Genomic DNA, 1,153,433 nt, shown 5'->3' with positions numbered 1-1,153,433 from the left:
GTTTTTTTCTAGAGTTTTTATGGTTTTAGGTTTTATGTTTAAATCTTTAATCCATCTTGAGTTAATTTTTGTATAAGGTGTAAGGAAGAAATCCAGTTTCAGCTTTCTGCATATGGTTAGCCAGTTTTCCCAACACCATTTATTAAATAGGGAATCATTTCCCCATTGCTTGTTTTTGTCAGGTTTGTCAAAGATCAGATGGCTGTAGATGTGTGGCATTATTTCTGAGGCCTCTGCTCTGTTCCATTGGTCTGTATCTCTGTTTTGGTCCCAGTACCATGCTGTTTTGATTACTGTAGCCTTGTAGTATAGTTTTAAGTCAGGTAGCATGATGCCTCCAGCTTTGTTCTTTTTGCTTAGGATTGTCTTTGCTATGCAGGCTTTTTTTTGGTTCCATATGAAACGTAAGGTGGTTTTCCCCAATTCTGTGAAGAAGGTCAATGTTAGCTTGATGGAGATAGCGTTGAATCTATAAATTACTTTGGGCAGCATGGCCATTTTCACAATATTGATTCTTCCTAACCATGAGCATGGAATGTTTTTCAGTCAGTTTGTGTCCTCTCTAATTTCCTTGAGCAGTGGTTTGTAGTTCTCCTTGAAGAGGTCCTTCACATCCCTTGTAAATTGTATTCCTAGGTATTTTATTCTCTTTGTAGCAATTGTGAATGGGAATTCACTCCCGATTTGACTCTCTGTTTGTTATTAGTGTATAGGAATGCTTGTGATTTTTGCACATAGATTTTGTATTCTGAGACTTTGCTGAAGTTGCTTATTAGCTTAAGGAGATTCTAGGCTGAAAGATGAGGTCTTCTAAACATACAATCACGTCATCTGCACATAGAGACAATTTGACATCCTCTTTTCCTAACCGAATGCTCTTTGTTTCTTTCTCTTGCCTGATTGCACTGGCCAGAACTTCCAATACTATGTTGAATAGGAGTGGTGAGAGAGGGCATCCTTATCTAGTGCCAGATTTCAAAGGAATGTTTCCAGTTTTTGCCCATTCATTATGATACCGGCTGTGAGTTTGTCATAAATAGTTCTTATTATTTTGAGATATGTTTCATCAATACCTACTTTATTGAGAGTTTTTGGCATAAAGCGCTGTTGAATTTTGTCAAAGGCCTTCTCTGCATCTATTGAGAAAATCATGTGGTTTTTGTCCCTGATTCTGTTTATGTGATGGATTATGTTTATTGATTTGCATATGTTGAACCAGCCTTGCATCCCAGGGATAAAGCCAACTTGGTTATGATGGATAAGCTTTTTGATGTGCTGTTGGATTCAGTTTGCCAGTATTTTATTGAGGATTTTCGCATTGATGTTCATCATGGATATTGGCCTGAAATTTTCTTTTTTAGTTGTGTCCCTGCCAGATTTTGGTATCAGGATGATTTTGGTCTCATAAAATGAGTTATGGGGATTCCCTCTTTTTCTATTGTTTGGAATAGTTTCAAAAGGAATGGTACCTCTGGTAGAATTTGGCTGTGAACCTGTCTGGTCCTGGACTGTTTTTGGCTGGTAGGCTATTAATTGTTGCCTCAACTTCAGACCTTGTTATTGGTCTATTCAGGAATTTGACTTCTTTCTGGTTTAGTCTTAGGAGTGTGTAAGTGTCAAGGAATTTATCAATTTCTTCTACATTATCTGGTTTATTTTTGTAGAGGTGTTTCTAGTATTCTCTGATGGTAGTTTGTATATCTGTGGGATCGGCGATGATATCCCCTTTATCATTTTTTATTGTGTCTATTTGATTCTTCTCTCTCTTCTTTATTAGTCTGGCTAGCAGTCTATCTATTTTGTTGATCTTCTCAAAAAACCAGCCTGGATTCATTGATTTTTTAAAGGGTTTTTTGTGTCTCTATCTCCTTCCTTCAGTTCTTCTCTGATCTTAGTTCTTTCTTGTTTTCTGCTAGCTTTTCAATTTGCTTGTTCTTGCTCCTCTAGTTCTTTTAATCGTGACGTTAGGGTGTCGATTTTAGATCTTTCCTTCTTTCTCTTGTGAGCATTTAGTGCTATAAATTTCCTTCTACACACTACTTCAAATGTGTCCCAGAGATTCTGATACATGTGTCCCAGAGATTCTGATACATGTGTCTTCGTTCTCATTGGTTTCAAAGAACATCTTTATTTCTGCCTTCATTTCATTATTTATCCAGTAGTCATTCAGGAGCAGGTTGTTCAGTTTCCATGTAGTTGTGTGGTTTTGAGTGAGTTTCTTAATCATGAGTTCTAATTGATTGCACTGTGGTCTGAGAGACTGTTGGTTATGATTTTCTTCTTTTGAATTTGCTGAGGAGTGATTTACTTCCAATTAAAATTGGACTGTTAGACTTTGCTTACTAATTTGTATAAGTTCCATAAATAAAGAAAATAAGTGTGGTGTGGTGCTGAGAAGAATGCATATTCTGTGGATTTGGGGTGGAGAGTTCTGTAGATGTCTATTAGGTCCACTTGGTCCAGATCTGAGTTCAAGTCCTGGATATCCTTGTTAATTTTCTGTCTTGTTGATCCTAATATTGACAGTAGAGTGTTAAGGTCCTCACTATTTTTGTGTGGGAGTCTACGTGTCTTTGTAGGTCTTTAAGAACTTGCTTTATTCATATAGGTGCCCCTGTATTGGGTGCATATATATTTAGGATAGTTAGCTCTTCTTGTTGCATTGATCCCTTTATCATTATGTAACGCACTTCTTTGTCTCTTTTGATCTTTGTTTGCTTAAAGTCTGTTTTGTCAGAGACTAGGATTGCAACCCCTGCGTGTTTTTTTGCTTTCTGTTTGTTTGGTAAATCTTTCTCCATCCCTTTATTTTATAGACATTATAAGCTACATTCCAATGAGTAGTCTTGTAAATATAGTTTGATCAAGGTTTAGGACAACATTCTTGGTATAAATTTCAAGTAACTTATACCTTAAAAAAATTTTTTTTTTGAAAGTTATTATTAAATTTTGCTCCAGAAAGTTTGCACCAGTTTATACTCCCACTGATGGAGTGTCGGAACCCCCATTTTCTCACACTCTTGCTAGCACTGAGTAGCAGTTATTTTTCCTTCCTTATGGAAGAATAATGATTTGATTTCTTCATTTCATATGTTTATTGGCCATTTGTATGATTTCTTTATGAAATTCTTATTCATATTATTTGATCGTTTTAAAATTGGACTGTTAGATTTTGCTTACCAATTTGTATAAGTTCTATAAATAAAGAAAATCAACTATTTTTAAGTCATGTACTTTTAAACACTTTTCAGTGACTTTTTTTAAAAATAGAATTTTACGTTTCTGTGTGTCCGTCTTTACTTCATGACTTCTGACCTTTGGATTATGCCTAGATGACCAATTTATTTACTCGTATTTTCTTTTAGAATGTTTATGATTTTTTTCCTATTAAAATGTTTTATTTATTTGCAATTTAGTTTTGGGATAAGAAAAGAAATGGAAATTCTGTTTTATTATTTTCCAAACAGCCAATTTTTATATTATCCTTTATTCATAACTCCTCTGTTTCCTGTTGATTTGAAATGTCACTTTATGAACTAAATTTCAATAGGAATTTTTTTTTATTTATAGGTTTCTAATTTTGTTTTATTTATGTATTGCTTTTCCAGTGTAATGGGCGGACTAATGGCTTCCAAAAGAGATGCCCTTTCAGAGCCTCAGAATACGACTTCACTTAGAATAGGAGACTTTGCAGATGACTCTGGAAAGAGATCATTTTTGATCAGGGTAGGCCCTACATTCAATGACAGGTGTTCTTGTGAGAGATGGAAAAAGAAAAGATACAGGGAAGGACACAGGAAAGAAGCCAGGGGAAGATGGACACAGAGACTGGAGCGATGCAGCCATAAGCCCAGAAATGCTGGCAGCCACCAGAAGCTGGAAGGGGCAGGAAAGCTTCTGCTCTTTGGGTTTCAGAGGGAGTGTGTTGACACCTTCAGTTTATACTTCTGTGCTCTAGAGCCGTGAGAGAGTACAATGCGGTTATATTAAGCCACCAAGTTTGTGGTAATTGGTTGCAATGTACTAGAGAACTAGTACATCCAATATGAAACGTTCCTAATTATTTGAAAGTCAGGTGTTTTAACATCTGACAGTGCTAGTTGTCCCTCATCATGCTTGGCTTGCAAATGTTTTGGTACACTCAGAAGCAAACCCAAGATGAGTCTGTCTAGAGCAGCCAGTGTTGAGGACCTAGGCTGTGTCTGTGGGAGAGATCATGTGCTTAGTAGAATTCCACACCAAATGAATGAGAAGCAGACCTTTGACACTGTGTACTTAGTTTCATGATGACATGACACTCTAAAATCAGGAGTAGAGATAGATCTATCTCAGCTCTTGCTCTTAGTCTTGGGAGATATCCCTTCTCCCCAGCATCTGGCTTAAATCAACTCCTGGAAGTAATTATGAAAATCAATAGAGCACAAATAACAGGGACCCTTCTTACTGGCTGCATCTTAAACTGTTTTCTATTTAAAGGAAAGAGGGGGTGGCCTTTGCTTTTTAAATTTTTTGATAAAGAAAAGCCTTATTTACTGACACATCGAGGAAAATAATAGCCTATGAGTTAAACTTTGTCTTTCAAGTTAACAGTTGAAGCGAGCATTCTATGAGCTCAACAGAGCAGTGAGTTTACCAGGGAACGATTCTGATAGATCCCATCACCATAATTAGGTTCCTGCTCGTCAGCCTGTAGTTCTCTGTTGGAAAGGAAATAGTTAATGCTCTGGTTTCCCACCATTCTCTCACTTACCATGGACAAATCTAAAAATGCTCCCATCTTGTTCACTTTAAATGCAGCTTTGCCCTTCCAGTCAAAGCCCTCATTCACGAGATAGTGGCCAAGTGGGTAATTCCTGGCTTAGGCCTTGAACATCTGGTGGCCTTTGAATCGGATGGCATGTAATTATAGCGGGGGCAGCCAGACAATTGAGGATTAGAGGGATGTTGTTTAATCTTCCGCCATATGTTCCCATTTAACCTCTCTTCTCTCTTGCCACACTCGCACACAGGAAGCGTCTCCCAGCTGCTCCAGAGACTCAGCCTCCTGGAGGTTGGCTCCCTCCTAGCGTGGCTGGAACTTCCTGGCAAACCCGCAGGCATTCTACATTTCAATGCTTTACAGTTTAGAAATATATGACCTATTGCCTTTCAGTATTCAAATGGTTCCTATTTACCCTGCTCCTGATTGCTTGTATTTTTATGTCCATAAATCTGTTGATCTAATCAGCATGGTCATAATCCAGTTGCACTGGAACAGACAATGGTTCTGCCTTCACAAGAGTGAGTCTCACATCGTATGAAACCATGTCTTGTCCACATCCTTCATGTGTGTCCTAAAGGACATGAAGTGGGTTGATGGGGGTTAGAAGGTTTTCAGAGCTAGATGCAAGCTCTGTTTTTTTAGGCTGAGGGCATTGGAGTTACCTTGTTTCATGATGCTCCCACCAGGAGCTGTGACGAAGCACACAAACTACTAGACACAAAACGCTCTGTGATGTGTCAACATTTCATAAGCAGCTGTCTGTGTCAGTTTAGGCTGGCAGTATCTTGATATGATTGCACCTATGTTTTGAAATGTTAATAAGCATTTAATTCCTTCTTGAAGGTTAGGTTCTATTTCAGAAAACTTCACTTCTATGTCACGTCGCTTCAGTTTTTCCTTCTTTATTCTTATTAAAGTTACATGGTTGCTGATCATACCTTTGTTTCCCATCTGTCTTATTCTGTTCAGGCTGCTATTAAAAATAACACACCTGTAATCTCAGCATTTTGGGAGGCCAAGGCAGGTGGATTGTCTGAGCTCAGGAGTTCGAGACCAGCCTGGCCAACATGGCAAAACCCTGTCTCTACTAAAAATACAAAAAATTTGCCAGGCATGGTGGTGCACACCTGTAATCCCAGCTATTCAGGAGGCTGAGGCAGGAGAATCGCTTGAACCTGGGAGGCGGAGGTTGGAGTGAGCCGAGATCACGCCACTGCACTCCAGCCCTGGTGACAGAGTAAGACTCCGTCCGTCTCAAAAAACAAAGAAATAAAAAACACAGACCAGGCACGGTAGTTAATGACTGTAATCCTAGTACTTTGGAAGGCTGAGGTGGGCGGATCACTTGAAGTCAGGAACTCGATACGAGCCTGGCCAACATGGCAAAACTCCATCTCTACCAAAACGTACAAAATTTAGCCAGGAATCGTGGTGCATTCCTATAATCCCAGCTACTTGGGAGGCTGAGGCAGGAGAATCGCTTGAACCTGGGAGGCAAAGGTTGCAGTGAGTCGAGATTGCACCACTGGACTCCAGCCTGGGCAACAGAGCGAGACTCCGTCCCCCAAAAAAAAAAAAACTGGATAATGTCTAAACCATAGAAATTTATTGTTGCCAGATTTGGAGGTTGAGATGGCCAAGATCACTTGAAGAACTCATTTTTGCCTTATTTTGTTTATAGTGGTTTTTAAGCAACCAGTCTCTGATTCCTTGAGACTTGAAGTTCATCTGAGCTTAGCTAGTTGCTTAAGAGGTGGTTCATAAGGCTTTCTTTAGAGAGACACCTGCTTTTGTTGGTGAATGTTTGGAGTAAGCCTCAGGTTGGAAGCTGAATCTCTAGTTCCTGGACTTGTCTGTTACCCAGGATCGATGGGAGCAGCAGCTGCTATGCCTTGTGGGGAGAGTGGTGAGGTCTGCTGAGACTGGACACTGCTTCTTATGGGAACCATGGGAAAGAGAATCCCTGGCTGATGAGATGAAAAGGAAAAAAGACATGGATTGTTGAAGAGTTCACTGTAGTTCACCAGTCTCTTTAGAAAAATATCCTGGAGGTTCCACACTGCTCTTTAAAGTTTAGTGAAAGCACACTTAATTCATCTGTGGAAACCTAAGGAGTAGAAAGTGGGATTAACATGAACCAATCCCAAATATGAAAGTCTAAGTACCGTAAAAGTATTAGGAAATATGTCTAGGCCGGGCGCAGTGGCTCACACCTGTAATCCCAGCACTTTGGGAGGCTGAAGCAGGTGGATCACGAGGTCAGGAGTTAGAGAACAGCCTGGTCAACATGGTGAAAACCCGTCTCTACTAAAAATAAAAAAATTATCTGTGTGCGGTGGCAGGCGCCTGTAATCCCAGCTACTTAGGAGGCTGAGGCAGAGAATTGCTTGAATCTGGGAGGCGGAGGTTGCAATGAGCTGAGATCGCACCACTGGACTCCAGCCTGGGTGACAGAGTGAGACTGTCTTAAAAACAAGTACTCTGATCCACGCGGAGTACTTGCGCTCGGGAGGAGCAATGATCTTGATCTTCATCGTGCTGGGTGTCAGGGTGATGATCTCCTTCTGCATCCTTGCGGTGATGCCAGGGTACATGGTGGTACTGCCAGACAGCACGGTGTTGGTGAACAGGTCTTTGCGGATGTCCATGTCACATTTCATGATGGAGTTGAAGGTAGTTTCGTGGATGTCACAAGATCCCATGCCCAGGAAGGCTGGAAGAGCGCCTCAAGGCAGCAGGAACTCTCGTTGCCAATGGTGATGGCCTGTCTATTGGGCAGCTCATAGCTCTTCTCCAGGGAGGAGCTGGAGGCCGCCATGGCCATCTACTGCTCAAAGTCCAGGGTGACGTAGCATGGCTTCTCCTGATGTCACGCACGATTTCCCACTCAGCCGTGGTGGTGAAGCTGTAGCCGCGCTCGGTGAGGATCTTCATGAGGTTGTCAGCCAGGTCCAGATGCAGGATGGCGTGGGGGAGGGCCTACCCCTTGTAGATGGGCACAGTGTGGGTGACCCCATCACCGGAGTCCATCATGATGCCAGTGGCAGGGCCAGAGGTGTACAGGGACAGCACAGCTTGGATGGTCACGTACATGGCTGGGGTGTTGAAGGTCTCAAACATGATCTGGGTCATCTTCTCATGGTGGCCTTGGGGTTCAGGGAGGCCTCAGTAAGCAGCACGGGGTGCTCCTCAAGACCCACACATGGCTCGTTGTGGAAAGCGTGGTGCCAGATCTCCATGTCATCCCAGTTGGTGACAATGCGGTACTCAGTGGGGTACTTCAGGGTCAGGATGCCTCTCTTGCTCTGGGCCTTGTCACCCACATGGGAGTCCTTCTGACCCATACTCACCATCACGCCCTGGTGCCTGGGGCGCCCCACGATGGAGGGGAAGACGGCGCACGGGGAGCATCTTCACCAGTGACGCAGGCTTTGCACATGCCGGAGCCATTGTTGACAGTGAGTGTGGTGATATCATCATCCATGGTGAGCTGGCGGCGGGTGTGGACGGGCGGCTGAGCAGCGAGGGCGAGGCTCTGTGCTCGCGGGTGGATGTGGTCTCGGCGGTCCATATTGCTCTTATTACAATAGTTTTATCAAGTTAAGTCCGCCTTGAGCCTTATCCTTAGTCTTCATTTTCAAAATCAGTTTAGTCACTTATGGTTTTTTATATGTAATTTTAGAATTATTATGTTGAATTCATTTAGCAATCACCTGGAATATTGATTAAGCTTGCATTAAATATACAGATTAATTTAGGGATAATTGGTATATCTACAATACTAAACTGGTTAATTGGTATATCTACTATATTAGGGATCCTATATTATGCTAATTTACACAAGGATCATGGCATACATTTCCATTTATTCATATTACTAATATCTACTAATTACTTAAACATTTCCATAAAAGTATCATGCATTCCCTCTCAGGCTAATTTTTTTTTTAAACATGGGTTTTGGTCGTAACAGAATTTAATTGGGGATGCATTCTTCTGAGAGGCTTTCTGCCAGATTCCATCAAAAATGCCTGTAGAAACATGTCCCTCTTGGCCAGAGTTGGCTGGTTCTGGCTCCATCATCGATCCCATTCTCAGATGGAGCTCTTCGGAACATTTAAAAAGCTCCCATCATTTAAAATAAATTAACTGCACCCCGGGGATATGATTTAAGACATGAACTCTGCCTGAGTAGAAAAATTTCAGCCCATTTCAACCCCAACAAGCCTTCCACATCATTTACACCACAGGGAGCTCTGGGACCTTTGTTTTGCTTATGAAAATAACATGCATTAAGAAACGAGGACATTGGAAATGAGTAGTCTTTGGAAAAAGACTCTGAACTCTTTGAATCCTCCACCAGCATAGTTTTTCTTTGGCGTAGTTTTACCAAAGAACTTGTGCCACGAAGAATCCAGCTTAGGATGACTTGAGGCCAATACGGATTTTGTTTTGAAGTCTTGTGTTTGAATTGTATAATTTTATTCAAAATTTGAATTCTCCAAAACATGCGTTGACAATTTTTTTTTTTTTCCTAGGCGTAATGTGTTGGGAAGTAAAACGGAGTGTCTAGATGGTTATTGCTACATTCAATCTACAGCTTGGCATGACTCAGGCACATGCCCAGGGCGCTCTCTGAAGACAATACACTATTTTATAAATTACATTTTGCTTGGGGATTGTTAGGGGCTGAATTGTCCTCGCCCCTCCCTGGTCCCCAATTCATATGTTGAAGTCCTGACCTCCAGTACCTCTGATGTGACTGTATTTGGAGGTAGAGTCTTTTAAGAGGTAACTGAGTAAAACTGAGGCCATTAGAGTGGGCCTTAACCCAATCTACGGAATCCTTATAAGAAGAGATCAGGACACAGAGGGATGCCCCTGTGTGTCCTGATGGCCCAGGGAGAAGATGGCCATTGACAAGCCTAGGAGGGGGGCTCAGGAGAAACAACCTGCCGACCCCTTGATCTCGGACCTCCAGCCTCCAGAACGCTGAGACAGCCAGTGTCTGCTGTGTAAGCCCCCCTGCTCCGCGGTCATTTGTTACAGCAGCCGAAGCAAAATAACACAGGGATGGACCCATAGTTTGTATTGTTAAAAGGATATTTTCCTTTAGGAGGCCGAGGTGGGCAGATCATTTGAGGACAGGAGTTCAAGACCAGCTTGAGCAACATAGTGAAACCCCATCTCTACTAAAATACAAAGATTAGCCAGGTGTGGTGGTGGGTGCCTATAATCCCATCTACTCAGGAGGCTGAGGTAAGAGAATCTCACTTGAACCTGGGAGGTGGAGGTTGCAGTGAGCTGAGATAGTGCCATTGCACTACAGCCTGGGTGACAGAGCGAGACTCCCTCTCAAAAGGAAAAGAAAAGATATTTTTAAAGGATCTCTCTAGAGGAACTTGTAGTTCTCCATCTTCCTTTGGTCCTTCCACAAATTATTGGTTTCTTTTTTTTTTTTTTTTTTTTTTGAGACAGAGTCTTGCTCTGTCACCCAGGGTGGAGTGTAGTGGCATGATCTTTGCTTACTGAAACCTCCACTTCCCGAGTGCCAACAATTCTCCACCTCAGCCTCCTGAGTAGCTGGGATTGCAGGCATCTGCCACCACACCTCGCTAATTTTTTTGTTTTTAGTAAAGACAGGGTTTCACCACATTGGCCAGGCTGGTCTCGAACTCCTGACCTCGTGATCTGCCTACCTAGGTCTTCCAAAGTGCTGGGATGATTACAGGCATGAGTCACTGTGCCTGGCCTATTGGTTTCTTTCTGGGCAATAAAGACCAGAAAGAGGTCAGCATGGGCCAGAGGAAGGAAGAAGGGAGCTGAGGAGTGAGCATAGTCCAGGGTTCACTGGTGGTTCATGGAAGCAGGAATTCCACCCAGGGGTGAAGAGGTGACCTTCCAGAGAATTCTGAGGAAAAAGGAGGAATGGGTCATGCCAGGTCATGATGCTGACACAGGATCCTTTGGGTGCCGCTTCACCAGCTAGAAATTTCTGCAGCTGGTGGTGCTCCTGCCCAGGCTCGCTGGGCTCAGGGCTCACTGCTGGACTTGCTCCTCCCACACGGCCCCAGCAGGTTGCATTAGGTTCATGCCTCTGGTCCAGATCTCACACCTGCTGAGGGTGAGCCAGGCATGCCAGCTGCTGTGGCAGGGCAGGCAGCTCCAGGTGCTGGCACAGCACTGGCTCCATGTGAGGCTGTGGCTGGACCAGGCGTACCATAAGCAGCTTCCACCTTGGGTACTGGCATCTAGATGAGGGGAAGATGGTAGTGCCTGAAATCTCAGGGACACCAGCCACTGTGGAGCCCCAAGGGGGTGACACAGTGGGTCACAGCTCTGGCTCAGGGAGTCCTGAGGTCTGGGCTCCAGAAAGGTTGCAGCTTGTTTGTGTTACAATTCACTCATTCCCATCATCTGCATGCTTCACAAACGGGGGCGTGTCCCAGCTCATTGGATTCTGCCACCCTGCTGCAGCCCACAGCTCCGGGGTTGGCCTGGCCCCGCCGTGGCTGCCTCCCATCCCATGGGGCAGCTGCCCGGTATCGGTGGAGGGTGGGAGGGCTACAGCGTTACTGTCCCTTTTGCACCCACCATTTGTAGGGTCCTGGATTCTTGTCCCACGTCCAGGAAGAATGAGGTTACACAGACAACTGGAGAGTGAGCCAGGCAGAGAAGAGTTTTCTAGAGTGACAGAACAGCCCTCAGTGGAGAGGGGACCTGAAGTGGGTAGTCCGTACCTGAAGGTGGTGGGTAGTTTCCAGTCCAGGGTTTTTATGTGTTCAGAAGCGGGAGTGCATGCTGATTGGTCCATGGGCAGGCCTGGAAAAAGCACCATTTGACTGGCTAAAAGGCATCAAGGAAGTTTTCACTCTGGGTCATCCACTTCACTCAGAACTGGCAGCCCAGTTTTCAGGCCTTATGCTGTTTTTGGCTTGAAGGTTGGGTTTCACAGGGAACCCGCCTCGTTCTGCCTATGAATTCGTCTGCCTCCCATTGCTATCAATACTATGGTTAGCACACAAATGAGAAGAGCTGTTATGTCAGTGCCAGGACTCTGAGCCAAGGCATCAACTCCCAGGGAAGGGGCTAGGGCAGAACAGAGTTGAGGGCCAGAGATGCCATTCAACCCAAGATGCCTGAGAAAGGGGTGCTGTGGTTGTAGGAAAGTTCAACAGAAGGTACATTTTTCAACATGAGCAAAGCATGAATGCAAGGAAAGATGGGCTACAGGTTGCGGGGAATGTGCCCGGGGAAAGATCCATGGTGTTGCAAGTCACAGACACACCTGGAGTGTCCAAAGAACTGTGATTCTGAGGAAACTGGGTTGAGGCTGGGCTTGGTTCTAGGAACTCAATAAGGGATGACCTTTGCTTGTGCATTCATGTTGAGTCAGCAACACTCAGGAGGCCTCACCTTGGTTCAGACACCGGGAAAGGCACTAGAGAAACTGACATGGGGTCCAGGCCCATCAGATGTTGAGCTGGGACTTCCTCACTTCCCTTGTACTGGAACTAGGGTGGTTCTGGGACTCCAGATGGGACTTGGCCGGCAGGCAGGGAAAGAAACTTCAGCCTCTGGAAGCTGAGTGAAGGAATGAAGAGCGGTCAATGAAGAGCAGAAAGGAATGAACAGCAGTCAAGCGATTACAAAGAGGGACTCAGCAGCAGCGTTTGGGGGTGAGTCGAACGTTGAGGACAAGGAGCCTGAAGTTCTCTAAATGTGAACCCGTGACTTGCCATACGGTATCTGTCTGAGAGAGCGGGGACGTTGGTTGTTAGTGATATTATAAAACTCCAAACTGTAAGATTTCAAAACAAGCAATTATTTTAGCAGAAAATGAGAGACCAGCTTCAAGTTTTCTCGTTAGGACTTGTTTCTAAACAGCTGAATAATTACTGTCGTCTATTTAAGATTTCCAGATGGTTTCTATATTTTCCTGCTTTCTTCAAAATTTCTCAGCCTCTTTACACTTGTCTCAAAGATTGCGATGAAATTTCTAATTGAATCATTGCATTTTCAACAAACATTTCTTAGAGGCCCACTCAGCTAAACTCTGACTGAGATGCAGAAAATCTCCTTGTGCTACTTTAAGAAGAAATGGGGTTTTATGTAATTTGGTAATATTGGGAGTGTTTACCCATTGTATTTACAATGAAACCAATATTGACACATCAAATACTGATTTGATAAGGTGTCTGATTCTGGATAAAATGACAAATTCCATAATTTTCAATCAAATGATATTTTAAGTTGACATTAAATCACAAAATAGTAACATTTTGTGCTTTTTATTTTTTTTACATGAGGACGATAGAATTTTTTATTCTTTTGCAGGAGCGTTTAGTCCTATTGAGGCCACCGTAGTTTTTTTAAAAAATATTTTTCATTCAGAGCGTTAAGCAACCTGGGTCTGGAAGTAGCCGCCACAGTCACGTTGTCTTTTATAAATACTTGTCGTTATCTTTGTGTTTGGTGCCTACTGTGGGACAGAGGGGCCCAAGGCTGTGATTCCTCTTCTCAGTGTTACTGAGGCCCGTACTGGCATCTGGCTCTGGGTCTTCTGTGTTCCAGTACAAGGAACCGGTTCCAGTACAAGGAAAGTGAGGAAGTCCCAGCTCAACAGCTGATGCGTGAGGCCACCTGGGAGTCTTGTGTTCTCCATTCCGTCTCTACCAGCTGCCTGTTACTAGGGGTTTCCTGAGGTCCTCACTGAGTACATGCTTTCTTTCCTTTGGAAGCTTGTTGCATTTTTACTTTTTTTTTTTTTGATGGTCCACAATTTGGCTTTGCTCAATAGCCATGTGCCTGTATGGACAAGTTCCAGCACAGTTATGTTCCCGTTCCCCTCGATACATTATAATTCTTGAAGACTGGTTGTCATAGATAGATATAGACATAGGAGTGTAGATATATAGATACGCACACATAGATAAAAATACAGGTTGAGCACGCTGTTCCCCGTCTGTAATCCTAGTGCCTTAGGAGGCTGAGGCGGGTGAATCACCCAAGGTTAGGAGTTCAAGACCAGCGTGGTCAACATGGTAAAATGTCGCCTCTACAAAAAATACAACAATTAGCTGGGCATGGTGGTGGACACCTGTAACCCCAGCTACTCAGGAGACTGAGGGAAGAGAACCGCTTGAACCTGGGAGGCGGAGGTTGCAGTGATCACAGCACTGCACTCCAGCCTGGGCCACAGGGTGAGATTCCATCTCAAAATAAATAAATAAATAAATAGACTTAAATACATAGAAAGAACTAGATAGAAAAATAAGTATGGATAGATAAAGGGATGTAGATATATAGCTAAATAGAGACGAAAATAGTGTGGAGATAGAGAAGGATAGACATAGATACACACAGATCTCGGTGACAGACACACAGATTGATAAGAATATGTGCATATTAATAGAGATGTAGACACAGATATTTCCTGTGCAGTAGAATGTGATCTCCTTGAAAACAAGGGATTTTTTGTCTGTTTTCATTACTGTAGCATTCCCCGCGTCTAGAGCCCACCTGCTCTGGGTTCGATGCCTGCCTGTGGGTTCAGCCGGCACCTGGAACGCAGCCCTCATCCACTCACGCTGGGCTGCACCTGCCTGCTGTCCAGTCCTCGTCCCCGTGGCACTGCGAGCTCCGTGGGGCAGGCCTCTACGCCCCTAACCATTGTGTTCCCATACCTCTCACTCAATATGAGCTGACACATTACGCATATCTACAAAATGTTCCTGAACTAAAAGAGACACTCCTTCAAATCTTTGCACAAACGTCACCTTAAAAGGAGGTCTTCCTGGGAATGCTGTTTTAAAAATAAAACTAGTGTGCTCCCTCACCCAGAACGCTATCCCCTTTAATTGTTCTCCAAAATATTTATGACTGCTCTACACATTCGCTTGTCTGTCCCCAGTGAGATCAGGGGCTCTATCTTGTTCTTTCCCCGAAAAGTACCTGCCACATGGGTGTTCGAAAAAGGTTTGTTGAATGAATGAAAGACTGAAATAGAATATCAAAATACATCTGAGGAATCATTAGAAAGCTTTAGTGATTTTTAAAATAAATATTAATAAAGTATTTAACAATTTAAAAATAAATATTTATAAATAAATATAAAAATAATTTTTAAAAGCTTAATTAAAAAAGTTAAAGTGTAATGACAGCTGTACATTGATGCTCTCTTTATGTTGATGCACCTCTCTCTATAGATTGGATTTGGCTGGTGAAATTTTGTCAAGTTCTGTGAGGCACTCCCCGGGAATCAGCTCCCCTGTTACCTGTAGGAAGCTGCCAGTCGACGTTAACGACGCCCAGAGTCGGGAATGAGAACTGAGAGGAGGCTGGATCACAAAGGAAGAAGACGCATCTTTCTTTCTCAGGTCTGGTTTGCACTAATAGCTCTAGCAGCCTTGCACAGATGACTGATCCCGTGCCTGACACGTTCTCAATAGATGTTTCCTGAATGAAAACATCTCCATAAAAATAGAGTTTTTCAATGTGCTTCAGAAACACGGGTTTCATCAATTAAGTGCGAGGCTCATTTATAAGTATAAACCTTACCAAACCAAATGCAGGAAATATGATCACAGACGTGCTGTCACAAGAGAGGCTTTGCTGGTACCATAAAGTTTGCAGAAGGTCTGTGGGTTTAGAGGGAGGCAGGGGTAAGTGGGACGTGGAGACCACACGTTTGAGGAGGGGTCTGTCTTAGCCAATGTGGCTGGCTGTCTCACCAGCGTGGACATGTGCCACAGCTCAGGGGTGCCCTGCCGTCTCTGTCGGGTGCTGGAGACGCAGTTTGCAAGCCTGCAGCACTCTGCTGGGCGTTCTGGAAGCACTTGCTGAGTGCGTCTTTCCACACGGCCCAGAGACTCCCGTTAAGGTCTTTAGTTTAACTTTAATGAATGCTTCAGACTGTAGTGTTGACAGACAATAAATATGAGTTCCTGTGCAAGATGTCAACTTACCAGGCTTTTGCCAAATTTCTCTGTCTTTTATTTTAAAAAAAGAATAATACCATATTTGGAGGCTACATGTTTACATTTAGAGTTTAAAATACGGACTGCAGTAAAGGAATACATCGAGAGATGGTTTGGTAGTTTACTTTTTTCCATTTGATATGTAGTACATGTTAAAAACCGCAATGGCTTGCACAGTGTGCACACCGCACTCCCTGCCGGCCTGCCTGCTGGATCTGGCACATACATGTTCACCTTCTGCCTGAACTTGGGCAGAGCGGGCTCTTAGCCCTGACCATCCTTCGAGGCACAGGCACCTGTCTGCTGTGGGAAGCTGCACAGAGGCTTCCAGGCGGGAGAGCTGCCCTGTCCTCTTCCACTCCCTCCCTCATCGTACTGTCTCTTTCCTCCAGTTTTCCTTTCCTCCCAGTGAGCGTCCTTTTCCTCCAGAGAGCTTGACACAGATGGAGGGCAGAGAGAGAGCCTTGTCTTTTGCTATTTATGCCACAGGGTCAATTTTATTTTCTGGTTTGGATTTTGGACTCAAGTTTTGGCATTTTCCTGTTGGAGAGAATGTATTTGGGTGACTCTGAGCAGGGGGAGATGGCTGCCCTGTGCCCCTTCTCTCAGCTTGCTCAAGGCACCTCTCTGCTTTCAAATCTTCCCCACCACACTGAACTTAAAAAGGAGGGGATTGAACATATATGGCTCTCTTTTTCTTCTTTTTGAGACAGAATCTGGCTCTGTCATCCCTGCTGCAATGCAGTGATGCCACTGATCATGGCTCACTGCATCCTTAGACTCGCAGGCTCAAGCAATTCCCCTGCCTTGACCTCGAAAGCAGCTGGAATTACAGGTGCACCACAAGCCTGGCTAATTTTTTTTAATTTTAATTTTCTGTAGAGACAGAGCCTCACTATGTTGTGGCTAATTTCAAACTCCTGGCCTCAAGTCATCTTCCCACCATGGCTTCCCAAAGTGCTGGGATTACAGGCATGAGCCACCACACTTAGCAAATATATGGTTCTTTAAAGCTCTTTATGGCTCCATTTTTGGGGCTGCCATGAGTCTCTTTTGTACACTCTGGGGAGAGTGAGGAGGGAGGTGGAGAATAACGTGAGGAGGGGAAGGGGGCAGTTTCTGCTGTGTGACCACCACAGTCTGCCCAGGCCCTTCTGAGGCTCTGGGATACCTCTCCTGGGCCTTGTGGCCCTCCCCACCCAGGAACCAGCCCTGGGCACCGACTGTGACTTCTCCGTGGCCCAGGGCAAGGAAGAAGCCTTCAGGTAGATTGGGAGCAGCACATTAGATGTGTAAGCACAATTGCTCTTCCTTTCACATGTCCTCATCGGCATCATATTTTCTTTGTATGTGTGTATATGTGTGTGTGTGTGTGTGTGTGTGTGTGTATATATACACAATTGCGGTAAAATGTACATGACATACAATTTTCCTTTTTTTTTTTTTTTTTTTGAGATAAAATCTCAACTTGTCACCCAGGCTGGAGTGCAATGGTGCAGTCTCTTCTCACTGCAATCTTTGCCTCCTGGGTTCAAGTGATTCTCCTGCCCCAGCCTCCCTAGTAGCTGGGATTACAGGTGCTCACGACCAGGCTCAGCTAATTTTTGTATTTTTAGTAGGGATGGGGTTTGTGACTAGGCTGGTCTCGAACTCCTGACCTTAAGTGAGCCGCCTGCCTCAGCCTCCCAAAGTGTTGGGATTAGAGGCGTGGCCACCAAGCCCGGCCCTGCAATTTACCTCTTCCACCACTTTCGAGTGTACGCTCCATGGCAGTAAGGACATTCCCTTTGACGGTGCAGCACCCCCGACAATCCTGTGTACGTTATTTATCACATGCGCTTTCCAATTAATAATTTCCTGCACTTTTTCAGCCATAGGGGATAGTTCTGGGCCATGACGAGCCTTCAAAATAAACAGGAGGTGTGGGTGAAATGGCCCTGCCGGCAACAGGAGTAACTCGGGTCCAAGTGGCCGGTTCCACTAGGTCGTGACTCCTCAGTGCCAGCAGGGGGCGCGAGCGGACCGACCCTGGCGCGCGGCTGCCGTCCGCTCCCCGCGGCAGTGCTGGCCTAGGAGGAGAGCTGGTCCGGAGCAGGTGCAGCGCGCAAGTCCGCACGCACGAGCAAGAGGGCCGGGTGACGTAAGGAACCCTGCAGCCCAGCAGCATGGGAGCTGTTTAATTTTTTTGCCAATTTTCATCGGTGAAAGGAATCCTCAAGGAACAATCCTTCTCCCGTCTTTCCCAGCCCACCTTGTTCTATGCTTCAGAGCTCTTCTGGTTCCAGGGAGTAGTTAGCAGCATTTTTGGGGTATTTTAAACTGGATGGGCGGTTCTAGGATATCCAGTGCCACCCAAGGCAGGCACAGGCCCATGGTGTGCTGCCAACGTTGGTGTGAAATTTGACTGAGAGACAGTCAGGAAATGAGAAGGCATTTCCTGATTCTGGAATGGTGTGGAGCGAGTCATATCTACCCAGAGATGGGTATGGCTGGGAACGCTAAATATTTCTCCATGCCCCCTGCCGTCACTCATGACATTACTTAGAGAAGACATAGAAATCAGGGCTTCCAGTCTTCACGTGTCTGACGTGGACCTAGCTATGAAGAGCAGAACATTCCACTTGCAGGGAGGCTGGTTAGGCGGTAGCCATGCCCATTGTCCACAGGCAGCTAGGATATTTTTAGCAAACAAGAGTAAAAGGAAGAATTCTTTAGGAAATGAAACTCTGGCAATTATAGCCACAGAGAGTCAGATAAAAACAGGCAGATATTGTCAACAAAGAAATTTTTAAAAATTCTATTATTATTATTTATTTAAATTCTATTATTTTTAAACCTGATAATCTAGAATAAGTTAAAAAGAAAATTCCACTTAAAAACAAAAATGACAAAAACCAAAATCTAACCCCAAAAAAGCCCCATGATCCTTAGGAAAGCTTTACTAGAAAACAACTCATTATCTAACAGATTTTTAAAAAGCATTTTCTCTCCTCAACAATGAAAAAGCATTTTATCTCCTTGACCAGTCACTACTCCTGTCTACGAACAATTTCAGGAATTGAAAGCAAAAACCTAATAACAAACACAAATATCCTCTTCTAGCTTGCTTTTCGTCACCTTTTTTTTTTTGTACTGCACTTTATTTTCCAGGTCATCTTGCTTTGATATTAGCAAAAATACATTGAACTTGGCAGTCTCTTTCTCTCCTATCTCTAGCTAAAAAATAAAGTTCTCTTATGCAAATGAATGCCTTATGTCTGACTTTCTTGGGTCTATGTAATGGGGTTGCTGGCATTTCTTTGACCTCCTAGTAGAATAATTAGGTGCTCTAGTTACCAAGCAACAGAATGTCGGGTGACACAGGAGCAGAGAGTTCTGGGCAGACACGGGAAAGATGGCGCCTGCCTCCTGGAGAGCCTGAACCGGGCACTGTGGCTCTGTGGGGACACTGAGCCTCCTGCTATCAAGGCTGATGCTTTCAGGTAGCCAACTTGGCCCCACCACCCCCAGACCGGGTGCAGATGGGATGCCTGCCCATCCTGAATCCCTGTGGACCTGATTGCATGCAGTGACCATTTGAAGAATTCAGTCACCTCTTCACCATCAAGAACGCTCAGAGTCCTTGGTCCTGGGGAAGAGGCATCACCTGTCCAGGTCTCTGGTGTTAAAATTTCGACGTGGCTGAGGGGGACTGACTCCATGCACTCGGGGCTCTGAATGGTGAGTTTTGTGTTTCAGACTGCAAAACCCCTAAAGAGGAAAAAGTCTATATGGTAGCATGGGAAGATTTTCTCTGTCTTCAAAATTTGGTCTTGTAAAACCTAGTAAATTCTTGAAGTGGCACATCGACAAAAGAAGGACATTACGCAAAGTTGTATTGTCCCAACATGTCCATGTGTTTAGGGGAAAACTCCCAGACCCTAACGCTGTATCCTAGAATGTCCACTATGAATTTTCCTGGTGTTGAGATTATGTGATTATGAGTTGCTTCTAATTATTGTCATACATTTTAACATTTTTTCAAATTCTCTACAGCTGATATTTCCTTTACATTAGAAAATATAAACGTGCAAGACGTACCTGTGTACACACGTGTGTGTGTGTTGTATGTGTGTGTATGTGTTTTATGTGTGTATGTATGTGTGTGCGTATTAGCATAATGTCCCGGAGTTTGCTTTCCAAAATGTGATCGTCTTTATAAAAATGAGTCATTATCACCTAAAATCTGCTTATTCCTCCAGGGCAAAAGGGAAACACTCCCTTCTAAGCAGGGACCTGAGTTACTTTGATAACTGCTAGGGCCTCCCCACAGCCCTGAGGTTTGGAAGGCAGGCGTCTTCTTCTTAGCCCTGTGAGCCACCTGCTGCATTTTCGGCCCCTCCTCGGAACTCAGATTTCTCAGCTGCAATGCATCGTGGTAAGAGGCAACATTGGCTGGGCTCTTATTTCTCCACCTGCTACATATTTTCTCTCATTAGTCCTTGCACCGAGCCTGAGAGGAAGCTCTGCCACCATCTCCGTTTTTCCAAAGACAAGACAAAGGCACAGGTGTGGCCAAGACCCCTGCATCCCCCACCAGCCACCCTGCCCCTTCTAAATGGGGTGGCGGGGCACCCCCCAGGGCTGTGTAGACTTACAGAATCGGTTGTACTGAAGAGTTTCTTGGGAATTAAGTAGCATACTGAGAATAGTTATTTAAAATACATTGAACATTTTCAATGCATCAAGTAGAGTCCACATGCTTGGCCCTTTCTAGGTCTGAGTGAGAAGGCTACCTTCTTAGGGGACCTGATTGGATGCACAGCGGGTAACAGATCCTACTGAGACACAGCCTCTGGTCCAGGCTTCAGTCAATGGGTTGCCTCTTGCTGTCTGGGCACAGATCTGACCTGTGTGGATGTGAGAGGCCGATGCTGACACGTAGGCTCATGGCGGAGAGACTAGAACAGGTGCAGCCCAGACAAAGTCAGAGATGACTCTGGGAGAAACTCCAGTCATCCAATCATCTGTCTCCTCTGTGGCTGTCGGTGCAAAACCCCTGCTGTGTTGGTGTCTACCACTTGTGTCCCTAGAAGAGGGAATGTATTCATTTACATTCATACTCAAGAACACGACTGGTATAATATGTTTTCCTGGCAGTCTGTTTTGAGAAGTTTCATGGGAATCATTTTAACTAGCAACCACTCTAGAACAGTAATAGGAAAGTCACGTTAGTGTCAGTCTATCCTAGACACACACAGAACCACGAGTCTTTCTAAGGATGATGACTGCGTAGACTTTAGACACGTGGCATGTTGAGATGGAGTGATTGTAGGTGAAGCCCTAAGCAGTGTGGTGGACAGAAGTCTGGAAAGAAACATCTGGAATGCTGAATTCTCATCGCCACTAGTCACTGCATGACTTCACATGATTACAACAACTCTAAAATGCTTCTTAGCTCAGGATTCTAACTAATTGTAACAACTCTGTCCTTTTTTGATTGTCATACATTTAGAAGCAAGACAACTTTGCAGCTGTTCTTCCCTTAATAGATCACACAGTCTTCCTTTGTTTTTTTTTTGAGACGGTCTCACTGTCACCCAGGCTGGAGTGCACTGGTGCAATCTTGGCTCACTACAACCTCCACCTCCCAGGCTCAAGCGATCCTCCTGCCTTAGCCTCCTGAGTAGCTGGGACTATGCACGCCACCACGCCTGGCTAGTTTTTGTATTTTTAGTAGAGACAGGGTTTCACCATGTTGGCCAGGCTGGTCTTGAACTCCTGACCTCAGGTGATCTGCCCATCTCAGCCTCCCAAAGTGCTGGAATTACAGGTGTCAGCCACCAGGCTCAGTTGAGATCATGTAGTCTTTCTGCTCCAGGCTGTGACATTCTGTGGTGATTTCTAGTAGATCTCTGCTCAGACCCAGGCACTCATTTATTCAGTCAACAAACGTTTATTGAACTAGAAACATGAAGTGGAAGACAGTTCTCTGCCTTTAATGATTATCTCTTACCAGAGATGCCCACAGCCCTCTAGACACAATGACACTTTGTGTCTAGACACAACGACCAGCATTCCAGATGCTTCTGTGCTGAGAAACTCTGGGGACCATTAGAAACCCTGGACTTGCTTCTTCCAAAACCTTAATCCCCATGACTTAAGGACACCGGGAGAGAGACTTTCACCTTTTGGGTAAAATCACTCCTAACAGTTAGCGAGTCCCCTCCAAACACCACCACATGCTAAGGGTCCCAGATTCCTACAGCCTATTTCCCAGTTCTGTGTGCAACAGGGAGTGGGGACTTGGGTCAGGGTTTAACAGAATTATGTTTGGACTAAACACGTCTCTGTGGGTTTGGAGTTGGCCTGGCTGCGTCAGAGTGGAACGCAAATGAGGTTTAAATGATGTGCAATTAGAGATCTCCCTTTCCCCTTCATCTGGCTTTGCTCATCACTAATCTCATTTCTTGCTCTCACGCCCATCGTCTGTCCCGGCATCAGCTTAGCAGAACAATGTCTGTGAAATTAGATTCACCGCAGCCTTGGAGGTCGATTCGGAATCTAGTCCTGATGTCGTCTGGAGCCTGGGCTGCGGCCAAGGTGGAAGCCCAGCAGGAAGCAGAGTGGGAGCAGCGAGGACACTTGTAGACAGGCCTTGCGAACCCCGTCTCGCACTGGGGAGCGCGGCAGGGGGCTGAGCTCTGTGCCGAGAAACTCTGGGGACTGTTAGAAACCCTGGACTTGCTGCTTCCGGAACCTTAACCCCCATGACCTAAGGACACCAGGAGAGAGACTTCCACATTTTGGATAAAATCACTCCTGACAGTCACAAGTTGCCTCTGAGCACCAGCACATTAGCCAAGAGCCCAGGATTCCTACAGCCTTTTTCCCAGACCTTTGCAGTCTACCAAGGATCTTAGGGCATGACAATCTCCATCACCTATGAATTTTACCCACCTCCCCTTTTCATGTGCCAGCTGAATAATTTGGCTTGTGTAAAACTGGATGACAAAAGGTGACTGCTTTGAGCCTTTTGGGCACTGAGAGCATAACAGGCCTTTTAATTTCCAAGAAAATTGCATGTTCTATACAAAATATACTGTACCATTCACGTCTCAGCAGAGCCATTTCTATTCTGACATCGCTTCCTTTCAGATTCGACGTACAGTATGTAAATGTGAGCTAGTAACTAAAAGCTCCTTTCTAAAATCGAGACTGTTAATATTTCCCTTTTAGGACTGTCACCTCCTTCGGACGGGAAATTGCTGTCAACTTTCCTGCTGCCTAGCAGTGGGTAACAGAGCTTTTCCTCACATTTGTTGAAAGGAAATATTGTACCAGGGACCGTTTCTAGAAATACATCTGTATTCAAAAATCATTATCTGCGAAAGTGGGCATCAAAAGTCATTGGCCGTGCTCCGTTCACATCGAGCAGTCGGCACACAGGTTCAACGTGTTTCCATTGTGTGTGAACTTGGTAACTCTTGGTCTATTTCAGAAGGCTTTAGTTCAGTGTAATTACTACGGTTTCTAAAGGAGTTTCTGTGTAATTACCAAGTAGTTTATTTCATGGTAACTATGCAATTAACTTGTCTCACTTCTTTAAGTGGAACATGCTATAATTCCAATGCAAATGGTTCGGATGCTAGTGTTCCCAACCATACTTTAAAACATCTGTATTTTAAGTGATGTCTTCATTTCTCCTCTTACCTTTCTTCAAATAACAACCCTGGTTTAGTTATTATTATTATTATTTTCGAGCAAAGAAAGGTAAGATTGTCGAAATTTTATTGGGCAGCCTCAAATTATCAAGATACCTTTTGGGAAATTAAAAAAAAATACGATAGTTAAATGATCCACAGCGAAGAATGCTGCTCAGGGTCGGATAGAAGTCAAGAAAAGAAGCCAGGAGAAAACGGATACATATGTACTTACTTTTCATCACGTCGGAATTAGCTTTAGGAGGCAATTTGCCCGATTCGCCTTTTCTGCTGGGAAGGTGAGGGTGGCATTTGGAGAGCGTCCCAGGGATATTCCCTCTGATTGTTTAAGGCACAGGTGGGGCAGATGGGGCTAGGTTGCAATAAAAGGCTTTGAAAAGTGGAAGCTACCCCAATGCTAATTACAACCCAGAGGAAAGTGGAAAGTGTCAACTCATTGAGTTTTTTTTTAATATCGTTTTAATTGTTCCTGCCTGTATAAACAGCTGGAATGGCAATTATATGGCCACTGAAATGACTGATGAATTAACAGCAAACCAATTTACCTGTCGAACTGTGGGGCCAAGGCCAAACTTGGGCATAATCTCACTCATCTAATTTCATCAGTCCATTTCTCCATTAATCTTTCCAAAGACCCAAGACACACGAATACCTAGGTACTGGGGCAAAGAAGATAACACCCCCACCCTTGAAGATCTTACAGCCCTGTGTGGGAGGCAATTGGAGTTACAGACAATTCGATTACAGCAAGAGAGCACCACAGTGGCGTGAACAGTCATGCTATGAAAACACACTCACTCGTATTCTACAGATAGATTACATTCTACAAACAGAGCATCTCCTCTGCACTGGGGGCTATTCTAGGTCCTGGAAATGCAACAGAGAGAGACCTGTGAAATTCCCATCCTCATGGCACTTACATTCCAGTGGAAACACGGAAAATTAACAAATCCCAAATAAACATGCACACTGATTGCATGCGATGATGTGTTCTCCATTCCACAAAAGGACAGCGAAAAGGGCTTGGGGAAACAAGGAGCCATGTTGGCTGTGGGGGCCAGGGAGGGGCTCTCAAGAAAGAGGCCGAGGCAGGCACATCACAAGGTCAAGAGATCGAGACCATCCTGGCCAACATGAAGAAATCCCGTCTCTACTAATAATACAACAATCAGCCAGGCATGGTGGTGTGCACCTGTAATTCCAGCTACTTGGTAGGCTGAGGCAGAAGAATCGCCTGAACCCATGAGGTGGATGTTGCAGTGAGTGGAGATTGAGCCACTGCACTCCAGCCTGGTGACAGAGTGAGACTCTGTTTTCAAAAAAAAGAAAGAAAAAAAGAAGCATTTGATCAGAGACACCATCGTAAAGTCAGGGCTTGAGCCCTGGGAAGTTCTGAAGAAACCAGGGTCTCCGCAGTGGGCTCAGCAAGTGCACGGCACAGAGGCTGCTGTTCCAGGAATAGTGAGGCTGGATGGGAGCCTCCAGGAATAGTGAGGCTGGATGGGAGCCTCCGGGAATGAGACCGGAGAGGCTGCACTGGAGCCACGGGAGCATCACAGGGAACTGGTGGGTGACCTATTGTTTGTTTTTTCTGCATGAGATAGGAAGTCATGGGAAGATTTTGGGTGAGGGAAAGGCGATATCTGATTTTGTGTTTTAAAAGGAAAGTGTAACTCTCTGGCTGTTGTGTCGAAAGCAGAACATAGATGGGGCAAGAAGGGAAGGCGGTGAACGGTCTACGGGAGCCCCTCTTACCCCAGGCGAGGCCTTGCAAGATCCCAGGTGGATGTTTGATGCCACAGATAATACTGAACCCTGTATAGACTATGGCTTGTCCAATAGATACCTATGTAAACCTTAACTTAAAAATTAGGCACGGTAAAAGATTAACAATAACTAATAATAAAACAAAACACCTATAACCACAGACTGTAATAAAAGTAAGATCAGGGTGATTTGGACAGAAGCCCTGTGATACCCCAACAGTCCATCTGATCACTGAGACAGCTACTAAGCGACGAACAGGTGTACAGTGCAAACGGCGTGGAGACGCTGGACAAAGGGAGCGCTCACATCCCAGGCAGGCTAGAGCGAGATGGCGAGAGATTTCATCAGGCTACTCAGAATGACGCTTAATTTAAAACTGAATGGATTGTTTATTTCTGGGATATCCATATAATATTTTCAGACCACAGACGACTGTGGGTCACTGAAAGCATGGAAAGTAAAACTGCAGATAAGGGGACTGCTTGTCTAGAATATTCGAGATGAAGGATGAGGCTGGTTTAGGCTTAGGGATTTTTGATGGAGGCTGCACAGAGTGCAAAGTAACCTCTGAACAGTGTTTGAATGTAGAACCAGTGAGCTTCCCCACTAAGCTGCAGGTACAGAGTGAGGAGGCAATGATGGTCCCTAGGATTTGGGCTTGAGCAGTCAGAAAATTGGATTTGCTGGGGTAGGGATGACCTTGGGAGTAGCAGGGCTGGAGGTGATGAACCAAGGCTCATCTTTGGGGCCACTATGTCTGAGATGTGCGTCTGGTATCCATGTGGAGACACCGGGTTGGAGCCGGATACAGGAGTCTTGAGATGGGAAGGATGCTTGAGGTGCTGATATGATCTGGCTGTGTCTCCACCCAAATTTCATTTTGAATAGTAGCTCCCACAATCCCCATGTGTTGTGGGAAGGACTTGGTGGGAGGCCATTGAATCATGGGGTGGGTTTTTCCCATGTTCTTGTGATAGTGAATGAGTGTCATGAGATCTGATGGCTTTATAAAGGGCAGTTCTCTCTGCACATGTTCTCTTGCCTGCCACCATGTAAGACGTGCCTTCGTTCCTCCTTTGCCTTCTGCCGTGACTGTGAGGCCTCCCCAGCCATGTGGAACTGTGAGCCCATTAAGCCTCCTTTTCTTTATAAATCACCCAGACTCGGGTATGTCTTTATTAGTAGCATGAGAATAAACTAATACAGCTGGTAAGAGAAATTAGGGCACTTTTAGTTTGCAGCGGGTATTTAGGGTGGTGAGACTGTGTGAACTCACCAAGAGAACAGGAGTAGGAAGAGGGGAGATCTGAGGACTGAGCCAGAGGTGCCTCGGGTTGACAACCTGGCAAAGGAAGGAGGAGTGGGACTTGGCAAAGGAGACTGAGAAGATGTAGCAGGGAGGCGGGGAGAAGACTGGGGAACCTGGTGTCAAGGGAGGCAAGGAAGGAAATGCTGAAAAGGGAGGGGTGATTAACCACGTCCAAGGCACGGAGAAGTCAAGGAAGTTGGGAGGACTGCCCCAGGCTAGGCAAGGCAGTCACTGTCATTCCTGACAATATTCCAGAGGAGTGTTTGGGACCGAAACCCACATGAGGTAGGCTCAATAGACCATGGGTCAGGGGAGCTGAAGAGTCAGAGACAGCAACATAGACCACTATTTTGGGGAGTTTTACTATAAATAGGAGCAGAGAAATAAGCTGGGTGGAGGTGAGCACAAGGCCAAGGGAGATTTCTTTTTAAGAAGGGAGATTCCAGCATGTTTGTCGTTAAAGGAGTGATTTCCTGGAGAAGTAGGACTGAGGAGAAGAGTGAGGGGATGGCTTGTGAGGCACAGGTGAGAGGAGGGACACAGAGCCCCAGAGAGGGGTCGACAGGACCAGCTCGACCAGGAAGGACGGCCAAGTTCATGGGTGCAGAGCCAGAGGGGGAGGCAGTGAAGGTTGAGAAACAGAGCAGAAGAAAGCTCAGAAAGGCATGGGGCATGCATAGTCACAGAAAAGGGTGGCGCCAGGCCAGCTTGCACCCCAGGCCTGCTGACTCCAAGTCAGTGCTGCGGTTTCAAGTGCTCTCTGTCTCCAAATTCGGCAATCTCTACCTTTCTTTTCCTTTTTCTTTTCTTTCTTTTTTTTTTTTTTTCTTGAGATGAAGTCTCGCTCTTGTCACCCAGGCTGGAGTGCAATGACATGATCTCGGCTCACTGCAACCTCCACTTCCCAGGTTCAAGCAATTCTCCTGCCTCAGCCTCCTCAGTAGCTGGGATTACAGGCACCTGCCACTACACTAGGCTAATTTTTGTGTTTATAGTAGAGATGGGGTTTCACCATGTTGGCCAGGCTGGTCTTGAACTCCTGACCTCAGGTGATCCTCCTACTTCGGCCTCCCAAAGTGCTGGGATTACACATGTGAGTCACCATGCCCAGGCATCTCTGCTCCTTTTTCTTACCTCTTCCTTCACATCTTCCAGCCAGCAGGCCTTTGAATTAGTTTCCATTTCTAAGTGCCCTGTCCCCTGCCTTTGACAGGCAGTATTTCATTCTGGGTTTTACCTTTTCCTGTGTTTGTGGTGGAAGGAACAATGTGGTAGAAGGAACCATTCCTCCCCCCAAGATATCCATGTTTTAACCCTCAGAACTTGTAAATATGCTACGTTACACAGCAAAAAGGACTTTGCAGGTGTGACTAAGTTCATGATTTTGAGATGGGAGGGTGGTCTTGGATTGTCCGGGTAGGATCACAATAATCGCAAAGGTCGTTATAGGAAGAAAGCTGGAGGTTAGTCAGAAAAGAAGACGTGGCAAGTGTCAGAAAGAGAGATGGAGCGGCACACGTTGGAGGAGCTCCCAGCCAGGGAACTTGGGTAGATTCTAGAATCTGGAAAAGCCAAGGAAATACTCCCTGTGAAGTCCAGAAGGAACACAGCCCTATTTACACCTTAGTTTCAGTCCTGCAAGATTCATTTCAGACTCCCAGCTGCTGCAGCACTAGGAGAGTAAATGTGTGTGTAGAGCCAGAGGGGGATCGTTACCCACTGCATTTGTGATCAGCTGTTACAGCAGCAACAAGAAACTAATACACTTTAAGAGAATTTACCGAGTCTCAGAGCCATTGTTCTGAGCCCCATCCTGCTCACAGGGATCGCTGACCTCTGTAAAAGCATTGATGCTACCAAAGGCTACTCCTGTTTTGGAGATAGGGCGGACTGGTGAGAGAGGGATGGTGGACAGTTGGTGGCTTCAGCCTCTGCCATATCAGAGACTAGGGCTCTGATGCATGCGTGCCCCAGGCATAGCTACGTAAACCCCAGCCGTGCCTTCTGATTTGGCAATGCTGCTGGTAAAGCCAGTCATTTGAACAGCCTGGTGACTGTGACAGAGGTTGGTCATGGTCTCACCTCTGTGCTCTGCTCTTTGCTCCAGTGGCCCAGGCACAGATCCTGTCTCTCGGCCTCTTTTCACAAAGGGAAGGCCTGTAGGATCTGTGCAGCTGACTCAGGCTTCGGAGTAGGATAAGCCAAAGGCCTTCGGCTTCCTCTAATTTCAGCTTACGGCACTTTTCTCTATTTGGAAATTTGTGACTTCTCCAGGAAGCCTGTCGTGCGGTGGCTTTATGTCACTGCTGTTGATCTTGAACCAGTTTAAGCTGTTAATTGCTGTCCTTCACTAATGTTTTTGCTATGAAAATGAATGTGCTAATTTTCTTCATGTGAGCCCTTGGATAATGTTGCGACGGGTGGAATTTTAGAAATCAGAGGTACATGCATGCTTTAATGATCAAAGACAGCGTCTGAACTGTGGAGTCGGTGAACTATTTCTCGTAATACTCCAGGAGCGGGCGCCTTCGTTTTCCTTTTCATGAGCTTTCCACTTCTAATGCAGTTGCCCTTTGTGGTTAGAAAAGAGGAAAACAATAGCTTCCTCTATTCTCTCACTCATAACTCTGACACGAAGCTATCACCATGAAGTGAGAATTAAAATGTAGTCCAATCTTTGCATTTGGAAAGTCAGCCAGTGGCAAAGTCTTGCTAAATATTATAAAACAAGATACATTCACCATCTTAATTGGAGCTCGGAAGTGCTCCAATTGTGTCCATAAATTACAGCAAAGAAGGCAGTACATGAATGTGATATGGTGGAACTTGAAGGATGCCTCTGAGTTAAGCCACAAAGTAGGCAGAGAGTGGCCAGTGGCCAGCTAAATCCCTGCCCTTCACTTTGGTGGACTTGGGGCAGGGGCAGAGACAGAAGCATAGGGTAAAAGTTATTGGAGATGGGGCATTTCAGAACTGTAGTCTCTCTCTCTCTCTCTGTCTGTCTCTCACTCTCTTTTTACTACGAGCACAGGAGCCTCAGAAGAAAGAGGATGCCCTCTGGGGCCTGGCCATGGTGGGAAGCCCCAGCTGCCGGGGACACAGAGTGGGCTACCTCAAATGTGTTGAGGTGCATGGGTAGCCTCTGCAGAAACGAAGCCTCTATCCAGGTGGATAGACAACTTTAGGGCACCTGGAGCCTCTGGTGAAGGCTTTATTCAGACCGACCCTCACCTGGGGGTAGTGGGTTGGGGGCGGTCCATCATACCTCTGGGTTTCTGCCGTATCTACTCTTCTGGATCTGCTGTTTACCCATCACCCCCATTAGGCTGCAAGCTCCTTAGGAGGTGGGCCAGTGTGTTACTCATCCTGTATCCCCAGTGTGCTTCCCAACACCTGGCTCATAATTCAAGCTCAGTAATAGTTGGAAGCAGAAGCAAGTGGAAATCCTCTTAGACAGGGATAGGCAAACTATGACCCTAATTAAATCCGGCCCCTAGCCTGCTTTTGTCAATAAAGTTTTATTGGAACACAGCCACACTCATTAATTTACATATGGTCTATGGCATGCTAAAATGGCATAATGAAATAGGTATTATGTGACCCACAATACTTAAAATATTAAGTCTTTGGCCATTTACATACTATGTTTGCCAGCCTCTATTCTAAGGGGATCACATCACCACTGGTGATTGGATCTTAAAGCACATTGTAATGGTGTACTGAGAATCTTCTGGAAGTTTCCTAATTTATTGTTTGAAATAATCAGAGACAGGTTAAACCAAGTCAATTCAAGTTTGCGAATCAACACCATCTGCTCCCTTTATTCAGGACCGGACTGTCCTGGACTCTGAAGCATCGCCAGCCCCCTGAGGGGCTGGAAAGGGCTCAGCAGGGCTAGCCTCATGCAGGGAATACTGAAAATGGCTTTCTGATCTCACACTATTTCCTCGTTCATTGGTGCAGACTACCTAAAACCTCATCAGATACCCCTGTGAGAATTAAGGTTATTATTGATTTATGCCTTATTTTTGGATCAAAGTGCTTTTTCCCCTCATTTTGACCTGAGATGGGCATCGCTGCTGAAACAGCCTTGACGGGGCCTCTGCGCCTGGCCCAGTGGTGGGAGGGGCATTGTGGAAGGCAAGGAAGGCAGCAGGGTTGTTTGTTTAGCAGCTGGGGCTCTTTGGAGTGAGGAAGGCCTGTGTGGCTTTTTAGAGTGGAGACATTAGGTGAGGAGAGGGCAGCCTGGCTGGGTGCATGGAGAGGGGAGATGAGGAGGACTGAGGAACAGAGGAGGGTGTCCAGTATCTGGGCTTTCTACTTCTGAGCTGTGCCCTGGATCAATCGCTATGTACAACACCTACTTCCTCACCAACTGGGCAAATGTGTAGAATGTGGTTCCCAGTGGTAAGCCCCAAGGGCACATTTGACAGTGTCGGGGAAACATTTTTGGTTGTCACAACTGAGTGTGGTGGGTGCTATTATCATCTAGTGGGTAGACACCAGGGATGCTGCTAAATACTCTACAAAAAATGCAGAGGCTGGTGCCCACCCCTGCTGACCCTGCCAAACACACACACATACACACACACACACACACACACACACGCATACACACAGAAGCCTCTGGCTCTGAAAGTCAAGTCAGTGGCACAGAGGTCGAGAAGCCTGGATGGGATCCTTGCATGACCCACACACATCCCCTGAGCTGACCAAGGCTGCTCAGAGGGAGGCTGTGCATGGAGAGGTACCAGCTTGACTGGGGCCGAGTGAAAATTTCTTGCCTGGAAGATTGTAAAGTAATTAGAGGGGGCAACTACCTTCTGTTTTGGAAGAATAGGAAGAATTATCTTGTCATCACAGGGCAATTATCCTGTGAATATTTTGGCAGCACATTATGTTTTGCTGTGTAATTGCAATTAACATGTAAGTGATCTAGTACTTCTGGTGTGTGCCATCCCTCTGAAAAATATATGACTAATGCCTCAGTGACAGCTACACACGTGTGACATATGCCTATGGGAAGAGGTGGCACGGCCATCAGCCACATTGTCGGCTTCTCACTCAGCTTCCGAGCCTTCACACATTCGTGTTCTTAGAGGAATTTTAGGCTTGAATGTATAGAGGGGTTCGGGAAGCAACGATGGAGGATCCGCGTTGAGAGTGGCCATGTGAACATGTGATTTTTCTGTCTCTCAGAAACACCTTCAGGTGGAACACTGATCCTTTTGAGAGCACAATGTCAATGGCAGAGAATACTCTATCTCTCAAAACAGTAGTTCAAATGCAATTTCTTTTCTCATATCTTTAAATGTTCCAATATGGCTTTAAATTTTTTTTGCTAATATAGACCTCAATTTTCTACCAGAATCCGTAGGAGTGTCCGTAGTCCTTCAGTGATGAATTGGGATGTGTCTCCCATGGCTGTGTGTGTTTCAGGGTCTAACATGAAAATAACCTTTACTCTGAAATTTCAATAATGATTTGCTAAAACTTTCGGAAAATGTTTTATTTTGAATTGGAGAGCTAGTAACATAATGATTCATTCTGGTTCCTTTTCTCCCCTCTAGTTATTTCTAGTAGCAAAATTGGGTGCTATAGAGTGTGTTAGCGTGCTATGAGGCGCTTCGGCAGACCCCGGTCCACTGCTGAGGTCTAAAGAGGGGTGGCTCAGCTCGGGGCACGAGCCCCAGCTCCCTGTGGATAGCTGTTTGGACTCAGGTTAGAGGCTTGTGCTAAAACTGGTCCTCCTGTATTGCACATGGTTGAGAATCAGGCCGGCTGCGGTCTCCAGCCCTGCTTCTATCTTTGTGGATGTAGGAACTCATTTTCATCAGAGCCTGTGGGATGACCAGGTTCTTGGAAACCTACTCACACCGGCTAAACCTGTGCAAGAAGAATGTATAAGCCTCAGGCTGATGCTGATTTTCAGTGATTTGAGCACCCAAGCTCCTCCAAGGAAAGCAATCTATTGTGCACCACCGTCCTCCTGGCCGTATACCCCAGCCTGGCTTCACTCCAAAATACCCAGGTTTTTGGCGACGACAGTAACATCTCTGTCACCCAGGCTGTTCTTTGGTTGGTTCCTGACGCCTGAGGTCTTTTTCTCCTGTGTACGATCAGCCAAATTGTGTCTTTGTTTCCACTTTCCTTATCGTGCGTCTGTGCGTTTGTTCTGCTCTCCACAGGCTCATAAGCGAAGTCAGGTCTGGGCTGCTGGAACAGCCTGGCTTCTGGACCAGCTCATCCAGGATGCAGCAGCTGGATTCATTTCCTACAGCACACACGTAAAAAGCACAAAACGTGAGGAAAAGCATTTATTTTACATGAGAGTTCTTCATTTTTTAAAAAGAGATAATCAGTATTTATTTTGCTATCATTGTAATTTTAACATATTGAGTTTTTAACATCAAGTCAGAGTTATGGCCACAGATTATGGTGCAGATACATCATTAATAACTGATATTTTTGTGCTTCAAAATATTTCAAAGCAGTTGTCCACACATTATCTCCCCTGGTACATTTAAAGCATAATTTGACTTTCCAAAAGGAATTATTTGCACACAGTTTTTCAGAAATATATGAAATATACCTACTATAATTATGCAAAGTGATAGATGTGCATTGTATGTGGGTTTAAAAATACGGTCTTCATTATGCACCCTTATGGTCAAGAACAGGGTCAAAAATGAACTCTACTCTGAATTCAAACACCTGCCCTAGATTCATTTGTAAGCCTTGACTTCCCATCAGGCTTCCCGTACCCTGTCTAATTAGGCCCCAGTTCTCCTATATTCCTTCTGTACAATCATTTCATAATGGTTGCATCTAAGCTGCTAGTTTAATAATCTAGATAATAACACATTTTGTACAGAATCATCAATAATAGCTGTGTATGTATAATCCACGCTGTGAATGTTTTCATCTTTAGAAACACAATAACATATTTCTCACACCAATTTTGAGCCCCCCAATGATCTTACTTTCTTCCTAACTGCTGATTTCTTCGTGCTGCCGTGGCGTCAGCATCACGGAAGCACCATCTGGTTTATCCAGCACGCGCCTGGGGACTCGTCCGGGGCCTCTTGCTCCCATATCCTCAGATTCCATCATTGCTCACTCACCTCATTCAGCACTTATTGCATTTAGGAAACATATCCGAATGTCTCTGCTTTTATCTAGTACATTCCAATTCTTGGAATTAAAAACATTCACAGTCCACCTTCTGTTTGTCAGTAGTTACTTTTGCGAAGGTTTTTGTAGGATGCCTTCAGCTTTTCCTTGGCTCTGGGGAGGTGACATCTCTGCTCACGGGGAGGACTCCAGTGCTTGTACTGCTGCCTGAGGCTGATGCAGCCGCACTGATTGCTCTCTGCAAGCCCATCAGCATCCTCGCCCCATCCAGGGGTGCGCCGGGGACCATGGACGGACCGTTGGCTCATGGACAGGGACATAGCTGGTTTGCCCCTGTTAGCACTGGCTAAGCTCACCAGTCACATAGTGAGTCAACTATTTAAACATTAAAAAAACTACAACTGTGATTAACTATTTTGTTCTATTCAAAGCTGATGTGAAATGTTTATTAGGATAAAATTTTGCTATCAGCTTTGATCTGGCCACTATCAGCAGGAAACAGGTAAAAAGGTCTGGGTTCAGCTAAATATTCTTTCTGAAGCTAATTAGCCATTTATCAGTAAATCAAGAACTTAAATAAAGGTGGATATGGTGTGGTTTGCAAACATCCTGCAAAAGCAGTGTCCATCCTCAGGGGCTGAATGGATTCTTCCCGCACAAACCAGGGAAGGGGGACCAGGCATTCTCCTTCCACAAAAGCAGTGTCCATCCTCAGGGGCTGAATGAATTCTTCCCGCACAAACCAGCGAAGGGGGACCAGGCATTCTCCTTCCAGGTTGGCCTGACCCGTCCCAGAACACGCAAACCAGGCACCGTCTCCTCTGTTTTCCTTAAGGCATGTCCTTTTTGGTTAAATGTCATTTTTATGGTTAAATGTTATTGTTCTTTGAAATTGTGAAATGTTAATGGAAATAAACCATTAACACCAAGTCTAAGTTATAGATGGAATCCTACTTCGTGCTTTAGACGTATGAACTTAGAGCATTTACCATTGACATAGGGTCTGGAGAGGGAGTGAAGGGGCAAGATAATAGAATTTAAGCATATGCTTTACCAATATTTATCTTTCTATTGTTATAGAAATGCACACTTATTATAGAAAATTTCAAAAGTAAAAAAAGTAAGAGAAAGTAAAATAAATCACCATCAACTGGTAACCTTGGGACAACCTCTGTCAACGTTTTGTGTATTTTTCTCGTCTTTTTTTTCCTTTATGCTTTTTTTTTTTTTGAGACGGAGTTTCGCTCTTGTTACCCAGGCTGGAGTGCAATGGCGCGATCTCGGCTCACCGAAACCTCCACCTCCTGGGTTCAGGCAATTCTCCTGCCTCAGCCTCCTGAATAGCTGGGATTACAGGCACATGCCACCACGCCCAGCTAATTTTTTGTATTAGTAGAGACGGGGTTTCACCATGTTGACCAGGATGGTCTCGATCTCTTGACCTCGAGATCCACCCACCTCGGCTTCCCAAAGTGCTGGGATTACAGGCTTGAGCCACCGCGCCCGGCCCTCTAATATTTTGTTCAATAAAGGTTTTTTTTTTTTTTTTTTTTTTTTTGAGACAGAGTCTCACTGTGTCACCTAGGCCGGAGTGCAGTGGTATGTGTGATGTTGGCTCACTGCAACCTCCACCTCCCGGGTTCAAACGATTCTTCTGCCTCAGCCTCCCGAGTAGCTGGGATTACAGGTGTACATCACCACGCCCAACTAATTTTTGTATTTTTTTTAATAAAGATGGTGTTTCACCATGTTGGCCAAGATGGTCTCAATCTCTTGACCTCGTGATCCACCCGCCTTGGCCTTCCAAAGTGCTTGGATTACAGGCGTGAGCCACCGCACCTGGCCTCAATTAAGTATTTTTATAAACACACATTTAGGGAGGCCTAGCTCAACACAAGTTTAAATGAGCAATATCATGGGTTTTTAGCTGGTTGCAAACTGAATATGGGGGAAGTGCTGCCAACACAATCTTAAAAATAATTGATGAAAATACAGTGTCCTGGTCGAGGGAGGTAACCAATATGTGAAAACATTTTTGATTTTCATCTATTTCTATAGTTTATAGGTGTAACTATAAAAATGTGTCAGAAATATGGCACGTGTACTTGTCAGATATGTTACATATGTGTACGATGGTAAATGATAGTAAATAAAAGTTGCCATATTTATTTCCCATGTTTGGATAAATTTCTCATCCCTAGGTTGTCATGTTGGTAATCACTGACCTGAAACAGTGAGCTTTGTTCTGGGATGCCCAGTATGTACTTCTTCCTAGAGATTGACGCCTGGGAAGGTGAAGGGTCTGGGAATGGAGTCCCTTGGGGGCCTATGGGAGACTAGACCTGCTTAGCCAACTCTGTCAGAGACTTGAGACCCCATGAGTCACTCAAAGTCCCACTGCAGTGGTATCAAAGATTCACCTCTTCCTTCTCGGCTTTTTTTCTGTTCCCGTGACTATCCCATGTTCATGTACTGAGAAATTTACCCTCACATCCTAGCCTTGCCAGAACTTGAGGAGGGCTGTGTAGTCATTCTTGATATTAAAAGGACCAACTGGGCCAGGTGCAGTGGCTCAAATCTGTAAACCCAGCACTTTGGGAGGCCAAGGTGGGTGGATCGCAGGGTCAAGAGATCACGACCATCCTGGCCAACATGGTAAAACCTCATCTCTACTAAAAATACAAAACATTAGCTGGGCATGGTGACACGCGCCTGTAGTCCCAGCTACTCGGGAGGCTGAGGCAGGAGAATTGCTTGAACCCGGGAGGCAGAGGTTGCAGTGAGCCAAGATTGCACCACTGCCCTCCAGCCTGGTGATAGAGCAAGACTCTGTCAAAAAAAAAAAAAAAGAGAGACCAACTGGAAACATTACCTAATTTTGAAGATGATGTCAATGAGCCTCATGCTCTGTGTGAACATTACAATCCTATCACACCCTCATGATCTGGACATTTACTTTTAAAGACAACATTCTTTCTTCTGGCAAATTTAGGCCTAATAAAGGTGGGAGGGTAGATGCATGCTCTGTCCGAGGGATGCAGCATCTATACATCTCCGTCTGTAACTGCACGAGGGAGAAGAGTCCCACAGTGCTATTGCTAGCACAGGGCTTGGAGATCTAGAACATCTATTGGGGTTATAGGTTTGCAGTACCCCACAGCAATTGTTTCCTATCCAGTTCAAATATAAGATGCTCTTTTGTATTTGAGCCAAAGGACTTTCTATCAATGGCTCTTGACTTGAGTAGATACCAAAGACCTTTGATAGTCTTAAAAGATACATCTTGAGATCTTAATAAATATCAATACTTTCTTGTGCAATTACACATAGTTTTATCCACGAAAAAGTATATGGTGGGCTGGTCAGAGGACCAAGTCCTGCTGAATTGTCACCTCACTTTCTGTTGCCCAGGCTCGAGTGCAGTGGTGCGATCACAGCTCCCTGCAGCCGTGAACTCTCAGGCTCAAGCATTCCTCCCGCCTCAGCCTCCAAACTGCTGGGACCACAGGCATGAGGCACCGTGTCTGGCCCTACCTGGTTCTTCAGTACATACTGCACTTGTGCCCAGGGAAAAGAGCTATGAAAACAACGTGCAGTATTACTAATCATCAGGGAAATGCAAATTAAATCTACAGTGAGATGCCACCACCTTATTCCTGCAAGTGTGGCCATTATTAGACAGTCAAAAAATATAGATGTTGGCATGGATGTTGGGAAAAGGGAATGCTCATACACTCCTGGGAATGTAAATTAGTACAACCTTTATGGAAAACAGTATGGAGATTCCTTAAAGAGCTAAAAGTAGATCTACCATTCAATCCAGCAATCCCACTACTGGGTGTCTACTCAAAGGAAAATAAGCCGTTACATGAAAAAGACTCTTGCACACATATGTTCATCACAGCACAGTTCACAATTGTGAAGATGTGGAACCAACCCAAGTATCCACTGACTAATGAGTGAATGAAGAAAATGTGGTGTGTATATATACACACACACACCATGGAACATTACTCAGCCATTAGAAGGAAGAAAATAACATCTCTTATAGCAACTTGGATGGAACTGGAGGCCATTATTCTAAGTGAAGTGACACAGGAGTGGAAAACCAAAAACTAAGTTCTCACTTGTAAGTGGGAGCTAAGCTGTGAGTGTGCGAAGGCATGCTGAGTGATATCATGGACTTCAGAGACTCGGAAAGGGAAGGCGGGGAGAAGGATCCGGGGATGAAACACAACACATTGGGTACAATGTACACGACTTGGGTGACAGGTGCACTAAACGCTTAGAATTCACCACTATAAACCTCATCCATGTAGCAAAAAACCACCTGTACCCCAAAAGCTATTGAGATAAAAATTAATTTGTTAAAAAAGGACCATTGCTTCCTGAGGCTGCCTCTCTTTCTCTTTAGCTCAGGTCCCGGCACCAGCCGGCGGCTTGCTTTTGGGGCTATTTATTACTCTAAGAAGAGGAAGAGTTTAATCCGTTTACAAGAGCTGCTCATAAGTGTGGAGAAGGGAACCAGCTGGACTTCTGCGAATGGGGTTACGGGTTGGTCAGCAGGCTTTTCTCAGCCAAACGATTTGCTCCAAAATGCCAGCTTCCTACCTGGCACCCAGACAGGTCTCAGCAACATCACAGATCATCCTATGTCACGGACACGGGAAATTGGGAAGAACAATTAAACTAGAATCTTGAAAGAGGAGCAAATGTCACCCCTGTTATTTCTTCTTAGTTACCTGACGTTCTGGGAATGTCCCCAGTCCCCTTGAGAAGAGGTCGTGACACAGTAGCAAGGCTTCGGGTTCCTTAAAGATAATCTCGTTTTCCCATCTCATTCAGCAGAAGAGGATTCGGGGCCTCAAGACTGTCATAACAAATCAGTGCAAGCACTCTAGCTCCACAATCTACTCATCTTCTATTTCTTTAAGATTAGAGGTCATTTGTGTAACTTGCCCAGAATGAACGAGATGGTCTACGGATAAATGGTCCCTTCCAAAGCAGGACTAACACTCAGAATTCCTGAGTCCTGATGCTGGAGCTTCTTTGAAGGCACAGCTATGACAGCAGCCCATCTGTCCAAGGCTATGGGCTTGACCAGTGGCCACGGCCGCAGGAAATGCTGTTCACAACTGCTAATGACACAGTAGCGCTATCTTTCTAAAATCACCATTTTTCCACTTCATTTCTTTCTGCATGGTCATTTTTGAGAGCTCTAAATTCAGAGGGAATACTGCCATGTGTGAGTTATGCAAGCCGTGCACATAATTTCCTTGCAGTGAGATATGAACATAAAGTCTCTCTGTAATAAACAAAAGGTATTATGCATAATTTCCCACTGGTCTTTTTTGTTAATTGGGCTCTTACTGTTGAAGCCTCTAATGTAGAGAATAAATGAATAACTGGCTTTTATGCACAGCCTCCTTTCATTATGTACAAGGGCTAAAAATTTAAAGTGAACTATTTTTAGATCTTACATTATGATATAAAGGATTGTTTATTGCTGGTAACGCAGGAAGCAAATTGCATTCCTGCTTCTGCCTGGCTTCTCTGTGGCAGCTTACGCTGGCTTCCATTCTTGCTGATTCATTAATTACATTCAAAAAAGACTTGAGTAAAGTCTCATCATTTTAAGCATGGAATGTGGTTCTCAAACATTTCTAGTACAATTCAAGTTCAAATTCTGCTTTGATAAATAAGGGTAGCGGCCCTTAAATTAATCAAATTAAAATTCTCTATGTGGTCCCTGCTGGGGCGAAACACAGGAAGTGAGATCTCCTATTAGGGGAAGGAGCGAAGTTCTCATCGTGGCTTTTCTTCAAAGGTCGCTTCCCTACACCCTGTTTCTCGAATCCCTTCTCTCTCTCCAGGTTTTCCGCTCTTCTGGTCCTTCTCCTGATTCATGATCCAACATTATGAATCTTCCTTAACGTGACAAAACGTCATGGCACCTCACCTGATAGTTCTTTTTCTTTCAGTGTTTGAGGCGGTAGATACAGAAATGACAAAGAAGACAACTGAGAACTCACCAACCTCTTAAAACTCATCACGGTGATTTTTATATATCTTTAAAATATCACCATATAAATACATGAAGAGGCCGGGTGCGGTGGCTCACACCTCCCAGCACTTTGGGAGGCCGAGGTGGCAAATCATGAGGTCGAGAGATTGAGATCATCCTGGCCAACATGGTGAAACCCCGTCTCTACTAAAAATACAAAAATTAGCTGGGAGTGGTGGCTTGTGCCTATAGGCCCAGCTACTCAGGAGGCTGAGGCAGGAGCATCACTTGAATCCAGGAGGCGGAGGTTACGGTGAGCCTAGATCGTGCCATTGCACTCCAGCCTGGGTAAAAGAGCAAGACTCTGTCTCATGAAAAAAATTAAAAGAAACATATGAAGAAATTTTTTTTTAGTTTATGCAACAGTATGAACCCAAGACCACTCACAATAGTTTCATCTGCCCATAGGTTGAAAAATAATAAACACATGATACATAAGTTTTCATTCATTTATTCACTATCATTTTGCTGGCTGCCAGTGATGTTCTGGGTGCGCACACACACACACACACACATACACACACAGACACACAGACACACAGACACACAGACACACACACACACACAGACAGACAGGCAAGAAACAGTTCCTGCCCTTAGGTGGACACACATGAGCCAACAGCAGACTCATCTTGGGAGGCTGGGCAGTGCCATGACCAAATTGGGTTCCTTTTCCCAGGGATCAGTAGCTGCGTGACAACAGCATGTCAGTTTTCTCGCTGATCAAATGGAGGTAACAGTAGCAGCCTCCTTCACTGAGCGATGGCCTCTGAAGCATGTGGAAGAGGCAGGTGCGCACCTATTCCATGGGGGTTAGCGCCGGTGACTTGTACCCTGTGGCAAAGGTGTGGTCCAGGGGGCCCAGCCCTGCCAGCTTGGTGTGCATACAATAGCCTCACCTTGGGATGATGGTGGCTGTCATTCCTCCTCTCCTCATACAGGATGTGTCCCCTCTGGTCCTCTGGGAAGTGGCCAGCAAGGTGGAATGGGATGTGCAAGAGATTCATAGGGGGAAGCCCCTTTGGAGGATCAGGGAGAGCGAAGGAGGATTGGGCAGAAGCAGCTTGATACCCGGCCCGAGGATTGCCTACACAGGGGCCCTGTGGTGGGCACAGGAAGGCATGGCTCTGATCCTCCTGCAAAGATCAGTGGTAGCTGGGAGCAGCCCCAAGGGCTTGGTCTTGGGTGACTGTCATGAAGGGTCCCAAAGTTTCTTTGGCTGGAAGCTGGTGCTGACAATGCCTTTCTGCAGATTCCCTGGGGAGGGTGGTCGCAGCCGCCTGCCAGGTCCTCCGTCCTCCCTGCTACCTCCCTGGTCCTTTGTAGGAACCCCCTAGTGCATTTAGAGGGAGGAGGAATATCTGCCCGGAGCTCTTGTCCCAGCCCCATTCAGGGCTTCACTGCCACCGTGGCTGTCTCTGCCTGTGGTCAACAGCCTAGCACTAAGTCACATGGGGTCTCTGCTTTGGTTCCTGCTCTTTAAAGAGAGGTGAAGTGTCTCCTTGAGTCTCCCCAAAGAAACCTCTCACGAGGCCAGCTCTCACAGCTCCTCCTAGACCGGCCCCTGTCTTCAAGACTCAAACCTGGTCCTTCCCGTTAGCTCAGGGAGAGGCACTGGCCCATCCTTTCTCCTCCTCTTTCCCAGGCATCTGTCCCTAAGACAACTGCTCTCTCCTCTCCATTCAACCCCTGCTCTTCAGATCAACTGGGAAAATGCTGACGGGTCACCAACCTTCGGAGTCTCTGATGTGAAGACTCCTGCTGAGTGCAGGGAGTGGAGGGGCCCCCAACTATGGAGGGGCTCAGCACTCCCAGGGAAGCCTCCTCCTTCCAGAGGGAGTTTCTTCCTGACAGGGAACAGGAAATAGCAGACCAGGCAGGGTGCACCCAAGGAGATGGCCTGGCGAGGGAGGAAATGGAAGCCCTGCATGCCTTCTTCACTTGGCCCGTTTTTAGACACCTGGATGTCCCAGTCTCAGTGTCTGGAAAAGATGTAGGACATTTCTATAGTGTGGACAAGGCAGCTTGTTAGATATCTGTCCCGGACGAAGGCTTGGGGCTCACAAGACAAAGACAGCATTTTTGCAGTCTGCTTTCTCTGAGGGCAGGTGTCTGCACCGGGCCGAGGGCAAGGCCAGTAAACCCAGCAGCTAGGAGCAGGGGTTTACACCTGGCCTCGTGTGTGCGTAAGGTTCACCTGCAGGGCTTGCTGTGGGAGCAGGGGTTTACACCTGGCCTCGTGTGTGCGTAAGGTTCACCTGCAGGGCTTGCTGTGGCACAGTGGCTGCCCTGCCCCAGAGCTTCTGTTAAAGTGGGGCTGTGCCATGCCTGAGCATCTGCCTTTCAAACAAAATCCCAGGTGAGGTCACTGCTGCCGGTCCGGCGGCCACACTTTAAGAACCACTGTGGACACCGCACCCCATGTTATTGTGGGTCTCGGGGTCTTTCCGCAGAGGGGAATGTTTGGCATCCTGCATCTTTAACGCTACTACTGCCTTAGCACACCGTCATTTTACTGCCTCTGATGAGGGCTAACAGCTACTGATTTACAAAGAGCCTCTGCATTTACTGGGGATGCCTGTTTCTTACCCAACTGTTCCTCTCCTGGGTCTGTGTAGACAATTTAGTTTTCTCTTACATTACGGTATAATGATGTTGGTGGTTATTGTCTTACAATTTCCTATTCTGTCAATTTTCTTTGTCTCTTTAAGTAGTCCAGACGGAAGACGTTGTTGGCTGATGGACCCAAGCCGGTCAACCCTCGCCTCTCACGCCCGTCGGGCACCCCAGAGGCATGCATCCTCCTCAGAACAGCTAATTCCCTCTACGTATTAGTCAAGGTATAGGAAACAAAATTGGTTAAGTTAATCATTTGATCAGATACGACTCAAAGCCTAGTTGATCTGGTCGGGAGTCCAGGGGTCAGTCTGAGAAGGCGCGGGTGGCCCGTTCTTGTCTCCTTTCCACCCCCCCCCAGCCCTCCTGCCTCACGGGTATTCTACAAGGCGCAGCTGCTGCCGTGAAGGGTCAGTGTGGTGCTCTTTGCCTAACATCCCTCAAGTGAGAAGAACACCCTCGGTGTTTGAAAACAGATATTTTTGTACAAACATCAAAATATTTCCCCTGTCCAAAGAGTAGCTGGCCTCTTTCTGTTGTTTCATGAGAAAGCGTAGCTATTTCTGGACTTGGTGAAGGATCTTATTCAAAATCCTTGCAGAGCTGACATCATGAAATATTTGCCATCCATCCATTCCGTCGCTTTCTGTTCTTATATACAACCTAGAAGTACAAGTAGAGATACAGATAGAGTTTAACAAAGCAGTGACTGATGAGAACCGATTAGCCAAACCTGGAGTTGTTTCTGAGCCACACTTTGGTTTCCAAACGAGAGGTGGGAAAGTGGAATCTGGGGAATCAGCAAAGCCCTCTGAATGGCCAGGTGCACCCTGCATTTCAGGAAATCACCAGCAGGTGGCAGAGAAGTGCGGTTCCCTCCCCACGTCTGCAGCGGAGACTGGCATACAGGACATAGCAAAGCGCGCGGCCTCCACGGAGAACTGAACAGGCTGCTCTGGGATGCAGTAAGAGACTGCAGTCGATAAGCCCAGCGTGCTGATTTCAGGCAGGACCTCGGCACCCAGGCTTGCACCCTGCTTGCCGTGCACCCGAAGCCATTTTGGCCCTCTGCCTGCTGGCCCACGGCCAAAGCTAACGGAGCAGCGTCCATTCATCCACAGGCAGGGCTTCCCTGTCCTCCTCCTGTCTCCCTGGGCCTCCCCTCCTTCCAGTCCACCTGCTTATTTCAAAACAATTTCAGTTCTTCTCATCTCCCTCCTGTCCGTATTCCCTCCTAGTCCCACCTTCATTCAAATTTAAATATGGAATACCTGTAAAATAATACAGCTGCCTTTGGGAGGGAGGATGTCGTGGCTGAGTTTTTTATTTGTACCTGATTTGTGGTCAGATAGGATTGTTACGAAAGGATTCTGAACCAGACCGAAGACATCAAATAAATGCCAGCATCAGCAATTAAATTGCACCGTGTTCTAGAGGCACCCCGCGGCGCTGCCCCAGTTAGGGCTCCGTCAGCGGCTCGATTAGAACGTCCCTTTTCAAGGCGGCTGGTCATTGTCACCCACTCTGTGCTGCGCCATAATTGGCCACAGTTTTGCATCCTCGGAGTTTTTGAATTTTGTAAATGCTGTTATTTCTTGTTTAGGAACATGTGATTAAAAGTAGTTGTTCCTTTCCAGGAGCATGAGATGATTATGAATTATTTCTGAGAGGTGCACTGCGTTCCCATGCTCACACTGAGACCTGGTTTTTCCTTCCTCCCTCCCCCTTTTTTCCTCTGGCTCTTTCCAGTTGTCCCTTCGTCTCCCCACGTCTTTGAAAGCAAACCTGGAGCTAAAGCTTACGGAATTAGAATTGTTCAATGGCCTCAACACACGGGCAGAACTTTTTTAAAAAAAAAAAAAATTTTGGCCGGGCGCGGTGGCTCAAGCCTGTAATCCCAGCACTTTGGGAGGCTGAGGCGGGTGGATCACGAGGTCAAGAGATCGAGACCATCCTGGTCAACATGGTGAAACCCCGTCTCTACTAAAAATACAAAAATTAGCTGGGCATGGTGGTGCGTGCCTGTAATCCCAGCTACTCAGGAGGCTGAGGCAGGAGAATTGCCTGAACCCAGGAGGCGGAGGTTGCGGTGAGCCGAGATCGCGCCATTGCACTCCAGCCTGGGTAACAAGAGCGAAACTCCATCTCAAAAAAAAAAAAAATTTTGTGTGAAGTTCAATTTCATCACCACTTTCCTTCCTGTGGAAGTCTCATGGTAGAGATTTAAAGGGCTTTTTACTCTGTTAAATAGAGGACCGATGAGATGCAAAACCTTTCCAGTCGGTCACAAGCCCACATGTTTTGAGGATATGATTGTTTACTGCTTCCACCACACGCAATTTTTGGAGACACACAGATGGAAAATCGCTGTCTATATTCTCATCTGCTGCTCTTACATATGGGGTAGAAATGGTTAGAATTGTATTTTTGTCTCAAAATCTCTCTCTATCTCTATATGTATAGACATATACATACATATGTGGGTACATAGTATTTTATATTTATACATATATACATATACATAGTTATAAAATATTAAAAAGAGCATTGGTGGATTAAGCATTGTTTTCTCCACAGAAAGAAAATGAAACAAAAATTACACGTTAAAATTCAAAATGAGCCCCAATGGCTTGTAGTCCTAGTGTATAATACGAAGTTTACAAAAGGCTAGGCTTTGTACTGTCAGCATCTTCTTTTCGTTTCGTTTTTTAGTTTGATATTGCTACATTGAAAAATGTGTGTGTGTGTGTGTGTGTGTGTGTTTTCCTTTACAAAACTCTTTCCACAGATGCCTGGGGCCTGGAGCGGGTCACAGTCTGGGCAGCTGCTCACAGCAGCACGTGGCGCCCGAGCATTCAGGAGGCTCTAGAAGGGGCCATTTTAGAAAACAGCTGATTTCCCGTTGAATCAGGTACACCCATCTGACCACTCCTCCCTCCCTGTACCTTGTCCAGTTCAGGTGGTCCGCCAAGAGGACGAAAGAAAGAAAGGAAAAAGGGCAAGTAAACCAATGTCCCTTAGTTGGGCCGGGTTCCCCTTGGACACCTCTGGAGACGGGCTTCTTGCTGACAGCCTCCACTCTGACCCCTCCATCCTTTGATGGGTGTGTTCTCTCCCTGTGGTCCAATCTGACACCCGCTGGTGGCATGGAGTAGGGAACTTGGGCAGGTGTGGCCTCGGACAACCTGCCCTCATTGGGGATCTGGTCCCTGGGCACCTTGGAGCCACTAGCCAGGTGGGTGCCTGCCAGGTAAAGCCCTGACCTGGGCTTCCATACCTCATCATCTCCAGGAAGGGGGATGTTTTGAAAAGGAAAAGAAATCTGGGGAGACCGCACCAGCAAGGAAGCATCCCAAAGTAATAGAACAAACTGGGGGGAAAAGCCCTATAAAGCCACGTGCGTCACCGATAGAGAGCCAGTCAAATGTGAAATTAACTACAAACCTGGATCAACAGTAATAGTCCTTTCTTCTTGTCTTTACAAAATTCAGGTTAAGAGTTGGAATCACGCAGCTTCCATCAGTGCTAGTGTGAAGACAAACAGCCTCAAACTGTTAAGGCCTCTGTGAAAACCACGGGACCAAATCCCGCAGGGGAACCTGGACTGAGCCTCCAACGTCAGGCCTGGGCTGAGGCAAGGCTGCACTCTCGCCACGCCTGCTTTTTTTCTTTTTGTTCTGTGTAGAATAATAACCTTTACATTTCTTGTATGTTTTTGTCTATTTTGAATATTAAAGCTCAAACCAGTCGCATCCTTCCTGTTTGTACGGCCATGTGGCCGAGACTCCAGCCCCGGCCCCCACTGCCCTGCTCTGGATTTTGCATGCAGCCCTCTCTGTTTCACTAGGGTGGAGGCTGGGGCCGGGGAGTCACCAAATAGACCTGACCCAGCCCTGGGGGAGCATCCAGGCACTAGGATGGGGCCGAGCTGGAGCTCAGGCCAGTTGTTAATTCCATGAAACTTCCTCCATGGTCTCTGTAGCATCACCCGTGCGGACCACCTTCTGCCCGCCTCCCTCTGGGCAGAGGGAGGGTCTTAGCTTCATGACGGAGGCCCTGCCAGTGGCTCCAGAGGCCACCTTGCCTTTGGGGGCAAGGAGTTGGGGTCCCAGTGGCTCCCAGAGCCCATCCCAGATCTGTAAAGCTATCTGGTCCAGAACTTTTCTTCGCTGGAAGGTTCTTGGCTCCTGTTTTAATCTCCTTTCTCATTATTGGTGTGTTCAGATTTTCTGCTTCCTCATGACTCTGTCTTGGTCGGTTGTTGCTTCTAGGAGTTTGTCCATTTCTTCTGCGTTACCCAATTGCTTGACACATAATTATTCCTAGTAATGTACGATTCTTTGTATTTCTGTGACATAGTAGTAATGTCTCTTTCAGTTATCTTTTCATTTAATTGTAACTCTCTTGCTTCCTTGATTTGTCTAGCTAGATGTTTGCCAAGTTTGTTTATATTTAAAATAAACTCATTATCTTTTCAATAGTCTTTCTAGTCTCTATTTCATTCATTTCTGCACTAATCTTTATTATTTTCTTCTTTCTGTTAACTTTGGACTTAGTTTGTTCTTTTTCTAGTTACCTTGGGTATAAAGTTAGGTTGTTTATTAGAGATTTTTATTTTTTTCCTAATGTAGGCATTTATTGCTATAAACTTCCCTTAGGACGGCATTTGCAGCATCTTATAAGTATTGGTAAGTTGTGTTTCTGTTTTCATTTGCCTCAAAATACTTAATTTTGATTTTAATTTTTTCTTTGTTCCAGAGTGTTATTTAATTTCCACTTGTTTGTGAGTTTTTCAATTGTCTTTTTGTTACTCATTTCTAGTTTCATACCATGGTTGCTGTAAAACATACTTGAAATGATTTCAGTCTTATTAAATCTGTTAAGGCCTAACATATGGTCTTCCTGGAGAATATTCCATGTAGACTTGAGAAGAATATGCATTCTGCTGCTGCGAGATGGAACATTCTGTACACGCGTCTTAGGTTCACTTGGTGTATGGTGTTATTCAAGTCCACTGTTCCCTTATTAATTTTCTTGGAAGTAGGGTATTGAATGCCCCTACTATATCGTATTGCTCCTCATTTTCTCTTCAGCTTTATTAATATTAGCTCTATATGTTTAAGTGTTCCAACGTTGAGTGCATGTGTATTTATAAATGCTACATGCTTTGGATGAATTGACCCTTTATCATAGTATAGTGATCTTTTTTGTTTCCTACGACAGAATTTAACTAAGTTTATTTTGTTTGAGGTAAGTCTGATCACTTCTGCTCTCATTTGGCTGCTATGTGCGTGTGTCGTCTTTTCATCCCCCCACTGTCAGTCTATGCGTGCTCCTAAGATAAAGTGGATTTCTTGAAGGAAGCATATTGTTGAATCTTGCGTTTTTATTTATTCAACCGCTGTGTATTTTTTGATTGGATAATTTAATTCAATTAAAGTAACCATTGATAGGTTAAGACTTATTATTTCCACTTTGTCAAAAGTTTTCTATTTTGTGGTTTCTTTATTCTTTTCTTCTTTCGTTGTCTTCCTTTGTGATCTGTTCATTATTTTTTAGTGGTACTTTGATTCTTTTTTCATTATCTTTTGTATATCTACTATAGTTTTTAAAGTTAGTGGTTCCCATGAAGCTTACACAAAACCTCTTACAGTTATAGCAATTTTTTTCATGCTGAAAACAATTTACCTTCAATTTCATTTAAAAAATCTCTATACTTCCTCAGCACTCCAAAAAATTATGCTACCAATGTTAAATTTTACATCTCTTCCTATGTTCCTTAACAGATTATTGTAGATACTATCGTCAATATTTTTACCTTTGAACTTTTATAGTAGAGTTGAAATTTATTTACATACTGCCATTACAGCATGAGAGTATTCTGAATGTAACTATTTAGCTACCAGTGAGTTTTACACATTCTTACAATTTCATGTTTTACTCAGTGTCTTTTTGTTTCAAGTTGAGGAACTCTCTTTAGCATTTCTAGTAAGACAGGTGTAGTGGTGATGAACTCCCTCAGCTTTTGTTTTTTAGAGAATACCTATTTTTCCTTCCTTTCAGAAGGAGAGCTTTGCTGGGTATAATATTCTTTGCTAGTTGTTTTGTTTCTTTCAGCACTTTGATTATTTAATTCCTCTCCCACAGGGCCTGCAATCTTTCTGCTGAGAAATCCACTGATAGTCTTTTGATAGTTCCATTGTATGTAACGAGTTGCTTTTCTCTTGCTGCTTTCAAATTTTTTTTTGTCTTTGACTTTTGACTTGCTTGTAATATATTTTGGAATTATCTTCTTTGAATTCATCTTGCTTAAGAGTCTTTCAGCTTTATGAATCTGGATGTCTACACCTCTTCCAAGATTTAGGAAATGTTCAGTCATTATTTCTTTCTTCTCCTTTTCCTTTTTTCTCCTTCTAGAAATTTTATAATGTATATATTTGTTTATTTCATGGTATCTTACTAATCCTATATTCATTTTTGCTAATTTTTATTGTATTTTCTTTGTGTTCCTCTAATTAGTTAATTTCAAATTATCTGTCTTCAAGTTTGCTAATTCTTTCTTCTGTATGATTAAGTCTGCTGTTGGGCTCTCTATTGATTTTTTTCTGTTCTCTCATTGTGTTTTCAGCTCCTGTATTTCAGTTTAGTTCTTTTAAAATAATTTCTATTTTCTTATTTTATTCATGCATTGCCTTCCTAATTTGTGTATAGTTTTCTAACTGTGTTTTCTTGCATCTCATTGAGTTTCTTTAAGATAATTGTTTTCAATTCTTTTTCAGGCAATTCATAGCTCTTCATTTCCTTAGGGTCAGTTACTGGAGCTTTATTTTCCCTTTAATGACTGGTATGATGTTATGGTTGCCTGATTCTTCATGATTTCTATAGCATTGCAATGACGTGTGTGCATTTGAAGGAGCAAACTCCTCTTGTCTTTATAGACTGGTATTGGCAGGTAAAAACCTTCTCTTTTCTGGTCCCAGGACTGTTAAGATTGCCATTAGGATTATAGTCAAGTGGAATTAGAGCCAGTTCGTGGCTGCTGCTGGGCCTTCAGTGGAACCTGTAGTTGGTGGGACCTGTTACCAGGCACTTGGGTGGACAGGAATGCCCCCAAGACCTTGCTTAGTAGGAGTCCACACTAGGGTCTGTGGTTGGATCCACAGATGATAGACATGTTACTAGGTACACTGATGTGTGTAGCTCCCATTGAGTCACTGAGGCACCTCCTATCCAAGTCACTGGGCAGGTCCCTGCATGGACAGGAATGGCCTTTGACTGTGACTGAGAGAAGCTGGAAGCAAGTCATGGGGCTAGTTCAGGGTTCAGAGCTGGGACTGAGGTCTGCAGGCCTGCCTTTGAGGGTATGAATTGGCATGTCTTCTACCAGGTTTTGGGGAAGGCAGACTGCCACTGGACCATGGCTGGTCAGGGCTAGAGTTGAGATACAGAGCTGCTTCAGGATGTATAGCCAGACCAAGGTTGGCAGGCCTGCCTTCAGAAGCACAAAAGAGCATGTCTCCCACCAGATCCCTAGGTAGATAAGATTGATTCTGGACTGGGGTTGAGAGGTGCAGAGGCCAGGGGATAGGCTGCTTCTGTATCCATAGCCATGATGAAGGGTGGCAGGTCTGTCACCGAAGGCATGGGTAGATAGGTGTGGCTCCTCCCTGATTTATTGGCAATAGTACTGCTGCCAGGACAAAGGCCACATGGCACTGTAGCTGACTCTATGGGGGACAAGACTGTTTCTGGGTCTGTAGCGGGAGTCACTGTCAGCAAGCTTTCCTCCTGGGCATGTGCCTGCCTTCTTAAAATGGACTTCCTGGGTCTGGGGTTCTACTGGGGTTTCAAAACCTTCTACCTGGATCCCAAAACTGCAAAGGCACTTTTGTTTGTGGATGGCTGACAAATGATTGTTGTTGTCAGTGGATGTGAGCATTGTTCTCCTATTTCTTCATCTTGCTGAAATCACTCACTATTATTTTAATCTTTGTCTTTTCACAGTTTTCCTTGGGTGTAGTTGTTGATGAAATAACCTCTTCCATGTGTGATACCAAAATTCTTGCCTGCACAGTCATTAATATTTAAACTGCTTTGCTGTCAGATCTGGGACTGTTCAAAAGAAGAACATTTAGTAGGTTGAGTAAAATTCTTCAAAATAGCTTGTAATAATTTTCCCAATAGCCTGTGTACCAGGGAACAATGTTTGTGTTCAGTTTGCAATTGATTAGATCTGTTTTAACTTGGACTTCATCCTTCTGTGTGAACTCAATCTAACAAGACGTGATGTGTTCAATAGGCCTTTATTTAGCTGTGCTTGGGACATTTTATATCACTTATTAGCTGTAGTACACAATCATATTCTGGAAAAATAATAAAATGCTGTGAAAAGAATGAATATAAATTTCACCTCTTTTGTACAAATACATACAAAGATGTAAGTAATCTTGGGTGATTAAATTGTCTGGATTTATTTGGTAAATAGTCCCCTTTGGGTAGTACCATCCTTTAAAAATTTATTGCTGGCCGGGCGTGGTGGCTCACGCCTATAATCCCAGCACTTTGGGAGGCCGAGACGGGTGGATCACAAGGTCAAGAGTTCGAGACCATCCTGGTTAACATGGTGAAACCCTGCCTCTACTAAAAATACACACACAAAAAAAAATTAGCTGGGCATGGTGGCTCACGCCTGTAGTCCCAGTTACTCGGGAGGCTGAGGCAGGAGAATTGCTTGAACCTGGGAGACGGAGGTTGCGGTGAGCCGAGATCGCGCCATTGCACTCCAGCCTGGGTAACAAGAGCGAAACTCCGTCTCAAAAAAAAAAAAAAATTTATTGCTTAAAGATAAATGTGTTGAAAATTATTCAAATTTCAATTATTCAAACACAGGCTCATGATGGAATTGGGTTTGGAAACTCCACAACCTTCCTCCAGTAGCATCCATGGAATCTCACCATGTTGCTGGCAAGTGCCATTGATAAAGGGATGAAGTGACTGATTTTTCTTCTCAAATTTTCCCAATTTGGAGATAAGAATATATCAGTTCATCTTTGATACAACTTATTAAGAAAAAAAAAGGCAGAATACATATTTAAAGAATTACCTAATGAATAAAGGGTAGTTCTTATGAATATGATCTTGCTTTTCTAAGCCTTACCAAAATATAAAAACTGATTTTTTATTAAATGAATTTCTATAGTTTTATGAAAAAGCTATTTTCCACTTCACAGCTTGGATTCATTATTTAACATGTCAAACCACTTCTTGTTTTGGCAAGCCATTCTTAACTCTTTGATGAAGTATACAAATAGGTGGTTATCGGATATTTAGAACGATTCTTTGTCGCACCCTTCCTTGAGCATCAACCTACCTGAGGAGTTTTGGTTGACGGTTAGTACCTCCTGGAACAGAATGAGGATGTTTCAAGTATTAGTTATAGTTCCTTTGTAGCATGTTCATTTTAAAGGATCACTATGGAGGTCACGGTGTTTCTGCACTTGGGAAGTTGTATTTCTACCTGTGACCAGCATGTCATGGAGGAAGTTTGGGAACATTAGAGCAATAGTGTCTCTTTGCTTCAAACCAAGTTCTGAAACTTTGCAATGGTTTAAGTCCAACACACTCACACTGACTCATGTTAGATCAGATGTTTTAGTCCCAAGCTGGCCAGGGATCACATAACTCTGCTGTAGTTAGAACTTTTTCTTGATGTTTTTTCCTACATTTTATCCCCAGATATAAAAATTAGTGATGACCAGTCAGAAGCTTAAATGGAAGTGATTTGAGGATGTGGGGTGGCCACAGGCGTGCTAGGCTTTTAGGGGGAAATAAAAAGAACTATAAAGGGCTACTCCCTTAGATTCTCTGTGGAGCTTCAGGGGTGTGAGCAGGGTTCCCTGGGAACACCACTCACTAGTTTACACTCCTGTCCTGAGATTGACTAGCAATGCGAGTTTGAACAAATCACATCTTTCCGAGATTCAGCTGCCTTATCTGCAAAATAAGGAATGGGAGGCTATTACCCATCTAGGAGAATCATCACAAGGCTCAAACTAAGTCATGCAAGGAATTTCAAAGTGTATTTAAACCTGTGAGGCATCGCAGTCACGCTGGCCTCTAATACAATTATTGCACGTAGTGAGTGCTTAATAAAAGACTGCAGAATTACATCATGAATAGATAGATGAAAGAATAAACAGCCCATTCTGCACAGGATTAGGTTCCAAGGCGGCATTCCCACTGAGAAGCATGGGGATCAGATGTCAATCAAGATGTCCCCAGGTTCAAGATTTGTTGTTGAAGCCGGAAGGAAAATTGTGTAATTTATTTAATAATTTAGCAAGTATTTAAAAGGTGCTGGCTGGGTGCGGTGGCTCATGCCTATAACCCCAGCACTTTGGAAGGCCGAGGTGGGCAGATCACTTGAGGTCAGGAGTTTGAGACCAGCCTGACCAAATTCCTTTACTAAAAATACAAAAATTAGCCGGTGTGGTGGAGTGCACCTGTAATCCCAGCTACTCAGGAGGCTGAGGCAGGAGAATTGCTTGAACCCTGGAGACGGAGGTTGCCGTGAGCCAAGATCATGACACTGCACTCCAGAGGAAGACCGTGTCTCTGTGCTAGGCATGACAACGGGGAGAGGTGAGTCTCATAAGATCTGGTAGCTGTACCTGAGCCAGGAACTCCTTCACCACATCTGAAAGGAGGTGAAAATAGCACGAGTCACAAAACTTTGCCACTCAGGCGGGGATTTGTCTTGCACTGGTCATGCTGAACTTCCTTAGTAAATTTGATGGGATGGTAAATTATACAAACTTGGAAAAATGAATCTCTGAAGATTAAAACTGCTTCTTCCATAGCTGTTCCCGTAACTCCTCAGTGTCCGAATGTGCTGCTCTTTACTTTGTGCTGTATTTAGTCGTACTGTGTCTGTGTCCAGCACAAGCTTGCACATCTCAGGAGGACAGATGTTCTCTCTTCGTCATTGTCTTCTACCCATGGCACTGGACAAAGACCAGGGATACACGTAAAACAAATATGTGGGCAACGGTTGGAGAGTAAACTTGGGATCTAAAGCAAAAGAGGTGAAAAATATTTCCTTGGCTATATTTTTTGCTCAGCACTTGGCATGGTCAGGGGACAGGGAGGGAGTTTCTCATTTTAAGTTCTACCTGAGGTCTCTTTCTTTTTCCACGTCCCATATAGCCTGTCATGTGACAGTCCTATGGTTTTTAATAATTATTTTGTAAAATTTTAATAAAAAATGCATAACATAAAATATACCATCTGAAGTATTTTTAAGTCTACAGTTCAGTAGCACTAAGTTCATTCACATTGTTGGGCAGCCATCAACCCTCTATTGAACAGCTGCCTTTTCAACTTGCAAAACAAATTCTGTACCTATTAAATGATAACTCCTCATCTGCCCCAGCCCCTGGCAACCACTGGTTTTTGTAACTGAGATTAAAAAACACAAATGGCTGGGTGCACTGGCTCATGCCTGTAATCCCAGTACTTTGGGAGGCCAAGGTGGGAGGATCACTTGAGCCCAGGAGGCTGAGGCTGCAGTGAGCTGTGTTTGTGCCACTGCACTGCAGCCTGGGGAGCAGAGCGAGACCCTGTCTCAAAAACAAAACTAGACAAAACAAACAAATAATGAGGCATATCAAATGTTTACCTGGTTAAATGATACATGGTTTACAGCTGTACAAAATTTTATCCATTTTTCACTTATGATGTCATCCAGGTCATCCAGATTGAGATAAAGAATACATCCATCATTCATTCCAGAAGGCTCCAGAATAATTCTTCCTAGTTAATACTCTTTAAAGATATAATGACCCCTCAATTCAAACGCTGTCGATTGGTTTTGCCTGTTTGTGAACTTAAAAATCAACGGAATCATATGGTGATCACTCTTTTTATTAGGACTTTTTCCATTTAATATAATATCCATGGGATTTATCCATGCTGTTTTGTGTATCAGTCGTTTGGCTCTTTCTTATCAATCTACTAACATTTGTTTAATCCATTCCCCTGTTGGTGGACATTTGGGCTGTTTCCAATATGGGGCTATTCCGAATAAAGCTGCTATGTCCGTTTGTATACAGGTCTTTATGTGGACATATGTACTCATTTCTTTTGGTATAAGCCCAGGAGTAGAATGACTGGGTTGTTACAAACTAGGGGTATGTTTACCTACTATAGCCAATGCCAAGATGTTTTGTAAAGTGACAGTATATTTTATAGGCCATCAGCAAAGTCCTTGCCAATGCTTAACTTCATAGCTTCATTCTTGATGTTAGCCTTTCTGGCCAGCATGTAGTGGTAGCTCTTCGTGGTTTTACATCCTTGGGAAGTAACAATATTCAGCACACGTTCATGTGCATATTGCCAATATTATATCCCTTTTTGGGAAAGCTCTGTTAAGGGCATTTGTCCATGTGTTATTGAATACTTTGTCTTTCTTAGTTGACTTGCATTTGTCTTCAAATATCCTTGGCATGCGCCCTTTGTCAGTTAGTTATATGCTTTGCGACTATTGTTTCCTACTCGATGGCTTCTTTTTCTCACACTTTAAATACAGTGTTTTGAGGAATAGTTATTCTTAATTTAATTGAGGTAGGAAGTCAAAGTTCGTTTATCCTTCACATTGATATCTAATTACTCCAGTACCATTTTCTAAAGATCACCGTTTCTTCACCAAATTGTATGTGTGCTGGTTTATAAATCAGGAGACTGAATATATGTGGATCAATTTCTAAATTCTCTATTCCATTCCATTGGTCTATCTGTCCCTCTTTGAGCCAATTCTGAATGTCTTAACTAATGAATTTTTGTAAGAGTAAGACTTAAAATTAGGTAGAGCAAGTCCTCCAACTTCGTTCTTTCAGAGTGTCTTGACTATTATTGTCTAGAGTAGTAAAGACACTTCTATTTACATTTTAGAATCACCTTGTCAATTTACACACAGACACACACAAATTTGTTGGGAATTTTATTGGGATTGTGTTGAATCTGCAGATCTGTATGGGCAAAATAGATACCTTAACAATATTGATCTCTCCCATTTATGATCATGGTATGTCTTGCCGTTTATTTAGGTCATCTATAATTTCTTAGCAGTGTATTTTAGCTTTCCCTCTAGTGCTGTTGCATAGATTTTGGCAGGTTTATTTGTGAGTATTTGATGTGTTTTGATGCTATTGTATGTAGTATTTTTAAAAAATCGTTTTAAAATTATTTATTGCTTTAGAAGCCTAGGCTTGAGTTCAGATTCTCCCATTTACTAGCTCTGTGCCTCTGGACGCTCTCCTGTACCTGCCTCTGTTTACTCACTTGTCAAATGGAGTTAAAACAGATGCTGTGTGTATTAGTCTATTTCTACGCTGCTATAAGGAACTACCTGAAACTGTGTAATTCATAAATAAGAGAGGTTTAATTGACTCAGAGTTCCTCATGGACGGGGAAGTCTCAGGAAACTTACAATAACGGTAGAAGGTAAAAGGGAAGCAAGGCACATCTTACATGGCAGCAGGAGAGACAGAGCAAAGGGGAAGCACTACGCACTTTTGAACGACCAGATCTCATGAGGATTCCACCACAAGACTAGGGGGAAAGTATTAAACCATTAGAAACCACCCCATGATCTAATCACTTCCCACTAGGCCCCTTCTTCAGCAAGTACTGATTACAGTTTGACATGAGATTTGGGGTGGGAACATAGACAAGCCGTATCACTGTGTGAGAGTGTCATGGAGAGGTCCAACTAAGACAGCAGGGCCAGGCTGATGGGATTAGCAGATCACGTCCTGCTGATACAATACCATGAGTAAGTTGTAAGCTATTCTGAGGTCCAGGGTCCAAGAAAACTTCAAATAAATATTTCTTCCTTTCTCCACAGTTCCTTGTAAAGCCCATATTCCTTCTGCAAGAGACTCAATTTGTCAAATTTCAAGAGGGAGCAGCCCTTCAAAATTCTTGAATGAGTATATGCTATTGGCTGAAGTGTTCAAATTTTTGGAACGAGAGAGTGGTTTTCTTTATTTTATAATTTTTTTTTTTCAATTCCTAGCAAGGATGCTCTTATGGAATTCCAATAGTGGCCTTTTGGAAAAGCATTCTGCCTCATCTCTACCATTTAGGACATACTTAGTGCCCAAATGTACCGAGCACTCTGACCGATGCCCTGTCCTGCTGTGGTTGAGCTGGTATCCAAGATGCAAGACAAAGCCCTCTCCCCACTTCCCTGTCCTCTTCTCAAGTGGAAGCAAGGGGTCTCTTCTGGAGCCTTGAGCCATATAGCCTTGGGTTAGGGGAGTGGTGATGCCAGCATTCCCTTGGCTGCCCCAGCTGGAATCTCAGTAGGTTGTGTGCCCCTGCCCCAGTCCACTGTCTCTGGGTCTAGTTCAGCACTGGGACTCACCTAAGCGTTGCAGCCTGTATAGCCTAGATTGCCATTCGAGTTTACTTGGAGACACAGACCACTTCAGCCCTTGGTGGTGAGGTCTCCAGGAGCTCAAGTTGGAGCTGCTGATACTGGCAATTCCCCTCTGGCTAGGGCTGGTTTAAATGTTCTGTCTGTGGGCGGGCATCAGCTGAGTTTGGTCCTGTTTCCTTTTCTGTTCTAACAGGACAGTGCTAAGTTCAATGCCTCACGATTGTTGTTTCTCCCTCCTCCAGGGACATTCTCTGAATCTGGCTGCTGCTGTGGGTGGAGAAGAGGTGGCACTGGTGATTCAGGACTGTTTTTTATACCTCTTCAGTGCCTCTTCCAGCAATGTGGCATTAAAACCAGGCACTCTGAGGGCTTACCTGATTTTTGGTTCCTATGAAGAGGTCTTTTTTGTGTAGATAGATGTTAACTTGGTGCCATTCTGAAAGGGGACAAGTGGTGGAGCCTTCTATGCTGCCATCTTGCTCCCAAGACACCTACTAATTATTCATAAAGCCTTGAGCTGCCCAACTTCCAGGGGCTGCTCTTGACTCAGGACTCCTGTGATGCTGGCTGCTTGGGTGAAAGGGGGATTTTCCTGGTATTTCCATTTGGGAAACTAAAGGTAGTTCTCAACATGCTTTATGAGTCATTCCTGATAATTGAAATAGCTACAGATGGGCTGTAAATCACATGCAATGGCTCAACAACACACAGCACCACAGAGGGAGGGCAAATCTTTTATATGCCCAGCACCTCGTAAAACCCAATCAGATTTTACTTGTTTCAGTTACTTTGGATCCCATAACTAATCTGGTCCTTTATTGAGAAATAGTTCCAAGTTTTCCTTCCAGAGTAGGAATACTTGTGGGAAGAGGAAGAAGGCATCTCTGGCAATGTGTGTGTGTGTGTGTTTATATATATATATATATATATATATATATTTTTTTTTTTTTTTTCTGAGGAGTCTCGTTCTGTCGCCAGACTGGAGTGCAGTGGCAAAATCTAGGCTCACTGCGACCTCCGCCTCCCAGGTTCAAGCAATTCTCCTGCCTCAGCCTCCTGAGTAGCTGGGACTACAGGCGTGTGCCACCATGCCCAGCTAATTTTTGTATTTTTAGTGGAGATGGGGTCTCACCATATTGGTCAGGCTAGTCTTGAACTCTGACCTCGTGATCTGCCTGCCTGAGGTTCCCAAAGTGCTGGCATTACAGGCGTGAGCCACGGGGCCCAGCCAGAATGTGTTACGGTATAACAGAGAAGCAAGAAATTGCTTTATTCCAGTTTACCTCTAAGAAGGAGCTCTGAGCCCGAACCTTCTGTCGCAGGGTTACCATTGCACTCAGAAACTTTTATATTTCTTTGTGCCTAGAAAAGGCCTTAGAGATCTATAATTCCCAATACATTGTTGATGCTCAGTAAATGTGAAATAAATGCACATATGGTAGAGCCGAGAGGGGGTCTTTAAGGAGATCTATCTTATCCCCGTAGCTTCTAGATAAAGAATGCAAGCCCCCAGATTGGTTGCCTGGCTGCAGAGCACCTTGATGATGACAACTGGGCCTTGAGGCTTTCTGAGCTTTCTCCCCTTTCCCAGGTGGCTGTAGGATCTTAGAGTCCCAGACAGAGGAAAGTCACCCCAAAGAATGGGTCAGGATGACCAAATCTCCTGAGTGCCTTGGGTGCCCCAGACTTTGCTTGGAAAAGCAGGAAGAGAGTTGAGTCAGACTCGAACTGTGGTGGCTGGTAGCAGGGAAGCAGGTGTCTGTAGAAAGTTAAGCTGAAGAGTTTGCAGCAACGTCCACAGTATCCTGTGTGTCCACGGGCCATTTCTCAACAAATGAGGGCATTGTAGCTCTCTGATGCTCTCAAAGAGAACATTCAACCTTACTTGAGCCTCCATTTATTCATTTGTGATGGGGAGGACAGTGTCTGTCAGTCATGGGTTTTTTTTTAAGGACGTATGGCACTTTGATTAGTGGATGGCACAGAGCAAGTATTTGGTAAATATTAGCTGTGTATCTGATGATTTGCTATAGAACAACTTGGTCAGCATACACCAGGATGGTGGAAACAGGCCTTCCTCCAAAGGATTGAGTTGGGAGAGATTCTCTTTGTGAAGGGCACTTGGAGGATGTTCCATATTTAAATGCTTGCAAATAGACTAGATGATCTCTCTGGGTGCCTCTAGGCCTCTCTGTTTATTACAATCAGTAAAATGTTTTAAAGAAAAAGGAGCTCATGTTGCCCAGGGCTTTTTTCCCCCTATATTTTAATCAGTTGCAGTGGTAAATAAATGAGATGGTCTGTTCTCTAGTGTTAGAGATATTTTGCAGGCTAAAATATTTCCAACATCTGATTTTCTAAAAAAAAAAAAAAAAAAAAAAAATAGAAAGAAAAAAACTCAAAAAACCTTTCTCTCAGTTTATACCCTCCTCCTTGGTAAAGCTAAATTTTAAATCACAGAGTTAGATCATCAATGTTCGCTCAGAGTATTGTAGCAGAGTCATTAAATCTTATTACAAAGCGAAGTGCAGAAAGTAATTGCACATATTTGTAAGTAGCTTAGAATTGATTAAAAATGCATAAAGAAAAGCTGCAAAATTCTCTGCAGGCCCAAGGGTGCTACCCCCTCAGGGAAGCATTACAGCTGCTCATTCTCTGAGTAACCTTCTTCGTCTCCCTGTGAACGGGCAGAAAGGCGGCCAACCTGGCACTCCAGCCTTTCCGAGCAGAGTGTGTGGCAGCCCAGACAGGTTGCTATGGTTCAGCAAGCCCAGGAGGAGTGGAATTCATATTTCTTTTGGGACGCGTTAAGGAAAGCTCATCATCTTGAACTGACGGAGTCTTACCCAGCTCAATGTTCTTACCTCAGAGGCTGCATTTTTGCAAGGTAGCATTTGCTGCAAGGGTGGGCTGGAAGGTGAGAAATGAAGACAAGCTATTGAGGTGTTTCTGGAAGGAGATTTTCCCCACACGCATATCGCAAGCATAGCAGGTTAGCTGATGTCTTTAGTGGGATTTCAGTGTATTTCCAAGAAAACCCACTGATATTTGTCTTTCCCACTCATGATCTCTTGGAATTCACTTCCTGCAGTAATCAATCAACCACTGTGACTGGCACATCAAGGTCAGAAATTGCTTCATTTAACATACATGTAGTGAGCACCTATTATGAGCCAGTTTTAGTTGTGAAGAAATAGCTCCTACCAGTAAGGAGCTCACATTGTAAGAGAGAGAGGGAGACAGCATACAGGCACACCTCATTTGACTGTGCTTCAGTTCATTGCGCTTTACAGATAGCATGCTTTTTATAAATGGAAGCTTTGTGGCAATCTGGCATACAGCAACTCTATCAGCACCACGTTTCCAACAACTTGTGCTCACTTTTTGTGTCCGCATCATATTTTGGAATTTTTTGTAATATTTCAAACGTTTTGATTATTATAATATATGTTACGGTGATCTGTGATCAGTGGTCTTTAATGTTACTACTGTCGTTGTTTTGGGGTACCACCAATTGCACCCATAGAAGATGGCAGACTCAATCTGGACACGTGGTGTGTGTTCTGACTGCCCCACCTATCAGCCATCCCATCTCTCGCCTTCCCCTTGGGCTTCCATGTTCCTTGAGACACAGCAATAGGAGAAATGCAAATCAAAACCACATTGAGATACCATCTCACGCCAGTTAGAATGGCGATTATGAAAAAATCTGGAGACAACAGATGCTGGAGAGGATGTGGAGAGATAGGAACACTTTTATGCTGTTGGAAGGAGCGTAAAATTAGTTCAACCATTGTGGAAGACAGTGTGGCAATTCCTCAAGGATCTAGAAATAGAAATCTCATTTGACCCAGCAATCCCATTACTGGGTATATACCCAAAGGATTATAAATTGTTCTGTTTTAAAGACACATGCACACATATGTTCATTGTGGCACTGTTTACAATAGCAAAGACCTGGAACTAACCCAAATGCCCATTGACAATAGACTGGATAAAGAAAATATGGCACATATACACCATGGAATACTATGCAGGCATAAAAAAGGATGAGTTCATATCTTTTGTAGGGACATGGATGAATCTGGAAACCATCATTCTCAGCAAACCGACGCAAGAACAGAAAACTAAACACTGCATATTCTCACTCACAGGCAGGTATTGAACAATGAGAACACATGGACACAGGGAGGGGAACATCACACACTGGGCTCTGTTGGGGGGTGGGGGGCTAGGGGAGTGATAGTGGGGAGTTAAGGAGATTGGGGAGGGATAACATTGGGAGAAATACCTACTGTAGTTGACGGTGGAGACAGACGCAGCAAACCACCATGGCGTGTGTATACCTATGTAACAATCCTGCAAGATCTGCACATGTACCCCTGAACCTAAAGTATAATATATATATATATTATATATATATAAAAGAAAACCCTATCACAAGATTGCTATACAGTATACTGAAGAAAATAAAAGTTTTTCTAATCACTAAAAAAAAAAAGAAAGAAATTAAGCCAGTTAATAACCCTACAATCACCTCTAAGTGTTCAAGTGAAAGCATCTCAGGTCTCTCATATTAAATAAAAAGCTAGACATGGGCCAGGCACAGTGGCTCACGCCTGTAATCCCAGCACTTTGGGAGGCCGAGGCAAGTGGATCATAAGGTCAGGATTCAAGATCAGCCTGACCAATATGGTGAAACCCCATCTGTACTAAAACTACAAAAATTAGCCAGGCCTGGTGGCGTGGCCCCTGTAGTCCCAGCTATTTGGGAGGCTGAAGCAGGATAATTGCTTGAACCTGGGAGGCAGAGGTTGCAGTGAGCCAAGATCATGCCACTGCACTCCAGCCTGGGTGACAGAGCAAGACCCTGTCTCAAGAAAAAAAAAAAGCTAGACATGATTAAGCTTAGTGAGGAAGGCATGTCAAAAGCCAACACAGGCTGAAAGCTAGTTCTCTTGCACCAAATAGCTAAATGGTTAATATAAAGGAAATGTTCTTCAAGGAAATTAAAAGTGCTACTCCAGTGAACATACAAGTGATGATGAGAAAGCAAAACAGTTTCATTGATGATATGGAGAAATTGTTAGTGGTCTAGATAGAAGATCAAACCAGCCACAAGATTCCCTTAAGCCAAAGCCTAATCCAGAGCAAGGCCCTGACTTCTTCAGTTCTATGAAGGCTGAGAGAGGTGAGGAAGCTGCAGAAGAAAAGCTAGAAGCTAGCAGGGGTCAGTTCACGAGGTTTAAGGAAAGAAGCTATGCCTACAATAAACGTCCAAAGTGGAGCAACAATTACTGATGGAGAAGCTGAAGCAAGTTATACAGAAGATTTAACAAAGATCATTGACGAAGGGGGTGACATTAAACAACAGATTTTTCAGTGTAGATGAAACAGCCTTTTATTGGAAGAAGAGGCCATCTAGGATTTTTGTAGGTAGAGAGGAAAAGTCTATGGTGGCTTTGAAGCTTCAAAGGACAGGCTGAGTCTTCTGTTACAGGCTAACAAGAGAGGCAGCTGGTAACTTTAAGTGGAAGTCAATGCTCATTGACCATTCTGAAAAATCCTAGGGCCCTTGAGAATTATATGATATCTACTCTTCCTGTCCTCTAAAAATGGAAACACAAAGCCTGGATTACAGCACATGTGTTTATAGCATGATTTACTGAATATTTCATGGCCACTGTTAAGATCTACTGCTTAGAACAAAATATTTCTTTCAAACTATTGCTGCTTATCGACAATGCATTTGGTCATCCAAAATCTCGAATGGAGATGTACAAGAAGATAAATTTTGTTTTCATGCCTGGCTAAGACAATATCCTTTCTGGAGCCCATGGATTAAGGAGTAATTTTGACTTTCAAGCCTTATTATTTAACAACTATATCTTATAAGGCAATAGTTGAAAAAGTGATTTTGCTGATTAATCTGGGCAAAGTCAACTGAAAACCTTCTGGAAATTATTCACCCTTCTAGATGCCATTAAGAACATCTGTGATTCATGGGAGGAGATCAAAATATCAATATTAACAGGAGTTTAGAAGAAGTTGATTCCAACTCTCATGGATGACTTGGAGGGGTTCTAGACTTGAGTGAAGGAAGTAACTAAAAATATGGTAGAAGTAGCAAGAAAATGAGAATTAGAAGTGAAGCCTAAAGATGAGACTGAATTGCTTCACGCTGATGATAAAACTTGAACCAGTTGCTTTTTACGGATGAGCAAAGAAAGTGGTTTCTTGAAATGAAAATTTACACCTGGTGAAGATGCTGTGAATATTTTTGAAATGACAACAAAAGATTTCTAGTATGACATAAACTTAGTTGACAAAGCAGTAGCAAGGTTTGAGAGTATGGACTCCAAATTTGAAAGAAGTCCTATTGTGGGTCAAATATTATCAAATAGCATCTCATGGATCAGAGAAATCTTTTGTGGAAGGAAGAGTCAATATTGAGGCAAACTTCAATGTTTTCTTACTTTAAGAAACTGTCACCTCTACTCCAACATTCAGCAACCACCAACCTGATCAGTGAGCAGTCATCCACATTGACACGGGACCCTCCCCTAGGAAAAATATTAGGACTCACTGAAGGGTCAGATGATTGTTTGCATTTTTTAGCAATTTAATGAAACATTTTAAAATTAATGTATGCACATTGTTCTTCTCACCATAAGGCTATTGCACACTTAATAGATGACAGTATAGGGTAAACATAACTTTTATATGCACTGGGAAAGCAAAAAAATTGTGTGCCTTTATTGCAATATTCACTTTATTGTGGCGGTCTGAAATAAAAGCCCAAACACGTCCAAGGTATTCCTGTAGTGATGGATGCTATGATGGATGTGTTTGCACGGTACTGTGGAAGCACAGGAGAGTGTTATTAGTTAAGTTCAGCTGTTCTGTCATAACAACAGCAACAAAAGATCCAGACCTCAGTGGCTTTGAACATAAAGTTACCTTCCCTCCCTCCCTCCCTCCCTTCCTTCCTTCCCTCCCTTCCTTCCTTCCCTCCTTCCTTCCTTTTCTCCCTCCTTCCCTTCCCTTCCCCTTTCTTCCTTCTTTCTTTCTTCCCTTCCTCCCTTTCTCTTTTTCCCTTCCCCTTCCCTCCCTCCTTCCTTCCCTCCCTCCCTCCTTCCATCCTCTTTCCCTCTCTCCCTCCTTCCCTCCCTTCCCTTTCCTTCCCCTTCTCTCCCTCCCTCCTTCCCTTTTCTTCCCATTCCTTCCTCCCTCCTCCCTTCCCCTTCCTTCCCTCCCTCCCTCCTTCCCTCCTCTTTCCCTCCCTCCCTCCTTCCCTCCCTTCCCTTTCCTTCTCCTTCTCTCCCTCCCTCCTTCCCTTTTCTTCCCATTCCTTCCTTCCTCCCTCCCTCCCTTCCTGCCTTCCTTCTCTCCTCCTTTTCTTCCTTCTCTTTTTCTCTTTTCCCTCACAAACCTTTATTGACCACCTACTATGAGCCAGACATTGTATTGGGTGCTGGAAATACAACAAGGAACAGCCCCTGTTTCCAAGGAATTAATGGTCTGTACTCCAGATTTTCTCTTTTGACTACATTCTCAAGGGAAGAATATTTGGACTATCTTTTCTTCCTTTTTCATTTCTTTTTTTTTTTAAATACACGTGTTATTGAAATGAACATCACAAACCCTACAAATCCTAAACTAAACACACTTCTGTAAACAGCACCCAGATGAATAAATAAAACATTTCACACACTCAAAACCCTCATTTGTGCCCTCTCCCAATAGTTAATCCCCCTAAACAGTACTATACACTATTTAAAAAAAAGTTAGACCTTTATAAATAAAATCATACCTTTTACAAAAGAGGATTACAATGAAATACCCATAAAAATGCCTTCTTCTGCCCAACCTTGTTTGAGAGATTCATCTGTGTTGTGATAGAAGTAGTTTGTTTCTTTTTATTGCTGTGTAATATTTCATTGCATGGATGTACCCCAAGATATTTACCCATTCTACTGTTGATGTCCTATTGAGTTGTTTCTTCTTTTGACTATTACACATAGTTCTGGTATAACAATCTTATATGTGAAATTTCTAGATTAGGGGTAAGCATATGTGTAGCTTTATTAGAAATTTCCAGTTACCCAAAGGGATTGTACCAGTTCAAATTCTATCCAGGAGGCTGTTAGAGTTCCAGTTGTTCCATGGCCTTCTCAACATTTAGGAATGTCAATTTCTTTTTTATTTTAATTATTCATGTAGGTATCTCATTGTGGTTTTCACTTGCATTTCTCTGATGAGTAATAAAGTTGCTGATCTCATTTGCTTATTGGCTACTTTTACCCTTTTTTGTGAATGACTTCTCCTGCCTATTTTTCTGTTGATTTGTTCATATTCTTTTATTAACAACTGGCAAATGTATTTTCTTGCTTATAATTTCTGCTGCAGGCTTAACAGGTCCCCAGGGTAGCTCCCTTCCATGTAGAGACTCAGGGAACTAAGCTGCTTGCAGCTTATGGTTGCTCTAATGAAAACACATGGCTTCCAAGTCAGTGGGTCCAGGGAAGAAAAAGCTGGAAGGTCTTGTACCAGCATTTAATTGCATTGGCCTGGCAGTTACTCACACCATTTCTGCTCCTAACTGAATGGCCAGAAGTAGCCAGATGTCCCTACTTAATGGGAGGGGATTGGAAAGTGTGGAGGAGCAGGTGGGTAGTCAGTGATTGGCAATGACTCATCATAGGAGGAATTACTCATCTCTGCTTGAGGAGATAGAGAAGGTAAGAAAAGTGACAGTTTAGCAGGACAGATGCTGGTTTAGCTGAGTCTGGAAAAATAGGTATGCATTGCTGAAAAAAAAACAGAATGGCACAAGGACAGAAAAGAAGAGGAGGTGGCATTCCAGGGATAGAAGCCTTAAAATCTGGGCAAGCAGAAGGAATTCACAGCTTTTACATTAGTCAAGGAAAATCTGACAGAGGTGTTTGTCTCATGCTGGGTCTCAAGAGAGATGCAGGAAGCTCTGGCATTAGCCAGTATTTATTTCACAATGTCCAAAGTTCTCATTTCTATAAACATAAGAAAATTAAGAAAAAGACTGCTCCATATGGAGAGATTGTGAGACTTTTTCTTGAAATGCAAACTATCCAGTATTGTGTAACAAATACACAATACTCTTGGGTCCAAGGCTACAGTTAGTTGTGATTGTGATATTTGCAACCAAATAGAATGTTCAACTAAAAGCCATTCTTATGGGCATTCAGGTATATTTACTCATTTCTTAAAATCAGTATATAGTAAAATGGACGGTTACAGCATGTTGATAAATGTCTGTTATTTCTATCAGAAGGTAAATTCCCTGGGACAAAGCATCAAATCATACTATTTTGTAAACTTCTCAGTTAGTCAAGCACTGTACTTTGAACAAAGTGGTACCCAAGAAAGTGTCATTGGATGCAATTTTCTTATTTTAATTGAATTTTTAAATAATTAACTAAATGAAATTCTTATTTGGGCAGTTGATTCCTTCAGAAAGTGGTTTCCCGTTCAGAATGAGAGGTAGAACATGTGTGTGTGTGTGTGTGTGTGTGTGTGTGTGTCTGTGTGTTTTTCTTCCTCTTAAGATGCTATTATAAAGAAGGTAAGGGAATAAAAAATATATTCTCTTTCAACCAGAAAGAGAATCCGAGGAGCCCGCCAATGAATGACAGCTTTCTATGCATTTTCTAAAGACAAAACTGGGTGGAGTGATGGTGAATGATGAATCATGGAAAGGAAGACCCTCAACTCTGCATCTGCCTGTGTGCTCAGTAAGATTCCATGGAGGTTGTGAATTCAGAACACTTTGGAAGGCAGGAGTGGGATGTAAGGGAAATAACCAAGAGTTGAGCCCTCAGAGTAAACAGATAACCTATAAAATGGGGGAAAATAATTCCAAACTATACATCCAACAAAGGTCCAATATACAGAATCTATAAGGAACTCAAATATGTCAACAAGCAGAAAACAACCCCATTTTGTAAAATGGGCAAAGGACATGAACAGACACTTCTCAAAAGAAGACACACATCTGGACAAGAAGCATATGAAAAAATGCTCAGTATCAGTAATTATTAGGAAAATGCAAATCAAAACCACAATGAGAAACTTATCATACCAGTCAGAATGGCTCTCATTAAAAAAAAAAAAAAAAAAAAAAAGCAGATACTGGCAAGGTTGCAGAGAAAAGGGACTTATACATTGCTGGTGGGAATGTAAATTAGATCAGCCTCTGTGGAAAGCTGTCTGGAGATTTCTCAAAGAACTTATAACAGAACTACCATTCAACCCAGCAATTCCATTATTGGGTAAATATACAAAGGATTATAAATTGTTCTACCACAAAGACACATGCATGCATATATTTATAAAAGCACTATTTACAATAGCAAAGACATAACATCAATCTACATGCCCATCGATGGTAGACTGAATAATGAAAATGTGGTACCTATATACCACTGAATACTACACAGCTATAAAAAATGAGATTATGTCTTCTGTTGCAACATGAATGGAGCTGGAGGCCATAATCCTAACTGAATTAACACAGGAACAGAAAACCAAACACCACATATTTTTACTTATAAGTGGGAGCTAAATATTGAGTATACCTGGACACAAAGACGGGAACAATAGACACTGGGGCTTATTTGAGGGTGGAGGGTGAGAAAAGGTAAGGATTGAAAAACTGTTGGGTATTATATTGATTACCTGGGTGACAAAATTATCTGTACACCAAATCCCTGCAACAGGCAATTGAGCCATGTAACAAATCTGCACCATGTACCCCTTTAACCTAAAATAAAAGTTGGAAAAAAAGAAAAAAGTGTTGAGCCATGATGAACTCCTTCCTAACCTTTGAGCACAGAACAGCCAATAAACAGAATGTTTACCCTCAGGCAAAAAAGCAAAGGTTTCTCCACGAAACAAATCAATTGTCTTTGGAGTGGTTGAGCATCTAATGAGTACTGGTGTCCCCAGGCTCTGAATTCTGGGGCCCTAGGGGTACAGCTCATTTCTATCCTGTTCATGCTAGAGTGAAACCTCCCCAGAAAGTGCCTCATTTACAGACACAAAGCTGACAGCCTTGCAATTGCTGTATTTAAAATATAAATGGACAATTGGGTAATAGGCATTTGAAGAGAGTCTGAAATGTAAAGAAAAAGATCAAGGTGAACATGCAGAAGAAAACGACCCAGGAGGAAGCAAATAATTCAGGGATTAAAAATGTACTTTAAAAAATCCTACTTGATGTCCTCAGAGAGATTTGAGAAGATACAAAATTTATAATAAATAAAGTGGATGTTTAAAAAAAGACTATCAGAGAACAAGAAAGATCTCTTGGAAATAAAAAAAAAAGATATACAAACTACAGAATTCAACAGAAGGTTTAACACTGAAAGTTGGGGAGTTTCTCATCAAGTGGGACAACAAAACCAGATGAAAAGGAATAGAAATACGTGTAAGAAACAGCGACAAACATGCAACGAACAGAAATTCCAGAAAGTCAGACTGAAGCAAACACAAGGGGACCAGTTTTTGAAGGAGTATTAGAGGGTTATTTTCTGGGGCTGAAGAAAGAACAAATCTCCTGAAACTGATAAGCAACTTCAGCAAAATCTCAGGATACAAAATCAACGTGCAGAAATCATAAGCATTTCTATACACCAATAACGGACTTAAAGAGAGCCAAATCAAGAACGAAGTGCCATTCGCAATTGCTACAAAGAGATAAAATACCTAGGAATACAACTAACGAAGGATGTAAAGGACCTTTTCAAGGAGAACTACAAAACACTGCTCAAAGAAATAAGAGAGGACACAAACAGATGGAAAAAAAATTCCATGCTCATGGTTAGGAAGAATCAATGTCATGAAAATGGCCATACTGCCCAAAGTAATTTATAGATTCAATGCTATCCCCATCAAGCTACCAATGACCCTCTTCATAGAACTGGAAAAAAACACATTAAACTTCATAAGGAACCAAAAGAGAGCCCTTATAGCCAAGACAATCCTAAGCAAAAAGAACAAACCTGGAGGCATCACACTTTCAGACTTCAAACTATACTACAAGGCTACAGTAATCAAAACTGCATGGTACTGGTACCAAAACAGAGATATAGACCAATGGAACAGAACAGAAGCCCTGGAGGAAATGCCACACATCTATAACCATCTGATCTTTGACAAACCTGACAAAAACAAGCAATGGGGAAAGGATTCCTTGTTTTATAAATGGTGTTGGGAAAACTGGCTAGCCATGTGCAGAAAGCAGAAACTGGACCCCTTCCTGACACCTTACATTAAAATGAACTCCAGATGGATTAAAGACTTAAACATAAGACCTAACACCATAAAAATCCTAGAAGAAAACCTAGGCAAAACCATTCAGGACATAGGCACAGGCATGGACTTCATGACTAAAACACCAAAAGCAATGGCAACAAAAGCCAAAGCCTGGATTTAAAATACATCTATTGGCAGGGCGTGGTGGCTCACATCTGTAATCCCAGCACTTTGGGAGGCCAAGGTGGGCGGATCACGAGGTCAAGAGATCGAGACCATCCTGGCCAACACGGTGAAACCCTGTCTCTACTAAAAACACAAAAATTAGCTGGGTGTGGTGGTGTGCGCCTGTAGTCCCAGCTACCTGGGAGGCTGAGGCAGGAGAATTGCTTGATCCCATGAGGCGGAGGTTGCAGTCAGCTGAGATTGCGCCACTGCACTCCAGCCTGGCGCCTGGTGACAGAGCGAGACTCTATCTCAAAAAAAAAAAAAAAAATCTATTTTCTAGTTGTCCCTTCCTACTCCAGAGTAAGGAGATAAGTATGTTCTGACTGCTGCATTTTATTTTATTTTTTTTGGATGTCCTCATTATGGAGCAAAGGATGTTATACAATGAGGCATATACACCTGCCTTTACAAAGCTCTGCAGACATGTCCCTATGTCTTCCCAATATAGGGACATGTTCTGGTTGGTCATTATTGAATAGACTTCATCTCAAATATTTCCCTCCTTGTTTTCCTCATACTGAGTCTGAAGTGACTGTTTCTCTAGCTTTGTCCGCCTCCTTCCTTTCAACTGTTTCAGACTTTTGCAACCTTCTTGCTTGTGGCTCTATTCTCTATCAGGCCACTTTCTCTGAATACCTATACGATGATGGGCCTGTATTCCACAGTGCAGTGCTATTTCCACATGTAGAGGGGAGGCTTAGACTGAAACAAGTACCTAACCCCTACATTTGGCTTTAGCAACCAGAGCGTCACTGGTGCAATGCATAATTATCCATGTTGGCCAAGTTTCTTCTTCTAGAAATGTCACATTCAACATGGCACCCAAAGGAGGTGATTGTCCCAGGGTATTGACTAATGAATACAACTGTATTCCCATAGTGGGGTAATGGAGTGTGGTGGAGGTTGTTGGTTTTATTGCCTCCATGTTTTACTTGTATGCATTATAAAATGTTCTCCCTTGGTATTTGAGACTGGCTTTTGCTAAGCTAAATAATTATGTATGCAAATGGCATAAAATATCATGCCCATAATTTCTGTTTTCAACATGAAGTAAAAGTAGACATCTCTCAATGCATCTATCCAGACCACGTGATGCATATTTGGCTCAGATTCATCAATTTCTCACTACAGGGCATGCTCCCAGCAGGAGCATGGGAAGCATGAGGAGCCAGAGACCTTGAGAGTTAGAAGACACTTCCAGTGACCTCCAGAGAAAAAGTGGTCTTCTATTCATGGACACAGACATCACCCCTTCCTTTAAGAGCCAAAGGTATAACTGGATCCATCTGCTTAACACTCTACAAAGAGGCATGAGGAGTCTCAGAACCTGGAGAGGGGTGCTCTTTCTTCTCCCTTCCCAGCCCCAATGTGTGATGTCCACATTGCCCACTCAGAAGAGACTAGGGGGTGTATGTAGGACAGGAGATAAAGAAGGGAAGGGGCTCTGTGTGACCTCTATTAGATGGGAGGGCGGCAGGTACTATTAATATATCAGCTTCCAACATGCATTTAATATTTTTTCTATTAATTTTGAAAATGCGCATGTCACAATATGCACACATTGTAAAACATAGAAATATGTTAGCAGTACATTCAAATGCCATGCACAAAGCAAATATTCTTACTAGTTCAATGTATACCTCCTAGACATTTTTCTCATGTTCTGAAACCTCCTCTGTCTCTTTTCTTCCTGCAGCATTCTTGCCATTGACACAATGGCTAAATCTGAAGATAGCTGTTTCCCAGTGTTCTCTTTCATGCAGGCTTTAAGGTTGCATCTTTTGCCAGCAACCTCTTGGTTTTTCAGCACTGTGTTCTGTTGCTCTTAGGCTCTGGCTGGCATCCTGACAATTCACCAAGACTGAGAGTATGCAGGGCTGTGCCCGAGGGGACATATGATTATCTTACCGTGAATGGTGTACAAGCTCAGAATTAAAAACAAAAATTGCATGATCATCTAAATAGACACAGAAAAAGCATCTGACAAAATCCAGCATTCCTTTATGATTAAAACCTTCAGCAAAATTGGCATGGAAGGGACATAACCTAATGTAATAAAAGCCATCTATGACAAACCCACAGCCAACATAATACTGATCGGGAAAAGTTGAAAGCATTCCTCCTGAGAACTGGAATGAGACAAGGATGCCCACTTTCACCACTTTTATTCAACATAGTACTGGAAGTCCTAGCCAGAGCAAACAAACAAGAGAAAGAAATAATGGGCATCCGAATCGGTAATGAGGAAGTCAAACTGTCACTGTTTGCCGATGATGTGCTTGTATACCTAGAAAACCCTAACGACTCCTCTAAAAAGCTTCTAGGACTGATAAATTCAGCAAAGTTTCAGGATACAAAATTAAGTACACAAATCAGTAGTTCTGCTATACACCAACAGCGACCAAGCTGAGAATCAAATCAAGACTCATTTCCTTTTATGATAGCTGCCAAAAAAGAAATACTTAGAAATATACTTAACCAAGGAAGTGAAACAAGAAAAACTGCAAAACACTGCTGAAAGAAATCATAAATGACACAAACAAATGGTGATGGTGATGATGATGATGGTGATGGTAAAGATGATGATGTTGCTGATGGTGCTGATGGTGATGGTGATGGTGATGGTGATGAGGATGATGGTGATGAGGATGACGGTGATGGTGATGGTGGTGATGGTGATGGTGATGAGGATAACGGTGATGGTGATGATGGTACTGCTGCTGATGACGATGGTTATGGTGATGAGGGTGATGGTGAAGATGGTGATGGTGATGAGGATGATGGTACTGATAATGATGGTGATGGTGGTGATGGTGATGAGGATGATGGTGAGGATGGTGATGGTGATGATTATGATGGTGATGGTGGTGATGGTGATGATGGTGATGGTGATGATGGTGATGGTGCTGATGATGATGGTGATGGTAAGGATAATGGTGATGGTGATGGTGAGATGATGGTGATGGTGATGGTGATGAGGGTGATGGTGATGAGGGTGATGGTGCTAATGATGATGGTAATGGTGATGAAATGATGTTGGTGATGGTGATGGTAATGAAGGTGGTGGCGATGGCAATTACTCAACTGGAATTTAAAGAATTGTATTAAGGCCCACATACACCCTTCTGGACATATTTTTTCTCTTCTGGCAGTAGCCAAGAACATGTTTAGTGACTTTTCTTCTGCCTATTATTATACAAGAATAGCCAGGCTAATTATTGTAAACAGGCTTATTAGATTTAGTAAAATTTTTGAACACTAAAGAACTTAATTTTTTCTTTTTACAAAAACAATTCATCTTTTTAACAGAAAATGAAGACGAAATAATCACACTCATACCCTCCCTCATTCTTAGGCAATCTTGCATGTATAATTCTCAAAATTTACATGTCTCTCTCTGTATCACCAAATCACACACAGATCACCGGAAGTTGGCGCTTTTCCAGCGTTTCATGTGCATGTTCTACACATCGTCAGTATCTGCTATCATTTATGGGCATTCGTTATTGTTTTTAACCCATTCCCTAGCTTGCTGTTATTTGCCTATGTTTAGTTTTTCCAATGTGAGAAATGAATTAGCTATTACTGCAATGTAATGAATGATCCAGCCCCCGCATTTCCATTGACATCAAATATCTAGATGAGAAGGGAGGGAAAAAAAAGACAGTCTGGTGTGAATGTGCATGCATGTGGTGAGGAAGAGTGAGCTTTCTTAGAGAAGCACTTTTTTGCCCTTTCCTGTGTCTCCATATCTAACTGCCAGTTCTCAGGCAGCCTGTTGTTCTCTGGGACCTGGAGGTGGGGCCAGGGGGAGGCGCCTACCAGACTGTATTGTGCTGTTCACACTCCAGAAGCTCAGCAATTGGGCTTTCCTCTAAATGAGGTGCTATTAAATGAACTCTGTGCCCCTCAGCCGGGATCTGCGTGCCATTTCTCCCTAGTAATGGAGCAAACAAGGCTTAATGAAAAATCATGACCTCAGCAGAGCCTGTGAGCACTGGGCTGCTGTTGAGCCTTTATAACTGATGTGCAGCAGTTACACGTTTCACTCACTAAAACTGGGATGCTGTTGCTGGATGAGGCCAGAGGTTTCCATAGTAACAGGAGTGATGGCAAGCCCTGGGGACCAGGGGTCATATGAGGTTCATGTGGGGAAGAGGAGGGTTCACGTGGCGAGCGGGGAGGAGAGACTCCTGGCACTTTCTGCATTAGAAGGGAGGCCGGCACTGGGTGAAACTGTCAGGTTGGGAAGCTTGTCTTCCACGCCTTCCTGCCACTCTTCTGTTCTCCCTCCTCTTCCTTTCTTAATCCTGCCCTGCTTGCGCTGCTCGGGAGTCCCCACTTGCCACCTGGACCTGGACACAGACCATGGAGCAAGCCTGTCCACGCCTTTTTAGTCATCTGCCCTGCTACTTTGCAACGTCTTTACAGATTAATGGTGATGAACTGGAAGTACCACTGTGTTAAAGACCTGGAGGGCAAATATTTTCCTTCACAATTTTTATGTTGGACCAAGTGATCGCCACAGATAGGATGCTTCCCCTCAGGGCTGGCACACAGGTTACCTGGAGAATCCAGCTCTAGCCTTGATTGCTAGTGAATGTTTTGAGAATCATGGGACTGGGGCCAGGCTGGGCTAGTCGGGCACTGTGACCAGCTGGTGATGTCTGCCAGTGTGCAGGAGAGAAGCTGGTGACCGTGGGCAGGCTACCTGCTAACTTCCTTCAACCCAACTGTGAAACATCAGACAGGAGGGAAGCTGGGGGTAGAAATCAGCACACTCCAGTCGAGATCCTTCACGGTCTGCTGGCACGTGAGGCATTGTTTTGATACCACTGTAAACACTCATCTCTTACAGCACGTTCTTGTACTATCTATGTCCTGGGGAATACTGACCCATCAGATGATGAGGGAGAATAACTATGTGTCTCTACAACTCATGTCTACTCACATTTTGAGTCTGAAAATGTGGATTTTTCTTATTTCTGGTCATCTTGATCATTCCCTCAAGTCTTACCTTAAAAGAGTATGTTCTAGAACTTGGTTTTTGGGGGAAGTGCATCTCCTCTTGCTTTATCAGCCTCCAGTTAGAGAAAACCCTTAGCCCTGCAGCAATAATTTTTCACTCTTCAAGGTCCACTTCTGATTTTCATTAACATTTGGAAGACAGGGCCACATGTTTCCCCCATTAGACTTAACGAGTGACTTTCAGAATATGGTTTGTTAGAAGTTTAAACATTATCCTCAAATTTAGTTTCTATTTTTTTTATGCCTTTTCCAAAAATGGAGCATGGGCCTGACAAATGGCATTCCTATTTCAAAAATACATTGTTTGGGATGAGCTACTGAAAGGCTTGGGGTGGGGGGCAGGGGAGAGGGGAGGGGTAACCAAGCTTGCTGCTGGGTGGGGCAAGGCCATTTCCTGTATTTCTAAGTGTTAGTGACTATCAGCCAACATGAAGGAGGCAGCTGACGCCACTGAGGGTGGGCAGGACCTTTTTACCTTTCCTCTGTGTCCTCAAGTGTGTCAGTTTCCTATTGCTGTTTTGACAAATTTCCACAAACCCAGTGGCTTAAAAAATATGCATTATGGCTGGGCATGGTGGCTCACACCTGTTATCCCGCACTTTGCGAGGCTGAGGCGGACAGATCATCTGAGATCAGGAGTTTGAGACCAGCCTGACCAACATGGTGAAACCCCATCTTTACTAAAAATACAAGTATTAGCTGGATGTGGTGATGCATGCCTGTAATCCCAGCTACTTGGGAGGCTGAGGCAGGAGAATCACTTGAACCCAGGAGGTGGAGGCTGCAGTGAGCCTAAATTGTACTACTGCACTCCAGCCTGGGAGACAGAGTGAGACTTTGTTTCTCTCTCTCTCTCTCTCTCTCTCTCTGCATTTACTGTCTTAGTTTTGGAAGTCAGTAGTCCTAAAATCAAAGTGTCAGCAGAACTGCATTCCTTCTGAGGCCTCCAGAAGAAAATCTGTTTTTTTTGACCAGCTTCTAGAAGCCGCCTGCATTCCTTGGCTTGCGGCCTCTTCCTTCATCTTCAAAGGCAGCAGGGTAGCATCCTCCCATTGCTGTCTCCCTGACTCTGACCTCTGCTTCATTGTCATGTCTCCTCTCTGTGTCTCTGATCCTCCTGCCTCCCTGTTATAATGATCGTTGTGATTATATTGGTTCAACTCACGTGATCCAAGATAATTTCCCCATCTCAAGGTCCTTAATCACATGGGTGGATTCCCCTTTGCCTAGCGTGGTAACATACTCACAGGTTCTGAAGATTAGCATGTGGGCATCTTTAGGGAGGCGTGACTTTGCCCACCATAGTGAGGATCAGGAGTCGTTCCCTGTGGCCTGATCCCAGTGGGGCTGGGAAACCTGGCAGAGATGTTGCCTATTCTGAGCTATTAGTGGCTGAGCTACTGAATAAAATTCTGCTGTGAATTGAATGACCTAAGGTCACCTTGAAGAAAACAGTAACAGAAACCTTATATATTTTAGAAGAGAATACAGACAATCAATTCTGTAATTAAAAGCAGATCATTTCCATCCCCAGTACTAGCAGTGGCCCCCCATGAATTCAGGCCACCAGATCTTTACGAACGTTATCACCACTCTCACAACAGCCTCTTCAAACATGAAAGCTTTCCGAAATTACAGCTCATGTGGTATTTGCCTCAGCAGCTGTCTCTCCTGCTGCAAAGGAGGCTGCTTTTGTCTTGATGTGAGCCCAGCAATGCTAGCATTTCTGTTCTTTGTTTGTTTTTCACCCAGAATTCGTCCTCTGATATCAGGGCGTCCTCTCTGAAAGTTCAGTGAACTGGTCGCAGCAGCTGACAGATGCACCTGCTGACTTTGTGCTCTTTCCTTTCCGCTTAAGTCACTCTCAACAAAACGGTGAGAGAGGTTTGATTACCTTCGGAAGAAGCTGGCCCAGGCATGCAATCAGGGCTTAATTGGAAACCCCGAGTGCCAAGTCTGGCCCCTCAGATGAGCAGATTCCCTCCAGGGGGAAGGATAGGTATATATTTCTTTGTTAGGGCGGGGGGTCTCTTGAAGCCTCTCTGTACTTAATAACTGAAATCAAAGGCTCCCTGGATGAACCCACTTAGGCAAGAGAAAGCTTTTTCATCTGCATAACACAATTCCAAGCAACTCCCAGCGAACACAATTCATCTCTTTAAACACAATTCATCTCTTTAAAACACACTGAGACAGTCGGGCATGTGGGTGCGTGCGGTAGTCCTTGCTACTTGGGAAGCAGAGGCAGAGGATCACTTGAGCCCAGAAGGTTAAGGCTGCAGTGAGCTATGACCACGCCACTGCATTCTAGCCTGGGTAGCAGAGTAGAACCCCATTTCTTAAAAAAAAAAAGATACTGAGAGAAAGAGAGGAAACTTCATTTTGAGTATTCTACCCAGAGCTATCAGAACCAGGGCTCAGCAGGTGAGTGAGGTGGAGATTGAGCAAGCCTCTTGGTCAGGACAGGTGAGACTCATCTCAGCTCCCAGAGTTTGTAGCAAATGTGCAGGAGGCATGCATTCCAGCTGTCTTCACTCAGGGAGGACTTAAGTTCTCCTTGTCCCTGGGTTTCGTAGCTCCAGGCCTGGGCAGAGGTCTGTGTCTGCTGCCATCGTGCATTGTACCTTTTTCTTCGTTAGAACTTCCTAAGTATGGAATCATCCAGTATGTATTCTTTGAGTCTGACTATGTTTGCTTAGCAAGTGTTTATAAGATTCATTTAAGTCGTTGCTTGTATCAAAAGTTCATACCCTTTCGCCTGCCTGCCTGCCTCCTTCCTTCCTCCCTCCCTCTCTCCCTTTCTCTTTCTTTCTCTCTCTCTTTCTTTCTCTTTCTCTTTCTTTTTCTCTTTCTCTCTCTCTCTTTTCTTTTTCTCTTTCTATTTCTTTTTCTCTCTTTCTCTTTTTCCTTCCTTCCTTCCTTCCTTCTTTCTTTCTTTCTCTCTCTTTCTCTCTTTCTCTTTCCTTTCTTTCTTTCTCTTTCCTTTCTTTCTTTCTTTCTTTCTTTCTTTCTTTCTTTCTTTCTTTCTTTCTTTCTTTCTTTCTTTCTTTCTTTCTTCTTTCTTTCTTTCTTTCTGTCTCTCTCTCCCCTGCCTGCCTTCCTTCTTTCTCTCTTTCTCCCTCCCTCTCTCCCTCCCTCTCTCTCTTCCTTCTTCCTGAGTTGTATTTCCATTGCGTGCATGTGTCATTATCAGTTTATCCATTCTCGTCTTTTGTACGTTTGGTTTGTTTCAGTGCTTGGCTGTTATAAATAAAGTTGCCATGAACATCCGTGTACAAGTTTTCATGGAGTCATACCTTTTTATTTATTCCTTTTGGGTAAATTCTTAGGAATGGAATTCAGGTTGTATGATATGTTTAACTTTGTAAGAAACTGCTAAATTGTTTTCAAAAGTGTTCAAACAATTTTGTTACTTTGTCACCAGCAATGTACGAGGCCTGCAAACATTCCACAGTCTTGCCAATATTTGTTATTGTCTGTATTTTTCACTTTGGCCTTTCTCCTGGCTTCTAGATACTTTTTAGTTTCTCTTTTAAAATAGTTTTCTTCATTGCTCTAGCATTTGAAATATTCATTTTCAACCCATCCCAGTCTATTTTCAAATGATATTATGCTGTAATTTAAGAAACTCATAGCAATATATACATTTTCTCTCTCTCATCAACTGTGCTATTGTTCTTATACACATTACTTCTAAATGTCATAAACTCTAGAATATATTGCTACTACTTTTGCTTTAAACAGTTATTTTTTAAAGAAATTAAAATATAAGACAAATCTATTTTACGTTCACCCATATATTGATAATTTATGGCGCTGTTCATTCCTTTGTGTAGAGATTTCCATCTGGTCCTGTTTTTATTCTACCTCAATAACTTTCTTTAACACGTCTTCTTTTGTGGTCTGCTGGAGGTGAAATGTCTTGTTTTGCTTTTCTTTTTTTGTCTTGAGACATTTTTATTTTGCCTTACTATTGGAAAGTATCTGTGCTGAGTATAATTTTCCGAGCTGTCACTTCCGTTTTTATTTGCACTTTGATGATGTTGATTCCTTGTCCTCTGGCTCACGTGGTTCCTGCCAGTTCATCAGGTGCTTTTGCTTACCTTGCGTCTTAATAACATGCTCTTCGTTTCTTTGGCTGCTTTTCAGATTTTCTCATTATTGTCAGTTTTCGGCAATTTGCTTATGGTATACCTTGGTGTCCATTTTTTCATGTTTATACTAATGTGGATCTAAAAAATTTTTTAGAGATGGTCTCACTCTTTCACCCAAGCTGGAGTGCAGTGGGGTGATCGTAGCTTGTTGCATCCTCCTTGGCACTCCTCCTGCCTCAGCATCCCAAGTAGCTAGGACTACAGGTGTGTACCACCGTGCTCAGCTATTTGTTTTTTAAGATGGGATCTTGCTATATTGCCCAGGCTGGTCTCAAACTCCTGGGCTGAAGTGATCCTCCCACCTCAGCCTCCCAAAGTGCTGGGATTACAAGTGTGAACCACCATGGTCAACCTAATTTGGGTTTTTAGATCTTAGATCTTTGAGATGTTGTTTTCTTTGAATTTTGTAAAACTAGTCATTATTTTTTCAATTTCTTTTTTTTACTGTTTTGTGTTTCTGGGACTCCAATTATCTGTATATTCGACTGCTTGATGGGATCACATAGCTCACTGAGGTTTCCTTCATTTTTTTTCACCCCTTCTTTTAACTATATATTATATCTTAGATGGGTTCTATTTCTATGTTTTCAAGTTTACTTACCTTTTTTTCTGCAGTGTCTAATCTCTTGTTACTCCCTTTCAGTGAAATTTTTATATTAAATGCTGTATTTTTTATCTCTATAAGTTCTTTTTAACAATATCTTTCATCTTACTTATAGCATATATGTTTTTCCTTAAATCTTTGAATATATTTATAATATTAGTAATAACTGCTTTTGTGTCTTTTTCAGCTAATTTTATCATTTCTGTCTTTGCTGTCATCGATAGATCCTTTATCCTGGGTCTTGGTCACATTTCCCCGCTTGTTTACATATTTAGCGATTTATTTTTTCTTACTGGAGTTAGACATTGTATGTTATGCTCTCGAGTGCTGAATTTTCTTGCGTTACCTTAACGGATGCTGGACTTTGTTCTAGCAGGCAGTTAAGTTACTTGTAGACCTGCCTGATCCTTTCAAGTTCTTTTTTAAAAACGATGGAATTGGGTCAAGAGTAGCCTTTTCTTCTAGGGCTAGTTTATTCCTTCTACTAAGATGTAGCCTTTCTTGTGTCTGTAAGTCACTGCTTGGTGGGAACTTGAAAAGTTCCCAGGAATAAGCTGAAAAACTCCGGAAAATTTTCAGCTTATTATTACCACAAATAATTTTGCTTTATTGCAGCTGTTCTTTCTCCTAGTCTTACGGAATTTCGCCCTAGACATGTGCAGATTCACGTTCAAGGGCTCCTGCTGCAGATTTTTGTAGCCCTTTTTGTTTGTGTGTGTGTGTGTGTGTGGCCTCCTGCCCTCTGGTATCCTGCTCCACAAGCTGTAGCTGCCTCCAGCTTCCTGAACTATATGCTTCTTTCCGCGGTTGAGGGGAATGCTGGGATCTGTTTGGGTTTTCTCCACCTAGCGGGTGGTCTGGAAATTGTCTTCCCGCAGAAAGCCTTAAATGTTCACCTTGTTTGTTTTCACCTTTACTCAGGGATCACAATCCTGTAGCAGGTATTGTTCAATGTCTAAAAACATTTATTTCATATATTTTTCCAGTTTTTCTAGTTGTTTTTAATGGCAAGGGTACAGGTACTTTATCAATTGCTGTTTCACGGGCAAATGCAGGCATCTGTCTTTTAAAATTTAATTATTTTCATAACCCTAGAAGGTTAGTATTACTAATCCCATTTTACGTTTAGTAAATCTTAGGTACCAAAGGGTAGGAAAATTGATTACACCATCCTGTTAACAATTATTCAGCACTGTACCAATGATTCATTCATTCACTCACCTCACAAATATTGAATACTTGCTTTATTCCAGACAACGGGTTGAGTCTGAAATGCCGAATAGAGAATATATGGTTTTGGTACCTACTGAGCCTGCAGTTTTCTGGTGATGACAGCACAGTGCTTGGCTTAGTGTAAAAGATCAAGAAAGACTTCCTGAATCAATATCTACCGTTGATGCTATAAGAGCCTCCTACTGCGTGTGAGTAGAGGGCCTTGGTTCTGCTTTCCCATTCCACACACTTCTGCAGTGTTCCTGGTTCATGGTCATGTAGCACTGGCTTGGTTGCTTCCCATGACAGGAAGCTTGTTACCACACAAGGCAGCACATCCATTATGAAACTCTGACTACAAAGTTCCCCAGCCAGGATATAAGTGAGGACTGGGCCAATGAAAGAGTGTAGCAGTTGTTCTGCAGGGGCGAAAGGGCAGAGAGGAGGGAACTTGGGAACCAAGAAGACTGACTTCATTGATCGATTTTTCCAGTGCCTGATCAGGATCTGTGTGTCTTTTACTCTCCTAGGTCCCCGTCTTCATTCCTCAGCGGTTGGCTGACAGCTTGTCTGAGAGGCTGTGCAAAGAATTCATGTCTGCGGCGTGAGTGGTGGGCTGGGGCCGGGCTGAACTCGGTGACCACTGAGATTCTTCCTGCTTCTGAGGGCCTTCAGCTTGAACTTTCTTGCTCCGCTTCTGCTCTTCAGAAGCTTTATTTGTGGTCAGACCTAAAAAATATAAAAAGCTAACCCCTGCAAGTGCACCTTCATCGCACATTTTCTCCCCAGAGTTTACAAAGGGTTTATTTAAAGTTGCCCTAGTATTTTCCTCTGCACCATATGATCTAATTCCACCTGGCTTGTTTCCACACTTTCCTCTTCGATTTCTGAGTCCTTGCTTCCACCTTCAGATCCTACTGGGTGAAGGTGATCTGGAATCTCAGAGGCCGCAAGGCTGTCCTCTGTAGTAGGGGCCCTAGAAATCCATGTCCCAAAGTGTCGGGTTGGCCCTTGGACAGAGAGCCAGGAAATGCAGGTCTCTTGTATGTGTGCTGTGTTTGTAATCTGAGAGGCTCTTAAGAATGTTTTATTTATTTTAATAAAGCATTTTAATTTACCTTGGAACAAACAAAAAAATCTAATTTAGAATAAGGAATAAAGTTACCCGAAAAACAACATTCCTCTATCATAGTGATTTCAGGCTTTGAATAACGTTGTTAATTCAATTCAACTATGTGCCTGGGCTAGCAGAGCCGGTGCGTAATCCAAGGAGACGTAGAATAAATTGGATTGCTGGTAGCTGAAGTGCACTTCGGTCCTGCTGGCCTGTTTCTCTCAAGGGCATATGGCACAAGCAAACCCTTCAGCCTTAGCCACGAGTAGAACACCCGGTCAACTAACTAGAAATGTATTTAACTGTGAGTATGAACCTTCAGTGTAAAAAGTTATTACATATTCCTTTTCATATAAATATTTCAAATAAAATGTATAAGGCAAAAATATTGATTACTAACACTATTGCTGTTGAAAATCAAGTGAGTTTCAGCCATGCCTAAGAACAGACAGGCCTGGTTCAATCATCCTGTTGGACTGATCACTATGAAGCCAACTTGTAAGCCAATTTGAAAATCACAGGATTTGCAAGTCTATCAACAACTATAGTAGAAGGTCCAAATTTCTGGAACATATAGTCTGGCTTTTGTTTTTATTTTATTTACTTATTTTTGAGACAGAGTCGTCTTTCTCTGTTACTCAGGCTGGAGTGCAGTGGTGCAATCTTGACTCACTGCAACCTCCACCTCCTAGGTTCAAGGATTCTCATGCCTCAGCCTCCAAAGAAGCTGGGACTATGGTTGCACACCACCACACCTGAATAATTTTTGTATTTTTAGTAGAGGTGGGGTTTTCCATGTTGGCCAGGCTGGTCTTGAACTTCTGGCCTCAGGTGATCCACCTGCCTTGGCCTCCCAGAGTGCTGGGATTACAGGTGTGAGCCACTATGCCCAGACTAGTCTGACTTTTAAAATGTAGTTGTTGGGTCTGATATTTCAAGTGTATCATCCCATGTAGTTAGAAACCTCAAATCTCACTCTGTTCTTTTTGCTTAAGTTAACTGTTTTGGCTGTTAGCACCTCTCATTAACCATATATGCCTCTTAACCCTCAATATCAATGCAGTGATTCAGTAAGAAATTATCTTGACATGGCTTGACATAAACAGTGCTAATTATTTTTGCTTTTCATTCTTCCTCGAAAGTCATATCCTGACATTTTATCCTTTATTTTTTTCTTCTGAAGACTTAGCCCTGTACATAAAAACAAGTTTCCTCTTCGTAGAGGAAGGTAAGTTTAAAAATTACTGAGTTTGTTGTTATTTTTTCTTTTAAAAAACGTTTATTGTAAAATATAGAAGCTCTAGAAAAACAACACAAAGCACATGCCTAGATTACTTACTTACAACGTGAGCGCGCTTAAAACCAACACCCAGCTCAAAGATGGTGCTTTCCAGCCTTCCTAGAGCTTCTCTGTTCCCCGCATACCAAATGTCCCTGAAGTAGCCACTCCTCTGGCTTTCCTTCTTCTTTCTTTCTTTATTTAAAAGGCAAGGTCACACTCTTGCCCAGGCTGGAGTGCAGTAGCATGATCGTAGCTCACTGTAGCCTCAACCTCCCTGGCTCGAGTCATCCTTCTGCCTCCTGAGTAGCTGGGATTACAGGCACTTACCACCACTCGCAGCTGATGTTTTAATTAATTAATTATTTTTTGGTAGAGATAGGATCTTGCTATTTTGCCCAGGCTGGTCTCAAACTCCTGGCCTCAAGCAATCTCTCTGCCTTGGCCCCTCAAATGATAGGATTATAGCTATGAACCGCCATGCCTGGACTCCCCTGATTTTTATAGTAACAGTTATCTTGTATTTCTTTACAGTTTTATCCTCTTGTATGAATCCCTAGAGAGTATAGTTTAGTTTCACTGATTTATTTTTCTTATTTGACAGCTTCTTAAGACTTTCAATTCAGAGGATTTTCCTCCATCATCTCCATTTCCTTTCTCTTCCTTACAGTTAACCTGTTGAGTCACCGGAGCTGTTTGAGCTGTGGACATATCCACCGTCTGGGTTTGCTGAATGCACACTCACCAGCCAGTCCAGCACGTTGTTCTTGCTTCATAATCCTGCAGATTGGGAGCTGGATTCTGGGACTTGGTTAGACTCAGATTTGGTCATTTTGGCAAGACTAGAAGTGGTAGGTGTTCATTCATCAGGAGGCACGTGGCGTCTGGTTGTCTCTGTGACATTATGATTATATATACACACATATGTATGTAAAATCATAACCATATAACCATAATCACAACCATATAGCCATAGAGGAAAACCTATGTATATGTATGTATGTATATGTATGCATGTGTATGTGTGTGTATGTATGTGTATGTGTGTATGTATGTATGTGTATGTATGTGTATGTATGTATGTGTATGTGTGTATGTATGTGTGTGTATGTATATATATGTATATACACATGCACATAGGTTTTCACTATACCAACCTCTGCCAGCTTCCAACTTCTCTTCTGCAGCTTCTTCCCCTCTCTGAGGCTTCACAGAACTAAAGAAGGTGAGAGTCTTATTTTGGCTTCAGAGGATGTTACAGCTGGTTTGATCTACCCAGAACACTGAAACATTCTCCACAGCAGTCATAAGGCTGTTTCACTTTCTGACAATTTGTGTGTTCGCTGGAGCAGCACTTTTCTATTTTCTTCAAGAAATTTGAGCTCAGGGCAGTGGCTCACGCTTGTAATCCCAGCACTTTAGGAGGCTGAGGCAGGTGGATCACGAGATCAGGAGATCGAGACCATCCTGACCAACATGGTGAAAACCCATCTCTACTAAAATACAAAAAATTAGCCGGATGTGGTGGTGCATGCCTGTAATCCCAGCTACTCAGGAGGCTGAGGCAGGGGAATCACTTGAACCTGGGAGGCAGAAGGTGCAGAGAGCCAAGATTACACCACTGCACTCAAGCCTGGTGACAGAGCAAGACCCCATCTCAAAAAAAAAAAAAAGGAAATTTTCCTTTGGCTGTTTGATACAAGAGGTCCAGCTTTCGGCCTGTCTTGGCTTTCGACGAGCCTTCCCCACTTAGCTTTTGATTTGAAGTGAGAGATGGGCCACTCTTTCTTTCACTTCAACTCTTAGAGGTCACTGTAGGGTAATTCCTTGGCCTAATGTCAACATTTTTGTGTCTCTGAGTAGCGCTCCCCAACTCTCGAGCTGTGGACAGGTACTGGACCATGGCCTGTTACAAACCTGGCCACACAGCTGGAGGTGAGTGGGGGGTGAGCAAGCATTAGGGCCTGAGCTCTGTCTCCTGGCAGATCAGCGGCGGCGTTAGATTCTCATAGGAGCACAAACCTTACTGTGAATTGCACCTGCGAGGGATCTAGGCTGTGCTCTCCGTATGAGAGGATCTAACTAGTGCCTGATGATCTGAGGTGGAATAGTTTCTTCCCAAAACTAGCCCTCCATCCCCGTCCATAGAAAACCTGTCCTCCACGGAACCAATTCTGGGTGCCAAAAAGTTGGGGACCGCTGTCTCAGGGGATAGAGATGTCCAAGGAGAGGGAGATTGATGGGGGAATCGTTGGTCAGTGGAGCAGTCAGAATACACACATTTATTCAGTCAATTTGCTGTTTTATATGAGTGTAGCTGGTGATATCCCAAAACAATTACAATAGTTACATTCAAAGCTGTTTGAGTACCCTTTGCAGGCTCATCAGTGCAGCTCAGGTGGTAATGCGAAGATCATCATGCTGTCTTCTGTGAGTGTGGTTGGTGGTATCCCAAAACAATTGCGATCATTGCAGTAGTGATGTCTGAATGTTAACTATTGTAATAACCACTGCTAATGTAACAGCATTCCGACATTACTATTGTAACTATTGTAATTGTTTTGGGATACCACCAACTACACTCATTTCACCATCACCATAACAGATAAAATAATAAAAAAGTTTGAACTATTGTGAGAATTACCAAAATATGACACAGACGCACAAAGTGAGCACATGCTATTGGAAAAATGGCACCGATATTTCTTCAAGAACCTTTCCCTTGCATTCACAACTTGGCTGTTTGGTACAGGAGGCCCAGCTTTCGACCTGTCTCAGCTTTCAACATGCCTTCTTCACTTCGCTTTTGATTTAAAGTGAGAAACGTGAAGCTCTTCCTTCACTTGAACTCTTAGAGGTCACTGTAGGGTAATTCACTGGGTGATTGGCCACACACCTTCAGTATGTGAAAAAGTGCAGTGTCTGAGAAGTGGAGTAAAGGTGAAGCAGTGCAGGAGTTCTGCCCGTGTGCAAAGTGTTCTGAGTGCACGCTGACCCTTCGGATTCAAAATAGAACTCTAAATGCTAGGGTGTTTACCAAGCCTCTCTCCTGCTACATTTAAATCTTTCTTCTGAATAACAACCCTGGTTCTCAATAACATGGGAAGAAGGATAAAATATCCCATAATTGCTTGTTCATTCCACCTTACACACAAAAGTCTCGGAATAACAATACAAATGCTATCACTGCGAGTAACATTAATGAAAGCATTAAACTATTTTTGTGTGGATGGTGTACCCATTTTGGCCCCATTTTTCAGTAATATTGTATCTATTTTCCAGAGCACAGAAGCAACACATGCCATGCTCTCTCCCTTTTAATCCACATTATCAAGAGTTAGTTGTTCAAGTAACTGTTTAACGCTTGCAACCAGTACGTTTATCGGTGCCTCACTAGACATTTTGGTTTTCTGAAGTTAATTCCTTAGCAGGTCCCTCAAGAAGGGCTCACACATGCTGATAAGAGACTCTCGGTGCCATTTATGTGTGGAAGTCAGTTTGTTGGCTCTAAACCTTAGGCTCACATTTTCTTTCATATTTTAAATGCTGCTCCATTTTCTTTCTTTTTTTCTTTTTCTTTTTTTTTGAGACGGAGTTTCGCTCTTGTTACCCAGGCTGGAGTGCAATGGCGCGATCTCGGCTCACCGCAACCTCCGCCTCCTGGGTTCAGGCAATTCTCCTGCCTCAGCCTCCAGAGTAACTGGGATTACAGGCACGCGCCACCGTGCCCAGCTAATTTTTTGTATTAGTAGAGATGGGGTTTCACCATGTTGACCGGGATGGTATCGATCTCATGACCTCGTGATCCACCTGCCTTGGCCTCCCAAAGTGCTGGGATTACAGGCGTGAGCCACCACGCCCGGCCTTCCATTTTCTTATGACTAAATGATTGCTGTCAAAAAGCCTGATGATAATACTGTATTTCCTCTTATGAAGCTTTAAAGCACTCACTTGTTGTGTAGCTGTCCAAACATGTTTTTTAAGTCCAGTAATTTTATCAGACTATATGACTTGGCCATTCTGGGTCAGTATGGTCAGGCTCAGGGTGTCTTTTTCAATGTCTAGTGTCCATGTGTGGTGTGTATGTAACTGATTACAGAAACCATGTTCTCATGTGATAAGTGCTTACCAACATTTTAGTGGGATGGCAGTACTGGTTTCTGGAATTCCATGAACAATATTTGGGGAAGGTTCTAGAGCAAGGATCATCAAACTTCAGGCCATGGGCCAAACCTGCCTGTTTTGTTGCAGCCTGCAAGCTGAGAATGGTTCTTGCCTTTTTAAATGGTTACATTTGAAATGGCTGTTTAAGTTCCTATGCACAGTCCTCTTGCCCTGAAAGCCTAAAATGTTTACTTACCTGGCCTTTTAAGCAAAAGCACGTTGCCTCCTGTTATGAGACAATAATTGCAGGAAATGTGGGAAAGCACCAGCGGACAGGGTGGAGGCTGCCGGATCAGCAGACTGACTTGGTTTGTCCCCAGCGCTACAGACCTCCATCTCCTCATTTCTTTTTGCCTACACATCCTCTTTCAGAACTTCCCACGGGGACCCCGGGTCCTGCCTCCACCTCTCATCTCCCTTTCTATCTCTCTAGCAAGCTCCTCTCACAGTGGAGCCTGATGAAGTCATTCACATTGAGGGAATGTACACTGTCCTGGGAACTGCTGCTTATTCTGAGCACCTTGCATTTCTCTAGGGATAATGGCTTTCAGGAAAAGGAACTGGTACCTGAGTTTTGAATTCCAAGATTCAGACGTGTGTGTGTGTGTGTGTGTGTGAGTGACTGCGTGTGTGAGTTTATGTGTGTGAGTGTGGGGCTATGTGAATGTGTATGTGTGCATGTGGTTGAGTGTGCGTGGGGGTGTGACTGTGTATGTGGTATGTGTGAGTGCATTTGTGTGAATGTGGGGATTGTGTGTGTGTACAAGCATATGTGAGTGTATGGGACTGTGTGAGTATATGTATGTTTATGTTTGAGTATGAATAGGGGATGTATGTGTATGCGTGTGTGGTGGGTGTGTGCGTATGTGCAGATGTGTGTAAGTGTGCACATGTATATGTTTATATTTGTGTTTCAGTGGTAGTGGGAGAATGTGCCTGTGTAGTGTGTATGTGTGTATTTGTGTTTGAGTGTGAGTGGGGAATATGTGTAGGTATTTGTGTGTGAGTGTGTGTGGGGTATGTGTGTGAGTGCATGTGAGAGTATGAATGTGTATGGGCATATATGAGTGTGTGTGTATGTGTATGTGTGTGAGGATGTGTGTGTGTTTGTGAGTGTGTAAGAGTATATGAGGTTGTGTGAGTGAATTTGTGTGAGGGCATGTGTGAATGAGTGTACTAGGTCTGCAAGTGTGTGTGTAAGGGTATGTGTGTGAGTGTGTGAGAGTATGTGAATATGTGTGTGGGTGTGAGTGTGAGTGTATTGTGTTTGCAAATGTGTGAGGGTATGTGTGTAAGTGTATGTGTGAGTTGAGAGTATGTGTTTGAGGTTATTTGTGTGAGTGAATATGTGTGTGTGAGAGTCTGTGAGTGTATTGTGTTTGCAAATGTGTGAGGGTATGTGTGTAAGTGTATGTGTGAGTTGAGAGTATGTGTTTGAGATTATTTGTGTGAGTGAATATGTGTGTGTGAGAGTCTGTGAGTGTATGTGTGTGAGGCTGTGTGTGTGTGAGGGTATGTGAGTGAGAATGTGTGTGTGAGGGTGTGTAAGTGACTGTGTGTGTGAGGCTGTGTGTGAGCATGAGGGTGGTGGTCATGGTGAGCTGGTGGACTGAGGCGCTCCCCGCCTTCTGAGGTGCTATGTGGCTCTCTCCTGAGTCATTCCTGGGATCTGGCCCCTGGACTTGGTGAGCAATTCACTCAGTGCCTCCAATGATCCCCTCTCAGGCCAGGCAGGCTGCAGGGGTTCTGAAAGGAAGGCTGCCCCGGCTCTCCGGCTCCCCAGTGGGACTCGCTTCCCTCCCCGGGCGGGAGGGCTCCAGAGCTCTGCAAGTGCCGGCCTCAGCATTGTCAGGACTCTTATGAATGAGCCCTGAGTGGATGGGGAGACCAAGCGTGTTCTTGGGAGGGAAGGCATAACGTCGTAAAAACATCATGTGTGTCAAAATTGCAATCCCAACAGGATTTTTTTGGAATAGAATTAAATGATCACATTGCAGGGGGTAGGGGGAAGCCCGAAAATTTTCTGGAAAACAATCAGAACATTACTGAAGGAAATTTACACTACACATTGAGGGTAATCAAATCAATATTGCTTTAGTATAGGAACAGATGAATTAATTAGTAGAATAGAGGATCCAGAAATAGATTTAATACATAAGAAATTAAATTCATGATAAAAGTAGAATCGACATTTTATTTAGAAAAGTTGGCTTGTCTGAAAGCGATGCTGGCACAACTCACTGGTTGTCCATCTGGGAAAAATATCACGTTGGACCGCTATGTCAGACCGTATCCAAAAATAAATTGCAGATGGATTAAGGACATATGCTTAAAAAATCACTAAAAATTGTAAAAGCAGTTTTAAGGGTGAGGAGACATTGTTAACAAAGAAAACTGAAAAGTTATGGGGTGATAGATACGCACATCACAGTCTGTATGAACATGCACTGCAGAAAGAAACCAGGAACACAATTTAAAAATAAGTGATAGTTTTGGAAAATGCGTTTGAATGAAGAGGACAAATAAAGCTCTGATGTCTTACAAAAATAACAAGAGAAAAGAGAGACAGATGGGCTCAGGATGTGAACAAAAGGACCTGGGGATCTCCCCGGAAGCAGGACTGCGTGTGTCTAAGAAGCTCAGGGAGCCGTGGTTCGCTCAGAGGCTCCCTCCATTCCCAACCCCCCAGATCCTCCTCAGTGACCACGGGGTGGCCTCAGCTCTCCCAGTCCTGCCCTGCCGGCCCCTGCATGTCCTCGGGGAGGCCTGCCTTCCTTCATCCCTGCCAGGGGTCTGCGCTCTACTCTCCCGGCCAGCGCCCACATGTTACGGAAGCAACAACTTTCTCTGCCTCCATCGGACCAGGAACTCTGTTTAGGCGCCAGGTTCCAGCACCTGAAGCTGGAACCTCCGTGAGGAGCACAGTCAGTACCCACTGTGGAAATGGGTATGAATTGCATAAGAGTTTTGTGTGTTCCTCCCCTTTTACCAATTCAGCCAACATTTAAAAACTGATGGATTGTGAAAACCACCTTTCTTCCTTTTCCTTAAAGATGGCAAGATCTGTACTGTGGATGGAGCAATGGCCATCCCTGAGCTGCGAAGTCTTTCCCTTTCAGTTCGGAGTCAGCTCCTGGCCCTGCAGGCATTTGAGTTTGAGGCACCAGAATCTGGCTTCTCCGGTATTCTCTGTAGCTCTGGGGCCAGCCAGCCACACCCCTGTTTTGAGTCTGCTGTATAAGGGTGCTTCTCAGGTTTCTGGGACCATTCTTTACCAGATCCTCTGTGAACCTTGGCTTTGATTAAATCTAAGTTTGTTCTTGTGGTTTTGGCTTTTAGATTTAGCATACCTGGTCCTTGTATTCCCAGCTTCTGAAAATGCCAGCTTTATGGTTTATATCCACCCACCCATCCATCCATCCATCCATCCATATACACACATCCACACAGGTATGTGTACCTGCATATGCATGGTATACATGCCATATTTCATTTATAAAATGGCTTTTATGCTAGTTCTTTTCCAGATATTGAGTCATGCTTTTCCTATTCCCTGGAAGCAGGCAGAAATAATTATGGGGCAGACTTGTGTGCTGTTTCTGTAGGGATTTGGTGGATGCCTTCATCATACCCTCCACTTTCTTCCTGTTCGTGGCTCTGCCATCCAGAGCAGCACAGGCTTTCCAGCAGCAGCATCGTCTTGGGAGAGCTACACACCTGCCAGCTCTCATCAGACTCTGGTCCTACCGGCGCTAATGAAAAAACAAAAACAAACAAAAAATCAAACAAAACCGTATGAAAAACTGGGGCTCATATTTTTAAAAACTTCTTTTTCTTATAATAAGGGACATGTGGATACGTTTATTTTTTAATTAAAATTTTTAACAAAGCTTTTGGATCTCTCACAGGGCTGTCTATGACTTACCACACTGGGCTCGGCTGTCATCAGAGATCAACTAGCGTTAAGCCAGCACTTCTCCAACGTGATCTGAGGCGTCTCAGGCTACATGGCTCCCACCTGTTATTTTTTGGTGCTGGTTTGTGTTTTGAACACATCTCCAAGACACCCTTGGCTGACTCATTAATTCCTTGCCACGCTCTCAAGAGAAAAGCTTAATGGGGCTGTTTTCTATATTTTTATCCAGCATGATGAGCTTTTTCCTTGAGTTCTTCTAAACTTTCCTGTAGGTCCTGAGAATCCGTCCTCTGATCGGCTCTTGATGTACTTTCCAGGCTTGGTGTGAGGAAGGTGGTTATTTTTTTTACATTTTGCTCTTTTTAAAACACTCAGGGAGACAGTGGTTTTAATAACCCCAACCCAAGCCTGCCACTCAGCTTGGCGGCCCCGTTTGTGAGTCTGCTTGAGAGTCTCATAGCAACGTGGCACTTAGTGGCAGGTTTCTTGAGAAAAGCTGGGGATGATTTATTGGCTGGCATAGGTGAAAATCAAAAGAGCTTCGTAAACTTGGGCGGCAGCTTTGAAAGGTGGGGAGCCAGAGCCTTGGGCTGCTGAGAACTCTGAAGACTTGCCCCACTCAAGCAGAAACAGGTGCCTCTGTTACCAGCTTATGCCTCTTGTCTTGAAATAGCTCTACACGCGCCATCGAAGCCCTGACTGTGTTTGTCCTTGCTGCACTCAGAGAGAGAGCAAGAGTGATAACAAGTTTGAACATACAACTCCGGCTCTCACTTCTGGCAAGACGAGGTACCCCCGGATAGTCATTCACTAAGGGCCAGCTCTGCTAAATATTTCACTTTCGACTTTCGTAGCAATACTAGGGGGTGAATGCTACCTCGTTCCACATGTGACAGATGAGCAAACTGAGTCTCTGAGAATTTACATAACAGGCTGTGGCAGGGCCAGAGATTGCACCCAGGCCAATGCCACATGGCAGCCTGGGGCACGGAGGTGAAGAGCTCCCATCCGGAGGCCAGTCGGTGGAACCTTTCTCTCTACTTGCTTGCTGTGTGACCCTTACCTCTCAGGATCTGTTTCTTTTTGTACAGAATGTGGACAGTAAAGGGCCTCTTTATAGGGTTGGTGTGAACAGTAAGGAATTACAACACCAAAGCGCACAGAACAGTGGAGCAGATGGCATGGGCATGAGATGTCATTGCTGCCACGTCATCTCCAAAGAGCAAAGGAAATTCCTTGGTAAGAAATGGAGCTGGTATGTTTTCGAGGTCTCTTGGGTTCATGTTCACATTACACATTTTCCATTAAACTTCCTGCCCTCTTTTTGTTTTTCTTTTACTGAATTCTAGATTTCAGCCATGTCCAGTATACATGCTTCACAAACTCCCAATAAGCAGATTATAGGTGTGTGCACTGTAATACCATGTGGGCTCCTGTGTGGCATCACACCTGCAAAAATGGAAGTCTGTCACTCAGATGACAGTTACGTTACCTGTCAGAAGGACAGAGTTCTGGAAGAATGACTCTAGTTTTCAGTGAATGTGTGGTCCCCCAGTAATAAAGGTGTCTTCTCATGATCCTCGGCTCTCCTCTCTCCTAATGGGCACTCCGAAGCACACAGTCAGGGTGCCAGCCGGCATCTCCTGCTCGGTCCTTCATGGTTCATCGGGTGTTTAGGGTGATACAGGGGCCCTGGCTTCTGTGAGGCCACTTGTCCTCTCACCCAGCCCCTTCCCAGTTTCTGTGGCTCATCCACATGTAGGTGGACCCGGAAGCCCTGAGGAGCAGCTTCATACCGTCACCTCCTCTGTCTTTCCCAGCCCAGGCCCTCTCAGGAGCACGCTTCTCCCCTCTCACCTCCTGTTCCCATGCCAACGTGTCTTCCTTTTTGTTCGGCATGTTAGGGGCTACATTGTGTTCCCCAAATCCATCTGATGGAACCCTAACCCCCAAGATCTCAGAGCGTGACTGCATTCAGAGATAAGGTCTTTAAAGAGTTGATTAAGGTAAAATTAGGTCATTAGAGTAGCCCTGATCCAGTCCTGGTGTCTGTATAAAAAGAAGACACAAGGACAGAGACAGGCACAGAGGGCTGACCCTATGAGGGCACAGGGAAGATATCTGCAAGCCAAGGAGAGAGGCTCAGTCCTGCTGACACCTCCCTGCTGGACTTCCAGCCTCCAGAACTGCGAGAGAACTGTCTGCTGTTTAAGTTAATTCATCGGTGGTACCTTGTTATGGCAAACACAGAAAATGAAAAGAAAACATATGGTGAAGCATTTAACACATTGGAGATGCTCAATAAATATTACCTTTTTTTCTAAATGGTAAAAATAAATACAAAGAAAAAGAAAGAACACTCACGTGGGCATTGAGTGCAGGTTACCAAAATCAGGTCTGCTTCTGTCGCTTTGGATGAGCGGAATGGCAGAGACAGCCCACGGCCAGCAGGCGTTCCTCTACTTCTGCCTCGGGTCAGACACCATGTCCTTAGGAGGGATTGGGAGGAACGGGAAGGGCCGAACATCTACTCGGAATCTACTAAGAATGTTCTTACGTGGAGCTCTCCCTCAGTCCACGCCAAATCAAATCCATGTACTTATGTTCAAATAGATGACATGTACGTTTAGTGAGAAAACAGTACTTTCTTTGTCCATAGTTAGACATTTTCACTTTTTTTTTATTTTGCAGAAAAACCAGTGTGATATTCAGAGTTGCGGCCATAAATGAAAAGAACCCTCACTGACTTCGATAGAAATAGCCCTTTACCTGGTGTGTGTTTTCCTTATGTCCTGTCTTTTGCAGATGAATTAAGTACAGGAGAGATGTGTAGAGAAAATAGTTCAGGTAACAAGCAAAGTTGATTTGCACATGCACAGGTGTTTTAAGGAAACCATGCAACATCATGCTAATTTATTTTACATGATGAGAAAAAAATACATTTCAATAAAATATCCCACTGCGTTCTCTTGAAACATGGAACACTGCATCTCCAAGCTTCACGTTTCCAAACCTCACACGGCAGCGTTATCTCCTGAGTATTCTTTAGCTTCAGACAACGATGCACGGAGACCACACTCATCTCTGCACTCTCTCATGGCGCCAAGTAGTCCCGCACACAGCACGGGGCCTCAGCACACGTGTGCTCCCTTCTGACTGGTGACTTTCACTTTCTCGCTCTGCTGGATGTGTCAAGAAGTGAAATTGAAGCTCACATCACCCTCGACTGAAACTGTACGGTGCATATGAGGGAACGTCCTTGAATCTAGCTGTGCTTGGAAACCCGGATTCATTCATGATGCCGGCCCTTCACTTCTCTCCCTGTAAAATAGAAATCACCGAGTGAGGCTCACCTGCTTGAAACCCCCTAGAGACTTTCCTTGGCACGAAGAATAAATTCCACACTCACATCAGAGCCTGCAAGGTCCTGGGGAGCCACCTCTGTTGGCATCTTAGCCTTGACTTTGACCAAGTGTCTCAATGTATTATGGGTTGTAGGATTTTTCAAATAAGTCTTTTACTGCTTCAGAATTTTTGAGTCCTTGCACACACTGTTACCTGTGTTTGAAATACGGTTCCTTTCCAGGACAGGGATGTAGAAGCATGTGCATGCAAACACACATGTGAACACATGCACAAACATGCACAGTCCATCACACCATGCATACATGTGCACACACATGGTCATGCACGCACACATGCACAATCACACACACACAGATGCACACTTTCCCTCTCTCTACACCCAGGAAATTTCTGTTCCTCCTTTTGATCACAGCTTAAATGTCCGGTCCACAGAGATGGAGAAAACATCCCAGCCTCCCCGCTGGAATGATGGGCCTGTTGATTTGCCTCAGTGTTTTCTGCTTTCCCTTGATGGCACCGTCTTTGTTGTGAAAATACGTAAGTCTGTGTGATCATTCAGCGTCTATCTCCCCTCTATGAGGGAGTCCTATCTATTTTGTCTGCCACCGTTTACCTCCAAAGGAATATCCATTCTTCCAGTCTCACTAGCTGCTGAATATGCAGATTAATGAAGCACAGACCTATCACTTGACACCTCAATTGTTTTAATGAACGTGTATACCGATTCCCCGAGCTTTTCTTCTGCAGGGAAAGAATGTTATCATAGGATACTTCATATTTTGCTAACTGATGTTCATTAGCAGCTGAGAATGAATTTTTAAATAGTCTGAACTGGAGGACATGTTCAGCAGCAGAGAAGCGGGGAGACTCCTTCCTAGTCTAAAATGAGGTCTCCTGAGAATGATTTGATCTTAGACAGCTTCCTTGACCTTAGGTATTTGTGCATTTTTCTTACATGCAGATTAGGTAACTTAGATACCATTTTTCTGGCCCCAAAATTAACATCTGATAAGATCAGAGACAACTGTAATAGAATGCCTCATGTTTGTGTAGCGTTTGTTAGTTTGCGAAATGGCAGTTTCAATCGGCAGCATCTATTGCAAGGAAGAAGGTGAGCTCCTGAGCTTCCCTCCCATCCTTCGGTGTCTCAGACCCTCGGTACCGCGTCCTATTTAGTCTTCATCTTTTCAGGCCTTTCAGCCCTGCTGAGCGCTGCTCTCCACGTCCCCGTCTCTGGCTCCCCCGAGGTGTCTGCAGGCTGAGGGCCAAATCTAGTTCACTGCCTGTTTTGGTGCGACCTGTGAGCTGAGAATAGTTTTTACATTTTTAAATGGTTGAAAAAAACACAAAGGAATATCTTGTGACAGACGTATGAACATAATACAAAATTCAAATTTTAGGCTCTATAAATAAAGTTTTATTGGAACCCAGCCGCTCCCATGCTTTACTGATCGTCTAAGGCTTCTGCTTTAATGACAGAGTTGAGTGGTTGTGACAGATAGGGGCTGCCAAGCTGAGGACATTTTCTAGAGGGTCATTTAGAAAACGTGTTTGCCAGTGCCTTGCTGACACAGTGACCCGTCCCTGGTTTCCGTCTGGCACCCGTCGACTGAGCTGCTCTCCCATCCTCAGTGTCTCAGACCCAGATACGTTCCTTCTGGAAAGCGTTCCTGACACCAAGCATAGCCCACTCCCCATTCCCTATGTTCTCGTGACCTCCCTGTTTCACACTGTGTTTTTCACCCCTAACCCTTGCTGCAGATGGTGTTGGTGACATTAGGGGTTAGAATCTCTCCTCCTCTACAGACTGTAAGCTTTGTGAGGGAGGTCCATGTCTGTCTTGTTAACCACTGTGTCAGGAGAACTCAACACGGCACAGAAATATTTCCAGAATAAAAGAGTGAGGTTTTGAATGCCATCTCATACAGAGGAGGAGATAATTTCACATGCAAATAAAGGGGCCTCTGGGAACTCCGCCGGCCAGAACCCATGCTTCGTACCATCAACTGTCCATAGTCACAGGCCGTAGGACAACATGGCTAATTAGATCCATGGCAAGAAAGCTCCAACTGTAACCAAGGAAGTCTCTCGGGGATTGTTTCCTGAAAGGGCCTCATATGCAAAATGACCCCCAAATGCCAAAGGAGCAGAGAAACGAAAGAAGGAGGCAGACAAATCCAGTGTGTCGGTATTGGTTGATGTATTGGGGAACTGACACACGGAAGCGTGGCCCTGGGTGGCCACAGGACAGGTGGATCGCTGCACTGACTCCCCAGACCCGGGGCTTATATACCACAGGGAAAGGGTGTACATGCTTCCGCAAAACAAAGGTAACCCTCCAGGACAGCAAGAATGTCACGTTTGCCATCGCTTCTAATTTGTGTGGTAACGTTGAGGTTGACACTTTCTTACACCAGGGACAGTAGATAAAGTAGAAACCAGGAGGCATTCTCGTGACTGGGGCCGATCAGACGTCAACATGGCGGGTTACCATCCAAGAGGAAGCCACTTTTGTCTCCACAGGGATCACTAATCAGAAGTAAAACATGCAATCTTTGTGGTAGAACTTTGTAGAACCATGAAGCTGGTGGCAGTGAGCAACCCAAATGACAAGTTTGTATTGATTGGACACTCATGTTACATGCATCAGGGCTAAATTTCATGATCATTAAGACACAGTTATGGCTGGGCGTTGTGGCTCATGCCTGTAATCCCAGCACGTTGGAAGGCTGAGGTGCGTAGATTGCTTTGAGTTCAGGAGTTTGAGACCAGCCTGGGCAACATGACGAAATTCTCTCTCTACAAACCACAAAAATTGCCAGGACATTGGAAGTGCATGCCTGTAGTCCCAGCTACTCAGGAGGCTGAGGCTGGAGCCCCGAAGTGGCCTGGATTAAAATCCAGACTTATTTGTGCCATTGCCCCTTAAGTGGGCTACTAGCTCCTAATAGGGTTGGGTGTAAGTCTCCCCCGCTAAACATTCATTCCAAAAGTTTGCCAGTATCTTGGCACTGCTAGAGCTGCAGGATGTTGTCCGTAACATGGAGACAGTAAGCTTCAAACAGCAGAGCGCGTCTCAGACCCGGCAGCTGCCGAAGGCTGCAGAGGGCCTGACTTGAAGCCAAGGATATCTTGATAATACAGCACTGTTAAAATGACATATTTAGAAGGAATTTTTCTCAAGGTTTCCCTTGTGTAATTCTGAAGGGCAAAGTAATTCTGAACCCAGAAGTACGCAGTGTTTGCTGTGCCATCTTGTAATGGAAACAATGCCAGCTGAACTGCTCAGGGCCTCTGAATTCAGAAGCAAGCTGAGGCGTAACATGTAATGGACTGTTTTTCTAACACCAGGGAAGGCTTATAGGCCACAGACATTGTGTACGGCCGAATGCAACTTTTGATCATTATAACTAAAAACGTCCAATCAATTTCTTTTCTCTCACCACCATATCCAGCATGATTGGAAGCCTAATTTTTTTTTACCTTAAAAAACATATCCAGGATTTCTAGTTTCAGCTTCAAAGTGTAAAGAGCTTGAAAGTCATTATTCCCAGGCTTCCAACAAGAAAAGAAAAAGCTGAAAATCGAAAACCTCTTTTCAATTAGAGCACTAGAAAGATGTAGCCACCGAGATGTGCTCATCTGGAGCAGAAGTCACTGGCACCATCAGGTAGGAGCGGGTAACTGGGAATGTTGTTGGATAGCTGGAAGCTGTGTATGGACTGGTGTGAGAGTGGGAAATTCCTAGGACTGTAGTCTTAGCAGGATCCACAATTTTGTAGACCTTACCTCTAGGAATGCTACCAGGTTCTCACATCGAAGAGCCAAGGAAAATCTCCTTGTTGTCTTTGCAAAGGGAGAGGAAAAGTAACCATTCTGAAATATTTCCAGGGTTTTCTCCATAACAAAGGCCCCACCAGCAAGGGGAAAGGCTTTGTCAAGACCCTTACCTCAATCTGGGGGCTCCTTCTAGCCTTCTTGTATCACTTAACGGAGGAAAATCACTAAGAAACGCTTGTAAAGATCATAGCCCAAGTCTAAAGGCCAAAAGTAAACAGATAACACATAGTCACTTGTGTATATATCAGCAATAAACACTTGATATTTAAAATGTAAAAAAAAAATTTACATTAAGTTATGCATTGAATTGTGTTCTCCCCTCCAAAAAAAATAACCCCCAGTACTTCATAATGTGACCTTATTTGGAAATAGGGCCATTGAAGAAATGATGAGTTAAAATGAGGTTATAAGTGACAAGGTAGGCCCCTAATCCAATGTGACTAGTGTCCTGCTAGAAAGAACAGCATGTGTAGAGACAGAGGCAGGCACAGAGAGAAGATGTGAAAACACAGGGGGAATGTGATCTACAAGGCAGGGAACACCTGCAGCTGCCAGAAACTAGAGAAGAGGCATGAGACACAGCCTTCCCTCACAGTCCTCAGAAGAAGTCAACCCTGCTAGCGCCTGGATTTGGGGTTTCTGGCCTCCAGGACTGTAAGGCAATAACTTTCTGTTGTTTAAGCCACCAAGTTTGTGGTACCTTATCATAGCAGCCCCAGGAAACTAACACAGAATAGCACAAACGAAAAGGAAAAAAATAGAAGAGTAACAAAGACTTAAAAGAAAAAATGTTGTAATTCTGTGATATAAACCTGACAAAGTATTACAAGATCTGCGTGTGGAAAAAGACAACCTTTTAGGAAAAAATCAGATCAACTGGATTGCATGTCCTTGGATTGGAAGGCTTAATATTCTTAAAATGTTAATTCTTCCCACCTTGATCTATAAACACTTTAATTCTAGCAATAGAATGAAAGAAGACATGGGCTGGGTACAATGATTTACACCTGTAATCTCAGCACTTTGGGAGGCCGAGTTGGGTGGATCACCTGAGGTCACAAGTTCAAGACCAGCCTGGTCAACATAGTGAAACACAATCTCTACTAAAAATACAAAAAATTAGCCAGGCATGGTGATGGGCACCTGTAATCCCAACTACTCGGGAGGCTGAGGCAGAAGGATCACTTGAACCTGGGGAACAGAGGTTGCAGTGAGCTGAGATCACGCCGTTGCACTCTGGCCTGGGTGACAAGAACAAAACTCCATCTCAAAAAGAAAAGAAAAGAAAGAAGACACACACTGGGAAAAAATATTTGCAAAGCACGTATCTGCCAAAGCAGTTGAATCCAAAGTATACAAGGAACCCTTAAAATTCACTGGGAAACAAACTATTCAATTAAAAAAAAGAGCAGATCTGAAGAGACACCTCATCAAAGAAGATATACAAATGGCAAAAAGAGTTATGCGAAGAGTTTCTTAGTATTCTTCAAACAGCAGGTGTAATACCACAGGTTGTGCAATTTCTGTACCCCGCATCCCACCACTCAGTAATCCCCTCCCTCTTTTGAGCCTTATAAGTCATGTGAGGGTGATGGACAGTTGTGAATATTTAAAAGACAATAAAATGTATCTGACAGAATAGATTATCAATAGATCTTAGTTTCTGCCCTAAAAATGCTGTACAGTTGACCCTTCAGCAACCTGGATTTGAACTGTGTTAAGTCCACTTACATGCAGATTTTTTCAATGAAGTTTATACAAAGTGTGGCTGCCTCCTCTGTCTCCCCTTCCACCTCCTCCACCTCCTTCACCTCTGCTGCCTCTGAGACAGCAAGGCCAACCCCTCCTCTTCCTCCTCCTCCTCAGCCTACTCAACGTGAAGATGATGAGAACCAAGATCTTAATGATGATCACTTCCACTTAGCGAATAGTAAATATATTTCTCTTCCTTATGGTTTTCTCAGTAACATTTTTTATTATAAGAGCACAGTATATAATACATTTAACATAACGCGTTTAGCATTTAACATCTGTTAACCAACTGTGTGGATTATCGGTAAGGCTTCTGGTCAATAGCATGCTATGAGTAGTTAAGTTTTGGGGGAGCCGAAAGTTACACACAGATTTCTGACTGCATGGAGTGTTTCTGCCTCTAACTGCCATGTTGCTCAAGGGCAACTGTGTTTGGGTACTTGGCTCACTGTCAGTTTGGACATCAGTTCCGTAAAAAATTTAACCTTGTACAATTTTCTGCTCAGCAGTATAAGTCTTAGTCATATTCAAGGGAAGCTTCTTGAAATCAAGCCCCATATTTTCCTATTTGTGATGATATTGCTCTTGTCCTCTAGACTGCTACAGCATCAGCTAGAGAGGCTGCCGGGACCACATTTCCCAAAATAATGCAGAGAAAGTGTGACAAGCTAGAAGATCAGTCCCCTGAGCTGAATGCATTGCACGTTCAGATTCTCTAAACTAAACAAGCATGATCATAATATTTCTTTTGAACTGTAAAGACAATATGTTACAGAATTTGGAAAAAATAGATAAAAATATCACCCGCTGTTCTTCCACATTAACAAAATATTTGTTTGAGTTTTTTCCTTCAACCATTGCAATCTGGGTCCTGATGCATCTGTGTAAAATAACGCCAACACGAAATACAAAGGAAATGTTTCTGTTTAATGTGCGTTTCCATGGGCAGACTCTTTCTGCTGATGAAGGCCTGAAGGCAAAGAAGAAAAAACATTGTCATACCCTTGGTCATTTCCTTTAGGAAAGCAGAAATTGTAGGATTTTCCCAATCGAGTTCTTTTCAGAAGAAAATTACTTTCTTAAGGGATATCTGGAAAGGCCGCATCTCCTAATAAGCACATGCATTTTGTACAATGTTCCATAATTTGAAACTCTTAGAATTTTTTTGCTAACACACATTTTCCCCATAAAACTGCCCCCAGGGGATGTACTACATGAATATTTAGGGGATGTTGCCAGGATGGATGGTCTGTAACAAGCAGGGAAAGATGCTTTTACCTAGAAAAGGAGACCCTTGAGACCCTGACAGAGCTGGGATGGAATAACTTAAGTTCTTCCTAAAAAAAGCAACGGCGCCTTCAAAGGTGCTTCCTGCTGTCCCCTGACAGCGATCCTGCGGCCTCCTGCCGTGGCTGGCCGGACCACACCTGTGTCCTCGGAGACAGAAAGCAGAGCCGATTTCCTGACCTATTGTTCTGGCATTCAAAGGGCCAGGCAAGGTTTGGAGCAACTTTAGGTCTTCAAGCCACTGTCTTGTTACAGCTCTGGAAGGCCAGCGGTCACCTCAAGGCTTCGTCCCTCCAGCACCAACTCTTCCCCAGCTCTGTGCTTCGTTCCTGTTTGCTATTATACATGGGAAAATCCCCTCCTGTCATCTCTCATTCTTGGTGTGGTCTCTGAAACAAATGGCGCACGACCCTTTGTTGTATGGATTTGTCTCCTACAGGCCACGTCCCCACCCTCTCTCTCATTTGACCTGTGCGTCATTTCACTGGGGAAGAAGTGGAGACGTGGAAAGGACCCATTACTGTAAAGCGGCTCCAACTCCCAAGTGGTGACTCCAGAGCCAGCACCCTTTGGTGGCTAGGCACCTGTCCCAGCTTTTCTCCAGGGCTGTGGAGCAGCGGCTTCTGTCCCATCCTTCTCGGGAAGGGATCTTTTCAAGCCTGTCTCTCCCACTGTGTTGCTCAATTGGGCAAACAAAACCCCTGAATTTCCAGAGATGCTGCTGCGTGATTGCTGCAGAACTGATGACTCTCTCCTACAGGTCCTGCCACCTCAGGGTCACCCTGCAGTCTGTGTTAGGGTCGACTTCAATTTGTGAAGGAAACAATGGAAATAAAGATGCTTGAGGGGAAGCACCAAGGCATTGGGATAACTTTTCTCTTTTCATTCTAATGAGTGTGTGTGTGCATGTGTGTGTAGCGTATGTGTTTGTGTGTGTGGTGTGTGTGTATTTGTATGGTGTGTGTGTGATATGTGGTGCATGTGGTGTGGGTTTTTGTGTGTGTTTGATGTGTGTGCTTGTGTGTATGTGGTGTATGTGTGGTATGTGGTGAGTCGTGTTTGTGTAGTGTGTGCTTGTGTGTGTGGTGTGCATTTGTGTGCATGTGTGTGTGTGGTATGTGATGTTTGTGTGCGTGTGTGGTGAGTGTGTGTGGAATGTGGTGTTTGTGTGGTGTGTGTATGGTATGTGGTGTGTGTGTGCTTGTGTGTGTGGTGTGTGTTCGTGTGCATGTGTGTGTGGTATGTGATGTTTGTGTGCATGTGTGGTAAGTGTGTGTGGAATGTGGTGTCTGTGTGTGTGTATGGTGTGTGTTTGTGTGTGCTTGTGTGTGTGGTATGTGATGTTTGTGTGCATGTGTGGTGAGTGTGTGTGGAATGTGGTCTGCGTGTGTGTTTGGTGTGTGTGTGGTATGTGGTGTTTGTGTGTGCTTTTGTGTGTGTGGTGTGTGTTTGTGTGTATGTGTGTTTGAGGAGGTAGTACTTTCCCTTTCCTAAGGTGAGGACAGAGGAAGTGGAGAGGACAGCTTACAGACGTGGGGAACTGAGCTGAGTGGAGTGAGGGGCCTGGGGGAACTTAGTCTGTATCCCTTCCCCAGTCTACGTCCAGGATATTTCTCCCTCTTGCTCCAGAACTAAGGATGATCATTTAGTTTATCTTTTAATCAAAGATGGGAAAGTTTTTCTACCAAGTAACACTGATCCACATCAGTTTAATTAAGGGTCATACAAATGAAAAGCAACTTTATCTGTTAGAGAAATATGCAAAATGTTCCAGAAGACGATGAGATTCTGAAATGGAGACCTGAAGAAGGAGAAAGAAGATAAAGATAGGCCTCTCCCAGTTTGCTAAGCTCCAAGAGACAAACATCTCACTAATATACCAGTACTGGGCTTGATTTGAGGGAAAAAATACAATGAGAAAGACCGTGGGCAAAAAAATCTCAGAAAAGCAAGATCAGCATGCATTATAAAGAGAATTGTAAGGCTATAATTTGAGATCTAGAAATCAACTCTTATCCCATGTTAGCACTACAGGAAAACACAACGTTGCTACTTTAGAAAGTAGGAAGTGTCACCCTTGTATCACTTGAGGGAAATATGGATTTGAGTTTAAGAAAAGTTTTAATATTTATATTTTTCTATTTATAGAATTAAATTCCAAAATATGAAAATTCATTTTGCAACATGGGGCCCTCCTTGAGGTTTGCCTGGGATGCTGCAAGAAGTTGAGCTAAGGGCTGAGATTCATTTCGAAATTCTACGGATTTATTCCTTTCTGGAGGGTGTGCAGTGATAGCTCATCATGTTCTTAAACTCTTATTTCCCTAACCAACAATTCTATTAAGGACCTTTCAGTATGAATAATAGTCTTGGATATCCTCTTTTGAGAAATTCCCATTTGATTTTTTTGGCCCATAAAAAATGGGTTATCTCTTTTTTATTGATTTCCAGAATCTCTTTAAATATTCTGGAGTCATTTGTCTGATGTAAGTTTTACAAACATCCTCTCCCACTCTGGGTTTTCTCTTTGACTCTCTTAATGGTTAGTAGTTTTGATTGACACAGCTAAATTCTTTTGAGTCCAATAGGTGAATTTTTTTTTTTTTTAATAATCAGTGCTCTCTAGTAGGTCATGTTTAACTTTTTTCTTTTTTTGCTTATCACAAGATCACAAAGATTCATGAATATTGTAGGTCCTTTGAATTTCCATATGAGTATTAAATTTAGCTTGTTAATTACCTCACATATATCTGTTGAGAATTTCATTGGAATTCTATTGACGCTGTAGAAAATTCGGGGAAACGTAACAACAGTGAGTATCTCAATAGAGACATATATTCATTTATTTAAATCTTTTGCAGTCTCTAGTTTTCAGTGTAGTTATTGTAGGTCTTCGATCACTTATTCTCAAGTATTTAATGTTTTAAAATACTAGGTGAAATAAAGAAACATTTACATTCATTTATGTTCTCATCCTCTGTTGATGGCATATAGACAGGCGGGATGTCGGCAGGATGGCAGAACAGGACTTTTCCGTGCTTGTCCCCCTGCAGAAACATCCATGTGAACATCTATCCTCATACAATAAATACCTTGACAAGAGCTCATGAAACCAGGTGAGACATCACAGAACGTGCGGGTAGCACAGATATACTAAGAGACCATTGAAGAAGGCAAGAAAGTTTCAGGTTCCCCTCACCCAAGGGTACTCTAACCCCCAAGTAGCACAACATGGAGACAAATGCTCACTGTTTGGGGGAGGGGGAAGGAAATGATCAGTGGACTTTGCCCTGGCCCTGGGTCTGCCTTAGTAAAATCCAGCACAGGATGGCCCCCTTGGCCCCAGACTCCAAGCAGATACACCCACTGTGCCTCCAAGCCTGCCTCAAAGCCAAGGCTGCCCAGAACCAGGTGAGCTCACACAGCCCCAGGCTTCAGGCCCTCTCCAGCATCAGGTCAGCACTCCTGGACTCAGGCACTAGGTCACCATCTGCAAACACCAGTTCCAGACCTGTCCAGTGCCAGGCCAGTCCCTGCAGGCCCATGATCCAGCAGACCCAGGATGCAAGTCTGACCCGGTTGAGCCTAGTGCTGGACCTGCCCTCATGAATCCAGGCTCCAGGACCGCCCCTGTGTCTCCAGGCACCAGGTTCAGCTCAGTGCCTTGCTGGCCACTGCAGACTCAGGCTGAAGGTCTATGCCAGAGCCAGGTCAGTCTAGTGGACCCAGGCTCCAGACTGGTTCCTGCAAACAGCTCTAGGTATACCCTTGGACTCAATCAACTGGTCTACCACAGCAGATCTAGGTTCCAAGCTCGACTCCAGAGACACTGGCACCAGGCCTCCCCAACTGCTGACCCAGGTACCAGGCCTGCCTGTCTGAAGACTCCAGCAGCAGGTCTGCCCACTGATCATGGCAGATAGCCTGCCCCAAATCCCTGGATGGTCCGACTGGTGAAGGGCTTTCCCAGACAAGGCCAACTTGCAAAGACTAGAATAAATCTCCACTTCTTCAAATCTACAGACTGCCATTAATAAAAGGCAAGAAACATGAAAAATCAAGGAGAGATGACACCATCAATTTTTTTTTTCTTGAAATGCCCATGACAGTTGTTTTTAAAAATCAAAATTATAAATTGATTTGGAAAGTGTTTCCTCGTCTTCTACTTTCTGAAACTTTGGTAAAAATTGCTGTTATTTATTTCTGAAATATTCTGAAGAATTCACCAGTGAAGCAATCTTGGTCTGGGAGTTTTGGTGGAAACAATTTTAATGGAAACAACTTCTTTAGAAAATATTAAAAATCTTCAGGTTTTCCAGTGTTTCTTTTGTCGGTTGTAGTAATGTGTGTTTGTCACATCTTACCTATTTAATTTTTAAAATAATTGTCATAAAATATTAAATAATACTCTCATTCCTTTAATAATTATGACTATTATTGTTTCAAAAGTACATTAATATTTGTAATTTTTAGATCCTTTCGTTTTTCTGAAGTGCTCTTGCAAGTGGTTTAAAAATACCATTAGTGGGCCGGGCGAGGTGGCTCAAACCTGTAATTCCAGCACTTTGGGAGGCTGAGGCGGGTGGATCACAAGGTCAAGAGATCGAGACCATCCTGGTCAACATGGTGAAACCCCATCTCTACTAAAAATACAAAAAATTAGCTGGGCATGGTGGCGCATGCCTGTAATCCCAGCTACTCAGGAGGTTGAGGCAGGAGAATTGCCTGAACCCAGAAGGCAGAGGTTGTGGTGAGCCGAGATCACGCCATTGCACTCCAGCCTGGGTAACAAGAGTGAAACTCCATCTCAAAAAAAAAAAAAAAAAAAAAAAAAAACCATCAGTGTAAAGTATATACTTTTGAGTTTGTCGATTTTCTCTGCAAGTATTTGCTTTCTATTAAATTGATTCTGCTCTTTACTATTTCTAACTTTTGACTTTGTTGGGCTTAACTTATTTTTCTTTTTCTAGCTTGTTCAGATGAAAATTTTGATAATTATCAAACATCCTTCTTTTAAAACGTATTTATTCAAAGCTACAAATTTTCTCCTAAGTGCTGCATAAACTATGAGATTAAAAATGTTAAATCCTTATAATTATTCAGTTTAAAGTATTTTTTAATTTCCATCATGATTTCTTATTTGATCAGGGTTGTTTAGAAATGTGTTAACTTCCAAGTCCTTGAGAATACTCTAGTTGCTTTTCTCTTGTTAATATCCAGTTTAAATCATGGCCAAATAATTTAATCTGTGTAATTTCACTTCTTTAAAATTTGCTGAGACCTCTTTTTTTTTTTTTTAATTTTTCAGACAGAGTCTTGCTTTGTTGCCCAGGCCGGAGTGCAGTGGCGTTATCTCGTCTCACTGCAACCTCTGCCTCTGGGGTTCAAGCAATTCTCCTGCCTAAGCATCCTGAGTAGCCGGGACTACAGGTGTGTACCACTACTTCCAGCTGATTTTTAAATTTTTTATTAGAGACGGGGTTTCATCATGCTGACCAGGCTGGTCTCGAACTCCTGACCTCAGGTCATCCATCTTCCTCAGTTTCCCAAAGTGCCAGGATTACAGGCATGAGCCAGCACGCCTGGCCCTGAGACCTATTATGGCCCACCATATTGTCTATTTTGATAAATGTTCCATGTGAACTTGAAAATATATGTATTTTATATGTCAAGGTTAGCATTCTATACATGCTAATTCAATTTAATTAATCATATACTTTACAGGTTTTCTATTCTTTTTTCTGCCTTTTCTATATTTTATGTTATCAAGAGAAGTTCAATGAACCCTCCACATTTATAGATTTATTTCTCCTTTTAGTTCTGTGAATGTTTTCTTTAGCGATATTTTAGCTGTTGTTAAGTGCATACAAATTTAATATTATTACATCTTCTGGTTCACTTGATCCTTTTATCATTCTGATAGATCTCCCTGAGTCTCTAGTAACAGCTCTTGCCTTCAATGTCGGTTTTCTTATATGAACGTAGCCGCAGCCTCTTTGTTTTGGTTATGTTTGAGTGTTATATTCATTTTAATCCTTTTGCTTTTTTTTTTTTTAACCAGGTTCCAAACATGTTTTTTATTCACTATTTTTGATGACTATAAATAAGTGTTTCCACTGTGGAAAAGAAGGTTAGCATAGTACATTTTCATGACTGGGGAATGGATTTTCTGAAGTCATCTTCAATAGGGCAAAAACTTAGAAAAAAAAAAACCTGAATGTTGAATTCAGTTCTTTATATAATGTCCCTTGTGAAAATGAAACAGAATAAAAACAAACCGAAAAAGAGGGGCAGGGTAAATTTTTTTTTTTTAAAAAAAAAAAGGAAAGAGGAAAAGGAAATAAAATAAGGCGATTTATTTCTTCTCCTCCGCATCCTCCTTGGTCTCCTCCACCGAGAGAGTTTCTAGCTTCTCCGCCACTTTTTCAGCATGATCATTTTTGCCTGATCCTTTCTTTTCTCTCTCTTTGATCTCTTTCCTGAATTCTTCAAACTTTGTTTTGCATTTCTGTGCATTCTCAGCATTCAGGAAGCGGATGGCCAGCAACTCTGGCTTGGGGCACTCGTCGGCAAGGTCAGCATGGGTGTTCCAGACCCAGGCACGGTCGCTACCCGCACTGGGCCCCAGCTCCGTCATCGGCGTGATACAGTGGTTGGCACAGATCTTCAGAGTCTTGTCCCGCCGCATGAGGAGGCGGACGGTCCCCTTCTCCTTGTGCTTCAGGAGCTTGACATCGCCGGTGCCTCGCTCCTTCCATTCTGGGAGGTCGTTCTCTGAGGCAAACCGGAACAGTTTCGCCCGCATTTTAAAAAGTTCCTCTTCATCTTCTTCCAGCGTTTTAATTTCTTGCTCAGGAAGAGAAACTATTGACTCAAAATGAGGATCACGGTGGGACTCGTCTGCATTCTCGGTGGAAGCATCATGGTCCTCATGAGTGTCCTTGGCGGCCGCCATGGGGGCGCGGCGGCGGCGGCGGCAGCTCAGCTGGGTCGGTCGTCGCTCGCCCCGCGGCCTCTCCGCGGCCTCTCGGCGGCCACTCGGCGGCTCCTCGTAGCTCTTTCCCTCCGCGTCTGGCGCGGCGCCTCCCGCCTGCCCGCTCTTCCCTCCGCCCCGCGACCCGAACCTCGACCCCTGACCTCGGCGGCGGGAAACGCGCTGCGATTCAAAACCAGTACAGCTTTATTGGCTCATGCGGCGGACATTCTCATTGTCCGACCCGCCCTGTGCTTCCCGCCAAAACGCCCAATCCTTTTCCTTTTATCTTAATAGTGTACATACATTTACTGTTTGTTTCCTGGAAACACTAAATTATTTGAGCTTGTTTTTAATCAACTTTTCATCTTTCAAGTGGATTTAGTGCATTTACATGCAATGTAATTAACAATAGAGTTGAATCAAACTTCATCATCTTCATCTTCCTATTGTTCTTATTAATCCCATCTGTTTTGGTTCTTTTTTTTTTTTTTTTTGAGATGGAGTCTCACCCTGTCACCAGACTGGAGTGCAGTTGCATGATCTTGGCTCACTGCAACCTTTGCCTCATGGGTTCAAGCGATTCTCCTGCCTCAGCCTCCAAAGTAGCTGGGTCTACAGGCGCACACCACCATGCCCAGCTAATTTTTGTGTTTTTAGTAGAGACAGGGTTTCGCCATGCTGGCCAGAATGATCTCTAACTCCTGATCTCGTGATCCGCCTGCCTGGGCCTCTCAAAGTGCTGGGATAAATATTCCATTTTTTTGTCTGCTTCCATAGATTCTATTGAAAAGGTAGCATTTAATAATCAACAACGTTCATTTAAAGGTTGTATGTCTTTTTTCTTGATAGAAAGACTGTATCTTTTATCTGGGTTTCATTTTAACTAAATGTGTTTTGGTATGAATTTTTTGGTAATTATCCTGTTTATGGTTTGCTGAAGTTCCAAAGTGTATCAGTTGAGATCTTTTATCAGTTTTGAAAAATTTTTAGCCACGGTTCCTTCAAATATGTCTTCTGCCCCACCCTCTGTTGTCCCCTCTTTCTGGAACTTCAGTTACACACTTACTAGAACTTTAAACTATGTCCTGACTTGTATTTATGCTATGCTTTTTAAAAATTATTTTTCTTGACATGTTTCATCCTGGGTATTTCAATTTACCTGACTTTGGGTTTATTACTTCTGTCTTCTGCTGTATGTAGTCTTCTACTAAACTTATACAATATGTTCTTAAGTTCAGATATTATTTTTTCAATGTCTGAATGTCTACTTAATTCTGTTTTATAGTTTTCACTTATCTGTGGCTCCCCATCCCTTTATTCATTTTACTAACCTTTTCTTTATATTATTTAAGATAATATTTATGGTTATTGTAAGGTCCTTGACAGCTATTTCCAATATTTGGATCTTCTGAGTCCACCTCTACTATTTGAACATTGAGAATCTGTTTTTAAAATAAACATTTTATGTTAGAATAGTTTTAGATTTACAGAAATGTGAAGGTAATGCAGAGAGTTTCCATATAATCTGCATGCAGTTTTCCCTATTATCATCTTACATTAGCATGGTGTATTGGTTTACTTTCATGCTGCTAATAAAGACATACCCAAGGCTGGGGTAATTTATAAAGTGAAAGAGGTTTAATGAACTTACAGTTCCACATGGCTGAGGAGGCCTCACAACTATGGCAGAAGGCAAAAGGCACATCTTACATGGCGGCAGGCAAGGAAAGAATGAGAACTGCGTGAAAGGGGAAACCCCTTATAAAACCATCATATCTTGTGAGACTTAGTCACCACCATGAGAACAGTGTGGGGGAAACTGCCCCCATGATTCAATTATCTCCCACTGGGTTAGTCCTTCCCACAACATGTGGGAATTATGGGAACTACAATTCAAGATGAGATTTGGGTGGGGACACAGCCAAACCATATCGCATGGTATATTTTTCAGAATTAATGGACTGATATTGACATATTATTATTAACTAAAGTCCTCACTTTATTCAGATGTCTTTGTGTTTTCATCTGAAGTTCTTTTTCTTTTTCAATATTCCACATTACATTGATTGTCATTTCTTCTTAGGCTTCCCTGCCTGTGGCAGTTTCTCAGACTCTCCTTGTATTTCACAACCCTAAGAGTTCTGAGGAGGAGTGATCAGCTATTTTGTAAATGTCCCTCATTGGAATTTGTCTTGTGATTTTCTTGTGATTAGGCCAGGGTTACTGGTTTTTAAGGAAAAGACTGTGGATGTAGTGTGCCATTCTCACACGTGTATCTAGGATATGTATTATCAATATGACATTCCACCATTGATGGTAACCTTGATCGTGACGTGGTGTTTGTCAGTCTTCTCCATACTGTTCTTTTTTTAGAGGAAATTCCTATACACAGCCAGCATTTAAGAAGTGGGGAGTTATGTTCTATTTCTTTAAAGATAGAGTATCTACATACATTATTTACAATTCTGCGTGAGAGATTTGTCTCTTCTTCATTTATTTAGTTGTTCAATCATTCATTTATACTGGCATTGACTAGTGAATATGTAAGTCATAATCTAATATTACTTTATTTTTTGCCCAAATTACTTCAGCTTTGACCATTGGGAATTATTCATCCAGTTGACTTCAGTGTTCTTTTCTTTTCTTTCCTTTTTTCTTTTTTTTCTTCTTTAAGACAGAAAGTCTGTGCTGGGGTCACCCAGGCTGGAGTACAGTGGTACTATCATAGCACACTGCAGCCTCAAGTTCAAGGGATCCTCTTGCCTCAGCCTCCCTAGTAGCCGGGCCTACAGGCATGTGACATCACACCTGACTCCATCATTGTTTCTTTGAGCATTTCTTTACATTCTGGCAACACAAGAACTGCAGGCTCATCTTGGGCATTTTCTGTCCCACTCCTAGAATTAAACATTTATCCAAAGAATTCTGATTTCTTTTGTTAGAGATCAGCATTAGAAACCAAGATTAGGGACTATGATGTGCTGATCTCTACACATATTAATACATTTTGCCATATGTAACTGTCTGTATGTATATTAAACTAAATGTGAGTTTGTACTCATGACTCTAACTCTAATCTATTACCACATGAATCATTTTAGCCTCCTCCCTTGCTTATGTGTAATCTTCCACTCCAACAGTGAGACACCTGGCTCCCACCATCTGCCACTTTTACTTAATTGTTCAAGTCTAGTATACACGTATAATCATTTACGACGTGTTAACCTATGCTCCTGTGGGAAACAACCTTATCAACCACACGGTGCCATGTGTCATTATTTTCACTTCGAGCTTTACAGACTCCACTCATTTCCAAGGTGACTTAGGTTGGTATGTTCCCCCATTCCCTGTAGTGACATCGTTGTACACATTCAAAATGCAGTTTGATATTTTTGTTACATTCTCTGTTCTGTCATGGGATCCCTAAACTCCTAAATAATTTTAAAATTTGTGTACATTTGCTCTTTGTGCTGTAAAGTTCAATGGGTTTTGACAAACGCATAGCATCATGTATCCACTATTACAGTGTCAGGCAGAATGGTTTCACTGCCCTAGAAAGTCTCCTGTGCTTACACCCTCATCAACTCCCTGAAAATCATGGATCGGCTTACTGCCTCTATAAATTTGCCTTTTCCCAAAATCATGATTGGAACCTCAGTATGCAGTCTTTCATACATGTTTCATAAATGTTTGTTGTTTAAGACACACAAAATATGGTACATTTTTCTTCTGCTTGCTTTGTACTTAAATTGCTTCTTTTTTATCTTGTTTCTTAAGATTGAATCTTAGAATACTGATTTTAGATTTTTTTCTTTTCTAGTATGTACACTTGATGCTATAAATTTACCTTGACACACTGCTTTCACTGTGTCCCAGCACTGTCAGATAACGCAGAAAAGTCTCGTGGGGAATTGGTTTAGAGATTACAATAGTTTCCAAGCCATCATTCTACCCACAAGTGACTGCCCAAAGTCTACCAAGAGCATCCCTTAGTTTGAGAGAAGCTAATCTTTAACTGACATCCAGAATTGGCAAAGAATGCCAAGAGAAGAAAACAGCCAGCAATGACTATTACACCCAGAAGGAACACTTCTGTCTCTGGGGCTTTAGTTCTTCTAGTCTTTGCCTTTTTGATATGTCTTTTGTGCTGCTGTAGCAGAATACTTGAGACTGGATCATTTAATAAAAACAGAAATGTAATTTCCTACAATTCTGAAGGATGGTCTAAGATCAAGATCCCAGCATCTGGGAAGGGCCCTCTTGCTGTGTCCTCACATGGCAGAGGTGGAAGGGCAAGAAAGCAATAGTGGGAATTCACTCACTTGAGCACTTTTGATAATGGCATTAATCAATTGGGGATTAAGTTTTCAACAAATGAATTTTGAGATACGTAAACAAACCATAGCACCATAGCTTTCCAATCCTTTAAAAGATGGGTTGTGTAATTTATCCAGCTTAACGTAAATTGTTGCAGTGGTCTTATTGGTCTGACATGCCATAATACATTCACCTGGAAGCAGAGGACATTATTACTTTTCAATAACAAAAATTAGAATTATTTCATTTTGTCATTTGCCTGTATGTGCCATTTCCAGTAGTAGATATTAGCAGAACTGTCTAATCCTCCTTTATTGACTCATCACATTATCTGGGAATATGCAATCATCACCACATATTTAGTGTTGGATGTCAAAAAGAGTAGAAATCCAACATTTATATTTCAAACTTTGAAAGACATAATAAACATGCATACATTTATGATTCTTATGGGCATTTAAGGGAACACAGTAGAAGAGAATTCAGTATCCATGAAGAGGAGCGGAAAGCACAATAAAAAATTGCACAATATTACATGAAGCGGAAGAAAACTGAAGTGTCCTGTGGGACACTTTGATTAGAGCCCAGAAAATTGCAATTTCTTTAGAAACAACACAAAGAACAGGAAACATCCAGTGTAGATTCACAAAGGAGTACTTAGAGGTATACCCCCCAAAAATACACTGGAAATGATAAACAAGGGAGTGAAACTCAGAAATGAAAGGCAAAAGAGAAAAGTCAACTTCAAAAAAACTCAAAATGTTTCAACACGATACAATGCCAATTAAACCAATGTGCTGCAAACACAAACCACCAAAAAACTAAAAAAACAAAACCAGAAAACACGACTTTAATTCCTCAACATCCCCAGCAAGGATGTGAGTTGTTAAATATTTGAGATAATTGTGAAACAAATAATCAGTATGACTTCGAATTGGTTGTAGTGCAAGATATACAGGTGAGAGTCATGGTATGAGTCTTTGTAAACAATCTTTGTTTAGTTTTAGGATTCCCTAGGGTTGAAATATCTGCTTGTTCAAAATATGGAATGTATTACATATATGCACATGTATTTCTGAGTGTATGTGTGCACTAAAGCAAAGGCAGAATAATTGTGTGTCACTAGTTTTGTACATAGATATGGGCACTCTCTTGTTTTTTTCTTTTTTCTTTTTTGAGACTCTGTTGCCCACACTGAAGTGCAGTAGCATGATCTTAGCTCACTGCAACCTCCACCTTCTCGGTTCAAGAGATTCTCCTGCCTCAGCCTCCCGAGTAGCTAGAATTACAGGCACCCACCACCATGCTCAGCCAATTTCTAGTAGAGACGGGATCTTACTATGTTGGCCAGACTGGTCTCGAACTCCTGGTCTCAGGTGATCTGCCCGCCTCGCCCTCTGAAAGTGCTGGGATTATAGGCATAAGCCACCATGCCCTGCCAGACACTCTCTTTTCTAAACACAAATGAGAATAAATAATCTGACATATATGTATGTACACTTAGGAGTCCTAAGGGACAAGTATTTGAAATTAGCAGTGTTCCAGAAAATTCAAGGCATACTGGGTTGCTGTGTCGGGGCAGTAGAGAGAACATGGATTCTAGAGTCAGACTTGGATTCAAATCCTGGCAGCACCGCAACAAATGGATGAGCATGAGCAAGTCATTAATCTTTCTGAACTTTGTTCTCCTCATGTGTAAAGTGGGGATAATATCCATTTTCATAAGGTTTTGGTGGCAATTAAATTAGTAATAAATAAATAAGTGATGATGAATACCAAGCACAATGCTGGGCACCTGGTAGCCATTCCATAAGTGATAGATCCAATAGTCATGTGGTGCACAGGGAACAGGAATTATCAGGAGGCAGATGGTAGAGGCGTGACTAAAAGGTGGTGTTTCAAGTTGAGAAAGAGGGGCAGTAGTAGAATATGAGCCTAATGAACTCACTAGGATATTAGAGATGGGGGAGCATAGTTAGCAATGGGGGAGTCTAGCACTGGTATTGCAAGAGAACCTGGGGTCTAGGCAAAGAAGAAAGATGGTGACAAGTGCAGGATGTAGGTCAGGGGACTGTGACACAGGCGGAAGGGACTGTGATTAGGATCCAAAAGGGTCTCCCTGACTGTGAAATCTTCCAAGTTTTTCTGAGACATGACAGTGTCTTCTTACCAATCACAACAAACCTGGCAATCCAGGGTTTCTAATTTGTGACCAGGTCTGTACTGTACCCTGATCTCTATTGTACCCTCCCATGAAGCCAGCATAGTGTATAATGAATTAAGAAATTAATGTGCGATCTCATCCACTCCTGGTAAAGGTCACTATGACTCCTGATGAATGATTCAACAGCTTCCTCACCACTACCCTTAACTATAAGATGAGGGGGTTGAAATCTTCAAAGACCTTTACAAGACTTAAAGTCCATGCTGTCAAAATTGAGGAAATACGTGATGATTTTTTAGAATAAGGATCAAAGTAGGGAAAGAACCATACAACTGATATGCAACAGGAGGAAAGACAATTGCAAGTGACTGCTGTGAGAATCAGAAGAAAACAACATAGGGGTTATGGTGGGCTGTGAGCCAGACACACGTCTTCATTTGCGGCACTGCTGAGGGACAGACAGAAATTGAGGGTGAGAGATGGGAAGAAGGAGCAATTCTGACTTGCACAGTAAACTCAACCCTTTTGTGGGGATGGAGTTCAAGGAAGAAAAGGAGCTAACTTAGAATCCTTTGCTGCTGAGTAGTTAGAAATAGTGGCTCCTTCCTCCTTCTCTAAAGGATCACTGCACAGAGAGGTTTAGAATGTGATTCACTTTTGTTCCCTGACTTGTAGGACTTTTTTCTTCCTCTATTTTTAGCCTTCAATCAGAAATGATCGAGTTTGCTGAGTGACTGGCTTCTTGATTAAATTTACCTGATGAAGAAAATATTGTGTGCTTAGTCAAACAGTGGATGATAAGGATAAGGTCTGGGCGCATATCACTGAAACAGAACAAACCTACTTCTCATAAGGTCAGAACAAAATTCCAAGGAAAATCCCCCCCCAAAAAAAACAAAAATTGGTCAGAATGGATGAAGGAAAGGCATACCAGGTTTTCAGGAGGAGAAGTTTCTGTGTATTACCCTTCTTTATTAAAAAAGATGTAAGCTAAGCACAAATGTCAAGTTAAAAGCATTTGGTCCTGCCCAGGGATGTCAGAAGGTTGAGAAAACGCATTCCAGAATTTCAATCCAGGGTTTCTGAAGTGATTGGACTTCCATCCCCCTTCCTCACACCTTTTCATTAATTAGACACTGTGTTTAGGCAGTAGGTCAAAGTGTTTAATGAGATGGGTTTCTAATGCTCTCTGACCTAGAGACCTACTGCAAGGCTACCACTGCATGAAAGGGGGGAACATTTATTCTGTAAGACATTCTTTTCTCTTTGGCTTTGCCATCCAGTGGGGAAATCAGAATTGTTGCAAAGTGATGTTTGCTAAATCTCTTCTGAATAGCTTCAGAGAAGCTATGCAAGGGAGGTTTGCTGATTTTTTTAAAAAATTTATTCCCTCCCATGGTAGACAGATTTAAAATGAACCCCAGTTATCCCTGTTTCCTGCTGTCCCTGCCTTCATGCAATTCCCTCCCATTGAGTTTGAGTGGGACTTGCATCTAATCAATAGAATTTGGCAAAGGTGCTGGGATATCTCTTTTGTGATTGCATTGTGTTTTGTAAAATTCCACAGACTCACTCTTGCTCTCCTATGGGCCTTGAAAAAGCAATACACCATGCTGTAGAATCAATCTGCCTATGTAGAGAACCACATGGCCAGGAACTATTGGTGTCCTAGGATCTATGGAAGCCCTCAGCCAGGAGCTAGCAAGGGACTGGGGCCCTCATTCCTACAACCACAAGGAGAAGAATTCAGCCAACCACCTGTGTGAGCTTGGAAGTGGATCCTTCCCCAGTCCAGTTTTCCAGTGAGAACACAGCCTACTCAATGCTTGATTGCAGTCTTGTGTGACTCTAATCAGAGGACCCAGCTAAGCTGGGTTTGGACTACTGAACCACAGCAACTGAGAAAATGAATGGATGTAGTTTTAAGCCTCTAAAATTGTTGTTATTTGTTATGCAGCACAGAATATTAATATACCTCCATTAGCCATATTTTACTGTACTTGGAAATTTTAGCTCCTTCATGTTGAGAGTCTTCAAGGCCTTGGCATGATGGTGCCCAGCTCTTTCCTTCTTACAAGCTATTTGAAGAGGCAGGTGTGAACTGCTGTCCATAATGGGATGACCCTCTGAAGCACATCTTGAATCTTGAGGCATAGCCACACAGAGAAATACTATACAAGACCTAACGAACCTCAGGTTTCCTTTGGCATGGACACACTTATCTTATAGTCCCCCTGTTGTGACAGATCCTGGGCTAGGCATGTCAGCAGAAATATTAATGTTCAAGACCAGGAACTGCCCACAAAACTCTAGAATCCAGTGGAAGAGAAGAGGATTTAGATAAACCTCAATATAAGCAACATCTTGGAGCCAGGCAATGAGATATTTCTAAGGAAAATACAAGCCAGGCAAGGTGCTCTTGTATTCATTCTTCCTGGAGCATCTTCTTCCCTATGTAGCCCCACTCTCCAGACTTCCTGCCCTCTCATGCCTTCTGCTGTCAAGGGGTCTGCCTGTCCTATCCTTGCCCAAGCTCTGTGCTCACTCCCTTACAATTTAAAAAGGGGCCACAAATAGGACCAATTTCCATGTTAGTGTGGTGACTTTTATGCCATTCTCAAATACTGTGCGTTCTGTTTTTACATATTTCAATGCTCAATGGTGCTCATTCTTTGCAAAATTTTGTATTAAGTGAATCCGATCTTTGGTACCTCTGGTCTTTGCTTTCTGCATCCTTTTCCCACTGTGATCTGATGCCTTCTCCTCTATCAAATGCTGATCACAACAAAAGCATCTGCTGCCTTGATCATCTACTTTGACACTGTCTTTCAAGTGGATCTATATAACTGTGATACCTTTCCCAGGTATTCACAGAGTAGGGTGGATTAAAGGGTTTGGTCACCATTTAAATAGAGTGAACACAGGGAAGGAACTTTCTTTCTGAATGGAAATTTCTAGAAAGACCTCTTTAGACAAGTAGGCAATAATCTAATATGTCCATGTAGAAGACCAGCTCCCCCAATCTCATCCATGACGAGTATTACATCAAATGCTTAGAAATAATGGTGTCACATGTGCATTTAAGACAGTGGTTCTCACCAGAGGTGATTTTGCCCCCTGTTGTGCAATGTCTGGATACACTTTGGTTATTACAGCTTGCAGGTGTGTGTGGTTGTATTGGCATTGAGTGGGTTGAGGCCAGGGTTGCTGCTGAACCTCCTGCTCTGCACAAGACAGCCCTCTCAATGAAGCTATTGCCCACATTGTCAGTAGTGTTGAGGCTGAGAAACCCTGATTTAACAGACTCCAGTTCAATCCCATTTATTTGGAAAAAAAAAAAAAAAAGGCACCAACAGCAAAAATAAATTAAATGCAAATCCCACCCCGTCCACTTACCCTGTCATCTCTCTTCAAACCCTCCCTCTTGACTGGCCACAAGCAAAGCTGAAAGAGAAACAAACGTAGGCTAATTTTTTTCCCTTTGAATTTCTGTTGGGTTTTTAATATTCATCTTTATAATTTTATCCTGATTGTGAACATTTGGTATTCTGGATTAGAGACAGATGATCATTATTTATTTAAAAAGCAAATAATGACCACATGGTTCCCCACACCCTGATTCTTAACCCTGGGATTAAGAATGATAAAAGCTGAGCCAAATGTCCTACACATGCAAATATCGAACTCTATATCACAGTTGAGGATCAAGTTTTATCTCTTTATCTAGAGGAGGAAAAGGCAGCCGCCTTCTCAAACCTCCCAAAATGGAGGAAAAAAAATAAACAACGTTGTTCCTTGGAGTTTCAAGAGGAAGCATCCTGGATTCTCACTCTAACCTTTTGGAATGTAAATACATCTTTTCTAGGGTCAGGTAGCCCCACGTGTCCACTTTTATAAGCTAGAGGTGCCTTCAAGTTTATAGGGCTCATTTTCTCATGAAATGTAAACATATGTCCCCAGAGAAAGGTAGATCTCTCTGGAGTTCTCTCACTTTTTATGCAACTGTAAATTAACTTTGCAAGGCTTTCTGTGAGTCCAGGTTCCTGAATTTGCAGACGAATATATTCAGAAATCTTCAGAAACGCAAAAATATGTTCTTACATCCAACAATTTCCAAGGGTTCGGGGGCCTTAAGGATGACTTAAAGGATCTTGACTACCTCTACCTCTCTTTCTGTGACTACCCCAGGTGAGGTGGATTCTCCTGTCACACAGAAGATCAGCACTGCTGCTTCTCCAGAAAGCAGGAAGCGTTCCTGCATCATATCCCATTAGGGTTATGCCCACAAATGTAATCAAGAAATCCTGCTGAGTTGGTAGAGCTATCGATTAAGGTACTTCTCCCACCATTCCACTTTGTAGAGTCAATAACCCCACCAAGAGGCTATATTAGGGTGGGAAGTTGACCCTGCGGCAAACTAGGGTGGATCTACATCTCAGGTCCCCCGAAATCAGTCTCCAGGTGGTTGTCACGTGTGCATGCACTCATTGTGCATGGCAGATCTGTGTCCTCATCATGGCAGCCTGTCCTGAGGATAGAAAGGAAGGACATCTGTGTGGACCGGATTCTTCCTGCCACTGCCATGCGTAGCTCACAGTCAGCAGCTCTCTCTGCAGAGTCAGGCAAGGACAGTTGTAGCACACTCTTGGCATTGGGGAGTTATTAACGAGAATGCTAAAAATTAAGGGAAAGTCATTCTATGATTCCTTCAAATTGCACTATTTTGGGATAAATGTGTCCTGAATTATTTATGATGGAAAAACAATTGCTGCGATAAAATAGAGTAAGTAGCAGACACTAAAAAGCAGGTGTTTATAATTTATGAAATAAAGCTTGAAGGTGAAACATATTACATATATTACTTACGCTCTGTCTTGAAGGATTAAGGATTCGCTGGGGAGAAACTTATGATAAGATACCAGACGCCAAGCTTGAATCCCGTCATCCATGCGGAACATCCCAATGAGAGGGGCATTCACTCCAAGTCCGTTTGTCAGGAGGTTAGTAACAAAACACACTTTCAGACTCAGCCAGGGTGCTACGTCCCCTTTTCTCCAGAGACTGACAGAGACAATTACAGTAAATTGTAAAGACTGGCCATCAAGTACTCTATTCTGCTATTCTGTTACACAACAAAAAACTCATCCTGGAATTTTTTTTTGTGAGACAAAGTCTAGCTCTGTCGCCCAGGCTGAAGTGCAGTGTCACGACCTCAGCTCACTGTCACCTCTGCCTCACTGTAACCCGCAGACCTATAGTCCCAGCTACTCAGGAGACTGAGGCAGGGGAATCTCTTGAACCCCTGCCTCAGTCTCCTGAGTAGTTGGGACTATAGGTGTGCGCCACCACACCCGGCTAATTTGTTGTATTTTAGTAGAGATGAGGTTTCACCATGTTGGCCAGGGTGGTCTAGATCTCCTGACCTCACGATTTTATAGGACCATTTTATAGGATGCAGCGCTTTAAAATTTCCTTCCTTCCTTCCTCCCTTCTTTCCTTCCTTCCTTCTTTCCTTCCTTTCTCCTTCTTGCCTTCCTTCCTTCCTTCTTCCCTCCCTCCCTCCTTCCTATTTTCTCTTTCATTCCTTCTTTCTGTTTCTTCCCTTTCTCTCTCTGTTCTATCTTCTCTCCTTCCTTCCTTCCTTCCCTCCCTCCCTCTCTACTTCCTCCCTCCCTCCCTCTCAACTTCCTCCCTCCATCCCTCCCTCCCTCACTTCCTTCCCTCCCTCCCTCCCTCCCTCCTTCCTATTTTCTCTCCCTTTCTTTCCTTCTTTCTGTTCCTTCCCCTTCTCTCTCTGTCCTATCTTCTCTCCTTCCTTCCTCCCTCCCTCCCTCCTTCCCTCCTTCCCTTCCTTCCTTCCTTCTTTCTTTCCTTCCTTTTTCTTTCTCTCTCTGTTTCTTTCTGAAAGCCATCATCTGAACTCATTAATCCCTATGGAGACTCATCCTTCTGGCTTTTTGACATTCGCTCAGGACTGTATAGCAGCTGGAAAGCTGGCAAAAGACTGGAGTTGGGGAAGTAAGAGACTGAACATTTGACACCTGAAGATGAAGCCAGCACTCTGGTGAGAGGAGTTGATCACTATCACCAGAAATAAACTCGTCATACATTAAATTTTGTTACATTTAGTAGCTGTTCATAGACACGTTTTATTATGATTCTTGGGTATATTTGGCTCTTGCCTACTAGTGCTTGTACTTTGTCCTTATAGAGCCTGATGCCCCGTCCCTTCCTAGATCGTTAGAGACAAGCTCTGGGATGGCTGAGCGTGTGCAGGAGTCACTGTTCTGGTGCCCAGAGAAGCAACCCTCATTGTATATGGCGCCCAAACTGAAGACCAGGAGTCCATTTATCTTCCATCACATGCCCTCAGCACTGGTGTCCCAGGAAGGGAAGTCCAGCAAAATGGCTTCATTCCTCCTCCTTCTCCATGACCTTTGGTTGTTGAGAAGGAAGCTTTGCCAGCTTTAGCGCTAAATTCAACATAAAGGAGGAAAATCCTCCGATCTGTGCAGGGACAGCAGGATGGCTCTGGTGGCACTCAAACACGCAATGGGCCAGGTGACAATAGACACGACCCCATTTTGTGATGACCTGTTAAAATTAAGAGGGGAAAAATAGGTCACTTTGATACTTCAAATTATGGTGGCTTATAGTTCAAATAACACGGACATCAGAATTTTGTGCCACAAAACAATAGTTTTCATATAAGTTTGAAGTGCTGACACTGACATTTGTGGAAACATAAATGCTATAGGGGCAAAGTCTTTGAGTCCTGGGGAGTGGCTTAATGCTCCCAGCACAAGCTCGCAATAATTTTGTGTCTTTGTGTGTGTGTGAAAGGTAAATGTGGGCTATTATTTCTATAGCCACATATTAATTCGGGCACATCTTGCACAAAATCTTATTATGTTACTTATTTCAGAGTCAAAGTGCTTCTGTTATAAAGAAGCTAAAATTTCACCTGTAGGAAAATTGGCACAATTTCTTATTTTACCATCCTCAGTGCCAAGCATACAAAAATGTACTTTCTGTTTGGGTAATTTTGCACAGCAGGAACTTTAAATTATTTACAGCTTTCCTTATCTGGAACCAGAGGAAACATACCATTTTCCATGCCACAATTTATACTGAAAAATGTTTTTAGAAAAAGAATCGGGGTAAATTGCCCATGTGTGCAAGCATCAGAGAAAGAACAAAAGAGTGTCTAAAATCAAGGGTCTCTTTTTCCCGCTATAATCGGGGTGGATATAAGCAACCCTGTCTAGCACCAAGACACTAGAAATTGCATTGTTCTCAGAGGCTTCTGCAAAATGGTTCCAAAACAAGCCTCTGTGAAGGACCAAGAGTTTGAATGCAATGAAGAAAACCTGGGTGTGAAATTGGACGTAGCTCTGGACAGAGACATGAGCCTCTGATACAGTTGTGCCAGGAAGATTGGTCCACATCTTATGGGAAATGCTAGCCGAGGGCTTGTTTTGGAAACTCAGTCCTTTGAGTTTTGAGGGCATTTGCATGCCTGGAGAGACAAAGGTGGAGCCCAAAGGACTCTCCCTTCCTCTCTTCTCAGCCCTGAAGCTTTTCCCAGTCTTTTAATCACTCCCTTCCCATGTGCCTCGAGGCAGCCCCCAAATAGGGTTACTAAGCATTGCCATATGTTAACCGGTCTCAGTCCCCAGTGCTGCTTAAGAATTTTACATCCTGGTTTTGCATTGATCTCCTGTCAGTTTAATTAGTGAGAATGGGTCCATTAAGGTTAAGTTTCTGGACCTGTGTGGCTTGAGACCTTATCTTGCAATGGAGGGAGAGGTGACTAAGGACCATTCTAATTCTATTAATTGACTCAGTTCAGTTAAATATAACAGCATAACGATAACAGCCAATATTCATTGTTCAGGCCTGATGAGTATCACAGAAGGTTTGTCCATCTTGGTCCTTACCTCAGTTTCCCAATAGGCTAGTGCAATTTCTAAAGTTAAAGAAATTGAAGCTCGCATAGATAGGAAGGGGTGTTACTGGTTATAGTCAAACTAGATGCTCTGACTGCAGAAGCCACCCACAGAAATGCCTGCTCTACCGAATAGCATGTCCTCTCTTAGAAGTATTGTTTGACATAACTCGTGGAGTGCTCCTTCACTACCCACTTATCCTACTAATATCAGTTGCAATATCTGTTGTAGTATCAGTAACAGAGGGCATTTAGTAAGTACATTACAATTTGCAGAATGTTTTCTCATCTTAATTCTCTTTTTGAGACTCACAACAACCTCACGGGCAGAGGGGACACATGTTTCAGCTCTGTTTATGAGAAAGTAGCTTAATTCAGGAGGACCTGGTGACAATTATTTGCCTACTGAGAAGGAGAACTGAACAGGGCTCTCTGAACCGAAGACTGAGCCTACATCATGAGCCTAGCCCACTTCTCATGTTCTAGATTTTTGCCCCCAACAAACAGAAACATCTTTATTATATTTAGGTCATAATGAGTGCCAGGGCTCCAGGTGGGTGGAGCAAAGTGGTGGGAAGCCAGGCAGCAAAAGCTGTCAGATCATATGGCTGGTTTCTGGAGTTGATTCTCTAACTCCAGCCAGAAGGCACTTTTGGGCTCATGGCAAAGAAGGCTTGAGTTAAAAAAAAAAAGCCACTGGCAAGTCTGGGCACAGACTCCTCCGAGGAGCACCGAGCAAGGCTCTAATCAGAAAAGGAGCGATGTAGACAGCCAATTCCACTGAGCAAGCTGATGGCAGTTTGTGGACTGGCAAATGGGGAAGAGAGGCAAAGAGCAACAGAGGGACATGGGCCACTATTGGAGGCAGGGGCGACAGGAGCCTCTTTGTGACTGTCATTGTGATAAGAGAATCTTTGTCTAAATGGCAGAAGGTTAGGCTTAGGAAGCAATGAAGAAACCCAGGAGATAGTGTCGAGAGCTTGGGTTTTGCAGTCATCAGAATCCCATTGCAGCACTCACTGGCCCTATAATCACGGCTGAGGAAATTACTCCTCTTTGCTTCAAGTTGTCCATCTGAAAAATGGGTGCAATAATGATTATTCATGAAATTGTTTCCAAAATTCCATGTGATAATATACACAAAGAGCCTACCAGAGTGCCTGGCACACATGGGGTGGGGTGAATAAATATTGTTTTCTGTCTTTTTTCTTTGTTCTTCAGGACACAGATGCAACATGTGAGGGTCAGAACTTCATCGTAGACCCAAATAGGTGACTTATTCCAAACCCCATGTTTGTTACATTCGGAAACCTTCCCATCACTTTGCTCCATCCACCTGGGAGGGCCAGGGAAGGTGGGAGAAGTGCAAGCAACTGTGGGGACAGGGAAAGAGGGCACCAGAAAGAAGAACTGTCTTTTTCCTTTGATCGGTCTGTGGCTTCTGAGCACCATTGGCTGGGGAGAAGCAGAGGCTAAAATAATTAATCCACTTTCATAACCGTACATGGGAAGAAAAATCCTTCCTGGCCTGAAACACAGTCTGGACCTCTCTCTACAGAAAAATCCTACTAATAAATGGGCCAGAAAGAATTCATCTTGTTCAAGAGGGTTAATAAAAAATAAACACCATAGGATCTATCTAAAGGTATTTCAAGAATAAGTGAGAGAAGATGGCAGGTCAAGAACAGTCACCAGAAGAAAGTTTTCATGGAACTCATGGAAACTGAGGCTAAAAATATCTTCAGAAAATGTATGAAATCTTAATTATCACAACAAAAAGCAAACGTTAAAAGTATTAGGCATGCAGGAGTACAGTGTAGCAGAAGTTAAAAGTAATACAGTAAGTCCTCAATGTCATAGATAGGTTCTTGGAAATTGTAACTTTAAGCAAAATGACGAAGTCCTTAAATAATGGTGTTTTGTAATTCCTCAAGGATCTAGAACCAGAAATACCATTTGACCCAGCAATTCTGTTACTGGGTATATACCCAAAGGATTATAAATCATTCTACTATAAAGACACGTGCACACACATATGTTTATTGCAGCACTATTTACAGTAGCAAAGACTTGGAACCAACCCAAATGCCCATCAATAGCAGACTGAATAAAGAAAATGTGGCACATAAACACCATGGAATACTATGCAGCCATAAAAAAGGATGAGTTCGTGTCCTTTGCAGAGACACGGATAAAGCTGGAAGCCATCATTCTCAGCAAACTATCACAGGAACAGAAAACCAAACACCGCATGTTCTCACTCAGAAGTGGGAGCTGAACAATGAGAAATGAGACAAATGACAATCTTTCAAAAAATTTTGCAATTTTTACCATAAACGATGGGTTAATTTTGCTAACAAAACAATGAGAAAATATTTATAATAAAATAAATATATATTTACAATAAAATAGAAAACAAGGAAAGGATAGAATATATATGTGTATATATGTATATGTAATGTATATATGTGTATATATATGTGTATATATAGGTGTATGTATGTGTGTGTATATATGTGTATGTATACATATGTATATGTATGTATATATGTGTGTATGTATATATGTGTATATATATGTGTATGTATATTTGTATATATAGGTGTATGTATGTGTGTATATATATATGTGTATGTATATATACACACATACATACATATATATACACATATATACATATATACATATGCACGTATATATACACACACATATATACACACACTGTCCTTCCTCCAAGCCCAAAGAGCTCCTAGACACATGAGAAATGCTCCTTCTCACTCAAATTATGATTCCTGCGGATTTAGACCACATCGGAATACTGTTGTCCATGAGTCCGATCTGCATGAATCAAAGATGACATAGTTTGTTGGAGAAGCTGTAGGGACAGAGACGCCCTTGTGGTGTAGCTGGGATAGTGTGTTTGTTTTAATACAGTTGATGTCTTGGTGTTCACTTTTAGGCCTGGTGTGAGTCGTTTGAAATCCAGTCTTAGTGTGCAATCGCCTTTGGCCTGATTAAAACTTCCCCTCCCCACGTGGTGGTGGTGGTGGTGGTTTTATTTTTTCATTAATAAACCCTTTATAGTCATTTCATGTTGGTTGGAAATCACAGAAATTAGGCAGAAAAAAAACAAAAACCCAAGGGAACAAATATAAACACACAGCGCAGTGTTTCCCCAACATTTCTCCGCTCTGCTCTCCCGGTAGCGGGGAAGGAGTGGGGCAGCCTGCGGCGGGCTGAGCTCCGGAGGGGGCTGGACCCGGCTGCCGTGTTCAGCTCTCCCCGTCCAGGGCCTCCGAGTCCCCAGCGCCCTCTCGCGCTCCTGCCAGTTGCTCCCAGGCCTGTCCGGGTCGGGGCTGCCGTGCAGGTCTCCAGAGGAGCCGCACCTGGGCCCTCCTCGTGCTCCTTGTCCGACCCTCCTCGTGCTCTTTGCCCTCTGCGTTCTCCCCCTATTGCCACGTGGCCTCGCCGTTTCCCGGGGCTGAGAGATCGGTGCTAGGCTTGTCCTCCACATGTGGTTGTTTATGATGAACTCGAATGTTCCTCATCCCACTGACCCCAAACGCCGCTCATCCCACAGCTGGGATTTTATTGACCCATAAAATCTCATGGTCAATTTCCACATTATGCAAATGAGTCCCTCCTTTTTTTTTTCTTTAAATTAAGCAACCCACTGGCCCCTTGGGAAGGCCTAAGGAACCATGACCATAAACCTCATTAAAAACGTAGTCCCACCAGTGCCCCGCCCCTCTGCACTTGCTGGTTGAACTCCCTGCTGCCTCCACTAACCTGCTGCCCTCCCACCACCCCATTCCCCCACCCCAGGCTTCTTAACTTCTCTGGGATCTGTAAGTAATAAATGCATTCTGCTACGTGTGCATTTTGGTCTCACTTTCCCTCTGTGTCTCATCTGACTGATGCACCCAAACCTAACTTCCCTACCCCAACTGGCCAGGCTTTCCTGAAGAGCGGCTATGTTGGCTCGTGGCCCCTCTAGACAAAAAGACCTTAAGACCAAATTAGAAAGGAATAACAATAAAAATTAAAACATGGGCATGGCCAATTGGTATATTTTTAAAGATAAATTTGCTAATACTTATACATTTTAATCATACTTATTTAAATTACATGTACTTGTACTTATGGTTATAGGATTATAATGTTCAAGACAATATATCAACAATATTGTTTATCTGTAATATGTTAATATCATATTTACAACCATTATAAAATTAAAGTGTAATTCTCCTTTGACTTGGAAATTTCTTTTCTAGTCATTCATGTACAGGTATATTCACACATGTAAAATTTATGCCTGAATAAGGCCTTGCAGGATTAAAAAAAAAAAACAGTCAAAAAAGTTTCAAGGTTTAAGTACCTATATTAGGAAATGTTTAAACCCATCACGACACATTCATTTAGTAGCAGGTGTTAAGAGGGATGCGATAAGTCTTTGGCACTAACATTGAATCATCTCCAAAATAGATATTCAGAAAAAAATCAAGAGAAAGAGTGAGGTGCTCAGGAGGCTACCATGTGCGGCAATTGTCACTTCTGTGGTTTTCTCATGTAAGTATAGAATATCCATTTCTGGCAAAGCGGTGGGTAACAGTGCTCACCTCTCAGGTAAAGTTGTGAAAAGGTGATTGGAGAGAAAGTTACATCCAACTGCAGAACACTTTTATCTCAAGTTCTGTATCGTTTGCACCTATTACTTATTCAAATTATGAATGCAATTGGAAAGATAATGACATAGTAGCAAACACTCAGCACTTACCATATGCCAGGCATTAGACGTATCAATTTGAATTGTCCCCACAACATGTTATGAAGTAGGTATAATTAATAGAGATAATAAAAACAAAGCACGAGGCCTGCAACTCCAGAGTGGAGAAGCATGACAAGAATTCTTCCAGCACGTGCCTCAGAATGTCTGCTGCGTTGGGTATGTCTGTGGAGGAAGAACCAGTAGAAAAGGAGTATTTCCATGGTAGATGATACAGATGAGAAGGATCAAGAGTTGTGGGAAGGAAGCCCTAGAAGGCACGTGAGGGATGAGATCTAGGGATCAATGAGGCACATTGCTCAAAGGCTCGGACTAATTGCTCTTATCACAAAATACAGGCATATCTCAGAGATACTGCAGGTTCAGTTCAGACCACCACAATAAAGCGAATATTGCAACAAAGCAAGTCACACAGATGTTTTGGTTCCCCAGTGCATACAAAGCTTGTGTTCATCCCACACTGTAGCCTTTTAAGTGTGCAATAACATTATGTCTAAAAAGTAATGTACAAACCTCACTAAAAGCACTTTGTTGCAAAAAAATGCTGGTGACCATCTGAGCCTTCAGCATGTGATCATCTGAGCCCTCAGCATGTGACCACCTGAGCCCTCAGCAGGCAACCATCTGAGCCCTCAGCAGGCAACCATCTGAGCCTTCAGCATGCGACCACCTGAGCCTTCAGCACGCGATCACCTGAGCCTTCAGCACACGACCACCTGAGTCTTCAGTGCGTGACCACCTGAGCCTTCAGTATGCGACCACCTGAGCCTTCAGCGCGCGACCACCTGAGCCTTCAGCGCGCGACCACCTGAGCCTTCAGCGCGCGACCACCTGAGCCTTCAGCGCGCGACCACCTGAGCCTTCAGCGCGCGACCACCTGAGCCTTCAGCGCGCGACCACCTGAGCCTTCAGCGCGCGACCACCTGAGCCTTCAGCGCGCGACCACCTGAGCCTTCAGCGCGCGATCACCTGAGCCTTCAGCGCGCGATCATCTGAGCCTTCAGCGCGCGATCACCTGAGCCTTCAGCACGCGATCACCTGAGCCTTCAGCACGCGATAATCTGAGCCTTCAGCACGCGATCACCTGAGCCTTCAGCACGCGACCACCTGAGCCTTCAGCACGCGATCACCTGAGCCTTCAGCACGCGATCACCTGAGCCTTCAGCACGCGATCACCTGAGCCTTCAGCACGCGATCATCTGAGCCTTCAGCACGTGATCATCTGAGCCTTCAGCATGTGATATGGTTCGTTTCTGCGTTCCCACCGAGATCTCACCTCAGACTGTCATCCCCCTATGTCAAGGGAGGTGCTTAGATGATGTGGGCGGTTCTTCCCCATGCTGTTCTCATGACAGTGAGTGAGTTGTCTTGAGATCTGATGGTTTTATAAGTGTCAGTTTCCCCTGCACTTCTCTCTCCTGCCACTTTGTGAAGAAGGTGACTGCTTCCCCTTCCACCATGATTGTTAAGCTTCCTGAGGCTTCCCTGGTCATATAGAACTAAGTCAATTAAACCTCTTTTGTTTATAAATTACCCAGTCTCAGGTAATATTTTTATAGCAGTGTGAAAATCCACTAATACAACAAGTCTTTTTTTTTTTTTTTTTTTTTTTTTTTTGCTGGTGGAAGGTCTCGCTTTGATGGTGATGGCTGCTGACCAACTAGGGCGATGGTTGTTGACGGCTGGGCTTGCTGTGGCAATAAGACAACAATGAAGTTTGCCGCATCAGTGAACTCTTCCTTTCATGACCGATTTCTCTGTTGCATGCACTGCTGTTTGCTAGCATTGGACTCACAGTAGAACTTCTTCAAAATTTTGAGTCGATGCTCTTAAACCCTGCCACCGCTCTATCAACTACATTTGTATTCTATAATACTCTGTTATTATCATTTCACCCATGTTCACAGTGTCTTCACCAAGAGTACATCCCATCTCAAGAAACCACTTGAGTTAACAGATGAGTTATTTCTACAGATGGACAGAGAAAGTGGTTATTAATTTGCCTAATTTCAATATTCTTGTGCCTCAGGGGATGGGAAGGCCTGAGGAGAGGAAGAGAGACGGGCAGCCGGTCAGGGGAGCAGTCAGAATGTACACCACATTTATGGCTTAAATTCACTGTGGGTTTTTTTTTTTTCTTTTTTTTTTTGTATAGATGTGGTTTGTGACTCCCCAAAACAATTACAGTAGTGACATCAAAGATCACTGACCACGGATCATCATAACAGATACCATAATAATGAAAAAGTTTGAAACATTGTGAGACTTGCTAACTAAAATACATCATGGAGACATGATGTGAGCACACACTTCTGGAAAAATGATGTCAATAGATTTGCTGGGTGCAAGCTTGCAAAAAATCTTCAATTTGTAAAAAATTCAATATCTGAAAAGTGCAGTAAAGTGCAATAAAACCAGGTATGCTTAGAATAGTAAATAAAGCAGGTAGAAGGAAATTTTGGAGTTGAAGAGGTTTATCATTTACATAGTGGTGATGGTTTACAGGTGCAGGCTTATCTCCAAACTCATCAAATGGTGTACATTAAATATGTACAGATGTTTGCATGCCGTTCTTACCTCAGTAGAGTGCTTCCTCCCTGCTTGAGAACAGAAGGAACTGGTAGAGAGTAAGACAGTGGAATTAAATCAGGAGACAAGTGTGTTCCGGAAGGCAAGTCACATCGAACAGAGCTGCAAGCTGACACGTCACCCCAACTAGTAATGGCAAAGCCCAGAACACAGACAATAACAAGTGTTGGTGGAGATGCGAAGAAATCGGAGCACACACACATCGATGTGAGGAATGTGAAGTGGTGCGCTTAGCATGGTCCATTTAGTATACGGCTAAACATACAGTTATAACACAATTCCACTCCTAGGTGTATGTCCAAGAAAAAGAAAAACACATGTCTATATATGAAATCAGACAATATGTGGTTAGTCCTTCGTAACTGTCTTCTTTTACTTAGCAGAGCGTTTTCATATTGTCTGATTTAATTTATATGAAGTGTCCAGAATAGGTAAATATATAGAGATATAAAGTAGATTAGTGGTTCCCTGGGGCTGGGAATGGAGGTTAAGGGGAGAATGGAGTGTAAGTTCTTAATGGGTTCTGTCTTAGTTTCTTGGGCTTCTGTAACAAAATAGCGTAGACTGGGTGACTTAAACAACGTGAATTTATTTCTCAGTTCTGGAGGATTGGAAGTCCAATACCAAGACCAAGGTGCTGGCCAGTTTGGTTCCTGGTGAGGCCTCTTTTCCTGGCTTGTGGATAGTTGCCTTCTTACTGTGTCCTCACCTGGCAGAGAGAGAGAACAAGGGAGAGCAAGCTCTTTGGTGCCTCTTGTAATGAGGGCACTAATCCCATCATGAAGGTCCCACTCCCTGACCTCACTAACCCTAATTACCCCTCAAAGGTCCTACCTCCTAATACCAACACATTGGAGCTTAGGGTTTCAATATATGAATTTTGAAGGGCTGCAAATACTTAGTTCATAAGAGTTCCTTTTTAGGGTGATGAGAATGTTCTGAAAATGAAGTGATAGTTGCACAATTCTGCGCATATTTAAAACCATGGAATTATATGCTTGCAATGGATGAATCACATGGCATGTGGATTTTATCTCCAGAAAGCTCTTTCTGAGGTGAGGTTGTTTCCTGAGAACCTAGGGGAAGATGATGCAAGAGAGATAAGATGTTACGGGGCTGAGAAGGGCCTTTGCCCAGGGGCCTGCAGGTTAAAGGCTCAGGTGAAACTGGCATTGGAGAGCTTGTTGTCATACCAATCCTTCAGATACAGTTTCTCCAGCTGCCTTTGGCAGACAAGGTATATGAATGTCCTCCTAGTTTTAAACAGATACTCAAAGAATGCATATTTTTATTTAGCACTGTCTCTCTTTGCAGCGGACTGAGCATATTTGCAGGGTTGGCTGGGTAGAGCCGTGCCCAAGGGCCACCATTCGCTAACAACAAAGCTATCATCACCCCCACCAAGCCCCAGTGCTACCGTGCACACTGACTCAACTCCATCCGGCTACATTCATTCCCTAGAGTAGTCATCATTACAAACACTCAGTGTGCCCAGTTTTGCTTCTAGAACTGTGCTACCCCTTTTGTGTAGATTAAAAAAATTTCTTTTTTTGCAGCAAGAAGAGTGTTATTATAGCCCCCGTTATGGATAACAGACCAAGGCTCAGAGGCATTTGATGACTTACTCAAGACTACAACTTGCAGGCTTAAACTTTGGGACTGAGGGGGACCTGACATCTAGGCTGGCAGGATGTCCACCACCCCATGCCACCTCTTCACACCTTCAATCAGCACTTCCTGATCACCTCCCTATGCCAGGTACTGAGATCAGTGGTAAGAATATAGGAATGGCCTCAAGGAATTGTAAAGAGACCTGACCCTCTGTGTGGCACCAGGCATGGCACGCCAAATGCATAGAAAGCAGGATAGTTTAATGCAGCTTTTTGATTTGTGAGACATTTTGACACAGACATTTTGATGCCACCGTTTGACATTAGCTGGGTCAAGATGACTTTATCAACATGTAAAATTGCTGTTCTTTAAAATACCAAAAGCTGCTGGCAACAGGCATTCCTGAACCTGACTACATCCCTAACTATCACCTTGGCTAAAAGGTATTTCCATGTTTTTTATGAGAGCAATTTGTTCTATAATGATTCTTTATTTTTCCTGAAAAGGCATTGCTTTTGTAATCAGAAAAGTAATAAAGATTTTTCGAGAGTTTGAAGAACAGCATTCATTTCTAAGGACTGTTACTCCAGTCACCCCAAATCACATGTTTAAAGAGTTTTCATGATATTAAATATATCACAGAAAGTATGGAGAAAGCATTCAGTCATTGAATGGAACATTTCCTGGCATATCTAGACTCAGAATAAAGAAACTTCCTTTTCTTGTTATTCCTCTGGCTCAGGTCTCAGGCTAAAATTTGTATATATTCTATCAAAAGGTGAGCATAATTGTGAAGCCTACACAAGGCAGAGATTTACATCTATAGTTGATTTTTTCTTCTTTCTTTTTGTTTTTTTTTGGTTTTCAATGGCATTTTCTTTTAGATGACATATTCACAAGTCACAATGTTTACACAAATACAAAAAGGAATGTAAAATTTTCCTCCAGTTCTCTCTTCCAGCCACCACCTCCCCTCTTTAGAGGCAACCAAGGTTACCAGATTCCTAGCAGCGCTACTGTGCACATGTATTAGCAAACAGTTATATGTGCGGGTGGATATCAGTACAGACACATAATATGTGCATTCACTAACATGGATATAATGTAGGTATCTAATAGGGACTACTGACATTGCTTGACTTTTGCATGAATGATAGCAACTACACACATTGATTCATTACCATAATAAAAATCTTCTGCAAACTGATACGTAATCTAAGATGCCTTCATAATAACACACATTTTTACTTTATGTGCCACTAAAAAGGAAAAAAAATTACCAATTAAATAATGTCACACTGATTACTCATCCCAATATCCAAGACACATCTTAAGGATTGATAAAATATAGCACGTTGTCACACAAGACTGTAGGATAAATCCCCAGAAGTGGAACTGTGTATTCAAAATGTGGATACTTTGTTCTTGACTTTCGATTACAGTGCTTGGTTTATGGGTTAAGAAGGATATATGTTGCCATTTTTTAAAAAAAGTAGCTACCTAATCCTGTGTTATTGGAGATTGTTTTCTTAAGGAAGAGATGTTCATTGTTATTAATGTTTTTCTAGAATGTGTGAAGATAATCATACTTTTAAAAATTTTTGATCAATTAATGTTGTGAACTACATTTACAGATTTTCTAATTTTAAAAACCAACTTTGCATTTCTTAATAAAATTATTGTTGGTTAAAATGTGTTGCTGGCTAACATGCTTTTCAAAGGAAGAAAATATTGGTTCTATTACTAAGTAGCCAAATCTAATTAATAACTTGAAATAATTTAAGGTGATCTCCACCCTCCTCAAGTGTCTCAAAAATCTCCCTGTACATTCTCAGTAGATGATCTAGCTGTTATTTTATAGGAAAAAACATCAAATAGATACTCCATTTTATCTGTGAAATCACACATACAAACCTATCTACATCATGTCTTCTCAGCTTCTGGGTTGCAGTGACCACCTTCCTCTTATTTAAGGCCAAGTGCTTCCCTGTGCTTGGGCTCCCAAAGTCCTCCCAGGTTCTCATGACACCATCACTTATGTTCATTCTCCAGTGGATCTTGTGTCTTGCAATTGATCCTACTGAAGTGGTGTCATTTTTCTAGAGAAATACCCGAGGTTCACTGTCTTGTGCTAAGGAAATTGAAGACATGGACACACAAGGAGTGGATTTAAGAGTAGAAGTTTAGGCCAGGCGTGATGGCTCATGCTTGTAATCCCAGCACTTTGGGAGGCCGAGATGGGTGGATCACCTGAGGTCAGTAGCTCAAGACCAGTCTGGCAAACATGGAGAAATCCCGTCTCTACTAAAAATACAAAAAAATAGCTGGGCAAGCTGGTGGTCGCCTATAATCCCAGCAACTTGGGAGGCTGAGGCAGGAGAATCGCTTCATCCCAGGAGGTGTAGGTTGCGGTGAGCCAAGATCGTGCCACTGCACTCCAGCCTGGGTGATAGAGCGAGACTCTGTCTCAAATAAATAAATAAATAAATAATATAAGTTTAATAGGAGAAAGAAAGAAGTGAGAGCTTCTTTGTGCAGCTGCTTTGTGCATGGTGGTTCACGCCTGTAATCCCAGCACTTTGGGAGGTTGAGGGAGGCAGATCATGAGTTCAGGAGTTCAAGACCAGCCTGGCCAACATAGTGAAACCCTGTCTGTACTAAAAATACAAAAAATTAGCCAGGCATGGTGGTGGGCGCCTGTAATCCTGGCTGCTCCAGAAACTGACGCAAGAGAATCACTTGAACTCAGGAGGCGGAGGTTGCAGTGAGCCCAGATTGCACCACTGCACACCAACCTGGGCAACAGTGCAAGACTCCCTCTCAAAAAAAAAAAAAAAAAGAATACTATATATGTTATTATTATCCGTAAATTGTGTGCTACAGTCATTTATAAGAATAAAGTTCATGATAAACTGTATGTATAATATATGGAGACAGATGTCGCACATACACCTTTAGTTTTTGGTAGTTGGTTGTTAAAATTTTACCATGACACCATTGCTCACCAGCCCACTGTATTTATTACCAAGACCTGTTGCTGTTATGTCCTGCATATCCCTCAACCATACCCATCTCCTCTACCTTCGTCTAGTTATGACCATCTCCCAAATGCCAGACCCCTAAATGGTCCCTCAAATCTATTTTCCTCCCTCCAGTCTTTTTGAACTTCAAATGTGATCACTCATCTTTTCTTTTTAATGAATATTTCATGGAGGGCTGGCCGTATATCCTGCACTAGAGGCTGGATATAAACAGCAATGGACAAAACACACAGAAATCTCTGTCTTTGTGGTGTTTCCACTCCGGAGAATTAGAAATTAATAAGTGCTATGAAGTGAAGTGGAGCAAGGGTTGGGGCTAGCAAGGGCGGGTAACAAAGTTGTCACAATCATAAAATTTGCACAACAGTGCAGCCACATATTACTGCCCCAGGGACCGGCTTCTGGCTCTACCTCCTAGTGTCACCTTGAACCCAGCTGTTCTGTCCTGCTTGACTATGGTTGTAGATCTCCCAAGCCCTACCCCACATCAATTTCCCTCTTTTCTCATTCCAATTCCCACTGCACCACGTAGACCCCAGGCTGGGTGAAAGCCCCAGGCTTACAGTTTGCTTGGGAAAAGAATTTGAATAAAAATCTAGAGCTTTGTTCTTATTTCAAGTAAACTTTGTTACCCTAACAGTGAATGCTAGAAGCATGAACTAAAGTGTCATTGAGAGTGCATATATTTAAACGAAGGAAGTGGAGACACATTGCACTGGGTGATAACTGTATTAAAGAGTTATGACTTGTGCAAACGCGTCTTTATAAGCTACTCTTCCTATCTTGAAAGGAGGTGAGTAGATTGATATCATTGTTATAAGCAATAGTGTAAAGAGAGTCTGTATGTTTTATTTTGACCCTTAATCAGAAATTCTTTGAGACTGAAAAATATTGGAGAAGAAAATAATGGAAAGATTAATTAATAAATATGAAGCAAATAAAGGAAAAATGTGAGAAGAAATTTTGGTATTTCAACGAGCTAGTAACAATTGTGTGTGTATGCATGTATAAATTTAAATAGATATCCACATGCATATACACACAAACACACACACACACTCTCTCTCCAAAGGTTTGATTTTGTTATTCTCTAGTGCAATTCTGCTGAAATTTGCACTTGGCCACAAAATAACATTAAAAGTCCATCATTTATTTCTCGAGAGACGATAGCAAGTTGGATGTTCATTACTGCATTTCAATAATCTAGGAAGGCTTTCAAATTAGAGCCCTTAGGCCATCGCAAAGGTGTCAGTTCCTGAGATGCTGACAATCAAGTGGGCAGCGGTTCCAGCTTTTGTGACAAATGACCATGGAAAATACTGTATCAATTAGGCCTGAGTGTGAATATTTCTTGTCATCAGTATTTGAAAAGATGTTCTGAATTGCTTACTTATTGGTTTATGTAGAAAAAGTGCCAAAGACCAAGAATTTTATTTTTGCAACCTTTCCCTTCCTGTGCCTGTTAAGAAATTTCTTTTTAGCTGGCTGAGAGAGGGTCAATGGTCAAGACCGCAGATGCTGTGGGTCAATGCACAGGGGACAGGACAACGAGTTAGCTGCGGAAGTGGAGAAGAGATGGAAAACAGTGCAGGTAGTGTTGGAAGGAATTCGGGGAGTTTGCAGAGAAAAATCAGAACCATGGTACTGCTTTTCATGTGATAGAAACCAAGTATTGTGGGTTAAATGGTAGCTCCCAAAAGATCATATAAATGGAAGCTGTAAATGTGACCTTATTTGGGAAAAGGATTTTTGCAGATGTAATTAAGAATATCCAGATGAGATCATCCTGGCTTAAGGGGGGCCCTAAATGAATGATAGAAGAAGAAAAAGGGAGAAAAGAAACTGATGGGGGAGAAGATGTGAGGGTGGAGGCAGAGGTTAGAGTGAAGCATCTTCCAACCAAGGAACACCCAGGGCTTCCAGCAGCACCCGGAAGCTATGAGAGAAGCAGAGCATGGATCGTCCCTCAGAGCCTCCAGAAGAAACCAACCCTGCCAACCCTTGACTTCAGACTTCTGGCCTCCAGAACTGTGAGGACACAAATAGATCTTGTCATAAGACCAAGGTAGTGGTAAGCTGTTGGAACAGTCCAAGGAAACAAATATATCTAACAAATGTGTAGGGTAGAGAGTGGGAGGGTTAGGGGCTGGGAAGTAGAGAGAGAAGGAGAGGTCACCTTTTAAAGGAAACTTTAGTAAACACATTTTTTTCAGTGATAGACTGGATGAAGAAAATGTGGTACATATTTACCATGAGCTATATACATACATATATACACATATACACATATATGTATATCATATACATGTCTACACATAATGTATACCATATACATGCATACACATATGTATATGTGTATGTGTAGATATGTATGTCTGTATGCTACACACATATACATATATACATATGTGTATGTATGTGTATATGTGTATATCATATACACATGCATATATGCAGAGGTATAGATGTGTATATATGTATACCATATGCAATACACACTATGCAACCACAGAAAAGAACAAGATCATGTCCTTTGCAGGGACGTGGATGGAGCTGGAGGCCATTATCTTTAGCAAACAAATGCAGGAACAGAAGACCAAATACCATGTCCTCACTTATAAATGGAAGCTAAATGGTGAGAACACATGTACACACAGAGGGGAACAATGCACACTGGGGCCTAGCGGAGGGGGAAGGGTGGGAAGAGGGAGAGAATCAGGAAAAATAACTGATGGGTAATAGTCTTAATACTTGGGTGATGAAATAATTTGTACAACAAACCCCAATGAGACAAGTTCACCTATGTAAAAAAACTTCACGTGTACACCTAAAATTAAAAGAAAGTTAAAAAAATTTATATATAAAAGTTATATTAAAAAATATATTTTTATATATTATAAATGAATAAATATGTGTAGATATAGACATGCATACATATGTATTTAAAATTTCTGCTTTATGCCTGGTTGTCCCAGGGACTTGGTTCTCATGAAGCTTATATTCTACTCTGAATGTCACACTCTCCTAGGGTGAAAGTGATTCTGAGTTCAAGTACTTTCCTGCCCCGCTACCCTCAGAGTGACCATCAGCCTAGAGGCAGCATGACTGTGCTGCTGGATGGAGGAGCAGGAGCCCCAGGTGACCCAGGTTAGCCATGGAGGTTCGTGAGTCACCCAGCAGAGCTAGCAGAAAACTGCGAAAATGGGTTTGAGCGAGTCATGACAATGCCCCTGTTCAGAACTGCACACATCAGAAGGAAAACCAAAAATACAATATATTACACGAATTCCCCAAATTGAGAAAACCTGCTTACCTTGTTTGAGAAACTGCCACCTGGAATTAGTGTGGAGCTTGCCACACCATTACAAGGAGATGGTGGTGAAACGTCCTTTGCAAAAATCACAGTAGTGAGAAAAAGACAATGAAAGAGATCTGATCTAAACAATCCTCATCTTTCCTTTAACATCCAAACTGCGCTTGGTCACTTCTGAGCTTGGGCCAAGTTAGCTCTGGTAGTAATTTAATTTATAGCTTAAATGATAAAAGCCCTTCTCCAAAACTAAACCACCTTTGTAAAACTAATGCAAGACCACCAGGTTAGAAGGATGAGAGGAGCCTGAAGTATGCTAAGATGTAGGGATAAACAATTACCAGCCATTATTGTGGAGGTCACAAGATTTGCAACTTCCCCAATTACTCCTGCAGATAACAGCACTATTGTAGAATGTTTCTGAAAACCAGATGCCCCACCCAGGCCCATGGTTAAATTGCTCCTGTGGTCCCGCCCAGAAGCAGACTCAGCACATAGGAACTATTTTCCACATCCCTATGGTTGCATCCCCAACCAGTTAGCAGCACCCATTCTCTAGCCTCCTGCCTGCCAAACTATGCTTGAAAAACCCTAGCTTCTGAATTTTTAAGGAGGCTGATTTAAGTAATAATAAAAAATAATAAAATGTTGGTCTTTCATTTAGCTGACTCTATGTACATCAAACTCTTTCTCTACTGCAATTTCCCTGTCTTGACAAATTGGCTTTATTTGAACACTGGGTAAAATGAACCCACTGGGTGGTTACAGTGTGATGCAGCCCCAGCAACACCCCCATGGTGAACAAGAAGTACCTTGGCAGGAGCCAGCTCAGTGCTTCTCAGAGTACGGGGACACGCAATGTGGGTCCTTGAGTCAGGGTGGGGGAGAATGGGGAACTCAGGGTGGACATATTATTCCTTGTTTTATCACTCTGAAACTGGGTGTTTCTGGGGCACCTGGTGGTAATGACCAAAGTTCCATTCTCATGAGAGAAAGGGAATGGAGACTGCACATGAACAGAGGCCATGGTGTCCTGTTGGGGACCAGTAAGGCTTTCCCTGGAAAGCAGCCACAGAACAAAGGGTGTCAGCCCCATGTGGCCTCAGCTCTCTCCCCTCTGACTGGTTAAGAACAATTCTGGGGTGGACCACTCAGTTTTGGGTACTTTTTTCAGAATTTTTGCAATGGATGAAATGGGAATGGCAGGAGTCCAGGAGTATGGGATTGATTAAAGTTAGAAGGACAGAGGTTGTCCCCGAGAAGTGAACAGAATATATCTGGAAGGGGTGGAAATGAGACCAGGAAAGGTCATGCTGTGCTAGGTTTCAGAGTTTTGAGGTGTTTGGAGGAAAGAAAGGAGGGATTTGGCGTGCAACATAAAGAAAGAGACTCAGAGAAGGGGAATATTGAAGAAGCTGAATTTTAAAATTTGACAATTTTAAAAGACTTCCTTAAAGATTTAAATTGCATTTCAGTAATTATCTGGGAGCTAGTGGCAATTCTTTGACATTGTCATCATGTAAAGATGGTCCTTCAGGCAAGAAAGTTTTATATGGTTTTATATGAGGTATATTCAATTGCTTTCAGAGCAAACCTGAAACAACTTTTCCTCCAAGCAGGGAAATATTCAAAAAACTTTTCACTGATTTATGTGTATTTTCCTTACTGGCCAGCAAGAGTTCAAAGGAGTCAAAAAGGCCAGGTGCAGTGACTCATGCCTGTAATCCCAGCACTTTGGGATGCTGAGGTTGGTGGATCTCTTGGGATCGGGAGTTCAAGACCATGTCTCTATTAAAAATGCAAAATTAGTTAGACATGGTGGCACACACCTGTAATCCCAGCTCCCTGGAAGGCTAAGGCAGGAGAATCGCTTGAACCTGGGACGTGGAGGTTGCAGTGAGCTGAGATCCTGCCAGTGCACTCCAGCCTGGGCAACAAGAGTGAAACTCCATCTCAACAGAAACAAAAACAAAAAACAAAAAACCCAAACCAAACAAACAAAGGAGTCAAAAGGTGGAGACCAATTCCTAGAGAATTTGGATCCTAAAGTTTTAGCTGATATGATGAGACCCTGATGCTGCGTTTATCTCTGACCGTCTCAGCGCTCCTTGTCATGCTCCTCCTCTTCATTTCTCTTCATATGTAAAAACAGATTTTCCAAGGTTTCCCCCACTTCTCTGCTTTCCTCTAAAAACATGTATGTTTGGTGGTCTCCAATGCTCTTTTGGAACTGTCCTTCGATAAATCTTGTTCACGACAGATCTGAGAGCTCCTACCTGTCACCATTGACTGTGACTCACTTGGCAGAAGGAAAAGCTGAACTCAAGAGTGCTTCAGCTGCACCACAGATAATGTACTCAAATTAAAAGCAATGGAAAGATCATAACATGTCTTATGTCATATCTGGATCTGGAATGCTATCACAATTTATTGAGGATTCCTTATTTTGTTTTATTTTTTCTCTCCATAGACACAAATATTGCCAAGAAGAATATGAGCTACAATTTTTTGTCATGGATAAATTATTCCTTCCATATAACAATTAACTTTTGTTTAATTCATTTTCATTCATTAACTTATTCATTACACAAGTATTTCTTGAGTTCCTACTATGTGCAAAGCTCGACTGGGTTGGTTGATGGAAAATATTCCATTTCATGCTTTTGGCCATGGATGCTATAATTTAGAACTTTCTAGTTCTCTTCTTCTGTTTCAGAGATGGTTTCGTTTAGTTTTTTATTTATCACAAAGTGCATTGTTAAAATCTGAATTCACTTCTATGTTTCTAAAGCAATAGTAATAATAGTTACTATAATCATAAGAGGTCAAGCTGCTTTAGTATATTGAAAGATCAACTTGCTGACCAATTTCAATGCTGACATATTTGAAATCGCTAATACAAAATGGTTATAGGAGACAAGAAAAATTTAAAAAGAGTGATAGGAAACTTAGATGCACCATGCCCATCAATGACCTTGGGAATCTGCTATAAAATATTTTACATTTTGAAAGGATCAAATGAGTGGTTGGGGAGAGACATTTTAAAAAACGTATGCAAGTATAACAATACATTTAGCAAACGAATTGGGGCCTGTTTGTAGTAATGAACCAACCTGTTGTCCATCACAAACGCACCAGTCAACGTTGACAATGGTGACATTGTGTGTTCCCAGGACTCAGAAGGTTGTGATGTGAAAATTATCCTCCAGTTAGCCCTGATTCCAAATTGAACCCTTAGAGAAATATTTGGTCAGAACTGTGCTTTTGAAATAAAGTAAATGTGCTTTTTAAGAAATCAAACTAAGTTATAGACAATGGTTTTACGGAACCATGTGGATTAAGTGGATTTAACTGTAATTTTAGACAAAATAAGGTTAGTTTCAGGAGACTTTGCATTAGGATTTTTAAAAAGTTAAACAAAACACACCAATGCAATGGAATTCCGTGCTGGCTGCCTGGTGGCAAAAAGAATAAGCAGCTTCCTAGCTCAGCACAGTAATCAGTGGTCATTAGGCTAAAAGAAATCAAAAGATACAGAGTTCACCTAGAGTTTTTATCAGGGTTTAGTGTTTTTTAACTGAAATTACCTTATATTAGTTAAAAAAGAAAAGAGATCCAAATTTGCATTTAGGTCTTCTAGAGGAAAATCAAAGCAGGTGTTGGACGATCCAGGTCAGGAAGAAAAAAACCAAAAATCTACCCAATTTTTTTTTTTTTTTTTTTTTGAGACGGAGTTTCACTCTTGTTACCCAGGCTGGAGTGCAATGGCGCGATCTCGGCTCACTGCAACCTCTGCCTCCTGGGCTCAGGCAATTCTCCTGCCTCAGCCTCCTGAGTAGCTGGGATTACAGGCATGCGCCACCATGCCCAGCTAATTTTTTGTATTTTTAGTAGAGACGGGGTTTCACCATGTTGACCAGGATGGTCTCAATCTCTTGACCTCGGGATCCACCCACCTCGGTCTCCCAAAGTGCTGGGATTACAGGCGTGAGCCACCGCGCCTGGCAAATCTACCCAATATTAAAGCAAAAACAGGATCACTTTGCCCAAATAATTCAGATTAACCACATAGACCAGCATTGCTGGGCTACTACTTCATTCCAGGCACCGGCGGGTGGGATCTTCATGCATGGCCAGATTTCTACCAGCCAGTTCAGCCTCAGAGTTTAATATTTCTCTAACAGCCACGTAGAATAGACGTTCTTCAGCTAGGAATTTGAAGGCTCCCTAGTCTAGCCTCACAATTACCCACCCAATCCTTTCTACTTCTGGGATGCACATGACCAGAAGGTAAATCTCCTTCCTGCCCCTTTCCTCTCCTTCCTTTTTCCTTTCTCTTTTTTCTCTCACCTGAGCACCCACCACCTTCACCTGGATCATAAGCCCTTGGTTCATACTAAACCTGGAAACCCCTCTCTTCTCAAGACTGACTCCTCATGAAGGATGTGTGCTAACCAGTTTCTTGCTGCTGCAACAAATCACAACCAACTTGGTGGCTTAAAACAATACAAGTTTATTCTCTCATAGTTTTTGGAGATCAGAAGTCTAAAGTGAGTCTTAGGGGAATGAGGTCAAGGAGTTGGCAGGGGTAGTTCCTTCTGGAGCTCAGGGGGAACCCGCCCCCTTGCCTTTTTCAGCTCTGGAGACTGCCTGCATTCCTGGGCTTGGGGCACCTTTGCATCACTCTGAGCTCTGCTTCTCTGGCCACATCTCCTACCAACCTCTTGCATCTGCTTTATAAAGACCCTTGTGATGACATGGGTCTTCCCTGCATGCTCAGAGATCATCTCCCCAACACCAGATCCTTAATTTAGTCACATCAGCAAGTCCTTTTCACTACATAAGGTGATACATCCACAGGGGATTGGGATGACGGCATTTGTTGGGGGGCGGGGATTATTCAGCCAACTACAGGCCCTCACCAAATGCTCCTCCATGTGTCTACAGCATCCTCTTTGCTGTCTGGCTCCTACAACGGCAACTGTGTTACAGCATTTTTAGCTATTTGCTAAAAATTCACTTATTTGCCTGAGAAATTTCAGCCCTTGCCATCTGTGTGGTCCACTCACTTGCCCTCGGATCTATTTCTGGGCTGTTTTATTCTCTGCTTCTTAACACAGCGGGGCTGGCCCCATAACCAGGCCTGCAGCCCCCATCTGCTGGTTTTGGGTTGGATTGGGGAAGTCCGGGGAAAGGAAAAGCTGGGACTTTCCTCAGCTTCCCTCTGTGCTGGGTGGTGGCCCTGGGCCCCCGCTGCACTTTCTCTGTGCTTTCCCCTCCTGCTGGTGGTTCCATTCCTTCCCTCGTCCTCTCCATTTGCTCCTCCAGTCTCCCTGTGCTGCTGATCTCCAGGTTGCCTCCCTTTCCCCTGTGTGTGCTTTCAACTCTTCTAAACACTTTTGCATTGAATTCTCTCAGTTATATGTCCTCTATGAAATTATCTGATGGGGATTCTGTTTCCCTGGCTAGACTCCAACAGACCCACCATTTCAGCAGCAGTGGGGAGGTAGAGATAAAAATGGCTTAGCCTTCTTCTCAGAGGTTAACAGTGTGGCTGAGGACACATTAGAGCAGTGCTGGGCAAAGCACGATGAGGTAAGGGTGACTGACAGGTGTCCATCAGCAGGATGCCATGGGGGTGGCAGACAGGTTCTCTAGAGAGACTTTAAGCCTCACGTAGCTTTGGTTTGGAAAGACGGGAAGAATTTCAAGGCAAAAAGGTGGGGAAAGGACATCTGAGGAGGAGGGAAGAAATCAGTAGACATGGAAGCAGGACACTGAAGGGAGCCCCTGGAATGAAAAGTGCCGGGTGCGGCTTCAGGGCCAGGTTCACACACTCAGGATGGGTGCGAGAGAGTGTCCTGGGGCCACTGGAACAAACATGCATGCCTGGTGGCTTAAAACAACAGAAATCTACCCTTTTGCAGTCTCTAGAAGTCATTGAAATCCCATATTCATGTACTGTAGGGCCATGCTGTCCCTGAAAACACTTCTGGTTTCTGGGGGTGGTCAGCTAGCCTTGATGTCCCCTGGCTTGTGGAAGCGTCACCCAAATCCCCGCCTCTGTCCTCCATGGCCTTTTTCCTGTGTGTGTCTTAGTGTCCAAATTTCCCTCTTGTAAGAACGCCAATTGTTGGATTTAGGACTCCTTTGGACTCATTGGATTTAGGACTCCTTGGATATTGGACACCTTTGTCCAACAGAAAAACTCCATCCCTACATCTTCACCTAGCCAATGCTTACTTGTCTCGTGCTAAAAAAGCATTAAGTAGAGAAAGCCAGTGAAAAGTTGAGCATCGCAATTATCTTTCTTTGATTATCTATTCCCCACCCTCTAATTCTCTCCACTTAGCACAGACTCCATCCGACTCTAGCCTGACCTCATCTTGGTTACATCTCCAAAGACTCTATTTCCTGTTACATGGCCTTACGTAACCTGTGAAGCTATATTTGCAGGCACCAGGGGTTAGGACTTGAACATACGTTTTTTGGGGACATAATTCTGCCCATACCAGACTGGTTTATTTATGAAGAGGCTCAAATGCCATGCTCAGATATGTGTTTGGTGCCAGGGTGTTATGTTAGCTGGGGAATGACATGAGGGGCATCTCTTCTACTGTTACACTGTGATGAGCATTCAAACCAACCCTGATCTCCTTTATTAACGAAAACAAAAACGAAACAGCAACTTTCCCAACCCCACGTGTCCCTGTGTCTCTCTTCCTTTCAGGAGCCAACTTGTGTACACTCCCTGCCCCCACTCTATACCTTCCATCTATTCCATCACCCACTGAAATTGACATTCTGTTCCCACTACTCTCATCTGCTCCCTGTGCTGTCACTCACCATCTTTCCTTCTACCTACTGAAGGCACTGCACTCTGCCAAATAGTGTCACTTAGCTTCTGCACCCCTATCTGCAGCTCAACTTCTCCAAAACCCAATTATTCACTTCTCTCTTTTTGAGTCCTCTATGGTGGCAATGAATGGCCTTGCTACTGCCCTAGCTCCCAAACCGGAGCTCCAAAGTCACCCTCAACACCTTATTCTCACTCCTGCAATGTCCCTAAATCTGCATAATTGCACTATCTCTCACCAAAATTGCTGCAACCATCTCCAAAATGATTCCCAGACCATCAGACTAGCTACTGTGAAATGCTTATAGCAGCCACAGAGCTTTTTCATGAATGGGAATCTAGTCATATGACTCTCCTGCTTGAAACCTCTCCATGCCTCCAATTGCCTCCAGCGCAGACTGGCTTCTGGTGCTGCTGACCTGGCCCTGAAGGGCTGGGCCCAGCTAGTTTCTATTCTTATCATGCTTCGCTCAGATACTGTACTACACACATTTCTGACCCCTAACTATGCATCTTGTCCTGAGAAGCTTTCTTCTAACAGGAAAACTCCCTCTCTACCTTTTCATCTGGCCAATGCTTACTTATCTCATGCTAAGAAAGCAGGAAGCAGAGAAAGCAAGTGAAAAGCTGAATACTGCGATGATCTTTCTATGATTATCTACTCCCGCATCCTCCACTTCTCTCCACTTAGGACAGAATCCAGGTGTCCCCTCTCTTGATGCCTCAGGATGCAGGAGTGCAGGACCAGCAGCTAGCTCCCACACTGAGCACTAGGAGAGGCCAGGCAATTCCCTAAATGATGGAGACATTTCAAATACTCATCAGATCCCAAACGCACTGGGTAGAATTGGCAGTTAAAACAGCTCTTTGGTTTCTAAGCCAAGAAGATACACTTTACATAAATGACAGGAAATTTGTGCTCCTTTACATCAAAGCCCTGTGCAGTGCAGTGTGGACTTGACCATCTGCAGGGGGACTGGCTAACAGAAGCCACTTCTAAAAGCAAATCCCACTGAAATTTTCCAATTTATATTTTGGAAGATACCAAAAATGTCAATGCTGAAAAGGTCCTTAGCCATCACCTAGGTCCAACTACTTTGCTCTCTATAGGCAAGAGCAGGTGGCTTCAGAGAGATCAGATGACTCACTTAAGGTGATTTAACTCATTGAGGGATGGACAGACACAGGCACTGAGTGTCCTGAGCCCATGCCAGTGTTCCTTTTATAGACAGTTTCTATCATTTATGATGATACTTTTCATCTCCATTATAGTGAAAAGAAAAGGTCAAAAAGATTTAGAGTCTAATCCTGTTGATCTGCTCACCAGCCTTCTGATCCCAGGGAAACCACTTGTCTAAGCCCAGACTTTCCATCTCTGTTGTGGTGATACGGTTTAGCTGTGCCTCCACCCAAATCTCATCTTGAATTGTAGTTCTCATAATTCCCACACGTGGTGGAAGGGATCCAGTGGGAGGTAATTGAATGATGGGACTGGGTCTTTCCCATGCTGTTCTCATAATAGTAAATAAGTCTCACGAGATCTGATGGTTTTATAAAGAGGTGTTCCCCTGCACATGTGCTCTTGCCTGCTGCCATGTAAGAACCGTGACTTTACTCCTTCCTCCTTGCCTTCCATCATGATTGTGAGGCCTCCTCAGCCACGTGAAACTGAGTCCATTAAACCTCTTTCCTTTGTAAATTACCCAGTTTTTGATGTTTTTGGTATGTGTTTATCAGTACCATGAGAACAGGCTAACACAGTAAATTGGTACTGGGAGTGAGGTGTTGCTGTAACGATACACAAAAATGTGGAAGCAACTTTGGGACTGAGTGACAAACAGATGTTGGAACAGTTTGGAGGGCTCATAAGAAGACAGGAAAATGTGGGAAAGTTTGGAAAGTCCTAGAGAATTGTTGAATAGCTTTGACCAAAATGCTGATAGTGATATGGACAACAAAGTCCAGTCTGAGGCCAGGCGCAGTGGCTCAAGCCTGTAATCCTAGCACTCTGGAAGTCCAAGGCAGGCAGATCATGAGGTCAGGAGTTCGAGACCACTCTGACCGACATAGTGAAACACTGTTTCTACTAAAAATACAAAAAATTAGTCAGGCGTGGTGGTGTATTCCTGTAATCCCAGCTACACGGGAGGCTGAGATAAGAGAATCACATGAACCCGGGAGGCAGAGGAGGTTGCAGTGAGCCAAGAACAAGCCATTGCACTCCAGCCTTGGGACAGTGAGAGACTCTGCCTCAAAAAAAAAAAAAAAAAAAAAAAAAAAAAAAATGTCCAGTCTGAGGTGGTCTCAGATGGAGATGAAGAACTTTTTGGAAACTAGAGTAAAGGTCACTCTTGCTATTCAAAGAGACTGGTGGCATTTTGCCCCTGCCCTAGATATCTGTGTAACTTTGAACTTGAGAGAGATGACGTAGGGTATCTGGAGACGAACTTTCTAAGTGTCCAAGAATTCAACAGGAAGCAGAGCATAAAAGTTTGGAAAATTTGCAGCCTAATGATGTGATAGAAAAGCAAACCTCATTTTCTGGGGAGAAATTCAAACCGGCTGCAGAAATTTGCATAAGTAAGGAGAAGCCAAATGTTAATCACCAAGACAGTGGGGAAAATGTCTCCAGGACATGTCAGAGACCTTCAAGCAGCCCCTTCCATCACAGTCATGGAGGCCTAGGAGGGAAAAGTAGTTTCCTGGCTGGGCCCAGGGTCCCCTGTTATGTGCAGCCTAGGGGCTTGTTGCCCTGCATACCAGCTGCTCCAGCCATGGCTAAAAGGGCCAAGGTACAGCTTGGGCCATGGCTTTGGAAAGTGAAAGCCCCAACCCTCAGCAGTTTCCATGTTGTGTTCAGTTTGCAGGTGCACAGAAGTCAAGAATTGAGGTTTGGGAACGTCTACCTAGATTTTAGAGAATGTATGGAAATGCCTGGTTGTCCAGGCAAAAATTTGCTGCAGGGGTGGAGCCCTTATGGAGAACCTCTGCGAGGGCAGTTCAGAAGGGAAATGTGGGGTCAGAAGCCCCACACAGAGTCCCTACCAGAGCATTGCCTAATGGAGCTGTAAGAAGATGGCCATTGTCTTCCAGACTCCAGAATGGTAGGTCTGACCATTGACAGCTTGCACCATACACCTAGAAAAGCTGCAGACACTCAATGCCAGTCCATGAAAGCAACCATCTGGGGAGTTGTAAGCCATAAAGTCACAGGGACTGAGCTGCCCAAGACCTTGGGAGAACCCCTCTTGCATCAGCATGACCTAGACGTGAGACATGGAGTCAAAGGAGATCATTTTGGAACTTTAAGATTTGACTTCCCCACTGGATTTTGGACTTGCAATGGGGCCTGTAGCTCTTTTGTTTTGAACAATTTCTCCCATTTGGAATGGGTATATTGTATCTAAGAAGTAACTAACTTGCTTTTGATTTTACATGCTCATAGGTGGAAGGGACTTGCCTTGTCTCAGATGAGACTTTGGACTGCGGACTTTTGGGTTAATGCTGGAATGAGTTAAGACTCTGGGAGACTGTTGCAAAGGCGTGATTGGTTTTGAAATGTGATGACATGAGATTTAGGAGGGGCCAGGGGAAGAATGATATGGTTTGACTCTCTCCCCTCCCAAATCTCATCTTTGAGTTGTAACTCCCATGATTCCCATGTCATGAGAGGGACCCAGTGGGAGGTAATTGAATCATGGGACCAGGTCTTTCCCATGCTATTCTCATGATAGTAGATAAGTCTCATTAGATCTGATGGTTTATAAAGGGGTGTTCCCCTGCATGTGTACTCTTGCCTACCACCACATAAGACGTGACATTGCTCCTCCTTGCCTTCCACCATGATTGTGAGGCCTCCCCAGCCATGTGTAACTATGAGTTCATTAAACCTCTTTCCTTCATAAATTATCCAGTTTTGAGTATGTCTTTATTAGTAGCATGGGAACAGACTAATACACTTGGGTGTCATCCATCCTGTTTTTGTCCTCGTCTTTATAGCAGAATTGAATATTCTCAGATAATACAGCAAATGCACATTATGCTTTTTCTAAAGACCTCTTTAGTTAGCAGAAAATTTGCCATACAAATTAAGAAGTAGTTAGAACAACAATGAAACTCTGCTTAAGGATCTGGTGGGATGCTGCTAAAGCAGCACTTACTGGCACATTTATAGCCCTAAATGCTTTTATTTAATTTGAACAAATAAAATTATTTTTAATATTTAGTCTTAGTAAATAATAATCTTATATAAATACTTAAATATTTAAATAAGACAAATAAATGAGTTAAACATTCGATTCAAGAAGCTAGATTAAAAAGGTAAAAATAAATGAGTAGAAAGCAAAGATTCGAATTAAGAATAGTTAACAGAAAAGCTGAGGGGTTTTAATTATTGGGAAGCTCAATAGCATCAGTGGGGTGCTGACTTAAGTAGGGAAATAAATGTAATCTGAGGCTTAATATAAATAAAATGCTTTATGCCAAAGATGGTGATTGCTACAGTATATTCTGCATTACTTGGTTCAGCTGTGGGGCTTTAAATGATTGGAACAGGAAGCGTGAATTATTCAGAAATTACTATGGAAACTGAATGTCTAACCTAGAAAAAAAGAAGTCTATGGAAGGGTCTGCAAAAGGATGGGTGATACTCAGTTCATTTGATAATTTAGGGATAAACATAATGTACTTGTTTAGAAGTTATAAAAAGTCAAATTTCAAGTTGTTGTAAGTAAAAGGCATTGATCTAACAATCAGGAGTGTTCGAGCGAAATCAGGAGCAACTGTGAAGTTGCATCCTCTTGGTTCTTTCTGGAAAGAGCTCAAGAAGGTGGGATTATCTGTGAGTAATGGAGAGAAACTAAATGGGAGATTCCCTCCCTTGTGGGAGACTCAGGATCCAAAGGGTCTATTGATCAAGAATAATAATATTATGATGCTGTGGAGGCAACTCTAGTATTTAAAAGCTGCTTTCTACCAACAAAACTCTATTATTTAGGAAATTTAGACAAATGTGATCTTGTAATCATATTCCTGGGGCAGTGTGAGCCACTCCAGATTAATTTCTTCCTAACACTCGTTGTGATCAACAGCTATCTTATTTATTATTTGCTTGTCTGCTACTTATATTATTATATGCTATTTGCTTATCTGCATATTGCCCTTGTTTCCCTCCCTGAGAACAGAGACCTTTTTTTCTGAGATCTCTGTGTACTTGGTACCTAGTAATGGACTGGCCCATAGTCTATGCTTGGTACATATTTGTTTAAAGAACAAGTCTAGAGTTCTTGACTTTATAAATGGTCTATGTGTCTGGTTCAGGAGATTCATATACTCTTGAAATTTGTATATACTTTGGGTCTGTGAAGGGAGAAAGTCCATAGATTTTATCAGATGTTTAAATGGCTCCCAGATCCAAGCAGGGCTGAGACCCTGAGTTCAGTAAGAGCAGGAAGAAACAAACAGGAATTTATATTTTTTCCTCTAGAACATTGTGGAAAATTTAGATTTAGTGTAATTCCAGCTGAACTTTAATGTACTTGCTCTGTTGGATAAATCTTCATGTGACCTTTCTACAAGCTGACAATTTGTATAGGATGTACATCTGATGGTTCAGATTTAATCACAACACTTGACTCAACAAATTCTCTCTTCCCCCCATAACAGATTTTTTCTAGTTTTTTTTTCAGTTTTGAGGAATATTTGTATTTCTTAATACCATGAAAAAAAATTTAAGAGATCCCTGAAACACTTATCTCCTTTTTTTAAGCACCCACTGGTTTTTAGCACAAGTGCAGATTCCTGGGGTGGAATTACTGCTCAGAGAAGCGCTCACACAAACTCAGAAATATGCACGCTTGTGCACACACACATTAATGCACACACACAGAGACTCACTGTGTACCACAGGGGGAAAGAAAATGGGTTTGGACAGTTTAGATGGCTAATCTACATCATTTAACTGGATCAGTTTTATTCTTGTAGGAATAATTTACAATTACCTGATTATGGTAGAGATCGTGGCCAGCTCCATTCTGTTAATAGTTAAATATAAAATTAAAATTAGTCCTGCTGGCAGCTGTGATTGGAACATAAAAATAAAAGTTGATAAAAATTCATAAAATAGCCTGGACCTGGGCCTCTTTCTGACTTTAGATGAGGTACTCTTATCTCTGCAGGTCTCTCATTCTCTGTCTTCCTTCGTACCATTGTTTGCCTTGCCATAAAATCACAGAATATTACAGTTGAACCCCAGACCATGATGGCAGCCCTGAAACTCCAGCTTCTTTTTCCCGTAACCGTCTCCTTCTTACAGGGCTAATGGGCTCTTTGACAGATGACAATAAAATTGGTCAGACATGTATCACCATTCTTCCAACCCTGTCTAGCTCTCAAATCCAAGTAGAAGAAGCCCCACTTAAAAATCTTCTGCGTGACCCCACGTGTAGGAAAGAAAGAGCCAGCCCTAACTGTGAACGCAGGTGAGGGGTGGGGCAAACCATTTTATTATCCAATGTGATGCTCATTCAAGAAGGGATAAGAAAGTTTTAAATGGGAAAATACAGCTTCAAAGTATTATCTCCACTTTGCCCTTTGACCTGGAGTTAGAAAATAAGTCAGAGAGACTTTTTTTTTTCTTTATTCAGGGGGCAGAGATGAAATGGAGGTAAAACACCTAGTTACTACCTCTGACTTCCAGAGATGCTTTTCAACAGGGTAGAAGAAGAAAATCTTTTTAAACCAAGAACTGAACTAATACTATGAATTTGTAGAGTAATTGCATGTTCATAGACCTTGTCCCCTGGAGCATGTGTTAATCTCTTTATATGTGGAGCATCTGGGATTTTCAGTAATTAAAAGAAAGCTTGGAGCCAGACATTTCCTTGAGGAGCCCGGAGAGATTTAGGCTCCAGGTTCTGTGTAACCCCTGGCACTCAGTGACATTTCCAATACATTGGTTAAATTGGGCATTGTAGATGTATTTCATGGTGAATACTGTCAACTCGGAGGCAATAGGGACACATAAATGCAGGCAGGACAGAGGTACATTTGTGGGTCTCAGGCACTCACACCCTGGGCGGGAGCGTGTTTCTCGCAGTTATTTGTGCCAGCAGCCGGTGGCTGTGGAATTTGCGTGTGTCCTGCACCGTCACTTGCTCTGGGCCTGGTCACGTCCTCCTCCACAGCTGTCCTCCCCTGCCCCTGCCTGGGCCCTTCTCTGCGAGATCCACGTTGCATTCCCTGCTGCACACGGGGATGCCCACCACCCGTGCCTGAAGCTGCTCCTCCCTGACTCTGTGACCAAGCAGGCTCTGTTTCCTGTTGCCTTCCCTTTTCTCCACTTGGCCTGGCTTTTGTATTTTCCTAACACCTCTGTGAATGAAATTCGTGGAGTCGTGATTTCCCAGGGGAAACCAACATTCTTCCCCTACTCCCCAGCACCACATTTGAAAGGGAAATTTCTTTTCCCAAGCTACAATCTATAGAATTTCTGTATTTGGACTTGAGTTTTACGGCCCCGTCTCTCTGCAGCCATTCAAAGCTTCCTGGTATAAAGGGGCAGCAAGTGCTGCCCACCTGGGTACTCACTGAGCTCAGGACCATGCGTATAAAGGGCACCAATGCCGGCCAGCAAAACGGCCCATTGTGTGGGCAGGGCTGCCCTGGGGTGATCCCACCCTTGGGTGATATTCTCCCCACTTGAGGGAGCACGCAAGTTCATAGTCATCCCGAGGGCTGCTCTTCGGATTCCATACCATGCTGTGCCACGTAACTGCAGAGTTCAGGTAGATGCAAACACCCTCCAAAGCCATTGCTGCAGCCCATGTTAATTACTCTTCTTCTGCTAGGAATTCAACAAAGCCAGGCTCCAGGGGTGGGAACTCTCACCCTGCCAGCTCCAAGCTCCTGTCAGAATCACTAGACCTTTGGGTAAGGACAACAGCCCCTCCTCAGGTCTTCCTGGGGGATTTCAAGTCTTCTCAGTGAACACAAGTGAATTCCCTTCTTCATACCTAAACAAGGCAGCCAGTCGACCTGGCACTAAAAAGGTGGGCTAAGGCAAACAGGGCAAAAACGAGAACAAGAAACGTTCTTTGGAGCCCCCAAACAGGAAATATATTTACTTTTTGCATTTCTGCAGACATTCAAAACAATTCCTGAACATTAAGAATCGTGCACCCATTTGGAATAATTGAAACTGAAATGTGAACGGAATTACATTTCACTAATCCATTTACAATGGTATGAATTGCTTCTCATAGCCAACTGCCAGATGGGCTGCTTTATTTAATAACTTGAATGCTAAAGGTCCCCCAGGCAAGGAGACAGTTCTACCACCAACTGTGGAATTTCCTTTTCCTTTCTTCTTTTTCTTGAGGTGGTCTGGCTTTGGTCCAAAACTTCCCGAGGTCTCAGCCAACAGGAGTACCTGCTCGCCTCTTCCTAGTTCCATCAGCCTGTGTTGTGCCTTGAGAGGACAAAAGGGGAACAAAGAACACGTCCTGTTTTGTTCCCACCCCATGATGGCTCAATTTCTCATAATTTATAGAAATAAAATATGCATGACTGTTACACCCGAAGTGCAGGAACAGGAACTGTTAGGACTTTGTGTCAAATAGAATCATCAAAAAACCTTTGAAACAAGGGCCCTTGGGGGAAATGATGTCGGGAAGCCCATCTTGGTTGGGAAGCACAGCAAGGTTGAGGGAATTGCTTTTCCCAGGAATCAAGCACTCCGGGGCACTCCAGGGTGGTCCTGCCGTCTTCTCTGAGACTCTAAGCTCCTCTTCAATCAGGTTTGATACAGAGTCTTGGGCCCAGTCACGTATATAGACCACTCCTGTCTGAGGATGGAGTGCTGCTGTGCATGCCCAGTTTTATGGTGAGGTGGGTCAGATAACACCCAGTCCATGATGGGTAGCTCAGGTCACATGGTAACCTGGTAGCCCATGGCAAAGTGTTTAGTTTCTACCAAAGCTGAGTTGCAGGCCAAGAGCTGTCTCAAAAGGAGAGTGGTTATCTGTGGAGGATGGTGGGACCTTCCTCCAAAATCCTAGAGGTCTCCACTGTGATTCACCTATAGACTGCCTAAAGCTCCACACTGCATTCCTCTCTGCCACTGCCACCTCCAGCACCATTGGATCTGCTGGGTCATATGGTCCAGGTGGTAGGGCCGCTTAAACAGCAGCCTGGGCCTGTTGCAGAGCCTTCTTCTTTTCTGATCCCTACTGAAAACTAACAGCTTTTTGTATCACTTGATAAATCGGCTGGAGTGACACCCAAATGTATCGCCTTCAAAATCCAAATAGGTCCACTAGGAGTCATCCCTCTGTTTTGGCTGTAGGAGGCGCTGGAGGCAGCAACTTATCCTTTGTGTTAGAAGGAATGTTTCAACCGACCCCATACCACTGGACTCCTGAAAATTTCACTAAGGTATAAGGCCCCTGAATCTTGAATGGATTTCATTCTCATGCTCTGACATGTAAATATCTTACCAATAATTTCAGAGTGATTGCTGCTTCTTACTTACTAGGTCCAGTAAGCATAATGTCTCAGTGTAACACACCAGTATGACCTCTTGTGAAAGGTGATCAAGTTCCTTGCAATCAAGTTTTTTTTTTTTACATTTTATTAGCTACAGTATAGATCCTAGAGCTGCCTCATTCCCTCCTCTCCCCCTCCCCCACCCTGGGGTCAGGCCTTGCCAGGAGCCCCTGCCTTTGCTACCTGGGCCCGCTGGAACTCCTGCTGCAGCTGAGCAAGGGTCTCTCTCTGTTGCTCTGACTGCCGCTCAAGATCCGGGAACTGGGATTCGTATCGCTTAATTTCAGCTGTGATATAGTCCAGCCTCTTCCCCACTGTGGCCTGAGCCTCTCCCAGCTCCTGTTTGACCAGCACCGGACCCAGAAGTTTAAAGACCACGTTGGACCCATCCAACAGGGCCAGTTCCTCTTTCACGTATTATTTTCAGTTAGTTGTGCTTCAAGTTTCTGCCTCCCTGACATGGATTTACTCAAGTCCTTCTGTAGCTGTTGATATTTCTCCACTTCTCCTTGCAGCTTCTTTTGAAACAGCTCCGCCGTGGCGGGGATGAAAGCTTAAGGGGAGCGAGAGAAGGGCGCTGGATCTTACTCTCTGGAAGGTACCTGAGCTCCCCTTTCTGATCTGGCGTTCTCCCTTTAGTAGTAATCTGCAATCAAGTTTGTTTGCAAGGACTAGAGAGATGATAGGCCCCTGAGGTAGGACAGTGAAGGTATACTGGTGGCCCTTCCAGCTGAAAGAAAACTGCCTCCAGTGAGCCTTATGGACAGGGATGGAGACAAAGGCATTTGCCAGATCGGTAGCTGCATCCCAGGTACCAGGAGATGTGTTAATTTTCTCAAGCTGTGAGACTACATTTGGTACAGCAGCTGCAATTGGAGTCACCACCTAGTTAAACTTATGAAAATGCAGTGTCATTCTCCAAAACCCATCTGTCTTCTGCACAGGCCGAGCAGAAGAGCTGAACGGGGATTTGGTGGAAATGACCACCCCTGCATCTTTCAAGTCCTTAATGGTGGCACTAATCTCTGTAACACCTCCAGGGGTGAAATGCTCTTTTTGATTTACCATTTTCCTTGGTAGAGACAGCTCTAATAGCTTCCATATGGCCTTTCCCACCATAGCAGCCCAGATCCCACAGGTCAGGTAACCAATGTGGGGACTCTGCCACCTGCTAAGTGTGTGTTGATTCTAATTATGCATCCAGCAATGGGGAAATGACCGCATGTGGGTCTGGAGACATCCTGGACCGACTGTAAGTCAGAACTCAGTAAAAACTCCACTAATGACTTGACCTCAATAAACACTACCCTAATTGGATGGCCCCAGTGATGTTTTAGGTTCAGAGACATTGTCCAGTAGTCCTCGAAAGATCTGATTATTTCCTTTCCCACAATGCACAGTCACTGTGTCTAAATGCCAGAAGTCCCTTTTGGGAAGGCATCAGAGAAAGTTTAACAATATACATTAAAAAAAAAATATGTATATATATATATTTTTTATTGCACTTTAGGTTCTGGGGTACATGTGAAGAACATGCAGGATCGTTGCATAGGTACATACATGGCAATGTGGTTTGCTGCCTCCATCCCCATCACTTATATATGGCATTTCTCCCCATGTTATCCCCTCCCCAACTTCCTACCCCCTACTGTCCCTCCCCTAGTTGCCCCCAACAGACTTTAGTGTGTGATGCTCCCCTCCCTGTGTCCATGTGTTCTCATTGTCCAACACCTGCCTATGAGTGAGAATATGTGGTATTTGATTTTCTGTTCATGTGTCAGTTTGCTGAGAATGATGGTTTCCAGGTTCATCCATGTCCCTACAAAGGACACGAAATCATCGTTTTTTATGACTGCATAGTATTCCATGGTGTATATGTGCCACATTTTCCCTGTCCAGTCTATCATCAATGGGCATTTGGGGTGGTTCCAAGTCTTTGCTATTGTAAACCGTGCTGCAATGAACATACATGTGCATGTGTCTTTATAACAGAATGATTTATAATCCTTTGGATATATAACCTGTAATGCGATTGCTGGGTCAAATGGAATTTCTATTTCTAGGTCCTTGAGGAATCGTCACACTGTCTTCCACAATGGTTGAACTAATTTACACTCCTACCAACAGCATAAAAGTGTTCCTATTTCTCCACATCCTCTCCAGCATCTGTTGTCTCCAGATTTTTTAATGATCACCATTTTAACTGGTGTGAGATGGTATCTCAATGTAGTTTTGATTTGCATTTCTCTAATGACCAGTGATGATGAGCATTTTTTCATGTTTGTTGGCCTCATATATGTCTTCTTTTAAAAAGTGTCTGTTCATATCTGTCCACTTTTGAATGGGTTTGTTTTTTTTTTCTCTTGTGAATCTGTTTTAGTTCTTTGTAGATTCTATATATAAGTCCTTTGTCAGATAGGTAGATTGCAAAAATTTGTTCCCATTCTGTTGGTTGCCGGTTCACTCTAATGATAGTTTCTTTTGTTGTGCAGAAGCTCTGGAGTTTAATTAGATCCCATTTGTCTATTTTGGCTTTTGTTGCCAATGCTTTTGGTGTTTTGGTCATGAAGTCCTTGCCTATGCCTATGTCCTGAATGGTTTTGCCTAGGTTTTCTTCTAGGGTGTTATGGTGTTAGGTCTTATGTTTAAGTCTTCGATCCATACGTTTTCAATAGTGTGCCAGTTCCTTCCTCAGGGAGACCTGGTCTTTCCTTCATGCAAGGGGCTCTGCATTCATAAACTGGCTCAAGTCCAGCAGTTGGTTGAGGGCTCATGATTCTGTTTTTATGATTTGAGTTAGACTTTTGTTCACCTGACCTGAAAGTTTTCTGCTTGTACAGATCAAGTGAGAATGTAGTAGACTTCCCATTTATTTCATTTCTAGAAACACCACGATTAACTGGTCTATGTCACAGGTTAACATGAGTCACATTATGGTAACTGAACCCACTTTGCCTTTGGGGATTGAGTGTTGCCACTTGACCCCAGCCACCCCAGGATCCAATTATCCCCATCACATTTAAGTTTTCCAATTGAGTAATCATGGTTCCCACTGTAGGCTCTCGCATACAAGGAATCCCGATCACAGACTTCAGGGATGCCGGGGTTTCCATTCAAACCTGTTTCTCAAGGTGTTGGTGAAACATCTGTTTTCTGGATCCTCCACTGTGGGTGAACGGATTTTAAGTGACAAATCCACTCTAGTATTCCAATCTGCCTAAGCCTGTGATTCTCTGCCTCTATGTTAGCCCAAGGCAGATCAGGCGTCTCCAGTTCACTCATTTGCACAATCTTTTAGTCCATGTTTCATCCAACAACCAACCAACCAACCAACCAACCAACCAACCAACCAACCAACCAACCAACCAATTAGTGCCTGTTTAAACTCCCTGAGCTGCAACATTAAACACAGAATCCCTGCTTAGTGAGCCTCTATTAACACAATTTTCCTGACCTAACTTTATGTTCCTTCCAACATTTTCCAACATTCTTAGTATCCATTCCCACACATGTTTTCTAGATTTCTGCTTGTATAAGTTAGAAAACTCAAGTAGTGTTTTTGAAGGCACCACACCTCCTTATGTGTCACCCTGTGTATCTCAGCTTTAGGGGCCAGCTAGGACTTCAGCATAGTTACGGGTCTGGAAGCAGAGGGATGGTGGGGCTGGGTCCCAAGGAGAATCAGCACTGTCTTGCCTGGCAACTGCCTGAGGGGAGGCCATTACCATTTCCTCAGGCAATGCAGAGTTATTCCTCTCAAACAGGTGAAGAGACCTACATTACCCAGGATGCCACTGCCACTGAGGGTGGGGAGACCACTTTCATTGGAAAACAAGATTCATCAGAATTTAGGAGATCAGTGTCCCAAGCTTTATCAAGGTCTTCCCACATAGACCCACTCCAGCTTACAGGGTCCCATTCTTTCCCTATAAATGCCTGATTTTAATAGAAGACCCCTGGCAAGACTGAGAGTTCACTTTTCATTGTAAGTCAGCCAATCTCAGGACAAGGGCTTGTGTTTGATTTTCAGCAATGTTAGCCCTATGGCTACAGAAGAGGAGATTCTCCTTCAGGGCATATTTAGAAGCTTGTGGGCTATTTATGTGCATCTGGAGCAGAGAATTGGAATCCCCGAGTTCATCCTTCTTTCATCGCTTTGTCCAGTGATGTTAAAAGCAACCAACTGATGTCATTCTACTGTGTAGTTTCCCACAGATGCGCAGAAGTGTCATCTATAGAGTCAATGCGCTCTTTTCTTCATAAAGTGGTGAATTTGGAGTATCACATTTATTTATTTTGTGTATCTCCATTAACAGTTCACACCATGGACTATCAGTGCTGTCTGTACTATTAGTACAATCTTTAGCATTTTTAGGTCTAATCAGATTAGAGAGCCAAGTTGAGAAACTCCAGAACCGATTAAGGAAATTCATTCTTAAAAATTCTGTTTCTTTAGAATCACTTTTGGTACCAAAATCTGTATTAGGGATGGAATCAGTAAGATGTATGGAAGGGGATTTATCAGGGGTAATTGGCTCACAAGATCACCGAGGCAAAGTCCCACGATAGACCCACTGCAGGCTGGAGAAGCAGAGAAGCCACTCATGTGGCTCTGCCCAAGTCTAAAGTCTCAGAAACAGGAATCCCCTAGGGTAGATCTCAATCAGGCCCAAAAGTCCTGGGAGGCTGTGGTGCAAGTCTCAGAGGCCAAAAACTAAAGAACCTGGTGTCTGATGTCCAGAGGCAGGAGGAGAAAAAGCATCCTGCTCCAGAAGGGAGAGAGAAAGCAGAGAGAGCCCCCAATTCTGCTTCTTCTGCCAGCTTTATTCTGGTCAGGTCCTCACCCAATTGGATGCTGCAAACTCACATGGAGGGTGGATCTTCCTCCTCAGTTCGCTGACTCACACCCTAGTCTCCTCTGGAAACATCCCACAGATACGCCCAGGAACGATGCTTCACCAGCCATCTAAGCATCCCTCAACCCAGCGAAGTGGTCACCTAAAATTAATGATCTCACAACTCCGCTGCAACTGACTCTACCTTTTCAACCAGGCCAACTGGAATCAATGTGTACCATGCTGGGCACCTTCTCACCATGCTTCCTGCCCAGTGCCCCTTTCCTGGACTCACATTCTTTCTTCACCTTTTACCTCTTTGCAGACCACTCAATCTCCAGTTCCCAAGCGGCCTGCCCTTCAGACCTGTCCGGCCTCCACCTCTTCTTGTTAGTTTGGACACACACAAACTCGTCTCAGATTCTTTCTCATTTTCTTCTACCGGGAACATTCTTCTGACATTTGCATGACCCAGTGCCTGACTTCTTTCATTCTCCACCCACATATCATTATCCTTGGAATGCCTTTCTGAGGACCATCCTCTAGAAAGGGACACGCTGGCCATTTTCCATCCTCTTACCTTGCTTTATTTTCCTTCTTAGATGATATGGTTCAGCTGTGCCCCCACTGAAATCTCATCTTGAATTGTAGTTTCCATTATCCCAACGTGTCATGGAAGGGACCAGGTGGAGCTGATTGAATCAGGTGACCATTTCACTAGGCTGTTCTTGTGATAGTGAGTGAGTTCTCATAAGATCTGATGGTTTTAGAAGGGGCTTCCCCCTTCACTTGACACTCACTTACCTTCTTGCCACCATGTGAAGAAGGATGTGTTTGCTTTCTCTTCTGCCATAATTGTAAGTTTCCTGAGGCTTCCCCAACCATGTTAAACTATGAATCAATTACACCTCTTTCTTTTATAAGTTACCCAGTCTTAAGTATGTCTTTATTAGCAGCATGAGAATGGCCTAATAAAGTAGGTTTATCCTCATTTGCCATGATATTTCACATTTCCTTTGTATTTGTTTACTGTTTTTCTCCTCTTGTGTTTCACCACCATGGATGTGTGTCTGTTTCATTCACTATCATGGCTTTTTATTTAATACAGCACCTGGCACACAGCAGGCACTCAATGCATATTTGTTGAAGAAATGAATTTACTCCCAAAGTCTCCTTTTTCCTTTTGATGCACAAATAAGGGTCCTCAAAACTTGCCTTAAAAAAAAAAAGGAAGAAAAATCATTTCATTCCTGAAAACAAGTCTTTTTTTCCTCCTCTTTCTTCTCCAATTCCTTCTAACCAGCCATACCCCAGGACTCACTGCATTTTAAGGACAGTGTCTCTTGGTGGCATAATACACATGGGGTCAGCATTTGACTTCTTGATTCGTGAGTGGCATGGACACAGGCTCATTGGCCTGATGCAGATAAGATTTCCATCCCCACACCAGGAACTCCAAGTCATTGCCCAAAGTGGGAGTGGGAATGAGAGGAGAAAAGAAGAAATTTGTAATTCATCCAGGCTTCAACTCTGAAGATTTATTTTTAAAAAATACTTGTTTTAAAGAGACAGCGTGTATATTGCAGAAAATTTGAAAACTGTAGAAACTTTGTTTTACTGATTGATTTTGATGTGCCCATGTAGAGTGCTTACCCAGCACTGGACGCTCTTCACGACAACCCTGTAAGATAGGTACTATTATTATCTTCTTTTATAGATGAGGAAACTGAGGCACAAAGGTTAAGTATTTTACCTGAGATCACACAGCTTTCAGGGGGAGAAGAGGTTGGATTTAAACCCGAATCTGCCTCCAGAGTCTGTGCTCTTAAACACTATGAAAAAATAAAATAAAATTAAGATATGTGATTTAGAGATAACCGGTGGCTTTTTTCTCTTCTCTGTGAGATTTTTTTTCTCTCTCTTTCTCTCTCTCCCTCTTTCTCTCTCTCTCTCTCTGTGTGTGTGTGTGTGTGTGTGTGTGTGTGTCTATAGGCAAATTCTGGGTCATATTGTAGATTGCTGCTTTGTTTTTAAGTAACATACTTCATAAAATATTACATACCTTACATTTTCCCATGTCATTAAGTGCTTTTAAGGCATGATTTTAGTGGTTTCACGACCTCTCATCCTATGTATGTCTCACCGTGAATGTGACCTGCTCTAATTATTGAACGTTGAGGTCATTCTGTGTTTTCACCGTGAGGAATCATTTCCGCTTGCTGGACCCTTCTGTGAAGCCTTACTGTGACTTTACTGTGACAGCTAACCTTGCTGCTGTGGTTCCATGGGATTGGGTTAGGAGATGAGGCTTTGGCTGACAGTCACTGATGGCTTTCCTGTATTTAAATATTCGTGATATTTTTACATCTGAATCCAAGCATGGGTTTTCATCATCATACAATGACATTGTAGTCAAGAACAACCTCATTTGCTTAATATGCAGTGAACACACAGGTGTGACTCGCTCACCCCATTGCCCCATGCCGGGAGTGAATTGCCTGATGGTCCCCACCAAGTAACAGAATTATGAGGAAGTGGAGTAACTTTTGCAGGAAACAGAGAGCTTCTATTCCACCCCCGCCCCACTTCCAGACTTTCTATCTCAGCACGCCAGTATCACTGATCTGCCAGCATCTTTGAAAGGCACACACCGCTGGAGCACATTTTCCACGTAACAGAAGCCATTACCTTAGAAAACGTTAGCCATTTCTGATGGCAATAATGCTGACATTAAGCTTCTCTGGAGCAGGGATGCTCACAGCTTCTCCAGGGATCTGGCTTATGATCAGGCCCTGAACAAATGCTTGTTAATGTCCGGAGTGAATGAAGGTGGCGAGGCAAGCCCCAGACGTCTGATTCTGCAAAGTGAACCTGCCTTTTGCCTTTCTTTGGGACTCAGGATGATCCTCCCCAGCTCTCATCCTTCCCGGCATGTTCCCCCAGTGGCGAGCAGGTGGATGGCCACTCCTGCAGCGGGACGCTCTGCTGGGGTCTTAAGATTGCACCTGCTCTTAGTGGTTTCTCTCTCCCGCCACCAACTTCCGGGGTGGTACTGCCTCTAATTTGATGTGGGCCAATAATTACCAGTGAGGATTTGTGAATACCACAGTCAGCAAAGAGATGTTTCCCCATCCCGTGCAAAACAACCAACAACCAAGTTTGTTACCACATGGGTGTATTTTCTATGTCTGAGGAATGTTTCAGGCCGCTGATGGCAAGCCCGTGGCCTGTGGAGCTACCGTGAGGGGCCGGGAAGGTACAGGTGCCTGCGGATTAGCTCAGGACGTGGTTTGATGCCATTTTCACCACTATTTTTCAGATATACAAAGACACTTGTTGCAATTTATAAAGTAACAGGGACTTGATTGATTTTATTAACATTTCTAAAGAAAGACCGTTTATTAGCAGTGGAGCAGGACAGCAGCCAAAAAGGAAGAGTGTCTGGACTGGGTCCAGACGTTGCCTGGGGACAGGGCTGCCTTCTAAAAGCTCAGTTATAAATAGAGAAAAGGGGGGCCCTTTATTTTAGATGAGGAGGGGATTCTACCTGCTGGGCACTCCATGCACAAAGTTTTTGACACTGCGTGTGTGACTTGGGGTCCTCCAGGAAGCTGTGCCCAGCAGACTTAGATGTGCAGGAGACTTTCTGGGGTGCAGGTGGGCAGGGAGGGCTTCAGGACACCATGCGGGTCTGACCCCTGCAAGGGAAGGAGGAGGAGGTAGGGTTGGGTAGAAAGAGCCTCACTCTGAGCTAGAGCCCCCAGAGAATCTTGAGCAGGCTGGCAGGGAACCTAAGATTGCCTTAGAGGTGGCCTGCATTGGCAGAAATGGCCTGGTTCTTGTACCCTATCAGAGCTGCCTGGGGAGAGAGTGGCCTCAGAGTAAACACTGCAGCAGATATGGAAGATGTGGCAGCTGGGTGCTGTCCACAAATGACACTCCTGGCTGTAGCCTTTTCTCAAAGGGTGGGCTGAGATGCCCGTACCCAGAGTTGCCCCATGGCTCATGTCCGCTCATGTAGGTGGAGGGGCCCTGGGGAAGGTAGACTCTCAGGGGCGGTCCCCTTCTCCGCTCTGAGCTCATCCTGAACTATCCTCATATCCCCGGACCTGGCTGCACAAGGAATTCTCCCAGGAATGCTGGTCCAGATCAGAGAAGGGCCACCATGGTGAGAAAGTGGAAATGGCTGATGGAGAAGCGGAGTCATCAAGAGGGTGCCAGGCAGGAAAACACTTGGCCCTGACATCATTTCCCAACACCACGGTTACCAGGAAGGAAGCCACAGCCTACAGCTGGAACTCTGAGGGACCGAGTAGGGGGAGACTTTTGACATGGAAGCTAGAGCGCAGGTGGCAAAAGAAACATGGGGAGAAGGACCCCGAAGCCCTGGGTGGGTAGCACTGAGTCAGCGGAAATCTGCCACCGTATGTGCTGCTACACGAGGCTCGTGGTTTTCTTTTGTCTTCTTTTTCAAAGGGCACTGGATAAATGTATATGGTTTTGTACAGAGGAGCAATTGTCCTGAAGCTGGCCGTGGCTGGGCTGCTAGGCATGACCACTGGTTCAATGCAGTGGCTGCTCCCGAGCCATTGGCCAGCTCGGGCCTGCGCAGAGCAGAATGGCTGTTGTGATGATGTCACTTTTTAGCTCAGAAGATGCAGATGCCTGCTGAGAGCCGCTGTGGCAGCTCTATCTTTCCAGAAAAGGTGTGGGAACTCCATGCAGGTGGACCTGCCACACTCGGGTTCTGAGGGCCTTTCCTCTTCTCTTGGCTCATTCTTATATCCTGAGTACTCATGTGCTTTGGGTCTGTGGTTGTTGCTGTGAGGCTCAGCCTGGCATTGACCTTCCTACCTGCCATCCGACCCTTTCTCTCCCACCACTTACATCTGACTCAGCCCTGGGTCATGAAACACCTGGGCCCACCCTCAGCTGTAGATGTCTCTGCTTAGCAGTTTACTCAGTCAAGAGGTTTATCTGTCATTTGCTGAAGATGACTAATATTTATATATACCCCAGGATAAAAATATATATTTATATTTTAAGATAAATATATATAAATACATATATATATATCAGGATTTTAAAAATATATGTGTATGTGATCTAAAATGTGTATTTCTTTAGCTCACAATGTTTACTTTTGTTTACATTGAAAATGCATTTCCACTTTAATACATAATTACCATTGTCTAGAAACGTTTTGAACGTATCCGTTTTCCTGATGGGTCACTGAGCACTTTCTGTGATGGCTATGTTGTTTGAGTTTGGAATGGTTCTACGACTCAAATGTGCCTTGCCAAGTTTAACCACCTAATTATGGCATACGACCCTTCCCGTGTGGTAGAGGTAAAGCCGTTTATCACAGTTTGATATCATACGCATTTCTCATAGTCACATTACCAGGGTTTCACGATGAGAAGGGCCACCAGTTAAATGCCTCCACACCAAGGCTCTGTCGTGGAAAATAGATCTGACTTGTGCACATTTAAGAATAATTTTCATCCTCAAGTTGCTGACAGCCTGATTCAAGAGAAAAGACACAAAAATTTCTTACTAAGTATAGACACTAAATAGGTGCTAAGTAAGAGACAGTGACATTAAATTCCACGGAGTAGAGAGAGAGAGAGGGAGGTCTTACGGCAATGTCACATTTAGCTTGTGGCTGTCTGTATGCAATAAAAAATGCACTAATAATATTTATTCATTGTGATGGTGTCTGGCAGGAGCACTGGGGGTGAGTGTGCCCTGCCGAAAGGGGAAATGGGAAAGTGAGAAGGAGCCAAGCAGGTGCTCTGGGCAGGGAACAGCATGGAACCATGGAATGGCTCCAGGAGACTTGAGGACTGGGCTCAGACCTTCTCGATTAGAATGAATGTTCATTAGAGTGGGGGTGGTGAGAAATGAGACTGGAAATTAAGTGAGACACCTCAAAATTGTGAATTCCAAGATGAACAATAAGTATCTTCTCCCATAGAATGTGTGGATTTGAGCACAGAGCACAGATGGCCAGCCCACCTACAGCCTGTGGCTCCTCAGCTTCTCAGCCGTCATTTTATTTTAAAGGATGTAATCCAGTGTGCCCACTGACTTATTGATTCAGCGTTACAACGATGAAGGTGTCAGCCCAAACAGGCGGTTGTGCGTAAGGAGAAACAGTGCATGACTTAGGTGCGGAAACCCTGAGCCTGGGACACTGAGAATTCCCCACACTGAGCGTGGCGGGGTGTGAGTTCCCACTTTATAAGAATTCTCAAAAGACTGAGTTTACTGTTATTGCCAAAAACCTCATGTTCTTTTTTTTCTCAATTGGTAAAACTATTTAATGAAGAAATAAGAATAATGTATACTCAGATGTGAACCCGCTGGGGAGAATGAGAGAGCCCAGCTTGCTCACAGAGCTGGTTTCCTGCAGTTGAGCCTGGTGGGGTGTCTGTGCCTCTGCTGAGCCCAGAGGCTGACCTCGATAAAACATCCTGAGACCCCTTACCCTGTGGCCTCTTATGAGCTTCCCCAGTGAGGAGGGAGATTGGAGGGTGAAGGGAGAGAGGAATGATGCCACACTTGGGTCCCTGGGTACCGTGCATCCTTTCCTGTACCTGTATTTGAAGACGTGAGCCTTTCATTGAACTCTCTTCAGGAACTCTTTGCGGGTGCTGTCGGATTCTTGCCAGATCTCTGATGGCCCCATAATACCGCATCCTGTGTGTGATGTAGGCAGCACCTTCCAAGGAGGGCATGAGAAGAAGATGAAGGCATCTCTCCCTTTAATCTTGATGATGGAGGGGACGCTTCCAAGGAGAAGAGCTAATCCTCTTTAAGTGCCATGGACCAGGTACCAAGCAGTAAGCACTTGGCCATTACACGTATTGCCTTATTTCCTTCCCATCCCATTGGGCACTGAGGCCATTTTACAGAGGAGGGAAACTGAGACACAAAAATTAGATACCCATCAGCTAATGCATGCTAGAACCCGAGGTGAAACCCAAGGTCTCTGACTGGAGGGTCCGCATCCAACTATATCTATTTTCCCTCTTGATAATTATTTCATTTCCTGATTTTTCTTTGATTTCCTCAGTAAAATTTTTCAGTTTTTTGTATAGATCAATAGCTAAGTTGATATTATTTTAAAATATTGAGGTGTGATAAAGTATTTTTCCCGTTTTTAGATAATTAAAACAAACAAACAAAATTTTGTGTCACTGATCTAATTTAAACTTTTTCAATTCTATTCTTAACATTTAATAGTCCAAATGTCTTACCTTCGTTTTTTCTTGTAGCGGAACTAGAATATGATGGGCTTAGTTCAATTACATTGTCAATGAATAATGAGGTAACATTTCTCACGGAGACACTTGGTTAAAAGTAGTTATGAGATGTTAACTAAATAGAATCAAAACACAATATAAAACAAAATATAGAGGCTGGATACGGTGGTTCATGCCTGTAATCCCAGCACTTTGGGAGGCTGAGGTGGGTGGATCATGAGGTCAGGAGTTTGAGACCAGCCTGGCCAAGATGGTGAAATCCCGTCTCTACTAAAAATACAAAAATTAGCCAGGCATGATGGGGGGGCGGGGGTGTGTCTGTAATTCCAGCTACTTGGGAGGCTGAGGCAGGAGAATTGCTTAAACCTGGCAGGCAGAGGTTGCAGTGAGTCAAGATTGTACCACTGCACTCCAGGCTGGGCAACAGGGCGAGACTCCATCTCAAAAAAAATGCCATGTAAGTGATTAAACTTAGAAGCAGACTTTACCCATATGCTTTCTTAGTATAATTTATTTGTTAAAATTTTTATTTGTAGATAAATTAAACATAACTGTTTTAATATAGGGCTCTTATTTGAGTTGTTTATTTATGTTGAAATGACAGTTTGAAGTTCCCTTTTCAAGAGTTACCATCACTGAATTTCAAACGGTCTGTATACTGAAACCCACATAAGCATAAAATGGAATCTCTCTGACATAGGCTCTGAATGCATTCTTGTCTCCAAAGCCATCATGAGTGGACTAAAAACTTATCACCAAAAATTTGTCACAAGAGGTAAGACACACAATTCTTTGACTTTTAACTCCTCCTCTAAAAAATAATTTAGATATTATAAGCCTGTTTGTCTCAGCTGTAACAATCTTTTCTCCTTCACGTTTTTTTCATTGTGGTAAAATATACATAACCAAAAATTTACCATTTTTACTATTTGTAGTGAACAGTTCAGTGGCATAAGGCAAATCCACACTTTTGTTCAAATGTCTCCAGAACTATTTTATTTTCCCAAATGGAATCTTCATACACATTGTATCAATGTTTTTGAAGCCTGGTTCAGCACTCCGTACTGTCTACCTGTTACAGCTGCTGTCACATGAACAATTGATAACCCTATGGCCCCCATCCAATCGCTGATAAAATATGAATGTCAGAAGCCAACACAGAATCCATTGATCTCCATAACAACTCATTAATTAGCACTCTGGAAGCAATTGTCCAACTGGCTTACAGTTCTAATTATTCCAAGTTTTTCCTCATCAGTCTCCATTGTATTCACAGAATGTAGGAAAGTCTTTGTCAAAGGACTTGCTGAACTCTAGCCAACTTCCACCTGGGGTCTTAATCCTTAAGAAGAGATCTAACAGATCAGTAATCTTGCTGGAAAAAGAAAATGATGCTTTATCAGGATATCCTCTTAGTGACCCCATGCTCACTATTGATTGTTGCTTTTTGCTCATGAACGCATCTGCAAGGCCTACATGTGTCCAGCATGTTCAGTTGTTTTCATCGGGAGGATTAGCCAGGGTGCCTCCTGGCCCATACTACAAAATGAGAGGGACAGCAGTGCGAGCAGGAGGCACCTCTTCCATGGGCTGCTCACTGCCTGGCCTGGGCATGCCTTACCCTGGTCCCAGGTGGCACTTTGGCTACCTATCACCTCCTCCACATCCTGGCACTGCCTGGTACTCCTTGGGCTGCCTACCAGACCGTTAAGTGACCCTGAGCCCCCCCAGATGTCACCATCTCCTGCAGCTCATTTACAACAGCCTCCCTTCTGCATTTTCCAGTTAGCTCAAATCCATGTTTTCTAAACCAACTTTGTGTGTCTGATTTGTCCCGCATTCCTTCTCCTTACTATTACGGTCTTCAAGGGACCACATTCACTTTCTTCCAAGATTTCTGGAAATTTATTTTAGCAAATGTTTATTCCACACCACCTACCACTTGCCAGGCATTGTTCTAAACTCTTTTAACCCTCCTGACAATCCTTTGAGCTAAGTACTGTTTATTGCCTACATTTTCAGAGGCGAGATGGGTGTGAAAAGGTTAAGCAGCTTCCCAAGCACTGGGGCCACTTGAGGCTGTCTGGCCTCGGAGCCCATGCTCCTAGCCCTGTATTCTCTGTTGCTGTGTCTCCAGAACAAACCAGTTCTTTCTTGGCAGTTATATTAAATGTCCCCTTGTTCCTTCTTGGGATAAAATTTTTAGCATTACTGGTAAGCCAATAATGCATTAGATGTTCTCACTAAGATGAATGAGGCTTCCCCTAGATGCTCTTAGGCTGGAAACCCCCACCATTCTGGTCCCAGAAAGATGCAGATGGTGTTTTCCTAAGGCCCATTACAGGGGAGCCCCTTCTTTTCCCCTTACACACATGCTCCTCACTGTGGACTTTCACACAGTCCAGTGTCCTCTGAACACAGGGTGCCACAACTCCATCTCTTCAATTAAACATTTAATTAGAAAAGAAATAAACCAAGTCCCAAGGAAAATGTGTTCTTATCTTTGGTCTAAAATTCTAAGTGTTCTTTGTATATTGCCTAGACCATCTTCTTCTTTCTTTCTGCCTTGCTGTTCTCGTCTCTGAAATGGGGTATTATCTGTAGCTAGTTCATAAGATTGTTGTACAAGTAATCAATAAATATCAACTAGTTTGCAAAGCTCTATCAGCAGCTGAGGCATAGTTATTGCTTTCTACCCACCCCCTCAAAATTATTCAAAAGACAATTTTAGCTAAACTCATCAGGTACATTCTCTAAATAATTTATTTTCTCCTCAAATAAAATTATACAGCTGCTTAATTCAAACAGGCACTTAAATCTATTTCCTCTTTAGAAGCAATTCCAGATTAAAAAAAGGATCGAAGTCCATATTTACTGTATAAATAAAACAATCCAGGAGATTTTTAGTAAGCTCAAAGAAGTTAGTGAAGTTAAAAAAAAATCTCTTAAGTCCTACAGCTTTGGCACTGAGAAAGTGTACATTAAAACTCAAAGCTTCAGGTAACCACAAAGACACTTCTTGCATTTGTAACATGAACGATTTAAAGTTTTTATTACTCATGTTGGTGCTCCCAGAAGTTGCTGTTAAAATTATTTTAACCCTTCTGGTTTCCTTTTGCAAGATTTGTAACAATTAATCTTTCTCCAGTGACGTTTACCTGACCTTGGACCTCCCCACCCCCATCAGAGAATTCCTGGAAAAAAAAAGATTATTGTTGAACAGAGCTTTATGAATTATGAAGTTTGCTAATTCCACCATCTCACTGAATTCTCCCAGCAGCCCTGGGAGATATTATAATCATGTCCATTTCACAGATTCAGAAACTAAGGCTATAGAGTCTCCCCCGTCTTTCAGGAGTGAGATATGGGGGTTTATACAGTAAAGTTTTTTAGGAGGTTGAAGTCCTCCTAGGAAAGGGAGAGCTCTGGTTACACTTTCGATAAATCATATTATCTTACCGGACTTTTTTTTCCCCTTATGCTATTAGCAGTTTCAATCAATGATCTGTAAATTCACTCTGGGATCAATGATGTAATGATGTATGATTCCAAGCTATCGGAATGAAAAATATCCATAGATATCATGCAGCAAAACCTCTTTGTTGTCTCTGGGTTGACATGTTTAATTCGGTTTGTCTTGGAAATTTAGACTTGAGGCTTTCAAAAGCAAAGTCTCATAATTCTATTGTTTGACTCCCCAAACAGCCAACATATTTCCTTGAGACCCAGTTACAAATGCCTGGGTTGCTGTGTTTCTTTACTGGATAGAGGCTGCCTCGAGAAGCAAGAGCATGCCCATCATTTCTTCCTTCCTTGGTCCTTGCCACATGGTCAGTGATTACTAAACCTGCTTCCAATGGAGCCCCTTCCACATGGACGTCGTTAGATTAAGGGCTGTGGGGGTTACACAGCGTGTTCCGTGCAGAGCTTGCTCTAAGGACCTCCAAGCTAAGCCAAGAAAACCAAGTGCGGCTTCCTCAGCAGGAAGGCTGTCACCATGTCTGGTTGGACCTCAAGGGCTCTGAGTTTGAGAGAGGGGCAACGGTCAGGCTGCAGAGAGCAGGAAGAGCACTGGAAGGAGCTGGCACAGGGCTGGACCTGGAGGATGGTCAAGGATTGGATGGGAGTGATGAGGCTGTCACCATGGAGGATGGAGCCTACGGTCCAGCTGAGTCTGGGCCATGACCACCAAAACTGATTCCTCATGGGGAGGGGTTTTTTGAGGGGAAGAAAACAGAGTTTCAGTCTGCCACCCAGGCTGGAGTGGAGTGGTACAAACATGGCTCACTGCAGCCTTGACATCTGCAACTCAAGTGGTCCTCCCATCTCAGCCTCCCGAGTAGCTGGGACTGTAGGCACACATCACCATGTGATGTGATTTGGCTGTGTCCCCACCCAAATCTCATCTTGAATTGTAATCCCTATAATCCCCACACGTTGTGGGAGGGACTCTGTGGGAGGTAATTGAATCATGGGGGTGGGTCCTCCAGGCTGTTTCCATGGTAGTGAGTGAGTCTCATGAGATCTGATGGTTTTATAAGCGTCTGGCATGTCCGCCTTCACTCGGCACTCATTCTCTCTCCTGTCACCCTGTGAAGTGGTGCCTCCTGCCATGATTGTAAGTTTCCTGAGGCCTCCCTAGCCATGCAGATCTGTGAGTCAATTAAATCTTTTAAATAAATTACCTAGTCTCAGGTATTTCTTCATAGCAGTGTGAGAACAAACTAACACATCGTGCCCAGCTAATTTTTAATTTTTTTGTAGAGACAGGGTCTCACTATGTTTCCCAGGCTGATCTCAAACTCCTGAGCTCGAGCAATGCTCCCGCCTTGGCCTCCTAAATTGCTAGGATGACAGTTGTGAGCCGCTGTACCCGGTGTGGGGAGAGTTTTTAATAAAAGTTGTGGGAATGTTAAAGATATCAGCTCTGACCTCCCAAGGTGATGACTTTCCTCCCAGATTCCCCCTCTGAATGCTGCCTTTAGTAACTGGACTGCTGACAGGCATGAGATGCCTGCCAGCAGTGGCACTGAGCTAGCCCTGGGTGTTGCCAGCCACTCATCAGTGAAAAGCAAAGGCTGTTTCCCTTTTAGGTAGAAGAGAGAAAGCAAAAAGATGAAGACCAAGCTGGGAGACCAAACACTGTCAAGTGGCATTTTGCCAACATGCCACAGAAGCAAGCACAGAGAAAGACGGGAAAGAGTGAGCCGTTGGCTGGAGTGGAGAAAACACCAGGAAATCGAAGGCAAATGGTGAGAAATGAGGCAGAAGCCACATGGATGGAGAAATATCAAGATGACATGCACATTCTAACACCAAGCCTGCAGCCATAAGTATGGATGGGTCAGAAGTCTTTTTCCTCACCCCATCCCTCACTGTGTTGTATTTTGTTTATATCAAACACTTTCTATCTTAATCACTATTTACATCAATATGCTAGGACGCAGTAATGTATGGTCCAGGTAACATGGGCAAATTTTGAAAACTCATATTTGAGACATTCCTAGTAACCACCCAGAAGTCATGATTTTTGCACAATGTATGAGTTAGGGAGTTGTTGACTTTGCCTTCTTGTTTTTCAGATTTGGTTAATGGCGAATTGTCTGTTGCTACAGATCTTGGCAATGCTCATGTGATTTGGCAAGGTTTTCCCCTGGACCCATCGGCAGTAGGAGATAAACAAGCCATGTCCCAGTGGGGTGACGTGCAGGCTTAGTTCCAGCTTGGCACCTTTCCTCTGCTATCTTCATAAGCACTCCCTGGAAATACCACCTCCAATCTCATGATGAACTGCCTGGTGGAAAAACACTTATGTGAGTAAAACCAAAAAGCTTCCTCGTCATTATTCAGGAAGAGAACACTTCTTAGGCAGTTCAATGCAATGGACTGTGCATCTTGTGGGCAACCATGGAGTTACAACGATTCCCAAATGCCACGTGGACAGATCAGTAATATCCGAGACAAATACTTGGCAGGTGAGATTGTGGAACTCTTGGAGTTTTGGCCAACATGGTGTGAATGACTGTTTTTCCATTGTCAGCTGATAGCTTCAGGGATTTACCGCTGTCTCCGTCATTCTGTCTTAGATCAAACCCTCCCACACCTTCTGTTTGTCACCTGGTTTGACCTGGCTAGGCCTCACAGCTGTAGATTCTCATGGAAGCGAAGTCTTCCTCAGATACTGTATCACAAATTCATTTTGAATACTTGTCTGTTTATGTAATTGTCTCTTCTCCAATATCAAGAACTAACCATAAAGGCAGCAAGCACATTGCTCTTGCTGACAGCTGCCCTCCCAGGATCTAGCAGAGGCTGCATACACACTCGCTGAAAGAAATATTAGTTAGCTGGGAGGCACTGCAGTGTCCCTGAAAGAATGCAGGAGGGATCTGTTACTTCGCCAAGATTAACATGAAAATTAGAAAACAAATCATCTTAGTGTCTTCGCTCCTCTGTGTCGGGCCTGTTTCTGGTCCAGCCCTCACATTTGAAAGTATGAATTTTAGATCTTTTATGTCTGCTCAAGGCTTGATTTTCTGTCCCAGAATAAGATGTACCAAGTGTCCTCCTTCGTTGCCTGCACTTTGAATGCAGTTCGGCCACAGAGTGGAATGGAAATCCCTGGGCCAAGATACACTTCTTAAAATAAAATAACCTCTTCCTCCGTGTGTGTGTCTGCATCTACATATATATTGTGGAGACCAGAATATACCACCCCAAAATATAAATGACTGTTAAACTGAAGGCGATTAAGAAGTAGGTACAGGAAAGCTCTCTGTTCTCCCTCTATTTGCCTAAAAGTAGGACACAGCTTTACAAAGACAAAAGGAATCCTGCTCTGCATTCTTGTACCATGGGAGAACAAATGCTCACTGCGGAAGACAACCTCGGACACTGATTAGCCTGGAGATGGTACAGAGGCAGCTCCACGAGCAAGCTTCCCTAACTCGCCTCGCCTGCCCTTGTGTGTCTTCCTGCAAGTTGCTGCCCTGTCTTGTTACTTCCTTAAAAATGTGCCGTTCTTTGTTAAAAATGCTATACAAGCCAGAATTCAAAGCCCCCCTTTAGAGGACTACTCATTCCCTTGATGCATTCATGTACCTATGAAATATACACGTTAATAAACTCCCATTTGTTTTCCTCTCATTAACCTGCCTGTTGTTACAGGAGTCCATTCCACCTCTGAACTTAGGAGGGTTAGTTATCTTTCTTCCCCTAGAGTTCATATGTGTGTACATTCATATGAATACAAGTGAAACACTATTTTCCTGCATAGGAAACATTATTTTTTCTTCAACATTTTACATTTTATGTCATCTATCTTAAGCATTCAAATAGGATACCAAAAAGTAAGTTCATTTGTTTTATCATGTCATAAAAAACTACAGAGATGAAGAGAGGGGCAACGTAGAACTACTCTTAAAAACCTGCCGTGACTCGTTACCTGAATGTTTTAATTTAGGATAAACATGAGACACTTCATACACCTGTTTTAAATGACCAAGGAAGCCCTTGTTCTTAACAGTGATAATCCTAGAAAAGGAATGAAAGGTTCTGCCGCTATGAGCTCATTTCATCCACAGGGTTCAGTAGAACCGAGACTGTGATAACTTGACCCTTTTTAACACAGAAAGATCATTTGAAGGATAATAAGATTGTATGAAAATAAAAAGTTTTATTTCTATTCTGGTTTTGCAGATGAAGCAGGGTCAGCTGCCATAACAATCAATATAAACCGTTAGGGAGATTAGGCATAAATGACACATGCTTTAGGGTTTAAAAATACAGCTGTGATAGATCATTGGGACAAAGAGTTTTGAAGGTTGCTATGGTTGGCATGTGTACCCCAAAATTCATGTGTTGGAAATGTAACCCACAATGCAACAGTGTTGAAAGGTGCAGACGTTGGGGAGGTGTTGAGGTCACAGTGACTCCATTCTCATAAATAGATTAATGTTTTGTCAAAGGGCTTGATGGAGAAACTTTGGCTTCTTTTTGCCCTTCCATCCCTTCCCCCATGTGAGGAGGCAGCATTCCAGTCACTCCAGCTGTACCTTCCAACACTGTTGCATTGTGGGTTACATTTCCAACACATGAATTTTGGGGTACACATGCCAACCATAGAAACCTTCAAAACTCTTTGTCCCAATGATCTATCACAGCTGTATTTTTAAACCCTAGAGCATGTGTCATTTATGCCTAATCTCCCTAACGGTTTATATTGATTGTTATGGCAGCTGACCCTGCTTCATCTGCAAAACCAGAATAGAAATAAAACTTTTTTATTTTTTTTTTTCTATTTTATTCTCTGGAGAATGCAGCGTTCAAGGTACCATCTTGGGAGCAAAGACTAGACTCTCACCAGCATCTTGATCCTGGATTTCCCAGCTCCAGAACTCTGAGAAATAAATTTCTATTGTTTATAAATTACCCCCTCAGGCATTTTGTGACGGCAGCACAAATAGCCTTAGACAAAGATGTGTACTAGCCAAGCTTTACTGAAAAGAGCCATATCTTCATCTGCAAGCAAAAGAATCCAAGCACCATAAATGGCTTTATGTTTTATTGTTTGCTCTCCTTTATATTCTAGGCCTTTGTGTGTTTCTCCCATTAGAGGTGCAAAAAAATATATAATCACCACAATACTCAAAACTCCATCACAACTCCCTGCAGAGCTGAAGTTAATGCAGCCTTTTTTTTTTTTTTTTTTTTTTTTTTTTTTTTTTTTGCAAGGGATGCAGATTGCAAACACCCTGGAGTCATCTCTCCACTGCAGAGCTGATGCGGCTGAACCACTTAGCACGGAGTTGATGTTCACAGCAGCTCTCATAGTGTGGTTCTACTTTGCCTATAATCTAACTTAGAATTCCCTGTCTATTTTTGTTCATATAAAGTCACTTCAAATTAAATCTAAAAAGCGATTTGACAACATGCAGATGTTTTTGCTTGCCCTCCATGTGTGCTCCATTTCTATACTGAATAGTGAAGTATCTTTTAGGACGGCCCTTTGCATTTGGTAAATTAACTTCTCTGGAGCAGCTGAAGTGAGAGATCAACAAGGTACATTTCTGCTAATTCTTCTGTGGATATTATCCGTGGATATAGTTTATCTTCCTGCCATATTTCTAAACATGCTCCCCTTGGGTGAGCTCTCACAGCACCTTCTTGTTCTTGAGTAGCAGTGTGTTAGGCCTTTCTTATTTTGCTGTAAAGGAATACCCAAGACAGGTTAATTTACAAAGAAAAGAGGTTTAATTGGTTCATGTTCTTAAGGCTGTATAGGAAGTATGGCATCAGCATCTGCTATGCTTCTGGTGAAGCCTCAGGGAGCTTGCAGTCATGGCAGAAGGCAAAGTGGGAGCCAGCATATCACACGGCAAGAGTGGGAGCAAAAGAGAGGTTGGCACAGACTTTTAAACAACCGGATCTTGTGAGCACATACTCACTATCAAGGACAGCACAAGGGGATGGCATCAAACCATTCATGAGAAATCTGCCTCCACGATCCAATCACCTTTCACCAGGCCCCACTTCCAACACTGGGGTGGGAATTCAGTTCAACCTGAGATTCAGAGGGAAGAACATCTAAACCACATTATTCCACTCCTGGCCTCTCAAATCTCACGTTCATCTTACGTTGAGAAATATAATCATCCCCAGCCAATAGTTTCTTACAAGTCTGAGTTCATTTCAGCATCACTCAAAAGTCCCAAGTCCCAAGTCCCAAGTCCCATCTGGAGAGGAGTGCCTACCACCTATGAGCCTCTAAAATTAGAACAAATTATTTACTTTCAAGATACAATGGGGGTACAGGCATTGGATAAACATTCCCAGTGCAAAAGGGATAGATTAGCCAAAAGACAGGGGCTATAGCCCCCACACAAGTGCAAAACCAAGCAGGGCAGTCATTAAATCTTCAAGCTCTAAAACAATCTCCTTTGACTCCATGCCCTGCATCCAGGGCTCCTGGGTTGGGCTCCCAAGGCCATGGCAGCTCTGCTTCTGTGGCTTTGCATGGTTCAGTCTCCACAGCTGCTCTCAAGGGATGCAGTTAAGTACCTGTGGCTTTTCCAGGGTACAAGCTGCTCCTGGATCTATTCTGAGGTCTGAAGGAAAGTGACCCCCTCCCCGCAGCTCCACTAGACAATTCGCACACGGGGGATTCTGTGTGCAGGCTCACACTCCACATTTCCCTTCTTCACTGCCCTGATAGAAGTTCTCTATGAAAGTTCTGCCCCTGAGGCAGGCCTCTTTCTGGGCCCCCTGCTTTCCCATACAACGCATGAAATTTAGACAGAGGCTGCCAAGCATTACTTTTGCACTCTGTGAACCTACAAGCTTAACACTATGTGGAAGCCACTGAGGCTTATGGCTTTTACCCTCTGGAGTGGAGGCCCAAGCTATAGCTTGGCCCTCCTCCAGCTACAGCTGGAGTGACTGGAATGTGAGAAGCAAGGTTCTATGACTGTGCAGGGGAGTGTGGCCCTGGGCTTGGCCCCCAAAGCCATTATTTGCTCCTTGGCCTGTGATTGGAGGGGCTTACCTCAGAAGTCTCTGAAATGTCTTTGAGATCTTTTCACCCCTTGTTTTGGCTATCAGCACCTGGCTCCCTTTCAGTTATGCAAATCTCTCTAATAAGTGGTTGTTCCGTAGCTCACTTGGATTCTTCCTCTGAAATTGGGCTTTTCTTTTCTACTACATGGCCAAGCTGCAAATTTTCCAAACGTTTCTGATCTGCTTCCCCTTTAAATATAACTTCTAACTTTAAGTCATTCCTTCACTCCTATACATAAGAGTAGATTGTAGAAGCAGCCAGACCACATCTTGAATGCTTCACAGCTTAGAATATTTTTCTACCAGTTACCCTAAGTTATCGCTCTTTTTTTTGAGATGGAGTCTTGTTCTGTCACCCAGGCTGGGGTGCAGTGGCACAGTCTTGGCTCACTGCAACCTCCACCTCCCAGGTTCAAGTGATTCTCCTGCCTCAGCCTCCCTAGTAGCTGGGATTACAGGCACCCACTACCACGCCTGGCTAATTTTTGTATTTTTTTAGTAGAGATAGGGTTTCACCATGTTGGCCAGGCTGGTCTTGAACTCCTGACCTCGTGATTCGCCTGCCAGGACCTCCCAAAGTGCTGGGATTACAGGCACGAGCCACTGTGCCCAGCCAGTCATCACTCTTAAGTTCAAATTTCCACAGATCTCTAGGGCATAAACACAGTGGAGCCAATATCTTTGCTAAAGCATTACATGGGTGACTTTTGCTCTAGTTCCCAATAAGCTCCTCCTTTCCATCTGAGACCTCAGCAGCCTGAACTTCACTGTTCATATTACTATTAGCATTTTGGTCATTTAACAAGCCTCTAATAAGTTCTAAACATTCCCTCATCTTCCCTCCTTCTTCTGAGCCCTCCAAAATCCTTCTAACCTCTTCCTGTTACCCAGTTCCAAACTCGCTTTCACATTTTCACCTATCTTTATAGTAATACCTCACTCCTGATAACAATTTTCTGTGTTATGTAGTTCTTGCATTGCTATAAAGAAATACATAAGACTGAGTAATTTACAAAGAAAACAAGTTTAGCTGGCTCACGGTTTTTCAGGTTGTACAGGAAGCATGATACTGGCTGATACTGGCCATCTACTTGGCTTCTGGTGAGTCTTCAGGGAGCTTACAATCATGGAGGAAGATACAGAGGAAGCCATTATATCACATGGTAAGAGCAAGAGCAGGCGAGAGCGGGAAGAGGTGCCACACACTATTAAACATCCAGATCTCGTGAGAACTCACGATCACAAGAATGGCACCAAGAGGATGATGCTAAATTATTCATGAGAAACCCATTCCCATGATCCAATCACCCCTGATCAGGCCCCACGTTCAATACTGGGTATGACAATTCAACACATGATTTAGAGAGGACACACATTCAAATTATATGAATCAGTGAGTACAACAGCCTCTTTTAGGTCTGTAAAGGTTTGGCTGTGTCTACACAAATCTCATCTTGAATTGTAATTCCCATAATTTCTATGTGTTGTAGGAGGAGCCCAGCAGGGGATAAATGAATCATGGGTATGGGTCTTTCCCATGCTGTTCTCATGATAGTGAATAAGTCTTACAATATCTGATGGTTTTAAAAATGGGAGTTTCCCTGCACAAGCTCTCTCTTTGCCTGCTGCCATCCATGTAAGACGTGACTTGCTCCTTTTTGCCTTCCACCATGATTTTGAAGCCCCCCCCCCAGCCACGTGGAACTGCAAGCCCATTAAATCTCTTCCTTTTTTAAATTTCCCATTCCTGGGTATGCCTTAATCAGCAGCATGAAAATGGACTAATACAAGTTCTGTAGGGGGAGAGCTCTCTTGCCATTGCCTTCTTTTCATAATTTTGAAGCTTTGGGAAACTGATATGCATAAATGAATTCATAGTATTGAGAATAATACTGAATGATCATAGTAGCTGACATTTATTGAATGCTTATGACGTTGTTGGAGCTGTTCTGAGCACTTTTTATGTACGAACTTACTTTATTTTCTCAGCCACTCTATAAAGCCAGGTATCAGTTAGGGCTACTCAGGATAATGGGAGGTCACATGTGCTTGGAGCTCCAAAGTGCATGATTCTCAGAAGGTTGCTTAGAAATTGCTGCACATTTCCACATCTGTGGTGCTGATGCTCAAATAGCTACCTTCCACTGATCTCCAGGCCAACTCCAGAGAGCCCATGACAGCCTCTCACTGGAAGAATTTCCCTGGAACCCACAGGTACAGAAAGATAGGATGTGATCCTCCAGCCCTTGCCCTGTAGATTAGGGGAGCATTTTGAAGGCAGGTACCCCACTGAATATCAACACATGGCATCCAGCACACAGAGGAATTGCTATTATTTCCATTGTACAGAAAGAAGATTATGGTACAGAGAGGTCAACTAACCATTGGTGTGTCCAAGGTTTTACAATTAGTAAGTGGTGGATTTTAAATCCAAACCCAGGCAATCCACTTTGATCAGGTGTGGCATGGGCAGCTGCTGGTAAGTGTGCTTAGGCTGGCCCACCTCCTTTAATCCTCGAGATAGGCCAAGAGGTAGATAGCAGATGGTAAATACTGCTATCATCCCATTGTGTGCAAGTAAGAAAGGATGCTCAAAGGTGTGGAGCATCTGGCAGCTTCTCTAACAGCAAAAGGAGGAGCTGACCACATCGTTCTTCCCTCTGAGCCACTCCACAGAAGGTGGCCAGACCAGGGTTGTCAGGAAACTGTGTCTATTAGTAAAGGGACATCTGAAAGTGGGCCACAGTGCATGCCCATCATGGAAGTCTTTTGGCTGGTGGGAATGGTAGAGGGTATGAGGTAGGGTCCTGACACATCCATCAAAGAGCCTTGGGAGAAAAGGAGGTGACATCTGAGCATCTGCCGTCGCGAAGGAGCAGACAGCACCTGCCAAGTCAAGAGAGACTTTTGCATCTTCGGGTTCATGGCTCCTTCCTACTCAATACTGAAGACTGCAGCAAGGACGTAGATCAAGGAAGGATGAACTGACACCCTGGCATTATCCTTGCAGATTTTCCAGCCTAAATCATGGCTGAACTGCAGGGAAATCCAAAAGATATTGACATTTTGGAATTAGAATAAGCTGGCTTTTCTTATATTCAAAAAGGATACTGACTAGAAAAGCTAGCTTTCCTGAGACATCACCCAACACTTCAGGATAGAAAATTGAAAAGTAGGTTTGAAGATTGTGGTAGGCTAAAAGGAAAACTACTTTCGGATTACAACCTCCCAAGTTTAGCCCCTTCCATAACCTGGTTACCAAAACATCATCATCCTTGATTCTCTCCAAATAGTCTGAGGTGAGGCCACTAGCTCTATTTTACAAATGAGCACACTGAAGCTTAGAGGGTTAACTGATTTGCCTGACTTGAGAAGATAAAACTTAAGAACAAAACCAGACACACTCACTTCACTGGATTCATACAGTTAAGCTGGATGAAGACTGCCTGAGTTTGTGTGTGTTTTATGATTTCTCCACAGAGAGTTTGTTCCTGTCTAGCTGTCGAACACTTGGCTATGGTACTGTAATAAACTCTTATGGAGAGATTATATGAGCACTTAATGAGAAACTGGTGTGTGGTTAATGAATCATTAATATTCAAGTGAAACAGTCACTGATTGTGATTTTTGGTAAAGAATCCAAGTCTACAGCACTATTAATATTTGAACCTGGCATTGATTTGTACAGATTAGCATTAAAGGTAGTATTTTATTACTTGGCAGGAGAGGACAGACTGAAGTGGCAGAACTGGGACATCAATAATCCCTTGTGGATTAATGATCAGTTGGGGGAAGGAGAAATTGTGAAAAAGATAGAAGTGAAAGAACTATTGTTCCAGACTGAATTCGACCCAGGATAGTGGCCCAAGTCAGAATCCACTGCAGCTGCCATTCTGGCGCCTGGAGTTGAAGAAAGGAGATTGTAATAAATAACGGTTCTTGCAATGACTCGGAGCCAGGACACTTTGTTAGCTTTATCACAGCTGGAGGTTTACCAACTCTAGCGCCATCTTGGATCTGGTGGAGCCAGCCCCGGCAGCCAAGACAATTTAGTTCTGGTCCAACCACAGTGTTTGCCCCAGCTTTGAAGTGTTTGTTTTTATTTATTTATTTATTTATTTATTTATTTATTTATTTATTTATTTTTAAAGACAGGGTTTCACCATGTTGGTCAGGCTGGTCTTGAACTCCTGACCTCAGGTGATCCGCCCACCTTGGCCTCCAAAGTGCTTGGATTACAGGCGTGAGCCACCACGCCCGGCCCGCTTTAAAGTATTTATGCCTGCAGTGTTTTAGTTTTCTTTCACTGTATTCAGGATTAAGCCTATTTGCATAACTATTTGCTCTTAAAATTCATACCGTGTGTTATTATTATTATCATCATCACCACTATCACCACCATCATCATCACTATACTGTGGGTCCTTTTTCCTCCAGAAGGATTTGCGTACTTTCATATAATCAAGTTAAAACAACGCTGGAAGTCACAGGTTTCTGTCTCATGGAAAATGCCTACAATCCCTAAGTCCAGCAACCATGCCAAAGTTCTGAAAAGCTTACAAATTAAATGTATAAGAAAGTATAATATACTATAATATTAGGTCGCATAGATTGGAACTTTATAAAAATGAAGTATTGAAAATCGTGTAAAATAATACAGTAGAAAACTGAATACTCACGTTGAGATGCCATACTGTGTCTTTTTAAAAATCTACCTCGTGGCCGGGCGCGGTGGCTCAAGCCTGTAATCCCAGCACTTTGGGAGGCCGAGGCGGGTGGATCACGAGGTCGAGAGATCGAGACCATCCTGGTCAACATGGTGAAACCCCGTCTCTACTAATACAAAAAAAATTAGCTGGGCACGGTGGCGCGTGCCTGTAATCCCAGCTACTCAGGAGGCTGAGGCAGGAGAATTGCCTGAACCCAGGAGGCGGAGGTTGCGGTGAGCCGAGATCGTGCCATTGCACTCCAGCCTGGGTAACAAGAGCGAGACTCCGTCTCAAAAAAAAAAAAAAAAAAAAAAAAAATCTACCTCGTATACTTGCACTATGCTTACTAAAAGGATATAAAATAAAACATCGTGTCTTCGAGGAAAACTACTTAGACTGAAATTATTAAAAGTGCCCACTGCATCGAATAAAAAAGTACTAATGATTAATTATTCCATACCTCAGGCCTTAAAAAAAGTTTTAAAGAAGTGTCAAAAAAGTATCTTCCAGGACTCTAACCTACAACACCGAGGCTTGGTCATATCACACTAGGGTCGCAGCAGCCAGGAAAGAGTCATCTTTTTTTTTTTTTTTGGAAAATATTTCTTTCATTTTTTTCTTAATAATTTTCAGCTAACACCTCCATAATTAAAATACTTTTCTTTTTACAATTTCCACCAAAAAGGTTTTCTTCTTTGTGTAAGAATCCCAGCAATTTTACAGCAACTCAGTTATAAGCTTAGAAATTAAATATTATCTAAAACTTTTTATTGGACGTTTAATTCTTACATCGGGCAACCAACTTCATTGATTTTTTTTTGTTACTGTTGAAAGAAAACTGTTTGTTAAATTGACTATGTGTTTTCTGACAATGTCTCTTTTTTTAACTTTCATTTTATGTTCGGGGTACAAGTGTGGATTTGCTACACAAATAAACTTGTGTCATACAGACCACCCCATCACCCAAGTGTTAAGCCTAATACCCAATAGTTGTTTTCCCTGATCCTCCCCCTCCTTTCACCCTCCACCCTTTGAAAGACCCCGGTATATGTTGCTCCCTCTATGTGTCCATGCGTTCTCATCATTTAGCTTCCATTTATAAGTGATAACATGTAGTATTTGGTTTTCTGTTCTTATGTTAGTTTGCCTGGACCTGGATTCTTCCGAGTTCTTGGGAGTTAGGACTGTGGAAGGTGGTGCTCATGGATGACTGCCTGATTCAATTGTCTTTACCTGCGACATACAATTCCAAGCTGAAATAGCAGCTTAGAAGTCATTTTCAAAGGTAAAACACAAAGATTTGTTAGAAACTCCAGAGTACATGTGATCACTTTCAGCACAATAAAGACATTGCAGTAAAAAATACAAGGGATGGAATTGAGTAGAACAGTGTGAATTCCACACTTTGTTGATTGAACAATTATTTTGTGGCTTATGGGTTTTAGTGCACTCTGCTACTGAATCAAACAGAAGCTGTTTTCAATTCTTTACGTAACCCCTCTTCTCCTTCTTTCTAGAGACAGACCTCTTAAACACGGAGTGAGCTGCTGACCTGAATGAATGGGGTCATGAAGAAGGTGCATTACAGTGACTTCAGAGCAATAACTAGGATAATAAAAAGCCGAAGCCCACTGTTTTCAAGATCCAGTTAAGATCGTAATTACCTGGCAATGGATGAGTTGTAAGATGGTTTTCAGAATCAACTTAGGTAGAAACAGGGTGCAACATTTTGGTATTACTATTATATTTTGTTACATTATTTAAAATAAAATTGAATAATCTCAATTGCATGTCCAAATATGAATACTATGAAGTAAGTATTTTGAGGTGCGAAAATCATGAATCATGAATCCATCACCTCAAATAATCTAGATAGGGTGTTAAATCTGTGTTATAGTACACAGCATCTTCAGTCCTGATTTTATAAAGCATGGGTACGTTCTGAATACAACAAGGTTACTATTCAAGATTCTTCCGGCTATAACTCAATTGTTAGAGTAAAATAAAAAATCTTTCTACTACGAGAATTGATGATTGAATTGAATTGATGATTGAATTGCTGAACAAGCAGGGTGAAGCTGGTCACGTCTGAGTTTGAGACCCTAACCCTAACACTCTGGACATTTATCCTAGAGTGGTGTTTTCCTCTGCTGCTGCTGCTGCCTTTTTATTTTTACTTTTTGCTTCCCTCAAATTTAAAGTCTTTTTTCCTTTCCCAGTAGAGATCTGCTTCTGTATCAATCAGTGCACAAGCTTAAGGAATTGTAATGTGCAACCCCTTCCAGGGATAATGGCAATCTACCAGCAGTGAACTTCGAGCTGCAGAACTGAAATGTTCATTAAGAAATTCCAGGCACCACTGAACTGTTGGAAGTCTTTGGAGGGACATAGGAATATGGCCTTGAATCTGTGACATGTGGTTTGAATCTAACAGTAGATACTGTATTATTGTCTGCATTCTGTAGATGAGGAAACTAACACACTAAGAAGCGAAGTAATGTGGTGGTCAAAGTCTGCCACGTAGCTCATGAGTGGCAGAATGAGATTCACACCCAGCTCTCCTGACCCACACCTGGGCTCCTAACATCTTGGTGTGCAGTGCTCGTGACGTCAGATAACAAGATGGTGCACACACATTTCTTGGGAAAGGTGTGGCTGCACAGGGCTGGAGAGAGAAATGGATGGAAAATTAGGAGCAGTAGGCTCTGGCCAAGCTTTGAGCTAACTGTTCCCGGATTTTCAGCAAACCCTGGACCTCCCTGGAACTCCAGCAACCATGCTGAGCCAGAGGCTCCCTGAAATTTCTCCCAGGTGTGAATTATATGACTTTCAAAACACTCTGATGTGTGAAGTATTTTACACATTGAATAGAACTAAATAAGGTCTTCAAAAGAAGTGAAAGAAGTGACATAGTTGCATTTAAAAGAAATGAAAAAACAAAACAAAACAGAAAAGAGCATGACCTCAGAAATACTGATTTTCACCAATAATGAAACAAAAAGCTATATTGTTACTGTGTCCACACATACAAAATAATTTGACTGGACTATGAATAAAAAGTTAAATCCATGGGACTTTTTGGAGGAGTAGAGGGTGGAGGAGGGAGAAGATCAGGAAAAATAACTAGTGGGTATTAGGCTTAATACTTGAGTGATGAAAGAATCTGTGCAACAACCCCCCTGACACAAGGTTACCTGTGTAACAAACCTGCACTGTACTTTTGAACTTGAAATAAATGCTTTTTTAAAAAAGAAAAAGTTAAATTTCGTAATATTGTCATATACCCTGTTTGGTTAAATTTTTATTTTGTAACTCGATGGTACTGGTATTGAAGATACAATTGGAGAAAAGGCCCGGAGTGGCAGGCAGAGCCATCAGTCACTGGGTGAACCTGAGCCTGCACAGGTGCTGGTTACTGTGTCCAGAGAGGCCCCCAGCAGGCATGAGCCCAAGGCATGGCATGACAAACCATCCTTTTCCAAAGTAGGCAGGTCCTTCCAAGAACATATTAGGATCTGCAGTTCAAGAGGACAAGGAAAGCCCTGGAGTCTGGCCAGAGATGTCAACCCAAAAGCCTAAAATCCCAAGAGGATCCCAGAAGAAAGAACATGTGGAAGAAGACACCGGAGGAGAAGAGAGGATAAGATGTGATTTTTAACACCATCCTTCAGGCTATCGAGAGCGTTTATAGCCAACGACGCCTGTTCTAGAATTTCACTGAGTGGATGCAAATTGTAATCACAATAAGCCAGGAAGACATCAAAGGATAATTATTATTATTTTTTCTATAAGGAAAACAATTTTAAGCAGTAAATTGACCATACACACAACAAAGTCACACAATTGACATTAGGCTCCTAAAGAAATATCTTACCGACGTTTTATTAACTCATAAAATTTAGCTGACAACCACTAGAAAGTAGCAAAGAAAATTAAGAAATAGTTCATGGAAAGTGACCCTTGGAAGATCTTATCTCTTTTTCTATCCTTGCACTACAAGATCGGTGGTTAGGCTGAATTAGGTTGGCGATTCCTTTTCCTCAGCTACATGGACATTGCTCCCGGCTTATGACAGTATATCACCTCTTGTTTTATTATTTTTCAGAATTAATTCAGGTACTATAAATACTTTAAAATAAAATAAAACAGCGATGCTCCTATAATATGCAAGCAATAAAAAAGCGATTCTATAAAATTTGGGTATAACATCGTTGGTGGTCAGCTCTGATTCTCTGTCGAGGCGAGAGGAAAGACTTGGAGAGAGAGTTGTGACAAGGAGGAAAATGGCAGGAGACCCCATTTCAAACAGCGGGAAGACAAAGGGTGAGCCCTCCTGCTGCCCATTTTCTCCCAGTTCACTTTCCTCAGATCCAGTCCCACTAAACATGTTGTGCCCACTCACCAGGGGAATCCAGGTACTGCTGACACTTTTCTGGGCATCCCAGGCAGCCGCATGCCCCAGCGCATCCCTACCGAAAGGAAAGCCTGTGCGACATTGGCCAGAAGGGGATGCCCACTGGCACACAGGGCCAGCCTGGCTTTGGCCAGTGTGCCCAGCCCCCTGGAGAGGCAAGCTCGCCCTGTTCGTTCCCTAGCCTTCCAGGAACACCCACTGGTTGTCCCAGAGCTCTGTGCATGGCGATGCCCTGCTGCTGGAGGTGTGATGGTGGCTTTTACATTTATGCTCATTGAAGGGTGTCATAAAATGACCATCAACCTCCTAAGAAAGATTTCAGTCATTTGCCCTATTTTTGTGCTGCAAGCAGATAAAGTGCAAATAACTACGCCGCCTTTCAAAATCAATTCCCCGGCAAAGCCACAGTCCTGCTGTAACTTTCCATAAATGGCCTTTTTATACTCTCAGTAGTCCTCTTCCTCTATTCCCCACTACATCTGCCCATCCTCTTCTCTGGAAATTTCAGAAGACTCTCAGTTACCCACCAGGTTCCTCTTTGCGGTGGTTCAAGAGCAACAGATTCCCGGGACTGTGCTAAACAGAAGGCTCGAATGCGTGTGGTTGACAAAGCTTGGGGTAGAGTCAGGTAAGGAGCCACAGGATGATGTCTTCACTCCGCACTGGGCTTAAATCAGAGCTGACGCCTACCCAGTCGCTGCCTTAACCTACATTTCGGATTTGTTTGCTTGGTTTTGCTTATTAATTTATTACTATTATTATTAATTATTATTAGAGACAGAGTCTTGTTCTCTTGCCCAGGCTGGAGTGCAGTGGTGTGATCATAGCTCACTGCAATCTCCATGCCCAGGCTCAAGAGATTCTATCTCAGCCTCCCAAGTAGCTGGGATGACAGTCACATGCCACCACATAAATTATTTTTTTTATTTATTTTTGCAGAGACAGGCTCTCCCTAGGTTGTCCAGGCTGGTCTTGAACTACTGAGCTCAAGTGATCCTCCTGCCTTGGTCTCCCAAAGTGATGGGATTGCAGGAGTGAGTCACTGTGCCTGGCCTGGTTTTGCTTTTGAAGTTGGTTTTAGCAGTCAGTCTTTCCTGGACAGGAGACACAGAAAGTAAAATTTACACTTTCTGGTCATTTTCCCCTAAGGTTAGTCTTTTATGGAACACAGGATGTGCACAGGCTTAAGCTCCTTTATGTCTTAAGGCAATGCAAGGAAACACATCCAGATGAACCAGTTATTTCAAGTTCTGGCAGAACACTACTCTTTGCACTGCCAGGCTGGCTTGGGCTGCCATTTGCACTGCTGGGCTGGATTGGTCACCTGTGTGGACAGTTTTCCCAGTGCTCTCTATCCTAATTTGCAGGAACAAACCTGCTGAGTGACTCAACCTGTTTCCTGTGTGAGCCTAGGGCAAATAAGAAAAGCAGCTGTTTGTCCTCACACGAAACTTGTTCCTGTCTTCACTGAGCCTTTTAAGAAAGATTGCGCTGTAACCCACATGTTTCCATCACCCTTGTTTTCCTACTGACCATCAGCTATGGTGGGCCTCCAGCACTGCCTGAGCACCTGCTGTATACCCTGTGGATATCAGCTCACTCCATCCACATATGAACATTGAGAGGCTGATATGGCTTGGATCTGTGTCCCTAAGCAAATCTCATATTCAGTTATTATCCTTAATGTTGGAGGTGGGGCCTGGTGGGAGGTGATTGGATCATGGGGGCAATTTCTAATGGTTTAGTAGCATCTCCTTGAGTGCTGTTCTCATAATAGTGAGTTCTCACAAGACCTAATTGTTTAAAAGCATTTAGCACCTCCCTTCTTACTCTCTGCAGCTTGGGGTCATGTGAAGTGTAGGCTCCCCCTTTGCCTTCCGCCATGACTGTAAGTTTCCTGAGGTCTCCCCAGAAGCTGATGCCACCACGCTTCCTTTACAGCCTGTGGACCTGTGAGCCAATCAAACCTTTTTTCATCATAAATTACCCAGTCTCAGGAATTTCTTCATAACAGTGAAAGGATGAGCTAATACAGAGGCAGGTGTCATTCTCCTTAAGGTACACCTGCTCTTATTTGTAGGTAATGTACCCACGGTCACCCAAAAGTGGGATCTGAACACCAGTCATCTAAGAGGGTGGTTTAGAAATCAGTCTTGAAAAATAAGTCCTGAACTTCACACACTGATGGTGAGGAGGTAAAAGTGTGTAGCCACCTTGGAAAACAGTTTGCCAGTTTCTCAAAAAGTCAAAAATAGAGTTACCACATGACTCAGCAATTCCACTCCTAGGTACATACCCAAGAGAAATGAAAATAAATGTCCACAAAAAAACCTGTACTTGAATATTTACTGTGACACTCTTCACAATAGCAAAAAAGTGGAAAACATTCAAATGCCCATAAACTGATAAATGCATAAACAAAATGTAGAATATCAATACAACGGAATTTTATTCAGCCATAAAATTATGACGTACAAACACATGCCACGACATGACAAGCCTTGAGAACATGTTGTGCCAAAGAAGCCAATCACAAAAGACCACACTTTGTGTGATTCAATTTATATAAAATGCCCAGAATGGGCAAATCCATGAAGACAGAATGGAACGGTGCCTGCCTGGGGTTTCAGGTTGGATGGGGCAATGGGAACAGACTGTTAATGAATAGAAGGTTTCTTTGTGAGGCAAAGTGTTCTGAAATTAGACTTAGTGATGATCATTGGCTTTCACAGCTTATTTATCTATTTGTTTGTTTGTTTTTGAGACAGAGTCTCACTCTGCCACCCAGGCCAGAGTACGGTGGCACAGTTTCAACTCGCTGTAACCTCTGCCTCCTGGGTTCATGCAATTCTGCCTCAGCCTCCCAAGTAGCTGGGATTACAGATGTGCACCACCATGCCCAGCTAATTTTTTTTGTATTTTTAGTGGAGACAACGTTTCACCATTTTGGCTAGGCTGGTCTCGAACTCCTGACCTCAGGTGATCTTCCCACCTTGGCCTCCCAAAGTGCTGGGATTACAGGCTTGAGCCAACACACCTGGCTGGCTTTTATAGTTTAAATAGGCCAAGCGTAGGGTATATGAGTTATCTCTCAGCAATGCTATTTTTTTTAACCGGCTTTGTAGGTCATAATTATTTGGGTATATTGGGTGTAAGTTAGAATCAAAGAGAAAATACTTGGTCCTCAAAGCAGAAGTTTGCTGGTTAAGGGAAGAGCAAGAATAGTTTACCCTTTTGGGTGCTCAGAGCTGTTATTATTTTTTGTGATTTATTGATGCGTAGGAATAGAGATTTGAAAAATTTTAACCATTCTCTTCTGATGGAAAATAGCAATCTGTATTTGCACAACAAATACAGATGATCAAGAATCAACCCACATCAGTTCTTTTTTCATTTCATTCACTGAGGAAAAAAATAATTGCTCCCAGAGCACCATGGAATGAACAACTGCTTCATTAGAAAACACTTTAACCCTCAGAGTTTAAATGGGAATACACAAAGCATAGTTTCTTCTTCCAATTTCTTATTTCATGGTAATGAAAACAGATAATTAATAACAATAATCTGACCTTTTATAGGCTTTTACATATTCTTAATAACATATTCTTTTTTTTATTTTTTTACTTTAGCAGTATCTGTGTGAGAAGAATAGCACAAGTAATGTTATTCTCATTTTATAGGTACTTACTATCAAGGATTAGAGTGGTTAATCTTGTGCCCAATTATACAATTCACTAAAATCCAAGTCTCAAGACACTTTATTATACTGGACTGCTCCATTTTAACACAAAAAAAGTGACTTTCTTCCCCTAACCTCATGCCCAGTGAGAGACGTATACATACAGAGATTAATATATTCTTTCTCTATTCACAGTTTTCGACTTCTATTGCAGTCATGCTCCCAGAAGGGAGAGATTTTACAGAAACGTAAACATTTCCTCCTGGATACAATTACTTGCTGTGGAACTCCCTTGTCCTGCTCCAGTCAAGAGCCTGGAGAACAAACAGTATTGGAAGCACATCCCGCCTCCTTGAGGAGGAAACCCTCTTGAAAGACTAAGGAAGATGACTTTTTTTTGGGGAGCCCATTTTGTGACCTCTTTTATTTCTTTACCTGGTACTTTAAGTGATGGAAGTAGGGGATGGCATGCTGGAAAAGAGAAAGACAAAGCCAGATCATTTGACCATTACTTACTCATCTACGAAGATGAGGCCACAGGAAGAGAAGAGAGGAGATGATACCCACATCCAGAGAGAGGTGCTGCATGGAGAGACGGAGGCTTGGACTGGAATCAATTCAGGAGCCCTGCGTTCAACCTTTAGCTCCCTTATGACGTAGCAAAGTCATCTTGACTGCACACTCTGAAGTTCTGATTATTTCACCTTCAATACAAGAACTGGGTTGCTGAGCATTTTGTCTGAAGCAGCATCCATGAAGGCGGTGTGTTACCTCTAAAGTTTATGGCCATGTCTAGAGGACATTTTAGTGAATTGAGTCAAACTGGGTAGTTTTCTTGATTTTGTAATAAAGTGTACAAGCCGGGTGCCAATCAAGATGAAGTGTGTTAAAACAGAGACCGTAAGACTGACAGAACAGAGTCCTTGTGGCAGTAAGACACCAAATTATAAATAAGACTTAAAGCCATGTGAGGAAGAGTTAGGTTATACACCTCTGCACTTGAAGAGTCAACTATGATGGCCGGGTGCGGTGGCTCATGCCTGTAATCCCAGCACTTTGGGAGGTCGAGGTGAGTGGATCATGAGGTCAAGAGATCAAGACCATCCTGGCCAACATGCTGAAACCCCATCTCTACTAACAATACAAAAATTAGCTGGGCATGGTGGCACGCACCTGTAGTCCCAGCTACCTGGGAGGCTGAGGCAGGAGAATTGCTTGAAGCCGGGAGGCGAAGGTTGCAGTGAGCTGAGATCGCACCACTGCACTCCAGCCTGGCGCCTGGCAACGGAGCAAGACTCTGTCTCAAAAAAAAAAAAAAAAAAAAAAAAAAGAGTCAACTATGTTCTAACTGCTGCAAGGGTTTTCTTTTTCTCCAGCTAAATGAGCAAAACAATTGCAGCTCATTGATTGACAGATATTGACTGATCTCTTGACCCCACTCAATCCCACAAACCATACTACAGATTTGATTGGACAAGAGACTAATTTTCGTAACTTTCTTCTGATAAGAGACCACCAACCACAGACTGGTGGTGTCGCAGGTCCACAGAGGCTGCACACTGAGTACCTTAATGTCCTCTGCTTCATCTTTCTATGTATAGAGATGAATGCATTTACATGTCAGGTCTCCACCCCAAAGTGCACATGGAATGCATGTTATATGCAGGTTTGATTACCATACATGCACATACACCCCTCATAAATATTCATAACCCCTCCTATAGCTTGTTAAATATATATACTTTGCCAAACCATTCAGCATAAAATTCTTGTCTCACCCATCCTCCTTCAAAGTACCTGCTTCCAGTCTCTGCTGAAGGCTATTCTTCCCAGCCCTTCAGGGTGGCCAGAGGCTTCAACCGTTTATAAGAAATTAGGCTCTCTTCTTCAAGTGTACGGACCTTGGGATTCTTTTGTGGGCACGTGTGAGAAGTTTGTCTTTGATGTCCTCTCAATCCCTGAATCAATGTCCTGTCAGCATGCAGTGACTTTCCCAAAACTCACACATCCAACCTTCATCCTTCTAGCTCTTGGAGGAAAGAAGGCAAGGAGCCAAGCATTTGCTGAGTCAGCTGGGCTTCAGGCACTCTACCAAGAATGTTTTATATGTGACGACTCTGCTAAGATATTGATAACAGAGGTTACATCAGGTAGTCTGATAAGAGACGAAGATGGAACCCTGCCCAGAAGGTGTTATGTTTTAACAGTGAGAAGTTAAAAGCAATAACATCTTTTTGATTCACCCAAGCCTTTCTTTATTTTTTCAACAATCATTTATTAAACATCTACCAAGTGGTCATCCCGGCAGCTCCTGTGGGGTTTGAAGGTGGACTCACACTGCCAGCTTCACGAGGAGCTCGTGGCTTATTGTCAAGGCCCCCAGGGAGAGCTGGCCTGGCAGCAGCAGCGTCTTGGCTACTACATCAGTCACCAAACATGCAACTCTGGGCTGGTTTTGCAACTTTTCCAAATTTTAGGTTTCTTGTTAGTAAAACAGAGAAAGTCATCCTCTCTGCCTCATATGGTGTTGAATGAGGGAATGCTTACAAAGAGCTCCGCATGGGAGGAGGAAGTATTTCTTAGTAAAAACCTGATGTCAGTGCTCAGCAAAGACCTGATAGAGTTCCATTCAATCGTATGAGCCCTCAATGGCCACCTCGAATGTGAGATGGGTAAACAGCCTGCGAGAAATATTATGGGAAGCCAGAGAGAGGGTGCTAGACCACAACCCGGGTGAGAGGAGGTGGTATTCAAACTGGCTCCAGGTGGGTGAAGGGTGGGTTCTCCCCTGGCAGAGGGAAAGGAGGGAATTTCTGGCATGATATATTGTTTTGAGCTTGGAGTATCTGGTGGTTCTGGGACTTAGGGTGGCATGGGAAAAGAAGATGAGTTTTCAGGCTGGGATGTGTTTTGTTTCTTTTTTTTAAAGATGAAGTCTAGCTCTATCACTCAGGCTCGGTGCAGTGGTATGATCATGGTTCACTGCAGCCTCTCACTCTTGGGCTCAAGCAAACCTCCCGCCTTAGCCTCCTGAATAGCTGGGATCACAAGTGCATGCTACCACGCCCAGCTAATTTTTTAAAAATATTTTTTTCGTAGAGACAGGGTCTCACTATATTGCCCAAGCTGGACTTAAACTCCTGGGATCAGCCAATCCCTCGAACCTTGGCATTGCAAAATGCTGGGATTACAGGTGCGAGCCACCATACCAGGCCTGGGATGTGGCTTTGAAGTGCCTTCTGTGACATGGGAGAGAGGTTAATGTTTATCAATGAGAACATAGTTTAAAGCAGAGTTCCCAAAACGTCTTCCCATTCCCCCCAATTCTATTACTTTGTACCTTAAAAATGCTCAGTATCAGATTTCTGAAGACAAATTTCCTTAGTGATATGCAATTGCTGCATTGAGTGAAATGATAAAATGTATAAAATGTTAACAATCTCTCTCCTCCCCAGCTGTCTTCCAGCCTCATCCTCTGAGGTAACCAAAGGGAACGTGTCGGTTGTGTCTTTCCCCACACACTTTGGGGAATCCTGGCTTAAAGGGATAACCCTATCACAGTGAAGTGACTGGCAGCAGGGGTGCCATTCTCAGACAAAGCCTTGTCTGAAGATTCCCCAAGTCATATCACCCCTTAACTGACTTCTACTCAGATTTTGTGTCAGCCACAATGAGACAGGTTCTTGATAAATGAAATACCATAAATGTTTCCTATGTTGGGTATTTTAGTTGCTATAGAGAAAAAGCTTCTACATACATCTCCAGCTATCATGCTAATAAAAGGATCTGATGTTATATGACCTGAAGGAAGGAAATAAATGTAGGCCACCCATGGTTAAAGTAGCCATGAAAAAATAATGCAATGCGTTTCTTAACCCACAAGAGACCCACAAGATTTTATTTTATTTTATATAATTTTTAAATCAGCCCTTCGGATTTCTTATGATTATTGTGATCTGGCACAATAAGCATAAATATCCCTTACGTGTTGCCTTGCTAGTTCCGGATGAATTGTTATGCACCCTGAAGAAAGACGAACTCCATCAGTCTGGCCGTGTTAAGCACAGAGGATTCCACTGGGTCCGGCTTAGCTGGGTCTGAAAACTGCTTCCCAGACAAAGGCAGATGAGACACAGGTGGAGGCACCAATGGGGCCTGGAAACCAGGAATTCAGGTTTCCACTTCAAAATGCGTATCCAGTGAGCTGCAAATATTGTTTGGATATCACATTTGTATAACACAATTTACTTTTTTTTTTTTTGAGACAGAGTTTCGCTCTTGTTACCCAGGCTGGAGTGCAATGGTGCGATCTCGGCTCACCGCAACCTCCGCCTCCTGGGTTCAGGCAATTCTCCTGCCTCAGCCTCCCATGTAGCTGGGATTACAGGCACACGCCACCATGCCCAGCTAATTTTTGTATTTTTAGTAGAGACGGGGTTTCACCATGTTGACCAGGATGGTCTCGATCTCTTGACCTCATGATCCACCCTCCTCGGCCTCCCAAAGTGCTGGGATTATAGGCGTGAGCCACCGCGCCCAGCCTACTTTTAAGATTGTTTTTTATTCTTACTATTCTATTTGAGACATTATAAAATAGGCACACTGACCGTATTTATTGTAAGCTCATTTTTGTAGGATAAAAATTCAGCTTCTAAAGTTAAACTCTGTTGCTTGCAAGAGTATCTCTAGTGTCATAGAAAACCGGAAGCCAAAGGCCACCCAGCAGAGCATCGTTATAACATGTCCTTCGGTGCAGAAATGGATCTGCGAGGCCAAGGTAGGCAGAAGATGACATGATGAGTCTGAACAGCGGAACTAATTCTTTCTTTCGACCCTAGAGGGTTCCTGTTAGGTAAGGAATTGGTGTGCTTGCCCTGTCTCTACCAAGTTCCCAGCTGGAAACAGATGGCAGGAGCAGTGAGCAACTGTGAACCGAGGTGTGGGCACCACATGAGAGAGGATGGCACAAGTAAAGAATGGCCCCAGCACTAAGCTTCTCCACTCCTAAGAGTGAAAGGGCAAGGGGAGCGAAGGGTGTTGTAGGGCCCTCATCAGGGTCAGAAGAACTATAGGAGGGGGTTGCAGACAGGGCTGGTGATCATCAGGAATATAGCCACCCACAAAACCCCAGTAGGAGAGGGAGGGAGGAAGGCTCTGTGATCAGACCTCTCTCTTTCTGCTCTCTGGGTTCCTGTCCATGTCTCTACTGGCCAAACCAGACGGAATCAGTGTCTTAGTTCATTTGATCTGTGGTAATAAAAGTACCATAGATTAGTGGCTTATACATAACAGAAATGTATTTCTCATAGTTCTGGAGGTTGGAAGTCCAAGATCAAGGTGCCGGCATGTTCGGGTTCTGATGAGGGCCCTCTTTCAGATTGCAGACTGCTGATTTCTCATTGCATCTTCACAAGGGGGAAAGAGGGTGAAAGAATTCCTTGGAGCTTATTGGACAAGGACAGTAATACCATTCATTAGGGGTCCACCCTCATGACCCATTTAATGAGTACAATTCAATGGTTTTCAGTATATTTTTAGAGTTATACAACCATCATCAAATCCGATTTTTTTTTTTTTTTGTCACTTGTGCTTTTGGTGGTCTACTTAGGAAGACTGAATAATGCAAGGTCACAAGGACTCGCTTCCACGTTTTCTTCTAACAGTTTTATAGCCAGCTCTCACATTTACATCTATGACGTATTTTGAATTAGTTTTTGTGTGTGGTGTGAGAAAGTGGTTCAGTTTTATTCATTTGCGTGTGGATATCCAGTTGTCTCAATGTCAAAAAGTTTAGTCTTTCCCGCTTGAATTATCCTAGCGCCTTGGTGAAAATCAACTGACCATAAAATTGAAAGTTCATTTCTGGATTCTCAGTTCTGATTCTGTTCTATTGATTTATGCGTATGTCCTGATGCCAATACTCTACTGTCTTGACTACAGCAGCTCTGTTGTAAGTTTTGGAATTGGGAGTTATGAGTCCCCCAACTTGGATTTTCATTTTCAAGTTCATTTTGACTATTTCGATCAATTGCATTTCCACACGAATTTTAGGATGAACTTGCCAATTTGTGTAAAAAAGCCATCTAATATTTTAATAGGAATTGCAGTAACTAAATCAATTTGGGGAGTATTGACATTGTACTAATACTGTCTTCTGATCTATGTTCCTGATGTGTTTTATTTAGGTCTTTTTTTACTTTTCCCAATGATGTGTTATAATTTTCTGAACACATGTTTTATGTTCGTTAAATGTATTTCTAAACATTTTAGTTTTTTTAATGCTATTGTAAGTGGAATTGATTTCTATATTTGATTTTTAGGTTGTTAATTGAAAGTGTATAGTAATACAGTTGAAATTTGTACATTGATCTTGTATCCTGTAATCTTGCTCAAATTGTTAGTTCTTATAGTTTTTAGTGAATTCCTCAGTGTTTTCTATATACAAGATCATTCCATTTGCAAATAAATAGTTTTTCAATCTGAATACCTTTTATTTCTTATCCTGCTCAATTACCTGGGTAATTTTTTTCTACAATATTGACTAGAAGGGCTAAGAGCGGACATCCTTGCTGTGTTCTTGATCTTGAGGGGAAAATATTTAGTCTTTGGTCAGGTAGTTTAATTGATCCACACTTAAAGTTATTATTGATATGTTTGGATTTATCTATTGTTTTACTTTTTGTGTTTTTAAACTATGTCACATGTATTTTCTGTTCCTCTATTTCTCATTTACTACTTTATTTTATGTTAAGAGAATATTTAATAATGCAACGTTTTGAATTCTTTAGTGAATTTTTTACTATGTATTTTCCAGTTTTCTTTTCTACTGGTTTCTCCAGAATTTGCAATATACCTATTAACTTACCAGATTCTACTTTAGATTTATGCAAACTTAATTCAAGCAAAATATAGAAACATTATTCTTATATAACTCCATTCCTTCATTATCTTTTTAATACAATTATAGTATTTTTATATGTTATAATAAGAAATGTTTGCTTCTTATTTTACATTTCTGGTTCTCTTTATTTCTTCCTGGGGATTTTACTTACCAATTTGTGTCATTTTCATTCTCTAATATGATTTGCTTCCACCTGCCTCCCCTGTGCTCTCACTGCCAAATATATTACAATTTTGTAAGTTATGGGCCCAATAATATAATTCCATGCATATTATCTTATGCACTTGTCTTTTAAATCAACTGAGAGAAGAAAGGGGAAAAATATGCAATTATACTATCTTTTACAATTAACTATATAATCACCTTTATTGGTACTTTTTTGTTTCTTTGTATACATTTGAATTACTCTGCTCTCATTTGCATGCAGCATTGCTAATAAGGCAGGTCTGCATGTCACAATTTATCGACCTTTTTTGCTTTCACATTAGATTGTCTTGCTGCATATAAAAGTCTTGGTTCTCTTGTTCTCTTTTGGCATTTTTAATGTCATCCATTGCTTTAGCCTCCATTAATTCTGATGAAAAGTCAGCTGTTAAAATTATTGCAGTTTTTTTGTATGTGTCGATTTGTTTTAGTCTTACTGCTTTTAAGATTTTTCTGTCTTTGGCACTCAACATTTTGACTATAATGTGTCTGAGTTTGGTCTCTTACATTTATCTGACTTAGAATTTATTGAGATGTTTGGATCTGTAAATTAAAGATTTCTGTTAAATTTGGTCAGCTTTTAGCCATTATTTCTTTAAATGTTGTTGTGCTGTTTTCTCTCTCTGCTTCTTTGATATGCTCATTGTACTTCACTGCTTGAGGTGTGTTTGATGATTCCGCACATTGGCTGAGACTCTGAATTTTTCTTTATTCTTTTTTTCACCTTCCAATTGCATAATCTCTATCCACCTACCTTCGAGTTTGCTGATTCATTCTTCTACTTGCTCAGATCAGATAGTTACAGGTGAGTAAGCTTTCAAAATAATAAGAGCCATCTATGACAGACCTACAGCCAACCTCATACTGAATGAGCACAAGCTGAAATCATTCCCCCTGAGAACTAGAACAAGACGAGGATGCTCACTCTCACCACTCCTAATAACTTGGTAGTAGAAGTCTTAACCAGAACTGTCAGGCCAGAGACAAAAAATAAAAGGCATCCAAATAGGAAAGAAGTCAAACTATCTCTCTTCACTAACAATATGATCCCGCACCTAGAAAACCCTAAAGGCTCCACCAAAAGGCAAGGAGAACTGATAAAAACGTTTTCAGTAAGGTTTCAGGATAGAAAGTCAATGCGCAAATCCGTAGCATTTCTATACACTAATGATACATAGGGTGAGAGTCATATAAACAACACAGTCCCATTTACTGTGTGGATGGGGGAGGGGAACCCCAGACATCGTGGCCAGGCTTACTTGGAATAGAACTTCTGTAGCACAGAGCTGCAGGAAGGGTGGATGAGAAATTGTAGCTATTGTACCATGAAGGGAAATGGTGCCTCATGTTCCTGGCTGTAAGTTCCTAGAGTATGGCTTTCATCACACCGAGATGGGAGTAGAGTTGGGGGAGAGAAAATGTCGGGGGTCAGATGCCACAGACTCTTGCTGTTCTTACACAGACTTAGTCGATTTTCTTGAAATAATGTTTCTACATTTGTGGTGTGCCTCGCTGGATACTTTCCGGAGACTGTATATATATATATATATATATATATATATATATATATATATATACTTTTAACATTTTCCACCAGGTGTGGTTGTTTCGCTGAAGAGAGGGTTCATGTAGCTCCTTATGCCACCATTCCAAAAGTGTCCTTCTGTATGATTTTATGTGTTTCCTTTTGCTTATATTTTTAGACAGTTACCAGTTTTTCAGTTTTCTGACTTATCTGTGTGCTTAAGTTGAAGAATTACATAGTTTATGAGAGCAGGCCAGGCTCCCAGCCATTCCTGGTCACTGCAGCAGCCCTCCTCACCGAGGGCTCAGCATGTGCTTTTTCTCTAGCAATGCTTTCTTCTTCCATCCTTCTTCACCCAGTCTAATTATTTGCCACCTGTTAATGGCTTAAATGTGTTTCTCCAAAAGATGTTGAAGCTCTAACCCCCAGTACCTGTGAATATGACCTTATTAGAGATGATTGAGTTAAGATGCAGTCATTAGAGTGGTTTCTAACCCATATCCCCGATGTCCTTATAAAGAGGGGAAGCTTGAACACAGACAGGTGCACTGGGAGAATGCCATGTGAACCCCAAGGCAGAGGACGCCATGAGAACATGAAGCAGAAGCCAAGGAACACCCAAGACTGCCAGCGAATCACTAGACGCTGAGGGTAGTTCTGGAAAACATCCCTTTCTCAGAGCCTCAGAAAGAACCAACTCTGCTGAGAACTTGATCTTGAACTTCTGGCCTCCAGAATCATGAGAAAATGCATTTCTGTTTTTAAGCTACGCTAGCATGTGGTGCTTTGTTATGGCAGTCCCAGGAAAGTAAGACACCACCCCTGGTCCTCTGCCTGGAGCTTTCTGATCGTCCATCCTTGGTTAGGACCTCTTTGCCGTATCTTCCCACGCCTTGCACTTTTTCATCCAAGTGCTTTCCGTAGTACAATTATTTGTGATTTCTTTAATTATAAATGTTTAACTACTTGTACAATTATTGGTTTTATTTGCCCCCATTAGTCTTGTCAGCCCTCTGTGCATGCAGGGCTTGGGGTCATGTCTGTCTTATTTACCAACACACCCCGACCATTTAGCACAAGACTTGGCACGTAGTGACCTCGGATAGCACCGGTCGAAGGATTCAGTTTTCTTTCATTTCTTCCCTCTGCCTCCCCTTGAGGGTCGCATTAGTTTTAGACTTATAAAGTAGTCTGTGATCTTGGCCCTCCTACTGGAAAGGAAGCTCCAGGTCTTGCCCCCAGCTGCACTTACTGCAGGCTGGCCACTTACTGCCCTTCCTGGGCTGCCGCCAGGGAATGAGGGAACTGACCATCACTTACAGCTGTGGCCTCCACCGGGGCATTGGACTCACCTGGGGCTTATAAAATGCAGACACCTTGGCTTCACAGCAGCTCAAGCTCCCTAGGTGATCCTAATATGAGAATCGCTGAATTTGAGCCCATTTACACCTATCTTAAGTACAGTAGTAACTTATTTGGTCACTTGTATTTCTGGTTCATAGCTAATTAAAAACCAGAAGTGAATATGGAGAGTGGGTACCAGAAACAGGTCCCAAACACCAATCGAGTTCCTCCAAATCAGTAGGAACACTAAGGACTGGGACAGATGGGCCTCTGACCTGCATTATAATCTTCACAATGATGTGCTTAAGTAAATAAGGAAACTTTAGTTACGCTCCATGTGTATTCCTTAACAAGATGGAAAATGATAAATCACTAACTCTGCCACACTGAGCTTTTCTGATGTACCAGGTACAGCTCTGAGCAAAGATGATGTTTGATTTAAACCTTACAATAACCTTAGAAGGTTATGTTCTGTTGATATTCCCATTTTTCAGATGAGGAAACTGAGGTCTAAAGAGAGCCAGTGAGTTGTTCAAGATCACATTACTGGTAATTAGAGGGACAAACTCAAATCTTCATCTATCCAACTCTAAAGTTCGTAATATTAATGTTTTCTGAGTATGTTCCTTTTGTTCCCATAAAAGACAAATTTGTGGGGAAAATTCATTTATGATGGCATTACCTACCAGCACCACATTAATGACACTACCAGCGTTCATGACCTACCAGCACCATGTTAACGGTGTGTTTACTTAAAAATTGCCCACAGGAATGAATTGGGTAATGGCTGACAAATGTGAAATTTTCAAAAATTATTTAATTTTTATTCAGACCACTTTGGTAGATAAAAAGAAAGCTAGAAGTGATTCCATCGTGTTTTACTCCTTTGCACCTTCTGAAGAGAAGCAGGTGCATTCGTTGTATTTGCTGGGTTTTCGCATCTGATTAACAATGAATAGTAGAAATATGCTCTTTTACCACATCTTCCCTTTTCTGGCCTGCTTTGAGGCTCTCTTGGTAAAATGCCTGGCCTAAGACAGGATGTTCTTTGTGGGCTGGTCCAGACACCATATTTGCCTCACTTTCCTGCGTGGTGAGTTCAGATCAGGTTACCATTATAAGCTGATTCTCATAAAAGTCTGTGAATAAGAAAAAGGAGAGCTTGCAGCACTGGGAGATTTATGTTCCTCTCCTGGTAGCAAGAAAGTCATTCTGAATATCTGTTTGCAGAGAAATATGCAGGTTTGTGCTTTCTCTGAAGGTTCTAAGTTCTCTCCTCTAAGACGGATTGTTGAAGTTTCTTCAAGGAAGTCCAAAGAGAGAAATGAGAACTGGGGTGAAAGAGCATTTTGTATTCACCCACACTTCCTCCTCTACTGGTTGATTATGAAAACCCCCACCCTAACAGATGGCTTGGTGCAGGGCTCTTTGTTGAAGGTACTATTATTAACAGATGAAATACACGTGTCCTCACAGAGACGTCTCAGGAGGGCAGCTCTCGAGCCAAATGATGCTCTAATATTCTATAAGCTTGGCATGAAAAGGAGAGCGTTTTAAAATTACTTTTCACTCTGAAGGGCAAGGCTAAGAGGTAATTCTGCATTTATCCCTAATTGGAAGAAGAAGACTTCTAAGTCTAAAAGTTTACTTCATTGGCATTTGACTAAGACTCCGGTTTTGGTGACTAGAGATTTAAATTCATACTAGACTCATTAAGAAACACAAGTAAAACTCTCAGAGTACAAATGGGTGGGCAATCCCTAAATAATTCAGTGGTACTTTTTAGCTTATTGAGCCAAATATACTGATAACAACTTTTAGGCATCCATAGTTACCCGACCTCAAGTCTCAGCTGGGATTAGGCTTGTGGCTTCTCGGAGTTGGAAGGGACCTCAGAAGGCTAAATACGTTTGAGTATGAAGAATCTAAAAACGTGAGGAGGTACTAGTACTTACACGGTAATTACAAATTCAGATTAGGGTTGGCTTGTACTTATTTTTCTATTACCTTATGCTTATAAATAACACTCAATAAATAGTGATCACTTTGCTGCAGGTGAAAAGTACCTGGACATTGTAATATTTAAAATATATGCAAAATAACTTAAAGGCTTGATCCTGACACTGTAAAAAGGTTGAAGGAATCAGTTTCTAACTTTCCTGCTGGTAGAGATGAGTGTTAATTTTGAGGAAACTCTGTCTTGTTCTATAATGCACAACTCTACTGGGTAATTTTCTTTTGAGTCAACTCTGGTGTGAAGAACAAAGGCTTAGATATCTCATGAAAAATTTACTGGCTTTAGGTTCATAGAGCTTCCGGCACTGTCCAATATAAATGTCTGCAAGAATGGAAATGCTTTACATGTCAGCGCTGTTTAACATGCCAGCGCCAGCCATGTGAGGCTACTGAGCACTTGAAATACGGCGAGTGCAACTGAGGAACTCATTTTTTAAAATTTCATTTTAATTAATTTGGCTTTAAATTGAAATAGTCATGTAGCTAGCAGCTGGCATATTTGACAGTTGTAGGACTGTATATAATAACCTCTCAAAGTTCATTGGTATCTTTTCATAATTAAAAAGTAGACTTGTGTATAGCAAAATGAAACAAAATTAGTAAGAACACATCTATTTAATAAAGAAGACTATTTCATGAAATTATATATTCCTTCTATGTCCTACTCACGTCCATCTTTTGAGATGTAACTATGGATAACAGCTTCTTAGAGATCTCTCCACGAGCTCTCTATGCGTGTATAAACACAGAAATGTACACACGTTTCTTTATGTGAGTGGGAACATACAGTATCCACTAATTTCATTTCATTACTTGTTTAGCTTTGAAACATCTGGGGATCTTGTTATATGAGCCCTAAAGCTGCCTTGTCATTTTAATGACTGAATAGTATTCCATAATCTAGATGGATGATTATTTAATTGGTCCCTAATGGTGGATATTTGGGTTTTTCTCATCCAGTTGCTATGGTATAATCACAGAACTCACCATTCATCCAGTTATATTTTTGCATATGTGTGTGTGACTGGTATTTTCAATGATAGTAAATTGCATGGGAAGAGAAATCTCAAAGACAACACTAGGATGCACGTCATTTAGGATTTAATAAGTTTTTGTCCTTGAAATGTGCTCAGAAACAAACAAGAGTGAGTATAATTTCCATACAATGAGCCTAACGTTGACTGTAAGCACCATGTGAGAAACAGTCGCTATTTGTCCACTGATAATCCCATGTGTTCCCAGTGCTAGCCGGGAGCACGGGCTCAATAAACGTTTGCTTAATCAGTGGGCAGATGCCCTGGTTATGGAGCACATTCTGAGTCTCTCACTCGCTTTGGAAAGGATCTGCCACAGACTGAAGAGGTTACATTTGTCTTAAATAGCAAAGGCTATTAATAGCTCTCACAGTCACATATTGTTTAGTTTTCAATTGCTCCTCACCCATCCTTGGAGTAATATCCATTACTATTCCTAGAGAAACAATAACGAAAAAGCTAAAATACCCTACAAATATTGAGAGTTGCTTTTCAAAACTTTTCTGAAAATGTGATGAAATCGTATTGACATTGGCAGACAGATGTCATGGGCTGTGCTCTGGACTGTGGGTGATGCTTCTAGTTGCTCTTGGCGGGCCTTCCTCAGCTGAGAAGGCACTGCCCTCAGTCACCCTGGCACATGCCATGTCTCTGCAAGGCAAAGGCTAGAAACCGTGAGCAAGGTGGTCAGGGGGACTTGAATATGACCCTCTCCCTACTCTCCAATCACAAATCTCCATAAACACTCTATGCCCTTTTTTTTTTGTAAACCACTCAACATCTCTCCCATTCCCGAAAAACGTTCACTTCTGCAAGGACTTGCTCTGTATAAGTGCAGAAAACGGGTTTCTTCTCCCCTGTCACTTCCTTTACTCTCAACTGCTGCTTCTGCGGGGTTTTGTTTCTGATGCTTCCCTACCCCGTGGCCCAGCCTTCTGGAGAAGAATGAGGAAGTAAACCCTACGGGGTACTGTGTCAACTTGACTGGGCCATGGGGTGCTCAGACAGCTGGTGAAATTATTTCTGGGTGTGTCTGTGAGGGTGTTTCTGCAAGAGACTCATATTTGCATTGGTGGACTGAGTGAAGTGGATGGCCCTCGCCTCGTGGGTGAGCCTCATCCAACCTGTTGAGAGCCTGAGTAGAACAAAAAGAAGAAGGAAGGTTGAACTTATTCTCTGCCTGATCCCTTGAGCCGGGGCATACGTTTCCTGCCCCCAGAGTTCCTGGTTCTCAGGCCTTCAGACCCAGGCTGGAATGTGTACCACTGGTTCTGCAGCACTCAGGCCTTTGAACGACGCCACTGACTTTCCTGTTCTCCAGCTGCAGATGGCAAGGCATGGGACCTCTCAGTCTCTATCGTCATGTGAGCCAGTACCTTAGAGTAAATTTCTCTCTCTCTACACACACATATATAGGTATAGGCATGTATGTGAGTGTGTGTGTATATAGATGTATGTATCTATGATGTATATATACTTATATATGTATATGCACATGTATATACATACATATATATACCTCCCACACACATGTATGTGTGTGTATGTATATCCATACACACATCAAATTTCATAAATGTAGTCTACAATGTATTTATCTAATTGGTTCTGTTTTCTCTTAAGAACCCTGGCTAATATAGGCATGTTACTTCATTTAGAGATTTTTAACAATGAGAGAAGGTCAAAATGGACTGTCATCCAACACATGTCCACTGTAGTGGGGGCTGCAGAATGAAACATCCCTTCAAGGCTGCTTATGGACTCTCAGGAGGATATGAATGACGAGAGGGAGAAGTGACAAGTGACATGGGAAGAATGGGCCTGCGGACCCACAACCGTGAAGGAAAGTGGGTTCACATCCCTCCCTAAAGGTGCTGCCAGGTTTCAGCCAGTCAGGAACAGAAAGATCAGAGGAAAAGGAGACGAGAGAATTTTGACTTTTAATTTAGTTCCAGTGTGTGCCCGAGAACCCTTTCCCTGTATTGTGCTACACAAATCTTGTCAAGTGTCATAATTTACTGAATTTTGTTTCTTTATTGCCTTTTAGCATAATTTTCCATTTTTTAAGAAAATAAAAATAATCAAACAACCAGAAAAGTATAATAGGCAAAGAAAAATTCTGGTATCCCACTACTTAGATAACTACCATTGCCATTTTTATTTTGACGGTTATATTTTACATAAGTGAGACTGTATTATACGTGTTATTTTTCTAAATTAATCCTTTCTTTTCTTTTTGTTTTGTTTTTGTTTTTATTTTTATTTTTTCTTTCTCCTCCTCTCTCCACCTCAACCTAATCAGGTAGCAAATGTTAAGATTTGCTGTGCAACACTTTTTCACCCTTACAAGATCTCTCTCTCTCTCTCTCACACACACACACACACACACGCACACACGCAGACATGTGTGTTGCTTGTTTTATGAAAATGAGATTTTTATATATTCTTCTGTGTCTTGCTTTTTTTGCTTAATTAAATGTGGTGGAAATGTCTATACATCCCTGACTTTTTATGACTAAAATATTCCAGTGATTGTATATCTTAAAATTTGTTCAACGTCCCTCAGGATGGGCGTTTGGATGACTTCCTCCTTTTCTCCTTTCTTTCCTTTTCTTCTTCTCGCTCTCTCTTTTTCTCTTGTTTCAGTAAACGATTCGGCAGCAGATAGCATTTCCTGTACAGCTTTAAGTTCTGGTGAGATTTTACCTCAATGGGATAGATGCCTAAGACTAAGACTGCACAGTTGAAGGTAGACGATTTTTGTTTTGTTTGTAAATAGATATTGCCAGAATCCATTAAAATTAGAGACAGCTACAAAACCATGAAATTTCCACCAACAATGCCCACAAGTAACCTTTCCCCCGTGTCCCACCAACATTAGAGTTTTCGTGTCTTTTAGTTCCTTTCCATTTGGTGGATGAGAAGCAATATTCAGTTGTTACTTAAATGTACATTTCCCTGCCCGTTAACGTGGTTCAGCTTCTGCTCAGGTTTATTGGCTGTTTTGGTTTCGTTTCCTCTAAACAATCACATTCAAGTCCCATGCCCATTGACTGCTTTTTTTTATCAATTGTTAAATGTTCAACCCATATTGATATTAGGCTTTATCTATCTTGCAGGTGGTGTGTGCCCCTTAACCCGCCCATTACTTGTCTTCTGACTCTGTTTTGGTCAGTTTTCCATTAAAATAATATTGCAGTTGTTTGTCTTTTGTTTTATAGCTTCTGGGCTTCTGTGATGTTTAAAGATGTATCCCTGGCCCCTGGGATATACATGTATATGCTGTCTCCAGAATATTCTTCTATCTGAATTGCTTGATCTTAAATTTTGCTTACCGCTTTTTCTTGTATAGTTTTTTAAGTTAAGATTTTTAAGTGTCTATCCAAATTGCTTGGTGTTAAACTTTGCTTATTATTAAAATATTTTTCTTGTGTAGTTTTTCCTAAACTAGCATTTTTAATGTGTCTGAAATGAAGTAAGTGTCCAATTTTATCTCATTCCCAATTCCTTGCACTTCTCTCAAGCCACTAAAATTTGGTTTATGTCAATCAAAAGGAAAAGTCTGTATAGTTCTCTTCTTCACTTCCCTCCACTTCCGCTTTCTACATCGCCTTCTTTCCTGTCTTCTCATTCTTGATCTGTCTTTGACACCGTTTCCTTTCTTCTGCTCCTGCATCAAGGCATAAAACCTCACTAAAAACACAGCAAAGCTGTAGCAGCAACAACGATAGTAAATACTTGCATGTAAGGGATCGTTTGCTCTCTGAATGCTAGGCAGTGTTCTAGGCGCTTGGCAGGTTTTAAGTCATTCGATTGTCACAGCAGCCCTGTGGCATAGGTAGGGTTAACAGACCAGTTTTTGGAGGCTAGAGGCCAGAGGGAAAGCCACCTGCATGGCTCAGGCTCAGCAGCCCTGGGGGTCTAACCCCCAACCTGGGTCTTAACCACTGGGCTCCAGAAACACATCACTCCTGCGGGGACACAAGGCCAGCCCCTCGCCTTTCCCCACGTGGGTGTTTTGGGACGCCTGCCCCTCCCTGTTTAACTCCTCCCCAGCGAGCACAGAGCTCCCTTAGAGACCCTGGGCATGCCATCAAGGCTGTCTTCCCTGGTGTCTGAAAAGCCGCCCACAAAACCACAGAGCTGAGTTGTGGCTGGGGCTGTGGGGGTCATACAAGGATCCCCAAGCTGCTACTCAGTCTGCTGCCCTCGAGGCCACGCAGGATCATTCCCCAGACATTGAAAGCCCCGTGCAAAAACCAGGATTTCTCCACATGTCTCATCTGGGAGGCCCCTCCCCTAAGGAGGCCCCAGGGACAGCTGCCTGGCACTCCTGGCGCCTCCGAGAACTCTGTATGAGGGCTATTCGTTAGAGAGGGCGCCACTGCACCCCTCCATGGGAGTCCCGGGGCTGGCGGGAACTCGGGTCCCTCAGGCAGATCCAGGCCCGCACCCCCATCTGCAGCTCTCCCCCCGGCCTCTTCCCTCCACTTCATCCTTCCCCGCAGCCGAATCCCAATGGGCCGCCTTGATCAGTGCTCTCCACACAGGCGTATGTTTCGCTTTGAAGTGTTCTCCGCTTCTAAAACCTATTTGATACAAACCCCGCCTTGACCTTTCCTTATAATTCAAATCCCTAGACTCAGTACCTGTCTTCATTTAAAAAATACCTTGTTAGAGTGCCTATGAGCAAGCCACCTGCCCAGTGCAGAGTAAAGAAATATTTATTTTGATGAAATGTTTATGCAAGTTGATAAGCTGATTTGACATCGAAGAAGTTGTTTTTTTAAATTCCCTTCCATCTGTTTTTTTTTTTCTGTCACAATTCTATGTCTCCCAAGGTGCAAAGTGCAGGAGATGTCACTGAGAGTCTCTGTGCCTTGCCTCATGCAACACTTTTTAAAAAAAATCTTGTCTGTTTCCTAATTCAGCAGATATTCATTGAGCATTTACTACATGCTGTGCATTATTCTAGGTGTGATGAGTGCAGAACTGAATAGAAAGGCAAAATCTCAGCTTTCGTCTAAGAGGATAAGCTTGTAAATAAATACATACATTTATAAATCAATATAGAGAAAATAAAGCTCAGTGGATACACGTTGGGAGGACAGAGAATGCTATTTGTGTGAGGGCTTGTCAGGCAAAGGCTCTCCAAAGAGAAGGTGTTCACGTTAGCAGTGATGGCAGGGGAGGGCAGCCCCTGGGGTGTCTGAGGGAAGAGTGTGTGCTTGTGCTGAGTGTGCCCAAGCAAAATGCAGGAAGCCAGTGCTGGGTGTGTGAGCAGGAAGGTGGCAGGGCAAAGGGTCTCCCCGATAGGAGCTGGTGCTGCGGAACACAGGGCTCACGGCCATGGTGAGGACTAGCAAGGCAATGGAGAGTTTGACCAGGGCTTCCAATGATCTCGTGTGTGTGTGTGTGTGTGTGTGTGTGCATTGATTGCAGGATCAAGCTAGCTGCTTGATCCTTACAGAGACCAGGCTGTGTGTGTGAGGGTAGAAGTGGGGAGAAATGCCAAAGCCTATGGGAGATGATGGGGCTCCTGTTCTTGGTCAGAGGCTCCTCTGCCCACACATGCATCCACCATGGATCTTCAGGAGTCATTTGCCATCTTCCCTGTTTCTCCCCACATGCCCCATCTCTTCCTTCGTCAGAAGGGACTGATCATTACTGGACTGCTGTGTGTCGTGCTCCTCACTGGCTGGGTGATAGAGTGCAAAGTTCTGGACCGCTCAATACTTCTGCATCTGAAGGGCAGGGAGGAGAGTAGCAGTGCTCACCTCCCAGGAAAGAATTGATTTTGTGAGCACAGGCAGCACGTGGCATAAAACTGCACATACCATTGCTGAATGAGTGTGTCAGTGATGAGCTAAAGGCCTAGTGTATTGAGAATGATGCCACTGTCATCACTATTAAAGTGTTTCAGAATGAACCCCACAGGTCCAGCAGGAGTGAGTCTTCCCACGGTGGAGAACTTCCTGCCTAAAATGCTCTCCTCAGTCAGCCCTGACAACATTCAGCCCCCAACCCTTCCTTTAGCACAAGGCTCAAAGACCATTGCTTCGTATATGCTCTTCCTGATTCTCCAACAGAAAACAGAAGAATAGCAGATGCTATGCTTAGATGATGTAACTCCTCAAATGTGCATTGTTTCTAATTTAGCATCAGTCAAGTGGGCACGAAGGTGTCCTCTTTGGCTTCACCTTTCTTCCACTCGGATGGCTGTCCCAAAGCTATGGAAGACAGAACCAGGGAAGGGACAAGTCTGGATGGAATTGCTTCAGGTCAAAGGTTGATCTTCCAGAGGCTACACTGGTTAGGAATACAAAAGGAAGAATCGCTGTAAACCTAAGGTATTTTATAAAGTTGGCTCTTCCAGATGTCTGTATTCTCAAGACAGAATGGCCTGTCCTTGACTCAGCTTTGCATGTTGACATTTAACTGAACTTGAAAGCTCAACCGTCTTTCCATTCCCTCTGAGATTTCTGTGAGTGAAGTACAGTACTCACTTTCCCTCCTAAATTTCCGTGGCATCTTATGCGTATACATGTATGCATAACTGAGGACAGGCTCCACCTTCTACCTGCATTAGAGATCTCCATTCCAGCCCACAAACACTTACCCAGAGTGTACCAGGGTCAGGCCTTGAGAATACCTCGCTGAACAGGAAAGAGTGTCTGGTCTCACGGAACTCACAGTTTAGTGAGAAATAAGTATCTTTCTAACAGAAGTCTGTTATGTAAATACATTTGAAAACACTGGTGCATGTGTTAGGCCCATTCAAGGTCCTTAACCCATTCAGCCTGTGGCAGATGCGCTAACAGGCAACCGCAGAGAGTTGCACTCACACGGGGTCCCACTTGGTCCCAGGCGAAGAAGGGCCTGCACTTGAAGTCAAATTCTCTGTAGTTGCCCTCTTCAAATGTGTACTAATACTACCTCTGCTTTGCCCTTTCTAAATCCGATGGGACAATGGAACATGAAGAGGGCTTGGAGCTTTGGCTCCTGTACCATCCTGCCACCTGCAACCACTCCTTTGGGAGAGCTTCTCGACTGCCCACTTCCCAACCCCATGCACCCCTGCAGGTCTTGAGCAGCCTCTGCCCCTGCAATGGTTGCTGCTCCCCAACAGGATGACAAGTGCATCAGTTTGGAACAGCAAGCCTGCGTTCCGGCACCACCTGCCATCTCTGGTGGGCGTCTGGGTATATGTGCAGGACACACACTGTGTGGGGAATCAGAGCGAGGCCTGGCAGTGGCCATCCCTCAGCATGCTGGCAGTGCCAGGGCACATTCCTCAAGTGACCAGAGCCTCCTGCCCACCTCCAATCCAGGTACCCAGAGCTTCCCAGCATGGAGGTTGCAATCCCGGGGGGATCTCCTGTCCACTGTACATTGGGACAGTGGCCTATGGGAGAGAGACAGGCCACTGCCTGGTCCCAGCATGTGGGTGCAGCTGAGGGCAGGGAAGCCACTGGCAAGTGCAGGCCTCTTGTACTGCACTGTCACCTGGAAGGGCCGTGGCGTCTGTGCAGGGCTGCATTCCCACGCCGGTGAAGTAGAAGACACCATGACTGGTGGAGAGAGACTGAAAGAAAGGAGGAAGTGTTCTGCTCTAGTACTTGTCATGGTGCTTCTTTTTCGTTTTGAGAAAGGAGCTCTCCATTTTCATTTTGCAGTGGACCCCAGAAATCATGATTGCAGCCGTGCTCCCAAACTCAGTAACAGTTAACCACAGCCACCCCTGACTACAGTGACCACATGCTGCCAGCCCCATGAGTTAGGAACTGTGACGGTTTCCAGTCTGCATATGAGGAAAACGAGGCTCAGGTCACGTGCACAAGCCTCACGTTGGGGTAGCAGAGGAGCTGCAATTTGACCCAGGGTTTGCCTGACCCCAGTGCCTGGGCACCCTCGCAGGTGGCTTGTGTGCAGGTAAGAATTCATGAATAGGTCAACCAGCCAAATGCAGGGACAGAATCAGGCCCGTCCCCTGCCTTCCCGGGCTGCATTTGGGAAGGCCCAGGGACTGAGCATCCAGCATTTGCAAAGCCAGAGGACACTGGTTCTGGTGCGTGGAACTGGGGGCTGGGCCTGCGCAGCCTGAGTGGGTGGCAGCACGTGATCACCTGCAGCTGCAGAGCCGTGGTGAGCCAGGCAGCATCACCGGCTCAGCTGACCCTTCCTGGTACACAGGGCCTGGCCATCTTGTGCCCAACCCTGGTAAAGCACCATTTTGTTTCTGCCTCACCATTTGCTTCTCCTGTGTTGTTTCGCTGTCTGAGGTGCGCATCATTCTGTATGTGGAGGGGCACATAAGCCTAGTTAGAAGATACCCAGTAGGAAAAAGCCTACTCAGTTTCCCTTGAAAACGTCTCCCTCCACCCCCACCGAATGCTTTTCCTTAGTCCTTATTGTCCTGCCTCTGAGCCTTCCATCCTGGATCCCACACTTGGGTGCATTCCAGCCCTGCCGGTCATTATATTGCAAAGTGATGGATAGATGTACGCCCTCGTGAGAGCTTTAATTTGAATACTATCATGACTTCAAGAATCATACAGAACAAAAAAAAAAAAAAAAAGAATCATACAGAACATTCAGGAAATGTTAACATATTGGCTTTTCACAGAAATGTGAAAGGGGTTATATGTTTGGGATTACTCAAATTATCAACAATTTCAATCAGCTTTTTTATGCGCCATTCAGAGAGCACAATTAGAAGTGCCTGTGTTTGCATTCTACAATGTATTCAAGATAATTAAAAATTAGCCCGTGAAATCATAGAGATCTTTACAGCAGCAGCAAGGATTTGGAAGGAGCATTTCCCTCTAGGCAAATGAACTGGACTTTCCTGAGAGTAAATACGGAATCGGAATCCAGCTGCACATTTTATTAAAACTACCAGTATTTCATGGTCACATCTCCGCGGCTGGCCACTTCCGCAATAGTCACCCTGGCCATCTCTTATTAGCAGCCGGCAGGAAAATAACTAAAAATAAGCAGCTGCTAAAACGATTATTTAAGCCTCTAAGAAATTCCTCCTGATGACTGTGCGTGACTGTGCGGTGGCTGCGCTCTCCCCAGTCCTGCCTCAGTTCGGCTGCACGTCTCTGCTGCTGCTTTAAGACTGCAGAGCGCCCCAGCGGCCAGAGGCAGGGGAGGGGTCCCTGCTCGCCTCCGCGCTCTGCTTCACTCGCCCGGCTCGCAGGCAGGGAAGGCTGGCAGAGGGATCCATGTGACTGAGGCCGGAGCACGGCAAAGATGAGCCTGCCCGCCCGCCTGCTGCCTGGATGCGGAGGGTGAGGGCTGGCGCACGGGAGGCCGCTGGCTGCGCATTCTGGGCGCCGGGTGCCCGGGATGAGCTCACGCCCGCGTCTGCGGCTCTCTCCACCTGCCGACCTGCCGGGGGGCCCCTGAGCTGACGGCGCACCTGGGCTCCGGCCGCAGCGTGGGGCGCGGCTCCCGGGAGCAGGTGTGCAGGAGTGCAGCGCGCGGTGAGCGCAGCCCTCGCCCCGGAGCCCGGCCGCGCCGCGTGCCCGGGCGGCTAGGCAGCGGCAGCTGCGGCGGCGGCGGCGGCGCCGGCGGCGCGTCCTCGGCGGGCGGCGGGCGGCGGGCGGGCGGCGGCCCCCGGGCAGGTGCCGAGCGGCGAGCGGAGCCGGGCCGGGCGGAGCGCGGGGGGCGAGGCCGGCGCGTCGCTCGCGGGAGGCCGGGGAGCGGCAGGGGCATGTGGATACTGGCTCTCTCCTTGTTCCAGAGCTTCGCGAATGGTGAGCCTTTCGGTTTGTGATGAATTTTATTCCTTATCATTGACCCGGGGGGGTGGGGGGAGGTGGCATTGGTTGCATGGGTAAAGTCTTCGTTCTTTCTGCCCTTCATCTGTGTTTAAATTTTCGTGCTTTATTTTTTAAATATTACATTTATTTCTTTGGAGGAGAGGTGGCCATGGAGAGGCCGGGGAGAAATTGCTCTGTAATCACTGGAAGGCGCTTACCTAGCCAAGTGACAGCTCGGAGCCTAACTCCAGTACTAGAGAGCTGCCTCATTCAGAATAAACCAGGTTTGGTGACAGGAGGAGAGACAGGAAGATCGCCACTTTGAGTATTACAACCTGAAAAGGGATATGACATTCCAAGTGCACGCAGGTGGAGGGGTCAATGAACGTTTGCCTGCAGATTCAATGCTTTTTGAGATTTTCAAACACGTAATTTCATGCTTGTACAATGTATCTCCAGCGCCAAGGAGGGCTTTAAGAAAGGTCTGTCCTTCTGTGCACCCCGGTGCTGCTTCATGCTCCTCACAGTCGTTTATGTAAAAATATGCACTGATAAGCATTACATCATCTGAAATGTTGACAAATTAAAAAAAAAAAAACACCTGTATAGTTGTAAAAATGAAATCAGTGAATATTGTAAATAGCATTCCTTTCCTCATGCCCAGCCAATATTATATTTTGAAATGCTTTCTTCTTGGGTATTTAGATAGCTATTGCTCTTGGCTCAGTCAGACCCAATTAGTAAGTGTGACTGTACCTCCGGCTGCCTGTCACCGCGTAAATATGAACTTACATGTATGAATGGCTTCCTCTCTTGTGGGAACCAGAGGAAATTGTCATCATTTGACATTGCCTGTGAGTAGTTACAGTTTAAATTCCCATTTCAAATTTTGGAATGCACATCTGCATAAAATGTATAACGTGCTGACAGTTAAAATTAAACCATTAAGCAGAATCCCCTACCCAGAAGAGAGGAGACAGAGGAGGGAGGGAGGGAGGGAGGGAGAGAGAGAGAGACAGAGAGAGAGAGAGAGAGAGAGAGAGAGAGAGAGAGAGAGAAGGGAGAGAGGAAGAGAAGGAGGTAAAAGAACAGAAGAGAGGAAATCTGGCCCTTGTGAGAAAATATGAGAAGCAAAGGGGAAGCTCTAAGGTTTTCCTGGAAGATACACAGGGAAGCCCTGTGTGTTGGCTCTGTGCATTTTCTTTGCCTACGTAGACCGTGCCTAAAGAATCAACATACCAACAGGCCAGAAGAAGTGCATGAACATTGTCAAATTTTTAAAAAATGATGACTAAGAAAAGCTACAGTTGAAAGAAGGTACTACCAAAATTAACATGAAAATGATACTTTGCTCTCCAATATAACCTAAAGCAAAGTGTTTGAAACTTTCATTTTGAGATTTCCTAGCAGGAAAGAATTGCAACAAGTTCTGACAAAACACCCATCTTTCCCAGAGGGCACTATACCTGTCCTGTGTCCTCCTGGGAATTTCCCTTGGGGGACAGATCTGCTTAGGGAACATGTGGAGATGTGTCCGGGAAGTCAGCCCTTTCTGCTTTTCTGCTAATTCGACCTCCTAAGAAATGTACAAATGCCTATAGATGTGTTCCAAAGACACAAAGACTTGGCAGCCTGTTTCGTCTGTCAGGGAGTACATTTCTGAACTCCTTGGAAAGGCCTGTGTTATAAAATGAAACAAAATTTCCACCTCATTGGGAAGTATGTGTTTCAGCATGACGAAAGAGACTGTGCTGGTTGTCAGTCAGCCAGTATTTATTTAGAGTTTAATTTGACAAAAATGGTATGGAAGAATTGATGATACTGGTGCAGAGTATTAGCCTCTGACACAGAGATGCTATATATGTGTGTGATTTTTTTTGTGAATCAGCATTTCATAACTAAAATAAAAAATCATAGAAATAATTGTATATAGTAATACAATTATATAAAACCTCAAATATTCTAAGTACATGCAAAGATTATGTAGGTACACATATAGTGAGTTCTGTATTATTTTCAAGACTTAAAATCAACTGATAATCACCATATTGTTACTGTAATAAATATGGGTAGATTCCACAATATTAGACATAAACAGCAAACACAAATGAATACTTTACATTCTGATCCAATCTAGCAGAAGGCTATGGAACTATTTTGTATAAAAATGCCCCTCTCTTTATATGACCAAGCATGAAAAAATAAAAAGCCTGACTGTAAAGCTTTAGGATCTTTGAAGGGGGGAGGGGAAATCAGCTTTAAACAGTTTTTTAAGGCATGGAGTTCACTGCATACTGGGGAAAGGATCGCAAAATATATAGACATGTTGAAGTAAAATAAGAGTCCAGTTTGGAACTATGCCTGTTGGTAAGGCCATATTTCAAAAATATAAGAGTAAATGGTTTCTACCTATTGGAATTACACTTTAAAAAATGGAGAGGTATTTTTGCCAATGACTGGCATATTTTGTTATACCTTAATTTTGAAAAATTTCTGAATGTGTGTGATAAAAGATTAATGAATTCTAATACCTAAACTGATTATTGCTAGGCCTCAGGCATCCAAATGCCTGACATGATAACATTTTTTTTTTCATTTGCAAAATATTGTGCAGTTTAATATTTGGGGGTGTTAAAAATAAGCCCACAACACATCTGCATTCTGATAGTAGACAACAGCAGTTTTCGTGTTGATGTATGGGAAATACATTTATTTCTTAATAAAAGTACGGTTGCTAGACAGGCTGCAGACAGTATTTTTGGCAAAAAAAAAAAAAAAAAATAGAAGTCAGTGACCAAGCCCTTCATGGGTTAAACCCTTAAATGAATGACCTCACCTGATAAAGTGCAGTAATGGTGTTTTAAAGCAGTTTGTTCTGCAACGTTCTGGAAATACATGCGAGCTTCTGTTACGGTGCAAGGAGCCAAGGTGCACGTATGTGCAGACACTCACCCACACACGTCCCTCAGTGTCTTCTCAGCACAGGCTTCCTACTGCGTTGTGTTCCATCACCATTTCTCCTGGTTTTAACCCCAGCGAGCACATTCTAGTTTAGAATTCTTGCTAAAAGCAGAGCTGGGCCTTCAGACAAGAAGAATGATGAAGAAGCAGATTTATCATATATAACATATTTTTGCTAGTATCCTAGAATCTCTGTTTTTACACACACACACATACAAAAACACATACGCATGCATTCCTGACATCATTTTTTCCCGAGTGGTGAGATTTTGAGCTTTACTGCATCCACTTTCATGGGGCCTTACTGGAGATTAGAGAGGGTGGGGTGATGGGAGTAAGAATGTGCTCATTAAAGAGAAGGTGAGTATGCAGCACCTCTGAGCTTCAGCCATTCGCTTGGTAGGAAATTACAGAGCACACACTTGCTATTTTATCTCATTAGAAGCAGACATTTGTAAGTACAAATGCACCTTAAGGACGTTGAAGGTGATTTTTATTTAATTCACATAAATATATGTAAGGAAAAAAATATTATCAGGTGAACAATTTCAGGGCTTCCTCCCCTTCCCTTTCTCCCCCATCTTTATTAAGCAGCTTAAAAAATCTACCCCAAATCTCAGGGTTCACCTTAAATTCCTAGGCCTTTTAACTTCAGCTGACGGCCCTCCAAGATGCCCTCTATAGCAAAACAAAATGCCACGCAGACCTTTAATAAATGCCAGTGGATCCTTCTCCACTTTTTGACTCTCTCCTTTGTCACTTTGGTATGACCATGGTTTGCTGTCTCGGGGGATCCGTGAGTCACGGGGGCAGAACCCGTGCAATACAGCATTCTGGTAGGGGAACTAATTTTGACTAAAAAAAGTTGCCAATTTTAATCCCCAATTCCTGGACCCCCAAGTAGCTGGCAAGGTATTTTATCTTAGATGTGTCTGGGGTAAGGTGCAAGAAGTATTTCGACAAAAGACTCAATTCAATGTGTATTAAAACTTGATTGACAGAGAGAGGAAGTCATTTTATAAAGAAAGACCTGTGAACACTGTAGACTGGAAATTGATGTTTGCAAAAGTAAAAGACGGGTGCCTCAAGTGCGTGCATTTACAAAATCTGTGGCATCCAGGTTTCCTGAAATTAGCTGAATTCTACGGGTAAGATTATGAATGTGGCTCATAAATAATTCATAGGTAGTGGAAAAGAATGCATTTTGCACCAGGGAGTGCATTCAGTGGTATTTCAGAAATGGGCGCTTGGATTTCCTTGGCTTCCATGCGTGGCCCACCTCGCCAGAGCGGGGCAGGCACCCCGGGGTGCGCCCACACAAACGAGCGTGCCTGGGGATTTTCTTGGCTGCTGCGCTGAAGCGCACGCTGGGCCTCGGTGCCCGCACCCGCAGCCTGGGAGACAGGGAGGTGGTGCTACCTGCCTGCGGGCTGTGTCCCCTCCATAGGACACTAGTGGGCGGCAAACCTCACCAGACTCTTGCAGTCAGCCTTCAGCAGAGCCAGCAAACCCGGCTGCCGCCGAGGGAGGACGGCTCCGTGCAGACGGCCAGGGGCTTTCTTCTGGAGACGCCTCCCCACGATCTCTCAAGTTCACTGCGCCCAAACTCCCGTGCCGTAGAGTTCGTCTTTCGAGAACCGTGCAAAGGCGACCGCAGGTCAGGCGGGGTCCGGCAGCCTTTGTTTTCAACTGTACAGCGGAGGACTGTGTTCACAGCAATCTCTAGAAAACTAGAGGGTGCCCAGAGAGGAAACAGAGGTGTTGCAGGGGACAGGGGGCAGCGGGCCCTCAGAAGGGCGCATTGGCACCCCCTTTTCCAAACCCGCAAGGAAGCCGCGGCGTGGCGCGCGCCTCGGAGGTGGCAGCTCCGGGAGCAGCTCCGCGCCTGATTGGCTGACCTTCCAATGTCATTCCAGGAGCCGCCGCTTCTCCTGCTGATGGTGACAGGGGTGATGCTGACGTGCCCGCTCCTCCGTAGTCCATCAATCTCCGCAGGCAAGGCTCCGGGACCGGGAGCCCCCTTCCCTCTCCCCCAGGCCCCTTGGAGAACACCTGTTCCCCTGGACTGGGGAGTTAACTCTTCCTGTTCCAAAGACCTGAACACAAAAATGCTCATCTTATCGCTCTCTGCCCCTCCCCCCAACGATAGTTATGTCTTCTTTAATGTTGTGAAAATGCAAGAAAATTCAAAGTTGCATTTCCCTTGCGGAATCTCTGGGTTAAGATAAGGCAGTGGGAATGGAAGATTCCAGCGGCCCCACGGAGTATCCACTGTGCCGTTCTGAATTCAGAGGGTGGAGCACACGGATGTTTTCTGCAGGTGACGCAAGGTCTGTCAAGGTGGCAGGAGGGAAGCAGGGACAGGATTTTGGTTCAGGGGTCAGACAGCTTCTGACCAGGACGTTCAGAAGGGCTGGGTTTCAGAGAACTACGCCTGTAAATCAGATCCCTCCATATTATCCTTTTTTTCTTAAAATCTTGGCTGTTGCCTTGATGGTGTCCATGGTAATCGTTAACCCTGCATTTATGTGGTGCTGATTTGACTAGTGACTGCCTCTCTCACTAGATAGATAGGAGCCTCCACAGTCTGAGTGAGATGCGTGTGGAGCCTGAGCGTGTCCTACGCAGAGCAGAGCACATGGTATGGAGTAGTGGAAAGAGATGATGTTCCCTGTGGAGAGAAAGAATGAAGTGACAGGCAGAGCCTTTCTCCCCTCCCATCCACCTCTCTCTTCTGCCTCTGTCTGATTGGCTTCCCGTCTTAGGTTTCTTTGCCGGGCTTGTTCTTCTGTTCCCCATCTTGAATTCTGATGGCTAAACCACTGGGCTTCTTTGCCCTATCCACCTTTTTCTGATGTAGTGACTCAATCACTGAAGAAATGTTTATTTTCCAGAAATGCTTGTGGCTTGGGGCATTTTATTCTCTTTTCAGAAAGAGATTCATGTTTCGAGTATCTGATGGGACTTAATCACTGTTGCACAACAGCTATGTAATTGCTTTAGGTGCTCTTCCTGCTGTGCAGTGGGTCAGGTGTCACAGACAATAATTCCATTCATGTGCTGGACCCCTTGGTCTCAAGTGTATGCTGCTAAGTGGCATGATCTAAAATTCCTGTATGATGTTTATTGCCCTGTCACGTTCTGAAAGCCAGCCAGCAACATCAAACTGACATTTAGATTTCCTCATCAGCGCCTGGGAATTCGTTTCTTCATCAAAGAGCCACCCAGGACATGAAAACAAAGCCTAGCTTCTCAGGCCTTAATCATCTTTAAAAAGTCACACACTACTATTTTCTTAAATATCCCATGGATTTATGGGCTTCTTGTCATTATCTTCATTTCTTATTTTGCAGATTCAAATATGACAGTTGGTATCTTCATCAAAGTAACACGAAAGAATATCTTTTAATCATTGTTAAAGTGTTGATTTTTGTCCAAATATAAAAATCAAATTAAGTGTCTTATAGCTTAAGATATTTATCAACTTTTGATTTTTGGAGATCTCCATTTGTTCTATGCGATCAACACTGATTTTTTAAAAATCATCCAACTGGATTAAGTTTTGGTCTTTAAGCCCCCTGGATTATGTAAATATATATTATGGTTTAACAGAGAGGGATGAATGGGATTGAGAAGATATATGTCAAGATAAGAAGAAGGAAAGAGGCTGCTACACAGAGAGATAGAATGACAGGGATTCATGAATCTTGCCTGTATCCCTAGTTGTTATTTTTTTACTGAGAAGACAGTGAGTAAGATTTAAGAGTGAGCAAGCAGTCCTATTTATAGAAAGCTGTTTTTAAATGCAGCCGCAAAGACAGTGGAAGAAAGAATTGAAAATGCAAGAGATCGCCTCCATGCTAAATGCTAGCTTCCTCTAACGTCCTAGCTCTGCACAGCATTTTCTAGGAGAAAAAAAGCATACCAACCCTTGCAGAAATATTGTGAAATCTCTTTGGACTCTCTGCAGAATATTCTAGAAGTGCTCTCAATCTTTAAGTCTATGTTAGGCTTGGAAGATGGGGGTGGGGAAGCAATACATATAATATCTGGAAACAGCTTGAGTAGATCTGAACAAAACACTGGAGGTGAAGGGAGGACATTGAACTTGAAGCACTGCTACAAATATTTTTTCTGCAATAAGCCTTGCTTTTCTTAAAGATGTTTAACAGCAGAATAGTAGGAGGCTAAAATCAGCGTGTATGTTTAGAGTAAAGCAATTACTGAGGGAAGAGTTCAAATTTAAGATCCTGTGATTAACACAAGTCCCTCCATGCTGACCTGTTCTCAAACTCTGGCGTTTAAATTGCAATATGTGTACTTCTTATTTGTCAGTCTGTGTGGGGCAGACCATATCACCCCAGGCTTTGTGATTGACACAGATGTTATTGGACAAGGGAAAAAGAATGCCACATGCTTTTAGAAATAAAATAGTCTTTTAAAGATTCATATATAAGTGAGGTTATGGATTTTTTGTGTGTGTGTCTGGCACATATCACTTAGTTAATATTTCCCAGATTCCTTAAATATATAAAATTTAACATTGAAAAAAAGAAATGAAATAATCTTCCTTTCTAGCACTGTATTTGTTCCTTACAGCGTTCTGGTTTTACTGGTTCCAAGTGGGCTTTATGTTTTATTAATAGTAGAATCATTGAATCTGTATGTGGATACTGCTGATTTACAGGTTGGAAATCTGAACAAAATTCAGGTCCTGACCTGCCCTAGAACGTGATTCTGTGGGAAGCGTTTGCCTTCTGTCTTACAAAGAACCATCTATAAAATGGATCATTTTATAGCTAGTCTCTCCAGCCTATGAAATTGGGATTTTGATAAGGTGATGGAAAGAGATTTGAATCATTTAATTACTAATTTTGATTCATACAAGCCTTGACTCTTTTAATATTAAAATGAAGAAACAGGAAACAATTTTAAGTCTGGTTTTGCACAAAATTTACCCTTTTTCCACTGAAAATAGTACAGTAAAAGCTAGTTTATAGTTCTTTCTAAATACCCCTAACTTTCTCATTATTGGATTCTTCTGCAAAACGATAGTGTGGTGACACCACTCCCAGTGATGACCTTGATGACCTTAGGGTCCTAAAGTGACTTCACCATTATCATGGAGTTACCACAATGATCAGGTTGAAACTGGTGTTAGGACCAGTGTGAGTGGGTCAGAGGGGTTGAGGGGAGCTTTTGGGAGGTGGCCCATGCTGTGCACTGAAGAGCCATCCATGCCACTTCAGGTGGGTGAATGCAGTGGACTCTCTTACATTGATTACTCTTCTGAATATCGAGCAAAGCATTGATTCTTCTCATGAGCATGAACTGCTGGACGATGGGAACATTTCCATGATTATATCGTAAGAGAAAGATATGTAGGAAGATAATTCAAACTGCTATAATTAATTCTATGTGTATTTTAATTTTATTTCTTTTTTTAAAATACAAAAAAATGAGCTATATTTCCTATATAATAAGGAAACTTTTTAAACTTTTTACTTTGAGGAAGCACACTTTCTCACAAAAGAAACTCAAGATTCAATTCTTTTCATAGTAGCACCACTATGGTGTGATTTGATCTTGGCTTCCATAGAGATAAAGAAAACCCAAGTCCCAGTCTGCTTAATTGCCCTGTTTATTTTTTAATCTTGGCTGTGGAGCATTTTTAATAACTGGTATGTAGCTTGCAGGGTAGAAATAACAATGCTTTGGAATATTACTTGTGAGACTTTAGGAATGAGCTGAATATGCCCAACAATGCTAACAATGGCCTCTACCAGCAAAACAGGCCCCATAGGGAAGGTGCTGCAGGGGAGGCGCCCTAAGGAAGGCCCCACAGGGAAGGTACGGGGCTACTTCACCACTCCTGTCGGATCTAGTTCTTGGCGGTTCCTGCAAAGGCTAGTCATTTGTCTATTTCATTGGCTAGTGAAAAGGAAATGCACAAGAAATGTGGAATGGTGTCTAAGGGACAGAATCCTCCTTTCACAAGTTGTTTAAGTTGGCAGCCTGAGTTTGCAGCCTCTGTCTGGGGTCTTGACATGATAGCAGAATGTGGGTAGGATGGTTAATTACCAGATGTGTGTGTGCCTATTACGACTCACCCAAATCAATAGCTATTACATCCCTGTTGGCTACTGTTTTAGAATAGGCTTGATTGAATATTTGTATAGAAATCTGGGTAGAAAAATTTTGACCTCAGGGTGATCTAGGTGTTTGTTTTGGGTAAGGAATTCTCATCAGCGGTTGGTTTATTTGTGTCTTGGGGAATCTCACATCATCAGCCTTTACTATTCACAGGCATGAGAGGCCCCACATTCTCCCCCACACCTCTACCACCCCATTGCTGAGGATGGGGGTGTCAGAATATGCTGTAAGCTTCTGTAGGATGAGATGCATAGAGGCAGTGGAGGCAAATGTTTATGGGAAGACTGAATATGGAAGAGGCTGCACCAGTGCCATAGCCTCACAGCCCCTCCACCCCTACATCTGGATAAGAAGAAGGCCACAGACTGTTGACACTTCAAGCTGTATGTTAGTTAGTATCCCTCTATCTGGGCATTTCCAGGTAAGGATCAAGGACACTGGTTCTCAATACTCTGGTGTTCTGGGTCAGGGAGAACAGAGAATGAAGATACGGAAGTTTCCTGAAGTGCATTTCCTCGCATCAGCCTCCTGCTGGAAATTCTGTTGCCAGCATTCTGGGGAATGAGCCATAGTTTGAAAACCTCCCAGGTGTTTCTAATCCCATGTGCCTTTGTCATCTTTTTTCCCACCGCCACTGGGGTCTCCCGAGTTATAGTTTGCACGTTTGTTATGTAGTCTTAAGTCTGATAACCAGAGAGTCTGCTTCCGCACCCGAGAGTCTGATTCTGCACCAGAGAGTCTGATTCTGTAGCCTTGCTGGATGCACGGCCCATGAGTTTGCATTAGTAACATATGCCTTTGCCTGTTCCGATCCACATGAACCATAATCCACCTTTGCACAACACACACTTGCAAAGATGCTACCCGAACGCTAGCGAAGAAGTTGACCGAGTAAAGTCCCAAGTTCATCTCCATGCACGGTTGGAGAACTCTGTGTTGGGCAGTAATTTATTGGGAATGTGCATATACAGGTTAGAGCTTCACCGACCACCATAAGGATCTGGGCAGGTTTAGGGAGAATTGGTGCTGGGGGCTTAGTAGCAAGAAAGACTCTGAGAAGAGGAGTATGTGATCCTGCCAGGGGCACTCCCAATGTGGATGCTAACAGCTTATGAATCATCCATACGCATTAATATCTATCTCTCTGTGCCATTTTTTCTTCTTGTTTTAGCACATTTGATATTCAGGTTTATAAATGCTTGCACTGTGTTTATGGTCTTGATTCTGTTGTATTTCTCATATTGGCTTTTTCTTCGATAGCAGCTGGAGTCCTAGCAGAGAAGCCCTTTGAAACCTACATGTAACTATGAGGCTCCAAGTGAGAGATCCACAGTGGGAAGCCATCTGGGTGACTCTCTTGAGCAAGCTTCAGGGATGAGCTAGGATGCAGTGAGACAGGGCCAGAGAGCGGGTCTGTTTGCAGCTAGAGGTTTTGCTTTGATGCCGCCCTGGATTGCTGTACATGCCTTTGTCCAGGGCACAAGTTCATTCCAGAGCCACATCTAAAGGACTTTGGTTTATTTGCTCTGTTGGATTTTCTTGGCTTTCTTTTAGGTGAATAATCACAGGCTGACTGTATTTATCATACAAAGCATATGTCATTATGCTAAGTTGTCAGAAAAGGAGAGACACTGGCATGTAAGGGCATGTGTGCATTTTAGACCTTGCTACATATATGACAAAATTGAGGGCAGTTATTGGTGGCAGATTAATTTTTTCAAAACATTGTGCCCTTGATTTTTGCTCTAAAATAGACTCAAATGTGTGCTGGAGAGAGGCCTAAATTCAGAACCTTAAAAATATCTTTTTCTGTCCTGAGATCTTATTTTAGATAATATTAAAAATAACTTTCCCTCCTAGGCATCTTAAACAAGTTCGATGTTATAATACTTTGGTGATTTTATTGTGATTCACTATAGAAATTACCTTTTCAAGTGGCTGTTTTGAAATTTAGCTTTAGAAGAAAATGGTATAAAAGCCACTGTAGGCTGAATAAATGTGAATTCTGCTTACTCATCACTACAGGAATTAGGATAGACTGTTTCTTTGCAATAATAGTTTCCTATATTCATGTTCCTTTAAAAGGGGGTGGGCGCATTATATTAAGAAGTCACAAGCTCTGACAGGGGAATTGTAGAAGAAGATTTCAGTTTAAAATAGCTCACAATTCCTCTCTGATTTGGAGTTTTCACAACCTACCTGGTATAGCACAGACTGTTCTCTTTTAAATTTTGTAGTAGAGTAGGTCAATCTTTTCCCATCTCTCCCATGGAAAGGGCATAAATATTTCCATCATCAGATTTAATAACCTGCATTAGACTCATGAGTAATTGTAAATGGTGAAACACTTTATAAAAATGAGAAATAGTGTGGCTTAGTATTATTATTAGAACAAATCACCTTAACACATAGAAAATATTTCTCTCATATAGTAATAAGTGTTGAGTGTTTTTCCCTGGGATTTCTAGCGTCTTTTGAGAAGAGTGAATATTATTAGGTCCAGCCTGACTAGTGGCCAAGGCAGGTTAAGGTTGTGCAACGAATCGATTGTAGTGGACATATATTTGCAAGATACGGAGGAGCGGTCTGCATTTTGTCTTTCTCCAGCACGTTTACCTTTCTCTCTTTCTCTTTAGAAACTGGAAGCAAATATCAGAGCTTATGTGTACTCAGTGAGAGTAGAGGGAGAAAACTGTATTTCCCCGGGGGGTCTGCAGGCCTTCTTTGGATTTATTCATTTCCAAAGTAACCGGTGGTTTGCTGTCTCATGAGTAGCGGAAGACATTGCTGTGATCTCTTGCCTGCTCAGGGCACACTGAAGTCTGGAAGCGAGGGTTACTCTTCTTTCAGCCCATGAGTGTCCCCATTCAAAGGTGCTCCTGGAAGTGTCTCCCTAAGGATCTCTGAATGGAGGAGGCTGGTATTTAATTATTTTTTCTGAAGTACACAGGCATAGGCATTAAAGGTTATTATAAAGCTCTAGACAGAGCCATGAGAAATAAGGTAAATCCCTGGAACTGGGCAACTATTATTTTAAGCTCATTATTTTTTGGCAGATGGGAATGAAGAGTCCTCCCTCTATTTTTATGACTTGATTACTTTTAAGAGAAGTATGCATCGGACAAATTGTGTTCTTCAGTGGTTCTTAACCGAGGGCAATTTTGCCCCCACAGGGGACAGTGAGCAATGTCTGGAGACATTTTTGGTTGTTACACCTCTGGTTGGGGGTTGCTCCTGGCATCTGGAGGAGACACTCACTGTAAGATGCTCAATACCCTGCAATGCACAGGACAGCTCCCCATGACAAAGAATTTTTCCAGTTCTACGTATTAATTGTGCCAAGGTTGAGAACCCTGACTTAAATAGCTCAGAGCCTCGTTACGGTAACATCAGTACTATGTTTTTTCCTTGGATTTTGGAGTGGTTCTGGAGAGAGAGGAGGAAGGATAATGTCATGAATTTCAGTTGTAATTCCAAAGGTGGTGCTTGTCATCGATTAATCTTATCCGCTATTTGCTTCCTTTTTTTATGAAGAAAGGGAAGCCAAATCTGTGTTCCCTCTTTTGTCATTAAGAACAAGGATGCTAGGGGTGTTCCTGGGTTCCTCCAGCCTTTTCTCCCTCAAGCAATTATGCTAATTAGTGTTTGATCAGATGATTAAATTATAATGTGATTAATCCTGTGCGCTAACCGCTCTGAATGCATTTTCTCTCGCCTGGTTGCCCTGTGCCCGAAGCACCCTTTTCTGCGGCTGGCGGAGGCCTGTTTTTTCCGTGGATGTGGATTTCTGTTTTCAAAGCACTGCAAATTCTCTTTGTTGCCTGGTAAAAGGGAGAGGGGATATTTTTGTAACCTGTTCTCTCAGGCAAAGGCTGGACCTGGAGAGGCCTCTGGGAAATATTGAAACCCTAGTTAGAAAGCACTGATTTGAAGATATTAGATGTGGAGAAACGCTTGAAAAGGAGAGAGCGTCCGTGTGCAGAGACAGCCGCAGAGGCCCCAAAGTCCGTGCAGTCTTTTACTCTGGGAGACGTTTCACCCGTCGCCTTCCTTTCCCTTCTGAGTGTCGCCTGAAGATCTGCCTCTCATGTATGTGGTGGCCCTGCGAGGAAGGCTCTCTGTTTATTTCAAGTTTATATTTCCCAAAAAAGGTATCCCATCATTTGGTTTTGTTTTCTAATAACACAGCTTAAGTTTGCTTTTGTATGCCGTGTACCTTAGAATGGGTGATTTTGAGGTTTGGTGACTTAAAATGTTGACAAAACACTTCCTAATGTAAGAAGACTGGGAATGCATAGGAGAGAATGTGAGTAGAAAATGGTGGTGGTGGTGATGTCGTTGATGGTTTCCACTCTAAGGCTGCAGATTCCCGTGGCTCATCGTGTAGTCTGATGAGCTTAGCAATGCTTGAATTTTTCCTTGCACCTTAGCACTTTCTCTCCCTTTATATTAGCATAATAGGCGGTCTGGATACAAGAAATATGAGCATGTAGAATGTGTACAGTTTTTTTAATCAAAATGTGCATGTGTTTTCATCTGACTGGAACTCAGATCCGCTTGCATTCAAGAGCAGGCCACACGATGATACCACGTACCACCATTCTGGCTTCCCTCATCCTAAGAATCCATGGGCCACAAGAATTACTCATATCGAGAGTACATATCTGCATAGATTTCACATACCCCTTTAGTATTGTGTAATCTCCTTCATAGAAATTAAAATCTCTTCGTTTTCTTTGAAGAAAGAAATCTTCCTTGTAATTATTTCCCTAAAAAAGGATAAGGGTAAAAGGAAACTCGTATGTATGGGGCATCTAAAGTGTGTTATGCTTGAGTTACCATGTGATTTGCACTAGTTATGTTTATCAGCTACAGTAGTAATGATCATGATAACAATAGCTCAAATTTAAGATTTTTTACTACATGTGAGTATTGCTACTATCACCATTGCAGAGAAGGCAGGATTAGACCATGTGCTCACGGTCACACAATTGTTGAATGGCAGAATGAGGCCTACGCCTCTGTTCGCTCTCAGTCAAATGGGTAAGTATTTTTGATTTCAGTTTTGCAGATTGTGAAACCAGGGTTTGGAGATGCTGACTATCAGACCCTGGTCGGGTAGCAACTGTGATCTGAGAACAGCACTTCGAGCCCAGGTTGCCTCGTGTCACAGTCCTCAAATCTTCTCCCCAATAAAGCCCCATTCATACATTGGAAGTTTTCAAGCTGAAAATGATTTCGTTAAATTTTCTTTAAAGAGTTATTTTGGGAAAGTGAAAGATTGATTTTTAAAAATCGGCGTATAAATGTGGGACATTCATTTACTTTTCCGTGTCAGCCAGTCCACTTACTTAAGTTAGGTAAGTAAGAGACAGGTTAATTAACTTTTACCCACTTCAGAGGTGCAACTATTTCATGAGATTGCATTCTGTTGGCAAGAGTAAAATTGGAGACCAGATGACAGTTATATTACATTGGTATTGCAGGAGAGAACCCTCCCCCAACTCTCAGGTTTAAAGCATGCGTCTGTCTTTAAGTACACTCTATTTCATTTGTCCTGAACTGACTACCAATTTTCTCAATTCCAAAATATCAGAATCAAAAGTTTTTTTGAAATTGCTAATTGGAGGCTGAAATTGTGAGTTTTGTATCTGTTAGAGCTTTTCTGAAAAAAGACCCAAATTATGTTTGTTAATAAGAGTCTGAATCTTACTGAAGCTGAATTATTTTACTGGAAGTGTCCACAAGACATGCGTCTTGAAGAGTTTAGAAAATACTACCTAGATGTTCTCACGTATTCAGCTTGACTGAAAGCTCTTGTAATAAATAAGAACAGGATATGCCTGTGTGTGCATGTGTGTGTCACGCTATGGTGATATTCTTATTGCTCTCTCACACTGAGTGAAGGTTCAAGCCAGCTACTCATATGTGATGTATGTCCTCTGAGAAAGGAAATTTGCTTTCCATGGAGTGTGTCCATTGTCAAATGTGATGAAAAAAATAATTGGCATTTTTCCACTTTACACTTGCAGAAATTCAAGGCTTACAAAGGTGAATGCCTTTCCTAAAGAAGGCATACATCCAGCCAGGGGTGGAGGCGGGATTTGAACCTGGGCAATCTAATTCCAGAACTCCTGCACTTAGGAGCTCTCAAGCTCTCAGAGCTCACAGCTTGAACACCTGTGCTTCCCTCGGCTGCTGGCTGCAAGGTGGTGGAACTCAGTTTATTGCCTGGGTGGCCCCTCTGCAGGGTATACACTGCATGGTGCTGGAAGGCTATTCTAATGAAGTCACAGCCTGGATCCACCGATTGGACCCCTGTTGTGAAGGCTGCCTTCATCCTGTCAATCAGACACCTCACAAACCCTTGGCCAGGGGTCCCATGGAGGGTCTGACTGCAGAGAAATTTTAAGATATTTGACTTTCTGTCTGCCGGCTAAGCAACCTGAGGTTCACAGCTGTGATGATACTGATAGAATCGCCATTTTATGGAGTGGTGAAAGAACCTATTTACAATAATTGCTAATATTTATTGAGCTCTTCTGATGTGCCAGGAGCTGTGCTACACGCTTTATTTTACCATCCCTTTCATCATCAGACAAGCCTTTGAGGTGCTTATTGGTACTATTTCCACTTCACATTTGCGGAAATTCAAGGCTCACAAAGGTGACTGTCTTTCCTAGAGAAGGCATACATCCAGCCAGGGGTGGAAGCAGGATTTGAACCCGAGCAGTCTAATTCCAGAATTCTTGCACTTGACTTCCAGGCTGTCTTCCTGGATGACTGAGCCCCAGATGGGTCAGCTGGTTTCTGAGTACACATACCATGTAGAGTGGTGATATAGTTTGGATATTTTTCCCTGTCCAAATCTCATGTCGAATTGTGATCCCCAGTGCTGGAGGTGGGGCCTGGCAGGAGGTGTTTAGATCATGGCCTGGTGCCAGCCCTCCTGAGGGATCCCTCACGGTTTGGCACTGTCTTCGTTGTCTTCATGATAGGGAGTTCTCACAAGATCTGGTCATCTTAAAGTGTGTGTTGCCTCCCCCACCTACTCTCTCTCTCACGCTCCTGCTTTAACCATGTGATCTGCCTACTTCCCTCTCACCTTTCCCCATGAGTGTAAGCTTCCTGAGGCCTCCCTAGAAGCTGAGCAGATGCCAGCACCAGACTTCCTGTAAAGCCTGCAGAACCGTAAGCCAATGAAGCCTCTTTTCTTTATAAATTACCTAGTCTCTGGTATTTCTCAATAGCAATGCAAGAATGACCTAACACAAATGGCCGTGCTTATCTGGGAAACCGGAACTCTAAATTATGTGGAGAGTTAAGAGGAGCCAGATAGCAAACACGGCTTTCTTAAGTTTCTCTGAAGGAAGATGCTGGGGAAAATGTGGCAATATGGGAACAATTTGGGAGTCTCAGGGTTGGTTTGTTTTCATCCCGGCATTTCTGGAATCTCAGCTCATTCCTGAGATGAGAGAGAGGCTCAGTCACCAAAACATTGCCAAGCACTTGCGGCCTCTCCATGCGACTAAGCACCTAGTCACTGCCACTTCCCAACATGTGGCATGTGTCACCCAACTTTCCATGTCAATTTCTATGGTATTTGGATAAAAAAATTAAATGCGGAGGGAGATCCAAGATGGCCGCTTAGGAGGAACTCGGGAATGCAGCTCCGAGAGAAAGCACAGAGGGTGAGTGGACGCCGTATTTCCAGACTGATTTTTACTGCCCACAGACCAGGAGATTCAGAGGCAGAGAAGCCACACGGGTCGCCAGCGCCGCTGGTGCCGCTGGCTTGAACGGCGCAGCCGCTGGGCCGGCACCCTGAGGCAACGGCTCACTGTACAAAGTGAGAGAGTCTGAGTCCCCTATAAGCCAGCAAGGGGAGCTGAAACGGGGAGCCAGGCCAGCGCCACGAATCTCAGAGCCGCGGCTTTAGCCAACGCAGCGGCTCCGGAGGCAGATCAGATGAGACGGTGTCCCCTCTTACCCAGCAAGAAGACCTGAAACACAACTGAAACCGGGACGGTCCAGCTCTGTGGAGGAGGGGCGTTCTCCATAGGCACCCTGCTGTTCCCAGGGCAATCTACTAAGGCAATCCGCCACTACAGAGACTCCGTCACTACAGGGGCGGGCCAACATAGCGGAAGCAGTTCTAACTACACCCAGAAGTTCACACGGAAGCTGGGTGGAGCCCACAGCAGCTTAGCGAAGCCTCTGCAACCTGAGTGTGACTAGGCTGCCACCTTGTGGGCAGGGAAAACCGCAACCGCACAGGGGAACATCATAAAACCATAACTCCCTGGGACAGAACACCTGGGGGGAAGAGCAGGGGGTTTATGAGTTCTGCCACAGCAGACTTAAAATTACCAAAATCAGAAAGACAACAACTACAAAGTCAACAGGTGGATAAATCCACAAAGATGGGAAGAAACCAGCGCAAAAAGGATGAAAACACCCAAAACCAGAACACTTCTCCTCCTACAAGGGATCACAACTCCTTACCAGCAAGGGAACAAGACTGGTTGGAGAATGAGTGTGATGAAATGACAGAATCAGCTTTCAGAAAGTGGATAATAAGAAACTTCCATGAGCTAAAAGAACATGTTCTAACCCAATGCAAAGAAACTAAGAACCTTGAAAAAAGACTTGACGAAATGCTAACAAGAATGGACAACTTAGAGAGGAATATGAGTGAATTGATGGAGCTGAAAAACACAACACGAGAACTTCGTGAAGCATGCACAAGTTTCAACAGCCGAATTGACCAAGCAGAAGAAAGGATATCAGAGGTCGAAGATCAACTCAATGAAATAAAACGAGAAGGCAAGATTAGAGAAAACAGGGTAAAAAGGAATGAACAAAGTCAACAAGAAATATGGGACTATGTGAAAAGACCTAATCTACGTTTGATAGGTGTACCTGAATGTGACGAAGAGAATGAATCCAAGCTGGAAAATACTCTTCAGGATATTATCCAGGAAAACTTCCCCAACCTAACAAGGCAGGCCAAGATTCAAGTCCAGGAAATACAGAGAACACCACAAAGATACTCCTCTAGAAGAGCAACCCCAAGACACATAATCATCAGATTCACCAGGGTTGAAATGAAGGAGAAAATACTAAGGGCAGCCAGAGAGAAAGGTCAGGTTACCCACAAAGGGAAGCCCATCAGACTCACTGCAGATCTCTCAGCAGAAACCCTACAGGCCAGAAGAGAGTGGGGGCCGATATTCAACATCCTTAAGGAAAAGAACTTTCAACCCAGAATTTCGTATCCAGCCAAACTAAGCTTCATAAGTGAAGGAAAAATAAAATCCTTTGTGAACAAGCAAGAACTCAGAGAGTTCATCACCACCAGACCAGCTCTACAAGAGCTCCTGAAGGAGGCACTACACATAGAAAAGAACAACCAGTACCAGCCACTCCAAAAACACACGAAAAGGTAAAGAGCATCAACACAATGAAGAATCTGCATCAACCAAAGGACAAAACAGCCACCTAGCACCAAAATGACAGGATCGAATTCACACATAACAATATTAACCCTAAATGTAAACGGACTAAATGCCCCAATCAAAAGACACAGACTGGCAAATTGGATAAAAAGCCAAAACCCATCAGTGTGCTGTATCCAGGAAACCCATCTCGCATGCAAGGATACACAAAGGCTCAAAATAAAGGGATGGAGGAAGATTTACCAAGCAAATGGAGAGCAAAAAAAAGCAGGAGTTGCAATTCTCATCTCTGATAAAATAGACTTTAAAGCAACAAAGATCAAAAGAGACAAAGAAGGACATTACATAATGGTCAAAGGATCAATGCAGCAAGAAGAGCTAACGATCCTAAATATATATGCACCTAATACAGGAGCACCCAGATACATAAGGCAAGTTCTTAAAGACTTACAAAGAGACTTAGACTCCCACACAATAATAGTGGGAGACTTCAACACACCATTGTCAATAGTAGACAGATCAACGAGACAGAAAATTAACAAGGATATCCAGGACTTGAACTCAGACCTGGAACAAGCAAACCTAATAGACATTTACAGAACTCTCCACCCCAAATCCACAGAATATACATTCTTCTCAGCACCACATCACACCTACTCTAAAATTGACCACATAATTGGAAGTAAATCACTCCTCAGCAAATGCATAAGAACGGAAACCATAACAAACAGTCTCTCAGACCACAGTGCAATCAAGTTAGAACTCAGAATTCAGAAGCCAACCCAGAACCGCACAGCCTCATGGAAAATGAACAACTTTCTCCTGAATGTTGACTGGATAAACAATGAAATGAAGGCAGAAATAAAGACGTTCTTCGAAACCAACGAGAATGAAGACACCACATACCAGAATCTCTGGGACACATTTAAAGCAGTCTCTAGAGGAAAATATATAGCAATAAGTGCCCACATGAGAAGAAAGGAGAGATCTAAAATTGACACCCTATCATCAAAATTGAAAGAGCTAGAGGAGCAAGATCAAAAAAACTCAAAACCTAGCAGAAGACAAGAAATAACTAAGATCAAAGCAGAATTGAAGGAGATAGAGACACGAAAAACCCTACAAAAAATCAATAAATCCAGGAGCTGGTTTTTTGAAAAGATCAACAAAATAGACAGACCACTAGCCAGACTAATAAAAAAGAAAAGAGAGAATAATCAAATAGATGCAATAAAAAATGACAAAGGGGATATCACCACAGATTCCACAGAAATTCAAACCATCATCAGAGATTATTACAAACAACTCTATGCACATAAATTAGAAAACCTGGAGGAAATGGATAGATTCCTGGACAGTAGCCTCCTCCCATGCCTAAACCAGGAAGAAGTCGAAACCCTGAATAGACCAATAACAAGGTCTGAAGTCGAGGCAGCAATTAAGAGCCTACCACCCAAAAAAAGCCCAGGTCCAGATGGGTTCACAGCAGAATTCTACCAGACATACAAAGAGGAACTGATACCATTCCTACTGAAACTATTCCAAATAATCCAAAAAGAGGGAATCCTTCCCAAATCATTTTATGAGACCAACATCATCCTAATACCAAAACCTGGCAGAGACTCAACAAGAAAAGAAAACTACAGGCCAATATCCATGATGAACATAGATGCAAAAATCTTCAATAAAATAATGGCAAGCCGATTACAACAGCACATCAAAAAGCTTATCCACCATGATCAAGTAGGATTCATCCTGGGGATGCAAGGCTGGTTCAATATACGCAAGTCTATAAATGTAATTCACCACATAAACAGAACCAAAGACAAAAACCACATGATTATCTCAATCGATGCAGAGAAGGCCTTCGACAAAATTCAACAGCCCTTTATGCTAAAAACCCTCAATAAACTAGGTATCGATGGAACGTATCTCAAAATAATAAAAGCTATTTACGACAAACCGACAGCCAATATCATACTGAACGGGCAAAAACTGGAAGCATTCCCTTTGAAATCTGGCACTAGACAAGGATGCCCTCTCTCACCACTCCTATTCAATATAGTACTGGAAGTTCTAGCCAGAGCAATCAGGCAAGAAAAAGAAATAAAGGGTATTCAATTAGGAAAGGAGGAAGTCAAATTGTCTCTATTTGCAGACGACATGATTGTATATCTAGAAGACCCCCTCATCTCAGCCCAAAAGCTCCTGAAACTGATAAGCAACTTCAGCAAAGTCTCAGGATACAAAATCAATGTGCAAAAATCACAAGCATTCCTATACACCAATAACAGACTTAAAGAGAGCCAAATCAAGAACGAACTGCCATTCACAATTGCTACAAAGAGAATAAAATACCTAGGAATACAACTAACAAGGAATGTAAAGGACCTCTTCAAGGAGAGCTACAAATCACTGCTCAACGAAATAAGAGAGGACACAAACAGATGGAGAAACATTCCATGTTCATGGTTAGGAAGAATTAATATCGTGAAAATGGCCATACTGCCCAAAGTAATATACAGATTCAATGCTATCCCCATCAAGCTACCAATGACCTTCTTCACAGAACTGGAAAAAACCACCTTAAACTTCATATGGAACCAAAAGAGAGCCCGCATAGCCAAGTCAATTCTAAGCAAAAAGAACAAAGCGGGAGGCATCACACTACCAGACTTCAAACTCTACTACAAGGCTACAGTAATCAAAACAGCATGGTACTGGTACCAAAACAGAGATATAGACCAATGGAACAGAACAGAGGCGTCGGAGGCAACACAACATATCTACAACCACCCGATCTTTGACAAACCTGTTAAAAACAAGCAATGGGGAAAGGATTCCCTGTTCAATAAGAGGTGTTGGGAAAACTGGTTAGCCATATGCAGAAAGCAGAAACTCGACCCCTTCCTGACACCTTACACTAAAATTGACTCCAGATGGATTAAAGACTTAAACATAAGACCTAACACCATAAAATCACTAGAAGGAAACCTAGGCAAAACCATTCAGGACATAGGCGTAGGCAAGGACTTCATGACCAAAACACCAAAAGCATTGGCAACAAAAGCCAAAATAGACAAATGGGACCTAATCAAACTCCACAGCTTCTGCACAGCAAAAGAAACAGTCAATAGAGTGAATCGGCAACCAACAGAATGGGAAAAAATTTTTGCAGCCTACCCATCTGACAAAGGGCTGATATCCAGAATTTACAACGAGCTAAAAAAGATTTACAAGAAAAAAACAAACAAGCCCATTCAAAAGTGGGCGAAGGATATGAACAGATACTTTACAAAAGAAGACATACATGAGGCCAACAAGCATATGAAAAAATGCTCATCATCACTGGCCATTAGAGAAATGCAAATCAAAACTACACTGAGATACCATCTCACACCAGTCAGAATGGCAATCATTAAAAAATCTGGAGACAACAGATGCTGGAGAGGATGTGGAGAAATAGGAACACTTTTACACTGTTGGTGGGAGTGTAAACTAGTTCAACCATTGTGGAAAACAGTGTGGCGATTCCTCAAGGACCTAGAAATAGAAATTCCATTTGACCCAGAAATCCCATTACTGGGCATATATCCAAAGGATTATAAATCGTTCTACTATAAGGACACATGCACACGAATGTTCATAGCAGCACAGTTTACAATAGCAAAGACCTGGAACCAACCCAAATGCCCATCGATGATAGACTGGACAGGAAAAATGTGGCACATATACACCATGGAATATTATGCAGCCATTAAAAACGAGGAGTTTGCGTCCTTTGTAGGGACATGGATGAACCTGGAAACCATCATTCTCAGCAAACTGACACAAGAACACAAAATCAAACACCACATGTTCTCACTCATAGGCGGGTGTTGAACAAGGAGAGCACATGGACACAGGGAGGGGAGCACTATACATGGGGGTCTGTTGTGGGGGAGTGGGGGGGACAGCGGGGGGGTGGGGAATTGGGGAGGGATAGCACGGGGAGAAATGCCAGATATGGGTGAAGGGGAGGAAGGCAGCAAATCACACTGCCACGTATGCACCTATGCAACAACCTTGCATGTTTTTCACATGTACCCCAAAACCTAAAATGCAATAAAAAAAAAAAAAAAAAAAAAAAAAAAAAAAAAAATTAAATGCTCCAGATTCCAGCAGCCAGCACTAGGTGACCACAACCTGCTGTAGTGGTCTTGATACCATAACATATCTATATAACCTGACAGCTGACATTGTCACCTGCTTTCTCTCCGACTTGCTTTTCCTCTGACCTGTTTCACCAGGTGCTCACACCCACTCTGAATTCCTGTGTCTCAGAGACTGTAGACTGGATGATTCCCTGATCAAACCACCCAGCCTATCTGCCACTGCATCAGAGCAGCTGCGCTCAACCAAGGAGCTCTCACTGCACACACACTGTGCTCTGATTGGTCTCATTATACACGACTGCAAACCTCGAGTGGGCTCTTAGCTGTGCCCTCAACCTCACCTCACCGCCCTGGTTGCTTTCCGTGTCTGTGAGGAGACTACTTCACACCTTTCTCACCTCCCCAAACCTCAAAGTCTTCTTCCTTTCCCAGACTCTGAGTCAATAACCTCACATGATTTACCGAGAAACCAGAAGAATCAAGTGAATACTTGGACTATTCCTTGCCCTCCAACACATACGCACACACTCTTTTCATGCGATCAGTGTCCACTCCTGTTTTCATTGCCTCCCTTGTACCCTACTGATGAGGGGGGATGACCCTGGGCAGATGAAATTGACAGCAGTGTTTCATTCAAGTATTCCCACAGCCCAGAGGAGGACAGGGCAGGCCATACAGAGGGAACTAGCAGGAGCTGTGGGAAATAGGCCTTGTAGTAACAAGAGGGTAGGGTGGCCGGGCGTGGCAGGAGAAAAGAGGAAAAGGAGGGAAGTCTGTGGGTGTGGAGGGAGAGACGCTGAATTCTATTAAGCTTCTGTGCAGTCATAGTGGAAGACACATCTAAAAATGGAATAGGGGCCAGGTGAGGTGGCTCATGTCTGTTATCCCAGCACTTTGAGGGAGCCAAGGTGGGAAGATTGCTTGAGTCCAGGAGTTCAAGACCAACCTGGGTAATGTGGTGAGACCCAGTCTCTACAAAAACATTTTTTAAAAAGTTAGCTGGGCACGGTGGCATGCGCTTGTGGTCCCAGCTACTCAGGAGGCTGAGATGGGAGAATTGCTTGAGACTGGGAGGTTGAGGTTGCAGAGAACCATGATTGTGCCGCTGTATTCCATCCTGGGTGACAGAAGCGAGGTCCTATCTCAAAATAAATAAATAAAAATCATCAATAAACATGGGATAAGCAGCAGATTATGGAAGGATTTGAATTCAAATTCCAATGGAATTGAATTGAAGCTTTGTGTGTTAAAATGATCATCTCCATTTTTGCAATCAATGCAGTATTTTGGCAGCAGCACATAGGAGAGCAGAGAGCATTGGTGGAAGGGTGGCCAAGCAAAGGCTACTTCCATGGTGCTGTGCAGGAGTGAGATGACCTGCCACCAGGACAGTGGTAGTGGCTGGGTGCTGACAGAGGTGGGAGGCTGGGGGAGAGAGGGATCCCAGCGGACATGATCCAAGCATGACTGCTGGTGAAGTCAGGTCTAGATTATCCCCATGGCAGTGGCCCACGATGTGAGTTTACCGTTAAACTGAGGGTGTGGATAGGTTTTGTATCCTTATATGTTGAATTACTGCCAATACTGCCTACTTGATTTTTTTTTCTTTTAAGACTTTATGAAGGCTGCCTCTCTGCAAACTACGTGCCAGAATGGAGTCATTGACAGTGATTTTATAACACCTGATGAGAATTATTCTATAATTTTATCACAGCATAACCCAAGAGATGCCGAAACCTGACTGCATTGCACTATGTGCAGATCAGAGGGCACATCCTGACGGGGTAATCAGCTTCAGTCGACTAATAACTGACAAGTTTAATTTCTTCTGTTTTTTGCATTTCTCTTGAAATTAAAGCATACAAAAATGTAATATTGACAGCAGGAATTCGGGTGAGGTTTCACTGTAGCGATCGCCATCTATTATTTTACAGGTCACTGCGCTCACTTTGGTTCCTGTTAGTATAAAGCTATTCGGGTTCTACAGTAACCAGAAAATGAAGGGTTAAGCACAGGTGTAAATATTTATTTTTTTATGTAGTATAACTAAGTATCACCCAAATATCCATTTTTCCTCATTCACATAAAGAAAAATGTTGTTTAAAAATGTATTCCACGCTGTGAATTTCCAAAATCTTAAAGACCTTGAATTGAGATTTACAGGATTCAACTTAGTATAGCTTTAACCTCAAAATAATTTACAATTCATTTCATATTTCACATTTGTGGCCTTGCTTTTTGTTGAGAAGCTTACTGGGTTTCTTTTATGGTTAATCTTTTTTTGGACTTATGGTCCCTCTTCCTTTCTCTTCTCATCTTGCACACATACACACACACACATTGAATGTATGTGTGTTAAGATTAATCATTCTTTTTCTTTTTTTATTTGTCAGTAAACATTTCTTTGACATCATTTTGATATGTGTAGTTCTAGTTTATTCGTTTTGATTATTGTATTTTATTCCACTTTATAAATTTATCATTATTTATGCATTTTCTGTTGAAGCACATTTAAATTTTTTAAAATTATACTTTAAGTTCTGGGGTACATGTGCAGATCGTGCGGGATTGTTACATAGGAATACACGTGCCATGGTGGTTTGCTGCATCCCCCCCCCATCATCTACATTAGGTATTTCTCCTAATGTTATCCCTCCCCAATGCCCCCACCCCCAGCTGTCCCTCTCCTAACTCCCCAACCCCCAATAGGCCCTGGTGTGTGATGTTCTCCTTCCTGTGTCCATGTGTTCTCATTGTTCAACGCACACTTATGAGTGAGAACATGCAGTGTTTGGTTTTCTGTTCTTGTGTCAGTTTTTGCTGAGAATGATGGTTGAGACAGAGTCTCACTCTGTCACCCAGGCTGGAGTGCAATGGCACGATTTCAGCTCACTGCAACCTTTGCCTCCCCGGTTCAAGCGATTCTCCTGTCTCAGCCTCCCAAGTCTCTAAGATTACAAGCATGAACCACCATGCCAGGCTAATTTTTGTATTTTTAGTAGACATGGGGTTTTGCCATGTTGGCCAAGGTGGTCTCGAACTCCCAACCTCAGGTGATCTGTCTGCCTCGGCCTCCCAAAGTGCTGGGATTACAGGCGTAAACCACTGTGCCCGGCCAAAGTATTATTTCTTATGAGAAGTTTATGTTTAGATTCTTTGCTTTTGTACTTATTGATAAAGAGTTATAGTTGAAAACTGAAAATAAAGAGAAGTAAGGTCTACATACAGTATACACCCATCTCAACAAAATACAGATTGTGAGGAACTGGTGCGATCCAAGCCGGCTGATCATGATACAGAATGTTACAAATGTTATCAATGACCGAACATGAAACCAATGAAACCAATCAACTCACCAACGGGCTTTCTTAGAAGGAGAGCGTTAATTAACCTGAAAATATTTACTGTGCTTATTTTATGTCCATTGGGAATAAGGAATAAGAACAGTATAAACATGATTTCTTAGTTGTCCATTTCGTTAGGAAATCATGACATAGATAAGTACAAGGTAACAAATTCTTTAAAAAGAAACCAGAGGTAATATAAACTAATAAAATAAAGAGACAGACTGAGTAATCCAATTTAGCTATATTATAAAACGAGCTGTTGATTGTTCAAAAAAGTGTTATTTTTATATTTATTTATTGAGACAAGGTTTCACTGTGTCACCCAGGCAGTGGCCCAATCTTGGCTCACTGCAACCCCTGCCTCCCAGGTTCAAGTGATTCTCCCACCTCAGTCTCCCTAGTAGCTGGGACTACAGGCATGTACCACCATGCCTGGCTAATTTTTGTATTTTTAACAGGGATGGGTTTTCACCATGTCAGCCAGGCTGGTCTCAAACTCCTGACCTCAAGTGATCTGCCTTCCTCAGCCTCCCAAAGTGCTGGGATCACAGGTGTGAGCCACCGTGCCTGGCCTCTTTTTTTTTTAACTTTCATTTTAAGTTCAGGGATACATGTGCAGATTTGTTACATGGATAAACTTCTGCCAGGAGCTTTGTTGTACAGATTATTTCATCATCCAGGTATTAAGCCCAGTACACATTAATTATTTTTCCTGATCCTCTCCCTCCTCCCACCCTCCACCCTTCAATAAGCCCCAGTGTGTGTTGTTCCTCTCTATGTGTCCATATGTTCTCATATTTAGCTCCCATTTATAAGTGATGACGTGTCGTAGGTATTTGGTTTTCTGTTCCTGCACTAGCTTACCAAGGATAATGGCCTCCAGCTCCAAAGACATGGAACCAACCTAAATGCCCACCAATGATAGACTGGATAAAGAAAAATGTGGTACATATATACCATGGAATACTATGCAGCCAGAAAAATGAACAAGATCTTATCCTTTTCAGGGACATGGATGGAGCTAAAAATGTTAAATATAAAAATAAAGGAGGGAGGAATCTTTGTGAACTGTAGTTAAAGAGGGCTTCAAGGAAGAGAAGCTGTTACCACAGAATCCTATGGAACATGGATCAGTGCTGTCCAGCAGTTTGAGGGGTGGCCTGGGCATTGATACCACTGCTGTGGGCTCTGTGTGTGTGTGTGTGAGTGTATGCGTGAGAGAGTGTGTGTGTGAAATAGTGTGTACATGTGTGTGTGTGGGTGTATGTGAGTGAATGTGTGTGAGTGCATATGTGAGACAGTGTGTGTGACTGTGTGAGACAGTGTATGTGAGAGAGTGTGAGTGTATGTGTGTGAGTGTGTGTATATGTGAGAGTGAGTGTGTATGAGTGTGAATGAGACAGTGTATGTGAGTGTATGTGTGTGAGACAGTATGAGTGTATGTGTGAGTGTGTGTGAGAGAGTGTGAGTGTATGTGTGTGTGTATGTGAGAGTGAGTGTGTGTGTGAATGAGACAGTGTATGTGAGTGAGTGTATATGTGTGAGTGTGTGTGAGTGTACATGTGAGACAGTGAGTGTGTATGTGACAGTAAGTGTGTGTGAGTGTATGTGAGTGAGTGTGAGAGTGTGTGAGTGTATGTGTGTGTACATGTGAGTGTGTGTGAGTGTATGTGACAGTGAGTGTATGTGTGAGACTGTGTATGAGTGTGTGTGTGAGAGAGTGTGTGTGAGAGTGAATGTGTATGTGTTTTTGTGTGTGTGCACACATAAATCTGGAGACTAGATGGAACTTAAGGAGCCGGAAGAGCAAACTCCAGGCTGCAGTGAGAAGCTTTCAAGGATTCTCAGAGCAAAGTTGTGTGCAGCAGAGCCAAAAGATAAAATGAAAAGTGTCCTGACTCTTAAGTTGTGAAAAGTCAAAAAGACAATTCAACAAAATCAAAACCATGAAGATGATTCAAGAAATTGCAGAAGATATATATAAATGTATATGTATGTATATATATGTATATGTGTGTGTGTGTGTATATATATCTTGTTTGGGTGCAAAAATTTGCTGTACTAGATTATTGATAATATATTTTAAGACAATTTACTAAGTTAAAATCAGAATAAAATATAATCTATCATTGTGCTCTCCCTGTGAGGTTCCTGATGTTTAAGTGTGCATGAATCTTGAATGGAGGTAGGCTCAGGGCCACGCTGGGCAATTCCTCCAAATTCCCTCACTCTTGTTTTTGTTTTTGTTTCTTTGTCTTTTTCCGTGGTTGTGGAGTTCAATCATAAGATAATTGTTTTATAATATATATTTATAACCCTAATTTTTTAAAAATAGTTTTTATTGCACTTTAGGTTCTGGGGTACATGTGCAGAACATGCAGCATTGTTGCATAGCTACAAGCATGGCAATGTGGTTTGCTGCCTCCATCCCCGTCACCTATATCTGACATTTCTCCCCACGTTATCCCTCCCCAACTCCTAGCCCCCACTGTCCCTCCTCTAGTCTCCCCCAACAGACCCCAGTGTGAGATGCTCCCCTCTGTGTGTCCATGTGTTCTTATTGTTCAGCACTCGTCTATGAGTGAGAACATGTGGTGTTTAATTTTCTGTTCTTGTGTCAGTTTGCTGAGAAAGATGGTTTCCAGATTCATCCGTGTCCCTACAGAGGACACAAACTCATCGTTTTTTATGGTTGCATAGTATTCCATGGTGTATATGTGCCACATTTTCTTTGTCCAGTCTATCATCGATGGGCATTTGGATTGGTTCCAGGTCTTTGCCATTGTAAACAGTGCTGCAATGTTTCAGAAGGAGTGGTACCAACTCCTCTTTGTGTATCTGGTAGTATTTGGCTGTGACTCCATCTGGACTTGGCTTTTTTTTTGGTTGGTAGGCTATTAATTGCTGCCTCAACTTCAGCTCTTATTATTGGTCTACTGAGGGTTTCGACTTCATCCTGGTTTAGGCTTGGGGAGAGTGCAGGTGTCCAGGAATTTATCCATTTCTTCCAGGTTTACTGGTTTATGTGCACAGAGTTGTTTGTAGTAATCTCTGATGGTAGTTTGTATTTCTGTGGAATCTGTGGTGATATCCCCTTTATTGTTTTTTATTGTATCTATTTGATTCTTCTCTCTTTTCTTTTTTATTAATCTGGCTAGTGGTCTATTTTGTTGATATTTTCAAAAAACCAGCTCCAGGATTTATTAATTTTTTGAAGGGTTTTTTGTGTCTCTATCTCCTTCAGTTCTGCTCTGATCTTAGTTATTTCTTGTCTTCTGCTAGCTTTTGAGTATTTTGATCTTGCTCCTCTAGCACCTTCAATTTTGATGATAGGGTGTCAATTTTAGATCTTTCCTTCCTTCTCACGTGGGCATTTATTGCTATAAATTTTCTTCTAGACACTGCTTTAAATGTGTCCCAGAGATTTTGGTACATTGTGTCTTTGTTCTCATTAGTTTTGAAAAATGTCTCTATTTCTGCCTTCATTTCATTGTTTATCCAGTAAAACATTCAAGAGCCAGTTGTTCAGTTTCCATGAAGATGTGCGGTTCTGAGTTAGTTTCTTAATCCTGAGTTCTAATTTGATTGCACTGTGGTCTGAGAGACTGTTTGCTATGATTTCCATTCCTTTGCATTTGCTGAGGAGTGATTTACTTCCAATTATGTGGTCAATATTAGAGTAGGTATGATGTGGTGCTGAGAATAATGTATATTCTGTGGATTTGGGGTAGAGAGTTCTGTAAATGTCTATTAGGTTTGCTTGGTCCAGATCTGAGTTCAAGTCCTGGGTATCCTTGTTCATTTTCTGTCTTGTTGATCTGTCTAATATTAACAGTGGAGTGTTAAAGTCTCCCATCATTTTTTTTTTCTTTTTTTTCCTCTTTTTTAAGCCTTCAACAAAATTCAGTAGCCCTTCATGCTAAAAAGTCTCCCACTATTATTGTGTGGGAGTCTAAGTCTCTTTGTAGGTTGTTAAGAACTTGCCTTATGTACCTGGATGCTCCTGTATTGGGTGTATATATATTTAGGATCATTAGCTCTTCTTGATGCATTGATCCTTTTACCGTTATTTAATGCCCTTCTTTGTCTATTTTGATCTTTGTTGGTTTAAAGTCTATTTTATCAGAGACTAGGATTGCAACTCCTGCTTTTATTTGCTCTCCATTTGCTTGCTAAATCTTCCTCCATTCCTTTATTTTGAGCCTATGTGTATCCTTGCATGTGAGATGGGTTCCCTAGATACAGCACACTGAAGAGTTTTGACTTTTTATCTAATTTGCCAGTCTGTGTCTTTTGATTGGGTCATTTAGCCCATTTACATTTAAGGTTAATATTGTTATATGTGAATTTGATCCTGCCATTTTGATGCTAGCTGGTTGTTTTGCCCATTAACTGATGCATTTTTTTTCATTGTGTCGATGATCTTTACCATCTGGTACATTTTTGGAGTGGCTGGTACTGGTTGTTCCTTCCTATGTTTAGTGCTTCTTTCAGGAGCTCTTGTAAGGCAGGCCTGGTGGTGATGAAATCTCTGAGCAATTGCTTGTTTGTAAAGGATTTTATTTCTCTTTCGCTTATGAAGCTTAGTTTAACTGGATATGAAATTCTAGGTTGAAAGTTATTTTCTTTAAGGATGTTGAATATTGGCCCCCACTCTCTTCTGGCTTGTAGGGTTTCTGCCAAGAGATCCGCTGTGAGTCTGATGGGCTTCCCTTTGTGGGAATCCGACCTTTCTCTCTGGCTGCCCTTAGCATTTTCTCCTTCATTTCAACCCTGGTGAATCTGACAATTATGTGCCTTGGGGTTGCTCTTCCTGAGGACTATCTTTTGGTGTTCTCTGTATTTCCTGGACTTGATGTTGGCCTGCCTTGCTAGGTTGGGGAAGTTCTCCTGGATAATGTCCTGAAGAGTGTTTTCCAGCTTGGATTCATTCTCTCCGTCACATTCAGGCATACCTATCAAATGTAGATTAGGTCTTTTCACATAATCCCATATTTCTTGGAGGCTTTGTTCATTTCTTTTTATTCTTTTTTCCCTAATCTTGCCTTCTTATTTTATTTCATTGAGTTGATCTTCAATCTCTGATATCCTTTCTTCTGCTTGTTCGATTCAGCTGTTGAAACTTGTGTATGCTTCGCGAAGTTCTCGTGTTGTGTTTTTCAGGTCCATCAATTCATTTATATTCTTCTCCAAGCTGTTTATTCTCATTAGCGTTTCATCAAACCTTTTTTTCAAGGTTCTTAGTTTCTTTGCATTGGGTTAGAACATGTTCTTTTAAGCTCAGAGAAGTTCGTTATTATCCACTTTCTGAAGCCTCTTTCTGTCAATTCATCAGACTCATTCTCCATCCAGCCTTATTCCCTTGCTGGTGAGGAGTTGTGATCCCTTGGAGGAGGAGGGGCGTTCTGGTTTTGGGTGTTTTCATCCTTTTTGTACTGATTTCTTTCCATCTTTGTGGATTTATCTACCTGTGGTCTTTGTAGTTGGTGACTTTCAGATGGGGTCTTGGAGTGGATGTCCTTTCTGTTGATGATGAAGTTATTTCTTTCCAGTTTTTAGTTTTCCTTCTAACAGGCCCCTCTGCTGCAGGACTGCTGGAGGTCCACTCCAGACCCTGCTTGCCTGGGGATTACCTGTGGTGGCTGCAGAACAGTAAGGGTTGCTGCCAGTTTCTTCTGTTATGTTTGTCCCAGAAGGATACCCACTAGATGTCAGCCTGAGCTCTCCTTTATGAGGTGTCTCTTTGGATATATTGGGGTCAGGGACCTGCTTGAGGAGACAGTCTGTCCCTTATAGGAGCTCAAGTGCTGAGCTGTGAGCTCCATTGTTCCGTTCAGAGCTGCTGGGCAGGTACTTTTAAGTCTGCTGCAGTGGAACTCATGACCACCTTTTTTTCCCAGGTGCTCTGTCCTGGGAAGGTGGGGCTTTATTTGTAAGTTTCTGACATGCTGCTGTCTTTTTTTGGAGATGTCCTGACCAGCAAGGAGTTAACCTAGTCACAGTCTGACAGCAGAGGCGTTGCTGAGCTGCTGTGGGCTCTGCCTAGCTGCTGTGTGAACTTCCTTGTGGTTTTGTTTATAGAGGTATAGTTAGAATTGCCTCGGTAATGGCAGTCTGCCTCAGTAATGGTGGATTCTCTCCCTAATGGTGGACTGCCTTGGTAATAGCAGATTGCCTCAGTAATGGCGAACTGCCTCAGTAATTGTGGACTGCCTCGGTAATGGCAGATGCCCTTCCCCCACAGAGCTGGACTGTCCCGGGTCCATCCTGCTGTGCTTGCTGTGAAACTCTCAATCCAGAGCGTTTCAGATTGCTGGTCTTTGTACGGGTGGGACCCGCCAAGCCAGATCACCTGGCTCCCTGTTTCAGCCCCCTTTTTTTCAGTTGAATGGGCGACTGTGTCTCCCAGGCATTCCAGGGGCCAGTTGAATCGGCCACCTAGATTTGTGTGAGTTTTTGTGCTGCATCCAGCTGTGCCAGGTGAAACAGCCACGGTGGAGACTCATGATGCTTTTCTGCCTGGGAATCTCCCACTGTCTGTGGGCAATAAAAACTCATTTGGAAATGCTGTAGTCACTCACCCTCTGCGTTCTTGCTGGGAACTGCACTCCAGAGCTGTTCCTATTCGTCCATCTTCAAAAGGGTTTCTATAAGCCTAGTTTTTAAAAAAATTTTACTTTAAGTTCTAGGGTACATGTGCAGAATATGCAGGTTTGTTACATAGGTATACATGTGCCATGGTGATTTGCTGCACTTATCGACCCGTCATCTAGATTTTAAGCCCTGCGTGCATTAGGGATTTGTTCAAATGCTCTCCCTCCCCTTGCCTCCCACCCCTGACAGGTCCTGGTGTGTGATGTTCGCCTTCCTGGGTCCATGTGTTCTCATTGTTCAGCTCCCATTTATGAGCGAGAACATGTGGTGTTTGCTTTTCTGTTCCTATCTTAGTTTGCTGAGAATGATGGCTTCCAGCTTCATCCATGTCCCTGCAAAGGACATGAACTTATTCTTTTTTATGGCTGCATAGTATTCCATGGTATATATGTGCCACATTGTCTTTATCCAGTCTATCATTGATGGGCACCTGGGTTGGTTCCAAGTTTTTGCTATTGTAAATTGTGCTGTAATAAACATGTGTGTGCATATGTCTTTATAGAATGATTTATAATCCTTTGGGTAATACCCAGTAATGGGATTGCTGAGTATGACCCTAATTTTTTACCCAAGAGTTTTTTCTAGTTCTGGTCACATGCAGGGGGCCTTATTTATATATCCCTACAGACATTATTTTTCTCCACAAATTGTCAACTTCCTGCCTTATCCGATTCCTAATGATGACATCCTGCTCTTTGGGACTTAAGGTCCCAGAGTCCTAGTTAGACATAGAAGGACCTTTGGTAATTACCTGTCAAAATCTTCAATTTGAAAGATAAGAGGGGAGTGAAGATTAAAAATATACAGTGACTTCTTTAATGAGGCACAATATGATTTGGAAGGAGCTGGAACCCAAACCAAGCTGGCCTATCTCCCAGCTCTAGACAGTTTCCATTATGGCAAATGTATTAATAAGAAGAATGTTGGAAGAAATTAGAAATTCACAGATAAGCCAATGCAAATTAATATATCCATGTTGATTGAGTGATACATCCCAATAGGTTGGCCCACAGTGATCTCGTTAGTTGACTGAGAAGGGTTTCTTTTTTAATACTAGAAATTTGGGAGGATTAGTAATTACATGGTATTAACACGATGTTCCTAAGTTTATGGCTCAATGAACGCTAAGTATGACTGGAACTGGAAACATACATAACCGTTATGTATTTGGCCCTTGTTTTTTTCTCTGAGGCTCAACATCTTATAGAGTGAAAATCCAATAATGAGTTTTGATGACATAGACTGCCCCTACTGTCTGGGGAAGAGTCACGCAGGGCGGAAAAGCTCCTCTGCCAGGGTGCAGTCCAGCACAGTACCATGGTTTGAGGCAATCTGTGCTCAATTATGGTAAAATGTTAAATTAGCTGAAAGAGAATTTTTCTGGTCACTTGAGTCTGCCTTTTGGACTCCATAAATCATTAAATTATTTACATTAACCCTTTCTAACCAGTCCTAAAATAATCAGCTTTCTGTTCCGCGTTATTCCTCAGTTAGGTTTTCTTGGGCAAATAGCCCTGGGTCCCAGTGAAGAATCCAACATACCTTAGGATTCTTAGTCTGTGTTGTGCAAATGGGTGCATGAATGTTGTGCAGATGGGCTCCCTGTGTGGCTTATCAGACCTCAAATCCTGGTTTCTTTTCGTACTTCAACAGGGAATGCTACATTTGTACTTCAGATCTAAATTTTATTTTAAATTTAGATAAAGCTCTTTTTTATAAAATAATTATGTGGTTATTTTAAGGTAACAGTGTCTCATTCTGAAGACCATCTCTTTCCATTTTTGGTTCAGCTGTGTTTTAGACATTATCTAAATTTAGTTGTTCTCTTAGATTGTATCACATCTTCAAAAAATGCTATTTTAGAGTAAAGAATATTTTTAATTGTTCTCCTGTTCTTAACCTCAGCGTCCATGCAGGGTTGGAGAAGAAGGAGCATGTACAAAGCTGAAAATCGATGTCTAAACCTTCAATTAACTTTGGCTTTCCTAGACCAAATGTTAAAGCATGGGATAAATATCTTATGTGACTTTGTCTTTTTTTAAAAAAAGAACACAACACATGGCATGGGGGCGGGGTGCCTCCATCCAGGCAGTGTTGCCCGGACAGGCAGGTGTCTCTTTGCCATGTCGAGGCCCAGGGAGCTTTCACCGCCGGGAGGTTCCTGAAGTGATGAACCATGCAGTATTATATTCCTTTTACCTTCTCCCCTCTCATATAAATGATGACAAATTGCCTAGCTGTAAATTTGAAAGTCCCTAAATGGCATTTTTGTCAAAGCCTTTAGAACAAAATGCTTACTCCGAGAGATTTTTAAGTCTTGGGAGATGGGGGTGGCGGGGAGCAGGCCTAATTATTATGCATCATGACACAATGCATTATGCATCACGCTTGCTTTTCTGCTTTTTAAACACTTGTTATGGATGATGAAACTAATTTAAATGGACAAACAGGGCGCTCTCCTGCACAGTACTCCTGTGATGTCATATCCTTCCTCCAGGGGATTTCATCACTGCTTCCCTTGGAAGTCCCCCAAACATGCACATTTTAATAGGACACTTTAATAATTAGCTTAGAGATAATTGTCAGTCAAGGGAAAATAACCTTTTATCATAGGTGCCTTGAAAGTGGTGTGTTCCAGAGAAGAAACAAGTGATCTGATTGGCACTTCGGCTTGCTTCCCTTTCCCTCCTGGCATTTATGTGAAATAAAATACTACAAATGGGGGAGAGTGTAAAAAAAGGAGAAGTGTGGGTGTGGAAGGGGAAGCTGGAGCTGTCAAATTGTTAAGACAAATGGGGCTTAGAGAATCCTAATTAAACCTGAAATTGCTTAGAAACAGGAAGTATGTATTCCTAATTGTTGGCACCAAAAAAAAAAAAAAAAAAAAAAAAAAAAAAAAAATCTAATTTACTGCATATCTTTAAATAAGAATAACCCATTATTTGGCTGAATGAGATTTCAATCCTTACCTATTGAATAGGTGAATGGCGTGATTTTAAAGGCTGTGAAATTCACCTCCAGGGTTCAGCATCAGCTCTAAAGAATTTCAAAAACAAGCGAGCTTGAAGCTATGTGTAGAATTTTGTTTTGATTTTTTTTTTCTCCTAGGTGTATTCTAGCTATATTTTAGAAAAATTTTAGCTTATTGAGACCCTTAGAAATATTATTTGGGTGTCTAAAAAATAAATATGGGGATATAGTCTCGAGACTCGACAGAAAATAGATTCATTTTTAAGACAAACCAGCAACATTGCTTAATAACAAAAAAATGCATCCCCTTGGGGTATGACTTGGGTTCCTGGGAGCATGTGAAGGATCTCTGTGGCAGGTCACAGCACAGGTCTTTCCTCCTGTTATCGTCCCTTTTGATGCAGAGGATCAACCACTCCCTCTTTTCATTTGGGGGTAGGAAGGGCATCTAGCATCTTGACATCTCAAATCCATCATCACATCGTGCAGGACAGAACTCAGGACAAATCAGGACCCTTTCTGAGCCTTTGCTCAAGCTTCAAATCACACTTCTCTTTTGTACGTCACTTCGACTTTCATTTATTTAAAAAACCCATTTCACACAGTATTCCCATCTTTTAGAAACTGATTTTGCTGTTTCGATATTGTTTCTATAGCAGATGGGAAGGGGCAATAGATTGGAATCAGGAGCTGTGGATTCTGCCTGTGGTTGCATCTCTGACTTTGGGATCTCAGGGATATCAGCCACGTTGCCTCATCCATGGTGACAACCACAGGGGTGACAGGTGGAATGATGATGGCTGCAAACTATTGAGCACTTCTAAATGCCAGGCACTGTATAGGATCTTTCATCATCACATTTCATTCTCACTGTAATCCTCTTTCTTTACAGATGAGCAAACTGAGTCACAGAAAGGTTGAGAACTTTGCTGAAGGTCACTAGAGGTGTGTGTTCAGATTGAACGCACATCGCCTGACTTCAGGAACAGTATGATAACCCAAATCCCTAAACTCGTATTTCCTATCCTGTCTACCTCATGAACTTATTGTAAACAACAAAGCCAATGGCCATCACATAGGAAAAATACTCTGAAAACAAGGAAACACACCCTGGGTGCCTGTGACACTTCCATTATTATCACTTTCTCAGGATTTCATTTGGAAAACGGACGTAATCACAGTTGCCCTGGAAGACAGTGGTGTTCATTACATGGAAGAGATTTGATTAGTGGTGGAAAATTTTGTCTTTTAATTTTCCAGCAGAGTTGGTACTGGCTTTATCCTGGGAGATAAAGGGACCTACATTTGCTTATATTTGCTGAATAGATTCTTGTGTCTATGTAAGGGGCAGCCTGCCTTTGAGGAATTATCTGTGTCAGCCCAGGTTGTGGGATTAGGGATGGAGGCTACCGGTTGAAACAAATGAGCTTTGTTCAGGGGGAAAATAGCCTTATTTTGTGGCAGTCTGTCCCTTCCTATTTGTTCTGAGAAAATGACCAACTTATAGGCCCTTCATCATGTACAAACATTGTTTAGATTAGGGTTATCTTTTTTCTTTTTTTTTGGCAACTGGAAATAACAAAATGGCAATGACCTGAAGGTGGAGAATGACCTCTCCTCTCCATTCAGCCCTACGCTGTCAGTTCTCACTGCCTGCATCACTAGGCTAGAGCATTTCGGCATCTTCTTTCTAAAGCAGATCAAGTCATGCTTAGAGGATTTGATACATGGCTTTTCTCAAGGGCTTTTCTTCACTTGTTTATATCTTGAACTTGTAAATTGCCATCACATTTTCAAACACCTCGCCAATTGCTGTTTTTCATGAATAAGAATACGAGATCAATAGCCTTCTCAACATTTTCCTTTGCCATGAGGTAATCGAAGGTCAGTCCGTGCAGCTGACATTTCAGTTATCTGGTCTACCTCCTCTTAACTGGACTACCTACTTGCCTCTTGTGGTTGGTCCCAGTGTTTTAATTTCTGCCTCTACGGTTGTCAGGGCGTGGTTCCAAGTCAATCACATCTGCAGGTCAACATCTCATCTTTGTTTTCCATTGTATCCTTTTCCCGCTTTTCTTCATGATTAACTAAAATCCCTTGACATCAATGAACTATGTATCCATCAGTGTTGCCGTTAAGCCTTTAGTGTCACCACAATGGAGATGGACAGCTCCCTTCCTCATCAATCCATGTGCTTATGTGAGCATTTAAAATAGCTATTAGATGTAATGCAGACAAAGCAGTATTTCTTTCATCAGAGCATATCTTTTCAAGAGAAATTCTGCACTTCTAACTTTGGTTAGAAACCTTTCTCTACTGCTAAGGGGTGGGACTTCCATATGGATTATTCTTACATTTTTAGTGACAACAATAGTAAACAATTAAGAATTTTAGTTTGAGATTAAATATTGAAAAACGTCACTAAAAGGGTTACACAATATGCAACTGGACCTGTGCACAGCCCAGAGTCTGCACGGTCCTGTGGTTCTTCGTGCACGGGAGAATTACAGTGGGCACACCCCAGCCCATGCTGGAGGCCACAAATAAAGCTCTTGTTTAGTATGCTCCAGTTGCGTTTTGGTCACATGTGCTTATATTAATGCCTGTGCTTTCTGCTTCCTCTTGGGTATCATGTGGCTGCTCGGCCGCAGCAGGAAATTTCAGCTGCCTTGATGGCCGCCGGAAAACTGCGAGAGACCAAAAGCTTCGGGGAAGGGAGCCTGCCTCATACCCCTCGCAAAGCTGGAAAGTAACTCCAAAAGAAACGCTCAAAGGTAGACAAACATATGGAAATTAAATAATCTGCTCCTGAATGATCTTTAGGTTAACAAGGAAATCAAGATGGAAATTTAAAACTTCCTTGAACTGAATGGTAATAGTGACACGACTTATCGAAACCGCTGAGATACGGCCAGAGCGGTGCTAAGAGGGAAGTTCACCCCATGAAATGCCCACATCCCAAAGTCTGAAAGAGCACAAACAGACAGTCTAAGGTCAGACCTCAGGGAGCTAGAGAAACAAGCACAAACAAATCCTAAGTAATACCCAGTCTGCACATACCACAGTTATTTAGGTTAATGAACGTATATGTGATCTCCAAAGTTCTCTTGCCCAACCGTAGTTTTTAGGTCAAAGAGATGTGGGTTCAAATCCAATCAATTCCTCCTTTTATAGGATGAAACGGTGTTTCATTTGTGCTGTTCTCAATCATCATCTCTATTATAATCTTTAGGATATGTTAGGCTTTATTTTTTATGCAAAGGAGCTTTTTGTATTTCCCCTCACATTTCAAAGCCAGAGCTCTCTGAAGACATGTCGAAACCCAGCTACTCCTGTCCCTGCCTATACTCCCTCACACCTGGTGAGTTTCAATCTGCCATTCCTTTCACTAAAACAGTTTATTCCAGGATCACCAGTGACGTCCAGATTGTTGAATCCAGCAGACAATTTTAATCCTCACAACAGTTTCCAACTCTGGTGACCACACTCTGTTTATTGAAACAATCTCCTGCTTTAGCTTCCAACTTCCCACTCTCTTCTGCCTTTTTTATTTTTCTAGTCTCTATATCAGCCGGGTTGTGCATGACCTTTAAGTGAATTCCTTGAAGTTCAAACCAAGGCTTTCCTCTATCTTTATTCTACACCATCTTCCGGAATGGTAAATGCATGCCCATAACTTTCCATTTCCTGCTCTACTTTGAGCTTCAGACCTATATATTCAATTGTCTGGACCTATCCAGTTCGAACTCTCAAAGTTGCTTCGAAAGCTAGTGATCCTAACCAGGGTCCATCTTCTCCTTCTGTGCCCCACAAATGGCCATACCATGAGGGTGGGGTAGTCATGGTTCACATGTATCCGAAAAGACAGCACAGGTGGTGGAAGGGAATTTGGGTGTCTTGGGAGCCGTGGTGCGATCGCTTGGTGAGAGCTGTGGCTCAGGGTTCACTGTCTGCTTGTCGGGCACAGTGTGAGGGTGGAGTGCATGGACTCACAATCTGAAGATGTGTGTGTTGGGTTATCTGAGTGTGAAGACTTCCTTCATACACTCTGGTGTGATGGTGCTTCTTTGACCTGAGTGCCTGCATGGAAGGGAGAACATATTCTTGCTAAGACTGAGTACTTGAGATGTAGCAGTTTGTGAGGTCAGATGGTAACGATTTCTGGCTCTCACTTGATTTGCTATATTTCTATGATTCGATTCTGTGTCTCTGTTTATATCCATTATATTTCTACTCCTCCTTGGCTGTCTCCTCACATCTAAACAATACTTCACTTTTCACTTATTCAGTGATAATTTCCCTGTAAACCTCAAAGCTTCTTTCTGATTTATCGTTTATCTCCTTGTAAGCTGACTCTTCTACTCTCTGACACCAGGAAGACAGGATATGAGGAAGAAATATTCTCTTTTTGCTGAAGCAAGGATGCCTCAGTTGGAGAACACAGTGAGAGCGAATCACAATCTAAGGGCACTAAGAAGTGAGAAAGGCCAGGGCTGACAGCGAAGTTGACTTCCGGTGGTCCCAGGTGCCTATCCCATATGGGCCCCCATGGGTCTTCAACACAATCCACTCCTCCTGGCTCAGCCCACAGAGAGGGTCTGTGGGAAAGATTTCTCAAATAACCAAAATGAGAGAGACAGGCTTGGCCTGGAAAGTGACCCAGAGCTGAGCTAACTGCTCTCTCAGGCTCCGGTTCACCCATGAAGCTTTCTCCGTTCTGTCTGCATCGGGTTTTGTTCTCTCTCTGCACACTGCCTTTATCTGCTTCTCCGGCATGGACCACCCGGTTCTGCTGCTCCAGGACCCCCTTCCCAATTTCTGGAGGAAAGGATCTGATACCACATGAGCCCATTTATGGGTGAACCTTAAAACTCTTTATAATACACTTTCTTTTCAAGAATTCATGTTGGTGAACTTGTGAGAATACTTAAATCAATTACAATTAAGCAAACATCAAGCATTTGGTAGGTTATCATCGGGCACTTGACTGAGTCAAGTCAGGATTTAATCTCGGCAGGTATAAGCTTAAAAAGGAAGCAATCATTTGAATTAATGTTCGAAATGCAGAGTCACAGATACTAATTGGGAGGTTCTGGCTAGTAGATAATACCCTCAAAAAGTCTGTGTGTATTTGAATATCACACGGAGGCTCTGTTTCTTGTTCCTTGACTCTGCACGCTGTAGTGTGAAAGTGACTGGTACAAGCCCAGTGGAAAGGACTTGGGAAATGCTGACGAGGGACACACTGAGCCTTCCCATGTTATTTTATGACAGTCTGTGCCAGGGCCTCCATTATATTAACTGAATGAAATGTTCATCTCTGGGGTTTCAGCAGCACTTCGCTACCTCCTACACAATGTCCCCATCATGGTATAGCCTCTCATTGCAAACCTACGATGACCCCAAGTGAAAAAAATTATTATTTTTTAACTAAAACATACTTATTTATTTTTATTTTTTTAGAGACAGGGTCTTGCTCTGTTCCCCAGGCTGCAGTGCAGTGCCACAATCATGGTTCATTACAGCCTTGGACTCCCAGGCTCAAGCAATCCTCCATTCTCAGCCTCTTAAGTAGCTAGAAGTACAGGCACACACCACCATGCCTGGATAGTTTTTTAATTTTTATTTTGTAGAGATGGGATCTTGCTATGTTGCCCGGGCTGGTCTTGAACTCCTCCTGCCTTAGGCTCTTGGGTAGCTGGGACAATAGGTGTGTGCCACCGCATCAAGCTGAGAAAATTTTCATTATTATCTCAGCTGTACAAGTGAGAAAACTGAAATCCAGGGAGGTTAGCGCTGGGGCAGCTAATTATGGGTGGGGCCAAGATCCAAATGCAGATCTCTCTGACTCCAAAGCCTAACACTCTACCCAACCTTCTTGTGTTCCTGGTTTACCAAACTACCCATCAGGAACAGACTGGGGATCTCCTGGGTTAAGAACGTCTAATAAATTCATCTCTTTTTACATGACTTCTCTCCCCCTTTTCAGCAAATCTCTGGAGTAGAAACAATTTACATTCTTCTAAGATAATTCTTTTCCCCTTGACGATTACCATACCCTCCTTCCTGTGCATGGTCCTGAGGGTGCAACGTTCTAGCTCCTTAGGAACTTTTGAGAGGGTGAATGGCAGATTTGGACCAGGATGAAGGCTATGTTTGATCAATGTTGTTCCACAAGGAGATGCACAGTAACACTCAGACTACAATGAAAAGCAGCTCCAGCCCTCCCCTTTGTCTGCAAGTTCAGCCACGTGGGCTGTAATCTCACAGTTTCAGCAGAGGGGCCTGCTGCCTCTGGCCTTACTGGGCAGCAGGTGGTGGGGACGGCTGTTCTTCTGGAGCGGCACTGCCATCTCGCCTGAAATCAGGAGGCAATGGTGCAATGCGCTGCTGCTATTTTTCTCCTGAAGATTGACTTGCTGGGTCTGTAGGTAAATATCTTGTCTCTTTTTCACAGCCATGTCATCGCACTTTTCCTAGTCCTTGTGAATGAGTCACATGCAAGGGGCAATCTGGGAGGAAGGGCTCTGTTAAACCTTTCTTTAAGGCATCGTTTTGATGTCCTGGGAAATGCATCCATCCACCAGAGTTCAATTCATCAAATAATTATTAAATGATCTCCATAGGCAGGGGACTTGCTGTGACTATAACAAAGATAAAAATGCCAGTTGACAGAGGCATGACATCTCCTAGAGGACCCAGATCCAAGTGAAGCAACTTCAGTCCAAGGCAGGGCAGGGTCTAGGCTGGGAGTTTACAAGGCTCAGTTTGTTAGCCACTTACCTACTTTTGAAATGCATTCTTATATTTTTTAACATCTTTATTGAGCTGTAATTTACATAGCATAAGATTCACTTATTTTAACTGTACAATTTGCTGATTCTTAACAAGTTCAGGGTTGTACAACTATCGCCCTTTTAGAACTACCCCAAAATATCCCTCATGCCGATTTGCAGTCACTTCCCATCCCTGCTCTGAAGCTCCACCCCCAGTCAACAGCTTCTGTCTACATTCTTCATAGATTGGCTTTTCCTCAAGTTAGGATCTGCTTCTGGAGAACTCACACCAAGACAGTGCCCCTTGTCCAGTCCTATGAGCTACCAGTCTGTCCTGGGACATGGTGGCGGCTGCTGTCTCTTGCCTTTATCGTGGTGGTGGCTGTGCTTCCCTGGGGAACCCTGGAAATTCTGCTATGGATCCCAACAGGCCAGAGCTGGGTGGGTGCTCTGGTCTTATTTCATTGGATGAGACCCTTGTTCTCATCCAGTCTAACAGTTAGGACAAGGGTCTCATCCAAAGAGGAGGGGGCACCAAAGATTGTTCAAGAACAATCAGATTGACCCTGGGAGTGGGTCAGCGGCAGGCATGTCGGATAGTCTCTGGGGTAGAAGTTAGAGGCTAGACGCAGGTTGAGGAGCCTGCAACTGATGGCCCAGGAGGGTTATGTCACCTAACAAGGCAAAGAGTGTCAGCTCATCTGCAAATGGCATTTGCTTTCGGGATGATTCCAGCCCACATTGAATAGCAGTTTCTTCTGTGACCTCCAAAGTATTCTTCAACTTTAAGATGATGCGAATGAGCCTGTGCATGGTGGCACATGCCTGAAATCACAGCACTTTAGGCAGGCAAGGTAGGAGGATTACTTGAACCCAGAGTTCAAGATCTGCCTGAGCAACATGGTGAAATCCTGTCTCTACAAAAATTAAAAAAATTAGCTGAGTATGGCAGTGGTGCACCTGCAGTGTCAGCAACTGGGGAGGCTGAAGCACGAGGAACGCTTGAGCCCAGGAGATCAAGGCTGCAGTGTGCTATGATCGTGCCACTGAACTGCAGCCTGGGACACAGAGAGAGACTCTGAAAGCCAGCAAGAAAAAAGGAGGAGAGAGACAGAAAGGGAGAGAGAGAGAGAAGAAAGAAGAAAGAAAGGAAGGAAGAAAGAAAGAAGAAAGAGAGAGGAGGGAAGGAAGGGAGGGAGGGAGGGACAGAGGGAGGGACAGAGGGAGGGAGAGTATATTAACATGAGGCCTACTTAGAATCTCAAGGACCTTTCTCTTTCTTCTCCTGTCTCCTGCCAGAGCTTGACCACTTGGTGGTCCTAGCTGCACTTATTACTTCTCTGCTTCACTTGCAAGATGGATCCTTTTCACTTTGTTGTGACCTTTGGGTCTTTGTGTTATCAGCAATCTTCAGTGGGCATTTTTGGGCCTATTGGTCTTCTTGAGGTCCAGTGAGTAGAGATGTTGACTGATACAAGGAAAATGGAGTCCCCCCATTGCTTCAATACTTTTAGTAGGGAGGAATCATGTCTTAGGCTAATTCCAAGGAGACAAACACAGATTATTTGCATACAGAACATTTGGGAGAGAATGATCCCATAAACAATACTTGTGAGGAAATAAAGCAGTGAGAATTAGAAGAGAAGAGACGCTTCACTGAGAGGAAGTTGCTTCCGGGGCCTTAGCTGATCCTTTGAGGAACATTGAAGCTGGATGGTCATTCAGACTTGTCCGAAATTGAGTTGGGCTCCAGAAGCAGCCACTGACCAGTCACTGGATGAGTGATGTCTTTGGGGAGGAAGCTTCTTTGGTTGAGGTCATAGAAGGACTCAGCTCTGAACACTTCGCAAGCAACTTACTTAGCAAGTGAGGAGACGCAGACCTAGGCTCCGAAGTAGGAATCTGGGTAGCAGACCACAGTTTCTGCTACAGGCAACAAAAGCCACGCAGTGAACATGGAGCCAAAAGGCACTGAGGTTCACGAACGGTAATATTCCTCACATTAATATGCTATAATATATAACAATGCCCCTCGGACAGATGACAGAAGGTGGATAGAAATTCAGGCTTTCGTCCCTTTTCACCACTTCCTAACCCTCTTCCCTTTTTCTCTCTTCTCCTGTCTCCTGCCAGAGCTTGACTACTTTCTGGTTCTAGCTGTGCTTTTATTACTTCTCTGTCCCACTTGCAAGACGGCTTCTTTTTATTTTGTTGTGACCTTTGGGTCTTTATATTGTTAGATGTTATAAATGATAAAGGCCTTTTCTTTCTTAGCGTGTTGGTGAAGAACTAGGAGTATTGTACTCACTGATCAGGAGGAAAGAGGTCTAGAGAATGGATGGAAGCTTTCCAAGAGGAGTGGGCAGGAAGCCTGTCCTCCCCTTCGCTCCCCCTTTACCCTGCCCCATGACGTGAAGGCAGGAGGACCATGGACCTGGAATTTGGCTGATGGCAATTAAGGGGTCAACAAAAGGCCACGTATAGGAACTGGTTCCTTAGTTTCATCCAAAGCCCCAGGAGGCTGGCCTGGAAGGACACGGGTTTGAGAAGCCATGTGGGGATCAGAAGTTTAAGGACATAGATATTTTCCTTACAGAAATGGAATTTGAACACCATATGGTTAGATGGTCAGAGTTCAATAATAATAAACCCCTAATAAAATATTTATAATGTTTTATCCTTGTGTATTACCTTTCTCCTATGAGACATTAATTTCTCAGGATGATGACATAACTGGTAGAAATCCAGCCCTTGAATATATTTGTACATGTTGTAACATTCACAGTTTTTTTCAGATCTCACAACTGTTAAAATGAAGGGAGGATTTTGAATACCTCTGGGATTTGGAAATACGTTATGTCACTTTTTACCCAAAGTCATTCAAAGCTGCCTGTGTAGCAGCTCTGCATTTGTAACGCAAGAGCTAGACTGGAACTTTAAAGTATCATCAGACCTCTGCCAGGTAAGCTCACAGAAATGAGCTTGTTGTTCAACACAGTCTTTTTGTGCATCTACAGGGTGCCAGGCACTAGGAGAATCAGGACACCACAGACCTGGTTCCCGCCCTGGTGGGGCTGACAGGAAAGCAATCATGTCAATAATGGCAGCATTTCACAGCATAACAATAGCAAAGTAGAATGCACTTTGGAAGGTCATAGGGGGGACTTCATCTAGCTTGTGGGCCAGGCAGGGAAGAAGGACTAGCCTCATAGTGAGAAGGCTTCCAGGGATAGTAAGTCCTGACGTGCTGAAGGAGCTGAGAAGAGGCCAATAGGGCTGAGGTGTAGCAGGCAAGGGTATCCCAGTAAACCCCGACAGGAAACAGATGGCAGGCTCATCTTAGAAAACATCGAGCGTTTAATAAAGGGACCATTTACTAAGGTATGGACTGAGTGTCAGGACAACAGGGTAGATAGTGTAGGGCTGAGCTCTCTGATGATGGACTTGCTACCATTCTTGGGCCTGGAGGGGTCAAGCATCATGGTGTAATTCCCAGAACCTGGAAGCGGAAGGGAACTTTGGTTGACAGATGGAACAAGACAGGTAGGTTCACTGGGGAGCGAGCCAAGGAGATGAATGACCAAATTTACTCTCCAACTGCACCCCAGTCTCCTGTAGGGACTGCTCTGTCCCTGAACACACCAAAAGTCAGAGGGCATGGAATCTCACTGATGTCATGGGTGCTGGTCAGCCACATGGGCCAGAAGGCAGAGTGGAGAGGGAATGAGCGAGCAGAAGGACCCTCACAAAGAGAGAGAGGGAGAAAGAGAAAGACATACCAGAGAGCTAGGAAAGTTGAAGATGGCCAGATTTTAAAGAGATACTTGGCTCGTACTAAGGATGAAGGTTTACTTGGAAATCACTGGGCAGCCATCAAAGCATTCAAGCAGGAGAGCAGTGTAATCAGATTATTATAAGAAGAGAAGTAGACTGAAGGGTGGATTGGAGAGGAGCACGGTGGATTCTAGAAGGCTGTTTGGGAGGTCCTGACAGCTCCTTAGGAGTTGGGGGAAAGTGAGCCAATTTGAGAATAACAGAAGAGTCTAGTTCAGACAGCTGAGTGGATGTGCCTTTCACTGATTTAGGAAACATTAGCATTAGACCAATTATGGGAGTGGGAAGGAGAAAGCTTAAGTGTAGGTGTGATCATGGTCAGTTTGAAATGCCTCTGAATACAATCAGGTAGGGCACTAAGTAGCAGCCGGAAGTTAAGTCTGGAGCTCAGTATGTAGGCCTGGGTGGAGGGGAGTGTTGACTTACAGATGGGAATTTAAGCAATGGGTGTATAGAGGTCTCTAAAGAGCACATGTAGCGTGAAAAGATACCGAAGGCCTAGGACAGAATCCCTAAAAATGCCAACATTTCAGGATTGTGCAGAGACAGATGACTGAGTAAAGAAGACTAAGAAGGAACAGATAAATAATTGAAAACCAAGTGGGCAAGGTGGGAGGCAGGTTAGAGTGAGTTGCAAAGTGGCTGAGAAATGAGAAAATGGAACCCCAGGGGCTTTCGTCTTCTCGAGGAAGCTGTGATGGGAATGGGGAGGGGAGAGAGAGGCCAGCGAGCAGAAGGTGGTAGGAGCAGAGAGAGCCCTGCTGGGAAGGGAGGACTTGAGTATACCTAAATGGTGACCAGAGTCAGTGGAGAGGCAATGGCGATTGAGAAGACAGGGGTCCAGGCAGAACAGAATAATCATCAGGGAAGGTTGGAATGCAGAAGCCGAAGTCTTGGATCCTGCAGAGCATGCATTTTGGATTTCTATGAACCTCTGGAAAAACAACCTTCTGTGCTTCAATTTAAAGGAAGGTGCATGGACTCCGGGATCTCCTGATTCTGAAGCACACTCCATCAGCAGGGTCATGTCCACATTCAGAGCTCCAGGAAACCTCTCCAATCCCTGTGGACAGGACTGGAGGAGTGTCCTTGTACTGCACAGGTCACTCTCTCCATTCTAACCTAAGTGAGGGAAGAGTGGATTGGAACCTGGAGTGTTTACAGACTTGTTGGTGATGGAGGGTTGGTGATTTTTAGCTATTTTTCCCCACCCCTTTCTTTATCAAGCAGAAGGGAAGATTGGCTGCTGAGAGTAAAGAATCTGAGACTTGAGTAGGTTAGAGAAGGTGAAATGGTCATTTTGTAGAGCTGGAGAAGGGACGCTCCTTAGAGACACTGAAGGACCATTTAGGCTGATGACTGTGATTTATTGTGATGCAAATCTTCCCAGCTGTGGGATTTTCCCCAACAACACTCAACAGTCCAGATACAGGTATAAAGGAGTTTTTTTTCCCCATTCTTCCCTTCCTCTTTTCCTTCCTTTTCTAATCTATCCAAGTTGGAGTTCATTACCCACATATTCTATATAAATAGCAGTATATTCTATATATACTAAAATCTGTAGATGATTCTAGTAATTACTAACTCACCAAACAACTATGAGATTTAGCAGTAATAGAATCACAAATATGCTACCCTTCTAAGTTATTCACTTGAGAGGAGAAAGAGATGGGGAAGTCCAGGGGCCTGAGATTAATGACTAGAGGGTGTTGCAATGCTAAAACATCACACAGTTGATCAGATCTATCATGACACTTTCACATTTATGAACATTTTGTGTTTTGCTTTAACAGAATTTGAGTCACCCCCATAGATGGATTTAGTGGTCCTTCTCTGGGTGTTTTGTCAGGCTTGAGGTGGGTGATTGGGGTGGCATATGTGTGCTCACGTGGCAGAGTGGAGTTCTCATCATTTCACTGCCTTCTTGGCAAAGAGAGGCAATGAGAACGTCAGAGGCATCATTTGCATTTGTAAAGCAAAAGCCAGTGATCACATCTGTATCTACCATATGGCAGATGTTCCATAATTATTTTGAAAAACATACGCGTTTTCAGCCGTGCAGTACTTATTGGAGACTTGGGGGAAGAGCAAGAAATTTAGGAATGAGTATTATTTTCCTCTTAAAAACCGACTTCCTCACGCCTGTAATCCCAGCACTTTGGGAGGCCGAGGCAGGTGGATCACGAGGTCAAGAGATCGAGACCATCCTGGTCAACATGGTGAAACCCCGTCTCTACTAAAAATACAAAAAAATAGCTGGGCATGGTGGCGAGTGCCTGTAATCTCAGCTACTCAGGAGGCTGAGGCAGGAGAATTGCCTGAACCCAGGAGGCGGAGGTTGCAGTGAGCTGAGATCGTGCCATTGCACTCCAGCCTGGGTAACAAGAGCGAAACTCCATCTCAAAAAAAAAACCAAAAAAACAAAAAAACAAAAAACAAAAAAAACCAACTTCTATGACTTACCCTAAATTTAGCATTTCCAAAGAGAATCAGAGATTTTTCATCATTGTAAAATATCAGCAAAAACAGACCAAAGTGTTGCTGTAAGGAAAGGAATTCTGTCGGTGCTGCCTTGCCTGTCTAGTTGTGAGGTGTGGTCGGCTGTGTGATACTGTCAGTTCCCCAGGATGTCCCTGTCTGTCTTAGTCTGCTTTCTGTTGCTTGTAACAGAATTCTGAAAACTATGTGATTTATAAAGAAAAGGAATATAGTTCTTACTGTTATGGAGGCTAACAAGTCCAAGGTCAAGGGGCCACATCTGGTGAAGGTCTTGCTGGTGAGGAACCTCTGCAGAGTCCCGAGGTGGCCTAGGCCATCACATGGTGAAGGGCTGAGTGTGCTGCTGAGGTTTCTCTCTTTCTCCTGTTATAAAACCGTGAAAGTCACTGCTGTGACAACCCATGAATCCATGAATGGATTAATCCAATCAGGAGGGCTATGCCCTCATGACCAAGTCACCTTTTAAAGGCCCCACCTCTCAATACTGCCACATTGGAGATTAAATTTCAACATTAGTTTCAGAGGGAATAAACATTGACATCACAGAATTTTGCCCTGTCCCCCAAAACTCATCTTTCTCACATACAAATATATACTATTCATCCCCATAACCCCAAAGTCTTAACTTATTCCTACAACAATTCAAAAGTCTAAAGTACAGAGTCTCATTTGTGAGTCTGTGAAATCAAAAAGGTTATTTACTTTCAAGGTACCGAGAAAGTCTCACAGATTTCTATTTTCAAAGTGATAAATGGGCAAAAAGAAAAGAGTAACTAGTCCCAAGGAAGTCTGAAACCCAGAAGGGCAGACATTAATTGTAAAGCTTGAGAGTAATCTCTTTTGACTCCACATTAGCCTCCGAGACACTGGGGTGGGAGTTGAGTCCCCAAGGCCTCAAGTAGTCCTGTCCCTGTGGCTTTGTGGGGTGTAGCCCATGCAGCTCATTCTTTATGCTGGACTCTGGTGCCTGAAGCCATCCAAGGTGGGCATTACATGCTGCTGGTGACTCTACAGTTCTGGGATGGATCCTGGTGGAGGTCCTGCCTCTGTGGTTCCATTAGACATTACCATGGTAAGGACTCTCTGCAGCAGCTGTGATCCTACCTTTACACACAGCATTGCTCTAGTGGAAGCTCTTTGTGGTGGCAAACCCCTGTGACAAGTCTCTGCCTGGGCCCCCAAGCTTTTGATGACATCCTTGGAAATCTGGGTGGAGGCTGCCAATCCTCTACAACTCTTGCTTTCTGCAAGTCTTCAGAATTAGCACCACATGTATACTACCACATGTATACCTTCCAAAGCTGTGGCACAAGCCATATTTAGGGCCTCTTGAGCCTGACTAGGGCTGCTGTGGAGCACTGTTCCGGAGTGCAGGAAACAGAGACCTGCAGTGTCCCTGGGCACTGAGCCTATGGAGGGTACCCTTGGTCTAGCTCCTGAAACCATTCTGCCCTCTTAGGCCTCTGGGCCTGTGATGACAGAGGCAGCCTCAAGAGGTTTAAAATGTCTTCAAATCTTTTTTTTTTTTTCCTTCTGCTGTCTTAAGGAAAAGCACCTGGCTCCCTTTTATTATACTAATATGTTTAGTAAATGATCTCGGAGCTACACGCTTGGTTTTCTCTCCTGAACACACATTCACTTTTCACTTGGCCAGGATGAAAGCTTTTCAAATCTTTCTGTTCTGTTTCTTTTTAAATTATAAATTATCTTTTAAAATTATTCCTTTGCTCCCAAATATCAGCGTAAGCAGCCAAAAGTAACCATGAAGCTCCTTTTATATTTTGCTTAGAAATGCCTTGTGTCAGGCCAAGGCAGGCAGATCATGAGGTCAAGAGTTCGAGATCAGCCTGGCCAACGTGTTGAAACCCCATCTCTACTAAAAATACAAAAATTATCCAGGCATGGTGGTGGGCACTTGTAATCCCAGTTACTTAGGAGCCTGAGGCAGGAGAATTGCTTGAAACCAGAAGGTGAAGGTTGCAGTGAGCTGAGATCATATCACTGCACTCCAGCCTGGGCAAAAGAGTGAAACTCTGTCTAAAAAGTAAAAAAGAAATGCCTTATGTCAAGTATCCTAGTTCATCATTCTTAAGTTTGGCCTTTCATAAAGCCTTTGGGCAGGGACATGCTTCAACCAAATTATTTGCCAGTTTATAGGAAGAATGGGCTTTACTTAAAGTTCCACTACCTTGTTTTTCAGTTCTATCTGAGATTACATCAGAATGGCCTTTACTGGCCATATGTCTGTTAGCGTTCTGTTCACCACCATTTAACCAATTTCTAAGGAGTTGAAAAAAATAATTCCCTTATTTTTCTTGTCTTCTAAACCCTCATCAGAATCCAGGCTTTTTCTAGCCTGCTCCTTAACTTCTTCCATCCTCTGCCCATTACCCAGTTCCAAAGCAACTTCTACATTTTCAGGTGTTCATTAGCATCAACACTCCACTCCTGGTACCAGTTTTCTGTCTTAGTTCATATTGCTTATAACAGAATGCCTGAAACTGGGTAATTTATAAAGAAAAAGAATTTATTTATCACAGTTATGGAGGCTGGGAAGTCCAAGGTCAAGGCGCCACATTTTGGTGAAGGTCTTTTTGCTAGGAGACTCTGTAAAGTCCTGAGGTGCTTCAGGGCATCACATGGTGAGGAAGCTGAGTTATTGTTAAAGTCTCATTTTTTCCTTTTATAAAGCCATTAATATCACTCCTGTGATAATCTACTGATCCATTCACTGATTAATCCATTAATCCAGAAATGGATTACCCCTTAAAGGTCCACATTTCAATATTGCCACATTGGAGATTAAATTTTAACATGAGTTTCAGAGGAAACAAACATTCAAACCAAAACAGTGTACTATCTCCAAAACCGGTGAATATGGAGGAATTCCATATGGCAATACGAATTCCTCTTATATGGCAAGAGGAATTTTGCGGATGTGTTTACATTTAGGCTCTTGAGATTGGAAGATTACTTTGGATTAACTATTAATCCTCATGGAATCACAGGAATATTTGAAAGAGAAAGGCAGGAGATCAGAAAGATAGTAGAAGATGTGATGAGGGAATAAGAGATTGGAATGATGAGTCACAAGCCAAGGAATTAAGGAGGTCTGTACAAGCTGAAAAAGACTTTACAAGCTGGAAAAGGGAAATCAGATATTCCTCATGTTCCGTCAAAGGGAGTACACCCCTATTGATGTCTTAAGTTTAGTTGGGCGAAATTGAACTTGGATTTCCGGCCTCCGGAATTATAAGAGAATAAATTTGCATTGTTTTAAGCCACCAAATTTGGGGTAATTTGTTATAGTGGCAATAAGAATCTGATACTATAAAATAATTTATTTTGTTTTTTTCCCTGAGCTTCACCAATCAGCCATTCTAATAAATTTTTATTATTAATTTTCCTTCATAGGGAAAGTGATGTGAGCAATAGACTTGAGTTAATGTGTTAGCTCTCAATTTACCTATTGGCAATATAGATTCAAAATAGAGAGAACACAGCATCTACCCCAAAATCCCAGCAATCTGTTTTGTTTTGTTTGTTTGTTTTTTAACTCATTTCACTCCCAGAGTACAACAGATATTTTGGTAAGAGAATCACTAATGTTATAAATACAGGCTCTCAACTTAATAACTAAAATTTTCATTTTGGTCTGAGCTTTCTCTTTACATGCCTCAACACTGTCCTTTTCCTATAAACTTAACTATTGATATCTAAAAATGTCATTGTAGGGTAACAACATTTTTTCAAAAGTCAGTAGCTTAATTTTAGAAGTAAAACATTTTAATGGGTTAGGCTATAATTTTATAGCATTGAGTTTGAACGTTTCCTGTTTTTATAGTAAATTTACTTATCTAAATTGCTTTAATTTTAAACTTTTTAAAATTTTGTATGATCTTTATTTTATTTTTAATTAAAGAGCAATATATACTGAATGGGCAAAGTTTGTAAAACACTTGAAACACACACAGAAAAACAACTCTTGTAGTTCTGCAATGTAGAGAGAGACTGTTAACAGTCTGGTTTGTCTTTTATCAAACATTTACGATTAGGTGATTGTTTTATTCTTTTTTCAGCTTCGTGAACATTTTCTTTACAATAGTAAATGTTCTTCTATATTACACTTATAATGACAACATCCTAGTTTATCATATGTATCTGCTATTAGCTGATTCTCAACTGTAGATTCAGGTTGTTCCTGAAATATTATTGCCTATTCATGTGCTTTGCCCATTTCTTTTGGTGTGTTATTTGAAAAATAGGTTTGCAAGCTTTTATAAATGTTAGACATTAATTTTTTAAAAGATAGGTATAATCTTCAAAGGTCATTATTTGCCTTTTAATTTTGTTCATGCTAAGCTTTATTGATATATAAGCATTACTAAATTTCATGTAATCTAAACTATTTGGCATTTTCATTTTGGGTGTGTCTGTGGTGACTTTTATACTCTATTTTTTACAGACAGATTTTCTTTCATCTCGTTGGTATACTGGATTTCAACTCTTTTCTTCTTTTAGATCACATGCATATTTCTTCTTCATAGGGGAGCAGTGGTGTTTACTTTATTCTGTATTAAGAATATTTTTTCCCACTTAGCATATTTTTGACCTTAAATCTGCTGGCTAATTTGATAGTCTGATTCATCTTAAAGCAGCTCTATGCCAAATTCAATTATAAAATAAGGATAGCATTACTATGTGATTCTGTAAATATGCACATGCTTACTTTGTGAGTTAAATACCTAAAAAATGTAATTTGCATCTAATGAAAGATTGTTTTTTTTTTTTTTTTTTGCCCCAGATGACAAGAGAAAATTTCTAGTATGTGATTTCCATTTTTTATATTTTGGTAATGTCCCCACTATTAACAACATAAACTGATAAATTAGAAAACACCAGATCCTTCCAATTATATTAAATTTGAAAAGAAAATGATTTTTTTCTATCAAGGTAGAGAAAAAAGAAGTTGAATAAGCTCTGGGCTTCTGGAATGTCTCCATTCAGCTCTTTCTCTGCTTATGTTCCAAACGATTGCATAAAAGCAATCCCAAACACATGTTTATAGTGGCTGCACTCCGAAATACTGATAATGAATTCTACATAACAAGTACACTCTTTCCCCTGTCTGTTTGCAGTTAAAGTGTACGTTTTGCAGTAATTTTGATGACTTCATTTTGAAGCAGTTCTTAACAGACATTTTGGAAATGTCTCATGTCATGAATTTATTCATAAACCATCCTGTCAAAAACCTTAGTGTTCACTGGGGAAAATGTGTCTCAAATGCACGAGTGGTTGTTCTACCTACATCATCTGCCATCTTGAAATATTACTATTCGTTTCCATTACTTCTGGGATGTTCTGGCTCACTGCTACTGGGTGTTAGGACAGTGTAGAGAAGAGACCATAACATTGACTTACCAGCTAAGCAGCATTCCTAAGTGCTATATTCCTCCTCTAATTATGATGAGAACTTGTCTTTAGAAAGCTGTGATGCTTACCGTTATGGTTAATGGTCATTGTCACTCATCAAAAGAGTGACAATCCAATAATGGGATCTTGGAACAGGAGAGTCAAGATAAGCACAATGTGTCATTTTTTTCCCCTACATGCTTACAGTCCTTAATGAGGACTAATAGGCCCTAATGTTTATTTGTTCAATGAACAAGTCATTGGATTGGGAACAAGAGGTCAGCATGTCTAGCAATGAGGTGTAAGCTGCTCTATCAAAGGGTGATAGTTAGTGACTAGAGCAAGTCCTAGAATGTTTTATAGTAATACTATTGTAGTTACAACACATTGTTTCTACCTCTCTGATCTCCAAGAGATGAGGAAAATAAGTGGATACTCTTGCCTTGCCAATCTGGAAATTAGAATTGGAAGTAGATGCTTTTTCTATTTCTAATTCATAGGTCTTTGATCTTGATTATTCATGAAACATATGCGTCCATGACCATGTGTTAAATCAGCACTTATCATCCCTTATTGTGACATTCATTTCTGGGAATTTTATTAAAATGAAGATTCTTGGGTGGGAGCTGAGATTCTGCATTTCTAACCAGCTGCCAAGTGTTGCTCATGCTGTTTCTGGTCCATGGACCCACTTTGAGTAGCTGACTGATTTCAACTCGTGGGATAGAGACAGCAGAACCCACGTACATAGACTTAGAGCCTTGTCTCATAATAGTACATGTGTGCTTACTGAGGCAGGAGATTGCCATGGAAAAAAGTGCAGGCTCTGGGTGTGAATTCTGCCTCTACTTCTTCTAAGCCTTGTGTGGTACCAGTCAACCTGACAGTCTCTGCAATCAATGACAACAACGATTTCTTTTGTGCTCACATTGCATGTTGGACTTACTGTTGGCCGCAAGTCTGCAAATTCTGGGAGCCACTTTACAAACAGCCTTCTCTGGGACATGCCATTTTCCCCTCATCTGTTGGGAACCTACAATGACTAAAACTTCTGCTCAGATTTGCCTGTGTCATGTCCACTCACACGCTATTGGCCTGAGTCAAGAACATGGCCAAGGCTGATGTCAGTGAGGCAGGGAAGTAGACCCCTTCCATATGCAGCATGTCTAGACATACGGCCTCCTGCAGGAAAGGGAGTGAAAGTTGGGACAAGAGCACACTTTACCATTGTGGCTTAGTAGCTGTGTACTCTTGTTACTGTCACAGGATTGTTTTGAGGATTGAATAAGCTAAAACGGATAGTACGTTGTACCTACATGACACGTAGGGGAAGCTCAAGAAATGTCTGTAATCGTAATTTCTTTTGTTCTTGTTCTCATACTTCACCCTAGGCCTCACTGCACAGTTGCTGTACCTTTGAGGGTGAGAAAAGTTCCTCTCCCTGCCTTTCATAAGACATGAAACATACCGAGGCCCACTAAATAGCAAATAATCAGATCACTGGAGGCCACTTGATCAATTAGATGCTCACTTGCAGTCGAAGAAAACTGGATTACCACACAATCAGTTATTTCCAAATAATTTTCTGGCAGTGACTTCTTCCTGGCCATCATATTTGCTGAGTTTTTGACTTGAGTTTCAGATTACTTGATTTCCCCTGATTGTTCTCTGAATTTGTTTTATGGCCTGTTCTTGGGTTGTTTATTCTATAGATGTATGTTGAGCATCCAGTGAAAGCCAGCTGTTGTGTGAGGAGCGAAGATTCATAGAAAGTGTGGTTACTACTGAATGAAAGCTTGTGAGTACGTGCTACGTAGAAGCAAACCCCCATTCACTATTATCTAATTGCCAGGCAGTGGTGGATGAGAGTGCAAAAGTGAAATTCAGCCTAAATAAATAGGCATCTGGGAAGCTTGAGCATATTTAATGAGCCAAGGGGAATCACAGCTTGTGAACAGTGCAGGAATATGACCTTGGATTTAGAAAAAAGTAAATGTGGGTATTATGTGTAAGTTGTAGGAGCGGCTGTCATAGGGCACGTAGTGGAGTGCCATCATAGGGCTGTGAGCCAGAGCATGCTGTAGCGAGTGGGGTGTGGATATGTGTGTTTATGGGAGAGGAAAATCACCAGTGGCTGCATAGCTCTGAAGATGATCAGTCCAAGCAATGGTGGACAGGCAATGAGGTAATGCGTTCAACTGGGGCCAAGAGTTTGTGTGGCAAATGGTGTAACAAGACAGAGATGTTGGAAAAAGGGGTTCAAATAATTTGCAGACCAGCTGTCTAAGTCAACTAGTTGACGATCCATGACACAGTGCATGTTAAAGGCATATCAATCTTATTATGTAAAAGGAGTGTAGACCAAGGGATACGTAGCCATTAAATGCTGAAGGTTGAGATTCTTGTTAATGCAATGGCTCACTTTACTAAGAGGTAATTATTTTTTTTCAGTTTGACTAAGAACAGGCATGCTCTACTCATGACACACTTGTTTGGTACAGTGTGTCACAGAACAAAGTTATTGTGTTAAATTTAACTGTGATTTAAACTGATGTTGCTTGGGTCCCCAAAGACCAATAAAATACAAGTGGGATGGAAAAAGCAGCCACTTCCGTTGTTAACAAAAGATAGAAAAGACTTGAAAAATCAAATGCATCGGGTTAGCTTCACTGTGCAGCAAGGAAAAAAATGAATTAATTATAAATAAGATGAATAAATAATTTAAATATATCACTTATTGCTTCTTTATTGCTTAACACTTGAAAAATTGTTTCAATTAGAAACTTAAACTCAATTTGAAAGACGACGAAGAGTGTGCAGCTCAAGATAAATGTAAATTCCTTTGTGATATAAAAATTTGATTTTGCAGTATGAGCTCTATTAAAAAGAAATTAATAATCTCTAGATAAAGGAGGCAGTGCCAAGAAAGGTTGGCCTTTTCCCACAGAATGTTGCTTTTTAAGAGCAAAAATCAATAAGCTTATTATAGAGATAATTTAAAAAAAAAAATCAAAAATGCAAAATACTAACCACAACCCCACAAACAACACAACTAATAAGCATTTGTTTCTCTGGATTTCATATTAAAAGCATGAAGTAGGTTTGTGTGCTTTTTATATTTCACGATTTTAATTTTTGTCTATGCCCAGCAAAATGCTTCATTCTCTCTTTGAGTTTGTTGGGCTCATAAAAAATAGCAGAACAGGCCAGGCACAGTGGCTCATGCCTGTAATTCCAGCATTTTGGGAGGCTGAAGCGGGTGGATCACCTGAGGTCGGGAGATCAAGACCAGCATGGCTGACGTGGTAGAACCCCAACTCTACTAAAAATAAAAAATTAGCCAGGCGTACTGGTGCATGCCTGTAATCCCAGCTACCTGGGAGGCTGAGGCAGGAGAATTGCTGGAACCTAGGAGGCAGAGGCTACAGTGAGCCAAGATCGTGCCACTGCACTCTAGCCTGGGGGACAGAGCGAGACTGGGTATCAAAAAAAAAAAAAATAGCAGAGCAATTTCATATTTGTTGTACCTAAAAAGCAAGGGATTTATGTATCTGAAGTCACGCTGGACCTTATCTGAGACAAGAGTGCCCTGGAAAGTTGGTTTGATTCCTATGCCGTCATGTTCTGACGCTGGAAAACCCTCCCTCCCCATTCTGGAAAGTTGGTTTGATTCCTATGCCATCATGTTCTGACGCTGGAAAACCCTCCCTCTTCATTCTTGGCAGATATGGGTAATTAATGAGATCATGATCTTTTGTATGTCCAGTCTAGACCCCAGAATCCGTCCCGTTACAGGCCTCCAGCCAGCCACTTCTAGGCACGTGCTATGAAACCTACTGCCCATCTGTCCCAGCAGCTGAAGGACTAAGAGTTCGATAACATCTTATCTGGCACATGAACAATTTGATTTCTTAACTACATGCAAATATCTATCGCCTTATGTTTTAGTTCAGTCTGCAGAAATGAGTTCATTCTATTATGTGTCGAAAAAAAGAAAATGTTTCAAGAAATTATGTGGCCCATGCATTTTACCTTTTGGACCTAAAAATATATCTAAGAACTAAATAGGATCTGAGAATCAGCTTCTCTCCCCCCAAATCCCATAACAAATTGAACACTCATCATCCATCAAAAAGCAAACACAAAATAAGAAAACACCAGCTGGGCCACAAATGTCAGTCCAGGCAGCTTTCAATTAACATTCAGAGCTGTCAGAAACTCTACAGCAGGGGTAGAAAACGGATGGTCTCATCCCACAGATGTCTTGCTTGGCCAGAAGGGGTTTTATCCCTTTAATGTGCCCTTTGTGGGTCCCCTCCTCTCCAGGTATCATGGGCTGCTGTACTGCTCCATTCTCTTTAACCCAGTGACATCTCAAGACCCCCGATGCTGTGATTCCTAATGGCAGAATTCTGTCTTTCCTCATTCTTAGTCACATATCTGTTCATCTTTGTTTTATGGACGGAACCATGCTCCTCCAGAGTTCATATGTCGAAGCTGTAACTCCTAATGTGACTGTATTGGAGATAGGGTATATACAGAGGTATCTAAGTTAAAATGAGGTCATTGGGGTGGCCGTAATGTTGATTGGTACTTAAGAAAAGGAGATAGCCGAGTGTGGTGGCTCATGCCTGTAATTCCAGCACTACGGGAGGCTGAGGTTGGTAGAACACTAGAGATTAGGAGTTCAAGACCAGCCTGGCCAACATGGCGAAACCCCGTCTCTACTGAAAAAAAAAAAAAAAGAAAATAGCCATGCATGGTGGCTCATGCATATAGTCCCACCTACTCGGGAGGCTGAGGCAGGAGAATCACTTGAACCCATGAGGCAGAGGTTGCAGTGAGCAGATCGTGCCACTGCACTCCAGCCTTGGAGACAGTGTGAGACTGTTGTTTTTAAAGAAAAGAAGAAGAAGAGGAGATTAGCTAGGACACCAGCACACAAAGAGGGATTGCTATGTGAAGATGTGGGGAGGAAAATGACCGTATATAAACCTCAGGAAAAACCTACGCTGCCAACACTGTGATCTCAAACTTCTAGCCTCCAGAACTGTGAGAAGCAAATTTCTGTTGTTTAAGATCCAGAGGGGTCAGGCGCAGTAGCTCACGCCTGTAATTGTGGCACTTTGGAAGGCTGAGGCAGGTGGATCACGAGTTCAGGAGTTAAAGACCAGCCTGACAAACATGGTAAAATCCCATGTCTACTAAAAATACAAAAAATTTTGCCGGGCATGGTGGCGCATGCCTGTAATCACAGCCATTCAGAAGGCTGAGGCAGGAGGATCGCTTGAACCTGGGAGGTGAAGGTTGCAGTGAGTCGAGATCATGCCACTGCACTCCAGCCTGGGCAATACAGCGAGACCCTCATCTCAAAAAAGAGAAAAAAAAAAAAGGACCAGAGTCTATTGTCTTTCAGTATGGCAGCCCAAGCCAACTAAGACACCATCTCTAGTCCTCAAACCATGAGTGAGCGGCACTCCCCATGCCAATCTACATTCAGAGAGCTGTGGGGAAATGGACCGCAGTGCTGGACTTTGTGATCTGGGTCCCTAAGGTTGGGATTTAGGCAATGTGAGGAGAGTCACCTTGATTTATAGCTCCAACAATTATGAAGCCTCTTGGTAATAGGCAAGAAAGCATTTGCCTGTATCTTGACTCCAACAACTATAATAATATCTTTGAAATTTCATTATTCTATTTATAATATAAATAACTAGCAATACTAAGGCAACTTAACAGGATATTGTCAGTGTTGCACACTTTATTAGAGCTTCTTGGAAGATAGACATAGCTCATGCTGCCATCCAGCCATGTCCACATGAGGACTTGGAAAGGCTTTTGCTTCAGCAGTCAGTCAGTGTTGAGTGTATTTCTAGGAAGACATTTTCCCTGTTCCATAAAGAATCAACTGTGCATTCTGGATGGAATAACAAATCTGAGTGGAATACTTACTATTTACTTGTTACATGGTTCCCAGAACATGTTACAAATTCTTATTTATTTGTTGTGCTGTTTGCTATAGCATTCTAAACATCCGTGATGCTGTGTTACACTAGAGGCAACATTCTCACGCTTGCATGCACACTCACATACACATGTGCAGGTACACGCTCAAACACACAATTACTCCCTCCAAAAGTCAATCAACCCATCATTTAAATAACTTTATCCCATAGAGTGTTCTTTAAATTTTAATTACATGGAAGGAGGATAAATTCTCAAAGCAATTCCCTTGCAGAGGGCAAAACAGTCAGAACCAGTATAGGTTTCATTAAGTGCAACATAAAATGAACAGTAATCAGGGCCCATAAGAAAAAGCTAACTATGAGAAGTCTGAGAAAGATAAACGTTTGCCTGGCCAACATGGCGAAACCCTATCTCTACTGAAAATAAAAAATTAGCTGGGTGTAATGGTGTGCGCCTGTAATCCCAACTATACGGGAGGCTGAGGTAGGAGAACTGCTTGAACCCAGGAGGTGGAGGTTGCAGTGAGCCAAGATCGTGCCACTGCACTCCAGCCTGGGCTACAGAGCGAGACTCTGTCTCAACAACGAAACAAAAACAACGACAACAAAAGGAAGAAAAGAAAGATAAATGTTTGCATCCTAGGGGGCTATTTAAGAAAAAGGTCTATGGCTCCTGAGTTCCCGGTAGTGGCTTGTGAACCTCTGATATTAGAGAGGATAAGAAACCATCCATTTCTGTACTGAGCCTTATAAAAGAAGACTCAACCCCAGTTAGGAAATACAAACAAGACCTACTTCTGCTGAATTGGCAAAGTCACCAATCAGAGCCATGTAGACTGTATGTGGTCAGGCTTCCCAGCACTGATTTCATGACTCCTAATGGTGGAATTCTGTCCTGAGAGGCTGAGAATGAACCTCTAACTTTAAGAAATATAGCAGAAAAATCAATCATCTACTCCCTGCATCATGTGTGACATTTTAATTACCTAGGCAGCTTATTAGGACTTAATGAAGCAGTTGCTATGATTATAGAATTTTGTTCCAATTATTTACAAAACTGCTTAGCTACTTAAATATCTCGTTCTATCTAGCACGCTTAGGTTCTAGAGCAGGTGTTAAGCCTGATTTACTGGCTAACTCAGAAAATTATTCCATGGCTGTCACTTTTTCTTTGGAGCCAAAAGATTAAAATTTAAGATATTCTGTAGCACTGATTTTTTTTTTAAATCTTGGTTGTCTTCTTCTGGCTATCGGCTGTCTTTCCTCGTTGTTTTGAAGGTCTCAATGCTTCTCTGGTTTCATTCTCTGTCTTCTTGGTGTTATCAAACTTGTCTGCTCTACCAGCACACTTCCAACAGGTCAGTGTGCAATATTATTTGATTCTCCCAAAGGATAAGATGAAGCATTTGTAGTAAAATTCTTTTCACAGGCCCTTAGTAATACTTTTTTCCAGGCATAATGAGTACCAACTATGTGCCAGCCAATGAGATAAAAGTATTCCTTTTTTTTTTCTAGTAGAAATTCTGATTGCTTAAGTAGGAAGCCATTCTTTTAAAGGTTACCTCTTAAATTGTGGTGTTATATGATTGCTGAAATCCATAAAACAGTGTAAAAAAGGTCAATTGTTAAACTAATCTTTGTGATTGATTATTGCTGTCCTAGTAATAATCTGGTTTAAGTTAGAAGTTGCATTGTGGCTTTAGTTTTAAATCATTATAGAATCCCTTCCATATGCTTTTACAGACAAGAGATTGTGATATTTTAAAAGAAATTCACATGGAGCATTCTCTAGGGAAATAGACATATTGTGTGGGCCTAAATGGATGAATCTATAGGATGCTAGAACTTGGAGAAGGTGGTCAAAAAAAGCTATCACTGCAAGTTACCTAACGTTACTACCTTGAAGCTGGGGAAGTTGGAGATAAGAGTGATTCCAAATCAAAAGCAGATGGAAGAAAGGGACCTCATGGATAAGAGATGCATGAGGTTCTACTGAGGAGGCCGTGCTTACGTTCCCATTGTGACTGGGACTGCCGAGATACGGCATTTCCTCTTGTGAAGCTATAAAACAAAAGTTATTTGTCTCACTAACCAAAGTTACACTTTAACTCAAAGGGGGACCAAATTTACTTAAAAACAAAACAAATGAGGATAGACAGGGTCACATCCCCATGGCCTGCATTTGTATAATATTGTCCTAGATTAAAAAGAAATGTGTGCTGATGCAATGTTCATTTTTATTCAGATCACAGAAGTTTAGTTTCAGAAAAGAAGTGTAGATCTGATTGAGTAATAATGTTTCCTTATTGAATAACAAGCATTCATTTCAGAACTAAATGCAGTTAGTTTATTGGGAATATTGAAGTGATTCTTGGAAGGGGGTGAGGAAAGTAGACAACATTTTTTATTCCAGGGTCTATTTGCTTGGATGTTACACAGACAGTCAAAGCTTTTTGAAGGCCAGAGGAACATCCTTCACCTGGGGCCAACTTTGACAACCAGCAGATACCTTTAATCCTCTTTAACATAGTGTGTTTTTCTGCAGTCTCTTTTTCTGCTTCAGGTTTGCTCTTAATGATCATTTTAAACTCCTTTCCTCAGTATTCAACTGGGGGAGGAGTGGAGAAGATCAATGTTATAGTCTCATTGTTTCCCTGTATCTTGTGGGTCTGACCTTGAAATCTGATCCTTATACTCCCTTAAGTTTATACATGGATAGAATGTAGTAACAGAATGTACTTACAATGGCTGCCATTATTGAGTGTATACCAATTATGGATTGAGTTTATAATTAATCGATCTCATGATTGTAAATATGAAGGGCCTCGTATTACACCGAACTGCTTCTTGACACAAAGTAGAACTCAATAAATATGAGTGGACTGGATGAATAAAAGTGAGTTTGAATAAACCGTGACTGCCAAGATGAGCCACTGTTCAATTGTAAACGATGCCAGATAACCCAAGCGTTTTGAGGTTATGAGGAAGGCTCATCTTTACTTGAGAAATGGTTTGAGACATTAAGTCAGGGGCCTGATATGAGGAAGCGGCAGATTCATTTGTACCAGCTGATTAGTGACGATGAGGAGAGATTACAGAAGTCCAGTGTGTCTAGACTAGGCCACATGTAATTTTTATGTTAAATCTGATAGTGGCATGCCAATGAGGACACATCATTTGGCAAGATGTAACCGATATCTCAGGTCTGGAAAAAACCCTTAAATTGTTTTGTGCTCTTCTGAGTGGCTAGTATGCAAGGCACACATTTAAAATTGACATCATGTTTGAGGGTGTTTCTGCCCCTGAGTAGGGGCCTGACACATTGTGGCAAATGTGGTGTATTTCATGGACTAGTCCTAGGTGATCTTTGCAAAATAGAGAAAAGCTGTGTTCATGTTCAATGATTCAGTGTATTCAGAAAATTTCCATAAGTTTCAATTGAGCCCTTGGGCTTTGGAATCAGGGAGGGCTGGGTTCCCAGTTGGCAAATTTGCAAACTATGTCATCTTGGGAAAGTAACTTAGCCTCTCTGAGTTTCAGATTCCTAATATGAAAAATAAGAATAATACCTAATTTGGGGATTTGACTAATGATTAAACAGGATTCCATGTCCACATTCATATTTAAACAATTTTAGTGTGTAGCCTATAGTAACTATACTACAAAAATTAGTGTTTACTATAGTCATTATAATTAGTATTGATTTCTTTCTCTTGGGTATTTAAAACAGACATTAGAAACTGTGAAGAATCCCATGGTGAAGAAGTCACTGACTTGCTTTAACCAGCAGTTTCTCACTCTATTTGACCAAAGGTCTTGCTTTTCCACTTAGCATGAAGACACATATCCCCGCAGCACACTTTGAGAAAGCATCTAAGTGCACTACTTCCCAAAATTCAACATCCATGCTAGACTCTTGGGTGTCTCGTTAAACTGAAGATTCTGATTGATTAGGTCCAGGTGGGCTCAAGAGTGTTTCTAAAAAGCTCCCACGTGCTGCTGATGCTGGTGGTCCATGGACCTCATTATAGGTAACAAGGGCTGGGTACACATCAGTATGGTATCCGCATGCTTGAAGTTTATATGTGGACGATTTCTTTTAGATGAGATAATTGTATTTCAGCAGTATGGACAATACCATCTTAATGGAAGATGATGGTAGGAATATGTGGAGAGGAAAGAAACTATGAATCCGCTGTCTTAGGTGGGTCCGTCTCTACCCCTCTGGACTGTAAATTCTCTGAGGAGGCAGATATGTTGGTTTGCTCACTATTCTATCCCAATGCTCATGGCTCTTCTTGGCATTGCACAGACAGATCAATACATATTTAATGACTGAATGAACGAATAAATGAATGAATGACAGGACACTGAATCTTTTCATCCTGGGAGTCTCATTACATGCCACATCCCAGAGGTTGGCGGGAAGCCATACTGTGGTAACTGAAAGATATGTACACGATTAGGATTTAGGCAGCATGTGAAAGCATTGCTTTTGTCTTTTATTTACTGACAGCATTCTCTATTTTTTGTTAAATGTCTTTACTACTATTCTCCTGATAAGTGTACTGGCCAGCGAGGCCTTCCTGCCCTTATTTTAGGAAACTTTAGGAGCACCTGTTACATGGCAGGACCACAAAGGCAGTTTTCCATCAGAGTAATTCCACGGTAAGCTTCGGAAAGGATGCGTGGATGGATTCAGTAACTTCTCTTGCAACCCCTGAAGCTCCTTACAAAGGAGTATTTTCTTATTAGTGTTATCACAGTTCCTGGAGGACAACAGACAATCAGTTGAGTCGACTCTCAAAAGAGATTTCTCACAGATTTGTCCATTAGTGTAGTGCAGGATCATAGCTTTGAATCTCACCAAAAATAGTTTATGTTTGTGGCTCAATGAAAATTGCTTTGCCCAAACCTAAATTTATGTCCATTTTATTTGTATTGGGCTTTACTTCTAAAAAGTGTTTAGTGCAGAATCATCTAGTTGACTTGGAAGTTATCTTTCTGTGCCTTTAGACTTTATGAATTAGAAGACTAAATGGTATATTTTAAATGGATATAAAACATCAAATTGATAAAATAGGCCACGATTTGGCTTTGTGTAGAATGAATATTGTCTTAGCTCATTTGGGCTACTATAATCGAATATCAGACCTGAGTGGTTTTAAAAAACCAACATTTTTCCCCCAGAGTGCTGGAGGCTGAAAGTCTAACATTAAAGCACCAGAAGGTTCATCATCTGGTTAGGGCCGCTTCCTGGTTTGTAGATGGTCATCCTCTCCCTGTATCTTCTCATCGTGGAAAGAAAACAAGAGAGCTCTCTGGAGTCAGTTCTATCAGGGTACTAATCCCATTCCTGAGGGCTTCCATGAATTAATCACCTCCCAAAAGCTCCACCTCTGAATAACATCACATTGAGGGTTAGGATATCAACAATGAACTTTGGGGAGACACAGATATTCAGCCTATAACACACATTTGTGCAAAGGTGATTCTAGTAAATGTTGATTTGTTTCTATACATTAATCCAAAGCATGTTATATTAGTTCATTTTCATGCTGCTGATAAAGATATACTTGAGACTAGGTAATTTATAAAGAAAAAAAGGTTTAATAGACTCACACTTCCATGTGGCTGGGAAGGCCTCACAATCATGGTGGAAGGTGAAAGGCACATCTTACATGGCAGCAGGCAAGATAGAATGAGAGCCAAGCAAAAGAGGAGACCCCTTAGAAAACCATCAGATCTTGTGAGACTTATTCACTACCATGAGAACAGTATGGGGGAAACTGGTCTCATGATTCAATTACCCCCCACTGGGTTTCTCCCGTAACACATGGGGATTACTACAATTCAGGGTGAAATTTGGGTGGGGACACAGAGCAGAACCTTATCACATGTTTTTGTATATTCTCTAATAAAATGAATAATAAATACAAATATATAAAGTACTTTTATATATTTTAATATATAATTTTTGAAAGGTGTGTATGTGAAGAAAGAGAAGAATGCAATTCTTCAGGCTACTTTGGGATATGCTCTCCAGAGTTCTTTGGGAAACAATGGATTCTTCAATTTGGGCATCCTTAAAGCTTTTGCCTTCAATAATGCAGTGCTCTTGGACATATGAAAGACATTTCCATGCAGTTTTACATGTGACAAGTTAAAAGTGTCTTCCAAGAGTTTCACCACACTGGTGCTGTCCACTCCACTGCTCAGAGTTCTGTGCAGCAATTTGAGAGGTGTGGGCCCTTAGCTCTTTGTGTCACGTGACTCCACAGATGCCTTTCCTGTGTCACCCATGGCAGATATTACTTAATATCTAATAAGACCAATTAAAGTCCAATTGATAAGATAATACCAATTAAATTCCTTTTAAAGAATGACTCTTCTCCAAAAGCATAACCGAGGTCTTTTAGTGCTTATTGTTATTTTTGACACACATACATGTGTGCATGCACACACACACATACACGCAGATAGTAGTAGGTTTAAAGCTACCCGTTCCATGGCAATTTCTCCCCACCTCTGGTTTCCAAGTGCACAGTTTGGTATTGCTGCATGTGTTACTGCAGGTGATTGCTGCAATCCCATGTGCAGTGCCCATGCCTCATCTATTGTAAATCAGTGCCGGCTTTAGGATAAATTGTCTCCCTGGAGTTAGAACTGCAACCTGCTAATGTTGCTACGTAACAGTCTCAGCAATGTCTGACTCCTTCTTTAGGATGATGTTATTGAATTAAGTGTTATCCAATGTCCACTTTTACACCATCCCCTCTCTCTCTTTTATGAAGAATTTGGTTTCATCGTTTGTCTCAAGGATGAAAAAAAAATCAATAAATAAAATGCCACCAGCAACCTCCCTGGCTGGTTCAAGGCACGAACACCACAATCTGAATTTCCCTCCTATGTTTCATGAAGTTAGATGATGTAATCCCTGTGTGATCAACCTCAGGGCAGTCATGTTAAAGTGTGCCCTACCTGAATTCTCAACTAAAATTCACCATACAAAAGTAAGTGGAAGGTCACTTGCATTATGGAGAAGCAATTCTTAATATGGCACCTATTTATTTAATAAGTATATACTGAATCCCAGCTATGCACAAAGCAGAAAGTGATTTTATTTTATTATTTATTTTATTTTATTTATTTTTGAGACAGGGTCTCACTCTGTGGATCAGGCTGGAGTGCAGTGGTGTGATCATGCCTCACTGCAACCTCCACCTCCTGTACTCAAGCAATCCTTCCACTTCAGCCTCCCAAGTAGCTGAGACTACAGGCACATGCCACCATGCCCTGGCTAATTTTTTATATTCTTTGTAGAGATGGGATTTAACCACATTGCCCAGGCTAGTCTCAAATTTCTGGGCCCAAGCAATCCTCACGCCTCAGCCTCCCAAAGTGCTGGAATTTTAGGTGTGAGCCACTGTGTCCAACCAGGAAGTAATTTTAAAACTTGCAAGTCACACTTCCTTTCTCTTAGAAGTTTATAATTTAGGATGAAAACTAAGATGCTTGGGCCAATAATTAAAATGAAAGCCCGTTATTGATTCAAAGTAAAATAGAAGTTAAGAAAGGCAGAGACCATTTATGGTCAGTTGGTTAGGAAATAGTTGTTGGATGTGGTACCACTGGAGATGGGCTTAATTTCCGGCAGGACTGCAAGAGAATGTATTTCAAGTAGAGTTAAAATGGGAAAAGGATGCAGTGGCTTGACCGTTTAATGATGAAACCTAGTGCAGTTTGGCTACAGAATATAAGTAGGACATAGCTGAAGTCTGTTGAGAAGCAATAATGGTCTGGGCTAGGGTGGTTTCTATGGAAATGCAAAGAAAAATTAGCTAGCTCACAGTGTGAGCTTAGTACATTCATCTCGCTGTTGGGGATTGGTATCAGGACCTCCAAGTACATAAAAATCCAGGCATCCTCAAGTTCAGAAGTCAGTCATATAGAACCTACATATCCAAAACGTTGTATACTTCAGTTTTCCATCCCTCAAATACAGCATTTTCAAGCTGCATTTGGTTAAAAAAAAAAAATCTGTGTGTAAGTGGGCTTGTGCAGTTCAAATCTATGTTGTTCAGGGAGTCAGTTGCATGTACATCGGAAGAGTGATTGCAGTAATAACTGCTATCTACTAATCTGATGATCTGCCATTCCATATGTTGAAAAGTATACACACAGTAAAATTAAAAATGTACTAAATGTGCCAGGCACAGTAGCTCACGCCTGTAATCCCAGCACTTTTGGAGGCCCAGGCAGGTGGATATCACTTGAGGCCAGGAGTTCGAGACCAGTCTGGCCCATATGGTGAAACCCCGACTCCACTAAAAATACAAAAATTAGCTGGGCATGGTGGCACACTCCTAATCCCAGCTACTCGAGAGGCTGAGGTGGGAGAATTGCTTGAACCCAGGAGGCGGAGGTCGCAGTGAGCTGAGATTGTGCCACTGTACTCCAGCCCAGGCAACAGAGTGAGACTCCATGTTCAAAAAAAATGTGTAAAATGGTACTATTGCATTATTTTTAAAACACTGATAATAGTTCAAGCGATACATGTTAAACATCTTGTTCTGATTTTGTAGAATTTAACTAAATCAATCGCCTGAACTATGGCCACAGAAATATTCCAGTATTATATGCCATGTTTAGTGTACATAAACAATTCATGTACTAGTCTGCTAGGGTGCCATCACAAAGTACTACAGACTAGGTGCCTTCAACAACAGAAATTTATTTTCTTACAAATCTGGAAGCTGGATTTCTGCGATCAAGGTGTCAGCAGAGCTGGTTTCTACTGACAGGCCTCTCTGTGTGTCTTTATAAGCCCATCCCTCTGCGTGTTTCTGCATCCTCATCTCCTGTCTTTATAAGGACACCAGTCAAATGGGATCAGGACCCATCTGTGTGACTTCATTTTACCTTAAATACCTCTTTAAAGACCCTATCTCCAAACACAGTCACATTCTGAGCTACTGGGGATTAGAAATTCAACACGTGAATTTTGTAGGGACATATTTCAGCCAGTAACACTCCACACACTTGACTTTTCCTTGCCTGAAATGTTAAGAGAGAAAAATGAATCATTGCTATAAGGAAGCAACTGGACTAGTAGATCTTAAATATTATGACTTTGAACTGTGTGTGTCAAGTTCAAAATAATCATTTTGGGGTAAAATATTCTCTGTGGAAGTCATAGTCTGAATATGAGTATCTGGAATTTAGTCTCTACTTTAAGGGTTCACATTTGCTCCCTTTTTTGGAATCATGGAAGGTATCCCTTTAGTTGTCAATAACTATTTTCTCATCTGATGGAACTCTTAAAGGGCCACATGCTGTAAGGAACAGGTCAGTCTGCTTGTGGTTCCCATCAGAGCTCCTGGCCTGGTTTTCCATCACCAACCTGCTTTGGGTTGACTATTTGGTAGTGACTAATTGCTACCAACTCTTTCCTTGTGATTACTCCCAGGAAGCCAGTTCCTTACTGAAGAGTCTTTTGTGAATACTGTACATAGTCAAACAGAGTTGTTGTAAACTCAGGTCATGCATTTGGATTTTTCTTCCTTCTCTGTTTTTCGAGTCCTCTCTGCTCTTTAATTTTCCTTCAAAGATAGATAGATAGAGAGAGAGAGAGAGAGAGAGAGAGAGAGAATCTACTGTGCATCTCTTGTTTACCCCTGCACATTAATGTTTGAAGGTGCAAGCCAGTGTTTTGCTTTTTGCAAGGGTAAAAGAGCATTTTCTGAGCTCAGTGTTTTCCAGGAAGGAAAGTCATCCCCCAAAGGATTGTTAAATAGAACATTCTACTCCTTGTTACAGTTTTTATTAGTCCATTCTCATGCTGCTATAAGGGAATACCCAAGAATGGATAATTTATAAAGGCCTGTTACCCAATTCCAAAGGCACTTCCACATTTCCAGGTATCTTTATAGCAGGAGCCCACTCTACCGATACCAATTTACTGTATTAGTGTATTTCATACTGCCATGAAGAAATACCTGAGACTGAGTAATTTATAAAGAAAAAGAGGCTTAATGGACTCACAGTTCCACATGGCTGGGGAGCCCTCACCATCATGGCAGAAGGTGAAGGAGGAGCAAAGACATGTCTTACATGGCAGCAGACAGGAGAGAGTGTGCAGGGGAACTGTCCTTATAAAACCATCCGCTCTTGTGAGACTACCACAAGAACAGCATGGGAAAAACCCACCCCCATGATTACCTCCCACTGGGTCCCTCCCATGACACATGGAAATTATGGGAGCTACAATTCAAGATGAGATTTAGGTAAGGACACAGCTAAACCATATCACCTTTTTTCCTCCAAGCAACCCAAATGGTGACAGAGGGAAGTTAAATCACTTGCCCATATTCACATAGGAAGTTGGTAGAAAATCTGGCCATTTGATCTATTTCTACAACTCTATTGGGTGAATATGTATATTTAATATAAATGATGCATAATGCAAATATGAACCAAGGCCTCTGACTTCTTACATACTAAATGCAGGTGGATAATGGAAGACATTTGGATGTTCTCCCAGGCCTGACTCTGTGGAGAATTAAACAGTATTCCATAATTATGCAATGAATGGGCCCAAGCTGGACAGGTAGCAGCTGTGACCAGAATATGCTTAGGTCAGTCTGTGTACAAATATAAGAGTCCCGGAAATAATGACCATCCAAAATTCCTCAGGAGACATTGAAGCATGATGACAGAGAGCAGAGACTGTGCAGCCAACATGTCTGTGTGCAAATCCTGGTGCTACTGCTGAGGAGCTGGGTGACTTTGGAGGCGTTTCTGGATCTCTCTGCATCAGGTCCTCCATCTGTAAAATGAAGTTATTAATGAGAATACTCTGTTATAGGGCTGTCATGATGATTAAATGAGTAAATACATAAAATGCTTAAAGCAGGACTTGGCACACTGTAAGAGCGACGTAAATGTTGGCTGTTATTACAGATCTCTTTTGGTAGAATGCCTCACCTTGATGCTTCACACCTTCCAGAACCTTTCAGGGTTCGCATGTGTAGCATGGACTAGGTCGATTCTATCAATGCTTCTTGACCTGTGAGGAGCACCTTTTGAGATTTTTATGCCCAACTGCTAATGCCTCTTTGTCACCGGTCTACTCAACTGAGTGTGTACACTTTGGAGATTGGCATCTTTAGCCTTTGTTGAAATAAACATGGCGGGCAGATTTTTAAAATATTAAAATAATGCAATCAGAGCTCAGTTCTCTCTTTGTGTGAATATTCACATGCTTATTAAGTTTAGCTAACATTTCAGAGTAATTAACTTGAAGATGACAGCTAGGGTACAATGGCTGGGTCATGAGTGAGGCTGGGTCACAGAACACCCTGTCCCTACATATTAATGTATGAAGAAAAACACACTGAAATGTACATGGGCAGAAACTAACAACAGGGCAGGAGGTAATGGTCCTAAAAAAGTGGGTCTTCAGTAGAACTCCAAGGAGAAGAGGCAATCTTAGGAAATAACTCCTGACCCCAATCTTCACTCCTGCCCCAAGCAGCAGGGCCGGGTAATTTGAATGGACAAAGTTTTTAAAAGCCTTAGGAACTGCCCCCACCTTGCCAAATTTAGAGAGATGCAGACTGATGGAGGAAGGGATACCAGATACAGCAAATAAAAACACAGAATGACACAATAAATTTGAATTTCAGATAAACAATGAATCCTTCCTTTCTCTTTAAAAGTATTTTTGAAATATTACATGAGACGTTGTATTACATTGCTGTGCCGCTATGACAAAGTGCCACAGATGTGTGGCTTAATCAGTATTTATTATCTTACAGTTACACGGGCTTAAAGTCCAAGGTCAAGGTGTCAGGGATTTTGTTTCTCCTGAGACCTCTCTCCTTGGCTTGTAAATGGCATCTCCTCCCTTTGTCCTCACAAGTTCATCCCTGTGTGTGGGTCTGTGTCCTCATGCCTTTTTCTTATAAGTACAGCAGTCAGATTGAATTAGGGCCCATCCATATGTGACCTCACTTTACTTTAATTGAAGGTTCTGTCTCCAAACACAGTAACAGTCTGAAGTACTGCGGGATTAGGACTTAGCATATGAATACTGAGAATGGGGTCAAGTTCAGCTCTTGACAGACGGTAAAATCCAGCCAACCAAGATATAATTCAAAGGAACTCAGGAATGGAGCAGTAAGGGTAAAACAACAGAAACCAAGTGTTGGTGAGCTTTCAAAGCCACACACGTGCAGAGTTACGATTACAAAACTTAGCTGCTATTAAACACAAAAACATGGAATAATATGTATTAAACTGGGGATGAGGAGGAATGAAGAAAGGTAGATATCAGAGTGAAGAAATACTGCTGGAAATCACTAAACAAAGCAATGAAATTTTAATATTATATACAATTACAAATGTACTACCAGAAAAACTAAATCTAAACAAAAACTTCAAAATTCCTAAAATGAAAGTAGAACAACATTATTCTATCCATATCAGTGTTTTATGTGAGGTGAAGAAAGGTTAAGTAACTTATACTTAATTGGAAGCATCCAGTAGGTGGAAGAGTTGGAATCTGAGCCATAATCCCGTCCATTTGGGAGAAGGCAGGAGAATTTTATTTAAAAAAAATGAAGTGGGGATTAGGCTGATTCATGCTTATCATTCAAAGTATCTTAGATGCAGAACCAGTTAAATAGCATAGAAGAAAGTCTAGAAATAAATCCAGATATATGTAGGGATTTATTACATGATGAAGGTGGGTCAATTAGGTGAAGGAGAGGTGAATCTTCCAGAAGCACAGCTGGGGCATTATTCGTTATTATTATTAGTTATTATTATTACTAGTTATTTTTTAGGAAAAAAATGAAGCTAAATCTGTACCTTTCTTCCTACTGTAAAATGAACTATGAAGATTTATATTTAAAATGTGGACCAAAAAAAGTAAAAAAAGTTTAAATTAAAAAAAATTCTTATAGTAGGGAAGGTCTTTTAAGACCTGACAAAAATCTCAAAGACTACCCATAATTTAATAAATACGTGTTGAAGATTTTGTTTGGATTTAGTTTTCTGGTAGTCACATTTATGATTGTATATAATATAAATATAAAATCAAAAATGCAGAATTATGGATGGTTTTAATAATATATAATTACATATACTGAATAACTAGTTTTCTTGTCTTTTAAAGAACACTTAAAGTGAGTAAGATAACAGTGAATAACTCAATCATAAAATGAGGGAAACGTATAAACAGGTGGATACTTAAAATGAAATGTCCAGTTACTATTTGGAAATGTGCTCAATCTGTCTCATGGTTAAAGAATTGCAAATCAAAAGAACAATGCCATGCCATGTTTTATGTACCAAACCGGCAAGAATGGAAAATTGGAACTGTATTTGTGTGAATATAGGAACAGGCCTCTCACTTCCCACTGTTGATGGCAATGTTGATTGGAGCAATCTTGAAAGAGGCAGCACCAGTCAAAATTCAAAATGGAAAGACCCCACACATTCTCTGCTTGGAACTTCCTCTGTGATATTCTCATACAAGATATATTGTAGCAATATTGCTAATGATAAAAAGAGGAATTAACTGTATGATAACTCCCGTAAAAGATAACGTCACACTACCATAGGAATGAGTGACTAGAAGTATGCACATCGACATGAAACAATAGATTATCAAATGGCAAAAATGAGAGGCATAGCATCCTACATATTTTAATCTTATTTGTGCACCTCTAAGGTATATAATAAACATTATAGATGTTTATGTAGATATATATTTTTGATCTGGAAGAATTCATATTAAACTGTTACCTCTGATTTTTTGTTTGTACTTGAAGTTGAGAGTGTAAAGATAACATTTTTACTTTTTACTTTATCCCTTTCTGTACTTCTAAAAGCATTTAACTAGGAACCATCATAGTGATGCATGCCTGCAGTCCTAGGCACCCAGGAGGCTGAGATGGAATTGCTTGAGTCCAGGAGTTCAAGACCTGCCTGGGCAACATAACAAGACCCTGTCTCTAAATAATAATAATAATAAACACAAATTCTAAAAATATTTAGAAATTGAGTAAATCAATTGTAACGGCTGCTAATAAGAAGTTTGGGATTCATCCATGCATGTTTAGGACGATACTACCCTAGAGTAAATTCTGGGAGGAAGACATTCCTAGGTGTCTGGGACGCCTGGGTAAAGAAGCGTGTGCCTCTCAAAGGCTCTGTTCCTTTGTTAATTCTCTTTAGAATTCTCCCCAGTAGTGATTCAGTGATCCTGTGGAGTCTAAAAGTTACGTCCCTCTCCTATAGCTGAAGACAAGGACTCGGAGATTTCATTTTACTAGGATTCTCTAAGTCTTCTTGTGAATGATGGGCCCACGTCTTTGCTGAACTTCCCCCCACTTGATTCTGCAGACATTATCCCTTCAGTATTACCTTAACATATAGTCAACCCTGTGTCTGAATGGAAGCTCTTGAGTTTCCTGATGCCATGGAGTCGTAAGTTTGAAGGAATTTCTTTCAAAGATTTTCTCAACTTTCCACCTCATTGAAGCTCTGGCTTGGATGAAGACCCTCCAGATTTCTGTGCACCAGTGGTCACCCTTGGCCTCTTCCATCCCACTTGACAATGTCTGAAAGCCACTGCAGCCATTCAGGATTGGCTTACATATCCCAGACTCTGAAGTGCTGGACGAGAGACTGAGGCAAGTTTTAGAGCAGGAGTGAAAGTTCATTATAAAGCTTTAGTGCAATAATGAAAGGAAGTAAAGTATTCTTGAAAGAGAGTCAAGAGGGCAACTTAAGAGATTCAAATGCCCTATTTGTATAACTACAATTTTCCTTTTAAAAAATTACTATGAGCTCTCCAGGCGTGGTGGCTCACACTTGTAATCCCAGCACTTTGGTAGTCCAAGGTGGGCTAATTACTTGAGGTCAGGAGTTTGAGACCAACCTGGCCAACATGGCAAAACGCCATCTCTACTAAAATTACAAAAATTAGCTGGGCATGGTGGTACATTCCTGTAATCCCAGCTACTCGGGAGGCTGAGGCAGGAGAATCACTTGAACCCGGGAGGCAGAGGTTGCAGTGAGCCGAGATTGTGCCACTGCAATCCAGCCTGGGCAACAAATCCAGACTCTGTCTCAAAAAAAAAAAAAAAAAAAAAAAATACTGTGAGCTAGTCACTACCAGTATTATTATTACCAAATTAAGAATGAGTTGGTAATTAGTAGAGTCAAAATTTAGTATTATATAAGGTAGAAATTCTATCAGATGACAATTTTTAGTTCGAGCAGTTGTGGCAAGGATTAATTAGAACAAAATTAATTCCTGTTGTAATGATTGATTCATCCTAGGTTGCCACTGCCATGCTTATTTTTCTTTACTCCCTAGTTTCTTATAATATTTTTAGTTCATAAATAAAACAGATAGTAGGTTATATATATGGATGTGTATATATATGTGTATATGTACATATATATGTATATATAAAATTTTGGAAATAGGTGAGGCACAAAATTATAAATGGTAAGTAAAATTCTGAAACCCGAATCACCTTCATGAAGTTTACATGGCCAAAAGGCTTCATGTCAGTTTCTACAGCCTCATCATGCCAGTATGCAGGTGGGTGGTCCCTTAGCTTATGATAGAAAGAACATGAGCTCTGGAACCTTGTTTGGAAAGAACACGAGTTTCAGCACAACTTGCGTTTAAAACCAGATTCTGCTACTTACAAGCTGTGTGACTTGTCTGGCTCTGCTTAACACTCAAATGGAGATGATGACATCTTCATCTGCAGTTGTTATAATGGAGAAGATGCATGTAGAAAGCCCCAGGCTGCTAACTCTGCTTATAAAGGTGAGATCCCTACAGTGTGTGAATGAGGACACAAGTCTGAATTTGATCTGTACGTCAGGTGTCTATTTTTCCCTTCCCATGGGTATGGGTATATAAGTCTTCCCTTCCCACGGATATATAAATCTTAGTTACCTTTTTTAAAGAAAACCCAAACTCCTTACCATCTGGTTTCTGCACACCTTCCTTACCCACCCAGCCCTCTGCTCACTATGCAGTGGCCACATGGGCATTTTTCTATTCCTTGGTGATACCCAGGTAATTCCACTTCAGAGTCTTTACACTGCCATCCCCTTGCCAGGGAGGCTGTCCCTCCAGGTCATTCAAGTCCTGGCTAAGTGTCCTTCACTGACATATTCTGAAGTCACTTCCCATCAACTCACCTATATTATTTTCCTCTTAACTTTTTAGCCTATACAATTATTTATTGATTTGCTTTTTATACCGTTAGTCTTCCTCCCCTTCCCCCATTGAAACGGCAGACCCATGAGAGTAGCAGCTTTCGCCTGTCTTGTTCCCTATGGTAAACTGGAATGGTGCCTGAATTTGGTATGCGTGCAATGAGTACTTTTACAAGAGAATGTTATAAATAGTGTAGCAGCGTTGAAGGGTATAAACTTCCTGCAGAGAAATTTGATAATACGTATTAAAAATTATTAATACTGACATCTGAACACAAAATTTCTCTTCCTCAGAATCCATTCCATGAATATGATTGAGGAAGTTTTTAAAAAGTTTAAGTGTGTTTATCATCACACTTAATAATGTCAGGCTATGGTAATAAAACTCCAATAGCCTGTCTTACCTTTCTCGACTCTCCTTGTTTCATATTTCAACCCCAAATACCTTTTATTCCCCATTTTAAAACTATTCACACCAAAATGATCAGGGTTCAAAAGTCAAAAGTCTAGTATAGTAGCAAACAGTAGTTAGCTGTTCCATTGCTCCTGCGCCCTTCCACAACAGTCTTACACAAACTCTAGTCTATTCACATGCTCATGATTGTTGATATATTGAATGCTTGTCACACCTTACTTTTAACATCTATCTGTCACACTTTATGGTCCTTATACATCCTTCTTTCTTTGTTTAATGAGTTGTCTTTTTTCTGTTTTTACTCTGCTTATTTAGAATGTTTATATTCTATTTCCATTTATTTAAATGTTACCTTGGAAATGTATCATGTACATTTAAATTAGCAAAAGTCTGCAATTAAGCAATAAGCTAAGCACCTTCTACCATGAGAAACAAACAAAAAACAAAAGAGGGTTTTGCAGCATTTTGATTCTGATCACTCATCTCAAAACCTACATGCTCCTGGGCTGGGCACAGTGGCTTACGCCTGTAATCCCAGCATTTTGGGAGGCCAATTTGGGTGGATCATGGGAGGTCAGAAGTTCTAGACCAGCCTGGCCAACATGGCAAAACCTCCATCTCTACTAAAAATACAAAATTAGCCAGGTGTGGTAGCACATGCCTGTGATCCCAGCTACTTGGGAGGCTGAGACAGGAGAATCATTTGAACCTGGGAGGCAGAAGTTGCAGTGAGCTGAGATTGCACCACTGCACTCCAGCCTGGGCAGCAGAGCAAGACTTCATCTCAAAAACAAACAAAACCTACATGCTCCTACTGTTTTTTGTACTTCTGTATTTTTATTTTTTAACCCAGAAAGTAGGTATTATTTTATTAATACCTTATTCAGATGTTATTTCTTTGGATTTCCTTGCAGCTTTGTGATTTCATTTGTTCATTCTTACTTGGATCCCAAACCATCTTCTAAGGTCATGTTCCTTTTTCTTGAAGTATATCCTTTAGAATTTTCTTTATTTCAGGTTTCTTTGTGGTATACTCTGTTTTTGTTATCTTTGGCAGTCCTTGTTTTATCTTTTTCATAAAAGAGTATTTGGCTGGGCACTCAATTCTGTACCGACTGTATATTTTCCCTTTGTACTTTGAAGGCAAAATATCATTATCTTCTAGTTTTCATTAGTGCTGTTGCAAAGTCTGAAGTCATTTAAATTATTTCCTTTTCTGTAGGCTGTTTGTTCTTTCTCTATGGCTTCATTTAAGATCTCCTCTTTGTTTCTGATGTTTTGTAATTTTATAAAAGTGTGTTTACACACAAATTTCTTTTTACATATCCTAATTTTATTTATCTTAGTATATTGTACTTTTGAGATTTTTAATACACACTTTCTGATAGTTCTAAAAATTATATCATTATTTTTCTTATGATTTTCTTTGATGTTCCTGAGATTCTAGTTAGTTATATTTAGTCTTTTCATTCTATTTTTTTATTTATCTTAATGTTTCTTTCACATTCTTCATCACTATTCTATTTTTGTCTTACAAATAGATTATCTCCTGGAGTTCTTAATGTGGATGATGATGATGATTTTGGTTTGCTCCCATTTTCCCAATTGTGTTTCATCCAAAGTTTGTAGATTTATGTTCGTTGCCTTGGTCTTCCTCCTCTGTGATGCAAGCGTTCCTTGAATGTCTGATGGCTGCATTGAGCAGATAGGAAGGGAACTTACCTAAGTAGCCAGGGCTTATGGAATAGTCTTTGTTGCTTTATGATGTGCTGTGGTCTGAATGTTTGTAGCTCACACCAAATTTATATGTTGAAACCTAGTCCCCAATGTGATGGTAGTAAGAGGTGCAGTCTTTGAGAGGTGATTAGGTAACAAGTGTGGAGCTCTCATCAGTGGGATTGAGACCTTGTGAAAGAAGCCCAAGGAAGCTCACTGACCCCTTCCATTATCTAGGGACACAGCTTGAAGGCACCATTTATGAGCAATGAGCCCTTACCAGACACTGAACCTGCCAGCGCCTTTATCTTAGACTTCTTGGCCTCCAGTACTGTGAGAAATGCGTGTTGTTTATAAGTTATCTTTGTGATAGCCGCCCAGCAGACTAAGAGATGGTGAGAGAAGTCTGTGCTTCAGAATCTGTTGACATCTTTTGGTTGCTAACAGCTCTTTCTATTTTCTTTTTGCCATATTGATTTTTCCTCTTAGCCCATGTCTCTTGTTTTAAGGAAGCTTAAAGGGAATATCAATAGCTCATTCTACCATTTTGAATTAAAAGCCACATGTAATTTTTTTTCTTTTTTTCTTTTTCTTCTTCTCATTTTATTAATCTCTTGATTGAAATATGCTCATTGCTGCCCACTGCTCATAGAACAAAGACCAGGATCCTTACCTTGGTCCCCAAGGCCCTGAACAGCTGTCTGCCCGGAGAATTTCCAGCCTCACCTTAAATCCTGCTCCATCTGGCTGTCTCTGCTCTTTCCTCTTCCTCTAGTGCACACTGATTCCTCCTGTCTAAGGGATATGCACACATCATATGCTCTCTGTCTGCAGGCCCTCTCTCCTTCTTCTGGCCCCCTCAACCCCTTTTCTACAACTCCAACCTCATAAGAGATCAAATTACCCTCCTGTATTGTCTTATAGTGTCATGGATCTTCTTCGTAGTATTTATGAAAATTGTGATTTTTCTTTCACTTGTATAACTATTTGATTAAATCTGTCTCATCTACAAATATAAGTGGGCAACTGATTATAATCCTGAAAGGTACAATTGTTATTATATAATTTGGGACACATTTGGGATTGTGTCTTTTGGAATTATGATCCAAACCCAACAAGGGCTCAGATTGGATTTGAAAATGAGCAACATTATTATGTAATAATAATTATATATCATAGAATTCTATGATCATTATAGTAATCGTTACATAATAATGTTGCTCATTTTCATTCCTTAGTCTTTATGTAGTGAATGAATGTATAACTGAATGAGAGATGAATAATGGCAATAAAGGATCTTGGATGGTCTATCTCAAGCTGTTTTTTGAGGATATTCAGGAGATCTTTGTTGAATCTGTTCAGGATTATGAGTAGAGGTTTAAGCTGAATCTCAGACTCACCTGAGATAGAAGTAAGACTAAGTGATGATGAATGTGGCTTCCAGTATGAACATGACTTATTTATGTCTAATAATGTTTTACATTTATACACAACTTTAGGGTTTTTAATATAGTTTCATATATTCATATTAATATTATCTTCATATTTTTATGGGACTTTTTTGGTTAATTTTGATGAATTGGAATAAGACTGACTCATGTCTCTGTAGGTTATGAGACACATTTATTTTTATTTTTATTATTTATTTTGAGGCAAAGTATGAGACACATTTATTTTAATTTAATTAATTTATTTATTTACTCTGAGATGGAGTCTCGGTCTGTTGCTCAGGCTGGAGTTCAGTGGCAGGATCTCAGCTCACTGCAACCTCTGCCTCCCGGGTTCAAGTGATTCTTCTGCCTCAGCCTCCCGAATAGCTGGGATTACAGGCATGTGCCACCATGTCTGCTAATTTTTTGTATTTTTAGTAGAGAAGGGATTTCACCATGTTAGCCAGGATAGTCTCAATCTCCTGACCTCATGATCTACCCTCCTCAGCCTCCCAAAGTGCTGGGATTGCAGGTGTGAGCCACCATGCCTGGCCATGAGACACATTTAGAAATGAAGACGCTAGGCTCATCAGCCACATGACCAGGCATCAAAGAAGGAAAGGAACCATCACCCATGTGTACCTTTTGGAAATTGGAGCATGGAAGGCTGTCGAGGCTCCCAGGCAGTCTGGAGCCCACGCTGTCCCATTGCCCCATCATGTGCAATCCACGGAGCTTCATGCATCACCTGACCATTAACTTCCCTCAGTTAGATTCCCAGCACACCGGCTTCTGTCTGTGTCTCTCACTTCACTTTCCACTGTGGGAATTATGTCTGTTCTTCCCCTCTATCACTTCTATGCTGTTTCACGCTACATCTTTTATTAAAATCTCAGAGAGAAAGGAAAGATTGGTCTTATGGCAAAGCTCTCATGGTAACCAAGTCTCAGCCCACCTGCCCTGTACAATGTGGTGTGCAAATCACTGTTGTCTGAAAGTGCTCTGGAAGCTCCCTTCTGATTGCTGGGCAGCATCTCAGCTGGCACCTCCCCTTGTTCCCTGTGGGGAAGCCTCAACCCAATTTCAGCTTCCCATGGGACCAATATCTTCCTTCTTCAGGGTGGGGGGATGCATCTGAACCCAGCTTCTACTGTTTCTTCAAGGCTTGCATATGCTGGGCATCTGGACTTTCCAAACAGCTGCTGCAAACAGCTGACATCTAAACCCTTGCTGCCTCGTGCCCCGGTAGCTGGATTATTCCCTTGCTTGCAAGATTGCTCTCAGGCAGCCCAGTAGAGGGGAACTTCCCCTAGAATTCACAGCCACGCTGCCGGCCCGCCACAGTGTCTTGGCCCAAATGCCTTTCTATGGCGTCAGAGGGAAAATGAGGAACTCGTGCCTTCTTTTGCTTACCTCGGCTTGTAGGCACTTTGCTGAAATGTGTTAGGTTGGTGTAGTGAGTTAAACAGTGTTTCCCAGATACACATGTTCTCCTGGTAACTCGGAATCTGACCTTATTTTGAAATAGGGTGTTTGCAAATGTGATTAAGTAAGGACCTGGAGATGAGATCAGCCTGGACTTAGGATAAGCCCTAAATCCAAGGACTGGTGTCCTTATGAGAGAAAGGAGATGGAAATTTAGAACATGAAGACACAGGGAGAAGAAGCTCATGTGAAGACGGAGATAGAAATTAGAGTTGTGTGTCTAAGAGCCAAAGTATGCCAAAGGTTGCTGGCACCAGAAGCTAAGAGAGGCATGGGAATTAACACTGCCTACATCTCAAGTTTGGGCCAAGTTTCTGTTGTTTAAAGCAACCACAGGTGTGGAAGCTTGTCATGGCAGCCCTCAGAAACATAAACAGCTGGGTTCCCAGAAGTAGAACCTGAGAGGGGGGTTCTCGTGCAAGGGACTGATGAAGGATTGGTTAAACAAGGGTTGGGTAGGGAGCTGCATAAGTCAGGAATGTGGCTTCAGCTGGGGACTGGCCTTTGTTTGACCTCACACGTGGTTTCTGGCGCACGGAGCACCCTGCAGGATGTGATGCACCTGTGGCAATAGGGCCAACGCTTTGACCCCTAGGTCAGCCAGTTACTGACTGTGGGCTGCGGGAGTGAACAGTGCCTCCAGCACGAGCTGCTTTTTATTGGACAGAAGACGGCTCTCTGCGAGCCAGGGTCCACCGCCGCCACGATCCTGGCAGTTGTTATTTCTTAATGCAAGTCCTGTGAAGTTATGGAATTTGTTACGGGCCCTGCTCCCTGACTGCTGGCAGCCACGAGAGGATGTGCTTTGCGTAAGTGACACCCCCAAAGGGAACCGCGTTGCACGGGACCGCAGATGCCCACCACTCTGACAGGTGTCTGTGTTTGGGAAGGGGGAGGCTGTCTGATACAGAGAGGAGCAGGGAATTTGGCTGGGGAGGCCACCGAACCGAGAGAGGCGGTTGGACACGGGCGGGGCTCCTGCCGAGGGGACTAAGGTAGTTCCTAAAACTGCCTGAGCTCCATGCAGAGCACCCACAGCAGGAGATATGGGACACAGGTCTGAGATGCCTGTAACTGAGAGGAAAGAGATAGGCAATAACCGTTAAATCAGGCTGGGTACGGTGGCTCATACCTGTGATCCCAGCACTTTGGGAGGCCAAAGCGGGTGGATCACCTAAGGTCAGGAGTTCGAGACCAGCCTGGCCAACGTGGTGAAGCCTCCCACCACTACTAAAAATGCAAAAATTAGCCAGTCATGGTGGTGAGTGCCTGTAATCCCAGCTACTCAGGAGGCTGAGGCAGAAGAATCACTTGAACCCGGGAAGTGGAGGATGCAGTGAGCCTAGATTGCACCACTGCACTCCAGTCTGGGGGAAAAGAGTGAAACTCTGTCTCAAAAAGAAAAAAACAAGTCACTTGTTTTAACCTATTACTAGCAGAACATTTAAAACCAGAAGATAGAAATATAATTTGTGTTGACACAATAGCACCTTTTCTCAGTCCTTATTATGAAAGTTCTGTGTCAATTCCCATCCACCTGACTTGGAAGTTATCAGCATGTGTAGCAAAAGTGAATATGTTTCACGGCTTCTTTCCCATGAACATAGTCACATTTTATGAAATAATAAAATTCACATAAAGATGACATCATAAACTCGTCTCCATTTCCCCTCTCCATTGCGTGAGACATATGCACATTCCCTGAAAATAAAACATGCATGTAAAATTAAATTAACTGGCTATTTTAGGTTGAGTTCCCAGTGTACCTATTTGGAATGCCTTTCTAAGTCAGAAACAGGTTTTGAGGCAGTAACAGTAGAATCACAAATAAAACAAATTGGTTTCAGAGTTTTACCTAAAGTAATTGGGAAAAAAATATTGTTCAAGGTTCCCCATTATATCTTCATATTTCCTTTCGCTGGCACTTGATTTACTTAGAGTTGCAGTTAAGATGGAAATGAGCCGTGCACGGGGGGATGGAGAAGGCAGAGTAAGTGAGTTCTGGTGTTTCTTTCATGAACCAAGCAAGTACTCCTTGCAGAAACCTGGTCTTGCAGAAGCCTTTACCCATGTAGGTGCAGAGAGGAGAAATTGCTCGGCCGGGTGCAATGGTTCACACCTGTAATCCCAGCACTTTGGGAGGCTGAGGTGGGTAAATCACGAAGTTAGGAGTTCAAGAACAGCCTGGCCAACATGGTGAAACCCTGTCTCTACTAAAAATACAACAAATTAGCTGGATGTGGTGGTGGGTGCCTGTAATCTCAGCTACTCAGGAGGCTGAGGCAGGAGAATCACTTGAACCCAGGAGGCAGAGGTTGCAGTGAGCTGAGATTTTGCCACTGCACTTCGGCCCGGGTGGCAGTGCAAGGCTCTGTCTCAAAAAAAAAAAAAAAAAGAAATTGCTCACAGTCTGAAGGAACAGCATGCACAGGAACACATTTTCAAGGGGTTCTGCTTTTAAAACTGCACGTTTCAGGAAACACGTAAAAGGTGCTTTGAGATGACCTTCACTCCTGTTTATTCCCAACACTCCCTTCTCCATCTATGTCACTCATCACAGCTTAGGACTGCATTATGACGGCAGCCAGAAGAGGAACCCAGGCCCTTCCTTGTAGGACACCCAGCCCACAGCCTGGTCAACAAAAATTTCTGGTAAAATGGGTGACATGGTTCTATGCTAATGAAAGCTCACGCCCTTGAGTGGGTTTCTTTCAAGTGGGCTGGGTGGACTGTCTCCTACTGCATGAAGCTAACACCTCTCTACACTGCCCGGCCCTGTTTCTTGTCTTAGTCTGACTGCAGTACTCTTGGGCATGCCCTGGAGTCTGCCAGCCTGGGGGTGCCATGCCAATTCCATGCCCATTCCACCCATGCCCATGCTGCGTCATGTCTGCCAGCCTGGGGGCGCCGTGCCACGTCCATGCCCATTCCACCCATGCCCATGCTGCCTCATGTTTACCATGGTTCTCTTGGCTGCTTTCTTCCTTTTATTCTAAATCCCCTGGGATTTTCTAGAAGAAAAGATGGCCTCACTTCTCGCTTTGGCGCCCTTTTTACCTCTTCTGTTTTTACATTTTACTTTTACTGTCAACATGCCTCTGCATCTGTTTAGTAACAAGAAGTTTTGCTAGTTAGGTAATGACTATCTCAGAGTTTGAAGCTCTGTTCTTCTTACAGACACATGGTTACTCAGGCTGCCTAACCTTTGTGCCTCAGTTTTTTCATCTGGAGGACGGAGATCCCTTAACAATGTTCACCTGCTGCAGGGTTGTTGTAAGAATTAAGTGAATTTTTGCACACAAAGGTTTAGAGCTGAATCTGACCATCTGCAGGTGCTCCGTGTTAGCTGTAATTTCTTTTTCTGCACCACACCTGTGCTGAAAAGACGGCAACGCTGTGAGTCCTGACTTGGCCGCACCAGCAATTTTGACAACATTGCATTCCAATTCTGTGGGAAAAAACTCAAATAACCCTTACAGATGAGTTGATCGCCGCTGTATTCCACAGTTTGAGACTTGGATGGAGTATTGGTGCCTAAGATGGCCAATTTCCCGGTCAGTGGAGGTGTGAGTCTCAGGGCACTGCCTTAACACTTTGATCCTAAGATGCCAATAGACAAAGAAAATATTGAAAAGAGTTAAGAAACTGATCTGAATTTGGTTTTCATATTTTGATAAAAATGAAGAGAAACTAAAAGAATGTAAGGAGACCAGTCTTTTAAGAAATGTTAAGGTCAACTTCTTGTTTTATCTAGGGAAGAAATGGAGACCAGTTATACAGCAACTCCCTTTTGCTTTTAGGAAGATCATTGGATATAATTTTGAGAATGTTCCTTGGTTTTACCTTAGGGAAGAGTTCAATGTTATTATTTTTAAAAAATCAATGACCTTTGATAAGGCAGACTTGATTCAGAGCCATGGGGACCTGCAATGGCATTTTGAAGTGGGCGAGAAAGATTGGACTCAATTCCAAATACAACAAGAACTAATGGGAATTTATAGCCAAGTGGTGAGGTGGGGATCAGTGGATGGAATATTATTTACAGGAGACATCAAGGGTAAGGGCATTCTGGCTACATCATCTGAACAGGACTCTTGCTGAACACAGGCTAAGGTGATCAGGCATTAACCACCTGGGAGATGGTGGAGGAGGAGAAACCTGATCAGATACCCAGGATGGCCAAACTAAGCAGGATTCTTGCTAAAACTGGACAATGCAGAGACAAGAAAAAGATGCTCCAAAGTCAGGGCTGAGTTGAGAAGAGCTTAGAGAGGGGTCTGCCTAAAGTCTGATCTGGGAAAGAGTCTGTCAGGATGCACGGTTGAGCACAAGACTCTCAGGCGATGCTATGAGATCCACCTGCCCAGAGATGATTACAGGAGGGGTGGTTTGGATTTGGGGCTCTCTGAAAGGGCTCTCACTATGAAGACAGCAGGATGCTGACAACACCCACCTGTGTCACCAGAGCGTGCAGGCCTCAGCTGGCCAGTTTTGAGGTTGAGGTCATCTGTGAGCCTCTGGCTAGAGCTCCCACCTTCCCTAAATGGAAATTGAAGTCTGAGAATTTTCTGTGCTGAACCACCTTTGCTAGAATACTTGGCTCAGGACCAACTATTAAGAAAACATTGAGGGAACAAGTAGTATGTCACAGAGATGTAAGTGTCAATCCTTGTTCTGGAATGTTCCCTGCAGTGGGGATTCAGCTCAGATCATGGCCACTTAGAGCCCTGGAGGTGAGAGCAGAGGGCTGGGGAAGGGCCTGGTGAAGCTTTCAGGTCTAGACACCAGTGGATTAACAGGAGCAGACATCCCCAGCTGCCCTCTAGAGACAGATCTAATATTTTAGTCCCAAAACTACTTCACCCTGACATCAAAGGAGGTCTTCAATACGCATCTCTTTGATAACCTCCCCTCTTGGGTGAGCTTCAGCCTGTCTCAAGTGGGCCGCCTTCTTCCTTTTCAAAGAAAGTAGTTCGTTTTTTCCCTCTTCTTCTATAAGATCTTCCATGCCCCTATGCTATACCCAAGGTTTAGTGCTCAGCTTCTGTTCCCAGTAACTGCTGGCTTTTGTTTGTAACTTTCACTCCAGTTGCAATCAATACAAGTTTTGGGAAGCTTGCTTTTACCTCGAAGCACTTCCACATCAGGAGGTCCGAGTGCAGAGGTGCTCCTTACAAAAGATGGATTGCTACACTCACCAGGGAAAAGCCATCCTGTGATGTCCACCAAAACTGACACCCTGGAAATGGAAGCTTTGTTTAATGAGAATAAACTGAAGCTGTGTTTATTCATTATACCCAAAATATTAGCCATCTCTAGTCTCTCCCTCACAGCTTATGCCCTGCAGGATTTACTGGGAGGGATAGAGAAGAATGCTTTTCATTAGTGAGGGACCAGCTGTAATTGTGGGGAGCGTTGGTTGAGAAAATGCACATAAAATCACTTGGAAACTTGCATTAGCATGCAGGACAGATAGGTTATGATGCTTTTCCCAGAATGATCACACCACGTCCCTGCAAGGGGGTGTCAGTGTAAGGTAATGAGACAGGTGGGCAGGCCACCTGTCTTGGCTCAGAGCCACTGGGGTGCCATCTGGGTGCAATTCAGACAGGGGGTGACTGGCCACCTGTCCTGACCGAGAGCCACTGGGGTGCCATCTGGGTGCAATTCAGATGGGGTGACTGGCCACCTGTCCTGACTGAGAGCCACTGAGGTGCAATCTAGGTGCAATTCAGACAGGGGGTGACTGGCCACCTGTCCTGACCGAGAGCCACTGGGGTGCCATCTGGGTGCAATTCAGATGGGGTGACTGGCCACCTGTCCTGACTGAGAGCCACTGAGGTGCAATCTAGGTGCAATTCAGGCAGGGGGTGACTGGCCACCTGTCCTGACCGAGAGCCACTGGGGTGCCATCTGGGTGCAATTCAGACAGGGGGTGACTGGCCACCTGTCCTGACTGAGAGCCACTGAGGTGCAATCTAGGTGCAATTCAGGCAGGGGGTGACTGGCCACCTGTCCTGACTGAGAGCCACTGAGGTGCAATCTAGGTGCAATTCAGGCAGGGGGTGACTGGCCACCTGTCTTGGCTCAGAGCCACTGGGTGCAATCTGGGTGCAGTTCAGGCAGGGAATGACCATGTTTCCTTTAGGGAAGTTATAGCCTATGCTATGTTAAAAGACTAGATGGTACCCTAAAATTGACTTTAAATTGTTTGCCTATATTAGTCAACTTTAGAGTGTTTTATAAGTAGTTTTCCACTTAATCACATTCATTATTCTTGATTTTTTTCTTACTGTCCCTGTCGCCACACTTCTGCAAATGTAGGCAAAATAAAATGCTGTATATCTCATAGTGAAACCATGCAACATGCACACGCTCACAGGAAAGAGAGAATGCTGAGCCATGTAGCAAAGATCATAACTGGCTCACCTGGAATGTCAGACTACTGTGGGTTCTACCTCTCAAAGATGCTGAATGTCACAGGGGACACCATCCGTGGAAATGGCAATTCGTCCCGTCAATTAGCTGTGATGCCCAGGACCAAATGTTAGCAAGGCTGGGATTAATAGCAAGTGATTATTTGCATCTGGCATTCGATTGGGAGCTGCTGTGAGATGCTCCCACCCTGGGGTCGCTGTTCTAAATATAAGACAGGCTGATGCTTTGCAGGGGGGTTCATTCTCAAACATAAATAGCCCACATGGCCTTTGCATTTTGCGTCCCATTCTAGCTGGAGAAGCTTACTTGGTATGTCGTCCTAAAGGTCAACCTCCTCACGCTAAAAAGGAAAATGGGCATCAGGCAGAGCGGCAGCAGCTGGAGGTTGTCCTGTATCTGTTCCGTGCTTGGCTGTGCGTTTTGCTCAAAGGGATCTGGGCCCAAAGTTTCTGCCAGGATCTGTCTGTGCCCTAGTTTTGCCCAATTCTACTCACGTCACCAATTCTACGATCCTTATTTCAGGATGAATAGTTTTTCATGTGAGACCCACTACAGGAAGAAGGCAACTGTGCTTACTTACTCTAGTAGGAAAAGGAATGTTGCTTTTCTCAGAGTGAAACTATTTAAAACCTTTTATTTTTTCAAACCCATCCCTCCCACAGTGCTCCTAACATGTTTTAGTTGACAACTAAACATCTTTGTGAATTAGTTTTTTTGTTCCCTGTTCCACATTTCCCCTACCCATAAGGCTTGCATATTTTCTGTAGAGCTAGTATCTTTCTTTTAAAACAAAGAATCATGAAATTAAGAAAGGTTTTTTTGGTTGGGCACAGTGGCTCACACCTGTAATCCTACCACTTTGGGAGGCTGAGGCGGGTGGATCACCTGACATCAGGAGTTCAAGATCAGCCTTGCCAACATGGTGAAACCCTGTCTCTACTAAAAACACAAAAATTAGACGGGCATGGTGGTGCATGCCTATAATCCCAGCTACTTGGGAGGCTGAGGCAGGAGTCACTTGAACCTGGGAGGTGAAGGTTGCAGTGAGCCAAGATTGCACCACTGCAATCCAGCCTGGGCAACAGAGAGAGACCCTGCCTCAGAAAAAAAATAAAAAGTTTTGTTTTTTAATAGTTATTTTTTCTTTTTAAATACATTAGTTATGGTGATAATTTGGAAATTGTCAATTGGGTGAGGCTCTCCAGGCTGTTTTCTCCATCTGATGCTCTCTCAGCAATCATTTTCTTTTGGTAAAAATCACGAGGGAAAAGAATTTGCAATGAATACTTTGTAAATTATACCAAGTCTTAAAGTGAATATTCAGTATTGTTATTGAATGTCTCTCAGCATTTTAGTTATGTGTCACCTTCCCTTAGGTTTAAGAATGTCATATATAAGCTGTCCTGCTAAGGATATGTATTTAATTCTTTGAACACACACACATATATACCAAATACATACAAAATTAAAAGGCTCTGTTTTGTATTTTCATATATAGGGAAAAGGGGGAGAATGCCAACTTACTTGGCAATCGGGTCCTGACAGTTATTTTTAATAAGTAGCAATCTTACCAATAGTACTTTCCCACCATCGACTTAATTAGTCTTTCTCTCCCAACCCCCACCCTTTTGCTAGTTGATGGAGCTGAGAGGAGGGAAACGGTCGCAATTTGAAACCTTGTTAGAAATTTATGAAGTGCTAAAATGTTTTATTCCCAGAGGCTGGCTTGCCAGCTGTCACGAGCTCCCCGCCTGCCTCCGTGGCTGTGATAGCAGGGGTAGGAGGAAGGCCACCAGAGCTGCACAGGGTAGGGAAATGCCACTCCCATCAGCGGCACTGGTGGAAGGGAGCTCCTCCTTCCCCTGCAGCTGACCAGCCACGTGTGAGATGATGTTCCAGGGGATCTGGAGCAGGGATCGGAGCCCTAGAGTAAGCCCTTTGTGGCTGTTAATAACAGGCACTTATCACTGATGGTGCAATGCGAGGTCAGCTTTGGGTATGGACATTCAAACAAACAAACACCCATTCTATTGGTGGCCTGAAACAGCTAATTGGCCTCTTTCTAGCAAAATGTCCCTGAACTAATTTCTTCTGGGAAAACACCTTCTCACAAACGTTACCAGGTGTAAAGGATGTTCTTTCCGGGCTCATAGCCTAGCTGCTATCACTGGCTGCACCCCCATCCTGCCCCCGTTGCGTCTTTGATGCCTGGAATGTGTCTCGGGAAACAAAGGTTTTTTTTGTTTGTTTGTTTTTTAATTTTGGGCCCTTGAATGAGGCTATCACTTGCACACTGTGGTCATAGATACCCCGCAGAATAAACAATTCATAATAAATGTGCAAATCACCCATGTTAGACGCTGGGCTGAAGGAAGAGCTAAGTCTGGCATAACGGAAAACAAGAGTCACCACAGAAACAGGAGCAGAAGGAGGAGGAGGAAGTGCACAAGGCCAGGGCCAGGGGCTGGGCCAGGCAAGTACCTTCAATCCGCCTCCAAGTTGGCTCTACTGGCTCTGTGCAAGAGACTGGCATGGGAGAAGGAGCCTGAGATCCCAGAAATCTCCATTGCAATGACATTGGGTAGGATAGTGTGCCCCCAGCAACTTCTACCTCCTCTACCCTTCCAAACCAATAATTATAGCAAGTACTTTTGGTTGCACAGAATTTTCTGACAAGTTGTTTTTTTTTTTTGTTTTTTTTTTTTTGTTTTACTTCTGGGATACATGTGCTGAACATGCAGGTTTGTTACATAGGTCTACATGTGCCATGGTGTTTTGCTGCATCTATCAACCCATCATCTAGGTTTTAAGCCCCACTGCATTAGGTATTTTTTCTAATGCTCTCTCTCCCCTTGCCCCCCATGCCCCAACAGGCCCTGTGTGTGATGTTCCCCTCCCTGTGTTTGTGTGTTCTCGTTGTTCAACTCCCACTTATGAATGAGAACATGCTGTGTTTGGTTTTCTGTTCCTGTGTTAGTTTGCTGAGGATGATGGTTTCCAGCTTCATCCATGTCCCTGCAAAGGACATAAACTCATTCTTTTTTATGGCTGCATAGTATTCCATGGTGTATATGTGCCACGTTTTCTTTATCTAGTCTATCACTGATGGGCATTTGGGTTGGTTCCAGGTCTTTGCTATTGTAAATAGTGCTGCAATAAACATATGTGTCCATGTGTCTTTAGGGTAGAATGATTCATAATCCTCTGGGTATATAACCAGTAATAGGATTGTTGGGTCAAATGGTATTTCTGGTTCTAGATCCTTGAGGAATCACCACAGTGTCTTCTGCAATGGTTGAACTAATATACCCTCCTACCAACAGTGTAAAAGCATTCCTATTTCTCTGCATCCTCTCCAGCATCTGTTGTTTCCTGGCTTTTTAATTATTGCCATTCTAACTGGCTTGAGATGGTATCTCATTGTGGTTCTGATTTGCATTTCTCTAATGACCAGTGATGAGCTTTTTTTCATATTTTTTTGGTCGCACAAATGTCTTCTTTGGAGAAGTATCTGTTCATGTCCTTCACCCACTTTTTGATAGGGTTTTTTTTTCCTTGCAAATTTGTTTAAGTTCCTTGTAGATTCTGGATATTAGCCCTTTATCAGATGGATAGATTGCAAAAATTTCCTCCCATTCTGTAGGTTTTCTGTTCACTCTGATGACAGTTTCTTTTGCTGAGCAGAAGCTCTTTAGTTTAGATTCTGTTTGTCTATTTTGGCTTTTGTTGCAATTGCTTCTGGTGTTTTAGTCATGAAGTCTTTCCCATGACTATGTCCTGAGTGGTATTGCCTAGGTTTTCGTCTAGGTTTTTTATGGTTTTAGGTCCTACGTGTAAGTCTATAATCCATCTTGAGTTAAATTTTGTATAAGGTGTAAGGAAGGGGTCCAGTTTCAGTTTTCTATATATGGTCAGGCTGGTCTCAAATTCTTGACCTTGTGATCCACCCACCTTGACCTTGTGATCTACCCACCTTGACCTTGTGATCCACCCACCTTGGCCTCCCTCCCTTCCTCTTTTGTGTTGTAGGAACTCTGTCCTGAGCCATATTCTAAGTCTTCTCCACACCACGTCTTGTGGCAAACTCCATCATCAGACCCCTAAGCTTTGCTCTCTCTTAATACAGAAGGAGGCTGTGAGAATCCAGAAAACCCTTTTCCCTCCCAATTGTCTTATACATCCAGACTTTCAAATTGACTGCTTACCACAGGCTGGAGAACCAAATCAGAAACTCAGAGCAAAACCGTGACTCTATTTTAGGCTGTGTCTGTCTTTGCACAGGCTGCCACCAACTCAGTGTGTGAAGGAGACACAGGACAATTCAATAAGGTGTGGTGTTGTCGCAGGTGCTGTTGGTGCCTGCCTGGATCATCTGGCCTCCTTACCACTTCCTGGCCGCACTTCCGGAAGTCCAATAGCAACACTTCACCTAAGGACTCTCTTTGGCAGGTGAAAGTGCCTGAGGTTGACTCCTGAGAGCAGCCTTGGCCAGTGACAGCCAGGAGTTGGTGATGTAAACCTCAGCTAGCTAGGCTTTCAGGAAGAGTAACTGAGGCAGGGTCCTGCTCTGGCTCTCAGTGTCTCCAAGAGATGAGGCTGCCATTGCTTGTAGTGGCGAGTTGCTATAATTCCTCTTCATTGGCCGTCTTCCTTTTATTGTTCACTTGCCTCCTTTCCTGCCTGTTTATTGAAACCAGCTACTTCAAATAAACCACTTTCGCTTGAATCCTGCCTCAGAGTCGTCTTCTGGGGGATTCTGAAGGTAGACACATTTAATATGTCAAAAGTATTGCACCGGTTGTGTGTTTTAGGGAAATAATGTTTAGCAGAAAATAGAAAGGAGACTGTCGTAGGGGTCCTGGGCCTGGGTGAACAAGAGCAGGGGCTGGTAAAATCAGGAGGACTCAAAAGTGGCAGAGCAGGCAGAAACACCGAGGACGGGTTCGAGCGTCTGGTGTGCTGTTGCTCCCACCAGCGGAATCCGAACGTGAGACGGGGAACTGGTCTGAGGACAAAAAGAGCTCATCACCGTTTCTTGCCATTGTTGTCACTGTCATATTCATAGATTCACTGCCCATAGCAACGGAAAAGAGATGTCAAACACTTGCACAACCCCCTTCAATTTGTAGATGAAAACTGGAAGTGTGGACAGGTTAAGTGGAAGCTCAAGATCATAAAGCCAGCCAGCTGCAGAACCTTGCACTGTGACGGTAACAAGGGCCAGCTCTCCTCCACCTACAGTTGAGATTTTTGTCTTCATTCATTCTATAAAACGTCATTTTTGGCTTTTTAATTCTTGACTTTTAATTGTCCCCTGTTTGCCTATAAGGTGTGGCTCCTCCATTAGTCTGATCTATAGCACAATTTCTACAATAGGAAAGGGAGCTAAAGAGGACATTTAAGATGACTGTACTCATCTAAAGGTTGTTTAAAAGCAATTATTATCACTAATTTGAAGTGCTACATCTGGCTACTCTAATAGAAATGTGCACCCAGGCCGGGCGCGGTGGCTCAAGCCTGTAATCCCAGCACTTTGGGAGGCCGAGACGGGTGGATCACGAGGTCAAGAGATCGAGACCGTTCTGGTCAACATGGTGAAACCCCGTCTCTACTAATACAAAAAATTAGCTGGGCATGGTGGCGCGTGCCTGTAATCCCAGCTACTCAGGAGGCTGAGGCAGGAGAATTGCCTGAACCCAGGAGGCGGAGGTTGCGGTGAGCCGTGATCGCGCCATTGCACTCCAGCCTGGGTAACGAGCGAAACTTCGCCTCAAAAAAAAAAAAAAAAAAAGAAATGTGCACCCAACAATTCAATTAGTCTGGAAATGGATTAGAGTATTTCTTACCAGTGTATATGGTTTAAATTCAGTATAATATAGGTCTAAAGATGTGTTCATTTTATGTCAATCCTTTGCAAAAATGTGTTGCTTCATCTTTCTGTAGAGAATTTACTCCCTCTCCCATACTAAATGTTTCTTCATTACAAATTCATTTCCTAATCCGTGATTCATGATGTTTTAGTTTCATTGTCTTTATTAAAAGATTGCAATGCTTTCTTTAGTTTTAAGGATTTCCATTTTGTGTCACCACATTAGACTAACCATGGACAACAAGATTTTCCATGGAATGAGGTCATATTCTGGGAACTAACAGACCAAGGAATACCTCCTGATATACTAAATTGTATGAATCCTTGCAGATGAATCCTCCCCAAACATGTATTAAATTTTAAAAAAACAAACAACAGTATGTTCATCAAGCACCTCTAGGGTGCCAGGAGCATAGATAAGCTGGTGTCCAATATGGAACAAGTCTGGCATTGAGGTGATAGAAGAAAGAGCCTGGGCTCCCTGAGCTCTGTCACATGGTGGAGGCTGAGGGGCCTGTTGTGTACATTCAGGTGCAGGCTACGTGACAGGGTGTTAGAGATCTAAGTCCACATTTTCTCCCATTGCTTCATATCTATTTCATCTATTACTTCATTCATTCGTTCATTCACAAATGCTTGTTGAGTGTCTATTACGTAAACATTGCTGGGGGTATACTAGTGAACATTTCACTCTCCTTTCCTCCTTGCTTTCCTCTTTCCTTCTCCCCCTCTCTCCTCCTTTCCTTCCTTTTGTGCCTCCTTACTTCCTGCTTTCTAAAATTGAGCTTTATTTTCAGGGCTTCCTTTGAACATCTGCATTCTTACCCAGTTCTAGAACAGTATTTGTGTTGTCACTGTTATTGCTGAACAGGGCCTTGCTCTGATGTCCAGGCTGGAGTACAGTAATGCAGTCATGGCTCACTGTGACCTCAGACTCCCGGGCTCAAGTACTCCTGCCTCAGCCTTCCCAGTATCTAAGATTATAAGCATGAGTCCCTGCACCAAAAGTATTTTTTAAATAACTGCACATTTTGTCACATATAGCCTCAAATCTTGGTGGTCCTCTTGCCAAACTGTCAGATAGTGGTGGAGACACAAGTCAGTCTATTAAGGAAAAATATTTAACATGTTCCCTGCCTCTTGATGCAGTGTTCGGCAGCAGGAATATTTAAGGAGTCCATGCCAGAGGGAGAGCCCCATCTCATTAAGCCGACCTAGGAGAGGGCCCCAGCTGTACTCAGTCGGGAGGAAGAGCTGAGCTGGCTTTTGAGAAAAGGAGAGGTTACAGCAGAAAAGAAGCACCCACTCTTGACAGAGTCTTCAGGACCCTTTTCTCCTTTCTGGATACAAACCTTTACAGTATAATAAAACCATGTGGTTTATGTAGTTAGTTGGTAGATTATTATTTTTTTTATTATTACTGTGTACAAAGTGCTGTCAGGGGTGCAAAATAAGAGACGACCTGCATTTTATTCTTGTTTCGATTCTTCTTGGAGGTTTGTCTGTTGGGATGAGTTTTGCCATCCAGCTGGGCAGCTAACGACAAATGGTGTGAATTTCCTGCACAGTGAGTTGGTAATGCAGCAAACAGAACAGAAGCATCAGATCAGTGTCAGAGGAGATGAGGATGGGGTCATTTCTATTAAGAATGTTGGATCACAAGGAGGTGATGCAATCTGCATTGCTTATTTTTTTTAAATGTAACTTTGTCTTTTAAAAATGTAACTTAAATTTTTTTTTTACACAAAATATAACATGAATAGAACTCCACTTAAGAAATAGAAGAGTGTCCCTGAAAAGTCCCCTGTGTGCTCTTCTCCAGTTACATTCCCACCCCACCGCGCAGAAGGAACCCTTCTCCTTTGTTAACTAATCCTCGATGTTCTTTGCAGTTGTACCACATATGTTTGTAGCCTTAAGTAATGTTTTGCTAAGATGTGCATGCTCTTGAACTTTATGTAATTAGAATCACAGAGGAAGAGTTCTTCTGGGACTAGCTTTGTTCTCAACATTATTGCTTTGAGATTTATCCATGATGATGTGTGTAGTTTGTTCATTTATTCAACAAATAAATTTTCGAGGCAAATACTGAGTGACACACATGGGTTCTGGCTGCTGGGGATACAGAGTGAACAAAACAGGCAGAAGCCTTCATCTTAAGGTAGCTTTATTCTAGTGAGTGGGGGAGAGCAATAAATCACATAAATGAATATGTAGACTAGTAGAGTGTAATTCATGCAAAGAAAAAAAACTGAAGCAGTTAAGAATCATTTTAAGGGAGATGTGGAGTTTCAGGTAGAAAGGCTAGAGTGGGCCTCGCAGTGAAGGGACACTTGAGTGAAAACCTAAACGAGGTGATAGAGTCCTGGGGATGTCAGCGGGGGTGGAAGGGGAATTTTCAGGCAGAGCAAACAGCAAACACCAAGAACCTGCAGCAGCTTGTGTGACAAGAGCAGGGTTAGCAAGGGAGGGACAGGAAGGGGAGATGGGGACAGAGAGGATGTTGGAGATTTTTGAACAGGGTGGCATTATACGACTTACACTTTAACAAGATTTATCTGGCTATTGTGTTGAGCGTAGACCTGAAGGGGAAGGGAGACTCCTCCACCAGGTAGGAGTCATTGCAGTCATGCTAATGAGAGATGGCGTGAAAATGGGGAAAGGGACAGTGTGCTGGGTGCATCATAAAGGCTGAGTGTATGATTTTCTGATGGGTCGAATTTGCAGTGACAGAAAAAGTGAGGAATCAAGGACTCTAGCCTGAGCAGTTAGAATGGCAGAGGTACTGCTCATTGAGATGGTGAAACAGAGAGGGCGAGAAGATCAGGGGCTGAGTAAGAAGAGTGTTCAGTTTCTGATGCAAATTCAACATCCTGGTGCAGATGTGAGCAGGCAGTTTGATGTAGAAGTTCAGAATTTAGATAAGAGGTCTGGGTGAGAAATGGAAATGTTGGAGCTGACAGCCTGGAGATCATGCTAAAAACCTTCAGAATGGGCGAGATCAAAGGGAGAGAGGGAGTGAGTACAAAGGGAGTGGGGGAGAAAGAAGGTCCAGGGACCATGTACAGGGTTACCTTAAAACCTAGAAATCAGGAAGTAGGAACCAGCAAAGGAGACTGATATATATCCTTATATATTCTGGATACTGACTCCTTGTCAGATGCATAGTGTGCAAATAGTATTTTTCCCATTCTATAAGTTGTCTCTTCAATCTGTTGTTTCCTTTGCTGTGCAGAAGATTTTTAATTTCATGTAATTCCATTTGTCTATTTTTTCTCTTCTGGCATGTGCTTTTGAGGTTTTATTTAAAAAAAAAAAAAAAAAAAAAAATCCTTCCCCCACTCCATGAAGCATTTCCTTTGTTTTCTTCTAGTAGTTTCATAGTTACAGTCCTAACACTTAAGCATCTATCTTTTTTGAGTTGATTTTTGAATGTGGAGATAGTGATCTAGTTACATTATTCTGCATGTGGATATCCAGGTTCCCAGGATCATTTATTGTGGATACTGTCCTTTCCCCAGTGAGTACTTCTGGCACCTTTGTTGAAAATCATTTGGATGTAAATACATAGATTTATTTCTAGGTTCTCTATTTTGTTGCATTCATCCATGTGTCTGTTTTTATGCTGGTATCATTCTGTTTGGATACTATAGCTATGCAGTATATTTTAATCAGATAGAGTGATGCTTCCAGCTTTGTTCTTTTTGCTGAAGATTGCTTTAGATATCCAGGATCTTTTGCATTTCCATATGAATTTTAGGATTGTTATTTCTATTTCAGTGAAGAATGTCATTGAGATTTTGATAGAGATTGTATTAAATCTGTAGATCACTTTGAGTAATATGGATATTTTTACATTAATTATTTCAATCCATGAACATGGAATATCTTTCTAATTTTTTGTGTCCTTTTCAATTTCTTTCATCAGTGTTTTATAGTTTTCATTGTAGGGATTTTTCACCTCCTTGGTTAAGTTTATTTATAGGTATTTTATTTATATCTTGTAACTATTGTACATGAAATTGCTTTTTCAATTTCAATTTCAAATAGTTTGCTATTGGTATATAGCAAACACTACTGATTTTTATATGTTAATTTTGTATCCTGCAACTGAAATTCATTTATTTCTAATATATATATTAGAACTAATAATATATACATTATTTCTAAGATGTAGACATTTTATGCCTTATATACATAAATGTCTTATATATACCTTTTTTTTTGCTGGAGTCTTTAGGCTTTTCTCTATGATTATGTTGTCTGCAAACAGTGGCAATTTGACTCCCTCTTTTCTTAACTTGGATGCCTTTTCTTTCTTTCCCTTGCCTAATTACTCTGGACAGAATCTTCAATGCTATGTTGAATAAAAGTGTTGAAAGTGGGTATTTTTGTCTTGTTCTACATCTTAGAAATAAAGTTTTCAACTTTTTCCTGCTCAGTATGGTGTTCTCTGTGGATTTGCCATATACAGCCCTTATTGAATTGAGGTATGTTCTTTTTATACCCAATTTCTGAAGGATTTTTATCATGAAGAAATTGAATTTTATCAAATGTTTTTCAGCATCTATTGAAATTATCATATGGATCTGGCCTTGATTCTGTTAATGTGGTAACATCATGTTTATTGATTTGTGTATGTTGAATCATTTTTGCATCTCTGTGATGAATCCCACTTGATCATGGTGAATTATCTTTTTAATGCATTGTTGAATTCCGTTTGCTAGCATTTTCTTGAGGATTTTTGCATCTGTGTTCAACAGGAATATTGGCCTATAGTTGTATAGTTGGTGACACCATTAAGTCCTGGGATTTTTCTGAATGGGAGACTTTTTACTGCTGCTTGAATCTGGTTATTCATTATTGGTCTATTATGGTTTTCTATTTTTCCATGATTTACTCTTGGTAGGTTGTGTGTGTTCAAAATTTATTCATTTCTTCTAGGTTTTCCAATTTCTTGGCATATAGACATTTATGATAGTCTCTTATGGTCCTTTACATTTCCGTAGTATCAGTTGTAATGTTTCCTTTTTCTTCTCTGATTTTGAGTCCTCTCTCTTTTTCCTTAGTAAGTGTAGCTTAGGTTTACTGATTTTATTTAAACAAAAATACCTCCTTGTTTTCTTGATCTTTTGTATTGTTTTAAAAATCTCTGTTTTGTTTATTTCTGCTCTGATTTTCTTATTTTTTCCCTTCTAACTTGGGGGTCAGTTTGTCCTTGTTTTCCTAGTTTCTTGAGGTGTGACACTGGATGGTTTATTTGAGATCTTTCTACATTTTTGATGTAGGAATTTATCACATAAAATTCCTTCTTAGAACTGCTTTTGCTATATCCCATAGGTTTTGGTATGTTGTATGCACATTTTCATTTGCATTGAGAATTTTTTTAATTTTATTTTTAATTTCTTCACAGACCCATTTGTTGCTCAGGAGCATGTTGCTTAATTTCCATGAACTTTACAGTTTCTAACATTTCTTCTGTTACTGATTTTTAGTTTTATTCCATGGTGGTCAGAAAAGACACTTGATATGATTTTGATTTTTAAAAAAGGCTTGTTTTGTGACTTTCGTAATCTATCCTGGAGAAAATACCATGTTTTGTTGAGAAAAACATGTATTCTGAATCTATTGGGTGGAAGGTTCTGTAAATGTCTGTTAGATTCATTTGATCTAGAGGGCTGTTTAACTCCAATATTTCTTTACTGGTTTTCTGTCTGGAAAACTTTTGATTGCTGGAAGTGGGGGTATTAAAGTTTTCTACACTTATTATATTATAGTCAATCTATAGACCTCTTAGGTCTATTAATGTTTTCCTTACATATTTGAGAGTCCCAGTGTTGAGTGCATACATATCTACAGTTGTAATATTCTCTTTCTGTACTGATCCCCTTGTTATATAGCGGTCTTTTTGTTTATTTCACCATTCTTTACCTAAAGTCCATTTTATCTGATATAAACATAGCTATTCCTGCTTTTTTTTCTTCCATTTGTTTGGACTATCTTATTCCATCTCTTTTAGTTTTTCTCCTCTGATTGTGTAATTGTATATGTTCTGTCTTTGAGGTTGCAGATTCTTTACTCTTTCTGATTAAATCTGCTATTGAAGATTTCTAATAAGCTTTTCATAAATTTCAATAAGTTCAGTTATTGTATTCTTTATTCCTAGGATTTCCATTTGGATTTAAAAAATCATTTCTATTGTCAAATTTCTCAATTTTTTTCCCTAAATTACAGTGCATTTTCTAGTGAGTTCCTGAAATTAAAGAGGATTATTTTGAATTCTTTGTCAGACATTTGATAGATACTCAATTCTTCTGGGTCCATTACTGGAGTTCTGTTGGTTTCTTTTGGTGGCATTGTATTTCCCTGGGCTTTTTTGTTTGTTTGTTCATTTACAATTCTTGCATCTTTTATGATGATGCCTGTACATTTGAGGAAACAGCCATTCTTCCAACTTTTGCTGGTGGTGGTATTAGTGTTAGACCTGTACTACTTAATATTGGAACCTAATCACTCCCTTGCCATTGTTTCCCAGTCCAGGGAACACTTACAGCAAGCAGCAAGCACTGGAACTTAAACACTGGGCTAGAACTAAATAGTTGCCCTATTATTGTTTCCTGGTCTAGGAAGGACTTAAATAAGTACTAAAACTTAATTTCCAAACTCAGTTGTTTCTAGATCAGGGGAAGACTTCACATGAGCACCTGAGCTTTGTGGGAAGTCTGGCCAGGGATTCAGACCTTCCTGCAGATCATGCTTCCTGCAACACTATAGTGCTGGCCAATCTCCTCAGCATGGCATCTGCATCCCTGCTTATTGGAGCTCCAAGGTTCCAGCACCAAGTGATAGCTCCCCAACTTTTTGTCCCCAGTTCACTTTAGATGGTTCAGCCCTTCTAGCTCTCCCAGTGGTTTCTGTGGGATGAGACTTGAGTGGGCTTCCAATGAAGATTCTCAGACTAGTAGAGGAATCAAACATCTACCTCCAATTCTATCTTCCCACCTGAGTCTGTGGCAATTCTCGGTGAGTGGCATTATACAAGCCTGGGGAAGAGAGTGGCACAGTCTGAAATGACCATTTTTCTTAGTTATTATGGCCTAGTGGGTTTTTCCACTTATCCCCAAGTTCTGGTGAATTCACGGTAGTATTCTTGTCTTTTAATAGTTTCCAATTGTGTGTTTGTGAAGGAAATAATACCAGGTGTCTTCTATTCTGCAATCTTGCTCAAGTCACTCCTTCATAATTACTGTGACTTTTTATAGAATTTTATTTAGATCTATTGGTGAGTAGATTTGATTATAAGAAACATTGACCTATTTACATCATGAGAACAAAGAAAATTTTTGAGAAGTAATAGGGATAACTCCTCAGATAAAGGCTTGTGAAAGATCCTGAGAACTTTTGACCAGATAGAAACATGGTAGCTGAATAACCCTCTTGTATCACAAAAACTTTTTAAAAAATACATTTTCTTTATTTCAAATTTTAATTTTTTAAAATATACATTTGATTGTTTTCCCTTCTAGTATAAGCAGATCCTTACTGCATGTTTTGGGGTGTGAAATTCAACATCTCTAGCAGGTTAACTTCTTGTATTATGTCAGAGTGGGGAATAAGCACAGAAAAAAATATAATTTATGGAGAACATTTTCTCATTTTTTGGGACCTTGTAAAGACCTTATTTGTTCCAGGTGACAGGCCCCAAGTGGGATAAAAGGCCATTATTGTGAGAAATGACAACTCAGATATAGCAAAGTTGTTGCCAGGAGTTGATGATGCAGAAACAATTTATTTTGGGCAAGGTGGTATTGAATGGGGAGTCTATTAGTGATATTTTCCCATGCGAATTTCTATATGAACCGTGTCTGTAGGAGCACTGCTGCATTCATTTGTGGGATAGACTGCTTTTTTGCTAGTTGCCATCAACAAAATCTGTTCTGTAGCTCTTCAAAGTGGTTGCTTTAACCACTCTGGTTTTCGGGCCATAAAGATCATGAAATGAAAGCCTTCTGAACTCCAATTAGAGTTGAATGTTACAGTTCAATGCAGAAGCCTTCTTCAGCAAAGTAAGTGTAAGTGTAAATTTGTTTAGTGAAAAGTATCTTTTGGAAATTGTACTTTTGAGACAGAGGTGTTCAAACTCTGACTACTGGTGGCCAGGTGGTTGATTTAGAGGATACTGCTCAACTTTTTTTTTTGGTAATTTTATTTCCTCGTCTTTAAAATAAAAGTAATGATGAAAATGTCGATTAAAAGGATGATGATGATATTGACAATAATGGCAATGATCACGACAATGCTGATGGCAATAGCAGTGACAATGAATCTGGTGATGATGACAATGACGTCACGTTTCTCACACAACTGTTGTAAGGATAGGACCTGATACATGTGAATTAACCAGCACAGACCCTGGCCCACCCACTAAAGGGAGATCATGAAATTTCAGCTGCCCTTATCTGCTTTCCCAAACCTCTGTTTTCTGGATTTTCTTAATTTGTGTATACTTAAGTGTATTAGTTTTATGTTACTACTGTGATAAACTATCACAAATGTGGTTTAAAACAGCATACATTTATTCTCTTATGCCTCTGAAGGTCAGCAGTGCAAAATCAGTTTCACTGGATCAAAGTCAGTGTGTCAGAACTATGTCCTTTCAAAGTCTGTAGAAGAGAACCCATTCTCTTGGATTCTCCAGCTCTAAAGTGGTGCTCCTCATATTCGTTGGTTCCTGGCCCCTTTCTCCATCTTAAACAAATTCGGTAAAGTTGCAGGATACAAAAATCAACATACAAAAATTAGTTGCATTTCTATGAGCTACACCAATAATGAACTACCAGAAAAAGAAATTAGGAAATGAGCTACATTCCTACGAGTTCCACCAATAATGAGCAGCCTGAAAAGGAAATTAGAAAAACAATGCCATTTACAATAGCATCAAAAAGAATAAAATGCTTTAGGACTAACCTTAACTAGAAGGTGACAGACTTGTGTACTGAAAACTACAAAATATTGATGACAAAAATTAAAGAAGATACAATTATAAAGACATTTTGTGTTCATGGATTGAAAAACTTAACATTGTTCAAAGGTCCATACAATCTGGGATGATATACATATTCAGTGCAATCCCTATTGCTATGGTGTCCCCTCCAAACTTCAGGTGTCCAAACCTAATGGTCAATGTGATGGTATTAAGATGTAGGGCCTTTAAGGGCTGATTAGGTCATAAGGGCTCCTCCCCTTGTGAGTGGGATTAAGTTTCTTATAAAGGAGATTTCAGGCTGGGTGCAGTGGCTCTTGCCTTTAATCTCAGCATTTTGGGAGGCCAAGACAGGAGGATTGCTTGATGAGTCTAGGAGTTCGAGACCAGTCTAGGCAACATAGCGAGGCCTCATTTCCATAAAAAAATTAAAAATTAGCCAGGTATGGTGGTGCATACCTATAGTTCACGCTGCTAGGGAGGCTGAGGTAGGAGGATGGCTTGAGCCCAGGAGGTCAAGGCTGCAGTGAGCTGAGATCATGCCACTGTACTCGAGTCTAGAATTCTGGGTGACAGAAAGAGATCCTGTTTCAAAAAAAATAAAATAAAATGAAAGAGACTTTAAGCAGCATTCAGCTCATTCTCACTTCAACCTTCTGCCAGGTGAGGATGCATTTCTCCCTTCCAGCAGATGTAGCAACAAGCTGCCGTCATGGAAAGAGACAGCAGCTCTCACCAGACAACCAAACCTGCTGACACCTTGATGTTGCACTTCCCAGATCTAGACCTGTGAGAAAATAAATTTCTCTTTTTATAAATTATTCAGTCTATAGTATTGTGTTATAGCAGCAAAAATTTGCTAATATATCTATCAAAATTCCAGTGATGTTTCCCCCAGAAATAAAAAAATAATAATTCTAAGATTCATATAGAACCACAAAGGACACTGAGTAGCCAAATCAGTCTTGGAAAAGGAGAAAAAAGTAGGGGTCATCACACTTACTGATTTAAAAATATATTACAGAGCTACAGTAATGAAAGCAGTATGCTACTGGCATAAAGACAGATGTATAGACCAATGGAGCAGAATAGAGAGCTCAGAAACAAACCCATGCTGATATGGTCAACTGATCTTTGGCAAGGATGCCAAGAATGCACGCTGGAGAAAGCACAATCTCTTCAACAAATGATTCTGAGGAAAATTGGTTATCCACATTGCAAAATAATGAAATGAGACCCTTGTATTTAAGTCCATTTTGTGCTGCTATAAAGGAATACCTGAGACTCAATAACTTATAAAGAAAAGAGGTTTATTTAGCTCATGGTCCTGCAAGCTGAGAAGTTCAAGAACATGGCTGTGGCTTCTGGTGAGGGTATTTGTGTCTCATCACGGCATGGCAGAGAAGGTCAAATGGCAAGTGGAGACGTATGAAGAAGAGGAAACCGAGGAGCATCCTAGTTTTATAACAACTCACTCTTATGGGAACTAATCCAGTCTTGTGAGAATTAATTCAGTCTCATGAGAACTAATTTAATTTCAGAAGAGTGAGAACTCAGTACTGCAAGAACAGCACCGAGCCATTCATGAGAGCTCTGCCCCCGTAACCCAAAGCCCTGAGATCACCACTAGGGGCCCTCCCAGCACCAGCACACTGAGGATTACATTTGACCGTGAGCTTTGGTGGGGACAAACCAGAGCCGAACAACAGCACCTTGTCTTACATCACACTCAAAAATAAACACAAGATGGATTAGACTTAAATGTAAGATCTGAAACTGTAAAACTCCTAGAAGAATATACAGACGAAAAGCTTCGTGATACCGTTCTTGGCAATAACTTCACAGGTATGACCCCAAAAGCACAAACAACAAAATCAAAATAGACAAATGGGACTCCATTAAAATGCAAATGCATTATACTGGTAACAGTTCGTTACAAAAAAACATGACACAGGCTCAGGAAGGTCGTATTCCAGATGCTATCCCTCATTAATTAATGTATGTAGTGGTTACACATAGGGAAGTGATCAGAAATCAATTTGCTGTCCTTACTTCTGCTGGGACCCCTGTTAAGGCTTTGGCAGTGCCAGTGATAGAGGCTAAAGCTGCTTGGAATTATATATTCTCCATCTTAAAATGTCAAGATTACCTTGGACTTCAACTTCAGATGTCGCATGTGACTGTCCAGGTTGTACATAAAGATAGGAAGGGTGCCCACTGAAGTTGGCCAGTGCACAACCTGTGTGGCTGTACATGGGCTTTTTCTGATGTCCACCAGACTAAAAACTCTAGAAATGCGTGGTCCGTATCTATCTTGTATCCTCAGCACCTACTCCAGTCCTTGGCGTGCAGTAGACATTCTCATTTAAGGAAACGAAGGAATGAATGCATGGGGATAGTCAATACAGGAACCGCTAAGGAACTCCTCATCTGGCGGTACTCACAATAGTATACCCAGCTGCACGTTAGAATCACCTGATGGAGAGTTTGGAAACAAAGCTCTGGGCCTGGACCCTATTGACGGAGAGTCTGATTTATTTGGTCTAGATGGGGCTATAGTGTTATGACTCTTTTAAGAAGTATCCAGGTGAATCTACCGTGCAGCCAGGTAGCTAGAACCTGCTGGTCTGGAAGAGTGGTTCTCAAATTTCATGCATTAAAATTACCCAGTAGGCTTGTTAAACACACAGGTGTGTTTTCTAACTGTCACTCTGAGGTTGGGGGCTGAGATATTGCATTTCTTTCTTTTTTTTTTTAAGGTTGTGGAGTACATGCACAGATCATGCAGGATTGTTGCATAGGTACATAAAAGGCAAGGTGGTTTGCTGCCTCCATCCCCCCATCACCTATATCTGGCATTTCTCCCCATGTTATCCCTCCCCAACCTCCTCACCCCCTGAGATATTGCATTTCTTGTAATTACCCAGGTGAGGTTGATGCTGTTGGTATGGGGAATCATGTTTTGAGAACTGCAGTTCTGGAAGAGAGCAGAGAAGATAAGCTCCCTCAGTGTTCATAGCTGAAAAACAGCGGGTGGAGTGACTCTGGAAGAGTGCATGCATGTACATTCACATGTTTTATTAACACGTGGATATGAAAGATATGAAGCACCCCTTTGTATATTTTAAATATGTAGTTTTATTCCTTCTGTCCAACAGCACTTCACTGTAGGCATTTTTAATTGTCAGTTTTTAGCTGAAAAACTAGAAAACCAAGGAGGCAAATCATTGCCCAAGTCAGACTTGATCTTTTCAGCATGTCAGAGTCTCATGCTTCAGTAAGAGACCACTTTCACTATTTTGTGTTCATCCTCTTTCTCCATTTCTAGTCACTGTTTCTGCCCTGACTTTAGGTGAATCTTTCATAGGAGGGCCTTGGAGTTCTCAGAGTTCTCATCTTATTCCTATGACCCCACTAAACTCTGTGTAACAGCCTTGGCCCTTTTTCATGCCACACAGTAGTTACCTAGCTAAGATACCGTCAATCAACTTGAGTGATTGTAAGCTGCCTAACCTAGACTTGGAGGATAACACCAGTCTGAGACCTTCTGAGCTTAGCATCACTATCAACTTCCAGTACTTCCACTAAAACCTTTGTAAATCACAGCATATATATTTTGGGACTGTGCCACTTATCTGAATGCCTGCAGACAACATTTCAAACTAGTCACTTCACACTTGCCATCCTCCCTGTCCTTCTGAGTCCTCCTCTCAACCCCAGTGTCCCTACCACCTCAAAGACGATGGTCATTAGCCTGCCTAGCTCGGGTCAAAGACCTTGATTTCACCCAGATGGATCCTAAACTTCCCTTCCACCCACTTTTTCCAAACTGAAATTGTACATTCTTGAAATACACAGCAGCACTCAACGAATGCAGAAAATTATATGATTAAAGTAATTTGCACTCAAATGTAAATGAGGCCTGATGTTCCATGGAAGATTTGAATTTTAATGAGAAGCTTTTTATTCCCAATGGTTCTAACGTGTGGGAAATACACTGGGGGAGGGGCCCCCGGGGTCAGCAAATGCTGTGGACAATTCTCTGCCCTCTTTACCTGGGCTGCCCTTAGTTTCTCTGGCAGGAACTGAATATGTGGCTTAAGATTCTGGCCAAAGCATCTCCTCATCATCCCTTAGCTTTGCAAAGTGGCTGCAGTAAAACCTGCCATACTTGGATTGGCACAGCTCAAAGCTAACTGTATTTGAAACTTCACATTTCAAAACTCAAAGAAGACTTCTGTATTAAATTTAGAGTTTTTTATCCTCAAAAGAGTTGTATAGTTTGTGTCAAAATTTGCAGAGCACTGTTTTAGGCGCATTCTAGCAGTTGCTTTAAAGGGTTGTCAGCTCCAGGCATTGCCCACATACAGGTGTTGTCGTGTGTTCCCAGGGGAGGAGTTAGTAAGGGTTTGCTGTAGCTCTTGGTTTAAATGTTGGCAAAAAACAATTGCACCTACGTCACCTAGAGGTGGCTTTTTCTAAGGGACATTTCCACTTGTGATGATGGACTGAATGTTCAAAATCATTTTGGAAAACTGTAAAGCGAAATAAGCCACTGACACTAAACTGCCTGCCAGAATCAGGAGATTTTATTTGCTGGAGGTTGTGGGCGGGGGGACTAATTCTGTAGGTTTTAACTGATTTGAGGAAGTTAATACTACATTTTATCCCCCAGGGTTATGGACTGAACTGAATTCTTAGAAAAAAAAAAAAAATTACATGTTGAACTCCTAATCCCCAGTACCTCAGGATGTGACTAGATTTGGAGATAGAGTCTTTAACGGGGTTAGGACGTTAAAATAATGTCATTAAGCCTGGCTCTAATCCATTCTGACTGGCGTCCTTATAAGAAGAGGAGATTAGGACAAAGACACACACACAGAAACAGCCCTGTGAAGACACAGGAAGGAGAGAGGCCTCAGGAAGAGCCAATCTTACAGATACCTAGAGACTTTCAGTCTCTAGGGTGGCAAGAAATAAATTTCAGTTGTTTAAGCCACTCAGCTGTGGTTCTTTGTCATGGCAAGCCCAGCAAATGAACACACTCAGATTAAATTCTTAACAACAAAGAGTGGTTGTCAAAGAACACATCCTTTTCCTGTACCAGGTTCTCTTGAACTGCCCCTTCCCTGAGCAGGTGGATTTCTCTGTCCAAGTCCTCAAGGGCACCCCCCACCTCCGCCCTCCCAGCATTGCTGCAGACAGCGCTCCTGCCAGCGTCCTCTTGTCGCTTGTCTAGGTTTGATTGCCCCCACTCTTTCCTCTTTGCCTGTGGCTGAAATTCAGAATGCTGACAAGAGAGAGGAGGACCACAATCCTCCCCTTTAGCCTCAGAGTGAAAATGACAACATTAAAATCTGGAGAAAAGGAACATGTCCATGAAGATGCATAGGAAGGACAGCCAGCTCTGTAAAAGCATCACTGGATGCTAGCGGAAACGGTACACTCCCCACCAGAACTCATGCTCCCGCAGCTTCCCAGACACAGGCTGTGGTTTCCATCCCCTCATCCCTTGTGGGGGATTGTTCTTATGACTGGCCCCTGCTGAGGGGCGGTGAGTGAAAATGATGTCCCTTCCAGGCCTTGGTAGTGAAGCAGGAAGGAAATTTGAGAACCACTCTTCTAGACCAGCAGGTTCTAGCTACCTGGCTGCACAGTAGATTGACCCAGATACTTCTCAAAAGTGTCGTTACCCTATAGCCCCATCCAGATCAAATAAATCAGAATCTCTGTCAATAGGATCCTGGCCCAGAGTTTTATTTTTCACTCTCCATCAGGTGGTTCTAATGTGCAGCTGGGTATACTATTGTGAATACCGCCAAATTCTCTGTGTTTTCTTCTCTGCTGTCTGGTTCTAAGACTTTGGTTCTCCAAGTGTGGTCCCCTGATTTGCAGCATCAGCACCACTTGGCGGTTTGTGAGATGTGCACAACCTGAGGCCCATTCCTGACCTTCTGAATCAGATTCTCTGGGGTGGGGCCCTGATATCTGTCTTTGAACAATCGCTCCAGATGATTCCAATTGAACTCCAGTTTGCGAGACACTGGGAGAGAGGACATGAGAGGTCTCCAAAAGGCAAGAACCAAGGTTCCCGAATCGCTGTGTAGAGGACACTACCAGGGTCACCTTCATGTGACTCCTAAGCAAGACATAAATGCCTGTTAGCTTTGACCATGGAAATTCTGGGGTTTATTCATTACAACAGTCAGGATTGACCTTAATGAAGGGCAGAAGAAGATGAGATTACACTTACGTGGTTACAGAACCGGCTCCGGGTCCCTGCTGCAGCTCCTTCCCACTGTTTGCTTTAGGAAAAGAGCCAAGAGGTGGAACTTCATGCGTTGGCATGGTTTACCTACAAATTGTTGTGCATTTTAATTTAACTTAGTTGCTTGGTAAAATTTTTAAAGCCTTATTCGGGAACTTCTCAAATGCAAGAAACTTTTTTGTTTATGTAAAATATCAAGCAAATACAATCAACCATTGCTACTTAGAAGGAGGGGGTACATATCAGAGCAGACCCTTCTCTGTGCCATGACCGTGTTATGAAATTCATTTAACATGAATGAAACCTCCAGTAGGAGCCATAGCATCCCTTGACGGCTGTCACTCCCCTGGGAATGAGAGCTACCTCTCAGACTAAAGTGCAGTCAGAAAGGGAGACATGGCTGGGAGGATCGTTTTATTGACTGTGCCTTCAGAAAAGGAAGGTAGTTTCTACATGACAGGAGATCAGGCTGTACCTCACCTTGAAATGGGCTGGAAGACTGGGAGCCCAGAACCCACTCAAGAGCCCCTTCTGAGGTCAGCCAGATGCCGGATGTGGCCAGGCTCTGTTAAGTCAGCAGAGAATGAGATGCTCTTGCTGCCTGCGGAGATTGTGTCCCTCTCCCTTGTGGCTTAGTGCCATCAGCCCTCTAATTGCTTGGCAGTCATGACACATGAACCCAGAGAGGTTGCTGAGTTTTTGTTTGTTTTTGTTTTGTTTTTTTGAGATGGAGCTTAACTCTTTCGCCCAGGCTGGAGTTAAGTGGCATGATCTTGGCTCACTGCAACCTCTGCCCTCCAAGTTCAAGTGATTCTCCTGCCTCAGCTTCCCGAGTAGCTGAGAATATAGGTGTGCACCACTAAGCCCAGTTAATTTTTGTATATATATATATTTTTTTTTTGTAGAGACAGGGTTTCACCATGTTGGTCAGGCTGATCTCGAACTCCTGACCTTAGGTAATCCACCCACTTTGGCCTCCCAGAGTGCTGGTATTACAGGCGTGAGCCACCACCTGGCCGGTCACTGAGTTTTTAAAAGCAAACTTCTCCAGTAGCTGGGTAAAATGTTGATATATTTCCTTATAAAGCTGTGTGTCTCTACTTATTTTTTTTTAACAAGCTTGTGATCCTATAATGTACATCACTTCTGGCTTTTCTGAAGGCACAGTGAAATCAAAGCCTGCCTTATACTTTATAACTAAGAGTCAGAATTCAAGAAATTCACTAGTAAAGCAATCTATTAATAAAAAGAAATTAGAATAAAGGAAAATATTGTTTATTGTCCTAGCTCCCATAATTCTAGAATCTTCCTTACAGTATTTGTTCCATAGTATAAAATTGCTTTCTGATTGAAATCACAATGTAGCTGTAATTTTACCTTCTGCTTACCATTTTATCTTATTTTCTATAGTATTTCAGAGTCTTTTTAAATATAATTTTTGATCTGCAATATTCCATAAAACTTTTCTGCAATAAATTATTTTCTTCTTGTAGAGTAGTTAATTTTCAACTTTATAAAGAGTTTTTAAGTAAGATTAAAAAGAATAACTTGGTGCAAAAATAACCTACACTATTTAAGATTGTAATTTCAGTATATGTTATAGAAGAAAGAAGCTTGGGCTTGAAAATCTGTGACATCGTAGAAAGATGTTTGGTCTTTGTCCCTGGTTCTCGGCACAGAAGCACCTAAAACCCTTGAGATAACCTGAATGCTAAGTGTGAACGAAGCCTCTTTTGTTCTAATGAGGTGGTTGGAGGCCCTAGATAGCTTCAGGATGGGGGCTGCTCACCAAAAAGTCCAAGCCACAATTAGAGGGTTGGTCACAATTGGAGAAGCCTCAGCAGAAACCAACCCTGTGGACACTGTGATCTTGAACTTCTAACCGCCAAACCATGACAAAATACATTTCTATTGTTTAAGCTGCCCAACCTGTGATATTTTGTTACAGCAGTCCTAGCAAACTAATATACCCACTGCCCCCATGAGCTCAGCTCCTGACTTTTGGAGAGGGAAGAGGGTCAGGAGATTGAGTTCAATTACCAGTGGCCAACGATGTAATCAATCATGCTTATGTAATGGAACCAACATAAAGCCCCCTAAATGACAGGCTTCAGAGGAAAGCTTCCTGGTAGGTAAACATCACTGAGTGAAGAGAGGGTGATGGGTCCAGGGAGGGAATGGGGGCTCTGTGTCCCTCCCCAGTACCTTGCCCTACGTATCTCTCCCATTTGGCTATTTCTGAGTTGCATTCTTTATTTGAAAGTGATAATGGTAAGTAAAGTACTTTACTGAGTTTTGTGAGCAGTTCTAGCAAATTATCCAAATTGAAGGGAGAGGTTCATAGGATCCCCTTGACTTTGTATCCAAGTTGGACTGATGTGTGGGTAGCCTGGGGACCAGATACCTGCACCTGGCATCAGAAATGAGGGCAATCTTGGAGGATGGAGCTCTTAAGCCAGGGGTGGGGGGTCTGCACTCCCTCTGGGTAGTGAGTATCAGAATTGTTCTGAAATGTATGATATGTATTCGCTTTTCCAGAGATAATTGGTTGGTGAGAGGAAAAAAGTCTGCCCATTTGGTATCAGAAGTGCTGTAAATAAAAAATAGCTCAGAATGCCACAGACTTGGGTTTGAGTCATGACTCCGTGACTTTCTAGCCATGTGGCCTTTGTGGTCTTGGATACTTTGCTTAATGTCTGTTTTCCTTCTTAAAACGAGACTAATCTCTACCCTGTAAGGTGCTTGGTGGTTGCTGATTGAGGGTTAAAGGATGCAGTGACATTTCCAGTCTCTTAGCCAATGTGTCTGGGATGTGGTTAGATACTGCACAAATGGTAAATATTCATATTACAAAACAGGCCCCCAGAGTGGAAATGCTAGGCAAGAGTTTACAGCCTTTTGGGGATCTTGATAGCTATGGCCAACTTGCTTTCTAAAACATGCACACACTCATTTCAAATGAAAGCAAGTGGGTTTAGAACACTGCGGCAGTTTGTAACAGTTCCTTAATTGCTGTACATTTTATACGCTCCTTAACTAGTTGTATTTCCTCCTTGCTACTTGTCTGCTCATGTGTCTTTCGAATGGAATTTAGTTCCGTAAACACAAATAGCCATCTAGTTTGTGTCGGCGCTGTACTAGGTGGTAGAAATGCAAAGATAATAGGATGCAGTAGGTGTTTGGAACTTTAAATCGGCTGGGAAGAAAAACACATGGCTCGGTGTACTTCAGTGTGATACATGCAGATGATACATACGTACAGGGAAAGACAGGAGAGAGTAACGAATTCCTTTGCTAATTTCTCTCTCGATGCGTTAGCAATTTTCTTTAATTCATTTGTGAATAGTTGACCAGTTTAAATGTCAAACCGACCAATATTTCTGTTTGTGACAATAACAAGTCAAAATCCAAGATTCTCTTCTTTGTCTACTCTCTTCTCTTCAAAAAGCACATTCCTATTTGCATAAATACAGAACATTCAGAACCCAAGAAGGTGGAGTTGACAAAGTGGAGGGATAGTAGACACTGCACATATGAAGTAAGCAGGAAAGCAACCCTCTGAGTCTACATTTTCATACAACATTAGTAAGAAAAAAGGATATGAACTGAAAAGAAGGGTGTGGAAATCAGGTGTGAACCAGCCATGTTGAAACTCTGCCTGGAATGGTGGGATGGCGGTCCCAGTTGAATTTTTCCGAAAAGGCTGCTTGGTAAACGTTTGGATTTGCATTCAAAGAGGCAGATTGAGGTCCACTCTGTGAGAAGAAAGTGCAGTGATTTACATATGTTGGATAAGAGGCCTTTGTGTCCTGTTTGTATGCATGGCTTGACTCCAAGCTCTGGCCAGTTATCTCTTAAAGAGGCCTTTCCCAAGGTGGCTCTTTGATTATTTTCAAAAGTATTCTTCATTGCTTCCTGCATCTTGCATGGCGCCCACAGGCTGTGGGTCCTTCTTGCCCTCTGGCCCACAAGCAACTTACCTGAGAGGTGAGTTTGGGAAGAGAAAGTAGCGTGCCCCTTTCCTCCTCCTCCTCCAGCTCTCCTCTTGTAGAGTGGTCCTACAGCCTGATCTCTACAGATGCTGTTAAAGCGGAGAGCTTAGGGTGAGGATTTCCTTGGATTGGGGATCCTCGGTGTCATCTTTAGACAACAGTTACCATTTCTTGGGGTGACTTGGATTTCCAGATGACCCACGTCACATCTAATGCACATCTAATTTAATCCTCACAGGGCTTACTCTGCTCATCATTTATTAAGGATTGACATTTGTATAATTGAGTTAGGGCCCATCATCACTTTAAGATTCATGAGTAACTGATATTATGGTTTTTGGGATGCCAAGACACCCCAGTTCCCTGCCTGTATCTGGAATCAACAGAAAGAGAAAGATACAGAGAGGGGTCAGGTGGAGATAAAATACCATCTCTTTATGACAAAGTCTGAGCTTGAGAATGTGGGGCTGATGGGTGGCAGCAATGGCCTCGCTAATCCTAAACCCCAGAAGCAAATGGAGCCAGGCCCCTGGAGCCCTTCCCCCAACCACAGACAGGGTCTTACTGCAATTTACCACTGGGAGAGTGGAGCAGAGCAGAGCAGTGGGCATGGTGCCTGTGGTCAGGGAGGCAAGAGAGGAGAATAAAAGGGGGTGCCCCACTTTCTCTTCCCAAACTCACCTCTCAGGTAAGTCACTTATGGGCCAGAGGGAGAGAAGGACCCACAGTCTATGGGTACCATGCTTGGATGCAAGGTTTCTCAGCAGCAGCGCTATTGGCATTTTGGGTTGGATGGTTCTTTGCTGGGAGGGACTGTGATGCACACTGTACGACGTTTGGCCGCATCCCTGGTCTCAACTCATTAGATGACATAGCACTCTCCAAACCCTCCCTCCTGACAATCAACAATAGCTCAAAGGTTGCCAATGTTCCCTAAAAAGGCAAAATTACCCCCGGTGGAGTAATTCCACTTCTCCAGTGTAAGGTCTCTCCAAAACGTAAAGACTGGGAGTAGGGAATTGAAACCACAAAAGAAACTGCAGGCAGCGCCCTCCTCAGTCACATCAGTCAGCATCCAGCAGGCTCCTACGTTCTTCCCGAGCTCCCGCGTCATACCTCCCTGTCCCTTGCCTCCAGCCTCTGTTCCTGTAAGTGCCTCTCCGGTGGGTTATTTGAGTGCAGTAAATACCTGGCCTTTTGCCCCTCCTGTGCCTGCATGCATGTCTGCCCCCTCCCAGTGCCTGGCACATTTTGCTGTACCTGGAGCCTCTTTTGTATAGGTCAGAAAGGTATTGATTCTAGATAAAGTTTCCCAGATATTGGAAGAAAAAAATAGAGGAGAGTATTTCCCCATATTAATCTTTAACTGTCACTGTAATTGCCTCAAATCACTTTATGCATCGTCTGACCTGCCAATCACATAGATCTCACCCAGCACAGAAAAGCAGAGACTCTGAAATAGTAGAAAGAATAGCAAGTGATCATCATATCCACCGTGCTGGCTCCAAGCCCAGGACTCGCACAAAGTACCATTAAATGGTGATAATAGTCACATATATTGCTTTCTTCACATTTTGAGTCCTCTCAAAAAATGTTCCATATTCATCATTTGTATGCATTTGTCTTGGATTCAGGCTATACTTTGCTAGTTTTATGATACATGTAGCTAATTAGGTCGAGTATAGGGGCAAAAGTAACTTATTTTGCAAAGCATGCTCACTTGAAATTGCCTCAATAATTGTATGAGCTATTTTAGGAATCAGAGCTAACATAAGATTAATTAGAGGACCCTTGTCCACATCAGTCAGACAAGGAGCCTCCAAGGAGATGAGTCATTGAATCTGTGTATCTACTCTAAGGCAGAGAAATACACATTCTTCTCATGATTTCATGATTCTTAATAGGAATGCATAAGAGACTAGACGTTGCTGAGTCAACCTTCAATGTTCTTGGCATCTTCAATAATACACCATTCTCCTCGAAAACATTTCAATAAGTTCAATGCTGGGCAGTTCTAATTGTTAAAATGTTCTACCTTACATGGTGGCAATGTCTGCTTCTCTTTAACTTCATTCTTTTTTTTTTTTTTTTTTTTTTTTTTTTTGAGACGGAGTTTCACTCTTGTTACCCAGGCTGGAGTGCAATGGCGCGATTTCGGCTCACTGCAACCTCCGCCTCCTGGGTTCAGGCAATTCTCCTGCCTCAGCCTCCCGAGTAGCTGGGATTACAGGCACGCGCCACCATGCCCAGCTAATTTTTTGTATTAGTAGAGACGGGGTTTCACCATGTTGACCAGGATGGTCTCGATCTCTTGACCTCGTGATCCACCCGCCTCGGCCTCCCAAAGTGCTGGGATTACAGGCGTGAGCCACCGCGCCTGGCCCTTTAACTTCATTCTTAAAGGAAGGGAGGGTCCCAGGGACATATAATAGATTTTTGCCTTCTGCCCACTGCAGTCATTGCAGAATCTTCAGAACTCTATCACATTTGTCCCATATGATGGCCCCTTGTTCCTCCGCCATCCTTGTTTCCCTCTGTTAGGGGTTGAATGGTGTCCCCCCAAAACTCTTATGTTGAAGCCTTAACCCCCATCCCCAGAAGCTGACTGTATGTGGAGATGGGCCTTTAAAGGGGTAATTAAGTTAAAATGTGGCCTATAGAATGGGCTTTGATTAAATATGACCAATATCCTGATAAGAAGAGGAAATTAGGACTCACACAAAAAGGGGATGTGAACATACGTCGAGAAGTCACTTTCTATAAGCCAAGGACAGAAGCCCCAGGACAAACCGACCCGGTGGATACTGCAAACTTGAACTTCTAACCTCCAGAACCATGAAAATGTAGCTTTCTGTTGTTTAAGCCGTCTGGCCTATGGCATTTCGTTACAGCAGCCCTAGCAAACGAATACACCCACTGCCCCTGTGAGCTACAACCTCGACTTCTTCCTCCTCATCGTGAGGACTATGATGGCACCTGCTTCGTGGGTTGATGGGGAATTCCGTGAGATCATGCAGTATCTGTCATGGTATTTAGTGAAAGTGTCTTCTTGTTAACATTATTCTCATTATCACTCCTATTACTGTATTACCTGTGTTTAAGCAACTAACAAAAACATTTAATACAACAAAATTAATACTAGCCTAACTTCATATTACTTCAGAATCTGTAAGGTTGACTTTGACCCATTCCTAAATACTTCTTCAGAACAGTCACGCTTATTTATGGCTCACATCCTCATTACCAAACCTTCCTTACTGAAGCTAAGATTTGTTGCGTCTGATATTCTTCTAGTTTACTGGCCTCATACTTTAAAGAAACAATTAACAAATATTTAAATTATTTTGTTTTTAAATGCATAGAGTTGGTCCAAATATGCAAACATAAAAACAGTTCTTCTGGTAGTGACTTGGGGTCATAAGTTTACTTTCTATGGGCTGAACGTTTTTCTGATGGTAACAGAATCACTCCATAATATTTTGTAACATTTTCTTTTTTGAGCTTTGGTAATCACTGAGTTGCATGTGCTAGATATATTGTTAATATTGTACTGTAGTTGCCACCAGATATGCAAGTATTCTAAGTGCACTGATTTGAAATCTGGAGTATTGTGAGTCCGGGATCTTGCTCCTGCCCCTTCCTCTCTTGCAGTTCGTGTTGTCTTGGCAACAGTCTTACGAGCACATCACGTTGAGTGGCCTCACGTGGAGACAGCATCATGGGCTGGACAGCATGCCGGGCTCGTGGTCCTGGGGCATCCTTGATAGACTGTATGGGAATTATTTCCTGCTTATAAAATCTTGTAATCATATCAGATTAGAACAGTTATGTCTTTACAGATAAGATTTGATTTTTTTCCAACAGTGGGAATGCTGTGACTGGCACCGTCTTCACACCCTCTCTTGGAAATTTGTGATCCTCGGTCGGTTTAATTTAAAACATTCCAGTAGTAACTTTCAGACGTTACAACTCAATTTTATTTTCAGAAGTCATGAAGGAAATATTTAACAAGTCTTATTCCTTTAAGTTTAAAAATGTTCTGCAGAATTCATTTGCAACAGCCGGCCACCCACCCCAACCCCAACCTTCCAGAAAAAATATGCCTCCAGGACGTTTCTCCAAATGAAGTGTCAAGTCTAAATCAAGTCAAATTTCCAATGTGGAATAATGGACTTTATGTTGTGACCTTCTGTGCCCCAGGGGATGTTCGGGCCCATTACACAGTCGGCTGGTGCATATTAGGTATATGAGGAAAGGGACCTGAGCAGCTAGGGGGTTCTGCTCAGTGAAGCCCAAGCCACGTTTCATAGGTTCTGGGATTATTAATGGTGTGTCTAGTTGCCTTGAGAATGTTCAACTCCAGTCTGTTATGAATACTTAATAGCAAAGAGAATGTGATTCTTCTCTTTTCAGATAAGTTTCTGTGACTCGGTGAATTCATTCTAGTGTGATAGGCAAACTGTCAAAATTAATGAATTCCACCTGAGATTTGGTTGTAGTGCAATTGTAAATTAGCATTAATATCACAGTGTATATTGGACATGGTACATTTTCACCACAGATCTGGCCTAGAGCATGCCTTTGGGGGAATCCACTCTAAAAATCATATTTTCTGGTTTGTTTCAATTTTTGTTCATAGTTTTAATTCTGGAAGAAGTATATGAAAGTAGGTCATTAAGATTTTCTAGAACACACACGCAAAAAAGAAACAGGAAATAAATGTCATAACCAAAGACATATTAGCAGAGATGGTTTTGTTTTTGTGTGGCTCTGACTGAAGGATCTCGTCACTGAACCTCAGTCTATCTAAATGCAAGTGATTAAGGGACAAGATTCAGTTTATAAGGCTTTAGAGTGAGCCCCAAGAACTAACAGCGTACCGAGCCAAAGCACATCTTATTAAGAGAATTTTAAATAATTATTCTGCAGCAGTGTTTAGATCAATGGTGTTTTAAGTGGGGATCTGCACCTTTAAGGAGCTGGAAACAGAACTGTGTGTGACTGCTTTTTTTTTTTTTTTTTTCATAAGAAAGTACAAAACTTTTTTCTCATTCTCAAAGGGGTCTGAGCCCAAACACAGTCCCCGCTTAACTGGCAACCTAGCACCATATCCCAGCTCTGTTCCTCACAACAGAGTTCAAGGTTCATGTGGTTTCTCATCTCTAACATAAAAATAGTAGTAATAGCCTGTGAGGGGTATTTTGAGGATTAAAATAAGGTTTTGTATTTAGAGTACTTAGCATAATCCTAGCACATAATGTATATTCCATAAAAGCTAATTATTCAGTCATACCAAAAACAAAAGCAATAGTTACAGCTTTAAATTAAATAGAAAGCTTGAATGCACTTGGTGATATTTTCTTGGCAGAAATGGGGCTAGCGACTCATGTCAATGGAGACTGAAATATTGTCGTGTGTAAATGTGCCACCACTAAGTGAAGGCGCACACTCGGGCATCTTAGTGCTTTGCTGACACGCGATATGGAATCTTGGATAACTAATTCCTTCTCTTCTCTAGAGCTGTGGCTTCTCACGTAGTGTAGTCTGTAAAAATAAACATTTATAGGATTAAATGTGACAACGATGAGTGAAAATGCTTGGGAAGGGCTAATATGCTGTGCAAATGAACAGGTGGCATTAAGAACCATGGATAGTGGGCCAGTCATGGTGGCTCATGCCTGTAATTCCAGCACTTTTGGAGGCTGAGGTGGGTGGATCACCTGAGGTCAGAAGTTTGAGACCAGCCTGGTCAACATGGCAAAACCTCATCTCTACTAAAAATACAAAAAATTAGCCAGGCATGGTGGTGGGTGCTTGTAATCCCAGCTACTCGGGAGGCTGAGGCAGGAGAATCGCTTGAACCCAGGAGACAGAGGTTGCAGTGAGCCGAGATTGCACCATTGCACTCCAGCCTGGGCATCAAGAGTGAAACTTCATTTCAAAAGAAAAAAAAATCATTTATAGTGAAAACTTAATTTTAAAATACTATATATCACTAAGATTTATTTATTGATATTTAATTGAATTTAGCCCAACAGTCTTGTATTCAAGAAGTATTAAATATTTGTTGAGACTTTGCCACATGCTAGAAACTGTTGTAGGAATTGGGGATACATCAGAGAATAAAATCAACTGAAATATTTACTTTTTAGGAACCAAAATTTTAGAATAGGTTTAGAGGCAGACAGTCCAAGCAAATATAACAAGTAAATGATCCAGTGCACTAAAGATGCTGGGCGCCATGGAGAGCAAGCGCAGGCGTGGGTCGGAGGGGGAGCCCCAGCAGCGCAGCTGCGCCTTTATCAGGCAGGCAGAGCAAGCATCCCTGAGTGGCAGATGGCACAGCCAAGACTGGAAAAGGTGAGGGAACGAGCCAGGGAGTTTCCATGAGAAGAGCATCCCAGGTGCAGGGAGAGCAGGTACAGAGTGCCAGACGTGGGAGCCTGCAGGGGCGGTCTGGAGATGGCAAGGAGGCCAGTGTGGCTGGGGTGGGATACCCTGGGGAGGGTGGTAGGAGGTGACATCAGAGAAGGAGCAGTGAGGATGGGTCCTGTAGGAAGACAGGTTTTTACCTGGAGAATGGGGACCTTTTCTAAAGCTCAGAGCAGAGGCCAAAGATGGCCTGAGCTGTCTTAACTGGATCACGCTCACTGATGGGAGCTGATGGATGAGTGTGTGTATAAGGGACCAGGGTAGAAGCAGAGAGACCCATTGGGCACTGGGAAGAGATGATGGTAGATGGGACCAGGGAGGCAGCAGAGGAGATGACACAAGGCAGATGCAGGTTTATTTTGAGGGTACAGCTAAGGGACTTCTTGATGCTGTGAATGTAAGATATGAGGAAAACAGGGACCTCAAGGGCATCCACGTGCTTGGTTTGAGCAGCTGTTGAGAATGATACCCTTTACTACTTTGATTAAAACTCTCATGTTTTAAGGATAGAGTAGCTTTGAGTGTACCTTGTGTGGCTCTTACTAAAAAATGTGCGGAAGACTCACATTCATGAGCAGGAAGACAAGATAACTTCTGAAGTTTTAAGAACGCTGGATCCCAGAATGGCTCTATCTAAGTGGACAAGGAAATTAGGACCACAATTTAACCAGGGTTCCAATCAACAGGTTTTCTAGTCTTGTGTGTTTGAAACTCCTAATAAGCTCTGTAGGTGAGATTTCTGCTCGTGTGTTCTCCATCGTTGAGAGCCTGTGAGGTGTCAGTAAGCCTCCATGTTGACTGACGTAGGTGAGAAGGTCTTTTGTTTTTCATTGTTTATAACAGGATACCTGACACTGGAATTATAGAGAAATATAATATTTATTTCCTATAATTATGGAGGCTAAGAAGTCCAAAGTTGAAGGGCTACATCTGGTGAGGGTCCTTTTGCTGAAGAGGACTCAGAGAAGAGGGGGCTGGGTATGCCAACTCAGCTCTCTCCTCCTCTTATTATGAAGCCACCAGACCTACTTCTGTGGCAACCCACCCACTAATCAGCTAACCCATTACTCCATCAATCTGTTCATGGATTGATCTATTCATGAGGGCAAAGCCCACACGACTCAATAACCTCTTAAAGGCCCTACCTCTCAATACTGCCACATTGGGGATTAAATTGCAACATGAGTTTTAGTAGAGGCAAGTATTCAAACCATAGCAGAGAACCAGACACATTGCGGAGCGTCCACTTGGACGGCGCTATTCTCCATAAGGGTTGGTTCGGGTTCCTTCTGATCATGATTGGAATTAGACAGACTCTCTAGAAACACACTAATTTATAGACTTGGCTTTCTATGAGTACTTTGTTTTCCTGTTAAAGCTGTCTCTTCTGGTGTTCAGACCCACATTTTTAAGTTATCTTTTATGCTGAAATTCTTAATCTTTCAAGTGTAGATATGGATTTACCTTAGTTTTATGGACTGTGAATGCCCTCTTCTCTTATCTACATAACGATACTACCATTTGGGTTAGATCAATATTTATGATTTACATTATTATGACCATGTAAATATTAGCTGCAGCTGAGCCACATAGTATATTATGAACATTTTTCCCTTTCTATTATAGCTTTGTGTTTTCCCTAGGATTAATAATCACTTGCTTCTCTGTTTACTTTGTTTTCCCTGCATGTGTTACTAATTCATTCCCCAAATTCTCCAACAAGACTAAATATTCATCTTAATACATTCAGATGCATTAGCACGTTTGAATGTTTATTTTTTTCTTGGAAACGTCTCTCCAGGAGCCTTCTTTCTGCTTCAATCTGGACTGATTTCTGCTATAGGTTTGTCGTCCTGTTATCTTTCAGTCATTCTGGAAATTCCTTTTATTTCTCACCTATGTTGTACCCTCTGTTTTTTGTGTATCGTATATTCTTTCTTTATTTGCAACCTTTTAATTCATTTTTAGTTGCTTTTTGAAGAAGAGTACATGAGAGGGAAAAATTTTGACTTTGCATTATCTAAAATTGTCTTCATTTACTTGTTGGATACTTTGAGTGTGGAATTCTAGGTCAGTCTCATACCTTGCTTTATAAATGGGTGCACTGAGGTCCAGAAAAGGCAGGCCCTTGGTCTCTACACTCCTAGGTCAGAACCTGACAGCAGATGCCAACTACAGAGAACCCCAGCAATGATGGCATCTTTTCTCACAAATAAATGCTTTCCCACCTCCACAGACGTCTGCCTTAAGTTACATTTAAGTGTAGATTCATTGTCCATGCACTCAGTGCTCTGTGAGCAGCTGGTGTAGAAGGATGACAATACCTTTGCTGCATTCAAGGTACCAATGTTTTAGCGATGAATAAAGTCACATACACGAACAATCTCTTGATATGCAAGGGTGAAAATATAGCAATGGATCAGGTGGCATCAGTACAGGTGATGATAAAGTCAGGTCCATCCCTGCTTTGGAGACAGTAGGCATTGCTGACAAGAAAAGGCAACTGGAAGCATCTACACTTTGTCACTGTCCCCCATCCTGCCATGGAAGCTTCATTGAAATGGAAATAAAGGAATTTACACACACTCTAAGGACACAGGAGAAGAGAGATGGGATGCTCGAAGTCATGAAATGTCAGTGGCAATGGATTTAACATAGTGGAGAAAGCCACAAGAAGTCATGCTAGAGGAAGCAGTGAGCAGGTATCCCATTCAGAACAAGCCCTGGAAAGGCTGGTGAATTCGAGGGACCAGATTAGACTGGAGTCAATCCTCCAAGAGTGTCTTTCAAATTTAAAAAACTGTCATCACTTATGACTTAGGGTTTGTTTGCATTTATGAGAATGGTCATTTGTTTCTAAAACATAAAGTAAAACCTGTACTGTGCAGCCATAAAAAAGGATGAGTTCATGTCCTTTGCAGGGACATGGATAAAGCTGGAAAACCATTCTCAGCAAACTGATCCAAGAACAGAAAACCAAACACCGCATGTTCTCACTCATAAGTGAGTGTTGAACAATGAGGACACAGGGACACAGGGAGGGGAACATCACACACCGGGGCCTGCTGGGGGTGGGGAGGCTAGGGGAGAGATATCAGGCGGTCGGGGGTTGGCAAGGGCTAACATTAGGAGAAATACCTAATGTAGATGATGGGGGGATGGATGCAGCAAACCACCATGGCACTTGTGTACCTATGTAACAAATGTGCATGTTCTGCACACGCACCCCAGAACTTAAAGCATAATAAAAAAAAACTTGTGCATTACATGAAGAAGGAAATTACTTAAAACATTAGATTTCTCTAAGTCCTTAGGCCAGAGCAAAGTGAAAAATGGAATATTTCTTTACATAGTGAAGTTCTAGCAAAATAAAATAATGCTCAGCAGTATCTTAGTCAATGAGACTAAGAAGAACTTACATCTTTTTATCATTTCACTTAATGCTGGAGTGAAAGATTTAATTACTGGACTTGAATTTTACATTTTTATGCTAAGGCACCATTGCAGTCTGGTTATAATTCATTTTGCTCTTTAATCATAGAAGAAATAGTTCAGTTGGCTTTGATTGACGTCCTCTTCCCCTTCCCTTTGATAATCTTATTGTTGCTTCACTGCTTTGGTGGTTACCGTTTCATGTTGCCATGTTCCTGGACATTCAATTTTGTGATTGTCTTTCCTCTCTCTCTCCAAGTCTTTGCCTTTTAATCTGCAGAAAGCAATCCTGTTAACGTTACTGTGATGTTATCTTTATTTCTCTCTGTTCTTTCTGCTGATGCTCTTCATTTGTAATTCTTTACATAAATCTGCACTCATCTCTCTTTCTTCATTAATTTGCTCTATTCTTGTTCCCCACTTTTTATGCTTCCAAATCCTAAGGAGCCATTTACATCATTTTGGTTTATTCACGTGCTTTACTCCCTGTGATCATAATTCTCGCTGTGTCTTCTGCTTCTTCCAAATTGCTAGCCACTTTCATGCCTTTTGAAACTTTTGAGCTTAAAATGTAAATGCTGGAACATAGCAAACCACATACATATTATTCATTACAGAATCTGTATTCCTGTCTGAAAATGTACATTTAACCCCCAGCAATGTTAATGAGAGTGACTTTCATCCATCCAAAAGGATGGAGAGACTTTTATCTCTAAAATGAATTCCCTGTACACATATGGAAATAATTCTCTAGAAGGGGATTGCAAACAATATTCAGACATTTTCTGGGTGAAACACTAAATATATATATATATATATATATATATATATATATTTTTTTTTACTTTTTTTCTCCAGAGCTTTGTAAAACCCATAGCAAAAATCAGGATTTTTCCTTCTTGTTGCAAAATCAGTACAAATATTGGATAAAAAGAACATTCTTAAAGTAGCTAAAAGCTCAGAAGTGTATTCTTATGGCACCTCAGAAATTCTTTTTGTCAGCCACTCATCCTTGTGGTCCCTTGATAGCTATATAATGGAATTTAGATTATAGTAGGTGATGTATATAAAATACAGATCAAGTGTTACTTCTTAAAAGGAATCTCTTTAGTTATATATAGAATGAAAACCATAATATTTTTCTTTTAAACATTTATTTATTCATTCAATAAAAACGTGAGGGCTTCTATTATGTATCAGCAAGCACACCAGCTGCCTCTAAGAATAAGATTGCATCATCTCATATGAAGTGTGCTTGCCCTCTTCTAGATTACAGTGTAGTGAAGTGCATATGCCAAATAGCTATGAAAACAGTGATGAAAATATGATGCAGGAAGAAGGTAGGAAGTGGGGTCTATTATGAAAGATAGAAGACCAGGAATAAATTATAAGGAATTGGTGTTTAGCTGAGATTCAGAGAATGTGTAGGAGCTAACTGGATAAAGAAGGGTGAAGCGTTTCAGCAAAGAGCCTAGTACCAGTGCAGGCCTGGTTGGAAAGGGGGTTGGGACCTAGGACACTAAAGAGAACAGTGTGGCCAGACCCTAGTGAATGACAGGTGTGAGATGACATTGAATTTTTTTCTACTCACAGTTTATTAACCTCCATCATGCAAGAATGCAACCTAAATCTCAATAAAAAACGCTGACATGTTACTCTATTGGTAGTTACCACATTAAAAAAAAAAAAAAAAAAAAAAGAGATCCGTCTCTCAGTTCTCCTTTTAGATTTGATGTTTTTTACTTTAATTCCAGCAGATTTGTTTCATGTCCTTTGAAACTCTTTTATGAGGTACATAGACATTTAGGATTGTTATGTCCTCTTGATAAATTGACCACTTTATCATTTGGGAATAACCATCTGTCCCTAGTAAGATTTCTTATTCTAAAATCTATTTTGATATTAATATAATCACTCCAACTTTCTTTTTTTTTTTTTTTTTTTTTTTTTTTTGAAGATAACAAACAAACAGCCAACCAATATTTAATTTAAACCTATGAAATGCTATGCGATTACTGAGGAGTGATTTACTTCCAATTATATAGTCACCTTTGGAATAGGTGTGAGGTGGTAATGTATGTTTTGTGTATTTGAAGTGGAGAGTACTATAAATGTTTATTAAGTTTACTTGTTCCGGGTCTGAGTTCAAGTTCTGAATATCCTTGTTAATTTTCTATCTCGTTGATCTATAGAATCGTTAGCTCTTCTTGTTGCATTGATCCTTTTGCCATTATGTAATGTCATTCCTCGCCTCTTTTGATCTTTGTTGCTTTAAAGTCTACTTTATCAGAGGTGAGAATTGCATCGCCTGCTTTTTGTTTATTAGTTTATTTTTACTCTCTGTTCAATTGGTAAATCTTCCTCCTTCTCTCTGAGTCTTTGTGTATTGTTTCATGTAAGATGGGCCCGGATGCAGCATACCGATGGGTTTTGGCTTTTTATCCAATTAAAATATATGTAAGTTTAATATCAGCATTTGATGCTAGCTGGCTGTTTTGCCCATTAGTTGATGTGAATTTTTTATTGTGTTAAAGTTCTTTGCTTTTTGATATATTTTTGGAAAGGCTGATATTGGTTGTTCCTTTATATGTATAGTGCTTCTTTCAGAAGCTCTTGTAAAGCAGGCCTGGTGGTGGTGAACTCTCTAAGTACTTGTTTGTTCTCAAAAGATTTAATTTTTCCTTCGCACATAAAGCTTAGTTTGGCTGGATAGGAAATTCTGGGTTGAAAGTTCTTTTCTTTAAGGATGTTAAATATTGGTCCCCACTCTTTTCTGGCTTGTAGGGTTTCTGCTGAGAGATCTGCTGTAAGTCTGATAGGTTTCCCTTTATGGGTAACCTGAACTTTCTCTCTAGCTGCCCTTAGTATTTTCTCCTTCATTTCAACCCTAATAAATCTGGCGATTATGTGCCTTGGGGTTGGTCTTCTTGAAGAATATCTTTGTGGTGTTCTCTGTATTACCTGGAGTTGAATATTACCCTGCCTTGCCAGGTTGGGAAAATTTTCCTGAATGATATCCTGAAGAGTATTTTCCAACTTGGATTCATTCTCTTCATCACATTCAGGTACACCTATCAAACGTAAATTAGGTCTTTTCACATAGTCCCATATTTCCTGGAGACTTTGCTCATTCCTTTTCATCCTTTTTTCTGCATTCTTGTCTTCTCGTTTCATTTCACTGAGCTGGTCCTCGACTTCTGATATCCTTCCTTCTGCTTGATCAATTCGACTGTTTAAACTTGTGCATGCTTCGCGAAGTTCTCGTGTTGTGTTTTTCAGCTCCATCAATTCACTTATATTCTTCTCTAAATTGTCCATTCTCATTAACATTTCGTCAAACCTTTTTTCAAGGTTCTTAGTTTCTTTGCATTGGGTTAGAATAAGTTCTTTTAATTCACAGAAGTTTCTTATCACCCACGTTTGGAAACCTGCTTCTGTTATTGGAACACCCGTGTAATCTATTAAGCCTTGTTCCGTTACTGATGAGGAATTGCAATCCCCTGTAGAGGGAGAGGCATTCTGATTTTGAGTATTCTCTACCTTTTTACGCTGGTTTCTTCCCTTCATTATATATTTGTCCGTCTGTCGTCTTTATAATTACCGACTTTCTAACTGGGTCTCTGACGTCCAACTTGTTGATTCCCTGCGCCGAAATCTGAGCAATCCACTGAGCCGGCCAAAACAGCGGTGTTAAGATTGATGGTGCTTTTCTGCCCGGGAATATCCGGACTCTGCACCAAGAACTGGCGTGCTAAGGCACCAGCAAAACCGCCACGCCGGCCACAAGAGTCGCCCTGGCGACCCGTGGAGCTCCTCCACTGGGAATCTCGAGGTCCGTGAGCAACTAATATTCGTCTGAAAGTGTGGCGTCCTCTCGTTCTTTGCGCTTTCACTGGGAGGTACGTGCCCGAGCTGCTAATCATCAGCCATCTTGCCAACTTTCTTTAGAGTAGTGTTAGCTTATATTTTTTCTATTTTTTCTTTTAATCTGTCAGTTTCTTTATATCTCTAATAGAATTTCTCCTGGATAGCATATAGTTAGGTCTTGATTTTTTATCTGATCTGACAATGTTTTACTTTTAATTAGAGTGTTTAGGCAATATATATTTAATGAGATCATCAATTTGGTTTAATTTAAATCTATCATTTTGCTAATTGCTTCCTATTTTTCCTATCTGTCCTCGGTTACTTTATTTTTCTCTTTCTTGCCTTTTTTTGGATTAATGGGATTTTTTTAAATGATCAATTTTACCTGCATTAAAGGATTAACATGTAAGTTTTGTTTTTATTTTGCGTCGTAAGTACTTGCTTTTAGAGTTTACCGCATCCATCTTCCAAGTAACATGGCTTACTTTCAAATAATATTAGACCACTAATTTACAGTAGGACCTTACAACAATAATTTTTTATTTCCTCCTTCCTCCTGCCTTTGTGCTACTACTGTTGTTCATTTTATCTATATGTTACAAACCTCACAATGCATTATTATTACTTTAACAGTAATATATCTTGACAATTTTTTTAAAGTTGGAAAATATGACCTTATATTCACCCAAATGTTTAACATATTTGTCACTCTTCATTTCTTTATGAAGTTACAAATTTCCATCTGATATTATTTCTTTTCCTCCTGAAAGACTTTGTTTAACTTTTTTTTGTGTTGCTAGTCTACTGACAATGAATTCTCAGCTTTTGACTGTCTAGAAAGTAATTTTGTCTATATGAAATTTTTTCTGCACATAGAACTTTAGGTTTACAGATTTTTCTTTCCTTTCTCTTTAAAAAAATGCTTCAAATTTCTCTCTCCTTGTCTTCTATTTTGCATTGCTTCTGATGAGAATTCTGTTGTCATTCTTATCTTTGTTTCTCTAAATGTAACATGTATTTATTTTTTTAATCTGGCTGCCTTTAAGATTTTTTCTTTATACTGGATTTGAAAAATTTAATCATGTGTCATGTTATGGTTTTCTACATGCTTCTTCTGTTTGGTGTTTGTTGTATTTGATGGATATTTGAGATTCTAGTGCTCATTGAAGTTTGAAACATCTGTACATTGTTCGACTTTTTTTCTGTATCTCATTTTCCTCCTAGAACTCCAAGTATATGTATATTAGGCCAAATGATATTGACCCATATCTCAGAAGTTTTGTGTTTATTGTTTTTAAGCCTTTTTAAAACTTGTTTTTTAAGTTGGGTAGTTTTAATTGCTCTGTTTTCTGGTTCATTGACAGTTTCTTCTGAAGAGTATAATCTGCTGTTAACCCTATTTGTCTAATTTTCATTGCATGTATTATATTTTGCAACTCTAGAAGTTTCATTTGACTGTTTTATTCCTCGCTTGGCTGTCTGTATTTTCTCCATTTCTCTCATCAGTGAGCTCTTCCTTTTTCCTACTGTCTTACACATATTGCAGAATATTTATAAGAGCTATGTTAATATGCCACAAACTGTATCGTCTCTCATTCTGTGTCTTTCTATGAAATAGTTTACTCCTAATACTAGGCCATATTTGCCCTATTGTATCCAATTTTTTGCTGAATGCCAGATGTTGTAAATTTTATATTATTGATTGATAGAGTTTGTTGTTCTCTATTAATTATTGTCAAAGTTTTTTGGTGTGCAGTTAAATTACTTGAACTCAGTTTGTTCCCTTCTAGGATCACTTTTAAATTTTGTTATGACTAATTTGGGCCCTGCAGCTGTGTGATACGCTTCTGAGTACTCAATCTGATGTTCCATTTATTAGAAGTTCTTACCTCTTTTTTCTAGTTGAAACATGAGCTATTTTCTCCCGTGTGAGGTTCACAGGTTTTCACCTGATTCTTTCTGGTGTTCCTTATCCAACCTCGGTAGTTTTCTTACACACATGGAAATGCCAGCACACAGTTAAGGACTCATCAAAGGGAAGCTTCTTCAGCTCTCTGGAGCTCTCTTTCTATATAACTTCCTTCTCTCTGCTTTGTAAATTCTAGCAGCCTTCATCCCCTCAAGTGTCATACTTGGTCTCCCTAATTCTACAATTCCCCCAAGTTTTATTTAAATTTCCTCCTTTTGGAATTATCTTAGAAACCCAGGAAGTAAGCTGAAGCACTCACGTGGCCCACTTTGTTTCCTTCTTTCATGTTTTTTTGTTATTGCTGTTGTGTACTGCCTGGAGGTTTAGTTAAGACATAGGATCAATTCCGTTCTCGTTCTGTGTTTTTGTTTGTTTGTTTTATGATGGACAGAGACAGAATTTCCTATTTCTAAGTGATGACAGTTGCACATCATTTCAGTGCTTGGGAGAAGATAGAATGACTGAAATGTATTAAAGTTAAAGGCACAATTTCTATAACATATGAGCAGATTTTTATAACCTGACTTGGAATCACTTCATAGAAGCTTGGAATGCTTTCCAAGTCATTATGAGCCAACTGATTTGTGATTGTCTGATCCAGATGACACTGAATTTCTAAGTATTTATTCAAATATAAAAACAGTTTGGAGTCTCAGAATCAGCCAAATATTATGCTTTGTAGATATGTTTACCTAAGGCTGAGTTATATTCCCTTTCATTTTGAAGACCTTTACACAAGCAGTTCATTTTAGTAAGCATACACACTCACATATTCCCATGAAATCAATAAAGGTAATTTGAACCCAAATGACATTTCCATTTAAAATGAAGGTACCCAATTTGCAAATTTGATAGCCTGTTTTAGTTCTCATGTTTTCTGACCTCTCTGAAGCAATTGACACTGTTGAAAACTGTTGGTTAACTTTCCAAAACGTCTTTTTGCTTCTAAAACAATACTCCCTAGGGTTTGAGCTACTGATGTCATATTTCCTATCTATCTCCTTCATGATTCTTTTCCAGTTTCTTTAAACCCTTTTAATTTTTTAATTGGAATGTCAAATATACACAAATCACTATGTACACATGCAGTGCGCCCAGCACCTAGATTGAGAAAAAGAACATAGCCTGCACCTTGGATGCCACCTTATGTCCTTTTCCATTCTCCACACCTGACCCCACCCCCGTGGGCAAACTTTATTCTCACTCTCAACATCATAGATTAGTTTTTCCTATTTTAACGTTTGATATAAATGGAACAATACCGTGTAAATTCCTCTGGTGTCTTTTTGCTTTTCTTCACCATTATAGTTGTGTGAGTTATGATATTTTATGTGCAGATTATTCATTGTTATTGGTATGTAGTAATGCAAGGTGCAAATATATCACACTATATCAATTTTATTATTGGTTGATATTGGGAAGTTTTCAGTTTGTGACTCTTATGACTAGTTGCTGCTGTAGATATTCCAGCATGTATTTTTTTGGTGAACATATGCCTGTGGTTTTGTTGTATAAATACTTAGGAGTGAAATTGTTGAGTCACAGTGCATGCATGTGTTCAGCTTTAGTAGATAGTGGTAACTTTCCACAGTAACTTTACTGATTTACATTCCTACCTGCAGTGTTCGAGGGTCTTGTGGCTCCACATTCTTAAGACCCTCAATATATTCTTTCTTTTCCACTGTAGTTATCCTGGTGGATGTGCAGTAGTACCTCATTGCACTTTTAATATGCCTTTTCTTGATGAACAATGGCATTGAAGCACTTTTTTATGTACCTATTGGCCATTTATATATTGGCCTTTGTGAAGTGACTGTTCACATCTTTTGTCTTTTTTTTTTTTTTTTTCTTTTTGGAGACAAGGTTTCACAGGTGCTGCTCAACATGGATTGCAATGGTACGAACTCGGCTCACTGCAACTTCTGCTTCCTGGGCTCAAGCGATCCTCCCACCCCTGCTTCCTGAGTAGCTGGGACTACAAGAGCATGCCACCATGCCCAACTAACTCTTTGTAGAGAGAGGTCTTGCTATGTTGCTCAGGCTGGTCTTGAACTCCTGGGCTCAAGCAGTCCGCCCACCTCAGCCTCCAAAAGTGCTGAGATCACAGGCGTGAGCTACTGCGCCCAGTGCTTTGGTCCATTTTTGTTGGACTATCTTTTTATATTGTTTTTTTGAAGTTCACTATGTATGTGGGGTACAAATCTTTTATCAAATATTATTTTCCTACCTTATAAAATACTACCTATCCCTGAGGATTTACTTCTGGTTTTTGTCTCTTCTTGTTCTTTACACTTGGTATGGATTGGCTGTGTCCCCACCCAGATCTCATCTTAAATTCCCACATGTTGTGGGAGGGACCCAGTGGGAGATAATTGAATCATGGGGGCAGGTCATCCTGGTGCTGTTCTCATAATAGTGAGTCTCATGAGATCTGATGGTTATTATAAGGGGAAGTTTTCTTGCACAACTTCTCTCTCTTTGCTTCCTGCCAGTCATGTAAGACGTGACTTGCTACTCTTTGCCTTCTGCCAGTATTGCGAGGCTTCCCCAGCCATGTGGAACTGTAAGTTCAATTATATCTCTTTCTCTCATAAATTGGCCAGTCTTGGGTATGTCTTTATTAGCAGTATGAAAACAAACTAATACAACACTTTCCTTGGAATATCTCACCCAGTGATAGGTTCTATTTCCCTGGCTGCCAAATCTGCCTCTAGGGTCTTGAACTCCTATTTCCAATTTGCTACTGGTGGCCCAAGGGCAGTGCCCTGTTTACCTTAGTGAAACTGGCATGTTTCTTTTACCAACCAGCTCTGTCTCGTAGGCTCCCTTTGTAATAGTGTAACTATGCAATTGGTCATGCAAGCAATTGAACTTGCCTCATGTTGACTTTTTATTTTCTTTACTCTTATTACTCCCACATCCCCGCCCACCAGTGTAGGTAGGATCGTATCAGACATATCCATAATTAGACCTTTTTTCTCCCTTCACACCACCAATGCCCAGCTGGCCTAGACCCCCAGCAGCGCAGTCTAACCAGGCTTTCTATCTACAGTCTTCTCTCTCTGACTAGTCAGCGTTTACTTTCTCAAACTTCACTCTGGGAAATTGATGTTCTCTGTCAAAACTTTCAATGACTCCCTACTTTTTAAAACAACTTTATTAAAATATAATTTATATACCATAAAAGAACCCACTTAAAGTATACAGTCTAATGGTTCTTTAGTGTATTCACAGATAAGGTGCCTTCACCACAGTCCACTTAAGCAGCTTTTCATCACTTCAAAAGAAACCCTGTATCTTTGAGCTATCACCCTCTTATCCTGCCCCCTTGCCTCTATCCTAACCATAAGTAAACGACTGATTGACTTTCTGTCTCTACAGATGTCCCTCTTCTGGACAGTTCATGTGAATGGAGTCATACAGTATGTGGCCTTTGGTGGGTGTAATCGAGGGTCATCCCCACTGTAGCGTTGCTAGTGCTCCATTCCATTTTATTGTGGAGTAATATCCCGTTGTAAGGCTAAGCCACATCTTGCTTACCTATTCTTCAGGTGATAGACACGTAGGCTGTTTCCACCATTGGCTATTATACATAATGCTGCTTTAAACTGCTTTAAACACTTGTACAGAGTTCTGTGTGGACATGTTTTTATTTCTCTTGGGTATGTGCCTAGGAGAAGAACTCCATACTTTCTGCAGGGCTAAGCACGTGCTTCTTAGCTTGGCATCTGACACTCTTTACAATCTCGACTTTATAATCAGCGCCTGGAATGTAACCTCCTGCCGGTCAGCGCCCTTCCAAGATTTGGTTATTAGTTTGGCTGCTGGTCGTGGCACAGTGCCAGGTATGTGGTAGTTGCTGAAGAGGTGTTTCCAGGATAAATGAATCTGAGGAATCTGTAGCTCTCTCAAAATCACACAACACTTAGCTGTGCACTGCCTTTCCTGCTTCCCAGTACCTTTTTATTACTCTCTTGACTGGGACAGCTCAATGTCCTAATATTTTTTAAGACTTCTGCCTAGAATGTGCTTTTCTTTCCTCCTCTGGAAAGTTGTTTCCATTTTTCCTAGTTCAGGTTACTTTATCACTTATGATCCTGTAGCATTTTGTGAATGTTTCTGTCACAACACTCAGCAAATAGGATTATAACTGACCTCTCTACATGAACAATAGTACCTTCCAGACTAAAATGTCCTCGATGGTAGTATACTAGGACTTGTTCTACCTTGCATTACTGTGCCCTTACACAAGACCCGGTGCCTAGTAGGTGCTCAATAAACATTACTGCATCAGCGAACGCTTGTCACTGCCTACTGCAAAATTCCTCCCACACCTCTTCTTTTCACCCTGCCCTGTTTGAATTTTAAGAAAAGCTAAAATATTGACTTATTTTCTTTCTGGTGTAACATTCTTCTTTATGTTTGTCACTGGAGTCTTGGTTACACCATCTGTTACAGCAATATAAAATATTGAGAAGTCTGCCACTGAGGAAACCATTCTCCAAGGCCCCTCCCGTTAGCTCCCTTAGTGTTGGTACCCCAGGGTTTTAAGCCCTCAATTTCACAAGATTGTGCTGAATGTTTTATTCAGCTTTCTGTTATGAATCCACAATTATTTTTTAGAAACTTTCACACGTGCGCGTGTGTGCGCACACACAGACACACACACACACACAACTCACATTAAGGTTGCCTCAGCCCTTACTGGAGGGAGCAAATGTTATTGTATTAAAGAGCAGGAGGCACTCTATAAAAAGAAGTGCTATTATTTAGGCAGATGGATGGTCCCTTAGATGGAAGAAACAAAAGCTGTTGGAATATAGTTTGGGTTTTCTTTTGCCTGTGGCCATGTGATGTGTCTCTTAGAGAATGAGTTTATGTTACATTATTAAACCCAGTGGCATGAAGGAGAAAGACTAATGTAAAATGCTTTAAAAATATAAGGAGAAGTGACAGTAATCCCCCGTAGGTCACTTATCTCTTTAACTACTAGGACTAAATGTTTGTTTATCATTTTTTTTCCTGCAGTCATTTAAATAATTTCACAAGCTGGCTTGTGGAATGTGGTTTTCAATAAGAAACTATACATTTAATTAAGCAATGTTTCTTGTATACATTTACATTTTTAAAGACTTGCTGTTCTTTACAAGACTACTTTTAGGATACAAGAGGAAAAATTCAAATGTGACCAAATTTTGCTTAGTTCAAAGTACCCACACTCAGGTTGATAGAAGAATAATGTAGTGGAAAAAAAGAATCCTGGTGGAATTAATTAGCCCTGAAGAGTGACAGTTACCTCATTCCTAACAATATGTTTGGGGTAATGTCAGTTTCTTAGAAAGCTCAAATGTGAAATCACAGTGCTACTATCAGCATTTTTATTTGAGTTGAAAACTGCCGTATTGAACTATTAACTGTGCTTCTGATCTGAACCGATTTCTTAGTTAGCAATAATTTTCATATTCTGACTTATGAAGCATTGCTAAAGACTTTTGTTATGGTTGGGAGAGAAAACTATAAAACACTTATGACTTGATGAACACCCCTGCCTCTCTTCTCTGTGGGTAAGATCTATCACTTATACAAAATGTATTTTTCTCTGCCACATTTTGATAAATGGTGTTCACTGTGCTTCGCAGCTTAGCCACATAGTCCCTACTGGCCCTGGAGGGCAAACTCGGTTTCTGCCAGTGATGGAGACCAAGAGAAAAAAGATGAATATTTCAAGTAAGATACCTGAAGGATGCTAAATCTCATGGACATAGATTCCTGTAGACACATGTCTCATGTAATGAAACTAATATAGCGATGTGAAAAGGCCTCACCTATTATGTATGAGTGTAAATGGGGAAACTTTCATAAATTGCTGTCTTGGTTCATTTTCTGCTACTATAACAGAATACACAGACTGGGTAGATTATAAACAATAGAAGTTTAGTTGGCTCACGGCTCTGGAGGCTGAGAAGTCCAAGGCCATCAGGTGAGAGTCATCCTAGGTGGAAGGATGGAAGACAGAAGCAAGTGCTCAAGACAGAAGGAAAATGGGGGAAGAGGGTATTATGTTATAAGGAGCTCACTCCCGTGATAATGGCATTAATCCATTTATGAGGGCTCTGCTTCTTATGAGTCACCTTTTAAAGGTCCTGCCTCCCAATGTCATTACCCTGGCAATTAAATTTCAACATGAGTTTTGGTGGGAACATTCAAATCATGGTATTCTGTCCTGGCCTTCCAAAACTTTTAACATACAAATTGAATTTATTTCATCCCAGGACCCCCAAAATCGTAACTAGTTGCAGCATCAATTTAAAAGTCCACAGTCTCATCTGAATCAGATATCAGTGAGACTCAGGCATAATTCATCCAGAGGCAAATCCCCTCCAGCCATGAGCTATGAGTCAAAGCAAGTTATCTGTTTCCAAAACTCAGTGGTGAGACAAGCACAGGGTGGGCATTCCCATTCCAAAAAGGAGAAGGAGGCAGGAAGAAAGAGGTAACAGGCTCCAAGTAAATCTAATCCCAACAGAGAAAACAATCTGAAGTTTAAAGCTGGATAATAATCCCCTTTAATTCCATGTCCCTCGCCCAGAGCACACTGGGGTGGGGATTGGGTCCTCATGGCCTCAGGAAAAACTGCCTTGATGGCTTTGTTGGGCTCTTGGGCTCAGTTCCCCCAGCAGCTCTCATGAGTTGGAGTCTTGTGCCTGCAGCTCTCCCAGGCTGATGTTACATGCTGATAGCTCTCCAGTTTTGAGGTCTTAGGGCCAGCCCCACTTCCATGGCACCACTAGGCATTACTCCAGTGGACAGTCTCTGCAGGAGCTCTGGCCCATTAGTTCTGCTCAGCACTGCCCTAATGGGGACTGTTTGTGCCGGCTCCACCTCTAAAACAAGTCTCTGTCCAGGGCCCCAGGCTTTCTGGGAGGTCTTTGAAGTTTAGGTGGAGGACATCATGCCCCACAGCTGTTGCATTCTGTGCACCTGCAGAATTAACACGGATGCCACCAAAGTTCATGACTTCCAGAGCAGCAGGTTAAGCCAGACCTGGGACCACTTGAGCCATGGCTGTGGCAGCTGAAGAAGACTTTGTCACAATGCTGGGGACAGATCCTGAGACAGCTTGAGCAGCAAGCGATGGAGGGTGGCCCAGGCCTAGTTATTAGATCATCTAGTTATTCGATTAATGTCTCCTCTGCCTCCCCTTACTTCTTTCTTCATTGGGACAATCTGACACTGGTGCTTAGTGTTTAAACGACTGGTTGCGTGACATTTAGTTGCTTTACAAGACATAGTGCCAAAATGTCTGAGCTCATTCCCCCATGCCAATTCTTGACCACCATGTGCCATCCTCAGAAGTTTCTAACAGTTTTTCCTAATGAAGTTTTCTTTCTAGGCTCTGATAGACCAGGAATCTCATTACGCTTGCCCCACCTCATCCTCACACCAACATACTTATTGATATATTTACTAAACTTAGAGAATAAAGTCGCACGATGTGCAGCGCGAGGTATATTTGTGCAAAAAGTGAGAGCAATCCCTTCCCTCTCTTTTTAGTGAGGTTAGGGGTTAACCATCTTAGTTTTACTAAATAGAAGTCTACATTCCATATAGGCACATGAGGGCAAGTGTCCTAATGTAACTGTGACTCAACACATCTCAATGCCCTGCAGGATTCTGTGTCATTGACCACTGTGTTTACACTGATAAATTTTACTACAATTGAAGCCTTTGGCACTGGTAACATTTCCATCCTATATGACGCCAGTGAAAAGGAAGAGTTTTCATTGGTGCCATATATGGCCTAACAGCCAGAGTGACCCTCAGATCTCACCCCAGTGGCGGACCTGTCAGGTAGATGCCATCTGCCAGCATCCCCAAGAAGGTGCAGGTCTTCAAGTGTGAGATTGTCCACATTGTTACTTCAAGCATTGTTGAACAAGACACTTCTTGAGACTCACAGATTGACAATAGCTTTTGATGCTTTCCCTGATCAAGGAGAAAGAGGGTCTTTTCAGGGGCCCCTGTACTCTGGGGACATCTACACGGTGTGGCTCTCACAGGGGAGGAGAATTCTCACCAGTATGTAGGCTTTCCTGTTGATAGTGGAAGGGGGCTGTGGTGTGTAAGCATCTCTCTACATCAGGATCTCTGCTAAAGGCTCTCGTCCGTACCCCCCACCTTCTCTCTCTCTCTGTCTCACCTTCAATACAGTCGGTTCCTAAACTGCGAGAGGTAACTCCAATCTACAAATCTACTTAAAAGAGACGCAATTTTTTAAAAGAGAAATTCCAAAAATACTTCAAAAGTTTACATTATATTATCAATGGAAGTTCGACATATCACATTAATTATGAGAGGGAAAAATGAAAACTAGGGACAGTGAATGGACCAACTGTCATTTACAAAGCACAGCATGCCAGGCATTAGGCTTGTGCGTACTAGCTCATCGAATACGTGAAGTTTAGCTAAAAAATCAAAATGTTTATATAGTAGATAAATGTTAGATTCTCACATGAATATGTTTTCATAAAACAAACTACACATTGTCACTGTCCAGATTCAATGGGCTCCCAAAAACATATCAGCCTGAGAGTCTTTCTTGTGTCATTGCCTTTTTCAGTGTAATAATTATTGCTTTAATCCAGTGATAATCCAGACTTAGTGCTTTCTTCCATCTCGACGTATTTTATTTATTGCTCATACTCTATTGGGGAGTTCACATGGGAATGTTAGTTGGCGCTTTCTGATTATTTTATTTAAAATAGAGAAAAATTTCAGAACTATATGGTTGTGGACGGTAACTAGCAAAGCCTCAGTTCATGTCCCGTGTTGAGTTACCTGAAAGGAGATGCTCAGAGGAAGAGCTTCAGGCAAAAGGCCTCCTGGGAGTGTATTTTCAAAAGGCACGTCAGCAAGGATGTGAGGAAGCCAGAATGAGTGGAGGGAGAATCTTCTCTGCAAAGCTGTGGCAATAGCGGTCTCAGGTGGGATGCACCTGCAGCATTGTTGCAACTTAACATGAGGGGGCCGGACCTGTGGAGCCACCTTTGACCAGTCATTCCCTGCAGGCCTCAGACAAGGCAGTTCCCTGTAACTGGGGCTGGTTCCCAGTGTGGGACTCAGCAGAGGACCTTTCCAGTTGCTTTGAGGCAGGGTGCATTGGCCTGAGAAAGGAAATCTGAAAAAGAGCCACACAGTGTCCACTTCAAGTGGCAACAGGGAAGAACGTGCCTTGCATCTTGCTATGAGTAGAGTCAACCACATCTATTCAGCCTTGTGTCAATGCTTGGATGCTGTGTTTCCTCAAATAATTATAAGCAATAATTATTACATTGAATAAGGCAATGACACAACAAAGACTCTCAGGCTGTTATGTTTTTGGGAACCAATAAACAAAAAGATGAAGAAATTAACATTATTTACAAAGAGGGAACCACCCGCTACCCTCACATTTAGTAAGCAGCTTAAATCTTGTTATTATGAATCCGATCGTCTTTGTAAATAATGTTAATTTTTTCATCTTTTTCTTACCAAATCATGCCAGTTAACTACAGACAAAGCGAGGGGCACATGTATTTTATCACACAGGCTTAGTAGCAACCCCAGCATGTGGCAGGAGCCTGTAACCCTTCAGCCCCACACCAAGGAGAAAGACTAAATCAGGAAGCACAGGCCACAGACCCAGTCTATAGAGAGCTGCCTCTAATCCCCACCCAAATGAGGGAGACTGTTATGCCACATTTGGTTCTAAGATGAGAAAACACAAATCACCAAAACCTTCATCAGAAAGACAATCTGGTTCTGCCACTTCCTAGCCCCGAGTCCTTGGTCCAGTGACAGCCCTGTGAATCTCCATGTCATCGTCTGCAAAGTGGAGCCTTTATTTACCTAGCAGAGCTGTTGTTGATTGCAAATATTATAAGATTGTCTGGTACAGAGTACTATGAAGCATCCAGTAAATGTTATTCTCACCTCTGTCCAGTGAAGTTCATTCAAAATATCTGGGGTCTCTTACAAATATGTATCTAGGTATGCACCTGCTTTAGAAAGTCACAGAGGGGATATCCCCTCTGAATTCCCCTCCCACAGCAATGTGGGAGCTTGCCTCCTCTCTCTCTCTCTCTCTCTCTGCCTAATAAATCGCTCTCTGATTAAAAAAAAGTCACAGAGAAGCTCAGATGTGTGACAAGTAGGATTTCATTATATTTATAAATCTTTTAACTTATAAACAAGTTAAGTTTTATTTTTTCTGGAAGTTAAGTTTTATTTTTTCACATAACCAACACTCCATAAACACTTGTTACAGGCCCTTAAATGAATTAAAAAGCCAAAAGTGTATGAACATATTTGCTGATATTTACTTGTAGAAGTAAAAGAGAAACAATTTAAATGAGAAGAGCAGGAAAAGAGTTCATAAGAATATGTATAAATTGTGCATTCACTGATATTTACTTATGAAGTCGGTATAGAACAATGGAATTATGTAGATGATGTATGAGAGGATGAAACAGTTATAAAAATGGTACATTTTATGTATGCACACTTTAGCACAATATAATTATATAGATAAGGCATGGAGGCAGGTGGACCAGAAGGGAAATGTAAAAATCAAAACAGACACCGTGTGCTGGTGGACTTGAGTCATGCTTTTGTCAAAATTCTCTTTATTGTTTCATCATACTTTCAATAAAAAGTGCGTTGTTGATTTGGCATTCTATTTTCTGGCAACCAGTGGTGCTTTTAAAATGTTTTACATGTGATTTTCAATTTTAATTAAAAGTGTGGTAATTTTATTCAATAATAATTCTGAGTGTAACGAGAGCAATCTGATCCAAGCAACAGGATCTAGGCATTCACACATTCAGCTCCTCTTTACGGAGAGCCCATTGACAGCTGGGCTCTATGCTCCAAGTAATAGTGGGAGTAAATCAAGACCTTGTCCTCATGAGGCTTATCTCTAGCGACAGAACATAGACAATAAGTGCATTAAAAATATATAATATGCAGTCCAATAGTGGTCAGTGTGGGGACAGAACAGGACTTGAGGCATGAGGCAAAAAACTAATCTATTAAAAATAAGCATCCAGGATAACTTAACAGTTTGTGTACAAAATGTGAGATTAGGATGGCACCTTAGATTTTAATATCAGCCTCTCTGCTCATAGCATTTAGAGAAAATTTGAATGGTTTGGTTTTATTTGAGCCTGAGCCTCATGATTAATTTTCAAGATAACGTTCTGAGGCCAGACTGATTGAACTGCAAATGTCAAAGGCCTGTTTTACTTACCAGTGGATCCCCGTGTTGTCTTCTCGCAGTTTTCAGTGAAGACCTACACTCCAGCCTCTACTTTGTCAATGCATCTCTGCAAGAGGTAGTGTTTGCCAGCACCACGGGGACTCTGGTGCCCTGCCCCGCAGCAGGCATCCCTCCTGTGACTCTCAGATGGTACCTAGCCACGGGCGAGGAGATCTACGATGTTCCCGGGATCCGCCACGTCCACCCCAACGGCACTCTCCAAATTTTCCCCTTCCCTCCTTCAAGCTTCAGTACCTTAATCCATGATAATACTTATTATTGCACAGCTGAAAATCCTTCAGGGAAAATTAGAAGTCAGGATGTCCACATCAAGGCTGGTGAGTACAGCTCTGGGCTTAGTTTTTTTTTTCCTGTGCCTGCTTGGGGTGGGAGGACAATGACAATGACAAATAGCAAAATGCCGTCGCAGCAGAGAACCAGTAAAACCCTGTCATCCGTTCATTCAGACCTTGCTGATGACTTCTTTAGGATCTCTTTGTTTAGATTCCAGAGTGCTGTACATTATTGGAACTAAACCTTGAAAGAAGGCAGTCATTAGCAAGTTGGCAAGTTCTGACATCCCAGCCTCCTTATATTTGGTCTAAGTTGATACTCTGATTCAAACTTTCAGTGTCTCAAATCCAATATGTTTACTTCCACCCCTCTTTTTCCCCACCTCACCCGTCCCCTACCCCATCCTAGGGGAGGAGAAAGAGAAAAAAATGACAAATGGTTGAGCTGGAATAAAACCACAGCATCAAGATGTGCTGTTATGGAAACAGAATCAATCTAATATCCTTGCTTCTCTTGTGAAATAGAAAGGCTATTTTAACATTTTTGACTGTATCACATGTTGCTGAAATGTTGTCGGTGCATAAATCCTGAATGGGCTATGTTCCTTTTAACAACATATTGTGTCTTTTTTTAATCACCATTGCTACAAGTCAACCCAGGAAAGAATACTGCCTGAGATACACAGACATCAAAGGCTATATATACAGGACAGATTGTGTGGTTCTATAGATTTAACAAAGTCCTACAAAACAAACTCACAGCTAGACTCCTGTTAGCAAACAGCATTTTAATTTTTTTAAGTCTAGCTCTGAAATACTTGTGTAGACTGACATATAATAGCAGGGCAAAGAGAATATGACTTTGATTTTTTTTTTTCTTATACACCAAGTAGCTGCAATAATTTCTTCAGTAAGTGAGTAGGTGCTGGTAGAAGACATCACAACATGGGAAAAATATGAGGTGTTTCAGAATTCGTGCATATGATCTCTTTGATGTAAGCCATCAAACATTAGACTGTGACTCATGCTGCTAGCTAGTCATTTTCCCAACTATATTTTGATCTCAGTGACATGCTCATGAATTCCAAGACCTGCACGAGAATTCACATAAGAAAGGGGGAAAAAAAGATTGTCTTTAATCAAAATATATGGAAATGTGATGTGTCAAATAATTACAATAAAGCAAATGTAATTTGTATAGGGACCTCTAAACCTGACAAACAGGGAGATTTAGTGAATGCCTTTTACTGGGAAGACTGCACATTTTAATGACGTGTTATAAAAGCATATTTGTAATCTACAAAACACCACTTATAGAGAAACCTAGAATTTCAAACAGCTATACCTGTATGTATTAATCCATTATATCTGCCTTGGGCTTTCTGTCAGGTAAAGGAATGAAATGCTTACTCCTGTTTTAACTGCCATCTTCTAAATCAGTCATAGAATTGATTGTTTTTGCGTGACACTGAAAGTTTCGGAGCATGGAAACTGCATCATCTCGTCTGGCGTCTGGGCCACCTGCCTCTTCCTACCCAGCTGTGCTTTTACCATCTATGTGCTGGCATTCTTGGCATCTAAAACCCTATGGACTATGAATCCAGCAAATAGATAACTACTGTATCAGTTTGAACATATAAGATGGGCATTCATATTGCCCAAATCAAATTTCTCTTCTAATTTAATTTTGCTTTTTGTTATGAACACCTAATGGTTATAACAATCTTCTAGATTGTTCATTGGATACTTGAAAATCTGGTTTTACCCTTTTTGTGTAAATGCGAGTACAGAACTAGAAGCTTGTTCCAAAAGGCAGGTGAAGGGCATAAGTGTTACCCTTTGACAGCTGAAGTGTAGGATTGAGGCCAATGACTATTCACTCATAGGGTATCCTCTTCTGTATCAGGTCATCCTAAATGTGTAAATATCCCAGGAGATTGGTGTTTAGATTGTCCTGGCATAAGCTATTAGGTAGAATGACTTCATAATCTGTCTTTTGGCAGTGCAAGGGATTCTCGTTCTTAATTTTCAGAAATTTTGATCTAGGTCTGGGTACTAGCAATTAAAGGACGGTCCACTCATCATGTCTCATTAATCATCAATCCTAGTTCTCACAGGAGATTTTTGTTTCTGTCCTATTCTAAGGGCTGGAATGCGGGTGGGCCACTTGAGACCGTGTTGCTCCTTACCCAGGCTGCCTTTACTACATAGCAAGTAACAATCAGCCATATGATTTTGGGGAAGTCAGAAGATTTCTCATGATTGTTTTCTCCTAGCAAACTGTGCTTTCTAACATTTGACTAGGACTTTTGACTGGCCAAGATGGAGGTGCAGGAGCCAAATTTACCCTTTCATCTGAAACAGCCAAAAACCAGGGTCCTGAGAATGATACGGCTGGGCTCTGTGTCTGCACCCAAATCCCATCTAGGATGATAATCCCCATAATCCCCACATGTCCTGGGAGGGGCCTAGCGGAAAGTAACTGAATCATGGGGACATTGTTCCCCATGCTGTTCTAGTGATAGTGAGTGAGTCGCATAAGATCTGATGGTTTTAAAAGCATCTGGTACTTTCCTTGCTGACACTCATTCTCTCTCCTGCCACCCTGAAGAGGTGCCTTATGCCATGCTTGTACATTTCCTAAGGCCTCCCAAGCCATTCAGAACTATGAGTTAAATAAATCTCTTTTCTTTGTAAATTACCCAGTCTTGTGAGAACGAACTAATACAACCAGCCAAAAAAAACAGACAAAATATCTGAAGCAACCATATGTTTCCTTCCTTCCTTCCCTCCTTCCTTCCTTCCCTCCCTCCCTCCTTCCTTCCTTCCCTCCTTCCTTCCTTCCTTCCCTCCTTCCTTCCTTTCCTCTTTCCCTCCCTCCTTCCTTCCCTCCCTCCTTTCTCTTTCTCTTTCTCTTTCTGATGGAGTTTCACTTTTGTTGCCCAGGCTGGAGTGCAATGGCCTGGTCTTGGATCACTGTAACCTCCACCTCCAGGGTTCAAGCAATTCTCTTGCTTCAGCCTCCCAAGTAGCTGGGATTTCAGGCATGCACCACCATGCCCAGCTAATTTTGTATTTTTAGTAGAGATGGACTTTCTCCATGTTGGTCAGGCTGGTCTTGAACTCCCGACCTCAGGTGATCTGCCTCCCTCAGCCTTCCAAAGCTCTGGGATTGCAGGTGTGAGCCACTGCATCTGGCAGAAGCAACTGTTTTCAAGACTGGACCTCAGGCAGTGGAGTAAAGTGATCCACCTCGGAAATAAGATGTGTCCTATGATTGACTTATATTTCTGGATAAAGGACACCAAAATCTGCACATAAATTTGTATAGCAACTTTATTCATAATTACCAAAGTAATGGAAGCAAAAAAGATGTTCTTCAATATGTGGATGGATGGTGATAAAGACTCTCTCCTTGACTAACTTTGGAAAGGCTCCCCTGGGCATCCCTCTCAACTAGTCCTTGACCGTAGCTTTTCATGTCTGGTCTCTGGTTCCCAGCCTTTGCAAGAATCCCTTTACTATTGATATTGATCATTCTTTTTTTTTTTTTTTTTTGAGACAGAGTTTCACTCTTGTTACCCAGGCTGGAGTGCAATGGCGCAATCTTGGCTCACCGCAACCTCCACCTCGTGGGTTCAGGCAATTCTTCCTGCCTCAGCCTCCTGAGTAGCTGGAATTACAGGCACGCACCACCGTGCCCAGCTAATTTTTTGTATTTTTAGTAGAGACGGGGTTTCACCATGTTGACCAGGATGGTCTCGATCTCTTGACGTCGTGATCCGCCTGCCTTGGCCTCCCAAAGTGCTGGGATTACAGGCATGAGCCACCTCACCCAACCATGTGATGTTAAGGGAGTGAATGTTTTCTTAAGTCAGGCAATGAAAGACATGAAATGAAGGCATCTTAACTGTTTTCCAGAAAGATACGTTATGCAATGGATGCGTGTGTGCTGCAATGCGTATATGACATTGAGATACTCTCAGAACGAGCCTGTTGACTGTGTGCCTTACTGAGGTCTATTTCTGCCTTCCAGTTTTACGGGAGCCCTATACAGTCCGTGTGGAGGACCAGAAAACCATGAGAGGCAATGTCGCGGTCTTCAAGTGCATTATCCCCTCCTCGGTGGAGGCGTACATCACTGTCGTCTCATGGGAGAAAGACACTGTTTCACTTGTCTCAGGTAGGCTTTGCATCTCCAGAGTGCAAGATGCCATGCTCACCTTCTGAAAGGTTATTTCAGAGATGGAATCGGGTCTCCATGTATGTGTTCATTATTATTCAGAATTAGTATTCTTAAGATTGATGCTATTTTATAAGTAAACGAAATAAGTGTTTTGTGTTGGCTTATAATGGCTTGATTCGGATATTCTTTGGTGAGTTGACTGGTGAAGAGAAATTAGTGACTGGCGTTGTAACTATTGCCATTATGTTTACTTCTTTGAGAAAATTGTGGTTTTATGTCTGCTTCTGAAAACAAGGTAACAGTATTGTGCATCTGTGAGAGACCTCAGCGTTGCACAGATAGCTGATATTCTGAAACTAAAATCTGGAAGATGGAAGCCCAGTTCTCATGCACTTTGTGTGCCTTCCAGTGTCTTGAGAGTTATGTTGTATCTCTGACCTATTTCTTGAAGATTCTACTAAGAATACATATGCAGAACTGCAATGTGTATTTGCATATGAGTAATTTCTTGGCTTATATTTGATGTCTAGAAAAGATGAAATTTAAATTTAGCCTCCAGGAAACTGCAGCTCTTCCTGTCTAACGGTGTTGAAGTAGATTTCTTGCTCTGTGCTGTTTACCTGGGAAGGCTGCTGTTAGGGTGATGCGTGGTGCTCCTGTTCTGTGCATCCTCGGACAATGACTGTTGGCCTATCTCAAAATGCGTTGGCTGCTTTTGGAAAAGAATTGTGATGAGCCTAGTCTGTGTTCCAATGTGGATTATAAATAGTTGCTTTTTAAAAACATGTCTTTATGCCCTCGCATGAAGATGCATACATACACACACAACACGCATTTTAACATAATTCTTGAATAAGCAACATTTTATCAATTTGTAGAGAGGAGGATCTAGGACTGAACCCTCGTGGTGACACACCGTTTTTGTTTTTCAGCTTATTGATTAGCTGGAGAGTGTTGATTACTATACACCAATGACCAGAAGGCATTTAAAAGATCCAAATCAAAATTGAAATATGTTGTCATCATAGCCTATTACAGGAATCTAGGATATAATGGAATTCTTAGTTTTTATAAAAAACATTGTCTTTACAGTGAATTGAAAACCCCTCACACTTCAATGAACAATACAATCCTTGTTGTTATGTTGAGTAATCATCATCACTTAACTTAGGGTGTTAAAAAATGCTAAGCTTAAGAACTGAAATGTGATTGTAACAATCAGAATAGAGACTCACTTACACAGTTTTATTTGCTAATTTTCAGTGTTGAAACATCTTCATCTTCTCTCCTTAGGGGTCATGTTAGTTTTCTTAATGGCAGATGGAAGGATTTGATTATAGTCATCTGGCTAAGCTCGGAGTCAGAGGGGAGAGACCCCCAAATTTATATGGCAAGGGAGTATAGATTCAGGGAGGGGAAGAATTGGGGGCTGACTTTTCAGTTTTCCAGACTCAGGGAACTAGGACGGGGACTTCACCATCTTTTAACTCAGTCATCCAAATTTGCAGCCTCAGAGTATGCTCTGGCAGAGGAAGAAGGCATGGGAGCATTCCAAACGCCTTCTTAGTGCCTCCATGTGGAGGTGACACGTTATCTCTGTTCATATTTAATTGGCTAAAGCAAGTCTCATGGCCATGCCTGACTTCAGTGGGCCATATGCCTGAAAGAAGAAAAGAACTGGAAATCTGGGTGAGAAACTGAAATATCTACCAGGAGGACTTTTGTATCAAGACGGTTTGTATAGTATGTTTGTTCTTTTGTGTCCTAGACGTCTTGAATTAGTTGTATCCTCATATTCGTGTTTCACCTTTTTGCAATCTCTGTCAACAGACTTCATTTTCCTTCAAATGTGAACCTAATTAGATAAAAAAAAAGGAAATTTAGTGAGGGGATGATGCTGGCAGGCAGAGTATACAGTTGGTGTCTCACTGATAGGAACTGTTAAATCTCAGGTCCTCTCCTGAGTCATACACTGGGGCTTCATCCTTTCATAAAATTTTAAAAGCAAAAGTTTTGGGTAAGCACCTGGCTTTTACTTCACAGCAGCATCTAGAAAATAAATACAACACAAGTGTTTATCTTATTGAGGAATACATCAATAAGAAACTTTTGTTGTTTGTAAGTAAGACATTGAAAGAAAGAAAAAAGAGAGACTTCATACCAGGTTGTTCAACTTGAGCCTAATAGACTTGTCACTAAAAGTGACCTTGTAAATGACAACAAGACCTCAAAGCATTGGCATGATCGGTTTGCAGGAAGTCTCGAAATCGTGCATTTTTACCTGACTTCTATCACTCACTGCTACAATCAGGCCCTGTTCCCAGTGGCTAAGCTCCACCCATCAACAGTGCCCAGAAAAGGAGGTCATGAAGTCACTGGAGGTGACACATGGTTTAAAACATTGGAGATTTTGATAAATAAACCATGCTCAGGTGGTCTAGGTGGAGAAGGGTTATATTTCTGTCTGGTTACCAGGACAAGGCACAGATAAGGACAGAGGACAGCCTCCCCCCACCATCACCCAGGCTGTGCTGTGGGGGAGGGCACTAAAAGGAACCTCCCTCCTCCACACTGGCTGGGGCTGAGCCACTCTGGGAAGCACCAGGATTCTTAGCTTCAGGGGATGACCTAGCACAGCACAGAAGTCCCAGGAACAGAGGGACTTTTTCTAAATTAGCCCTAACCTTCAGAGAAGCTGTCCCGAATGCCATATGCACAGCAGATGATCTGTAAAAGGTTAATTTGCATCTGCTTTGTAAATAAACTGTAACTCCTGCTGAACTAGTTTGTATTTATTCTTTGGCATGGCCATCTCCCGGATTATCAGTCATCCCAGCCTGCTGGGATCTGGCTGGGAAGTTTGTCCCAGGAAGCATTCCTACTCTGCACAGATCACTTCCTTTAGTGGTGACTTCTCCCTGTGGAGAAAACCAATTAACTAAATCAGCCATGGAAATAAGACTGTGTAAGTATTGGACTGAGTGAGTGAGTTAGGAGCGAGTATGGGAGTGCCAGAGAGTTGACCTAGGAAAGCTGGGGGCTGGTGGCAGTCAAGAGAGGGCCCAAAAGGAAGATTCACAGGCCATTGCCCATGATGCCCTGTTGGGCTTAGGGCAGAACGTGGCCTCTTGGCCTGGGGGATGCTTAGGTGCTCAGCCTTGACTATTGGGAGATCCCCTGGGAAGGTCAGAGCAGCAAAGTCCTGCTTCTAACAGACGAGCATTTATGTGAATCTCTAGGCCAGGGAACCTTTGGAAATCCTGGTTAAGATAAATGTGTATTTGTCTTCTACAAATTCTTTTTAATGAAAAGCAAAATTAAAAACGTTGGTATATTTCCCTAAAAAGAAACAAATGGTTTCTATCAGTATGTCTCACTAGGTTTTGCCCTTTATTTTGGTTAAGAAAACAAATGAGTAGGTTATTTTCTTGAGAAGCGCAAACCCAGTGTTCGTCAGGGTTTGAATGAGCATGGTCCATTCTTATGGTGGCTTTCGGGAGCTTACTGCACATTAGGGCATGCACTGATTTCTTTCCAGGGCAGGCTTCAGTTTGGCCTGAAGGTAGACTCAAAAATTAAGTTAGGCCTTTTCATCATATGAGGTCGTGAGGCTACCAATATCAAGGACATTCATGAGTTCATTGATTCTGAGGGATCTTTGGAAAGATCCGCCACAAAGTAGAAATCCCATAATTTTACCAAATGGGGGCAAGAGTCGTAATATCTGATGCTGCTTTTCTGCCTGCCTGGGATCTTCCTGGGCCCCGGGGCCCCGTCTGGTGACCCTTCCCTCTGGTATGATGGCTGGGAGCAGGGTCATAAATGTGCAGAGGAAAAACATTTAAGGGACAGGCACACACGATGCCATCAGACAACCTTAGTTGATATGACAGATCCTGACCGATAGTCTTCTTACCTCCCTAAAATGAGCCAGGAAAGACAAGGGTCCTGGTGTCTATGAGCATTTTTTTTTTAAACATCCTCATCGCTTACCCCAAGCGGCAATGATATCCTTTTAAATGCCATAATATTAATGTAGCCCAGTAAAAATATAGTAGCTTGAATAGCAATGTGCTTTTGGAGGTATTGCTGATGTGGAGATGCATAAGACACCATCCTGGAGAAAAACAGTAACATAGGCTTTATATCTGGGTTTCCCTTGACTAGCCTGTTGTGAATTTCCTCCCGATTAGGGAGGCCGGCAATAAGAGAGCCCAGCCTTCCGTTTCTGTTTCTTCTGATAAAATTGTGAGAATCTCACCAGGGGCTTAGCTACATTAACATCAAAGACACAGCCCAAGGGTAACCGGATTTGGAAAATGGAAAAAGCAAACATTTCACTATTCCCAGAGAAACTGCCTCCCTCCTTAGCAGTGGCCCAATTTTCCACTGTAATATTTCCTATCTGAATACCTCTGTTAGTGATGATTCAAGGAGAATTTTATCTCTTAGGATCAATGAGTTCAAGTCCAAGGGTGATTATCTTCTTCCTGCGTTTTGGGTAAACGTGAACAATTTTCTTCCCACATTAAATATCAAAGGACATAAACCAAGCACTTTACATGAAACATTTGCTGTAATTCTTCACTGCCACAGTTGGGTCTGGGCATCACAGATAACGCAAAACTTCGGCTCTAAGAAGCACTCCCTCCCCAGACCCCTGCAGAGATGGTTTCTGCTGTTGAGATGCTGGGGGAGGTTCCCGCACTGTCACTCTGGGGGTGTTAGCGCTGCGGGATAGGCACTCGGGCTAAGGCTGCAGGTGCACACATGGTTTTGCCTGGGGAAGTAGAGAAGGTTTCAGAAAGGAGGTTGTGATTTAAGAAAACCTTTGCATTTTAGAGAGGGGAAAACAAATTATAGATACAGTCAACCAAATTAGACAAGGCTATCCTTAAGCACGTTTCAGCAAACCAGAACTAAGAGCAGACTGGATGCCATGTATTCTCATGTGGGAAGGGAGCGAGAGCAACACAGCTGTAGCGGCACGTGGGCCACGCTGTGGGGGCCTCCGCTTCTGTGCACTCTTGACCATGGACATTAACCTTCCCTTTTCTGAGGCACTTGTATTGTGATTTTACTGCTCCTCACTGAGCATTTTCCAGACGTCTGCTACTTAGCTGCTGTGGCTGCTACCTTGTGGAGACCTGAGTCTGCCCTCATAGAGCTTGTGAGTAAAAGGAATGAGATCAACATTAAAATGATGTAAAATTTTTTTAAAAAAACAAAAAACCAAGAGTCACCTGACAGCCTCATCTTTGATTTTAAAAGTGCCAGAGAGTTGCAGAATTGAAGAAGCATTTCTTTAACATTGACTGAAAAGGAATCCGTGGGGCCAAATGGAAAGTCTAAAAGAACATTTCTCTCTTACCTACCTAGCTGTCTGTCTTTGCATGTTTCATCCAATCTTTTGTTTATCTTGCTCTTTGTAAATAAGAACCTCATTTTAGACACTGGAAAGTATCCTTAGCTCAGAAAATGTACACCAGACTGGAATTAGAAAGGCAGAGAGATGTCATATTTTCACCATGCTATATTTTTGGAGTGAAGTAACTGAGCAATTGGAAGACAGAACTCTGGTCTCTTTCTTTTTTAAAATAATTAATTATGCTATACTTTTGCCATTTAAGTCGATCGCTCACTAGATTACTTTTTGCATGTTACCCCCGCTGCCACCTGAAGGTAATTAAAAACTGGTTGTTTACAGCTCTGGAAAGCCCCTGCATGGCACCGAGAATGGGTGTCATGTGGGGTGAGGGGCATGGCTTGGGGCTCCAAACAGCCGATTGGGAGGCTCCAAAGCAGCCGCAGTAGCAGCTGGTCTGCAGGGGCTCTGCCTGCGGGGAGGACATGCGCGCCCATTTTGAAGGCTGCAAACTGTACCACCCAACACAGAGAAATGCACTTTCGGACAAACAGGTAGCTAGACACAGAGAGAGGCATGTTAATATTTTTTCTTTAAAAAAGGAAACAAGAAAGCATTGGAGCCAATTTAGCCCAGAGGATCTGAGGAGGGGTGTGTGTACATGTGTGTGTTGTGTGTCCACAAATGTGTGTGGTGTTGGGGTGCTGTGTGCATATGTGTGTGGTGCCTTATGTGTGTTTGTATAATGTGTGTGTAGCATGTGTAGTGTGTGTAGCATGTGTAGTGTGTGTGGCATGTGTGTGTGCGGTGTGTGTGTGGAGTGTGTGCTGTGTGTGGTGTGTGAGCTCTGTATGTGGGGGGGTGTGTGTGGAGTGTGTGCTGTGTGTGAGCTCTGTATGTGTTGGGTGTGTGTGTGTGGAGTGTGGTGTGTGGTGTGTGAGCTCTGTACGTGTGTGTGGTGTGTGAGCTCTGTATGTGTGGGGGTGTGTGTGGAGTGTGTGCTCTGTATGTGTGGGGGTGTGTGTGGAGTGTGTGCTGTGTGTGGTGTGTGAGCGCTGTATGTGTGTGGGATGTGTGTGTGGAGTGTGTGGGGTGCGTGAGCTCTGTGTGTGTGTGTGTGTGGAGTGTGTGCTGTGTGTGGTGTGTGAGCTCTGTATGTATGTGGAGGGAGTGTGTGTGTGGAGTGTGTTATGTGTGGTGTGTGCGTTCTGTATGCATGTGTGGTGTGTGTGTGTAGTATCTGCATGGAGTGTGTGTGATGTGTATGCTTTGTATCTGTGTGTTATATGTGTGTGTGTGTGTGTGTGTGTAAAACTTCATCTGTTGGCCCACTAAGTCACATGAAAATGCCCCTTGATTTCCTATTTTAAGTGTCTGGAATATGACTTGATTGCAGCTCTGACTCAGCTTAGCTGGGTGAACTAGGGAAAGGACTTTTCTATCTCTCTCTGCTTTTTTTTCCCTCAGCTTCCTCCCATGGATAGACAGTGATTTTTCTGGTCCTCTTTCACAATACAATGTCAGGATATTAAAATTCCAAATTGAATATTCCACTTCTTAAGCCAACAGCTGTCTACGTTATTTTTTCACTTTCTTAGATTTAATCTTGCAGGATGTTTTATGCATGTGGCTTAATACAGAAGAAGGAGCAAAAGCAGCAAAGGGAAAAGGCACGCGAGGTGATGTTCCGAGGAAAGCGGGCCCCAGCTCTCAGGTCTTCTCCCTATGGAATCACTCAGGATGCACTGAATTTCCCCAGCAGTGAGTGGCAATAAGAGATGCAATCTTGTTTACCGGGGGAGCTCCTGGAGACTCGGTGCCCAGGGCTTTCTTTGGGGGCAGATCACCTATGCACCCTGCTACGTTTGGCACGTACCACAGTTCCAGACTCCCAGAAGGAAGGCAGGCGCTCATGGTGAACTGTACTGCTCATGTGGTGCGGGCAGCGAGCCACTCAGGGTGGTGGGAACCCTTCCAATGTCCCAGTTCCGAGATACCAGTCAAGGGTCAGTCTTGCAAGCAGCCCTTCATGAGGGTGATGGTCTCAGACCTACCGTGTTAACTCTTCTCTGAGCAGTGCAACTTTTTGAATGATGTTGGCTCATCTTAATTTTCACACATTCAACAACCGCTTTGCATGTGCTCATCATGAAATGCCGGAGAAAGGAAATGAAGAATCTGCACTTTGTGTGCTTTATTGCCTTGTATCCAAGTATTTCCGGCCTTGAGAAAGGTCTCATCTCAAATTATTTTAAGCTCCCCAAACACATTGACTCATCCTCTTCCCTTGCTCCACCCATGTAAATGTAGTTCATTTTACATTCTGCCATTAAGGACCTTCTGCCTTCTCTCTCTCTCTCCCCACGTGATGTTTGGTTCTTTCTAGACATAGGAAACAGATGGCCAGCTAAGTCAGTCACATGAACTTTGGACACAAGCATATTCTCTGGTCTGTTGTTCATCTAGGAGTTTTCATTTCAGGAAAGTTCAAGAGAGTAACAGGAGCATTTAGAAGACAGTATCGTGCAGCGATAACCATAATGTGGTTCAGAGTATTATTATCAACAAGCTAAATCAATGTCAGAAATCTAGATTTGCTTTGACAGTGTGCCACAGTATGAGAAAACAGGATTCGAGAATGAGAAATATAATATTTGACTCAGAATAACTTACTAGCTACTCAAGAAGTCAGTGTGAATTCAAGGTATTGTCAAGAGCAGAGAAAAAAGTAGGTTGAATGAGGCTCGTGGTGCTGTGTCCTTTTGAAGGAAAGACTCCTCAGCAGGTGGTTGGTGGCGGGGCCTCCAGAAATTCATCAGGTGGAGCCACCATGGCTGTCAGCCCTTTGTGGCTCTCCTTCTGAGCAGACGTGACAGGACAGTAAACCGTCTAGCAGCCCAGACTTCCTCTCTCCTCGGCCACCGCATCACCTGTGGCCTCCCCAGTCTGGTACCACTTCCCTTCCCTTGTCCACCGTCAGCCTGCAGAGCGTTCCTGGAGACGGGGCACATTGACAGTGTATGCCGCTCGGTTGTAACCGGCACCTCACTGCTTGTCCGGATGGTCAGGTGTTTTCTGCTGCCCACATCTGTGTTGCTGAAGGGGCCTTTCCCAGGCTCTGTCTCGGTGTCCCAGAGCATCCCATTCTCAACCCTGCTGCACCTACTCTTCAGTGTTCAAAGGATCGTAGCTTTTCACTCTGCAAGGACTGAGGAGAGCTCTCTCAAATGACCCTTTCTACCTCTGACATGGCTCAGCCCCGTGTCCTCTCCCACAGGAAGAGCTGTCCTCTTTCCTTCCAGCTTAACCGCCCACCGTGCTGCCAGCCTGGTCCCCTTCCCTGACCGAGCTTTCTGGAATGTCTTCATCACCTGTCCCCTCTGTTGCCTCAGACAACTTCTCTTTAGTAATTACTGTATTTCTTGTGACGCAAGAGCTCAGGTCCCCAGTTTTAAAGACACCTTTCCCTTTGTCGACTTTCATGCTTCTTTCTTTCTCTACTTTATTCCTTCCTTCCTCCTTTTCTCTTTCTCTCTCACTTACTCTTTTTTTCATTCTTTTTCTCTTTCTTCTGGCAAACTTTTTGAGAGAATAGTTTATAGTAGTGAGTATTCTGGGCTCTGCCTGTCACAGTCTACTGAAATTCACGACTTCAAGATCACCCAGGACTTCTGAATGTTAAATCCCAAGGCTGTGTCTTGGTCCAGTTTCTCTCTGACCCCCTGTTAGATGCACACAGTTGACCTGCTTCCTCTGTTGGTTACTGTATTTGGCAACTCTGGCTGCCAAAGCAAAGTGTCACACACTGGGTGGCTTAAACAACGGCAGTGTATTTCCTTATAGTCCTGGAGGCCGGAAGTTTGAGATCAGGCTGCCAGCATGGTCAGGCTGTGATGGGGGCCTCTTCCTGGTGTGCAGATCGACACCTTCCTGCTGTGTCCTTACATGACTGGCTCTCGCAAAGACACTAATTCTATCCAATTAGGGCCCCACCTTTATGACCCCATTTAACCTTAATTACATCCTTACTCCAAATTACTTCTCTTAGTAATTCCTAGCTTTCTTGTGACACAGGTGCTCAGGCCCCCAATTTTAAAGAAACAACCTTCCCTTTTGTCAACTAACCTTCTCCCTCCCTCCCTCCCTCTTTTCTTCCTATCTTCCTTTCTCTCTTTCTTTCCTTACCTTTACTTTCTTCCTTCCTTTCTTTTTCTGTCTTTAAGTAACAAAGTTTATGACTTACATATTAATATAACAAATACTAATTGAGTACCTACCATGCACCCAGCCACTAATCTGGGCTTTGTGGATACAGCTGAGAACAACCCAATGTCTTTGCTTCACAGAATGTACATTTTAGTGGGGAGGGAGACAATGGATAAATGAAATAAATGAGTGCAATGCTGTGTTATGTAGCAGGAATTGAGGGATCTGGGAAAAGTTTTCTCTCAAGTGAGAGCAATAAGGAGAAATATTTTATCTTTTCCTCTGGAAGAATAGGAGCCAGAAACTTCTGTGTCCATCTATTACCTTCTGTCTTTTTTCTTTCTTTCTTTCATTTATCTTTTTTCTTTATATTATATATATATATATATATTTAATTGTACTTTGCGCTCTGGGGTCCATGTGCACATCCTGCATCCTGCAGGATTGTTACATAGGTATATATATGCCATGGTGGTTTGCTATCTCCATCCCCCACCCCACCCCCATCTCCGACATCAGGCATTTCTCCCAGTGTTTTCCCTTCCCATCCTCCCCGTCCCCCCAAATGTCCCTCCCCTCCCCCTCAACCTAACCCATTGACTGTTGTTCTCTTCCCTGTGCCCAAGTGTTCTCATTGTTCATCACCCACCTATGAGTGAAAACATGCAGTGTTTGGTTTTCTGTTCTTGTGTCAGTTTGCTGAGAATGATGTCTCTAGATTCATCCATGTCTCTACAAAGGACACAAACTTGTCATTTTTGATGGCTGCATAGTACTCCATGGTGTATATGTGCCACATTTTCTTTGTATACTCTATCATTGATGGTCATTTGGGTTGGTTCCAGGACCTTGCTATTGTACACAGTGCCGCAATGAACATATGTGTGCATGTGTCTTTATAATAGACCAGTTTGTAATCCTTTGGATATATACCCAGAAATGGGATTGCCGGGTCAAATGGAATTTCTCTTTCTAGATCCTTGAAGAATCGCCACACTGTCTTCCACAATGGTTGAACTAATTTACACTCCCACCAACAGCGTAAAAGTGTTTATTTCTCCACATCCTCTCCAGCATCTGTTGTCTTACTTTTTTCTTTTTCTTTCTCTTTCTCCCTCTCTCCCCTCCCCCCTCCTCTCCCCTCCCCTCTCCTCCTCCCTCCCTCCCTCTCTCTCTCTCTCTCTCTCTCTCTCTCTCTCATTCTTTCTCTCTTTGGGGCTAGGGCTTCAACATCTGCATTTTCAGGCCACACAAGGCAGTTCATAGCACGTGCTCTCCTTTGGTTTGTACCAAGCTACACTGCCTGGTTGATCTTCTCTCCAGTGATTTCTGTGCTGTCTCTTTCCTTGAGTTTACATCTTCCCCGCTCAGAAATGTACGTCAAGCTAAAAACCCAGCCGTTTTCTGTATTGGTTATTTCATCATCTCCCAGGGCTTCCTATGACTTGTACCTGTGTGACCCTAACTTCAAACCTGCCTTTTCTCCTGGTCCTGCTTATTCACTCCCTCTGCACCCTTCTGGCCACCTTCAACAGAGGAAATTTTCCCCATGATCACAAAGGAATCTCCCTTTGCTTTACTCATTTATTTTTTAGTATAATGACTGTATCAGTCTTCTAGGACTACAAAAACAAAATACAATGAACTGGGTGGTTTCAAACAATAGAAACTTATTTCCTCACAGCTCTGAAGTCCAGAAGTCCAGAGTCACAGCATCAGCAGGGCTATGCTGACTCTGAGGGCTGCAGGGAGGGTCTGTGTCAGGGCTCCGGGGAAGGCCCATGTGAAGGCTCTGGGGAGGGTCTGTGCCAGGCCTCCCGGCACCTGCTGTTGCGTGTGGTCCTTGGCTCCTCGGCATCCTTGACATGCAGAAGCCTCGCTCCATCCAGTCCCTCCCTCCCCTGCCACGTGGCTTTCTCCCTGTGTGTGTCTTTGCATTTCTTCTCCTCCTCTTATAAAGACAACAGTCATATTGGATGAAGGGCCCACCTTATTTCACTATGGCCTCGTGGTAACTTAACTGATTGCATCTACTGCAACCCCGTTTCCAAATAAGATCACATTCTGAGGCTCCAGAAAGGACCTTTTAGGGGGAAGCTATCTAACCTGCTATGATAACAAATCCTTCCAATTCATTTTTGACCCTCTCTCATGCATATTTTGTATTTTTTCATCTCCTGCTTGACACGCAGTAGACAACTGATAAATGTATACCTAATGAGATTCTTTTTAAAAAGCATTTGTAAAGGAAGGAAACGAAAAGCAGACAGCCCCATCAGTGTAGCCAGGAGTGCCAGCACCCAGGTCCCTGTGCCGTCCCTGCAGCCGTGTCCCCAGCAACTCCACCTGTACCGCTGGCAGCCACACCACCAGCTGCTGCTGTCCCAACTGCAGGTAGTGTGGCCTGTGTCAGACCGGGCTGGGGGCCAGGAGGGGACAGGATCGAGGCAGTCTTGGACCGAGCACAGGGGTGGCAGGCAAGCTGCTTCACCTGCATTTCAGATCCTCACTTTCGGGTGCCGTGGCTTCCTGGGCATCTTCAAGTTCTGTGTTTCTTTCCTGAAAAGGAAACGGGAAATTTGTTGATGGACAAACAACTCATAAATTTCCCAAATGATTAGTAGTCTGAAAACATATGCATGAAAAATTTTCTCAAAAATTATCCTCGATTCTAAAATTAATTCCAAACTAACTGATTTTTTATTGGCTAAACTGTCACCGGTGGCTGAAACTTCAACAACTAGATTCTATTCGCAAAGTTGCATTGACTCTCCAAGGCTCATGGGTGGGGGAAGTAATGAGAGTATTTACAGAACATCTCAGTGTGTGTAGTTCCTGACCATACAGTGATTCCAAAATTAATTCCAAATTAACTGTAATTTCATTGGACAAACTGGCACCTATGGTTGAAACTTCAACAACTAGATTCTATTTGCAAAGTTGCATTGACTGTCCAAGGCTCGTGTATGAGGGAAGTAATGAGAGTATTTACAGAACATTTCAGTGTGTGTAGTTCCTGAAAATACAGTGATGATGCCGAAAATATTGGCTGTCTGGAATTGGGCTTTATAAAAAAATAGAAAATCCCCAGCACACACTGCTCTGCAGTAGAGCAGAGTCAAAATGTTCTTTGAAAGGAAGCTATAAACAGATACAGTAAATAAGCCAAAATGCATGGATCCTGTGTGCTTCGAGGGGTGGTTTCAGGCTTCTGAATGTCTTTCATTTTGCCAGCAGTGCACAGCAGGCCTTGGGTTTGCACTCAGAGCAACCTGGCTTTGGGTCCCTGCTGCACAGTTGTGAGACCGTCCACAGTTGAAATACCTCTCTGTGGACTTGGATACTGTGTTTTTATAAAGATGAAGAATTCCATAACTGTAGTTCCAGGCCAAGTGAGGTGCTCCATGAATTTGAACATAGCTAAGCAATTCTGGACCTCCAGGTGTGCATTTCTCTATAGACCTGTAGATACTATGGAGCCTGAAGCCAGTGTCTAGGTCCATACCCCATATTCAACATGGACCAAGTCATGTAACCTTGAGTTAGTCATATCACCTTGCTATGTCTCAGTTTCCTCAACTGCAAAATGGAGGTAGGAATAAAAATAACACTGTAATAGGATTGTTATGAGAATTAAATGAATTAATACAGGTAAATGTCTTAGCACAGTGCTTGACATTATTGTTTGCCATTACTATTATTATCATTATCTTCTGTCTAAAGTGTTCGTATCCCAGAAACCAGACTGTCAGGATACCATGGTTTCAAAACAAATAGGCAGTTGTTTGTGTGATGCTTGTTAGGAAGTAAAAGCAAAAGTAATTCTATTTAAGAATTGCAAAAATGCAATCTATGCTGAAGAAGTCATGGGTAAATCATCCAAAATCCTTCAATTTCAACATAAAAGCATTAAGATGCTATTGAAGTAATAGGCTGTAGGATTTTAAAATAAGCAAGTCTTGACTTATTTTATTAAAATGTTTATTTTTCTTAAATAGCAGTTGTATGATACAAAATGACAATAAAGAATGAAAGGATCTTCTTTTTTGCCTTAACCATTACAGTTAAATCTGGATATGTATTTGCGGTAAAGGTTAGCATTTACATTAAAATACTTAGAGCACATCTTGATTATTGAGTAGCTAGCAATTATACAGCTTGCACGTGTCAGGTTGTCCTAAAAACTTCTCAGCAACCCCATTAAGTAATTACTTTCATCAGCCCCACCTTACCGACGAGAACCCTGAGGCAAAGCTTCAGTACGCTACCCAAGGTCCTCTCTCGAAACTCTCTCTCTAGAAGATAGAGATTTTGCCTTTTCTTAAACTTTCCATTTCGCATAGTACTTACATGCATAAGAGCCAACAAATATGCCGACCAAATGATGCACCGCTTACAAATCAGAACCCTTGAAACTAGGGATTTATTTATGCAGGAAAAACGTTTCCAAATAATATGATCCAAGACTTAACTTACCGAATATTTGACATATTTGGGGCATTTTGTTGTTATTTGAGTGCAATATGTTTGTTTGTTTTTTTGACAATATTGTATAACGAGAGAAAAATCAAAATAGATGAAATTGTCTAAGACAAAAATAATTTCTTATTTTAATTTTACTTAAAATAGTCCCTTCCCAACGACCTCCAAGATGATATTACCATTCCAGACACATAGTAGAAGCTTAATGCATGTTTATGGAGTGAATCTTGAATAAGCAACTTTTCCATCAGAACGGTGGTGTCATTTCCTTTGAAATCATTCTTTATGCTTTAATAAGAGCTTTTGCTTTTCTATATTTTTTTCCACTACTCTGAAATACAATTTCACATCACTCTCTCCTCCCAATGCAGAGAGTGCCTGCGTTGACCAATCAGGGGCTGCCTGGGATTTCACAGCTGAGGTCTCCTACGTGATGCTGTTCTGAGGGAAATAGAAATTTCAAATTTCCAGTGTTTACTATTCCCCAAACAGAAGCTGTCTTATTTTCATTAAATTAGTTTATTGTTGCAACCACGTACAGCTTTACACTGCAGCATTTGTTAAAATGCAGCCCTGAAAAGCAGGACTGTACAAGTCATGGCGATCCTGACGTACCGAGGCCTTCAGAGGCGCGTTACAGCATTTCCTGACGCGCGGAATCCATAGCCACGCCACGAGCCTCAGATTTTACTTCCCTTTTTTTTTTATTCTGTCTAAAGGGATATACGCATTTGGTGAGCACAGAGTTCCGCTTGCCATGGATGGCCTTTGTGTGTGAGGACATGTTGTTTGAAATAGTAATCAATACGCTTCACCAATGTATGATGATGGATCTAAAAATGGTAGTTTTCTGTGTGGTAAAGCATCAGGGTGTCTTTTGAGCTGGAGGCCGGAGGCCCAGAAAGCTTACATTATTTTATAGATGAAGAAAGCATTCAGATATGAAAAGTCACTCGAGCAGTGAATGGTGGAGCAGGGACTCAAACCTGGGATTTTGTGGTGGTGGTTTCTGCACTAGTCCTGTGCTCAGTTGAAAATTTCCCTATTACTGTCATTTAAGCACTTATTCTGGATAAGGCAATGCTTTTAAAGTTGCCATTTTAAAAATTACATGACCTGTTTAAAAAAGGCACAGATGAGATAGAAACACACCAGATGCAACTTAATTATAGTCAGTCGGCTTATTACACTAAAGGAATTACAAAGATTAATGAGATACTTTTCATTATTTATCAGAAAGAAGTTCATTGAAAACTGTACTTCCCAAAATGACTGATTTTGAAATAAACTTATAACTGAGATTTACTTCAGTATCAAATATTTAAAATATACTTTGGTGCAAACAATATGTTGTATGTGTGGAAATGTTTGCTTGTAGTTTCTGAAAAAAATGTGTTTGTCTATAAATATTGTCTTAGGCTACTTGGGCTGTGTTAACAAGTTACCATGGACTGGGTGGCTTTTAAACAACATAAATGTATTTCTCATAGCTCTGGAGGCTGGGAAGTCTACAATCAAAGAGACGGGTAGATTTGGTGCCTAGTGAGGGTTCTTTTCCTAGTTCATAGATGGCTGTCTTGTCATTTTCTCACATGGCAGAAGAGGTGATTGGTGTCTCTGGGGTCTCTTTTTATAAGGGACATGACCTCATCCATGAGGGCTCCACCCTCATGAGCTAATCATCACCTTCCAAAGGGTCCTCCACCCCATAGCTTCACATTGGGATTCAGGTTTCAACATATGAATATTGGGAGGTGGGGAAACAGATCTTCAGTCTATAGACATATTTTTTTATAGATGGAAATATCCTTAGCTCAATGTTTATTGACTTTTAGGGAGATCATAGACGTGTTGAGTAGGTAATAAAAGCTGTGGGACAGTGGATCTGAAGAACACACCGATATCGAAAGCTTTAAGGGTCCAGGCCTTTCTTGCTTCCCTTCAATCCAGTGACCGTGCATTCCCTCACCCTGCCTCCCACTCGTCCTAACCCGGATTAGCCCAGGATTCATGCCCCATGAGAACACCTGACATGGACATGAGAACAGCTGACATGGACGTGAGAACACCTGACATGGACGTGAGAACAATAACTGACATGGACGTGAGAACACCTGACATGGACGTGAGAACACCTGACATGGACGTGAGAACAGCTGACATGGATGTGAGAACAACACCTGACATGGACGTGAGAACAACACCTGACATGGACGTGAGAACAACACCTGACATGGACGTGAGAACACCTGACATGGACGTGAGAACACCTGACGTGGACATGAGAACACCTGACATGGACGTGAGAACAACACCTGACATGGACGTGAGAACACCTGACATGAACTTGAGAACAGCTGACATGGACGTGAGAACACCTGACATGGACGTGAGAACAATAACTGACATGGACGTGAGAACACCTGACATGGACGTGAGAACACCTGACATGGACGTGAGAACAGCTGACATGGATGTGAGAACAACACCTGACATGGACGTGAGAACAACACCTGACATGGACGTGAGAACAACACCTGACATGGACGTGAGAACAACACCTGACATGGACGTGAGAACACCTGACATGGACGTGAGAACACCTGACGTGGACGTGAGAACACCTGACATGGACGTGAGAACAACACCTGACATGGACGTGAGAACACCTGACATGAACTTGAGAACAGCTGACATGGACGTGAGAACACCTGACATGGACGTGAGAACAGCTGACATGGACGTGAGAACAGCTGACATGGACGTGAGAACACCTGACATGGACGTGAGAACAGCTGACATGGACGTGAGAACAACACCTGACATGGACGTGAGAACACCTGACATGGACGTGAGAACAGCTGACATGGACGTGAGAACACCTGACATGGACGTGAGAACAGCTGACATGGACGTGAGAACACCTGACATGGACGTGAGAACACCTGACATGGACGTGAGAACAGCTGACATGGACGTGAGAACACCTGACATGGACGTGAGAACACCTGACATGGACGTGAGAACACCTGACATGGACGTGAGAACAGCTGACATGGACGTGAGAACACCTGACATGGACGTGAGAACAGCTGACATGGACGTGAGAACACCTGACATGGACGTGAGAACACCTGACATGGACGTGAGAACACCTGACATGGACGTGAGAACACCTGACATGGACGTGAGAACACCTGACATGGACGTGAGAACAGCTGACATGGACGTGAGAACACCTGACATGGACGTGAGAACAGCTGATATGGACGTGAGAACACTTGACATGGACGTGAGAACAGCTGACATGGACGTGAGAACACCTGACATGGACGTGAGAACACCTGACATGGACGTGAGAACACTTGACATGGACGTGAGAACACCTGATATGGATGTTGGATAGCATCTTTTTTTAAAAAACCTAAATTGCATTTTGAAATCTCCAGCCACACTCTTTTCTCTGATCTCTTATTTGTCCTGGTTTCCTCTGCTGCTTTTTATGCACACTTTCCCCCCCTCCCATGCCCATTGCATTGTACCAGTATCTTCCACTACAATTATTCTTGTACCAGGAAAAGTAAAGGGTTTTTGTAAAAAGCCTTCATCAAGGCATTTTCAAACTGCAGATGATATTCAGAAAGAAAGGCCATACTGAGACTTTCCCCCTAATTAGATGGTGAAATTTTTAGTTCTCAGCATTGTTATCTGTTTGAATTGAAACCCTATTATTGAAAAAGCCAAATGAACTTGAAATTGAGGAGGGTGATCTCCCAAAAGGGAATGCAGCCAGGCTGAATCCCTCGGTGGAGAGCCAGGGTGCACGAGGCCTGGATGCACGTGACTCGTTTCCACAGTTCTGATTTCCAAGCGAAGTAATTTGTTCTTTAAAAAAATTATTCTAGGATTCAAGACTTAAAAAAAAATTTTGTACTACCAAATGCTTACAATGCATGAGGAAATATTGAAGAAAAGTGTATCTCAGCCCTGTGGGTAATTTTTAAATGATCCACAGGGATTTATTCAAGGTCAGTAAATTCTGTGTTGGCACTTTCTATGTCAGTCTATGTCCCATACCGTGTCCCATCAAGTCAGTTCCTCTGATGCTAAGTTTACTCTATTCCTTGTCACTAAGTAAAAACTTTTTAAAAAACATTTTAAAAAACAAGCAAACTAAAGAACAATAAGGCAACCGAGGTCTCCCTCATTTCTTCTTTTGCTGAATTTGACACCATTCCATCTCGAAGTGAAGAGAACCTGAATATCCTATTGCTGGCCATGCCTCCCAGGATGCCTTTTCCATGAAAGCCTGAAGTCCATTTTAGATGCAAAGCATGCAGAACCTCTGGGCTCTGCGAGGCCTGATGAATAACTCTGACAGGACTCGGCATATGCCTAGTTCGTGGTCCCGACCATGTGTATTTTCCTGAATTTCTTGTTCTTTGTTTACTGGCTTTGACTTGTTGACATAAGATGAATCTACATATGTTTCTCTCTTGTTTTATCAAAATATTTAAGTGTCTTTAGTTTTAGATTGGGATTTTAAAAAACAAAACTTTCTTGCTACTAAGGATATGGACAATTACTGTCTTTTCAAGAAAAATGGTGACACTGGAAAACTAATTTCATGTATTTAAAATATACATTTGTTGCACACTTATTGTGTGCAGTTTGATCAGTTTATAAATTTTACATCTTTTTGGTGGTGGGAAAATACATATTCATAGTTACTTCTATTTAAATTCTGGATCTAAGATGAAGCTGCTTTTTGTTAATAGTGGCTATAGATTATATGTACCATTGTAAAATGGTTATGCAGAAGGAGAATAGGAAGGACTACAGATAAGTGATTTAAGATACTTCTGTTTTGAAGGGTTAGTTAAATTGAGGAGGCAGCATGAGGGTCAAACATTGTAAACTCTGTGTGTAACAGCAAGGAATTCAAGGTGACAAGGATCAGAACCTATGTGAAGTTTCAGTAAAATTATTTGTGCCAATCAGGTTATTATATAGGCAGTTTTATGGCAAGATTTATTTGTTCGTAGATATCATATATGACCCAAATTTAAAAACTAGAGGAAACACTCACAGCAGTTTAGAATGGACATTTTTCTTGTGATTTAAATTTGACTTATTTTTCTATATTCTCCAACCCTTTCTGAAGAATTATGGTGGGGCAGGAACTATAAATTAGGGACAGTTATTTCAGCCAAGGCACAGAAACAAAGATACTGGCGTGGGGATTCTGTAGGAGGGACTATACCTTGGATGGAAATGAAGGAATAACTAGAAGAAAGGAGAAGCAAATAGGGCCCAGTATACATTTCACTGTGTGAACCCGTCATTCTCTCTGATGGCTGCATGATTAATTCAAAGATTTATTGATTTTTTTCCTTCTCTACTGCAGCCTGCTGACCTGGTTTCGTTGACAGGTCTGTGTGGATCAAGCCAATCTGACAGATGAAAGTGTGCTACCATATCAGTCCCCATAGTCTGGAACAAATATTTTATACCATGTCCTTATCAATAGTAACCGAACACATGTGAGGCATCCGTCAATGCTCCTTCCCATGAAATGCCATGAAATAGACTCAGAGATGCCAGCCCAACAGCAGAAGCAATTTGGATTATTCATTTTAATGAATGTGCATGTGTGTTTGTGTGTGTGTGTGTGTGTGTGCGCACGCGTGTGCGTGTGCGTATGTGTTTATGGTGAGGTGGAAGTTACGGCATTTTTACTCTTAGTAACAAATATTAACTGACAGCTTTTAAAAATACCATTATATTTCTTTTCTTTTTTTTTTCTGTTTTTCTTCACATGTCCTTGAATTAAAAAATACCATTATAATACCTGAGATTTGCTTCAAAACAATCTATTGCTGGGGGTAAGTGTGTAGCCTGAGTTGATAATTGCTGAAGCTTGGTGATGGTACATGGAGGTTTATTATACTCATTGAATCTTCCATGTGTGTTTAGCATATTCTATAACAAAGTATTGAGGAAAAACACCTATATGACAAATCATATTTTTTATTTGAAACTTCAGATTACATGTTTAAATGTAAGCAATTGGCACATCACCAAGCCAGGAATAGGCAGGTTATAAATGTCATATTTTTTTAAATTAAAGCTACAATAACTGAAGCATTGTTTTCTTGTTTGTTATGAGCTCTAAATTCTGGCCAAAGACTAGAACCATAAATAAAATGGTCCTTTAAGATTAGTGAATCATCTTCAAGTGGAGTGTATTCCTTCTCAGCTAATAAAATCAGATATTTTTGACCAGCATTTCTCAAATTGTGTCCACGGAAGGGACTCTATTATTTACTGTTATCAATCAGAAATTGAATAGATTAGGAGATAGGGAAAAGACCATGTGGATTCTGATTCAAAAAATGTGAGGAAATAATACATTAAACAATAGCAACACAGTTCCACGCACCACGAATGTCAAAGTGATGGTGGCATTTTTTAAAACCAATTAAATTTTTTAAAACCAATTAAATTGTTTTATTTTTATTTTCTCTTTTCAAATGTATTAGTCCATTCTCACGTCACTGTAAAGAAATACCTGAGACTGGGTAATTTATAAGGAAATGAGATTTAATCGGCTCACAGCTTTTTATACAGGAAGCATGGTGCCAGCATCTGCTTCTGGGGAGGCCTCAGGGAGCTTTTACTCGTGGTGGAAGTCAAAGCGGGAGCAGAAAGTTCACATGGTAAAAACAGGAGCAAGAGAGCGTGAGGGAGGAGGTACACACTTTTAAACAACCAGGTCTCACAAGAACTTACCATCCACAAAAATATCGTGGATAATGCTAAGCCATTCGTGAGAAATCCACCCCCATGATTCAATCACCTCCCCTGGCCTGACCCCCAACATTAGGGATTACAATTCCACATGACATTTGGGCAGTGACACATTTGGCCAAACCATATCACCAAACCACCCGTGATATTCTATAGATCATAATTTAGAAAAAACGACTTTCTCATGTAAGGCCACTAGAGGTGATTTACATAAGATTGGGGTTGTTTTAAGCCTTGGTTCAACAGTCCAGGGGTAAATATTAGATGTTTTCACAGGACCAAACACCATTTATAGGTCTTGAATAAATCTGAAATTTCTATTTTTATAAAATCTAATATGTAGATACACTGGGTTACATTGGATTCTAATTCTTTTGTGTTTTTAGGGGTATGATTTTTAACTTTACTACCATAAAACAAGACACCTTCACAGCCATCTCCAAATGGCCAGGTGTGAAGTGGAAGGAAAAATGGAACAAGAGTGAACCAGCCATGTGTGGGTGCTCAGGTGGAGGGAACTGTGGTTAGTGGAAGAACCCGAAGTGGAGTAAGCTTGGACAGGAGGCCAGGACGGGAGGTGGCCAGGGAAGGAATGGGGCAGGGCCAGCCTGCATATGTGGGGCCTTCTTGGATCAGGCAAGGCTGTTGGATTTTTATGCAGGGATAATGGCAAACTGTTGAATTCTGGGCTGGGGATTGATGTGACCACTGTTGCTGTGTGGAGAACAGCGTGGGATGGAGAGCAAACATACCATTGGATGAATAGTAGGAGGCTGGTGGAGACTGACTGGAGTGGTAGACATGGGGACAGAGAAAAACAGGACAGATGTGAGTTGTTTGGGGAAGCTTTGATGTATTGGCTGACAGATTAGGTGTGGGGGCCAGTCACACCTAATGAGAAAGACAGTCATTAAGGATGACACAGGTTTTTAAAGGAATTTAGTGCATGTTGGTACCATCAATAGGTGTAGAAACTCTGTTATCTATCAGAAATTGAATAGCATTAATAAGCAAAGCCCTTTAGGCACTCCGTTCTTGGTGTACGTGTGTGTGCGGGGGGTGTCCTATTAGCCACTTAAGCTCACTACAAGTGTCTTTCTGAAGCCTGTCTTGAATATACTATTCTGGCCTTTGCTGAAGCTGTTTTCTTGTTCCCGTTTCATCTCCAGCTTTATCCTACTCATGCTCAGTCAGACTCATCACTGACTTCACTACATTCTTGTTGGCTGACTTACAGTTAGTCAAAGAAAGTGAATAGTTTTGGCCTTTGAAGCAAAAAGAATCACAAGAACCTCTCTTCCCAGCTTCCTGACTTTATAAACTCTGGATATAGCAGTTGATGGTCAACATCTCACAGTAATTATTGGGCACTATAATTTTGCTAAATTTACTTAAGCTAAACTAAAAAAACATCAAGAGCACCTTCTATGAACTCATATTGTATCCCTCTTTAAAAGTTATATATGTTGAAGCCCTAACCTCCCAATGTGACTGTATTTGGAAGCGAGGCACTTAAGGAAGTAATGAAGATTAAATGAGGGCATCAGGGTAGTCCCTAACCCAACAGGACTGGTGCCCTTATAAGAAGAAGGAGAGAAACCAGGGAGCTTGCTCTTTCTCTCTCTGCCGTGTGAGGACATGGTGAGAAGGCGGCTGTCTGCAAGTTTGGAAGAGAGCCCTCACCAGAAACACAATTGCTGGAAACTTGATCTTGGTCTCTGGCCTCCAGAACTGTGAACAAATAACTTTCTGTTGCCTAAGTCATCTGCCTGTGGTATTTTGTTGCAGCAGCCTCAGATGACTAATACAGCACCTTTCCGCTCTTTCGTCTGACTGTGGTTTCTTGGAGAACTGCTGTCTTATATTCTTCTTACTCCCAGTGGTCATTCAGTTTCTCTACAGTTTCCAAGTAGTTTAATGTTAATTAATCTTTATAAATTTAAACTGTCTTTCCATTTTTCCCATAGTCATCCTTTTTTTTTTGTTTTTTTTTTTTTTTTTTTTTGGAGATGGAGTCTAGTCTCACTCTGTTGCCTTGGCTGGAGTGCAGTGGTGCAGTCTCAGCTCACAGCAACCTCTGCCGCCAGGTTCAAGCGATTCTCCTTCCTCAGCCTCCTGAGTAGCTGGGACTACAGGTACCCACCACCATGTCTGGCTAATTTTGGTATTTTTAGAAGAGAGGGGGTTTCACTGTGTTGGACAGGCTGGTCTCAAACTCCTGACCTCATGATCTGCCCACCTCAGCCTTCCAAAGTGCTAGGATTACAGGCGTGAGCCACAGCACCTGGCCTTTTCATTTCTGTTAGTGTATAAGACTTTTTAAAATTTTTTCAGGCTACTCTGTTAGTCTTTGCTTCCTTAGAAGAAATTTGCTTAACGTCTCCTTATAAGTTTTACAGTGTTCAAACTTTGGATCATGTCTTTGGCTCTCTTTGATCTCTCTCTAAATATCCCTTTATTTAAAACTGTGCATAAATTTTCTCCTAAAAATCATTCAGTGAGGAAAATGCACCTTTACATTTCCTCAGGAAGGTAAACCTAGTCCAACACTACAATTTGGAGAAACTTTAGACACTCATGTATGTGACTCAAATGTGGATGTGATTGGTGTCTTTTTAAGTTGTCTCAGGCTTTCATAAGGCAAAGTGGCATTTTTAAGTTCTTCTTAGGTATCCTATCTTTACCTTAGCCTGCATTTTCTCATAATCTGATAGCAATATTTTAAACGAAGACTGTTTTCTCTTGTACGAGTTACATGACAAATACACATTTGGCTTGTCTTCTGTTTGCTTGATTTGGTTGTGTTCTGATTAGGAATGCTAAGTCACCTATGCAAAAGCAACTGAGAACTAACCTAAAAACATTAACTAATGGGGAAACATTTGTACACCCATGTTCATAGCAGCATTGTTCACAATCGCAAAGAGAAAGGAACAGCCCAAATATCCATCACCCAATGAATGAATAATGTGAATGTGGTACATACATTCCCTGGTGGATTTGTCAGTCTTGAAAAGAAAGAGAATTCTGACATATGCCACAACATGAACAAATCTTGAGGATATTATGCTAAGTGAAACAACTGTGTCATAAAAAGACGAACATTGTATGATTCAACTTGTATGAGGTATCTAAACTAATCCAATTTATAGATGCAGAAAGTTAGAATGGTGGTTGCCTGGGGCTGGAGGGAAAGCGAAATTGAGAAGTTTAGTAAGTACCGAGTTAGCACTACTGAACTGTCCTCTAAAAATGGGTAAGATAGTAAGCTTTATGTTAGGTGTGCTTTGCCATGAATAACTTAAAAAATATATGACACCTCTTCTTTTAAAGTAGCTGCGAGGGAAAATTGATTTTATTTGTAAGTAAAGACCTAGGTAAGTTAACTTGAAATAGTACTATATTGTGACATTGTATTTTATAAACAGCTTTCAATATCATAATTATAATCATTTTGTCCTGGCATTTTTTAAAAGAATGTATTTGATGGTATTGAATTGGCCATATATTGAAAAAAGTCAAGCCTTAGAAAATGAAAAACAAGTACATTGTAGGCTTAAAAATTATTAAAGCATTTGGTAAAATAGAATGATAGTAATTTTATCAGCCTTCATATTCTTTAACACTTTGGTGCCTGAATGATAGACAACTAGTATATAAGCTACAGGAAAGCAGAGATTTTGGTCTATTCTGTTAATTTTTAGAATAGTAGTTATCACATAGCAGGTACTCCATGACTATTTGTTTAATGAGTGCATGTTGAGGGCATCCACGTACTAATAACTACTGGGCATATGGATTGTGGAAGTGTAGAGAGCAATCCACATTTCTCCTAGATATAAGGAGTTTTTCCTTTGTCTGTTGATCACATAATTATTCATCAGTGATCTCTTAGTTGCTAAGTATTTTGTATCTCAGGGTAGATAATTTAAACAGATCATATAGACAAGACACTGAAAATAAACGAGTAGTGTCTGGAAATAAATGACTAAATGATACAAGAAATATTTAGTGACCACCTACTCTGTGCAGACCGTGAGCTTGGCTTTGTGAATATAGCTACGAGTAAGAGAAATACAGTCCCTGCACTCAAGAAATTTATAATCTGGTGTATGTGTTTGGCAGGGAGGTAAGTGCTTCCTGAACTCAATACAATCTTTTCACTACAGAGCTTCATTTTAGCCCCAGTTTCTGTATCTTTTCTCTATTTTTCCCCAGTCATTATCTTTCAACTAGATTATACTCCAGAAAGGGAGTGGAGTCCTTTGGCATCTCTGGGTGGTCTGGAGTGATGTCATCTTCCAAGAAAGCTGTTACACAGTCGTTAGTTTTTGAAAATGATATGACATGCAGCTCACTGTAATACAATCTATTAATTCAATCGATAAAGTTTTATCTTCTAATCTCCCAGAATAGTACTTAAACAGTTTAGTGCGCATGAATCACATGGGAATCCTGTTAAATAAAGCAGATTCTGATTCAGTAGCTTGCTGTGGAGCCTAGGATTCTGCATTTCTAATGAGCTCCCAGGTGTTGCTGGATCTGCTGTTCCAAGGGTGGTATTGTCAGTGAGGAGGCTGCAGGTTCTTAGCCCTGGTTGTTCATTACAACCCCCTGGGTGGATTTTTACTAATAGCAATGCCCTTAGAGATTTGCTTTAATTGGTCTTGGCTTGGGCTCCAGCATTCATATTTTGAAAAGCTTTCCAGGGGTGATCAGGTGACCAGGATAAGTCAGGATGGGGCCAGGGGGAGGGGAAACAGATGTGAACTACTGATTAGAACAAATAAGTTAAACTTTAAAATAGAGAATTAAATAAGAGCGCTGAATATACTGACATACTGATTCTTGGATGAGAAACTTGGGGTTCACTATAACAGTCACCTGTAACTGTCCTTCCTGCCAAAACACCCACCCTGCCACTCCAGCTCGAACCCCCTGCTCTTTTTAAAATAGCCAGTTGGGATTGGTCTCGCTTGTGTGGTCTAAGCCTAGCCAATTGGGGACAACAGAGCACTAGGGATGACCCCCGTCAGACATAAGTGCCCCTTTCCCCCTTGTCCAAGTGTGCGGCAGCCATCATTGCTCCATCCGTGTGCTGCACCCTTCTATAGAAGTAAACTGCCTTACTGGGGGGGAAAAAAAAAAGAAAAAGCTTTCCAAGCTGAGTTTTCTATTCTACTAGCGCTGAAGGTCACTTTCCTGGACAAACACCACTGGCGCTGCCTGGTCACTGTGTGTCACTGAATCCACTGGTGTGATTTGGTGCATATCAGTATCTTTTATAAGTGCAAGGAAGGCTGGAGGCTGGGGAAATTGTCATAAGACAGCATTCAGTGCAGGGACTAGTGTACAGCAGTGTGTTTGCTGGATGAGTGAAGCAACCAGTCGCTTTCAGACATGGTAGATGATGGCTGGTGACTGGACCCCTGTGCTGTGGCCTGTAGCTCTAGCAGCTGTATTTTTTATTTCTAAACATGCTGGCCATGGGCTGGCAGAGTTAACAGAAGGAGAATGGGGACTTCTACTTCCAGATAAAAATTTAAAAAGGTGTTATAAAGAAGGTACTGGGAAATAAGTTTTGATCTGTGATAGATCACATAGTCAAAAACCAAACCAAATAAATTCAATTCAGAGTGAGAGGTCCGTTCTCACACTGCTATGAAGAAATGCCTGAGACTGGGTAATTTATAAAGAAAAGAGGTTTAATTGACTCACAGTTTCACATGGCTGGGGAGACCTCAGGAAACTTAGAATCATGGCAGAAAGGAAAGCAAACACATCCTTCTTCACATGACGGCAGGAGAGAGAAGTGTTGAGCAGAGGAGGAAAAGCCCCTTGTAAGACCATTAGGTCTCGTGAGAACTCACTATCACAAGAACAGCATGGGGGTAACTGCCCCCATGATTCAATTACCTCCCATCTGGTTCCTCCCACAATGTGTGGGGATTATGGGAACTACAACTCAAGATGAGATTTTGGTAGCAACACAGCCAAACCATATCAAGGGGCACAAATCAAAGGTAGCCTTCCAGGGACTGAAGTCAGAGTTGTCACAGGATGGACACTTTGGGCACATATTTCCAACAAACGTTCCACAAAATATGCAAGCATTTATTTTTTGGTAGAATGTTTAAATACAAATGGAAATCAAGCCTTAACAATGACTTACTGATGAAACGACATTTCTCCTGCTCAGGACTGCATTTCAGATACTGTCCATCTGCATCTGGGCCCATGATGTGCTATTGAAATAACATGACCTCAGCTTGTAGGTGAAGGTGGGGAGGAAAACATGCATTTTCCATCTGAACAGAAAGCGTGTTCTGGCTTTTTTCTGAGATATTATTTTTATTGAATTTTAAGACCCACATAGGAAGTGGCTTTCTTGTGGTTTCATCTTCCTGATCACATTTCTGTTTCTGATGTGCATGTTGAGGACAAAAAAGAGAGGAAGGCGTTATCCTGGATAGGACTCCTGCTTCTTCAGGAGACTGGGGCATCCCCCCAACCTGCTGCCCATGTCTCTTCGTGGGGATACATGAACAGCCTCTAGAAAGTCTTCTCGAGGAGCTTGGTAAGGCTGTGCAATACCGTTTTTGCAAAACACCTGCTGTTCACTAATGGAGCAGATGAAATAATAAAGCCAACCAAAGAAGCAACTTAATAGGGAACTAACCAGCCACAGTGGCTTTTGGAACTCTTGCCCTTGCTGTACATCACTTTGAAGTAGTCTGTGGATTCCCTGCTTCTGATACTTAGAACGTTTGGTTCATTTTCGTGTCATTGTTGTCTAGCGCTAAACGCAACTGGTCCTATAGACCTGAAGTAGCCCAGACGCAGGGGCAGAGCAGTGGCCAGGTGTGAGTGCTGACAGCCTAAATGTTTCAAGTACAAAAGGGCCAGGAAAACAACCACCGGGGGCTTTACCATACTTATAAAAAGGAATCCTTCCCTCCGGAAGCCTCCAGCCTGACTGTAAGAAGCAGCAGCCATTGCCCATGCAAGGAGAGGAAGAACAGGTGTCAGTGAATGGAGTGGGCTCAGGTCATCATTGATGAGGCAAAAAATCAGGCATGAAAGTAGCCATGATTAGCAACAGGACCACCTGGAACCCAAGCTCTGCCACTTTCTTGCTGTGTGATCTTGGGTAAGTTAGTTAGCCCTTCTGTACCTTAGTTTTCTCCTCTGGAAAATGACGAGGATGATACCACTCTGCTCATAGGGTTGTTTCAAGGATTAAATGAGGTACTGCATGGAAAATATTCATCTCGGGGCTGGGCATGCACAGTGCATGGGCGTAGCTATCATCGTCCCTGTCATACTTGGAACACTTTGCAGTGGCCATCCATGTCAGCATGTGCATATCTTCAAGAGAAGTGAAGAAGACTAAAGCTTCTTTCTCCTTTTCCAGCATCCTCGAGATGTGTCATCTCCTCAGGTTACCAGTAAATCACTGGCAATCCCCACCGAGAGGAGGGAGGCAGCCCACTAGCAGGTGTGAGCCAGGAGAGGCATTTGCCAGACTGATACTGGGGGAAAGCTTGAGCTGATTCCACACTCTAAGTCACCTTAGGGCTCAAAGAACAGGTGGCATGAGATACTCAGGGAATGTTGTGGCAGCGTGCCCAACCACGGTTCTGCAGTCTTTACACCCAAGGTCATGGCAGCCAACATTTTTTGTCTTCTGGATGAGATGGGGCTGCATCTGTCAGTGGGCATTCACTGATTCATTCAAAGGGGAGGGATTGGGCATTGCCATGGAGCAGACCCGGTGCAGAGGGGGTGCTCAGGGTGGAATAGTGAGCAGTAGTGCCAGCATGTCTGTGCTCATGGGGCTGTGGTCTTAGGGAAGAGCTCAAGTAATCATGTAAATAATAGTCTGGTCATAATTGTGAGACCCACTGGAAACGAACAACGGGAGTGGCGGCTGTACAGGGAATTTCAGGGGACCTGGCCTGTCACAGTTCAGGGAACTGATCCCCTGGAAAGTGACAAGTTGTCCTTTAGATTGGTAAAAAATGGAAGTGGGGAGAAGACATACCAGGCAAAGGGAACAGGTGCAGTAGGCACTCACGGAAGGTCAAAGGAACAGCCCTGTTCCCAACAGCCTGCTCAGAGTCCAGTCTGCTCCTTGCTCCCGATGGGAGATTTTTTACATACTCTCTCCCAGCAGAGTATTCTGTCCACAGGTATCCACAGGGCCTGGCTGGTCTTTTGTCATTCAAGTTGTGGTTCAGGAAGGATGTGCCCAGAAGGCAGCTTCTGACCACTCACTCTGAGTTAGCCCCTCCCCACACCCAGCCCCTCGCTCTGTTTTCTCTGAAACTCTGCTGTTCCTTTGTTCTCTTGCTGTTTGTAAAGAAGAGGTTTGATTGGCTCACAGCTCTGCCTGCTGTACAAGCATGCACCACCATCTGCTCAGCTTCTGGTGAGGGTCTCAGGAAGCTTGCAATCGTGGTGGAAGGTGAAGCAGGAGCACGCATACTACACGGGGAAAGCGGAACGAGAGAGAGAGAGAAGAGGAGGTTCCGGACTCTTTTAAACAACCAGATCTCCCGTGAACTGAGTGAGAACTCACTTACCACCAAGGGGATGGGAAGTCCACCTCCAGGACTTAGTCACCTCCCCCCAGACCCTACCTCCAACACTAGGAATCACGTTTCCACATGACATGTGGAGGGAACAAACAGCCCAGCCCTATCACTTGCGTACCATTTGTTGCTCCTCCTCGGAACAAAAGTCCTCAAAATAGGTTCTTCGTCACTTCCAGCGTTGTCCCTCATTTTCAGGACAATGCCTGACAAGTAGTAGGCATTCCATATCTGCGGAGCAACGGACAGTGGTTCCCAGTCTGGCCAAATTTCCATGACATAAAAACATGAAACTCCTCCTCTCACAGGTCAAATACGTGAACCGAATCTGCAGTGCAGTTCTCGGCGCAGTTCTTTCCTTGGGGTGCTGTGCTGTCGGGAGCAGGGGCCTCCTCTTTTCTCTCCTCTCTGTTCTCTCCAAGTGATCCGCAACTTCATCCCTGGGGGAAACAGGGCAGGGACCTTCTTCCTCAGTTTCTGATATTGCAAGGTAGCGAACTCACACAGGCCTTGGTAATAACAAATGAAGAGTGACCCGATCTTTATGAATATGATGAGAAAACATGACGGGACCCAGTGGAGAGTCCCCAGTGACTCTTTCCATGCAATACAGACCTCCCTACAGGCTTTACCACTGGTTCTCTATATAGGCAATGCCAGTGGCAAGGTATTTCTCAGCCATTAGAACAATCCACTTTCTTTATCCCAGGCTATGGATAAGGGGACATTTACAGGAGAGGAGAGACACTTAGGAAGGAAAGACTGGCGTTGTGAACAGAAATATGTTATTTGTGCATATTTGTAGCTTGACTAGACTTTGAGCCGAATGACATCTGAATATATATTAACAGGCATGTTATAAATATGTAATTCAAAAATACTGTATTTTATTTATTTTGCATCGATAAACTGAGTTTTGAGTTTGTGCAATAATTTGTATTATTCAGAACTCTCGATTGCAAGTGACAAGCAGGAACCAAAAAAAAAGAAAAAGTGTTATTGGCTCACAGAACTGAGAACTCCAGGAGTGACTGCCTTCAGGCCCGGCAGCATCAAGGTGTCCAAAAGCTGACAGGAGCACCTCTCACTCTTGCTGTCGGTCTTACTGCACTTGGAGTACTCTGGTTAGATTGGCTCCATGGCATACCTAGCATATCACATCACACACCACCCCAGTGACAGTAGCTTAGTACCCTAGAGGGGAAGAGTTCTCCTTCTCCAAAATCCCTGAGAGGGGTCAGGTAACATGCCCATCTGCGAACGAGTCACCATGTCTAGGGACACAGAGGTTGTGACCTTGGTCCCATGCCCATGATGGATGGCTCCTCGGAGGAAAACCCAAGTGCTCTTATTCTGACAGAGAATTGGATTCCCAGACACAAATGCTACAGATGTACATGAGCCAGTGTTGAAGGGGTGGGAGGAGAGTGTCGGCAACACGTGCAGTTCCATGTTGTGTGTGACTTGCCTGTGTATGTGGAGGTATTCAGTGGCCTGGCCCTAGACACTCCTAACAGGACACACATATACCTGTACACACACACCACACACACCACACACATACAAACTGACATACACTCACATGCTCATATGCCTCCCACACCATGCACACACACTCACATGTACACATGCCACACACATACCACACACTGATATACATGCATACCACACACATACACCATACACAACACATGACACACTCATACACAACACATGACATACACTCACACACATACACATACACTACACATACTGGCATGCACACACACCACACAAACATGTACGCTTACATGAATACATACCACACACACCACATGACATACAGCCACACACATACATGCCACACACATACATACTGACATGTACATATGCACACATGCCACTCATACACTCGCTGACATACACTTACATGTAGGCATACCACACACACCACATGGCATGCACTCACACCACACACATACACACTACACATACTGGCATACACACACATGCACACACACGCACACATGTCACACACCACACGCACACATACGTGAATACATACCACACATATCACATGACATACACTCACACACATGCACCCACACACATACACACTACACATACTGCCATACGCCCACTCACATTCACACATGCCACACACACATCATTGACAACCATGAAAAACCCCTGCCTATCCCAGAGCCCCTCAAGCTGGGCTTCTGGTGACACCTCAGACACTCTCCCCTTTTGATTTTGTTTCCCATTTACTTCCCGCCTTACTCTGTCCAGGCTGCTGTAATAACGTTCCACAGACTGCGTGACTTAAACTACAGCAACTCATTTCTCACGGCTCTGGAGGCTGGAAGTCTGAGATCAGAGTGCCCGCGGGGTGCTGGCAAGGACCCTCTTCCTGGTGGCAGAAGCTGACTTCTCGTTCCATCCTTGCCTGGCAGGATGCAAGGAAGGAAGTGAGTGCTCTCGTGGCTCTCTGAGAGCACTGATTCCGTTCTGCCCAGCTGCCCGTAGCCTCACACTGGGGAGCAGGGTTCCAGCATATGAACTTAGGGGACACCAGCATTCAGCCTGTAACACGTCCATTCTCATTAATTGCCTTCAAAGAGAGCTAAGCTAATCCTAACTTTGGATAAAGCGAAACTTTGAGGAAGACTACATCTGATATTTGCTGTTCAGTGCATGCTTGTCAGGAGAAGAGTGTTAAGATTTGGACTTCGCATCACTTACAGCCAAAATAGGACACCCCTGTGTGTCTACTCTCAAAGTTAAACATGCCACTCTCAATACAAAGGATGAAACTCATGCTGTTTAAGAAAGAGCACACATTAAGACTGACATATGTGTCATGACCATGATTTTGATGGAGGAATAAAAAAAGGAAAAAAATTTACAGAACCTAAGAGTAAAAGATAGCCAAGATTAGACCTTCGAGTATTAACAGTGAACTTTCTTCAGGTATTTTTTATATAATCATCATCAACGCTTATAAATTCTAGTGCTTTTGTCTTTCCACAGTTTTTTTTTTTTAAAACAACCTAATGTGCTTATTCCTCAGGGTTCAGGGCTTCAGGGCTTCAGGGTATCTCCGTAACACTCACCCAGCACTGACGCCCACAGGCCGACACGAGGCAGGGCATGTTACTTTATGCTCTAATCCTATGTGTTCAGTAAGTACTTTGAAAAACATAAGAATATCTTGGTAGGCATAGTTTAATAAAAATCTCAATTTTATAGTTTTCTTCCCTCAAATATTAATTTACTATGTTGTTTACACTTACTTGCCAAGCAGGGAACTTTTGCTCAAAGAAACAGGAGCAGTTTTGGAAGCTGGAGTTAAACGCCTCTCTTTTCCTATTGCCTGTTGTCCCTTTGGGCACACCCCCAAGCAGGCATTCTGCTTACAAAAGAGAGCTTAATGGCCTCCCTCCTCCTCTCCCAGCCTGAAGTCTTTCTAGAATTTGGAAATATGTTCATTTTGTTAGGGCAATCTGTTCGTATTAATGATTTTATCAATCTAAACTCCACTAAAAACAAAGAAGCAAATCAACACAATGCTAATGAAGGTCTGTTTGCTTTCTCATCCTAAGAAGACACAGTAAATTAACATACATTTTTTATTTGAATTATAACAGCTTTCAAATAGGGATGTTGTCTCTCTTATCCTCACTCTCCTTCTTGTGCCTGGTACAGAGCAGATATTTTGCGAGGGTTATTTTTGTCCTTGAATAAATGTATTTCAAATACACAGAAAAGGACAGAGAATTACAAAAACAAAAAAACAAAACAAAAACCAGGTACTTAAGCCCCACATAAAGACCTATGTTTATGCTTTGCCACATTTCATTCGTTCATTTTTGTCATAAATACTAGTGTTAGATAGAACTGACGTCCCACTCACATTTTCTCCGCACATCTTGGAACCTTTGCAACATATTTGTGAATCTATAAACCACAGAAGCTATCACAGTGTGTTTTTAAATGTATATAAATGATACCATGCATGCTAAGATTTTTCTCAGATTTCCTATAAATCATTTCAATCAAACTCTCCCTAATTTTCTGTGGAAACTATGTAACAAAATGCTCTACTTCCAGAAGCCTCGAGGCCAAAAGTTAGTGAGCTTGGGGTGTTCAAATGTAATCAAGTCCAAAACAGGCTCTTGCTTGGGCTTAAACTAAACCGAGTTAAGAAGTTACGAAGTTAGCCTGGAGGGGAGAGAAGGTGATGTCAGATCTTAATAGGATGGCAACATTGCCATGTGTTCGCCTTGCAATACGGGAGACTGCTTGTCTTCAGCAGTTATTGAGATGTATGTTTCTTTTTTCATTGAGTTTCTGTTATTATTAGTTGATTTTGACCGCAAGTTGTTTTCTGGTTGCCTTGATTGCCAAGTACATATAATGGCAGAGGGATTCTTAGGTCAACAGACAGTACATGCCCTCAGCTTAGGCAAGTCTCAGGGGCTGTATGTGTTTCAGAATTTCTCACATTTTAGGTAGCTATATAAAATTAAGTATTGGCATACTAGGCCTGTTTTCTACACCCTCCTGGTGGAATGTGGGGTGGTAATGCTTCAAGATTTCTGCAGCAGAACTGTGGAACTTTTATTCTGAGTGGAATAAATAAGGCTTAAATAGAACCTCATGTCCATTTGGGCCATGTTTTGGCAGCAGGTAAGTCATGAAAATACTTCCTCATTTTTGAGGTATTTTTGGATTTGGGGATTGCAGATAAGGGACTGTAGATGCGTATTATTGTTGTTGTTGTTACAATATAAATTTCTACAACTTTTGGCAAGTTGATAGAATTATCTCTTGTTTTTCAGCATTGACTCATATCCCTCCCCACCTCTCTCCCTCCTCCTTTGCTTTCTTCTTTCCTGCTTTCCTTCCTTCCTTCCTTTCTCTGTTTGGTCATTTCTTTAGGATTTGAAGAGAGGGCATGGTATATGATTTTCAAGGACTCAGATTTTCAAGTTAAGCATATCTGTAGCCAAATTATCTTTCTGCTGCTGCTGCTCATGAAGTGTGTGACCGCTGTTCTTTGTAACTTCAGGAGTTTCAGTTTCCTAAGATAATCCTATCTACCTCCTGTGGTTTTGGGAAGATGTAATAAGGCGATGGATGTAAACACATTTAATACAGTCCTTAGCATAGAACCAGCATTCGATAGATGACCTGCTATTATTATTGCTGCTGTTATTGTATCATACAGCACGTGGCATTTGCTGTTCTCTTTTGAGGAATGAATTGATTCACATTCAGTTTCTTTAGCGTTTTTGAAATGCATCTTGTCTTTGCTTACACGTATGTTATTTGGCAGCCTGTCTGAAAATATCCATTATGGTTGCTCTCATCGGCTTTAGCTTTAAATGTTGCTTGAAGGCCCATGGCACACAGCCATGCTTGACCATGTGCAGAGCATAATGCTGCCCCCTTCAGGTACAGCCTAATGGGGTGGATGGATGGATTGATAGACAGATAGATAGATAATAGATAGATGGATAAATAGGAAGATAAGTAGACAGATAGATTACAAATAGATACATAGATACATAGACATATACATAGATAATTGAATAGATACACAAAAAACAAATAGATGATAGATAGATAGACAGACAATAGAAAGACAGGCACAGAGATAGCTAGATACATACACACATAGACAGATAATTGATAGAAAACAGATAGATGATAGATTGGTAGATAGGCAGATAATAGATAAACAGAAGACAGGCAGATAGATAATAGAGATGATAGATAAATAGAGCAATAGGGAGATAGATGAGAGAGGGAGGTAGATAGATACTCATCTGATCACCAAGTGGTTGTAAACAGAGGATGCTATGAAATGTGGGATTCTGCATTTGCTATGAAGAGGAGTTCACCAAACAATCCTTCTAGAGGAGGAAGGGAAGAATGCATGGGGCCAAGGTTATTTTTTTGCTAATAAATCATAGCCTTGACAGAGTTTAATTGCCTCCATTTTTATCAAATAGTTAGAAACATGACTATTTTTTGACCCTTGGAGGCACACTGGTGACCTCCGCAGGGGAGCGTTACTGGTGATTGTCCATCTGTATGTTGCTGAGCCTTGCAATCGTGGTTATCCCAAGATACCTCCCCTCTTCCAAAGAAGCACTTAGGAGCTCAAGTTGATTACTGCAGGGGCTTAAAGACGAAGCCTCATTTGCCCTATTATCAGAACAAATGAGGTGTGTGCACAGCCTTTGCAACTTTCCATTCATCGCAGGAACTAAAATGTGTATTTTTTTAAGACTAATGTCTTAAATTTATGATTTTATTTGATTCTTTATTCAGCAATTTGAATATTATGGTTGATTACGAGTACATAATAAGACCCTTTCTGTGATTGGCATTTTCATTTTTCTAGGTAAATAAAGTGCCTCTTGATCTGTTTTTATTTTTCTTCCCACCCCTATCCCCTCAATTTTCTCTTACTTGTGCTTCTCAGCACATACCGTGGGCATCCCAAGGGGACCATAGTCGTCTTGTTCATGTTTCAGACTTGAAAGTCGTATTCAAATGCAGCCATATTTTACAGATTGGCAATTTTGCTATAATTAAGCTTCATGAATATGAAGATTCTTGTAGAATTCCCAGGTTGCCCGGTGGTGAGGATTTGCAATGAAATTTCTTCTCCGCTTACTGTGACCTATTAGAGTGTCAATTTGGCTCAGTTTCAACATGGTGTTTACTCTTATGAAGTGCAAACCACATATTAGCTAATTTTTAAGCCATGGCAGAAGCAGCCTGAGAGGCACATTTGTCTAGAGGGCTTGACAAAAAGCTAGAAGGTCAGTGCCTTCACAGATCCATTGAGGTTCAGAAATTAAATGATAATGTTGTGAGCCAGGCAGGAAGTGACATTTGTGCAATTGCCTTTGATATGTTTTCTTCTGCTGCGTTTGGCTTCTTCGTCCTGGCAGAATCTCAGAATGAGCCAGCCTCTCTCTAACTGAAACGGGGCTGCTTCCCCTTACAATCTCTTTGTGACAGCTTATCGCAGAAGATCCCTTGGAAACCTTGTTCTCAGTAGGACCTTTCCTGGACTCCTGTCTGCAATACGAATGTTAATTCTCAGCTGTATTAATACCTTGATACCACTTAAAAGATACCCAAGGGAAATTTTCCTGGCCAGTTTCTTTCCACAAAGTAGCATTTTCTGAATTAGAGATTGCTGGTTGACTCATTTCATTTACTTTTGTGAATAGGTTACCATTTATAATTCAAAATTGAAAAAGCATATAGAAAAAATTCGAGTCTCACTCCTGTCCCTTACTCTCCATTCCCTGGTGTGCCTGCCCCACCCTCACGTACTGATAGGTATTCATCAGTATCCATCCTTCCAGAAATTCTTTGCTATATACAAACAAATAAAAATGTATCCCTTTGTACCACCAGTACTTGAAAAATCAGTTCAACGTGGGTACTCCTGCTGGGTGCTCCCTAATCAAATTGCCACATTGTAGAAGATATCTTTCCGCCTGTCAATTTTATTTTCAGAAAATAGTGGTGATGTTGCTTTAGGGTAACTCGCCAAAGGGTGCAGCTGTGCCTGCCTCCTTGCAGCCCTCTGGTATCCTGTTCTCAGATGAAAATAAAGCCCTGGACTTGCTCCATTTCACTTTTTCTTTTTCTTGCAGTTTGAAAGGCACTTGAACTAGCCCTCTAATGTTGCTTTTTACTCCTGGTACATTTTAAAAGGAGTTGTACCCTGGTTTATTTGCTTCTATTGCCTGTGAAAATGGCCTGGGTAATTAGACCAACAGAGAATGGCATCTTAAGGGCTAATAATTGATGTATTCCTTGTGTCAGCTCAAAAGTAACCTCTGGGGATAGAAGATTAGGCAGAGTACCCCTGTCCATGGACATACACTGTTCATGCCTCTCTAGGCTTCAACACACACAAGGTCATGTAAGGCAACCTTACCTACTCCATCGGGGTCCAGGAAGACATCCACCCACCCAGGAGCAGAGTGTAAATATCACGTCCATCAACTTACCCTTATGCCCAGCCTTTCAAACATGCAAAACTTTCAAACATGCAAAACTTTCTATAATGGAAGATCTGAAATACTTTTAACAAGTTTAAAAATCTTTATTGAGCACAGATTTTGATTTTGTAAAAGATTTTTGATAGACATATTGGGGTTTGAGTCTCCATACTTGCATTAAGGGGTTAAGATACAACATTGTTTTTGCACAGTTGGCATTTCATGTTTTTTGTCCAGTGAAGAAAAGAAAACATTCTCAACTTTGACCTCCTTTAGTTTAAAACGAGATAAAATTAGATACATTCCAGCATCACACCTTTACATAAACTGAGCTGATTCTTTTGATTTCTGGTTCTTGCTTTCCTCACCATTGGCCTGAAGTGAGTAGGCATGACCGTTTCTGTCCATATGTCAGATGTAATTAAACTCCAGCCTTTACATTGCCACCATCAAAGACAGCGAGGAAGAAACACTTTATTACTGCAATTCATTGTCTTGAGGTGGAAGCTTCTGCAACGGTGACACAGAAATGTGACAGTGATGCCACAAAAATGATCTATCTTGCTCTTTTAAGAGAGGAGAACATACCGGACTTATGCAGACAGAACACTGTTTTTTTTTTTTTTTTTTTTTTCATATTGAAGCATCTTCTAGTGCATTTCAGCTTTTTTCTTGTCAGCTTGAGGCTGGAATGAAGAAATGACGCACACAGCTTGTTTGACAGTGCAGCTGTTAACGGAGCAAGCGACAATAGCTTTCACTCATGCACAACAGGGCTTGGCTGTGTGGTTTGCAAAAAGGGATGAACATTTTCACATTAGAATTTTGAAGGGGCTAATGAGGAACGTAAAGATCATCAGCATTTGCGTGTGAAAATAAAGTGGAAACTCTAAGAAAGATTGAATGTAATCTTCAAAGGATGTAGGAAGAACAAAATGAAATGAGGGTTGCCATGGTTTGAATGTATGTGTCCCCCCAGAATTCATGTAGTGGAACCTAAAACCCACTGTGATAGGATTGAGCAGTGGGGCCATTGAGGAAATGATTACGTCATGGGCACTCTGCCCCCATGGAAGGGATTCGTGCTTTTATTGTTTGTTTCGAGACAGGGTCTCGCTCTGTCATTCAGGCTGGAGTACAGTGGCGCAATCATGGCTCACCGCAACCTCCACCTCCTGGGCTCAGGCAATCCTCCTGCCTCAGCCTCTGAAGTAGCTGTGACTACAGGTATGCATTACCACCCCTGGGTAATTTTTGTATTTTTTTGTAGAGTTGGGGCCTTGCTATGCTGCCCAGGCTGGCCTGAAGCTCCTGGGCTGACCCTAGCCTCCCAAAGTGCTAGGATTATAGGCATGACCTACCATGCCAGGTTGAATAGTGATTTATCCCAATAATCATAGCATTTTGGGAAGCCAAAGAAGGAGGATCACTTGTGCCCAGGAGTTCATGACCAGTATGGGCAACATAGCAAAATCCCGTCTCTACAAAAAAAAAAAAAAAAAATTAGTAGGGTGTGGTGGCCTGCACCTATAGCCCTAGCTGCTTGAGACGCTGAGGTGGCAGGATGGCTTGACCCTAGGAGGTTGAGGCTGTAATGAGCCATGATTGTGCCACTGTGCTCCAACCTGGGTGACAAAGTGAGACCCTGTCTCAAAAAAAAAAAAAAAAAGAGAGAGAGAGAGAAAGATTGAAGGGAGCACAATAATGCCTTTAACCTTCTCCAATGTGAGGGTCCAGCTATAGGATGAAATTTTGGAAGCAGAGAGGAAGCCTTCTCTAGACACCAGATCTGCCTGTGCCTTCATCTTGGGCTTCCCAGCCTTGAGAACTGAGATAAGTAATTTTCTGTTATTTGTAAATTACCTGGTCTCAGGTATTTCGTTATAGCAGCACATGTGGACTAAGACAAGCATGATATTTTAGGTTCGTTAAGCAGGAAAGAGAAGAGAGTCTGAATTCCTAATACATCTAGTTGCTGGCAAAATGTGTGCGTGAGCGTGGCATGCTGTGGACTGTGCACTGTAAGAAAGCAGGCTCCATTTTCCCTCTCCTTCTCTGGCTGCTTCGGAACCTCCCTAAGCTAGTGATGACCTACTACGAACACCCATTTCCAGGTATATCTCCGTGTCTAGACTGAGAGCATCTCCGCAGCAGAGGGGATATCCTTAACCCCTGGTGGAGAGTCTGGTACTTAGTAAGTGTGGCAGGCAGAGTAATGGCCCCCGAAGATGTGCATGTCCTAATTTCTGGAATGTGAATATTGACCTTACATGGCAAGAGGATTTTGTAGCTGTGATTAAGTATCTGGAGATGTGATTACCATGAATCACCTGGATGGGCCCAGTGTAGTTCAAGGGTCATTATAAGTGAAAGTCAGAGTCAGGAGGGTCAAGTTCAGCATGTTGAGATGTGAGGAAAACTCCACCAGGCACTGCTGACTTTCAGGATGGAGGAAGCGGCCGCAAGCCAAGGAATAGGGATGGCCTCCAGGAGCTGGAAAAGGCAAAAGACACTTACCCACGGTGCCTTCAGAGGGAGCACAGTCCTGCCAACACCTTGATTTTAGTCCAGTGAGACCCATTTAGGATTTTGATCTCTAAACCACGAGGTAACAAATTTGTGTTATTTTATGCCACTGGGTTTGCAGTGATTTGTTACTGCAGCCGTAAAATCCTAATACAACGAGCAAGCAACATGGAACGGCCTCTTGCTTCACATGTGCCATGTGCTAAGATCAAAGAGGGGCCCAGAAAGTGCAATCAACATGGAACGGCCTCTTGCTTCACATGTGCCGTGTGCTAAGATCAAAGAGGGGCCCAGAAAGTGCAATCAACATGGAACGGCCTCTTGCTTCACATGTGCCGTGTGCTAAGATCAAAGAGGGGCCCAGAAAGTGCAATCAACATGGAACGGCCTCTTGCTTCACATGTGCCGTGTGCTAAGATCAAAGAGGGGCCCAGAAAGTGCAATCAACATGGAACGGCCTCTTGCTTCACATGTGCCGTGTGCTAAGATCAAAGAGGGGCCCAGAAAGTGCAATCAACATGGAACGGCCTCTTGCTTCACATGTGCCGTGTGCTAAGATCAAAGAGGGGCCCAGAAAGTGCAATCAACATGGAACGGCCTCTTGCTTCACATGTGCCGTGTGCTAAGATCAAAGAGGGGCCCAGAAAGTGCAATCAACATGGAACGGCCTCTTGCTTCACATGTGCCGTGTGCTAAGATCAAAGAGGGGCCCAGAAAGTGCAATCAACATGGAACGGCCTCTTGCTTCACATGTGCCGTGTGCTAAGATCAAAGAGGGGCCCAGAAAGTGCGGCTGTTGATTTTGCAGCAGCACTAGAAAGCAGACAGCAGCTTCTAAGGCTCAGCCTAGAAATCCGTTTCTGTGCTCTTGATAAATAAGACTTCCATGCGCATACTTGGCATTTGTGTCCATTTCCCTGAGAGTCAATATGATTTGTGAAGAAAAACAAAAATGTTTTTACCAAACACGAATATTGTATTGGTGGCTGGGTTAAAATGATAAGATTTTCGTGTAGTAATGGGTATGAGTTTTAATCCACAAAGATGGCATGGTTAGCACTGGAATTTTATTTTTGTATAGCTCAACTTGATTTGTAACATATGCTGCATGATGCCAAGTGGTAGAATCTTAATTTCATTCAATTCATGATGATCATGGTCAATTCAGGGTCTTCTCCATTCTGTGTCTGGGTGCCTTCCTCTATGTTCAGGAGTCTAACCTAGGGCTAAAGGATCTCAGCAGCCCAAGTAGAGAGGACGTGGTCTTTCCATCACTGATACTGACTCACGGTCAGCATCCACATCCACCATGATTGAGTCAGAATGCCTCTGGCCTCCCGTGGTCTTAACTATTAATACAAAACCTCTCCACAAAAGGCTCTTTCGAGAACGTCTGCGGCCTTGTGAGATACCCTGAACATGCCTGGCTATTTAACACACCTCCCCAAAGGTGGAGGTATTCTCTGAGGCTGTTGTAGGACCATCTGTCTGGACCCACCACTGTCTGCCTGGGGATATGTCTGCCTCCTGTCCCTGTCAACAGCTCAGCCAGGGACATCTGCTCAAACAAGAGATCACTCTGGCAATTCCTAAGGTCAGAAGTATGGGGCAATTGGGTAAACAATTGGTGCTATTGCTTCAGAAACTTGCTGAGCTGTGTGTGTGTGGGGGTGTGTGTGTGGGTGTGTGTCTGTGTACAGGGATATATATGAAGTTAGAGGCAAGTTTGTTTGTTTGTTTGTTTTTTGAGACAGAGTCCCTCTCTGTCGCCCAGGCTGGAGTGCAGTGGCACAATCTCGGCTCACTTGCAACCTCTGCCTCCTGGGCTCAAGCAATTCCCTCCCTCAGCCTCACAAGTAGCTGAGATTACAGGTGCCTGCCACCATACCCAGCTAATATTTGTACTTTTATTAGAGACGGGATTTAACCATGTTGGCCAGGCTGGTCTTGAACTCCTGATGTCGTGATTCACCCGCCTCGGCCTCCCAAAGTGTTGGGATTACAGGCGTGAGCCATCATGCCCAGCTGAAACTTTTTGATTTAATTACTAATGTATGTATGTGTGCAGGTTGTTGAATTATTTCAGTATCACGCCTGGGAATATGTGCAGAACAGTGGTTATTGAATCTTTTCCGCTACTGATTCTTTCACTTTCTAAAAATGTTGTTGCAAGCATGTGTGAACTACGGCTGCTTCTTTCCCTGTTTACGTATTTGTTTTCTCGTCAGTCGGTGCATGTGCTGTTGCATGCACCAAGTTAATTCATTTTATTTCTCTAACAAATGTGAATATCTCTCCCTCCCCTACACAGCACATCATTGCCCACTCAGTGTCACTGTTTGGCACATTCAATATGGAAGACACATGGGTGAGTCGTTCCCAGCATCTGGACATTTAGAGACAGCTGGATGCTGTTGGGTGTTTTATTTTTCATGCAGATGTGTGGCATTATATAAACCAGCCACATTTTTCTTAATGTTGAAAGGCCTAGGGTTTCTGCATTATGAAATGAAAAATAGCCATCAGTGAGTATTAGCTGATGAGTTTTGAAGGCATGTAGCTCTAGAAGGAATATTTTAGGTGGACATAATATCCCAAATAATAAATAGTTTTTATCTCAACTATACCTAAGGTTTTGTCTTACAACTGTGCTAGCACTATTAAATTTTTGTCCTATCACTAGAAATTTTGCTATCTTAGACAAGAGAATCTGACTTTGGACTATGGTTTATGTAATGGAATTTCTGAGAGGTCCATTAAACTTACTTAATAATCATAAAATGAGCCATAATCCATCAAATTTTACTTTATATTTTTAATCTGGAATTGATGTTTAATCAGATTTTTGTATTGTTAACTTTGTAACATTTAATAGGCTATTTATAGTTACTTTCTCAACTACATCTGATGGAAAACTATATTACAGAAGGTTTTTTAAAATTGCAGAAACTAGGGTATAAATATGCAAACAGTGCTCACCCACACAGGAACTAAGGCAAAGATTGCTGCTGTTATAATTTAGGAGCAAACTGATTGGCCTTTGTAAGCTATGATTAGTGTAGGCGTCTTTATAAAAGCACGTGGCGAATGCCAGTCTTCTGAACTTCAACAACTCCTCCAATTCAGCCACCAATAAAATGATGATAGCAGGATAGAAACACTTGTTCTTACAATGATGAATTAGTATAGGCCCATGCATATTTGTGGCTTGACCTTTTCCTTCTTCAAAATCCCAGAGCAAAATTTGAACAACTTTGTATCTTTATGATGTTATGAATTCTTGGCAAGAATGTATAGAGTGATAGCAGAGAGCAAAGCGAAACTTTAAAAGAGAATATTGGCATTCGTGCACGTGGGGCGTGGAGGCTGTCAGCTCTGATGGGATCCAAGAGATGATCCAGATCCCTTGGAGGGCCTGGAAGAGACTGGAAAGAAGAGCCAAGAGTGTTGTGTTTCCCTGTCACCTGAGCAAGGTCAGTGGGCCCCGCTGAAATTCAACTGCACACCAGCTTTCTACTTAATATGTCCATTTCGCGGTCCATTTCGCGTTCCATTTTCTCCTGCCATCCTTTCTGCCAGCCACTCTTTGCTTTTACAGACTTCATGTTAGAAGTCATTATTTCCGTCATCTCTAAATATTTTATCCAAGGAAGAAAAGCTAGAATATGCCTAGTGAACAGAAATCAAGTTTGTAGGGAGTTTGATGGGCAGTACAATGGGCTCCAGGTTGGTCAATGCCAGGTGAGTTCTCTTTGCTAACAAGAAATCAGCACTCAGGGTCTCAGGTGAACAGCCACTTCTTTCAGTGATTTTCGGGATTAAGTTCTAATCCTCGTGTTCCACCCTATGTCTTTCTTTTCAATCCTAGTTTCTCTGGCCCACCCGCTTCATCAGCTCAAACAGCACAGGGACACTTTATCCCCAGCACCCTTCCCAAGAACGGTATCTTTTCAGTTAATGCAGTTAATTTTATGGGGCTGAAGCCTAAAGAGTTCTAATATTTGTGTGTTGTTTTTTTCACTCTGCACCCATTATATTTTATAGAGGAAATATTTTTTAATATCCCAAGACAGTTTAAATAATTTATTGTTTTGGAATATTCTCTGGACACAACAAAATATTTTTTGCTCAATTTTTCCATTTTGCTAAATTGAAGTGAATTTAGAAGTGAATATGGTAAAATAATTGTATCATAGGCTGGGTGCGGTGGCACATGCCTGTAATCCCAGCATTTTGGGAGGCCAAGGCGGGCCAGTCACCTGAGGTTGGGAGTTTGAAATCGGCCTGACCAACAAGGAGAAACCACATCTCTACTAAAATACAAAATTAGCGGGGTGTGGTGGCACATGCCTGTAATCCCAGCTAATCAGGAGCCTGCAGCAGGAGAATCACTTGAACCTGGGAGGTGGAGGTTGCAGTGAACCAAGATAGCACCATTGCACTCCTGTCTGGCCAACAAGAGCAAAACTCCATCTCAAAAAAAAAAAAAGAAAGAAAAAAGTAATAATTGTATCATAACCACCTGATTTTTTTAGACCCATGACCCAATACCATCAAATGTCACAGTGTTTTGCCAATTACAGGAGTATTTACCTCAGATAGAGAACTGGATCATGTATTTCTAACATAAAACATGAAGGAGGAAGCTGGGCATGGTGGCTCACACCTGTAATCCCAGCACTTTGGGAGGCCGAGGAGGAAAGATCACTTGAGGTCAGGAGTTTGAGACCAACCTGGCCAACATGGTGAAACCTTGTCTCTACTAAAAATACAAAAATTAGCCAGGCATGGTGGCGGGCACATGTAATCCCAACTACTCAGGAGGCTGAGGCAGGAGAATCTCTTGAACACACGAGGCAGAGGTTGCACTGAGCTGAGATTGCACCACTGCAGTCCAGCCTGAGGGACAAAAGTGAAACTTCATCTCAAAAATCACAAAAAACACAAGCAAACAAACAAAAAAACATGAAGAAGGGCACCTTGTCTACCTGCCTGATTTCTGTGAGAGTTAGGAATTTTCCTACCTGTTTTTCTCATGTTACTGATAGATATAAGTCTTTGCAAAATAGTGAATGCCTTTAAAAAAACTGTATTAAAGCATCACATGATTCCACAAATATGGATCAGTTCCAATGTTCACTACTTTACCCTAATTCAATTAACAGCCTTCTACACTTCAGCTGAATTTCATCTTTGTGTATCATCATCAAATGTAAAAAGTTTTTACTCTTGGTTCATGATTTACAGTGTTTTTTATCAGAGACTTTATATTCAGTTATTGCATCTCTGTGGTTTTGAACGCCTGTGTAGCATATTCAGTCATCAAAACTGTAAGAAACTGGGCTGATTGTTATTTCTATGCCGAAGTACATTTTTTAAAATTGCTGTAGCTTTCAGGAGGACATCAAACAGCCACTAAGAAGGAAGGGAGAGGAATATTAAGGAGAAAGGACGCAAGGAGAGAGTGCGTAAATTATTCTTCAAAGAACCCATCGTGCAGCTATGCTAGGAGAGCGTCCGCAACTGGCAGCCCTGGTATGTGTAGCTGCTGCCGTGATGTAAATTTCAACATCTATCACACAGACCACACCCATGGGGCCACCAGCATTCTAGAGAGGCTTGCTCTGTGCATCTTATCCACACTGCAGTGCACTCTTTATCTCTTTAGAAAAACACTTGCACATTTACTAAAGGCAAGAGGGAAAATAAACACCGAGCTACACGTGTAAAATTTCATGCAGCGTCATTCTCCTACGCATTACTAGGTTTGGGTATTTTACACGAAGACAGAGTTTCTTCTTACACAGACAGCAGGGCTTTTATGCAGTTGTTCTCTTTCAACATGAACACAATAGACTAGGTGATGTTGTCTGTTTGTATTTCTTTCTGAAATTAGGAATGCTTTCCTAAATTGCTTTCACATACTGTGTAAAACATTGTAGATATTCTGAGGCTTATCAGACATCTCATTCTCTCCTGCTGTGTGTGTGTGTGTGGTTTGTGTGTGTGGAGTGTGAGTGTGGCAGAGAGGATAGTGGAGCTGTTTGATTCTGTTGTTCCTTTTCTGCCTTCTTCCTTTCTCTGTAAACTTTGGATATTTATACAAATGACTAATGGCAGATTGAGCCCTGTGCAGATAAAATGTGCCTATGACAACCTCCCCTACCCACATCTCCTGGACCTGTTTTCCTGTGCTCCCAGAGCCTTCACCAGCATCCTAGAATCTCCATCCCCATCTCTCACTTATACACCCATCAGTCACTGGTTATCCATTTGCTAAAATGCCTTTCTGAATAGCTTTGCACTGTTTGCTTTCTCTAGAACATCTTTTAGTTAAAATTGTATAATGCAGTTGCACACAAATGAAGACACAGATGGCTGCATCCTCCGTCTCTTCCCCTCATTTACAGGGAGCTGCAGATCAGGGAGGGGTGTTGGGGTTACCCACATGTTAAGGGCAGAGACAAGACCCTAGTTTTCCATGCTGCACATGGTCACTTCTGGGGCCTGAGGTTTGCACATCACCCTGCCCTGTTCTTCCTCCACTGGGGAGAAAGTCAGGGATGGAGCAAACTGCAGCATCTTCTGAAAAAGAAAAGGTGGCCTTGTCTCCAGCTCTCCCCTCAAGTTCCACCTTCCCAGATTTTTCTGCCACTTCTCTTGACTTCCCTCTCTGCAGCTGCTTTGAGGTGGGTTTTCTCTAGCTGCACACTTGCCCCTGCTTTGCATCCTCTTTCTGGTGGAAGCACAATCTAAAGCCCATTAAGGGAACTAATCAATTCTGTTCATGGCGCTAGCTCAGCAGATCACCACACAGGCAGCGCTATTAGCAAGTCGGTGCTTAACACATGGCACTTCCATGAATCAATATGGAGCCCGTGTAGAACAAGGCATTTTTTCCCTCCCATTAAGAAAAACTGATGCCAAAAGCAACTTCTCAGATGTTTTCAAGTATGATTTTTATGAAGGGAAAAAGCATTTTGTTTGCAAAATCATGCTTCAGTATGGGGCAATTGTGAACTGTGATGGCTTTTATTTCTCCTGGGGCTGTAACTTTAAGTGTTTAGAATTTGGAAATATAGCCTAATTAATCATGACAGACACACACACAAACACACATACAAAGCATCACAAAGCGCTAATCATGGCAGACACACACACACATACAAAGCATCACAAAGCACTAATCATGGCAGACACACACACAAAGCATCACAAAGCGCTAATCATGGCAGACACACACACACATACAAAGCATCACAAAGCGCTAATCATGGCAGACACACACACAAAGCATCACAAAGCCCTAATCATGGCAGACACACACACACATACAAAGCATCACAAAGCGCTAATCATGGCAGACACACACACACATACAAAGCATCACAAAGCCCTAATCATGACAGACACACACACAAAGCATCACAAAGCGCTAATCATGGCAGACACACACATACAAAGCATCACAAAGCGCTAATCATGACAGACACACATACAAAGCATCACAAAGCCCTAATCATGACAGACAGACACACACACACACAAAGCATCACAAAGCGCTAATCATGACAGACACACACACACACACAAAGCATCACAAAGCGCTAATCATGACAGACACACACACACATACAAAGCATCACAAAGCCCTAATCATGACAGACACACACACAAAGCATCACAAAGCGCTAATCATGGCAGACACACACAAAGCATCACAAAGCGCTAATCATGGCACACACACACACACAAAGCATCACAAAGCCCTAATCATGACAGACAGACACACACACACACACAAAGCATCACAAAGCGCTAATCATGACAGACACACACACACACACAAAGCATCACAAAGCGCTAATCATGACAGACACACACACACAAAGCATCACAAAGCACTAATCATGACAGACACACACACACACAAAGCATCATAAAACGCTAATGACAGATACACACATACACACACATACACAAAGCACCATACAAATAGCACGTTATTTTACACATGGGGATCACTCTAAAATAACGTTTTTAATATTAGCTAAAACCTGTGCTCATTATATGATCATTCTATGTGTACTGATTTGTCACTCACATTTCTTTCAAAATCCTTCAAATTTCTAGCCCACATCAATTAAATATTAATAATACTATCTACAAACACGATTGCACAAAATAAATGCAAGTCTCTTTTTCCCACTGGTATTATCACTACTGCTCATACTTTGTCAGTGACTAAAATTAAGTATCACGTGATCTTGAAACTAATGCCACATACTAAAAAGCTTCCGAGGAAAACTGTAATAAGAACTCTCAACACCATTGTTCTACTGGACAACGTACATAAAGTTATTTTACTGTGGTGGGAGAGAAATTGACTCCTAGTTCTAAAAGCCACGAAGGCAGCAGCAATGCCGTGTTTTGCCGTTATTCTCCTGTTGATCCCAGGGGCAGGTGGATTTCTGCTGCGCTTTATCACCAGACACAAAATACACCAAAATGGACGAGTGTGAGGGACACAGAGGCTGCTGTAAAAAAATGCAGGATATTTATGGGTCTATGACGACCCAAATAATGAGCAAACACGGGAATCCCCTGCTGAAAACCTGTTACAGAACTGAAGGCTGCCTGGAAATATCTTGAGAATGCGGATATCATTTTAATAGGATCTAAAATGAGAATTCTATCAATATAAAACGGGGAGAAGGGCCTCCTTCTATTTTTAAAAAATACCCAGCATTCATGTTTTTCATATTTTCCTAGCCTATAATTACTCTTAATCAAAGCACAACAAATAGTAAACAGTAAAAATGAAATAAATGTGGTGACAGTTTGCCAATAACGAGGAGAAAATGTCCCATCTGTCTAGCCGCGAGTAAAATGGGTGTAATTACTGCTCATTTTTCTCGTAATTGCTGAGTTATTAGTTTAAAGCTTACACACAACTGGTGAACAGTGAGTACTACCCATTCCGTAATTACAGCCCCAGCGTCGCTGTGCTTGAAATCAGGGAACGCAAGAGCCGACGAAGCGATTTGAATTAACCCTGACTGCTCGCAAAGAACTGTGACTGTCTATTTAATCTGAATTTTATAAACTCTGAGTTCCTTTGCTATCCAAACGTTAAACCAGAATGTTTATAACTTCAGTCTGAATTATAATTTGTTTTCAAGTTATAGTCTTGCACCTGCTTCTACTGGTGAATGCATAAGGTCATTTTTGATAGAAATAATCCCTGTAGACCATCACCCTTTGCATTGTATTTGTTAAAGTTATACATGGTTCATTGATATGCAGGGGTCTTTTAGCAGTTATGTTAACATCTCGTTACCAGGGACGTTCCATTTGAAAATTCAGGGTTACACGTGGGTAATCAACACCTAATGTATGTAGCAGAGAAAATATAGAAAAAAAAAAATCCCTTGATTGTTTCTGTTTATTACAAGTCAAAGATTAAGGGAAATAGAGCTGTGCTTTATTTCTTCTTCCAGTATGTTATTTTCTGATATTCACCTAAGAAAGACTTAAGTTCTATGATGTTCTCACCAGGAAAATAGAGTCTACAGATACATTTGCCTAAAATGCTGATATCATTTTAATAGGATCTAAAATGAGAATTCTATCAATATAAAATAGGGGCCGGGTGTGGTGGCTCACGCTTGTAATCCCAGCACTTTGGGAAGTCGAGATGGGTGGATCACCTGATGTCAGGAGTTTGAGACCAGCCTGACCAATATGGTGAAACCCCGTCTCTATTAGAAATACAAAAATTAGCCAGGTGTGGTGGTATGCGCCTGTGGTCACAGCTACTTGGGACGCTGAGACAGGAGAATTGCTTGAACATGGGAGGCAAATGTTGCAGTGAGCCGAGATTATGCCACTGTACTCTAGCCTGGACGATAGAGAGAGACTCTATCTAAAAAAAAAAAAAAAGAGAGAGAGAGATAAAGATATATAAAATGCAGAGAAGGGCCTCCTTCTAGTTTTGAAAAATATCCAACCTTTATGTTTTTGAAATTTTCACCTTCTAGCAAGGGTAGATTTTCTGGGTTCCTTCTCTTTGGAGTCCTGTCTTTGGTCTATACAGAGAACAGTTACTCACCACAGACAGAGATAGTGCTCAGATGACAAAGGTGGGCTTGATTCTGCATGGATCCCTGGGTTCTGAGCCATTCCTAATGAACCCTTGAATTGCTACCTGTCTCTGACCCAGGGACACTGATGACAGGTACATTTATTTCGAGGTGCATATTCTCAAGCTATGGAGTGGTTGTTGAATGAGATGTTGTGAAAAAGAAGTCATGAGACCCCTGGTCAAACTACTCAGACTGGCGTGGTATTTTTTTTTTTCATAGCAAGTTATGTCATTCGAGTTACAGATATAGAAGTGAAGACAATGAAAATGTAGCATATTATGTTCATTTTCTTCCTCTGAGCCTAGGTGATGCCAAGGCATATTTTTCTATGTTAGAGGGACTACCCTGGAAAAAGGAACAGTTACAGTAAAATTTGATATGGAATCTTCACCGATATGAATCTCACACTTTCAGAAAGAGAGGAGATGAGGAAAGGCCTTAGTGATTATTAAATATAACCTAAGAATCAAAGTCATTTCCATTCCTAGCTGCAGAAGCGGCAAACCACCCCCCTTCCTTCCTCCCTCTTTCTTTCCCTCTCTCTCTCTCTCTCTCTCTCTCTCTCTCTCTAATATTTAACCTCTTGGTTGAGATAAGCTGGTGAAAATCATGGAAATGTATTTTTGAAAATCTTCATTCTAAGCCCCCGAGAACCACAGTATCCTAGATTCTTTTGAGCTCCGCATAAATATCTTTGCTCCACGAACCACGTGCGTATTATGCATAATCCTTCGGTTGTGCGCGCCAGCTGGGCAGCAGAGATAGGGAGTGCTGGGGGCTTGCAGCTTGAAAACTGTGCCCAGGCCTCACTCAGAAGCAGGGAAATGAAATGAGCATTTGCATAATCTTTCTCTAGTTACCCAGGTTTCTTTCAATCTTCTTATCATGTTTTTAAAAATCTATTAGGAGAATATTAGAACAAAATGCATTTTTCTCTACGGAGAATTCACTTTGCCTGTGTCTTTGGGTCCTATAGGACTTTTCATTTGTTTTAGTTTTTTAAAATGTCTTTTTAAAAAAAAATTTTTTTTAGAAGTTTACTTTGTTCCTACTGTTCTCTGAATCAGCAGCGCATATTCAGATCAGTTCTTTTGACTTGGAAGTGCAGTTCTGAGCAATTATAAAATTTTTATCTAAAAAGGCCCTAAATGAATTGAAGTTGTGAAAATTGTGATAATTTATTTCCTGGAATTGAAATACAGAGAGAAACTAAAATACATACTGCATTTTAATTCAGTGTTAATTTCTTCCATTTGCTTATAAAAGAAAACATGGTGCCGTTTTCTTTTCTTGTGTACTTGAAATAACTGTCCACACTTTCTCAATCAGCACTCACGAATCAGACACACACACTCATGCACACACACGTGCGCGCGCACGCACACACACACACACACACACACCAGCATACACTGCTAAAGGAACAAGCCTTCTCTCCAGGTCTGTGCTGCTAATGCTGGCTGGCCAGCCTGCCTGTCTCCCTCTCTCTTTCTTAACTAGATTATTTTCATTAACTCTACTTTCTAAATCTTTCTTTACCTTGGTAGCAATTTGCAGCTGCATCGTGTACTGACACTTGTTTCTTGAAGTTTCCCAGCAGGCACTGTGTTTTGAAGTCTGGTCATCTTCACGTGTCTGGCCCGCACACCAGCATTTGGTGCTGCTACCCTGTTGACATCCCTCCCTCCTGGCTCTCTTCAGTGTCTCTTCCTTTTCTCTTCTTTATCTTCCGCTTTCTCTCCTGTTGATGGAATTTCCCTTGTTTCTTCTTTCTTACCTGCCCCCTCTCTGGGTCCCTCCTTCCTTGAATGGTGACCTCTCTACATGCTGTTCCCAGATGCAGTCATTCTTTCATTCAACACAGAAGTATGAAGAACTCCTCTGTACCCGGTGCTATTCCAGGGGCTGGAAATTTTAAAATTAGAAAACTTTAAAAAGACAAAATTCCTGTCCTTGTACCTTCCTGTAGGAGCAAGCAGACAACTACTGAAATAAACATGTAACATACTATGTTTGATGAAAAGTGCTGTAGAGAAAAATAACTCAAGGAAGGGTGATAGGAGGTTGAGGCTGTTTAATGCTTTAAACAGGATGGTTGGTGAAGGTTTCTGAGAGGTGGACATGGGTGCAAAGACACCCTTTCTTCTCACTCAGTTATTACCAAAACAGAAAAATCACCAAGTGTACCTGCTGAAGACAAAGCTGTAGATGCACAGGCTTCAAATTAATACACGGAAGTTAACACATTTCTTTAACTTGGGATGTCCTAAATATTTCTTTTTAGATTTGTACATATTTTGTTTTACTGATAGCTCATTTGACTTATTAAGATGCTATTTGCTGAGAACAGGAATTTCTAGGACCTATTGGGAAGGAAGAGTATGGCCATCCTGTTGCATCTGAGCTGTGGGTCCCCGCGCTCTCAGAGTGAAGAGATGAGGGAAAAAGATAAATGTTTGGAGGAAGAGTTTTGTAGGCAAACAGAACCATAAGTGCATAAGTAGAAGCATAGTGCCACTGAATGCCAATAGAAGCCGTGGTGGTAAAGACCTGAGGAGAGAAACACGGTTCCATCACAAAGTCCCTGTGTGTGGACAGAGGCTGATGTCGGCTCTATGCCTGCTGCCGACCTCTGCCACCTCCAATCATGGACAGACCAAGAGGAACGAAGGCCACAGTGCTGGTGTGAATCTCAGTCCCCAAACATCTTTCCTCTTATGTTTTCAAATTTTCTGTGTTTTGAAAGTTCTTAAACGTAACTCTTTTGCTTTTACTCCTCTGTTAACCCTTCATGAAGTCATTCTTCAATAGAGATACTTCAGTTTTGTGTCTTTGAGATTCCTTTATATTGGGATATCAGGGAGCATATCCCACTATGCTTAAGAATAAAGAACTGCTAGGTTTTCTTTTGCTTTCTATTTATTAGGCTATGTTCCTGGGTCAAGAAAAAGAAATAGCAAATCCTTTGTGTTCTTCCTTTGGGAGAAGACGACCTTATGCAGCAACAGCATGTGATCTCTGTGGGGACGTCACTTCCTGTGAGGCATTCCAGTCTAACAGGAGACTCCCTCCCCTCGGGAGAAGACAACCTTGTGTTTTCCATGTACAGTTCCTTCCAAGTTACACACATCTAAGCATCTTATGCCATTGAACACGCTCCCACAATTCACTGCGGGCATTTGTGTTTTGGCTCCATGCATCCCCATCAAACAGTTCTTAGCCTGCAGTCCTGATGGAGACTCATCTGAGCAGCATCTTATTCTCAGTGTCTAGCTAAACCCCCCTTTCTTCTCACTCGGTTATTGCCAAAATAGAAAAATCGCCATGTGCACGTACATGGCTGTAGATGCACAGGCTTCAAATGAATATACTGAAGTTAACACATTTCTTTAACGCGGGATGTCCCAAATATTTCTTTTTAGATTTGTACATATTTTGTTTTACTGATAGCTTATTCAATTTATTACGATGCCATTTGCTGAGAACAGGAAATTCTAGGACACGCTGGGAATGAAGAGTATGGCCATCCTGTTTTATCTGAGCTGTGGTTCTCTGCACCTGCAGAGAGAGGAGAAAGTGAAGTCTTGCTGTGAGGTCTTGTGATGTCACCACCTTCCTCCCAGGACCATCACCATTTGATTATACAGTGTGTGTATTCCCTCACATGGCCACGTGCCAGATGCCATAGAAAAAGTCATTTCAGACTGCCACCCTCTGCTTCCAAAACCCAAGTATTGCATTCAGAGTTGGAACTGTCACCCAGCATTTGTGTTCTCTGGTGATGATGTATTAAATAGGGAAGAACCACAGGCTGGAAAGACATCGGTAAACGACTTAAAGGGGCTTTTAGATAGCAAATCAGTATGGAACAATGCATGTAGAAAATTACCAGGAAATAGATAATTAAGTTCCTTTCATGCTCTTTTGCAAAATCTCAGAGAATAAATTCTCTTAGGACAAATAAAGAGGAGAAGTGATACCAATGAAAACCTTAAGGAAATGATGGAGTGTTGGTGCTGAAAGTAATGGAGTATTTGTAGTATCACAGTGTGTGAATGGGACCCGCAGCCTCTTGAAGGGATTCACACACGGTCATGTCCATCTCTCCATTCCAGAGGTGCTGGGCTTCCTGTGGATGCAACACAGTTTTGTGCAGTGTTCTTTCTAAAAGCACCTTACAGATACTTTCCACTCAAGGTGGAATGAAAGCTACCAGCTTAGGAATGAAGAGTGAGTGAGACCTCTTACATTTTCCAACTCAGCAATTTCAGTGCTATAATATGTTCTTGTCATCCCAATTAGCAAAATGTGTTATTTTATTTTGGACTCAGTGTTGGATATACTGAAAACAATTATAATAACCAGCATTTACTATGAAGCACATAGCGTTTACTATGGAGCACTTTATTACGTGCACAGAACAACTCTCCAGTATATGTGTGATATTTGTGCGCCTTTTAATACATTTGTGTATGTATATATATAAAACAACTATTCTCCGTCCAGGTCCAGCACTTTGGGAGACTTAGGTGGGCAGATCACAAGGTCAGGAGTTTGAGACCAGCTTGGCCAACATGGTGAAACCCTGTCTCTACTAAAAAAATACAAAAATTAGTCAGGCATGGTGGCGTGCGCTGTAGTCCCACCTACTTGAGAGGCTGAGGCAGAAGAATTGCTTGAACCCAGGAGGCGGAGGTTGCAGTGAGCCACTGCACTCTAGCCTGGGTGACAGAGCAAGACTCTGTCTCAAAAAAAAAAAAAAAAAAAAAAAAAAACAAATAAAAAACTGTTCTCTTACCCTCCCCTGGCACCCAACTTCCTTTTATTCTTGTAAACTACTTTCTCTACCTCTTCATTTATTTACAGAATGACAGATATTCATAAAGCCAGGTATAGGCGAATTCTATCTGTTGGCCACAATAACTGGATTAGTCTTGGGGGTAGTTTTGTTTATTATTTTGCCCTCCTGTTTCTGACAGGCTCGTGAAGCCCCGAGCACCGGGGTCAGCATAGGTGTCAGCAGCCTTGGAAGCCAGCACAGGTCTCTGGAGGCCCCACATTCAGCTGAGGCACTACCCTTGCAAACCCAAACCTGTGAAGGGATGCCCTCTTCAGCTGCATGAATGCGTGCAGTTCAAATGCACCTTCTCATAGAAGCAGCACAGGGAGGCAGACTTTGTCAGAACTGTACCCACATTTTACCGGGAAAGCACTGGGATGCAGAGTGTGAAGAACTTGCCCGAGGCTGCAGGAATAGTGTCAAAGCTGTGGCCTCTGTCGCCGTCACGCTTTGTTTTTCTTTCTGTGCCACGTCTCCTGTCATGACTGGAAAGCCTCACAGGGAGTGGGGTACCCCACAGAGATTACTTGTATTGCTGTATAACTTCCTAGTTTGGGACAGAGATATAATTGATGATTATGTGGCCCTCCCAGTCATGAGATTCTATCATCCAGATTCATTTCAGTAAACGTGGAACACCACCTAAATGTGCTGGAGTGAAGACAGTGATTGTTTCCACGATTGATTTCAGTGTCTTAACTCCTTCTCAGCAATCCCGTGACTGTGGGGCCTGAGGGACAGGGCAAAAGAGTAGACCCAATGTTAGAAAGTCATATTGGGTTGCAGTGGTGCTCTGAGTCAGCAGGAGGAAAATGGTGAATCACCCATAGGAGCCCAGAATCTCACCCAAAACCATGCCCAGAAATCAGACACATTTTATTTTAAAGAAATAACCAAAGTGGTTGCATGAGGTAAGGTGTGGGAGTGAATGACTAGACCTGATGGTGAAGGCTCGGGAGGAGAATCTGAGCTGGTAGGGCAGGCAGTTCAGTAGCCGGCTTAATTATCAAGTGGTGTGATTTGCTGGCAAGAGTCAAATAAGGAAGAAGAAGACAAATGACATGGGACAGAGAGCTCCGCTGTGGCCAAGCTGACCTGCAGGCTGACAGAGCAGAGGAGGGGAGCCTCTGAGCCATGTGGAGAGGCCACATAATTCGAAGTGACTTGGCAGAAATGTGTAAGCACAGAAGGTTCATCGCTGGCATACAAAATTTCTGCTACATAGCATGGTGTTCTTAATGGCCATAACTGCTGGAAAGCACGGGAAAAAGTCGAAGATACCTAATTTGGAAAATGATAATACTTTTATTCTCCAGATCGACTGCATAGATGCCCCAACTCCCAGGGCCGTCTTCTCCTTGGCCCCTTGACCTAAGTTCTTCAAGCAGGGACTTTGCTTCATAGCCAGCCTCTGAGCCTATTCTTTTTCCCCCGACTCCCTCAAAAATCAAATTAAATTGTAATGATCTGTCCACCTTTGGGCGATATTGTACCATGTTCATCTGAGGCTCTCTCCAGTATTTCTGTTTGTGTTTAGGCTTCCAGGAAAGCTGATGGGGTCCAGATGCACTTTTTCTGTATCCCCCACAATGGCAAGTGTAGTGAAGGCCGAATGCTCAGTGAACAGTAACTTTCTGCCCTAGATCAAGGTGAGTGACAGGTCAACACTGAACTTTTATTTTTTTTAGAATATATTACTTTGGCCAGGCACAGTGGCCCACATTTATAATCCCATCACATTTGGAGGCCAAGGAGGGAGAATCACTTGAGGTCAGGAGACCAGCATGGTCAACATGGTGAAACCCTGTCTTTAATGAAAACACAAAAAAGTAGCCGGGCATGGTGGCATGCACCTGTAATCCTAGCTACTCTGGAGACTGAGGCACAAGAATCACTTGAACCCAGGAGGCAGAGGTTGCAGTGAGCCAAGATCACACCACTGTACTCCAGCCTGGGCAACAGAGTGAGACTCCATATCCAAAAAAAAAAAAAAAAAGTAGAATATATTACTTTGTTGTGGTAAAATCTGCATAACATAAAATCCACAATTTGACCCATCTTTAAGTATTCAGTATACACAATTTAAACCAACAAAAACATTTGCAAATGTGGGTTTTATCCAATAATGCAAGCAATTCATGTAGATTTTATTCTCACCCCACCTCTGTATGAACCCTCTGTCTCTGCTTTTGATAAATGTTTCTGTTCCCTAATTTCAGACACACTTTGTGCTTTCCTGCTTGGTCAATTGTTTATATAGCCCTTCTCTTTCCTCTTCACTTCCTCTCTCCTGGCCACCACACCTCCTTCCTGTTGGGCTTCATGGTAGGCACCTGTTAGCATTTACTCTTTGCCTCCCAGGGGATGTAGGTTATAAAGGGCATCCTCTTTGTTGATAGCACTTAATAGTAATTGTAACATGTCTATGTTGTTTATACTGTCATTTATCTCTTCTGTTAACTATTCACATACTACCAGATAACTTCTTTTATTAATTTCTAGGTATATGTCAGGTTCTATAGTAGATGCTAGGTCTCCAATAGTAAGTATGAGTATGATTATTAATATTAAATATTTGTCTCCTTTTCTCATGAGAGTTTTGTACTCTAAGGGCAGATACTGAAAATCACTGTATCAATCGGAATAGGCTAGCTCGTGCTAGGCTAACAACCTTTAGCACCTTTAAACAACAAAGTTTAATTAATTTCTTGCTCACTCCATTTGCCCTGGTGGCTCAGCTGGGACTTTCATGGTCCATCCTTATGGTCCCTCCACACTGAGGGAGCAGGCTGCATCTGGGGAATTTCAGATCTCAGGAGCACTGAGACAAAGAGAACACAGTAAGTCCCAAGCTAGCTCTTAGAAATTACTTACTTCTCCTCTTGTTTCATTGGCAAAAACAGGTGACATGGCCAGTTCTTACTTCAATAGTTGATGGCTGTGTTACTTTCTTCTAAGGAGTTTGGGTATCATTTAACTGGACATACAGCCTATACACACAAATGCACGATTACACATTTTTATAAGATTCAAAACCATTCCAAAGTAAATTCTATTACTCCTATTTGAATTTGGTTTTTGAATTTTCTAGAATTGAAGGCTTCAAAGACATGTATAAGGATAATCTTGTCCAGTCGCAAAATTGTTTGACCCATGACTCTCAATCTCTGGACCTCTGTATAAGAGTTGAGAATAAATTATTTTACAGGGTAAGAAGTAGAATAAACATCATAAGTATTTGCCATAGACTAGTATCATATAGGCACACACACAACACACACAAAGATAGATATGGATATATAGGGCTGGGTGTGATGGCCAGGGAGGCTGAGGCGGGTGCATCGCTTTAGGCCAGGATTTTGAGACCAACCTGGGCAACATGTCTAAACCCTGTCTCTACAAAAAAATGCACAAATTAGCCATGTGGTGGTGCGTGCCTGTAGTTTCAGCTACTCAGTAGGCTGAGTTGACAAGGTCACTTGAGTCCAGGAGGCAGGGGTTGCGGTGAGTCGAGATCGCACCACTGCACTCCAGCCTGGGTGACAGATCGAGCCCCTGTCTCAAAAAACAAAGATAAATAATATTAGAAAATGTATCTTTTAATCTATCAGAAAAGATAGATAAAAAGATAGATGTTAAGTTCTTATACCATGGACCCTTCTAAATGATTTTCATATATTAACTCAAGAGTCAAGCAACTTTTTCTCTAAAGGAACAGATACTAGATATTTTAGGTTTTGTGGACCATGAGATCTATGTTATTACTATGTAACTCTACCACTGCAGTGAGAAAGTAGCCACAGACAATACGTAAAAAATGGATCTTGGCCGTGTTCCAATACAGATGTATCTACAAAAACAGGCAGTGAGCTGGTTTGACCTGTGTTTAAACTTAATTTATTCTGATGACAACCCTACTGTTATCCCAATTTTACAGATGCAGAGGCAGGCCTGTAGAAGTGCATTAATTTGTAGAAGTGCAGTTGAGGCTTGTAGAGGTACAATCATTTGTAAAAGTTCCCTCATCTGGTAAGTGGGGAAGCCAGGCTTTGACAAAGGCAAGTTGGCTCCAGGGTTTATGATCCCAACTGTTAGGATTCATTACTTCTCTACTAATGCTACTGTGCTGAATTTAGTTAAGCCATCAAAGTATGGATCAGGAAAAGAGGGTTGGGCCTCCAAGGTATTTGGTCATTTTATGGATGATCTTTTCTGTCTAAACAAAGACACAAATTATTTGTGGTTTCATTGTGCTGGGGTTGTGCGACTTACTGAACCACGCTGAAGACACAACAGGATGGTATACAAAGTGGTAAAATGTACCATCTGATTCATTGTTGGCGTACACTGACACACAACTTTGGGGGCCTTCAAGTTTGCTTCTGGAGCCTCCCCACCAGCGTAGAGGAGAAGATGAAAGCACAGCAGCAAAACTCTCTCCAAGAATGTGGAGGAGTAGTTATGGCACGCTTAGGAGGTGGGAAACAGTGATTTAAAGTTAGTAAATGTGAATCCCAATAATGCTTCAATTTCTCTATGTAACCATGCATATATACCCATGCTTCTCCAAATCTGAGCTTTCACGTCTAAATCATGGAGATAGTATATCTACTTACAAATGCACTGTGAATGATAAAGGAGTTGTAAGTCCAAGTGTTGGCTAAATTACAGCACCTTGTGGACATACGTAAAGTCATTGCTGTTGCTGCTGTCCTTACAGGTTTTGCTTTTGTCGTAGTTCAAGTCACTTAAGTATGGTTGACTGCATACAAAAAAGGAAGAATCCAAACCTATGCTGGCTGTAATTGAGTCTTTTAATTGCAAGTTGTTCATATTTAAAGAAAATGACTAGCTCTTAAAATCCTAAGCGATTTTAGAGAAGACTCACAGAATTGTTGAGGATTTCCACAACATTCACTCATATAGTGGTGGTGGAAGGAGCTGGATTTGTACTTGTGGTTTTTCATCAGGTGAGCAGTTTTTCTTGCCTATTTCGCATGTTCTAATGCTACATAAGTTTTAAGATTTGGCTCACTCAGCTCTCATTATGATCTCCCAACCTACATCTGTTATTGATTTTTCTGTCCTTTCCTAGTTCTTTGCATTCACTTCTATTTGCCACAGGTTATTAGAGTTATTTGTCCATTTGTTCAACTGATGTGTGGCTGTCTATTGTGGAGAGGCAATGTGTTAGATGTTAGGGACACAAAGCTCATGAAGTAGATATGGTTTGTGTCCTCAGTGGGTGTATCTCTCAGTTAGAATCAGTGTTACTTGGGGGGCTACTGGAGCTCTTTCTCCCTTCCTACTAGGCTGAGAATATAGAGGCCAGATTCCCAGTTAATTTTTAGTTGTTGTTTTCCTGATGTGTAAAGAAAAGATCCATAAACTCAAAGTGCTTTCTTTGAATCAAGTTTTCAAGTTTTATAGCATTGGTTTTGCACCACCTATTTTGACCCCATTGAGAAGTTTTATTTCTTTGGTTCTTCTGATTCTTCATCAATTTAGCAGCAAATATATACTAAGCATCCACTATGCAATTGATGCTCTGGCAATACAGTGAAAAACTTGGTAGCAATGAACCTCCTGCCTTTAAGGAGCTTATATTCCATTTTAGATTAGGGAAGCAGGAAGGTCTCCCTGTGTTCAATAGAATGGCACATGAGTGGTGTCAAAGAGGGATGCAAAAAGACAGCATGGCCAGAGCCAGGTGGGACTAAAAAGAAGATGAGGTTGACAAGAGACATGATCCAGACCACCAGAGGCTGTGAGGCAGTGGAAAGCATTGTGATTTTATTCTAAGTTCAATGGAAAGTCATTGAAGTATTCTGAGAAGGAGTATTACATAGGGTTTGACAGTGAGTGAAGAAGATCACACTTGCTAATAGAGATGAGGAGTACATTGCAGAGGAGAAAACAGGTGCAGACAGACCAGATAGGGGGTTATTTCAGATGTCTACATGAGGGATGATGGCGACCTCAACTGGAAGTAGAAGTGGAGAGATGTGAGATATGTTTTCGGATGGCAGGAATAGGACCTGCTGATGGTTGTGTTGACATGGGCTGAGGGCAAGGATGAGGCAGGAAGATGGTAAAATCAGGAACATTCCTGGGTTGAGCAGCACTCCACTGCCTACGCCCTGAGATGCAATTTGGCATTTCTCAGCTCTGCCTTCCCTCCTAAAAATCAGGTTATCAGTCTTACATTAATTTTATTTTGGATTCTGTATTTGTTGAATTCCATAAACATGTCTCATTTTTTTTTCTGGTTACTCATTCATCTATCAGAAATTATGTAAAGTCCATATATTTCTCAAATTTGGACCCCTAAATAAAGATTTAAACTGTTAATAAACACGTACTTAATTTCAAAAGGAGACTGCTAGACATAGGTGAATAGGGTCTCCCATATCCTGAGAGGAGGAACAGGTGGGGGAGATTGTATGGGAAAAATTGAGACGAAAATGGGGCAGCCGTAAAGGAGAATGCCAGCTAAAGGGAATTTGAGTTTGTTGTTATTTGTTTATGTGCTTTTTGTAAAGATGAGATATAGTAGAGCACATTTGCACACTGAGGACAGTGATCCAATAGAGAATATAATATCGTGGTGCAGATACAAGAAAGATAACAGAACGGAAGGAATGAAGTCCTTGAGAAGGCCCGGGGGGAGGGGGCTTCCCAGCTCCTGCAGCACGATCTGCCTTGAGTAGGTGAGTGGGGTGGTTGCAGGGCAGAGAGAGATTCTAACTGAGCAAGTGTAGGATGAGGGCTTGCACTCCAAGAAAGGCTGGAGAGGGCACTGATGGAGCTGTTGGGAGGGAAGCCAGGACTGAGAAACAGAATCTCATCTCAGGGAGTGAAAAAGGAGCCTGCCAGACACAGGGTGGTGGGCCTTTGTTGAGTGACTCTTCCCTGTGGGGAAAGTGCCTGGATAGCTGGTTTCTGGAGAATCTAAGTGTTACTGTATTATACATTATAATGCATCTTTATATAAAGTTTTTCTCTTATTCCCCAAGACCTTTCATTTTCTTTTGGAAAATGTGGACAGTTAGTCTCCATGTGTATCTCTGTGGTTTCTCACTCTTATATTAATTTTATTTTGGGTTGTGTATTAATTGAACTTCATAAACATCTCTCATTTTTTCAGTTTACTCATTTCCATTTCAGAAATTGTATAAATGTTCGTTATTTTCACATTTGGACACCTAAATAATAATGATTTAAACTAAATATTTACTTCAAAATGGATTTACTATTTGCCTCTTTTATGGTGAGAATATATTTGTATAATATCTATATCAACACAGCAACTAACATAAATATATTCTTAGATTATAAGAGCTCGCTTTAATTTATATAATCAGAGTATTTTCTTTATGTTGTTTGTAAAATAACTGGTTTGAATAAGCTATTTGGAATATCATTCAATTACTTATGCTTCATTTCTTTCAAAATGTATTGGAGAGATTTCCCAATTCGCAGGTACCTGGAAGGTTGGAGTAACTGCGTGTGTGTTTGTGTGGACGTGTGTTTGGATGTGTGGATCTGTATGCATACAAATGTTTCTTCTTCCCTAATCTAACATTTCTTTTCTCTTCTTTTTTTTTTTTTTTTCTTTTTTTGGCCTGACTTCTATACATAATTTCCTTAACTCTTCTGGTAGGTTATTTAGGAACTCAAAAGTGCTGGGTATTGGCTTTCATCTCCTGCCAGGCTTCCTTCTTTTCTATTGGGGAATCGTCTGCATTCCAGGAGACCGTATTCCCAAGCATCATTCACAGGGTCATGCTGTCCAGGCGCGCCTTGCCCCAAACTGAAGAGGAGGCTGTTCTGTTTTCCTACTTCGGTGATCCCTGCCTCTGTTCTAAGGGCCTGGCCAAAACGTGGAAAGTCTTATGCTTTTTTCCATCTGATCTTATAGCAGTGCTGGTGACATTTTATTCTAGGTAGATTTTTGCATAAGGTAGTTCTTAAAAAAAAAAAAAAAGATTTTTCTGTCTCTGAGCTTTTTTTCATCGATTTCCTCTTTCTACCATATTGCCAGAAGCTAATTGAGAGTCAGTTATGTTTTATTTTAACCCAGTGATACAGGCAATGAGTTTTCATGTTAGTAAAATGGAAAAATGAGACGTGGAGAGGCTGAGGGACAAAATGAGAACTGACACACAAAACTGATTGATACAGCATTTTGTGAGAGGCAAGAATGTCGCTGTTAGGCAGGAAGCCCTGGGTAAGATACCCTGGAAAGGGTGTATACGATCAGAACATGGGGCCAAAAAACCATCCTCAAGGCTTATCACCACCTGAATACTGGAAGACAGACAAAGCTTCAGAGTGAACTCATTGAAAGAAATCTTGTGCGCCTGGAAACATTGTGAAAGGAGCCCCTCCCTTGGGCTGTAAGATCAATGGTGAACATCATTGTCAAATCAGTTATGGGTAAGCTTTTGCAGCATCCAGTTCCAGTGACTGTACCTTAAAAAACAAAACAAAACAAAAATACCACTATCCGTAGGCAAGTATTTTCTCTTGACCACATATTTACATATTAAAGTCTATTCTGGGGAAGGAGAGTGAGAAAGATAGAAAAATCATTGAAAACCTCCCCCTTTGAATTTGTAGAGGCGTCTCTCTTTCAAAGCTGAGCCCCTCCGTACCGTTTTTTTTTTTTTTTTTTTGCCGAGACCCACGCAGGCTCCATATTTATTTAGTTCCTATTTGAAAAGAAGCTTTGCTCCTGCCGTAGAAGAAGCTCATTACAGATAGACTTCACCTTTCTGTTCCAAAAGACATTTCCTTGAAATGAAAATGTAATGAGTGTTAGATCAGCAGCATGTAGCTGCCAGGCTATCTCTTTGATCCAGTTCGAAATGCATTTGTTAAAAAGCCGCTTTATTGATTTTTTTAGCTGCTTTTTGCTGTATTTGGATCATTTGTACATATGCACATCACAATTTTTGCTACATCAAAGTGCTTAATAAGTTCACTGCACTCAGGAAATGGCATACAAAACAAAGGAACTTTGCTCTATAAAGGTTTCTACCACTTAACCTCCAGTATGAAAGTTGTTTTTAATGTGTGGGTTTTTTTTTTTTTTCTGAATAGCTTCAAAATAGTTTATGCAGTCTTCAATGAAAGAGTCAGCCAGGGCCCCGCTTCAGATCTCCTCTGAAAATGATGGATTCTGGAGAAGGAAGGGTCTGACAGACCGAGTAAATGCATTTCACATCCATTCTGCTCGACAGGAGTCATTTTACTTCAATTAATTATTTAATTGGTTCAATTTGTGGGTGGCAGTAGCTTCCAGGAGAGTGTGGACAATATTTGATATATGTGAGGATAGCTATTAACTTAGTAATAAGTTGAAATTTAGTAAGTAACTAATGTGATGTTTCTTTATTAGGTCCAATTAGATGACAAAGAATAGCACGTTATAACCTTTAATGCTATTTTTTTGTGTATCATGTACATACAAATCAGTGTTAAATGCTTTTAATTCTAAACAGATATTTCCTGGGGGCAGACTGAGCCCACTCAGTGGAAAGCATGACTGGGAAGACAGAGCTGGGTTTGCTCCACTTTTGGTCTCGGGCCAAAAGGACCGACTGTGGTCAAGTGTGGGTTGCGCAGGGGAGCCGACCAATCCAGCCTTCCGACTTCACCTCTTGTGTAGGGCCTCACCTCGTGCAGGTGTACAAATGAACATGCATTAAAGATTTTATGTAACTCATTCAGCGAGGGAGCTAAGAAAATGTTATGACCAGTTGAAAGGGGGATCAAAACCAACATACATTCGTAATCGTGAAATGAATATGCAAATGAAATCAAAACTGGTTTTTCCATGGGAATGGTGTCGGTGGGGAGGAAAACCAGTTAAACTCCTATGACATGGGTGGCATTTATGTTGTTTACCAGTTACCTACAACCTAGAGGCTTGTAAAATAGCTTAAAGACAATGAAAACTTAGAATGTGATGACCTCTAGAGTCTAGACATTGTGGAGTTTCCCATTGAAGCACCTTTTTTTGTACACCTCCAACAGTGGGGCGGATACTCAAATCCTTTTCTTTTTGCCTTTAAAGTTAGGAAAGTAAACTGACTTCAGGGGTCAGATGAAGGTAAAGGGGTGAGAAAATAGAAAGAAGGTGATAATTGTGGGCTTCCAGTAATATTCTGGGAAGTGCAAAGGAAACAGGACCTAAAGTAGCCATGCATCAATTGAGTATTTAAAAGTCTTTTGTCTTTTTAAGAAATTTTGTCATTGTGGTGATAATTGATATAAAAAGTGGTTTTTCCCATTCCTGAGTCTTTTATTCTTTCTTTCTTTTTCTGGTGTGTGTGTGTGTGTGTGTGTGTGTGTGTGTGTGTTAGTTAAATGACCTCATTCCGTGCCAGTCCACATTTTCTGCTTTGATCTGTCCCTTTGTACATTGGGCTATCCAAAAAAGCAATTCCTAATTATTCAATTGGATTTGGCGTTTGGGGCCATCTCTGCCCATGGCCTCTAAATAAACTTACCAAGTTCCACTGTTGCTAAATTGAGATACAGATGAATGGGTGCTCCCTAAGAGATGAATGGGGACACCTGGGTCTGGTGGAACACTATCCTGAAAGCACTACGCGGCTTTGGCAAACACCTCTCCTCTCTGGGGGCTGTTCCATCTGGTCACCAAGCAGAAGGCAGAGGGTGCTTAGTAGCTGTGGCTTTGCCCTGCTGCAAAGGGCACCCAGTCAGCATAGCGTCATACACTGAAGCTTTGAACCAGTGATCCTCAAGCCTCTCCAGTCAGGTCACTGGGAATTTATACTTTCCTAAAATGTCCATTTTCTTGCTGTTTGCCTCAGTCACCAGAATAAAATCTTGACTCGTGATAGTAGTCATGAACCCCAAAGGTACAATGTGGAGAGGAGTTCACGAGAATGTCTGGTATGAAGAGAGAACCCCAAATCTTTCTTTATGAGCTCACCTCAAAATCTTATGCTGCCCTAGTTTTTGTTTTTCTACATATAAAGATATAATTTACATGCAATAAAATTTATATTTTAAGTGTGTATTTCTTCTTTTGAACATATGCATAGAGTCATACCACAATCAGATAGATAAGGTTTCTATGGGACTCCCAAATTTTCCTGGTGTCTCTTCTCATTTTTATCCTTTGACTCCTAAATTTAGTAACCACTGTTGTGATTTCTATCTCTGTATTTTACTTTTTCTAGGATGTCATATAAATGGACTCCTAGAAATGCAACCTTTTGAGTCTGACTTGTTTCACTTACAACGCATCTGAGATCCATCAATATCATCGCATGCATCAGTGCGTGCTGAGTTACATTCGCTTGTATAGATGCACCACGGTGTATTGTCTCACCTGCTGACGGTGAGGTTGTTGGGTTGTTTTTAGTTATGGGAGATCATGAATACAGCCAGTAGAAACATTCATTTACAGATTTTGATGTGAACAGTGTAGTATTTCTGAGTTGGAAGGTAAATAAGTGTTTAATTTTTTTTTAAAGCTGTCAAATTGTTTTCCAAAATAGCTAATTCATCCTGAATTCCCACTAGCAGTGTATGAGAGTCCCAGTGTTGCATCGTATTTTTACCATGGGTACTGCCTGCCTGCCTGCCTCCCTTCCCTCCCTCCTGCCCTTGCTCTTTCTTCTATTTTTCTTTTCTTTTCTTCCATCATATTCTCATCATTATTTAGTATTGCCTGCCTACCTGCCTTCTTCCTCTCCTTCCTCCCTCTCTCTCTTCCCTTTCCTTCTCTTCCCTTTTTCCTTCCATTTCTTTTTCTTTCTTTCCTTTTCTCTTTCTCTCCTTCCTCCTCCTTTCCCTTCCCTCTTCTCCCCTTCCCTCCCCTTCCCTCCTTCTCTTCTTCCTTTCTTGCTTGCTTGATTTCTCTCTCCTTTTTTCCTTCCATCTCTTTCTTTTTCTTTCTTTCTTCCTTCTTTCTTTCTTTTTATTTCCTCTTTTCTTGCCATTCTACTAGATTTCATAGTGTTATCTCACATGGTTTAAATGGTATTACTTTAATTACTAATATGTCGAGCTTTTTTACATATTTAGTATCTTCTCTCTATAAGTATCTGTTTAAATCTTTTGACTGGGCTCTCTTTCAAAAGCTTTCCAATTCAAATTCCATCTTTCCAAAAATATGAATGCATTAAATCTAGGAAGTATCAACTGGCATATTTACAATGCCTGTGGATGCAATGGCAAGACAAATTTCTAGAATAAATTATTTTGTAGATCCTTAATAAATAGATATTAAAGAAAGCAGTAATCAACTCAAGCCATGGTAGATTCACTAAGAATAAATAGTGTTGAAGTTACCCCATTTCCTTTCTTTTTCATGAATTAACTTCATTTTATATTAGAATAGTAATAGATATAATATTTAATTTATATATAATATATTTAATTAGAAAATAAATATATAATTTTACTTATAGAATAAATATGAACTATGTAACAGTGGTTAGAGTAAATTATATTTTGTTGAAAAAAAATATTACCCCAACATATTAATCTTTTGGAGTCTGTCAAGCTGGAGGGATGTTCCTTAGTAACTAAATTCCAATTAAATCATCAACAATTGTTTTATAAACATTATTAAATGTGTATATTTTATTCTTATTTTGGAATCGTTACATATTGTAATCTGTTATAGTTTCATGGAAGATCCTCTGACATTCATCTCATAATGTTATACTTTACTTAAAATTTACCTTCTTTTGTTATATTAACCCCACTTCATGAGATGCTATTTATTCTACTTTTTTCTGTGTGTGTTTCATTTTAATGCTGTTGCTTTTGTTCTTTTAAAAATTTTTTATCTTTGTATTTGAGATTTCCTTTTACCCTGTGGGTTTAAGTGGCATACTGCTTGCTTCAGCCTATTTTGAGTAATTATGAGGTAGAGGCAGGACAGATTGTGAGGCCTGACATCCCAGTGGCTGCTAAGCCTCTCTTCTTTCTCTTGGGTCTTGGTAGACACTTGGGTTTCTGCCATGTCGTCCCTTCCACCTCCAGGCACCACTCCTGCCTGTGTTCTGCAGCCCAGTGCCCTGTGATTGCTACAAGAAGGAGGAATGAGGACTCGGGGGCAAGGATGCAGCAAACTAACCAGTTGCCACCTCTGTGGTCTCCCAGTCAATCTCTGTGATGATTGTCCCTGCACTAGCTCACCATCCGGAAGCTTGGAGAAACTCCTTTGCTTCTCCCCTTTTTTTCCTTTTTTTTTTTTTTTTTTTTGCAGAGTTCTCTGTAAAAAGATCTCTTCTTTCAGTTAATTTATACCTATCCTCTGTCTTTCAGGAACTTACTATATTATTTGACAAAGCACAAATGTGCAGAAAAATCCTAGGCCTAATAAACTCAGATGTTATAGATGAAGATTTGTGGTTCTCTCTGATGAAAATCCCCCTCTCAGGGCATCAGGGAGAAAGCAGGGTGGCAGCTGCTGTGAGGACAGCATTGTTGTGGGGCACTAGGGTCCATTCCGCACACCACACCTGCTGCCACAGCAACAAGTACCCCTCCTGCCCTCATCCCCTCCCCCTTTAGACGATGTCACGTGGAGGTTTCATAAAGGCAAAGACCACGGAGAGTTCATCAGTGGATTTTACCTGGTAACCTTTTGAAATGTATTTATTCACTCTTCATTTGGATTTTCTGAAAATGGAGCACACATTTTGAGAGGCATCAAGCAGCCTGTTGATTTCATGTGCACTAACTAGCAATTTTCTTCTTATCAGAGATGCTTATTGAAACATGAGGCTTTCATTTCTTAATGCAATGCCACATTTTTAATCAATCCTGCACAGCTAACAATTCAGGAGCCAGAGTGTCAGTAAACAAAGTTCTCCTTAGAAAGAAGACCTGACAGTTCCTATTGTTCTCGAGGCTTCGCCTTCACTAAGGCAGCCATACTGACAAAAGGCCTAACTGTGTTGCAAAGTCGATGGGTGCCGGTTTTTTGCCTGCTTCACATTGGAACACCCATCGTCTGTCTGGGATTGCTCTGCAATAGGAGTTTTGGTGTGAAGGAAGAAGTTGCAGAATCTGAGTCAGCAGAGTCTCTATTTCTAGATGTGCTTGTAGCTACTCTGTGGACACCTGACCTAGCTTCTTCTAAGTCAATGCTCCTCAACCAGGCATACATTTGACCCCAGAAGTTATATGGCAATGTCAGCAGACAGTTTCAACCATAACGACTGGGAGGGAGCTGCTGACATCTAGTGTGTAAGGACCAGGGGTGCTGCTAAACATACTATGGTGCATAAAATGTTGCCATGAGAAGCAGTTGTCTGGCCCTGAATGTCTACAGCACCAAGCTTGAGAAATCCTGCTCTCAGTTTCAGCACCCGGGAGCCAGTGGATCTCCAGTGTCCTGCGTGGGTCTTAGAAGGAACTGGGAGGGGGCAGGCTGTGGCCTCTGGTGTATGATGACAGTGGCGACATCCACTCAAGACTGGTCTGTGCCTGGCCTTTGTTCTGGGTGTTGGCTTCTGCCTGGCCATCTTGGAATCTATTTCTGTTGTCCCATGACCACTCTTGAGTTATATGACTCACTAGAAGGGCTCAAGGGCTCACAGTGACTCAGGACTGTGATTCATTACAGTAAAAAAACATGCAGTGGCATCAGCAAGGAAAACAGATGCACCAGCCAGTGTCTGGAGGAGACCCAGCAGCGGACTCTTCAAGTCTTCCTTTAGAATTTCCGTAAGACACACTCAATCTCCAGCAATGAACTGCAGTGATGTAAGCCAAAGTCCAGGGAGGGGCAGCTCTAGTCTCAGAGGCTAGAGCTTTTATTGGGGGCTGGTCACATAGGCACCTGTTTCCAGAAGGAAAGCTGGTGACCACCGTAAATCATGCCGTTGACTTGGTATGAACCTCCTAGATAAGCTTGTGCAGCGTGTGTCAGGACCCCGGGTGTACAAAACAGCCTCATTCATTAGCAGCACAGGGAATACTGCAGGGCGAGTTTTCAGGAGCTGGCCAAGGGTCAGTTAGGCCGTCCTGAAGAGGTGTGAAGCTCTGGCACTGTCAGGGAGCTAGCTCTTCCCTGCACACTACAGTTGTCAAAACCTTCCCCGTCGTTCTGTGCTTTCTTCAGTAGCCTTTCAGTGAAGCCCTTTCTGCTAAAGTCCAATTCAGCTATTTCCGCCTCCAACCAAAAATAGGAGCTGACTCATACACAATGTAATTCAAAAATAATAACCGAGGCCACTTGTGTTGTTTGCATTGATCTTGTATGCGTGTGTGTGTGTGTGCATGCGTGCACATGCATTTGATTTGATTTTAAAACATTTTTATCAGAAAGTGAGCTTTCTTGAAGACTTCATGGTAGCCATGCATGAGTCAGTGGGCAGGTGTGGTAGGGAAGCACATTATCTCCCTGTGGCCTTTAATGATATGCATTTAAAATATTTCTTCTTTTATTAACAGAGCCATAGACCCAGGACATGTGCAAAGACTGCCCATATCATATTTTTGACCTTTGTTGATACATAGCTCTCTGCCTAGGAAAGATTTTAGCTCCATCTGTCTGCATGTTATTACACATCCCAGGCCACTTAATACATCCAGCTTAGCTGTGGTCTGAAGTATCCTGCTTTTCTTAGGTTTGAAGTGAATGCAGCTCATGCATGTAAGATGTGTCATAATCTCTTAGGAAGCAATATCACCACTCAAAACAATGAAAGATTTCGGAGAGACACGATGGGAATTTGCTGCGGAATGTTTAGCCATGTTGTCTGACTTTCTTACCCACCACATTTTGTTCTTTTTCAAAGCAGTGAAGATAATGATGTCTCTTAAAGTCCTTTTTCTTTCTTTTCAGATTTTAATAGTAATGCAGAATTATTTTTTTGAAAAGAAAATTATAAAGTCGATAACAATTATTCATAGATTCATTACTTAGAGAAAATAGCTGCTAACATTTTGGTGTATAATATTCCCACCTAGTTTTCTTCATTCGCTTGTTTGTTTATTCGTCTGTTTGTTTTGAGACCAAGTCTCTGTCTGTTGCCCAGGCTGCAGCACAATGGCTCTATCTCAGCTCATTGCAACCTTCACCTCCCAGCTTCAAGTGATTCCCCTGCTTCAGCCTCCCGAGTAGTTGGGATTACAGGCGCCCACCATTATGCCTGGCTAATTTTTGTATTTTCAGTAGAGACAGAGTTTCACCATGTTGATCAGGCTGGTCTCTAACTCCTGACCTCAGGTGATCTACCCGCCTCAGCCTCCCAAGGTGCTGGCATTACAGGCATGAGCCACAGTGCCTGGTCCCCATCTAAGATGTGCATGTGTATGTTCACACACAAACATATATACATAATGTATATAAATAAAGACACATATGCATATATATGTGCAGAAGCATGTGTGTATATGGAAATGCATGCACAGGTTGTCATAATTTGTCCAGCAATTTATGCATAACATACATCATTTAATCCTGTCAGTGTTCTTCTGAAACATGTGTTTGTTTCATTGACACCACATCCACTGCAATAGTCTTCTGCATCATGGAAGAATGTAGAATGGCCACATGGTACTCCATCTCATCTTACCATGCATAGCCCTTCTGTTATTGGACATACAACTGTTTCCATTTTTTTTTTATAGTCACATGTCAGGCTGTGATTAACATCTTTAATCAAATATATGTGAACATACAATTTTCCATCCAGATTATATCTCGGTGGTGAAATTTCTGAACCAAAGACTGAGCATATTTTTCAAACAATTGAAATTCATAGACAGTTATCCTCCATAAAAATTATTCCAAATTTCACACAGCGGGTCTTTTTCCTCACAAACACGCTGATCTTAGTGATTCTAATTTTTTTTAAAAAATATCAACAGTTTGGTGTTTGTAAAGAGGTTTTCATTATAGTTAAAATAACCTTTATTTATAAGGAGTAGCCAGAAACTCTTTACATAAAACCTCACTGTGTTTTTTTTTTCTTTTTTTAAATCAGAGGTCAGCCTGTTTAAACTTACCAAGTACATGAGAAGGAAAACAAAACACAATTATTTCTTGACTCTAAAAAACGCAAAACCCTTAGGTGATCTACAGCCTGCATCTCCCAGACTTCCATGCCTGAGGCTGGGGGCCTCCCTCAGCAGGACAGGCCACCTTAGGGTGGGCCGGCAGGGGCCGTGCCAGGATTGGGACTGTGCTGGGGCTGGTTCTGCGAATCTCACAGGGGAATATATGTGGGTGTGCTTTTTTCCTTCAGCAGAATGGATTAGGAGGACTCAGAGAGATTTTCTTCTTGTGCAAGGATAACAATTCGGTCCCCAAATTTTGATTATCTCATGCTTATTCCTTTTGTAATTATCCCATATTTGTTAAATACGAGATAATAGATTCTGACAAACAATCAGCAAATGGGCACAGAGTGATGTGCTTCATTTTAATTGGCTTGCCTTTTTCTTTCCTTCTCTGCTAAATTATAGCCCATCAGCATGAGATTCCCTGTGGTGAGCAGCTAATAATGTGCCCAGGTGCAGCCAATTTTACTTCCTAAAGAAGAAATAGTAGCTACAGATCCCCCGAATGTGAAGTGGGAAAGTGGGCTGTAATAGCTCTTCTCAGCAGTGCTGCATGCTAGGGCAAGTTTTACATCCGGATCTCTATTCTAACAGTTTTTTCTTAAAAAATGCAATGGCAATTAATTTGCATTATATTGATGAATTAATGAGGCATGGAACAGAAGGTTTTCTTAGAGACTTCTGAAAAATCTGTTTAATTTAGCCTTTGATCTTACAATTAAAAATATATATTTTTTCAGATTTAGGAATATAAAACCAGTGTAGATAAACACAAATGAAAATATCACTGTTAAATGACCCAATGAAGCAAAATTCCAGGACATGTATTTTTCAAAGTGGTGCTAGAATGTGGCTTTGCTTTGGAGCACAAGCCCTAGAAAAATGTACCCAATGTCATTTAGGTTATTGGGAACACTTTTCTGTATCGCCATTTTGCCATTAATAATATGTGTTCCTGCTTAAAAACATTTTAGTGACTTTTAATTAGCTATAATGAGGTGAGAGTGCATGTTTTAATTTTTGTCTAACTTTATTTTTAAGCCACTGGACTATGATGTGCAGTTTTCAAATAAACCCAAATACTCTTTCTGAGTCTGAATCAAGAGATTTTCACCATCACATATTACACACAATCCATCACAGCCATCTATCTGTTATTCTCTCGGTCAAGTGGCCACCAATACTCCTGAACCATCTTGAAAACATATGGGAAAGACAGTAAAGGAACAAGGATTAAAGATTCCTGTCTTAATTCTTGAGCATGGAAAGGAAAAATGAAACAGGAGAAAACAGAATTGGAGAAAACAACAATCTTCCCTCCCTACCAAGGCAGGAAGGGTTTTCAGTGTGACCTCTCAGTGTGTCTTCACTCAGCCACTGTCTTCCATGTTACTGCCACATTCTGGTTCAGGTACTATTGTCCCCACATGTCCTTCTTCCCTTGTAGTTCATCTCCACACTTCAGCCAAAGGGATTATCAAAACCCTTTGATAATATGTAACAGACATCTGCATGCTGTGTAGCAAACATCCCCTTGAAACTACTGCCATTGGCTATGTTCATAAACATGAGATTTCAGCAGGACTCAGTGGAGCAACTCCCCTCTGCTCCAGATGCCTAGGACCTCCGCTGGGATGACACCAATGGCCAGTAGACAGAAGTCTCTTTCTTCTTTAGGCAAATCTGACTTGGGGATTTGTAGATGTCATTATCATTTATCAGCTGATATCTGCTGCTCTTTAGCTCATCACCAAGTATCCTGGCCGCACACTGTCTTTAACATGGTGATTTCTGGGTAGTCAGATTTCAGGGCTTCATGAGAATGTCTTCCCAAAGACTAAGGTGGACCCAAAGCTTCCAATGACCTGAGCTTGGAGATCTCAGGACCTCACATCCACCAGATTCTCTTGGTCAAGAAAGTCACTAGGACCAGTCGGAATTCAAAGAGAGAGAGGAATTAGATTCCAACTCTCAATGAGCAGAGCAGCAAAGAACTTGAAGAAATATTTCATTTTTATAAAAACATGTTGGATCATGTCACCCTCTAAGCATACAACCTTCCAAGGCTTCCCTCTGCTTTTCAGATAGAATCCAGCACTCACCCCAAACAGCCTGCATATTCCTGCTGACCAGACTCATCTCACGGTGTGCTCTGTGAGCTCTGCTCCATGAATTTCAAATCCACTGATCCTTTATTTCCCTAACTATGGTGGCTGTCCCACCTCATGTTCCTCTCTTTTGTGCGTTGTTTAGCTAAAGCCAAGCTATCTCCCAAGTCTCTGTTTAAATGTCACTTAGTAGGGGCAACCTTCACTGACCCATGGGTGCAGTCAAACTGCCCTGTCATGTCCTTTCTTAGCATCCAGAATCATCAAATAATTGGTTGTGATTTAGTACATGCTTCACTGAAGTCCCATGAAGCCAAGGGCATAGCGTGTTGTTCAGAGCTATTTGCATAGCACCTAGAAAACTGTCCTGCACACAGTTGGCACTTAATAAATATTTACTAATGAGTCAACATTACATTAGCCAACCTTAGGAAAGAGTGTTTATCTGTGCATCTCAAATGACGCTGACTCTGTGAGATAATAGTCTCCCAAGACATGCTGGATCTGTACCATCCAGTAGGGTATCCCTGGCTGTGTGTAAGTGTTGGACAAAGTATGGCTCGTCTGAATTCAGGGTGCCATAAAATACATACATACCCTTTTCCAAAGACATGGTGTAGCAACACAGGGTATCAATTGTCTCATTGATATTTCATGTGAATGACATGTGGAAATGATAATCATTTTCATACATTGAGTTACCTAACAATATTATTAAAATTGAAAACAAATTTCACCTCTTTCTTTTTACCTGTTTATGTGACGTTTTAAAAATCTGAAACCACATATGCAGCTTGCATTTGTGGCTCATGATATATTTTGTGAGATAAACCTGCTCTAAAGAGAAGGTTCTAGGGTGAAATGTACTTGGAGAAAATCTGCACGCACTCTCACTCTTTAGAAGGTTTGCGGTAAACATGTCAAAGGCCCTGAGAAGTCCTGCAGCAAAACTGCTGTCAACTTTAAGCCAGTGTTTTTCAAAGCTGATTGGAGCATGCATAGGTCTAATCTTTTTAAGACCTTGGATATTTTTCTCCCATGAGCCACACTCAGGGAAACATGATTAGGTGACTGCCACCCTGCTGCATGGCCCTGAGGTCATGGACATGGTTCATGTAACACTGAATCTTATTATGGAGATTAGAAGCAGAGCCTATTGAAGGACATTTTTATTTGGGGAGGGGAGGGGATGGAATCAGAAAGACACAGGGGAAATGCCAAATTCAAAGTCTTTGGCAGAGTCACACAGCCCCACACATAAAGTCATATAAACACACACGTTCCCACTGGAAGCTGGAAGCTGCATCTACTTTGATGGAGTGGACAGGGCCTCACCAGGCCCAGGGTCGTGGGCAGCCCACACTGGGCTCCTTACAGACAGCTGGAGCTGTTCCTTGGTTTGCCTTATTTCTCTAGTTTGCTCAGTTTGCTGAAAGGGCAAACCAAAGGTAGCACAAAACTTCAGGTCCATAACACGGGTGGGTGCAGTGTCCGAGATGGAGGGGAGAGGTGTAAACCATGTGGTCACCAAGGCACCAGGTTGTCTGCGATTTCCTCCCAGAAATGTGGGCACTTCTTTCTTTCTATAGTGAAGAGTGGATACTTTCTCATGGGGCTTTCTGAATTTTATTTTTAATGGGCAAGATGAGAGATTTAAATGTGCCACTTCGCAGCACAGAATCCTCAAGATGTTCCTGTGGACTATGTCCCAAGCCCAGTGCTTGTTTTAAAGGTGCTTGGTCCTCAAGAAAGGTATTCTGTGAACCTGAGAAATAGTCCATCTCCCTAGGAGGCAGGATTGTAGCCTCTTTTAAATTAATCCCACATGAACTGTGACCTCTTTGCTGGACTGTCACCAGAGTCATCTTGATATAAGAGCACTGAGTAATAGGAATCTAACCAGAGCTTGAGGCGGTTTTGATAGTCTCACCACCATCTGCTCATCCTGGGGCTAGACTTTCCCAGACAAGGCTGCCTGTCCTCTGTCAAAGCAAATGCTGGCCTCCCATGAGTTCCTAATTCTAATAAGCATTTCTATTTTATCCCTTTACCTCTCCTCCAGTAGGTATTTCCCAACATCTTTTATACCCTCTTCCCCAACAATTCAACCCTAACAATGCTCTCCCCTTCCTGAGTCATTTCTCTTTTTTCTCTCTGAAGTTCATCCCTTCCACACTGTGGGATTAGAAAGAACACTGCCTTGCATTATTCTCACGGAGCAGAGATGCCAAGCATTTCCCCACAAGCATAAATCTTAATTGCCATCCCTGCTACAAATCGTAAATTAACCCTAGCCCAGGTATTATTAAAAAGAAGGAGACAGAAAGTCAGGCAAAACATAATGAAAAGGTATTAATTGATAACTAAACAGATGTTCTATCTTCCTCCCGTATAAATTTTATGGCAACAATTTTGTTGAATTGCTTCTGCTGGCATTGACAATTTCATATGATGTGCATATTTTCACTCTTTCTAAGCCCATTTGGGGAAAAAAACAACAACAAAATAGTGATTTAAAAATCTAAAGCAGGCCGGGCACAGTGGCTCATTCCTGTAGTCCCAGCACTTTGGGAGGCCAAGGTGGGCAGATGGCTTCAGTCCAGGAGTTCAAGACCAGCCTGGGTAACATGGCAAAACCCCATCTTTACTAAAAATACAAAAAAATAGCTGGTCACACATCTGTAGTCCAAGCTACTCAGGGAGCTGAGGAGGAAGGATAACTTGAGCTCAGGAACTCAAGGCTGCAGTGAGCCATGATCACACCACTGCACTCCAGCCTGGGTGACAGAGTGAGAGCCTGTCTCTAAATAAATAAATAAATAATCTGCAGCAATTCAATTTATTCAAAACACTTTACCCAGAAATAACTTGCAAATTACCCAAGGTAAAAACCAGTGGTAGCTTCTAGAACTAATAACCTTAATTTTTAAGAAGAGAAAAGATTCCTGGCTGGTACACTTCAAACCAAAGTTGTATCATTTAAGACTATTGTAAACTTAACTTTCTAAATAGCTGAATTTATTTAAATTTCCCAACAAATAAAATGAACCAATGTTTCCCAAATTGTGTTCCATTAAATATTTCAAAGAGAGAGTTTGAAAGTTCTGCATCTGAATATGGGCTTTGGTGGTCAACAGATTTGAAAAGTACCTCAGAGTAGAGATCTACCAGGAATATGATGTACACAAGCACAGTAAAAGCGCTGAGATATTCTGTTGTCAACACACCCGTCTCACTTCAGTTAACCTTCTTTTCCAAAGCTTATTTGGGCACAAAACAGTTTATTTTGAGCTGCATCTCTTATTTTTTCTTAGAACACCAGTTTAGGAAGTGTGAAAATATACAATGATTCCTGGTATACAGTGGCATAGTTTCTTTTATGTTACTCCACTCAGCACACCTAACCATTTCTCCCTCGTTTTAATTTTGCATTTGATCACAGCATATTGTACTATTCTTTCCTGTTTCAAATATATTTTCAAAATATATATATCATAGACGTCATATAAAATATGGTCTTGATTATAATGAAATTAAACTTCAGTGGAATTAAATTTAATAACATATAGACAGCTGCAAATCTGTAAATATTTGGAGAATAAAAATACACTTCCAAATAACACATAAGTCAAAGCAGAAATCTCAAGGGAAATTTAAGTTATTTGTAACTAAATGAAAATACAACTTATCAAAATGTGGGATGCAATTAGATCACTGCTTCACAGAAACTTACAACATTGAATGCATAGATTAGAAAACAAGAAAGATTTGAAATCAGTAATCTAAGCTTCTACCTTAGAAATGTGGAGGAAAAAAGTACAATATGAGCCTAAAACAAGCAGAAGAAAAAAAAATAGAACTTAAAGCAGAAATCAATTACATTGAGACCAGAAAACCAATAGAGAAAATCAGCAAAACTAAAATCTGGTTCTTCAAAAAGATCAATAAAATTGGTAAACTGACCTGGCTATCTAGCAAAAAGAGAGAAGACATGAATTATTAATATTGGAAATAAAAGAGCTCATCAGGAATGCTTTCATAGATGTTAAAAGGATAATAATTAAAAGGATAATAGGTTTATGAAAACCCCTATGTCCATAAATTTGAATACCTGAATGAAATAAACTAATTTCTTGAAGGATGCAAACTATCAAGAGATTTATAAGGATAAATAGATATTCTCAATGGGCCTATATCAATGAAAGAAATTGATTCAATAATTAATAACCTTCCAAAAAGACAGCGGCAGGCCCCAGTGTTTGCACTAGTGAAATCTACCAACTCTTAAAGAAAAAAATAATACCAACTCTTTACAATCTCTTCTTAAAAATAAAAGCTGGCCTGACATTATGGCTCATGCCTGTAGTCTCAGCACTTTGAGAAGGGGCAACAGGTGGATTCCTTGAGTTAAGGATTTCCAGACTAGCCTGGACAATATGACAAAACCCTGTAAATACAAATAATCATCTGGGTGTGGTGGCACATGCCTATATCCCAGCTACTTGGGAGGCTGAGGTGGAGGGATCACTTCAGCCGGGAAGACAGAGGTTATAGTGAGCAGAGATCTAGCCACTGCACTCCAAAATTACTTCCACCATGTGACACAGTAAGACCTTATCTCAAAAAAAAAAAAAAGGTAGAAGCAGAAACTCATTTGATGAGGCCAGTATTATCCAAAACCAAAACAAACAGATAAAGACATCACAAGAAAGGAAAACTACAGATTAATAGCTCTCACGACCTTAGATACAAAGTTACTCAGTGAAATACTGGCAGATTAAATACAACAATGTATAAAAAGAATGATGCACCATGATGTAGTTGGATTTATTCCAGGTATTGTAGGATGCTTTAACATTAGAAAATTAGGGAGTGCAACCTATCACACTATAGTAGGCTGAAGAATGAAAATCATATGATCATAACAACAGATGCGGAAAAGCATTTGGTAAAGCCCAATTATTAGTGACAAAAAATGTCTCAGCAAACTAGAAATATTGGGGAACTTCCTCAACTTGGTTAAAAAAAAAACTACATAAAATCTATTTAAAAAATCATACTTAATGGTGAGAAACTATGTTTCTTCCCTCTAAGATTAGAACAAGGCAAAGATTTTCCCTTTCATCACTCCTTTCCAACATTGTACTGGAATTCTGAGCTAATGCAGCAGGGCAAGAAAAGGAAATAATATATACACAGATTGGGAAGAAATAAAATTGTCTTTGTTCACAGATGACATGGTAGTCTATATTGAAAATCTGAAAGAATCAAAAAACATTTCTGGAATTAATAAGTAGTCATAGAGGGTTGCAGAATATAGGACTAATATATAAAAGTCAATTGCAGCTGGGTGTGGTGGCTCGTGCCTATAATCCCAGCACTTTGGGAAGCTGAGGTGGGTGGATCACGAGGTCAGGAGTTCAAGACTAGCCTGGCCAAATAGTGAAACCCCATCTCTACTAAATATACAAAAATTAGCTGGGCATGGTGGCGGGCGCCTGTAATCCCAGCTTCTCAGGAGGCTGAGGCAGAGAATTGCTTGAACCTAGGAGGTGGAGGTTGTAGTGAGCTGAGATCGCACCACTACACTCCAGATTGGATGACAGAGCAAGATTCCGTTTCACAAAAAAAGAAAGTCAGTCAGTCAATTGCTTTCCAATGTACCAGCAATAAACAATTGGAATTTGAAATGGAAAACCAATATAATTTCTGTTAGCACCAAAAAACCCCACTTAGATATCAATCTACTATGTATGTACAGGATTTACATGAACAAAAACTACTAAACTCTAATGAAATAAATAAGATCTATAGAAATGGAGAGATATTCTGTTTTCATGGATAGGAAGACTCAATTTTGTTATGATCAGTTTTTCCCAACTTGATTTATAGATTCAGTATAATCCCAATCAGAATCTCAGCAAGTCCATTTTTACATACCAACAAACTTATTCTAAAGCTTACATGGAAAGTTAAAAGACCTAGAATAGGCAAGGAGATACTGTAGAATAAAAAGTCAGTTCTCTACTGTAAAGTAGTTTCTCTACTGACTTTACCTGACTTCCAGACTTTCAGCGATCACTATCTTCCGGTGTTGGTGAAAGAACAGGCAAGTAGGTCAATGGAATAGAATGAGGGCTCAGAAGCAGATGCATGCAAATGTATTAAACTGATTATTGACAAAGGAACAAAGACAATTCAACAGGGAAAGGATAGTCTTTTCAACAAATAATGCTGGAACACCTGAAAATCCACGTGTAAAAGAATCTAGACACATGATTTAGCAAACATTTTACAACACGTGCTTTAACAAAAAAAATTAAAATGAATTAGAGACCTACATATAAGGTGCAAAACTATACAACTACTAAAAGACAACATAGGAGAAAGTCTAGGTAACCTTGGGTTCGGTTTTGACTTTTTAGATACAACCCCAAAAGTATGATCAATGAAAGGATAAATTAATAAGACAGTGCTATGGTCTGGATGCATGTGTCTCCCCAAAATTCATGTGTTGAAATCAGTGTGATAGTCTTAGGAGGTGGGGCTTTTGGGAGATGATTAAATCATGAGGTCTCTGCCCTTGTGAATGAGATTAGTGCCCTTATGATAAGGACCCCAGAAAGCTGCCTTGTCCCTTCCACCATGTGAGGACACAGCAAGAAGCATCATCTATGAATCAGAAGGTGGCTCCACACAAGACAGCAAATCTGCTAGTGCCCTGATCTGGGATTTTCCAGTCTCCAGAACTGTGAGAAATAAATGTCCGTTGTTCATAAATTACCCAGTTTATGATCTTTTGTTATAGCAGCCCAAGCTCACCAAGACAGTTGGACTTCCTTCAATTTAAAAACTTCTGCTCCTTTTACTGTTGTCTCTGCCAGGTTTGATAGCAGGATGATGCTGGCCTCATAAAATGAGTTAGGGAGGAGTCTCTCCCTTTCAATTGTCTAGAACAGTTTCAGAAGGAATGGTACCAGCTTCTCTTTGTATCTCTGGTAGAATTCGGCTGTTAATCTGTCTGGTCCTGCACTTTTTTTTTTTGATTGGTAGGCTATTAATTACTGCCTCAATTTCAGAACTTGTTATTGGTCTATCCAGAGACTTGACTTCTTCCTGGTTTAGTCTTGGGACAGTGTGTCCAGGAATTTATCCATTTCTTCTAGATTTTCTACTTTATTTGCATAGTGATGTTTACAGTATTCGCTGATGGTAGTTTGTATTCCTGTGGGGTCAGTGGTGATATCCCCTTTATCATTTTTTATTGTGTCTATTTGATTCTTCTCTCCTTCTTCTTTATTAGTCTAGCTAGCAGTCTATTTTGTTAACTTTTTCAAAAAAAACAGCTCCTGGATTCATTGATTTCTTTGAAGGATTTTTCATGTCTCATCTCTATCTCCTTCAGTTCTGCTCTGATGTTAGTTATTTCTTGTCTTCTAGCTTTTGGATTTGTTTGCTCTTGCTTCTCTAGCTCTTTTAATTGTGATGTTAGAGTGTCAACTTCAGATATTTCTAGCTTTCAGATGTGGGCATTTAGGGCTATAAATTTCCCTCTTAACACTGCTTTAGCTGTGTCCCAGAACAGTGAGAACATGTGGACACAGGGAGGGAAACAACACACACAGGGGCCAGCCGGGGGTTGGGGGTCGGGGAAGGGAGAGCATTAGGACAAATAGCTAATGCATGTGAGGCTGAAAGCCTAGATGACAGATTGATAGGTGTAGCAAACCACCAGTGCACATGTACACCTGTGTTAACAAACCTACATGTTCTGCACTTGTATCCCAGAACTTAAAGTAAAATAATAACAATTTTAAAAAAGCTTCTACTCGGCCGGGCGCGGTGGCTCATGCCTGTAATCCCAGCACTTTGGGAGGCCGAGGCGGACAGATCACGAGGTCAAGAGATCGAGACCATCCTGGCCAACATGGTGAAACCTCGTCTCTACTAAAAATACAAAAAATAGCCGGGCATGGTGGCACGTGCCTGTGGTCCCAGCTACTTGGGAGGCTGAAGCGGAAGAATCACTTGAATCCAGGGGGCGGAGGTTGCAGTGAGCCAAGATTGCATCATTGCACTCCAGCCTGGCGATAGAGCAAGACTCTGTCTCAAAAAAAAAAAAAAAAAAAAAAAAAAAAGCTTCTGCTCAGTAAAAGACATAACTGACCAATTGAGAACATCGAAAGACAAGCCACAGATGGAGAGAAAATCTTTGTGAAACACTTATGGAAGAAAGACTTGTATCCAAATATATAAAGCAGCCTTAAAGCTCAACAATATGAAAACAGGTGATCCAATGTTAAAAAAGAATAAAAGATCTGGTTAAAGCACCTCACCAAAGAAGACATACAAGTGGAAGATAAAACATATGAAAAGATGATCAACATTATATATTGTTAAATAGTTTTTAATTAAAACAATAATGAGATGTTACTCTATAGCTACTAAAATGGCTAAAATTAAAAAAACTTACAATACCAAGTGCTGATGAGATTTGGAGTAACAGAGATGGTAGAGTCACTTTAAAAGACAGTTTGGCAGTTTCTTACAAACTAAACATAGTCTAACTATAGGACCCAGCAATCATACTTCTTGACATTCATGCAAATAATTTGAAAACTTATTTTCCCATAAAAATATGCACAGGAATGTTTACTAAAAGCAACTGAACTAAAATCAACCAAGGTGTTCTTCAGCAATTCAGTGAATAAGCGAACTGTGTACATCTGTAGGATGGAATTTTACTCCGTGGTGAAAAGAATGATCCATCAAGCCACAAAAAGACAAGGAAGCACCTTACGTGCATACAGCCACACGAGCAAAGCCAGTCTGAACGAGCCACATAGTGAATGGGTCCAACCACATGACATTCTGGAAAAGGCAAATATTGAGATAATAAAAATGTCGGTGATGGCCAGAGATGTAAAGGTAGGAGGCGGGAAGGATGCGCAGGACGAACAGCAGGGATCTGTGGGGCAGTGAAACTGTTCTGCGTGGCGCTAGCATGGTGAACACATGACATTACACATTTGTCAGAATGCACAGAACGTACCACACACAGTGCAGCTTAATGTAAATCGTGGCCTTTAGTTAATAGCAAATTTACCACACTGTTGCAAGATGTTCATAATATAGGAAATTGGATATAGAGGGAGTGGCAGGGGACAGCTGGGTGTAGGGGGAGTAGCAGGGGAGACAGTACATGGGACCTCTCTCTACTGTGGCCTCAATTTTTCTATACACCCACAACTGTTCTAAGAAATAGGCCAGGCACAGTGGCTCATGCCTGTAATCTCAGCACTTTGGGAGGCTGAGGTGGGTGAATTACCTGAGGTCAAGAGTTTGGACCAGCTTTGTCATCATGGCAAAACCCCATCTCCATTAAAAACAAAAAATTCGCTGGGCATGGTGGTGGGTGCCTGTAGTCCCAGTACTTGGGAGACTGAGGTGGAAGAATCGCTAGAATCCAGGAGGTGGAGGCTGCAGTGAGCCAAGATGGTACCACTGCATTCCAGGCTGGGAGGCAGAGTGAAACTCTAACTCAAAGAAAGAAAGAAAGAAAGAAAGAGAGGGAGAGAGAAAGAGAGAATGAAGTAAAGCCTTTTACTGTAAAAAAGATAGGTCAAAAAAAAAAAAAACAGATTGTAAACTTTGATCTAGAACCATGAACCTAAAACTCTATGAAATGCTTGGTACCCTATTTCTGTAATTAAACCAAAAAAGAAAACATTTTATTTGTTTGAAGAAGATATTTTTCCAAGAAATAAAACATAAATATGAAACATACCAGGTCACATAGGGAGACTATTTTTCTTTACCCTGTGAACTATGGGACACAGGCTCTCAGCATGTAGCAATGCCCTCCAATCAGGCAAAAGCTAGCTTAACCCAGTAACAGCCAATCTGGCTTAGAAATGACGGCTCAGCATATGCGTTATGTAGTGAGTGCTTACTATTTATTGAGAGCATGTTTTATTAGATTTGAGTTTCTGAATATGTAATAAATTAATTGGGTTGGTAAAATTAACTAGCAAAAATATTTGTAAAAAGCTATAATCTTAATTGCAAATGAGTTTATAAACTGTTTCATTTTAAGGGAAAAGACAAGTACAGAAGATGATCCTGCTTTATTTTTAATATAACATCACGTTGCCTTACCTGCTATCTTGTGATGAATTCTGGAATACTGAGGAACATGAACATATGTAGATATACAGATTTATATATATGATATATTTATAAAATGAGGAACCTGGGAGCTATTTTATTTTTCCCCAAGAGTGATTTTCAGCTATAAAACTGTAATGTGAGCCAGGTCTTAGATCACATAAAAAGCATTCTATATTTCCCTTAACATTATCTAAATAGAGTTCAATAGCATTTCTTAATGTGCACATTTAGTATCACCCAGTATGGTCAGGGGTGCAGGGAGTAGGTTATCTTCAAGGTATTTTCATGTTGCAAGAAATTACCACAATTCTGTCTTCTGTTGTTGTTTTATTTTTAAGATACTTACCTGCCAAGCATACACCCTAATTATACTTTCCAACCTCTCCAATTAAGAAAATTTTGGATCTTTGTGCTGTAGAACTCTGAATAGATAAGGGGTTTCTTCTTTTAACTGAACTGAATAACCTAATATCCACAAAATTCAATAAACTTTGACAAAAATGGCCATCAACAGCCTCTGAGTCACCTTATGTTCATCAGCTCCCACTCATCAATGAATATCAGAATGTGGGTTCTAATATGCTTTAAAATTAGTCCTTCCTTAAAAAGGTGTCATTCAGGGGAAGCACTCTTTTATTTGAAAGCGAGTATAAGAAAGTTGAAGTGTTGCCAATCCTGCAGATATGAAAATATCTTGAGTGTTTTCCTAAAACATCTACTTTTCTAGGTAGTAGCTGACTATTATTATGGGACGAGGGAGTCAGCTGTGTTCATGTGACAGTATCAGGGTATTTCTTGCTACACACTCACATGCCCTTTTAAGGCTTACCCCCAGAGCATGGGCTCAGCAAACCACTGCAGAGAAAACAGGCTGGTCCTAGTGCTCTGCCTTGCGCTAGTCCTTGTGCAAAGGGCCAGCAGGGACTAAGAATAAGGCTGGACGCACACATCCATTCACACAGAGCCCGGAGGCCACAGTTTGTCACACATGGCTCCCAGTAGCAACAGGGATGACGTTAGGTGCCAGGATGCTCCATCTCATTCAAGTCAAAAATTTCACTTTGCCTAAAGCATTTCTCATTCACGATGTTTGGATCCAAAGACTGTAGTAATGTTACAACTTGCTTCTTTGCTATTTTCCTTTCTTTTAAAAATGTCATGTCGTCAGAACATCCCTTTCAATATAATATTAAACTATATTTGGGTCTGATCTTCTTATAAATTGGAACCAGAGTATGTGGTTGAGTTGTGCCTCATCTTTTCTGTTGATGTGTTTTACTTGAGGAGGTTCAGAAGAGCTGACTTTCAGCTACAATGGTTGTGTTCCTATTGCTGAGGCAAACAGCACCCTGGCCTGTGGGACAGAGCTTGGCTGTGCAGTTAAGCGGTGAGAGTCTTTCACATACTTTGAATGGAGGTGGCTTATAGAAGCCCAGTATGTGCCTTTCCCTAGCAACTTTTCTTCTCTTTTCACTTTTCATTTTTTTCTTTTCCTTCCTTCCTTCATACTTCCTTTCTTCCTTCCTTTTTCTTTCTGCTTTTTTTTGAGACATGCTCTCACTTTGTCACCCAGGCTGAAGTGCAGTGGCATGATTATGGTTCAGTGTAGCCTTGACCTCCTGATCCTAAGTGATCCTCCCACCTCTGCCTCCTGAGTAGCTGGGACTGCAGGTGTGCACCACCATGCCTGGCTAATTTTTTTTTTTTTTTTTTTTTTTTTTGAGAAATCATGTTTCACTATGTTGCCTAGACTGGTCTCAAACTCCTGGGCTCAAGAAATTCACCTGCCTCGGCCTTCCAAACTCATGGGATTATAGGCATGGATATGGATATAATGCATAGCCGGTGGTAAAATAAGAGGGAAACACAATGGCACTTGGTGACACCAAAGAAGGCCTGATCTGTGCTGCCTGGGCTGGGAGGATTTCAGAAGGTGTCCTATTTGAGGGTGTACCCAGTAAGTGTTAGTCGCTCACCTCACCCAATTCCTACCTGTCCTTCTGTCGGAGAGCACACAGAATTGGGCTCCAGAGCATGAGACATTCTCAAGTGAAATCTCTTTAGTGCCTGGGGTCCCCTCTATAAAGACTGAGATTGCTGTGTTGGTATCAGCCTCCCCTCCCCCGAGCAACACCAACAACACAATCAGTCATTCCCATTGTTCAACCCAGTTGAGAGCCCACATCTGCTACTGTAGACAATCAAGTTATGTGGTAGCATGCAGCACTCTGTTCACACCTAACTCTGCTCCAGCATCCTCTGTAGGTCATCATCCCAACACTATCTCACTGGCTACTCTTTATCACCCCCTACCCTGTGCCAAATATTGTGCTAACTAATGGGCTGGCAGATGTCATTTTATTTAATACTCATAGCAATCTTGAGACAGTCTTTAGTGTTTTTATTTTTCAGATGATAAGAGTGAGATTCAAAGAATACAAGTATCTTGCCCAAGGTCATACTCCTGACAGGACAGGCCAGGATTACTGCCCAAGCGAGTCCACTTTAATCCAAAACTCCTGTCTGCTATTGTGATACAATGTCACACTGTAAAATTAGTATGCTGGTTGCCTGCCAGGGACTCATGGCTTTGCAGAATCTCCACCCACAAGCCACACATTTCCAGACTCTATTGCACAGTGTATTACTGTCCCAAGTATAGTATTGATTAATATTTTCCTGTTTTTACCTTTAAGAGAGTGGCCATCTTTTGTCTTTATCCCAGTAAGTTTTGAGGCAAGGGCATCTTCCTATAGGCCTTACGTATGAAAATAATTCTCTACAATTTTAAGTATCATAGCCCCGAGATCAGCTAAAAAGGGACTTGTGAGAAAGCACAATTTTGTATCAAATATAGTAGGATAAATGAATGGACCCAAGTAACTTTCTGAAAAAGCAAAAGCACAAACAGAAAAATATCATGCTGTTTAACCTAGGAGCAGATTAAAGTTTCTATTTTGGAACACGAGGTTCAGTGGAAAAGATTTGTAGATAGGTAGCAAATATTAGGAGCTATTTAAGATGCAATCTGACTTACTGATGAACATCAGAAATGGATACTTGGTCACTTGGAAATTCAACCTACATTTCCTGTGTGTAAAGTACGCCGATCTGGCTCAGATTATCCGAGCATTCTAGCTCTGAATAGTAAAATAACAGTGAGGAACTCATGACCATGGTACATGATGCTTTCAGATAATTTTAAATAGTTTTATAATATTGAATCATTGTGGCCTTGTGCAGTGGCTCATGCCTGTAATCCCAGCACTTTGGGAGGCCAAGGTGGGTGGATCACTTGAGATCAGGAGCTCACGACCAGCTTGGCCAACATGGTGAAACCCCATCTCTACTAAACATACAAAAAATTAGCCAGTTGTGGTGGCATGTGCCTGTAGTTCCAACTACTCAGTAGGCTGAGGTGTGAGAATCTCTTGAATCCAGGAGGCAGAGGTTGCAGTGAGCCAAGACCATGCCACTGCATGCCAGCTTGTGTGACAGAGCAAGACTCCATCTCAAAAAAGGCAAAAAAAAAAAAAAAGAAAAAACACCATGAAAAGGTGAGGGATTTGAATGCTAATAGGTGAGCCTACAGAAGCATGACATAAGTTTAGGAGTTTGGCCTTTATTCTAAGGACCAGTGATTTCAAGAATTATTAATAGCACAGACTTAACAAAATAACAAAATCCTTTTTTTGTGAAGTTTCAATATATAAAACATATGTCTTGACTGATACATGGCATGGTTTAAGTTAACAGGTTTCTAAGGCAGTACCACACTTCAGTTTAAGGCAGAAAATATTTTCAGTACTAATTTTGAACTCTAATCCAGAAATTATTTTGGCTCTCCAAGCATTTAACTTAGTCAAAGGTATTTTGTTTTGCATGTTTTAAAACTTTGTTTCCATGTGATTACTGATACAATATCTGCAGTTCATTTGCTCAACAAATATTTGCATGCTTGTGGGTCCTTCTGAACTCTTTTAAGGACCGGGGAAAGCAATAGTTAGAATTTAATCTAACTGTGTCTTCCTGGGGCTTATATTCTGTGAGAGGGAAAGACAATACACGTACAATCCATGGTGGTCCACGTGCAGTGAATAAAATAACCCAGGATGATGCTGTAGAGATGACATGGGGTGGAGGTGATGGATGTGATTGTCAGGAATGGTTCTCCAAGGTCTCCCTTGGCAAGTGACGTTTATGTCAAGACTTGAATGCAAAGGAAGAAGCCAGGCAGAAGGAAGAGCGTTGGCAAACACACAGAGGCAAGAAGGAGTTTGGTGTTTTGAAAGAACAGGAAGGAGGGGTGTTTCGGAGTGGACGGTTAAGGAGATGGATGGTGAAGTGAAACGGACGGGCAGGGGTGAAACCACTACACCTTAAAAACCATAGTGAGGTCTTTGCAGTTTATTTTAATTGGAACAGGAAGCCACTGTCCAAAACCAAATAATAACTTGAACTTTTTGCTGCCTATTTGAGTCTCTTTAACTTATTAAAAATGTTATTAAGTTACACAAGCCCACGCGACTGTGATATTTGATATTTAGTTAATGTAGTTTATCAGATATTTCAAGTCTTTGAAATATCCTTACTGATACATTGCCTTAAGATAGCTACCTAAACTTCTTAGAGAGTAATTGCATTGTCAAGGCAATTTCTCACTTGAAAAATATAACATTTTATGTATGCAAAAAAACAGATTATAAAAGAAAACAAGAATGTATTTTGCTCTAAAACTTGAATAGGGTATTACTGCCTTCCCGACTGTTGTAGACCACCTTCTTAAATGTGACATATTTAGCAATTCTGAATGCCAGCAGGCAGTGGGGTCATGGGGGAGAGTCCTGGCTAAGGTGGAAGTAAGACTCTGTCCCTTACTTGTTGTGTAATTTTCGGGCAGATAATGTGGTTTCTATAACATGCAATTCCTTCATTTGTAAAATGGGTCCAACAAGCTAATTCATTAAAAAATTATTGGTAAGCTGTTGGATATCTAATGCATTTTCTCCAAATAGCTTGGGCCATTTGTAGTGCCAACATATACTTGGCATATGGTTAAGGGATTGAAGTGAAAAATATTAAATTAGAATTCAGTGTGTTCCTATTATAACTATAACCACTTCTTGGGAACAACCCCAGAGTTTGTGTATATTTACACCCTGTTACCTCACTTGGTTCTTTCCAAACTCATTTTGAGTAGAATTATTCCAAGAAATTTAACCCTAGTAGACACTTTCTATTCCTCACAATATAATATACACTCACAAGTACACTCCTTTCATCTCTTTCAAATGTCTGTCATACTGGGATAGAAAACAAGTTAACATACTATTTTTCAGCCTTGCTCATATGGAATGGTAAGGAGGCTTTTAACAAATGACTTTATATAACAACTACTATTATGTGTTTAGGTACCAGGTGGGTGCTCAGTTCTTCACTGGCTAAGGTGGTGAGGGCATTTTGATCTTGGAATTCCCAGCCTCCTGAACCATGAGGGGGAAAAAAAAAATCTGTTGTTTATAAGTGTATTATTCTGTTTCCATACTGCTGTAAGGAACTGCCCAAGACTGAGTAATTAATAAAAAAAAAAAAAAAAAAAAAAAAAAAAAAACAAAACAAAAACGCTTAGTTGATAGTTTCACATGGCTAGGGAAGCCTCAGGAAACTTACAATCATGATAGAAGGCAAAGGGGAATTAAGGCACCTTCTTCACAAGGTGGCAGGAAGGAGAATGAATGCAGGAAGTTCTACCAAACAGTTAAAAAAAAACCCAATCTCGTGAGAACTCCCTCACTATCACGAGAACAGCATGGGGGAACCGTCCCCGTGACTCCATTATCTCCATCTGATCTCTCCCTTGACACATGGGGATTATGGAGATAACGGGTTTACAAGTCAAGATGAGATATGGGTTGCAGAACACAGATAAACCGTATCAATAAGTGATGACATTTTGTTATAGCAGCCTGAATAAACTAAGGCAGTTGGTTAGAATACATGTTTTTAAGGCAAAGATGAGGAAAGAGAAGAATCCGGGACCTCACCCTGATAACTACATAGTTTAGAAAGGCATTTAACCCTCCAAGATGCTGCTTCACCTTAGAAATGAGGAGGATGATATTGGTACAGGACTTTCGGAAGTGAGGTAATGTTCAAAAGTTACAAAAGGAAGACCCAAGTGTAGTCTCTTGTTAGTTTCTTGGTAGTTTTGACTTTGAGGTTTATTTTTTAAAGTAATAGTAAGTGTCATTATTATTGCTATTACTAGCTATAACACCTATTGGTTGGTCACTGTCACCAACACTATACAAAATCCTTTAAATATGTTACCTCGTTTACTCCCCACAGTGACACCATTAAGTCAGGGCTATTTCCCCACATTTTACACAAGGAATCTGAAATCAGAGAGTTTAATCAACTTTCCATGTTCACATTGTAAACAAAGTGGTGGAGCCAGGATTGAATTCCAATTCTATATGCATGGAGCAGAACCCCTGCAAAGGCTCCATGAATGGTTACGTGCCCCTCTGGTCCAAGCATGTATTAAGAAAGCGGACCTAATGATAGAGCACTAAATAGGGGATATTAGAATCTTGCATTTATCAAAGTGCCATTGACCATATCATGTTGATATTTTATATTTGCATACTCTTGTGTAAGTTGCAGACTCAGGATATGAATCTAGGCCTTTGAGCCTTGGCTTGCTCTTTCCTGTGGGTAAAAATCCTGTCTCACTTTGGGTCGATTTCTTAGTTACATTGGGAATTCATATTCAGTGTTTGGAATTTCTGACAAAATGACAGAAACTGCCTACTAGTTCCCATCCACTGAAGACATAACATCTACCAATTCAGTTCTCAGGAAGAAGAGTTATTATGTTTAGATTTATTTTTACCTCTTAAAAGAAACTGGTGAGTGAGAGGAGAGGAGAGTGTTGACTTGGAATGGTGGATTAAAAAACCATGAGCCAGTTCATTTGTACATAATTTTTGGATACATTATCCAGACATAAGCTACCAGAGGACAAAACAGTGTAATAAATCTAGTATTTTCAAATAGCAGGGCTGGGATGTATATAGAAGTTTAGCAGTGAGGATGGTTTTGTAATGACTGCACATGCTAGATTGCAAACTCCATTCTTCACTATTCACGTACATTTGATAATGTCGTATACATTGCCAAAGACAATTTCAAAAACGGCAAGCTTCTATTCTCACTTTCTTTAGCTCTAATACCTTATATCTTAAAAGGGTGGTAATTTATTAGTGGTTTGTTTGTGTGTGTGTGTGTGTGTGTGTGTGTTTTGGAGATGGAGCCTTGTTCTGTGGCCCAGGCTGAAGTGCAGTGGTGTGATCTCGGCTCACTGCAACTTCTGCCTCCCAGGTTCAAGCAATTCTTCTGCCTCAGCCTCGTGAGTAGCTGGGATTACAGGCAGATGCCACTACATCTGGCTAATTTTTGTATTTTTAGTAGGGACGGGGTTTCACCATGTTGGCCAATTCATTTGTATATAGTTTTTGGCTACATTTTTGGCTGGTCTCAAATTCCTAACCTCATGATCTGCCCGCCTCGACCTCCCAAAGTGCTGGGATTACAGGCATGAGCCACCGTGCCTGGCCTAACTTATTAGTTTTTATTGTTTCATTTTGTTTAAGGAGAAAGCATGAGGTTAAACATTAATTGTACTGCATTGGCTGCCAAAGCGTAGATACTGTATTTTGGAGGTGAGAGCTGCAGGGTAAATTGCTGTTTCTTCATTGATTATTCCCAGGGGAAAAAAGTGACTTGTTGATAGATTGCAATTTTTTTGTGAATTATAGTTATTTTGACTGTCTTTGAAAAACAAGACGGAGAAGTAGAGAGGGATACGGTAGCAGGGCCGGGGTGTGTCACAGGAGATCACTTGCCCCAGTCTACCTTGTTTTCATACAAATGTAGTTTTGGGTTCCTAATTATAAAGTTTAAAAATCCAGCTCCTGAAAATGTGACTGCAGAATACTGATCGTGGATTGTGATTTATTTTTCTTCATATAGATGTTTTCTTTTATTTTTCTATGAAAATAAAGCTTTTCTTTTTTTTCCCTCGTTCAACATAATTTCCTTTGTTCTTATTCAGTTATCTTGTTAAATGTCTTCTCACATGTAGTGTGTATTATTCAATTATTACTATTGAATAATACAGAAAAACACTGTCTTTTTTTTTTCTTTCATCTAGGTCATGGGAGAATGAAAAACTAGAATCTTCATGAGCATCCCATACTATAAATATTTGTATGAAATTATTATTTATTACTTTGCTAAACAACCATTTTTACCCATCACTTTTTACAAATCTATAGTAAAACAAAAATAAAGAAACAGTCTCCATGAGTTCAACAAGGAGAGTCTATAGCTGTAAAAATGTCCATTTCACCACAGTTTTTCCTCATCACCACTTGCCAAAACTTACTGCATTCATTGATGTTTATTATAAAGGCTCTTACCATCCTGTTCAGTATTTAAGATTAATTACAAGGGAATTCCCTGTTTAAAGATATTGCAACCAATGTGGATTTTAAGTACATGACATTCACAAAGTAATTTTTTCCTGAACATATGACAGTATGTATTAGGTTGGTGCATAAGTAATTGCGATGTTTGCCATTACTTTTAATGCTGAAACCCACAATTTTGCACCAACCTAATAATATCAGAGGGATATTTGATACAATTATAAGTGAGTATGCTTTGGGGTCAGGTAGATCCTGCCTCTTTCCAGAGCAGCTGAGGGGCCCATCAAGGTCTGTGGCTGTAATCCTGAGTCGTGTGCATTAGGAACGCCGTGATGTCCATGCCTGGAAGCTGAAGGCTTCCCTCTGCAGTTTAGATTCTCCTTGTACCAATTTTGGGAATATCTGCAATATTGGGAAGCCATGCATCCAGTTGAATGGAAGCAGGTGAAAACAAGGCCACGTAGTCATAGCTCTGTGGGCAGCAATGCACCAGGAGTAGCTCATTGTGTTCAAGAATCAAATGATGACGGTTGGCAGGGATTAAAACCAGGGCTGACTGCGTGCTGGTGCTTTGGTCTTAGCCAAATCCACTGAGAAAGCTGAAATTTCATGGAAAGGTGACAGGGATTTCCTAAACCAAATGCAAATTGATGTTTAACTTTCAACTCCAGCTCACACCCAAAGGGTTTACAAGTGCGTGAAAAGAGAGTATCTGGCTTGTACATCAGAAAATAAATTTTACAAAATATTTCATTTGAATTGGGCTAAAACTTTAACTGCAGTGTCATTGAAAAAAATTACTCTTGTTATTTAAATAATAATTATTTTCATAAGATTTCAATGACAGATATGCTAAGTAGAGATGATAAGACATTCTCAGAATTTGGGAAAGATTTATCAAATGATAAACTTAATATTTTGTGATAAAGACCATACATTCTCACTCATTGGGTAATGCAGCTAGTTATGGGGTACACATCATCTTTTTTCTTTAATTAACTGATGTGATAAAACATTGTATAAAACTTAATAAACGTTTTCCAATGTGGATGGATGCTGTAATTAACCTGTACTCACTAAAATTAGTGTGTAGATTGGCATTGTATTGGGAAAAATATGTGGTTATGTGAGTTATAACCTAGATTTTGTCATGGAAATTAGATGCTTCAAGCTAACACATGACCCTAGTGTTCTCATTAGAAATATGGGTAGATACAAATTAGATGATTTCAAGGTAATTTTCAGCTAAAAGTCTCTGATACGTATCCTTTTTCATATCCTCTCCAATGGATCCTTGTTTCATTGATGAGATTACTACAAGTAAGTAGTATTAATTTGCTCCCAAGTCTTTTTTGTATGTTTGTTGATAGCAAGACATTTTTAAGTAAAATAATTTTACTAGATTAAAAAAAAATATTGGAAAAGATTATGTCTTCTAATGTACCCCTTGAATCACTCATCTGCTCTTCTTTATTTTTGTGTAATGGAATTAGTATCTTGTCTTCCTTTTCAAATGCTAAGTGATGTGGTCATTACTGCCCCAAATGCCATATTTGCTACCACATAAAGTTCAGCCTTCTTCTGTAGTCTAATTATATGATACTAAGATTGCCATATTGTGTTATTAACTTCAGAAATTTGCTCTAAAAACAAACTGAGGGTTGCATAAGTATTGACATGGAAGGGTAGTGTTGAGTGGGTTTCTTAGGAAAGTTGGGTTTCAAGCATGAATCTGTCCAAATCTCTCCCACCTTCTTCGAAATACACACACCTATGTTGCCAGAAATATCTTGCATCTTAAGGCTATCTGAAGCTGTCAGCATCACTTGGAAGCTGGTCAGAAATGCAAAATCTCAGGCCCTGCCCCAGACCTCCTGAATCAGAATCGAACTTTAACAAATCCTCCAGTGATTATTATGCAATTGAAGTTGGAGCAGCGCTGGGTTGAAACATCTTTCTCCTTCATAACGGCATTGGGCCAGGTGCTTCCAAACACTCTTTCCCAAGATGCAGGGTTGTCATTCTCCTTAATCAACACTGTCTCTGGGACACAGAACAATCAAACAAGATCTTCTGTCTTAATCTACTTTTATGTTGCTGTAAAGGATTACATGAGACTGGGTAATTTATAAAGAAATAGGTTCATTTGGCTCATGGTTCTGCAGGTCGTACAAGAAGCATGGCGCCAGCATCTGCTTTTGGTGAGGGCTTCAGGCTCCTTCTGCTTATAGTGGAAGGCAAAGGGGAGCCACTGCACAGAGATCCCATGGCAAGAACAGAAACAAAAGAGCTCGGGCCGGGTGTGATGACTCACGCCTGTAATCCCAGAAATTTGAGAGGCCGAGGTGGATGGATCACCTCAGGTCAGGAGTTCGAGACCAGCCTGACTAGCATGATGAAACCCTGTCTCTAATAAAAATACAAAAATTAGCTCAGTGTGGTGGCAGGCACCTGTAATCCCAGCTACTCAGGAAGCTGAGGCAGGCAAATTGCTTGAACGTGGGAGGCAAAGGTTGCAGTGAGCGGAGATTGTGTCATTGCACTCCAGCCTGGGAGACAAGAAAGAAAGAGAGAGAGAGAGAGGGAGGGAGGGAGGAGAAAGGAAGAAGAAAAGCACAGGTAAGGTGCCAGGCTGTTTTTAACAACCAGCTCTTAGGGGCACTCTCGTGGGAACTAGTAGAGAAATAATTCATTCTTTACTGCAAAGATGCCACCAAGCCATTCATGAGGGATCCACTCCCATGACCAAAACACCTCCCACCAGGCCCCACCTCCAACACTGGGAATCAAATCACCTAAGACTTGGTGAGGCCAAACTATATCCAAACCACAACACCTCTTATTTGATCAGTCACTACTGCTGAGAGGTTGGTGGAATAATTTTTCATTTAGCATTAAACAAGAAAAAACAGATCCTCTCTGAAATTGCCCACATATTTTGCTATGCTGTAAAAAAACTTGTAGATCTATGACCACTTAGAAGCTTTTGAATATATGTTCTTTTAATCATTTTTGTTTAACATTCAATAGAGTATCTTCATGGATCTAATGAGTTCCAATATTTCCCATCTCTCCAACCCTTTTTGTGTTTGTGTTAGTGGATTTTGCATTGCCATAAAGAAATACCTGACACTGGGTAAATTAAAAAAAAAAAAAAAGTTGACTTGGCTCACAGTTCTGCAGGCTGCACAGGAACCATTGCCCCAGCATCGGCCTGGGTGAGCCCTCAGGAATCTTCTACCTGTGGTGAAAGGCAAGGGGACGCAGGGACGTGGCCAGAGAGGGAGCAAGGGCGAGAAGAGAGTGGTGCCAGGCTCTTTTTAACAATCAGCTCTTGGGAGTACTATCTCTGGAACTAATAGAGCTGAAACTCACTCATTACTGTGAGGAAGGCACCAAGCCATTTATAAGGATCCGCCCTCATGACCCAGACACCTCCCACTAGGCCCCCCTTTCAACACTGAGGATCAGATTTCAACATGAGATTTGGAGAGGACAGACATCCAAACTCTGTCAGCGTTCTTATATCTTGGATCATCAGAATCACCGAGATGGATGTTTGACAATTTCAGGTTCATAGCTCCCACCTCCAGTGCTTCCAGGGCCGAGAGACTCCCCAGGACCTGGTAACTGTGCAGAGCTCACCAGGGCTTCCAGTGAGCTTGGGCCCTGCTGACCTGACTTTGCAGAGTCCTTGTTTCTTCTTTGAGAGAGGGAGGTGTAATGAGAGCAGATACGTTGATGAATGGAAAAGCACTTCACAGACTGCGGCACCCTGTACATCTCCGTGGGCATCCTCTGCTTTGATTCTTCCATTCTGCAATTCTTTCTAATTTCTATGCTTTTCCCAGCACCTCACTGCCCTGCTGCCAACACTTCTGAGATGAGAGTTGATCTCAATCCTTGTCATTCTGATAACACTCCAGCTTCACATTTTGAGCTAATTCCAAGGTTTCTTTTATCTGATTTGCAGATGGATTTGCAAAATATACGTAATTCATTTATTGCCCAGGCTTGACCTGGTTACTTCTAATGTAACTGGGGCTATGAAGCTGGAGTTACCTGTGCTTCAGGTGAGCTATGCCAGTGCCCCTGTGTAACACCAAGGAGTGGAACCTGACCCCAACAGGCAAGTTCATGGGAGGAATATCAGATTCTCTGTGCTTCTTTTCTTATGGATTTTTCCATGGCACATGTGGGAAGTGGGGATCAAATGAGGTCTTTTCTGACTGATACAGAATTACTTTGCCCTATAGCTTTTTGGGGGGGCATAGTTCCAAGCACACTGGCAATTTTGTCTCATTCCTTAATGCAGCGGCATCATGCTTTTCAAAATACAGAAAAACGCCACTGAATTTTACTCACTTTGATCCTTTACTGTCTGGGGTTCTTTTTTTCTAAGATAGACTTTATTTTTTTAAAGCGGGTTTAGGTTCACAGCAAAATTGAGTGGAAGGTACAGAGATTTCCTGTATACCTCTAATCCCACACATGCACAACCTTCCTTCTTATCAGCACCCCACCCCACCCCACAGTGGTAATTTGTTATCGATAAACTCACCTTGGAAGATCATTATTCCCCAGTAGATAGAGTGTAAAGTAAGCTTCCCTCTGGGTGTTTATTAGTTTCCTTGAAAAGTTTAAAAGACTCAAGGAATTTCCTTCTGAACCAGTTTGGCAGCCAAAAGAAAACAGGTGTTTTTTAAAACTAGGACATTCTCTCCCTTTGTCCTCTTCTCTTTTTTCCTGCCCACTCCCCTGATAGGTCTGAGGTCCCTTAAAGTTGAGGTGAGGGTGGGAAGAGACGTGTGGTGGAAGAAGGGAGGGCGGAGGACCAGCTCACGTTCTATGCACCAGGCCAAGAGGCCATATTCGTGTCTGTGGATTCGTTTGTGGCTTATAGTTCCAAAAGTTGATATACCACAAATATGACTCTGGGAATTGGATGGCCACATATAAAATCAATGGAAATTTACTATTCATTTTACAGTTAGTAAAAACCACATGCTTGCTAACCAGAGTTCATTTTCTCCAGGTCTTTATGCACATAGTATATTTACAGAATTCCAATGACTGCAAATTCCTGGAGAATTTATTATGTGTGTTTATGTCTCTAATTTGCTATATTTCTTGTATGCTTAATGTTTAACTTTAAAAACACTTTTTGGGAATTGTTACCCAGAGAAAGTAGTGAGCGCCTCAGACGGTACAGTGTGTTCTGACCCCTGGTAACCTTTGCGTTGCTGGCTGTGCCCGGGATGTTTTTGCTTTTGCCTTAGGTTTATAAAATGAATCTCTTGGAAACTTCAGTACTGGTTTTCTAAACATCCGTTTATGATTCTACTTTGTACTTGCCTGAATTCTGAAGTGGTCTTATTTCAATAGTTTACTCATAGTCAGTCATCCTTGATCTATGTATCTATATATATTTTTTCCTGATTCCTAAAATTTTGTGCTAAGTCTAATTCATCTCTCATCTAGTAACAACTTTAATAGTCTGTTGCAAATATGAGATGGCTTTTCCATTGCTCAAATATCAGCGTGCAGTACATAGAAAGGCAATCCATTTGTTTACCAAAGGACAGTCCCACTAGGTTAAACCTATTGCTCCATCTGGCCCAGGGGATGGGTTCTACTCAGTTCATGTTTCCAAATACAGGACACTCTTTCGCTTCTAGTAAGGCAATGTTCAAAATACCATCTCAACTTCTAGTAAGTACTTATTAGTAAAAACCACATGCTCGCTAAATAGAGGTCATTTTCTCCAGGCCTTATCCGTATGTATATAGCGTATTTACAGAATTCCAGGGACTGCAAATTCCTGGAATATTTGTTATGTGTGTTTCTGTCTCTAATTTGCCATGTTTCTTGCATGCTTAATGTTTAACTTTAAAAACACTTTTTGGGGATTGTTGCAAAAGCTGTGTTTACTACATACGGTGCGTATTTATATACAAGATGTAAGAATGTGTTGCTCCCGTTCCTTTTGGCTGGACTGTTAGTAATCTTGGTTTCCGTGTTTGTGACTATGTGTTTATTTGTATATTTTGCCCCATTTTGGGACTCACAGATAATTACTGCAAACCAGAACTCACAGTGAAAGTATTTGATACAGGCGTTTTGTGGTGGATTTCTAAAATCATAAGTATTCTCATTATTTAAACACTATTTTAACAGTTAGCCTCTCTTCTTGCTGATACCTTACATGAAGATTCGGGTTTAGACATGAAGTCAACCACTGGAATATATGCAGAAGAACTGATTTGTGGATGAGTTACTTCATAGAGTTTTATTATATACAGACCCCAGGACTATATAGCCAGTCCCAGTAGGGCTTAATCAGGTACCGTTAAATACTGGGCTTTAGGACCATAATCCTAAACTGCAGAATGACATTTATCTAAAGTAATTACCTTGTGACTTAACCACATTTCACTAGTATTTGCTAATCTCCCTAGCATATGGGATCCGGGAATTAAAAATAAGAAGCAGATCAAATAAATTACATTTTATGGTATCCTTAGAGGATATTATTTGACTTTGGAATTGAAAATACATTTGATTGAGTTACTTTGTTATTTTTTTTACAAGGAAAAATTAAAAGAAATATGTTCTTCTAATATGAAAATGTTACTGTATAGCTTCAAAAGCAGTAAGAATAAATTCATAGTAGCCATGAATTACACAATTCAATGCCTTTCCGTCTGTTTCCAGCTAAGACCTGTGTCCCCCGGAAGCTTGGCTACCAAATGTGTCCACCTAACAGTGGGAAAATAGCTTGTGCTGGGCTGGCAAAAGCATGAAGTCATATTTTGGAAAGAGTGAAGAAAAACTTAAATGCTGACCTCACACTTTCTCCCAGTTTCTGTCCCCATCCCCACTTCCTTCCTCTCACACCTGGGAGGAACGGAGAAAGTTGTTGCAATTTTAGGATACGAGCTTTGGAATAAGACAAACCTGGATTTGAAACCTGGCTTGCCCACTGCCTGGATGAAACCCTGCTTGCCCAAACCTGGCTCTGCTGTTTGACATTCCTGAGCCCCTATTTCCTCGCCTGTAAAACAGATTGAGAGTATATACCTCACTGGTTTCAGAGAAAGATGTATAAAAGGTCCTAGGTGAACACTTCTGGCTCAGAGATTGACACAAAGTGCCATAACACAGCTGCTCAGCCCATGGAACTAGCGGAAGGTGGTCTCAGTCCTGAGGGTGAGGACTAAAACTAGGCTTCCTACCACCTCCTTGAGGCTGCAGCACATTCCCCAGCTACTGCCAGATCACACATGCTTCCTTCTTCCTTTAAAGGATTCTTTTATGATTTAAAAAGACCCACGTTGACTGGATGCAGTGGCTCACTCTTGTAATCCCAGCACTTTGGGAGGCTGAGGCAGGCGGATCACAAGGTCAGGCGTTCAAGACCAGCCTGACCAACATGGTGAAACCCTGTCTCTACTAAAAATACAAAATTAGCTGGGCGTGATGGTGCACACCTGTAATCCCAGCTACTCAGGAGGCTGAGGCAGGAGAATTGCTTGAACCCGGGAGGCAGAGGTTGCAGTGAGCTGAGATCGTGCCACTGCACTCTAGCCTGGGTGACAGAGCAAGACTCCGTCTCAAAAAAAATAAATAAAGCAGGTCGTTTTATTTTTTATTTATTTTATCTGGAGTCCTGTCTTCTTTTTCATTCCTATTGATCATTTGTGTGTTGCTGAGCTTTTTTCTATACTGATTGTATTATTCATCTTTCTAAAAACACAACTTTCATTTCCGATTCCTTGTTGTTTTGTATTTTATCATCTTCTAAATCCTTTGAGTTTACTTCATTCTTCTCGTTTATTAAATTGAATATTGAGCAAATTTGTTTCCAGTCTTTCTCTGCTTGAAAAAGAAATGCATTTAAAGCTACACACTTCTTTCTAATAAACACTGCAGCTATACTCCACAAGATACTGTTCAAAATCTATTGTTGTTTATCTCTAGTTAGTCATCTAAGTACATCTATTTTTTCCTTGGACTTCTGGTACGTTGGATGTTTTCCACTTAGCGCATCTGGTCTTTGATTATCTTCCAACCCACCCATCTTTCTTCTTCCCATTAGATGGTTCTCTATTTCCTTTATTTCTTCTACTGGTGTGGAAGTTTATATAAATTCTATTTATTTTTTTTCTACTTTTCATGCCCTTTTGACTACAATGTTAATCTACCTTCTTTTTAACACCCTCATTAGTGTTCCTTTTTTTTTTTTTTTTTTTTTGAGACAGAGTCTCATGCTGTCACCCAGGCTGTAGTGAAGTGGTGTAATCTCAGCTCACTACAACCTCCACCTCCCAAGTTCGGTCGATTCTCCTGCCTCAGCCTCCCAAGTGACTGGTATTATAGGCACGTGCCACTGCACCTAGCTAATTCTTGTATTTTTAGTAGAGATGAGGTTTCACCGTGTTGGACAGGCTGGTCTCAAATTCCTGACCTCAGGTGGTTCACCCACCTCAGCCTCCCAAAGTGCTTGGATTACAGGCATGAGCCACCGTGCCCGAGCCTCAGTAGTCTTTTTAAAAGTTAATTTAAAGAGGGTTGGATTCTCCAAGTTATACATAGAGTCTGTTATTCACCATTGCTGCTGGTGGATGATCTGAAGTGAAGATCCGTGTAGCATGGACCCTAGCCAATCAGAAGAGAGACCTGACCATCAAGTAGGCTTGGCTGAGTACACTGGGCCACCATGTGGCTCTCATTGGCTGAGTGTCCACCTTCCACGTGGCATCCTGCATGTGACTGTAACATTCTCTTCCTTAGTACCAAAGAAGGATCTTCACTCTTTTTCCGTGAAGGTCTGATGGTAGTATGTTCTTCCATTCCTTTTATGTCTGAAAATATATGTGTCTGAAGAAATTTTGCTTAATTTTTGACTAATAACATAAATGGAGATAGAATCCTACATTGACATTTATTTTCCTTCAGAATTTTTGTAAAGATTTTTTTGTGATGATCTTAACTTTGCCAGTAATCTGTCTTTTCCTCTCTGATAGGTTTGAATATACTTCACTAGCTCTGTGATAGTCTTTAGTTTCATATAGGCAAGACATGGATTTATTTTTTTCTGCTTGGCTTGTAATATTTCTAGAATCTAAGGATTCTGGCTGTTTGTCAGTTCTAGAATTTCCTTCAGGTTTTATCTCTTCAAATATTGTCTTCTTCCAGGTCTCCAATCAAAGCGACATTGGAATTTATGATTCTTTTTTCCGTATCTCCTAATGTTTCTTTCATATTACCCACCTCTACCCTTCCGTGTTATACACTGGGTGGTTTCATCAAATCAGCTTTTTTTCCTCACTGCTCCTTTTTCTTCTGTGTCTACTCTGAAGTTTTGTTGAGGTTTTCTTCTTTGGATCTGCTTTCAGAATCCAAATTTGTTTGGTATAATTTAATTATAATATTTCTGAAATCCATATGTGTTGTCGCTTTCAGATTATTTAAAAAAAAAAAAAAAAAAAAAAAAAAACACCACAAACCCATGAGGTCCTTTGCTTCCTTTCCGTGGTGTGCTATGGTCTGTGTGGGAATCCTGCCTTTTATTCCCATAGCCCACTCCGTCTACCTCCCTCCATCTTTATAAATGTGCTAATGTGCATCTTTCTGTGTTTTTGTACAATGTGTATTGTTGTTTTGTTTGCATGTGGATTTCAATTTACATAATCACATTGTGTTATACGTCTTTTAATCTTCATCCACACTGTGTTTCTGAAACTCTTCCATGTTGCTTCCTGGAAATTAAGTTCCCGACACCTAACCGCTGCACTGTACTCTGTGGTCTCTATGCAGCACGTTTTCTCTCTCCCCTTTCCCGGAGATGGATCCTCAAATTGGCCTTCAAGCCCCACTACCACACATCTTGCTACAGTGAACATGCTTGGACTTGTCCCTTTCTGAACCTGGATCAGAGTTTCTCTGGGAGATTCATAGGAGGGTTTGACTAGATACTACCAGATAGTTCTACGCCGTGGCTGTGTCAGCCTGCACTCTCTTTTCCTCAGTGCATGAGGGTTCCTCTGTTCCTATATTCTCACCAACCCTTGCAAACACCTGGTTTTCTAATTTTTGATAGATGCAAAGCTATCAAACAATATCTCATTATCTTAGCCTTTTATGATTATTAATTCTAGGATTTTTGAAATAGTTTATTTGAACCTCATGTAAAATTTGCCCATTTATATCTTTTGACTGTGTTTCTGTTGGGTTTCCTGTCTTCTTCTGTTTGATTTTCAGGAGTTCTACATGTATTTTAAGTATTAAATTTGTTGATTTTAGATGTTGCAGATATCTTCTCCCATTCTGTCACTCTCCTAACTTTGTCTCTCTTCTCCTGTGTTGAACGGAAGCCCATGGTTTTTCTTAAATGAACATGGGTGGAGCTGGAGGACATCTTTAGGTTATCCTTAGCAAACTAATGCAGGAACAGAAAACTCAATACCACATGAACGCACTTATAAGTGGGAGCTAACTGATGAGAACACATGGACACCCAGAGAGGGCCACCACACCAGGGTCTATCAGAGGGTAGATCCTGGGAGGAGGGAGAGGATCAGGAAAAATAAGTAATTGGTAGTGGCCTTACTACCTGAGTGACAAAATAATCTGTACAACAAACCCCATGACATGAGTTTATCTATATTAAAAACCTGCACATGCACCCCTGAACCTAAAATCAGAATGAAAACTCACAAAAAAATGATTTTTGAGTTATAATTTATATACAATAAACGGCACTGATAATTTTTTAGCTTAATGTGCTTTGTCATCTGAACATACTCATGTTAACACCACCTAAAACAAGATGTAGAACATTCAATTAACTGTCCCCACCTGAAACAAGGTGTAGAACATTCAGCTAACTGTCCCCAAAGAAGGTTCCCTTGCTCCCATAATTATCATTGTCCCAGCCTGCCCCCACCCAGATGCAATCCTTTCTGATTTCAACGCAAATTGGTTTTACCTGTTATATAAATAGAAGCAAGTGGTATGTATTCTTTGATATCTGGTTTCTTCTTTTAAATTGTAATGCTTCTAAAAATCACACATGTTGTTGCTGGTTTCAGAAATTTGTTTCTTTTCTAAATATTTTTTTCCCTATTCTGTTGCCAGACTTTTGGGCTGTTTCCAGGGTTTGACTAATAGGAGAAAGACTGGTATGAATATTTTTGTAGAAGCCTTTTTGTGAACATATGTTAGTATTTCTCTTGGGTAAATACTAGGAGTGGGATGGCATGTTTAACTTTGTAAAACTTCTAAAAGGTATCATTTAAACTCTTGCCAGAAATCTATGATAGTTTTTATTGCTGCATATTCTCTCCAACTTTGCATCCTAACAGTATTTTTCATTTTAACTAATATAGTGTATGTGAAATGGTATTGTATTATTGTTTAAATCTGTATTTATCTAATTACTAATGATGCTGTTATATGTGCTCATTGGACGTGATATATCTTCTTCTGTGAAGTGACAATTCAAGTCATTCGCCTCATTTTTCTTGGGTTGCTTTCTTACTACGGAGTCGCAAGAGTTCTTTACATATTTTGGATATGAATCTTTTGTCAGGTATGATATTTTGTTTTCAGGTTGTGGCCTGCCTACCTATTTTATTGATGATGCCTTTCAATTAGCAAATAAAAATGATGAAGCCTTATTATTTTAATATTTTATTATCAGTGTCTTTTTATCTGTCTGCAGAATTTTCACTTATCCCAAGGTCTCAAAGATATTCTCCTAGACTTTCTTTTAGAGAATGTATGGTTGCAGGTTTTGCATTCAGGTCTTAAGATCCACCTCCAGTTAATTTTAACGTAAGGAGCGGGGTAGGACTCAGGGTTGATTTTCCTCCATCTATTTATCTGATTCTTACAGTGTTATTTATTAAAAAGACTTTCATCTCCCCTCATTTAATTGACTCTGCACCTTGGTTTTTAAAAATAGCCATATATGTGTAGATCTCTATTTCAATGATCTAATTCTCTGTCTTATGCCAAAACTACACTGTCTTAGTTATATATAGTTGTTCTAGAAATCAAATTGCACAATTGTTTTGAGATGGTAGTGATTACGAATGTTTTATTGCAGTCTTGAAAATCAGGCACCATATGTGATTCCCTTTTTTGACATTCTCTGGCTTTGGAAATGTGTGCTCTTGCTGTGCTGCACTACCTAAGACTTCTCGTACAATGTTGAATATTGATTAGAAGTGACTAAAAGTGATGAGTGAATACCTTTGCCTGCCCCTAATCCTAAGAGGAATGTTTTCAATAATTCAGTGTTAGATACCATGTTATTTGTGTATCTTCTGTAAATGCCCTTTATTGGATTGTGGAAGTTCTCTTTTATACTTAGTTTTCTGAGCATGTCTCACAAATGGAGCTGAATGTTGTCAAATGCTTTTTCTGCATTTATTGAGATAATTATATAATTTTCTTCTTTATTCTATTAACAAAATGAATTATTTTGACTGATTTTTAATGTTAAACCAATTTTGTATTCTAAAATAAACTCGACGTGGTCATGAGCTTTTACTCTTTTTAAGTTTATAGCATCCAATTGCTAACATTTTAATAGATCTTTGTATATTAGACCATAATGGATTTTTTTTTCTTAAGCTTATGATGTCTTTTGTAGATTTAATATCTGGATTGTGCAGTCTCGGAAAATCATTTGGGAAGTGTTCCCTTCTCCTCTATTTAAAAAAAATTGTGAAGGATTGGTAATTGTTATTATGCCTTCCCTAGATATTTCACATCTCATTCTGGAGTTTTTTCTTTTGTGTTTTTGTTTTATTTTATGGGAAGGCTTCTGATTACAAATTCCATTTCTGTAACAGGTATTAGGCTATTCAGATATTCTGTTTTTTCTTGCATCAGTTGTGATAAGATGTGCTTTTCAAGGAATCCATCTGTTTTATATAAGTGGTTATACCTTCATTGGCACAAAGTTGTTTATGATATTCCCTTATTATCATTTTAACATCTGTAGAATCTGGAGAGGTGCTACTACTTTTATTACTGATATGAATAATTTCTATTTTTTTCTTGTACAATTTTTCTAGAGATATACCAGTTTTATTAAACTTTCTTAAAAAATCCACTTCTCACATTGTTAATTTTCTATGTGTTTTCATTTTATTAATTTCTGCTATTTTATTTTTTATTATCTTTCTTATATTTTAGTTGTTTTCCTTAGCTTATTAAGATAAAAGCTAAGATTTTCCTTTTACAACTTGTTTTTTTTCAATTCAAATAGGGAATTAAAGCTATAAATCTCCCCCTGTGCACTACCTTTCACATTTTGATATGTTGTGTTTTCATTTTCATTCAACTCAAACTATATTTTATTTTTTCCTGTGCAGTGGTGAGATTCGGCTCATTGCAACCTCCACCTCCCAGGTTCAAGCGATTCTCCTGCCTCAGCCCCCTGAGTAGCTGGGACTATAGGCATGCGCCACCACACCTGGCTCATTTTTGTACTTTTAGTAGAGACAGGGTTTCACCATGTTGGTCAGGCTGGTCTTGAACTCCTGACCTAGTGATCCACTCTCCCTGGACTCCCAAAGTGCTGGGATTACAGGGGTGAGCCACCGCCCCCAGTCACTTTGTATGAATTTTATAATTATGATTTGCTGAGGAATTTTTAATGTTTCAGAATGCAGTTCATCTTAGCAAGTGTTTCATGTGATCTTGACAAGAAATTGTAGTATATAGTTGTTGAGTGGAGTAGTCTATTACAGTTAATTATGTAAATTTTATTGACAGCATTAAAATCTCTTGTGTTCTTTGATTTTTGGTCTACTTGTTTTATCAGTTATAATGAGAGGCATGTTAAAATCTTCCATGGCGAATGTGAGCTTTTAAAAAGCAACATTTTTTCTTTAGTGCTGTCAAGTTTTGTATCATGCATTTTGAATCTCTTTATTAGGTTAATACACATTTAAGATCATTACTTATTCTTGATGGAGTGGCTCTTAGCATTATAAAATACTGCTTTTTCTTTCTGGTTACCATTTGTCTTGAATTGTTCTTGGTCAGATATAAACATAACCATCCGGATTTATGATGCATAGAGGTTGGATAGTATGTCAGTTTTTGACATTTATTTTCAAATATCTGTCTCTTTATACTCTAAGTGTTTCTTATAAAAGTCATATATTTGAATCTTATTTTTTAATCTAGTGTGTGTTGTTTAGTTCATTTATATTTAATGTAATTATCAATACAATTGTATTTAAGCATTTCACCAGTATTTGTTTCTCTTTCTGATTTCTTGCCTTATTTTGCATAATCCAGTAATTAACTTTTAAAATTTGTATTATTTTTAGTAGTTCGCTAGAAATTACAGTATGTATACTTAACTATCAGTCTAATTTTCAATTATACTAAACTTAAAAAAACTAAGAATATTATATAATTATATGTCATATAATTATATAATTACATTCTCCCTTTTTTTTGTATTCTCCATTTCACTGTATTCTATAAACTTCATAACACATTTCTAGTTTTGCTGAAATGTATATATATGTAAACACACACACACACACACACAAATACATATATACACATACACATGCATATAGGTGGAGTACCCCTTATCCCAAATGCTTGTTAGTAGAAGTGTTTTAGATTTCAGATTTTTTAGGATTTTGAAATGTTTGCATTATACACTTACTAGTTGAGCCTCCCTAATCCAGAAATGTGAAATTCTCCAATGAGAATTTCTTTTGAGTGCCATATTAGATCTCAGAAAGCTTTGGATTTTGGGATATTTCAGATTTTGGATATTTGGACTGGGGACGTTCAACCTTTAGTACATGTTTAATATATTATGCAAACGTGTATGTCTGTATACACACACACACACACATATACACACATACATTAAATATAATAAATAGCTCCTTTAGTTTTACCCATATGTTACACTTCCTGTGGTTTTCATTCTTTCCTGCAGACTTGAGCTTCTGTCTTGCACCATATTCTTTCAGCCTGCATTTCTTTAAGCACTTCATGGAGCACAGGTTTTTTTGGCTAAAAAATCTCTGAGTACTTCTCTAGCTGAAAATGTCTTTACTCAGCTTTCATTTTTTTAAATTCATACATATTAGATGTACATATCTTCAGGATACGTGTGATTTTTTGAATCATTCATGTCAAGTGTAAAGATCAAATCAAGGTAATTGGGATATCTATCACCTTGAATATTCATATTTTATTTATGAGAAGAACATTTGAATTACTCTCTTCAATAGTTTTTATTTTTTATTTCTACTTTGACTAAATATAGAATTCAATATAGAATTCTATATTGACAGCTTTTTGTTTCAGCATTTTTATTTTTTTTTCCATTGTGAGAAACTCAGTCATCATTCTTTTCATACTGCCCCTAAATACAACATGGGCTATTTTTTTTTTGGCTACTTTTAAGATTTCTTTTCTATTTTTTGTTTTCAGTGGTTTACCTCTGATATACCTAGGTGTGATTTTTAAATAACTTTTTAAAAACTTATCATATTGCGGTTTCCTAAGCTTCTTGGGTATGTATTTTGTTGTATTTCATTAACTCAAAAAATATTGGCTATTGTCTCTTAAAATATATTTTCTCCTATATCTCTCTCTTCTTCTTTTGTGATTCCAATTGTTTATATTGCTTGATATTTTTACACAGGTCTTGGATGCTTTGCTTTATTTTTTTCATATTTTATTTCTTTGTGTTTCATTTTAGATATTGTCTAGTGGCCTGCCTTTGATTCTTTTCTATGTCCAGTCTGCTGTTAAGCCCATCAAATGAATTCTTCCTGCCTAGTATCATACAATTACATCTTGATATTTCCCTTTGAGTTTTGCTTTTACTGTTTCCATCCCCTGCTACAGTTCTTCATCAGTTCACACATGTCAGTATTTTCCTCTAGAGCCTTCATTAAAGTTAGAAGTTTCCTGAGTGATAATTTAAACATCTGGACCATTTCCATATTTGTTTCTGATTTATCTTTCAAACATGGGCTTGTCTTCTTGTTTCTTTGTATGTCTTGTGACTTTCTGTTGTATGCTAAACAATGTGTCCAGACTGAAGTAAGGAATATTTACTTTGCCCTTGTGGGAAGGACATGCTCCTTCTGTTGGGCTGATGATGTGGGGCTTACTCAGCCTAACATGTGGTTGGGCTGTGCTGGGCTCTGTAGCAGAGTTAGAATCCTTAGCAAGATTCTCTTTGCCTTGGGTTCTCATGTTGTGAAGGTGGGGTCAGAACTTTGCCTTCAGAAGGGCTTGGGATCTGAGCACCAGCCAGACTCTTTGGATCTTTGTGCTTTACTGACCAGCAACCAGCTTTCCAAACTGTGGGATATCTTTTTCTGCTTTACAGCTTGCCTGTCAGCTCTTTGAGTTTCTGGGGCATTCTCTTTGCTCTCTAGACCTGTTCTTGACTTTCTGTACCTGGGGAGATATTTTTTTGCATCAGTGCACTGCCCTCAGCCTTTGAAGGCCACTGCAGGGTACTTGGGGAATGCGGAGATCCATCTCAGTTCTCCTGCCCTTATCCCAGCTTTTGGCATTCATTTTGTTCACTACATTTGTTCTTGCCTCCTTACGTTCATACCATAAACTTTCTTTTGCTATTTGCTAATTATATGTTCTATGTATTATTTTTATATTTTAAATTTATGTCTTGCTCTCTTGACATCTGAAATCCAGTGTGAACACAGAAAAAAAATAAGTAGGAAAAACCCCCAAGTTTCATAAACTTTACCTAAAGCAGTCATTTCTATTTTATACATAATTGAAGCTTATGAAAGGTCTGATACTGCTCTGGTACAAGGAAGGTATGTCAGGCACGGTCCACCATAGACACAGAACCCGTAAGTTATATAGAGATCTGAAGAGGAAGTGTGAGAAGTGTTTTAAGGAATCGGCAATTGTTGTAGCAACTGTGGGACCGGGCTAAGAGCGTCCACAATCCGAAAGGCAGCCTGTCAGAAGGAACTGGCTAGAACTCCCAGGCAGGAGCTGATGCTGAAGTCCACGGGAGCAAATTCTTCTTTCTCAGAGAAGCTTCAGTTTTGCTCTTAAATCTTTTCTGCTGATTGAATGAGAGCCACACAAATTATCAAAGACCGTCTCCTTTACTTAAAGTAACTTGATTACAGCTGTTAACCACACCTACAAAATAACCTTCGCACCAGCACCTAGATTATGGTTTCACTGAGTAACTGAAAATATAGCCTGGCCCAGTTGATACATAGAACTGATTATTGGACCAGGCGCAGTGGTCACACCTGTAATCCCAGCACTTTGGGAGACCGAGGTGGGCAGATCACGAGGTCAATAGATGGAGACCATCCTGGCCAACATGGTGAAACCCCGTCTCTACTAAAAATACAAAAATTAGCTGAGTGTGGTGGCGGGTGCCTGTAGTCTCAGCTGCTCAGGAGGCTGAGGCAGGAGAATCGCTTGAACCCAGGAAGCAGAGGTTGCAGTGAGCCGAGATCACGCCACTGCACTCCAGCCTGGCAACAAAGCGAGATTCCGTCTCAAGGAAAAAAAAAACCAAAACAACAAAAAACCCCAGAACAACAACAATGAAAAAAAACATGATTATCACAATGAGTAAGGGTCCATTCCACAATGTGGCACAGTATGTGTTAAAGAATAAACTCTAAGGAAGAAAATAAATGGAAGCAAGAAAATATAAGGGCTCTAAATCCTGAGGCACACAAGGGTGAGGTACACTGGGGCCGGCTCTTCTGCACATTGGGTGGGTCTGTGTCCAGTGGAGGGACCCTCCTGCACCCTGTGACTCTCCCTTCTTGTGAGCCCAGAAGAAATGCTACCAGGCAGAGGGATAAACAGCCTATCTGTGTTTAGTCATCAGCTGTTACTGGAGTTGTCTGGGACAGCCAGCTGCCCAGCACCTGGAGCTCTGAGGTCCATGGGGACATGCAGGCCCCGCCGCAAAGGGAAGAGGCCTTGTGCTGCAGCCATCACCGTAGCAGAAAGGAGGACCCCTTTTTCCAGTTGGCTCACCGTCTTGCCTGCCTGGAGTGAGCTCTCAGGCCCAGTCTGGCATCATTCTGCCCATTGACAAAATTGTCTGCTTACAGGGCAGTCATCAAAATGCTGGTATTTTATTCTCAAAGTATAAGATTATGATTTATTTTTATTTTGCTTTCTACCCATCTGTATTTACTAAAACTTTTACAATGTGAATATATTGATTCTATAATAAAAATCAATATAACTACCAGCATTTTAAATAAAATGGAGATGAGTTCATATTCCCTAAGGAAGAAAATATTATTTTTAGTATTTTGTATTTTCCGTAGCCTCCACATATCAATGCCTTAAGCATCTCCTTGAATGTACAGCCTGCAGTGTTTCTGTGGCTGCAGTGGTCTCTGGGAAGGACAAAGAATACTCTAAGACCTGGGAGAGCTCCTTCTTGTAGGCAATGGGATAGCTTGCATAATCAGGATATTGGAAATAATTCATCAAAATTAATTGTCTTTTTCCAACTAGACCTGCAGTCTTAAAGAAAAACATATATACATTTGAACCATATCCGAAAACATTGTGCTTTAATAAGGATAGTGTATTTGCTAATATGATCTCATTCGTTTTGCTTTTTGGGAAACTGTCAGAATGGTATAACATTCAGATAAGACGTTCTGACTTATGAAAGAATTTGAGAAGGGGAAGGAGGGGGCTGGTACACAAACATTCCCCATCCATTGCTGAATGCTTCAGTCAAACATAGCTTACATATCAGAAATGGAAAGAGGAAGAGACGGGAAAACATACTTATTAATCTACACTACCAAGAGCACTAGAAGCGGAAGTTGCATTGAGCAGAGATCGCACCACTGCACTCCTGCCTGGGCGATAGAGCAAGACTCAGTCTCAAAACAAAACACACACACACACACACACACACACACACGATCAAGAGTGGCAGTTTTGTAGAGAATAAATTCTTGTAAAAAGGAACAAAATATTCTAAAGGCTGAATTTTAATGTTTTTTCAAACTGGTGTTTCCAGTAATTTTCAAATCCATTCAGTTTAACGAATAATGGTCACTGAGTGCTTATGTTATGCCTGACACTCATCTAAATTTGGGAATGTAACACATCAGCAAACAAAACATCCCAACCCTTGTGGAGCTGATGTTCCATGAAGGCAGACAGATGATGGGCCGAATGAGTAAGTCAGTCGTAGAATATGTTCAGAGTGATAAGTAGGGGAATGAGATGAGGAGGGGAGTTTGGTGTGTTCGGAGAATTACAGAGACTGAGATGTTTATCTGTGTTCCTTGAAGTGGGGCTTGTTTGGTTTTGTGCACTTACTAGTGGATAAGTAATATGAATGGCTGCAGTCCCGTTAGCCTTATTTCACCTGGATGTCCTTTGTCTTCAAGAGCAAATTGGTATTATTTGGTGCAGAGAGGAGATGCAGAAACACAGCTCTGGTTGTGTCCCAAGCACTAAACCAGGTGCTTTCATTTCCATTTCCCCCATCTTAGCAAGGAAGTCAAGGAGGCATTAAGAAACTAGCCACCTTGCACCAACGCTGTTCGATTAATGGGTGGTGGAAGGCGGGGACACCCCAAAGCCAGGGCCAACTGTTCACTACGTACAGTAAGTTCAGTGTCTGAAAGCAGAATATGTTCAGGAGCCCAGGAAAATGTTTTATTATTTATTTATTTATTTATTTATTTATTTATTTATTTATTTATTTATTTATTTTTTGAGACAGAGTCTGGCTCTCTTGCCCAGGCTGGAGTGCAGTGGTGTGATCTTGGCTCACTGCAACCTCCACCTCCCAGGTTCAAGTGATTCTCCTGCCTCAGCCTCCCAGTAGCTGGGACTACAGGCATGTGCCACCACGCCCAGCTAATTTTTGCATTTTTAGTAGAGACGGGGTTTTGCCATATTGGCCAGGCTGGTTTCAAAATCCTGACCTCATGATCCACTTGCCTCAGCCTCCCAAAGTGCTGGGATTATAGGCATGAGCCACCACACACAGCCTGGAAAATGTTTTAATTTCTTTTAAAATCAGAAGGAAAAATATATGTAATCCAGTCTGATTGTATTTGTCTTTATACTTACAGAGTCATAAAATGTAATCCTCACTAATTTTAATGGAGAAAGGACCCCTGAACATCTAAACGCGTCCCTGCTTGTGTGTCTTTCATACTTCTATTGCATGCATCCCTTCTGCTTCTTATTTCTTGACATTTCTCCTTCACGCTGAAGAAAGGATGCTTCTGCGTATGGACTTGGGTCCTCTTCAACCCCTGTCCATCCCCACTCTCCTGTCTCGCAGAGGGTCAATGAAGTCAAGGATGCTGTCACCAAGTATGATACTCAGCATTTGGCAGGGTGCAACGTGTATTTGTTCAATGAGTGAACAAATGAACAAATACATGAATACATGAGCAGAGGAACCTGGCAATACCAGTATTGGTGGTGGGGGGGATATTTACTTCTCTTCCTAGCAGACATTTTTTCAAAGAAGTGTGGCATCAACCCACTGAATGCTCCAGGCAATGAAGTTATTTTCAAAGTATTCTATGCCACGTAGCCCATACTGCTCTGAACTAAAGGGAGAATTAGAAATAATCTGGAACTCAGTTAAAGATAATTTTGCTAAATCCTATGCATGATAAGTTCAAATTACTTTTGCATAGTGAATAATGTGTTGGATGGTGAGCAGCAGTGTGGAAAGCTAAATTGTCACAAACCCAAGCTTGCAAGAGTCAACGAGCGTCTGGAGAGTCTTAAACTACTTAGGTGCAGTTGAAGGTCAAAATTTCAGCGATGTCTGCCTTTTAAGGCAGAGTAGATCACATGGGATTCTCTTGATTATGTTATTAAGATGTTATGATATTACTTTCAATGTCTTACCTTCTCTGGATGATGGCTGGTAAGCATATTTCAGGCCGTGCATCCTTATTGGCATCTCAGTGACTCCCCAGCATCACTGGCCATCTAGGGTGGCCGTTTCTGAGCGTCAACAGTGCCAAGCGTTCTGTCCTGTCTCCCAAAGCACGTGTTTACAGCAGGCTAAGGAGAAAACCCTAAAACATGAAATTTAGAACAATAATAACATATGTGAAAGGGGGAAAAGGATGACATCTTAATGATTGATTTAGTGGAGAGGGTGGATAGAGCTTGACTTAAATCTGGACTTAAACGTCTACCCTTTTGGTTTGAGAATTCATGTTTTAATTATCTTGATGTGTCCTTTCTCAAGAAGCTTCTATTGGCTGGGGTATAAAGTCTATGTAAAAGGACACATGTTGTAGCTTCATGTGTCAGTGTCAGGGGACATGCATGTGTGGACATGACAGGAGTGACAACAGTCCAATTTTACAAAATAAAGTGGGACCATGAGGTTTTGGAGGCAGACATTAGTGGTTCCCTCTGTGTAGTTGAAAGTGACTCATCTGGCGGTATTTTCCTTCTCTTGAAGTTAAATCCCCCTTTCCATATGATGTTAAGGATGCATGTGGACAGGCAACATGGTCCTCCCTCAGATAAGACACTCTGGGCTTCTGGCTGCTGTTCTGGACATCTTGAAGCCCCCGAGGCACTGAGTGTGAATATTTTGGTGCTGATGATAATTCAAAAGCTATTTAGAAGGCAGAGATAGCAATTGAGTTCTGCATAAATTAATTCCAGTGTAAGTGTGATATGTCACTTACCCAAGGGTATTCCTTATGTGTGATCTGTTTCTATGACATCAGTGGCATGAGGCTTCTCCATGAACACATTAATATCTTGGCATTCTTTGGTTGAGCATCAACCAGAAGCCCTGGATAGGCTAGAGTCAGCTAAAAGACCCCTGATCACTTCCCCTGACCCTTGAGAGTTTATTACGTAGTCACAGATGGGTTCTGTGTTCTGTAAGACTAGAACCTCCTCTTGATGGTCATCTTTGAGCTACAGTGTCTCTGTCTAATTTCCCTAACTAGGGGCTCAACTGCCAAGAGATGTAAGCCCTGTTGGCCACATTGGCCGTTCAGCCATGGACACCCAGTAGCCATGGTGGGCAGCAGAGCAGGTCTGGCTGGAGAGAAGAAGCTGGTACGCCGGCTAGTGGAAGACAGTCGGTGTACAGAGGCTGCACTTCTTGGCTCCTGTCTTATGTCTTTACTTTGTTGTCTTCACAGCAGGACCTCAAAGTATTTTGGAAATGGCACCATGTGGGGTCATGTGTGTCGGGGAAGCAGCATCCTCCCCTCCACCTCTGCCCATCCTATCTGGGCCTCTTCCCCTCCATTCCCCAGGTGCCCACCTTGGAGGCACAGGAACAGCTAGGTCCATGCAGCACACCTTGCTGGTACATCGATTCTCCTAATTGCCAAGCAACTTCTCACCCTAATTAGATATTAAAATAAACTTGCCTATGTTATGGATGGAACGTGGCTTTGTGCATTTTTAAGGCAAGACACAGAACTTTAGGAAATCTGGTTTCTTGGCTGACAGGATAGGACACGGGAGGCGCTGGCCTTGGCAGGTTCCTGTTTCGCGTGCTCCTTCTGTTTAGTCCTGAAAACAATCCCATGCGCAGAGGCAGAGTTAGAGAGAGGAACAGAATAGCTCAAAGTGACCTTCCTGTAGGAGGCAGAGTTGGCAGGACGCAGGAGAGATACTTGGTGCCATCCTCAGGCCTAAGTCCATGCCTCAAAGCAGGACAAGGGAAAGCCAGCAGTATTGATAGAAAAGTGGAGGGAGGAGGAGGCTGGTGGGAGCACAGTGCTGAGTAAATCAAGCATCACTGCCTCTTCACTCCAGAATAGTTTCTCCAGATTTACTCTGAAGATTAATCACCTGCATCTGCGAAGAACTTGGAAAAGACAAATGTACCATTGATTCAGTTTTGTTCCTCACAGGAAAATTCCTACTCTGAAATTGTTGTTTTTTCCCCTGCAGATGGTCTGTTTTGAAGAGTTCCCTAAGCATGTCGTTTCCAGTAGTAACTGTGTACTTCCCTCTAACACAAGCTTTTAAGAGAGAAACTACCAAAGATGTTTTATGGTGATTTCTTTTTCCATATTTAGAACTGCTGACCAACCACATTTATTGTGGTTATCATTAAATGTTTGACATTTACAAACAGCAGGGCATAGAGTAGGCATCTTTCAGACGGACAGGAAGCCTGAGAACCAGGGGGTTTCAGCCGCGTGCCTTCTGCATGGCTGGCCTTGATCACAGCTCTGCTCTCACTCTGCCTGCCTTCTCCCCTTCTCCCCTGAAATGTACTTTTCATGGGAGGCTCTTTCTGTTTTGGCTTTCCTGTCTTTAGGGCTCTGCTTATAAACATGCAATTGAAACCTACAAGTTACCAAATCAGCTAGAGCTCTTAATTCACCAAAAAATTTTGTTTTTATATATATATATATATATATATACATACACACACACACATATACAAATATATATAACTATATGTATATATGTATATATAAGCAAATAAATATATATAAACATGTTTTATACATATATAAACAAATATATATATATATTACTATATAATATAGATAGTATTATTGATCTGGTGGAACTCTGAGAATTTCAATCCAGAAGTTCTCAGAATCTAACCAAATCAATGATAATACAACCTGTATTTTGAAATATAGGTAGTATTTCTGCTTCTTCTCTATGATGTGTTAGTAGATCTCTTGATCTCAAGCGACTTCAAGCTGAGGGACAAACTGTCTTTGCTTAGCAGGGACAGAGGAGTTAACCAGGTTGCATGTCTTTCAGTGAAAAAAATGAGAGTCCTGGGCAAACCAAGACAGTTGGTCGACCTGTGAGTGGTTTCAGTTTGCAAGAACACACCGGCAGTTTTGACATTTTGAGATGTGGTAGCTCTCCTAGATGATAAACTCTCTTCCACTTCCTTTCCACTTCCTTCTTACACAAGAAAAGTGTAAGCTTTTCTTGGGGAGAACTCAGCCCGCTTCAGCAAACCTGAGCCATTGTCTCTATAAGCCAAATTCTGCACAGGTACCCTCTGAACCGAAAATAAAAGTTGAAATTAAAGAAAGATGCTTTGCTTTTGCATCTTTCTCTCCAAGCTGTTGACTTCTAATGCATGTTATGTAGGCAACAGACGTCTCACCGCTCTCTCTGCCTCTAGTCCTTTTTCTAGGGCAGGATCCAAGTAGGTTTTATGAGTATTGCAGCCAGGGATCATTTCCTCTTTCCCTTTTAGGGGTACGATAGTGACTTCCAGCAGCACTGGGTACTGAAATACAAGGCTTTGGCTTTTCCAGGCTCATACACGTAGCAGAGTGTCTGGTTTAAGATCTCTATAATTTTGTGTAATTATATTCAATTGCTCACTCAATCTCTGATCACTTTCTAATGAGCTGTTATTTTCAGAGGTAGTAGAAAAATCAGTTCAGGAAGAGATGATGATGTGAGAGAAATAAATAGCAAATGACTAGTGAGGAGGAATTACACAGTAAACGTGATGCTGAGCTTTCTCTGAGTGAGTGCTGTGTCTAGTGAGGTGTATTAGTCCATTTTCGCACTGCTATAAAGAACTGCCTGAGACTAGGTAATTCATAAAGAAAAGAGGTTTAATTAGCTCACAGTTCCAGATGGCTGGGGAGGCCTCAGGGAACTTACAGTCATGGCAGAAGGGGAAGCAGGCTCATCTTACATGGCCTGAGAGAGCAGGTCAGAAAGCATGTGTGAGGACGGGAATAACTACCATTTATAAAACCATCAGTATCATGAGAATTCACTCACTATCATGAGAACACGAGGGAACCATCCCCATGGTCCATTCACCTCCCACCAGCTCTATTCCTCAACACCTGGGGATTACAATCAAGATGAGATTTGGTGAGGACACAAGGCCTTACTGTATCAGGAGGGGGTGTTAGTCGAGCAGACCCAGAAAAGTAGAAAATTACAGCATGAGAGTGGAACACATCCCTTATAAGGAGAGGCCACGGTGTGGGCAAAGTCAGTGAAATGGACAGATGGCTAGGTTTGTTTAATGGTTGCAAATGTCACTGAAGTCACTTTTTAATACTGAAAAATATGTGAATTGAAGAGTTTAAAAGAGAAGTATGCCCAGATGTTATTTTAAAATTTTGAATGTACACAGAAGGCTCCCAAATCTAGGCTCTTAGTATTTTTGCTTCTAGCTTTGTTTTCTCTTAAGTGATGTCAGAAACTGCCAATGTTGCCTCTGCATCTCCAAAACTGAAGACAGCTTGGTTCACTCGGTCTTGTCATTATTATTTCATGAAAGCATGTCATTGGGAGATCTGGGATCAGACCTAAGATTGAAACAAAAAAGGAAAGAGAAAGATAAGAAAACCATCTCGTTTTCAGAAATGTTCGCAACCGCCGTGTTTTATTGAAATATAAACTATTTGAAGAAAAGCCAGGGGAAAATAGAGGAAATGAGGTATCATTAAATGAAGCAGAAGCTAAAGGGTGGCCATATAAATTATCTCAAATAGCAGATCAGAAAGCAGTGGCCTCCCACCGTGAAAACAAAGTTAGGGGAAATAGACAAATGAAAACAAATGAGTTTAAATTATTGCTAAGAACTTTCTGCCAGTCAGAAAATAATGGAACAACATGTAGTCAGCATACGCACAGGAATCTATACTTTGTAGGTTATATTTCAAGGGATTCATGTACCCTGAAAAGAACTGTTGTCTGTAGGGTATGTGAACACCAGGGGGCGCTGGGTAGAGGCACATTGAATCTGAACTACTGGGTTTCCATTTTAGACTCTTAACCGCCGTCATCACTGTTAGCACACCAATTAGGTATGTGTGGAAATGAAGCCTATTTCCTTATCAGTCCAAACGCTACGCCCTTACCAAATACACTATACTATTTAATTTAATGTTGGCAATATTAGTCAAATTTCAGAGTTTTCCTTCTTTACCCAAAGCAGCATTTATCAATGTTTGTTAACATATGACACTTAGTGTAATCCCCATAAACAAAGTGGACATCCTCAAGCTCTGCTTTCTGGGATTTTTACTTAAATATACGGTGCCTGAGCAATGATGGTCTGACTTACAATATTTGACTTTACTGTGGTGTGAAAGTGATACGCATTCAGTAGAAACCATACTTCAGATTTTGAACTTAGATCTTTCCCTGGGCTAGCAATATGTGGTTCCATATTCTCTTTTGATTCTGGGCAGAGGCAGTGAGCCGCAATTCCCGGTCAGCTACACTGTCATGGGGGCAAACAGCCCATGCTCTGCAATGCACTGTGTTGCCAGGTTTTTTTGGAGATAGGCTAATGTGAGTGTTCTGAGCACATTTAAAGCAGGCTAGGCTAAGCTGCGATGTTCAGTATTTTAGGTGTATTAAATGCCTTTTTGACTTAAGATATTTTCAACTTAGAATGAGTTTCCCGTTGTAAGTTGAGGAGTATCTGTATTAACAATGGGGAGACTGAAAACACCCAGGTGCACACCTGGTTCGTTACGGGTGGGGTGGACGTCGGTGTCAGGGTTCTTAAGCATATTCCCTGGGAACGTGGGGAATGTGGCGTTGTCAAATCTGGAGCTGGCCAGGAATTTTGAGATCATTCCCTCCAACTTTCCACCCCACAGAGGGGGTCCTCCTGGAACCACGTGCCTACCTGATTGCTTATCTTCCAGCCTCTATCTGAGCTTCTCTAGGTAACTCTTACATCCAGGGCAACTAATTTCCCGGAGCAACAGAAAAGCCTTCCTTGTATTGAAACAACATGCATGGCCTCCTCTGCAAATGCTGCCTCATCTTCACATCTTAGTGTTCTAAGAGCAATTGTGGGTGAGAATTTGGGCACAAGTGTTGAGTTCAAAAGACAGAAAATTTTAAAAGCACCAAAATAACTTACAGAGAGTGAAAAAAAGTGCTTAAGTATCTTAGAACTGCTTTGTTTCAGTGGATATTGCAATAAGCTGACTTTTAGATGACTTTTAGATGAATCATCGATATTTATGTTTGCAAATTTGTGTCTTGTGTGTAAATGAGATCCCAGAACTACAACACACACTCTCTGGAATTAATTCCCAAGAGAAAGAGAATGCGCACCTGACGGGGGGCATTAATCTATTCGTGAGGGATTTTACCCCATACCAGAAGAACTTTCACTTGGCCTCACCTCCAACACTGCCACATTGGGGATTAAATTTCAGTATGAGTTTTGCTGGGACAAACCACACTCAAACCATAGCAGTACAAATTGATACACAGTTGACCTTTCAACGACATGGGTTTGAACTGTGCAGGTCCACCTATATGTGGATTTTATTTTCAGTAAAACTTACAGTGAGTGTGCCTGCCTCTCTTGCCTCCCCTTCCACTTTCTCCACTTCTTCCACCTCTGCCACCCCTGAGACAGCAAGGCCAAACCCTCCTCTTTCTCTTCATCTTCCTCAGCCTACTCAATGGAAAGATGATGAGGATGAAGACCTTTGTGATGATCCACGTCCATTTAATGAATAGTGCTATGATGAGGATATTTGTTCCCTCCAAACCTCATGTTCAGGTGTGACCCCTGATGTTGGAGGTGTGGCCTAGTAGGAGGTATTTGGGTCATGAGGCTGGATCCCTCATAAATAGGTTAATGCCATCCCTCAGAGGTGAGCGAGTTCTCACTCTGTTAGCTCCCTCCAGAGCTGATATTTAAAAAGAGTCTGGCACCTCCCCTCTTTCTCTCTTTGACTTCCTCTGTCTCCATGTAATCTTCACACAGTGCATTCCCCTTTGCCTTCCTCCGTGAGTGGAAGCTGTCTGACGCCCTCACTAGATGCTTCGTCCTGAACCTTCCAGCTCTCAGAATTGCAAGCCAAACGAATCTTTTTTCTTTATGAATTATTACCCAGAGTCCCGTATGCTGTCATAGCAACACAAAATGGACTAAGACACACAGTAGTTTATTTTTTCTTCCTTACAATTTTCTTAATAATATTTTTTCTCTAGCTTACTTAATTGTAAGAACACTGTGTATAATACACATAACATACAAAATGTGTGTTAATTGACTGTTTTTGTTATCAGTAAGGCTTCTAGTCAACAGCAAACTATTAGTAGTTAAGTTTTGAGGGAGTCAAACGTTATACATATATTTTTAATGATGTGAGGAGTAGGCACCCTGGCTTTGTTCAAGAGTAAAGTGAGTACATGGAATCTCATCTTCTGAATATTAGATCATAAATATTATTAGACATGTATCTTTCCTCAAAGGTGATTATTCTATATAATGATTTGGCTTGGAGTGGAAAAAGTTCAGAGAAAATTTAAGCAAATATTATACATCACTTTTTCTTCTATACATTCTATTTTTCTTACTGACAGAATTTTTCTGGAACATTTAACAGTATCTTCTAACAGGTACCTCTCTCACCCAACTTGCCTTCAAGTAATCCCCCTACCTCAGTTCAACTGGGTGTGGTGGTTCACACACCTGTAATCCCAGCACTTTGGGAGGCTGAGGTAGGGGGATTACTTGGGGACAAGACTTCAAGGCCAGTCAAGACAACATAGCAAGACCCCATCGCTCTAAAAAGTTTAAAAAGTATTAGCCAAGCATGGTAGTGTGCATCTGTAGTGCCAGCTACTCAGAAGGCCTAGGCAAGATGATCACTTGGGAGCAGAAATTTGAGGTTATAGTGGCCTATGACTGCACCAATGAACTCCAGCCTGGGTGACAAAGTCAGATGCTGTGCCTTAAAAAACAACAACAACAATAAAAAGTTGGTTTGAAATTTGACAAAGTGTTCTGCATTCACATTTAGAATAAATATTTTATATGAGGAAGTTAAATTAATATGTCATTTTCTATAATTAAATACAGTGTAATGTGGGTTTAAAATTTCATCCTGATTCTTACTTTGGCATCATTAAAACATACCACTCAGTCTTGATTTTTAGAAGGTTTCAGAAGCCAATAACTCAGAACTGTGGAAATGACATATCATTGGGTTCTGGTAGTGAGGAATGACTATTTTTCTTCGGAAGTTACCAACAAAACATTTTTATAGGTATCTATAAAATGTCTGCCTGATTAAAGCGCTGCGTTTTAAACACTCAAGATCACATTTGCTTTTTTTTTTCTGGTGTTCCCCAAACTCCCATGGAGTGATGGAATGATGGAATGCCATCTGGATTCTAGTTGGCTTTCTATGTAGTGGCCCGTAAGAACCTGGGGTAGTTACTTACCCTCATCAAGGCTTTCTGGAAAGTGAGGACAGGACTGCCTGAATATTGAATTTAAAATATTCAAGTTAATAGTGTATAAACTATAAAAATTTTTGGAATATAAGATATTCATCATTTCACTCACACACTCATTCTTTCAGTCGTTCATTCATCCACCATTTACTGAATGCTTTCTATGCGCTAGGTACTGGGCTTGGTGCAAGGTACTGGAAAATTAATAAAACATTGTTTTTAAGGGGCTCACAGTGTAATGGGGGAAATCACCAAGAAAATATGAAATTTCAATACAATGTGTGAAGTGTTAAATTCTAGTACCACATGTTAATGGTTACAAAAACACCAAAAACAAAAACAAAAATGAAATACTATGGAAACAGAGATACACTTAGTATTCTCCAGAATGTTACCAAAATCCATTTTATATTTTGTAGATAGTCTGTTCTGCCATCTTCTAAGAACATCTAAAAATAGGAATAACTTCTATAATTTTTTAAAACAATTTAGTGCAGCACAGCATAGGAGACTATCTCTGCCTCTATGTGAGTGGCTAACCATCTCTGTAATACAGAATTTCCTGGGAGTTGCTACTCATATACTTTACTCAATACTATATTCAGTACACAATGGAATGCTTGTTACTGTTGACTAGATGACTGTAGAAATTGGCTCATTTCCCCAGAATTGTCCACAAGGTGAAAGACTTGAGGGATCCCCGAAAGGCTAGGTCCACAAAAGAACATCCCCCATGGAACTGGCCAGGGGAAAAAATTCCTAGTCAGAGACAGGTATTTCCAAGATTTTAACTGTCTTCTCACTTTTGTAAGAATGATAGCTACCCTTTCCTCTGGATCTTGTACCTAAGTAAGACTTACTAGAAAGTCTAGTTTTATTGTTTGCAATTACGTTCTAAAATGTTTTTAATTAGTTTAATCCAACAATTTGTAGCATTTTTTTAAAACTAACAGTCAAAACGAACAGCCAAGCATGGTGATGCATGTCTGTAGTCCCAGCTACTAGCTACTAGGGACACTGAGGCAGGAGGGTTGTTTAAGTCCTGGAGTTTGAGGTTGTAGTGAGCATGATGACATCTGTAAATAGCCATTGCAGTCCAGCGTGGATATCACAGCACAACCTTGTCTTTAACAAACAAACAATGCCTCTACAAATGACAACAATGACAAGCACCCTGATTCAATATCTGCGATTGTTTTATTTCCTCCTCTGCTTGCCTTTGCTCTGAAGGGGATGAGTCAGGTAACGTGTTGGGCCTCAGTTTTGTCATATGATAAATAAAAATAATGGAACTCGGTGATCTTTCAGGAACCTTTCATTTCTACGAGTCTTGTTTTAGTGGTACCATGACTCTGTCTCAGAATGTTAAAAAAATTTCAGAAGAAAAATTATAGGTTGAAATGGATTTGAGAATTGAAGCATGAATTGCTGGCAGGTGTTTGCAATATACTTTTGGGTGCAAACTGATGTGTTATGTTGAGAATGAAGAGTGAGAAGCATTTAGATATCACGGTTCTTGGCTAGAAGAGGAAGGATTGGTAAAAAAGTGTTAAATTTGTATCTGGTTACTGATATATATCTAAAAATCTTATTTGTTTGCCAAGAGTTAAGACATATCTGAATTTTCTTACATTATACATTGTAATGCAGGGCCTCAGAATGAGTCTTTTACACAGAATAACTGATATCTCCTGAAGCCTTGGTTCAGGGGAATCCTGCTGGATTTCCACATTATCACCATGGGTCCTTCTATATAAAATGCTGATTTGAATGATACACTGTTATTGAGTTGGTCTCTAAAAGTTGCTGGAAATTCTCAGAAGAAAGAACTTGATTCTCAGATACTGCATATGACCTTACCGAGATGTAAAAGGTAAGTCAGGCAGCACTTTCATAAAAGCAGCACTCAAATATATAAACAAAAACACTCTGGGGGGGGTTCTACAATCTAGAAAAAAATGTGACGTGCTGTTTTTCTTTTATTTTTAAAATTCACCAATAGAACTGTCTCTAAGAGGCTTTGTCCTTTAATCCTAGCTGATTGTTAAATGATTTGTTATTAATATCTTACAATTCAGTGCAGATGGTTTTGAGCACTGATCAGATGAACAAAGATGCTTAGTGACAGTTCAATTTCCGGGTTGGATTTGCATCCTAATCTTAGTCTAAAAAAATTGGAAAGCTGTTTCCAGATGAGCTGTATAATGTTTTACTTTCTTACTAAGTTGCTGTAATACTTCAGTCCTTAAGCATAGAAAATAATGCCCTTTATTATACTGGATGAAAAGAGAGCTTTTTAAGAGTAAAACGTGTAATAGTAGTCTCAAAACTATTTATGTGGCATAAGTTGTGGTGAAATCAGTTCATGAAGGTAGGTGAAAATACATAAATATGTGTATATGCCAGTTTATCTAGATAAGAATTCTCCTGTAGATTTGGTCAGCTGTATTAGATTTAAATGTAGTTTGAGATCTGATTCAGATGGAAAGTAGATGAAGTGGCAACTTGTGGCAGCAGCACAGAGGTGGAATAGCTGAGATAGAACACGTGGTTGCTGAAGAAGACAGAAATATTTCTAATGCGTAGAAGATTTCCGTCTAGTGAGTGTGATAGGTTCTAGATGTTTTCCACACTGGAACAATAAGAAATATACAGATCTTCCTCGGTAAACCCCTATTTCTAGACTATGTGAACTTCCAGTTGAATCGGAATTGAGAAATGCAATGTGCTAAAGGCAGCTCTTCCCAACTCTGTGAACCTGAAGAATCTGTCATTCATTGGATGGCTCTAGGAAGAAAGAAGAACTTTTTCTTTTTACAGTTTTTCTGAGTTTCTCTCTTTATATCAGCCACCTCCTTATTGTAAGCCAAATATAAAAGTCTGAGTCCCCCAGCTGACTGAATGGACCCACCCTCTTGGTCAAAGGGACCCAAAGAAACTGGAAAAACTAGTTCTGGCCATAAGAGGAAGAGGAGCATCAGACTGTCTCATTATACCCTCTCCCTTTTGGAGTTTAGACACAACTGAGCAGCATTAACATTAAAATAGAGATCCTAAGATGGACAGAAAGATTCCTTGTAGCAATAAGACACCAAATTCCAACCTAACTTTAGTATAATATCATATGACAGATAAAAAAGGAAATAAAAATATTTAACCCCAAAGTATCTTTCTTTGCTATACTTTGAAATGATTCTGCAAAGCTGTCTTTTGTGGAGGAAAATTTGCATTTGTAAGGAATCTCTATTTACGCAACTAGATCTTTCATATTCCAGGCCCTCCCAATCCTAAAGAGATTAACAGAGAGTCTAGCACCTTTTAAAACTCTGAATAGGAAACATTTACTATCTATTGTATCTAAGGGCAGCCAGCTATGAGACTTCATCCACATGATAAGAACCTCCCAACTCCTTATCTTAATTCAGACACTTGCTTTCTATTGATTCCAGGTCTTTAGATAATAATTTAACTCCTTCAACCAATTACCGATCAGAAAATCTTTGAATCCTCGGACAACCTATAAGCAACACCCCTACCCACTTCAATTTCTCCTGCCTTTCTAGACTGAACCAACGTATACCTTGCATGTATTAATTAATGTCTTACGTCTCACTACAATGTGTAACACCAAGCTGCAACCCAGCCACCTGCAGCAGTATGTACTCGGGACTATTTGAGACTATGCCTCAGGCCACCGTCACTGGTATTTGACTGAGAATAAACCTCTTTAAATATTTCACAGTTTGGCTTTTTTCATTAACACTATATTTTTTAAGTTTGGTCTAAAGACTTGTCTGCACATAGTGAGCTGTCATCTAACTGGATGTGTAAAGGGACTGTAATCTACTCTTGTAACAAGTAGCTGAGTCTCAGCCAATCACAGCATCCGAGTTTCAGCCAATCCTTCACATCCAACTATGCAAACTCAGCTCACATAAGCCTGTAAGCAGCCCAACTGCTTCTGTGTCTCTTTTCCCTTTTCTCTACCTCACTTTCATTTTTCTCTCCATAAATGTTATCCCAACCATGTGACAGTCTTGCAGTTACTCTGAACATACTATGGTTCTGGAGGCTGCCCAATTCTCAAATCATTCTTTGCTCAATTAAACTTTGTCAAATTTGACTAAAGTATTTCTTTTAATAGCGACTACTACTCTAGAGAAATATCCACAAAGAGTATAATGTGTTTGTTTCGAACACCTTGCTGAATGGGAAGGAGGGTGTATCCTAAGGGACAATTGCAAGGATTGAGACACTTGGTGACAACTTTGAAGAAAAAGCAATTTTTTTTAAGATGGAGTCTTACTCTGTCACCCAGGTTGGAGTGCAGTGGCACCATCACGGTTCATTGCAGCCTCCACCTCCCAAGTTCCAGCAATTCTCCTGCCTCAGCCTCCCAAGTAGCTGGGATTGCAGGCACGCACCAACATGCCCGGCTAAATTTTTTATTTTTAGTAGAGATGGGGTTTCACCATGTTGGCCAGGCTGGTCTGAACTTCTGATCTCAGGTGATCTGCCTGCCTCAGCCTCCCACAGTGCTGGGATTATAGGCATGAGCCACTGTGCCTGGCTAGTAAAATACTTTTTAGTAGGTGGCTGAACAGTAGAAAGCCCTGGGAGGCAGGCAGGGCAGCCCAGAGAAAGGACTTTGGTTGAGTTGAGTGTCAAGCCTGGGGCTCAGTGTTGGTTTGGATGTGGGATCCAGATGACCGTTGACTAACTGGATGATATCAGACATTTCCTATATATAGGACTAATATTTTGCTAGGGTTCTTTTCATTTGTAAATAAGATCAAGAACTTAAAAGGCCAAGCATAGAGCTTGATACTTCCTGGATCCTCAATAAAGCTAGTCTCTTTGCTTAACTTTTCATTATTTCATTCATTTCAGCATTTATGTCAGTGTGTAAAGGATACAGCAAAATGTTGACTTAGCCAGCACATTTCGTCAGCTTAGAGATTGGTAGTTATCAGTATTATTTATCTCGTCTTACATGAGTTACCTTCAGGAGGTTTGTTAATCACTGCCATTTCACACAGCCCTTCTCCTTATTAGCTTAGCTGGGGTTTCCAAAAGTCAATATAACAGATTAAATTTCTTTGTTAATTATGAAGGTGAGTGAGCTGAAGTTTGACTTGTCCCAAAATGAAATACCTTATGAGACAGGCCTAGAACCTAGGTCTTCTTCTACACCATTTCATGCTGCCTCAGTACTCAGTGTGGTTGACATCCCATTAAAACACAGACTGGCTGGGCGCAGTGGCTCACACCTGTAATCCCAGCACTTTGGGAGGCCGAAGTGGGTGGATCATGAGGTCAGGAGTTCAAGACCAGCCTGGCCAACATGGTGAAACCCCATCTCTACTAAAAATACAAAAATTAGCCAGGCATGGTGGTGCAGGCCTGTAGTCCCAGCTACTCGGGAGGCTGAGGCAGGAGAATTGCTTGAACCTGGGAGGCAGAGGTTGCAGTGAGGCAAGATCCCACCCCAGCACTCCAGCCTGGGTAACTGAGTGAGAATTTGCCTAAAAAAAAAATTGATTAATTAAAAAGAAACAAAAAAACACAGACATAACTGATTCGATTCAGGGTCACAGATGCGCACGTCAGGGAACTTTGTTTTATTTGCTTGGGTTAGATGAACGCTGAGAGAAGGTAGCATAATGACCACCGCTTGCCCTTCTCAGGTGTTCTCTTCCTCAGGACAAGTAGTAGGACCCTCACAGCCCTGGGTACATTTTTTTTTTAAATCTCAAAATAAATGACTGAAGAATTGGCAGGAGTTTTCCAGAATGAAAATGTAATAACTTGGTCTGTTTGGTGTTCAGTCAACACCTTAGGAATATTCTGCCAAGCTTGTTTATGTTACATATTGAATATATGCATCTTTATTTTTTTGTTATTGATGTTTTCTCAAAACAAGAAGATCAATAGCATTTTTAATGTTTTACCTCCTTTTTTTTTTTAAACAGAGTCTCACTGTGTTGCCCAGGCTGAAGTGCTGTGGTGCAGTCTCAGCTCCCAAGCTCATGTGATCCTTCTACCTCAGCCTCCTGAGTAGCTGTGACCTCAGGTGCACACCACCACACCCAGTTAATTTTTTGTATTTTCGGTAGAGATGGGGTTTCACCATGTTGCTGAGGCTGGTCTCGAACTCCTGAGCTTAAATGGTTGCCCATCTTGGTCTCCCAAAGTGGTGGGATTACAGGCATGAGCCATCATGCTCAGCCTTGTTTTACCCTATTTTAATTCTTCCATGGCTTTTGGAAAATGCACTAGATTTTTAATTATTTGGGCGACTCTCAGATAAAATATCAATGTGTACTACCATTGACATGTTAATTTGTCTTCTAAAGGACAGTTATATATCCCAAAGTCATGCCTACCTAATGGTACTTTAGAAGGGCTAATTTGATGATCACTGTTTAGGAGTAGAAAGACTGTGACCTTGGCCTTTCAAAAACACTTTATTCAGTTTTGCAAATTGAGAAGGAAAGTAAGAGGAGGAAGAAAAAAATACTACTTTAATAAAATTGGAAATTGTTTCAGGAAATTGTACATGCTATTGAGATCTTTCTCTGGTAATTTAGAAAAGGAAATACTAATTCTAATGTATTCATATACATTTTATAATATATATTCATGTATGTGTGTGTGTGTGTGTGTGTGTGTATATATATATATATTTTTTTTTTTTACTGGTTTACTTTCAATTGAAAATTAATTACACCCAGGATGATTCTAAATTGCTCATGGCCCATTACCAGTCACCCACTGTCTTGCAGCAGAGCAGGAAATCAGATGTGGGCGCTTTAAGATGAGCTGGTTTAGCATTTACTTACTTAGTTAAAGATCATCACCAAGCAGAACCCCCTTGGGAGGAGTCCATGGCTCATTGGGCCCCATGGGGCGGGCGGTAATTAAACTCTGAAGGCAGCCCTGATGTTCAGCTAAAAGCTGGTCTTTAAATAGTAATACACTTGCCTTGTAAAGTGCTAGGCCCTCGGGTGGCTGTTGACACAGTGCGAGGAGCCGGCGCTTTTTTTCTATAAAAGCCAAATTGAAGAAACTGTTATGAACTCATCTACATAAAGCAATATGATTTTGCCTGAGGGTGCAGGCAGTGGGGAGTGATTAGCCAACCGGCTCTCTCCCCGCTCCTCCACAGCTCTGCTAACATGCCACTTGTCACTAAGAAATTGGAGACAGCATATGCCAGGCTGAGCGCCCCTTACTGATGACAAGCGAGGAATCCCTCCCCACCCTGGGGACTGCGGGACACTGCGCAGTGTCTGCCTGCAGAGGAAATGCTGCCTGCCTGCCCGCGCCTTCCTCCCTGCCTTTCCCAGCAAGGACATCCCATCGTTCCAGGGAACGTGGCAGAGACATTCTGAGTTTGCTTGAACAATTTGAGGCACATCTGAAGGACAGTGGAAGCATTGCTCTGGAAACCGAGTGGCCAGACACCTTGTTTCCTCTCCTTGCTGTGCCAAAGGCTGGGAGAGGGTCCCCTATGACTGGTTCTCATGATCTGCCTTTTGATTCCACTGGTGTCTCTGGACTTGTGCAGGGTAACTCAGAAGGGCATGCCTTCCTCCTGCAAGGCTTTTACTTCTAAAATCTACTTTGTGTTCTGTACCTTGATTTTCTGTGCTCCATTAATTATGTACACCTCTTTTGCTTCAACGTGTAAACAGTGCATTGTTTTACCCTTGAGGAGAATGGTTTTCACGAGGCCTGAGAGCTGAATCCCAAGGCTTGGAAAAGGAGATGACTGTGTTTGGCCTTTGAAGATTTAGCTTTCAGGTCCGTCTGAGTGATAGGTTGGGTGCAGGATGGCTTCTGGGCTGATTTGATTATAAGCCACCATTTCGTGTTTCCCTCAGTCACCAGAACTAAGACCTTTCTAACAGCAGGAGCATAAGAAGCAAGAAAGGAAGGCTGCGGTGTGGGAGTGTGGAGGAAAACAGATTCTAGAAAGGGAAGCAGGCTGTCTTCCTTGCTGCTGTTAGGTCTACACCTGGGGACAGTGGGGTCATGTCTGCCTCTGGGCTGTCCTCCCCAGGACAGGCAGGGTTGGGGACAGAAAGGACTGTGAAAATTCCCCATGACCAAGGTTGGGTTGCTCTTGGCTCTCTTAGTGGCTCTGCTTGATGTTATGGGGGAATTTGGATAGGGTTGACTTGGGCTTCAGGAAGAAATGCTTTTCAGTCCTCCTCCCACCAATAACTGAGTGACGTCAGCCTTTAGAAAGGACCCTCCAGGCCCTCGCCCCAGCCTCAGCCCTGGGAGCAAAACCACATTCTCACTGGGCCTCTCCTGAAAAGGGGAAGGGTAACATATAACTTCCCTTAGAAAGACCTGAGCTTCTCTTTTTTCTGTGGGTTCTGTGGTGAGGGCAGCAGTGACTTGATCCCAATAAATAGTAAATGAGACGTAAATCCAACTTTAGCAAATGTCATCTACATTTTTACTAAATCAATCAAAGTTATTTTATTTTTAAAATGGATGAACTGCATCTCAAAGGAACGTAGAGAACCTACAAACCAAAGGCCATTGAGGACGATGCGTGGACTAGAGAGGAAAACCCCATGTATCTGCTGCCAGATTTGTGCCAGGAGCTGTGCTTGGGGGAAGCTACAGCTGGTGGCATAGGTGTTATTACCCCATACTCCTCATATGGAAACTGAGGCGGCTCAGAGAAGTCTACGTGATTTGCATAAGGTAAAACGGCAGGGCAGTGGCTGTTATTTGAATCCAGATCTGTCAGATCCAAAGCCAATGATCCGTTGGCTGCTTTGCCTTTTGGTTTGGGTCAGAGTCTGCCCGAGGCCCTGGCAGAGATGTCACTGACTGGGCACAGCCCTTTTCCAGATACACATCCCCCTGGCCCAAGGAAGTGCTGCCCACAGCTACCCTGAGTATGCAGACTCCAGCTCTCCTGCATGGCTTTCTACTGAAAATATCTCCTCATAGGTGCCTTGTGAAACATTTTCCCAAGGAAAGGACTTCTCTACACCTTGGCCCTCTTTAAAAATGCTTGTGTCCTAGGAGGGGAGAATGTACCTGCTGAGTGTCATACAGGGATCTTGTCAGGGAAGACGGAATGAGCACCTATCCACAGCCAGGCCCTGGTATCGGTTCACATCATTTAAGTATTATGACCAGGTTACTAGGGATTATTTGGATCTTCTTTTGTGGAGGAGGGAACAAAAGCTCAGCAAGGCTGGGAAACCCACCAGGGTTTCCCACTGGCAATGGAAGCCCAGATTGGACCTGACTCTCTGTTCCAAAGTCCTTGACATGTGGCCACTCCAGCCACTGTTTTTCTCAGGGATATACTGGCTGGGCTGCACACAAGGGGGCTAGGGGCTGAGGCCACTTTCTGGGGTGCCTCTTCATTCTCCCTCTCATTCAGTAAGTGTTGGAGGCTGGTGCTTGGAGCCATAGCTGGACCATTGCTGGTGCCAGCTCAACGCTTGCAGTGTGCTGGGGTGGTGTGCATATTTCATGCATCATCTCACACAATCCTTACCCCTGCTAAGTGTCCCAGGTCACCTGTTTTATGGCTGAGGGAACTAAGGTTCCCAGAGAATCATGGGCAGGTGCAAAGTCATGCCTTTTATGACTCCTCTGTGGTCCGTCTGGCTTCCCACGACTTCTCTGGCTTTTATAAAATATTAAAGCAAAGACTGAAAGAACAAGTGAGACTTTGCAGGTGGGGCTGTTTAACTTGCTGGGGGAATGAATCACAGAAAATTTCAGATATTACGGGGCCGCCTATCCCCAGTGCATGTTGTCTGGGCAGAAATGATTTCCCTGATTTGTGAAGATTAACAAACATTTTGTAGGTCTCTTGGTCAACTCCGGCTGTTGTCACAGAATACCATAGTCTGAGTGGCTTAAACAACAGACATTTATTTCTCAATTTTAAGGGCTAGACATCCACATTCAAGGCACCAGCAGATGCTGTGTCTGCTGATATCCATGTGGCTTTCAGATGGTGGCCTTCTGACTGTGTCCTTGTATCCCCACATGGCAGAGAGAGAAAGAACACAAGCTTTCATGTCTTTCGTAAGGACACTAATCTCATTCTTGAGGGCTTCATCCTCATGACCTAATCACCCCTCAAAAGTACCATCACCTACTGGGGGTTATAATTTCAACAAACGAATTTTGGAAAAACACAAACAATAGCTTCTTAAATTTTGGATTCTGCCTTTTTTTTTTTTTTTGGCAAGCTTTTAATTAAATAAAAGTGAATACATGATCCAGTTTTCTTATTTGGAAAGAAAGTGACACAAGTTCAATTTGACTATCAAATGCAAATCGAAAGATAATTTTCATTTGGAAAGATTCAAGTGATAAATACATAACAATAAAAATGGCTACAGTAAGTTTCCTAGGGTTGTCATAACATATTATCATAAACTGTGCAGCTTAAAACAACAAAAGTGTATTCTCTCACAGTTCTAGAGGTGAGAAGTTAACCATCAAGGTGTCAGCAAGGCTGAGCTCTTTCTGAAAGCTCTAGAGGAGGATTATTTCTTGCCTCTTCTGGTTTCTGGTGGCTCCAGGCATTCCTCAGCATTCCTTGGTTTGTGGCCTTATCACTCGAATCTGTGCCTTCATCTTCCCCTGGGGTTCTTCTCTGTGCCTCTGTGTGGCCTCTCTTCTTCTTACAAAGATGCTAATTATTGGATTTAGGGCTCACTCTAAATCCAGAATTATTTCATCTGAAGGTCCTTAACTAATTACATCTGCAAATACCTGATTTTTAACTAAGGTCACGTTCTGAAGTTCCAGTGGACTTCATTAATTTTGGGGTGACACCATTCAACTTAGTACAGCTGCTATTCCTGTGAAGATTCCACTGTGACAGACTCTTCCAAGTGATTTGCATATACTTTGCATAGAGTACCTCCCATAGTTCCTGGTGCACTCCATGACCAAGGCTTATTCCTCCATTTCTGGAACCCTGTGAGGTGAGTTATTTTCAGACCACCTGCCTGCATTATGAAGCTTCTCCCCTCCCCTCGTGGTTCCAGGTACACCTGACTCCTGCAGATGCTGCAGGAGGTTTTCCCAGTACGATGGCTCACCCCTCACTTGCAGGTATACTCTTTCTTAAACCCAACTCACACTCGCTGAGTTCAACTAGGCACTTACTGTTTATGGAACAGGCATTTTCAAAGATAAAATGTTAGTTTTTGAAAAAAGAAACAGGTGTTCTCCTTGGGTGGGTGGATGAGACAAAGTGATGAACACAACCGAGGGTAGCAATATTTTATTTACAAAGATTTTTGATTATGTAAATTGATATGAAATAAAGCTTTTAAACAGGAGATCATGAAGAATAATGGAAGTTGTCATTTAATACTTTGATTGCCTGGGGACAGTCCTAAAATTGCTAAAGTAATGCTTGGTGACTAAGTGACAAGAGACTCATGAGAAGTACTAATTTGATATCCCTTTAGAAGTAGAGGTGGATGAATGATACCAAGTAGACAGGGTTGAGAGGCTTCCTCAAGCTGCACTTAGTTTCCCAGGAGATTTGGGGAACCTGCCCCCCAACCACCATTCCTGTGGCTTCCCCTTCTTGTGAGATCTGAATAAAGATATGAGAAGGGATGTGTAATATCCACTCAACCTGACATTCTGCTTAATGCATTTCCTTAGAAGGTCACTTGTGATAGGACATGACCTACCCCAGATTCTGGTTCTGGGTCATGAGGCCAATGCTCTGCGACCTGGCTGCCCATGTCCCCTTCATCACTTAGCTAAAGGCCAACTGGATGCCAAATGCTGGATCCCTGTGACTATCATCACGTTTCTTGTTCCCATCCTTATAATTCATTGCTGGAATTAGGGAAATGGCAGGATTCTTTAGGACTACAATGCTTAGGCCTTTGAGGTGTTGGAGGTGAATACATCAGGTTTTAAAAGTTATGGCATTTAGACACATACTCTCAGAAGGAAGAAGAATCTGACTTGTCTAACCTTTCCAGCCTATCAAATATTTTAAATACTTAAAACGTATTTTGTATGCAAGAAATATGTATTCTGTATTTTTTTAAATGAGCCAGATACATTTTATTTAATGCATTGATTGTTTCCCTTTAAAAATGAATCATAAGTATTTCAAGGAGCATATAGTGTCTTAAGGGAATTACCGCAGTGTGATCAGCAGCACCCCAGAGGCACGGGCAAGGGGCCAGGATTCAGAAAAGGACACCTACTTGAGGTTCTCTCCTGGGGCCGTTTCTGGGTAAAGCTTTAGCCTCATAATTTTGTGACATGATGCTGGGCTGGGAAGACCTGGAATTTGCTTAATGATGCAAATATTTAATAAGTAGGATTTTAAGCAACCTGCTTCAAGCCTTTGTTTTCATACTGACCAAATGAGCACCTTAGCCCATTTTGGGTTGCAATGATAAAGTACTAAAGACTGGGTGGCTTAGAAACAGAAGACAATAGAATCTCACTGTTTCCAGGGCTGCAAGTCTGAGATCAGGTTGTCAGCAGATTTGTCATCTGGGAAGCCTTACTTCCTGGTTTACAGTCCCTTCTCTTTGACTCCTCAGATGTCAGAGAGCAAAGAAGTGTGTACCTATGCAACAGTTCCTGCATGATCTGCACATATACCCCAGAACCTAAAGTACAATTAAAAAAAAAAGAAGAAGAAGAAGAAGTAGTTAACTCTTGGGTCTTTTATAAGGGCACTAACCCGATTCTTGAAGGTCCCACTTTCACGACCTCACCACCTTCCAAAGGCCCCACCTCCTAATACAATCACGGTGGGAGTTAAGGTTTCGACATATGAATTTTTGGGGGGCACAAACGTTCAGTCCATAGTAATGAACAATTAGAACAGTTTGAAAACCATTGATCTGACTTCCACAACATTTGAGAGTAGATACTGCGCATCCAAATGTGTTTCTTGTAACACTTTAGGGGCAAGAGCCCCTAAAAATGTTCTCTTATTACAGTTTCAAATTCATGTTGAATAGGTCATTTCCAATGATATGTATAGATAGCATTGAACATTCGTTTTTTGAGATTGAATATTTACTTTTTGACACATTCTGTATATTTTGAATAATCCTGAAATCAGTCAATTAGAGAACATGTAGGCAGATAGTCTAAATGAAGAAAGGGTGCAAAAATGCCATGTGTTTTCAGAAAAAAAGGTTTCTTTTGTTAAAACTTTGAATTCCCTTTTTATTTTTTCTCCACGCTCTTTTGTGTATTCTGCTTGGTTCTTTCTTTGCTTTCAGCCACTGATCTATACAAGTAACATTCTTTTTGAGCATCAGGGCTGCAAAGTTATCCCAAAAGAATGCCTTTTGTTTTCAGAGGCATTGCCATATCTACCAGGTCCAAAACAAATATAAATTTAAATTTATTCCAAGCACCTGCTTTCTACTACTTTCATTGCAGTAAATGTTGCTGAATTTAGATATATATATATATATATATATTTTTTTTTTTTTTTGTTTTTCCCCCGAGACGGAGTTTCGCTCTTGTTACCAGGCTGAAGTGCAATGGCGCGATCTCGGCTCACTGCAACCTCCGCCTCCTGGGTTCAGGCAATTCTCCTGCCTCAGCCTCCTGGAATTTAGATATATTTCTTCCAAGTCTTCCTGAACATCAATATTCTGAAAAATGATTCTTCCTTAAGTATAATATTATTTCTTTATTTAATTAAAGTTCATTTTAATATATGTGATAACATCACAACTTGTAAAATGTTGGACTTCAGTCTTACATATACTTATGCACTTATATGCATTTGTGTATGTGTATACACATGCACACTCACACAAATATACACATATATGTGAGATATTAAGCATTTTTAAATTCTTGGTTCTGAGAAAGGCCTCTATTCTTTTAATTAACAAGAAAACAACTTTCAATTTGAAGTAAAGTAATTCAGAATAAATGATACAGACAACAATTTATACAGAGAGTTATGTTTAGGATTCTTCTCTCAAAATACTTGAATTTAAGCTTTGCAGTTTATTCTTGTGTATTTCAAATGTGTCATCTGATGCTTATTAGCATGTACATTATTTTATTTGTAAAGTAACTTTCCACATAGGTCTTGTTTCAAACAAGTATTTCAATGTAGTCTGTTATTAAAGGCTGCCATAAAATAAGTACTGAAATAGGGTCAATTGCAGAAACTTCTGGACTACAATAATGTGAATTGCTTTTTTTCATTGAAAATTTTTACGTTTGTTATCTAATATGCAGAAAACAAATGAACAAAAATAAAGATAAAAATGACATGTAAAATGATGACACTCATTAATATTTTACAGTATAAAAAACCTCCCATATATCAAGATTATATTGATATGCAACTGGATTATAACATTTAGTTTTTGTAATATGCACCTGTAGTCGCAGCTACTCAGGAGGATGAAGCAGGAGAATCACTTGAACTCACTAAGTTCGAGACAAGCCTGAGCCACACAGCGAAACCCCGCCTCTTAAAGAAAAAGTACACCAAACCAAAAACCTTTAAAAATAATACGTATGGGATTCCTTTTAATAAAATATTTTCTCTCAGTTAGTTGGTTGGGTCAATATTTGTTGGTGGAGTAATGGTACTAAAAACTGAGAGAGGTTGATTTCAAAGGGAACAGGGTCACACAGAAAGGCAGGGTGAGATGGCGAGCCCTTAGGGCATTTTGGCAGAAAGCAAACAAGACGCAGAACCCAGTAGCCTGAGCGGCAGACCCTTTCTTTGTTAATGTTTGTTTATTGCCAATCATTTTTCTGATTTATATTTTTAAACCTCTTTTATCCCAGGAAATTTTATTTATTGCTTTCTTCACTAAGCTTCCTACAGTGTGGAAGAATTAAGGCCATATTTAGTGACATGAGAACACACAAAGCAAATAAAACTGGTTCTCATCCTCCAGAGAGTCACAGTTCAGTCTGGAGAGAGGCATGGAGGGACGCAGTCGTGGGTAATTAACGTCGACAGAGAGAAGATTATGCTGTGCATGAAAATAGAATCTCTGAGTCCTGTGGGAGTAGAGGGGAGAGAAGAATTGGTTCTATCTGGGAAATCAATGGAGGCTTCTTAGAGGAATCATTGTTTGATATGTATTTTTGCCTTCTTCAGAATCTGGATGGACTTTAATTAATGTTTAGTGAATTAATTAATGGAGTGTTTTTTGCTTTCTGCTTTTGGCTTGCGCGTACGAAGGGGAGGTGAGCAGGCGTCAAATGCGGGAGGAAGGGCCCAAAAGTGTGACAGCTGACAGTTAGTCAATGTTTGTTAAGAGCTCATTAATTCTAATAAGGATATTGGAGATGGATTATACATGAAAATAAAGCACCTCTGAATGCATAATGCAACTCAATAAAACAAACTGCTAAAGGTTATTCACAGTAAAATTAGAGTGTATGCAGGTAAGGACAGGTTTTTTGGCCATATTTTTCCGTGGCATCTAGGAAAAAAATAGAAACATGAACATATTTGTGAATACATGGGAAAATGATTTTATTTTAATAAAGCCATTAGGTAAAATGAGTCACACCAGGAATGCCCTGGGTCTCATCTGCATTTAGAGACTATACCTTAATCTTAATGTAGCTATCTGGTCCTTATTTTCCTTTTTCAAAAAACTCAGGAATTGTCTGTTTTTCAATTAACAACATATCATAATATCCGTTCTCTTCTTATGCAAAGCAGAGATACGCAGGAAAAACCACCGAAATCCTTGCTCCTGGTCTGCCCCAATTGTAAGTCATTTTAGCTGTCTTTCGTTTCACTGATTCTATTTATTTGCAAATAGGCTTTCATACTTGTTTTTAAGAAATAAACTCCTTTTCTCAAAATGTCATTGCAAATCCCAATTTTTCTAACATATCTCAGGGATGCTCTGGTGGACCCGGTGTGGACATCTGGGGTCTGAGCCTTCTCGGCCTCCCCAGCCACAAGCTTGTCCCATGGAGACCCCTAAGACTTCTCTGTAAAACATGGGACTCCCTTAAGCAATAACTGGGCTGTGGTCAGCGAGGTTCCATCCTAGTCCTAAATTTTGATCTATAAAAGTCTCTGAGTTTTTTTGCATCCTCTAAACGACACATTTTTCTCTTCATTTTACCATTTGATTTTATTTTGTGCTGTTTCATCCTCTGCTACTTGACCTTGTGAAAGAAGGATGGAACCCAGAGAACCAGGTCTCCTCCTTCATTGTATATGAGTCCCGAAGAGTATCATTGTCTTTTTCTCTCCTCCTTCCCCTCCCCTGTGCTCCATGTTCCCCAGGCTCATTGAACAATTCTACCTGAGAGGCCTTGAGATCTTATTTGAACACCACAGCCCTGAGGACTTTATTAGCAGGTGGTCCAAGGATCACACTTGTAGGAAAAACACAAAACACAACAGAAGATTAAAATAAAATAACACCATTGCTCCAGAATTCGTAGTATGGCAAACACAGAAAGTAAGCACAGTATCAAGGCAAATTTTGATTTCATACTTAAAAGTTGCTCGCTTTTAGTTTTGGGCCAAATTCTGCTTAGCATCAAAATGGGGAAATCAGAATTGTTTTCAAAAGATGAAATATTTTCCAAGAATAACGTAAAACTTGGACATTTTGCAGTTTTGTGGTGGTTATAGGAAAGTACTTGGGGGCGTGGCACATTTTGGTTGAAGCCAGTAGCTCCGGGTTCAACTGGACAGCATGATGGGTCCACCTAGCTCCCTGCTGTGTTTAGTGTCTTGCTGTGCACCATTCCTTGTGCTTCGCTTTGGATTAATACAGACGCTGTCGTCTATCTCAACTGGAAATGAAGGCACGCTAACACCCCATCTCTTTGTCAAACACGTGACCTCTGAGTGGAGAAGGCAGAAGGGCTCTCAGGAGTAAGTGACCAATGGGGGAGAGGCTATCCCCAAATTCTTTGGCTGTCAAGCATACCTTTACCCAACTAGGTGACCCCTGGGTGGCCTCTGTGTCAGACAAACCCTACATCTATCCCTTCACTCATTCACTTGCTCCACTGCTCACTCACCACCTACCATTTAGAATTTATTGAGCACGCTGAGATCCCAGGGATGAATTCCACCTGGGTCCCACTTCAAGGCCCTCCAAAACCACATGGAAGAAGGAGGACTACTTCATATAAAGCAAAATGTGCTTGGGAAGTGTTGGTTTGTTGGGGCTGCTGTAAGAAAGTACAACCAATGACAGAAATGTATTGTCACGCAGCTCGGAAGGCTGTGATTCTGAGATCAAGGAGTAAGCAGAGCTGCTTCCTGCGGAGGCTGTGACAGAGTCTGTTCCAGGTCTCTCTCAGTTTCTGGGGGTCTTTGGTGTTTGTTGATTTGATCTCTGCCTTCATCGTCTTGGGGCATTCTCCCTGTGTCTGTGTCAGAATTTTCCCTATTTATAAAGACACTAGGCATATAGGATTAAGGACCCATCCACACTATGATTTTGTTTTGTTTAATTACATCTGTGGCAACCCTGTTTCCAAATATGAACACAGGGAGGGGGATTAGGACTGAAGCATGTGAGTATTTTGGTGGGGTTGGGGGATATAATTCCTATAAAAGGTAGCATTCTCTCCCAGTAATTTCTTCTTGAGGAATTAGATGTCACAAATAAACAAACAACTTTAGTTTGCTCAGAATTTAGTTTCTCAAGAGTGCTGTCCATGTGTGGACATGTTTGCAAGAGGAGAAGACAGCAATGATTTATGTCACAAATCAGCCTGCTGTCTGTCTGTCTGTCTCTCTCTCTCTCTCAACCTACCTCCCTTTCTCAACACAGATTGAATAAATTATACTGAGTGATATGATGTTTCAGTAGGCCTCCAGGAATTTTGTTCAATGGAAAGAGGATTTGATAAGTTGTTAAATAACAAATTAATCAAAGTGTTCAACGCTAAGAGACTTTCATGGGTGTCTCTGTGGCCCATGGGAATGTTCTGAAAAGCCAGGGAGAGGAAAAGATGTTTCTCAAGTCATGAGCTGGAGCCTAAGACCTAAAATGAGAGTAGAAATTACTCTGCCCTTTCATCCAAAATGTTTGGACTAAGTTAGGTGTTTTGCAATTCTAGGAGCATTTTTTTTTTTTATTTTTTTCAGTTCTTTTTTTTTTTTAATTATACTTTAATTCTAGGTTATATGTGCAGAATGTGCAGGTTTGTTACATAGGTATACACATGCCATGGTGGTTTGCCGAACCTATCAACCCATCATCTACATTAGGTATTTCTCCTAATGCTATCCCTCCCCTAGACCCCCACCCACAACGGGCCCTGGTGTGTGATGTTCCCTTCCCTGTGTCCATGTGTTTTCATTGTTCAACTCCTACTTATGAGTGAGAACATGCGGTGTTTGGTTTTCTGTTCCTGTGTTAGTTTGCTGAGGATGATGGTTTCCAACTTCATCCACGTCCCTGCAAAGAATGTGAACTCATCCCTTTTTATGGCTACATAGTATTCCATGGTGTATATGTGCCATATTTTCTTTATCCAATCTATCATTAATGGGCATTTGGGTTGGTTCCAGGTCTTTGTTATTGTGATCAATGCTGCAATAAACATATGTGTGCATGTATCTTTATAGTAGAATGATTTATAATCCTTTGGGTATATACCCAGTAATGGGATTGCTGGGTCAAATGGTATTTCTAGTTCTAGATCCTTGAGGAATCGCCACACTGTCTTCCACAATGATTGAACTAATTTACACTCCCACCAACAGTGTAAAAGCATTCCTATTTCTCCACATCCTCTCCAGCATCTGTTGTCTCCTGACTTTTTAATGATCATCATTCTAACTAGCATGAGATGGTATCTCAATGTGGTTTTGATTTGCATTTCTCTAATGACCAGTGATGATGAGCTTTTTTTATATATATGTTTGTTGGCTACATACATGTCTTCTTTTGAGAAGTGCCTGTCACACATCTACAACCATCTGATCTTTGACAAACCTGGCAAAAACAAGCAATGGGGAAGGGATTCCCTACTCAACAAATGGCATTGGGAAACTGGCTAGCCACATGCAGAAAGCTGAAACTGGACCCCTTCCTTATGCCTTATACAAAAATTAACTCAAGATGGATTAAAGACTTAACCGTAAGACCTAAAACCATAAAAACCCTAGTGGAAAACCTAAGCAGTACCATTCAGGATGTACTCATGGGCAAAGACTTCATGTCTAGGAGCATTTATTAAGGGGCATATCCTGAGGGAGGCAGCACGCCTCTGACCTTCAGAGCTGTCACTGCTGGATCTGTTTTTAAAATCTGAGAGCTTTAAATCAAGTTCAGAAATCATTGCCAAAATTTTCTATGCCTTCTTTACTCGTCCCCAAACTGTGTATTTTTGTGACAGCCATTATATTATGTTCTTACAAAAATTAGTAAGATCAAATCTTTGCTTTTACTTAGATTAGAATATGACAGTCAGCTTTGGTTTTTAAAATCCATTGGTATAGTATTGGAAAAGCTTTGAATCTTAGATGGTTTCACATCACCCCTATAAAGACCTGATCTCTAAATATAAGGTCATATTCTGAGGTTCTTGAGGTTAGGACTTCAACACAGGAGAAGTCACAATTCAACCCTTCAGGGGTCACAATTCAACCCTTAACAGTGTCCCAGTCAGCATCACAGGAAATCTGTTTCTGCTTCTTCTCCATTAATAAAATAGAAACTCTGAATGTGCATTTTCATTGTTTTTCCTTCATTTGCTGGTTAAATGTTGGCCACTTATGTTTATAAATGGCATGAGGTTCCACTTAGAGAAGATGTGATATAAAGTAACATCTCAGGCTCTCCACTGCACTGCAGGGGATGTCCTGGTAGGTGCTTCTTTATTTGCCTTGAGAATTGGCCACAGCACTTAACCTCCAGCTTCTTGCCAATAAATACTTCTCAACCATGTAGGTAATTTTTCTCCCAAACGATGATGCATGTTCACCTTGCAAGGAGACAAGGTCCTGCTTTAAATACTTTCAGGTGTGGCTGGACCTGTACATCCCTCACTGTCTTAGAACAGTTGCTCACCTTGCTTCATTTAGGTTCTCCTGGGTGCTGCATCTCTCTCTACAGTCTCACACCCACCAAGCTTTAGCATGTTATGTATTTATCTGCCCATCATTCCCACCAGACTTTGAGGTTCTCAAGGGCAAGGATTGGCTCTTATCCATCCTCTCTCCTCTGCACCTAGCACAGTGCCTGCTACATAGTCGACGCTTAACTAATGTACAGTAAGAAATGAGATGACTATATCTTTGAAAAATGTTTACATATCTAAAGTTAGTTGAGTCTCTGTGAATAATGCTGATAATTTATTTTTTAACGTCACCGAACATCATGACTCTCACATGCTGATTGGTAAATACTGAATGAAAGTTAAGGAAACTAAGGCTTATTGAGGTACAGTGTGGCAGGCATTTACCAGGATATACCATCACATTTAAAGCACACGCTAATGTTATTTGCATTTTTGTCCGAATATATGCATGAGGACATAAGTCTAGGGAAATTATGTGCTCAAGTTACAATAAGGAGAAAATGGACATTTTGTTTTCAGTGCTTAGTCATGTGAAGTACTGTTCCAACACTTTAAATACGTATTATCTTATTTAATTATCCCCTAAATGTTTAAGAGAGAGAGTGTCATTCTATCCATTTTAGGAATGAGGATACTTAGACACAGACAATGTTAAGTAAATTGTAAGTAAATATGAAGATCAGATAGGGAGCAGGTGGCCAGCCAACATGAAAACCTAGTGACTTGGTATCAAAAGTTACAGTCTTAACCGTGACCACCTCTTGGGGAAGCAAATCAAACCCAGGTATGGCTCTCGGAAAAGTCCATCCTCTTGCCCCAAGCTGGAACCCCCTATTTTTCTTATTCACTGCTAGATGACACCACATAAGTTTAGAGATTCCAGAGGTAACATTAGGAGAAATCATTACAACCACCTATGGTTTGATGTCACTCTGTACTTTATTTCTAAATCAGAGAACAATTGATAATAGATTAAGTAATACAGAAAGTTATTTGGGGATAATTACCTTACATAAAAGTATTGAGTATCTTAATAGATAACTTTTTAAAACTATATCACTCTATATCATTCCCCTAAATAGCAAGCAGGATACCTGCTCTTCAAATGTAAAAAATGTTCAAGGCAGAGCTCATGAAATATGTTCATAAAAATGAACACTCGGTGATAAATACCATCATCCTGCAGATTGAAACCAGAGTCCTGGGTACATGCCTGTGCAGGTTCCAGGTCTGCATCAAGGTTGGGTGCACACACAGATCACCCCAAGTTCACACTTTGTGCAGGAAGATTCCCTTCAGCTACCCTGGAGATGTTCACGTTTTCTAGTCAAATTTCCTATTTTTCCCTTTCTTACATACAAGAGGAAGTAAAACCTTGACTTGCTTCTGAACTGTCACAAATGACATTTACTTTTTTCCCTGTGGAAACGACTTGAAATAATTAATATCCAAGAATATAATCTTTATGCAACTACTTTACTCCTAGAGAAATTCCAAGGTTAGAAAATGTCAAAAGGAATCGGAATTGATTTTGCCACCTGGGGTCAAATTTTCTATTCTAGTTATGAAAGTCAATTTTCATAAAAAAAAATCACATACTATAACCTGGGAATATCCTAATTTCAATGAATAGAAAACATACAGTTGCCTGTTTAAATTTTGACTTTCAGTGCAGAACATTGGTATTTAGCTTTTACCTTCTATTTTATAAAATTCTGATATTCCATAGGAATAAAGTAGATGTGAATTTACTCAAGTAAATTTTTAAAAATGTACCCATTTTAAAGTGAGATCATACTTGCAGTGCATCAGGTATTAGTAACAGAAGATTTAATTTAAAAAAATTGAATAGATTCCTTTCAGGGAAAACACTTGAAGTTAACTTCTAAGAAGCTAGAATATTGACAGTGATGACACACTATAATCACCCAAATAGGTTTTGAAGCTTCATTTTCAAACCTAGGTGGAGGGGGGAAGATACGGAAAAATGGATGGATGGATGGATGGATGGATAGATGATAGATGGATGGTTGGATGGATAGAGGGAGGGAGGGTAGCTGGATGGTTGGATGGATGGATGGAGGGAGGGAGGGAGGGTAGCTGGATGGTTGGATGGATGGATGGAGGGAGGGAGGGAGGGTAGATGGATGGTTGGATGGATGGATGGATGGATGGAGGTTAGATGGATGGATGGATGGAGGGAGGGAGGGTAGATGGATGGATGGATGGATGGAGGGTAGATGGATGGTTGGATGGATGGATGGATGGATGCTTGGATGGATAGTTGGATGGATGGGTGGATGGATGGGGAAATAGAGAGATAGGTGGATTCATTTTCTTTAACAATGCTTATATATTGATTTTGTGCATCAGATCTTAGGAAATCAGAGAAGGAACCAATTTTCAAATATATCCTGGAATATGCAAAATATTTTACATCTGTCCATATACAGATCAATGAAAAGGAAATTATTCTTACATGCATTCACACACGCCTGGATCCAGCCACACACATTGACAGGAGGTGAGGGTAGTTTTGATGATTATTAAGCCAAGACCGTGAGGTAGCATTTATTTTCTTTACAATACCCTGAAACAATCTTAGAACCTACAGAATCTTTTCTCACTCAGATTCCCTGCTCTTGCTGACCAAGAAGTGAGACATTTTTCCACTGAACTTGTAAAGTGAATCCAATTAAGTGATTTTCTTTTAATACACGTTTGTCCAGGCTTCGGATGACTGTGCCATCCCTCACTGAGACTCTCATGGTGGTCCCTGGGGCCCTGTGAAATGCCCCCAAGCACACACATGCACACGTGCATACACACACACACACACACATACACACACACACAAAGCAGTCTGGCTGTTTTCCAACACCACCCCTGCCAATGTCCTACATAGGGCCATTCCATTTGCAGGTATCTCTAACCCCAGGGTCTCTCTCCCCAGGTCACCCCAGGCTCTCTTGCTCTTTCATTTGAGTCTCTGTACTTATGTCCCCTCATCAGGATGCCCTTGGCCATCTTATGTCAGCAGCACACCCCCATCACCCATGATCTTTCCCTGCTTTCTTTCTCGGTCCAGAGCACTGAGCTAAAGTCCTCAACAAGACCTGTCTGAACACTGTATCTAAAATCACGACCTGCATGAGACATTGCTGACCACCTTTCCTTTAAGTTTCTCTATAGCTTTCATTACCGCTGCACACACTACACACTTATTTATGTGTCATTTGTTGCCTGTCTCCCATATATCTAGGACATGCATGTTGCCTGCTCATTCAGTGAGGCATCTCAGACACCTAGACTTGAAGTGATTCTGTCACAAAATAGTTCAGGGAAATCAGTTTGCAAGGAGGAAAGAGATGAATCTTTTATTTATTTTTTAACTCGACGTCAGCAGCTGTCTCATCTGATATTTATTAGTATTTCAGATTCATTGTTCATTTTTGGTTTTCCCCACTGGTTTGAATGTTAAAGGAATTTCTTTGTGTAAAGTATTTTAAACACCCTCTTTTATATAAAGTATTAAATCACAACATTGACTTAGAGCCATTTAATTTATATGACCTCTTAAGCAGCCATGAGAGCATAAAAGAACTCTGTATCAAAGAAAAAGTAAGAACTCTCGAGTCTTTTGAAAATATTTACTTTGAACAGATTGCAGCTCCTTAAATGAACGAGGCTTTGGAATCTGAGAGGTGGTCAGACCCCAGCTCTGCCTCCTCGAGGCCACCCACATGTGTTCCTGGACCCACTCTGTGTCCTCCCCAAGCCCAGCACCTCATCTTCAAAGTGACACTCACATTAGACAGCTGTGCAGAGCATCGAATGGGATGCTGGGTGCAGAAGCTGCCAAACATCACTAGTTACTGATTTATCCGTTTAATTGAATTTCTGCTGGTGAGGAAGGAAAGGAATGAGGGCAAGATTTGCATTTTCCATGACAAGATTTGTGTTCTGATGGCAGGAAACGTGCTGGTTGCCACCTACCTGTGATGCAACCACTCAGGAATGGGGACCAAACCTTTTTGCCCATCTCTCCTCCTTCCCTAAGGCTGACCTGAGAGCTCTGGGTTGGAATTCTCTGGTAAAATCTGCTCTGTTGTTCCTTCACCCTTGCCCTGAGCAAGCTTACTGAGCAGCTGCCTCTCTGAGCTGGGAGCTGGGCCAGGCACAGGGGCCCAGTGGTGAAAGCACTCATGTGATCCCTGCCCATCAGTCTGCAGTGCAGCAGGGACACACACAAGGCCACCATGGCACCATGAGGTGTGCTGGTCACTGGAGAAGGACAGTGCAGGAGCTTGGGCATGTGACTGTAAGAAAGGACAGGTAAACCGAGACTGGGGTGAATGAAGAATGAGACAGGTGTGGTGGCTGGGACAGTGTTACCTGGCAGAGGAAACCTGAGCCCAGAGGGTGCATAGCGCGCCTGAGATGGGCAACAGCCTTGGAGAGGAGGCAGATTCCAGGCAACACACAAGCCGCAGGTGCCAGCAGGAACCATAAACTGCTGTGTCCTGCAAGCTTCAGTGGTTTTGGCTCTGCTGGTGTTGAGTTGTTGAGGAGACATGAAGAGGGAGATTGTAGCTGGAGAAAGACAATCACATATTCAATGCAAACTGTTGTTCTGCCTGAGGTGTAGCAAATAGTTGTGGGAATGAGGTTGACCAACACCAGATGCGGGGTGCTCCTTGTCCATAGTTCAGTCTGAGGAGAGTCTGGGGAAGCCTGAATGGATGGTGCAATGATGGATAAATGGTTGAATGGATGGACAGGCAGGGCTGAGAGATATTGTGGCAAGAGCCATGCAGCTTTGGTGACACTGCAGATGTGGAGAGTGAAGGAAACAGGGAGGATGTGGTGACTCCCTTATCAGGTGATGGGGGTAGATGGTGGAAACTTTGACTCTAGGAGAAACCTGAGGAATTGTGGGTATAGGGTGGAGGAAGGGTGGTTTGGTATTCCATGGGTGGATTCTGAAGTGTCCTTGAGATTTCCAAGTGAGAGGAAAACTGTCTCTATAGATGAGAAAAAAATATTTTCTTAGAGAATTTTAATGTCAAATAGAAATTATTTTAGGTTGTCATTTCAAATTAGCCAAACACTTGAGTCTTTTTATAGGGTGCATATGGAATGGCTCAGAATTTTCTTATCATGACATAGAATGGGATAGAGCATTTAATTTCGGTACAAACTCAATTCAAGGCACCACCTAGAATCAGAGCTCCCAAAAGACAACTTGTACACAACCAGTCAAATAAAGGGCTGAAAATTATTTTTGTGAACATTTAAAAACATTTTTTAACCTATATCTTTGTCAACAAAAGTCAAATTGAGAAAAGAGAGCTCATCAAGTCTGTATGTGACTTGAACAATAAATGGAGTTTTAGTTCCAAGTTAGGAAAATTATCCTAAAAAAACAAATCGGGAAAAGTCAATGGTGCTTTCTTTGCACTGAGTCTGTGTCTTGTACAGTGACCATGGGATGGTGCATTTGGTTTGGACAAGTCACCTGTGGGGGCAGTGTGGAGCTAGACCAGAGAGCAATGGAGATGTGAGCCCAAGTCAGTTGTATAAAGGTGTTCAGTTCTTATTATTTCATCATGTTAAAGCAGCTCTTGAAATAAACAGTACCCTTAGAGTTAAAGCAATATATCTGTGATATAGAAATTGTTTTTCCAAAGTATTGCTGGAGTCACTGAAAAATAAACAATGGCAAGCCCGTTCCCATAAACTTTATTGCCTCCTGTAATGGACTTTCTAAGTCAATAAAGATTCTTAGTTTTGCTTTTCTTGAAGAAAGGGAAGAAAGAGGCGTACCAGAGGGATATCCAAGAGTTATGCTGATCCTCTGATATTTTATAATAAAAGAGCTTTCATTTAAGAAGAACAGGAGGTTCTGAAGGTGGTTATGAACATTCTTCCAAACTCAAAGTAACATCTGGAACATTCTTATGGCTCTTTTTATATGGAAAAAGCTAGAAATAGTTAAAATTGTACCTTGAAAATTTCTCATTCAATATCATATTATAGTCTAGGCAGGAGTTGATATGAGGGTCATGATGGCACAATATCTTTTGACAAGCAGAAGGGACTGTGAGTCTCGAGGATGGGATGCAGACCTTTGATCTGCTCTTACCAAGTATTAAGGAGGTCCATGTGCTTTTGAAACACATTGTAAGGACCCAAGACTTTGCAGTTAAGGCTGCTCCTAATAAACACAAGCTCATAGTGCAAATACAATTCCTATGCAAAGGTAAGACTATATTTTACAACCACCAAGAAACATCACCATGTTTTGTAATAGAAACAGGCAAAACCAATGGCGGATGCATGCCACTGATGCCAGCTCTTAGCCCTGGAAGGCACGGCGATCACTTCCTTACTGGAGAACCTTCCTGGAGGTGAGCACCATGGAATGCTTTGAGGAAGAAGAGGGACTAAAAATTGAAAGCCTAGACATTGCCAAGGACAAAATGTGTTTTTCGTCCTGTCCATGAGGAGTCTCTGACTGCTGCTCACCTTCACTGGTTGCTACTCCGCCCTTTATCCTCCAGGATTCTGAAACCAGAGACACTGACTTAGCAGGTGAGTTATTGAGGCCAGCTGTGCAAAGGCAAAGGACAAATGGAGTACTTGGAAGCAGTAGGAGTAGAAATGTACAAGGTAACCCATGAAGGCTTGTGACCTTAAGCAATAGACCAGTTAGTTAGAAAGACAAGATTCATGCATGCAAAATTTACCAACAGTATGAGACAATGGTGCCAGCAGTGTCACAGACATGACGATTGATGTAGAAGCAATTCTTCGTTCAAGGAAGAGCAATATCCAGTATTTACTGGAAGGAATATTTTAAATCAGTGCTGTTCTAGAAAATTCAGCGCAATGGCTGTGCATATTCTATTTATAAAACATTTCTACACACTCTAAATATGTATAATAATGTATAACATTATGTGCTTATGTCATGGAGATCTTTGTGAAATTAAATCAATGATAATTTATAAAGTCATCATCAGAACATTGCAGAAATACTATGGTTTTGAGCACAGAAGCACCCTAGTATTAAGAGGTTTGCTTTTTGACTTTGAGGTTTAAAAAGGGGCTGTGATATTTTGAGACACAGAGCTGATGGTGGCCAGACCATGTTACCTTACACAGCAGAACTAGAGATGACTAGAGGCATGATTAGAGCATGAGCCCCTATTTCCACAGCTATGAGGAGGGTGGTCTTCAGGAAAAAAGGAGAGACACATACAGGGCTTCTGTCTCAGGATTTTACCCATGGTTCCTCCTTCAAAGGCAAGGGTGAGCTTCCTGTTTCCTTTGCACCAGTAGCAAAGACAGCAGAAAGAGGCACTGCAAGACAATTATACTGGATTTATTCCAGGGTGTATCTGTTATTTATTACTGCATAAAAAGCTACCTTAAAACTAGAACAATAGCTATTTGTCTAGTTCATGATTGTGTGAGTTGGCAATTTAGGCTGAGCTCAATTGGGTGGTTCTTCTGCTCTCAGCTGGGTTCAGTCATGAGTTTGTGAGCAGCTGCCTGTCAGGGAGGCAGATCTTCTCCTGGGATTGGTTGCCAGCTATGTGTTAGGGAGATGAAGGGAACTGGAACATTATTTCTTGTTATCCAGCAGGCAGTCCTGGGCTGGCCCACATGGTAGCTCTGCAAGTTTCAGAGGGAGAGAGTGCAGAAGCTAAGACTCAATGCTGATGCATAGCAGCTTCTTCCACATTTTATGGGCCAATGTGAAATACAGAGATGCCCCATGTGGCTACAGTGAAGAAAAAGTCTGCAGGCCTTGATAGGAGGAGCTATGAAGATCATTGTAACAGGTATGGCACTTAGAGACATGGAGGATTACGGCCATTTTTGGCACCTACCATACATGGAGTAGTTTGTGTCTGAAGGCAGTACGTCTGGAAGCATTTAGGAAGTGAGAGCTTCACCTGTATGTTCATGTAGAGACACTACCAAGAACAGGAAGGTCAGAGAAAAATGAAGCTCAACAGAGAAAATGCCTAAAGGGACACAGAGACCAGAGCCACCTGCTTGGAAAGATCAGAGGGATGGGGCAGGGACTGCTATACGCCACACCAGGTGGTGCAGAGGATGTCAACTTCACAGGGGCTCAGGAACACAGGCCAGGGAAGCGCCTTGACCTCCTGGCTCTGAAGCTCTGAGCATCATTCTTAGAAATCTCTCTCCTGCCAGCATATTTTGTACCACTGAGAAAATGACTCAGGATAAAATCCCGAGTTCTGTTTTTTTCTTAATTAACTAATTGATTTGACAAATAAAGGTGGTCTGTATTTAAATTATACAATGTGATGTTTTGATATATGTATGTACTATGAAATGATTGCCACAATCAAGCTAACTGATGTATCCAGGTTTCTGTTGAAGTGCACTAATGGTTCTCTTCACACTGTTGCAAAAATCTGATAAGCGAAGTTCTGGCCAGCCAGAAGGTACCCTGAGGGCTCTCGTTGTCTCCCTGAATCCCACCCACCAGCCACACAACCATGCAGCCACATGGGGCCACATGTCCCATGCTATCTCTTACCCCCTCCTCTCTTGGCAAATGTCCTTGTCTTCTACACACCTGAAAAGGGGAGGGCAGTGGAACCAGCCAGTTTCACATTCTCACTGCAGGTCCAGTGTCAGTAAAGGCTGAGATGGATACCTCTGAGTAGCCTCCACCCCTGCCTCCCTGAGTAAGCCAAATAAAAGTAGGTGTAGTTTGAGGCAGTGACACGTTCCTGAAAGGCTTGGCCTTGTGGTAAGTCACAAACAAGGCATGAACAATATTCTCACCTTCTCTTCTACGCTAAGTACTTGACCTGAAAGAAAACTAAGTTCTGCAAAGTGCTCAGAGGATTTGGATATGAGCCACCCAGCTGGAGGCAGAGTTACAGCTCCATCTGGGAGGTCGATGGGAGCCCCTGAGGCTGGGCTACCCCAGAAGCAAGATCCAAGACAAGAATTTGAATGTAAGGAACTTCGTTCAGAGACAGGCCCAGAAAGTAGCCTAGGAAACTGGGGAAGGGACATGGGAAAGAAAAAAGTCAGTAGAGCGGGTTTTGTCCAGCAGCTTACTGATGCGCGAAATTGGGTTCAGTCCCACCTGGGACCCCCGAGATACTTGGTGCAGCACACTTCAAATGATCATAACTGAGGTACCAGGAGCCCACCATATCTATGGCTGAGGTCTGTTCATGCCCTGAACTTGTTTGCTGGCCAAGAGAAGGCTCTCAGATGGAAGGACACAGGAGTTTTCAGTAGGAACCCTCTTGACTGAAACCGGAATGAGGGTACCTCAAACCATTAAGTGAATTTTCTGAGACCATATAGCCAGGATCTGAGTCTGCCTGATTTTAAAGTCCTTGTTCTTTAAAAGGAGAAAAGAGGAAATGGTGACAAATAAGTAGTTCCTTGGATCCAAGACATTGAGGGTGGATATTTCCTCCTTGCACAGAAGGCTTCTTGATGGAAACCAAATTCACTCTGAAAAGTTATTGTTTTAATGTGTTAGCAAATTATTGGATACATTCAGGGAAGTGTTTCTCAGCAACGTGTAATTGTTCTTCTCAAAAAATGTCTGTTTCATGACTTTGGAGATCTATAACCCAAAGACCCACTTTGTATGATGAACCCCCGTGGTGTAGCTGCTTATAAGGCCTTCATACACTCTTTCGGTCCCTGACCACATCTGTTTGGATCTGGTTCTAACTGTGCCCCCATCCATTGCTAGACAGAAAAGAGGAAGACATGTCTCATTCTCCAAAAACTGGAGGAATGGCATCATTTTCGTTTTCAAGTTTAGTTTTTGTTGTTGTTGTTTCCAAGTAAATTTTTTTTTTTTTTTTTTTGAGACAGAGTTTCACTCTTGTTACCCAGGCTGGAGTGCAATGGCGTGATCTCGGCTCACCGCAACCTCCGCCTCCTGGGTTCAGGCAATTCTCCTGCCTCAACCTCCTGAGTAGCTGGGACTACAGGCACGCGCCACCATGCCCAGCTAATTTTGTGTATTTTTAGTAGAGACGGGGTTTCACCATGTTGACCAGGATGGTCTCAATCTCTTGACCTCGTGATCCACCCGCCTCGGCCTCCCAAAGTGCTGGGATTACAGGCTTGAGCCACCGCGCCCGGCCTCCAGGTAAATTTATGTAATGCTGTATTATATGTATATACTTGCCATGAATTAAATCCATCACAAATAAAACCCACATTTGGGACTCAGCAGTATATAAAAACATAAGTAGTATGAACAGATTTATTTATAAAGTTAGGAGCTTTTCTGAGATCCTTCTAGCATATCACTGATGTAAATGTCATGGGAATTGAAAATAATGTACTTGAATTTCACAGTCTTCTGTGATTTTTTTTTTTTTTTTTTTTTTTTTTTTTGAGACAGAGTCTCACTCTGTTGTCCAGGCTGGAATGCAGAGTGATGTAATCTTGGCTCACTGCAACCTCCACCTCCCAGGTTCCAGTGATTCTCCTGCCTCAGCCTCCTGAGTAGCTGGGATTATAGACATGTACCACCACGCCTAGGTAATTTTTATATTTTTAGTAGAGACAGGGTTTCACCATGTTGGTCAGCTTGGTCTCGAACTCTTGACCTCATGATCCGCCTGCCTCTGCCTCCCAAAGTACTGAGATTACAAGTGTGAGCCACCATGCCCAGCCCTGTGAATTTTTTAATACTGCATTTCCCAAAAAGAATTTGTCTTTCTCTCATTTTTATAAAAAGCTTTCCCTGAGTCTATTATTAAGTCATTCTTGACCACAAAACTCAAGCAAAAAAATGAATGAATTAGCTAACGTTCAGATTCTATGTTTAGCCGACATGTGTACCAAGAGTTTGTATTGATCATTAATACATGGTAACATGAAGTGCTGAAAAATCTTAACTCTATGTAAAATGTTTATATGCATATATAAGCACTTAAGATTTTATGTAATACAACTGTTTCTATTATTCAACCTTTTAGGGAATATCTAATGTTTTAAATTACTTAAGCAATGAAACAAAATTGACAACTTTAAAAATAAAGACATAGAAAAATAAAAAAAGAAAGAGAATTATCCTGTGGTGTTCTCTCATTAACTAAAAATAAAGGTTTCGGAAAAGCTGTTACTTAGATGTTTATGTGCTATTATATTGGAAAATGACAGATTAAAACTTTGAAAAAGTTGTTCATGAAAATTCTGACTTCAAGTTGCTCATGATCTAAATTTTCTTAGCTCTCATGAAATCTGGTTGTTTAAAATAAATAAATAAATTTTCTTAGGGACCCAACTGCTACTAAGATTTTTTAAATGGTAGCTACTGGCATTTTTTGTTATAGGGCAAATTTCTTTCATCAAATGAAGCTCACACATTCACTCAAGAAGTTCTTAAGAAACTGTTGAAATGAGAAAAGTTCCCTTGTCCCCCTTGCAGGGCATGCGATGGGGGTGTGGCTCACTTCTTAGGTGACCCACTGCTCAAACTTCTAGAGGAGAGCATACAGATGGGCAGGCTGTGGGGTTCTGACCCCATGGCAGCGTCTTGAGGCCTCAGTGGGTATGTGTTATCATGTACTCTATTAGTTTAGCATCTGCAGGTGGCTTGTATATATCAGATCAATTAGACCCCCTGCCTTATCACAAGGACAGAGGGCTTTTCTGTATCCCAGGGTTTCTTGCCTTGGTATACCAGAAGAATTGAATCACATGTGGGCTTGGAGAATGAGTGCAAGCTTTTGTTGAGTGGAAAAAGCTCTCAGGAAATGGGGGAGCCAGAAAGGAAATGAAGCAGGAACGTGGTTTTCCCCTGGAGTTGGGCTGTTCAGCTGCCAGGGGTCTCCTCCCACTGCCCCGGCCAAACTCTGCAGAATTCACTGATCAATGGCCTGCTGGCCTGCTGGCTTCTGTCAGTGTGCCTTTACGCAGGTGCATTCCTATCGAAGTCCAGCCACTTGTGTCTTTTTCCACTTGTGTGCTTCTCTCAACATCCAGCTGCTTATATGCATGCACGCTAGAGTCTCAGGCTTTTTATAGGCAAGGGATGGGGGTGTGGTGGGCCAGGGTGGTCTTGGGAATTGCAACATGTGGACACAAAACAGAAATGTCTGTCCTCACCTAGGTCCATGGGGACAGGCCTGGGAGTAGAGCCCTAGTCAGGGACCACGCCCTCCTCTACCTAATACTTCCCTGCCCCCTCCCATATCACTATTCCTCAATTAATTAGGAAGTATGCATTTTTTAAAGTTATAAAATATCTATGTGTCTTCCAGCATTACTCGATAGGAAATTCCAATAGAGAAGTAAAGTTACTTCTCCAAGGTCAACACAGTTAGTAAGTACAAAGCCTTCATCACCAGAGTTGTGGTGGAGAGCTCTTTGCACTATGTATAATCTAAACACAAAACCGACAATTTACTTTTCAGTGTACATTGTTCATTGAATGTCACTATGTTGTCAATTACTGACTTCCTACCACATGTGACAATTACAAGTGCTTCTGCCCTCTCTGCCCTGAGTACCAGGTTGCTCTCATCTCTGGGCACCAAGGTGGGGCAAGACAGAGTTGACAGAGTCGCGAATGGAAACAGGAAGATTTGGCATCTGAATCTCAAAAACTCTTGATTAAAACCTCTTTAGATACAGAGATTTGATAACTTCTTAAAGTGAAGTTTGTTTTGCTCATGGCAACCATACCTACCAGCTGATCAATTCTGTTTCCTTTTCAAGGAAAAATATGTGTCCTGCATCAGCCAGGATTCATGAACTAAAGGACTCACCAAGTAGAACTCTCTACTTTTAAAACTGAGGAACCAAAGCCAAAAAAGAGGATGTAACCTAGATTTAGTTATCATTACTTATTGTTTTAAAGGAGGGACAATCAAATTAATGAAGGCACTTAAAAATACGTTGCATTCTTATTAAATACATTTTGTAGGACTTATGCCTGATGATCATGAACATCAAATCTGACTTCCCTGTTGAGCAAAATGAGCTATAATCAAGTAGAATGAATTGCACTGCTATTATCCCTTCTTGTTGATTTGCATTAGCACATGGTAACTGAGCTGAAATGGGCTTTGTTTGCTTAGCTCTTCTCCTAAGGAGAACACCGTGCCATTTACTCTGAGTTTGTACTGGGTTTCTGTCTACTAACTGCTTATATTGACCTTACTTTAATAAAGAGTTCTATCTCATTCCTTAATACAGCACGTGCCAATGGGAAACACATACCATATGCTTAGCTTTGTTCTATAGCAGAGTTTCTTAACCTCAGCTCACTGGCATTTTGGGCAAGATAAGTCTTCTTCCCATGGAGGGAGGGGTGCGCTGTCCTGTGCATTTTTAAATATAGTTTTTGAAAGTTTTAATTGACATCCAATTATTATATATATTTATGGGGCACAATGTAGTGTTTTGAAATAAGTATACATTGTTTAATGATCCAATCAGGATAATTAGCATATCCATCACCTCAAATATTTATCATTTACTTGTGGGGAACATACAGAAGCCTCTGTGGCAGCTACTTTGAGATGTACGATGCCTTACTGTTGACTGTAGTTGCCATACTGTGCAACGGGACGCCAGCACTTCCTCCTTCCTCATCGTAAGTTTGTACCCATCGACCCTCCACTCCCCATCTCCCTATTCCTATAACTTACCTTGTTCTATTCCCTTCTTTTACAAGATTAACTTTAGATTTCATGTATGAAAACATGACATTTGAGGGGTTAATATTCATAGTACATAAGGAACTCAAATCAACAGCAAAACAAATAAAAAAAAAACTTTAAAAAAGACATACAAATGGACCGCAGGTATATGAAAACATTCTCAGCATCACTAATCATCAGAGAGATGCAAACCCAAACCACAACGAGGTATCACCTACTTCAATTAGAATGGCTATTATCAGAAAGACCTAAGATAATGAGTGTTGCTGAGGATGTGGAGAAAGGGAACCCTTACACACTGTGGGTGGGAATATAAATTAGTACAGCCGTTATGGAAAAAAGTGTAGAGGTTCCTCAAAAAACCAAAAGTGGACCTATCATTGATCCAGTACTTTCACTACTGAGTACGTGTGCAAAGGAGTTGCCCTGTGTGTTTTAAGGTATTTAGCAGTATCCCTGGCCTCTACCCACCAGATGTCAGTACCATCCACCCTCTCACTCCCAGTTATGACAACCAAGAATGTCTCCAGGTATTACCAAATGTCCCCACAAGGTCAAAAATGGCCCCAGTTGAGAACCACTGTTCTACATAGAGCAGGGATTCTTGAATTATTGTAAAACCACAGAAAGAGTGCTTTTAAGTTGTTTGAAATCTTATGTTATTAGAATCTATGACAGCCTTTTAAAATTTAGTGATACATAATATTTGTACATACTTATGGAGGGCATGTGATGTTTTTAAGCAAGGCAAACAAAGGCCATTTAGGCTCAGTTCTCATGTGCTAACTCAAATACGATTATCTGCAGTTCCTTATATACACACCATGTATCTTTTCATCCACTATCATGTTAGTGTTTGTGTTTTATTTCCTCCTCAAGAACCTATAAAATATTTAATGCATTTAAATGGTTGACAGCAATCTTTGATTTTGAAATACTTTCATGAAAAGGATATTTTCTGCTGATAATGGCATTGCATTTACTCCTGCTCCTCTTAATCGACTTGCTGTAATTATTATGGAGAATTATTTTCTCTTGAAGAAAGATGGTATTTAAAGTAAAGTAGAGCTACTGACCTCGGTGCCTCTAGAATGGGGGCAAGTAAGTGTACCACCAAATTCAACTGGAAGTTTGTAGTTTTATGGCTCTGAGAATTTATTCCAGGAGAAATTTATTCCACCATTGCAAGCTAATCTACTTCACATATAATTTATGGCAAATGAATAATGTCATTATGGAAACGTATTCATTTAGAGTAGTTAAATGCCTTCTAATAGATGCAAGATCTGAAATAATATAAATATATGCTTATATTAGGAGGCAGGGGCTACAAATTTTAAAGTCTAGAATGACACAAGAAGGAAGGTCATGTGTTTTATGATCTGATTTAAACTCCCTAGTGATTCAGGTCAACCTAGAACCAATAATCAACAGGGTATTTTATATGTATATAAAATATACATACATCTTGTATGTATATGTACAGATTAAGAGAGAGAGAGAGACTTACTTTAAGGAATTGGCCCACATAATTGTAAGGCTGGCCCATCCGTGATCTACAGGGCAGAGCAAGAGGCTGGAAGCTCAAGAAGGATTTCTATTTTTATATTACAGTCTTGAGTCAGAATTTCTCCTCTGGGTGTCTTAGTCTATTTGGGCTGTCCTAGCAAAAACTGTAAACCTGGTGACTTGTAAACAACAGAAATCTCTTTCTCACAGTACTAGAGTCTGAGAAGTCCAAGAACAAGGCACCAGCAGATCCAGTATCTGACGAGGACCCACTGCCCGGGTTCATAGACAGCGCCTTCTTGCTTTATCCTCAGATGACCAAAGAGGCAGGGGATCTGTCTCAGCTGTCTTTTAAGAGGGCACAATACCATTCATGAGGGCTCTCAAATCCCCACCTCCTAATACCATCACCTTGTGGGTAAGAATTTCAACACACAAATTTTGGGCAGATACAATCATTCAGACCATAGCACCAATATTTTTTTTTCATAAGGTTCTCAACTGACTGGATTAGATGTTAACTGTATCTACGATAACATCAACGTCGTAGATGTTAACCATATCTACAAAATACCTTCATAGCAATACCTCGATTAGGGTTTGAGGAAATAACTGGGTATTAAAGCCAAACTCACACATAACACTCACCATCATGTATTTACACGTACCTAGGAGAAGTCAAATAAAGGGCTATCTGGACTTTTTCTTAAATTACCAGATTCATAAATACAGTCACGTACCATATAATGACATTTCAGTCAACACTGGACTACATATATGGCAACAGTCATGTAAGATTACTATATTTTATTGAACCACTTTTATGCTTGGGTATGTTTAGATATGAAGTACTTAACATTGTGATCCAGTTGCCTACAATATTTATGCAGTAACATGCTGTGTGGTCTAGTAGCCTAGGAGCAGTAGGCTACACAACAAAGCCTAGGTGTGTAGTAGGTTATGCCATCAAGGTTTGTATAAGCACACTCTACGATGTTTGCACGATGATGAAATTGCCTAATGACATACTTATCAGAACATATCCCGTTGTTAAGCCATGCACAGTTGTATCCTATAATTCAACAAAGTAGAAGTTTAAGGTTTTAGGTGATCAGTATATGTATATAAAGGCAAACTGCACTGAAAATACGTGCAGATGGCCTGCCAGGGCCTTTGACGGACTGGCTGCCACATGTCAGCAGATGACTGGGCTTGTGCCTCACACAGCAAGACAGGACATATCTCAAACCTTCACGGTCTCTTGCAAATGGTCAGGACTCCAGGGTCTGTTAGAATGCACACACAGATTCCTATTGAATTGGAATATCAGCTCTTCACTCTGTGTTTAGGAATACACAGCATCGAGGTTCTGTGTACCCTCCTTGGTCCCCTGTGTCCCTGGACCCAAGGTGTGCCCATCCTCTGCATTAAGCACCCATGTTTTTGTGAACCAAGAGTCTGCAGAGGCCAGAAAAGCATGGGACCCAGAGGTTGGCACTTGGGCTGAAACTCACATGCAGAGCCATGCACAGGGCCAAACAGGTGATTAAAAATGAGAGCACTGGGCCAGACCCAGGCTGAACCCTGGAACAGGCAGAAGCAAATTTCCAGCAATGAGAGTTTGCCAGGGACAGAGAGCTGTCACTTTCCTCCTGCCACCTCAAGAGTCAAGCCCAGGGAGAGCTAAGATCTCAATGCCCACAGCAGCACTCCAGAACTACATCCCAAAGAGGGGTGCAGAGAGGAAGCACTTTGCTTTTCATAGGTCCTGTTTGTGTGTTCTTATTACATTCACTGTCCTGTTTTCATGATTTTATTGCAGTTCCAGGTAGAATGGGCTAATGCATATTAAGACCAAAAACAGAATGTTAAATGGCATCATAGAAATATGACAATAGGAGAGCTTAGATGTTATCTGAATCAACTTTGTGTGAAAACTGAGAAAATGAGACCCTAACAGTGTTACATGGCAGCCTCCAAAGGCAAGCTTTGGGTTTCAGAAGAAAATTGTGTGTGTGTGTGTGTGTGTGTGTGTGTGTGTGTGTCTACAGAGAGAGTATATAAGGTGAATATGTACATTTGCATTTATATATAAACATATAAATACATATATAGAAATATATAAGGTATATATATACACACCTATAAAGTGTATGTGTGTGTATATGTGTGTGCATATGTATGTATATACATATATATGTATATATATGTACATTCGTATTTATATGTAAATATATAAGGTACATATATACACACATAAGATGTATGGTGTATATATGTGTGTGCGTGTTTATGTAAATACGTATATATACACACACAGAGTAAGGTGTATATATACATATGTGAATAAGGCATATATGTGTATGTGTATATATAATATATGTATATATTCAGAGAGAGCATATAAGGTGAATATATATGTATATATATAAACATAAGGTATATATGTGTGTGTATATTTATATATAAGGAGTGTGTGTGTATCTGGATTTGTTACTGTCTGAAGGTAAAACAAGATCTGGATTTGAAACACAATAGTGTATATGAACATTAGCAGAAAAAGCCTACTGAATTTCTCCCACACCGGGGCACTACAGAGTCCTTCCCTTCTGGAATGTTCTCCCTGGCACTTGTGCTTCTTTCCTTTCTGACCTCTGCCTAGTCGCAGATAGAGATAGATTTTGACAGAACTGGAAGAGTTGTTCTATTTCCATGGCAACGTCAATTCACATTCTGCAGGTACGCTGGCTGCCACTGCCTAAATGAAGGCTCCTGAAGGCTCTGTGTGTTGCTGTGCCTGGCCAAAAATAACTTGGCATGCCACCGTTCCTCACAGCCCCATGGAGAGAGGCATTAAACTGACTGGATGCCAACTGTCAACTCTGTTCCCGTCTTCCTGCTAAAGAGGAAGAAACAGGAACTGCCAATGTTTGGGGGAGGGAGACCAGCGAGGCGGCCACATTGTTTCCATGGTCTGAGAAATACCGCCTTTCCTCTGTTGAGTGGAACATGAAATACATTCTAACTTGTTCACCCCAGGGGCACCCGATAATTTGTATTTCAGCAGAAGTATTATAATTACATAGTTTAGAGTTAGAATTAATTAGCATTTGGGGAAGTAGTGATAAAACCAAGCAGTTATTAAAAAATTAATTTTAATAGAGGTCAGTTTGGAGAGAGTACTTGGTTTTCTTTTGAAAGACTTGTGTGTGTGTATGGTGGGGGAGATAAAAGAATACAATTATTAAATGATCCTTTAATCAACTAAAATGTGAACCACCTTATCATTAGATGCTACCACTGAATGCTAAAATCCAAATCAGTGGCACAGATGCAGAGGATATTTCAAAAGAAGTCAAGAGTTAGGTGAATCTTTGAGGGTTATCTATGAAGAAGAGCCTTTAAAAAGTATATCATGTTCCTAAAACCATGGGTCATAGCAACCTTCTTGATATTAAATATCATCAAGAATGGTTTTATATATTATACTAGATACATGAGATACTTTTTAATAATTAAATATTGCTTGAAGAATAATTTTTGAAATCAGGAAACACTGCCTATGAGCGTGGTGAGTGTCAAGCTCTCCTGGGAGGGCTCGCGCACCTGGGAATAAAGTCGAATCTTTGCCCTCATGAAGCTTTTACTTTGTTTTGAGTGAGGAGTTAGAAAAGACTGTTTGTAATTTTAAAAAGTATTTTCACCTTCAATTGGAGTTATACAACACTCCTCTAAGTTCTTAAAATGAAAGACTGTCAAAGTTAAATTTTAATTTTTTTCTGAAACTGATCATGGTTCTCTAGTTATACAAGAGACTGTCATGTTCTCAGAAAGTAATGTTGAAACATTTGGGGAGAAAGAGACATCGAGTATGCAACATACTCTCCAGTTGTTCAGCAACAACGATAACTGTTTTCATTAGAGTGAGAAAAAGGGAAAGCAATGGAGAAAATGAGGTAACTAGTTACCAAGTGGTGAGTGGAAGTGGAAGGTCGGCTGCAGGTTATTGTACTATTCTTGTAACTGTTCCTTGGTTTGTTTATGTTTATCTCAAAACAAGTTAAAGTAGTCTATAGCTTTAGGCGAAAACTCTTTTTTTAAGAAAAAGGGGCAGTGTGAATACTTATTTTTACTTTTTCTTAAAGATATGAATTCCCGGTCTTTTTGAAAATCTAGAACATCAACACTTATAAGTTTATACTTCTTTAGTTTCCAGATTATAGTAGAAAGTATCCTAGTACTTTTTTGAAACAAGAAGTAGCCTTCACCGACGTACAAATATTTTTAAGCAGTGCTATCTTCTAAGCAATATTTTCTTAACTTTGCTTCTAAAAATCTGAAAAATGTCCTTTTGTCAAAGTCTATAGACTGCATTAGTTAAATTTTTCCTTTTCCTTTGAAGACAACAGCCTTGCTGCAGTTTGGGGACAGAATGATCAGCTGACCCACTCCACATCAAAGTTGTTCCCTTTTAAGAGCTCATTGGAGAAGAATATGTGGGATTTGATAAGCTCTGCTGATAGTTTAATAATTATGAATATTTAACACACATTATACATTTACCCCACATTTACTAGTACAAGAGCAAAAATAAGGAATGAAAGGAAATTGTTCTGCAGAGTCCATTGGTGTATACCATTATCATAACCCATAAAGAAAAAAAAATATTTCATAAAGGAGCATTAGTTTTTTCATCTTATTGACACCATTAGATGCTACTGCAGAACATCAGAATATGCAGTGGTGCCACCTGAGTTGTCTGTCTGCCGTTTATGGGAATCTCTCTCCATTTTATGCAGTATCAAAAAGGAAAACAAAGAATCAAAAATGCCAGGGTTTATTTTAAATTAGGAGATACGCTCTGATTTTCTGGTGTGTTAAGTTGAAGCCTGGAGCATTTTTCTTGTTAATCCACTGTGAGTTTCTAACAATGAGCCCTGTTTTAAGAGGAAAAAGGGTGCTGTAGTCCAATTAGTAAGACGGCCTTGTTCATTTTCCTCGGGCTGATGAAGCATTGCATGGCTCCCTGGCTCAGCAAAAACAGGGTGGGAAAAAGCTGATCCAGGAATGGTAAATTGAGCATGCAGGGCTCTGCAACCACTTTCCTGTATTTCTTTGGGGACAAGAAGTAGGGTTCCCCATACTTGTCCAGTTTTCTTTGCACTTGCCACTCTTTCTCTTGAATTATTTTGGGAGGCTACTTTCATTTTGGCACATTTTTGAAGAAAAATGTGTGCCTCCAAGTTCATACCCAGGTCGTCTGTCCTTGATTACACAAATGGCCTTGGAGTTTTCTTATGAATTCTGTATGCAGTCTCTCACTGCATGGCTTACCTAGCAGTTTTGAGAGCAAAGCCTTGAAAATGAATGAAGTGCCTTTGTATTTTCTGTTCCAATCTGTGATCTGGCGCGTGGAGGCTGTTTTGATTATTCTTGACTGCACTTACATTTTGTTGTTGCTGTTACAGTTTCTTATTTTTAAATTCTATCTCTGATAGGTTATTTTTCTTTTATTCTGTGCATCTGTTCAACACCCATATTGACATATTTCGGATATTTGTCCTCCAAATCTCATGTTGAAATTTGGCCCCTAATGTTAAAGGTGGGACCTAGTGGAAGGTGTTTGGGTCATGGGGACAGATCCCTCATGAATAGCTTGGTGCTGTCTCTGTGATAATGAGTGAGTTCTTCTTCTATTAGTTTATGCAAGAGCTGGCTGTTTAAGACAGCCTGCCACTTTCCCCCAGTCACTCTCGATCCTTCTCTCATCAGATGACTCACCTGCTCCCCCTTCACCTTCCACCAAGATTCCAAGCTCCCTGAGGCCCTCGCCAGAAGCCAGTGTTGGCACCATGCTTCTTGTACAAACTGCAGAACCAAAAGCCAAATTCATCTTTTCTTTATAAATTGCCCAGCCTCATGTCTTCCCTTATAGCAGCACAAAACAGACTAAGACATATATGTGTAGTTTTGTTCTTAGATCTTTTTGTTGTTGGTCTCAAGAGAGACTTTCCTTTCTTTTTTTCTTTTCTCAATGTCTCCTCGTTTACAATACAGATCAGGCACAGGACCTGGGCCGAGGTATGTACGGGGTAGGTAGGTTAATTTCTCTCCTCTTTCTATGCAGTCAGTGTAAGAACACAGCCTGTGGTAAGCACCAGGAGGCCTGGATTTTGTTCTCTAAACCACTGTGGTTTCTGCCTGCTGATGAAAACACTTTGCACTTATTTTTGGGTGGTAATTACTTTCCTATCTTAACATAAGATACTCAAAGCACCCAGATTTGTGTCCAGGGCAAATGACCACATGTGACCTGAGGGGAGAGCCATCCTTGTCTCCTGCTTTGGTCCGTGTCATGTGTTCTAAATTGTGCTTCTCCGCACAGGATGAAATTCAGTAGTATTCCCAGCAGAGAGAAGACAAAAGGGGAAGGCGAGCTGAGTTCCTAGGTAACAGCAAAGGACAGAAGGATTCCTGGAAGACAAACAGCAGGAATGAGAAGGAAAATGGAAGGGATCCTCAGAAAAAGGCAGAAAATTGGAGCCCCAAGAATGCACCCATCAAGCCTTGTTACAAACAGTGGAGGGAAGTGGCAAGCATTGAAGCTGAGAATTTTCCATGGTCCCTTCCCTTCCCTACAGTTCTGGGAGTGGCCACTAAGGATGCAGTTGTGCTGTTAATGGGTCTAAGAAGAGGCCTTGCCTAGGTGACAACAGGGAGATTAGAGCACCGTTACTTTTATGGCATACAGTAGTATAAATTCACTACGATAACTTCACTGAGCAAAGGTACAAATCAGCATAAGGACGACGATTTCTATTTATTGACTAATCAAATAGTCAGAAATCAATACTTTCCTAAGAATATTCTGACCTCTACTGGCCCTTGGCAATAGATGGAGACAGAAGAAATGTGAAGATGGCCTCCCCCTCCTTCTCCTCTCCCACTTCTCCTACAGGCTTTGAGGATCACTAAGTTTCACTCCTTCATTAACACATCTCTGACATTTTAGAGTCCAGAACATCACAAGATACCCATAATTTCTAGCTGGGCGTGGTGGCTCATGCCTGTAATCCCAGCAGTTTGGGAGGCCAAGGCGGACAGATCACCTGAGGTCAGGAGTTTGAGGTCAGCCTTCCAACCTGGAGAAACTCCATCTCTACTAAAAACACAAAAATTAGCCAGGCGTGGTGGTGGGCTCCTGTGATCCCAGCTACTCAGGAGGCTGAGGCAGGAGAATCACTTGAACCTAAAAGGTGGAGGTTGCAGTGAGCCGAGATGGCACCACTGCACTTCTTCCTGGGTAAAACTCCATCTCAAAAAAGAAAAAAAGCTACTCATAATTTTCAATGATGTGAAATAATGGAGATAAGATTTAGCAGGAGAACAACAAACCTACCTGTCTCCTTGCTATTGTATCCCCAGTGTGCGGTGGCGTGACTTCCCAGAGGAGGTGTGAAGTCAGTGTTTGTGGAGTAACAGATATGAAAGAAAATAGACTCAGTTACTTTTGTGAGTAAGAAAGAACAGGGTTCACTCAGGATATAATGGACAAGGGAATTTCTTCTTATGTGTAATCACTGAATCATGTATAATTGGAAGGGGAAGATCACTGCTATGTCAATTTCCCCCTGCAAACACACAAACTCTTCTTGCAAAACCGTGTAACCTATCTCCCCTACCTTCTCACTAGAGAAAGCTTTTTGCATGCGAGTGTTTTCCTCAGAAGCAAAACCTCAAATCGGATACTTTTTGCAGGTTGCTGAAAGAGTGATTTATGTATAGGCAGAGGTGCAAAGGGATTATTTTATTGGACATGAAGGATTCTAATTTTATTCTATAAAGAATTGTAAAATTTGTAGACTCATGTGATATTAGAACCCAAAACAACATTAGTGATTCTAGTCTCATCTTTTCCGTGTTTTTAGTTGAGGAAACCTTTACTTTGGAGAAATGGTGGTTACTCAACCACAATCAAATTCATTTTGAATATTTTTGTCATTGAGTAACACACATTAAATTTATAACTTTTTTTTCAATAGGAGCTGTGATATTGTTACTCTAATCAAGAAATTAGTGCAATAACTTACATTAAGCTGAATGTCTTATATTTTAAATTTTATCTATATGTGAATATATTTTTAATGTAACTTTTTTTTATCAGCCCTGTTAACTTGAGGGCTGTGGGAAAATTCCTATTTCTTTATCTATAAAATAATGACAGTATCATATCTGTTCTGCTCTCCTCTTTCTTCAAGAGTATCTGAGAAAATGTGAAAGCACTTTATGAACTATAAAGCAATATACCATGAATACCATGAAGAGAATTAAACAAATGATTGTAATGTTGTTATTCTCCCAAATAAATCCAGCCTTAACTATTAACACATATGTGAACAATCCAAAAACAAGTCTGATACATTTTTAAAGGTCAAGAATTTTATGGAATTTTTAAACTATAAAACAAACATGACATGATTTTCTCAAACATAAATTTCTTGCTTTTATCCTTATATATAAATAAGCACAATAATGATAACCTATGGGCCAGCTCTGGCAGACTTCCAAATTAACCCATCTGGCAGAGGTCTTGTGTTTCATGACAACATCCAGTCCCTGGGTAGAGTCTTATCAGGAGTTCCTCAAATTGTTGACATATTGCTTAATATGTAACTTACAGGCTCTGAAAAGGATGCTGATTTGTTTCAGAATCAGGAAGTCTGCCTAATTGTCTAACACACAGACACTTTAACCTGTATGTTGCAATCTGTAGGCAATGATTATAACTTCTGTAATGTACCCTCCAATGAAAAAGGGCAGCTCTGGTGTGAGGAGTCCCCTTCCTTCTAAACTTTCTTATAAAGGCCTTCCAATTAGTAGCTGACGATGGAACACACCCAACTTTTGTTGACTTCGTGGGTCAATCCTCACATTTAGTTTCCAAAAAACATTTGTCAGTCGTCACATTTGATTTCCGATAAATGTTTATCAAACCTCAACAGTCTTAATTTTGGTCAACAATACTAACATTTTTAGCAACTTGTTATTTAAAAATTGATATATATTCCTAAAGGAGGACTTATTACAAGGTAACAACCAGTCATACCTAAAATACCACTAGAATATTCCTTATAAAAATACTATCTCTGTTGAATTAATTCTCCGTTCAATTTGACAGTCTTCTTTGGGAAGCATAGCCTATATAAAGTTTATTTCTATATTGGACCTGGCTATACTCATTAGTGATTTCATAGTGCTTTCTTTGCTATTTATTTTAGAGTGCTTTAAGGTGGGAATTTTAGATTCTTTTAGAGAAAAATTGAGGTATTTCTTATAAAGTCTGCTTTCTGTTCTAGCTTTGTTTGGCTTCAGAATGCATGTATAAAATTTTTATAACTTCACAGAGTATGATGGCATTGTGCTTGGGACTCATTCCTGTTTTTTAATGTGATTCCACATGAGTTCTTTCGTAGATATTGTACGACATTTTGCTAGCTAGTGGCCACTGTGTGTGAAATGCTGCTTATCGACTGAGCCCATGTCTGTGTCTGGTTTTCCTCCTCATTCTGAACCCACTGCTTATTGGCATTTACCGTTGGGGTGAATGTACACAGGCCTTTTGGGAAACCAGGCTCAGGCCCCAGGCACTGAGTGAAAGGAACAAAGGGGAGATGCCATCCTCTCACCCACCTACCCCCAGTGAAAAATAGAAAACCAAATCTCCTTAGGCTGCTTGTCAAGGGTCTACCAGTTATTCCTTCAGAGTAAAAGAGAAGAGTCTTCTTCCAAGACCCTTTGCTAATCAATATATGACTGGGAAAGGGTAGAGGGGTTTGACATCTTGGGTTTTAGGGTTCACTGCCAGGACTCCTTTTGAATTCTACTCTGCGTTTTATTTTCTTGGAATCTATGGCTGCCAATGACTGTGCTTCTGGAAACTGAGGGCCTGATGAAAGTTCTCTCTTTTCCTATGTAACAAGTGACATTCAGGACTGACATCAACTTCCAAAAATATGCAGAATTTTAGAGAAAAATAAATAACTCTTCAATGAGGACAAGTTGCAATCTTATGCAAAGACGAAGTAACGACGACTTTGTGTTTTAGGTATTAGAGAGCTCACCCGTGTTCAGGCCATTTTACCACATTTTAAATTTTTTAATTTACCATAGAAATGTAGCGTTTTGCCATTATTCTTTCTATCAAAATGTTGTTTTTCTGGCTGGACACAATGGCTCATGCATGTAATGCCAGAATTCTGGGAGGCTGAGGCAGGAGGATTACCTGAGGCCAGAAGTTTGAGATCAACATGGGCAACATAAAGAGACTTTGTCTCTACAAAAAAGCTAAAAAAAGAAAAAAATTAGCCAGTTGTGGTGGTTTGTACCTGTGGTCTGAGCCACTCATGAGGCTGCGGCACGTGGTTCCCTTGAGCCCAGGAGTTTGAGGCTACTGTGAGCTATGACTGCACCACTGCATTCTAGTCTGGTTGACATGGCAAGACTCTGTCTTTGAATAATAATAATAATGATAATGACAACAATAATAATTTTAAAATGTTGTTTTTCTGCATGTTTAAATGCCAAACTACTTAGTTAACTTTTTAATTTCATTTAAATTAACCTATGCTTGGGATCTTTTTACCATTGCCAATTTGCATTTGAAATACATAATTGAGTTATTCTAATAATCCAAAACAGACTTTTGAGATCTTTTACCTTCTCTTTTTGATTTATAAATAGCATATTAATTCCCGTGTAAAGTGCGGATGCAGTATGGCTGTCAGCATGTTCCATTTTAGCAATTTCATTATTGATTTATTTCTTTTCTAAAAGTTACAAAAGCAATGGTTATTTGCTTTCACAAATAGAAGTGACTCAGACTGGTAAATACTCATAGTTCATGGTTTCTTCCCTGCCTGACAGTGTGAGTCAGAAATTAAATAAATCAATGATGACATTCCTAGAATTGAATCTGCTGGGACCTCCACTGCATCCACACTCTATACCCTCTCTACAACCAGATTAAGCAGACTCTCTCCATGTAGGGTCGTTCTACTTTAGGAAAATAGAAGTGACTCAACTCTATCCATTTTTCCACAGGTACATTTAGCAAATACCAGTGATTTTGGTTACAAAGGTCCAGGGATTGGTGCTCTTGGAGAGCAGTTCAGGAAAAGGGCCTGTGTGCAGGAGTGGAGGGGCAACAGAGAAAACTGTTCTGTAATAGTCCGTCCGGAGGGTAGTTCCAACAGTCTCCTGTGAATGCAAGTTATTTTTATTTATTCATTTTTATTTGAGTTCTTGCTCTGCTCTGTCACCCAGGCTATAGTGCAGTGGCACCATCACTGCAGCCTCCACCTTCCAGGCTCAAGAGATCCTCCTGCCCAGTCTCCTGAGTAGCTGGGACTACAGGTGCACAACACCATGCCCAGCTAACTTGTATTTTCTGTAGAGAGGAGGTTTCACAATGTTGCCCAGGCTGGTCTCAAACTGCTGAGCTCAAGTGATCTGCCCCACTCAGTCTTCCAAAGTGCTGAGATTACAGGGTGAGTCACCACATCCAGCTGTAAATGCAAGTTATATTCACAAATGTAAGACGGACATTAAAGTAGGTAATTTGCCTGCTATAGAAATACAGCAGTGTATATGTAAAGATGTGAATGCTGTTTTTTACTCATAAGACAAATGGAAGAACTATATACTTTAATGATGCATAGGACTATTTTCTGAAATCTGCTACTGATGTTGAATAGTCGAGGCTGTTATTTTAACATAGGAAGTCAGTCTATTTCCAATCAAAGTGTAACTTCTCTGATAATATGTTTTGGATTTGTGATTAATGTTTCAGTAATAATAGGGCAAAATACTTTTTCCTCTTTTGATTACTACTAGACTAATATTTTTTATATTATATTTAGAGTTGATATTTTGGTAACACAACAAGACAAAATATATCTTTTTCCCTTTATAACAACCAATCTGATATTTCCCATGTAACAGTTTTAAAAACGCTTCTCTCTGGATATACCGAGTAATTCCTGAATTCTCCTACCGTAACTTAACCACTGTTACTAGCTCTTTGCTTTAAATAATCTTGACACATAGTTCTCATTCTAGATCCACGTTTTCTTTGGCCATTTATACAAACTTAACGGCGTGGTGTCATGAACGTGAAAGAGCTGCTAACTCTCCTGAATCTGCTGTCATTGGTTATCAAATGCCATTTAAGCACTTTATATTTGAATGAAGCCGATTTTGTTTGAGCCACTTGCTTTATCCAATGAAGCAAGAAGGAGCAAATGAGTGGTAAAAATAAACTTGGCTTGTTTTATTTTTCCTCCGTGAAGTCGGTAGGGCTGGGGCTCCCATTGGTATTTTTCATGTTTATCACAGATGTCCCAGTCAGTAGCAGGTTCTGAGAAATGGCATCTAACCATCAAATTGGAGATTTTATTTGCTAGAATATTCACTCTATATTGCTTATCTCAAAATCAGCTGGGATGAGTGTCGTTACCATCCCCTCACCATGAGTTTGAGATCAGTTGGTAGCTAAGCCTTGCCAATGCTCATTTGTCTTTGAAATTAACAAAGTAGCTTATAAAATGTGTTACATATTTTTGAAATGCAAGCATGAAGTGCATTAGTAACAAAGCTCCTTCAGTAAATCTTTAAGAATCTGGAAAAACGCACAAGTCTGTTCAACAGTATTAGATCCATGTTTCGCTTTGCAGCAGTGACTTTATATCTTGTTTTTTTGTGAATGTGTGGTTCTTTGCATTGCTTCAAACATCTTCTTGAATGAAAATGAGTCAGATAGAGCTACTTTGCTCCTCTCCTGTAGACACACACTTTGATTAATAGAGTTGTTGGTGAAGTGTTAAAAGTCAAGAATGTTGTTATCACCACACGCAGAGGGACTGGATATGGGGAGTGTAGAGGGATTTTAAATGAGAAGCTCTGCATATCACAATCATAGAGCAACTCCCCGAGTGATTTTACATGATGAGCCAAGCTTCCCCAAAGAGCAATTTAATTGGCATATTTGAAGCTAGAAGTTTCTGACAGCTACCCCATACCTTAGCAACAGCTTGTTCTCTTAGTAAGAGTCCCTGTAAACAGGTGGGAAAATTAAGGCACTCTGAATATTTATCAAGTGTACAGTATTCATTATAGTATTTCCTTTTAGAAGTATTCTCTGAAATTCCATAAGGCAGTTTAAGCAAGCCAGCAGCTGTTGTAAAGAGACCGAGAAAGCTCTGACTAATAGACTTCTTCTTAAAATTTACCAGACTTTTTTTTGAATGCTATGAATAAATCATAAGACTTTCACTAGACTTTCCTATTCTTATCAAAAAGCAAATAAACTGGCTAAAAATAACTGGAAGAAATCTTTTAGCATGTAAGAGAATACTCATCTACATGGAATAGCTCTATCCTGTTCTCCTTTGTAAAACTGCAAAAAAAAAAAAAATGTCATTTTCAACTGTGCTGAATCTCTGGCAGTTTTTGAACCCAGCTGCCTATCATGGTTTGGATTTCTCTGTCCTGTGTGAGTGATGGTAGGCTAAATCCACTTCCATTTGTTTTTCTAGCTCATTCTTCTCAAAGTTGTCTCAAGGCTTTCCTATTATTTCCAATTACCTGTGAAATGGACAACCAGGAGGTGGGACACAGTACCACAAGACCAAGTCATTAATAGGATCTTACCTTCCACCTAGTGGGGACCTCTGTCTTCCTTTGAATTTTCTGAGTAACATAGCACCAGAGAACCATACAAACAGCCCTGATTCTAGTCTCAGAGGCAGGAATAACAGTTGGTATGATAGTCAACTTTCACTGTGTCTTATCTGTATCCGATACAAATAAGGGAATAAATACAAATAATAAGATTTTTTTTTCTGATAATAAAATAATGCATGTTTCCACTGGATAGTTTTAAAACTACAAATAGTCACTAAGAAAAAAATAAAATCCTCTTATGGTTTCACCCCCGGAGATAGATAATCAGGGTCTCCATATTGAACAGTTAAAGGGGGTTTACAGGCTCAATTGGAACACAGTGTGGATGGTGGCCCCAGGAGTCAAACAGCTCAGTTCTTAAACATCTGTTAACATCTTGTGTCGTGCGTTGAGTCTTTCACATAGCCTATGTAGTTTTTTGTTGTTGTTCTTTTTTTATTTTGCTTTCTAAAATTAGTTTCATGCCATGCTGATGATTTAAAGCTTGTTTTATCCTGTATATCTGAATGTAATGCCTACTAACCACAATGCTCCACGAGAATTCTGTTCTCAGTGAAAGGTGGACTGCTCTTCCGAGGAAGGGCTGAGGCAGGAAGAAGTGCTCAGACTTAGAGAAGGAGTGGAGAACAGGGAAGGTGGGGCCCGCTCTGCGCCCCCGTGGCCATCACTATTGTTATGACAGGATTCTTGATGCCCACATGGCTGAAGACTCAGCCAACATCCCTTGTACAGACTTGGTGTTATTGAGTGATAAACAAATCCTCTTCCTCCCCTCTCCTCACCCTCCCTCTCCTTCCTCTTTTCTCCTCCCCTCTTCTTTCCTCTTCTCTTTTCTTTCCTTTCCTTCATTGTTCTAAGCCTCAGACTGTTCATTTCTAGAGCTGGCCAGATAGAACACTAAGTCACAGTGCGATATTGTGTCCCATGGGTTTGTTCTACCTGAAATGTTTATGAGCCACTGCTGGGGAGCTCTGGTGCTCTTTTGAAATATCCAATAGTGCCTTCCCTTTGAAAGCCTGGAACAGAGGTTCCACTAGTCAGTGAACCAGCAGCAATGATAAACTACAATGATAACCCATGACCATCAATCCACAATGACAGGAAATCAATGCTCAATTCAGAACTGAATTTTACCACGTCAAATACGGTTCCAAGTTGCACAATGAAGGTACTACTATCCAACTAAAACTAAAACCAAAATCAAATCCAACAAATAAATGAAAATCAAAGCCAGATCTTAATCTTTGTGGTTTGAGAAATCCGGAGAAAATAGGACCCTGGGTAAGCCCCTCAGTGAAAGAGACTCATGTCAATGACTTAAAGATTTGTGTTCCAGATCTTCAGTGTACTTTCGTTTGAGAGTTCTTGTAGCTAACTGAGGTAGGTAACACACTGAAAGTCAGCAGACGTGCAGAGTGAAGTCGGTTTGATAGCTCCTTGAGAGCACTGGCATCTGCTCACTTGCTCATTCTAGCCACAACAGTCGGTGGGAGAAACACGTGCTAGTCTTATTGTAAGTGCATGTTAATAACATTTTCTCTGATAATGCAGGAAAGCTGAAGACAGAAGTGACTAGAGTTTATTTTTCAAAGATAACTTTTCTAGTCTGGTCAGATGCATCCGTAAGAGAGGAGATAAACGGTGTAGGCTGATACTAATCCAGTACTGATTTCCTCTTGGTCAAGCATATTAGGCGGTGAGAGAATGCAGGGCAACGCTGGAAGACTTGAAATATGGGAGCCTCAGCTCCGAGGTGGGTGGAGTGCTCTTTGAATTTAACTCTGCGACCCATCAGCAGTGTGGCCTTTGGCAAATCACTCTCTGAAACATGGTTTCTTCTTCCGTAAAAATAGCATAAAAGATCTTCCTGTTGTGTAACGTTGTTGGGAAGTAGGACTTAAAGAGAATATTTGCAAGTGACTTTGTGGCAGATGTTTCCTAAAGGAATGCTCTGGTTCTGGTTGTCAGCATCACTGTCGCAAATCAGAGGTTCTTAACCTGCTGTGTGCCTTTGAGGTCTTTGGCGAACTCATGGAGCCCATGGAACTGTCCTCAGGATAGTTTTTTGTTAAATGAAAAAAATTATAAATGACATTAAAAAGGAAATCATTTAGCAAATTATTATTAACATATATGTTAGGCAGAATTATGACTCCTAATAAATGCCCATGTCCTGGTTGCCTAGTCACAGAACTACCAGAAGCTGGGAGAAAAGTTTGGGTTAGATCTTTCTCTAGCATCTATAAAGAAAGCAAGTCCTGGCAGATGCCTTGGTCTCAGAATCCTAGCCCCAGACCTGTTGTTCAAACCACCGTTTCCAGTGTCTTGTTATGGCATCCCTGGTAACTAATGCCACCCTTTCACATGCTCCAACCAATTCACCCCCAGGCACTTATCCAGTTCAGACACTGGGCATGTTATCTTATGTAAAGCATGTGAGACATGGCTGCCTGGTTCTACAGATCATTCTAACATCTTTATGAGTCATTTAACTTGTCTGGGCCCTAAGCTTTATTCACCTGCTAATTGAAGAGATGGAGTTTTTCTCAAATCTTTTCATTTATCTGCCCCTAAGCAGAACATAACATAAAACCCTAGAGGGTTTGGGATTTGCCTAACATGACCCATTGCCAGTTTAAACTATCTCTTAAACTTGTGTTGTCTTGAAAAGTCACGTGGATATTTTATCCTTTGACACATTATGTATGTTTAGTTTAATATGAAATAATATTTTAAATGGCCCATTGTTACATGATCTTGAAGTGTTCGTAATATGAACTATATTTACCGGATGAATTCTTAGTCTCTGACACATCATCCCACACCCCAAATACTTGGAACCCGTTTGGGTTCCTGCCAACCTTGTGGTTCCTGCTAGCCCTAACACTGCCCATTCCTAGGACTGCTTGTAGGTAGGTTATATCACAAAGACCACACTGCGTCTCAGTGCACGAGTTCCCCGGAAAACATTGTCCTTGTGGATACCGCAGTGTCCACTTCTGGAATGAGTTAGCATAACATTAAAATACACATGGAAAGAGTTTTGCTGGACTGTATGGAAAATAGAATGTGTCATGAGGGGTACATGTGTCTGTGGGGCATGTCCCAAGCAGGACACTTTGATCTTGGAAAATGTACTTAAGGTATTCTTTCATTTTGTGTAAAAGAACTGATGGCAGTAGGAAAAATGACTTAGATTCTGGATCCTGTGCCACTGCCTTCCCCACTGGAGTAATTCATGATCAAATCACTTAAAACCAGGGACATCATGCACAGCCTCCCAATAGCTGGGAGGAAACAGCTGTCCCTGGAGTTGGGCAGTGCCCTCAGCTTTGCCTAAATCCCTATCAACCCGAGAAGTTTCCTCATCTGTAAAACTGGGAAAATGATCTGTCATAGGTCTACTGTGAAGACTAAATAATATGTAGCAAATATTTCTTATAAATTATAAAATGCCGCAGGGGCATTAGAAATTATTATTTGGTACACTTCTAAGTAGGTCCAAAAGGCGTTGATGGAGCCACTGATGGGACTGATCTACCTTGTGCTTGAGGCCAGTTTGTGTGTGTGTGTGTGTGTTTGTGTGCGTGTGTGCGTGTGTGTGTGTGTTTTACAAGGTCTTGCTCTGCAGCCCAGGCTAGAGTGCAGTGGCATGATCATAGCTTACTCCAGCTTCTGCCTCCCAGGCTTAAGCCTCCCAAGCTCAAGCCATCTTCCTACCTCAGCCTCCTGAGTAGCTGAGACTACAGATACACACCAACCATGCCTGGCTAATTTTTCTGTTTTTTGTAGAGCCAGGATCTCACTATGTTGCCCAGGCTAGTCTTGAACTCCTGGGTTCATGTGATCCTCCTGCCTTGGCCTCCAAAAGTTCTGACATTACAGACACGAGCCACCGCATCCAGCTCAGTTTGGTTTATGATGAACATAAACTATGAGGATGAGACATTGAGAACAAGATACTAAAGGCTTCAATTAATGCAAACATTTTTGTAAAAATAAGAGTAGAAACCATATGACAAGACTGTGGAAGTAGAGTAGCAGGTAGATAAAAGGGTCAACAGATGTCAAATACCCTTTTCAGTGTAGGGAGCAAAGACTAATCGATCGCTTTCAAAAATGCAGTGAGTTTGAATTGTTGGAGAACCAGCAAGACCTCGGTAAAACTCCAAAGGCGCATTATATATTAAGGGTGAAATCAAATGAGCAAAAAGATTGGATGGACTGGCTCCCATCAATGTGGCAGGATACTAGAATTGGATGGTGACGGCACCCAGCTTCAACACAAGTAGATTTTAGCTGTTTTTATTTTTTAAGGAAGGAAAGGAAAGGTCTAGTTTTCTCAATAATATGGAAGTGAACTCCTCAAGTACTAGCCATTTGCAAACCTGGCTGGTGAATACACCATATATATCTGTAGAATAAATCCATAGTGTGACATCACAGGAGGATGAATACACTTATTTTTGGGGCGTCTACTACCCCACATAGCTGGGGACTGTACTGTAAGCACTAGCTATACAACAATAGGCAAAAACCAAAAAGACAAAAGTCGCTGTTCTCATGAAACTTACATTCTATAGCAAGGAAGACAAACAAATAGCTCTGTATTCAAGAGGCAATGATCAATGCCCAGAAGGAAATAAAGCAGGTTAAAGGTCAGAGGATGATGAGGGTGGTGCCAGGTATAGAAGACCGTAGGCTACAAGGGAGTGAGTGGCTAAGGCTGGTGGAAATGGGAGAGAGAAGGAAGAGTTGGTACACAAGCTCTGCCATGGTTCAGTGCTTAGAAAAATTGGGACCAGTGAGAAGGTCAGGGTTGCTGGAAGAAAGCAGATAAGAAGGGGAGGAGAGGAAAGATCTGAGACACCAGGCCATGAAAAGTCCTGTGAGGATTCTGGGCTTTCTTTTGAGTGAGATAGGAATCAATTGAGGCGCTGCAAGAAAGTAAACAGGGAGAAGCAGCGAGCATCTCTGCATCTGTACATCCTCCCAGCTCCTCTCTGCTCCACCCAGCCCTGGCTATGGGGACGCCTGCTTCCCTCTCAGCAGCCCCACTCTGCACAAGGTGAGGAATGGTGCTGGCATTTTAAATGCTCGTGTTAACCCATCTGAGATTATCTTTCCCTCATTAAACCCTTAGCATCCTTTGAAGCAGTAGAGCCGCAGTCTTATTTGTTCTTGTATTGGTTTCTACAGATTCATATGCTTATTATCCTTAGAAATATGCTGAAGATTCATAAATCAAGATTCATTTGAGAAATCCATTCTTCCCATTTGCAGACAGAAGGCACATAAGAAAACTTCACAGCCTTGCAACTGAATACTAAGCTTAATGCCTTTAAAAAAATGTATTCTCATGAGAAAAGAGGCAGCTCATGGAGGACCTCAGTGAAATCAGTACATTCTTTGTGGAGACAGTCTTTATGTATCACAATGAATAAAAATAGGGAGCATAACTTTTAAAAGTGGAGGACCCAAGACATAGATTGAAAAGGGGAGCACAGATATGAAACTCACAGGAATAATACCAAATATAACACACCTGAGAAGAAACTCATCATTTCCTCTAGTCCTTTGGGACAAGAGGAATATGTATTTGAAGAATGTATATTTTAATATACAAAGAGTTGGAGTTGTCACATAAAATACAGGATGCCCAGTTCAATTTGAATTCCTGATAAACAATATATAATATTTAGTGTAAGTATATCCCAAATATTGTTTGGGGCATACTTACACTACAAATTATGTATTGTGTAACTAAAATTTAGATTTAAGTGGTGTACTGCATTAGATAAATATGGTAATCCTACTGAGAAGACACTACTAATTCTACCTTTAGCCTGTGTGAAGTAATATTTGCAGTAATGGATATTGTGTGAAATATCTCTGCAAATAACATTCTCTTTGATCTTGCTCTCTTTAAGAAGAGAAACCTTGTGCTACACACCTACCGTATGCCTCTCCAAGCCCACTCTTCCCCTATCTTCACCCTGTTCTGAGCCCCAGGAGCCTGACTTCCTCAATGGGCTCTTGGGTCATGGGCTTCCTACTGGGTTCCACAATGGGAGGCATCATCAGGAGACTACAGGGCAGGAGGGCAGTATTGTTGGAGAGTTGATTTTGTTTCACCTGCTCCTTCCCATTCAGATTGCTCCGAAACTACTCCTGCCTATTAACCCTCCATGCCTAGGGAAGGTAACAGTTTTGAGCTGCCGTTAGCCCCTGGGTACTGCACTGACTTCATAAACTGCCCCTTTATTAGGTTCTTCTCCAATGATTGAGCTTGAAGCTGCCATCTCTTCCCTTTTGGGGCTCTGATATGCTAAAGAATATGATGTAGATATACAAGGTCAAGAGTATAATCTGCACCCACGAAGGGATGAATTAGAAAAAGAAAAGTAAGATTTGGAAAGAAACTGGTTAAGTTGACATTTTGCTGTGCCACTCAATAGTGAGGTCTTGCTGGTAACTTAGTCTCCCTTTTAAAACAGATATTCATTCCTGGAAGGTTTTTGGAAAAATTAATAGAAACAGGAGTCTTAATCCATTTAAAGACATAAAGAAAGAGACTGTAGAAATGAGCAGTTTATTACTAGAATGCCCATATTCCTCATAAAAGAAGACACAAATCCTGTGTTTATAAAATAGATGTATTTAAAGCCCTTTCTTCAGAAAACTTAAAAAACAAAATATTCAGGAAGTATTGGCCAGGCGCAGTGGCTCACACCTATAATCCCAGCACTTTGGGAGGCTAAGGTGGGAGGATCACAAAGTCAGGAGATCGAGACCATCCTGGCTAACAAAGTGAAACCCCATCTCTAGTAAATATGCGAAAACAAACAAACAATTAGCTGGGTATGGTGTCGCATGCCTGTAGTCCCAGCTACTCAGGAGGCTGAGGCAGGAGAATCGCTTGAACCTGGGAGGCGGAGGTTGCATTAAGCCAAGATCGTGCCACTGCACTCCAGCCCAGGCGTTAGAGCGAGATTCCATCTCAAACAAAGAAAAAGAAAGTATTTCATAAATATTTAGGAAAAAGGCAAAAACAAGCGAGTCATGTGTTGTCCTGAGACTATTTTCCTGCAATCTCCCTTCTCCTCCTCTCTCCCAGTGCTGCTGGAGTTTTCTTCCTAAGGAGGGATGCTCAGATCTTCAGCTCCAGCATAGACACTTGAATGACTTCTTTCCATGCATCTAAAACAGTTTCAAAAAATATTTTCTAAATTTAATTGCATTTCTGCTTCTTATATATGGTTTTGAAAAGGGCAAGAGAAAAGTAAAGTTAAATCCCCGAATTATTTTTTAAATTGTCCCCAGAAAACTAATGTGCATGTAGGGTCATGGGTTGCCCCACATAGTAAATGAGACACATGCATTGCTGGTGAGCCCCTTCTTACGTAAGAAGGGCATCTTTCATCTAGAGGCTGGCACAGATTGGAAGGTTCTGGCTGCTGTCATCCTACATGTAGTAGAGTTTTGGTTTGTTGTTTGGTTTTATCTGAGTGTCTGATTAAGGTATTCAAAGAGCAAGAGAGAAACCTGTGAAGAGATGGACTATGCGTCAAAACTGTTCAATCTTGTGGCTAGGATCACTTGTATTGATTGTTGAGCTAGACTCCTCAGTAACTGTCTAGATATTTGACATATTGTGTTTTATTCGATTGTGGTATACAACCACATAAACAGATAGAATAGTAATCTTCTCAATCTTTTATAGTCCGTAAGTATTCATGCACTTATTTCAAAGTAGTCTGTTTCTAGCTTAGGTAAATTTAGATGATTTCATTTAATACTGTGTTAATAATCTGCTTCATTTCCAGTTAATTTTTTCAGGAATTATTACTCATACTACAAGGCATTATTTATAGCTCCAACTCTCTTATATGATAAAGAATGAACTGTGTATTACATTGCTATAATAAGAAATTCTCTTGTGTTTAAATTAATCTCCTCTCTTAGTCAGCATTGGGAAATTCTGTGGATTCTAAAATTCTATTTGAGAATTGTAAGGTTTTATTACTCTCCTTTTATTATGTGCTACATTTTTTCTCTCATATATCTGTCAGTGGTGGGTGTATATATATTTATGTGTACATACACATATATGTATATATTCATGTTTATATAGATGTATGTAAAATAGATGTGCTCATAAATCCTGAACAATGCCAGGCGGCTGTTTTTATAATCTTGCTGGTTTATTTAGAAGTCAGTTTCTACCACATTTCTTCCAGTCCTAGGGAAGTTGTGTCCAAAATGCCCATCTACAGCAGAAAGGGAAGCCCATGTGCCAGCCACTGTTTGGTTCTTTATATGCATTTGTTTAATCCTCACAGCAGTCTTTGCAGAGCAGGTGGGGAGTGTTCCCATTTTTAGATAACCAAACTGAGGCCCACTGAAATACAGTGAGCTCTTTAAGGTTACTCAGCTAGTAACAGTGGGTCATTTTTGCCTTCATGTACAGTAGTAATTCCTCTTGGTAATGAAATGAGGTGTTTCCTGAACTCTCATTTTGAAGCAGGCACTATGCCAAACATTTTAAGCAGCCCAGTGACATGGAGTTATAATTCCCATTTTATAAATGAGGAAAACTGAGACAAAGCGAGCTTATGACCTGTGCAGAATTTGAAACCCAGATCTGTCTAATCTTACTACAAAATCCATGCTCTTAACACTTTACAATGCAACCTACCATGTGCTAGACTTTGAGGAGTGTGTTGGATTACATGGCAAGCATACTCTTCTTTGGAAATCCAGAACTTAGTATTTCACAATTTTAGTGGTTTGAAAGTCCATGTTATCTTGACTGATCCCAACAGAGCTGTTCTCATAGCTGGAAATACAAGTTAGAAATCTGCTTCCATTTAGTGATGCAAAATTCTACAAAGGCAAATGTATGCAGCTGATCTTTATGAAAAGCAATCCCAATTAACTTTATGTTTTAAACTAATTTATTTGTATACTGACAAATAAAGGCATATATATATTTATTGTGTACAACAGGATGTTTTGTTATATGTATACATTGAGGAATGGCTAAATTGAGCTAATCTATATGTTACTAAATATGCTTATTTTTATACTTAGAACATTTCAAATTTACTCTCACGAATTTTGGGGAATACGATATATTGTTATTAATTGCAGTCTCCATGTTGTAGGATAGATCTCTTGATCTAACTGAAATTTTGTCTCCTTTGACCAACAACTCCCCAACTCCCCACCCCTACCCCCAACCCCTGGAAACCACCATTCTGCTCACGACTTCTATAAATTTAATTCTTTTAGAGTTTACATATGAGATGAGACAGTATTTATCATTCTGTGTCTGGCTTATTTTACTTAACATAATGTTCCCCAGGCTTTGCCATGTTTCAAATTACAGGATTTCCTTTTTTCAGAAAATCTGAATAGTATTTTCTTGTGTGTGTGTGTGTGTGTGTGTGTGTGTATTTTTCTTTATTCTTCTGTTGACGAGTTGATTCTGTATTTTGTGTATTGTGAATAATGCTACAACGGACATGGGAGTGGAGGTATCTCTTCGACATATTGATTTAATTCATAGCCTTTGGATATATATCCAGTAGTGGAATTACTGTATTCTATGGTAGTTCTATTTTTGATTTTTTTGAGGAACCTCTATATTGTTTTCCGAAATGGCTATACCAATGTAAATTCCCACCAATAGAGTGCTAGGGTTCCCCTTTATCCACATCCTCACCAATACTTATCATATTTGTCTTTTTTGATACCAGTCATCCTAATAAGTGTGAGGTTATATCTCATTGTGGTTTTAAATTCCATTTTCCTGATGATTAATATGTGGAGCATTTTTTTCATGTATCTATTGGCCTTTTGAATGTCCTATTTTGAGAAATGTCTATTCAGATCTTTGCCCCATTTTTAAATTAGGCTATTTGTTTCCTTGCTATTGAGCTGTTTGTATTACTTATATATTGTGGATATTAATCTCTTATCAGATATATGGCTTGAAAATATATTCTCTTTTTCTGTAGATTCTCTTTGCTGATTGTCTTCATTGCTGTGCAGAAGCTTTTTACGTTGATGTAATCCTAGTTGTGGACGTTTGTTGCCTGTGCTTTTAGGGTCATATCCAAAATTCATTGCCGAGATCAATATTATGGAAACTTTCCTCTGTATTTACTTCAAGTCTTATGTTTAAGTGTTTAATCCATTTTGAGTTGGTTTTTGTATATGGTGTGAGATAAGGGTCTAATTTCATTCTTCTGCATGTGGATATTGTTTTCCCAGAACCATTTATTTAAGATTGTTTTTTCCTCAGTGTGTGTTCTCGGCACCTTTGTTGAAAATCTATTGACTGTAAATGTGTGGATTTGTTTCTGGGCTCTCTATTCTATATTCTGTTCAACTGGTCTGTGTGTCTGTTTCTATGCCGATACCATCTGTTTTGGTTACTGTAGCTTTGTATCTATTTGGAGGCAAGTAGTGTGATGCTTCCAGCTTGTTCTTTTTACTCAAGATTGCTTTGGCTATTTGAGGGTATTACGGATTTCCACATACATTTTACAATTTTTTTTTCTATTTCTGAGAAACATGCCATTTGACAGGGATTGCATTGAATCTGTAGATTGCTTTGTGTAATATGGACATCTTAACAACTTTAATTATCCCAATCCATGAATATAGAATATTTTTCCATTTATTTGTATTTGCTTAAATTTCTTTTATCAGTGTCTTATAATTTGTAGTGTACAGATTTTTCACCTCCTTGGTTAAACTTATTCTTGGATATTTTATTATTTTTTGTTAGCAGTAAAAAATGGGACTATTTTCTTGATAACTTTTTTGGATAGTTCATGGTTAATGTGTAAATATGTCACTAATTTTTATATGTTGATTTTATATGCTGTAATTTTATTGTATTTGTTTATTCTAATAGTTTTATGGTGGAGTCTTTAGAATTTTCTACACAAAAGATTATGTAATGATCATCATGCTTGAGAGGATGTAAAGAAATAGGAATGCTTTTACACTGTTGGTGGGAGTGTAAATTAGTTCAACCATTGTGAAACTGTGGTGATTCCTCAAGGATCTAGAAATAGAAATAACCATTTGACCCAGTAATCCCATTACTGGGTATATACCCAAAGGATTGTAAATCATTCTAGTATAAAGACACATTCACATGTATGTTTACTGTGGCACTGTTCACAATAGCAAAGACTTGGAACCAATGCAAATGCCCAACAATGATAGACTGGATAAAGAAATTATGGCACATATACACCATGGAATATTTATTATGCAGCCGTAAAAAAAGATGAGTTCATGTTCTTTGCAGGGACATGGATAAAACTGGAAACTATCATTCTCAGCAAGCTGACACAAGAACAGAAAACCAAACACCGCATGTTCTCACTCATTAGTGGGTATTGAACAAGGAGAACACATGGACACAGGGAGGGGAACATCACACACTGGGGCCTGTCAGGGGTTAGAAGGCTAGGGGAGGGGTAGCAGGGGGTGGGAGGCTAGGAGAGGGATAGCATTAGGAGAATACCTAATGTAGATGATAAGGTGATGCATGCAGCAAACCACCATGGCAGGTGTATTCCTATGTAACAAACCTGCACGTTCTGCACATGTACCCCAGAACTTAAAGTATAATAATAATAATAAAAATTATGTAGTCTGCAAACAGGGTCAATTTAACTTCTTTTTTTCCAATTTGGATGTTTTTAATTTCTTTCTTTTTCCTGATTTCTCTGGTTAGGACTTCAGGAGAAGTTGAACAGAAGGGACAAGAGTAGGCATAGTTATTTTGTTCCTGATATTAGAGGAAAACTTACCACTTTTCATCATCGTGTATGATGTTAGCTTTGGGTTTGTTCCTGATATTAGAGGAAAACTTACCACTTTTCATCATTTTCATATTAGCTTTGGGTTTGTCACACATGACCTTTATTGTATTGAGCTACATTCTTTCTATACCTAATTTGCTGAGAAATTTTATCATGAAAGAATTTTGAATTTTGTCGAAAGCCCTTTCTGCATCTATTGAGATGCACGTGAGTTTTTCCTTCATTCTGGTAATGTGGTATAGCACATGTATTGATTTGCATATATGGAACCATTCTTCCATCTTAGGGACCAATTCTCCTGATCATGGTGAACAGTCTTTCTAATGTGCCGTTGAACTTGTGTTACTGGATATGGGCCTGCAATTTTCTTTTCTTAGAGTGTTCTTGTCTGGCTTTGGTTTCAGGGTAATGCTGGCCTTGCGAAATGAGTTGGAAGTTTTCCCTCTTAAACTTTTTGAAAGATTTTGGGAAAGATTAGTATTAGTTCCTTAATGCTTTGTAGAATTTAATCAGTGAAGTCATTAGGTTCTGGGTTTTTCCTTGATTAGAGTCTTTTTATTATTGATTCAATCTTGTTATACATCTCTGATCTGTTCAGATTATTATTATTATTTTTTTTTTTCGAGATGGAGTCTCGCTCTATACCCCAGGCTGGAGTGCAGTGGCACCATATCTGCTCACTGCAACCTCCACCTCCCAGTTCAAGCAATTCTCCTACCTCAGCCTCCAAAGTAGCTGAGATTACAGGCATGAGCCACCATGCCCAGCTAATTTTTGTATTTTTTAGTAGAGGTGGGTTTCATCCTGTTTGCCAGTCTGGTCTTGAACTCCTGACCTTGTGATCCACCTGCTTTGGCCTCCCAAAGTGCTGGGATTACAGGCGTGAGCCATTGCACCTGGCCCAGATTGTTTTATTTCTTCATGATTCAGTCTTGGTAAGTTGTATATGTCTAAAAATGTATCTGTCTCTTTTCTATTATCCAATTTGTCTTTGTATAACTGTTCATATTAGCTTTTCATAATCCTTTGTATTTCTGTTCAGGTGTAATGGCTCTCCTTTTATTTCTGATTTTATTTACTTGTCTTCTTTTTTTCTTGGTCTAGCTAATAGTTTGTCAATTCTATGTTTGGGAAAAAAAAAAAACCCAACTTTAGTTTTGTTGATCTTTTCTATTATTTTTCTAGTTTCTATTTCATTTGTGTTTGTTCTGACCTTTATTATTGCCTCCCTTTGACCAATTTTGGGACTAGTTTGTTCTCCTTTCTCTTGTTCCTTGAAGTGTAACATTAGGTTATTTGAAATCATCTTTTCTTTTTTTAATTTAAAAGTTTTTTGCTAAAAACTTTTTCTTATAACTACTTTTGGTATATCCTATAAGTTTTGGTACACTGTGAGTCTGTTTTCATTAGTCTCAATATCTTAGTACTTAAATTAAAATTTAGACTTTTTAAAAGTTCTATTAATTTCTTCTTTGACCCGTTGATCATTCAGGAGCATGTTGTTTGATTTCCATGTATGTATGAATTTTCCAAAATTTCTCCTAATATTGATTTCTAGTTTCATACCATTGTGGTTGGAAAAGATACCTGATGTAATTTCAATCTCCCTATATTTGTTAAGACTTATGACTTTTCAGTCTATGCATGTCCTTAAATGTGAAGTGAGTGTTTCTTTTTAAATCCATTTAGCCACTCTGTCTTTTTATTATAAAATTTAATCCATTTACATTCAAGGTAATTGTGAATAGGTAGGGACTTACTAGTGCCACTTCATTACTGGTTTTCTGGTTGCTTTGTACATCCTTTGTTTCCTTCTTCCTCTCTTGCTGTCTTCCGCTGTGATTAGGTGATTTTCTTTGATCCTGTACTTTTTGTCTTATGTGTCTCCTATAGGTTTTTCCTTTATGATTACCCTGAGGATTACATAGACAGCTTTAGTTATAACAGGCTATTTTAAGCTACTAATGATATAACTTTAATTGCATATAAAAACTGCAATTTTACTTCCCCCAACAGTCTGTGTGTGTGTGTGTGTGTGTGTGTAGAGAGAGAGAGGATGAGAGAGACTGGGTTTTGCTCTTGTTGCCAAGTGCTGGAGTGCAATGGCACAATTTCTGCTTACTGAAACCTCTGCCTCCTAGGTTTAAGCAATTCTCCATCCTCAGCCTCCAAAGTAGCTGGGATTATAGGCATGTGCCACCACGCCTGGCTAATTTTTTGTATTTTTAGTAGAAATGTATTTTTAGTTTCACCATGTTAGCCAGGCTAGTCTTGAACTCCTGACCTCAGGTGATCCACCTGCCTCGGCATCCCAAAGTACTAGGATTACAGATGTGAGCCACCATGCCTGGCCAGTTTTCTATTTTTAATGTCACAATTTACATCTTTTAATAGGCATATTTCTTCACAAACTGTTGTAGCTAATATTATTTTTAATGGCTTGTCTTTTAAACTTTATACTAAAGATACAAGCAATTTACATACTACCATTACAGTATTAGAGTATGCTTAATTTGGCCATTTATTTATACTGAGTTTTAACTTTCATATGTTTTTGTGTTGTTCATTAGTGTTCCTGTCCTTCAGCCTGTAGAACTCCATTTAGTGTTTTTTTGTAAAAAGGGGTCTGGTGGTGATAAACTACTTCAGCTTAATATTTTCCCAGGAAAATCTTTATTCTTCCTTTATTTCTCCTAATAATAAGCCAATATTAAAAAATGTAAAATTTTAACATTAAAAATATAAAAGCGTTGGCAAGAGTAAAAGTGTAAAGTTTTTATATACAATTAAACTTCTGTTCCTTTCTGAAGAACAGCTTTGTTGGGTTGGCAGTTTTTTTGTTTCAGCATTCTTCATATATCATCCCACTTCCTCCTGGTTTGTAAGGGTTCTGCTGAGTAATCTGCTGCTAGCTTTATTGGGACTCCCTTAAATCTGATTCTCTTATTTTCTCTTGATGTCTTCAGGATCATCTGTCTTTGATTTTTGATAGTTTGATTATAGTATATCTTGGTGAAGTCTTGCTTGCATTGAATCTTATTGGAAACTTTTGATGTTTCTGTATCTGGATATTTATATCCATCTCTAGATTTGGAAAGTTTTCTAGTATTAGTTTTTTAAGTAACTATTCTACCTCTTAGTCTTCCTTTTCTTCTCCTCAAACTCCTATAATGCAAATATTTGCTTTCTTGAATTGGTTGTATAATACCATGTATACTTGCTTCAATTTTTCTCATTCTTTCTTTTTTCTGCTCTAATTATATAATTTCTGTCTTTAAGTTCACAGATTGTTTATTCTGCTTTATCAGTTCTACTGTTGATGACCTCTATTGCATTTTTCTCCTCAGCCATTGTATTTTCCCGCTCCAGAATTTGCATTTTTATAAACAATAATTTCAATCTCACTGCTAGATTTCTAATATTGGTCATTGTTTCCTGATTTCACTGAATTGTTTCTCTGTATTTTTTCAAGTGTTCTGAGGTTTCTGAAAAGTTTTTGGATTATTTATGAAAAAGATCATAAATTTCCAGTTGCTTTAGAGTTTTATTTTATTTCTTTGGTGGTGGAATCTGCCCTGGGAGTGTGGTGGGAAGTCAGCCTGTGCTCAATTACTTCCTTTTTCTTATTTTTATATAACTTTGGTCATCACTGACCTATATTCAAATACAAAGCAAGCCAATTTCTTAATTTAAGTGGAACTTATCTTCATTAGCTGTAATCTATAACTAATAATACAAGCACTATAAAGTAGAAGTTATCAAAAGCTCTGAAGCACTAAGACAGGATTTTTTTTTTCTAAAGCAATGGGAAAAATCACTTGATTTATTTGAAAGATATTTATTGGTTACTTATTATACTCTGGTCATTATTCTAGGTGTCTTAGATATCTGAGTGAATAAAATCAGACAAAAGTTTTTCCTTATGGGATTTCTGTTGTGGGGAGAAGAAAACTACATCAAATCTAAAAAATATGTAAATTATATAGTATGATCAAAGGTTATGTGTAGCATGGGTGAAAGAAATGAGACCCCAGGAAGAGGGGTTGGGAGTGATGGCATAGGGTGTGTGAGTAGTCAGTGGGGGCAAAGTGCCCAAAATAGGGCTTGTTGAAAATGCTTAAAGGAAGAGAAATTGCTGGTGAAATGTTTTTAGAGGAAGAGCTTTACAGGCAGAGAGAGACGCTAGGCAAAGGTCTTAGGGCAGAGAGTGACTAGCATATTGCAGAAACAGCACAAAGGTCAGCATGCCTGGGTTGAATGAATTGGGGGTGGGTATAGGAAGTGTGTAGGTAGGTCAGAGAGGAAGTGGGAGCCGGGTCACATGGGGTTTTTGCAGCCTTTGGAATATCATTGAATAAGGTTTGGGATACTTTTGCAGGAATTTGAGCAGAGAATCTAATTTCTGTTTTAGGAACTGCAGTAGTTGCTGAACTGAGAAAAGACAGAGGTGACTGGGTGAGGGAAACACTAGAAAGTGGGAGACCTGCAAGGGAAAATTGCCAGAGTCCCAGCAATAATTGACAATAAGAGAATCATGGCAAAAATGTTAGGCAGAAGCAACCACTGTCTGGTCATATTTTGCAGGAAGAATGAATAGGATTTGTTGACAATGTGAATAGGAGATATGAGGAAAAAAAAAAGAGAGAGTAATTACCAATATCTTCCCAGCATTTTGCCTTATTACCTGTCAAAGAGAAAAATAAATTTTTCACTAGAAAGCATTTTTTAAAAAACAGAATAAAAGAACACATTTGAAGTGTTCATAATTAAATTAATTTTAGACTCTAAAATTACACTTTCTTTTATGGTATCATAAGACAAAATACTTTGAAATTTTGCAAACATCTTAAAAAAAATAGGGGCAGAGACTCACAGATTTTATAAGCTGGCAAACTTTTATGTTTGACTTGATTTCCCCAAGTCACATAAAAGAAAAACGGAGCTCATCTATGTCATCCATAGTTTAAAAAGTGACCTTAAATCTGTTTTAATTAATTCTTTTGCCAAAGTTTGGCAATTTTACAGAAAGTTAAAGAATGATTTTTACAGTAATAGAAGGCAGTCAGCAAAATTTCCAGTGACAAGGAATCCTTGTGTGAACTGAAGATGCTGGTGTTTATGCTGGCACGTTTTCATGTCTATGAGACAGAAACCTTGCAGGACAATGAAAGAGAGTGTGGGGATAAAAGCTAAGCAAAGAAAGCACATTAACAATTGGACCTTATCCTACTGAGTGTCAGAAGCTCCCACCAGTACTGATAAATGGCTCTAGACAACCTCTGTGTGACGTCAAGGTGGGATACTCCAGTCAGACCTCTCCTAAATCTTTTCTCAAGAATGAGGTGGAAGTGAAACAAAGACTTCCTACCCCTAACCTCCTTTCTCTCACACACCCTTACCTGATTTCTGCATGGGGAGGAGGATGGTGTGTGATCCATCAGCCACACAGTGAGAAAGTAATATTTCAACATCCATGTAATGAAAATATACTATGTGAACCTACATAGTAAGTAAAAGAAATGAAAATGTCTCAACTCCAATTATAGATTCAACTTTTTAAAAAAAATAAACTGCATTTATTGTGGATAACACTGTCCTTAGCAAATCACATAGACTTACTGATATGATTTGGCTGTGTCCCCACCCAAATCTCATTTTTAATTGTGGCTCTCATAATTCCCACGTATCATGGGAGGGACCCAGCCGGAGGTAATTAAATAATGGGGCGGGTCTTTCTCATGCTGTACTCATGATTATGAATAAGTCTCAGAAGATGTGATGGTTTTATAAAGGGGAGTTCCCCTGCACACGCTCTCTTGCCTGCCACCATGTAAGACATGACTCTGCTCCTCATCCATCTTCTGCCCTGATTGTGAGGCCTCCCCAGCCATGTGGAACAGTGAGCCAATTAAACAGCTTTCCTTTATAAATTATCCAGTCTCAGGAATATCTTTATTAGCAGCATAAGAACAGATTAATACAGCCAGGCGTGGTAGCTCATGCCTGTAATCCCAGCACTTTGGGAGGCCGAGGCAGGCGGATCATGAGGTCAGGAGAGGAAGACCATCCTGGCCAACATGGTGAAACTCCATCTCTATTAAAAATTTTAAAAAATTAGCCATGAGTGGTGACACATGCCTGTAGTCCCAGCTACTCAGGAGGCTGAGGCAGAAGAATTGTTTGAACCCAGGAGGCGGAGGTTGCAGTAAGCCAAGATCAAGACCGTGCCACCGCACTACAGCCTGGGCAAAAAAAAAAAAAAAAAGACTCTAATACACCTACAAAATCTCACATTGTATCTTGACTGAATAATATACCTTTCATTTTTATTTTCATTTCCAAAATTTAGGGGATGGAAAATGTCTTAGGAGTCCCTGGAGAAACAGAAACAATAGTACTTGTTTATATATAGATGCTATTTATTTTAAGGAATTGGCCAATGGGATTATGGAGGCTGATAAATCCAAAATCTTCAGGGTGGGCCAAAAAGTTGGAGACCCTGAGAAAAGCAGATGTTGCTGTTTAAGTTCAAAATCAGCAGGGGACCCAGGAAGAAACTGATATTCCAGTTTGAAGGCCATAAGCAGAAGAATTCTTTACTAGTCTCTCATTCCATTCAGGCCTTTAACTGATTGGATGAGGTCACCCACATTAGGGAGGGCAGTCTGCTTTGCTCAAAGTCCACTGACTTAAGAATTAATCTCATCCAAAAACACCCTCACAGAAACACCCAGAATAATGCTTGACTAAATATCTGGGCCCCCTGTGGTCTAGCTGATTTGACATATAAAATTAACCATCACAAGATTTTTTTTCTTTATGCAAATTTTATGGCATTACTTTTGTGTGGTGGTTTTTTTAAAAGCATAGATCTAGAGAATGGTACCCTTAGCCTCTGAATATCCTATTATACTGAGGATTGCATAGTGTGGTAGAATTTCCTATAATATTATTCTTTCCACATGGTTGCAGAATCTCTGTGACTTCTCTTTGAAATCTCTGTGAACTCTCTTGAACTCATTTTTATTGCCTTTTGGTGGGGAAGTAACTAGAATTTACATTGTGTCTGGTAAAGATGATTCTGGAAACGAAACCAAGAAAAAAATAAACCATTTGATTAATCTTTCAAGGGGCACAGAATTGGAACAGACAATAATGAAATAAAGCTTTTCCTTTTCACTGTTTGAGCTATAATATCCCTCCCAGGTGAGAGGTATTCTGGCTGTAATTCCCAAGGGAACTCTTGTCACAGTGGCGTCTTCAGTGGGATGATTTGATTTTTACTCTTTTTTCCTTTGGGTGGATGCCTTTCTCCTCTTCTTGACTGTGCATGTGTCACTCTGTGCCCATGGAGACAGAAAAGGATAAAAAGCTTACGTCTCCCCTGAAATGCAGCCGAGTCAAACTTCAGAGTTCAGTAGTTTCTCATTGAAACTATCAGACAATCTGATGCAGAAAGACAACCTCAGACATGACTGAGCCTTCAAATAGGAGTTTCCAGAGACCAAAAGTCTGTTTCCCTGGATCTCCAGCCTGGAGAGAAGCCGTGATCTCCATGGAGACTTCCAGGCTGTCTGGCATCACTTCAGCAGAGCAGCCCTCACTGTGGAAGCAGTAGCTCGGAGAGGGAGGACTTTGCTGCAGGGGCTGAACAGGTATGTCCATCTCCAGCCAGACACTGTTCCAGGAGCAGAGGACAGAAGGGGCAACTCTCATGGAGTTAATAAGTTCATTGAGAATGGGTGCATAACAGGAAAGGTTTTGATTAATGTGGAGCCTTAATTCAAAACATCGTCCCTGGCCAGCAACATCAGCATCACCTGTTAGAAAGGCAGAAACATCAACCCCACCCTGGACCTACTGAACCAGAGCCTGTGTTTTCATAAGATGCCCCAGGGATTTGAATGTGCCTTTGTGAAGTGCTGTTTAGAGTGTACAAGGACTAGAACGTACATGAATTTGGCTCTAACTTACTGGCAATGGACTCTTCATTATGCTGGCTACAGCTCTCTTCTCTCTCCTGTGCTCCTTATCTCAGTGAACAGCAGAACTATCTATTGAGACTCATGCCAGAAACCTGTATGTCTCCCTGGAAACAGCTCCACTTCACCCTCAAGTAGCTTCATAGATTCTCTCTAGAATATTTCTAGAAGCTGCCTATCCTCACTCTCTGTCCCCTGGTTCCATCTCTGAGATTACTAACTTTCTCATGGGCTTCACTGCCTTCACCCTCAGCCCTTCCAGTGGATTCCTCACCCTGCAGTCATGCTGATTTTGCTAAAAGTAAAATCTTCTCATATGATTCCTCTGCTGGAAATGGTTGGGTAGCTCTGATTACTCTCGGCGTGAACCCACATGGCTTGGTGTGACGTCTCCACCCCTAAGGATGTGGCTCCAGCAGCCCCTTCCAGCATCACCTCATGTGACACCCAAGGCTGCCTGAGAAACAATGGCAGTATGCTTCACTGGCGAAATGTTTTACAGCTACCTGGCATGCTTACCCTCCACCTTGAGTAGGCAGTCTCTCTCTCCCTCTCTCTCTCTCACATGCACACACAGGGTGTGGGGGGGGGGGGCGAGGGAGGGAGGTAGGGAGGGAGGGAGTTATAGGTTATAGAGACGGGGTGAGAGTGCTTTCTCACCCTGAGATTATTCCACTAACCCATAGATAAATCAGAATCAGAAATTAAATAAAAGGCCCATGAAAGGTTAAATTTAAAGGATCAAACTTTTGTGCTAAAGACCCTGCTTCAAACGTGGAGTTCCTCATGGTCTTACTCTCTGAGTCTGTATGTGGTTGTTACCACCTCGAAAGGCAGGCACTGATGCCCCCACACCAGCGGGACAGGCACCCAGGAAGGAGCAGAAGTACTCTAGGCAGCCAAGTGGGAGCTCAGCGGAGCTCAGGGCAGGTGCGGGTGCCCCGCATGTCAACGCTGATGGTAGCTCATTTAAAGCTCTGTTTGATGACAGATGTTGATCCCAGAGATTTCAGGCTTGAGCCATTCACGGGACGTGAGAAGCTAGAAAGGAAATATTGCATAGCTTCCTTGAATATCAGTTGAGTCCATGAAAATTCAAGCATTAGTCCTAATGCTAAAACACTGCTGTATTAAGGTCCGTGTGCACTTCAAGGCTAAAACCTGAACTGTAAAATATCATTTTGTACAGTTATGAGACCTTTTATGCTATAACCACAGACCCCCGAGGGCCTTCCCGTTCCTTCCTTCTCCCTCCCGTGCTGTCCCCTCCCCTCTTCTGTTTTCCATTTTCTATCAGTTAACTTCCATCTCTACAGAGTTGTAAACAGTCAAGTGAAAGATAAGCTAAGATATAGACAGGATGGATAGATTGGATAGAACATTTAATGCCCACTTACTCAATTTCTGCCCACTTCAACCTTTCACAATTCTGCCGGACAATATACTTGAGATGATGAAATATTCAGGAAGCCTCTGGATAGAACCATAAATCATGGTCTTTGGATCTGGACTTTGTTTACAGGTAGGGAAACTGCTGAAGGTTAGATGAGTTGGGGTGGGTTGGGACAGTCTCAAAAGCAAGAACCTTGTCTAACATCTTTTATTGCCTACAACCTACGTCCTGCCCCATAGAATTAACAGTTCGTAAGTATAGGCAAAATATCAAGATTAAAATTGCTTACCTTTCAGAAAAATTAAAAGTACTTGCTCAGCCTTGATAAGGAAAAAAAAAATGATTAAATATCTAAAGTTGCAACTTCCTATTCAAAAGAACCACAGTCATAGAAAGCATTTACAGTAAACTTTAGGAACACACAAAAGATATCTGTGTACCAGGACCGCCCAGGCATGTCTGGGCGCTATTGTTAAAATAGGAACTAGGCATACTAATCTATTCCAGGGATAGGACACTTGATATGAACAAATAGTCATTCAGGCTTATTAATGGATATTCATAGTTGTTAAAGGAATTATATAGAAATAATTTCTAAGGAATTATATAGAAATAATTTCTAATAAATAGCTTAAGAAATTTTAACTTATGTTTAATTATAACATGCCTCTGTTATACAGAAAAATAGAGAAAAATTTATTATGTAATCAGGCAAAACATCATGGCTTGTTGATCCTCACAATAATATTGTTAGGAAAAATAGCTACTAAAGATATAATTTGCATGGTAATTTCTTGTTATAGTGTTTGGGCAGTGACACTAAAACCAAGCCAACTTAAATAAATGTATTGCTCATTTAACTTGATTTCACTTAAAATTAACCCACGATAATATTATAAATGCCTAAAACCATATTTATTCATAATAGGTAGCTGTTTTTTTCCTCCTTACTATTCAAATAGAGTCAACATTAAATGAAAGTCAAATCTCACCATGGTGAAACACTATTCGAAACTTTAAAATAGATACTTGCTAATTCATAAGTCATGCAAGATCATGAGGAATTTGTGCTTTTCTACAGATGCACCTGCATGCTTACTTTTCCATTAAACAACAGAGATTCAGAAGAATCGTGGGACATTTAAAAAAATTAGTCACAACTAATTTGTCACCAAATTTTGGGAGATCTTTCACGGACACAGTTGGTCAGTATATAAAAGGCAATTCAAATATATTTTTAAAATAATTACATCCGCAGCACCACAACTCTACCTTAATTAAATTTTCACAATTAGGCGGGTTGTGTGTCATTAGTCTTCCTGATAGGATTCTGTGTATCATCACCTCGTTTTCAAGCATATATCTGTTGGAAGCAAGCCACTCTGGCACCTCATTACACCTTCTCTGTTTCACACTTCTAAAAGTGTGGAGGCAGTGTGCTAAGAGTTGTAAATAGTCTTGCTGAAATTCTAGGGAAAAACATAGGAGCCTCCCATATAAAATAAACAAGAAGACTCAAAAATTCTAGAATCAAGGCATTTATTGGCCTTTCCTGTCAGGATCTACCTCTTGGGAATACGTGTTACCTTTTGCTCTAATTCTTTTTGAAATGTCTCCAGAGAGTGTGCAAATGTAGTGATTTCTCTGGTTTTTATTCTCAAAACCAGTAAGGTTTTTCCTTTAGTCCAGTTTTTAAAACATGAAATGTTTTCAAAGGATACCCATGTTGTAGTGAGTAAAAGTTATGAAAAATTCTCTTTATTAAAAAATAAAAATAAAAATGTTGAGCCTAGAAGGGACAGAAGAGGGAAGAACAGTGTGCAGTATCTACAGGTGACAGTCATTAGCTTTATTATTTTGGGTGCTAAGCATGTGTTTTAAATTTGTCCAAAGAAAACATACCCAATTTAATGATACTCTTGCACAGCTATAAGGGCATAAAGTTACACATCTGTTAGAAAAAGTGCTTCTGACAGTACATAAGTGTATAGTAGCTATGTTTAAAATACGATTCAGTGTGGTCATATTTTAAAATTATGAAATGTAGGGAAGAAATCCAATTATGTGAATAAAGAGCCTGGAAATGGTCTTCATTTCTATGCAAGGATGACCACGGAAAAGGTGACATGGAGCCATTTTCGTGTACAAACAAATGAGAAGTAAGCTCGCAAGGAGGTGAGAGGCTGCTTGTGCTCTTCCCTCTGGAGTGGTGTTGCCATGGTGATTATAGTGACTTCAGCCGCTTCTAAGATTCCAGGTTTCACACTCAACTGGGAACGGTGAATTGCCTCATGGGTGACAGGATCCACTTTGGATCAGTAAGCAGTGCATGTGCGTTCCAGGTCTTGCTCTGCCATTCATTTGCTGTGACTTCATAAATTGCTCTGTTCCTCACTCAACTGTGACACGGGTCCTGTCTGCCTCTCCGGGTTCTTATGGATGGAGAGCCAAAACCCAGCTGCTCAGGAAGTAACCAGGCAGTGCCTGTGGGTTGGGATAGTAAGTTTTATTCTCATAATTTATTGTTTCCACAATTGCATGTAGTTCTGGCTTTAAAATTCAGAGGAAGAAAATCACACTTCTGTAGCATTGTTGGATTCTTTTTTGTCATTTCCACTCATACTGAAAAATGCTGGGTATTTGAGTCCATTTCATTGTTCCTGAGCAAGGCTTTCCTTTGTTCTTGTGAGCTTTCTACACAAAGTGACTTCTGCAGGGAGCTCCTGTTAGGGGGAGAATGAATTTAATAGTTTTTAAATGGTGGGTTTTAAAAAATTTATACACAAGTTTGTTTGGCTCACAGTTTTGGAGGCTGGGAAGGCCAAGGTCAAGGGGTAGCATCTGGTACAGGCCTTCTAGCTGCATCATGTCAGGATGGAGGGCATCCTGGCCCAGAGGGCAGAAGTGTGGCCTGAAAGACTTGGGTTTTTTTCCCCTAGATTAGAATAAATTGTTAATTCTTTCCCAAATCAGTAATTTTGGCAGGTTGACTGAAATGTTTTCTGATTGCATCTGAGAAAAGCTATATAAATATTGATATTTAGAGTGCCTTTTTGCCCTTGAACCGGTATCATCTTTAAGGTCCAGTTATGCGAAATCTAAAGTGTCAGTGATAATGGCCTTCCTAATGTACATACTTCAATACACTGTCACTTAAACTTTCTGCACTCAAAACCATGTGGCACATCACTGTTCAGTACCATAGTCCAGCACGAGGTCTTACGTTCACAAACGTCAGGAACAACATTGTCAAATTTCTATAATCAAAACTGCAGCATGTAAACGTCTCACATGAAGATAGGTTTCAATACAGAATATATGTGAGAGATAAGTAATGCCTACAAAGATTAAAAATTCCCCTTGACTATGTTTCAGGTATTTAGAAAATGAAGTATGGCCAGGCGCAGTGGCTCACACCTATAATTTCAGCACTTTGAGAGGCTGAGGCGGGTGGATCACGAGGTCAGGAGATCGAGACCATCTTGGCCAATATGGTGAAACCCCGTCTCTACTAAAAATACAACATTAGCTGGGCATGGTGGCGCACCTGTAGTCCCAGCTACTCAGGAGGCTGAGGCAGGGGAATCGCTTGAACCAAGGAATTGAAGGTTGAAGTGAGCCAAGATTGCACCACTGCACTCCAGCCTGGCGACAGAGTAAGACTCCATAACAAAAAGAAAAAAAAAAAGAAAGGTCTGTCGGGGGAAAATAGGGGAGGGACAGCAGAGGGTGGGGAGTTGGGGAGAGATAGCATGGGGAGAAATGCCAGATATAGGTGATGGGGAGGAAGGCAGCAAATCACACTGCCATGTGTGTACCTATGCAACAATCTTGCATGTTCTTCACATGTACCCCAAAACCTTAAAATGCAATAAAAAATGAAGTATGATATTTCTAAAAATATAGCTTTAATGTGTTGTGCATAGAACTTGACTTAATGTGTGTGAGGCTATAAATAAGACTGTATCAGTCTCTGACATGTTATTTGTTCACACTGACTTGGATTTTTAAAGGGAGGAATACCAGGACAGAATGAGTGATACTCTCTACTCCCTAAAAGGATTTGGAAAATGCTTTATCTCCTATGTTAGTGATTCTTTAACTTTTGTGGCTAGAGCCACATCTAGAAAGAGACAATTTCCTTTTCTAACAGGAACCTAGGTTGGGGCACAAGGAACTGCCTCTGGATTGCGAGGCTAGTGCAGCCTTTGAACAGGACTTCCAGAGAAATGGCATTTGACCGTCATCTGCCTCATTTCTGGTGTTCTTACTTCTTAATGTTGGGTGCAGGCAGTTTCTGATGCAGCTGATTGAGTTTGGGGTAAAACACTGTTGCACAACATTTAGTTTTGTTTAGTTAAATAAACGACATGGTAAACAAATATCATACATGTTGCTATCATTCACCTGGCACAAAAGACCATTAGTTCTGTGTGTATGTGAGTGTGTGTGTGTGTGAGCATGCATGCACAAATATGTCGGAAAATAAGATTCAAAGTATTTACAACTTATTTCTCTTCACTGTTAGGATATATATTTTTACTGCTGAGAGAGGTTAAAATATCATGACAGTCCATGTGGAGAATCCAATGTGATATGGTCTGGCTGTGTCCCCACCCAAATCTCATTTGAATTGTAGCTCCTATAATCCCCCCATGTTATGTGAGGGAACAAGTGAGAGGCAATTAAATCATAGGGGTGGGTTTTCCCATGCTGTTCTCGTGATAGTGAGTAAGTCTCACGAGATCTCATGGCTTTATAAAGGGCAGTTCCTCTGCACAGGTTCTCTTGCCTGTCACCAGGTGAGACTTGCCTTGGCTCTTCCTTTGCCTTCTGCCGTGATTGTGAGGCTTCCCCAGCCATGTGAATCTGAGTCAATTAAAACTCTTTCCTTTATAAATTAACCAGTCTTGGGCATTTCTTCATAGTGGTATGAAAATGGACTAATACGTATGTGAGATGTTTCTAAGAGGACTGAGGAATTAAGCGTGTCAGAAAACACAGATGAGCAGATATTATCCTTGCACTGTTAATGATGATGATGAATGATCGTGTACATCTCTGAGCAGATAGGAGCATCGGGCTGTATAGGGTAGTAAGAGCTGGGTTTCATTTCCAATAGACCTGAGTGGTGAGTGGCTTTTTGATCTTAGTTAAATTACTCATGGCCAGGTCTCTGGTTTCATCACATTTAATTGAAGACAATAATAGAATTTACAGGATTACTTAGAGTATGAAATGCCTCATTGCAGTGAAGCATTTAGCAGAACAACTGGCACGTAAGAGGACTTCCGTTCTTATAGCATTCTTCCCACGTAAGAGGACTTCCGTTCTTATAGCATTCTTCCCACGTAAGAGGGCTTCCGTTCTTATAGCATTCTTCCCACTTATCTGCAGCTCCACTTTCTGCAGTTTGTTTTCCTTGATCGTGGTCTGAAAATAGATGAGAACAGTACAATAAGATGTTTAAAGAGAGACCACATTCATGTAACTTCTAATACAGTTTATTGTTCTAATTCTTCTATGTTATTAATCTTACTATGTCTAATATATAAATTAAACTTTGTCATAGGTGTGCATGGATAGGAAACAACAGAGTATATAAAGGACTGGGTACTATCTGAAGTTTCAGGAGTCCAGTGGGGGTCTTGGCAGGTGTCTCCTGTGGGTAAGGCGGGGCTACTGGATTTGTTATTTTGCTGCAGTCGTTGTAGGTAGTCGTAGTTGTGGTAGTAGCAGTAATAATAGTAGTAATCATTGTTAGATTTATAGTTCTTTGCTCAAAAGCTTAGTTCAACACCTGAAATTAAAAATCTTCCCTATTGCCTAAGAACGGACTTTTTAGGATGTTCCATGTATTTTGAAGATTATATGTAACAAAAAGTGGCTATAATTTTAGTACAATGTAACATTTTTACAATTTGCTATTTTATTTGGTGCATAGAAAGTAAGGCAAATACAATCACTTTGGAAAATGATTAATCTTTTTAAAAGCTGGTTCTATGCCTACCCTATGGCAAAGCCATTCTACTCCCAGCTATGTCCCCTAAAGAAAAAAATATTTACCCATGTCCATAGGTACTACGGGTTCACAGGGGCACACAGGTATATGCAGTGTTCTCGGCAGCACTTTTCATAAAATTTAATAAAATTTCCCATCAAGAAACTATGCAGATTCCCCCAAACAGCTAAACAGATAAATGGAGTTATGTTCATTCAATATAATATCACTAAGAAATGAGAGTAAACAGCCAAAAACTACACACAAGCATGTGGATAAATCTCGCAAAGCTAATGTTGAAGGAAGAGAGACAGGCACAAGAGACTATCTGCTGTGTGGTTCTGTGTATATGAAGTTCCAAAACAGGCAAAATGAAGCTATCCTGTTAGAAATAAAGATACTGGCTGGCTTTGGAAGAATAGTAATGTCTACAAAGAAGCATGGGGGCAGGGGCTCAGGGGTGCTGGTAATTCTTTTTCTCTACCTAAATGTGGGCTACATGGGTGGGATCAGTTGATGATAATTCAACTGGGCTATTCACTTAAAGGTACTCGTCTCTCAGTATATTACACTTTACTGACGAGTCTTTTTTTAAAGTAAAGCAGAAAAAATGTCAATGGAGAAAATGTCAGTATTTTATCTTTCAAAATAGTGAATAAGATGTTAGCAATTTAAATGAAAATGCACGCTTGGATTTTAAATATATAATTTAAAAAATATTCTAAAATAATTACAAATTTGTGTTCAGATGAAAAGCAGACCTCTGAGTGTTGATAAACACTGTGTGTGATTCAGTACCTCAAGTGGAATGGGTTTTATTGGTTTCTTCCAAAAGATAAAAAAGTGAAACTTACCAAGTTTTTTATGCTATTTTAATGGGTAGGTTCTCTGGAGAGGGTGTAAGTACGTACACATATGGCGGAAATAATTATAGGCGACTCATGGTCATCAATGGAAATTTGCACATCCTTTTGAACTTCAGTACTGAACATCTGAGAAACTGCAGATTTCTACTACAGAAAAGACTTTAAAAATATGGTTTATTTTTGTCATTATCATTGTTTTAACTTTCTCTTTTTTTCTGTTAAGCATGGAATCTCCTTGTTCCCACTCCTTGTTCCCACTTCTACCAAAAGGTAAGAACTTTTTCCTGGTTCTTACCTTTTGTTAGATCAATTTCTGATTTTCTATGGCAATCAGAGAGCTGGTTTTATTTTTTAGACTATTTAGTGAAAAATAATTCGTAGTCCTCTTTATTTTTGAATATCGTGTGAATGAGGTTTGAACATACATAGTTTGAATTTTTTTAAATAAACTAAAACGCATTTTATAGTTTTCCACATTGAGATCCTAAATGCATGTGGGCTGACTGCAGTCTGCCTTAAATACTTTTTAGGAAGTATATAACTTTTGTTGGCTTCTTTGAGCTCTTCCAAATATTCCAAATGTCATGCAATAAAATATACTTATTTGTACCTTAAATTTTAAAATAAACATTATTTTTATCAGGTCTTTGCTTGCAAAATTATGGTCACAGGACGAAGGTGAAAAAGTAAACATTTTTCCTACTCCCTCTGAATTTGCACTCAAGTTTTTTTGGCAGTTCATGATTAATTGGATTGATCATATTGATGTACTGACCTTAAGCACCAAAAGCTCATTGTTTAGTTAAGATCACAAACATTTTCGCTGCTAAGATTACGAGCAAACTCTATTTTAAATGTACCTCTTATTAAATGTTTGTGATTGTCACTATCATCATCAATATTATGATAAATTGATTACTATGTGCCAGGCACTTAGCTGTGCATTTTGCATGCAGTATGTGCATATTAATATTATCTAAAAATTAAAGCCTCATAATAACTCAACAGGTAATATTAGCCTCTAAACGGAGGCTCAGAAAAGTTAAGAAATGGTCCAAGTTCACATCTGTGATGAATGGCTGAGTTGTAGTTCAAATTCAGAGTTGACTGCCCTTTCTCATACCATGTTATCTCCCTAAAGTTATCGACATACCTTCACCAAGGGCTTCCAAATGGGGACCCTCCGATAGAAATACAAGGAGGTTTCTGTCATAGCCCCTTTCTGGATGAGGTCCTCAGTACAGCATGGGAGCAAGGCACCCACCCAAACATGAAACACATGTGGACGAAAAAAGCCTAATAGGATTGGATAACCTGATCAATACTGTGAATACCCTACAAAAGCAAAAATGAATGAAATACCAACTTACACACAAAAGAAACTTGAAACTATATTCAAATGAAACAGGTTGACTGTTTTTTTGGGTTTTGGTTTTATTGTTTTGTTGTTGTTGTTGTTGAGATGGAGTCTCACTCTGTCGCCCAGGCTGGAGTGCAATGGCACGATCTCAGCTCACTGCAACCTCTGTCTCCCGGGTTCAAGCAGTTCTCCTGCCTCAGCCTCCTGAGTAGCTGGGATTACATGTATGGGCCACGTCCAGCTAATTTTTGTATTTTTAGTAGAGACGGGGTTTCACCATGTTGGTCAGGCCAGTCGTGAACTCCTGACCTCCTGATCCGCCCACCTTGGCGTCCCAATGTGCTGGGATTACAGGTGTGAGCCACCGTTCCTGGCCAGGCTGACCGTTTTGTATGCAAAAGTCAGCACTTTCATGAAAAAACACATTGATCATGTCACTGAGGAAAACATGATTGAAATCATAAGAAGGCCAGGACAAAAGTCACACAAAGAGCCCCTGACTCTAATCTACAATCATGACGAAGGGAGCCCCAGACCAGTTCTAGGAGGAGCCTCCCTGCCACATCTAATGACAAGTTTCACACCAGCAGGGATCTTGCTGGGCCAGTCAGGCGGGTGGAGTCCAGCCCTGGAAGATGTGCCACCCTCATGTCCTTCTGAAGGGCACTGGTCTGAATGCCAAGACTAAAGGAAAGCAGATTTTGAAGGCTGAAACGTGGACTAAACTCAGGAGTGACCCAGAGGAGCCGGCCGAAGTGCTAACGCACCTTCAGAATCAAAGAAATGAAAGCTTGTCGTTAACTGTACACGACAGACTGAAGGAGGAGCATGGAGCACCTTGCTGGCTGGAGAAACTTCTGAAAACCTTAAGTCCTCTTCAGCTTCAGCATCCGGGGGGGTGAGGCAACAGCAGGTCTACTGACTGGGGTGATGGACTTTTTTTTCTCTGGAGAGATGCCTATCTTTGGAAGTCATGAGAGCCTGCAGAGCTTTGTGGAAAGTTGCTGGCCTGGGTGCCCAGGTGTGGGTCCACCTGCGCTGGGCCTCTGAGCGAGCAGGGCTTCCTGGGGGATCTCATAGTGGAAACCCTCAGAGGACGAGTCAAGAGCAACGTTCCCCTCTGTCTCTAATGGACACGGAGTGCCCTTCCCAGGCAGAACACACCCACTCGCCTGCACAAACTTTGAGGTCACCATTATTTATTATGTCTGGGGGATGCTGCCATTCCCTGTGACGCCTGTGATTAATGATAATGTGCAAACCTGAGGTAATTTGCTGACATATTAGATCTTTGTGAGGCACCAGAATGGAAGCGGCATTTTTCAAACTCTACTTTACCGGAGCCCCAGGGGCTGTTCTGGCTCAGGGTGGAAGGGGAGGGCAGCAGCTCCCACGGCTGCTGCTCCATTTTTAGCTATTTTATGGGTTTATTTGTTTACAATTCTTGTTAAGATTCTGGATGGACAAAGAAAAGTGTTCCCTACAATAAAAGAAAAAAAGAAAACAATTAGATTATGTGCTGTAAAGGAGCATGCTGAGGGATCCTTGGACCATTTTCTGGAATCTTCCAGGACTGTATGTGCCTTTGGTGGTTGTTTTTTTTTTTTTTTTTTTTGAGATGGAGTCTCTCTCTATCCCCCAGGCTGGAGTGCAGTGGTGTGATCTTGGCTCACTGCAACCTCCATCTACCAGGTTCAAGTGATTCTCCTGCCTCAGCCCCCTAGAGTAGCTGGGATTACAGGTGCCTGCCACCACGCTGGGCTGACTTTTGTATTTTTAGTAGAGACGCGGTTTCACCATGTTGGCCAGGCTGGTTATGAACTCCCAACCTCAGGTGATCTGCCTACCTTGGCCTCCCAAAGTGCTGGGATTACAGGCGTGAGCCACTACACCCAGCCTGTGCCTTTGTTTTGATAATCATCTGCACTCGTGTATTAGTGCTGCCACAACAAACCAGGAGAAAACAAATGGCCATGGGCCACCCGCTGGGGGTTTGAACAGCAATCATTTGTTTTCTCATAGTTTTGGGGGCTCTACGTCCAAGATGAAGCTGTCAGCAGGGTGATTCCTTCCAAGGCTGTAGATGGCGCCTCCTCTCTGTGTCCTAACATGATTGTCCTCCGTGTGTGTCTGTGTTCTCACTTCTGCTTCCTCCAGTGACACCAGCCGTACTGGATTAGCGTTCATTTTGATGACCTTATTTTGCCTTAATCACCCCTTTGAAGGCCCTATCTCCAAATACAGCTGCAACCCGAGGTACCGGGGGTTGGGACTTCAACATGAATTTTTAAGGGACATGATGTAGCCCATAACAAAATCTGAAAAGAGTTGTGTATGTACATTCAGTAACACATAGAACCTATGTGATCTACCTGATAGGTGCCCACTGCCCAATTTCAGAGCCCTCAGTTGTCATATTTGTACTGGTGTTAGCAGGCCATTACCTAAGGGGTTGGCATCCACCATCTATCATATTGGAAAGCATGGCAGCCATTAGGTTGGCCATCATCGTCAGACGGCTTCTCAGCCCTTCTTGATTTAGTGACTGCCCGTTTCACGGATGGATTCCCAGTAAGCTTCATAATGAATTCCAGTGTTTGTCTTAGTCTATTCAAACTGTAGGTGTAACGTAAGCTTAACCACCTCTAGGTCCAAAATGAATGTGCCCCTCTCTGTGCCTGTAGGGCATTCTGCTTTTGTAATGTATTCTGCTTTTTTTTTGTTTTTAAAAAGTTCAGAGCCATTACCTAGTTGGAGCTGGCAATCCTTGCTGGCAGGTAAACCGAGTTGCCATGGCTGCTTTTTAGAAAGGTCTCCGCCTGGTTGGTGAACAGCCCCTTTATTCCCCCAGAACAACATGGATACTTCTGCTCAAATAAATCCATGCCCCATATGGACCGTTTGCTTTGCCAGGGAAATGGGTTTGTAGCCCACTGAGTGGGCAGACCCATATGACCTTAGCGACAAAAATAGCAAGTGCACAGCTGTATTTGCGCTCATTGGCACGGAGAAACACACTTTCTCTTCCTGTTTCTCTCCACACAGTGATGGGCATTAACTGGCACCCAGTTTCTGCATCACACACACACATATCAGGAGAGTTATTCTAGAAGGGAACAGAGTGGGAGACACCTCCGATAATTGCTCTGAGAAATGAGTACAAGGTCTTTTTTTAAAAAAAAAAAAATAGACGTTTAAACACACAAACGTTTGAAAGAAACCACTCCTGCAAAACAGAAACACGAGGGAAACAAACCGAATCAACTGTCCATGCATTTAATTTTGAACTATCTGCAATATCGCCTTAAAACTCTGAGCTCCTACAGTGATTTTGGTCATTACAAATCCAAAATAACATTATCTGAAAATGAAGTTTTCTTATTTTTTTCCCCATTTAGGGAACAGTATGTCCAATACAACAAGATACATATAGCTCTCCATTTAAATTTTTAAAATTAGAAAAATTAGAATTTAAATATAATAGATTAAAATGTTATTTCCTAAAAGTGTGTTCTTTAGTTTTAAAGATTTACTTCAGAATTGCTTTAAATAATTCTTAGTGAATTTAAAATTTGATTCAATATGAAGATAATTTACAGCCATCTTCTCCAGAACACGTATATTAAAATGTGATGTCATCTGTTCTGAATCTAAGCACTGAAGAGTGAAGTGTCCACATTCACCATATTTATGGACAGACACATGCTCATTTCATTGACACATTCAAGTGATGTAATAGAACTAAAACTGCCACAAAGAGAGGAGGGTTAGTTAGCTGAGCTCTGGACAGCTCTGTCACTGGGCAGGTAACATGGTGTTTAGAAAATCTGTGCTCCTGTTTGCTCTCTCCACTGCTAACATGGTGGTGCAGACCACTCCTAAGTCAGAGCATGTGTAATAGCTGTCTAGGAGTGTGAAGCCAGGCTACTTGGGAGCACGTGCTGGCTCCAGAACTTCCCAGCTGCATGTCCTTGGGCAGGTGGTTTACACTCTGTTGCCTCAGTTTCTCCAGCAATAAAATAAGAAAAAGAAATTAGCCAGCTGATCAGGTTGTTGTAGAGGATTACATTATTAAATCCTGACTAAGCCCTTGGAGCAGACTCCAGCCCTGGTCCTGTTTCACGCATAGTCAGTTGCTGTTGTTTTAAAATGCGAGGGGTTAAAAATCACTACACCTAAGATCTCTTGCCTGCCCTGCCACTACCTAGCTGTAGTAGCTGGAGGCAGAGATCCCGTTAGTTGTGAAATAAAGGAGTGGCCCCAAAGACCTCTACCTGGAAGTCTACCTTCCCTGCTTGCTTCCCTAATGTGGTTTCTTAGAGTTGACATAAGCACATTTCTCTGACACACGAACAGAGTTTTTCTGCATGTTTGGTCCGAACTTTAGAAGGAAAGCGCTCAAGTTGATGAGATAATTTGCGGCTAATTGCTTGAAGTTCATGTCGGTTATGCTAAACCTCAGAGAAAGAAAGTTACCATTTTAACCACTTATGTTTTATCCCCTCTGATACATTAAAGGGAGAAAATGCCAGTAAAGAAATGGCTAGAGAAAATTGAATATGACAGCCAGAGTCTAGGGAGGAAAAACCACGAAAAACCGTGAAAATGTCTGTAATGAAAAGAAAGTTGTTAGGCAAAACAAAAATAATTTATAATACTGTCTTGTATATGTGGCATTCCAAGACAACTGAATCGAGATTCGAAGTTCTTTGTTAGCCTTAATAACAGAATTTTTTAAAAAAAATGGCCAGGTGACTCACACTTGTAATCCCAGCACTATGGAAGGTCCAGGCAGGAGGATCCCTTGAGCCCAGGAGTTCAAGACCAGCCTAGGCAACATGGCGAAATGCTCTCTCTACAAAAAATGCAAAGATTAGCTAGACGTGATGGTGCAAACCTACAGTCCAAGCTTCTTAGGAGGCAAAGGTAGGAGGATCTTTTGAGCTGCGCAGGTCAAGGCTGCAGTGAGCCGTCAATCACGCCACTTTGCCCTTCAGGTGGATGATAGAACAGACCTTGTTTCAAAAAACAAACAAGCAAAAACTTCAGGCGCATGACTAAAAGTAAGTGTAGGGTTGATCTCAAAACGCCCTTCAGTTGAAGGCACTGGAGAGGAGGGCACAGAAAGCTCCTGGGCTCTCAGACAGCCTCGCATAAGCAAACCTTGCTCCAATGAGGGAGGCAGCAAACGGCACAGGTGGCTTTGGCGTGACATCATCATAAGCCTGCCGTGTTTCTGTGGCATACATTTCAGGATCCAAAGTTTTTTCCTATCAGGCAGACACATAACATTAATGACCTCATAGAATTCTTGGTTTTAGTCAGTTACTGAATCCTCATTGGTTGAAAAGCTTTGTGTATTATACTAAGTGATTTTTTTTTTCTTTTGCATCCAAACTTGAAATAAATAAAACAGACTAATTTGATTATTTTATATTAATTATAACATAAATTATATCATTGTGGTTTGTTGAGGTTAAAAAGTGTTAGATCTGCTATATTCAGAAAATAGAAATGATTAAGATGTAAGAAGCCCTGTAATTCTATGCTCAGAGATGAACATTTTAAACATGTTGGAATAGATTTCTCCTATTATTTTTCTGTGATAATATATGGAATTACATTATTCTAAAACCCTTTTTTTCCACTGAACCTATTACACTTTTCCATGGAGTACACGTGCCTCATTGTTTTTTTAGTCAAAAACTACATGCAAATAACTTCGATGTCATATGGTTATAAAGAAATTATAACAATAAAAAAGTGAGAATGCATTCCCCATTTCCCTCCCTAGAAGCGATCACTCTCATTATTATTATTATTATTTTGAGACAGTCTCACCCTGTCACCCAGGCTGGAGTGCAGTGGTGCAGTCTCGGCTCACTACAACCTCTGCCTCCTGGGTTCAAGCAATTTTCCTGCCTCAGCCTCCTGAGTAGCTAGGATTACAGAAATTGTAAAAATACAATTTTTGTATTTTTAGTATGGATGGGGTTTCACCATATTGGCCAGGCTGATCTCGAACTCCTAACCTCCTTATCCACCCACCTTGTGATCTACCTGTCTTGGCGTTCCAAAGCGCTGGGATTATAGAGGTGAGCCACCACATCAGGTTCATTATTTTTTAACTATAGTTTTGGTATCTAATTGTTTTCAATCTTATTCATGTATCTATCAACTTCATTTTGCGATGGTTCAGAAATTTTAAATATGAAGTGTCAAGCCAAGGTTTTTTGTGTGCTATTGTTACATTTTTCCTTTTTGCTTTAAACATCTAAGATTTCCACACTTCAAAGCACAGAATGATTTTCCACATGTTCAACTTTCTGGGAGAATTTATTAGTTCTATGTTGTTTTTCCAGCAGAAAAAGCTCAAGGACCCCCCTCAACCAGTCTCCAATCTGAAGGGGCTGCCACCTTAAGTATTCTTTTCACCTCTCCCCTCTGCTGGATTCCCTATTTCCTGAATCCTCTGCGTTCCTGTATCTTCTTCCTCTTTCAGTGCGAGATACCCTACATCATTTCTGAGAAAGAATTCCTGAGAAGTACATTTTTAATCACTTACGTTTGCAAAAAATAATATAAGTTTGGAAAGAATTTTTACCTTAAAAATTTTAAAATTGCAAAGGAAATAATTTCTCCATTGTCTTTCAGCAGCCAGGGTTGCTGTAGCTCTGATTGCTTATCTTTGGGTGTGAGTTCACTTTCTCCTTTAGGCTGGGTAATGTTGAGGCCATTCTCTTTATTCCTGAAGTCCCATAACGTTATGAAGATGTGTCTGCCTGTATGTGCTGGTCACTGAGTGGGATCTTGGAGTGCAAACATTCCTGCCCCAGCAAGGCAGGGTGATTTCCCTGTATTTCATTGTGGATAATTCCATTCCCACTCTTTCCACCCTTCTCTCTCACTGGAACTCCTACTGTTCAAATGGGACCTCCTGGATGGAGATAATTAAAAAAAAATTCTTTATTATTTTTATTGTACAAATCTTGTCCTTTTTGACATTCCAGAAATTTTTGATGTTTGGTTCTTATCATTATATTAACCTTTAGAAAATATCTACACTCTATCTTAAATACCCAATACTCTGTTTCAGTTTAGCCAGAGAATAAACCCCTTAGGCTCTTGAGATGTTTCTAGAGGAGGCATAATGAACTGAATGTCCAGGCAGGGCATGGGGACCCAGGATTTCAGGAAACCCCTCCTTGCTCAGCCCTGCCTCTCTCCAAACCTCAAAGCCTTTGGGGCCTCCTCCTCCCCAATCCTGTGTGCATACTTGCTGCTTTTTCATCCACTCCCTAACTTCAGATTGTCGAGCTTGAGTTCATGGACATTTCATAGTAACCCTGAAATACTACAAGTCTCTGAAATAGTATATTTCTCTTCCCTTCTCTTCTCCCTCCTCCTCTTCCTTCTCTCTCTCTCTCTTTCTCTCTCTCTCTCTCTCTCTCGTTCTCTCTGCTATAAAATTAACTAGTTTCTTATTGCAAACCAAAAAGTATCTCAGACAGGTCTCAATTGAATTAGGATGTGCACTCAGGTGATAGGCCTGTGCCATTCTCCAAAGATGATTTTGAGGGCTTCAGGATTTAAAGGAGAAAGGGCAGATACTGGGGAAAGAGAAAGAAAAATTTAAATTTCAGTGAATCTGCACTTTTACATAAGATAAAATAAACATAGGGCAGAGGAAGCAAATCAGATATGCATTTGTCTCGGCTGAACAGAGGAATGATTGAGTTCTGTCCTTTGTCCCGGACCTGTGAAGACAAGCTATCAATTTATATTGTCAGGGTGAAATGCAACAGAACTATGTTAGGGTAAAGATCTTGGGGTCCACAAGGAATTTCCTAGTGGACAAATTGTGAGGGAGCTATGTAGGTTTTTTTGTTTGTTTTTTGTTTTTAAATCTTTGTAGCTATCTTATTTTGGAATAAAATAGAAGGCAGGTTTGCCTGATATAGTTCCCAGCTTGATTTGTCCTTTTGGCTTAGTGATTTGGGGTCCCAAGATTTATTTTCCCTTCACCTGATTGATGACATTTTAGTCCTTATTCCTTTACTTTTACTGTTTTTTTAAATTGCTGATAAAATTCCAACATTTGTGTATTTTTCTTTAATCAATTCTTAGAGAAGTTACTGCTTATTTTAAATTAATGTACATTTTACAGTATTTCATATTTTAAGAAATTACCCTCCAAAAATATCAAATTAATTTTCATTTCTGGAAAGTACGTGTAAAAGTGCTGATTTTCTCTTACACTTTCTGACATTAAGCTTTTTTTTAATCAATTTTTTTTTTTTTTTTTGAGTCTGAGTCTTGCTCTGCAGCCAAGCTGGAGTGCAGTGTTGCAATCTTGGTTCACTGCAACCTCTGTCTCCCAGGTTCAAGTGATTTGCCTGCCTCAGCTTCCTGAGTAGCTGGACGATGCCATGCCCAGCTAAATTTGCATTTTAGTAGAGACAGAGTTTCACTATGGTCAGGATGATCTGGATCTCCTGACCTCATGATCTGCCTGCCTCAGTGTCCCAAAGTACTGGGATTACAGGCATAAGCCACCACGCCTGGCCTTTTAATCAATTTTATATACAAATTAATTTTATGCCATCATTCATACTTCTAAATATATACTTCTAGAAAGCTATATATTTCTGAAAATAGAGCACTTACTCTTTCACACAAAATAGTTATTTGAAAACTTCTGCAGATATAGACAAGTCATAAAACATTTAAATGTGTTTACAAAGATCAAGACAAATTATTTTGTAGATTAAATCGTGTGTGTATGTGTGTGTGTGCATAGCACGTATTTAAGAAGAGTATGTAGGGACTAAATCATTGTGTGTGTATGTGCATAGTGTTTAAGAAGATAGTGTGTTGGAATTAAGAGGAAAGGCAAATACAATTGTTTCTAAAAATTTGGTGATATATGTTTGTGTCACACAGCTTATATTTAAATTTGATTATTGTTTCTATAAATCCACTTAATTGTCTTGATTGTTTAAATACAGTTAAAGTAATCATGATCAAAATCTGGGAGCCCTCTGGTGGCCAAAATATCTTTGGATACAGACGTATATTTTTGGCTTATATTCTAGATTCTCAAGATCTAGCGATTTTAAACTTCTTGAAAATATAGACTTCGAAAAATAATCAACAGATGAACAAAGTGAAATAAACAAGACAAACAAATGTGATTGCACTAGGAAAACAATGTAAATTTTGAAAGTGATAGCTAAGTTCAACTCAGTAACTGTTTTTGGAAACCAGCAAAAATCAAATTCATATGTTTGGTCTAGAAGAAGCCACAGTATCCTTGGAACCTTGTTGTCCACTCTCAGCGATGCAAAAGCCCTTGGAGGTAGTCCCATAGAAATGTAGAACATGTCACCCTAAATGAAGTGAGGGCCTTTAAATTGGAGAAAAACATAAGAGGTGTGTTAGCTCTATCTTCAGCGGTCAGAAGGGAATCTTTGTCATAAGATCACATTCCTTAACGTGCAGGCAGACACAGAAGCTGAAAAAAAAATAAAACAGTGTTAAGTCCGTATAAGAAATAAATCATTATTAAAAACTATTTTTAAAAGTTGCCCAGATAGGTAGTGAGTTGCCCATCACTGTGAGTACTCAAGCAGGGAGATGGAAACCCACTTGTCAGAATTGCCATGGAAGGGATTCAGACTTTCAAGCTTGGGTCTAAAGTACATGGTCTCTTCCCATGCTGTAACCTTGGGGCTCTGTGAATCAACAGTCAATCACCACGTAGGAACTGCTGATGGCCTTAGAGCCTGTTTCTTTAAATCAGAGTTTCAGGAATGAAAAGTGGGATTGGCATGAGAAGTCTTGGGTCTAGACAGGAGTGAATGTCATTTGTCTCAAGTTCCAGGAGGGGTAGATGTATCCAGGCTGCATATTGCCTTACTTCTGAAAGGATAAAAGAAGAGATGGCTTCTGATCTCCAGCAACTCCTTAGTTGTTCATAAGCAATGAATTTAGAATCACAGATGGGCCTACACATATGTCTGTGGGATGCTGGCATTTCTTTCTGAACAACAATTCCATTTATATTGCACTCCTTGTGACCACATCTGCATGTTTCACAGTCTTTCTGAGATTTTTGCAAGCATGATTGTGTCACCCAAAACAGCAAGGATATGATCCTCTTATATCTGTGCCTTAAAAAACAAACAGATCTGAAGATTTGACAACCTTGCTGAAAATATTTTTTTTACCAAATGTGTTTATAATCAAACAAGTTGTCAGAACAAGGGGTCATTGTTGCTTTCTCAAGTATCTCAAGAGTTAGCCGTAATGGCGTCTGGAGAGAGAACGTAATTTTATTCTCTAGAACAGGAGTGTCCAATATTTTGGCTTCCCTGGGGAACATTAGAAGAAGAAGAATTGTCTTGGGCCACACATAAGATACGCTAATAATAGCTGATGAACTAAAAAAAAATTGCAAAAATGTCTCATTTTAAGAAAGTTTACACATTAGTGTTGGGCCACATTCAAAGCCATCCTGGGCCATGTGTGGCCTGCCTGACATGGGTTGGACAAGTGTGCTCTAGAGGAAATGAGATGAATGGCTCATCTCATTATTTTTAATGGAACATAGTTTCTATAGTTGATCTGGATCCATTTGAACAGGTGATTTAACCCACTTGCGTGCCTCAGTTTACTCATCATTGAAGGTACCTTTTCTCATGCAGTTCTATAACAAATGTTTAGAAAAGGGCTTTTGGGAGACATTTAAGCTCAGATCTGAAGGAAGAGAAAGAGCTGCCATGAGAAGAACTGGAATAAGAGCATTGTGGGGAGAGAGAAAAGCAGGTGCAAAGGAGGCTGAGAAGCATTGAAAAAACAACACATCCCAAGCCAAGCAGTGATGGACAGATTGGAGTGAAAGGTATTGAAGAGGCACACTGATGCCCGATCTTGTAAGACCTTATATGTACATGAAGGGAGTTGGGATCTTACGTTAGCGCAGAGGAGCCACTTTAAAGCATTTTAAGCAGAGGAAAGCAATTTTATTTACATGGCTGAAAGATGGTTCTGGAAAGAATGAATTAGTGAAGGAACAGGAACAGATGTAGGGAACCCAGATGAACTTGGGACTGAACAGGGTGGCTCTTTCGAAGATGGAGAAAAGTGGGTAGAAATTGGATATATTTTGGAAGTGGGATGGACAGGAGTACCCTGATGTGAGTGAGGAAAACTGAAGAATCACAAGGACTCCTGTTTTCTTTTTGCTTGGGCAGTGCTTGTAGACAGAATGAGAAGCAGTGTCTTTGTGTGCATGGGGATTCTAGAGTGAAAGAGTCATGAACCAAGGCTCACCTTTGGGAATCTTACATTTAAGATTCTGAACAGTTTCTGCCTTCCTCTGAGCCTGCTCTCTCTTTTCCTCATTGTGCTCATCACTTTCTAGCGTGCTGCCTAGTTTATTTATCTTGTTTATTGTTTTTTCTTCTTTTTTTTTTTTTGTCAATCTCCCTGCTCCACTGCTCCGTGCTCCTCCCTTGAAAGGAAGATCCACATGGGAAGGGACTTACTTATTTACTTTTATTGATGTGGCCAGAAGAGTCCTGAAGCCTCAAAGGCATTCAGAGAAACTTCATAGAGATGTGAAGGAAGCAGTCAGCTTTGGAGTTCAAAAGAGGGAGTTGGAAGGTAGAAATGTGGGAGAAATTCATATGTATATGGTAAAATCATGAAAATTGACATGGTTACCTCAGGAAAGAGTGTGCAGATGGTCCAGGAAGAAGCCTGAGAATCTCTAGTCATTGTTTGGTGGGGGAAGGATGAGGTGGCACAGCAGAGTGAGCAGTGGGCATTGTGTCAGGTGAGAGGTCAGGGGGAGGGTTGTCCTGGAAGCCAAGAAAAGAGAGGAATTCCAGAAAAGGAGGTGCTCACCTTCAGAGGTGCTTTATAGTGAAGTATGAGATGAGGTCAACAGTTGCAGGATGGGTGTCTAGGGACGAGAAGACAAAAAATGGAGCTCAGGGAACTAGAAGGGATGCCACAGAGGCTGGAAACAGATGTTAACGATGGTGCAACCTCTGGCACCAGCCTCCAAGGAGCAAGAGTCTGGAACTGCACGTGGATGGGTGGTGCCAATCTGTGATTTGAAAGCCAGCATGGGGACCAAGGATGGACCTTCTGATTATCTGGTCCTGATGAAGGTCAGGAAGAGCAGCAGCAAAGGATGGGGTGAGATTGACTCTATAGAGGATGCCCAAGTTTCAGTTAAGACCTGGAGAAAATGGAGTCTTTGCTGCTGATCTTGGAGGGGAATTTCAGAGAACACGCTGGAAGAACTGAGAAAGGAATTGGTGATTGGACAAATGAGCAGATATTCAGTGCAATACGGGGTGGTCTCTGCATGAGCAGTGAGGCTTGCATTTCTGATGCTGATTGAGATGGACAGAAGAATGTCAGAGCACTGGGCATAATTGTTAGCGGATGTTCAGCTATGTCCAGATCACCACATGTGATTTAAACTAGGCATTTGGGTTTTTTTTTTTAAGTACATTTTAGAAATTCCAGAAAACTCCCTGCTTGCAAGCCATTATCTAGTAGGTGTGTAATAATAATGAGCTCCTCAATGTCATCATTATGCTATCCTAAGGAAGTATATTACAATGCTCATTATTAGGCTGAATAATATGAAATTGCTGTTTTATATGTCAAATGTGGACCAATGAAGCAACTTCAGATGGTTCAACTTAGCACTCTATAGCAGAAAGTATGTCAAAGAGGAAATAGTAGCAACAGTTGTAGTGATACAATACAAGAACTCGTGAAAATTCTTGGAACTATATGGAATAAAAATGAGTGCAACATTTCTGCTTTGCAAAGTTGAGTATCAGTTGACTTTTCAGAAATGAGTGGAGTTTGGGAATGACTCTTCTCCTGGTCCCCATCTACCACATGGCACCTAATCCTGATGAAGGGCTACAAGTGGGAATTCCGCTCTGGCTTTCACCTTAGGGGTGCATTAGAATCACCTAGGGATTATTAAGACGCCTGATGCTCAGGCTGTAAATAATTAGATCACCTAGGGGTGGAACCCAGGTAGCTGTACATTTTAATCAGCCCTGAGTGGTTTCAATGTATCAAGACTGAGAACTATTGTTCTAAAACAGTGCTTTCAGACTATTATGCCTACGATTCACTTGGGGATCTTTATTGCCACCTCCCCTGCCTAAGCATTCTAATTCCATGGGTCTTGGGTGCAACCAAGATGTGAGGATTCTTAAAAGATCCCCAAGTGAATCCAATGTGCAGTAACATTTTAGATGCCCTGCTCAGTCTAATTCAAGAGCTCCATTAAGTCAGTGGTTCTCAGGCGTGCATCACATCAGACTTACTTGGAGGGCTCATCGCACCAGAGTGTCAGCCATGGCTCTGTGTTTTAGATTCCAGGTGTCAGAAGATGGGTCCAAGAATTTGATTTGCTAACCCATTCTCAGGTGGCATTTCTGCTACTGCTGTTGGTGCCACGTCATGAAAGCCACTGTGCCAGGCTCTGATAGAAGTATTCTTGGGTTCCTGTTTGTAGGGGGTATGGCTGGGATCTCCTGTAGTCCCTGCATGAAATTCTCTTATCTGAACTTGCAGGAAGGAGTTCCAAGAGGAGAGATGTGGGTTTAAAAGCCCATCTGCTCCCTACTGCCTCTTATCTTCTGTGGTAATTCTTCTCTTCGTTTCTGCCATATTTATTTCCTGCTGCTGCTGCCGCTCTAACAAATTAGCACACACCTAACTGACTTAAGACAAAGTTATCGTCTTACTATAGTGATTTCAGAAGTCCAGTGGGTTAAATGGTCTCAATGGTCTAAAATCAAGGTATTGGCAAGGCTAGGTTCCTTTCTGGGGGCTCTAGAGCAATTCTGCTTGGGTCTCCCAGCTTTTTGAGACAGCCTGCAACTCTTGGCTCACAAGCCCTCATTCCCTTCTCTCTGCAAAGCCAGCAATGGCTGTTCAAGTCTTTCTCACATCACCCACTCTGACGCTTGCTTCCACTTTTAAGAACTCATGATTACCTTGGACCCACCTGGACAATCCAGGCTAATCTCCCTGCATTAAGGTCAGCTGATGAGCAACATTAATTTCCCTTTGCCATGAAACCTAACATATTCACAGGTTCTGCAGATTGGGATGCAAACATATTTGTGGGGGGATTGGGACATTATTCTACCTGTCACACCTGCCTCCCTCCAGACCCCAGAGCTGAAATGCTTGGGTGTGAAACCAACTCTACCTCTCAGAGCTGGGTTACCTGCAGCAGGTTATTTAACTTCTCTAAACTGCTAGAACCCAGGGAAGTAAAGTACCTACCTCACAGTATTTGTGGTAGGGTTACGTAATGTGAGTATTAATCATGTATGTGTGTACCAGGTCCTGGCAAAGGGATTTTAGAAAATGTTATAATGTTCATTATTTGCAGTTGTATTAAGAGTTTCTGCCTGTAGTCACACAGTTCCTCATTTCATAGGCAAACACTGTTACCAGCTTCTTGGGTATTTTTTCAGAGCTACTCTATGCATGTATAAGCATATGCAAATATATAATTTATTTGCAGAAGTTGTAAAGTATTACGCCTATCTGAATAATACTTTAATTCATGTTAGCTTTTTTTTCTCTTTTAAACAGCTGCATTGTTTCTATTTTATGAATATACTTCATTTACTTAGCTAGTCCTTTATTGGTGAATATTTTGTGTTTAATTCTTTTGCAACTATGAACAGGGCTGTAACTGATAATTGTATAAAACAATAAGTTTGCATGTGCACCTGTGTATCTGTTGTATAAATTCCTAGAAATGAGCCTTCTGAATCAAAGGTTATATACATTTTAAATGTTTGATAGATATTGCCAAATTTGTCTCTATCTATCTTTTATCCATTTTCATTTCCATCAGTACTATGAGAGTGTGTATTTCCATATATCTTTGGCTGATTCGTGTCATCCAGCATTCTCATTTTTGCCATTCTGACAGCTGAGAACAGCATTTCATGTTTTTGATTTGCACCTCTCTTTTGAAGGAATCCAGTGTCTTTTCATACATTTCTTAGCAATCATATTTCCTTTTCAATTAACTAGCCATTCATGTCCCTCATCCATAATTCTTTTGGGTGGTTGATTTTTTCTTTAATGAATAATTAATAGGATTTACTCACAATTCAAGGAAATATCTATTTTCTGTGATCTAAATTACAAAGCGTTTCCCACTTTGTTTACTTTTTGATTTTACTGTAAAGAATTATTTTATGTGGTTAAATTTCTAATTGTTTATGGAATTATAATTTTGTATCATACTGAGATCTTTTCTGTTGTAGACTGTATAAAACAAAATTTCCCGTATTTTTGTCTAATAATAACATTCTTTTACATTTGTTATTTAAATCTCTGGAACTTGTTTTTATTTTATTTTTTTCTTCCAACTTAAAAAAATTAATTATATTCTATTTTAAGTTCTGTGGTACATGTGCTGGTGTGCAGGTGTGTTACATAGGTGAACACGTGTCATGGTGGTTTGTTGCGCCTATCAGCCCATCACCTAGGTATTAAGCCACACATGAATTAGCTGTTTATCCTGATGCTTTCCTTTCTTCAACGCCACCAACAGGCCCCAGTGTGTGTTGTTCCCTCCCTGTGTCCATGTGCTTTCATTGTTCAGCTCCCACTCATAAATGAAAACATGCAGTGTTTGGTTTTCTGTTCCTGTGTTAGTTTGCTGAAGATAATGGCCTCCAGCTCCATCTATGTCCCTGCAAAGGACATGATCTCATGGAACCTGTTTTTATTCGATGAATTAGGTAGAAATGCAATTTCAGGTTTTTTCCACAAGTTCCAGTTGCCCCAATACTATTTATTACATAATTGATTCTGTTTTTCCTGCTGATTACTACCTTATTTATTCTTTTTTTTTTTTTTTTTGGCAGATTTTCTTTAAAATCTGGCTGTTTTTGCATATTTACTTCAAAATTGGATTCCTTTGCTAGAGAAAAAATCTCTTTTGCTAGAGTTATCTGAAATGTGTAGATTAATTCATGCATTGCCTTCTTTAGGATATTGTGTTCCCATCTTAAGTAGAGTCTGGGTTCCACTTATTCAACTGTCATTTTGTGTAGTAAAGAAGCATTTCAACATGCTGTTCACATGGTTCATATACATTTCTTATATTTTTTTCTTTTATTTCTATTATACATGGATCTTGGCTCCAAAAGGGTGCTTGGTTGTACATACTTAGACAACCAATTTTTACCTTTTATTTTTTGCTCGGTCACTTAACTGAATTATCTTTACCGTGTCTAATAGTTTTCTAATTGGGTCTTATGAACTTTTTATTTATGCAATTATATTTTATATTTTGTGCAAATAATGGTAATTTTCTTTCTTTTTTAATACACATTTTAATTTCCTTCTCCTCTCGAAGTGTATGCTATAGCATTTAATTTCATCACTATCTGTGATTCGTTTCCTGTTCTCATTTCTAATTTTGTGTTTTGTTCTTCTTTTCTTGCTTAGTTTAATCAACAGTCTATCTAATTTTTTATTTTAAAACTTTAGATTTATTTAATAGCTCTAACATCTTTGTTTTCAAATGCATTAATTCTTGTAATTATGTTTTCATTAACTTGTTCCTTTTACTTTCCTTGTGTATATTTTACTGACTTTTCTCTAGTTCTTTCAGTTGGATGCTTCTGTCATTTATTTTCATCTTTCTTGTTATTTATATACATATGTATACGAGCATTGCTTTTAGAAGATGACCTGGGTTCTACTCTCATATACAACTTTTGAAGATGTTCTCTAATCTCTGTCTTGGTTTCTTTTGTGATTCAAGAGTAAATTCTTGGTCATAAATCCTGATAAGTTACAGCTTTGTAGGGAAGTATTTAATGAACTTTTCTTTGTGACCTAACATGTCTTTAAGATTGACAATTCTTTCCTTGGTTGCTGGGAAGGAAGATGAATTATCTGTCCTTAGGTTATAGAATTAGGTAAAGTACAAATAGATCTAACTATGTGGTTTAAATCTTCATTATTTTTGCTTTTGATGTATACTTGGTCAGTCATGGACTGAGAGAAGTGAATTAAAGTCCCCCACTATTAACATACTTCTGCCTATTAAGAAATTCTTGTAGGTTTCACTTTATTAAATTTGATGTGATATTTTTATCATGTGCAGATATTCATACCTCCTACATATTTATTGCTGAGTATATGCTTAGTCATCATAAAGGGCCATTTTGTCACATGCTCTCCTCCCTGTTTTAACTGTCTGCTGCTTAAGAACATGGCCATGACTTTCCAATTTGCCTGATTTGCCTTTCCACATTATTAATATTTGCTATTTTTAATCACTTTAAAATTCACCGAAACAATGTATAGTTAAGTTTGTGATCCAAAAGGGGCACATTTAGCACATTCACATTGTGAACAACATAAATAACACATGGTATGTTATTCTTTTCTTTATATCTTTATTTGCATTTTTCCCCTTTTGTTTTACGTGTTGTGCAATATTTCTTTTTGTAATATGAAAGTTGTGGGCTGTTTTTAGTTTTTATAATGGCTAATTCTGTAATTACAAATTGGTGTGATTCTTTTTTTTTTTTTTTTTTTTTTTTTTTTTTGAGACAGGGTCTTACTCTGTCCCTCAGGCTGGGGTACAGTGGTCAGTGGTGCAATTGTGGCTCACTGCAGCCTCAAACTCCTGGGCTCCAGCAATCCTCCTGCTTCAGACTTCTGAGTAGCTGGGACCACAATGGGCATATGCCATCACACCTGACTAACTTAATGTTGCTTATTTTGATAGAGATGAAGTTTCGCCATGTTGCCCAGGCTGGTCTCAAACTCCTAGGCTCAAGTGATCCTCCTGCCTTGGCTCTCCAAAGCGCTGAGATTACAGGCGTGAGCCATCATGCCCCACCAACTTTCTTCTCTTTCTAAAGACAGTATCAACTTCCCACCCTTACCAGAGATTAAATTATAAAATATTCTAAGTATGCCACTCCCCAAATTTACTTGGTTATATTTTTATTGTTTTTTTCCAGTATTCATATTTAGATCTTGATTGATTTATCACCATTAAAGAATCTGTATTTGTTCATGGTTATAAACATCCTTCTATCCCTTATCTCTTATCTTCTTTATCCTATGAATTTTTTTACCATTGATTTCTGAACTGTAATTTCCACAGTTGTTTTACCCCAATCCTATAGTTAAATAGAATAAATGCGGAGAGACAATACTTTGCTATGATTTTGGGATTCATTTTCTATCATTTTATTATGAAAATATTTAATTATATAGAAATATAAAAATAATTGTATTATGAGCACCCATTAACCATTACCTAGATTCTACAATCAATATTTGCTGTATTTGCTCTACACATTAGCTATCCATTTATTGATACTCATCATTCCATTGCATTTCTGGATGCATTTTACAATAATTTTTAGATAGCAATCAACGTTACTCTTGAACACGTTAGCATACATATCATTAGCTAGAGTTCAATATTAGCGGTCTTCATTCGTTTTCTCATTAGCTATTTTTTTTTCTAATTACAAGGAAGGTTTCATAGAACCTGTAATTACTGCCTGTTTTCCCATTTGAAAATGTGACTTGTAATCATATAGTTAAATGTTATTCCGCCTGGGTATAACATTTTATTTATTTTGAGAATTTCATAGATGTTATCTTACTGTTTTCACAAGTAGACTGTTACTGTGAGAAAATGTGAGATTGGTGTAATTTTAATTTACTTTTCTTTAATAATCTTTTTAAAAAATTCTAATTATACGTTTTTTTAAATTTATCTACAAGAGTCCAATTAAAGAAATACTAATTTAGATAAAGTTCTTGCTAAGATTTTAATATCAACTGTTCTTAAGACATTGTGATTATCTTCATCTGTATATTCAAGCCTTCCTGTGATACCTCTCTATTACTTAAAAAATAATATATTTAATACTTTTTAGCTCATTCATATGCTTCTCTTCCCCAAGCACACCAGTTATGCAGATTTTGAATCTCCTTGTTTTCTTCCCTCTCTTCCTTGAATATTTTTTCTATCTATCATCTATCAATCAATCAATCCATCATCTATCTCATTATTTTTCTTTTTTTAAAAATGGAGTCTCACTTTGTTGCTCAAGCTGGAATGCAGTAGAGCTATCTGGGCTCACTGCAACCTCCGCCTCCTGGATTCAGCCAATTCTCCTGCCTCAGCCTCCCCAGTAGCTGGGATTACAGACGCACGTCACTATGCCCGGCTGATTTTTGTGTATTTTTAGTAGAGACAGGGTTTTGCCATATTGGCCAGGCGGGTCTTGAACTCCTGACCTCAAGCAGTTCACCCACCTCAACCTCCCAAAGTGCTGGGATTACAGCTGTGAGCCACTGCGCTCAGCCTGGTTTATTTTTCTAAGTCAATTCTTCCTCTTCTGTCATGGGCAGTTTGTAATTCTGAGGATCTCTGCCTCGCCCATTTCCCGTGGACATCAAGACAGAATGTATCTGGCCCTGCTTCTCCTGCTATTTTATGTGCTACACAATCTCTGGAGAGGTACCCATCACCACAGTCATCACCAAAGTCTGTGATTAAGCCATTGGTAGTGTTTCCTCTCTGTGTTTTTCCCCTACTTTGAGGAGAATGCTTCTGCTTGAATTACCATAGAGATCTTCTCATGGTGACTTCTACATTTGCATTTGGTTTCCTCTGATTTGGGAAGGTGATTTGCATGTATGGAAATCGCTTAGTTTTTTCCAAAGATGAATTGTATAAACTCTACGGCTATTGAACACTTCCCTGTGTGAACACTGTTCTTCATGTGAGAACTGTTTGCCCATCTTCCTCTTTATTCCAGAAGGGTTTCTTTCTGTTCTAAATAATGCCTTTAAGTTGTTATATTGCTTTTTCTGCTTTATTCATACATTTTTTTAAAGTGGGCAAATTGGGTAATTGAAAATCAAGTGTTTCAGAGGAGTCTTCGCAGAAAACTTTCAAAGATACAGTTTCATTTCATCCTTTTGACAATCCTTCAGTTTAGGCATTGTAATCTTCATTTCACGGGAGAACAAAAGAAACTCAGAGCACAGGACATGGCTAAAGTCACATGCCAACATGTGACTGGGCTGTTTCTGACACCTTCATCGTTTCATTATGCTGCCTTTCATAACTGGGAATGAAACCTGAACAGTCCTGTGGACACGGTGAGAGTTTAGACATTTGATATAGATTAGAGAAAAGAGAAAATTGCCCTGATTTATCATGAGCAGACTTTGCCATGGTGACAGACTGTCTAATTGGCTTACATATATCTTTCAGTTTCAGTCTATAATTTTGCTCATTAGGATGTGATTTTCTTTATCCACCTAGGCAGGGATTTGGGGTGTACCCATGAACCTTGCTCCCATGTTGGGGTGCTGGTGGAGAGTAGAATAGTTTCATGTGCCAGGCATAGTCCCAGCCAAGGACATGTTCCTTCTTCAGTACTCAGTCGATCCCTTCGCTGATTCAAGGGCCAACACCCTCCCTCTTTAGTCTTGTTAGTGAGTTTTTAGTTCATCTCTTGATCTTTTCAGTTAGAATAATTTTACAGCAGGGCAAGGACTGTCTGTGCTTTATGTAACCTCAGTGCCTCAAGCATTTCAAGTTGCTGTATAAATGTTTCTTAATTGAATATTATCTCTTCAATTGTAAAAGTTGTAGCACTTTTGACATTCTACTTTTGTTTGTCTCTTGTCATCATCAACAGCAGCAAATCTTGATTGGCATTAGTACCAAGCAATTCTCAGATGGATGGTGGAGTCGTCCTCCTAAGGTGCTAGATGAAGACATGGGCAGTGGTCCCCAAGGATGGCTGGAAAATGGTTGAGGGCAATGGAAGCTTTCTAGGGTGTTTTTGAAAATGCAAAGGAAAACATACATTTTGTGGTTGCAGGCATTTTGTGCATTGAGGACATAAAGTCATTTGCCAGTCCTAGTGCAGAATCTGTCAGGATTGCAGCTGTCAGCTTGTCAGTGTGACCTTTCCTAGTGTGACATACCATGGAATTTTATGTCACGCTAAGACAATATGACAGGACTGTGCATGGCTTTTTCAGTAGATCTCTCCATCCTTATCTTCTCAAGAGAGAATACATTCTGAAAGAGATAAGGGAGTGTACTTATCACATATTAATCCTATAAGGTCAGAAAGCAGATAAAAAGGTTACACATTAAGCTTGATTTTATGCAATAATTCATATAAGTGTGTGATATTACTTATATGTGTTTGCATGTATGTATAGACATACACAGATATCACATGCATATGCATGCACGCACACGCACACACACACACACACACACACACACACACCCAGTCTTTAAAATTCAGGAACCAGAGAGGCAGCCATGTTTCTGTCTAGCTGCAGGAAAAGAAAGACTGGAAATATCCAAACTCATTTAAAATGTCGTTCTGAACTTAATATAGAATTACCTAATTATGTCTAATTCAACAACTGAAGCATAAACTACTAATTTCAGCCCCAGCCAGAATTTTACAGATTTCCCTATTTTCCTGTATAGAATATAACACTTGGCACAAATCCTAGATCAGATCTTCTTTGCAGCTATGTTCCCAAGTATGAGCCTTGATAGAGAATGGTTTGCATCATGCACTAAAAAAAGAGAAAGAAACAAAATTCTGACATTTTGAGTTTCTTTTTTTCTACTGGTAGGGAATGCTCACACACATTGATATCCCATAATCTAGTATCATCCTGCTTGCTGGAGCATGAGTGCTATATTTATGCTTTATGAAAATAGAACATAAAATTTTGCTCAATACTAATAAGCAGGTAATATATTTTATACTTTGTATAATGTTAATAAGTTATTAGAGTAACTATTGGAACTAAACTTTCAATATAAAAATGTTTACAAGTGAAACAAGAATTGCATATGTGATATCACTCTTTAATTTTTAAACTTCACTAAATATCATAAACTTCTTTGTGTCCATATGCACACATTTCCTGAACCAGCTTGTAAAAGGTGTAATTGTTCAGAAATCAGATTTCAATACTCAGTTTTTTATTTCACAAGTTAGAGTATTTTTCAGGATACCTCCAGGATATGTGTGTGTGTGTGTGTGTAAGTGTAATATAGTGCATACATAGTATGTATATAGTATTATAAATATTATATTATGCTCTGTATCTATATATACTATCTATAGTGTGTATCTATACAGTGTTCTGTATTTTTCATTGGAAGTATTTTTCTCCATATTTAATCATCTTGATTTTTAAATATGGATAAAAAAATTTAAAAAAAATTTTTTTTAATTTACCTGGTTGAGGGGCCTATCGGTACCTCATAGTACTAGGTAGGTAATCAGCTGGAATCTTTCAGCAGCAGTACTCACTGTTGAGGGGCCTTACTGTCCATCATGAATTTTTGCATGACTGAAAAATCAGATTTTGGCAATGTCCTTGAGCAATAGGATATAAATAACTCCCACATGCTTAGCGTTCCAATAATGGAACACTTAAGTATTGCATTTATGTTAATAATCCAGATAGTTTCTGGGACGCACACATCCTGCAGCTACTCTGAAATTCTAACCCTAGTTATGTGATTTATTCGTACACTTTTGTGCAGTCCACCATGTGTTCTGGAAACGGTTGTGGCTAAATTACTATCCTTGCTGTGCTTTGCCACATGGATGTTTGATACAATTGAGAAAACAATTTTAATTTAATTTATTCTGACAGCTATATATACCTAGTGCAGACTTAATATGACATGATACAAGCCTCACGCACATACTTACATAGGATTCTTATGAATACATCACATGGATACAAAACCAAGAAACACGCAATTATCTCATGAGTTTGATGTGGAAATTCCTCTACTACCCCAAGTCTGTTACCTTTCATGATTATTAAAGCAGCCCCACTAATCTTTTTATAAAGATTTATGTTTCATTCAAAGAGAAGGGATGTCTAAGCCTGTAGAAACTGCCATGGGGAGCTGGCTATAATAGTAAGTGCTCTCCTTTTATTAAAATTCCACCTGCTCTTTTTTATAAATGCTGGAGACTGACCTTCTCTTACACTGTGGCCCTTTGGAGTCCGAACAACTTAACCTCAGCCATCAACAGGAGATCCAAATTTCAATGGGACAGAACCTCTGGAGGATGGGGCTGAATGCCCAGAGATGACTTGCTAAACATCTCAGAAATTTTTGGCCTTTCTGTCCCCAGCTCCAAGGAGCTGTGGGGAGCACATACATGCTTATTTGTAGACCTGGTCTTGAGGGAAAAGGCATGTGGACTTTCATCCATCCCAGAATGGTCCAGCCAACTGACCAGAATGCCCACTAATAGAACACATCTTGAGCAGGAGGGTAGATGACCTCCAGAGATTCACACATTTATAAAATAATATTGAGATCCTAAGATCCAAAAAAGAAACAGATAGTACTGTTCAATCATTACTGGAAATTTTACATGTGAATTCCTTAGTAAGACGCTTTCTAAACATTTCCTTTCAGAGATAGAGTGATGTCTGTCATTCAAAAGCAGCAACAACAGAACTTACCTTTGGTAAAGTCTCAGTATATTCAATAACAATCGTAAATAGCATAGACCGTGTGAGCCCTGATGGCTTGGATAAACTTAATACCTATGAGAGAGAAAATCTCAAACATTTGCAAGCAAATTGTATTTCTGAATATGGGCAAACGTTTTGAAGTCATTGTCCATGAATCCTAAATCAAGGGCTTTATCCCTGTAAATATTTTTTTCCAAGGCCATCAAGCTTGCATTTCTGGATAAATAATATTTTTTTTTCATTACCAAAAGCAAAGTCCTGAGTTTCATGTAGTTGTGAATGAATTAATAAGATTGTAGCCAGAACTTGAAGGGAAACAGTGGTACATCAAAAACATTTGGGATCCATTTTCAAGTGTCAGGACTAAAACATTTAAAAATTCTGTACTTGACAGCCTTTTCAGCAAACTAAAAGTGGTTTGTCCTGCGGGTTTACCCGGTATCAAAGCAAGCATGAATCTTCAGATATATTATTTTATGTTCTGTTGTTTGGTTTGTTTTATAAATGTGCTATAGTACCATTATGTGAAAAAAAAATTAAAAAAAGAAGAGTACCAGAGTAACTTAACCATTTCCTGTAGAGCCGTCTAAGACTTTTCACTGCATATTGATATCTGTGTTGACGTATATGAAGAAATGTCACTGAACATTTCATTGAGGTTTTCTCCAGTGTATCCCAAGGCAGAACTTAAAAGAAACACAAAAATCAAGCTTAATATATCTAATTTCTGCCTTGGAAGAAATATTTTAATTGGCTTACATATTATGGATTTGGCCATCAAGTATTATAATGTACAGAATTAATTAAAACTAGGCTTAAATCAAATATATTAATATAATTGTGAAAAGTCCTATGAGATAAGATATGCCTAATCTTTATTAAGAAATTTAAGACTGTTTCATCAAAGGAACTTTGAAGAAGTTTAGATAGGAAAAAATATAGATAGATGTTAGCTCTGCTGATGACCTTGGCTCAAAGTTTTCATGCCTTTGTGTCTTCAACAAAAACCCGAAAACTGTCACCAGAAGAACATAGGCATAAGTCATATGATGCAGCAAAACTAGATTTTAAAATATTTGCTTGATTACTGTTTAGAATATAGCATTAGACAATGCATCATAGATGACTTCTGAAATCACTTTTTTTTTTTTTTTGAGATGGAGTCTTGCTCTGTTACCCAGGCTGCAGTGCAGTGGTGTGACTTTGGCTGACTGCAACCTCCACCTCCTGGGTTGAAGTGATTCTCCTGCCTCAACCTCCTGAGTAGCTGGGATTACAGGCACCCGCCACCATGCCAGGCTAATTTTTGTATTTTTAGTAGAGATGGGGTTTCAGCATGTTGGTCAGGCTGGTCTCGAATTCCTGACCTTGTGATCCACCCGCCTTGGCGTCCCAAAGTACTGGGATTACAGGTGTAAGCCCGGCCTGCAATCGCTTTTTTCGTCACACGTGAACATCTGTGGCAGATGCAAGCTTATTTTGATTTCTAAAAAGTGAATGTAATAATTTAATATTTTATTTTTCATCTTTTATTTCCAAAAATAAGAGGTTACAGATTAGTGTAATGCATTTACAATTTCACACTGTGGGATGTACAGTTCTTGTAGGTGAGGAGTCTTCTTGGGAGATAGTCGTGTATATAAAAATATTGTGATAGATAGAATGATGCTTCCCCACCAAAGATGCCTACATCCTAATTCCCAAAACTCTTGAAATGTTATATTCCAAGGCAAAAGCGAAGTAAGGGTGCAGTTGCAATTAAATGATCTTGAGGTAGAGAGTTTATCCTCTATTATCCAGGTGTACCCTAAAGAGCAGAAGCCCTTTCTCAGATGTAGTCAGAGGGAGGCAGGACTACGGGAGGCAGGACTACAGGAGGTGGCCAGGTCAGAGGGAGGCAGGACTACAGAAGGTGGCCAGAGAGATTCCGTGGTGCTGAACTTGAACACGGAGAAAAGGGCCACAAGCCAAGAAATTCTGACAGCCTCTGAAAGCTGGAAAAGGAATAATAATAATAATTTTCTTTTCAGAGGCTTCTGAATAAACGCAGTCCTGCCCACCTTCATTTAGTTCAATGAGACTCAAGTTCAGCCTTTACCACCGAAAGTATAAGGTATAAATGTGTGTTGTTTTAAACCACTAAGTTTGTGGTAGCTTGTTATAGCAGCGATAGGAAAACAAAACATATATAAACAAGATTTAGCATTCTGCACCTCCATTCTGAGACAAAACTGTCATAATTATATTTTTGAGTTGATTTTGTGAGAATATACTCCTAAGAACAAAAGAAACAGATTTTATGTTCGCAGGGTATATTAGTCAAAGTTCTCCAGAAAAATCAGAGAGCCAGTAGAAGATTAGATAAAGTAAGTAAGTAGGTAGGTAGGTAGGTAAGTAGATAGCTCACTCGCTCAATAAATAGATTTATTATGCATATTGACTCACATGATTATGGAGGTCAAGCAGTCCCGTGATCTTTTTCCTGCTGGCTGAACCAGGAAAGCTGTTGGTGTAATTTACCCTGAGTCTCAAGATTTGAGAACCAGGAGACTCAGTGGTGTAATTCCCAGTCCAAGATTAAACGCTTGAAAGCTGGGGTGCCACCGGTGTAAGTCCTGGAATCCAAAGGTCGTAGAACCAGGTGCTCTGATGTCCAAGGCAGGAGAAGATAAATGTTCCAGTTCAAGAAGAGAAAGTGAATTTGCCCTTCCCCTGTTTTTTTGTTCTATTTGGGCCTTCAATGGATTAAATGGTGTATGCCTACTGAGGGCTATCTTGTTTACTCAGCCTACTGATTTAAATGCTGATTTCTTCCAGAAACACTCTCAGTTCACAGACACACCCAGAAATAATGTTTCACCAGCTATCTGGGCATCCCTTAGCCAGTCAAGTTGACATATAGAATTAATCATCATACAGAATAAACAGATTAGAAAACATAATTGATTTCCATGTTGACCTATTAAAGGAAATGGCCTTCATATTGAATTTTATTCAAGATATGCAAGAAATGCTTAATTTTATTAGGCTAATAATCGAACAACTGTAGGAATAAAAATCTAATTGATCAAAAATGCCCTTTAGCAGGCCAGGCATGGTGGCTCATGCCTGTAAGTCCAGAACTTTGGGAGGCCAAGGCAGGCAAATCACAAGGTCAGGAGTTCGAGACCAGTCTCACCAACATGGTGAAACCCCATCTCTACTAAAAATACAAAAATTAGCTGGGTATGGTGGCAGGCACCTGTAGTCCCAGCTACTCAGGAAGCTGAGGCAGGAGAATCAGTTGAACCCGGGAGGTGGAGATTGCATGGAGCCGAGATCACTCCATGCACTCCATTGTGGGCAACAGAGTGAGACTCTGTCTCAAAAAATTTTTTAAAAAGTGCAGGGAACAGTATTGGTACTCAGTGAAGAATAAATACTTCAGAGGTCTGTGAAAAATAAAACAAATATATTTGGTTTGTTCACTGTCTTTACTTACCCTAGATCTTTTACAACCAAAATGAGTAATAGGGCTTTTGGAAGGAAATTGTCAGTGTTAGGTTTTGTGATGCTCACGAAGCAATCTCCACCTTCCATGATGCAGCCCCTGCTTGAGTTTGAGACTGCAAGGACTAGCATTTCATTCACCTACATGCCCAGTGTGAGCCTGGTGAGTAAATCCTCCACCCTGAGGAATACATGTTCATTAGTGAGTTCCCCACAGTGACTCCTGTGCTGCTAGGGAATGGATCTTATCTGCATTCCACACTCTCTCTGCCAGAGGATGACAGAATAAGCACAACACAGGAAAATAAGGAAGTGAGCGAGCAGGAGGGCACCCGGCAGACCCCTCAGTAGTATTAATGTTCCCTGTTCTCCACAGCAGTATTAATACCTCATGTCCCCAGTAGTATTAATACCTCACCAGCAGTAGTAATGTTCCCTGTTCTCCACAGCAGTATTAATACCTCATGTCCCCAGCAGTATTAATACCTCACCAGCAGTAGTAATGTTCCCTGTTCTCCACAGCAGTATTAATACCTCACCAGTAGTAGTAATGTTCCCTGTTCTCCACAGTATTAATACCTCATGTCCCCAGTATTATTAATACCTCACCAGTAGTAGTAATGTTCCCCGTTCTCCACAGTATTAATACCTCACCAGTAGTATTAATGTTCCCTGTTCTCCACAGCAGTATTAATACCTCATGTCCCCAGTATTATTAATACCTCACCAGTAGTAGTAATGTTCCCTGTTCTCCACAGTATTAATACCTCATGTCCCCAGTATTATTAATACCTCACCAGTAGTAGTAATGTTCCCTGTTCTCCACAGTATTAATACCTCACCAGTAGTATTAATGTTCCCTGTTCTCCACAGCAGTATTAATACCTCATGTCCCCAGTATTATTAATACCTCACCAGTAGTAGTAATGTTCCCTGTTCTCCACAGTATTAATACCTCACCAGTAGTAGTAATGTTCCCTGTTCTCCACAGTATTAATACCTCACCAGTAGTAGTAATGTTCCCTGTTCTCCACAGTATTAATACCTCACCAGTAGTAGTAATGTTCCCTGTTCTCCACAGTAGTATTAATACCTCACCAGTAGTAGTAATGTTCCCTGTTCTCCACAGTATTAATACCTCACCAGTAGTATTAATGTTCCCTGTTCTCCACAGTAGTATTAATACCTCACCAGTAGTAGTAATGTTCCCTGTTCTCCACAGTAGTATTAATACCTCACCAGTAGTAGTAATGTTCCCTGTTCTCCACAGTATTAATACCTCACCAGTAGTATTAATGTTCCCTGTTCTCCACAGTAGTATTAATACCTCACCAGTAGTAGTAATGTTCCCTGTTCTCCACAGTATTATTAATACCTCACCAGCAGTAGTAATGTTCCCTGTTCTCCACAGTAGTATTAATACCTCACCAGTAGTAGTAATGTTCCCTGTTCTCCACAGCCTTGCCAGCATTTGCTGTTTTTTGACGTTTTAATAATAGCCATTCTGACTGGTATGAGACAATATGTCATTTGGTTTTTATTTGCATTTCTCTAATGATTAGTGATGTTGAGCATTTTTTCATATGCTTCTTGACCACATGTATGTCTACTTTTGAAAAGTGTTCATGTCCTTTGCCTACTTTTTAGTGTGATTGTTTTTTGCTTGCTAAGTTCCTTATAGATTTTGAATATTAGCTCTTTATCGAATGCAGTTTCCAAATGTGTTCTCTTTCCTAGTCTGTAGGTTTCCTGTTTACTCTGTTGATAGTTTCTTTTGCTCTTTAGTTTAATTAGGTCCCATTTGTCAATGTTTGTTTTTATTACAATTGCTTTTGGTGTCTTTATCATAAAATCTTTGCTTTTACTAGGCAAAGATTTACTAGGGTTTCTTCAAGTGTTTTTATAATTTTCAGATTAACATTTAAGTCTTTAACCCATTGTTAGTGAGAGGTAGGGGTCCAATTTCAATCTTCTGCCTACAGCTAGCCAGTTATCCCAGCACCATTTGTTGAATAGAGAGTTCATTACCCATTGGTTGTTTTTGTCAAATTTGTCATAGATCAGGTGGTTGCGGGTGTGTGACTTTATTTCTGGGCTCTCTATTCTGTTCCATTGGTGTATGTATCTGTGTTTGTATCAGAACCATGCTGTTTTGGTTTCTGTAGCCTTGGAGTATGATCAAGAGCAAATTATACTAGGCACCTCCTCTGTTTCAGGATAAACCAGGATTCCTCACTGAAACCTCACATCTCCATGGTTTGTCCTGGCTGCTTTTGAAGCCCCCTTCCCCAGAACCTCACATCTTGCTCTCTCAGTGCCAGCCACCCAGGCTAAATTCAGGTCCCCAAACTCTTCAGCTTCTTCCTTCAGATTCTTTGTCAGTGGCTCTGTCTCTTCCCCTCCCCCTCCCTTGTCTAACCAACCCCTCCATTCACCCATTTGGTCTCTTAGAGAATTGCCTCTCTGACAACTCTAACCCATCATCCTCCCTGGCTAGTATCCTGATCTTTAGTTATATAATAACTTATGGGATTGCATGTTTATATACAGTGTCCCTGAGTAGATACTAAGCTCCATGAGGGCGGATAGCCTGACTGCTTCATTCACCAACAGTCCAGCTTGTCCCTGAATAAAGATGCTGATCATGTCTGTCTGAGACCCTACCCTGTGTCTCACTCCCTCTGGTCTCCCATAATGTCCTTCAAATCTTATCTCCAGCCCGCCAGACTGGGCCTGACCAACCAACAACTTCTTATACCCACCTGAGCTAGGATCATCAAACACTCAGAGGAGGGGCATGCTGAGATGTGCTCTTGGTGAAAATAAGATTTGTGTGACTTCTTGGACATAGGCATTTTCCAGACTCTGGAATCATAGGCACTTAGATTTGGGATGTACAGTGAAGGTCACATGGTCCAGTCATGCTCTGAGAACAACAGATAAGCATGCATGTGGCTTCCACGGCTGAGTAGTGTGTTCATGTTCACTTTGTCCAGTGCCTTCCCTTGTGACCTTCTGGGCAGTGTCTGATGAGCTGTGCCCACCCTCCCCCACCTACCTTCTGTATCTAGATGCCACTGTCTCTAGAACAACCCCTGAGTTTACCCACACTCCTGCCAGAACACAATTTTCCCTGCTTTGACAGATAGAAATGGGGAGAAAGGCCAGCAGCCCCAGGAAAGGGGTTGTTAATTTCCCGCCTAGCCATCCAGCAAGTGCTCATTCACCTGAGCATGTTCACACACCCACATCAACAGGGGATCATGGATATGTGAGCAGCCCTGCCTTCCTCCTGCCCCCTCCAAGAGTTGGCACCTAGATGGGGAGACATACAAGGGAACACACAGTGGCACATTGAAGGAAAAAGTGTTCTGGTTGGAGGAAGGTTCATGGTGCAGGGGCCGGGGAGGGCTCCATCCAGCAGGCACCAGCCCACTCAGGCTCCTCTGCCATAACAATTTTAGAAGATAACATTGGAAAAAGTCTTCTAGACATGGTATTTATTTTTCAATATCAAGATCCATTATCTGGACTATGGAATAATCTTTCAGGAGCACTGTAAACAGTGGTATTAGGCCTAAATAACTAGGTTTTAATAAACCTAAATTACCATTTAAACTTTAATAGTGTTTAGGTATTCTTGGCACCACTTCTCAGTGTCTGTCAGGCAATGAGTTCCCACATAAGAATATAAAGCTAAAGTATCCTCTTTAACCTTTGTTTCCAAAGCCAAGAGCATTTTACTAAAGCTCTAATGTACAGGCAAGTTGATCCCTCATTAAGCGATTTGTTCATCTTAACAGATATGTATGCATTTTTCCAATACAGAAAGCAATTTCCTAGACTAATTAAAGGTCCTTGCATTGAAGGTAATAGAGTCTTATTATTTGCATTCGATGTGAACTGGAAAATCCAAGTCATTAGAGAAAACAAGAATATGCTTCTCTTTCAAAGAAGATCAAGAATGTTATATAGTCTTACTTGCAAATTTCCATAGTTACTGTGTAGTGAAGGTTTTCTGAAGTAGATGAAGATTTTTCAGAGCAAGGGTTCAGTTAACTGGCATCTGGAAAGAACCAATCTTAATTCTAAATTCTAACTGGATTTTCAGAGGCCATTCTGAGGGTAGCAGATTTTATCTATGACCTTGTGTGCCAGATATTTCATTTTATGTTTTCCCTTATTTCCTGAAAGTGAGTTGATGAGCAAAAGGAGGCATAAGAAGGGACTTTTACACTAAATTGTAAATTCTATTCGAATATGAAATTAGCTAACTAATGATAACACGTGATCAACTACAGGCTTCATAGCTGAGATACCCTAAAGCGTTTAATTAGGATTTCCTGGGCTGGGCGCGGTGGCTCACGCCTGTAATCCCAGCACTTTGGGAGGCCGAGGCGGGTGGATCACGAGGTCAAGAGATCGAGACCATCCTGGTCAACATGGTGAAACCCCGTCTCTACTAAAAATACAAAAAATTAGCTGGGCATGGCGGGGCGTGCCTGTAATCCCAGCTACTCAGGAGGCTGAGGCAGGAGAATTGCCTGAACCCAGGAGGCAGAGGTTGCGGTGAGCCAAGATCGCGCCATTGCACTCCAGCCTGGGTAACAAGAGCGAAACTCCATCTCAAAAAAAAAAAAAAAAAAAAATTAGGATTTCCTGCCAATGTGAGATTTGGAAAGTGATTTGGGATAATAAAACAAACAAATAGAAACAGAATGTGATTTAAAGAGACCACTCACTTAAGTCACCAGTCTCCAACAGAACATCACCAGCGTTGCATTATCCCAGAGTGAACTGAGTCACCTCACAGCCCAGAGGCCAGCATGCAGTTTAAGCTTCTGAGGTGCTGTGATCTGAATGCTGGTGTCACCCCAGAATTTGTATGTTGGAACCTAATACCCAAAGTGATAATATTAAGAGATAGAGCCTTTGGGAAGCGATTAAATCATGATAACTCCACTCTCATGAATAGGATTAGTGCCATTATAACAAATGTTGAAGGGATTGCCTTGTCTCTTCCACCATGTGAGGATACAGGGAGAAAGTACCATCATGGAAGCAGAAAATATGCCCTCACCAGACACAGAATCTCCTGGGGTCTTTTTCTTAGACTCCCCAGCCTCCAGAACCATATTTCATTATAGCAGCCCAAATGGACTAAACAGAAAACACAGACAATATAGGGCAAACATAGGTCAGTGACAGAGAAGCTTTGAGGTAGGAAGGAAGAACATGGGATGGACAGTGAGTGAGGCACGTGTAGGGAAAGGAGGTAGATGGCATCATCCAGCGTACATCACAAATCCCACCATGATAGGTAGTCTGCCATTGTTGAATGTGAACAGTCACTGAGCATCAGAAGACCTTGATCCTATCTCCTCTACTTTGGAGCAAGTTACAACATCATGGGCCTCAGTGTTCTCATCTACCAAATAAAAGGATAAGGCCCAGATGATTGTGTCAGTTCTTATTCATTCTGTAAGTATTTTATGCTATGCCCCAGTTTTTAAAAAGAGAATATGTATTAGTCAGCCATTACTGCAATAATGCAGTGTAACAAATAGCCCCTAAATGCGAAAGCATCTATCTCTCTTGCTCATGGATTTGCCAGGTGGCTGGATATTGGCTGAGCTCAGCTGGGTTAGGCTGGGCTTGTCTCCAGGTACCAGATGGGCTCCACTTGATTCTCTTCTCCCTTATACTAGTAAGTATGTGGGGGGTTCTCTTCTTAGGCAGATTACAGTAGTGTTGGCATCAAGCGAAGCCACACAAGAACATGTAAAACCTCTGTTCCAGACATTCCGCTATCATGATCTTGGCTTCCAGTTACATGTTGAAGTCTAAAATCAACACCTCACGCCCTCAGTGGGTGGCAAAGTGTAGCTAAAATGATAGATTGACCACAATCTAGTATCCTAAGTCTCCAGTTTTAGTTATGAATCCTCCCTTGAACATGTTTTAGAATATTTCAAAGACAAGAAAGCAAAGGGCAGCCCCTATTAATACTGAAAAGAAAAGCAAAAGCAGCAGTTTTTCTCTATTATTATACATCATTCCTTGTCTTAAGAAAATCCCCATTTTGCATAAGATTAGGGTACTTAAGGGTTTCTTCTTCACCTGCTTTCTTCTAAATTCTCGGTGAAAATACTAGGTTCACGGCCAGAACGCTTGACATAAATGCCTGTTTGTCAGCTTTATAAAGTGGATAGGAATGCAAGCTTGATGTAGAGCTGCTGTAATTCTGACAGAATAATTAAAACTTTAAAATATTTCATATTCGTGTCACTCGTAATCACTACAACTGCAGGAATGATGTAAAGCAGAGAACATAGGACCCATCTTGCATCTCCTAGTATTTGTTATGAGGACATTACATTTCCTTTTTTAAAATGTCACCAGTGAAATTATGTTGACCCAAATGAAAACTCATGGATTGCTAATGTGAATTTACTATTTAAAAATAATGTTGAACTCACATTGGACATAACAAGTAATGATATAAACCTAGATTTTATTTTGATCATGAAATAACTCAGTCATCAGGAGTGGAACTGTGGAAACCTGGCTTCCCCAGCAGGAACACAGACGGGAACACAGACCACCATGAATGGAATCCTGTAATCCATCTGTAGTTTCAACTCTTTAACTCACAATGAAGCCATATGAACATTCTCTTTAATTAGGAGATGTTACAGTTCTGTGAGATACAAAATACTGCCGAAATAAAGAAGGATTTCGACGTCTTTATTGACACTCTACTGCAGCATAAATGCATCTACCAAGTAGGGTACATTATGTAGAACATGCTCATAGCAATACAAATGTTAATTAAAACCTTGTTTAAGATTTTTATTTTAGAATGTGTTAGTATTTCATGCTGGTACAAGAAGTTGATTAAGTGAATTACATGAATTAGCCAATACTCAGAAGTGCCACATAGCCCTCCTGTCACTAATACCGATTTCTACCAACATGATATGACCCACAGGTGTCAAACATGATATGACCCACAGGTGTGACAGCAAACATAGCAAAGGAAATTAGTAAGAAATCTACAGTGGTGATTTCTGCATCTTGGTAATTTATCATCTGACAGTTTATAACAGGAAGAATTATACTCTCTCTTCTGCTATTTTGTATGCTTTTGTTTCATGTCTACCCACACATGCACACATATGAACACATGTACCAGGGGAAGAGGGATGGGGTTCACAGATGTATCCTGTATAATGTCCTTCATTAAAGGGTACATATTCCAGTTGGAGAGTCTAGACATTAATAAAAAATTAACTCGGGGGTCTTAATTTGTATCATATTCTTTTTGTAAAATATTAAATACATTAGTAGTACATGTTTAAAATTAAAAGTAGCAGGGACAGATTAGTAAATTTAATAAAATCACTCTGATGCCACTGCACTAAGATGGGTACTGTGACCATTTTGATCTCAACATCCAGACTTTTCTCTACACATATGTATATAAATGTATATATAATTTCTATAACAGATATCTGACATGTATATACTGAAAAAGGATTGTACAGTACCTAACATTTTATAATGTACTCTTTTATTCAACGATATATGATGAATCACTTTCTATACCAAGCAACATATTTTTATGGCAACTCATTCTTTGAGCAAATATTTTTGGTTTCTTTGAATACACCCTCTCTGATGGAGTTGTAATTGTTTGGTTGTCTTCATAACCTCTGCCCTCTGGATCTACAATCTAGAAGAGAAAATGAAGATTAGTTAAGTAAACAAACAAGTGCATTTCTTACAGATTGTAAGAAATGTTTTGAAAGCAAAATAAACATTGCAATGAAAGAGGGCAATGGAAGGATAGAAGCATGAGGAGGGAATGGAGATGAGTTGCCAACACACTCAGAAATGATTCCGTCATGGATCCCACAGTGCAAGGGTCCTGAGAAGACGGCGTTGGTCAGTGAGTAGATGGGAAAACATGCATGCACAGAAACCCAGTGAGCTAAGGAAGAACCAGAGAAATAGGTCTGGGCTTCACCCAGGGCTTGGCAGGGCAGGTCAAGGAGTTTAGATTTTATCCTAAAGTTCATTAATATCTTTTAGGCAAGGGAAGGAAATGATCTATGTTTGGAACCAGAAGTTCATTGATGATTCTGGCAAAAAGATGCTCAGGAGAAGTAGGAGAAGATGGCCAATTTGAAGGATAAATGGTTTCATGAATTTATGGTGAGGGATTTGCTATTATTTACTTAACCCTTCCCATATTATGGAATATTTAGCATCTGTTGTCTTTGGTACCAAAACAAAACTGAAAAAAAAAATAGGCAAATGCCTATATCTTGGATAATTAAGTGACAATGAATAATCCTGCTTGTTAGAGGCACATGACAACTCTCGCATAGTTAAGGCTCTAAGCTCATTCGGCCTCCTGGGAGCTAGACCAAGGGAAAGGCTGGCAAGAAGACTACAGGATGGGGTTGAGGGGTGACTTTCAGGGGAGTAAATAAACAATGAGGCTCTGTCTTCTTGGGTCAGGTCCTCCTTGGTCAGCTCTCAAGAAAGATGGCCCTGGCACTTCCTCCTTCTTGGAACATCTGGTCTACCTGGTACTCAGAGACTAACACTCCTATGTCCTTTATATTCCTATGTGCTTGCCTCAGGATTTACCATTTCTTGCCCACACACTGGTAGAAACTGAAGATCCAACTGAGTAAGCCTGGGGTTGAGGGAAAGAAGGGCTGAATAGGTCCCACAGCCTGCATCCAATGCAGACCCCAGTCTAAAGTCCATCAGGAGAGGGTCCTCAAAGCTCCAGGTGGTCCATTCTAATAACACGGATGGTAACTCTATTAATAATAGGAATAGCTGACACATTCTCTAAGTGCTGTTCAGTTTGCACATGTCAACTCATTCCATCCACTCAGCCACCTCATGTGGTAGGTTCTGCCATATGGGGTAGCACTGAGGCTACATTGCTTAGTTTCACACACAACCAAGACTCAGACTTGGGCCTTTGGACTTCGGAGCTTTAACATTTGCGATTACCCTCCCCTCTATACTGCCTCCTTCCATGTGTCTCCCTGGAGAACTGCCACTAGGTTGAACAATGAGTCAAAGGTTCAAAGGCTGCTTTACCCAAATGCTATCTCACCATGGCCACTGACATCATTACTGATATCACTAACGTACAGATAGATGTCCTTATAACTTATATTATTCAGAAGACCCCAGGTTGCTTTACAGTCACAAAATACTTTTTTCTCCATATTTAATAGAGTTTTCCTTAAACAAAACATCTATTGTATTAATGCTTATCCCACCTGTATTTCCTAAGGTATAAGCTTGGGAATGAGGTGGCAGTTGCTGGGGACCCACAATGTCACAGAGAGCAAGTGTAAATATCGAAGTCCCTTCCTAGACAATACTGGGCAGGCCTCCTTCCCAGTGCCAGCTTCAGGGCCTCTCTCCTCTTGGCTTCTGTTACTAGCTTATCAGAGAAGACCCTGAAGAATTTGTAAATAAGAGCCCTTCTGTAAGGACTCAGCCACAAGGGAGAGATAAGTGTTGAGGACATTGATCCTCCCTGATTTGGACTGAGGCACAGAGCATTGGGATGGGGTACAGAGCGTGATAAGGTTTGACTGTGTCCCCACCCAAATCTCATTTGAATTCCCATGTGTTGTGGAAGGGACCTGGTGGGAGATAATTGAATCATGGGGGCAGGTCTTTCCCATGCTGTTCTTGTGATAGTGAATAAGTCTCATGAGATCTGATGGTTTCATAAGGGGGAGTTTCCCTGCACAAGCTCTCTTTGCTTGCTGCCATCTATGTAAGTCATGACTTGCTCCTCCTTGCCTTCCACCATAATTGTGAGGCCTCCCCAGCCATGTGGAACTGTGAGTAAATTAAACCTCTTTTTTCCCCAGTCTTGAGTATGTCTTTATCAGGAGCATAAAAACAGACTAATACAGAAGGAAAGGTTGGGCTTTAGCATGGCTAGGCAGCTCCAATGTATGCAGAGACTCAGATCTCAGCCACTTCTGTCTGAGGTCCCAAAACATGCTGCCTAAGTATTCAGTGCTGAATTCTTTCTGTTTAAACATCTGAAGTATTGCAAGTCTTGCCTTTAAAGAACTCTGTTTCTTAAATCTGTTCTACCTTTAACTTGACTTTCTGACTTTACTCTACTTCCTCTGTATTAATAACTGAGCAGTGGGGGGCTCCACGCCTGATCTGCCCTGGAATAACATTTTTGCAGAGGTATCTTTTAAAAGTGATCTAAGTTCTGTTTTGCCTGTGTATATGTTGTGGAACTAATAATAACTAATTTATTGAGTACTATTTTCAGGAACTATCATAGCTGCTTTATGTCGAGTTTCTCCTTTAATCCTTACAACGGCTCCATGGTACAGAAGGTAATATTAATGTTCCCATTTTGGAAATGAGTAAACTAGGACCAGAGAGGTTCAGCAATTTGCCTAAATATGCACAGTTGATGGGTGATAGATGGGGATGTTGCTTGTATGTATGACAATGGTGCAATAGAAAAGGGTATTTCTACTTCATGATACCTCACTTTCACCTGCTGAAAAATTATTGAAATATACTGTTTTTTTAAGAACATCCACTCTATGGCCACCTTCCAGGAAAAAAAATCATAAAATATATAAATCTAAGATGTCGATGTTGGCAGTATGCTTGGCACCCCCTGGAGTGTGCAGGGGTGAAAACAGTGAATCCAACTCCAGCAACCATGCTCTCAGCATGTATGTTACAGTGCCTCGTGAGAGATGAGAGGTCTGGCATTTTTCAAAAGGTGCCAGAAGACACACTCATTTAGGAGACCAAAAATAAGTCACCTCAATCAATCCTCATTCCTTATGTTGCTAGCATCAAAAGAAACCTTTTTCTCAGGCCAACATGACAGCTTTCACTCAGACACTGTGTGGAAGTTGCTCATGAGTGCCTATTACAAGCAGTGATAGGTCCAACAATAAAATGTTGATTAGATCTTGGACCTTGAGATTGGCCAAGGCCATGCTATGGTTGCAAGATTCAATCTGGTGCCATGGTTTACGAGGTTTACAAAAGTGTATGATGTTCATGTGCTGTATGTCGGATTATTACACTTTCTCATTTATTTAACTCCTTCACCCACCACTCACTCATTCCTTCATCAACCCAGTAATTACTTGAGAGCCTGCTGTATATCAGGAACTGTTCTAGCCCTCCAAGACAGCAAGATTAGCATAACACATGATCTTTGCATCTATGGAGTTTATATTCTAGACTGATTTGGTTTGGACAATATCATAAACTCTATTTTATTGAGTTCGATCGTTAAATTAGGATGGTGGATCTTAGTGTTGAAAAGAGTCTCAAAAATTTTCTCATCCCCTTCACTTTAAGCTCAATGACAAGTGGCATCCTCAAGGTCACACAGTCTATGGCAGAACACAGACTCGATGCTGTGTCCCCAGACTCCTCATCCTGGGCCTGCTGCTACTACCAGAAACTTCGTTTTAATCAGATGCTGGTGTTACCATAGAGATAGGGGAGCAAGAAGGCAGCTTCAAGGTCAGTACAGGGCAGGACATCGGATCAGACTGAGACCTGTGAGGCTATGAGATGAACATTGCTGCAGGCCAAGTCTGAGAGCTTGGCCTCAAGGGCCGACTGCGAGGGCTCCAGTTCTAGCTCTTCTTCCTCTTTTCCTTTCTTTCTTTCTTTCTTTTTTGAAATAGAGTTGAGTTTTCACTCTTGTCACCCATGCTGGAGTGCAGTGGCACAATCATGGCTCACTGCAACCTCCGCCTCCTAGGTTCAAGTGATCAGTGATTCTCCTGCCTCAGCCTCCCAAGTAGCTAGGATTATAGGTGCCCACCACCATGCCTGGCTAATTTTTCTATTTTTAGTAGAGACGGCATTTCATCATGTTGGTCAGGCTGGCCTCGAACTCCTGATCTCAGGTCATCTGCCCGCCTTGGCCTCCCAAAGTCCTGGGATTACAAGCGTGAGCCAGCATACCCGGCCAGCTCTTTTTTTTCAGGTATGTGAACTTAAGTAAGTTATTTAACCTCTCTGTTCCTCAGTGCCTCCCTTGCAAAATGGAGATAATCATAAAGCTGGCCTCACAGGGTTTTCACTAAGATTATGTGATTGCTCGTGGGAATCTTCATGCTTGCCCCATGGTAGGTGCTTGGCAAAGCTTGGCTGTTGTTATTACTATTGTTAGTAGTACTATTTCCTCTGTGACTCTGTGGACACCTTGGTGCAGCCCCCAGCTTAGGTTCTTGAATCCCCCTTGTGATTCTTAGAGTGGAAGTTCCCACCACAGGTCTCCCCTTGCTTGAAAATAGACCTGAACGTGACCAAAACAATGAACATGCCGTGGAGCCTGTCCACACCCCTTCTGAAGAAAGCTGCCTATGGATTATCCATCAAAATAATCATTTAATTTTACATTTCTGATTTTGATCCTTTTCAGGAATCCTGAAAGTAAATTCCTGCCGTTGTAGCCAAATGTGGTCTACTTCCTGTGTTTTCAGCAACCACATCTTATTATAGGTGCATGGCATATCTGTAAAATTGTAACATGCTCTTTCTCAAAATGCCGCCATAACTCACACACAGAACCAAATCCTTTTGGAAAACAGTATAGGCCCTTCCCAGAAACCCCAAATTTACAGTAACTTATTAAACACCCTGGTGGGTACTGAGGTAATAAAATCTGAATTCTCCTAATTGTTTCAGCAAGAAACAGACTTCAAAGCCGGCTTCACGCATGCAGGAGCTGTCAGCACAAAGGACTGTGCTCTTAAAGGACCCAGTGCTTGGCTTAGGGTGCTGCCGTTTCAGGACCCAGTGCCCGGCTTGGGGTGCTGCCATTTCGGGACCCAGTGCCCGGCTTGGGGCGCTGCCGTTTCGGGACCCAGTGCCCGGCTTGGGGTGCTGCCGTTTCGGGACCCAGTGCCCGGCTTGGGGCGCTGCCGTTTCGGGACCCAGTGCCCGGCTTGGGGTGCTGCTGTTTTCCTCTTGAAATTCTTAACCACTTTTTAACGAGGAATGCCCAGTTTCACTTTGCACTGGGTCCTGCAAGTTCTGTAGTTGTTCCTGACAACCCTCATTCTATCCCATACAACACTGGTGTTCTGCCAAACAGTCTGGGGTGAGACCCTGTCTTCTGTCATCTGGGTCAGTAAGAGACAAACTCGGTGGAAAGTTAAGAATCTACCTTGATTGTTAAAAGTATGTACCAGATTTCCTAATCTAAATGTATATGCACACACCACTAGATGCCAGCATGAACCAGAGCTGCTGAATGCCTGGTCAGAGAGAATTCAGCTCAGCCTCGTTTTGAGAAGTTCTAAGTTCTTCCCACAAAGGACTATGATGGGGCACTTACACTAGAAAATACTGTTGAAGTGTAATTTGTGTAAACTAAGCATCTCAAAAGAAACTTTTTCCAAATTAATCTTTGTGTAAGTTCTGAGTTATAAAACTATTTTTTAGATGAAGAAATACATCATTACAATTGATTCAGAGGCACTTTAAGTTGGCACAAAAGTGTGTTAAAAATATTCCACAGTACAGATGCTCCCTGACGTATGATAAGGTTATGTCCTGATAAACACATCCTAAATTGAAAGTATCTTAAGTCGAAAATGTATTTAACACACCTAACCTGCTGAGCATCATACTTAGCTTACCTCAAACCCTCAGAATGCTTACATTAGCCTACAGCTGGGCAAAATCATCTAACACGAGTCAATCTTGTAATAATGTGTTGAATATCTCATGGTGGTTTTTCTTGATTTCATGGCTGACTGGGAGCTGTGGCACCCTGCTGCTGTTCACCATCATGAGAGTATCATACCATGTATTGCTAGCCTGGGAAAAGATCAAAATTCAATGTCTGGTTTCTATTGAATGGGTATCACTTTTGCACCATTGTAAAGTGCAAAACTCATAAGTCAAACCATTGGACGGGAACCATCTGTATAGGTAAAAGGATAGACATAGAGATCATTGAAACAGAATAGAGAACCCAGAAATAGACCCACACAAATATGCTCAACTGATTTTTGACAAAGGTTCAAAAGCAAGTGAAGGAAGGGATGATAGTCTTGTTTCCATCAAACAGTGCAAGAGCGAAAGGATATGCATAGGCAAAGAAATGGACCTTAACCTAAATTGCATACCTTTTTTTGACAGATATGCTTTTAAAATTTGTATTTATTATTCATTAATTTATTAATTTTTAAACTTTTAGGTTCACAGGTGCATGCTCAGATTTGTTATACAAGTAAACTTGTGTCACCAGGGTTTGATGTAAAGATTATACAAAATTTCACTCAGAATGGATCCCAGACTTAAATCTAAACTGTAAAACTATGAAATTTGTTGTTTAGTTTGATGCATAATACCAACTAAATCAAAAGAACATTAGAGAATTTGAAAGAATGCAAGGATTTAATAAATCGTCTAGCAACGAGGCTGCACTTCGAGCAGCTGCAGGCTCATGGGATTTTCCTCTTAGCCAAGGGGATTCAGCTTGGCAGCTACAGAGCAAGGCCACTGGTGTGCCACACCACTTAACCCTGCAGCCATCAGACTTCAGAACCAGAAAAGAATAATTCCGGGGTAATCTCACCCACCTCCTGCCTAAGAAGAGATCTTGTTTGTGTCCTGTCATTTGTCTATCACTGATTGATTCCATTATTGGAAAACTTTCTAGAGCACTTGTGGGGGAAAATGTCCATCTTTCAAGATAGGATGGTCTGTCTCAAAAGGGCATCCTAGAGCCAAATTATTTCTCCATTCCCTACTTGTCCCACTAAACAAATAAGGCTAATTGTAGCTACCTGGCAAGGCTGAGAGGAAATAACCTAATCATTGATCACTGAAGTAGGAATTGTAGACATCCGTGATTGTACACTCTCCTCAGTATCTGGATCTAGTGTCTAATCGGGTATTTCTTGTAACACAGTGTATTAATAATGATCAATATAGGTTTATTGAGAATAACAAATAATTATACAAACTCAAAAATTACTTTCCTTCATCATACACTGGGCATATCAGCACTGCTTTTTGCAATCATAATTGAGGTGCTGCTGCATTATTTTGTTTAATTATTTCCACCTGATGGCCTGATTAGGAAAATTGCTCATAATGCATCATTATGAGAAGCAATTACTGCAGTCTGTATCCCCAGCCCCCAAGCTGAGCTACCATCCCATAGTGAGCATGGCCTTGCCAGCGTCCAGATAGAGTTTGAGTTCAGTCATTTGATTCTAAGCATAAATTCAAATAATCTGTATTTCAAGAAAGGATTTTGTTTAACTCTGAGACACGGAAAGTTGATGTGTGATTTCCCATTTGCTGATGTTTTGCGGTCGTTGGCATCTCCATGTTGGGCATGTGCCCACCCCTGTCTGTCTCTGTGTGGTGTGTTCACACCTGCTCCGACTGTACAAACTGAAAGGGTGGATATTTCCTCCTGCACCCTTCAATCAGTGTGACTGTAAACATATCCTCTCTTGGTGGACTTTGCATGGCATACATGTTTGAGAACAAGTGTGCTCTGCCACCATATGATTGTGTGTGTGTAAACGTGATCGAAAGGAAAATGGTGATGACAAGGCTGGTAAGGAAAGTTGTGGAATTGCATTAGGACAGGCAGCCATGCAAGGGCCAGAAAGAATGACCCAGTTTGGAAGAAGAAAGGAGGTCCAGATACCCCCTGGAAGTCAGTGGCCCCTCCCAGGTGAAACCATGTGGCATGAACTCCAGCTGCTTCAGGTGACATCACCCGACGCAAGCGATATTGCCCACTTCAGGTGATATTGTCCACTTCAGATGATATCGTCCACTTCAGGTGAAATCATTTACCTCATGTTACATCATCTACCTCAGGTGGCATCAACCACCTCCGGTGATATCGTCTACCTCAGATGATGTCATCATCTCAGGTGGCCTGACCCAACTCAGGTGACATCATCTACCTCAGGTGACATCATCTACCTCAGGTGACATCATCGACTTCAGGTGACATTATCCACCTCAGATGATGCCATCTACTTCAAGCGACATCATCCACTTCAGGTGACGTTACCCAGTCTCTTGCTAAGCATTTCCCTAAACTGGAGAAGGGGGAGAAAAAATAAATCCTGCCTCTGCCATCAGCCAACGGTGTGAACAAATCCAACTTTCTCCAAGCTTTGTTTTCGTTCTTCAATAATTGGAATGTAGGAAAATCTTTTTTTTTTCCAAAGAAAAATGCAGTCCCATGCAGGGGCTGGAGATGGGGCCAGTCAAAGCAGAAGGAGCCCATATGAACAGCAGATGTTGTGCTTTCTCTGTTGGTCCCATGCATTCCTGGTGTAGCTGGTGCCTGCCTGCTGTAGAGGCTCATTTTTTTAAATTTTGAGATGGAGTCTCACTCTGTCACCTTGGCTAGAGTGCAGTGGCATAATCTCAGCTCACTGCAACCTCCTGCCTCCCAGGTTCAAGCAGTTCTCCTGCCTCAGTCTCCCAAGTAGCTGGACTACAGGCATGTGCCGCCACGCCCAGCTAATTTTTTGTATTCGTAGTAGAGACCATGTTAGCCAAGGTGGTCTCGATCTCCTGACCTTGTGACACACAGGCATGAGCCACTGCGCCCACCCTCATTTTATTTTTGACAGGTACATTAATGAAAAAGATATGTGACTGATTTTTGTTGTACCTGTAAATTGCTTATAACTTGAAACAAATAAAAAATGTGTAGCAGTTACAGCAGGAATGTTGGCTTTCACAGCCAGGAAAGAACAAACGAGGGGTGATGGGTCACCCCGCTTAAGAGAGTAGGTTTCAGGCTCAGACTTCCCCGGGTGCAAACCCAGCTCAGCTGCCGTGGAGGCTGAGCATGCGACTTCACCCTCTGGACCTCCGTTTCCTCACCTGTATGGCAGAGATGATCTCACCTAAGCCATATAACTGCTTTGAGATTTAATAAGTTGATGCATGTCAAAACGAAAGGCACTACTATTTTCCTTTACTGTATCTATTCATAACTCATCTTCTGGCTTCGTTGAGGAAAAGGGGCATCTATTTTAGGGCAAGATAATTAGCTGTGTCCTATATGATAGGCTGAATAATGCCCCCCATTCCCCAAAGATGTTGAATCCTAAGCACTCGGAACCTGTGAATGTTGCTTCATGTGGGAACAAAAGGACTTTACAGAGGTGATTAAGTTGAGAATCTTGAGAAATGGGGAGGTTGTCCTAGATTGTTTGAGTGGCATCTAAAGGTAATCCCAAGGGTCCTCATAAGACAGAGGCTGGAGGGCCAACATGGGAAGAGGTGGTGTGAGGAAGGAAATGGAGATCTGAGAGATGGCCAGGAGGTGAGAAACACCACAGCCTCTGCAAGGTGGAAGAGGCAAGGAACAGATTTATTGGAGCCTCGGGAAAAAAACAGCCTTGCCAACACTTTGATTTTAGCCTTTTGACTATCAGAAGAAGAATACATTTATAAGAGAATCAGTTTGTATTGCTTTAAGCCACTACTTTGTGGCAATGCGTAACAACAGCCACAGGAAACACGGACGGTTGACTCTTGAAAAAGTCAGGAGTTAGGGGTGCTGACTGCTCAGGCAGTCAGAAATCTGTACATAACTTTTTACTCCCCAAAGCTTCAATACAGTAGCCTACTGCTGACTGGAAGTCTTACCGATAAACAGTTGATTGACACATATTTTTTGCATTATATATTTTAGATACTGTATTCTTACAATAACCTTGAGAAAAGAAAATGTTATTAAGAAAATCATAAGGAAGAAAGAAATATGCTTACTATTCATTCAGTGGAAACGGATCATCATAAAAGTCTTCATCCTCTTCGTCTTCACATTGAGTAGGCTGAGAAGGAGGAAGGAGAGGAGGGGTTCACTCAGAGGGGCAGGGGCAGAAGAATTTTGCGTATTAGTGAAACCGTGCAGTTCATACTTGGGTTGTTCAGGGGCCAGTTGTACACCCCATTACATGAGATTTCAACTAGTTTAAATGGCAGTTTTACTGAAAATTATTGCATAAGATCAGCCCTTTTCTACAAAAGATAAAGAAGATGTGGCAGGATAACTATTTTTGTTTTATTTATCTTTGCACAGATTCTGTATAACATGGAGATGCTCCATATTCTCGGATTGCTTTGCTTTTCGAGTTGTTGGTTTTCATTTGTAAGATTTTGCTGTTGTTTTTCCTCTTTCCAGCTGTTCCAATACAAGCTTCTCTCTCACTGCTGCCTCCACACTTATCAGCTTCTAGTTGTATAGCTGGAGAAGAAGAATGTCAGTCAAGATGTGTTAAGCACCAGCTGTGTGTTCAGCCTCAGCTGTGTTGCACACAGTGTCTCATTTGACTTTCCCGAAACCCCTGTTTACCGATTGTGACAATGAGCCCCGCAGTGAAGCTACAAAGAAGGAAGATAGAGAGGAGTCTAGTGGTAGAGCCAAGACCCTGAAAACCACTCTTCGCTGTTGTATTAGTTGTGGTTCTCTAGAGGGACAGAACTAATAGGACAGAAACGTATAAACATAAAGGGGAGTTTATTACATATTAACTTACATGATCACAGGGTCCCACAGTAGGCCATCTGCAAGCTGAGGAGAAAGGAGTGCCAGTTCAAGTCCTGTAACTGAAGAACTTCGAGTCTAATGTTTGAGAACAGGAAGCATCCAGCACAGGAGAAAGATGTAGGCTGGGAGGCTAGACCTGTCTCTCCTTCTCAAGTTTTTCTGCCTACTTTATATTCCCTGGCAGCTGATTAGATTGTGCCCACCAGATTAAGGGTGGGTCTGCCTTCCCCAGTCCACTGACTCAAATGTTAATCTCTTTTGGCAACACCCTCACAGACACACCCAGGATCAATACTTTGTATCCTTCCATCCAATCAAATTGACACTCAGTATTAACCATCACAGCTGTCTCTATATCAACTTTTAGAAAACATTGTTTTGCTAAAACCGTACCTAAAATAGCACTGTGCTAGACTGGGAGCGAAGGTATGAAGATTAATTCTCCATCAAATGCATATGCAGAGAGCCGGATTTTAGTAAGAAGTGGCAAGCAGCAACCAGCCCACTCCATGTGTGTGAAAGTATTCTTGAGATTACTGGACATTAGGAAAAATTATTTTTTGTTCATTTGTATTTTACCCAAAGTCTTAATAACTTTTGTTAGAGTTGTTCTAAAGGCTCTTTTCTTGGTCATTTTTAATGAGATACTAGTAACTTTAATTCCTATGGCCTGAAATTGCGTTAAGGACAGAGGTCATGTTTTATTATATTTTGCATCTCACCATCTGGAACAGTGCCCAGAATTGAAAAAAATCCAGAAATTGTTTACCAAATAAGTAATATTCTGGAGTACTTAATAATAGCTAGTATTTACTGAGCACTTACTGTGTGCCAGGCAGTAAGCCAGGTACTGGGTTTTTATTGTATTAACTCACTTAATTCTCTCATTGACATTATAAAGACCCGATACAAGAGCCTTGAACAACTTCCTAAACTGCACTTTCTAAATTGCAAGTGCTAACCCTGAGATGGGAGTCCAGGCCATCTGGGTCCACAGTTCACACTTTAAAACTTGATGCAACACTGCCTCTCTAAAGTCCATAAATGTAACATTTAAAATTACATTTTACAAAAGACATTTTTCAAAAAATTGCGAATCTGCAGTTGTGTTTACAATGAAGAACATAGTTTTATTATATTTCATTGGTGCCATGTAATAGCATCGAAAATTTGGATACAATTTTAAGCACCAGGTGAGAGCAAACATTCTGTCTTGTTGCCAGTTGATCTCCCCTGCCTAGCAAGCCCAGAGCCTCCCACACAGTATGCACTCAGTAGCCATGTGGGGGCTGTCAAAAGTACCATGCCGCGAGAGGTTAACAGTGATGCTGGAAAAAGTACCTAAAATGCAAAGTTTTCATACACTAACGCAACTTTTATTATATTTTATTTTTCCTACATGAAAGGAGTCACATGTAATGGGGTGTGTGTGTGTGTGCGTGTGTGTGTGTGTGTATGTATTAGTTCACTGTATGATAAAGGAAGTGGCACGATATCATGTCAGCAGTCAGCTGGGACACATAATGCCCAGGGCAGCGGTCAGCTGAAACATACAGCCCCACAACACTAAATATGGATATTTGCTCTAGAGGGAATTTGTAAATTTGCAAATCCTGTTTGGAGATATTTTTGCCTTGCCATTTAGTTTTTACTTGTCTTAGACTCTATAAATGACTCATAACTGCAGCTCAACAATTGATAATAAAATGGTATCTGCACTCATGCTCATATATCTGAAGACCAGCACCTTTGTTGGGAGAATGGAGAGTAAGCAAATCTCAGGTAAAATATTGAGATTGAGACAGATGAGCTTTGATGCTGAACATGCCAAACCTAAATTTCAGAAGCTTAAAGGCAGATTCCCCTTAATAGTAGATCAGATTGGACCTGGACTGTGAGGACAGACGAGAAAAATGGAGCTGCCTTGGAGCAAAGATGAGACAATGTGCCACAAAGTATAATGGGTCAAGGGCTGGAAGAATTTAGAATCAAAATTCAGCAAGATAATCAATATCATTTGGGGAATTTCCTTTAAAAATTGGAGCTTTCTGCCTCAGTGTTGATATGCACCCAGAACACAATACTTAACTAACCTTAATTGGATGACACTTCCAATCAAAGCTCACCGGAAGAAATAGCAGCACCAGGCAACCTGCAGCAGGCAGCCATGAGTGGAGCCTCCCTAGCTTGTGTCTGGTTTGGTTTGATGTATCAGGATGAGAATCTGCAGCATTTTCCCAATGACAAAGCAGATGAGGCCGTTTATCCCCTCCCTAACTCTTTCCCTGTGTTTACTGTGCTGTAGAGATTTTGCATAGAGTGCTGCTAGGTAGGCAGCAATATTGGAGCTGAGGTTTCATTCACAGAGGGAGGTCCAAGGATTCTGACTGTTGACTGCAAGTGGGCGTTATATTTGGCAAATCTCTTCTACTTGAGGTCTGACCTTAGCCTTCTAGACTCAGAAAAATGATCCTAATACTGACCCAGATTGGAAGAGGTTTGGTAGTTCTGGTTCATGGTAACAAAGCTCCCATAATTGAGCTTGTCAGTATATGAATGGCCCATGCCCAGGGCAGTGGTCAGCTGGGACACATGGATTCATGCCTAGGACAGCGATCAGCTGGGACAGACAGCCCAATTCCAATGACAGTGGTCTGGTCAGCTGGGACAGACAGGCCCATGACCATGCCCCTGTCAGCTGGGCCACATGGGCCCTCTCCTGTGTGCCCTGCTTGCTATCTTCAAGTCTCATCACAGAGAGCCCTGTGGCCAGCAGGTTCTTAGTGGACCTGGAATCAGAACAGTCAGCCTTCTCATATCGAAGATGGTTAACAGCGTCAGGTCCCAGGGCTGACACCTAGGGACCGGCTTGTTATACCTCCTGGCATAAGTATTCCTACAAATAGGGATAGTACCCTTGTACACTAGGCTTTTTTTTTTTTTCCAAAGTGTTAGCCAAGTACTAATGAAGAAAGAGCAAATGTGAGCCAAGATGACAATTTGCGTTTGACTGAGCAGAATGACTGTGGACATTGTCCTGTGCATGGGGCTCCAAACCCCCTAGCCCAAATGACACCATTCCCATTGTCACGTTTGTTGTGGTCACTAGCTGGTGCTCCTAGGAAACACACAGCAAAGCTTGTTGGGCATCTTCCTTGGGCCCCAGCACTTGGAGTTATGCCTCTGGGCACACAGCTGACACTTTTCTTCATCTCTCATGTCACAATACTCTCTGGAACACTTATCTTTTATGACACTGACATTTAAAAACAAAATAAATAGTGAAATGTGGCCTTTGACAACTTTAATATTGCTATTTACATTATGAATCTTTAAAGATTTTAAATGTATAACAAGATGACAAATTTCCTATTTCTGAAAGTAGTCACAGAGATATAGACGCAGAGATGCCACGATCTGTTCCCATGGCAGGCAATGTCCACTCGTGAAAATGCACAGACTACCTCGCCAAATTACTGAGGGGTCAATGAAAGGATGAATGGAGAGAAAAGGAAGCAGCAGTTTTCCAACAAACTGTCCATGGATCCTGTAAAGTGACATTCGTGACTGTTGTAGGTAGACCTGTCTATGTAGCTTCTGGTAACTGTGATTGCACTCTGGCTATTTTAGGAAGTCTGCCTCCTGCTCAGCTAGTCCCAGGGCGTAAGCCCCTGACAGTTGCACCTGGCTTTGCAGGATACAGTCCACAGTTGGTCTTTCCTTCCAGTGCTACCAATGGAGTAGTATTGGGCCAGCCACACCCTCTGACCTCAATCCATGTGTGTTCACAGGTGCAAATTTAAAAATCAAACATGAGATTTGGAGAAGCTCTTAATTGACCAGCAAGCAAAGTGAAATTTATTGAAAAGTTTAGCTTCATTGTCCTTTATTTTGCCCCTCTATAGAAGGATGTTAAACACAGATAGATAGATATCCATTTATACATAGTTTATTCATATTTACATATATAACGTATATATTTAACATGTATATGTTTATACATATGCACGTGTTTGTACATGTTTGTGTGTATATCTGTGGAAGGTTGATTAGAAACTAAGATTGGAAGTAAATATATTCTTTAGAATTAAAACAAAAAATGCTATAATTTTATTTTTAAGTTTATGAAATGAATAAGAAATTCATGGGAAGAGATTTTTTTTTTTTGAGACGGAGTTTTGCTCTTTGTTGCCTAGGCCGGAGTGCAGTGACGTGATCTTGGGTCACTGCAACCTCCGCCTCCTGGGTTCAAGAGAGTCTCCTGTCTCAGCCTGCTGAGTACCTGGGATCACAGGCACCTTCCATCGCACCTGGCTAATTTTTGTATTTTTAGTAGAGAGGGGGTTTCACCATGTTGGCAGGCTGGTCTTGAACTCCTGACCTCAGGTGATCCACCCGCCTCGGCTTCCCAAAGGGCTGGGACTACAGGTGTGAGCCACTGTGCCCTGGTGGGAAGAGAATTTTAATTGCAGCTACATCATCAACTTTTCTGACCCCAGCATTACTTTAAGTAACTCAAACCTTGGTTCTGTTTTTGAGTTGCAGCCTCCATAACTGTAAGAGATTAAACTTCTGTTGTGATAATTTTTTGTTTGTTTTTTGAGATGGAATGTCTTGTCTCCCAGGCTGGAGCGCAATGGTGCAATCTTAGTTCACTGCAGCCTCTGCCTCCTGAGTTCAAGGGATTCTTGTGCCTCAGCTTCCAGTGTAGCTGGGATTACAGGCACCTGCCACCACACCTGGCTCATTTTTTTTATTATTAGTAAAGATGGAGGGTTTCTCCATGTTGGCCAGGCTGGTCTCAAACTCCTGATCTCAAGTGATCTGCCCACTTTGGCCTCCCAAAATGCTGGGATTACAGGTGTGAGTCACCGTGCCCAGCCTGTTGTGATAATTTGTTATGGAACCCCCAGGAAACTCACACAACTAATTTAAATTAAAGATAAGAAAGCTATTCCCAGAATATAATGTATTCGAGAATGTCATGCCCACAGGCATATCATTGCTGGATCTTTGACTATATTCTGGAAATAGATTTTTTATCTTTAATCTGGAGTAAATTCTGTGAGCTTCCTGGGGGTTCCGTGACAAATTACCACAACAGAAGTTGATTCTCTCACAGTTCTGGAGCTTACACCTCCAAAATCCAGGTCTGCAGGGCCATGTTCTCCCTGACAGTTCTGGAAAGGTCCTTGCTCACCTCCGTGCTGGCTGGCATTTCTTGCTGTTCCTTGGTTTGTGTTCTAGACATCACACCAGTCACATGGCCGGCTTCTGTCAGTGTTTTTGCCTCATTTTCCCTCTATGGACATCAATGTCTGTCTCCATGTTTCCCCTTTTTATAAGGACACCACTCATATTGGATTGGAACCCATCCTAATGGCCTCATTTACATTTGATTGCCACTATAAAGACCTTATTTGCAAGTAAAGCCATGTTTTGAGATACTTCAGGTTAGGACTCTGCCATGAATTTTAGGGGAACGCAATTCATCGAATGAGTTCTAAATTAGAAAAGAAAAATCTATTTTAAAAGATATTTCATGCTGCTAGGGCATCTGCAAATTAACAGTGTTCCAAATCTGGATGTTCATATGCAAAATTTAAAAATCGGACAATTCCATGTTTACCTTCCCGTTTTTAGAAATAAGCCACATTTTTATATTAGCTTATTTATTAAAGTGGAAAACTGCTATTAGCTGTGTATCTATAAAAGGACAATAGGAAAGTGGGGAAATATAAATTTTTTTTTGTAATATTTCTCTAAATGTTTATCAGCATCTCCCTCTTCCCCACACCCCCCACAGCCTCCACTCTTGGATTTCTGCCCATTAAGACTGATAGCAGGAACATCTGTGAAATGCCATTAATAATTAATTTTATTACATCACTGATCATGGCCCACATGTGGAAGGTATCTGAGCTACTGGCAGCCGCAAATCCATATGAGTCTGTGGCAACACCAATTCTTCCCTCTTCAGAAGAAAGAATTCGACCGAGGGGTATAAGGCAGAAAAAGAGACTAAGGCAAGTTTCAGAGCAGGAGAGGAAGTTTATTTTAGACAGCTTTAGAACAGGAAAGAAAGGAAAGTATGCTTGGAAGAGACCCAAGCAGACAACTTGAAGGACAAGTGCGATGTTTAACCTTGATTCTAGGACTTGATAGGCTGGCCCACTTCCGGTGGCTTGCCCCGGATTCCCATGACTCTTCCCTTAGGGCTGTCCGCATGCGCAGTGCCTGCCTTACCCTTGGGAGGTGAGCATGCGCAGTATGTTTACATATATGTAAATAGTGTCTCAATTTCTCAATCTCTCTCTCTCTCTCTTCTTTTGGATAATGAATCAGTTAAAAATTAGTAACTGTCTTTGTTAATGAAAACCTATATACAATAATACAATATTTCTGTTCAAAATGTTCAGCAAGACTCAAAATTTTGGGAGTAAACATCTATTTGCTGTTAAAATGCTTCTAGATGCTCACATATGCCACTGCCTGGCAAAGTCAGGAAAGGGTAAATAAATTACCCAGGCAATACCTTCTATGCCCTCTGGACTTTTATGCCTTGTTAGTGTCTAAGGTTACAGAAAAAAGAAATGGAACACTCGGGTTGCCAGGGAGACATCAAGCCTGTCAACCCCTCTAGCTCTAATAGTGACAAATGGTACTTATTACATCAGGACTAATTTCATCGGATTCTGCTCAGATAAAGATACTTAACCTTTACTGATAAAATTGTGTCGTTATAATTACTTAGTAAAAGACCTTATTAGACAACAGTATTCTGTGTGGATAGATGAACATTTTATTGAGGCTTATTATATATTACATTGATGACATATTTGAATGTATGATTTTCTGTGAGACCTTTATTTATGGGGAAAACCTGCAGCAAAGAGATTTCGGTTTTGTGGCTGCCTCATTTTGAAAAATTTAAAAAATCTGGTTTCTGCAAGTTGTTACTGAAAATCCTGAAAAACAACATATAAATTTCTTTAAAAGTAGACTTTACTTTTTTTAAAATTTGAGACAGAGTCTCAGCTTTTTTTTTAAATGCCAACTTTTTTTTTTTTTTTTTTAAATTTGAGATAGAGTCTCACTGTCACCCAGGCTGGAGGGCAGTGGTGTGATCTCAGCTCACAGCAACCTCCACCTTTCAAGTTCAAGCGATTCTCCTGCCTCAACCTCCCAAGTAGCTGTGATTACAGGCATGTATCAGCACACCTGGCAAATTTTTGTAATTTTTTTTTTTTTAGTAGAGACAGGGTTTCACCATGTTGGCCAATTTGGTCTCAAACTCCTGACCTCAAGTGATCCACTCACTTCAGCCTCCCACAGTGCTGGAATTATAGGCGTGAGCCACTGCGCCTAGCCACCAACTTTTAAAATAAAGCTTTCTGTCCATGCATATGACATTAAAGTATCCAAATATGTCAACAAACCTTGTAGACTTACAGGGTATATGGCCTTGAAGGCCAAGACTGAAAATAAATTACGTTTGAATGTCAGTTCCATCTGACTGGTAGTGACTGCCTAGAATGCAGAACTGAGAAGGAATCTGAAGTCTTATCTGTGCTCACTAGAAAGGAGTGTAGTAATTGATTAGCGATGTCTGCTATGGGCATGAGCAGGACATGCATCAGTGGACATGCTCATAATTGCCATACCTTGTCTAAGTTTATAGAAAGATGGTAGTGGTGTCAATGAGGCCTTCAGTGTGTTTAGAAGAGCCTGTTCTCTCTCCTCCATGTACATTGCATGCTCAGAGCCTTCTCATCCTCAGTTTTTCTTAGGCAGGGAAACCACAACCCTATAGGACATTTCTCAAGGTTGGCTCTGCAGACCTCTTATAAGCACCATCCCTTGCAGACAACCTGAGAAGACAAATGTCCTCTCCCAAGGAGCTGTTTGTCTCAACACCATTAGAAGGAAAGTCATGGAGACACTTATCTTTAGAATCCACAAAAAGGAAACTTTTTGTTTCCTTTTTTCATTTTTGTTTCCCTCTCTCAGGTGTTAATTCAGCTAAAACAGTGATTGATAATAGTGTTAAGTTTATCACTCCTGAGAGCCAAAGATACGCCCCTTGATGGCAGAAATTCAAAGACTGAGAGACAGTGGAAGAAAGGTTCTGGAACAGGGTTATTTTTCAATGTACACCTCAAATCATACAGTGTTGGCATCTCCTTTGAGAGCAGATGTGTTTGATATCCAAATTTTTCTAGCCTGGTGTCCCACATCAATGCCATAAGCACAAATGTATTTCTGCATAAGAGGAACACACTAAGAAATGCCCAAAGTTTGCAGAATGAACTCATGCAGCACTTTCTAAGCAGGCTGGGTTCCCCTTGCCTTTGACTAAGCTTACCAAAGGCCAGGCTTCCCTTTGACAAGAGAGGACAGGTACTACAGGCCTAGTTCTCTCCTTTGTCTCACCAGTTTCCGAGGGGTGTTCGGGTTCTAACGTCAGGGGTGAGGTGAATTCAGGTGAGGAATGGTGGAGGGAAGGATGCAGTGATGGGCCTGAGCTGCAGGCTCACAAGGTTTCTGGTGAGACCTCGAATCTGGATGAATCTCTTTCTTTGCCCTCATATATGAAAGATAAGATGGCTGGATATAGAAGTTTGCTCGGAGAGGTGCATGTTCTGTTTCATTGTCCATGGATGATGAAACCAAGTTTTTTCATTTATAGATTACCTGTTTTATCAGCCAGTCAGAAGACTTTCTTTATCCCTATATTTCAGAATGTCTTTGAAATATGTTTCAGAATTATTTCTCTTACAAATAATTTTTCTGATACTTCATGAATTTTTCTATCTGAAAATACAGCATTCTTGAATACATTAAAAAAAATTTTTTTAATTTTATTTCCTTTTCTGTGTCCTGAATTCCTGGAATTTTTGGAAAAAGTAGGTTAGATATTCAAGTCCAGTTCATAGGGTTTTTAATTATTTTTAAATTATTACATCAGTGCTTTATGTTTTTTACTCTGAATGATTGTGAAATATTTAGGTTTTGTATTTTACCCTACTAATGAATTCAATTTTATACATTATTTTATCTTCTATTTTTGATCCTCAATTCAATGATCATGTTTTTTCATACCTACCCAGTTTGTTCACGCCCTAGCCTATCCCTTCGTTTTAGCAGATTGTTCCAGTTTCACATACAGAATTCCTTTTTGGTTTATGTTGTGATAATTAGATGTTTCTAAAACCCTAATTTGTACTGTTTGCTAAACAATCTTAACTTTTGCCCTTCAGTACTGGCCGTGCTGAGCAGAAGGAGGCTTGCTTTCATTGCCAATAAAACCCATGTTCTTGTGGAGATAATTCTCACTTCAGCTAACCTAAACACTTTCCCTGGAATATTACAAAATTCTCCTATTCCCAGCTGCAGAACTACATGAATTGGATTTGCAGATATTATAGTTTGTTTCAGCATCCTCATCTTTAACTTGAGTTTCAGTTAAAACTTACTGATTGGTTAAAACATAATCTCTTGCAGGATTTTTTGCTCAGATACCATGTTAAAGTTTAGAGGACTTTTACTGAATCCTTTCCTCTGGCCAACCTTACTTCTCTGTCTTCCCACCCAGACAATTTTCCAGAATCTGAGGTGGATAGTATTGAAATCTCCTGCCCAACACAATTGATACTCTGGTTTAATTTGACCACTTCATGTTCATGAAGGTTCTTTACTCCCCTCTAATCCCCCTATAGTACTTCAATAGTTAATTCCAAGAAAATTCTCCAATTTGCCTTTTATTGAGGAATTTTTTGCATAGAAGAAAGGGCAGGTGTATTCAAGCACTAGGTCTAGGTTTGACACTGCCTTAAAGTTACTCAGTAACTCTGGGCAAGGGGCTTCATAATTTGGAGTCTCACTTTCCTCATTTATACATGAGGATCATGGTAGTGAACTGGCATTTTTCTTAGGAATAAATGGGATCATTTGTATAAACAATTTTTTTTTATATTTTGTTGTTGTGATCCTTCATGTCTATTATTTCAAGTGATTTACTTATGTGGAAGGAATTTTACTTGAAAAAGTCTTTTTATTTTTCTTCTGATTAATATTAACTATGCACAATGATTATAATTTGCTAAGTTAAACTGAATTAAATTGCCTTATATACCTAGAACCATACCAGAAATAAATGGATGGTTATCATAGCTAAATCCATTCTATAGCAAAAGATAAAATATGAATTATTTACTGACTAATATGAGCATATATGTGGCTCTATATATCTCTATTTTTCTTGTCTTCATCAAATATCAAATCCAATATTACACGTTAGACATAATAATTGTGTTCATGTTTCTGAAATTGATTCTAATGTATTTTCTGTTATAGTCAGAAATTTACTATTTGCAAAATCTTTATAATGATCATTAAAGATTACCTCATTTCTCCAGTTTTATTATCTTGAAAAATGGCTTCTAATTAAAAAGAATTAAATCTGTATGAAATATTATATATTGTCAATGAAAATGAGATAAAAATAGATGTTTACATAACTTTCACAACTTTACAATACTATTAAAAGAAAATTTTAGGAAATTTCCTATTCACTTGAGAGTTGTCATATTGGAAATAAAAATATGGACATCAGAGTTATGGATATAGTCAGATGCCTCAACCAAAACAGACCAATGTCACCTTTCCAGATGACAGAATTTGAAGGAGCATTGCACATTCCAGAGTCCCTTGATTTGCACCCGCAATAATAGCTAGTTACATGAGATGTTCTTGAATTTTGAAATTATAAAGCATGGGGGGGGGCATGATATGTTCATTAAAGAATGAGATCTTAAATTTTATTTACATTTCTGTGTTTCTCTTTCCACAATATCCTAAATTAATTCTGAAATTATCTTGCTCTGTATTCCAACCACTAGAGAGTAGTATAATACCTCTCCTAGACACAGTCATCCATGAAATATTATTAAGGTTTTTATTATAGTATCCTTATTTTGTTTTAGTTTACTAATTCTATCAAGTCAATTGAGTTCGTATCAATCCCCACAAGTTTCCTTTGCAAATATCTCACTTTTTCCCCAAACTGCTGAAACTACAGACCTGTCATTTTTCATTTTGTTCTTGTTTTGTCTTGAAATAGAATGAGTATGCTTGTCTCCAAACTCTTCATCTGCTTATTTTGGCAAGATGACCACACTTAGGCAAAGAATGGCAAGAGAAGTGTCCATTTTCTTTATTAGATGCATTCAACAAGCATCTGTTAAGCACCAAGAACTTGCCAGGCACAGAGTGCAACCAAGGGTATTTCTACAAAGAATTATGAGGCTTTTCCTTCTTTGTTGATAAAACACGCAGACAGATGAAGACATAACCTGCGAGCATAATGGACCAAGCAATCAGTACAAATAAGGGAAATGAAGGAGTTCAGAAAAGAGAGAAACCAGTACAGGGGATGGGCTGTCAGAAAGACGTCACAAAGAAATAGAGGAGTGGGCAGGAGCAGAGCCTTGAAGGACAGGTTTGAAGCAAAGTGGTATATCAAATGTGCTCAATCCAGAGAAAGGGAATGCTCCTCATGTCCAGCCAAGACAGGACTTCTCACATCATGTGCAAGTGTGCAGGTCATTTTGTTGAAAATATGTGTTTGCACAGAGAAACTGATGAGGTTTTGATTGCAAATGGCCATTTCTGCCTGTTTTAGAAGTTTGAAGTAATCCTGTGTGCCAGTAGTTCTCAACCTTTTTTCTACTAGAAATAGAACATCTGGACTATAAAACATATATGTCATCAATAAAAATGGATAGTGATGACAGCGATGCATGACATGACTGTGCCATCCTGAGAGTTGGGGAAAGGTGTGTACAGGGATAGCGGCAGGGGTTGGGAGAGTTTAGAGAGGGGAAGCAGTGTATAAGGATGAGAAGGACTCCCAAGTGGGTCCCACCTGTTCCCTGGGGAGCTTGTGCAAAGGGTGCCTCACAGTGATTACCTTGCCAGGGTATGAGATCTCCCTAATAGGGATGGAGGCATTTGTGCAGTTCTGTAGATCAGATTTCTCCAGGGTCTGGGCAACTTCCCTGTCCAGGCCTAGGCCAATTCTCTTGTCCTTCCAGAATTCTAGATTGCTCTTACAGTATTATCACAATGTCTCCTAAGTGAAGCACCCAATGACCCTGTGCTCCTTGAAAACATTTGGTCTCATTCCTCAGCAGCTTGCACAGTGACCATCCAGACCTGGGCCATTCTTGAGTTTGTCTACCACTTATTCATTTCTCTTTGAAATATATCTATAAGTCAGTATATTAGCTCTATTTGTTGTTTGGACAGTCTAATGGGGTGCCACCCCCTTTTGGAGAGCTCTATTAAAGAGACCATAGATGACGACACCCTTCTATATTTAGCCACGTTGCACTGCTATTTTGTCTTAGAACTTGAGCCAGTTAAATTCCACCTGTCTTTTCTTTTAACTATATAAAATCATGACTCCCCCATTTAATTACAAATAGAGTTTTGTTGGAAAAAAAATCAGTCTCATTTGCTGATAATCTTTACTTTTATTTATATTTATTTATTTATTTATTTAAGACAGGGTTTCACCATGTTGGTCAGGCTGGTCTTGAACTCCCGACCTCAGGTGATCCACCTGCCTTGGCCTCCAAAGTGCTTGGATTACAGGCGTGAGCCACCACGCCCAGCTAATCTTTACTTTTAATATCAAGAAATACATTCGATTGAGTACCTAACATGTGAAAACGGTCCAAATCAAATTCTAGGTCTTTTTCCCTTGGGCTTTTTCTTCTTTTGTTTCCATGGAATCACACCTTCTTTCTGTAACTTTGATCCTGGAAAAAGTTGTAGGTATATATTATAAATCCTGCTATATGTAACTATGGATATATTTTATTGAGGATAAGAACATTTTCTCTTGGTTACTTGTGAATATCTATATGGTGAATAAACTGAGATGAATAAATAGCTCTTCCTCCCTTTGTCCCAAGTCTTGATAAATTATCTTTTTAGCTTTTAGACTTGATGACTTACCTTGCACTTTATCAGAACATTTTGTTGCCTTAGGTAGGTTCATGTCGGCTGGTGAATGACTCGCTCAAGATCTTCTCTGCACTTTGATAATAATAATCTGTGATTTTCAAGATATTCCTACATAGCTAACTGGATCAGTGTATTTCAGACTGCTGGTTGCAACTCGTTAGGTTCTGAAATAAATTTAATATTGTAAGGCCAACATTAAAGAAAAAGATAGAGAAAAATATGGATTAAGCAATATCAGAATGTATCTCATGTAAATAGTGTAAATTGTGAACATTTTGCATTACCACAGTAATATATGAAAAATAGAGTCATCTCACTTCTTCACAATACATTTTAATTTTAGCTATTCTAGGAGGTATGTATTGGTATCTAATTGTTGTTTTACTTTACATTTCCCTGAAAATGATATTAAGCATTTAAAATATGCTAACTGGCTATTCATATAGCTCCTTTGATTAAGTATCTGTTCAAATATTTTGCACATTGTAACTGGCAAAGAAGACTTTTTGTTTTCTTATAGTTGAGTTCTAAGAATCCTTATATATTCTAACTACTAGCCCCTTATAAATATGTTTCGTAAACATTTTCTCTTGATCTGCAGTTGCACTTTTTATTTTCGTAAACATATTTTTGGACAAGCAGTGGTTTTCAGCTGTGATGAAACTTGTTTTATAATTATTTTTTCTTTTGTAGCTCAAATTATTTTTGTCTCATATAAGACATCTTCACTTAGCCTAAGGTTATTACAGTTTTCTTCAGTGTTTTCTTCCAGAAGTGTTACAATTTCAGCTCTTACATTTAGGTCTATGAGCTACTTCAAGTTAAGTTCTGTATGTGGTTTGAAGTAATAATTGAGGTCCATTTTGGCCACAGATGTCTTAGTTTTTTTCCCCTATGTATATTCACATGTTCCAGTACTACTTTTTGAATTTTTTTCTTTCTTCATTGAATTACCTATGCACATTAGTTGAAAATCAATTAACTATATATGTATAGTTCTACTTTCAGAATCTAATCAGTTCCTTAGGTCCATATGTTTATGTGATTAACATACTGTCTTGATTATGTAACTCTGTAATGAGTCATAAAACCAGGTAGTCTAAGTCCCTTCACTTGGTTCTTATTCAAAGTTGTTTCAGTCATCCCCTAGCTTTTGAATTTCCTTACAGACTTTATAATTACTTTGTCAGTATCCTGCTGGGATGATGATTGGGACTGCATTGAATCTAGAGATAAATTTCGGAAGACTTAACCCCTTAATAATATTGGGTTTTCTAATCCATAATCATGACTTATTCCTCCATTTGTTTGAGTCTTCCTTCATTTTTCTTTATAACATATTATAGATGTTAGTCTATAGTCTTGTGCATTAAAATTTGTTTACCTAAGTATGTAGTATTTGTCCAATTATAAATGGTCTTGTTTTTAACTGTTACCTTCCAATTGTTTGTTGCTAATATATAGAAATACATTTTTTTTTTTGATATATTCTATAAGCTTGCTAGTTTCTCTTGTTTGTTCTGGTATTTTCTCTGGTAAAGTATTTAAGGTTTTTTTATGTATTCAAGCACATTACCTATAAATATAGTTTTATTCTCGCTTTTTAATCTGTATGTATTTGAATTACTTTATCTTCCCTTCTTGTACTGGCCTGGACCTCTAGTTCAGTGTTGGATAAAGTGCTGAGAGCAGACATCTTTGCCTTCCTCATGACCTTAGGAGAAAAGCATTCAGTCTTTCAGAATTAAGGATGATATTAGCTGTGAGATTTTCATGAATGGTCTTTCTCACGTTGAGGAAGTTACCTTTTATTCCTCGTTTGTATCATTAATCATCGAATTTTATCAAATACTTTCTCTTTTGCACACATTAAGATGGTAATACTAGTTTTTTTCTTTAGACTATGAACCATTTAGAGTCTTCTGAGAAAGCTGCCAAGATAGAAGAGATGTGCAACAAGTTTATTTGGGAAAATATTTATTAAAGTTAAAGAGCAACAGAAACAGGCATAGGTGGGGAAAATCTTCAGACCACAGTGCAAGCCTGACAACTGTGAAAAGGTGGAGGGAAGGACAGACCCAGCAGAAAAGCCTCAGACTGCAGCGTATGTCTGCGAAATTCTCAGCTAGGTGAGGGGAAGCCCAGCACAAGTGTGGCTGGCTTGTGAGAAGTGTCCTGTATCTGGCAGTAATGGCCCATTCTAGTACCATTCTAATGCTGAGTGATGCTCAGTCATGCACTGAGAGCAGCCTGGGTACAGTGTGTGGCAGCATCAATGTTGTAGTGAGCCTGGAGTGTGTCAGCTGGTGGCAGTGAGCCAATCACATACCCTCAGGAGGTACTCCTGAAGGGTGATCTGATTGGCACACCTCTATGGGGGCCGGAGATTGCCAGTCTAACAAATGGCACTGTTTGGTTTTCAGATGTTAAACACATCTCGTGGTTATTTTATATATATATAAAAGTGTATAAAAACACTCATATGTGTGTGTGTCCGTGTGTGTAATCACTAGATTTACTTTGCTAATATTTTGTTCAAGATTTTGTTTCCTGTAATGACTGATTTTGGAACAAAGTTAATAGCGATCTCATAAAATGAGTTAGTGTTTCCTCCCCTTTTATTTACTGAAGACAGGATATGGAATTGTGCTGTTTTTTTTCTTAAATGCTTGGTAGAAGGTTTTTAACTGTAAGTTCAAATTACTTTAATAGTTATAGGACTATTCAAGTAATCTGTTTTGTGTTGAATGAGTGTATTAGTCCATTTTCACATCGCTGATAAAGACATACCTGAGACTGTGCAGTTTCCAAAAGAAAGAGGTTTAATTGGATTTACATTTCGCATGGCTGGGAAAGCCTCACAATCATGGCAGAAGGCAGGGAAGAGCAAATCATGTCTTACATGGATGGCAGGAGGCAGAGAGAATAAATGTGAAGAGAAACGGGTTTCCCCTTATCAAACAGTTAGATCCCATGAGACTTCTTCACTACCACGAGGACACTAAGAGAAAAACCCGCCCCCATAATTCAAACATCTCCACCAGGCCCCTCCCATAACACCTGGGAATTATGGGAGCTACAAGATGAGATTTAAGTGGGGACAGACTGCCAAAGCCCATCATTCTGCCCCTGGCCCCTCCCAAATCTCATGTCTTCACATGTCAAAACCAGTTGTGCCTTCCCAGTGACCGTCCCCCAGTGTCTTAACTCACGTCAAAACCAGTTGTGTCTTCCCAACGACTGTCCCCCAGGGTCTTAACTCACATCAAAACCAGTTGTGCCTTCCCAGCGACCGTCCCCCAGTGTCTTAACTCACATCAAAACCAGTTGTGCCTTCCCAGCGACCGTCCCCCAGTGTCTTAACTCACGTCAAAACCAGTTGTGCCTTCCCAACAATAGTCCCCCAGTGTCTTAACTCATTTCAGCATTAACTCAAAAGTCCACAGTCAAAGGTCTCATCCAAGACAAGGCAAGTCCGTTCTGAGTATGATCCTGTAAAATCAAAAGAAAGTTAGTTACTTCCTAGACATAGTGAGGGTATAGGCATTGGGTAAATATGGCCATTCCAAATGGGAGAAATTGGCAAAAACAAAGGGGCTACAGGCCCCACACAAGTCTGAAATCCAGTAAGGCAGTCAAACCTTAAGTCTCCAAAATTATCTCCTTTGACCCCATGTCTTGAATCAGGGTCATGCTGATGCAAGAAAAGGGGGGTTCCCATGGTCCTGGGTAGCTCTGCCTCTGTGGCTTTGCAGGGTACAGCCCCCTTCCTGTCTACTTTCATGGGTTGGTGTTGAGTGTCTGCAGCTTTTCCAGATGCATGGTGCAAGTTGTCAGTGGATCTCCCATTCTGGGGGGCTGGAGGATGATGGTCCCCTTCTCACAGCTCCACTAGGAGGTGCTCCCATAGGAACTCTGTGTGGGGGTTCTGACAAATGGATTGTTGACATGGAGAGGACTAATTTATTGAAGACCTTCTCTTTTTAAATTTATTTTTACTGGACAAATAAAAAGTGTATATACTTATGGTACACAACATGCTGTCCTGAAATATGTACACATTGTGAAAATGTATACAGTTCATTCTAATCAAGCCACATTAAATAAAGTGAATTAAAATATGTATATTACTGCAGACTCATCACTTTTTGTGGTGTGAACATTTAAAAACTATTCTTATAATGATTTTCAAGTATATGATACATTGCTTTTAGCTGTAGTTGCTATGTTGTACAGTATACTTGAATTTATTCCACCTGTTTAACTGAAAGTTTATATTCCTTGGCTCATATCTCACCAATCCCCCTACTGCTCAGCCCCAATAACCACCATTCTACTCTCTGCTTTTTATGAGTTCAATTTTTTAGATTCTACATATGAGGCCAGATATGGTGGCTTACACCTGTAATCCCAGCATTCTGGGAGGTCAGGGCGGGTGGATCACTTGAGGTCAGGAGTTCCTGGCCAACATGGTGAAACCCCATCTCTACTAAAATAATAATTACAAAACCCACAAAAATTGGCCATGTGTGATGACACATACCAGTAGTCCTAGCTACCTGAGCGGTTGAGGTGGGAGAATCACCTGAACCTGGAAGGTGGAGGTTGCAGTGAGCCAAGATTGTGCCACTGCCCTCCAACCTGGGTGACACAGTGAGACCTTGTATCAAAAAAAAGATTTGCATATGAGTGAGATGTGGTATTTGTCTTTCCGTGTCTGGCTTGTTTCATTTAGCATAACGTCCTTCAGATTTATCCTGATTGTTTCAAATGACAGGATTTCCTTGCTTTTTAAAGGCTGAATTGTATTTCATTGTTTATATACATTTTCTTTATCCATTACTGCATTGGTGGACACAGGTTGATTCTATGACTTGGCTATTGTGAATAACGCTGCAGTGAACATGAGAGTGTAGCTATCTCTTCAAATACTGATCTCATTTCCTTTGGATATATGCCAACTAGCAGGACTGCTGGATCATATGGTAGTTCTATTTTTCGTTTTTTAAGGAGCTTCCGTACCATTTTCCAGAGTGACTGTCCTAGCTTATATTCTCCACCAACAGTGTACAAGGGTTCCCTTTTCTCCACATTCTCATCAACTCTTGTTATCTTTCATCTTAATTGATAATAGACATTATAACAGGTGTGAGGTGCTATCTCATTGTGGTTTTAAATTGCGTTTCCCTGATGATCAGCAGTGTTAAGCATTTTATCATATACCCCTTGGCCATTTATATATCATCTTTTTGTTGTTGTTGAGACAGTCTCACTCTGTTGCACAGGCTGGAATGCAGTGGTGCAATTTTGGCTCACTGCAACTGCTGCCTCCCAGGTTCAAGCAATTCTCTTGCCTCAGCCTCCTGAGTAACTGGGATTACAAGTGCATACCACTACACCCAACTAAATTTTGTATTCTCGGTAGAGACAGGGTTTTGCTGTGTTGGCCAGGCTGATCTCGAACTCCTGACCTCAAGTGATCCACCACCTTGGCCTCCCAAAGTGCTGGAATTACAGACATGAACCACTGTGCCCGGCTATATATCATCTTTTATAGAACAATTATTCAAGTCTAGTCCCCATTTTTAATTAGGTTATTTGCTTTCTTGTTATTGCATTGAATCTCTTATGTACTTTGTATATAATCAGATACATGATTTGCAAATATTTCCTTTGATTTTGTAGGTTGTCTCTTCATGCTGTTGGTTATTCCCTTTGCTATGCAGAAGCTTTTTAGTCTGATATAATCCCATTTGACTATGTTTGCTTTATTGCTTGTGCTTTTAGTGTCAAATTTGCAAAAATTATTTGCCCAGACCAATGTCATGTAACTTTTCTACTGGGAACCACTTTTAGCATATGTCACTAATGCTTACCCCCAAAATCGCACCAGTGGATATAATTCTAGGTCTTGATAAATTGCTCAACTTCTAAGTGCATACATAGATATTATGTACACAAGGTCTCAGAGGGATAATATGGTAAGATGGCTGCTCTGATCCCAGTTTAATGCATAAAAGGCCCCTGTCACATTTTCCTAGAAACTTATCTATTTTTTTTTTTTTTTTTTTTTTTTTTTGAGATGGAGTCTTGCTCTGTTGCCCAGGCTGGAGTGCAATGATGTGGTCTCGGCTCACTGGAACCTCTGCCTCCCGGGTTCAAGAGATTCTCCTGGCTCAACCTCCTGAGTAGCTGGGATTACAGGCACCTGACACCATGCCCAGCCATTTTGTGTTTTTAGTAGAGATGGGGTTTCGCCATGTTGGCCAGGCTGGTCTTGAACTCCTGACCTAATGATCTGCCCACGCTGGCCTCGCAGAGTGCAGATGTGAGCCACAGATGTGAGTGACCATGCCTCACCTAAAATTATCTTTTTACTTAACAATGTCCTCCACTAGATTCTTAGTTCCTGGGGGCCATGGGCTATGTCCTGTTCCCCTTGGTATCTCCCACACATCATGGCTTCTGTTATATGGGAGCCAGCTACCCACTGAACAGAACTAAATAGCTCAACTTGAATAATACGTATTTTGTACTGAACCAAATTAAAAGCCTTGCTGTAACTGCACTAAATTATTTCATATGTCTCTGAGATCCTAGATCTTCTAGGTCTATTACCCTAGTGTATATGCCTGAAAATATAGCTTTCCAAGTGCAGCTAAGATTTTGTTCTATTTCTCCCTTAGAAATTAGGCCACTATTGCATTGCGCTAAAGAAATACCTGAAACTGGGTAATTTATAAAGAAAAGAGGTTTAATTGGCTCACACTTCTGTAGGTTGTACAGGAAGCATGGCACTGGGAAACTGCTTAGCTTCCGATGAAGCCTCAGAAAGCTTACAATCATGGTGGAAGGCAAAGGGGGAGCTGGCATGTCACATGGCAAAAGCAGGAGCAAGAGACAGAGAGGTGCCACACACTTAAACAGCCAGGGCTCGTGAGGACTCACTGACCACCTTGGGGAAAGCACCAAGGGGATGGTGCTAAACCATTCATGAGGGATCCGCCCCCATGATCCAATCATCTCCCATGAGGCTCTCCCTCCAATTCTGGGGATTATAACTCAACAGGATGGCCAGACATGGTGGTTCATGCCTGTAATCCCAGCACTTTGGAATGCTGGGGCAGGCGGATCACTTGGGGTCAGGAGTTTGAGACCAGCCTGACCAACATGGTGAAACCCCATCTCTACTAAAAATACAAAAACTTACCTGGGTGTGGTGGTGCATGCCTGTAATTCAGCTACTTGGGAAGCTGAGGCAGGATAATTGCTTGAACTGGGGAGATGGAGGTTGCAGTGAGCCGAGATCATGCCATTGCACTCCAGCCTGGGCAACAAGAGCAAAACTCCGTCTCAAAATAAATAAATAACTCAGCAGGAGACTTGGGCAGGGACAAATATCCAAACAATATCATGTATTTCAGTCTCTGTGAAGGAGGAATGTGGCCGCTCTCCTTCCATGACTCTGCAAGTTCAAGGCAAGATATGATGCAAGGGTCCTCTTGATCCTATGATGGGCGGAGCAGAAATAGCATTCCATCCAGTGACTTCATTCTGCCACATAAAAGAAGCATGATTGGGAGCACTGAGCGTGCCTGCTAGCTCATGAATATCAGTCATTCTAGGAAAGATGATCCATTCATGGAATGAAATTGGAAATGAATTCAAAGCAAACAATTCCAGGAGTGCAAACTAAGGAGACTTTCCTAGACAATGACAGCACAGTGAGCTCCAGTCAAGAAGGGACCACGCCTTCCTCTACTCGCTATTCTATATCTAACCCCTGGCCTGGAGCCTGGTGTATGACAAGCCCTATGTGTTAAATGGAATGTAAGCAATGGCAGAACTTTCTGGAGAGGATATCTAAAAGTGGAATTATTCCCTGTGTTAATTTAAGTGCAATTCATAGAGCAGGTTTTCAGAGACACAAAGAAGGAGCCTGGAAAATCTGTGACATGTTAAGGGACTTGTGCTGTATTGAAGACGCACCAGGTTTCCTAGGAAACCCTTTCAGCCTTGTGCTTAATGTTTGATCTTCTGTCCTCTAGAGGCCCAGTGAGCACACAATTGTTTATAACTAGTCAAGAGACTGGATCTTAGCAAATCATTTGCAAAATTGAACTCCGATGTCCCAAACTTCCTCTAAAATCTTTGATCTAAGAGATCTCCAACCTCCTCTTGGTTCAAAGAATCTGAAAAAGGTATCTTAACCTTTCATTTTGCTATTTATGTATATTTCCAGAACATTTTGCAAGTATAAAGTGTCTTGCAGCAGCATTTTGTTTGTGCTGTAGATTAATCCCTTTGAAGTTAACCTTTATTGAGGCAATTGTTAAATGCTGTATCATGAGCTTGTGTTCACAGAAGATGGGAAAAGTGTAAGCTATCAATCTGAAATAAGAGAGTCAGCAAGAGATACAGCAGCTCATCTCAGAGCTTTCTCACTTATAAGGGAATTAAAGTAGATAGTCTATGTCAGTTTCTTGGCACAATGCTGATCAAATAGTTCAAATCTTCTATAGCTATGGTGATGATGATGATGATCATGATGAGTGTTATGGAAACAGACATGCCTGACTTTTATACTTCCTTCATCAAATGCTCTGAACACTTAAAACTTAACTGATGTATGCTTGAAAAATGTTCACAGGCACATTCAATATTCAAGCTTTGTTAATGAGTGTAGTGTCCTCATCAGCCATTCAAGTCTAGGACCTTCTATCACATTTTAGGCTCAACTGGCTTCTTTTGTGGTTTTGTCATTGGTAGCTTGAAAGTAAAATTTATGGCTTGAGAGAGAGAAGGACATGTTTAGTGTGTGCGTGTGTGTGCACGCACGTGTGTGCGCGTGCACGTGCGTGCACTTGCATACATGTGTGTAAGCATATGTGTGGATGACAATGATCAGCCTGCCAAACCACCCATGTTAAGAACTTGGTTGTATAAGGCATAGTTTGTTAAACTACAAGTCTGATTTTAAGGTTGCCAAAGAAAATTCCATTGGGTATTGTCTTTAATTTATTCTTTGTAAAATAGACTTACTCTGTAGTCCTATGAGAGCTATATGAGAGGCTAAGGTAGGAGGATCACTTGAGCCCAGGAGGCAGAGGTTGCAATGAACTGAGATTATATCACTGCACTCCAGACTGGGTGACAGAGACCTTGTCTCAAAAAAAAAAAAAAAAATAGATTTACTAATCACTTATTCTTTTTTAATGTACATTCTCTATTAAAGTATGCTAGTTCATTGGTACCTTTTCCTTTTTAATGTTTTAAGGGACAATTGGAAATATATAATGTTGCTTTTAATATTTATGTTCATTCTGATCATTCCACATCATTGAGCATGTCAGGCACACATGATGTCAGGTGTGGTGCTTGATAGAAATGATGCCAGGTTGGCATGCTGTTGGAAGTGCCCACTTTCAATGTCTAGTGGAGGATATGGGGAAATAGTTAAATGAGCCAGGATAGGGAATTACTATGAGTTATTAGAAGGGGGGTTTAATCTGGGCTTCCAAATTTTCTCAAATGTGTTAATTCATTTTTCCTGTACATGTCTCTCTTAAGTAATATAAAGAGATAATTTATTTATAACTGTTACCTTACTCTGAGTTTTCACATTTCATTAAAATTAAGCCTTAAAACTTTGTGTTTTGAAAGGTCAAAAAACGGTTAGTATAATGAAGACCTAACTTTCTAAAATTAAAGTTAAAATGTATATCAGAATCAATTGAAGTTTTCCTTCAAGAAATTGTTGTTAAACCTTCCTTTCAATAAATTGTTTTAAAAAAACAAATAACAAAAGACAATGTCAATTTTGAGCTAAGCTCCTTTTTTTTTTTCCTGTTTACCTACAAGGAACCATAGTCTGCCTAACTTTAGGTAATGAAAAACAGTATCATTTGGAAATATATAGATATTTTATACTTCCCCAGAAAAAAATCATTGTTTTCTCCATTTAAAAATAATTTTACATTTAAGATCTCTAGAAGTTTACTTTTTCCCTAGGCATATACTTTTTATAATAATCTTTGGTAGGCCGTGGCAGGTGGATCACGAGGTCAAGAGATCGAGACCATCCTGGTCAACATGGTGAAACCCCGTCTCTACTAAAAATACAAAAAATTAGCTGGGCATGGTGGCACATGCCTGTAATCCCAGCTACTCAGGAGGCTGAGGCAGAAGAATTGCCTGAACCCAGGAGGTGGAGATTGTGGTGAGCCGAGATCGCACCATTGCACTCCAGCCTGGGTAACAAGAGTGAAACTCCATCTCAAAAAATAAAAATAAAAATAAAAATAATCTGAGATAGGTAAAAACTCTTAGCTGCCTCTTAGGAATCAAGAACCATTTGTCTTTAAAAGAATATATTTTACATGACCATTTAGAAATCATAAAAGTTCCCTTTCAACCACACTGGGGACTTAAAAGGGCAAACATTTGATTATTTTCCAGTGTTGCTCTGCTCTGTTGGGTGTGAAATATAGCTAGTAAGCCTGGGCAGGCTGCTGGAGAAAGAGGAAGGAGAGCTGGCAAGACAGTCCCAGTGCGGGTCTCCAGGTCAGCAGCCTCCAGAAGCGGGTATGGGTCCCATCTGGAAGGCACGGCCCTGGCATGTGCTGGGCTTTGCTCTGTTCTCTTGACCCTGGTGGGAACATAGTTGTAAGAATACCCTCCTGTCTACTCTCCTTATATCCTTTGTAAACATATAATTATCCCATCTATAGTACATTTTAAACAACAATGTCAAAGAGCAACAGTTCTCATGGAGGGATCCCTGCACGCCTGATGGTCTCCAAGACCCTTTAGGGATTTGCAAGGTCAAAACTACTTTCAAGATAATATTGAGATATCATTCACCTTCTTTGGTGTTTTGACATCTGCAGTGGTGGACAAAATTGCTGGTGCTTCAGCAGGAGTCAAGACTGCAGGACCCAATTGTACTTGTATTGTGTAAATAGTGTACTATATTCTTCACTGCTACACACTAATAGAAAAAAAATCCAGTTTTATTGAGAATATCCTTTATGCAGCCATATAATTATAAGTTTTATGAAATCTCAACCCTTGAGTGCATGACTTTTTAATAGTCCATGTGAGGAAACAGGACATTTATTTCCATAAGTGTGGTTATTTTGAGGAAGAGCTTTTGTGTGGTTGAGCTGCAAGCTGAAATAATCCTTTTTTAAACAGAACTTTTAAAAAGTTACTTTTACTGTTACTGTTACCTTTACTTAACAATGGACAGAAAACTATGGTAATTTGGACTATAGATATTTAACAGATATTTTCTCAAAATACGAACCAAGGTGATCCTGTTACTTCAAGGAAAATAACCAACAGTATTTGATTCAATGGTAAAATTTTAACTTTCAAGCAAAAATTCAAATTTTGGAAAAACTGTATCCATCATTGTATGCTTGACAGCCTCCCAATCTTTAAAGAACTTTTGTGATGAGATCAGTGATGATATTAACAAATATGATTTTTAATATTACATATTGAAATCTGTCAACATTTGAAAGATCTGCATAACTCAGTGAACTATATTTTATAAATGACTAATGCATGATGTTACAAAAGTCATGCATTAGTAAAAGATCCATTTAAAGTTCAAGATAGGGCAATCAATTTTAATATAACAGAGTATGAAAATACCATTGCAAGTAACCTTTAAGAAATTACTGCAGCAGGCCAGGCACAGTGGCTCGTGCCTGTAATCCTAATGCTTTGGGAGGCCAAGGGAGAAGGATTGCTTGAGGCTAGGAGTTCAAGATCAGCCTAGGCAACATAGCAAGACCTTGCCTCGGCAAAAAAAATTTTTTAATTAGCTAGGTGCTCATACCATTGCCTTCCAGCCTAGGCAACAGACCCAGACTCTGTCTAAAAAGAAAGAAAAAACTTACCTCAGTAGACTATCCACAATTGCTTACAAAGATTATTAAAACACTTCTTTATTTTTATTTATTTACTTTTTTAATTTTACTTTAGGTGTATACTATATCCAGCATCTCTCCCCATGTTATCCCTCCCCACCTTCCCCACCCTTTCCACCCCCTGCTGTCCCTTCCCTACCGCCCCAACTGCCCCCAGTGTGTGATGCTCCTCTCCCTGAGTCCACGTGTCCTAATTGTTCAACACCCACCTATGAGTGAGAACATGCGGTGTTTGGTTTTCTGTTCTTGTGTCAGTTTGCTAAGAATGATGGCTTCCAGTTTCATCCAAGTCCCTACAAAGGACATGAACTCATCATTTTTTATGGCTGCGTAGTAGTCCATGGTGTATATGTACCACATTTTCTTTGTCCAGTCTATCATTGATGGGCATTTGGGTTGGTTCTTTATTTTTTAATTACCCATCTGTGTAAAGCCTGGAGATGCAGATATGAGAATTGAGCATTCTATTAGAGTAGTCATTAAAAAGATTCATGAAAGCATAAACAATCAACAGACCTCAGTGTGTGATGTTCCCCTCCCTGTGTTCATGTGTTCTCATTGTTCAACTCTCACTTATGAGTGAGAACATGCTGTGTTTGGTTTTCTGTTCTTGTGTCAGTTTGCTGAGAATGATGATTTCCAGCTTCATCCATGTCCCTGCAAAGGACATGAACTCATCCTTTCTTATGGCTGCATAGTATTCTATGGTGTATGTGTGCCACATTTCCTTGTCCAGTCTATCATTGATGGGCATTTGGATTGGTTCCAAGTGTTTGCTATTGTAAACAGTGCCTCAATGAACATATGTGTGCATGTGTCTTTATAATTGGATGATTTAAAATCCTTTGGGTATATATCCAGTAATAGGATTGCTGGGTCAAATGATATTTCTATTTCTAGATCCTTGAGGAATCATCACAGTGTCTTTCACAATGATTGAACTAATTTACACTCCCACTAAATATTTTTAATAAATTGTAATGGGGTTGCTATTTCATTTTTAAAATAAGTACAAATTTTAAAAATTTTAAGATTTCTCCCACACTAAATATAAATAGCTACAAATCACATAATGAAATCTCTTTATGATCTCCAATAATTTGGAAAAGTGTAGAGGGGTCCTGAAACCTGCTGCATGGGAGGAAGGTGCTCCTGGAACAGGGATAAAGGGTGAATCTGGGGAAATGCTGGACACTACACCTGCTTCAGGCACAGTGGCTGTTTTCCCTCTAGGTTTCTGTTAAAAATCCCGTTGAAGAATCCTTTCCACATATGGGTAAAATTAAGAAATCAGTTCCCTGGAACTGGGAAATCCAGAGACAGGAGAAAAAAGCAGCAACACTGCTTTGTTACTTTGTTTCACTTGCCACATCAGACAAAAACAAACAAAAAGAATGGGTACAATTATTTTACATACCTCTTAAGGGCAGTGTCAGATTTATGTGAATCAAAGTTTATAATGCACTTACAGCGTACCTGTCACTACTCAGTTTATATAAATGTTTGTTAAATAAAAATGAATGAATGAATGAATGAATGAATGAAAAGCAGCTTCTAACAGCAACAGCGGCAGCATTTTTGCAGAGCACATTGCTAGGCAGTAATTAAATTACTATGACTCTTGACCTCGGAGATTTAGGAAGTTGGTCCAGTCTAGGCACATGCAGAGAAGATAGCTTTAGATTTCTGAGTCTCAATGGATATTATCTCTAAGTATCTTTCTGACACACAGTGAAATATAAAGACTTTTATAAAATCAGATAGCTTGCACACAGGAATTGACAATCCTGACTCTCCAGTTTAAGTAGGTGGATTTCCTAAGGAACTCTAAAGCTATTTAGGAACTAGAAGTGACTCAGCTTCCAATATAGAAACCCCTTTCCACCCATACTCCCAAAATCAATGTGAAACAGCTGTTTTTAGATGAAATCTTTGGACTTCTCTCTGGTGGTTTTGTTTTACGAGACAGGGTCTTCCTCTGTCACCCAGGCTGAAGTGCAGCGGCACGGTCATAGCTCACTGCAGCCTTGAGCTCCCAGGTTCGAGCAGTCTTCCTGCCTCAGCTTCCCAAGTAGCTGAGACCACAGGTATGTGCCATCACACCCAGCTAAATTTTCTATTTTTTATAGGGACAAGGTCTGCCTATGTTGCTCAGGCTGGTCTCGAACTCCTGGGCTCAAGCTACCTGCCTGCCTTAGCCTCCTAAAATGCTGGGTTTACAGGTGTGAGTCACTGCACCTGGCCTGGACCCCTATTTGGCTGAATCATTCATTTCTCAGTCAACCAGTACTTACATGAGAGATACAAAGGAAACAACATTCTTAGAAAGAAACTCCTAGGCCAGGCACAGTGGCTCATGCCTATAATTCCAACACTTTGGGAGGCTGAGGTGGGCGGATCATGAGGTCAAGAGATTGAGACCATCCTGGCCCACATGGTGAAACCCCATCTCTACTAAAAATTCAAAAATTAGCTGGGCATGGTTGTACGTGCCTGTGTCCACAGCTACTTGGGAGGCTGAGGCAGGAGAATCGCTTGAGCCCAGGAGGCAGAGGTTACAGTGAGCTGAGATCGTGCCACTGCACTGAAACCTGGTGACAGAGCAAGACTCTGTCTCAAAAAAAAAGAGAAAAAAAAGAAACTCCTAATCTCACAGTGGAGATTTCAGTGTGTATGCATAATTCCAAAGTCAGCATAGAAGACAGTTCAAGGGTGTTGGGACTCAGGAGCCCTAGAGGCTAATTTTAAGTCAAGCTCCAATCATTTTGTAGTTGTGTGACAGTAAGCAAGTTATTTATTATTTTAAACATGGGATGAGGAATTGGGGGTATTTTGACATTTTAGGAAGAGGAAATGAATGGTGTCAGTGAGCACAGGGGAAAAATGTGCAAGGGGTGCTGGGAACCATTTGGAGTCAACTGCAAAGAAGATCCGGGCTGTAGGCTCAGATGTGGGACGAGGCATGTTTAAGGAGACCTTAAATTTCAGGATACTCAGAATCACTGAGGAGCCATTAATATTGGGTCACTTTTTAAAATGTTTGAATCAAAGTGACATGTCACCTAAGAGTGTATAAATGCCCAGAGCGTGAAGATTCTGCAGTTTGCAGATAGTCCCAGGACAGGGAAATTTAGGTAAGTTTTTTCAGCAATAGCCAGCAGAATCCAAACATCCTCCATGAGGCATTGGGTGAAACACAGCCTCATAAACTACATCTTAACTCTCAAAATTATAAGTTGACAAGTAGTCATGCTCCAGCACTCTCAGAGTAGTGGTAGAACTAGTGGCAGTAATAGTGGAGATGGTAATAGTTGCAGTAGTAGTGGTGGTGGTATTAATGGCAGTAGCAATAATAGAGTCAGTAGTAGTAGCGGTAGTGGTAATGGTGGTGGCAGTAGCAGTGGTAGTGGCAGTAGCATTGTAGTGGTGGTAGTAATAGTAATAGCAGTAATGGTAATAGTGGTGGTAGTAGTGGTAATATTAGTATTGGTAAGGTTGCCAAAACACTAGGGGTTCAGTCTAGGTCCTGCTGCTCACCACATGAATGCCATTCCCTGAGTGTTTTAGGCTATAAAGAAATATCTGAGACTGGTTAATTTATAAAGAAAAGAGTTTTAATTGACTCACAGGTCTGCAGGCTGTACAGGAAGCATGGCCTTGGGCATCTGCTCAGCTTCTGGGAGGCTTCAGGAAGCTTCTAATCATGGTGGAAGGTTAAGGGGGAACAGGCATGTCACATGGTGAAAGCAGGAGTGAGGGAGAGAGGGAGGAGGGAGGTGCCACACAATTTTAATTGACCAGATCTTGTGTGAACTCAGAGCAAGATCTCACTCATCATCAAGGAGATGGCCCAAGCCATTCACAGAGGAGCTGCCCTATTGGGGATCATATCTCAATATGCGATTTGGCAGGGACACAAATCCAAACTATGTCACTGAGACAATGATTATTGCCAGCGAAGAAGACTATTCTGGTGCTGCAGCCAAGGAGTTAGATCAGTCTCAAATCCATCTCAGACTGATTAAACTTGGTGTTTTTAATAGGATGGAAGCAATGTAACCATGTGTGGGAAAACTGGAATTAGGGAGGGGTAAGGTAAAGGAGTGTGTCAATAGAAAGCAGGTGGTCAGTTAGGCAATCATGATAGGTGAGGGTTGCCACCTCATTGTCTAGATGTGGTGATCTGGAAAGTTTCAGTTCTTTGATGCTATCTGGGAGGACTCGTGGTTAGTTTCCTAAGAAAGGAACTCAGATGAGACAAATGTAACTTTGTCAAGTTTTAAGACAGGGAGGGTCAATTTCTGTTCATTCAAAAGAAACTATTAACCTTAATCTTGTAGGACAGTTGGACCAGCTACAGTTGTAGTAGTTGTGGTAGATGGTGGTAGTGGTAGTAGATGTAGCGGTAGTTGTAGTAGATGCGTTAGTAGTGGTAGTGGTAGTATTGGTAGCAGTGGCAGTAGTAGATGTATTAATACTAGTAGCCATGATATTAGTAGTGGTAATAGTGGTGGTGGTAGTGGTGGTAGTGATCATAGTGGTAGTAGTAGTAGTAGTGGTAATAGTGGTAGTAGTAGTGGCAAAGGTAATAGTAGTAGTGGTAATACTAACAATAGTGGCCATAGTAGTGGTAGTGATCATAGTCCTAGGAGGAGGAGTAGTGGCAATAGTGGTAGTAGTGACAGTAGTGGTAGTAGTAGTGATAGTGATAAATAGTTGTAGTGGTTATAGTGGTAGTGATAATGGTAATAGTGGTAGTAGTGACAGTAGTGGTAGTAGTAGTGATAGTGATAAATAGTAGTAGTGGTAATAGTGGTAGTGATAATGGTAATAGTGGTAGTAGTGACAGTAGTGGTAGTAGTAGTGATAGTGATAAATAGTTGTAGTGGTAATATTAGCAATAGTGGTAGTAGCAGTGGTAGCAGTGGCAGAGTAATCATCCTAGTAGTAATGGTAGTGGCAATAGTAGTAGTAATAGTGGTAGTAGTCACAATAGTGGCAGTAGTAGTAGAAGTGATAAAAGTAGTAGTGGTAATATTAGCAATAGTGGTAGGAGTAGGGGTAGCAGTGGTAGTAACAAATCATGGTAGTAATGGTAGTGATAGTAGTAGTGGCAGTAGTGGTAATAGTGTCAGTCATATGGGTAATAGTGGTAGTGGTAATGGTATTAGTAGTAGTGGTGGTGAGGTGGTAGTAGTAGAGGTGGTGTAGTGGTAGTAGTAGGGGTAATCATGGTAGTATTAGTGGTAGTAGTGGTGGTAGCAGTGGTAGTAGTGGTAGTAATAGTAGCAGTGGTAATATTAGCAATAGTGGTAGTGGTAGTGGTAGCAGTGAAGTAGTAGTGGTAGTAGTAGGGGCAATCATGGTAGTAGTAATGGTAGTGTCAGTAGTAGTAGCGGTAATAGTGGCAGTTGTAGGGTAATACTGGTAGTAATGGTACTAGTATTAGTGATAGTAGTAGTGGTGGTGTGATAGTAGTAGAGGTGGTGTAGTGGTAGTAGTTGGGGTAGTCATGGTAGTGGTAATGGTAATAGTAGTGGTAGGGTTAATAGGAGGGGTATAGTGACAGTCATAGGGGTAATAGTGGTAGTAGTAACAGTTCTAGTAGTACTGATATTAGTAGTGGTAGCAGGAGGGGTAATAACAGTAGTAGTAGTGGTCGCAGTATTTTAGGGGACTGCATTCTCCAGTATTTTCCTCACAGACCAGGGGTCACAACCATTTCAAGTTAAGTGTTCTGTTCCTGGTCGTCACCCAGCTCGGGAACATTGCACACGGGTGGACTGTGAGCTGCTCCCATCCGGAATATTCTTCACCCGCTCACCCCCCATTACTCAGCTGAAACTTCCATGACAAACCAACAGCCTCCTTGTTTTGGGAAACTGTTCCCATTACAGTGGATATTAGCGAGCCCTAATCCAATCTAACTGAATCTGGCTAATTCCCAAGGTTAGTATTTCCTGGGAAGTCGGCATGATTGTGAAGAATCCCTTCCCTCTGGTACCCGTTATGGTTGATAATCAGAGAAGTTTTTTGTGCAATTGCTTGCCATTTAAACATTCTTTTAGCATGTTTTTGTGAACTAAATATACAATTGGAATTTGAATTTATCTTTTGGTGAGACATAGTAGCAAGGAAGAGGAAGTAAACAAAATCTCTCTAATGAATTAAAATGTGAAACTGTGAATATCATCTCCATTTAGGAACTCTGTCGGCGGTTCAGAAGCAAAATGAGCTGCCCTGAGTTGGAACCTCTGCGGGGCCCACTTCTGTAGGCACAGGCATAAAGTCAGCTTCTCTCTTGCTGAAGGCTTGGAAGAGGCTGCAGGAGAGCCCTGTAATCAGACTTGACATTCCAAACTGATGGCTGATGGGCTGTGAGGGCTGTGGCACGCAGTGATTTCAGGGGCTTTAATAAGGCTTGGCAAATAAATGATCAGATCACACAGTCACAGTGTGAATGCCAATGTCCTCCTACCCTATCCACTCCTTGAGAGGACGCCAAGGCCAAATATAAAATAAAATAAATTAAAAATAAACTGCAAACACAAAAAATATTTGGTAGACTTTGTCCAGGGCAAGTGATTCTTTTACAGAATTGCTGGAATGCCCGTTTTCTTTGTGTTCTGTACATAAAGGGAAAACAAGACTAACAGCAAGGTCTCAGCATTTCTGATTTTTAAAAAAGGTTTTGTGATTTAAGAAAAAAGATCAAAGATATATTCCTTGTGAAGGCAACTACGGAATCTACACACAAATCTCCAAATTGTATTCTTAAGCCAATTGTAACTAATTTTAGTGTTCCTAAAAGAATGAATTTATGAATTGCTCTCAACCCTTTTAGCCTAAAATAGAAGAAAATGTTACAATCGCCAGGTAGGAAAAGAATGCATCATTTTAAAGCTGGATACCAAAGAGACTCAAATTTTTGATTAAGAAAAAAAAAAAAAAAAGAAGAAGGAAAGTAAAAATAGATCTGACCTTTGAAGGTAGTAATTTCTTGTCTTTAAATTTGACTTTCATTAAAATAAAAATAAAATTAAAATGTCCCATAATAGTCTCTTTCCAAGTTAAAAATACTGCACCACATCAAATTATTTTTGGAATCAGCCAAGAGAGGAAAGGGAGGAGGAAGTTTAAATACAATGCTATCATTTCTTATTGAAGTTAGAATTTTCATAACTATCTTGCAGATGTTTTTATCAATTACACTAACTGAATACAGTATATTTGTATCAAATGACATTGTTTGATCACTCAAATTAACCATGTAAAAATTATCTAATTCTACCTTTACTTACTGATAAATTTTCTTTAGAGTCCCCTTGGGAAATATGTAGCATACATTAAAAATCCTGGGATTAAGTAAGTTTTAAACCCCTCTGCCATCTAAGATTGTCTATATTTCTATCCTTATTCCTCCTAGTGCTCCCCAATTACACACAAAGAATCCAAGTCTGAACTAGTATGCCTTCGGTCCTACAGTTCTCGGTGTTGAAAATCCTCCTCTCTTCTGTCCTCCAGGTGAAGTTCACCTATTTTCCAAAAATGTCAACTCAGGATCGAGGCTCCTCCATCGTCTCCTCCTCTAGGGTAAAGATAGCTTGGCACTGCCAGGAAGAGTTTTTTCACTCCTCTGCAAATACTTCTGAGTGCAGGGTTTGTGTGACCCAATATTGCGTTTCCACTTCTTTCTCGTTTACCTGCCTTGGTTGAAGACTCAGGGAAGCAAGCAGCTACGTTCCCAAACATAGCTACCAGGGATCTGGAAGTGATTACGACGCAGTCAGATGCATTGTGCATATATAGAGACTTGAGAGCCTCTGAGAGCCTGTTGAGTGCGGTTCAAGTTCGATTATTTATCATCTTGGCTGTATAAAAGCCATCTGGTCTGATGTGAAGAAAAGAGTGTGGTATTGGGAGTCAGACAAGCCTAGGTTGTATGACCTTGCTCATCAAAATATGTAATCTTGCTGAAACTCAGACCTCTCATTAACTCATAAAAAGAGTTCGGGAAGTAAAATGAAGTAATCTGCAAAATGCCTGTACTGTAGTAAGCAATGAAGATCATTGTTCTTTATCTCCCCTCATATTCGTAAATATTCTAGGTGAAGTAGGTAAGTGTGAATTCACTGCTGTATTTAGATCCCAAACAGATTGTCATTGCATTGAACCACTCAACAACTGCAGTGTAGAATTTATGCCTTGACTATTCCAAGAATTCATCCGTTTGATGTCTTTCTTTAAAAAGAGAAGTATAGGTTTGACCACAGAAACTTTAGGAAACTATATTAAGGAAAATTTAGAAATGTAGAAAAACATCTATTTGGAGACTCTTATTTTAATTATAATGGTGAAATATTAGAAACACTCAAGGACAGATAGGCTAATCCAATTATATACCCATTCAATGGATTATTATACAATATTAAAATGATGTATTAAAGCACTCAAATGACAGCTACTCATAATTTAGCAACATTCAAACATTATCTATTGAGGACACGAATCTTGTAAAAGGATCAAGTAAAATAAGCTGAATGCAAATCTATTTAAATAACAATGAGATCTCAATGATCTAAACGCACACATGTACCAGAAGCATAGAAGGAAATATGCAAACATGCCAAAAATGTTCAGCTCTAGTGTTCAGCTTTTCATCTTTGGTAATGGAATTATGTGGGATTTATATTTGTATTCTTTATAATTTTTTTGTTTAATTTTCAGATTTTTCACTATGCCTATACTTGTGGTCAGTAAAAATGTAAGTTAAAATTTTATAAAACGATAATGTGGATTTTCTATTACCTTGATTTTTAAAAAATATGCCTATAACAACATATAAATTTAGTAAAGTGACTTTCTATAATTTTCTTTGTATTTTCTCCTCCAAAATATAAGCTCCCCAAAGGGCTGGGAACATGTCTTTTCATGCTGAAATCTTGATGAGGACTCATGCATGCATTCCCTGTTCGTGGAGCAGGTATGGCTTTATACTGCCCAGGATCAGAGGCCATGCACCTGGGTTCAGAGATTCCTGGATGATAAAGGCGAAGGTGCCAGATTCTTTGGGTGTGGCTTTGAAGTGTGAGAGACGGAGAAATCATTACCTTTCTTTGGCAGTATACCTTTAAGTTTGCACTTTTTAGATTTGAGGGCATTCCAAATCTTTCATGCCAGAAGACTTTGTGGTCTCAGTCTGGAGTCAGTATTAGGGAACCTGCCTTTGCAGCTGTGTGCATTAAATGTGGTCTTGCACCTGATGTTAAGGAAGCAAAATTTGAGTGATCTCCAACATGTGCCAATAATCAATTCTGTACATGTGCATCAGCTCATTGCTCTTTTTAGCGCTTGGTTTGAGAGTTGAATTGTAAACTTTATTGTATCTTCTGAATGTGTTAACATTTTTTTTTTTTTTTCATGGTTAACAATTGACCTGGTGGCCTCCTGAGCAGCTCTGGCCATGCTTACTGTGAATGTGCTGTGTCACGCTTTTAGAAATTTCACTGAGTTGTGAATATTGCTTCTAAGGTTATATTCACTGTGCTGCTGCTCTTTGGTCCTTTATGGGAAGCATCTCTTCAATAGCATCTCATAGAGCTTGGCAGGACCAGGGGGAGAAGTGCATGTGTAGGAGTAGACACTGAGGCTTCACTGTCCTGTACCTAGTGGTGTTCTTTTCCTTCCACATCCTAGATTCATAACGGATTCTCCAACTTGGAATTCCTATTCCAGTGTTACAAGAACTTGTGTTCTATCCTTTGTGACCTTGAGGAATACTTATAATGAATTCATGTGGTCATTACTTTCTAAGTTGTATTAGTTGGTTTTTTAGGAAATCATGGAAAGTTTATGCTTTAAAGAAGCACCATTTCCTAATACGCTCATCTTATAACTACTTTTAAAATACATTTTATTTTAGGAAGGGTGTGACCTACAGATGAGCCTCTGATCTGACCATCTAAGGGTTGTTTTATTGCTGTTTGATTTTTTCCAAATATTTATCAAACGCTGTTTGCCTTTAACCCACGCTAGAATAAAACATGATTATTAGTCTTAATACCTGTACATAAAGATCACATGTAGGCATTAATTTTTTATGGTATTAACAAGCTTGAATGCTCAGAAAGTACTGAGAATTAAAATTAAGGAATTTCTCTCATTTACCCAATATTTGAATATGAGATTTAAGATGTGTGTTGGATGTCAGACAAGGATATGTAGAATAACCATGGAGATAATGAAGGAAATAAAAAATGACTTTTGAAAAGACTAATCAAAGCAACTACCTCATGGAGACTCAACCTCAGGTGGGTATTTCACAGGTGTGGTTCCCATAGCTCAAACTCCATGCTCCTTTGCACATCTGTCCCCTGTGAGAGAGGAGCTTTTTCTCTGGGAAGAATGAAGGGACTAGCCAAACTTCCTTGCATGTGAGATGACCCAAGTCACATGCTAATTCCTAGTATATGCAAATTGTGTCAACATACCATACTGAAAATGAGATTTTTGTAGTTAGCACTCTTCAAATTTTTGCAACAAGAAATTTCTGATAACAGCAATGGAGTAATACACTTCTCTAAATATTTGCAGTGAGCAAGTATGTGTTGAGTAAACAAGTGTGTGTTCAGTGAACATGCCTGATGCTATGTGGAACACTGTAGGAGAAATCAACATGCACCGGTGAGGAGCCATCCTGTCACTGGCACTGCTCAAGCTTACGCTAACCTGTAGAAAAACTCCATGGTATGAACGAACACTGGAGAGAAGGATAAATCATAGTGTGAAACTGACAAAATTAAAAACATCCCCTTCCAAAGAAAGAAACACTGAAATGCTTTATGGTTGTATTTGTGAATTACTTTCAAGCACGTTGTATCATTTGATCAAACAAAGTTGATGGTTCTCAAATCTTCTCATTGATCTGCATTATTTGCTCGTAATTTACCTTAAGAACTATGGCACTCTTATTTCAAACAGGAGGTGGGTAGACTGTGTAAAATTTAGCCTTCCTAAAGATTTTTGTATGTTTGTGTTTATGCACTCAGAGATTTTTAAACAGTATTGGCTTCTTATTCAAAGCCATGTGAGTGAACAAAATATTCACTGCTGCTTGTTCTAACAGCCGAGAGTCCAGCCCCTGCTAAGGCAATAGCTCTCACCTGTGTTTGTGAATATTATTTATATGGTAGTGGTTGCTGATATGGTTGGAGCTTCAGGGACTGTTTAAGGAGCACAGTGATTGCATGAAGTCTGCATTATGCAATATGAAATGCTATATACCTTGCAATATTTTTCCATAATGAGAAAGTCTCCCTCCACTCCCCATACTTGCAAAGAACCATAGATACAGTTTTCTTGCTTTTATTTTAAGCTTGTTGCTACCTGAGGTAGACAAGGAATGAGCTGCTCTGAGACGTTATGATAGATTAAATTGTGTCCTCCAAAATGATATGTTGAAGCTCTAATGCTCCAGTAGCTCAGAATGTGACCTTATTTGGAAACAGGGTCATTGCAGATACAATTAGTTAAGATGAAGTTGTAGTGGAGTAGGATGAGCCCTTAATCCAACATGACTGGTGTTTTTGTAAGAAGGGGGGAAACTGCAACACAGAGGGAACATGGCCATGTGAAGACAGGCGTAGAGATTGGAATTATGCTGCCACAATCCAGGACCACTGAGGCCTACCAGGAGCTGCAAGAGAAAAGGGAGGATCTTCCCTTGAGGCTTTGGAATAGATATGGACCAGTCAATGATACTTCTGGCCTCCAGAAATGGAAAAGAATACATTTCTGTCATTTAAACCACCCAGTTTACAGTACTGTGTTCCAGTAGCCCTGGGAAAATAATGCAGATGCCACCTTGAAAGGTGACGCCCAGAGCACAGCACAAAACAAGGCGCACCAGCAGTCAGCTAACCCAAGGCCGTCCACCTTCTCTCCTTGAATTATTCAGATCTTCTTTTGGTACTTGTCAGGCTGTAAAGGGAGATTGTCATCTCTTGGTTGACTATTCCAGATCCATCTAAAATGGTTGCTGCCTAACAGCTGCACTGATAGACTCCACACTTTTTACCCCTGTGCAGTGACAAAGAGTGAAAAGAACAAAAATGTAGCTTTTGATTGAAGATTAAGATCAGACTCATCCACCTGCTGAGCAGGTCTGAATACCACTGCACACGCACTGTGCAAGAGCAGTCAAAGGAGTCTTGATTAAGCAAAACGAAGCTGAGGCAGCCCCAGCCTCTCCCTTGCCCCACCCTGTCCAATGCATGCAGCTCCTTCTCCAGGAGATTTGAAAGGGCCGGGGTGGGGTTGGGGGAATGTGTAGTCACAGGATGAGCAGGTGACCAAGGAGGCTTATTCTCAACGATGCCTGATAATGATCCCCAAGAGAATAAACACCCAGACTTCTAGCTCTGGACACAAAATACACCCTCCTCTTAGGATATATTCATTCTCATTTATTCCCTGTGTTCTCATGTCCACAGCTGTTCTCCCACTTTTGCATCCTCCCCAAATCTCTGTTCTTAAGTTTTCTGTTACAGGATGCATGAACATGTGCCATGGCCACTGAGTAGGAAACAGTGCAGGCAAACAAGTCGGCCAATGAACACGATGAAGGTTTCTTGGGAGTGCTTATCCATTCTGTGATGGTAACAGGTTATACCTTCTTTCAAAAACAAGAGTTTAGGCTGTATTGTATCACTCTTTTCACTAATCTGAGTCTGATAAATCCAGATTCTGATGTGCTTTATGGTTTAGATGGTAAGCTCTTCGTCAGCTTGGTTCATATGGTTAAAATCATTCGGAGAACTTAACAAATAATTTAGTCAATACAGCTGGACAGTATTAATGATAGAAATCCTGTGATGGTAATTCAGCATACATTTTCTATAACCTATTGTGGTATTTGTTAAATACAGTGCATATCTTTGGAATGTACCTGAAAGAAGTGGTGCCCACTAATCAGATGTCTTTTTTAGAACATTAGCTTTTTTTTTTTTTTAATGGTCGTCATTTTTGTTATTTCTCTTCAGAAAATATTGGCTACTAAAAAGAATATTCTCAAATTAAAATTTAATATTACGAAATGAAAGCTGGTTTCAATGCTAGACATTTATAATGACTTTATGATACTCTTGCTCAAATGACAAGTGAAGTTTTCTCAGAATGACATGAGAATAATTTATCAGATGGTATCAAAATGAGTAAAATGTACATTGGAAAACCCTTTTGTATTCTCAAGAAGAGAAAAAATTATCTTAAAACACTGGGGATTTCTATTCATCTTTTATGCAGGAATATCTTACTTTTATTAAATATATGTTGAATTAGGAAAGAGTAAACTTAGTATCCTGTATCCCACCCATTTCTAAATGAAACAGGGTGCTTACACTGTAAACTATATTTACCTTAAGAAGTGCTAAGAAAAGCCAACATAAAATGAGCATGTTCTTCTACATGGAATTTGTAAACAATGACTACATGGGAAAACGTGGAGAAAATATACGGAATGAATTGAAAAAGCAAGACTGGCTTACCTCAAGTGGTGAATTTATTTTATTTTATTTTTATTTATTTTTATTTATTTATTCATTTTGTGATGGAGTTTTGCTCTTGTTGCCCAGGCTGGAGTGCAATGGTGCGATCTCAGCTCATTGCAACCTCTGCCTCCTGGGTTTAAGCGATTCTCCTGCCTCAGCCTCCCGAGTAGCTGGGATTACAGGCACCCATCACCACGCCCCGTTAATTTTTGTATTTTTAGTAGAAACAGGGTTTCACCACATTGGCCAGACTGACTCCTGACCTCAGATAATCCACTCACCTTGGCCTCCCAAAGTGCTGGGATTACAGGCATGAGCCACCGCACCCGGCCTGCACCTCATTCTTGGGTACAATTTCCTTTCTGGAAGCACATCCTTTAGTTCTGGACATGAGCCTGCTATTGGCAAACTTCTCGGTTCTTATCAATCCTAGGAAATTTTCAACTTGTTTTCCCAAATATTGCTTTTCTGCCACTTTTTTCTACTTTCTCCTTCTTGAACTGTAATTAGCTATGTGAATTTCCTCCATCTCTCCTTCAAGTCTCTTAACCTTTCTTTCATATGTATCTTTCTTTCTTTCATAGGTATCTTTCTTATGTTTCTTTCATATGTATTTTTCTTTCTTTCTAATATATCTTTCTTTCATGTGTATCTTTCTTTCATATGTATCTTATGTTTCTTTTATATGTATCTTTCACATCTTTCTTATGTTTCTTTTTCTCTCTGGGACATGTTCTGGGTAATTTCTTTAGATTTATTTTCTTGTTCACTAATTTTTTTCCCAACTCCGTCTAATCTAAATATTTATGTCAAGGGTTATATGTTTTATTTTTGCCCATTCTACACATATTGTTTGATATTTTCATCTTTATGATATAATCTTGTTCATTTATCTTATTTTTAATTTTATTTTATAGTTTTGCAAACATTTAAAATACTTATTGTGTAAGCAATATCTAGTTATTCCATATCTGAGGCCTCTGTTGCTTCTTCTGACTCTTTTTTATGATAAGTTCTCTAATGTGTTCAGGTTTGGTATTGGGAGCTCAAGATTGGAAGGGAGGAGTCGAGCTTCATCTGTACACATTTCTCAGTGCTCCTTCCTCCAGGGAAGATTTATTTGTCTTTGCTTCTGCCAGATGTTCTTAGAAGCGGAGTCACCATATGTTACTTTCTAGAGTGAGGTTTACTAGACCCTGCAAGACGGTAAGAATACAAATCCCAAACCAGAGCAAGGCCAGTACTATGGTTAGACACATTCCCTACACAAAACTTAGGCTAGGAAGGCAAGGGTATTTTGAAAGGCTATTTTTTCCAGGACCAATCTTTTAGTGAAATTGTAGCTTTCTGGAGACTTCTCTTACGTAGGACTTGTGTAGGACTAACAGCCTTCCATTTCCTCATTGCTATTAAAACTAATTTTTTCCCCTAAATGTGCAAATGTCCCAGGGAATGTATAGCATCAACTTGATCTTTGCTGTTAGGTATTCACCTACCTCTTCCTTTATGGAGCCCAGAGGACTTTCCTTACTTGAGAAATCTGCTGTTCACTTAAGTAAATGTTTGCTATATGTATGCAGCATGTCTACATTTCTTATACCTAGAGAGTTTTCAAAATAATTAGTTTTTTACATAGTCAGAAATGGAAATTGCTACAACTCACTTCAGATTCACTGACTATATTAAACCAGTGAAGGTTTAATACAGGGAACAAAGAGAAAAATATAACGTTTTCTGTAAAGTTTTATTTCTTTCATTATAAATAAATGAAAAAAAGGAAAACTAAGATGCCAAATAATGTACTTTGACATACATTTCGACAGAAGTGACCAAAACTTAATCCTAAGGGAATTTTATCTTAATAGTCTAAAAGAAAATTCACTCAGATGGTTGTAAAGCAAAATGAAATTTAAAAATAATATAAATAAATGTGGAATTCAAGACAGACGTCACTGTTTCCACTTTAAGTGGAGAAGTAATTTGACACGTTTTCATTGAAAGAATTTTGCTGGTAACAAGTTTCTATCAAAGCCCAAGAAGTGTAAACATAGGAAGTGTTTATAGGTTAACAAAGCAAAAATCATGCGTTATTAACGAGGAAGTGTTAAGGTGGTGCCAGATTCACAGGCATTCACTATGTCATTTCTGGGAGCGTTTTTCAGCCCGCGGTTCCCATGTCACGTGTGTCTTAGAACGCTCTGTGCCACGCTGCAGGGCCTCGATCTGAACAGCAGGGGGCGCCGAGTGTTCCTCCCGCAGCGGCCAGGGGTCGGGGACTGCTCCCTGGCCAATTCCTCAGCACCAGGCAGGTGCCTTTGCAGCAAAGGGCATTCATTCAGATTCACAAAAGTCTCATGAACAGCCTTATACGGTCTTCAACTGCCTTCAACTAAAGCTTCAGAATCTGAAAATCTGGGAAGAGACTTAAGTGTCCTGCCTGTATTTTCCTTTTAATCTTGCAAAGATTACAAAATCCGTTAAGAATTGATTTGCAATGAAAAAATACACATTTTTATACCTTTTTTTTGAAATGCTTTATTCTATTTATATTTAATGGTGAAGTGGGCCTAGGCAAAAATGAAATAAAAGCACAGTGTTGAGATCCACAAGACCATTAAATTGCTGTGCATGTAATAAATGGACCACAATATTGCTTGAACACAGAAATGTACATTAACGTTGATCCAGTAGCACTAGCGATTTGTTGGCACAGGGCTAGATCCACCTAGAGCTTGTGGTGAACACTTACAACTTTGCACAGAAAGTGACTGTGCTTTAAAGCACGAAGGCAAAAATCCCATTGGCCCAAAAGTACCTTGTGTTCCTAGCTGTGAATCTGTTTATCCTCTTTATTTTATATTTTGCAATATTTAATTAGTTGGAAGAATTCACCCACTTTTTTCTGACAAAACCTTTTCAGTTGTTTTAAATATATATATATAATATATAAATATATATATTATATATATATAATATATATAATTTAATATATATATTTATATAATATATATAAGTTTTGAAGAAAAGACAAAGCATTGCAAAGAGCTATCGGAGGGGGATGAGGAGTTTATGAAGTGAGCAAGGCAGACCACAGCCTCTCTGCAGTGGTCATGTGAGAACCAACCCCTCAGCCACATCAACAGCCCACAGCATGTGCCAAGACCTTAAGAAGTCAAACAGCATTTCAGAGAGTCCCACAAAATCATAAACACAAAAGCTGTCAGTGCAGTAAATACATTTCTAGGTAGACGTATTAGCATGACTCTAATGTGGGTGCCGAGGAATCTTGTAAAAGTTTGTGCCAAATTGACATCAGTTTTACTGCCTGTCAGCAGCAGAATGAGTGGATTCATTGATTCATTCATTTGACAAACATTTAACGAGCAACTATTCTGTATGTGTTCTAGGGGCTGGGAATCTAGCATTGAAAAAAAGTAACCAAATACGTGTTTAATGGAGCTTTTATTGGTTAGCATGAATTACATTCATAAAATAATACTATATTTTCTTTAAAAAGAATGAACTAGATATGTAGATTTCTTTATATCAACATAGAGAGAAGTTAAGAAAACATAATGTTGGATGGGAAAAGTGAGTTTTTCCATAAGAAATAGTAAAATACTTCTGTAAGTTTAAAAACAGAGAAAACACAGAACCATACTATGTGAAGTTCATTGTCACATCTACGTGTGCGTGAGAAAATAAAAAATCAAAACTGGGAATATGTACTTATATTTCTGATGATAGGGATTTTTGGGAGGAAAAGATAGGATGGGGAGAAACAAAGAGAAAAATACAACATTTTCTGTAAAAAGTTTTATTTCTTTCATTAGAAGTAAAGCAAATTACACAACATGTTAACAATGATCAATTTTGAGAAATGGGTACATGGATGAGTATTTTATGCAAGAGTGGGTGATTGGCACTTTTTCAGTTAAATAAACGGCAGTGGGAGGAGGGACAGAGGAAGGACATGGGGAGTGAGACAACAGAAGCATCATGATGAGGCCAGAGCTTCCTTAGAGGACTGGCCCATCATTACCCTGAGAGAGCCCCCATAGCAAAACTGAGCAGACCTCCCCTGTGCCTCCTTTTGTCCCAGCCTCATGCTGCCTGGCTGGCTTTCCTCATCCGTCGTCCATCTCTGCTGTCCAGTTTTAGTAACAGCTTCAGCAACTGCCTTTCTCTGCTCTCAGTATTCCCTGTGTAACCATCCTGATTTCACCTCTGCCTCCCTTAGGTCTACCTGTTACCTCACAGCCTGAAAATGAAAATCATCTACCACTATCCTGGCACCAACCCCTGGGCCTCCCAGAGCTCCCGCTTGCCCTGAGCCACGTCAGCCCTGCAGCACATGGAGCTCCTCCAGGGGCAGCCTCCCTTGTACTTCCTTGGCTGTGATCCCCAAGCAGAGGACAGGCCATTTGCCTGCTCCTCATCCTCCTGAGTAGCTTCATCTGTCCCTCCTAGCAGTAGACCACTATCCCTTTCTTCAGGAAACATTGTATAACCCACCTCTTTCAGGAAGTGTCGTGAACACAGTGGTTCTCAAATCTTGATCATTCATGAACTATCTTTTTGGTGTCTGCAATCACTGAATACCATCTGCGCCAGTATTTTTGTCTTTTGAATAATTCTTGTTTACTTAAAACAATGTAATTGTAAAAAAAAATGCATTACTACCTTTAAATGGATAATCATTTTAACTAGCCATAAAGATAAATGCAATACAATGAAAGCGAAACGATAATATTAAATTCTAGTCAGATAAACTTGACTTCCAGAGACTCTAAGCCAATAGTTTCCTTTGTCTAAAAAAAAAGAAAGAAAAAGAAAAAGAAGATTAAGAAGCATTAGAGCGGTAGTGGAGATATCTTTCTTCTGCAGAAACATGCTAAGAATTCTAGTGGAGGCACCTAAGTAGGTGGGTGGATAACTGGTACTTTCTGTGGCTTTCCTTTCAAAAGAATCAGAAGAATTGAGGAGATTTACAGAGAAAAACATTCTCACCATGTATTCTGATATCATTTCTCTATAGCATCTTATCAGCTGCACACCGACAGTGGTTCCGCCCCACCTTAATTCATCATAGATAGATCATTTTCAATCTCTTTTTACATCAGCACTTATGTATATCTAACCGTCGCTGCTTGCCTGTTTTGCAATTGTTTGCATTTTTACCTTAGGATATGTTTCCTTTCCGTATAATTAGAAATTAGCCTTTTAGGTACCTTTGATTCCATTGCTAGGTCTGCATATGGTGGGCAGTTGTTATATGATTTTATTAATACTGTCGTGTTACAATGGACATTAAAAGGCAATGGAGTTTGTGATAAGCTAGATCTGGGGAAGTCATTTAGGGGATTGAGTTACTCTCACAGTGCAAGGCTCTGTGACATGCACGCCAATCTCAAAGATTCTCATGGGGTCAGACTACTTAAAAGCAAAAGGCCGTGGAGTGGGAGTGACTCACGAGACTGCATCTGACATGGTTTCTACCCTTGTGTGTTTTTGTGAGTGTGCGTATTTGCGTGTATAGTTGTATGGATGTCTCAGTAAACTCATCATTGTTTCCCTTGATGTCATCATGTGCCATCACGAAACAAATGTAATCCAAGACCTTCAAATGATGTTGCATTTAAAAAAAATAAACTGCTTTCTCTGTCACTGCCATTATAAATGCAACCAAGCCTGTGGCCTTATAGACTTGCCAGTCTGCATGTTTAAAGAGACAACTTCAGGAATCCCAGGTATACCAGCTGATGCTTAAAGACGATTAGCCTTGCCTTGAAACGGAAGCCTAGTCAGAAAAATAACAATTTCATCTCTAAGATGTTGAGCAAGGCTCTTTAAATATTTTTTGCTCTGACTCATAGTAAGAAATACATAGAAAAAGTACATTTTATCTCAGAACCTAGTAATTTACACACATAAACACACACATAAATATACAAATACACACACGATCTTATGTGTGCACAGGTGAACTGAAGCAAAACTGTAGAATGTTGATCACTACTATTTGATACATGCTGATACATTCTATGCTCTTCTATTTCATTAAAAAAATTAAGTTACAACCCATGAAACTGGTTTCGCAACCCGTTAATAGGTGAACCCGCAGTGTGAAAAACCATTGCCCCATAATATTAAGTGGCCACAACATAGTGTCTATTTTCATTCTTTCTCATTCCTGTTTTTCCAGATTCTTTTTCATAATCCTACGTCATTCATATCAGGTAGACAAACTTCGCAGTTAATTTTCAATGTGTTTCGCCAATAAGCTTATTGTCTTAAGTTCCTTTTGGGTTGTTAACACAGACCAGGTAAGCACAGTCATTGTGGGTTGAAGTCCTGTGCTCTGATCTTCCTTCACTTATTTTTTCCTTTTTGCACATGTTGCTTTTTAATCAGCATCATATTGCACAGTCACAACCAGAACAGACAATCAACTTGAAATGCACATTCCCTTCCAGCCCCAAAATGCAGAAATCTTGTGGACAGGAAATAATGCTGATGTACCTCTTCTCAATATGAGTCCACCTGATACAGTGAGCACAGCCAATAGCATTCTTTTCCTTTCCTTTTCCATTTCTCTATAAGAGGCTACTTTTAATTCCCCAAAGTCCAAAATAGGTCAGGCATGGACAGCCAGTGCCACATCCCCTAGTTCTTATTCCTGGCAGGGGGCCTCTTCACATGTTCAGGGCTCCTAACCAAGACCTAGCAGCCACCTTGGCCCTGGTCACCTTTGCCTCATCCTGGCATTCAGGCCAATTCGACGTCCTATCAATTCGATTTTCAAAATATATCTTGTGTCAGTTTCTTGGATATGCCACGGTTTTTCCCACCTCAAACGCATGCTTTTCCTTTAATTTTGTTCTTTGCTCTATTTATTCATGAATAACACTTCCTCATCTTCCTACCCTCTGTGACTCTGCTGAAAAGCAACCTCCTCAGAAATCCTTACATTCATAGCCCACCCCAAACCCTGACCATCTAAACAGCTCTTCTCTTTACTAGGGTCAACTTCCGTTTTTCAATTCACGTAAATGCGCTTGTTAGAGTGAATGTTTTTCTTTGTCAATGTGCTCTTTTTGTCTCTGTTCCCAAATGAAATATTTGCATTGAAATGTCAGTGGCCAGAACCATCTTGTTTGTCATATAAATAAATAAATACAGTTTATAAGTTTTATAAGCTTTTTTGGTTCTTTAATAAAAAAATCCTTGAAGTAATTCCTTTAAAAGCAAAGGCATTATAAAATTATATTCTTTATAAGGATTCATTCTTTTAAACAACTACAAATCTAACTAGAGCAAAGATTAATGACAGACTCAAATATCTGCCCAAAGATCTGATCATTCACAAACTAAACAGGGTAATTAGGTATACAGTTGGAATGCAGTGTGCAGGCTTAAATTAGTAGTGTATAATGAGACTCATTTAACTGCAGGAGAATTTCACTGAGAGAATTTTATTTACATAAGAGAAATGTCTTAGTGAAATTGCTTTGAGAGAATTTAACATATATATACCAAATCTCTCCTTACTTATTGGATCCAGCCGAGTTGGAAGCTTATTTCTCATGCCCTGTGTGATGACGTTATTTCTGGCCAAATGATTTTTTCCAGGCAGCTCAAGATCCACACTGGGGCTTCATTATTTCTTGGATAGCTTGATGATATTTCCATAAACATAATAGGCTCCTACAAAGATTAAATAAAATGACATGATGAGAGCTCTGCCCCCTCAATATGATGCCTTATTTTACTGATCCTACTTTTAGAAAAAACTCAAAGTATGTATCTGTTCTAAACAATCACTCAAGTTAGCACTGTGCAAGTCTTTGGGTACAGCAGGTAAGTGGGGTAAACAAGAGGATTCCTTTGTCTTCAGAGTGGCAACTGCCATTCTGGGGAGGCAGCGCCAACAGGCAAGCCAACTGGACTGAATGCAGTTATGTGTGAAATGGAGAATTCTCAAAGTAGTTCAGGAAGATACAGAGATCGGCTACATGGCAGATTCCACTTTTGTGTGAGGTATTTGGAGGGGAGGGATTACAAAGACCAGGAGGAATGCTGAAAGTCTCCCCTTGTGCTTTCAGGCATGCATGAGTAGTGACCAGCTTGAAGAGCAAGCATAATAAAAGCCCTCTTTGATACATCTACTCCGGACAGCAGTATCAGCCTAGATTTATCTCCTCCCGTGTTGTGCGTTACATCGGTTCAGTTTACATCTACTGTGTCCATATGCTCATCACCCACTGACACCTTTGTCCAAAATAAATTTTAACTACACAAGAAGCACATTAATGGAGTCTTCCTTTGGTCAGGCTCAGTGGCTCACGCCTGTAATCCCAACACTTTGAGTGGCTGAGGTGGGTGGATCATGAGGTCAGGAGTTCAAGACCAGCCTGGCCAACATGGTGAAACCCCATCTCTACTAAAAATACAAAAATTAGCCAGGCATGGTGGCGCATGCCTATCATCCCAGATACTTGAGAGGCGGAGGCAGGAGAATTGCTTGAATCAGGACCCAGGAGGCAGAGGTTGCAGTGAGCCGAGATCTCACCACTGCACTCCCGCCTGGGATACAGAGTGACACAAAAAGAAGAAAAAAAAAAGAATAAGTCTTTTAGGATACTCAAATGCATGACAATGCATGACAGTGTGAAATAAAACATAATTTCTCCTCCCCTTCCCCTAATCCACTCATTTCAGAGGCAACAACAGTGAACATTTTGGCAGCTGTCTGCCGATCCGGCCTCTCTGTTCATTTGCGTACACACAGTTTTTCATCTGCCATTGCCTTTGGTACACAACATTGTAGATCGTTCACTAACCACTTTAGACTATCTAGTAGAGATTTTTCTGCAGGGTATATGTACATACACCTCCTTTTAAATAATTGCAGAGTATAGATGTACCCTGATTTATTTATTTATTCTTTGATTGGCAGTCAGGTTGCTGTATCACTTTTCATTGTTAAATTATGCTTCATTGCATTTTGGGGTGAACATCAAAGTGTGCGCTTCTGAGTTTTTCCATAGGATAGTCTTTGAAGTTGCAAGATGGATTGAAAGGTGTGCAAGTCTCACACTTGAAATATATGGGGAAGTTGCCCTTCAAAAATCAAAAGCCTTCACCACTTTATATGCCCACCCTTAGAGGTTTATTTCCCACACCCTTTGTCAAGACCACTTACTTTCAAATGTTTTATTTTTTGTTCTAATCTCCTGGATGAAAATAATCTCTTGTTTTAATTTACATGGATTTGGTCAAGTTCTAAATAAATTTTGTTCAACAATTAATTAAAATGTAATTCATTTCACTTGTGAAAAGCTGACATTTTTGCAATCTCTAGTTGTCTACTCCTAGAATTTGATATGCCTTTTCATTTATCCAGGTCTTCTATTATGTCCTTTGAAATGATGTAGAGTGTTCTTTAACTCATTTTGGTGCATTTCTAGCTCTTAGATATTTCATATTTTTATTGGTTCAGCAAGGATATTTTATCATATTTTATTACAGATTGGTGCTATTCTAAAGTGCTTGTCTCTGCCAGGAACTTACACGGATGTTCTTATTTAATATCATGATGTTCCCAAAAAGTCAGTATTGCCCCATCGTACAGGTTCCGTATGTACTCAAGGCTATGGCAGTAGGAAGGCACAGAGCTGAGGCCATTTGCCCCCTCCTGTAGAAGTCCTCTTCTCTGGCTCTCTTAGCACCATGCTGTCTTGGGTCCTTTATGCCTCCTCTCACTCCTTCCCTGGGTCCTTTCGTGGCCTTCTGCCTTCACTCTGCTTCCTGGGATGTTACTCAACTGCAGTTCTCATGAAGGGCTCCTCTTCAACAAGCACAATTTAGTCTCCAAAGCCTTGTCTCCAGCTTGACTTTAGCCACTGATATTTTGTTTTGTTTTGTTTGATACAGAATCTCACTCTGTCGCCAGGTGCCAGGCTGGAGTGCTGTGGCACAATCTCGGCTCCCTGCGACCTCTGCTTCATGGGTTCAAGCAGTTCTCCTTCCTCAGCCTCCCGAGAACCCGGGACTATAGGCACGCACCACCACACCCAGCTAATTTTTTCTATTTTTTAGTAACAACGGGGTTTCACCATGTTGGCCAGGATGGTCTCAATCTCTTGACCTCGTGATCCACCCGCCTTGGCCTCCCAAAGTGCTGGGATTACAGGCATGAGCCACCGCGCCCAGCCCTGGTCACTGATTTTAAGTGACTCAGCATGCTCACAGCTGAGCTCTTATCTTTTCTGAAACAGAACCTCCTCTACCCCAACTCCTTTGCTCTACCAATGCCAGCCCAACCCCATAGGTCCCTTAGACTCAATACCTGGCATCTTCTCCTCACCCCAGCTCTGTTGAATCTTTAGGTTAAATTCTTTCTGCTTCACTCTGGTTGCACCTTGACTTGCCCATGTCTTACCGTCTCACACTTGCACCACGACCCAGAGCCAGGGGAGCAAAGTGTGTGTGAGCATGAGCCAGTGTGCCAGGGCACCATCCTGGAATAGATACTTCTAGTTGTATAAATGGGAGCAAGTCCCTGAACTTCTCTGTTCCTTTATTTTCTCATATGAAAAATGGGAATGATAGTATCTTCCTCTTGGGGTCATTGTAAGAACTCAATGTGCTGTGACACAAATGATGCTGAAGCAGTGGTGGCCCCTACTGTGCACCTAGACTCTGTTAGCTCTGATTAGGATTCGTGTTAATATCCATGTCTCTATCAAATGTCCCCTTTTTATAAGGACACCAGTCACATTGGATTAGGGGCATACGCCATCCAAGTATGAGTTCATACTAACATATTACATCTGCAGTGACCGAACCTGTTTCCAAATAAAGTCACATCCCAAGGTACTGAAGGTTAGGACATTAACACACATTTTGAGGAAGGGGGAAATTCAGCTCATAATATCAGGTAAGATGTCTTATCTTAAGGGGCCTCTTCTTTTTTCTTATATGTAGCTTTTAACATGTACATGCTTTTATCAGGCAACTCAACCTGATAAAAGGAAGTATTTGTGTCTCGTTCATGCCCACATCAAATCCTGTCTTTGCACCCACCCCTCATATCACAGAATAGGACACACTGTAGACACTTCAGAATCAACTCATAAGCTAAATTGCTTTCTAATCTACATTTGAATTAAGAGACATTGATAAGTTTAGAGTGTGTGTGTAGATATATATACACACACATACATACACACATATATATACACACGTATATACATATCTTCTATTTCCACTTCTCTTTTAGTTAATGCTAAGCGTCTCGTGTCATTTCTAATGCTATATACTTAGAACTTAGATTTAATTCTTATGTTCCTCTAATGTTTCAGAAACTGTTATTGAAACTGCTTTGGAGAGAGCTCAGTTCTGCGGCACAGGGTGGCCATCAGTTGGAACGGAGGGCACAGCTGATAAAAGTTGCATCGTGGTTGTGCTACCATTTGGCATCTTATTAGCAGAACCATCTGTTCTTTTAATTGCTATTAACTCAATTCAGATAGATTGCAATAGGAAAGACAAAACAAACAAGTGCTCTAGGATATATTTCTCTAAGTGAAAGATGATATATGCTTTTAAAATCTTCCCCCAAATAGTATTGCCTTTTTTGAAGATCTAACAGCTTAGTCACACAGTAAAAAGCCAGGGAGCATAATGAAAGAATAATTCATCACAATCTTAAAATACATTCATTTTCATATAAGAATATATTCATTTCTGGAGGGGAACAAACTCCTTTTATGTATTCTACAAGAGGAAATGTGCTGAAATCTAAAAAAAGGTACTTTTTACTGAGACCTAGGAAAGGATGTTTTGAATACAAGCAATAATAGACTGTTTCATCAACCCATGCATTTAACAAATATTTTAGGATACCATAGCCAAGTACTGCTCTATGTAATGGAGATGAAATGTTGGACAAGACAAACTAGTTCCTGCTATTCTAGTTGAAGGAGAGAAATGTTAAACCAATCTCATGCACATGCACAAGATAACGTCACATACAGATATAGCCAACCAAGTCTCTGATCATGAGTGACCATGATAATGTGGACTGACATTGCTGGAAATTTGACTTAAAAACAGGCCAGGATGACAAGAAGGACCCAGTCAGGGAGCGATCTGGGCTCAGAGCCTCCAGTTAGAGCAATTAAAAGAAGGGCGGTGTGGCCTGGACAAGGTGGAAGAGCAAGAAAGTGGAGGGGGATCTTTTAGCGATATGGTCAAAGCCAAAACCATTACAGACCATCATACGTGGTTAGGTCTAGTGGGGTTCCATCAAGGCACTAAATGACTTATATTGTTAAATCCTTATGGATGTTGAGTAGAGATTAAATTGTAGAGAAGCAGAGGTGGACACAGAAAGTTTGAAAGCTACAGTCCTTAGGTGTGTGTGGTACAGTGTTGGGGGAGGGAAGTGGTTAGATTCAGGATATATTTTGGAAGCAGAAGCAGAGGGCCTTCCTGTTAGATAAAATATGATGGACTATAAATGATTAATTTTGAGAACTTCAGGATATGTTTTTTTATATTCAGATACTAACAGATTTGCCAGGGAGTATTGTTGTTCAAGTAACATGATAATGATCTGGGGGAAAGTCCCTGAGTTTCTGTGAATATCCATTTCTACTGTGGAAAAGACTTCTGAAGACAATATCTTGGTCAGCGTGGGCTTGTCAGCACCATGACAATGGGAATTGTCAACAAAATATAGACTGGGTGGCTTAAACCACAAAAATTTCTCTCTCACAGATTTGGAGGCTGGGAAGTCCAAGATCAAGGTATTGGCAGATTTGGTGCCTGATGAGGGCTCCCTTCCTGGATTGCAGACAGCTGCCTTCTCACTGTGATCCCACAGGGCAGAGAAAGTGAGGTGTGGTCCCACCCTTATGATCACATATATACCTAATTACCTCCCACAAGCTTTGTCTCCAAATACTTTCATATTGGGGATTAAGGGTTCATCACATGAATTTTGTGCAGAGGCAAACGTTCAGTTCACAGCAGATGTCTGTGATCCTCCTTTCCCCAAGCCTTTCACTGGGATATTCAAAAATGCTCCATGGACTCAGTACATCTTTCTACGTTTCCCAATGCTCTGTCATGTGACACTGGCTCGGAGGCTCAGTAACTATCTTGCCTGCAGTGACATAGCTCCAAATGGCAGAATTATGATGTAAAATTCATCTGTGCCATTTCCACTCAGATGCTTTCTTTAATATATGCGATTGCCTTTCATAAGTAAGCAAATAAGCAATTGAAAGGGAGTCCCACTATATTTGTGTCAGTGGGTTCTTCCCTCTCTAGCTAACACAGGCTACATTTTATACACCTGTGGGTTAGCCAGAACAGCAGAATAACAAACATGGCATTTACTAGGGTAGATACCATCTTAATTTTTAATTATTTTTTATTAATATTTTCAATTGAAAAGTTATATACATTTATGGGGTACAATGTGTTGACTTTGTATGTGTCTATATATGCACACACACACATATATATACACACACAATATGAAATGATTACATCAAGATGATGAATGTACCTACCACCTCACTTCCCCCTTTTTGTGATGAGATATTTCAAATTTACTCTGAGCTATTTTGAAATATAGAATACATTATTATTGAGCTTAGTCACCCTGCTGTGCAATAGATGCATGTCTATCTGCTAGATGACATAGATGCATTTTAATTTGATCTTTAACAGCAGAACACAAAGGAGATTACTCATCACCTCTCTTTTTCCTAGTTGAAGAAGGTGAAGTTTAGAGTTGAATGACTAGATGGAGGCCACACAGCTGGAAAGGGACAATGACCATTTTGCAATTCAGGTCCACCGGCTTCCAAAGCCCAGGTGTTTTCTTCCACACTGAGAAATCTTACAAAGTGGATGAGCTTATTGCAATGGAAACCAGGGGAAGATCTTTTAATTTGATTCTTTATAAGAACAAAGAAAAGGTTTGCTGAGCAGCTCAAACAAGCAAATTAATGATTAGGACTTTAACCCCAAAGCAGATGGGGGGATAAATGCCGGTTTTCTTCCCTGGGTATCAGTAGTCCCTTTATCCTGGGGAGATAAGGACAGTAGCTCTTCCGTGATTGCTCTCCAAGTTCTTCCCTTCTATCCTTTCTCCTCAACTTGTTGGGATGTTCCTAAACCCAAAGGTTCAAACCTGTTTAGATTACAAGCTCCCTAGAGATAAGGGTTGTCTCTCTCCTTTCTGCATTCCTGGAGCCCTGGACAGTGCTGGCCCAATGAATGGGTGCATCAATTGCCCACCTGTAACACATGCTAGTTTCTAGAATCAACTCTGATACACCTTTTTCGGGAGGTCATGCATGCCTGCTTTTTACAGCTCAGATCTTAAAGATCCGGCTTTCTGCTTTAATGACCCATAGTTCAGCAAAATAGATTTCTAGAGCAATTGCTATTTTAATATCTGCCTTTGAAGCAATCGTATAGAAAACCCAAAATGGTATCATGCCTGGGCTTCAGAACCCACCGTTCTCTGGGTGTTTTTTTGCTGCTCAGCCCCATGACAATGGGAAGAATGTGGCCATAAAACTCCAACCCTGAGGGTTCCTGCAACATTTTCCCATTGGACTAATGCCCCATTTTCTTTGGTAGTTTTGTCTCCCTCCATAGAAATATTCCACTGGCCCCTATGCTAAGCTGAGCCAGGCAGACTGAACTGACACCAAGTGGTGGATTTATTTTAGTGGCATTTATTTTAGTTAACATGCAAGCCCATGTTAACTGACATTGGAAAACCACTCTATTACTTGCTCCTAACCTATTTACTCTTAGGTTATACAAAGTCCTAACAGCTTTGGTATGTCTATTTTCTAACTCTCAGCATACTGAATGCATCACATTGTATGTTGACAAAGATATTTTAATTTGATTCTTTATAAGAACAAAGAGAAGTAACATCTAACTCCCAGATAGTAAAGGAGGAAGCAGAAAAGCTGTTAAAGACAAGCTCAAAGACTTGAACATGGTAGTCTGGGACCATTCCATGCATCTTGAGAAGCCAGATAGCTTCTGAGACATCCCTCTAGTAACTGAGCATCATAGCTCAATAATCAATGTCCAAAATGATGACTCAAAATCCAAAAATTATTCACTGTTCAGTTGACTCTGAATTGCGGTGTATTTAACATGACAAAAAATATGAACTATGGTTTAGAAATGTGTCTGGTTAAAATGCTAGTAGTTTCCCAAGGAAAATAAATTTAGTCACAAAATTTTTGCTTTGCATAGTTGTATGTCACCAGACAGTTGTGAGTAGTCAAGGGTGTGTGTGTGCTTGCATGTATGTGATAGAGAAAGACACATAGAGCATGAGGCAGAACTATGTGTTTGTAAGTTTTTATACTAATAAATTGTATTTGCCTATTTTAACAGAAGCCCATTCATTATCCCGTTGAAGGACATAAACAAACCATTTATTCCATATGACATGGAAACCTTTGGTGGCATAAGGTAGCAGGTGGCATGCAGTGGCACATTAGGGAGCAGTTAAAATGATTCCTTGTCACCGTGGGGCCAACACATTTGGTGTTCTAATGACTTATCTGTGCCCTTGCTGTCCCTTGATAGTTCCACAGGACTCCCGAGTTGAGACTATACCCAAGGACCTTGGACTTACCTGTTCATCTCATAATTAAAAGATTCTTCTCTTCAACCTTACTTTATGTTTTAAAATGTTGATCAGTTTCAAGATGGGTTACACTGAAAAATGAAGGGCTAACTCAAATTAGACTTAGAGATAAGTCAGATTAACCCCTTTATGTCTGAGGTTGGAACTTTTTGAATTTTTGCAGTAATTCCCACATGCTTAGTGTTCCAATAATGGAACAGTAGGCATAAATGGGTTTAAGTACAGAAACTCGGTCAGCGTCCACTCCTTCATTCTGGTAAACATCTCAGAAAATGCTTAAGACAATAAAAGCTTTAAGTTCTGAAATGACATGCTCTAAAGCCTTATTTAATATGCTAAGTGAGTAAACAAAAAAATGTTAGATATTACAAAAACAAAATGTTCCTAGAGAATAGAGCCCCCTCTGGAATCAGCATGTAATAATGCAGGCTGCTGCTATCTGCGGGCATTTCTCAGCCTTTCTGGAAAATGGCACACGTAATCCTTTCCACTTATATTTTGCCACCACTGATGGCCTGTCAATTCTAATGAAAATATTCCATGCTAAGAAGGTGACAGGAATTACATACATCATCTCTTTTTGGCATTCCTTTCTGTCTGTCAAACTGTACTTTAAAGAAACTGATTATTAAAGCATTATATAAGTATGCAAAATATATTGAAAGAGAAATAATGTTTCCATTATGCACAATGTATACAGTAAGAAAGGCTGAAGTGTGATGACACATGACAAGTGGTAAAAGGTGTTTTTAGTTGCTTTCATTTTAGTGAATAATAAAGCAAAATTATTTGGAATATGCAGCATTAGGAGATTTTTCAGCTTCTCTAATATCTAGCATTGTTTATGGCATATTTTAAACTAAATAACTAGAATTGTTTTGAAAGTTAATGTAGATATTATTTTGAAGATATTTTATACTAGCTTTAATAATTAATTTGTGCTCTTTTGAAAAGCTTATACAAGGTCAATATTTGCTCTGTTATTTTATTATCTTTTTCACATCTCTATTCTTTGGAATTACTCCTAACTCATGAGAATTCATAAATTATTTTTAGGCTAGGCATGGTGGCTCATGCCTGTAATTCCACTTTTGGAGGGATTACACTCTGTAGCACTCTGGGAGGCTGAGATGGGCAGATCGCTTGAGCTCACGAGTTCAAGACGAGCCTGGGCAACATGGTGAGACCCTGTCTCTAAAAAACATATAAAAATTAGCCAGATGTGATGGTGCACTCCTGTAGTTCCAGCTACTCAGGAGGCTGAGATGAAAGGATGGCTTGAGCTCAGACGGTAAAGTTTGCAGTGAGCTGAAATGACACCACTGCACTCCAGCCTAGAAGAAGATACAGCCAGAACTTGTCTCAAAACAAAAAAAATCATAAACCATTTTTAATTTATCTGAACAACTGACTTATGCATGATGTATAGTTATTGCAGAAAATGACCAAGAAATTATGTTTACAACTTAAATATGTAAAACTCAAAAGCATTAAAGCTAAGACTCCTGGAAATTCTGACTGAAATAAACTAAAGGAAGATTGAACTGAACCTGAGAAAAATAAGCAATAAAAGTTGATTCTTTGGCATTTTAGTCTTTTTCAAGAGAAAAATCGCATTCTTTCCAGTGGAATCACATCACATGAGAAGTAGTCCATAGAAGAGTCTAAGAGTGGCAAGAGGTGTGCTGAGTCACCTGCCATGAAGGTGCACGCTCAGCTCTACCTTTGTGCTCCAACTTGTTTTATCATACGATTAAAATTGAGCCGTGAAAAATATCTTTAAAAGTTACATTTTCAAAGGGGAAAAAAAATCTTTGCCCTTCTTAAACTGACACTGATATTTTATCTCAATGTTGGCCCTTTCTGTACAACTGAAGGTTTACAGGTAAAAATCACAGGTTACGGATAGGACACTGTTTTGTGCTGACAAAATGGGGAATGACTGATCATAAATTTTTTTGCTTAAGGTGAAAATTGTTATCAATGATTTCAGTAGTCCCTTTAAAAATTAGTAATTAAGAAATAACAGAGTTCTAAAACACTGAATCTGGGAAGAATTGGTGTGTGTCATAGAATATAGTGATAAATATTGGTTATTATTATGAGAAAGTAAGATAGCCTTTTTTGGGAAGTTTGTGGAATATCTTATTGCTTTGTAGTCTAATATTTTTGTGCTTTTATTGAAATATTTTAAACTGAGACAAAAGTTTATACTTTCATAAGCTAGATATGTGCAAGTTAAGACTCCCTTAATTTGTCACATTCTAAGATAAATGCAATAATCCAAAAAAATCTTCTATGTTAGCTATATACCACTTATATGACAACTCTGCTGCTATAAGATAAATGCATGACCTAAAAAAAGTTTGAGGTTAGATTTGCTAAGTATATATTTATTGTATAACATAAGTACTAAAAACTCTTAATGTAGGCTAGTTGAAAAGTTAAAACAGCTTGGACCTTTAAGTCACACACACACACACACACACACACACAAACGCAGACACACACCTCCATTTTTAGCCTTTTCATGAAGTTTCTTCAGATGGAAAAAAAAAAACTGTTTAAAGACTTTGTCTATGTGGTTGAGTTGCTTTCATTGTGTTTTAACCAAGCCATTGTTTTCCTCTGTTTCAGGATCTAGATTTCTCATCACATCCACGGGAGCCTTGTATATTAAAGATGTACAGAATGAAGATGGATTGTATAACTATCGCTGCATCACGCGGCACCGATACACTGGAGAGACGAGGCAGAGCAACAGCGCGAGACTTTTCGTATCAGGTTAGAACTCATCAAGACTGTCTGCTATGTCTGCTATTTCTTTGTTAGTGTCTTGAGACAACTCAATCAAAATTGTGGAATGTTGCCACTAAAACGAAGCCTTCAATTCCCTTTCCAAAATGTTTTAGCAATTTTAAAAGTCTTTTAAATCCATATGAATACAATTTCATAGAAATACAGATATTCCAAATGCAGTCACTTCACATTTGTCAAACCAGTAATAGACACATTCACATCATGATGCATTAGCACTTCAGGGAACACCTTGGGAGTGAAAGATCCATCTCAGTATTAGAAAATCAAATGCAAAATACCAGACCTTTGCCTTTGTAGCTGGAGAATATAAAATTGCTCCCCATGGTAAATATTCTATAAGGTTGTAATAGTGAGATGGAAGTGACCAAAGGTTGAAGTACCTTATTTGTAGTAATGTTTTATGGGAAGAAGTAATGGCGACCTGTTGAACATTGGGATAATTTAAAACATTACTGCCTGAACACCCAGGTTTTTTTGTTTTTTTTGTTTGTTTGTTTGTTTGTTTTTTTGAGACAGAGTCTTGTTCTATCACCAGGCCGGAGTGCAGTGATGCGATCCCTGCTCACTGCAACTTCCGTTTTCCAGTTTCAAGCTATTCTCCTGCCTCAGCCTCCCGAGTAACTGGGACTACAGGCACGCACCACTACGCCCAGCTAATTTTTTGTACTTTTTAGTAGAGACGGGGTTTCACCATGTTGGCCAGGATGGTCTCAATCTCTTGACCTCGTGATGCACCCACCTCAGCCTCCCAAAGTGCTGGGATTACAGGCGTGAGCCGCCGCGCCCGGCCGAACACCCGCTTTTTGTACTTGATAATATACTGTCAGGATTTTTCTCTTCATCATTTACATCTTCAAAATAGCCAAGAGGCTTTCAAGGTCCAGCAGAAATACAAGGCAGAATTAAGTTAGTTTTCCTTTGAACTTGCAAGTATTTTTTTTTACCTGTTCTTTTTCAAATCGACTGTCACTTTCTCCCTTGCTTTCATAGTTCTTATGTCTTTTAGGGGAAAATAAATAAGAAAATGAATAATAACCATCATCTTAGTCCATGGTAGCTTTAAGGAGAGGACAATATTCTACTTAGTCAGAAAACTCTAGAAAAAGTCCTGTTTGCATTAAAGAGAAACTTTCTAATGGCATATTCAGAAAAGAAGGGGGAAGGATTTGAGGTAGGAGGGGAATCCTGGTATGCAATTAATTTGGGATTAGCAAAATAAGTAAGCATTTCTCCCTCCAGGAGATGACGTAATTGGTGATGATCTAAGAGCCCATCTTCTGTTTCAGGTGACGTTTTTTATCTCCATGCTGAATCATAAAGTGTTGATTTTTAAATTTATATCTCAGGTTTGCAAAAGCGAGTTGACTTTTCTTAATCCCAAGATATTTGTTCATTCTTTTGTTTTGGAGTGATTCACTGATGTTTCAAAAATGGACAGAAATAGTCATGAGCATTTGGTCACCATGAAGGTCATGGGAGTCCCAGGATTGCCTAGTGAGCACTGGAAAAGAGAGAAGTGAGAGCATCAGTGTATAATCTAGCCAGGGAATATCATACACTAAGACACCTGCAGAAGAATAACCAAAGAATAAGACTGAACATTCAGGGCTAATGGTGTAGGTGAAGACAGGGAGGTGATAGGTGCCAGGAGAGGGGAGGGGTCCACAGAGTCACAGGCCACCAAAAGGCTCATATGAGTCTACCATATATGGAAAATAACTCAATATTTTTGTCATTAAAATTTTAATAAAGCAATTGAGGGAGAACTTGTTAATGCTAAAAGATGAGAATGTAGACACTGAATGCAGAATGCTATTCTAACATGCCAAGCTTTGAAGGAAAAGAGAAATGAATCTCATTTTAACTTAGATTTAAATATATTTAAAAATGTACATCTGGAGTTTGGATCATGGTGGAAAGATGTTGGTGTTTGACCCCAAACTCCTCCTGAAACCAACACAGATAAAATAGGATAACAAAGAAAAAAGTACACAGATGGCACCTTCAACACAGCTGGATTACTGCCAACAACAGGACCAGCAGCAGAAGTGGAAGACGGTGGAAGCGGACCGCCCACTGGGGCTATGGTAGTGCCAGAAAACCGCAAATAACCAACAGGCATCCATTTTCAAAGGCAGAGGAGCATTATTTGAGTGGAAGCCTAGGAAAATATGTCTTAGAGTCCTCACCACACTGGGATAGAACTGTGTGAGGTCTGGGTTGGAGATGAGTTTAAAGACCATGAAAGTAGCCGGTAATGATTGCACAGGCCCGTGGTGGTCTGTGTCCTTGAAGACAGCAGAAGTACTCAGCAAGTACTCCTCTTAGAAGAACAGAGCTCACCCTGAGGGGAACAGCTGGATTTAGAAATCAAATTGAGCCAGTGTGTAATACTAACAGTAACAGAGAGAGAAGGAACAGGAACCAGAGGAGGCCCTAGAGAATTCTGTCCTGTGAAACACTGCACAAGAAAATACAACACGCACAGCCTTAGAATGCAAAAAACAGTGTTCTGGGAAATGCACGGCTAAACGTGGAAACCCATACAGCTCTGAGAGATGGGCTAAATGTTGAGTCTTTAAGGTAAATCAAGGGAGAAGGCTGGAAAAACATAGTCATTTCATCCTCTCCTGCAGGAACCTTCTCCTAATTAACTAAGAATCTCTGTTGTATTGCAAAATGAAACAAAAAGGGAAAAGATTTAACCCAACTTTATCACAGGAAAAAGGATGAAAATTAACCAAGAAAAAGTTTTGATTAGAAGTAACTACAAAAAATACTGATAGAAATCATATGAAAATTATATTTTTTGTTTGAAATGATTAAAGCTTTGAAAGAGAAGTATAAATCAGAAATAAAATATCTCAAAAAAATGATAAAACAACACAAATCTGTGAAACAGTAAGTGGTATATTTTAGGAAAAAGTTAGAAAAGTGAAGAGTTATAAAATTAAAATTAAATTGGAACACATCAGAGGGTAGACAAAACAGAAAGCTTAATATGGGAAATTAAAAATGGTAAGAAATAAGGCAAATAGAGATAAAAATGTATAGCTATCTGATAGAGATGATGAAACACATGTATAACTAATTTCTCTTAAAAAGAAAGCCAGGCAACTGATCAGAATAAATAATAATAATGAAACCTAATTCAATAAAAGACCTGTCATAAAAAAGAATACATATAAAATACATATTAAAATGGCACAACTGTACCTGGAAGAATGGACCCAGAATGGTCAACATGCAATGTAGGCTAATAAAATTTGTGATCTGTAATTTTGAAGAAGTTTAATTTGTTAATTTTTTTCTGTTGTTGCTTGTGTTCTTGGTGTTATGCCTAAGAACTCTTCAAGGTCATGAAGATATTTTCCCTATGTTTTCTTCCAAAAGCTTTTATAGTTTTAGCTGTTATATTTAAGCCAATAATCCATCTTGAGTTAATTTTTGCAGGTAGTGTGAGGCAAGGTTCTAAATTATTTTTCATGTGGATATCCAATTATCTCAGCCATTTTTTTTTAATGTAGTTAGAATTATATAGCACTATCTTATTTGAAAAATTTCTGCCAATAGTTTCAATTAGAATAAAACTTTTTGAGTGCAATCATTGGGTATTGATTTTTTATGAATAGCATTAGAAGTGGGTACATTTTGTTTCAGAGATTGGGGGATTGTTTTGCAAAGAAAATCAGAGGTGCACACTGTCGTGTGTTTTGTCAGCCACCCCTGCCAAAGGGTGACATCTCTGTGCTACCTCCTCCGACTCTACTTCTACTTCCTACTCTAAGCAAAACGACAGATTTCACAACTATTTTTTCATACTACTTTATAATATCTTCATTATTCCACTCTAGTGTAACTAAAATCTGCATTACTGAAGAACAAGAGCTATCATTATATTCTCACATTTCTTAAATAAATGAAGACAGAGTTCAGAATAATATTAGAGAAGCTTACTCCAAGTAATACATATTATCTTGGATATGATTTCTACTTACTAAACACTATTCCAATGACATTTATATGGTCTGCAAGTTAGTGTACTACAAGGTAATGAATCACATGCAGTTGAGGATGTCCAAGACCATTTCTGGAGTTGGCTTTGGCACATTTTTATCACCTGAACCCATAGGGTGTGCAGGTGATGATACTTCCAGGAACAGGGATGCAGACAGCTAACCATTTTTCTGGATTCTCAGTTGATGCTAGAGGATGTCAGAGATCAGTGAGGCATCATTTGTTAGGCCTGTCTCCACTTAATTATTCAGTCTATATGAACATAACTTGATCTTCAAACCAATACTTTCCGAAGTCCGTTTGTAATTTCCTTTAGAAGCAGGTAAATAAAGCGATGAAGTTTCTGCTGGCACAGGCTCTGTACCTGGGTATGGTCCAACTTTTATATCTCTCTCACCTTCTGGAGCCCCATAGACACACATGTGAATGAGTATAATTCTAGAATATAGAATTCTTCAGTTAATGAAGAATTAGAGGAGTCCTGGAAGCTCATCAGGTGTTCTTTAAAAGAGTATTTAGGTTCCCTCATCATATCACTGTCACATTGTTCTCTTAAGACACCAGTGAAATAAAAAGAGCAGCAAGTTCATAATGAAGTTTTATTTCCGATGCTCAAAAAAGAAATAGAAAGGCAAGACATTTCAGCTAAAGGTTTCTGTTGTTTTCAATAGTGCCTGCTGACTACCCCCAGTGGCTGACTATGGAATCACAGCCTCTTAAAGGCGTCTTTTATTGATAAACAGTTTTTTTATGTTACCGTTTCTTAAAACAGAAATTTACTTCTCTTGCATGTAAGTCCCGAAGCTGATTTGGCAGCTCCAGTGTCACCAGGGACCAGACTTTTATCTTTCTGATCCATTATCTTCATGTGAAATTCCATTCTCAAGATGATTTCAAAGTCCAAATGATTGCTGCAGCGCCTGCCTTTATATGCACATTCCAGGTGGTGTAAAGAAGCAAAGGAAAAATACATAAGAACATCCCTCCAAACTAAGTCACCTTTACGCAGAATTTCCTACAAACTCACACATTTTCTCCTCTTACATCACCTTGGCTAGAGCTTGTTGTTCCTCCAGGTTAACTGAGGTACTGACAAATGAAAATTGCATATATTTAAGGTGTACAATGTGTTGTATGATATGCATATATATATATATACATATTTATATACATATCACTATCAAGCAAAATAACATATCCATTGCCTCACAGTTACCAATTGTATGTATATGTATGTATGTGTGTGTATGTATGCATGTGTGTGTATGTGATGACAACATTTAAGATCTACTGTCTTTGCAAATTTCAAGCATAGAAGATAGTATTATTAACTATAGTCACTATGCTGCATATTAAACCTCCAGAACTTATTCATCTGGCATAACTGAAACTTTGTACCCTTTTACCTACCATTGATCTAGCAATCCCACTCTTGGTATATATCCAAAGGAAATGAAATCAGATATCTGTACTTCCATGTTTATTGCAGAATCATTCACAACAGCCAGAATATGGAAAAAATCTAAGTGTTCACATACACATACATGTACATATAGGAATTTTATTCCTATACATACAAAGGAATATTATTCAGCCTTAAAGAAGAAAATCTTTCCATTTGCAATGACATGGATGAACCTGAAGGGCATTATGCTAAGTGAAATAAACCTAGTCACAGAAAGACAAACACTGTCTTGTCTCACATACCTGTGAAATCTAAAAAAGTCAAACCCAGAGAACCAGGAAATAGAATGGGGGTTGCCAGAGACTAGGGGATGGGACAAATAGGGAGATGTTGGTCAAAATGTACGAAGTTCCAGATGGCTCTCATTTAATAGGAAAATGGATATCCAGTCCTTTGCCATCAGATTTATTGCAGGTAGATCAAAAGAATCATGGCATTTTTCTGACTGAGGCAAACACAATAAAATTTCAGGAGTCAGGAGCCCGTAACTCTCCTGGAATATCTATGCAGAATGCAAGGGTATTGTTTCATGCAAGTTTGAAATAGGATGAATTAGCAGAGAGAGCAGGGAGAGGCCACTGAGTTTTACATTTAGCATCCAATCAGATGCTATATTTTATATTCTTCATAGTAATACAAAGATTATGCCCTTGAGAACATCACTTCATTCAAACAAACCTGAAAGACGTTGAGCTGCATGGTTTCCACAGACCGAGTTCTTGGAAATATTTTATCGATTTCCTCGTCTGGCTCAAGTTTATGTCATAGAACAGGCAAACGATACAAGGCCATGTCAAGGCAATCATTTGCAAGTTGCTGCTTTTTATCCATTGTCTCGCTACACCACATCTTGTTGATAGTGCTCATTCACCTGACCTCAAATACCATCTGCTCGAGAGTCTGTCCCTGAGGACCATACCTTATGGCCTCCTGGCTGCCTCCACACCCACAGCACGTGGACTTCACTCTCTATAATGCCCTCTTTTTCTTTCCTTCACTTCATTACAAACTAAATTATCTTTATTTGCTTGCTAATGTGTTGCCTGCTCTCCAACACCCACCACCCAACAGAACATCAGCTCCAGGAAGACACCTGTCTGTCCCACCACTCTCTCTTTAGTGCCTAACTCTGTGCTGGTCTGCACTAGGGGATCAAAACATATTTGTGAAATGAATAAATAAAAGCTTAAAAATTTAATAGCTATGTGTAGAACTCTTTTCCTTGTGCAACAAATTTTACTAAACAGCTATTTATGCTGGTGTTGCTCTTTTTTTCCTGTTTAAATTTGTTTAGGCCAGGTGTGGTAGTGCGCGCCTGTAATCCCAGCACATTGGGAGGCTGAGGCAGGAGGATCACTTGAGCCCAGGAGTTTGAGTCTGTGCTGGGCAATCATTGCACCACTGCACTCCAGCCTGAGCCACAGAGTGAGCCATTACCTAAAAAAAAATATTTATTTTATTAATTTTTCATTGATGCATAATAGATACACATAGTTTGGAGTACATGTGATAATTTAATGCATTCATATAATTTGTTAAAATCAAATCAGTGTACTTGGGATATCCATCACATTATACATTTGGCTTTTCTTTAAGCTATAATTATTTCAATTCTTCCAGCCATTTTGAAAAATACAATAGATTATTGCAAACCATAGTCATCCCACTGATCTGTCTACCACTAGGTCTTATTTCTTCTCTCAAACTGCATATTTCTACCCGTTAATGATCTTTTAAAGAGAATTCTGGCATTCCCAGTTATGAAAAGACAATCTGATTCTTGGCCTGAGCTGACAGCTCTTGTTGAAGCATGCTCGTTCTGAATCTTTTATTCATTTATTGGTGAATGACCCACAGAGGCTCTGACCAGCGTTCAGTGTACCTTTTGTAAATTCTGAGCAGAAAATAAATCGTATGAATAGGGCATTTCTTTTTCTGTTCACTTATAAAATCTTTTCTTTTTTATTGTACTTTAGGTTCTGGGGTACATGTGCAGATCATGCAGGATTGTTGCATAGGTACAAGATCTGTATCAGTAGTTGGTATGATACACGGAATTTAAATTATACATGAAGTCCTACAATTCTAAATGACCACTTCCACTCCTCATTCACTGCCTTTAAGAGTTTTTCTTTCTTCTACAGACCCAGCGAACTCAGCCCCATCCATCCTGGATGGGTTTGACCATCGCAAAGCCATGGCTGGGCAGCTTGTGGAGCTGCCTTGCAAAGCGCTTGGGCACCCTGAGCCAGATTACCGCTGGCTGAAGGACAACATGCCCCTGGAACTTTCAGGAAGGTTCCAGAAGACCGTGACGGGGCTGCTCATTGAGAACACTCGCCCCTCGGATTCAGGCAGCTATGTGTGTGAAGTGTCCAACAGATATGGAACTGCTAAGGTGATAGGCCGCCTGTACGTGAAACGTAAGTTGGACGGTAACTTGCAAAGGTGGTGTTGGCTTCTGTCGATGGAGCTCCTGTTATAAGCGAATCTCCATGCTGTCTCTGTAGCTTTCCATGGACTCCCAAAACAGTCCAGCTGAGATCAACAGAAACCCCATTTTGCAGATGTGAAAAATTAATGCTCAAATGAGTTGCCCAAGGTTACACCACTGGAGAGTTTGGGGTGTCTGATTTGATTTGAAGTCTGTGATTTACATTAGGCCACAGACTATTACATTTCCAAGATACAATTTCAAGATAACACTACCTAGCTGATGAATTCAGGCCAGTCTCTCTAAAAATGGACAAAGGAAGGGGACAGGATTGCTCTTTCAGCACGGGTGATGGTAGCCAATCAGCACAGTTGTCTTTTGTCTGTTTCCAGACCATTTCTGCTTTACATTTCTAAATGAGATTATCATCAGCAAAAGCATCAAACATAGCAAACTATTAGACTTGTGCCTAGTATTATAGATCATCTACTCCAAATATGATGGGTGTATTTGATCTTCCACTGATTGCCTTGGCTGTCTTGAGGAATGTGTTGAGAAGGATACTGAAGGCAGATTTGGAGGAAGGGGGGATGTGATTGCAGGGGTACAATCTAATCTACTCAAACACCCTCAATTTTATTGATGCAGAAGCCAAATTAAAGTGATTACCCAAGATCACATGGCCAGAAAAGGGAGGCAGAGCCTTAGTCAGAGGGGTCTTAGTTGCCAATGTAATGCTCCTTTTAAAACATATATTTATATTTGATGAGATAAATTGAACAAGTTTAACCACAAGAATCTCACACTGAAAATCGGAGGGTTTTTAAAATCTTTTGCCCCCAGGCCCATTCCTGTTTATGGAACTTTCTCTTCAGTGTCAACCTGAGTGTAGGCTGCCTTCGCACAATACTAGCCTAAGAGAATACATTTACATTGGCTATCCAAATGACTATCTGGAACAGGCTGTCCAGCCTGAGTCCTGCAAATATTTGAACATGTGTAGGCTGGGATTAGAAAGAAATGGATGATAAAATCCACAGTTACACTTCTATAGCTGAAGAGTCATGTGGATAAAATATTGCAGTATTGGACAATCAGTAAGACTTATTCTCACAGGCTCAAAGTCTCTTCTATGTTAAAAGACCTCTCCTAGCTGCCTGTTCTCTGTTGAATAAAGTTTATATCTTACGATAGTACTGAAGGCATCTCAAGCAAATCTGTTTGGTCATATCTCCCATTGTTTTGCATTAAAATTCATTTATGCCTAGTGTTCCATTATTGGAACACTAAGCACGTGGGAGTTATTTACATCCTACTGCTCAAGGTCGTAGCCAAGGTCTGATTACAAAAATTCAAAATCTTGCAACCTCAGGCATAAGTGGATTAATAAAAAACTATTCCTGCTAAATCTAACTTCTTCCGAATCCCTCTACAAACCCATTCCTTTCTTAATTGCAAGTCATATTACTCATGTTGCTTCCTCCACATGGAAGATTATTTCCTAATACTTGGATATCTAGCACTTTCCATCTCTCTTAGCCTCCATCTGCAAAGACATGTTGTTGCCCATTCTCCTCCTGTCTCCCACTCAACTCAGAGTGTGTTACTGCTCTCTCTCTAAAGGCACTTATCACCATCTATATTTTAAAAGTCTCAATTCTAAATGCGCTTGTTTTTATCACTGTTCTCTTCTTTCCACATTTGGCTGATTCTCAGATGCTTCTGGAATGTTCTCTGTCTCCCTTCTGACCGCTTCTTCTAACTGCAGAAGAAAACAGCTTCTTCATTCCTGTCTCTCTTCTCTAATGGAAAGCTCCAAATTCTTGGGCTCCAAATTCAGAACTGTCTTCTTGTCAAGCTCCTCTTTTCCTTAGGCTGTTTCATTTGTAGAGCTTCGGATTCCTCGCCTCTGAAAATAAGCTCTGAATCTGTGCTTGTAGCCTTGGCTTCCTTCCTGAGTGTCAGACAAGTGTGTCAACCAGCGTTCTTTCAGAAATTTAGCTGGCACTTCAAAACACGTGTTGGATACCATACTGAACCCTCCACCAGCTCTTTCTTCCAAATAGCTCTTATTATTATTACCAATATTTTCCTCCCTCTCATCCCTCAAATGCAAACTTGAAATCTTGCATGCTCTTTAAGCCTTTCCTTTCTACCAAGTCCTGCCAAGTCCTACAAACTGAATCTCACAGAGTTATTCAGGTCTGTTCTCAACCTCTGTCCTGCCCTAGATTGGATCTTAATTGTATCTACACTAGACGTGTGTAATATCTTCAGTGACCAATTTTCCTTACTGTAATTTTTCAAAAGCCCTACGATTTGATTAAAAGTATGTTTGAGCTGGGTGTGATGGCTTGTGTCTGTAGTCCCAGCTACTCAGGAGGCTGAGATAGAAAGGAGGAGTTTCAGGCTACAGAGAGCTATGCTGCATCCCTGCACTCCAGCCTAGGTGACAGAGCAAGGCCCCATTTCTGGAAAAAAAAGAAACAAAGACTTATTTGCTAAACATTCTTGAATGCTTTCTTTAGTTATCTTCGTTTGATCCCAAAATCTCAGGGACTCTCTGTTGCATCCAAACTGAATCAGAAACTATTTCTGAGACATCCCCCTGCTCCCTGCCTTAATTCATGTGGTTCCCAATCTCTGTGATTCCCTCTTTCCATTCTGGCTGGTCTCAGTTCTATTTATTTTTGGTATCTGTAGATTTCCTGCTTTTCCCACGGACCCTCCTCCACATGTGTTATGTCTCTCGTGGCCCCTGCATCACTCTGCTTGGTTATTACAGCCGTTTATTGACTTTGTCTTATCACCTAGAAGACTGAGCTCATTGAAAACAAAGATTTTACAGTGTGCTGAGATGAAAAGTTAGGAACAATTGGTGTCAAAAACTTTTTTCCACCTGCTTTTTGATGGGGTGGTTTTTTGCCTGTACATTTGTTTAAGTTCCTTGTAGATTCTAGATATTAGGCCTTAGTTAGATGGATAGATTTTTTCCCCTTTCTGTAGGTTGCCTGTTCACTCTGATGATAATTTCTTTTGCTGAGCAAAAGTTCTTTAGTTTAATTAGATCCCATTTGTCAATTTTGGCTTCTGTTGCAATTGCTTTTGCTGTTTTAGTCATGAAGTCTTTGCCCATGTGTATGTGCTGAGTGGCATTGCCTGGGTTTCCTTCTAGGGTTTTTATGGTTGTAGGTTTTATGTTTAAGTCTTTAATCCATCTTGAGTTCATTTTTGTATAAAGTGTGAAGAAACCTGTATATTCAGCACATGTATCCCAGAACTTAAAGTGAAATAAAATAATAATAATAATAATGAAAGTAGGAGATTATCAGAATTGATACAAAGCAAATCTTAGCCATCTACAAGAGATGTTTGTTAAAGATGTATTTAAATGCCTTCTGGCCTCCATTTGCTTCTGATAAGCAATCAGAGATCATTCAGATCTTCACTTACCTTTATATTTCCCTATATGTCATTTGCCATTTTTGCTGTTTGCTTTAATTTCCTTTATTTTCAGTTTTCTGTAATTTGTGATATGACTAGACAGGATTTTTATCAGATTTTTCCTGCTCAGCACTTTCTGACCTTTAACAATCTATAAATATATGCCTTTCACAAAAAAATTGTTTTCTGTCATTTACCTGTTGATTGGATTTGGCTGAGTTACTTAATCTCTCTGAGTAACCATTTTCTGTTTTGTACAGTGGAGATAACACAAAATTTGTGGGATTAGGAGAAGACTGACTTAAATGATGCATGAAAGATAGTCAGTAATTTTGTAGCACATACAAGTTGCACCACATATATTATTCCATTTTGTCTTGCCTGTGAGTTTAACACCATCCTTGGCACATAACAGATGCTCAGTAAACGCTTTCTACATTGGATTAGGGTTGTTGAATTGAAAGCAGAGGAAGACAAGAATGAGAGTTTCATCTTTGTCTAAATCCCTCAGCCTCATTTTAAAGAAAAACTCTGTTTCATGGTCACAAATTATAATACCAACCTGTTTTCTTTTTTTCACAATTGTGTGTTATTGGCCCTGGGTAAACCACAATGGCATATGAGTGAGTATACATGTGTGTGTGAATGGCCCAGGGCAAACCCACCTGTGCTGCCTTGGGACAAGACAAAACAGGATTTATATGGTCAATACTTATGTCACTAATGGGAGCCAGCACATTGCATTTCTTATTGTCAGTGGATTTATATCGACATCCTCACATAGACTCAGTGAAAAGGCAGTTTGACCAACATTATTCCACTTGTTGCACAGAGAAATAAAGCCAGAAATAAAAAAAAAAAATAGCAAAGAGGTTGTCCCCAAGCAAAATGTTACTCTGTGAAATAATATTGCTTATAGGACCTGAAAGGAGTGTGGTTGCAGTAATGCACTTGCTTTGTTGAAAGTCCAGCATGTTGTTGAAATGATACCTAGTGATGTTTTTACCTTTCTCTTTCTCTCTCTCTCACCAAAATCTCCAGAGCCACTGAAAGCTACCATCAGTCCCCGGAAGGTTAAAAGCAGCGTGGGTAGCCAAGTTTCCTTGTCCTGCAGCGTGACAGGAACTGAGGACCAGGAACTCTCCTGGTACCGCAATGGTGAAATCCTCAACCCTGGAAAAAATGTGAGGATCACAGGGATCAACCACGAAAACCTTATAATGGATCACATGGTCAAAAGTGACGGGGGCGCATACCAGTGCTTTGTGCGCAAGGACAAGCTGTCCGCTCAAGACTATGTGCAGGTGGTCCTTGAAGGTCAGTGGGCCTCGTTATAGGGTACAGCTGAAAAAGAACCCAAACCCAGAGCACTCAGAAAAGAAGAAGACAGGGTGAAGCAGTGCTGATCACTCAGTCTAGGCTCTCTGTCTGTCTCACCAGCTAGTACCCTACCCTGAGTTTTCAAGCTAAATCAGGCAAATGGGAGAGAATGTTCTGATGAGAATGAAATTGTTTCATATTAGAAGTAATGTAAAATAAATACATGTTGCCCACTCATGTCTTAGAAGTTATTTCCCAAGATTTAATTCTTAGAAACTTGACACTTAACAGTTTTGTTGACCATTCATATTTAGACCAGGGTCTTTCAAGAATGCCTTGCTTGGGGAACTTTCCTATGCGGTGTGGATATTTCGCAGCATCTCTGGCCTCTTTCCACTGGATGCATGCTAATAGCAACTTCCTCCAAGTTATTACAACCAAAATGTCTCCAGATATTGCCAGGTGCTCGCTGGGTGGGGTGGGGGCAATGGCCTCCAGTGGAGAAGTACAATTTCAGAGTCAAAATGCAGAACCAAATGTCAACACAGCGGTTGTTGGAGTGAAAAAATGGCATCTGGTTGGTGCAGTTGTCCCTAGTTCCATCCAAATGTTTACAGATTTAAGTAAATGAAATTTGTGAGGAATTAATTTGTGGTATAATAGCAGGTTTTAGATATGTGATACTGTTTGCTCTTTTTAACTGATTACTGCATACTAAATCTTATCAGGCAGCCAGAGAAGGAAGCTATCACAGGCAATATATATTTATCACTACATGATTGAACTAGCTTCTATCTATGTATTTGTGTGTGTTGTTGGAAATTATGTCTTTATATGTAATTTAAAATTTATCTGTTATCAATTGATTAAAATAATACAATGATTTTGATATAGCCTAAAGGGAGAACAAATAAAACACATTAATATATGAAAATAAGTTTAAATATATCTTCAATCTAAGACCATATTTCTGTTATTCTTCTTTGACCATAGCCATTTTTTTAAGAAGTAGCAGGCTTAGCAATGAGATTCCTATTCTGATTGCAGACCGTGTGATTTTTAAAGCAGAGGTGAAATTAGCTGCAGGCATGGTATTTACATTAAATGCCTGACACTGTTCCATACAATAATTAAGTGCAGAAAGTAGTCAATTTGTGCAGAACCAGTTTGCAAATGATGATGCACTCTAGTCCTTACATAGTTAGATTTTTAGATTCTTTGCAGAAAAAAAAGGGATATTACCTGTCTAGGCCCAGTTACCTCGGCAACCATTTTGTGTGACTAAGAAACCCTAAAGACCATATCGATAATCCATAATGATGTCAAAAGAGTTCAGGTTATCAGAGTGACAGCAAGAAAGACTTCAAGGACACTCAAGTCTCCCTGGAAAAATAATGTCTGCTTTCATCTCCAAAAGAGCCTGTCACTTGAACTAAAAAGGGCGCTGAGGAGCACAGCCAGCACACTCACGGATTTATTTGTCGCATGTCAGCTTCCATTCAGGACAAGAAGCTTCACTTTATTTTTTTCTCTTCTGAGAGATGACAGTGCTAATGTAGCAAAAGAAAGCAGAAATGGAATTGCAAATACATATCTAGTACCTGGTTTAAAAGGGTATCCAGCTAGTTTCCTCTGGAAAATAAAAATACTCCCATTATTCTCACTGAAATAGTGATGGATTAAAGTAAAATTATAAAAAATTACAATACTGTGAACTAGGACTGACCGTTAGTATAATGGAAAATCTGGGAGTATTTCCTATGAGTGATTCCTATAAAATTGAATTTAATATTTATAGATTCAGAATAAAACCTTAGTACCTGGTAAATGGAATGATTTTTAAAAAAAGAATAAGAAGAGTTTTCAGTTTCGGGAATGGTGAAATAGCATGTATCAGACTAACTCCAAAGCTGATAAAAATGGGAAACTTTGGGAGAAGCAAAAGTATATGTAAACACTTGAGAGACATTGAAAGCAAATTGTGGAGTGTCCTCTTCCACTGAGGATACATGTGAACTGCAAAAATGTGGGAGAGAATACAAGTGTGCAATAAAAAATGATTAGACATGCAAAAAACGGAGCTCTGCGACCAAAGGACAAAAGGCAAGCGATAGAAACACACCATGAGAGGACCCAGACATTAGAACTGGCAGACAAGGACTTTGCAGTGATTTAACTTAAAGGGAAATACGGACTGAAGGACGGAACGTATGGGAAAGATCAACAGAGATACGGACACTATAGAAAAGAATCAATAGAAATGAAAAAAAATCGGCCGGGCGTGGTGGCTCAAGCCTGTAATCCCAGCACTTTAGGAGGCCGAGGCGGGTGGATCACGAGGTCAAGAGATCGAGACCATCCCAGTCAACATGGTGAAACCCCATCTCTACTAAAAATACAAAAAAAATTAGCTGGGCATGGTGGCGCGTGCCTGTAATCCCAGCCACTCAGGAGGCTGAGGCAGGAGAATTGCCTGAACCCAGGAGGCGGAGGTTGCAGTGAGCCGAGATTGTGCCATTGCACTCCAGCCTGGGTAACAAGAGCGAAACTCCGTCTCAAAAAAAAAAAAAAAAATGAAATGAAAAAAAATCACCGTACTCACTTTAATATAAGATTAAAGAAGGAAGAAGATAGTATCAGTGAACTTGAAGATCAATCTTAGAAAATTATCCAATCTGAAGCCTGGAGAGAAAGAAGACCACAAAGAAAATGGTTGGAGCTTTGGCGACAAGTGGGACATCATCAGATGGCCTGACATACACGTATGACTAGAGGCCCAGAAAAATAGGAGATAGGGAATGCGGAAGAAAAAAGTATTTAAAGAGATGATAGCCTTAGTTTTAGCAACTTTGGTGTAAAAGTAAGGCTGCAGATCTAAGAAACTCAGCAAACACCAAAAATAAACACGAAGAACATTCTATGTCGGTACATCAGAGTTAAGCTGCTGAGAACCAAAAATAAAGAGAAAGACCTAAAAATCTGAGGGAGAAAAAATATTACATAAAGGAGGCATCAATAACATGGCGGATGATTCATCAGATATTTTGGAGGACAGGAGACAATGAAGCAACATCTTTAAAATGTTGAAAAGAAAACGAAAAACAAAGATACAAGCCCTGCCAATGTAGACTTTTTTTTTTTTTTTTTTTCCAGAGTCTGGCTCTGTCGCCAGGCTGGAGTGCAGTGATATGATCTTGGCTCACTGCAACTTCCACCTCCCAGGTTCAAGTGATTTTCCTGCCTCAGCCTCCCAAGTAGCTGGGACTACAGGTGTGTGCCACCACGCCCAGCTAATTTTTGTATTTTTAGTAGAGAAGAGGTTTTCCCATGTTGGCCAGAATGGTACTGACCTCTTGACCTCGTGATCCACCCGCCTTGGCCTCCCAAAGTGCTGGCATTACAGGCGTGAGCCACAGCACCTGACTGCCAACATAGACTTCTATAGCAAAAAAAGCCAGCAACAGAAGGCTTTAAAAATTAAGGCAAAGTAAAGATATTTTCAGTAATAAAAAGGTGAAAGAATATGATGTCAGCAGATTTGCACATTAATAAATGATAAATGAAGTCATGCAGGATGTAGAAAATGGACACACATCTGTAGGATATAGGTAAAATGGAACAGAAATGAAACATAAAATGAAAACATATCCATAGAAATAAATACCATGAGAAATGGTAAATATATTAGTAAATATTTAGCAAAATTGTGTTTTCCTTTTTAATTTCTTTAAACAATTCTTTAAACAATTGACAGTTATTACATTGTAAAATTACAACACGTGGCCATGTATGGTGGCTTATGCCTGTAATCCCAGCATTGTAGGAAGCTAAGACGGGCGGCTCACTTAAGATCAGGAGTTTGAGACCAGTCTGGCCAATATGGCAAAATCCCATCTCTACTAAAAATACAAAATTAGCCAGGTGTGGTGGCATGTGTCTGTAATTTCAGCTATAAGCAGAGACAGAAAAATAGCTTGAACCCAAGAAGCGAAGGTTGCAGTGAGCTCAGATCATTCCACTGCACTCCAGCCTCAGCGACAGAGTGAGACTCCATCTCTAAAAATAAAATAAAAATAATAAAATTACAACACTTTATTATAGAGTTAATAAAATAAATAGATATAATAAACAAAGTGCAGAATTATTTGTTGCAAGGTTCTTACACTTCACATAAAGGACTGCAATTTTAACTTTTAGTAGACATAATTTAAAACCTATACACACACATAGATATACTTATAGATCTGTGTGTGTGTGTGTGTGTGTGTCTGTGTGTGTATGTATGTAATCAATTGGAGCTTATCTTGTAAATGCAAGATTGGAAGAACATTAAAAATCTAATCCATGTAAGTCACTTTATTAATGGAATAAGAGAGTAGATCCAATTGATTATCTCAACATATACAAAAAAGATCATTTGATGAAATTCAACATCCATTCAGCATAAAGAATCTCTAGCAAATTAGAGACTCTGGGGATCTTCCTTGACCTGATAAGTGGCATGTATGAACAGTCTACTGCTAAAATTATACTTACTGGTTAAACGCTAAATGTTTTTCATTTAAGATTGAGACCAAGGCAAGGACGCCGACATCCAACACTTCTATTTAACATTATGCTAGCAGCCCTACTTAGGCTTGAGTAGAAATAAAATGCGTGGAGTTTGGAAAGGAAAAATTTCAGCTGTCTTAGTTACAGATGTTGTTGTTTACAAAGAATATCCCAAGAAAACGATAAAGTAATTTCTGTAAGTGAGTTTAAAAAGTTATTGGCAATAAGAATAATATACAAAATGCAATTTTATTTCTACATACTCAGAACAAACAATTGGAAACTAATATCTTGAAATTTTCATTTTCAATAACACAAAACATAGGAATATGCTTTAAACAAATGTAAAAGATTTCAACATATAAAAATACAGAACTCTGCTAATATAAAATTGAAATAACCTAAAAAATTGAAAAGATATACCATATTCAAGAATTAGAAAACTAATTCTTAGGTTAATAATTCTCTCTGAAATGATTAATTTCAAGCAAAACCAGGGCATGGTGGCTTGTGCCTGTAATCCTAGTACTTTTGGAGGCTGAGGCAGGGGGATCCCTGTAGTCCAGGAGTTTGAGACCAGCCTGGGAATCATGGCAAAACTTTGTAAAAAAAAATTAGGTGTACTGGTGTGCACCTGCAGTCCCAGCTACTTGGGAGATTGTGCCACACCAAGGATAACAGAGGGAGACACTGTCTCAAAAAAATAAAAGAAAAGAAAACACACATACATGTGTATGTACCTTTTCAACAAATTAACACTAAAACAACCCAATAAATGTATGGCAAAAAAATAAGTAATAATTCCTACATCACACTTCATATCCACACAAAATCAATCTGATATACATACAGAGTTGAATGTAAAATATAAAGCAGTAAAGTCTCTAAAAGAAAACATGGAAGAATTCTTCATGATTTGCGAATAGGTAATGATTTCTTAGGACAAAACAAGCATTAAATGTCAACACAAACACAAACACATTAAGAAAAGAAAAAGGCAACCAGGGACTGGGAGAAAATATGCACGCACAAATATATGTGCTATATATATGTTGATAGATATTATGTATAATCTCTATAGGATATCTGACATACATATATATATATATATATATAATATATATATATATTTCCTTGAATTTCACTTGCATAAATATTTCCATTTGTTGTCTTCCACAACAAATCAAGAACAAAAAGGCAGACAGTCTGATATAACAAGGGGCAGACACTCACTAAAGGAAACACACGGATGACCAATAGGCATGTAAAACACGTGGCTTCCGTGGCATTTCTGGGAAAAACATACGGCCTGCATTTAATCATGAAGAAATATGAGACAAGCCCAATTTCAGCAACTGGCTACAAAATTACTCTTCGAAAATATAATATCAAGAAACACAAAAGAGACTCAAGAATGTTCCAGATGAAAAGAGACTGAAATGACATGAGACATAAGTAATGGGTGATACTGACTGTACTGGAAAAATAGTGATGAGGGATATTAGCGGTCATCAACAGAATTCTGCTGGGCTGTGTGTTAGATAATAGTACTGTTCCAAAGTTACATCTTCTAATTATATTCTAAGCGTACTCTGGTTATGATGGAATATATGCACATATAAAGAGTGCATACTCTATTATTGTGTTTCTTCAAAGCTCAAGCACAGACAAAACCAGCAATTGTAATAGGAATCAGAGCAGTGATATATATTGGATGGGGATTTATTGAAAGCAACCCTTAGGGAATTTTGGTGATGGAAATGTTTTATGTCTTGATCGTTTTGGTGGTTACTCAGGTGTGTATATATTTAGCAAAACTAAGCTGTACACCTAAGATCTGTATATTTCACCATATGTAAAATTTGCCTACAAAAAAAGAAGTATAACTGAAGAACACTTTCCTAAACACTTGAGTTTTCAGAGCTTAATGTAAAAACCAGTGAAAAGAAATTTACAGCTAAACCCATTTTACAAAAAGCATGGCATTATAAAGGACATATGAAATAACTCCAGTACTCCTAAGCATTAATGACTGACCGTGGACAATGAATAGCAGTCATGACGACATCTAACTTCTCTGTAAAATTAAACACAGGACATGATGAGGTAATGTCTGCAGTGCATAAAAGACAAAAGCACAGATATTTCATTTTAATATTTTCAAGTTTTCTTTTTCATCTCTGATAGTAAGAGACAAAATGCTTACAACCCGGGGATGCTGCAATATGCTACTTAGGAGCACATCTGGGAGAAAACACACTCCAGGGCCTTCTCCAGCCACCTGAAACATGAGCTGTAAGGAAGAAGCGAGGTTCAGGAATTTGAGAGGGAATAGAGGGTGGAGGGGTGGAGGGAAGAGCTGCAGCACAGCCCCACCACCGTGAAGACCCTACATAACTGGCCTCCCCAGCCAAAAACTAGGCCCCAAGGTTCTGGGGGAATGAGTGACACTTTCCTCAAAGGTGTTTGAAACTACTGACCGTTAACTGTCCTCTTTCCCTGATGGAGCTGCAAGCTATCCTAAATTTGGCTCGCCTCCTTTCTTTTTGTCTGTACTTTCCAATTTTTAACAAGAAAGATAAGAATGACGATATATTATTTTTATAATAAAAATTAAAAACAAGAAAACAATAGTAATTCTTTCATTATGGGACAACCCTTTAATTGAACATAAAAATTCTTTTAAAAAATGAAAAATGTCCCCTCCAGCAAGGTCTCTTACTAGACGCAGAAATCCTGTGGCATGTGATTGCAATTATGTCAAAATGACCCACTTATGCCTAGAAAAAATGTGTCACAATGTTGATTTGTGTGCCTGAGGCTGGCTGACCTATTGGTAACTTTTCTTCTGATTCTCATATATTTCCTTTAATATGCATGTATTTCTTTTTATAAATGAAAAAGCATATAAAAAAGAAACATGCATTTGTAATTATTACTGTATAATAAGAAATAAATCCATATGCATGAGAGAAAGATATTGGATTTTGAAAATTTGATGTATGTAAACATACTGAATATTTCTATGGATACTTCTCTAAAACTAAGATCCTAGTTTGCCTGCGACAGTTCTGGGTCATGTCTGTTCTCTTGGCATAATTATTAGTCATATCCATTTCAGTCTCAAAAGTCTCCCAGGTTGGATGATAAATTATATGGCCAGCCTACTTAAGATACTTTGAGAGACATTTAAAACACGCTTGAGTACCCTACTTAAGATATCTTTAGAGGTTTTTAATATATGGCATTTAATACAAACTTTATTTAGCTTCTACCCATTCTCAGAGACTTCCTGGAAGTTTGCATGTAATTACCATCAGTAATTAAAGCTATAAAAGAGGACTTCTTATGAGGAAATGATGAGGATGAGATCATCAGTCTCTTGCTAGTTTCCTTTATTCCTGTAAACACAATTCTGTAGTGAGAAAACTCCAAACAACTTGAGGGAAATATTAGGTTGATGCAAAAGTAATTGCTGTTTTTGCCATTACTGTTTGCAATCACTCTTGTACCAACCGAATAGATTAAGTGACTGTTTGTGGGAGTAAGAGGGTGTGGCTTTTCCCTCTGTTTATAACTTCGTGTGGGGAAACACCCCTTTTGAATTAGGGACTTCCTGGGAGCTGTCATTGTTTAACCTGAACATCTGAGCTGTATTACCATTCCTCTTAAGTCAATCAGAAAATGTAGAAGCAGTTTATTAAATCTTGCTAATGCTGTGCTTACCTGTTTTGAAGATAGTGAACTGTAGTTCCGATTGAAGTTTTTGCTTTATCTATAAAACCAGACCCTTTTGGTAGTGTTTAACAACTATTACATCTACCTCCTAGACAGTAAATAAATGTACTTGGAAGTTGTTTAATTATTTGTATGTGCCACTTTCTTCCATAATTTGTTTTCCTGCAGATGGAACTCCCAAAATTATTTCTGCCTTTAGTGAAAAGGTGGTGAGTCCAGCAGAGCCGGTTTCCCTCATGTGCAACGTGAAGGGAACACCTTTGCCCACGATCACGTGGACGCTGGACGACGACCCGATTCTCAAGGGTGGCAGTCACCGCATCAGCCAGATGATCACATCGGAGGGGAACGTGGTCAGCTACCTGAACATCTCCAGCTCCCAGGTCCGGGACGGGGGAGTCTACCGCTGCACTGCCAACAACTCGGCGGGAGTCGTCCTGTACCAGGCTCGAATAAACGTAAGAGGTGCTTGTCAAATCAGCTCCTCAAAAAAACACACATAACTCATTATAGTGGAGAAGAAGGTTTCTGCATGCACCGAGCTGGGTCTTGGAATGCCAGAGCGGATTAACTGCTGCTTCCCATTTCCTGCCCTCTTCTTCCTACTCAGGAATGGCACTGACTGGGTTCATGTTGGAAATGGCATTTTGGTTTCTGTAGTCAGCTTGTTCTTTTTTACTCTAGATCTGTTCACCAGATGTTTCCTTTCCTGGTTTATGCTCTGCATGCCCTTTCCTTTCTCCCTCTCTACGGTTCTTCCACATTCATGGTAAACCTTCATGTACATGGTATTAAACTTACATTCATGCTGCAACGTGGTGTAACCTCCATCGTCATCCTAGATTTTATAGAGAGAGTTAAACAATTGATCAGATGCTGCCAGTGTTTTCACCAAAAGTGCATGATTGTCCAGCGTAGACTAGTTACTTTCCATTAATTAAATTGCCTTTTAGTTTGTGATTCAAAACATTTTCATAGAAATAGCTGATAAAGTAACACTTATTCAATTCATTTGAATTTAAGAAAAGGAAAGAAAAACCTTCTTTGTAGAAAATGCCACATGCAAAAATATTTGTTTAACTGAAAAAGATGTGCTTCCATGAATATAATCTGCATTTTAACTAAAGGAAAAGTGTACCCATTTCCCCACGTGAAATGTACCCTTAAATTATTTTCAAGAGTGTCTCTGTGTCTCTCCAGGGCCTGCAAGCATTCGACCAATGAAAAACATCACAGCAATAGCTGGACGGGACACATACATTCACTGTCGTGTGATTGGCTATCCGTATTACTCCATTAAGTGGTACAAGAACTCTAACCTGCTTCCTTTTAACCACCGCCAAGTGGCGTTTGAGAACAATGGAACTCTTAAACTTTCGGATGTGCAAAAGGAAGTGGACGAGGGGGAGTACACGTGCAACGTGTTGGTTCAACCACAGCTCTCCACCAGCCAGAGCGTCCACGTGACCGTGAAAGGTAAGCCCTGTTCTCCCGGTTCCCACACGACCCACTCCACAGCCCGACTACTTCCCAGACCAACGAGTGGGTGTCAGGTAATCTAAGATCTGCTTATTTCGAGCAGGACAGTTGTACGGGCTGGAGAATGACAGGGAACTTGAGATGTCCTCTTTACTGACAGAACCTTCACAGGACCTGTAGTTGCTCTAATTTTCTCTCCAGGTGGAATTTTGGCTTGGTTTTCCAAATGACATGTGTTGTTAACATTACAACCGAAGAAAAGGAGCACATCATTGGCTTGGTTATTTAGTTATGTGTGAGATAATTTTAAAATAGATAATTTTCTTTTCCTAAAACCTCCTAAAAGCAAGTTCTCTTAGAACTTAGCTGGAAGGGATTTTCTGTATTGGATGAGGATTTCAAACAAACGTCTTATGTTCAGTAGATGAGCAGGTCAAAGCAACAACATAGAAATTGTATGTTTAAAGGATGCCACAGAAAATTTTCCTTATTAAATTATTCTTAACATCATGACATGGACTCTCATGGAATCTACCTGTCAGGATGATTTCTAGAGATCTTGCAATTCAACTGCAATCTCCTTACCAGAAAAAACAGTAAGGTGATCAGACTCATCCAGGGATACAGCTTTGTAGTGGTAGACCCTTAGAAAAACTTATTTCTTCTATTCTCCAAGTCAGTTTCCTGAGCTGAATATGAAATAAAATTGTTTTAATTATGTAAAGACTCTACATGAGGTAGGTCCTAAGAATAGAACTAATATGTTATAAAATTACTTCCACAACCTGTGGATGTTGCTTCTAGCCACACTGAGCCACCTGCCTCAGCTGCCCAAGCTATCTCCTCAGGCACCAATAATTGTCTTTTAGTTGCCCTTGTTACAAAGTTGCATAGGTTTCCTGTGATCTTCCCCAACCTTCTTTTCCCACCAACCCTGTGAGTTTTACTTTTTTGAGAACTCCTACAAACACACATACACATGAAAATAATAATATAGATATTATGGGGCATATATTGCATTACATTATATATTATAGAATATGTATTGTGTATTGTATATCAGATATGCCTGCACATAATTATAAATCCATTTTTAGTAACTACATATCTTGAGCATTTCCTCAAATCACTAGACATTCTTGGTAAATCAGACTGGTGATAGCTGCATAAAGGTTCATTTTGTGATTGTGTTTATTTCTTTAATCCTCATTTACAGAACATCTGCTTCATGCCAGGCACAGCTCTAGGCACCAAGAAATACAATAATGAGAAAGTTCTGCAAAGTCTTTCCCCTCATTGACTCTCTTCTCAGTCAGGAGAGACAAACAATGAATAAAACAAGTGAATAAACCAGAAAACACCTGATGGTACTCCATACTGTGCAGATAATTAAAATATGGCGGTATCTTTTTTTTTTTTTTTTTTTTTGAGCCGGAGTCTTGCTCTGTCGCCCAGGCTGGAGTGCAATGGCGTGATCTCGGCTCACTGCAACCACCATCTCCTGGGTGCAGGCAATTCTCCTGCCTCAGCCTCCTGAGTAGCTGGGATTACAGGCACACGCCACCACGTCTGGCTAATTTTTTGTATTTTTAATAGAGTTGGGGTTTCACCATGTTAGCCAGGATGGTCTTGATCTCCTGACCTCGTGATCAGCCCACCTTGGCCTCCCAAAATGCTAGGATTACAGGCATGAGCCACCATGCCCAGCAGACAGTATCTTAATGGTTCATTCCAATAGTCAGATGACATATCAATACATTTTCTGTACTCTGCCATCTTAAAATTCATTGGTCTATGATACCCTTGGAAGGAATGTTTTACCCACATGATTTTGTAACATAAAAAGTTGATCATTTGGAAATGATTGGTTCACTGTGTTATGCAGATCTTCCAAATGTTGACACAATTTGTTATATCAAAATATCAAAACTACTAACATTACCATGATCTCATCAGAAAGTCTTCAGGTATTGGTAAACTGTCAAATTCATAGTGATGGATACAAGTTTTCTAAAATTCCATTTTTTCTTGAGACTTTGAATTTTATTATTTGTAATAAACACCATCAGTTGTAATCATAGGAGTGATAGGCTCCTTTCTCTCTAAGAAATTGTCTGACAAATAGAAAAAGCTGCATAACCATCATTTTTTTAGGTAGCTATGCTTTTAAGAAAGAAATGGCATTTCATGAAAAAAAAAGCAGCTGGCTGAACTTGCAACTCAAGCAAGCGTAGGCATCCTCTGCTTGAAGACAGCCATGCTGCTCAGGAGGCAGACGAACACTGTGCCTTCTTCTCATTTTATTATACAGGACATAGAACATTAAAAATAACACGAGCTTCAGGGCAAAGATGTAATAAAACTGTGATTTTTGTTGCTTCATCAAGTGTCTGCAGATGAATCTGGCATTTTTTAAGAAGAAACTTAGAGTATGCATTGGTAAACAGTACAGTGAGCACCCGTCATGTTACTGTCACTGCTGGGATTCGTGCTAAGGCCCAGCAGTCTCACTCACCATTGCTTTTGCTCTGACAGTGCAAATATCAACAGCATGAGAAAGGCAAACAGCATCTTAGCATTGTCAGAAAAATGATTTTCTTCTTACAAATCACCTAAAATGGTCTCAGGGATCCCTAGAGGTCTGTGAGCTACATTTTGAAAATATCTAATATGGTGCTAAAAATGTAGTTTATTTCTAATGTTTGACCATTACAAATGATGCATCAAATGAGCTTCTTTATACACTGGACTTTGTCTGATTTTAAGATTTTTTTTTCAAGAAAAATTTCCAAAAGTATGACCATCGGATAAATAGATATAATATTTTAATGTAATTTTCAGGAGACTTTAATTTAAACAAAGGCCATTTGAATCATTAACTTTTATTCTTTAAATTTGCCAGACCGATATAAATCAGTGTATTCATCTTGATCCTTTTGAAGTGACAGAAACCAACTCAAACTAGCTTATGCCTAAAAGAATAATTTATTGTCTCTTGTAAACAATACACCTATGATTTTAGAAAATAGTTCAATCGAATAATTTTGCCTGCAGGAGCTTCTTTTCTTCTAAATACCTATCATACAGTGTAAAACTTGTCATCTCTTTTGTAACTACTCGCAAACAAAAGAAGGAAAATATTATTCTATGTGGTATTTCATCGTAATTGTCTGGAGAGAAATAGCAGTTGTTGGGATTTGGGGCTTGCAAAATTTATTAGAGTGGTCAGGAAAGGCTGCCTTGAAAACGTGAGATTCTAAGCAAAGAGGTGGAGAGGTTCAAGACAGCTCATGGCTATCTGGGGGAGGAACTTCCTAAGCAAAGAGAAAAAATAGAGCCACAGTATCTACAGTATGCCTGGCAAGTTCGAGGAATAATAGAGAGGCTGGTGTGGCGGGGACGAAGTGAACGAGAAAAAACTCAGAGGCCTCTGGTCAAAAGACGCAGAGCCTTTTCATGGGGGACTTACTAGATCAGGACTTGGGTTTTCAGGACATGGGATTTTCTGAGATGGGGGCTTTATTGGATGACTTTAAATAGAAAAGTCACATGGCCAGACTGAGGTTTTAAAAGGTTTTAAAAGGTTTTAGCCAGGCATGGTGGGACAAGCCTATAGTTCAGCTGCTCCAGAGGCTGAGATAGGAGAATACTTTGAGTCCAGTAGTTTGAGATTGTGGTGCACTATATTTCCACCTGTGAATAGCCACTGCACTCCAGTCTGGGCAACATAACGAGACCCCATCTTTAAAAAAAGAATAATAAGGATGCATCTGATTCCTGTGCTAAGAATGGTCTATGTGGGGAAAGGGGCAAGTAGAATGACCTGACGGAAAGTGAATCCAGGTGAGAGATGATGGCAGCTTGGACCAGGGGGAGAGCAAAGGAGTTGGTGGGTGGAAGACAGATTCTAGATCTATTTTGAAGGTCTATTCATTTGGTTTACCTGCTGGTTGGATACAAGTGTGAGAAAAATAAAGACATCAAGGACCAAGTCAGGCTTCTGGCCTGAGTAGCAGGAAGAATGACATTGCTTTCTCCTGAGTCAGCAGAAGATGCAGTGGAGAGGTTTGAGGAAGGCAATTAAGAGTCTAGTTATCGATGTGTTGAGGTTGAAATACACACTAAACAAATAAGTGGATGCTCTCAGGAGGAAATTAGATATGAGAGAGTAGAGTTCAGGAATCCGGGCTGCAGATCTGGTGACATCAGTGAATAGATGATGCTCAACACCACAGCCTGGATGGGACCCACAGGGGACTCTGTGTGCCACATTGCAGATTTTAACTTCGTGTGGACAGGCTTCTCCAGCCCTCAGTCAGGCTCACATTACAACCTTTCACCAAATATCTGAAGGTAAAGTCTGACAAAAATTCAAACAAGGACTGTGTGAAATGTAAGTTTTTCCCCTTTTTAGATTTCCCAGATTGGCACAGATCCATGTATTGACTATGACTCTATTGGTTGCAAGGTGTAAGAACCCAAATTACCCCTGCTTAAACAGCCAAGTGCAGAGGCGCACAACTGTAATCCCAGTTATTGGGAGGCCTAGGTGTGATGTGGTACACAGCTGTAGTTCCAGCTACTCCAGAGACTGAGACAAGAGGATGGCTTGAGGCCAGGAGTACGAGGCTGCGGTGAACTACTTCCAATACAGAGTAGTAATTATACACCATTCACAGTCTTAGCCTTTACTCAGATCTTAGAAGGTCTTAAACTAATTGACTTCTGAACATTTAAATTTACATTTTAAAATGTTTTAATCTCAACACTTTGGTAAACCGAGGCAGGAGGATGACTTGAGGCCAAGAGTTTGAGATCAACCTGGCCAACATGGCGAAACCCGGTCTCTACTAAAAATACAAAAATTAACCAAGCATGGTGGCACACATCTGTAATCCTAGCTACTCGGTTGGCTGAGGAGGGAGGATGGCTTGAACCCAGGAGGCAGAGGTTGCAGTGAGCCAATATAGCACCGCTGCATTCCAGCCTGGGTGACAGGGCAAGACTCTGTCTCAATCAATAAATAAAATGTTTTTAAATGAAATATTAATTTATTAATTAAATTATACTCCAATGGTCAGGATTGTGGTTCATCAAGGCTTTTTAAAAATTAACAACCTTTACCACTTTCAATTATGGGGCATTAGGGGTGGAAGATAATAAATCAGCAAATTTTAGGAAAAGACTTAGAATTTTGGCTTTTCCTGTGGATTAGAATTGAAAGAAGCTTTCTTATTTTGTTCATATAAATGCAGCTCCACTACCTTTCCTTGGAGATCACACAGTGAATATTTCACCCAGCTAATTTTAGAAGAACAAACCTGAAGCCTCAGAAATTGGCTTCCTTGGGAAGTGAAAGTGGCCCACTTGATCCCAGCAATAACACTGCCAACAGTGAAACCAAATTATTGTATCTTATCTCCAGGAGGTTTGGTTTTTTAAAAAACAAAATACTGGGTATAGCAGAAAGTGTGTGCATATAGGTTTAGATGATATTTGGAAACAGCGCTATTTCTTCATCATGTATTTTTTTGGTAATAGAACCCTTCTGCTTATTTTCGGCATATGCCTGGAATAATTGTTTTTTTAATTTCAAAGATTGATATAAATAATATGCTTATTATTGATGGTGGTTAAGGCTCAAGCAGTTCTGAAATGCATGTAACTATGCAGAAGTGCAAGTTTGCTGCCTTCAAGCATACAGGCACAAGTAAAAGTCAGAGTTCCTTCTTTCACTTGGTTTCAATTTAACAAGCAGTTTTATATTTAACACATTTTCAAGCTTTGTCTTTCCCATTTTAGGTGCCACATTGAGCTTAAACGGTGCCTAATTGAGTGTTCTAATTGCTGGGGATCAACACTGCCAGGAAAGTTAATTGGCTGCTGGATAAAAATGTCACCTTCTATTTATATTTATATAAAACTTTATAGTTTACAGAACACTTTCATCTGTGTACCTTAAAACTCACAGTGACTCTGTCATGTAGACAAAGCGTAATCAGGGAGGTAACAAGAGAGATGACACTGCGCACAGTCGTCCAGTAATGCATTCAAGACTCAGGCTCAGATGCTCTGATTCCAACACAACCCCATGGTGATGCTCAGAGGAGTAATTTGTATTGCAGTGGAAAGCCAGGGTAGGCGTGGGGAGAAATGACTACAAAGAACCCAGCAATAAAGTTATTTAAAAAGTCAAGAAAGACAACGTGTTAAAATATAGGGCAAAAGATATTGAGGGACTAATTTAAGAGAGAGAGAATTTGTTAAATTGGAGAGAGAAAAAGGAGAGAAAGGATTTGGTGAAAGAGGGCAGGTCAGAATGAGCGATGACTCCAGAAGGTCTTGCTTGGGTGATGGAGAGGCTGAGATGAGTGATGTGGCACCTCAGTGGCCTGGCGAAAGCCTTAGGATGGCAGGGTTGGTCTAAAGTGCCTGTGGGTCACCATTCTGCCTTCAGACCATGTAGATTAAAAAAAAAAAAAAGACTAAAATTTGTAGAGAAAGATAGTTAAAATTACAGATAAATAAATGTTGAAGAATCACCAAGCTCTGAGTTATATTTTATGAGGATTTTTAGACGTTAATGTTTGCCAATAATGAGATGAAATGGCCATGCTAGGAATGCAGAGAACAACCAGAAACATTCGCTTTTACATGCTTCATTCCTTTTCTGTATTTGTGACAATTTCCCATTTTAATTTACCACTTTTTTTTTTTTCTCACCATGTCCTCCTTCAGATTGAAGGGAGAATGAGATGTCACTGCCAGGGTTTCCAGCACCTGTGTTGGTGGGACTTTGCATACTGTAGCCCAACAGGGACACCATTCTGCGCATTTTGACATTAAAATCCTGCTTCCACTGCAACTTTTTGTCCTATGCTACGTCTCATCTGTCACCTTAACGTCTTGCTGTATTGCTGTTGGTGCAAGTGGGGAAATGAACGCTGAGTTAAAAATAGTGCTGCGAGTTTGTCTGCTCGCCTCCTACGCAAGGAGAGCGAGCGGCTGGGGAGGCCGGCTTCTAATGACATCATTCTTCAAGGGCTGACAACAAATGTCATCTGGCCCGGGTGGAGGGACAGCTTTGTGCACAGAAGCACTCTTGGCAGTGTCCCCAGTCCCGCTTTCAGACCTTTGCTCATTTGCTGTTCCAACCAGGGCACCGTTAACTTCCACCGAATTCCAAACCCGACTCTGTCGCAAGGAAGCATCTTTCATTCTTTATCTGTCACCTTCTTCCACTTTCTCCTGCTATCGCTCTAGATACTGGAGTCATTTACAGTATTGTTTTTGGAAATGACAGCATTTGGAGGTTACTTTTCTATTTTAGTTCCTCATTAAAATTGAGCAATGGTTAACTTAGGGTCCGGTTTGCTGGGGTCTTTTGTGTGTGGCCATACGTTGCAGTCATCCACAACTTTTTCGTATTTATTTTTCAACAACTATGAATAATACAGAAGAAATATGGACCTGGGAAAAAATAGAAAGGTGATGTATTAAATGTATAAATCTTTTATGTTAATTTATTATTTTGAAGTGGGAACTTTCACCGTCCTCCCTTTTTAAATGATGCAAGAAAGCACTCGTGCTTAAAAGTACTTAAATGGATGCATTTATTCAGCTAAACCGGGGATTTTTGCTCTCAAGTGTCTGTCGAAGAGAGGTCGGATAAGAAAATCGAGCGCAGACTCAGCCTCTATACTTTCCTTTATACAGGTTTGTCCTGGAGATAGAATGACTTAAAATTCCTCTATTCTAGAAATTGAAGCAGGTATCTTTCTTCAAAATATATAGCATTTTATTAAGTGTTTTATAAGCAATATCTCAAATTACTTTACCCTAATTAAAGAGAAAAAAAGAATAATATGTAAGATTGGTTTCAATAGCAGAGAATGCTATCTACCTATATATGTACAATACATATTTATTATACGTAAGTATATGCATACAATAAATATATTTCATATATTGCATATATTATATAGTGATTTTAAATATATATGATATTTTACATTTTAAATAAAATATGCATTTACATTTTAAATAAAATGATATGTATTTACTATGTACAGTATAATGTTTTGAAATATATATCCATTGTGGAATGACTAAATCTGATTAACATATACGTGGTCTCACATAGTTATCATGTTTGTGGTGAGAACACTTTGCATTCACTGTCAGCATTTTTCAAGCATACAATGGGTTATTAACTACAGTCACCGTGTCGTACAATAGATCTCTTGGACATTCTCCTCCTGAAACTTTGTGTCCTTTGACACATCTCCCCAATGACTCCAGCCCTTGGGAACCACCATTCTCCTTTCTACTTCTATAAAATCAACCTTCTTAGATTGCTCATATGAGTGAGATGATGTGGTATTTACCTCTGTGTGCTTGACTTACTTCACTTAATATAATGTCCTCCAGGTCCATCCATATTGTCGCAAATGCCTACGGTTCACTCTTTCTTAAGGCTGAATAGCCTTAAGGCTGAAGGTCTTTAGTTTGTCTTATTTTACCTTGTCTCTCTTTTTGGTAATCATTGTGTATGTATACCACATATTTTTTAATCCATTCATCTTCTGGTGACCACTTAGGCACTTGATTCCATGTCTTGGCTATTGTAAACAATGCCACAGTGAACATGTGGAAAAAAGAGAAGCTTTGTACTGTATTGGTAGGAATGCAAGTTATTATACTCACCATGGAAAACAGTATGGCGGTTCCTCAAAACATTAAAAATAGAACCACCATATTATGTAGCAATCCCATTACTGGGTACATATGGAAAGAATATAAAATCAGTTCTTTGAAGCGATTTCTACACTCCCATGTTCACTGTGGCATTTCAAATCTATGTCTAGAGAAAAATAGATACTTGAAACATTTTTCACTTTTGTATGATTTGGGCCATTACAAATATGTCCAAGACACAGCTGTTTAAGGAAACCTTAATGATAGATCCTAAAAGTCATCTCTACCACACTGCAAGGACAATGCCTTGTCCTTCCCTGTCCTTCCCACCCAGAAGGCAGAGCCAAAGAATTCCCTGCTGGCTCACTCTTGCCTTTACCCCCTAGGTCAATGTCAGTTATTATCAGTTCATACTGAACCCCACAGGGAGCTTGGAATGAGAGGCTAAGAAGGGAAACTAACGGAATCTAAGTTGATGTGACCTGTGCAGCCTCTGGTTTCTTTTAGTACCCACCAGCTCCAGCAATATTCTTATTAGTCCCTCATCATATGTCTCTGCATCTTGGCCTCATCTTCTTCCTCCTAAAGCAGGTGCAGGTCCCAGGACCAGCAGCCTAAGTCACGGTGATCTAGATGCAGCTCTGGCTGCTGCTGGTTGGAAGTCCCTGATCTCAGAGAGAAAAACTCACATAGCAACTCAGAGTTGACAAGAGGGTCATATCTGAATAAGCAAGGCCAGATGCTGGCTCAAGGTCCCCAACTGGCCCTGCCAGCAGAGGGGAGAGTTGGCATGGTAGTGAGAAGTCCTGAGCCCCTTGGCTAATAAGACTATGAAGAGGAGATTCACTCTTGTTCCTCCCATGTGGTCATTATTAAGTCCTGGAAGTGTCTGCCTGATCCTCTTTTCTAAGTCATTAAGTTCAGGGTTGTCTGAAGTTGAGTGTGAACACATGTTCATCATCACCTCTGAAAGTTGTTTTTTCTGAGAAACATTATTTAATCAAAATGAACAAGGTGGCCGGGAGTGGTGGCTCATGACTGTAATCCCAGCATTTTGGGAGGCCCAGGCGGGTGGATCACCTGAGATCAGGAGTTCGAGACCAGTTTGGCCAACATAGTGAAACCCCCATCTCCACTAAAAATACAAAAAAAGTTAGTTGGGCATGGGATTACACCTGTAATCCCAGCTACTTGGAAGGCTGAGGCAGGAGAATTGCTTGAACCCGAGAGGTGGAGTTTGCAGTGAGTTGAGTTCATGCCACTGCACTCCAGCCTGGGCAACAAGAGCAAAAACTTTGTCTGGGAAAAAAAAAAAAAAAAGAACAAGGCACTATTTATCCCACTAGTTGTGAGAAATAAAAAAGATAAACTTGATACATCTCCTGCCCTCCTGGGTCACTCTACTTAAGAAAATGGACATGTCCATAAATCACTATACTCACTTGAGTCATAAATGTGATAAATTCCATACTCTTTTGAACAAGAGTAGAGCAACTATTTACTTGTGTTGTATGTACATTGTGGAGACCTATCTCAGACTGGGTAAGTAATCTAAAATTTAGGAAAGCTAAACAATGTTGTAAAGTAACAGAATTGCCCACATAACCGGTCTTATGGGTGAGGAGATCATGAAGGCATACCCTGAACTAGAAAATCCCACAGACTCAGAGCCTCATCATTTTGGAGTCATAGCTTACACTGAAATGAACAGTAAATAGCCCTTTGGCTGTATGGAAGAGCTACTTTCTGTCCATTTCAATGCAAGCTGATAATGAACTGTATTTCATTATCACCTTGTTACACATGAACAGATAGAATCACAGAGTTAAAGATAACACTGGATCAAGATAACACTGCTAATCACCCAAATTGATGAGCACCCCACCCATGATTTTATCAACATAGTATACTCTTCTTCTCTAGGAGAAATCAAAATATTTCCCTCCATGAAGAAGAATATACAATTAATTTTTAAGAGACAAGGTACAGAAATATATTAGTCTGATCTAATATTCTTGTTAAGGGTTTAGAGAGAATAAGAGTCAAAATTGACATTTGTCAGTATTCAACGGCTCTGAGCTGCCTGGACAAAGGACCCTGCCGTTAAATAGAGTGAAATACACAAACCTGGTAATAAATGACCTTTATCAGATATTTACATATTTCTTATAGAAAGGGTATGTCAAAAATGGGGCATGTCATATTCAAGATTTCTGCTCCTATGGTAAACAAGCTTTTACTGTCAACAAGATTGAGAGAATTTACCTTATTTAGGCGATATCATGAATCGGGTAAAGTAATTAGTGTGTCTCAAACAGGAGGCTCAGCTTTCCCAAAATCATGAGAAGAGTTTTCTAATCACTGGGGTTACTTTGTGCCATCGATTTTATGTCTTAGGAATGTAAAATATAAGACTTCAGACACTTTAAAAATTTTTAAACATTTGTATGCAGCAGACTTGCAATTCACAGCTGATGCAAGCAAGGCAACTTAAGCAGGGAAGAAAGAATCGACGTGGTTGACAAATAGGTCCTGTGATTTAATTTATATTAACAATGATGTAATGAGCATACATACCAACGTACTGTGTCCTTACAAAATGTGGCAAGCAAAAAAAACACATAGCAAACCTAATTTCGACATTCTTCTAGGTAAAGGGCTTTTCCCTCTAACTAAACTTTTTTTTATTTTTATTTTAACCATTTTGCAAAGGCTTTTTCTTTTGTAGACATGTTTTAAAATATTTTAAATGTATCTTTTTTATGTCATATGTTAGCCATGACTTATAATTCAGAATTCTAATTACGTATGATGATTTTGTATTAAATTACAAAAAAGCTGACTCCTAAGGCCAATGTGCTCCCAAACGAGATGTCATCCAGCTACTGTGTGTGTCGCGTTTCTGTGTCTGTTCTCTATAGTTGACTTTTAGTTTCTCATCCATCTTCTTTTGCTTGCCAACTGCGGCTTCTTACTAAGCCCTCTTCGATATGCCTGAACTCCCAGAATCTGATTTAGGCCAAGAAATGAGATAACTGGGAGTACTGTAATGATTTAAAATAAAATGTTCAAAGCAAAGGATTATCCTCGGAGTGATATGTGTGAGATTTACTGCATTAGCTTTCTGACACTGGTTTTTCAGTGCTTTGGAAGTGTACTTCCTGATTTTCAGCCCTGTTGCTTTGTACTAAAGTAACAATAAAATTATTCTTTAAATACTATAAATAGATGAATTGCAAATATTTTGGAATTATGGAAAACATAGGGTTTTGGTTTTGGTTTTAATGCTGATTCTTCTATAGCTAATTCCTACCTCTGTTCTTGAAAAATTTGTATGTGCATGCGTTTCCTGTGTCCTTTAACTCTCTGATGCTCTAAAAGGACATTCTAATACTTCAAAATTATTTACAACCTACACTGTATATTATTTTCTTTTCTTTCTTTTTTTGAGACAGAATCTTGCTGTGTCACCCATGCTGGAGTGCAGTGGCATGACCTCAGCTCACTGCAACCTCTGCCTCCCGGGTTCAAGCAATTCTCCTGCTTCAGCCTCAGGTTCCTGCCACCAAGCTTGGCTAATTTTTTTGTATTTTTAGTAGAGATGTTGTTTCGCCATTTTGGCCAGGCTGCTCACGAACTCCTGACCTCAGGTGCTACATCTGCCTTGGCCTCCCAAAGTGCTGGGATTACAGGTGTGAGTCACCATGCCCGGCCTTATTATTAAATAGCTAGGTTAAAAAATATGCTATGTCTTACCTTTCTTTCTTGGAGAATGGAAAGTTAGTCCTTATGTATTCCTTCTCCCTGTTGTAACTGATAGAGAAAATTAGCTCAGTAATTTTTCAACTTGTTTTTCCTCATCTTAAAGGCTTGTGAAATAGAACAAATGCTAAGAAACTTATTCAGGTGCATGACTAAGTTTGTTAATTGCTGTTAACTTATTCAGAATTCAAGGCAGCACTCTATTTTATAAATAAGGAAACTGAGACCCTGAGAGGGCTTAAGTAACTGTAGTAAGTAGCATAGCTGAACTTAAACCAAAGTAGTCTGGCTCCAAATTTCTTATCTTAGAAAAATTGTCTGTAATTCAGATGGCAAAGCACCAAGCCAGGCTTTGTCTGAGTATGCTGACAACCAGGTTTTTGTGTCCAAGAAATCAAAGGAGAAGAAGTGTCATTATTTTCTTTAATGAAGCATGGCAATTTAGTATTAATAATATTTACATGTATAGTGAACATTTATGCCACTTGGGGGCAAGATTCAAAGAAATACAAGCACCTTTGGTACAACATGATATTTTTTCTAGCACATTCCAACTGAGAACATTCACACCTTAATCTGACCCGATTCTCTCAACCAGCACCAGGTAGAACCTCATCCTGAGACCTTTTTCTGTTAGCATCAGTTCAGCTCATTTCAGTCTCAAAGCTCTAACTTTACGTGGAGAATCTACAGCAGTTTTGACATTGAGTGTGCTTGTCGGTACCTTTGGCCATTTTAAAAAATTAATTGCCCTGGTAAGAGCTAACTTGAGCTACCTACTCTTCTAACTCTGGCTGTATTTGCAGTTCTGAGTTCTAACTCTCAACTGCTTTTGAAAGCAGACAACAGTCATAGTGATCATGTGAAATGAGAAGCACCATTGCTGTACTTCCTTGCTGTCTGCTGCCTATGCGTGAAAGCTCTGCTGGCAGAGGCTGATGGGTTATCCTTATTACTGTGTGCCCAGCACATTCAGTGCCGCCACACACATCCCACGTGCTCAATAAACATGACTTGATTGAATGAACAAATAAATAAAAGAATGGTTTTCTATTAACATTTCTCAGCCGGATCCCTTACCTTTCCCTGAAGCTGATAGTTGAAATGGACTTAAAATTGATGAATAAACTGCAGACATGTTTAATAACTTCATTAGGAAAAACCCCTAATATAACAATTGGTTTATATTAGATTATCACATGATTACTCATCTTAGTTTGTACTCTTAGTCATTGCCAAGCTCCTGCATAAAACTAAACATTTTTTCTTTAAAAGAATGTATGCAAAACACACAAAAAGGCTTACATTGCAGGCTCTGATATTAGCCATATTGACATGCTTTAAGGCCTCCTAGAACAGTTAACTAGTTCTAAGACCAAAAGGGCAAGGTAACATCTTTGAGTATCACTTTTCCCAGCTGCAAAGTAAGGCAATAAGTAACTAATCCATAAGGCTGACGAAAGAGCATATCACCTTGCTCATGATCTGTAACTAACACGTAACCAGGTAGGATTCAAATGTGGTTCCTCTGACTCCATTTTTACTATTTCAGGATGCTACTACCCTATGAAATTATCTAGGAGGGCACTGAGGAAGAGTGCTCCTGAGGCAAGATGGACAAATAGGCATCACTCAGAGAAACTGAATCAGGAAAGAGCTTTCCAGGCTGAGTTTGCTTGCAATGTCCATGGTGGGCCAGGCTGAAGACTATAACTGGACCTCCTTAGCAACCCATCAACAACTCCAATAACTTGCCATGGACCAGTTCATAATTAAAAGTTACACACATAAAATGTGGAAAACTAAGCGAGGCAAAGTAAAGACGTAGTTATTCTAATATGAAATAAGTATTTATAGCTAATGGTTGTTATTAGTTGGACATAAAAAAGAACTTCAGTAAAATTGGAATATTTATTTTACTTTTATTTATTTATTTATTTATTTAGACACAGGGTCTTACTCTGTCACCCAGGTTGGAGTGCAGTGGCACCATCATAACGCACTTCAGCCTCGAACTCTTGGGCTCAAGGGATCTTCCCACCTTGACCTCCTCAGTAGCAGGGACCAGAGGTGCACACCACCGTACCTGGCTAACTTAAAAAAAAAATTAGTAGAGGTGGGGGTCTCATTAATTTGCTTATGCTTAGGCAGGTTTAAACTCCTGGCCTCAGGTGATCCTCCCACCTCAGCCTCCCAAATTGCTGGGATTACAGGTGTGAGTCACTATATCCAGCCAAAATTGGAGTCTCTGCTTCTTCAGTGGATTTAGAATATGCCTATTTACAAGGCATGGAACAATTAGAAGGGGCAACAGTAATCTTAGTGCCATAGTAGCAAAGAAGGAAAGAAACCTCCTTGTGTATACATCATTTAAAAAAGCTTTGAAGGAAAACCAAGCCTAAATCCCTCTTTCACACTGTTTACACTACAGGATACAGTCTGAAATGTTTTCATTCAAAAATAGTTATTAAATTTAAAAAGTTTGTTGAACAAAATTAGGTTTAGTAACTTGAAGTACAAATTGAACCATGCTCTTTATTTAAAATGATGAGAAAATTCAAATAATAGAAGCATAATTTCAAATTTGCTACTGTTCCTGTATTTCTATGCTATTATCTACGATCGTCTCTACTACTCTTTCAGTGTCACGTACAGGGTTAAAGGAAAAGCAAATGTAAAATAAGCACGGTTTGTTATTATCTTTCCTCTTTTATTTATTTTTTCTTTCAGTTCCACCTTTCATACAACCCTTTGAGTTCCCAAGATTCTCCATTGGGCAGCGGGTCTTCATCCCATGTGTTGTGGTCTCAGGGGACTTACCCATCACGATCACCTGGCAGAAGGACGGCCGGCCAATCCCTGGGAGCCTTGGGGTAACCATTGACAACATTGACTTCACAAGCTCCTTGAGGATTTCCAATCTCTCCCTGATGCACAATGGGAATTACACCTGCATAGCCCGAAATGAGGCTGCAGCTGTGGAGCACCAAAGCCAGCTGATTGTGAGAGGTGAGCAGAGGAACATGAGCCATGTGGCAGCTGTAGAGCTGATTTAACAATGTTTTAAGATGATGGGGCTTGAACTACTGTGAAAATAACTAGAACTCAGAAATTCGGTCTTATCCCACTAAAAAAATACAACTCTAGAACCTAACCATGAATTCCCCTGAACTCCAAGATAAGGTTTTATTTACCTAAAATATGTTTTAAATAATTAACAGCTATGAAGGTGGGAGCCCTAAGAGTTACTTCATGAAATGAGGCTTCTGTATGCTAACTCAGTGAGTTTTGAGGACTAAAGTCCAGGAGCTTTTGCTTTATTGAATTCATGTAATACTTTTTATAATATCGCTTATCATTTCCATAAACGGCTTTTAAAAAAATATGTGTCAAAGCTATATATCAAAGTTTTTCTAAAGAGCCATGAAATCTCTTTTCATAACGTTTGTTTTAGTTTTAGAAATGTGGTTTTCTTTGCGCATCTATTCTATTTAGCATTAAATCTATCATTTTGGAAAGCCATAGCAACATTTTTAAATTAAGCAGAGTATGGGAGTATTTATTCAAAAAAACTAAAATAGGGTAGGCTAACTCGCAGAAAGCATTGGCAGTAATCTTACTGCATCTAAAATGTAAGCATCAGTCTCATTTTGAACTTCTATTCCAGTCACCAAATTCCCGTTAAGGCTCACACTCTTCATCTATGAAATAAGCTGCTAGTGTTCTCTGATGTCTATCAAACACAGACATTCTGTGATTTTTATGATTCTTCGAGAGTAGTGTACATTAATCTACCATTACAATATCCATCGACATTGCAAAAGTAACTGTATGAAGTTGAAGATTTATACTGTTGTGATTATTTACATTTTAAAATTCGCCAAATTGTGGTCTCAGAGAAGTTCTTAGGAGGGGAAGGTTTCTGTAATTTTTCAGGTAGTGGAGATGGCTCTTTCTTGAGCAGGAGATTCTCATGTCCTTCTTCAGTCCTTAATCCTTGTCTCCTTGATACCTCTTCTTCCTTTCTGACTGGGAAGAAATGCATTTTTTTTAATCTACTTGCCAGCAAAAGGAAGTGACACAGACTTGGAAGTCATAGGAGGAAACTAACTTTGTATTTCTAAAAGAAAAAATTCCCAGGTGAATAATTTGGAAAATATATATTCAGTTAGACACAAACTAAACACACTCATGACATTTTTCTCATTTCTGCCTTGCACTTTAGAGTGGAAGAATTGGGATACTTGATTTATTTCCCAAATGTTGACAGATGAATAGAAAAGGGGGGCAACCTAGCATCTGTTTCCCAAGCAGTTTCTTATAAACAGAGTTGACTCTTACCATGGTTGTGAAGGGCAAAGTGGTACATCAGCCTGCTTTCTCTGTAGTCTGCTCTGAAGGATCCAGGTCAGGAATCTGAAGTGTCAGATAAAAATGTACTGGCATGCTTTCTGTACACTTGCCCTTGCAGAAAAGGCAACCACAAGTTTTTAACCAAGGCAAAGGTCAGATGAGCTGAAACTGAGCCTCTATTTGGAATAACGTAGCTGATCATAATATGATTAATGTCTCCATGTGATTGTTCTTCAAATATGTTAAATAAGCTTTAGTGAAATTAATATTAAATCACCAGTGAGATAGTGCAGCCCAGAGGAAGAGAATGTGCTTCACAAACAGGTCAGTGTGATTGGAGGAACAGGCAGGGACAAAGTGCTGTGGGGCTGAGGTTCTCAATCCAGATGCTTCTGTAGAATCTCCTGGGAGGTTTAAGAAAATACTGAGGTGAATTTTTTGGTCCCAGCCTACACCAATTAAATCATAATCTTTGGGGGCTAAATCCATCTTCCAGCTCTGTGGAGAATTGTTCTTTCTTCCTCCTCCCCCAAAAAATCACTAGTTATTAATTCTCAAACTTTGTTATACATTCAGTTGCAAAGGGAGCTCTACAAAGGTCCTGATGTTCAGGCTGAAGTTTCTACTAATTAAATAACCATCTTTAGAGGTGGGACCCAGTCATCAATAATTTGTGAAATCCACAAGTTTGTTCTAATATGCAGCCAAGTCTCAGTCCCAGCCCCCTGAGTAATTAGAAAATGCAACCATTTTAGAAGTATGGATGATTTTTTTCCTAAATGTAAAGAGTTGGCGCTGTTGACTTTAACCACTGCAACACCATGGCCTGATTTATCTTTCTAGTTATCACACCAGTAGCTCTCTGAAGAATGGACTGAGCTAAAAAGCAAGAAGAGTAGTTAACAGGCTATCTCAGAAATTCAGGCAAAACAAAAATGCCTTGGATGAAGGTGATAATGTTAAGGTCATGAGAAGCAGTGGAATTTACAATCTATTTTGGTGGTAAAGCAAATAAAACATGCTTATGGAGTGAATGTTGCACATGAGATAAAGAGGAACCCTTAGTGGAATCATACTTTGCCTAATAACAAGGTGAATGAAAGTGTCTCCAGCAGAAGCAGAGAAGAAATGAGAAGAACAGTTTTGACAAGGGGAACAGTGGTCAATGACATGGGAGAAGTGACTGCCCCAGCAGTCACTAGGGGACACCAACATTTAAGGTACTAGAATAAGAGGAGGAGGAATCAGCAGACGAGACAAAGAGGGAGAAGGAGCAGCGTGTAAAGGAGGAGAATATCCAGTGGACTGTAGCACTCTAGAAGCAAAATTGGAAATAAATTGAGAAAGAGGGGTAATAAAGGGTATTGAATCCTGCTTAAAGTAGGAAAAGAGGAAAACCAAGCGTTGGTCACTGGTTTAGGAAGATAGATATTGTTTATGACCTTGATGGATATTTTTTATGACCTGGTGTCATTGCAGCGAGGGCCTGATTAGATGAGCTTCAGAAAAGAAAGAAGGTGAATGTGCAGGAGCTCAGAAAACACAACTATTTTTATATTTTTAGGAATTGTGCTATCATAGGAGGCAGTGAAATGGAGACAAAGTTGGAAGCGAACATGAGGCAAGGGCAGGTATTATTTTTAAGACTGGATGCTTTACAGTACACTTATCTGCTTATGAGAATGAGCCAGTAGAGAGGAAAAAATATTTGGCAACACCAAGAGGAGGTTATTACAGGATCAAAGTCCTTGAGTTAGTGAATGCAAAGTTCTTTTTACCAGTGCAGTAGTATGTTCAAAGTAGTATAATAAGAACCATGCTGTGAAGCTCCAGTAGGTAGCACCTACAGAAAGGATTGAAAATTATAGAAAGGTGGATGTTTTGGGTCAAAGAAGTGGAAAAGCAAAAATTATCTAATGGAACCATCACAGAGTAATAGGTGACACATTTATCTTCCACTACAAATCAACTATAAAATGGGAGTAATATATGTAAAGAACTGCTTTCAGGAACAAAAAGAAGTTCATGAAGTGAACTCCAAATTCAGCACAGATATGTGCTTGGAGTACTTTCTGCACATGACAGACAGTGCTCTAGAGCCCAGGTAAATCACAGTGATCTTGGCAGGTAGAGAAAACAGAGAGAGAAATTTTAAAATACTGAAATGATTACTGGGGTATTAAAGGACAAACTACTGGAGATTTGAGAGATGTTCAAAGAAAGATCTCTAGAAATCTGTACAGGGCTCCTTTGCAATTTCAGCTGAATACTGTTTAACATGTGCAGAATGCTAGCAGAAGTCACACGTTGCTTGGGAATGCTGGAGTTCTAACTAGCCAGAATAGGGGAATTCAGCTGCTGTCTCAGAAAGGCCACATACTAGGAATAGAGCTAATCGCACCCCAGAATAAGGGGTAGTGTAGGCCAGCCCTAACAAACCTGAGAAGATTTTTGACAAGATAAAACTGCTCCACTAGTAAGTTAATTGTGTGCAAGAACAACATTTGACATTAAACAGGAAGACAACAAAATCCAGACCCCCAACAGCACAGTGTACCCACGATGTACTGCATGCAATAAACGCAGGCACACCTCATTTTATCGCACTTTTCTTTTTTTTTGAGACAGAATCTCGCTCTGTTGCCCAGGCTGCAGTGCAATGGCCAGATCTCTGCTCACTGCAACTTCTGCCTCCTTGTTCAAGTGATTCTCCTGCCTCAGCTTCCTGAGTGGCTGGGATTACAGGCATGTGCCACCATTCCCAGCTAATTTTTATATTTTCAGTAGAGATGAGGTTTCATCATGTTGGCCAGGCTAGTCTTGAACTCCTGGCTTCAAGTGATCCACCCACCTTGGCCTTCCAAACTCCCAAAGATTACAGGAGTGAGCCACCATGCCTGACCACACTTTGCTTTATTGTGCTTCCCAGATATTGCATTCTTTTATGCAAATTGAAGGTTTGTGGCAATCTTGCATTGAGCAAGTCTATGGGGACCATTATTTTCCAACAGTATGTGTTCACTTTGTGTCTGTATGTCACGTTTTGGTAATTCTTGTAACACTTCAAACTTTTATTATCATTATTATTATGTCTGCTAGGGTGATTGGTAATCAGTAATCTCTGATGTTACTATAATAATGTTACTATTATAATTGTTTAGTAGCCATATGAGATGGCAAACTTACTTGATAAATGTTGTGTTTGTTCTGACCACTACCACTCAACCATTTTCTAGTCTCCATTTCTCAGCTTCCCTATTTCCTGAGACACAACAATATTAAAATTAGGCCAGTGAATAGCCCCATAACGGTCTCCAGTGTTCGAGTGAAAGGAAGAGTTTCACATCTCTCACTTTAAATCGAAAGATAGAAATAATTATATTCAGTGAAGAAGACATGGTGAAAGCCAAGATAGGCTGAAAGCTGGGCTGCTTATGCCAAATGGTCAGCCAAATTGTAAACGGAAAGGAAAAGTTCTTGAAGGAAATGAAAAATGTCACTCCAGTGAACACACAAATGGTAAAGTGAAACAGCCTCATTGCTAATATGGAGAATATTTAAGTGGTGTAGATAAAAAAAAGAAAAAGAAGAAACAAACAGTCACAACATTCCCTTAAGTTAAAGCTTGATCCAGGGCAAGGCCCAAACTCTTCTGTTCTATGAAGGTTGAGTGATGTGAGGAAGCTGGAGAAGAAAAGTTTCACATAGGTTCATTGTGAAACTTAGCACACTGTTTGGTAGCCTGGGTCACTGGAAGATTTGTAAATACTTGATCTGAGATAAATTAGCTGTTGTCATGAGGAAAATATAAGAAAACAAAAGCAAAACCTCAAAAGCAAAAATCTCTTAGCTGTTATGTATAAGCCAATAAGAGCCAAATCTCATAGCACTTATGACAGTGAATAGATTATTTCCCTGATAGCCTGCTCAGTGGAGTGACCTTGGCATTGATGAAGTCATTAGAAATAAAGCATTAGGCTTAATGACAGAGCACTCCTGCCCTTTGCTCCCTGTTGTGGTCTGTGCATCTCTCACAGGAAAGCACCATCACAACAGGTTCTATCTGTGATTCTAAAGGAGAGCTATTTTCTCACACTTTTTCATATCCTGTGATGGGTCTGTCGTTTCTGGCTTAACGGTGAACTGCCACATAGAGAAACAAACACATGCCTAAAAGGCCTACCATTGACAGGAGAAATGAAAACTATAAAAGGTTGCTATTTCATTGCTGTCTATTGATCCAATTTTTGATATCATTCTCATGCTGTGATGTTACTTCATTCTTACACAAAATATTTGTTAAACATCTATTTTATCACATGCGTTGTTCTGAGTGCCGAAGATAACATGGTGGTCAAAATAAAGACACTAAGTCTCTGCCCCATAAGGCTCAAATTCTAGTGGCGGGAAGAGATAATGAACAAACAGTGTCGGATATCCACAAGTACTATGAAAAGTAAACGTGTGGTGCATGGATTGAGACAGAAGGGGATGAAAATAGTGTTTTAGGTAGGCTGGGCAGGAGAAGGCTTTCTGGAGAGATCTTTGGGCAGAGACTTGACTAAAGTGAAGGCGTATATCCCAGGGAATTGTAGGAAGTGAGTTCCAAGCAGAGAGACCAGCAAGTCTGAAGACTGAGTCTGGAATGAGTTTTTTGTGTTCACAGCACAGCAAGAGGCCCAAGGTGCCTCCTGTTCAGTAAGAAAGGACCGAAAGTGCAAGGCAGAGAGATAAGCAGGTGTCAGACCGTCTATTTTCAGAGTGATGGGAAACCAATAGATTTAATTTTCAGTGTTGTAAATTAAATCTGACCTAGACTTAGGCCAAGTCCTATTTCAACTAAATGCCATCAAGTAGAGAATGGTGGTATTTATCCATGCACCCCCTTCCACCTCTACCAAATGGCTTTCAGTTCCCTTACCTTCATTAAAACTGGATTTCTGCCCAGGTTTACAGCTAGGGAAAACTAAATCCATTCTTTGGAAATATACAGCAACTTAGAAGCCATGACTTCCAAACATAAAATACTGGACTATGTTGAAACTAGAGAAATGCCTGTCTTATTATAACTATAGTATTCTTTCTTTAAAAATAAAACAACAGGAATAATCCCCCATACACACACATACAAAATAAACAGATCAAGCCAAAGACCACTGTATTTTAAACAATCCTCATTTTAGGCAATACCAGGAATAAACTTCCTCAAAGAAACCCATTTGAAACTTCAGATACCCTGAGCCTACGGGGATCTCATGACAAGATTTTGTTGTTTTAGAATATATATCAAATTGCTCTTTTGAAGGAGACAGGAGTGCTGGTTATGAGTACATAATCATGATTCAGAGAAATGTTTGGCAAGATTAGCCATATTGCCTCTTGGAGATGTGATATAATTATGTAGTTGAACCTATTCATCTCTTTAATCATTCCTCCTCCCCACTGGAAAAACCACTCTGTATTAGTCCATTTTCATGTTGCTGATAAAGACATAGCCAAGACTGGCAAATTTATAAGAAAAAGGGGATTATTGGACTCATAGTTCCACGTGGCTGAGAGGTGAAAGCCATGTCTTACATGGTGGCAGGCAAGAGAGAGCTTGTGCAGGGGAACTCCCCTTTATAAAACCATCAGATCTCATGAGACTTATTTACTGTCATGAGAACAGCACAGGAAACATCCACCCTCATGATTAAATTACATCCCACTGGATCTCTCCCACAACACATGGGAATTGTGGGAGCTACAATTTAAGATGAGATTTTGGTGCGGAGACTGCCAAACCATATTATGCTCTATTGGAAAACCAACTATATTTGCAAGCAGGCTCACCACAATATAGCAAATAATGGTTATACTAATAAAAGGAAATCAAAATATCATCTTTATAAAAGGAAACCAACAACTTTGGGGAATTACACACCCAGACAATATAGAATATTGGTGGTCTTTATGTTCTATAATAAGTTTTGGCCCAAAGGGCAACATTCCCAAAAGCTTCACATCCTTCCATCTCAGGTTCTGTTTCTTGTTGGACAGAATCCTCCTATGGAGCTGTCTTCTGCTGTCCCTCAGATGTCACTTCCATTGGGTCCATTCTAGTAGAAGACCTTGGGCTTTGGGGTCACCCTGATTTGAGTTATTAACTTAGTCATGCTCCATTTTGCTAGTCTATAAAACTGAAATAACAACATTCATTTATTCATGTGTGCTTGCAACAAATAGTTGCAGAGTGCTTTCTGTACTCCAGGTCTGTGCTATGGGCTGGGATACAATGGTCTGTGAGAAAGGAATGGTTCTTGTTGTCATAGCATCTACCGCCTAGTATGGGAGACAGGCAATAAAGCAGCAATCCAAACGAGTGTAATAAAGGTGTAAGTAATTAAGGTTCAGTACTTAATCTTATCCACAGCATCAGAAAAAAGGTACCTGTCTAAGTGAGTTCTAAGCTAGGATGCAAATAGTGAGTGGAAATTTATTAAACAAAGATATGAAGAAGTCTGTGTGAAGACCCAGCAGCAAGAACAGTCTTGGGGACTGGATAACAGACAGCGTTTTAGAATGGTTGAGGCAAAGCCTACAAGAAGAGAATGTCACGAAATGTAACTGGAAACCAGGGGCTCAAGTCATAAAAATCCTTTAAAATATCCCAAGAGTCTGGATTATACCAAAGGGCAATGGGAATATTGGATGCTTTTAAACAAGGAAGTCACATCGTCCAATTTGTGTCTTAGATCCTTTAGGTCACTATGTGAAGAATGAATTCAAGTGGGACAGTTGGTGGCAGGTAGACCAGTTGGGAGCTAAGAAATTCAAATAAGAGACAATATGGTCCTTGTCCTAGGTTGGGTTCCCTTGAAAGTAGAGTGTGAGGTACAGAATTGGCTGGCAGGTTATTTATTAGGGATGTCATTCCTGGATCCCAGAATGGAAAGAATAAAATCAGAAAGGGAGAAAAAAAAATCAATAAAAGTTGCTTTAATGAGCTGGTTGCTGCTATGGGCAACTGGAGCTCATTCCTACTGGGAGCCCTCTAAGGAATCACGTAGAACAGTGGTTCTTGAAGTGTGGTCTCTGTACCAGCAGCCTCAGCATCGCCCGGGAGCTCATTAGAAAGGCAGAATCTTGGATTCCACCCCAGACCTACTGAGTCAGAATCACTGGAGACAAGGTTCAGCAATGTGTGGTTTAATCAGCTCTTCAGAATCAGTGATTCTGATGCCCTCTAATGTTTGAGAAGTGTGGGCATAGAGCAGACCTCATAATTGCCCCACTGGATTGGAGGAAAGAGAGGCAGAGGCAGAGAATTTATACCCTGACTCCTGTCGCTCGGTAATGGACAATTGTTTTTCACATGTCAGGCTTGCACCAGTTAGGTGGCTAAAGGATCATGGCTTCAGAGAAGGCCTGAGACAGCAAAGAAAGGGACCCATGCCCTTAGTGCAGCATCCTGGCAAAGTGTGCGGAGGTGGAGCTGTCCGCCACAGAGGTGCTGAAGTCGAGTGGACAGAGGAGCTGTGGCCCTTTCCCACATAACCAGACTACTTACTGTGACTGGGGTGTGGTAGTAGAGATGAAAGAATCTGAGGTTACATTTTCAAGAAATAATCACCAGTGCCCGATAAAAAGAGATAAAAGAAGAGGATATGAAAGGAAATTCCGTTTATCTTTTTTTGAGGACCTTAATGGATGGTGGACAGGAACAGGTACCATTTTGGAAGCTTGAGTTAGAGGTACCTGTGATATAAGCTAGTGATAAGGGGATATGGTGCTCTAAACACCAAAGGATAAAGGCAATCATTGTGAAGGGAATGGGTGAAATAGCTCAGGAGATGTCTTGAGTAAGATGTGGAGAAGATTGAAGACAGCTCCCTGAGAAGCAGGAGAGGGGAGCACTGGGAGATCCTCTCTTTAATAAACAAGGAAAATAAGAATTGTCTTGAGGGAAATTTTGAAAGGGGCCAAAGGAGGGAACTGGGAGTATCTGAAACACATGAGTACTCAGGAAATGCTCACTTTTATTACTAAGTGACTCATCATGAGGGGCTCCTGCTTCTTTTAGGACAATTTCTTAGGCTGCCATTTTGTAGAGAAAAATATATCTAGGTCAAGTATTAATAATAGTTTCTTTAAAAAATATCTCCACTTTTTAAAACAAACTACTGCTTACTTTAAAAAAAAAATTGGGAACTATGTTGTCCCTAGGGATAACGGTCATTCCCAGTGCTTAGAGCATGTGAGAATGATGTCATTGTTACATGTTAAACACTGGGACTTCATTCAGACACTCCTCTGCCCTGAAATTTTAATCTTAGCTGGTGCTGCAGCTGTCTCAAAGTGACATCAACCCCCAAGGGACCATATGCCTGTTGTCTTCACATGAGGCTCTGGGCCAGCAAAGAAATTTGTTTAGAGACTTATTACAACTTTTCCCAGGAATCCATCACTTCTAATTTTGCAAAAGTCAACCCAAGCACATCCTTAAGGTGTCGGATCTGAAGGGTGTGACCTCAGGTCTTCTTGGTGTTGTAAGTATATGGATGTTTTCAGTTTTATAATTCTTACTGTAACTCACAAGTTCACTTTTATGAAAGGGACCTACATATTCACTGGTACATGATAAGAAATCACTTAGGGACTGAATATTTAAATTCATGACAGTCTTCTGTGAAAATTAAAGGAAATATATATGATTTGGCTTATTCATGCACTTGGTAAAATACAGCATTTTTCTCAAGGTGGTCTCAAGTTGCATGGTATATCAGTCAAAGGTCAAATATCTGAGCTGTTAATTATTTTCTTTGCTATAAAAATTAAGAAGTTCACTTACTGCTGAAGCTTCTTTCTTAGGTCTTCACATCACTGTAGATCATTGGGATATCTGAAGAGAGAGTTACAGTCTATGAACAAAGAGGTGTACATGAGAAATCTCCTGGTTACTTTTACCCGGATCAGAAACAGTTTTTAAAGATATAGGATAATTATTCTAATTTAGGGACCATTTTCATCTGTAACTACCTTATACTTACAATGTATCAATGGTTGTTTCTTATATAAACTTCTTTGATGAGATTTTGAGGAACATTTTGTTGGATTAGAACCAAATTGAGGGAAGGGGTCATGGAGCAATTATAATCAGACATGCTTCCAGAGGAAATGCAAGAGATTTTCTACCCTGTCCATTTGATGAGCAATTTCTTGCCTTTGGCAGAACTTGAGCCAAATAGAGCACAGAATGGGGATGGCTACAGATTTCCCTTTCACCCCAGAGAGAATGACTTTGGCATGTTTTCAACTTTGTCACCTATTCTTGAGGTTGATTGGTAACTTTTACTAGAAAAATTTCTCTATATAATCGCTACCATATTTCTTAGAGATAATTTTCTCACCTGGAAATAGTCATTCCTTATTATCTTATTTTAAATATATTTATGTTTTCTTAACTACATTTGTCTCTGAAAACTATCTACATGAGGTAACATTGCTTCTTAGTTAAACAATATCTCAGAGACCCATTGACTGTGTAAATTATTTCATTTGCAAGTTGGGAACTTTTCTCATTAAGAATATGTCAAAGCTAAACATACCTGCATTTGCTAAATTAACCAACACTCCTATAGCACTTAATATCTCCACCGTTTTGAAAACTTTTCTAATCTTAATTTATTTGATCTTTATAACAATCCTTAAAAATGAGTTCCATAATTATCTCCAATATTCAGATAAGAAAATTAAGACCAAGAGCCATTTTATAGTTTGCACAAAATTGCCCAACAGGAAATAGCAGAGCTGGACATCAGGCCTATGTGTTTAACATTTGGTTTTATGCTAGTAGCCATTATTTTCTGGTGCTTTTTCATTTGTAAATCTTTCTACAGAAAGCAAGACTAGAAAATTAAAAGCAATGTTTTCTCCAGAAACACTGCAGTGAATTGCATCTTTAGCTGCTTCTTGTATCTTGACATTTTCCCTTCCGCCTTTGTTATTTTATGGCCAAAGTGACCTCCACCTTGGCTCAGATCATTTTAACATGCTTCTAAGCCCCTTGCTAACATAGGCCCTAACCATCTTCTTAGCCCGTCATATGTGGTGGCTGGAGTGGAGTTCCTATCTACCTCAAGTGCATATGTGGAGTTCCTATCTACCCCTAGTGCATGGACCCACATTTATGTCTTAAAATTAGGAATTCTGGTTCTTGCAAGGCTGACAAGATTAGCCTTACCAGGAATTTCCAAGTATTTACTATATGATGTAGATAATTCCTCACCTCTCACATGGTTTATGACTGCCTCATTGAAAGTCTACCCTGTAATGAATCACTCATCTGCTGGGAAATATTTGGGGATTCGAATACTTTCAGATGCTACCTTTCCTAGGAGAATGCGTGTCTTCTTTCTAAGAGATGTGATGCACATTAAAATCCTAATGGCTTATCTCAAATAATATGCTTATGCACCAAATATATTTGGTGCATAAGCATATTATTTGAGAGATATATATAAATATATATACATATTTCTAAATATATATATATATAGAGAGAGAGAGAGAGAGAGAGATGGAGTCTCACTCTGTCACCTATGCTGGAGTGCAGTGGCACGATCTCGGCTCACCACAACCTTCGTCTTCTGGGTTCAAGGAATTCTCCTGCCTCACCCTTCTGAGTAGCTGGGACTACAGGTGTCCACCACCACACCTGGCTAATTTTTTTATATTTTTAGTACAGATGGGGTTTCATCATATTGGCCAGGCTGGTCTCAAACTCCTGACCTTGTGATCCATACACCTCGGCCTCCCAAAGTGCTGGGATTACAGGCATGAGCCACCGCACCTGGCTGGCAGATATGTTTTAAGTTAAGTCATGCTTATGTTTTAGGTAGGGATGAGTCTTTTCAGCATCTCACAACATTCACCAGATAAGCAGTCACTTAAAATCTTATTTATTATAGGCACACTAGAAAACCTTTATGGTACCTCACTACGACGGTTCTCCATAGTCCCCCTTGGGTCTGCCATGGCGCTGACATCAGGCATAACTGTTTATGTGTCCTCACCAGAATTTTGGGAAAAGTTCAGTCCCACATTGTATTCTTTATTGCCTTTAGGGGGCGACTATTATTTCTCCCTTTGTCTCCTCTCAGAGGAAAAATCAACATCGAATGCTTTGACCAGTTCACACCCAAAATGAATACTTATCTTTGATAATTACTATTTGAGGCACAAATATATATTTTATCTGTTCTTTAAATGGTGATTCTGATTCAATTTTACATTAAGTAAATTCCTGTATATTTTTGATAACACAATCAAAAGCAACATGTTCCCTTCCTTTGGTTTAGTCAAACTTCCTCCCTGGAGGCCAGTTTTTCCTAGTGCAAAGGGCTTTTACCTGCGACAAAAGCTCATTGATATGAATCAGAAAATGTTTCAGCAGTGAGATTACTGCCTTAATTTGTCCCAAACTGCAAATAGTGTTTTTATTGTCCCATGTACGTAGAACAGTATTCATATTTTAATGTTCATTAAAATGATTCAGTTTCTTAAAATTGCACCTTTAATCAGTTTTTGGTCTAGTCTTAATTACTGGTGATATTTCTCTCTTTTCAGTTCCTCCCAAATTTGTGGTTCAGCCACGGGACCAGGATGGGATTTACGGCAAAGCTGTCATCCTCAATTGTTCTGCTGAGGGTTACCCTGTACCTACTATCGTGTGGAAATTCTCTAAAGGTATGAAGTTACTTGATCTGCTTGTTACCTGCCGAACAAATGCTATGTTCTAAATGATTAGATGAGCATTTCTAGATTTCCAGAGAAGTTTCTTGCAAGTAGATATGTATCTGTTTCCACCAAGCCTATCATTGTCTCACAGGCATTTCTAGTCATCTGCCTAGGTGTTTTTATTCAGACCGACACTGTGTCTGTTCCACATAATGTGCCCTTGGAAAGACCTCAAAGGGATGGAAGGTTATTCATGTAGTTTGTTTCAGCACTTAGGAAGTCCTACCTTGCCCACCTGTATTACATAACCATGGTCTGACCACTGTACACTCGCACGTGAAGAGATGTGTCTTTAAATTGTGAAAACTACTGATAGCTGGGAAATTATTTACCCAGTATTTAGATATATGAATGGGCTTAGAAAGTTAAAGATAATATCATTGATTGTTTTATTCCCTTGATTACCTTAGAATATACACATTACACATCATCCCCTTGGTATGCTCTTTTTAAAAACAAACACGCCCAACCAATGTCCTATTGTGAGGGTCTCATGTTCCCTGCTTCTACTCCTAATCATGTTTCCTCTTCTAATGCAGAGCAGTAGCTCCTGGGTTTTAGGTAACATTGTAAACATTCCACAAGTAGAAATGTATAACATGGAAATGAAGAGTGGAATCATTTTAGACTTTGGAAAAATAATTTCTGTTCATTTGATTAGCTTCTTCAGAGAGCTTTCTTAACAGTACTTGCAAACATAATGGAAGTTGTCTTTCTTTTCTCATTTAGACACTTGAATTCAGTACTGTATTCATTAATATAAAAAAGTTGAGGGCCAAATATGTATTGGTGAGATCAAATAATCAGTCAATCACGATCTTTTTTTCCAACAGTCTAAAACATAGCATCTAAGTTTAATTATTGTGAGGTATTTGTTTTTGCATTGACTTAATCATGGTTTATACTCTAGATGTTTCTTTTTAAAATAGCATGCTGAGGCCAGGCCTGGTGGCTTATGCCTATAATCCTAGCACTTTGGGAGGCCAAGGCAGGTGGATCACCTGAGGTCAGGAGTTCTAGACCAGTCTGGCCAACTGAGGAGAAGCCTTGTCTCTACTAAAGATACAAAATTAGCCCGGCATGATGCTGCATGCTTGTAATCCCAGCTACTTGGAAGGTTGAGGCAGGAGAATTCCTTGAACCCAGGAGGTGGCAGTTGCAGTGAGCTGAAATCCCACCATTGCAACAAGAGCAAAACTCCATCTCTAAAATAAAATAAAATAAAATAAATAGCATGCTGCTTTTTCTCACTATGGAAACAACAATGACCAAAGGAAAAACAAGCGGTAACTTTGTTGCAACCCTCCTGCTGTCTGTCTTTTGAGAAGGAAGGTAAAGAGGCAGGGAAGTGGGTGCTAGACACTGAGTGGGAGAACAACTACATTTTTTAAAATCCCTGAGGCAACTCCCCTGTCCCACACCACATTCACTGTCCATGTGAAAAGGACTTCTTCAAAAATAAAAGCCTGTTATTCGGAGCGTCTGCCCCCATGACTTTTTATTTCCTGCCATATTTGAAGCTCCATCGTACATTATTACGTGGAAACAGATAAACAGCATAAATTTAATTTAGTTTCTATCAAGATGTGTATTTGATATTATGGACATTTTCCATGACATTTGCCTTCTTCGACATTATTTTTAATGCTTGTCACTATACAGGTGTTCTCTCTCTCCCTGAGGGTGTTTAAAGTTTTTACTCCCATAAATACTGCAGCAAATGAACACTCCTATATGTTAATTCAGCATGCATAAGTGTAAGTGAAGTGAAATGGCACCAACCATATAGAAGGCTCTTACTCTGTACTGCCCAGGGGCACTTAGGCCACCAACAGTGTGGGTGGGTGTATGTGGCCCAGCATCCTCACCAACTAAATAAGATCTTTAAAAAAAAAAATAGTCTTTACAACCTGATGGTTGAAAATGCCTTCTCACTTTAATTTGCATACTTAGACTGTAAAAGTTGTGTTTTTATCTTATGTTAATTGACCACTTCTACTTCTCCTTTGGGAAATTTCTTATTCATGTTACTTACCCACTTATCTCTATTTCTTTTTATTTGGAAGTATTTCTGCATAGATTAAATAATGCTTTCTCTGTCTTGGATATTACTGACGTTTACTCCTTCTTACCACTAATTTAAAAATTAAGTTGTAGTAGTAGCTTTTTTGTCTTTAAATTTCATATGCAATATCAAGCCATCAAAGGAAAAAAATTAGAAATTGCAATTTTTGAAAAAGTTAAATACCCCCAAAATAACATCACTCAAACATAACCAAAGATAATTGCTGCAAACATTTTTTGTCTCTAGCCTCTCAGTCCTGTCCCCAAGCAATTGTATACCCATAGATACACATACATGTTTAAAATTTTCAATCATATGATTGTTGCTGGCTTATAATCGTCTTTCTTCAGTTAACAATACGCTATGTATGTCTTGCCATAACAACAAATATGGTGGTTAGTATGACATTTTAATGTCTGTGTGATGTTTATCGTAGCACATCAATAATTACATCTATCTAATTACTTTAGTTAAGATTGAGTTCAGCCGCTTAAATTTAGAAGAGTTTATTTTTCTCCTAAGAGGACTCTGGATGTGGACAGCTCAGGGCTAGTTTGCTGGCTTGGCTAAGTCATCAGGCACCCGAACTCCTTATGTGTTAGGAAGAGTTCCGCCTCTCCTAGCAGCGTTCCTCATTCTCAAATGATGGCCACCAAGCTGTAGTGTCATCTTCGTTTCACATTTCCCTGGAGGAGGAAGAGCAAAGAGAGATGGCTGCCCCTCCCACATGAATCACTTCCCTTTAAGGTCCATTCCAGAATGTGCATCACAGAAGAATTTTGCCAGCACCTCCCTGGATCACTGGCCAGGTCGCCCCTGGCTATAAAGGGTCTGTAAGCCATCATGGACATAATGTGTGTTATTTTCCTAAGTCAGAGGGCGAGTTGGATACTTGCCAACTAGATATCTTCAACACTATGGTTGAATGCCATATTTTTGGGTTTCGTCAGTTTTTCTCTTAGAAAAATATCATCATAACTTCTATCACATTTATCTTTGTATACGTGTTCATTTTTCCCTGGGGATAAATTTCTATAAGTAGAGGTGCTGGCTCAAAATTAAATAATTTTTATAACTTTCAATATGTATTGATGATTTGCCGGCATTTTATTCATTTACATATTCCACCTCAGTTTGCAGTAGTATCTGTCACAACCAAAATAATATGAATATTAGGCTTTTTTTATTACATTTTCCAACCTGATAGAGAAGCAATGTATATTGTTATTTTAATTATGCAAGTAATAAATCTATTACTTAAGATAAATTTAGCCTTGCTTATGGAGCATGTTTTCTTTCATTGAAATGATCACTAAGAGCTGAAGTGCAGCTCCCTTATAAATGACAAAACTGTATAAACAAAATGGATTCAGCTTGTTTCCTTGAAAGATGCAACAATTTAATTCAGGGAAGGCAGAATTCCAGGGTAAATCACTGCAGTTTAAAGGTAGTTATTGCAGAAATGAAACAATCTTTGCTAAAAAAAAAATGTCATTACATTTTTGACCTTGGGTCTAGCTACCCAAAGTCTAAGACATTCAATTCTCTTTCTCAATTTTGTTTTTCACATGAACAAATGAGGCCTCTTGTCTAAAAGAGATAAAAAAAAAAAAAAAAAACAGGGCTTCATTCTGAGGTAGATCTTACCTGTACTCCCAGAGGTCCACAGCTTAATGCCATTCTCCCACCTGTATGTCACTTATAGTGGAGGGAAAATAGTTCTAGTCGTTGTCCTGAGGACCAGGGCCATCTCCTTGTTACCTGCTGCGGAGCAAAGAGGGACTGCAAATGCAAGAGAATAGATGACACACCAGCCTGGGACCTGGCCTGGGCCTCCTTTGCTCTCTCTGGCTGCCCTTTGACCTCCAGAGATACTTGGTCATGGGAATGTCCAACAACAAGAATCAGAGCATGCCTGAGGGTGACACCGGGAAAAATGGGGAGTAGTTTGCATTTAAAATAGCATCATCAGCATACCCCAGGAGTAAGTAAAGTCTGAGGAAAGACTTGAAAGACAGATGAGTGCCGTCCTCCAGTCCTCAGAGGGACAGCTGAAGCTGAGGGGCCAGCTAGTGCTCAAGTTGGGGGTGGGAAGTGGGGGGTGGGGAGGGTGTTGCTTGAAATGATCCAGGAACACCAAGGAGGATGCTGCAGCTGTGGCAGAGTTAGTGAAAGGAGGTCCCGGGAGAGGAGACTCCTGCCCTGGGTCCCCATCAATCACTGCAAGGACCTGCCTCTGCCCAGGTGGGATGTGGGCATGGTGAGCATGAGAGTTGTGATAGTGAGGCTGGTGATGCGCTCTCCTCAGCTGCTGCCGTGCTGAAGCCAGAAGCTAGGAGGCTAGCTGGGTAATTGGAGAGAGATGGTGTGATCTGCCTCATGCTTTAAAAGGATCACACTGGCATTGTTTTGAAAGAGGACTGTGTGGAGGACAGGAATTTCAGCTGGAGAGCTGTTCAGAGGCTTTGGCTAGGATGTGTCTGGGACCAGGGTGACAGCAGTGGAGGAGGGACAACTAGTTGGATTCTGAATGTCTTTGAGTGACGGACTTACTATGGGTGTGACAGAAAGGGGGGAAACCCCAGGCAATGAGGAGGATGGAAGTGCCAATGACAGATAGGACGCCTCCAGGAGGGCAGATCCGGGGCTGGGATAAGATCAGGGTTTTAGGCTCGTCTCTTGCAGACACAGCTGTCAATTTCTAGTATAAGCAATGATAATTTTCTAAATATTCTACTTTTTTGATGAACATTTTTTACATTGTCAGGGCTTAGACCCTCTATGTTCTATGCTGCATCTGTGTGCCCAACTTTTCCAATCATCACAGTTCGATGTTAGATTGATTGTGTGCTCAGTACGAGTTATTTGGCCATAGTGAGGAACATTTCATCCTCTTTCTGGTTTGCAATGGTTTGTTCCTCACCTTTTTATACCCAAAGGACAGAGTATCTGGTAGGATATTGGTGGCTCACACTATCTCCTTGGAGGGAGCACAGGCTTCCTGATTTCCCTGTAGAAGAAACTTAATTTTTTGCTTGTCTGCACCAAAGAGCTGACTTTGAAGTCTAGTTAATTTTTTTTTTTTTTTTTTTTGAGATGGAGTCTCGCTCTGTCACCCAGGCTGGAATGCAGTGGCTTGATCTCGGCTCACTGCAACCTCTGCTTCCCAGGTTCAAGCGATTCTTCTGCCTCAGCCTCCTGAGCAGCTGGGACTACAGGTGTGCACCACCATGCCCAGCTAATTTTTGTATTTTTAGTAGAGACGGGATTTTACCATGTTGGCCAAGCTGGTCTTGAACTCCTGAACTTGTAATCTGCTGGCCTCAGCCTCCCAAAGTGCTAGGATTACAGGCGTGAGCCACCGCGCCTGGCCCAAAGTCTGGTAAATTTACAGCCTGTATTTTGATGTTTTCTATTTGGGGTCAATTTTCCCATAGATGTGGTGCATCTATTTAATATGTAGATTCAGGTTATCTTTAAAAAAATTTTTTTCTCCCATGAATTGTATCTCTAAGTATTTGTTCTCTTCCCTGCTTTCATTTTCTTCTTCAGGGTCACCAACTGTGGTTCCATCAGATCATCACCTATCCGCTGTAACTGTCATTTTCTCTCTGGTTTTTTTAACTCATTTATTTCCATTTTAACTTGTTGGATTTTTTTTATTTCTATCCTCCATGTCTTTTTCCCAGCAGGGTCTGTTCTTCTTTGTGCCCACTCCAGTTCTGCCTTCACTGGTCTGAGTTTATATTTTTTCTCCTCCTTTCTCCAGCTCTGCCAGCTCACAGTTCACCCTCTTTAGCCATGGCTTTGTAGACAAGTGACTGTTTTATTCACAATCTTCATCTAAGTCATGATACCTGGTTTCTTGTTCTGTTTCTTCCATTTTTCTTATTGTATCTTTGCTAGATACAATACAGTATTAAATACAGTAGTCTCAAGACCCCCAGTGGATGACTGAACCATTGAGAGCACCAGACCCTACATATACTATGCTCTTTCCTATAAATGTATACCTATGAAGTTAATTTTAAAAGTTTAATTTTAAGTCAGGCACAGTAAGAGATTAACACAAATTATTTCTACTGGAATAAAATTATTATTACAATGTACTGTAATAAAAGCTATGTGAATGTGCTCGCTCTCGCTCTCAAAATACCTTATGAGGTTATCCTCACCTATTTTCAGACCGTAGTTGACCTCAGGTAGCTTAAACCATGGAAAGTGAAACCATGCATTGGGGGAACTACTGTACTTACATTTGAAGAAAATCCGTGTCCCCAGAAAAAAAGATTATTTTGTGCAAATGCCTGATTCCTCAGTTAACCCTGCTTCTAAGATTCTAATCCACATCAGGCCTGGGGAAGCACCCACCTGCACCTGGCCCGTGCACACTGTTTCCGCTGATGGAGGCTTTGCCCTCACCTGTGACCCACTCTGCTGGGGCTTGCCGAAGTTCACAGCGGTGGCCCTGATTCCCTCATCTTCCTGCATGCTCTTCTGCTCAATTACCCTGTGGGTTTCCCATTTACCCACTCTGTAGCTGGAAGTTTAGCTATTTTCTAATTTCATAGGAAATAGAGGTTGTATTTTTCTAGGCTTCTCTCTCTCATTTGCTTTCATGTTGTTCCCAGGAAGAGAAGAAGAAATGCTAGTTTATGCCTCCATCTTTAAATATGAAATTCTATTGTTTATATACAAAGCTTCATTAAAGTTGGACTTGATTTTAGAAAAATACATGGAGTAGGAATCTAGGAGGAGGAGTAGAGATCAGCGGGAGACTGGACTCTGAGCTCAAACCCCAGCCACAGCACAACACTATCTGGCTGCATGACTGTATGTCAGTTACCTACCCCACATGAACCACAGCATCCTTGCATCTGAAACAGAGAAAATAAGGGGATAAATAAATGTGAAGATTTCTAGATGACTCCTAGAAAGTACTTATTATGGCTCCTGGCACATAGCAACTAGTCAGTACATATTAGCTGATTTAAAAAAAAAAAAAGGATTCTTTCATATTAGTTACATAATTACCTATTAGTTACAGAATTAGACATTGCAGTACTAGTGGACTAGCAAGTTTTAACAAATCCTGACTAGGCGGTGATCTAGACCAAGAAATTTCCATTGTTTTCATTGCATAGCCTTCTTCAACATAGAAATGAAGGAGTTAAGGAAAGATAACTGGACTGCACAGTGAACACAATTATGTGCAAATTTACAAAAGAAGTAACCTGGATACTGTCTCAGTTAGGGTTTGGTGTATTATCAAGAAGGGATTTAAAAAAGGGAATCAGAGGGCATGCAAAATCTTTTGAAGCAATGGGCAAACTGAGCGGCCCTTTAAGTGCTTGAGAAATGTAGGAACCATGAGATGCTCCTCCCATCACTGCTAACAGCTGCCTCTAGTGCTCAACCAGTGATTTGCAGAAGTTCTCCCACAGCCAGCCATACACCTGATGTTTGGGGTTGACCCATCTATCAATTTGCTGCTTCTAAAGCAAAATATTGGCTTTTCCACCCTTGCACCTTCCAAATTGTTTTTAAGTGCCTCTCACTGGTAAAATGTAAACCAGAATCTAGTAACAGAGGAGCAAGGGAATGTAGTTTTCAGGCTTTCAAACCCTACAATTTAGGGCAGAGTTTAGAGGGAAAGTGGTGGTGCTAAAGATCGAAATGCAGCATCTGACATGCACTTTCTTTGTTTCCTTATTTGTTTTATTTGAGATGGAATGTTGCTCTGTCACCCAGGCTGGAGTGCAGTGGTACAATCTCGGCTCACTACAACCTCTGCCTTCCAGGTTCAAGTGATTCTCCTGCCTCAACCTACCAAGTAGCTAGTATTGCAGGCATCCGCCATCACACCTGGCTATTTTTTTGTATTTTTGTAAAGATGGGGTTTCACCAAGTTGGACAGGCTGGTCTTGAACTCCTGACCTCGGGTGATCTGCCTGCCTCGGCCTCCCAATGTGCTAGGATTATAGGCATGAGGCACCATGGCTGGCCAGTACAAACTTTCAATGGCATAAATATTACCTGCGCAGCAGTGGAAGTTTCTTTCTCAGGGAATGGAAATAGCTCTCCAGCCTGGAACCAAGCCAGTAGTGTCTCAAGGCTGTACCTCTGTCCACTTCTGTATTCTTCTTTGTAACGGAACCCTTTAGCACTCCTCCACTGAATAAGCGTTATATTTCAGCTGCTAAACCTTATTTAGGTGTAACTGCTGTTGCTATCATTGCTTTCTCTCTTCTCTTTCCATTGCCACCTCTCTTTTTACCTAGTGACTTCCTGCAATCCCCCAACTATTCTCAGAGATGAGAACCCCCCTTCCTAAAGAAAAGCAAATTCATTCTTGAGGAAAACACCACTCTCTCCACAAGGATAAAAGGGATTGTTTTTTGCTTTCTTGGTGAGAAGAAAGAACAGCTTACAGGCTGACTACTGGTGTGCAAACCAGAGAGCCTAAAGAGACCTCCTTCCCATGGTCCTGTGACTCTTCAGTTTTATTCCACCCTACTAGGGAACTTCTCTGGATGAGCTCATTGACCAAGCGCTCATGGTCCTTGCATGCAGGCATTTATACCCACATTCATATAATCTTGTTTCACTTTATGTGCACAACAATGCTACATCATATGTAAATGGATTTTTCTCCTCATTCATATATGATGAAATTAAGGAAGCAGAGAAAGTAAGCCACTTGCTCTAAGGCACAGGCAGTTTCAGAGAGCATGAGAACCCAATCCTTTTGACTCTTAGCCAAGTGTCCTCTCTACAGATCAGCAAAGACTTAACAGTGGAAGAAAAAAAAATGAAACAATTTTCTTATTTGCTGCTGCCATCAAAGTGGGCTCACTTGGTGACAATCAGCCATTCTTTTCCCACTGTCCCCATACCCTCAGTCCCTGGGAACATAGCTAGGCATATCTTTGCAATAAATAAGAAAGGTGACCCAGCATTAATATAACTAGCAGTTCAGTGTGTGCCTTACAGAATGCTTTAACATATTATTTTCATGTAACAGAGCATTGAAATTGTCCCCACTTGACCCCTGCAAGCCACAGAAAATTGACAGTATTTTAATTAATGACTGCTGGTTGCTACATTGTATCTTCTAGCTAATTACCTAAAGTGCTTGCTTTCTGCTAAGAAAATTACAGGATTTTACATATTGATGCAGTGGGTGAAATTTTACTCTTTAGAACAAAGATGAATCTAAAGTAGATGACCAACAGATAATTCTATCAAACCCTGGCAAAGTCCACTTCCCTTAAACAAATGCTAAGTCTTGGAAATTGTAGTCCTCATAGTAGATGAATCAGTTGGCAGTGTGTTCACTATTATTCTGTTTAGTAAGCATGATTAGATCTTTAGATGCAGTAACCCTTCAACTTAGGTTCATTTTTCTGATGAAGAAAAGATTTAGTATTTTCTTAAATGCATTTGAAACTTTATTTCTATCTTCATTAGAACCTTTTAGTAATAAAGAGGCTTATTTCAGTCCAGATAGGAGTTAACAGGTCATCCTCTTCTGCTATTTAATTGAGAAAACTTAGCAATGTAGTTAAATTTTATGTTGTGATTCTTTAATATAAATGTTTAAATTATTACAAGCGTTTTTCTGGTGAAAATTATTTAAGGAAAGGAAAAAGAATTGTGTTGTTGACATGGACATTCATGTAACTTGTTCAAACCATACCAGCATTTTATTTGATTTTCAGTTTCTTTTACAGTTTTATATAATTTGAAATTTTTAGATTACCTATCTTATGGTTACATTTTTTCAGTCCTATATTTGATTGGGTTTTCAGGTTGTGTGTATTAGACTGAATCTACTCTCAATTTATAGTCAACTTTGAGAAAGACATCAATAGCCTTTACAGATTTTCAGAGTCTGTAACAAATTTAAGCACTTAAATAAAAGTTGACATTCGCTGCAACATGATCTGTATTCTTGTGGAATGGGAAAGACAGAGAGCCACATAATCTTAAAAGTATTAAATAATTAAAAACAGAATGTTAAAAAGCATAACAGTGTTTTCTTACTTTAAGCCATACCATAGTTCAAGAACTTTAATGCTTTTATCATCCTATGATGAAGGTTCTATTATTATTTCCATTTTACAAGTTAAGAAGCTGAAAAATTATGTAATTTGCCTAATTTTTCACATATGTTAGGAATCTATTGCTGTGTAACAAATTACCCCAATTTTGTGGCTTAAGATAATATACACCTAACAGTTTCCCATTTCTGTAGATCTGGAGTGCACATGTGGCTTAGCTGAGACCTCTGTTTCATGGTCTTCCTAACACTGCAGCTGGGACACAGTCATTTCAAAGCTTAGCTGTGGGAGGGTCTAGTCCCAAGCTCACTCCTGTGATGGTTGATAAGCTTTGTTTTCTCAGACTGTTGACTGGAGACCACCCCCAGTTTCTTCCCATAGGAACCCCTCCACAGAGAAGTTCATGACATGGCAGCTGGAATTCCCCAGAGTTTGGACTGAGGGGGAGGGAGAGAGGGAAGGAGAAAAAGAACTGAGAGTCATGATCTTTTCAGCCATAGCTCCTCACCCAGTATTTGTCACAGTGCAGGTGCTCAATAATTAAACATTAAAGTCCATTTGCATAAAAACAAAGGATACATTATTTTATGTTTAGAAAATATTAAAGGCCATAATCCCTCAGAAGGCGTTTACTTTTACTGTTTACAATTTTGACAAAAAATTCAGATTCCCTAATCCAAAATTCTCATGCTTTAAATCCCAAAAAGTAAACTAGTAAATAGCTTTCATTAATTATTTTTCAAAATCAACACTCCAATACTGATGTATTTATTTTTTCTCAAGCATTTGAAGCCAAACATAATATGCTCATGCCTGTAATCCCAACACTTAGGGAGGCTAAGGTAACTGAACCTAAGGGAGGATCAGTTGAAGCCAAGAGTGCCAGACCAGTCTGGAAAACATAGTGAGAACACATCTTTACCAAAAAATTTTAAAGACTTATCAGGGTATGGTGGTATGTGCCTGTATTGTAGTGCCAGCTATTTGGGAGGCTGAGGTGGGAGGACTGCTTGAAACTAGGAGTTTGAAGCCACAGTGAGCTATGACGGTGCCCCTGCCCTCCAACATGGGCAATAGAGCAAGACCCTGTCTCAAAAAAAAGGTGCCAAAATCTGCTGTGAACTTTCATATGAATTAAGGGTTTTTTTTTCCTTTTTTTTAAATACTTTAAGTTCTGAGATACATGTGCAGAATGTGCAGGTTCATTACATAAGTATACATGTGCCACGGTGGTTTGCTGCACCCATCAAAAAAACATCTAGGTTTTAAGCTCTGCATGCATTAACTATTTGTCCTAATGCTCTCCCTCCCCTTGTCCCCGACTCCCTGATAGGTCCCAGTATGTGATGTTCCCCTCCTTGTGTCCATGTGTTCTCATTGTTCAACTCCCACTTACGAGTGAGAACATGCAGTATTTGGTTTTCTATTCCTGTGTTAGTTTGCTGAAAATGATGGTTTCAAGCTTCATCCATGTCCTTGCAAAGAACATGAACTCATCCTTTTTATGGCTGTATAATATTCCATGTTGTAGATTTGCCACATTTTCTTTATCCAGTCTATCATTGATGGGCATTTACATTGGTTCCAAGTCTGTTCTTGTGATAGTGCTGCAATAAACATACGTGTGTATGTGTCTTCATAACAGAATGATTTCTAATCCTTTGGGTATATACCTAGTAATGGGATTCCTGGGTCAAATGGTACTTCTGGTTCTAGATCCTTGGAGAATCTCCACACTGTCTTCCACAATGGTTGAACTAATTTACACTCCACCAACAGTGTAAAAGTGTTCCTATTTCTCCACATCCTCTCCAGCATCTGTTGTTTCCTGACTTTTTAATGATCGCCATTCTAACTGGTGTGAGATGATATTTCACTGTGGTTTTGATTTTCATTTCTCTAATGACCAGTGATGATGAGCTTTTTTCATATGTTTTTTGGCCGTATAAATTTCTCATATAAATTAAGTTTTAAATTCTCTACATTATACAAGTTGCTGGTATAATTCTGAATTTTGTACATTTTGATAATTTATTATTTCCAAGGAGGGAGAAGGTTTAGGGATAAAAATGGTTGTCCTTTTAGTCTCACTTTATAAAATATTCATTAGCTGATAGTGAGGAAAGCAACATATTGAAGGAATAATAAAATACTGTTGTGTTTGTATCCCTGACTTTATAAAGAGATAATAAAATACTGTTATGTTCATGATTCAGTGGCAGAGATGAGTATTTGTGACAGAGACTGTATCATCTGCTGAGTTTAAAATATTTACTATCTGGCCTTTACAGAAAAAGATTAACAACTTCTTCCTGAAAATTTTAAGCATTTTTAATTCATGAACGTGGTATAACTCTCTAATTTAGGTCTTATTTAGTTCTCACAACTTTTACAGGTTTCAATGGTCTGGTCTTACACATATTTTGTTAAATCTATTCTAAATATTTTGTGGTTTTGTACAAATATATTTTCTTCTTAATTTTTATTCCCAGTTGCTTGTTACTGCTATACATAAATAAAATTGACATTAATTTTTGTATATTGATGTCATATCTTATGACTTTGCTAAACTCATTTTATAGTTATAGCAACTTTTTGTTTATTCTTTTTGATTATGTAGAAAATCATGTTATCTGTCAGTAAAGACAGTTACACTCTTCTTTATCAATCTATATTCACTGAATTTCATTTTCTTATTTCATTGTTCTTATTAAAGTCTCCAAAACAATGTTAAATAAAAAGAGTGAGACCATAAATCTTTGTCTTTTTCTTGATCTTTAGTGGAAAATAACTCAGTCTTTCACAATTAAGTATGATGTTAACTGTAAGTTAGTCACAGACAACTTTTATCTTGTTATTTCACTCTAGTCCTAGTGTTCTATAAAATTGTATCAAGAATAGACGTAAAATTCTATAAAGAGTCTTTTCTTCTGTCATGTCAATTGAAATGATCATATCATGTTCCTTTTTGACTTGTTGATATGGTGAATTTCATTGACTAAATTTTGACCAACTTGGCATTACTGGAGTAAACTTCACTTGGTCATGATGTATTATTCTTTCACGTGTTGAAAAGTCTCATTTAGTAATATTTGGTTAAGGATTTTCTATGGTCATTATGGATTAGGCCTGTAGTTCTGCTTTTTGGTAAGATGTTTGTCTGATTTTGGTATCAGAATAATGCTAGCCTCATAACATCATTTGTAAAGTTTCCCTCCTCTTGTATTTTCCAAAAGAGTTTGTGTAAAACTGGTATTATTTCTTTTTTAAATGTTGAATAGAATTCACTAATGAAGTAATTTGAGCTTTGAATGTTCTTTGCAGGTTTTTAACCACAAACTTAATTTATTTAATAGATATAGGACTGCTGAGGTTATCTATTTTTTCTCAATTAATCTTTGCTAGTTTTTAAAAGACAATTTATCTCTTTAATCCAAGTTGTCAAATCTATTGGCACAAAGTTATTCTTAATATTTTTCTATTATCCTTTTAACGTAAGTAAGAGCTATAGTAACGTCATGTTTTATTGTAGCTTATGTATGTCTCCTCTCTTTTTTTCTTGATCAATCCAGCTAGAGGTCTATTTATTATAAGCTTCTTTTCAAAGAACCAGCTTTAGGTCTTACTGATTTTCTCTATTGTTCATCCATTTTGTATTTCAGTAATTTCAATTTTTCCCTTTATTGTCACCTTCCTTCTCTACACTTTAGATTGTATTTCCTCTTTTAGTAATAGCTCCTTAAGATGGACTTAAAGATAATTGACTTATGATTTTTGTTTTCTAGTGCTGGCATTTAATGGTACAAACTTTTGCCTAAGCATTTCCTTTAGCTCCATCTCACAAATTTAATATGCTGCTCTTTCAATTTTATTCAACTCAAAATATTTGTTTCTAATATCTTTGGTGATTTCTTCTTTACCTATAAGTTATTCAAATGTGTATTGTTCAATTTTCAAATATTTGGATTTTTTTTCAGATGTATTCTGATTATTGATTTCAATTTTAATTTTGCTGTGGAAATAGAACCTACGTTGTGATTTTTCTTCATATTGCATTTGTTGAAATTTGCATTATGACCCACAATCACAATGTTGTCTCTTTTAATCACTGTCTTAGAATGTTTAGGCTGTTATATAACAAATTACTGTAGTCTTAGTGACTTACACAACAATTTATTTCTCATCGTTCTGGAGGCTGAAGGTGTGAGATTGGGGTGCCAGTGTGGCCAGGTTCTGGTGAGAGCCCTCTTCCAGGTTACAGACTATAGTTTTCTCTTTGAATCCTCACGTGGTGGAATGAGAATGAGGATTCCTTTTATAAGGGCACTAATCCCATTCATGAGGCCCCACCCTCATGACTTAATCAGCCCCCAAAGACTCCATCTCCTAATGCCATTCCATTGGACATTAAGATTTCAACGTGCAAATTTAGGGGATTCATAAACACTCGATCCAGTGTAATGATTGTTTCCTGGGCACTCAAATCTAATATGTACTCTGCTATTGTTGGATGTAAAATTCTATAAATATCAATTAAGTCAAATTGATAGTAGTATTAAAGTCTTCTATGTTTTAAATGTTTTTTCTTCTGCTTTTTCTATTCTCCTGAGACTATAATTACTAAATGTTAGAATATTTAATATTGTTCCAAAGCTCTGGGATAATCTATTCTGTATCTTTTACAATTTTGTTTCTTTCATTTCAAGTTGGATAATATCTATTGATCCAATTGTTTTTCTCTGCTGTGTCCAGTCTCTGATAAGCCCCTTTAGAAATTATTCATATCTAATAATGTGTTTGTTGTTTCTATCATTTTATTTGCCTGTCTCTTTCTTATAGCTTTAATATTTCATCTGAGTTTCTCTATCTGTTCATGCATACTTATACTTACTGTAAAATCTCTGTCCAATTGTTTCAGCTTCTCTTGATATGGTTCTGTTGACTGTTTTTCTGACTATTTTCCTTTTATTGCTTTTTTGGTGTGTGTCTCATAACTTCTTATTCAATTCTAGCCATTGTATTTAAAAAGAAAAGTAGAGGCTGAGATAATTTATAGTTATTTCCAGTTCTTCTCATCTGATTTTATGCACATAACCTCTTCCTTCCTTACTGTGCCAAACGTGAATTAGTTTATGTAGCCCATCTCTCTTCAGGGCTCTTCTTTGCATCTGAGTTTACCTATTTGCTTATGACTTTAATTTTCTGATTCGTTCAAATGAAAGGAGATTTTGTAGATTAATGTTCCTTTTCTGTTGTTAGAATGAAAGTGAAATTCTTTTGTGCTTTCTACGTTCTTATCAAAAGTGGAATTTGTTTTTCAAAAAATTCAAGTTGTTGGGCAGGTGAGGTGGCTCACGCCTGTAATCACAGCACTTTAGGAGGCTGAGGCAGGCGAATCACCTGAGGTCAAGAGTTCGAGACCAACTGGTCAACGTGGTGAAACCCCATCTCTACTAAAAATACAAAAATTAACCAAGTGTGGTGGCGGGCACCTGTAATCCCAGCTACTCAGGAGGGTGAGGCAGGAGCATCATTTGAACCCAGGAGGCAAAGGTTGCAGTGAGCTGAGATCCAGCCTGGGTGACAGAGTGAGACTCCATATCAAAAAAAAAAAAAAAAAATCAAGCTGTAAAATGTCCCCACTAGTAATTCTATTGTGATGGGAACCCCCTGTTGTAGGGATTCTACTTGATCTCTTTATTCAGTGTGAAAGGTTCCCTTAGGTACATTATCAGTTTCTCTCATCTCTTTGATGGGGCTAAAGGCCAGCTGCTGAGAAATCTAAATCAGAAACACGGGAAAAGAAAGCACAGCCACAGTCTTTGCCATTGTCAGCTCTAGTGAGACCAATATGCAAGCTGTCATTAGGGTGGGGAGACAGTGGGAGGAAGTGTCTCCCCTTCTCCTGTCTCAGATGCAAAGTCTGAAGTTTCCTGCCTGAGGCCTGTGGAGACGGCCGATGTGTTCAGCTCCCATGCAGGTTCATGGACCAGGGAGCTAGCAACTTCTCCCTAGGGCACGTCCTTGGTCCAAACTCTGAGCTTCCTCCAGGAAGTCCCCAGACACTTAGGCCAGAGAAGAAAAATGCCCTGGGAGAATCTTTCAAGGCCTGAATCACATTTTCCTAGCCCACCCAACTCCCACAGGCCAGAAGCAGGCAGCATGGCAGGTCCATCAAATCACCATCTTCCCAGAACTCTTCTAGGACCTTAATAGTCTGTTTCATTATTTCTAAAATCCTTTTTTTTTTTTTTAAACACAGTTGTGTATCAATCCTTCCTATGAATCACATCGCATTCATTATAATAGTATATCATATCCATGCCATTCCCTCCTTGCATGTAAGCACTCTGAGGAGAGTGGTGTTTCAATTCTGTGCTGTCTTTCTGCAATAATCTGATATACTTATTTAAATAACATTAAATGATATTAACAGTGTATTGTGTTTCTAGACTGGAATATAACCACACTTAGAGAGAAACCTGCAATATTCCTATTCTCTTTGTAGCATCAGACATGTGCAGTGAGCAAAGACTTCAAATGCCATGTCCCTGGAGCACTCCTTGTTTACATTCATATTAAGTCCCTGGGAACACAAGGAATTTATTTAGCACCGTGAGAGTTGTCTGCTTCTGTGGTTGTTCTACTGTGATTTCTTTGAATAATTTATCAGCTACTTAACACTCATCAAATTTGGCTTTTTATGTAGAAACTATCTGTAAGCTCTGTTAGTTTTTATCTCAGAGTCTGAAATACTGTCATTTTAAATAAATGCTTTCTCTCTAAAAAAGAATTTTAATGTTGAAGGAAAGAAAGTAAATCCTGGTATATCCTGTGACTGCCTTATGTGATCAGTGTGAAGTATCTGGTGCTTCTCCTTTTGAGTCTGGGTGTCCTTGAACTCATTGTCTCCCCATACTTACTCAGGTTCACATCATTGCTCCTCTTTTTCTGTCTCAGGTGCTGGGGTTCCCCAGTTCCAGCCAATTGCCCTAAATGGTCGAATCCAAGTTCTCAGCAATGGGTCATTGCTGATCAAGCATGTTGTGGAAGAAGACAGTGGCTACTACCTCTGCAAGGTCAGCAACGATGTGGGCGCAGACGTCAGCAAGTCCATGTACCTCACAGTTAAAAGTAAGAGAGAAGAAATGCTTCATTTTACCTAGTTTAAATACATAGGTCTTTGGGGGCTTCCATTTTCAACTGTCTCCATACATACCTGTTTAAAATCAAAACAAAAGAGGACCATTGGTGTGATATAGCTGGGTTTAACGTTTTGCTATTATGGTAACATGGTTGAAGAGGATGATAAAAGTCCAGCCAATTGTTGACAGCATGCCCAGGGCCCCTTGTGTTGGGGCATGAGCCACATTCTTCTCTGCACATCCTTCTCTCACATCCGTTGGTATGGGCTCTGGGTAAGCTAGCAGATGAGTAGGTGTCTGCCTTTAGCACCCACCTTACCACCCTGTTGATTTTCCTGTGGAAAACCCCAATACATGGTCTCAGATGTGTTCTTTACAAAGCCTTTGGTCATGCATTTTGTAATTTGCAAGCTGGCTTGTCCATGGATTTCCTTTTAAAAATCATTATAAAATCAAGTGGCTAGAAACGTCATTACCAAAACCAAACAACTACAAGACAGAAATGTGTTGCGCTAGGCTTGATGTTGGCACTGCTGGCCCAATTTATAGGAAAAGGTGCCTTATAATGAAATTATTTTCATACAATTGGTAACTGGCAACCAAGGAAAGGATGTAAAGTGAACCAACTTTTACTGAGTCATGCTTATTAATGAATTACGGTGCATCTAGTTTACAGCGAATGGCTTATACCCATTTGTATAATTTTCTATTGAATGAATTGTGATTTCTTCTTGATTACAAGGCTTTATTCGGACTCCTCTCTCACTTTTCTTTTTCACATAAGGAAGCATTTATTTGAAGTTTAACATGAAATCATACAAATAAAATACATATAAACAAATCCACATGAGTCATAACACAGATAGCAAAGGACAAAGTAAAAACAAAGAAAACTAATTGGCTGCTATATATAGTTGGACACAATTGTGTCTTGTACACTAGAAAGTCTTTCACAAAATAATCATCTTAGATCAACAGAAGACCAGTCTTCAATGTCGTCCTGCAAGATGGATGACTTTAACATCTCCTCCTCTTTTGTCCAGTGTTCTCCTTTAGTATGGCTGGTAATTGTTTTGGTGATCGCCACCCCTCGAGATGCCTTGCCGTTAGTGCTCTGTTGGCCACTGTATCCCTGTCCATGTCCGTGGTTCCCATAGTTATACTCAGGGTAATCATATCCACCACAGCCACTATAGTTTTGATCACCACCATAGGCACTATTGTATTTTCCATATCCTTGATCATGATAGTTATTAAATACCTGGTTCGGTGACCTCGGCCACCACCCCTCGTACCACCTCGTCCACCAGCTGCAGCACCACTGCCACCTTCTTGTTGTTGCGTTGCTGCTTGTATCCTCTTTGGGTTGTGCAACTTTGATTTCACACTTCCCAGAACCAATTTGATGGTATCTGCTTTCTAACAATGTTTTGGCTGGCTCTTCATAGGTATATGTGGTAAAACAAAATCCCCTTCTTTCATTTGTTTTTGTATCCATGGGAAGTTCAATGTTTTCAATCTCTCCAAAGGCTCCAAAATATTCTTTAATTTGTTCTTCAGAAGTCTCCTGGCTCAATCCACCCACACAAACCTTTTTGGGGGGTTCTTTCCCTTATAAAGCTTTGGCCCTTTGGGGATCTATCGATTTGCCATCCAGTTTGTGTTCTTTCAGTTCCAAAACCTTATCAACACTAGCAGCATCTTTGAAAAGCACAAAGCCAAATCCTTCACATTTTTTTTTTTTTTTTTTTTTTTTTTTTTTTGAGGCAGAGGCTCACTCTGTTGCCCAGGCTGGAGTGCAGTCGTGCCTTCAAAGCTCACTGCACCCTCGAACTCCTGAGCTCAAGGGATTCTCCACCTCTGCTTTCCTAGTAGCTAAGACTGCCAGTGTCTGCCACTGAGCCCAACTATTTTTTTTTAATTTTTTGTAAACATGAGTGTCTCACTTTATTGCCCAGGCTGGTCTCAAACTCCTTTCCTCAAGTGATCAGCCCCTCTTGGCCTCCCAAAGCACTGGGATTACAGGCATGAGCCACCATGCCTGGCCGTTGAATTTCCTCTTTTTTCTTTTTTAACTTTAATTCTGCTATGGATAGTTTGGAAAAGTGTCTACCGTAAGATTTATTAGAAGGATAGGATTTAAAAGTAACATTCACTGGGCTGTATATATTTGTGTGTGTATGATATTGAAAGGCTAGCTAAACAGACAAATATCCATTGTAACTCACTAAGAGTTTATTTTAGTTATTCCACTATTTCCAACAGAATAACAAAACATCTAAGTGTTTATTTATTAAACTTTTATATTGTGAAATGGATTATAATTCTGAAATGGGGTTGTTTTGAAATGTATTTTGCATATACTCAATACCAAGTTTTCAACTTTTAAATCATATACTCTGGAGGAACTGATTTGTAAGAATTTGATAACAAATTGTTGTATCCTTTTAAGAGCTGAAATGGTAATTTTTAAAAGTTATAAATTGATGAAATAGCATGGAAACCCAAAATCTGAGGAGCAATGTTGACCAGAATTGTTCCATCTCTCTCCAATGGAAAAAGTGTATTTTGCAGTTATTTTAATAGGTTTTAAATGTATAAGACAATTTTCTAGTCCATAAACACGTATCTTGGATCTAATATATATGAGACCCTATGAAGGCTGAAAGTACAATCAACTACAGATCTTACCCTCACGAATGACAGGCCTCATGTTTTGGAAGGGGAGATAAAAGGAAAAAGATAGAGGCCACTGATTATAATACAGGGTGAAGAGTCACATGGATCACGTCTGTGACTTTCAGAAGAGGATGGAAATGTTGGCTTGAGGGAATTAAGGAAAGCTTCATGGAAAATAGGCTTAAAGAGTAGAAGGTGCCCCCATGTGTCCTCTCTCCAGATCTCTGTAGTCTGTGGTAATTGTGCAGCATCGGGAAGGACTAAGGGGATGAGCTGGCCCCTGCCCTCTGGGAGTTTTTGCTCTCTGGGGATAATTGGGTGTGTATATGTCCAATTGCAGAATACACAACTGGTGGAACAGAGCCCAGAACACCAGGGTGCATGGAAGAGGGTGTGATTTGCTTCTGTTTGTAGAATCAGTGGCCATGTGCAAGGAACTGAATGTCTGTGTCCCTTCAAAGTCCATATGTTGAAAACTTACCCCCAATGTGATGATATTAGAAGCTGAGGCCTTTGAGAAGTGATTGTGTCACAAGCAGGGAGCCCTCAGGGATGGAATTAGTGTCCTTACAGAAGGGACCCTAGAGAGCTCTCCTGCTCTCTCTTTCTGCCTCGCGCGGATATACAAGCAGGTGGCAACCTGGAAGAGAATACTAGAACCTGCCCCTGTTGGCAACCCAATCTCAGACTTCCAGCCTTAGAACAGTGAGAAATACATTTCTGTTGTTGATAAGCCCCAGTTTGTGTGGCACTTTGTTACAGAAGCCCCAGTTGACTAAGAAACTACAGAATGAAAAGATACAGCATCTGAGTTCAGTCTTAAAGACACACAAGCCTTCAAAGGGCAGGACTGTTGAGGCTAGAAAGGGTGTTCCGGGAGAGGAGGCAGAGAAAGCAGACACAAGAAACTGAAAGGCACCAGGCAAGAGTAACTCTCTGTTTGAATGTTCTGAAGTACATGGAGGACATGGGAGAGGAGAACATTTAAAGTGAGCACACTTGAAAGAGAGATGATGGAGTTGGCCAAATTTTAGATTCTTAAACTAATAGAAACTAGCCATGGAGAGCTGCATTTAAATAAGGTAAATGCACCTCTCCATAACTGTTTGTCTGAGCCTATGCAATATAAGAACTATGCCATCTTCATAGAGTTAGCATGAAAATTAAACAAGAAAATGCATGTGAAAACATGTTGTAAGATATAAGATACTTTAAATAAGTGTTCTAATACATACATAGAGTGAGTGATTCTTTGGATGGAAAGAAAGAGAAAACATATATTGATGTCGCTGTGCATAGGCACATTTCCAGAAAGTGATTCTGAAAAAAACAAAATTAAAAGGCCAGAGCCTGGGAAACAGGGGAAAAAAAACAAGGACTTCCATGGCCCATGGGGGGTGTTTTCATTCTTGTGTAATACTTACCCAAAGCTCAGGCCTGGAGTAGTGTCTTTAGAAACTCTAATGGCCAATGTCTTTTTCCTAACCCTGGTTGTTTAAGAAAAGTCAGTAAAATGTTTGAGGATCTCAAACTGAAAAAAATAAATATAAAGGAGAGTTTAGTGGTCTAAATAAACACATTAAGTACTCTTCCCTTTCTATAACTCATTAAAAAAAATGGGCTGCAAATATTTCTAAATTCAATAGGGGAGGCCTCATTGTCTAATCAGATGACGTCAGGAAAGTAAGACAGCTGCTCCTGCAGGAAGTCTGGACTCCCAGGATGGCTGGTGCTGGCTATAAACATAATTTAAAGACCCCAACTCTCCTGATGGGACCTGCTTCTCGGGGCTCACTGTGGGATCCTGGGAACCTGCATGGATGAGTCTCCTATATGGGAAGTTTTCTTACTGCTTTCAAGAAACATGACTCCAAAAATAAAGCCTTTTAACAATAAACACCCACCACATGCACACACATAAACACACACACACACACACAAACATACTTCTTTTTGTTGTTGTTAACTCAAGCATAAGGAGGCCACAAGCAAAGAGGAAAGCAGGCAAGCATGTATGGAATTGCCATGGAAAGCAATCCATGGGACAGAAGGTTACTGCACGAGAATCTTTCCAGCTCCGTTGGGCTTCCTGCCTCTGAGTCTACACTGTCATGGCAATTCTGGTTTATGTTTTACTCGAAATCATTATCATGTGAGGTAACAATTAGGAGCCTTGGCACAAAAGGCAGAGGGAGTAGGCTCTGCTTGCAATCAAATTTGGCCTCTTATGATGACATCCTACCCTATGCTCCAGGCGGATCAGGGCTGCAGAAACTATGCCACACATGTGCCTCTTCCCCCAACCAGAGACTGCTTGGCACCCAGGGAATGCCTTTATGCAAAAAAAAAAAAAAGAAAGAAAAAGAAAAGAAAAGCTCTGTCAATCGAGGAAAATAATGAGACAAGGAGACAAGTCTCAATCATTTTAGGATATTTATTTGCCAAAGTTAAGGACTCACCCTGGAGATAGGTCTATTCTTTTCTCAGAGTATGATTTTGAGGGCTCCAAATTTGAAGGGGAAAGGGCGGGATATTGAGAAGTACACAGTTTTCACATAAACAAAAGGGGTAGAGGAAAAATGTGGGAAATGTGCATTTCACATAAGATAACACAGACAAAATGAGGTAGGGGAACAATCAGTTACACATTTATGTCTGGTGGGCAAGGTGACTGCACCTGTAAAGATAAGCTATCAATTTGCATTGCCATAGTGAAGTTTTAACAACTCACCAGGAATTTCCTTGTGAGCAAATATTAGGGAGGCATGTAGCTTTTCTTCTTGCAGTAGCCATCTTACTTAGGAACTAAAAGATGGAGGCAAGCTTGCGTGACCCAGTTCCCATCTTGACTTTTCTCTTTGGCTAAACGAGTTTGGAGGGGTCCCAAAATTTAATTTCCTTTCACAGCTCTAAAAAACCACTGAATATCTTAAATGATAGCCATCCCTAAGGTTTGCCTCAGGTGCCCAAATTATATCCTCCCCGCTCCCAACTTTCTCCCACTGGCTGATCCGAAGCCTCGTGTTTCCAGGAACACTGGTTTCAGTGTGAACCTGTGGCCCATGGTGAACCAGCAGCTCTTCTTTTGTGGGCTGCTCTGCATCGGTCCTTTCTGATCCCCGCATGCGGCACAACAGACCACTGCTTATCAATCAGGGGCAGGCGCTTCCCTGGAGAGTCAGTTACTCTTGGAATCTAATGAACAGCTCCCATAGTCAACCCGTGGGGCTCCAGTCCAGCCTAGGTAATGTGGTCTCCCTCCTCCATGCTGAATCCAGGCAGGTCTGTGGGTTATGATGCCCAGCAGATCTCTGACTGTCAGAATGCAAGTGCATGTGCCAACTCACTCAGCTCTGACGGTCCGCAGGGTCTTGGCTATTTCTGGGCAGATCTCCATGTTGTGATTTGACCTCAAGCCACTCTCAAGCCCTGTCATTGCCAGGGTGGATATGTTGGGTTTGACATATAATAACCGATCTCCTTTCCTGTCAAAAGAATCCGTATCTATGCCTGGATAATCCAGTCAACCTCTTTTACTTTCTGCCCTCACCCACTGCCATAAGGACCCACAAATCTTTAACCCCTAGTTAGCTAAATAGAAATCTCCAGTCCCTGTAGCATTGCTCTGAGATACTTCTTGGAGGAGGAAGCACCACAAGCCCAAGCTGCCCCGCAAGGTGAAGCTTTGGCCACCTTCAATCAACCCTGTATGTTTTCCAGGCTTCTTATGATCACTCAGACAGGCCATTGATCCAATCACCTCCCACCAGGCCCCTCCTCCCACACTGGATTTACAATCAAACATGAGATTTGCGTAGGAACACAGATCCAAACCGTATCAATCATCATTTCTGAATGATAGTGTAAGGCCTTCCCAGACATGACAAATTAGTGCCTGAAATAGAATATGAGGTGTCCCAGATTTAAAATCTCCCAGCTTATGCATTTTACTAAATTCACAGTCACCAGCCCTCCAGCACCACCCCCAACAATTCATCCTGCACATATGCAACGCTCAGATGCCTCCTGCCTCCCTCTCAAGTCCAGTTGCCAGATATGTCTGCAACTTGGCTGGGAGTTTTCCAAGGAAGGGGTCTCCCGCAGGAGCTTGAGAGGGACTGCAGCTGTACCAGTGCTTCGATTTTGCACTACTGCCCCTCAGAACTGTTTGAGAATAAATTTCTGGAGGCAGAAGCAGAAAATGGGAGGAATCTGCGAAAAGTAAGTGTGGTGGACGGGATGTCACTCAGTGAAGGAAGCCCCTCAGCAGCTGCCACGCCCTTTGTAGGGTGTCCTGAGCTCCACGCAAACATACACATTTCACTTCCCAAGTCAGTCTGAAATTCCACCAGCTAAAGATTCTCTGGGGTAAACAAGGAATTTGTAAAGCAGGAGGGTTAATATAGCAGATGCAATTTGTTCCCTGCTCCAATTTCAATTTCCCTCCTTTCTCTGTGTTAAAAGTTGAATTATTTCCCATCCACACCCTAGATTTATAGGTTGAATACCTAACCTCTAGTACCTTAGAATGTGACCATATTTGGAAATAGTGTCCTTAAACCTTGCAGATATAATCAGTTAAGATGAGGTTCTACTGAAGTAGGCCGAATCCCTCATCCAATATGACTGGTGTCCTTATAAAAAGAAGAGAATCTGGATGCAGACACAGATGGTGAAAACGTGGGTGGGCAGAGACAGAGACAGAGATTGGAGTTATGCTGCCACAGGCTAAGAGACACTGGGCAAGGTAAGGAAGAGGTCTCCCATAGAAGCTTCAGAGGGACTCCAGCCCTGCCTGAACTTTCATGCTGAACGTCTGGCTCCCAGAAAGGTGTGAGAATCAATTGCTGTTGTTTAAGTGCCCAAGTTTGTGGAACTTCATTACAGCAGGCCCAGGACACTGTACACTCAGTGACATCAGAACTCTTTTGTGGTCTTGTGTTGGAGGGAAGCCTTCCATAAGCCAGATCACCTGCCTAAGCAGGAGAGTCCAAATCCATCAAAGCCACCGGGTATGAGCCCTGGCCAGAACCCATCAAAGGCAGCAGCTCCCTTTGATTTAAGGATGGGCAGCAACCAGGATTTGAGCAATGAAATGTAAAAACAGATCTTCCTAGGAGTTTCTGGAAAAGATGTCCGTATTCTTAATATGGCACTCTGCAAGAGAGGTTTGTCTCATTTAATTCTTGACCCCATAATGCCTGGCAGTACATGAGATGACCTGGGACTTTATTGCTTTTGCTGTCTAGGCCAAAAAGGGTCAGGGTTTTCACATTTGCAGTTGGAGGCATCCAGACTAATCAGGTAAGGAGACAGCAGCATCGCCAATTCATGGAGTGCAACTCAGCCACAGTGCTCCCCTCGGTAATCATGCTGAAATAAACAGCTCTGAAAGAATAAGGAATTTGATCTGGATTGAGAAGCTGTAGGAATCTGCAGTTCATGCCTCGGGCTGGGACAGAGCAGCTCCATGGGAGGACAGTTAAGGTGGATGGCAGTACTCGGACCTGGGCACATCTGGTGGCTCAGAGCAGGGAGGTCATTACCTGGTGAGGGAGAAGGATAAGCCTTTTAAAAAATTACTGGAGACAGCAAAAATCTCATTTTTCCCTTTTATTGTTCTCCTCCTCCTCCTCCTGCCTCTCCTCCTCTTCATTTTTGAGGCGCCCTTCTACCAGGCAACTAAAACTTATTTTTTCTACTTTGGGGTAATTGCAGCTATCTCAATGTTTTTCCGTTGATTTAAGGTCCTCCCTGTACCTTGGCCTTCCCCTGTGGCCAGAGGCATCAATGCTCCACGCTCTCAGTCAGCCATTATCCTCCACGCTGGCATCTGCCGAGACGGCTGCCCTCCCATTTGGTCCTTGGCTGTGGGGTCACTGCTTAGCTCCCTTGGAGTCTCCTCCTGTCTTTTGGCTGCCCCTGGCCAGAGCCACCCACTTGCCCATCAGCAGAGTTCACTGAGCACCCCCTATTGTCAAGAATTGCTCTACACCCTGCACACTCTGACCAAGACCAAGTATTAGTTCACCGTCACGCAGCACATATTCCCTTGAGAAGAAAGACATGCAGATGGGTGTATAACATAATGCCTGGCAAAGGATAGAGTGACATAAGAAATCAAGGTGTGCATACATCTTGGAGAAAGCATTGCAGGCAAATGGAATAGCATGGGCAAAGGCTGAAGGGAGAAATCTGTTATGTCTGTGGAGGAGAAAGAACCCCATTTGCTTGGAATGTATATATATGTGTGTGTGTGTATTTGTGTGTATTTGTGTATATTTGTGCATGTGCGTGTGCATATGTTTGTATGTATACACATACAGTATACATAGACACATATAATCCAGATTTTTTTTTTTTTTTTAAGAAGGAGTTTCTTGTTGCCTAGGCTGGAGTGCAATGGCGCAATCTCAGCTCACTGCAACATCTGCCTCCCAGGTTCAAGCGATTCTCCTGCCTCAGCCTCCCAAGTAGCTGGGATTACAGATGCCCACCACCAGACCCAGCTAATTTCTGTATTTTTAGTAGAGATGAGGTTTCACCATGTTGGCCAGGCTGGTCTCGAATGCCTGACATCAAGTGATCTGCTCGCCTCGGCCTCCCAAAGTGTTGGGATTACAGGCGTAAGCTTACCTTTGTGTTACAGGTGTTCATCTTTGTGTTACAATTGCCCTACAGTATTTGGTACGGTAGATGCTATACAGGCTTGTAGCCTAGGAACTATAGGCTGTACCATAGAGCCTCAGTGTGTAGCAAGCTATCCCATGTTTGTGTAAGTACCCGCTATAATGTTCACACAAGGACGAAATTGCCTAACACCACTTCTTAGAATGCATTCCTGTCGTTGAGGCTTAACCGTATGTGGAAAGATTAGTCTATCCAAACTGTCTGCCATTACAGCAAGTATGAAACATTTCATTCTACTTTATAGTGTTTGATCTACAGGTTAAAAATTGTTATGTACCTAAACATAACAGCTTTTTCATAACATGCATACAAAATAATTATGTCTCCCAAGAGTACAAATGTTCTATATTTGTCATTTAACTCCTTAATGCTTATGGAATTTATTGTGATGGAAATTATGAGTAGGAACTAGTATCTTTGCCAAATTATGAGCAGGAGCTAATATCTTTAAATGGTTAATCTGTTGTTCTAACATAATTTGTTGAACAGCCCATCCAGTCTTTATTTTTTGAAAGGTCAATTTTGTTTTAGGGTGAGATATTTTAGAAGATGGGTGCTAAAGTAAAACTTGGTTAGTTCTGCCAAATATTAGCTGTGTACCATGAGCAATTCATCTCTCTGTGCCTTTGATTTTTAATTCTCAAATTACCTCAGAGTACTGTTACAGGGCTTAAATGAATAAATGTAGAAATACAAATTTCCTGGGATGAAGGAATGAAGTTGGGTCCCTCCTCACACCATTTACAAATATTAACCAAAAACAAATTGTATACCTAAATTTGAGCTAAAACTATATAACCTTTAGAAGAAGTTATTAGAGGAAATCTTTGTGTCCGTGAGTTAGGCATGGTTTCCTTGCTATGGCACCAAAGGCATATGCTACAAAGGGGAAAATGCATGATTTGGACTTAGTAAATATTAAAGCATTCTGTGGATCAAGAAAATGAAAGGACAATCTGGAGAATGGGAGAAAATATTTGTAAATCACATATCTGATAGGGAACATATATCCAGAACTCTTACAACCCACCAGTGAAAAAACAAGCAGCACAGTTTAAAAAATGGACAAAGGATTTGGAAAGACATTTATCTAAAGAAGGTATCCCAGTGGTGAAAGATGCACAACATCATTAGTCATAAGGAAACTACAAATCAAAACCACAATGAGATACCACTTCACACTCACTAGGATGGCTAAAATAGCTTTAAAAACACAGCCATTATTGAAAAGGTTGTGGAGAAATTGGGACCCTCATACCTTGCAGATGGGAATAGAAAATGGGGCAGCCACTTGAACAGCAATTTGACCATTTCTCAAAAACTTAAACATAGAGTTGCCATATGACCCGGAAATTCTGCTCTTAGGTACATACCTAAGAGAAATTTGTCCACACACAAACGTGTACATGAATATTTATAGGTACATTATCCATAATTGCTAAAAAGTGGAAATGACCCAAGTGCCCATCAACTAGTGAATGGATAACAGAATGTCGTATGTCCTTTAATGGAATATTATTCAGTCATTCAAATAAATGCAGTAGTGATACGTGCTACAACATAGATGAACCTTGAAAACATTCTGCTAAGTGAAAAAAGCTGTGTACAAATGACCATGTATTATTTGATTCAATTTATATGAAATGCTCCAAATAGGAAAATTCATAGAAAGTAGATTAGTGTTTGCCAGGAACTGGGAGGAGGGGCAATGATAGCCATTGCCAATGAACATTGAGATATCTTCTTTAGATAAATCTCTTTCCAAATCCTTTGTCCATTTTTTAAACAGTTTATTTATTTTTTCATTGTTGAATTGTAAGAGTTTTGGATGTAAGTTCCCTATCAGATATGTGATTTACAAATATTTTCTCCCATTCTCCAGACTGGCCTTTCATTTTCTGACACACAGAATGCTTTAATATTTACAAAGCCCAATGAGTATAAGGTTCCATTTGGGGTGATCAAAATGTTCTGGAGTTAGATATTGGTAATAGTCGTACAACTCTGTGAATATACTGAAAACCACTGAGCTCTAGTAAGCATAAGAACACAAATTTTCTCTTGTAAATTTGTTTAAGTTCTTTGTAGATCCTGGATTAGCCCTTTGTCAGATGGATTGCAAATATTTTCTCCCATTCTGTAGGTTGCCAGCTCACTCTGATGATAGTTTCTCTTGCTGTGCAGACGCTCTTTAGTTTACTTAGGTCCCATTTGTCCATTCTGGCTTTCGTTGCCATTGCTTTTGGTGTTCTAGTCATGAAGTCTTTGCCCGTGCCTGTGTCCTGAATGGTATTGCCTAGGTTTTCTTATAGGGTTTTTATGGTTTTAGGTCTTACGTTTAAGTCTTTAATCCATCTTGACCCAAACACCACATGTTCTTACTCATAAGTGGGAGTTGAACAATGAGAACACATGGACACAAGTAGGGGAACATCACACACTGGGGTCTGTCAGCGGTGGAGGGGCTAGGGGAGGGACAGCATTAGGAGAAATACCTAATGTAGATGATGGGTTGATGGGTGCAGCAAACCATCTTAGTACATGTATGTAACCTGCATGTTCTCCACATGTATACCAGAACTTGAAGTATAATTTTAAAAAACACAAATTTTATGCTATGTGAATTATACTTAGATAAAGCTATAACAAAAAAATAATTCCAGAATGTTTAGCAACTTCTAATGGGATTGTGTGACCATTGTTAACAGTTTTAACTTTGAAGTCAGATAATCTGGTTTCAAATCCCAGGTCCACTTCTTAGTTATGTAAACTTGGGCAACGTTTTTGAGCTCTTCCGAGTTTCATGTTCCTCAACTGCAAAATGGAGTTATGAGGGTTAAATGATAGGATATTTTGACAGCAGAGTGCCTTGCCAAAGAATAAATTAAAGGTTTGATTCAGTAGATGCTTCATATCCCAAATGCTCGTGTATACATTCGCATTGATTTTTTTAATGTCCACACAAGCATCAGGTGATTTAAATAAATCGTATCTTCATAATATGTTAAGGTTATGAAAAGGAAAGATCTGCCTCTCCCTCCAACCCTCCACCTGTAACCTTTCCCCTTACCTGTTACTTGTTTTTTTATTTTTTAATTTTTTCTATTTCAACAGCTTTAGGAATACAAGTGGCTTTGGTGACATAGATGAATTGTATAGTGGTAAAGTCCAGGATTTTAATGGACCCATCATCTGAGTAGTGTGCATTGTACTCAATATGTAGTTTTCTATTCCCACACCTCCCTCCCACTCTTCCCACTTCTGAGTCTCCTGTGTCCATTATAGCGCTCTGTATGCCTTTGTGTGCCCAAAGCTTAGCTCCCACTTATAAATGAGAACATGCATTATTTGATTTGTCAATTCCTGAATTACTTCAGGAATTATGAAATAAGTTAGAATAATGTTGCTTAGAATAATGTTGCTGCCAAAGACATTATTTCATTATTTTTATGGCTCAGTAGTACTCCATGGTGTGTGTGTGTATGCATATATATATATATATAGTCTTCATCATCTGATGGACACTTAGGTTGATTCCATATCCTTGCAATTGTGAATTGTGCTGTGATAAACATAGACATGCGGGTATCTTTTTGATATAATGACTTCCTTTCTTTTGGATAGATACCCAGTAGTGGAATTGCTGGATTAAAAGTAGATCTACTTTTAGTTATTTGAGAAACCTCCATACTGTTTTCCACAGAGATTGTGCTAATTTGCATTCCCATAAGCAGTGTATAAGTGTTCCTTTTTCAATACATCCATGCCAACATCTATTGCTTTTTAACTTTTTATTAATGGTCATTCTGGCTAGGGTAAGGTCATATCTCATCGTGGTTTTAATTGGCATTTCCCTAATGATTAGTGATGTTGAGCAGTTTTTCACATGTTTCTTGGCCATTTGTGTATCTTCTTTTGAAAATTATCCATTCAGATTCTTTGCCAACATTTAATGGGATTATTTGGGATTTTTTTGCTGATTTGTTTGAGTTTGTAGATTCCAAATAGTGGTACGTTGTTGGATGCAAAATTTTCAAATATTTACTTCTATTCTGTAGATTGTCTTTTTACTTTGATGATTATTTATTTTGCTGTGCAGAAGCTTTTTAATTAGGTCCCATGTATTTACTTTGTTTTTGTTGCATTTCCTTCTGAGGTCCTAGACCTAATTCTTTGCTCCAAAAGAGTTTTTCCTAGGTTTCCTTCTAGAATTTTTATGGTTTCAGGTTTTAGATTTAAGTCTGTAATCCACCTTGAGTTAATTTTTTTATATGGTAAGAGATAGGAATCCAGTTTCATTCTTCTATATCTGGCTATTCAATTTTCCCAGCACCATTTATTGAGTAAGTTGTACTTTCCCTAATTTATGTTTTTGTATGCTTTGTCAAAGATCAGTCGGTCGTAAATATTTGGCTTTATTTCTGGGTTCTCCATTCTGTTCCATTGGTCTATGCATCTACTTTTATGTCATTACAATGTTGTTTTAGTTACTATAATCTTGTAGTATTATTTGAAGTTGGATAATGTGATTCTAAGAATAAATCTTTTTGCTTAGGATTCCTTTGGCTATTCTAGCTCTTTTTTGGTTCCCTATGAATTTTATGTTTCTTTTTAATTTTGTGAAAAATGATGTTGGTGTTTTGATAGGAATTGTATTGAATCTACAGATTGCTGGACATTATGGTCATTTCCACAATACTGATTCTTTCAATCTATGAACATGGGATGTATTTCCATTTGTTTGTGTCATCTACAATTTCTTTCAGCAGTGTTTTGTAGTTCTACTTATAGAGATCTTTCACCTACTTGGTAAAGTATATTTACCAAGTGTTTTAAAAATAAAGTATTAGATGGCAATCATTAAAAAATCTGGAGACAAGAGATGCTGGAGAGGATGTGGAGAAATAGGAACACTTTTACGCTGTTGGTGGGAGTGTAAATTAGTTCAACCATTGTGGAAGACAGTGTGGCGATTCCTCAAAGACCTAGAAATAGAAATTCCATTTGACCCAGAAATCCGATTACTGGGTATATATTGAAAGGATTACAGATCATTCTATTAAAAAGACACATGCACATGTACGTTCATTGCGGCACTGTTTACAATAGCAAAGACCTGGAACCAACCCAAATACCCATCGATGATAGACTGGACAAGGAAAATGTGGCACATATACACCATAGAATACTATCCAGCCATAAAAAACAATGAGTTCGTGTCCTTTGTAGGGACATGGATGAACTTGGAAACCATCATTCTCAGCAAACGAACACAAAAGCAGAAAATCAACCACCGCATGTTCTCACTTATAGGCAGGTATTGCACAATGAGAACACATGGACACAGGGAGGGGAGCGTCACACACTGGGGTCTATTGAGGGGGATTGGGGAGGGACAGTGGGGAGTAGGGAGTTGGGGAGGGATAACATGGGGAAAAATGCCAGATATAGATGACGGGGATGGAGGCAGCAAACCACGTTGCCATGTATGTACCTGTGCAACAAACCTGCATGATCTGCACATGGACCCCAGAACCTAAAGTGCAATAAAATATAAATAAATAAATATATAAATAAAAATATTTTATTTTCTTTGTAGCTATTATAAAGGGAATTGAGTTCTTTTTTTTCCCTTTTCCTTTTTTTTTTTTTTTTTTTTTTTTGAGATGGAGTTTTGCTCTGTTACCCAGGCTGGAGTGAATGGAGTGAACTGGCTTAATCTCAGCTCACTGCAAACTCTGCCTCCTACCCCTGGGGTTCAGATGATTCTCCTGCCTCAGCCTACTGAGTGGCTGGGATTATAGACGCCCACCACTACACCTAGTTAATTTTTATATATTTTTAGTATAGATGGGGTTTCACCATAATGGTTAGACTGGTCTCGAACTCCTGACCTCAGGTGATCTGCCTGCCTCGGCCTCCCGAATTTCTGGGATTACAGGTGTGAGCCACCGCACCCAGCCTGGGATTGAGTTCTTTATTTGATTCTCAGGTTGGTCATTGTTGATGTATAGCAGTGCTACTCATTTGTGTACATTGATGTTGTAACCTAAGACTTTACTGAATTCATTTATCAGATGTATGAGTCTTTTGGAGGAGTTTTTCGGGATTTCTAACAGAGAGAGTTTTACTTCCTCTTTTCTAATTTGGATGTCCTTGATTTCCTTCTCTTTCATGATTTCAATGGCTAGGACTTTCAGAATTATGATGAATAGAAGTGGTGAAAGTGAGCATCACTGTCTTGCTTCAACTTTTCCCCATTCAATTCAGTATGATGTGGACGGGGTTTATTACATATGGCTTTTCTTATTTTGAGGTATGTTTCTTCTATGACTAGTTTGTTGAGGGTATTTATCATAAAAAAATACTAGATTTTATCAAATGTTTTATTCTGTCTCTATTGAGATGATCATATGGTTTTTGTTTTTAATTATGTTTATGTGATGAATCACATTTATTGACTTGCATATGTGGGACCATCCCTGCATCCCTAGAATGAAACCCACTTATGGTGAATTATTTTTTGAATATGCTATTGGATTAGATTTGCTATTGGATTTGGTTTGCTAGTAATGTGTTGAGAATTTTTGCATAGATATTCATCAGGAATATTGGTCTGTAGTTTTCTTATTTGGTTATATCCTTTCCTGGCTTTGGTATCAGGATGATACTGGCTTCGCAGAATAAGTTAGGCAGGATTCCCTCCTTCTCAGTCTTTTGGAATAGTTTTGGTAGGATTGGTACCAATTCTGTTTTGAGTATCTGGTAGAATTTATCTGTGAATCCAACTGGCCCAGGGCTTTGTTTGGTTGGCATTTTTTCTTATTGCTGATTCAGTCTCACTGCTTGTTATTAGTCTCGTCAGGATTTCTGTTTCTTCCTGATTTGAGCTATGGGGTTGTACATTTCCAGGTATTTATTTATTTCCTCTAGATTTTCTAGTTTGTGTGCATAGTGGTGTTCATAATCGTCTCAAATGATCTTTTGCCTTTCTGTGGTGTCAGTTGTGATGTCTCCATTTTCGTTTCCAATTGAACTTATCTGAATCTTCTTTCTTCTTTTCTTGGTTAATCTAGCTAATGGTCTATCAATTTTGTTTATCTTTCCAAATAACCCCATTGTTGTTTCATTGATCCTTTATAGCATTTTTGTTTCAATTTGATTTAGTTCTGCTCTGATCTTTGTTATTTCTATTCTGCTAGCTTTGGGTTTGGTTTGTTCTTGTTTCATTTCTTGAAATGTGATATTAGGTTCTCAACTTGTGGTCTTTCAGACTTTTAATAAGACATTTAGCACTATAAACTTTCCTCTTAGCAATGCTTTTGCTGTATCCCAGGGATATGGATAACTCATGTCACAGTTATTCATTTTGAAAAATTTTTAAATTTCCATCTTGATTTGATGGTTAACCCCAAAATCATTCAGGGTTAGATTGCTTAATTTCCATATATTTGTATAGTTTTGAGGGTTTCTTTTGGAATTGATTTCTGGTTTTATTCCACTGTGGTCTGAGAAGATACTTGATATGATTGAAATTTTCTTTGCTCTACTCATATGTTTATTCATCCAGATTAACCTAAACATGATTTTGTCTATTTCAAAAATAACCATTGAGTGATTAAAGCTTTAGTTAATTTATAGAATAATTTGATGTGAGGGACCCACCTTTTTACCATTTGGAGTCATCGTATCCAGAAATGAAAACTCTTCATTTTCTTTAGTTTTCTGGTAGGTTCCTTAATGAAGAGGTACAGTTTTCTCCATTTTGGAGTTAGATATATTTTATGAATTTTTACCAAAGAATTTTGAATTTTTATGGCATTTTAAAAAGACATCTTGCCTTTCTCTTTTATTTGTGTAGCCTAAGCACGAGTTCTTATTAATTTAATACTATTGGACTCTTAATTATGTTTGAATAGTTTTGTAAAATTAACAGCCTCATGGTGAGATGACCATTGACGAGAAGGCACTGCCTGATTCTTTTCATTGATTCAAGAAACATTTGCTGAGTTTTTACCATGTGCCAAGCACCATACTAGGCACAGCCAGCCAAGCCTCTGAGCTGGGATTCCCAAACTGCTGTCCTTGTACCTCATTTCTACCAGTGCCCTCCAGCCAAAGCCCATCAGCCACATACTTGTAGGGTAACAAGTTGGGTCTATTCTTGTCATGAGGTAGAGCATACAACATGGGGAGCAATGAGATGCCTTCATGAGATGGTGTTGGGAAGGATGGATAATGTACTTGGGCCTGTGTTAGGTGATTGCAGGAAGGTTCCAGTAGGTAGCACTGAGCTCTGGAGTGATGCTGCCAGAAAGTGGAAGTAATTCTATAATTGGGTATTCTCTTGATTTGTTTTCTGTTGCTATAACTGATCACTTGAGACTGGGTACTTTATAAGGAAAATAGGCTTATTTCTTACAGTTCTGGAGGCTGGGTAGTTCAAGGTCAAGAGGCTGTATCTGGTAAGGGCCTTCTTGTTGGTGGGAACTCTCTGCAGAGTCTTTTTGCTGCACAACACATGACATGGTGAGGACGCTGACCTCATCTAGTTCTAATTATCTGCTAAATGCCCTGCTTCTCAAATACCATGGTTAGATTTCCCACCCTCTTTTGCAGGGTGGGCTTAAACAACAGAAACTTAGTTCTCACAGTTATCGAAGCTGAAAAATCCAGGATCAAGAGTCTAGCAAGGAAAGTTTTATTCTGAGGTCTCTCTTCTTGGCTTGTGGGCAGCTGCCATCTCACTGTGCACTCACATTACTTCTTCTTTATGTACACATGGACAGAGAGAAAGAGAGGGAGAAAGAGAGAGAAAGAGAGGAGAGAGAGAAAACACTCAAGTTAACTCTCAGGTGCCTTTTCTTAAAAGGATACTGATCTCAGACTAGAGCCTCTCATGACTTAACATAACTCTGTCTCTCAAAGTAATTACCTCTCCATCTCCAGATACCATCACATTGATTATGGCTTCAACATACGAATTTTGGAGAGGGACAACCATTCAATCCATAACATTAAATTGCTATTTGTCAGAGTTCTCCAGAGTAACAAAGCCAATAAGATACATAGAGATAGATCTATGTATTAGCATGCATATTTATTTATCTTTATATTGGTATATATGTATATACTTACATAAGAGTGTATGTGTGTGTGTTTGTGAGTGTGTGTGTGTGTACAGAGAGAGAGAGAGCGAGAGAAAGAGAGAATGAGATCAATTTATTATAAGGAATTGGCTCACATGATTATGGAGGCTAAGAACTCCCAGGAAAGCCAATGTGTAATTCCAATCTGAAAATCATCAAGCTCTAGACCCGAGAAGAGCCAATGTTTCAGTCCAAGTCCAAAGACAGGAAAAGACCAAGGTCCTAGCTCAGCCATCAGGAAGGCAGAGTTCCTTCACACTCAATCTTTTTGTTCTTTTCAAGTCTTAAGCTGATTGGAAGAGGCCCATGTGCGTTAGAGAAGGCAGTCTGTTTGACCCAGCCTACCAATTCAGCTGTTAATCTTGTCCAGAAACAACCTCACAGACACTTAAAGAACAATGTTTAATCAAATATCTGGGCAAGATTTCTCACCCCCTTAGTACTGTTATAATTGTGATTAAGTTTCAGTGTGAGTTTCAGAGGGGACAAACATTCAAACCATAACAGATATTTTAATAAATCTTGTTCATAAGATGAGAGAAATGAAGCCAGGCTAGAGCTGTCATGGATAAAGAAGCAGTAGTCAGTCATGTTAGCCAGGAGAACAGATGTTTGGTCATTGTTGTGGTTTCTCTGGAGAATGTTCATGCTGTGGTCTGTGTTCAGACATGAGAATGGAGGGGTCTTCTTTTTGTCTTGATCTGTCTTGGCTGTAGAGCTGTTTGGTCTGATTATGTTAATGTTTTGTGAAATTGTTTATCTTCAGTAAGAGAACACCAAGACCCAAGTGGGAGTTCCAAGCCAGCTCTTGGATTTTGGGGGCTTTTTTCCAGTCTCTAGTTTCATTATTATCATGTAATCATTTTTAACATAATTCATATTGAAAAGGATGCAGAAGACAATGCATGGTTTTGTTTAGACTTAATTAAGAAGAAAAGCTACACATAAGTACTTTCCTCAAGGGCCACTAGACCGGTCTCATTGCAAACTCAGCTGAAACAAACTCCCGCCTCACCTTTTCTGCCGTGGGCCCTGTGAATGGGTGCATGGGAATAAGCTGATGGACAGGCAAGGCTCAGAGATGTTCCTCTGATGATTTATTCTTTGTAGCATGCAAGTGCCTGGTTGTGATGCTCACGTTTCTCTTGAGGACTCCCAGGTGTGACCCTCTGCAGGGATGATCCTCACTCCTCATGTTAGGACATATCCAAAGACAACGGCTCTAGAGCAGAGTCAGATGCAGGTTTGTCATGCAGTGGCAGGTCGTGGCAAGTGCCACAGGGCAGTGACTCACCATCTGCTCTTTGCAGTTCAGCTGTGGCTGAGGTGAGAAGGCAGAGACAGAGCTGGAGGTGGTAGACTTTTGAATATACTGCATTCCAACCTATTTATTTCAATTTCCACACACTTAAGCCAATTGATTGCAGAACCTCAAGTTAGATATCCACATTTTTGTGTCTATCTGTTTGGCTACTGATTGTATGGTGCGTTACAGAGGTATACAGCCCATGTACACACAGGCAAATAAGAACCTTCTCATTCCAAAGATGCTTGAGCAGAAAAGAGCACCTGATTTTCAGCTCATTCTGAATCCTGGAACTGTGTCTTTGCTCCTCGGTGCGTTATATAATAAAACCTGAAGGACTACACAGCATTTTATAAGTATTGTTAGTTGAGAATGGCTGACTCGAAACTCTCATTCTCTCTAAGGAGAACTATTTAATAACCAGTATTCAACTGATTCCAGTTGTAGCCTTCTCTCTAAGAAAATGAAGATAGCCTTCAACTTCTGGGCCCAGAGGCATCGCCTCCTTACAGGTGTGGCCAGATTCTCATCTCTAGTCGGTGCCGTGGGATCTGCTTCATACTGAGAGGTCCCTTTCTAGCTCTCTGCTCCTTATTACTTGGCTTCTGTATTTGCACAGAGTGGAGTCTTTATTCTTAATGGGAAAGAGGGAAGTCATATGCATTCCAGTGAGATGGCGCAACCAGAGGAAAGGCCCTGTGGCAAGAGGAAGCTTGGTGTGTTTCCTCCATGATGCCGCTGGAATAAAAAAGAGGAGTTTATTAAAGAGGAGATCAAATCCTTCGAGGCTGGTGAGGACTTTGCATTGCACTCTGGGTGGGTGGCCAGCCTCTTCATTTTTCCTTTTTCCTAGTGGGCATAACCGTATGTGTAAGCTTTTACTCTTTTTTTAAAAAATGAAACCACACAGCACATGTTAGTATGCATTTGCTTTTTTGGTTGACAGTACATCATAGTTTTCTTTCCAGATAAATACACATAGCTCCCTTGTTTTGCTTTTCAGGAGCAGATCATGCTTCCCTTTATGGGTTGGCATCGGTTCGTAACGGTTATCTTACTTGGACATTCAGCCTGGAAACAATTTCCTGTGTTTCTGTCCTTTGAGACATTTCTAGGCCTTGCAAGTAGTAGGTTCCCAACCAGTGTTTGCAGCAGGAAGAAATGCAAGAGGGAAAAAGCAAGAGAGCTGATGCCAGACAGAGAAGAAGATGCCCAGGAGGGAGTTTTGGGAGACGTGTTTCTAGGTTTTCATCACTTCTCCTCCTTGTATACTGTACTGCTGAATGCTGCTAGGAACAATACTTTCTCCCCAGAGATGCAGGTCGAATGCCATGTCTTCTGTGGCTCATTTAGATTGATACAGAATGGGCCATTGCTAGAAAATGGAAACAGAACAGTCAGAAAACACTTCACAATTCTGAGTCTGTAGCCATTGATTGTAAATGTGTAAGAGGAGAAAAGAGCCCCTTTGCTTAAAACCCTGTTGATAATGCAGCAAGGGGAAGGCACATTCCTCTGTGAAAAGAATAAAGAGCAAGGGGCTTCCTGTAGCCATAACTGCATTAATAGGCACAAAATACCATGAGTGTTGTCATTATCAGCACACCACGCAGCCACCTCTGTGCTACCTTGGCCGTGTACTGCAGGCAGGAGAAAAAACAAGGGTAAGTGCATAAGCATTAAAAAAAAAACGAATGTTTGGAAGTCCTGAGTTGTCTTTTACCTTCTGAGACCTCTAAGGTGCTTCTCTTTCTCATGTGTCACTGTAAAATTATTTCCACAACTGCAAAAACTGGGATTGCAGTAATTCTAAATGAATCTATTCTGCTCATTCAATCCTGTCCTCCAAGGTGATCACCGTAAAAGGCCGAGGAGGATGCATTATGTGAGAATAGCATAGCCACAGGGACAGGCAGTGCCAGGGAGTGAGTTTGGCATTGCGTGTGTGTGTGTGTTCAGCAAATACAGTCAGCCCTTTGAATCTGCAGCTTCCACATCCATAGATTCAACCATCCTCAAATCAAAAATATTCAGGGAAAAAAAACCCACAAAAATAACAATACAATAATAAACATAAATACAAATATAAAATGGTGCAATACAACAACTATTTGCATAGCACTTACATTTTATTAGGTTTCATAAGTAGCCTAGAAGGCACCTAACGTACAGGAGGATGTGTGTAGGTTAGATGCAAGTACTAGGCCATTGCATATAAAAAGTATTGAGCTTTTCAGATTTTTGTATCCTGTGAGAGGGGTTCCTAGAACCAATTTCCCCAAAGAGACCAAGGAACAACTGCATCTTTGTTTTCGTTCCTCTCATATCCCCTTATCATATAACATACGATACATTGATTTGATATCCTAGTATTTAAGTATTGTCAACTTTACATCATAGCAGTGGAGTTACACGACATTAAGGAGAGGCAAGAACATTACTAAAGAACTGTGTTTCTTTCAGGGTCAGGGTCTGTGTGCTTTCAGCTGTGCTCAGGGTAGCAGTATCACGTGAAGTGAAAATATGACCTTGTTATTGTCTTTATTTGAAGATTAAGTATGGTTTAAGAAGATATGCATGGATGTCAAGTTGACAAGGGGTGGATTTGTGATGGTTAGTTTTATTTGTCAATTTTGCTAGGCATGGTACTCAGATGCTTGGTCAAAAGCCAGCCTAGACGTCGCCGTGAAGGTATTTCTTAGATGTGATTAACATTTAAATCTGTAGACTTTGAGTACAGTAGATTATCCTTCATAATGCCAGTGGGCTTCATCAATTAAAGGTCCTTAGAAAAACAGACTGAAGTCCCTGGAAGAAGAGGAGATTCTGCTCCTTTCGACCCAAGCTGCAACATCAGTTCTTTCTTGGGTCCAGCCTGCTGGCTGGCCCTGCAAATTTTAGACTCTCTTTCTCTCTGTATGTCTGTCTGTCTGTCTCTCTGTGTGTGTGTGTGTGTCTCTCTCACTCTCACTCTCACTCTCTCGCTCTCTCTCTCTTGCTCTCTCGCTCTCTCTGCCTCTCACTCTCTCCTGTTGCTTCTGTTTCTCTGCAAAGCCCTGACTAATGCAGATTTTGATATTAGTGGCCTAAAAGTTCAGGAAGGATTATATTCCCACACACATGCCTTTCAGCATCCACAACCTAAATACCTCCCTCAGCAAAATGACACATGTTAACGAGTACACATTTTAACATGTCATGAACTTCCATGCTGTTTACAAAATGTTGAAACTGCAAATTCACTCTATGAATGCTTCATGGTATGCTGCATTTTAATATGAGAATACAGAGTTTTAAAGACTCAAGTCCAAAACGTGTATCGGATACCTACCATATTAGTTTTTTCAAGTTGCTATTACAAATTACTACAAACTTAGCCACTTAAGGAAAACACACTTTTATTAACTCAGAGTTTTGCAGGTTGTGCATCCAGCGGCCTGGCTGGTTTCTCTGCTTCACGTATCACAAAGCCGAAGTCGGAGTGTCCACAGTGCTGTGCCCCTCTTACTGGAGGACCCAGGAGAGAATTTGCTTCCTAGCTCTTTCTGACTGTGGGCAGAATCTGCTGCAGGTGGCTGTGAGACAGACATTCTTGCTTTCCTGCCAGCTGTCAGCTAGGGGTCGCCCTGAGCTCCTGTAAGTCTATTTCTGTTCCTTGCATATATCACTTATATCTCAGAATTAGCCAGGTGCAGGGTGAGTCCTTCTGCCACTTCAGATCTCTGACTCTGCTTCCGTTTTGTTTCTTTTGCCTCTGTTTCTGCCACATTGCATGGGCCGACACTTCTGCTTTCTTATTCTGCATTTAAAGTCCCATGTGATATCTCTGGACCCACCCAGAGAATTTAGGATCTTCTCCATATTTTAAGGTCAGTTAATTAGCAACCTTCATTCCATCAGCAGAATACCTTTCACTGTGTACCGTAACATATTCATGTTCCCTAGATTAGACCTTGGATGTCTTTGAAGCACTATTATTCAGCCTACTGTATTGCTATGAGCAAGGACTGTAAATGTCCGTGCCGTTAAGTCTTTTATGGATCCACTGGGGAAAAGAGCCACATGCATGTAGTAGATCATTTATGACATTATCACAAACCACAGCAAGGGGTTGCAGAGTGGAACCCGGCTTCATGAATCACACAGCAATAACGGAGCAGGAGCTGTCTGAGTCACTGTTATCTGGCACAGAACACCCAGCACACGGTGACATACACAGCAGGTACTCGGTGGTTAAAGAGATGAATGGATACAGAGGAAAACTGAGTCGGACACTAAAAAAAAATGGAGTCATCTCCTCAATGGGATTTAACATCCTTTATTTACCTGTTTATTCCATAATTATCTATTGGAAGTCTAATCTATACAACTGCCGGTGCTGGGCCTTAGAGATGCAATTGTGATTAGACCGGGGGCCTTTCCCCACATGGAGCTTATAGTCTGACATTAATTGTGCCAGCAGATGAATAATTGTGTAATTAAAACATGCACTAAATATTATGAAGGCTCTTACTAGATGGCATGTGAGAGATAAGGGAAAGCCACTCTGGGGAGGCTGATTTTTGAGTGGAAAGCTGAGGAAAAGAGGCTCGTCTTAGGCTGCCTTCTGGGAAAATAGACTGTTGGGTGGGGATCTGTGTGCTGGAAGCCTGCTGGAAAGTGCTTGGGATCAGTGTCATTGTGGAAGCACAGGAAGTCGGAGAGGCAGAGAAAAAAGCTGGGATGCAGATGCAAGCAGGGCCTGGCTGATGCTTCAGAGAGCCCTGAAGCTGGGTGGCCCTTCAGAGGTGGCTGGGGCTGGGGGCCTGGGCTTTATACCCACCCCCATGAACCAGTCCCTTTGATTCTGTGTGTTAAGTCATGATGTACCTCAATATTCTGGATGTGAGACCTCTGTTTTGAATGGTTGGAAAAGCTCATGACTACAAGCATCAAATACATTTAATATTGGCAACTGTACCATTTTGTATGCATCAGAAAAACCTGGTCTTGCTTAGAGGAATGAGGGAGCATAATGAATCAGTTTAAATTTGCTCCCGTCACCACCTTCCACTGGGTTCTGAGCTTTTTACTTATTACCTCATACAGTCATAGTTAGTCCAGCTTGAACTGTGATATTCCACCCTCTCCCCTGCCCAGAGGGTCTGGTCTTTTCATTCTGGGTCCCTTGCTTCTGTAGTGGGGTGATATGATATGAGGAGATCATGAAGAACAAAGGCACTCTCATTTATCTTGGCTGTGACTATTTCTCTAATATTTACTGACCATCAAAGCACTCACTCTGTATAGAAAACAGCCTGCATTCCTTCACTACTCTCTGACACCAACTGCGTGTCCTACAATTTAATTTGATTCAGGCACTAATTACCTGGAGTTAGTGTCAGGTCCCATGAGTTAAAGAGCAAGATCCCCAGGAGGGCTGCTCTTACATCCGACACCAGCAGTGATTGGGGTCCCAGGCTGCCCATACTTCTGCCTGGATAGCCGCAAATTCAAGAAGGCACAGCCTCCTTGGGTTTGATAATCTGCTAGAACCTTGTACAGCATTCAGGAAAATGCTACACTTAACGATTACCATTTTACTAAAAACGAAATGAATGAACAGCCAGATGCACAGGTGTGTGTGGCAAGATCTGGAAGGATCCTGAGCACAGGAACTTCCAGCCTTGTGGATCTGGGTTGTGTCACCCTCCTGGAATACCCATATGTTCACTAACCAGGGAACTCTCTGAGTTGCATTGTTCGGAGTTTTTATCTAAGTTTTATTACTGAGGCGTGATTGTTTAAATCATTGGCCACATGACTGAGATCTATCTATAGCCCCTCTTCCTTGCCCAGAGGTCAGGGAGCAGGGCTGAATGTCCCCCTCCTCTCATCACATGGATGGTCTTTCTAGAAGGCCAGCCCCTCCTTGATAATCATCTGAGGGCCCACCATGAGTCACCTCATTAGCATAAACTCAAGTACTGCAGAGGCAGAAGGGCCTGTTATGAGTAACCAAAGACACTCCAATCGCTCTGAAAACTCCAAGATGTTTTGAAGCTCTGTCCAGGAACCAGGAACAAAGACCAGATATATTCTGCATTGTATCACGTAATCAAATAACATGCAATTTATTCGGCAGGGAATTTCCAGGTTCCCTGCTATATAATCCCTGAGTTAGAACAATGATAAAGAGGCAAATAACATCCTCCCTCCCACAATGCTCCCCAGTGCCTTACAGAGTCTTTTGCTGCAGAATTCCCTCACTGCGGACCAACCATCCTGAGCCAGATAGTTTCTGTAGTGTCCATGGAAACTCATGCATTACTGTCCTGTGCTCATACTTTACCTGGCATCTCTCTCCTTCTGCTTTATGTCTTCCTGCTCAGGTATGTGTAAGGAAGATAAACATGTCACCTCCTAAAGAAGAGCAAACAGAAGAATATAAATTCCATGTTACCACTTTTACAGGCACTCTAACCTCTGTGAGTGATTCTTTTTCAGCCCGTCTCACTTGGGTCTGGGGGGACAGACAGCTCAAGCCTTAGCACTCTCTACTAACCTAGGACAATTTTCTCTTTCTTCCTACTTCCCTCAATTTTGTTTTATACATTGGGAGGTTGTAGGGACTGGAGTAATGATTGAAAGTAGCAGAATATAAGCCTTTAATGAGAATCTCACCCCCACCATCTTGAAAAAAGTTTAAGGATGTGACACTCAATCCTCAGTCTTGAATCATAGAAACAAAACCTAGGGCAATAGTAAAAGTCCTATCAAAACTCACTTGTGTGCACTTGGCTTGCCCTTCTTAGCATTTTTTTTTCTGATTATAACAATTTCACAGGTTCCCATATATTTTAAAAATAAAATTTTAAGTTGAAAGGTAGAAAAATCTCTCCTTATCACAATATTCAAAAACGGTGTTTTAAGAGAGAACTGATGGATGTATTTCTCTTTTACCTGCTCAAGATCTGAAATTTATGAGGGAAACAAAGGAGGAAAACAATAGAATCTCATTTGTCACAGATAAAATTCATGTGAGACGATTCTTTTTATATTTATAGACAAATGATCCTCATAACTTAAGCTAAGAATCCAATAGGGTTACCCAGACAGTCCTAGGCATCACAGGATCCCCATACCACCTCTGTACCCTACCAAAGCTTAGGTCCACCCATGCATACTTTATGGCATAAAGGTGTGATTTTATTATCTATGTCTTTATAACCAATTATCACATACTTGGCAGCTTAAAACAACACACACTTATGTTCTCACAGTTTTTGTGGGTCAGAAGTCCAGACACAGCTTACCTAGGTCCTGTGCTTCAACCTTCTCACACAAACAGCCTTCTCAATGTCTTCCTCAAGGCTGCAAGCAAAGTGTTAGCCATGGCTTAGATCTCATCTGAAGGCTCACATGGGGATCTGCTTCCAAGTTCATGTAATTGTTGTCAGGAGTCAACCTGTGGCCTAAGTTACTCGTTGGCTGTTGGCCAAGTAAAGCCTACCCTTGGTGCCTTGCCATGAGGATGTCTGCAACATGGCTGCTTGCTTGCAAGTGTTTAAAAAAAAAAAAACAGAAATAAAGAAAACATGCAAGTGGAGAAGGCAACAGAGAGATTTGAAAGATGGAAGTTATAATATCATGTGAGCTACTCGTGGAAATGATATCCCATTATCTTTGCCATATTTAAATGGTTAGAAGAAAGTCACAGAAACTACCCACACTCAAGAAGAGGAGACGCCACAGAGTGTGAATATCAGGGGACAAGATCATTGGGAGCTATCTTGGAATCTGCCCAATACAGGGTGTTTCTTTGGGACTGTCAGCTCCCAACAAAAAATAGAGGAAAGTAGTGCTGTGTATGACTAGTTCCCTCTTCGAAACTCATTATCAAGTGTAAGTCATTCTTTCTACCCTGAATTAAAACAAGGAAGGAGTAGGGAAATACGAGAAGTGTTACATCGATAGGGCTGATCTATGTGGAAGGAAACATCAGGACTGGTGAGAAAAACCCTCCCTCACACAAAAAAATATTAATATAGTGATAAATCTCCCTGTGGTCTTTTTTTTCTCTCTCTGCCAATATGTGTTGAAGTATTTTTCTATAACTAGAAGCATCTGAATATACTGTTCAATCACCTAGCCTTTGGCCAGGCATGGTGGCTCATGCCTGTAATCCCAGCACTTTGGAAGGCTGAGGTGGGCAAATCACCTGAGGTCAGGAGTTTGAGACCAGCCTGGTCAACATGGAAAAACTCCGTCTCTACTAAAAATACAAAATTAGCCAGATGTGGTGGCGCATGCCTATAATCCCAGCTACTTGGGAAGCTGAGGCAGGAGAATCACTTGAACCCAGAAGGCAGAGGTTGTGGTGAGCCCAGATCATGCCATTGTACTTCAGCCTAGGCAACAGCAGCAAAACTCCATCTCAAAAAAAAAAATAATGAAAAATAACCTAGCCTTTATTCTGATCCATATGTATTGATTTTTTCTGTCATTCGGTATTCTTCTGCTATGTGATTGTTAGTGGTCTCTATGCTCTCTCCCACATGGCCAGCCCAGCAACATAGCTACCTGCACCATATTTCATTGACAACAGAAGAGAGGGCAGGCAGCATGCTGCAGAACAAGGGCTGTGGGAGCCCAGAAGTCTGTAAAAAGGCCTCCACTCCCTTTCAGGACATCAGATGACAGAGATTGAGCAAATGCTCTGAGGTCTTATCAGTGCCCACAACTGGTCTGATAAGCAGGGAGAGACACTGAGAAGGGCAGGGTCTTGGAGATGCACATAACATGTGCACACAGCCCAACCATCACCCTTTTCCTATTCAAATCTTGAACGTGCCAAGGTAGCCCTTTATTAAAGCAGCACTTAATTACTTCCGGCCACCTCCACGGACACGAACATGTCAGTAATCTCTCAGATGTTCTCATTAGCAGTGAGGTTGGGAACGTCAGCTCCGACCTAGTGCAGCACAGCAGCCCTCACTGAGCTGTCGCCACCACTGCAAGAAAGTGTCTTCATGTGAGGGCTGCCCTTTCACAGATTAGCAACGGGGATGAAAGGAGGTGACAGCAAAGCCATTGGGGGATTCAGAAATTCTGGGTTCATTCTTTGTGAGAAAAATGTAAAATGGCCACATTTTGCACCATATTAGCAGGCCATCTATCATAAGTGTTTACTATAAGTGTGGAATTTTAAAACAATTATAAAAGAACCACAGAAGCTGCATCAAGCTAAATTGAATTTTTTATCTGCAGCTTACCACGTAGTGCCATATATTCACCCTTACTTTATGTCTTTCTGCCCTGACACATCCTTACAGAAAGTAGCCTTCATCTCCCTTTATTCATGTTTCTAATCCAGGCCCTTGACTTTTTTAAAAAACACCAAAATTGCTTACCACATAGAAGTTTTTCAGCGATGTCACAGACCACAGGAAGAGTGTTAGGGTCCCCACATGCTGCATGAATTGAGCTTACCACAGAGTCTGTGAATCCCCAAACCTTCATAGATCATTCTACCGGCCTGAACCCTGCAATTGCCAAACCCAGGCAAGGATACAACACTGTCACAGGTTTAAATTCCAAGGTCATGGATTCAAGGTCAATGTGAGCAGAACCTGCAAAAACAGTACAAAGTGACCATGTTCTGAAGGTTGAAAGTCAACAGAAGGACCTCAGCTTCCTTTAAAACAGCTCTACCCAGGTCTCAGATCAGCTTAGAGCTTCCTTCCACTTGGAACAGCGCCTGGAGGCGTTGGTGTCAGACTGAGCACCTTGAGGCCTCTTCCTGGTTATGGGCTGGGGCCACACACCTACCTCCTTCATCCACCTTCGGAGCTTGGAGGTTTTTCTCTTCTGGCTGCATGGAGCCCCTGCATTTTCCCCATGAAGCCATGATTACCTCAACTCTGTGTTTCCTGAAGCTTAACTACCAGGTTGCAGAGAGCTCATTTCTGACTCTGAGACCTGCCACATCACACACTCCAGGGGGACAGCTGCCTTCACAAACAGCTTTCTCAAACCTCCTGAAACGTTGCTTCTGTACTCGTGTTTGTTCACCCTTCACAATTCCCCTGATTTGAATATTTTTCTATGCTAGTGTATTGGTCTATTTTTGTGCTGCTGATCAAGACATACCTGAGACTGGGAAGAAAGAGATTTAATTGGACTTACAGTTCCACATGGCCTGGAAGGCCTCAGAATCGTGATTGGAGGTGAAAGACACTTCTTACATGGCAGCGGCAAGAGAAAATGAGAAGAGTGCAAAAGCAGAAACCCCGTATAAGACCATTAGATCTCGTGAGACATCTCCACTACCACAAGAACAATATGGGGGAACCACCCTCATGATTCAGATTATCTGTCACCAGGTTCCTCCCACAACATGTGGGAATTATAGGAGTACAATTCAAGATGAGATTTGGGTGGGGACACAGCCAAACCATGTCAGCTAATATCCAACAATACTGCAATTTGGATAACTCTATCTGCCCTGCTTCAGGTGACAAACTGATAGATGTTCATTGATATAGTTTTGCTGTGCCCCCTTCCAAATCTCAATTTGAATTGTTACTCCCAGAATTCCTGTGTGTTGTGGGAGGGATCCAGGGTGAGATCATTGAATCACGGGGGTTGGTCTTTCCTGTGCTTTCTTGTGATGGTGAATAAGTATCACAAGATCTAATGGGGTTTATCAGAGGTTTCTGCTTTTGCATCTTCCTCATTTTTCTCTTGCTGCCACGATGTAAGAAGTGTCTTTCACCTCCTGCCATGATTCTGAGGCCTCCCCAGCCATGTGAAACTGTAAATACAATTCAACTTCTTTTTCTTCCCAGTCTCAGGTATGTCTTTATCAGCAGCATGAAAACAGGTGAATACAGTATGAATACAGTAAATTGGTATCAGCAGAGTGGTGCATTGCTGGAAAGACACCCAAAAACCTGGAAGCAACTTTGGAACTGGGTCACAGTCAGAGGTTGGAACACTTTGGAGGGCTCAGAAGAAGACAGGAAAATGCTGGAAAGTTTGAAACTCCCTAGAGACTTGTTGAATGGCTTTCCCAAAACTCTGATAGTGATATAGACAATAATGTCCAGACTGAGGTGGTTTCAGATGGAAATGAGGAATTTGTTGGGAACTGGAGTAAAGATGACACTTGTTATGTTTTAATGAAGAGACTGGTGGCATTTTGCCCCTACCCTAGAGAGTTGTGGAACTTTGCACTTAAGAGAGGTGATTTAGGGTATCTGGTGGAAAAAATTTCTAATCAGCAAAGCATTCAAGATGTGACTTGGGTGCTGTTAAAGGCATTTCATTTTATAAGGGAAGCAGAGCATAAAAATTTGGAAAATTTTTATCACATTGCAGCCTGACAATGTGATAGAAAAGAAAATCCCATTTTCTGAGGAGAGATTGAACCCAGCTGCAGAAATTTGCATAAATAATGAGGAGCCAAATGTTAATTCCAAAGACAATGGGAAAAATGTCTCCAGGGCATGTCAGAGGTCTTCACAGCAGCCCTTCTCAACACAGGCTTGGGGTTGTAGGAGGAAAAAATGGTTCTGTGGGCCAGGCCCAGTGTCCCCATGCTGTCTGCAAGCCTAGGACTTGGTGCCCTATTTCCCAGCCACTCCAGCCATGACTAAAAGGGGTCAAGGTATAGCTCAGGCCATGGCTTCAGAGGGTGCAAGCCCCAAGCTTTGGCAACTTCCACGTATTGAGTCTACAGGTGCAAAGAAGTCAAAAATTAAGGTTTGGGAACCTCCACCTAGATTTCAGAAGACATACAGAAACGCGTGGAGGCCCAGGCAAAAATTTTGCTGCAGGGGCGGGGCCCTCATGGAGAACCTCTGCTAGGGTAGTGCAGAAGGGAAATGTGGGATCAAAGCTCCCACACAGCCCCACTGGGGCACTGCGTAGTGGAGCTGTGAGAAGAGGTCCACTGTCCTCCAGACCCTAGAATGGTAGATCCATTGACAGTTTGCACCATGTGCCTGGAAAAGCCACTGGCACTCAACACCAACTGGTGAAAGCAGCTGGAAGGGAGGCTGTACCCTGCAAAGCCACAGGAGCAGAACTTCCCAAGACCATGGGAACTCACCTCTGGCATCAAATGCAAGATGTGGAGTCAAAGGAGATCATTTTGGAACTTTAAGATTTGACTGCCCTGCTGGTTTTGGACTCTCATGGGGCCTGTAGTCCCTTTGTTTTAGCTAATTTCTCTCATTTGGAATGGCTGTATTTACCCAATGCATGTACCCCCATTGTATCTAGGAAGTAACTAGCTTGCTTTTGATTTTACAGGCTCATAGGCAAAAGGGACTTGCCTTGTCTCAGATGAGACTTTGGACTGTGGACTTTTGGGTTAATGCTGAGATGAGTTAAGACTTTGGGGGACTGTTGGGAAGGCGTGATTGGTTTTGAAATGTGAAGTCATGAGATTTGGGAGGGACCAAGGGTAGAATGATATGGTTTGGCTGTGTCCCCACCCAAATCTCAACTTGAGTCTTATCTCCCAGAATTCCCATATGCTATGGAAGGGACTTAGTGGGAGGTAATTAAATCATGGGGTAAGTCTTTCCTGTACTATTCTCATGATAGTGAATATGTCTTATGAGATCTGATGGGTTTATCAGGGGTTTCTGCATTTGCTTTCTCTTCATTTTTCTCTTGCTACCACCATGTAAGAGGTGCCTTTCACCACCCCCCATGATTCTGAGACCCCCTAGCCATGTGGAACTGTAAGTTCAATTTAACCTCTTTTTCTTCCCAGTCTCAGGTATGTCTTTATCAGCAGTGTGAAAACAGACTAATACATTCATCAAGGTTAAAGATTGGCACAAGGCCACATATAGGTGACCGCTGTCCCAGTTTGCCTCGAGCTCTCTATCTCCACATTGAAAGTCCTGCATCCTGGGGACTCCTCACACAGCAGGAAATTAAAAAGCTGAGATTTAAACTTGGGATCTCTCCAGGCTACCCACCGTGGGCTTCTGCCTGTTTTACTAGCACTGTGTTTTAGAGCAGTATGGAGTTCATCTTGATCACTGTTGTGTACTTCTTCACCATATTAGTCAGGAGTAGTGTACATCTACCCACACCAAGATCTTGCTCCCCCATGGCCTCTTTTCTTTTCTTTCTTTTCCTTCTTTTCTTTTCTTTTTTTATTTGAGATGGAGTCTCTCCCTGTCACCCAGGCTGCAGTTCAGTGGTGTGATTTTGGCTCACTGCAACTTCCACCTCCCAGGTTCAAGCGATTCTACTACCTCAACCTCCTGAGTAGCTGAGACTATAGGCATGAACCACCACACATAGCTATTTTTTTTTTTTTTTTTTTTTTGGTAGAGACACGGTTTCACCATGTTGGCCAGGCTGGTCTTAAACTTTTGACCTCTGGTGATTCACCCACCTTGGCCTCCCAAAGTGCTGGGATTACAAGAGTGAGCCACCGTGCCAAAGCCTCTTTTCTGCTTCTATCTGAAAGTGTAGGAAGTGGGTATGGGATTCTTGCCTGTGTTTACTCAAACTCTCTGAACAGGCTTCTTGAGGATGTTTCTAAAAATCTTCGGCTTTTATTTGAGAGTCTAGATTCAGGTGACACCTCATTCAATGCCATAGAATGAGTGCTCCGATGAGCTGAGCAGAGGAGGTGGGGTTTATAAAGCGAAATGGTTGAGGAAAGCAGATGCAGAGAACAAAAATCTGGTGGGTGATTTCAAAGTGACTGTCCTTAAAGGGTTAAAACAGAGGGGACTTCCTTATACTACCAACTTAGGTAAGCTGGGCCTCTTCTGATTCATTGCTGTGGAGCTCCTACTTTTTAATGAACAGAAGAAACCTAGATCTTACCAGAACTCAAAGGCTGTTCTTTATCTACCATCCCCAATCCTCCTCCAGGCTAGGTAAGTTTGAAAGCTTCATTGATTTGTCCAGTTTTAGAATAATGAAGCATAATAACTCTTGACATACTGAAGATTGTTACTTCCATGACTCAGGGAGGCTCACATACAATCTCTTCCTCATTTGTTAATTCCTGGCACCAAGGGAAAAGAGAGATTATGAGCTCCACCCACCCGTGTGTGCCTCCCTGCCAGCACCAATCCTGAAAGGGTGAAAAGCAGAGATACTGGTAATCAAGACACTTGGAAAATTCCCCTGACTTGTTTCATGATAGGCCTCCCTTCAGGGAGAGGTGCAGGTGGAGGCATCTTCAGAGGCCATCCCAGCCCTGGGAGCCTCATGCGAATTGCCCAGCAAGCTATGATGGATTGGGCTACCCTCTCAGCTTTCCTTTGTTCTCATGTGTCAGAGAGGAGCTAGGGTAAATCCTGAAAACATGAAACAGTTCCCAGATACAAGGACTTGCCCTTGTTAGGATAACAGGCCCCTTTTTGTCCTAATGAGGTCCTCCCACTCGGAGGGATGAGCAAACTCTGAGGGCTGCTGGCTGCCTCTCCAGACCATCCGCACAGCTTTAATTTAAGGACTTGCACTTTAATCACCCATCATGTGTCATTACTCCAACAGGCGGCAGCAGCCGCAAGACACAAGTGCCAATAAATTGCGCTGAAAGTTGCCAGAGCGAGTCTTTGCTTATTTTCTCTCATGGCTATTCCGTGACACTTGGGCTGGCATTGGAACAACATGGTGGCCACATGTAAGGAAGGGGTTCAAGGTGACTGGGTGAAGCAGGAGCATCCCTCCCTCCCTCCATCCATTCTCTTCCCGTAGATTCCCAGTGCCTCGCCCAGCGCTCTGGGAAGTCAAGTCCTTGGCAGTCGGTGGAAATGAGCACTGTCTCATTAGCTAATTGCCAGTACAGAATTTCAAGCACTTCTGCATGCAAATCGTAACAGCACTGAGCTGTCTTGCTTTTTAAAAACTTGTCTTTCATCCATCCCACCCTCTGGCTTCTGGAGAAAAATGAGGTCTGTTACAAACTGCACTTCAGATTACTTCTGGGGCTTTTCTGGCTCACCTTTCCCCCCCTCGCCACTCCAACCTGAGCAGGGCTCCTAACTACCTAACTACCAGTGCGTGAGGGACCAGGAAGCAGTAGGTGCTACTGAGCCTTGGTACAGAACACCTTCAGCAGCTTTCCTTGTGCCCCCCGTTTCTTTGGGACTCATCTCAGACCTCTTAAATCTGCATCGTAGAAAACAAAATGCAAACCAGGCACAGGGACTTAAGAAAATGATTGATTACACAAAGAATAAGCTACAACTGCACAATTGTGATTTTTTTTCTTTTGTTTTGGAGACAGAGTCTTGTTCTGTCACCCAGGTTGGAGTGCAGTGGTGCAATCTCTGCTCATTGCAACCTCTGCTTCATGTGTTCAAGCGATTCTCCTGCCTCAGCCTCCTGAGTAGCTGGGATTACAGGCATCTGCCACCACTCCCAGCTAATTTTTGCATTTTTAGGAGAGACAGGATTTCACCATGTTGGCCAGGCTGATCTCAAACTCCTGACCTCAAGTGATCTACCCACCTCAGCCTCCCAAAGTGCTGGGATTATAGGCGTGAGCTATTGCTCCCAGCCACAATTGTGAATTTTAATAACACTTTGGCTGCAGTCGGCATAATAAAAGACGTAAGATATTAATTCGCCAAAAGAGAATGGTCCGTTTCCACATGGCAGTAGACTAGTTTAGAAATGATCTCCTCCCTGTGTTGTCTAAATGTAGCAGGAACAACCCATTTGGGCATCAAGGTTCATTGATTTCCCACTGGTCTTTAGCTGTGCCCTCTGGGGTTGACAGGACTGAAATAAACATCACAGATGGGAAATGCAAGGTAGACCCCTCCCCTACAAGGTCCCTCCCTCTGATGCCAGTGTGGATCACTGTCCTGGTAGACCGTCTCCATGACACTGGGGGAAATCAATGTGATGACAAGCCATGGTGGCTGCTGGCAAGGGTGCTCCGTTCCTCTCTTTCTTTGCCTTATCCTTTTCTCCTCCAGAAATGCTCACCAAATTCAGCGATCACAGCACTGCATTCTCTGAAGTCATGGAATACAGTGCTGAAATAATGTGTGTAGAAGCAAAAAACCTTCTAGGATTTGCTGCCATGTTACAGGCAGGGCTGACTTTATGGGGGAGCAAACTGTGTGGTCATACAGGGCCCTACACTCAGAAAAAAAAAATGCGTGTATGTATGTACTCCTGTCACCATCTTGCAAATATTAACAGTTTTTGAACAAGGGGCCTCCTGTTTCTGTTTTGCACCAATTATGTCTCCTGTATAGGTAATATGTGTGAAACTATTCTTGATAAAAGTGCTCATTTCTTTCCTTCTTCACTACCCTTCACTATTAAAAAAGAAAAAGAAATGCATTTAAGAAGAGATTCTGTGCTTTTTTACCGAAACAAAACAGTCCAACCAAGGAAATGCTCAATCCATCTCCTCCGCTCAAAGACTAAAATTTTATTCTGGAAAAAAAAAAAAATCACTTTTTTTTTCTTTTTCTTTATGATTGTTCATTTGCTTTAATTCTAAATTGTGAAATATAACAAGAGTTTTGTGGGAAGACCTCTTCTCCTGAACTTTTGTGTTTCAAAGTCAGTGTTAACGCAAAAGAACATTCACTGTAACAGAAGCCCAGGGTGGTCCCAAAGCTCAGACCAGATTACTCAGCTATGAGGTGGGAGACTCAGAGATCATTAGCCATAAATAGAAAATGGGATGCAAAGTCCCAGACGCAGGGGAGTCTTAACATGTTACTAGAGTAAAATGGGTAAGAAGGGGTCACCTTCAAGGACAGAAGTTGTTGAGAGAAGGACCTGGTCATGGCTGGAAGAGCTGTGCGTGAGGTGGAAATGAGTGGTGGGAAAGGCCTATGCCAGTGAGGATAGAGGGTTCTGCTCAGTACTCAGCAACCCTACTTCTTAGCTGCTTAAACAAAGAGTTATTTATTTATCACTTACACAATTCGCCCATTGTAGGGTTGGGGCAGGGGGATCTGTTTATTATGGCCTCAGGATCCCAGACTGATAGACACCATCTCAAAGTTGCCTGTCACCACATCAATAAGAGTGTCCTGGATGGTGCCATCGTAACAAGGCTTCTAGCCTGGAAGGCACATATGGCATTTCTGCTCACAGCTCATTCACTGGAGGCTACACATGGTGCTTATTCTCACAGCTCATTCCCTAGAAGCTGCATATAGTACCTCTGCTCACAGCTAATTGACTAGAAGACACACATGGTACTGCATTATACTTCTGCTCATATTTCATTGGTTAGAAGATACATACGACACTTCTGCTCACAGCTTATTGACTAGAGCCAGTTATATGGCCCCATCCAACCACAGGGATCAGGCGAACAAGTTTCCCAGGTGCTCAGAAGGTGGAGGGCCAGAAACATGTGAGAAAGAGCACTCATGATCACCACAGAGCCTAAAACGTTACTTTATTTACTTGATTATTTTGACCATTCATCCACTTGTTCATTCATTCCTTCAGGACTCCATCTAACAAAGTCATTTTCTTTTCTGTTTTTTTTTGTTGTTGTTGTTGTTGTTGTTGTTTTTACTTTTAGGTTCAGGGCTACATGTGAAGGTTTGTTACATAGGTAAACAAGTGTCACAGGGGTTTGTTGTACAGATTATTTCATCACCCAGTTATTAATCTCAGTACTCAGTAGTTGTCTTTTCTGCTCCTCTCCCCCCTGGACAAGGAGACCCCAGTGTCTGTTGCTTCCTTCTTGTGTTTGTAAGTCCTCATCATTTAGCTCCTACTTATAAGTGAGAACATGTGGTATTTGGTTTTCTGTTCGTGCATTAGTTTGCTAAGGATAACGGCCTCCATTCATGTTCCATCCATGTTCCCACAAAAGACATGATCTCTTTTTTTATGGCTGCATAGTATTCCATGGTGTATATGTACCACAGTTTCTTTATTCAATCTGTCATTGATGGGCATTTAGGTTGATTCCATATCTTTTCTATTGTTAATAGTGCTTCAGTGAACATTTTTGCATGTGTCTTTATGGTAGAATGATTTGTATTCCTCTGGATATATACCCAGTAATGGGATTGCTGGATTAAATGGTAGATCTGCTTTTAGCTTTTTCAGCTTTCCACAATGATTGAACTAATTTACACTCCCACCAACAGTGTATGTGTGTTCACTTTTCTCTGCAACCTCACCGGCATGGGTTATTTTTTTGACTTTTTAATAACAACTATTCTGACTGGTATGAGATGGTATTTCGTTGTGGTTTTGATTTGCATTTCTCTAGTAATAGGTGATATTGAGCTTTTTTCATATACTTGTTAGTTACATGTTTGTCTTCTTTTGAACAGCATCTGTTCATGCCTTTTGCCCACTTCTTAATAAGGTTGTTTGTTTTTCTCTTATAAATTTGTTAACATTCCTTGTAAATGTAGAATATTAGACCTTTGTCAGATGCATAGTTTGCGAATATTTTCTCCCATTCTGTAGGTTGTCTGTTTACTCTGTTGATATTTTCTTTTGCTGTGCAGAAGCTCTTCAGTTTAATTAGATCCTACTTGTCCATTTTTGCTTTTGTTGTGATTGCTTTTAGTGTCTTTGTCATGAAATATTTGCTGTTCCTAGGTCCAGGATGATATTGCCTAGGTTGTCTTCCAGGGTTTTTACAGTTTTGGGTTTTACAATTAAGTCTTGAATCCATCTGGAGTTGATTTTTGTATATAATGTGATGAAGGGGTCCAGCTTCAATCTTCTGCGTCTGGTTAGCCAGTTCTCCCAGCACCATTACCAATAGTCATTTGCTGTGGGTAAGAAGTGATAGCTCTGATAGAGTCATCAGGATCTCTGCACCCAAGAAGCTCAGATGTGTTGGGAAAGCTATAAATACCTGTTACAAGGGGATCAGTGGCACTTGTCACAGATGGCACTCATGCCTGTCAGGCAATTTGTTATTGGAATGTAGAGAAGAAATCCAATATTTTCACACAGGGCAATCAATGGATACTGCACAAAGGAGAAGACGTTGGAGCTATGTAGTAAGAACTATGCAGTTTCAGTAAGCAGAGGAAAGGAGGGGACTGAGGAAGAAATTTCTAACATTGGAAACAGTCTGAAAAGAAACCTAGAGGTTGGAAAATAGAAAGTAATTTAGATAGAAAAGGCTCACACGTAACTCACTGTCAACTTGTGGAAGACACGGAATGCTATTAAAGGCAGAGAAAGTATAATCCAAGATGTATTTGTGGAAAAGTGATGAACATCTATCTAAATGCAAGACGGATTAGAATGGGTAGAGTGAGAATAGAAAAGAAGACCGAAAAAACAGTGAGGAGGCTATTGCAGTTGCTAGATAAGAAAGGGAATGAAAGCCTACTGAACAGAGGTAAAACGGGAATAGAAAGGAAAAGTGGAGGTCCCTGTGGGACAGGCAGGTAGGCATGGCCAGCCTTCACCTGCCTGGCTTGAGCGTTAATCGTGAGGGCTGCCTCATGTGGTTGTGTAGGTGGGGTCTGGGGACCCACAGCACCTGCTTTGCAGGGGGCAGAGGGGCAGATCTTGTTAGAAATGCAAATTCCCCTGGGTTGTAACCTGACAATTGTGTTCTAACAAGATCTCTGGGTGTTTTGTGTGCACAGGAAGGACTGAGCAGCTGTGGTAGAGGCGATGTGCAGTGGCTCTAGCCTCCCTGTCCAGTGTTCCTGCCCAGACCTGATGGAAGTGTAACTGAGATGCTCTCCTAGAGAGGCCCCTGAATATATAACCCCCCGGAATGAACAAGTGTTAGACAAACACAGAATACGTTAAAAAGTAACCATCCTAGCATTCAGGGTTACTATATAAAATATCTCCAGTCTGGTTTTCTGAGTCTTCCTCATTTGTAGTTACAGCTTTTGAGTGCTTTGGGGACTCTATCTGAGGCTGGATTAAGTTACTACTGCTGTAACCTATGCCACTTCCGAGGGAAGAAGCTATATTAAGCCTCATCTGTCCTTCTAAATCAAGTGACTTTGGAAGTTTCCTATAAAATTCTAGGCACTTATGCTCAATTACTTCATCACATCTTCCCAGCATAGAAAAACTTCCCAACCCAGATGATCTAATTCACCTTTTGCTGGAAAAAGCATTACATTTTATTTCTTCTCTTACAGAATGACTTCCTTTATCTCTTGAAAATGTAGAAGGTACCTCTCTCATCATTGTTTTTTGTTGATTTCGTCTTGCACGGTAAAGTGATTAACTCAAATTTAAGAAGGCACGTATCCAAAAATAGAACATATGAAACGCCCACTTCTCTATTTTGTGATATATTATTTTCTCTTCCTAAGAAATTTGCGATATCAAAATTATATTTCCAGCATGTACTGTCATTATTTCTTCTCATTTTGAAAAAAGGGAAAAACTAATTTTCCTCTTCTTTACTAGGGCTCAATTCATCTTTAAGTATCAGGGCATTTAAGGTTTTGACATCCTGAAACGTTGTGCATTCTTCTCTGCATAAAAGACCTTTAAAGCCGACTTTCTAGAGATGGGGAGAAATGATGGTAATCCATCATAATGGCCTGATTCCACTCTGGACACATAACTGTTCTCAATCTCTGAAGGCATTCCCAGGGAGAATTTAAAGATTGTAAGTTAGACGGTGAATGATACACATGCTGCTCAAATTAGAATCTACTTTTTTTCAGAGCAGCATTGTCGCTGCCTCTCAAGCAAAGGGAAGCAGGAATATCACCTTATATGGACACTTAGAGCACTGTCAGATTCAGGTGAGAAGGGCACAGTCAGTCTCACCTGAAAGTGGTAGGATTCTAGAAAATCACAGAAAGTCTTTTAATTCCTCCCAAGTACTGCACTGTCACCTCTGGGAGCTGTCACCGAAAAGAATAGTCGCATGTCACTTAAGGTCACGTAAAGCCGGTACTTAAACATAGTGTAAGCATGGAAAGGAAGGAGGTGCTTCTGGATGCTGTTGCTTATTTAAACAACACACAAATTGGTCATTTTCTTTTCCCCCAGCTGCCATGGCACAGGTGAGAGAAGACACAAAGCTTTCCACTCATAGCCCCTGGTTGTCTCTGTCTTCCTCCTTCCTAGGGGACACCTACCTATGCCACCTGCTAGGTGGAGTTTAGGGGTGAACACATCCATCCTCTACCCTACTTGCTCTTAGACCCAGATGTCCCCAAAAGCTATCCGGCTCTCTCACCTCCCTGGTTCTAAAATACAGAGCCCATGGTTGTGGATTATTGCATAAAGATGAGATTGTCATGAACCAAGGTCTGGCCCATTATAAGTTCCTCCATCTGGACTGCCACATCCTCAGCATGCTTGTCCAAATGTGTCCAAGGGTCATTTTCACTGGGGATGAGAGAGCTAACTAAGAATGCAGATTCTCATTCTGCTTTCCAGACCACAGATTCAGATTTGGGGGCTGGAGTTTTATATTTTCTACTCTTGGAGGTACCCGGTTGATTCTTTGGAGTATTATGGTTTAAAAAATCCTCAGAAAGATTCTACCCTAGGGAGGGTCATCTTTCCTTCATTTCCTCCAACATATCCCCATATCTAATTCAATTTTTCTCCCAAACTTCCAAAAGCTCTTTGGTAGACAGAAAAACATATATCCCCTCACCAGGATGTCTGTAACCCAATCCATGGAACCGTGAATGTGTTACTTTGCATGGCAAAATGGCTTTGCAGATGTGATTAAGGAAGGATCTTGAGACGGAGACATGACCCTGGATTAGACAGGCGGGCCCAGTGTCGTCACCAGGATCTTCAGAGTAGAAAGGCAGGGAGCCATGAACCAAGGAATCTAGGCAGCCCTTAAGAGACTCCTAGTGCCTTCAGAAGGAACACAGCCCTGCTGACACCCTGAGTTCACATTTCTCCTGTTCAAAACTGAGAGAGAATAAATGTGCACTGTTTTAAGGCACTACCTTTGTGAGAACTTATTCCAGCAGCCACAGGAAATGTCTACAACCTCCTAGCTTTGTTGCAGTGTTTGTTCAGCAAACCTGGACTGAACAGTCCCCACAGAACGGTTGAAGAGCTAGCACTGGGACGCGTGATGGGCACTAGACACCTCCGTCACGGGAGTTGACAGGAGAGTTGGAAGACAGTTGTTCTGTTGTTGTCAGAAGTAATAAAGCTTCCCATGGTTCCCACACTGTTCTCATATGCCTTACCTGGTGACATTGGCAGCCTTCTCTCAGACACTCCTAAGATGGAACATCTTTGGTTCAGTTATCTGAGTGTAATTAAGTAGACACTGCTTCACTGTCGGTCGGTCATGGTCCCAAACTGTTTATCCATATTAACTTGTTTAATAATTATTCCTCCACAATGACTTGGGTGCTATTATTAACCTCATTTTAAAGATGAGGAAACTGAGGCCTAGGGAACTCACCCAAGACCCCGAGCTTCTATGAAGCAGAGCCAGGATGTGAGTCTGGGCAGCCTGGCCCCTGGTGTCACTCAAAGCCCACCCTGTGCTGTGTGTCTGGGGGGCTGGGCATTAATTTCCTCTGACCACAACGCCGGAGAGCTAGCTCCTTACCCTACTTATTTGTACCATGGAAGTAACACCCTACAGAACTGGAAGTTCTGTACAAATTTTGGAAGGCTAAACTAGCCCACATCCATGGAGACCCAGCAGGTAGAGAAGAGCCAGAAGCCCTGGGCTATGGTGACCCTACAACGTGGTGAGAGTGTGCCAGAGCTCTGACGCTCTTCAGAGTGGGCCCCTTGAGAGGCACATTTTGACTTATTCATTCATCAGACATTGATTAAGTTTCCACTTTGGACCACACCCTTCGCTCAGTGCTTGGAATATCCTGCAAAACAAGAGAGGCTGCCTACTCACAGGAAGCAGCTTCTAGAATGCAGGCAAGAAACATGGGCAGCCAAGTTCATGGTTTAGAATTCTTTAATATATGCAGATGCATGGGCAGAAACAAGTTGTTTGTATATTTAAGTGTGCAGATGGAAGCAAGTGCACAGGGGAGATTTATTTCCAACCACAGTGTTTCCACCCTCGATATGGTGCTTGATAACACAGCCACCTTGTACTTCATCAAATGGGGCTTTGGTGACTTTTAGCAAAACCACCTTACTTTTGAATAATAGAAAATTATTCATGCAACAATGAGCTTTCTTTTTTAGTCTCATTGATGATACAAACATATGTTTATTGTATCTAATGTGACAGAGCTCTCTCAGTAATGATAATGGCTTTTGGTGCAGTGTAAAGGGATCTGGTTTTTTTTTTCTAAAAAGAAATGCAAGCCTGGTGATGCATCATCATTAACTTCCTAGTTGCAGTGTCCTTGGGGGTGAGGCTAAATTTGCTTGCAGATGAATACAGTTGAAGAAGTGTGGAATCAGGTGATCCTAAGGGGTGGATGTGTTTTGAATGGAAGGCAGCGTTTGGCCCTCGTGGATGTGTTGCCATTTTCTTTCTTCCAAATGATCCTTGGGAACCAAACTCTATTTTCCATTTTTTTCAGCTGAGCTTTCTTGCTGAAGAGGGTCAGGGTCATTATAAAGAGCTCAGAAAGAGCCCTACACAGACCAAAGTAGCAGCTCTTTTGGTCTTAATTATTGGCCTTTATGTAATGTTCTTCAAATGAAATATACAGTAAAGGAAAATTAATGCCTCCATAGTTTGAAAACCCAGCAGCTTCCTCTCTTGTGTTTTCCTACTTCATAAGAGCAAAATGTATGTCTTTGGAGGCTGGTACAGCTGGTTACTGTGGACCAGATGGTTAACTGATGTGAAACCACTGCCTGTTTTGAGTTTCATCTTGGTATTTTATGGTCACCATCTGGCCCCCTGACCATATCCCAATGCCTCAGTAGGGCTGAAGGTGGATAACTCCATTGTAATGTATCACCATTGCCATAGAATAATAGAAACATTTACTATGCTAATTTTGTTTTCTTTCATGTAATGTAGTAGATTATTTAATTACACAGGCAAATAAATCATTCCTAATACTATTACATTTCTGAAGAAGCTAGTTTCACACAAATGAGGAAGAGCTGATAGTGATAGTCATTTTATTAACAAGGTTGACTATCATTGCAGACATAGAGCAACTAAATCATAACATCTGGATACACTTACGAAGGTCTGGAGCTAGATGGAGACCAATAAGCCTCTTGTTTGAAAGTGAAAGAGACCAGCACTCAGGTTGTGACCTGCCTCTACCCTGGGCTTGAGGGCTACATATTTTACTCACATTATATTTTAGGAAAAACAACCCGGGGGATCATTCAGGGTACATGAATTTCTACCTGCAAAAAAAAAAAAAAAAAAAAAAGAAATATATATCCACCCAAAGAATTGCCAACTGGATGCATTTAAATGTACCAGGAAGGAATGACAGAGACCATATGACTGCAGAAAAGTGACAGAAGAGAGAACTGGATCAAGAACATCACAGAATAGCCAAAGACAGAGAGGAGGAGCAGGAGACAGCATGATGAGGCTGCAATAGACAGGAGTTAAAATGGTCACAGCATTTTTCATCTGCCCTGTTTCCCAAAAGTTCAAGAACCACATCTTTCCTTAACGTTACCTAGTATGGAAAAGCACCTGATAGCTTATGTTTATCCTTTTCTTACAAGAGCCAGGTCCAGTGGGGACTGCTTTCTTATGTAATCTCACTTATCCTTGCGTCAGCCTCTGAGGTGGGCATGACCATGATTTCCATTTTATAGGCAAAGCAACTGTGGCCCAGAGATGTTGAGCAACTTGTCCAAACTCATAGAACTGTTCTGTACAAGAGACTGGAGTGGCGTTCTGCACTGTGTAGGTCTTCACAACTTGGATGGTCTTAGTAGAATGACTCAAATTTGCCTTGACCCAGACACCATGCTATCCAAAAAATAACTCCATGCCTCAACAGGAAAGTGAAAACCAAATGACTGTTTTAGGACCAATATAATATTCTGAGAACACAGCCATGTTCTTGCCAGCCAGCTCTGCAGGTTGACTTTGTGACAAGAGCTATTGTACATTCTCAGCATGAGCCTTCTGGTTGAGAAGGACTGCAGGCAATATTAGCCTGGAAACTGGGATTTACACAGACTGGCTGAATGAAGGGAGTCACACAGCAGCCAACGAGAGGCAGGGAGGAGTGTGCAGACCTTACCCGAGGCTGTCAGATGTTGACACAGCCTGGAGCCAACTTAACGTGCAAGAATCATTACTGAGCCATGAAAGAATAAGTGAATTGGAGTGATACCAGGTCATGTGGAATTGCTATGAGTTATTGCTCCTTGTGAAAGCAGTATGAAGAGATGTATATAGTAGATACTCTTCTGTCAAAGGAACTATGACCAAAAAGATTGCTTATGTGTGTATGTGTGTACGTGTGTGTATGATTGCAGAGAAAAATATGAAAGGGCATACTCCAGGTTATTAATAAAGACTGTCTGGAGAGCAGGGATGAGTATGAGGGAGTGTGTCCATGTGGAGTGGAAGGACAGAGAAATGGACATGAGACAAAAATATCTCTAATTACATAAACAACATATGTAATGTGCTTCCAGGTGTGCAAAATTATGTGTTCATGTGTGTGTGTGTGTGTATTACACAGAAGCATGGTCAGTAGAAATTTGACCATAATTGCCTCAGACTGGTTGGTTGAATTTTAGGTGACCTTTATTTTCTTCATCAAATTTAAGTATATTTGTTTAGGTGAGTGTTTTTGAGCCTGCAGATAATTTTGAGTGAAGAAAAAAATTTAAATATTACTTTGATTTAAATTAATATGGTCATTTATTTATTAAAGTTTTAAATGCAAAAATCCTCTTTCTTTTTCAGTTCAACTTATAAATTTTATTATTCTATATATGTATCTAGGAAATTTAAACAAGTGTTTTTAAGGGATTTAAAAAAAAATCTTTTAGATTCAGGGGTACCTGTGCAGGTTTGTTATATAGGTAAACTGTGTGTCATGGGGGGTTGGTGCACAGATTATTCCATCACCCAGATAATAAGCATAGTACCCAACAGGTATTTTTTCTGATCCTCTGCCTCTTCCCATGTTAAGAGATTTTTTTATTAATATTTAGACCCATTTATAAACTTAGTTCATTTTTCATCTTTGTACATTAAACTATATTTATAAGTTACACATATTTAATTTCCTTTTTAAGTACTCCAATTATCTAACAAAGCTTTTCTGGGCATCTTAATAACTTATAAATAAATAAACTGAACATAAATAACTTAGTATTATTATAACTTCTTAAATATCACATTACTATGTTTAACCTCAGTAAAAGTCCTGCTTAATATCACCTATCTAAATCAATTACTGAATTATACATTTAAATTAGAATTACAAATCTGATGAGTAATACTAATATATCTCATAAAAATAACAGTTAAACTGCACAGATGTCTTACCATAAAAATAGTAATAATTTGGTTTTCTTCTCTAAAACATTTCTGTATGGAATTCTAACTCTTTCTGGAGCTAGAAGACACTTATCTACTGGAGAAACATGAAATGCCAAACAGTTTGGGCAGTAGCTTCCTGGGCACCTTTAGGGGTATTTTCCTAGTGGACTGAGGTTCCTTAATAACCAGGGAAGTCCCCTGTAGAGATACTGACTGGCATCTTGTTTGTAAAATTCAATCCCAGTCTGTTCTATGGTATATCAAAGAACTGTATCAAAGCTTTTCCCATGGGTCTATCATGCCCCATGCTCCCTGGATTCATACATTCATTTTTGTCTCTTGTGGCATCTCACAAAAGCCAGCCACCCCTTAACAGGTGGCTAAACCTCTTGAATTGACTCAACCAGTCCAATTTTGGCTTCGTCATGTTTGAATTTATTCCATGTTTTTCCTGTCTTCAGGGCTGCAACTGGAAATAGAATTCCATCTAGTGCATAAAGCATGACATCATCAGCCTCATAGTTACAGGTTTAGGTCTGCCAATGCAGAAGTAGTGGAATTCTATTCTGCAGATATGCATTGTTCATAAAATCCAAAAAAATTACTATATTCATTGTAGGGTTAAAAAAATGATATTTTTCAAGTAGATGCATGGGAACATTTAGATGAATCCTAGAATGTAAGATAAATTTTAATCACCTAAAATGCCAAGGGTGGCATCCAGACCAGTTTCTCATTGTACTATGCAAGTATACATCAGATTGGTAAATATAAATATTTGATCACAAATGAGGAGGCAACAACTTTCAGTTTCGGCTCTGACACATGAAGAGCTTGTAGGGCATTGTTCTCATCTTTACAACAAGAAAATGCTCGAGGTCAGGCTCGGTGGTTCACACCTGTAATCCCAGCACTTTGGGAAGCCAAGGAGGAGGATAACTTGAGCCCAGGAATTCCAGACCAGCCTGGGCAAGATGGCAAGGCTTTGTCTCTACAAAAAATACAGAAATCAGCCAGGCATGGTAGTGTGCACCTGTAGCCCCAGCTACTTGGGAGGCTGAAGTGGGAAGATCACTTGAGTGCAGGAGGTCAAGGCTGTAGTGAGCCGTGATCATGCCACTATACTCCAGCCTGGGAGGCAAAGCAAGACCCCGTCTCAAAAAAAGAAAAAGAAAAAAAGAAAAGAGAAAAGAAAAATCTGGAAAAACTGAAAATCAACAACTTTTCTTACAGAGAACTGAATAGATAGAGATAAACTAGAAATCTAGAGAGACAGGTGACACAGTGAGATGTAATAACAGATTGACTTATCTGGAGCAGGAGCTGCTGGGCCAGTGAAGTAGCAAGAACAAGTCAATGGTAATTTTAGGACATTGCTGGTGGCTGAGTGTGGAATGGAGTGAGAGTGAGGAGCTCCCAAGGGCCACAGTCTTGGGGTTGTCCTCACACTTTCACAGACTTTCCCTCTAACAACCCTTGCCAGATTCTCACGGTGATGATCAAAGCTTCTCCATAACAAAGGTCTACTCTCCATGGAAAATTAAAAAAAAAAAAAAAACTTTTCCAGAACTACATTCTGAAATTTTGTCTCACCTGCAAGGAATAAGTTCCTAACCACTACAGTCCTCTCCAGCCTACATGTCTGATCTAAGGGTGAAAAAAGAGCATAGTCAGGAGCAGGCTTCAGAGAAATGGATTAGAAATGGATTGAGAAAGCTGCAGCCAGAGAATGGAGCAGGGATGTCGGGTGGTCGTTGTGGGGACATCTGTGTACCTGGAGGAGAGAATGACACTTGGAAGGACACAGCCCTGAAATACAGGCCCAGAAAAACACTGAGATTTAATCATGAGGATGGAACACTCCCCAGCCCTCACACCTATGACCACAAGCAAATCAAACTGTCAGACAACAGCAGAAAGCTGCAAAATTCCCCAATATTTGGAAATTCAACAACACAGCACATTCCTAAATTATCCCATGGATCAACACAGAAGTCTCAAGAAAAACAATATTTTTAAGTAAAAATAAAGATACTTATTAAAACATGTAAGATGCAGCAAAAGCAGTATTTAGAGTAAAATTTATAGCAATAAATTCATATATTCAAAAAGAAGAAAGATCTCAGATCAAAAACCTAAGTCTATGTCTTGGAAAACTAGAGAAAGAAATGAAAGGGGTCACTGTGACTGATCCCATCGACTTTAAAAGATCAGTGCTGTGGACTGCTCATTGCTTATAGATTTGATTATTCAGATAAAATTGGCCAATTCCAAAGTTAAACAAAGAGAAACATAAACTACATAGTCCTACATCTATTAAAAGAATTGAATAAATAATTTTAAACCTTTCAAAAACAAAACAAAACACAATGTTCAGATTGTTTCACTGGTAATTCTACTAAGCATTTAAAGGAAAACTGATTCCAATGCTCCACAGTCTTACAGGAAGCAAAAGCAGATAGAATGCTTTCTAACTCATTCCCTTACTCTAGCATTATTCTGATATGAAAAATAAAAACATTGCCAGAAAAGAAAACTATGTACCATTATATCTCATGAACATATGATGACAAATAGGTGTAGAAAAAGATTCTCACTATTATTTATCATTAGGGACATGCAAGTTAAAATGACCTTGATATAGCACTATGCATCTATTAGAATAGTTACAGTTGGAAGATCAGATAATATCAATTGCTGGCGAGGATATTAAGTAACAGCAACTCTCATTCATTGCTGGTGGGCATGCAAAAGCATACAGCCAGCTTGACAGTTTCTTACAAAGCTAAATATAGTGTTGTCTTAGGATCCAGCAATTGTGCACCTGGGTGTTTGCCCAACTGATTTGAAAATTTATGTCCACATAAATATCTGCATATCAATGTTTATAACAGCTTTATTCATAATTGCTAAAAATTTGGGACCAATCAAGCTGTCCTTCAACTGATGAATAAATGCACAAACTTTTGTTCGGTACATCTCTCGACAATAGAATATTATTCAGCTATAAAATAGAATGATGAGTCATATCACTAAAATTACATTAAGTGCATATTAAGGGAAAGAAGCCAGTCTAAAAAGGCTAGATACTCTATGACTTCATTTTTATGACATGCTGAAAAAGACAAAAGAATAGAGTCAGAAAACAGATCAGTGGTTGGTAGGGATTTGGGGAAAGGAGAGAACTGAACAGGTGAAGCATGCTTGACAGTTTTAGGGAGTTGAGGATATTATGTATGATAATGCAACCATGAATATATAACGCTATGTATTTGTCAAAATTACAGAGCCTTCCAGCAAAAAGAATGAATCTTAATGTAGGTGAATTAAAATGTAATTAAAAATTGTCAAAAACGCATTTAAGAGTTCATGGGATCCCAGGATGCAATGCAGAGTGTGCAAATCATTCTAACTGTATTACAAACGAGTTAAATAACTTTACTAATGGGGTGCTGACCTGAGTAACTTTGGAGATGAATGCAAGCTGTAAGACTAAAGGCAAAAGGAACTCCACGTAAACACTGCACTCTGGTTGATAAAGTTGTTTCCAACAGGGACTTTTTTCTGAAACTACTATACATCTATACTGTAATTAAACACGTAGGGCCCTGGGTGGCAGATCATGGGAGTTGGGTTTCTCACTGTGAAGTAGAAGTTTACAAACAAGCTAGGGAAGAGACTGGAATGAGCTGTGTGGTACTTGATTAGACTTAGAAACATCAGTATGAACTCATGTTTAGTTGAATAGAGGTACAATGGGTATGTATAGAAATATTTATAGGCATGTGTATATACATGTGTTAGTATACACACATTTTTAAAATAAATACACAGTAAGTATATCTATCAGTGTAAAATAAGTGATAAGTCTAAAATAAGCCCACACTGATATAAATAAATGATTGAATAAATAAATGGCAACAATAACCAAATTTTCCTGACAAAAGAATTCCAAGTAATTTATGAAAGATACACCACCTCAAGTGATGAAGCATAACTCTCACTCCTTAAGCATGGGCTTTGCAGAGTGACTTCCTTCCAAAAAAGACAACATGGAAAGAGAAACTTTCCAGTGGAGAAACCTGACAAGCACCACCTTAGCCAGGTGGCCAAGATCAGCAGCAACGGTGGTGAGCCCTGTTGATAGCACTCACCCTCGATATGATGTGGTGAGAATGGCACTCTACCTCCATGGTTTGCCCCTTCAAAACTCTCATAACCTCAGCCTAAAATGGGAAAAACAACAGATAAGTCCCAAGTGAGAGATATTCTACCTGATGAGCATTCCTCAAGACTGTCAGTTATCAAGAATAAAGGAAGTCTGAGAAACTGCCACAGAGGAGCTTAAGAAGACATAATGACAAAATGTAGTATGGGATCCTGGATGGGACCTTGAAACAAAACAAGGACATTTGGTAGAAGGTAGGGATATCTGAACAAAGTATGCACCTTAGTTAATGCATTAATAGTCATTCAGTAATTGTAACAAACATGCCACACTAACACCTTAATGCATTAATAGTCATTCAGTAATTGTAACAAACATGTCACACTAATGTAAAATGTAAATAATGAAGGCACTGGATGTGGAGATGTAAAGTATAGTGGACTTTCTGTGTTATTATCACAACTTTTCTATCAATCTGAATGTGTTCTAAAATGTTGTTTATTACTTTGAAAAACAGAAGAGGAGGTATCCTTCGAGGTGTACCAGTGAGGGTGGCCGTGGGGGAAAAGGGTGGTACTCTGTAGCTACAGACCTTAAAATACCTATATGATCTTAAGACAGAATCATCACATTTCAAATTCTAAGAAATACTATAGGAAGAACTGGAGACAGCTGCTAGGCATTTAGAAAACAATTTACCCCAAATGTTGTCTAGTATTGGTAAAATAGCATTTCCTACAAGCCTCAGTCTTGTGATAGGCCACAAAAATGGCCATTTTCCAAAGAGTTGATTAACTTGCCATAAGCTGCCTTCCTCTATCTTCAGGAAGGTGGGAGCTGGGAGGCTGAGTCATTTTGCTGTGATTCTCACATGCCGCATCAGTCTTCTGGAAAAGCTCAAAGCCTTCCAAATGCTTTAATGCTGAATTCTCAAGGATGTAGCCTCGGAATGGAACAGAGTCAACCATGACACATTTTACCCCAGCATCAGCCTTTGATCCTTAAGTTATTTTTTTCCTCCCAGAGCCTAAGAAACTGCTAAAGAAAATGTGGTACATTTATCATGAAATACTATGCAGCCACAAAAGAGAATGACATCATGTTCTTTACAGGGATGTGGAAGGAGCAGGAGGCCATTATCCTTAGCAAACTAACAGAGGAACAGAAAACAAATACTACAGGTTCTCACTTATAAGTGGGAACTAAATGATGAGAACACATGGACACAGAGAGTAACAGCACACCCTGGAGACTTTTGGAGGGTGGATGGTGGGAGGAGGGAGCGAATCAGGAAAAGTAACTAATGGGTATTAGGCTTAATACCTGGATGGTGAAATAATCTACGACCAACTCCCATGGCACAAGTTTACCTGCATAATAAGCCTGCGCTTGTACCCCTGAACTTAAAATAAAAATTTTAAAAATTAAATAATTGCTGGAATATAAACAACATAAATGGCAAATTAACTTTTGGATAGGTTAAAGCATCTGTATTGCTCTGCTTGAAAGAGGTGTCTAAACATTAGAGTATGACTCTGGGTTCATTTGTTACAGCTTGGTACAATGAGGTCTTTGTGGATGGCTGCATGGGTTTGGGACATTTTGTTGCCTCCAGGCCTCCTCACTCAGCTCTTTTTTTTTTTTTTAGAAAGAGTCTCGCTGTGTCACCAGGCGCCAGGCTGGAGTGCAGTGGTGCTATCTCGGCTCACTGCAACCTCCTCCTCCTGGGTTCAAGCGATTCTCCTGCCTCAGCCTCGCGAGTAGCTGGAACTACAGGCACGCGCCACCACGCCCAGCTAATTTTTGTATTTTTTAGTAGAGACAGAGTTTCAACATGGTCTCAATCTCTTGACCTTGTGATCCGCCTGCCTCGGCCTCCCAGAGTGCTGGGATTACAGGCGTGAGCCACCACGCCCGGCCCACTCAGCTCTTATCTGTATCTATCTTTCTTTCATTTCATAACCAAGTAGAAAATATCATTTCAACATAGAATCTTTTCTGCTGCTTGATATCTCTCAGCAGCAAAATAAGACCCCTAAAGAAATGCAAGGAAGTGAACTGAGCTATTATCAACTCAGTTGTTGATAGTAGTGTTCAAGGGCAAAATTTCTGTTTCAACCCAAGAAAATCTGAGAACTTACAGAATTACAACGAATTAGCTACCAAGTAATAAATAAAATGATGTATTCCACATTTACATCTGCACTTTGTCCCCAGATTCCCTGTGCATCTTACCTAGGTTCCTTATTGCAGAGGTCACTACCGTGTAAAGAGAAGGTCAAGAGCACAGGTTCTGAGGTTCTGACTGTCTGCCTTTGTATCCCAGCTCTGCCATGTACTAGCTTCACCTCTTCCAGCCTCCGTTTCTCCAACTGTACAACAGGGATAATAAGAGAACCCATCTCATTGGATAGATAAGTGGATGTGCAAGAGTTAATGCATATAAAACAATTAGTAAATAAGTGCTATTTACATGTAGAAAGTTTTTGTCAAGCCCATATGGAAATGGATATTTTCATGTTAGAATCATTGTCTTTCAGTGTGAAAATGAATCAATGAAGTGATGGTTCTGAGATCTTTGTGAATAGTGCAGCAGCACCAACACACTTGTCTCTGATTCCAAGGTGTTGGAGGACAGGGGGACTTGCTCTGCCCTCTACTTTCTTCTCCCCTTAGTTCACACAAATTGAGTCTCAGAGGACTGGGGAAAAGTATTGTCGTCTTTGTCTTCTCTCCATGGTCCCAACAAAGACTGTGTGGACCCCAGGGGTGATAGGTAGGTATACGGAATGAAGAAGCAACTGACCTCCTGGAATGTAGAGACTTTTATCAACAAGGTCTGCACTATTTTGGGATGGATGGCAGGGTCGGTTAACTGAGGAATCCAGGAAGGTGTTGTTGAGTCCACACACAAAGAAAGGTGAAAGAGAAGATTCCATGATTTCTTTCATATCTGGTAGGATTTTAGGCATTTTGAAGAAAGAGAGGCTTAAGGGTTGAGGGTGGGAAAATTACAAGTTGTAGAGTATTTGAGAGTGGGAATGAATGTGGCTGAGGGGTTAAAGAGGCTGTGCTTGAGATCACAAGGGGAACAGGCTGGGATGGCAATGTCTTGGGCTTGTTCCAAAGGGCAATGTGCAGACGCGAAATGATGGTCAAGGTCAAGTTGTTGGGGCAGGTCTTGCAAACAGAAATGAAGGCAGTAAAGAGGAGGGAGATACAAGTATGTATATGTGCACACTCATCAATCATCCACAGGCTTACATTGTTGGCAGGGGGATCTGAATCTGAGAACGGGCAGTGTCTTTCATGCGTTTGGCCTGGCCAAACTCTTGTGAACTGAAGAGGAGGTATATTTACCAGTGTTTCAGTGTTTACCAGTACACAACCTGAGTGTATGGTGTGTGTGCCTTGTGTGTGTGTCATGCGCTTCACCTTGTAGCACACAACCTATGGTGTGTGTGCCTTGTGTGTGTGTCATGCGCTTCACCTTGTAGCACACAACCTATGGTGTGTGTGCCTTGTGTGTGTGTCACGCGCTTCACCTTGTAGCACACAACCTATGGTGTGTGTGCCTTGTGTGTGTGTCACGCGGTTCACCTTGTAGCACACAACCTATGGTGTGTGTGCCTTGTGTGTGTGTCACGCGCTTCACCTTGTAGCACACAACCTATGGTGTGTGTGCCTTGTGTGTGTGTCATGAGCTTCACCTTGTAGCGTTCACAGTACCTCTTTAAAAAGGTAGTTTCTAATTCAAACCAATTTATACTTGTCTCAAGAGTCCATAGAGCCAATTACTTTTGGAATTGAATATTTGGGTGACTGATAATTCAATTTAGGACAAAACATGGACTTGTAATCTTTTGTGAAGTGTCCTTTTTAATTTGAAAATTCACCAGCATATAAATATGAAACCCAAGATGTAGCCTTAGCTATGGTTGTCCTAATAGCTATCATTTGAGAGGATGCAATATCTCTGATACCAATTTTAGAAAATATAAAAGCAAATTTTTATGTTTATTTTTGACTATTGTAAAATCTTCAAATGCAGATTTAAGATGTCATGTATTGCCAATTATTGCTCTTTGCTCATTTGTGCATGAATATTAGTTTATGGAATGAAATTCTTTTTTGGCAATGTTATTGATAATCTTAGTGTGTATAGTAGAAGGCTGCATTTCCCAAGCAATCTTTCCCCATCATAGAGCTCTTCCCATCAGTGCCATTGCCTCTTCTTATGTTTCTGATGAAATGTGAAAGATAAGCGTATTCCTACAAGGAAATTGTAATTGTTTTCAGAGAAGAGCAAATTCTTTCTTTCATTTCTTCTCAACATTCACTTAAACTGTTGGCTAAATAAAAAACTACCAGAGATGTTTAAATACCAGAGATATTTAAATATTAAATATGGTATCTGTATATCAACAGATTTATTCTCATTTGCAATTTAACCAGATCTTGTTTGAAATGGTGTTCAATGGTACATCAGTGATAATCAACTAGTTAATGAAAGATTATACTGCTTTGATTTCTTGAGGGAGAAAAATGGCTGTATCATAGGATATTAAAAGAGTTCAAATATTCTTTTTCAGTTAAAAAAAAAATCCCCACCATTTTTATACTTAGCCAAAGGTTCTCTTCATTCTCTAGTACAAATATTGTTATGACCCTGTAGGTTATTTTTAGAAATTCATTTTGCTTCATCCTGATTTCATTCATTCTTCACTTCTCTGAAATCTAGGACATGCCAGTGCATTCCCCAAGGACCCTCAGCATGTGGGGTGGGGTGGGGGTATCCAGAAGCTCTCCCTCCTTCCTGATGGAGGCAACCATCATATGGGCCTGTCTGAGCAGGTGGGAAGTATGAGACAGCATTTTTGAGCACCACCTGTTTTAGAGAGGCCCTTAAATGTGTTCAATAGATGTTGTCATTCTCATACTCAGAAACCATTCTAGTCTTCCTAAGTGAATGAGAGTCACTTTCTATTAATGTTGTAACTTTTAACGATTTCACATTGAAATATTGCCTAGGCCTTTTGTTAGATCATGCTAACTAACAATCATTCTTGATGACCTAAAAGACAAAAAAAAAAATCAATTTAGATAGATACATGGATGTGTCTGAGCACGTGTTTCTAATTATAACAGAAACATGAATATATGATAGGACTGCCAAAAAAAAGGTAACTTGGAGTTTGGTTAAAGATGTTTAAAAATACTCTTCTGGTTCTGAGAAAAGCTGTCCTATTGGAGCTATTTTTTTTTACTTGTGTTTAGGAAGCCCATATGTCATGTTGCGAGAAACTAATGTGTCTAAAAGCTGAAAATGGCATTTCCCTTAGGACAGTAGCAGCTGGAATGAAAGCGGTGATGATGGCAAGTTCAATGTGGTTCAGAAATGACTTGAATAGGGACTCTCAGGCTCAGGTGATGGACTAGGCTCTGGGTCCCAGGGCTAAAGAAAATGCTCAGGTGTTACCTGAGATTCAGGGCCCTGCAGCCCAGGGTCCTCATGAAGGCTGCTCTGAGGGTGAATCTCAGGAGGTAACTCCAATTCTGAACCTTCCTTCTGGCCCCAAATCGGGAGTAGGAATTGAGGGCAGGCCTCCAGGCAGTTTTCCTGGTGTCAGGAGAGGAAAGAGAGGCCACACCAGACATACAAGAGAAGAGAATAAAGGCCAGTGGGGATGCTGGAAAGGAGAGTGGTCATGGGTAAAAGAATATTGAGCAAGGAATATTCCCAGGGATTAGAGTTTATTATATTTGTGGATTTGGCTCTTATTCTAAGAAACTTCCATTAGACTTTAGATCTTTAATGCAGATCAGTATAGATTTCAAACTTTAAAATTGTCTCAATTATATAGAAGGGCACTCTTTAAGATTTTTGACCTTAGGACAGCTTTATACTCTTAAAAATTCTTGAAGATTCCAAAGGGCTTTTATTTCTGTGGGCTGGATCTATCAAGATTTGCTGTACTAGAGATTACTTTTTTAATGACAACCATGACATACTATCATAAATACACTTCTTAATAAAAGAATAACTACTTTTGAAAATTGGTGAGAAGAGGATGCATTATTTTACATTTTTTGCAAATCTCCAATGTCTGGCTTGTAGCTGCTTCTGCATTGAATCTACTGTGATGTGTTGTTTTCATTGAAGCATATGAAGAAAATGCAATTCACACAGAGATGTAGTTAAACAGGGAGACTTAATAGCCTTTTCAGATCATTGTGGCTATTGCTCTTTGATACTACACCAAAATTTGGAAGTGGTAGTTTTTAAAGATTAATTCCCATGGAGAGCCAAAACCATATAAACAGCTTTTTCCTACCCTATTGCATTAAAATATATCAGTGTTTCTGGATCTTTTACACATGTATGATTTTATAACACCATGCATTTGTTTTTGAAAAATATTTTATTCACTTAGTAATGTAGACATTACAAATGTTGATGCACTCCATGATACAATACTTTTGAAAATCACATTTTTAATATCACTACTAATGTCATGCAAAATTGTCTCTAAATATTGATAAGGTATGTTAAGCATATGGTGAAGAATCCATTTTCTAAAATCTAATTAGGACTTGAAAGCTCAAATTTTACCACTGGCAACAAACGCGTTATTTTCCCTGAAGTGACAGGCTCACTTCATTCCTTCTGAGAAAATGTTTGTCAAATATCCAGACAAAAGTAGTTTATTGGTTTTTCTTTGAAGTAGAAATGTGTTCCATGAAAATCACAGCTGATCAGTTCACATTCAGTCCCATACTGGGGCTTTTTCTTTTAGCACCAAACACATGGGAGCTTTGTATGTTTCTGCCGTTCTGTCACACAGAATGCAACATCTCTAATGTCTGGCTTGTACCTGCTTCTGCATTGAATCTACTGTGATGTGTTGTTTTCAATGAAGCATATGAAGAAAATAAAAAGAGTGTTAAAAAGACACATCCTCAATGGTTGAGATGGAATAAAATGAAACAATTTTCACTGCTTTGTCAAGGACACGCTGAAGTGAAGCTGCCACGTCTGTTTTTGTTGCAAGTGTTGACAGACCATTGTGTAGACCACAGTGGCCATCAGGAAAGTTTGGTGCCACTGCCTTGAATCATATTAAGGCCCCAGCAGATGTGCCCATATTGCTTTGGTACTGTTGGCTAAAAAAGGCAAATAATTTTTTAGTGTTATTCTGAAAATAGCTCTGATCTTACAGATCCTTTGAAAAATTATCAGGGACCCTAGGTGTTGGTGGACCATACCTGAGAACAGTTGATATAGAACAATCTTATTATTATTATTTATATGTATACTATATATATAATATTTATTATTTTTACAATAATCCTATGATTATTATATATGTGTATTGTATATAATACATCTATATGTGTGTGTGTGTGGTGTGTGTGTGTGTGTATATATATATATATAAATAATATCTGTAGCCCGGTGAGCACAGAAGGATGAATGACCACCTTCTGGCTGGGTGCTAGGGTGAACCTGTGGGTGCAGACTGCTCCATTTCCTGCCGCTTTTCACACACGCACAATACCTCTATCCACTTTAGGATGTGAGGAAAGAAATCAGGTCCTGCATCTGTTTCTTCGGTCACAGTTAAGCAGTGAACTCTCATGGGCAGTCTCATATTGCTATTCTAATATATCCTCATCACTGTGTGGCATCAAAATTGTGGAGACTTTTTATTAAAGATTATGAAATATTAGAGTTTATCATAGCAGAGTCAGCATAGCATCAAATTTCTTTATAATCTATTTATGTATCATGAAAGAAAACAATTTTAATGAAAAGGCAGGATAAACTAATTTATTTCTTGAATACCAAATGTCTTAACCTCAAAACCCAGGCTCAGGTTATCCTTACAAATACAGAATGTTTTCAGAGGATACAAAATAGTGAATTCAGTGAATATTTTATTGTACAGTCCAGTCTGCATTTTTCTTCTACATTTTATTTATTAACTCAGACATGTATATTCACTTTAAATGAAACTCTTCTGATGCTTGACTTGGTTATATTTGGAAATAGCTACCTGGGGTTGGTTCATGGAGAAAGAGGTAGCTGGCCACACACAATCAATGACTCTCCCTCAGATGTGCACAAGATGCTCACATCTTTCCAAAGCCTGCTTCCAGGACCCCAGGCCGCAGTGGATATGAGGGAGACAGGATGTCATGTTGAGAGGCAGATTTATATTGCTAAGGCTCCCATAGCACAGTTAAAACAAAAGATCAAATCTAACCTGGCAAAATGTTTAAAACAGTTTACAGCTGTTTGTTAGAAAAAGTTAAGCCATTAACTCCTTAGAGAGCAATGATTCTGTTTTCTATTTGTCCACAGCAATTTAACATCTTTTATGGAAGTAAAAAATATTTATGTTTGAACTGTATCAAACATATTCAAAAAATGGTATTTAGTGTATATATATGAAAATATGAAAGTGAAACATACATAAGATTTTGACCTGTTGGCATTAGTATTAATTTACAAACATATGATATTATATATGAAGTAGAACACTGTCTCAAAAAAATCCATTTAACTTCACTTGTTGAGTATTGGTTTTATTAGTAAACATATAGAGAAACAAAAGAAATGATAATATGGAATATTGGCAGAGATGCAAAAATATTTACATTCTGATATACAATTTGGTGGGAAAATTTTTTTAAAGCAATTTGACAAAATACATCAAAAGCCATAAACAATTAATGTCTTTTGACTCATTAATTTCACCCTTAATTAGCTATACCAAATAAATAGAAGGTATAGACAAATATTTATGTAAAAAGAGTCAAGATAGAACTTTATAATAATAAAAAATTGTTTCTCTCTAAATAGCCTTATTATGTGACCGCTTCTGTGAATAGGGTGCATCAGCCTAATTCAATATTATGTAGTAACTTTAAATGATGGGTTTAAGTAAGTTTCTTAATATAGGAGGCAGTCATATGATATGGCTAAATTTTTTAAAAGCAGGATTTGACCACCATGATCAAGTAGGCTTTATCCTCAGGATGCAAGTTTGATTCAACATACACAAATTGATAAATGTGATTTATCACATAAACATAACTAAAGACAAAAACTACAGGATTATCTCAATAGATGCAGAAAAGACTTCTGATAAAATTAAACACTCCTTCCAGTTAAAAACTCTCAATAAAATAATAGAAGCCGTAAAATAATAGAAGCCGTATATGACAAATCCATAGCCAATATCATATTGAATGGGCAAAAGCTGGAAGCACTACCCTTAAAAATTGGCACAAGATGAGGATGCCCTCTCTCATCACTCCTGTTCAACATAGTATTGGAAGTCTTAGCCAGAGCAATCAGGAAAGAGAAGGAAATAAAGGACATCCAAATAGAAAGAAGAAGTCAAACAACCTCTGTTTGCAGATGACATGATTCTATATGTACAGAACTTCATAGTCTCAACCCAAATATTCTTCAGCTGATAACCAACTTCAGCCAAGTTTCAGGATACAAAATCAGTGTACAAAAATCACTAGCATTCCTATACACCAACAACAGCCAAACCAACAGCCAAATCAGATAGGCAGTCCTATTCACAGCCACAAAAAGAATAACATTCCTAGTAATACAGCTAACCGGGGAGTTGAAAGATCTCAACAACAAGAATTGCGGAATGCTGCTCAAAGAAATCGGGGAAGACACAAACAAATGGAAAAACATCCCATGCTCATGTATAGGAAGAATCAATATCATTAAAAGGACCGTACTGCCCAAATCAATTTGCAGATTCAGTGCCATACCTGTCAAACTGCAAATGACATTCTTCACAGAACTAGAGAAAATTCTTTTGAAATTTGTATGGAACCAAAAAAAGAGCCTGAATTCAAAGCAATCTTAAGCAAAAAGAACAAAGCTGGAAGCATTGCGTTACCCAACTTCAATCTATACTACAGGGCTTCAGTAACCACAGTACCATGATATGGGTACAGAAACAGGCTCATTGACCAATGGAACACAACAGAGAGCCCAGAAATAAGGTCACACATCAACACTCATCTGATCTTCAATAAAGCTGACAAAAACAAACAGTGGGGAAAAGACTCCCTATTCAAGAAATGGTGCTGGGATAACTGGCTAACCATATGCAGAATATTGAAGCTGGACCCCTTTCTTACAACATATACAAAAATCAACCCAAGAGATATTAAAAATGTAAATGTAAAATCCAAAACTATAAAACCCTGAAAGACAACCTAGGCAATACCATCCTCAACGGAGGAACAGGCAAAGATTTCATTAAAAAAAAAAAAAAAAAAAAAACACCGAAAGCAATCACAACAAAAGCAAAATTTGACAAGTGAAATCTAATTAAACTTAAGAGCTTCTGCATACCAAAAGAAATAAGCAACAGAGTAAACAAACAACCTATAGAATGGGAGGAAATATTTGAAAACTGTACATCTGACACAGGTCTAGTATTCAGGAACTTAAGCAAATTTACAAGAAAGAAACAAACACCCCATAAAAAGTGGGCAAATGACATGAACAGACACTTCTCAAAAGAAGTATATGAGGAAAGCTCAGTATCGCCAATCATTAGAGAAATGCAAATTAAAACCACAATGAGAAACCATTTTACACCAATCAGAATCACTATTATTAAAAAGTCAAAAAATAAAAGATTCTGGAGAGGTTGTGGAGAGATAGGAATGCTTATACACTGTTGGCGGAAGTGTAAATTAGTTCAGCCACTGTGGAAGACAAGTGGAATCTAATTAAAGTTAAGAGCTTCTGCATAACAAAAGAAATAATCAACAGAGTAAACAACCTACAGATTTGGAGAAAACATTTGAAAACTATGCATCTGATAAAGGTCTAGTATTCAGGAACTTAAGCAAACTTACATGAAAAAAACAAACATCCCATTAAAAAGTGGGCAAAGGACTTGGTGATTCCTCAAAGACCTAAAGACAGAAATACCATTTGTCCTGGCAACCCTATTACTGAGTATATACCCAAAGGAATATAAATTAGTGCATTGTAAAGATACATCCACACATATGTTCACTGGAGCACTATTCACACTAGCAAAGACATGGACTCAACCTAAGTGTCCATCAATGATAGACTACATAAAGAAAATGTGTTTGTTAAAAATGGTTGCTTCTCTCCAGATTACACTTAGGAGTGACATAGTTCTGTGCTTTTTTATACTTTTCCGCATTTTTCAAAGCTTCTGCATTAAGCTTCTATTCATTTGCAATCAGAAAAACATAATCGAGAAATGTAATACAATAGTAAGACATATACATAGTCTTCTGAGATGTCACATATGAAATAATCTTGAAATGATGGAAGTCTTTGTCATGGCATTTTTGAGAAAGGGATAACAGATGTCCTCTTTTAGAAAGTCAGGTTGTGTTTTAGAGTTAGAGGAGAGAAATCTGTCCAGTGGGCCCTTTTCTGGCCTAGGAGTGGAATCATTATTTGTGCTCAGTTTTTCGGATCCAGTGGTCTTTGTTTTCCACTTAGGGTAACCAACTTTGAAAAATAATGCAAATAACATCAAATTCTCAGCTAGGAAAAGACATTGGTCGCTTAGCCCTGCCAAGGTGTCCTGTCTGTCCCATCATGTTCTGACAGGGCAGCAGTTCCAGGTGGGAGGTGGGGCAGTGGCTGCCTTCTCATGAGGGCACTGGTCGGCTGTCAAAGTGGCCTCCTGGCCTCACTGCTGGGTGTTACCTGTGCTGCTGTGAGCACAGTCCCATCTGCCAGGTGCGAAATCTGCTCTATGATGAACTATTCAAGTAACTTTCCTTGTGTTTGCATAAATCTATTTTAAACTGTGTATTGACATTTTTCTATACTCACAGTTCTCACTTTGGTTTTGTAACTGATGATAAATTAATAAGTGTTGATTGCAGATATCCAAGTACATACGTCTATTATTTCAATCAAGATTCTAAACCAGGCAGACTTTGCCTCTAGATGCTTTTAAAAACTTTTTCTTAGAAAGCAACTGGTTTAATATAAATTTCATTAAAAAAATGGATCATTGGCTAGGTGTAGTTGTTCATGCCTGAAATCCCGGAGCTTTGAGAGGCCAAGATAGGAGGATCACTTGAGGCCATAAGTTCAAGACCAGCCTGGGCAACGCAGTGAAACTCTATTTAAAAAAAAAAAAAAATTTTTTTTTTAAAAATTAAGCAGGCATGCTGGCACATGCCGGTAGTCTTAGCTACTTGGGCAAGAGGCTGAGGCAGGAGGATCACTTGAACCCAGGAGTTTGAGGTTGCAGTGAGCTATGACCTTGCAATTGCACACCAACCTGGGTGACAGAGAGAGATCCTGTCTCTGAAACAAAAACAAAATAAAAAAGGCTGTTTTTTTCATAGGAGGCCAAAAGAAATCATTGCATGTCTTAGCTTGCTTAGCACTTGTTCTAAAGAAGAAATATTGGCATGAAATTCATGTTTATAACTGGTTCCTTCCCATAGTAGTCTTGAGCACAAATATCAAAGTTGTTTTTAAAAATGGAGAAGAAAAGGAGCAGTTTCACCCTTTTTAAACAGCGTGTAGGCAAAATGGCAGTCACTTATGATTGATTTGTTCTACGTGTTTAGCATGCAGGGACTCCCCAGCGTGGTTTTTAAATTAATTAATTTATTTTTTTCTTTCATTAGTTTTAATAGTATGAGTGGTTTTTGGTTACATGGATGAATCGTGTAGTGGCGAAGTCTAGGATTTTAGTGTGCCTGTCACCCAAGTAGTGCACATTTACCCAACTGGTAGCTTTTCATTCCTCACCTCCCTCCCACCCTCCCCCTTCTGAGTCTCCAATGTCCATTACACTACTCTGAATGCCTTTGCATACCTATAGCCTAGCTCCTGCTTATAAGTGAGAGCATTTTATATATATACATATATATATCACGGTTTCTTTTTGTTTGTTTTCTGGAGTCTTGCTTTTATGGTTTTTTTCCTTTCCAACTGTTATGTTAGGTTCAGAGGGTACATGTACAGGGCTTTTACATGGGTAGGTTGTGTATAGACCACATTTTCTTCATCCGCTCATTGGTCAAGAGCACTCAGGTTGATTCCATATCTTTACACTTGTGAATTGTGCTGTGATAAACATGTGTGCAGGTGTCTTTTTGATACAGTGATTGCTTCATGAACTTGGGAACTCCAGAGTTTGATGCATATGTATTTAGAATTGCTATATCTTTTTGTTTAATTTGTCCTTTTATCATTATATAGTGAATTTTTTTTTTTTTTTTTTTTTTTTTTTTTTTTTGCTGTTGTTGCTTTGAAGTCTGTTTTATATGATATCAGAATAGCTACTCCTCCTTTTTGGCTTCCATTCGCAGGAAATGTCTATTTCCACCCTTTACCTGGAGTCTATAAGAATCCTTGCATGTTCAGTGGTGTTTCCCGAAGACAGCAGTGTAGGCTGCTGCTCATGGCATCTTTCAAAGGGTCTGTGGTTTCCTTCCACGTTTCCATTACCTTCCTGTGTTACTCCTCAGAAAAACGTTCACAGTGTGAATCTCTACACACTGTCTTGTCTTTCCAAGTGGAAAAGGCATCTAACAATGCCTGTTTACCATCATCTTGGAAAGACAAAATAACAAGAAAATCCCACTTTAAATATTATCAGCCAGCACAGAATCTTTTTTATAGGCTCCAAAATATACCAGATGCACACTTCATGTTTTATCTTGATTACATATACCACTCTTTAGAGTCTCACCTAACTAATACTGAGTAAGAATGTCTTAGAACACAGGCTCCCATGTCCATGAGTGCATTAAATATTCTTATTTCCAAAGTGGCTGGCTGATAGCTATGACTAGCTGGAGAGAAAGCAGCATTTATAGCCTAAGTGGGCTGGGCAGCAAACTACCTGAAATCCTTAGGAGCAAGGACAGAAGGGATGCCTTGTTCTCCATGCCCAGGTGTCACTCACTGCATGATGTCTTGTTTTGTGTGTTTGCTGGGTTTTCATCTGTCTAGGAAAGGAAGCTCTGTGGGGACAATGACTCCAATGAGTGTATCTTCCTTTATTCCTCACCCTGCACATCTGGATTTGAGTGGACTCCAAATGGCTGGACCAAGGGCCTTGGGTACCAAATAGAATAGAAGATGTGGAAAGGATGAGGGACCCAGTGGCTTTGTCTTTGGGGGAAGAGCCCTGTTCCTGACCCTGGACCTTATCTCCTTATATCCCTGTGCTGGAATATCATAAAATTCCCCAAGTCAAAACCCATGATCCTGCATGTCTAGGAGAGGCTGCCTCAAGGAATCCTCCTTGACTTATTTTCATGGAGAAGGACTTATTTTCATGTTAAGGATGTCATCCTTAACATCCTTCTAGCTTCTCCCCAACTCCATCTCTAAGCCAGGTGCCCCTTTGTTTCTAGAAATAATCTGCAGTGGCTGCCTAAGATGTCTTCTGCGTGGAATCCAAACAAAAAGTGTAATAAGTTAAATTGGATTTTTCTGCAATCACGTATTGCGCATGTCTGCATTATAGATACCCAGGTGTACACATGAAGGTAAGCAATTAGCAATGATAGTGGAAACAAGACTTCCTAACAGGTTTTTTGGTGGAAACTTGAAAGCTTTTCCTAAAGATGTTTATTCATGCAAACCTCATCACACTCCTGACAGCAAACCTGTGTGTGCAAGGGGGTGGGCAGGAGGCCACGAGGCAGCAGCAGGGTTCTTCACCCTGTGGCTCACTCACAGTCCACTCTTTAACCAGGTCTTATTATGTCCGTGCTTCTGTGGTGACTAAAATGCACCCTAGAAGCCTTGATACAAAATAAAGCAAACATGGAATATGAAGTTTAAAAACATGAAATCATAAGTAAATGTTTTATGAAATAAATATTTCTAAACTGTTCAAATGATCTTGAAGACGGCATTTGTTTCTTAGGCCTGCCCTACAAAGTGACCACGACTGAGTGGCTTAAAACAGTGGAAGGCCGGGTGTGGTGGCTCATGCCTGTCACCCCAGCACTTTGGGAGGCCAAGGCAGGTGGATCATGAGGTCAGAAGATCGAGACCATCTTGGCTGACATGGTGAAATGCTGCCTCTACTAAAAATACAAAAACTAGCTGGGCGTGGTGTTATATCCATGTAATCCCAGCTACTCGGGAGGCTGAGGCAGGAGAATCGCTTGAACCCAGGAGACGGAGGTTGCAGTGAGCCAAGATTGCACCAATGCACTCCAGCCTGGTGACAGAGCAAGACTCCGTCCCAAAAAAATAAAAATAATTTTTTAAAAAACAACAATAGAAGTTCCTTCTCTCACAGACATCTGAAATCAAGAAGTCAGCAGGGCTGTTGCCTTCTGGAACCTCTGAGGGCGCATCAGTTCCTCACCTCTCCCAGCCTCCGAAGGCTCCCTCAGCACTTCACACTTCCGAGCCTGTGGCTGCCTCACTCCAGTCTCAGCCTCTGCCTTCGCGTGGCTTCTTCCTTGTGTCTGTGTGCCTTCTCCCTTTCTGTCTCTTATAGGACACTCTTCTTCGGTGGATTTAGGACCCATGCTAATGAAGGATGGCCTTATCTAGAGGTTCTTACTTTAAATTAAATCTGTGAAGTTTCTATTTCCAAAGAAGTTCCTATTCTGAGGTTCCAGGAGTTAGGATGTTGATATATCTTTGAAGGACCACAATTCAACTTACTAAAGGGATGAAAATTAAAGTCAAAAATATCAACCCCTAAAAAAACCTACTTTATTGCCAACCACGTAAATTGCTCCTTGTTACAATATACAACAGAGACCTCACAAACCTTGGTGTTCTGGTGTGAGAATGGTGAAAAAACAGAAAGCAGCCTAAAATAAGCACAGGGGTGTGTCATTGTGTTACTGGGGAAGGATGTACTGTCTGAGTGATTGGTTCATGATGAAGTGCAAAGCAGCTTTCCTAAGACCATTTTCCAGGAAGGATAGCATCCTAAAAACTCAGCACAAGATGCTGTCATGGGTAGGGCTTTTTCAAGCCTTGTTTTGTAGCTGTCTCCTCTCTCTGGTACTGTGTTGATTACCTGAGCAATTTAACTTCATTAGATTCTTTGGGAAAATGAATGGGATTGATTCGTCTTTAGGATACTGTCAGAGAGCGTGACAAATGGGCTTGTGGTACCTTAGAAATGTCATCCTTGCTTAATCTCCTGAAGGTCCATTATTTATTATGAGATCCATGTGAATATGGGGTCTGTGAACAGCAATAGAGGACCATCACTATGCAGCTCCCCTTATGTGGCCACACCATCATGGAACTTTCCAGGAAAGGGCTTACTCCACAGCAATGCCAAGGGTCGTTGCTGTCACCTCCTCCCTCACGATCATTCAGTGCTCTGCCAAAATCGCCACAGCCTTGCTCCTCAGCTAAGAAACTGCACTTCACATCAACCAAATATGTAAGACAAATTACTTAATGGGAATTGTAGCCTTTCCTCCTCTCAGTAGACAGACCCACAGGAGAAGCCAAAAGACCACTGCTAGAAGGCTGGGTGTGGCTAGAACCAGAGCAGAGGGCAGTGAAAGCCATTGCAGCATTGAATGGCACTGCCCAAGCGGATGGTAGAGAGGTGGCGATTCTGACCTTGCCTTCCATTTCCCACCCTAATACTTGACATTGATTGGCCAGGATTGCCTCTGTTCCAGAAGAAATATGGACAGGCCTTCTCTTGCATCTGTTTGCCTCTTTTTTTTTTTTTTTTGCTTTCACAGCTTCGACTCCTTTGAGACTGGCACCTTCCTTTTCCAGATTCCTTGCTGTGCTCAGTCAAGTCACAGACAAATCTTGCTGCTCTGGGATGAGTCTATACCCCTAAAGTGAAGGTTGGGAAAACTGAGAGTCATGAAGCATCAAAAGATAGCTATGGTTCTTGCCACAGAAAATCACCTATATACATATGCCTCAAAGCAATCACCTGAGCTGCTTCTGTGGTCATCTGAGAACACGTGGAGCCTTGGCTAGGAATTCCTGTATAAGGTGAACACCTCTGCTCTAAGCCAGGGCACAGATAAATAATGTAATCAGTAAAGTTAAAATAAGACTGGAATACCAAAAGCTAAAGCAAAATTCCATTTTGAACTAAAGAAATAAAATGCATCCGACAGGCTATGCAATTTGACTAGTGTGTGAAGAATGGGATGTTGACTTCTGCTTAGAATTCTTAAGTATCAAAACCAACTTCATGTTCAGTCTAAACACTATAGCTCTCCTGGTCTCAGTCTTACCTCTGCAGTCTAGTTGCTGGGAGTCACCTTCAGCAGCTCCCATGTGCCACTCAAGGTTAGGCCTCTGTGTTGTTCTCTATGCTTTGAGCACCCTTCCTCCTTTGCAAAAAAAAAAGTCGCAGAATTGGCCAGATGTGGTGACTCACACCTGTAATCCCAACACTTTGGGAGGCCAAGGCAGGCATATCATGAGGTCAGGAATTCAGGACTAGCCTGGCCAACGTGGTGAAACCCCATCTCTACAAAAAATACAAAAATTAGGTGGGCATGGTGGCACATGCCTGTAATCCCAGCTACTCTGGAGGCTGAGGCGGAGAATTGCTTGTACCTGGGAGGCAGAGGTTGCAGTGAGCAGAGATTGGGTCACTGCACTCCAGCCTGGGCAACAGAGCAAGACTCCTTCCCCCACCCCTACCCCCAAAATAAGCTGCAGAATTTCAGTTTTCCACAACGAAACACACACACATTTGTGTAGCAGCTACTGTGTGCCAACAATTGGGATCTACACAATTAAGACATCATCTTCAACCTCAAGCAATTTACAGTCTGGAGGGCAATGATAGAGGAGAAGAATGAGGTGTGGATAAAAATGCCTATTGGCAGAGTATGCAGTGGAAAGTGTAGTGCTTCTAGATAGAATGCAGTTGGTCCATAGTTATTTGGTGATAATCTGCATGTCTTACGCATCATGGTCTGTACCAAGGACAAGTCACTGCCTTTGGAAATGTTCGACTCATGCCCTGATGGATAGGCAGATAGGTCTACACATCAAAAATGCACGCCTTACTGCACATTTATGAAAACAACAAAAATTTAAAAAAAAATTATAACGCCACATGCAGCCAAAGCTGAGGAGAAACTGAGTCCCTTATGCATCGCTGGTGGAGATGTAATATCGTGCAGTCATTCTGGAAAATTATTTGGCAGTTTCACACAAAACTAAACGTGCACTTACCATGTGGTCCAGCAAGTGTTCTCTTGAACATTTATCCCAAAGAAATATGAATTTATGTTCACAAAATAAGTTTTATAGAAATGCCCATAGGAGCTTTATAGTAGCCAAATTCTGGAAAAATAAAACAATGACGAAATAAATGCTTCTCACAGATGAAGGGTTGAAAAAATCTATGGTCCATCCATAGTTTGGAATACTATTCAGCAATCAAAAGAAATGAACTGTTGACACACACAATAACCTAGATAGTCTGAAGGGCATTATGCTTAGTAAAAAAAGCAGTCAACGTAATAGGTTATGTTTATAAAACAACCTTAAAATGATAAAACGGCAGAGGGGGAAAATACCTTAGTGGCTTCTAGGGGACAGGGACAATGGGTAGGATGGGGCCAGGTAGAAACACAAAGAAATAGGGACAAGGAGTTCTTCTGTGGTGTGGAACAGTTCCACATTTGTTGTTGGGGGTGGGCGCGTGGACCTCTAATGGGATAAAGTTAAACAGAAGTGTACACCTACACATATACACAAGCACATACACACAGATGAATGTGCGTTTAAAAATGATGAAGGTGGCCAGGCGCAGTGGCTCACACCTGTAATCCCAGCACTTTGGGAGGCGGAGGAGGGTGGATCACCTGAGGTCAGGAGTTTGAGACCAGCCTGGCCAACATGGTGAAACCCCATCTCTACTAAAAATACTTAAAAAATTCGTCGGGCGTGGTGGCACACACCTGTAATCCCAGCTGCTGGTGAGGCTGAGGCAGGAGAATCACTTGAACTCAGGAGGCAGAGGTTGCAGTGAGCTGAGATCGTGCCACTGCACTCCATCCTGGGTGACAGAACAAGACTCCATCTCTAAATAAATAAATGAATGAATGATGACAGTATCTACTCTAGTGACTAATGTTAACTGGGAATGTTCCCGTGTAGGTTTCCTGGCTCTGATATTGCACCACAGCTATGGAAAATCTCAACAAAACCAGAAGTCGAAGGACACACAGGACTCTGTACTATTTTTGCAACTTCCTAGAAGTCTGTATTGCAAAATTTTAGCTTTGTAAAAGAAATGCCAAAAGACAAAAGGTGCATATGTACAATAAATGTGATGTATACGTTAAAACGTTGTGGGAGTTCAGAGAAGGGAGAGCCCCTTGCAGAGGTAAGGTCAGGGAGGGCTCCACAGAGGAGCTAGGACATGACTTTAATATGGAAGGACAAGTAAAATCCAGCTTGAGGAACTGGAGGTAATTTTCAGGATGGCAAAATAGTGCTGGCGAGTCATACCTGGAAAAGGAAAACTATGTTCCCAGACCACAAAATCGGGGATGGGGGAGGTAGAGAAACATGCCAGTTATGTTCAAGTGCTGAGGTGGAATGCCTGGGTAACGAAGGAGTTAGTGGGCAACTGGAAACATAGCTTGCAGCAAGATTATAAAATGTCTTAACTTTTAAGCTGTGAAAATTGAGCTTAATCTGCAAATAGCAGGAGACATTGTAAATTGCAAGTGAGAGGACATCATACTGGAAGTCGTATGTTAGGAAGCTGGGTCTGGCAGAGCCCCAGGATAGCCTGGAATGGGGACATAGAGGAAGGCAAATGACCGATGAGTTATAACGCCGTTTCACAGCCCAGCACAGGCATCCTGATTATGGCTTGCACTAAGCTGATGTCACGGAACTAGAAGGGACAAGTCTAATTTAAAAGATGCTATGAACACTGACCAAAAAGGACCCAGCCACTGATTGCCTTGGGGACCTGGAATCCATCCAAGGAGGAGCTTGGGACAGGAATAGGGACAGAGAAAGCTTAGAAGAAAAGGTGCCACATTTCCTCTGGCTCATGCTGATTGTAAGGGGATGGTGTGCCTTCCAAATGGAAGTACCTGGCTGACATCCAGAAATGGGAGATGGCAGCTCAGGAAAGGGTGGGCAGGGCTTTATAAGAAATAGAGACAGCCCAAGCAGGTCAGATCATCAAGGGTAAGAGCGGAAAAGAGAGCAGAAGAGGAAGAACAGAAATGTAGGTGCCCTTTGTATGCAGGCACTGCCATGCAGTGTCTATGAAATAAGTAGTTTCTCACTTCATCCAGTCTTCTTGGCATTTTGTTCAAAGCCTGGCATTATCCTGGACAGGTCCAGGGTTGACCACATACCCTGCATTACCTTCTCACTCATCCTCCCCCACTGCTTCCTTAACAACCTCCCACTACTCACTGTTGTCAAGGCGGAAGCATGTGCAATTCACTTCACCAACCATGGCAACCAGCTCTGAGAGGCCCAGGTAGGAGAAGATGAGGGGAGAATCACTCATTGTCCAAGTGGCTATAGGCAGCCTCTCTGAGCTCACAGAACCTCACCCCTACAATTAATCCGGAATACCAGTTCTCAAAATAGTGCCCCTCATTTAGCTGTCAGCTGTCTTGCTCTTATCTTGCTCTTAGAGTTTCTGAAAAGAAATCACAATAGCTCAGAGCTTATCTTTAGGGGCTGTTTGCTTTGAGGGCTTTTTCCTTAGTTGCATGCTTCTTATCGCCAGCAAATGTTTCTTAATCTCCCTAGAGGATCAGGTTGGCCTGTTTTAGATTTCTTATATGAGAGGTTGAGAGAAAGGAGGCGAGGGGCAGTGAAAGCTGCAGCTGCCTTTCCATATTTCTGCCTCGCAACCCAGGGGGATTTTGTGTAGGACTAAATGGAACCCCCTACAGAAAACAGTTATGTTAGGAGATCTTTCTGCACGTTCTCATCGTACTCAATATGTTCCTTCACACATACATTGGAGAGGAAATGTTACTTCTTTCCCCAGCTGTTCCCTGCTGAGTAAGAATTCCTGACCATGTGAGAATATGAGGGCATGCAGCACTCCAAGATCCTTGGGGAAAACAATGAAAGCAACGGCTCAGTGGACCATTCTCCATGCCCAACCGAAGAGCCTTTGGGATTCACTGTCATTTTCTGTGACAACAGAACTGTGGCCTGATTTAGCCCAGAAATGTAGCCTCTGGAAGAATCTTCAGTCTACACTGAAAGACATTTCAATGAGTGTTTTTCAGGTGGACAGACACTGCTACTCAATTTTTCTTTTGAGACAGAGTTTTGCTCTTGTTGCCCAGGCTGGAGTGGAGTGCAGTGGCGCAATCTTGGCTCACTGCAACATCTGTCTCCCGGGGTTCGAGCTATTCTCATGCCTCAGCCTCCCAAGTAGCTGGGATTACAGGCAACTGCCACCACCACGCCCAGCTAATTTTTTTTTTTTTTTGTATTTTTAGTAGAGTCAGAGTTTCACCATGTTGGTCAGGCTGGTCTCAAACTCCTGACCTCAGGTGATCCACCTACCTTGGCCTCCCAAAGTGCTGGGATTCCAGGCATGAGCCACCACACTTGGCCAATGCTGCTCGAATTTGAACCAGGAATATTTGTTGATGAGAACATACACTAAATCCATTACTCCATTGATTCCATTTTTATTCCATTGATAATGTATTATAGGTATTTTTAGGAACTAAATTGAGTCTCCCCCTAAAATTTATATGTTGGAGCCCCAACTCCTGATGTGACTGTATTTGAAGATAGAGCCTTAAAGAGGTGATTAAGGTAAAATTAGGTCATAAGGGTAATTCTCACCTAATCTGACTGGTGTCCTTCTAAGAAGAGATTAGCTGCAGCCACACACACAGAGGAGTGACCATGTGAGGGCACAGGGTGAAGATGGTTATCTGCCAGCCAAGGGGAGAGGTCTCAGGAGAAACCAACCCTACCAACAACTTGATCTTGGACTTCCAGGCTCCAGGACTATGAGATAATACAGTCCTATTATTGAGACCAGCCAATCTGTGGAAATTTATTATGGCAGCCCTAACCAGAAAAACACAGGTATCTTTCTGAGACTTTACATAGAGTTTTCAGTGTTTTCAGGGCTGAATAATATTCCATTTGTAGATGTGTACTTACTTTTTAAGTAACTGTGAATATTTATGTTGTGCCTAAAGGCTCCTCTACTCATTAAGGTTGCAAGGAACATCCTAATACATAAACCATGCACATTTATCTAATTAACTTCCTAGGATAAAATCCAAGAAAAGGAATTACGGGGTCAAAAGATGTGCTCATGCCACGTAGTTTTGTACCTGGCCAAGCTGGCTTCCCGAAAGGCTGTAGCACCTGACATTTCCATTTGCGAGATTGGAGTGCCAGCACCCCAGTCCCCACCTACCAGACTGGATATTTGCAGTCATCTGCTCTGCAATGGCAGGAAAATGATCCTTTAATTTCACAGAAATTAAAGAAAGAAGTTGAATATCTTGGTATTTTAATATTGAAATTTCCATTTGTTTAATGAAGTCTCTATCCTTTTTCACTTTTTCTGGGATTGTTTTTAATATTTATAAATTTGTGTTTTTACGTAATACTATTTTTTTCCTGCAGTTACAATTTTTTTGTTTGACATTTAGAAAAAAATTTTTTACTTGTATATTTGTTTGCATGTTTATTGCCATATAGAATCTTTAACAGGATGTGTTGTCAAAACTGCTAAGCATTATATTTATGGTTGCCGTCCTGGGGTATCATGCATGCAATTTCTTTCTTTTCTTGAAATAGAAAAGAAATCACCTAAATTTTCTTTAGATTGTTTTTGTTTCATTTTGAAACAAAGCCTTGCTCTGCTGCCCAGGCTGGATTTCAGTGGCATGAACAGAGTTCATTGCAGCCTTGACCTGTTGGGCTTAAATGGTGCTCCCACCTCAGTCCCCTAGCTAGCTGGGACTACTGTCATGTGCTACCATGCCCAGCTATTTTTTTTAAAGAGATGGTATCTTACTGTGTTGCCCAGGCTTCTTTTTAACATTTTCTGTAAGTCTCAGGGGAAAAGCAAGGGTTAGAGATGTTTGCTACCACATTATTGGGATTTTTTTAAAAATAGCAGCAGAGGTTTTTTTGTTGTTGTTTTGTTTTGTTTTGTTTTGTTTTGTTTTTGAGACAGAGTCTTCCTCTGTCACCCGGGCTGGAGTGCAGTGATGTAATCTCAGCTCACTGCAAACTCCGCCTCTGGGATTCAAGCAATTCTTCTGCCTCAGCCTCCTGAGTAGCTGGGATTACAGGCGCCCATCACCACACCCAGCTAATTTTTGTATTTTTAGTAGAGATGGGTTTCACCGTGTTGGCCAGGCTAATCTCGAACTCCTGACCTAGTGATCCACCCACCTCAGCCTCCCAAAGTGCTGGGATTACAGGCGTGAGCCACCGCACCTGGCCAAAAGCAGAGTTTTAACTTACTTGATATAACACATCCAAATAGTTATGTGGAAATAGTCCAGAAAATATGGTTGATGCTGGAGGCACCCATTCCTCTCACTGGGTCTCAATGTGTGCCCTCCTCCACACCCCTAGCTGCACCATTGTCCCTCAGGAACATGTGCAATGGGCAACCTCTGGAGTCTTCCCTCGACCTGAGTCAGCCCCACAGGTCGGGCCTCACCCCGTGTGCTAACATGCCCTCCAGAGGACACTCACAGCCTCTGCTCTGCTATCCAGAGCTGCCTCCCTGAATCCTGGCCTCACGTGCTTTTCCCCAGCAGTTTCCAGTGGATTCATCCTGACATCCCATTCCTGTCATTAGGGACACACCTACTGGGATGAAGGTGTTCTGGTGACAGTTCATTTGCTATTCACACAGGCACACACAGCCTCACGTGGGTGTTCAAAGCTCTCTTTACCTATATGCACGGACATTGCTATCCTTAGAACTGTGTGGAGTTCAGAGAGATACAGTCATAGCACAGGTTACACGTTGTGTCAGATTTCACAATTCCCTCTGCTTTGGGCATCCCAGGCTCTCTGAGAGGAAGCAGTGGCTGCCGCCAGTGCCAAAAAGCCTCTATGGGTGAGACAGTTCTATTTCAAATATAAAAGGCCAAATGCGGTAAAAACTCCAAGGCCTATTGCATAAATCCTCCCTAAATGAGATGGAGAGGACAATGAAGCAATCTTTCTCCAGGAGAAACTATAGGTGATGTTTTTAAACATTATTAACTATGCTGTGATGTTTCGAAACATATTTAAATATCTTATATGCCTGTTTTATATGTGCATACAGGGAAATATGCAATATAATATTCACCCAGGCAAAGAATTGGGGACATCATCAAGGAGATATTTATCATACTTCAACAGATCATGTTTTGTGGCTCTTTAGCCTGGGACCTTGTGCTGTGAGAGGTGCAAGTTTCTGTGTTCAAGAATACACCTTTATTGTTGTTGAGACAGCCTTGCTCTATCACCCAGGCTGGAGTGCAGTGGCACGATCTCAGCTCACTACAACCTCCACCTCCTGGTTCAAGTGATTCTCCTGTCTCAGCCTCCTGAGTCGCTGGGATTACAGGTGTTCACCACCACAGCCAGCTAATTATTCTTGTGTTTTTAGTAAAGACGGGGTTTTGCTTTGTTGACCAGGCTGGTCTCAAACTCCTGACCTCAGGTGATCTGCCTGCCTCTGCCTCCCAAAGTGCTGGGATTATAGGTGTGAGCCACCATACCATGCCCAGGAATATACTTACTTGCATGAAGGAGCAATGAATGAAAACTGCTAAGGCCCAGCATGCACTGCTTGTCAGCACTCATCTTCCTTGGAGCTGAATCTTCCTAGCAGGTTTCTGCTTCATTGAGAGCCGTCAATACCTCAATTAGTGCCTGTTCGTCTCCCTTGGGAGGGACCGTTACACATGTCGCTTCACGAGCCTCTGAACTCTAAAAACCCCCTGAGAGCTGCTAGGTCGTAAAATACCTCCTGGTTAACAGTGCTGTTTTCCAACAGTTCTTTGCTCCTTCCATTTCCCCCTTTGTAAAGCTGTATCAACTGACGTACACAGAAGGCACAGAGTGATGCAGCCTGCCAACAGTGACATGGAACATATTCCTGCAAATGTGCCAGCATCTGTCTACCAATTTCACTCCTGGACACAGGGCCCATAAGCCCACATCACAAAGCAGGAAAAAGCGCTGGTTCTAGTTGCATGTGTGGTGCGTGTGTGCATGTGCACACACACTTGCTTTTGTGGGCATTTACCTGAAAGCTAGGACCTCTGTCTCTTAGTATCATTAATGCTACAATTCAGTTACATGAGAAGGACTTCACCCCACCCCTTTGATTATGAAAGTGAAGGCATTGCTTCTGGCTCCCACAGGCTGGGTGTGTTCCTTGTTCTTTTAGAAGAGGTGCTTTTCTGTCTGCAAAACCAATGGTGTTATTTTTTATCTCCATAGACTCTCTAAGCCAGTTGTCCCCTCAACAAACCTATGAAATAGGCTAAAGTTATAGAGGCCATCGGAGAACTTCAAGGTTTTCCTTTATGAGAAAGTTCTTAAATAAGAAAGAAATGTATGTTGTATGTTTATCTTCTAATAAATGCCGTAAAAAATGCATCATCTTGGCTTTCACACAAAATTTGGAAGAAATATTTTAAGATAATTAAAAGGCTTTAGGGGCCACTGCCCGTTATCCCTCCAGCAAACACCCAGACAGGTATGAACATAAACTTGCATCCACCATTCACACAAACATGTGCACACATGCACACATGAAAGAACACATGTACATGCATACAATTGCACATGTGCTCATGTAGGCACATTTGTGGGTACATGTGTGTACAGACATGAACACAAATATGGGCCCTATAATTAACCGATAGCAACGATCTCTTTGAAAACACAACTGGAAACCCTGTTCTTGGAAAGTAAGCAGATCGTCTCCCCATTCTCTTCATAACAAGTTAACAAAAGTTAGCACTTAAAACACCCCTGTTTTCCTTTTTTCTTTTACCTATTTTGTTAGTATTCCAGGGGGTATGGTGGGCACAACCATTATATTATTTATCAAATTCATTAATATTTCATTTAAAACCTACATAAGTGAAATTTACTTTTAAACATATTTTATTTATTGCTCAACCTTTATAAAAATCACACTAAATATTTAAAATTTTTAAATCTGTATGATCCCATCATCGTAACACTTATTTTTCTTACAATCCTTGCCTATACATATATGTGAAAAGCTCTTTAGCCTTAGAGGAATGTACAATGTAATTGGAAAACCAAGTCATGAATACAAATGTTAGCTAGAAATAAAGACTAACCTTATAAGTACTTTATGGTCTAAAAAGGTCTTTGCATGTATATAATTGTGTTGCTTCTCTCTACTAAGGTGGGCATCACCATTGCACCCATTTGACAGATGATTCAGAGCACAAATGCCCACCTAATTTTATAGCTTATCAATTGGCAGAGCCAAAAAACCTCAAAGTCAGTTCTGCTGATTCCAAACTCTGAGCTGCTTCTGCAATATGCACGCAGGGTGCTAGAAAACAAGGCTCTGGGTGACGGGTAGGGGCGGGATGACACAAAGAACAAGTGCAAAGCGGTCCCCAGCTGGAGGCTGCTTCAGCTATATATTGGGGCCCCAGAATTTGCATTTCTACCTAGTTTCCAGGTGATGCTGGTTCAGGGCTGTATGATAAATCTGTGTATAAAACAAAAGAAACAGGAGGCACTATATATACATGGTAGGTATCACGCAAACATAAGATGGAAGGAAAGAAGCAAGACACAAATGAATGCAGAAAGGTTGATGCTATTTTACAAACAGTTCAAAAGCAGCCAAGGATGTACCACGTTGTTCATGCATCTGTACACAGATGGGAAACAGATGGGCTGCATGGGTTAAAATTCTGGCTCCACTACTCACTACCTGCATGACCTTGAACAAGCCATTCAGCCTCTCTGTGCCTCAATTTTTGTATTCATAATTACAACACCTCCATCCTAAGGTTTTCGTAGACATTAAAAGCTAATACATTTCTCAGCATAGAGCTTAATGCATATTAGCTGTAATTATCATCATCATTATTACACCAGATGTTTTTAAAAGGGCATTTATATCCTTGATACTAGCATAGTCAAATGAACAAGGAATGCAAAAAATGATACAATCCAGATAACCAAATAAAAAAAACACAGGCGTCATATGAAAGCCAATGGAAACATGCCACTAAAGGTCGAATGGAGAGGGCACAGTGGAAAATGAATATTGACACAGATGAAGGTCACACGGTCAGACTGGCTTCAAGGAAAAGGTGAAACTTTAGAAATTAGAAGCATGGTGGAAATTATAAAGCTGAAGGAAGGATCAAAATCCTGAGTATTGGACCATTTTGGACAAGAATCTTCAGGTGGAGGAGATCCCTGGGATACCCTAAAGAGCTATTAGCTTTTAATTTCTAAAGCAACCCTGGGAGGGGAGTTTGTTGGTACAGAAATTGAGGCACAGAGAGGCTGAAGGATTCATTCAAAAAGATAACCAGCCCAGCTTCCAGGAGACACAGCACACTAAACTGCTAGGAGCCACAGGCAGTGTGCTGTGCAGTGGGTGATGTCGACAAAATATGGTAGAATTCACCACTCCACTGAGTGTTAATGGGGATGATAATTTATCTTTTCTGTTTCTCCATGAAAAACAGCTGTACATAAAGCAGCTGCTCAAAAGTTAGAACATGGCTTCAGACCTGATGACTCTGTGTCTGTTTCCAAGCCACTTGGAAACTGCTGGTTCTGTTCCTATGGAAACTGCTTGCCTTCCGGGAAATGCATCTGAATATAAGAGTAAAGTGTGGCGGGGGTGGAATCCACCCCCAAGCTCCCACACAGGGTGGTTGGCAGGCTGTTGGCCCAAGACTTGTCTTTCTCGTGGTCCTCTCCATGGGCCTCATGGATATCCCAGTGACATGATGGCAGGCTTCCCTATAGCAAATGATCAGACAGAGAGAGAGAGAATTGGTGCACTCAAGTAGAAAGTAGCAGCCACAGTCCTTTTATAACCTGGTCTCGGTGACAAAATGTGAAGCTATACAAGAGTTTGAATTCCAGGAGGTGAGATTGCCACAGATCATCTTAGAAACTGGCTAGCCCATGGCTCATAATATATTTTTCCTACAGTTAATATCCTGGACAGCACTTACCCAATTTTTCAGAATGACATGATCTATTTTCTTCCTTGTTTCATTTATTTTTTTTGCTATCAGTGATGACAGGACATCAAAGTCTATTTACTGTTTTCTTTTTTTCTACATAATTATTAAGAAGTTTTCTTATTGGGCAAAATACAGCACCTATGTACATAACCAGACAGAAGGAAAAAAAAAAAACAGGAAGAAATGGCCTGCCTGCCTCCATGCAAGTTGGAGGAAAATACTGTTTTTAATATCTTTTGGTTAATATTCATAGTTGTCTTAAAAAATAAATCAACTTTCTTCCAATAATGTGACTTGAAATAACTACAGAGTGAATATAATATGAACCCTAAATGTTCTTGGTCTTTCCCCTGACACATTTAATCATGTCATAAGGCCCTGGAAAAGCTGCCAGGAAGTGGAGATGTTGTCATTCTTGTTAAAACTTAACATCAAATATGGCCCACTCCAGCTCGGAAACATGAATTTGATTAATGGTTATAATCAAAGTAACTTCATTACGTAAGCATACTAACCCAGCCGAGGAGATATTTTAGTATGTACTAGGAATTTATTAATTCCTGGCTGGAGAAATCATTTTCTTTATAAGGATTAGAGGTGCCCAGTGGGGAGCAGCACTTGCTAAAACTTTTATGAACAATAAGGATTTGGATAGGAGAAATTTTTGATTCTGCAGCAGTGATAATTGCACTCAGTGTTTCTGTGGGGCCTTTCTTCCAACACCCTCAGTGGGTTCCACTAACATAATCTCATTAATCCTCATTACAGCCTTAGGAGGCTGCAGGCCTCATTGTTCTTATAGATGAGGAAACGGAGATGAAACTGAGAGGCACAGGCCACAAACAGGGAAAATACTGCTTGGCCTTTGAATGGCTTGAGAAGAAACAGGCACAAGTCTTAAGTCATTTTCTCTAACAAAGTTCTGCAGACTTTCAAAAAATAATGTTTGCTACACCTGTGTTCACAATAACCGAAAGGTGAAAGCAACACAAGTGTCCATTGACAAATGACTGGATTAAAAAAACGGTGTATGCACGTAGCTTGAAATAGAATTCAGGTTTAAAAAGAAGGAAATTCAGACGCAGGCTAGAATGTGGCTGAACCTTGAGGACATTATGCTCAGTAAAATAAGCCAGATACAGAAAGACAAACACTGTATGATTCTTCTTATAGGAGGTCCCCAGAGAAGTCACATTCATAGAGATAGAAAGTAGAATGGTGGCTGCCAGGGCCGGGCGGTGGGAGTGGAGACGGGAAAACGAGAGAATGAGAATTGTTTAAGAGGTGCCCAGTTTCAGTTTGGGAGGATGAAAAAGTTTGAGGGAGATGAACTTTAGTGAAGGCTGCACAGCAATGTGAATGTATTTAGGCCACTGAAAGTGATTAAAATGGCAGATTTTATGTTCTGTATATTTTACCAAACAAAGAAGAAGAATCCTGAGGAGAGCAAGTATTCACTGTGGCTGGGAAAATACTACTGTGGGTGTTGGTTTTTTTTTTTTTTTTAATTATTATTGTTTTACTTTAAGTTCTGGGATACATGTGCAGAATGTGCAGGTTTGTTACATAGGTATACATGTGCCGTGGTGGTTTGCTGCACTTATCAACCTGTCATTTATTTTGGTTTTAAGCCTTGCATGCATTAGGTATTTGTCCTAATACTCTCCCTCCCCTTGTCCCCCACCCCCTGACAGGCCCCAGTGTGTGTTTTTTCCCTCCCTGTGTCCACGTGTTCTCATTTTTCAACTCCCACTTATAAGTGAGAATAGACAGAGTGGCTGTTATTAAAAAGTCAGGAAACAACAGATGCTGGTGAGGCTGTGGAGAAATAGGAACGCTTTTACACTGTTGGTGGAAATGTTCATTAGTTTGACCATTGAGGAAGACAGCGTGGTGATTACTCAAGAGTCTAAAACCAGAAATACCATTTGACACAGCAATCCCATTACTGGGTATATACCCAAAGGAGTATAAACCATTCTATTATAAAGACACATGCACACTTATGTTTATTCAAGCACTATTTACAATAGCAGACTTGGAGACAACCCAAATGCCCATCAATGACAGACTGGATAAAGCAAATGTGGCACATATACACCATGGAATACTATGCAGCCATAAAATAGAATGAGATTATATCCTTTGCAGGGACATGGATGAAGCTGGAAGTCATCATTCTCAGCACACTGTGGGTGTTTTTATGGCTCCCAGGTGATGTAAGGAATAGGAACCACAGGTTTAATGAAAGATAATGGTGATGGGTTGAGTGGCTTGGGAAGATGTTGACTGCAAGGGGATTAGCCACTTCCCTTATGAAGTCGTGCCTCTGTACCCATTGCCTTCATGATGGGAATAGCGGCTCCCTACTTCAGATTCCAGATTGTGGTTAGTCATGTCTAAGTCTTACCCAAGAGGCTGCCCTCTCCTCAGCTCTTCTTATTCCCCTCTACCTCAGGGCTGTTTCTCTCTACTGGAAGCATTAGAAGCTGCCCAGGAAGTGGAGTAATGCCCTGACATTCAGGGACAGCTGCTGAGTCTGACCCGCAAACTCTGGACAAGCAACTGATGAAAGGAGTTCGCAGACACAGGTGTTTTGCCTATGAGAGCATGGCTAGGGAACCCCACAGCTTACAGACACTGAAGAGGGAGTCCAGCCATTCAGTCCACATATGCCAGAGACCCTCGTATTTATTTTAGGACAGACTTAATGACAAAGGTCTTGAGCAAAAATCATCTGTGAGTAATGAACATTGCCAACCCAAGTAGAGAACATGTGTACAGATGTTCAAAGGTTGGTTTTAGGACAACGTGAGTAAAGAAGCTATTTAGATAAACTCCTCTACATTCCCTTGTTATCTGCTCTTTGCTGTTAGCTCAAGGTAAGAGGATTAGTCTGCCTTCAGCCATAATACTTTACCAAAGCTTTTGCAAAGCCTCCCAGCCTTCCAAGAAGGTTTGCATCTTTCCTATAATTTTTCCCACCAACCTGACTGATCTACAGACAGCATCATGGGTACACAACCAGTGCAGTCCTACAAACCAAAGATTGTCTGCAGTCACCATCTTGAATTCTTGACAATTTTGTCTTTGAAATTGTGATTTGCAAGTGAAGTCCAGTATGACAATGGAACATGAACAGGATACGCGGAGCCACAGGTGCCATGTCATCTCACCTCTCACTGCCTCTCCAGAATAGATTTTCAGCTGTCCACTCTCTTGCCCCCTGGAGCCCCTGGCTCCCCTTTCCTGCAACTGCCCAGCAATGGCTGTGGTCATCCAGTTCATGGGGATCTGGGTAGGTATGCGTAGAAGGTCAGAGACAGCTCCCTGCAACATTTTTGGGTGTAGCAGCCCTCCCTGACTCTAGCTGGCAGTACTATAGAGCTCACAGAGGATGACAGGGCAGGGTGGGTCTCCAGGTCACTGAGGGTTACCCATTTGACTGAGAGAGGCCTGGCTACATGTCCGTACCCTGGCATGGGTATGATGATGGCAGGGATCCAGGCAGGTAGTGGGGCACATGAGTGTGCATGCCAATTCACAGGGCTGTTACTGGGAGTCAGGGAGGGTCGCACTTGCCCAGCCAGTACCACCATCCCAGAAGTGGGATATTAAATTAAAAATAAAAGCCATTACAACAGAGAGAGAGAGAGGGAGACCACAGAAGGAAGGAAAAACCTTTATATTTTAGAACTTTAATGGTTTTTCCCGCTTTTCGAGCAAAGGGCTCCATATTTTCATTTGCTCTGGGTCCTGTAAATTATGTAGTCAGTCCTGTCTGCATAATCCTACAAGTATGCAATAGGCTTCTGGGAGATGTTTGGGTTCTGCCTTGCAGCTGAGAAATGGAGATTTCAAGGACTTTATGGGGAGTCACCTGTAAATGGACTTAGGCACCAGACTGAGGGGCGTCCAAGGGTGTTCTGGCTTGAAGACAGTCAGGCTGTCAGACACCCCTGTGGTCAGACACTGTGCACCCTGTGGGCCAGCCTTGGCCTCCTCTGTACTGTAAGGCAAAGATGCTTTGCACTTGTAATCAGAAGACTTGGATTCTTCTAGATCTTCCATTTACTAGTTGTATGACTTTAGGCTACTTACTTACTTTCCCCATCCTATGTAATTATAGGTAAATGGAATTAAGAATTATTTCTCCACTGAGAACAGGTATGTTGCTGTAAGCTCATGATGTGAAAGTGATCTGAGACGTGAAAGGACAGAGGACAGATGCATTATTTACTAACTACGCTGCTACTACCATTTGGCTTTCCAGACCCTGGAGGAAGGAAGGACAAAGAAGGGAAGAAAGGGGACGGGAGAGATTCATCCCTTTAGGGATTAGTGAAGATCATTTTACTGTATTACTTTTATGGTAATATTGATTGTTTTAAATAACCTTATTAAATAAAATGGAACTTTGCATTAGAGATAGGAGAGAGGCAAGGGGAATAGGTCTAGTCTTCTCCAGTCTTAAACCCCCTAACTCTCTGTTTCCTTACTTACAAATTAAGAAGAAAAGGGAGAAGATGTCAAGTAGAAATTGATTCCAAAATTCTCCTATATTCTAATCTTTATTTTTGCCCATTTAAAGCAGGTGTTTGGTGTCTGGTTTCTATTTAACCATCTGTGTAGATGTTTGTTAATATAGATACAAATCCAATGAATCTGCTGGAAATGTTTTTTCTACATCTCTTACTTCTATTCATAGCATAATTTAGAATCAATTTAAAATAGCTCTTATATGCCTTGGGTCATTTCCATGGCTAGTGCTTTTATTCCATCATGTCATTGTATGGCTTAAATACTTATGCAGTATTTGGAAAAGTTCTTAGCACATAGTCAACATTCATAAAAAGTAGCTATTATTGTTATTATGGCACTGTGAAAGAGAAAAGAGAAAAAGGCAGGAGACAGAAATAGGAGGAGGATGAAACAAGATGAAAGAGAGAAGAGGCTGGGCGCGGTGGCTCAAGCCTGTAATCCCAACACTTTGGGAGGCCGAGGCGGGTGAATCACGAGGTCAAGAAATCGAGACCATCCTGGTCAACATGGTGAAACCCCGTCTCTACTAAAAATACAAAAAAATTAGCTGGGCATGGTGGCGCGTGCCTGTAATCCCAGCTACTCAGGAAGCTGAGGCAGGAGAATTGCCTGAACCCAGGAGGCGGAGGTTGCAGAGAGCCGAGATCGCGCCATTGCACTCCAGCCTGGGTAACAAGAGCGAAACTCCGTTTCAAAAAAAAAAAAAAAAAGAAAGAGAGAAGAAAGTGAAGGAAGGAAGGAAGGGAAGAATGAAGAAAAAATTAATTGGGAGGGAGGGAGGAACAGAAGGATAGAGGGAAAGAAAGAAAAAAGAGGAGAGAGAATGGCAATTAGAGCGGGAAAAGCCCTTGGGGATCATCTGGTTGAGTTGTTTCAGTCCAAGCTGTATATTTTAGGATCATCTGGGAAACTTAAATAGATTCATGCATAAGCCCAGCCCGTGACTCTGAGCCAGTCTGCAGTGAGGCCTGAACACTAGCCTATTTTAAAAGCTCCTAGGTGATTCCGAGATACAGGCCAGGTTGAAAACTCCTGATCCCATTCAGCTTTCCTATGACTCAGGTGAGAAAGCCAAAACCCAGGACAGCCAAGAGATCCTGTCTGCTCCACGCGGCAGGAGGTCAGAGTCAGATTCTCTGCTCACAGGCCCCTTTCTCACCTTTCCTTTTGGTAAGACATATGTGAGAAGCACCACTCTACCCCAAGGGGTACCTAACCCCACATCACTTAGGCCAGGGTGCAGTGATTCCTTTTCCTGGGACATGATGAGGCCAATGCATCTCCACTCTGAGCTGCAGAATCCAGGCAGGTGGCTGCCATCTTACAGCTCGACCTTTGAGACCCACGCTGATATATGTGTTTACCTAAGGTAGTTTTAAAATAGAATAGTAAAAAAATGTATTCAGTAAATTTTGCTAACAAAGAAAACACATTTTGATTCAACACCATGCATTAAAACATGAACTGTGGAATCCAGGCAGTAGATACATGGCTGATTGGCTTTCTATATGTTTGAAATTTTTTCATAATAAAAATTTGGGAGGAATGTTTTAAAAGCGGCTTGAAGAGATAGCTTTAAAATGTATTTGTGTCTCAGAGCATCTCCCTCTTTTGACCTCCCACCCAGAAGCCCTGTAATTCCTGCCTCAGTTTCCCATCTTGGGCATTGGGGCCAGGTTTATGCTGCCTCATTCTTGGCTCCACACCCTCTTTTGCCATATCTGCTCTGAATGTCTAGAGGAACTGAGAAACTTCCCAGGATACAGATTTCCTGTGCTAAAACACGGGAAGTCCTGGACACTCTGGGACAGCTGGCCATCTCCTTTGTTGAGGGTGATGACGATGATGATGATGATGATGGTTTTTGAATAGGACCAATCAAAGTCAGATCCTGATAGACTCCTGTATTTGGGCTTTTGACAACCATTCTTCTCTGTAAAATGAAAGTATTGAACCAGATGCTTGTGACAGGTATCTTGTCTCATTCGGATTATCCAGGCTGTTCAGTACTTTCTCTTGTTCAAAATGTGTTTTCAGCAGAACCAGGTAGGAACAAAAATCATAAAAATGTATAAGGATTAATTTTGCATTATTGGTAGAGTCATTAAAAGGCTTGAGAGTAATTAGCTGGGTGTGGTGGCAGGCGCCTATGATCCCAGCTACTCCGGAGGCTGAGGCAGGAGAATCACTTGAACCTGGGAGGTGGAGGTTGTAGTGAGCTGAGATTGTGCCACTGCACTCCAGCCTGGGCAACAGTGCAAGACTCCATCTCAAAGAAAAAAAAAAAAAAATTTGAGAGTAAGGTTTGGAACCAATCGTTAATATCAGTGATTTATTGATAGAATTTTTCATTCTCTATCCTTGGGTTAAAAAATTAATATATGCATCAATTTATCACTGAATTACTTGTCAAAACGTACAGTGACATACTATTCATATTTTGATTATCTAATTACATTATTTACTGTTCAGATTTTAATTATTTTAATAAATAATGGGGGTTTACTTTTATTGATAAGATTAATTATTGCTCTTAGCTTAATCTCACCATCTTCTCAGTATCTTTTGCATGATGGGAACACCCTTTAAAATTATTAATATAGTGAAACACTCTCCTAAGTAATGTTCTGGTCAATGTTTGACAATTAGCTATTGATGGGGAGAGAAAGGAGAAAGCCCTGATTTCTAGCACTTGCCAATTTCAGTGGTATAAATACTACCATCATTGCCAATTTTAAGCTAAATGGGAAAGAGACATCACTGTACTGCCGAGCTGAGCAGAGATGTGCACAGTCAGATCTCCCTGGCCAATGGCAGCAATTCCACTACACCACTGCATCTTTATGCTGCAAAAAAGTAGGTCAGAGGATGATCCCTTATATCATAACATTGCAGATTTGTTGAGCATTAAGGGTGCTGTTAGATAATATTATAGTTCATGAAGCAGGCTTATAAGTTGATATGATGTAAAACAGCACCTTCCTCAATGGTAATTTTGCAGGAGAGGCACACAGAGCACAATCTTTGGACAAAGCTTTCTTGGGTCTGGATCTCCCTCGGCCCTGCTAGCAGCGTTTGCCCACAGCCTCTCCTTGGTACCAATCCCCGTTACATTGCCCCATCCATTTGTTATGCTTCAGAAATCCTTGCAGAAAGGGCTGCTGTATAGACATGTTGTCATCTCTAGACATCCATAACTGTGACAAGTGAAAAGGTCATGCCTTCAAACATTAGCATTGCAAAGAAGCCATGATAATGATTCATTTTTAAAAATCCTTTTGACCATTTCTTTAAAGGGCTGAAAATGTTTGAGCTGGACATGAGAACATGGGCTAGTCACAGCATTTCTGTCTAAGTGCTGAATTTAATAACCAGAACAAAAATACCCATTTTGGTAGGACACTCTTTCAAAGTAGAAATCTAAGTAAAACTGAGAAGTAGTTTTTTGCAGAGTAAGAAGGACAAATTATAAACAAACCAGAGGCCTATAGTTTGGCCAAGGTACTTCTCTCATCAAATGCAATAAAGCTTGTGATTATTATTTTTAAAAAAAAAAAAAAAAGGAAAGGGAAGAAAACAAATAAGTCCTCAAAACAGTGCTGCAGTTTTTGGAGAACAGTTCTTCCAGTTGGTTGTTTTAAAGTACCAGCCTTTGCAATGCATTGCTCCCCTGCATAGAGCTCCTAGAATAGGACAGAGGCATTTACTTCAGAATTGGCTTGCTCTCATTAGAATATAAGCAGTGAGTGTTTGAATACCCTGGACTTGGAAGTTGATGATGGTGACTTACCGTGTTCTCACAGGAAAGCTGTGTTTTTTTTATGTCTTACCATTTTACAGATTTCCTTTTTACAAACACACTGCACAATAGGAAATCCTGCCCATAGCCTTGAGATGCCCAGGAGACTGTGAGGCATTAAACATGGATTGATTTTCACAGTTTTGCCACCAGCGTTTCTATATTTTGTTCTAGGCATGAGGGTGTTGCAGGAATCAGGACGCTCATCAGGAACTGAGGGGTTGGGGGTGATGGTGGTGGACAGGGGTCACCTTTCAAAGTTAAATTGTATGTGGGTGTCACAGTTTCTGATTCACATATCCCAGCTGTGAGAGAAAGAATAAGGAGTAAATATTTAATTCTTCATAGGCCTGTAATACATTTATTCACAGTTTTGCAATTTGAGTTATTTATGTTGGCTTTGAAATTTCTAATTATCATGCATTAGCCCTTTTCTCTTATGAGAACAAAATCTTGATTTGTGGGTTTGAGGCCAAATAGAAGGTGCCACCACCCTTAGTTCCTCTGTGGCAGCAGATCCATGGTGAGCTTGGGGTGTCTACAGCCAGTAGCAGCTGTTGAGAAACATGCCAGTTCACCTTTTTGTAGGTGCACCCAGTCTCTACTCTTTGAGTTCCCCCATTGAATTCAAATGGTTGAACTCAAATGGTTGAAAGGGAATGTTCTTATTCTCTCACCGTAAATGCTGAATCTTAACAGCTCCTCTCATTCCCTCTTCTCTCTCTAATCTCTTGCCAGGAGAGTCCAAAATGGTGCTACCACTTGGTCGAAGAGTGTGGCAGTTTCTCACAGTGTTAAACATGAAATTTCCATACAACCCCAGTAGTTCCACTTCTAGGAATTTCTCCAGGAAAAATGAAACATTTGTCCACACAACAGCTTATACAGGAAGGTTTATAGTATAATCACTCATAGTCACCCAAAAGTAGAAACAACCCCCGTGTGCATCAATGGGTGAGTGGATTTAAAAAATGCTGTATATCCATGTAGTGGAATATTAATTGGAAATAAAAAGGAACAAAGTACTGATACATGCTATGACATGAGTGAACCTTGACATTATGCTTAGTGAAAAAAGTCCAGAAAGCTCGTTACCAAATAATACATGCCATATGATTCCATTTATAGGAAAAGGCAATGGGACTGTGTTAGTCTGTTATTTCCAAGACTGGGTAATTTATAAAAGAAAGAGGCTTAACTGACTCACAGTCCCACATGACTGGGGAAACCTCAGGAAACTTAAAATCATGGTGGAAGCAGAAGCAAGCATGTACTGCTTCACATGGCGGCATGAAGGAGAAGTGCAGAGTGAATGGGGAGAAGGCCCCTTATAAAATCATTAGATCTTGTGAGAACTCACTCACTAGCATGAGAACAGCATGGAAGTAACCGCCCCTATGATTCACTTACCTCCCACCAGACTCCTCCCATGACACATGAGGATTATGGGAACTACAATTTAAGATGAGATTTGGGTGGGGACATAGCCAAACTTACTCAGGGAGAGAAAGTAGATTAGTGATTGCTTAGAACTTGAGGGGGGGAAGAGAAATGATTGTAAATGGGTAAAGAAATCTTTTGGGGTAATGTAAATGCTCTAAGATTTGATTCAGTGATGATTATACAACTGTGTATATTTGTATTTGGGTTATAATGGTATGTATGTATATGTACTGGATAATATAAATATATTTGTAATGGGTTGAATAGTATCCCCAAAAACTAATGTTCCCCCTAGAACCTTTGAATATGACCTTATATGGAAATAGAGTCTTTGCAATTATAATTCATTAAGAAGAGATCATACTGCATTAGGGTAGGTCCTAAATCCAGTGACTGGTATCCTCATAAGAAGTCCATGTGAAGACACAGAAACATTCAAAGAAGAATGTAAAGCATGTGAAGATAAAAGCAGAGGCTGAAGTTTTGCTGCCACAAGCCGAGGAATGCCTGGGGCCACCAGAAGCTGTAAGAAGCGAGGAAAGGTTTTCCAATAGAGGTTTTAGAGGGAGCATGGCTCTGCTGTCACCTTGATTTGGACTTCCACCCTCCAGAACTGTGAGAGAAGAAATTTCCGTTAGTATAAGCCACATCAATTCTAGTAATTTATTACAGACACTCTAGGAAGCTAATGCAATATTAAGTTTACAACTGAATTGCACACTTAAAACAGGTGAATTTTATCGTATGAATATTATACGACAATAAAGCTGTTAATAAAAATAAAAATTTTTCTTTTATAGGCTAGGGGAAGGGAGGGATCAGAACCAAAGGCTGGGGACAGTACGGCCAGCTTTGCTGCATCTCAGAAATGCTGGAAGAGGACTTTCACAACAGTTGTGAGCAACTCTCTTTGATATCCAGGACTCTTGGTGCCTCTCCAATTTGCCTACTTCCCATATTATCACAGGGTCAGTGCTGTGGGGCACATCTCTGCCACATGGCTGCTGACTCTGGAGAAACTCCCAAATGTAGGTTCTTTTGTGGGTGTCCAGGCTACAGAACTGGTAGTATTTTGACATTTCATTATACGTCTCAAATCTCTCTGGCAAGCCACGGGAAAAGACATGACCTGGTATGTGCCAGTCTTAGAAGATGCCACAGTGTTTATGGTCAAGTACCTTGGAAGGCTTATGAGGCAAGCAATCAAGAACATAGTCTGAGCTTGAGCTTAGAAATGGGGGAAGGGAACTTATTCTTGTAATTGGGGCAGTGAGATAAAAAGCAGGTAAAAATATAGTTATGTTTTGATGAATTTTCAAAACTTTCTAGTCCTTTTCGATAGCATCTTGTTCCTTTATCATATTTAAAAAGTATCTTTAAACATTCATACATAGTTATTTTTGCAGTCTATATCTGATGACTCTATCATCTGAAGTCCTGATGTTAGTTTTCTCATGTGTTCTTTAGTTTTGGTTTGTGAGCTCATGGCCAGCACAGCTTTCTCTGGGTGTATTTCAGTGGGCCTGGAGAAAGGACACATTCTTGTAGAGTACATTAGTTTTGGCTAGGCTCCTTGGGCCATCATCAAACTACAATAACCTGCATGTTAATTCTTTAGCATGAATCTGACTCCAGACCTATGTAGAGCCAGGTCAGTTTTACAAATTCTCAGGGAAGAGATTGTGTTTCTACATCTATAACTCAAGCTAAGGCAGTTTCCTTCTCTCTTTGCCTTTGTGGATTTTTATTTTTTATTTTATTTTTTGGTTACATGTTTTCTATCAAGATAGAACCGTTTGAGGAGCCTGGCTTTGGAGGTCTCACATTTAATGTCATACCTCTCAGGTTGTCAAAGTAGCACCATTATATTACCTCTGGCTTTTCACTATCAGCTTTTGTTTTTGGTCTCTGGTTTTTCTCTCACTTTCTGATAATCTTAGTATATATTTTAAAAAGGTATTCATTATATGCTGTCCAGAATTTCTAGGTGACTTGTGGAATTGGGGTGGGATCTTGTGTCATCCATTGCCAAGAAAAGAAGTCAACATATTAATTTTGATGTGGAAAAAAGAAACTGAGAAGTTTCACAAATAAAGGTTTTCTTTTTCTCAGTAAATTGGAGGTGAGATTCTCTGCTGTAAGTTATGGAAGAGGGACAGGTTTGAGGTCTCCAGTGACTAATAAAGGTTTGCAAGGTTTATAACAACTGTGGGAGATGGGCATGGTAAAGAGTGGTTACAAGGTCTGTAGCAGCAATAAGGGATTCACCTAAAGTTGACTAAAAGTGGAGGTTTCATCCCCATTGTTGAAAATGATAGTTAGAAACATAGTTAATCCCAGAAAAAGGAGGATAACCCTTCATGTGAAGTCTTTTTTATAGACAGAGCAACCAGTAACATTGTATTAGTCCATTTTCATGCTGCTAATAAAGACATACCTGAGACTGGGCTATTTACAAAAGAAAGAGCTTTAATGAACTCGCAGTTCCATGTAGCTGGAGAGGTCTCATGACCGTGGAGGAAGGCAAGGAGGAGCAAGTCACATCTTACATGGATGGCAGCAGGTAAAGAGAGAGTATTTGTGCAGTGAAACTCCCATTTCTAAAACCATCAGATCTCATAAGACTTATTCACTATCATGATAACAGATGGAAAAAATCCACCTCCAAGATTCAGTTACTTCCCATCGGGTTCCTCCCATGAAACATGGGAATTATGGGAGTACAGATCAAGATGAGATTTGGGTGGGGACACAGCCAAACAATATCAATCATTCTGTGTGTGCTAAGGGACATAGGCCATGGCCCTCAACGGGGTTGGAAGAGAGCAACGTGCCGTGGGTATGAAACTGCATGACAATTTCTACCTGGGGCTCACTTACTCAAGTTTCATTTTTCTGCCGCCTTTCCTTCATTTTCTCATGATTTTCGCAGCAGTTTCTTGAATAAATTGTATTTCAAAGAAAGGTCTCTTGAAGTGTGAGTTACCTGAGTGTTTTGCCAGGGAAAATAAAGAACCTGCTTTGCTGAACACTTTGTGTCCCTCTTGGTTTTTCAGTTCCTGCGATGATAACATCCTATCCAAATACTACCTTGGCCACACAGGGGCAAAAAAAAGAGATGAGCTGCACAGCACATGGTGAGAAGCCCATTATAGTCCGCTGGGAGAAGGAGGACCGAATCATTAACCCCGAGATGGCCCGTTATCTTGTGTCCACCAAGGAGGTGGGAGAAGAGGTGATTTCTACTCTGCAGGTAAAAGCATGGCAAATACAACACAAGGGAACGAACTTTATTGGAAGAATAAGTCTTTCCTTTCACACAAGTGGGTGCGGATAAGTAGCAGATAATCTTTTGGAATTTATTTATGAAGCACCGTTTTTCTTCCCTTTCACACAGTGAGATTACTGAATGGCCTTCAAAAATAGTGCTTCAGCCTAAGTGTTATTAAGAATAGGATTATTATGAACGCAGCAGGAAACACAAGTGTAATAAAAAAAAAAGTAAGAAATATGGTTTTTAAATGACAGTTAATCCTTGAGGACTGACAGCCTATGCTGTGCACATGTTTTAACTTTCTGCAAAAAGAAAAATGAGATGGGCTTTGGACAAAAACATTATCATAAAAAATATCTTGCTTCTTTGGAAAAAACCAAAGTAAAAATATTCTGTCATGAAGAGAGGATCACAAAAGCTAGAGAAAAGCACTGTGAGTCATGAACTGGGTTGTGCTGTTATCATGGAGATGGAGGATGACGCTGTAGCACACACAGGGAGGGTAGGTAGAGAAGCCCTGTGTTTGTAATGCTTACATTGGCTCTCAAACAAGGGCCAATTCCTGGAATCCTGCTAGAACAGGAATCTGACAAGAGTCATGCTGACCCCCAGCCCTGGCTGCAGTATATAATCTGTTTCTTTGGACATGGTTGCTTTGGATGCTCTAAAGGTATACCATGAAACAAATGTATATGTAGGATTTATGTCAAGCTGACCACGACATCCTGTATAAATTACACATCCAATTTAATGAGCTACAGCTGACATGGATAATGTCCATGAATTCTATTCATCTACACACTTACAATTATACTGAAATAATTTGTCCTCAGAGGGGTATGTGCATGTGTGTGATTTAGTGTGTGAGAATGTGGAGGAATGGGAGTTGTGTGAGTGTGTGTGTGTGTGTGTGTGTGTGTTAGGCATGGCAGGAGAACTGAAAGAGTGGAGAGAGAGCTTTACAGCCAGAAGTCATTTTGCCTACTGTGAAAGATGAATTTCTTTCTGCTTTACACATAGATTTTGCCAACTGTGAGAGAAGATTCTGGTTTCTTCTCCTGCCATGCTATTAATTCTTATGGGGAGGACCGTGGAATAATTCAGCTCACAGTGCAAGGTAGGAAGATGATAGCATAAGAGAATAAACACAGCTGTTTCAGGACAGGAGCTGTGTGCTCAGCCTCGGGCATCTGTGTGGCTTCAGCTTGTCATGTAACACTTCCTAATTCCCAGGAAATTTTGAATATGTATCAAGTCAGTCCTAAAGCAGAATTTTGCAGTGCCGGTGATTATGTCAAAGTAAAGCCCCAAAACAGGGAACAAAGCCCTTCAAGGAACCAGTCAGGATGACAAGCCCATGATAGTCAAGCCCATGCACATGCACACAAGTATAGCAGTGGAATTTCTTTACTCAATTTTAGGAATCCATGTACTAGACGATCAGAATGAAAGGGAAATTCAACATTTGAGGCCAAAGTATGTTTTGAGTTAGAGATCCAAGCTAGAATAGTGACATTTTATATCCTCCAGGTTTGGTCCAGTTCTTAAGTGCTTGGAAGTCTTAGGAAAGTGGATTTTCTCCTCCCTAAAATGTGATTCAGAAAAAAAAAAAATGCTTCCAAATAAAAAATGTCTGTTCTTGTCTAATGCAGACAAATCATTTGTGAGCCACGCTCAGCATTTCCTCTAGTGTTTCATGCCAGAGGTCTGTGTGAACTAACTCTGAGTCTTTCTGTTGATGGCGCAGAGCCCCCGGACCCTCCCGAAATTGAGATCAAAGATGTCAAAGCACGCACAATTACGCTCAGGTGGACCATGGGGTTTGATGGAAACAGCCCCATCACAGGCTACGATATTGAATGCAAAAACAAATCAGGTAAGTTCTTTATTTCCTCCAGCTTCATTTCCACCTCAGAAAGTTCTTTTGTTTTTCTCCTTATTAATGTAATTTACCTGTAAGTGCACAGCTCAGCTCACAGGAGCTCAGAGGACACCATTTCCACCGGTCAGTCTCCCTCCTTGCTGGAAGCACATCCTGGCTTTCTGCTGTGGGAGTGGAGTTTCATGTTGAGGCTCAGCTCTGCTTCTTTCTTTTTGAGTCAGCCCAGACTTCAGTCTTGCTTCCGGCTGGCCTCCTTAACGTTGCAGCCACCTGTCAGCATGTCGGCAGTGGCTGATGGAACCAGGCCTCCGCCATGACCTTTTCTATCTCACCTGCTCCCTTCACTTCCTGTTTCCCCAGTTGGCGTGACTTTTGTAGAGCCTGATCCCATGTCCTGCACCTGGAGTGCTGAGCTCTAGCGGTGTTTGGTGTCTGTCAGATAAACTGTGCAGTGGTGTTTGGTGCAGGAAAGGGAAAATTCATTCCTGGAAATGCCCAGGGACCATCAGTGACATTGGCTGCTGCACCTGGGACCACTCAGTCCAGAGCCCATAAATAAAACTGACCCCACTGCCAGGGCCGCTGCAGGTGTGCCCCTTCATTTTCTTCAAGGATCAATGTCGGGGTCATTTTGAACTTCATGATGCATCAGGCGAGGGTAGAGTACCACCACTGTGGCCTCTAGTCAGAATTTTCACTGTGTCTCATGAAAGATATGAGGAATTCGAGCACCACCAGCATGGAAAGGGTTAACAAAACCCTTACTGACCACAAAAGTGGCTTTAGTTTTCATTACCTGGGCACTGCACGTTATTTCAGATTACCCGGTTATGACCCATTTAGGATCTTTGGCACTAAAGCCGTAGTAAACAATCAAGCTCAAGGCAGCTGGGAACCACAGGTCAGGAGTGAGGAAATGTTTCAGCAAGAGCAAGCCAGGAACAGGGCCAGGAAATGGCGACTGCGAAGGAAAGCAGAGGGGCGGCTCTTTAGAAACTCAGGAGAGCAGAATTTGAAGATTGAGAAGACAGTGGATCAAAGCAAACATAGTGTTTGAAAAGTAGTATCTGTGACGTGCAGGGTCGGAAATGCACATAAGAAAAGATAGAGTGGCTCAGGCCGTCAGCCTCTGAATTGCAAAACTGGGGACCTAGAAGTGAGGTGTCACATACACAAAGCCCAAGGAAGGGCTTCCAGGGGCTGATTGGACTACAAGTCTCACTGTAGCTGAGAAACGCTGTAGAACCAGGGTCCTGGGCTCAGGGGTGAGGCACAGTGACTTGGGGGCCTCGCCCAAGACAGTGCTGAGCTAAATGAGTATTTTGGGGGGATGAGGATGGACAAGATTCCCAGGGGCCCAGGGAGGAGAGGCTGACCTTGCCTTTATTCTAAAGAAGTAGAATTACAAGTTCACAGACGCAGGTCTTGAAGTGAAGCAGGTGCTTCTTAGGTGAGGCAATTACATTTGAGCAGAAACTGGCCTGGAACCTGGTAACTGATGAGAGCTCAGACAGACGCAATGAGTACCCTGGGGACGGGGACAGCCCTTTATCTCACTGGCTGTGGTGCTGCAAGCTGTGTGGTGCTGCCACACAGGTGGCCTCCCCTAGTGGAGCAGCTCAGGACCACCCCTGTCCTCAGGAAGGATCGGGCATTGCCGGATGCTGGTGGCAGGCCCCAGGCTCAGTGGTTTGGGACCCAGCCTGTGTGGGATTTGCTGCTAGGCCTGTGTCACACCAGCTCTGCGCTTTCACCTGCTCCTCTCATCTGTGAAGTGGTTTTCACTGCATCCACCTCAAAGGACTGGCAAGGAGACCACAAAAGGCCACCAGCTGCCTTCTGCCTCAAGTCCTCCCTTCCCTGGGCCACCCAGTTACTACCCCCTCCTTAGATCCCACATCTCAGCTGCTCACTCAGCTCCATCTCCCTTTCAATCTGGGCCTGTGGCATTACGTGTCATCATATATGTACCTCTGTGATTACTGACAAACATACTGATTAATGCATTTCACCTCCACCATGCTAGAGGCTCCTTGGGGGACCCCTCCACCTAGTAGGTCTATTTTCACCCAACTCATTTCTCCAACACCCAGCACTGCACCTAACATGTGGAGGCACTCGGTGGATGTTGGTGAACTCTGAGAAGGGAAGACATTGTAAACGCTGTCCTCATTGTCCAGAGCATACTCAACATCTAATAGGTGGTAGTTTGTAGATTGCTCCAGTGTGCAGGAAAATGCTTATGAGTAAAATACCTCTAAAATCCTCTATGTTAGTTAAACTACTTGCTCAGCATCTAGGAGTCCTGACTATCTCCCCCCTCCCCAGGGGGCTCCCAAAGGCAGGGACTCTGGTTCTCTGTGTCCTGGAATCCCCAGCACCCAGGACAAGGTCTGTCAAGTGAAGAGTGTACTGTAAATGTTTATTGCATTTAATTTACATGCAGTTGAAATCTAAAAATCATTATTATCCACAGCATCTTTAAATGTATAAAATGATCATGGTTTATATAACCAAAGCAGGAAAGCTCCTTATCTATAAAGCCAAGTACAGGAGGGATTGAGGGAGAGTCTTCCCATCCTTCACACTCTACTTCACCCAGAGACAGGGCCAGCGGTATGGCTAAGATGTTTACGCAGCCCTGGAGCAAGTCATTTTAAGGGTCAGCATGGGTCCAGGAGAATCCCTGGGGAAAAGCCCACAGGACAAGCAGATCCAACTCCATGACTAAGGTCTCCACCAGGAACCTACGGAACTTCCATTACTTTCAGTTTGGAAGCCCTGGGAGGAAGGAGCTATGCTGAGAGTAAATAGCACCTGTACTCACTGCTGTACGAGGTGTGTTCATCAGATTTTTCACGTATTAGTTGCTTCCTCAATATACTTTTGGTGTGTAAAAATTACAAGCACAATTTAAGTGAGTGCAGTTTTAGACTGAGTACATAGAAAACAAATCCTTCAAGTATTAATAACAGCCTAAATGTCACTTCTTCCAGAAAGCCTTCCCTGACTACCTATTCCCCTTCACTATTCATAGCATGCATTGAACACTTGGTGGGCTCATGACTATTAATTTACTGTCTGCACCCCATGGGACAGTTGTTCACCTATGGGCCATAGTGAGCCCTGAGGGCTGGGATTGTGTCTGACAAACCCTATGCTATGTCCCTGCACCCCTCATAGTGCCTGGCACGTATCCTAGACTCATAATAACCATTAGTCAAATTGTTGACGCACAACCCCTGTTTTAGGCAATGGTGAAATTATACCCTCAAAAGTTTTCCTTTACTTTTCATTAATTTTCAAAAAAAGCAGCATATTACCAATGTATTAAAATAGTTCACATTCTTAACCAAAAGAACTTCTACAAGTGACCATTCACTCTGTACTCATGCAGTCCTAGAAATAGAGACTCACTAACCCAGGAAGGACAGCTCTGCCTTTGACCAACTGTGACTGCTACAAGTTCTTACATTTATTGCACCAAAATGGACCTTCCAGGATCCAGCGGCTTTCTTTCCATCTCTAAACCATTTGGCCAAATGACAGTCCTCTCAGGATTTGACAAAAGATGATTTTCCTCGGTTTACTGTTTTCCAGGAAACACTGAACATCCCAAGTCCTTGTTCTTGTGTCTCCTGTCATCATCTCCTGCCACCCCCCTGACTCCGGTCATGCCCAGTGACAGCACCAGAGGCACAGTCAGGCACAGGTACAGTGAAGCTGTGCCTTCCTCATCTGGAATCTTCTTCTTCTACTCTGCAGCCTTCCTCATCTGGAATCTTCTTCTTCTTCTCTGCAGCCTTCCTCATCTGGAATCTTCTTCTTCTCTGCAGCCTTCCTCATCTGGAATCTTCTTCTTCTACTCTGCAGCCTTCCTCATCTGGAATCTTCTTCTTCTTCTCTGCAGCCTTCCTCATCTGGAATCTTCTTCTTCTTCTCTGCAGCCTTCCTCATCTGGAATCTTCTTCTTCTCTGCAGCCTTCCTCATCTGGAATCTTCTTCTTCTTCTCTGCAGCTGGCAATTACACAGGCTGCTTTGTTTGCCACATTTTCTGATTCCCAGGGACTGCTGCTTCTCCTCTACGTGGACCCAAGCCACCTTTAGCATCCTTTACATCATCTTGTCTGGGGACCTCCAGCAGATCTGTCTGCAGTTTGCTGCCTCCCCTTATTCTCTTCCTTGGAAGGCAGGCTGCCCTTCAGAGTCTGTTTCTCTGGTGGCCCCTCCTGCCCACGGTTTCTCTGGTGGCCCCTCCTGCCCACGGTTTCTCTGGTGGCCCCTCCTGTCCCTGGTTTCTCTGGTGGCCCCTCCTGTCCATGTTTTCTCTGATGACCCCTTCTGTCCCCAGTTTCTCTGGTAGCCCCTCCTGTCCACAGTTCCTCTGGTGTTCCCTTCTGTCTATGATTTCTCTGGTGGCCCCTCCTGTCCCTGGTTTCTCTCGTGGCCCCTCCTGTCCCCGGTTTCTCTGGTGCCTCCCTCCTGTCCATGGTACCTCTGGTGCCTCCCTCATATCCCTGGTTCCTCTGGTGACCCCTCCTGTCCACGGTTCCTCTAGTGGCCCTTCCTGTCCCCAGTTTCTCTGGTGGCCCCTTCTGTCCCTGGTTTCTCTGGTGCCTCTCTCCTGTCCACAATTTCTCTTGTCCCTCCCTCCTGTCCAGGGTGCCTCACAGGTCTCTGACCGGGCTTCAGAAGCATGGCAAGCTCCGTCACACCCTGGAAAGTAACCAGGAAACACAGGCTCTGACACAGAAGGTGCATTCCCCAGCCCTTCTCTTCTCTTGGGCTTCCTACCCCCAGTTCACCCCGAGTACTGTTATCCTTGAGAAGAAGACAGAGGGAAAGGAGTTTTCCTGTGTCCCCACATCTCCTCCTATTCCTCAACGTGGAGGGCCTGCTCCTTCTCCCGGCTACCTCTCCATTGTTAAGCCTTTTATGTAATTCACCTCTAGAACTTTCAGTCACCCTCACTCGTTCTGGTCTTTAGCCTCTAACAGCACTTCTTCATATCAAGTCCACTCTCTTATATTAGTCCTTGTTGCTCTTGCATCCACTGGATTTGGGGTATCTGACCCCCAAGGTGAGCTCCCCAGCGAGCACCCAATGCAGCCTCACTGGTGCCTGTCAGCTCCTCATTCCTTCCTCACAGCACTTGCTTGGAATTGCAGAGGCTGCAGTGGGACTCTGAACTTCCCCATCCTCCTACACCACCAGTTTCCCTGGGGCAAGCCATGACATCCTCCCCACTCTTTCAATGAATGCTTCTGATAAGTTCATCCTAAACCAGGCTGCAACGCTGAGCCTACACAGCCCTCTCAGTCTTCCTGCAAACCCACAGATGGTACAATCATATTTGGCCAAAATTTTCTTCTCTTGCCATTGACCAAGCGATTTCTCTGCCTTGTCAAGTCAATAACTTGTCAGAAGGTCTTCAAAGCAACTGAGACTTTCAGCAGGTGCCTGGAAATGTTGAAATCCTGTCCTATTAGGTGTTTTCAGAGACTATGTGGTCATGCATTATGGAAAAATGACCTTGAGCTTGGAGATAACACAGGTGAGGCCAAATCCCAGCCTTTCTTCTTACTAGCTATGTAACAGGACTTCGGTTTCTTGACTGTCACTAAAGAAATAAAGGCCTTACCTTGGTAGGATGTTGTAAAATTTTAATCAAATAAAACAGTCTGTTCAAACTGTACATCAGAATGACCCAGATAGGGAGCCTTTTTAAAAGCACAGGTTTCTGGGCGCCATTCCTCAGAGACTCTGGTTTAATATGTCTGAAAGCAGAACTGTCAAAAAGCCCCAAGGCGTTTCCAGTGTGCCCACAGATTTGGGAGCCACAGAAGTCATGTTTTAAAATGCCCAGCACATTGCCTTGATGGATGATGAAGCTGAAAATTGAGACGTAGATATAATTAGGAAGAATGCACCGCTGACCAAATAAAGAAATTCTTAGGAGTAAATCACACACAGAAATGTATGCGTGGACACCCAAGATGTGCAGAGGCGAGTGTGAATGGGGAGAGTCTGGGAAGGCCACGGACAGGAAGGGTGAGGATGGGTTTTGTAATGGGTCCCCAGCCCATTGGACGGAGTGGGTGGTGGTTTCTACAGACACAGAGCAAATGCAGCATCAGAGAGGGCTTATAAGTCACACTGGGAGATTATTGTACAAGGCAATGTCACAAGGTATGGGCTGAGCTAAAGAAACCTACAGGGCATGGATGTGGAAGTGCCCAGTGACCACCAAAAGGGGACTGTCCCCTCCCTACCCAGGTCTACCATATGCCTTGGATTGGTGTAAGGGAACTGCAGTCATGGACATGCCTCTCCAGGCTGTGTGCCAACTCCCACACAAAAACCTCCAGTGAAGATAGCTGTATCTTCATTGGCCCCGTCAGTTCCGGAAAATTCCATGTTGCCTGGGCAGAGGCATCCACCACCACAACTGTCTACCTCCTCCTGGGGCTACTTAGCAAATGTCTCTGTGTCTTGCAGCACCTGGCATTCCTCTTCATCCTCCTAAACATCTCTGCAGAAGGCCTGGCTTTCTCTCTGTGGAGCAAGCCTCATTGGTGCATGTCATTGCATTGATACAAAATTTCCTTTCCTCATTTGTCTTCTATGGAATCACATTATTCTCATAAATTTTTTCCAACTCTTCTCTTTTTATTTCATGTTCTTCTACCTCTAATCTTCTTGATTCAAAATACGCTTTTTCCTTGTAATTGCAATATTGTCAGCTTCTATTAGGCTCCATTCTCTGAGAATGTAAAGCATCAAAAAGCAGTCTTTAAGCCACATATTTTTTCTTCAGTTCCAGAAAGTCTCTTGCATTTATGTTTACATCTGGACAGAGAAGTCTCCCAAACTGCCATACTCACCCTTAGTGTGACAAAGTGATTGGCCCCATTCCCAAGACTCAGAGGTCCATGTATTTGTGGTTTATTTATCTATTAAACATTAATATACTATTTATCCACTGTGAGCCAGGCACTGTGCTAGCAATAGGGATAGAAGACTGGGTATGGCCAGCATGGCCTCTGCCCGCCTGGAGCTTAAAGTCCAGCAGGGAATACAGATTATCCATGGCAGACTTACTTGTGTGGTGAGCACCACCAAGGCAGACCCTGAGGAGGATGGGAATATGTAGGCATCATCTCTGTCTACTGTCTTGGAGCCTCCTTTGTTCATCCCCAGCCAACGCCAGCTGTTGACCACCCACCCACAATCAACACTGCCCAAACTCTTTTGATATAAGAACCATGTATTGACATTCTCATCCTTGCGTGAAGCCCTAAAATCAGCAGATACAAAATGTCGCAGAGTCAATGATAACATTTCGCACGAAACAGGTGCTGCTGTTGTAATTAGCTATGGTTGAAAAATAATTCCTGCAACCAAGGATTTGGCACTAAATGATTTCAAAAACATAGAATTGCAAAATATGTTTGGTAATCAGGATTTATCCTGGAATGAGATTGATTTGTATTGGATCATCTTATTTTTACCACACTCTATTTGAGGAGGGAAGGATCTGGTATAGCTTGAAGTTTTGCTGGTTTTCAAAACCTTTTAGAACTGGGGATTTTGGGGGGGCCCAGGGCTACCATCCAAACCATAGTTCATCGTACTGTCCCATACAGTGAGTGCTCACAGTGGCCGTTGTCCACTGTTCTGACCTGAGCTTCCACCACTGGAATTTCCCTTCTGTGATCTCCCCAGTCCGCTGAGCTATGCTTCCTCCACCGCCCCTCCCTGAACTCTCCTGGCTTGTTGCCCCACGTCCCTCGCAGCGTGGATAATGAGTGTGGGATGCCAAATCCCCTCTGATAGCCAACTCTGCCAGAAAGCTGGGAATATTGTATTGAGAAATCACTTGGAGTGTAATTTTTCTTTCTTTCCTTTTTTTTTTTTTTTTTTTTTTTTTTTGGTTTATAATTCCTACTTGTGAACTTTCAAAGGCAGAGGAAAAAAACTCACATCTCTATCTCTTCTTTTTTGAAAAACAAAACCCAAAAGACTCCTGGGATTCTGCTCAGAGAACCAAAGATGTTTCCCCTCAGCTGAACTCGGCCACCATCATTGATATCCACCCTTCCTCCACCTACAGCATCCGCATGTACGCCAAGAACCGGATTGGCAAGAGCGAGCCCAGCAACGAGCTCACCATCACGGCGGACGAGGCAGGTACGTGGGACCGGGCAGCATCTTGCTCTGGAGGAGCTCGGGAGCTAACTCTTTAGGGCTCAGATGCTTAAATGCAGAAGCAGACCTTTGCCCGTGCTAGGTGGAGGTCTTTGATGCGTGCTCTCCATAGTTCTGTGCCCTATAAAAAACGCAGACGGCGCTCTGCATCTTACTTTAAAGGCACTGCTCTTCAAATAGGATTTAGTTCAAGTTTCCCATATCCAAGACTTAAAAGAAAGACATATGAGGCTAACAATCTGGTGAGATTCAAAGAATCATGCCGTTTTACAATTCCTTTGTTTGGACGCATGGAATCCAGGTTGACAGGAGAACCGTGAGTGTATTTCTTGCCTGAGACCCTGTGAAGTCCACTGTGGGAGGAAGGAGTAACGCTTAACTAAGAATCTGTGTGGGAGATGTGGGAAGGGGAACAGATTATTGAATTGACTGAAAACATCAACATTTAAAAATAATTTTTTTGCTCTTTTTACCATTACAAATAACACTGTATTTAGTGTTGCAAATTCAGCAGAAAGAGATAAGCATTGTGAAGAAAGCAAAATGGCTTCCATTATTTTCCCACCTAGAGGTAACCCAGGAACAGGCAGATATAACAAGTTAAATAATTTAATCACCCATACATGCTCATGCGCACAGGCACTCACCATGTATCCACACCCCTTAACACACAGTGGACCACTCATGGTTCCTGGGGGTGAAATTAACAGGTGTACAGAGAACTGAGCAATGAGGCAATGGTCCATGAATGCTAATTGTCAACCCGCCTCCTGGCAAGAGGAGAGGAAGCCCCCGTGCTTGGGTTTCTCCCAGGATAAAAAATAAAGAGTGCATGCCTAGCTCATTTCTTGGAAGGAAAGGGTGTCCAGCTCCCAAACCTACCTCTTCTTTTCCTGTCCACCATCAGTGCAATCAGCTACTCCCTACTGCAGGAAACCTGGCACCTTAGTCTCAGATCCCTGTTTCTCCATCACCAAGATTAAGGTGATTGCCACACCCAGATGGCTAACAGAAGACCGGAGGTTTGTTCCAACTTTCAGTAGAGGTTGTTCTTGGCTTCCTTCCCACCACCTTATCTCTGCTACCGTCAGTAACAGCATCCCAAATAGAAATCGAGGTTACTGTATCTCTTAAGTACTTTTCTATAATTCGTAATGATATCTCTTACCGTATATTTAACAAATCTCATATTGCCAAACAGGTCAATTATTTTCAAGTTTTCATTAGTATAAACACCACTACAGTGGACATCCTAGTGGTATGTCTTTTACCATTTCCGAGATCATTTTCTTAAATTAAATCCTAAGAAGTCAATGGCTGGATCAACCAAATGCAACATTTTCACACTTCTGATATTCATCATCAATGTTGTCTTCAAGAGAATGAGTTAAAATGTATAATTCTTCCTCAACTGCAGAGGAGTGCCCATTTCTCAATGCTGGAAGACATCAGTTCTTGAAAATTGTTTTCAAGAGTGAGTGACAGAAGACCTTTATGCTGAAGTGCCTGAGAATGAGCCATTTCTGAGACTTGGATTCTCTGTATGATTTCTCATCTGCAAAATGGACATTACGATGCCTTGCTCCTTACACAGACATATCTGATCATTGAAAAAAATCTCAAGCTCTAAAAGTACTTTGCATGTCTCAGAAAGAAGTGGGAAATAAGTGTTAATCTGCTCCTGCAAAAATAGAATTGTATTTAATTATGTATGTAAACAACCCACCAGCTTCCTCAGATCCCTGGGCTTTCATTATGCTGGATACTTAGAGAGAATAAGCTGTCCCCATCCTTCAGCCCAAAATGTCATCTCTGACTTCCTGCTCAATCTTCTCCTTCCCTCTCAATGCCTTTTCTAACCCCACCCCATCCCAGCCACCTCCTCAGGAAAACAGCATTTTTCGGGTGGTGCATTTTGCACCTGCTTTTCTGATTGCCATTATTAATGCTGCTGTTGTTGCTTTTTCTTCATTTCCTCTGTGACCTCCGCTGCGGCTGGCAGTTGCCATGGCAGCAGCTCTCTCCCTGCCAGAAGGCCAGGTGAACAGCCTCCGGGGTGTTGGTCTGCAGGGCAGCTGCCTGGCATGTCTGCAGACAGATGCAGACGCCGCCTCTTTGGCTCCCCGGCTGGCCTTTTGTATTGTATCTGGGTGCTGGCTGTGGCAGCCCCACACAGCCTCTCTCCTTTAGTATTCAGAGGAGCTAAGGGGAAATGAAAGGAAAGGAGCAGCCTCCAGAAATGGAAAGCTGCAGCAGAGAACTTGTCTTTGTCTTGGTGCATAGGTTTGCATGACTGAAATTAAAAAGTCAGTTTCCCATGTGTGACTCACCTCCAATGGAATGCAACTACTCTGGCCAAAGGATCCTTATTAGAGTGTTTAGCAGGGGCTGGAGACACTGCCTCCACTCCCCAGCAGGCGAACCCAAAGGCACATCTTTTTAGGAGCTGTAGCTATCTTGAGGTGACCTTGTCCCACTCTTCCCTTACTCCTCACATGGGAGCCTCTGGAAGCTGTTGGCCCCTTCACTTTTGCTGTAATATAGTACCCAAGTCTTGGGCACGTGAGGGCGCCTCCCCCAATGCTACTACTTTGCAATGACTCAGTGACTCCCCAGAGCCCAACGCCCAGCACCAACCTACCTTTTCATGCTCCCAAACCCTATTGTTGTGCTTCTTCCCTTGTCTGGAAGGCACTACAAGTTCCACATCCCCTTTTCTGTGCTCTTCCTTGAAAAGCCACGTTCAAAGATGCCTTCCCCCCTAGTGCAATGTCTTTGTCCATCTCCTGGGTACAGTTAGTGACTCCTCAGCTCAGCACAGAGGAGAGATTTTACTGACAGTAACCTTTGAGGCATATCATCATGTCTCCATGGACCCTGTTGTTCATGATGACATGGCGGGGGGGACACTATGAGCCCCACCACATCAGGAGTCGTGTGCACTCACACTTCTGTCCCTTGTGTGTGTCTGGCATAAGGGAGATGAATATGTGAGATGAACAGTTATAAACATTACTCACAGTATTGCTTTTAGAATGGGTACCACAATGAGCAGAGTATGTACGTGTGCACATATTTGTTGAGAAAATATATCCTGAATTAAACCCACACTGAAATTCTGAAGGGTGCTCTGGTCTGAATGTTGATGCCTCCCCTTTCAAATTAATATCTGGAAACCTAATTCCTAATGCAATAATATTAAGAAGTGGGGCCTTTAGGAGGTGTGGTGGACCCCTCATGAATAGAATCAATGCCCTTATAAAATAGGCCCAAGGCCCAGTAAGACCACTTACCCCTTCTGCCACAAGAGGGCGCAGGGAGAATGCACCATCTATGAACCGGAAGAATGAGCCCTCACCAGACACCAAATCTGGCCTCTTAATCTTAAAATTCTCAGCCTCTAGAAATAAATTTCTGTAAGAAATAAACTTCTGGGCCAGGAACAGTGGCTCAAGCCTGTAATCCCAGCACTTTGGGAGGCTGAGGCAGGGGGATCACTTGAGGTCAGGAGTTCGAGACCAGCCTGGTTAACATGGCGAAACCCTGTCTCTACTAAAAGTAGAAAATTAGCCAGGTGTGGTGGCGCATACCTGTAATTCCAGTTACTCAAGAGGCTGAAGCAGGAGAATGGCTTGAACCCTGGAGGTGGAGGTTGCAGTGAGCCGAGATTGCGCCATTGCACTTCAGCCTGGACAACTAGAGCAAAACGCCATCTCAAAAACAAAACAAAACAAAAAAGATGTACAAACTATGCTTAGTTCAAGGTCTGTAGGTGAAATTTGGCTCGCCGACTGTAGTTTGCTGACCCTTCAATGAATGGAGGATGGGAGCTGTGGCTCAGTGAGGGTGGACAGTCAGACTCTCCATGCTTCCCTCCAGCTCATTGCTGCCAAGCAGGAACTCAAGAGTAACTCAAAATTTAGATTTTGAGCTGAAATTTCCAGATTTTAAAAATTAACACTGAATTTCGAAGTTTGGCACAACACTAAGCAGAGCTCACATCCGCAGGCCTGGTCTGCTGTGGGCTGCGGTTTATGGCCTGGGAAGTGCCCTGTTCCATCAGGATGGGGGAGGGCATCTCCAGCTCCAGAGGCAGCCATTTCATGGTTGGTCACTGGAGCTGTGATGGGGGCTGTATTCTTTCCCCATCTTCTTTCCCCTCGGCCTTCCTGTCCTATCCTTTCACCTTTCTCTACTTTTCTTTATGAAGTCTTTGTCTTCTTTATGAAGTCCATGTTGGTCAGGCTGGTCTCCAACTCCTGACCTCAGGTGATCTGCCCAGCTCTGCCTCCCAAAATGCTGGGATTATAGGCATGAGCCACCAAGCCCAGCCTATATATCTTTTTTTGTTGTTTTTTTTTAAAGAAAGAATAACATGGGTGCATAAAGCTCAAAATTTGTACTGTCTGAGTCTTTACAGAAAAGTTTATGGATCTCTGATGAAGTCTGGCCACCAGGGAATTTGAGTTTTAGACTTCTGCTGTATCCACTGCAAAGGTTAGTGAGGAAGGAATGGCTGCCATTGACATAGTGTCCCTGCCTAATGTTGGGAAATCACATTGCTCCAATCCCAAGATGCTGAGTTTATTTGCATGTGAAAGTGCACAAAGCATTATCATACCCCTTTAATACACTTGACCTCGGAGAACAGCCATGAAGCCAAGACCGCACCATTCAGCACAGGCTACTCGGCTTCCCCAACGAGCCGTAGCACCAGCAGCCCCTGCAACAAAGGAGCAGTGAAGAGAGTAAGTGGAGACACGGTCGGAGTTAACGAGATCAGCTGTTAATGGACTCGAAATGTGTCTCTTTGACACGAATCAGCCACGTGACACGTGACATTCACAGCTGGCCCTTGCTGCAGACCAGCTTCCCCATTAGCAGCTGCCCCTTGCAGGTCGTGAGTCACTTAGTACCTTGTGACCGGGTTCGATGTGGCTACTCCCTTCTTTATTTTCACTGTAAATCTGTGTATAGAACGTGTAGCTTCCATTAGTGGGTGCTCACTCGTTGAAACACCACTGAATTTCACAGACCATCAGAGAATGGAAGGTGTGGATTATGGGAGGGTCACGATGCAGAGTCGCTGGGTTTCCAATGAATCTGGCACTGAGTTAAGTCCTTGCCTCATCTGTCCTCCCATTCGGGGGCAGCAGCTGTGATCTGGAAGAAAAGTTTTCTATGTGCTGAGGTGGGACAATGGATGAGAGGATGGAATGAGGACAGAAGGAATAAAAGCCAGGAGCATGTGAAACAAACATAGGGATAGCTGTGCTATTAGGGCAGAGGGTGGCATCAATGTGTTCTTCGGTAGGAGTCAAATGCACAGCGTGCGCTTAGCAAGAAGAGCTGAGCACGCCCCACACCCAAACAGGCCTTCAGTGATCGGCTTCTGTAGATTTTTGTCATTCTCCTCCATCCTGGGTTTGAAGAAACTTTGGAAAATAAACCTGACAAAAGTTATTAGCCTTCTTGCTGTCTCTCATGCACACTGTATAGTCCTGTCTGCTATCCTGAGATGTTCTGGAATAGTTTCGGAATGTTCTGAAATGTTCTTCCTCTCTTCCCTTGCTTTCAAATATTATCCTCCAAGAATCTGATCCTGACCACCCTGTTAAAATTCAACCCACTGCTCACTCCAGTGGGTCCCCTCCCTCCCTCACCACTCTCTTTCTAACAATCATATATATCACCACCCAGGGTACTGTATAAGTTGCTGATTCATTTTCCTTATGGTCTGTTTTGACCAGGGGAGGTGGGATTGCCTGCTCTGCTCTCTCACTGCTGTATCCCAGGCACCTAGAATGGTGTTTAGCATGGTGTTTAGTGCTAATTCAATAAGAAGATTAAATAAATGAGCCGTTTATTTAATAAATAGTCCATGACTTCAGCCTTTCCCCATCTGGGCAACAGTTACTCTTTGTTCTATTTTGATTTTTACTCAACACTGTCTTGGTCCCTTTGTCCAACACAGAGCATGCCTCTCACCCACCCAACTCCTGTAGAAGACAAACGTGTGTTTGTAGAATCATGCAACTGCTTCTCACTTTAAAAAAAAAGTTTTATTTTTCTTTTTACTTTTGTATCCCAGTCTTTGCCTAGTGTAGGATGTGGCTCATAGAAGGCAAATCTCCCTATCAGAACCAGAGGCAAAAACGTGGGAGTGGTTCCCATGGGGGCAGTTGAGCCCAAATCAATTAATGATGAGGCCCCAAGACACTGGTTGAAGCCAAGACATTGAAACAGGAAGGAGAGTATTTTAAGAGCAGAATGGAGCACCGAGGCTTGAGTCCCAGCTCTCAGAGGGACACAGGAGCTGCTGGGCAGTGGGAGGCTGTCCAGCTGAGGAGGGACAGAGGCAGAGCCACTGCAGCCAGGAAGGACCAGTACAGAGAAGCAAAGCAGAGATCCATGCATTTTGCAATCAGGAGGTGCCTGTCATTCCTCTGTTTTCAGCCAAACAGAATTAATTCCCCTGCTTTTTACCTTTGTAAATATAATAGAAATTATAAAGATAGTCTTTGCTTATTACAGTTTTGCAGTTTAAACAGTTTTGACTTCTGTAGAAATGCAGAGTTTATTTTGGAAAATCACTTTCTTTTATTTATATATTTATTTTTTTGAGACAGAGTCTTGCTCTGTTGCCCAGACGGGAGTGCAGTGGTGGGATCTCAGCTCACTGTGACCTCTGCCTCCTGGGTTCAAGCAATTCTCCTGTCTCAGCCTCCCCAGTAGTTGGGATTATGGGCATGCACAACCATACCCAGCTAATTTTTGTATTTTTAGTAGAGACCAGGTTTCACCATGTTAGCCAGGCTGGTCTCAAACTCCTGACCTCAGGTGATCTGCCTGCCTTGACCTCCCAAAGTGCTGGGATTACAGGTGTAAGCCACTGTGCCCAGCCTTGGAAAATAACTTTCATTGTTAATCTTTTACCTCTAGCCTTCTCCTTCCCCAGGAAATAAGCTAAATATGCAGGGTTGGGGGTGTGGGGTAAGGAAGCCAATTCTGCTTTTTCTGTATATTACATTTGAAACCATGTAAGTAAATTCTTAAATGTCCAATGTCAACACAATTTTCAAATTTAGTTAAGTAAATGGATATACCCAGTGATTTATCCTTCATACATTTTGCATTAGGAACTCAATCTGCTTTGGATTGTAATTTTTTTGGCATCATTGGCAATGAGATGAGAACCTATGAAAAAAAATTACAGCTCAGGAGTTATACAGAAAGCAATAAAATTAAAGAAAGCAAATTTTTTATAATTTAAAACTTTTGAAAGTAACATTTTAGTAATGTAGCAGAAAATTTAGTGCCCTTTGTAAAACACAAGCAAACAAATAACCTTCCCAATGATACCGTGCACAGCCCTAATGTGTGGGTGTGTAAGTTAGATTTTTTTGGTTTGTCTGGACTTTTTTCACCACTTTTTTTTAAGAGGAGAGGTCCAAATGCTTTCACTTCAGGGAACAGGCGGAATAATAAATCCATTACTGACAAATCACTGCAGCATTGGTAGGCTAAGTAACAAAGCTGTTACATGCTTAAAAATGGTCAAGTCTGTCCCGGAGACAAGAACCGTGCCCCCTCTTTTCAGTGGAGACCTTCATAAAATGCCAGACCTGGGCCTGGCGAGGTGGCTCACACCTGTAATCCCCGCACTTTGGGAGCCTGAGTGGGGCGGATCACTTGAAGCCAGGAGTTTGAGACTAGCCTGGGCAACATGGTGAAACCCCATCTCTACTGAAAATACAAAAAATCAGCCAGGCGTGGTGGCACATGCCTGTAATCCCAGCTACTTGGGAGATTGAAGCAGGAGAATCGCTTGAACCCAGCTGGTAGAGATTGCAGTGAGTGAGATCGTGCCATTGCACTCCAGCCTGGGTGATGGGTGACAGAGTGAGACCCTGTCTCAAGAAAAAGAAAATACAATAAAATACCAGACCAGATTGAAAAAGCAAGTTATTCCGAAATCATGATTACATTATAGAATTTATGCTCTCTGACAGAATTGAGGACATTCTTGTAAACACTATGCTAGCACCTTTAATTATGAATACCTCTCAGCTGGAAAATCTAGGCTGCAACTCTTGCCTGCCACTCTGGAGAGGACCACACCAAAGGCCACACCCCAGGCAGCCCAAAGGGTTCAGGATGGGGCAGTGTCCCTGACATTGCCTCCAATGCCTAACAAACTGGCTTCTTGTTAACTTACGTGTAACTAAATTAAAGTAACCCAGCATCAGTATAGATGTCAGACTCGAAAATCATTTTTCAAGAAGGATTTTTACGGAAAACCGTGTGCTTTTCAGTGAGCACAGAATTATCAGTGTGTGAGGGAAATCCAACCCATGAGTTTGTATTCAGTTTGATTTTCAAAGTTTCCTGCCTAAGAGCTTGATCCTGTGAGCAAGAAATTGGGCACAGAGCCTTAGCAATAATTATCACCATTAGCTGGATGCCATCCTCTCCCCTCAGCCCCTGTTCTGGACATTAACTTCAGTTCTCGCAGAGCCTTTGCACTTTTGGAATAGATCTGAGAGGCTGCAGCCCTCCAGGCTTCCAGCTGTCCCCGGACCTGCTGAGGAAGGGATGCACGCTCAGCATTTCAGCATCTACAAATTGCTTTACCCCTTCAAAGCAAGGACTCACTCTGGGCTCAGGTCTTGATGCCATATAGAGTACGCTGGGTGACCAGAGACATACAAAGACAGACATGCACAAGTATGCGCACACTACAGGGATAGGTCCCCAGGCCCAGGCAGGGATAAACTGCAGCAGGAGGCCCACGGGCACGGGCGGGAAAGCCTGATGGAGGGAGAAGAAAGCGCCAGGGCAAAGGCTCTGATCTGCCCAGGGGTCCGGTGTGTTGTGGACATGGCTGGGACACAGGACGCATGGTATGCAGAACAAAAGCATGAGGAGGATGGCGAGGTGCCATCTGGAAGCAGAACATTACTAGGGCGGGTGAACAGTGTGAAGTGCGCACTGGGGCCATGTCCCTTTTAAAGAGTACAATAGAGAACAGAATTAATGTTTAGGAACTAAATAGAAACTGTCACCAGGCATAGAGGTGGAGTAGGAGTGGGGCATCAGAGTGAGGGACTCGGAGATCCCCAAGAGGGCAGTGGTGGAGAAAGCAGAGGACAGGGGCCATTTGGAACAGATGTCAGGGACAGCATCAGCAAGTGTGTGAATGAGGGGTGCAGGGAACATGCAGCCCAGAGACCTAACTCCCACCTCCTCTCTCTCCACAGTTCCTGTATTTTAACACCTTTGTTTTAATTATGAATATATCTTATCGAGAAAATCAAGGCTGCAATATCCCCATTTCCCTTCAAACTCATATTTCTAAACTACAAGGTAATGAACTATATAATCTGGAGAATCAGCTTTGTTTCTTGGCATTTGTTTTTAGATGGAGTCTCGAACTGTTGCCCAGGCTGGAGTACAATGGCACAATCTCCACTCACTGCAACCTCAGCCTCCTGGGTTCAGGTGATTCTCCTGCCTCAGCCTCCCAAGTAGCTGAGATTACAGGCGCCTGCCACCACACCCAGCTAATTTTTTGTATTTTTAATAGATGGGGTTTCACTGTGTTGGCCAGGCTGGTCTTGAACTCCTGACCTCGTGATCCACCCATCTCAGCCTCCCAAAGTGCTGGGATTACAGGAATGAGCCACCACTCCCGGCCTCTTGGCATTCTTAGAGCTTCATTCTCTCCCAGTCCCACCAGTCCCCGATCTGCAGAATCAGCTTCCTGCTTCATCCTCAGTGCGTGGGAGGAACTGTGGATTCCCATTACTCTCTTGCAGTAGCAATCCTTGCATCTTAGAGCACTGACCCCCAGGGCGGGGCCCCTTGATAGAGTGCCTTAGTGCTCCAAGACACAGGGCATTCATTTCCTATAGACCATAGCTGTTTTCCAAGCCTTTGTTCTGTTGCTAAAGCCCGTAACTCTCTCCTTCAAGTTCCCATTCTGATTTCCTGCTTGGCTTATTGTCATAATGTTGAGAAAACCAACAATCAGGTTTCGACCTGCTTCTTTCAGTCAGTAAATTTACCCGTGTCTGCCCTCACCTGGCTTCCCTCAACCAATAAACCTCACTCTGCCCTCCTCCCATCCCAGGGGCATTTGTTCCTTTCTATGCCCCACTCACCCTGCAGCCTATATCTTCTGCCCTCTTCAGTTTCTGCCAGGATATGCACTGTTCATTCAAGTTTACCTTTTGTTATCGTTAAATGTCTCCCATTTGCTTCCCCCTATTTGAAAACACTTAATGGTAATTATATTATGATTATAATTTCTTCTATTTACTGAGCACATTGTTTTCATAACAACCCTATGATACATATTCTATTGTCCCATTATATATATAAAGAGAAATGGAGTCACAGACAAGTAACACACACACACACACACACACACACACACACACACACAGCTAACAAGTGACAGAACCAGAATGTGAACTTGGACAGAAAAAACTCAAATATCCATCAACTTAGCAACTACATCATGGTACTACTCAGAACTTTCTCTTCCTTTATAAAAAAGGAAGCCAGCTTCCCCTGGGTCATGCTCTTCCCCAGTCTACCCTTTATCTTTAAGGTATCTTTACTCTTCCTATTTCTTCCAAACTCCCCAAAATGAGTTCATATTCACTACTGCTGTTTTCTTATTGCGTGTGTGGCAGGCAGACTTTTGCAAACGTCCACAGAACTGGCTTTCGTAGTTCTACCGTGATCTCAAAATTGTCAATCCAAAAACATTTTTTAATCTAAAGGAGCTTTCCCTCTGACCCCTGTGTCGCTCTTTGCCTCTGCTTCTCAGAAGACACCTGCTTACCTGCCGCCTTGCCTCGCAAGCTTCCTTCAGTGTGTGTATCTGATAGCTGATTATATTCTGAACTCTTGGGTGGCAAAATGTTTTACATCTCTTAGTTCTACACCATGCACCTAGTCTGTAGCACATTTCCAACACATGCCCATCAGCTCTAACTGGGATGTACTTGAAATTGTCTCTCAGTGGCTCCCTGACTTATTACACACTCAGCGGAAACAGATTGCTTTAAACTACACATTTTATTTTTCTTTTCAACGCTGCTTCAGTCCTCTGTGGCTAGAGCCCCTGGTTCACAAGGGTTTTTAATTGGAATGTGTGAAGAGCTGAAGCCATGAAAGACACCCAAAGGCAGAAGAATCTTGATTATTTTTGTCCCAAGTCATTCTAAGCAAGTGAGAAACCCCAATGCCACATCACTAAGCAAATCTTCCAGAGGAAAGGGAAGGACCTTCAGCACACACCATGGACAGTGCTTTACGAGGGAAATTTTGTTTTGCAACTTTCTGTCGTACCCTTAATTTGTTCAAAATTGGGATTCATTCACGAAGGTGTCAAAGACATGGTGAGCAGGAATACAATGGTAGGTCCCAGGATTCATTTTTCCAAGGAGCAAATAAACACTGGCCAAGAGTTATACATGGTAACTCTACAAAATTGAAATTTCCCATGACCAGTAAAAACTTCTTTCTCTGGGCGGGCGCGGTGGCTCACACCTGTAATCCCAGCACTTTGGGAGGCCAAGGCGGGTGGATCACGAGGTCAAGAGATCAACACCATCCTGGCCAACTTGGTGAAACCCCATCTCTACTAAAAATACAAAAATTAGCTGGGCATGGTGTGCGCCCCTATAGTCCCAGCTACTCGGGAAGCTGAGGCAGAAGAATCGCTTGAGCCCGGGAGGTAGAGGCTGCAGTGAGCTGAGATAGAACCACTGCACTCCAGCCTGGCAACAGAGCAAGATTCCATTTCAAAAAAAAAAAAAAAAAAAATTCTTTCTCTGTGCCAAATGTGGGGATGGGATGTCTTCAGGGATTGCCTTTGGCTGTGTAGGTTTCAGTCTGCTCCGGAGCACATCTCTAACCTACCTGTGGGTTTTTGGTCCTTACAGCTCCTGACGGTCCACCTCAGGAAGTTCACCTGGAGCCTATATCATCTCAGAGCATCAGGGTCACATGGAAGGTAAACCCAGCAAACACTCGTATTCCCGGTGCTTTTCCCATGGGGTGAGCCCTTCACTCATGCTCAGTGTTATGACACCAAGACTCAAATTTTACGAAACTTTTTTCAAAATTAAATTGAAAGCCCTTTTCTTAAAATGCAGTATTTGTATCCACATTTTGAATACTTTTACAGCAAATTCTGTATCTCAGAGAGATAAAGTGGTTGTCTCTTTTTTTTTTCCTTGACTCTTGATCAAAGTCCTGAGAGTGGTCTCTACAGAAATAGTGGAACAGATGTCCCTGACCGCGTGCTCTCATTTCATCCTAGCAAAAATGTTTTCAAGCTGCTTTTTTTTCATAGCAAAGCATGAGGTGGCAGACAGTCCTCTGAGGTGGCAGAAATAAGTCCATGTCCTCTCTGTCCCACTAACCAGATGTGTTCTCAAGAAAGCTCCTTAATTTCCTTGCCAGAAAAGTGAGCTGTTCAATCAACTGACTCCCAGGCCAGTGCTACCCCAGGTGTGGCCCCTAGCAGCAGACTGGCTGCTGGTTACTTTCGTGTTGGTTGTCAGTGGCTGGGAGAGAAAGAAAACTTGAGCCACACTGTAAATGACTATGTCACGGAGCACATTGTTTCATTCAATTGCCATGGTTTCCATAGCAAACTTTCTCAAGGAAGAAAGCAGCGTTGATTCTGGCACAAGCTCCTCACCAACCACCCCTGTCCCGTGACCTTCGAGTCGGTAGCATGGCCCTGACCTAGTGACCCACGGCGCTAGTCATCCTCCCAGATGTGCTCTTGGAGATGACTGCGTTAGGACAAATTCCATTTCATCCAGAATGTTATCGAATCAAAAGTCCCGTAAGATTGCATTAACCATCCCAGCTCTGAATTTCTCATTGCATGTCATTTTTTGTCTTATCTCTTTCCTCATCCTTTTTTCCTGGTGTCACTTGGAGAAGAGGGAAACCAGCAAGCACAGTGAGGTCTTCACATCACACACTTCTTCTAACCACTCTGTCTGTTTGTTTGCTTGTGTGTTGTTTGTTTTCATTCTAGTATAAATTCTTTCGTAAAATGACCAGCCTCTGTAACAAAAATGGATTTTTATTGTCGGGGTGGTTACCTCCTTTGGTATTACACGCGTTAATACAGCGAGCCCCTTTGTGTCAGCTTTTCTCAGCCGCAGCCAATGAGTTGTGTTTCCAGCGGGCAGCGTGATATGACTGTTTAGCTGCAGAGACAGTGCAGGCCGAGGAGTGTGGGAGGCGGTGTCATTGGTCTTTGTGAGCACATCCACCACCTGCGAGCATCACACACATTGTGGAATAAAGACACTCAGCAAGCCGTAACCCCACACGCATTCCCGCCGTTCTACAGATGGAATGCTGACTCACTCTGTCTTGAATGGAAGACTGTGAAGTTTCACCCACTAGCTTTACACATTCTCTTGCATTTTGCCCTGAAAAAGACCAGGTATTACTGTGGCCTCAAAAGCTTTTTGGGTCTTTTGGGTCCTGCATGAGAGAGGTGTCTGTCCACAGAGGCTCTAGCTCTTATAACTAAAAATGGAAACTTCTGAGGCTTTAAAAGGCATTGTATCCTTTCTCTCCCTGTAGAAAGCAGCCACAAAAGTCAGTGCATTGCAGTTAAATTTCTTTTTAGTGCCTAAGGATGAACGTGTTGTGGGACTAGTAAAAGGAAGCCTGGCTTTCATTAGATTGTGAATCGACTGTAATATATTGTTCACAGAGGAGTGCGATCTATCTCTGTAGAAGGCCTTTGTGGCATGGCCTGTCAGCAGGCGGACTTGCTGGTGATCTAACTGACTAATGAGGTAGGGGCTGCCCTGTCACCGGCTTACCATTTCACGTTGGCCTGTTTATGTAATGAGCTTTTAAAGCACATCACTGATTCAACTGAATTGGACGCTATTAGACGAAATCTAAAGTGTGTGTAAAGGACAATATGTTGCCTACAACATGCCTTTATTTATGGTATAAAATTCAGAATATATGTTTTGTGTAAGGAGAAGGAAAGGAGAAATAGCATTAGCCCCCAAGAGGCAGCCCTGCATGTGACAGCCAGGGTGGACATATGCAGTCGTGGGCAGCCTAAGGCGAAAGCTCATTCATGGTCAGGGATGCTGATCAGAAGTAACAGATGCATTCAGCAGAGAGACACAGGGTCAAGGAGAAAATAGCTCTGGGGCTTTGGTGGGAAAATAGCCATTTCGACTCTCAGCCTTTTAAAGGTGTGGGGCGCTTTGGTGCTCTTTTTCTAACTCTGGAGATACATATTGTGTTTATTTAATTATCATTGAACCAGCCTGCTTCTGTAACAACATCCTCTATTGATCAAAATCAGCAACTTTCCCTTTCTATTTTATTTTATTTACTTATTTTATTTATTTATTTTGAGAGAGAGTCTCCCTCCATCGCCCAGGCTGGAGTACAGTGGCATGATCTTCGCTCACTGCAACCTCCATCTCCTGGGTTTAAGCAATTCTCCTGCCTCAGCCTCCCAAGTAGCTGGGATTACAGACATATGCCACCACGCCCAGCTAAGTTTTTTGTATTTTTAGTAGAGATGGATGTTTCACCATGTTGGCCAGGCTGGTCTCGAACTCCTAACCTCAAGTGATCCACCCACCTCCCAAAGTGCTGGGATTACAGGCGTGAGCCACAGCACCCGGCACCCTTTTTATTTTTGTTATTTCTTTCACCAAAGAAGGGCTTCTGATTTTAAAATCTTTCACGTCCAGCAAAGGTTGCTCAGGACCTAGTGAATGCAGCCGCCCACAGCAGCTGCAGCACCCGGATTCAGGCCCCTTGCCTTGCCCCACCTTCCCCGGGATACTTGCCCATGCAGCAGTCCACAGGTGTCATCGTCCTTCCTGTCAGTGTTTACGTGGTTTGTGGCATGCCCACCTCTCCTGCCCAGTCCTGCTCATTTGAGGCCCAGGTCATGCATGACTGCCCCCATGAAGATGGGAGTCTCCAAAGTGCAATTACAGTTTCACCCTCTATGTTACCCGTTGCTCTTGGTGATAGCTCAGGGAGGTTCCCACCCCGTGGCTTCTGCAGTCTGTTTCATGTGCATCCCCTCCACTGTTCTGGGGGCTCCTTGGCGGCAGGGAGAGAGGCTTACACAGCTCGGATCCCCCCTGGCTGGCATGTGTTCCATGAATGAATGAATGGGTGAGTGAAGGAGAGGTGAGTGTATATGTGAGTTGGGAATGAGGAGGCCTAGAGGACAAGTGTTCCATATCACAATTGCCTGTAAGCATTACGTGTTTCAGAGACTGCCACGGAGAAGGCACCCCAGCTGTTAGGATCTCCAGACAGCAAACATGCTAAGCCCAGGTCTAACTCACGATACAGTGAAATGTCCCAGCCTGTGCAATGGTAGGCGCCCAAAGATGTGAACCACACTCAGAACACCAGACAGACCGAGCACTTTTCATATGACTTTCTACTGTAGTAATTTTCAATCTAGTTTACTGAAAAGTAAAGGGCAGCAGTAGCCCAATTTGTAATAAGTTTCATGGGAAGTGGACATCTTCACATCTTTGCATCCCAAATGTAAGTCCATAGAAAGAGGTTCAAGAACCAGGAGCATTTTTGATGTCTATATTACGCAAGATAAAGGCCTGGAAAGGCTCTTAAATACTTTTACAAATGTTAATTAAAGCGCTAACTGATGCCTTGACAGAAATTCAACAGACAATGTAAGTGGTTCTGAATAAAATAAAAGTAAATGGCAATAAAGTTTCATTTGACATTCTTGAAAAAACAAAAGGGTCTGTGTAAGCAAACACAATTTAATTTAGGGCATGTTTTGTTTCTGATTCAAAATTTGAAAGAATATTTAAAGCTATAGATAATTGATAGCGAATTTGATAAAGTACCTGAAAATTGTACAACTAAGGAATTCTTTGGTTTTTCAGAAAATTCCAATTTTTAATGTATCTCCTAAAGTGTCTCTTTTAGCAGGGCCTGTCACCTTCTCTCCTAATCAGTCTTGGAATCAGTTGACCCTCCTTTTATGCAAATTAGGGACAATTAGATTGCCAGCTACTGTGTTCATGCTTGCATGTGTGTGTATGTGTGTGTGCACATGTGTGTGTATGTGTGTGTGTGTGTGTGTGTTTGCCATGGTCACTCATAAAGTAAAACATATTTAGAATATTTAATTTCTACATACATCTCAAAACATTTATCCAGAGAATGCAATTTAAGACAGAGACTTTTTCCTATTGATATAAAATTTGTGTTGTTTTATTTTTGCATTAAATGAGAAATCTTTGCAGAACCACAAGCTGTCCCCAAAATTTGAAATTATCAGTTTCTTAAATATTCCTGTGCTGAGAACAATTATCAAAGCGATGACTTGCAATAAAAATCCTGAGAATGATGTCACCACTTTCTTGGCCCTCAGTATCGTACCATCTGGCTGAAAATTTTACTTAGAATGAGCGAAATTCTCATTTAGAATTAAGAAAGAGAGGTATGATTTCTGTAAAATATTAAAGTTGAACATTTAGAGACAATTAAATTTCAGTAATCCGAAGAGTATTTTTTTAACTAGAATATCACATCTCTGCTATCCCCAGTAATTCCACTAATTGAGTCATCATTACAACCTATTAAGTTTCAGAGTTGAGCTCTTACAACAGGAAAATGGCTCAATCTGTCATCTAAAAACAAAAGTGCCGTATGTCCAGTGACCTCCATAGTAACAGCTGAACAAACTGCAGGCTGCACTTGCTTTCTGCACTTAAATCCCTCCACCTTCAGGAAGTAGCAAGGCACCTTGAAAAAAGCAGCCTAGAGGCACCTTCTAGCACTAGGATTTCTTGGCCAGGGGTTCCTGGGACAGCTGTCCTTCCAAGTATTTGCTCCCTGCCAGGCCCTATGCTAAACTTTTACATGTATTATCTCATTTGATCTGTGAGCTGGGAACACCCAGTTTTGTGCAGAGGGAGATCCTGAAGACAAAGGAACTTGGCTGAATTCTGAAGGCTGGAGACTAAGAGATTAAGGACTTCTACCCAGGCTATCTGGTTCTGCCTCCTGTGTTTCTGAGCGACCAACAAGTTAATGATAGTTCATGCGTAATAATGCTCAATAAATATTAATTCCTCTTACTATTCCTTCCAAAGTCATGTTATAAATTACACCCAACCCCATAAAAATTAGAGGAGATATATGAAATTTATATCCTTACCTACTGTCTTTTTCTTTCCAAATTGTAAACTTAACCTTAGAGTAACTTCAGTAGTGAGTAGTTGCCCTTTTTTCCTATATCAATTGAAATTCAAAAAGGTTGCCTTGAAATAAACTCTAATGCGATACATTAGAAGGCAAGAATTGTATTTTGCCTTGATTTAAAGAGTAGAAAGTTGCAACTAAAGGGGTATTTTACACATCAACTGATACCCATCCTTAGGCCTTTTTTTAGCACATCAACATTATGTTTTACAACTGGACCAGGTCCTGAAGTTGGGACACTAGGTCAAAATTGCATATGGTCAGAATTATATTTAAAAACACTTAAATTGTCTAATAAGCACACTATGCATAATATTCCCTATAAAGTGTTACAGTAACCTATATGTACAAACACGTAATATTCACAGTGAAAACTGAAGAGTATATGTAAAACTATAAGTTGATATTATTTCCTCACATTATATGTAAATTAGCATTAGCATAAATTAAATCCATTTCCAACAACTAAATTATATATATATAATTAGAATACAGTATAAAAAGTACTAGATTAAATTTCAGAAAATTAGATACTATGCCCGTCTCTACACCTAACAAAAATGACCTTAAGCCAGTCACTCGACTTGTCATTATTGGAACTTGAACCCTTTTCTCTAGTTCTGAGTTGAGGGTTTTATTCATCATGTCATAACCAAGAAAGTAGCAGTGCATTTTAATGATGCATTCTCCCGCCTCACCTCACAGCACTGACTCGATAGAGGAAAATGGATATGGGCCCACTCTGGAATCCATAAGGTGGTCCCCTGAATAGCAACCCCAATTTCAATCCCTACCCTAGGTGCTGATTCCCCCCACCCCACCAATGGCTCTGGACAGCACTGCCATTTCTCATGAAAAATATCTCCCAATAAATGTAAATATTGTGAAATTTGCCCAACAAAATAATAAAAGTTTATTTCAAATAACCTAATACTAGATGGATAGGGTCGGGCACAGTGGTTCATGCCTGTAATCCCACAACTTTGGGAAGCCGAAGGGGGAGCAGATCACTTGAGATCAGGAGTTCGAGACCAGCCTAGCCAACAAGGTAAAACCCTATCTCTATTAAAAACTATAAAATTTAGTCAGGCATGATGGTCCATGCCTGTAGTCCCAGCTATTCAGGAGGGTGAGGCAGGAGAATTGCTTGAGAGGCTGCAATGAGCCAAGATTGCACAACTGCACTACAGCCTGGGTGACAGAGCGAAACTCGTCTCAAAAAATGAATTAATTTTTAAAAATAGATGGATAGGTAGTAATTTAATAAAAGTATTCAGAAGACCATCTTAAGACAGTTTTATCGGTTCTCGTATAATCCTAACTCTGCTTTTCACAGAGAACAAATCGGAAAATCAAGCTAAAGTGAATATGGCATTGAGCATTATGAATGAGACGGATGGCATCCATATGGGGAGTACCTAGGTGGCTATACACTATTTAATGTGCCGAATTTCCTCATACAACCATCCTTAAGCCATCTCACTGATGACAGGGCCCATCTTTTCAGAAAAATCAAATTAGGCAGATAAGTTAATAAACAGAGCACAGATGTTAGAATGAAAAATCAAAGGAAAACGTATATCCAATCAAGAATTACACAGAGGCTGTGCGTGGTGGCTCAAGCCTGTCATCTCAGCACTTAGGGAGGCCGAGGCCGGCGGATCACCTGAGATCAAGAGTTTGAGATCAGCCTGCCCAACATGGTGAAACCTCGTCTCTACTAAAAATACAAAAAAATTAGTTAGGCATGGTGGTGCGCGTCTGTAGTCCTACCTACTCAGGGAGGCTAAGGCAGATGAATCACTTGAACTCAGGAGGCAGAAGTTGCAGCGAGCCAAGATCACACTACTGCACTCCAGCCTGGGCTACAGAGGGAGACTCCATCTCAAAAAAAGAAAAAGAAAGAAAAGAATTACATAGACATCATCAAATGGCATCAGCTATGTCATGGTCCCCTCTCCTAAGGCAAGGAAGAAATATGACATTAGTTTTATTGTTTACAACTCGGCCAGATGAAGTTGGTTATCATAGGAAGAACCCCAGCCAGGAGAGCATGAATTAGCTACCCCAGCACAGCTGTCTAACTTCCAGACTATTTTCAAGGTAACAGAAAGCAAGACGGAAAAAACAATGTGTGCCTTCAAACGTATTTCACTAGTTCAAATACATTTAAGTTCATACACTAAGATGTAACTAACTCTATTTCAAAATAACCCATAACATTTTTTTTTTTTTTTTTTTGAGACGGAGTTTTGCTCGTTACCCAGGCTGGAGTGCAATGGCGCGATCTCGGCTCACCGCAACCTCTGCCTCCTGGGTCCAGGCAATTCTCCTGCCTCAGCCTCCCGAGTAGCTGGAATTACAGGCATGCGCCACCATGCCCAGCTAATTTTTTGTACTTTTAGTAGAAACGGGGTTTCACCATGTTGACCAGGATGGTCTCGATCTCTTGACCTTGTGATCCACCCGCCTCAGCCTCCCAAAGTGCTAGAATTACAGGTGTGAGCTACCGCTCCCGGCCCCCATAACATTTTTAAAGCCAAACTATTCATTGTATTAAAAACTTTGAAAGCTATTTTAAATTCTTTCAATTCATGTAATCAACTCTCCCTATTCTTTTGAAAAATTTGAGACACAAGATAAAAGTACTTTGTGCTTTGAGTAATTATAGATGTATAAGAAATAAAACCATTTTATCTCCATGTCTTCCCTGCCAGTAACAAAGTTGGAAACAAGGTTTGCTTTTCTGTAAATAACAGAAGAGTTTAGGTGGCAGATCCATAGTGATGTTAAGAAGCAAGGCTTCCTGGGGAAGGAGAGTGTGATTCACAGAGTGGCTGCGTTGCTCCCGTGGGCCCACGTGGAATCTGTGGCACGCGTGGCAACTGAATGTGTGGAGTGTTTCTCCCCAACATAAGCCAGAGTGTTCACAGGGGCCCTTAGTCTGAATGCTTCTAGGATATTCCTAACAGGAAACATGGGACATACTGGACAACTGTTTCTTTTTCTTTTCTTTTCTTTTGCTTTTTTGTTTTGTTTCGTTTTTGTTTTCAGACAGGGTCTCATTCTACCACCCAAGCCAGTGGAGTGCAGTGGCACCATCTCGGCTCTCTGCAATCTTGACCTCCCAGGCTCAAGCGATCCTCCTACCTCAGCCTCCTGAGTAGCTGGGACTGCAAGTGCGCACCACCATGCCCAGTTAACTTTTTTATTTTTTTTGCAGCAACAGGGCCTCACTATGTCGCCCAGGCTGGTCTCAAATTCCTGGCCTACAGCAGTCCTCCTGCCTCGGCCTCCTAAAGTGTTGTGATTACAGGCATGGGCCATCGGGCCTGGAGTAGACAACTTATTCAGTATTTCAATATTCTCCCCCCAAATACCTATTCATGCATGTTGATGTCTAAAATTCCTTTTAGTCAAGGCTAAAGCCTCTCCTTACCCAAAATTAGATAAGAGGCTAGGCATGGTGGCTCACACCTATAATCCTAGCACTTTGAAAGGCCAAGTTAGGAGGATTGCTTGAGTCCACAAGTTTAAGACCAGCCTGGGCAACATAATGAGATCTAATCTCTACCAAAAAAAAATAATAATAGATGGATGTGGTGGTGTATGCCTGTGGTTCCAGCTGCTCAGGAGGCTGAAGTGGGAGGATCACTGGAGCCCAGGAGGTGGAGGCTGCAGTGAGCTGAGATGGCACCACTGCACTCCAGCCTGGGTGACAAGGTGAGACTCTGTAAGGAAAGGAAAGGGAAAAGGGAAGAAAAGGGAAGAAAGGAAAGAAGGAAGGAAAGGAAGGAAGGGAGGGAGGGAGGGAGGAAGGGAGGGAGGGTGGGGAAGACAGAAGGAAGAAGGAAAGAAAGAAGAAAACAAACCATTCTTAGCTAAAAGCCACATAAAAACAAGTAGCCAGCAGATCTGGAGCAGGGACCAGTTTGTGAACCCTTATTTCCTGGATTGAGATGATCTCTTGAGAGGGAGCCACAGCCAACCAAAAAAGTCTCATCTGAGACAAGGCTAGCCCCTCCCGCCAGATATGCTAAATCATCATTATCAAGTTCAAAGATCCGCAGCTCTTTGCACAACCTCTCTCCTAATGCATAACCAAAGTGACCTTTGCCCCAGTTCTCAACAGGTTCCTCATCTCATCTTAGAAAGCCTCAGCCTGGACTTCACTGCCCTTATCGCTATCACCATGTGATCATAAGAATTTAACAAGTCTCTGGGAAGTTCCAAACTTTCCCTCATCTTCCTGTCTTCTTCCAAGCCCTCAACACTCTTCCAACCTTGGCCCGTTACCCAGTTCCAAAGACGCTTCCATATTTTCAGGTATCTTTACAGCAGTGCCCCATTCACAAATGGCTTCCGGTTCATTGGTTCTTTTGGCATGGATCTAAAGCACTCGGGAATTCCTTCCCGTTGTAAAATTAAAGCTCACCTTTCATTGGGCAGGCTCAGTCTAAGACCTAGGTCTCCTTTGGTTCTTCTGGACAGATACTTAGCGCAAATGGCAAAGGCTGCAACAGCCCTGCATGTGATTGATGCGTCTCACTCCTTTGCAAGCCTCTCTCTCCCCCCTCCACCACTGGCCGCCTCGGTTTGACTGTCACATCTTCCACCTGCCTCCTGGCAGTGTCATTCCCATCTGTATGTCCCTTCCAGCCCAGGGTCACTCTCACCAGCTACCTGCTCTCAGCCTCATCCCTGTGGATTCCAGGACTCAGTTTATCTCCACACTTACCCTCTCCTCCTACATCACTTAAGGGTTTTCTAGCTTATTTTTGAACTTATATTATTAACAAACATGGAAGAGTGGGAGGGAAATGGAGGCAGTTCCAGTTTGAAGACCTACAAGGTAGACAGAGGCTGCCCTGGGGTGCATGTCAGAGCACTGGCCAGGGCGACTCCTGGCTTGGCTTCACACCCCAGCCTCCATCTTCCCACACCCTGCCTTCCCCAGTGGAAAGGGCCTGTTTGGTCCTGAGGAAGATTCTGTTTCACTCTCCTTTCCTCTCTTCTCATCAAGACATCCAGGATGCCTCCAGAGCATGCAGACCTGGTAGCTTGATGGGGTGAGGTAGATGCGGATGTGGCTTCATGTCACTCAGCTCCATCCCTGCTGGACTGACCTGTTTACCCAGGGATGTTGGATCATCCTCCACTGGCGCCGTCTGACGAAGTGTCCAGAATGAGACATTGTCTTCTCCCACCCCGCAAAACTACTTCTGAGTATTGTCCGTGGCCCCACACCATGCCTTTGAAATCCTGCTTGTTCATCAGATTGCAGTCAGGGTGCCCCTCCCTCCCTTATCTCTGTGCCCTGCCCTCCCTGGCCACACTGCCATCACGGGGCCACCACTGGGGCTACTCCGTGTTGAGTCTTCCAGGCGTGTGTGGTGGGACGGAGCCCTTTGGAATCACTCAGCCACCACCAAATAGTTGGGGTCCAGCCTTAGGCTCACAGACTAGCATACCCCCTCTTTGGCATCAGAGCGTACCCTCTAAGTCCTCATTGTCCGAAGTGGGAGCTAGGTGGGGGCATTCCCAGAGGCCGATTCATAGGAAGCAAAGCCCTAATTCCCTTGTTTGGTCCTGTGGCTGGTAGAAAGTGCCAACTGTGGTGAGCAGGTGGTGTGATGTATGAAGAGCAACAGAATTCAAAAGGGGAGTGTCCCAGCAAGTGTGGCTATTTCGCAGGTGTTTGTTGGCTGGATGAATACAGTGGAAGCCGTCCTACACTACGGAAATGGAATAAACAGAGTTTTGCTTTGCAGTAGTTAACCTCAATTTCATATCACAAAATTATCAGTCTATTTCTAGAATTCTGCATTTATGTCTCCAGGCAGAGTTCACACATACCCTTGGCCACCATTTCCTCCTCAGCTGCCAAGTCTGACTGGAACGTGGGAACTGCAGTCTACGAATCGACACTCTTGGCTGTCAAGACAGCACCTATTTCAAATAATCTGTCATTTATCATTTATTTCTCAAACCGGAATTGCATAGTCCCTTTGTTCTAAGCACTGTCTCATTATCAGGTCATGTGCCCCTTTTCTACTTCATGAAATGTGGACACCTCATCCTTTCCTAGCTCCTCTTTGGGGGATAATGACTTTAGGGGAGCCAGTTGTGTGGCCATGTATCTCCCTGTTGTAAGACCTAGGACACAGGTACTGTATTTAATACAATGCAATTCTAAGGAGAGATATATGAATGAAAATACCATTTGAGCCAGAAGCAGTGGCTCACACCTGTAATCCCAGCACTTTCGGAGGATGAATTGGGCAGATTATTTACACTCAGGAGTTGGAGACCAGCCTGGGCAACATGGCAAAACCCCATCTCTACAAAAAATACAAAAATTAGCTGGATATGGTGGTGTGCCTGTGGTCCCAGGTACTCAGGAGGCTGAGGTGGAAGGGTTATTTGAGCCTGGGAAGGTTGAGGCTGCAGTGAGCCATGATCCCACCACTGCACTCCAACCTGGGTGACAGTGAGACCCTGTGAAAAGAAAGAAAGCGAAGGAAGGAAGGAGAGGAAGGAAAGAAGGAAAGGAAGGAGGGAGGGAAGAAGGAGGGAGGGAGAGAGAGGAGAAGGGAGGGGAGGGGAGGAGAGGAGATTATTTGAGGCAATAATATACAAAATCTCCTCTCCCTGACATAGCTCCCTCAAAACCCATTGTCCATGCATCAAAATAGCCAGCTATCTCACACCACCCACATGCCTATTGTAAAGCAGAATCCCTTTAGTGCTGGGTAAGGTAGATCTTCAAATTACTCCCAAGGCCCAGAAGGTCTAACAGTTTTATGTACGTTTATTCCCTCTTGTTCTGCAAAGAACCAGGAAAATGGGCTACTGGCTGACCTGAAAATGGAGGAATGCACAGGTGCTGTGTTTTAGCTAAATAGTCTCTCCCACCAAAGCCAAATCTAAATCATTGGGTGACTCTTCAGGGGTAACAACAGTGATTCTCAGACTTGAGGGACCACCAGTATCCCCTGGAGGGCTTTTTAAAACACAGCTCACCAGGCTCCATCACCAGGGTTTATTCCTGATTCAGGAGTCTGAGTGGGTCCCCAGTTCTTGCAGCTCTAACAGATTTCCAGGTAATGTGGATGTTGCTGGTAGGGAACCATGCCACTACCTACCGGCTCCGAGGGTTCTGTCCCTTAGGTATGTCCCTGGCTTCATCTGTGCTTGTACCGTCTCCCACCCCATGATCAGCAGGGTTGCCTCATCCCAGGGTCACTCTGAGCCACTCTTCACCCTGGGTGTCTTCTGTTCTTGCATCTGGGGACAGCTGTGAATGCCAATTGCTTTGCCGACAGCATGGCATCCTCTAAGGCAATGTCCAGTCACCCTTTAGCTCAGACGAAGTGTGCCCTTCTCTGGCAATGCTTCTGCCCCGTTTGCCCCTCCATAGTACCCTGGGCAAACCTTCAGCATTGCAAGCATCACACAGTATTCCGAACACTGGTTCACTCATATGCGTCCCTCCCAGTTAATGTTTGTTCAATGTGATGCGCCCGTTCACTAAGCAAGCCTATGGAGTGGCTACTTTTTATGTTGGAAAGCAGGCAAGGGGGGCTGCAGGGAATACACAAAGATGAAAATGGGTGTCCACCCAACTTGTCACATGAGGGAAATGAGGACAGATTACATTTTAAGTGGATTTGGAGGAATCTAAAAAGAAAATGTTCAATTCATTTGCCAACTAAATTATTCAACATGCCTGAGAAAGGCAGTGTTCTTCAAACACAGAATTCTGCAGTGAGCCTTTTAGCTGACTCCGGTCAACAGGTGAATTCTGCACATCCACCAAAGGCCATTTCCTTTCAACGAGAAGGGGGCGGGGGGGCGGCGCACGGGAAACAGAACATGGCTGGTGGTCCTCTGCATAAGAGATGCCTCTTCTAATCATTCCCATCCAGGAAGGCGCTGTGCACATTTGCACATCTACTGTTTTACTGTCCCTTTAAAGGACGAGGAATCTGCCACAGGCGGCTTGCAGCAGACTGATTGGGAAGGACATATAAAACGCAGTCACTTGCACACCGTGCAAATACATTGACACTGTGTGACTGTTGTCATGGAGATCAAAAGAGAAGGTTTCCTCAAGGAAGTGGGGGTTGGGAGGGATTTGGAAGCTGGAGAAGGGGCATCTGGGAGGATGAAAGGAGGCTGTTTAGGAGGACTACAGGAGAAAAAACCAGCCAGAGCTGGAAAGGGGAGAGTGTGTTCCACAGATGGCAGATCAATGAAAGGAATGAGAAGAAATCAGGATCATTACTGGATGCAAAGGCAAACGCATGGGAGAGTAAAGTTCAACATGGGAAAAACAGTCGCTGCGTGAGAAACCTGACAATGAAAGGCATGACCTTCTCTGAGCATTGCGCTGCATGCAGAGGGATTTGAGAGGAGGCGAACAGAAAGCTCTCACCCGGGAAAGCAGTCTGTTGTTTGTAAATACGTTCTCAAGGATTTCTTTAATTTAAACACATTTCCAAATTTCCACATTTTCCCCTGTGGGAAGGGCCTCATTTTATTGAGTTCTTAAATAAGAGTAGAAGGGAGGCCTTAGGTGATGGTGGTGTTGTTTTTCAACATATTTACTTTTCAAAGGACTCCTTTAATTTGTCCTGAGATGACTGGTGGCCAGGTGAGATTTGCTGTAAATCTGCAGGTCCATCATTATAAAAACATGCAACCCACCAGCTGGCTGAATAAGTGAGCAAATTCTCTTTCTGGAATCCTTCTTTTAAGAAGGAAATAAATGAATGACAGTGTCCAAATAAATTGGCTCATCAGAAGCTATTTTCATCCCTGGTGGGGCCTGGGCAATGAAGCTGGATGCTTCCAAATCCTGCCTCAACCTGTCATCCTTCTGTGTAGGCCAGCAGGCTAAGTCCCGGCACAGAAGCCAACTCTCAGCTTGAATCCGCACTTCCCGGCTGTCACACTGGACTGCTGAGTTCTCCTCTTCTGTAGTCGCTAAGCCAGGCCTCTCTTCAACAGCTAAGCCATGTATCTGCAGTCGAGGAATTTCTTCTGACTTCATACCCTTGCCATCAATCCTGGGTTTGTAACCCAGTTAGATTACAAACCTGCACCTGCGATGGTTTTATCCACCTCTTTCCTTGCACCTCATGTGTGTTCAAAACCATTCTCTTCTCCATGTGCAAGAACATCTTCTGCGAACATCCACATTGTTACTATTTAGACAGGGGGAAAGAGTAAATGAGATTCCATTCTGTAAGGTTCCTTGCATCCTAGAGCCTGAAATGGCATTCTTTGAAACCACATGTTTCATTGAGAATGGTGGCTGCCAGAGGAGGTGGAAGTGATCGGCGAATGCCAATGGAGACCAGGGAGGGAGAGGGCTTCTTGGTGGGAGTGATCTAGGGAAGACCCCTGGTAAGCTGGAAGCTGAGCTGGCTTGCAGAGAAGGAGTAGAGGAGGTATTAGTTGAAAGAAGAAAACAGAAAACTTTTTTACAACAGTTTTTATAAGGTGGGAATATGTAAGAGACTGGAGATCTCCACTCTCTTTCAGGCAGTCAGAGAGGAACCCAAGTGAGCAAGCAGCACCCAGGAGGCATTAGTCTTGAAAGATGAGGCAGAGGTCAGATCTCACAACAGGGTCTCAACAGGTACTACTGAGACTGGGAGAGAGAGATCAGAGGCGTGGTCAAAGTGGTTTCCTAGGAAATGTGTCTTCTCCAATATTATGCAACTCAGATTCAAAATATGTTTCCAGATCCCTACCTGATTTATTCTTTTCCTTTTCTTCTTATCTCACTATTAACCTCATTCACTGAGTTTCATGAATGTGAATCATTATTTCCACTCATTTATCAATTGTTCTATAGTGCTAATTAACAACCTTAATACAGTGTTCTAAAGATCTTTTCCCTATGAGGATGTGTTCTCTGTGCCCCAGAAAACCATCTCCCTTTGTTCCAAGTAGACACTTCTCCAAGCAAAAATGTCTAAAGCATCATTCAAAATTATTTTCCAGTACAGGATCTCATTCACTAACTTGCTTTGGAAGTATGAAGCCCACTGCCAGACAAACGTGTGAAAGTGTCTCCACTAAGCACATGGAGGGATGGTCGTGGGGATAGTGATGTCACCTCCTGCTCCTACTGACTTGTCCATAATTCAGAGTGAGCCTCTAGGGTCATTTTCAAAAACATGAACCACAGACCCTAAAATTTCCTACATTTAATAAACAAAATTCCTGCATTTATGGATTATTTTCAGAGGTTTGAAAATACTTCCACAGGATTTCTTTAAATACATTTCTAAATTTTATTCTGATTATCTACAAATTAATAAAGCAACTTAAACTTTATCTGATACAGTAAGAATTTTTGCTTGCTTTTATGCATAAAGGTATGCAATTTTCTCTTCATGTGATCTATTAAATTTTCCTCTGATTAGAAATGCTGTGTATACTATAACTTTACCAAACAAGCAAACTTTGCAAAAGGGTAAAAAGTTACCTGAGGCTCTATGAGTGGTTAATACTAAACACAACTTTGGAGAATTCCTACTCTGTACTTGCCTTGAGAAAGTTGTTTTAATGTGTTTGACCTTTTTTTCTTCATCTGTAAAGAAGCATATTTATACTGCATAGGATTTTTTGTGGGAAAGAAAATGAAATAATATATATAAAGCATAATTTACAATGGAAAAACATGTTCAGTAAGTGGAAATGGAGGTGGTGGAGGTGGTGGTAGTGTTCATGTTGGTGTTGGATTAGTGGTGGAGTAATGAATGGTTGTGGTGATGGTGATGTTGGTGTTGGGATAGTAATAGAGTGATGGATGGTTTCAGTGGTAGTGATGGTGGTATTGGGACAGTCAGTAATGGAGTGATAGATGGTTGTGGTGAGAGTGATATTGGTATTGGGATAGTGATGGATGGTGGTGGTGACAGTGATGTTGGTGTTGGGATAGTCATGGAATCATGGATGGTTGTGGTGATAGTGATGGTGGCGTTGGGATAGTGTTGGAGTGATGGATGTTGTGGTGATAGTGATGTTGGTGTTGGGAGAGCAATAGAGTGATTGATTCTTGTGGTGATAGCGATGTTGGTGTTGGGAGAGTGATGGGGAGATGGATGGTTGTGGTGATGGCAATGTTGGTCTTGGGACAGTAATAGAGTGATTAATGGTTGTGGTGACAGTGATGTTGGTGTTGGGAGAGTGAAGCAATGATGGATGGTTGTGGTGATAGGGATGTTGGTGTTGGGATGGTGATGGAATGATGGATGGTTGTGGTGACAGTGATGTTGGTGTTGGGACAGTGTTGAAGTGAAGGATGGTTGTGGTGATAGTGATGTTGGTGTTGGGAGAGCGATAGAGTGATTGATTCTTGTGGTGATAGTGATGTTGGTGTTGGGAGAGTGAAGCAATGATGGATGGTTGTGGTGATAGGGATGTTGGTGTTGGGATGGTGATGGAATGATGGATGGTTGTGGTGACAGTGATGTTGGTGTTGGGAGAGCGATAGAGTGATTGATTCTTGTGGTGATAGTGATGTTGGTGTTGGGAGAATGATGGGGAGATGGATGGTTTTGGAGATAGTGATGTTGGTGTTGGGACAGTGATGAAGTGAAGCATGTTTTTATTGAAAGTGATGGTATTGGTAACATCAAGGATGATGATGGAAGTAGTAGAGGTTGAAGTGTGGTTTGTTGGTGAAGTTCGTGATAAATGTGGAGGTAAGGTTGGAAGAAGTAATAGAGGTGCTTCTAACATTAGGTAATTGTTATGGCAGTAATGGTGATGCTGGTGGTGGTAACGTTGGTGATGTCAGTGGTAGAGATGCTATCGGTGGTGGTGGTGTTCACAGCATTGTTGGCAGAGATGAAGCTGGTGGTGACGAATGTGGTGGTGATGGTGGTGGCTTTGGCTGTGTGGGGGACCTGAGGGCATGGCATTGGTGGTGGCAGTGGTGACAGTGACCTGCAGAGGTGGTAGGCGTTGATTGGTGATGGAAGTCATCATGATGGGGTGGCAGCTAGTGTTGTAATAGAAATAGAAAGACAACCCAGAGATGATTTAGCACACAATCTCTTTAAAAAACAGCTTATTGAGATACAGTTAGCATGCCACAGCATTCCCTATTTTAAGTATATGATTCAGTGGTATTTCATATGTTTACAGAGATGTGCAACCATCACCATAATCATAAACATTTTCATCACCCCACAGAGAAAGCTCACAACCACTGGCAACTGCTCCCATCCTCCCCCACTACCTTTTAAGTCTGTATTTAAATGTTACGGTTTGGGGGCCTGCAAGCTATGAAACTTAAAGTGTATATTCCTTTCATAAGAAACACATCTCACTTCTTCCTCAGGCACAACAATTTATTCTGCATGATAACTATAGATCATATTAGCAACCTGAAAAAAAAAAAGATGTAAAAACACTACTACCATGGAATAACTCATAACTCTACTCAATATGTTTCATTTCAAAATTGGAATATTAAGAAAGATAGAGGAGAGCTCTGTTGTTTGTTCCTTGTGATAAATATAGGTCCTTAACTTATTATATTACACATCTGGAAGAATAATAACCAAAAAAGTTCTATCTCATTAACAGCCAATTGAAACATAGACTTTAAATAAGATAGTCATCTACTTCTGGGACTTGAGTTCAATCCATAAACTTAGAAACAGAGAAACTACATAGTGAAGGTATTTTACGTAGCATTCGTGGTAGTAAATAAATCCAGAAACAACAATATCCCAACAATAAAAAAAGGTTAAATAAAAGTAAAACATCAATATGACAGAATATGATATTTAAAGACTGTGAAGTAAAGATGGGAATATAATTATAATAGCATATTAAATGAAAAAGAAAAACTCAGACACCAAATTGTACAGGACACAATCACAGCTATGTGGGGCAAAACACTTCACTTTAGATAAATAGACTTAAATGCATCAAAATGTAAATAGAGTTGCATTACATAGAAATGGTAGCTGTTTAGTTTTATTATAAAACAAAATGAGATAGTTTTTCCACACAATATTTTGCAGAAGTATTAGCTAAGAAAAAATAAGCTTTATTTTAGAACTCACAGGACTAAAATGTAGTTCTCCTAAGAAAAATTTAAAGAATGTTCTTTTTCTATTGAAATGGAACAGAATTTTAAAAAACGACCTGTGTTGTCTATTATACTTAAGCTGGTTAGAATGTGTTTTCACCCATGGAAAGGAGAAAAGGAAAGATTTCTCCGTCCTACCTGTGAAGACAGATCGCAGGCAGGATTAATCCCGCCAAAATGGAGGCACTACACGTCAGCAAGCAGGTGCCTTCATTCCTGTAGAGGATTTAACTAAATTGGTTGCTCTATGAAAACATTCTCTCAAGGCATTTGACTCCACTGTCTATACTTCTTGATCTGACAACGCAGCCCCCGCCCTGCGAATCCAACTTTCTGTCTTAGGGAGACTTAAAGCCTCAAGGGGAGCCGGGTGAACAATTAGAATATTTAATGGATGCAAACCTAATTTTTAAAAAATACTATTTAATTTGAGTCACTATATCTAGCATTAAAACGCTATGTAAAATAGAGGAAATCTTTTTGTGGGTAAATTTGACTTATAGGTGACTTTTGCAGGGACATTGATTTTATTAATTAATTAGGTTACATCAATTCAATGGTTGCAGCAAAACGATTTTCATGTACAGTAATTGAATTTTCAAAACATAGAATCTTGATATCTATTTCTAGGTAGTGTAAAAAGTTATAGCCCATCAGTGCAAAAGCCAGCACATCTGTGGATTCAGAGGTGCATAGACATTTGTTTATAATAAAAAAGGTATGAGGTCTTACACCAGGATCTAACTCCGAGCCAACAGATACAAACAAATAAATGGTTTATGGGACTGTTTCACTGACACCTGCTGGCACCATGAATATACTAAATTAGATTGGCAACTGGAATCCAAGAAAACCATAAATGGAGAAATTGCTGTGAAAAATAAAAATGATTTTACTATCCTCGGAGAAGTCAGACTTACTACTAATGACAGCCTGAGGCATGGAATCCCCTGGGAAGTAATTATTAGGCAATCCGTAAGTGTTTGCTGAACCCATCAATGCTACTCATCAGCTCAAAACCTTCTCCCGACTTCTCACCGTCTGCCCTCCCCGGGTCACATTTGGCAGGCTTTCAAGGTCTCACTCCACCCTGTCTGTTCCCTCCTGTCTCGCCGCTGGGCAGGTGCGTACCCTCTGCAAGCTCCACCCACCCCATCCTCCTTCCAATTCTCTGAGCCATTCACACCACCCCCTCCACCAAGCCCACCGGGGCTCTGTCTCTTTTCACCACTTCAGAGTACCCACACTCACATTTTCTGGATACCTGCTGGCCTTCACCTTCCTACCGTGCATTTCCATACTTCATAATTCTCTACAGGTTCCTAAGTGCTTATTTCCTCTTTCCAGGTAGATTACAAGCACTTTCAGGATGGAGAAAGCTTTCAGAGCCCTGAGAGGTCTAGATCCATATTTTGTACTTAAATGTATGTGTATGTATGTATGTATATATGTATACATATGTACATGTATACATATATACATATACGTGTGTGTGTACCTATATGTACACACACAAACACACATATCTGTTGACTGCCTGAAAGTCTACAAACCTTTATTCCCTAGAGCCTCATCTTGGTGGCATTTGTATGCCACTTTTTAAGACAAATTCTTGTTCTGTCACCCAGGCTAGAGTGCAGTGGAGCAACCTCAGCCCACTGCAACCTCTGCCTCATTGGTACAGGTGATTCTCCCGTTTCAACTTCCCAGGTAGCTGGGACTACAGACACCCGCCACCACACCTGACTAATTTTTGTATTTTTAGTAGAGATGGGATTTAACCATGTTGGCCAGGCTGGTCTTGACGTCAAGTAATCCACCCACCTCAGCCTCCCAAAGTGCTGGGATTACAGGCATGAGCCACCGTGCCCAGCCTTATACCATTCTTGAAAAGACTTTGGTCTCTAAATAAGTCCTACACATCAGCCCAAATCCTACTTTGACCCATTTTCACATCAGCAGAGTGGAGTTAGCATCAGTCTCTCTCCCACCCCCTATGATTTAATGACACCCAAATGATTCCAGAATGACTCAGGGCTTCATGAAAGATTACTTTCCTATAGGTGTGCACTCACCTTCACACACCAATTTTCACCCTGGAAACACCGTTATTCTGGGACATTTCCTTAGAATGTAAGCTTCATGTGGACAGGGGTCTTTTCTTTTGTTTTCTTACATTCCCAAACTCAATTTTGTTCCCTGGTGCCTGGAACAAGTCCTGGCACAGAGCAGCGAGCTCAAGAGGTCTTGCTGGTTGAAGGCCTGAGGGTCCCGGAAATGCCACAAACATGATCTGTATGTTGACATTTTCTCGCCAGTTAGACTAGTCACCCAGGAAGCATGAAGGACAGGATGAGAGCGCAAGCTCCTGGGCCAGACACCCGGGTTCAGATTCCCCTCCTGCCAGGTGACCTCCTGTGTCTGGTGACAGTTGTAGTAACCCTGGCTCAGAGGGGCTGGGAGGGCTGACTGCGTTCACTGGTAAAGGAAGAGTGCCTGGCACAGACCAAACCTTGCACGTGGGTTTGCGGCTGCTACAGGACTACCGCCCAGCATGGTGACAATGTCTACCTTCATAGTCTTTAATAGTGGTTAAATACGCCCTTGTTTTTGCTTAATACTGATTTTTTATGAAGATGCGTGTTTTGGTCAATATTTTGCACCCCTCCTAGCTCCAGCATTTAAGGTTTACATAGATAGACTCAGTACTCAAAATACTTTATTCTTCTGATCTGTCTCCTCATCTATGATCTCTGCTTTCCTATGTGGGTGTGGGCGTCAATTAGCTCTTGTCCTACCTCAAGACTTCTTCAGTGAGTTCTGTTCTCTCCTGTTCAGGCTCCCAAGAAACATTTACAAAACGGGATTATCCGCGGCTACCAAATAGGTTACCGAGAGTACAGCACTGGGGGTAACTTCCAGTTCAACATTATCAGCGTCGACACCAGCGGGGACAGCGAGGTTTACACCCTGGACAACCTGAATAAGTTCACCCAGTACGGCCTGGTGGTGCAGGCCTGCAACCGGGCCGGCACGGGGCCTTCTTCTCAGGAAATCATCACCACCACTCTCGAGGATGGTAGGTTCGGCCAGGCCCTGGTCCCTCGTGGTTTTCCCTCTGCAAACGTTCCCTCGTGGGCTCCCCCGGGGTTCCCCCAACCTTACCCCCGAGGCCCCCCGCTGACTTTGCAGTGACCTGCAGCGCCTGGGGTCTCGGTGGGAAAGCCTTCCCTCATGACCTCGCCCACCCTGGGCAGGGCTGATTGCAAAGCCACCAAGTGCCTCCCTTTTCAGAATCTTCCTCATTCATTCCAGGTACAAGGATTGGGCTTTTCTTGAGTGAAACCAAGGCTCTCCCTATGACTGCAGAAGTCTGACGAGAATGCAGAAATACTATTTGCTAAAAAATTTCTCCCAAATGTTAAGAAGGTTTTTTTTCTGTTTTGATTTTTTTTTTTTTTTTAATGAGTGCTTTCTATTTTCAAGCGTTCTGAGCACAGAGAAAAGAAATTTTCAGATCGCACAGTGATCGATCGCCCCCTAGCGGCCCTGATGAATTAATTCGCCCTCCCACCATAACACTGAGAGCGAGAAGCTCAAATTTCTAGTAGTGCTTGAAAATAAAGACAGAATCCTGGTGTCCAGAGAACAGTGTTTTAGGCAGAAAGATAAGATATGGGGTTATTTGTAGCAATAGTGGTAGCTTTGAAGGCAGCAAGCTGGCACTGCATTTACCTCTTGTGCAGTTAGCTATTTGATCACAGATTTGAGGAGGCAAATATGACTTGCTCCTGTAATAGCCGACAATTTTTGCAAGGAGAGGAGTCTTTAATGAATTGCAACTTGAACGCAGGAATTGTCTATCTTCATAGTCTTTAATAGTCGTTAAATATGCCCTTGTTTTTGCTTAATACTCATTTTTTATGAAAATGAGTGTTTGAGTCAATATTTTGCACCCCCCTAGCTCCAGTATTTAAGGTTTACATAGATAGACTCAGTACTCAAAATACTTTAAATATTCTTCTGACCTGTCTCCTCGCCTATGATCCCTCTTCCCTCTGAGGAAAGGGAAGAGGATGAAGCAGAGGAAATCTGTGATTATATTTCTGCTTTTTAGTACTTTACAATAGTCGAGTTTCAAATGTATATGCCAGATATTACACAGAGGTATTGTACTCTATAAAGTAAATACAACTTGAAGAAGTAACTTGCAAGGGTAAAGGGAAGATAAATCAGACAAACAATAATCTTCTCAGGCATTAAAATTAAGAAGTGTACACAACTCAAGTCCTAACAACTGCCCTAAAAGTAAAGAAGCTAAGTTGGAAAGAGAGACTATGGAACCATGAGAACCTATGCATTGACTCATTGTATTTTATGGAGTTATCATAATATTTATACAGAGAAGTGATCTTTGTTATTTTTTTTTTTCATTCGGGGGTTGAGTGCAACTTTTCTTGCTTGCACAGTGAAATATTAAAATCTATTGCTTTTTCAGTATTGCTTTGCTAATAAACCATCCACAGTTACTACAGATTCTAATTATTTGATTTCAGTGCCCAGTTACCCCCCCGAAAATGTCCAAGCCATAGCAACATCACCAGAAAGCATCTCAATATCCTGGTCCACACTTTCCAAGGAAGCCTTGAATGGAATTCTCCAGGGGTTCAGAGTCATTTACTGGGCCAACCTCATGGACGGAGGTAAGAGGATTAAACTGGAACTTTGAGTTTGCCTCCAGAGAATGCGTGATGGAATTTGCAGACCCGTCCTAACAAGGGGCTGAGAACATGGCAAGCACCTCTTTATCAATGGACACTCTCCCCCTTTCTGTCATCTCTCGTCCGACATTTGAACAGGTCTCTCTGTTTAAAACATCACACACCTTCTACACCCAAGTTGAAGCCTATGGGGGGTGGGGGACACTTGGGAAATTTTGACATGGATGTATTTTCCTAATTATGAATGTCTATGTCAAGGTTCTGCAGGCAGCAGCACCAAGACCTCTGTCTCTATCTAGAACATTCTGTGTGATATGTATCCTAAAATGTTGGCCTCTTCCTATTTCCCAGATAAAACTGGGCGGGGAAGCGTTAACATTCCTGTAGTTGTGCTGTAAGTGGATGAAGAGTCCCCAGGCACACGAGGGGAGCTCTCAGGAGGGGCCAGGAAGTGCACAGCCCTCCCCTTTTGGTTTTGCCGCCTTTCTCCTCTTTCTTCCTCTTTCTTCCCCTTCTCCTCCTCCCTCTTTTCCTTGTTCTTTATCGTGTGTGTGTGTGTGTGTGTGTGTGTGTGTGTGTGTTGCAGGTTGTAGGACAGAATTTTCCTGTTCTTTTAGGACAAGACTTTGAATAAGTGACTTTCTCAAGTGGCCATAAGATTGGCGCCACAAGTTTCTGGAAGCAACACCTCAGTATCTTTGCCTTCAGGCTGCTAGTGGTGCCCACCAGGCTGGGCCGGGCTGCATGAGTGTGCTGGGGGCAGAGCAAGGTCGCAGCCCCAGCAGGAAAGGCCTCCAGAAGTCTGCTCACTGTCTGTCCCAAGCCTAGGAGGCCCACACCTGCCTCCTCCCCTGCCCTCCTTTTCCAGCCCCCTCCTGTGCCTTCTGCCCCTGGACAGTGCCTCCCCTTGTGGTTGGGGCTTCTTATCTTTATTTGAGACAAAGTTTCCCTCTTTTTGCCCAGGCTGGAGTGCAGTGGCATGATCTCAGCTCACTGCAACCTCCGCCTCGGGGCTCAAGCAATTCTCCTGCCTCAGCCTCCCAAGTAGCTGAGATTATAGGTGTGCACCACCACACCTGGCTAATTTTCAGTATTTTTAGTAAAGATGGGGTTTCCCCATGTTGGCCAGGATGGTCTTGAACTCCTGGCCTCAAGTGATCCGCCTGACTCAACACAAAGTACCAGAATTACAGGTGTGAACCACCTCGCCCAACCTGGGGCTTCTTTTAACCCCTCCAACTTGATGTGATCCCTGATGAGCGCTCACCTCCAATTTTGGGCAAATGCAGTCAAGGGCCCATCCCTCCCTGCTCAGGACCACCTGGATCTGTTCTACCAAGCAGGCTCCTGTCCCCATGCAGGTAAACACAGGGTACCCCAGGTGGCAGGAGCCTCCACAGTTTGTACAACAGTAAAAGCAAGAAGACACGTGAGCAGAAGCATTGCTTAGTAAGCGGGTGTAAGCCTTTGAGCCTTGGCTCTGCATGTCCCTAACCGGATGTGTTTCTCAGGACTGAGGCCAGACCTGATGCCTTCAATGTCGCATGTGGTACCTGGAGCAGTACCCAGCCGTGGGAGGCAATCTAGAAAGACCCCCTTGGTCCTGCAGCAGACACATTCACTGAACACCTGCTTGGCACTGTGAGCTCATGGAAAACACCAAGCTTGCTGGGTCTGTCCCTGTCAAGGTTCTAGACCAGGGACTGAGGGAGATGTTAATGAATTCGGAACCACAGACCCAAGAAGGGACAGCCCCACAGAAGGGCAGAGCTCAGTAGATGATTCTGTCACACCTTCCCCCTCATACCCAAAGACAAGCTTTTAAAACACCGCAGAAATTTAACACCACAAAACAACAAAAATTTGCGAAACTTATCTAATTTTATTGACAAAATACCGTAGGATATCATTACATATTTTTGTTCTGATTTCTGCTTCTCATATTGAGTGGTTGAAATTAAACGCCCTAAACATTCTTCTTCGATAGTTAGTGTTATGCTGAGATTGTCTCTTCTGTTGGTTGGAAGTATTTCCAGAATCCAGTGGTGACTTCACATGACCACATCACCCATGTTTTCTAAGATCACTCACGTTTGCTGACATTGTCTGCTGGCATCTTCTGTCTAAAATGAGAGTCCTTCATACCTTTAAAGCTTTGAAAACTTGGATATTCAAAAACACAGTTCTTTAAATAAAGAAATGCTTGGGCGTGCATACAGCTTTCTAAAGATACCTTCACTCGTGGCATTAAAATCAAAGTGATGAGATTACAGTGTAGAAGTTCCGCACTTAATTTCCAAAAGATAAGCAAGAAACCTTCAGAAACACGGCCCTGCCTGTGAAAGGTCACTCTTCCTGCCACCCGAGAGATATCCTCTACGAAGCAGGTCCGTTCACGGGGGTACTGGACACTCTTCTGCAAACTCCTCAGACTGTGGCCTCCAGGGCTGTCTGGATTCCCACAGGCATTGAGCAGGGAGTGACTGTGTAAAACCACACCCGGAGCAAACATCACAGTCACACTCCACGTGCACATAACACTCATCACAACATACAACACATAACCTGCACCATGCAACACATATGACACATACCCCTCCCACACCACACCACACACACCACACGCACACTACACGTGCATACACCACAAACATACATCACACACACCACACACCACACATGCACATACCACAAACACACATCACATACCACACATGTACACACCACACATACAGCACACGCCACAGCACACACGCACCCCACACATACACACACCCATATACACCACATACCACACCCCCAGACACATCACACATACACCACACCACACACCCCACATACACATGCAGACACACACCACACATGCACACCCCACATATAGCACACACCACACAACACATACCACACATACCACATACATATCATACCACGCCTACAGACACATCCCACATACACCACACACCACACCACACACACCACACATATACTGCACACACGCCACACTATACATATCACACATGCCACACTATACATACCACACACACCCCACATACACCACATACCACACCCCACATACACCACGTACCACACCACACACACCACACATACACCGCACACGCACCGCACACCACACCACACATACACACCCACAGCCCACATACACCACACACACCACACACACACACCACACACACCACATATACACTGCATATCGCACCACACACACACATCCCACATACACCACACACCCCACATACACATGTACACACCCCACACATACACCCCGCATACACCACACACCTTAACACACATACACACCACACACTCACCACACACTCATTACACACACACCTCACACCCCATACCACACCACACGTACATACACAAACCCCACATACACCACACACCACACCACATACACATGCACACACACACCACACCACTCACCACACCACACACCACACACACACCACATGTATACCACTCCACACACATAACACACATTCACAAAGACTGAGAGAGGCAAATATTGTTACTACTGCTGTAATTAGCAATGACCCCAATACTTTCCAAAATATGTCCAAGAAAGAATTCTCTTGTTAATGTGATCAGATGAAATAAAATATTTTGGTGAATTTTCTGATCTTTTTTTTCATGATCAGAAAGTTAAATGATTAAGGCCTGACAGAAACAGTTTATTTGAGACTGCTAGCAAAATTGTATCCTTTGAAAAGTTACTTTTTTCCTCTGAATTGTTTCTACCTTCCATCTCATCCGTCTTTCTTCACTACAAAAATGGTAAATTCTGAAAGGAAGCAACAGTTAGGTCCCAACTGGAGTGTGTGGGCAGCTGGGGGTTGCTTCAGAAGCTATTCCCACACCTATTTTATTTTCTGCCTTAAAACCCTTTGATAATGAGGCAGGATATAAATAAATACACAAAACTATTTTGTTTAAAACAAAGTTTGTGATAGAAAAAAATCTGATATCTAAATTTATTTTATATATCTTTTAAATTGTGCTTCACTCATGACCTCAACTGAACAATACACTTTAGTTAACGTGTGTGTGTGTGTGTGTGTGTGTGTGTGTATTAAACAGCCCTATAGGGACATAAAAGTTAGACTATAGAAATTCATGTTTAAAAAGAAAAAGAGCTAAAAAGAATGGCAAACTAAACACTCAGTTTTGTATCTGGCTTTCTTTTATTTTCATCCTTTTCTTTTTATTTCTTCCATATCTGCTAGTCATCAGTATCTGTAGTCAGAAAAATACCCTTCCATCAGCGTCTATAAATGTTCTGGCAGAAAGAATCAACTCGGGCTCAGGTAGTTTTAGAAATCTTTGGGAACAATTTGAAATTGGGGTTTTGACTGCCATCGTGTTCACGGTTCATGATAAATAAGTTAATCAAAATGACTTGAACTTCCAAATGAGTAAACATCCAAATGCTAATTCTAATCAGCATATTAACCATTAGCATTTTTAATCATTTTTAAGTGTTTGCTCTTTTAAGATCAGAGAGGCCAGGTTGCCCTTCTCCCTCTTCACCAGGCTCCTCCTCCTCATTCTGTCTGATTCAAGAGTAGCATGGCTGGAGGGCTACTTTCTCCCACACTGTGACACGATCCTACTTTCTCTGGGAGGCAGACACTCTGTACTCTTGGGAAAAACAGACCTTCATCAGAGTTTCATACCCAGTTCCCAGCACCCTGCCCTGACCAGCCCCTCCCCTCAGCTGTCTTTTTATTAATTTTGTTCGTATATATCTATAGGGGTGTGTGTGTGTGTTTGACACAGTGAAGTTTCTAAACCTGAAAAGATCTTAATGAGTTCTACATTTAAAGTTTGTCCATTAGCATTTGGACTTTTAATTAATTTGTTTAAAGACAGAGTTTGGCTCTGTCATTGAGGCTAGAGTACAGTGGCGCAATCAGGGCTCACTGCAGCCTCCAGCTCCTGGGCACCTATGATCCTCCCACCTTGGCCTCCCAAGTAGCTGGACCACAGGCATGAGCCACCATGTCTGGTTATATTTGGGTTTTTTATCCTAATCTAAAAGACTTACATTAAATATATTCAGGAAAAGGAAAATAATTGAATGTGGAAAGACCTCTCCTTCAGAGATGAGAATTTCCAATCCATCTGGAGCAACCAAATATTGATATTTTGACTGCATGGTGACCACACACATGAGCAGACACTTTTCTTATTTTCGTAAGCCCTCTGTTGAGATTCCCAAATTGTAACCTCTAACAGCTGGCACTCTGCTGGCCTTTTTAGAAGACAGGAGTCCAAAAGCATGTCTTTGGGCCATCCTTCTCACCCTGCTCCCTCCTCAGCAAAGCCCCAGCCTACAGAACTGTCTGCTTCTGGTGGCCCCAGGCCTTCGGCTCCCACTGGGACCTGGACTGTGGGTGCCAGCCACATGGAGCCTCTTTACCCCTCTTCTTGCAACTCCCAGAAGGCACAGGGGCTCTGTGGCATGTGAAGGACAGGCTCAGCCATCCCATGCTGTATTTGCCATTCTTCTTTAATGCTGTATCCATTCCACATTGATCCTTTGGTAACAAAAAAATTCAATTGAACAAAAGACATTCCACAGTCATCATAATCACAAAATACGTGGCTATGCATTTGTGAATTCTGTGCAATATCCTGGACACACAAGAGAAAATAAAAACAACAAACAGGAAGGAAAAACCAGGCAGGCAAAAAGCAAAAGCCCATTTAATCCGACCAACCCGACAGCTCGTGGGTGCCTCCATTTTCAGCCCACTTTCTGCTTTTTCTCAGAGCGACTGAGGAGAGCAGCTGAGATCCACAGCCCGTGCCCTCAGCCACTGTGCTGAGCTCCTTGATCCTCTCTGTCCCTTGACTTCCTTGTCTGTAAAATGAATGGGTTGCAAAAGTCATTGAAGGACACTACTGGTTGCATAAGTTACTATCTGTACTTAGAATAGCATAGCACAGCACGAAGGCAGGCATCCACGCCACGTCCACTCCCTGTACGGAGGCAAGGGACAGTGAGAAGGACTGACAAGCAGCTAGGATTGCTCTCCAAACATAGCCAAAGCAGATCTGTTCAACAAGGAACTCCCGGACCTGCTGGTCTCTTGGGGTAACCGGCCTGCACTGGGTACCGACGGGCCACTGACAGCCCCTTCCCCTAGGGGAACAGTTCTCAGGCCCTTCTCACGCTCTGAAGGTGACTCATTTCAAAAGCCATCAGCCGAACACCATGGAAGTACTTAGCACATCACTTGTAAGTTTTCTCAAATTGCCGCATATAATAAGCCAGAGATGACAGTGCATAGTGTTCCATCTGTGAATATTATTAGTGGATCCCACTCCTGAAAGTGAAGCATTTTTAGCTGACACCAAGTTTCTGACGCATGGGCATGTCACTTTAGGATCGAAGCTGAGAGGAGTTCACTCCAGGTAAAAAGATGGGTTTGCTGAGCCACTCAGTTTAGCTCAGGTGTATTTTTTTTTTTTTCAATTTAAATATGTTGTCTTTTCAGCTTTATTAAGGTATAATCGACAAATAAAAATTGTGTATATTTCAGGCATGCAGCTTATTTGGGCGTTTGTATCCAGTGTGAAATGCTCGCCACAATCAATCTAATTCACAGCATGTCCACCTTCCCACATAGTTGCCATTTTCTTCCCCTACCCCCAAATGATACGGAGTTTCAGTTATGCAAGATGAGTAAGTTCTGGAGATCTAACGTATAAAGCGGTGGCTGTACTTAAAAATACTGTCTTATAAACTTGAAACTTGCTAAAGAGGGTAGATCGGATATTTGAGATGAAGTTAGGTGCTTAAAAATACATGTATGTTAAAGTAGAGTTTGTTTAAAATAAAAATAAAACCCCTCAGGCTGCAGAAGCTTCCTAGTGAATAGTTAGCAGTGGAGCTGTAGAGTGCGTGGTGTGGTGTCTGTGTGTGGTCCTAAGTGTGCTGCTGTGAGGTGCAGGGGACATTGCTCATTGGCACCTGCTGAAGGCTGAGTGGCAGCCCTGGTGCTGGCCTTGGGTTGATAACACTTAATTTGGAGCGAATTGCTTCGTTTTCCAGACCAATGTTCTGCCTCGTGTTCTGGAACAGTTTGGTGTGAATGATCTTTTCCGAAGGGCCACATGACACCATGAGCTCAAAGGATGACTGTGCACAGTCCCTTTGAGGAATTCCGGCGTCCAGATGATGGCTGGATGGGTGATGGCATGGCACAGGGACCGTCGTGGGGACGGTGCGGAAAAACACACAGAAATGGGCTCAGTGGTGGAATTTTGTTTTCTTTTTCTTGTCGTCCAGAGTTGGGTGAGATTAAAAACATCACCACCACACAGCCTTCCCTGGAGCTGGACGGGCTGGAAAAATACACCAACTACAGCATCCAGGTGTTGGCCTTCACCCGCGCAGGAGACGGGGTCAGGAGCGAGCAGATCTTCACCCGGACCAAAGAGGATGGTGAGAAACGGGTGGGCGGTGGGTCCCAGCAATTGCTGGAAGGGCTGGGTCAGGGACGGCTCACTTGCCTTAACCTACAGTTCATCAGGCTGTTCTCAGTGCAAACCTTCGCCATCCTCCCAAAACATCCCAGTGCAATTCAGAGCGTTAATTTTCTCTCTTGCCTTTGCTTGATGTATCTAATCTATTGCTTCTTCTTCCTCCATATTTTTTCTTCTTTCTTTGTTTTTTGTTTTATTGTTCGGCCAAGTGTTATTGTAAATAGAAATTCATTTTATCCCGGAGCTGTAATAATTGCCATACCTGTTTTGTATCTTGTTAGAATAATTTTAGTGGCTCTTCAGCTATTAGTGTAAGCTCTGATTAAATCTGTCCTTCCACTTCTTGAAAATTATGTACAGGCTGAAGTTCTATTATTCTTTGCCAGCTGAATCACTTTAGAATAAGTCCTTAATTTGAGAACTTCATGTCAATTTTTTAAAATTCTTACAAGAATTCATGGTGATTTAGTAAAAGTTTAAATTACTGCTCATTTTGTTCTACAATGATAATTCTTGCTGTTCTTTAAAGTTTCTATTTGGTTGTGTGACTATTACCCAAATCTACAAAAACCATACAACAAATATTCTGCATTATTTTAAGGGAAACTCTGAGGGGCCTTATCCATGCCTGTTTGAGGAACAGATAAGTTCTGATGAATACTACAGTGGTCGTGAGAAAAGTAGCCTCCACCTTAATAAAGGAAGGAACAACTGATGTCAAATTGACACTCATATAGAACCTTCCCAAAATATTCCAGCACAGAAGTATATGTTGAGAAGAGACATTGGTAGACCTAAATGCTCTGCTGGATTGGCTCTGTAACTTCTGTCTTCTTGCCAGGACTCTGTCCCCCAGCCAGAATAGGGATGATAGAGCTGTTAGCGATTGCTGATCGCCTCCCGTGTATGGGCAGGTTTGAGGTCTATGCCATCTCCCCCACTACTAGAGTATCAAAAATGCTGTTATTCCATCCCATATCTGTTCTGATAGAAGCAAGGAAGACCTGCTCAGAGGCCACAGTGGCCTAGCAATTCTTCTCTTCAGCCTTTCTGCCCTGACCACGACTCCCTGCTATTCTGAGCCTGCCATCTTCCACCTCACTCTCTGCTCTCACCTTGACAAGCCGGCCTTGCTCCCCCGAGCAGCCCCAGGCATCCACCCCCACCACGTGCTTTTGCTGCCTCTGCAGCCCTGCTCATATTATAACGTCTACACCCAAACTAATCCTCATTTGCTTTAGTTTTTTCTAAAATGCACAAGTAGTTCTTCTGGGGAATGTGCAGGAGTCAGTCAGTTCTGCTCTAAGAAATTGGATTATTTAGGGAAACCTAAGATTCAAATGTAATGCCATTAGGAAGTCACACATCAATAGAGATATCTAGAAAGCTAAGTCCTGAGTGAAGACAGCCATAATTTAATTTTTTAAAAATGTAATAGACAAAGAGCTGTGCCAGTGCTGGCTCTGTCACCTGCTGCCTGTGGGACTTTGGGCACCTCACCTACACTTCTCTGAACTGGATTGTCCTCATGAACAATCTGCTGTAGCAATCAGACTGCGCAGAACCAATGTATGAGGACTGAAGTGATATCTGAAAACACCTGCTTGCCACAGAGTGGGATGCTTTCTGACACTCAATATTTGATTATTTGCTCTCTACTCCTTCAGAGCAGGGATGAAATATTCTTTTTACATTGCTAGGCAATAATGCAAATGTCACTGGAATAATTATTTAAAGAGCAAACTGATCAGCCACAAAATGTTTTACATCTGCATTTTTTAGAAGAATGTACAGAATTCCAATAAGAAGGGAAGGCACTTGACAGATCCTTATTAACACAAGTTTAGGTCAATTTTTAATTAATCATCTAGTTTTAAGAATCGTAGAGTTCTCTCTCGAAACTTGACCCCAAAGCTCAAGGTCTACTTTGTCTATCAGTTATGCTTTGCTTTTGTCTCCAGTGCTGATAGTATATAGATCTGGGACTGACTGTGGAAAACCCTGCCTTGGGGGCCCCAGTTATTCCAAGGAGGACACCATGGATCACACTTTGCTGGTGGTATGGGACAGGGACTGTGCAGAATGGAGTGTCAATGTTTCTTTAGAGTAAGTCTGCATTTTCAAAAAGTGGCATGGTGGATCACTTGAGGCCAGAAGTTCGAGACCAGTCTGGCCAACATGGTGAAACTGTCTCTACTAAAAATGCCAAATTAGCCAGGTGTGGTGATGGGCACCTCTAATTCCAGCTACTCCGGAGGCTGAAGCAGGAGAATCACTTGAACCCAAGAGGCAGAGGCTGCAGTGAGCTGAGATCGTACCACTGTACTCCAGCCTGGGTGACAGGGAAAGACTCTGTCTCTGGGGAAAAAAAAAGGTGGAGTGGAGATTGGGCAGAAGAAGAGGAAAAACTAGCATAATATCAGTTTATCTCCCAGATTCACATGAAAAATTCTATAGTTTAGAAATGGTGAAGAATTGTGCCAACCACTTTTGTAGACTCAATACCTAATATAATTAGACATTTCATCAGCTTACAGAATTAAATATAATTGCGTCTGTCTGATTGGAAGAAGGAACAAAGGCCAATTGTCAGAGAACAAATGCCCAGTCGAATTGACTACAGATCCTATTTACATGTCAATGAGAAAGATTCGTAATTTTGAAGTTTGGATTACACTTGCAATTTCAATTAAATTGCGTAAAATACAGCTAGATAGATTTCCAGTAAAATAATAATTTCCAACATTTATTCAGTTCTTTCTCAATGAGACACTAGTGTAGGCACAGGTTGAAGTTTTAGTGTTTATCAAGGTTCTTAGTGTATCAATGTATCAATACATTAACAGCGAGCACCCGATTCAGTTGGTCTCTGCCAGACACACGTCCTGCACCAGTCTTCCTAGTCTAAGGAGGCTGGAGGCTTAAATTGTGTCGTCAGGTCATACTAAAAAGAGAAACTTAACCACTCATAAAGGCAAAAATTTACTTTTGCAAGGGATTACTTGCAATAGAAATGTTTGTTTAGAGAATAAGTCTGTGCTTTAAGTAGATTCCCAGCCTCTATCTAAAGATTCTTGGGCTCACAGACATATTCACAGGTCCATGGACATGTCCTCCTGTCTGCGGTCATAATCTCAAGGCCACAGACATAGTCTCTTATCCGTAACTATAGTCTCAAGTGCATGGACACATTCTCATGTCTGTGGTCAGAGTCTCAAGGCCATGGATATCGTGTTTTATCCATAAACATAATCTCAGGTGCATGGACATATTTTTGGGGTCTGTGACAGCTGCTCACAGTTCACATTCTCTTTCCAGGGCTGCTCAGTCAGTGAGAACTTGTACCGCTATTATTGCTGCAGAAACACAAGGATGACTTGGTGATCTGGCTTTCTGTTTTTGAGCACAAGAACAGCTAATTCTGACTTCTAAAACAGTTGTGAAATCCTAATGCCATTTTATTTTCCAATACTATAATCTGAGCAAAGCCGTAAGAAAAGAGAACACAAACAAAATGCAATCTATTAATCTTCCAATTGCTGTTTTCACTCTGCAGGCAAAAGCTACTTTCAGCCTTGATCCCTTTACACAAGAGTAAACTTTGCATATGTATAAATAGAGATAGTTAAGTTCAAATATTTACTGAACACATCACTAATGCACATAACCCCGAAGGCACATGTGAGAGGGCCAGCAGCAGGTGTCATATGTAATCTCTGCTCCCTCCCCACCGTCAGTTAGCAATCTCACTGGGAGGAGAACTGAAAGTAGAGCTAAGGGGATCCAAAAAAGCAAGCTGACATTTGGACCCTTCCAAATCCTCTGACCACCCATACCTGAAGCGGTACATACTTTTGAGGGCATGGATAGTGTGTGCCTGTGCACGTGTGCTGGGGTGATTATGCTACCACACCTCGGTACACCTGAGAGGGGGTAGATTGCATGTTGTATTTGCATAGCCACCAGTAGTGCTGCCCCTCAGTGGACACTGGGAAGTGCTGCCAATCAACGCTGCGTAGGATTCCGGGGCTCTACAGCCTATGACAGTGTGCCCTGTGCAGTAGCAGATATACCAGCAACACAACAGACAAGATGTCCTAGAAGAGATTCTACCAAGTGGCTTTCCAAACTCCTTCTGCTGCAGTGGTTCTCAGAGTAGGTTCTTATACAACCCAAGCGTTCTTGGGTGGGTCTCAGAGGTACCCATTGGTAAGCAAGAGGCCCAGTGGGAGATCCATTCTCCTTCTGATCCCTGCATCAAGAGCCACCCCACTCCCGCTTGTGTTATGTGCTGGGTTTCTACATGATGCTTAGGTTAAAGGATCAGTGAAATATTTAAAGAATGTTTGAAAGCTCCTGCTCTATTAAGAGGAAGGGCTAAAAATACCAGCGTCTTGTGGACATAGGAAGAGAAAGGGGACATATGTGCATTGCTTGGTGAGATGACAACTGTGAACGTGACATGTTCCTCCAGGAACATAGCATCTGCACTGCACAGAGAAGCCACTGAAGAGTTGTGGGGGGCTCAGAAGGATCTGCCTACCATGGAGTACCACATATGTACCTGCATGTGTGTGCGTCCACGTGTGCATGTGTACACACACACACACACACACACACCCCTGCCTGTGGCTGTTTACTAAGACCAGAAAAATGATGGTGAAAAAAAATGAAACTGACTGCAGTGTCTATGTGGGTGTTTAGTCAGATTTTTGTCTGATATTCATACTTCAAACCAAGGCAATACTGTTTCAGAAAAATGATTTTGATACTCTACATTAAGATATGTTACTGGAGGGCTTACCCAGGTGTATTTATTTTCTGTGCTGTGGAACAGGTTGCTATGACCTTGCTACCTTAAAACAACACCAATATATTATCTCATGATTTCCAAGGGTCAGGCATCCAGGGTTGAGCTGAGTCTTCTGCTCAGGGTCCCACAGGCGAATCAAGGTATGGGCTGGAGCTGTGCCCTCATCTGAGGTCAGAGCCTCCCAAGCTCACAGGTTATGGGTGGAATCGTTTTTCCTGGTTGTGGACTTGAGTCATCAGCTTCCAGAGGCTGCCTGTTACTCCCTTTCACACCCCTGTGAAATGGCAGCTTCCTCCATCGAGGCCAGTAGGAAAGCCTCACACGGCTTCCAATTCCTCTGATGTCTTCTGTCTCTGACCTCCATCTCCTCTTCGAAGGGACACATCTGATTAAACCTAGCCCACCCGGGAAACTTTCCTTTTCATTAACAGAAAGTCAAGTGATTGGGACCTCAATGATACCTGCACAAGCCCTTCACCTTTGCCACATTACACAACCTGCCCATGGGAAGGATCTGTCCATCATAGTAACAGGTGCCACCCCCATTCAAGGGGAAGAAATCACCCAGGCACATACACTAGATGGCAAGGATCTTAGGGACCATTGTAGAATCCTGCCTACCACACAGACACAAATGAAGTTATTTTTCAACTCTTGGAAAATCTGTATTGAGGATCTGGTATGTTCCAGACACTGGCCTAGGAACTAAAGATGCAGAGAAACAGGATGGCCATGCCAGGGTTTGCAAGCTAGTGGGGCAGACAGATGTTGATAGATCATTCCTGAGTGGATTGTGTCAAGTGCAATGATGAAGGAGAGTCTTGAGAGAGACATGGAAGCCCTGACCTGACCTAGGCTGGTGATCGGGGAAGGCTTCCTGGAGGAAATGACACATACTAGAACGTCAGAGATGAGTAAGAGTTGCCAGGAAGAAGGCGGAGAGTGGGGGAAAAGTCCAGACAGGGACATCCCAAGGCCTGGATCATCACACCCCAAGGGCCCAGGGTGGGAGAAGCAGACCACGTTCAGGTGCCCAGCACTGCGGAGCACCATCAAGTCAGGCGGAGAGCCCAACCACTGACCAGTCATGTCCATGTGGACCTCCAAAGGGCTTGTCGAGTGACTGTGGGAAGAGAACTCCAGTTTCTGGTTCTTGCCACCGAGAAGATGGCAGGGCCCTTTCCTGAGATGGGGCAGGAAGAGCGCAGGTTTGGATAGAAGACGCTGAGCCCTGCTGTGACTACGTCGGCCTGAGGTGCCTGTGTGACACCTGGTAGAGACATCTCAGGCAACTGGACACATGAGACACAGAAGCATCTGCAGCTCAGAAGGGAGGTCCAGGCAAATTGGAGGAATGTAGAAGAGAATCCTCTGAAGGCCACATTCTTTACTGCAATCAGTTAAACCTGAATGCAGAATTTCTGTCTACAGAGCCCAGGAATTCATGAAAACTTCCCAAGCTTGTCTTGATCTCTATAAGAAAAACTCTTTACCAAAATGGAATGTGATAACTCAGAATGTTTCAAGAAAATACGTCCCAGATAGACGTAGGCCGTCTTTTACTACATCCTATGCATGTCTGTCTGCTGCAACGCTCCATGTCTGGTGTTTGTCATTCACCATTGAATCACAGAGTACAGCTAGTATCATTTAGTGACATATGATCTAAGGACATAAGGATGGTTATTAGACATGATAGCTAGAATTTGTTTTGTGCTTACTGTATATAGAACCATAAACAAATCATTAACATGAATTATCTCTTATAATTCAACAGTAAAAACAGAAGCCAGGCTGGGCGCGGTGGCTCATGCCTGTAATCCCAGCACTTTGAGAGGCCAAGCTGGGTGAATCACAAGGTCAGGAGTTTGAGACCAGCCTGACCAACTTGGTGAAACCCCTTCTCTACTAAAAATACAAAAAAAATAGCTTGGCGTCATGGTGGGTGCTTGTAATCCCAGCTACTAGGTAGGCTGAGGCAGAAGAATCCCTTGAACCTGGGAGGCGGAGGTTGCAGTGAGCCGAGATCAAGGCACTGGACTGCAGCTCGGGCGACAGAGCAAGACTCCGTCTCAAAAAAAAAGAAAAAAAAAACAAAAGCCAGCACAATTATTGTTCTAGATTTAAATGAGGGAACTAAAGATTATTAGAGAAGTTAATCAACTTGCCCAGGACATGGAACTAAGTGGCAAAGCCACATGAAACCAGCAGGCTCCAGGGCCCACCCTTTAAGCTTTATGATATTGTCCAAACCAGAACTAAAATTTCAAGTTCTAGCTCTGAAAGGATTATCTCAGTCATCCAGAAAACTTTTCCAAAATGCCTTGTTCATCACATTTTCTATGTTGTTATTTTATTGTACAAAATTCTAATAACCATACATGGAAAGATGATGTAAGATAGATCACAAACCCATGTAGGAAGAGCCAACTGTGAGTTTACATAGTGCAGTAAAAGCCCCTTGATCGGCTGGGTGTGGTGCCTCGCGCCTGTAATCCCAGCACTCTGGGAGTCCAAGGCGGGCGGATTACCTAAGGTCAGGAGTTCGAGATCAGCCTGACAAACATGGAGAAATCCCGTGTCTACTAAAAATATAAAATTAGCCGGGCATGGTGGCACATGCCTGTAATCCCAACTACTCAGGAGGCTGAGGCAGGAGGATCGCTTTAACCTGGGAGGCAGAGGTTGCGGTGAGCTAAGATCATGCCATTCCACTCCAGCCTGGACAACAAGAGCAAAACTCTGATTCAAAAAAAAAAAAAAAACGCCTTGATTGGGCTATGACACAGGCATGCTATGCTCATGGAAATAATGAATTAAAGCAAGGAATCACCAAATTTTACAGCAGCCAAGAAATATCTTAAATGTTGCATTTTAACTTAAAACATGTATAATATGTATTTATCCCCTAATCACTTTCTAATCACATGACTTAGGATCACTTCTTTAAGTTTTGGGGTGAAAAGATTGGCGTTCTGTGCCATCTTTTACTCCATGAACTGTATTTATCATGTAGCATCTGCATTTTTCAACTGGTGTCTCTAGTAAGACAAGTAAGACAGCATGTGACCGTTTACCAACAATCTGTTTGCAAACTGGGACATAGCCACATGCCGCATTCTTCTCAGTGGTCCTGACTTTTATGCATTCTGAAAAGAATGTATAAAATATTCTAATTTTCCATAGTCAGGAAGGGATATTGCAAGTGATTTTATTGTTGTTGCCACTGTGGATTCTTATTGTTGCTTTCTGCAATTAAGCCAAAGTGTTGATAAAGAAAAACTTGCTGTGTGTGGGGGGTTGGGGAACATTGTATCTTTTCAACAACCACTTGAGTCCTGGCTGCCATATCTATAACAAAAAGACAGATTAACAAGAGAAAAGCATAACAAATGTGCTTATCAAGCATAGGTGACCCTTCCTTCCTTCCTTCCTTTTTTCTTCCCTTCTCCGTTCCCTCCTTCTTTCCTTTCTTCATTTTTTCTTCCCTCTTTCCTTTCTTCCTTGCTTCCCTCCTTCCTTCCTTTTGTTCTTCCCTCACTCATTTCTTTCTCTTTTAATTTCTTTGTAACTTACCTCTAAGGAAGCCTTTCTAAAGCAGTCCCTTTAATCATCACAAAAGCAGCTTTCTCTTACACTTGAATTTCATTCATGTAAACATAATGAATTAACTTACAATATTACCCGTGACAAGTACAACTGTCACAAACAGGTTGGAAACAAACACAACCGACTCCTCTTCAGCAGTCACTCAACCGGTTGGTGCTGAACTACTTGGCCTCCTCAAGAAGCTGGCCAGCGGGAGTGTTCAGTGTGGTGAACACCAACCAGGGGCTTTGCTTTATGGAAGAGAATGAGAGTGTTGGCTAAGCGGGGGCGTCTGCTAGGATTAAACTCCCGAGGAAAGGTTCACTGTGCCCTTGGTTGGTGTTCAGGAGAAGCCCTCATGGCCCTGAACCAGGTTGTAGATTTCTTAGACATTGCCCTCACCTGATAGAAGTTTGTTCTCAAGGGATTTCTTAATCCAGGGTCTATCCCTTATGTGTGTTACCTTTTCTAGACCTTCCCCTGGCAGCAAGACTTGCCAAAAATAGATTACCAAGATTTTTAATTTTCAGATGGTGACTCTGTCCAACCCAAGTTTGTTCTCACCAGTTCTTGGTTTCGTTATGGACTTAGGAGAGTCAAGGCGGCAATTATGAGATGCACATTCAACTCCAAAACTATGTACTGAGTAGGTGCATTGCCATCAAAGCAGTAAAGACTCGTGGATGGCTCCAGGAGCTCACAAGGGACTTAGATTGGTTTGAATTTCAATTCCTCCATCAGTGTGGTTGCCATCCATGTGGACACTGAGACCAGTGAGGAACAAAGCAAGAGCTCTGATGCCTTCCTCACTGGCACCTTTGACATCATGGCATCTTCTGTGTCTTGGCCATCTCACCCCCCTTCACCTCTCCAACCTGCAAAATAAAAGAACAAGAGGAGTGGAACATGCCTTCAGTCTCACTCCCATATCATGCTTAATATTGCCGCCATCATGTTCTGCTTTCTTAGCTGGTTTACAGAGGAGAGTTTGTCTTACATGGATATTGTGAATCTTTAACACAATAATCCCTATTCATCAACAATATTTCCTTACCTCTCCTGAGCCCAAAGTACTGCCATTACAAAGTGCCTGGGGTGAGGGAGAATGGGGTCTCTGATGGCTGAGGTAGTTCATCCTCATGCTTCTCAAATTCAGGATCCAAAAGGTTCATCCCCAGTACGTTCAAAGCCAAAAACTGCAGTAGAAATAGGACTGATCCAGAAGTTAATTTTCCAGCTATCCAGAGGCAGGAAGTCGCCCGAGGCTGAAATGCATTGGGAAGGCTCCCCAGGAAAACAGGGACTAGAACTGGCTGTATTATGCCTAGAGCTACACAGAACCACAGACTCCGATGTTAAGAATTCATGTACTGTCTCTGAGTTCCAGAGGCCAGAAGTCCAAAATCAAGGTGTCTGCAGGGCTGCTTCTCTCTGAGAGCTTTGAGACAAGCGTCTTTTCTCCTTGGCTTATAGACCCTCTTCTCCCTGTGTCTTCACATCGTCTTCCCTCTGTACATGTCTGTCTCTGTGTCCAAATTGGCCCTTTTTATAAGGACACTGTAGTACTGGGTTAGGGACCACCCTAACAAACTCATTTCAACTGGATCTGTAATGACCCTACCTCCAATTACAGTGTCATTCTGAGGTCCTGGGGCTTAGGACTTCAAGTATGCATTTGGGGGGACACAGTGGAACCCACAATACTGATCCTCGAAGAGCTGAACAGCGAGCGTGGAGTGGGGTCGTGTCGGGAAGCGTGGGCCCGCGTGCCCGAGTCGAGGCCCCACCTTGTGACTAAACGAACGGCTCTTCCAGTTCCAGGTCCTCCCGCGGGCGTGAAGGCAGCGGCGGCCTCAGCCTCCATGGTCTTTGTGTCCTGGCTTCCCCCTCTCAAGCTGAACGGCATCATCCGAAAGTACACTGTATTCTGCTCCCACCCCTATCCCACAGTAAGTTGGTAAATAACCAAGTGCCTTTCAAGCGTCTGCCAGGGACGAGCTGCAGGGGCTTGCATTGGACAGTTTCGTTCCTTTGTTTCCCACCTACTTGGGTCTTTCCAGTGGTTTTGTTTTGCCCCTGCTGTCTCCACATACAAAGCAAAGTCCTCATTTACACCTCATTTGAAAATACGCTCCTGAATCCTTACAAGGGGGACAATTGTCTGGAATTATTGTTTATTTGGTGAGTTCCCACTAAACTGCCAGCAGCCTGATCAAAATCAAAACCCAGAGGCCTTAATTGTCCCTTAATTGATAGTCGGCCAACAACACCTATTAATTTTACTGTTGGACTCATCATGACATGCATTTCATGCCTTCCCTCCCTCCCTCCCTCCTGCCTTCCCTCCCTCCCTCCCTCCTGCCTTCCCTCCCTCCCTCCCTCCTGCCTTCCCTCCCACTCCATCCCTCCCTTCTTTCCCTCCTCCATCTCACACTGGGGGAAAAATAGCAGGCAAAACCCTATTGTGTTAGAAATGAGGCACTTTAATGGAGATCTATTACCCTTACAGTTACAGCAATCAGCCTGGTTCGTTGTGAAGGAACTAAAAGTTATTTACTATTTCAAAGTTTGGTTTTTGTTATCGTTCATCTTATTATTGATGAACAATCATTATAAAATCAGACTGCTTCTGAGACAACACCAAAACATATCAAAGAGGGAAATTGTTTTAAAAAGGAAACATTAACATGACCCACCAAAATTGATGGTGTCTTCGTAGAAACATTACAGCATTTCTGTGGCAGGTGCTGTGTCTCTTCCATCCTCGTATCTCCAGCTCCCAGCATAGGACAAACACATGCAGCCATTTGCTAAGTGTTTGTGGAGTGAATACACAAACGGGTTTTGTTTCTTTCGTGGTAAAATCCACATACCATACAACATACCATCTTAACCACTTTGACGATCCAGTTCAGCAGTGTTAAATACCTTCACGTTGCTGTGAAACCATCCATCGACAGAACTCTACAAAGCCGAAACTCTGCCCCATTAAACACTAACTCCCCATCCTCCCTCCCGCCAACCCCTGGCGCCCACCATTCTGCTTTCTGTCTCTGGTTCTGACACCTCTAGAGACGTCACATACATGGAATGATACAGCATTTGTCCTTTAGTGACCGGCTCATTCCACTTGAATGGTATCCTCAAGGTTCATCCACGTTGTCGCATGCGATGGAATCTCCTTCCTTTTTAGGCTGAAAAATATTCCCAAACAAATTTATGAATTAATCTTTTAATCGAAGTGATATGTTTCCCAAGCCCAGAGTTCACAGGGGCCCCTGAGACCTGGTGTGCTCCGACAGTGAGTGTGAGCCAGAGGGTGCGTGGGCTTGCCTGGCTCATGCAGGTCCGTCTGACTGCTGAAAAATCAAGGTGTGTGCTCTGCTGCTCATGCATTGATAGCAATACCTCTGCCTTTGAAGTCAATATGTAAATGTAAAATGGTTGAGAGTTGGCCAGGTGCGGTGGCTCATGCCTGTAATCCCAGGACTTTGGGAGGCCGAGGCGGGCAGATCACGAGGTCAGGAGTTCAAGACCACACTGGTCAACATGATAAAACCCCATCTCTACTAAAGATACAAAAAAAAATAGCTGGGCATGGTGGTATGCTCCTGTAATCCCAGCTACTCAGAAGGCTGAGGCAGGAGAATCGCTTGAATGTGGAAGGTGGAGGTTGCAGTGAGCCAAGATCACACCATTGCACTCCACCCCGGGCAATAGGGCAAGACTCCGTCTCAAAAAGAAAAAGGGTGAGTGTTAAGCTCCAGAATGTTTTTATGGGCACCTTATATGGTTTTAAATATCCTGTTAATTCTCACTTGCCGAACCCGACCATCAAAGCCCTGAGATGTAGAGCAGCGTAGACACTGAAAAAAAAAGCTAAGCCCTTGTGCCCTCTACTCAGAGTGGAAATTCTTCGAGGAACTCCCTGCCCAGTGTGGCTTCTGATTTTCTCCTTAGCACTGACACGTCCCCATATTCACCAAAGAGAGACAAAAATTATTGCCAAGGTAAAGCGCGCTCATTTTCCACTAGAACTTGAATGTCATCTTTATTTGTATTCACTCATTCATCCATTGATCTCTTTGCTATAGGGTTCATGTTTGCTGTTTTGACTGTAACAGGCTAGAAAGCACTGAGCAAGGTGCAGAGAACACCAGCAGCTTCCTCTCGTTTTGTCTTCTCAATCGAATCTTTATCTCTAAACTAAAAATCCCTACCTGGCTTATTTGAAATGAGTCCTTAGTGACTGGTGCTTACTGAGAAAGCCCCCATGTGGATGGTACAGGCCGCATCTGGCTCTGTCCTCCCACCCTAAGAATTACATACAATAAAAAAGAAAGAAAAAACATCCTGTCCTGAAAACAAAGTCAGACAGGTGTTAGATGAGGTAGAAACACGTTTCTCAGCGATTTCTCCTGTTTCTTCACACACAGAACAGTGGGATTTCACCTGCCCGGGACCATAACGACACACTATCAAAAGGGACAGTAATGAGGGCCAGGCACAGTGGCTCATGCCTGTAATCCCAGCACTTTGGGAAGCCAAGGCTGGAGGATCACTTGAGGCCGGGAGTTGGAGACCAGCCTGGCCAACATGGTGAAACTCCATCTCTACAAAAACTACAAATATTAGCCAGGCATGGTGGCACACACCTGTAATCCCAGGTACTTGGGAGGAGGCTGCAGCAGGAGAATCTCTTGAACCCATTAGGCAGAGGTGGCAGTGAGTCAAGATGGCACCACTGCACTCCAGCCTGGGCAACAGAGCAAGACTCTGACTCCAAAAAAAGGGACAGTAATGAGAGCAAATGAACCAGGAAAGGTGGGAAATAACAGCTGAGACACTTTATCAGGGTATCTATGTGTTGCCTTTTGACCACATTATAAAGCCTAGAGACCTAGAAATATGATAGTTGCAGATGCCTGTGTTCTTCCAGCAATAATACCTACAAGTGTTATGACGAGGTCCCAGAACCCCAGAGCATCCTCAACAAGGTGAAGGTAACTCAGAGCACTCCTTTTCCATCTCCATAGCCTCATTCCTGCCTCTCTATCTCAACCATCGTTTAAGACCACGGAGCCTATCTTTTACATCAAAAAATACCATTGAGAGTCAAGGACAGAGACAATTATTTCTCTTCAGAGGCGAATACTTGTAAATGTTATCTGTTATTCTGTTTTTAATACGAAATTATCAAAAGCTTTAAATTACAGGAAAGATGGTGGGTGGTTTTTTTTTTTTATCATTAGTTTTTGCAATTTAATTTTAAATCCATAAACTGGATGCTGTCAAGTTTTCTGAGGCTTTCTCATTTCTGGCTATGTGTCAGAATGAACACCAGAGGGCAGTATGAGTTCTAGATATTTTCCTTGTTCATAAATCTGAATTTTTTTTCTTTGAAATGATTTCATAGTTGAATATAGAACATGGGGGGATAAATCAGGACACAGTATGCCCTGTATTTTAATCCTTTTTATAAGAGTCCCTCGGCTAACCTCCTCGCTGATGTCAATTTCCTCTCCAGATCCCAAATTCGTCTCCCTTTCTTGGGAAAGGATCTTGTTAAAATAGGCTTTTTTTCTCTAATATGTGACACATAATGTCTAATCATAGGCATTTATTTCATGGTACTCTCTCTCTCTCTCTCTGTTTATCTTAGAAAAAGACATTAGAATTTGAAACATTGCATGTGGTCAGATTACAAGTTAGAGTAACTGAGAATGATCTACAAACAGATTGTCTAAAGATGGTGCTGACTGAGCATGAACCTTGCCACAGGGGTCCAGCAGTGCAATGAGATATTAAACTCCTCAGTCAGAGATTCAAACCACAAAATCTCAAAAGGCATTTGATTCAGAGCCTCATCCACACAATTTACGGATTCTGGCTATTAATTTTAATATATAATGGTTTGAATGATCCAACCATCTATTGTAAGCAATGAAAATCCAAAGCCATGAGATAACCCTTTTAAGGTCCCAGGAAGAAAACGGCTAAGCTTCATTTCCTCCCTGATGTTTCTGTCTACATAAAAGCAGTCTGAAAAATTTTACATACAGACTGCTTTTACTACATACACATTAAATAAGCATTATGATATAGACGTTGTCTATTTCACAATGCTAATCTCATTTACAGAGCTCTTAGAAATGTAAAATGAGGAAGCACAGACTTCACATGAAAGAAAACTAAAACTCAGAAGGAATAAAATATCGTATCTGTGAGCTGTGATTCACAGTGGTTATGCCAGCTTCAGCTGATAATGCTACTCAGATCCTGTACATAATAGGTGCTCAATAAATGTTGCTGAGTGAACCAATGAGAATACACAGTACTCTTCTTATCTAGAAGACTTGGGCAGTTAAACTCCCCACAGTGTAGCCCACAACTTAGAATTAAACAAGTCTTCTGGGAGGCAAAGTAACTCACCAGGTCCAGACAGCTTTCCACCCCAGGCAACAGGTGTGCGTTTGCCTCCCAAACAGCCACAGACTTCATCGAATAAAGCCACAGTCAGGCTGAGGGTGAAAGGGGACTTCTGAGGACCAGAACTGTGCAGGAATCTCAAGGAGTGGAAAAGTGGCATAACATGGAATCTGGAAAGCAGCATGTAACGTGCTCATCTGTATTTACAATGATACTCATTGCAGTGTTCATTTTTCCTCTCTCAGACGGAACGTGGACCTCCTGGCTGTATTAAAATATCATTACCTCTTCCCGGTGCCCTCCCTATTTTGTGTCACTGCAGCATATAGTGACACTACTATACAGCTATTTGCTTTTAAAATCCTCCTTTTCCTAGCTTCCATTATCTTCTTGTTTTTGATTCTTCATTGATTCTTGTCCCTGTGCTTCCCACCCTTAAATGTAGGCATTTTCCAATATTCTTCCTTTATCTCTTTTCATATTCTTCACTATCTTCATGGATCATTGAATCTGCTCTTACAATTTAACTATCATTGAAATTAAAGAGTTCACATTTTTTGTCTCTGATTCTGACAATGTTAGGGAACCATCAGTCCTATATTTCCAACTTACCACCGTCTGCACACTCAGGAAGACCTCTCCAGTACTTCACATTCAGTGTGCCCACAAACAAATTTATACTTGCCTCTCCCTCTCTTCCTGTGTTCTAGTTTAGCCGATGATCTAACAAAGTCTGCTGTCTTCCGACCAGAAGCCTTCGAGCTACCTATGGTTCCTCTCCTAATCATTTATTCATTTATACCACAAATAGACATAGAGCGCTACTCTGCACCAAGCTCTGAGCCAGGTTCTGAATCACATCCATCAAGAGACGCTGAGTTATGGGGCATCACCAACAGGCCTAAAACCTCAGTGATTTGCGACAACCAATGGTTTTATTTTTCTTTCGCGATCATGCTCATTGTGAGTCCGTGGTAGTCTGTGCCACGTTATCTTCCCTGCAGGGAAGACCCAGGCAGGTTTCATGACAAAGACAAATCTCTGAGGCTCTGACATAGGCATAAAAGTGCTCCAGCACAAATCATGGACCAGAATCTGTCCTAAGACCTCACTCAACCACAAGGGAACCACGAGGTACATTCCAAACCCACATCCAGAAGCTCTAGAGAGGGCAGGAAACTCTAGACAATGTCACCCTCTGTGTGATGTGGCAGAGGACACAGCAGTGATGTGCACAGCCCAGTGCAGGAGCGCAGGCTGGGGGTCACTCAAACACAGGGCCGGAGATGGTTGCTTGGAACACATAGCCCTGGCTTGCAGGAAAGGAAGAATTTTACCTGATGAATCAGAGGCAGGAAGGGATAATCTGGTCAGAGGAAATAAATGAGCAAAGTGATATCATGTCACAAGAGCTTTCTGCAATGCCTTCCTTTTTTTTTTTTTTTTTTCTTTTTCTGAGATGGAGTTTCACTCTGTCCCCTAGGCTGGAGTGCAGTGTGGCACAATCTCAGCTCATTGCAACCTCCGCTCCCCGGGTTCAAGTGATTCTCCCGCCCCAGCCTCCCGAATAGTGGGATTACAGACGACCGCCACCACGTATGGCTAATTTTTTATGTTTTTAGTGGAGACAGGGTTTCACCATTTTGGCTGGGCTGGTCTCGAACTCCTGACCTCAGGTGATCTGCCCACCTGGGCTTCCCAATGCTTTCCTTTCACACTCACTGCCATTGCCTTGCTTCAGGTCCTCACGTGTGGAGCCTTCCCACTGCCAGGCTCAGCTTCTAGGCTGTTGCCCACATCCCTGTCACAACTCCATTTTCTGAATCTGAGCATGCTATTCCCTTGTGCAAATTTCTTGGATGACTTCTCACTTTTTACTTAAAGACATTCAAAATTCTCAATATGACCTAGATGGATTTCTACAATCCAGCTGCAACTCCTGTCTAGTTTCATATTCTACTAACCTTCTTCCATCCAATATCCAAGTCATACCACGTCTCATACGTGTCTGCATTTGTGTGTGTGTGTGTGTGTGTGTGTACTGGGTTCTCCTTGCCTTTTCCATCTCAACCTTTTTGTTAAAAATGTTTATTTAAAGCTTAACTTAAACACTGTATTTTTATTTCACTATTTTTTATCACTGTTCCACTTGATTTTTCTTCCTATTCTATTTCATTTTGTTTTTAAAATGATTGTCGTGTTCCACTAAATTCCTCCTATGACTCACGTTTTTAAAAATACTGTTTCGCATCACTTAATTCTGACGACTACCTTACGCAGGAAGTGTTATGATTGTCATCTTCATTTAGCGATACCAAAATGAAGACTGCATATCTGGCCAGGGACATGCAGGTTAGCAAAGGAAGATGGGGTCTGCAACCCACAGGGGGCTGAGCTCAGAGTCTCAGCTCTTTGTCCTGATGCTTACCTGCCTTCCCTGGGATGCCAGCTCCATCCTGCCTCAGTGTTCCCAGAATTGATTTTCAACCTCACTTTGACATAAACACAGTCTCTCGCCTTATTGTTAGACGTGGGCATAGGTTGGCAAACGTAGTGTTGTGCTCATATAGTGGCTGTTCCTCAAATGTGTGTTGAGTTAAATTTTATAGATTATAACTGCGAGCCATCTAAAAGAGGTTAAATTGTGTAATGAAGCTGTAGCTTAATAAGGCAAGAAATTGTGTTATGTACTTTGGGATTGGGATGCTTTGTGTCCCAAAGGATTTGGATCAAGTGCCTGTGCTTTTAAATCACTTACATAGATTTATTCTTCCATTATTTTATTTAAATGACCTAAGGCTGAATCTCTTTTTTTAATAGAAAATCTGAAAATTATGGAGATACCACAAGTTGGCTCTAAGAATAGGAAATCGTGTTCCATTTACACACGTGTAATGAATCATGCTCACGAGACCTTTGTGGAGTGCTTCTCCATGGCAGGCAGGTGCTAGACTCTGTATGTCCTTTGATCAACCCAGCATTATTGTAGCCCCAGCAGCCTGTCATGGAAGCACACGGCTGAAAGAAACCTAGAAGGGTTTGCAAGGTTACATCTAAATATCCCAGACATATGAAAATCAATTCTGGTTTTATAAAACCTCTTGGGAAGTCTATTTACTGAAGCTTTCTTGGACATGTCTTTGTATTTTATGGCTAGTTCTAATAGAATGCAGTTCTTTATTTTTTAACTTTTATTTTAAATTCAGGGGTAACATGCAGATTTGTTATATGGGTAAACTTGTGTTGTGGGAGTTTGTTTTATGGATTATTTCATCACTCAGTTATTAATCCTAATACCCATTCATTGTTTTTCATGATTCCCCTCTTCCTTTCACCCTCCACCCTCCAAAAGGCCCCAGTGTGTGTTGTTCACCTGTGTGTCTATCTCATAATTTAGTAACATATGCAAGTGAGAACATGCGGTGTTTGGTTTTCTATTCCTGTGTTAGTCTGCTAAGAATAATGACATCCAACTGCATCTATCTCTGCAAAGAACATGACTTTGTTTTTATGACTGAATAGTATTGTATGGCATATACGTATCACGTTTTCTTTATCTAGTCTATCATTGATGGGCATTTAGGTTGATCTCACATCTTTGCTACTGTGAATCATGCTGCAATGAACATATGTGTGCATGTGTCTTAATAATATGAAGATTTATATTCCTTTGGGTATATACCCAATAATGGGATTGCCAGGTCAAGTGGTATTTCTACTTTTAGGTCTTTGAGGAGTCACCACACTGTCTTCCACAATGGCTGAACTAATTTATACTTCCACCAACAGTGTATAAGCATTCCTTTTTCTCCACAACCTCACCGTCATCTATTATTTTTCAACTTTTTAGTAATAGCCATTCTAACTGGTGTAAGATGGTATCTCATCATGGTTTCGATTTGCATTTCTCTAATGATCAGTGATGTTGAGCTTTTCATATTCTTGTTAGCTACATGTATGCCTTCTTTTGAAAAGTGTCTGTTCATGTAGTTTTATGAGATTGTTTTTTTTCTTGTAAATTTATTTCAGTTCCTTATAGATGCTGAATATTAGACCTTTGTCAGATGCATAGTTTGTAAAAATTTTCTCCCATTCTGTTAACTGTCTGTTTACTCTGCTGATAGTTTCTTTTCCTGTGCAGAAATTCTTTCATTTAATTGATCCCATTTGTCTATTTTTGTTGTTGTTGCAAATTGCCTTTGGTGTCTTAATCGTGAAATCTTTGCCCATGCCTATGTCCTGAATGATATTGCCTAGGCTGTCTTCCAGAGTTTTTATAGTTTTAGGTTTTACATTTATGTTTTTAATCCACCTTGAGTTTATTTTTGTATATGGCATAAGGAAGGGGGCCAGCTTCAATCTTCTGCATATGTCTAGCTAGTTATCCCAGCACCATTTATTGCTTAGGGAATCCTTTCAAATTTTGGGTTCTTTATTCTCTTCCTTTGGTCTAGGTGTCTGTTCTTGTACCAGCACCATACTGTTTTAGTTACTGTAGCCCTGTAGTATATTTTGAAGTTGGGTAGCATGATGCCTCTAGCTTTGTTCTTTTTGCTTAGGATTGTCTTGGCTATTTGGGCTCTTTATGGTTCCAAATTAATTTAAAAATAGTCTTTTTTAGTTCTGTGAAGAATGTCAATGATAGTTTAATGGAAATAGCATTGAATCTATAAATTGCTTTGGGTAGTATGACCATTTTAAGAATCTTGATTCTTCCTATTCATGAGCATGGAATGTTTTTCCATTTGTTTGTGTCATCTCTGATTTCTCTGAGCAGTAGGTTGTAGTGATCCTTGTGGAGATCTCTCACCATCCTGGTTAGCTACATTCCTAGGTATTTTATTCTTTTTGTGGCAATTGTGAATGGAAGTTTATTCCCGATTTGATCCTCAGCTTGACTGTTGTTAGTATATAGAAATACAGGCTGGGCACGGTGGCTCATGCCTATAATCCCAGCACTTTGGGAGGCCAAGGCAGGTGGATCACAAGGTCGAGATCGAGACCATCCTGGTCAACATGGTGAAACCCCGTCTCTACTAAAAATACAAAAAAAATTAGCTGGACATGGTGGTGCACACCTGTAGTCCCAGCTAGTCGGGGGACTGAGGCAGGAGAATTGCTTGAACCCAGGAGGCAGAGAATGCGGTGAGCCGAGATCGTGCCATTGCACTCCAGCCTGGGTAACAAGAGCAAAACTCCGTCTCAAAAAAAAAAAAGAAAGAAATACTAGTGATCTTTGCACATTGTTTTTGTAACCTGAGACTGTACTGAAGTTGTTTATCAGCTTAAGAAGTTTTTGGGCTGAGACGATAGGGTTTTCTAGATATAGAATCATGTCATCTACAAATAGGGATAGTTTGACTTCCTCTCTTCCTGTTTGTATGCCCTTTATTTTTTTCTCTTGCCTGATTGCCCTGGCCAGAACTTCTAATACTATGTTGAGTAGGAGTGGTGAGAGAGGGCATCCTTGTCTTCTGCCAGTTTTCAAGGGGCATGCTTCCAGCTTTTGCCCATTCAGTATGATGTTGGCTGTGGATTTGTCATATATGGGTCATATTATTTTGAGGTATATTCCTTCAATATCTAGTTTATTGAGAGTTTTTAACATGAATGGATTTTGGACTTTATCAAAAACCTTTTCTGCATCTATTGAGATAATCACATTAGCTCAAAATAAAGGGATAGAGAAGAAACCAATAAGCAAATTGAAAACAGGAAAAAGCAGGAGTTGCAATTCTAGTATCTGACAAAACAGACTTTAAACCAACAAAGATTAAAAAAAGACAAAGATGTAACTATCCTAAATTTACATAATCCTGTATTTTACATAATGGTACGAGGGTTCAATTCAATGATATCTAACTATCCTAAATATATATGCACCCAACACAGGGGCACCCAGATTCATAAAGCAAATTCTTAGAGACCATCAAAGAGACTTACACTCCCACATGATAACAGTGGGAGACTTTAATACCCCACTGGCAATATTAGACAGAAAATTAACAAAGAGCTCAGGTCTTGAATTAGATGGATCTGATAAATATCTACGGAACTCAAATTGATCTGAAAGATATCTACAGAACTCTTCACCCTAAAACAACATAATATACATTCTTCTCATTGCCACATGGCACTTACTCTAAAATTGATCATATGAATCAGAAGTAAAACACTCCTCAGCAAATGCAAAAGAACTGAAGTCACAACAATCTCTCAGATGACAGTGCAATCAAAATTGAAATCAAGACTAAGAAATTCACTTAAAACTATAAAAATTACATGGAAATTGAAAACCTGCTCCTGAATTGCTTTGGGGGTAAATAATGAAATTAAGGCAGAAATCAAGAAGTTCTTTAAAACTAATAAGAACATAGATACAATGTACCAGAATCTCTGAGACACAACTAAGGCAGTGTTAAGAGAAAAATTTATAGCACTAAATGCCCATGTCAAAAAGTTAGAAAGGTCTCAAGTTAACAACCTAACATCACAATGAAAAGAACTAGAGAACCAAGAACAAACAAATCTCAAAGCTAGCAAAAGACAAGAAATAACCAAAATCAGAGCTGAACTAAAGGACATAGAGACATGAAAAACCATTCAATAAATCAACAAATTCAGGAGCTTGTTTTTTGAAAAGATTAATAATATACATAGACTACTAGCTAGACTAATAAAGAAGAAAAGTGAGAAGATTTAAACAAACACAATCAGAATAAATAAGGAGAATATTACCGTTGACCCCACAGAAATACGAACAACCATCAGAGAATATTATGAGCACCTCTATGCACATAAACTAAAAAATCTAGAAGAAATAGATAAGTTCCTGGACACATACACTCTCCCAAGACTGAACTAGGAAGAAACTGAATCCCTGAACAGACCAATAATGAGTTATTTGAGGCAGTACTAAGTAGCCTACCAACCAAAAAAAGCCCAGGACCAGATGAATTCATGGCTGAATTCCACCAGATGTACAAAGAAGAGCTGGTATCATTCCTACTGAAACAATTCCAAAAAATTGAGGAACAGGGACTCCTCCTTAACTCATTCTATGAGGCCAGCATTATCCTGATACCCAAATCTGGCAGAGTTACAAAAAAAGAAAACTTCAGGCAAATATCCTTGATGAACGTAAATGCAAAAATCCTCAACAAAATACTGAAAAACTGCGTCCAGCAGTGCATCGGAAAGCTTATTGATATGGTTTGGCTATGTCCCCACCCAAATCTCTTCTTGAATTGTAGCTCCCATTTTCTCCATGTATCATGGGAGAGACCCAATGGGAGGTAATTGAATCATGGGGGTGGGTTTTCTGGTGCTATTCTCACTATAGCAAATAAGTCTCATGAGATCTGATGGTTTTATAAAGGGAAGATCCCCTGCACATGCTCTCTTGTCTGCCACCATGTAAGACATGCCTTTGTTCCTCCTTCACATTCTGTCATGATTGTGAAGCCTCCCCAACCATGTGGAACTGTGAGTCCATTAAACCCCTTTTTCTTTATAAATTAACCTAGTCTCCAGTATTTCTTCATAACAGTAAGAAAATAGACTAATACACTTATCCACCATGATCAAGTAGGCTTTATTCCCACGATGCAAGGTTAGTTCAACATACACAGTCAATAAATGTGGTTCATCACATAAACAGAACTAAAGACAAGAACCACATGATTATCTCAATTGATATGGAACGTGGTTCTAAATCTTCTCTAAGTTTCTTTTGTAGCAATTTTTGCCTTTTTATTTGACTTCTATTCTTTAAGAAAGTGAAAGGAAAGTCTATGTTGTTTTTTATAAGTTTGTCCTTTAATAGTGGTCTTTTTTTTCTGTTATCCTATTCACAGTGTATTAGTCTGTTCTCACACTGCTAATAAAGACATACCCAAGATTGAGTGATTTATAAATGAAAGCGGTTTAATTGACTCACAGTTCAGCATGGCTGGGGAGGCCTCAGGAAACTTACAATCATAGTAGAAGGGGAAGCAAACATGCCCTTCTTCACATGGTGGCAGCAAAAGGAAGTCCAGAGCGAAGGGGGGAAATACCCCTTATAAAGCCAGGTCTCATGAGAACTCACTCACTATCACAAGAACAGCATGAAGGTAACCACCCCCCACGACTCAATTACCTCCCACTGGGTCCCTACCACAGCACATGGGATTTATGGGAACTACAATTCAAGATGAGATTTGGGTGGGGACACAGCCAACCCATATCACACAGTGAACCAGCCAATAACTACTCAATCTTTCTATTGAATCTATATTTCAGTTTTCTCTTCATATTGTTCTCAGTGGTCGTTAGTCCACTAGGCATTATGTGAAGCCATTCAATTGCTATAACTGGTAAAATGCAGATGGTCTATACTCAGGGTGGGAGAAATCTTGGCCTTTAAAATCCTGAGCCCAATCATGTAATTTATAGAGAAAAGGAAAACAAAAGCATATATTCCACTAAATTTTCACACAGAAAGAGGCCCTGGAAATCTCTTTTGAAGCTCATTCTCACAAGACTGCCTGCTCAATTTGTCAGATAACCTGTCACTAAGCATTCTGGCTTTGAGGTGGCATTCATTCAGACTGGGTAACCTAGTGTATGCCACCCTGAATGAACTTCTCCATTGCTGTGTAGAGCTTTCTGATTATCCAAAGGCTAAAATGCCCTTAAAAAAAACTTAATTTTATTTTTTTAAGCAGTTCTAGGTTCACAGCAAAATTGAGAAGAAGGTGCAGAGATTTTCCAAATACCCCTGTTCCTACTGCACAGCCTCCCCCACTATCAACATCCCCCAGCAGAGTGGTGCATTTGTAACAATGGCAGAACCTACACTGACATTTGCCAGTGTTCGTAGTTTATATAGGACTTACTCTAGGGGTTGTACACTCTAGGGGTTTGGACAAATGTACCATGACATGGATCCACCATTGCAGCATCATGTAGAAGTTTCACGACCCTAAAAACCCCTCTGTGCTGCACCTATTCATCCCACTCTCTTAACCACTGATATTTTTACTGTCTCCAAAGTTTTACGAAAATGCCCTTTTTACCAATTAGTGTTTGGAGCTTTTAGAAGACTCCAGCTTTGAGAACATCTTATCTTTTTGGCACAGCCTGACACAGATGTATTGTACTATTTAAGAAAATAATTTGGCTTTGAATCATTTATCAATTAAAACTAGTGGAAAGAGCTATGTTTTTTCAAAATTGTAAATTCTGCATATATTATTTTTATTACTAAGAGTTGTGTTTCTCATTCATTTCCTTCTTGTATGTGAGAAGCTATATGAAGCCAACTAGTTATTTGGTACAGAATTTGTTGAATAGGTGACAGCAATCAAGTTAAATTAATGCACCTTTGACAGACAGGTAATTTTTGTGTCAGGTGGCATGACAGCAAAGAAGGGATGAGGCAAAATTGTAGTAAGGGGAGATTATATTGGTTGGAAAGAGCCTGTTAACATAAGGACCTGTAATGCCAGCCTGTCTGATTGGATAGTGTTTCTGCTTCTAAACAATTACATCAAGAAACTAGTTTTTCTCATGCCTTTTCTGGATATCAGCTTTAATATAGTAGCAAAACATTATAGCAATAACTTTTATATTTAGAATGCCAAAAAATAAAATATTTTATATTTGAAAGGCTTTTTCAAAGTAGTCAGTAGTCTATGTATATAGTTATATATATAGTCATATATATAATGGTATCTACAGTAATCTCAGTAAAAGGCAGAGGAAACTACCAGAATTGTCTGGCTATTGTCACTTTTCTACCAATGTTGGCCCCTCAACCTATGCCCGTAGGAAGATCTTTCTGCTATGACATCTTCTTTCATAGATGGGAACAGTGAAATAAAATGGAAATTAGATCAAAATAAGCTTATACATAAGAATTTTTAAAAATCTTAAATTGATCCAGTGAACTGCTTATTCTTAATGGAATCCAGGCCATTTCTCTGCCACTAAACAGAAAGATGTTAAGCATTCTGAAAGTGCCCTTACCCTATAATTAAAAGAGCTATCAATTTTGTTTATTGCTTTGGGGGAATTTTTTTTTCACTGCTGTGAACATTCTATCTATGAAATCACAGCCTTCAAGTTTTTTTAATTGCATGTTAATAATTAGCTATCAGAGCTTTTTAAAACATTACATTTCCTTGATAGAATTAGTTTTTCATTAAAAAGTTAATTGAAATTTTTTAAAGTAGAATTCTTTTTATATCAGACAGGCTGAATAATTTGACACGAACAGCCTATGACTTTGTAGTCATTTTCTACTCATTATTTTCTATTGTAATCAAATCACTTCTAGGTCATTACTAAACTCACCTAATACAACAAGAATTTCTTCAGTCCATTCCAGTTACTTGTCATTGAGTCCCAGCTCTAAGCAATGCTCTGACCCAGGCTCCCTGCAGAGTGAGTAGAGGGATGGGTGAGTAGAAGGATGGGTCAGGGAGCCTGACCCCCAGGAAGATGTGGTAAGCACGTGAAAGACCATAACCCACAATGGAATAAAAGCAAAGGCTATAAAAGACAAAGGCCAGACTTAGCCCCTGATTGAGAGGACTAGAGAAGGCTCTGCAAGGTCTTACAAGAGCAAAATAATGTGAGGGATTTGGAAATGAATGTAGCAATTATTGGGTAAACATCTGATTTTATAGACACGACCAAAGAGTGTTTAAAGTGCCTCACGGTGGCTAATTGTGTCTTATTTACTGGTCAATAGTATCTTACACATGAAAAGAAAAATATTACATTGACACCACAAGGCAAAAATAACTGTGGAATGAAGGTAGGTCTAGAAGATGCTGTTCCCGGACTTTCCGTGGGTTGACACTGAAGCACTAGGAGAAAACTAACCTTCTTGCAACCCTTATGCTCTTTTGGCTGGAAGGGTAAACTACACTGTTTAGTTCCTTAGGAACCCATGACTCTACCCAGCAGACCTAAAGCAATAACACACAAAGAGAAAATACTCGAAATGTGAACGGTCTGGCTTGGGTGTCACAAGATTTATCACATTAACTGTATTTTCCACTCTGGATACAGCTTTGGGGAGGTAGACATGTCAGAAGTCTTGTAAAACCTTGCTATAAATATTTTTTAAAACAAATATATGAAGTTTCCATTTTTTTAGGCATCTTGTAAATATTCATCCATGTCTTCAACTATGACAGGGTTGGTTTTAGAAAAAGATTCAAATGAGTTTATATCTAAATTTTAGTAGGAATTCATCAGACTTCTATGGTGCCTCATTTTAAATTAATCTTCTGTTTGCCAAGCTGTAACCATTTCTTGCTCCTTGGGGGCAGGAACTTACCTTATAATCTACATACAGCAACTAAACTCAATAAATGACCCTGAATTGAAACTCAGCAATTATTTACAAGCCCTTCCTATTATGAGGCATGAGCTAAGAACTTTTGCCTAGATTTTCTTCCCACAGCCAAAAGACAGAACTGTAGTCCAGCAAGCTTCTATGGCTGGCCCATGGGGTCCCATAACTCTACCCTCATCCCTCTTCCACAGAACTCCATATTTTCAATGCCACAGTGTCTGCCTAACCCGCCCCTCACCACCTCCCACAGTAAAAACCATGACCAGTCCACTCTAAGAACAGTATTTGTGACATTTCATTACATAAGCAACATGCATATTTTATGTTTTAAGTGCACATCCTCAAACCAAATATCCAAATCTTCTCCTAAGGACACTCTGGATTGTCCCTGTTACATGACATCAGTAGAGCAGGAGTCCCCAACTCCCAGACCACAGACTAGTGTTAGGGATCTATCTATATTGCATGCTCTTCGTGGGAATCCAACTAATGCCTGATGACCTGAGGTGGAACAATTTCATACCGAGACCATCCCATCCTACCATGTCCCTCCGTCTGTGAAAAAAACTGTCCTCCATGAAACCTGTCCCTATGCCAAAAAGGCTGGGGACAGCTGAGCTACAGAGAGCCCCGTTCTTCTCATGCCACATGTTATCTGGTGGACCAAGAAATTAGTAACTTGGAAGCCACTTAGAGCCATTTCAGTTGAGAAGTGATTAATTAATAATAAATGCTGGGTTACTTCTCAATTTGGATTGAGCCAACATGTTTAAACACATTTTAGATGAGAAAAAACAGGCTTTTTTTCACAGCTGGCCAACAGGAATTTATGACAGATACAGAATAATTGGCAACCCCAGTCCACAAATGTCCCATCCACTTCCTCAAGCTAGGCGTAGACAGAGCAGGGATTAAAAATAAGCCATGGAGCACAATTCCTGGCATTCTGGTTCAGGGACGTGGGGGATGAAATCCCTCAAGTCCATGCCTGGTTGAACTTTCGCAATGTTGACTGTTTCTGTATTTCCTCAGGTCACAAAGGAACTCTTACGTCTTCCCTTAAAACAAATAGTAGAATTATTGTAGTCCACTCAAAATTAATTCACACTCTAGGCATAACAAAATCTAGGATGACTGATACCTCTGTCCTAACTCTAAAGAAGATGAGATTGGAGAGCTCAAAGTCTACCTGAAGAAAATGAAATTAAATATTAAGAAAAGGGTTTTTGTTGCCTCCCCCCAGATTTCTCCTTTTGCCATATTTGGTTTATTAATCCCTGAGAAGCTCCATTGTGAGTATGCCCCTCTTTACACCTCAGCGTTGATCTGTCATCCCTGATAGTGAAGCTTCGCTTTATTCCTTTAATAAAAAATGATTCAGACTCTCTGAAGTAGCAATCTAGCTGATATATCAGGAGAAATCTGGAAATCAAATTGACCCCTTCTCATTGAACATTCCCTGCATTTGGAGGACAGTACTATGTAATAAAATATGCATATAGAAATTAGCAAGTCGATTTATACACTATTGGATTGTTGTGTTGGAAAATCTGGTACCCAATAAAAAGAAAGTTAATGAAATGTAAATATAGTCCATGCTATTCTAACTTACTAAAATATGGAGGAAAATGTTTCGTAAGGAGATGATATTGATCATCCCTTCTTCTCAGAGCAAGCATTTTGGCTGAGCATTAAGGAAAAGGATTTAATCAACTGGATTGCCTATACAACACTGAGAGAGCTTCTGATTATTTTCTTCCCATTTTGCTCTTCTTTTTCTTTTTTTCTCCTACTGCTTCTTAAAATGGTTAACAAAGGTTAAGTTACACCTAAGGATTCTGTTTACAACAAATACAATATAATTCGCACTGCATCCCTCTGTCGGAGGTGTCTCATGCCTGTGGGTCTCCTTTCCAAGATAACCAGGCTTGCTCTCTCATACAGGGTCCGCCTGTAGGCGTCCACCCCACTTCACTTTGGAAGGGGTGGCCAGTCCAGCCCAGCCTCCTCTCCTGTTGTGAGCTGGGCTAGCCTCTGTCACGGTGGCTCGCCATTAGCCTTCTCAGATTTGACTCACTTACCAAGCTCTGTGTCCTTCAGACTCCAAGGTCTCCAGTTGTTTCCCTAGAGCTCAAAGCCTTCTTCCACCCATAAGAGGGAATGCACACAGACCTTTTTCAATAGAAAATCCTTATTCCTGCCCCAGCTTCTCTTGGAGCCCGGAAATGGACAATTGGCAAAACATCAGAACCAGCAAGCCCTCCCCAGGTGGCCTCACAGCTCTTGTCAGGAAAGGAAAGAAGGTATAGGCATCTTTAGGCGCATTCTCACACGTTAAGATCATTGCTATTCACTTCTAGAGAACAGGAAGAGTCAATTTTAATATCCAGTTACATATACTCCAAAGAAAATGAATCAACTCTGATGGCTTAAATTGTTTAGTTGTTAACTTTCTGCTTGTCCTTCTACTGAGACCAGGAAAATGGTGCCTGATAGTGGCAGTCATCAGGGGAATACACAGTGGCATCAGAGGGTGGTGACATCAGTGCAACTGACTTGGCCCAAATAACCAGTAGGAGCCACTAACAGTTTAACGTTATTATTTTCGTCCTAACCTATAGAGAAATGAAGGAAGTTTCTATGAATATACCTTTTTTACTTCAATTCTTGATTAGTTTTCTATACAAATGAAGAAACAAATCTTGTTGCATGAGAAATCACATTTTATTGTCGATTTTAGCCATGCATCATGTTACAGGCAAAACTTAAATAAAATGTGTATTTTGGAGGTAATCAAGAACCAATTTTATCTTGTCAACAGGATAAGTATGGAGTTTTAACTAAAAGCTATGTTGTCTAAACAGAAAAAAAAGATCTTTATTTTATAAATATATCTTAATGCTTTTCTGATGTTTAATGTTCAATAAGAGCAATTGTTGTAATTTGCACATCATTAAGCTTTGCAAAATTAATTTGGCAGTGATATAGCCTTGGAGAATTACACAGTGCAAGTGCATGCAGTCTCAGGATTGTCCTCTGGATTATCAGGAAACAGGCCAAATTCCCTCTGAACTCCTAGAGGGATTAGTTTTCCCGTAGTACTCTAAGATATGACTGTAGTGTTGTAGTGGGAGCGGGTAGAGGTGGGGTGTAAGTGCGTGCATATGCATGCACATGCATGCTAGATTATAGACAGGCATGTAAGGAATCCGTGCAAGAATCTCTCCAAATCATCTGACACTGTGTACCCATAAATTAAATATTTGACAATAAGTAATTCTCTGACATTATTTTTTGTTGAGGAAGCATGAGATTGTATGACAAGAGATATAGTGAAGATTTAAATTGCCTATTTAATTGCATGACTGGTATTGTAACTTACGCAGCCTGCTGAGGCATGTGAGGCTTATTGAAAGCTAGCAAGAGTAAAGTAAGTCCTTGTTGTTTTGGTCATTTATAATTGACAGCATGGAGTGTGAGGAAACAGCACCAGACTTGGGACAGGAAGCCCTCAGCTTGAGCCATTGTTCTGCACTTGCTTGGCATCGTGACGTCAGTGAATCACTTACTTCCTCTGAACCTCAGTTTCCTGATTATAAAATGGATCTAATCCCAGCTCCACCTACTCCACATGGCTTTTTGAGGAACATTTCTGACCTATCTAGGTCTATGTCTCCTTGAAGTTCTGTTAGTTTTGTTTCATGTAGTAATAAATCCTATACATTTATTCACCTAATAACCAAGTTTCATATCTTGAATAGTAGGTGAACATTAGGTGAATAAATGTTTAGAATTGTTATGTTCCCTTGATGAACTGACCCCTATTATCATTATGAAATTTCTCTCTTTATTACTGGTAATATCCTTTGCTCTCAAACCGATTTTGTCTGACATTACTATAGCCACTCCATGTTCCTTTTGATTAGTGTTATCATAGGATATCTCTTCTGTTCCTTTATTTTTAACCTATTTGTGTTTTTATATTTCAAGTAAATTTCTTGTAAGCAGTATATAGTTGGATATTGCTTTTATATCAGGTCTGACAACCTTTGCCTTTAATATATTTAGATCATTTTTACTTAAAATTATTATTAATGTGTTTGTGGTTAAATCTGTGGTGGTGCCATTTGAGTTCTGTTACTGTGCTTCTTGTTGCCTTTGCAACTCTTTTTCTGCCTTCTTTGGATTTTTTTTTTAATTCCATTTTATTTTGTTACTTCATTAGCTTTATTTTATGCTATATTTTTTAATTTCAGCAGTTTCTTTAGGATTCACAGCATATGCTTTTTTTTTGAGACAGAATTTCACTCTTGTTACCCAGGCTGGAGTGCAATGGCGCGATCTCGGCTCACCGCAACCTCAGTCTCCTGGGTTCAGGCAATTCTCCTGCCTCAGCCTCCTGAGTAGCTGGATTACAGGCACGCGCCACCATGCCCAGCTAATTTTTTTTTTTTTTTTTTGTATTAGTAGAGATGGGGAGCGTATGCTTTTAACATCATGAGTACTTTCAAGTATATGCAGATACATATGCTTTTAGATAAATATTACAAACTTTGCAGATAGTATAAGACACTTGCAATCATCTACTTCCATTTTTTCCTCCCAAACTTTGTGCTATTGTTAAATGTTTTACTTTAATGTGTATGATATGCCCACATTACATTGTTATTGTTTTTAACTATCAACCATATTTTAATAATATTTATATAAGAAAGACCACATATATTTACCTATGTAATTACCTCCTTTTCTCACTTCTTTGTGTGCATTTATGTCTCTATCTATCTGATATTATTTTCCTTCTGCTGATAGAATTTTTTTTTAACACTTTTTGTAATGTGGACCTACTGGTGATTAATTCTTCCAGCTTTTTGTTTATCTGAAAAAGTCTTTATTCAATTTCATTTTGAAATATATTTGTTGAACATAGAATTCTACGTTGATTTTTTTCTTTTAGTACTTGAAAGAAATCGTTCCACTGTCTTTATACTTTGATTGTTTTTCAAATGAAATTGGCTGCCATACCTTTATTCCCCCTTGTATAACATGTACTTTCTCTGGCTACTTTTAATATTATTTCTCTAGCACTGAAACAAAAACTCTTGAGTAGTTTGATTATGGTGTTCCTTGGTATAGTTTTTTTAATATTCTTGTGGCTAGAATTCACCGAGTATCTTGGCTTTATGGGATACAGTTTTCATCAAATTTGGAAATTTTTCGACCACTGTTTTTACAACCTCTTTTTGGTCCTGTCTCTGTCCCTTCCTTTAGTGACTTCACTATATGTATGTTAGGCAGCTTAATATTTTTCCATAGCTCACTAATGCCCTGTTAACTTTTATATCCTCTTTTCTATGTATAATTTTTTAATATGTCTTTGTGAACCTCAAATATCTGAGACAGGTCTCAGTCAATTTAGGAAGTTTATTTTGCCAAAGTAAGGACCTGTGCCCATGACACTGCCTTAGGAGGTCCTGACAATATGTGCCCAAGGTGGTCCAAGCACTGCTTAATTTTGTACATTTTAGTGAGACTTGAGACATCATCAATTTTTGAACATTGGTTCTGTGTGAAAAGGCAGGACAACCTGAAGCAAAGGCAGGACGACTCCAAGTGGGGAGGGGGCTTCCAGATCATAGGTAGATAAGAGACAAATGGTTGCATTCTTTTGAGTTTCTGATTAGCCTTCCAAAGAAGGCAATCAAATATGCATTTATCTCAGTGAACAGAGGGATGACTTTGAATAAAAAGGAAGGCAGGTTTGCCATAAGCAGTTCCCAGCTTGACTTTTCCCTTTAGCTTAGTGATTTGAGGGCCTCAAGATTTATTTTTCTTTCACATCTTTAAGTTCACTAACCATTTTTTCTGCAATGTCTATTCTGCTGCTAATCAAGTTTAGTGTCTTTTTTATCTTGTGCATTATAGTTTTATTTCAAGTTTGACTTAGGTCTTTTTGTATTGTATCTACTTAAATTTTTGAATATGTACAGTTATAATAGAGCTATAATACAATTACAACTGCTTCATTGCCCTTGTTTGCATAAATCTAATGTCTGTCCCAATTATGGGTCAATTTTGATGGATTTATTTCTTTTCTATGAATTGTGTTTTCCTGGAAATTTTTATGACAGCTTTATAGAGATGTCATTCACTTTTAAATTCAACAATTTGGTGGCTCTTAGTATATTCACAGAGTTATGCAACGCTTACCACTATCTAATTTTAGAATGTTTTCATCACCCTGAAAAGAAACTCCACACCCATTAGCAGTCATTCCCAATTTTCCTCTTCTCCTACCCTGCCCTTGACAACCACCCGTCTAATTTGTGTTGCTATCAGTCTGCCTATTCTGGACATTTTATACAAAGGGAATCATCAATGTGTGGTTTCTTGTAATTGGGTCCTTTTACTTAGCATAATGTTTTCAAGATTTATCCAGGTTATAGCATTTATCAGTACTTCATTTCTTTCTATTATCTCATAATACTCTGATATGGCTTGGCTCCATGTCCTCACACAAATCTCATCTTTAATTATAGCTCCCATAATTCCCATGTGTTGTGGGAGAGATCTGGTGGGAGATAGTTGAATCATGAGACCAGTTTCCTCTATACTGTTCTCATAGTAGTGAATAAGTCTCATGAGATCTGATGATGATCTCATGATGATCTTTTGCTTGACCTCATTCTTTCTTGCTTAAATCCATGTAAGACATGGCTTTCCCCTTCTGCCATGATTGTGAGGCCTCCCCAGCCACATGGAACTGTGAGTCCATTGAACTTCTTTTTCTTCATAAATTACCCAGTCTCAGGTATGTCTTTATCAGCAGTGAGAAAACAGACTAATACACACGCCATGGTATGGCTATGACATATTCTGTTTATTCAGTCATCAGTTGACAGATATGTGGGTTATTTGTATGTGGAAATATTGTATTAGGTGTTAAACTTTGTGAACTTTACCTTTTGGAGTACTAGATGTTTCAATTTCTATAAATTCTATAAATATTGTTGACCTTCATTTTTGAATACATTTAAGTTACATAGGAATAATTTGTTCCTTTTAAGTCTTTCTTTTAAGGAAAGACTAGAGTGGTGTTCAGTCTGGGGCTAATTATTTTCCACCTTTGTGATAAGACCCTTATGCACTCTATCCAATGCTCCGTGAATCTTGATGTTTTCCAGTCCAACTGGTGGTAACAGCCACTCCTCCCAGCCCTGTGTGAATGTTAGGCACCATGACCTCCAGTTCTTTCAGGTGGTTCTTTCCCTGACCTCGGGTAGTTTTCTCACATGCATCTATGGATCTGCTCAGCTGAATACCCAAGTAGGACCCTCTTCAATTTCCAGAGCTTGCCCTCTGTGTGAAGCTCTCTTTCTCGTGCTCTTCCTTGTGAACTCTAGCTTCCTTCAGGCTCTCAGCTCTGCCTCCTCAGCTTGGAAAGGATGCCAGGCTCCCAAGTTGAGGACGCAGAGCTCTCTATTTTATCTGAAATACAACTTACACTACACTAAAAAATGCAAAACACTGCGATTGTAGGGTTTTCTTCATTTGTTTCTGTTCTCTCAGAGGGGATCTGTCATTTATTACCTGATGTAAAATGCTTTCAGAACCATTGTTTTATATACAGTGTGTGTTCCTCAGCTGTTTCAGGTGGGAGAGTAAATCTGGTTCTTGTTACTCTGTCTCAGCCAAATACAGAAGTGCTGTGGCCTGTAATGTAAAGGGGTAAATTACTTACTGGTGGCCATCAAAGCTGCTGCAGAGAAAAATGTAAATAGTGGGTCACTTAAACATACCTGTTACATTTTGTACTGCAGAGCCAACCTTTTAGAGGGAGTGAGTTGTGTGTTTTGTTTGTTATGATATTTAGTATGTTCATGACTATTCCTTTGGGAAATCCACTTTTGCCACATGCTTCTTTGAATGTGGGAACATTTATGTCTCCTTTCGCAGGTTATCAGCGAGTTTGAGGCCTCCCCTGACTCATTTTCCTACAGAATTCCCAACCTGAGTAGGAATCGTCAGTACAGCGTCTGGGTAGTGGCCGTGACTTCAGCTGGAAGAGGCAACAGCAGTGAAATCATCACAGTCGAGCCATTAGCAAAAGGTAGGCAGTGGCGGTACGGACTTCATTTTATGTTGTAATGTTTTTAAGTCTCCATTTTATCTGAAATAAAACTTACACTGCCCTAAAAATCAAATAAACCAGAACATCACATTTTAGCTCAAGAAACAGGGTTGTGGCTAGCAAGCTCTGAGCTTCTGTACCATGGGAAAGGAATCCCCTGGAGGTAAACACAGAACTGAGAATGAGTGGACTTACAATTGAAGTGTCTATGAAAATGAGGAAAGGAGCCCCCCCCCTTGGAGTAGCTGAAGATTATTACATGGCATTTTCACAAGGATGTGCTACTTTCATCAAAATCAGATATCACACTTCTTAATGAGAAATGTCTATTTTATAGTCTATGAAGTTTGCAAGCTTAAAAACATATGAAAATCATTATCTGTTGATAGAATGCTGTAAGCAAAGACTTTAACAGCAGGAAGTAGGAGTCAGCAAAGAATAAAAAGTTCCTTAAAGTAAATATAATATAGTCACATTTATATGTTAGGTCCTTAAAAAGCACATGCAGACACATTCTTGCTCTTCTGGTAATCACTGCCATCTGGTGTTTCAAGGAACCCCCTAAATTGGCACTCATAATAAGTCAATTCCCTTACAACACAATTCCAGGCCAGCAGGAGATGCCCCTGATTTGGGGCTATGGAACAGTGGCAACTTATTACTAATATGTCCTCTGAGAGCCTGAAAAAGAAGAATAAACACTCCAGGATTCCAATTTTAACTCCAAGAATTCTCTTGATAATGTGCTTTTTAATGAGATAGTTAAGAAAAAGGCAGAATAAAACAGTGTGGGGGGAAAAAGAGGGCTATCATGTTTTGAGCTCAAATACAGATAGAAAATAAATAAGTTGGTAAGGAAAATAAACTGGGGGACTTATTTTATGTATTGTACTCTTTGGTCACAATATCCAGCCACTCCCCAAGACTGAGAAAATGATGATTACCAAGGAAAATGTTGGACATAAAGACTGAGCTATGGGATTTACAAAAAAAAAAAAAAAGAAAAAAAACCTACAACAAAACATGTAGGATCAGCAATCATATTTCTTCATGTCCTTTGTGCTTTCAAAGGTCTATCTCTAGACACAGCCAGAAAGGCCTGGCTAGGGCAGGAGGGTATGACTTCCTCAGTGGGGGAACAATTGAAAACTCCCATAGAAGCAGGCCTTGTCTGGGGAAATTCAATGTCCTTCAGTCATTTAGTAAGTCATTTTGAGCGTCTGTTGTATGTAAGGGACTATGCTGGGGACACAGAGGCTTTGGTCAAGGGAGGCTGACTGCTGAAACAAATGTCCCCTAAATCTCAGTGGCTCCACATAATAACATGGTCTAACTAGGATATTTTTGGTCAGGGCTCTCTTGGGTGGCCTGTTCCACATGGTAATTCAGGGATCCAGGTCTCTTCCACCTTTTAATCTACAACCCTTGGTTTCCTCATTTGCAGCTACATAGATGAGGGAAGAAGGGAGTATGGAGGGTTTGATGAGAGATTTTCATGAGCCAGATATGGAAGTGTATACATGATTTTACTAATATCCTATTGTCTAGAATAAAGGCATGGACCCACTAGGGAAAAGAAAGAAGGGTTTGGAGAGCCCAGAGAAGTCTCTAAAGATGATCTAAGAGATGTGTTCATACCTGACCTGTTGGAGCTTACAGTTTTGTGGGGAACCAGTCAATGAGATGGTTTGGCTGTCTCCTCACCCAAATCTCATCTTGGATTGTAGCTCCCATAATTCCCCCATGTCATGGGAGGTACCCAATGGAAGGTAATTGAGTCATGGGGGTGGGTCTTTCCCACACTGTTCTCATGATAGTAAGTCTCATGAGATCTGATGGTTTTGTAAAGGGGAGTTCCCCTGCACATGCTCTCTTGCCAGCCACCATGTAAGACGTGCCCCATGTTCCTCACTTTCTTTCCATCATGATTATGAGGCCTCCCCAGCTATGTGGAACTGTGAATCCATTAAACCTTTTTTCTTTATAAATTTCCCAGTCTCAGGCATGTCTTTATTAGCAGCATAAGAACAGACTAACACAGTCAGTAAACAAAGCATCACAAAAGTATATGCATAATGGCAAATTGCAGTAAGTGCTATAAAGAAATAGCATGAAAGGACCTCACCTGCAGTGTCAGATGGAGGACGCACTTGGACCCTGCGAACAAGCTAAGGCAGTTATGTGAAGAGGGAAGGAGGGAGAAGTCAGAAGCTCCTGCAAGGAAAGATTTAGGTGGGAGGTCCAGGATACTGGACCCTGCTGGGGCTGGGGAAGGAACAGTAGTCTCAGAGATGCTGGGAAGGAAGGGAGGGGCCTGACCATGCTGGGTTTTCAACACTGTGCTAGGGATTTCAGATTTTCCCGGGAGTGAAATAAGGAGACAGTGTAGGGTTTGAAGCAAAGGAGGCACATGACCTTAGAGAGTGTGTGTGTGTGTGTGTGTGTGTGTGTGTGAGATAAACCTTACTTTTTAGAAGTTTTAGATTTACAGAAAAATTGTGATGACAGTGCAGAGAGTTCCCATTTACTTCACACCTAGTTTCCCTTTTAATAGACATCCTAATTAAATGGTACCTGTCTTACAATTAATGGCAGGTGTGCTTTTTAAGACCACCCTGGTCTCTCTGTCCTGAATAGACTGCAGAGAAGGAAGGGCAAGAAGAGCAGGCACCCAGCCAGGAGACCGAGGGGTCACCCAGTGAGGCTTGAACTAGCAGAATAGTGAAGAGGATTGAGAGGAGAAGCCGAGGGGCCTGGACTGTAGGGGCCCCTTTGCTATTGTAGACACATAGCAAAGGGGACTCGGTAGCAGAAACTGAGGAGGGCGGAGAAGGAGACAGCAAGAATGAGTGCCCAAATTCTCACATGAGTTAGCATAAGTGGAGGCATGATTTCTAGATGAAGAAAACCATGGAAGAAGTGGATTTTGAAGCCAGTGAGAGGAGATGTGGGCATTTGGGTGGGTTCAATCCAGAACTTTCCTCGGGGAGCCTTCTCCCCACCTTCCCAGAAATGGTGCAGGGGTCTTACATGGGTCCCATTGTTATGGGCTCCAAACAGATCAATACCGCCTTCCACCTATGGTTTTCATGTCTGTGCATCTATTGAGGGTGAACTCCCATAAGGGCACCTGTTTCCTCTATGTCCCCAGCTCTATGACAGTGTCTGAGGTATGCTGGCTAAAACAAAGGACAGGAGAAGCCCCTGGATCCTGTTCACACCCCAGAAAGTAGTGTCCCAATGTATGGCAAAGACTGAGCAGATTGTTTTTCTCTGGAAGACTTGTGTTTCGTGTACCTGTCAGCTTTTATGACTCACTGACGGAGGTAGCACTAGAACCTCTCACTGTTGACCACACTGGTCTTCAAGGCAAGTTTACTCTGGGCTTTTTTCTCTCTGTCTCCTGGGACTTCCTGCTACCTTGGGGCCACCAGCACCAAATGCCCCTGGCAGATGCTACTGTTTGGGCATCTGAATCACCGTCCCAAGCAAATGATTGTTCTTCAAGAGAGGCCACTCTGAAAATGTCCATTCTCCTTAATGTGTGTCCTGAAGATCAAGTTGTTATAATACAGTTGGGAAATTGATAAGTAGAACTTGTTCCAGTTTTACTCCCTCCCGTCTTTGGGGCCTTGGCGTTTTGTATTGTCTACTTTCTCTGATATTAAAGTATATTTTAATGAGCAGTTTTTGTGTTGAGATAAATTGCTTCATAAAGTGCTCTGAGAAATAATTGGGCTCATAGAAAACACAGCTTGGAGCTGCTTGGCTTATGAAGCCCAAAATATTTAATTTGGACTCCTCATGTTTAGTCAACAGAAGAAAGAAAAATGCTACAATGGAAATTTTCTGCTAGTTGTGTGTTCTTAACGATGAAAATTCTTCATAACCCAGGTACCAGAGATTAGCATTGACAATTGTAATGTGAATTGGCTTTGCATCAATTTTTGGGTATTACCCTATTTGAGCAGGTCATGTTGGCCTCTGTGTAGACACATCTGTGGAGTAATCAGGCTTCAACTCTGTTTGCTTCCTCAGCTCCTGCACGAATCCTGACCTTCAGTGGGACAGTGACTACTCCATGGATGAAAGACATTGTCTTGCCTTGTAAGGCTGTCGGGGACCCTTCTCCTGCGGTCAAATGGATGAAAGACAGGTAACCAGTAACCCAATGTATGCCTTCAGTGAAACTCTAAGAGATTACATCTGACATACTCCGGTTGGGTCTAGTGGTCTTTTGTTTATTTATTTATTTTTATTGGTGAAAACTCTGGGAAACCTACCGGTTCTTCTGAGATGAAGGCAGGGAAGGAATCTCAGCCTTAGCACTGAAAGGGTCTGATTTATTGTATCAACCCTCTGTTAATTCAGAGCCTTTTAATTCATGAGAGAATGCTTGCAAGGAAAACAGTTGAACCAACTCAATAATTATTGTGGAAGTTTGCTCTACCCTATCAAGTAAATTGTCTATATAACTGAGATGATTGTACCCAAGTTGTCGTGTGACTTAACACCTATCTCTTCTTCTTTAAAGACAGTGAACTGTCCCTAACTCAAATACCCTGAGAAATAACTTTAAGAAATGGAATACATTAGTACTTTGCTCATTTAAAATCTGGTTCTCCATGCTCTATAGTAATTATTAAAATAATAGGAGCCAAGAAAGAGGGAGAGAGTGTGTGAGATGTAGTCTATCCACATATCTTTTTAAAGTGCTTTATTTCAATTCAGGAGAAGAAATTGGGATATAAGTAAAGGGTTGAACATTTATTTATGGGCATAGAAATGTGATATAATGGATTCAGAAAAATGCCTATTTTCAAGCAAAAGCACTTAAAAGGCATAAACTGTAGAAGTAATGGCATGCTGTAGTGACCAAACTGTAGAAATAGTGGCTTAGTTTAGTGACCACTCTTCTCATACATTTAAAGTTGGCTCATCCAAATGAAATATGTAGCTCCCAAGGTCAGGTTGGCGTTCTGCCTGTTGTGGGGATGACCCCAGAGGACTGGACAATCTGCCACCGGAACAGTGGTTATGATGGCCACACAGTTCTTTTTATACTGAGGTAAACTCATCACCCTCTTGAGATATCACATGTTGTTTTTCATGTCAAAATCGTGAATAATTGTGACTTTAAGTGAATCTAAAAATGATCCCAAGATTTAGTTTCCCCTATATGATTTGTTCAAACTGGCACTTCTGCCTACAGAAGAAATTCCCAGAATTGCCAAAATGAGGACATCTCCAGTGCCCACAGAATGGAGTAGGGAGAAACCCATCGGTCCCTGGCATGGATTAGGAGCCCACTGACTTGAGCCAGAATCTGGCCCTTGACACAGATTTAGTCTTCAACATAACATTTTTGCAAAGGAAAACTTCAGCTATTGATCGTTTTCATTATGTAATACACCTTAGGTCTTTCATAATGCAAGAAATATGAAACTTCCAAATGTGTTCTTTGCTTCACAGAGTCTTTATGCTTTTCCCCAACCTCAGCTAATTTGGATTGTAATTTCTTTAATCTGTGCATTTTTCTTCCTGTGAGGCAGTAACGGGACACCCAGTCTAGTAACGATTGATGGGCGGAGGAGCATCTTTAGCAACGGAAGCTTCATTATTCGCACGGTGAAAGCAGAAGACTCTGGCTATTACAGCTGCATCGCCAATAACAACTGGGGATCTGATGAAATTATTTTGAACTTACAAGTACAAGGTACAAAATTTGGGGACTCTTTTTAATGCTATCTTTTACATGTATGCTTTGTATGCAAAGAGTAACACTGAACAAATTTTAAAAGCAGCCCTTATAAAGAGCTAACTTCTGTTTTATATTACAGAAAAAAACATGTTTATTTTGCAAAATATAATTAAACAAATCAAAGAAAATAAAACATTCACAACCTCAGAAATAATATCAAGATACAAAACATCTTTGCATACAAAATGCTTAGTCTCTTTTTTCTTTATGTGTGCATGTCTGAAAAAGTCCTTCTTCATAACTTTCATTAACTGTACTGTTTACTCTACATATGTGTAAGTGTATGCCAGAAAACACAAACAAAAAACAGGACTGAATTGTGGTCTTTTATGTATGCTAATTAACTCAATTTTTATATGCAATATATGTAAAAAATGACAGTAACTGGAGCTCTAAGTAGGTTGCTATAATATTTAGCTATGTATTTAATGCTAAGTATTTTTCTTGAGATCATACACAAAAATGTGTGCAATTTTAAAAGATTGTCATATTAAAACTGTGTGTAAATCCCAATCAATAACTGATTGAGTTCAGGTTTGTATGCACAGCGATATTTTATTAGTAGAAAAAATCGAAGTGTGTGCCTCTGGATTTACGTGTTGTCACGTTAATAGATTACAGCAAGTAAAAATGAAATCAATACTGTTCTCAGTGGGATGAAAGGAAAGGAGAAGAGCTATATTTCTTAAAATACTGCAAAATTGATCTTGAATTTCAAGTTAATTGAAGTCAGGAGAATTCCGGGGCATTTTGGAAGACAGGCACTATATTATGACTCTAAAGAGATAGGTCAATATATCAGGCTTCTCTCAGAGGAAAAGAGAAGGGAATTTTAGACAAAGCTTTCTATATAATTTGGATAACCTGATTCTGAATTTCTTTAGTGTTTCTGTCACAGAACCCATCCAGATTTATTTAGCAGTATGTACTCTGCAATTGTTGGATGAGGGGCCAGTTCATGTTCTGCAGTTCAATGGCCTGCTTTTGATTTTCAGAGGGGGGAGAGAGAGAGAGAGAGAGAGAGAGAGAGAGAGAGAGAGAGAGAGAGAGAGAGAGAGAGAGAGAGAGAGAGTGTGTGTGTGTGTGTGTGTGTGTGTGTGTGCGCGCGCGCTGCATCTTGGAGGAATAGCTTAGAAAGTGAAGATTTTTGCAATTCTTTTTCCCACTAGCTGCTTCTCCTTCTCCTCCTTCCCCTTTTCCATCCTGAGAAAACAGAACTGCTAAGTGGATGCCATTTATCTTTTTCATTTAAATTTCATGGCTGAAATTCATAGTGAAATGATCCATGTATCCTTAGTAAGTTTAAAGAAGATTGCAATTAGTGATGAATAACTCAGTCAGTCAAGGAACTGTGAGGAAATTAGTGAGATATGAATCCAAGTAGCAATGTGGCTGAATTTTTTTGAAATAATAGATTCACTCCGTTCTATCTCTTTTGCCCAGGATATCAACTAAATAGACATTTTGACAGAAGTGAATTGCATATTTTGGCAATCTAAAACACTTCTTTAATAAATGGCTGTTAAAAATGAGTTGGTAAATGACTGTTCAGGAAAATTAAAGATGTGAAAAACTAATTCTTGTTTTCTATAACCTGTTTCCTCTCTAGTTCCACCAGATCAGCCTCGCCTTACAGTCTCCAAGACCACGTCTTCCTCTATCACCCTTTCTTGGCTCCCTGGAGACAACGGGGGCAGCTCTATCAGAGGTAAGAAGATATAAACTGTCCACAATAGTTTATTAGTCATATGATCCACATGCCAATAAGTGACATGTCTTCAGCAAATGACTGTTATGTGTTAGTTTATTCTCCCCCCAAAAAAATATATCACATAAACAATCCCTCCATTACCTGAGAAATAAACTGTACTTCGATTTTTAGCATATTTGCTGAAATTCAATCATTCATCCAAGGATGCTCATTCAAAAAGTGAAATATCAACAAATGCAAGAAAGTAAGAAAGAAAATTGAGTATCTCCTGTTTTGAGATTCTACACACTGTTTCTTTTCTGTTTTGTCAACACGATGTCATTCATTTGCATAACCATGGGTACTGTTCTGACTTAGAAAGTAATAAAAGACAGAGGACCTAAAGTGTAGATGTAAAGCCATCTATTTGCACAAAGCCTTTGCAATTAGTTTATAGTTGAGGTGTATGAACAAGGTTTTTTGGTTTTGTTTTGTTTTTTTTGAAATGGAGTCTGGCTTTGTCACCTAGGCTAAAGTGCAATGGTGCAATCTTGGCCACTGCAACCTCCACCTCCCAGGTTCAAGCGATTCTTCTGACTCAACCTCCCCGGTAGCTGGTATTATAGATGCACACCACTGCGCCTGGCTAATTTTTATATTTTTAGTAGAGACAGGGTCTCACCATGTTGGCCAAGCTGGTCTCAAACTCCTGACCTCAGGTCATCCGCCCACCCCAGCCTCCCAAAGTGCTGGGATTACAGGCATGAATCACCGCACGCAGCCTAAATGAGGTTTATATGGCAGGAGTGAGCATGGTCGTTCTAGTGTAAGTGGAGTTAAGCTAGAGACAGAAGATACTCAGGAAAGAGGGCCTGAGCCATAAAGGAGGTCCCAGGGCTGGGGAGAGAGAATAAGGGCTTAGACTTCCTAAGGCAGAGAACATCCTTTCTTCTGAGAGAGAAGGAAGGCTGAGAAGGAAACTGGAAGTCAGGAGCATTTCACAGTGACATCAGTGGTGTGCTGGAGCAGCTCTTTCAGCTCCCTGGAGCGAGGCACCGATCCCTTCCCAGCTTTGCACTGAGTGGCCGCTAAGAACATTCTCTCACCATGGAAATCAGAAATTCTACAAATCAGGACCATTTCTCTCCTCTCCAAGGAACCAGTTGTTAAACATTTTTCAGCACTCCAGTGGGTGAAGGGAAGATCTTTCTTTTTTTTTTCTTTTTTTTTTAGGAAAGAGAAAGTGAGGTGTTTTTTTTAAATAGTGGGATGATTGGGGTTGAGCACGTGCCTGTGGATTTGAGGAGCATGGGATAGATTTGTAACAGCTGCCTTGTGAAATCCACAGGGAGTCATTAATAGATGAACAAAGTCATTGCCAAGACGCTGCAAGGACCCAGCTGCAGATGCACAGCACAGATTGTAGGAGTCACAATTAACACAGTTTAATGACTTTCTTAAATGATGCTGGACAGCTGGGAAGAAAAGTGGATCACAGATTACCAGTAACATAAGCATGGCCAGAAGTCTGAAGAGTGGGAGAAACTGGACTCCTTGTTGAAATGCCCTACCAAATGTTCCAGGCTGACTAGAGAACCTTCGTACAGGAAAAAAATGGGAGGCACATAGGGAAGGACTCAAGGGACCCTAGGCTTTAGGCTCAAATGAAGTGAGGCTTGGATTCCACATATGTGAGAGCGTGGGAGAAGTAGAACAGTGTCAGAGCACTGGGTCTTTGGGATGAAGCCAGTTTTAGTGAGGGAGAGTTTCCAAGACAAAGATAACCCAGCATCCCTGAAACACAGTAGTGGCCAGAGCCATTGCCATCATCAGGAGGTGTTGTAAGTTGTGTGCCCACGCTGATGGACACTGATATCACTGAGGATGGTAGCAGGAGACAGGGAACTATGTAGACCTATCACCCAGGATTAGAGGAGTTTTTTGAGGTGGCTTCGAGGGTGGAAAGGGGAGGAAGGTGAATTCCTACAATGTGCAGGGTGGCTAGAATACAGGCTGGGATGTGGCTGGGAGCAGGTGCACAGGTATCACCTGTCAGGTACTGAAGGAGCTTTGCCGAGCTCAGATGAGGAACACAAAGGCTCAGGAAGGAGAAGGGACACTCTGGCCAGTGAGGAGGGAAGGCTGAAAGGAGTTGGAAAGATACTGACCATGACCTCAGAAGGAGGCATCAGAGATGAGTGATCGCCATGTGAGGGGTGTGGAAATCATCAGACCTGCCTGTTTGAGGTTAAGAGACACTTCAGTGCAGAGGACAAGAAATGCTTTATTTTTATTAAAATGGAGCTCCACAGGGCAGGAATAGAAGGTACCAACTCATTGGTGCAAAGACACTATGTTCCAGGCTGGCTAGTCAGAGCAGAGAAGGAACGTGGCTGCAGACAACAGGAATGAAGGAGCTAATGGGAAGAATATTTCGGCATTCACAGGGGTGAACAGCATGGGCTTCAGGCTGACCGTGGGGTCTGAGTCCTCCTTTCAGCACTCGGGACTCACCACTTGGCTGCTCTGGACCTCAGTGTCGTCACGTGTTCTGTGGGAGAGTCATCGCTGTTCATAGGGTTGCAGAAATAATGTAAGCAAAGGGCTTAGGACAGGACTTGGCATGGAATGAGTGCTCAAGAGTGGACAGTCATCATTAGTAGTTGTGAAAGTAGAGGTCGTGGTCCTGTGGGGGAATGAACTGTTGGAGAAATTCTTCAAACTAAAGAGAAGCCAGGTTACTGTCAGATATTGGGATGGCTGCAAGACTTCGAGCCGGTTCTCCTAGTGTCTGTGGATGTGAGACCAGGAGTACACGAGGAGTGGGGCAGCTGAGGAAATCTCTACTCCTCTTTCCCAGAGATTCAGATCTCACAAAAATAACTCAGCTTCAGCCTATGTCTGCACGCAAGGATTCAGGCACGTATGATCTGAGGGGCAGCTATTTAGCAACTTAGTATTCCCTGCTGCCCTATGGCTATTAGAAGAGAATGAGCAGAAAAGTGGTTTAATTTTGACCACACTATCCGGAAATACTTCGCAGTGATAACGTCTGGTGTGGCCCAAATGACTCACTAATCAATACATCATGGTGCTTCTCCCAGGCTGGGTTAAATTTCCTGGAATCAGAAGGAGTGAAAATGTTCCCTCTGAAGATTCTTCAGTTCTGAGAATGCTCATTCTGTGACCCATACAAAATGCAAACGTCAGTCCACCTCCCGTGGAAAGCAAACAGTGCTCGTGTGAATCTTTCTCATTCTCTGCAGGGTACATACTGCAGTATTCTGAAGACAACAGTGAGCAATGGGGGAGCTTTCCGATCAGCCCCAGCGAGCGCTCCTACCGCTTGGAAAATCTGAAATGTGGGACTTGGTATAAGTTCACACTTACAGCCCAAAATGGAGTGGGTCCAGGGCGCATAAGTGAAATCATAGAAGCAAAGACCTTAGGAAAAGGTAAGTATGCCTTCTCGTCACTTCTAAATATCCTGTATTCCCAGCCAGCAGGGGAGATTGGAATCGTAAAAGATCCGTGATGTTTTATGTTTATGTGTCTGAACTTTGTCATTCCTCAGATGGCTTCAGCAGTGTCACAGCATAATGAGAGGGATGACTGGACATTACAGAGTGTTCCAGTCCTCTCTTTTGTTTCATTTGCAGTTAAAAAGAAGAACGCCATTTAAAAATCAAGGGCAGGTGCCAAGGCTGGGCACCCATGAAGCATGACCCTTGCCTTCTCAGACGTTTTGAGGCGCCCTTCTCCCTTAGCCAGCCCAGACGCCCATCTTCCTATGATTTTCACATTGCCACATAGCCCCCTCTTTTCAAAGGGAAAATGATGGGGTAAATTGTTAACATTTCAACGTGAGTTGCATTTTCTTATCTAAAATGTGGACTTTCAAGGAGATGAACCCAAACAAATAATATTTAGATAAAAAGGTTTTGTCCCAGAAACTCCAGAAAGAAAGAGGGATGATGCAGCTCTGTATGAGCATAGGAAGGTAAGGAGATGTCTCTGAAAGTTTCCCTGCCGTGGGCTTCCCGTGAGGTGGGCTGGGGTCAGATGGCAGGAGAGCGAGTGATGAGATGGTACAGGTATTATTTGTGCTCAGTGCCTGAGTTTCGGGTAACAAGTGGTAAGAGGTCAAATGTACCGGGATTGATTTATGCAGAAATATTAGGTCCCTGGGCTCCAAGACCAAGTGTCTGGATATGGAGGAAAGTCTGCTGGTGCTTCCCAAACCCAACTCTGTCTTCTCTGGAGTCACGTTCGCCACACAGTGGAAAAAGGTCAACCCAGCACACTGCAGTGCAAACCACAGAAGGAAACCATACGTGGACATCACGTTGTTCTTTAGGAAACTCTAAGATATCCCAAAATAACCCATACCCATGCAATTTCCCCTCACACACTCGGGTAATTACAGTTAGAGAAAGCCAGTTGGTTCATAAAGTCTCTTTTAATAGGGGACAAGTTGCCAGTGGCCTGTGAGCCAGACTTGGACTGAGCACCTGACCTCACTGGAGGAAGCAGTCCGAGGGAAATGCATGAAGATGCTGATGGCCTCCCCATGTGTCCTGTGAGCTGACCTCCATGTGCCTTCTCCCGCAGAGCCCCAGTTCTCAAAGGAGCAGGAGCTGTTCGCCAGCATCAACACCACGCGCGTGAGGCTGAACCTCGTCGGCTGGAATGACGGTGGCTGCCCCATCACCTCCTTCACACTGGAGTACAGACCCTTTGGGACCACGGTGTGGACCACAGCTCAGAGGACCTCTCTCTCCAAGTCCTACATCCTATATGACCTGCAGGAAGCCACGTGGTATGAGCTGCAGATGCGGGTGTGCAACAGCGCCGGCTGTGCGGAGAAGCAGGCCAACTTCGCCACGCTGAACTACGACGGCAGTAAGCTGGCTGGCTTCGTGGCTCTCCCGTTTGTGTCTTGGGGGATGTGCATGTGTGCCCTGCCCCTCTCCCATCGAACCTCATCTGCCATAGTGTGACCAGTGCCCATGGAGCCTATTAGGCTTTGGAGATCCAGTGGACACTGTCTGGGCCTCCCTAGTACATTATATCCAGATGACTATTACTGTGTGTCCAGAAAAAAGAGACTCAGGGCCATAGGGAGTCCTGGGGCAGGAGTGACTTCTCTTAGGGCTGAAGGGCTCTTGACCACGTGGTTCTGTGCCTGTGTTGATGTCTGTGAGCCAACATCACTGGGAAGTCCTGGGGCAGGAGTGACTTCTCTCAGGGCTGAAGGGCTCTTGACCACGTGGTTCTGTGCCTGTGTTGATGTCTGTGAGCTAACATCACTGGGAAGTCCTGGGGCAGGAGTGACTTCTCTCAGGGCTGAGGGACTCTTGACCACATGGTTCTGTGCTTGTGTTGATGTCTGTGAGCTAACATCACTGGGAAGTCCTGGGGCAGGAGTGACTTCTCTCAGGGCTGAGGGACTCTTGACCACGTGGTTCTGTGCCTGTGTTGATGTCTGTGAGCTAACATTGCTTTTGTTGTCTCCCACCCCTTTCCCCACCTCATCCCAATCCATATAACAAGTTTCTTTTTTGCACTCATTACACCCTCAAACTGCATATGCTTAAACAATTTTCCATGGTAAAGGAGCTTATGTTAGTCTCTGGGCAGGAGCAGGGCCGCTGACAGAAACAGGATAGTAATAGAAATCCGTGAACACGTGCACACACACGTACTCACACACACTTGCAGCTGGCACTCACTTTCCAAAAACTAGGTAAAGTGTCTCTTGACATTAGTCAACCAAAAATAAATGGTTGAAAATCTTACTCATTTTTCTGGGCTCAAGGGCCATGTATTGCTAACTGATCAAATGCTAAGCCCAGCAAAGCTGAAAGGGAGGGAGTGTGTCCTTGACTACGGCGTAGGAGGGAAATTTAGATAGTCCCAATAGCAGCACATTGATGCTGATTTCTCACTAGAGGAACAGCAAGGATTGAGTTAGGTGCTCTAATTGCATGATAAAAACAGCAGCAATTCATCAGGATGGATTGGAGCTCCAGTGTAACTCTCCTGGGAGCCTTCTGTTTGCTTCCTGTTAGTCAGGCTAGACCACAGTATTTAATGAGTTAACCAAGAAACACCCAAACCCTTTATCACAGTGAGCCGAGTCAAGACCAAGTTGGAAGTGCTCCTCCACCTGTGGGTGATGCTTTGTGAGGGGACACCTTTCAGTGAAGGTCACTCATAACTGAGGGCTGTAAAATTACACAGAGGCAGCCCATGAAAAGCATCAGCCCTTGAAAAAAAAAGGTTGCTCTCCGGGAGAGTGATTCTTCCTCTACTTTGTGCATTTGGGAGGCCGCTTTATTAAAGCTCCTGCAGGCACCTCCTTGGAGCACAGTTTATGCCATGCTAAGAGGAATGGCCGTGAACCTAGGGACCCACAGAAATGACCACAAGGAGCTAATGAGGTGAAGTTGCCTGGGGTTTTCATCTGGCCAATTTCTCTTATAATATCCAAATAACTGACAACTAACTCTTCCCACCTTGAGGCACACAGAGTAGACCTACCCCAAATCTCCTGTCCAAGGTCATTTTTCCATGACATCCTCCTCTGCCAGAGCCCAGGCTCTTCCTGGCACTTCTGGCCTGGGTCCCTGGGCTGTAGGAGGACCCTGAGCAGAAAGCTCTTCCAGCGTTGGTTACACCAGCTGGGGTCCCTGGCTTCTGCTGGGGCTCTGTCCTGTGGCCCTAGAAGAGCCTGTGCCCTCCCAGACAACAACTTTTCTCTTCAAGGGCCGATGCTTTTCATGGGCTGCCTCTCTCTAATTTTATAGCGCTCACTCTTGAGTGACTTCTTCAAAGGTGTCCCCGTCACCAAGCATCACCCACAGGCAGAGGAGCGCTTCCAAGTCGGCCTCTCCCTGTAATGTGGTTGAATTATTTGATCTTTCAAAGAAAAGAACTTTGATACTTACCCGACACTTTACTTAGCATTGAAGAGTGCAACAAAATCGTGTCAACCTGCATATATTTGAGTAGTAAGTATCTTTCTTACTTTACATCATTGCCTTGCAGTGTCACACTCTGGTCCCCAGCTTCTCTATAATATGTGCACATGCCCAGGCACTCAGCTTAAATGTGCACAGGGATGATATGCTCACAGCTAATGATTTAATTAGAAACTACTCATGTATAGAATTGGAAACTGTGATTCTAATTCACAGAGTGCTCTGCGGATTTTAAATGTTTGCCTTATAAGAAAACATAATTTTTCTCACTTTATCCAAGGTCCCAAGTTTTGAAAAATCCTGTAAGCTGCCTTTACATTTTGGAAGTATGAAATGACTATTACACTAAGAAATAAGAATTCATATTTATATATTCCTTGAAAGAAATTACAGATTTCTTTGGACCAATCTCATGAATAGATAGCTTTAATATCTCTATTGTCACATCTGCCTGAAGAACTTTTTTATCTTGGGAAAACCAAGCGTTGACAGCCTACATTCATAACACTCGGGTTTCAGAGTCCTCCGTGTCTTGATCTCTCTTTCTTCCGCAGTTTCCTCAGCCAAATGTTTCTGCTTGTCCTTGTGTTGTCTTGGCTTTGCAGACCCATCTTCATGGGCATCCCGTAAGTGCCTCCTCCCTGGATTTCGGAGCATTTGGAGGCTTTGGTTTCCACAAAAACGCTTTAAAGTGGGAAGAACATTCTTCTTAGCTTTAGCAGAGATCACAGAGGAACGGGGATTCTGTTATCCCCGCTCTACTTACTAAATGCGGGATAAAGACCATTTTGCTTAGGGGAAAATTAAATTAGTTTTGCATTCTTTTTTCCTAAAGAGCTGACTTTCTGGCCCTTGTTGTACATGGAAAGTGCAGTAGGGTGGAGCATCTTCTATAATGGAGGGTAGCAAAATACACGCCCCATCAAAAGTGGATGCCTGCATTTAGATCTCTGTACCCATTGTACTCAGCATCTGGATAGAAGGCAGCTTAAGACAGCTCAGATTTCATTTCCTTCAGTGTTTCCTTTTAACTCGAAATAATCTGAATTTTGTAGCACTATTTAACAATGCCTGGTGAAAAGTCGGCTCCTTTAGAAATCTAGATGGGTCCCTTTTGAAAAATTGTCTGTAGCTCTTGTACCCTCAAATGGGAGCTGTTGAAGTAGATCTGGTCCTACACCTGTGACTAAAGTAAGCAATTAACCTAATAACAAGGGATTTGAGCTTCCTCATGCCGGTGTATGTAGTACCCTCTCCCTGCACATGCTCTTCTGTCCATTTGCCCAACATTTTGATGTGTAGTTTTTTCAAATTGCTTCTATCAATCGTCCTGTGGGTGACAGTCAAGGGAACATTTAATTCTGGGTAAATGCATGTGGCCTTTGTCAGCCCTGAACCTGGCCTCATGCTTTCAAGTGCCTGCGCTCAGCAGTGAGTCACAAAATGAAGTCCCTTTCAAATGTGTGCTATACAGTAAGTTGGAAGTTCAGGCAGAGGGAGGGAAATAAACAAGAAAATAAGTTAGCCGGGACCTAGAGAAAGAGTTCTTTTCATTTCTCATCACCTCCAACACCCTTGGATCACACAGCGCGATATTTATAACCTGTCATCCCTAAAAGCTCCGCCATGCCGTCTTCATTAATAGCCATCTAACACCGTGGCCCTGCTTTCAGGTACAATTCCTCCACTCATTAAGTCAGTTGTCCAAAGTGAAGAAGGGCTGACGACCAACGAGGGGCTCAAGATGCTGGTGACCATCTCCTGTATCCTGGTGGGAGTTTTGCTGCTGTTCGTGCTCCTGCTGGTTGTGCGGAGGAGGCGGCGGGAGCAGAGGCTGAAGAGGCTGCGAGGTAGGTCCAGGCCCGGCTGTCCACCCCTGTGTGTCCCCTGCTGCTCTGCAGCCACCTGGAGAGAGGCCAGCTGGAGAACAAACCCCAAGCGGGAGTGATTCTTCCCTCTCTGACCCAGGTTCCCCCACTTCCTGGTTCTCTGATATTCCTGCAGCGAGACTGCAGAGCCTCAGGGAAGAGCAATAAGAATGTTCCTATCTCGGTCAGAAATCAGGTGAGAGCCAACCTCCTGCTTGTCCCCTAAATCCCAGCTGTCGGTAGGCAAGGAAAATTAATTTTTTAACTCTAGTCTCTTTAATTTTCAGTGGGTCCAGTAAAGCCACCAATTAGAGCTTTCTATGAAAAGATCTATCAGATTTGCTCTGGGAATGAGAATTATTTGACTGATTGGAAGTGGAAATTGAGGGCTTTGGGTACTGGTAAAGCGTTATGAGGCAGACAACACATGCCATCCCAAATTAGAAATGGGAACTGAAGCCCGGTACAAGAGTTTCACTCTAATGAAGCAAAAACATAATGAAGGCTGGGGAAGCCAGGCCAGATGAGCACCATTGTGAACAGACACCATGATTATCATGTCCGGCTCCGTGTCATTCTGTGCGATGAGGCTGTTCTCAGCTTCTGGCCAAGAGCCCTTACTTGCCCTTGCTCTGCAATGTGAGGACGAGGAGTTATTTCAAATGCGAAACTGTGCAGAAGTGTTCTGAGGTCCTTTGCCCTTTACCAGTGAGGGTGTTCAACCAAGCCACCTTTTCAGTAAAGTGTATTACAAGGTCTTTTCATTTTAGTATCAGTGCAGTGTGGGCTACTGCTATGCAGCATCCTACGTATGCTTCAAAGTTACGTTCATAAAACAAATCTAGAAGCGCTGTCTCCCCAAAACATATCCCAAACTTTGCTAATATATTTAGGAAACATTGACCTCTTCTGTAAATACTTAATTTAACCATAATCCAGTTAAAGCAGAGAACACGGTAATATTTTCACCTGTCTTCACTTATCCAAAGCACCCCTTTTTATGGAATTCTAGTACCTTTTACTATCAATTGGCTTTTGCTCTGCCAACAAATTACAATTCTGAAGTACATTGTACTTCATCTGTACAATTAAAAATCCTTCCATGAAAATCTCCTGCAGCCCAATAATTCAGGTAAACCATCAGTCTCCTTGAAATGTTCTTTCTCATTCGTGCTAACCAATTACCTTTTAATTTTGCAACCATTACTTGAGTAAATGCTAGGTGCTTAATATACAAAGATGGAAAGAAAGAGCTTTCCGAACTCCAGGTTTAGGGTAGGAGGTGGGCCCATAAGCCGCTAGCAGTAAAAGAACAAAACATGTCATGAATGCAGAAATAGGGCTTCAAAGAAAGCCTACATAATTGAAAACGAAGGACGGATTAATCCCAAGTGGAGAGGAAAAGGGAGGTTACTTCAGTGCTAAGTAAAATAGAACTACCAGCGTAGAACACAGCCTATTATGGTGAGAAGTTCCATATAATGTGGACCGTGTTGAATTCCATTCAACTCATGAGTGTTCATCACTAAAATACAAAAAGGATATTTTCATAACCCTTGTTCACAGTGGCCTGGACTTTAGGACAGGGTGTCTGTCCTTGTTACCATTAGACAACTATGTCTAACTACTTGCATTTAGAAGGCTACATGTTGTCTCTATGATGTTTCTTAAAACCAACAGCAAATGTTTCTTATTAATGATTTCCATTTAATCACAAGAGTTCAGTATCTAGGCAATGCTTCTCATCAGTCTACACCCTCCGCTAAATTCTCTTTTTCCTGGCTCCTATTGCTATCCATACTTCCCAGCTCTTGTTTTATTTTTCCTATTCACCTTTGAATCTGAGCACCCCAATGTGCTTTTCCTTGTCACTGAGAGCACTTCCAGTTAAACGTGCTGTGGACTCTTACCGAGGCCTTTGGGTTGAAATGATGACCCATACATCCTATATTTGTATTCTTAGTCGTTCCTTGTAACTTAATTATTGCTGCACAAGCGCTATCTCCAGAAAACATCCTGGGGCTGGCATTTTTATTGTTGGCGTCTCGACTTCTAGACACTAGTGTTTTGCAGTTGGGCTTGGTAAAGAAAGCAGTACATCACCTCAGGGGGATGGCCTTCTATTCCCCAGAAACAGTTTTGTTTTCTTTGTTCTGGGGAAATGATAAATCCAAAGCAAAAGTTCCAATAGGAAGAAAATAAGGGCCGGGGCAAAGAGGAAGTATTCCTCAGAGATGTCAAGGAGCAAAGGATTTCAGAAAAGTAGCTTGCAGTAGCACAAAGTTATCTGCAGTTCTGCATTTTGTACATGGTTAATAATGGCTTCTAAAATCTGACAAGAAGGCAGTCAGGATGCCAAGAATTGGGTACTCAATTCCATGCCACTTTGGAATGGCAAGTTTTAATGTGGACATACTGCGATAAATTCAATTCGACAAACCACTGTAGATTATCTGCCAGGTGCAAGATGGAACCATTTTTTAAACTAGTGGTAACATTTGCTTGGTGACCATTTCTGTTTGATCACAAGAGTTTGCTAGGTCCTAGAAAAAGAAAAGATTTCTAAGACTCTGAGAACTATAAAAGGTGACATTGTAGTGGCAGTGGGTCAAGGCTTGCCAGGGGCAGACCCATCTCCATAACTGTACAAAGCACTGCCATAAAAGGACAGACTCAGAGGTGAGGGTCGTAAAGGGGAATCCATGAAACGTCCTTGCCCCAGAAAGATCTTTGTTTTTTAGCCCTGCAGGGTCCTGACATGTTCAGTAATGATACAAAGTATTTTCAACTCACTCATGAAGGGAAAATGCAGCCACAGAGTTTAAAGGAATAGGTGCCTATCTATTGAATATCCAAAGTGCATTGTGAAATCACCCAATTACGAGCGAACCCACATAAGGTACAGACTCAGGTACCTGTGGGAAAATAAGTTTAAATATATTTACAGATGCTACAGAATATTTTAATTGTCCAAAGTAAGGACAACCTTTCTAGTAACATGTCAACATTTTGCCTGAGTAATCATCTATCAGGATTAAAAATGGAAATAAGGAGATTTGAGTTATAGAGAAATATTACAGGGATCCCCAATGGATGTTTTTAGAGTGATTATGTGAGATCAATTTCATATGGTTGAAATTGATCACATTTTTCAATTGCTAGAAACTATAAAAATGTTTATAAGCTGAGTATGTTTCACTGTATAGACAAGTAACCTAGTTAGATGAATATAATATGTTACTTGACGTAAAATTTTAGAAAGAAAAAAGAAAATGGGACTCTAGCAGTGTAGCCAACCTATATTCTCTCTTCCTGAGTGCTTTACTAATTTTAGAGCTTAGCGACCTCCTAAACTCTAAATTGCCTGCAAGTGCCCACATTTTTTTTAAAATCTATAACCCTACCCAGGAGTTCAGAAGCTGCATTTTGCTTTTAATGGTGCCCTGGTTTTTCTTCAACTTCCAGATCCTTTGGAGTGGAAGGGTATAGAGTGAGCCACTGGTTGGGCCTGATATCCCAGCAGCCTCAGCTGGGATCCCATGTCAAGTAATCAACTACAGGATTTCTAAAAGCCTCCTCCTTTGGCATGCATTTATGCAAGAAGGCACAAGCTTCTGTTGGCACCAGTTAGCGTGGGTCAGCCTGCAGGACTTCAAATAAGCTAAATCAGTGATGTCCCACTGATTTTTATCTTTAGCTTATTTGAAGTCCTGCAGGTTGGACCATGAACATTTGACCATGCTTCTGTGGCAAAATGTCTTGCTTCGTTTCAATGGAAATGTGTTGATTATTTTAAGCATGCTTTGAAATGGATTGTTACAAAACTGATCAATTTCAGAAGCCCGTTCCCAGAGAGGATCTGGGTTCATGGTGCTATGCAGGCAGATTAAGGGGTAGGTTATGGGGATTCATTGTTATTTTCTGAGTTCTAACAGGACATTTATCTGGTCTGCAAATGAGCCTGAAGCCTGAAGTTCAAAAGGTAATTTGAACTTTACTAATGTAAAGCAGGAGTGTGCATCTAGGAGCCCAGTGACACTTAGACTTGAGATAGACTCAAAGTAAATTAAGATGCCCCCGCACTAATGCATAAAGCCCCCCCAAATATGGGAAGCCCACATTGTTAATGAATAAGTAGCACACATGCACCCTTTCATTGCCAAGCTAGTAAGTGCCCAAACTGTGGTTCAGATGGCATTAGAAGCCTGTACTCTGAAACCTTTAGTTCTGTGCCTTGTCTTTTCTTCTTTCTCTTTCCTTCTTTCTTTCTTTCCTTTTCTTTTTCTTCCTTCTTTTCTTCCTTTCTTCCTCTCTCTCTTTCTCTTTCTGTCTTTCTTTCTTTCTTCTTCCCCTTCCCTTCCCCTCCCTCCCTCCCTTCTTCCTTCCTCCCTTTCCCTTTCTTTCTCCTTTTTCTCTCTCCTTATCTCTCCTCCTCTCTCTCTTTCCTTCTTTCTTTCTTTTTTCTTTCTTTCTTTCTTCTTCTCTTTCTTCCTTCCTCTTTCTTTCTCTTTCTCTTTCTCTTTCTGTCTTCTTTCTTTCTTCTTCTTTCTTTCCTCTTCCCCTTCCCCTCCCTCCCTCCTTCCCTCCTCTCTTCCTTCCTTCCTTCCTTTCCCTTTCTCCTTTTTTCTCTCTCTCCTTATCTCTCCCCCACCCCCTCTCTCTCTTTCTTTCTGCCTTGGTTTCCTAATGAAATTATTATTCTAAAACATCAAACTTGTTATGGCAAAACTAAATAGAAAAAGCTCTCTTGCATCTGAGAGTGGGAAGCAGAAGAGCATTGGGGTGAGGGCGAGTCAAGTACTGCCAGTGGAGGGGGGCCAGGGAGTGGGCAGTCAGGAGGGGCTTGTGGGTCTTAGCCGGGCCCTGGAGCTCTGCTTTGCCTGGGTGTTCTATTTTGTCTATGTCTGTGCATGAAGTTTTCTCAGATTACCAGTATATATGGCCTTCTTTTTTAAATATATGTCTGCCACAGTTTTCAAATTAGCTTTCATCTGAGCATGCTGATGACTGGAAGTCCTATTTGGGATCTTGTAAAAACATAAATGCAGATTTATAGCCCTTGCAAAAATAGCTACTTTATGAGACTATTTCAATTCCACAGAAAGGCAGGGACTGTTGAGGGAGAGGCTGCAAATAAAAGCTTTTGATGGATGGTAACATAAGGTCAAATCTGCCACCCTTGAAATGTTTTTTTGTGCATCTGCAAGTGACTGTCCAGTGGAGGTATTAACCAAACCATTTTCCATTTTACATAACTAGAACTTCAGACAGGAAAACATAGCAACATGGCTATAAATGAGATTTCTCTGTTTTAAAGAAGCATTTGGGTGTGCAAAATATGAGGCAATTCAGCCTCTCAAGCTTTGCACAGCTGCAGTGCCTAGGGCCGTGGTGTGCACTCTCCCCTGCCATGTTGTGGCATGCTCTGCCTCCTTGACATGCACCTTCATGCCAGGCACATCCCCAGGATGCAAGCAGTGGTCCACAAACAGAACACAGGAGCTGGGCAAGACCAAGCTGGGAGGCTCCTCATCCAACTGGAGGTGCCATTTCCCAAAACTCGATCTAACCATGTACTCATCCACGGACTACTAATGTTTCCCATTGTTTCGCTCCTCTTTCTTTTCTATGTCACTTCACTTGCACCATCTGCCTTAGCCTCTCAATAGCCCTGAAAAACGGTTGAGTGTGAACTGCCCACTATGATGCCCCATTTTCTGACAGGAAAATTGAAGGCCAGCTATAGAATCATCCAGAATCACATATGAGTCCAGGCAGAGCTAGAAGGGAGTTCAGATCACTCTCCCTACCCCACTCCTCTTGCCATGAAACTTCTGTAGTATTTTGAATATTCAAGTAAGAAACAGGCTGTCTCATCAATATTAAGGAAGCACTAAAGGTTTATCAATTATACGTGAACTCAGAAGATGTATTAACACAGTATCAATAGCTACTATATAATTTTATGTTTGCCTATCAAAATTACTTGGTCTATTGATTTTTTGCCTCAATATTCACTATCATTCAGCCTTCCCCTAATTATATTTTAAATATACACATTATATATAGAGAGAGAGACACACACATATTCTTTCTAGCTTGCATATCTTCAACCTACGGCCTCTCTAATTCTTTTCGGCACTGGATACTTGCGCGTATTCTGTCCTTAGCCACACTAACTACCACTTACTCCCAAATTCTCACAGTCCCCTTCCACTCAACACTCAAATGTAATTGTTCTCCTGAAGACAAATGACCAACTCTTCTCTGATCTCCAGATTATGCTTTCAGCCATAATTTTTTAGCCCTTTTTGCAGCATTCACAGTGTTAGCAAATGTTGTCTCTTGAAATTCCTTCCTTCCACATTTTAATATCACTAAACTATCCTGGTATCAGTTCTCCATTAATTCCCAACCCAACAGATAAGGGAGGAGCCCAGAGCCAAGGATGGATGCGTGGGAGTAGCAAGGGCCTTTAGAAAAGATGTCGCAAAGTCTAAATCTCAGATTGATCTGAAATGTGTGGGGAAAAAATGTGACAGGCAATGCAAGGGCTGTTTAACTGTGTTTGGGCAAGAAGAACACGGCTATGAACGATGTTCTCATATTAACAGATGGCAGGTAGACAGGAGAGCAGCTCAGCATCTGCTTTGCTTGATGTGTACCAGGAGAAGTGCTATTTGAATCAGAAAATGTGGACCAGTAATTATAAGAAGGAAGGAAGGAAGGAAGGGAGGGGAAGGGGAAAAAAAGAAAGAAAGAAAGAGAGGGAGAGAGACAGGGAGAGAGGGAAAGAAAGAAGGGAAGGGGGAAGGTGGGAGGGAGTGAAGGAAGGAAGAAAAGGAAGAAGGAAAGAAAAGGGAGGAAGGGAGGAAGGAATTAAGGAAGGAAGGGAGGGAGGGAGGAGGGAGGGAAAAGAGAGAGAAAGAAAAAGAAGAGAGAGATAAAACTCAGGATGCTGATGAAAATAATCAAAGTCCTGAGAGTTTAAAATGATTTATTTTTTTCAAAACATACTCTGTATTCGCCATTATGTGGAGGTGGGGATGTTGCTTTTTGCAGACAATGTTTGCAAAGAACTATTACACAAGTTCCAAAGTGCAAGCAGCCTAATGCAGACACAAGAAATCCTTGCTGTTTCACTAGAGGGAAGTGTCTCCACCACCACTGAAAAAGTTAGGGAAGATGCCATGGGGTTCCAGTCCCATGATTCTGAAGGATAACATTTTAGGGTTCTGAATGAAATTTTTCCAGCATGACTCCAAGATTTTTCTGGAAAACCTTTGAACAATCAAGTGCAAATTAGAGGTATTAGAAAATGATTGTGCAGATGGTCCCTGACTTACTATAGTTCAACTTAGGAGTTTTTGACTTTGCAATGGTACAAAAGTGATATGCATTCAGTAGAAACTGTATTTTGAATTTTGATCTTTTCCTGGGTTGGTGATATGTGATTCAATACTTTTACATGAGATACTCAACACCTTATTATAAAATAAGCTTTGTGTTAGGTAGTTTTGCCCAACGTAGGCTAGGGTGAGCGTTCGGAGCATGTTGAAGATAGGCTGGGCTAAGCCCTGACGTTTGGTAGGTCAGGCATATTGAGTGCATTTTTGACTTAATTATATTTTCAGTTCATGATGAGTTCACTAGGAGGTGATAGTAAGTCAAAAAGCATCTATAACCTGGACCCATTTTCAAAAACAATAGATTAATTCTGGACATCACTGACTGAAATAAGTTAGTTGAGGTTACAGAAAGGACTTTTTGTGAGCAATCAGGGAATGGCATGGACCACCAGGGGTCTGGGCAAACTCCGTTTGTGCTTTGACAGGGCTGATTGATAAGGGAACACCAGGCTGTAGCTGAAAGCATGGGCAGGCTGATCCAATCCTGGAGGTCACACACATCCTGGTGGGGAAGCTAATGGATGAGAGGGACGAATCCACATCTGAAGAGCTTTTGAAAGGCTGGAACCAAGAAGAGAACAGTTTAATAGGCATAACTGTGAAGTCTTCTATAGAAGTTGTAAAAAATCCAATTGCAACACCACCTATGATGAGCACTGGGCTCTCCCTATGTGCTAGAAGATCAAGAATTACCTGCATCTTGCTCGGCCCCATTTAATAAAGAAATAAAAAAATCACAGGTCTTTCAAAGAAGAGAGTCCCAAGTAGGGAATTACCTAGAAATCATTCCGTAGGAGGAGTGGTTGAGAAAATTAGAGAATGTAACCCAGAAACGAGAAAGCTGAGGCCAAGCAAGGGATATGCAGCTACGTGGAAATATCTGAATGGCTTCAGGTTGAACTTACATTAGGGAATTTCTACACAAGAAAAGGAAGATGTTTCTCACAATTAAATGTCTCCCCAGGAAATCTTTGTGTAGCTTCACTGTGGATCAGGGACAGGACTGTACCCAAAGGGGCTAAGAGAAAGACAACCTGAAAACAGGTAGGCACAGTATAAGCTGGGAAGGGCTGTGTCAGATGGAAGGCAGAGGTCCAGGGATGCCAGAGGAACCAAAGCTTCAACCCTGCCTACTGGGCCTGGGAGGGTGCACAGAGCAAGTCGCATCTACATGGGGTGGTGGGGACCACAGAGGGCTTTGCACCGGCAAAGTCTCGGGCTCTCTGCAGAAAGTGGCAAGTGCGGGAAACTCAGAGAGAGGTTGGAGGTCACAAGGGAGAGGCAGCAGAGCCGTAAGACAACTTGGACCAGCACAGAAGGTGGTTCTCTGTGCTGATAAGGGCTATTGCAGAGAGGTCCCTTTGAAGGTTTCAAAGCACAGGTGTGACATGGTAAGATGGATTCCAGGGCTTCACCCTTCCTGCAGTGTGGGTTTCAGTGCTGGGCACACCAGCAATAAGGATGCTGACTGTAAGTGAGGTTAGGACTGAGAAGAGGAAAAAACAAAGGTCCCCTGGGGACATGCTGGGTGGGAGAGCCCTGCAGACCTGAATGGCAGGAGAGTACTGGGAGGAAGGGAAGGGCACTCGGTGTGCAGTGGGAGCACTGACCCCAGCTCTGGAGTGGTAGTGGCTCCAGCTCTGGGTCCATGCAGACAGAGAATATGTGCACGTGTGTGTAAGACATTGTGGAAGGGATTCCAACCTTCATTAGGAGGCTGAATCTGAAAAGTCTTTATTGCTCTTAAGGTTCTGTGATTCTGGAACTTTAAAATTTTTTCTTGGCTTGTCTCAGACTCTCTTCTCACCCCTAAAAAGTGGGTCCCAGATGAGATTTTGCTATCTTCTTTTTGCACTCCTGCTATGGGAGTATGAAAAACACCCAGACCCTCATCTCAGCCCCAGCATCTTTCCCAAACTTGATTCCACATTTGCCTCTGGACAGCCTCACCTACTGTCCGCCAACTTTGAAACTAGACAAGTTCCTCCCCAAATTGTTGCTTTCGTGTTGTTGCAAACCATTCCTGTTACTCATGTTACTATATCCAGCTCTGCATATCCCAAATCCTGCCCTCTTCCTGGACTCCCTGCAACTCCTCCCCACCCCGCTGTACACCTGGTAGGACTCTGATTCTTACAGGTTTCCTCTGTCTTGACGTTATGTTACCTACTCAACCCCTGCTCTCTTCTCCAATGCTCAGAGCCTCTCACTTGGACTAAGGACTAAGAAGCTTTCAACAAGTCCCAGGTCCCCGCCTCCCCATTCAGAGCTTTCTGGATTGCCTGGTGGATGCTAGTTCACAGCACCCACACCCATCCACCACTCACCCCCTTTTTCCTCTCTCCCCTTAAACCAGATAGAAGCTTTCAGGTCAGTAATACTAAGTCACATCTCCTTAGCTCCTTAATGTCTAGGCTAGCCCCCATGCACCAGGCCACCGCCCTGGCAGCATCTCTGTCCCGTTAAACTGGCCTACTCATTACTTCCTGAATGGGCTCATAATTCCAATGCATGTGAATTCTCTGCATGGAGCACACTGCCCGTTCATGTCAAAGCGCCCCACATCCCACATCAGCATCCTTATTGCTGGTGTGCCCAACACTGATATCCATACTGCAGGAAGGGTGAAGACCTGGAATCCATCTTACTGTGTCACACCTGTGCTTTGAAACCTTCAAAGGGACCTCTCTGCAATTGCCCTCATCAGCACAGAGAACCACCTTCCGTGCTGCTCCTTTAAGGTGGGTCAGTGTTAGGTTTAGGGAAGAGTTGACCCAAATAGCTTTGGGCATCTAGACCTGTGGAAGAGCTTAGAACTCCCGGCGGATGCCTGCGCGTGGCAGCCGAGGGAGGTCTGCTTTCAGCATGGCAGTCATTGCAGGGAGCTCTGTTCTCCCTGCTGGACTCTGCAATTCCTTAGTACATTACCATGAACAGCTCGTAGGAGAGAGCTGTGGTGACTGACCGGGAATAGAAAAGGAGAAATTATTGTGGTGGGCAGAGTGAGGGAAGCAGTTCGTTCTGAAGACAATTGCGTCTGAGAACTCTTCCAAGTGTGAACTGAAGTGGGATGTTTACTCCTTGAATTTGTTTCCCTCTTTTTAGAGTATTGTACCAGCCACTGCCTGGTAGTTACATGGAGCTGATTAATTCCAAGCTTCTGGCATCATACATATGTGTGTGTGTGTGTATACATATATATGTGTGTGTGTGTGTGTGTGCACGCGCACGCGTGTATATATATACACACATGAAGTATATATAAGCACATTATATATAGAGATAGATAGAAAGATAGAAAGACATACTTTGTAAGTGTTAAATCATTCAGGAAAAGAGGAAATTCATTATTTTTACTGTGTCTTTGGAGATAAATATAAAGACATGAACTGGGAAATCCAGTGCTATTTTGCTTTCTTTTCTTGGCTGTGTGGGTGGAGTAGATGGGCCGTGTTTCGTTTTCTAGACTGAACCCATCTGTGCACAAAACCAGGCCCCATCTTGGGGTTACCATTGGGACTGGCCGACTTAAGGAACTAAGCTTGGCTCATGGCGGGGGCAGCCTCTACGTGGTCATTCTGTGACTGTCCATGTCTTTCAGAAATAGCACGCTGCCCCCCATGCCAAAACTGACTATATTTAAATGTCAGCCCCCAAAGGCATGAGATGGCAATGTTCCCACATACATATTCTTTCACTGCAGAGCTGGTTGCACAGTCAGCTGAGTCCATTTCCGGAAAGTTCTGTTCATTGAACAGTATACTTAGCATCAAGACTTTTTAGAGAGCAGTGAAATAAAAACAAAAAGAAGGTTTTTGTGCTCTAAGTAAGGAAACATTCATTTTCGCCAAGACAAAACGTGTTAAAAGAATAAATTATATTTTAAGGGAAATGTGAATTTCAAAATAACACCACCAAAAAAAGGGATTTTATTTTTCTACACTTTTAGTCAGGATTCCTTCTGTCAGGAATGGTAACCAGGTCTTGGTAAACAATGTCCTCAGAGAAAAAAAAAGTTGTTGTTGTTTTTTTTTAATTTCTGAATTTGAAATAAACACCTACATTTCCAGAAACATTGATATTTCATTTATACAATTCTTTGGTCAACCCGAGAAACTCAGAGCTCTATAATAATGCCACTTACTTCTGATATTTTGATAACAAAAAGCATGGGTTTGTATAACATAAATGATATACTCTCAAAATGTTAATTTTCTGGCTACTGAAAATAAAATTGGATTTCCTAGAAGTGACTATAGGTTGGAATTAAACATTTAGTAGATGTCTGAGAATGTTATAATCATAGGATAGTTATAATGATCTTTTTGTAATTAAAATATGTTTTTAAAGTCCCACTTAGAAGGAATAGGACGCCATAAAACTCTAGGTCATTAGTAGTGATCTGGGTGTATGATTGCATTTAAAAATGACTGTTGTCATCTGACTGTAGAGTATTTGTCATAAATGCCTAAGTGAATGTTAATGAGTTATTTACTATGTACTAATATTAACTTTCTTTCCCCAGATGCAAAGAGTTTAGCTGAAATGCTCATGAGGTAAGAACAAGACCCAGCACCCCAGATACCATGTTTGAAAGAACAATTTCCAACTTGCCTTGATTTCTTTTTTTTTAATAATGGCAGTCTGAAATTGATAATATTGATAATGTCTTTTCTTTTTAGAAAAGAATATAATTTCCTATACATTCCAAAATATCCATGTAACACCTAGCTGGAGATGTAGCTGAAAATGATGGATCTGTAAACACGCCACAGGGCATTGTCTTGTTGGCTGGACACAACCATCATTAGCCTGGGAACAGAAGCACAGAAAAAGGAAGTAGCTTTAGTTTTGCCTTCAGCTAAATTTACTACTCATGAGGTCAAGCCTTCTTTCTAACAGAGTCATCCAACTTAAAAGCACAAAAGGAATGTGCTGTGCCCCACGCTCTTTGAAGGCTCTGGGTCTCTATCAGTGCCCTCCACCAGAGCACCCATCAGCTCCTCTTACCACTGTCTATTCTGGCCCTGGACGTCACAGCCTTCGTAGTTCATCCTCGTGTTAGGAGTAGCCAGCACGGTAGTTGCCCCACTGATAACTGTGGAGGGGAGGAATAAAGAGTGGTTACTGAGTAACTAAGAGAACATTCACGACTGTGGAAGACAGAAATGCATCCTTCCCAGCTTTCCTTTCACACGTCCACAGGCTTGTGATAGGCAAAGCTGTGACAAGTGTGTTGCTTCCATGTCCCCAAACTCTATTTTCCACCCAGACCCCCTCTTCAAATGTACAGTTTTCTTACGCTGTCCAACCTTTTTACTCTGTAAAAACCAGAACGCTCTGACATGAAGTATTTACACATATGGATTAATTGCCTGATGTGTTACCTCACCCTGATATTTGCATTTTAGGCCTTTCATACTGCAATGATTAAATGAAAAGTGAAAAAGGAAAATCAGAGTCTAGGAAATAAGTAAGAAAAATGTCAAGGACTCCGATGGTGAACTCAGGATTGCCAGTTTAGGATGATTTACGTGGGAGAGAAAGAGGGTGGGTCTAGTACCTCTTCCCTCTCCCATCACCAACACAGTTGGCTGTGACTTCCTCCTCCATCTATACATATAAAATTAGTACCTTTTTGTTATTTAAAAACTTCCCATGTCCCATATCACCAGTGTCTTTGAAGACTGAAGGCAGAAGTAGAATGTCATTGGCACACAGATTCCATCCTACAGACATTTTGTTTGGCCATACTGTATTTTAAAACAATGTGAATCATAGATAAAACAATAATATGAAGGATAACTTTTTTTTTTGAGATGGAGTTTTGTTCTTGTCACCCAGGTTGGAGTGCAATGGTGCAGTCTCAGCTCACTGCAACCTCTGCCTCCTGGGTTCTAGCGATTCTCTTGCCTCAGCCTCCTAGGAGCTGGGATTACAGGTGCCCGCCACCATGCCCAGCTAATTTTTATATTTTTAATAGAAACAGGGTTTCACCATGTTGGCCAGGCTAGTGTCAAACTCCTGACCTCAGGTGATTCACCCGCCTCAGTTCCCAAAGTGCTGGGATTACAGGCATGAGCCACCGTGGAAGGATAACTCTAAAATACATTTGGTGTGAGTGATCTGAAGAATGCTGGTGCCATCTGCCAAGATTAGGAAGATAGAGGCAGGGTATGAACTTTTGATTTTTTTGGAAGGTAGGTTGGGAAGAGGTGCTGATGGGAATGAAAAGACCTATTTGGGTCATGTTGAACTTGGGATTATTTTTAGGCATCCAGAGAAAGTGTCAAGCAGACAACTGGTAGCAGAAATCTGGAGCTCAGAGGAAAAGCAAAGATGCAAATGGCCTGTACAGTATCTCCTTCATAAAGGGTACCTACTTACATGTCCATGAGAAGACTACAGAAATTGCACGAGATGCCTTCAGTCCGTACTCTGTGTTTGTGTGACCTTTATGGGTCACAGGGAACACATCCAGACACACATGCACTTGTGTTGAACAGATCTGATAAAACATATGGAAAACAAAGAAGTCAGAGTCACTTGTAAGCACTGATCTACCTAATAAAAGAAACTGTCAAAGGTAGACTTTAAAAATATGAATTAGTTGATGGCATTTAAAATGAGGAGATTTCACATAAAATTTGACTTTCTGATTTTTCTTGAAAATGCTCTGGCCATACTGGGCACCGCTGAAGTGATAATGGTGCCAGAGGTAGGCACAGTGTCCCTTTAGAATGGCGCAACTTTTGCTCACCACAGCAGCCCCAACCCCCACCCCACACCTGGCCTGCTGCACCAGTCTGTACACTGAGCAGGGCTCTTGCAGCCCCACAGAGAGCTTCTCCTCTTAACTGTGCTCTGCACCACCTTGCCTGGCCCCCTATCTACTTGCAAACTGTAAATCATACTTTTCCCAGAGGCTGTGAAACTGAGGGCTGAATAAGTGAAACTGACATGTTCAACATTTGTTCGATTAGAATGATTTGCTTTTTTCACTTCTCCTGACAGTCTAGGGTACATTCCTACTCCTTCTCACTAGCCTCTGAGCAAGACGTTAGCAAGCATCCTTTATCAACAGGGCAGTTGCTGTGGTTCAAGACCACCTGTTGAGAAGAGGAGGAATTAATTATGTTCTGCCCATTGCCAGTTGCCAGCATGAATTAGGAACAGTAAAACCCGTAATCACAACCACTAATGATAGTTATAGTGGTTTTCCTTCAAAGGGTCAAAGTGATTAAAAAGGAAGAGAATTTTCAAACTCCTCAAATAGGTGGATTTGTATGGGATTAATTTAGAATTAAAGCAAAGCTTTAACCATGAAAGGTTGGTTCAATCTAAGTTTGGCAGGTGAGTGGGCCAAGCAAAGATCTTGTTACCTAACTGGTCAATTTAGGATCAACCATATTTGGCTGTGGCCCAGGAGGTCCAGAACAATCATGTCCATTGGCAGAGAGAAGGATACTGAACAGCTGCACCTGGTCTGTACTGCTGATTTCTCTGGAAATCGGAGGAGCTGGCAGCCTGGTGCAGTGAGAATCAGAGAGAATATGAACCACAAGTCTATGTTCTAGGCCTCCTGTGGCCATAGGCTGTTTTTCAGATCTTAGCAGGTCATTTTACCACTTTATGACTTGATTTCCTTACCTAAAAAAATAGAATAAAATTTAAAAAAATCAACATTGTTTCTAGCTTTATCACTCCATGTTCTGTGTTCGAGGTGGATGTAACATTTATTTTTCAACCATTTTCTACCAAGAAGTATCTGTGTATTTCAGGGAGATTATCTGAAGGCCAGGCCAGGAAGGCAGATTAGACAGCTGAACCTACCTACTCAGCCTGGGTTCCCAGGGATCCCTGTCATGGCAGCATCACTCATCACTGGGCTTCATGCTCCTAGATATCCACCTTTTTCACCTGCACACATCACCCTGGGGAAGAGAGACTGCATCCCTCACACCCAGATAGAAAGATTGTCCTTTTATATGTTTATGCAAGATTATTTTTGTTAAAAAAAAAAAAAAGCCTTCTAAGAGATGTTTGCTCTAAAGAGCTAATCTGTATACTGTAGAGAGCTAACATATATAATGTTTAAGGTCCAGAAATCAGTATTTGTGGGTGAGTGGGTGTAAGCAGAAAAAGGTTCCAATGGAATGGTCAAATTAGGTTGGCTTTTTTGATGTTCATATTTTTGTGCACATAATAAACAAACCTCTACCTTAGTGTTATAATGAGCTATGCTCCTAACAGTCACATAGTCATTGTACATTTAAGGAATGTCATATTTGGGAGGATGACAGGCTATTAAGACTTTGGAGGGTGTCAGTGACTGCAAATAATTGATTGGCTAAGCTGGGATATTCTCTGCTCTGTGAACCCCACTCTGCTCTCCTCCTCTCCTCGTTTTAATCAACCAGATGGCAAATAAATGGATGGTTGAAGATGATAGCTCAATAATAACTAATATATTTAGCATGATCCTGTGCCGTACAAAAAAAGATGCAATTTTTGCATCCACAGTGAAAACATTTGGACTCTTTTCCCAGGTTGCAAATGAAGTTTGTTCAAATCATTTTAAGGTTTGCTGCCATTCTAATGACCAATCATTATCATTTTTGAGGCTCACAAAACACAGAGTAATAAATATAAATATCACAATAGATTGTCGAAATGACTGCAAATATTAAGTAATAAAATAACTTAGTTGGAATCCAGTAACTCTTTTAGAATGAGAAGGATATTATTGCCTCAAAACAAAGTCTTGGGGGACATCTCATTCAGCTCACATTGCGTCCCCAGAATAAATCAATGTGAAGATTTACTTAACAGACATTTATTGAACACCTACTTTGGTCATACACTGTTCTAAGTTCTAGGAAGACACAGGAAACAGAACAGATGAAGAAACCCCCGGTGGTGCATATTTTCCAGTGGAAGAGGCAGAAAATGGATAAGATAAATCCACTAAATATATGCTAGAGTGTCATAAATGCCAAGGAGACGAAATTAAACAGAGAATGGGGAGAGGACCCGTGAGGCATCCCCATCGCAGGGCCAGCCTGGCTCCTCTGGAAAGATGGCATCTGAGTCCAGCCTTGCAAGAAGGGAGGGAGCCAGCCATGCAGATTTGTGGGTTAGCAGGGAAAGTGTGTTTTAAACAAAGGGAACATCCAAGTGCAAAGAGAAAGAACCATGAGTCAGGTCAGGCGCAGCGGCTCACACCTGTAATTCCAGCACTTTGGGAGGCTGAGGGGCCGATTGTCTTGAGGCCAGAAGTTAGAGCAAGAAGTAACTGCAGTGAGCCGTGATTGCACCATTGCACTCCAGCCTGGGCGACAGAGCAAAACCCTGTCTCCAAAAAAAAAAAAAAATAACAACAAAATAATTAGCTTCTGAATCTCCAGTCTTGTTGGGCCATTTTCTTATAGTCTTCCGAGGAGGAAGAATTTACTTCCAGCCTTGGTTGTCCTGGTTCGCAGGGTTTAATCGTGTTCTAAATCTTGGTGCCAGCCAGTGGCGGTGGTTCACAGCCGTTGTTTAGCCTGCTTCCTGTGTCAGTCTGATAGCAGACCCTTTATTGTTGTTTAAGTATAGCCTGCACTTGGTGTTCATCGCTATTTAATAGCGCAGCCGCTGACTGCCTCATAACTATTCATCATGAGCAGAAGGAACTAGCTCACACTTCTATTTTTGGTGCAAGGACAAGCTCAAGTCCCTAGTGAGGTTTCTAACCAGATCTTTTGGATATTCACAGAGGAGTAGTTCCCCGTATGCTTTTGTGGAAATACAGCTTATCAAAGCATGCCATAAATGCAGCCCCCTAAGTAACCAAGATGCTCTTCATTTTATAGGATTATTTAAATTTTTACATTCCTCTCTTTTAAAAACAAAAAACACATTAAAACATGAGAAGTTAGCTAAGTAAGTAATTTGAAAGAACATAGAGACCATGTGAAAAATCAGGACAAAACGTTTGAATTTGGGCTCTGCGTAATTAGCATGATGCAGATACGTAACCCAGTTCCTCATCCGCAGAGCAAAAATCTGGTTCAAGATCAAGTCCTAAGTAGGAATGTTGCATCTTTCAGAAGCTGTCTTTTTCATGTGGTAATTTTGTTTTTACTCACATGAGGCGTATACATGGATCTCATCAGGCAAACATCTAAGGGGGTACTTGAGTGAACTTTGCTTTGGGATTATTAAGGTTCTGTCCACAACTGGGTTCAAGAGTGGATGGGTCCTCATTGACAAGGAAGGATCTGTGGAGGCAGAGCCCTGGGACTGGGGGTGAATGGCTCTGATAGAGGGGAAGGCATTTAAAATGTAGCATGAGTACCCCTCTTTTGGTCTCCATTAAAAGTAACACAGAGGCACACCATCATCGAGTGAACTAGGCTCCAAAAATCGTTCTCAAAACCAGTGTTAACAACGATTGAACTGAATTGATGAATCCCATAGATTATGCCACTGACTGGATCATCCGAGTGACCTCTGCTGCTTAGAGGATGCTTCAGTAAATGCTATTTGAACATCTAGTAAAATGATTATTCTGTAAAGACTGAACAACCACCCTTCTAATGTGGATTGCTAATTAAGGCCTTTATCGACTTTTTTAGATGTTTGTGCGATGTGGAGATTTTTTTTAACTACAGTCTATAACGGAATACAATTCTACCATGCAGTTTTACTACTTATTTTCATTTACTTTTAGAGAACAGCTCACTCTAAGAGTAATTTTCTGGTACACAAATTTTGAGATAAAATTATTGTAGTAACTACTTTTTTTCTATTCTAACGTACTATCAGTTAGGAAAACTAATGTCAGAGAAGCTAACAAGGCTCGTGATTTGCTTCTAGAACAAAAATAAAATGACACCAGATATAAATACAAATGCATTAGTACAACCCCCATCCAACAAACAGCTGGACACGTGCTTTTTCCTTCACCATCTTTGGAGTATCTGGTGCTTTCTTCCTCACCACCACTGGAATATCTCACATCTGAAAAATGAAAATGCTGTTGCTTTTTAATTTTTTTTGTTTATTTCAGTTAGCATTTACATAAGAAATGAGAACTTTCTAAAGATTCTATTGATAGATGTAGAGACAATCTCTATTGACAATTTGTATTTTTTGAAACTCCCCAGTCAGATTAAATTTAATATTAACAAATAGCGTTTGAATGAAGGACACATTTTTATAGTATGCACTTTTCCTGCTCCCCTCCCCACAAGGCATTTGTATATTTAGACAATAAACTAAGTTGGAATAGGTGCATGTTGGTAGAATGTTAATACTGAACTGGATTTGTTAATGCATTCCCACATTTTATTCCCAGTAAGAATACCCGGACTTCAGATACCTTAAGCAAGCAACAGCAGACCCTGCGAATGCATATCGACATACCCAGGGCTCAACTTTTGATTGAAGAGAGAGACACGATGGAGACCATCGGTAAGGTGCCCTATTTGCCACTTTACACAAAGTGGCTGCCACAGCCATGCCTTTTCAATCGAAACCCCAGGGTGTGGGAAATATTAGACAGGAGAGTGTCTTGAATGCTATGTGAGTACAAAAGTTAGAAGGCAGAGAATTTCTATTGTGAAGAAGAATAAGTACCAGCAAATGTGCAGGAAATTTGACATACCACCCTAGGTGCCAATATGCCAGTCATTTCCAGGGCAGAAGTCCCCCAGCTCTGATCCATTTGGGATCTTTCCAGGGGAGGCTACTGATGCCTCTCCAAGGAATAAACATCTGTAATTGAATATACATCAATGGAGAGGCCTGCACTCTGAAGCCCCACGTTGAAAATCCACTCTGTTCTCCCCTCATCAACTCTGATAAGGCAAGCCTTCATTAAAGAAAATGTTAAACTATACTGAACACTTAAACAAACACATGTCTCTGTACAAAGTATTGTCCCCCACACCAGCGCCCCAGAAACATCCTGCAGCTGTTTGCCCAGCAGCACTTTGAGAAACACCAGGGCCCTAGTTTTAGGGTTTCAGAACAGCCACCTGGAGGTTCTCTGTTTTTTTCACCCAGAACCCAGGTGTCTTCACTCTTTCCAGCTTCTTTCCAGCTAAATTCCAGTACCCCACCCTGCCTGCCTCAATTACTCTATTTATTCCGGAGTCAAAGGCCTTCTATTTCCTTTCCAATAATAATGAGAATAGCTAACACATATTGAGAGTTCTGTAAACGTCACATACTTTTTATAAGTACTTCATGTGCATTATTTAATTTAACCAACATATGAAAGAAGTCGTGCTTTTGTAACCAAGATGTAGAGAGGTCTGTGTAGCTTTCCAAGGTCACCAAGATAGGAGCAGAACCAGGTTCCCCAGCTGGCCACACTCACCACTGTGCTATCTGTCTGCAGTGACAAGCAGCTAGGACAGCAGCAGGCCACCTGCTTCCACTCCAATGGGCTGCTTCCAAGAAACCCTCAACCAGAAGTTACCCAAGCTTTTGAGTGCCCATGGAAACACTCTGGAGCAGGCTCCGAGGCTGCCTCTTTTCAAACCTGGCTATGTTTGTTTTGGAAGGTGTTTGCTGGCCTGGGTCCCAGGGCAACCCTTTCTTGCGGTCTGAATAAAACTATCTGACTCACAGCACACAGCCCAGCTGCCTCCTGCTGGGAAGGCAGTGGTAAGAGGCCAGGTGGACAGAACACCTCCTCTGTCACCCCTCCCCCTTCTGCTGCCCCACCCACCACTGGAGACATCTTGACCTAATAGTTCCTAAATTCTAAGGCCCGGGCTCTCCTGGCTGGAGTCACATTTGGTCCAGGCATAGCAGCACTTAAAGAAAGACTGGTCAAGTCCACAGTGTCTCTTGATCAGCTAATTTCAGTTAAACACTTCAGTTAAACCATGTATATAAGGAGGCACTACCTCGCCTAAATTATGCAAGATTTTACCAGCTTGCTTATATCAGGATAAGGAATGAGCTACTGTGTTTTCCTTTTGATTATCTTTTTTTTTGGGAAAGGGGAAGGTATCTCTGGAATCTCCTTTGTTTAACCATAGATTGGACGTTAAAACTAAAATTTCCTTTGAAAAAATTTCAAAAATCAGAATGTAATTCCTTTGACCATGTAATTTTATAAGCCCTTTATATGCATTATTTAATTTAACCTTTCCAGCCAACATAGGACAAGGTTCTTTTATAACTGAGATATAGAGAGGTTGCCTAGCTTGTGGCGGTCACAGTGGTTGTGTAGCATGGTTACAATATTTGCTAAATGTGCATCACTAGACTTAATAATCGTACATGTGGCTATGAAAACAGATAGCTGGGCAGATGCCATGAGTGGGCTGTGGGCTTCCAGGAGCTGGCCACTGGGGGCTTAACCCCAGAGAAAGCCTGCCAGTCATTTCCATATGTAATAATGACTCTTAGCTAGAGATCCATCCCAGCCCACGCAGGATTATCTATCAGCAAGAGCCCTTGACCTCCTTGTCATGCCTGACAATTGGTCGATGGCATTTTCTAATTACTGGGGAAGTAGAAGTGTGGTATTTCAAAATGCCCCAGGCTCTGACAGGAATCCAATATTACAGTGACACTAATTTCTGTCTAGAATGAATGGTTAACCTCATGATCAGACAGGCACCCAAAATTTTCCATGAAAAGTGTGTAACCTAGCCCCACAGATCATCTGCTGTGCTCTAAAAGGGCCCGCATGCTAGAAATTGCAACACATCCTGTCATTAAAGAAAAACAAATGTAGACACGGAGCCTCTGGTGCTGGGTCCAGATGTAGGAAACCGTCTCTGTAGAATAGCCATCCTCTTTGAGGAGTCAAGTGATCACCACGGGGCCGGACCTCCAAGCCAAGCCCTGGCACCTGCTGTGGTGCCAACCCCACCGCACCACGCGCTGGGATACTCACAGGCATCTTGGCAGCCTTTCCTCTATTTCTCTGCCAAGAAATTTTATTCTAACTTCAAGAGGCTTTCCTTTCCTGCCAGAGCCTGAGTAATTGGATTTGGTAAGGTTCATTCTGTTCAGAACCTTTTTTGGGCACAGAAGTCGAGCGGTGTTGTTTACAACTTTCGCATCCCTGTTGCAGTATCAGGGCAGGCTGCGGTGTGGTCCCTGCTGACTGATAAACTCCTAGCAACAGCATCGTGGGCTGCAGCCTTTGAACATTTATGAAAAATCACATATCCTAGCCAAAGTCTCCCTTGGAGTAAAAATGCTCTTTAAAAAGTGTGGAAAGTATCACAAGGTAGTAACGAGAATCCTGGACCACCAAATAATGACCCAGCTCAAACAGCTGCTCCTGCTGCGAGCACTGAGATGCCCAGAACTCATCCAAACCCAGGCTCCTGCCTCACTCACCTTCAAGTGTCTATGTTGGTAGGACTTGGAAATTCTGACAAGTGAATCATTCAGGAGAAGTCAATTAATGGATGTTCTAGAGTGATTAAAGCTTACGGAGGTGGAAACGAAACGAACATACCTTGAGTCCTTTAAAATAGAGGAATTAAGAAGCTCTGAAGACTGGCATGTTTTCTTCTCTTTTATTTCCCCTCCAAACATTTGCCAAGTTCAGAATAAGGGCAAACCTCAGTAGAGAGCTGCAATGGCGACTTTCTAGTCCTGCAAACAGAGCTTCCCAGCGACCAAAGGGACCCATCTTCATCGACAGCCTCATCACTGGTGAGGGGGCTGGCATTGCAGATGACGTCTCAAAGGAACTTTTGACAAACACATAAATCCAGAGCTCAAATCAATGTTAGCTTAATGAAAAACCAAGCCCAAAGAGAAAGGAGAGCTCCTTCTCTGCATAGTCACCGTTCTTCTTAGCTCATTGCTCCCAAAGCCAACCCCCAGGAAGAAGCTTCTATTCCTAGCACTCTACAGTAACGCTAATTCAGTGTTTGAATTTGCAATCATTTTTGTCTCTTTAGATGAGGCTATTACTGTGTCATTAACAATAACACAAGTGCCTTGGGAGAGAAAAGGCCAGGGCATGGTTGGAAGGGAGATAAATGTGTTTGGCTTTCTGTGTTCCTGCCGTCTTGTAGATGATCGCTCCACGGTTCTGTTGACGGATGCTGACTTTGGAGAGGCAGCTAAGCAGAAGTCCCTGACGGTCACTCACACGGTCCATTACCAATCGGTGTCTCAGGCCACTGGGCCCTTAGTGGATGTTTCAGACGCTCGGCCGGGAACGAGTGAGTGGTCAACAACACTTAAAATGTGTGGGTGTTAACAATGCTGAAAACACAGTCACGCTCTTTCTCTCTCAAATGAAAATGGGGATGGGGGCTTTCAGACCTAGGCCTGAGAAACGAATAGGTATAATGACATCTTTAATTTGGGATAATGAGTTGTTAGTGATGAATCTTGGCTATTATGATGTCAGTTGAAGCCAATTACTGTTAATACTGGTTTACTATAAAAAGTGCTAGAAATTTCAGGTACATGTATTTGTTAATCTAGGCAACACAGGAGGAGGTAAGGTAATCCACATTGGTGTGTATCTGCTGTAGACCAGTATTGGGATAGAAAGATGATGTCATGTGCTTTATCTTTGCAACAGTCCTATAAAATACCTATCGTGAAGCAGGTATCATAGCCTCTATTCTGCAGATAAGAAAACTGAAGCCTCAGATAAATTATGCAAACAGCATAAATTTGCATAAGTAGTAAAACCAAGATTCAGCAATAGACCTGTCTGTTTTCAAAGCTTATGCTTTTCCTCCAACACTGAGAAAAATTATAGTTAATGTGAAGATTATGTTGGATTTCGTAATTAATAGTTGCATCCATAATATATGGAAATTAATTGCTGCAATGATGGTGAATCCCCCAATATGTATCCAGAGCTTATTAATTAGATACTCTTATTTCTTCATAATTGGAATCATTCCTAAATCTCTTTAAAGACTGAGAAATTGATGTCCTGATTATTATCGTTTTGGAAGCTTTGAGGTCTAGCTTTCAAATCTCTAATCAATTTCTTTGCAAAAATTTACATTCTTACAGTATTGTGTTATTATTAGAAAAATAAATATTATAATGTTAAAAGCTATTCTTCATAAATCCCAGCTTGGGAAGCATTTGCAAAATGCAGTGAACTTTATGAAGTAAACCCGTTGCCTATGAAATAACCTTGTAATATACAGAAAATGGTTTCAGCAGGCATTGACATTCCTTTAAAAAAATGTTTTCAAGGACATTCTAAAGAAGTCTTTTACCTCTTCCTTTTGTCTAATCTTCTTCTCCCCTTTCTTCTTTGATGACATTAGTACCTTCTGAAGACATTAGTACCTTCTGAACGGGATGTGAGTGTGAATAAGCTTTACCAAAGGGTGTGTGCCAGAGCCTTGCTCTTAAAAAATGATTCGGGGGCTTTGGCTTCTCCACTGTGAACTGCCTGGTGTGGCTTCCTGCTACTTCAAGACATTCCTCCAATGGGTTTCTCAGCCATTTTTTGCTGCTAAATCAGAAAAAGGTTATAGACATTGAAAGGAGTAGATTTTTAGAGCAATGCAGGCTTGGCTTCGGCACTCTGTTGGAAAGGGTAGCAAAAGAGCAGGGAAAAGAGACAACAGAGCAGGTGCCCTGGGTCGCGTTCTCCACGTTTTCCGTGCATCTGAATCACCTGGTGCCTATTTAAAACTATCAATTCCAGGGCTCCACCCAGAGATTCTGGCCTAGAAATCTGCATGGTAACAAACACCCTGGGTGATTCTAATGCTGGCCGTTTGGACCCCACATTAAGAAACACTGCCCCAAGGGTTAGAAATGTGTCCTGTATGTAATGCAGCAGGGCAGGACCCTCCAGCACATCAGTTCTTCTGCCAGGTGAAAAGCAACATGCATTTCTACTTCCCCTTCAGCGGTCAGCTAGCAGCCGAGAATGCACAGAAGCTAGTCATAAATAGTTAAGACAGGAGAAGCAGCAGCCCGAAACAAAAGCTCTGGCAACTTCCAGCTGCATGGCCAGCCCCAGAATAACGGGGAAGTTGATTTGATGGCATGTAAAATATCAAAGAGACACGAATGTGAGTCACAGCAGATACTGTAAACCAGTGGTCAGTGAGTGGCAGGCAGGACGCACGTGGGAGGGATGTGTGTTTATCTCATGGCTATAAAGTTGGAAGCAGGACTGAGAACGTTAATGCATTCATTCAGCCCTCAAATATACTTATTAAGGTTTCACTTTACATATATGGCTCCGTGCTCTGTGATGGAGATACACCATGAGTAAGATGCAGAAAGACATTCGTTTCATTGTAGTCAGGGGGCAGGCATTGAACGTGGAACTAAAGGATTTTTCATTTCTCAGTAAGTACTAGACAGAAAGAGAACGAAGCCATGGTGAGTCAGCAGGCATGTGGAACAGTGGGAGGGGCTGTCTTGGGTCCAAGTCATTTGGGAAGACCTCCAGTGAGGAGAAGACATGAAACAAGGTCAGAGCCACAGCAGGAGCAGACGGGGATGAAGGGAAAATCTCCCAAGATTCCCCGCATGATGGGGATGGAAGTGACACTGGAGCGCAGTGAGAGGCAGGGAAAAGGTGAGACAGAGAAACAGCGGTCCTCCCCTTGCAGGGTCCCCTAAGCAAGCACCTTGCAGGTGCATTTCATTCTGAAAGTGCAGAGATGCTGTCCCAGGGGCTTAGCCTGATGATCACAGGGAAACACTGCAGCTTATAGAGCAAAGTTTCTTTCTTTTGTGATGAATTTCACTAAATGATGTTTACCAACATCAGGTAAATCTACTCAAATGCGTACATCAGTCCCTGGTTCCCCGCTCTCTCTCCAAAATGAGCGTATTCATTTAGCACTTGCATATCTGTATTAGTAAAATATCTTCTGGATCATCTTTTCATTCAGGGTTCCTCAAAAACCACAGTGCGAGGTACTGACAGCCCTCTATTTTTTATTTAGAATTAGAAATGATGGGTGACTGGCCCCACAGTGGGTTCAAGAATCTGAAGCCCATGAACTTTCTGAAGGACAGTCTCCTGCTAGCTTCTTGTACCAGAGTGTCTCACCTCTTCCCAGGTGTTATACCTCTGTAAATCCCATGGAGCAAGTTCTTCTTACTATAGTTTGGCATTTTTGCAGAGATTCATTTGTATTCTCTATTTTCTCGGCTACAGGAGACATCATGATTCTATTTTATATGTCAGGTCTGTGTTGTCATTGCAGGAATTCTTTATTTTTAAGAAGAGCATCTAAAACATGTTGCTTGCATACCAGAATGACTGCACTGTAGAAGTTATGTTCCTAAGCATTTTATTAGTTTGCCAGAGGGTTGCAACAGACTCTTATGAGGATGGTGAAATCATAACAATTTGCTATTTATCTCTGTGCGTTCATGAAAACACATCCCTTGGCTGATTCTGCTGCACTGAATACTTGTCTCTCTCTCTCCCGTGGATTGTAATACACTGGAAAACTAGGACCCTATTCATGTCTTCATCCCCATACTAGCCAGTGTCTGACATAGGCATGTAGTGGATAAATACCAACCAGCCATCAAATTCTGAGATCAGAACAATGGGAATGGAAAAGAAAAGACATTGCGTCATGTTTGCTGCACAGGAATCATGGGTAGGGCCAGCTGAGCCTGCCCCATGTGCTCAGAGCACTTGGGCACATTAATCTCATTCAGACTTCAGGACAGCATTAATGTGGGTGATGACGTCACCTAGTCTCAGAGACTAGGGGATTAGGCAGATCTGACATGGTCACTCGGCCAGTGATACAGCCAGGCAGTAGTGACTATGAACTTTCAGCCCATGTAACCTAATTCCAAAGCTCTCACTCTCAGTCATTCTGCATTGCCTTTAGGTAGAGATGCCACATATAGGATATGTAATAGACTTCACACACATGCACATTCAATAACAAGAGCTTACAACATGGACTCGAATCTTTATTGTTGAGACTGAAAAAAATTCCCTCTGTCACCCAGGATGGGACTAGCGATGGCCCTGAGGGAAATACCTGGGATGGGTGAGGTGCGTCCAGTAGTCCAGGGTATAAAAAGTGCTTGATAAACACTTGTTAGTTACATGAGGGAGTGTTCAGATCTGCCAGTTTCATTCTCTCTATAAGACAGCTTGTAAACTCCTCATGTGAAGCTGGACGTCCACAACTACAAGACATGGGAACCAATGGCACAGAAAAGCAGATTAATACCACAATTGCAGCACACAGGACATGTTCTTAACCCTATTATCCAAAAAATCCTCTCTTATCCCAAATTCGGGATAACTAAAATAAATCTGATTCATTAGGCAAAAGCGTAATTGAGGTTCAGACCCCATGTTGAAAGGCCATGAGCTATTTATATCCTGTGCCCTCTAACTCATGGGCTGCTGAGCAGGCATGATGCTTAATCACCGAGTTTTATTTATATTAGAATGCTGGGAACCTAACAAAATACTTTCCATGAAGGGGCAGTAAATCCCAGCATTTATTTGCTTAGTAGATGAGTTTGTAAGTTACATAGAAAAAGGCTGCCTGTGGAATCCAAGTAAAAATTGTATTTTAGCTGCTATCTTAGGCATTATCATACAGCAGAGTTCAGTTCAGGTACAAAACAATGGCTCCAAAAACCCAATTATTAAAAAGCAAATGTGTCAAAAACCCCAGTATTCTACATATTGAGACCATTTGACCCTAGGATGCCTGCCTAGCGCAGAACAGGACTGCGGGCTGTGGTTTAAGGAAACTAATATCATGACCTATATTTTCAGCATTATCAGGCCACCAGTACAACTGTCCTCATCTAGAAAAAAAGAGATTATGAACAAAATTAACTTGAAAGGAGTCCTGGCTTTGAATCAAGGCTGACATGTGCGACTTTCCCATGGAATTTTCCAAATAGGGTGATCTCGATGAGGAAAGGAGCTATGACAGTGAAGATCTTTGCCCCACCACTGGGGAGTGAGATCACGGGGAAGAAACGGGGGCCAAGGTTTGGGGGATTGGAGGAAATAATTGTATCCTTGCAGTGGGACTAGCAAACTCTGTCCCCCAAACACCCCCCAACTTCTACGCCAGGAGTAAAACCTGCTCAGAATGAGCTGCAACAGTTAAAAATGAGAATTTTCCAAACTTATGTAAAGGACTGGGTAATTTTCTGGAAAAGACTCATTAGCATTTAAATAACAAGCTCCACTTATTTAAGCTCCACTTATCAAGTCGATAGTTCCTGGAAGACATTTAGCATCCTACCCAGCATAATGTTTTTCTGTCTTTTTGAGGACCTCTTTCCTAGTATTTCGGTGAAAAAACCCAATTATCATTCATACCTGGTTGTGTAGAGCGCTCCAGCATAACTCATTTACATTTTCATCAAGGCCAAGAAAATCTTCTAATGAAGTCTTCCATGGAATCGTGCAAGTAAGGGATGAAATGTGTCTTAAAATCAATGCCCCAGAGAATATTCACCAAGACTGAGTATTTTGATGATTTAGGAAATCTTAAAATCTATCTCTTTGGCTTCCATCTTAACACACCTCTCCAGCAACATAGGAACATAGATGAGGTTCAAAGTACGATTAACTAGACACTTGCAATGAGGAAATCTTCCATTTAAAAACAGTCATTTCACCTTCCCAGTGTTAGCCTTTCACATTCCAACATGGAATTATATGCAAGCCAGGGTCATGCAGACACTGTACTAGGAAACTTAGACACCCAGGATTTGGCCATATGTGGTCAAGTAATAGGCATTAGCTGAACTGAAAAGCCAGAAGGTTTGGGTTATATTTTTATCATTTAACAGCTGCATCGTTTCTCTCTGAGTTTCCATGGCCTTCATAAAGTGACACGAGGTGTATGAATTTCTTCAGAAAATTCTGTATGTCAGGGATTATTGTAGGCTCTATGGATGGATCCAAGGAGGGATACCATAGCCCCTATCCTGGAGACACTGCCAGACCCATGGAAGCACATAAATAAATCAATGCAATAACATTACCGGCTGGCCCTGTCAGTTTTGCTCCTTTGAAACTTCATGAGAGCCCAACAGTGAATATAGTCTGCTGGGTTTAGAAGTGGCCAGACCATACTGAAATATAACTATATCAAACTCCTCTTTGAGAAGCAGAGAATTCAAAGGTAGAAAAGACCCATCTAGGACCTAGCTGCCTCTAAGCTAGAGCCCCAGAAAAATCATTCCAGGTAACTGAATTTCTCTCATTTTCCACAGAATTCCAGAAAAGGCAACGTTATAACCCGCTCTGGTACCTGACAGTCTCTGCTGGTGGAATATCCTTTCTCTTAGCTCACCAAAGGGTTGAGCTAAGAACTGCATCCAACCCATCGACATGCTGCCTTTGGTTCCAGATTTAGAAAAAATGAAACCCATCTGGCACCAGCTTAACCCTTTGCTCTCCATATTAAGCAACCCAAGATGTCTTTGTTCAAGTTAGGACAGTTCTATTGAAGAGACGTGCTATCACATGCAAAGGGCTTACGGAGAGTTGGGACATAAAAGTATGGTCCCTCTGCACTGGGAGCTTTCAATTTAATGAATAAAACAGTCATAATTAAAACAATGAGTAACATGAGAAACAAAATTACAGGCAACCTCTGTATTAATTTCCTAGAGCTGTTGTATCGTAGTACCACCAACTGGGTGGCTTCGCAACACAGAAAGGCATTTGCTTGCGGCTGTAGCACTCCAGTCTCTGCCTCCGTCACCCCATGGCCCTCTCCCCTCCTGTGTCTGTTCCTCTTCTTATAAGGACACCATTCATAGTAGATTAAGGGTCCTCCCTATTCCAATATGACCTCGTCTTAGCCAATTTCATCTGTAATGACCCTATTTCCAAATCAGATCCCACATTCTGAGCTCCTGGGGGTTGGGACGTGAACATATCTTTTGAGGGGATATGATTCACTCATAACAACAACTAAAGTAGAAGAACTGTGGAAAGGAGGTCATGTTCTAACATAGTGGGCTGAGCTTCCTTGTTTTACAGAAGATGATGATGCCCAGGAAGTTTAAATGATGTACATCAGGTCATAACATTATTAAAGGCCAAGAGTGAGACTCAAATATGTAACTTCTGAATCCAAGTAGGGTGTTCCTTTCCCTGCAGGGCTAATTAACTGTGTAAGTATCAGATGAGTGTTTCAAGCCATAAAGGAAAGGGAAAGAATCCTCTGCACAGGAGAAGTCAATGAAGTTTTTCTGGAGGGCATGGGTGAGGGCAGGGGTGGGTGGGTGGCACTGCCCTCTGCTCTTGCTCTCAGTTGATCACACTCCTCTGCAGACAAAGATGAACACAATTCTTGGCTCCTCACAGATCCCACCACCAGGAGGAACGCGAAGGCTGGGCCCACATCGAGAAACCGCTACGCCAGCCAGTGGACCCTCAACCGACCCCACCCCACCATCTCAGCACACACCCTCACCACAGACTGGAGGCTGCCAACACCCAGGGCTGCAGGATCGGTAGACAAAGAGAGTGACAGTTACAGTGTCAGCCCCTCGCAAGATACAGGTAGGCCCTGACGCTGCCTCCTCCGTCCCTGGGGACCAGCACGGCCCACGCACCTTGAGCTTCATGAGTTCCTTGGGAAGGGGAGAGAGGGCTTTCTCCCTCCTACTTGTGTTCTTGTGAAGGTCACTTTCAAATTGTTAAGCTGCTTATCTAACAGTTACCTATACAACTGCACAGTCTTTGCTGCACATAAGGCGAAACAGAGCCACGCTGCCTCTGTTCTGCAGGTGTCCTGAATCTCAGACTCATGCTTCTCTCTCCTTTTAGTTCCTACCCCACTGGGAGAAATAGAGACCGGTTTAAATTTTCACCCCCGTGATTGCAATAATTGCTGATTACACTCTGAGGGCGTCTGACCCACTACCATCTCCAGGATTAAGACACTGCACTTGAAGTTACATGATGAGGCCATAGCACCCTCTATAGGGAACCTAGGCTGATCTGTTAGACAATTAAACAGGGGTTGATTATAAGGTAAGTCATCCAGTCTATGCCATCAACCACCAAGTTTTCACTTCAGAGAGAAGACAGGGCCTAAGAATAGCACTGGGTTGCCCACCACTCCCCCTTAAATTTTGAAAAGAAATTACATATGAATCTAATAGCTGTAGGAAATTTTAATACTCATTTTTCTTTTGTTCTTAATGATCTACTTCAAAAACAGTGTTCCAGAGGTAGATCGTCGCCATGTGAATATATTTTTATGGCTGTGATTTATCTTAGAAGAGTCTCATAGTTCCACAGAGGTGACCTCAAAACTTTTTAGTGCATTTGAAATGCAGAGATCTCGCTGACTAACCTGACGTGGCCCAGCTCAAAGGCACGTGGGCACCAGTTTTTGTCCCAATGGTTTTCTAGACCCCATAGAGGGTGATAACAACAGAAGATGTGTCCCAGGGGTTGGGGACCGTTCTGGCTAGTGGCCAATTTCTGTGTAACATCACATCTTCATTTCTAAATATCATTACATCTTTCTTCCTGAGCTGAGGCCCCAGAAGCTGAGCTGCAGCTCAAATCATTCATGCCAGTTAAAGAGTCTCTAGGGCACAGATCCATTTGCAGGTTGGAGCAGAGAGGGGGATGCTGCCACTCCTACTGTTTTCACTAAAAGCAGGATTTTCAAAGGGAATGCATTACTTATTTATGGAAATGTCCCAAGCTGGGACATCTGACTACAGCAATTTGCTTGCAACAAAGCTTCCCTGAGCCGGATCTGCTGAGGCTTGTGAAGCTGGCCTCAGAATGCCTAAGGCAGGATCCTCTGACAAGGAGCCAGACCTCCTGCCAAGTCCTACTGTGATCAGCACCAAGCCAGGAAGGGCCATGCCATTGGTGCAGACTTCTGATGGTGAGTTTTTCTCACCATCAGATCTTGTTTTTCTCTTTCACCATGTAGATCGAGCAAGAAGCAGCATGGTCTCCACAGAAAGTGCCTCCTCCACTTACGAAGAACTGGCCAGGGCCTACGAACATGCCAAGATGGAAGAGCAACTGAGGCACGCCAAGTTCACCATCACGGAGTGCTTCATATCAGACACGTCATCCGAACAGTTGACGGCAGGGACAAATGAGTACACGGACAGTCTGACCTCCAGCACCCCTTCCGAATCGGGAATCTGCAGGTTCACTGCATCTCCCCCCAAACCTCAGGATGGAGGACGAGTGATGAATATGGCAGTTCCAAAGGCACATCGGCCAGGTGAGCAAGGCCACTTGGGGGCCATCGCATAGGGAAGTGCATCTTCCTGGTTCTCCCTCATCTGCTGTGAAAGCCCTTCTTAGTGTTCAGATGGAATGGGTGCTCTATTTACTGATGGTCGCATAACAAACCATCCCAAAGTTCATTGGATTAAAACTACAGCAGTCACTTATTTTGTTGATGAATCTGAAATGTGGGCGGGGCCTAGTGAGGATAGCATGCTGCAGAGGCTCTCCTAGGGCGGGGGATCCACTTCCAAAGTGGCTCACTGACCTGGCTGTGTTCTCCCTGTGTAAGGCTGTCCACAAGGCACTTTAGCTTCCTCACAGCATGGTGGCTAGGTTCTAGCAGCAAATGGCCCAAGACACAGTCTGTGGAAATAGCCAGTTTCCTTAGCTTGGCCCTGAAAACTGACACAGCATCATTTCTGCCATATTCTATTGTGCAAGCAGTCACAGAGCCCAAGAAGCCCAGATTCCAGAGAAAGAGCCCCCCACCGCTTGATGAGAAAACTGTCAAAAATGTGAGGGCTGTATTTTAAAACTGCTACACTGAGGGCTTCTGAAAAGAGAGAGGTCTTACCGTAGCCACTGTTTGGGAGTTGGCCTCACTGAATTACACAAGGTGATGGTAACTGGCTAACATTAGGTCAGCGAGTAGTTTGGTCTTCAAGTTGAACACCTGTGAATTGTCTTGGTTGTGAAAGAGCTGCAGATTCTGAGGTTTGCAGGACCTGGCAGATAAAGAGTGCAGAGGTTAGAGAACAGGGTCAAAAAGAACATGGGCCATTTCAGAGTTCACTACTGTCTAAAGGAAAAGACTCTAGCAAGCCCCTGACGACTGATCTCAAGCAGAAATGGGGGCCTTAGTATGGGCTTCTGTTGTAAGAGAAGCCAGACATCTTGGTTTTATATGGAAATTCACAGTTTTTTAATGTTGGCTTGGATATTTGTAAACCGTTGTTCAGGGCAAATAAAACACGTCTTCAGATGGAATCCAATCTATGGCAGCCAATTGTAGTTCTCTTCTGAAGAATCGCTTTTTCTTTTTCACCCTGAAATAGCTGCCTGTAGACTTTCCTTCACAAACTGACCTGTCCAATCTTATTGAATCCAGTTTTGTTTCTCATTTTACCCATTTTCTGCGCCACTGTTCTGGTTCCATTTCAAAAATGTATCTTCACTTTTGAATTACTGCAATTCCCTTGGGCTTTATGGCATAAGGCCTAGCTGAAATGAGCTTTATAAATGCATAAAAATATATAAAATTAGAATTGTCTATCCAGCAAATAATCTTCCAAACCAACTCAAGATTCATGCCAGCATTCAATAAAGAATGATGGCTTCATTTATTTTCCTTCTGTCTACCTCCTCAGGGAAAAAGACGAGCTGTTATTTGTGGGTGTTTTTATTTTAGCTATTTTTTTTTTTTTTTTTGGTGGTGTTGGCATTTATTTGCAAGGCAAATGGAGAAAAATGCAGGATAAATGCCACTGCTCTCTGCAGCTATTCAGCCTGAACGTGAGGATGACCCAAGAGAAGACCATGAGCCTGTGGGCATGTTGCATACACGTTCTCAGCATCGGTTCCTGCATCTGTAAAATGGGAATGGCATTGATAACTATGTATTGGGCTTCTGTTAGATGGATGTAGCATAATACAGGTGAAGACGTCAGCAGAGGAGGCACTCAGCCATATTAGCCATTGTTTCTGGCGCTGTCTCGTGGCTGTGGTTGTTCGAATCCCCACAGCGACTCCAGTTGTACTGCTGGCCTCCTCTTCCTTCTTGCTTTTATTTTTCCCCAGTGACCACTGAAGCCGTAGCAGGCACCACCTCAACTGTGTGTCACCCAGTTAAGTACTTTACACTTCCATTTGGGATAACATGCTGCCATTTTCCCTTTGTGTGTGATTTAAGGCACAGAATGAGCTTCTAGGTTAAATGACTGCCCTGTTTGTGCAGATTTTTATGTAATGACAGGGTTGAAGCTTCTTTTTGATGGCATGCTGATCATATTGTTGGATTTTTTTTCAAAGTTTGACCTTTGCTCATGACATTGTTGCCTGAATCCATTAGAGCAGTGGAAGATCAGTTACTATTGTCTTAATATACTATTCAGAGTAAAATGCTTGTATAAATGTAGGTTTAAATAGTCTTTTAAATCAATGCAAGTTTGAATGTCTACAAACTTTGTTTTGTCTACCCTAGATGTCTGTGTTATTACTGAACATCTGATATGCTTTAGAAAGTGTTTCAGCCTTTGGAAGCCTTTCTATCTCTCCTTAATAACTCAACTACATTCAACATTGGGCATAAAACACAAGGTTGCAATTTACTATTCTGCTATCTAGAGGCTGTGGCACAATTAGCAGCTCCTTGAGCTGTGCTCTTAAATCACATTCTTTTCCTATGTACCCTCTTTTTTTTAATCTTGGAATTTGTTTTTATTTTATTATACTTTAAGTTCTGGGGTGCATGTGCAGAACGTTCAGGTTTGTTACATAGATATACATGTGCCATAGTGCACGCTAGACAGTATCAGTCTTTGTCTGTTTCCGTTCATAGTCTTCCACATCCCTGGATATCTTTCTTCTCACCATTAGATCTTTTTCTTTTTGGATGCTCCTTTTCTTCTCTTTCCCTTTTTATTTTTTCTGTCTTCAGTACAAATAGTTATGTTCCCAACCTTTTAAGTTCTCTGCAAATTGGGATCATGGATCTGGCCAGATTGTGGCTTCAGAAAAGTGGGAAACATGTTAGTTATCCTCATACTTCCTTCTCAGGGTCTAGCAGGTACCTGATAGGCAAGTAGTCATCATTCGAGAAATATTGTTAAATGAATTAATAGTATTGAATATTCTATATTATTAAATCATTTTTAAAATTATATATATAAAATCTCCCCTGTGTGTGTGTGTGTATAAATATACCTGGCACTGTGTCTGGCACATAGTAAGTGCTTCATAAATGTTATTTTATGGATGGATATATCATGGTTGTGACAATAAAACCAATTCGTTAAAAATTTCAATGACTAGAAACTATAGTCCAATATAAAAGGACATTTAAGTCTACTCCATCTGGCAGCAACTTTAATCAAAGTGACTTATTTTCCGTTCTTGTCCTTAGCAAATAAAAAAGACATCTCTTCAACAGATAAAGGGTTGCTCTTCCATGAAATGAGGATGGCTATCCACAAAGCGGGCAGCAGAATCTAGCTATAATTTTAATGATACCTGAATTTTGAATTTGCTCATACAAGTCCTAAAAATGCAGCAAATTATTGACTTCTTCAATAAGGGATGACTATTCCCATCTCTTGAAACAGAAAGCAAACCAAACTCTCCATTCCTCTGAGAAATAGCTACAAAGTGTAACATTTCTTTTCCTCTGGGTCAAGGTGGTTTCCAATTCTTTGATTACAGTACCCATTCTTGGTTTCAGGTAGTATTTCAAGTCAGTTTCAAACATTCTTGGATTACTGCTTCTTCTTTATTCATGATGTTTATCCTATGCCATCCAGAGAAGCCACTGCATGAAGCTACTTAATTCTATTTCAAGCTTCGGACATGCACCCTAACAGAGTCTGGTCTACTACTGGTAGGGAAAGGGTCAACCTCTTTGGATCTCTGTGCTCATGCTCTCCGGGCCCCAGACTCAAAGTTTTGCATTTCAGTGCCTTCCTGTTGACTGCATTTGAGGTTTTTCAGTGGGAAAGGGCCACTGTCTGGTGCCAACTGGTAAATTCACTGTATTGCCAGTAATTCGAAACAGTTACTGGATATTTTTAGGATCCATTCATCTTGCATCACTCTATCCTGAGGGTGTAAGGGTAGAGAGTAAGAGGCGGGGCCCCAGGCATGCAGAGAAGCCTGGAGCTCTTACCTGGAGGAGCCCTTACCTGGAGGAGCCCTTAGAAGATAGAGCTGACCTCTGCACAGTCAGCACTACTCTGACCAAGGCTGGCCATCTTATTCTCAGTTGCCATTTTGACCTGCTGTTTTCCCTCTCTGAAGTCTGTGTGGCTCTCATGTTGTTTCTTAAATCAAAACAGGATATCAGCAATCCACTCTACAGAGCTAAATAACCCCCACGCCCAGCTTCACTTACCTGCATCTCCCTCACTGCCTGAGGACTGGGCTCAGGCAGCTGGGGCACCAAGCCTTGGGCTTGAATCTTACTCCTCTGTTTTGCACATCACTAAAACTCAGTTTTGAAATTTTTATCATAAATATTATACTATGAGTCTCCTTTCAAATGCAAGTCTCCTTTGATGCTTACACATGTGTGCATGGGCACACACACGCATCTGCACATACGCTATTCTTATTCACACACAAGCTCACATGCATGGCATGCACACATGCATGGACACACATATGTTCACACACATGCACATATGCATGGGCATGTAAGCACATGCACCTTTGCACAGATACACACAGGAACACACACATTGTCACTGAACTGCTCTGGGCTCCACCTTTCTAGAGGAAGCCTTGCTCCCTCCCTCTCAGCCTCCCTGCTTCCCTGTCTTTCTTTGCCATGCATGTGTTGAGTGCCACTAAATGACTGGCCCTGTTTTGGGATCTGAGGATGCACTTAGAGACAAGACCCACAGAGATCCACATTGAAGGAGCTTCTGTTCCTAGGAGGCAGGCAGACACTGATCAAATAAACAAATGGTACCATTTCTGACCATGGTGAATGCTGGGCGGAGAAGCAAATCCAGGAAGGGGATAAAACCTGGGAGGAGAGTATTTTGGAAAGAATGGCCCAGAAAGGCCTCTCAGGGAATGAGATGTAAATGACGGGATGGAAAGAGCCCTTCTAAGATCCTTCTGGTGGTCCAGAGAGCTGAGCAAAGATAAAAGCCAGGAGAAAGGAATAAGCTTGGCGTTCACAACAGGGAACAAGCATTCCCTCTGAACTGCCAAACATATATGACCTTTCAAACACTCCTAAAACACATAGAATTTTAGGTTAAAAGAACCTTTGGGGACATTCAGCAAAACCTCCACATACTGCTATTCATGTCCACTCGATGTAGACCTAAATATTGCCATGTGCTAATCCTGATTTCTGCTGGAAAACCAGGTCTCTCTGATGAGTATTTGCAATTTTAGCTTCTTAAAGGCTCTGGTAGAATTTCAGTGTCTTCTTAGTAGCTCTCCCTTGGACTCAGAAAGTGACAGTAGGACCTGTTCTGAGGGGTTATCAAGCTTGGGACTCTAAACCCATTGCCTGAAATAAAAGCTTAACACACATGTCCATGGGGCCAAGAGGTCTTTTGCAGCCACCACACTGCACCCAGCCTCCTGCCACTGTGTTCAAGAAGCCACCTCTGTACCTCTGACCTTGTCTGGTGGTCTGGCTGGTTCATTTAGTTACCGCAGTTGCTGGGCTGGTGTCTGTGTCCTCTTTTTCCAGAACATGCATTCTGTGTGTTCTGTCTTTTCTCTGACTTCTGAGCCCCTTAAGCAGCTCACTGTTTTTCTTGGGTAGCTTATTGGGGTTCATTTCTAATCATTGGGAAGTCCTGGGCTGTGCCAGTTCCTCGAAAGGTGGAAAGTGATGGGGGAGGCGTGTACCTGATAGAACAGTGATGTGGGGATAGAGGCCGCATTGGCCCTGCTGAATGACCGGAAGGCAGCTCCCAGATTCCAGTGCTGCAGGCGACAAGAGAGAAGGATGCCCAGGCTAACGGAATGTTCACTGTATCTCAGACAGACCCGGTTAAAACACAAATATATGACATTTATGTATTGAACCCCTACTGATTGAATATCTCCTGAGTAAAAAGACACTGGGTAGTACCCTAAGACGTAAAAGTGTTAGTATCTTAAATTAACACTCCTTGCAGTCTCATTCATTTACCAGAATAGTGTGTATCAAAGGCTGCAGGCAATGGGTTCTGAAGATATAAGACAGGAACATCTTGAGAGGGTCAGGAAATAATACAAAGTCCAGCTCACAGAAGACAGTTGCCCCCTACACACACTAACACATACACACACACACACACACACACACACACACACACACACACTGAGCCCAGTGAGGTGTCATGAGAAGCTAAAGCCACAGGAAGGCACAGGGAGCATACAGAAAGGGAAGAAGCAGAAGACATCAAAGGCCATCATCTTCCAGTGTGGCCTCCTGTACACTCTACTGGCACCAAGGCCTATGGCATCCTGTATCCCAAACCAGAAAGGGGAAATGAGCCATCATCTCCAGTAAGAGCCAACCCTCTCTTGTTTCATCCCCTTCTATGGCTTCCTGCTGCTCTCAGGGTAGAAACCTACAAGCTTCTGTGGGGTCGGCCATGTCTTCCTTGCCTTGACCCCTGGTCCCTGGTCTCTAGCCTTGAATCTTGACCCCTGGTCTCCAGCCTTCAACCTTGACCCCTAATCTCCAGCCTTCACCATTGGCCCCTGGTCTCCAGCCTTCAATCTTGACCCCTGGTCTCCAGCCTTCAGCCTTGACCCCTGGTCTCCCACCTTCAACTTTGACCCCTGATCTCCAGCCTTCAACATTGGCCTCTGGTCTCCAGCCTTCAATCTTGACCCCTGGTCTCCAGCCTTCAATCTTGACCCCTGGTCTCCCGCCTTCAACCTTGACCCCAATCTCCAGCCTTCAACATTGGCCTCTGGTCTCCAGCCTTCAATCTTGACCCCTGGTCTCCCGCCTTCAACTTTGACCCCTGATCTCCAGCCTTTAACCTTGACCCCTGGTCTCTAGCCTCTAACCTTGACCCCTGGTCTTCAGCCTTCAATCTTGACCCCTGGTCTCCAGCCTTCAACCTTGATCCCTAATCTCCAGCCTTCAACATTAGCCCCTGGTCTCCAGCCTTCAATCTTGACCCCTGATCAGCTTTTAACCTTGACCCCTGGTCTCTAGCCTCTAACCTTGACCCCTGGTCTTCAGCCTTCAATCTTGACCCCTTGTCTCCAGCCTTCAACCTTGACCCCTAATCTCTAGACTTCAACATTAACCCCTGGTCTCCAGCCTCCAACCTTGACCCCTGATCTCCAGCCTTCAACCTTGACCCCTGGTCTCCAGCCTTCAACCTGGACCCCTGGTCTCCAGCTCCAACCTTGACCCCTAGTCTCCAGCCTTTAACTTTCTGGCATCCTACAACTCTACAAACATACATTCCCTCTGTCTGGAATTCTCTCCTGTCCAGCCTAACTCAACACCTTCTATGGGATGATTCAAGATGCACATTGTTATAGAAACAGCTCTGTCAGCGTCATGGCAGAACAAAGGCAGCCCCCAGCCAGCATTCTGCTTCAGGTGGTCCCCAGTGTGTGGGTCCTCATGGCTCTGATGTGGGAACTGTATCCATCTTTGAATCTCACGGATCGTTCCACAGTGGGCACTCCAAAACAATTGCTAGGTTCTGTGCTTGCCTAAAGCCCAGGGAAGATTTTCCAATCCCACTTTTATTCAGAGCAACTTTGAGAAGAATCGTGAGCCTCCACAAAGTCAAAGCCCTACTTTTATACCTCAGTGGAGTTTTTAAAGTTCACCAGCAAGCAGAAGGATCACCATATCGATGAGCTCTTTAAAAATGCATGAGGCCTTCTGTGTCCAAGCCAAGAATCGTAATTGAATGCCTGTACATGGGCCTCTGATATCAATCTCACATTATTTATTTAGGGTTTTTTCTGGTTGCCATTTGGGAGTGAAGATTCATTTACCAAGAGAGATTCTTTTACTAGTTTTCATTACCATGCTACAACATTAATATTTTAAAAAGCGTTAGATCTCATCTGTCTCTGGTATGGGAGGACTCTGTGCTCCCCTTTGGGAACCCACTCTTTGACACTGTAGTGTTGCTGCAAGTCTCATCTCTGTGTTTTTTATTGAAATTGCTGGAACTCAAGGAAAGCATCCTTTGTTTCTTACTTTTGCATCAATATCCAGACATAGATCTCAAACCTTGTTAGAAATTGATGACAGTTCCTTTTTGTGTGTACCCAGAGGAGATTGAAGTCCTAAAAACTGTGATTCATGTTCATTCCCATGAATCTGGGAAAGCATCTGCATGTTCACAGCCTCTGACTAACAAAGTATTGCAGAGGAGGAGGAAGGGGGTTATCACAAAGTACCTTGGAATATCTGGCCCCCAGAAATGCATTTCATTTGTTTTACACCTATCCCTAAATTCCCAATACAGACACATAACCAGTTTTCAGAGGTGAGATAGCTCAGAGCATAAGAAGGGCTCTTTCAGGCTTCAAGGTGCCTTTAGAAAGTATCGTGCCTCATTCATTTGACTAAAGGCAAGAACACTGAGGTTCAAAAGGGACACAAAACTACCCAGAGACAGAGACAGAGGCACAGACAGGATTTCAACACCAAGCGCTGCACTCTGTAACCAGTGTTCTTTCCACTGGACTCAGCACCTGCCTCAGCAGGTGCATTGGAGGAAGACTTGGGGGTTTTGCCTTCTGACTACAGTTCCATTGGACCATCTCTTATTTTCTTCCATGAAGAACCGAGGTTGTAACTCCTTGTGGACTAGTATTCTGAGGCTGAGGGGTACAGTTCCTTATCCTGGTTGAATTCAATGCTTTATAAGTAGAATTGAGAAATAAGGATGACTTGGCATTATGAATTCTGATTATCTAAACTAGAGTTTCTCAACAGCAGCACCATTACTGTTTGAAGCCAGGTCATTCTTCATGGTGGGGGGCTGTTCTGTGCATTGTAGGATATGAGCACCACCCCTGGCCTCTGACCAATAGGTACCAATGGTGGCACCCCCCACCCCTGCACTGTGACAACCGAAATGTCTCCAAATGTTGCTACATGACCCCAGGGGTGAAATCGCCCTCAGTGCAGAGCCTGTGATCTAGTGTTCAGATGTTTTCCCCTAGCGTGGTGCGTGGGAGATGGCAAGAACCATTGTTTGACGATGAATTAATGGAATGCACATCCATTATAGATTTCTGAATCAATTCATTCCTGCTGTTTGAGTATTGATTTTGCCATCCTTCTTCCAAGAACTGAAATACATTCAAACTTTGCGTGTGTCTGAATAGATGGAGAAAGTTCAGGAAGTTTTGTTTTCCTGATTTTCAGCTAAAAGGAGGCAGGTTTAGCTCAGCAGTTTTCACACGGGCCAACCATGGCTCAAATGCACCCTTTGTGGAGGGGGACAAGCTCTGAGTGCATATCTGCTGATGGATGTGGGTCCTGCAGGAGGAATCTGTACGTTTCAGGACCAGAGGCGAGGAGGTGCTCCTGATGCTAGTGTGCAAAGTGGTTAGGGAAAGAGGGATAAATCAATGCTGACTTATTTAATCAGAACTTTTGGAGACATTAATGGCACTGAAGGTCCCCAGAGAGCAGCAACAGGAAGATGAGAAATGAAGCATGATGTCAAATAATAAAGCATAACATGGCAATAATGCCTAAAGCATCTCATTCTCAAGGTGGGAGTCAAAGTGGCTACCTGGGCTCCCTCCAAAAAGGCAGCGATGGCTGCAGCCTGTGATCTGCACTGGGCTTTGGCAAGGCTGATGAGGAAAGAATGAGAAATGGGTGCCACAGTGATGGATGGGCCAGTGGTCATTGTATGTTACATACGTCTTTAAAGCTCCATGAGGGCCATTCACGGTGGATAATACACGTGTATTCTCATCACACACACCTTCTGGCGCCCTCTTCCTCCACGACTCCTTACCACCGTCCCAGTCGGTTACCATGTCCCCTTTTCCCTTCTCTATTTGTGACTCTGTCTCTAATTTTTATCTCTCTATGGATCTATGTGGCTACATTTCTTTCCTTCTGCAACCCTCTATGTGTGTGTTTCCATCTCTCTGATTCCTCTCTCTCTGTCTCTTCCCCTCTCTCTCATCCATCCTCCCTCACACCCACCCAGGCTCATTGATCTCAGCCTCCTCTGACCCCAGTCTGTTCCTGCATCTCAGTCCCTGAACTCAGTTTCCCAGAGCCCTACCCTGTCCTTGGCCATCATCTCCACCTTCTTCATCCCTCACCCTCAGTTTGAATCTCTGATGGGAAGGGCATTGGCCTCAGGGCAGAGCACAGTGGGTTCATTATAGTCCATGGAAGTCAGCAGGAGGACCCTGTCCCAAAGGCTCAGACAGGACTCTGTTAGCCTTTGTATTCATGCTAGGGTTGGGCAGGAGACACTAACTGGATTTAGCTCACTGGGGAGGAACTGGCAGTGCAGGCAGGTAGGTGAGCAGGGCAGGAGGAGGGCATTGAAATGAGTTCCAGCTCAGTCCCTCCTGTCTTCAGACCATGAGCTGGGTCCTCCTGCCAACACCAGTCCTTTCGTTCTCCATGCCTCAACTTCCCTTTCAGTATGCTGCTCTGCCAGTCCGATTTTCCCTTCCATATCTCCCTCTCTCTCTCCACTCTCACACATACACACACACACACACACACACACACACACACACACTCTCTTTTCTTGATATTTATGCCCAGCTTGCCGTATTAAGTACACTCAGCTACCTCCTTGTCCCTCTCCTGCCTCATGTTTTACCCCTTCTCTATGCCTTTGATTTCATGGATGAAAGTTTTAGCACAAGGGAAACAAAACAAGAAAAGGAAGGAAGGAAGGAAAGAAAGAGGGAGGGAGGGAAGGAAGGAAAGAAGTTTTCATGCTGCTAATAAAGACGTATCTGAGTCTGCGTAATTTATAAAGAAAAAAGATTTAATGGACTTACAGTTCCACGTGGCTGGGGAAGCCTCACAATCATAATGGAAGGTGAAAGACACACTTTACATGGTGGCAGGCAAGAGAGAAATGAGAGCCAAGTGAAAGGGGAAACCCCTTATAAAGCCATCAGATCTTGTGAGACTCATCCACTACCATAAGAACAGTATGGGGGAAACCACCCCACGATTAATAACCTTCCGCTGGGTTCCTCCCACAACACATAGGAATTATTGGAACTATAATTCAAGATGAGATTTGGGTGGGGACACAGCCAAACCATATTAGAAGAAAAATAAAGGAAGGAATGGAGGGCAGGGGATGCTGTGCCAATGTCTCCACGGTCACCACAGTCTCCCACATCACATCTCTCTTTCTGGATCACTAACTGCTTGGATTTTCTTGGTATGTGTAGGTATCTGAAGCACACAGGAGGACAGTTAGAGAATCCAGGTTTTCAGAGGGTTTGTTGATGAGCACATGTGCTGGGATTTTAATGGACATAAGTGCCTGTAATAACAGAGCTTACCGCCGACTACTCTGGTGCTGTCTTCTCTGTAAGTGCATGAATTATTGAGAGAACTCATTTGCAGCATGCACACAGTTGAAAGGGCTACTTTGGGAGCTAATCAGAAAATACACATTGTTGAAAGGAGCTAATTAGAGAATCATACAACGTCATAGAGCTTTGCCTGAAGAACTGGATCAATCAGAGGTATTGGATATTCAGAGATACTTGTCAGACCTGCCATAAACAAACACAAGCAGGCATTGCATGTAAAGATGTAGTGCTGAGCTGTTTCTGTTATGAAGGATTTTTATTTCTCACCTGTCCATTTCAGCGACTGGACCCTCTTGATCACTACATCTGAAGTGGGAGCCTCTGCAGGCAGGATGCAGATATTATGAGTCCTATCTTTTGATTTCAAACACGTTTCTTCCTTCCAATCTAAGACCTGAGCATTCTGCAATCCAGTGGGGACCACGATGCTATTACTTTGTAGGAGTTTAATAAGCCCTGTGCATTCAATGGGGAGTCACTAGAATAGAGATTTATCCCCAAATCTGTGCAACACATCACAAATATGTCAAGTGTTCATGATTGAGTTGGGTCTCAGAAAGAGCATGAGGCATTCTTGACCCATATTTTTAAAGAACCCTGGAGGTAAATGTCTGTAGCATTTCCTCAAATATATGAACAACATGATAAAAATGATATTAGTTGTATAAATAAATAAAGAAAATTAACATAATTTGTTTATCAGATTCTTAGGAATAAAGACAATCACTTTCAGGAGGTTGAATTTCTAAAACTACAGATTGCAAGACTGGTCAATTAAGGTGTATTGATTCACATACAAAATGATGTTCACATTACAAAAGAATTTTTCAATTTATTTCTTCATGACAACTGTTAATGCTTTCATCACTTTTTTTTTTTTTTTTTTTTTTTTTTTTTTGCAAATAATTAACCCCTGGTTAGAGAAGACTGAAGAATGTATTAACCACCTTAAACAAACATAAGTAATTTTCAATGTCATCAAGTTTCATAAAATTTTAAAAAATCAAATTCTTTCATCTTTCAGGAACAAAGCTATCCTATATGGCAAGATATTCCTGAACCTTCCACTTTAGTGTCTATAATAGATATGCCCCATGCCATTATATTTTTCTAAGCCAAAGTTCAGAGGCATCAAGTTACTAAAACCCTTTTTACAAGATTGCCAAATTATGTAATTTCTTCCTATAAGAATGTTTGGCTCATTCACTGTCTAGGTATCTATTACTGGGTTTCCCTTGGATCCAGCTGACGAAAGGAAGCCAATGTTGAATCACAGTGCGTTTAGTTTCCGTGAGCCCAGTCCAGTGTCGCTGGGGTCATTTAGTGAATTACATGCTGCCATTCCCAACACAATCATATAATTACTCATCATCACTTAATAGAATAAAGTTCTATTTAGTGAAAAAGATAAGTGGAAAAAGCTAAGTGGAATCCTGAAAAAGCTAAGTGGAATTTTGAATCATAACTACCAAGTGGTGCAATAATGTAATAACACAAGGACAGGAAATCATTCGGTAGATTTCCCAAGAATAAGGTCATTGCTCCTCTTGTTTGGGGAAAAAAGAAATTTCAAGAAGGATAATAGCATTTTGAAAATTTGTATGCTCATTTAAATTGTATAAAATGCATTTTTGGGGCTTGTCTTGGTCATATTTATTTTTAGTTCTCTTATGCTCTTTTTTATTTTATTTTTGAGATGGAGTTTCACTCTTGTTTCCCAGGCTGGAGTGCAGTGGTGCAGCAACCTCCAACTCCCGGGTTCAAGAGATTCTCCTGCCTCAGCCTCCCAAGTAGCTGGGATTATGGGCGCACACCACCACATCCAGCTAATTTTTGTAGAGACTGGGTTTTGTTGGCCTGGCTGGTCTCAAACTCCTGACTCAGGTGATCTGCCCACCCCAGCCTCCCAAAGTGCTAGGATTACAGGCCAGTTCCCTTATAGTCTTGAGTAGTCCTTTTGTTCTGTTATGCTGGTTATTCTTTTTCCATGGGTAAACTTGAAAGCATTTCCTAATGTTCAGGCTTTAAACACTGTCTAAACACGCATCACTTCCATTGTCCCATGAGTATGCAGCTGGCTGATGGCAGCCCTTGTTTGGCTCAGGTGGTCTCAGATCCCCTTAGCCTGCCCCTTCGGAGCCCACAGGCCCAAAGGGGCTGGATGAGGAAGGTTCAATTAACTACTGTTAGCATACAGTAAAACAAGGAAAGCAGGGAATATTTTGAAGCAAAAGAAACAAGAATGTTCAGTTACTTTAGATTCAGAAAGTGATCAGTGAGTCATCCCAGAGCTACATTTCTATGATAAGCATAACTACTAGACATCTTGTCTTGAATATCCCCAGCGGCATCAAACCCAACGGGTCTGAAACTAAACCCTTCATTTTTTTTCACCAAAGTAAGATCTTTTCCCTATACACCCTTTCACAGTTAGTGGTTTCCTGAGCTTAGAGTCTGGGAAGGAGTCACCCCAACCCCTCCTCCTCTCTCACCACTCCCACTTGTCATTGACTCTGAAGCTGTCTTCCTTGGGCCCCATTTATATCTCACAATTTCCTTCCCTCTCTTACATCCTCCAGCTGCTCCTGAGCTGAGATCATCATCATATCTTTCTCCCTGCACATCTTCTTCCCTGGGCCCTTGCTCCAGGACCACATACCACCAACCCATTCTCTAGCCAGAGTTTTGCACCTGGTATGTCATAGGTTATATGTGTGCAAGACAGTGAGTCCTTCAGACCTCAAGCTGGCCAGAAACAGCTTCTTGGGCTCATCCCAGTGTGCTGCACAAATGCCCCTTGTCTGCCTGTACCTCAGAGAGAGACAGGTGGGAAGCCATGGGCTGGAGAATGCACACTGCCTGTACCAAAACAGCCGAAACTCAGAGCCAGGGTCAGTCCAGCTCACGCCACACAGTGTTGGTCGCAAAGTGGACCTGGTGGCTGAGCCCTAATTGTGCTCATGCATTGTAAGGTGATAATGGGATGTATTAAAGCCTTGAAACAGGGGCCTGAAGATGGGAATGAGAAGGAGTCAAGGCCAGGTGGCTCATGCCTGTAATCCCAGAGCTTTGAGAAGCTGAGGCAGGAGCATCGCTTGAGGCCAAGACTTTGAGACCAACCTGGGCAACCAAACAAGACCCTGTCTCTCCAAAACATTTTTTAAATAATAATAATTAGCCAGGCATGGTGATGTGTGCCTGTAGCTCTAGCTACTCTGGAGGCTGAGATGGGAGGATTGCTTGAGCCCAGGAGTTTGAGGCTGCAGTGAGCCATGAATGCACCATTGCACTCCAGCCTGGGCAACAGAGCAAGACTCTATCTCTCTTTAAAAAAAAAATAAAAAAGAAAGGAATCAACAGATATTTTGCAAGTAGAATTAACCTGGAGAGAAAGGTGTCAGTGAAGCCTCTGAGGTTTCAAGGATGGAGAGATGGTGATAGCATTACACAAGATGGAGCACAAAGGAGAGAAGCAGCAGTTGGGATTGGGAGGGGATGGGGTTGGCCTTCATGAACTGAACTGGTAGACTTGGCATTCAGAATTCCAGATGGACATTTGTGTGGAAATGCCTAGTAAAGCACCTGAAATTCACATCCAGGGCTCAGGAGAAAGCAAAATGGAAAGGATAGATGGGAAAGCTCTTTATAAAGAGATGAGGAAAGCAGCCAAGTCTTTCAAGAAAGGGCTGAGAGCAGGCAACTGGGAACACAGTATTTAGAGGAAAGACAGAGAAAAGGATCCAGTCAAGGAAAGTGAGAAGGGGTGTCCAGAGATGTAGGAAGAGATCTGGGAGACCACAGTGCCATGGCAGCTGAGAGGGCCAACAGCACCAAATATTACCGTAATGCAGGTCTGGGACCAAAGGAATACCAGAGAATTTGGCAATGAGAGGTCAGAGTTGACCTTTCAGTAGGTGATGATGAAAGAAGCTGTGTCAGTTCAGGTTTTCTGAGAAGCACCTATCAAGACAGATTAGACATGCAAGGAATTTATTGGGGAAATTCTTGTGAAGAAGGAAGCAAGAGGAAGCAGGAGGTGGTGGAGAGAGTCCGGGGACCGTAACAGAGGTCTGACACCTGTGAAAGGAGAAGGGGAAGGAGGGATTGGGTAGGAGGCACCTCAGGCTGCAGTGTACCTCTGAGAAGGCTGCAGTGAGGCCGATGGGGCATCCCTGAGCAAAGGATCCCTGTTGGGGAGATCCTGCACTGGGCAGGGAGGGCCCTGAGGAAAGCCCTGTCACACACATCATTGGCTCGCAGCATCTCAGAGAAAAGGTACCTCCCTGCAGCAGATGCTCTTGGATTTTTTGGTTTGGTGCAGTTTGGTTTGTTTTTTGTTTTTGTTTTTTTGTTTTTTGTTTTTGTTTTGAGTCTTACTCTGTCACCCAGGTTGGAGTGCAGTGGCATAATCTGGGCTCACTGCAACCTCTGCATCCCAGGTTCAAGCAATTCTCTTCCCTCACCCTCCCCAGTAGCTGAGACTATGGGCACCCACCACCACAGCTGGCTATTTTTTGTTTTTAGTAGAGACAGGGTTTCACCATGTTGGCCTGGCTGTTCTTGAACTCTTGACCTCAGGTGATCCTCCCACCTCGGCCTCCCAAAGTGCTGGCATTACAGGCGTGCACCACCACACCCGGCCAGCAAGTGCTCTTGAAGGAGACCTGAGGTTATGTTTCCACGGCACCACTGAAGACAGTGACCTTGAGAAGGGAGTAGAAACACTAGTACTCTGGTCTAAGCTGTTGTCATCTCTATACAGAGAACGGCTGAAACAGAATAGCCACACGGAGGAGGTTAGCAGGTAGGCAGGGCCTGGTAAGGCCATAAGCTGTGGCACTTTCATGCAAAGCCATCATAGAGACCCATAACTCAGCAGCCGGCCAAGGTCACAAGGTTTTTTAGACTTGCCAAGACGAGAGCCAGCTGTCCATCCTTCTTCCCTTCGTGTCCCTGGCTCTCTCCTCAAACCCTGTGCTTTCCCTGTACTTCCAATCGCATGCGGGATTTGGTCTATCACAGTTCATTCGCAGTGGACACTGTCGCCTTTGATGTACGTTTTGCTTTCAATGATAGTGTTTTGAAGGATTCTGTTACCTACCTCCCTCCATTTATGTACAAGTAAGTTAATGTACTGTAGGAAAATGAGCTCTTCCCGTGCCCAGCGAAGAGGTATGAGGAGATTCCACCTGCCTTTGTGGTGAGCACCGATGGAGTATCTTGAGAAAGGAGCCCAAGTGCAGCGGCATTCTCGTCTCTAAACCCCACGTGGCCTCCCACATGCACACAGGGCATTGTGCCCCTGTTTGCCAAATGAAGACACCCACTAACTGCCCTGTCTTTCTTTCTAGGTGACCTCATACATTTGCCTCCATACCTTAGAATGGACTTTTTGTTAAACCGAGGTGGTCCAGGCACCAGCAGGGACCTGAGCTTAGGACAAGCGTGCTTGGAACCTCAGAAAAGCCGGACCCTGAAGCGCCCCACGGTCCTGGAGCCCATCCCGATGGAAGCCGCCTCCTCCGCCTCCTCCACGAGAGAAGGACAGTCGTGGCAGGCGGGGGCTGTGGCCACATTACCTCAGCGGGAGGGGGCAGAGCTGGGACAGGCAGCTAAAATGAGCAGCTCCCAAGAATCACTGCTCGACTCCCGGGGCCATTTGAAAGGAAACAATCCTTACGCAAAATCTTACACCCTGGTATAACAGACAGCATGACTGGACCGCGGTTGTAAATACAATTCAAACAATTCAATCAAAGCTACCTTTTTTTTACGGAATTCCAATATTTATAATTAAAGAAAATTGCCAAAATATATTAAAAAAAAAAAAAAAGAAAAAAGAAAAAGAAAATACTGAAAGCACAGACAGTGCAAAGACTCTCCTGCTTTTTTTCTGTCTGAGTGTGAGCTCCATCCGCCTGGGCATCTGATTTTTTGGGAAAGAAGTCCAGTTTTATGATCTTCACAGGCTACTGCATTTTTACTGATTTTCTACAAAAGTGCATGGGGGGATTAATTAAACCTTCTGACTGGAAGTTCTATCACACAAGAGGCAAGAAAGAAAACAGGGTGGGGGGAAATTAGCCTATTTGTGAATTTAAAAGGAACACCGATTTGTGGGCAGGGGAAAACCTCAGTCACCTTTGCACACCTTTCTTTCCCATTAGAAACTGGGTTCTCAGTTTGGTCTTCTTTTGTTGTTAATTAGGATGAGTGCCGTCAGTGAAGGGGTGGGGGGAATCGATTTGGTTTTCTTTTTTGTTTCTTTTTTAATTTAATGAGACACTCTTTGCATTTTGTCTAAGCGAAATAAAAAAGAAAAGGTCGTCTGCCTTTATTTCCATGTCTACTTCTCTCGTCTTCTTCTCCCAATGGCCTGGTCCTGCTTCCCATTGGTACTTCTGTTTGGAATACCAGGCCTGAACCCAGAGCCCAGTTCGGTAAACCAGAGTCGATACTAACACCCTGAACTCCTCAGGAGTCTCCGGGAAGCACAAAGAAGGTGCAGCTCCTGCTCTCAAGCTGGAGAGGACAAAATGCAGGCGGGTCTCCACCACAACCAGGGCAGTCCAAGTATTCGAAGCCCCTTGCAAAGCTCCGCCCTTTGCCTGCCTACAGCAAGGGTTCAACTGCCTGTGGCCTATGGGCCAAATCCAGCCTCCTGCTGTTTTTTTAAATAAAGTTTTATTGAAACAAGGCCATATGCACTATTTGCTATTGTCTATGGCTACTTTCATGGCACAATGGTAGAGCTGAATACTTGCAACAGACATGGCATAGCCCATGAAGCCTAAAATATTTATTTCCTGGCGCGTTACAGGAAACGTTTGCCAAACCCTGCTCTGGAGCCTGACAGGCAGCCCCAGCGTGTGTGAGAAGGAGCAAGATCATGCATCCTACCCTCCATGACTTTTCCTATCTCCACTATGCCTGACATCCAAATTTGTGATAGATCATCTCAATATACATTGCCACCAATGCACTACTCTGTAACCAGAGGAAAGTGATGTTCCTCTAAAATCTAAGTTTTTAGTTTCCTTCCTCTCAGCTTATTTCCCATGTGGCTCATCCTGAGAAAGAATTTACTCATAAATAGTCTGAACTGCATTCTCTATCCCATAACCTTCACACGGTGTGCTTTTGAAAGAGTGTGTAATCCTCCCCTGGCTCCAGCACTCCATTGCAGGCTCACTTCCATCAAAGGGAAAGATAACCAGGTCTTCATGTCAGAGATGTGTCATTAACCAGAAATCCTGATCACACCTTCATAGCCGCTCAGTCTCCCAGGCCGAAGATTCTCTACAGGCTTCCATTAAGGTCACCAACACAGCCTGGTGTCTGTTATCACCATCTTGGGAACATATTCAGAAACGTCTTTCCTTCTCTCCCTCCTACCCTCCTTCTTCCCCATCCTTTCTTCCTTCTATTTATTTTCCAGGCAGGCCCATTTGCCTGCTTAGATTCAGTGACACAGAGTGGGTCCAGGACCATGTCAAAACCACCCGCTGGCACTAGTGTTAGATGACTCCGTGAATGTGAGATGTGCATTCATGGTTTCAGGATTTAATCGGTGTTGATGTGTACTGTTTATATACTCACAGACTGGTTTTTTTTTTCTTACGCAAAAGAAATGAAATGCTACTTTCTGGGGGAAAACAAGTCTATCTTTCATCAACCTAAAACTTCTACATTCCCCAAACCTAGAAGTTTATCTTTTTCACATTTTTCTCTCAAGCTGTACAAAAATAAAAAAATTCTCCATTATGTGTGCTTCTAGAATGGATTGCTTTCAAGACTCCTGCCTTAAAAATACTCATTAAAATTAGTTTAACATAAGAACAATTGTCGCAAAAGATCACCTCCTTCCCTCTCAGATAGGGGTCTATTATTACCATCTTCCAAGGGGTGCAGATTAAAGTGTAATGTGGACTAAAAAGACTGTTATTGACAGTAATAATAATTATCCTCTGGACCTCTACCTGTCTGATTTGTTTTGTGGAAATAATCGTATTAGCCCAAGTCTGCACACAGATTATTCTATGTTAAAACGATGAAACTCAAATAAATTCTCTATCCTCTGGTCACTATCTATAGGGTACATGGACAATAGCTACTGGGTCAGTGGACTGGGTTTCTTCCTCAGCATCCATCCAGCTGGCAACCTGAAAATGCCCACCCTCCTGAACTGAGCAAGGCCTTCTCTTAATATGCAGCCAGTAAGCCACGCAGCACTCAGCACTCATCACATCTCCAGGAGCCCAGCGTTTCCATGTCATTCACATCTGCCTGATGACTGCCGTCTAGCATCCATGTCCACCACGTCTACCCATGAAGAGAAGAGGATGGAAAAGTTGAGATGGGAAAAGATGGACAGTGCCATAACATGAAACTGGTCACCAGCTAAACCAGGTAAGCTTTTATTCCACCCATTGTCTTCAGGCCCTTGCCGCAGAGACCCTTGATACTATCTTTAGACACAGAAAACACTGTTTCTTAAGCTGCTCTTTAAACAAGCAGGAGATCACCACTCAATTAAGGTCCCTCTGGCCTGGTGTCATGATCCCTGAATCACTCAAATGCCAAAAGTTTTATGCGACTTTTAAGGACATGGGTGAGGCCTTCTAGAGAAGCTCTGGAACTCTGCAAATCAATTTCTAGCGATAACACCCAGCCTTCTGGAACTGGCGTAAGACTGGGAACCAAAGGACTACTGTGTTATAGGCCACCTACCCACCAAAGGTTCAGAAGAACCTAACAGTATGTCCATAAAAGTCCTCTTTCAACTTTCTTTTTTTTTTTTTTTTTTGAGACAGAGTTTCACTGTTGTTTTCCAGGCTGGAGGGGGGCAGTGGCATGATCTCGGCTCACTGCAAATTCCGCCTCTCTAGTTCAAGTTATTCTCCCGCTCAGCCTCCCAAGTAGCTGGGATTACAGGTGCGCACCACCTTGCCCAGCTAATTTTTGTACTTTTAGTAAAGACAGGGTTTCACCATGTTGGCCACGCTGGCCTCGAACTGCTGACCTCAGGTGATCTACCCACCTCAGCCTCCCAAAGTGCTGGGATTACAGGCGTGAGCCACCACGACCGGCCCCTCTTTCAACTTTCCCAAGAATGTGGCTTAGAGAGTATGTCAGCTCTCTGAAGAGCACCTGGAAAAGCTAAAATATCCTCAGTTTAATATCCAGGGCACCCAAGGCCCATGTTGCTTCTCCAGTCATTATTCCAAAATGGCCCATCAGAGGCAGCAGAGTGTGGCTAGAGTGAAGGAAAGATTTTCTGCAGATCTTAGAAACCAAGCTGTTGTAATCCCTAACAAGAGTTTAAGCCAGGAAGGAATCTTCAGGCCTGCATGAAAGCTGTGTCTGTTTGCTGTGAGATGTTTGTTCGCTTGAGGGGAAGACTCACGATGGGAGGGTCATTGAGTAGCCTAAAGAGTATGTGGCACTGACAAACCAGAGCGACAGCAGGGTCAGGTGGCAACTGTGGACAGGATCCTCGCTGATTCCCTCCCCCCAACCCCAGCAAGCAGGGGCTGCAGACTGGATGGGCCTCGTGCTAACTTGGGTCACCTGAGTGCCACCAAGCATGGGAGTGGGTGGACCTGTTGGGAGACCGTCCCCTGTGGGTCCCTTGCATTTGTGCATGTCTCCTAAGCAGAGCCCTTGATGGCTTCTGTTCTATTTTTTCAAGAGTGCTTGCATAGCAGATAGCCTTGGAAGATAGAGATAGTGTCTCCTTCTTGGGCAGAAGGCAAATTTGTTGGCTGACCTAGACAATAAAAATAATGTTTCCATCTGAGGCAAAATTTGGGCAAGTGTACCAGCAGGCCCCTTCCAAAGTTTTGTAGGCATTAGACACAGCCAGTCAGAAGCCACAGCCTTGCTGATCTCTGACTAGAATCTGGATCGTCTGGGGCAGCCTCCCTCAGCTCTTTCATCTTCGGTCCAAGTTCATCTTTTCAATGAGGGCCTCTGTGAGCGTCCTATTTAATGCCACAACTCCCCCAGGATTCCTGCCCCCATATCTGCTTTAGCTCTTGTCCATACCTTTATCAACTAACTTACTCTAGAATTTATTTATTCATAATGGTTATTCTTCATTATCTGTCTTTCCTCTCTATAATGTCAGCTTCACGAGAACAGAATTCTTTGTTTTGTTTACTTGTTTTTAGAAAAATCCCTGGCACACAATAGGCATCTTGTAAGTATTTGTTGACTTGGAAAAAAAAAAGTTTGGGGTTTCCTAAGCTTAGAGCTCCTCAGCTACTACACAAGCATCTGCCTGGACTGCTCTGCATCACCCCACAAGCCCTGCAAGGGTGGGGAGCTGGTGGGAATACGGCTCTCACACTCATTGCTGTACCTTGAGTAAGAATTTCCTCAATCTCTGACCCAAGAGTCTCATGCCTTCTGCCAGCATCTATGAAACTGAGACAGGCCGACTTGGTAACTCACAAGAAAGATAAAAATGCCAGGCTTTCTACAATCCTTAACAAGCACAAAACAGACATGGGCAGCACCAGCTCCCTCCCCAACTCCCCAGAAGGACAAGTCGCAGCTTAGACTCACAAACTTTTTGCAATTTGACGGGAATGGTATTTCTTTTATTTCTCTCTCTTTTCAATCTCTCACTATCAAAAAGAAAAATGGAAAACTTGGGAAAAGTGACTTTGAGCACTTGGCAAGGCGAGCCTGTTCCATCTCTCAAGAGTAGCTTGACAAAGCCAGAAAGCCCTTTGTGTCCCAGAAACTTCAACCCCACTGTAAGAAGAAAAGATAATGTTTATCATCTTTAGCACTGGATCTCCCAGAGAGCACTGCACTCTGCCTCTAGGAGATCATCTTTCCATGGAGAAGAAAATCCTGCCACGTACATTCATAGGTGTGGTGGCACCAGGGGCAAGGGGTGCTCCAAGGGTCCTTGGGGACAGCAGTCCTGAACCTAGGTGGGTCACCATGCCCACCTGGGCATGAGAGGGCATCCCAGCCAAAGGAGCAGTGGCATTCCCGATCATGCTGTGTGTGAATGCAAGGGTTTTACTCTCAAGCAATTAATTCAATGTTTGCCTCAATCTTTCATCCTCTGAAGTTTCCCTAAGGGTGAGTACCTCCCTAATAGAAGGGACGTCCTCTTGCAAATCTAGGAAGAAATGTTTTAGCAGGCTGTTAAAAAGATGCTTCCTGTTTCTAGAGTTGGAAGTATAAGTGTTTTATAAAGGTGTAACTTCCTAGATGGTATAATGATGGTGTGGTGTCCTGATTCGACACCCAGGTACAGAAAACCAGGCCCCTCACCCTGAGTGGAAGCGTAGTCCTCCACGCAACCACTGCTCACACTTGGTAAGACACAAATCCACTACACCCCTGCAGCATGCCAACAACCCCTCCACATCTGTTTCCCCGTCCAGGGTGAGAGTTGGTTCTGTCACAACCTGGGAAGGTGACTGATGACAGTTCTAAGAGATGCACCCTGCACATTGCCAAATAAAGCAAGTCAGAGAAAGATGCAGCTGTTGGAGCTGATTTTACTTCAATCTAGTATCAGCCCAATCCTGTGTCTATTCCTCTGTTTAGTCATGTGATGAGAGAACATTCCTGTCTCGTTGAAACGTCTACTTATCTTCTCCAGCTGATTCTCTTTGAAAGGGCTCTCATCATCCTCAAATTAGCGGGTGGCATTCTGTCCACTTCTGTAGCAAAAGTTAACCCTCAACTCCAAGATGCTAACGTTTCCAGGAAAAAGGACTGGGAGTTCTTCACATGGAGCCAAGAATAATTAAGATGCTTCCAAAGGGAGTTGCACCTGGGAAGGAGCATTCTTGTTTCTGTGGAAGTAACTGGAAAAGCTTCTGGTGTCCATGTTGGTCAAGGTCCATTCTTCTATGTGTCTGTGCACCTGCCTTGCATGTCCATTCTGCAGCATGTGAAAATTGGGCTTATTCAATGACCTAGGATCACAGGAAAATTTGAGGTGAGCAAGGCACATGGCCTAATAAATAGGAAGAACACGGCACTGACAGGCTTAGCCCAAGCACCAACTCCTCGGTAACTCCCCAGGAGGTCTCAAGAAAGGCCCTATGGTTGGACATCGGCAAACAGACCTGAGTGGACCAGGAGGTCTCAAAGACCCTGCTGGCCCAACAAGGAGGTGACTTTCTCAGCACCAACCTCCCTGGGCAAATATTCAAGCTCCTTAAAAGTGGGTGGTGGGGGGAGTTGAGGCTGCCTTTCATTTATTTTTTTTGTACTCCTAACACCCTGCACAGTTAGCCACTCAAACTGGTGACTTGGTAAATGTTTAAAAAGGATGTGACATGAATGTCACTATCAAAAAGAAAGAAAAATGAAAAAGTTGGAAAAAGTGACTTTTCCAAGTGTGCAGATGTGTCGTGGAATGTGAAAAGGGAGATTCTCCATGTCTATGAGCTCAGTGTATAAGGCAGACTTTCATCCTTTTAATAAACGCCTAAACGCACCTAATTATTGTTGTGTTTGCTTTTTATCCTGGGGGAAAAGGAAGTTAAAAGACCAACCTGATTATTTACAGGTTTCAGATACTGGAGGCTTTCACGCGTGTGGCACAAACTCTCACACGCTGCTGTTGAAAAGATGGACCTTCCTCAGGGGTCCTTCATTTATTTATTTATTTATTTATTTATTTATTTATTTATTTATTTATTATACTTAAGTTCTAGGGTACATGTGCAGATCGTGCAGGTTTGTTACACAGGTATACACATGCCTTGGTGGTGCTTTGCTGCATCCATCACCCTGTCATCTACATTAGGTATTTCTCCTAATGCTATCCCTCCCCAATCCCCCCACCCCCTGCTATTCTTCCCTTAGTCCCCCACCCCCCAGACCCCAGTGTGTAATGTTCCCCTTCCTGTGTCTATGTGTTCTTATTGTTCACCCACTTATGAGTAAGAACTTGTGGTGCTTGGTTTTCTGTTCCTGTGTCAGTTTGCTGAGAATGATGGTTTCCAGCTTCAACCCTGTCTCTGCAAAGGACATGAACTCATCCTTTTTATGGCTTCGTAGTATTCCATGATGTATATGTGCCACATTTTCTTTATCCAGTCTATCATTGATGGGCGTTTGGGTTGGTTTCAAGTCTTTGCTCTTGTGAACAGTGCCGCAATAAATATACGTGTGCATGAGTCTTTATAATAGAACGATTTATAACCCTTTGGGTGTACACCCAGTAATGGGATTGCTGGGTCAAACAGTATTTCTATTTCTAGATCCTTGAGGAATCGCCACACTGTCTTCCACAATGGTTGAATTAATTTACACTCCCACCAACAGTGTAAAAGTGTTCCTATTTCTCCACATCCTCTCCAGCATCTGTTGTCTCCTGATTTTTTAATGATCGCCATTGTAACTGGCATGAGATGGTATCTCAATGTGGTTTTGATTTGCATTTCTTTAATGACCAGTGATGATGAACTTTTTTTCATATGTTTGTTGGCTGCATAAATGTCTTCTTTTGAAAAATGTCAATTTATATCCTTTGCCCACTTTTTGATGGGGTTGTTTGTTTGTTTCTTGTAAATTTGTTTAAGTTCTCCATAAATTCTGGATATTAGTCCTTTGTCTGATGGGTAGATTGCAAATTTTTTTCCCATTCTGTTGGTTGCCGGTTCACTCTATTGATAGTTTCTTTTGCTCTGCAGAAGCTCTTAAGTTTAATTAGATCCCATTTGTCTATTTTGGCTTTTGTTGCCATTGCTTTTGGTGTTTTAGTCATGAAGTCCTTGCCTGTGCCCTGAATGGTATTGCCTAAGTTTTCTTCTAGAGTTTTTATGATGTTAGGCCTCATGTTTAAATCTTTAATCCATCAGTTCCTTCTAAATAAAAACCTCTCTTTAGGCAAAGCTCTGCCTGAACATCCTCTCGAATAGATTTCTAAATTCGTGCTGGTAGCTCCTGCATGAGTCAGTCGAAAACTGCTTTCTGTTGTTGCCATCATTGCTAAAAAGTCTGAGGGTCTCTCTGTGCGGGGTGTGGGCCCAGCCCCTCACGCTCCCCAGGCCCTGTTCCTGCCATAGTATACTGGGCAGTAGGTACCTCACATGTCTCATCCTTGGAAACGTGAACCAGGTGACCACAGCTGAACCAGCTGAGGCTCCTGGGGAGCCAGCACATTTGAACCCAAGCAAACCCTTAGAGACCTTCCCAAATGCCCAGCCCATCTCCTTCCCTCAATCTCAGCAGACAGACATGCCTGACATCAAAGGCCGTGGTGTATCTTCCCTATTCTGCCTCCACCACCAAACTCCTCAAAGTCACCTCCTTCCTGATCCTGCCTCTTCCCATCCATAACTCCTCTCTCCATCCATACTCTGGATCCCAGCCATTCCCAACTTTACAAAACTCTCACCCTCCCTTCTCCGCTTGGATCCCATCTCATAACCATGTGTGAAGACATTCAAGTCTCCCCCATCAATAAAAAAAGTCTCCTACTTTCCCTGCACTCAGTGTAGACACAGTCCTGTCTCCCCTTCTGCCTTGGTTTATTTTCTGTTGCTCATAACAGAATACCTAAAACTGGTTTATGAAGAAAAGGAATTTATTTCTCACAGTTATAGAGTCTGAGAAGTCCAAGATCAAGGGGCCATATCGAGAGCCTTGTTGCTGGTGGGGACTCTCTGAAGGGTCTTGAGTTAGAACAGAGCATCACCTCAGATTTTGTTTTTCTTTGAAATGGAGTCTCGCTGTTGTCACCCAGGCTGGAGTGTAATGGCATGATCTCAGCTCACTGCAACCTCCATCTCCTGGGTTCAAGTTATTCTCCTGCCTCAGTCTCCCAAGTAGGTGGGATTGCAGGCACCCGCCACCATGCCCAGCTAATTTTTGTATTTTTAGTAGTGATGGGATTTTGCCATGTTGGCCAGGCTGGTCTCAAACTCCCAACCTCAAGTGATCCACCCGCTTCAGCCTCCCAAAGTGCTGGAATAACAGGCAAGAGCCACCTCTCCCGGCATTTCTTTCTCTTCTTTTAAGCCACCAGTTCGACTCCCATTAATCCATTAACTCATTAAACCATTAATTCATGAACCCTCATGACCTAATCATCTCTTAAATGGCCCCTTTCTCAATACTTCCACATTGGTAATAAAGTTGCAACTTGACTTTTGGAGGGGAAAATATTCAAACCACAGCATCTTCCTTTGTAGTGCAGCATCCCGAAGAAAGGCATCTGATGGTCACATTTCCTCAACACCTGTTTTTCCCAGTCTCCTCCCTCCCCTGAAGCCGCTATCCTCTGTGCCACAGGTGACCGCCTTGTGCAGGATCCCAAGGCCCCTTGGCAACTGTCATCTTGGGTAGCCTCTTCTACAGCACTGGAGAAATTGTCTTCCCGGTTGCTGGTTCTTTTATCTTTTGGCTAATTCTTCTTAATTTTATTAGCAAGGTCCTCTTTCTCCAAAGTACCTTCAAATGTCTATGTTTCCGGAGTTCCACCCTCAGTCCTGTGCATTTCTCACCCTGGGCAACGTTAGCATCTCGTCTTCAATCACAGCTTTAGTTACCATCCATATTCTAATGATTCCTAAATTTAAATCTTCAGCCTGAACTTCTCTGAGCTTCCAGTTCATATCCAACAGCCTCAAGATACCTCCACTCGGCCATCCCATGTAAAGCTCAAACTCAACCTAAGCAACACTCATAACTGCATATGACCCCACTGCTCCTGGATTGCCTCTTCCTGAATCCACATTGCAATAGATGACATTACCATACCACTTAGACTGACTAACAATACCAGGTATATGGAATACCAAGTATATGGAAACCCAGCGCCCTGGCCTTAAGACAGAACAAAGTCTGAAGTTTTCCAACCTTTCCTCTTCCATCCTTTTTCTGATTTCTGCTGGTAATGCTTTTGTAAATCATTGCATATAAATTCATATCTCAAGTTATGTTTCTAGGGCACTCTACCTAATGCAAGTTATTATCGTTTATTCTACCCCTGTACCTATCCTAGTGCCTAGTATACATTTGATGTTCAATAAATATTTGACAATAAATAAATAGGTAGATGAATGAATGAATAAGAGTAGATGACATTTGGTGAAACCCCGTCTCTACTAAAAATACAAAAAATTAGCTGGGCGTGGTGGTAGGTGCCTGTAATCCCAGCTACTCAGGAGGTTGAGAAGGAGAATCCTTTGAACCCAGGAGGCAGAGGTTGCAGTGAGCTGAGATCATGCAATTGCATTCCAGCCTAGGTGACAGGGTGATGCTCTGTCTCAATAAAAAAAAAAAAAAAAATAGATGACATTGTAAATGTGAATATCTCCTTCCTTATACTCCCCAGTTAAGATTTTTCTAGGAGCCAGATACGATGGCTCATGCCTGTAGTCCCATCACTTTGGGAGGCCAAGGAGGGCGAATCACTTCAGGTCAGGAGTTCAAGACCAGCCTGGCCAAAAGAGATCTCTACTAAAAATACAAAAATTAGCTAGGAGTGGTGGCGGGTGCTTGTAGTCCCATCTACTCAGAAGGCTGAGGCAGGAGACTTGCTTGAACCTGGGAGGCAGAGGTTGCAGTGAACCAAGATTGTGCCATTGCACCCCAGCCTTGCCAACAAGAGCGTAACTCCGTCTCAAAAAAAGAAAAAAAGATTTATCTAGGAAGATGCTTATTGAATACTATCTGAGCTTCTCAATGTATAATGCAAATAAATAAATAAATCTTGGCCAAAAGTAAAGGAGAAAGTATAAGATCAAATCTTCTTGAAATGCAAAAGTCTCTGCTGTGCTTTCAAGGGGACATGAGCCAGCCCCAGGAATCTGCTCTGCAGCTGCCCAGGAGCCAAGGGGAAGGAAGTGGGAAGCAGCATGGTAGCCACCTCTGCATCCCACAGCAGGCAGAATGGGCTTGCTCTAGGGTTCAAATCTTCCCTTGTGAGCCCTCCTGCAGAAGACAACCTGAGAGGACACTGATACCCAGGTACTCAGCAAAGGACTTTTTCAACTGGATTGACAGGCTGGAGGGAGAGGTGAAGCCATCATGGCTTTGAATTCACAGAGGGGGAAGTAATTTGGCTTCTTCAAGCAAGCAGGATTGGCTCAGCCAGGAAGCATCTAATTTTAGCACTATCTTTCGTGACAAAATCCTTTTGGGGTTTATAACCTAATGAGGATTTACATTTGGACTAGCAGTAAGGGCTTTCAAAGATAGGAGACAAGATATTTATAGATCTCAGAATACATGTGGAACCTTTAACACCTTTCCAGAAATTTGAGTTTGGCCTCCTTTTAAGGTTCTTTTGTGATGCCCTTCTTTGTGGCTGATTCACACTCCCAGCTTCCTGCCAGGGGTGGCCAATGTTTCTAGCACCTGAGGCAAGAGCTTGTTGACTTGAGCTGAGCACAATATTTCAAAGGAGGGCCAAAAATAAATGGCATTGCACACAAAGTTAATACAAGCTTGTCTTTGAACTAAAAATAATAAATATGGGAGAATGAGCTTCACTGGAGCCTTCCTATCATACATATGGAAACCACTCTGAGACCCTGAACACACATCACACCAGGATCTTTTCATCAAGCAGTTAATCCTGACACTTCACAGAACAGCCCAAAGAGGGCTTATGTACTTTTCTCAAAGACTTTTTCACTGACTTCCCCATGTGCGCCAACCCTGAAGGAAACTTAAAACACAGTGCTTAAGAGTGTGGGATCTGGAGCTGGAAGCTGAGTTCAGAACTGGGCTGCACCGTAAGATAAGCTTCTAACCGTGGGTGAGGTACTCACCGTGGCTCAGCATTCTTATCTATAAAGCATGAGAAATAACAGTAACTCACTCTCTTTAGGGATGTTTTGAGTTATGAAATGAGTTAAGATATTTAAAGGGCTTAGAATAGTGCCTGGCACATAACAAGTTCTCCAAGAAACATTAACGAGTATCATTAGCCATTCTTTTAATCTACTTACATAAGACCATGCATGCTTGGTAACACCTGCCCATGGAGGTTGTCTCAACAAACATCCCACTTAGTCATCCCAAGCAGTGCATCCACATTTGGGCTGAAAAGGGTCATTCTGTTATATTTATACGTATCACCATAAGGCACACTCCCACGGCACTTTTGACTGGGCCACTGCCCGTGGATTCTGAAATCAATTCCTAGCCCAACAGCATGTATGTGTGTATTTAATCGTGTTCAAATGTTTAATTGTGCAGTTCCCTGCCCATCTGATACCATATCTTCAGCTCATTGCAACCGGTTTCGTCAATCAAGTTAATTATATTGACATCTATTTAATAATGAGGAGGCAGAGAAAAGAAGGGAAGAAGAGCAGCTAATTAAAGCCACCTTCTACAGGATTTCTACAAATATGTATAAATGACAGCATTTACAGCTTAGGCGTCAAATGAAACTGTTCTGTTATCAGCCTAAAAGAAACAGGTTTAAAGTTTTAAATAGTCATTATTGCTGTTGAAACATGCTCTCATTTATTTCTTATGAATTAGACTTAATAAATGTAATAAAAGCAAGATTGAGTTTCTCAAATGTTCTATCTTTTGTAATAGCCAAATTATTATTACTTTTTTTTTGAGACAGAATCTAGCTCTGTCGACCAAGCTGGAGTGCAGTGGCATGATCTCAGCTCACTGCAACCTCCACCTCCCAGTTCAAGCAAGTCTCTTGCCTCAGCCTCCCAAGTAGCTGGGACTACAGGAGTGCACCACCAAACCCAGCTAATTTTTGTATTTTTAGTAGAGACAGGGTTTCGCCATGTTGGCCAAGCTGGTCTTGAACTTCTGACCTCAAGTGATTCGCCTGCCTTGGCCTCCCAAAATACTGGAATTACAGGAGTGAACCACCATGCTTGGCCACAACCATATTAGATTAACACTTCATTAAAAAAAGGAAACAATTGCGCTGGACTCTAGTGGCATATGAAAGTGTAAAATATAGTACACCACATGGGAGCAATCTTTTCTAGCAATCGCTGCAGAGTCCTGCTTGTCCAGGTTTTTCCAAATGCTGCACTTCCTCCTGCCCTTTCTCTTCTCCTTGTCTTTTCAGCAATCTACGTTCTGGTAGAAGCAAGGGAGAGAAGGACTTACAGGCAGTTCAGGACAGGGTGCCTGGGACAAGGGTGGCCTCTTGCAGTTACCTCTGCCTCAGTGAAGCCACCCCTCATGGTCCTTGGGAATTCCTGGCTGACAGTTTTTCCTGAAGTCCGTGGTCCCTGTTGTGGCCCCTGAATTCCAGTCTGACCTTCCAGGCACAAAGAAAACTTTGGAGGCCTGTGCTCCTCCCTAGGATGTGCAGGACCCCATGGATCTCCGGCTGGTTGCTTCCCCCTGCTGTGGTTTTGGCCACCCCAGGGCCGTGAGCCCTGGCCTCTTCCTGAGGGGTTTGCAGTGCTCACAGGCTTCATTATGGATCTCTTCAAACCTCTCTTCATGACTCCTCCTCATTAAAGTCTTCACTCTAGGAGGAGGCATAGAGCACGGTCGGTGAAAGAGGTCTTCTCAGACCCCTCCCAGCAGCTCAGTTCTAGCCTCATTGCCTCCTGAGCCCCTTGCCCATTGAACTCCCTTTTTCTTCGCAAGTAAATAGCTGCCTGTATTAGTCCTCTTTCACGCTGCTGATAAAGACGTGTCTGAGACTTGGCCATTTACAAAAGAAATAGGTTTAATGGACTTACAGTTTCATGTGGCTGAGGAGGCTTCACAATCATGGTGGAAGGTGAAAGGCCCATCTCACGTGGCGGCAGACAAGAGAAGCGAGCTTGTGCAGGGAAACTTCCCTTTATAAAACCATCAGATCTCGTGAGACTTATTCACTATTACAAAAACAGCATGGGAAAGACCCACCACCACGACTCAGTTATCTCCCACTGAGTCCCTCCCACGACATGTGGGAATTATGGGTGCTACAATTCAAGATGAAACTTGGGTGTGACACAGCCAAACCGTATCACTGAGTTTGCATCTTACTGTGTGCCCCCAACTTTCTGGCTTATTTTATGCTCTCCATGCTCAGGCCTCTGAGCTTTCTTGCTGAAACCCACAAATCCTTTTGTCTCTCAACAAACTCCAGCACTTGTCCATCAGTATCCTTTAGTTTTTAGACTGTAATCTCTAATTTCAAGAGCCTGTTTTGGAACTCAAAAATAAAAAATCTGGCCTTTGTCCTGAACTTATCATTCCTTCCCTTGAAAGCTGGGAGATAGAAAACTGCCCGAATGCCAGTGGAAGGTAGAAGGAACAAGAGGAAAACAGCAAAATGATTCTCTGCCACACACGGCTGTGTACAACAGACATGTGAGCCTCCCAAAAAGACATGTTGAAGCCCTAACTCCAGTACCCATGAATGGGACCTGAAAATAGGCTCTTTGCAGATGCAATCAAATAAAGATGAAGTCATTTTCAACTATGGTAGGCCCTAATTCAATAAAACTGGTGTCCTTATAAGAAGAAGGAAAACACAAACAGACACACAGGGAAGATGGCAATGCATCTGCAAGCCAAGGAGCACCAAAGATTGATGGCAACGTGGGAAGTCAGGAAGAGGCAAGGAGTTCTTCTCACCTACTGCCTTCAGAGAGAGTGTGGCTCTGCTGACCTGACACCTTGATTTCAGTTCTTCTGGCCTCCACAACTATAAGAGAATAAATGTCTGTTGATTTAAGCCACACAGTTGGTGTCACCTGCCATGGCCGCCCTGGGAAACTAATACAGGGAGGTAGCCAGAGACTGGTACCACCGTGAACTGATGGCCTACGCCACCTCTCTTCTCCACTATGAGACTTCAAAATAAATGAGCATATTTGTGACTCATCTTTCAGATGCAAGTGAGTGGACACCCAGCCCTTCACGGTTTCAGCAAGAGAGGAAATTTGTTGGCTTAACCAAAGGTGTGAAGGTAGATTTTATCAGCTTCAGGAGCAGCTGGACCCAGGGGCTCAAATGGCAGCATTGCTGTTACCCAGCACCTCCATATTTTCCCCTGGGCTTGTTCTTTGCTCTTTGCAGGTCAACCCTTTCACTTGGTCTGTTAATCCACACTTTCGTTTCTTCTTTGTGGTTGTTTACCACCAATTTTCTTCATCTTTCTCTGCTCAGCCAATTTTCAATCAATAATCAATTTTTATCCTGAAACCTCATTCGGCATGAGGCAGCATTGTACAGTGGTTAAGAGCATAGGTTATCAAGGCCATTTCCCTGTCAACTGCCAGCTCTGTGTTCTTGGGAGTGTTATTTAACCTCTCTGTGTCTCAGTTGCCTCATTTGTAAGACAGGGATAATTTAAAAATTGGGCTCATAGTGTTGCTTTGAGAATTGAGTTAGTGGATATTAACTGCATTCAATTCAGTGAGTTCATATGCATTAAATGTGGAGAGCAAGGACTGACACATAGTAAGCACCATATTGTGTTCCATATTTATAGAAGTACTGGCACACTATGCATTCTTTTGTTATATTGATGGTATTACGTTTCAAAACAAGCCTTTGTCTTAGACTTGCCATCTCTAAAAGTTACATATATTAAGAATATGAGGATCAGAGAGATTTATTATCTTTTCCAGGATCACCAAGCTAGGAGTGTAGCCAAGATTCCATAAGAGGTTTCCCAATTCCAAGCATTGAGCATTTTCACTATACATGCTTGCTCTCTCCTATATCCTCACTCATCCTCTTCTGTCAGCCGTGATACCCAAGCCTCCTTCATCCTAAAAACATCCTTCCCTCCACCCTGCTTGGACCTGAATGTTCCCCATAGGCCCTAAAGTTTCCATCATCTGTCTCCCCCTTTATTTACTAGGATCCCATAGTAAGTGGCTGACACTGAGCTTTTCCATATTTCCTGTCCTTACTGATCTTTTTACTCTTTACAAGCTTATTTTCTTTCCAGTATTCTCCCAAAAATATGCTCTTGAAGGTCACCAAGCATCTCTCAAATATCCAATTAGATGGCTTTTCCTAAGGCTGTCTTTCCCCAGCTCTGTGTAAAAGCTGTTCCCTTTATTTATGGCCTCTTCCCTCAAGCCCTCTCCCAGCTTTGGCTCCCTTTCACCTCCCACTGGCCCATGGCTTTCTCCACTGGAACCCCAAGGCCCCACTGCTACAAAGCAGAGTCATCAGGTCAGCAAGAAAGAAAGAAAGATGTAGAGTTCTTCATCATCTGAATTTTGTCTTTTGTTAAGCTCTAGGCCAAAGAAAAGAAGAAAATATTTTTTAACAACTTGATTTTTCTAAGGAAAAATACCTCTTTAGGCCAAAAGAGAGAGCATGGGACATGAAAAGAGTGAAATCCACATGGGTTTTCTCAGAAGGAACCATGAACCCACTCAATGACTGGCCGCAAGGGGGTTGTGGTTGTTTGACAATCCTAGAGTTGAGGGCTACTCAGCTCCTAGAGTTGGGCACCAGGACAAGTAGAAACAAGTGTCTGCTCAGGAGGCTGAGGCCAAGGGTATGAGGAAGGCTCACAGTGGGCCCTCGCCCCTGCTGGCCCCTGATAGAGCAGAGAGGAATGAAATATGGCATTAGACAATGGAGGAGGGGACGCTGTCCTTGGGTAGAGTGGACTGGCCAGTGGAATCAAGAAACGCCAATGGGACAGCACACATTGCAGAGGAGGCCAATGACTACTGAGGCCAAAGAAGACCCATCTCTGCCCTGCTAAGACTGAGACGCTACCATGTCAGTCCCTGGAAGGAATGTGTCCCCTCTGAAGTGAAGGATATAGGAAAGGGATCTAAATAATCACTGTGCTTCCTGTGACTTAGGGAGATTCTATTTCTGCTCCTTGCAAGAAAGGGGCCTCCAGAGAGAAAGTCAGTCACATTTTTAGCACACCCAAGGTGGTGGATTGAGAAATTCCCACCTGTCACAGAAGCAGCCTTTTTCTTTGCCATATTTAGATTTTTCAGATTCTGTTAGTCCTTCGGCCTGATTGACCAGTTAGAGTCTGTAAAAATCAGAGTTAGATCTGAGAAACAAAGCCAACAGAATGTTAGCGACAGAGAGAGACTATTTGTTTAGCCAGCTTCTATCCCTGCATGGGGCCACATTCCTATAATAAATCCCTTATGATATGGGATATGATCCCTTATATGATTATAGTGATTTGATGCCACATAATGATGCTAGATAGTTAAATGGTCTCTGCAAGGCTGTCGTCTTCGTGTCTGGTGCAGGCATTTAAAGTCCACAGGGGAGGCAGTGAGGAAGAGGGGAGAGACTTGAAATGGGAAAGAGTGAGGATGAGCAAAACCCACAGGCCAGAGCTGGAATCCGGGAGAACAAGCTGGAAACTGGGGAGGCTGTGTTTTGAACATTGCCTCTTTACCTTGTAGGTAAAAGAGGAATTCCCTGCCTAGGATTTTGAGCCTGGTCAAACACAGGACATCCTGGCACTGAACAGGTGAAATTGACAGCTTGGGAGGAGGACACCATATACCAGGTAGGGCCACACAGGGGTTACAACCAGGAGCTGAGTGAACAAGCAGGGGCTTAGGGAGGTAGGCTCTGTGGTATCAAGACAATGGGATGCCCCTTGGCTTCTGCAGAAGGCTGTGGTTCCTGCAGAGAACAGAAGCCCCTACCAGCAACAGCAGACACTGTGCTTGGCCCTGGTGTTAGGGAGAGGGGCTTAGCTGGGACGCCTTCTCTGCAGGAGCACCACAGCAGGCACTGTGCCTGGCCCTGGTGTTAGGGAGAGGGGCTTAGCTGGGACACCTTCTCTGTAGGAGCACCACAGGATGGGGAATGTGTTGTTAGGCCATTCAAGGCCCTCCTGGGTTCCCCAGATGGGAAGGCACACACATAATACTGAACTGTAGCTTTAGGCCTTATATCCTAGTCTCTTACACTTCTAGGCTTGGATCTCAGTGACAGGGCTGGGGGTTCTGCAGGAGAAGCTGGCTTTCTTTGTCATGAGGCTCAGTCTGCCCATGGCCCAGGAATTGGAGAACAGAGTGGGCATTCATCAGGAGCTGGAGGCTGCGTGCAAAGCAAAGGACCCGTTTTTATGGCAGCCACAGCTACAATTGATTAAACTTCAAATCACCATGCATTCAGCAGGAGCTGGAGGTGAGCCACAGGTGAGGACAAAGTGCACAGGCAGTTTCAGAGCCCAGCACTGTGCATTAGCCCCAAGGGATGAAGGAATACAGCTGTTGCGTCTCCTTTACCTACAAAACTTCCTGCAAATGCCCTGTGGCCCACCTCCAACCCACCCTCCAAGGGGAGCGGAATTCTGGGAAATCTAACTCCAGTGTAGCCAAGTCAACCTGTGAAGCCACTGCAATCCCTGCCCTTCTTCCAGGCCCAGCGGAAGTTCCATTTCCTGATTATCTCAGTGGAAAATGACCCCTTTGTCCTGTGAACTTCCAGACTACCTGATCCTTCTCTAATGGCACGTTTCACTTTGTGCTAGATAGTAACCGTTTGTGATTACATTTCATTTCCCCTACTAATGATAATTAAACCACTATGTGCCAGGTTTTGCCCTGTATCACCTCAAATTCTCCCAAGAGTCAGAAAGCAAGCATAATAATTCCCTTCTTCCAGGTGGAGAACACCACTCAGGGAACGTGGGAAACTCGCCTGAGATGGTGGCAGTAGAAGGGGCAGTGAAGTGAGCCTGAAACCCAGACCTCTCTGCTGACACCCAGTCTGCTCACTGGCTCTCAACTTCCCATGGGAAAGGGACTGTGCCTTATCTATGTGACTTGCATCCTGACTATTTCTGTATCTTATGCAGCATAGTAACCCACTTGGGACTCATTCAAATCCTTTTCCTATGTGCAAAGCAAAGGATTCACTTTTATGAGACCACAACTGCCATTGATTAAACCTCAAATCACCCTGCAGTTGATATTGACCAGCCCCCTCACAATGTTAGTGTCCTCAAACGATTATGATGACACTTCCAATGACATGCATTCGACCTGGGCCCCCTGACCATGCCTCAGGCTCCAGGCTCTATGTTCAGTGCAAACAATTTGATGCACACCACAGCCCCCAAGGAAGGTGTTACTATCCCCATTTCACAAGTGAGGAATCTGAGACTCACAAATAATAATCAGTTGCCCAAACTCCTGGACTTATGAAGTATAAAAGCTGGAATCTGAAGCACCCAGAACTCCTTATCTCTGTCTCAGGGACTGCCCTTCCTCCTAATCCCCATCACAGATGAGAGCAGGATTCACCTTGTGCCACCTGCCAGATCCTAACATATGCCTCAATGCCCTTCTCCCCTCCAGATGCCTCAGCACCCACCATCCGTACTTGCCAATGCTGTCTACTCTGTGTCTTGAACTCCGCTTGTTTCTGTGTTTTCCTGCCCATCTCTGCAGCCATTGCTGAGGCCAGGTGCTCCTTCTCTCTTGCAATGTTCTCCCAACCAGCCCCTTGGACTCCAGTCCTTCTCCCTCCATCCCCTCCTTCATATTCCTGGAAAATCCATTCTCCTGAAATGAGAATCTGATCACATAACTCCTCCACTGACATTTTTGTTGACTTCCTATCGCCCCAGGACATGACACTCAGGGTCCCCTGGTCTGGCTCTACCTACTACACAGACTCGACTTCCCAGCGTCTTGCAGCAGTAACTCCAGAACTCTCCATGGCTCCCCATGCCTCTGAGCTTTTGCTCAAGTGCATCTCTTTATTGGGAACATTTTGCCATGCCTAACTCCCACCCAGTCTTCACGATGTCCCTTAAGGTGTCACCCCCTGAGCCCACATCTGGGACAGATGCTCCTGAGTACCCTGGAAAACCTCTATCAAAGCCAGGGTCACCCTGAACTATTTGTCTCTCTTACCAGATGGAGCTACTGGGACCAAGGGGTTCATCTATTCATCGTGGTACTCTCACTGGTCTAGCCCAGTACCTGGTAAACAGTAGGGACTCAGCATAGGTTTGTGGGATGAAAAGAGTGATAAAACAGCAACTGCACACTGATTGAGTCCTTATCACGTGCCAGGAACCTAGAAAGCCCTTCCCAGGCATTATCGCATGTGATCCTCCTAATACCCTTATGAAACAACGATCTTCATTTTACAGATGCTGAAACAGTGAGCTGGAGAGCTGTAGTAACCTCCCCCATGCTACTCATGAGTGGCTGAGCCAGGCATGGGGGCTCCGTGACTTGAATTCCACCACCACACATTTCCCAGAGCTTGCCACACAAGACTTTGAGCACCCAGCCTGCACCTCCAGTGGATGAGAAGCTGTGCTCTGGGACCCATGGAAAAGCAAGGTTAACTTACCTAAAATACACTGGGCTGCTATAGACACCCCTTAGGAGACAGCAGGGTTGTTTAATGAGGGAGCACTCCCAGTTGTGGATTGTAGGAATTAACAAGCCGGGGTCAGGTCTAGTTACAAACTCATGAGAACCTCCTCAGCCTCAAAGAGAATCAACACTTTAATAAAGAAAAAAAGACACGTGCTTAGCAGAGAGCCCCAGGGTTAATAGAAAGGACATTCATACCAACAAAAATTTCATGGAATTAAGACTGATGGACATTGGAAATGCTTCCCCTCTCTTCATTTCAGGAGGATCTGTTCCTTTTCCGGGGTGATCAGTTGCTCCTTGCAGAAGAGGCTGTTCATGGACACAAGCCCTGTGAGGTCATTAAGTCTTTTTCAGTTATTTTTCTGAATGTTTTTGAGTTTTCTCATTAGGATGAAAGCAAATTTTATGCTGTAAACAATTTAAACCCCCTCTACACTGTCCCCATTAAGCAGGAAGTCCCCTCACATGGTAAGCAATGGCTATTTTTAATTAAAGTTTCACTGCTGTTATTTCATGATTTTTAAGTAACTATTCAAGTTGATATTTTCAGCCAAAGGATGTTCTTGGGTTTAGGCCCAAATGAGTAATTTGTGAAAGACTTAGACTTACTCGACCCAAATGCCTTCAGTTTAATGAGAATTTTTTAAAAGGTTTTTACTTTTTTTTTTTTCATCTTGGGTCTTAGATTGATTAATCTCTTACAAAACTGGCAGGCTTTCTGCTTCCTCTTCCAACCACTCCTCTTTGCCTTCTGCATTCAAGATGCTACCTTTGCACCCCACACTAGGTTCACCAGAGGCAGAGGTCCTGGCCTCTTGAATTTAAGGAGGGCTCGCCAGGATCCCACATCCTTGTTCCTTCCTCAAACTCAAGTGAGGGGTGAGTATAAGTTCTAGATGTCAACCAGAATGCCTTCATGGAAACCTTATGAAATTCTCTCATGAAAAAAAAAAAACAGTAATAATAAAAAACAACGCAGTTTGCAGTAGATGTAATAATACTGTGTGAACAGATGTCAGGCTTCCTCATTATTGGCATCAGTATTTGGATGTTTGCATAAGAAACAACATGACTTTTGGTGTGTGGTTCAAATGTAAGCCACCATAAATGGACACAAAGCTCTTCGGCAGCAACAGATGTCCATGTCCCCAACCCCATTCATGGGCTGCTGCGGGCTTGGGACCTTTCATAGTTCAACATCCATATTCTGCTCTCTACAGATGAAAAAGATCAGAGGCAGTCATCACAAAGATACTGTGAGTGCAGATGAGTCGGTCAAAGTCACACACCTCCAATGGGCAGCCACCCATGTCTCACTGACTCTCGTTTCTCCTTTTGTCCACTCAAAACCAGAGTGGATTCTAGAACCAATGCATGTGCCGCGTCTTGCCCTGTATCACCTCTAATTCTCCCAACACCTAGAAAGCAAGCATGATGATCCCCCGCTTCCAGGAGGAGAACACTACTCAGAGAACATGTGAAACTCGCCTGAGATGATGGCAGCAGAAATGAGCAGTGATGTGAGCCTGAAACACGGACCTCTCTGCTGACACCCAGCCTGCTCACTGGCTCTTTCCCCAAGGGAAAGGGGCTGTGCCTTATCTGTAGACTTGCATGCTATTTTGGTAGCTTGCACAGAATAGTAACCCACTTGGGATTTATTCAAATCCTTTTCCTGTGTGCAAAGTCACTGAAATACCCAGGAAGAAACAAGAGCTGTTCCTGGAGAGGAGAGGTCAGGAGTGGCCATGAGACTTATGCGGAACTCACATTGGAAGCACCTCTGAGTTACTTTAAGGGACCTCTGCCTTAGCACAAATGAAACTAAGAGAACCGTTCATAAATAGCTCTCTATATTTCAGAGTCAGCACTTTGAGAAATAATTGCTGGAGACTGACCTCCATGTTTTTTTAATTATACTTTAAGTTCTGGGGTACGTGTGCAGGTCGTGCAGGTTTGTTACATAGGTATACACATGCCATGGTGGTTTGCTGCATCCATCCCCCCATCATCTATATTAGGCATTTCTCCTAATGTTATCCGTCCCCAATCCCACACCCCCTGATATCCCTCCCCTAGCTTCCCCCCCACAACAACAGGCCCCACTGTGTAATGTTCCCCTCCCCGCAACCACATGTTCTCATTATTCAACACCCACTTATGAGTGAGAACATGCGGTGTTTGGTTTTCTCTTCTTGTGTCAGTTTGCTGTAAATGATGGTTTCCAGCTTCATCCATGTCTCTGCAGAAGACATGAACTCATCCTTTTGTATGGCTGCATAGCATTCCATGGTGTATATGTGCCACATTTTCTTTTTAAATCAGCCAGAATGCAAGTGGTTGTCCATCCAATGCAGTCGGCGAAGGGCCAGAAAGAAAAGGACATCGCAGAACCACACCAGTGGAAAGAAGACGGCAGAAAGAGGGTCCCTCCAGTGGCCCCAACTCTTAGGGGGAAATGAATTTGCACTCAGTACCAGAATGAGGCTATTCTTAGGGTACGTAGGAATATTGGTTTCTTATGCACCTATTATAGCCAAAGTTTCCTGCCTTGCAAGCTAAGTATACATCTTCCCTAGCATGATTTTGGTCCTTCCCAAACTTTTCCATGGTTACCTCTGTAAGGCACTGTGGAGAGGCCAGTTTGAGGGAGACTGGGACGGAGGCTGAACAGAAGAGGTCACACACACTCCACTCTTAAGGTTCTGGATTTCAGAATAGGTGGAACCAGGATGTCTCCCCCATCAGTGCCTGTGAATGGGGCCCCCACTTGGATGGGTCTGCCCAAGGTCATACTTTTGTACATAAAATTAAATAAGGGAAAAGGGGAGCATCTATGAATTATGGATCTTTTCAAGCACATCACAGTTTCCCAAAAAAGAAGGACTCGGAGAAAGACCAGAATAAGCGAACTTCTACCACTAGTTTGAGCTGCCCTTTCCAATCGATCAGGAAATGTTTTTAAGTACCTATCAAATGTTCAGCATTTTCTACTCAATAAAGAGGCGACTATAAGTTCTGGAAAATATGATTCCCACTTTTAAAATGGTATCATCTGGTTAGAGAAGTGAGGTGAATAGACTTCACATACATAATAAGACAAGTTTAAATTTAGTGAATTATGCATTCAGGAAGAACGATAAGGCCAGGGTAATCATAGGAGCCTTCGAGGAAACACTTATCTCATTATTAAAAAGAGGACTGATTTGGATGATGGAGAAAAGACCTAGATGCTCAAGGACCACGTGTGTGAGGGAGAAACGTGAAATGGAGGGACGACATAGACTGGAGTGTTTTCTCATCTGTGAAAGGAGAAATCATCAGACCTTTCACCTTCATGGGATTTCTCTGGGCAGGAAACTTAGGTAGCTGGTGTATTTCAATTCAAGCCTGATGAGGAAGTTAGAAGCCATGAGGTCCTTGGAAGAATGATCCCCTGTAGCCAATCAGAAGATTCCCCCATAAGCGTCTCTCCCTCATGAGGAACCACTGGCTCCACCCTACTGCTCTGTCTGCTGCTCCCCATGGCTCTCCTCAGAGGAGAGAAGTAGAGTAGGGTAGAGCAGCACCCCTCCTCCACGAAGACCAGGGAGGGGTCTTCAAGACTGGGCACGCCAAAGCAGCCCGAACCTCCTCCATGAGACGTTGCAAGAATCCAGGAGCTCCCTGTGGATTGAGTGAATACCAAATGTTCTCCTGGCATGTGGATACCCAGTCAAGAGGAGTCTTTTAGGCATGAAGCAAGAAGCTGAGGGCATGACTTCTTATAGTGGGAGCTAAGGAGATGGAGATCTCCATACAGTCTCCAAAGAACCATACAGGTGTCCACCCATGATGAACACTTGGATTTCCAGCTTAGGAAGAGCACCAAAGGCCAGCTATCAGCCACTAAGGCCACAGGACACAACCAAACAGACTGTCATCTCACCCAGTCACTCGGGGGTACTTGCACTTTCTTGCCAACTTCCTGACCTTATCCTCAAAAAATCCTAGAAGAAAGATGGGGAGGAAGAGAAGAAGAAAGAGGAGGAGGACAAGAATGAGGGGGATGACGGGGAGGCAGCTGAGGTGTACTTGCACCGTAGGCAGGAGACGAGAGATCTGAACCCCTCAAGAGTGACGTTTGCAGGGGAAGAGCACTGAATCCTTAGTACCAAAATGAAGCAGCTCTGAAAATCAGTGGGGCTGAGAAAGGGCAGGCTCCAGCAGGAAGTCACTGAGGATGCCTGGAGAAGGGAGGGTTCACCCTAGCAGAGTTGGAAGGGGCAAATACTGGAAAAAATAAAACTACGGAGTTTCCTGTTGATCCTGCCAATAAACCAACACTTCACAAGAAGCCAGTGTCCATTTGTATTTGTGAGAAACGAATATGTTCACGTTTCTAAAAGTTAGCATTTCGGGCTTGTACGTAAACTTATGGCTCAAGCTTAGTCAATGTCTTTGCAGGTGCTTCTTACCAAGGAATGAGAAAGAGTAAGTAGGAATCAATAGCTTCACAATAGAAGTATGAGACATATAATTCACAATGCTATTTTTTTTCTTTTTTGCCCTGTGGCATTCCAAAGTGACAATGAAAACTGTTTCTCCTAATTCACAACAACCTCAATTTCAGTTGACAGAAAATTCCAAGACTGTGATTGTTTTAGTGAGCACTACATTTACCCTACAAAAAAATATATATATATGCAAAAGGCCATATTTACATAAAGAAGCATCCTATAAAACCATTTGGTACAAAGCAGATTTCGGGACCTAAGCATTTCAGTTACTTTGACCATAGGAAAATTCCTTGAGTGGCGGGGGGGATCATTGTGTCCCAAGTATTCAAAAAATTCCAGTGATCTAGTTTTTTAAGTTTATGTAAAATTGTCATGATTTTTAGAGTTATTCTTCAGTCATATTTTGTTTTTTATGTCTAAAGTTGCAATTTACTCAATAATGCCCTGGTACCCTGAAAACATTCACGAGCATCTTTGAAGGCTAGTTTTGGGTACCAATAGCATCATTCACAGGAAGCCTCAAAAACCTGCCTTAATTGTCCCGTTTATTTATTTTTGGAATGGGCCTTCCTGGTGTGAGCTTCCTTTTCATGATCTTCACAAATAAAGAAGCAAAACCAAAATAGTCGAATGGCTGTGCCCAGGGTCATGAAGCAAGTGCCTCAAAAATGGAAATGAACATTCTCTTTGTCTTTTTGCCAGTCTGATGACCACACAGATGGCTTCTTAACATGGTGGCAAAGTGATGACGCATCTCCTTTATTCCTCCAATATCAAAAACATAGAGAAGCCACATGGAGAGGGTCATTGGAGAGATGGGCTCTCCTTAGGCTGTGACTCTGGACAACAGACAATCCCTCCCTAGGAGTGGCAGACACAAGCCAACCACCCAAGTTAGTCAATTATTTTCTTTCTGAGATTTGCCAATTCCCAGTGAAAGCCATGGAACGTTATTATGAAATGTCAGTGTTTTTTGCTGCACTGTTTAATTCCGGCGTTGATTCCAACCATACTCCCTCACCACACGCAGAAGCACAGGATAATCTTTTACCACACTGATGTGAAGCAGGGCTGTGGTTCTGGATGGATCTGGACTGGAGGAACCTGGTGTTTATGGGTTCTGATGGCAACCTGCTGGGGATCAACCCTGTGCTGCTACCTGTCGGGCAATTCACCTGATTGCTAGAAAACAAAACCCATTCCAATTTTTACTTCTTTGTCCCTGTCAACAAAAACATCTGAGGACTACAGACCCAACCTCAAACTCCAAGGTCAGATAACTTTCAGTATTTCCTAGGACTTTACATTCTTTTTTTTATGGAATGGTAGTTCTTTTTTTTTTAAATTGTATTTTAGGTTTTGGGGTACATGTGAAGAACATGTAAGATTGTTGCATAGGTACACACGTGGCAGCGTGATTTGCTGCCTTCCTCCCCTTCACCTATATCTGGCATTTCTCCCCATGGTGTCTCTCCCCTACTCCCCACCCCCCGCTGTCCCTCCCCTATTTCCCCCCAACAGACCCCAGTGTGTAGTGCTCCCCTCCCTGTGTCCATGTGTTCTCATTGTTCAACACCCGCCTATGAGTGAGAACATGCAGTGTTTGATTTTCTGTTCTTGTGTCAGTTTGCTGAGAATGATGGTTTCCAGGTTCATCCATGTCCCTATAAAGGACACGAACTCATCGTTTTTTATGGCTGCATAATATTCCATGGTGTATATGTGTCACATTTTCCCTGTCCAGTCTATCATTGATGGGCATTTGGGTTGGTTTCAGGTCTTTGCTATTGTAAACTGTGCTGCAATGAACATTCATGTGCATGTGTCCTTATAGTAGAACGATTTATAATCCTTTGGATATATACCCAGTAATGGGATTGCTGGGTCAAATGGAATTTCTATTTGTAGGTCCTTGAGGAATCGCCACACTGTCTTCCACAATGGTTGAACTAATTTACACTCCCACCAACACTGTAAAAGTGTTCCTATTTCTCCACATCCTCTCCAGCATCTGTTGTCCCCAGATTTTTTAATGATCGCCATTCTAACTGGCGTGAGATGGTATCTCAATGTAGTTTTGATTTGCATTTCTCTAATGACCAGTGATGATGAGCATTTTTTCATAAGTTTGTTGGCCTCATGTATGTCTTCTTTTGTAAAGTGTCTGTTCATATCCTTCGCCCACTTTTGAATGGGCTTGTTTATTTTTTTTCTTGTAAATCTGCTTTAGTTCTTTGTAAATTCTGGATATCAGCCCTTTGTCAGATGGGTAAACTGCAAAAATTTTTTCCCATTCTGTTGGTTGCCAATTCACTCTAATGACTGTTTCTTTTGCCGTGCAGAAGCTGTGGAGTTTGATTAGGTCCCATTTGTCTATTTTGGCTTTTGTTGTCAATGATTTTGGTGTTTTGGTCATGAAGTCCTTGCCTATGCCTATGTCCTGAATGGTTTTGCCTAGATTTTCTTCTAGGGTTTTTATGGTGTTAGGTCTTATATTTAAGTCTTTAATCCATCTGGAGTTAATTTTAGTGTAAGGTGTCAGGAAGGGGTCCAGTTTCTGCTTTCTGCACATGGCTAGCCAGTTTTCCCAACACCATTTATTAAACAGGACTTTACATTCTTGTAATGGAGCTCCTGAAAGCCAAGCAGACAAATGCATCCCTGTGAGGATAATGGAGGATGCTCTGGGTTGAACTGTGTCCCCTAGAAAGATATGTTGAGGTCCTTAACCCCTGTACCTGTGAATGGGACTTTTTTGACAATAGGATTTTTGCAGATGTAAGCAAATTAAGATGTAGTCATGTTGGATTGGGGTAGGTCCTAAATCCAATGACTGGTGTCCTTATTAAAAAAGGGAAATTTGAGTACATAGACACACATAAGGAGTACATTATGTGAACACAGAAACAAAGATGAGAGTGACACAGCTGTGATCAGAAACACCATGCATCAATGGCCACCACCAGACGTGAGGAGGAGGCAGGGAAGGATTCGCTCCAGAGTCTCAGAGGGAGCATCTCCCTCTTGATACCTTGACTTCTTTTTTAGTTTTATGTTTTGTTGTTGTTGTTGTTTCTTTTAGGAAAAGATAACAACCACCTTCAGACTCACTCCAATTAAGATGTTATGTTTATCATCTTTATAGCTACCTCCCCCCATTACAGTGTAAATCGTTCACTTGTGTAGAGCAGTGTCAGGCATAGGATACATCTGTCAAGTTAAGCAAATGTTTTAAAGACTACCAAAGACTGTCATGAGGAAAAGACTAGTTTATTTCCTGGAACCAGGATAAATCACTGATGAAGTGAGAGGCAGGGCCAAGACTAAAATTCAAGTCACATAACAGCACTCTATGGAATATCTACGTACACTTCTAGAATAAGGTTTCTCGAATAGCCACAACTTATCATCCACTAGTGTGTTGGTAAGTGAATGTGAAGCATGTCTCAACTGATACCTTGACTTCTGACTTCTACCTTCTGGAGCTGTGAGAGAATAAAGCTCTACCATTTTAAGCTACACAGTATGTGGTATGCAGAAACAAATTCAAGGTTGCATAGATTCTACTTTTTTCTGTTTGTTTGTTTTTAATTCTTTTCCTTAGAACGCATGTATTTTAGAGGTGGCAACCCTCACTGACATTTCCATTTCTCCTTTGCTAAAGCTCATAAGTGGTAGTAAAAATGTAAGCTTATGAGCCCCTCCCTGCACCCCTTGTTTCATCTTCTTCAGCTTGAGGCTGTGACAGGACTCATCTGGAAAGATGAAGGGCAGCTAGACCCATGGAGCCCATCACATACCTGGATCCTGTCCACAGGGCATCCCTGACATCTGCTTGGCCAACAGCAGAGTTATCCAAAAATGTCAGAGTTTTGCACTCAGTGTGTGCTTCAGGATGCAATAGATAATAAAAAGCACATCCAGCAAAATGACTCAAAGCCTTTGCAGAAGATGTGCATCCGAGCACATACCCTGAAATTGCAATGACAGGTGCTTCAAAGTTGGTCAATGTAGGTAGAATATGGTTAGAAGTTGGAAGCCAAGAGGAGATATGTTGGCCCCATTTCTTTCTCCTTGCTGAGCTGTGCTGCATCTATCAGTAAATCATCTTTGCCTGTCTGAATTCCAGGAACCCTTGTACATCTACAGCTATAACTACATCCAATTCCCCAAGGCATTAAATTACCACCTTATCATGAAGTGCCTATGAAAAGCAAAGGAATCATGTTAGATCTCACAACAAAGTGATCTGAGCTCCTCAGAAGTAGAGGAGAAGAAAGGCGTATTCTGAATATTTGGTTCTTTAAAAATCGTACGCCTGTATTTGAAGGGAGCAGATGCTGAGGTGAAACATGATTATGCAGATGACACTGACTCTGAGCAGTCGCCCTGTGATAATTGTTATTAATAGTCATGCTTCATCTCTAACCCTAAGACCCTTTGCATGGCCAAATTCTGGCCTGCTGTGTACATCTGAGCATCCCAAAACCTCTTCCAGAAACCCAAGCACCTGCAGCAGCTTGTCTGGAAAGAAAAATATGAATTAATTAAAACAAAACTACCCTGCAATGACCTCAAAACTGGAAATACAGCTCTCCTGTAAAAATCTGTGTAAAGACATTGATTAGATTCAGGGGGTATCCTGGTGGGTCTCCCAGAACTTCCTTTCAGGACAGAGGCCTGGGGGTGCTGGCAGCTGATGGTATCAGATGAGCCCAGCCCTTAAGGGCTCCCTTGCTCAGGGGCATCTAGTGTCTATGTGTGTGGTGTGGGGCGTGGTATGTGTGTGTGCTGTGTGTGGTGTGTGATGTGTTTTGTGTGAACATTGTGTGTGTGTGTGTAGTAAGGAGAGTGTCTCGTGTGTATTTGGTATGTGTTATGTGTGTGTGTGCTGTGAAGAGTATCTGGTATCTATGTATGTGTTTGTTGTGTTCTGTGGTAAGTGAGTGTGTGCATGGTGTATGGTGTGTGAGTGTGTTTGTGTGGTGTGTGTGATGTTTTGTGAGTGTGCATATGTGTGCAGTATAGAAAGTGGTGTGTGTGTATTTTATGTGCGTGTGTGTGTGTAATGTAGGGGTGCGTGTGTGTGTGTGTAATGTAGGGGTGCCTGTGTTTTGGGGGTGTGTGTGATGTGTTTTGTGTGCATGGTGTGTATATTTGCGTGTAGTGTGAAGAGTGGTGGTGTACATGTGTGAGTGAATGTGTGTGTAGTGTGGGGGTGTCTGATGTACTTGGCTTGTGTGTGTGTGTGTGTGTGTGTGTCGTGTCTCTCCTGAGGAGCCCTTCAGAACTGTGTCTGGAAAGGTCAGAGTGACCCTGGCCGCGGAGTAACATGACATCCTGCTGACAGGCTGGACTGTAGGTTGTGAGCCCACAGATGCTTTAGAGACCCTGTGGGCAGCAGGTGATACAGGGATGGAAGGAGAGGGGAAGGGGCGGGGATGACAGGGTGACAATCATCCAGTCTGAAGATGGGTGAGCCCCCACAGAGCAACTAACATCATATTTGTGGTTTGAATTAAAGGAGAGGCTGTGAGAATGTCTGGGAGACAGAGTTTTACACCAAAATCAATGACAGAGCAGGGAGAGAGGTAAGTCCCAGTGATGTAATGTTGGTGAAGAACTTGCATTAGGAGCCAGGATCTTGCCTTGGGGGAGGGGCAGGATTTGAACCTTCCCTCCAGTATCTATTAGTTATGACCTTGGAATTTACCAATCTCACTATGCTTTGTATTTTCTCAAATGATAAATATGAACAGATCATAACTCACAAGATGACTGAAATTATTAAATGCCAATAAAGCACTTGGTATGATGCCCGGCACAAGATAAGCATTCACAGAACATTAGCTACTGTGGAGAAAGAGAAGCACCAAAGACCACTTTGAAAATCTGATAAAAATCTGTGTACTCTCTTCCCAGAAAAATGCACCCTCCCCACACCCCCACACCCGTAGATGTGCACATCACATGGACACACACACACACACACACACACACAATTTTGCATAAAACTTCCTTGGAACTGTGGGCTCTCAGTAGCCATGTGGATTTTGCTAAGTGCCCATGGATCCAGGCTAAATCCTTCCAATCTCCACAGAGATGTCCTGCAGACATTTGGAAATGTAGCTGGATTTCCAGAGACTAGTCAAAGGCAGAGACACGAACTTGGAAGTCTCCAGCACATGTTTGTCCAAGATCATGAACCCTGAAGACATTCCCCAGGAAGTGGGAATACTGAGGAGGGAACTCGGAAGGCCTCATGCAGTCCACAGACCGATGGGAAGGGGTCAGAAAACTAAAGAAGCCCCCCCGCACCAGAAGAACTGCAAACAACTCTGTGAACCACAGAAATTTTTTAATTCCAGCTAAGTAATGTCTTAGGAACAGAAACCAACATAAGAAAAGCCCATAGGCAATTATTTTAAGTTTCATTGAACATTTCACCATCAAATCCTTCTGTCTTACTTGGACGCTGACATTTTTTCAAGCTTGTTTCTCCAGCTGTTCAATTTAAATTTATCCCTTTGCATAAAACTGTATTTTCCAAACCAAAACCATGATACACATTTAGAAATAAGAGTATTTTGGGGGCTTATGAATTTATTTATGAGAAGTTTTACAAGCATACAAAAAGTAACAGTTATGTAAGTTCAACAAATTAAATTTATTGAAAATAACAAAATTAGATGAAACCACAGGGCTTCTGGAAAATCCCATTCTCAGATTTGAGATATTCCAGTGGATACCACTGGTGGGCAGAGAGCAGTGGCCCAATACATGTTAGTTTCTTTCTCCTACTCCCTTTTAGCCTCAGCTTCAGAGAACAATGGGGAATGAAGGAAAGAAGGAGGGAGGGAGTGAAGGAAATGTTAGTATAAGAGATGGGGAGGATGTGGTGCAGATGGGAGAAGGAAGGGAGGCAGGGAGGAAGGAAGGACAGAAAGAAGGAAGGAAGGAAGGAAGGAAGGACAGAAAGAAGGAAGGCAGGAAGAAAGATTGGTCAGCAGGCATGTACGAAAAAACATGTAGATGGGGCTGGGCTCAGACCAGTCCCTCCTCTGGCTCAGTTGGTGTATGTGGGCTTTTCATTTTGTTGCTCTGGTGTTTTTCTGGGGAATGTAGGGAGTTTCCAAAGCCATGCCACCGTCCACTTCTTTCTCTTGGGTGTTTTCATCAGCAAACTTGCTAAGCATCATTTAGTGATGGAAACCAGTACCACAGTGAATGAGAAATTTTCCCTTGACCCATCTTGTAAGCACCAAACTGAAACTTTCAGAAAATCCAGGGGCAGTTGTTCTTTGCAGAACTACTGCATTAGCAAAGGCACAGAGGGAGACATGGTGCCGATGATCACAAACATGGACAGCTAAGTACAGCGTGGTTTAGGCGCTGAATCTGAATCTGAGTTTTGGGATAAATTCCCCTAACGCAGTCCGTGCACCTGTGTCATGACACCTCAACCTATGGTGAGCAATGACGGGTCTTCCTTCCTCGAGAACAGGAATCCTATCTTAAGCATGGTTTAGTCCCCAGCATAAAACAGAGTCCCTAGCCCATAGACACATTTTTTAAAAATCTATTAATTAAGAGAAGTAATAATGCTTTAAGTTCTAGGTCTCGTCAACTGAATCCTATGAAATGCTTTTCTTTGTTGCATAAAATCCAGGCTGCTTATTTTACCAAACTTGGAAAGGTGTGAAAACAAAGCTCTCTAAAGAAATGGGCTCTGACCACCAACACCCTGGTGTTGGTGGTAATGGAGCGGTCCTTTAAACACCCTGTGGTTAAAAGAGATACTGCTAGGACGTAAGATGAAAATGGACATGATCCTCCGTTGCAATCGGAAATCATCCTCGCTCCCTCTCCAGTAACAGCAGATCGAGGCATCACTGTTGAATATTTTATGCTCTTTTATGCTCAACAGCATGTGGCCTACATAAAGATCATATTCATTTACTTACTTACACATTTAATAAGTATTTATTTATCACCTGCCATAGACAGGCCACCAGAGTGAAACAGTGAGCAATGGTTATACACACCACAGGAATATGACGAAGAAGATAAATTCATGACATAGACTCTAAATATGACAAATTATGTCCTAATCATGATCTATATGAAGAGATCTTCTCATAAAAAAGTATGAGAGCATTTTGGAGAAGTTTGTCTGTACTGATTCCAAAGCTGTGCACTTGCAGACAAGCTATCTAGAGGTTGATCTACATAATAGCTGAATTTTACATAGGAAAAGTAGCTGGAGGAAAGTTACTGTGCTGGAGTATATGAAACATTTGGAGCCTGGTAGTAGTAGGTGGTCTACCACGGGTGGTCTTACTGAAGATCATAACTCTCGGTTAGAAAGCGGGGAGAAAAAGCAGAGCTCTCGGTGAATGACTCTCAAAAAACTTATTCTTTTCAGCCGTGCTCTGTAAGCAGAGACTTGACAACTAACACGCTGATTTTGAGGGAAGGCCGGTTTCTTATGATCACAAGTTTCTTATGATCTTGGTTGAAGACTGGAAAATAAATGAGTCATTCTTTTCTTTCTTGAGAATCCTTTATTTTTGCCTTGTCCAAGTGTGCAAAAAGAAAGGCTAGCCTCCTCACTCAATCAGCTTTGACGTCTACAATACTGACTTTAGGATCACTCATTCTGATCTGTGCAACAGGGACCAACAAGATTTCCTGTGCCTTCTGCAAGGTCTCATTCTGATATAAAGGACCTAGTTAAATGGATTTCTGCAAGGCTTCATTCTTTTTTTTTGAGACGGAGTTTCGCTCTTGTTACCCAGGCTGGAGTGCAATGGCGCAATCTCAGCTCACCACAACCTCCGCCTCCTGGGTTCAGACAATTCTCCTACCTCAGCCTCCTGAGTAGCTGGGATTACAGGCATGCGCCACCATGCCCAGCTAATTTTTTGTATTTTTAGTAGAGACGGGGTTTCACCATGTTGACCAGGATGGTCTCGATCTCTTGACCTCGTGATCCACCCACCTCGGCCTCCCAAAGTGCTGGGATTACAGGCATGAGCCACCGCGCCCAGCCCAAGGCCTCATTCTTGTATAAAGGATCTAGTTAAACGGATTGTAAGTATTCAGCTCTTGACACTTAATCTAAGTGTTCCATATTGGGTTCCTTTCTTGTTAACTGAATAACATCAAATAGAAAACAGGGCACTTACTGGTTGAAATAAAACTGGTAAACACATTTAGAAGACATTTGGATGCTCAGCAAATATGGGGGGAGGGTGCCTGTGGGCTGGTGCAGGTGAAGGAGAAAAGATAGCTTCCTTTAATTTCCTTAATGGATGTGGAAATCTGCTTTTTCTAGTCACGAATCAACATAAATTAGTTGCCTATAACAATGGCCAGCCATTAGAATCAAGTCTTGGTTACTATGTAGTTAATATCCTAAATGGAAAATACCTATTAGCATGAATATTCATATAGCACCACAGGTCATTAAAACTCCATTTATTCCACAAACAGAGTACTTGATGATTTTGGAGTCAGCTTCTTTTAAGTAGCATCAGTAATGGAAACTTAGATCTTCAAAGTCTGTCTTTCAAGCTCAAAATAAGAGGCAGGATTGTGTCCATTTACTGAAAGAATTATGCTGTTGAGCTGGGAATTTCGTCTCTATCTCTTCTTGATTTCCCAGAATCGTTACACTTCTGAACTGTATAATAAATTTCAACTTTACGATAGCAGTCGATGAAGGATTTGTTTCCTGGATTTAATGGAGTGGTCACTTGGAGATGGTCTGGGACCACCAGGATGTTTCTCAAACTCCGCCAAGATTTTTATAGCCCTAAAAAATTATTTCTGCCAGCAGAAGCTACATGGTGCAGCAGTCTTAAAAGAAATTCACTGCCTGCCAGTGGGTTCAAACTGTAAAAAGATTGAATAAGAAAAATTAAACTTAGAAACCCCTGGAGAAAGGTCACAGATTTCCCAAGTGAGCTATAAGGCTGTAACCACTAATTTCTTTATCTTTCCTCTGACTAATGTGATCTTGCTACCCTAGGAGAAAAAAGAAAGAAAAGGGGCTGAGGCAACCAGAGAGGGAACACAGGTTAACCACAAGGAACACCACTCCTGGGACCCAGTGAGTAGGACTTCCACCATCCTGATGTCCAACATGTGAACTAATAAAATGTATGGGACATTCGTCTTACCCTCAAGCAATCATGCAGGCATGCATGAACACACAGGAGGGAGCCATGCCTGGAACTTCCTTTTGAAAGGAGCACAGTATTAAAATTTAGAATGTGGCCGTGTCTCCACCTTCCCCAACTCCAGTGGCCTTTCTTCTAATCCACATGCAAATCAACTAGCAGTTTTTCAGAAAGAGCCTTATAGATGGTTTATGTGAAGGTAATTCAAAAGAACCAGACACATGATCATGATGATGATCATTACTACTGTGGAATGTCTGGTATGCCCCAGACACCGTGCTAGGAGATTGTGCATGTTACTTCCTTACATTTAATCTGTGTCACAGGTGTGACTCTCCACACACAAGAAATGAGGAATTGAAGCTAAGCAAAGGTAAGCAACTTTCCCAGGTCAAGAAAATGACCCAGTCTCATTCCAAAAGACAGGGATCTCTTTTCTCGGCAAATATATGCAACTGTCCTAAAGAAAAAAGAAAATTATAGTGATAGTGGTATCAGTGTATTGCTGTTTGGCTGTTTCCCACCAGGGAAGGTGGCACCCATGTGAGTGCACATCTAACACATGAACCAGGTGGATTCTGCGAACTGAAAGGATTTGCTGGGAAAGCTCCACCTGCTGACTACATGCTTTCAGCCCAAAGTCACCTGACTCTGCCGATCCCACAGGGAGCCCTGTAAGTCCCCCACCACCCCTCATGTAGCTGCCTCCCTGTGCCCAGTCGTGACTCCTGCTCCAGCCACCTCCAGCCCACGCTCCACCAAGTACCTCACTAAGTTCTGGGGATCCTGACCCTTAAATACTGCTGGAGGGTTAGACCCATGGGTCACAGAATTTGATTGTAGAATCTGACATTAAGGAATTTAAGAACTTACAAAGGACAGTAAGCTTGAAAGCCAATGTAAATACATTTATAGGCACTAACATAAAAGAACAAAACTTCACATCATTGATGGCATGGGCACATTCTTAATTAGCAATGTTGTTTGCAGGGAGATTTATTTCCACATATTTTTCTCCCTCTCTAGGGAATTCTCTAGTGCTGCACCTTCCCCAGGCTCAATGAGCTGCTCTGACCCTCATTTTGCTGGACTGCAGCTCTGCTTCCTGCATTTCATCCCTGCATCTGATGTCCTGCGTGGACTTTCTGACCGTAGGCCTCAGTTGCTAACCTCTACATAGCTCCATGGCCCCAGCGACACTATATGCCATGAGTATTTGAGATACCTTGGAAGATCCATTTCCTTGAAGACTGCAGAACAGGCATTTCTCAAGCCCTCCATGTTTTCCGGCTGCAGCCCCTGCCTCCAGCTCCCTGCACCTGTACCTCCATACCCTCTCCTCTCGGGATCTGAGGTTTGAGATCCTTTCCCTCTCCCAAGGCTTTCGGTGCAAAAATATGTACTCTTTATTCTGCCTTGTTTTCAAAAAATTACTCACAGGAGCAACTCCTATTTTACAGGTACCAGAAGTGAAATTCTTCCAGACTGAGAAGCAAAGGTATCTGCCTGGTATGATGCCCTTGGCTGGGAAGAGAGCCCCATGGTCACAAGGTTTTCTCATCCTCTCCTTGGCCACCCTGCTCATGCTGTCTCTCCCACACATGGGCACACCATCCTTGCATGCGCTCTCTCTCTCTCAATCTCTCTCTCTCTCTCTCTCATCCTTTTCAGCTGCAGTCTGTCCTCTGCAGGGCAGCCTGAATGCTCACTCCACCCACACCCTGCCGTATCCTCCCCAGCTCACACCCTCCTGAGACTCCATGTCCCTCCATTGCTGCAGCCCTCCACACTGTCTCTGTCCCAGCGTGCCTGAGGGACACACCCACAGCAGCCAGTCTCATCGAGCCAAGGCCAGTGCATGTGGAGGGCAGGAAGGATGTGTAGGTTTCCCAATGGAAGGAGTGGCCAGATCTCTAGGGGTCACGTGAACTTTGAAATGCCCCCTTCTCAACAATTTCTACACTATTTTCCCGTCTCATAACTCCAGACAGCAGGATGACAACCACATGCTCCAAATTCTTCACCATGGTCTACAACATTCTTCCTGCTCTGACCCCTCCCGTCCCTCACCCTGGAGCCTACATTCTCCCAGGATCTTAGACCCCCTGAGCCAGTGCCTGGGCCAGCACCCAGCATAGAGTAGGCATTCTGTAAGTGGAAGCTATTTCTATAATATCATGAATAGAATAACCCTAGTGTATATGAGCGGATGGCTATTCAGGGGCCAGGTGCCATGCTCCGTGTTTTCTATTCATTATCTGCCAATAGCCTTGTGTAGGTCTGATTACTTCCATTTGACAAATGAAGAAACTGATGTTAGAGAAGTGAAATCTACTTCATGGCAGAGACAGCTTCAAACGTGAGTCTGTCTGCTTCCACATGCACGCTCCTTCCATTGAGCATGCCAAGCCACATTGGTTGGGAGCTGTGTTAATTCCAGGCAAGGTGCAAGTGTCTTTTATGCATCAACTTATTTTTGACAGCAGCTTATGAAGTATTATTATCATTCCTCATTAACAGGTTGAGACAGGCAGAGAAAGCCTACCTAATTTCGGGACACACAACTTAGTAGATGATTTGACCTCATAAGTACTGACTCTGTGGCCTGTTCTTGTAAGTAGGTATAGTCTAAGGTTTAAATTAAAGCTAAATATTATTTGTTTCCTTATATCTGGCGAAATCAGGAGGGCCTCAGATGGCCTAACCACAAGCTCCCCTCCCCACTCTGCTCCTGCAGAGAAAGTCCCCAAGCCAAGCAACCCTCTTTATCAAGGGTCCAGGCCGTTCTTGCTTATCCTTAAGTAGTGACTTTTGTTCCCTGCCAGCCTGTGGAATTACTCAAAGGAGCCAGTCGCATCCTCCCACGTGAACCGGGAGACACTGCCATCTCTTGTTACTACAAAGCCTGCCTCCCACAGCCCCCGGTTGTTCACTCCGTCCTTAAATGGCCTGCGTGGCGCAGTGTCCTCCTCCCCTGGCTGTAAGTATATATTAGGAATAGGCTGCTGTCAGTCGCATCTGTCCACTGTCAGGTGTGTGTTTAGCCACATTTATAACCCTAGAGAGGGAATCCCTCCCTCACCAATGGGGTAAACAAGAGGCAATTAAAGCTCTAAGGAGGCCAAGGTGGGGGGAATCACTTGAGCTCAGGAGTTTGAGACCAGCCTGGGCAACATGGTAAAACCCCATCTCTACAAAAAATACAAATATTAGCCAGGCATGGTGCTGCACACCTATAGTCCCAGCTTCTTGTGGGGCTGAGGCAAAAATAAAAAAAATAAAAATAAAGCTCTGGGGAAGACCAGACCAGAGAGTGAAAGTCAAAAAAACTCAGAGATTTAAATTTGAACAAAATACACATAAATAGAGCCTCACGCCCTCATGCTCACTATTCATTCCTTCACATGTCACATGTTTATTGAGCACCTGCTATGTGTCAAACACTGGGAATAGGGTCTGGGATCCAACAATGAACATGATAGACAAGTAACCTGACCTCAAGGAGCCTCCATTCTGGTGAGCGGGGTGGCAAACAGGAAAACGAATAAATAGAAACCTTGATTGCAGGTTTTGCTGGATCTTCGCAGGCCCTTCCCTCTGCCAAGTCCAAGTTCTAACTGAAGATTCCCAGTTAGAGTTATAGAACCACAGAAGTCTAGTATGACTTCCAGTTGGGGCGCCATCTTTACTGACTTCAACGAATAGAAAAATTCTGAACGGCAGTACTGACAAGGGCAAGTTTGTGTCCTTCCCTGTGTTTTGTTTCAGAGCCTCCATCTATGTCCTAGCTTCTATTTTCCCCCTTGCTTGGGCCCATTCCCCACCTTGGCTGGGCCCATTCCCTGTGTTCTGCCATATTGGGGTTCTTTCTTTTCTATTTCTCCCAATCTCATCTTGCCCTGTAGCCATTGCCGCCCTCTACCTGCCCCAGGTCTCCTCATCCGTTCCCTGCTGATCCTCTCATCAGGGGAGAGTGTTTGTGTGAGCACAGGCTGCCCTGGGAGCCCCTCTTAGAAGGGGCCCTCCTGCCCCGAATCCACGGCAGGGTTGCCACTAGTCTGCAGTGGGAGTTCATGCACTGTGATTTGAGGAATGGAGAGAAGTCATTTCTGACCACAGAGATCTTCCCCCATCAACTCTTTAGAGAGCCTAAATGCCATTATTTTGGAGGAATTCTTTTGGATTTTTACTTACAAAATTCCATATTTTAAGTGAAAAAGTGTCTGAGTAGTACTACCTAATTCAACGATTTACCCTCAAATTCCAATTTTTATTTGCAAATACAGAGAATTTCAGAGCTTTGTGGAGAGCCACCCTCTAGCCCCAGTGGAAGCAACTTTAAAGCATTATATTGAGGGAAAGAAAATGGTTCAGGTCAACACAGAGTGAAACTCCTGCTGTCAAAGGCTTTTGTTTTCTAACAAATATCTCCCGAAAATTGAGTTACAACACCTTAGTGGCCTTTCTGTGTTGTGTATCGTGGTCTGATGGGAGCAACCCCAAAGAGATATGTCCACTTGGAACCTGTGAGTGTGACCTTATTTGGAGAAAGGGCCTTTGCAGGTGTAATGAAGATAAACATCTTGAGATAATACCATCCCAGATTATCCCGGTGGGCTCTAGATCCAGTGATACCTTTCCTTATAAGAGAAGGGTGGAGGGCAAGTTCAGACACAGACATGGCGGAGACGGCAATGGGAAAAGGAGGCCAACACTATAAAGATATGTCCACAAACCAAGGAATGCCAGGGCCGCCAGACACACCAGAAGCAAGGGGCAGGCCTGGTACCCCTCCTCCTTTGGAACCTCCAGAGGACGTGCGGCTCTGCCAAGAACTTAATTTTGAACTTCTGGCCTCCAGAACTGTAAAAATAAATGTGTGTTGCTTTAAGACCACTGTATATGGAAACTTGTTATGGCAGCCCAGGACACTCACACGTGGGTGGAGGAGAAAACACCCCTGACCACTACTACCTTCCAATCAACTCTCTAGAAAGCCTACATGCTGCCATTTGACATGAATTTTTGCAAATTGTGAACGTTTTTCAGTTTTTAGAAGTTGCATATTAAAAGGTAGCATCCTAAGCTGTTGAGAAATTTGGTGGTTATTAATGTTCTAAACCCGGCAGTGAGCAAAATACCAAGTCATGAGATTTCATTTAGGTGCCTGCAGGGAAGTGAGTCCAAGGTGGAGGTGAGGGCTCTAAAGAGGCAGCAACAAAGATCAACAAAGGTCACCAACTGGACATTTTTGTATCACACACACACACACACACACACACACACACACACACACATACACACACACACTCTCTCTCTCTCTCTCACTTTCTCTCTCTCTCAATAAAGCAAATTATTTTAAAGCCAAAACTGTGCTTTTCATTTTCCCCAAGAGCCAAACATGCCTTGATGATAGTTACGTGGTTTTTAATGACTCATACAAACTATGAATTTTTAATATGCAGCTGACGTACTGAGCGCAGATGCAGGCTCCCTGGGAGACAGTTACGGCGACCGCCGTTAGGTTTTCCTAATTAGATGTTCCAGAGTGCAGATCTCCTGCTTACAGCATGCCTGTTTTCTGTGAAAGCACCCCATGAACTCAGTTCAGCAGACACTTTTGTTTATCCACAGACCATCAACAGAAGTTAGCTGAAATAATTTAAAGAGGCAGCTATATGCTTCTGGCAAAAAGTAAAAAATCTAAAAATCAGCATTTCATGGTTCTTAGCTAGCTTGAGCCAAAAATATGTTGGGCTGCAGTCTGAAGTCTGATTTCCTTCCATCTGAAGTTGACTGGGCATGCTTTTGAGCAGCAGCAGGACCGCAGGGAAGGCCTCACAGGTCAGGAGAACTTTGGGTGTATGGGGGGGGCAAGTACCAAGAGCAGTTTCTGTACCTACCTCCGTAGGCCACCCCAGGGGAGATAGACACAGGGCTGAGGAGAAGCTGACCTTCTCCTGGGAGAGATGGTACATGTGTCTCGGATGGCTCCAGGCTGGAGGTGGCCATTAACAGGGGACATTCCATAGTCCATGCCTTTTGCCAGACATGGGATTGCAGGGGAAACCTCAGGCCATCTGCACTTGCGTATTCCTGGTGTATTTAAGACAAACTAGGACTCCCGGAAATCAAACGTGGGTAACAGACCCATCAGCAAATGGAACATTCTAGAAGCCCCATACAGCCAAACGTGCTATTGGATAAAAGTGGACACACTGAACAAAAACAAGTCTGAATATTTGCATAGATATTGGTGACTGAAAGGAACAGAAAACCTCCCATCCAAAGAGATGCTCAGAAATAAGCTTACAGACATGGCTGCTGCTGATTAGCTGCGACGTCCAGGAAAGTGGGGAACTGGATGGGTGGCTGCAACATGAAAGGCTTTCGGGCAGATGAGGTCTATTTAGAGTACAAGGAAACACCTGCTGCCCCACACCTCCTCAATGAGTCTTCTGTTCTTCTTGGCAAGACCAAAGGGCAAGCGTTCTCTTGCATTTACCTTTGACTTCCATGACGACTCAGCACGGAGACTCCAGCATCAAGACTCAACAGCAAAATGGATTTTCCTTGACTGGCAACTTAGGACCCAACGTTTCAGGATTATCCTTCTGCATCTCTGGGAACTCTTCGTAAGCCTTTGTGCTTCCTGAAGGCTAATCTGTCTCCCAGGGCAAAGGCCTTGACCTACAGAGAATTAACTTCTATGTCAAAGCCTCAGAGATGCTGGGTGTTGTAGAGATGTTAAAAGACGGGGCAAATACTTTGCTAAAAAAAAAAAAAAGGAAAACTGAAAATCCCTCTGTCATGTTAGAGGGAAAGAAATCACAGCTTCCAACTCTTTACGTGGAGATTTGTTTGACAAACTAACTTTGAACTTGATTTTTCAGAGGAGTTTGGTGCAACATCAATTAAGAAGGTCGTCAGCCCTGATTGTGCCAGTCTGCAGCAAAGGTCTCCACTTGAAAGGCTTTCTCAGCATTTCGAATATTTTGTTTGTACCAGATAAAAGCTGCTTTAGAACACAAAGGTCAGAGTTTCAGTGATTTATCTTTTAAAAGGAGGCATGCTGGGTGTCTTTTAAATGAAGTCATCCTGGATAAACTGCACACACGTACACAAAATTTAAGTGGCTAATTGATGATGGTGATTTGGGGAGGACCCTTTCCCTAAATCACTTTGGGACACAATTGATATAAAGCTGCCATCTCTGATCATGGCCAGGAAAATCTATTTCAGCTTCCTCATCGTATGACAGCAATCATTCTTTTGTGTGTACTCTCTAGTTTTCACAGCAAACCTAGGAAATAGACATTGCTTTCTCCCATTGTACAAAGAAAACAATGAGACTTGGAGATATTTATTTACTTAATTCATTGCAGATGCAAGAATTGAAACCAGACTCGAAACCAGACTCTTCTAGCTCTGCTCTGGGCATTTTAGGCACATAATTCCTCATTAAAACCACTAGAATTGTCCCCATGTGCTGAAGCTAGGTTTAGTGCAGTCATTAGACTCAGCATAACTAGCTGTTCATTAGCAAATAACAAAAAAAGAAAGAATTAAGAATAAAAATCAGTCTTTGGTCTCCAGGAGTTCAAAGTACTTCATCTTTAAAATTTTGTATTTTTATTTATTTATTTTAGAGACAAGATCTTGCTCTGTCTCCCAGACTGGAGTACAGTGGCACATTCATAGCTCACTGCAGCCTCAAACTCTTGGGCTCAAATGACCCTCCTGCCTCAGCCTCCCAAGTAGCTAGTACTACAGGTGCATACCACCATGTCCAACTAACATTTTTATTTTGTTTTCTGTAGATGGGGTCTTGCTATGTTGTCCACGCTGGTCTCAAACTCCTAGTCTCAAGTGATCTTCCAGTCTCAGTCTCCCAAACTGTTGGGATTACAGGTATGAACCATTGTGCTTGCCCTCAAAGAACCTTAGACGATTGGGGTTCCTCAATGCTCCTTAAATTATCTTCTTTATCATTCGAGTAGATGATGGTGTCAGAAACCAGTGCTAAGCTAAAGATGAGGTAGGTAGTTCACAGTATCTAGTTTGAGCTGTGGAGCCAGTCAGAGCTGGGTTCAAGCCTAAATTCCAAGCCTCAATTTTCCCATTTGAAAATTGATATGATAATAACAGTCACTATTTCAAAGAGTTGTGAGGATTAAAAGTGTTAATGCCTGGGATGTAATGCATTTAAGGCACTTAGCTCAGCGTCCAACTCGTATGTGTGTATTTAACGAATTCTCATTATTCCTACTGTGGTTAACTGTCACCATGAAAGGGTCATTCATTTGGCCTTGCAAACCTTAAGATCTCTGAGTGTCTGTGGTACAAATTCAAACAGCTCTGCAGAGCTGGCGTTTAAAACACTCTCAGCCTTGACTACGTTAGTGAACATTAGTTGATCACCAGCAAAAAGTAACACCCTGTGGCACTGGGAGAGAGAGTAGGCAGCACAGGGAAAGGGAGCGGTGATGGGAAGGAGGCAGGTAAACAGGGTGCAGGGACTCCCCTGTGGCACTGGGAGAGAGAAGTAGGCAGCACAGGGAAAGAGAGCGGTGATGGGAAGGAGGCAGGTAAACAAGGTGCAGGGACTCCCCTGTGGCACTGGAAGAGAGGGTAGGCAGCACAGGGAAAGGGAGCGGTGATGGAAAGGAGGCAGGTAAACAGGGTGCAGGGACCCCCCCACTGTGGCACTGGGAGAGAGGGTAGGTAGCACAGGGAAAGGGAGCGGTGATGGGAAGGAGGCAGGTAAACAAGGTGCAGGGACTCCCCTGTGGCACTGGGAGAGAGAAGTAGGCAGCACAGGGAAAGAGAGCGGTGATGGGAAGGAGGCAGGTAAACAAGGTGCAGGGACTCCCCTGTGGCACTGGGAGAGAGGGTAGGCAGCACAGGGAAAGGGAGCGGTGATGGGAAGGAGGCAGGTAAACAGGGTGCAGGGACCCCCCCACTGTGGCACTGGGAGAGAGGGTAGGTAGCACAGGGAAAGGGAGCGGTGATGGGAAGGAGGCAGGTAAACAGGGTGCAGGGACTCCCCTGTGGCACTGGGAGAGAGAAGTAGGCAGCACAGGGAAAGAGAGCGGTGATGGGAAGGAGGCAGGTAAACAAGGTGCAGGGACTCCCCTGTGGCACTGGAAGAGAGGGTAGGCAGCACAGGGAAAGGGAGCGGTGATGGAAAGGAGGCAGGTAAACAGGGTGCAGGGACCCCCCCACTGTGGCACTGGGAGAGAGGGTAGGTAGCACAGGGAAAGGGAGCGGTGATGGGAAGGAGGCAGGTAAACAAGGTGCAGGGACTCCCCTGTGGCACTGGGAGAGAGAAGTAGGCAGCACAGGGAAAGAGAGCGGTGATGGGAAGGAGGCAGGTAAACAAGGTGCAGGGACTCCCCTGTGGCACTGGGAGAGAGGGTAGGCAGCACAGGGAAAGGGAGCGGTGATGGGAAGGAGGCAGGTAAACAGGGTGCAGGGACTCCCCTGTGGCACTGGGAGAGAGAAGTAGGCAGCACAGGGAAAGAGAGCGGTGATGGGAAGGAGGCAGGTAAACAGGGTGCAGGGACTCCCCTGTGGCACTGGAAGAGAGGGTAGGCAGCACAGGGAAAGGGAGCGGTGATGGAAAGGAGGCAGGTAAACAGGGTGCAGGGACCCCCCTGTGGCACTGGGAGAGAGGGTAGGTAGCACAGGGAAAGGGAGCGGTGATGGGAAGGAGGCAGGTAAACAGGGTGCAGGGACTCCCCTGTGGCACTGGGAGAGAGAAGTAGGCAGCACAGGGAAAGAGAGCGGTGATGGGAAGGAGGCAGGTAAACAGGGTGCAGGGACTCCCCTGTGGCACTGGAAGAGAGGGTAGGCAGCACAGGGAAAGGGAGCGGTGATGGAAAGGAGGCAGGTAAACAGGGTGCAGGGACCCCCCCACTGTGGCACTGGGAGAGAGGGTAGGCAGCACAGGGGAAGGGAGCAGTGATGGGAAGGAGGCAGGTAAACAGGGTGCAGGGACTCCCCTGTGGCACTGGGAGAGAGGGTAGGTAGCACAGGGAAAGGGAGCGGTGATGGGAAGGAGGCAGGTAAACAAGGTGCAGGGACTCTGATGTCAGGCTAAACCCCCTGCTTCAAAATTTTACCAAGAACCAGCCCGTGGGCAGTTTGTCTTTACTTACAATTTTTTAAATCTGGCCAATTTCATACTATTAATAATGATACTAAAATAATATTAATGAAAATAATAACCATTGTTTGTCCAGTGCTTATTACAAGCTCAACTCTGAGCTCAGAGAATTTGATGTTCACATAATTGTTACCAAACGCCAGGGGTTCAGCCCAGGTCTGGTTGCTCACCACACGGAAAGCCACACTGAGACAAGTATTGCCAGGGAAGAAAGGGTTTATTGCAGGTGACGTCAGCCAGAAGATGGGAGACAAGTCTCAAAAACCATCTCTATAACCAACTAAAATTAGGAGTTTGTATAGCCGAGAATTAGGGAGGGGTAAGGAAGAGGAGTTGTTCAAGAGGCAGCAGGTGTGTCTGATTGTCAGGATGTGGTGATCTGGGAAGTTTCGGTTCCTTGATGTGATCTGGGAGGCCTGATGTTAGTTTCCTGAGATGATAACCCCAGTGAAACAAATGCAAGTCGCTCAAGCTTCAGTTCTGTGGGAAAATTGGGCCGGTTTTGTGATTCTGCTTGCCTTGGTGTAACGCTCCTTTCTTTTCAGTCAAACTGCATTTGTTCATGACTCTGTTGCACACAGCAGGGAAAATCAGTGGGAGTTTTGCTCACTGCAATTCAGAACATGGTTCCCACTCCAAGGAAGTCACCCCCTTGTGTGACTTGTGGTGGAGGTGCAGCGGCAGTGCCACCCTGACTGCTATTCCATGGGCCTGGGACTGCCATTCCACCAACGAGAAGCTCCCGCCCCAGGCTTCACATTCAGGAGGGTGACCCAGAGATGCTGGGATAGTGTGATGGCTGCCACATGGAGGCATATGTCCAGGGGCCTCTGCCCCCAGGGTGTGCAAGTGTGGGCATTAGGCAGCCAGTGGTAGCCACAGTGCCAACGAGGCCCAGGCTGGCAGGTTCTGGGCTTCATCCCTGTGCTGCACCTGCCTTGGACACTGCCCTTCCTCTACACCACGTTCTCCAGCCTTCCCTTCGATTCTAGAAATTTCCAGTGCATTCCTCCCTGCCTCAGTTGGCAGAGAAGGTTTTGCATTCACTCTATACCCTCTAACAAGGTGCTTGCCTACAAAACAGTCCCCAAAGTCAGGAATATCAGATAGACATGGTAATATCCGGGCCACCAATACATGAACAAGTGTCCCCTGTGGCTCAGCCACTATTTTACGTTTTATATGAGCATCTGTATTCTTACCTTGTATTCATTCATTCAACAAATAGTATTGAGAGCAGCCTCTACACTAGTTATTTAAGATCTTATGTCTTTGAACAAAGAGATAGGGTCTGAGATTTTTGTAGGCCTTAATCAGCAATTAAAGGATATACCATATTTGACAGAACCAGCTTTTTCTGAGACAAATTGAAAACTCATTCAAGGGCACACAGGACTAACTATAATTATGATGTAGCTAGATCCTCATTGTAAGTCTGGGCTTCAAAGTTTTATTTTTCAAACCATAATTATAGTAATTGATCTAAGTGACAGAATGATGGTTTTGGCTTTCTAATCAAACCACAGAAAAGGGCTTACGAAAAGAAAGGTGCAAACGCATTAAGCCCTTGCCTTAGTAGACGTGAAAACGTTCAACTAGAATAGTGCCAGCTAGAGATCACCAAGAATTTCTGCTCCTATTTGAAGAAACTAATACTTGTGGTATTCCTTATCTTGTCCCAGTCATCAGGTTTGAGGAAAATTTGAAAATTTCTTTCAGTTTCATTCAACTTTCTTTCTTTTTTTTTTTTTTTTAGTAAAAGTGAACCATATGGTGGACACTGATCCACCAGCTGAAATGAATCAAACGTTTACATCCCCTCCCCAACCGGATTAAAATGTCAGAATTCTAACTCCCAAGGTGATGGTATTGGAGGTGGGACCACTGGAGGTGATTAGGTCATGGGGATGGCGCCCTCATGAATGGGATTAGTGCCCTTATAAAATAGGTCCAAAGAGACCCCTTACCCTTCCATCATGTGAGGACACGAAAAGAAGATACCATCTATGAACCAGAAATGGGGCCTCACCAGACACCAAACTGGGACTTTCCAGCCTCCAGAACCACGTGAGAAATGAATTTCCATTGCTTGCAAGCCACCCTGTGTATGGTATTTTGTTATAGAAGCCCAAATGGGTTAAGACACCAGTGAAAGCAAGATGACTAAGATGCAGAGACAATGATGGAGGAAGTTCTGGTCCCAGTGAACAGAACACACAGGCAATCTCATCAGTGCACAGAACACACAGGCAACCGCATCAGTGCACAGAACACACAGGCAACCTCATCAGTGCACAGAACACACAGGCAACCGCATCAGTGCACAGAACACACAGGCAACCACATCAGTGCACAGAACACACAGGCAATCTCATCAGTGCACAGAACACACAGGCAACCGCATCAGTGCACAGAACACACAGGCAACTGCATCAGTGCACGGAACACACAGGCAACCGCATCAGTGCACGGAACACACAGGCAATCTCATCAGTGCACGGAACACACAGGCAACCGCATCAGTGCACGGAACACACAGGCAATCTCATCAGTGCACGGAACACACAGGCAATCGCATCAGTGCACGGAACACACAGGCAACCTCATCAGTGCACGGAACACAAAGGCAATCGCATCAGTGCACGGAACACACAGGCAATCTCGTCAGTGCACAGCACACACAGGCAATCTCGTCAGTGCACAGAACACACAGGCAACCGCATCAGTGCACAGAACACACAGACAACCGCATCAGTGCACAGAACACACAGGCAACCGCATCAGTGCACAGAACACACAGGCAACCGCATCAGTGCACAGAACACACAGGCAACTGCATCAGTGCACAGAACACACAGGCAACCGCATCAGTGCACAGAACACACAGGCAACTGCATCAGTGCACAGAACACAAAGGCAATCGCATCAGTGCACAGCACACACAGGCAACCGCATCAGTGCACGGAACACACAGGCAACCGCATCAGTGCACGGAACACACAGGCAACCGCATCAGTGCACGGAACACACAGGCAATCTCATCAGTGCACGGAACACACAGGCAATCTCATCAGTGCACGGAACACACAGGCAATCTCATCAGTGCACAGAACACACAGGCAACTGCATCAGTGCACAGAACACACAGGCAATCGCATCAGTGCACAGCACACACAGGCAATCGCATCAGTGCACAGCACACACAGGCAACCGCATCAGTGCACAGAACACACAGGCAATCGCATCAGTGCACAGCTATAATTGTTTGCTATCGTAGACACGCAGCCATTAACAAACTGACCTCGGCGTTTCATACCCAGTGACTCTTTGTGCCTGTGGTGCACCCCATGTGTCAGGTGGCAGCTAGAGCATTGCAGCGTACCCTCCTGGAGAAAAGATGACCTGCAGAACCAGGGCAGCAAGGCTCAGCTTTTGAGCTTATAAACAACCTTTGAAACTCACTGGAGAAACCGTAGTTTACAAGAAAAGCTATTCGAGTCACAGAAACTGTGATTTGGAAGGGCCAGGGAAAATACATTTTACACCCTAAAGGATAGATTTAGAAGAACGTAGGATAAAGGGAGAGCCAGGTTTTCTGCCCCATCACAGAACTTTTAGATGTCGATGGCCTGGGGTGAAGGAGTACAAGAAAGGAAGTCTGACAGTTGGGGGTCAGTGAGTGTGCTGAGAAGGAGCCCTGTGCCCAGGCTTGTTTCTGTCCTCTGGAGGCAAGCCATGCAGGAATGATAGGTTTCCCCGCTCCCCTCCTGGAGGATTTTGAGGATCTAAGAGCAGAGGTGACCTGTGCCTTACTTCCCAGCTGGGGACCCATTCCTCAGCTTTCCATCCACCCTGTGATGGTTAATGTTACGTGTCAACTTGTCTGGGCCATGGTGCCAGTAGTGTGGTCAAATACCAGCCTGGAAGTTGCTGTGAAGGTATTTTAAAGATATGGTCAACATTTAAATCGGTAGATTTCGAGTAAAGCAGATGGCCCTCCATGCTTTGGGAAGGCCTCCTCTAACCAGTTAACAGCCTTAAGAGAAAAGACTGAAGTTTCCCAAATAGGAAGGTATTCTCCTCAAGACCGTAACACAAAAGTCCGGCCTGAGCTTCCAGACTACTGCTCTGTGGGACTCTATCCTAAGACTGTGACATCAGCACTCACCTGTATATCTGGCCTGCAGCCTGCACTGCAGATTTCAGACTTCCCGGCCCCAAAATCGTGTGAACCAATTCCTTAAAAATAAATTTATCTGTATATGTCTACATGTGCCTACAGATAGAGAGAGAGAGATACAGACGTAGACATTGATATAGACCAATGTATGTACCCTACTGGCCCTGTTTCTCTGAAGAGTTCTGACTAATAATATGTGCGAGGAATGATAAGTTTCCCCCTCCCTTCTTGGAGGAGTTTGAGGATGCAAAAGAAGAAGTGACCTGTGCCTTACTCCCCAACTGGGGATCGACTCCCCGACTTTCCACCCACCCTGGTGGTGTGATGCAGGAGAGCAGAAGTGACAGCTGGGAAAGCCCCACACAGTTCTCCAAAGCCTAGAATAGCGTCCTTCCTCACTGAGAATTGCACAGTGGGTGCTGAAGGGGAGGACAAGAAGATGTGCTGAGGGCTCAAGCTCAGGACAAAGCTGATATGGAGAGCTCCGAGTAGACCAACAATCCCTGACCAAGTAGGAATGTGGGAATCTCAGAGTCTGCAGGAATGGACCGTGACCTCCAGGGACGTGATGCCCGATCCCACCCAGGATGTGGCACTTTCTGAACCCACCACCCTTGAATTTAGACACCACCAGAGGGAGAAGAGACCCTGAAGTGCCAGAGGAAACTCTGACTTGGTTCTGCTTATGTTTAATTAATTAACCCCACCGTCAAGTAAGGGTTAGAATATAAAAATGAAAACAAGGTTGAGTTTTTGGTTCCTTGGGTTTGAGGACTGAGGTCCATCCTCTCTACAGAATCAGGAACACAAAGATGATAAATTATCCATTGATAATGGTTTGGCTGTGTCTCCGCCAAAATCTCATCTCAAACTGTAGCTCCCATAATTCCCATGTGTAATGGAGGAACCCAGTGGGAGGTGGTTGAATTATGAGGGCGGGTCTTTCTTGAGCTGTTCTCGTGATAGTAAAATGAGTCTCACAAGATCTGATGACTTTTAAAATGGGAGTTTTTCTGCACAAGCTCTGTATTTTTACCTGCTGCTGTCCACATAACATGTGACTTGCTCCTCCTTGCCTTCCACTATGATTGTGAAGCCTCCCCAGCCATGTGGAACTGTAACTCCAATAAACCTCTTTCTTCTTCAAATTTCCCAGTCTCAGGTATGTCTTTATCAGCAGCCTGAAAACAGACTAATACATCCATCTTCACTCAGAAAAGTTATAAAATACTCTGTCATAAGTCATTGTGTTTTTCAATCTGGAGTCCATAAATTTGCGGGGATCCTTCAAATGCTATGATAACATGTATATTCTATAACGTGTTTTTGCCTTGATGTTAACCCTTTAAAGGCCAAGCTTATTCTGAATAGCTGGATACTCATGTTCACCTTGGGATTTTTTATATTATGAGACTAGCTGATAGCCAAAAATGGCAGCATTTAACTCTAGTGTTTCCCTTGGGGATCCATAAGAAGGTTTTTCCTCTTTCAAAGGAGTTTCTACAATACTTGAGTTTGAGAAACACTCTTGTAATAAAGAGGGTAGAGGACCTGGGTCTAAAAACGTGATCAAGTCCTGGCTCCATCACTCTCCTCTGGTGGATTATTTTACCTCTAGTGATTATTTTGGATATTAAATAAATTAAAATATAAAATATAATGTGTGCTGAAAATTATGAGGTTAGGTAGAACTCTAATATCCCCTGTAATCCATTCCCAGCACATAGAATGAGATGTTCTGGAGCTCTTAATTGCAATTTGCTGTGTGTGTGTGTGTGCATGTGTGTGCTTGTGTGTGTGAGTGCAGATTTTTTAAAGGCAAGGGAAACTCAGTGTCTAATAAAATCATAACCATAGAAGTTCATTCCTTCCCTTTGACAAAGCAAACAAGCACCACCTATTTTGTGCATGGAGGACGAATCCTTTTGTATAAACTGGGATTACTATTTTGGAAAAGACAATTCATTAATTTTGGAATCCAAATGAAAATGAGTTCAAGGAGCTGGTGGGGGTGGAGGGTGTGGAGTGGGGAATTGATTGTCTCTCTCTATTCTTACAGGATCTTGATTCTGGCTCCTGGCCTAGGGCACTGAGCGTGTCAGAACCACTGGGGAACAAGACGATTACTCTCTTAAATTGAGTGCAAAGTCAATCAATCAACAATATATCATTAAAATAAAAATGCAGCTTCTAAATGTAATTTAGCTCCCCAATGATGAGCTTGTGTTGGAAGCACAGAAAATCTAATCTAAAATGCCTGGAAGTTTCCTAGCCAGAGGCAGAGAAGAGACCATCATTAAGAGCAATAGAAATCTTTACAAAGTCATGCAAGAAGGATGTTGAATGTGTTTTTCCCCCATCTTGTGAATATTCTAGTCTTTGCTATTAGAGGAGGAACCATTGCCTTCTTCATAAGGTATTTAAGCATACTAGTTTCAAAACAAGGTATGAATGAGAGACAATGAGACTATGACAGAATTTAGATCTCAAAATGGGTTTTATGTTGGAAGTAATGTTTCAGTGATGCTGAAACACATAAAGGCATTTTGAAATGGCTTTCTGGGCTTTTTTACAAGTAATACAAAAATACAGGCTTAATTTTTTTTTAAACTCTAACTAGCAGAAAAGGTCTAGGACTAACCCTCTTTGCTCAACTCTGAGAATTTTGCCAAATAACTGGTTTATAAATAACCAAGTGGACCTCTAGAATTGAAACAGTAATAATATCTAAAGATGAAATAATAGTGGATAAGTTTAACAGCATATCAGAAACAGCAAAATACAGTATTAGTGAACTGGAAGAAAAACCAATAGCACCCATATTTCAGAGAGAAAAAAAATTGTGAGAAAAATGGTTAAGAGCATAAATAACATATGGGATACTCACCAAAAGTCCAACATACATATATTTAGTGTCCCAAAAGGAGAAGAAAGAGGGAAAATTGGACAGAAGTCATATTTAAAGAGGTAACGGCTGAGAATTTTCCAGTGACGAAAAAGGAAAAGAGATATTTCATCCTCTCAAATATTCGTAAAAGAGAAGAGAACAAGGAATGTAGAAAATTCTGATACTGGTGGGGTGAAACAGTCTGAGAGAGAGAGAGAATTTAAATAGTCATGTCTTCTCAGTGAAGTAGAACACAAGTTGATTTTCAGAGAGTGACGAGGCTTAAGAAAGTAAGTTTGAGGCCAGGTGCGGTGGCTCACGCCTGTAATCCCAGCACTTTGGGAGGCCGAGGCGGGTGGATCATGAGATCAAGAGATCGAGACCATCCTGGGCAACATGGTGAAACCCCGTCTCTACTAAAAATACAAAAAATTAGCTGGGCACAGTGGTGCGTGCCTGTAATCCCAGCTACTCAGGAGGCTGAGGCAGGAGAATTGCTTGAACCCGGGAGGCGGAGGTTGCAGTGAGCCAAGATCGCACCATTGCACTCCAGCCTGGGTAACAAGAGCAAAACTCCGTTTCAAAAAAAAAAAAGAAAGTAAGTTTGAAAGTTGGAGATACCAGAAAAGGGACAGATTAGCTACTGTGAGCAACTCACTAGGGAATTAACTAGGATAAATGAGAAATGTCACATAGGAAGAAGGCCTCAAATGAGACTATTTGAAATAATTTTGTAGTGAGAATAATAAACATTATTGAGTATTGTTAGCCAGGCATGATAGCTCAGGTCTGTAATCCCAGCACTTTGGAAGGCTGAGGCAGGTGGATCACTGGAGGTCAGGAGTTCAAAACCAGCCTGGCCAACATGGTAAAATTACCTGGGCATGGTGGTGCACGTCTGTAGTCCCAGCTACTCAGGAGGCTGAGGTGGGAGAATCGCCTGAACCCAAAAGGCGGAGGCTGCAGTGAGCCAAGATGACACCACTGCACTCCAGCCTGTGAGACAGACAAAGACCCTGTCTCAAAAACAAACAAGCAAACAAAAAAAAAAAACCATTATTGAGTATCTTTTGCTAGCAGCATCTAGAAGCTCCACATCGAGACTAGAAAAAAAAAAGTGCACATGCTCATGGACACACACGGTGGTGAATTTAATAAATGAAAATAAAAGCAGCGAGAGTGAGGGAGTGGAAGAGACTGAAGGTGATGGCCAAGGTGAGGAATTTGCCCTCCTTGTAAGCAGAGTAGCTCTGAGTGGTTATAAGACCGAGAAAACGGCCATGAATGACAGTTTCTGAACTGAAATGTACGTGACGATTATTGATGCCAAAAGGATTGAAAAACCATTCTCAGCAATCTGACATAAGAACAGAAAACCAAACACCTTACGTTATCACTCATAGGCGGGTGCTGAACAATTAGAACACGTGGACACAGAGAGGGGAGCATCACACACTGTGGTCAGTAGGGGGTGCTGGGGAGGGACAGCAGGGGTGGGGAGGGTGGGGAGGGATAATGAGAGAAGAAATACCAGATATAGGTGATTGGAGGGATGAAGGCAGCAAGCCACCTTGCCATGTAGGTACCTATACAACAATCCTGCATGATCTGCACATGTACCCCAGAACCTGAAGTACAAAAAAAAAAGAAAGAAAAACAGTTCCCATGTTTCCCTACATCTGAGGTAGAACCCAAGTCAGACCTGTTCTCTCATCCCTCTATTTCCTCTCTTCTCCTTGGGTTCCTGACTTAAGCTAAAATGCAGTGTTTTCTGGGGTTGTTAAATTCTGTTTTTTAAAATGTATTATTATACTTTAAGTTCTGGGGTACAGGTGCAGACAGTGCAGGTTCGTTACATATGTATACACGTGCCATGGTAGTGGTTTGCTGCATCCATCACCCTGTCATCTACATTACAGGAGGAGAGGAGTAAGAACATTGCTGTCTGTGCAGAAAGAAAGGATGACAAGATTCAGATACATGTCACTCGGCAGAGGTCCTAGGCCTGAAAGAAGACTAATAAACACTGAGCTTAAGAGAGTTCAGATTGAATCAAGAAGAGGACTATTCAAATGTCCCTGCAGTTTCTGCGTGTCTAACGGATGGGATCCTTCTGAGAATGCTAGAATAGGAAATTATGACACCAAGCCACTTCAGCCATAAACCTTATTCTTGCACTTTTTTTCTTGCTGGTAATTTTATATAGCAGCTCGAGAAAGCTACTACTCTATGCTAGAATAGACTGTACACCAATAATTTTGAAATGAGTTCTAGGATGCATTTTTCTTCTTGTATCTTTTTCTTCCGACTATGATACCAGCAATTTATAAGGGAGCTGTGTAGTTTGAATGTATTTGAAAAACTTCAGCTCTACTGTTTGATTTGATCCAAAGAAGCCAAGAGGATGTAAGTATTCCAATGTGTTTTAGAAGCCCAAAGTCAATGAGATGAAACTCAACATCAAGAAATTGAAGCAAAGTTACTTGTGGATAAAGAAACCATTAGGTAGTTTGGCTAGAGCATAATAATTAGATTTTCTGGCTTTCAAAAATTTGGGTTGCAGTAAGAGCGAACTTTACGCTATTTTTACAGTTTTCAGTACAAAAAGGTGTATATATAGAAATAGTAAAGTTGACATTTGAATACCTTTTAAAAAAAAAGAATACGTCACAGAATATGCTGGACACTAAGTACAGGCAACCTGAAGAAGACCGTTCACACAGTGGGACATCAGCAAATAGTCCAGAAGACAAGCATCAAGAGAAAATCATGACCCAAACCTCAGCACAGGTGTAGGAGCCTGAAACCCCTCAGAGGCAGCAGCTGAACAGCCAGAAGAGATGGGGAAAGCAGACCACCCCAGTCAGGGGCCCCAAATAGATTCACACCTGGTTTTCCAGAGTGGAGCCAGCCCAGGGTAAGAGGCCAATCTGCTGCTTCTGGAGCTTTCCATGTGTTTCTGGCTTTTCCTCTTCCAAGCATTTTGGCCACAGGCCTTGGGGTGACCTGGAGTTGACAGGGTGAGCCCTGTTCATGGCCCGGCCTTTCCAGCTCTGGGGAGTTGCCAGCGCCTTCGCAGGACACGGAAAGCCATCCACACTGGGCTTGAGCATTGGCATCCTTCCTCAGCAAAGCCTTTCCAGGTCTCTCCACCGGGTCTTTCTCTGCACCCACAGCACAGTTGCTCCAGAGCATTTCCCACAGGCCGCTGGTGATCGTCCACCTGCTGCATCCTGCAAAACCAAGTGGCACATTTAATATTAATAGAGTTTTTATTTACATCATTGGCTGCTTAATGACCTACTGTAGATAGTCTTCCATACTTGTAATAGATCAGATTAGCCATGCTTCATTGGTTTCTAGCCTGTTCTTTCTGGGAGTGTTTTTATAGACTCATTAGTCAATCTGCTAGTCTTTGAGAAGGCTACACGTTTTCAGAACATTGCACGTTTGATAGGCAGGAGAGATGAAAACCACCCCCAATATCCCTCTAGAATAGTAGTGGTTAGAGGGATGGTATTAGTTACCTAGAGCGGCTATATCAGATTACCACAAACCTGATGGCTTAAAATAGCAGACATGCATTCTCTCACGGTTCTGCAGAAGAGACCCAAAATTAAGATACCAGCAAGACCACACTCTCTCCAAAGGATCTAGGGGAGAATCGGTTCCTTGTCTCTTCCAGCCACTGGTGGCCACCTGCATTCCTGTGGCAGGCCAGCTCTCACTACCAGCTGAACAGGCAGGCCTCTATGACAATGGTTGCAGCACTCAGCACTGACTGAGTGTCTAAGTTAAATATTAAAAGCTGAAATAGACCGGACTGAGTGGCTCACGCCTGTAATCCCAGAACTTTGGGAGGACGAGGCAGGCAGATCACCTGTGGTCAGGAGTTAGAGACCAGTCTGACCAATATGGTGAAACCCAGTCTCTACTAAAAATACAAAAATTAGCCCGGCGTGGTGGCAGGTGCCTATAGTCCCAGCTACTGGGGAGGCTTGGACAGCAGAATTGCTTGAACCTGGGAGGCAGAGGTTACAGTGAGCCAAGATCGTGCCTCTGCACTCCAGCCTAGGTGACAGAGCAAGACTCCATCTCAAAAAACTAAAATAAAATAAAAAGCTGACAGAGCCAGTGTCCTTATACAAAGGCTGGAATGTAACAAAAGCCCACCAAGAGTTTTGCCCAGGCCTTTCCTGGGCCATGAAGCATGACAAGATAATGAAGGAATTCTTAATAGGACCTGTTTAGGATTAAACAAGTTTTACTGGGGGTCTGAAGAATCTCCCCAGACCTTCACAAATAAGTTTTATTGGGAGATTAAAGGAACTCCCCAAACCTTCATGATTTAGCCAGAGACAAGATAAGGGTAATCGCCCCTGGCACCTGGACCCATCTACATTAAGTAAATTTACTGAGGTTCCGGAGGAAGGATTTCAGGACTCAGACCTTAGTTATAGATTAGAAAAAGTTAATCACTTACGTCTTTAGATGAATGCACACTTACAGGTAGACATGGAGCTTAGAAGGTATATAAGCTCTGGAAAACTTTTTTGAGTTGACCTGGCGATATTTTCCTGGCCTTCTCCCTGTACCTGGGTTACAGAAATAAACCTTCTTCTTTCCCAGTTCATCTACTTCTCATTACTGGGCTGTGAGAATAAGCCCTCCATTTGATCTGGGAACATTCCTTGGTTGGGACTGTCCCTCCTCACTCTCTGCCTCTGTGGTCACAGGGTCACCTCTGCTTCTGTCTGTGTAACCTTCTTTTGTGTTGTTCTTATAAGAACACTTGCCACTGGATTTAGGGCCTACCCAGAAAACCCAGGATAATCTCATCTCAAGATTCCTAACTTCATTACATATGCAGACACCTTTTCCCAATTAAGATCCCATTGACAGGTTCTGGGAATTAGGATACAGGCATATCTTTTTGGGAACAAACTATCCCAGTTTTCCAGGGACTGAGGAGTTTCCCAGCACATGGAACTTTTACTGCCAAAATGGAGACTGATTGAATACCCTGACTCTGAGAAACAGATCCCAGAAGAGGAACACCCTTAGGCAGAGTTAGGCAGTGGTTCTCAAAGTGTGGCCCCTGGACCAGCAATATCAGCATCCACTGGGTACTTGTTAGAAATGCACATTCTTAGGCCCCACCCCAGACCTACTGAATCAATAACACAGAGGGTGAGCCCTTAGCAAGTTCTCCAGGCGATTCCAATATACACCGCAGTCTGAGAACCTCTGGAGTAAGAGTTTACGTCCTGGCCAAAAAAAGCACAAAAAAGCAGAGAACAAAACCCAACTGGAACGTTAGTTCTCAGCACTGGCAACGCGTTTGAATCCCATGAAAAGCTCTGTAAGAATCCTGATGCCCAAGCCCTGTAATTGGTCTGAGGAGGAGCCCAAACAATGGTGCTTTTGCAGAGCTCTGCAGGTGATTATTATGTGTGGCAGGACCCAGCACCTGAGCCACGAGACTCCATCCAGGAGCAGCTTAATGAGCACGTGAGCAAGTGTGGGGCTCCAAAGAGGTTGCTTGCTCCTTTGTGCTCTAAATCACAGAATAAACACTAGGCTTTTATTCTGAACTTAAAAAGAATGAAAGACCATATTTCTTTGGTCTACATCTACATATGGACAACAGAATATAATTTCAGAGTAATTTGACAAGCAGGAGTATGTGAATAGTTTAGGAAGAAAAAAAAAAAAGAAAGAAAAGAAAAGTTCCCAAATTAAGATAGAACAAGGTGAAGGTATGATGTGGAAGAAGGGCAGAAATGCCGAATCTTTTTGCTGAGGTGAGAGGCTGTTTTCCACTCCTGGCAATGTGAGCCCACCAGGAAACCACGGCAGGTTGACAGGGGATGCCGTGCTCTGCCCTTATGGATGTAGCCATTGCAGCAATATTTTGACTTCTGTCTTTTTTTCTCCCGCTGCTTTAGCTGTGGCCAGGATTTACTAGCAGTTCCCAAGAGAAGGGAGTTCACCATGCCATGCAGGGCCAGTTGGAAGGCTGGGGAAATCCTGGCCCAGAGCCCTCATGATGGTTTCCATGGTGAAGCAGAGTAAGTTCGAGCAAGTTCAGGATTGGATAGTTTGAACAATTGCAGCGGGCTCTGAGCTAGAGAGGTGGTCTCTAGTCATCCAGTACCTGACCTTGGGAGCAATTTAGGGCAGAGAAAATATTGGCTTGGTATATGAGAGTTTGATAAAAAGGTGGCTGGTGATTTGGGCTTTGGTTTCATTGTTTTTCACATGGAAAGCGTGTTTGCAGGGAAAGTGTTTGCTGTGTCAGGAATTCACTAGCCCTGGAAGGGGTCTTCTCTCCAGGTCCCAGAATAGCAAAGCATCATGAAATGAAAAAAAATACACACATATGATTGATATACCCACATAATCTGAAATCACAGAGCTCTTTCCCTCAGGTATGCATCATAGGGAACCCGAGCATGTCAAACCGGGAAGCTGGCGACAGAGATCTGGGAACCAACTGAGTAGAAGCCATGGTTCTGCCTATATTATCCCTCAAAGAAGGAATAAGGGAGTGTGGTGGCCAGAGTGACTCTTTCATTTATTAGTGAACGGAAGGAAAGGAACACCCAATAACAGGGAAAGAAGAAATCAGCAGAGAAGGAAACATAGTGACGAGAGGGTAGGGAACTCTGGGATTGTCCCCCAGAGGGTCAGCCAGGATTACCACCAGTGACATTTGGAGGGAAGGAAGGGCGGGTCAGCCCACAAATGCCAGGTGGGTAAGAGCTTTCCAGAAACGCAGACAACTTTTTTAAAGAAAACTGGCTGTGAGGAGCAGGACACGAGTCTTAGGAAATACTGGAGTCATGGGATGATTTTTTTTTAAAGCCATTGTAGACCTGACCACATTTTTACAGGGAGAACAGGGACTACAATGTAGAAGAAACTGAATGTTCAAGAAAAGGAGGAGAATTATGGAGCAGGTTTTCAGGACAGCTGGAAGGGGAGTGATCTGGCACACAGGGCAACGGGGCACCTTTATAAGGGAACAGACATTTCTTCATAAACAGAAGCAAGAAGAGAGATGAGGCTAAGCTGCACTGTCCATAAGAGGAGTGAAGTTAGGATTTATGTTGGAATGGCTTCAGTCTGCTCAGTAACACTGGAGGTGAGATCATCTGCTAAGACTTCAGGGAGCAGCTGGCAGTGGGATGAGTGTTTAAAGAGAATTTAAAGGATATGTGGCAGCTACAGCTGAAACAACTCCAAAAGAAAGAATGACCTGCAGAGAGGATGGAGAGAGGCTAGAACTCAGGGGGACACTGGGGAGCAGGTATTCCCAAAAACAGGAGCATTGATGGAAAGTCTGTGTAAGAGCTGTTACCTCTCAAGGTGTCTACCTTCACCGGCATGAGTCTGAAGTTCATTCTCTAGAGAGACTGAAACAGTGGCACCACTGAAGTGAAAAGAATTCAGTAGAAATTTACCCATGAAATGGTATGACCCCTGAGCCCCTTCAGTTCAGAGCACACGCACGGCCAGACTTATACTCTTCCCACTACACACTCATGCTAGGACTTTGAGGATTTCTGCAAAGCTCTAGCAATGATCCAAACATAGCAATGGAAAGACCCAGCCAAACCTCCCTATCTTGAAGCCACCAGTCAGCAAGCCTTGCCCACAGGTACTTTGGCATGACCTGCACTTTAAATATGAACTATCAGTAGACATATCACAAAAACATCTCTAAGCAGAGGGTTTCTCAACCTCAGCACTACCGTGATTTGGGGCTGGAAAATTCTTTGCTGAGGCAAGGTGTATTAGAGTTCTCTAGAGGGACAGGATGTATATATGAGAGGGAGTTTATTAAGGAGCATTAAGACACATGATCACAAGATGAAGTCCCACAAGGGGCCATCTGTAAGCTGAAGAGCAAAGAAGCCACACCGAGTCCCAATACCTTAAAAGTAGGGAAACTGATGGTGCAGCCTTTAGTCTGTGGCTGAAGGCCTGACAGCCCCTGGCAAACCACTGGTATAGGTCCAAGAATCCAAAATCTGAAGAGCCTGGGATCCAGTGTTCGAGGGCAGGAAGCATCCAGCACGGGAGAAAGATGAAGCCCAGAAGGCTCAGCTAGTCTAGTCCTTCCATATTCTTCTGCCTGCTTTATTCCAGCTCTACTGGCAACTAATTAGATTATGCCCACCCAGATTGAGGGTCGGTGTGCCTCTCCCAGTCCACTGACTCAAATGTTAATCTCCTTTGGCAGCACCCCTACGGACACACCCTGGAAAAATACTTTGCATCCGTCAATCCAATCAGGTTGACACTCAGTATTAACCATCATGGGAGGCTATTCTGTGCGTTGTAAAATGCTTAGCAACATCCCTGGCCTCCACCCACTAGATGCTAGCAGCACCCACACCAGTTATGACAACTCAAACTATTCCCAGCTATTGACAAATATCTATTGAAGATGAAATATCTGCCTACCCCCAACCCAGTTGAGAGTCACTTATCTAACATGAAAGGAAAGACAAACTCTAAAAAATAAAAAACAGAAAAAAAAGAGATGATGCAGAGAGAATAATATATCTTTTGGGGAAAAAAACTGCAATTAATATCCTAAGAGCTATGAGTAGATACTTTTTTAATAAAATAAGAATAAAATATGATTACAAATAAATTATATTCAAGCAACTAAAATAGACATAGGAAACTAAAAATATCAGGTCAAAATGAAATATTTTGGAAGGCAAAATTGGGAAAAGAAATCTTCTAGCTAGCAAGACAAAGTGACAGAGAGATGAAAAATGGGAGAGAAAAATAAACAAAATGAAAGGATCATTCCAGGAAGCCAACATCCAAATAACAGATGTTCTAGAAAGTAACTTCAGAGAAAAATAGAGGGGAATAAATTACCAAATAAATAATTTAGGAATATTTCCAGAAACTGAAGGATGCAAGAAAGACTGCAGTTGGAAAGTTACCTTTAAATATCCAGTACAAATGGATGAAAGACATGATGCAATCCATGTAAATTTTCAGAAAACTGGGGCTAAAGAGAAGAACCTGAAAACTGTTAGAGCAAAAACTAAGGCACAAAGGATTGGAAATTAGAATGGTGTTGGATTTCTCTTCAGCAATAATGGAAGTTACACAATAAGGAAGAACACTTCAAAGTCTTAAGAAACAGTGCCAAGTATTGACAAGGATAGGCAACTACTAAAAATCTCATGTGTTGTTGGCACAAATACAAAATGGTACAGCCACTTTGGAAAACAGTTTGGCCATTTCTTACAAACTTAAGTACGAACTTACCATATGACCTAGCAATATCACTCATAGAAAAAGAAATTAAATCAAAACATATATGCACACAAAGACTTGTATCCTATATTTGTTATGGAATGATTAATAAAATCCCAAAATGAATGTAAATAAATTATCTATCAGTTGCTGAAGGGATGTTGCAGTATATCCATACTAGGGCATACTACTTAGCCACAAAAAGAAATGAAATATTAGCATATGCAACATGGATGAATTACAAAACCTACTGAATAAGAAGATAAACACAAAAGTCTATGTACTCTATGATTCCTTTTACATGAAATTCTGAAAAAGGCAAAACTATAATGACACAAAGCAGAGCACTGGCTGCCTGAGGTTCAAATATGGAGGGTCATGAGGAATTGTTTTAGGTTGATAGGACTGTTCCATATCTTGATAGTATTAGTTGTTACATAGCTGTATACAGTTACTGAAATCATAAAACTGTATACTTTTTCATGAGTGATCATTATTGCCTGTAAATTATGTATCAGTAAAGCTAATGAAAAAGACTATTAAAAATCAAAAAATAATTTTTCATCCCCCAAAATTTTATACCTAGCCAAACTACCATTCAATTAAATAGTTAAGAAAAATGCATCTTCAAAAATGCAGAAATTCAATACCTTCTAGGTCCCCTTTCTTAACAGGATCCTAAAGATATATTTCATCTACATGAGAAAGATAACCAAGAAAGAGGAACATATGATAACCTAGGACAGGACAAATGTTAAACAACTCCCTGAGGGATAATGAATAGATACTCCAGGATGGAATCTGTGCCACAGCCCTATTGGAGCATGAAGATGGAGGAATAGTCTCTGGATTTAAAAAAAAAAAAATTTTTTTTTTTAAATACAGGTTACTCTTGAGACATTTGAATATATTAAGGAAAAATATATTTTTGGTGGAAAGTCCAGCATTGAAATACTGGTAAATATATAAAAACTAAGCAAAAAATATATATATATATAGAAAATTATTAACTCCAGGAAAGAAAATGCAATGACAGTATGTTAAATAACTCAGCTGTGGATTACATAAATAAAGACATAATAATGAAAATACCAAAACATCAATTATATTGAGAAAATAAGAGAAAGGAAAGATCAGGAGGAGAGGCAAATCCTCATGTTTCATGTAGGAAGTCATCACACAGTGTCTGAAACTGAAAAATTAGGAAAGAGCTATATAAGCATGTTTTAGAAATATGGAAATAAGTGCACAAAGAAGCAGCTAAAAAAGCTGAAGGCTATTTTGGCGGGGAAACAGGACGTGGAAATGGAAAGTTTGGGGCAGAGAATGCTGTGTTTTTCTTATAAGCTTTGTAGAATCATGTAACATTTTCAAAAGTAAGAAACAAAACCAGGCAATGGGCCAAGATGGGAGGGAAATGTGCATGCTAATAAAATTAAGCTGAGTTAGAGGCAGAAGCTAAAAAGAAAGTGAAGGTTAAATGGGAGTGGTTGGAAGAAATTAATGGGAAGGGCAGAGACACAGTCATAGTGGAGATGTGGAGCAAGGTCAGTAAATGGCTGTGGTTGCGGATATTCAGAGGGAATTCAGTAGGAGGGTAGGGGTGGAATTCAACAATCAGATTAGAACAATGTGTTTTGAAAACCATCTTCATCAATTTTCTGTTGATCTGCAGGTCAGGTCTTCAAGCACTTCATTTTATTTCTCAAACAAAATGTCCCTTTTGTTCTATTATAAATAATCATATCAATAAAGTAAGAGTTGTAATAATGAAGAACAGTTAACAAGACAGTACTGTCTCTGCCCAAGTTTTCAAGGGACACATGCACTAAACATTTACTTGCTGTAACACTTTGCTGGAAATTCTGCTTTTGGCAGATGAATGTGCTTCTCTTCACATACCTGGTCTACCAGATTAACTAAATGTCTATAGGACTCATAATGAACATGATTAAGAAAACAAAGCCTAAACCATTTCATGAATATCATGCTTTTAAAAATTGGCTCCAAAGAACTTTAAAAGCATAGACAGGCTAAAGCCCCTAAACTCAGAATACAACCAATGGCGTTAGATACACCTTCAAAATGGAGATAATAGTTCCCATTCCATAGGGTCAGTGTCAGGGTTAAATGAAAAAAAAAAAAATGTGAGAGCACTTAGAATGACATCTGGCACAGTGTGTGGGCTGGATACCTGTTCATAGTAACAGCCATGGTGGTGGTGGTGTTGTGGTGGCAGCTGGCATGGTAGCATGTGTACCATGGTAGCATGGTAGCATGGTAGCATGGTACCACCTTGCAAGCTCACCTTCCCCCTGCACATAGAGTCTGCTCCTCTTTTGGGGCAAGTTTATACCCTGCTTTGTAGTGCACTTTAGTTCGATCCTGACTTTTCTTCTTTGTTAGGCTGAAATGTCTCAAAAATCAAGAACTCTATCTCATATATCATTGATTTTTCAACATGCTGGAGTAGAGGGACTTGAAAATAATAGGCAATCAACACCTACAGTGAAATAAGAAACTTTTTAAATAATGAGCATAACCCACCATTCAAGGATGTTTGTCCACTCTAAAGGGTGACAGATAATTTGTTGTCTGAGGCACCACAGTAAGGAGCTTATGGACTTTCCCTTTATTTCATCCATGGGACTTGGCTGACAACAGCTCTATCTCAGATGTGCTCCCTGATAGATGAAAGATACAGACCCTCTGGCTCCTCACTGCCTGTTAATAAAACATAAGTGCCTCACTTTTCATTTATAACTCTATGAGTTAGAGTGGTGATAGCTGCTACATCAGGTAAATCTCCAAATCTCTAGGATGGACACAATATTAGTCCATTTATTGCTCAAGTTAAATCCAAAAGAAGTGTTCCTGAACATCAGGTGGCCTTCTATATGACCATTTAGGGACTTGAATGCTTTCCATCCTGTGGGGCTCTGCTATTGTCTCTGTCTGTTAAGACTGCTAAAACGCAACTGCCATCAAATGGGTGGCTTCTATACAGGAATTTATTTCTCACAGCTCTGGGGGCTGGGAAGTCCAAGGACTAGGCACAGATTCTTTATACAGTGAGGGTCTGTCTCCTGGTTCATAGAGGGCACCCTTTTGCTATGTTCTCATGTGGTGGAAGAGGCATGGAACTCTCTCAGGCCTCATTTATAAGGGCATAAATTCCATTCATAATGGCTTCCTCCTCATGACCCCCACACCCCCATCCAAGACCCCACCTCTTAACACTGTCACACTGAAATTAGATTTTGACATAGGATTCCTGGGGGAACACAAGCATTCAAATACTAACAGCCCTCTTAAACCAGTTTCAAAGCTACCCTAATGGGCATGAACATACAAGTGCTATGTGTGATCCTCCATTCTCTTTCCCCGTCACAGAAACAAGGAGAAAGAGAATGAAGGATGACACATAGCACTGCTATTTTCTATGCTACTATCTTGAAAGTGGCTCATGGGGCTTCTGCCCTGTGGTTTCACTGGCCAGGACTCAGGCACATGGCCACATTTCACTGCCAGGAAGGCTGGCCAGTGTTGACAGGCTGTTCCCAAGATGAAGAGAAGACAGGCTGGTGAGCTGTTAGCCAGCTCGGCCACAGTGGCCATCTGTCATCAGCCTGGCCTTCACCTACCTCTCCAGACTTAGATTCCACTGCACCCCTCCAAGCTCCCTATGCACTTCTCAGCCTGGAAGAGTTGCTATTCCTCAAAAGAAGTGTTTTCTTGCCTCTGTGTGTGCCCTTCCTAAAGTGTCCTTTTCCCGATCTCCATCTGTTCAACTTCTATGCTTTCTTTGAGACCCATATTTCTGTGTCAAGTATTCCCCTAGGCAAGATTGATCTGCCCCCTTCCCATTCTTCATCTGTTTGTCTCTCAAAGGACTTGTCACTTTTACCTTATTGGTCAACATGTCTGTCACTTCCATGACAAAGCAAACTCCTTGAAGACAGATGGCCGTGTCTTTCCATTGTGCCTCACTGAAGAAAACCTACAAGAACTACCTGTGCCCGACTGCACCCTTCACTCTGTTTCCGTGAAACTGGTACTATGCCTCAGACATGGTAGATGCAGAGTGAACCCTAAAGCCCAACTCATGCTCTCTGGTGTCACCTACCCCAATCACAAACTGACCCTGGCTATCCAACTCCTAGAATGAAATCTGTTGCATCTGCAGACACAGAATGTGGACTTGCCAGAATTCGAGGCAGACAGATTTTTCCACTAACTATGTACTTGTTAATGGCTTGGTAGAAAATGTTTTCTCTTAACTCAAAACAGGGAAGTTATTTTTTTCCCACCTAGTGACTTTGTTTCTCTCTTCCCTTCAAGTCTCTCTTTCTTCCTTTAATTCTTTTCTTCTTTTGGCCCTTCCTCCAGCTTCATTATTCTCTTGGTCTTTATTTCTTTCAAAACATTATTTACTTTCTTATCTGCTATGTGTACAAGATAGATCTGGATCAATAATAAGTAATTAGGTACTAAATTACATAAGCTTGTTTTTCCCTCTTTGATCTTCTGCAAGCCAGCAGAAAATTTTCCAGAACAGAAGGGGTAGAGTAGAATGGGAAAGTGACCCTCACTCCTTGTCCCCACCTGCCAAGAACCTACAGCCTTCTTACTTACAAATACGCTGTGTGGCTCTATTCAGACAAGGTAGCCTAGATCTGCTTCAAACAGGCTGCCAACTGATGCTTTGCAGCTTGATGTAGATTATCCTGGAGCTGCTGAAATGCAGTTCTGAGAGCAGCCAAAGTAGAAATAAATTTTCTGTATCCTCTCTCTCAAACTTGATAGCTGTGTTTGAAGACTAAAACATCAGGCTCCTCCTAGCCGGCTTCTCTTCTTTGGCAGATGAACTTGTCAACATTTGCTTCCATCAGCTTGAGACAACTGCATTGTCACTCCTGTCAATTGGTGTCATCCAGTTTCTGAACTAGAAACTGAGAATTTTGGCCGTGTTTTCAGTCTTTGATGTGTCCTTGAACAAGTCACTTTAGGGACAAGAATGCTGAGACAGTTTCTAGAGTGAAAGAAAGAACTTTTCCAAGGAAAGGCAGCTCCTTGTGAGCACTTAGCTCTAAGCACTTAGCTCCAGCCAGCTCAGCCCCCAGGGATAAGTAAACGAAGTCTGGGGCTAGGCATGAGGGCAGTGACAACTGTCCCAAAAGGATAAAAGACCAGGAGTCAGTGCAGTTAGAAGCAGCATCCTATGAAGCAAAAGGCACAGGCTCTGAAAAAATCTGCTCAGATGGAATCAGTGGTTCCACCATTTATGAATGACCTGGGAAATTTGTCAAGGGACTCTGTGCCTCTGTTTACCTAACTTAAAATTGGATAATCAAGAGTGTCCACCTCAGAGGCTTCTTGTGAGGATTAAAAGGAGATAATCCTTGCAAATTCCTCAGCATGGCATCGGGCACAGAAGTGCTCTCTGAACACTGGCCACGTGCCTGAGACTGGCTAGGTGCTCACCACCTCCATCTCCTTATCTGGGAAAACAGGAGGATGATCTTCCCAGCCTCCCTTGCAACCAGGACTGTGCTATGTGATTTGAGCTGACTGATGGAATTCAAGTGGGCGCCACTTCTAGGCATTACAATAAAACAAATGTGTGCTGTGGGTTGAATAGCACTCCTCTAAATAATCTATCCAGGAACTTGTGAAGGAGTTCTTATCTGAAAAGCATATTTTTGTAGAGATAAGTTAGTTAAAGATCAAAATATGAGATCATTCTGGATTTAGGGTGACCCTAAATTCAATGACTGCTGTCCTTACAAGAGGTAAAAAGAAAAAAAAGAAGAAGAAGAATATTCACACAGACACAAAGGGCCATGTGAGGATGAAGGCAGAGACTGGAGTTCTGTGTCTACACACCAAGGAATGCCAAGGACTGCTGGCAGCCACCAGAAGCTAAGAGAGCCATGGAACAGATTCTCCCTCTGTCTCCAGAAGAAACCACCCCTGCCAACACCTTGGTTTCAGACTTCTGGCCTCCTGAACTGTAAGACAATAAACTTTTGCTGTTTAAACTATCCAGTGTAGAAATTGGTTATGGCAGCCCTAGAAACTAACACATTTTGTGATCAACCAAGCTCTTTTTCTCAGAAGCAAATGACCCAAAGACACAGTCAAGCAAGGGACAGAGCCTGGATCTCTGAGTCACTGCCTGGATAGAGAGCTGCCTAGATAGCCGCACAAAGCTCATCAGGCTTCACAGGAGTGAGAATGATACTTCCTGTGTATTCAATCGCTGAATGATAAGGTTGTTTGTTACAGCGTCTAGCACTGATTATCCCAAGCAATACGACTATTATTATTCTTAAGGGATCTACAGTAGGGAATCTAGATAGAGAGGAAAAGAAGCCTGGATATGAGGAAAGGTGGTGAAGAACTAACTATAGTGAGTGTGTAACTGTAGTTAGGCAGTTCCAGCCCCTCACCTTCAGCAGCATATCAAGTTCCAGACCTTTCTAGTGGATATGGGTTCAGGATAGAGTGATCCACACCGTCCTGCTAAGCCCCACGTTATCCGCACAACCTACTGAACTAACTGTTGTCTCAGAGACTAAGTCAGACTTCTTATTACAAACAGAATGGTAGAATCTATGAACCCTATGGAAAGCCACTGGGGAGACCTCAGATTGGGAATGAGTATGATTCCAGACCAAAGGAAGCCAAGAGAAACACCCCAAAACTGATTCAATCCAGATTGGGCATTCCGTTCAAAGCAAGTTAAAGATGATGTACTCCATCTAGAAGATATCTCGGTTTGCTACATTGCCCGTAAAGGAAACTACAAAATCATGGGAAAAGAGGAAAATCAGGACCCTGGAAAATGTTGAGGGGCTACAGTGGGATCAGTTCCACCCCAGCTGAATTGATTTTAGCTGGAATAGCTTTTCACAGTCCTAGACTAGCACAGGTGCTGGGAGGTGGGCTCTGCTATTTGCAGGCTATAGAGTCATGCCTCTCTGCCGCCTGGGTGGCTGAGAGCTTGTGTCCACCAGAAAACATTGGCACAAGACATCAGGGAGCCTCCTGAGAAGCAGCTATCCCGAGGACAGAGAGTTTCAAGGTGACTAAGATGGCCAAACACAGAGTTGTTCTTGGGGAGTGAGGACCATTCCAAGAATGGTCTGAGGGTAAGGGGCATCCCATTGGGATGAAGCTTCCAGGGAAAATAGAGACCATGTCTCTGTCATCTTCGTACCTTCAGGACTTAGATGGATCCCCACATAGATCAGTTGGGTCACACCCTCCTACTCCACCTTCCTTCCCTTGCAGGGAAGATTTTCCTTCAAGGAAAGGAAATAACTCTTGACAGACACAAACTAAGTTAATGTCTGCCCATTTTTATCTTAAGACACCGATTTCTTAATTAAAAAAAAAAAGGTTGTGAAAAATAAGATGTAAACAAACCATGGTATGTATGGTCCAGAATTCTTGGAATGTGGAGTTTTTCAACAGAGAACAAATAGGCAAGCATCAGGAAGACAGAGTGGGGCCAGGCCATGGGTGCCACGCCGTGGGGAATGGAGGGGATGGATGAACATGTGCACAGAGCACATCCCTGTTTTAACCTGAGATGCAGAAGCAGATTCAAGATGTTAGCGTATCCCAGAGTATGGAGCACCAAGTCACACACGCAAAACGGTAAAGAAAGCAGCGTCCTGAAGCCACCGAAATGCATGTTCCACCAGCCTAGAAAAGCAGAGGGAGGGTTTATATACAATTTCCAAGGAAACTGAAGGGAGGGATTCATGGCTGAACTACCTGAGATCAGGTAGGTGAGGCTGACGCAGCAGCATGGGATCTTATGATGGACATAGAGTCCCTCACTCTTGGGCTGAGCATCCTTTCTCCTCCTCCCACCTCTCTGGTCCTCTTCTAGAAGCTTCTGACTTCTGTTCTATCCATGGAGTCCTCTCCCTTTCTCAAGGACACATTTGCTTTTTCATAAATGTGAGCTTCACTGCGACACATCTTCATTTCTCTTGCATGCTCTTAGTTGACCTCTCATATGTGTGTCTCTTAAATTTCCCATTTGAATGAAGCCTCTGGGGAAAGTAGAGACCATGTCTCTCTCATCCTCATACTTCCAGGACTTAGATAGATCCCAACACAGAGCAGATGGGTCCTCCTACTCCACCTTCCTTCCCTTGTAGGGAAACTTTCCTTCAAGGAAAGGAAACAACTCCTGATGGACAAAACTAAGCTAATTTCTGCCCATTTATATCTTAAGAGGCTGATTTCCTAATTTAGAAAAAAAGAGGTTGTGAAAAATAAGATGTAAACAAAACATATGGTGCATATGGTCCAGAATTCTTGGAACCTGGAGTTTAGCTAAAAATGCCTACACGTCTCCTTTGCCATATGTCTGGGGCTGAGTTCTCCTAGAAGCAAACCTTGAGACAAGCATTGAAATACAAGTGGTTTGTTTGGGAGGTTATCTGGGGAGTGTCAGGAAGGAAGTGAGGATGTGATATGGGGAGCGAAGTGCATACAAAGTGCTCCCTCCAGCAGTTTACTGCGTGTGACCTGGGGCTCACCCCTACAAGGGAACCCTGGGAGGCAGAACAGTGCAGTCTCCAGTGATTTCACCTAGAGAGCAAGTTAGCTGGGATATTTATCCTCCAAGTCCCACCAGGCATTGGCCAGGAACTGTGCCGAGCAGCAGGAATGCCGATCATTTCCAGCTGCCCTGTGTGCTGGCCAGAAGATGCATCAGCATTAACTGGAAGGACAAGTGCTGGGAAGATGCATGCATGGACGGAGACCATCTGCTGCCATACCAATCCATGTCTCTAGGCTGCACCGCACCAGGAGAATTGGACAAGTGTCAACCGTCTGGGGAACTCAAGCCACATGCGTGACCATCTACCTAGGTTAAGCCACCAAAGATGGCCCGTGAGGCAGAGACTACACTCTTCTATGTCCATCCTCCAAGTCATCCACCACCTTGTCCCCTTCCTGTGGCTGGACGTGAACACAGTGATGATCCATCTCAGACCACGAGAGAAAGGGCAGGACACTAAGGATGGCCAGACAAGGTAGACGCTCTGGTCCTGACGCCAGGAAGCTGCTGTTCATCCAGACTCTTACAGATGAGACACATGAGCCCTCTCATTGAAGCCACTGTTATTGGGGGTGTCAGACAAAGTGCAAAGCTTCCATCCTGATGGCAACCTCCCTTCCCTCTACTCTTCTGAAATTTGGACTGAAAAAGCAATGGAGTGGGCCACTGTTTGTTTGCGTCTGCTTTCTTCCATGTCTATTCCCAGGGAATTCAAGCAAGTGATTGGGCAACCTGGCCAGCAGATGGTCTCCTGGGGCCTGGATGGGCCAAACGCAGCCTCCCGTCTGTAGCAGAGAGTTGCGGATGGTTGGCGGCAGACTAGCTGGGGGTTCAGCTGCATCAGGATATACACTGGCCCTGAAGGATGCTATGCCTGGGCCTGGCCTGTGGTTGCAGGCAAGTGCTCCGTTCCTCAGAGCTTTGCTTCACTTGTTTATAAAATGCCTGGCTGGATGAGGTCCCTAAGGTGGCTAGCGGCACTCACACTCTTTGATTTATAAACACAGAGACACGTAAGGGAGGCGGTAGATGAGGGTGAGAGATGCTGAGTAAACGAGAGCTGGACTGAGAGCCAGGCATTCAGAAGGGGGCTGCAGAATGCCTTTGTTCATTGAGACTCAGACAATCAAAATGGGGAGCCTAACAACTCCAACCACTGCCCCATGGAGTTCTATCACCTTCATATACCCACAAGGAGGTTATCAAAGTCATAAAACACCCACTGCCCGCTTTACCACCCCACCAGTGTTTACACTGGGTGGATAGGCAGAGACACTCATCCTCCTCCCCTGGGAGCTTGACAGCATTGGGGCCAGGGAATTCAGGAATGGCATGGTGTCTCAGGCAGGAATACAAACGGTGCAGAGTATGCATGGCTCCCTCTCAGCCCACGGCTCTGCAGTGGCAGAGCCATTTGCATGGTAGCCATATTTACTGGCTTGGCTCTGTGCCTGGGGTTGCAGAGGCTGCTGGCTTGGTTGCAAACAAATCACACAAAAGAGCCTGAGTGACACCTGAATAAGGAGAAAATCTGTGGTGACAGCCAGTGCTGGCCACAGGCCAGTCTCCAAAGCTCACCCACCGTTGTCAGGCCACAGCAGCTGATGAGCCACGATGCTGCTGGCTTGCCCCAGCCCTCAGCACCTCCCTGTCCAAGGGGGCCCTACGGAGACTTTATGATCATGTTGCTGCAGATCCCACCCGTCCCCAGAGACCAGGGCTGGGGACAGTGTGATCTGCCAGTCATCTCAGTAGCCTCACCACCGGACCACAGTTTTAAAGCCCAGAAAACATTTCCTTGGCTCTTCTGTATCTGCAGTGTCTTCATAGAGAGGGATGTACTGGGTGACCCTCTCGAGGGTTGCTGTGTAAGCCGGGGTGATAATAATTAGTGCAGGCATAACAGCTGAGCTGTGAGAGCACACCAAGAGTTTAGGTACAAGAGACACGGCAAAGAAAATACCATTGCATTATAATTTCCAAATTGCCACAAACCTAGTACCTTCAAACAACAAAAATTTACCATGCCATAGTTCTGAAGCCCAGAAGTCCAAAATGAGTCTATTATAATAAGGTAAAAATCAGTTTTGGCAGGGCTGTGTTCCTTCTGGAGGCTCCTAGGGAGAATCTGTTCCTTGCCTTTCTAGAGGCCACCTGCATTCCTTGGCTCATAGCCCCTTTCCTCCATCCTCAAAGCACATTCCTCCCACCTTCTTTTTCCAATGCTGGTCCTCTCTTTCTACCTTCTTAGAAATACGCTTGTGATTACATTGAACCCACTCAGGTAATCCAGTACAATCTCCCTATCTCAAAATTTTTAACTTAATCACATCCGTGAAGTCTTTCTGGGCATATTCTGGGGTTTTAGACATGGACATCTTTGGAGGGCTTATTCTGTCTACAGTCATCACTAGTGGAACGCAGAGGCAGGAGGATCCCCAAAGGACTTGAATCATTGAGAGAGGGATCATGGGGGCACTGGAGATTATAGAACCCAAATGGTGCCCCATATGGATAGGAAGCACTGTAAGTTACAAAATAGATTGGTGTTCAATGCCTCCTACTGGATGAGGTGGGTGTCAAAGACTTCAAGCTCTCAAGTTAAACCCAGATGCAGAATTCAACCTCATCCCCCAATAGCTGCATGACCCTCGGCCTCTCTGAGCCAGTTTCCTCATCTATAAAATAGGGATAAAGTACATCCTCTTTGAGACTATTGAGACTCAATGAAATAACATGTACCACAACCCCAAACATAAGAAGAGCTCCACACAGGCTGCTTTTAATCCCTCCCTATCATCCTGGGAGTTATGTCCATTTTATAGAGGGGTGGGTTGCAGCCAGAGGAAGTTGTGCTTCTTTCCAGGAAGCACAGCCCCAGTACTAGGCTGGCTGATCACAAGCCCAGGGAAGCCCACCACCCACAGTGAGGGTAGACTAACAGCAGGCCTTTGTTCTATACAGAAAGAATGACATGGCCAGGCACGGTGGCTCATACCTATAACCCCAGTACTTTGGGAAGCTGAGGTGGGCAGATTGCTTTAGGTCAGGAGTTCTAGAGCAGCCTGGCCAACATGGTGAAGACTCATCTATACTAAAAATAAAAAAAATTAGCCAGGCGTCATGGTGGGCACCTGTAATCCCAGCTACTCTGGAGGCTGAGGCAGGAGAACCACTTGAACCCGAGAGGTGGAGGTTGCCGGCTGCATGAGCCTGTAAAAGAAAGAATGACATGGAATAAAGTAGGATCCTGGGCTTGCAGTTTTCAGATGCCTGTTGACCTTAAGACCACCATAGGCTTGGGGATTTGCTCAGCTTTGGGGGGAAATAAACAGAGGCCTAGAAATGTACCTGTGTCTTGGTGCCTGTCTGTTCTGAATTCCACTCTATGTCTAGCCATTGCAAACTAGGATGACAAGAAAATCTACAGCACAGTGGCTTTCTAACACCCTCCTTAGAGAGGAAAATGAAAAGCTGAAGCATACCAGTTGACTTTGGATTCTGACCAAATCAAGGTCTTCCTTGACTGTTCCCTGAATGAAAACATGAGGGTTCTAATTGTGTACCTCTACCCTCAAATACACTGGGAAAGATGATTTCTGTAGAGTGCATACCACAAATGTGAGCATGGATGTATTCATTCATTCTTGCTGCAAGTACTTACAGAGCGCCTGACCTGCTGGTAAAACGTGTGGCCCTGACCTCATGGAGTAGCCTGGAAGAGACGAGTATAGATCAAAGAATCACAGTGATGCCTGTGAATTACATTTGTAGTAAGTGCCATCAGGAACAGGACCTTAGGTGAGGGGGGTGGGTAGGTGTGCAGGACGGGATGGGGTGTGAGGGGAGGGGGCTATGGCAGAAGCTGCAGTGATCCCTCAAACCTGCTTCCTCCACTTCCTGAGCACACAGGTGCACTGCATTTCCCAGCTTCCCCTGCACATAGGCAAGAACAGGTGTTTTCCCCCAGCCAGTGGAATCAATGTCAATCAGTTACTTCTGGGTCTAACCAATCAGAAACTTTTGACACAGCCTTCCACGTGGAGAATAGAGTTGACTGTGGAGCTCCAGTCTTGGATTCTGCTGTAAGCAAGAAATAAAGTTCTACTGGGTGCAGGCACTGGGATTTGGGGGTTTATCTTTCCAGCAGTTAGTTCTCCCTCAACTACTCCAGAAAGTAACATGTCAACTCAGAACTAAGATGATGGGAAGTACCAGATGCAGAGAAAGAGGTGTAGGGTGAAACTGAGAAGCAGACTCAAGTATCCCGATGTTGGAACAAGGAGGAGAGCACATCCCAGGAATATCAGAGGCCACCAGAATGAGAGGAGAGATGGCAGTGCAGGTCCTCGCAGGTCACGTGGAGGAAATTGGCTTTATCCTAAGAGCACAGTTAAGCCACTGAAGGATGTTGAGGGTTGAGGGCAGGGAAGCATGGAAAAGATGATAGGACCAGGTTTGCATTTTTTAAAACTTACTCTGGCTGCTATACTAGAAAGAGGAAATGATGTGGTGAAATTAAAGGGATGGTCACTGAAATTATCCAGGTATGGAACAGTGTTAGCTCTGTCCGGATTAGCACTGTCTGAGCCTCTGCACTTGTCAAGAGTTAGAGAGTCAGCCACAAGCTATTTTGTCTAGGGCCAGACATGCCACATGTGTGGCTCTTAAACCACAGTGCTTGGTTAGAAAGCCTGGGTAAGGTGGCCTGGCTGCAGCAGAGGGAGGAAAGCAGCCAGCCTAATATTTTTGGCCCCAGTAAGATTCACATAAGAATACAGCAGGAAGGCGTGGAATCCTCCCAGTTTCATCAAATACCACGTGATTTTGCCCAGGTCTAGGTATTTCTGTGCAGAATCCATCTCACTAAATCAAAGACAGCCTGGCTTTGAACAAGACAATCATCTAACAAGGTAGTTCATGCCGTCGGTAGCCTCGAAAACTATTCCTTAGCTTGGGTCTGTAAGAAAGACCCCCACTAGAAGCCCCAGGAGCACTAACAGAGAAGTACTTCTCTCTCCTTTGTGAGCTGTCGTGGTCCATGTGCTGGTAGCTCTTTAAACCCTCAGGTGCCAGAGAAAGCCTGAAGCACAGGCATATAGAAATAATGAGTGGTTACCTTTTTTTAGGGGGGAGGGTCAAAAATTTCATATTCAAATCAGCTTTACAGGGCATAGAGCAAAAACAGTGGCGCTAACAATCCTCTGTGGTTTTATTCATAAAACCTGATAAAGCCTACCCTCCAGCACGTGCCCTCCAACACATGCCTCAGTCCAAACCCATCATCATCCCTTCTCTGCAGACTCCTGACTCCCATGGAGGGCACATAAAGTGTAGCAGCATTCTGCTTTCGCTTAATTCTTATTCAATTAAGCAACTGTTAACAAAAGAGCAAAAGACTTTCTAAAGTGCAATAGGGCACAGAACCGAGTGTATTGTCACAGCTGTAGGGAAAATGGAGCCAGCCTTAAAGCAGCAACTGGCAGGGAAAAGTGACAGGAGGTGAGTATAAATCCACATCGTGCAGTAAATCGATAGGCAGTAAATAAAGTCCAATCTACTGTTCAGTCTGATCAAATTACGGAAAATGAAGCCCAAGGTTGAGCTAGATGTTATGGACTGAATGTTTATGTCCCTTTAAATTCACATGGTGAATTCCTAATCCCCAAGATGATAATACTGAAGTGGGACCTTTGGGAGTTAATTAGGCTTAGATGAAATCAAGAGGGTTGGGCCCCAGGATAGGATTAGTCCCTTATGAGAAAAGAAAGAGCCAAGAGCGGTGGCTCACACTTGTAATCCCAGCACTTTGGGAGGCTGAGGCAGGTGGATCACCTGAGGTCAGAAGTTTGAGACCAGCATGGCCAACATAGTGAAACCCCATCTCCACTAAAGGTACAAAAATTAGCCAGGCATGGTGGTGCACACCTATAATCACAGCTACTCAGGAGGTTGAGGCAGGAGAATCGCTTGAACCCAGGAGGCAGAGGTTGCAGTAAGCCAAGATCGCACCACTGCACTCCCACCTGTGTGACAGAGCGAGACTCCATCTCAAAAAAAAAAAAGAGAGAGAGAGAAAGAAACATCAGAGCAAGCTCACTCGCTACCATGTTACCATATGAGGACACAGCAAGAAGGTGGCCATCTGAAAGCCAGAAAGAGAGACCTCACCAGGAACCAAGTCTGGCGGCAGCTTTATCCTAGCCTCCAGAACTGTGAAAAATAAACCTCTGTTATTCATGCCACCCTTGTATTTTGTTATAGCATCCCTAGCTAAAAGAGTGGCCATCCCTAGCTAAAATCCACCTTGATTGTCCACAATTTGAGCTGGAATCAAGTGAAATCTCCTAAATGTGACATTTATGTGAATCCTCACCTTAAATGCAAATTCTAAATAAGCTCTAACCCTAAACTCTTTCTGTCCAGTCTCACCTTACAATTATACTAATTTGCTTAGGTTAGTCTCCACAGTCTATAAAATGTGTGCATTCAAAGGTACAATAAGAGACTCATGAAACTTGAGAAAGGATGATCCTATGAATCTAAAATCCATCAACCCAAAATAGGTGACCTCTGCAAATGACCACCCCATGATATGGTCTGTCACTATAACTGTTGAAACTGAAAGCATGCACAAGGCTCCCTCAACACATAAGAATTAATTATAAGGAAGATGAGACAGGACAAAAGAAAGGAATTAAAAGTAGTGGGAAAGAAGAGACAAAATTATTGTTATTTGCAAGTGATAGGACCTGTAAATCCAAAAAATATTCACTGGAAAATGATCAGGAATGTAGTTCAGTAAGATGAATAGTTACAGAGCTAAATATACAGAAATCAGTAGTTCTCTGAGATAACAGCAAAACCTACTAGAGAATGCTTTGGGAAAAGATCCTGCTCACAAGGACAACAAAAACTATGAAATACTTAGAAATAGAACAAAAAGAAATGTGCAAAACCTATATGAAGAAAACTATAAAACCAGCAAACGTCATAAAATCCTATAAAAATAATAATATAAAGACGTCAATTCTTCCCCACTGTGCCCCAGTTTATTTATAAATCTAATATAATCCTGCCTGCCCATGGTGTTCTGTTCTTTCCTTGGGTGTCTTCGATGTTCTATTCTTGGATGTCTGTGAGACCTGAATAATTCTCTCTTTTTTTAGCTAGTATGAGTGGGTTTCTATTCATTGCTCCCAAATGACTAACCCAACCCAGGCTACCTCTTCATCTCTCATGGGCTCATACACCTTGAGTCTCAAATCCTCTCCTTCTTCCTACATCTGTCTTCATATGGGCTTTTGAAGCTTCTTGCAAAAAAAAAAAGTTTTTAAAGCCTTTTTTGCAGCTTTTACCTGTCACAACACCACCCTTGCCACAACTTAACAGCTCCCTCACCTCAACTGGCTCAGCTCCCATGATGATTAACTCAGGTTCACTAAAGAAATATTCAGACAGGCTGAGCCCACCCCTTGAGTCAGGTGCCCATCACTGGTCCAACCGGCTGTAGCCAAGGGAAACTGAGTCCCATGGCTTGAGTTGAGTGAGGTGCTGGGCGCTGGGTGTTGATAGGGGAAGCCATCGTTTACTCTTTACCACACTGGTTTATCAATAATAATAGCTTCCATTTATTAGACACCTACACCGAGCCAGACACTCATGCATGTTGCCTCATTCTAAATTCCTAATATTTTGCCAACCACCTTGCCACAAAGATTTTATCAATGCTTTCCTGTTAAAGAAACTGGCTGCTTGAGGTAGATAACCTCTCTGTAGTCACTTGACTGACATGTAAGTCAAAGATGGATCCAGTCTCAAGTCTCAAATACTTGGGGTCTTGCCTCCTGGCCTCCCCAAGTTCAGAGAGCAGTCACATCCCCCAGGCTGAAGTGCACTGATAAGTTCAGCCTCTGGGATGCCAAAGCTGGGCACCTCTTTCTCAAGGACTTTGCCCAGACACTTCTCCACCAACCACCGCCCTTATTTACCCAGGAACTCCTGTCATCCTTCCATGCACTGCCGAGCGTGGCCGTGCCTGGAGAAGACTTGAGTGATTGATTCTCCATGCTTTGCCATGCTGTGCCCCTCCTTCCATTCCAGCATCTGCTTATCTTCATCCCTTCCCCACCAGCCTGACAGCACCTTGACAAGGACTGTCCTGTTTTGCAGCCACTGTAGCAAGTCCACGTCCACAGCAGGAGTTGAGTACACATGGCTGATGGGACATTGAATTAGTGCTGCTCCAAATTGCTGGCACCCTGTAGCACCTCAGGAGTTTCCTTCGTTTACTCTGAATAAATACTGCAGCCCATGGTAAGGAAAATGTGCTCCCAAGCCTGCAGCCGCAATCCCTTGTCCTTCTTCCGGTTTTGTGAGGCCATAGACTCAACATACCCAGTTCCTGTGCTGAAGGGGGGTGCATTTGGAATCTTCCCCATGCTGTTAGCTGGAGCACTAGACCCTCATGAATCTATCTGGGAAGTGAACAGCTAAATTCCTCCCTAAGGCTCAAGGGAAAGCAGTTACACCCCTGTCCTGTGACTGGAACAAGAGAGGCACATCACAATCTTTGAGGGACCTCTCCAAATTTCACATCTCTCACCCTACTCTCATCCTTCTTCCCCCAATGGGAAAGAATATTCCCAGTCCCTTGGGGACATAGGGAAGAACCACTCCATTGGGATTTTCTGCTCTGCATGAAGAGTCCCCTCTAAAGAGAGCATCCTCTTATAAACCAGATTATCTTCCAGAGGGGTCAGTGTTGGGGAATCCCTGGCCAGAGTGCAGCCAGTACAGGGAGCACCTCTCCTCCCTTTATGTGAAATATTCAGAGGATGGGGTCCTTGAATTATGAGATGTAGCAGAATTGATCTGAAATATGTAAATGTTTGCTTTCTTCCTGGTTTACTTTACATTGGTAGCTTAAGGGAACGCCAAAGAAAAGTACATTAAGACCCATCTGATTTCTTTGGCATCCATATCCCCTGTCTCATGAGGCTTTTCCTGGAGTGTCCCCTCAGCCTGCGGTCCTCTTTTCAGTAGGGACCACAGCATTGGGAGCCCTTCAGAGCCCTCTCTGGTTGTCAGGGCCGAAGTGATCCTATTTAGCTCTCCGATGACTGGAAATTGATCAGAGTCTATGAGTTTTCCCTGTCCCTAACAACTGCAGGGAATTGTCTGGCAGGAGAGATTTCCTTACACAAGAAAATACGCACATTTTCAGAGGGATTTTTGAGACAGTAAATCACCCAAGCATGCCAGTCTTCCTCGATCTGTGCCCTGGTGACAATAAAAGGAGCCCTGCGGAAGGAACAGTGGCACCTCCACCTGCAGTCATTGCCCTGCCTGCGCCTCACTCCCACCGTCCCCTACATCCACACATCCATGCACACACATGTGCACATGCACACACACGGCATCATCCCTCACCCCTTTTCCCATTATTCTTCATGCTCCACCTTGACCCTTTGTTAAGGAGCTGGCAAAGGAAAGACATGGGGTGTCCCACAGTGTACGCGAGCAGTCGTGGAGCATCCCAGGAGGCTGAAGATGAGACGTGACTTACACATCACAATATTGTGTGGAAAAGTTCAAACAAAAGCCACAGGAGCCTCCCAAGGCCACTCAACCAACTGGCTCATGAATCAGCTGCGAGGTCCTCTCCATGCAACGGACCTCTCCCCACTGCCTATGAAACCACTTTGGGATTTGCAGAACAGTTTACCTGCAAGATTTGCAGGGAAAAAGATGGAGTAGAATAGAAGCCTGATAGCTTCTCTAAATTGCAGGTTGTAATAAATAACCCTAACAGGTGACAAATCACAGCATAGAGGAAGTTGGGGAGTCTGGAGCCACACAAGTGCAGAGCACTGCAGGTAAGCCGCAGAACGGCCTGTAACAGCTAGCGCATCCCCTTTGGAGACCTGAAATGGGTCTGCTGAGTAAATCTGGGGACTCTCCAAGCACAGATGCATCCCCTTCTCCCTTTTCGTTCTCGAATTCACACAGTGACAGGATATAGAGCCAGGGGGATCAAAGGCTTGAGCACTCTGTGCTGTGTACCTCGATCAGTCATAATTCCCCAGGGAACAGTCTGAGTCTTCGGCACCCCAGGATGCAGGGCTCTATTCCCATGGTAAGAAGAAAATATATTGCCATCGCCAGCCAGCAGTTAAATCTCTCCAAATTAGAGTCTCCAGGCATGGCTCAAAATGGATCTCTCACTCTCAGCAAAAAAATGCTCCTAACAGAAGACAACGTGTTACATCTCTGACTCCTAAGAGAAGAAGGAAACAGACACCTGGCTCACAGTCACCTCTAACGTCGGGTAAAATAAAGATAGAAAGAAAGGCAGACACTTGAATTCACTCATCTTAACTTCATTTTATTACAACATCGAGGAAAATAGTTGCAGGAGGAATGAAAATGGAGAGAAACAGAGATTAGGCTACTCACAATTCCATTGTCTATACCTTCCTACAGGGGTATAAATATCACAGGTTTCTGTACATGCATTGGAGGTTTGCTGTGCGTGTGTGGATTGTGTGTGGATGATTTCTCTCTAGGGTGTTGTTCTTTTAATTTCTTGACAGATGATGGTTGAGTTTGGTGTTGTCAGGTGGACTAGGACGGGGCTCTCCCGCTAGGACTGAGACCCAGCCTTTTTCTTCTGGAATTTTCTGAACTGAGACTGAATGGCCACCGCTGCACGTTCTGTCTCTGGGGCATCCATGTCAATGTCAAATTCCTCTTGGACTTTCTTCTGTCCATCTGTGGCAAGAGAAACACAAAGAGAAGGCAATCACTGAGCTGAAAATAGGAAAGCAGTGATTTAGTGAAAATAGTTAAGTGAAGCCAGGCAGTCCACCTTGGGGCACACACAGGGGCTTGACTTACGCCCCAGGACAAGAGATCATTTGCAAAGTAAAATCCAGTGGAGTGTTTCAACAGAGCTCAGAGTCTACACTGAGCAGGATGATGAATCTCAAGGACACAGTCTCACCACTTCATGTATTTTCTGCACGTGCTTTTCATTCTCAATGACCGTCTTGACATATGGTTTTAATATTGGCTGTGCTGTGACTTTCTCCTGCTATCCCACATAGGTACCATTTGAATGTTGCTAAGATATTGGTCCAATGGTAGCTAATATTCACAACAACTGAGTTAGCAAAGTATACATTGAGTTTCTGTGAGTAATTCTGTGTGTCATTCTCAGGTAAGATTTGCTTATTGCAATCAGGGCTTCCTTTTTATCGTCGTCAAGACAGGATGACACCATTTGACCTTCGCGGTTTGGCTGAACTTCCACAAAGCTTATGTCCTTGTTCCTGTGAGGCAGGCCTGGCAGTTGGCTTGCTAAGGTGGAAGGATTTCACCAATTCACACGCTGACAGGATATAAAGCGGGGGAAGCAAAGGCTTGGGCCCCTACACTGTGTACCTCACTACAGCCCGGGGCCAGTGCGGCCAAGAAGGGAAAACAAATAAATCAATAAAATTATTCAGTCGTGGAAGGTAAACGTCTTTCAAAAGCCTCTAGTCTGATGAGACCCGGCACGCTCAGGGTGTATGGCCGTCGAGTGTATAGCTCATACTGCTTGGGTGACAGGTGCGGCAAAATCTTACAAATCACCACTGAAGAACTTACTCGTGTAACCGAACACCACCTGTCCCCCAAAAACCTATGGAAATATAAAACTAAAATAAAATAATGAAAGCCTCTGGTCTGATGAGACCCGGTGCATACAGGGTGCTGTGGCCGTAGAGTGTATAGGGTACACTGCTCAGGTAATGGGTGCATCACAATCTTACAAATCACTACTGAAGAACTTACTCGTGTAACCAAACACCACCTGCTCCACAGAAACCTATGAAAATAAAAAACTAAAATAAAATAACAAAACCCCCTAGTCTGATGAAGACTAAACATCAGATTCATCAAAGGCATCTTTTTTCTTTCTCTTTCTTTTTTTTTTAATACAGACATGGGGGCCCCACTTCAGACTCAGGGCTTCGTCCTGGCACAGCCGCAGTGGGAAGGGTGCTCCTGAGAGCAAGATTGGTGTTGAGAAATCCGTGTCCCTGGGGGGAGGCCAGACATCTACACTTTTAAAAAAGACTCTCAGGTGTGGCCAGAATTGAGATCCAAGGACAAAGAGGCCTTGGAGTTAGCTCAAGCCAGAACTGGGGACAGAACTCACCTCTCCTGGGACCTGGGCCAAGAGCCTCGCTGCCACCCTGGGCTTGCACCTAGAGCAGGGGAGGCTAGCCCTGTGAGGGGCACAGCCAGCCTGGAGGTGGGAGAACTGGGGGCATTCTGAGGCAGAGGAAAAGTCCTAGGCAGGGAGCAGAGTGCAGGCTCTATTCCTGACTGTCACCAGGCAGCCTGAGTTCATCTACTACCTTGTTCAGGGACTTCGCATAATAATCCTCAGGCACCAACTCTATCGGAGAGGGTGGAGGAAGCTGGGGGTCCTTGAGGACTTAAGGTAAGGCCTGCCTGTTCTCTCCTGCTTGCTCTAGATAGATAGATAGATAGATAGATAGATAGATAGATAGATAGATAGATAGAAAATAGATAGATAGATAGATAAGGCCTGCCTGTTCTCTCCTGCTTGCTCTAGATAGATAGATAGATAGATAGATAGATAGATAGATAGATAGATAGATAGATAGAAAATAGATAGATAGATAGATAAGGCCTGCCTGTTCTCTCCTGCTTGCTCTAGATAGATAGATAGATAGATAGATAATAGATAGATATATAGACAAGAGATAGAGATAGAAGATAGATGATTGATAGATAAAGATAGAGATGGATAGATGGACAGACATAGATAGATAATAGATAGACAGATACATATATAATACATATATACATACATATGTAGATGATAGACAGGTACAGACAGACAGGTAATAGATAGATGAGAATCAGCACTTATTTCAGATGTATCTGGTTGGGTGACATTTCCTCTGTAGATCCATAAGCAGCCTCCTCTCCATTTTCCTAGAGCCTAAGCAGCTTCCACCTGGAGCCCTTCAATCTCACCCTCACCTAGGAGGAGGGAATGTCAGCTCTGGCTTTGCAAGCCTTGTAGGACTGAAGGAGCCATGACCCAAATCAGAGAACTGTTTTCTTCTGTTTCAAACTTGCTGCCCATGCTCATGAAAAAAGAGATTTTGAGTGTGCCCATGTTCAGGAATATTCCAGAGGGAGCGGAGGGGGCTGCTTCCTTTCTAATCCATGCAGCCCAAATGATGGACGACAAGTGGAACTGTTCTCACACTCCAGGGAGCTATTCACATTTTCTTCGACATTGCCAGGGCCCTTTCTTTGGAGAATAATAAGGGGTAGGATCACTGGGAGAAGTAAAAGTTTCCTGTGGCCCAAGTGGATGATGTAAAAGTGGTTAATTAATGTTATCACATGAGCCTGGAACTGGAGGGCAAGTGTCTAGCAAACCCAAAATGCAAATGGCTCCAGTGTTTGTGCTGATGGCAATAAACCCTTTAGTACCAACAGCATGCTTGGTTAGGTAGCATCTACAGCACTAGGAATTGTCAGTTTTCATGAGGTGTTTATAGCCCAGATCCGTTTACTCCCAGAGGAATCCTTGCATCGACTGTACAGTGAGTGCAAAGGGGAAAAATTCACTCCGATTCCAAGTAGGAGGAGAAATTTCTCTTTTAAATTTAAAATGTTGCTGCAGCCTGAAGTGTTTAAGGGTCTGATTCACCTTTCTCCTTTTTTAATAATGGAAGAAAGCAGCAACATTATTGTTTGGACAAATGACAAATGAAGATGCAGAAAATTATGTATATTTAGGAAATGTATAAGGAAAGAGTGAGGACAGGTTATAAAAATTAATTTCACATTTATATCCTAAACTAACATCTCAGGCAAAAGTGATCGATTGATTCCTCATTTGAGCAATATTACATTGTCTAAAAAAGAAACACTAACATTTAAGGAATCACTACTTTCTGTGCACTTCGGAGGGTCCAGCATTCCCAGGGGAGGGTCAGATGCTATTAGAGGAGCGACAGGAGCTCCTTCCACTAAGCCAGCCAGGAGTGTGTAAGGTAGAGAATGGGGACCCGACTGCAGTGGAGAAGGGACAAACAATTAGACTCGGTGGCACAGGTTCAATACAAATGATCTGCGGTCCTGGAAGTCAGGAAAGCGCAGTTCCAAATACCCCAGATTCCGCAGGCACGAGGGTGGGGGAAGAGAGTGATGGAAGGGACCACAGCCAGGCCTCCACTCCCAGAACCACTCTTCAGGGCCTTGGAGCCTTCCAAGGTTCCCCAAGAATGACCCCAGTGATAGCGACAAGGGCACAGGGGCCGGGTGCTCGTATGAGGAGCCTCCCCAGCCCCATCACTCCCAGGCAGAAGCAGGGACGCACTGGCAGCACAGGGGGCTCTTTCTATGGCTGACACCCGCAGGGAAGACCTCAGCTATGCCTGCGGGGGAAGCTGAAGAGCCCTAGGAGATGACATTCCCCGAATATGGCCCCTGGGGCCACGCCACACACCCAGTTGCAGTTGACGGCGCAATCACTACCCATTACTTTACTTCTTTCTTTCCTCCCTCCTTTGTCCTCCGTCTCTCACACTAGAGTGTGAGCTCTGTGACAGTAGAGACTTTGTCTGCCTTGTTCCTGCAGCTTACATAGGACTCAGCACACAGTAGGTGTTCAATTAAAACTGTTGATTGCAAGTGAGCCCATTTATTAATATGCTAGGCAGATATCAAATGCATACTTCTATCTGGAGAACGAAACAAGCAAGTTACCCTCCTTAGCAACCATTTAACTTCAGTTTGTGAGGCGGGTCCTTGACCTCACTCCCTGCAGCATTGTCATGGAGGAGGGTCTCAATGGGCCTCTAAGAAGGGCATGTGGCTGGGAGCTGTCCTGGCAAAGCCACTGTCCGGCCAGCCAGAGGAGCACAGCCCACAGGTGGCACTGCAAGGAAGATGGAAAACCTGGCACCTGAGAATGGCGTCAGGAAGCACTGCTGCTTCATGGGGAAAAGCCTCAGGAAATGCTCAAGGCCAGATGGAGAGAAGAGGGGCACAGGCATCCAGGAGCAGATGTCCAGACCTCAACAGGCACACAGGGAAGAGGAAGGCACACGGGTGCCCTCATGCCACTGGGCCAGGACCTGTGGTCCCAGAGGAGCCTATGGGGACCCAGCAGAGCCAGAGAAGTTCCAGGCAGGTTTTTGAGCCTCTCTTTGCCTAGAACAGAGCCTGGCACCAACACCTGGCCGGGGAATAAACGAAACGTGTGGCCAGGCACAGTGGCTCATGCCGGCAATCCCAGCACATGACGTGAGAGTTCAAGACCAGCCTGGGCAGCATATGGAGACATCATTTCTACAAAAAGTTAAAAATTAGCCAAGAGCGGTGGCAGCTAATTTTTACACAGGGCTGAGCATAGTCCCAGCACCTCGGGAGGCTGAGGTGGGGGGAAATCACTGGAGCCTGGGAGGTCAAGGCTGCATTGAGTTATGATTACACCACTGCACTCCAGCCTGGGCAACAGAGTGAGACCCATCTCAGACAAAAACAAAAAGCACAGGCCTCATGTCCCAGCAGCCAAAGCCCTCAGTCTCCTTGGGGATGGGAGGCTGCCTCTCTCATCACACTTAGATACTCCCTGCACTGAGTGAGGCGCCCTGCAGAAGGGGCTGTGGAGTCCAGGGGAAACCTGAATTTGGGGATTGCCTCTGACTGCTCTGCGACTCTGGAAAAGGTTCTTAGCCTCTCTGGTGCTGAGCTTTCTCATCTAGAAAACAAAAGCCTGCTCTACCTGACTCCCAGCACTATGTTTAGGTTCAGATCAACACTCTGTTGTACCTTACAGCACAGGTCACCCTGTACTAGGCATGGTGTGGCCAGAGCTGCAAAGGCCAGTGAAGGGGACTTGGGCAGTAAGGTGACTTCAGCCTCAGGGTGCCTGTGTCTGCTCAGTGGTGAGGTTCATGGATCACTCGGGCCTTAATTCAGGGAGACAGGGGGTGCCTTCCATCATGGCCGCCTGCATGGCCAGCGTGGTCAGCTGTGTTTGCTGGGCTTGCTGCAGGATGTCCCCAGCTGAGAAATACAAGGCACAAAGAATATACCTATGTGTTCAAAAGAGAGACCCACTGCCGACCGATACAGTCCACAACTCACAAGTCATGCCACTGTAAAGCTTAGACAACGCAGAAGGACATTCTCCTTAGCCAGGAGGGTACAAACCAGGCCTTCCGAGTGGCCTAGAGGCCTTTGCTGAGCTTCTGTGTCCAGAAGGGAGTGGGGCGTCAGACGAAACGAATGCCACTGTCATGTCCAGACTGCAGTACGATTCTTCCCTAATTTCCACTTGCTTCTTCACAAAGATGTCTGAGGCTTAGGTCTGGACTGGGTGTGGCCTCAACCAGACATTTGTATGTAGGATTCTGCTGCCTGTATTGGAAAATCACTTTGGCCACTCGGTCTCAACGGAGGCTTTTCAGTCTGAGCGAGCAGCAGGTTAGGCTGAACTACATTTGGCCTGAGGATGCCCCCGTACTCCAGTCCTCAAATTAAAACTACAATCTTATTTAGTGCAAAAACTAACTAGAAGCCTAACTCAGGAGTGCTGTACAGGCATGCTCTGGTTAACAAATAGCAGGATCCCGGTCAATAACAGCAGCCCATCTTCAGTCAATTACAGGTGGGCAACTTACTCAAACAGGGCAAAATGCTGCACAGTAACCAGTTAAGCTGCCTCGCTGCCTCAAGTCTGCTTTCTTCCTGTAAAGGCTGCCTAACCACATGGCAGGCCGCAGTTCCGAGAACCTGTTCTGGTTCAGAGAGATGCCTAATTCTGGAATCAATCTTTGTTCAACTCCACTAAATTTGACTTACCTACAGCTTTTCCTTTTTTTTTTTTTTTTTTTTTTTGAGATGGAGTCTCACGCTGTCACTCCAGGCAGGAGTGCAGTGGCATGATCTCGGCTCACTGCAACCTCCACTTCCCAGGTTCACGCGATTCTCCTGCCTCAGCCTCCTGAGCAGCTGGAACTATAGGCACACACCACCACACCCAGCTAATTTTTTGTATTTTTAGTAGAGATGGGGTTTCCCTGTGTTGGCCAGATTGGTCTCGATCTCCTGAACTTGTGATCCACCCACCTCTGCCTCCCAAAGTGCTGGGATTATAGGTGTGAGCCATCGCACCTGGCCAGCTTTTCCTTTTAACAAGTATTTCACCAAATCACCTTGCAAACCATCCAGGACTTCACAGTTGTTATTACTTGCATTTGCCCCAGGTCCCGGAATTCCACCTTTTCCCGCTCTGCATAGACATGCTGAAATTCTCAAGCTGACTACAGAACACTCAAGAGGATATTCATGCCAATTAGCAGATTTGATGTAAGACGATGGCAATTCCAACTCCATTAGAGGGCAAAGGAAAACCCGACTTATTGATCATTACAGCTCAAAAAAACGGCCCCATGACTTCAACATCCTGTGTGCCTGGGGGGCCATTATCCCTCACAAGCCCTTCAGACTTCACCCAACTCCGCCAAGTCTATCATCTGTAAGATCTCACCTCAAAGGAAGTGACAATCAAAATCTATCAGGCTGGGCAGTTACGTGAACTGCTACATTATCTAGCTACCTGTCCATTACCTGTCTACTTGTCACATTGCCCTTTCTCAACAAAGAGTATAGCTGCAAAATGGCTCCAAGCAAGGAGGCTTTTCCCTCTGAACAGAAACCTCATTAAACCACCAGGACCTGACACAGAGCTCTGCCAATGGCCCTAGAATAATGAAGAAACGATGCTCCCTGAGGCTTGAAACGTCCCCTGATTCAATTCTACCACGAACTCCACTGGGAAGCAAAACAGTCCTATTCAAGTTTAAACTTTGCACTAGTATAGACATTTCTTATGCTACTTTCCTGAAATACTGCCTTTTCCCCACAGAAACTGAGAGAGAAAGTGGCCTCTGCAATTATGTGTTTTATTATGTCATCAGAGAAAGCTCAGGTAGCCCTTCTTAAAGATGGAATGGTAATAAAAACCACTCTTTATTGAGCATTAAATGGATCCTCCCTCATATACTCAAGTGGATTTTCTTTTACAGATCATTTGATGGGCAAATGTAAAATAGAGAATCATAAATATAAAAGTAAGGAACTACTACGCTACCACTTGAAGACAATCCCAAATGAATATTACAAGTCTCTGGGACAGGCATGGTGGCTCACATCTGTAATGCCAGCACTTTGGGAGGCTGAGGCAGGAGGGTCATTTGAGCCTAGGAGTTTGAGACCAACCTGGGCAACATAGTGAATTCCCATCTCTATTTTCTTTTTAAGTCTCTGGTATTGTCATAAAAATCCAAAGAACAGAAGAATGCTTTGGTAAACTAAAATTCCACTTGCATTTATTTATCTATGCGGATAAAACAGAGTTTGGTGCTAGAGCAGAGGTTCTCACATCAGTCCCGTAGTCCATCGGCAGATTCTTGTTGAGTAGAGTGTTAGTTTTCTCAGGCTGCTGTAACAAAATACCACAGACTAGGTGGCTTCACAGACAGGAATTGATTTTCTCACAGTTCTGGAGGCCAGAAGTTGGAGATCAAGGTGCTGGCAGGTGTGGTTTCTCCTGAGGCCTCTCTCCATGGCTTCCAGATGGCCGCCTTCTTGCTGTGTCCTCACCACGTGAGGACATTAATTTAACATGAATCAATTAACCACCTCTTTAAGCATCTCCAGATGCAGTGACACTCTGGGGTACTGGAGGTTAGAGCTTCCACATATTAATTTGGGTGGGGAGAAAACACGATTCAGCCTGTAACAGCACCTGACCTAATTCGGGGCCTTCCTAGGTTTTAAAGTAGCTTTGCATTATAGAGAATCTCTATTTATGATTCTCTATTTTATCTAGAGAATGGGGCTTCTGTCATCTGTAGTTGGGACTTAGTAGCCGTTTATGAGAGCTGCAGGAAACATTCGTCATCCCCATTCTAGAAGGGCCTCGCCTAAGATCACCTCGTGAAGACTGGCCAAGCCCGACTTGGGATCCAGATCTTGCTCCAAATCTTGTTCTCATTCTGTGGTGGTGTGCTGCTTCATGTCCTTAGATGTAGACCAAATGGACAGACTTCTTTATGGACCAGTTAATACAGCTCTGGGGGAAAAGCATCTCTTGGATGATCCAAGTCTAAGTTTTGATTAACGTAATACAGTCAACCAGCTTGCAAAATCTGCTGGTTTACCAGGCAGTCTGGAGGAACTATACCAAATTCACGCATTCGGCAAGTGGTCTGGGAGAGTCATCCCTGTCCTGGGGGCTGGGAGAGAGCAGAGAACAAACCTAGTCCCATCCCTCCCCTGGAAAACAAATGGAAAGGTAAATACACAAATAAGTAACAGAATTTCAGAGATTCAAAGAGCAAAGCAAGCCGCTGGAGAGAGTGAGGCAAGGTTGTCAGGTGGGGCCTCTGCCGAGGAGCCATCCTGGGAGGGGCACAGCCCCACAGTGAGGCCAACCAGGACGGGGGCAGCAGCCAGGGCTCTTCACAGATGGTGGGAAATAGCACTTCCAGAAAAAATGGTCTTTATCTGTGCATTCACAATCTAAGTGGCAGGCCTCAAATAATTAACAGATATTCCTTGGAAATTAACAGACATGAAAAGTCACCTAGGGCATGACAGAGCTATATTCATGGATCCCGCAACAGTCCCAGCAAGAATAAAAAGTTTGAAACACAGCATAATTCAAAAATATATTAACCCCTAAACTTGGGAAAGGAACCTCTCAAATCTGTGTTTCCCAGTTGATGAAGATGAGATGTCATTGCTCACATCATCCTGGTAAGGTCATTAGAGGACCCAGCAATAAGTCACAAACAGCAGCTTTTAGTTTTAACACACTGACACACACACACACACACACATGCAACATGCCACACACATGCCACAGACCCACACACCCACACCCATCACACAGTCACACACCACACACTCACATAAACACACCACACACACCACATCAAACACATGTATCATACCACATGCACAAACATACCACACACTGCACACACACACCACACACACTCACACCAAACACACATATCCCACAAACACAACGCACCAAACACACATATCATATCACACACATAACACATCATATACACACACCACACACAAACACATATCACACACATCACACTACATCACACATCAAACACATGCAAACACACACTACACCACAGACAGCACACACACACACAAACATCCCACACAGAGACCACAAACATCACACACCACACACACACAAATACACCCTACACACACACACCATACACATACCACCCACAAACACACATCACACACCAAACACACAAACATCACACACACATCACACCACACACACTTACACCACACCAAACACACATATATCACACACACAAACATACCACACACATCACACCACATCATACATGAAACACATGCAAACACATACTACACCACACACAGCACACACATACAAACATCCCACACACAGACCACAAACATCACACACACCACACACACAAATACACCCTACACACACACCACACACATCACACATCAAATACACCCCACACACAAAACACACACACTGCACATTATACCTACATACACCTCACTCCACACACACACACAAACACACCCCACCACACACACTCATGCACAAACACAACCCTCACCACACACACTCATATGCACCACACAAACATACCACACTACACACACGACACATACAAACATATCACACACATAATATATCACACTATACACACAAACACATGCCACACATACACACAAATACACATTACACACATCACACTACACACACATACACACCACACACACACAAACCATGCACACCACACACATTAGACCACACACATCACACCACACACACACTCATACACACCACACAAACGGGTAAATGCTTTAATATACATATTTATCACTCTCCATATTTTAAGACTGATTTGATAGAAATGAATGACCTCCTAACGCCTAATCCTGTAGATCAGAAATTTGTGCCCAAGCAGTAAATTGGGATATAATAGTCCTGAGTAGGAGTTTGCCTTCATTAGGAGTCATAGCACATAGCATACTATAAAAGGACCTAAATTTTAGCTCACTATAAAGAAATAACAGTCATTTAACTTAAGTATGCCTTGCAATTGGGGTATTTTAATGTCAAGGTTCTTAGAATGTCCTACCTTCTTTCAAAGTACGATATTAACTTTGGAAGAATTAGTATCTGTCAGCTGTGTTGCCCTTGATATAATTAAGCTAATTGATGTGGGTCCCTGTGCTGCTGGGGCCCTCTTAGCTGGGACCCCCTCCCTCACACTACTTGGCCAAGAAGAGGGAGTGGCAGTTTCTTTCTAATGACCTAAACCCTTGCCCTTGAGGCAGGGAAAGCCAAAGAGACAGGTAACAAAGCAAGTAAGGATTGGAATTTTATCCTTTACACCTCACATCAGATCAAGATATACTCAGAGAATAAGGCGTCTAGTGTTGGCGAAAAGGTCAATTCCACCAGAGGAAAAAAATTATAAAACTAAATTTATACCCGTAGTACTTAATAATGCTGGCATACAGCAGTCACACTTTATGAAATGCCAATTTATAAAAAGACAATAAGCTCTTTAAAAAGCTGGGAACAAAGCATGCAGAGAGCCACTGTGTCCTTCTGCCTGAGTTCCTGAGTCGCAGTCCTTCCACAGCTTGGGGAGTGTGGGATTCCAACAAGCCAGCCCCGCAGCCCAGAGCCACTTCTCGCTCCTGCCCTCTGGCTCCATATTTATCTAACGGGGGCTGCTGGTGCGGAGAATTGCAATTTTCCAGGTCTGTGCTAAGAGGCAGAGATTAATGAGCAAGTTCAGGCATTAGCAGTGCCAGGCAAGGGGACTTTCTACATCTATTGTATTCCCCAGACCAAATAAAAACACAATTCCCATTTCTTCTAGCTTTCCGTTTACCAAGTTAGTGCCTGCTTTGGTCCTTAAAGCTTTTTCCAAGAGCAAGTAATTCTCTTTTGTCCTAAAATAGAAGTATTCTGAAACCCACAGTCATCGATTGTTCAAATCAAGTTCTCATTAATGCAACGCCTAATTCGGTAGCCAAAAGTAAGAGTTTATTCTGAGCTCCTCTCGGTCATCTATTTCCAATTATTCTGTTTCTCGGGCTTCCATCCAGAGTCACCCTGGCTTATATAAAATGCCCGACTGTGGCACTGGATAATCAAGTGAGCACAAATCCATGGGTATCGATTGCAAAGAATGAGCGTTAATGAGATGAGATCTTCCTCCAAATTCATTAAGTGAGGAAGGGCACAAAAAAAGAAGGCACAGCCATCACTGAAGAAATATTCATTTTTCTGTTGGAAAGGCAAAATTCATTCCTATTTGTGTCAGTTGCTTAGGTTGTCATGACAAAGTATCACACAGGGGGTCACTTAAGCAACAGAAATTTATGTTCTCACATCCAGGAGACTGGAGTCTGAGATTAAGGTGTTGGCACAGCAGGTCCCTCCTAAGACCTCTCTCCTGGCTTGCAGACAGCTTCTCCCTGTGTCCTCACATGAATATCCCTTTGTGTGTGTCTGTATCCTCATCTCTTCTTCTTATAAGGACAACAACCAGACTGGATGAGGGCCCATCCTAATGACCTCGTTTCAATTTAATTACCTGGATAAAGACCCTATCTCTAAATAAGGTCACATTCTGACGTCATGGAGATTAGGGCTTCAACACTTGAATTGGATAGGGAGGGAGTACACAATTCAACCCAGAACCACTAGCGAAATGCCTACATTTTCAAGAAAAAAATTAAGACCATCAGTGAGGTATGATGAGAAACAGCTTGGCTAGGGACAGCTTGAATTCAAGTCGTGACTCTTGACCGTGGTCAGATTTGCCTTCCTGAGGTTCAAATCCTTGCCCAGGCTTGATTTTGTCTGGAGAGTCACGTAGGGACACCGTTTGTGAGGAGTAGAGGCCATCCCAACTCAGGGATGCCTTGCCCAAGATGGCAGCTGGCAGCCTGGCTTGCCCAGTGGGCCTTCCTTCCGGTTTCTCTGTCTACCTACCAAGAGGCTGAGAAGCTGAAGAAAATCATTTTCAGATGTCTCAGGGGTGGAAGTCTGCCACCGTGCAGGTTAGGGCTGGCCAGGCAGGTGCACTGGAAGGACCTGAGAAGCAGAAGTGAGCACCAGGGGGCAGCCAACCACAGGAAGATTCCACCTTCCGGCAAGCCCTGAGGCGGAGGCACTGGGTTTCTCTGCGCAGCTGTGGGGACATCCCATTGTCCATTGCCAGGCAATCTTAGGAGCAGTCAGGCATCTGCTAGAAACATCGATCGTGTCGCTAAATATCTTCCACATGAATTGTTCCTGCCTGGACGTCATCTAGGCTGAGCTCTCTGCCTTCCAGAAATCTTTTTTTCTTCCACTTTTATTTTAAGTTCTGGGGTACATGGGCAGGATGTGCAGGTTTGTTACGTAGGTAAACGTGTGCCAAGGTGATTTGCTTCACAGACCAACCCATCACCTAGGTATTAAGCCCAGCAACTGTTAGCTATTCTTCCTGATGCTCTCCCTCCCAACAAGCCCCAGTGTGTGTTGTTCTCCCCATGCGTTCATGTGTTCTCATGATTCAGCTCCCACTTATAAGTGAGAACAGGCAGTGTTTCATTTCCTGTGCCTGTGTTAGTTTGCTGAGGATAACAGCTTCCAGCTCCATCCATGTCCCTGCAAAGGATACCTCGTTCCTTTTTAGAGCTGCATAGTATTTCATGGTGTATATGTACCACATTTTCTTTATCCAGTCTATCACTGATGGGCATTTGGGTTGATTCCATGTCTTTGCTATTGTGAATAGCGTTCCAATGAACATATGCACACATGTGTCTTTATAATAGAATGATTCATATCCCTTTGGGTATATACCCAATAATGGGATTGCTGGGTCAAATGGTACTTCTGCTTCTAGATTTTTGAGGAATCACCACACTGTCTTCCACAATGGTTGAATGAAGGCATACATAGGTTCAAAATAAAGGGATGGAGGAAAATTTACCAAGCCAGAAATTCTTAAAGGTGCTGACACCCTGTAATAAAAGCCCTTTCTTCCAAATCCAGCAAGAGTAGATTCTGCTGTCTGCACCACCACCCCCTACGGCCATAACCAGTTACACCGAGGCCAGAGGAGAGAAATATTCCATAAAGAAAAGGGTTAATCTTGTGCTTTTAGAGATCAGACTGTAAGATTTTAGTTTATTTGCACAGAAAGTACTTTAATATTTACTGGAGAATAACTTGAAGGAAAGTGGGCAAATGCTTTTGGGGTGAGAATAGCGTACCAAATGCTTCCTTCCTCTCTGAGCACATGGGGAGCATTGAAATTCCTTCCCAGGAATCAGCCGCCCTAACAGCAAACCACAGAAAAGCCACGGTTTGCCCTTCTTCACATTCTGACCAGGAAAAATAGAAAAAAAATCTCTTCAGACTAATTGAAGAGATAGAGGACAAATTAGTCATCCGACAATTCAGATGACCCCTCTGCGCTAGCTAACCAGCTTGCAAGTACCCAAGAAACTCCAGGAGCAGAAAGGTGTTGTGACTGAGTCTGTTCATTGCCTTGTTTATCACCTTTTTCTTAGTTATAAAACCCCTGATCTGGGGCTGAGCCCATGGTTATCCAGAAAACAGTTGCCGGCCTCCTTACTGTTGGCTGTGTCCCTGCAACCAGGATTTGGTCAATGTGATGTAAGTGGGAAAAACGAAATCTTAAAGTTAACGGAGACCCCTTGCCCATTTTTTCCCCTCTGTTCATATCTGTTTTCTGTTGGCTGAAATGGCTGCATAGGGGTGCAACGGCTGGTGCTCACGCAGCCATATTCAACCATCAGTTGAAGTCTAATGCCAAGTAAGGCCAAAGAGTAACATAGATGCTTGATGCTCCTTGAAACTACATGAACTGCCCTTGACCATCTACCTCCAGATTCCTTCTACATGAGAGAGAAATAACCTTCTCTATGGTTTAAGCAGTTGTTATCTTGGGGTTTCAGCTTCTTTTAAACGAACCTCGTCTTCTACACATATGTTATAATCAGTGTATAATTCATCCGGAAACATTTCAAGTTGATCATGGAAATTCACCTATGTTTTGCTGTGCATTGACTGGGTAAATTTCTTTCCCTGAACCGCACGCTTTGTCTTTTGCTTGCACACATCCATTCCGTTTCTGAAATGGACGGTCTTTTCTTCATAGCATTTAATGCTTTAAAAACCTCAGAGATTTTTTTTTTTTTACAAATATACTTCCATTATATTCAGTTACCTTTGGCAACATTCCCTCTGAGGCTTCCCTGCTTCATGTTATTTTTTTCTCCTAGTGGGACACTGGCTTCTCCCTCCAAACCCTTCCCTTTGCAGTCGCTGAAACTGCAGGTTTTCAAGTGCCTGGAAACACAGGAAATTGATGGGAGCAGGTCCGACTCCAGGGAAGGTGACCTCCCTAGTCAGGTTTCAGGCCACTCCCTCCATTCTGCACAAGGTCCATTTGTTTCTTCCTTTCACAGCTTTGGAATAAATGGAGTTTTCTCCTTTCTTTTATATTCCCTGGTTTTACCAGGTATCAACTGACTCTCCCGAGGGTGCTCACTGCCTTCTAGGACTCACGTGTGCCCCAGCTTCTAAAATTTCAAATACCAGTTTTAAAGCATTAAACGCTAAAAATTTCACCACCGTAGAGAATTTCATACAGTTCCCCAGTTTTTAAATAGAAAAGTCAAATGCAATCATAATTACAGGACATTTTTAAGTAGTCCCAAAGGAACAGCAATTAGCCTAATTAATTTAAGAACCTCACTTGAACCCAAGTGAGGAAGGAGTTTCTTCTAATACTCCTTGCCCCATAATTCTACGAAGAATTTGACTTTTTTGTTGTTGTTGTTGTTGTTGTTGAGACGGAGTCTCCTTCTGTCGCCCAGGTTGGAGTACAGTGGTGTGATCTAAGCTTACTGCAAACTCCGCCTCCCAGGTTCAAGCGATTGTCCTGCCTCAGCCTCCCGAGTACCTGGGATTACAGGCACATGCCACTATGCCCCACTAATATGTGTGTGTGTGTGTGTGTGTGTGTGTGTGTGTGTGTGTGTGTGTGTCTGTTTTAGTAGAGATGGGGGTTTCACCACATTGGCCAGGCTAATATTGAACTCCTGACCTCAGGTCATCCACTTGCCTCGGCCTCCTAAAGTGCTAAAATTACAGGTGTGAGCCATTGCACCCAGCCAAAGAATTTGACTTTAGGAAGGAAAGGCAGACGCCAAGGCAAATGGAGTGTGTTACAGGATTTGGTGCAGAAGGAAGAGAAAGGCTGGTAAGAGCCCTTGAGAACTTCATGAATGATGGGGAAAGCTTTTGCAGCATGGATTGAAAAATCATCCCATGTACATCAGAAAGGGACCAAAGCTGCTTTCAAAAGGGGTATTCTGGGCCTTTTCTCCAACCCTTTATTCTCTTTGGTGCTGTCTGATTTAAACACTGTCTCCCACAGTGAGTGTGGGCATCTGGCGTCCTTCCTGATGCACATTGCTGCGTCTTTCTTGGCCCTGGCTGTCAACTCAGCTGCTGGGTCATGCTATCTCATGGGGAACTTCCCACCCTGGCTCTTCACCCTGAGCTTCTAATCCCTGCAGACAGGTATTTTCCTTTGCATATTTGCAGGGATTACAAGCTTTCTTAAATGCACAAGACTATTTGGTAGATGGGTCTGCTGTATATGGAATTTCACGTGGGGTACAACTCTCTGATTGGCGCCTCAAAAGGAGGTCTGTGAAGCAAAGCCAGGGTCAAGTCCATCCCGGGTCCAACCGTGCAGCTGAGCTGATGCACGCCCATCACTGCTCAAATCTCAACACTGAGGCTGCCACCAACCTGGAATCTCCATTCAGTCGTGTGTCCTGTGTTTCGTTTCATGCTCTACATTTTTCATGCACGGCAAGAAAACAGCAGAGCGGAAACAGACACCACTGTCTATGACTCTGACATCAGGTGCTTTAAAATATCCTTCAAACATGCTGAACATGCCTGTATTTGTAAATGCGTATTTATGTCTAAACAAAGATGTGTGCTGATTTTTACGAACTGCTGGCCCCGTGGCTGTTAAACTTCACAATCTCTGGTTTCGTAATCCACAGTCACAGTCCCCCACGTCCCTTTCCTTCGTATGTTGGAGCAAAGACATAGCACTTCTATTTGCTTTTTTTTAAATGGCACTGTCTTAAGAGCTCATGGCCAGGCACTTGCTGATTTCCTGGAAAAAGCTTTTTAAAGATGGGTGATTTTAAGCTTTGGACCTTTTTCTACTTATCAGGAAGATGGGTTCTCATATTTATAAAAAGATAATAAAATTAAATACCCCAGAAGGAGTAAAGTTATGTGGCATTCTAGACTAAGTAGCTGAACTACATATAGTAACCTGGGCTCAAAAAGATTAACTAAGAGTAGAGTTTGGGTGATAGTTTTAAGCAACAAGTAATAACGTCCTACTTTGGGAGGCCTAGGTGGGAGGATGACTTGAGGCCAGAAGTTCGAGACCAGCCTGAGCAACATAGTGAGACCTCGTCTGGTGGCCTGTACCTGTAGTCCCAGCTACTCTGAAGGCTGAAATGGGAGGATTGCTTGAGCTGGGAGTTCAGGGTTATAGTGAGCTGAGATTGCACTACTGCACTCCAGCCTGGGAGACAGAGCAAGACCTTGTCTCTAAAAAACATAAAAATATTAAATTAAAATAATAATGTTCTGACCCCTAATCACCCTGAAAAACAGCACGTGAAGTACTTCTCAGGGTTGTGAAAGTTCTGAAGCTCCAGACATTTTTTATACTGGTTCAGGTAGATGAACACCTAGGCAGAATTCAGATGTGATCTGGTTAAATGTGACCATTTTACCAAGGCCTGCTTTACGTGGCACCTTGGCAGGAAAGTAAGGCCCCTGCCCTTTGTGAGTGCCATCGGAGCACCCCCAATCAAAAAGCTTCCACAGACCAAAAATAAAGTGGATCACTTTTATTCCCTTCAAGAAATTTCAAAGACAGAAAGAAATTTTCCAGGATCAAGGCAATAGGATCAAAAATTAACAAATCTGGAAATAGTTTAAACAGAAAAACCTTTCAAAGGACCAACCATGAAATAGCATTCCTTGACGCATTCTAATTATCAGCAGAGATAGTAGAAGCATTTCTATCTAAACCAAAAATTTAAGCAATGATAAAATACGCATTTTTGCCTACCGCGGCTCAAGGGAGCATTAACAGAGGCTGATGTCAAGAAAGCGATGGGGAAACCAATTTAGATAGAATGTTAGAAAAAAATGTCTAACATCAGTCTATTAGAGATTGAAAACATCTCCCAGGAGCAGTAGCATCTGACCTTTTGCTAAAGTCACTTTAAGCTGAGCTGAGGAAGTATACAACAGGGAGTTATATTTCACCAGCTGTGAATGGCCGGAGTGACCTAATCGGCCGTTTCTAGCCCAGATAGGTAATTGGTAAGATTTTATAGCTTTGTTCAACTTTGAGATGTGTGAATAGAATAAGAGTGAACATTTTATCTGCAGGTAGCCCATCTTGTCTTCTAAAACCTGATCTCCTTCTTCTGCAAATAAGTCTGGATTGTAATTTCAAAATTACAATTCAACTCTTCCACACAGCCATCAGTTAAGGTGACAATAGGCTGGATTTATAGAAAAGACAAGTGAGGACTTGTCAAGAAACAGCTATAACTCAGCGTTCCATTGCCATGGGGCTCAGGAGCATCTATCTCGGCAGCCTCTGGCATGAGTTTCCCCGTAGTGCTTGGTTGGCACCAGGAGACATTGACGAGGCCCACAAGTGAAAAGGTTATAAAAGTTCTAAAGAACGTTGGCTACCTTCTGCCTGAAAGATCGCAGTCACACTTTAATTTCATGTGTGCCAGTTGCTGCCAGAGGGAGGCACCCCCTTCTTTCATGTTTCTGTGTCGCGTGGAACACCGTTGTCTACACCTGTGCTCACCTGGGGGCCAGTCACTTGGGCACCAGCCTCCTTGCAAAACTAGACACACGCTACAGAAAGTTCCAGGAAAATAAACCCTGTTTTCCCCTTTTACAGTCAGATAGTTGGAAATGCAGTTTTTCTAGAGAAAAGGTTAAATTTTCCCATTTTCACCCTTTTTACTGAAATAGTTATTTCAACAAAAGTAACTACTCCTTATCCTGTGTTCACAGCCGGTGAGAATCCTATTCAGATTCCATCCATTGCCCTTACTTTCTCCTCCACTGCCTCCACCAAGAAGAATCATCGTATTTCTCCTGTGGACTCATCGGCAATATCCCCTTGATGCTTATAGAAAATAAAATCAAAAGAAGTCAAATGTCCTACATTGTCCAGGAAAAAGACAGCCACAGAATCATAAAGAGTCAGAATTTGGCAAGAGCCCGAAGACAATATCATCGTACAGAGCTGCAACCCAAAGAGATAAAATGACTCACTGCGGGTGAACCAGGAACAAATGGGTAAAGCACAGAATGGCAGGGACAGAACAAACTGGGAATTCACCCAAGCCCCACCCTCCGTGAGCAAACCAAGAGTCAGGTGTGGCTTATTGGCCAGGCCTTCGGGCCAAGCAGCTCAGGGCACTGCATCCAGGGAAATGGCTAAAGGGTGAGGAAAACCCTAAAAGCAGCCAGCAAACATGCCCAGCTCCTGGCGAGGAGGCAGCCTGGTGCCAGCTAATCCATGGAGAACCCCAGAAAAAACTGGATGCTAAACATTATCTTCTTCTGAAAGTTCTACAAAACAATTACTGAGCTCAGAGCTACCTGGGAAGAATGTTCAAAGCACTTTCCCCAACCAGCAAATGCATTATAATCTACAACCAAGCATCTGCATGGACCATTTCTCATTGCCTGGCCCATTTTCAGAGCTCACTATAAAAATACTTTTTTTTTAATGGACTGATGGGAAATTGGATTTTGGTAAGTGCACATCCATCCAAACCACCAAAAGGTTTATGTTTGCATTGAAACAGTGAAAGGTTGGGGGCAAGGAAGACCGTGGCCCCATGGTGACTAGCACATTCATGATGCTGCTGCGGGAAGCGAGGTCTGCCCTCCTACACAGAGCCAGGTCTGTTGCACTTGGATTTGGTGAACTGGTTACAGCCAGAGTCTGAAGTGAGAATTGCTTCACTCACATCAGTGCCTGGCCACTGAAGCATCTCTCTGACACCCGAGGACACTTGCTTTCTAAATGAACGCCAGAGCAAGATTTAATTTCCAATTGTTTTCAGGGTCTGGAATGGTAGAATAGTAGAGAGAGAAGAACACCCCTTAGATATTGAAGAAGTCACTTGCCAAGCACGAAAACAGCAGCAAGCATCCCCTTGGTGTAACCAAACCTTCCTGAAGGGAGAGTTTTCATAAACATTGTGATGGAGGCCATGTTATGACCTCCCAGTTCCTCCTCCCCACACCCCCAGCCGTATCTGGGTCTATCCAATCGATACATATTTCCTCTGATCACTGTTCTACACCAGTCCACATCCCAAGAGAAAAAAGGAAGTAGCAGCTGGAACAGAAAGACCATGACCAGAACACGAGGAGATCCCAGCAGGTGAATAAGAAGCATCTCCTTCTTAGTGAATAAGAGCAGGGGGTAACTTTCAAAGGAAATATAACTTTAAAATTAAACCTAGTGATGTGCAAATAATTTGCCTTCTTGCTCATGATGAGAATGAGGGAAATAACATGACAGAAAAACAGAATAGCCACAACAGTCTATAAGAAAAGAGTGTGCTCAGCCTGAGCAGATACAGGATCTGCCCAAGGAAAACGCAACAGTGAAAGAACAGATCGATACACCACAACATCTGCAAAAAATCATCATTATCATAACTATAATAAGTACTTTTTCAAATTAATGCTGGAAGTAGTAAAGTCTCCAAATCGTTGCATTTTAAATTCAGTGATCCCACAGGACTTACTATTCTTCTTCCCTCTTGAACATTCAGAATGTACTTGATATTCAAGGGGCCCTGATCCTCGTTTCTTCACCATGGTGCAGAAAAGAGCAATTCCCCTGGTTGTGTCGGGAAGGAGAGGGAGAAACTTAAAAGGAAATATGTTTAGTTTGAATAAGGAAATGGTCATTTCTCAAATTTTTAAGCAGCTGATCCTGCAGTCACGAATCTGAAGTTTAATTCAAGGTTATGAAGCCAAGAAACCCAAGAGGGACATAAATGAAAGAAGATTGGCTCCTTGATGCCTCTCCGTGGGGGTGGAGGCAAAGTTTAGCTGCTCCTCTGAGAACTCAGTACTGCCTCCCATCCCAGACTCACACCTACAGCCCCAGGCACAGCAGCAGCTACTCGAGCCTCCCATAGAGCACCTGGAGGAGTGGACCCGCCCACTCTTCTCCCCACCTTTCCTGTGGGCCAAAGCAGCTGGGAAGTCATCCAGAGACTCCACTCAGTGGGAGCAGAGCCTGGGACGCCCACTGAGCTTTCGAGAAAGCAGTTTTCTGGAAGCCCGCAGGCTGTGGGTGTGTGGCTTGAAGCTACTCTCCTCCTCCCTCCTGCTCTGACAAACCCCAGCTTACTGGGGAGAACCGTGCCTACTCAGTCCCCCCCCATTTCCCAGTTGGCCTGGCATCTGGCGGGGCCTTCCGTTAGGACTGGGTGGAGGTGTGCATGGTTCTGTATCTGCCCTCATCCCCCTTCCTCTTGTGTCTCCTCTTTGGCCACCTCCTTGTCCCCTTAATGACACCTGTGGAGGTATGAGGGGCTTACACTGAAGGTGGAGAACAGACATTAACCTTCACAGGGACAGCCTCATCGCTCCAGGAATGTCAAATATGTCCTCCTTAAAAAAGAGATCTGGCCGGGCGCGGTGGCTCACGCCTGTAATCCCAGCACTTTGGGAGGCCGAGGAAGGTGGATCACGAGGTCAAGAGAACGAGACCATCCTGGTCAACATGGTGAAACCCCGTCTCTACTAAAAATACAAAAAATTAGCTGGGCATGGTGGCGCGTGCCTGTAATCCCAGCTACTCAGGAGGCTGAGGCAGGAGAATTGCCTGAACCCCAGAGGTGGAGGCTGCGGTGAGCCGAGATCGCGCCATTGCACTCCAGCCTGGGTAACAAGAGCGAAACTCCGTCTCAAAAAAAAAAAAAAAAAAAAAAAAAAGAGATCTGACCGTTTTCCTTCCTTCAGAAACAGAAAGGCAGCCAATGACACTACACTGTTAAAATGAAAGCATGGTTTCAACAAAACACTCTTCTTGCTTTTCTCTTTTTTTCTGAAGTCAATCCAGAATTTGTATACAAAAATCATTCCCACTTTGTCTTTGGGAAGCTGCAATCACTCATCGTATAATAAGCTACTTTTTTTTTTTTTTTTTTTTGAGACGGAGTTTCGCTCTTGTTACCCAGGCTGGAGTGCAATGGCGCGATCTCGGCTCACCGCAACCTCCGCCTCCTGGGTTCAGGCAATTCTCCTGCCTCAGCCTCCTGAGTAGCTGGGATTACAGGCACGCGCCACCATGCCCAGCTAATTTTTTGCATTTTTAGTAGAGACGGGGTTTCACCATCTTGACCAAGATGGTCTCGATCTCTTGACCTCGTAATCCACCCGCCTCGGCCTCCCAAAGTGCTGGGATTACAGGCGTGAGCCACCGCGCCCGGCTACTTGTTTTTAATTAACGGGGACCGAGAAGGAAACAGGGTGACCTGGCACGAAGGCCAGGGAGGAAATTGCATTGGCAAGAACTGGAAAAAGGCACTTGATACAATGGAACGCTGCGTTTCCTGCTCCTCAGATTCACTCTCCACTCTTTTCCTGCTCTACTGAACCGTTGCTCTGTAGTTTTGGTTGGGAAAGTCCAACGAGTAGTTTTTTTTTGAGACAGTCTCATCTGTTCCCCAGGCTGGAGTGCAGTGGTGCGATCTCCGCCCACCTCAATCTCCGCCTCCCAGGTTCAAGTGATTCTCCTGCCTCAGATTCCCAAGTAGCTGGGATTACAGGTGCCCGCCACCACGCCCAGATAACTTTTGAGTTTTTTAGTAGAGATGGGGTTTCACCATCTTGGCCAGGCTGGCCTCACACTCCTGAATTCGGGTGATCCGCCCACCTCAGCCTCCCAAAGTGCTGGGATTACAAGCATGAAGCATTGCCCCGGGCACTTAGTTTTTAATTCTAGCAATCCTACTAGTCTCTGGGAAGTTGTTACAGCTTAGCTGTGCCTTTCAACAGAAGGCTGAAGCCCCTGTGTGGCTGCTCCTCCAGATAGCTCTCCCTGGAATTCTGGTTTCTCCTCTTCAGGGCCTGCATCTCCCCCTAGCTATGTTCCAGTTTGGCTGCTAGAGAGCTTTCTTGTGTGACCCAAGGGACTTCTGCCCCGGGGTTGGAAGCATGTTCTGTGTTTGCTCTGAGGATATCCTGGAGACACATCCAGGGCTGTTAGACTTGCTCTTCCCTGCCTAATGTGGAGGGGAGAACAGATCTATCCCGAAAGGGAGATAGACTCTCTGAGGACAATTCGGCCCACTCTGTCTACTGACAGCATTCTTTTCCAAGGAGGAATATTAGCATTTCTCCATGCTTTTGTAATCCCAGATGTACCTAACTAATATGAAACCTACAAATTTAAACTATCTTATCATTTGGCCCAGCCTAAAATTTAGGTTGGGTTTTGCTTCTGAAAAACTGCCTGCTGTGCAAATTAATTCTATAAATAAGATTATGAGTGTTTCATCTACTTAAAAGAGCGAAAATGTTTTCAAGCGTGTGAGAAATATTATTTCCATACAAGTAATTGACAAGCAGAACCTGAAACCTGGAATGTCTCCTGTTTGGGGCAGGATTCCAAAGGCTAGAAAGATCGACATTTTTCCAGTTCAAGCTATGTCATGGGCAAGATCTTGAAGAAGATCTTTAAGGGCAATTCATTTAGAATAATTTATGCCTTCACTTTTTCACCAAGGTATAAGGCTTTCTCTGTATGATGTGGAATAAAATTCTATTTCAGCTGGTCTAAAGCTATCCAATGCACCATCTCAAAAAGAAAAAATAAGAAAAGGATGAAAGGTAGGAAGAAAGGATGGAGGGAGGGAAGGAAGGGGAGAAAACGGGGAAGGAATGGGAAGAAGGAGGAGGGGAAGGAATGGGATGAAGGAGGAGAGGAAGGAAGGAGGGAGGGAGGGAAGGAAAAGAAAGAAGGACAGGAAGGGAAGGAAAAGAGAGAGAAAGAGAAAGGGTGAGGAGGGGGGAGTGAAGTATGAAAAGACTATAAATGAGCACATTGCTTCGATGTTTTAATTTTGAAAATTATCACAACTATCCCTGTTATTGAGATCACCCTGATTTGCCAGATGCTAGTTAAATAAATTAACGAGATCATGGTACTAGGGAGACAATAGTTTCTGGCTTGGCTGAGATGTAAGCCCGTTAAACTCTTTCTGTTCCAGGGCCTTAGAACACAGCCCACCCAAGTTGCCCATTTACAAACAAGACGCTGGTCAAGAGGGAAGCCAGGAGAAAGTGTGAATGGAGACAACCTGGTGTGTTAGGACTGTGCGTTAGATGACTAAAATTTTCCTCCTATTTATGTGACCTTGGGAAAAATCCCCAGTTCACCAGGAACTTTTCCTGAGATCCTCTCCCACCCCACCTGCAAGGTCGTGGTAAAATCAAAGAGAAGACAGCATGGAGGAGCATTTTTTTAACTATGCAAATCTATACAGATGTAAGGAATTGCAACTAGGGGTAGGAGGAATCTCCACTTCTGTCCACAATGCTTCGAGCACTTTCCCACCCGAGACTGATCAGAAGCACTGTATTTACCCAAGGTGTTCCCTGCTCAATGAGGTTATTATAATGCTCACTCAGAAGGGCAAAACAAACAAAAGTCACTCTTCTAACCGAGATAGATGTTAATAAATTCCCTCTCAGCCCTAATCCCTAAAGTAACCTTCAGGCAGAATCAGCTCACTGTTAATATCACCAATGGACTGGTTTGTCTGGAGACTCTGACGGCTTCAATCCCTGGCTTATTAAGCAATTCCAATGTCTGTCTTTCCCCATCTGGATCAATATCAGAAGTAGCTTTGTGTGTCCATTTCTTCCTCATGGAATAGAGACTCTTTAGAGTATTTGGAGCCAAAAGTACAAAGGACCCCCTCTCTTGAGCATCAGCCACTTTTGTTTTGATTTTTTTCCCCGTATTTGAAGAAATATGGAAAAAGGAGACAAAGGGCCAAGAAACCCCAGATGGAAACTAAGCTGTTGGATGTTCTACCCTGAAGGTGCCACCACCCATGTGCCTCTGGTATTCATAGCAGCACTCACTATCTCTAAGTGTGGTGGATTCAAAGCTTTAGGCAGCTCAGGGTTTCCTTGGCCTAGCAGGAAACAGATCGAGAACTTTCTGGCCTGGGACAAGTTACACACCTTGGAGACTGATGACTTTAGGGAGGTGCTTTCTTCACACCCAGTGCTGCCTGTGAAAGTTGTAAACAGCACATTTCTGACACACATTGCAGCTGGATGCTCAAAGTTGTCTCTCTTCCTTTTCAAAGAGGCTCATTTTGGCTTGCTAAGTTTCTGTTAGACTATTGAGATTTGTGCAGAATTGGCCTATTACACCCTTAGTGTGGATTCAAGCTTTACCTCCCCCTGGATTCCAGACACTTGCATCCACTGGTCCACAGGAACAGCAAAACTCCAAATTACAGGATGCTCTGTCTTCCATGTACCCAGATCCATCCTCAAACTCTGATCTGACCACAACCCGTATCTGAAGCAGAGCAGAGCTGCATCATTGCCATAGGCAGAGGCAGGGCGTGTTCCCTCTGTAGCCTTTCTAGAATAGATTTCTTCCTCTTGCCTTCCATCCCAGGAGCAAGTTCAGCCAGGCAGCATCCTATGATAATGATCGCTCAATCATCTTTGCTTCCTGTACTCAACATCAGTTTCTTCTTACTCCAAGCTGATGCTCACCCTTGCATATGAAGCCTCACTCCACATGCTTCCACATGCCAAGGAGAGGTGATCAATTAAATGTATTCTAAGCAAAATCTGCCTAAGTCAGCACATAGGTCTTGAAAGATAATCTTGCACCAAGAACACAGACACACATGGGAGGGGGATGAATGTCTACTGGGAGATATGGAGCCACAAAGGGCCAGGGGTAGGTGATGGTGAAATTACTTTGTAAGTAAATATTTGAATTGTATTTTTTTATTTGAAAAATCACACTCCATTTAATGGTAGCATGTACATCTGTCTGCCTATAAATGCAAGTCGTTCTTGGGACCTCTCTCTCTACCTATTTAAGAGCAGAAAAATAAGAAAGTGACCCTGTGTGTACATGTGTGTGTATTTCCTCAAAATCCGAAGGTGAGATAAACTTGAACTCTTAGGGTTTGGGATTTATTTAAAACAGGGAGAGGAAAGTACTCAGTATATTAACATTTCATTTTGTTTATTCTTGGCAATCATATCATATCAAATCAAAGTTAAGTCTTAAGTACTCCTAGAATATCCCCACACCTACTAGAAACTTCTCAGGCCACAATGTCTCTCCCAAAGAAGGGGCTCACATATTCAGGCATGGAACCTGAGCTTGTGCAAGGATACTCACACTCAACTGCAGTGAGTCCCACAGGCGGTTCAGAATAATGCTTTCCTTTATAGCATTTACCTACAGCCTGGATGTGAGGAGATTCTTCTCTTAAAATCAGGTGTGTTCATACACCTTCTGCCGCAGAAACAGAGCCTTTTGGAAACAAATGCATCACAGCTCACTAAGTCAAGAGAAATCCATTCCCGTTTTAGAAATTCAATTTAGCTTGGGTAAGCCTCCAAGCTCTAAAAGTAAGCCCCATCACGAGGTTTATTATTCATAAATCTCTTTTTCAGGTTGGAAGGCTCCCAGCAGCCACTCTCCTTCCAGTATTTTTCTGCTTTTGTGTGTCAATAAAAAAATTAACTCTTGGAGTCTCTCTGGACAACCAATATCAAGGTGTTTATCAAGAAATCCAGCAATGTTATAGCTGCCCCAAAAAACCTTTTGGTTGTGTTCAAATTACTAATTTGTGGTGAATAATCTAGATTCAGATCATTGTGTCTGTATTTATAAACATGCTTGAATTTAATTTATCCATTTAAATGAGACAAAAAGATTTATAACTGAAGCTATGAGCTGTTGTTTCTTTCAAGTAGAAAGTTATTTCCAGAAACACATGAAATCTGTGGCTTGACCAATCAAATGATGAAGGCACTTTGCTCACACAGGAATGAAAAATCTCTGAACCTCCAAGCCCTGAAATATTTATTTTCTGCATTAAAAGAAATTATAACCCTAATATTTCTGAAAAACCTGTTTTCCTACTGCAGTTAATATCACAAAATCTAGTTCTAGAAGAAACATCAGGTTTGCTGGAGTGTGTGTAAGAGGTTAACATCCTGGGAAAATGAGGAGGATTTTGGAACATTCTGGAGAGTATGCAGTAGGTCATATTTCACATCAATAAATACCATGATGACAACAACAACAAAAATAAATCTTGAAATTACGATAAATCTGATTCCCAGCAAACGGTGCTCTCTAGATAATATTCCATGTAACGAAATTGCAGGAAAGCCCAGGAATCTAAATACCTTCTGAAGTTTTAATGTACCTGACTTGGGTCTTTTGTGATCCAAATAATTTCAAGGCACCCGTAGTTCACTCCCACAGTCTTCATTGCTTTATATGTTAAATGGAGACATCAACTACATTTACAATATTTGGATTAAGAACACCCTGACTTGTATGGACAACTAATAGCATTTCAGAATGTTCCTTTTATTATTGTTACTATCCAAATCTCATAACATTTTGATAGGTTTTTTTATACTTCATATTTTAATTCTCAAGGGTCCTTGCTCCTTCAAGACATGTAGACAGCTTCATTTGATATTAATAGGAAATATACATTAACATAATAGAGCTCCCTAGATACCTGTAATGACAGAGGAAAATCATTTGAATTTCAGTGGAATGTAATATTAGGTTAAAACAGAAATTCCAAGATGATCTTCTCATATCAGGAATTTAAGAATAAAAAAATTAAATAACTTCAGTTCTTTAGGGAAATGTTTTTTCGGTTACTTCTAGAAGTTTTTACCCTCATCTTTCTTGGGCCGTTCCAGCTTTTGTCTTTGCTCCTTTTTAGAGGCAAAAGCACAGACTTTATAGTGTAATGAAGTATCATGTACAAATATCATATATAAGCAGTTTTAGCTGAAATTAAAGTATAGCATGTTAATAATAACTTAGACTTACACATTGCCATTATCCCATAACTGTAAAATAATCTCAAATTCCCTTTTCTACCCAAAAGTGACTATCATTTAATATCTAGAATTGTCTAATGAAAAGCCTTTTTCATCGCACCTGGAATTTTTCCAATTAAATTAATTTTTATACGTCCATAAAAAACTCATTCAGTTTCCACTGGTGTGGACCAGTTTTCGGCTAAAAGAAATTCCATGTCTTTGAATGGCAGAAAGTGGCATCACTTGTAATAGCTGGTAACTCCCTTTGGTGCAAAGCACTGAGCATGTCAGCATGCTTTGAAGGACCAATACGACACCAACATAAAGCCAAGGGGCAGAGACACCGAGCACGTAAGACCTCGTCCTGACTTCGTCACCACGTGCCTGGTCTTCAGGTTTCTCAAGGCATGACATGAGACTCACACTGAGCAGTAGTTCCTGAAGAGTGAACCAGGAACCCTGGGGAGGGCCTACATCCTTTAAGGGAGCCCCAAAGATCAAAAACGTTTTTGGTCTTATAAAAGATATTATTACTACAAAAGGTAGAGTTTGATCTTAAAGGATACTATTTGCTTTTTTAAATCTCATACTCTCACAAGTGAACAGTAGAATTTTCCATATGCTACACATCACATGACATAACAGATTGAACGCAGAAAGCCAACATGAAAATCCAGCTGTCCTCTGTCAAGCCAGACTTTAAAGACATTTGCAGAAATGTAAAACTGCCACTTCTTACTAAATGTCCTTTTCCATTTTGGAAAATATAATTGCTTTTCATTTTTTTAAATGTTACTTACATTAACATGTAGATTTGTTACTTTATTTTTAATAAATTAATAAGAAATTTATTTAATTTAAAATTTTCTCCATTTTAATTTCTAATGTAGCAGACAGTGTACAGCAGGTACAGCTGACATCAATAGCCTAACTTAAGCATACCCTGAGAATGACCCTATGGTCTAAGAAAAATGCGTGCTTAGAGTTCAAGTTCCGAGCTAGGGAATCTGGGAGTGGCCAACCCAGAGATTCATTCCTTATCTACAAGGGACATCTGAATTCCCAGCCCATCCCATGGAATGCAGGCCACACAGGGGATAGGAGACCTTTGTTTTGGAATGAATGTAGGTTGCCAAGTGCAAGTTGCTAGAGGGGGGTTGCTAAGTGAGAACGCTGTGTAAACTGCGTGCTTGTTACAGGCAGCTGTGGTTCTTTTATCCAGCCCACCAGCCTGCCCTATAGGTAACTCCCCTCACTAAATCGACCCTATGTCTCATTTGCTAGCTCCAGGTCTTGTCTTCAGTGCCATCCCTAGGGAAGTCAGCAGCGTTCCTGCATGACAAACATCAATAGATATCACCAACATAAACACAAGTTCTTTCGGATCCTCAAGAGTTCTTTAAAATGAAAAGGAGTTGTGAGAACAAAAATGTTGAGAATCACTACAATAGAGAATCTCTGAGACGTCTTTTGACTGTGAAGCTCTGTACTTTTAAAGTTGTGAGGTTCACTGGAAAGGAACTTGCATGAATAGACGGCTATGAACGTATGAACCAGGAAAACCAGTGGAGGCTCACAGCGCCCTATGCTCCCCATGGCAGACAGTGGGTCCTTCCTCACGTAGGCAGCTACAATGTTGCTCCTCCCTTTTAAGTCCCATCCTGTGCTCCCTCCTCTGCTTTCTGCCTTCCTTGCTAGTACCCCGCACACCCACCGCAACTCGCACACAGGAGACAGGAAAAGCCCTGGGCAGCAACGGAAGAGCCATCAGCCTCATGGAAAACCTTGTTTCCTTCTTCTCCCAGCCACGTAGCTCCAATCAGGACATTGTGGAGCACCCACCTCTCTACTTACTGATATGACGACCCCATAAGCCAGGGGACGCTGCACTCACCCTGCCCTCTAGGACAGCCCTAAATGGTTGGGCACGTTGGCAGGCTGCAGACACAGAGCAGCATTCTTATGTTAGAGTCTTTCTCAGCTCAGACTCACCACAGAAGCTCCAAAGGGGTTGTCAGGCCCCAGGGAATTACGACAGGTGGTATTTGGGATTGGCATTATCCACAATTTGATTGGTAGACACTAGCATCCATTTCATCCAGTTGGAAGTAAGAGTCATTTTCCATAAAAGGAGAGTTCGTTTTGAGTTACCAGAAAGAAGGAACACCCAGATTCTCACTTCGCCGGAACTATACTGTGGCCCTACATGCATACCACTGGGCATTTTTCATTGTTATGCTTGTTCTTATGTTAACCGCTAAAGTTAGGGACCTAGGGTTCCACCTGGCTCTATTTCCTACAGATCCATGGACTTCCCATTTCTAGCTACATCTCACGCACCCCAATGCCAAGCCTCAGTTTCCTGATCTGTAAAAATATGATGATCATTCCTACAATTTAGGGTCATGGTTGAGACGGCCATGGAGAGGCGGGATGCAATGTGTCTGTCACTGCTATCATTCTTATTTGCCAGTGAATCCCCACAGTGACACTGACTCAGCACCTTCTGTTGGACTGGCACTGCGTTCTGTGTGCTTCAGAGGGCTGACGCAAGTTTTAAAACATCGTTTAAGAGGTTGAGTACTTCACAGTTTTCAAATCACTTATCTCATTTGATCTCATTTTATCCTCACAACAACTCGGATGATTCTCACCCACACTAATAAAGAAAGCAGAGAACTATATTTGCATTGTAATTATCATGTTGCCCAAAATGGGAGTCCTCCGATGGGAGGGAAACTTCTTGTGATGGCATTTAGCTAGCTCAGTTTTTCTTGTAAGACCAGACCTCAGTGCTCACTGTGAATTGCTAAAATCCGCTGTACGCTGACGCACAGACACATATAGTAAGCTGATTGGGATGGAAAGCATGGTCCGCACCTGCTGCATACCCAGGGCTGCAGATGGCAAAAGAGAAAGAAGTGGACTATTCATGTCCTCTTACCATTTTCACCAGATGTCTTTTCTTTTCCATTGGTTGCCCCAGCACCTTGTCGCTAAAGGCATAAAAAGAAAAGAAAAAGGAAATTGTTATCAGATATACTCAGGATTACTTTTGTCTCTTTTATCATTGCAAACATTATATCAAATTCTATGTTACTTTAGCTCAGTTGGCTAAAGCATGGTGCTAGTGAGACCAGGAATGGATCCACCAAGCAAGGATGTACTGAAGATGCGCAGACTGACCCCCTCATCCACATCCACTGCTCTGGGAGTGCAGTTCACCAGTAACAAGAGAAACCAGGAGGGAGATCAAGGATAACTTTACTGAAAATGTGAAGGTAACAGCCAAGAGTCTGTATCAGCTACAAGATCAGCATTGTCACTTTTGTTAATGACGGTCATGAGGCTGCTGTATTTTCATTCCAGTCACCATGTCCAATGTCTTCTTTTTAAATAAATTTTAATCAGCTAAGAAACTCTTACATTTTCTCCTACTTGTAAACTATTTTTTTCTGCCATTGTTTATGCCTGTCCTGTGCATTTTCATTTTACCAGGCTAACTAGAAGTATGAAGTCTTTTAAGGTTAGACTTAACTCTTTGGGCAAGATTCTCTGGGTGTGAGGTCTGGGGAGCTGTGTGAAATGCACCACATGTGTAAACAGAAGGGGTGTTTCCTCAAAGCTTAACATGATTCCAGTTGATGGAGAGAGGAACATTTTGTCAATCTCATTTTTTGGTTGTTATCAAAAAATATGCTTTGAGTTGAAAGGGACTGAAAAGCTTATAAAGTCTCTAACTTTCAGGTGAAGAAAACGAGGGAGGTAGGGAGCATGACTTGGCCCAGATCATGCAGCTAATGAGTGGTAGAGTTAAGACTGGAGCCTGGACTTCCTTGCCCTCAGGAATTGCTACTGTGACACCACTGTCTAAATAGCAGAGCACTGAACACGGGGAAAAACCACCACAGGTGACTAAAGGATAAGGGTACCCTCAAAATGAATATTTGGGTCAGGTCTTCAGCCTAAAAACAATATCATTAAAATAACAATTAGTTCCCCTTGGCATTCAACATTGTCATGAGAAATTCTCAGATCATTCATTAACCCTTAACTAATGATAAATGGATCATCTGGGAAGCCTTTGCTTTCAGAGTCTGAGAAGTGTAAATTAATAAGGTAAATAATCAAGATTGATATTAACAAAGTGAACCATCCTCACGTATGCTTGTTGCCTTATGCAGACGATAATCCAAGAAAAAAGCAAAGCAAAGCTTCCCATTTATTACGAATACCATTTGCCCTCTATCTGAGTCAATGCGAAATGATTTAAACCAGGTAAACTATTTCTTAAATATAGTAGATCGGCAAGTAAAAATGCCTGCTTCTTTTTGTCTGTCCTTATGTTGATGACTCCTCTTTTTAAACACACGGCTGGTACGTTTGCTGCACTGGGTGGAAATCTGACTACTATTGATTTGGACCAAATCCGAGATGCAACAGCCACCTCAGGTGATTAAACTCTGGCATTCAAATCCAGTATCTTTCCCTGCATAATTCATAGATGCCTCACATAAAAGAAAAATGCACAGTATAAAAGAACAGTGTTTTAGAGTAGAATAAAGTCAAATTAAATGGAAGGCAAGTGCAAAATAGGGACACACTCAACCCCACTGTCTTTAAATGCCTTAAACATGGATGCCTTTCAAATGTCATGAATAACATGTTCCATAAAAGATCACTTTTTAGAAACCAGAGGAGAGCCAAAATGAAATGTGCACAGAGAGGAAAAGGAGTCATTTTTTTCGGGATTTTAAGACACGGTTTTTTGTGTGTGTCAGGTTGTATTTAATGGAGGCACAATGAAGCTGATTTATGTCATAAAAGAAGATGTCTCGCATCAGAAAATGATTCCAACAAAAAAGAACTTGTTATTGAAAGTATCTCATTTCAAAATCCTTTGAGATCTTTTGATATTTTCAATGAAGGCCGAGGGCAGAGGGGGAATTCTCCAAGAGCTACCCTATTCCCAGGATCTGGTCTTTACAATGCCAGGCAGGTGCAGTTTCACTGAACTTATAGTAGAGAGAGTATGCCAGGCTGTGTGTCGGGTAATCGTGGCTCATGCTGCTGGGGCCAGGCTTCAAGGGCCCTCAAGTATCATCGACTCACTGAGTTCTGACAGCGTCCCTGATGGATTATATGCCCTCAGTGTCCTCATCAGCCTTACTTTACCAATCATATCCTGAGGCATAGAGAAGAACTTGCTCAAGTTCACACCATGGGGAAGAGGCAGAGCCAGAATTCAGCCCCCGAGATGCTGGCTCTGGAGCCCTCTCCCTTTTAGCCACTATACATAAGCATCTCTCAGTGCTGTGTGCAGCATCTCTCCTGAGGGCCCCCATCAGCAGGTGGGGAGTTAGGAGGCAGGGAGACTTGCGTTTGAAAGTGAATGTGACTTAATTAGCACCACAGGCTGGTGTTTTGAGAACACTTGGCTTATAGGAAGAAGCAGAGTCAAACAACAGCCAAGGGCTCAGTTTCAGAAATGCTATCAGATCTTTGTTAATGTTTAAATAACATAAGCATCCAGAGCTAGGCTCTAGTAAAATAAAGAGCAGATGGACGGATGGATGGATGGATGGATGGATGGATGGACAAGTAGATGAATGGGTGGATGGATGGATGGATGGATGGACAAGTGGATGAATGGGTAGATGGATGAATAGATGGATGGATGGATGGATGGATGGATGGATGGATGGACAAGTGGATGAATGGGTGGACAGATGGATGGACAAGTGGATGAATGGGTGGATGAATGGGTGGGTAGATGGATGGATGGATGGACAAGTGGATGAATGGGTGGATGGATGGATGGATGGATGAATGGACAAGTGGATGAATGGGTGGATGGATGGATGGGTGGATGGGCAAATGAATTATGGGGATCACTCCACCAGCGTAGAGACCCCTCCGTGTCTCCGCCATTATGGAGTTAGAGCCTGGACATATTCTCCCCCTGCTGAGGGCAGTCGAGCTGAGGAAAAAAGAAGGAAGTGATGAGGCCTGAGTTTGCAGAAGCCTATTCTTGATCCACTGAGCTAATGGCATGTCTGGGTGAGGCCTGCGTGACTATCTATGAGACTATTGTCTCTTGAAGTTCCCGTTCTGGGCTGGTTTTATGACTCTGTTTACCTGCATTCACTAAATCCTGTGATCGCTCACATGTTACTAGAAAAATGCTACCCCTCAAATTATCGCTTGCCTTGATGTTATTTACTGTAACTGTAGTCATTGATAAGAGGATAAGAATCTTTATAGGATAAGAATCTTTTGTCTGTTTTGGGTTCAGCGACCTTTAGATAAACCTGTATGCTACCCCCTCCCATTCTTACTTTGTAATTTTCTGTTCCCTCCTGATAAAACTTTCGTAATGGGACCTACGTCTGTCACTGTATGAAAAAATATACATAAGCTCCTGTGCACCAGAAATAAACAGCTGTCTTGGGCCTGGCCTGATTCAGCCCTCCAGATTTCTTTCTTTCTGTCATTCTTTTCTTCCGCGCACTCTCTCTTCCAGGTATTGGGACCCTCTTGCTGGTCAAGAGACCCCCGGCAGACGTGCCGATCTCATGGACCCCAACAATGAATGAGTAGATAAATGGGCAGATGGATGGGTAGATGGGTGGATGATCAAATGAACAGACAGATGAAGGCAGGTCATTTTCTAAGCAACCACTAGGGAAAAGATTCTTTTTCATGAGGTGATAGAAGTTAACATCCTGGGGAAGAGGCTTCCTTTTCTCTCCACCCGACTCTCATCCCCAAACAGGAGAAGACATAATCACTTCTCTCTGTTCTAAATCAGCTCCAACTACAAGTTCATCATCCTAAGAACATATGTTGCCCACTGAACAGAAGTAGTCACAGTTCAAAATTATCACTTACTATCATTGAACTAATAAATAAAATCAAGTGTTCAAGAAAAAGGGCACAATAAATTGGCTTCAGAGCAAACCCTGATGTGAGATTCTTGAGTTCTGAGCTCTTCCTTAGGAATTTCAGAAATGATTTTATGGCATTATGAATACCATCACTGTGTCATTCAGTTTAGATATCAGTACAATTTAATATGTTAGGGTGTGCAGAAGGCAGGACAAGTTCTCCCTAACCAATTATGCATAGCTGCTATGACCAATTTAATGCTGGTGTAGAAAACATGCTATCAGAATTACCTAGAGAACTAAGCACTAGAGTATTTGAGAACTTCATGAGTGTGGCATTGCGATATCTGAAGAATTTGTCAGCAGATATCTTCTTTGATGTTTTCCAAGAGATCTAGAGAGTGAGTCAAGTATGACTGCTAAGAACATCAGGGGTTGACACGTGTGGGATTTCGCTTATCGTTTCTTCTGGGGAAGGAGATGGTAGTAGAAGAAAAAGTCAGCATCAACTTCAACCACAGCAAAAGCAGAGCCATTAGGTCTCCTAATAATTCCACTCCCAGGAGAATGCCGCCATGAGTCTTGCAGACTATATCACAATACTCAACTCAGATTTTCTCGTTCTTCTCCTGATCATCTCCAGCCTGACACCCACCCTAATGACATCTCTTTCATAAAGTGCTCCTGTTTCAAACCCTCCTCAACATCTTGTCCTCATGCAGACATGGCATCTTCCTGGATGCTCACCCAAAAGTCTAGAAGAAGAACAGCCCCTTCTTCCTTCAACTGCCTGAAATCAGCATCCCTGGTGCTTAAGTCAGCTCTGTGTCTAACCATATCAGGGACCTTGGCCCTCCCTCTTTAAACATGTTAGAGCAGTGTCCCTATTGTTATCCCAGAGACCTCCACAAAAGACAGGTGGCCCTCTGTGGGACAGTGTAGTCCACTCAGATTGACCTTCATGATCACAAATAGTAACACCACTTGGCTCTTTCAAACACAAAACACATTTTCCTCACAATGACTTCCTTCAATATTGTCCTTATTTCACCATTGCCACATATTTATTTGTGTATATTGTTTATATATATATATATAGCTATGTGTGTGTCTGTGTGTGTGTGTGTATTTCACCATGCTATATAACCCATCTAAGCCTCAATACAATAATTCAAAATCACAGACTTCATCCTTGGCCCTGCACCAGGCAGGTGATACATGTACTGGGACTCTGCAGAGGAGTCACAGGAGGACCCAGGGAGGCAGGTGAGATGCTCTGGGTTCTTAAACACATGCCAAGCAACTCACGTGGCCTCAGAAAGCAAGGTTTCCATTCTTGGCAGTGTTCATGAATAAAAGTAGAGCATTTCAGAATTTAATAAAACCCCAATTAAAGGGAATCTAAATAACAAATGGGTATATGAAGATCCTTGTGCCTCTTTAAATGTTTCCTCTGATAATCTCATACACGCCCAATACCCATAAAAAGGCAGGAGAGGTGTTTAACGGTGTAATTTTTGAAGTACATTTTTCTGACAGTCCTGTTGCACCAAGGTCTGCAAGAAAGTAGTGAAGGCAATATATAACAGAGTATGAGGCAGATGCTTGTTATGCTATGACTTTATCAAAGAGGGCAGTGCCAGAAGTGAAAGAGAGAGGATGGGAAGGTGGGAAGTGCAGAGGGAGCTGCTACCAGGATTCTTCATCAGACTGGCCGTTGAGCGGTATAACCAAACGCTGATCCTCCCAGCCTCGGAGAGTAACCATCCCTATACTCCCTATGTCCACAAGTTCAATTGTTTTGATTTTTAGACCCGACAAGTAAGTAAGAATATGCAATGTTTGTCTTTCTGTACGTGGCTTATTTCACTTAACATAATAATCTCCAGTTCCATCCACGTTGTTGCAAATGACAAGATCTCATTCTTTTTATGGCTGAATAGGGGAGGTGGGGATGGTTAATAGGTACAAAAAATAGTTAAAGAATAAATAAGACCTAATATTTGATAGCACAACAGGGTGACTATAGTCAGTAATAACTTAACTGTATGTTTTTAAACAATTTAAAGAGTGTAATTGAATTGTTTGTAACTCAAAGAATACATGCCTGAGAGAAAGGATACCCCATTCTTCATGATGTATTTATTTCACGTTGTGTGCCCGTATCAAAATGTCTCGTGTACCCTATAAATATATACACCTACTATGTACCCACAAAAATTTAAAAAAGGTCTTAAAACACAAAACCCTAAGTGCTGATCTGGCCGTGTGGCCCTGAGAGCTGTGTGAACTGTATCTGAAGACAGAACCTCTAGGGAGAAGGCTAACGAGTTATCCACAAGCCGCCGTCTCTCACTGATCCATGGTGCTCCACAGAGCACCACTTTTCAATGCATCTGGACCTTGCAAGGTCTTGCAATTGACATCTGCCTGGGTTGATGAGGTAGCCCCAAGGCAAGAGGTGGAGGTGAAGGTGAAGGTGGAGGTGGAGGTGATTGATGTGGGCAGGAGTTGACATGCTGCTACTGTGCACCTGCCTGAAGTCTGCAGAACCCACGCTGAGCCAGCCACCCACGCGGGTCCTCCGAGAAAGCCTAAAGTGACACATGACAGGTGTCTGACTCAGCACATAGACACGGCTGGGTGACTTTTTTTCCCACTAAGTTGCAAAACCACAAACAATCCCTTCATATTCAATACCCTGCTAGTTGGATGGACCACACCAAGTTCCAGGTGAATAGCTGGCCTTGGATCCATTTCTCTCTGTATTTTGAGCTTAGAATGGACATAAAGATATGTCTGACCATAACTATGCTAAAGTTAGGAGCTGTGCAACACCATTAATACATAGGTCTTCAGTTCAGGGCTTAAATAGAGAACGTGCTGGCATCCTGAATGTCACTAACAGTCCCACAAACCATTTCCTTTGAAAACAAAAAACTCAATTACTTCTCTGTCTACTATTCTTCCTCATGAAATCTATTACAAAATCACAGTGTTCTTGAAATAGCCACCACTGGGTAAGGCAAGCAAGGCATTTCCCTTGGGCACAAAATTTAAGAGGACTCCAAGAAACTCAGTAATCAAAATAAATCATACGTTAATGCAATATTTTTTTAAATAAGAAAGTACTGCAAAAAGCCATGATGAACAAAATATTAAAATTTTGGCTGGTCATGGTGGCTCACACCTGTGGGTGGGTGGGTGAATCACCTGAGGTCAGGAGTTTGAGACCAGCCTGGCCAAAATGATGAAACCCCATCTCTACTAAAAATACAAAAAATTAGCCAGGCACAGTGGCTAGCACCTGTAATCCCAGCGACTCTGGAGGTTGAGGCAGGAGAATCACTTGAACCTTGGAGGCAGAGGTTGCAGTGAGCCGAGATCGTGCCATTGTGCTCCAGCCTGGGCAACAAGAGAGAGACTGTCTCAAAATAAACAAATATTAAAATTTTAAATAGACAGGACTGGAATTACTGATATTTCCTTCTGCCTGGGTCTTCAGTGTGGCTCAACCCAGCACTAGTCACCATGTTTCCCTGAAGTAAGGAAAAGAGTAGAGAAACTAGGTCATTCCCAGCTTTCAGAAAATTATTCTAATATAGTCATTGAAACCTTTTCACTCCATCATGTGCCATGCCTGGGTCTGAAGGACTTCTGTCCTTGTTTTGAGAGTGTTTATGACATGACTTCCATATTTTGTCATCCTTACCCATAAAATCCATGTGCCATTTATATGCCAGTAAGAAGCCAGCTCACCAAAACCTGTGTCATCATTCATCATAACCCAGAACAGGGGACAGATCCTGCCTGTGTGGGAAATCATTCATCCCCGTTCAGTGTGTCCCATCTTTAGGATAAAATACAAGTTCACATTAAAAGACACTTAATTTTCATTCCAGAGGGTGAAGAATATGAAATGTGAAATAAATTCCAGCCGGTTAAATTTGGGGTCCAAATTGCAGTCTAATATTTTTTTCTGAATTTATGTCTCTACCATTTAAGTGGGTAAATTTATATTCTCTAAGAACTTGTTTTGATATTTAATTTGGTGAGATATGGTTTGACTGGGGGTCATCACTTTTGAAGACTCCTAAGGGTTAAGGAACAAGGAGGCTTCTGAAACCACCAGGGCCTGGGACATCCCCAAATTTCTCAGGGTGCCACACACCCCACACTTTCTTTCCCATCTCCCCAGTAGACTTGCCTATGTGGCCACCAAATATTGGAAAGAGCTTTCTATATGAATTTAGCTTTGGCAACACTAGAAAGAGGAAGAGAGTCCTCATGCAGCGAGGTCCACAGGGGACAAGGGAAAACTGGGCCCACAGAGGCCCTTGGCTCACAGAGGCATTCCTTCTCAGCCCCATTATCAAGCCACACAGGGATGGAAGTGAAATGGGCTCCTCCTATTCCTCCTGTCAGCCGCTCACGGCTGCTGTGCAGGAAAACTTCTCTAGTTAAAGGACTGTCATGTCTCCCTAGGCTAAGAAGTAAAGATTATTCTTTAAAGTGAATCATGCAAAGTAGGTACATTTATCAATGTGCAAAGCCATCAGCAGTAAAAGTCACGGGTACAGGATCAGACAGGTACCCAGACTCAGCCAGGGGAAGGGACCAATTCCCAGACTATTTGTTTTGCCTTTACTGAGCCAGGCCCTGGACTAGGTCTGAGGGTCCCAAGCAGAAGGGACCCACTGCTCCCACTTCGGTGGCTCATAGGCTGGAGAGCCAGGCAGAGAATAAAGCAGCCATCTCGGTGTGCAGGGGAGGAGCTGAGACCCAAGAATGATTGACATCAGGGACAGTGGGGGAGTACCCTAACTCACAACGCTGTCTGGTCTTGAGGGAGGCGTGCTAGCCACGGACTGTCCCCGCCAGCTGCATATCACTGGAGAAATTCCTCATTGAAGTCTCAGTCCCCTCCCTGCCTAACAAAAATGATAATCCATGCCTCCTACTGGCATATCTAAAGGACCTGGACCCAGCAGTCATGCTTTCCCCTCCTGTCCATCAAGGACAGAGTTTTCCACAAGAGCCATTGTTGAATGATATGAAATGGGTAGTTTCTCTCTCTGAAGAGAGAGGAAGTATTTGTTCCAAAGTTCTCTTTAGAATTTTGCCCCCTGTTCCCAACATCTGACCTCTGTTGTCCCCTGTTTAAAAGGAGCTGCTGAGATTCTGCAAAGGAAGGAAAGTAAATCTATCTCGTTCTCATGGTGGCTTGAATTCTCTCGTTAGTAAGTGCTACTTAACACCGTCTATCCCCCGGTGATGTGTCTACTTCTAAGTTATTTTTCTCCACAGTGCTGTCTTCTCTTTGTGCTGTAGCATCCTGATATCAACACTTCTAATGCTTTCAGGGTTTTTAATCTCCCCTGGAATGGCAGCATCTCAACAAGCAGGTCTTTAGATGGGTCATAAATAAGGGGGAAAATACAAATCTGCGTATCTTTGGCCTATATTGCAGATGGGGACCATGGAGTTTCAGATATTGCATATTCCTCACAAAATCAACACCCCACACAGGAGAGACACAAAAGGCAGGACTGCCCCCAGTGACCCCAGTGAGCCTTTCTAAGGGTTTCCTGTCTGCTTTCTCTGAATCATCATGTTTGTAAAGAAACAAAAAGGCCTGTTACTATGGTATTAAATTTAATGTTATCTTGACAAAGTCTAATCAGGCTCTTAGATGATCAGTCTTTAAATGAACAGAGGAGCAAAGCCACAGAGATTGCACAGTGAAATGGCATCAACAGCCCGGCAGGTCAGCAGGTAGCTGATGACTGCTTGGGGCCACCTCGATCATTAAGCAAATGGATTCTCAGGAACATCAAAGGCATATCATTAAAGGTACCTTTGAAATCAAAGGTGCTGTATTTGTCTGAAGAGCAGAAGAGACTTTTATGCCTACATTTTGTGATAGAGATAGAAAAGATTTCATTTCTTGCCAGTGATATTTTTAAGTCGTCTATAATTCTCCTAATAACATTCCAAAAATTGAGCATTAATTTAATCCCTAAAGGTGTAGAAATTAATGTCAAAAGAAAACTTCAGCTAGAAGGTTTAAAAAAAAAAAAGCTGGTTAAAAAAAGTGATGAGATCTTCAATGACAAATGCATTAACCTTTCTAATTCTTCTACTGGTCTTTCACTCTCACCTCTGGAAGACCCAAAGGCTGGAATTCTGCCTCAAATACTATGTGCTATTCCTAGCACTTTTTATCCTGGCCTTTACGGGAAGAGAATTAATTAGCATCACTGCAGTTTAGGCAAACCATTTATAAAGGTACCATCATTTTCAGGTATCCATGATTTATTTTATTGGAATGAATTTTACAATTTTTTTCACAGTCACATTTTTAAAATTAGCATTTTCTACTCTAAAAAATCTTTTTTGTGCCAATTTTCATGTAGAAGAACACCGTTTTCTATTTGCAAAAATAGGATCTGGCCATTATGAAATTTTTGGAACACAGATACACAAGGAAAAAAGCCACCTACAATTCAACTCATCGGAGTTAATCCATGTTAATACTTCAGAATATTTTCTTTCAGTCTTCTTAAAAATGGACATATATAAATATAGTCTCGGTTTTATAAAACCAACCACATGCCATATATCATTTCATAAAGGTGTATGTTACAACTTAAAGAACGGTTGCTATGTAATGACTTCTCTGTGGACTCTTCTAATTTCCCAGATTTCACAGTGGAGTGTCCAGCCCACACTATTGAGTTCACTTGGAATTCCTCCTGACTTTTCAAATCTTACATATTTCATGCCTGCCAATAAAGCCACTTGCTTATTCAGTATGGCTCAACAAAGATTCATGGTGACAACCTGTGTGTTGCTGTCAGTTTCCTGAAAATTAATATCCTAGAAGGTTCTTCCAAATGGTCCTTGAAGATGGGCAGAGCCACTACAACTTTTGCAGTGTGGTGGGCTGAATTGAGACCTCCACCCACAATTCACATGAGAAAGTCCTAAACCCCATTACCTCACAGTGTCATCCTATTGGAAGATAACAACTTTGCAATCAAGTTAAGAAGGGCTCATTGGAACGGGTGCTAATCAAATATAACTGTGTCCTTATTAAAAGGGTCAATCTGAACTCAGACATGCAGAGGGAAGACAGTGTAGACACACAGGGAGAAGATGGCATCTACAAGGGCAGGAGAGGGGCCTGGAGCAGACCCTCCCTCACAGTCCTCAGAAGGAACCAACTCAGCAGACATCATGATTGTAAACTTCTGGTCTCCAGAACTGTGAGAACACATTTCTGTTGTTTATTGCCCATGGACTAATTAGTACATGCAGACAGCAACATAGGAAAAGGCAGACTCATGCACAGGGGCTGATAGAACAACGCTCAGAAAAGAAAGCTGGGCACAGGCCTGGCTCTGCAGATCCTGACGCCTGCCCTGGCATCCTGTCCCAGGGGATGGAGAGGGCGCCCGGCTTTGCGGGAAGCCAAGGGCCCGGGGAGGACTTCTCCTTCAGTGCAGCTTGGGTGCGTGCCCTCTGAAGGGAGTGGGTGGGCTGCATTCTCTCCTGAACCTGAAACCACATGGAGGTAGGACACTGTCCCTAGGTTAGAAAGACATATGTCTTCCCTAGACCACATGCCCAGATCTGTTTCTCTAGCCCCAAGCCAGAAGTTTCCCCAGCTGCCAGTGTGACGTCCTTCTCAGCCGCCTTGTGAGGGCAGCGCCTTGCAGGTCGAGGAGCTGTGGTCGGAGCAGAGGGAGGGAGCTGGGAGCTCCATTAGGCCTCAGGCTTGTGGCTTCTTAGCAAAGAATGCCTCCCATGGTCCTGGCTCCCCTGGGATTATGTGGTTGAATAGCCCCCTGGAGCAGGAGCAGGTGGCCCTTGCTGAGTGTCACTTTGAGAAGGAGCAGGACAGAAACCCATTTAAAGGCTCTGACTGAGGCTGCTGTTCAGAATCAAAAGCGCTCCCACTCATTGAATGCCCTCCCTGAGGTCGCAGACCCTGCCATGATTTACAAGGACCAGGAACATGGGTCACTCTGGGGTCATTTTGTTACTTTTCTATACTTCAGGTATTCATTATAAAGTAACATTTAGAAACTGTTGCACTATGTGATTTAATTTACTTAAAAGCCGGTATGACCATGCTATTCTCAAAACGGTGCAAATACCTTGCATGGTAATCAGGCTTATTTTTATTTAAGGTGTGCTGGTAAGAATGTGGGCTCTGGGGCCAAGGGTAGAAAGAAGGGACTGACTATAGGCACACAAAGGAAATTTCCAGGTGATAGAATAGTCTATCTCTCTCTCTCTTTTTTTCTTTAGACGGAGTCTCACTCTGTCGCCCAGCCTGGAATGTAGTGGCACGATCTCAGCTCACTGCAGTCTCTGCCTTCTGAGTTCAAGTGGTTGTCCTGCCTCAGCCTCCTGAGTAGCTGGAATTACAAGCACATACCACCATGCCTGTTCACTATATTGGCCAAGCTGATATCGAACTCCTGACCTCAGGCGATCCGCCTGCCTCTCAGCCTTCCAAAGTGATGGGATTACAGGTATGAGCCACCACACCCGGCCAGAATAGTCTATATCTCAATTATAAGACTGCATATGTGTCAAAACTCATCGAGCATACAACTAAAAGGGGTAGATTTTACTACATGCAAATTACACAATAATAAACTTAATCTCAAAAATAAATGTGCTGGAATCCAAGTGCCCAGGTTATCCCAGCCCTGGCCCCCAGCAGCTGTGTGGCCCAGTTCAGGTCACTTAACTTCTCTGAGCCTCAGTGTCTATTTTTATTAAATAAGAATAACAACATACCCACCTCATTAACATGTGAGAATTAAATGAGAGAAAAATGCTCATATTGCATGGATCTGGTCGCTAAGAAAAATCAGACAACACAATAATGGTAAAAAACAGGCTTAAAAAAGAGGTTTCTCCTTTTGTCTGTCGTATTCAACTTGCAGCATAATAAAGGTAACGAAAAACGTGTACTGAGCTGACAGTTGGAAGACCAGGAGTAAATTCGGCTGAATTACCACAAATAAATGATTCTACTCCTCAAAGCCTCAGCTTCTTTATCTGACTGGTTTCTTTTCATGGTGAATTAACATAACCTATGTACCTCACATCAATGTTAAGAGGCTTCAAACAAAGAATATTTCGTGATCATTTTTTCTCACGAAGGATGCAGGCTTTACCTATGTTATTAAGTTGTTAATTTCAGCTGAAGTTTCCTGGACCTCTGATTCTGACAGATAGAGTTTGTGTGTTTCATACAAATCACACCTCCCATTTTTTCTAGAAAGGGAAGATACAGAAGGAGGGTATGCTGATGACAAAGAAATGTGGATGGAAGACCATATTTCTTAATGTGGTCTTCACATAACGGGAACGCAGTGGCCTTGTTACAAGGTTTGTGCATCTGGTCCCCAATCAGCAGCCTCTCCTGAAGCCAGAATTTGGATCAAAGGGCACAGGAATCAACAAACAAGCACCTCCATTTATCCCAGCTACAGCCACATTCACCTGCCCGCTCCCCCACAAGCCACCCTTGGAAGCCCCATGAATCTGTAGCGTGCTAGGATAATGCATAAACACGGGTGTTTACCACCTTCTGCCTCTGAACTGTGCCCAAAGAAATGCTTCTCCATCCACCACACTTCTCTTATTGCCTTCCTGAATTTGTGTTGAATCCTTAGATTAGTCTCAGAATAAAGACTGCTGGTGGATAAGCCAGATGCTAGCGAGGGCAGCTGCTGTGATTAGAAAAAAAAATAACAGTGAGCTCTCAGACAAAAGCAAAGAGACCCAAGTGTTTATTACAAGGTTATATTCTCACAGTGTATGCAGAAGGTGCCAGATTGAAGCAGGACAGAGAAGAATAGATGAGATTCAATTTCTCTCCCCATCCCTAGAAGTTATGGCTGACCAGCCAGATGCAAGAGTAACAGAGGGTGGAAAATTGTCAATAAAAGATCAGTGTAACGACAGAAACTGAGCTGTGCCTGTAACTCACCCATTTAAGGGCAAGTCTTTCTTATACAGATGATTAGGGAAAAAATCAACAGGCAGGGCCAGTCTTCTAGAACTAAATGAAACTGACGATGTAATCATTTCAAGAACACCAAGAACGCCTGCCTGTCCCTCTGAGGATGATGTGGTTCTTCTAGTAATTTTATACTTCAAAGGCTAGGGAAGCTGATGTGAGTTCCACAGACCCGCATGTAGTCTTCCTGGATCACAGAAACTGGACACAGAGAAAGAGGCATCTTTTCTTTGCTTTCAGCAGTAACACCAGCTAACCATTCCCCCAGTCCTCCCCAATGCAGCTGGTAAAACGCCATGCCAGGTGTGCACAGATAAAACCCAAAGAATGACCAAAGACCACAGCATGAAACGTCCCAATACCTGGGAGACTCTTGCCCTGCCAGTCCCTCAGCAGCCATCCATCCTGAATGATCTCTCACCACAGCCACACCGGCTCTGCCACGGTTGAACCAAGCATAATCTCCTGCTGCATTCAGCATCCTCATTAAGTGAACAAAAAGGTGTGAGAAAGAAAGGACACAGGCCAAACCCACTGCTACAAAGAGAAGCCCATATTTAGAGCTGAGTGAATAGATGACACCTCCAAGTTCGGCAAAGATGTTTCTCTTCCTTTGCGCTAAGGCACAAGGCTCTGCTGCAAATGCAAGCAGCTCCACTTTTTCAGTCACAGTAACAACAGCTAAACACTTTCATGGAAACAAGCCTACTATGAGATGGATGCTACCTTTATCCTGACTTGATGGAGATAAAACTTGAGACACAGAGAGGTTTAGAAATATGCCCAGGCATGTTACAGCTACGTGAGGGGGTCAAATCGAATTTGAGTCTGGGCAGATCGACTTGGTAGTCTGAGCACTTGCCATTTAATCTTTCCTGTCTAGTGGGGGAAACATTGGCTTGGAAGATGGAAAACCTGATTGGATGACCCTTTCTGCCATCAACAATGCGGACACGTCATGCCTCAGTCCTTCTGGTTGCAGAGGTGGGATCAGGTTTCCTGCCCTTTCTTACTTTAAAGCAACATTGTGGAAATGTATGACATCACACAAGACTCTCCATTTGAATATATGTGGGCCATTTTAGGAAAAAGGACAAATGCATTTCACAAGATTGTCAGAGAACTCAGTAACGCATCACTCAGGGACCTGAGTCCGCTGTGATGGCAAAACTGCAGACGTGTTTCATGCATCTGTGAGGACAGGACCCCAGGACCATGAAAACAGCTCTTGTTTCATAATTCACTCTGTCCAGGTCTCAATGTGTTTAACTGGCTTCCTAGACGCCCATGCAAAACCTCTTCCTAAGGAGGCTAATGCAACTGTTCTGCAATGACTTCTTGTGATGAAATCCAGATGTGTGGTTTATTTGGCAATATGCCTCTCCAGCAGTGAGTGTCCCAAGCTTCAGAAGCTGGAGCCTTTCTTTTTTGGTATAATAACAAACAAACATCCAGGTTTTTCCCCCAACATTCAACTAAAACAAAAATAGCTTCAGAAAACAGTAGAAGCCCGAGGTTGTATACTTTTGGAAGAATGGGAATGTTTTGTCCTAAATCAGCTGTCACAGTCCAAGAAGTGAATTGAGACTCAGATTAGAAAGCAGGTAGAAGTTACATGGGCCATTTGATCAGCTGCTCCCTGCGGAAGTAAAAATTCTACCCTCCCCATATAAAAATGCACACACAATCATCACTACCAACAACCAACTCATTCCAGCAGCTGTGCCTCCTTCATAATAGATATTTGTCCCATATTTCATTTCAAATTCCTCTGAAATCCAGAAAGATTTAATTGACTGGAAAATAAACCCAGTTCCAATTTAGTTACACGTTGTCTTCCAGGGACAAGGCACCTACAAATGGCCAGAGCTCACGCCGCCAAATTACTTCCTACCTGCACATATTGCTCCTGGCATTACTAAGGTAGGCCTCTTTATTTCCAAAGCCCAGTGTGTAAAAACGTTTCTTTAATTGTAAAAGCCTAGTACATCTGCATTCTGTGTCCCTCTGAACATAAGAAGAGGAAGTGAGGACCGAAGACTCAATGGAAAAAGACTTGGGACAAAACTGGCCAGTGGCTGCTTTCACCTGCATAAACACTCCAACGCTCAGTAAAGACAGTTGGAATCAGAATTTGAGGACAATTTGCACATGGAGTTTAGCATTTATATGGCCTTTAAATACACACACACACACACACACACACACACACACGTGCATGTACACATTCCAAGTGATTTTGAATCCATTTTATTACTCATCAAAAGAGCCCTCAGCATCAGCCAAGCTGATCCTTGAACACAATAGTTTCTTATTCAAGCACACTGCTACGTAGGCTTCCTCCAAGCTAACTTGAAAGCTCCCTTGGATTTGGGGGAAAGACCCTCCACCCACTGACCTCCATGGTCAGGCTTGGGCCATTTTGAGAGCTTCCACTTGGACAGGGAAATTATATATACATATAAGGCTCCAGACATTGCAAAGATAATGGAATGATGTTTCATTGGCTCTGCCTCTTTTTTTTTTTTTTTTTTTTTCATTAAAAAGCAATTGGGGTGCTTCCCATTTTGACCCAGGGCTGGCTTCATGGGAGAGTGACCCATGTGGTCCCTGAGGGCCTACTCTCAGAAGGGCTTAGTCTGATATGTTGCTGTCCTCATCTTAAAATTCTAATCAATGCTTAACAAGGGGCATCATATTGATTTTTCATTGGGCCCGCAAATTATGTCACTGGTCCTGCTCTACTCCCTGCCACAGTCTCTTACGGATGTCCCAACTCTGAGCTAAGTTACCTCAAAAGAGGTTGAAGGCAGAGGGGTCCGGGAGGGAGGACTGCAGAACTCCGGTGTGCTTTAAATGGTCTCACTTCTGCCTGGACCTGCCTGACTCTTCCGCCGTGTCTCTTTTCCTTGTGATACTGATGGGACGTGAAAGAGCCAGGGTAAGGGCCCCCAAAGCCACTTCTTATACCTCCGGAGTTATATTTGGCAGCGTTTATATTTTGTCATGTGAAAATTCGAAATACTAATCCAATATGCAACTGTGGGGGAACTCTCATAGGAATTTCAGCCAAATCTGGCTCCCAGCAAGAACTCAGCAAAAAAGTGATGACACAGAAATTCATAGAATAGTGCCTGAAAAATGAAACAAATCATCTTTAAAGACAGCAGAGCTAGAACCTGGATGAAAAATAACTATGAACTTGAAGAAAGTATTTGGTGGAGGTGCTTGACAAATTGCTACATCTATTTTAAGAAATTTTCTTGGCCCGGCAAGGTGGCTCATGCCTGTAATCCCAGATCTTTGGGAAGCCAAGGCAGGCAGGAGTTTGAGACCAGCCTGGACAACATGGCCCATCTCTACTAGTTCACATGGTAGCAGGTGCCTGTAATTCCAGCTACTCGGGAGGCTGAGACAGGAGAATCCTTTGAACCCAGGAGGCGGAGGTTGCAATGAGCCGAGATTGCACCATTGCACTCCAGCCTGGGCAAAAAGACCAAACCTCCATCTCACAAAAATAAAAAAGAAAGAAAAGAAATTTTCTTCAAGAAGAGGTAAAATATCCCACATTTCTGAGGTCTAGAACATTTCCAGAAATAAGGATTATAAATCATTCTATTATAAAGACACACGCACGTGTATGTTCATTGCAGCTCTGTTCACGATAGCAAAGACCTGGAACCAACCCAAATGCCCATCAATGATAGACTGGATAAAGAAAATGTGGCACATATACACCATGGAATACTATGCAGCCATAAAAAAGGAGGAGTTCATGTCCTTGGCAGGGACATGGATGAATCTGAAAACCATCATTCTCAGCAAACTGGCACAAGAACAGAAAACCAAACACTGCATATTCTCACTCATAGGTGGGTGCTGAACAGTGAGAACACACGGATGGACACAGAGAAGGGAACATCACACACTGGGGTCTGTGGGGGGGATGGGGGACTAGGGGAGGGATAGTGGGGGTGGGGAGATTGAGAAGGGATAACATTGGGAGAAATACCTAATATAGGTGACGGGGGGATGGAGGCAGCAAACCACCATGGCATGTGTATATCTATGTAACAATCCTGCAAGATCTGCACATGTACCCCAGAAATTAAAGTATAAACAAAAGAAACCACTAGAAGCTCTGAGATAGAGAGTGCCATGATACTCTACCACGAGCAAGCACGGATACTCTCACAAAGGGAAATTACAGACATACCTAAATTTGTGTACACAGTTCTCACAACTGGAACATGTAAATTTTAAAACCAAATAATATGTGCACTTTTAAAAATGTAATTCACTGTCCTCCTGTAATCTCTCTCCAATACACAGAAGACTTTTCACTTTTAGAGAAAGATATAACAAGGCCATAGAGCCCCAATATTGACTGATTTGGATGAGAAAATGTCCAACATGTTTAAAGCAACTTTTATTACCAGGCAGGAGTTCAGAATTAACGATGGTATCATAATGGACATGTTTCTATACAATGAGCTTGAAGATTGCCAAATTCTGAAATGGCTCTAAAATGTATGACTTTTAAGATTAACAGAGCACTATCATAGTGCTATTCCTCAATCAGTATGTGCTGAGCCCCGACTTTTATAAGCTCCAGCTGCTTTGGGAAGATTACCCATGGAATCTCCTTTCCTCTCCTTCCCAGCCCTGAGCAATGGCAAATTAACCCATGCATCCTGGCACTTGCTTTATACAGAGAATAGACCTGAAGCTCTACATGGACACCATAGTACAGTTAATTTTATGTGATTCTGTCTCCCCCTATATGTTTAAGGGGTAAGGACCATGTCTTATTGATTCTCCACCAATGTGAGTTCAATGGTATAGTGCTGGGAAGATGAAAAGGTGTAGAAGAAGATGTAGTCTCTCTCTCTCTCTCTCCCTCTCTCTCTCTCTCTCTCTCTGCATAATCTAGAAGAAAAAAACAAATGTGACTAACAAAATGTGTGATGACTGATTATATATGCAATGGTCTTGGCCATAAAAAGGGCCACCATTTTCTGGAAAAAATGTTTTATAAAAATTGTATGTGTTGGGGTTCAGAATGCTCTTTCTTATGCAAACAGAGCCCTAGAGAGTAAGCAAGGCATAAAGGTGATCGGTGTAACTTCAGAGTCAAGAACATTACCAGGCAAAACAGAAGAAAACTTTGCCAACAAGGATCTTGTTTCTTTGATTGTTTTGTTTTGTTTTGTGTTTGTTTTTGTTTTGAGGCAGAATCTGGCTCTGTTGTTTAGGCTGGAGGGCAGTGGCATGATCATGGCTCACAGCAACCTCCACCTCCCAGGCGCAAACCAGCCTCCTATCTCAAGGCCTCCTGAGTAGCTGGGAATAGAGGTATGCACCACCATGCCCAGCTAATTTTTTTTTTTAATTTTTGGTAAAGATGGGATTTTGCCATGTTGCCCAGGATGGTCTCTAACTCCTGGGCTTAATCAGTCCTCCTGCCTGGGCCTCCCAAAATACTGGGATTACAGGAGCAAGCCACTGTGCCCAACAGGGTCTTAATGAAACATTCCGCAGGGTAGCAATATTAACATTTCTCAGCTTCTCCATGTGTGACTGAATGGGAGCCTGGGAGTGTCAGAGTGGAAGCTGGAATTCCTAGAAATAGAGCTGAAGACCTGATGAAGAAAAAACTGACTTTGTCAAGATTTCTGCAGCTATTCTTTTTTCACTCAAGACTAAAAAAATAGGACAATTTTAATTTAATAAATTACTTGTGCAAACTCTAAGTGGAATTTGGACAGGGTTAAAATAAATTGGGTTGTATCCAGAAAATGGAGGATTTAATAGGATAGAAAATGTGGAAGTGAAACTTAGGCTGGCTTTTTCTCAAGAAGCTCTGCGATTTTGCCCAAGATTAATTGTTGGACACTCAGTCCCCTATTTTAAAATGACCACTTTGAATGAAATGACAAAAGATGTCCTTCTCTGATTCCCTGAATTCTAAGTGGAACTATAAAAATGACAGTCTTTCTCAAGGTCAATAGTCCTTAAGCAGGCTGACGTCACCCCAAGGAAGAGCAGAGTCACCATGCTCAGTGGCATAGATTGTTCACAGCACAACTTCAGGGGGTGCTGTTGGCACAGACCACAGCGTCAATGGCATCTCTGGGGTTGTAAGCTGCTTCACTGTCACAAACACTCATGGTAAAGAAGACTCTGGAATTTGTATATATATTTGTGTAGGATCTAAGATCTATTTAAAAATTAGGTTTCATCAACAGATGGTAGAGAGGATATGGAGAAATAGGAACACTTTTACACTGTTGGTAAGAGTGTAAATTAATTCAACCATTGTGGAAGACAGTGTGGCAATTCTTCAAGGATCTAGACCCAGAAATACCATTTGACCCAGCAATCCCATCCCAAAGGATTATAACTCATTCTACTACAAAGATACATGCACATGTATATTTATTGCAGCACTATTCACAATAGCAAAGACTTGGAACCAACCCAAATGCCCATCAGTGATAGACTGGATAAAGAAAATGTGGCACATATATACCATGGAATACCATGCAGCCATAAAAAAGGATGAACTCATATCCTTTGTAAGGACATGGATGAAGCTGGAAACCATCATTCTCCACCAACTAACACAAGAAAAGAAAACCACATACCACATGTTCTCACTCATGAGTGGGAGTTGCAATGAGAATACATGGACACAGGGAGGGGAGCATCACACACCAGGACCTGTCAGGGGGTGGGGGCCTGGAGGAGACATACTATTAGGAGAAATACCTAATATCGATGACGAGTCAATGGTTGCAGCAAACCACCATGGCACGTGTATGCCTATGTAACAAACCTGAACGTTCTGCACATGTATCTCAGAATTTAAAGTATAATAACAATAAAAACATTAGGTTTTGTCAATAGCTAATATCTGGATTGATGCTGACATCATCACCTGGTGGGTAGGAAAGGGTAGGAGTTTCACGATTGGAGATTGTCCCAGACACACTGCCTGCTGCCTTGCTGTCAGAATATCATCATGTGATGCATTGTAGTTCTTTGTGTTCCATTAAGAGGATTTATAGATTATACGATTTACCTTTAACTAAACCAATCTTCCCACAGTAGGTAAGTGGCTTTTAAAATCTCCTATGCAGTCACAGGACACAACATAGATGAACCCTTGAAGACATTATGCTAAGTAAAATAAGCCGGTCACAAAAAGACAATTACTGTATGATTCCATGCATATGAGGTACCTAAATTAGTCAAATTGATAGAGGTAAGAAATAGAATGGGTTTGCCAGGAGATAGGGGAGGGGAAATGGACAGTAGTTATTGAATGGATCCAGAGTCTCAGCTTTGAAAGATGAAAAAGTTCCATAGACCTGTTTCACAACAGTGTAAATACACTTAATATTGCTGAACTGTACACTTAAAAATGGTCAAAATAGTAAATTTTATGTCTTTTATATAGTTTTAAAATCCTGCATAAAATCATAGACTGAAAATAATGCTAACACCACCAGCACAAATGCCAAGGAAACAATGAAAGCACTAACTAAACCTTCTATTCTTAGGATGTCTTCATGGGCAGCAATACAAGCTGAAAAACCTCAGCCATTGGCTGAGCGCAGTGACTCACACCTGTAATCCCAGCACTTTGGGAGGCCGAGGCGGGTAGATCACAAGGTAAGGAGTTCAAGAGCAGCCTGACCAACATGGTAAAACCCTGCCTCTACTAAAAATACAAAAATTAGCTAGGCATGGTGGCATGTGCTTGTGATCCAAGCTACTCAGGAGGCTGAGGCAGGAGGATCACTTGAACCCAGGAGACGGAGGTTTCAGTGAGCCAAGATCACACCACTGCACTCCAACCTGAGCAACAGAGCGCGGCTCTGAAAAAAAAAAAAAAAACCTCAGCCATCAAATTAGACTCAAAAAGAAGTACAGTTACCAAAAAAACTTATTGGAATGATAGATTTCCACACCCTTCCTTTAACGATTAACTCTTAGTATATTAGCATATCTGTATATATACATAATTGTAAAATAAATAACAATGTGTTGTGTATACAGGGTCAAATTTTTTTCTTATCAGGGTACACTATCAAAACTCCCGCATAGCCAAGGCAATCCTAAGCAAAAAGAACAAAGCTGGAGGCATCACGCTACCTGACTTCAAACTATACTACAAGGCTACAGTAATCAAAACAGTATAGTACTGGTACCAAAACAGAGATATAGACCAATGGAACAGAACAGAGGCCTCGGAAGCAATGCCACACATCTACAACCATCTGATCTTTGACAAACCTGACAAAAACAAGCAATGAGGAAAGGATTCTCTGTTTAATAAATGGTGTTGGAAAAACTGGCTAGCCATGGGCAGAAAGCTGAAACTGGACCCCTTCCTTACACCTTACACTAAAATTAACTCCAGATGGATTAAAGATTTAAACATAAGATCTAATACCATAAAAACCCTAGAAGAAAACTCAGGCAATACCATTCAGGACATAGGCATACACAAGGACTTCATGACTAAAACACCAAAAGCAATGGCAACAAAAGCCAAAATAGACAAATGGGACCTAATCAAACTTAAGTGTTTCTATACAGCAAAAGAAACAATCACTAGAGTGAACCAGCAACCAATAGAATGGGAAAAGAATTTTGCAATCTACCCATTTGACAAAGGGCTAATATCCAGAATCTACAAAGAACCAAAGCAGATTTACAAGAAAAAAAAAATTCAAAAGTGGGAGAAGGATATGAACAGACACTTTTCAAAAGAAGACATTTATAAGGCCAACAAACATGAAAAAATGCTCATCATCACTAACCATTGGAGAAATGCAAATCAAAACCACATTGAGATACCATCTCACGTCAGTTAGAAAGGCAATCATTAAAAAATCAGGAGACAGAAATGCTGGAGAGGATGTGGAGGAATAGGAATGCTTTTACACTGTTGGTGGGAGTGTAATTAGTTCAACCATTGTGGAAGACAGTGTGGTGATTCCTCAAGGATCTAGAAATAGAAATTCCATTTGACCTAGCAATCCCATTAATGGATATATATCCAAAGGATTATAAATTGTTCTATTATAAAGACACATGCACACATATGTTCACTGTGGCACTGTTTGCAATAGCAAAGACCTGGAACCAACCGAAATGTCCATCAATGATAGACTGGACAAAGAAAATGTGGCACATATACACCATGGAATACTATGCAGCCATAAAAAAGATGAGTTTGTGTCCTTTGTAAGGACATGGATGAATCTGGAAACCATCATTCTCGGCAAACTGACACAAGAACAGAAAATCAAACACCGCATATTCTCACTCATAGGTGGGTATTGAACAATGAGAACGCATGGGCACAGGGAGGGGAACACTACACACTGGGGTCTGTTGGTGGGGTGGGGGGCTAGGGGAGGGACAGTGGGGGGGTAGCGAGGTTGGGGAGGGATAACACTGGGAGAAATGCCTGATGTAGGTGACAGGGAGACGGAGACAGCAAACCACCATGGCACGTGTGTACCTATGCAACAATCCTGCAAGATCTGCACATGTACCCCAGAACTTAAAGTACAATTTAAAAAAACAACTTTGGAGTATTGATATCTATAATCATTGTGGACAACTATTCCATTGTTCTGTTACGGATCTGTGGGGAGATTGAGAAGATAGTCCCCCAAAATGTTGATATGCTGAAACAGTTGTTAGAGCAATGACAATTGTGGGAAGTCATAGAAGGCAGGAGGACAAAATCACATCAAGTCGCCCTTAACTGTTTTAAGGAGAAGATGACACTGTGGCCTCACGGTTTGAAGTTTTGCTTGTTGCTATTTCCATCTAAAACTCTCTGGAACGTGCAGAGATAAGATCTGTAAAGGAAGGCTCCACACCATGGCCCATCTTGGACACGGGCAAGCTTGTGGCAGTGCTAGCGTCTGTGCGTATGCTCTCACCCCTCAGAGATGAGGAGACCGGCACTCAGGATGCTGTCGCACAGCCACGCTCGGCTCGAAATCTGACCCATTTATGGCATCAGAGATTTCTCTGCATATCAAAAAAACTGTGAGAAAATGTACAATTAGAAAAAGAAAACCCTAAATACAATGAGCCATGTTGCTGGGCTCAAGAAAAGAAAGATGAGTATTTTTCTAACAACTCCTAATGAAACAGTGGCTACTACTTAAGGAAAGTGCAGGGTAGTTCCCCCTTAACTGTCCTTGGTTTCACTTTCGGAGGTTTCAGTCACCTGCTGTTAACCACAGTCCAAAAATATTTGATGGAAAATCCCAGAAATAAACAATTCATAAGTTGTAAATTGCACACAGTACTGAGTAGCATTATGAAACTGCCAGCTGTCCCAGGACATGAACCATTCCTTTGTGCAGCGTATCCACACTGTCTACATTACCTGCCCGTTAGCCACTTAGTAGCACTTTCAGTTATTATGGGATGGAAAGAGCATAGCATATATAGGATTCAGTACCATCCACACATTCAGCCATCCACTGGGCATCGGAAGATACAGGGGAACTACTGCACATAAGAATCATAAATTTTTAAGCAGGTGTAATCTCTTAGCTAGCTTTAAAAAAAAAAATACTAGAACTTAGCCACCTGATAGACAGATGCTTCTACTGGTTCAAAAACTAAAAGATCTTGGAAAAAAAGGAAGAAATTATATTATTTCTCCCTGTTGTGTTTCCTTGTTATATTTTTACTCTCATTTGATAAAGACACATGTTAATGGGTCTTGTCAACTTCTAGAGTCCTTTTCTCAGAGGTTGTATATAATTAAAATAACTATTATTTCATTGGATTCTTGGCCAAACCACAGATGTGATGCTATAGGGACAGATGACGGTGTCTTTTGTTGTGCCACAGACTTGGATTGTCATACCAGGAATAGCGTGATCTCAAGCGAGTCTGGACCCCGACTTGCTATTAAATCGTCACAAATAATATCTTAAAAGTTGTCAAAAATAATATTCAAAAGTTGTCTTTCGAACTACTAGGCAGAGGTCTGACTTGTGTGTGGCTGGAGACGTTTTAGTCTCGTCCAAGTCCAAGACTGTCCTGAAATGGAGGGCAGAAACCTTGAAGAGAGGGGTTCCCCCGCTCTCTATTCTAGCTCCTTTGTAAGGAAAATTGCCTCATTTGAATGGTTGGAACAGTTCACAGCTTTTGCTTCCTTCCCCTTAAATGTTCAATTTGTGGATGATTACCTTCCTGCTTTATGAGTCTAATTCATCTTCCTTTTATTTATGAAACGGTGGGTGAAAAGTAAACTATTTTAAAATGGCATTTAGTGGAAGATTGATTTTTCTACTGGCATGTCGTAAATATGGGCCAAGTGTTTCCCTTTCAGAAATGGAGCGAGCAGTAAATTCAGTGAGATTCTGAACATAAATTTAGAGCTCTTCGTGAGGCATAAACAATATACAAGCAGACCAATGCCTGGAATGCGTGGCTTAGGCTGAATTGTTTGCACAGAATGGCCCCAACATGAAGCTGCTGTTTATAGATTTGAGCCATTGATGACTGTGGCAAGCTTGCTTTGTTTGTGGCACAAAACAATGCCTTATTGAACATTTTCATATCTATACCCCAAAGGCACCTGTGCCCAGATGATTGGAAAATGTTTCCATATTCAGTGTTCCTGTCGCACCTCATCTGAAAGGTGGGAAGAAGACTGGTGAATAGTTTACACCTGGGGGGTGATAGGGAAGTGGAGATCCTATCAGAGTGCACAGGGGTGTGGACATGCAATTCAGTTTCAAACTCCCCAAGAGAACAAATTGGAATCCATCCCTTTCTGCATGTAAATTTTCACATATTCCTATTTCAAATATAAATTTACTAAAATATTTAAACATTCAAATGTAAATTATTTGTTTTAATTAATATTGTAAGTATGTTGTTAAGAATTAATTTTAGATGTTAATTAAACTATTTACTTGCAATAATATGCAATTTGCTTTCTGAATGCTAGATATATTTCACCTTCAACAATATGCCAGAATTTACAACTGGGCTGATGGCGATTGGGCACTAGGAGCTCTGTTACTAAAGATCTGCTTAGACTCTCTCTTATTCTCTTCTAATCACAATCAAACTGGTTTTCTATTTTGATACAGCAAACCGTTTTGCAAGATATTCACACGCTCTGCCTCTCTGGCTACAATCTCTTTTGTTTGAATTTCATTGAACTTATCTGAAGTGAGTTAGTCTCAACGGAGAAAACACGGAAACATAGGATATTAGAATTCTACGTCCCTCGCTCAGTTCCCATATTTTCCCTGACATTTCCCCAAATGTCAAGAGTTCCTTCTGTTGAGATTCTTCTTACTTTTTCTCATTTTATTTTACTGTCATGAGAGCACTTACGTCACGTATATAGCAATGCACCCATGTCCCACTTAAAAGGATTTCAGTGGCAAACACGGGCTTCAAACCAGGAGTAAATAACAAAAGATGGAATACGTCTTTTCCAAATGTTCCCAACCACAAGCCTCCACATTTAGAAAAGAGGGTACCTGGCCTATTGATTACAGCAACTGATGAATCCACATCCCAAAACTTATTTATTCATTCAGTAACTGGACACTTACCAAGGGCCAAACCAGCAGTCAGGCTTGTGAATGACATAAAATCGTCCCTATTGGGAAGTTCACAGTCTAGGATGCTTCTAATCAATACTAGGCAGCCCGTAATACTTTAACAGCATGATTTTTAATGTTGTGTTTTATAAAAATATTAGTCAATATAACATAAACCTGTATGCATGCATCCCCTAAAATTCTTCTTTTCTCCCAGTATGAAGACCTTTCTAAAAAGTCGTTCTAAATTAATGAAAAGCCCCAGGCTTAGGTCCTGATATTATTTATGCATCCAAATAGTTCAATGTGCCCAGTGGTCTAAGAACAGAAGGACCACAGAGAAATTGTGAATGCCTTTCCCTGATCACATTTCTAATGAAGCACTGAGAGTAGAGATTAGAATTTTAAAAAAATAATACAAAGAACGTGTTCACCGTCAGTTTAAAAAATTTTCCATTACAAAAACACATTTTCTTTTCATCTTGATTGCACTACTTCGCTAAACCTTTAATAAAATCAATAGTGAGTCACTTATTTTCTTTTTGAAAAAAAAAAATATATATATATACACATCTTGCATTGTGTCATTCTTAGAACTCAGAAGAGAAAACCTGAGACTTTTCAACCCTACAGCATTTGTTCGTAAAATGCATGATTGGGGAAACAAATTTTATGGCAACTCTTTCCAATCGTCAGCCCAGGAAACACATTTTCCTGCCTGATTTTGACCTCATCTCTATCTGGAAAAGTTGAACTTCAAACTGAAGTTGTAACTGGTATCTGTCTGGACTTAACATCCCCAATTAGAGGAAAGAGTGTCTTCCATGGTGTTGTCCAACAAAGCTAAATGGATCTTGCTTGATCTTTCAGAGTCTCTGCTGCAGGTACACCCCCAAATGGGGTTACAATTACACAAGAAGTTAAATTGTCATTTGCCCTTCTGTTGCTGGGTTTTGCGGACCATTTGCAAGCCCCACATTTTACACAGTCACCCTCAGAATCTGTGCTTAACAACTGGTCTAAAATATACAGCTTCTTACAAATCTAATCACCCACACATTAGCATCTGTTTGAGTTTACTCTTACATCATAAGAAGCTCAAAACTGTAATCTTTCTCAGCTCACTGCAACCTCCACCTCCCGGGTTCAAATGATTCTCCTGCCTCAACCTCCCAAGTAGATAAAATTATAGGTGCCTGCCACCGTGCCCAGCTGTTTTTTGTATTTTTAGTAGAAACGGGGTTTCACAATCTTAGCCAGGCTGGTCTCAAACTCCTGACCTAGTGATCCACCCGCCTCAGCCTCCCAAAGTGCTGGGAATACAGACGTGAGCCATCGCACCTGGCCATGATCTGTTTCATTTTGACATTAGTCCCTGCACTGGATAACCATGACAGTCAACTATGTAAGCCCCAAACCACTGTTGCATGATTTTTTTTTTTTTTTTTTTTTTTTTTTTTTTTGAGACGGAGTTTCGCTCTTGTTACCCAGGCTGGAGTGCAATGGCGCCATCTCGGCTCACTGCAACCTCCACCTCCTGGGTTCAGGCAATTCTCCTGCCTCAGCCTCCTGAGTAGCTGGTATTACAGGCACGCGCCACCATGCCCAGCTAATTTTTTGTATCTTTAGTAGAGACGGGGTTTCACCATGTTGACCAGGATGGTCTCGATCTCTTGACCTCGTGATCCACCCGTCTCGGCCTCCCAAAGTGCTGAGATTACAGGCATGATATTTTTTAATCAGTGGCAAAACACTTTTTTTTAATTCATGTTTTTTCTATTCCCTCACCTCATGAGTTAAGTGCATGTAGCCTTTCCTTGGCAATCTCTGTCAAGAAAAATGCCATTTACTGCTTTCTTCTTCCTTTAGAGATCATAGTACATTTTAATATACACATTAAATTTGACATTGATTCTGCTTGTGTGCTAAGAACAGACATGTGTATCTAAAGATGTGCCCTTAAATGTCCTTGGTGTTTTTCAAACCATGCCTTTGATGGGCATCATCTTTCCCCGCGGCCAATGTCTACACAAAAGAGCCACGGTGCTGGCACTGAGTTGCGCTTTCCCATCCAAGCCAAAGCAAGAAAAGAGCCCAGCCGTGACCATGAAACTCGGGGTTACCAAGAGGCTTTTCCCAAAGGGGTCTCAAATCCAGTTAACAGCTGTCATTTGATTGTGTAACCCAGAACGCCTCCAGCCCGCACCCTAAACAGGGCAAGGGTGTCACGTTTTTAAATTGACACTCCAGATGTCTGTCCTTACCCCTTCCAACCTCGTCCCTGGCTCTCCTAAGTAAGTTATTTTGAAAAGCAACTTAAAGACAGACACCTAAAGCAGAACATGGGACTGATGGTTACTGTTCCGGGAACACTTTTTTTCAAAACCTCTGTTAGGTGGCTAAACAAAGGCAGTCATTTTTCTTGCGCCTGGGTGAGTCCGATGAGGGAGAAAGAATGCACTTTGTAAACTGAGGCTGTGAGGGTTAGGGTTTCTGATCCAGCTGATGGGCTTAAGCCTGCATTCTGATCCCTGCTACATTATCTTCTAATTCATCTCATAGAATGCTCCCGGCACATCTGACATATTTTAATACCGAAATGTAAATCAGACACCCCCACAAACCACCTCCACTCTCTCACATTTCCCTAAATTTGGACTTTACTTTCCTGAGCTGTTCTTTTCTATCACATGTCATTTCCCAGGAAAAGTGTTTTTACAGGAAATAAAGAAAACGTCCTCTTGTAAAGCTGCCCAGTTTCAAACCAGTTCGAGGCTCCCTTCGCTGCTCCATCTTTCCCTTGAAGGCGGGGAGGCCTGGAAGTGCAGAGCAGACCCCGGGAAGTAGATGATGCTTTGAGGTCCTCTCCAGCCAGCAAGCAGGTCCACTGGCCCGAGTAAGCAGCTAATGAGCTCCAGCATTTCTGCAGCAGGCTCTCAGCTCCAGCACTGCAGCTGGCACTATTTGCCCACCAGACCCCAATAAATCCTAAGGTCAAGGAAAGTCTGGCAAAACCCATTGCTCTGGCTTTCTTTGGTAATTAGTCACACATGCAAGTAAATGATCATCTGAAATCCATTTCTGCCTGAGAGTTATTAAAACTAGAAACCACATTTGATTCATCCAACCAAAGAAACCCCTTGGGAGGTGCCGTGAAGGGGGAATCCAGTTCTCAGAAAGGAGCCTCTGTTCCACTTTATTAAATATTTTAAGCAGATTTAAGGTTTAGTCAAAGGACAAATTCCTGCTCTCCAAGGAGCACATGCCCAGGAACTTGGAGATCAGCCAGGAGCGGTGGCCACGCCGGTGGTCAGAGGGAAGGGGCCCCATGTGATGAGAGGGGGAGAAGGGGCAGGAGGGAGGAAGGGGGCAAGGAGCTGGGAGGGGTTTGTGAGCAGAAAAGTGGACTGCGCCTCTTGTGTGCTTTTATCCACATTAGTGGAACTGAGGTGAGAGCTCTTGCAAGAGCCTGCGAATGTGTCTGATTAAGAGCCAGGGCGGGGCCGTGACTGCATTGCTGTCCTGATTACACGTTCAGCAGGAACCAGGCTGTGACCCTAATCACAGGTGAGCTCTGGAACACGTGCCTTCTCCCTGGAGACCTGCACAGTTGAGTGAGCCCAGCAGAGCTGAGCCTCCTGGAGCGCTCGTGAGCACCTTGCTGGCCAGGAGCCTCGGCAAGAGACGGCACGACCAAGCCAGGATCCCAGGGTAGCTGACTTGACCTGAGAAACCGCCCCTCAGTGCTGTGCTACTTTCTAACTCCTTCTTCTATAGGAAACTCTTCTTGAATAAGTTGTATTGAAAGAAAAACCACTCCACCCAGCCATCCCTTCTTGTTGCAAGCAAGGTGAGCTAGAGTGGGCACAGGAGCTTCTGAAAGCTCCGTAGAGTCCAGCAGAAAGCCCCTTGCCCTAGCACATGGGAAATGGAGGTCTCATTCTCGTCACCCCATCTCTATTTCAGAGCCCGAACTTCTTTCTCCTCCCTCCCCTCTCTTCCCCAACCTCTGGCATCCAGCTGTTCAGCAAATTCCGTACACATTTGGACATGAAGATTCACCGGGCGGTCAACCACCCAGCATTGCAGCCCAAGTCCTGGCTCTACTGTTCATTAGCTGGTGACCTTGAAGCACCTACTTCCCACCCCTGTTCCTCAGTGTCCTTATCCATCAGTTGGGAATAATAATGGTGCCTGCTGCACAGAGTTGTTGAGAGGTTCAAAGCAGGTGACAGGTGTAAAGAGAGCCTGGCACTGTTGGCACACAGGCAAGCGTTAGCTGCTGTCGTAGGTACTGCTGGTGGTGGCAGTGGGAGAATTCCCGTCTTCCGCCCCGCAGTCGGTCTCTCCCTGCCTCAAACCCTTGGCTCTGTCCCAAACCCCGTTTCTAAGCTGTATTGTGCTTTGCTCTTCTTGTCATGTTTACATCAAAAATCACCATCAGAGAGACAATAGCAGGGAGGAGGCATTTTATTTCTGAAGTTGTTAATTCTACCCTAGATTTCCAAGAAAAGGATCATCCATCTGTCAGAAAAAGACAGAGAAGATAAAAGATCTTTAAAAGTAATTATTTAAGTGCCAACCAAGAGGAAATGAAAATGCATTTGGCTCGGTTATTGAGTTGAATTAGAGAATGCTGTTGTACCACCACTAATCTGCTTCATAGATGAGAAAAAAGGAGAAAACGATCTTAAAAAAACAAACGTGCTGTCAGTTGGCCCCAACAAAACACATTCTGTATAAATATATTTAGAGAAGTGACTTTGGGTTTGCAAAATTGTAGCTCCTCTTCTGCCAGGGCTGCCTCCGGTCTTAGAGCCACAGATGCAGACACACTGATGTTTCCCAGGCCCTACTACTGTTTGCGTTTCTTTCCCTGGTGCTCTGATTAACTGCGGAGGTAGTTTGTACAGCTGGGCCATGAAATGCCGCCCCACGGCCAGCCCTTTCCCCACTTTGCCCCCTTCCCTTCCAAGGCTTTCGTTCACCAGATGACCACCTGCCAGCTCACATTCTGAAAGGGGTCACCGCAGGAATTACGCAAAGACACACATCTTCATGAGAGAATAAAACAATTGGCTTTCTTTTCTGAGCTCTAAAACCCAAAGCACTTCTCAAAGTTACCATTGAATCAGAAGCAAACAAGGCGTCCCTTTCTCTCCCTGAGGTTAATTGTAAAAGTTGCAAACTTAACCAATTTCTGCACTTGCCATTCAAATCAAGAGATCAGTACTGTCAGTCCTCCGAGCAAATAATTACAGGATTAATCTGTGCTCCGGCACTGCTCCTAAACCCCTCACATTTCCTGAGCCTAATCCTTCAGCCGAGGTCCCTTCTCCTCACTCCTAAGTTTCCCTCTACAGGTCGAAGCGTCACTCACCTCACTCATGTTGGCTCTAACTCAGCAGCTCAGTCCCACCACTCAGCACAGAGAACACCGCTCAGGGGTCGCTGCTCCACTGGTTCTGGCTTTTCTCTTAAAAAGAGCTGCCCGGTGGCATCATGCCTCCCTGGAGCCAATGAAATGCATTCACCTGTCTGCAAGCCTGGCTGACATCTGAAGCACCAAGAGCCATCTAGTGGTGTAAAAGAGAATGGCACGTTAGGTCTGTGCTCCAAATTCCTCCAGGCATAGAAGGAAATGCTAGCTTTCTTTAAAAGTAATACACTCCAGCCTGGGCAGCAGAGTGACATCCCGTGTCTTAAAAAATAAATAAATAAAAAATAGAAGCTAGAGGTTCAAAGATAATCACAGGAATGCCTTTGTGCATCTTCTACTGAGTGCAAAATTTACATGCATGAAAAATACCTTTCAAATGTCGGTAGGAAGGATTGTTTTTCTAAAGGAAGAGGAGTTCTGAAAACACCTGCGTGCCTGCTCACATCCCTCCAGGTTTTACCTGGAGCTGTGTTTCCCTTGCCCTTTACGACACAAAACTCAGTCCAAAGAGTTTAACATCTCTGCTCTCTCTCCCCCATCCCAAATCTGTTGCCCTGCTTGTTTCCTAAGCTGGAAGGGCAAGAGCAGATGGCCTAGGACATGGAATTGGGTCCCCATGACTTCAACAAGGGAGGAGAGCAGCTCCAGCAGCCTTACTGATGTGCACTCCGCACAACCACAGTGGGGCCAGGAAGGAGCCTGGGCATTGGTCCCGGCCTGGTGAAAGGTCTCCTTGCCTTAGCGCTGTTCAGCCTCTCTGGGAAGATGTTCCATCCTTTGTTCAGTCCCAACACCATGAGGCTCTGAAGTCTTCAAGGCATCAGAGTGGACCCTCAACTGGCCCAAAGAAGCGTCATGTAGACTGAAGGCACATACGCATCTGTTACTCTGCCAGTCCCCGAGCGGGACTTAGCGGGTCTGGTGAGAAGATTCAAGCATCTTGTGACCCATCCCCAGCGCCCCTCATCTCCCTGTGCAGAGCAGGCAGCAAGACACCAGGCTGTCGATCCTCTCTCCTCAGCTCAGTACCCTCACACCCTCCACCCTGGACTGTCCTCCTTACATACCCAGGCCGCCGATGCTACCACCTCCTCAGGTTCACCTTGGACAGCAAGCAGAAGGCCAAAATGAGCACCAGCCAGCACAGGCTGCCCTCAGAGGCCTTGGCCAGGAGCGCTGGCCGATCAGCACCTCCACCAACCCCATGTGAACACAGGGGAGCAAGACAGAGTCTCTCCCGTGGCTTCTCGTGGGAACCAATCTCCTTAACTTACAGCCACTTCACATGGGGCCCTGTCTATAGACAAGCCCCCTCCAATGGGAAGTTTGGCACATGAGTTATTATAAACTAAGTTCATGTCCTTTGCAGGGACATGGATGAAGCTAGAAACCATCATTCTCAGCAAACTGACACAGGAACAGAAAACCAAACACCGCATGTTCTCACTCGTAAGTGGGTGTTAAACAATGAGAACACATGGACACAGGGAGGGGAACATCACACACTGGGGTCTGTTGGGGGGTTGGGAAGTTAGGGGAGGCATAGCAGGCGGTGGAGGTATTGGGGAGGGATAGCATTAGGAGAAATACCTAATGTAGGTGATGGGGGGATGGAGGCAGCAAACCACCGTGGCCCGTGTATACCTGTGTAACAAACCTCCACGTTCTGCACACATACCCCAGAACTTAAAGTGTAATAATAAAAAACTCATATTTCACAAAGCAACAGAAATGAACATTATATATAATATATGTAAATGTGTTATATTCCTTTACATTTTGTATGTGTGTAAACTATTTACATATCCTGACCACACAAATCATTTGCAAACTAGTAAAGGCAGCATCCTCCTTCTCCTCTCACTCTCCTTCTCCTCCTTGCCCCCAATACCATGCTTGGGAAGGCCCACGTGGGGTGCCTTTAGGGTTGCCCAGGTGGTTAGCAGTGGGAAAGGAGGAGAAGGAGGGCAGAGGTGAGGAACCGAAGCCACAGTGTCATCTGGGATGTATGACACATCCACAGATTGGAAGAAGGGGGCTTGCTTATCTACTCTGGGAGACACCTGTGATTTCTCAGGGGCAAAACCACAGCCTCTCCAGGGGACTCCTGCCCTGTTGGGGGTGGGAGCTCCCAGAGCCTGGAGTTGTAGGAGGGGCCTCCCAGTGTCAGCCTCCACGAGGTCCCTGCTGCCGTTCTGCAGGCTGTGCAGAGGGGACATGGAGAATCCGCCTGCGCTCTGCTGGCTGGCTCCGGAGCAGACCTGCATTTTCTAACAGCACAAAGACACATCAAGGGCTGCAGCAGCGTGGGCTTGGCGGCACAGCAGTTAGTGCTGAGGTTCCAAGTGAAGGGGCAGGATTGGAGGTGCAGGGCTGGGCTGAGGCTTTGCTGGGTAGACTCAGCAATTCTTTGGGACCAACCAAGGGACTATAAAGGCTACTGGGGAGAGGATGGGTTATGATCTGAGCTGAGTGCCTTCCTCCAGAATTCATACATTTAAGCCCTAACGCTCAAAACGTGACCTCATTTGGAGATAAGGTCTTTAAAGAGGTGATTACGTTAAAACAAGGTCACTAGGGTGGGCCCTAATCCAACAGGACTGGTGTTCTTATAAGAAGAACAGATTAAAGCGCAGACACACACAGAGGGACAACCCTGTGAGGACACAGGGAGAAGACGGTATCCACAAGCCAAGGACAGACGTCTCAGAGAAACCGACCCTGCCGCCCCTTGACCTCACACCTTCAGCCTCCAGAACTTTCAGGGGTTACATTTCGGTTGTTTAAGCCACGCAGTCTTGGTACTTGGTTCTGGTAGCACGCGTGGAATTTTCAGGGAAAAGATAGAAGTAGCTTAAAGGGGATTTCCTCAAGGTTTGCCTTGTGGCATGCAATTTCATCCTGTTTATGTCGCCAGGATATCTTCAGTAAAAATAACTGTCTCCTGTTAATGAGTTGTGGAGTTGTCCTGATACAGAGAACACAAAATAAATGTTCAGTATTGCCACAAAGGGAGAGCCAAGCTGCCCTGGAAATGGGTGCTCACCAGTGACACAAGACGGGTCTGGGTGTGCAACCCACCAGGTCCCGAGCGCAAGAGCGCCGGCTGTCAAGCAGCACCCCAGCCTGAACACACATTGCATCCTCTCCACATATGGGCCCTGGGACCACATCTCCTGGCCCCGTTGATCCTCCTGGGACTAGTACTGCAACAAGACCAGTTATCAGACCAAGAACTGCAAAGACTCCCTGGACCTCTTCGCAGCGTGTCCAGGGACGAGGACTGCCGATGAGCGATCTTTCAGCCTCTTCCTGTGGCTCTGATGAGCAGTCAGGTTTGAGAAGCGCCGCCTGATGCATTTCTACCCTCCCTTTCCACCTCCTTTTCAGCTGCTGAGTGGGCTGTAGTTTACTTTTACACATGTATGTCAATCTCACGTAAATAGCTGCAATGTGCCCCATCATTCGACTTTTCTCAGGTTAGCCAAACACTCTGCTACATGACAAATGGGGTTCTGAACCAGAAGCTTAGAACTTGGATCTTGGACGTGAGAAATCGTTTTCTGTACGACCTTGGCGAAGCTGCTCCATTGCTCAGTGTTTGATTTTCTCCACTGGTCATATTGCGTATTAAAGCCTTGCATCTGCCAGCCTAAGCAAAACTACATACACTAAATATATTGAGCCAGGAAATAAATTTTGAAGGAACTTCAGAAGAATTAGATCTACAGCTTCATATATTATATCTTGGGGAAAACTTCAGCCTGGCTGAATTAAAATACGGACATGTGGTTCTATAATTTATGGAAAAATATATATATATATATATATATATATATATATATATATATATATAAAATAAGGACAATTATTTTCATCTTTTTGGGAGCGTGATCCTGCCTGAAGGGGAAGAGTTGGCCCAAGCTGTCTTTGAGATTATTTATAGGGACACTATATATTAATGACCCAGGGCTTTTCTTCAGACTTTCATACCAAATGCATCATTTGTGTATAATTTCTGGGAGTGTGGGAACTTTTCAAAAGAACTTACCTTCTGTTTCATTACCTCGCCTCTGCAGGAATAGTGCTGTTTTAATCCAGCACAGACAAAGAATGTGGTCATCCTCCTTGGAACGGAGACTGCACAGCCTGGCCTTGGTGGCAAGGCCCACTCTTGTGCCTTCACTGCTTCCCAGCCCAGTGCCAACTATACAGCCTCGGTGTCTACACAGGCGTCCTAGCCTCAGCATCTCTAGCTTGATGGGTGAGCCCAGGGACTCCTATCTTTGACTCCTCACCTCCTTCCCTGCTGCCCTGAGCTTGAATCTTCCTGCAGACTCTAGCCTGCTGCCAACCACTGGACGTGATGAGGCCCTGTGCCAGGAGGCTATGCAGGTTCTATCTACGGATATGGACGTGCAGCCTAATTCAAACCCCTCCTGGAAGGAAGCGCTTGTTGTAATGTTGCATGAATGTGTGTTTACTCAAGCCTTGTCTCCCACCTTCTGGACTTCAAGCCTCTGGAGAGAGGCAGAGGCCAGGCCACACCACCCTGCTTATTTTTTCCTTGCCCACACCTGGCACAGTGCCCAGCACTGAGTCAGCACCTGAAACCACTTCTGAATAAATAAATACCCTAGCGGTCACTAAGTGTGAATGTTGCTGTAGGAAAGAAAGCTCTTTTGTTCTGTGAAATTAGGTTCTCTTTCCCATGCCAACAGGTAAGGATTTTCTCTTTTGAAAAATGAGGGGGAAAGGGCATTTTTAACATCTGCTGTCAAATTTTAATCCGATTTTCTAAAATGTTAAAAAACTTTTCCCACAAATCACATCTGTTTTAAACCTAGATAATTGGGTTTTACTGCCTTTTTGAAGAAAAAAATAGTAATTAATGGAAATGTTTGGCTGTGATCTTCCAGGATTTTAGCAAAGAATATTGCACAAACACCATGCTGCCTTTACTTCTTACCCCACCTCTTCTCCATGCTCCTGGTCACTCTTAATTAGCCAGTCTATATAGTAGATGTGTATGTTTCATTATCTCTTGAAGTTATTAAAACTTTGGTATACTTGGCTTGTGTTCTCTCTCTCTCTCTCTCTCTCTCTCTCTCTCTCTCTCACCCCCACCCTCCCTCTATGTCTCCCTCTAATCTGAAATAATTTGTGTTTCATACATGCAGCCTTCCATGCCATCTTGACACTAGGTGAGGTGACTCTTCCAAAAGGCATCGGCCAACAGGAGAGAAAGGAAGAATACAGGAGACCGACAGGGACAGGTAAAATCCATCCGTGACAGTCCCGTGGATCTCTGTCCTGCCACATCTTCTAATTCCAAGTGCTACAAACATACCTGAAGTCGCTGCTATTCTTAAGGTTTAAATTATTCCCTATGTATGGATGAAAAGGTCATTTTATAACTCGCATTCCCTTCAGCCCAATTAAATGCCCAAGCCTGCCCTGCAGATGAGGACTGGCTGGCTGGCCTGCAGAGCCTGCATGTCACCCTCTGCAGCCCCTCTCTTTGATGAAAAGGTCAGTGGATGTTTGCATGCAAAGAGCCTCTGCAGCTCCGAAGGCTGCACCGTGGGTCGGCTGACAGGACTTCTCGATTCTCAGCAGCCTGACAGCTTTCAGAAACGGGTTTTGTTGGGTCCTTAATTATTTTCCCTGTTCCCACTCTCTACACAGGTGAACTCCAATTCACTTTCCAGTAATTGTTCCCAAAATTTCAGATCTGTGATTCTTTCTGTAGAGCCAGCCTGCTCGTCTAGGCCTGTGGACCAGATTGTGTCTTCGCCAAATTTGTACACTGAAGGCCTGACCCCCAACACGACTGTATGTGAAGACAGGGCCTCTAATGAGGCTTAAGTTTCAATGAGGTCTGTAAGTGTTGGGCCCTAATCTATTATGACTGGTGTCCTTATAAGAAGAAGAGATTAAGACAGACACACACAGGGGATGGCCCTGTGGAGACACAGGGAGAAAAAGCCAAGGAGAGAGACCTCAGAAGGAGCCAGCCCTGGCAGCTTGGCCTCAGATTTCCAGCCTCCAGAACTGTTAGGGTGTAATTTTCTGTTGCTGACCCTCCGGGCTGTGATATTCTTTTAAGGCATCCTGAGGTGACTAAGACATCTGGCCAAAAGCTAAGGTTGGTTTCTGTGGGAGGCTCCACAGTGAACCACCCCCACCCCTGCCCTCTGGGGCCCAAAGTTCTCATTCTCCCACCTGCTGAGAGTGTTCGCAATGGACTCAACTCTCAATTCCGAGCCCCCAAAGAGACTGCTCTCAGCCAAAAGGAGCTATGCAGAGGGGCAGCACATATCCAAAAAAGGCCTGGTCCTCTGGTCCCAACTTGGGACAACTCTGCAGAATCTTCCATCCCATCTCCAAAGCTTGCTGTAGGATCCATGGAGCATTGTTCTGCCTCACTCATGGCCTGAGTTCTCCCTCTGCCCCATCCTGCCCCATTACTCCCACACAGTATCATTACAAGGCATGGCTCAGCATCACTCTGCATTCTCATCTCTACCTTAGAAGCAGCTTCTGGGAAACTGGCCTGAGAGTCACATCAGGAGCAGTGGGAGCAAAGCAGACCTTGGCGCAGGGTTCAGAGCTGGATCACCTGCCAGCCAGCTGAACCCATGGATCCTCAGTGCAGCACGCAGGCGCAGCATGGAGCCCCGCTGAAGTGCAGCAGTGTGCGGGTGTTAGAGCGCTCACCCTGGGGAAGTGGGGTGCTACACCTGTGGAAAGAATGCTCAGTGTGGGAACCATGAAGTGATTGAGTCGGATAGTCAGGAAATGTGGGGGAAAAGATAGTTATAAACACAACGGAATCAGATAGCTGCTGCTGTGGAAATCTAGGCTATAGACAGAAATAAAGCAAGGCTGGGGGTGATTAATTAGAACTCAAGGTTAAGTACGAACCCCAGGCCCATATGGGAAGCTCTGGTTTATTTTATAAAAATAAAGAAGACTCAGGAGCCAAGTGTGGTGGCTCACGCCTGTAACCACAGCACTTTGGAAGGCCAAGGTGGGTGAATCACGAGGTCGGGAGTTTGAGATCAGCCTGCCAACATGGTGAAACCCCATCTCTACTAAAAATACAAAAACTTAGCTGGGCATAGTGGTGGATGCCTGTAATCCCACATACTCGGGAGGTTGAGGCAGGAGAAATGCTTGAACTGGGCAGGCAGAGGTTGCAGTGAGCCAAGATTGCACCACTACACTCCAGCCCGAGAGACAGAGTGAGACTCCATCTCAAAAAATAAAAGTGAAAAATAAAGAAGACTCTTATTTTCTATGGGCTACAAGCAGAGGAAGCTGAAGAAATGCCCAAGGCTTATTATGAGCCTAGCAGAACACCACACAAATCTAAATTCTCAGTGTCAGCAGGTGTGCTGTGCCAAGGTCAGGGTCTGATTGAAAGAGAAATGGATCCTGAGTCATGGGTGAATGTGCTTAAAGATCTCAAATCCCAGATTCCCCGATGCCTCTGGGCTTGCAAGACTGGCCTTCTCCTCCCTGTTAAAGACTAGTACCCCTGGAGCTTGAAGATGATGCAGAGGCTCTGTTTGGTAAGATAACACACACCTATTCCAAGAGAAGTTCACCTTTCCTTATGGCCACCAAACTCATGACTAGGCTAGAATCACCCATAACCTGGTGGGGAAAGTGCTGAGCCTGATAGTGGAGTAAAGGGCTCTCCCCAAAGCACCTGCAGGACTTGGCCAACATGTACAAAGAATGTGTAGGAGACTGGATTTGAGTGTTAGATCGAAGCCAGAAGGCACTAGCAGGAGCAGAAAATGAAGGTGGGCAAGAGAAAGTTTATTGATACAGGAAAATGATCTTATGATACAGGACTTAACACTCTAGGAAAGACCTCAGGAGATGATACCTACAAGCTGCTAGGATGGCTTTTGGAACCTTGAAGAAGACGGTGCCCATATTGACTGAGGCCAAAATGCCAGACCCGCCACGGCAAAAAGTGGATGTGGGGCCCAGGGGCCTAGAGTTGAGGGCATGCCACAGTGGATACACCATGAAAGTCCAAAAAAGTGCAATGAGGACATTGCCTTTAACAAAGCAATAAGGAAGAGCTGATGAGAGGAGCCCCAGCAGTACTGAGTAGCCTGGCGCTGTCCATCCTCTGCAGGACAGGACTGGGCATAAGGGAAGCCACTGCAGAAGCAGCCTCCCTGATAGCAACAGGCATGGCAGGATCTAGAAATAATAGAGGCTGGGTGGCAACATTCACCCATCAAAAGCAAAGCAGGTGCAATCACCATTAAGTGGAGAGGACTGAGGGCAGGAAACAGGCTGGCCTTACACCAAGCTGTGGTAATAGATGTTAATAGAACACAATGCCAACACCAGCAAGACAGAGGGCAGCTGACACGGAAAGCCCTTAATCTACCCTCGTGGTTCCCAAAGGAGGAGCAGGGCATTTCCTCTTCCCTCCCTGGGGAGACACTGGCAATGTCTGGAGACATTCTCACAGCTGGGGGAAAATATTTTCAGTTCTTACAACCTGAACAAGGAGGATGTAAATGATATCTAGTGTGTTGAGACCAGGGATGCTGCTAAATATGTGATATGGTTTGGCTGTGTCCTCGCACAAATCTTATCTTAAATTGTAGTTCTCATAATCCCCACACGTCATGGGAGGGCCCCAACGGGACGTAGTTGACTCTTGGGAGTGGTTACCCCCATGCTGTTCTCTTGTTAATGAGTGAGTTCTTGTGAGATCTGATGTTTTATAAGGGACTTTCCCCACTTTGCTCGGCACTCATTCTCTCTCCTGCTGCCCTGTGAAGAGGTGCCTTCACCATGATTGTAAGTTTCCTGAGGCCTACCCAGCCATGCAGAACTGCAAATCAATTAAACCTCTTTATAAAACACCCAGTCCCATATATTTCTTCATAGCAGTGTGAAAATGAACTAATACAGTAAATTGGTACCAGGAGTGGGGTCCTGCTATAAGGATACCTGAAAATGTGGAAGCGACTTTAGAACTGGGTAACAGCAGAGGTTGAAACAATTTGGAGAGCTCAGAAAAAGACAGGAAAATGTGGGAAAGTTTGGAACTTCCTAGAGTCTTGTTAAATGGCTTTGACCAAAATGCTGATAGTGATATAGACAATGAAGTCCAGGATGAGGGTCTCAGATGGAGATGAGGAACTTGTTGGGAACTGGAGTTAAGGTGACTCTTGCCATGCTTTAGCAAAGATACTGGAGGCATTTTACCCCTACCCTAGAGATCTGTGCAACTTTGAACTTGAGAAAGATGGTTTAGGGTGTTTGGCAGAAAAAAAATTCTAAGTAGCAAAGCATTCAAGAGGAAGCAAAGCACCGAAGTTTAAAATATTTGCAGTCTAATAATGTAATAGAAAAGAAAAACCCATTTTCTGGAGAGAAATTCAAGCTGGTTACAGAAATTTGCATAAATAATGAGAAGCCAAATGTTAATTGCCAAGACAATGGAGAAAATGTCTCCAGGGCATGTCAGAGACCTTTGCAGCAGCCCCTCCCATCACAGGCCCAGAGGCCTAGCAGGGAAAAATCGTTTGGTTGTGTGGGCTGGGTCAAGGACCCGCTGCTGTGTGCAGCCTTGGGACTTGGTGCCCTGTGTCCCAGCCACTACGACCATGGCCAAAAGGAGCCAAGGTACAGCTTGGGCCGTTGCTTCAGAAGGCACAAGCCCTCAGCCTTGGTACCTTCCAGCTGCTATTGGTTATGCAGGTACACAGAAGACAAGAATTGAGGTTTGGGAACCTCTACCTAGATTTCAGAGGATGTATGGAATGATGTCCAGACAGAAATTTGCTGCAGGGGCAGAGCCTTCATGGAGAACCTCTGTTATGGCAGTGTGGAAGGGAAATGTTGGGTCAGAGCCCCCACACAGAGTCCCCACTGGGGCACTGCCTGGTAAGGCTGTGAGAAGACAGCCACCATCCTCCAGACCCCAGAATAGAAGATCCACCAACAGCTTGCACCGTGCACTTGGAAAAGCTACAGACACTCAACACTACTCTATGAGAGCTGCTTGGAGGGGGTTCTATACCCTGCAAAGCCACAGGGACAGAGCTGCCCAGGCTGAGAGAGTCCACCTCTTGCATCAACATGACCTGGATGTGAGACATGGAGTCAAAGAAGATTACTTTGGAACTTTAAGCTTTAATGACTGCTCTATTTGACTTCAGACATGCATGGGGCCTGTAGCCCTTTGTTGTGGCCAATTTCTCCCATTTGGAACAGGTGTATTTACCCAATGCCTGTACCCCCCATTGTATCTAGGAAGTAACTAACTTGCTTTAGTTTTTACAGGCTCATAGGCAGAAGGGACTTGCCTTGACTCAGATGAGACTTTGGACTTAGTCTTTTGGGTTAATGCTGGAATGAGTTAAGACTCTGGGGGACTGTTGAAAAGGCATGATTGTGTTTTGAAACATATGAACATGAGATTTGGGAAGGACCAGGGGTAGCATGATATGGTTTGGTTGTGTCTCCAACTAAATCTCATTTTTAATTGTAGTTCCCATAATTCCCATGTGTCATGGGAAGGACCTGGAGAGAGGTTGTTGAATCTTGGGGGCAGTTACCCCCATGCTCTTCTTATGAGAGTGAGTTCTCATGAGATCTGAGGGTTTTATAAGGGGCTTTTCCCTCTTGCTTGGCACTCATTCTCTCTCCTGCCACCCTGTGAAGAGGTGCATTCCACCATGATTATAAGTTTCCTGAGGTCTCCCAAGCCATGCAGAACTGTGAGCCAATTAAGCCTCTTTTCTTTATAAAAATACTCAAGACTGGGATATTTTATAGCAGTATGAGAATGGACTAATACATCTACAGTATTCAGGGCTGCCCCCAACAGCAAAGAATGATCTGGCTCAAAATTGTACAGCATTTAAATGGGTCACAGAGGAAGAACTATTAATAGATACTCCTATGTAGGCTTAATGCACATGTCAATAAAATACTGTGAAACTATGCCAACATCTTCCAAATGAAAGCAAAAATGATATCCAGAATCAATGTCCTGCAAAACATTAATATCATTTCAATTATTCCAAGACTGTAAAACATTAGCATAAAAAGTGATAAGTTCATTCCAGTTAATATGAATCCTTGCTTTAAATAATTTCAAATACTAAATCATACTGAAGAGCTTATTACCAATATAATAACATTAGAAAACTCTTCAGTCTATTAAATCCAGTGAACCAAAAGTCTTCAGAAAAAGTTAATTCCCTAATTACGCTGCAGCGAGGGGGGAACCCAGAAGTACGGCTGTGTGGCAAGGTTCCCACCAGGGCAGCAGCAGGGCTACCAGTCACATACATGAGCTGTTTCAACCAAAGCACAGCGTGGAGAATGAAGCTTACAAATGCATAAATGACAGCATATATTCGGATCCCAAAAGGCAAAAGCATTTTCATCGTGAAGAGAAATTGGCCAAAAAAAAACCATCTTTATTTCTTTTCTGAAAAATAGCTTTTGCAACCAGGTACCTGTGAATTTCACCCAAAGATATTTGGGGTTATAACATTTAATTCAGTGGCCATACTTTGTCCTGAATATTCCAAGAGCCAGAGTATCATCTATAGTGTCCATCCCTACCCAAGACATTCAGGTGTAGACAAGCTCACTGTCCACCCTGCATAAACAGTAATAGTAAAGGTAATTAATAGTAACAGTAATGCCTTAAATATGGGCCATAGGGACATATCATTCTTTGAGGTCCTGGCATCCCTGATCTCTAGGGTCACAGAAAAAATACCTGAAACTTCATGAAAAACTAGAACTACCATAGGAATGGGGCAAAAACATTGAAGAATACCAGTCTAAAGGACCAGGAATGGATGAATAGCTGCAGGAAGGGGCTTTAACCTTGGGAGAAGGGAAGGGTCCTGTAACAGAGATGGAGGGAGAGGCTGTGGAAGGCAAGTGGCACTTTTTGTATGAAAAATTTGCATTGAGAGAACCAGGGACAAGAAGAGACTGATGGGAGAGTAGGGTCAAGACATAGAAATGGGACTGGGCATGGTGACTCATGCCTGTCATTCCAGAACTTTGGGAGGCCAAGGCAGGAGGATCACTTGAGCTCGGGAGTTCAAGACCAGCCTGGGCAACATAGTGAGACCTTATCTCTGCTAAAAATTTAAAAAATTAGCAGGGTATGGTGGTGCACACCTGTAGTATCAGCTACTCAAGAGGCTGAAGCAGAAGGATCTCTTGAGCCCAGGAGGTCAAAGCTGCAGTGAGCCGTGATCATGCCACTGCACTCCAGCCTGGGCTATCCAGAAAGACCCTGTCTCAACAAAAAAAAAAAGAGAGAGAGAGAGAAAGAGAAAAGAAAAAAAGACAGAGGGGAAGAGTCAGGGGAGATTACCCAAAAGGTCTCCCCAAGAATCACTGAGCGCAAAAGAAGGAAAGAGTAAGCCCCCACTAAACAATGGAATGGCATTGGCACAAAAAACAGAAATCAAGTGCTCAATGCCCAGTGGTCTGGCTCCAGGGCTACACCTGATGGCCCCTTGGCATTGAAGAAAGATCACACGGTAAAGGTTTCCACTGCCAAGTATGTTGTTTCAGTTTCTAAACACATTTGCAAGCCTTACAACATCTCATCCCGTCGTGATCTGGGCATCATTAGCCCCATTTTTAAATATGGCATGAGGTGAGGTTTAGTGGACTGTCTGTACTGATTTTGCATTGCAGCTGTAACAATTCACCGCAAACTTCGTGGCTTAAAACAACACAAATCCCATACCCCTTTCTTTGTGGAGGCTGCAGGAGAGAACCCGTGTCCCTGGTCTTCCCTGGGTTAGTGCCCGGTGTCACTCCCACATCTGCCTCTACTGTCTCATCCCCTTCTCTCACCCTCCTGTCCCCTCTTCTATCTTAAGGACCCTGGTAACTACACTGGACCCACCAAGATAATTCAGAAAATCTTCTCATCACAAAATCCCTAACTTAATCACACCTGCAAAGTCCATTTTCACCATGTAAGTTCCCACATTCTCAGGTTCCAGCAGTCAGCACATGGGCACGTGTGGGAAGCACAGTACCCAAGCCCCACAACTCAGAAGTGAAAGAGTGAGGCTGCCAAGGCAGCCACTAAAATGCACCTGGTGCTTGAGAGACAATCTCTGCATAGACATGATGCATTGGGGTGTCTGGGCAGACAAAGCCACTAGCACAGACTACCCTCTGACAATCCATTCCCCTGCCTTGCAACTCACTCACTCTCTCTCTCTCTCTCTCACACACACACACACACACACAGGCACACACATACACACACAGAGGCATGCACACACACACACACACACACACACTGCCAACATGAGGTTTTGGACCACAAGAAATCTCACTCTGCTGAATAAGTCCTTCCCTCGGCCCCCAGAGGTATGAGCAAATGACTGAATGAATGAAGTGGATTCAGATATGAAGAACTGAGACTGAGCCCTGAGGTACAGCAGGGCTCTGCAGAGTCCGGGCTATGGTTGCCAGGCACTCCGAGTTATCTAGACTATGGATGATTCAGCTCAAAACTCAACTCGGCAAAAACGTTTCAGGGAATTCTCAAATCTCAGAGAAGTTTCCTGCTTGTTTGAGGAGTTGATCATCTGGTTCTCATTGTGCAACAAACTTAATCTGGTTTTTTCCTAATAAATTAAGTGTATTCTTTTTTCAAGATGATGAGATCTAATACTTATAATTATAAAAATAAGAGTAGAGTAAATGTCTAGTGCTGTCATGATTCCTTTCAGCATCAGAAGATAAAACTTTTTTATGTGTAATTTTACTAGTCGATGCTGAAACCATTATTTCCAAGTAGTTCAGTTACTTTTCTGAAGACAAAGCCTTGAAGATAATTAAGCCGGAACACTTAAGCTATGATAATCTGCATACAAGGAAAACATCTGTTCTTCTTGCCTAAGAAAAATACACCAAATTGACAAGCATTCATAGGTAATAGTTATCTGATCCATAACTACTAAGTAAGAAAGCACCCAGGTTCTTACTTCAAAATGTAGTTCAGTTATGATAATGCATTTCCATTTTATTAAAATTAGCTGCACAACAAATAGGTAAATATTGGCTGCATTCCAAGAGAAATGACAAGACCAACATCAAAAAAGGATTGCAAGAAAAAGAAAATCTTAAAAGTTGGAAAACCAGGACATTTTCTAATTGAACTTGTTTTCAATAATGATAGCTTCCAGATTCACAGATAATTTGCCTTTGTAATTATGGAAAATTCACCTTGAACAATGAAAGCTAAAATTTTCTACTCTAAAAATATTAACCTCCTGTGGAGTCTAAGATGGGCATCTTCACATCAGTATTAAGTTTAACTTTTTATTTTTTAAAGGTGGTCTGAAGTGTGGTTCATTTTCCACATTCCTCTTCTCTTGCTTAGGCTTATTCTAGTTTCAAAAAACAGCAAACATTCCCAGTTGACTGGAGCCAAAGAGGAGGGTTTTCAGGGAGACAGAGCTGGTTCATGGAAGCCAAGGACAGGAAAGCAGGTGACCCACAAGGAAGGCCCCTGGGAAACTAGGAGGCATCCATGGTGAGCTCCTACCCTCTATCTTTGCAAACTGGCCTTCTCAGCCCCTCAAGGCCACGTGGTAGGTAGAAGATGACCATCCACAGCCCCTGAGTTCACGTGTGGCCATGCCTGTGGGTGCATGTGGTCAGATTTCCCATAGCCAGCTTGGCCAGGTGCCCACCCACAGCTGGATCATACCCACCTGGGGGATGTAAGCCCACAACAGAATCATGTCCCGGGAGCCAGTCCTGAGCCAGGCAGGGCCAGCGTGTCCTCAAAAGGGGCAGGTCATCCCACCAGGCAGACATCCATGCAAAGAACCCTCCTCGTCAGCTGGGACTCAGTGAAGGCTGAGTGATTGGATTCTACTCTCTGAAGACACATGGGGTTCATGTGGGCCCATGTTCCTAAACAGGAACCAATGGGCGTTTGGAGCAAAATACTTGGTCATCAGTCAGCCTGACCCACACTACAGGGGGCTGCATACCCCTAGCCCACCTACTATAAGCCAGAGGGTCCCCTCCCAGTCTTCATGACACTAAACCACCCACCTTCATGTCGTATGCCTCCTCAGAGCCCAGCACTGCGTCACATTGAAAAGCACTGGGTTTTAGTCCGAGCCTTTTGAAATTCGCAGTGAGGTTCCTGAGACCCAGAGCAAGATACAAAAGGGTGCAAGGGATTTAGCATAAGACAGTGGCCTCTGCTGGCCTCCTAACCACGTGACCTTAGAAATACCTTCACATCCCTGGACTGCCACTCCTCAGCATCTACAAAATACATGGTACCTGCCCATAGACTTACTGTAAGAATTAAGTGAAATCAGATGTTAGATTGAGCCATATGAAATGACTGGTTTTATAGGTCAAACAGTTGCTTATCTTATTTCACATGGTTTATATAACACTCAAGGGCTCCGGCACATAGTAAGTGTTCAATAAATATGAATCCTGCAGGGATGCAAATTAAATGTGGACTATGCAAAATACAATGAAAAAATAACTTCTACCTAAGAGCACTGTATCCCCATCCCACATCCACTTTGGACAGAATATGGCACATGGCATTAACTAAGGTAGAAACAATAGTGCTAAGAAAGTATCCTTCGGGGAAATTTAAATTAAGCACCATCTGTGATGGCTCAAAGAGAGGTGGTTAAGTGACAATAGGAAGGACAAAGGGAGACGCCACCCTAATGGAGTCGTAGAGCCCGTGGCCAAGAAGTCTGCCGCTTACCGAAGGCACTGGAGAAAGCAATTCTGTGCTATGACTCAGCCGTCAGCCCCCGATGACAGCACAAAGCCTTGGTCTCCAGCAAGCAGGAGGCTGGGGACAGGGATCAGTAGTTGATGGGGTGGTTAACTTTGGAGTGGTATTTGTTTGTAATTGTTTCAGCCTTCCCTTTGATTTTGCATAAAAGAAATGGCTTTTGTTTTGAACCCTGCCAGTCCCTAACCTGTCCCATGCATACACGCACCGCTCTGAGACCCTCCACTGGCTCCAGTTCTGAGCCCCAGCAGACCAGCAAAACACAGAGCGCATGAACCACCTGGCCACAGCAAAGGAGTCTCCCTGGCACTTTCCACCCACTGGCAGTTAACTTTTAATTAAAAGGTAACGATACATTAATTATCGGTTAACAAATTTCAATCTCTATCCAGACAAGGGAATTCATGTGTTTTTAAAAGCCCTCAATAATTATTTCTTGAAGTTGAGAAAAGGGGTAAAGATAAAAATATACCTTTTCCCCCACTCTTCTCTTCTGATTTTGGAAAACTTGGGTGCAGGGACAGCCACACCCAGCTCCTGCCTGCCAGTGCTCTGTATGTAAGGAGTTCAAGTGACTTGGCATAAGACAGTGGCCTGTCTGCAGACCGCATTATCAACACCTTTGAAAGGAAGGAAGGGGAAGGTGCCCACAGGCTGTTGGTTGGTCTTGGTTGTTTTGGGAAGCCTGAACTCTACACACAGGAACGTCTTCCTCAGCTTGCTCCTGACCTGTCCTCATAGAGCTTGGCTTTCTGAGTGTAGGTGGAAATGGCTTCTGCTGCTCACCTCTAAGTCCAGGTGGATTTTCGCCATGTGCAAAAAGTTGCTAGAGCTCAAAGAAAAATATTACCGGGAAGGGGAAAGAAAGGGTTCTCTTGCCGTCATGACCTTACAGTGCTGACACTGGCAGGGCTTCTTGGTGGAGGACGATGATTTTCTACTGCCCTTGTTGAGTTATTTCTACCTTGTGATTTTTTCTCTCCCCAAAACCTCCTTCTGAGATATTCTTCTACTTTTTTCCAGAAAGGTCATTTTCTTCCCTTCCTTTCTTTCCCTGGAAGGAAAATGGAACTGGTAACTCTTACTTGAATTACTCAGCCTCTGAGAATGGAAACTACAAGGAAGATCAAAAGGCTTTAAGCTCCACGGATTAAAATTGCTGCGAGATAGCTCTGCCAGATGGGCAACGTGCTGTGAGGTCACCTGCCACGAATAAATTAAAACTTGAGTCAAATACAGAAAGGAAAAAAAATTCATTTGAAAGACCCCAGTGCAGGTTGGGCTTTCGACTCCTCCAGGGACCCACAAACACAGTTTGTAGTTACAGGACCAAAAACTCCCCAGGGCCCCAACCTTCCAGGCCAAGGGGTTGAGGAGCAAGTTTCACATAAGGTGGGGCAAAAGACACCAAGGCACCATCGTCAAAGATGCTCATTCCTCAGGAGGGGAAGCGCGTTTCAAACACACCGGGGCCTCAGTGTACGTGAGTGGTGCCCTCAGCACAGAACCGGCCCCTGGCCTGGTCCTGCTGTCCTCCAGTGTTCTCTCCTGCTTCTCCTCCTCTGTCGCCACCACTACACCCTCAGAGAAGCGAGGGCTGCAGCCTTTTCCCCAGGCACTCACATCTCCACAGAGCCAGCACCAGACTGAGGGTGTCTCCTGGGTGAGAGACCATCCCATGCCGTATCCCAGACAACTGTTGACCCCAAAGGCATCCTCAGGAACAGGGAGACAGCTGAGTCAGTCTGACTCACAGGCCTTCCCAGGTTTTGGGGGCTGCGTGACTTTGAGAGAGCTGTGTGACCTCTCAGATCCCCACTCTCTTTTTTTTTTTCTTTTCTTTTTCTCTCCTTTTTTTTTTTTTTTTTTTGAGATGAAGTTTCACTCTTTTTGCCCAGGCGAGAGTGCAGTGATCCAATCTCAGTTCACTGCAACCTCTGCCTCCCGAGTTCAAGCAGTTCTCCTGCCTCAGTCTCCCAAGTAGCTGGAATTACAAGTGTGTACCACCACTCCTGCTAATTTTTGTATTTTTGGTAGAGACAGGGTTTCACCATGTTAGTCAGGCTAGTCTCGAACTCCTGACTTCAGGTGATCCACCGCCTCGGACTGGGCCACTCAAAGTGCTGGGATTACAGGCATGAGCCACTGCACCAGACCTGATCCCCACTCTCCCTCCCTGCAGTCAACCAGGACTGAAAACATCAAGCTCATGGAAGAACCAAAGGAACCTCCACAGAGCGGAGTCAACACATCTCAGTTCCCCTTCCGCACCATCAGCCCCGAGGCTGTGTTCACTCCATCTCTGTGTCCCTAGCACCAGGTACTGACCAGATCCATGGGAGATATTCAGTAAAGACCCAATTAATGAACCCGCCCAAACCCACAGAAGATACCTCAGACACCAAAGTCTCAAGATAACAAACACAATCCCAGGTAGATATTGAATGAAATGATGCAATTCTCTTTACTTGATTCTGGGCTCACTGAGCACATGCTTTTAACCTTTTTTTTTTTTTTTTTTGAGACAGGGTCTCACTCTGTTGCCCAGGCTGGAGTGCAGTGGCATGATCACAGCTCGCTGCAGCCTCAACATCCTGGGCTCAAGCGATCTTTCCACCCCAGCCTCTCAAGTTGCTGGGACTACAGGTGTGCATCACCACACCTAGAGACGGGGTTTCACTATGTTGCCCAGGCTGATCTCACTCCTAGCCTCAAGTGATCCACCTGCCTCGGCCTCCCAAAGCGCTGGGATTGCAGATGTGAGCCACTGTGCCTGGCCCCAAGCACCTATCTGATTAACAGCTTTACTTCGCTTCCTAAATAGAGCCCAAGTCTCCTAGCCAGTGAAAAGAAATGTTCTCTCAGGTAAGTTAGTAAAATGTGTTCTTGGACCTTACCCTAGCCCTCAATAGGAAACCTCATATTCTAGATTCTCCTGTGTTGTGGCACCAGTCAGAGTGAGTTGCTAAACACAAAAAGTGTGAATGACACCCCAGACTAGTGGCGACCACACCAGCCGCAGGTCCCCTCCTCCTCCTCCTCCCTTCCTTTTCCCTCCCCTCCTACTGGCACCGTCTCTTGCACTTCCTCCTTCCTTACCACTCTCCAAACCCAAATCACCTGCTACTGAATACCCCAAAAAGGTAGGTTTGCCGATACCCCAGCCCCATCACAGACTCCCTCTCCCACTCCATGGGGTCACACTAGCAGAGTAGGGGACAAGCCACCTACAGCTCCAGATGACAAAATACATATATGACCACGCACGCAGAGAGCTGCTAAGAACAGAAACTTCCTTAATTCAGAAAAGACCGGGGCCAGACTGAGACCCAGACCCGCAAGCCCCCGGGGGTGTCACAGTGCAGTGCCCTCCACACAGACGGAGGACGCAGGAGTCAGGTTTGCTTCTCAGCCTTTCACTCCAATTTGCAATTTTCCTCAACTTAATTAGATCATTTGTTTATATCTCTGCTCTCTAGTCTTCTGGAGATAAAGGGGTAAGACAACTGTTAGGCGAGAAATGGAGATGCACTACTTTAAAAATAAGCAACGACGGCAACAGTAATTTCTAGAACATCCACTCTGTGCTAGGCTCCTTGCTAGAAAATGAGAGTAAGCCTCACTTGCTTTCCTTAAGGACACATGACTTTTTAGGACAATTCACGTGTGGATGAGTGAGCGCGGTCTGCTGTGGCTTCATAACACAGGCGGCTAAGGAGCAGCCAGATGGCCTACGAGGGTCAGGGCACCCATGTGAGCTGGGGCTTAGCGTCATCTAGAGTTACACGATAGTTTAATGTGTGTGTGATATATTATGTTGTGGGTGAAGGCTGAGGATGAGCGAAGCCTATGGGGAAGGGTGTACCACAGCCCTCAGTGGCCACAGTGGCCTGAGACACAGAAGGACCAACAATGCCGGTGTTCCGCTCTCTGCCGGCAGCTGTGGAGAGAGGGCTAGTGCACAGCTGAGGCAGGAGCCGCTGAGGCTGGAGAGAGAATATGGAATGAGACAGTGAAAACACCACCTATCCCTCCCTAGGAAGGCGACTTGGGCAGCAGGAAGCCACGGATTGCTTTGAAGTGTTCTAAGAAGGAACTCTCTTGGCAGTTGAGAAGACGAACTCCGAGTGAGGGGCAGGAGAGATGTCAGCAGAGGATGATGAGTCCTTGGCAATATTGATAAAGATTGTAAATGCATTTCCCCACTTCTAGGAATTGGCATAGTACGTATGCCTGCACAGAAGTGAAACACATGTGTACAAGGGTGTTTATTGTGCCATTGTCTATGTTGGTTAAAAAAAAAGTGAGAAAGTGTTCATCAACAGAGGCCCTTATTGAGCAAACTGTGGAAAACCCACAGAATGAAACACTGTGCAAACATCGAAAAGAAGGGTGGGAAGGAAGAGGGAGAGAGGAAAGAAAGGTGAGGCACTTTATGCAGTGTTAGGAATACACCCCCAGGATATATTGTCTGGTGAAAACGTGCTATCTTTCATGTAAGAAAGGTGGGGGGAATAAGAACACACATGCAAGCCGAGGTAACGTGGCAAAACCCCGTCTCTACAAAAAATACAAAAATTAACTAAGCATGGTGTCATGCATCTGTGTTTCTGCCTACTCAGAGGCTGAGGTGGAAGGATCACTTGAACCCAAAAGGTCAAGGCTGCAGTGAGCCATGAGGGTGCAGTGCACTCAGCCTTGGCAGCAGAGTGAGGCCCTGTCACCAAATAAAAAAGAATATGTATGTAAATGTTTCATGTTCACATAAAGAAAAACTAGTAACAGCAGTTACCTATAAAGTACAAGGAGTGATAAGTGTGTCAGTCAGGGCCTGACTACAAACTGTCGGGCCGCTCAGATGGTTTAAGTGGAGAGTTGAAGGTAGAGATTGTTTACCAATCAATACCAGTCAGTGTAGAGATGACATACCACATCTGCAGGCAGGAATAAGAGAACCACAGAGGAACTTAAACAGCCAGGGACTAACAGCTGCAGAAAGCCGTTTCCACCACCCCTTCCTCCTCCCATCACCCCTTTGCCTGAGGGTCAGAAGCAGTTACCTGAGTCCCATGAGAAGGGAATTCACCCAGGAGGCCACCCCAGAGAACCCACAGCCACGTGAGAATGTAGCTAACCCCAACCGTGGTGAGGCAGAGACGGAGCAGAACAGGGAGGTTATGAGACCCGCTGGCTTCCCTCCTCTGGCTCCACCCCATGCCCTGTCCACATCTCCCACTGGCTAAACAAAGCCCAAGAAGCAGGGCTGGTGCCCTGTATAGGGGACAGCTTCCTGGGCTGAGCAGGGCATGAGGGCAGAGATTGGACGTTGAGGGCAAGTGGAGAATCGCAGCCCGGGGCCGAGGGGAGACCTATGGGCATGGAACATCTGTTGTGCACCTTTTATACTGTTTGAATTTTGAATCATGTAAATGTGTTCCTGGTTCAAAAAAATTAAAATAAAGCTAAAATATTCAAATAATTCGATCACTGGGACCCAGTGGGACCCAGAATGACAGAGACAACAGTGTGCCCATTGCCCCTCCCCCATTGACCCGTGCAAGTGGGGAGGAGAGGAGAATCTCTCCATGCCCCAGAGTACAGTCCAAACTTCAACATGGAACCGAAATGGAAAAACGAAGCAAAGAGTGGTGCGCAGGATTGAGTGTGGGGCGAGGCTCTTACTCTATGACACGCCCTAAAACATCGAAGTGCCTGAATTGGAAAACACCGCCACTGCTCTAATTCCTGGGGAAGGTTTGGAGGTAAAATCATCCTAGAGAAGCGTCCTCTGCCCTGTGTGGCAAAAAGAGGCTCGTTCGCAGCCAGTAAGGAGGCATTTGTAAGGGAAGCCCATTCTAGGAAGATGCCAGAAGCTCCAGGAAATGATGCTACCAGGCTTGTGGTTTGCAAGGGTTGATGCCAAGGCCGTGGAACAGGAGTGATAGCTCTTTCATTGTATGAGGCTGACTGTGCTGCCTCCAAGAAGAAACAGTTCTCACCCTGGCAAGGCGTGCCCGCTTTGCAGGTGAGCGGAAGGCAGGCAGCTGCCCATCAAGCTGTTTGTGGGATGGAACTGGAAGGGAGGCATCTTTTTCACACTCACCCTGGAACTGCCTGGACCCTCCCCTCTGGGGCTTCAGCAGCAGTGAGAGTCTCTATCGGTGTCCAGCCCACCCTGAAGGCACTCAGAAATCAAAATTCACAAAAGGAACCCATAAAGGGACCGACCCAGTCCTTGTAGAGAGCTCAGGGGCCTCCGAGGGAGTGTGGGTGCAGTGGGTTCAGGACCTTGAGAAAGGGCATGTCGTAAGGAGGGAGGGTGGGAAAGGAGCCCAGGTCAGGGTGAGGAAACTCCACGTGGGACAGCCTCCTCTCTAAGACCTGCGTCCTCACAGGGTCTCCCATGGAGGGTAAAAGGAACCCCCAGCTGCATAAAATCCCAGCCTCCCTTCTTTCAGCTCTGCACTCCTCTTCCCTGATCAACCTGACCCTTCAGTGGAAAAACCCTGTATGCCTCCTTCATGATCAAGGATGGGTTCAGAAAAACAACGCACCACGAAAAAGACAGTAAAAGCCCCAAAGCTGTATTGTCCTGATAGGAAGGTTCAGTTAGGGTCCCTCCTCCACAGCACCAAGCCCCTTTGTAAGATAAATCCATGCTTCCCAAAGCAAATGAAAATGACAAAAGTATGCAACGTTCCTGAACCTTAAATAAATATATAATTTTGAAAATAATGATTTTTCTAACTTAAACGTGCGTTTCATTCCTATCACTCACCTGTATTCCGAAAACAACTTGGTAAGCACTGTAGCACCTAAAGCATTGTGCATCATTCCTTCCCTGTTATAAAAGCTTTATCATTACAATATTTCCAACTGATTTGTGCAGTTCCCTCACGCAAGACAAGAAAAAGAAAACATACCACCATCTTGTATAGATGAAGGTCAGGCCTTCAAGGCCAAGTGCAGCCTCCTAAATGTGGGATTGCAAACTCGGAGGACTCACAGGGTCTTCACGACCCCATGAGAGTTAAAATTCCTTACCCTTTTCAGCAGGGAGTGACTCACTTCACTGCCCCAGCAAGGGTGGAATTCCACCCCTTCGTCCAGCGTACAGGTGTGCGATATTAGTTCTCAGCACTCACGTGAGTGGGATTTATTTATTATTTGAAAAACCTCTACAGGTGTTTGCATAACGTAGGAGCTAGGATCCTATCCTAGTTAAGAAAACATCCCACAAATTAGGGACGGTAGAACCCATAAGTAAGTGTAGTGCAACATCAAAATTGTCAGGCGAGAGTTGTAGACAGGTATGTTGCTATGTTAATTTTTTTCTGCAAATATTTGAAAAACTTCAAACCTATGGGAAAAGTCAATGATTACAATGAACACCTATGCACCCTTGACCTCAGCTCAGCAGCCGTTAACATTTTCCCACGTTTGCTCTCTCCTTCCCTCCCCTCCCTTCTCTCTTGCTCTCTCTCCCTTTCTTCCCCTCTCAGTCTCCAAATCATTCAAAAGTAAGCTGCAGTCATTGTGATACTTTTATGTTTCCTTTTACACAAATGTTTCTTCTAGGAAAAAAGGATATTTTCCTATATAATTTAAATAGCATTATCACACCCAGGAAATTTAACATTGATCAATAATAATATTACCATATACACAGTCCATATTCCAATGTCCCAGTTTTCCAAGACCCTCTTAAGGATCATGCAACGTATTCAGTCTTCATCGCTGTTTTGTCTTCTTCACCTAGAACAGATCCTTTACCTGTGTTTTTGTTTGGTTATTTATTGTAACTTCTTTTTGCTGAGACAGTGTCGCTCTTGTTGCCCAGGCTGGAGTGCAACAGCGCCATCTCGGCTCACTGCAACCTCCACCTCCCGTTCAAGTTATTCTCCCTGCCTCAGCCTCCCAAGTAGCTGGGATTACAGGCATGTGCCACTATGCCAGACTAATTTTGTATTTTCAGTAGAGACAGAGTTTCTCCATGTTGGCCAGGCTGGTCTCAAAATTCCAACCTCATGTGATCCGCTCACCTCAACCTCCCAAAGTGCTGTAATTACAGGCATGAGCCACCACACCCAGCCATTGTAACATGTTTTTTAAGATTCCAGGCCAGTTGTTTTGTAGAATGTGCTAAGACTGTATTTGCCTGTCTGTGTCCTCACCAACCTTAGATTCCAGTTAAGGGCTTTGGGCCAGAATCCTAAATATTTGATGCCGTGCCCTCCTGCCTGCATCACAGTGGCCAGCCTGTGATGTCAGCTTCTTCCCATGACAGTGATGTCGACAGATGGCTGTGCTAAGTGTTGGACTGCTCCATAGGGAGGAAATGTTTTCCCATGTCATTAATAAATAACCTAGGGAGGGAGTGACGCTCTGAGACCATGTAACCATCCCATTCCCAACAACTGCTCCTCCCAGGGTCCCCACCTGACTCGGTTACAGCAGCAGTTGCAAAATCATGATTTTCTCATCCCATCATTTTCCATATAATTCTTTCTCTTCTTTATTCTTTGTTGTTTTGCTTTTGCCACTTGGAAGTGAAGGAGGGAAGAGTCCATTGCTTCTTGGGGTGATGAAGAAAAGTTCAGGAGGAAAAGGGCATTTGGAGATGTGGAAGGAGACCTAAAAAGCTGCATTGCAGCCTTATATTAGGAAACAGATACTCCCCCCCCAAAAAAAAAATAGGGCATTTTGTCTGAGCTAGGCTTAAGTGGCCTCCTTTTCTCAGGGATTCACTCCCACCCACTGGTTTGTGAGGGCACAAGTGAAGAACCACATGGGGAAAGGTGAGACTAGAACTGTGTCCACAACTGTGGCAACAGGTTGCTAGACTCCTGAGCAACGAGAGCAGATCAGGCTGTGGTCCTTGTCCTTATGCACGGAGCACTCAGTAAACCTTGTGCTAAACCCCATCCCTTGATACATGCTGTGCTGCCCTGCTGGGCTAAGTATCCCCGGAATACTGAGGAATCTCAGACACACAGCTGCAGAGAACATGTGCTTGACACAGCATCCCAAGGCATCAATGCTACTTAAAGGTTTGGGGGAAAGAGACATTTTGTATTAAAACACATAGGAATATGATTAGAACACAAATTGCAGGCAAAACGTTCAGCTAAAGCATGAGATTTCACAAACATCTTGTGCTTTCGGCGAGCCATTGTGGACTTTGGTGAGCCCCTGCAATCCCAGGGGCACACAGCTTCTGCCTTCTGCTGCAAAGACAAAATTGAGAAAACATTTGGGAAACATGCTCAATGTCAATGAAGCAATGAGTGAGCCACAAACATCAGATATCAGGGAGCAAAAGGAGGTAATGAGCAGATTCGATGGTGCAAATGTTGACTGCTGTGGGATCCATATTATACTCACATGAAGGGGCTATTACTAACACATATATTAACATTTTATTTCTTATAATATCTTTATTTGTAAGAAGGATTCTAAAATCAGCCTTGGTTTTGATTCTCATCAATGATAAGTCTTCTTTGTCTTATCCTAGAGGTAACTGGATACTTCACAGAATGTGTTAGTAAACAGAAGAAAGGTTCTAAGTTTCTTTAGGGTTTAAATTCTGTATTATGCAGAGAGACAGAGAGAAAGAGAAAAAAAGATTAATAAAGAGAAAACACTCAAGAAAGGAAATCCACTGGAATAGAATAGGAATTCCAACATCTTACTAAGATTTGGAATCCAGCCCATCATTTTATAAAATAAAAAAAAAGAAATTAAAGCTTTAAAATAAACAGAATGAGGCCACTATCTTTATAGAATTGCTGAAAATCCGAGCTCTGAGGGCTCATGTTGAGTTAAACCATTTGTAAACCTAGCCAGAAGAAAATGACAATTATTAAGGCTGTTTGAGTGTATATTTTTAAGAATTAGAAACTATACTCAATTTTATAACTATGAAGCAGGAGGCTTCTTAGGCTCTGACCATCAATTTCAATTCTGACCTCTCTCCTATTTAGTCCACTGCAGCTTTGGAACTGAAGTCTCAGTAGCTAAGACTTTAATGATATTAGAAAGGACTCCCAATGACTCTGCCCAGCGGAGTGTGATGGGTAACAGACCATGTGCTCGTGGAGAGGAGCACTGCACTGCACAAACTCAGAGCACCTGATGCCACTCCAGCAGCGATGACCAGGTGCAGGGTCCTTCCCCCGAGGGACACGCGTCAGGGAGGAGCACCTTGACAGACTGCGGGGAATGAGAAAGTGCAAAGCTCCACTCCATCTCTTCACTTGAGAATCTTTAAACCCAATCTAAACTATGTCCTTCCTGCACTTTTTATCCAACTATAATATCTATCACAATTTATAGTTTTGTATTCATATGTCCGAGATACGTCTTCTCCACTTCACCAAAGTTCCGTGCTGGAGGGGCTCATGCTCTTTGTCTGCTCCTAGGGACCCAGCACCTACAGTCTACCTTAGGTACATGCAAGTAGTACTCTAAGTTTCTTGCTCCCAAGTAGGAATTATATCTGAGAGTTTTCCTCCTTGCCTGGGCATTTGTAGTTAGTAGTTAGGTCTGCAGTCTACCTGCATTTTTATTTAACCAAATGAGTAGATCCAACACTGTCCTATAGCTTCAATCATCCAACCAGCTCATGTTCTCTGAGCCCTTATTATGTCCTAAAGACTATGACAGGAGCTGAGGATGTGAAGATGAGCAGGACACATACAAATGAGTTAACACATCAGCCAAATCAAAGCCTGCTCCCAACAAATCTTTCTTTTCAGGGTCAACCAAGCACGTTGAATCTTTTGCTTAACATGCAATATGGAAAAAGAGAGAAATTATAAATTTAAGAAGATAGACAAAAGAGATGGTGACCTTGACTCACCAGTATCCAGGCCCAAAGAAGAGCAGGTTCTCTGATTTCACTCCCTGCTTCCCCAAACTGTCTTCTTCTCCAAGCAGCAGACATTAAGAAAGACTGCTGAGTTTCTTATACATAGAGACACTTTTTTTAGATATACACACAAAAGCTTTATTGATATATAATTCACATACCATACAGTACACCCAATTAAAATGTACAATTTGGTGGTTTTTAGTATACTCAAAGTTGTGCATCTATTACTATTATCTATTTTAGAACATTTTCATCCCCACTAAAAGCCCAGATCCATGAGAAATCACTTCCCATTTCCTTCCTTTACAGCCCTCAGCAACCACCAACACACTATCTTTCTCTGAAGATTTGCTTCTTCTGGACATTTCATATACTATGTGGGCCCTTGTGACTGCCATCTTTTACTTAGTATAATGGTTTCTAGCTTCCACCATGATTCAGTTGTAGCATGAATTTATTCCTTTTTTTATGTTTTTTTTTAATTGTACTTTAGGTTCTGGGGTACATGTGCAGATCATGCAGGATTTTGCATAGGTACATACATGGCAAGGTGGTTTGCTGCCTCCATCCCGCCATCACCTATATCTGGCATTTTTGACAGCCAAAATTGTAAGTAAATTTAAATTCCAAGACCAACTCTATTGATTGGTATTGTTCTCCTCCAGCTGTGGGTTAAGAAACTACTACTGGACTAAGTGAGAAAGGCCACCATCGATTAGTGATGTCGTCCATCGGTGCTACACGCCATATTTTTGTCAGTCTTTCCCTCAGAGGTGGCTATGGGAGGAGATTATGGGAGCAATTTCTACCCTTGCCTTAGCACAATATAGGGCATATACTAGATGCTAAAGAAAAATTTAAGTAGATTGATAGTCTCCGTTCTATGGATGCTCTCTTTGTGAGACGCGTGACACCCTTCCTGTACCATTTTGCAGCTGAAGTGTCTGTGAGAGGCTATGATTTTGGGATGAACAGATTGCACATGGCCTTTGTTCTGATTCTCATCGATGATTATCCAATTGGGCAATACTTCTCTAAGTCTTCTGATTCATGCAATAGAGTTCAAGGCATTCTTGATTTAAATTATGCCAGAGATAGAGATTTTCTGTGTTTGCCCATGACAGCCCTTACCACACTGTGTTATGATCATTCATTTATCCATCTGCAAGTTCTTCAGAGACAGTAACAACTTCCAATTCATTTTTGTTTCATCAACCCCAAGAGCAGTGCTTGCTACATTTAATTAACATTTAACTAAGTAAATAAGCTGAAAATTTTAGGCCAAAAAGATGGAACTGTTGGCTTAACAATAGCAACAGATGGATATTTGAACCACAGGTGACATCTTGGTTTTCCCCATATTACAGAGTAGTAGAATAACTGAGATATCTCTGAGTTGGAAAGAAAATGATAAATTATATTTAATGTAAGGCAGAAAAATAGTCAATACCTGTCATAAATTTTTAAATCAAAAACAGCACAAAAATACTATAAAATTAAATATATAGAAAGTAATCATGGGGAACTCAACAACAAAAAAAAACTCCATCAAAAAATGGGCAAAAGACTTGAATTTAGCCATTTCTCCAAAGAAGATATTCAAATAGCCAATAAGCAAATGAAAAGACACTCAAAGTCACTAATCCTTATGGAAATGCAAATCAAAATCACAAGATTTGTTCTGGACTGAATGTGTGTCCCCGGAAAATGCATACGTTGAAATACTACAGTGTATATTAAGGGATGGTAACTTTGGGAGGTACTTAGGTCATAAGGGTGGAGCCCTCATAAATAGGATTAGTGTCCTGATGAGGATAGACTCATGAGCGCTCTCTCTCTCTCTCTCTCTCTCTCTCTCTCTCTCCCCCCCCCACCCCCCCACCCACCTTCTCTCCTTTCTGCTTTGTGAGAATACACAGAGAAATGAGCTATCTGTAAACAGGAAGAGTATCTTTACCAGACACCAAATATGCTAGCACCTTGATCTTGGACTTCCCAGCCTCCAGAACCAAAGCAATAAATGTTTATTGTTTAAGTCACTCTGTCTATAATATATTTGTCATAACAGCTCAAGATGGCTAACATAATATACCACTTCACACCCATTAAGATGGCTATAATAAAAAAAAAAAACAGAAATTAACAAGTATTGGCAAGGATGTAGGTTGTAGAGAAATTGGAGCTCCCACCATAGCTGGTGAGAATGTAAAATGGTACAGCCACTGTGGAAACCATATGGTGATTGTTCTAAAAATTAAGCATAGAATTACTATACGATTCAGCAATTCCACTTCTGGGAATATATCCAAAAGAAGTGAAAGCATGGACTACAGCAAATGTTTCTACACGAATGTTCACAGCAGCATTATTCACAAAAATCAAAAGGTGGAAGTGATTCAAATGTCTATTAATGGTTGAATGGTTAAACAAAATGTGGGTATACGACAATGGACTATAATTCAGCCTTAAAAAAGAAGGAAATTCTGATACATGTTACATGAATGAACCTTGAAGACATAAATGAAGTGAAATAAGCCAGGCACAAAAGGAATACATTGTATGATTTCACTTATGTAAGATACCTAGATTGGTCAAATTCATAGAGATGGATAGTAGCATTATGGCTGCTGGGTGCTGAGGAATGGGAAATTAGTGTTTAACGGGTTCAGAGTTTCAATTAGGGAAGGTGATAACATTCTGGAGATGGAGGTTGGTGATAGTTTGCACAACAATATCCATGTACTTAATACCACTGAACTGTGCATTTAAAAATCATTAAAATGGCAAATTTTGTTATGTATATTTTACCACAATAAAATAAATGGATTTTTAAAAACAGTAAATGCATGTGCCCTTAGGATTCTATTTCACTTTTGTGGAATTTTTCATACATATATAATCACAAATACGTAAAATGACACACAGGCCATCCCTGACTTGCCACAGTTTGACAGGATTTTTTGACTTACGATGGGTTTGTGGGGACATAGTCGCAACTGAATCAAGAAGCATCTGCACATATAAGGTAATGTCTTAGAGCTTTGTATATAATAGTGAAATATTGAAAGCCATCTAAATTGCCTTCATGAGAGGACCAACTGGATATATTATCATTCTAAGCATACCATGGAAAGTTTTGCATCTGTAAAAATGTATCAAGATGCTCTGTATATGCTGATGTGAAAAGTTTACCAGAATATATGCTTGAGTGGAAAGAAAGCAAGGTGAAAAGCAGAGTATGATATGCTATAACTCGTGTTTTAAAAACGGGAGAATATGTCCTTGAATTGTTTGTAGATGTACGTGATTCTCCTGGAAGAATACGCAAGAAACAAATTTTTTAAATGTCTGTTTAAAAACAGAGCCAGGGAAGGAGGGGGGCTTTTCATGGCATTCCCTGCTTAGTTTTTAATTTGGGAACCATGTGAATGTACTGTCAGTTCATGTAGATTCATAAAAACTAGTTTTTAAAATAAAAATAAGCTATTTCAACAGAAAAAAAAGCAATTATGGGGAAATTTTACTTATAGTAAGCCTCTGTGATAGCCAATTATTTAGATTTGCTGTGTCAGGTTGTAAGGCTGCCCTAACAAATGACCACAAACTGCCTGCTTTGTCCTCTCACTGCTCCGGAGGCCAGAAGTCTGAAATGAGTGTCAGCAGGAACGAGTTCTCTCTGAAGCCTCCAGGGGAGGATCCTTCCTTATCTCTTCCAGCTTCTGGTGGTTGCTGCAATCTTTGGTGCTCCTTGGCTTGTATATGCATTACTCCAATCTTCACCTCTGTCTGTCTTCACCCAGAGTTCTCCCTGTGTATGTGTCTCTCTATCCAAATTTCTCCTTTATAAGGACACCATTCATATTGGATTTAGGGCTCACCCTAATGACTTCATCTTAACTTGATTACATTTGCAAGGACTCTATTTCTGAATAATGGCAGATTCACAGATTCTGAATGAACATGAATTTGGGAAGACAGTATTAAACTCAGTATATGCACTAAAGATTATGCTGACGTCTCAATATGTTTATGTAATTACTGTCCTCTTTCCTGGCCCCAAAATAGGGGTCTCCTGTCTTTCTCTCTCCCCAGAAGATTGGAGTATAGATGTACCCAAAAGGAACACCTAAATGACCAAACAGGACAGTTGGTATCCAGTCTTATTATTATTATTTCCATCATTCTTTCCTGCTCAATCCCAATCCACCAGTTTCAGATATATCTATTTCAACCAATATCCATTACAATTATTTTAATAGTAATAGCAAACTAAAGAACTTACTTGAGAAGAACACACTGTGATAAATTACTGAGGATATATACTGAGTTGTTAAATCAGGAATAAGATGCTAATCATGGACACAAGTATGAGTTGGGTTTTTATTCCTATTTTACTTCCCTAGGAAATAAATAATACTTCTCTAGCTGGGACAGCAAGTTAGTTTTGCAGCCCTCATCTTCTCATCTCTGTATCATGATCTGATATCTTAACTGTGGCTGTATTGAGGAGTTAATGGTTCACTCTTCATTTTATTCACATTTTATTCAACACCCTACTGTTCTGTTACTAGGCTCTGCTACTGCTGCCAAAAAATGCTCATGGGCTCACTTCCTCCTTCTTCTGCTCCTTTTCTTCCCTCCATTCTTTGTATCTTCTGCAGGTGTGGCCCCCAACAAGCCCTGCACCATGCTGTGGTCTCTTGCCCCTTTTATGAGTGAATAAAGACAGATAAAATAGTGATCAAGACAAAAGATGTAGCATCAGACCCTCCAGGCTCAGATTACACATGTGTTACTTACTAGCATGGTAGCCTCATGCAAGTTACTGGACCTCTCTGAGCCTTCATTTTCTTATCAGGCATAAGAGAGAGGGCTCTCTCTGAGGAGGTAACATAAATCTGAGACTCAAATGGTGTGAAGATGTGTGAAAACCACACTCAAGGCAGAGGATCAGCAAATACAAAGGTCATGAGATGGAAAGAAGGTCAACGAAAGTGGGGAAGGCAGGTAGGTAGACCAGAGAAGCTGCAGCGTGGTCGTCTAGTTCGTGTGTGTGCTGATGGGGTGGGCAGGGGTAGAGTTGATAACTGAAGTCGGAATAATCAGGCACAGCCAGGTCAAGAAAACTTGGAGGATTTTTTTTGATGTGTAATGAGAAGCCATTGGACAGTTTTAATTAGGAAGTAGTATTATCTGATTTACATTTTTAAAGACTCTTCTTGCCGCTAAGAGAATGACACACACTGGAGGTGGGGTGAAAGCAAGGAGACCACAGAAGTCTACAGTAGTTTTCTAGACAAGAGGCAGTGGTGGCTTGGACTTGCGTGGGAGCCATGGGGATGAGCCGAGTGGATGAGCTGAGGAAATGTATTATGAAGGTAGAGTTGGCAGGACTTGCTGATGGATTCGTAGTCACAATGATAGAAAGAAAAGAATTAAGATTTACTTCCAGGATTTTTTCCACATTTTATGGAGGATCAAGAGCTCTGTTTTGGACATTTTGGTTTGAGCAGCCTAGTAGACATCGAATTAGAAATGTCAAGGGGGCATTTTATATACAAGGCTAAGATAAGCTTGGAAGCTGTTAGCATACAGATGGTAAAAAGTCATGGGACCATAAAAAATTACCTAACAAGAAAGTATGAACAAACAGGAAAACAAGGACAAGGGAAACAGGGAAACGGTCCTACAACATGAAATCTTGTAAGAACAAGCACTAAAGAAAGCAATTTGAAGTAGCAGGAAAATCAAGAAAATGAGGCAACGTAGGAGCCAAAAACAAAGTGGCTCGGAAGAAGCAAGTTTCCAGACTTAAAGAAACCAAAGACACAATACAAGATATGAAAGGAAAACTCTTCAGTGAAATAGGTAGCATAAATAAAAAACAATTACAACTTCGGGAAACCACTTCAAAGGCACACTTAGAGAAATGCAAAATGTACTGGAAAGTCTCAGGAATACAATCAAACAAGAAGAAGAAAAAACTCCAGAGCTCAAAGACAAGGCTTTTGAATTAGTCCAATCCATCAAAGATAAAGAAAAAAAAATGTTAATGGATAAAACGTATAAGAAGTTTGGAACTATGTTAAACATCCAAACCCAAGAGTAACTGGTGTTCCCAAGGAAGAAGAGAAATCTAAAAGTTTGGAGCACACATTTGAGGGCATAATCAAGGAAAACTTCCCTGGCCTTGCTAGAGATCTAGACATCACAATACAAGAAGTTTAAAGAAAACCCAGGAAATTCATTGCAAAAAGATCATCACCTAGGCACACAGTCAGCAGGTTATCTAAAGTGAATTCAAAAGAAAGAATTTTAAGAGCTGTGAGGCAAAAGCATCAGGTAATCTATAAAGGAAAATATATCAGATTAACAGCAGATTTCTCAGCAGAAACGCTACAAGCTAGAAGGGATTGGAATCCTATTTTTAGCCTTCTTAAACAAAAGAATTATCAGCCAAAAAGTTTGAGTTCAGTGAAACTAAACTTCGTAAATGAAGGAAAGATACAGTCTTCTCCAGACAAATCCTGAAAGAATTTGCCACTACCAAGACAGCACTACAAGAACTGCTAAAGACAGCTCTAAATCTCAAAACAAATTCTTGAAATAAACCAAAATAGAACTTCTCTTAAAGCATAAATCTCACAGGACCTTTATAACAAGAGCACAATGAGGAAGAAAACAAAACAAAACAAGGTATTCAGGGAGCAAATAGCATGATGAATAGAACAGTACCTCACATTGCAATACTAACATTGAATGTAAATGGCCTAAATGCTCCACTTAAAAGATACAGAAAGGCAGGACGATTAAGAATTCACTAACCAAGTTTCTATTGTCTTCTGGAGACTCACCTAACACATGAGGATTCACATAAATTTAATATAAAGAAATGGAAAAAGATATTCCATGCAAATGGACACCAAAAGCAAGCAGGAGTACGTATTCTTATATAAGACAAAACATTTGACCCAGCAATCCCATTACTTGGTATATATCCAAAGGATTATATATCATTCTACTATAAGGACACATGCACATGAATGTTCATTGCAGCACAGTTTACAATAGCAAAGACCTGGAACCAACCCAAATGCCCATCGATGATAGACTGGACAGGGAAAATGTGGCACATATACACCATGGAATATTATGCAGCCATTAAAAACGATGAGTTCGCATCCTTTGTAGGGACATGGATGAACCTGGAAACCATCATTCTCAGCAAACTGACACAAGAACACAAAATCAAACACTGTGTGTTCTCACTCATAGGCGGGTGTTGAACAATGAGAACACATGGACACAGGGAGGGGAGCACTACACACTGGGGTCTGTTGGGGGGAAATAGGGGAGGGACAGCAGCGGGTGGGGAGTTGGGGAGAGATAACATGGGGAGAAATGCCAGATATAGGTGAAGGGGAGGAAGGCAGCAAATCACACTGCCACGTATGCACCTATGCAACAATATTGCATGTTCTTCACATGTACCCCAAAACCTAAAATACAATAAATAAATAATTTTTTTTTAAAAAGGCAAAACAATCTTTAAAGCAACAGCAGTTAAATATCACAATTCTAAATATATATGCACCTAACACTGGAGCCTCCAAATTTATAAAACAATTACTACTAAACCTAAGAAATGAGATAGACAGCAACATAATAATAGTGGGGGACTTTAATACTCTACTGATAGCACTAGACAGGTCATTGAGACAGAAAGTCAACAAAGAAACAATGGACTCGAACTCTACCCTCTAACAAATGGACTTGACAGATATTTAAAGAACATCATACCCAACAACTACAAAATATTCTATTCATCAGCATATAGAAGATTCTCCAAGATAGCTCATATGACAGGCCACAAAACAAGTCTCAATAAATTTAAGAAAACTGAAATTATATCATGTACTCTCTCAGACCGCAGTGAAATAAAACTGGAAATTAACTCCAAAAGGAACCTATAAAACCATGTAAATACAAGGAAATTAAATAAACTGCTCCTGAATGATCATTGGATTAACAATGAAATAAAGACGGAAATTTAAAAATTCTTTGAACTGAACAATAATAGTGACATAATCTATCAAAACTTCTGGGATACAGTAAAAACAGTGCTAAGAGGAAAGTTTATAGCATTAAATGCCTACATCAAAAAGTCTGAAAGAGTGCAAACAGACAATTCCAGGTCTCACCTCATAGAACTGGAGAAATAGAACAATCCAAACCCAAATCCAGCAGCAGAAAAGAAATAATGACGATCAGAGCAGAACTAAATGAGCAGAAATAAATATCTGTTCTTTCTAAATTATCTATTCTCAGATATCTGTTACAACATCATAAAACAAAAGACAGTGGCAATTTTGGCTCATCTGAAAATTTCACTAATATCCCAAAAAGTCCTGACCTATACATTGGCTGCAATGTAGTCAGTCTTTGAAGAAACATAAAGTAAATAGACCTGAGAAGCAAAGAAGTTTCCCTCTTTCAGATAGTATTAGCTCATGTGAGAACTCAAATGCAAGTCCACAGGGAAAATTGCAATCAACATTCAACCTTAAAACAACACTTTGACAGAACCAATAACTTGAAAATTCTGTGAGGATAGCACTTTATGTCCTAAGAAACCTTGGAAGATTAATAAATGTTTATTGCCAGACTTTGAAGTTGCTTCTATCAAAGATAATAAAATAAATGTTCAGAACAAAATTTGGCCTTCCATTGACATGATACTTCTGGAGTCCCACAGAGGCCATTTTCTAGTGTGAGTCAGGGTTTATCTTAGAAGTTAAATCGTTCAATGATGGTAAATCTCTCATTGGCTATTCATTTTTAATTTTTATGTAATTTCTACTCACAGTATTTGCTGACTCACATAAAAGAAAAGTGTTTTATTTAAGTTTTCCTCTCCAATTTATAAACTAACACAAATTATTTCATAGCAACAAGGATTTAACTAACATTTTTTGTGTATTAAGATATATATAAAGACACTTGAGAAAAATGTTTATGTTGAAATACAGAGGTTAGGAATGAATTTGTATGACTTCAGGATTTTTTAATTTGGGGTTTGGGATTTGTTTGAGTTTTTTGGAGGGAGATTATTTTTATTATGTGTGTGTTTCCTGGTACATGAACAGGATTATAAAAAAAATAGAAAAAGAGAAGTATCAGAATTAGAAGAACTACTTTGTTATTGATGAGCTTAAAGATACAAAATGTATGATTTTGAATTATTGGATATTAGTGCTAGAATCTGACATACAGCTTTGTAAATTATTTACATGAGGGAATGCATGTGAATTGTCATTTACAGAAGACAGAAAAGTTAATTTAGAAAGAATAAGCACAAAAATGTTTATATAAACAGAAAAAAAGCAGATGGCTGTTAATATAGACAAGGGCAGGTTGATACTTTTTTTTATTATTGAGAAGCAATGCATATAAAAGGGATTGAATTTATTTGCTTGGACTCTCACACAAAATACTGCAGCCTGGGTGGCTTAAACAAAGAAGTGTATTTTTTCACAGTTTTGGGAACTAGAAGTTTAAGAGCAAAATGCCAGCAAATTCCATTCCTGGTGAGGGCTCTTTTCTTGGCTTGCAGATGACCACCTTCTTGCTGTGTACTCACATGACAGCTGGAGACAGAGAGCTTTTGGGTGTCTCCCCTCCTGTTATAAAGTCACCAGTTCCATTGGCTTAGGGCCTCACCCTTATGAACTCACTTAACCCTAGTTACCTCCAAAGGCCCCATCTCCAATACCATCACACTGGGACCTAGGGCTTCAATATATGAATTTTGCAGGGACACAATTCAGCCCATGACAGGAGTCATGACCTTTGGTGCAGTAATTTCTCTTTTCAGACCTATCTTAAGGGACTATTTCAAACTACAGGAAAAGATGTGCATAAGGATTTTTCCTTACAGAAAAAAAAAAGGAACAAATCTCAAATATGCAATGATAGGAAAGGGCATAAGTAAAGAACAGGAAATGCACTCAGAGAAGCCATAGGCAGCCATTAAAAATGGAAGCCATGAAGATCATGCAGCAAAAACTACTTACAGTGATAGGCAACTTTATTTTTTAAGACAAGGAGTGGCGTTGAGTAAATCTAGTTAGGATTGAACTGCTCTGGGTTTCTGTTTCAGCTGTGGTTACTATTATGGACTGAATCGTGTCCCCTCCCCACAAATTTCTGTGCTGAAGCCCTCCCTAACCCTCGATGTGACTGTATTTGGAGATAGGATCTTTAAAGAGATAATTAAGTTTAAACGAAGTCAGAATTGAGGCCTAATCCAGTCTGACTGATGTCTTTATTAAAGAGGGCAGGGATGCATGCACACCACAAAATGGGTATGTGAGACTACGGGGAGAAGACGGCCGTCTGCACGCCACGAAGAGGGGCCTCAAAGGAACCAATCCCGCTGATATCTTCGTCTCAGACTTCCAGCCTCTAGAATTATGAGAAAATAGGTCTGTGTGTTTTCAGTCACTGCAGTCTTGGCACTTTGTTACAGCAGCCCTAGCAAACTCATACAGTTACCGTCCCTGTGCCAAAGCCTGTGCATCCTATTAACAATGCTTTCGCTTAGGATGGGGCTTTAGTACTCAGAGGTTTTTCTCACTGATCCTACTCCACCCTCAGCTTTTGCACAACTCTATGTGCCAGCCTCACAGAGGGTGTTTCTTCAAGCTCTGTCCTTCACCAGCAGTAGATGCTGCTGTTTGTCCCTCAGTGCTTGCTAGGCTGGTGGTAAGTCGCAAGGGGATGTCTGTTGTCCTGGGCTTACATCAGTCTTAGTCCTTGTGTGTTTGGGGCTTAAGTATAAAGCATAAGGAAGGAAAATGTTTTTCCATCTACTCTCCTAA

The 1,153,433-nt window shown here is 41.9% G+C and overlaps 3 protein-coding genes, 1 non-coding gene and 2 pseudogenes across 4 annotated transcripts; 1 reads left to right on the top strand and 5 right to left on the bottom strand.

Annotated features, from left to right (window-relative positions):
- Positions 1–107,364: 107,364 nt before the first annotated feature.
- On the bottom strand, positions 107,365–107,964 carry LOC105713636 (ran-specific GTPase-activating protein-like). Its single transcript, XM_064379983.1, has one exon. It carries the CDS (start codon positions 107,962–107,964, stop codon positions 107,365–107,367), a length of 600 nt encoding a protein of 199 aa, XP_064236053.1.
- Positions 107,965–154,230: 46,266 nt separating this feature from the next.
- Positions 154,231–159,550, bottom strand: LOC105713647 (prefoldin subunit 6-like; annotated as a pseudogene).
- Positions 159,551–212,314: 52,764 nt separating this feature from the next.
- On the top strand, positions 212,315–972,714 carry DSCAM (DS cell adhesion molecule). The gene is made up of 33 exons (XM_064380165.1): positions 212,315–212,397; positions 352,454–352,771; positions 356,763–356,909; positions 660,017–660,163; positions 667,826–668,104; positions 672,601–672,876; positions 681,337–681,633; positions 682,369–682,644; positions 697,837–698,115; positions 711,067–711,186; positions 728,326–728,499; positions 819,947–820,143; positions 821,185–821,281; positions 821,912–822,040; positions 830,070–830,237; positions 842,213–842,283; positions 863,500–863,740; positions 865,218–865,364; positions 872,701–872,856; positions 883,114–883,247; positions 907,034–907,187; positions 911,247–911,364; positions 912,761–912,924; positions 914,579–914,677; positions 917,926–918,114; positions 919,271–919,561; positions 923,316–923,492; positions 935,445–935,475; positions 942,261–942,376; positions 945,964–946,113; positions 953,220–953,417; positions 954,814–955,116; positions 971,729–972,714. Exons 1-33 carry the CDS (start codon positions 212,355–212,357, stop codon positions 972,079–972,081), a joined length of 6,039 nt encoding a protein of 2,012 aa, XP_064236235.1. The 5' UTR covers positions 212,315–212,354; the 3' UTR covers positions 972,082–972,714.
- On the bottom strand, positions 520,279–520,413 carry LOC135276428 (small nucleolar RNA SNORA51). Its single transcript, XR_010343970.1, has one exon. It is a non-coding gene; the product is annotated as a small nucleolar RNA SNORA51 (small nucleolar RNA).
- On the bottom strand, positions 729,563–734,292 carry LOC110567987 (heterogeneous nuclear ribonucleoprotein D-like; annotated as a pseudogene).
- An 80,101-nt stretch (positions 972,715–1,052,815) lies between the features above and the next one.
- Positions 1,052,816–1,115,898, bottom strand: PCP4 (Purkinje cell protein 4). Its single transcript, XM_012445145.2, has 3 exons — positions 1,115,789–1,115,898; positions 1,083,810–1,083,861; positions 1,052,816–1,053,222 (listed from the first exon to the last, which is right to left on the bottom strand). The coding sequence occupies exons 1-3, from the start codon at positions 1,115,795–1,115,797 to the stop codon at positions 1,053,095–1,053,097; spliced, it is 189 nt and encodes a 62-aa protein (XP_012300568.1). The 5' UTR covers positions 1,115,798–1,115,898; the 3' UTR covers positions 1,052,816–1,053,094.
- Between the last annotated feature and the right edge of the window lie 37,535 nt (positions 1,115,899–1,153,433).

The sequence above is a fragment of the Aotus nancymaae genome, unplaced genomic scaffold, assembly GCF_030222135.1.
Source record: "Aotus nancymaae isolate 86718 unplaced genomic scaffold, 86718_ANA_hifiasm-v0.15.2.pri h1tg000022l_1, whole genome shotgun sequence".
Lineage (NCBI taxonomy): Eukaryota > Metazoa > Chordata > Mammalia > Primates > Aotidae > Aotus > Aotus nancymaae.
The sequence above is the reverse complement of the archived record's forward strand: the minus strand, read 5'-3'. Positions and strand labels throughout refer to the sequence as shown.

Bases quoted from the DNA above. Each gene is read 5' to 3' on its own strand.
- LOC105713636 (XM_064379983.1), bottom strand. From the start codon at position 107,964: ATGGCGGCCGCCAAGGACACTCATGAGGACCATGATGCTTCCACCGAG.
- DSCAM (XM_064380165.1), top strand. From the start codon at position 212,355: ATGTGGATACTGGCTCTCTCCTTGTTCCAGAGCTTCGCGAATG. The intron at 668,105-672,600 runs GTAAGTTGGACG...CAAAATCTCCAG, and splicing joins AGGCCGCCTGTACGTGAAAC to AGCCACTGAAAGCTACCATC. The intron at 914,678-917,925 runs GTAAGAAGATAT...CATTCTCTGCAG, and splicing joins CGGGGGCAGCTCTATCAGAG to GGTACATACTGCAGTATTCT.
- PCP4 (XM_012445145.2), bottom strand. The intron at 1,053,223-1,083,809 runs GTAAGAGGACAT...CTCTTGCCACAG, and splicing joins AAAGACATCTGGTGAAAATG to ATGGACAGAAGAAAGTCCAA.